At 37.5% G+C, this 1,009,359-nt stretch overlaps 4 protein-coding genes across 5 annotated transcripts; 2 read left to right on the top strand and 2 right to left on the bottom strand.

Annotated features, from left to right (window-relative positions):
* Window positions 1-10,190: 10,190 nt before the first annotated feature.
* Window positions 10,191-410,055, top strand: eIF3a (eukaryotic translation initiation factor 3 subunit a). 2 transcript variants are annotated; one of them, XM_090385008.1, is made up of 22 exons: window positions 10,191-10,340; window positions 21,480-21,670; window positions 30,502-30,638; window positions 55,978-56,200; window positions 68,556-68,696; window positions 74,176-74,384; window positions 90,811-90,985; window positions 129,168-129,368; window positions 146,769-146,885; window positions 172,742-172,927; window positions 196,893-197,030; window positions 202,531-202,740; window positions 213,301-213,405; window positions 216,560-216,673; window positions 230,110-230,232; window positions 242,733-242,886; window positions 253,581-253,731; window positions 277,957-277,980; window positions 315,378-315,415; window positions 339,347-339,583; window positions 369,373-369,942; window positions 409,823-410,055. In XM_090385008.1, the coding sequence occupies exons 1-22, from the start codon at window positions 10,292-10,294 to the stop codon at window positions 409,960-409,962; spliced, it is 3,633 nt and encodes a 1,210-aa protein (XP_090241134.1). In that variant the 5' UTR covers window positions 10,191-10,291; the 3' UTR covers window positions 409,963-410,055. The 2 variants fall into 2 exon arrangements, with proteins under 2 accessions (XP_090241134.1, XP_090241135.1); XM_090385009.1 differs by lacking the exons at window positions 10,191-10,340; window positions 21,480-21,670; window positions 30,502-30,638; window positions 55,978-56,200 and adding an exon at window positions 69,692-69,795 and having other exon boundaries at window positions 68,632-68,696.
* Window positions 410,056-428,602: 18,547 nt separating this feature from the next.
* On the bottom strand, window positions 428,603-588,524 carry LOC150078372 (bromodomain-containing protein 8-like). The gene is made up of 6 exons (XM_090384944.1): window positions 588,399-588,524; window positions 577,958-578,038; window positions 515,496-515,564; window positions 490,178-490,355; window positions 453,902-453,997; window positions 428,603-428,884 (listed from the first exon to the last, which is right to left on the bottom strand). Exons 2-6 carry the CDS (start codon window positions 577,987-577,989, stop codon window positions 428,795-428,797), a joined length of 465 nt encoding a protein of 154 aa, XP_090241070.1. The 5' UTR covers window positions 577,990-578,038; window positions 588,399-588,524; the 3' UTR covers window positions 428,603-428,794.
* A 3,123-nt stretch (window positions 588,525-591,647) lies between these two features.
* LOC150078371 (uncharacterized) lies at window positions 591,648-904,979 on the bottom strand. The gene is made up of 14 exons (XM_090384546.1): window positions 904,905-904,979; window positions 861,512-861,605; window positions 847,151-847,220; window positions 827,921-827,970; window positions 802,722-802,841; window positions 767,356-767,436; window positions 735,547-735,775; window positions 714,244-714,477; window positions 698,225-698,462; window positions 682,448-682,996; window positions 660,341-660,582; window positions 640,769-641,060; window positions 624,750-624,997; window positions 591,648-592,052 (listed from the first exon to the last, which is right to left on the bottom strand). The coding sequence occupies exons 1-14, from the start codon at window positions 904,969-904,971 to the stop codon at window positions 591,648-591,650; spliced, it is 2,919 nt and encodes a 972-aa protein (XP_090240672.1). The 5' UTR covers window positions 904,972-904,979.
* Window positions 904,980-931,765: 26,786 nt separating this feature from the next.
* On the top strand, window positions 931,766-951,863 carry LOC150078370 (clarin-2-like). The gene is made up of 3 exons (XM_090384261.1): window positions 931,766-932,305; window positions 944,956-945,144; window positions 951,519-951,863. Exons 1-3 carry the CDS (start codon window positions 932,047-932,049, stop codon window positions 951,788-951,790), a joined length of 720 nt encoding a protein of 239 aa, XP_090240387.1. The 5' UTR covers window positions 931,766-932,046; the 3' UTR covers window positions 951,791-951,863.
* The last annotated feature ends 57,496 nt before the right edge of the window (window positions 951,864-1,009,359 follow it).

Below are 1,009,359 nucleotides of genomic sequence, written 5' to 3'. Positions count from 1 at the left end.
GTTATGGAGTGATATTACACTTGCCATTGTCAGCTTCAACTAACTTGTTACTGCATATAAAATGGCGGCTCCCGTACACCGTACAAGTAATACCGTCGTTGTGAAGGTTAAAATTTTTGACCTGATTGATTTGACTATGGCCTTTCATTATTTGCATGTTAAATTTTTTCGGGAACAATAGGTAAATATATTGTATTGAAAATGCACCTTTTGCACTATAGCATAAAAACTTTTGGTTTATTAGCGTTGTTGCACTTTAGCTAAAATTTAGGGAGCTAGTGGAACAGCATTGTTCCTTCGTTTGTGGGGACAAAGGCCGTTATTAAAACAACAAGAAGTCACGTGACCAATCAACCTTTGCCAGGGGCAAAGGTTGATGACGTTGTAGAGCGAATATCATCTTTTAAGGGCACAAAAGGTGATATAGTTGTACACGTTGGCACTAATAATATTAAGAGTAGGTGACCGGCAGAATTACTTAACAAGTACAGGTCACTGTTGAACAAAAGCCGAGAATTAGGGTTGAATTTGAAAGTGTCTGCAATTCTGCCCAGACACGATAGGAGGGAGTATATGATGAGAGCCTTGTCAATCAATTCGGCCCTGGAAAGATTGTGCAAGGCTCAAGGGGTAGAATTTTTTTCAGCCTGGACTGTACTTGTTAACAGCAGAGATTGCTTCTACAGGGATGGGATACACTTAAATAGAAAGGGTGCAAGAATATTTGCTGATGCCATCGAGGCAGTGTTAGGTGGGTCGGAAAACTGCTAGCTTGGGGGGAGACAAAGACCAATAGATTGACAGTAGCCACTGGCAGAGGTGAAAGAGATTCTTGCACTGCTTCTATTAGAATGAGCAGAAGCCTGAAAAACAAGATGCATGGTATTTCAGAGACTGCTGGGAGCCATTGCGGTACAAGTAAACACATGGGTTGTGTTAGGGTAGCTAAGAATAGAAACAGGTGCAGGTATCCTTGCGTGTACACCAATGCTAGGAGTTTAGTAAATAAATTTGATGAATTTGAGGTATTGCTCAAAACATCAAAGGCAGATATTGTTGGGATATCAGAGACGTGGTGTCACACAGATATAAGGGATGCAGAACTGCAATTTGGGGAGTACAACGTCTACAGAAAGGATAGACAGGATAGGAAGGGGGGAGGGGTTATGCTATTAGTTAAGAAACACATAGAAACCAAGGAAGTGAAGCCAGTCGACATCGCTGGACAGTGCAGTGTTGAGTCAGTTTGGTGTGACATAAGCATTGGGAGATCAAAATTGAGAGTAGGAGTGTGTTATAGGCCTAATGACTCTGATGAGTATAATAAGGAACTGTACAGGGAAATAGAGTGGGCCAGTAAATCAGAGAGTCTTATAATGGGAGATTTTAATTTCCCAGATATTGACCGGAATTTGGGGGCTGGTTACTCACACACTAGCAGGGCTTTTGTGGATTTATTGGATGATTGTTTTCTTATCAGATTGTTCGGGAGGCAAATAGAGGGAGTAATACTCTTGATTTGATTATCAGCAGTGATTCTTCATGCATTAAGAATCTGCAGATAAATGGACCACTAGGTGGCAGTGATCAGAGTGTGCTGAAGTTGGATTTACTCAAAGAGGTAACTACCATTAGGGGTAAAGGGAAGAGTTATTGCTTCCGTAAAGGCGACTACGATGGACTGAGACAGTATTTAAATTCTATACAGTGGGACCAACTGATGATGTTACCAACAGCAAATTCAAAATGGGAAGCATTCAAAGAACTTATCTTGGACGCTACTAGGCTTTACATACCAACTAAGAAATATTGTTCAAGGTTTAGGCCAAAATGGATGTCAGATGAACTAATGAGGCATATGGCAGAGAAGAAAAATGCATGGGATACTTACAAATTAACACATGACACAGAAGCCTATGATAGATACAAGTTGATATGCAACCAAGTTACAAAGTAGGTTAGGCAGGCGAAGGCAGATTACGAGAAATCCTTGGCAAGGGATGCAAAGAAAAACAGCAAAGAGTTCTTTACTTATGTAAACTCTAGAAGGAAGGGGATGAATCAGATTGGTCCACTTGATATTGATGGGTCAACTGTTGATGATCCTGCTCAGGTAGCTAATAAACTAAATGAATATTTTGCATCGACATTCACACATGAGGAGTTATTCAGCAAGGGGAATGCCAGAGGTGTATTCAACTCTAGCAGTAAGCTACAGAATCTTGAAATAACTGGGAGTAAAGTGGAGGAGAAACTGTTGAAGATAAACACAAGAAAGGCACCCAGGGTGGATGGGATCTATCCAGTTATATTAAAGGAGGCAGCAAAGGAAGTAAGCAAACCCTTAGCCATAATTATGAGAGCTTCCTTGGACTCAGGGGAGGTACCCATTGACTGGAAATGTGCAAATGTGACCCCAATTCACAAAGGAGGATCAAAGGCTGAAACAAGTAATTATAGACCTGTGAGCTTAACTTCTGTTCCAGGAAATTTAATGGAGGCACTGGTTAAAGAAGCACTGCAGGATCATTTAGACAAGACCTCAGTTATAGCTCAGACACAGCATTGTTTTGTTAAGGGGAAGTCTTGCCTGACCAACTTGATTGGATACTATGATGCAGTCACAAAAGAACTGGATGCAGGGAATAACTTTGATATTATATACTTGGATCTTAGAAAGGCTTTTGATACTGTTGCACATGGAAGACTGCTACACAAATTGTAGCAGTGTGACATTGGAGGAAAATTGCTGCTATGGATAAAGGGGTGGTTGAGGGGGAGAAGACAGAGAGTGGTAATCAATGGACACTGCTCATCGTGGACTGATGTTCTTAGTGGGGTCCGTCAGGGCTCAGTGTTGGGTCCATTGTTGTTTTCTGTATTTATAAATGATATTGATGATGGTATATCAAGCTTAATGTCCAAGTTTGCAGATGATACAAAGGTTGGCAGGGTTGTCAAGGACACTACTGACACTATGCTGCTGAAACAGGATCTGGAAAGGTTGAGCAGATGGGCTGAGAGGTGGCAAATGAAGTTTAACATTGACAAATGTAAAGTACTACACATGGGAAACAGCAACCCCAGAGCAACGTATCAGCTCTGTGGTACTACACTGACAGTGGTAGAGAATGAAAGGGACTTGGGTGTGATTGTGCAGGCAGATATGAAGTTCTCTGAGCAGTGCAGACGGGCTGCAAGAGTAGCTCATGGAGTATTGTCAATGATATACAGGAATTTTTCCAGCCTTGTATTGCCTTATATTCCATTGTATAAGGCAATGGTCAGGCCACACCTAGAGTACTGTATACAGGTCTGGAGGCCTCATTTCAAGAAGGATGTAGAGCTGCTGGAACGAGTACAGAGAATTGCAACAAGATTAGTGAATGGAACAAAGGGGTGCTCTTAGGAAGAAAGGCTTAAGTTTTGTAAATTACAGTGTCTGGAGACTAGGCACCAGCGAGGTGATCTGATAGAGGTGTATAAAGCCTTGAATGGTTTAAGCATGCTCAATGCTGATGGGATTCTTCCTCTAGCTCAGAAAAATCACCTGAGAGGGCATAAATTCAAATTGAGGAAAGACAGATGTAGGATAGACGTGCGGAAATTTGCCTTTAGCCAGCGGGTGGTTGGTTGATGGAACAGACTGCCATCAATTGTGGTGGAGGTTGATAGCCTAAATAAGTTTCAGGCTCAGCTGGACAGGTATTTTGAACGAATAGAGGGGTGAAGTGGAAGTGGGTTTTTTTTTTTTTTTTTTTTTGGCTGATGGTGCATAAGCTTGCTTTCTTGCATCAAATGCCTCTACTAATGCTAATGCTAATGCTAAGGAGAGCTGACTAGAGACCCCATCCCACAAGCTGTACTGGTACCGCGCCATTATAACGGATAGTACAATCCTACACAACAGACTGGACTAAACCTTGTGGACAAGAAGGAAAAGTCTGCCTATCTGATTGACATAACGGTACCCAACACTGGCAACCTGCAGAAAACCCATGGTGAAAAAATTAGGAAGTACCCGAACCTAAGACAGGAGATCAAAGAGATGTGCTATATGCAACAAGTAACGACCTTCCCGGAGATCGTTTTTAGCACTGGCATGATACCGAAGACCCTACATGACAGCCTAGCAGCAATAGCTGTCCCAGCGATCATCTACAAGGACGAGGCCAATAGAGACGGTCGTGTTCAAAGCCGCTAAGTGCATTTTTCTTATTTATTGATTTGAAATTATTGTTTTTCTAAAACTTTTGATTTAAATTTAGTAGTATAACATTATTTTGTGATTTTCGGATTAATTTGGTGTATTTATTCTTTACTCGGCCTTGTAATTGCATAAAAGTATCGGTAAAGGTTTCCACGTGTTTCAACTCGGCTACCGTTCGTAATTATCCCGCCTTTGTGATACGATAGTTATATACCGTACTGGATAGCGTTAGTTGAACTTCGTTAGCAGTTAAATTGTACGTTTAAATAAATACATATAACGACTTAGATTACAAACGTAATATAATTAATTATATTTAACATAATTAATAACATAACATAATTAATTATAATTAATTAATAAATTAATAGAATCATGACTCAGACCAGAGCGGCAAAGCAAAAGGCTCAAGCTAATGGAAGTGCTGTGGCTCAGAGCAGAACTGAGGGGGGCAGTTGTCCTCTGACTCACAGCCTTATAAAATGCACTGTTTGCTTGATGTTTGCAGAGCAATTGGGTACGGGACATGATACTGCCAGGGATGTCTTTGTGTGTGCGACATGCAAGGAGTGTATCGATATCAAGCAACAACTCGGCGTTCTTGTGGGCCTATATGAGAGCTTGAAGGACAGGGTGGATGCCCTCGAAGAAACTAAATTGAGGGGCCCATCAAGCTCTCAGCTGCCCACATCAACGCCAGAGCTTGCACTTGGGCATCGCGTGACACAGAGACAACCCTCAAGGCAGAATGCGCTGGTCCCGAAGGAACTAGTAGTTGTTGGTGACTCTATTGTCAGGGAAACGGGGAACATGCTTTGTAAAAAAGATAGGTGGAACAGGACCAGGGTATGTCTGCCAGGGGCAAAGGTTGATGACGTTGTAGAGCGAATATCATCTTTTAAGGGCACAAAAGGTGATATAGTTGTACACGTTGGCACTAATAATATTAAGAGTACGAGACCGGCAGAATTACTTAACAAGTACAGGTCACTGTTGAACAAAAGCCGAGAATTAGAGTTGAATTTGAAAGTGTCTGCAATTCTGCCCAGACACGATAGGAGGGAGTATATGATGAGAGCCTTGTCGATCAATTCGGCCCTGGAAAGATTGTGCAAGGCTCAAGGGGTAGAATTTTTTTCAGCCTGGACTGTACTTGTTAACAGGAGAGATTGCTTCTACAGGGATGGGATACACTTAAATAGAAAGGGTGCAAGAATATTTGCTGATGCTATCAAGGCAGTGTTAGGTGGGTCGGAAAACTGCTAGCTTGGGGGGAGACAAAGACCAATAGATTGACAGTAGCCACTGGCAGAGGTGAAAGAGATTCTTGCACTGCTTCTATTAGAATGAGCAGAAGCCTGGAAAACAAGATGCATGGTATTTCAGAGACTGCTGGGTGCCATTGCAGTACAAGTAAACACATGAGTTGTGTTAGGGTAGCTGAGAATAGAAACAGGTGCCGGTATACTTGCGTGTACACCAATGCTAGGAGTTTAGTAAATAAATTTGATGAATTTGAGGTATTGCTCAAAACATCAAAGGCAGATATTGTAGGGATATCAGAGACGTGGTGTCACACAGATATAAGGGGTGCAGAACTGCAATTTGGGGAGTACAACGTCTACAGAAAGGATAGACAGGATAGGAAGGGGGGAGGGGTTATGCTATTAGCATTAGCATTAGCATTAGTAGAGGCATTTGATGCAAGAAAGCAAGCTTATGCAGCATCAGCCAAAAAAAAAAAAAAAAAAACCCACTTCCACTTCACCCCTCTGTTCGTTCAAAATACCTGTCCAGCTGAGCCTTAAACTTATTTAGGCTATCAACCTCCACCACAAGGGAGGCAGTCTGTTCCACCAACCAACCACCCGCTGGCTAAAGGGAAATTTCCGCACGTCTATCCTACATCTGTCTTTCCTCAATTTGAATTTATGCCCTCTCAGGTGATTTTTCTGAGCTAGAGGAAGAATCCCATCAGCATTGAGCAGAAAAATCACCTAAGAGGGTATAAATTCAAATTGAGGAAAGACAGATGTAGGATAGACGTGCGGAAATTTGCCTTTAGCCAGCGGGTGGTTGGTTGGTGGAACAGACTGCCATCCCTTGTGGTGGAGGTTGATAGAAAGTGAAGGAAGTGAAGCCATTCGACATCGCCGGACAGTGCAGTGTTGAGTCAGTTTGGTGTGACATAAGCATTGGGAGATCAAAATTGGGAGTAGGAGTGTGCTATAGGCCTAATGACTCTGATGAGTATAATAAGGAACTGTACAGGGAAATAGAGTGGGCCAGTAAATCAGAGAGTCTTATAATGGGAGATTTTAATTTCCCAGATATTGACTGGAATTTGGGGGCTGGTTACTCACACACTAGCAGGGCTTTTGTGGATTTATTGGATGATTGTTTTCTACATCAGCATGTTCGGGAGGCAACTAGAGGGAGTAATACTCTTGATTTGATTATCAGCAGTGATTCTTCATGCATTAAGAATCTGCAGATAAACGAACCACTAGGTGGCAGTGATCACAGTGTGCTGAAGTGGGATTTACTCAAAGAGGTAACTACCATTAGGGGTAAAGGGAAGGGTTATTGCTTCCGTAAAGGCGACTACGATGGTCTGAGACAGTATTTAAATTCTATACAGTGGGACCAACTGATGATGTTACCAACAGCAAATTCAAAATGGGAAGCATTCAAAGAACTTATCTTGGAAGCTACTAGGCTTTACATGCCAACTAAGAAATATTGTTCAAGGTTTAGGCCAAAATGGATGTCAGATGAACTAATGAGGCATATGGCAGAGAAGAAAAATGCATTGGATACTTACAAATTAACACATGACTCAGAAGCCTATGATAGATACAAGTTGACATGCAACCAAGTTACAAAGGCGGTTAAGCAGGCGAAGGCAGATTACGAGAAATCCTTGGCAAGGAATGCAAAGAAAAACAGCAAAGAGTTCTTTACTTACGTTAACTCTAGAAGGAAGGGGAGGAATCAGATTGGTCCACTTGATATTGATGGGTCAACTGTTGATGATCCTGCTCAGGTAGCTAACAAACTAAATGAATATTTTGCATCGACATTCACACATGAGGAGTTATTCAGCAAGGGGAATGCCAGAGGTGTATTCTACTCTAGCAGTAAGCTACAGAATCTTGAAATAACTGGGAGTCAAGTGGAGGAGAAACTGTTGAATATAAACACAAGAAAGGCACCCGGGGTGGATCGGATCTATCCAGTTATATTAAAGGAGGCAGCAAAGGAAGTAAGCAAACCCTTAGCCATAATTATGAGAACTTCCTTGGACTCAGGGGAGGTACCCATAGACTGGAAATGTGCAAATGTGACCCCAATTCACAAAGGAGGATCAAAGGCTGACACAAGTAATTATAGACCTGTGAGCTTAACTTCTGTTCCAGGAAAATTAATGGAGGCACTGGTTAAAGAAGCACTGCAGGATCATTTAGACAAGACTTCAGTTATAGCTCAGACACAGCATGGTTTTGTTAAGGGGAAGTCTTGCCTGACCAACATGATTGGATATTATGATGCAGTCACAAAAGAACTGGATGCAGGGAATAACTTTGATATTATATACTTGGATCTTAGAAAGGCTTTTGATACTGTTGCACATGGAAGACTGCTACACAAATTGGAGCAGTGTGACATTGGAGGCAAATTGCTGCTATGGATAAAGGGGTGGTTGAGGGGGAGAAGACAGAGAGTGGTAATCAATGGACACTGCTCATCGTGGACTAATGTTATTAGTGGAGTCCCTCAGGGCTCAGGGCTCAGTGTTGGGTCCATTATTGTTTTCTGTGTTTATTAATGATATTGCTTAATGTCCAAGTTTGCAGACGACACAAAGGTTGGCAGGATTGTCAAGGACACTACTGACACTATGCTGCTGCATCAGGATCTGGAAAGGTTGAGCAGATGGGCTGAGAGGTGGCAAATGAAGTTTAACATTGACAAATGTAAAATACTACACATGGGAAACAGCAACCCCAGAGCAACGTATCAACTCTGTGGTACTACACTGACAGTGGTAGAGAATGAAAGGGACTTGGGGGTGGTTGTGCAGGCAGATATGAAGTTCTCTGAGCAGTGCAGACGGGCTGCAAGAGTAGCTCATGGAGTATTGTCAATGATATACAGGAATTTGTCCAGCAGTAATAAGGTGGTGATTATTCCATTGTATAAGGCAATGGTCAGGCCACACCTAGAGTACTGTACACAGGTCTGGAGGCCTCATTTCAAGAAGGATGTAGAGCTGCTGGAACGAGTACAGAGAAGGGCAACAAGATTAGTGAATGGAACAAAGGGGTGCTCTTAGGAAGAAAGGCTTAAATTTTGCAAATTACAGTGTCTGGAGACTAGGCTCCAGCGAGGTGATCTGATAGAGGTGTATAAAGCCTTGAATGGTTTAAGCATGCTCAATGCTGATGGGATTCTTCCTCTAGCTCAGAAAAATCACCTGAGAGGGCATAAATTCAAATTGAGGAAAGACAGATGTAGGATAGACGTGAGGAAATTTGCCTTTAGCCAGCGGGTGGTTGGTTTGTGGAACAGACTTCCATTCCTTGTGGTGGAGGTTGATAGCCTAAATAAGTTTAAGGCTCAGCTGGACAGGTATTTGGAACGAACAGAGGGGTGAAGTGGAAGTGGTTTTTTTTTTTTTTTTGGCTGATGCTGCATAAGCTTGCTTTCTTGCATCAAATGCCTCTACTAATTCTAATGCTAATGCTAACTCTAGAAAGTCGCAATCCTGAACATCTGTAGGATAGTCAGATGATTCCTCAACCAGCAGTAACACCAGACATAACAACCTCCCTGTGTACTTGGTAGTAATACCTGTCATGAGGTGGAACCCCCAATCAGGGAGAATTAATATAAGAGCAATAATAATAATAATAATAATAATAATAATAATAATAATAACAATTGCATTGTAATTGTTCCAGCCGTTACGCCAGCTGTTCTTCACGATCGCGTTGAAAGGCAAACTTCGAAATTTATTATTATTATTAGCTACATGGCGCAAGGAAACCTGAGGATTATGCGGCACCAGCCAAAAAAAAAAAAAATTCCCTAGTTACCGTGTGTGTGTGTGTGTGTGTGTGTGTGTGTGTGTGAGAGAGAGAGAGAGAGAGAGAGAGAGAGAGAGAGAGAGAGAGAGAGAGAGAGAGAGTGTCAAAAGTAGAAGGGAATCACCAAGAAAGAGAAGAATGATGAAATTCAGCTCAGGACCCTGGGTATGCCAAGCCCATCTCACCAGATTTGAACCATTGGGGTTAAGGGTTTATTTGAGCAATCTATTATTTAGAGTCCTTACAGATTGTGTCGCTTTAATCGTTCGTTGGTCGTATCATATAAGTCCCGCGAGCTCAAATTTTTATCTCATCAATAGGGATATATATATAAAAATAAAAAAAAACATGGAATTTTTTCCCAAACCTTCAAATTAAAAGATATGTTCGGAACATATCTTTTGTTAGCCACAGAGTCAGCCATGATACTACTCTGTGGAGTAGAGTAGTAATGTTACTGCTCTGTGTGGCCTGGTACCTGTCTGCGAACTACTTAACAGTATTTGAAATATTCCTATATAAAACTATAAGAAATTTTCCTTTCCAAAAATATGTCAATTTTATGTAAACTTTTGATAATAAACAAAGAAATGAATTACTATCTTTTATTTATATTTACTGACGTTAATGAATACCTATTTGCATTATTACTAGTATATTAAATGTCCTAATGTGTCATTATTTCCTAAATCTACAAATACTGAATAAAAATTGAAAATACATTAATTTATAGCTTTTGGTGGACCGGAAAAAAAAATCTGCAAACACTGGTACGTGCGTGAGAAAGTTTGGGAAACGCTGCCCTACGCCACGGAGAAGTAAGATATCTTAATTTAATACTCTGTGCTCTAGGCTATATTACATTGGGTTTTCATAGTCGTCCAGTTGTCGCCATTTTGAAAGCTGTTAGCGAGGCTGTCGTGTGCACGTCTTGCATTTGTGAGGAATTTTTTTCTCTAGGTTTGATGGTATATACTCTAAAAGTTTAATCATGCCTCTTTATTTTCAAAGGCCGGAAAATGCTTTAAAGAGAGCAAATGGTAAGTTAGTTTTTCCAATGCTAATTACACATCCATATGTATATATATATATATATATACAGTATAAAAAAATATATTTGTTCCCATATGTGTGGTAGCTATTTACGGAGATTGTTTTCTCAACCAAAATTCTATGGTTCTTTTTTGCATGTGAATTAGTTTTCAAATGTGTATATTGTTATTCTGTTAAGTCATCGTAAATTATGATTTTGTATGCATCCAAGACTGCACATAATTCGTCCGACAAATCGTAATTGAGAATTGTAAAGTACAAAAGTACAAACTGCCGTGCACTGCAGTTTTAGTAACCTAATTTAATCCCGTATCAAACTTGCCATACTTTAATGAGAAGTATCGGTATTTGTGGATCGGCTAGTGTAGTTATTTCTGTATATGTAAACAGTTTTGGGTTTATTATAAAGCGTGCCATCGCGGGTAGTTTTTCTTTTGGCAGTGCCACCGGAATTTAAGGATTTATTTTATCCAACTGTGCATTGTTTTCACAGAATTTCATATATGTATTCAGCCACTGGGATTTTTGACTCCACGAAATTTCCTCATCGGTTTTTTCCTTTTTTTTATTCGCCTGTTTTCTGACGAGTTAAATTTGCCCTTGCCTCAGCAAAATTAGGTTCCAGAGCAGTCTTAACGGATGCAGAATTTCAATATGGAGAGTACAATTTGTACAGACAGGACAGGAGGTGGGGGATATGCTGTTAGTTAAGAAGCATATTAAAGGTACGGCAGTGTACTTTTTTACTGCAGTATGTTCGAGAAGCAACCAAAGAGGGTAATACTCTTGACTGGTTAGCAGCAATCATTTGTGTATTAAGAATTTGTAGGTAAAGGAACCACTAGGTGGCAGTGATCACAGTGTACTGATGTGAGGTTTACTTAAAGATATAATTACCATCAGCGCAAAAAGAAAGGGTGTTTGCTTCCGTAAAGGTGACTACAGTGGTCTCGGACAGTTTTTAAATTAATACTGTACAGTGGGACCAACTGATGATGTTACCAACAGCAAATTCTAAGTGGGAAGCATTCAAGGAAGTAATTTTGGAAGCTACTAGGCTTTTTGTTCCAACTAAGAAATACTGCTCTAGGTTTAGGCCCAAATGGATGCCAGATGAGACTTGTGGCAGAGAACAAAAATGCATGGGTTGCATATAAATTATTAGGTGACACAGAAGCCTATGGCAGATATAAGCTAGTCTGTAATCAAGTTACAAAGGAGATTAGGCAAGCAAAGGCATATTACGAGAAATCTTTTGCAAAGGATGCTAAGAAAAACAGCAAGGATTTCTTTACTTAGATAAACTCTAAAAGGAAGGGGTGAATTGGATTGGTACACTTGATATTGATGGTTCGACTGTTAATGATCCTTTTCAGATAGCAAACAAACTAAATGAGTATTTTGCATCTACATTCAGGCGCCTCCGTAGCCAGGAGCAGCAGTGTTTGGCACACGCTTCTTGATTAAACCAGGGTTCGAGCCTGTGACCACCAAATACAGAGAATGCAGAAAGGTCAGGGAATGACCACCGCATATCCCCGGACTAATATGGCCTTAGCTGCTAATGCGCCTAAAACACCAAATAACAACAACATCTACATTCACACAGGAGGAGTTATTAAGGAAGGAAAATGCAAGAAGTTTATCAAATTGTAACAGGGTACTTAATGATTTTGTAATAACTGAGAGCAATGTGGAGGAGAAATTGTTCAAGTTAAACATAAGAAAGGCACCTGGGGTGGATGGGATCTATCCAGTTATATTAAAGGAGGTGGAAAAAGAACTAAGCAAACCCTTAGCCATAATTATGAGGGCATCCTTGGACTCAGGGGAAGTCCCCCACGGACTGGAGAAGAGCAAATGTATCCTCAATTCACAAAGGGGGATCGAAGAGTGACATAAGTAATTACAGACCAGTTAGTTTAACTTTTGTTCCTGGTCAAATAATGGATCACTGGTTAAAGATGCATTGCAGAATCATCTAGACAAGAGTGCAGCAATAATTCAGATACAGCATGGTTTTATTAAGGGAAAGTCTTGTCTGACAAATTTGATTGGATACTGTGATGTGGTTACAAAGGAACTGGATGCAAATAATAATTTTGATATCATATACCTGTATTTTAGGAAAGCTTTTGACATGTTGCACATGGAAGACTACTGTACAAATTGGAGCAGAATGGTATTAAAGGTAAGTTGCTATAATGGATAAAAGTGTGGTTCATTGTGAGATGACAGAGGGTGGTAATCAATGGATACTGCTCTTCGTGGACTAATGTTAACGCAGAACAAGACAAGCATTTGGAGTGAATGGATGGGTGAAGCAGAAAGGTTTTTCTTTTTTTTGGCTGATGCTATATAAGCTTGCTTTCTTGCATCATATTTATTTATCAATGATATTGATGAAGGTATATAAGGCTTAATATTGAAGTTTGCAGATGATACAAAGCTTGGCAGGATTGTTAATGACAGTAATGGCAGTGTGCTACTTCAACAGGATCTAGAAATTTTGGGCAGATGGGCTGAGAAGTGGCAACTGAAGTTTAACATTGACAAATGCAAAGTACTGCATATGGGTAGAAGTAACCCCAGAGGAACATACCAACTGTGTTGTACTACACTTAGTGTAGTAGAAAATGAAAAAACCTGGGAGTAAATGTGCAGTCAGGCATGAAGTTTTCTGAGCAATGCAGACAGGCTGCAAGAGAAGATCATGGGGTTTTGTCAATGATATACAGGAATTTTACTAGCAGGGAAAAGGTGATTATCCCTTTGTATAAGGCAATGGTCAGGCCATGCCTTGAGTACTGCGTACATATCTGGAGCCCTCATATTAGGAAGGATGTAGATTTGTTTCTATAGAGAAGGGCAACAAGATTGGTGAGGGGAATGAAGGGATCCTCTTGCCATGAGAGGCTTTAGTTCAGCAAATTGCATTGACTGGAGAATAGGCATCTGTGAGGTGAACTGATTGAGGTATGTAAGGCCTTGAATGGGTTGAGCACGATAAATTTTGATGGGATTCTTCCACTTGCTCAGATTACGAACCTAAGGGTGCATAAATTCAAATTGAGGTAAGACAGTTGCAGAATAGATGTGCGGAAATTTGCATTTAGCCAGCTGAGTGGTTAATTGCTGGAACCAACTTCCATCTGTCATTGTGGAAGTTGATAACATGCATAAATAAATTTAACGAGGAACTGGACAAACTTTTAGAGGGAATGGTTGTGTGAATTTTTTTTTTTTTTTGGTTGATGCTGCATAAGCTGATATCCTTGCTTTCTTGCATCACATGCTTCTATTACTATTACTGCTGCCAGTTTAGAGTTATATAAGCACTGGGAACATGAAAATGAGAGTAGAAGTGTGTCATAGGCATGATGACTGTGATGATTATAACAAACATTTATACAGAGAAATAGAGCATGGCAGTAATTCCAAATGGCTCATATTGGACAATTTTAAATTTCCAAATACTGACTGGAACTTTTGGGTTGGTCACTCACACACTAGAAGAGATTTGTGGATTTATTGGTTGACTGTTTCTGCGTCAGCATTGCAGGCAACAAGAGGAAGCAATATTCTTATTCTGATTATCACTAGCGATTCTTCATGCATTAAGAATCTGCAGCTAAAAGATCTACTGGGTGATACTGATGTGGAATTTACTACTGTCAGGGATAAAGGGAAAGTCATTTGCTTTTATAAGTTTGACACAGTGGTCTCAGATCATTTTTAAATTCTAGTATGGCTATCTAATGCTGTTACCAAAAGTAAATTCTAAATGGGAAGCATTCAGGGAAGTAAAGGTGGAAGCTACTAGGCTTTTCATGCCAACTGAGAAATACTGTTCCATAGTTAGACTAAATGGGTATCTGGTTAACTGATAAGACTTGTGACAGAGAATAAAAATGTGGGATGCACACTCAGTGTAGTGGAAAATGAAAAAGACCCTGTGATAATTGTGCAGTCAGATAGGAAGTTCTTGGAGCAGTGCAAAGAACTGCTAGGAGAGCTCATGGTTTTGTCAATGATATACCGATTAGACTTGTGGCAAAGAAGAAAAATGTGTCATACATATAAATTATCAGGTGATACAGAAGCCTATGATATAAACTAGTCTGTTATCAAGTCATAAAGAAGGGTTGCCTAGCTAACATGTTATGAGAACTCTTTAGCACAGCAGCAAAGACTTCATACTTATATTAACTTGTTAATGGTTTAACTGTTGATGATGTTGCTCGTGTTGCTGACAAACCGAATAGGTATTTTGCATCTGCATTTAGAAATGAGGAATTCTTTAGGCAAGGAGAATGTTCATCAAAATAAAACAAGGAATTAGCATTAGCTAATACTAATTCCTTGTTTATTAATGTAAATTGTCTACTGATGTGCATTAGTAGAGGGATATGATGCAAGAAAGCAAGCTTATGCAGCATCAGCCAAATCTCCCCCCTCCTATTTCACCCATCCATTCACGCCAAATGTTTGTCTAGTTCTGCCTTGAATTTATTTAAGTTGTCAACTTCCACGACGCATGGAAGTTTGTTCCAGCAATCAACCACCCACTGACTAAAGGCAAATTTCCGCACTTCTATTCTACAACTATCTTTCCTCAATTTTAATTCATGTCCCCTGGGGAGATTAACCTGGGCAAGAGGAAGAATCCCATCAGCATTGAGCTTGCTCAAACCATCCAAAGCCTTACTAAAGGAATTACTGTAAATGATTTTTGGATGACTGAGGGAATGTTGAAGAGAAATTGAAGCTGTGCATAAAGAAGGCAGCTTGAGTGTATGGGATCTATCCAGTTATATTAAGAGCGAGCAAAGGAGGTAAGCAAACCCTTAGCCATAATTATGAAGCATCTTTGAATTTGGGGATTCATTCCCTGTGGACTACATGTGGATTTGCAAATGTATCCTCAATTCACAAGAGGTGGGGGGCAAAGGATGTTATGAATAATTACAGATCTGTTAGCTTAACTTATGTTCCTGGAAAATAATGGAGATACTGGTTAAAAAAGTAATGCAGGAACAAGACAGGAATGCAATTATAGTGCAGTCACAGCATGAATTTGTTAGAAGTGGGTTTGTCTGACCAATCTGATTGGGTACTGTGATATAGTAACAAACAAACTGGATGTAAAATATAATTTTGGTATCATATGCTTGGATTTCAGTAAAGCCCTTGATACTGTTGCATATAAAAGACTGCCGTATGAACTGGAGCAATATTTCATTAAGGGCATGCTACTGTGGATAAAGGGATAGGTGAGTGGCAGAAGGCAGGGTAGTTATCAATGGGCACATCTCTTTGTAGACTAATGTTATTAGTGGAGGGAACATAGGGTTCAGTGCTGAGCTTATTGTTTTTTTCAGTATTTATTAATATTGATAATGGTATATGAACTTAAAGTCTAAGTTCCAGATGATACAAAGGTTAGCAGGGTGGTTAATGACAGTAATTAGAGTGAGCATGTGAGTAGCAGTAATCTGCTATTTGGTATGAAAATTTGGTGATTTCCATATCAAATGTGTGATACTGTGCTGAGCATAGTGGAAAATGAAAAAAAGACCAGGGGGGTAATTGTGCAGTCAGATGTTAAGTTCTCTGAGCATTCAGATAGGCTGCCAGAACAGCTTGTGTGATTTTATCCATGATATGCAGGAAATTTGCTAGCTTGAATAAGGACGTGATTATCCCTTTGTACAAGACCATGTTTTGGATGCATCTTTATAATTGTATATAGGTCGGGAGGTGCCATTCCAGCAGATCTACATCACTGCAGGTGCAGATTAGGGCAATGAGATTGAAGAGAACAAAAGGGTGCTATTACCAAGAAATGCTTCAGTTCTGCAAATTGCAGTATCTGGAGATTAGGCATCTTTAAGATCTGATTGAGGTATTTAAGGACTTGAATAGATTGACCAAGCTCAATGTTGATGGCATTCTTCTTGCTATTGGAAAATCAAAATGACCTGTGATTAATTCTGCAGTCAGGTATGAAGTTCTCTGAGCAGTACAGATAGGCTGCCAGGATAGCTCATGAGGTTTTGTCAATGATATAGCTGAGGTTCCATAAGTGTTGGATCATGCAACCCTAGAGAGGTGCCTCTGTAGCCAGGTGGGCAGGAGTAGCAGTGCATAGCACATGCTTCTTGATTAGACTGGGGTTTGAGCCCGTGAGCCACCAAATACGGAGGATGTGAAAAGGTCAGGGAATGACCACCCCCATATGCCCGGAGCAGTATGGCCTTAGTTGCTAATGCTCCTAAAAACCAAATAACAACCCCCCCCCCCATAGGTGCACTTGGTTTGTGGTGGGGGCTTGTTTTCATGAAACACATTTTTAACAAAATATGGGCAAACCATCCCACTAATCCAGATAAATGTTATTTATTTCTGTTATACATATTTTATTTCTTTGAGATTAAATATATTGAAGTATATATTAATTTATAAAAGTATGTATATACATAGCTAAATTTTATCATCTGTTTGTTTGCATTTGTTCTGGAGTTTGGTGGGTGCATGAAAATTTTAAGCAGACCCAAGGTATAAAAGTCTGGGAACCTCTGATATCCAGGAACTTTGCTAGCAGGGATATGGAGGTGATTATCCCGTTGTACAAGGCAATGGTTAGGCTGCATACAGATCTGCAAGCCTTATTTTAGGAAGGATCTAGTTCTGCTAGAATGGGTGCATAGATGTGCAACAAGATTAGTGTAGGGAACAAAAGGTTTTTCTTACCAAGGAATGTTTGAATTCTGCAATTTTCAGTATCTAGAATATAGGCACCTGTGAAGAGATCTGATTGTGGTGTGTAAGCTTTTGAATGGATTGAGCAAGCTAAGTTTTGATAGCATTCTTCCAGTTGTTTAGACTATACATATGAGGGACATTAAATTCAAATTGAGGAAGGATAGTTGCAGAATAGATGCACGGAACTTTGCCATCAGCCAGTGGGGTGGTTGATTAGCCTTTTGTAGAGGCATATGATGAAGAAAGTAAGCTTATACAGCATCAGCCAAAAAAAAACCCCTTCCCATTTCACCCATCCATTTGCTCCCAAGCTTGTCCAGTTCTTCCTTGAATTTATTTAAGCTATCAGCTTTCACAACTGCAGATGGAAGTTTGTTCCAGCAATTGACCACCCTCTGGCTAAAGTGAAATTTCTGTGCATCTGTTCTACATCTCATTCCTCAATTCAAATTTATCCACTCAATTGCGTAATCTCAGAAAGAGGAAGAATCTCATCAGCATCGAGCTTGCTCAACGCGTTCAAGGCTTTGTACTCCTCAATCAGATCATCTCGCAGGTGCCTAGTCTCCAGCCACTGCAATTTGCAGAACTTAAACCTCTCTTGCTAAGAGGGTCCCTTCATTCCTCTCACCAATCTTGTTGCCTTTCTCTGTAGAAGCAAATCTACATCCTTCCTAAAATGAGGCCTCCAGACCGTGTACACAGTACTCAAGACGTGGCATGACCATTGCCTTATACAAAGGGATAATTACCTCCCTGCTAGCAAAATTCCTGTATAACATTGACAAAACCCCATGACCTGCTCTGGCAGCCTGTCTGCATTGCTCAGAAAACTTCATATCTGACCGCACAATTACCCCCCAGGTCTTTTTCATTTTCTACTATCCTAAGTGTAGTACCACACAGTTGGTACATTCCTCTTTGGTTACTTCTACCCATATGCAGTACTTTGCATTTGTCAATGTTAAACTTCAGTTGCCACTTCTCAACCCATCTGCCCACATTTTTTTGATCCTGTTGAAGTAGCACACTGCCATTACTGTCATTAACAACCCTGCCAACCTTTGTATCATCTGCAAACTTCGACACTAAGCCTGATATACCTTCATCAGTGTCATTGATAAATATATAAAACAACAGTGGGCCCAACACCGAACCCTGTGGACCATTAATAATATTAGTCCACGAAGAGCATCTCCCATTGATTACCACCCTTTGTCTTCTCCCACTCAACCTATGGATCTTTGATTTTAATAAAATAAATGGCAATGCTTACCTTAGATCGTAGTATGCATTCAACATTTCTGTAATGTACTTTATTTCCTCTTGGATTTTAATAACAGTTGAAATATTTAATGTTTCTTTTATGAGTAATAATAAACAAATAGTAATTAATGATGTCTATGTTGAGTAAACTGATAACAAAAAAAAAAGCTTCATAAAGCAACGTTCATGTGTGCTATGCTTAAATTGAGAACATTTCTATGCATTGCAGATTTGTTCTTCCAGTCAGCACTACAGCAACAGACAATATTTAATGCCTTAGCTGCAATATATAATGTATGGGTAGCATATGTGATACGTATGAAAAAAAGAAAAGAAAAATTTCCATATTTTCTTGGATACCCATGCACATTTTTTCTAAAAAAAAATACAACCAGAAATATTGGGTGTGTGGTTTCTTAGCAAATTTAATTCAAGAGACATCAAGAATTTTAAATCCTGCTGCTGGTAGAAAATGAGTTGGCATTTGTGAAAGAGTTGAGGTGCAAAGCAGGCATAAAGAAGGGCTTTTTGTGGGCAGAAAGTGAAATATTTTGATAAATACAAAGTGAGAAGTATGCAGTGTCAACCGAAATGTGCCTGTTAAAGGCTGTAGCATTGGTTAAAGGACAGGGAATCTAGGAATTCGAAGCAAGGTAGGGATGGGTGATTAGGTTTTTCAAGAAATATGGCCATATGAAGGAAAACAAATGTCTCTCAGTCACTTTGGGATGTGTATGAAGAGAAGCTATTGGGTCTTAAAAGGTATGCCATCATTTTCCCCTATCAGTATTATTTATATATATATATATATATTTTACCCCCAAATTGGTAATGTTGAACAAATACCCGTATGTTTTGAAATGCAGTTTATTACAATAATGAATATTATAGGTGAGGAAAGAGTTATTGTAAGAATTGGTGGCAGCAAGAGTCACGGTAGAAATTGCTGCTGCATGTCATAAAAAAAAAAAAAACATTACCAGAAGTGTGATTGTCCCTGCAAAAGAATCAGTGGATGGACAGTGTTCTGATCCTAGAATGGATAAAATGCATATTTCAAAATCGTGCAGGAGTCACTGTTAAGTCACTGTAAAAAGCTTATTTTAGATAGCTTTCGTAGATGTACAACAGAAATGAAAAATGTCCTAAAACATAAATACAGACCCCGTCATCATTCTTGGAAGGCTGACATTAATGCTACAGCTGATGGGTGTTTGTCTAATTGGCAATTTAAAGGCATGCTGTGAATAAGCAGTGTGGAACTGTGCTTTTTAGTAGCATAGTTCCATGATGAACTATACTTTTGTAGAGCACAATTCACATCAATGGGGAAAATCAAATGGCCTGAAACTGATACTGAGCAGCTTTGATTGTTGAATGAAAACTGCATGGGCATGCAATTTGCCCATGTTGGTTAAAGAGCTTTATGAAGACTGGAATATCAAATAAGCTTGACATCATTGAAGCTGACTGCTTATGGGCATTGACCACCACATGAGTTTGTCTACTGGTGAAGGCAAAAAGTAGTGCAGAAGAGTAAGTATATCAGTATATTCTTGTTTTGGTATTAATTTGAGAAAAGAAGAATGTATGATGGGTATGTATGTTAGCTTATTATGTGTGCTTATTTGCTTATGTATAAATTCACTTTTTTTTTTAATAGTAATAATGCTGGATTTCTATTTGTTATCTTAATGAAGTTCAGGCTCAGTAAATTTTCCTAAAAGAGAATTGTTAGTTACTGATGGACAGACAGACATGGTGCAATCGGCACTTCTTTCTTTATGTATATATGGGTGAATGAACCTGAAAACTAGTTGGGTGCAAGCTCCATGTAGTTTGACACGCACGCACGCGCGCGCGCGCGTGCGTGTGTGTGTGTGTGTGTGTCCATGGAGAGTCCAATGACATGAGCAGCAGGGAAGTTTTTTTTCACTAAATATGAAGTTTGCAGCTTGGCTTGCTGTAACTTTTCACTAAAGAACCAAAACAATAGTTGACCTACGAAGCTGAATAAATTTACAAGAATAAAAGTGAATTTTATGAATTTTTTTTTAAAATCAATAAAATTTCCTGAAATTTAAAAAAAATAAGTAATTTAAGAAAACATTAACTGTTGAAAATAAAAGATAAATTAAAATAACTATTAACAGGGTTTGAAATTTAAAAAAATGAATACGTTATTTAAGAAAACATTGAACTATTGAAAATAAAAAATAAATTAAAGGAAGAAATTTAAATAACTATTAACAGAGTTTGACTGGTGATAACAAAGTCCCTTAAATTTCTAAAAAAAATTGTCCAAAAATGAGCACTCAAGATTAATTAATGATCCCTTTTATAAGCTTTCTGTATTCTCTCTATCTATGATATAGGCATATAGTTTCTGCTGTGAACCTTTGTAGATATTTCTGTTGGCACTGTTATTCTCAGTTAGTGTAATTCCTCTTTTATTTTTCTCAAAAAAAAAAGTAAGTGCATAACTACTTTTCTTTTGGTATTAAATGGTTTTTTTTTTTTTTTTTTTTTACAAATCTTCATGCCGACCGGGCTAGGTGGGTGGGTAAAGTGCCTGCCTGGCAACCCAAAGGTCGTGGGTTCGAATCCCGCCTCAGGCTTGGATCAGAGTAGAAAATGCAAAAACCTTGGGAGGTGCAGTATGGCCACAGAAGCCGATGTGCCAACAACTAACTGGAAAAAAAAAAAAGCAAATCTTCACATTCCTTGCAGGTTTTTATTTGGTTTCTTTGTATGTCCATTCAGTAGTTGAAATTAATGCAGTATTTTCTAAGTAAATGTCAAAGAACCAGTTCTCTATTTTTATCTCCTGTGGAATCTGGTGTGATTTCCAGTGTATAAAAGTGGAAAAGTATATATGTGCAATAGCATTAAAGTATTCTTGGTTTGTTGTGTGATATAAAGCGGAAGGAAATGACGACAGTACTGGAAATTATTAGGGGGGGAATGAACTAATAAGTTACTATAAATTGTATGAAAAAGCAGAGATTTTTATTAGATCTATAAAATTAAGTATTGGTATTTTCATCTTTAGAAGACTTATTCTCACATTAATTTTATCATGGCATTTATTCCAGAATTTATTGATGTTGGAAAGAAGCAGAGAGCATTGGATGCGCTTTATGATGTTATCAAAAGTAGAAAACATCGCACCTGGCAGAAGATCCATGAACCTATTATGATAAAATACCTTGAGCTCTGTGTAGAGCTCAAAAAAAGCCATATTGCAAAGGAGGGACTATTTCAGTATAGAAATATCTGTCAGCAGGTAATATTATTTACTCATGTTTAATATTTGTTGCTTATGACATAATTTTGTACTCTTAGATTAATACCACATTGTTCTTCATTGAAATTGCAGAATATTTTTTAACCTTTTCCAGTATATACAGCCAATCCCCGATTAATGTAAGGGTTGCGTTCCACGGAACTCTACATAAGTCGGAATTTCCCCCATGCTTGTGCAGCACTTTCAGCTGTGCTCGCTGAATTGATTGAATCAAGAAAGAAATGTTCGACAAACATGTGAATAGAATTATTTATTGTATTTATTCAATTTTTTATCCCATGCACAGTTTACCGTAATAGGTACCTGTCAGGTGTGAAATGTTAATGCTATTGCACATAGGGCAATCAGGCATTATACGTGCATGAAATTATATTAGCCAATTTTATTTAATGGTATCTATCTGCCAAACTAACAAGTTAGTAAAACTCTAACATGTATCTAAGTGATTTTGTGATAACTGAGAGCAAAGTGGAGGAGAAATTGTTGAAGTTAAACATAAAAAAGGCACCTGGAATCTATCCAGTTATAATGGAGGCAGCAAGGGAAGTATTACTTGCAAACCCTTAGCCATAATTATGAGAGCATCCTTAGAGTCAGGGGAGGTCCCCACAGACTGGAGGTGTGCAAATGTATCCCCAATTGAGAAAGGGGGATCAAAGGGTGACATGAGTAATAACAGATCTGTTAGTTTGACTTCTGTTCCGGGGAAAATAATGGATTCACTGGTTAAAGGGGTGATACAGGATTACCTAGACAAGACAGCAGTAATAGTTCAGACACAGCATGGGTTTGTTAAGGGGAAGTGCTTGTCTGACCAATTTGGGTACTATGATGTGGTCACAAAGGAACTGAATGCAAAGAATAATTTTTATATCATATACAGTGTATTCTGGTTATTTGGGCCACCGGTTAATCGGGGCAGCTGTTTATTTGGGCAAATCTTAAAAAACAGAAACCAGTCGAGAAAATAGCCAGGGTTTACTTCGCTTAATTGGGACAGCATGCCGTTTAATCGGGGCAGGAGCCACAGCACAAGATTACCCTGTGATTGTCTCCGATGGTACCACGTGGTTCGGTCGAAATTCTGGAGGTCACAACCATAAAACAAACAATTAGCAGTCACCTGTTTATTGGGCTTTTCTGTTAGTGAAATCTATCATAAAAGGACAGTAAACTCGATCTTACTGAATTTGCGATAACACCAACAGCTGGAATTCTGTGAGTTATTATGGTAAACGTGTTTACACTTCCATGAAATCTTCAATCATATAAAAAAAATTAATTTTCAGATCTTCTCTTCATTCCTATTTTTAAAGCTTTGTAACTTGTTACTGTTTTCACTTGCGTGTTTTGTGTTACTTGCAATTTGTGTGTGCCATGTTCTTTGTTATTGATTGCTTACCTTTTTACTGTTTTAAATTTTAACCCCCACCCACAAATGTCAGTGAACAGAAATGTCAACTAGTTTGTATGTACGTATTACAGTACGTATTAATTATTCTGATTATCACGTATATTCTTCCGATTTTCACGTATCATTTAATTTTTTAATTGGTACGGTAATAAAGGGTAAATTTGTGCTTAATATATCTTTGCTTTTATAGCCTGTGGATAATATTCCTCCTGTTTTTGCTAATTAGAATCGCTGTTTAATAGAACTAAAATTCAATTCACAAACGTGATCACAATGACTGGCGCTTACTGCACATCGTATAGTGAATACTTTACTATGGTGACTCCATCGTAACGTGATTTGATTGTACAGTGAACCAATTGTAAAGGGGCGGGGGGAGTACATTTTGTTTTTAACTATTTACGTGATAATTGGAGCAGCCGCTTAATCGGGCCAAAATGCACTAGTCCCGATGTGTCCCAAATAACTGGAATGGACTGTACTTGGATTTTAGGAAAGCTTTTGATACTGTGGCACATAACAGCATGCTATACAAATTGGAGTGGTATGGTATTAAGGGCATGTTTCTGCAATGGATAAAGGGATGGTTGAGCGGGAGACGGCAGACAGTGGTAATAAATGAACACTGCTCTATGTGGACTAATGTTATTAGTGGAGTCCCCCAGGGTTTATATGCATCCCATGTATTTTTCTTCTCTGTCACGAGTCCCATTAGTTCATCTGACATCCATTTAGGCCTAAACCTTGAATAGTATTTCTTAATTGGTACGAAAACCCTAGTAGCTTTCACAATTATTTCTCTGAATGCTTCCCACTTAGAATTTGCTGTTGGTGACATGATCAGTTGGTGCCACTGTACAGAATTTAAAAACTGTCTGGGACAACTACAGTTGTCCCAGACAGTTTTTCTTCCTTCCTTCACGGAAGCAAAAATCCTTCCCTTTACCCCTGATGGTAATTATATCTTTAAGTAAATCCCGCATCAGTACACTGTGATCACTGCCACCTAGTGGTTCCTTTATCTGCCAATTCTTTATACACCAATAATTGTTGCTGATAATCAGATCAAGGGTATTACTCCCTCTGGTTGACCCTCGAACATGTTGCTATAGAAAACAATCTTCCAATATATCCACAAAAGTCTTGCTAGCGTGCGATTGACTAATCCTATATCATTCTATATCTGGAAAGTTGAAATCCCCCATTACAAGACATTTTGATTTACTGGCCCACTCTATATTTCTCTGCACAATTGTTTGTTGTATGCATCAGAGTCATTAGGCCTATAGCACACTCCCACTCTTATTTTCCCTTTCCCAGTGCTTATGTCACACCAAACTGAATCAGCATTGCACTGTCCACCAATGTCAACTGGATGCACTTCCTTAGATTTTGTGTTTCTTAACTAATAGCATAACTCCTCCTCCCTGTCTATCCTTTCTGTATACATTGTACTCCTCAAATTCCAATTCTTCACTGCTTATATCTGTGTGACACTGTTTCTGATATCCCAGCAAAATCAGCCTATGATGTCTTTACCAGCATTTCAAATTCATCAAATTTATTTATACTTCTAGCATTGGTGTACATGCAATTATACATGCACCTTTTCTTAGTTATCCTAACACAGCCCATGTATTTATTTGTTTCATGATGACTACCAGAATCCAGGCAACTGCTCATCCTAACACAAGCAGTGCAAGAGTCACTTTTGCCTCTGCCTGTGGCTACTATTAACCTTTTAGTTTGGAATCCCTGCAAGCTAGCTGTTTTCCAACCCACCTAATGCTGCCTCGATAACCTCAGCAAACAATTTGCACACCCTTCTATTTAAGTGTATTTATCCCCGTAGAAGCAGTCTCTCCTGTTAGCAAGCACAGACCACGCTGAGAAAAATTCTACCCTACGATCCTTCCACAACCCCTCCAGGGCTGAATTGATTGACAAGGCTCTCATCATATACTTCCTCCTTTTGTGTCTTGGTCAGAATTGTAGACACTTTCAAATTTAATCCTAACTTGCGACTTTTTTTCAGCATTGACCTGTACTTGTTAGGAAAATCTGTATTTCCTACTCCTAATGTCTTTAGAGCCAACGTGTACTACAATATCTTCCTTTGTGCCCTTATAAGATATTTTTCTAAAACATCATCAACTTTTGCCCCTGGGAGATATACCTATCTTTTTTACACAATATATTACCTGTCTCCCGACAATAAAGTCACCCATAATAACTAACTCCTGTGGGACCAGTGCATTCTGCCTTAGAGATTGCTGCTGTGTTGCCTGGAGCACAAGAGTGAGCTCTGGCATTAATGTTATTAGTGCTGTTAGTTAATGTTATTTATGGAGTTCTACAGGGTTGGGCCCATTGTTTTCTTTATTTACTAATGATATCGTCATTAGTAAAAGTATCGTCAAAGGTACACCAGGCTTAATGTCTAAGTTTGCAGATGATAAAAAGGTTGGCGGGGGTGGTTAATAACAGCAGTGAAGGTTTTCTGCTGCAACAAGATATAGAAAAATGAGGCAGATGGACTGAGAAATGGCAGTTGAAGTTTAACATCGACAAATATAAGGTACTGCATGTGGGTATTAGTAATTGCAGAGTATTATTAATATTAGAAATGGTCATATGGTGCAAGGAAGCCTAAGGATTATGCTGCACCAGCCAAAAAAAAAAAGAAAAGAAAAAAAAGTAAAATAATAATATAAATAATAAAAGAGAACAAAATGGACAAAATATGCATTTCCCTCCTCCCATAGGTAACTGTCCTGCTGACATTTGAATCTCACCAAACTGTCAGCCTTATGTGGGTAACTTATTCCAGTAATTTATAACTTGCTGGCTAAAAAAGAACTTCTCCCGTAATAACTTGAATTTATGGATCCTAGTTCTAGAATCATTTATAACCGTGAACATTTTGGCCTTATTCACTTTGCTTTTGCCTCTGAGAGCCTTAAACATCTCAATCAGGTCTCATCTAAGGTGCCTAGTTTCCAAGCTGTGCAACTCACTCTGTCTTTCCTTATGTGGGCTCCCTTTTGCCAATCTCACCAGGCGAGTTACCCATCTTTGGACCGTTTCAAGAAGCTCTTTTTTTTTAGGTGCAGTCTCCACATTTGAACACAGTATTCCAAGTGTGGTCTGACAATAGCCTTATATAATGGGGTTATGATGCCCTTATCTCTACCAGCAAATGTTCAATAAATCTAAATTTATATTTGATTTATTAAATTTATAATATAAATTTATTTTTGATTTTTTGATTTCATGTGTCATTGTTTCAGTTTGTATTGTATTAGTTGATTATAATTTTTTGATAGCTAATATATTTCAGATTACAAGATTTTAGTCAACATTTTTTTGTCGAATGTTATTTCAGTGTTAGTGGAGTTCATGTTCAGTGCAGCAGTTCGTGTAAGTGGAATTCTTATATTTATGTTTTTTTTTTTAGTGCTATTGTGCAACTTACTTGGCTTTGGCTGTCAAATATAGCAGTCATTAATGGGCTGCTGATTTGATATAAAATGCTAGGATTGGCATTGCTAGGAGCATCTTAAATGAATTTGAAAAGTACTTATTAAGTCATGAAATGCAATTTGAATTGCATTTCATGACTTAATTTGAATATGGGAAGTACAATGTATATAGGAAGAATAGACAGGACAGGAGGGGTGGACAGGTTATGCTCTTAGTTCAGAAGCATATTACATCTAAGGCAGTGCATCCAGTCAAAATGAGTCACTTTGGTGAGATACAAGCACTGGAAAAACGACAGGAGTGTGTTATAGGCCTAATGACCGATATAAGTATATACACACTAGCAAGACTTAGATTTCTTGCATGACTGTTTTGTGCAGCAGCATGTTAGAGAGGCAACAAGAGGAAGCAGTACTCTTGATCTAGTTATGAGCAGTGATTTTACATGGATTAAGAATCTATAGGTAAAGGATTAGTGGGTGGCAGCGACCACACTATGTTAATGTGGAACTTAATTAAAGACATAACTACTGTCAAGGGTAAAGAGATAGGCATTTGCTTTCGTAACTGTGACTGCAGTGGTCTCAGATGGTTCGTAAATTTTATGCAGTGGGACCAACATGACGATACTAGCAGCAAATTTGAAACGAGAAGCATTCAGAGAAATAATCATAGAAGCTACTAGGCTTTTCATACCAACAAAGAAATACTGTTCAAGGCTTAGACCTAAATGAATGTCAGGTGAACTGTTGAGACATATGGCATAGAAGAAAAGTGCCTGCTATGCGTATAAATTATCAGGTAATACAGAAGCTTATTATATATATATATATAAATTAGTCTATAATCAAGTCACAAAGGAGGTTAGGCAAGCTAAGGAAGATTATGAGAAATCTTTGGAAAAGAATGCAAAGAAAAGCAGCAAAGACTTGTATGATTATATTAAAAGCAGAAGGAAGGAGATTAATCACATTTGGCCACTTGGTGTCATTGGGTTAACTATTGATGACCCAGCTCAGGTTGCTGACAAATTGAATAAGTTTTTGCATTTGCATTAACTCATGTTGAATTCTTAAGGGGAGGGGGGATGCCAGAAGTTTATCCAGCTGTAATGGGGAGCTCAATAAGTTTGTGATAAGTGAAAGGAAAGTGGAAGAGAAATTGTTGAAGCTGAACATAAAAAAAGGATCCTGGTGTGGATGGAATCTATCCAGTTATATTAAAAGGCAGCAAAACCTTAGGCATAATTTTGAGAGCATCCTTGGATTCAGGGGAGGTCACTATGGACTGGAGATGTGCAAATGTATCCCTAATTCATAAAGGGGGGATAAAAAGGTGACATGAGTAATTACAGACCTGTTAGCTACTGCAGTCACAGCATGAATGTTTTAAGTGGCAATCTTGTCTAACAAAGCTGCTAGGTTACTATGATGCAGTGATTAAGGATTATGATTGCTGTACAAACTGCAGCAATGTTGCATTAAGAGTGAGTTACTGCTATGAATAAAAGGATGGTTGAATGGGAGAAGATGGAGAGTGGTTATCAATGGGCAGTGCTCTTCGTGAAATAATGTTATTAGTCGAGTCCCCCAGAATTCCGTGCGGAACCCATTGTCGTTTTTCAATATTTATTAATGATATTGATGAAGATATATCAGGCTTAATGTCTAAGTTTGCAGATGATACAAAGGTTGTATCATCTGCAAACTTAATTCTCAAAACTCAACCTGATTGCTGGTTAATGACAGTAATCAGGTTTAACTACTGCAACAATTTCTAGGAAAATTGAGTTGATGGGCTGAGAAATGGCAGTTGAAGTTTACAAATGTAAGGTACTGCATATGGGTAGCAGTAATCCCAGAATAACTTATCCACTGTGTGATGCTGCATTCATAGTTGTGGAAAATGAAAGACCTGGGAATAATGATATGAAATTCTCTGAGCAGTGGACACATGCTGCCAGGACAGATCATGTGGTTTTTGTCAGTGATATACAGAAGCTTTATTTGCAGGGATAAGGTGATTATCCCTTTGTACAAGGCTTCATCTTGAATACTTTATTTAGGTCGGGAGGCCTCACTTTAGGAAGGATGTAGATATGCTGGAACTTGTGCAGAGGAAGGTAACCGGATGGTGAAGAGGACAAAAGGGTGCTCTTACACGAAGTTCTGCAGTTTGCAGCATCTTGAGACTAGGCACCTGCAGGGGTGATCGGATTGAGGCATTTAAGGCCTTGAATGGATTGAATGTTAATGGCATTCTTCCTCTTGCCGAGACTACATATACACGAGGGGTCATAAATTCAAGTTGTGGAAGGTTGGTTGCAGGATAGATGGTCAGACGTTTGCATTCACCCTGCGGGTGGTTGATTGTTTGAACAGGCTTCCATCTGTTGTTGTGGAAGTGGGTGGTTTGAATACATTTAAGGAAGAACTAGACAAATTCTTGTAGGGTATGGACCTGTTGATATCATAGGATCCTTCCACTTGTTCAGATTACGAACCTAAGGGGGCATAAATTCAAATTAAGAAAAGACAGATATAGCATAGATGAGCGGAAATTTGCCTTTAGCTCAGCAGGTGGTTAATTGCTGGAACAAACTTCCATCTGTCGTTGTGGAAGTTCATAGGTTAAATAAATTTGAGGAACTGGATAGGCATTTGCAGGGAATGGTGTGTTTTTTTTTTTTTTTGGCTGATGCTGCATAAGCTCATACATTTACTTTCTTGCATCACATGCCACTACTACTACTGTGAAGTGTGTATATTTTTCTTTTTTAGCTGATGCTGTATAAGTTTGCTTTCTTGCCTTCTTTGCCACTACTACTAAAATTTTTGAATACATTGGCAATTATTCTTCATGTGGCTATCATTATTGTCCACAGTATTAAAAAATTAAATAGTAAACCTTTTATTATTATGTCAACATACAATATTTATTTCTTTTGGAGGTTTATTGTCTTATTTATTGATCTGATTTGCAAATATCCACTCATTTGCAAAATTGAATTTATTTTAGGAACGTGATGGAAGCAAGTATCACTCTCAAACTCTAATTTTTTAAAAAAATTTCTTTACATTTAAATTTAAAAAATATACAAAAGCCCATATTGAGAACTTGTCTCTGTATGCATTTATATGCTTATGAAAATAGTTAATAGTTGTTGGATTTTTAATTGTGGTTTTATGTTAATTTATAAAATAAAATCATTAAATTATATATTATTTCATCTTGTATCTACTATACTGTCAAGATAATGAATACATTAAGAAGTGCCCAGTTTTAAATTTCTTTATTCCAGGTATTTCCATTGTATCATGCAGGACTCACTGGTGCCAGACGTTGATTTGGTGACCTGTAGCTGGTACAGCTGGCACATCCCACTTGGAATGTGCCAGCTAGAGGGTTAAGGGATATAAAATATCACAAACTAGTCTTATCTGGAAAAGAAAAAACAAAAAACCCCTTCTGAATTTGACCTTTTTAAAGGTCAAATTCAGGGTTATAAAATGAACTAAATCTAATAGTGCCCAAAATGCTGTGGGAAATTAATAGGATGTATCCTTTTTACTCCAACAGGGAACTTATAAAGAATTTTTTATGACTGTACTTTTTCATTTAAGAAATACAGTATTAATGATACAGATTGGGGAGCAAATACCATACTTGGAGGAATGCTAAAATTGGCACTTTTTTGAAAATTTACACATTTCTTTGTTTTTGGTGGCTACTGTACACCAGTGCACCTGATTGAGGTTAAGGTGAAAAAAAAAAAAAAAAAAACCTAGGATAGTAAATTATCATATAACAGCCTTTTGTCCTTTTATCTGTAAATATTAGTGTACCTTTTTTTTTATTATAGATAAAGTTGTGTTTCTCTTTTTTTTTTTTTTTTTTTCAAATCTGTATGAAGGTAAGCATAAAATCCTTGGAAGATGTTGTCAGAGGATATCTTCAGTTAGCTGAAGAGAAAACTGAAGCTGCAAGAGAAGAATCACAGCAAGTTGTAGTGGATATTGATGACCTTGATAATGTTCAGACTCCAGAAAGGTTAGGATATTTGCAATTTGGATAAATTGACTTTATTTTATTTAATGCAATTAAATAAAATAATATTTTATTTTACTGAGAGAATTTAAGAAATGTTGTGATGTAGTCCAGAATAAATTGACAATATGACATCTTGGTCCCTGTTTGTAAATTGTACATATGTACAGTGATGATAGTTAAGGCCACCATAAGGAAGTTTAAAATGCTGCATTTTTAAGTGCAGTGAATTTTGATGAAGTTCGGTTCTGAAAATGCCACAGTTATGCAGTTACTGATGTGGCCAAATCATTGCCTTATACAATGAGATAATCACCTCATTATTGACAGAATCCCATGAGCTGTCCTAGAAGCATGTCTATATTGCTCAGAAACTGTATAATTACCCCTATATGAATTTAGTTTTCCATTTCCTTGAATGTGTTACCACCCTGTATAATTACCCGTATATGAATTTAGTTTTCCATTTCGTTGAATGTGTTACCACCCAATTGGAATGTTATTTTGCGATTATTGCACCTGTGTGTGTGTGTGTGTGTACAGGTAACCCTTGTATAGTTAGGTTCCTATAAAATGTTGTGTTGTGTGAAACCGTGAAGTAAAAAGTACAAAAAGAGGGGTTACGTTCCAAAAGCTAACAAAAATACACTAGTCTAGATTTCTTGTATCTTCTGCGCTCTCTCTCTCTCTCTCTCTCTCTCTCTCTCTCTAAAAAATCACTAATCTGGTTTGTTTGCTTTTGCTTGAAAAATCTTTGAATTTCATCGTATGGAACTAAGCATTTTTGAAGCTACTTTTTGAACTTTGGGCTCCTTTCATTCAAGAATCTGCATTCATAAAATAAAATTCTCACCAATTGCTTGGTTAACTTTATGCCTTCCTGTATGCTTTTTAGTGTAAAATCTGGAATTTTATTATTTTCATCTGCGCTATCATCCCCTGAATTGATTTGATTTTACCTCTGATGCCATTTCCACCAAATCTGCTTCTAAAGCCTCTTTTTCTACCAGTAATTCTTGAATGTCTTCAGTAATCATCTTTTTTATTTTTTTTTAGGAGCATCGGTGACTAAGGCCATGTTACTCTGTGTGTATTGTCTATAAATTGTGTGTGTCCTGTGGTTGATTTTCTGTTTTTGCTGGGGGAAAAACCATGCTGCCCGAGCCCGACTAACTCAGCCACGTTGTGAAAAAGACCCAAAGAATTCCTTCCCTCATTGACAGGATTCGAACTCAGGTCCTTTCCAACCGGTATGGGGAGGAGGACGATTTTGAAACTGTGTTACCCACGAGGGTTTGAGTAGTCATATCATCAAAACCTTCTCCTCCTACTGATGTAGCAAGTTCTACTATCGCACCAATTCTGTTTTCTGCAGGTTCGACCATATTTCCTGAATGAACTGACTCAGGCCATACATTTTTCCACATACATTTAATGTTGACGGTTTTACTTCTTTCAGTGATAAAGCTATGATTCTGATACAGTCCACAATTAAGAAATGTTTCCATGCCTCCATTACTTCAATAGATTTGGAGTCAATTTTTTCCAAAATCCATTGTAACAATTTTCGTATGTAATGAGTTTTAAAGGTGGATATAATGCCTTGATCTAATGGCTGAATGAAAAAAGTTGTATTAACATAGTACAACTATGGCGGTAGGAACATAACTTCATTGTTTGGATGGCCTGGTGTGCTATCCAATAGTAATAAAACTAGATTTTCCAACAAAATAAAATACAGGGATTTCTAAAAATTTTTTTTTTTTTTTTTTTTTTTGACTAGCGAGTGAACAGTGGGGATTCAAAAAAGAGTGGAAATGTTGAAAAGTTACGTCCAACGTAATAGCAGGGTTTCCCCTCACCCTTACTAGGTGGTAGATGACTCTCATCAACCGGTGAAATACCACCACTTTGCTTATTGGAGGCTTGAAGTGGTGGAACCCATGTTTAGTCTCTAGAGCTAAGTTCTGGTCAACCCTTCCTTATCTCTTCCATCATGCAGTATGATTGATGATTTTTGAGGTTATGATGAATGTCGTGGCGAGATCCAATATTCCTTACATTTCGAGGGTACAGCTCTAAAATGGTGTTCGCAGGCCGGCCGCTAGTTAGTACGCCGGACTGAACCTATTGGTAACTCTCTAGGAAGCTTCCGGATCAGCTAGTGTATAATCTTGCTACCTCTACTCTGCCAGATAGTGACTGGAGGGAGTCCGAGTAGTGTGTCTGCGGGGAGAATTGTCGAGGCCACGTTATGTCAAGGATCTGGGTATATTCTTACCACATGTACGCCATATCCAAAAATTTCATTACTTCATACAGCATGTCCCACTCACTTTTTCTTACTATTGAATACACCATGAATTGTCAAAATAATAGAGCAAGCTTATCTGCGAAAAGATCTAAACCTCCCAAGGACTTCCTAATTCATTTCACAAATATACGTGGTCTCAATTCTAATCTCAACGATGTCCATTTCCACTTGCAGTCTTCCAAACCCCATGTACTTTTTCTGACTGAATCTCAGTTATCAGTTGATTCAACTACTGCTCATCTCAGATGTCCAAATTATTTGCTGTATGATTCCTTTCGCCTCAAAGGTGGTACTTGTGCATATGTCCGTTCTGATATTCCCTGTCAGAGACTTGGCAATTTGGAATCTCCTCTCTTTGATCTTCTCTGGCTTAAAATCTCTCTACCTCATTGTGTAAAATTCATCTGTTGTCTCTACCGTTCTCCCTACTCCACTAATCACTTGGAGCTCTTTGACTTCCTCTCTTTGCAACTTGACTTTCTCCAGTCCAACTTTCCTAACAGTGAGGTAATTTTCCTTCGTGATTTTAACGTTCACAACTCCAGCTGGCTTCCGTTTTCTAGTCACACCGACCCAGCAGGTCGAGATGCTGAGGGTTTTGCAATTACTAATGACCTAGCACAGATTGTTCATTTACCTACAAGAATACGGGACAATCCCAATCATACAGCCAATACGCTTGATCTTTTTCTCACAAACAATCCTAAGTACAAGGTTGAAGTGAGAGGTCCTTTAGGCACTTCAGATCACAACTTGATGATTGTCTCTTCTCCAATGGAACCTTTATCTCATGGCTATTCCCAACCTCGTATTGTTTGGCATTACAAGAATGCAAAATGGGATGACCTGCGTGACTTCTTTTCTTCTTTTCCTTGGTCTGATTACTGTTTCAAAACTTCTGATGTCAACGTTTGCTCAGATCGTGTCAGTGAAATTATTCTTGCAGGAATGGAATCCTTTATCCCACACTCCACTTTAAAATCTCGTCCTTTTCCAATAAATGTGCTAAGGCTGTCCAAGAGAAGAACGTTGCATATCGTAATTGGCTTGTTTCTAATTCTTCAGTTTCATTTTCTGCCTACACCAAAGCTTGCAACAATTGTAAAGCAGTTATTAATCAGTCCAAACTAGAGTTTGAACAGGCTAAGAGTAGAAAACTTGCTTCTTGCCCTAATGGTAGCCGAGCATTCTGGTCTCTTGCCAAAGCTATTGGCCGCAACTTTTGCCCATCTCTGCTCCCACCTCGGTCCAAACCAGATGGTTCTGTTGTCACTTCAGCCAAGGATAAAGCTGACCTGCTAGCATCCCATTTTTCTTCGAGCTTATTAGCATTAGCATTAGTAGAGGCATTTGATGCAAGAAAGCAAGCTTATGCAGCATCAGCCAAAAAAAAAAAAAAAAAAAAACCCACTTCCACTTCACCCCTCTGTTTGTTCAAAATACCTGTCCAGCTGAGCCTTAAACGTATTTAGGCTGTCAACCTCCACCACAAGGGATGGAAGTCTGTTCCACCAACCAACCACCCGCTGGCTAAAGGCAAATTTCCGCACGTCTATCCTACATCTGTCTTTCCTCAATTTGAATTTATGCCCTCTCAGGTGATTTTTCTGAGCTAGAGGAAGAATCCCATCAGCATTGAGCATGCTTAAACCATTCAAGGCTTTATACACCTCTATCAGATCACCTCGCTGGTGCCTAGTCTCCAGACACTGTAATTTGCAAAACTTAAGCCTTTCTTCGTAAGAGCACCCCTTTGTTCCATTCACTAATCTTGTTGCCCTTCTCTGTACTCGTTCCAGCAGCTCTACATCCTTCTTGAAATGAGGCCTCCAGACCTGTATACAGTACTCTAGATGTGGCCTGACAATTGCCTTATACAATGGAATAATCACCTCCTTATCCCTGCTGGAAAAATTCCTGTATATCATTGACAATACTCCATGAGCTACTCTTGCAGCCCGTCTGCACTGCTCAGAGAACTTCATATCTGCCTGCACAACCACCCCCAAGTCCCTTTCATTCTCTACCACTGTCAGTGTAGTACCACAGAGTTGATACGTTGCTCTGGGGTTGCTGTTTCCCATGTGTAGTACTTTACATTTGTCAATGTTAAACTTCATTTGCCACCTCTCAGCCCATCTGCTCAACCTTTCCAGATCCTGTTGCAGCAGCATAGTGTCAGTAGTGTCCTTGACAACCCTGCCAACCTTTGTATCGTCTGCAAACTTGGACATTAAGCCCGATATACCATCATCAATATCATTTATAAATACAGAAAACAATAATGGACCCAACATTGAGCCCTGAAGGACTCCACTAATAACACCAGTCCACGATGAGCAGTGTCCATTGATTACCACTCTCTGTCTTCTCCCCCTCAACCACCCCTTTATCCATAGCAGCAATTTGCCTCCAATGTCACACTGCTCCAATTTGTGTAGCAGTCTTCCATGTGCAACAGTATCAAAAGCCTTTCTAAGATCCAAGTATATAATATCAAAGTTATTCCCTGCATCCAGTTCTTTTGTGACTGCATCATAATATCCAATCAAGTTGGTCAGGCAAGACTTCCCCTGAGCTATAACTGAAGTCTTGTCTAAATGATCCTGCAGTGCTTCTTTAACCAGTGCCTCCATTAATTTTCCTGGAACAGAAGTTAAGCTCACAGGTCTATAATTACTTGTGTCAGCCTTAGATCCTCCTTTGTGAATTGGGGTCACATTTGCACATTTCCAGTCTATGGGTACCTCCCCTGAGTCCAAGGAAGCTCTCATAATTATGGCTAAGGGTTTGCTTACTTCCTTTGCTGCCTCCTTTAATATAACTGGATAGATCCCATCCACCCCGGGTGCCTTTCTTGTGTTTATCTTCAACAGTTTCTCCTCCACTTGACTCCCAGTTATTTCAAGATTCTGTAGCTTACTGCTAGAGTTGAATACACCTCTGGCATTCCCCTCGCTGAATAACTCCTCATGTGTGAATGTCGATGCAAAATATTCATTTAGTTTGTTAGCTACCTGAGCAGGATCATCAACAGTTGACCCATCAATATCAAGTGGACCAATCTGATTCATCCCCTTCCTTCTAGAGTTTACATAAGCAAAGAACTCTTTGCTGTTTTTCTTTGCATCCCTTGCCAAGGATTTCTCGTAATCTGCCTTCGCCTGCCTAACCTCCTTTGTAACTTGGTTGCATATCAACTTGTATCTATCATAGGCTTCTGTGTCATGTGTTAATTTGTATGTATCCCATGCATTTTTCTTCTCTGCCATATGCCTCATTAGTTCATCTGACATCCATTTTGGCCTAAACCTTGAACAATATTTCTTAGTTGGTATGTAAAGCCCAGTAGCTTCCAAGATAAGTTCTTTGAATGCTTCCCATTTTGAATTTGCTGTTGGTAACATCATCAGTTGGTCCCACTGTATAGAATTTAAATACTGTCTCAGTCCATCGTAGTCGCCTTTACGGAAGCAATAACCCTTCCCTTTACCCCTAATGGTAGTTACCTCTTTGAGTAAATCCCACTTCAGCACACTGTGATCACTGCCACCTAGTGGTTCATTTATCTGCAGATTCTTAATGCATGAAGAATCACTGCTGATAATCAAATCAAGAGTATTACTCCCTCTAGTTGCCTCCCGAACATGCTGATGTAGAAAACAATCATCCAATAAATCCACAAAAGCCCTGCAAGTGTGTGAGTAACCAGCCCCCAAATTCCAGTCAATATCTTATTCCAGTCTTATGTATTAATGATCTTGGTAAAACACCTCCCACCATTCCTAACACGCTCCATTCAATGCCTCCTGTGGTCTTCCGTCAAAAGGATATCAGAAGGATTTTGATGAATCTTGATGCTAAGAAAGCTCCAGGTCCTGATGGTATTTCTCCACTTGTTCTCAAAACCTGTGCTCCTGAACTTACTTCTTTTCTTTGCCGCCTTTTTTCACTTTCTTATTCCAAAGGGTTTTTCCTTCTGCTTGGAAATTTGCTCATATCCAGCCAGTTCCTAAAAAGGGTGACAAATCCCTCCCATCCAATTATCGTCCCATTGCAATTACTTCTACTCTTTCTAAAGTAAAGGAGAAATCAATTAACCGCCAACTCTTAAACTACCTAGAAACCTTCCGTCTGATCAACGATCGCCAGTATGGATTCCGTCAGTGTCGATCCACTGGTGATATTCTGGCTTATGTTACCCATTTATGGACTAATTCAATGGAAAGGTTTGGTGAAACCCAAGTAGTTGCTCTTGACATCTCAAAGGCTTTCGGTTGTGTTTGGCCTAAAGGTCTTCTAAACAAGCTTCCATCTTATGGTTTGCCAACTGTTTTTAGTAATTGGTTATCCAGTTTTCTCTCTGATCGCTCACTGAGGGTGATGGTAGATGGCTCTCTGTCTTCTAACTTCTCCACTAATGCCGGTGTCCTCAAGGTTCAGTTCTTTTCCCCACTCTTTTCCTCTTGTATATCAATGACCTTCTCCCATTGACTGGAAATCCTATCCATAGTTTTGCCGATGATAGCACATTGCATTAAACTTTCCATTTTGAGAAACCTTGTCCAGCGCAATCAGCTTCAAGTTCTCGAAAATCTGCTGCCAATTCCTTAAATGCCGATCTTCAGGTAATTCTCCAGTGGGGCAAAGACAACTTAGTTGATTTCAACCCTTCTAAAACTCAATCTTGTCTTATATCTCGCAAAAAGGATTCTTCTGCTCCTATGCTTATCTTTAGTGACACTCCGATTTCTAGGCAAAATGATATCTCTTTTGGGGATTACTCTGACTTCTAATCTCTCTTGGCACAAGCACATTACAAATATTGCTTCCTCTGCATCTAAAAAACTTGGTTTTCTCTTTCGCTCTTAGCGTTACTTTTCTCCCAAACAGCTGCTCACTCTGTATAAATCGCAAATCCGCCCTGCCATGGAATATTGTTCCCACATCTGGGGTGGTGCCCCCAAAACCTCTCTCAGGCTTCTTGATTCCATTCAGAAGAGGGCAGTTAGGTTAATTAATGATTCATCTCTAACAGAGTCTCTCCACTCGCTTTCTCATAGACGCACTGTTTCTGCTGCATGCCTCTTCTACAGATACTTCCATGGGCACTGTTCTTCTGAATTGGCTTCTATAATTCCTGCTCTCTCTTTCAAAACAATCCGAACACGTTCCGCCACCAGCCAACATCCATTTACTGTCCAACTTCAAACCCACAGAACCAACTTTTCATCTTCCTCATTTATTCATTCAACTGCCGTTTTCTGGAACAACCTTCCTTCATACATATTTCCTGAAAATTACAATCTACAGAAGTTCAAGTCCAATATCAACAAATATCTTCTTTCGTGTTCTCAACCTCCAACCCAAGCATGGTACTAAGTACTATAGCCCTGTTATGCAAGGTTTACCGAAATTCTCTAATTGTGTTATATAAATACTGTGTTGTGTGAGGATTGTTGCAATTTATCAATTGTGTTAGAGCAAACCGTGTAGAAGTACAGGGTTATATGGGGGTTGCCTGTATTTGTGTGTATAGGTGTGCGTGTATATTTGTATGCATGTGTATAGGTGTGCTGTATATTTGTATGCATGTGAATAGGTGTGCGTGTATATTTGTATGCATGTGTATAGGTGTGCGTGTATATTTGTATGCATGTGTATAGGTGTGCGTGTATATTTGTATGCATGTGTATAGGTGTGCGTGTATATTTGTATGCATGTGTATAGGTGTGCGTGTATATTTGTATGCATGTGTAATAGGTGTGCGCGTATATTTGTATGCATGTGTAATAGGTGTGCGCGTATATTTGTATGCATTGTAATAGGTGTGCGCGTATATTTGTATGCATGTGTAATAGGTGTGCGCGTATATTTGTATGCATGTGTAATAGGTGTGCGCGTATATTTGTATGCATGTGTATAGGTGTGCGTGTATATTTGTATGCATGTGTATTTGTATGTGTAATAGGTGTGTGCAATTTATCAATTGTGTTAGAGCTTAACCGTGTTGTAGAAGTACAGTGTTATATGGGGGTTGCCTGTGTGTGTGTGTGTGTGTGTGTGTGTGTGTGTATTTGTATGTATGTGTATAGGTGTGTGTGTATTTGTATGTATGTGTATAGATGTGTGTATATTTGTATGTATGTGTATAGATGTGTGTATATTTGTATGTATTTGTATATAGGTGTGTCTGTAGGTATGTGTACATAAGGTATAAGGTATGTTCGTGTCAGACGGCACCTGGGATTTCTCCCATCTCCGCGTGTGTTTCACTGTATCGAGGACAGTACACTGTCAAGCCAGAGACTTGAAAGTGTGTGGGTCGTGTCTGTGCAGTGTGATATGTTGTGCCCATTGTTTATCCGGCTAATTGGCCGCCAGGCCCCTAGTGGGGGCCCGACGTTGCCCATACCCTGCCACGTGGAGGCTAGCCGGGTGTATCCAGTATCACAACAATTTGCTCTGGCAGGTCCTGCCACCTAGTTTCCTGGGATTTCAGTGGCTAGGGCCTATTTAAAAAAAAAAAAAAAAAAAAAAATTTTATGCATTTGACATTAATGCTTAATGGGATTGCTGTTAGGAAATCGCTGGTTAGGGTTGAACACTAAAGAGATGTGTTAAAGGCCAAATAGGTCGGGCAAAATTTTGATGTTATTAAATTTAGACATCTAACGCTAGATAAAAGCTGATAGTGTTAGATATCTTAGAGATTTGCACAAAACCGGTAGAATTTAGACGTTGGTTATAATTTGGCGGCATTGTTAAGGGGTGTACTAGGTCGATTTAGTGAGAGAGAGAGAGGGGGGGGGGAGATTGAAGACTGGGGAGGAAACAGATAGAAGAATAGGGACGGATAGAGTAGACATCCCCAAAGAGGTCAGTGGAGACGAGCCCCACCAGGCGAAATATGGGGGGTAGGCAGGGAGGAGAGGAGACAGAGATCCGTCTCCTCCATTCCCTGCCTGGGGATGGGGTTTTAAAGGGAACCAGGTTAGAGTACCCAGTTCGGATCGCCAATGGCGTGTTGGCAGCAAAGCCGCAGAATGTCTTCGTCGGTGTCATGTCCAAGGAGTGTCGAATCCGGTATGAAGGTCCAGCTGCCCATCCCGCTCTGGGGGTGGGATATGTTAGCTGGCAGTGGGGAACCTACCAGGTGAAGGGGGGGGACACACACATTTACTTCATTCGTAATGTGCATTCTCACTCTACTTGCATTTTTTTTTTTTTTTTTTATACTTTTTTCTTATTTTATAATTTTTTTTTTTTTATTTTTTTATTATTTTTTTTTTTATACTTTTTTCTTATTTTATAATTTTTTTTTTTTTTTTTTTTTTATATATATATATATATATTTTTTTTATTTATTTATTTATTTTATTTTATTATTTTTTTTTTTTATTATTTCACTCAACTCATTCATCTTTTTCTCACACACCAGGAGGGGATGCAATGATGGGTAGCGTAAATTTAAATACTAATTAAAACCAGGGTTAGTGTGTACTTAACTTAGCATTTGTGGTTTGTGTTCTTTTCTCTCACGCTTGCACTTTTATTCATTCTTCTAGTTCTCATCTCATTTATTCGACTCTTTCTTTCTGCACTGCACTCTCTGGGCACCGCAACTTACTGTTATTCTTCAGTTGTGGTGCAGGCCTAGCTGCAAGGTTTTTTTTTTTTTTTTTTTTGCAGGCCAGGGGAGAATGCAGTGATAGTGTTTATGTGGTTTGTAAATGTTTGTTGGTACAATATATATAAAGTAATGTAAGTTATTTTTAACTTTGTATTCTTTTGGCCAATTACATTTGCTCTTCTGCTCATTCCCATTCACTTTCTCTGCATGCATGCATTCCCATCCCCCTCCCCTACACTGGTTTGGGGCCCCAGGTTCCTACACATGGCATGGTAGTCATGGGGAGTTTTGTTATGTCAAGTTTCTGTCAGGGTGCAGAATTCTGCTACCCTAACAGTTTTTAAGTCATCATCTGGGCGTGGTGGGAAACTTGGGCAATTTTACTATTGATTATTGTTTAATTGTTGGTATGTGTACACTGGTGTTCAAAGAAAGTGCATCACCCCCTAAAATTATAATTGTTGTCCAAATAATGTAAAAAAAGTAAAGTGCAGCCATTATCAACCCACTGCAGAATGGAAGCCTCTTCAACAATTCATGCTGACGGAAATGGACCATAATCTGCCACGCCGGTCCAGTGTGGGTTGGCAGATCGACCGTATTCAGCAGTCAGTATATGTAATAATGTAATGAAGTATGTAATAAAGTATATGTCAATATATGTAATAATGTAAGGATATGGCAATATTTCTTACAGATTGCATCAAATAAGATTGACACGTGTAAGTGATGACGCAATATTGCATCAGCTGTTACTTTCAGCTATATAAGCACACTCTGCAAGAGTTGCTGTCATTCCTTGCTTGTGTCAGGATGGCAAGTTACATGCAGTTGACACCACAAAGAAAGAGTGCCATTGTTGCTTTACGTGAGGAAGGATGTTCTTCAGATCATATTGCCTATAGAGTGTCTTGTAATCCATCGACAGTGGGTAGATTTCTTTCCAAACTCAAGGATACTGGTTCTGCTGATAGGAAAAAAGGAACTGGACGCAAAAGAGCCTCTACGCCAAAGTAGGACTGTGTTTTGAAGCACTTATGCCTTAAAAACCGTAAAGCTTCTTTGTCTGAGCTAAAAAGAGAATGGGAAGAACACAGGAGTGGTAGCAAGTGCAGTAACAGTCAGAAGATGCCTCTTCAAAAACAGCCTTGCAGCCAATCATCCTAAGAAGCCCCTCCTCACACAAAAAATGAAAAAGGCCCAATTAATTTGGTGTAAGGAGCGTGTAAAATGGACCCCCGACCAGTGGAAGTCAGTTATTTTCTCGGATGAGAAGAAATTCAACCTGCATGTCTCTGATGGGAGACAAACGATTTGCCATAGACATGTTGAAGAATACCATCCAGAATGTATGATGTCTACAGTGAAATTCCCCACCAGCCAAATGACGGGTGCATTTCGTATTGCAGAGTAGGTCACCTACAGTTTATAAAAGGTTCCGTAAATGCCAGTGGATACCTGGCTATACTGGAAGGCAAATTGCTGCCAACCATTAAAGACCATTTCAATGTGCCAAGTAACTGCATCTGTCATGACTCTGCTCCTTGTCATCGGGCGAAAAGTGTAAGTAGGCACTTCTGTAGTTGCTTAGCTTCATTTCTGCATTAGAGGTTCGACAGTAATGTGTTTACATTAGTTACAGGTGAAAAAATGGTTGGAAGAACAGTCTGTTACAACTGTTTAGCTGACCAGGAAACAGCCCGGACCTGAATCCTATAGAGAACTGTTGGCATCACAAGAAATCTGCAGTTGCCAGAAAGAAACCAAGAACCCTTTGTGAACTTGAGGAAACCATAATTCGTGTTTGGAACCACAAACTATCAGTTGATTATGTTCAGAAATTGATCTTGTCAATGCCTCAACGGTGATGCACTTTCTTTGAACACCAGTGTATGTGTATTGATGTGAGTAGGTGTCTGTAGGTATGTATGTGCGTGTGTAGGTGTGTGTTTGTATATGTATATATGTGTGTATTGGTTTGTATGTGTGCATATACTGTATATGTGTGTGTAGGTGTGTATATGTCTGTGGGTATATGTATGTATGTTATTTATATGCATATAAGTATGTGTATGTGTGCATATGTATGTATGTGTATCTCTCTTTCAAAAAAGTCCGAACCCCGATATATGCAGGGATTATGTTCCATTTCTTCAGGGTTGGAAGCAGTGTAAATTGAGAAAGAATTTTAATGTATTTAAATGATATGTTTCTTCACTACGAAAATTGAACCATAAGATTGTGCATATGTCCGTTCCGATATTCCATGTCAGAGACTTGGTAATTTGGAATCTCCTCTTTTCGATCTTCTATGGCTTAAAATCTCTCTCTCTACCTCATTGTGTCAAATTCAGATGAATTTGACACAGTGAGGTACCGTTCTCCCAACTCCTCTAATCATGTGGAGCTCTTTGACTTCCTCTCTTTGCAACTTAACTTTCTCCAGTCCAACTTTCGTAACAGTGAGGTAATTTTCCTTGGTGATTTTAATGTTCACAACTCCAGCTAGCTTCTGTTTTCTAGTCACACCGACCCAGCTGGTCGAGATGTTGAGGCTTTTGCAATTACTAATGAACTTACACAGATAATTCATTTACCTACAAGAATACCGGACAATCCTAACCATACAGCCAACATGCTTGATCTTTTTCTCACAAACAACGCTTCTGAGTATGTGGTCGAAGTGAGAGGTCCTTTAGGCACCTCAGATCACAACTTGGTGATTGTCTCTCTTCTCCAATGGAGCTTTTATCTCATGGCTATTCCCAGCCTCATATTGTTTGGCATTATAAGTATGCAAAATGGGATGACCTACGAGATTTTGTTTTCCTTGGTCGGATTACTGTTTAAAAACTTCTGATGTCGACGTTGGCTCAGATCGTGTCAGTGAAATTATTCTTGCAGGAATGGAATATTTTATCCCACACTCCAGTTTAAAATCTCGTCATTTATCTAAACCTTGGTTTTCTGATACATATGCTAAGGCTGTTCAAGAGAAGAACATTGCACATCGTAATTGGCTTATTTCTAATTCTTCACTTTCATTTTCTGTCTACACCAAAGTTCACAACAATTGTAAAGCAGTTATTAATCAGTCCAAACGATTTTGAACAGGCTAAGAGTAGAAAACTTGCTTCTTGCCGTAATGGTAGCCGAGCATTCTGGTCTCTTGTCAAAGCTATTGGCTGCAAATTTTGCCCATCTCTCCTTCCACCTCTGTCCAAACCAGATGGGTCTGTTTTCACTTCAGCCAAGGATAAAGCTGACCTGCTAGCATCCCATTTTTCTTCCAATTCATGTATTAATGATCTTGATAAAACACCTCCCACCATTTCCAACACGCTCCATTCAATGCTTCCTGTGGTCTTCCGTCAAAAGGATGTCAGAGGGATTTTGACGAATCTTGATGCTAAGAAAGCTCCAGGTCCCAATGGTATTTGTCCACTTGTTCTCAAAACTTGTGCTCCTGAGCTTACTTCTTTTCTTTGCTGCCTTTTTTTTGACTTTCTTATTCCAAAGATGTTTTTCCTTCTGCTTGGAAATTTGCTCATATCCAGCCAGTTCCTAAAAAGGGTGACAAATCCCTCCCATCCAATTATCGTCCCATTGCAATTACTTCTACTCTTTCTAAAGTAATGGATAAATCAATTAACCGCCAACTCTTAAACTACCTAAATATGGGTTCCTTCACTTCAAGCCTCCAATAAGCAAAGTGGTGGTATTTCACCGGTTGATGAGAGTCATCTCCCACCTAGTGCTGCCTGGTAACATAGAGGGGTGGCGTTCCTCCATGTGGTGTGGGCATCACACCTCGACCCCTGCTTACGTTGGTTCACACCTGTGTGGTCACCCACCATGTACTTGTGCATGGAGGTTATACCCAGGATTATTAACAGTCCCACCATTGTGAAGGTGCAAGCAGAGGATTTGGCTGTCACAGACCGTCCGGACTTCGCCGAAATTGGGTACACTTGACTTGAGTGTCACCCGAACATCAGTTCCATCAGCGTTTATTTATATGTATATAAGTACAGTCGGTCCTCGTATAACACGTGTTTACATTACACGAATTCGATCATACATGATTTATAAATAGGGGATCGTTATCTTATATAACACGAACCGAATTCGCTTATACACGATTCGCCTTTGTGTTTACAAGAAATGGCAGTCGAACGCGGAATCACCCCAACTGAACGCAACACGATAGGAATGAAGAAGATTCTGAAAATGTATTTGTGTTTTATATCAGTGAAGGGGAAACACATTTCACCATAATAACGTAAAAACCGAGACAATTCCAGTTATCGATATAATAGCAAATGCAATTAGATGGAGTTTACTACCAGTTTATAGCAGATTCCACTAGCAGAAACGCAACTGGAAATTGTTTTTATTGTTTTATGGTAGTAACCCCCAGAAATGTGCTTTAGTAAAATGTGAGGTGTTAATAGTGTATATCCGCCTTTACGGTGTTGTTTATTCAGTTGCTATACACGCGCAGCTTTGTTTATGTGTATCAAGCGTGCCTCCTCATTTTGTAATTGTGCTTTATTCCCTAAAAATGAGTAAAATACTTAAAAGGTGTGAAAAGGAAGCATTCTGGCTAAGACACTGCAGATTCAGAGAAAAAAAAAAAAAAAAAAAAAGCAATATCGATAAACACAGGCGGACTGGATCAAAAATTCTTAACCGGGAAAATTTATAGTGGCCTCATGCATTTTGGTTTATGGCCAAAATCACACCGGCCTTCGCCCACTGTGGTTTCCCCCGTAAGGCTTCTGTCCGCCTCTGTCGATAGAGAAAAAATATGAAATTGTGAAACGCTTTGAGCGAAATGAAAGGCCATGTGATATTGCACGTGCTATAGACCTAAATCAGGCAACGCCGAGAATTACAAAGAATGCAGTGAAGATAAAAACAACTTTCATAACAGGAACAACTCAGTGTAATTAAAATCCATTAGATTAAGACACAAGAATTGGAAGAGATGGAACGGCTGTCATCTGTTTGGATAGAAAATCAAACAAAAAGCAAGTTTGCTTACGATAGAAGCAAAAGCATTAGCAATATTTTATTACGACTATTTTATTTAATATAATAAATTTTTTACGAATAAAATATGTATTTTATTCGTAAAAATACTTTTTTAGTATTAAAAAATACTAAAAATACTTTATTATAATATTTTTATTACGTATTTTAATCGTTATAAAATACGTTAAGTATTTTATAACGATTAAAATTACCGATTATTTATTGTTTGGTAATGTTTTGGTTCCAAATGTGTGTTCAATCTTGGGTGGTCGGCACCTAACCCTACTTTTCCCATAGGGCCTGTTGTTTATATTGCACGAGGGTTTCTAGGAACGCAACTATCGTGCTATACGAGGACAGACTGTATGTGTATTTGTTTGTATTTCTGTATATATCTGCATATATATGTCTATACCTATACACTGGTGTTCAAAGAAAGTGCATCACCTCGGAATTTCACACTTCTAACCCTTTTTCGTGATGGTATGTTACATTAATGACTAGAATCACAAACTGAAATATAAACAAAAGATATTCATTAATAGTTAAGGCAAAGCTAAGTAATATTTGACAGGTGCTCTCAAAATATTCCAAAATGAGCATTTGCAAACTTTATACAATAGTTTTGGTAAACACGACAATTATGGCGGAAATATTATCAGAAGCCCTCAATTTGCTTCAGTTTATCATTTTAAATGGAAAACAAAATGAAAAGTTCACCAGGTGCAAACTAATATTTAGTTGAACCACCTCTGGCCCTAATGACAGCGGCACACCGTCGAGGCATTGACAAGATCAATTTCTGAACATAATCAACTGATAGTTCATGGTTCCAAACACTAATTATGGCTTCCTGAAGTTCACAAAGGGTCTTTGGTTTCTTTCTGCCATCTGCAGATTCCACGTTTGTTTGTTTGTTTGTTTGTTATTTTGGAGCATTAGCAACTAAGGCCATATTGCTCGGGGATATGCGGTGGTCATTCCCGACCTTTCCACATCCTCTGTATTTGGTGGTGACGGGCTCGAACCCCGGTCTAATTAAGAAGCGTGTGCTATGCACTGCTGCCCCTTCCCACCTGGCTACGGAGGCGCCGCAGATTCCACATGATGCCAACAATTCTCTATAGGATTCAGGTCCGGCCTGTTTCCCGGCCAGCTAAACAGTTGTAATGGACCATTCTTCCAACCATTTTTTCACCTGTAACAAATGTAAACACATTACTGTCAAACCTCTAATGCAGAAATGAAGTTAAGCAACTACAGAAGTATCTACTTTCACTTTTTGACTGATGACAAGGAGCAGAGTCCTGAAAGATGCAGTTACTTGGCAGGTTATTGCTGCCTGCAAGTCAATAAGTTCTCTGTTAGATAATTCATTCTCTTCTTCCTCTATTAACTTCTCCACGTCTTTGGCATCAACCTCCAACTGAAGTAGCTCTGCAATCTTTACAATTCTTATCTGTAACCTCTTCACATGATTTGTCTTTTTCAAAGCCTTTTACGTGCCCTGGGCATATTTTCTTCCATGAGCCATTTAAAAAACTTCTTAGTAATTTCCGCACAGGCCTTATTAATGTTTAAGATGCCGTGGTAAATTTTGTTAGATTTCCAAAAGTCTCTTAACTACTGCATCGTCTACTGCAGACAATGCCTGAACAAATGTGCCTAAGTAGCATACTTTTAAATTCAAAATAACACCCTGATTCATAGGTAGGATGAGTGAAGTCGTTATTGGTAGTAGAAATATGACTCTCACGTTCGAATTGAAATCATCTAGATACGTAGGATGTCCAGGAGCATTATCTAAGAGAAGCAAAATCTTTTAAGGAATGTTGTCGTCTTTTCAATATTTTTCAATCTCGGGAATGAAGCAGCATTTAAACCTAATCCGCAAAGGGAGATATTATTATCTATGTTGTCTGGTTCGATCGAAAATGCACGAGTAGGGTGGCTTTATTGATGCCCTTAAATGCACGAGGATTTCAGGAATGGTAAATAAGCAGTGGTTTTAATCTGTAATCTCCGGCTGCATTAGCCCCAAGCAAGAGCGTGGCACCATCTTTTGATGCCTTGAAACCTGGCATCGTATTTTCCTCTTTGGCAATGTACATTCGATCTGGCATTTTTTTCCAATACAGAGGAGTCTTGTCAACATTAAAAATTTGCTGCGTTGAATAGCCACCTTCATCAATAATTTCCCCCAACACATCACAAAATTTCTCTGCAGCTGCAGAATCGGCACTGGTGACTTCACCGCATACTTTAACGTGAAAATTAGCATGATACTTGAACCTATTAAACCACCCGTTGCTTGCCACGAACTTGGGTTGGGGTCGCCGTACTTATCCTTAAGATCTTCGTAAATACTTGTTGCTTTTGTTTGAATGATCATTAGGCTCGTGGGCACTCACTTCTGAATCTGATTTTCCATCCATATTATTAATAGCTTTTCCATCTTCAGTATAGCACCTGAATGCTGTTTTGGGATCACTGTTGATCTTAAGTGTTTTAATCCTTTGATATGTTCTTTTATAAGCGCACTGTCCTTTAAAATAGTATTCACTGTTGAAGCAACGAGCCCTAATTCCCTTGCAATAGATGACAAACTGTCCTGCTGTGTAGTTTTTAATCATTTTCATCTTCATTTCTAAATAAGTTTTTTTCATTTCCTGGCACTGCCACCACTTGCACTTTTCGTTGGTTGCTTTCCCTTCATCATTGTAATACGTAAATAGGAATGAAGAGAAGTTTCTGAAAATTTTGTTTTTTATATGATTGAAGATTTGAGTGAAGGGGAACACATTTCACCATAATAGCATAAAAACCCACACAATTGCACTTATCAGTATTATTGCAAATGCAACAAGATCGAGTTTATTACCCGTTTATAATTTCTTGCACTAACAGAAAAACCCAATAACCAGAAAGTGCAAATTGTTTTTGTTTTCTGGTCGTGACCTCCAGAAACATGCTTTCGAAAAATATCACAAAGGCGTTCAAAATTGATTCTTATAATGGGAACATATGATAACGATGAAAGGGTAGTATAATTTCCATTATAAATATGACTTTTCAGATAGATACTTAGTAATATAGTGAAATTTTCACTATATTTCACTTAGCAATATAGTGAAATTTTCAACTTCCAAGGACTTGGAATGAATTACAAAAAAAAAAAAAAAAAAGTGTTATTTCTTTCACATTATGATATTTTCACGATACTTCCATTTATTCCTACGGGATGCAAAATACATTTCCAAGATTTTTTTTTGTTTGTACCGGCCAGCAAAAACTTGTGTAAAGTTTAATTTCTTAAATTGAGTATTATGTAAGTCGGGGAGTTCCTGTGTATATATATATATATATTTGTGTGTATATATATTACTATTAGCTACATGCTGCAAGGAAGCGTGAGGCTTATGCTGCACCAGCAAAAAAGAAAAAAAAAAAATTCCGTAGTTACTCTGTGAGAGAGAGAGAGAGAGAGAGAGAGAGAGAGAGAGAGAGAGAGAGAGAGAGAGAGAGAGAGAGAGAGAGAGAGAGAGAGAGAGAGAGAGAGAGAGAGTAAAAAGTAGAAGGGAATCACCAAGAATGTGTGTTTATATGTATTTGTATGTAAAGGTATGTGTGCGTGTGTTTGTGTATATATATATATATATCTGTGTGTTTATATGCGTATATAATATTATTACTATTAGCTACATGGTGCAAGGTAGTCTGAGTGTAGGTTTAGTGTTGCACATTAAATTCAAATTTGTTTCACATGTAATATACCTTTGAACTGTCTGAATAAACTTAACATTCTCTGATCCATCTGTATATTGACATAAGGTGCTGATAGGTACACTCTTCTACATTTATATTGTGCTCTCGTCTCATATGGTCTTATTTTGATTATTGTGCTATTGTTTATGATTCGGGTAAGAAAAGTGTGCTGAATACATTTAATACTGTTAAACACAGTGCTCTTAGCACTGCTCTAGGGGCTTTTTGAGGCACACAAACATTCACTTCAAAGAAAAATACTGCTCTTTAATTATGCAGCTAAACTTCAAAGCCTTCCAGCCCATCCCATTCAACCGTTAATTTCCATCCCAATGGAAAATGTTCACTGCTATCGACCACACTAGCAATAGATTAAAAGATTTGATATACACATGGAACTTTCATTTTGACAGTATACTTCAAGGGACCGATGTACCTGCCCTGTCTCGGTCTGTAAATTACCCACTCTGTGATACCATTTTCAACAGTGGGGAAAAATCTCTGGCAGAACAAAGTATTAAGCAACTTTATGAAGGCCATGTTTTAGCATTGTTCAAAGCTGCGTAATATGTACAGGCGGTTTGAAAACACTGCCATTGGTTCTTTTCTTTTACATTCTCCATATCACTACCCATTGATGTAGAAGTAATACTGAAGAATTATATGCAATTAAACTAGCTCTAGAGAATATTAACACCTTTCACGATGCCAGCAGCATAATATACACAGATTCTATCAGTGCAATGTCTGCATTGCACAAGAAATTTTGTCATCCCATCATTAAAGATTTATTCCTGTATAAATCAGCTAAGGAATAACTCATTCAGTGAAGTTTTGCTGGATCTCTTGATGTGTTGTTATCACATGTAATGAGATTGCAGATCAAGTATCTAAACACAATAACTCCAGAAAATTATCGATATAGATTTTTTATGTAGGTATATAGATCTTTTGAGGCAGTATCAAAAAGGGTCTGTATTCTTCAGGAGTCAGAAATCTGGAAGTCACAGATGAAAAATAAATTACTCAAAATTAAACAGGAACCATAATTGTGGAAACAGGAAAAGTTGTACTAACAAGATTACATATAGAGCATATGCATCCAATCCTTATGTTTCTTATTGGGGGATGACCGTCCTCTATGCATGTTGTTTATCACTGCTCACATCAGATATGGTGCCTCTGTGGGCAGGAGCAGCAGTGCGTAGCACATGCTTCTTGATTAGACCGGGGTTCGAGCCCATGACCACCAAATACAGAGGATGCGGAAAGGTCAGGGAATGACCACCGCATATCCCTGGAGCAGTATGGCCTTAGTTGCTAATGCTCCTAAAAATCAAATAACAACAACATCAGATATATACTTTTACAATTGCACTTACTAAGCAATCAATAGCTTATACTATTGCTTGTTTTCATTCTTATGTATGAGTGTCTATTTCAGTTTGCTCATATATCACATATGTAGTTTGTTATTTGGTTTTTAGGAGCATTAGTAACTAAGGCCATATTGCTCCGGGATATGCGGTGGTCATTCCCTGACCTTTCCGCATCCTCCGTTTTTGGTGGTGATGGTCTCGAACACTGGTCTAATCAAGAAGCGTGTGCTATGCACTGGCTACGGAGGCGCCCACATATGTAGTACATTCCCAAAAACAACTTGCATTAGCACTTTCATTAAATTAAATTACTACCGTGCAACCTTGAAATGTATAATGTGGAGCTCAGGGTTAACTTTGACACTAGTGTTGTGCGTGAAGTGCATTTATAGCCAAAAATAAACTTAACTACCATTCCCCCCCCCCCCCCCCCAATTTTTAACAAGAATTCAGCGGCTGAAAGAAAGTAAGGGGGGAAACAACCCTTTTGGGATTGTCCCCCCCAAGGGATTTTATAACAATCAAATTTAATTTTTGCGTGTTTTTAATTTTATTATTTTGCTGTTAGTGGGGAAAAATGGACTAAATGTTTTTAATGCCAAATACATCATTACTGTAGTTTTAAAATAATGCAGTACAGTCAATCCTCGTATAACACGTGTTTACACTACGTAAATTCGATCATACACGATTTATAAATAGGGTAACGATATCTTATATAACACGAACCAAATTCGCTTATGCACGATTCGCCTTTGTGTTTACAAGAAATGGCAGTCGAACACGGAATCACCCCCAACTGAACGCAACGCGATAGGAATGAAGAGAAGATTCTGAAAATGTATTTATGTGTTTTATATCAGTGAAGGGAAACACATTTCACCATATTAACGTAAAAACCAACACAATTCCAGCTATCGGTATAATCACAAATGCAGTTAGATCGAGTTCACTACCAGTTTTATAACAGATTCCACTAGCAGAAACGCCAACTGGAAATTGTTTTTATTGTTTTATGGTAGTAACCCCTTGAAATGTGCTTTTGTAAAATTTGAGGTGATAATAGTGTATCCCTGCCTTTACGGTGTTGTTTATTCAGTTTCTACACACGTGCAGCTTTATGTGTATCAAGCGTGCCTCCTCGTTTTGTAATTGTGCTTTATAACACTTAAAAGTATTATACTTAAAATACTTATGTAAAATACTTAAAAGGTGTGAAAAGGAAGCGTCCTGGTGCAGACACTGCAGATTCAGAGAGGAAAAAGAAAAGCAATATCGATAAACAGAGGTGGACTGGGTCAAAAATTCTTACCCGGGAAAATTTGTAGTGGCCTCATACTATGGTTTATAGCCAAAATCACACCGGCCTCTGGCCCACCGGGGTTTCCCCTGTAAGGTTTATGACCAGTCCAGCCTCTGTCGATAGAGAAAAAATATGAAATTGTGAAACGCTTTGAGTGAAATGAAAGACCAGGTGATATTGCATGTGCTACATACCTAAATGGGGCAACGCCAAGAATTACAAAGAATGCAGAGAAAATAAAAACAACTCAGTTGTTCATAGCTGGAACAATTCAAAGTGTAATTAAAATCCATTAGATTAAGACACAAAGAAGAGATGGAATGGCTTTCATCTGGTTCGATAGAAAATCAAACAGAAAACAAGTTTGCTTACGATAGAAGCAAAAGCATTAGCAATGTTTTATTACGTAATAGGTGTAATAAAATACGTAAGTATTTTATTTTATTAAATTATGTAAGTTCGTAATAAAATACTTACGTATTTTATTACGATTATTTATTGTGTTTGGTAATGTTTTTGTTACAAATGTGTGTTCAATCTTGGGTGGTTGGCACGTAACTGTAATTTTCCCATAGGGGCCTGTTGTTTATATTGCACGAGGGGTTTCTAGGAACACAACTATCGTGCTGACTGAGGACTGACTGTCCTTTAAAATAAAATAAAATATTTAACAGCAAGTTTTATTTTTATTAAAAAAGTTTTTAAAATTGTGAATTTCTTAAAATGATCCCGCATTCCCAAATGAGAATCCATTTTACCAGTTTAGTGCATAAGTATAAAATAAGGAACAACTCATCCACATCATCACCATAGGCCACTAGCCTATGATGATGTCGAAAAAAAGCTCTTATTTTTTAATTTACTAACAGGTAACCCTTATTACGCAGTGATACGATGATGATATTTCTGAAGATCACATAGATGAAAATCAATATCTTAGAAGCTATTTTCCAGTGAAAATAATGTAATATGGTGTAAAATAGCATAATATAGCTATTTTGCATCAGACTATTTCTGCCTTCCTTTAGAATTTTAGAATCGCTACAGTATAATTACAGAGAACACTAACTGTGGTCAGTAGTAGCAACTTATAAAAATATACAAACTGTTTAACAGATTTCATATATAGATTTTTTGCGGCAGTATAAAAAAGGTCTATTCTTCAGTAGTCAGAAATCTGGAAGTAACAGATGAAAAAATAAATTACTTCAAATCAAACAGGAATCATAATTGTGTAATTATGTAGATGAAAACCAAATGATATGCATATTGAATTTATAATAATAATTCCTGCGCACTTTGCATTATGCCATTAGCACTTTTTGTCATTCTAAATCTGATTTTGTCCTTTTAAAGTGTCGCATGCTATTGCTCACAGTTTATTAAATTTAAAACAGTATATTGCAAATCCATAGGGTTTACAGCATATATCCTATGGATTTTTTTTAGGTGAATAGCATATACATTCTGGTTTTTTATTTGAAAATCTTGAAAAAACAAATATTAAAATGTTTACTGAAAATTAAAAAATAAATTTATTAGAATTTGATCCTTAGGCAATACTTATAGTTTTATTACTTTTACTATATATGTCATTTACATAAGTAAGTAAATATGCTGTACACACACACACACCACACACACACACACACACACACACACACACACACGCTGTACCTTCTGGAAAAATGATTAATAAGTCTGATATGCGCAGTACTCTCCGCTTATCATAACATTCATATAGTATACCTTCTGCTAATTTTACTTACGAATACAGCATTGGGGGCACACTTTGGAAATCATTGCAGTAGCTGATTCTTCTCTATGTGGTATAAAGTTTTTGTTATTGTATGTTGTGAAATTAGTTTCACATTAGGCACTAGCATAAACTACATTTTTTATGTTCTTTTGAGATTATGGTCACGCCTGCAATACAAGGCACATTATTTTGAGGTTGTACTGTAATTATGCAGGTTTCTTTTTTTCTTTTTGTGTTTTGAATTTGTGTGCGTGTAGCTCCTTTTTATATTAGAGATGTGGAATTTTAGAACATATTGATTCCCATCAGGAGGAATTAAAAAATGCAGTCAGAAGAACTACTGGACTCCAATAAAGATGTTTGTGAAGAAGAAAATGAAGAGCAGAAGAAACCTGAACTAACAAACAAAGGGTATGTATATCAGTGATTCTAAAAGCAGAAAAAGTTCCTTAAGGAGATTATGCAGAAAGATCCCGACTTTCATTGGAGTACAAAAATTAAGAGAGGCATTGATGATATTATGGTTTTTTATATTGACATGAGAAAGACCGTGACAAAACAGCAACAGACAAAAATTGCAGATTTTGAAAGTAAGTTAACTTCAACTTCAAAAGCATGTTCACCTTCTGCTAGCAGTTTCATCAGTTGAATGTTTACTGACTCATGGCCAATCAAAAGTTTTATTTCATTGTTCTACTTTTTTCAGAATGCAGTTTTATTTTAAATTTAGGTAGGAATTCATTTCGATTCCATAATGGAAGCGCATACCCGATTAAGTTTCTGTTGTTTCCATAATTTAGTTTTGATTTTTTTTTCTGGTTTAGTTAACTTAGGGGCCCTTTACATTTATGTTAGGGGCATGAACTCTCTGCCATTCAATTGGATCAATGGAACAAGAGATGAGAAATTATGGAGGAAGTCAGTCTCGCCGTTCATTTTTGAAACACCCATTCCAGCAAAAAATAGCATAGAAAAATATTACTTCCATATATTTTATGATATTTTTAGTTGGAATGCATTTTAAATTATAAAGTGGAATTGTTAATTTCTTTTAAAAATAAATTGTACCATTTGTAACACAGATTAGTTTTAATTTCCTACTTAATTTACAGAACATAACCCCCGTTTTTCCCTATCAATAATATCCTGGCGAACACGGAATTGCCGTGCATTGACGTTGGTTGGAACATAACCCCCGTGCTGGGGGGGGGGATCACCTGTACTTAAAGTGACCATACATACCACAATGACCAGGCTATTTACTGGTTTCCGGGCGCTTGCCCCCAGAAGGCTAAGTAAGCAATAATTTGTTCCAGTTTTGCTGTATTTAGCAATGTAAAAACTGAAAATAAAGAATTTTCATTGTTTTGTTTTCCAGTGCAATCCATGGTACTGGGACAGAATAATACATCAGACAATACTTAATTGTAATTTTAAAACCTTTGTTGCCTCTAACTATATAATAAAATGCAGTTTTATATGAATAACTTAAATAGAAGGAAAGTAAATTTAAACAATTAACTGCTTAAGTTAAGGGCGAGTGAGGTTATAAAGGAACTATAAATCAATCCTCTGTTTATGGTTCCCAGAAAGCTATATAAATTCAGTGCTGATTTACAGGAAAATTTCAGCTTTATTAAAGAAAATACTTAACATTAAACATAATGTAATATTTGTGAAGTTCTGTAATGCCCATGGCAGCTGGTGTGATAACAAAGTTCAAGCAACTAACTTAGTATAATTTCTTCACTAGCAAGAGTTCTTGTAATTACAACTATCATCCAGTTGTGTCAGTTCTTTTTCAGTTAAGATGTGGTTTTCAGTATCAGTAAACAAGGTTCCTTTTTAACTTTTTTTTCCTGTTACTACTTTTCAGGGAATTTAATTCAAAATTGGATATCTTGTAACAATGCAGCAATGTAATAGCAAGGTGTCCCAGTTTGGGTTTGGAGAATTAATTATATTTCATCTCATAAATGCTCACATGGTTTATATTATATGTAGGATCATTTAATGGCTGAGTGAAGTGTACTTCTAATTAGCAATTTTAATCTTAAGAATCTAGGAGCTTGTGTGTGCCATTGTTAAAAATATAGTATGTTTTTAATCAGTGCTAAATTAGTTGATCAACTTTAAATTTTTATGTTTTAAGCTTGCTGTTAAGTGCTGTAAGCAGTGAGGACACCCAGGATCGAACAGACAGAGTTGTTCTAACACCGTGGGTCAAGTTTCTTTGGGAGTCCTATAGACAGTGCCTGGAATTACTGCGAAATAACTCAAGAGTTGAGCGTCTTTACCATGATATTGGACAACAAGCATTCAAATTTTGTCTGAAATACAGTCGAAAGACAGAATTTCGAAAATTATGTGACAACGTAAGAAATCTTTCTCTTTCTCTGTAAAATGCATTTAAGTATCAGTTACTTGTTTTTTTTTTATAATTTTTTTTGTATCGTAGCCTCTAAATAGAATGGAATATTTGTCACCACCATACTGAGCTTACATTGCCTTAAGTGATTTGTGAAAAAAATGGTGTCATAAATGTTATTAGTTTTTTTATATCACACACCATTTTTTTGTATTCATCTATTGTATTATTGAATGTATTAAGTTAGGAGTAAATGTTGGCAGTTTGTAAACTAAATATTCACATGCAACACTGCCTTCAGTCATTTTTCTTGACCTTGAGAGCTCCATGCAGCAGTGTTTTTCGGTGAACAGTTTTTTTCCCTTGGTTTATTTTTGAGTTTATCTGTGAAACTTGTGCTGAAAAGTGAGTAAAATGCCTTCACAAACTTTCATTATATTTGTGGAAGTTATGCAGTTGCCAAGCAAAGACAAGATACAGGATTTGTAAAAATTGTGTATTGTGCTTATTTTGGAGTGAAACTCAATGACCACAATAAACAATGGGCTCCACATAAAGTTTGCTGAACCTGTGTTGAAGCATTGAGATTGTGGAAAAATGATAAAAGTGGCTATGCCATTTGAAATTTCCATGATTTGGCAGGAGCTTCAAACCATTGTGATGACTAACTTTTGTTTAGTTAATGTAAAGGGATACAATGAAAATGTAAGAAGGGCATTGTGTATCCTAATATTCCATCTGCCTTTAGACCAGTCCCACATGTAGATAACCTGCGAGTTCCATGCCCTCCACTTGTATTGCAGAATGTAACAGGAGAGAGAGAGAGAGAGAGAGAGAGAGAGAGAGAGAGAGAGAGAGAGAGAGAGAGAGAGAGAGAGAGCTGAAAGTGAAGCTTTTAAAAATGAAACTATGTGTAGACTTAGTTTCATACTCAACTGTTTTCCCAGCATGAACTTGGTGAGTAATAGATTTAAATTTATCAAAAGAATCTACAGAACTTCTTGGTTCTTGCATTTGAAATTTTTCTGATAGTACAGACACAGAACGTGAACTGTTCCCCCTACTTTTCTGAGGACAATTCTATGGTTTTTTGCAGTAATATTAATGACTTAATGAAGTATTTAGGAATTTGTTACAATCTTATACAGTGTAGGCTTTTTATTGACACATCAAAGAGGAGTCGCAAAGATGTGTTGCTCCACCATGGAAATAAATGAGTCCATTTCAGTAGCTCAGTCTTGCATTTGAAAGAAACATATGAGAACCCAAAGTTGTTAATAAATAAGCTTGTAGAACATGGTTGATCTGTGCTGGTTTTATAGTGATAGGCATGTTACTTGAACAACAATCTGGCTATACAAAAGTGCCTTGCTTTTCATGTAAGTGGGACAGTCGGGTAAGGAGAAAGCACTAGGATGTTATGATCTGGAGGGGCAGTTTGTTGCCCAAAGAGGGGCAGTTTGTTGCCCGGATGAAAGAATATAGTTCATAAACTATGTTGTTTGATCCTCAAACCTCAAAACTGTTCTTCTTCCGCCACCTTTGCATATTAATCTGGGTTTGATGAAATAGTTTGTGAACACTTTACCTAAGGAAGGACCCTGGTTAAACCACCTTAGTACTAAATTCACACTGATCACCCAAGAGAAGCTAAAATAAGGTATTTTTGTTGGACCCCAAATTCCCAAACTGGTGAGGGACCGAGATTTTGAGGGAACTATGAATAAAAGAAAAAAAAAACAGACCTGTATTAGTTTCAGGTTTGTCATTGAGAACTTCTTAGGGAACAACAAGGATTCACACTACAAGAATATATTTGAAAATACATTGGCAAACTTCAAGAAGCTGAGCTGCAACATGAATATCAAGGTACATTTTTTACAGTCCCACATTGTGACTACTTCCCAGAAAATCTAGGAAGTGAAGAACAGAGTGGTAGTTTTCACCAGGACATGGAGAGGAGGCTCCTGGGAAGGCAGAATGTCAATGTGATGGCTGACTATTGCTTGATGCTGAAGATGGATTAAAGTAGAAGGACCTGGAAGAAAATCAAAGAAACAAAAATTGGACCCATGGTAGATCAGTTTTTAAAATGAGAGTTGAGTTTAGTGGACTTTTTACTACACTGCCCTTTTAAATAGCATTTTTAACATGTGTTTAATTATAAAATTTTGGTACAGGTAGCATTTTATTATAATTTCAGTGTACAAATTCTGCCAAAATTAATAAAAATTTTGTAAAAGAAATGAAGGTTACTTTCGTGATTAGGTTTTTGAAGAAACCTGATGTGATGGAAACAAATAAAGGTCATATTTGACTCTAGCTTTCGGACAACTGAGAGGAGTAGTGGTTGAATCGACTGATAACAGATTCTGTCAGAAAAAGTACACAGGGTTTGGCAGACTAAGTGGACATCATTGAAATTAGAACTGAGACCACGTATATTTGTGAAATGAATGAAGAAGTGTTTGGGAAGTTTAGATCTTTTCGCAGATAACTTTGCTCTATTAGTTTGACAATTCATATTGTATTCAGTAGTAAGAAAAGGTGGGGACATTCTGTGTGAAGTAATGAAATTTTTGGAATGGCATACGCATGCTAAGAATATACTCATCTCCTTGACATAATGTGGCCTTAACAAATACCCCCCCCCCCACATACACACTACTCAGACTTCCTCCAGTCACTATCTATCAGAGTAGAGGCAGCAAGATGCAAGATTATACACTAGCTGATCTGGAAGCCTCCAAGAGAGTTACCAATAGGTTTGGTTTGGGGAACTATCTAGTGGCTGGCCTATGAACATCGTTTTAGACCTCTACCCTCAAATTGTAAGGAAGAGTGGATCTTGCCATGATGTCCATCATAACCTCAAAAGATATAAATCATACTGCATGATGGAAGAGATGGGGGTTGCCAGAGCTTTGCTCTGGAGACTGAATGTCAAGCCTCCAGTAAGCAAAGTAGTGGTATTGCACCAGTTGATGAGTGATCTACCAACTAGTGACTTACAGAGTAGATTGCAGAATATGTTGTTACTATGTTCACCATTGCCAATATAGAATTTACAAATTTTTTTGACCGTGTGAAGCAGTTCAATGACATGTGCATCATTTAGCAAGGCAATAAAATTGTAAACCTGAGAGATGCTGTTACTGAGAGAGAGAGAGAGAGAGAGAGAGAGAGAGAGAGAGAGAGAGAGAGATTGTGTGAATTTGAGAATACAGTACTGTACAATAAATTTCTTTTAAAAAAATTAAAAACTACAAACAGACTGATGCATGCTACATTATTAAAAACTGTCAGTCAAACTTGGACACTTTGATTGCAACTGCTCCATAGTCTATCACTACTTAACATATGGTATGTCTAGATCTTCAAAACATAAAAAAAAAACACTCGCATATCCAGTGCTACCATCTGTCTATTCTTTAAGGATCATTTTTGTTCCCTCTGTCTGTTGTTACTTTAGTAAATTTCAAGTGAACAAAATCTGGACAATTGTGAAATTCTGTGCAGAGTTCCATGCTCAGGTAAGAATTTACATTTACATACTCATTCTGTACTACATTATGTTTTGAAAACAGTTAACTCTGAAAGAAAAAGTAGAAGTGATAGAATATTTTAGAAAAGTAAAGTGTGGAGTTTGTAAGTTAGCTGATCATTTCAAAACTGGAAAGACTCTGCAGTAGCATTTAGCATTAGTAGAGGCACATAATACAAAAGAGCAAGCTTATACAGCATCAGCCAAAAAATAAAATAAAACTTCCCATTTCACCCATCCATTCGTTCCAAATGCTTGTCTAGTTCTGCCTTGAATTTATTTAAGCTGTCTACTTAATTTGCATTACATAAGCTCTTTCTTCGTAAGAGCAACGTTCCAGCAGCTCTACATCCTTCCTGAAATGAGGCCTCCAGACCTGTATGCAGCACTCAAGGTGTGGCCTGACCATTGGCTTATACAAGAGGATAATCACCTCCTTATCCCTGCTAGAAAAATCCTGTATATCATTGACAAGACCCCATGAGCTACTCTTGCAGTTTGCACTGCTCAGAAAACTTCATATCTGACTGCACAACCACCCCCAGGTCCTTTCCATTCTCTACCACCCTCAGTGTAGTATCACACTGTTGATATGTTACTCTGGGGTTATTGCTACCCAGTACAGTAAATCCCTGCTATTTGTGGTCTGATTTAATATAAAATTAAACCTAAAAAAAAAGTGAATTTTAAAGTGCCGTGAACATTTTCTGCCATAAAAAAACATGGGTGTGGCTAAAATCATCTTTCCCGGTCAAAACGGTGCTCAGTGGGTGGTGGGGAGAGGGGTGACAAAATCGTGAGCGTGGATGTTCCCTGCTAATCCTTGTCCAGTAAGTGTTATGTGCTTGTCATGGACAGTTTCGTCATTTTCTTTTAATTGATATGCTTATAAATTGAATAAATTTATCAATTTATAAATTAATATTTATAAAATGAAAATATTTACAAAAATGAAAAATCTACTGTTTTGCAGTGTGTTAGCGTAAACAGACTTTTTCGAGTGTGTTAACAGTTAAAAGAAAGTGATTTTATTGTGGAAAATTTCTTTTCTAACCCCTACAAAAATTTGGCTACGAATAACAAGGGAATTGTGAAAAGATCAAAGAAGGTGATGACATTAGCAGGTAAAATTGAGTTATTGGACAATTTCTAATGGTGAAAATGTCTTGTCAGTGGCAAAACATTATAAAATCAGTGAGTCAACAGTACGATCAATCAAGAAATCGGAAGAAAAAATCCGCCGTAGTCTGTGAAAATGTGCCAATTGCTTCAAAAATTTGCTCTGTAACTCATGATGTTAAATTAGAAAAAATGGAAAAAGCTTAAATCTGTGGATAGAAGACCAAACTCAAAATAAAATTCCGTTAAGTTCACTCATCATTCGTGAAACGGCAAAACACCTTTATCAACACTTTAGGGAAACTGGTGATAGCACTGTCGGGATAAATTTTAACTAGCAAAGGCGCTGATTTGAAAGATTTGTTTGAAATTTAATATTAAATTGTGCCTTATGCTTGTATTTCATTATGTACATAGTCATATTATGAAGGTACATATAATACATACATATACAAAATTTGAGACTAGTTTTTCTTATATATTTCATACTTTGGAACAGAACCCTTTTATTACTATGGGAGCCATAACTTAGTATTTGTGTTTTCGGTATTCGTGGAATTTCTCAGGAACGTAACCCCCACGAATAGTGGGGGTTTACTGTACTTTACGTTTGTCAGTGTTAAACTTCAGTTTCCACCTCTCAGCCCATCTGCTCAACTTTTCTAGATCCTGTTGCAGTAGCATACTGCCATTAACAACCCTGCCAACCTTTGTATCTTCTGCAAACTTGATTTATTAAAAATCAAGAAACTTTCTTAAAACAATGGTGGGTAAATGAAATGGAAAGCAGTATACCATATATTTTCTCATGGCAAAAGATGCTTTGGTAGATAAATTGACTTTTGGGTCGTTTAGTTGGGTATGCAGTCAAAACGATCCCAACTCTTGGCCTGTGATTCAAACCAAAGCATTAGAAATTGTTAAAGAAATTGGCACCATTAACTTTAATGTGTCTAATGGCTGGTTAGGTAAGTTCTGTAAACATCACAATATTTCTTTCAAAGCAATTTGTGGAGAGTCTGTTGATGTTAATTTGGAAACTGTTGCTGAGTGGAAAAAAATGCCACCATCAATACTTGTTACATACCATGAAACACAATGCTGATGAAACAGGTTTTTTTTTTTTTTTTTTTGTCCAGTCTTGGATAAATGAATGTGCATTAGAGTGGAAAAATGTGCTGACTGTAAGGTGACAAAGGAGCATCTGACTGTACTTTTGTGTACAAGTATAGTGGGCATCCACGAAATAGACATCTATGAAACCATTTTAAAAGTTTGGATTTAAGCAAACTCAGTGTACATTAGAAATCAAACAATAAGTCTCGATGACTAGGGTTGATAATGACAGAATTGCTGATCCAGTTGCATAAAAGAATGATTTGCCAGAATGGAAAGTTATTTTCTTTCTTAACAACCATCTTGCCCACTCATTAAACTGAGTAATGTTAAATAATGTTGAAACAATGTTTTTCCTCCCAGTGTCACATCTACCTCTCAACCACTAGATCAAGGAATAATTACAAAGGTGAAATATGGACAAATGGTTCTTAAACACTTGATTTCAAAATTTGATGAAAAAAGTTGTTCAAAACTTTGCAAAAGTATAGATGTACTACAAGCTATAATCGGGAATAGTGCAGCATGGAATTCAGCTCACCCCTCTACAATTAAAAACTGCTTCCACAAAGCAGGATTTGATTTGAGTGTTAGACTGTATGATGGTGTCTGTATGTAATGGACACTAAGAAATTCTCCACTGAGTAATGATGAATGTTTCCGTAGACTCTAAAGTAGTGGTAGAAGGCTTAAACACTGAAGTATTAGTAATTGCCGCATGGTGCAAGAAAGCCTATGGCTTATGCTGCACCAGCCAAAAAAAAAAAATAAATAAATAAAATGAAATAAAATTTGAATAAAACTGATAAAAAAAAAAAAAAACACCCTGAATAAAACTGATAAAAAAATAACAAAAAAATAATAATTAATAAAAGAAAAGGAAATTAAACCTATCATCCTATGCGCTTCCCTCACTCGAAAGTAAGACATTGCAAGTGAATTTATGAACAATGAAGAGCTTAGAGGAAGAACCTGAAAAGGATGAACAATGCCATGATTTAGAAAATGTGTTGATGTGTGAGATTACCTAAACACATTAAAAGAATTCTGTGTGAACAAAAATGATGAATATGTAGTAAAGCTAGTGAACGATCTGATTATCCACAGTGAAAATGAAATTGGGTCATTCCCTGTCAAGTGGCCTAGGGGTCCCTGCTCGACCATCTTCAATTTTGTTGAAACTTGGTGTGGATGTTTAAACAGGTTTCAAATGAAGTTGTGCAAAATTTCAATTCAAAATATAGTATGCTTGAGGCACCAGCACCTTTTTTTGTGGAGGTCACTTGTGTTATGTGGAATAAATCACAAAAAATATTCTAAGTTTTAAATGTTACTGTTGCGCAATGGTGAGAGGTAGTGCTCTGAAACTTGGTATACCTAGTTAACTTTTGGCAGAGAATGCAAAACGTTTGGTGCCCAGGCTCAAAAACCTTAATTTTTTACAGCATGGTCTAGAACTGGCACCAAAAATTTGTCGCGACAAATTTAAGCAAGACTTTTGAAAGTCATAACTTTGAAATAAATATCTTTGGTACCTTCTTCTTTGGACATTCCATTTAACGTCTGAATGAATTCAGCCTAACTAAATATGAACTCTTATACTTGTTTGCTGGCTGAGATATTTTCCTTCAAAGATTGACTCAAAATTTGAAATTCAAATTTGACCTATCTTAATTTGGGACACCTTCAATTCTCTGTTGTTTTTGCCACCACTGGAAAGAGCAGAGTTTCAGCTACAAGGATCATGGTTTATCTGTTTTGTCTTTGCACTTAAGGCCTTAAAATTAAGCCTAAACATCAAGTTGTTTTATGTGCCATATTATTATTCTGTGAGATCTTTTTTGTTGCAGAACACTTCCTTAATTGTGCCTAATGTTTAGAATAATTTAGAAATAGAGTATATTCTAGAATTCTGAAACATTCTAGAATTCCAAAAATTGATGAACATTCTAGAACTTTGGAATATTCTAGAATCATACAAAAAAAGTATAAATAGCTGTTATTTGAACCATGCTGTTATTAATGTGTTTTATCTTCACGATGAACAATTTTTTATTGTTTGACTATAATAAAGTTAAGTTGTCATTGCTTGCAGGAACGTTCACTTATTAGCCAGCATGGAATCAGAAGATTTTGCTGGAGATAAGCTGGACTCGTGCACCATCAGTCATATGTATAATTCTAAATGTCATGTGCTATCCTATACACGTAGAATGGGTTAAAATTAAAGAATTTTAAATTTGAAGAACAACAGCTGATAGGTCGACGTTGTGGATTAAAACTGGGTGAAGAAGACACAATTTGTCTACATCATGAAGCTTTGCTTTTGACAAAATTTTTGAATTTTTGCACTGTTCATGTTGCAATCCTCTCCAGAAGAAAAAATCATATGGTGAAAAAAAGTTTACAGCCAATTGATTTGTCAATGGCAGACTACCTGTAAGCCCTAACAAAGGTAGACATAAAACCAGTCCAGAAACTGTGCCCATCATGCTGAAAAGAGTCTAACAGCCAAAAAGCAACAACAGGAACATCAACTTCATGTGGATCAGCCCATGATGACAAAATGCATGTGACTGAAAGCTTGAACATAAGTTTGATGGCTATTAGTATTTCTCCTCTGAAATTTCAGCGAATGGCTAAGAGAGACACACAAGGCTATGCCAAAAGAAAGTCAAGTACAAGATGTAATTGCCAGTAAAATTCATCTATTGGTGGCTTGGATCCAAATGACATGACATGACATCATGGAGCCAAATGAAAGTCATCAGTGTGGAAATTGCTTAGATTACAATGCGCTGCTGAAAGAATTGAATGAAAAGTTGATGGTATAGTCATTCAGAAATATTTCAAATATTAACACTAGCTCCAGTTAGTTGGTCCATAAAGAAAACAATGGAAGAGTTAAGTGTCTCAGAAAGAGTGGTCAAGAAAGCTAGAAAACTTAAAAGCTGACAAAGGAATCATGGCCATACCTGGAAAAAAGCAAGTAAAGCAAAAGGTGATGGAATTTTTTGAGGATGATGAATTTAGTCGGATATGCCCTGGAAAGAATTAGAAATGCAGAAGCGACTACTACTCAGCAACTTGAAGGAAATGTTTATAACTTATTGAGATAGAAATGGATCTGACATTGAATTTTCTAAATTTTGTGAACTTCGACCCAAATAGTGTGTCACAGTTGGTGCACCAGGAACACATTCTGTATGTGTTCAAAATCCATCAAAATGTGTTCTGTATGTGTTCAAAATCCATCAAAATGTGTTCTGTATGTGTTCAAAATCCATCTGTATGCACAATCCATCAAAATGTCAAGTTAATGCTAGCAGCAAGTCCTGTTGAATGTGATTTCTCATTGGTAAAACAGTGTGATTTGGAGTCAAAAGATTATATGCTTCATCAGTGTGAAAAATGTCCAGGAATAGATGAATTAAAAAAGTTTCTAGAGAATATTTTTGAAAACAATGAACCAGAAGATATTATTGAATTCAAGCAATAGATACACTGACAGAGGTACACAGGACACAATGCAATTAACAACAGAAGATTATATTGAAGAGTTGAGTACAAACATATTTAACCTTTCCTCTCATCGCTACATTGCTAAACATCAAAGCTACCATTTGAAGTCAACAAAGGAAAGCCTAATAACAGGAGAATTGGTCATCTTGATGGATTTTGCAGAAAATTATTCATTTGTTGTGCAAGATGCTATTCAAGGGTTTCACTGGGAGAATAGCCAGGCTACATTGCATCCATTTGTCATTTATTACAAGGATGTTGGACTTCAGAATATAAGTTTCTGCATAATCAGTAACTGCCTGTGAAGTGACACAGTTGCAGTGCACGTTTTTCTAACCAACTTAATTGAATATTTGAAGAGTTTCATGACAGAAATCAGGCACATTTACTGCTTCAATGATGATTCTGTAGCTCAATACAAGAATTTCAAGAATTTTATTAACTTGTGTCATCATAAGAAAGATTTTGAATTCAGTGCTGAATGGAATTTCTTTGGGACTAGTCATTGCAGGTCACCATGTGATGAAACTGGTGGAACAATAAAATGATTAGCAGCATGTGCAAGTCTCCAATGCTCAATTGAAAACCAAATCCTGACACCAAGAAACATGTTTGAATTTTGTGACTGGAATAAAATTCTGTTCTGTTTCTAAAGAGAAAATTGAGCAAGTAAGGCCATTTCAAGAGAAAGAATTCATAGATGGTCATACTATTGCTGGAACAAGAGAAAATCATCACTTCATTCCTATTGATGCAAGACATTCGTGTTTGCAGAGTATCAAATGACACACCATTTGTAGCTCATGTAGATCAGACTAGTGAAACCAATATTCAGTATGTGCCAATTGTTAATTTTCAACCTGGCCAATACATTGCCTGTATTTATGGCAGTAATTGGTGGATTGGAAATATTTGCGAAATTTCATTTGAAGAACATGATGCAGTCAGTCCTCGTATAGCACGATAGTTGTGTTCCTAGAAACCTTCGTGCAGTATAAATAACAGGCCCTATGGGAAAGATAGGGTTAGGTACCAACCACCCAAGATTGAACACACATTTGTAACTAAAACATTACCAAACACAATAAATAATCGTAATAAAATACTTACATATTTCATTACGATGATTACGTAATAAAATGTTGCTAATGCTTTTGCTTCTATCGTAAGCAAACGTTCTTTGTTTGATCTTCTATCCAAACAGATGACAGCCATCTGTTTGGATAGAAGATTCCATCTCTTCCAATTTTTTGTCTTGATCTAATGGATTTGTTACACTTTGAGTTGTTCCTGATATGAAAGTTGTTTATATTTTCTCTGCATTCTTTCTAATTCCCGTCATTGCCTCATTTAGGCCTGTTACATGTACAAACAGTCTTTCATTTCACTCAGTTTCACAATTTCATATTTTTTTCTCTATCAACAGGCGTTCTGGCCATAACCCTTACTGGGGAAACCCTGGTGGGCTGGAGGCCAGAACAGGATTGAGGCCGGTGTGATTTTTGCCATAAATGCTAGTATGAGGCAGCTTCATATTTTTCCGGGTAAGCATTTTTGACCCAGTCCGCCTCTGTCTATCGCTGTTGCTTTTCTTTTTCTCTCTGAATCTGTAGTGTCTTCACCAGGATGCTTCCTTTTCACACCTTTTAAGTATTTTACTCAATTTTAGGGAATAAAGCACAACTACAAAATGAGGAGGCTTGCTTGATACACATAAACAAAGCTGCGCACATGTAGCAACTGAATAAACAACACTGTAAAGGCAGAGACACATTATTAACACCTCACTAGCTCACATTTTACTAAAGCACATTTCTGGAAGTCACTACTAAAACAATAAAAACAATTTCCAGCTGCGTTTCTGCTAGTGGAATCTGTTATAAACTGGTAGTAAACTCAATCTAATTGCATTTGCGATAATACTGATAGCTGGAATTGTGTAGGTTTTTACGTTATTATGGTGAAATCTGTTTCCCCTTCAGTGATATAAAAAAACAAATACATTTTCAGAATCTTCTCTTCATTCCTATCGTGTTGCATTCGGTTCGGGCGAATCGTGCATAAGCGAATTTGGTTCGTGTTATATATGATATTGTTCCCCTATTTATAAATCATGTATGATCGAATTCGTGTAGTGTAAACACGTGTTATACGAGGACTGACTGTATATTGGTAAATTTCATGCATCGTTACGGAGCAGCTCGCTCATTTCACTGGCCTTCTAGACAAGAACGACTACAGCTTCCAGAATGGAAGTTGCAGTCGCTCTTAGCCAAGAATGTTTTGTGTATGTGTTCGTTAGAAGGTTTATCTCCCCGTTGCTTACTCTACTGAGTTAATTGATGCAAATGGAGAATGTGAATGAGGTTATATGGTTAGCTGGTGTTGCTTTTGATTAAATTTTTTCAGAAAGATTTTAAAAAATTGTTAATTGCTAACATATTGCTTCATAAGCCATTTGGAATGATTCAAAGTGGGGTTGCAAAGTGATTTTGAGAGGGGTAACAGAGGGTCTTCATTGGCTCTCTGAGCATTTTATAGTTTTGGTCAGTGTTTCTTAATTTTCTTTTAGTCCTGCCTGGAATTGCTCATGTTATTAAAATGTGCATTGTTTGCTGTCAGTCTTAAATGTTGAAACAGTCTGTCTACAAAGTTATAGTAATACATAACCACTATGAAATTTCACTTTATTGATATATTCTTGAGATATAAATAAGACAGTTCTGCGCAGCTTGTGGCTGTAGTCTTCTGTTTGTGCATTTTCATGCAAGGTGAGGCTTTTAAATAATTAGCCACAGTTATTTTATCTATATAACTGATAATTGAAAAAATATATAAATAAATAATAAATAAATAAAATAAACTGGAATTTGAGTTGTGTAGGGAGATTAAAAATGTCCCTCTTACAAGTTAATTCATAATGTTAAGAGGTTTTGTTATTCAGTTTCTCATTCTGAGCAGTTGTTAACATTTGTTTGAAATGAAAATTGCTTTTATGATTTTTATTTTGATTATATTTGTGTATTTATACAATTAATGTAGCCAGGTTTGTATTTTTTAGCTACGTGCCCATCTTGGTCATATTCACAAACATCAGAATCAGCAGACTTCGGTGAACTTAAACAACCCTGAAAGTCAAGCAATGCATTTAGAAACCAGACTAGTGCAGCTAGATAGCGCTATTCAAATGGAACTATGGCAGGTATGTTTATCTACTGCATAAAGTTTTCTAAGCTGCTCTTTAAAAAATATAAAAAGTTTTATACCTCAACACTTCCATATAAATAAGGGAAGGAACTTCTAATGAAATTCCTCCCAGCAAACAGACATTTCACAGTATCCAGTTTCTCACTTTTACAAATATCAGAAACATCCTGCAGTCAGTTAAGCTGTCTTCCAAATAATGCATAAGAAAAGCAATTTAAAAAATAATAATAATAATAATAACTTGCCCAAGGTAGTACTTTTTAAACTTTAAAAAATCCCCCTCACCAAGTTAATAAAGGCACATAATTTGTAGGCAGGGCAGGCACATAAGGTTAATTCACAACAAACCAACAGCTATGGAGTAAAAGCTTGATTACATAGTGAACAGAACAGTTCTGAAACACTTGCGTGTCATTTTGTGAAAAGGTCCATGAATTTCTTTTTGTGATTCATTGTGTGCTTGAGTAAGTCTAGAATGACAAGTTGTGGTAGGAAATCCTGTCACTTCTCATAGACAGACAGCAAAACTCCTGAGTTATAGTTTGGCAAAAGAATGTAATAGATTGACATTAGTGCAGTTTATATGGAAATTTTCCATGCCAGTTTACTTAAACCTAAATACTAAGAATATGTAATTATTTTTTTGTACTTCTAAATTGTTCAACTTTTAGAGAAACTCATTTTTCTGAATATCTGTATGACCCTAAAATTGTATTTTGGACTTTTCAGTACTAATTATATATTACAGTTGAACTTGAAATACCCAAACTTACTTTGTGAATTGTCTGATAATGAATTTGAAGGAAATGGAACCAAAAAAGAAAATTAAAATGAACTCTTTAAGGCATGCAAAGATGCATTTCTGACTGCTCCAGCTTGCCAACAAAAACATGCAAAACAAAAGAACCATATAAAAGCATTAAGTTATGTTTGCAGTTGATAGCTGTATCCTTTCTTATGTTGTCATCATTTTATTTTATCTTTTATTAGCTGTACCAGGCAGTCCCTGCCAACTTTTAGAAACCTCACCATACGTTAGACAGTATCATACAGATCAAGATTTAGAACATCATACAGAAAATGCAGAGAATGAGGTACAATATCTTACAAACATTATCATACAGATTTAAAATATACAAAGATTTATTGTGCAATAATGTATCAAATTAAAGGCTGGCTCATTATATATCCATTTCAGAGATCCTAGAACACTCAGGTCATGAAAATACTAACATCCAATAAGTGAATCAAAATAAAGTCCAGATCATTTGTTAATCCAATTCACAGATCCGAATACAGATCGTTATATTCAAATAAAAACTCACTCCACTTAAATTTTGCTCGAATAATAAATTGAGACCACTGAAGAGAATCTTTATCCAACCAATATCTTATGATATGTCAATACCAAATCTCTACTGCAAAATCCTATGTTGCCTCAGAATAAATTTCATAATCCAATCCCACTGTAACATTTTGGGATACCTATGTCATGCAATTTCAAAATCAGTTTTAAGCTCCAGTTAAAAAAAAAAAAATGATCCCCACTGTTTGTTCCGGTTATGGGTCAGCGACATAATAGTAATGGAGGCATGTGATGCAAGAAAGCAAGTGCATGAGCTTATGTAGCATCAGCTGAAAAAAGTTAGTCCAGTTCCTCCTTGAATTTATTCAAAATATCAACTTCCACAATGACAGATAAGTTTGTTCCAGCAATTAACCACCGACTGGCTAAAGGCAAATTTCCACACATCTATTCTACAACTGTCTTTCCTCAATTCGAATTTATGCCTTTTCAGGTTCATAATCTGAGCAAGTGGAAGAATCCCATCAGAATTCACCATGCTCAACCCATTCAAGGCCTTATACACCTCAATCAGATCACCTCACAGGTACATAGTTTCCAGCCACTACAATTTGCAGAAGTTAAACCTTTCTTGGTAAGAGGACCCGTTTGTTGCCCTTCTCTGTACACGTTCAAGCAACTCTACATCCTTCCTAAATTAAGGCTTCCAGACGTGTACACAGTACACACCTGGAGGCCTTAAGACGTGTACATAGTACTCAAGACAGCCTGACCATTGCCTTATACAAAGGGATCACTTACTTTTCTCTACTAGCAAAATTCCTGTATATCATTGATAATACCCCATAACTTGCTTTGGCAGCCTGTCTGCATTGCTCAGAAAACTTCATATCTGACTTAGACTGTACAATTATTCCCATATCTTTTTCAGTACCATACAATTGGTATAAAAGTAACCCCATCTCTGGGGTTACTTCTATCCATATTCAGTACTTTGTGCATTTGTCAATTTAAACTTCAGTTGCCACTTTTCAGCCCATCTGCCCAAATTTTCTAGACCCTGTTGTTCCTCCACGTTAATATGTCCAGCCGAATTTTTACAATCACTATGCCAGGCCTGATGCTCTTGGGTTTATTTTTGTGTTTCCTTCACCCAATATCAATGCAAACTTTTTATCGTATTTAGTAGTCACAGGCTTGAAGCCCGGTCCACTCAGAGAGCACGTGCCACTGCACTCTTTCTCCTGATCACTCGGCCACGTCATAGCCTAAATTCAGGCCTCAGTTGAATCACAAAATTTCATAATATATAGAAATCACAAGTCCTAATTAGTGTAAGGCCAAATAGCTTCACAATGAGAGAAGTGATTGGTCTGCATTTGAGGTCTGGTATAGGATTGTTCTATAAGTAATACCAATTCATTGCATAACATCCTAATTCTGAGAAATCACTTCAATATGGAAATAACTTTTTATTGATCTCTATGAGTCTTCTTAGGTTCTAAGTGCAGAGGTGATAATTGCCATAATCTTAAAGGAGGACTGTAAGCTACCAGACTTTTCTGGAAGACAAACGTAAGACAGTACGTTTGTCTTATTTAATTAAAATCTGTTTTATTCAGGCTGTTGATTTTTCTAAAGCAATCAACCTCTCTTCTATCCTCATGCATATTGCAGAGAGACAGCAATATTATCAATAATCTTCCTATCGATGTTATCCTGTGTTACCGTAGCTATAATTTTCTGTTTAACATCTTTGTTCCGAGATTCCATATTTAAATTACTGTGAGCTATAGAACTACAATTATTCTGCACACCAGGTTCTTTTGCTTTTTGATTCAACATAATTCTTTGCAAAATTGCACATTGTGCCCATAAGGAATCCTTATCGCCATCCAAGGAAGACGTCGGTTTATCCACCTATTTTTTTCTTTAATCCATCTTTAGTGGTATGTTCAGCGTAAAAGATGTGATGGAATAGTGGGAAATGTTAAAAAGGCTTATTCGGCATGTGCTAAATCGTGTCTCTCTTTAAATTAGCAGATGGTAAGGACATATTGGTTAATGTCCAAATGGAGAAGAAGACAACAGGACGTGTGCATTTACTGTTGATAGGAATTTCAGAAACATTTATAACTAATGTTTTGCATGTTTGAAGGAGCCTGCTAGAAGGAAGTTTAATTGATAAGTTGGCCTGATCGTTTTGTTGCAGAAATGACTTTTTGATAGCAATATAGTTGGTAAGAGATTATTTAGACATGGCAGTTTTGGTTATTTATTGATATTTTACTCTATTTTATTAACTAAACATCCAATATGATGGTAAGTGGAGAAAACCAGTGAAATGCAGGTTTACTGAAATGTGTGTATTAATCTGCAGGAGGAATAGTTGATCATTGTTAAACATCAGAGGAAGAGTCAACCTCTAATTGTGCATGAAATGGTAGGACTATTAATTTACTGTGAAAACTGATTGGGAAGATTAGCAAAGGGATGGTTAAAACTGAAACTTTTTCTATATCGTTTATAAATTTGGTTGATTGATCTTTTTTTTAATTTTTGATAAATGATATTTGTATTATTTATAAATGATATAGAGTTTAACACAGTTTTATCTCTGACCACCCATGTTATTCTGGCTAGCTTTTGCAGTAAAATAATAGTTTATCATTTCATGCATAGTTAGCATGCAGGAGTTTTGTCAAACTAACATTTCACTGGTTTTCTTCACTTACCATCATATTGTGTCTGTAATTAAAAGAAATAACACATCAATAAATGAATAAAACAACATTGTGTGCAAGATCTTTTTCCAAGCCAGGTCTATATAAGCAGCAGCACCATCATAACTCAGAAACCTGTGTGTAAAGTATCACATATTGAATTTGTGTTTAAGCTTAATCTGATAGCAAAAGCACAGGTCAAACTTGCCTGCAAGCTCATCTGTGATAGCAAAAGTGCAAGTTGAGTTTGTCTTTAAACTACATAAGCATTGAATTCTCCTTGCATGCATGCAACTTTAAAGTATATATTGATCATGCCAGATTGTTAAACTTTCTTGTAGTAAGCTACTAAAAAGTAAGAAAGTTAATGCTTTGCATACACTTTTAGTAGTATGCATTCCTGTTGATACCCCCTCTCCCAATTGTTCAGTATTGTCTTTCCCATCTTAAGATGGACATGTGACTTAATATTTGTCAGTTTCAGCCTTTTTTAATGTGTTTCGCTATTCTTTCACACCTTTTAGAATTGCTGATAACACAGTATGTGTTATCAGCCATTCTTCATGGTAGCTTAGTTGGTAGTCCTTCATTGGTAGCTTAGTTGGCATGATATGGTACTGTCTGCCATTCATTTAGGGAGGTACAGATTTGATTTCCATCAGTGACTGGGTGAGTTTTTTTTAAAAGTCTTCTGCAGTTGAGGCTATAATTAGCTACTCTCAGGCAGGGAAAATAGCTTTCCTAATTATTCTGTGTTTTTACCTTCATACTATGTATCTTGTGAACACACAAACTTCTGTAGATAAATGCACAGGTAGACATGAGCAATAAGCTTCATTGGCATTAATAATTTGAATTTCATGTTGCATGTGAAAGCTGAGTATTTGACTATTGGCTGTGAACTTATTTTATTACCTTCTTTTATATTGCATATTTTTATTGACAGTTTGGGGTATTTAGAGATGCATTTTTGCATGTGTATGCACTGAGAACTTATACAACAGTTGTACTGTTGTGTAAGATCACAGTGCACACACTGGAGATAGATGCAACTGAATGGGTTTGGTGATTTTGAAAATAGTATTAGGCTCATTGTGTAATAAGCCCTATTACACTCTTTAATATTATTTGTAGTTTATTGAATATTCTATTTGTATTGCTATTAATAAAAATTTATATATTGGATCTTTAGTCTGAAAATTTATTTCTATGGGAAAATTTGTTTCAACATATATATAAATATTTTTTAAATTTTTATGTGAAAAACACTAGTTTTATAATTTACCTTTATTATTAAAGTTTTTTCATTTGGTGTTTCATTATAAAATATATATATATATATATATATATATATACACACACACACACACACACATACAGAAATTTTCTTCTTTTTTATTTTAATCAAATAATTTCCTAAAAAAATTTTAAAAACTTATCTTAAGGAAGCGTATAAAGCTATTGAAGATATTCATGGTTTGATGACATTATCCAAGAAACCTCCAAAAGCTCAGTTAATGGCAAATTACTATCAGAAGCTAGCTCTTGTATTTTGGAAGGCTGGAAATTATCTTTTCCATGCATCTGCTCTTTTTCGTCTATTCTATCTTTCACGTGAACAGAAGAAAAATATTACACCAGAAGAAATCCAAAGGTTTGTTATTTTGCCTTTTTTTTTAATTTTCGATTTATTTTTTCCTGGTTTATGCTGAAATTTTATTTAATATTCTTAAGTGAATTGCTAAGCTGCCTAACAATACAGAACAAGTTAATGTAAATAGTGAGTTACATTTAAAAAATTGCAATAAATAATTTTTTCATTTTCTCTAATTGATTGAAGCAAAAAGTAAACTATCTTGTTACTAATTAATTATTAATTAACTAATAATTAAAAAAGTGATTGTTTTCACTTCACTGCACCTAACTTTCAACATATTGTTCACTCCACATCTTGTAATACTTTATAATCAGCAGTGCATGAAATACAACATATAGTTCAGTTCGGTGGTTTTAAAAAATTAAGCATAATATACTGTCAGCTTTTTGTAATGCAATTTACTTTATATATATATATATATTTATATATATATATTTTTTTTTGATTTTCATAGCATTGAAATCTAACACACATTTGTAACATTCATTTTAACATTTCTGCTGTGATTAATAGTAGTAGTAGTCATGGCATGTGTTGCAAGAAAGCAAGTGTATGAGCTTATGCAGCATCAGCCAAAAAAAAAATCACAGCATTCCCTCCAAATGCCTGTCCAGTTCCTCCTTAAATTTATTCAACCTATCAACTTCCACAATGACAGATGGAAGTTTGTTCCAGCAATTAACCACCCGCTGGGCTAAAGGCAAATTTCCGCACATCTATTCTACATCTGTCTTTTCTTAATTTGAATTTATGCCCCCTTAGGTTCGTAATCTGAACAAGGGGAAGGATCCCATCAGAATTCAGCGTGCTCAACTTAAGCCTCTCTGCAGAACTTAAGCCTCTCTTGGTAAGATGATCCCTTCATTCCCCTCACCAATCTTGTTGCCCTTCTCTGTACACGCTCAAGTAAATCTGCATCCTTCCTAAAATGAGGCATCCAGACCTGTACGCAGTACTCAAGTTGTGGCCTGACCATTGCCTTATACAGAGGGACAATCACCTTCTTTTCCCTACTAGCAAAATTCCTATATATCATTGACAAAACCCCATGACCTGCCCTGGCAGCCTGTCTGCATTGCTCAGAAAACTTCATATCTGACTGCACAATTACTCCCAGGTCTTTCATTTTCTACCACCTTAAGTGTAGTTCCACACAGTTGGTACTTTTCTCTCGGGTTACTTCTACCCATATGCAGTAATGTAAAAGCAAATAATAATAATTCATGATTTATGAATTGTCATGAATAATAATTCATGATAATTCATTCCTCCAGTTAGTGCATAGCAACAAACATAATATCCAGTGCTTCAACTGCAAAAATGAATAACTTATGTGATATGTATGAGTGGGGGGGAAGTTGCAATTCTATTAGTCTAATCTTAATGACATATTTGATGGCTCTACAAATCATTCCAAAAGAGCTGGCTCTACAAATCATTCCAAAAGAGCTGGCTCTACAAATCATTCCAAAAGAGCCAAATGTAAAATTTCATGAAAATCCATATAGTGGAGTTCAGTTATGTGTGGACAGATGGACAGGTATGGTGAAGTCAAATAGATACTTTATGCATACGTGCTAACAAACCTAAAAAAGGGACATGTATAAGCGTGTCCACATTCTGGACAATCAGGGAGGAGAAAATCCTGGAAAGGTGTGCAGTGTTTTTTGATTTTTGGCCAAAAATCAGTGGAAATTATGAAACTTAATTTTATGGCTGCGAAATGGCTGAAAAGGGAATTAAGCGCCCTCCTTGCTATTGGAGTTGCTTGGTTTTTATTGTTCAGTTTTTTGCTAGTAAATAACATTGGTTTTATGCGGTGACTTAAGTTGGAGGCATTTACAACTAATTATTTTGACAAGCAAAAGTAATTACTGCACTGAATAGTCGTGAGCTAAAACCATGGTCAATTCAAATGTGTACGTTTCTGCACTTCCATGAGTAGTATGATTGAAATATTAAGTAATACAAGTATACTATAAAATTAAAATCAGGAAGTAAGGGATTTGGGGATTATGATTCAGGCAGATATGAGTTCTCTGTGCAGTGCAGACAGACAGGTGGAGGTCCATTGTGTCTCATTGGTGTTTTATGGAACAGTTGGTTTTAAAGATAAGGATGTTATATTTCCACTACATAATGCAACTGCGAGACTACTTGGGATACCATGTTCAGGTATTCCAAGTAGTCTCACATCTCGTAATGTGGCCAAGGAGGCCACATTACAGAATGGATCACAAATTATTTTTGTCCAATGGTTGAATATTACTGCAAGGATGAAGGGATGGAGTTTCAGATTTTGTTGCTTTTAGATATTGCACTAGGCATCCACCTGAAATTTCTGATCTCAATAAAAATGTAAAAATATGCTTTCTTCCACCCAATACAACATCTCTCTTACAACCCATGGATCATGGCGTAATTGCCACATTGAAGGTAGTCTCACATCTCGTAATGTGGCCAAGGAGGCCACATTACAGAATGGATCACAAATTATTTTTGTCCAATGGTTGAATGTTACTGCAAGGATGAAGGGATGGAGTTCCAGAACTTTTTCTCAAATGATTAAAGCTTCAACAGGTGTGTGATCATCTTTACAAACATTTTGGAAAAAATATAACATCAGGAATGCAATTAAATAAATTTGCATTTTGGATAAAAATTGCTGCCAACAACGTGCGCTCTGTTTGACAAATGATTTCACTGGCTCTGAATAGCATGTTCAGACAATTGCTGAAGACATTGTGAAGATCAGAAAAGACTTGGATTCGAAACTTTTGACGCTGCCAATGTTCTTGACTGCATTGACTCACATCTGAATGATTTAGATGATGCAACTCTCCTTTAAATTGACGAGCAAACTGCATATGAAGAAGAGGAAAACAATTCTGAAGTGGCACCAAAAGAATTTTCAACAGAAGAATTGGAGAAAGTTTTTCATGGGGTTGACATGGCCTGCAAGGCGATTATGAATAGAGAATGTAGCATCAAGATACGGCAAATTTTGCAAGATGGGATTCAATGCTACAAAAACTTGTATGCCGAGAAAAAGAAGAGACGACTTCACCAGACTTAATTATTGAAATACCTAAATAAAAAAGCTTTTTTCTCCTCTTTTATGATGTTACCTTTTTATTAATAAAATTTTTGCAATATTTTTTATTTCAAATCCTTTTAATTGGCTTTCAAGCATAAATTGTTTATAGATTTATTATAATTTGTTTATAGACTGTTTCTCTGGTATGCATCCAGTTAAAACCAATTATAATTATGCCTCAATCAGCACAGTTTCAGTACCAGTTATCAGTGCTATGTGGGGTATTTATATGCATTAAGAAACTGATTTAGGATTATCGTTCTTTTATAAGTGAAAGGATGGTAATTATTTTAATAATAATAATGGTGCCTCCGTGGGCAGGAGCAGCAGTGTATAGCACACACTTCTTGATTAGCCTGGGGTTCGAGCCTGTCACCACCAAATACGGAGAATGTGGAAAGGTCAGGGAATGACCACTGCCTATCCCCGGAGCAATATGGCCTTAGTTGCTAATCCTGCAAACAATGGCGCCTCCGTAGCCAGGTGGGAAGGAGCAGCAGTGCGTAGCACACGCTTCTTGATTAGACCGGGGTTCGAGCCCGTCACCACCAAATACGGAGGATGCGGAAAGGTCAGGGAATGACCACCGCATATCCCGGAGCAATATGGCCTTAGTTGCTAATGCTCCTAAAAACCAAACAACAAACAAACCTGCAAACAACAACAAAACAATTATTTTAATGCAAAAAATATACTGGTATTAGTTGGTATCCTGTATAGATTAAACTGAATATCATCCATATCATGTGTGAGAGTAAAATTTAAAAAAAAATTAATTTTTTATCAATGTCTTCAGTTTCTAATGTGAAACATAGTCTAGAATATACGTTATTAAAAGTGTACGAGATATCCTGGATAGTGCATGAATCTAATATCTGTAAAAGAATTAGAGAAATTTCCTCAATATGATACATAGAACCTTCCGTATGACACTCTCCAGAAATTAAAAAGAATTTAAAATTAACGCAAAAATATTCTTTTTAATTTCTGGAGAGTGTCATATGGAAGGTTCTATGTATCATATTGAGATAAATTTCTCTTATTCTTCTACAAATATTGAAATAGAACGTATTGAGTATCATTGCTCTGTTTAATACTAATGAATCTGTAATACAAAGTATGTCATCAAGGTATCTTCCGCAACACCTAACCCAAGGAAGAAAAGGTGTTAAATGTAATGGTTAAGTTTTAGAGAGGTAGATTGCAGACATTAGACCACTAAGATTCAAACCCATAGGTAAACTGAAAATCTGTATATAGACTGTTTTAAAAAAAATAATGGAATTAGCCTCTATTAAAAGCTTAATTAAATCGAAAATTACTTTTGTTTGTAGTTTGGTGTGTTTTTTTTTTTAAGATTGGAGTCAATGTCTCCCAAACAATATCTAAAGTATAATCTATAGTCATGTTTGTATATAACGAGGTAACATCGAGTGAAAATAATATATCATTATTGTTAAGTTTTTTATCTTTTAAGTTATTAAATAATTCATCCGAATTTTTTTTTATACCTGATCTAATAGCTTGTCCGAATGTTTTTACAATATTATACAGGTGTGTAGCTAATGAAAAAAAGCTGAATTCTTATAAGAGAAAATGGAACAAATAGGAAAACTTGCCTTGTGTTAATTTAACTTGGCCAAAAATGTAAGAATATTGTAATATCCTTGTAACATTGTAGTATCCTTGCTTTTCACTCCTGTAGTTGAGAATACTGGTAATGTATTCATTTTTCTGGTACAAAGTTAGTGACTTATTATATTGATTAACTAAGTTAGAAAATAATTCGGGGGTGATTTCTTGATATGTTGAAGTATCTGAAATTATGGCATTTAAATTTAATTTATGTAATCTTGCTTATCTAATATAACGACTGTATCACCTTTATCTGCTTGTTGTATAATAATATTATGATTTTGTTGGAGGTTATATAGTGCAGAATATTCATTTTTACTTAATTTAAGGTGGTGTGGAAATTTTGATGTATTTACAACTTAGTTTATTTGTTGAATAATTGAATCCTTGCAATAATAACCTTATGTATAATTGTATTTTTATGAAGGTCAAATTTGATATCAACAAGCTGTTTCTTTGTAAAATGCATGGAGGCAAATTATAGTTTAGCTTTTAGACAATACTGAAAGTTGGTCTTCTATACATTGAGAGATTAGTGACATGTGAATGGTTTGGAATGGAAGCTTCACTACTCTTATGCTTATTAACTAATACTAATATAATATAATGCTATCATATAATAGTAATGTAATACTAACAACTTGGTGGTAGATAACTCTTATCAACTGGTGCAATACCCCACCTTACTTACTGGAGGCTTTCTGGCATTTCTCCCAGTCTCCTTCAATCCATACACAGTGCTAAGTACTGTAGGTTTTGATACCTTTCGTGTTTGGGTCTTTCATAAAAAAATTATCAGGGATACTAACATTTTTAAAAATGTTTGAGTAAAAGAAGGGTGACTTTCTTTTTTTGAAGCTTCGTTGACTCTTACCAAATCTATTTTAGTCCTGCAGTTCCTAGATGATGAGTTAGGTTGACATAACACATTTCGATTCTGTTCGTTGGAAACACTGTTATAGCAAAATTTAACCATTTTTATTTGATTAGGAGAGAAATAAATATTAAAATATTGTTAATTTGTGAAAATATATTGTTTATATGGAGTTACATTAGTTTGTGCATTTGTTGTTATAGCGACCTGGTAATTTTCCATCTTGTGTGTTTTTCAGTATGTGCTACTTCAATATGATGGTAATATTTAATTTAATATGAGGGTTATCCCAAAAAGTAATGCACACTGTGCATGTGCTTTTTACTCCATATGCTTTGAACAATAGATATTTATTCAGATAATAATTTGAACTTCAATATTAGTGTGCCTAGAACAGAGTTCCTGCTTTGATGTTTATTTAGAGACTTTTAAAAATGGATGTGATATTGCTTCAGATCAGATTACAGTTTCAGATCAAAAGATCTTTTAACTTTGTGACTAAACTGCAAGACAAATTTATCAGTTGTTGCATAAAGAGTGTAGTCAGCACATTGTATCCTGATTACAATGGTCTCAAAGGTTTCATCGCTGTCAGACCAGTGCCCAGGTAGACCAAGGACATCTATGGATAAATATCGGCAGTCATTATTACCACCATTTTGGAGGAAGACAGAATTATGACCTGTGGAGAAATGGCTAGTGAATCTGGAATATCAAAATAATTTGTTCACCATATTTTAACAGGGGAGTTCCAAAAATGGACAATAAGCAAAACATAAATAAAAATTGCTTTGTATTTAGTCACCTGTTACTGACAAAAAGATGAAGAATTTTTATAATATATTGTTACAATTGCTGTGACACGGACATGCAACTTTGAATGTGAAGTCACAATCAGATCAGTGGAAGCATCCATGTTTTCTACACCCCTCTAAATGTCACCAGCAACAATCAGAGGTGAAAGAAATGGGCGTAATGCCTATAATTATGAGGGCATTATTGCCACTGAACATATGCCACTTGGAAGATCAGTAATCAGCGACTACTATGCAACATTAGTCTGAAATTATATCCAAAAATTTGTCAGAAGCGGTCAACAGATGTTGGAAACTGCTGTACTTTTTATGCTGACAATGGAAGGTCTCATATCATAGTCTGTATAGCTTGTTTCCACTGATTACAAGTTGGAAACACTACTCCACTCTCATTGTTGTTTGATATGAGTTTTGCTTACGGTCTCTTCCCCAAATTCAAGGAATTGTTGCAGGGACAAAGATTTCTGTCTTTAGACGTATTGAGTGCAGCAGTGATCCAATGTATCAGACAGCTTAACTTTAGCAGACAGTTAAACAGCACACAAGAATTATGTGAACATTGGGAAGCATTCATAAGGCATGAAGGAGAACTACATTGAAGGTTTTTAATGTAAATTATTGTAACATGAATTTATTTTAAATTAATTGCTTTTGTGCATTACTTTTAAGATAACCTGTGTGTGTATAGGTAATTTTTTATCAGTGTGTGTGTCTTGTATATGTGTTAATAAAATAATAAGAGGAGTTTACCTCAATATAGTGCGTAGAACACTTCCGTATGATGCCCTCCAGAAATTAAAACGGAAAAAACGAAAGTTTTTTTCCGTTTTAAGTTGTCAATTTTTTCGTTTTTTGTTTTAATTTCTGGAGGGTATCATACGGAAGTGTTCTACGCACTATATTGAGGTAAACTCCTCTTATTATTTTACTAATATTATTATCAAAGTAGAACATATTGAGTAGTACAGCTCTGATTCATACTATCTTGTATATGCGTGTAAGTCCCTCTCAATGAATTTCTGTGGATTAAATTTTTTTATATAACTTTGAAATTTTTTAAAAATGAAAATGTACGTAAATGATTTAAAATAATTATACGTTCTTATTCTGATATTATTACCAAACACTAATGTAAAGTTGTCAAAAATGAAAAAAAAAAAATATATATATATATAAAATAAATAAATAACCATAAATAAAACCAATTGTTACTCTTTTGATGGAGTAATATAATCAGTTCTGCTATAATGTGAATTTGTTCTAACACAACTGATATATTAGGGAATAATGCGATTTTCGCGTTGGCTCATGCATGATTTCGTCTGCGAAATTGGGCACGAGCCCGGTTTTGTGTTCACTTGGTGAACTTAAAAAAACGCATTTTTTAAGCTTACGAAGCTTAAAAAAATCTCAAATGTGTGAGAGCTATATTTCCCATTTACTGTAGCTGTATTGGTTGGAGACGCACTGTTATCATTCGCCGTATTAACAAGATGACACTTGATATTGTAGAGCAACTCGTTTTCAGGTGCTCACTTTTCTGTTCGAAGAGAAATTTCATGAGACGTGATAGCGTGAGCAGGGGAGCACATTTCTGGAGGTCACTACCATAAAACAGTAAAAACAATTTGCAGTTCCCAGTTTATTGGGCTTTTCAGTGAGTGAAATCTAATTATAAACAGGTAGTAAACTTGATCTTACTGTATTTGCAATAATACCGATAGCTGGAAATGTGTGGGTTTTTAAGTTAATTTGGTGAAATGTTCCATGAAATTTTCAGCCATATAAAACACAAGTTTTCAGATCTTCTCTTCATTCCCATTTTTTAAGCTTTGTAAACTTGTCTCACTTGTGCAAATTGTGCATCCCTTGTTCATCATTATTGATTGCTTATCTTTTTTACTTTTTTAAATTTTACAATCCAAAAAAAAACAAGGAGAAAAAAAAAAAAATGTTAGTTGAACAGAAATGTCAGTCAAACAAACTTCATATCTTGTCAAAGTAAAGTTCTATATTTACTGTAATATTTATTTATTTATTAGAAATCTAAGATGTTTAAACTTGTGTTATCAATTTTATTGGATTTCTAAATTTTTTCAGTTTTACTTACCAGACAACTTTTTTTTTTTTTTTTTGAGTGCTCTGCCCCTATCCCCTTTTTTCTCGTAAGCCCTGTTGTTTTTAATGTGCAAAATACCACAATGCGGAGATTTTTAGGAAAGCATGTACCACATTATAGCACAACTGACTGCCTTTTCATCAAAAAAGTAACAATCCACATTTATTTATGCCTTGATTCGGTTTTATCAAATTTTGGATCTGAATAACGGATTTTTAATTTTGGCTTTTTGTAAGTCCAAATGAGGTCAACAGGTGTGATTTCAGATTTTCAAAGCTATTTTCATGTTAAAATTGTCTATTAAAATTGTCTACAATTAGTTGGACAAGAGATTTGTATGTTAAAAGATTGTAATGTTTGAAGCAGCATTCAAGATATTGATCTAAGTATGTACTGCTGAAAAGGTTAATCACAAATATTTCTTTCAAGCTTTTAATTTTCACACAGTTTAATTATGAACAGACCATCCAGTGTGAAAGTGTAAGTTTATTTGATATTGGCTTTTGGGAAATCTGTGTTGTATGAACTTAACAACACTAACAAGCAAGGTAAACATGGGGTATTTTTATCTTCTCAAGTGACTAAGTTATTTAGTATTTATTATTTTTGGAAAAAAAGACAAAACAAACATTTATGTCAATCTTTTTCTTGTTGCAAAAAAATAGTAAAACTGTTAAACTTGTAATTTTTATAAAATTTGTACATTTTTCTTTACAAAGAATACCCTCTCAATTAGAAGCAGTAATGGTTAAAAAAAAAACTTAAGTTCTTAATAAGAACTTTAGTATTATCTCCCCCCCCCCTTTAAGTTCTTATTTAAAACTAATATAATTAAAGATTTATTATCAAAGAAAATAAATTGTTTTCAACTCAGACTTACATTACCAGTAGTCTAGAAAAACAAGCAAAAGCATTACCCTTTCCTGTTGGTTTGCAAAAAAAAAGGCCAATGAGAGACAAGTACGGAGCTCATGAATGTCAAAACGAGTTGATGCAATAAAACTTTAATGTATAAGCTCTTTTGTACGTATGGTTAAAGGGTAATAAAAATAAAAGGGAAGTTTACGCACTGTGCCATCAAAGTGATTTGTATGTCAATACAATTCAGTGAAGTTTTATGATCAGACTTCAAATATGTAATAATACACTCATAGCAGAAGCTGTATGACTAAATAAATTTATTAAATTATGGACTTAATTTAGGCCAGCTTACTTTCTATTGTGAATTCCTAAGGTGTGTGTGTGTGTGTGTGTGTGTGTGTGTGTGTGTGTGTGTGTGTGTGTCCTTACAGCAGCTGAATGTCTGTTAGCTCCAAACAAAGTTCGTAGTAGTAGTAAAGGCATGTGATTCAAGAAAGCACTTAATATATCTAGAACCTTTATCCATTCAAAACTTGCCGCCAATGTTATAGTACATTGGATCGTAGAGTATAGTGTGGTGTATATCTCGAACTTGATAGCGTAAGTTAAACATAAAACTTGATATTTTCAAGTTTTATGTTTAACTTATGTCAATAAGTTAACTTACGTAAAAAGTAATATGTATCACTGCATTTAGGAATACGGTAGCTTATTATAGTGTTGTGAATTGATAAATTAAATTGAATTTAAACGGAAATTATGCCCCGGAACCAGTGCTATATTAAAGGAGGCGGTAAGCGAATTAAGCAAAGCAATAGGTGGGGGGGTGCTGTGGCTCAGGGGGAGAACCAAAGGGCCGATTTTCCAATGCATCACAGTCTAAAAAAATGTGCAACTTGTGAAATGTATGGGGACCTTTCTGGAAAAGCACATGATCTAGCCAAGGAGGATGGCATTGTGTGTGTGTTAGGTGCAGAGTGTGAAGAATCTAGGTGCCAGCTCAATATTCTGATGGGTGCGTGTGAGAGTTTGAGGAGTAGGGTAGATGTCCTCAAAGGAATTAAAATGGGCGACCCATCAAGTTCTCAGCTGCCCAACTCAATGCCAGAGCTCACTCTTCTGCAACAATCAACACAGAGGCAACCTTCAAGGCAGAATAAGCTGGATCCACAGGAGCTAGTTATTGTCGGTGACACAGTTGTTAAGGGAAACAGGAAATATATTGTGCAAAAAGGATAGGTGGAATAGGGCCAAGGTATGTCTGCCAGGGGCACAAGTTGATGATGTTGTAGAGCAGATATTTTAAGGGCACAAGATGTGATATCATTGTACGTGTTGGCACTAATGACATTGAGTACCAGATCTGTAGACTTACTTAACAAGTGCAGGTCAATCTTCAAAAAAAAAAAAAAAAAAAAAAAAAAAATGTTGCTAGTTAGGATTAAAATTTAAAGTGTCTGAAATTCTGCCATACACGATAGGAGAGAGTATATAATGAAAGTCTTGTCAATTTGGCCCTGGAGATATTGTGCAAGGCTCATGGGGTAGAATTTTTTTGTGTGGTCTGTGCTTGTTAACAGGAGAGACTGCTTCTACAGGGATGGGATACACTTAAATGGAAAGGGTGCAAGAATTTTTAACAGAGCAAAGTGGATGAGAAATAGTTGAAGTTAAACATAAGAAAGGCATCTGAGGTGGATGCAATCTATCCAGTTATATTAAAGGAGGCGGTAAGCGAATTAAGCAAACCATTAGGCATGATTATGAGAGCCTCCTTGGACTCGGTGGAGGTCCCCGGAGGTGTGAAAATGTATCCCCAATTGAGAAAGGGGATCAAAAGGGTGATGCGAGTAATTACAGACCTGTTAGTTTGACTTCTGTTCCAGGTAAAATAATGGAGTAACTGGTTAAATAAGCATTGCAGAATCATCTAGACAAGACTGCAGTAATAATTGAGACACAGCATGGGTTTGTTAAGGGGAAATCTTGCCTGAAAAATTTGATTTGATACTATGATGTGGTCGCAAAGGAACTGGCCTTAAAAATAATTTTGATATTACAGTGGAACTTCTCTATTACGAACTTCTATTTAACGAATTTCTCTATATTACGAATTTTTTCGCAAAACATTGCACCTTGAAACGAAATTACATGTAAAATTAACCCCATATAACGAAGTGTTAGTCTCTCTATAACGAATTTTTAAAAAATTAGTAAAAGCATTTTTGAAGATTTTCAAGCATTTACTGCTAAACAGCCGCTCAAATATACTGCCTCCTTCCTTCCGAAATTGCGCATTAGCATCTGGAATTAAATAATCATCCTTTTAGTGAACACTTGTGGCCATTGACGCCCGTAGGAGAGTCTTTGTTTCTTTTTGTTACAGTTATTAAACCAAATGGGTTTTCTTAAAAGTGGTCTTAAATGTTACAATAAATAGTGTAGATTTGTAAATTGATGTTTGCTCAGGGGAAAGTGAAATTCGCTGCGGTAAGCCTTTTAGCAGTAAGCGTGCTGCGGCGGCAATACATAGAATGCTACCATAGTCGGTTTTTAGTAACGCCTACTGAGTGACATTCGCTTCTCCTCTCAACTGTACCACGTGACCTTCCTGTCAATCATTATGTGGTATGTCCGTTCTCGTCTAACTGGACTCCCAGTAGATGGTTTTCATGAATTTTTTATTTTTATTTCGTTCGTCATCAATCACATAGGCTATATGCTCTTGTATTTTTTTTTTCTGAAAAGTAACATACAGCATACGTTAATCATAAATTTTCTTTCGTGTATATGCGAATGAAAGCAGAATAAAAGAAATTCACAAGTCGTATACAGTATTTCTTCAAAGTGAGTGATACTGTTGAATTGGCAAGCGAACGTCATTGAGTAGGCGGTACTAACAATTCACTACTGGCCAGCTTAGCGAAGTTTGCGGTGTATGTATTCGGCAAGAACTGCAGTAGAGTAATTTTTATAATTGCGAAAACAATGTCGAAGAGAAAGTATTTAAGTATTAATGATAAAGCAAAGATTGTTATGATATTGACCAGGGTTTTAAGAAAAAAGATGTTGCGGAGAAATATGGCAACTGCAAGCAGTTTATCTACGATTTTTAAAAAATCGAGAATCAATTTTAAATGCAATTGAAGGAGGAGCAGACAAGAAGCGAATTAAGTTGTGTATATATGAAGATGTTGATAAAGCTGTTCTAAAATGGATGCAAATGATACCTGAAAAGAATATCCCAATATCGGGCCTAATAATTAAGCAACAAGCTCTGAAATTTGCACAGTCCCTTGGACATACAGAATTTAATACGAGCACTGGGTGGCTAAGATAAATTTAAGAAGCGCCACAGAATTGTGGAAAAGGTTATTTGTGGAGAAAGTGTTAATGTAAGCGAAGAAGATCAGTTGGAGGAACAATACTTTAAAGAAGATTTTGGAAGAATATGAGCGTAAGGATGTTTTTAATGCTGACGAAATGGGTTTATTCTTTAAAAATGATTACCGAATAGAACACTTGCTTTTAAGGATGATAAATGTTTTTGGCGGAAAACAAAGCAAAGAAAGAATCACTGTGCTAGTTGGAGCAAATATGATAGGAAGTGAAAAATTAAGACTTTTAGTCATCGGAATATCAAAAAACCCAAGATGTTTTAGAGGCACAAAATCTTTGGAAGTTGACTACACCTATTAATAAAAAAGCATGGATGACAAGTGATATTTTTGAAGAATGGATATTAAAACTAGACAAGCGTATAACAAAAGGAAAATCGTGTTAGTAACTGACACATCCTGCCAAACTTAAAGTGCGAAGTTGTTTTTACCACCAAACGTAACGTCAAAACTCCAGCCAATGGACCAAAGCATTATTAAAAGTTTTTAATTTCATTATCGAAAGAGAATAATAATGAAGATTGTCAATGCGTTATCAGAAAATAGAAACTTGGAGGTTACAATTAACCTTAGAGATTGCATATCTGAACTGGCAAAAGTTTGGACAAACAATGTCACTGAATACACTATTCAAAATTGTTTTTCGAAAGCGGGATTTGCATTGCATACAGAAGTCGAACAACGACTGGACGAACAAGATGAACTGCCCCTTTCACAACTGAAAAACTTTTGGACATTATTAGAATCGTCTGGAAACATTGAAAATGAAATAACACTGAATAGTTATGTTTATGTAGATCACAGCAGAACATCCAAATGAAGATGAAATATCCAAATGAAGATGAAATACTGCTGAACAGTGTTAGACGCGACCTGATCACGAAGAAATTAACGATGACGCTGAAGACGCATCAGAACAACCCGTAGAAAAGCCAACTCGCGAAGAAATGATTAACGCTTTTAAAACGGTGCGTATGGGTCTAATTTTGTGAATATGTTCCTAATAATGTTTTTAATGCTCTGAACAAATGTGAGGTTTTCTCTGAGAATCAGACAATTTTTTAATTGTACTGTGCAAACGAAAATTACAGATTTTTTTAATTTGTGATATTTATGGGCGAAAATTGTGTAAACGTAATTTAAATAAGTGTTTTTGAAATAAAATACATTAAAAATAAATGTAGATTCGTTTTCATTTTATAATTAGATAACAATTTCTAATAAAAAAGATATTCTCTGTATAACGAAATTTCTCTATAACGAATTTTTTCGCCGGATTTATCGAATTCGTTATAGGGAAGTTCGACTGTATATACTTGGGTTTCAGGCTTTTGATACTGCTGTACATGGAAGATTACTGTACAAATTGGAGCAGAATGGCATTAAGAGAAGTTTCTATAATGGATAAAAGGATGGCTGAGTGGAAGAAGACAAAGTGGTAATCTATAGATATTGCTCTTCATGGACTAATGTTATTAGTGAAGTCTCCCAGGGTTCGGTGTTGGGCCCATTGTTGTTTTGTATCTTTAATCAATGATATTGATGAAGGTATATCAGGCTTAATGTCCAAGTTTGCAGATGATACAAAAGGTGGCAGGCTTAGTAATGATAGTATGCTACTGCAACAGGATCTAGAAAAGCTGGGCAGATGGGCTGAGAAATGACAACTGGAGTTGAACATTGACAAATGCAAAGTACTGCATATGGGTAGAAGTAACCCCAGAGAAATGTACCAACTGTGTGTGTGGTATTGCACTCAGGGTTGTAGAGAATGAAAAAAAATCTGGGGTAATTGTACAGTCTGATACAAAGTTTTCTGAGCAGTGCAGGCTGGCTGCCAGAGCAGCTCATGGGGTCTTATTAATTATATTTAGGAATTTTGCTAGTAGGGAAAAGGAGGTGATTATCCCTTTCTATAAGGGATAATCACCTTTGGTCATGCCACGTCTTACATACAGGTCTGGAGGCCTCATTTTAGGAAGGATGTAGCATTGCTAGAGCAAGTATTGAGAAGAGTAACAAGATTGGTGAGGGGGAACAAAGGGATGCTCTTACCAAGAAAGGCTTAATTTCTTCAAATTGCAGTGTCTGGAGGTAGGCACCTCCAAAGTGATCTGATTGAAGTGTATAAGGCCTTGAATGGGCTGAGCAGGCTCAGTGCTCAGTGCAGATTACAAACCTGATGAGGACATAAATTCAAATTGAAGAAAGACAGTTGTAGAATAGATGTTCGAAAATTTGTAAACATCCATCTGTCGTGTGGAAGTTGGCTTAAATAAATTCAAGAAAGAACTGGAGAAACATTTAGAGCAAATGGATGGGTCAAATTGGAATTTTCTAATTTTTTTTGTTTATACTGTATAAGCTTTCTTTCATTATAAGCCCCTACTAATACTACTGTGTTTTGTCAGATTTAGCGTAGGTAAGGAGGCGCCTCCGTAGCCAGGTGGACAGGAGCACACACTTCTTGATTAGACTGGGGTTTGAGCCTGTGACCACCAAATACGGAGGATGTGGAAAGGTCAGGGAATGAGCACCATATCCCCAGAGCAATATGGCCTTAGTTGCTAATGCTCCTAAAAAAAAAAAAAAAAAAAAAAAAAAGAAAGGTAAGGAAATTTGCTGAATCATATATATTGCTGAAACAGCTAGTTTTTTAGGCACATTAACACGTATGTTGCATAATGTGCCTATCATCTCCACCATGACCTTCTGTCTACACGTAACAACTGAAGTGCTAGTGGTCAGATTTTTATGATATCTTATATTGGGCATTTTAAAAATTTATCAAGCCAGATTTCATTATAATTGGACCAATTCTGCAAGTATTTTACATTTATTTTATTTTTTTCTGTTATTATGTTCAGTATATAATAACTGAATTCCAGTGAATGAATTTTCATGAAATTTTATATTTCAGCCTTTTAGAAGGATTTGTAAAGCCATCCCAACTTTTATTAAAATTACACCAAAAGGAATTTGACCTTTGTCCTTCTGTCCACATATAACTGGATTCCTAATGAATAGATTTTCATGAAATTTTATATTTGTATCTTTTAGAATGATTTGTCATGCTTTTACAAATTTCTTTGGAATCAGACTAGTAGAACTCTCAATTATTAATTTTTTTTTTTTTTTTTTTTGTACACATCACATAGGCTGCCCCTATAACATGTATTGTTACAATATTATTACACTGGACATTGTTTGTTACCATGTGCTGGTTGGAGGAATGAGTGGACAATGTTATGGATGCACAGAAATGAAGTTTTCTTGTTTCGTGCATAAAAGGGGTTTTTTTTTTTTTGTTATAAATCATGAATTATTACTATTGCTAATATGCTTGATATTTAATGTTCAGCTTACAGTAACTGACTTGTTTATTTATAATACCAGCTTAGATTAAGATATTCCCAAACAATGTGCCCATCATCTTCACCATGACCTTCTAGCCCTGGGGTAACTTCAGCAAAAAAAAAATTGCATAAAAGGAATTAACTACTGAACATGACAGTAAGTTTTCATCAGAAAAGCAGCCCCCCCCCCCAATCCAGACTCATTACCTTCCCTTCATTTTTGTACCACATACACACAAGAACTATTAAATTTGGATTATCATTTCAGATTGGCATCTCGTGTTGTTTTGGCAACTTTGGCTGTGCCAATGCCACCCAATCGTCCTGAGATTGACCGACTAGTGGAGACAGATGAAAATGTAATTGAAAAGAACCACCGTTTGTTAGCAACATTACTTGGTCTTCCTAATCTTCCAAGTAGGGCTTCACTCATTAAGGATTTGGTATGTATCATCTGTGTCATGTCTCTGTCTGAATTTTAAAGGTTAATGTATTTTTAGTGCATATAATTTTCAAAGAAGGAAATGCCATCTTTGTTTACTGAATAATTAGAGAAGACCAAAAACATTTGAGTTTTATATATTTGTGGGTTTCTTATGTTGATATTTAAGTGTTGTGAGGAAATTCTGTTGCTCATCTGTCCATCTGATTCTGACTAATCATGTTATTATGTTATGCCGTGGGATCTTCGGAATCTGAATCATCAGGAATACAGTAAACCCCCGCTATTCGCGGTATCTGTATTCGCGTATTCGCGATCGCTGATTTAATATAAAATTAAACTTAAAAAAATGTGAATTTTAAAGCGCCGTGAATATTATCCGCCATAAAAAAACATGGGCGTGGCTAAAATTATCTTTCCCGGTCAAAACAGCGTTCAGTGGGTGGGGGAGAGGGGTGACAAAATCGCGAGCGTGGATGTTTCTGGCTAATCCTTGTTCAGTATGTGTTATGCGCTTCTCATGGAAGGTTTGGTCGTTTGCTTTTAATTTATATGCTTATAAATTGAATAAAATTATCAATTTATAAATTGATATGCTTACATAAGTGATAAATCTACCGTTTTGCAGTGTAAAACAGACTTTTTCGAGTGTGTGTTAACGGAAGAAAGTGCCTTTATTGTGGACAAGTTCTTTTTTACCCGTACAAAAATATGCTACGAATAACAAGGGAAATGTAAAAATATCAAAGAAGGTGATGATTAGCGAATAAAATTGAGTTATTAGACAAAATTTCTAATGGTGAAAGTGTCTCCTCAGTGGCAAAACATTATAAAATCAATGAGGCAACGGTACGATCAATCAAAAAATCGGAAGAAAAAATCCGCCGTAGTGTCCGTGAAAACGCGCTAATTGCTTCAAAAATTTGCTCTGTAACTCGTGATGTTAAATTAGAAAAAATGGAAAAAGCTTTAAATCTGTGGATGGAAGACCGAACTCAAAGTAAAATTCCGTTCAGTTCCCTCATCATTCGTGAAAAGGCAAAACTCCCTTATCAACACTTTAGCGAAACTGGTGATAGCACTGGCGGGATAAGTTTTTTAGCTAGCAAAGACGCTGGTTTGAAAGATTTGTTTGAAATTTCTAATGAATATTACATTTAATATTAAATTGTTTCTTATTTTCATTTCGATGCCATATGCTTGCATTTCACTATGTACTGTCTACGTACATATGATACATACATAGACAAAATTTTAGACTAGTTTTTCTTATATATTTCATACTTTGGAACGGAACCCCTTTATTACTATGGGAGCCATAACTCAGTATTTGCGTTTTCGGTATTCGCGACATTTCTCAGGAACGTAACCCCCGCGAATAGCGGGGGTTTACTGTATTGATCATCTGAGGAATGGAAAATGGGCAGATAGCTTCACATAATTGAAAATATTTTAACACTTAAACTAGATTTAGTTTAAAGCTAAAACGAATGTTGGATTTGCTTTCATTTAGCTGCATCTGGTTTGAAAAAGTGAAATTCAAACTTTTTTTTATTCTCTTAAGACAAATGACAGTTTTTAAATATTGATTGTATGGCAAGTACAATTACAGTTTATGTTGCCATTCTGTAATTTATTTATGGTATGGCAATGTTTTGTTCACCTGTATCTTGTTAAAAAATTTGAAATTTTGCTTTTGCAGGAACTCTCCTTATAGTAGTGTTCTGAGTGTTTGATCAAGTGTAGTTATGTTTATATTGTTTTTTTTTTTTTTTTAGTAATTAAAAAGTATAGTTAGAAAGGTTGTTCATTAAGGGTTCTGCCATTTATTCTCATGACTAAATTAACTAGATTATACTGCAAAAATGTCTCCAAAATGTTATGTTACCCAGTGTTGTCTTAGTGTCAGAATTGACTATCATTGAAAAAATTGCAGGTTTTAATGGTACCACAGTGTTGATCAGATATGGAGTAGGGGATTCAACAATTATAGACATTAATAAACATGAATCGTTTATGAATATAAATGTATTATAATATTAATAATATAAATTTGTTAAAAATAAACTGTTTATATTTTAGTACAGTCACGTAAGTCAGAAGTTTGCAGTTAATCATTTTAACAAAGAATACATTCATTAACCGATCAAACCTTCATAATTTAGCAGCTATGGAGGCTTGAATCACTCATTTTTATTTATGTGAACAAATTGATTGTCTAAGCAAGTTGATTATTGAATTAGTCTTTTTTCCAATTAATGTGTGATGATATAACCAAACATTGATGAGATTCATCTCATTGTTTTGAATATCCATTGTCAAGACCACACTTAACTTGCAAGTCTGAATGCACAGCAGTGCAACAGAATGTGTGTTGGAAATGCATTTGACAAAAACTGATAAACTACAAGAACATTATTTCAATCTATGTATTCTAAAACTTGTTCTTTCAAGCTTGCCATTAAGTAGAGGAGAAATAGAGTTCATTTGGTTAAGAAAGGGATTGAAGATTACTGGAAATTAAGTTGAAGCTCAAAATTAGTTTGTAATTGTGAATAATGTTAGAAAGTGTTTCTGTAATGGAACGAGCTTTGCTTGTTTTTATATTTTTGTATATATAAATATAAAAACAAGCTCTGTGTCATGAAATTTGCTCTAAATTTGGCTGATTATTTTGGATAGTGATTTGAATGCAGAGTTTGAACTAGTCATGGCTTTAAGAAAAGGGAAACTATTAAGGTGCAGAGATATTTTAGCTCTGTGTTAGAGAGAAATTCACTTCCAGTAACAAGGATGGATAAGGCTCACACAATTTTTGTTTTTTATGGTAATTAAAGATAATACAAACAATTAGGAAGATCAGAATAATGATTGAGCTATTTTAATCCTTTATATATATATATACACAGTGAAACTTCTCCTAACGGACACCTCTCGTTAACGGACATCTCTCTACAACGGACATTTTCAAATTCCCCAACTCACCTCCATTGGTTTTAACGTGTTTGCAGCTTCTGTCTAGCGGACATTCTCTGTAACGGACGCGGACAGGCAATCTGCACTGTTTCGTTTAGATTAGCACTTAATTTGATCTCCCCATAACGGACAGCGGGCGAGCTCACGGCCCTTTTTATAGGAACGTTTCTTCCACGTATTGCCTCAATTGTGTGTTTATTTTCTATTTCCGATTCTCTGAATTTTATCAAGGTTTACGTCGCGGTTCTAAACCCCTTTTCAAGAATTTTAAGGCACGTTTTTTTATTCTCTTAAGACAAATGACAGTTTTTAAATATTGATTGTATGGCAAGTACAATTACAGTTTATGTTGCCATTCTGTAATTTATTTATGGTATGGCAATGTTTTGTTCACCTGTATCTTGTTAAAAAATTTGAAATTTTGCTTTTGCAGGAACTCTCCTTATAGTAGTGTTCTGAGTGTTTGATCAAGTGTAGTTATGTTTATATTGTCTTTTTTTTTTTTTTTAGTAATTAAAAAGTATAGAGTGGTTTCTTCACTCCACGTGTAAAACTTCTGATGAATTCGGTGTGTGCAGGGGGGGGGGAATATGGTCGGCCTTTCGTCTTTTCAGTTTCAGTTTTCAGTTGTGTGAAGTGCACAATGTCTTCTCGTAAACATTTAACTTTAAAAGATAAAGCCGAACTCATTAATGCGTATGATCGGCAAAAAAATAGCCTTCGCAATCTCGCTGCAAAATTCAAAATCGGGAAGACGCAGGTAAGCGACATCCTAAATAAAAAAAAATTAACTGCTCAAACAATTTTGGCAACACGGAAATGATCAGGTTCAAAAATCATTCCTGAAAACTGTTGGACTTCAAATTTGTCGCGCACGTGCTAAAAAAATTCCCATTAATGGGCCTATTATTAGGGAAAAGGCTTTGGAGGTTGCGAAATCTATGGGAGTAAATGAGTTCAAAGCTTCTGTGGGATGGCTAGATAAGTTCAAAACTCAGCATAAAATTCCTTGGAAAACCGTAAGTGGTGAAGGTGGATCTGTTGATACTGGGGTTGTAACAGAGTGGACCGTCAAATTGGAAGATTTATGTCGTGATTTTGAAGCTAAGGATATTTACAACTGTGACGAAACAGGGTTGCTTTTTTAAAGCTCTTCCTGAAAACACAATAAGTCTAAAAAACGAAAAGTGCCAGGGCAGAAAAATTTCTAAGGAACGCTTGACTGTACTATTGTGTACAAATATGCTGGGAGACTTTGAACAACCTCTTGTTATAGGAAAACCACAAAATCCTCGTTGTTTCAAGGGCATAAAGTTGAATCTTTTAAATGTTGACTGGAAGTCTAATAAAAAAGCGTGGATGACACGAGATATCATGAGCGAATGGATAAGTCACTTTAACCAAAACATGATTCGTCAAAACAGAAAAATTATTCTTTTCATGGATAATGCTGCATCTCACCCGCACATTGAATTGTCCAACATTCAAATCGTTTTTCTGCCACCAAACACATCTGCAGAGTGTCAGCCCTTGGATCAAGGGATAATAAAAAAATTTAAACTTCACTACAGAAAACGTGTTTTAAGACATCTCATTGCAAACATGAATGATGTAACATGTGCGAGTGACCTTGCAAAGAAAATTAGCATCCTAGATGCGATTCAATGGATTTCCTCTTCAGTAAACGCAATTAGAAAACAAACTGTCGTGAACTGTTTTGTAAAGTCTGGCTTCTCAAACGCAAAAATTGAAGTTGTGAACAGCAATGTGGAGCACCAAGAAGAACAAGAACTTCAACATCTATTGATAATGGACGATACTTCCGCTACAAGTGACCCTGGCTACAAAGATATAGACTCAAACCTCACTACAGAAGATGATGCTCTAGATATCAACGACATTATCATCGATATTTTTCAAGAAGTTCCTCATGAGGATGAAGAAATGGAAGGAGGTCATTCTGTCGAAGAACATATTAACGACGAACCACCGATGAAAATAGAAGAAGCGCTCATACAAATCAATCGTTTAAAAATGTTTTTCGCCGCTGAAGAAGATACTGAAGGACTTTCGATGGTTTCTTCACTCCAAACAAATGCTGAAAACAAAATTATCAGCCGGAAGAAGGTGCAAAAGAAAATAAGTGATTGCGTAATGTATGTATTTTTCTTAAGATAAAGTCATAATATGCATAGCACAATTGTATGTATATTATTTACAAAAATATTGTGCAAAATCTGTATATAATTTAATTTAATTTTACATTAAACGTTTAACGATTTTTCTTTCTTTTTTTTTTTTCTCCCTCAGACTTCTTGTTAGCGGACACTTCTCTCTAACGGACACATTTTCGTTCCCCATGGCTGTCCGTTAAAGGGAAGTTTCACTGTATATATAAAAATAGCTGAGAGTAAAATAAAGGAAGAAACAGAGTAAAATAAAGGAAGAATAACTGTAAATTAGAGGTTAGTAGCTTGGTTGGTCAAGAACAGTGTAACTTTAATTTCTCATTGTACTGACATTCCAAAAAAGAAAAGAGAAAGCTGTTTCATGGAACTTTAGTGAAAAAAGGAAATGTTATCTAATTTGTCCAAATACAAATGTTGCATTGTATATACAATACGAACTGGTTCTTTTCGAGTGGAGTTTTTTAGCTAGAACCAGGTTTATTTTTTCACATGAACAGCTATGTGGTGTAAATTTAGCAACAACTTTTATTAAATTACTAAAAAAAATGGTAGTCATAAAAAATAAATATGAAATTACAGTGTATGCTGCTTATTGTGATCATGGACAATGTCATCATTTGTTTAATGTTGTCACTTTTATGAAATTCTGATCAGATACTAATACATAGAAAAAATGTCATTTATTGTATCAGCTCTTCGGTTTTTGTATCACTTTATTGTGTGCAGTGGAAGTGATTCCAGTATTTTAATATTTTATTTGTATGGATTTACAGAAACATAATGCACACATTTTTGATTTGTTGGGTTGTTGACAAATCAAAAAAATGCTTGCAATTTTTTCAACATTGTATTTTGTTTGGAAGTTATATATTTTATAAAATAAATAAGTGATAAATAAAAAAACAATTTTAAATAATATATGAAATGATTAGAATATCACTTACCAAATAAAAATATTTTTTCGTCTTTTGAAACCTTAGAAAAATAATTACAAGAATCATTGTAGCGAAAGAGCAAACCTTTCTACAAGTCTCATATGTTTTCCAATCACATTTCCAGGTACTTGTTCTAGGAAAGACTTAAATAAAATATTTCTCCCAAGGAGACTTTCTTTATTTAGAAAATAGTTTTAGAAAGCTTAATTAGACTCTAAACTAATAATGCCACTTTTAGGAAATGGATTAAACTGATAAATCTGCTTTGCTTCGGGAATTGGAATCACATAGAAAAGGTGGAGTTTTATGTTCATTCTTTCATACTCTCAAGTATAGTTCTAGTACTGATCAGCGAATTGAGTACTGAGAAATTGATGTATTCCAATTCTTTTCAGAATTGATGCACTTTACTGATATATATTATGTCACAGTTATATTCAAATATAAATTGCAAACACATCTGTTTATTCCTGAATATAGATAAATAAAATGCTATATTCACTTTATTTATATTGTTCCATTAGTTACAACAACAAATTTGACAAATCGATAGAATATTACTGGTATTTTTATACTATAAACAATTCACATCCATAAATATTTCGTGGCACACCAGATGGAAAGTACTAGGGTGTGTTTCTGAAATGTTCACTTTTTTAAATTATTATTTTCATATTTTGTTCATTTAAAATATTTTTTGCAATGCTTATGAGGGGTACTTTGAATATTAGCTTAAATATTGTTTGTTATGTTTCAAATTAATTGCTATGGGTGTCTCTCTTTTTTTTTTATATGCGGTGTGTGGTGATTTTTTTAAACACCTTTTGTAAGTATCTGAGAATTGAGGGCGACTTTTTTTTTTTATAGTAACTTAAGTTTGTACTCTTTTAACATCACAAATTAATTCTTGTCAATGCTATGCTACAGCCATATTTATGAAGGGTGAAATCTAAACATATTGGTGCATAAACCAGTATTTTTAGATTTTATCATGTGATTGAATCTTATTCAAATTATATTTCATTGTGTTTCTTTGATTAAAATCTTTAAATGAATATATGTAAAATTTATTGACAATTTAAATTTATTATTATTTTTTTAAGTCCTTAATACATTCCCAGGGCTCTTATTCTTCCCATTTGATCATTCAAATTTATTAATTTTCATAAAAATGCAAGCAATGGCACTTTTCTATTAAGTTCTCTCAAACTTGTAGTCACTTTTGTATTTCTTTACAAGGATATCTCCATTATCACAGTACCAGCAACGTAGCCATAAATTCCATGAAGTGATTTTCATAGTCTTCTGTTGTTATATGAAAAGAACTATGGTGTCAAATTATTTTTTGGATGTGCATAGGTGTGTCAGCATTAAATTTGAGCCGACCGGGCTAGCTGGGTGGGTAAAGTGCTTGCCTGGCAACCCAAAGGTCGCGGGTTCGATTCCTGCCTCGGGCTTGGATCACAGTACTGCAAAAACCTTGGGAGGTGCATTATGGCCACAGAAGCCAATGCGCCAATAACTATCAAAAAAAAAAAAATAAATAAATAAATAAATTTGAACAGCATAGAGTCTAGATCTGTGAAGTTTCTTCCTTTTCAATCAATGAAAGCCACACAGACCTTTTAATTTATTATTATTAATTACTTTTTGCATGATATAATAAAAGAAATTTAAATAATTTTGATAATATGTATGTGCAGGAAACTTTATAGTACGTTGAACAGAAATAGTGAGAATTAGTGTAATTCTCAGCGCTTGGAAAGTTGCTATAAATAAATGTTCAAACTTTTTTTTGTCCTCGCCTTTTCCCATCATTATATGGGGTCAGTGTTTTTTTTTTTTTTCCTTTTATTGTTTTGGCATGCAATTTTTACGGCTGGATGCCCTTCCTGACGCCAACCCTCACCCTTTATCCAGGCTGGGAATATGTGGTGTTCATTCCCTGACCTGCTGCATCCTCCGTATTTGGTGGGTACGGGCTCGAACCCCGGTCTAATTAAGAAGCGAGTGCTATGCACTACTGCTCCTGCCCACCTGACTACGGAGGTGCCAAATAAATGTTCAAACTAAAACTTCAATTTTTTTTTTGAGCGTCTATTTATAGCAACTTTCTAATCATTGAGAATCACACTAAATTTACATTGGAATAAACATATACAATAATATTAACCTGGCAATGGTAGGGAACCTGACAAGTGCTCCCGAAGAATAATGTTACCTTAACTGTTAACCAATGCTTAAAAATTTTGTCTATACTCTCTTAAATATAATGAAACTTTACTACAGTAGTTTCTGAGGTGATTTTTTTATGATTTTCGTAGGAACATCGATGCTGTGTTTGTATAAAGTTCAGATCTCTCTGTCTCGGTTCAGTAAACATCTACCATCTTACTTTTGTTGTTTTTAAAGTTTATTATTGTTTTTACAGAGTACAGTAATACCCCGAAGTTACGTGATAGGTGGGTCCAACAAAAATCGCTTAAGTTGACTTCGCGTAAGTCGGGGTACAACTTTGCATATAAATATATATAAATTTGGTTTAATTGGGACCAAGGACTAACAAAAACACTAGTTTAGAAGAAAAATATTTAATAAAATTGCAGTTCTTTATACATATTAATACAAAATATGTATTAAAAAAATGAGTTTCGTAAAAAGTTATTTCGATGTCGATGGCTTCATAAAATCTAACAAATTTGTCTGATGACACGGCGCCTTCTTTTTTTCACGCAGAATTTATTCGTAGCAAGCTAATAATTTTTTTTTTATTCCTTGCTTTGTAGCTATAACGCATTCTTCGTTGGAGTCTGTTTTCTAAAATTTTAAGCCCTTTTCAGTTGAGCTGAGACCTGTCAAGCTTGCAATTTTCATGTGCTTTTCTGGTGGAACTGGGTCTGAACTGTCGGATACTTCAGTGACGTTTTGCTCACGCATCTCTGTGAGCTCATTCATTGTCAGCTCCTGACTGTGAATTCAACAGCTCGTTGACATCATCACCACTGACTTCCAAATCTAATTGCCTGGCAAGATTAACAACTTCTTCTATCACAGGAGCGACATGATCAGTTTCTGGCGTCGTTTTCATCTCGTTTTTGAAAAAAAAAATGGACAAAGTTTCTTCCAGACACCATTCAATGATTTTTTGTGAATTTCATCCCAAGATTCTTCAATGATTCTTACTGCATCTAAAACATTGAATTGTTTCCAAAAGTCTTTAACAGATATCTCACTATTTTGTCTCATAGCTTCATTCAGACATGCAAATGAACGCATCATGTAGTAAGCTTTGAATGTTTTGATGATTCCCTGGTCCATTGGTCGAAGCAAGCTGGTTGTGTTTGAGGCAAATACACAACTTTCACACGTGGGTTGAAATTAATTAGGGTGACAGGAGTGTGACCGGGTGCATTGTCAATAAGAAGCATCACTTTAAATGGAATCTGTTTAGACTTGCAATAACGTTCGACTTCGAGTATGAAGTGGTGACCAAACCAGTCCTCAAAAACGGAAGCTGTCACCCAAGCTTTATGATTTGACTTCCAAATCACTGGTAAGCTAATTTTAGATATTTTTTAAAACTCTTAGGTTTTCGGAGCGATAAATTAAGAGAGGTTTTAACTTGCAGTTACCAGCTGCATTCCCGCCAACCATCACTGTCAATCGGCCTTTGGAAACCTTAAAACCTGGAAAGTTTTTTTTTCTTCATGTGCGATAAAAGTTCTTTTAGGCATCTTCTTCCAGAACAGGCTAGTCTCATCCACGTTAAATACAGTTTCACTGCTATAGTCACCTCCTTCTGTCATAGCCTTGAGTGTCTCAGGAAAAAAAGACGCAGCTTCTTTATTGGCACTTTCTGCCTCTCCGCGATACTGTGCCAGTTACAGTGAGTTTTAAATTGGTTGAACCAACCGTTACTAACTACAAAGTTTTCATCTTTGCCCGCCTCCCCAGCTTCTTCTTTCAGCCTCTCAAAAATCAACTTAATTTGATAGCACACTGTTCTGATCGACTGGCAATTCTTCACTTTTACTTGATTATCTAACCATAATTTCAGCATTGTTTCCATCTCAGCAATAATACCATGATGTTTACGAATTATGCTTGAGTTCAAGGATTGAGCATTTTTCACCGCTTTGAGAATTCTTTCTTTATCTTGTATGGTTGTTCTTACTGTGAATTCCGGTACCTCAAACTTCTTTGCCAATTCACAAATTTTCCTTCTGCTATCAAAATCCTTGATAATATTAAGTTTACATTCCAAAGATATCATTTTCCTTTTCTTATTAGGTGCAGGAGAATCAGATTTACTTCGTTTGAATGACATAGTTTTTTTTAAGGGTTTATAAAACATATAACAAAACAGTCTTAACTTTCGTCGATCGTAGAATCGTAATTGTGCACGTAGAGTTTGTGCGAAACACATCCAATGCGTATCACAGCAAAAAAAAGAACCGCATAACTCGGAGTTTGCGTAAGTTGGGATATTACTGTAAAGACAATTATAGGAAACCTGATATTCTTTCCCTGCTCTCCGGCCAATACTCTGTGTGAAACCAGTACATATAATTTCAAATTTTGCACTGTGTGTGCAGGGTGCCAGATTTGAAATAAATTTAAGTAAACCTGAAAACAGAAGTAACTAGTAGTATTAAATACAGTATGCACTGGTTGTAGTGATCATGTTTGCAAATTGAATTTTGATTCTAATAATCAAAAATTGACAAATATTATCCAGAGGCTATAAAAATAAAGATAGAAAGCACACTTTAGTACCAAAGATTTTTTACCAATTAAATGATATGTGAAAATCGGAAGAATATTCACATATCATTTACACAGGTTAGCAAAATAAAAATAAATTTATACTTGTGTACATAGCTTAATTAATATACATATTAATTAAATATAACACTTTATAATATGATTATAATTTAAAATAGTCACTTATTTTAGATTGCTTTAAATTATCGCTACAAAGTCTATTTATAGATTTTTCAATATTGTATAACAGTCTATATTCACCACTTGCACCACTTCATCTGTTAAAGCTGTAGTAACTTGTAGATCACCATCTATGTCCACCCAATAATTAAACTCCTGTTCACAAATGTCTTCAGGCTTTTCAGCATGATCAGTATGGTGACTTAGTTGACTATCATGAATAATTAATCCACATTTTTTGAAATAGTTGCTAATGCAGGTTTCAGAAACTTCATTCCAGGCACTCATTGTCGTATGAATTGCATCTAGAACAGTTATATGCTTTGCGATATCGGATGATGTTCCCAATTCTTCATCTATAGACTGGATGATTCTTTGCCTCATGCCCAATCTATAGGTCTGAAAGACTTATTATTCCCTGGTCGAGAGGCTGAACCAGTGATGTGGTTATTTGAAGGTAGAAAAACTAATTCACTGTTTTTAAAAGTCAACTTTGGATGAGCTGCGCAGTTGTCCAAAACCAATGCAATTTTTTTTTTCCTTATCTAATTTCAAATCCCATTTACGAAGATAATCTTCAAATAAAGAAGCTGTCATCCAAGCGTTCGTATTATTGGGATATTCAACAGGCAGCTGTTGTACTCCTATAAAACATTTAGGCGATTTATTCTTTCCTATAACTAACGGTTTCATCTTGATTGTTCCCGTCATGTATGTTAAAATAACTTGTTTAAATATAAGATCGATACCATACTTTTATTGTAGGAAATCTTGACATGATGCTCACATCAAACTAATCCGGTTAATGTAATATAAAATCTTTATAAGTATTAATCTTTAAAACTGCAAACATATCCCTATTAAAGGATTATTAAATTATATGATATTATATAAAAGTAAACTTTTCTTCAATTCACATAGTCTGCTACCTGCTATCAAGGAAGAGCCAAGCGCAGCCAATACACGTCAACCTACCACAAACTGAACCCATCAGCATTGATAGACCAGAAAGAGAAGACAATTGTCAAACTGTATTAAAATTATATTAAATTAAAACCGTATTAAAATATTCTTAGGCTGAACTTCTTAATACATGGCCAGGTATTTCGGTTGTAAACCGTGCTCACAAGAAGTGACGGGTTAAAACAATATCCACTCTCTTATACTTTAAAATAGGCGCATCGCAACAAGATTATTATCTTCAACCAACGTGAATCGTGCTATTCACACATGCGCGTGAAGGTCCATGAGTCCGAAATAGTATATGGTCTCTGTACATTTATAGAACAACAGTTTAATTTCATTTCAAGGGTTTCAGCTATTAACAGTTTTATGTAATGCCTCGATAGCTGATGCTATCGAGGCAGTGTTAGGTGGGTCGGAAAACTGCTAGCTTGTGGGGAGACAAAGACCAATAGATTGACAGTAGCCACTGGCAGAGGTGAAAGAGATTCTTGCACTGCTTCTATTAGAATGAGCAGAAGCCTGAAAAACAAGATGCATGGTATTTCAGAGACTGCTGGGAGCCATTGCGGTACAAGTAAACACATGGGTTGTGTTAGGGTAGCTAAGAATAGAAACAGGTGCAGGTATACTTGCGGGTACACCAATGCTAGGAGTTTAGTAAATAAATTTGATGAATTTGAGGTATTGCTCAAAACATCAAAGGCAGATATTGTTGGGATATCAGAGATGTGGTGTCACACAGATATAAGGGATGCAGAACTGCAATTTGGGGAGTACAACGTCTACAGAAAGGATAGGAAGGGGGGAGGGGTTATGCTATTAGTTAAGAAACACATAAAAACCAAGGAAGTGAAGCCAGTCGACATCGCCGGACAGTGCAGTGTTGAGCCAGTTTGGTGTGACATAAGCATTGGGAGATCAAAATTGAGAGTAGGAGTGTGCTATAGGCCTAATGACTCTGATGAGTATAATAAGGAACTGTACAGGGAAATAGAGTGGGCCAGTAAATCAGAGAGTCTTATAATGGAAGATTTTAATTTCCCAGATATTGACTGGAATTTGGGGGCTGGTTACTCACACACTAGCAAGGCTTTTGTGGATTTATTGGATGATTGTTTTCTACATCAGCATGTTCGGGAGGCAACTAGAGGGAGTAATACTCTTGATTTGATTATCAGCAGTGATTCTTCATGCATTAAGAATCTGCAGATAAATGAACCACTAGGTGGCAGTGATCACAGTGTGCTGAAGTGGGATTTACTCAAAGAGGTAACTACCATTAGGGGTAAAGGGAAGGGTTATTGCTTCCGTAAAGGCGACTACGATGGACTGAGACAGTATTTAAATTCTATACAATGGGACCAACTGATGATGTTACCAACAGCAAATTCAAAATGGGAAGCATTCAAAGAACTTATCTTGGAAGCTACTAGGCTTTACATACCAACTAAGAAATATTGTTCAAGGTTTAGGCCAAAATGGATGTCAGATGAACTAATGAGGCATATGGCAGAGAAGAAAAATGCATGGGATACTTACAAATTAACACATGACACAGAAGCCTATGATAGATACAAGTTGATATGCAACCAAGTTACAAAGGAGGTTAGGCAGGCAAAGGCAGATTACGAGAAATCCTTGACAAGGGATGCAAAGAAAAACAGCAAAGAGTTCTTTACTTATGTAAACTCTAGAAGGAAGGGGATGAATCAGATTGGTCCACTTGATATTGATGGGTCAACTGTTGATGATCCTGCTCAGGTAGCTAACAAACTAAATGAATATTTTGCATCGACATTCACACATGAGGAGTTATTCAGCAAGGGGAATGCCAGAGGTGTATTCAGCTCTAGCAGTAAGCTACAGAATCTTGAAATAACTGGGAGTAAAGTGGAGGAGAAACTGTTGAAGATACACACAAGAAAGGCACCCGGGGTGGATGGGATCTATCCAGTTATATTAAAGGAGGCAGCAAAGGAAGTAAGCAAACCCTTAGCCATAATTATGAGAGCTTCCTTGGATTCAGGGGAGGTACCCATAGACTGGAAATGTGCAAATGTGAGCCCAATTCACAAAGGAGGATCAAAGGCTGACACAAGTAATTATAGACCTGTGAGCTTAACTTCTGTTCCAGGAAAATTAATGGAGGCACTGGTTAAAGAAGCACTGCAGGATCATTTAGACAAGACTTCAGTTATAGCTCAGGGGAAGTCTTGCCTGACCAACTTGATTGGATATTATGATGCAGTCACAAAAGAACTGGATGCACGGAATAACTTTGATATTATATACTTGGATCTTAGAAAGGCTTTTGATACTGTTGCACATGGAAGACTGCTACACAAATTGGAGCAGTGTGACATTGGAGGCAAATTGCTGCTATGGATAAAGGGGTGGTTGAGGGGGAGAAGACAGAGAGTGGTAATCAATGGACACTGCTCATCGTGGACTAATGTTATTAGTGGACTCCCTCAGGGCTCAGTGTTGGGTCCATTATTGTTTTCTGTATTTATAAATGATATTGATGATGGTATATCAAGCTTAATGTCCAAGTTTGCAGATGATACAAAGGTTGGCAGGGTTGTCAAGGACACTACTGACACTATGCTGCTGCAACAGGATCTGGAAAGGTTGAGCAGATGGGCTGAGAGGTGGCAAATGAAGTTTAACATTGACATATGTAAAGTACTACGCATGGGAAACAGCAACCCCAGAGCAATGTATCAACTCTGTGGTACTACACTGACAGTGGTAGAGAATGAAAGGGACTTGGGGGTGGTTGTGCAGGCAGATATGAAGTTCTCTGAGCAGTGCAGACGGGCTGCAAGAGTAGCTCATGGAGTATTGTAAATGATATACAGGAATTTTTCCAGCAGGGATAAGGAGGTGATTATTCCATTGTATAAGGCAATGGTCAGGCCACACCTAGAGTACTGTATACAGGTCTGGAGGCCTCATTTCAAGAAGGATGTAGAGCTGCTGGAACGAGTACAGAGAAGGGCAACAAGATTAGTGAATGGAACAAAGGGGTGCTCTTACGAAGAAAGGCTTAAGTTTTGCAAATTACAGTGTCTGGAGACTAGGCACCAGCGAGGTGATCTGATAGAGGTGTATAAAGCCTTGAATGGTTTAAGCATGCTCAATGCTGATGGGATTCTTCCTCTAGCTCAGAAAAATCACCTGAAAGGGCATAAATTCAAATTGAGGAAAGACAGATGTAGGATAGATGTGCGGAAATTTGCCTTTAGCCAGCGGGTGGTTGGTTGGTGGAACAGACTTCCATCCCTTGTGGTGGAGGTTGATAGCCTAAATAAGTTTAAGGCTCAGCTGGACAGGTATTTTGAACGAACAGAGGGGTGAAGTGGAAGTGGGTTTTTTTTTTTTGGCTGATGCTGCATAAGCTTGCTTTCTTGCATCAAATGCCTCTACTAATGCTAATGCTAATCTTTCTGTGAATTAATTACTTTAGCTTCGTTAACCCAAAAAACATGGTTCTCCTGAATGGTGTGAAAGGATAGTTCAGATGCATCTGTCCTTTTCGCCCCTCGCAGATGCCTTGTGTTGTTGTAAACCCATCGGAAGATAATTTTGGGTAGAACCAATGTAAAAGGAATTGCACTCCCATACGCAATGTTATAGACAATATTGGTTTGCTCCATGTTAGAGACTGAGGTTGGTTTCCTTGCCCTCAATATTGTCTGAAGTTTACTTATCGGTTGTGCAACTATTTTGAATTACATATTTTTAAAAATGTTAAAAAACTGCTCATACCGTTGTTGTACATAAGGAACTTTAATAAAATATTTATGTATGGTGTTTTTAATCACTGGAACCGATTCGGATTTTAGTTTCTCTTGTCGTTGAACGTTCCTAATTATACCTAGTGTATATCCCCTGTTTAAAAATCTTGTAAGTTCCCTGAGTTCGTCATTAAGGGTTTCTTGTGTAGAACTATATCTATACGCATTGTGAAATTGGTTGAAAATGATACTCCTTTTATACGTAAAAGGGTGGTATCTCGAATAATGTAAAAATTTCACTGTATTAGTAGGTTTTTGATATATTTTAAAGTGTATTAACCCTTCTTAACGTATAGTTAAAAAAAAAAAAAAGTTTATAGAGTTCTCACCTGATTTTTCTTGTTCCAAAGTGAATTTGAACTTGTGTGTATATTATTAAAAGAACTCATAAGATTATTTACATTGTTTTCATGTGAAATAACAAGGATATCATCTAAATACCTACCATAAAATGTTATTCACATAATTTATCCACTGTTCAAATAAATCTTTTAAGAAAAGGACTTAATTATAATCTGTCACCCTATACGACTTCCAAAAAAACAAATAGTAGTTGAATTTGAATACATTTTAAGGAACACTAAAAATAAGGAGAGATTAATACAGCTGATAAATAATGTTATAAATAATTCTAAGGATCCTAATATACCCAAATTATCAAAGCAAGAAAGAATCGGATTATAAAATGTAAAGAAAAAATGATATTGCAATACATAAAGCGGATATAACAAGAAATTGAAGAGTATCATATCTGATAATTTCACCTATCGATTGGAAAATAGAAGTACGTTCGATAACTTGATTAAACAGTTCAATAATACCTTAACGGAATACAGAAGAAAAGATTATATTACAATGGCGATATTAAAGAATCTTAAAGCGAGAACTAACAATGTACCGACCTTGTTTGGAGAAGTAAAGTTGCATGAAACGGGTTATCCGATTAGATCGATTGTTTCCTACAAAAATTCACCTTTTGCGCCTTTAGTGTCTTATTTATATGCAATCATAAAACCGATACGTCTTACATTAAAATTTAGCATAAAAAATTCCGATTCTCATTTTTAATACTTTAAAAGATAAAAAGCTAGATAATGATGATAGTTTGTTTTCCCTTGATGTTGTCTCACTGTATACTAATGTAGATGTTAAATATTCGCTCGATACATTATGGGATTTGATCAGCAGTAATGCCATAATGTTAAATAAAACCAAGTTACCTATAGCCGAAATATTTAATTTAATCAGATTTCTTATAGAGCCTAGTTATGTTGATTTTCAATCGGATATTTATAGAAAATTTTTGGCCTTCCGATGGAACTTAGTATGAGTGGTTTAGTAGCTGAAATTTATCTGAATACTATTGAACAATTACACTTAAATCCGTATATTCCCGGATTAACATTTTGTGGTAGGTATTTAGATGACATCCTTGTTATTTCACATGAAAACAATGTAAATAATCTTATGAGTTCTTTTAATAATATACACGCAAGATTAAATTCACTTTGGAACAAGAAAAATCAGGTGAGAACTCTATAAACTTAATATAACTTTACGTTAAGAAGGATTAATACACTTTAAAATATATCGAAAACCTATTAATACAGGGAAATTTTTACATTATTCAAGATACCACCCTTTTATGTATAAAAGGCGTATCATTTTCAACCAATTTCACAATGTGTATAGATATAGTTCTACACAAGAAACCCTTAATGGACGTACTCAGGGAGTACGTTTACATTTTTAAACAGGGGATATAAACTAGGTATGGTATAATTAGGAACATTCAACGACAAGAGAAACTGAAATCCGAATCGGTTCCGGTGATTAAAAACACCACATATAAAGATTTTATTAAAGTAAAAAGGATATGATCAGTTTAACATTTTTAAAAATATGGAATTCAAAATAGTTGCACAACCGATAAGTAAACTTCAGACAATATTGAGGGCAAGGAAATCTACCTCAGTCTCTAACACTGTTATAGACAATACTGGGAGCAAACCAGTATTGTCTATAACATTGCTTTTGGGGAGTGCAACTTCTTTTACATTGGTTCTACCCAAAATTATCTTTCTATGTGTTTACAACAACACAAGGCATCTGCGAGGGCGAAAAGGACAGATGCATCTGAACTTTCCTTTCACACCATTCAGGAGAACCATGTTTTTCGGTTTAACGAAGCTAAAGTAATTAATTCACAGAAAGATTCCATAAAACTGTTAATAGCTGAAACCCGTGAACTGAAATTAAACTGTTGCTCTATAAATGTACAGAGACCATATACTATTTTGGACTCGTGGACTTTCACGTGCATGTGGTAATAATCTTGTCGTGATGCACCTATTTTAAAGTATAAGAGAGTGGATGTTGTTTTAAATCTTTTCTTGTTGTGAGCACGGTTTACAACTGAAATACCTGGTCAAGTATTAAGAGTTCAGCCTAAGAATATTTTAATACGGTTTTAATTTAATATAGTTTTAATACAGTTCGACATTATCTTCTTTCTGGTCTATCAATGATGATTAATGGTTTAGTTTGGGGTAGGTTGTTGTGCATAGGCTGTGCTTGGCTCTTCCTTGATAGCAGTTAGCAGACTATGTTAATTAAAGACAAGTTTAGTTATATATAATATCATATAATTTAACAATCCTTTAATATGGATACGTTCATGGTTTTAAAGATTTTAATGCTTATATAACCGGATTAGTTTGATGTGAGCATCGGGTCAAGATTTTCTACAATAAAGGTATGATATCGATCTTATATTTAAATGAGTACAGTCGGTCCTCGTATAACACGTGTTTGCATTACACGAATTCGATCATACACGATTTATAAATAGGGGAACGTTATCTTATATAACACGAACCGAATTCGCTTATACACGATTCGCCTTTGTGTTTACAAGAAATGGCAGTCGAATGCGGAATCACCCCAACTGAACGCAACACAATAGGAACGAAGAAGATTCTGAAAATGTATTTATGTGTTTTATATCAGTGAAAGGGAAACGCATTTCACCATAATAACGTAAAAACCAACACAATTCCAGCTATCGATATAATCGCAAATGCAATTAGATGGAGTTTACTACCAATTTATAACAGATTCCACTAGCAGAAATGCAACTGGAAATTTTTTTTATTGTTTTATGGTAGTAACCCCCAGAAATGTGCATTAATAAAATGTGAGGTGTTAATAGTGTATCGGCCTTTACGGTGTTGTTTATTCAGTTGCTATACGCGCGCAGCTTTGTTTCTGTGTATCAAGCATGCCATCTCGTTTGTAATTGTGCTTTATTCCCTAAAAATTAGTAAAATATTTAAAAGGTGTGAAAAGGAAGCATCCTGGCTAAGACACTGCAGATTCAGAGAGAAAAAAAAAAAAAAGAAGCAATATCGATAAACAGAGGCGGACTGGGTCAAAAATTCTTACCCGGGAAAATTTGTAGTGGCCTCATACTACGGTTTATGACCAAAATCACACCAGCCTCCGGCCCACCGTGGTTTCCCCCGTAAGGCTTATGGCCAGTCTGTTTCTGTCGATAGAGAAAAAATATGAAATTGCGAAACGCTTTGAGCGAAATGAAAGACCATGTGATATTGCACGTGCTACAGACCTAAATGAGGCAACGCGGAGAATTACAAAGAATGCAGAGAAAATAAAAACAACTTTCATAGTGGGAACAACTCAAAGTGTAATTAAAATCCATTAGATTAAGACACAAAGAATTGGAAGAGATGGAACGGCTGTGATCTGTTTGGATAGAAAATCAAACAAAAAGCAAGTTTGCTTACGATAGAAGCAAAAGCATTAGCAATATTTTATTACGACTTACGTATTATAATTTATACTTACGTATTATAAAATACGTAAGTATTTTATTTAATATATTTTTTTTACGAATAAAATACGTATTTTTTCCGTAAAAAATACTTTTTTAGTATTAAAAAATACTAAAAATACTTTATAATATAATATTATTTTTATTACGTATTTTAATCGTTATAAAATACTTACGTATTTTATAACGATTAAAATTACCCGATTATTTATTGTGTTTGGTAATGTTTTGGTTCCAAATGTGTGTTCAATCTTGGGTGGTCAGCACCTAACCCTACCTTTCCCATAGGGCCTGTTTATATTGCACGATTTTGCATTGCACAAGAGTTTCTAGGAACGCAACTATCGTGCTATACGAGGACAGACTGTACTTAAAGTAGGAAAAATTGAGCTTCATTGCTGTTACATTTTGAAATCTTAAGAGTTAAAAGAACTGTAATTCTGTCCTTGATCTTCTTTCCTGCAGATGCAGAGGAATTTTTAAAAACCATGCAGTGGTCTGGGGTAGCCCTGTTGTACATCCCTGTGTCTGTATTAAAAATGTTTTCGGGATTATAAATGCTTAACACAGTTTGCCAAGAGGTTTTCAACCAGGTGTCAGCCGCAGAACCACCTGTTTTCTCCACAAAGGGGAATCCTGTTTTTCCCCACGAAGTTTTTTGTAAACAAGATCATGCCTCTCCTTCCATCTTGTCAGCCACCTGTCCATCGCATTAACCTCTTCGTGTAGTTTTTCAGAAAAAAAAACTTAGCATTTTTGAAGAAGGATGCTATGATTGATTGGTGCATTAGAGCTGGCCTGTTTGAACCAAACCGAACTTCATCTACTGTTTGGCATTTCCCTTCATGCTTCCTTTTTCTGGTTTCACTAATCACATTAGTGTTTAATGTGTGATGTGATTTTTATAATTTTAATGATGCACTCCTAATTTTACTTCAGCTTCCCTTTGAGACATATTGCTTAGTTTAATTTGTCGTGTTTCTATAATTTGCCACTTTACACTCAAATTCACTCTTTCTATTCGCTGACATTTTTTTAGGGTAATAAAATTTAAAACACAGTAAAAAAGATAAGCATCAATCAATAACAAAGCACACACAAATTGGAACTAACACATGACACACGAAGTAAGATGAAGTTTAGATATAGAAATGAAGAGAAGTTTCAGTGAAGGGGGAATCACATTTCACCATAATAACATGAAAACACCGAATTCCAGATATTGGTATTATTGGAATAAGATAGTTTACAACCCATTTATTGCATTAACAGAAAAGCCCAATAAACCAGAAACTGCAAATTGTTTTTTTTTTATGGGTGTAACCTCCAGAAATTTGCTTTAGAAAAATATAACAGAGGCTTTCAAATTTGATTCTGATAACTGAAATTGTGATGTATTTTATTGATTTGAATCGGTTCTTTGAAATTTGATTCTATTAAGCAGATGATTCTACTTAATAGTAGAATTAAGTAGAATCATCTGCTTAATGATTCTATGGCACTTACAGAACATATCACGAAAATAATAGTGCATTAAAACCAGGAAAGGTGAGGAGATAAAAATAAATAAATCGGATATGGCAAATACACCTAAGCACACAAAGCATCAGCAAAGGATGTAAATGTACACATATAATATTTTTAATAAATATAAATATAATGATGGAAGAGTAAGGTACACAGAATGCCCAAAGCTAAAAGGAAAGGATAGATATAAGTAATTAAAAAGTGACCTGTAATATCAAAAGTGATATGTAATGAAAAATCAAAGTAATGGTAGCTAGTATCAGATAAGGGTGGGTATATTTGGCTATATATCAAGGGGGGGGGGGGGCAAAGCAAATATGCAAATAAATTTGATATCAGCAAAATAAGTTTCATCAGGTGTAGTCCCCTGATGAAATACACGATCATGTATCAACTTTTATTTTGCTGATATCAGATTTATTTGCGTTGCCCCCCTTATCTGATACTAGCTACCATTACTTTGGTCTTTTATTACATGTCATTTTTGATACTACAGGTCACTTTTTAATTATTTCTATCCTTTTCCTTTCAGCTTTGGGCATTCTGTGTAACTCACACTTCCATCATTATGTTTGTTTATTAAAAATATTATATATATATATAGCAAACCAACTCATGTAAATAACAACCAAATCATGAAAATAACGCTTGTAAATAACATACAACCAAATCACGTTATTTTCAAATTAATTTTCACCACAGAGCTAAAACGGAAACCCCCCCCCCCAGTACTGAGTCCCCACTCATCGGATGACTTGCAAAAATATCACCCTACAACAATATCAAGCAACAATAGATGCGACTGCGCACTCAAAACCAAACCAGTGATAAAACAAACAATGAATAGGGCTAACCCCTCATTTACCGAAACACCACCACCGGACAGTTAAGTATAGCTCCACTCGATTATTCCGATAATTACCCGTTGGGCTTTGTTTCTCCTCTACCAGTTTGCCGAATCCGAAGTTAAGAATAAAAAATTTTCAAAAATTAAAATTAAACTGAAAGACAAATTGACATAAAACTATCCTTATTTAATGAATTAAATAATCTAAAAGAGCAAAATAATCTCACTAATAAGGCAAAACTGATAGGGAGTTAACAGAAAACGGGTAATTATGAGACATTCCTTTAAAACTGGCTATCAATCCGCTCAAAGCCCCAGATGAAGTAGCGGATAGATGACCAGGTAAGGGAATGTTAGTTAGTATTGATTAATATTAATTAAAGTTAAATAAATAATTATAACTAACTTCATTAGATAGTATATAATTTGAACACCACCACAGACCCCTAGGAATAGGTTAGACTAAAAACGCTAACTAAATCTCCTGTTCAGTATACACCCTAATACCCTATAGAAAATAGATACCAAAAATTTAAGTAATCTAAGCAATCAAACTAAAATATATCAAGCACGTATAATAGTCCAATTGCCACATGGCAATGACATTAACGTAGCAAGTGACAAATTAAAAACAATCTATTAGACACTAACTAAAATAATAAAAACACAAAATATATATATATATATATAATTATTTATTTTTAAATTTATTATATTATATAATTTAAATTACATGTTTTAATATTAATTTCTTATTTTGACTTGATTGCATATCATTAGAGTAAGATTGTTGTCAAAAGTGAAACCAGAATTTAAAATAATAATGCCTACATCATTTTATGTATCCATAATTCAATTTCATCAACTTTGCAAACTGAATTCCAGAGAATTTTGGCTTTCCTAAACCAGAATCAGACAACTGTGGCAAACAGGTGTGTATTGTCCTTGTCTGGTTTTCAAAACTATTTTTAATTAATTAACAAAACCATGAAGTAAACCTGTGTCGTGTGCCCCAGAGCCTACCTGTAAAACTGTAGGTCAACATTTTCTCCTCATGAAAGCTTTAGTGATTGATGTTTCAAGAATTACAATACAGTTCCTGTCATTGGAATGACAGATTTGTGATAATGGAATTTGTATTAGAATTCTTGAAATAACAATGATTTTGATGTTAGTCATTGACATTATATGCTTAGTTATAATGGTTTAATACTGGAAACTATAAAATGTAACAAACGATACTACACTGTAAAATAATATATGCAAAAGACTGATTTACAAAATAAATATACGATGAAACTTTAATATACAATAAAATATAAATAAATATTGTATTTAAAATACAATAACGATAAAAGCGATAAAACATTGACTGAAGCTTTCGGAGGCTTCCGCCTCCTTTCTCAACAACAATGATGTTTAAGCAACACATCCTTAAGTAACAGGCTCGCAGCACACGTGGTTGACCATGCGGATGCTCAATATTTCTTCCCTACGATCCAGAATCGGGAGCGTGGAAATATAAAACGCTCGACTTTTGCCAGGACCACAGCTTCCAGTAGGGGGTGAAATCGAACATCCCTGTCCCTATTCATACTATTGTTCTCAGACGAGCCTATCCACAAACTCTCTAGCCACTTACGGTCCCAGAACCTATGCGCCCGGTCAAGGATGATAGCATTCACCGGGGAGACCTGATGATGTTTCTCCCAATAATGCTCAGCAATGGCGGACTTATTGAACTCTGCGGTCTTATTATCACTTTTATCTTTATTGTATTTTAAATAATTTATTTATTTATATTTTATTGTATATTAAAGTTTCATCGTATATTTATTTTGTAAATCAGTCTTTTGCATATATCATTTTACAGTGTAGTATCGTTTGGTACATTTTATAGTTTCCAGTATTAAACCATTATAATTAAACGGTTGGTGTATTTGTTTTAAATTCTGAATATGTACTCTCCTAACCTTAGAGGCCTTTTTGAAGATATTATATGCTTAGACTTTATGAAAGCTTTTGATATAGTCCTGCATGAAAGTTTTCTTTATAAATAAGAAGGAATTGAGAGGTAAGATCCTATGCTAGATCATTGGCTGGCTAAAAGTATAGGAGACAGAGGGTTGTTATAAATGGTCATTCTTCAGAGTGGACCAGAGTAACAGTTAGATCCCCCAGAATTGGTAATGTTACTCTTATTTCTAATTTTCCAACACTGATATATTGATGTGAGTTTGATTATCGGAACATGGGAAGGGCGATTAACATTTTTAGCCAGGACCCCGTGTTGCCAATTTTCATAGGAAACGGCATGGAAAATAATCTTTTAGTATAAAATATGAAAATAGTTTAAAAGAAACTACACCATGCCTCTCTGTGGCTCTTGTCTATTGTGCGACATCATCTTCAATAGAGATGATGCATAATAGATACATTATATTGTCCCTAGTAGTTCCTTTTGTTTTTCTTCAAACTCGCCATAAAACCACTTTGAAGATTTTAACAGTTTGACCGTGATATGGTCTCTCTCTGTTCTCCTTTTGCTATATAGCATTATATTAATTTAAATACACTTCATAATGTGCATTTTATTAATTTTATTTTTAATATTGATTTTCTTTCCTATATGAAAAAGTCTTGAAAAATTTACATCTGATTCTATATTTTGCTTGGGCACCCAATTTTTAACCTACTAGGAACTGCAGCTGCCACACAATAAACAATATTTATCATCATGCAGAGTTGTGCTGCACACTTATCACTCAGATTCTATCTCATTTTTGCATTATGGGTGATTTTAATGGATATTAAAATCACCCATAATGCAAAAATGAGATGTAGATATTTTCACAAATGAATAAAATAGGGCAGCTAAAGTGAGCATTAATTAGGATGATCATATACTTTTGGGTGAAACTGGGACAAAATGTTTCCATATAAGAAAATCCAGGACAGTGCAACTGTTTGAAAGAAGGAAATGCGGGACAAAATTGGAACAACATTAGTGTACGCATCTTTTTAATTTTATGCACCTTTTGTAAATTATTTTCTAATTTTGAGTATTTTAATAAAATTTTATTTAGTGTTTTAATAAATAATTTAACTTTAAAAATGTGCAACAAAATACGTAACGAATCAAATTTATAATTTTTTTTAAAGGTGGGATAATAAAGTTACATTAAATCTGTTCACATAATGTGAACAGATTTTATAAAAGAAAAGAATGGTGTTTTTTTTTTTTTTTTTTTTTTTTGGTTAGTTCAGTGGTAAGCATTACAAAAAATCAAGTGCATTAGTTAAAATGCAAAATTTGTTTCTTCCAAGAATTTTAGTATTTCAGAATCAAATAAGAAAATATTTAATGCTGAACATTTTAAATATAGCATACTTCTTAATTTTAATTGTTAATATTTATATGAATTAATGATTTAAAATCACAAAATTATATAAATTTGAATTTTTAACTTTTGTAAAAAAAATTTATTAAAGAAAAATTTCTCAGTTCTAGGAAATATTTGATACATTGCAGTTAGAAACATGTAATCTTTATTTTCACCTTTTTGTGCACCGTTCATACTTCTCTTATGTGGAAATTTTTTTAAGTATGGTAATGGTTTTTTTAATTTATTTTTTTTATTTACTTTTCATAGAATTGACTGTGGTCTTCAGAAAAATTACGTTTTGTAATCAACAACTTTGATATCGTGGAAACATTAAATTGACTTTTTTCTAAACACCACAACATTTTTAGTTGTGAAAATACTCTACTGGAGCCAACGTTCCTGACAGACATGGAGCAAATTCTACCAAATGGCATATTGTCAATAGAAATTAGCTTGGATTTGAAATGTGTAAATATTTCTAACCAAACATTTTCACAAGAACTATTTTGTTGTCTCCATTCTGGTAGCTTTTCCTCCACAAACTGTTTTTTTACAAGACAATATTCATCCAATAACTTGTCTCTATTTACAATTTTTTAAAACTTTTCCTCATATTTAGATTCAGAAAAACAGTAAGAAATCTCAACAACATTCCATTCAGGCAATACAAACAAATTTACCCAGTGAAAAACAGAAGTACCATGAGATGATTTCTCCCTCAGTTCAAGGTATTCTACAGCACGATCATAGAATTGGCAAATGATGTTTTGGAAAATATTAGAATTCATACTTTTTTTTTTTTTTGTTTACTTCCTCTCTTTTGCTTTTGTAGGAACCAACTAATAATCTTCTATTTTTAAGTTTAGATTTTTATAACAGCAATTGGTGGTAAACTTTGGAAGCTGAGATATTTATTCACTCAATGCTTTGATTAAAGTTTTCAAGCTGACTTTGAAAAAATAATAACCAAAATTTAGCATTTTCATCTTTTAAGAAATTTAAAATTAACCTAGAGCACTTTGGTTAAGTAAATGTTTCTAAAATTCTGTTTGTCACAGGTAACAAGGAAAGAAAGCATGTTTTGCCATGCTCTCTAGGAAGTTGGCATTCCCTAGGAATTTTTTTTTTTTTAAAGTTCCAACCCTAATTGCAGTAAGAATCAATAACATCTTACAGGATATTTCAAATACAGTAGATGTTTCTGAGGATATAGAATACAGCAATACCTCGCTTAGCACGGCTTCAAAGCAGAATTTTTATACTTAACATCAGCCTCTTCATAGAAAGGTTGTAGTTCTGTTACTCTAACTGTATATGTGTGAAAATATTTAGAGATTTTTACAACTAAAGCTTCCAATTCTATTTGGAGAGTATCACAACTTGTTTCTACACAATTATGAATAATATGCGCAAGCAATTCCATGCAAGTCTGTGTTCAGGAAGTTTCTTAATTTGTTCACAACATTGTTTGTTCCATGATGTTCTACACCACCAAAGTTAGTATTTGAGTTATCACCACAAATAATAAACATAAAATCAAAAGAAGTGGACCCAGTTGATATAGATGAACAGTGCACTGTTAAGTCAGTTTGGTGTGACATAAGCACTGTGAAAGCAAAAATAAGAGTAGGAGTATGTTATAGTCCTAATGACTCGAATGAGTACAATGAACAATTGTACAGAGAAATAGAGTGGGCTAGTAAATCGGAATGTCTTATAATGGGGGATTTTAACTTCCCAGATATTAACTGGAACTTGTGGGTTGGTCACTCACACACTAGTCAGACTTTTGTGGATTTATTGGATGATTGTTTTCTGCAGCCAGCATGTTGGAGAGGCAACCAGAGAGAGTAATACTCTTGATCTGGTTATCAGCAGTGATCATTCGTGTATTAAGAATTTGCAGATAAAGGAACCACTAGGTAGCAGTGATCAGTGTACTGATGTGGGATTTACTTAAAGATTTAATTACCATCAGGGGTAAAGGAAAGGGTTATTGCTTCCATAAAGGTGAGTACAGTGGTCTCAGAAAGTTTTTAAATTCTGTATAGTGGGATCAACTGACGATGTTACCAACAGTAAATTCTAAGTGGGAAGCATTCAAGGAATTAATCGTGGATGCTACTAGAATTTCCATACCTATTAAGAAATATTGTTCGAGGTTTAGGCCTAAATGGTTATCAAATGAACTAATGAGACTCGTAACAGAGAAGAAAAATGCATGGGATGCATATAAATTATCAAGCGACTCAGAAGCCTATGGCAGATATAAGCTAGTCTGTAATCAGGTCACAAAGGAGGTTAGGCAGGCAAAGGCAGATTACGAGAAATCCTTAGCAAAAGATGATAAGAAAAACAGCAAGGATTTCTTTACTTATATAAACTCTAAAAGGAAGGGGATGAATCTGATTGGTCCACTTGACATCGATAGTTCGACTGTTGAGGATCCTGCTCAGATAGCAAACAAACTGAATGAGTATTTTGCATCTACATTCACACATGAGGAATTAAGGTTTGAAAATGGTAGAAGGTTATCAAATTGTAGCAGCATACTTAATGATTTTGTAATAACTGAGAGCAAAGTGGAGGAGAAATTGTTGAAGTTCAACATAAGAAAAGCACCTGCGGTGGATAGGAACTATCCAGTTATATTAAAGGAGGCGGCAAAGCAACTAAGCAAACCCTTAGCCATAATTATGAGAGCATCCTTGGACTCAGGGGAGGTTCTCTCGGACTGGAGATGTGCAAATGTATCCCCAATTCACAAAGGGGGATCGAAGGGTGACACGAGTAATTACAGACCAGTTAGTTTAACTTCTGTTCGGGGTAAAATAATGGAGTCGCTGGTTAAAGATGCATTTCAGGATCATCTAGACAACACTGCGGCAATAATTCAGACACAGCATGGGTTTGTTAAGGGAAAGTCTTGTCTGACAAACTTGATAAGATATTATGATGTGGTTACAAAGGAACTGGATGCAAAAAATAATTTTGATATCATATATTTGGATTTCAGGAAAGCTTTTGATACTGTTGCGCATGGAAGACTATTGTACAAATTGGAGCAGAATGGTATTAAGGGTAAGTTGCTACAATGGATAAAAGGATGATTAAGTGGTAGAAGACAGAGGGTGGTAATTAATGGGTGCTGCTCTTCGTGGACTAATGTTATTAGTGGAGTCCCACAGGATTCGGTGTTGGGCCCACTGTTGTTTTATATATTTATCAATGATATTGATGAAGGTATATCAGGCTTAATGTCGAATTTTGCAGATGATACAAAGGTTTGCAGGGTTGTTAATGAAAGTAATGGCAGTGTGCTACTGCAACAGGATCTAAATAATTTGGGTAGATGGGCTAAGAAGTGGCAACTGAAGTTTAACCTCGACAAATGCAAAGTACTGTATATGGGTAGAAGTAACCCCAGAGAAACGTACCAATTGTGTGGTACTACACTTAAGGTGGTAGAAAATGAAAAAGACCTGGGAGTAATTGTGCAGTCAGGCATGAAGTTTTCTGAGCAATGCAGACAGGCTGCCAGTGCAGGTCATGATGGGGTTTTGTCAATGATATATAGAAATTTTGCTAGCAGTGAAAAGGAGGTGATTGTCCCTCTGTATAAGGCAATGGTCAGGCCACGCCTTGAGTACTGCGTAGAGGTCTGGAGGCCTCATTTTAGGAAAGATATAGATTTGCTTGAGCGTGTACAGAGAAGGGCAACAAGATTGGTGAGGGGAATGAAGGGATCCTGTTACCAAGAGAGGCTTAAGTTCTGCAAATTGCAGTGGCTGGAGACTAGGCACCTGCGTGGTGATCTGATTGAGGTGTATAAGGCCTTGAATGGGTTGAGAAAGCTGAATTCTGATGGGATCCTTCCACTTGTTCAGATTACGAATCTAAGGTGCATAAATTCAAATTAAGAAAGGACAGATGTAGAATAGATGTGTGGAAATTTGCCTTTAGCCAGCGGGTGGTTAATTGCTGGAACAAACTTCCATGTGTTGTGGAAGTTGATAGGTTGAATAAATTTAAGGAGGAACTGGACAGGCATTTGGAGGGAATGGTGTGTTGTTTTTTTTTCTGGCTGATGCTGCATAAGCTCATACACTTGCTTTCTAGCATCGCATGCCACTACTACTACCACCACCACAAAAACATAACTTTATCGACAATATTAAATTTTTCAATTGATTTTAGAATAGAATCTACAATAATATTTGATGTTTCAGCTTTAACAGAATAAACCTCTAGTAGTTCTAATTCCAATTCTTTAATTAAAATAATGAATCATTATTGGAATCAATTTAACTGCTTTTCTATTTGAAGCATCAAATGACATAGAAATGAAACTGACACCATTTAACTCCATTCGTAGCTCTTCCTCTGCTAACGGAGCCAAGACATGGACATCAATTGCTTCACTCTTGGTCTTTGCACAGGAAAATCTGGAGTTAAATATCAACGAGGTTAATTTAGATGATCAATCACTGGATCTAAATGAAAAATCGTACTTCACTTAGTGATACACGAAAGTGCCTTTTGTAGCTGCACAATCAAGTCCGTCATTTTCGGGTTCAGTGTTTTGAAAATAATTCATGAGCTTTGAACAAGCAACCACAGTCTTCAGTACAGTTTTGTGTTTCTTCCTTTTTATATGATCTGTTATATCACTGTGACCCCATTGAGATATTGAAAATGTAGACAAACATTGTGTACAGAAAATACAATCAGGAGATATCAACTTGAGAAATGGAAATTCCACACGTTGCTGTTCATTAAAAGTGCTTTTTCGTTGACATGGCTGAAAATTAAAATTATTTTATTAATTATTATAGATAAGATAAGCCTTCTCCAGGTGCTCACAGGCTGCCATATGGTTTGCTAGTTCACTGTCTGGTTATGTAATAGATTTATTGTTTACGTAAGATTCTATATTTGTGAATAATTCTATTATTAAGTAACTTGGAAGCCAGAAATTCCCTGGCCAACACTTAGGAAGTTAGTGTTAATTAATCTCTATGGTATATAAAAATAAACCATTAAAAAAATATACAGTTGAAATAAAAATATTTTTATCCAGGACATGTACTAAAATCCGGGACAACAGTTTAAAATTCAAGATTGTCCAAGCTAAACTGGGATGTATGGTCACTCTAGCAATAGTGTGTATATATATAATCTGACCGTACTAAACTCTGGTGTATTAATCATTATTTTCCCACAGGCAATAGTTCTTCCATATATTGATCTGCTCTTATAATCTAGAACCAAGAATATAGACTTGTGGGCACTGGATAATATGATCTGCATAACAATGATTACTTTCCAGTATTTTGTATATTGTTTGATATTGATTTAATTCAAACTCATTCCATAGATAATGCCACCGATATTACTGCATAGGGAGCCGTATCATATAAAACTTTCCATCGATCTTCACCCACTATACAAAGACAGATTACAAGAAATGATGCCTGCAACAGAACAAGAAAATGTTGAGGGGGGGGGAGAGAATGAAGCATGGAATGTTTACTGTAAATATTGCACTACTACTAAGCTTATAAATTGTAGGAAGATAAAATTAAAGCACAACAATTAAGATAAAAGGATTCAGACACAGTTTGTCACCAATATAATTTAAAATGAAGATGCTTGCAGATTTGGAAAGAAATTCAACTTCTAAATGGTAACTATCTGTTTAGTTAACAGATATATGTATGAGCAAAACTCATATTTTGCTTATACATACCTTCCTCTGAAGAAAGAGATAGCAATGCTTTTGCTGGAACATGTGCGTAGATTTCTTCAGCAATTATGCATAATGTTTCATTCCAGCAAACTAAAAACAGTGGAAAGAAACAATTTGATTATTAAGGTAGAATTAAATATCACAAATGTGTTTGTTACAAATTAACATTTAGTTGTGATAAGTTTGATATGAAAAGGCCTTTGTCACTTTGTGGTGGTTTGGTATCATCTGTGAGATCTGCACACCTTTAAACTATGTTGTAAGCTTTCCTCAGTTATTATAGGAAGTTGGTGTTCCCTAGGGATTTTAAGTTTCAACACTATTTGCAGTAAGGATCAATAACATCTTACAGGATATTTCAAATACAGTAGACGTTTCTGAGGGTATAGAATACAGCAATACCTCACTTAGTACAGCTTCAAACAGCATGGCTTTCACTATAACACGGTTTTCAATTAAGTTTAAGTCAGATTTACTCTACATGTTAAAATTCATTCAATAACCTAGACATGTACTTTACATATATGCTGTGTTGTCGTAGCCCAGGTACGTGTATGTGTGTTGTCGACCTGGGCTACGACAACATATATGTGTTGTCGTAGCCCAGGTACATGTACATATATGCTGTGTTGTCGTAGCCCAGGTACGTGTACATATATACTGAGGTGTCAACTGTATTGTCTGACATGCACGTGTGTCAATAGTAACGTGCAACATCGTTCAGTATTCTTAATTCCATCCTGGCGAGATGACATGATAGCTTTTCAAACTTTTCATTTCACAATTTATTTTTTCACTCCTTTAATACGATTTAAAAGATATTGCATCTTGGCTAGAAATTGCTGTTAAAAACACTGGTCTTGGCGCATTATAGCCTTAGTTGCTAATGCGCCAATAAAATCCAAACCAAACAAACAAACAAACTGTTAAAAACATAAGTTCTGTTTGGCAGCATGTTTTTCCCCATTTGCCAAATGATTTCACTTGCTTTGAATCGCAAATTCAGACAATTACCGAGGACAATGTGAAGATTAGAAAAGACTTGGGATTCAAAACTTTGGACACTGCCAATGTATGTGACTGCATTGCCTCACATGCAAATGATTTAGATGATGTAACTCTCCTTGAAATTGACAAGCAAACTGCATATGAAGAGTAAAATAACTCTGAAGTGGATAACCATGACATGGCACCAAAGAATTTAACAGAACAATTGGAGAAAGTTTTTCGGTGTGGGGGGGGGTTGACATGGCCTGCAAGGTGATTATGAATGGAGATCTGGATGTCGAATGTAGCATCAAGATACGGCAATTTTACAAGATGGGATTCAATGATACAAAGACTTGTACTCTGAGAAAAAGAAGAGATGACTTCACTAGACTTTATTATTGAAATACCTAAATAAACAATAAAGCCTTTTTTCTCATCTCTCATGATGTTACTTTTTCATTAATAAAAGTTTTGCAATATTTTATTTCAAATCCTTTTAATTGGCTAGCAAGTGCAAAAAGTTTATAGATTTATTATAACTTGTTTATAGAGTGTTTCTCTGGTACACATTCAATTAAAACCCATTAGTAAATAAATAAGAGGAGTATACCTCAATATCGTACGTGGAACACTTCCGTATGATACCCTCCAGAAATAAAAACGGAAAAAACGAAAAAATCGACAACTTACCGGTACATTAAAGTAAAATATAAATAATTAAAGTAAAATATAAATAATTAAATAATCAATCCAAAACAATTAAAATTCAAATTAACGCAATTAAAAGAATCTAACGAAAATATTCAAAACGATTTTCCTTCCTTCTGTTTTTTATTTCTGAGGCTTGTGCTTCCCGTCGCAAATCTATGGAGGTCTTCAATACAGACCAATCGTTCGGATGTAGATAATTTTTTAATTTATCGCGAAGCTTCCTAACCTGGGAAAGGTATTTTTGTTTATCCGAATATCGAGATTTTAAGGCAAGCTTAACAATATTACGTGATGTCGCCAGTGATAGTTGTTTTATGCCTGAAATTTTTTGATTTAAATTCGTTTTGAATATTTTCGTTAGATTCTTTTAATTGCGTTAATTTGAATTTTAATTGTTTTGAATTGTGTTAAATTGATTATTTAATTATTTATATTTTACTTTAATGTACCGGTAAGTTGTCAGTTTTTTCGTTTTTTCCGTTTTAATTTCTGGAGGGTATCATACGGAAGTGTTCCACGTATGATATTGAGGTATACTCCTCTTATTTATTTACTAATATTATTATCAACGTAGAACATATTGAGTATTACAGCTCTGATTCATACTATCTAATTAAAACCCATTATAATTATACCTCAATCAGCACGGTTTCACATAACATGGAACAGTTTCAGTACCAATTATCAGTGCTATGCAGGGTATTGCTCTACCTCATATTTGATGTCAGGCAAAAAATATGAATTTCAGAGTCTCAGATGTAGGTTTTTTCAGTTAAAGTTGATCTCTGGACATTCTGTAATGGCTATTGCTTATTTCCGATTTAAAAATCACAAATGAAGTAGAAAAATAAATCTGCACTGAACCTACTTAAAACACTTAACTCAAAAAGGACATCCTACTACTTATACGTTTATTAGATTCCTAGGTCTGGTATTGGATAGTAAGTTAAACTTTATTTTTTTTTTTTTTTGTGTAAAAAAAAAACACTAATATCTTCAATGTATAATCTGTAGCAACATAAGGTGCCAATCAATACACTCTCCTTCACTTTTATTGAACTTTAATCAGATCTCACATGGATTATGGTGATATGAATCTGTCCAAAAAAAAGTGTACTTGTTTGACTTGACACTATCCATTGTATTGCATCCTAAGGATCGCCCCAGGAGCATTTGTAACATCCTCTGCCCATCCTCATGTCTGTGTATGTGTATATATATATATATATATATATATATATATATATATATAGAGAGAGAGAGAGAGAGAGAGAGAGAGAGAGAGAGAGAGGTGGACAGAAACATGAAACCAGAGAGGAAAATTTTGTTACCCAGTTATGCAGAAAAAGCACGGTCAGCCAATTCATCCTATACAGCCATACCTATTTAAGTATAATGCATCTTTTTTAGCAGTAAACTTAAAGAAAACAGACCAGTAGGAATTAGGTTACAAGATTTAATGCAGTGCTGTAATTTAAAGAAGCACATTATTTTTCAACAAACAAACTTTCCATGGTCAAAAAAATATGCCAATGTGTGTGATAACTCCTTCCAACAATGGGTAAAGCAATGAGTAGCAACTCTTGCCATTAGGAAACCTGTATGCAGCACATGTATTTGCAAATTCTGCAGTATTTGCAGCACATGTATTTGCCAACGATAGTTTTGGCAAATTTTGAGAAACCTTACCCTGCTCAATCAACCTCAACTTCTTGAATATCCGCTACCAATTCCTTAAATGCCGATCTCCAGGCAATTCTCCAGTGCGGCAAAGACAACTGAGTTGATTTCAATCCTTAAACTCTGTCTTGTTTTATATCTCGCAAAAAGGATTCTTTTGCTCCTATGCTTATCTTTGATGACACTCCGATATCTAGGCAAAATGATATATCTCTTTTGGGGATTACCCTGACTTCTAATCTCTCTTGGCAGAAGCACATTACAAATATTGCTGCCTCTGCATCTAAAAAACTTCGCTCTCGGCGTTACTTTTCTTCCAGACAGCTGCTCACTCTGTAAAAATCACAAATCCACCCTCCATGGAATATTGTTCCCACATCTTGGACAGTGCCCCCAAAACCTCTCTCAGGCTTCTAGATTCCATTCAAAATAGGCCAGTTAGGTTAATAATGACTCCTCTCTAACAGAGTCTCTCCGCTCGCTGTATCATAGATGTACTGTTTCTGCTGCATGCCTTTTCTATAGATACTTCCATGGGCACTGTTCTTCTGAATTGGCTTCCATAATTCTCACTCTATCTTTCAAAATGGTCCGAACCTGTGCTGCCAACATCCATTTATTGTCGAACTTCAAACTCTCAGAAATAACTTTTCATCTTTTATTCGTTTATTCATTCAACTGCCATTTTCTGGAACAAACTTCCTTCATACGTATTTCCTGAAAATTACAGTCTACAGAAGTTCAAGTCTAATGTCAACAAATATCTTCTTTCATCTTCTCAACCTCCAACCCAAGCACAGTACTAAGTACTATAGGTTCTTATACCTATCGTGTTTGGGGTTTTCATAAAAAAACCCTTGGGCCCTTGTGTATTATGCTGTATTTTGCATTATACACTTGTAAAAAAAAAAAAAATTATAATTGATCTCAAGGACCCTGGTTATTTTTAAAGTAGCTTATATGGTGGGACAGGTTGCTTGCCATTATTCTAAACAATCACATATACACTTGTAGCATTACGTGTTTGACCTTCTCTGTTAGCAATGGTCTAGAGATCGGAGTAGCTTCTGAAATTGTTTAAGCCATTTAGAAAAAAAAAAAAAAAAAATGAAGATAAATATGAATTTGTGGGCTGTAGACATATCTATTAATGCATCTGTACAGAGGAAGTCTTGGGAAGAATTTTCAATACAGGCAGTCCCCACTTTACGACTTTTTTTCATATAACAAGTATGAACGTTAATTGTGATAAATAAATACTAAACATTCATAAATACGACATTTCAAACCATGCACATAGTTATATAATACATTACTACTCTGCGTGCGTTTATTTGTTCAGGCAGAGATAAGGAGAGAGGTCCAACTCTTAAAGAATTTGGGAAAGAATTCCATATTTCAGATTCAATCAAAATAATAAAACTATCCTGGGACAAAATTTCGGACAAGAACATGAAGGGTGTTTGGAATAAACTCATCAGTTTATTAATAATTTTGAAGGATTTCAAGAACCAGCAGAGATCATACAAAGTGAATCAGAAGTGGTTTAATATTGCTAACTAATTGCAGCTTAAGGTTTCTACCAACAACATCACTGGTCTGCTTCAAGCACACAATGGAGTGTTCACAAATGAAGACCTTGAAATGGTAAAATGTGAAGAAGCTGAGGAAGAAGATTTAACAGCTGAAACTCCTGTTCATTCCTTCACTCTCAAGGGGTTTGATGAAGCTTTTCAACACACAGAAAAAGCAATTGAGATTTTCGAGTCAAGATTCAAAATTTGAGTGCACTAGAAAAGTTGCTACAGATTTAAAAAAAATTCTTATGCATTCTATTATGAAATTTATAAAGAAAAGAGAAGACTGTCTTGGACATAAATGACTCTTGAAGCATTTTCGAAGAAGACTCCTTGTGCTTCCAACAAACCGAGTGCCAAGCCAACAATGAGTGAAGAACCATCAACGAGTATGCATTTAATTGATGATGATGAAGGATAAACGTTCTTTAACGTTTGTATGTCATAAATAATTTCTTTGCATAATTTTAAAGGCTGTTTTCATTTCTTTGGATAAATAAATCATTGTTTAAGCATAAACTATTGTTTTGTTGACCTTTATTTAACATTACTATGGACAAATTTTATTGTTGAGAATGTAATCCCTGTTTTTAACATTATGTCTATGGGAAATGAATTTGTGCTTTACGAGCACAGGAACTACCTGTAATGATGCTTGAAGTAATTTTTATTTAAGAAAGACTACTTTTTTTTTTTTGTCCAGTTTCTTAGTTCTTTCTTAGTTCAGTTTTGCTATTTTCTTCTGGGAATGTTTTGTCTGGTAGTAGCAGTCACTGGTAATTTTGATCTTGTCCTTCACAATTTTTTCCAATTATGTTTCCCATCTCATCCTAATATTCAAGCGTTTCTTCCCCGCCTTGAAAGAAAAATGAAAAATATAATTGTACATTAGTATAACTAACATGAGTATTTTATGTAGTACTTGTTAGTTAATAGCCAGTTTGAAAGCGATGAAATCAGTCTGTTGATATCTTATATTAATACTTTAAAATAATACTTAAGCATAAAAATAATAAATAAAAATGAATAGCCTATGGGCAATGCTATATAATATTCAGGCAATATTTGAGGCCACTTTGTGGTCACTAATCCATACTTGCGAGATTTGTATCTAAAAATCATTGATTGATGCTGGGAAATTCAAATGCAGAAATTGAACATTAGATTCTTTAGTATCAGTTTCATTTTGTTCAAGCCACTCTTGGAGCTACTAGTTTATATTCTAAAGGTGTTATTACCCACCTGGAATTATTTATCAAACTTATCCTATATTTTGCAAACCACTGTTTTACTTATTTGTCCTATTCCCAAAAACACTTATTAATTTATATCTGAATCTAAATGAGAGTGTTTCTTCTAAATGAAATAAAATGAATAATTTAATGTTTTTTTTTTTCTCTTGTGTACTACTGTTGTCAAACTTTAAATGTTTTCATTCTTTTCAAAAATTTATAGTTTCATCATTGATATTTACTGCACAGTGGCATTTTAACTTTTAACATATTTTCCATGGTGTTTTGATCTGTGCAATTTCAGTTCCTAGAATTTTGTGGAACTGCTGACAATTGCTTCATGAATAAAGCCTAGAATTTTGTGGAACTGCTGACAATTGCTTCATGAATAAAGCAATTGTCAGCAACTGCTGACAATTCAGTATTCAGTTTTATTCAATGAATAAAATTTGAATCCTTACCAGTTAAAAAAAAAAGAAAAAAAAAAGGTATTTGGCCTTTTCATGAAAATGTTGTGAACTTAACTGAAAGCTTGCAGTCCAGTTGTTGGGATGATGACAAATAATTCTGTTTATTCTTTCACACAAAGTAAGTATTCGGCACCTCCTTAGCCAGGTGGGCAGGAGCAGCAGTGCATAGCACACGCTTTTTGATTAGACCGGGGTTCAAGCCTGTGACCACCAAATATGGAAGATGCGGAAAGGTCAGAGAATGATCACCGCATATCCCCGGAGCAATATGGTCTTAGTTGCTAATGCTCCTAAAAACCAAATAATAACAAAGTAAGTGTTCATTAAGCATTGAGTTTGTGTCTTCCATAGGTGAGGTTTGGAGTGATACAGGCTGCACCATCTCAACTTCAGGATCTTTATCGTTGGCTAGAAGCTGATTTCCATCCATTAAAGTTATGCTGTCGGGTATCTCAGTGCTTTGATTTTATCAGCAAGTGGGAAGATTGTCCAGAACTGAAACAGTATACACCTACCCTTCAGGATATTACCATTATGAGGCTTTTAAAAGAGGTAAAGGAGGTTTCTTTTATCATTTTACTTATTGCAGAATAAGTTTAGTTTTAATAATAATTTCATACAAGGTAGAAAATCCACAAAATTGTTAATATTTAGTAGAGCTCATATGAAGTTTTGTATGCATCCAGCATTGACACAGGTGGATTAATATCCAGGTGTGGTAATGTCAGGTAATATCCAGACAGACCTAGAAAATGACATTCAAATCCGGGATAAAAATAATTTGTAGACCAGAGGTTCCCAAACTTTCTCTGTTCATGGCATCCTTAGTGTCCCATTAACTTTTTCACGGCACCCCTAGGCCAAAAGAAAATCCTAACACAGTGGTTTTCGACCTTTTAATATATGCCTATATAATAATTTTATTCTTTATATAGAGGTACTAAATAAAGATCAATTATAGATCACCACAAAATTAAAAACATACAGTACAGTGGATACCATACACCTTTTTATAATGAAATAAATATACAAATTTAAAAATATATATATATATATATATAATAATATATATTTAAAAAATATATAAAATATATAATTAAACCCAAATTACACGGCACCCCAAAAATGTTTTTGTGGCACCCCAGTTAAAAACCACTGCTGTAGACTATTGGTTCCCACCGGTGTGCTGCAAGATTAAGAAAAATTCCATTGAGTTAAATGGCAATAACTGTTTCTGTGTGCCATTAATATTCGCCTTTTAACTTAGTGTGAATTGAGTGACAAAAGATTGGGAATCTGCTGTAGACTGGACCTGCTCAAGTTGATGATATATGTTGATGCTCAAAATTCACAGAATTTCTGTGAAATTTGGCAATATATCATATGTTTTGTAATAGCATTATTGCATCATGCATCTGTAGCAAGCTCTCTTCTCTTAGATTGTGTTATGCGCCATATGCAATTGAATTACCCTAGCTGCAGTATAAATACAGTGCATATGTCACACACCCAGTTCTCTGCTTTGCAATAGCTAAGTGTTTTTCAATTAATGCTATGTAGGAAAAGTTGCTGCTGCATTCAATGTGTTGCGCATCCGTAGCCAGGTGGGAAGGAGCAGCAGTTCATAGCACACGCTTCTTGATTAGACCGGGGGTTCGAACCCGTCACCACCAAATACAGGAGGATGCGGAAAGGTCAGGGAATGACCACCGCATATTCCCGGAGCAGTATGGCCTTAGTTGCTAATGCTCCTAAAAACCACAAAAAACAACAAACAAACAAACAACAGCATTCAATGCAGAGGAACATTCTGTGCATGAAATAGCCAAAACAATTCATTGTAATCAGTCACCAGTGGCACGTTTGTTAAGCGAATTAGAAAGTAGGTCTAAACAGAAAGAAAGGAAGTGGACATTACGAATATCTTCTGCAGTGCAGAACAGATATCTGGTCCATCTGTGCATTTGAAACAGAAGATTCACATTGACAGATCTCAAAACAGCATGGGAGGAGGATACAAGAGTAAAGGCAGGTACAGGTAGTATGTACATCCCTTTTCTCATTGGGGTACAGTAGACTGTCGAAATAACGACACCCCAAATAATGGCACATTCGAAATAGCGGCACATTGAGATCAGATGTTTACATGCAGCACAGATACCTTGCAGTGCCGAAAAAAAGAAAATGGCAAGACACATGATTGCCGTATTTGTTTAAGTTCACATTTTCAAAGTGATGAATTCTGTAGTGATATCATAGATTGTACCGCTGTTTTACATTTATTTTAAATTAAAAACCTCTCACTGTGGCTCCTAAAGTTAATAAACTGCATACACAGAAGAAAAGAACAACATTACAACTTAGTGACAAACTTGATATAATCCAAACTATTACATTAGGGTCACCTGGAAAGTTAATTCATATACCCATGTGTATTGTGGCTGTAAATTGCGTGTGTTCTCTGCTCAACTTGCCTGTTTTGTTGGACGAAAAAGTGGAAAAAACCCTTGCTATCTCCTCCTGAGACCCATTAACTTGGCTCCGGAGTGAAAAACCTATAAAAGTTCCTTGCGTCATCATCGACGGGATTCAAACCTAGGACTGTCCCTCCTGGTGTGGGAAGGACAGTGACAATATGGCTGTTCTACACGTGCAGACTAAATTTGATATGATAAAGAAAATAGAACGGGGCATAACCAGAAGTGTATTAATGGCATACAATATTGGATCGTCAACATTTTTTTATAAGCAGTTAATAAAATTGCATTCTTAATCTTTCTATTTCTAATTTGGCCTCATTATTTCTGTATTAAATACATTAAAAATAACACTTTCTAGATAAGGAAAAATAAAAAAAAAAAAAACTAATCTTGAATCCCGAAGGAGCTGTTATTTTGAAAATAACATTTGAAAAAATGTAACTTTTGATGGAAAAAATAAAAGATCATCATCTTAAGTTGGCAAAAGAGCATGCTAGATGTTCTGAGTATTAGTGGAAATGTGTTATTTTCTCTGAATCAAAATTCATTAGATGTAGAAGAGGGGAGGAATCTCATCCTGACTGGATTTTCTCCACAGTGAAACCTGTACTGCATTTCAAATTATGTGGGCTATTTTTCACATAGATGAATTTGTGAAGGGTACAGTGAATGCTGAGGTCTACAAGGACATCCTACAATTAGAGAACATGTGGAGATATTGCCAATTGCATTTTTAAGGACGACTCTGTTCCATGTAATAGAGCCAAAACTAAGTATTACCTCATAAAATTAGCTAGTTTTAAATTATTGAAACACTGCACTTCTGCTTAAATAAATGTAATTAAAAGTAAAATGTAATTTGCTGTCTTCACTGTTCACAGGTGCAAAAAAACAGTTGAAGGATAAACGAATTTGCGCAACAACATGGCCTCAGAAAAGTCCAGACCTCAATCTGTTTTAAAATTTTTGGGACAAAATGGGTGTTTCAGTAATGCAAAAGAAACCAAAAACACTTAAGAGCTGCAGGAGACATTAATCAGTGTTTGGTGCCATCAGATTTCTTGGGAATACATTCAGAACCTTATCCAGTTGATGCACATAATGTGCAGCAGTCATCAACACAATGGGTGGGCCAATGAAATATTAGTGTGTTTTTTTTTTTTTTTTTTTTTTTTTTTTTTGTAATCCTAGTATGAACAAAGAATTGAGAGAAAAAAAATTCACTGCTTTCATAGAATTATTATATTGTGAACTGTAAGAAACATGCTGTTATTTCGGGAAAAAAGTACTTATTTCTTTTTATTTTTTTAATATAAAATTTTTCAACATTTAATAGTTTTATATTGTGTTATTATTGGTTATTTGTTCTTTCAGCTTTTTCTAAAAGATTAGCTGCCAGTATAAGGAAATCAACCTAAAAAATGAAGTGATGCAATTTTTTTCAGTGCTACTGTAGCTTCTCCAGTCTTTTTTTCAGTGGAAGTTATTAAAGGGAAATGTAGTCTGAATAATCCTCATGACACAGGGTCAGAAGAAATGAGATATTGCAGCACTTAACTTTGTACCAGCAGCAATATCTCATTGTGTGGATGTTGATTGTGGTCATTTCCAGGATATTTTGGGTTGGATCCATCCACACACATATAGTGATATGTTCAGTCTGTTTTCGATATCTATAGAGAACATACTGAATATAACTCATTATTTGATTTTGTGTAGTTTTAACTTTTGTTCAACTATTTTCTGGTTGATAGGATGCACTGTACTGTATGGTGTTCAAGAATTAAGTGTGTATACAAAATAATGGAAACACCTGTTATAAGAGTTACAGATATGCATTAAGGTGGCATTGAGCCACCCTTTGCTTTTAAAACAACTTGAATTCTATGTGGAACAGATTGAAATAAATCTGGAACTGTCTTATGAGGAATGTTACATCATTCTTCATGGAGGAACCTTTTAAGCTCCTTGGGTTATCAGCAAAGGTGGAAGAAATCTTCTCACTCTCCACAATCCACAGCAGCCCAGTAACTCAATAAATTTAGCCTCAATTTCATTCTCTTCAAACCAACCAAAGCACACATCTGTCTGTTTATATTTGAGCATCATTATCTTAAAATATAGCATCATTTGTGGTAATCAGTCAGTGGCAGTAATTTTTCCCTTTTATGGTGATGATAGGACCTAAAGAATATAAAGATATCGCTGTCCAAACCATTATTGATAATTCACGACTGCACAAGACAGTCAGGACGATTTGCTTCCTATTGCATTGGCAAATGTAAGCTCTCCCTGATGTTGGAAAAGGTGTGAATGATGATTCGTCTGAAAATTGATGTGTCCAATCAAGTGTTCCAGATTTTGTGTTCTTTACACCACTGTACCCTTTTTCTAGTGTTAAAAATCCTTTTCAGGGTCTAGTAGTTACGTCAGTCAGCTTCAAATTTTCTTCCTCAATTCATCCTATCAGATTTTGTTTTTTCCAAACCTGGTGATTGCACACATCACTTTCTATACACTGGCTCTGGATACATTAAACAAATCATCAGTTTTAGTCATCGATGCACTTGCTAAATGTGCACCAACATTTTACACCTTGTGAAACTTACGATTCTACATCATTTGTTGCACCTCCATCCAGTTGGCCTACCACTGTCATGCTTGAATGATTTAAAGGGTTTTTTAACTGAGATATCAGTTAAAAAAAAAATGGCTACTGGCTAAGATCGCCTGGAATTAAAGCTAACTCATTATTTAATTTAGCATCAGAACAAAAAGAGGCCTTCTGCATCAGAATCTTCTTCAATAACTCCAACCAATGGTTTATAGAGCTAAAATAATGTTAATTAGTGACTAATGTTATTAGTGAAGTCCTCCAGGGATTGGTGTTTGGCCCACTGTTGTTTTGTATATTTAACAATGATATTGATGAAGGTATATCAGGCTTAAAATTTGCAGATGATACAAAGGTTGGCAGGGTTGACAGTAATGGCAGTGTGCTATTGCAACAGGAGCTAGAAAAGTTGGGCAGATGGACCGAGAAGTGGCAGCTGAAGTTTAACATTGACAAATGCCAAGTACTGCATATGGGTAGAAGTAACCCAAGAGAAATGTACCAACTTTGGTATTACACTTAGGGTGATAGAAAATGAAAAAATTAGAATGTAATTTCTGCTCTTTAGGGAGAGGTAATATAAAGGTTTTTCTGCATGCACATGTCCATTGTATGTAAACTTTTGTACCTGCAAGAAAGTGATCAACATGTTGAGGCACAGTGTTAAACTGTGTTATTTGGAAAAAGTACTAACCTATGGACCCTTCAGTCGTGAATAGTTTGTAAGCATGCACCTTATCTTTAAAAGCCTACTAGAAAGAGAAAGAAAGGATGTGGTAAGCTTAGATAACTTCAGAGATTCAGTATGATATTCTTCTGAGGTTGCATTTGGGTATTACACCTTGGTGATAATAGAGATGCTCCATATTTTTGAAGATAAAACTCCTCATTCCTATTCAAATCATATGCCCATTGAAAAATTTACCCTTCTCAATATCTTGAAATAGACTTATTTAGTAACTCTCGCTAAAGAAAATTTGCCCAAAAATTTCTTATGTAAAAATATAACTGCTGCTCTGCTCTTTATGAGATCCTTGAAACATTAGTGTATATCACACACACACACACACACACACACACACGTGTATATCACACACACACACACACACACACACACACACACACACACACACACACACACACACACACACAGTGGAACTTCTCTACTACGAAATTCTATTTAACGAATTTCTCTATATTACAAATTTTTTCGCAAAACATTGCACCTTGAAACGAAATTACATGTAAAATTAACTCCATATAGCGAAGTGTTAGTCTCTCTATAGCGAATTTTTAAAAAATTTAGTAAAAGCGTTTTTGAATATTTTCAAGCATTTACTGCTAAACAGCCACTCAAACATATGGCCTCCTTCCCTCTGAAATTGTGCATTAGCATCTGGAATTAATCATCCTTTTAGTGAACAGTTGTGGCCATATGTTTGAGTGGAGGATCTTTGTTTCATTTTTGTTACAGTTATAAATCCAAATGGGTTTTCTTGGAAGTGGTCATAAACTTTACAATAAATAGGGGAGACTTGTAAATTGATGTTGGCTAAAGGGAAAACGAAATTCGCTGTGGTAAACCTTTAGCGTGCTGCGGCGGCAATACATAGAATGGTATCCTAGTTGGTTTTTAGTAACGCTTACTGAGTTACATTCGCTTCTCACCTCAACCGTACCATGTGACCTTCCTCTCAATCATTATATGATATATCCGTTCTCATCTAACTGGACTCCCAGTAGATGGTTTTCATGATATATATTTTTTTTAATTTTGTTCTTTTAGAACAATTTGTCATCAGTCACAGGCTATATGCTCTTGTATTTTTTTCCTTCTCAAAAGTAACATACAGCATACATTAACCATAAATTTTCTTTCGTGTATATATGAATGAAAACAGAATAAAAGAAATTAACAAAGTCATATGTCTCTTCAAAGTGATTGATAGGAAAGGTCATGTGATACTGTTGAATTGGCAAGCGAACGTCATTAAGTAGGCGGTATTAACAATTCACTATGTGGCCAGCACAGCGAAGTTTGCAGTGTTCGTATCGGCAAGAGCTGCAGTCGAGTAATTTTTACGGAAACAATGTAGAAGAGAAAGTGTTTAAGTATTAATGATAAAGCAAAGATTCTTCATGATATTGATCAGGGTTTTAAGAAAAAAGATATTGTGGAGAAATAGCACACCTGCAAGCAGTTTATCTACGATTTAAAAAAATTGAGAATCAATTTTAAATGCAATTGAAGGAGGAGCAGACAAGAAGCGAATTAAGTTGTGTATATACGAAGATGTTGATAAAGCTGTTCAAAAATGGGTGCAAATGATACGTAAAAAGAATATACCAATATTGGGTCCAATAATTAAGCAACAAGCTCTGAAATTTGCATAGTGCCTTTGGACATACAGAATTTGTGGGCACTGGGTATTTAGATAAATTTAAGAAGCAACACAGAATTGTGGAAAAGTGTTAATGTAAGCGAAGAAGATTGCAACAGTTGGAGGAACAATACCTTAAAGAAGATTTTGGAAGAACATGAACCTAAGGATTTTTTAATGCTGTCGAAATGGGTTTATTCTTTAAATGTTTACCGAATAGAACACTTGCTTTTAAGGAAGATAAATGTTTTGGCGGAAAATAAAGCAAAGAAAGAATCACTGTGCTAGTTGGAGCAAATATGACAGGAAGGGAAAAATTAGTGTGAAGTTGGTCATTGGAAAATCAAAAAACCCAAGATATTTTAGGGGCACAAAATCTTTGGAAGTTGACTACACCTTTAATAAAAAAAAAGCATGGATGACAAGTGATATTTTTGAAGAATGGATATTAAAACTAGACAAGTGTATAACAAAATAAAAAAGGAAAATCGTGTTGGTAAGTGACAACTGTTTGGCACATCCTGCCAGTATTTCTGCCAAACTTAAAAGTGTGAAGTTATTGTTTTTACCACCAAACGTAACATCAAAACTCCAGCCAATGGACCAAGGCATTATTAAAAATTTTAAATTTCATTATCGAAAGAGAATAATAACGAAGATTGTCAATGTGTTATTAGAAAGTTGGAGGTTACAATTAAACTTAGAAATTGCATCTCTGAACTGGCAAAAGTTTGGACAAACGATGTCACTGAATACACCATTAAAAATTGTTTTTCGAAAGCGGGGTTTGCATTGAATACAGAAGTCGAACAACAACTGGACGAACAAGATGAACTGCCCCTTTCACAATTGAAAAACTTTTTGACATTATTAGAATCGTCCGGAAACATCAAAAATGAAATAACACTGGATAGTTATGTTTATGTAGATCAAGATTTGACTACAACAGAACATCCAAATGAAGATGAAATACTGCTGAACAGTGTTAGATGCACCCGTGATCACGAAGAAATTAACGATGATGCTGAAGACTGATCAGAACAACCCGTAGAAAAGCCAAACTGGCAAAGAAACGATTCATGATTTTAAAACGGTTCTTATGGGTCTACAGTTTTGTGAAAATGTTCCTGATAATGTTTTTAATGCTCTAAATAAATGTGAGGTTTTCTTTGAGAATCAGACAATTTTTTAATTGTACTGTGCAAATGAAAATTACAGATTTTTTTTTTAATTTGTGATACTTAACGGCAAAAATTGCATAAACATAATTCAAATAACTTTAATATATAACTTATAGTTTTTGAAATAAAATACATTAAAAATAAATATAGATTCATTTTCTAATTAGATAACAATTTCTAATAAAAAAGATATTCTCTGTACAACGAAATTTCTCTATAACGAATTTTTTCGCTGGATTTATCGAATTCGTTATAGGGAAGTTCGACTGTATTTGTATTGCATCCATTGACATCATGCTTGTGTTAGAGTAGAATGAAGCAAAGCAGTTAAAGAGGCAAGATAGGGTTTTGGTTTATATGTTACATTATACTTTTGATTTAAAGTTTATCTTATAAAGCTTCCAGAAGTTACTATTTGGTAATTGTATAATCATGACAGAATGTTGCATCTATCCGTGACTAGCGAAATGTTCTCTATTAGTGAAATGTTCTGAATTAATTCTGAATAGTGAAATGTTCTCTATTCAGAAACTATAACTATTGCAGAATTTTGTGTTATGTTCCTCAACATTTAAAAATGCATATATATAGCTTATATATATATATATATTAATTTAATAGTATTTTAAATTTTGCTGTACCCATTCTCTGGATTTAAAATGTAAATAGTTTCATTAAAAATGGCATATTTTAGTATGGTTAAAAACATCAGAATGCTCTAAAATAGTTACTTATGTAATAAAAGCAAAAATATATGCATTAGCAGAGGCATATGCTGCAAGAAAGGAAACTTATACAGAATCAGCCAAAAAAAAAAAAAAAAAACCCCAACACCATTTCCCATATTGCCGCCTCCGTAGCCAGGTGGGCAGGAGCAGCAGTGCATAGCACATGCTTCTTGATTAGACCTTGATTTGAGCCCGTGACCAAATATGGAGAATGCGGAAAGGTCAGGGAATGACCACTGCATATCCCCGGAGCAATATGGCCTTAGTTGCTAATGTTCCTAAAAAAAAAAAAACCAAATAAACAATAAACTTACAATAACACCCATCCATTTTTTCGAAATGTTTGTCTAGTTCTTCGTTGTATTTATTTAAGCTATCATATTCCACAACAACAGATGGAAGTCTATTCAGCAATCAACTAGGCACATCTACACCACCGACGAGCCAAAACATTACGATCCGCGAGTCGTTATGCAAATCGAAGCAACTGCAGGTGGGGCCACATTATAAAAAACACATGATACTGAGATGTTAATCAGTGTTACTCTTGTTCTTCAGATGGGAAAGGCAACGAACTGAAGCGAGTTTGACAAAGGCTAAATTGTAATGGCCACACGACTGGGTCAGAGCATATCTGAAACAACATGGCTGGTGGGGTGCTCATGGTCAGCCGTGGTTAGTACCTACCGATAGTGGTCTAAGAAGGGTAAACCCATGAACCACTGACGAAGTGTTGGACGACCGCAGCTCATCGATACTCGAGGTGAGCGAAGGCTCTATCCCGAATGGCACGTGGCAACAGAAGGGCAACTTTTGCGCAACCCGCTGGTGATGGGAGTAATGTCACAACACACAATACATTTAACCCTGCTGAAAATGGGGCTGAATAGCCGCAGTGCCCATGGTTCACAGGCGACAGTGCCTGCAACGGGCACGCGAGCATCAAAACTGGACTTTGAGTGATTGGAATAAGGTCGTCTGCCTGATGAATCACGTTTTCTGTTGCACCATGTGGACAGCCAGGTATGTCTGCATTATCTCCTCTGGCGGTGCTGTCTTTCAGCAGGATAATGCGCCTTGCCACACTTCCTAGATTGTTTTCGAGACTGATTTGCATAACATGAGGAAGACATCCTGGTATTGATTGCCCTGTCCTCCAAATTCCCCAGACATCAGTCCCATCAAGCATCTGTGTTTTGTGTTGGAACAGCAACTCCGATCTGCGGTGTCTCAACCACGAACCTTACGGGAGTTAAAGGATCTGCTGTTTACGTGTTGGTACCAGATATGACAAAACAAAACACATTTAGAAATCTTGTAGCGTCCATGCCTTGCTGGAAGGACCAACACCATATTAGTTAGGTGGTCATAATATTTTGGCTCATCGGTGTATTCTCCAACTGTCTTTCCCCAATTTGAGTTTGTGCTCCCCTCAGGTTCGTAATCTGAGCAAGATGAAAAATCTCATCAGCATCGAGCCTCCTCAAACCATTCAAGGCCTTATACACGTTAAACAGATCACCTCGCAGGTGCTTTGTTCTCCAGATGCTGCAATTTGCAGAAATTAAGCCTTTCTTGGTAAGCGCACCCCTTTGTTCCCCCTCACCAATCTCTTTGTTGCCTTTCTCTGTACTCACTCTAGCAACTCTACATCCTTCCTAAAATGAGGCCTCCAGACCTGTACACAGTACTCAAGATGTGACCTGACCGTTGCCTTGTACAAAGTGATAATCACCTCCTTACTAGCAAAATTCCATATATGATTTACAAGACCCCATTTGCTGCTCTGGTAGTCTGTATGTACTACTCAGTAAACTTCATATCAGACTATATAATTACCACCAGGTCTTTTTCATTCTCTACCAGCCTGAGTGTAGTACCACACAGTTGGCACATTTATCTGGAGTTACTGCTACTCACATGCAGTACTTTTCATTTGTCAATGTTAAACTTCAGTTGCTACTTCTCAGCCCATCTGCCCAGCTTTTCTATATCTTGTTGCAGTAGCATACTGTCATTACTGTCAATAACAACCCTGCTGAACCTGTGTATCATCTGCAAACTTGGACATTAAGCCTGATATACCTCCCTCAATATCATTGATAAATATATTCAAAACAACAACTGGCCCAACACCGAATCCTGGGGGACTCCACTAATAACATTAGTCCATGAAGAGCAGTGTCCATTTATTAACACTGTTTTCTTCCACTCAACCATCCCTTTATCCATGGCAGCATCTTGCCCTTAATGCGATTCTGCTCCAATTTCTACAGTATTCTTACATGTGAAACAGTATTAAAGCTTTCCTGAAATCCAAGTATATGATATCAAAATTATTTTTTTATGTAAGGTTTCTGTGTGACCACATCATAGTGTCCAATCGAAGTGGTCAGAAAACTTCCTCTTAACAAACCCATTCTTTGTCTGAATTATTACTGCAGTCTTGTCTAGATGATCGTACAATGCTTATTTAACTGGCAACTCCATTATTTTACCCGGAACAGCAGGGAAACTAACAGATCTGTAATTATTTTTGTCACTCTTGGATCCCCTTTGTGAATTGAGGATACCTTTGCACATCTCCAGTCCATGGGGACATCCCCTAAGTCCAAGGATGCTCTCATAATTATGGCTAAGGGTTTGCTTACTTCTTTTGCTGCCTTTAGTATAACTGGATAGATCCCATCCACCACAGTTGCCTTTCTTATGATTAACTTCCCAACAATTTCTGCTCCACTTTCCTTTGTTTTATTACAAAATCATTTAGCTCCCTGTTAGAGTTTAGTAAACTTTGGTCCTCGCCTTCCTTACAGAATCCCCCATGTGTGAATGTAGATGCAAAATTCTTGTTTGTCAGCGATCTCAGCAGGATCAGCAAAAGTTATGCCATCAATATCAAGTGGACCACTCTGATTCATCCCTTTTCTTCTAGAGTTTACATAAGCAAAGCAGTCTGTTCTTTTTCTTTGCATCCTTTGCCAAAGATTTCTCGTGATCAGCCTTCACGTGCCTAACCTCCTTTGTGACTTGATTACTAGCTTATATCTGTAATAGGCTTCCGGGTTGCATTATAATTTGTATGCATCCCATGCGTTTTTCTTCTCTGCCACGAGTTTTGTTCATCTGACATCCATTTAGGCCCTTGAACAGTATTTCTTAGTTGAGACAATAAGCCTACTAGCTTCTGAAATTGCATTCCTTGAATGCGTCCCATTTATATACCCTTCCCTTTACCCCTGATAGCAGTAATATCTTTAAGTAAATCGCACATCAGTACACTGTGATCACTGCCACCAAGTGTTACCTTTATCTGAAAATTCTTAATCCATGAAAAATAACTGCTGATAATAAGATCGAGAGTGTTTCTCTCTCTGGTTGTCTCTCGAACATGTTGCTGTGGAAAAACAATCATCCAGTAAATTCATAAAATTCTTGTTAGTGTGCGAGTGACCAATCCACAAGTTCCAATTAATATCTGGAAAGCTAAAATCCCCCATTATGAGACAGTAAGATTTTCTGGCCCACTTTATTTTCAGTGTTGTTCATTGTACTCATCTGAGTCATTTGTCCAATAACACACCAAACTGAATAAAACTGTCCACCAATGTCGCATAATAGCCTTAAATGCTAATGCGCCAATAAAATCATAATCATAAGTCCACCAATCAACATTTCGCAGTCCACCAGTTTCAGCTGGATGCACTGTCTTAGATTTTATGTTTCTTAACTAACAGCATAACCCATCCTCCCTTCCTATCCTTTCTGTGCACATTGTACTCCTTAAGTTTGAATTCTGCATTCCTTTATATCTGTGTGACACCTTGTCTCTGTTATCCTAACAATATCTGCCTTTGATGGCTTGACCAGCACTTCAAATTTATCAAATTTTTTTACTATACTCTTAGCATTGGTGTACATGTACCTGTTCTTTCTCTTAGTTATCCTAACACAATCCAAGGAATTACTTGTTCCAAGACGACTCCCTGCAGTTCTTGAAATCTCCAGTACCTCGCTTTATAGACCGCTGCCCATTCTAATAGAGGCAGTGCAAGAATTACTTCCACCTCCGTCTATGGTTACTGTTAATTTATTAGTTTGTGAAACCCCCTAAGCCATCAGTTTTCCGACCCACCTAACATTGCCTCGATAGCATCAGCAAATATTCTTGCACCATTTCTATTTAAGTATATCCCATCCTTGTGCAGCTCTCCTGTTAACAAGCACAGACCATGCTGAGGAAAAAAAAAAAAAAAAAAAAACCTATGAGCCTTGCACATTCTCTCTAGGGCCGAAGTGGTTGACAAGGCTGTCATCATATACTCTCTCCTATTGTGTCTGGGCAGAATTGCAGACACTTTCAAATTTAACCCAAACTCGCCTTTTGTTTTTTTTTTCTTTTTCTTTCAATATTGACCTGTACTTACTAATTATATCTTAGATCTCTTATTCTTAAGGTCATTAGTGCCAACGTGTGCAAAAATATCACCTTTTGTGCTCTTAAAAGATATCTACTGTACAACCTCATCAACTTTTGCCACTAGCAGACATGCCCTTGTCCCGTTCGACCTATCCTTTTTGCATAATATATTCCCCATCTTCCTGACAGTATTGTCATAAACAATAACTAGTTTCTGTGGGACCAGCACATTCAGCCTTGGAGACTACCTCTGTATTATGTGCTGCACAGGAGTGCGCTCTGTCGTTGAGTTGGACTGCTGAGAGCTTGATGTGCCCCTCATGTTAATTTCTTCGAGGGCATCTACTCTTCTCCTCAAACTCTCATAGACACCCATCAGAATGCTTAATTGGTGCCTAATTTCTTTGCACCTTAGGCACTTAGCGCGCGCGCGCACACACACACACACACACACACACACACACACACACACACACACACACACACACACACAAAGACATCCTCCATGGCTAGATCATGTCCTGTTCCCAAAACGTCCACAAACATTTCACACTTCACACATTTTTTGAGACTGATGTGTTGGAGAATCACCCCCTTCGTTTCTCCCCCGACCCGCAGCACTCCTGCTACTGTGTGATTTTTGCTTTGCAGCTAGTCTTCATCATGATTTCCATTTAAATACAGTTTAATTAACAATGAAATTTATAAAATTAATAAATTTTATTGATTAATTAATAATTCTATACTAAGCTAACAGATTCCTAATACAGTGCTACATATTACACTATCTAGTTTTACGTTGTGTGCCTTACGTGATTTCGTATTGATCTATAAAATATTGGGAAGTTCAACGTAATGTCGCCAACACAGGTATGAGCGGAGAGTCGTAAATTGTAAAAATCACTATTTAAATTTTTTAAAAAATGAGCTAACGAATGCTACTAAGCTTATTTAATATCTTTGTATTGTATTAAAATAAATTTCAGAATTTATTTTTTACCCCTTTAAATGCAATCGAAGATATATCTGCATCTTGGCTAGAAATCATTGTGAACAACATGCGTTCTGTTTGGCATCGTGTTTCACCCCATTTGGCAAATGATTTCACTGGTTTTGAGTCGCAAGTTCAAGCAAATCCCGAAGACATTGTGAAGATCGGAAAAGACTTGGGATTTGAAACTTTGGAATTGACTTAGATGGCACAACTCTCTTTGAAATTGATGAGCCAACTGCATATGAAGAAGAGGAAAGCAAATATGAAGTTGCACCAAAAGAATTTTCAACAGAAGAATTAGAGAAAGTTTTTTGGGGGGGGGATGACATGGCCTGTGAGGCAATTATGAATATTGAAATTACCATCAAGATAAGGCAAATTTTACAAGATGGGATTTGATGCTACAAAGACTTGTACTCTGGAAAAAAGAAGAGAAACTTCAGACTTCATTATTGAAATACCAAAATTAATAAAGCTTTTTTTCTCATCTTTCATAACATTGCCATTCATTAATAAAATTTTTGCAATATTTTTTTGTTTCAAGTCCTTTTAATTGGCTATCAAGCACAAATTGTTTATAAATTTATTATAATTTGTTTATGTACTGTTTCTCTAGTACACATTCAATTAAAACCCATTATAATTATACCTCAATCAGCACGGTTTCACATAAGATGGAACAGTTTCAGTACCAATTACCAGTGCAGTGCAAGGTATTGTCGTATATACACAACTATCTACTAAAAAAAAAAAATTTATCAGGTTCACTGTTCAGTTTGAATGTGGAAATATGTGATATGTTTTTTTTTGTTTTTGTTTTGTTAGAATCCAAATAGTCCCCCAAACGCTATAGTGTTTTCTAGAATATTTGTTTAATATTAACTGCATTTAGTGACTCCACTGAATGCTACAGTACCCACCTGTCCATCAGTTTTGTAGTTTGGAGTTTTGTTTTTGCTGTTACTGACACTTTTCTATTGCTGTTCTGCCAAACAAAGTTTAAATATTTAGTGAAATGATTGAATTAAGCAATTTTCAGTCAAAAGAAAAAAAAAAAAATCTTGTGAATCAAAATGAGTTTATGTAAAGCAAAGAGTGGGTTCAAGAGAAGAGAGAAAAAAAAAGTATGGTTATACATATTCTCTTATATTTTGTTTGTTTTCTTTTCATCACTGAAAACAAAAAAAAAATAAGATTTTTTTTTTTTTAACTTTCAAAAAATTCTGAAAAAATAATTGATTAAAATCACTTATTTGTGGAGAAAAATTTTATTTTGATTCTGGGTTTATCGTCTTGGACCATCAGTCAAATTTACTTGTAGTGACAATGAAGTCATATTATCCAAATGTAAGTGCAACTGACTTTGGATGAAAATCATCTCCAGTTGGAATGTGAGACTTGTGTACTTCTTAATTAAACACCAAGTAGATTTTCTACATACATGAACAAAAGTTCGAGTATGGGTTTTCTCTGCGGTTGTTGCTAATAATTCGACACCATTAATTGTAACTGCTTTGCTGTTGCTGACAAGCAAAGTAGACAGCAAAAATTTGCCATGAAACTTGGCCCTAACATGTTCAGAAGAACCAATCCAAATAGTAGGAATGACACACACCCAACTTGCACTCGTGAAATTTTTATAACAGTGGCCTTGCATAGAGGAACAAAAAAAATCTAAGTATGCTCTTTGCACATACTTCACATTGCGTTGCTGTTGCTGATGGGCTGCAAAAAAAATAAAATAAAAAAAATGCCATGTTATATGGCTATAAACATGTGGAAGGAGAACCAGCTCCAACTGCAGGAATTTTCACAATAAGTTCTATAGTATACTGATGGGTATCGTCTAGGGCAGTGGTGTCCAACCTTTAACCATACAGGGGCCATACTTAAAAGTTAGATTTGTTTCATGGCCCCCGCATATGTGGCCTGGAGGCCGTAGGTTGGACACCACTGATCTAGGGTAAAAAAGGCTGTTGCAGACGTGGTCATTGAACAAACTCTGATGATGATGGTTAAAATTCAGTCTTGTTTGGTAATTTGCATATTTATTGAATGTAGTAATGTCTTCAGAAATATGATTTAAATAAAAGGAAATGTCATTTAGCGAATTAGAATACCAGCCTATGAAATCAGACAAAAAATGATTCATTCATCTGTGATTTGATAGGCAGGTAGGCATACACCACTGTCATCTGCTCTTTGTAATGAGCCCATGATGGTAAAGTTTTTGCTGTTCTTTTAGCATCTCTTTTTTTTTACAGTGCTCTAAAGTAACATCTAATTGGTCACTGGCAGTCAGTCTGTGACCAGCTTACATAGTTGCAATTAGCGATAGTAGTTGACACGTTACGAAGTTCACTGAATCTGCAGCAGTACTAGAAGAGAAAAATGTTTTGTTTTTTGTATGGATTACAAGGATTAAACATTAATAATATTTCAAAATATGGATATTCTCTCTTTAGAAGGCATGTACAATTATACATAATAAATACAGCATTTGTTTTAACGTACAACTCATATACATCAAGCTTCATGACTATTAAGTGGTAAAAATGAAATGGTGCAATCTGTTTTTTCAGTGGTAAAAGTTGAATTGCCCAAATTTTTTTTGCTTTTTAAAAATTGGGATTTAGTTCTGGGGATTGATATAATCCCACTTGACAGAGGGTTAAAAATAATATTAGTAACTTTAAATTAACGTGAATAAATTCAGTTGTTTTGTAAAGGACAAAAGCAAGAGTGGAGGGCAAACAATGTAAAATAACAATCTTTTCAGAATATAGGAATTTTTCTTCTTTCATATTTGTTTAAAAATCATGATTACAATAAAAATGGCTGCCTGTGTCATTCCTTTTGTTGGATAGGGGAACTGAACTGCTTTTTCTTGGTCATAATTCTAATTTCAGAAATTAAACTATAAATTGCTTTTCTCCCTCCACAAGATATCTGAATGGCTCATGATCTGAAATGACCAAACCAAACCAAACCAGCCATCAAGCTCCATCACTGCCCACATAATGTTTATTTTGTTATGCAGTTATTAAAAATTCATTTGCCTGACAATCCTAACTTGATAAAGTTTGCTTCTAAATTTTTTTCAATATCTACTACATTTAAAATAATGTTTAATAGCATTACACATTTCTTGTAGGTCTCACAAGTGTATCAGACTATTGAATTCACAAGATTGTTAGAGCTTGCACCATTTGCAACCCCATTTTATTTGGAGAACATGGTAGTTGAAGCTGCACGTAGAAATGACTTACAGGTAAAATTTTGTCACTCGTTTCATTCCTGATGATAATGATTTATTGAATTTACTCTGTGTAATTAGAAACATTGAAAATTTTGCTTAAATAATTATTTTACCTAATTTATTACAATGGAAAATAGCTATTTAAGTATTTTAAATAAAAATAAACATTGGCGTTTAAAAATAATTTTGTTGTTTTAGATTATAAATACTTTTCATTTAAGAGAAATGAGGCAGTAAAGTTCCCAAACTGGTGTAATAAAAAGAAGTTAAGTTGAAGGACCTCATAAATGGTTTTATTTTTATTCAAAGTTAATCACCACCTGATTGAATGCTCTATTAAACCTTTCTAAAAGTTTCTGAAAAGAGTCAGTGAAGGCATCAGCAGAGATATAGTTTGGCAGTTACGTTTTTCATTAGCCAAAAATATCTTTTCTTTGTGGGCATTTTTCACCTTAGAAAAGGGTAACAAGTCTGCTAGTGCTAGATTGGGAGCATAGGGTGGAGGTTGATCTGGATAATGGCATGTTTTCATCACATATGTCTTCACAAGTGGAGAATGGGTGGGGCATTGTTGTTCAACAGGAACCAGCTGTCTTTCTCTTGAATTTGTAGACTCACATGGGAATATGCTTCAAATGTACCCGTATGCAAAATGCAGCATTGACTCTCCCTTTCAGTACAAATTCCCTGTGAATGAATTTGTAAACCCCCAATTTGTCACAAAAACGTGATCAGCATAGTCTTTGATCATGCTTCTGTAAACAAAACTTTTCGGGCCTTGGTGGCAATTTTGAAGTCCACTTAATGCTCTGACACTGCCTCTGGGTTGTACCAAAACACCCAACACTCCAGTGACAATACAGTCAAGGAAATTTGGATTGCCTTGACAAGTCTGGAGGAAGAGTGTGCATGATGACACTCTTCATTGTTTTTGCTCATCTATGAGACTGTGTGGCACACATTTTGCACAAGCCTTCCTTTTCCCTAAATCTTCATGCAGAAATTGATGCATAGTCTGCTTATTCATATCCAACTTACTAGTCATCTTTTTGAGGGTCAAATGATGGTCTCTTGGCCACAATGTCCCAAACTTTTGCAACTTTGTCCTCATTTTAAGAGGTTGACAGATTCCTGTTTTGTGAGTTATCATGATTATTCTCACTTTGGTCTTTAAACTGCTTTTACCATTCAAACATGCTGATACTACTTAATATTTCTGTTGCACACTTTCCCAGTTTAAAGCAAAATTTGGTATTTGTTCGTTGCTCCATTGCAAAATCATGACATGGAACTTTAATGCTACTAATGAAACTGGTTGTTACTTTTAGCCTGTCAGACTACTGGACAATCTCTGTACCACCATTTGTTGGAGGAACTTTTGATTTACAACATATCACCTCCATTTATTTTGAAACTTATCTTATCAAAAATCACTTCAATAGCACCTGTCTGGCAACTTTATTGCCACACCTCCTATAACCTATATTTCTGTAATAAAATAGTTATATAATATTGGTGTACATACACCATAACTACATAAGTAGTGTAAAGGCATCGTTTGATTTTATCGCATATTGTGGCTACCTCCACAACGAGATACCAGGTATTGCACTACTTCGAATAAACAATACTTCTCTGATAGAGGAGATTACTGCTATTTATTCTCAGTGGGCACCACCACCCAGATGGCACCATTTCGGGGCGTGTTGGCTTACTCGTCAGTGGGCGGGTAGTGCAAATAGTAGTAGTAGTAGTGGCACTTGATGCAAGAAAGCAAGTGTAGGAGCTTATGCAGCATCAGCCAAAAAAAAAAAAAAAAAAAAAAAAAAATCACACCATACCCTCCAAATGCCTGTCCAGTTCCTCCTTAAATTTATTTAACCTATCAACTTCCACAACGACAGATGGAAGTTTGTTCCAGCAATTAACCACCCGCTGGCTAAAGGCAAATTTCCGCACATCTATTCTACATCTATCCTTTCTTAATTTGAACTTATGTCCCCGTAGGTTCGTATTCTGAACAAGTGGGAGGATCCCATCAGAATTCAGCGTGCTCAACCCATTCAAGGCCTTATAGACCTCAATCAGATCACCGCGCAGGTGCCTAGTCTCCAGCCACTGCAATTTGCAGAACTTAAGCCTCTCTTGGTAAGAGGATCCCTTCATTCCCCTCACCAATCTAGTTGCTCTTCTCTGTACACGCTCAAGTAAATCTACATCCTTCCTAAAATGAGGCCTCCAGACCTGTATGCAGTACTCAAGGCGTGGCCTAACCATTGCCTTATACAGAGGGACAATCACCTCCTTTTCCCTGCTAGCAAAATTCCTATATATCATTGACAAAACCCCATGACCTGCTCTAGCAGCCTGTCTACATTGCTCAGAAAACTTCATATCTGACTGCACAATTACTCCCAGGTCTTTTTCATTTTCTACCACCTTAAGTTTAGTACCACACAGTTGGTACGTTTCTCTGGGGTTACTTCTACCCATATGCAGTACTTTGCATTTGTCAAGGTTAAACTTCAGTTGCCACTTCTTAGCCCATCTGCCCAAATTATCTAGATCCTGTTGCAGTAGCACACTGCCATTACTGTCATTAACAACCCTGCCAACCTTTGTGTCATCTGCAAACTTCGACATTAAGCCTGATATACCTTCATCAATATCATTGATAAATATACAAAACAACAGTGGACCCAACACCGAACCCTGTGGGACTCCACTAATAACATTAGTCCAAGAAGAGCAGCACCCATTGATTACCACCCTCTGTCTTCTCCCACTTAACCATCCTTTTATCCATTGTAGCAACTTACCCTTAATACCATTCTGCTCCAATTTGTACAGTAGTCTTCCATGCGCAACAGTGTCAAAAGCTTTCCTGAAATCCAAGTATATGATATCAAAATTATTTTTTGCATCCAGTTCCTTTGTGACCACATCATAATAACCAATTTGTCAGACAAGACTTTCCCTTAACAAACCCATGCTGTGTCTGAATTATTGCTGCAGTCTTGTCTAGGTGATCCTGCAATGCATCTTTAACCAGCGACTCCATTATTTTACCCGGAACAGAAGTTAAACTAACTGGTCTGTAATTACTCGTGTCACCCTTCGAACCTCCTTTGTGAATTGGGGATACATTTGCACATCTCCAGTCCGTGGGAACCTCCCCTGAATCCAAGGATGCTCTCATAATTATGGCTAAGGGTTTGCTTAGTTGCTTTGCCGCCTCCTTTAATATAACTGGATAGATCCCATCCACCCCAGGTGCCTTTCTTATGTTTAACTTCAACAATTTCTCCTCCACTTTGCTCTCAGTTATTACAAAATCATTAAGCACACTGCTACAATTTGATAACCTTCTTCCATTTTCAAACTGTAATAATTCCTCACGTGTGAATGTAGATGCAAAATACTCATTCAGTTTGTTTGCTATCTGAGCAGGATCATCAACAGTCGAACCATCGATGTCAAGTGGACCAATCATATTCATCCCCTTCCTTTTAGAGTTTATATAAGTAAAGAAATCCTTGCTGTTTTTCTTAGCATCTTTTGCCAAAGATTTCTCGTAATCCGCCTTTGCCTGCCGAACCTCCTTTGTGACCTGATTACAGACTAGCTTATATCTGCTACAGGCTTCTGCGTCGCCTGATAATTTATATGCCTCCCATGCATTTTTCTTCTCTGACACGAGTCTCATTAGTTCATTTGATAACCATTTAGGCCTAATCCTTGAACAATATTTCTTCATCGGTATGAAAAGTCTAGTAGCTTCCACGATTAATTCCTTGAATGCTTCCCACTTAGAATTTACTGTTTGTAACATCGTCAGTTGATCCCACTGTACAGAATTTAAAAACTGTCTGAGACCACTGTACTCCTCTTTACGGAAGCAAAAACCCTTTCCTTTACCCTTGACGGTAGTTACCTCTTTGAGTAAATCCCACTTCAGCACACTGTGATCACTGCCACCTAGTGGTTCCTTTATCTGCAAATTCTTAATACACGAATGATCACTGCTGATAACCAGATCAAGAGTATTACTTTCTCTGGTTGCCTCTCGAACATGCTGCTGCAGAAAGCAATCATCCAATAAATCCACAAAAGTCTGACTAGTGTGTGAGTGACCAACCCACAAGTTCCAGTCAATATCTGGGAAGTTAAAATCCCCCATTATAAGACATTCTGATTTACTGACCCACTCTATTTCTCTGTACAATTGTTCATTGTACTCATTCGAGTCATTAGGCCTATAACACACTCCTACTCTTATTTTTGCTTTCGCAGTGCTTATGTCACACCAAACTGACTCAACAGTGCACTGTCCATCTATATCAACTGGATGCACTTCTTTTGATTTTATGTTTTTCTTAATTAACAGCATAACACCTCCCTTTCTGTCCTGTCTATCCTTTCTGTACACATTGTACTCCCCAAATTCCAGTTCTGCATTCCTTATATCTTTGTGACACCACGTCTCTGCTATCCCAACAATATCCGCCTTTGATGCCTTGACCAACACTTCAAATTCATCAAATTTATTTACTATACTTCTAGCATTGGTATACATGCAAGCATACATGCTCCTATGCCTATTCCTTGTTACCCTAACACATCCCATATACCCAACTATTCCAGGATGACTGCCATCCGTCCCTGAAACCCCCAACACCCCTCGCTCCAGGTCGCTTCTTATTCTAATAGAAGTTGTGCAAGAATCACCTTCACCTCTGCCTGCGGTTACTGTTAAACTATTAGTCTTTGTATCCCCCGAAAGCTAGCAGTTTTCCGACCCACCTAACACTGCCTCGATAGCATCAGCAAATATTCTTGCATCCTTTCTATTTAAGTGTATCCCATCCCTGTAGAAGCAGTCTCTCCTGTTAACAAGTACAGTCCAGGCTGAAAAAAATTCTATCCCTTGAGCCTTGCACAATCTTTCCAGGGCCGAATTGATCGACAAGGCTCTCATCATATACTCCCTCCTATCGTGTCTGGGCAGAATTGCAGACACTTTCAAATGCAACCCTAATTCTCGGCTTTTTTTCAACAGTGACCTGTACTTGTTGAGTAATTCTGCCGGTCTCCTACTCTTAATATCATTAGTGCCAACGTGTACAACTATATCACCTTTTGTGCCCTTGAAAGATGATATTCGCTGTACAACGTCATCAACCTTTGCCCCTGGCAGACATACCCTGGTCCTGTTCCACCTATCCTTTTTACATAGCATGTTCCCCGTTTCCCTGACAATAGAGTCACCAACAACTAATAGTTCCTGTGGGACCAGCGCATTCTGCCTTGGGGTTTGCCGCTGTGTTGCGCGATGACGAAGTGCAAGCTCTGGCGTTGATGTGGGCAGCTGAGAGCTTGATGGGCCCCTCAATTTATTTCCTTCGAGGGCATCCACCCTGTCCTTCAAACTCTCATATAGTCCCATAACAACACTGAGTTGTCGCCTGATTTCCTTACATCGCGCACACACAAAGACATCCCACATGGCAATATCATATTCCGTTCCAGAGAGTTCGGCAAACATTTCACAAGTTGCACATTTTTTTAGGCTGTGACGCGTTGGAGAATCGCCCCCTCAGTTCTCCCCCGAGTCACAACACTCCTGCCACTTTGTGCCCGTTGCTTTGCTGCTCTAGTTCGGGGCATGGTAGTTTAAATTAATAAAATCAATAAATTAAATGTCAGTAGTATTTGAATAGAAACTATGAAATAGAAACAGTGAAGCGTATTACTATATAATTATGCGTTAGAGCTACCTAGCTACCTCAATTAAAAATTTGAATTCCCTACAAAAACTTTGAATTCCCTATATACAAAAACAATGGCTACAAAAATCGAACAAAAATAACGGTTTTACCTATCGTAAGTAAAATCCACAAAAACTCTTTATCTAAATTAAAATAAAAAATAACCAGCGTAACTATAACTATATGACTACGTATTAAGTACAATATAAAACAACAATCATGTAAATAAAAGGCAAACACTTATCGTTTTTGCGGAGCTTGTAACTGAATGTAAATGTTTGCATTACCCTGGTAATGCAAACATGCCACCACGGTTGTGAAGTTCATGCCACAATATGAGAGATGCGAAAAATGTGTAGGTAATAATAATATTTTGAAGACTAAATGTGCAAGGCATAATATGCTATGGATTGAATTTAACTATATAATATTAGTGTAAATACTCCATAGTTTACCCATAAGTTTAATTACATAAGTAGTGTAAAGGCATCATTAAATTTTATCTCGTATTGTGGCTACCTCCACAACGAGATACCAGGTATTGCACTACTTCGAATAAACAATGCTTCTCTAATAGAGGAGACTACTATTATTAGCATTAGCATTAGTAGAGGCATTTGATGCAAGAAAGCAAGCTTATGCAGCATCAGCCAAAAAAAAAAAAAAAAAAAAACCCACTTCCACTTCAACCCTCTGTTCGTTCAAAATACCTGTCCAGCTGAGCCTTAAACTTATTTAGGCTATCAACCTCCACCACAAGGGATGGAAGTCTGTTCCACCAACCAACCACCCACTGGCTAAAGGCAAATTTCCACACGTCTATCCTACATCTGTCTTTCCTCAATTTGAATTTATGCCCTCTCAGGTGATTTTTCTGAGCTAGAGGAAGAATCCCATCAGCATTGAGCATGCTTAAACCATTCAAGGCTTTATACACCTCTATCAGATCACCTCGCTGGTGCCTAGTCTCCAGACACTGTAATTTGCAAAACTTAAGCCTTTCTTCGTAAGAGCACCCCTTTGTTCCATTCACTAATCTTGTTGCCCTTCTCTGTACTCGTTCCAGCAGCTCTACATCCTTCTTGAAATGAGGCCTCCAGACCTGTACACAGTACTCTAGGTGTGGCCTGACCATTGCCTTATACAATGGAATAATCACCTCCTTATCCCTGCTGGAAAAATTCCTGTATATTATCGACAGTACTCCATGAGCTACTCTTGCAGCCCGTCTGCACTGCTCAGAGAACTTCATATCTGCCTGCACAACCACCCCAGGTCCCTTTCATTCTCTACCACTGTCAGTGTAGTACCACAGAGCTGATACGTTGCTCTGGGGTTGCTGTTTCCCATGTGTAGTACTTTACATTTGTCAATGTTAAACTTCATTTGCCACCTCTCAGCCCATCTGCTCAACCTTTCCAGATCCTGTTGCAGCAGCATAGTGTCAGTAGTATCCTTGACAACCCTGTCAACCTTTGTATCGTCTGCAAACTTGGACATTAAGCTTGATATACCATCATCAATATCATTTATAAATACAGAAAACAATAATGGACCCAACACTGAGCCCTGAGGGACTCCACTAATAACATTAGTCCAAGATGAGCAGTGTCCATTGATTACCACTCTGTCTTCTCCCCCTCAACCACCCCTTTATCCATAGCAGCAATTTGCCTCCAATGTCACACTGCTCCAATTTGTGTAGCAGTCTTCCATGTGCAACAGTATCAAAAGCCTTTCTAAGATCCAAGTATATAATATCAAAGTTATTCCCTGCATCCAGTTCTTTTGTGACTGCATCATAGTATCCAATCAAGTTGGTCAGGCAAGACTTCCCCTTAACAAAACCATGCTGTGTCTGAGCTATAACTGAAGTCTTGTCTAAATGATCCTGCAGTGCTTCTTTAACCAGTGCCTCCATTAATTTTCCTGGAACAGAAGTTAAGCTCACAGGTTTATAATTACTTGTGTCAGCCTTTGATCCTCCTTTGTGAATTGGGGTCACATTTGCACATTTCCAGTCTATGGGTACCTCCCCTGAGTCCAAGGAAGCTCTCATAATTATGGCTAAGGGTTTGCTTACTTCCTTTGCTGCCTCCTTTAATATAACTGGATAGATCCCATCCACCCCGGGTGCCTTTCTTGTGTTTATCTTCAACAGTTTCTCCTCCACTTGACTCCCAGTTATTTCACGATTCTGTAGCTTACTGCTAGAGTTGAATACACCTCTGGCATTCCCCTTGCTGAATAACTCCTCATGTGTGAATGTCGATGCAAAATATTCATTTAGTTTGTTAGCTACCTGAGCAGGATCATCAACAGTTGACCCATCAATATCAAGTGGACCAATCTGATTCATCCCCTTCCTTCTAGAGTTTACATAAGTAAAGAACTCTTTGCTGTTTTTCTTTGCATCCCTTGCCAAGGATTTCTCGTAATCTGCCTTCGCCTGCTTAACCTCCTTTGTAACTTGGTTGCATATCAACTTGTATCTATCATAGGCTTCTGTGTCATGTGTTAATTTGTAAGTATCCCATGCATTTTTCTTCTCTGCCATATGTCTCATTAGTTCATCTGACATCCATTTTGGCCTAAACCTTGAACAATATTTCTTAGTTGGTATGTAAAGCCTAGTAGCTTCCAAGATAAGTTCTTTGAATGTTTCCCATTTTGAATTTGCTGTTGGTAACATCATCAGTTGGTCCCACTGTATAGAATTTAAATACTGTCTCAGTCCATCGTAGTCGCCTTTACGGAAGCAATAACCCTTCCCTTTACCCCTAATGGTAGTTACCTCTTTGAGTAAATCCCACTTCAGCACACTGTGATCACTGCCACCTAGTGGTTCATTTATCTGCAGATTCTTAATGCATGAAGAATCACTGCTGATAATCAAATCAAGAGTATTACTCCCTCTAGTTGCCTCCCGAACATGCTGATGTAGAAAACAATCATCCAATAAATCCACAAAAGCCCTGCTAGTGTGTGAGTAACCAGCCCCCAAATTCCAGTCAATATCTGGGAAATTAAAATCTCCCATTATAAGACTCTCTGATTTACTGGCCCACTCTATTTCCCTGTACAGTTCCTTATTATACTCATCAGAGTCATTAGGCCTATAGCACACTCCTACTCAATTTTGATCTCCCAATGCTTATGTCACACCAAACTGACTCAACACTGCACTGTCCAGCGATGTCGACTGGCTTCACTTCCTTGGTTTTTATGTGTTTCTTAACTAATAGCATAACCCCTCCCCCCTTCCTATCCTGTCTATCCTTTCTGTAGACGTTGTACTCCGCAAATTGCAGTTCTGCATCCCTTATATCTGTGTGACACCACGTCTCTGATATCCCAACAATATCTGCCTTCAATGTTTTGAGCAATACCTCAAATTCATCAAATTTATTTACTAAACTCCTAGCATTGGTATACACGCAAGTATACCTGCACCTGTTTCTATTCTTAGCTACCCTAACACAACCCATGTGTTTACTTGTACCGCAATGGCTCCTAGCAGTCTCTGAAATACCATGCATCTTGTTTTTCAGGCTTCTGCTCATTCTAATAGAAGCAGTGCAAGAATCTCTTTCACCTCTGCCAGTGGCTACTGTCAATCTATTGGTCTTTGTCTCCCCACAAGCTAGCAGTTTTCCGACCCACCTAACACTGCCTCGATAGCATCAGCAAATATTCTTGCACCCTTTCTATTTAAGTGTATCCCATCCCTGTAGAAGCAATCTCTCCTGTTAACAAGTACAGTCCAGGCTGAAAAAAATTCTACCCCTTGAGCCTTGCACAATCTTTCCAGGGCCGAATTGGTTGACAAGGCTCTCATCATATACTCCCTCCTATCGTGTCTGGGCAGAATTGCAGACACTTTCAAATTCAACCCTAATTCTCGGCTTTTGTTCAACAGTGACCTGTACTTGTTAAGTAATTCTGCCGGTCTCCTACTCTTAATATTATTAGTGCCAACGTGTACAACTATATCACCTTTTGTGCCCTTAAAAGATGATATTCGCTCTACAACGTCATCAACCTTTGCCCCTGGTAGACATACCCTGGTCCTGTTCCACCTATCTTTTTTACAAAGCATGTTCCCCGTTTCACTGTCAATAGTCACCAACAACTACTAGTTCCTTCGGGACCAGCGCATTCTGCCTTGGGGGTTGTCTCTGTGTCACGCGATGCCCAAGTGCAAGCTCTGGCGTTGATGTGGGCAGCTGAGAGCTTGATGGGCCCCTCAATTTAGTTTCTTCGAGGGCATCCACCCTGTCCTTCAAGCTCTCATATAGTCCCACAAGAACGCAGAGTTGTTGCCTGATATCGATACACTCCTTGCATCGCGCACACACAAAGACATCCCCCTTGGCAGTATCATGTCCCGTACCCGATTGCTCTGCAAACATCAAGCAAACAGTGCATTTTATAAGGCTGAGTCAGAGGACAACTGCCCCCCTCAGTTCTGCTCTGAGACACAGCACTTCCATTAGCTTGAGCCTTTTGCTTTGCTGCTCTGGTCTGAGTCATGATTCTATTAATTAATTATAATTAATTATGTTAAATATAATTAATCATATTACGTTTGTAATCTAAGTCATTATATGTATTTATTTAAATGTACAATTTAACTGCTAACAAAGTTCAAGTAACGCTATCTAGTACGGCATATAACTATCATATCACAAAGCGGGAAAGTTACGAACGGTAGCGGAGTTGAAACACGTGGAAACCCTTACCGATACTTTTATGCAATTACAAGGCCGAGTAAAGAATAAATACACCAAATTAATTATATTGAGTACGCAGTACTCAAGGCGTGGCCTGACCATTGCAAATTAATCAGAAAATCACAAAATAATGTTATACTACTAAATTTAAATCAAAAGTTTTAGAAAAACAATAATTTCAAATCAATAAATAAGAAAAATCCACTTAGCGGCTTTGAACACGACCGTCTCCTAGTAGCCTCGTCAGCAGTGAAGCCATCATACTCTAAGGAGGACTGTATGGAAAAAGTATACCTGCCCGTCATTGGTTGGCGGGCAGGTATGCTGGTAATTCAAATATGCCATCATGGTTGTGAAGTTAATTCCACAATATGAGAGATGTCAAATGGTGTAGGTAATAATAATATTTTGAAGACTAAATGTGCAAGGCATTTAGTCTTCATTGTGAAGGTAGCCACAATATGAGATAAAATTAAATGATGCCTTTACACTACTTATGTAGTTAAACTTATGGGTAAACTATGCTTTATTATATAGTTAAAATCAATCCATAACATTATGCCTTGTGCAGTTAATCTTCAAAAAAGTAAGGGTTGAACAACTAAGAAATATTGTTTAACCTCTAGACCTAATTGGATGTCAGATGAACTATTGCAACACAAGGTAGAGGAGAAAAATGCTCTTCATTTGGTAAAGGTTTTAAACTATAAGCACTCATTGTGGTTATATTTTAAAGGCTTATGGATAGAAAAGTGGTTAATTAAATTTAGAAAAGAAAATTGTAAGACACCATGAAAAGGAATGATGTGAAAATTTCAAAAGGTGCCACTGGTGAGAAATGGCACTATATGGAAAAATTATGCAAATTATATACAGTGGAACCAACCAATATTGTTACCAATAACAAATTCTACTTGGGAAGCATTCATGGAAATTACCATAGCAGCTGCTCAGCCTTTCATATCAACTAAGAAATATTGTTAACCCTTAGACCCAAGTGGATGAACTATTGCAATACATGATAGAGAAGAAAAATGCATGGGATGTATTTAAATTAACATGTGGCACGAAAGACTATGGTAGATATAAACTGGTCTTCATTCAAGTCACAAAGGATGTTAGGCACGACAAGGCAGATTAACAGAAGTGTGTGCCAGAGAATGCCAAGAAAATCAGCAAAGACTTCTTAACTTATATTAGGTAGAAGGAATAGGCTGAATCAAATCGGTCCACATGATGTCGATGGTTTAACTGTTGATGATCCTGTTCAGGTTGCTGAAATTGAATAGGTATGTTGTATCTACGTTCACACATGAGGAATTCTTTAGGAAGGGAATGCCAGATTTTTATGAAACTTTAATGGGAAACTAAATGATTTTAATAACCGAGAGGAAAGTGGTTGATAAATTGAAGTCAAGCATAAGAAAGGCACCTGTGCTGAATGGGATCTATCCAATTTTATTAAGAGAAGAAGCAAAGGAGGTAAGCAAACCCTTAGCCATAATTATGAGACCATCCTTGGATTCAAGGGAAGGCTCTATGAACTGGAGATGAGCAAATGTATCCCCGATTCACAAAGATGAGATCAAAGGGTGACACTAGTAATTAAAGACCTGTTAGCTTGACTTCTGTTCAAGTGAAAATAATGGAGTTACAGGTTAAAGAAATAATGTAGGACCATCTAGACAGGAGTGCATTAATATTTCAGTCACAGCATGGGTTTTTTAATGGAAAATCTTGTCTGACCAATTGGATACTATATGGATTGGATACTATATGATAGTTTCAAAGGAACTGGAGGCAAAAAATAATTTGATATCACACTATTTTAGGGAAGCTTTCAATGCTGTAATGCATAAAAGACTGCTGTATAAATGAGAGCAGTGTGGCATTAAAGGCATGTTACTGCTATGGCTAAATTGATGGTTGAGTGGGAGAAGACAGAGTACTTATCGGTGGACACTGTTCATCGTAGACTAATTTTTAGTGGAGTACCCCAGGATTCGGTGCTGGGCCCATTGTTGTTTTCTGTATTTATTAATGATATTGATGAAGGTATATCAGGAGGTATAATTTCTAACTTTGCAGATGATACAAAGGTTTGTAGTAGTAGTAGTAGTGGCACATGATGCAAGAAAGCAAGTGTAGAAGCTTATGCAGCATCAGCCAAAAACAAAAAAAAAAAAAATCACATCATTCCCTCCAAATGCCTGTCCAGTTCCTCCTTAAATTTATTTAACCTATCAACTTCCACAGCGACAGATGGAAGTTTGTTCCAGCAATTAACCACCCGCTGGCTAAAGGCAAATTTCCGCACATCTATTCTACATCTGTCCTTTCTTAATTTGAACTTATGTCCCCGTAGGTTGGTAATCTGAACAAGTGGAAGGATCCCATCAGAATTCAGCGTGCTCAACCCATTCAAGGCCTTATAGACCTCAATCAGATCACCGCGCAGGTGCCTAGTCTCCAGCCACTGCAATTTACAGAACTTAAGCCTCTCTTGGTAAGAGAATCCCTTCATTCCCCTCGTGTTGCTCTTCTCTGTACACGCTCAAGCAAATCTACATCCTTCCTAAAATGAGGGCTCCAGACCTGTACGCAGTACTCAAGGCGTGGCCTGACCATTGCCTTATACAGAGGGACAATCACCTCCTTTTCCCTGCTAGCAAAATTCCTATATATCATTGACAAAACCCCATGACCTGCCTAGCAGCCTGTCTGCACTGCTCAGAAAACTTCATATCTGACTGCACAATTACTCCCAGGTCTTTTTCATTTTCTACCACCTTAAGTGTAGTACCACACAGTTGGTACATTTCTCTGGGGTTACTTCTACCCATATGCAGTACTTTGCATTTGTCAAGGTTGAACTTCAGTTGCCACTTCTTAGCCCATCTGCCCAAATTATCTAGATCCTGTTGCAGTAGCACACTGCCATTACTGTCATTAACAACCCTGCCAACCTTTGTGTCATCTGCAAACTTCGACATTAAGCTTGATATACCTTCATCAATATCATTGATAAATACACAAAACAACAGTGGACCCAACACCGAACCCTGTGGGACTCCACTAATAACATTAGTCCACGAAGAGCAGCACCCATTGATTACCACCCTCTGTCTTCTCCCACTTAACCATCCTTTTATCCATTGTAGCAACTTACCCTTAATACCATTCTGCTCCAATTTGTACAGTAGTCTTCCATGCGCAACAGTGTCAAAAGCTTTCCTGAAATCCAAGTATATGATATCAAAATTATTTTTTGCATCCAGTTCCTTTGTGACCACATCATAATAACCAATCAAATTTGTCAGACAAGACTTTCCCTTAACAAACCCATGCTGTGTTTGAATTATTGCTGCAGTCTTGTCTAGATGATCCTGCAATGCATCTTTAACCAGCGACTCCATTATTTTACCCGGAACAGAAGTTAAACTAACTGGTCTGTAATTACTCGTGTCACCCTTCGATCCACCTTTGTGAATTGGGGACACATTTGCACATCTCCAGTCCGTGGGAACCTCCCCTGAGTCCAAGGATGCTCTCATAATTATGGCTAAGGGTTTGCTTAGTTGCTTTGCCGCCTCCTTTAAAATAACTGGATAGATCCCATCCACCCCAGGTGCCTTTCTTATGTTTAACTTAAACAATTTCTCCTCCACTTTGCTCTCAGTTATTACAAAATCATTAAGTATCTTGCTACAATTTGATAACCTTCCATTTTCAAATTGTAATAATTCCTCACATGTGAATGTAGATGCAAAATACTCATTCAGTTTGTTTGCTATCTGAGCAGGATCATCAACAGTCGAACCATCGATGTCAAGTGGACCAATCATATTCATCCCCTTCCTTTTAGAGTTTATATAAGTAAAGAAATCCTTGCTGTTTTTCTTAGCATCTTTTGCCAAAGATTTCTCGTAATCTGCCTTCGCCTGCCGAACCTCCTTTGTGACCTGATTACAGACTAGCTTATATCTGCCACAGGCTTCTGCGTCACCTGATAATTTATATGCATCCCATGCATTTTTCTTCTCTATCACGAGTCTCATTAGTTCATTTGATAACCATTTAGGCCTAAACCTTGAACGATATTTCTTAATCGGTATATAAAGTCTAGTAGCTTCCACGATTAATTCTTTGAATGCTTCCCACTTAGAATTTACTGTTTGTAACATCGTCAGTTGATCCCACTGTACAGAATTTAAAAACTGTCTGAGACCACTGTACTCCCCTTTACGGAAGCAAAAACCCTTTCCTTTACCCCTGACGGTAGTTACCTCTTTGAGTAAATCCCACATCAGCACACTGTGATCACTGCCACCTAGTGGTTCCTTTATCTGCAAATTCTTAATACACGAATGATCACTGCTGATAACCAGATCAAGAGTGTTACTTTCTCTGGTTGCCTCTCGAACATGCTGCTGCAGAAAACAATCATCCAATAAATCCACAAAAGTCTGACTAGTGTGTGAGTGACCAACCCACAAGTTCCAGTCAATATCTGGGAAGTTAAAATCTCCCATTATAAGACATTCTGATTTACTGGCCCACTCTATTTCTCTGTACAATTGTTCATTGTACTCATTCAAGTCATTTGTACTCATGATTGTTGTCAGGGAGGGTAGTTAATGATGGTGTGCCACTGCAACAAGATCAAATAAAATTAAGCATATAGGCTGATCAATGACAATTGAAGTGTAACATTTAAAAATGCAAAGTACTACCTATTGCTAACAGTGGTCCCAGAGTAATGTATCAATTGTGTGGTACTGCACTCAGCGTAGGGGGGGAGGAAACTGGGGCTGGTTGTGCAGTCAGATATGGAGCTCTTTGATCAGGGCAGACAAGCTGCCTGGAAGGATAATGGGATTTTATCAGTAATTTGCAGGAATTTTGCCGGTAGGGGTGGGGGGATGATTATCCATTATGTGGGGCAGTGGTCGGGTGACACTTGCATACTGCATTTGATCCTTGAGGCTGTCACAGGCATGCTCTCGTATCAAGCTGTGCTCGTTACCTGGGAATCTAAAACACTGATGGAATAGATATTCGGGTGACGCTCCAGTTAAGTGGTCATAATTTTGGCAAAGTCTCGTCGGTCTGTGACAGCTTGTGAAATCCTCTACTTGCACCTTCATGTTGTTGGGACCGGTAGCAATTCTGGGTATATTCCTCATGTGCAGATACGGCACACAGCACACTGGAGGTGCCCACCCAGATGCAAACCAATGTAAGCAGGAGTTGAGGTATGCCTTCTCCATCACATTGAGGAATGCTACCGTCTGTGTTACCAGGCAATACTAGGTGGTAGATGACTCAAGTGGTGCAATACCACCACTTCGCTTATTGGACGCTTGAAGTGGTTGAACTCATGTTTAGTCTCCAGAGCATAGCTCCGGCAACCTCCATCTCTTCCGTCATGCAGCATGATTGTTGTCGTTTGAGGTTATGATGGACATCATTGTGAGATCTAGTCTTCTTTACATTTCTAGGGTTCATCTCTAAAACAGTGTTCACAGGCCAGCTGCTAGATCGTGCACCGGACCGAACACAGGTCACTCAGCAAAGGCCAAATTTACTTTTTATTTTTATTAACAGCATATTCTAATTCAATTTTATAGGTTTAGAAAAAAATATTAACATTATGAAATTTCCTTGCAGAGCCCCAGATATCTGTGGCAGAGCATACTTGAAAAACCCTGCTCTAGACACCTCAGATCACAATTTGGTGATGGTCTTTTCTCCAATGGAGCCTTTCTCTCATGGTCATTTTGAACCGCCTGTTTGGCAATCACAAGAATGCAAAATGGGATGATCTGTGAGATTTATTTTCTTCATTATCTTGGTTGGATTATTGTTTCAAATCTTCTGATGTCAATGTTTGATCAGATTGTGTCAGTGTAATTATTCTTGTAGGAAAGAAATCCTTTATTTTGCACTCCACCCAAAAATCTTGTCCTTTGTCTAAACCTTGGTTTTCCAATAAATGTGCTAAGACTTAAAAATAATGTTGCCTAAAAGTACAATTTCTACTTTTAGCCTGTTCATTGTAATTGAACAGGCTAAGAGTAGAAAACTTGCTTCTTGTCCAAATGGTAGTTGAGCATTCTCGTCTTTTGCCAAAGCTATTGACTGCAACTTTTGCCCATCTCTGTTCCAGTTTCTGTCAAAACCAGATGATGCTATTGCCACTTCAGCCAGAGGCAAAGCTGACCTGCTATCATCCTATTTTTCTTCCAACTCGAGTATTGATGATCTTGGTAAACCACCACCCATCAATTCCAGTACACTCCATTCAAAAGGATATATTGAACAATCTTGATATTAGGAAAGCTTCAGGTCCTGATGGTATTTTTCCACTTGTTCTCAAAACCTGTGCTTCTGAACTCACTCCTGTTCTATGTTGCTTTTTTCCACTTTCTTATTTCAAAGGTTTTTTTTTTTTGCTTGGAAATTTGCTCATATCCAGCCTTTCTTAAAAAGGGTGACAAATCCTTCCATCCAATTATTGTCCTATAGTGCTTACTTCTACTGTTTCTCAAGTAATGGAGAAATCAATTAATATCTGACTGCATCAATCAATTAAAATCTTCATATCTGACTGCATAATTGCAGTCAGATATGAAGACCTGGTGATATGAAAAAGGATCTTTTAATTCTCCACTACTCTGAGTGCAGTACCATACAGTTGATATATTACTGGGGTTACTGCTACCCACACGCAGTTACTTTACATTTGTCTATGTTAAACTTCGGTTGTTCCCTGTCAGCCCATCTGCTTTACTTTTCTAGATCCTGTTGCAGTAGTGTATTGTCATTACTGTCATTAACAATCTTGCTAACCTTAGTGTCATCTACAAACTTGGACATTAACCCTGATATACCTTCATCAATATCATTGATAAATACAGAAAACAACAATGGAGTGAATACTGAACCCTGGGGATCTCCACTAACAACATAAGTCCAAGAAGAGCAGTGTCTATTGATTACCTCTCTCTCTCTCTCTCTCTCTCTCTCTCTCTCTCTCTCTCTCTCTCTTCCCCCCCCCCCCCCACTCAACCATCCCTTTATCCATAGCAGCAACTTATTCTTAATGCCGTACTGTCAATCAAATTTGTCAGACAACACTTCGCCTTAAAAAAACCCATGCTCTGTCTGAACTAAAATGGAAGTCTTGTCTAGATGATCCTGCAGTGCTTCTTTAAGCAGTGCCTCCATTATTTTCCCTGTAACATAAGTTAAACTGACCCCTCTGAACCCCCTTTGTGAATTGGGGGACACAATTGCACATCTCTAGTCCATGGTGACTGCCCCCGAGTCCAAGGAATCTTTTATAATTATGGCTAAGGGTTTGCCTCCTTTAATATGATTAGATAGATTCTATCCGCCCTAGGTGCTTTTCTTTTGTTCAACTTCAGCAATTTCTGTTCCACTTTAATCTTTTAGTTGCCTGCCAGAGGTTGATAAATTTCTGGCCTCCACCTCCCTACAGACATTCTTTGTTTGTATATGTAGATGCAGAATACTCATTCAATTTGAGAGCTGCCTGAGCAGAATCATCAACAATCGAACCATCGATATCGATTGGACCAATATGATTTATCCTCTTCCTTCTAGAGTTTACCTAAGTAAAGCAGTCTGTGCTGTTTCTCTTTGCATCCTTTGTCAAAGATTTCTCATAATCTGCCTTTGCTTGCCTAACCTCCTTTGTGATTTCTTTACAGACTATCTGATATCTACTATATGCATCTGTCTGTCCTGATAATTTATATGCATCCCATGAATTTTTTTTCTCTGCCACGAGTCTCACTAGTTCATCTGGCATCCATTTAGGCCTAAACCTTAAACATTATATTTTGGTTAGGACAAAAAAACCTAGTAGCTTCCCATTTAGAGTTTGTTGTTGGTAACATCACCGTGCTTCCCATTTAGAATTTGCTGTTGGTAACATCATCAGTTGATCCCACTGTATAGAATTTAAAAACTGTCTGGGACCACTCTGGTCACCTTTATGAAAGCAGAAACCCTTCCATTTCCCCCTGATGGTAGTTACATCTTTGAGTATATCCCCCTGTCAGCACACCGATCACTGCCACCTTGTGGTTCTTTTTTCTGTAGATTCTTAATGCATGAAGAATCACTGCTAATAATCAGATCAAGAGTATTATTCCCCCTAGTTGCCTCTCGAACATGCTGCTGTAGAAAATAATCATCCAATAAATCCACAAAAGCCTTGCTAGTGTGCAAGTGATCAACCTCAAGTTCCAGTCAATATCTATGAAGTTAAATCCCCCATTATAAGACAATCTGATTTACTGGCTCACTCAATTTCTCTGCACAGTTTGTTGTACTCATCAGTCATTAGGCATATAACACACTCCTGCTCCCAAATTTGATTTCCCAGTGCTTATGTCACACCAAACTGACTCAGCATTACACTATCCACCCATGTCAACTGGATGCACTTCCTTTGATTTTGTGTTTTTTAACTAATAGCATAACCTCTCCTCGCTGTCTATCCTTTCTGTATGCATACCTATGTTTTATTAATTCAAGCTAATGACTACTCTGTACTTAAAAGTAGTGAAGATGTCTGAATTGCTGTGAATAAGGAAATGAGAAACTCGTTTAGAGGGGTCATGATATGGAAAGTAAGAAAAGTATTTGATTGTGGCATTGTTTTAGAGATGTAAACTAAAAAAGACATAGAAGAAATAAAAAAGTGCGAACAAATTGACACTGCTTGGATTTCCCCAAAGACCTGGAATGAAGTTAATTTATATATTGAAGTTAATATATATAATTTTGTATGATGTTAGTAAGGAAGTTCAGAAGGATGATCTTCTACGTAATATGTATGAGAAAAATCTTTTGCATTTGGGATTGATGAATGAGGAGATGGTTGTTGAGGTCACTATTTGCTTCATAAGTAGAAATGAGTGATTTCGGGAATAACTGGATTTTGGAGGTTTCACAAAGAATTAGAATGTTTCTAATGCAACAGCAGCGCTTGTTTGTTGGACTTATGTCATACAGGTTAAATGATTTCTATCTTTTGACTGTATCTTATAATTGACAGGGTTTTGGTCCTACTACCAAAACATGTAGATGACAGACACTATATGCTGCTAGTGTGCTGAGAAAGGCCATACATATAAAAATTGCAGGGGCATGAACAAAGAGGCTGCGTGTTCAAACTGTATTGCTAGAAATCACGTGGGAGACCATTCTGTTCGTGACAAAAAGTGTCCAGAATATTATTATTATTATTATTAGCTATATGGTGCACCATATAGCTAATAATAATGCTGCACCAGCCAAAAAAAAAATAATTCCCGCATTACCAAGAAAGAGAAGAATGATGATATCCACCAGCTCAGGACCCTGTGTGTGCCAAGCCCATACTCACCAGATGTGAGCCCCTAGGGTTAATCAAAGAGTACTTAAACTAATTAAACTGCGTTTGGCTGATTCATTTCATAACTATGACCAATAGTCCGAATTACTGTAACTCAAATTGGTACTCTCACAATATAAGTATGTTAAAGGTTTGAAAACAATGCAGCTGAATGCACCGTATTCTCATCTGCTGTATGTCAATGAGAAAATATCGATGTTGCTTGCATCCCAGAACCTTATTATGTGAATGATAAGATAGTTGGTTATCCCCTTTCATGTATAATCCTTGTCCAGAAGTGAGAACTGCAATAATTGCTTTTAATTCTGATTTAGTATTAACCAAAATTGAATCCTTATATAGCAGTCATGTGGTTTGTGTTAACATTCAGTCTACTGTTGGTGCATTTGTATTTGTTTCAATATATTTTAAATACAACTCTGATATTTGGCCCTATTTAGTTTATATGGATAGTGTTCTTGATAAACTAGATTTGTCTATATTGTTTGCAATGCCAAGAGTTCACTTTGATTCAGTGGCACTACTGATGATAGAGGGAAGGCTTTAGATGATATGAAAGCAGAGCGGAAGCATATAGTTCACAACCAAATCAACTCGGGGAGGAGTCCACCTTTTGGACAGTAAATGGTGAATCAAACATAGATTTGTAACTCTTACAAACTCAATTGCTGCTAGATTTGTTTGTGGATGGAAAGTCAAATCTGACTGGGTATTGAGTGATCATCATGTGATATTTTATGAAATCAGTACACATAGGGGAAAACAGTGTTGTCTTGAATCAATTGTGGCACTTTTCTGTTAAGCATGCACACTGGGATAACTTTGAGAGAAGTCTTCAGCGGGCCATGATTGCTATCTCTGAGTTGTCTAACCTGACAGGTGAGATCTATGGGGTTTTTGCAAATACTTATCTATGATGCATGTGTAACTGCTATGAAATGGAAAGAGATAAAACATAGACCAATTAAGTGGTTGGACACCTCAGCTTACTCTATTGAAAAAACAAGTTAATAAGGCTAGGAAGCAATTTCAGAACAGCAAATACAGGGAAAGTGCTTGGAAGTTATTCGATTAGAGACACTGTCTATCAAAGTCTTTGTAATAAGTATGTCCATGCTATCGCTAAACAGAAAATGAATGCTGGAAAACGTTGGTGAAAACAGTAGGAAATAATGACCCTTGGGGATTGGTTTATAAAATTTGTACTGGCAAATTGGGAACAGCTGCTGATGTTATATATTCTATTGGCAAGGACACCACTGAGTCGTGTAGTTGGGAAGATTCCATGAGTGGAATCTTAGATCTCCTTATAGGTAACGATAACATAGCTGTTAACCCATGTGTTGATCGATAACATTGTCATATGCAGGCGTTGAATGGGTTGTATGGTAATGACATTGAAGAATTACCCTTTAACCATAATGAACTTCTCACTGTTAAGTCCATTAAAAATTATAAATGTCCAGGTATGAACGTACTGGAGTGAGAGGAAAACAAAAAGTTTTCTAATCTTTATTCAAACGAATTGTTACAACATTTTAATAACTGTCTAAGAGATGGTGTATTTCCGTCTCCTTGGAAGGATGCACTGCTGAGGATTATTCTAAAATCTCCAACCAAGCCAACCAGTTCACCTGCTTCATATAGACCTATTCCATTGCTTCCTGTCCTGGTGTAGGTACTGAGGATGCACTTCACTCTTTAGTTTGCAATGTTCGGGGAATCGAATTATAAATATACCTTGGGAATTTTTGTAGACTTTGCAGGTGCTTTTGATTCCATTAGTAGGGACAGTGTACTGATGATGTTGCGCATGGCTAAATGTTCTTTTAATATTTTCTCTATAATTAAGGATTACTTTAGGGATCTCACAGTTACAGTTAAGTTGGATTTTGGATCAATTATGCATTGTGTGACTTGAGGCTGTCCGCAGGAATCTATCTTTGGTCCTTTAATGTGGAACTTGGTTTTGGAAGATTGGCTCAAGAGAGAATTTGACCACTCGCACACAATAGCTTATGCAGATAATATGGTAAAACTTGTGCACGGGAAACACCAGAAAGGAGCTTGAAACGAGGTCTGATTTTATATTGAACAAATTATGCAAATGGTGTAATTTATGTAGGTTGACAATCTCTACATCCAAAACTAAAATCATGATGTTGAAGGGTAAATTGGCTCTTAGTAGATCCCGCTCGTAAGGTTGAATGGTATTTCCTTACAGCAGATGGTAATGATTAAATACTTGGGAATATGTATTGGTAGTGGCTTGATCTTTATCCCGCATATTAATTATATATCAGAGAAAGTGAAGAAATTTATTACGATGATCTCAAAGAATAATGCAGGTGGAATGTGGGATAAAGGGGAAAGCACTCCATTTGATTTATGATTGCATTTTTATGCCGATTGTTACGTATTGTGCATCAATCTGGGTTGGCCATGCAATCAAAGTAAGCAACACCAGAAAGCTCTATTCTATACATTGAGTTATGTTACTCAAAATGGTTATGGCCTGCAGAACGTTTCCACAGAAGCCTTGCAAGTGTTAGTTAGCAAAATGCCACTTGATTTGTAGTTAGTGTTTAGAAGCCTATCCTTTTATTTGAGAAGAGGTATAAAATCCGAGTTTCTGGGCATTGAAATTAACACTTTAAATGACTTGAGAAACGAAAATAAGAGGATTTGGGAGCTTCCTTTACAAAAATGCAAAACAGATGGAATTGTTTGGAAAAAGGTAGAATAACATTCAAATTTTTCCCTTGTGTTAATGGTGTGAATTATATTTAACCAATCTGGTTAGTACCAAATCTATGTTGTACATTCTTACTAACAGGTCATGGATCATTTTTTGCTAAACTGTGAATAGTCTTGGAATTGTAGCAAGATGTAACTGTACGTGTGGTGATCTGGGAACATGTTGTGTCTAATTGTTTGGAATATGGCAATTTGGATTTATTGAATAATGTTGATAATGTAACTCGTCTGGTGAATGGGATTGAGCCATTACTTATTAAAACAAGGGAAAATTTCATTGCCTTTCAAAATTTTGCAAATTCAATTTTCTTGAGAAGAAATATACTTTTGCAATTGGAAGAGTTAAGGTTGAATAATGGATGAATTGGTGAACTGTACCCTCTTCTTTACATGAACAGTATGTTATTTTTTATATAGGAACAGAGAAAATTCTTTGCTGTTGGAACTAAGAACAAAGAAAATTCTTTGTTCTTAGTTGGACAGGATGTTGGTACTCTTGTTTCCTTAATTGGGTGGGTGTCCACTTGTGCTCCTGCCAACGCAGTTGGCAAGAAGCCTTAGTTGTTTTTCTTGGATTTGATCCTGCAATAACACCTTCCAGCTTGGTTTTTCTGGTTAATATGAGTAACTTCTGTTGAGTTCTCTGGCTGCTGGGAGATGGCTGTTCGTTGAACTCTTTGCCTTTTGGAGAATACCGGCGATGATCAATCTCTAGGATGTGATGGTTGTGTGCTCATCTGTGGTATCTCTTCTTTGGTTTCTACTGTAGCCTACTTGCCAGGTTGTTGTGCTGTAGCTGGGGGATGACCATTGATTGCACAGTACAGTTGATTTGTAATGTGAATGAGAAATTTGTATTGTTAATAATTGTATTTCTATAAGTATGCCGAATTTGCCAGATTTTTTTTGGCTAGGGTCCGTTTTACTTAATAAATGTGAAATACATTCTCTGTAAACAGATGGTGCGTGTTATTGGTAATGGCAGTAGAAGTCAAGAACAATATATATTGATTGACATGTCGATCTGACAGACAAAGTTAGGAAACCTTATTTCCTAACTTAACCTTTAAGGTTAGGTTAGGAAACCTTATTTCCTAACTTAACCTTTAAGGTTAGGTTAGGAAATAACGTAACCTAACCTTAAAGAACAATTAGACAGAATGCAGAGAAAATAAAAGCAATTTTATATAGCAGGAACAACCTGGTGTAACAAATGACATTAAATCAAGACACAGAATTGGAAGAGATGGAACGTCTGTTATCTGTTTGCTTATGATAAAAGCAAAGGCATTAGCACTATTTTATTACGTAAAAATAAATAATCGTAATAAAATATGTAACTCTTTTATTACGATTATTTACTGTGTTTAGTGATGTTTGGATTACAAATGTGCATTCAGTCTTGGGTGGTTGGCACCTTACCCTATTTTTCCCATGAGGCATATTACTTATATTTTATGATTTTGCATTGCATGACGGTTTCTAGAAACACAACTGTCATGGACTATATCGAGGAATGACTGTAGATGTTTTACCTGTTCTAGCTCTGCCTCTAATAAAAGGGCTAAGAGGTTTTTGGATTTAATTTTCTCTGTCAGCTCTTATTTAGGTAGATATATATTTTAATAACTCTGAACAGATCTGGCATTTTCTTTACATTTTTATTCTGTTTTGTCATTCATTCTTACATTATAGGTATAGTTAATGGCATTAGTTAAATCCTTGTCTAATTCTACTATGCCAACAAATAAATTGTTTCTTATAGAATATCTCTCTTGGCTTCAAATGATTCAGTTATAATCATAAAGCCATCTCTAAATATATTTTCATCATTGAATGAATAGAAGAGAATTAAAAGTTTAAAAGTAGGCTGCAGATCTCACTTTTTCTCCTTCTTGTCTCAAAGAGTCAAATATTCTGTATAGAGAAAATAGCGAACTTGGCAGTCACGCTTCTCCCCACATTGTAAACAACCTGAAATCTCCCCTCCTCAATGGCAGACCCACCCAGGAAAAGGGCAAGTCCAAGAGAGCAGGGTGGATGGCTGATCTACACAATGCCATGCTCTACAACAAGAGCAGGATGGGCAGGGACACCGATGTAGAATAAAAACCAGCTGCATTTTCCCTGAAATTTGTGCCTTCACTTAGCGAAGTGTTTCTGTAGCCCCCGAAGTGCGCACGCACGCACGCACACACACACACACAAATGGATGCCCCCCACACACAAACTCCATGTGAACCACATCTTGTTTGTCAAAAAACAAACCCCCTCGAAAGAAAACTCTGGGCACCGGGAACTACTCGTTCACTGTATGCTTCATCCTCCTATGCTGCCCTGAAACACCCATCCCCAGAATTATTTCCAAGTGTATCTTGGTCACTGGCAGTCTCAGCTACAGGCTGGACTGGGCAGGTTAGATGCTTGATAATTACAAATTACTTGTTTGAAGTAATCATTTTGTTGTGATTGTGACAGTTGGGTTAATAGATGTACCAATTTTTTCTTATTTTTTTTTTGTTGGGAAAGTGCTTTTTGAGAAAAATAGTTTTTAATATTTTAACATTTTTTTTTTACTCTGCTTTTTAGGTATGTTTTTTAATATATTTTACTTGTTTTTTATATTTCATAATTCTACACAAAAAACAATTTATTTATTACATTAACAATAATAGAACAAACACAGCATTACAAAAACATTGCGTACATACACATAGTCACGTAGATGTAAAAGTAGTATAATAAAGTATTAATTTTCTTGTGTTTTATTTGAGGTAAAATAATAAACAGATTTCAATATGGCATGACTAAATTTAGGAATTGAATTTCTAATTTCCTAAGGAAACTGCATTTTATTCTTTTTACCTCACTTCCTCTACATCTTAATATATTATTTCTTATTGTGTTAAAAATTACTAAAAGCAGAGTTAATATATAACAGGGGATAGTACACACCATTTTTAAGTTGCTTTTTTGTGATTTTTATTTTCTACATGATTTGAATAATATTTTCAGTTTCCATTAAATCTTTGTGATAAACAATTTTTTGGTTCTAGGCCTTGTGACAGACAATTTCACCGTAACTACCCTGTTATATTCATTGCTACAGACAATTATGATCATAAATATTTCCCCACATGGAGTTTTCTTTTATATTAAATATTATTCTGAAACGATTAGGTCAGAGTGGATCACCGTCGTGCATGTCTTCATTTTGGTTCTGAACTGAGTGTCTCACAGCGTGAAGAAGTGGTTGAAGGCCCTCATCTACAAAGTATGCCAAGTGAACAAATTAGGAATCAACTAGTAATGCTTCATTCTATACTGAACAAAGCCGTATCACTTATTCAGCCAGAAAAAGTAAAGGTATGAGCATAGCATTATTTATAGTGCATCTAAAGTGTGTGTGTGTGTGTGTGTGTGTGTGTGTGTGTGTGTGTGTGTGTGTGTGTGTGTGTGTGTGTGTGTGTGTGTGTGTGTGTGTGTGTTTCAAAGACACATAATTTGCTTTTGATATTTATAGATTAATATGTAAACATGAAATTTGAATTTTATTTTATTTAAATAATTTTAATATTCCAGTCAAATTAACAGAATTGCTGTTGCTCTGTACTACTTGTAAGAATTTAAACATTCGTTCATACAGGGTGATTCAGGAGGAAAATTAATATTTTAGGAGGTTATAGTGTTGATTATTCTGAGTAAAAAAGTTCATATAAATATGTGTCCAATTCTTAATGGATATGGAGTCCAGCGGTTTGAAACTGGTGCACACAACTCCCTGAATCAGATGTGACCAAGAAGCAGTTATAACCTGATGCTCTTTGGTGTTAGAAGTGTTGTTAAGAATGCCGCACATCTTCACGCATGTTGAATATGTCGATTTGGTATTTGTCTACATTTTTTGTGGTGGAAGTGCTACTGCTGCTTGTAGAGAATACTGTCGACGGTTTCCCAACTGCAGAATATCGGATTCAAGAGCATTTACTAGTGTTTACACCAAACTGCATGAGCCTGGTACAGTTCCCAGCTCATATTTCTTCTGAACATGCAAATGAGCAAAATGTGGATGAAATGGAACACATTTTTCAATCGGTAGAACGTAGTCCTACTATTAGCACACGAAGAATTTCTATGCATATTGGTGTTCCACAGACAACAGTATGGCGAACATTACATGAGTATGACTTGTATCCATTTTCACATGCAGCGGGTACATCACCTTCAACCAGGAGACGATGCCCAGCGATTGGAATTTTGCCAGTGGGTAAATGCTAATCGCAGATTAATTCCATTAATACTGTTCAGCGATGAAGCTACTTTCACCCGTGACAGTATCAACAACACCCGTAACTCTCATAGGTGGTCAGACGAAAATCCACATTCCACTGTAGAAACAAATTTTCAACATAGCTTCTCTGTAAATGTATGGTGCGGTATCATCAGTTGATTGGGCCTGTAACAATCAGTTGATTGGGCCTGTTGTGTTACAAAAGCATCTTGCAGGCCCCGTTTACCTAGAATTTCTGCAAAACAAACTTCCACTACTATTGGAGGATGTTCCCTTGGCAACAAGGATTGGTATGTACTTTCAGTGTGACAGAGCTCCAGAACATTATACCATCTGGTGATTCACTATCTCAATTGAATTTTCCCTGAACGATGGATCAGCTGTGGTGGTCCCATTCATTGGCCACCAAGGTCTCCATTAGATTTTTGTTTGTGGGGAGTTATGAAAAGATGAATACAAGAGATGAATTGCTCGCTTGCATTTTGGATACTGCTGCCCTCATAAAGGAATGCTAAGACGACTTCAGAAGAATAACACTTCATATTACCATATTACCACAAGAGTTGCAAAGTGCATTCAGGTTGGCTGTGGGGTTTTTGAACATTTATTGTGAATTGTAAAAAAATTGTTAATTATTTGTGTTTTGTATCATTTGTAAAGTCAATAAATACAAACAATAGGTCATTTATCGTTCTTTAATCACGGTTGTAATGGGTTTGTGCTCTCGACTTTCAAACAGCTGTATCTCTATATCCATTGAGAATTGGACACATTTATATGAACTTTTTTATTCAGAATAATCAATACCATAACCTCCCAAAATATTTACTATTCTTTCTTTCTCAAAAAAACAAAAGTGGTGTTTTTAACAGATGTATAAAAACAAAGTTTTGCTGTGTAAAGTAGGAGTTCTATAGCATATGATTTCTGATTACTGGCTGAAATCTGTAATCATAAATCCTATCCTGTAGACTTCACTAAACCATTTTATTTAAACAGCGTTATCTGTAAAAGTTTTAAACTATTAAGCTTAATGCTATGGGATATTTAAATCTAATTGCTCTGGTTGTGCAGTGGAGTGATTTAGGAAATTGTTTCTCCCCCCCACCCCATGTGACATGGCATGCATAAAGAAGTTCAGGAACTTGTTTTTTTTGGACTTTATAATTAAACCTTGAGCAAGGTTTAATAACAGAGCGTAATGTAAGAAATTATATTTATTTTATTAATTTTTTTTTATGCAGTTCTGTAGAGTCTATAGAGCAATTCTATAGAAAACTAATACTTCTATAGCTTATTTTGTTGGTGGTTGTTTTTTCTATTAAATTTCTGAGACATCCTTGCTATATATTACATGGGTTCGTTCTATATCAGATTACTGAACTTATTTTGTTGGATGTGTTTTGTTGAATTATTTTGTTGCATTTGAAAAGTCTCTTCGTTTAATCTTTTCAAACTCAAGCATATTTTAAGCCTGTCATTAGGATCCCAAATATTTGAGTAATGTAATGTCAAATAAAATAAGTAAATATTTTTAAAAAAATAGGAAGACAGATTTTGTTAATCTTCATAGCAATGCTGCTGAGTGTGAGAGAATATTCAGCCAGGTGCAAAAAAATAAAAAGTCGGCTTGGCTCTCTGAGCGCATTTCCAAAGATTTTGTTCAATCTTAGTAAATGCTTGGGCAATCAGCTTTAGATAGTATGGTCATTGTTTGAACAACAATTTGATTCAATATTTCTGAAGAGGGTAAAGTCAGTAATAATCTTTGTTGAAGCAGTCAAAGTCAGTTGATGTCTAACAGAATATCTAATAGAAATCCACAGCAGAAAAATGCTGATTCCAAGTGCTAAGCATTATTCAGAGTGATTGACCTAGCAATCCTATAGAGAACTGATACTTCTATACTTATTTTGTTGGTGGTTGTTTTTTTCTGTTATGTTTCTGAGACACCCTTGATATAAGAAGTACCGTATTTCCCCATGTATAAGACGCTCCCATGTATAAGACGCACCTTAATTTTGGGGCCCGAAATTTGAAAAAAAAAAAAAAAACGTATTACATGAAGTTATTGAACTCAAGTTTTATTCATCATAAAATTCATATAACTCCTCATCACTTCAAAACTCCCATCCATTAGCTTGACCTCATCTGTGTCTGATGACACAGATGAGGTCAAGAACCTCGTCCTCAGTTCCATCTATGGCATTTGAAATGCCACACTTCTTAAATGACTTGACAATGATCTCAATCCTGATATTATCCCAGGATCTTTTCACCCAGGTACAAACTTCTCCTATAGTTGGTTTCTTCACTCTTCCTGCTGGTGTCAGATTGTCCCCAGAAGACTTCATCCATTGGTTCCATTCGTCTCTCATGGCAGCTTTGAAGTATTTGTTAATGCTGACATCAAGTGGTTGGAGCTGGGATGTCAAGCCTCCAGGTATGATGGCAAGTTTTGTTTTTTGCTCTTCAGCAATTTTCTTTGTGTTTTTTGTTATGTGTACCCTGAACTGATCAAGCACCAATAGGACAGGTTTGCGTAAGAGCCCACCTGGTCTCCTGCTCCCAACTTTCTCAAACCAGATCTTCATCCCATCCTGATCCATCCAACCCTTGTCGTGAACGTGGACAATCACTCCTCGAGGAATGTCTTCTTTTGGCATTGTTTTGTGTTTGAAAATCAGCATAGGAGGCAGCTTGGTTCCGCCAGCACTACAAGCTAGAACAACTGTATAATGGCTCTTTTCATGTTCACTTGTCTTCACAGTTACAGTTTTCACCCCTTCTTATCAACAGTTCTGTTACTTGGGACATCAAATTGCAGGGGGATTTCATCCATATTTGCAATCTGTCCCAACTCAAACTGATGTGTCTTCCGACATTGAATGACAAAACGATGAAATTCAAGGACCTTCTGCTCATAGCTTTCAGGCATCTTTTGGGCAAGTCTGGTGCATGTACACATGCTTAGTCCATTCTGTTTCATGAACCTGAAGCACCTATTGTGTCCTTTGAAATCAGCAACATCTTTTTCATCAGCAATTCTTCTTGCCTCAGGCGCCTCCGTAGTCAGGTGGGAAGGAGCAGCAGTGCGTTGCACACGCTTCTTGATTAGATCGGGGTTCAAGACTATCACCACCAAATACGGAGGATGTGGAAAGGTCAGGGAATGACCACCACATATCCCGGAGCAATATGGCCTTAGTTGCTAATGCTCCTAAAAACCAAATAACAACAACAACAACTTCTTGCCTCATGCTGAACCATCTTTGTGGACACAGGAATTCCAATTGCACTTTGCTCCTCAATCTATATCTTCAATTTCCTCTCTAAATCAGGCCATTTTGCTGAACTTGCCTCTCATGGCCTTGTTCTGCCGTGTCGTTTTCAGTAGGGTTTCTTCTTCCCGTAGCCAGTCTCGGATTGTTTTCTCAGTTGGAGGAGGACCAAACTTATGTTCAGTAGCACAATTTCCATTCACTTTTGCAAACTGGATCACTTTTAACTTGAATTCAGCACTGTAAGAAAATCTTTTCTGAGCCATTTCTGGGCAGAACATGGCAAAACGTAACCTAATATCCTGGTAACAAGTGCGAAACAATGAGCGCAAAGACAACAAGCGCGAAAAAGAGGGAAATGCAAGTAAAAAAATCCACAACCACTGTATAAGACGCACCCAGTTTTTAGACCCCAAATTTTTAGAAAAAGAGTGCATTTTATACATGGGGAAATAAGGTAAATGGGCTGTAGAAAGGAAAATTGCCCCCTTTTAATATTTATTTTCTTTTTAACGATACTAACCACAATAACAGGACTTGTTATTGTGGTTAGTATCCCTGGTCCTGTGTGGAACAGGACCAGGGTATGTCTGCCAGGGGCAAAGGTTGATGATGTTGTAGAGCGGATATCATCTTTTAAGGGCACAAAAGGTGATATAGTTGTACACGTTGGCACAAATGATATCAAGAGTAGGAGACCGGCAGAATTACTTAACAAGTACAGGTCACTGTTGAAAAAAATCTGTGAGTTAGGGTTGAATTTGAAAGTGTCTGCAATTCTGCCCAGACACGATAGGAGGGAGTATATGATGAGAGCCTTGTCGATCACTTTGGCCCTGGAAAGATTGTGCAAGGCTCAAGGGGTTGAATTTTTTTCAGCCTGGACTGTACTTGTTAACAGGAGAGACTGCTTCTACAGGAATTGGATACACTTAAATAGAAAGGGTGCAAGAATATTTGCTGATGCTATCGAGGCAGTGTTAAGTGGGTCGGAAAACTGCTAGCTTTTGGGGGGGGAATACAAAGACTAATAGATTAACAGAAGCCACTGGCAGAGGTGAAAGTAATTCTTGCACTGCTTCTATTGGAATGAGCAGAAACCTGAAAAACAAGATGCAGGATATTTCAGACACTGCTGAGAGATTGTGGTAAGAGTAAACACATGGGTTGTGTTAGGGTAGCCAAGAATAGAAACAGGTGCATGTATACTTACGTGTACACCAATGCTAGGAGTTTAGTAAATAAATTTGATGAATTTGAGATATTGCTCAAAACATCAAAGGCAGATATTGTTGGGATATCAGAGACGTGGTGTCACACTGATATAAGGAATGCAGAACTGGAATTTAGGGAGTACAACATCTACAGAAAGGATAGGAAGGGAGGAGGAGTTATGCTACTAGTTAAGAAACATGTAAAATCCAAGGAAGTGAAGCCATTCGACATCGCTGGACAGTGCAGTGTCGAGTCAGTTTGGTGTGAAATAAGCATTGGGAGATCAAAATTGAGAGTAGAAGTGTGCTATAGGCCTAATGACTCTGATGCATATAATAAGAAACTGTACAGGGAATAAAGTGGGCCAGTACATCAGAGAGTCTTATAATGGGGGATTTTAATTTCCCAGATATAGACTGGAATTTATGGGCTGGTCATTCACACACTAACAAGGCTTTTGTGAATTATTGGATGATTGTTTTCTAAATCAACATGTTCGGGAGGCAACTAGAGAGAGTAATACTCTTGATTTGATTATCAGTAGTGATTCTTCATACATTAAGAATCTGCAGATAAACGAACCACTAGGTGCTGTGATCACAGTGTGCTGAAGTGGGACTTAATCAAAGAGGTAACTACCATTAGGGGTAAAGGGAAAGGTTATTGCTTTCGTAAAGGCAACTACAGTGGTCTGAGACAGTACTTAAATTCTATACAGTGGGACCAACTGATGATGTTACCAACAGCAAATTCCAAATGGGAAGCATTCAAAGAACTTATCTTGGAAGCTACTAGGCTTTACCAACTAAGAAATATTGTTCAAGGTTTAGGCCTAAATGGATGTCAGATGAACTAATGAGACATATGGCAGAGAAGAAAAATGCATGGGACAGATACAAATTAACACGTGACGCAGAAGCTTATGATAGATACAAGTTGATCTGTAACCAAGTTACAAAGGAGGTTAGGCAGGCGAAGGCCGATTATGAGAAATCTTTGGCAAGGGATGCAAAGAAAAACATCAAAGAGTTCTTTACTTATGTAAACTCTAGAAGGAAGGGGATGAATCAGATTGGTCCACTTGATATCGATGGGTCAACTGTTGGTAATCCTGCTCAGGTAGCTAACAAACTAAATGAATATTTTGCATCGACATTCACATGAGGAGTTATTCAGCGAGGGGAATGCCAGAGGTGTATTCAACTCTGGCAGTAAGCTAGAGAATCTTGTAATAACTGAGAGTAAAGTGGAGGAGAAATTGTTGAAGATAAACATAAGAAAGGCACCTGGGGTGGATGGGATCTATCCAGTTATATTAAAGGAGGCATCAAAGGAAGTAAGCAAACCCTTAGCCATAATTATGAGAGCTTCCCTGGACTCAACGGAGGTACCCACAGACTCTAGATGTGCAAATGTGACCCCAATTCACAAAGGAGGATCAAAGGCCGACACAAGTAATTATAGACCTGTGAGTTTAACTTCTGTTCCAAGAAAATTAATGGAGGCACTGGTTAAAGAAGCACTGCAGGATCATCTAGACAAGACTTCAGTTATAGCTCGGACACAGCATGGTTTTGTTAAGGGGAAGTTTTGCCTGACCAATTTGATTGGATACTATGATGCAGTCACAAAAGAACTGGATGCAGGGAATAACTTTGATATTATGTACATGGATCTTAGAAAGGCTTTTGATACTGTTGCACATGGAAGACTGCTGCACAAATTGCAGCAGTGTGGCATTGGAGGCAAATTGCTGTTTTGGATAAAGGGGTGGTTGAAGGGGAGAAGACAGAGTCGTAATCAATGGACACTGCTCATCGCGGCCGAATGTTATTAGTGGAGTCCCTCAGGGTTCAGTGTTGGGTCCATTATTGTTTTCTGTATTTATATATGATATTGATGATGGTATATCAAGCTTAATGTCCAAGTTTGCAGACGATACAAAGGTTGGTAGGGTTGTCAAGGTCACTACTGACACTATGCTTCTGCAACAGGATCTGGAAAAGTTGAGCAAATGTGCTGAGAGGTGGCAAATGAAGTTTAACATTGACAAATGTAAAGTACTGCATATGGGAAACAGCAACCCCAGAGCAACGTATCAGCTCTGTGGTACTACACTGACAGTGGTAGAGAATGAAAGGGACCTGGGCGTGGTTGTGCAGGCAGATATCAAGTTCTCTGAGCAGTGCAGACGGGCTACAAGAGTAGCCATGGTGTATTGTCAGTGATATACAGGAATTGTTCTAGCAGGGATAAGGAGGTGATGATTCTCTTGCATAAGGCAATGGTCAGGCCACACCTTGAGTACTGTATACAGGTCTGGAGGCCTCATTTCAAAAAGAATGTAGAGCTGCTGGAACGAGTACAGAGAAGGACAACAAGATTAGTGAATGGAACAAAGGGGTGCTTTTACAAAGAAGGGTTTAAGTTTTGCAAATTACAGTGTCTGGAGACTACCCACTAGCGAGGTGATCTGATAGAGGTGTATAAACCCTTGAATGGTTTCAGTATGTTCAATGCTGATGGGATTCTTCCTCTTGCTCAGAATAATCACCTGAGAGGGCATAAATTCAAATTGAGAAAAGAGATGTAGGACAGATGCGTGGAAATTTGCCTTTAGCCAGCGGGTAGTTGGTTGGTGGAACAGACTTCCATTGCTTGTCGTAGAAGTTGATAGCCTAAATAAATTTAAGGCTCAGCTGGACAGGTATTTCGAACGAACAAAGGGGTGTAGTAGAAGTGGTTTTTTTTTTTTTTGGCTGATGCTGCATAAGCTTGCTTTCTTGCATCAAATGCCTCTACTAATGCTAACTAGCTGCTGGATCTCTTTGGTGGCATTGCTCTTGCCCCCTTATAAGCATATACACTTACCATATGTATGCCACACTATAGCCATAGTTGTCGATGTGCCTAATAAATCCCCAAACAAACAGCCTGCTTATATCAGGGCCATTTAACTTTCGAGGAATAGTAAATCTCCAGAGCTGAAGGGAGCCAAATGAACACAAATCTCCCTGCAGAAGCAGCTATCAGTATAATCTGCAAAAATAATGACCCCTGGAAAGGCAGAAGCGTGAGACCAAATCAGAACTGAAATGGACATATCCAGCTTTTCTTATACAGCAGGCCTCGCATAACGCGAGTTCAATTAATACTCATTTCAGTTACTGCTATTTGAAAAAATTATACCAATTTACACATTGCAAATTTTCAGTTAAGGCGATCGTTTTTTTTTTTATGTGATAGTTGAAAATGATTTGAATTGCGAAGTAAGCTTACCACGGGTTGGACTGGCAATAAAAAGCATTTGCCCGCTGCCTGCCTCACTGTGTTCCCTCAACCATCGTAAGGAGACTTGTTGCTTGTTTGTCTCCCACTAATAAAGTGACCTGCAGACGTGCATTTAAAAATTCTAATTTTTAAATGAGCCAGATGAAAATGTTACCCTTTATATACCAGTAAAAGAACTAGATGAAATATTTCGTATCACAGAAAACCTCAAACACAAGTTTGGTTTGAGGTTCTCTGTGATATTTATTTTGCCCAGGCCTAGAGAAGATTGTTGTCGATTATTGGAAATTGATTAATGAAAAAAAGAAAGCCAGCACTGTTCAAATATTTCCATAACAAATAGTTTCTTCATTGTATTTTTTGCAATAAACATTAAATTGTATAATTGTTTTCATTATCTTTTTTAGATTACCATGGAAAAACGTGGTATACAGTTAAAGTTATTTAAAAGGTATTTTTAAAATTCTTTATGGACATTCCTGATGGTCACAGACCAATTATAATTTTTCCTATCGATTGTTATATTCAATTAATGCATTTCCATTTTGCGCAATGTGCTTGTGGAATGAATTAATCGCATTAATTGAGGTCAGCCTGTATTGCACTCAACATCTGGACAGTCTATTCGTAAGCCTTCACCTTTTGTTATTCAAGAGTGTTTGGAGAATGCTAGTTTTCCAAAAAAAGGTAATTTTTGTAGATCTCCTTGTGGAAGCTACAGCTACCAAACAAGCATATAAAATATGCTGAGTGGATAGAAATCATGGGATACCTACCTAGTAATGGGCAGCTCCAACTTTTGCTCTGATAAGGGCAGTCACACAGCGAGGCATTGGTCTATTAATTCACAAAAGTGTTCCACAGGTATTTCCATCCACGATTGTTGCAGCCCTGCTCATAATTCTGTCATATTCCTGGGTGGAGGATCCAAAGCTTGAACGGACCTTTCCATAGCATCCCAAAGATGCTCCACAGGGTTCATATCCGGTGAATGGGGAGGCCATTCCATGGTTTTAAAATCTGCAGAATGCTCTTTGAGCCATGTGCTAGTCACCACTGCTCTGTGGGGATGTGCATTGTCCTGCTTGAAGAGTCCTTTGCCTTGTGGGTGCATGATAACCATGATAGATTCAGATGCAGATGGTCTGCAAGGATGGACAAGTAACCTGACCGTTCAGAGATGCATCTAGAAATGGCCTGGCCAGAATCAATCGGCTAGTTGGTTTGCTAGTTGGTCATCTGTGGCGATGCCATGCCCCATACTCTCATAGTCTGAGAGACAGGATTCTGGCCGGTGGAAAGTGTGGGTGTAGTGTCCAGTTAGCTCTGCCATCTCACTCCTGAGTGCATTTATTGCTTGACAGGTAGTGGGCATCCCATTTTGACTCTTTGGTGGGGGGGGGGCTGCCTGATGATATAAATTCTTCTAGTACCCCAACAAGGTCCCTACCAGAAAATTATAACAATGAATCAGAAAATGTTGCCTCAGCAAAACGACCTAGAACCCAAGATACATTAGGTCCAACACCTTGATGCCCGATTGTTCATTCCACCAATGAAAATCCCATAGAAAGGATATCATTCTTCATCTAGAAGGGTTTGGAAGGGCTAGCAGGCTTGCCCAAATTGGTTAAACAGCTTTGTTCTGCTGACATTGTTAGAATAAAACTAAAACCGATTGGCACCTCTAACAACTACTCCCTGCAACATCTATTGGGGGAATACCAATTAGAGTAATACCCCACAAGACATTCAACTCATTCCAAGGCATAATCTTGGAATGGGATCTTGAAGTGTCTGAGGAAGAAATCTTGTCAGAACTTAAAACCAAGGAGTGACAGTTACAAAGGGTATGTTCATATGTAGGGATGGGGAATCTCATCCTTACTTTTAATACAAAAATATTTCCTAATTAGATTAAAGCTGTTTATCTGAACTGCACAGTGTGCCCATGTGTTCCAAACCTGTTAAGGTGTCTTAAGTGCAAAATATGGACATTAGCAAATGGCCTGCCATAATGCCCTTGTCCAGTGCGGTGCAAATGACCATGAAATTACATCTTGTAAAAACCTACAAAACCCACCTGCATTAACTGTAAAGGACAGCACCCTGTATACCCTTGAGCATGCCAGAGGTGGAAGGAAGAAAAAGAAATACAGTGACTGAATGCAGAGCTGATAATCTCATGCCTGTATGCCAGAAAAACAGTTAAATCAATAAATAGCAATAAGTCAACATATGCTAAAGAGACTGCCAAGAAATGGTTCATCTCTCAAACAGAAATGATTATACCACCAAGAGTTATTTACACCCATTGCTCTCTATATACTTAGCTAGGAAAAACTCGCACAGAAAACTCAAAAGTTCAAAGGGTATTTACAAATATAATGGGCCATTTACCATCCACAAGCTGAAAACAGCCTCATCCTTATGAAGACAAGCACTGTCAGATAACAGATGACATCCATTATAAAATGATGAAACACCTTTCACCAAAATTTATGGGTCACCTGAATACAACAGAATCTTCCTTCAAGAGCAGTTTCTGGACACTGGACACAAGATAACAGTCCTTGCTTTTGCTAAGCTAGGAAAGGATCCTAAATTTCCAAAAAAAAGTATTGTTCTGATTAACTGTTTGTGCAAAATATTGCAGAGAATGTTCAACACTTGTCTTTTCTAGGACTTGGAATCAAATGTTCTTCTCTCCCACATTCTGTGTGGCTTCTGAAGGAACAGATCCACTTTGGACCACCTAGTTAGACTGTAAACATCTATTTGAGATGCTTTTGTAAAAAGAGAGCACCTGGTGTCCATATTCTTTGACATGATAAAGCTGGCAACCTGGAAACATGGTATTTTAAAAGACCTTTATAACCTTGGATTAAGAGACACCTTCCCATTTTTATTAAAAACTTTTTATCTGGTTGTCTTTTCCAAGGTAGAGCCAGATCCATCTTCCTTTGGTTATTTTTTGTCAAGAGAAGAGAGACAGTTACCACAAGGATCTATTTTAACTGTTATGCTTTTTGCTATTAAAGTGAACTCCAAACAAGGAAGTTCTTAGCAAACAACTTCCTCCAACCATAAACAGTGCCCTCTATGTTGATGACTTAAGTATATTTTCTCAGTTATGCAACATGAGGGTTATCAAGAGACAATTGCAGCAAGCCAACTCCTGGGCATTGGCCAATGGTTTCAGGTTTTCTTCAGGGAAGATTGTTTGCTGCCATTTTTTGTCGCAGACATAACCTTCATCCTCGAACCAGAATTAAGACTTGGACAAAGCACCATTCCAGTAGTAGCAGAGAAAAAAATTCTTGGGACTCATATTTTACAAAAAAGATAACATTCCTCTATCATATTCATCAACCATGCACCAAGCGTATGATAGGTTTGAACATTCTTCGTGCTCTCCTTTCTACTGCTTGGATTGCACACCAGTGTGCTTTACTTTGTCTGTATACGATCTACTTGTACGATCAAAATTAGATTATGGGTGTCAAATGTTAATCTCTGTCAGAAATAGTATCCTTTCAGTGGTTTATCCCATTCACTCTTAGGATATTCATATTGCTACTGGTGCTTTCAGAACATCTACTGTTAAAAGTGATGAACCATCATTGTCGCTTCTCCACAAACAATTACGTCTGTAGCATGCTCTCAAGCTGAAATACCTGCCAGTCATGGACACTCCACATGAACATTAAAGTGATCCACTGTGAAAATCTGTACAACACTTGTTAGACTGCCAAGTTTCCTTTCTGTATTTGTATCCAAGGGCTGTTCAGAAATTTGGACATCATGGTAGACAGTGTTGCCCATCACCTAGGCAATTCCTTCCACCCTCGCATGCTTGTATTTCTGTCTGAAACTTCTCTCTTAAAATTGGTGGAAGGATATTACTCCATGTGCTGTCTACCTGCAGCTATTTTCAGCACATTGATCTGAATGTTCTGACTTCTTGCCAGTCTTCACAGTTGGTTCGAAGTCAGAGGTGTGTGTTGGATCTGCAGAGTTTTCGCCAGCTGCTACGATATCTAAGCAGATTCCTGCCAAATGGCATATTCACTGCCCAGCTGAGTCTCTCAGTTCATTGCAGGTTTGTCATTGACGAGGTTCTGTCCTCATCCAGTCTTGTTCCAAGTACAGCAGAGGCAACATTTTCTTTTCCAAATTGGAATTTGATATTCACTTGCTGGATCCCCAGTCACACTTGGATCATGGGAAATGATTTGGCAGATGCTGCCAAATCAGTGATCCTTAATAACTCTTGTCTGTTAGTCCCCTATACAGACTGCAGAGAAGTCATATGAAATAAACTGGTTTTCCAGTGGTAACACTCTTGGCATGGGCAGGCTGAAAATAAGTTATACAAGATTAAGCCTGTAATCGAACATTTGCTGCCTTGTCTGAACAGAGACCATAAAGAGGAAGTTGTTCTAGCTTGGCTCTGCACAGGAAACAGTCATCTGTCACACACTTTTCTGCTGAGGGCTAATGACCCTTCTGTGTGAGAGCATTGTGACTTCATTTTAACTGTGAAACATCGTTATTGTGCATCCTGGATTTTTAAATTCATACCATGTATGTTTTAGTGCTTTTAACCATCTGACTGAGCCTTATACGTTCAGTCAGATTTTACGACAGTTTTTAAATTTTATGTATACAGGGGGCGCCTCCGTAGCCAGGTGGGAAGGAGCAGCAGTGCGTAGCACACGCTTCTTGATTGACTGGGGTCCGAGCCCATCACCACCAAATACGCAGGATGCGGAAAGGTCAGGGAATGACCACCGCATATCCCGGTGCAATATGGCCTTAGTTGCTAATGCTCCTAAAAACCAAATAACAAACATGTATACAGGGTGTCTCAAAATATTGGTACAAACGTTTAGGGGAGGTAGGTAACATCTAACGGAATGTGAATCGCATAGGAACTCATAATCGGAAACATCACAGGAAAGTAGTAGCAGAGGCACAAGAAGCAGAAATGACACAAGAGAGTAATTAGTGGCAAACATTTATTTGACATAATATTAACAACGGAGTACGAGATGGATGCATTTCATGATGTTACAACAGATGCTCGAAGGTTCCACCATGAGACGCGATGCATGCGTGACACCAATGCAGCATGGATTGGCGGACACGGTCGAACACACCTGGAGTTTCTTTCACAGTAGCAGTAGCGCAGAGGAGTCTCGCCACGAGATCCATTTCCGTCTCCCCAGGCAATTCATACACGATAGATTTGAGGCCCCCCCACAGAAAGAAATCAAGGCTTGATAAATCAGGTGAGCGTGGGGGCCAGGCAACGGGTCCACCACGGCCAATCCATCGATGCCCAAAACGCCTGTTCAAATGGTCACGAACCCACCTTCCATAATGGGCAGGTGCCCCGTCACGTTGAAACCAAATGTTGCGTCTCACATTTGCTGGAACATCATCAAGTAACCCTGGTAGAACTTGTTCAAGAAAGATCCGATATTTAGCGGAGTTCATGCGGGATTGTAACAGGTATGGGCTGACTAGGCAGTCGCCGACCATACCTGCCTACACATTTTTCCCGAACCGATGTTGTGCCGCATGGTGGCGCACACTGTGTGGGTTGTCGTGAGCCTATACCTGAGCATTGTGCTGATTGAATAAGCCTTCCCGAGTAAAATAAGCCTCATCCGTGAACAAAACATAGGCTGGAAAATTCAAGTTTTGAACGCTTTCTTGGAGAAACCACTGCGCAAAAGCCACACGTGCAGGATGATCTTGGGGGAGCAGTAACTGAACCCTTAAAAGATGAAAGGGGTGTAAGGAATCGTCGTGCCAGACATGCTGTACACCGCAACGAGACACTCCTAAGGCAGAGGCAACAGTGTGTGCTGGTAGTAGGATTATTCTGGACGGCATTCAATACCTCCATGGTGGGAGTTTGCGTCGAACGTGGTCTGCCCGCACTACTCCTGTTACCTCTAAATGACCCATAATCGTACAAATTTTGATGCAAATGTACAAACCAACAGTGGGCCGGTACATGTCTGTCTGGGAAGCGTTCTCCATAAATTCGTTGAGCGGCTCGTCCATTGCCCTCTGCTAATCCATACATCAGGTGCATGTCTGCCGGCTCACAATTTGTATATCGATACATGCTTTTTGTGCAGCGACTACTGCTTGAATGAGTAAACCAGAAATTTTTCCTCTTGCGAACTGACGAACAGTGCTGTCTACCGACTTACGGTGACATTTCCGGTTATGGGTTCCTATGCGATTCACATTCCTTTAGATGTTACCTACCTCCCCTAAACGTTTGTACCAATATTTTTGACACACCCTGTATAAATGTGTTTTTTATATGCATTGTATATATTTTTACCTGATTCTGTTTTTATCTAAATTTAATTGTTTTTTTTAGCTATTGTACATATTGATATAAGGTATTTGTAAGTAAACTGTTTGAGTATATTTAAATATTGGACTTGCACATCATGGCATTGCACCATAAAAACCAAAATCACTCACTCACTCATTAAGTAAAATTCACCAAGATCCTAAATTCGTCACAGGTTTCTATCTAAGTTTTGATGGTTAATTCTGGTAGTGGAGAAGAGAATGTTGCTAATAAGGCTGAAAAACATCCTGTGCCACATAGTGGCAGTCATGAAAAAGTATCTCGTCAAGATCACAAAATTCATATACAACAGATATGCTGATTAAAATGGCAGAACATTTGGAACCAACCACATTAAATCAACTAATCCAAATCAGAAAGCAACCATCTTTGTGGCATTCCAGCTCTTGGTGATAGACATGAAATTATATTAGACTGCGAATAGGACAAACATACCTTACTCACAGGTAAAAATGCACCATGATGCACTATATGCAATATTGATTTGATAAAGAAACATATCCTACTGGACTGCACACTTTATTGGAAGGAACAGAAGAATATTTTAAACCCTATATCCCAAATACAAGGACCTATTATATTTATGAATGTCATTGCAGATAGTGCAAAAATATCTGAACTCTATTATTTCTGAAGGAAGTGCACATGACCTTGCTAATATAGAAAAATTGTCTAAAATATGATCTGGCAATCAGAGTATAGCCAAGTATCTTTTGTTTCAGTAATAAATGTACGGTACCATACCATACAGAAAATGTTTAAATTAAAATTTAGATATATACTGTACCGGTTAATCATGTGACTGTATTTTAATATGATATGGTATGAAAAAAAATCTAAAAAGGTTTTAAGGTCTTCGTCTAGAACGTGCATCGTGTGAATATCCCATAGTCTGAGTCTTAAAGCCTCAGACACGCAAAATTTACTAGATGAACAAGTTACTGCAAAGAATCATTTAGTTCCTAGTAAAACACTGAGGTAAGCGAAAAAGCATCATTTTTGTTACATCTCATATTCTGAATGCCTTAATCATGTGACTGTATTTTAATATGATATGGTATGAAAAAAATCTAAAAAGGTTTTAAGGTCTTCGTCTAGAACGTGCACCGTGTGAATATCCCATAGTCTGAGTCTTAAAGCCTCAGACACGCAAAATTTACTAGATGAACAAGTTACTGCAAAGAATCATTTAGTTCCTAGTAAAACACTGAGGTAAGCGAAAAAGCATCATTTTTGTTACATCTCATATTCTGAATGCCTTCACAATGTGTTTCCTGCTATTTCGTTGCCTCAAATAACTAATGCTTCCTCAGTAGAGAAGACTAATGTTACATATTCTAAGCGGATACCACCATCTGGACGGCACCGTTTTGAATCGTGCTGGCCTCTCATTGGGTATAATAATTTGAGATAACCTTTTTAATCTATCGTTTTTTGTATTTTAACTTTTTTTCAGTGCAATATAACCACAGTTGTTTTTGTACCAGTAAAATCAAAATCAAATAAAATCAAAGTCTCTCATTGGGATGGGTAGGCACCCTGGTGATACAATGAGTGACATTCAGTTATCAAGTTTTACTCTACAGTATGAGAGATACCAAACAGTATGGGATAGTAAAGTACTAAAAATGGTTTTGTGCTGAAGCCTCAGACTACGGGAAATTTACTAGTCGAACTTTGCACTAACTTGTCATCTAGTAAATTTACTTTTATCTAGTAAACTTGCCTTTCACTTGTTTTGCATGAAAGATTGAGTGGTGCAGATGGTATTATCTGCAAATGAAAAGGTGTCCTGATTTTTGAAGGTGAGAGAGAGAGAGAGAGAGAGAGAGAGAGAGAGAGAGAGAGAGAGAGAGAGAGAGAGATTATACTTTGAGAGACATCTATCAGTGGTTTAGAGAAGATGACCTTGTTATTAAATGGAATGTATTGGAATCTGTGTCATAGCATAATTCTCACGAAAGCTAACAATTGTGTGGATATGTGAAAATAAGTTTAAATATAACTAAGGCCAAATGGAGGCTGTATCAAATGCAGCATGGATGACTAAGAAAATTGCATAGGTTGATAGATTGCCAAACATGATGATTTTATTTATTTATTTTTTTTTTCAGAAATTAACCTATACAAGTAAGCATAGATCTTTTTGTAGTTGTGTAGTGGAGAGTAGAAATTTTGGTAGTATACTTTTGTGGGCATGGAGTAAAAAACATCTATTTTTGTACAATTTTTTGAAGACTTGAGGTTGAGATAGGTCTCTCACTTAAGACCTATAGTGTTGCATTTTAGCAATAGCATTAAAGCAATAGTTTTGCATTTTAGAATGGGAAACACTGTAAATGCACCACACATCTGAAAAAAAAAAAAAAAAAAACCATGATGCAAAACATCTATTAAGAATCCTGACAGAAGAGTATTCACAAGTGATTCAAAAGGCAAGCAGTGTACCTGCTGTGGCTTTTAAAGGAAGTAAATTATCCTATTAAAGTTTTCTTTGTCAAATTTAAAAAAAAATTCTAACTTGTTAGCAATAGCAGCTCCTTTTGTGGGGCAAGGCAGATGCTTCTGCATCATCGAATTTTTGAATCTTAAATTGTCACAATCAAGTTGAGGCTTAATAAGAAAAGAATTGCAGTGAGAGAATTTAATGAAAATCCTCGTAGATTTTGATGGACAAAAGGCGACAAAGGAAGCAATCTTTTTTCATATTATTGAATTCCTCATATAAACTTGAATAATTGTTCACATAATTGCTCTGTTGAATGATGACTGATTCTTTGAAAAAATTTTGTATGCCAGCCTTTTATTTGGAACTGTTCAAGATCTCAAGTTTTTGAGAAATTGGAGGTTTGGAAAGATTGAAAATTGCTTGATTTGCAATATACACTAACCATTTCATTAATCACACATTGCCTCCTGAATAGGTAGGATTCCAAATTGTCCTACTATAAAGCTGGAATAAAAATTAAACAACTTTTATTTAATGCCTTGGCTGAGAAAATTAATTTACATTTGATCAAAAGAAGTTTTAGAATTAGAAATATTGCACACCATTAATTTTAAGTGCCAGAGAGAGGTAATGGCATTAGAAATAAAACCGACACCTTAGAGTTACTTCTACCTGGACACTTGGATCTTCTCTGCATCATAGAAACGTGGTAGAAATCAACCAGGAATGTATTGCAATTACTGTCCCAGCAGGATATGGTTCCTCCTTTACATCAAGAGATAACAGGAGAGGACGGTGTACCACCAACTTTTAAAAGCAAACCCTTTTATGCTGATCTCTAGTATTTGAAGTGAATCAAGATTTTAAAGCCATCTCTGTGATATTCAAGAACCAATCTACCATACTCCAAGTAGTTGTAGTTTTTCCCCATCACTATCTCAAGACCTCATCCTTGAAGGAGCTAATTGGATCCTGGACCAAATTCAATCTACTAATGTCAACGTCGTATTCGGCGACTTCAGTCTGCCTCCTCAACTTGACTACCTAAAGCAGCAGCAGCAGTTCCCTTTTCACCTTTGTACCCCAGACCTCTGCCTTGTCAGCAAACTCCCAACTTGTGGGTCCAATCAACTTGACCTAATCCTAGCTTCTGTACTCTGCACTATCGACCAAACCCCAGAGATAATGCTCAAACTCTGACCATGACCCACTCTTGATGCTATTTAAACCATCGTCCAATTGCCATTTTCTCAATCGGCCAACCAAAACCATGTCAGCCCAGCATTCCTGGACATACCGAGGTGCATTCAGGCAGCCTCGCTTATCCCTTACTCAATCCTTGAGTCATGCGATGTTGAGCTAGATGTCACCCTGCTTATCAACTGTATTGGCTATATGGCCACAAGAAAGATCACAATCTCTCTACACTCTAAAGTATGATGGTCCTGTGACCTGAAGAAGTGCTTCGACCTTAATCAACACCTGCACAAATTGTGGAAGCAGTCTCAGAACAATATGGAGAAAATTGCCTTCTCAAGAGTGAGCTTGAGCCAAGTTTAACTGCTAGAAATACAAAGCGATCAAATTTTACCTCGATAGGACCATACGCACCGCGAAAGTTCTGTATAAAGATACCCCTCCAGGTTTCCCCACAATTCAATTCCCAAAGCTGGCTTCATTACATCACCAGGTTTACCACTAATGTTAATTAAAATGATCAGCCCCAGCTATCAACATCTGACTTCAACTCTAATCTGCTAACCATCATACTAATATGATTAGTGCCATAAACTTACTACCAGCAACTTCTACTACTGTACCTGATGAGATCCTGCAATTTATGTTTAAGAGCCTAAGTCCTTACATCCTACAAGCTATATTGCATATTTTTAACTCAGTGCTCTGAAACTGCTGCTTCCTATGCCAATGCAAGGAATACCTTGTCAAGCCACGGCCAAAAATTTGAAATCAGCTACATCACTGGTGAAACACCAGTGATGAAGCTGATCTCAAATTCATTCTGCCTATTGAAGCTGCTACAAAAAAGTACTGCTGCCAGTCATCACCAAGCAGATCCTGCCAAACAACCTTACACATTTGCTATGCACTTCCACACAGATCAACTGTGACCAGTCTTCTAGAAACCACCAACAGAATCCTCACAGCCTTTGAGAATAGAGCAGAACTAGCAGCCACCTATGTAGACATAGTCTCCATTCAATGCCGTGCACATGCCATCTCTCCTAAAGCTACTAGAGAATCACTATCAGATAGGGGTGACATCTTAGGTTTCCTCACATCTCTACTACATAATTGAATAGTAAAACTATTCAATTATGCAGATATTTGTCTATTATATCTGCATAATTGAATAGTAAAACTATTCAATTATGCAGATATAATAGACTCGGAAGCCTGACAGATATAAGCTAGTCACAAAGGAGGTTAGGCAGGCGAAGACAGATTACGAGAAATCCTTGGCAAAAGATGCTAAGAAAAACAGCAAGGATTTTTTTACTTATATAAACTCTAAAAGGAAGGGGATGAATCTGATTGGTCCACTTGATATGGATGCGGATGGATCGACTGTTGATGATCCTGCCCAGATAGCAAACAAACTGAATGAGTATTTTGCATCTATATTCACACACGAGGAGTTATTAAGGTTTGGAAATGGCAGAAGGTTATCAAATTGTAGCAGGATACCTAATGATTTTGTAATAACTGAGAGCAAAGTGGAGGAGAAATTGTTGAAGTTAAACATAAGAAAAGCACCTGGGGTGGACGGGGTCTATCCAGTTATATTAAAGGAGGCAGCAAAGCAACTAAGCAAACCCTTGGCCATAATTATGAGAGCATCCTTGGACTCAGGGGCAGTTCACAGACTGGAGATGTGCAGATGTATCCCCAGTTCACAAAGGGGGATCGAAGGGTGACACGAGTAATTACAGACCAGTTAGTTTAACTTCTGTTCCGGGTAAAATAATGGAGTCACTGGTTAAAGATGCATTGCAGGATCATCTAGACAAGACTGCAGCAATAATTTAGACACAGCATGGGTTTGTTAAGGGAAAGTCTTGTCTGACAAATTTGATAGGATATTATGATGTGGTTATAAAGGAACTGGATGCAAAAAATAATTTTGATATTCATCTGTTTGAGTTTCAGGAAAGCTTTTGACACTGTTGTGCATGAAAGACTATTGTACAAATTGGAGCAGAATGGTATTAAGGGTACAGTTGCTACAATGGATAAAATGTCAATGATATATAGGAATTTTGCTAGCAGGGAAACGGAGGTGATTATCCCTCTGTATAAGGCAATGGTCAGGCCACGGCTTGAGTACTGCATACAGGTCTGGAGGCCTCATTTTAGGAAGGATGTAGATTTACTTGAGCGTGAAGTAAATCTACATTTAATGTAGATTTACTACAGTGAAGTAAATCTAAATGAAGGGATCCTCTTACCAAGAGAGGCTTAAGTTCTGCAAATTGCAGTGGCTGGAGACTAGGCACCTGCGCAGTGATCTGATTGAGGTATAGAAGGCCTTGACTGTGTTGAGCACGCTGAATTCTGATGAGATCCTTCCACTTGTTCAGATTACGAATCTAAGGGGGCATAAATTCAAATGAAGAAAAGACAGATGTAGAATAGATGTGCGGAAATTTGCCTTTAGCCAGCGTGTGGTTAATTGCTGGGACAAACTTCCATCCGTCATTGTGGAAGTTGATAGGTTGAATAAATTTAAGGAGGAACTGGACAGGCATTTGGAGGGAATGGTGTTTTTTTTTTTTTTTTTTCTTGCTGATGCTGCATAAGCTCATACACATGCCACTACTACTATCTGTAGATAACTCCCAATACTGCAAAGTAATCTCGGTTGAAGTCCTGCAAGGGGCAGTACTATTTGGCCTCCTCTTCACCACCCTAATTGCTCTACTGGTTATCCAAGAGTTGAATACTCTGGTATATGCTGATGACCTAAAGATACTTTTGCCAATTAAGGCAAACCAATATCCTCACCAAATCTCAGAAGGGCTAACTGTACCTTCAATATGTACCTTCCTCAAGTATTGTTGTCCACGCATCAATCCTGGGTAGTCAGAAACCATGGCTTTCTTGCTAAAACAATACCCAACAAAAACCAACCAGTCCTCAATGGAGCTTCCATCTCAATTGTTCAAAATCATAGTGACCTAGGGATCAGAGTTGACCCAACAATTCTGTTCAGCCAACATGTAGATATGCTTCTCACAAAAGCTGCTAGACTGAAATGGGTATGTAAGCAGCATCTGCAACATGTAACAGACAAATTCACCATGGTCAGATACATTTCAACAATTGTTTCTCCCCAGCTTATCTATGCTGCATCTCCCTCTACCACGAAATCAGTGTTCTCCTCCAAGTATGCCCGTCACCACCAAATACGGAGGATGCGGAAAGGTCAGGAAATGACCACTGCATATTCCCGGAGCAATAGGGCCTTAGTTGCTAATGCTCCTTAAAAAAAAAAAAAAAAAAAACCAAACGAAATCCTCCAAGTACTGGCTCCTCAAGTGGGCTTACCACAAGTTCAGCCTATCTCCCCAGCTCTGAACCACCACTATGGCCAAAACACTCAATATCCCAAGGCTCACTTGGCTCATTGATGAAAGGAGACTGGTCATTAGGGTTAAGCTCATGACTGGTCTCATCTCATCTCCCTCCTTCTGGGATAACTGTGCATGGAGGATCTCTGTGAGCAACTCCACAGCTGTGCCCTCTTGAAAAACCCCTTCACCTGTCGGATCAGTTCCTTCCTCAGCAGAGTTATTACACATCCAGGATCTAGATGTCTACATCAATAAGTTTAATCATGATCGACAATATAGAACATAGAATACTCTGTAGTGGGTTGCCAATGCCACAACTATTATAACCGGAGTCCCATCAATGTATTCTCTTACTCAATTCAATGTATGTAAGTATGCAATTCAGTGTATACTCTTATCTTATCTTATGTATTTCGTAAATAATGGTCTGTACACTCAATGTTTAGTATACTCAATTTTACAATGCTAATTTAGGGCTATAGCCTTAAGTTGTGAAAGAAGTTAACGTACGTACAAGTTAGTGTAATTACATCATTTCTGGACTGCAGCCAACTATTAAGTTAAAAGTGGCATCATTAAGTATATCTTAATTACAAGTTACCATGAGTTCATGGTATTATTATTATTATTTTACTCTTATTTATTTTTGTTTTATTCAGCAACTTTGTCTTTATTATATGTTGTTGTTAACCCCTGGCCACTGTGCCATGATGGGCAGCTGCAACTGCACTATTATTTAACTATGTATCTCTGTGATCTCTGTGTTGCAATAAAGATATATGTTTTCAGTGATATTTTTAATTTATAGTGCATGTGGACTTTAAAATACCTCCTATTTTTTTATGTCATGTAGGAAATAACATTCCTGTTATTTTTGTCCATCAGTGGATGTATAGTTAGTTCCCTGACACATGTTTTTTATGTATTTATAAAATTTATTAAAATAGTGAAATTTTGTACATAAAGTGCAGTACACCATGTGCATTATCTCTAAGCTCCCTCTATTTCAGATAGAGCAAGAATCATGATTATTGCTGCTTTTATTTATTTAGGCTTCTTTGTAATATATAGAATTTTTGGGTAATGGGAAAAACAGTAGTCCTACCATAATTATTTTTTATTTGCTCGTTTTTAGAGTAAGAGAGCTGCATTCTGTATATTTCAATAATAATAAAGGCAGTCATTTAATATTCGGCCATGTTCTTTTTTCACCAGTGGTATGCCCCATTCCTGAAATGATAAAATTTTACAGTCTACTCTGTGAGTAAGACTTTTCTATGAGTTACTACGTAGAAGTACTTGGTATACTTCATTTAATGAATGTATGTTCACTGCTGATAGTAACTATTAAATCTAATTCGTGTGCTTTAAGAGAGAAAAAAAATGGTATCCGGAATGTTTAGCCTATCCAGAATTTCTTATTTGAATGTATTTGACCACACCTCAAATTCCTTATGCTTGAAAAATGAACAGACTTATGAATGCCTTAGAAATTTCTCAAAAATTAAACTTATGTTATGGGTGGTGGTAGGTACTCTATACAGATTTGTTATGTAGATTTTGTTGTATATGGAAATGGGAATATAGACTTTATTTCATGTTTTACTTTTTTTTTTTGGCCAATGCTGCATAAGCTCATAAACTTGCTTTCTTGCATCACATGCCACTACTACTACTTAATTTTTAATTAAAAATTAAGGCATTAAGAAAAAGGATGTAAGGGGTTTGTGTGTGTGTGTGTGCGCACACGCGCCCTTCCATATTTTATAAACATAATGAAGTAAAGTTTAAATATGACCTTTCTTTCAGGTGGAAAGGAATGAACTTCGTGAGCAAATTGTGGCAGCATATAGGATAACAGCTAAAAAAGAGCATAACCGTATTCTTGAAAGGCAGAAAATTATTGAAGAAAGGAAGGAAATGCTTGAGAACCTCAATTATCAGAAAGTAATATAATTGTTTTTTTGATTGAATGACATTTGTTTTTGTTTAAATATTAATATTTATATATTAGCCTACCATTGCTGTATCCAGGTTGTTTTTTTTTTTTTTTTCGTGTAGTATTCATATATATAAATCTTAGTCGGCTCTGCCGTGAAAAAACTATTTTTTTTATGGTGTTGGAATGATATTACGTGTAATTATTTCAATGTGGGAAAACAAATGATGTGACTACAGTTAACTTTAATTTTGCAAGTTATGGAGGAATTACTGTAGTACTCTGCACCTTTGGTGCCTTCTACCCCATGAGCTTTGCACATTCTCTTCATAGCCAATTTAATTGCCAGGGCTTTCAACCTACTTCCTCCTTTTGTGTCTGGACAAAATTGCAGGCACTTTCAAATTTTATTCTTAAGGCACATTATTTTCCAATATATGTCCTCTATTTATTAAGTAAGCTTGAGATCTCTTATTTTTAATATCATTGTTTTAAATTGCCAATATGTACAACAATATCACCTTCCGTACCCTTAAAAGGTGATTTCTGCCTTTCAGCGATTTTTCTGCAATAAGACTCACTTTTAAACAAAAGTGAGTCTTTTGCAGTAGCATATGCCAAGAACTGTCATTAACCATGTTTCCAAACTTATTTCATCTGCAGATTATGACATTAAACTTTGTCTTCGTTATTAATAAATACTGAAACCAATAAAGGCCTGGAACTCTGGGGAACTTCACTAATAACATTAGTCCATGAAGAGTAGTGCTGTTAATAACCACTTTGTCTTTTGCCACACAGCCTATCCCTTTATCCACAACAGTAAAATTCCCTTAATGCCACACTGCTCCAATTTGTACAGCAGTCTTTTTTGTGGAAGCATTTAAAAAGATTTGCCATCATCTAAATATGATGGCAAAATTATTATTTCATCCATTTATTTTGTTACTACATTTTAGTAGCCAGTCAGCTTCGTCAGACAAAATCTTCCCGTAATGCATCTATTCTGTGATTTCTGTATAACTGCATTCATTTATATGATCCTCCATTACCTCTCTAGCTAGTAACTGCATTATATATTATCTATAATAGAAGTCAAGCTAACAGTTTTGTAGTTATTTATGTTTCCCTTTGATCTTTCCCAGATGCATTATTTACTTTTAGCTACACCAATTTTTCTGCCACTTTGTTCTCAGTTATAACGAAATAATTTAGCTCACAGTTCTAACTAGGTGTACTTCTGGTGTTCCCATACATACACTGATGAGCCAAAACATTATGATCAGTGAGTTGTTATGCATATCGAAGGAACTGCAGGTGAACTACAGTGCGTACACAGGTCGGGACACAGTATAAATAACAGTTGATACTGAGCTCTGTTAATCAGTGTTACTCTTGTTCTTCAGGTGGGAAAGTCAGCGGACTTACGTGAGTTTGACAAAGGTAAAATTGTAATGGCCAGACGATTAGGTCAGAGCATATCTGAAATGGCACAGCTGGTGGGGTGCTCACTATCAGCCTTGGTTAGTACCTACCGAAAGTGGTCCGAGGAGGGAAAACACACAAACTGCCGGCGAGGTGTTGGACGACCATGGCTCATCGATGATCAAGGTGAGCAAAGGCTCTCCTGAATAGTATGTGGCAACAGAAGGATGACTGTGGTGCAACTCACCGATAATTGAAATGCTGGTGATGTGAGTAATGAGTCACAACACACAGTATATTGAACCCTGCTGAAAATGGGGTTGTGTAGCCGCAGGCCACTCCAAGTGCCCATGCTAACCATGGTTCATCGGCGACAGTGCCTACAATGGGCATGCGATCATCGAAACTGGACCTTGAGTGGTTGGAAGAAGGTCGTCTGGTCCAATGAATCGTGTTTCTTGTCGCACCTTGTGGAAGGCTAGGTATGTGTGCGTTGTTTACCTGGGGAAGTGATGGCGCCTGGATGCACCATGGAACGAAAACAAGCCAGTGGTGACAGTGTCATTGTTTGGGCAATATTCTGCTGGGAAACCCTGGGTCTAGTCATCCATGTGCTGGGCACTCTCACGTATACAACCTACCTAAACATCATTGCTGACCAGGTGCAATCTTTCATGGCAACGGTTTTCCCCTCTGGCGGTGCCATCTTTCAGCAGGATAATGTGCCGTGGCACACTGCCCAGATTGTTCGAGACTGGATCCCAGAACTGAGGAAGACTTCTACGTATTGCCCTGGCCTCCAAATTCCCCAGACATCAGTCCCATCGAGCATCTGTGGTTTGTGTTTTAACAGCAACTCCGATTTTTGGCGTATCAACCAACCACGGACCTTACAGGAGTTAAAGGATCTGCTGGTTACATGTTGGTACCAGATACCACAGATACACTTGTAGCATCCATTCCTCACTGGGTAGCTGTTTTGGCTGCACGTGGAGGACCAAAATCATATTAGATAGGTGATCATAATGTTTTGGCTCATCGGTGTAAAAACATTCATATGTGAATGTAAATGCAAAATATTTTTAGTTTTTTTTTCAGCAACCTAAACAGCATCAACAATAATTATGCATCGTTTACCCGGAGAAGTGATGGCGCCTGGATGCATCATGGGACGAAAACATGTCAGTGGTGGCAGTGTCATGCTTTGGGCGATGTTCTGCTGCGATACCCTGGGTTCAGTCATCCATGTGTGGGCACTCTGTCTACAACCTACCTAAACATTATTGCTGACCAGGTTCACGCTTTCATGGCAACGGTCTTCCCCCTCTGGTGGTGCCATCTTTCTGTAGGATAATGTGCCATGGCAAACTTCCTGGATTGTTTAAGACTGGATCGCAGAACATGAGGAAGACTTCCAGGTATTGCCCTGGCCTCTGGGATACCCTGGGTTCAGTCATCCATTTGCCGGTCACTTTGATGTCTACAACCTACCTAAACATCATTGCTGACCAGGTACACTGAAATGGTCTTCCCCTCTGGTGGTGCCAACTTTCAGCAGGATAATGTGCCATGGCACACCGCCCAGATTGTTTGAGACTGGACCGCGGAATATGAGGAAGACTTCCAGGTATATCCCTGGTCACCAAATTCCCCAGACATCAGTTCCATCGAGCATCAGTGGTTTGTATTGGAATAGAAACTCCGATTTGCAGCGTATCAACCACGGACCTTACAGGAGTTAAAGGATCTACTGGTTACATGCTGGTACCAGATACCACAAGACACATTTAGAAATCTTGTAGCATCTATGCCTCACGGGTACGAGCTGTTTTGGCTGCACGTGGATGACTAACATCATATTATGTAGGTGGTTATAATGTTTTGGCTCATCAGTGTAAAAACATTCACATGTGAATGTAGATGCAAAATATTTTAGTTCTTTGAAAAACCTAAACAGCATCATCATTAGTTTGCTGTTCACATCATTGGTGTAAAAATATTCACATACATAACACTATCTAGTGTGCTATCCCCTTTGCTACTTTGCTTTCTTTGCCAAGGGCCTCTCATAACCTGCCTATCTTTCCTAACCCCCTTATTGACCTGATTGCAGGTTAGGTTAGTTTGTACTTACTGCAAGAATCCATGTCCTCTGCTAGTTTATATTCATCCCATACATTTTTCTTCTGTGTCACTAATCTCATCTGTTCACCTGACCCCTATTTAGGCCTAAACCTTGAACTGTATGTCTTATTTAGTATAAAAAGGTTAGTAGCCTTTTTTAGAATCCCATGTGGAGTTTGCGGTTTGTAACATCACCAGTTTGTGCCACTGGAAGAAATTTAAAAACTGTCCAAGATAACTCTATGCTGTTGTCATCTTTATGAAAGCAAAATCCTTTCCCCTTAGCTTTGACAGTGGTTGTATCTTTGAGTATATCTCATGTCAATATATTACGATCAGTGCCACCTAGTTTCTTTGTTTGAATATTCCTAATGTATGATGAGTCATTGCTAATAATCAGATCCAAGAGTATTGCATTCTCTTATTGCCTCTCTAGCATTGAAAAGTCACCCAATAAAGTGATATGAACGTTGTGGTAAAGGGGTACATTCAGGGAGGGTGGACTGAAATATGAAAAATGAAACCTCATTTATATTAACACACATTTAGCTAGGTTGCTTTAAATGGAAATAAGGGAAGAGACATAGTGGAATTGTGGAATGAGGTTATTGATAATAGAATGAAGTAGTTTTTAATGGAATGTGTATGAGGGATGTGCTGATCAATAAGCTGTGAGAATGCTAGTCTCCTAATTAATGGTGCCTCTAATGTTGTCATCTGTTTGAGAAAAGTAAATTTGTAATTTTTATTCTTACTTAGGTGCTGTGGAGCTTAAGAAGGTTAGTCAGGGACACTCTAAAAGGATACTCTTATCAAGAAAGACTTCAGTTCTGAAACTCAGTGTCTGAAAATCAGCCACCTGTAAGGTGACCTGATTGAAATGCTTCTGGCTTGAAGTGGCATTTATTAAACTAAATGCCAATGGTTTCCTTATTTTCTGCGATGATGTAATCTGGTCATTGGCTCACACAGGCAATATGAAATCGATCACATAGCTGTAATTTTCCTGAGCAGTTTGCTCAAGTTACACCATTTACTTGTGAGATAATACTATAATGAATAGGCAGTGGGAAAGAGAAATTCCACCCTTTGGATTCTTGAAGAGAAATATGATTGGAATGCCAAATTGTTTTTTTTTAAATTTTCGGACTGCAGAATGAAGAGTTTTTTAAAAATATAATGGATTTTACAGTTTTTTTTTTTTTTTTTTTTATAACTATGCGGGTGCTCACATCTGGTATGGGCTTGGCACACACAGGGTCCTGAGCTGGATATCATCATTCTTCTATTTCTTAGTGATTCCCTTCTACTTCTGACTCTTGTTTTCTCTCTTGGGGTAATTCGGAATTTTTTTTTTTTTTTTGCAACATAAGCCTCAGGCTTCCATACACCATATGGCTAATAATAATAATAACAACAAAGATATGGGATTCCCCCCCCCCCCCCGTATTTTGTATTCTTTATATTTTATTAGGCTTTCTAGCTTATAGTAGTAAAGATTTAATTTAAAGATTTATTATGTTTGTTTGAATATAAACAGTGCCATATGAGAAAACAAGTATTGTTTTTGAGAATTTAGGGACATATATTGTGTGCTTTTCTTTGTAATTTGCAGTCAGGGAAAGGAAGTAGGTTTTCATTTTTTTTGTGTGGTTGTGATATTACATGGTACAGGAAAATAATATTGTTCATCATGTTGAACATCATGTTTAACTGTTAAGAAGAAAATACGGTTTCTTCAGAGTTTTTTTTTTTTTTTTTGCACCTGTCCTTCCTAATGGAATGTCACTGTGTAATTTTGTTGATAGAATATTTCAGTATAAAGTAATTTTATTATTTGAAGGTTATATTGTTTAGAATATTAGTTTTGATTTTAAAATAGTTGTTATTTTTGTAGCTTAGATGAAATGTTCTTCATAAATTAGAAATATAAATTATCCTTATGGTTTCTCTTATTAGGAAGAAGAGGAGAGAAAATTAAGAGAAGAAAAGCAACAGAAGTTGCGTGAGGCTGAAAATGAACGTATACAACGTGAGTCTGAAGAGAGGGCTAAACAGCGTATACTTAGAGAACAAAATGAGTTAAGGAAAAAAGTTGTAATGGAGAAAATAGAACAGTTAAAGAAAACAGAAATAGGTGCTAGGATATTTGAAGGAATGGAAGAAGAGGTAAGTAGCTGATTGTTTGGCTGAATTACAGTTAAGATTTTTCAGTGGGAAAATTTTATGTAATCAAATGGTCCTTTCAAATTAAAAATTACAACCTACCTACACCATGTGCAGATTCTGTGTTATGAGGGGAAATAATTTTCTGTAGTTAGGTTTTTGATTGTTACATGAGGCTGCATGTTGTTGTTGTTGGTGAAAATGTATTAAAAAAATCAAAGGGTTAATGTTACTTGGTGATGTGCATACTTTTATATCTTCAAGTGCAAAGCAGTTAAAAAAATAATGTAGCAAAGACCATTGAAGGCCCTTTGTAGCAATCCTCAGAGGAACAAGAAAAATGGTCATTACTATTGAAGGCACATTATTGATAGTTCACAAAATCAGAGAGGGAAAAAAATGAGAGCGAGAGAGAAATATTTGGACATTTAATGTAATTCTACTAATACAGCATATGAGGAACATTTGAAAAGTTCATGGTTTGAATGTGAAAGGGTAGTGGTACTGTGTTAAAAATTTCTGTACTTAATGTATAACACTTCAAATAGTAGCTCACCACGTTTCATGCAATTTCAATAATGCTTATTTTTTAAATATGCGTTTTGAAGCCAACAAAGTCGTGTGAATGAGGAAATTTGTACCAAATCAGTCACTGTGCAGAGACATCCAATGTTTGGGAATAAAGGGACTAATGCCAAAAGCACTTCACGAGAATTGGTTACAACACTTAGGGAGGATCTCCCATCCTATTCCATGGTTAAGAAGTGGGCAGCAGAATTTTAAAAAGTTAGGGAGGGAGAGTCTGGAAGGTGACCCGTGCTGTGGAAGAACTGCAACATCCATCGCTCATGTTCTGGTGCTGAGTGATCGACAAGTGGTAGATGACTCTCATCAACCGATGAAATACCACCACTTTGCTTATTGGAGGCTTGAAGTGGTGGAACACATGTTTAGTCTCTAGAGCTAAGTTCCAGTCAACCCTTCCCCATCTCTTCCATGCAGTATGATTGATGACTTTTAAGGTTATGATAAACATCGTGGCGAGATCCAGTATTCCTTACATTTCAAGGGTACAGCTCTAAAACGGTGTTCGCAGGCCGGCCGCTAGTTGGTACACCAGACCGAACCTATTGGTAACTCTCTAGGAAGTTTCCGGATCAGCTAGTGTATAATCTTGCTACCTCTACTCTGCCAGATAGTGACTGGAGGGAATCAGAGTAGTGTGTATGCGGGGAGCGTTGTTGAGGCCACGTTATGTCAAGGATCTGGGTATATTCTTACCACGTGTATGCCATATCCAAAAATTTCATTACTTCATACAGCATGTCCCACCCACTTTTTCTTACTATTGAATACACCATGAATTGTCAAACTAATAGAGCAAGCTTATCTGCGAAAAGATCTAAACCTCCCAAGGACTTCCTAATTCATTTCAAAAATATACGTGGTCTCAATTCTAATCTCAACGATGTCCATTTCCACCTGCAGTCTGCCAAACCCCATGTACTTTTTCTGATAGAATCTCAGTTATCGGTTGATTCAACTACTGCTCATCTCAGATGCCCAAATTATTCGCTATATGATTCCTTTCGCCTCAAAGGTGGTACTTGTGCATATGTCCGTTCTGATATTCCCTGTCAGAGACCTGGCAATTTGGAATCTCCTCTCTTTGATCTTCTCTGGCTTAAAATCTCTCTACCTCATTGTGTTAAATTCATCTGTTGTCTCTACCGTTCTCCCAACTCCACTAATCACTTGGAGCTCTTTGATTTCCTCTCTTTGCAACTTGACTTTCTCCAGTCCAACTTTCCTAACAGTGTGAGGTAATTTTCCTTCATGATTTTAATGTTCACAACTCCAGCTGGCTTCCGTTTTCTATCACATCGACCCAGCAGGTCGAGATGCTGAGGCTTTTGCAATTACTAATGACCTAGCACAAATTGTTCATTAACCTACAAGAATACCGGACAATCCTAATCATACAGCCAATACGCTTGATCTTTTTCTCACAAACAACCCTTCTAAGTACACAGTCGAAGTGAGAGGTCCTTTAGGCACTTCAGATCACAACTTGGTGATTGTGTCTTCTCCAATGGAACCTTTATCTCATGGCTATTCCCAACCTCGTGTTGTTTGGCATTACAAGAATGCAAAATGGGATGATCTGCGAGACTTCTTTTCTTCTTTTCCTTGGTCTGATTACTGTTTCAAAACTTCTGATGTCAACGTTTGCTCAGATTGTGTCAGTAAAATTATTCTTGCAGGAATGGAATCCTTTATCCCACATTCCATTTTAAAATCTCTTCCTTTATCTAAACCTTGGTTTTCCAATAAATGTGCTACGGCTGTTCAAGAGAAGAATGTTGCATATCATAATTGGCTTGTTTCTAATTCTTCAGTTTCATTTTCTGCCTACACCAAAGCTCGCGACAATTTTAAAGCAGTTATTAATCAGTCCAAACTAGAGTTTGAATAGGCTAAGAGTAGAAAACTTGCTTCTTGCCCTAATGGTAGCCAAGCATTCTGGTCTCTTGCCAAAGCTATTGGCCGCAACTTTTGCCCATCTCTGCTCCCACCTCTGTCCAAACCAGATGGTTCTGTTGTCACTTCAGCCAAGGATAAGGCATGCTGACCTGCTAGCATCCCATTTTTCTTCCAGCTCATGTATTAATGATCTTGGTAAAACACCTCCTACCATTCCCAACATGCTCCATTCCATGCCTCCTGTGGTCTTCCGTCAAAAGGATATCAGAAGGATTTTGATGAATCTTAATGCTAAGAAAGCTCCAGGTCCTGATGGTATTTGTCCACTTGTTCTCAAAACCTGTGCTCCTGAACTTACTCCTATTTTTGCCGCTTTTTTTTTTTTTTTTTTTTCACTTTCTTATTCCAAAGGTGTTTTTCCTTCTGCTTGGAAATTTGCTCATATCCAGCCAGTTCCTAAAAAGGGTGACAAATCCCTCCCATCCAGTTATCGTCCCATTGCAATTACTTCTACTCTTTCCAAAGTAATGGAGAAATCAATTAACCGCCAAGTCTTAAACTACCTAGAAACCTTTCGTCTGATCAACGATTCCTAGTATGGATTCCGTCAGTGTTGATCTACTGGTGATATTCTGGCTTATGTTACCCATTTATGAACTAATTCAATGGAAAGGTTTGGTGAAACCCAAGTAGTTGCTCTTGACATCTCAAAGGCTTTCGGTCGTGTTTGGCCTAAAGGTCTTCTAAACAAGCTTCCATCTTATGGTTTGCCAACTGTTTTTAGTAATTGGTTATCCAGTTTTCTCTCTGATCGCTCACTGAGGGTGATGGTTGGCTCTCTGTCTTCTAACTTCTCCTTCTCCACTAATACCAGTGTCCCCCAAGGTTCAGTTCTTTCCCCCACTCTTTTCCTCTTGTATATTAATGACCTTCTTCCGTTGACTGGAAATCCTATCCATAGTTTTGCCGATGATAGCACATTGCATTCCACTTTCCATTTTGAGAAACCTTGTCCTGCTCAATCAGCTTCAACTTCTCGAAAATCTGCTACCAATTCCTTAAATGCCGATCTTCAGGTAATTCTCCAGTTGGGCAAAGACAACTTAGTTGATTTCAACCCTTCTAAAACTCAGTCTTGTCTTATCTCTCGCAAAAAAGGATTCTTCTGCTCCTATGCTTATCTTTAGTGACACTCCGATTTCTAGGCAAAATGATATATCTCTTTTGGGGATTACCCTGACTTCTAATCTCTCTTGGCACAAGCACATTACTTCCTCTACATCTAAAAAACTTGGTTTTCTCTTTCGCTCTCGGCGATACTTTTCTTCCAAACAGTTGCTCACTCTGTATAAATCCCAAATCTGCCCTGCCATGGAATATTGTTCCCACATCTGGGGTGGTGCCCCCAATACCCTCTCAGGCTTCTTGATTCCATTCAGAAGAGGGCAGTTAGGTTAATTAATGATTCATCTCTAACAGAGTCTCTCCATTCGCTTTCTCATAGATGTACTGTTTCTGCTGCATGCCTTTTCTACAGATACTTCCATGGGCACTGTTCTTCTGAATTGGCTTCTATAATTCCTGCTCTCTCTTTCAAAACAGTCCTAACACTTGCTGCTACCAGTCAACATCCATTTACTGTCCAACTTCAAACCCACAGAACCAACTTTTCATCTTCCTCATTTATTCATTCAACTGCCGTTTTCTGGAACAACCTTCCTTCATACATATTTTCTGAAAATTACAATCTACAGAAGTTAAAGTCCAATGTCAACAAATATCTTCTTTCGTCTTTTCAACCTCCAACCTAAGCATGGTACTAAGTACTATAGGTTCTAATACCTCTCTTGTTTGGGGTCACATAAAAAAAAAAAAAGAAAAGTGACAATTCAGTACATTGCTAGCATCTTATCTGAACATGCTATGAGATAGGTGTCAGCATGATGGATCAAAAAGTTGAGAGCAGATCAACTCTGCAATAGTTTTCAAGTCAAGTGAACATTTGCATCATTTTCAAGTAGATCCAGCAAATTCCCTTGCATGGTAATGGATGAGATGTGGATCCATCACTTTCAGCCAGAGACAAAGGAGCAGACCAAACTGGAAACACAACCCTTTTTCCCACTCCAGAGAAATCCAAGTCGATTTCCTTCTTCTACCATAATTCATATATAGTCAATACTGTATAACAAAATGAACTTCTAGGCAAAGTTAATTTACACTAGTGAGAAATCTCTCGTGATAATGCTGCAAAGTCATCATTATCTTCTATAAATTGGTGCTCTCATTTTGATATGCAAATATTATTATTAAAAAAAAAAAAAAAAAAAAAAAAAAAGTGGTATTGTATAAATTTTGGGTAATTTGTTGTAGAGAATTTGTTCATTTTTAAAAGTTGTCATAAAGAATGTAAAATTGCATTAGGTTTATGGAAAATGAGCCAGGACTGACTACGTGGTCATTATTACGTGCTGGGATGTTAAAAAGAGGTAGCTATGAATAGTTGTAACTTACATTTGAAAGAGGAGCAGATTAGCAGAGTGCAATGTTTAAGGCACAAAATACAGACAGACAGACAGACAGACAGAGAGAGAGAGAGAGAGAGAGAGAGAGAGAGAGAGAGAGAGAGAGAGAGAGAGAGTAGAAAATTAAGATGTGGGTTGCTACAGAGATGGTCAACAAGTAAAAGGAGGAAAAATGCATATTAAATATTCCCTCAGTGGTAATAGGAATCAGGTTTCATGTTGTTACAAGGTTTGTAACACAGTATAAAGTCACTTCATATATTACACTTAAGGTATCTCTTAAAAAGAAGGAAAAATGAGGTAAAAATAGCATCAAAACTGAGAATATTCTTTATATTTTCTCAGGGCTCTAGTTTATAGATAGTAGTCAAGATTTAATTTGAAGATTTATTATGTTTATTTGAATTATAAACAGTGCTATATAAGAAAACAAGTTGTTTTCAAGAATTTAGGGACATATACAGTAGACTTTCAGAATAACGGCACCTCCGGGGATTCAAGTTGCCGTTATTAAATTTTTCCGTTGTCTAGAAAGTTTTATTTTTAATATGTTTAATGCAGAAATAATGCGGCTAAATAAGAAGCAGAGAGATTAAGAATGCAATTTTATTATCTGCACATGAAAAATTTTTTATCTGCACATAAACGTCATTGATCCAATGTTATATTCTGCCATTAATACACTCCTGCTTACACCCTATTCTGTTTTCTTAATTATATCAAGTTTAGTTTCTGTGGTAGCACAGTGGTATCATCATCGTCCTCCCCACACTGGATGGAAAAGGCCCAGGCTCGAATCCTGTTGATGATAATGCAAGGAACTTTTATGGACTTTTTTCACTCCGTGGCTGAGTTAGTCGATCTGAGACGTAAATAGCAGATCCCTCCCCCTCCCCCAGAAACTGGGGGTTTTCATCCAGCAAAACAGGCAAATTGACCAGAGAATGCAAATTACAGACACAGTACACATGGATATACGAGTTAACTTTCCGGGTGACCCTGACAGATTGGATTATATCAAGTTTTTCACTAAGCTTTAATGTTGTACTTCTTTTCCCTCTGTATGAGGTTTATTAGCTTTAGGAGCCACAGTGATGGGTTTTTAATTTAAAATAAATGTAAAACAGCAGTATAATCAGTGATATGAGTGCAGAATTTACTTTCAGAATAGTGAGCGTAAACAAATATTGTGACTTGCCGTTTTCTTTTTTTGGCACTGCAGGACATCTACGCTGTATGTTATATAATAACGCGAAATATTCGAGCTAATTTGCCATTAGCTCGAATATTTCGTTATTTGGGGTGCCGTTATTTTGGCAGTGTACTGTATATGTATCTTTCCTTGTATTTTGAAGTCAGGGAAAGGAAGTCGGTTTCACTTTTATTTTTATGTGGACTTGACATTATGTACTACTATAGGAAAAGTGACATTGTTCATCGCATTGCAAAAAACACATTTTTTATCAGCTGTTAAGAAGAAAACATTTCTTCAAGATATTTGTCAAATGCAAAATGCATGTTTTTCCCCCCCCTTTTTTTTTCTTGGAACAAAGAAAAGAAATGTCCTATGGATTCCAGTACAACAGGCCCATTTATCATCAAAAGAAATGTCATTTGAGCTGTGTTGAGCAACTAAATTTATTTTTGAATGTGCCACAGGCATGTACTTGGATATGTGCGGCAAGTAATGTAGTCAGGTTACCTTCGAATGAAGTATTCAATGTGGATATTTTAACAACTATTGCTACATTTACAAAATATGACAAAGTAACTTTATCAAAATTAAAGTTATAATATTATAAAAATGAAATTTACAATATATTAAAGAAATTAAACAAAAGCAAAAATTAGCTTACTGAATTCTTTTTTTCAAACTGCTAATCCTTGAGTCTTTAATCCAACCATCCTTCACACAGCATAGATAGAAACATCCACTTTCTGCGACACACATACGAGGTGTGACAATGAAGTTCCTGGACTCGTGCTATAAAAAGAAGTGATGTAGCTTCAAATTGGGTTTGGGTTTTATTTTATTCAAAGTAATCGCCACCTAATTGAATACACTTATTATGCCATTCTAAAAAGGTTCTGATAAGAGTCTCCAAAGGTTTCTAAAGAGATGACATTTAGTTACTTTTTTTTTTTTTTTTTTTTTTTTTAGACCGGGGTTCGAGCCCATCACCACCAAATACAGAGGATGTGGAAAGGTCAGGGAATGACCACCGCATATCCCGGAGCAATATGGCCTTAGTTGCTAATGCTCCTAAAAACCAAATAACAACAACAATAACATTTTTCTTTGTGCTCAACATGAAGTTACCATCAGGAAATTCTAAATGGGAAGTGTTAACGGAAGTAATCATAGAAGCTACTAGGCTTTTCATACCAACGAAGAAAGGTTGGAAGGGTAAATAATAACAGGAATAACTGTATACAACTGCAAGTTTTAAGGATTATGCTGCAAGAAGGCATAGAAAACTTAGGCAGATGGATTTGAGAAGTGGCAGTTGAGGTTTAACATGATAAATGCAAGGCACTTCATGGGCAGCTCAAGTTGGATTGCTCAAGTTGGTGTACAATTTAAGAGAACTAAAGGATATGAAGTTCTCTGGACAGTGCAGACAGGCTGATAGGATATTTCATGAGGTTTCTGTCAATGATGTAGAGAACTTTTGCTACCAGGGACAAGGAGGTGATTATCCTGTTGTATAAGGTAATGGTCAGGATACTTCCTGAGCACAGCATACTGGTCTGTTAACCTCATTTTAAGAAAGATGTGGAACTGTTGGAATGGTTGCAGAGAAGGGCACAAAAAGGTTACTCAAGGATACAAGTACTATTATCATGAAATTCCACAGTACTGCTAATTGTAATGTTTATCTAATTTTGATGGCTTTGTTTCCCTTCCTCAGACAGCACACGGAAGGTGAGGTAAGCATAAATTGAAAAGGGATGATTGCCAAATAGTTGTGCAAAAATTTAACCTCGTTCATAGATTTGTTGACTATTGGAATTAACTACCATCACGTGTTGTGGAAGTGGGTATAGATAGATCAGGCATGCAACCCCCCATTCCAGCTGATGCAGCATAAGCTGCTTCTGTGCATCATTTGTCACTACTAATACTAATACCAAGTCTCTCTCTAGCCTGATTAAGAATGGGGCTCATGGAAATTACATACTCTCACATACCTGCAAAGGTTATTATTTTTTGGATACTCTTTAAATCTCAGTTGTAACTTAGATGGGTTTGGCATAAAAGCTATATTTTTACCACCAAACATAACATCCCTACTCTGTCCTATGGATAATGGGGTTCTAGAATGTCTAAGTAGACAACATGGGAAACATTTTGTAAAAAAAAAATATAGGCCTTATGGAATTGTTAAAAGCCATCAACATCGAAGATAACAAATTTACAGTATAGTGGTAGCAACATCAAAGATGAAAGTTTACAATATATCAGTAGCATGGAATGAAATTCTGAATTAAACGTTTACTAAATTTAGTCCAGGGTTGACAAGGATACTGGAACTCCAACCTACGAAAACAATGATGAATTTAGTTTATTAACTGATTTAAAGGTGCATTAAAAGTTTAAGAGATTTGCACAAAGAAGACATAAACTAATGGGATCATTTGTTGGAAATTCCCTAATTTGTAGATAATTAGATATGAATGATGCAGAAATCATATGCATTGTATGAAAACAGATGAATGTAAATATGAAGAAGAGGTTAATTCCAATCCAGAGCCAATGATTTCTCATGTATCAGCTAAAAATTCCCTAAATACAGCTTTACATTATATTGCACAACAGTGATTCAGTAATCAGTTGTGTTATTTATAAAACAGTGGAAGGATTATGCTGCAGAATGCCACTTTTCATCATGAAAATTGATTTGATGGTGGATGTAAATCTATATGTTTTGTGTGAAAATAAAATTTTAAAGGCAAATTTGTATAGTTCTCCACTTTAACCAACTTTTTTGATTAACTGACCAACTACTGTTGTCGATTGTGTCATATAAGAGGTATTCTATTGTTATTTCTTTCTGAGACTTGTACACATAACACCCACCCACCAACCTCTGATGAAAAATTATCTTTCATCAGAAATGGGTGTTATGATCTGTTAAAAACTTTAGTTCTGAAAATACTAATTTCTTCTGAACTAGTTTGTTATTAAGATGATTTTTTATTTAACACTGAAAACACTTCAATTTGATCTGTAGCTTTCACAAACTTTTGTAAATCTCCATATGTGAAGAGAAGGCCAGAATGTCATGCTTTAAGGCACAGTATGTTAATAACTAGAAAAATTAAATGTGGGGGATTCTATATACTTTGTTTGATATCGTATGGTAGGTCACATTTGCTAGGAACTGCCAGTTGAATATTCCTGGCCTAAAGAAAAATTTTCACATGAGGATCTTCACTCCTCCTCCTCATTCCATTTTTTGTTAATAATTCAAACATTTAATTAATTAATTTTTTGTTACTGTTTTAATTTTTCTTCATTATGCTGCAGAATGCCACTTTTCATCATGAAAATTGATTTGATGGTGGATGTAAATCTATATGTTTTGTGTGAAAATAAAATTTTAAAGGCAAATTTGTATAGTTCTCCACTTTAACCAACTTTTTTGATTAACTGACCAACTACTGTTATCGATTGTGTCATATAAGAGGTATTCTATTGTTATTTCTTTCTGAGACTTGTACACATAACACCCACCCACCAACCTCTGATGAAAAATTATCTTTCATCAGAAATGGGTGTTATGATCTGTTAAAAACTTTAGTTCTGAAAATACTAATTTCTTCTGAACTAGTTTGTTATTAAGATGATTTTTTATTTAACACTGAAAACACTTCAATTTGATCTGTAGCTTTCACAAACTTTTGTAAATCTCCATATGTGAAGAGAAGGCCAGAATGTCATGCTTTAAGGCACAGTATGTTAATAACTAGAAAAATTAAATGTGGGGGATTCTATATACTTTGTTTGATATCGTATGGTAGGTCACATTTGCTAGGAACTGCCAGTTGAATATTCCTGGCCTAAAGAAAAATTTTCTCATGAGGATCTTCACTCCTCCTCCTCATTCCATTTTTTGTTAATAATTCAAACATTTAATTAATTAATTTTTTGTTACTGTTTTAATTTTTCTTGCATTATATACACATACTAATATTTTCACTCCTAACTAAACATTGCTCTTAATCTTTTTGAATTCAGTAGTCTTTATAAATCCCCAATTTTTTTTTTTTTTTTTTTTCATTATTAATTTTATTTCACTTCTAATTGCCTTTACTTTGCATCAAATATAAAATTTGTATCTTGTCATACAGGTTACTAATTTGAGGTGTTAGGTTGAAATTGGTTTGTAATCTGTGAAGCAGTTCTGTTCATTCAAATTAAACACTTTAGCATTCTCAGATTTTAAGCACTTAATTGTGCACATGTTGACTTAAATTTTTTTATGATGCTAAATCTTAACTGTGTGATTGATTGATTTCAGGGAATGTTAATATATAAATTTATCTTTAGGAGCTAGAAAAATTAGACCCTGATGACATCCTGAATCGACAGGTAGAAGAACTTGACCGAGAGAGGAAAGAACTACAAGCCAAGCTTAAAAAACAAGAAAGGAAGGTAAAAAGGTTTTTAAGTGTAATTCTCTAAATTTTTAGTTTTCATAATGATTTCAAGGTTTGGCTTTAAGATATCAGTTAAAAAAGTTTAATTGGAAGTGTAAAAGCAACAACTTATCTTGGAATAATGTTAAAAGATTATTTTTCAGCCCACTCTGAAGATTTCTCTGACACTCGTAATCGATCTGTGGCATTCCGCTTGCCAAATATGACAGAATTGACGAATTTTGAGTGCATTGAAGATGATCATTTAATCACCTTAAAATAACTGAAATAAGTTTTGTCATTAATATAGCCATAAGCAACAGGCAAGCAGGCAAGTATTTCAAGGTTGTAATTTAATTATTTTAAAAGCAGACCTTTAATCCATTTTAAAATTATTATTGGCACACAAGTCCTTCCATTTGAGTGAATTTTACATAACACTTTGAAAAGATTTACATCACTGCTGTACAATGTACACTTTTAAGGGAAGAGAAATGGATATAATGGATATAAAGCAGTCATGGATATCATCATCATGAACTTTGTCCGGCTTAGGTCTTTTAAGACCTGTTCCATTGTAGCTCTTGGAGGTGGTCTTGATCTCGCCATTGTTGTCTTGGTCGACCAACATCTCTCTTCCCCGTAGGTTTGTAGTTAAAGGCTAATTTTGGGATCTGGTCTGGGTTCATTCTTTCTACGTGGCTGATCCATTTTTCCTGATACCGTTTTATGTCATTACTATGTTATCTACTTTTAATTTCTTGTGGATATCTATATTTCTTTGGTGGTCTAGTCTTGTAAAGCCTAATAATGATCTTAAAAATTTCATTTGTGCTGCTTCTAGTTTGTGTGCATCTTTCTTATTTATGACCCAAGTCTCACAGCTGTAGAAGAGGGCTGGTTTTGAAGTGATGTTGTGCAGTCGTAATTTTGTTTCAGTTGTCATTTGTTTTCCGAAGTGGCAATTAATCGTTCCATTCATTTTATTATATTTTTGTAGTTTAATGTGGATGTCTTTCCCTTCATTTGATATTAAACTTCCCAAATAGGTGAAGTCAGATATTTGTTCTATTATTTTATCATCAATAACAATTTTGACTCTTTGTATGTTTTTTCCATATAATCCCATTGATTTTGTTTTTGAGGTGGAGAGGTGCCTCCGTAGCCAGGTGGGAAGGAGCAGCAGTGCGTAGCACACGCTTCTTGATTAGACCGGGGTTCGAGCCCGTCACCACCAAATACGGAGGATGCGGAAAGGTCAGGAATGACCACCGCATATTCAAGGAGCAATATGGCCTTAGTTGCTAATGCTCCTAAAAAAAAAAAAAAAAAAAAAACAAAATTTGAGGTGGAGATTTTCATCTCGTACTTTTTACCCATTTTATTAAGTTCATGTGCTGCTATTTGTAGTTCATCTTTGGATTATGCCATTATAACTTGATCATCAGCATATAATATAGTTTGGATTTTATTCCTGTTGCTCAATAGTATTCCATTGTTAATTGTTTGTTTCCATTCTTTAAGAATTTTATTGATGTAGATATTAAATAAATTTGGTGATAGTCCACGTCCTTGTTTCACTCCTTTATTCGTGTTAATTGGGTCTGATAGTTGGCCATTAGAATATTTTATACAGACTTTTTGAGTTTTTATATAGGCTTTGGATTGCTTTCCGGAGTTGGGTTGGAATGTTTTCTTCACGTAGAATCTGCCAAAGTTTTTCCCGGTTTACATTGTCATATGCTTTTTCATAATCAATGAAGAGCAGAAATGTTGGTAGATTGAATTCTCTTCTTTTCTCCAAAATTTGCTGTAGTGAGAAAATGGCACCTATTGTGCTTCTCCCTTTTCTGAACCCACACAGTCATGGACATAATTGTAGAAATTACTAGGGTTTTTATATCAGCTATACTGATGATACTCGTCGCACAGATGAAGAATGCATGGGATACATAAAAATTATTGGGTGATATAAAAGCCTACAGAAGATATAAATCATGGAATCAAGTGCCTAAGGAGGTTAGGCAAGCTACTTTGCCAAGTCTCTGGCAAAGAGTACAAAGATAAACAACAAAGATTTGTGTACTTAGGAAATTACTAGAAGGAAGGGACTGAATCACATTGGTCCACTAGATATGAATGGTTTAACCATCGATGAACCTTCACAGATTGCTGACAAACTGAATTGTTATTTTGCCTCTGCATTTGCAGATGAGGACTTTTTTAGAGATGGGGATACCAGGAATCTATCAAATACTAATTGATATATATATCCTGCTAGTTACAAAAACAGATGGACAAAGATAGTTCCGCAAACATCATATATAGAGAGAAATGGTACCCTCTTTTATATGCATTCTTGACAAATACGATTGTTGATGTGGGTGCCAGATTGCTTTTGTAATATATCTGGATTGTAAAATTTATTATTCTTTTTCTTAATGTTCCAGATTCTAAAAGATTGTAGAGATTCTAAAAAAATATTCTAAAAGATTGTAGATTGTAGAGTGCCTAATTTTACAGTTTACTGCATAATTTTTCATTTTGATGTAGTGTGCAATCTAGCTATTGTGATCCTGAAGTTTGAGTTGGTCTTTATTTTATTGTCTTCTGTTGTCTTCAAATTCAAAGCAAAGGCCTTTTTTTTTTTTTTTTTTTGCAGTTGTGATTTTATTCAGATATCAGGAACCATGTATTTTAAAAACATAGTATTGTCACATTGTGTTCAAAATGCAGTAGAATGCTCCAAATGCAGTATATAACTTAAATTCTTCAGTTAAAGTTAGTTTCAAGTCCAAAATCTATTAAAAAAAACTTAATTTTTATTATGAATTTCTGATTGAGTTCTAAATATTTTATATAGCCAAGCAAATTTGACTTTTTTCTATATGGTATGCTTGGTTGGCCGAATGATGGCCAAATTGTTCCTCCATTATTTCCTGTTGTAATTTCAATTTATGGTTTACCTGCTTACTTTGTAAAAACAACTGATATTGGTGTCTAGTTGGGGTGATGTGAAAAAGAAAAGTCAGAAATTGTGATTTTAATTTATTTTTTACTGCAATAAAGACAATCATTCTTGTTCCAATTTTACTCTTTTTTTCCTGCATACTGAAAGTTTACTATAGCCTTTCTCAACTTTTTAAGTAAGTGACTGAATTGTTTTATAGATTGACCATCTTGAACGAGCAAAAAGACTAGAAGAAATACCTCTACTTCAGAAAATTTATGAGGAATTCAAAGTGGAAGACCAACGATTTTGGGAACAGCAAGAGATAGAAAGGGTACTTATATAAATTTTATACCTTATGTAACTGATTAATTTATTTTGTACCTATTATTTTAAAATAGTGTGAGATTTTTTTTTTTTTTTTTTTTATGATTTCTAAGTTCTGACTTCACTGCGATTTGTGGTTAGAATTGCCGTGTGATAATTTACCTGTAATTTATGAAAGAAATAATCTACAAAGGTTGGTGCCAATGTCAGATTATTCTATCAGGCCATCCTATTGAAAAATAATGGCTACAGTAAAGGAACATTCCAACCACTTGATGCTAGGCTAGGTCAGTTCTGATTTAGAACGTCATCTAATATTTGGAAACAGTTCTTATTTGAAAAACTGATATCTTCCTTGTTGCAAGCAAAATTAGAAGTTGAAGGGGTTGCTCAAGAGTATCACATTCTCCTTGTTCCACCACTTCAACTCCGGCCCCGAGTGCCAAGCGATATTAGTGACCACAGCGCCTTTTCATAGTGATTATCTGATACGCTTTACTGTAAATAAGTTTCTCCTGAGTTTCGCAAGTCCGTTAACTCTTGAGCATTATAATTAAATAGACCTTTCAATTTATATAACCCAGAAAGGAAAGCACCTTTCTTTAACCCCCTTTTTTTATTTTTCGTTAATACTAACCTTCTCTTCGCTTGGGTCACTAGGCGGCACCGCTCTTGCCTCCACGTGGCGGGGCTGGTAACCTGGGAGAAAAAGGTAATCTCCCGGGGCCAAAAAGAGCACGTCATGAGTAAATCAAACTTGGACTTATCTGGGCTGCCAGATGGACCCCAGTCAACAAAAAACAAAGATAGTTCTATTGCAGGAACTTCAAAACGGCAGAAAACTGACTCTGACATCTATCCTTCTCCAGCTTTCCTGATCATGCACTCAACTGGTGAAAATGCAATTGGCAAAATCTCGCCATTTAGGGTACAGAAGGAATTAGAAAGCAGAGCTGGAACTCCTAAGTCTGTAAAAAGACTTAGGTCAGGAGATATTCTGATCGAGACCTCTAATAGTAAACACTCAGAGCGGCTTTTGAATATTAATCTCTTTGCTGGAATACCAGTTACTGTGACACCCCACAGATCACTGAACACCTCTAAAGGAGTGATCTCTGATTGGGATTTAATAGATGTATCCGAAGAGGAGATGCTTGAAGAACTTAGAGAAGAAGGCGTTATACAGGTCAAGAGAATTTCCACCAGAAAAGAAGGAGTTGTGACTCTTACACGTAATCTCATTTTGACCTTTAATACACCACATCGCCCAGCATCCATTAAGGCTGGATATCTGGTCTGTAATGTCAGACCTTATATTCCAAATCCCCTACGGTGTGTCCGATGCCAGAAGTACGGACATTCCCAGACAGCTTGCCGGGGAACTCCTGCTTGTGCAAAGTGCGGGTCAGTTGAACACAACTGCGAAGCCTGTACTGCACCCCAACCGATATGCCCAAACTGCAAAAAAGATCATCCCGCTTACGCAAGAACATGTGAACGCTGGAAAACTGAGAAATTTATTCAGATTTATAAAACCAATCATAACATGTCCTATCAAGAAGCTAAGCAAAATATCTCACCACCAAACCTTGCAAATAGATCTACGTATGCTCAAATCACCAAAAAATTCCAATCAATCGCATCGCAAACTGAACTAACAGTACCCCCAAAAGAGTCTTTCTCGAACTGTGTAAAAACACTGTTCAATGCAACTCAAACTCAGGCAGTCAATACGCCTGTTTCTATACCAATCGAAAATCCCCACTCCCCGGATGAAGAGCACAAAGAAAAACAAATCGTAACTTCTGCTCACCAACAGGAAATGGATACTAAGGAAATACCCACAGATGACCCCGTCCTACACATTTTTGTAGAAGAAGAAATGGAAACAGAAAGGCCCTACTTTCGAAAGAAAGATAAAAACAAGAGTGAAAAACAGAGAACCTCAGCACCAAGAAAACGCTCGGAAAGTCTAACTAGAGATAAACAATGAACACAATAATTCAGTGGAATTGTCGTGGTTTCCGTGCCAATATTAATGACCTGTACGACCTTACCTATAAATATACACCAATATGTCTCCTGCCTCCAAGAGACATATTTCAAACCTCAAGACACACCAAAACTGTCTCATTACAATATCTTTAGAAAAGATAGAACCGTTCAAAATACTGCTCATGGTGGCGTAGCTGTTATAACAAACCCACATGTTCCCGTCAAACAGGTCTTACTGAACTCTCCCCTCGAGGCAATAGCGGTCCGTGTAGTTGCTAACATCCATATTACAATCTGCTCCCTATATATTCCACCAAGCCTTTCCATCCAACAAAATGATCTAAACAACCTCATAGCTCAACTCCCCACACCTTTCCTCATTCTGGGAGACTTAATGGTCATCACACACTATGGGGTAACAACAATATTGACCAAAGAGGAAAGCTAATTGAAAAAGTTTTAGATGATAACAACCTTCTCCTTCTAAATGACGGGTCACCTACTTATGTTAACCTTCCTTCCGGAACATATACTGCAATAGACTTGTCTATCTGTTCAGCAACTTTGTATCCTACTCTAAAGTGGATGGCAAAAAATGATCCACTGCATAGTGATCATTTTCCCATTACGATTGAATTACTGAATAAGCCCTCTTATCATCTTACTAGAATTCCTCGGTGGCTAATTGATAAAGCAGATTGGGAGATGTATAAAAAATTAGCTAAACTGGATCCTGAAATTATACAAAAATCCCCAACCGGAGAAGTGATTGAGTATGTCACAAAAACTATATTACATGCAGCAAGAAAAGCTATACCAAAATCCTCCTCAAAATTACCTGAACACCCAAAAATCTGGTGGAGTGACGAATGCAGTGTAACAAAAAGAGACCAAAATAAAGCTTGGAATACTATCAGGCGCTATCCAACCACCGCTAATCTCATTCAGTTTAAACGCGTTAGAGCAAGAGCGAGGTACATTAGACGCAGTAATAAAAAGGCCGCTTGGATTCGCTTCACTTCAACCATCAATCAAGCAACTCCCACACATAAAATTTGGAAAACAATCAGGAAAATGAGTGGTAAATATCAAATGACACCTCAGCCTATCATGGAATGGAGAGGGCAGAACATTTCTGACCCTACCCAAATTGCCAATGTACTAGGAGAAACTTTTGCCAAAACATCAGCAACAGAAAGTTACATACCAGCCTTCAGAAGATTCAAAGCAATTTCAGAAAAACAAAAGTTAAACTTTTCTTCAAAAGCAGAAGATCAATATAACTTGCCATTCACTATCTACGAACTACATAGAGCCTTGTCAACATCTAGGCGTAGCGCTGTAGGACCAGATAATATCCATTATTCGATGATACAGGAACTAAGTGCTGATTCACTGCAGTCACTTCTTGATCTGTTCAGTAGGCTCTACCGGGAAGACACATTCCCTGAACAATGGCACCACGCTACAGTCCTTGCATTCCTTAAACCAGGAAAAGACCCGACAAACCCTACTAGCTGTAGACCCATTGCCTTGACCAGTTGCCTTTGCAAAATTCTTGAAAAGATGGTGAACCGTCGACTGATATGGTACCTGGAAAATTTCAATCTCTTACATCCTGCACAATTCGGCATTCGACAAAACAGATCAACACTAGATATATTAGTAAGACTAGAGAATTCCATTCGGAATGCATTCCTTAGATCGGAACACCATGTAATGGTTTGCTTTGACATCAGCAAGGCCTATGATTCCACGTGGAAGTATGGAATACTCCGCGAACTACATCGCCATGGACTTCGGGGCCATCTCCCGATTTTCATACGCAACTTCCTAGACAAGAGAACTTTCCAGGTTCGATTTAAAACTTCGCTGTCCAAACTATTTTTTCAAGAAGAAGGAGTTCCCCAGGGCTCTGTACTCAGTGCTACACGCTTTATAATTGCGATAAACACCATTGCTGAACAACTTCCGAACACTATCGATAAGGCACTGTTCGTAGATGACCTTAGTATTTCTTGCCATGCGAAAAACATGAATACGATCGAGAGACAATTACAAGGGGCAATAAATAAGATCAGTACATGGGCACAAACCAATGGTTTTCAGCTTTGTTCTCAAAAAACGTTGTATATCCATTTTTGCCGATAACGTAAATTGCACCTACACCCGGAACTACAACTGAATGGAAAACCAATAGCAGTTCAACCCAGCATACGATTCTTAGGAATCACCTTAGATCATAAACTTACCCTCCTGGAACATATTAAAAGACTAAGAACATCCTGCCAACAAAAATTAAATATCATCCGGGTTCTCTCAGCAACAAAGTGGGGAGCTGATCGCCTTACCTTATTACGGCTATACAGATCTTTAATAAGATCAAAACTTGATTATGGGGCCCCAGTATATATATAGCTCAGCAAGGCCTAGTGTCCTTCGCTGGCTTGATCCTCTCCATCATAGTGCAATACGCATTGCTCTAGGAGCATATCACACGTCTCCAATACATAGTCTATATGCCGAAGCTCACGAACCCCCCCTCTCTCTATCAGAAGGCAACAACTTATATTACGCTATGCATATAAAATTAGATCTATGCCTGAACACCCAAATTGGGAATTACTTTTCACTCCACAATACAGCAGGTTATACCATAACCGCCTTACTACTAACAGACCGTTAGGTATAAGAATAAGACATCTTCTAGAAGAACTTAATCTGAGTTTTGATAATATCGCATATACCCCTCCACTACTCCTTCCACCGTGGAGAATTACTCCACCTTTATGTGATAAATACCTTCATAAATGGGATAAATCTGCACTACATAAAGAAAATTTCTTGCAATTGTACCTTGCAGTGGTGGAGCAGTTTCCAAACTTCATTGTAGTTCATACAGATGGGTCAAAGAATGAAGCCCACGTTGGAATTGCCGCAGTTTTCCCAAACATAACATTAGCCTACAAACTGCCACATGAGTTCAGTATCTTTTCTGCTGAACTAATGGCAATTCAGGTTGCACTGAAGCATATCGAGTCCTCCAATATTGAAAGCAGTATAATATTCTCTGATTCTCTAAGTGCACTTCAAGCCCTGGAAAACACCATGAACATCACCCACCCAGTCGTTAAAGAAATAACAAACTCTTTATATACCTTATCTGAGCTTGGAAAAACCATACACTTCTGTTGGGTCCCAGGACATATGGGAATTCCAGAAAATGAATTAGCGGACAATGCCGCAAAAGCGGCCGACTTACCACCTGATGTACAGTGGAGAGTTCCACATCAAGATTATAGACAAATAATACAGGAAAAATGCATGTACCAGTGGCAATCAACATGGCAAAACCAACTTGAAAATAAGCTTTGAAGTATCAAGCCAAATCTTGAGCAATGGCCTTCAAGCCTCAGTGCAATTCGGCAACAGGAGGTAATACTAGCCCGTCTCCGAATAGGTCACACTAATATTACTCATGGTTATCTTTTAAGAGGAGAGAATCACCCCCAGTGTGATCACTGTGAAACAGTGCTTTCAGTGAAACATATCCTTGTGGAATGCACAAAATTTGCAATAGAACGCCAGAATATCTTCACTCCAGCCACAACTGAAGACCCACTAACGCTTATTTCACTTTTGGGCAATAAAACCAATGTCTCAAAGATTTTTACCTTTCTCAAAGCGATCAATATATACCACCTCATTTAGCTAGTCAAAAATCAGTTTCCTGACTCTCGATCTATAAAGAAATAGCATAAATACTAACCTATGTATGGCACACTATGGCCATAGACGCTCATGCGCCAAAAAAATCCCCAACCAACCAACCAAACAAACAAGCTTCAACTCCCCCCCCTCCCTTGCCGTTACTTCTGGTTGCCTTCAATGTTGTTATTATCAGTTCCAGCCAGGCAAGCAACCAACGGTTAGATGACTGGACCAAATAACATCGGCCACCCCAAATTTCATTAAAAGCTGACCAATAGAAATTTGACCGTTATTATTCCTTTGTGTCTGTCCAGATCTAACAATTCAAATTCCAATTGATGGATTTTCATTAAATTTTGTATTTGTGCCATTTTAGAAAGATATGTCGAGCCATCCCAAACTACATTCAAATTAGACCAATAAAATTCAGGTTATTAATAATATTATAATTTTTTTTTCTAATTGTTATTTTTCTTCGTACATAACACATCATGTAGGCTATCCATAATACTGTTTGTTTTAACTAAGCACTGGATATTACAGTTGTTACCATGTGCTGGTTGGAGGAATGAATGGACACTGGCGGATGTACAGAAACAGAATTTTCTTGGTTCGTGGATAAAAGCCATTGGTTTTTTTTTTTTTTTTTTTGTTAAAAAATTGCGAATTATTACTAGTTGCTAATGTGCCTGAAGTGTAGCACACTGCATACATTAACTTGATATATAAGAATTTGATTTCAGACCCCCCCCCCTTTTTTTTTTTTTTTAATACTATTTCGCCATTGGTGGATGCAATAGTTTAAATGTATTAAATGACATAGGCACTATTAGTGTATTATTATTTTTTTAAATGATGATATTCTTTAAAACAAAAATACTGAACAGCAGTGCTTCATATATTTAAAAAATAAAATTTAATTATTAATTAAAATAAAATCAAAATTCAAAACTGTCACTTTGTTATAATGATCTCACACTTCACATTCCAAATGGTACGTTTCCAGGGACTTTGATTTAAAGAACAACTCAGCCACATAATCTAATTGCCATCAATCTGAGTCATTATTTGATGTAATCTGATCATTGGCTCACACAGGCAATATGAAATCGGTCACATAGCCGTAATTTTCCTGAGAAGTTTGCTCAAGTTACAACATTTACTTGTGAGATAACACTATAATGTATAGGCAATGGGAAAGAGAAATTCCACCCTGTGGATTCTTGAAGAGAAATTAACAGATTCTGTTAATTTCTGAGTCATTAACAGATATCCCTTCAGTTACACAGTTAAGTAATGGAAATCTTGGAATCTTAAAAATCGTTTTCCATTGCAAATAGTGCAATTGCTAAGTTACACATTCTAAATATGACTATGGGAATTGCTTCTCTTCACCCCCTAGGCGCCTCCGTAACCAGGTGGGAAGGAGCAGCAGTGCATAGTACATGCTTCTTGATTAGACCGGGGTTCGAGCCCATCACCACCAAATACGGAGGATGTGGAAAGGTCGGGAATGACCACCGCATATCCCCGAGCAATATGGCCTTAGTTGCTAAAGCTCCAAATAACAAACAGTAAACAACTCTTCACCCCCCACCTCAGGATGCACCACATTGGGTTTTTCATGAAACAACTGAATTTTACAGAACAACAATATAATTATTGAGAAATGTTTCCATTGCTTTTAGTTTTTTTTTTTGCCATTCTAAATATGGTTTCATTCTTGAAAAGAATTTTACGTTTACAAAAATTTTTAACTCAGTGTATCACGACTGACAAATACGGTAGGTAGTTGCTCTCTTCCAGCTCACAAAGAAAAAGGTATAGTTTTGCGAGTACCCCATGTATAATAAACATTTGAAACTGAAGATATACAGTAATTATTCTTGGATAACTGCTGTTTAAAAATATTTAATCATCTTAATTGAAGAGATATCCTGCTGAAGAGCAGGATATCTCTCTTCTTAATTTAAGAAGCTATTTTCTTAAATTAAGAAAAGAATTAAGAAGCTATTTTCTTCTTTTCTTAATTGAAGAGAAGAAAATAGCTCAGTGGTTCACACTGTGGAAACCATTACAGTAGCTAGTTTTGCTCTATGAGAATAGCATTTGGTTCTGCTACTGTCTGTTTCTTCTATTTCATTATTTATGTCTTAGGAGACTTGTTCACTCTTGTATTATATCTGAAACTGAGGAATGATATATTGTGGTTGTTCTCTCTCTCTCTCTCTCTCTCTCTCTCACACACACACACACACAAAATGTTTTACAGGCGCGACTTCATGTGGGAAATGCATGAACTAATTTTGATGGGACAATTCTGGATTTTCAGAAGAAATGTGACCTCAAAGATGCTATCTACACTATCAGTTGTGCTTGGGACTCTGAGAAATGAAACATTACGACGGAATTGTTGGAGAAAGTTGTGGCCAGCTGTGATATTTGAGAAGTCCTCTGTCGAATTTGAGGAGTTTCCGGGCAATAGTCAGCTGTCAGTAGCACTGTTTATGATGAAATCTGTGAGTTAGTTGACTAAATGAATTTGCCTTGAGATGAAGTCAACGACTAGCTTGTTGTGGATGAAGATATACCAGTAACTCATGCACTGAATATGGAAGACATTATAGAAGCTGTTGTAAATCATGGAAAAATGAAAGTTGCAGAGGAGGAAGAAAGCGATGATGGTGTGTGTCAGGTGGGAAAAGTATCCTGGCAGAGAGCTACTGCAGCATTTGAAACTTTAATAGCTTTTGCAGAATAGCAATCCTTCTTCACTTCTCAGCATCTTATGCAGCTTCACATCATGCATAACTTGACTTTGTCTGAGAGATGTAAGACCTCAAAGTAAGGTGATATTTGTTTATTTTTGAAGAATGCTGAAAACAAGTTTGGCAGCACAACATCATCTACTGATGCAGATCCAAAACCATCTACAGACCCTCCTGATCCTGTCACAGCTACATCAGCAGATCCTGACTATCCTCATGTGATGTTCACCCAGTAAACTCTCTACCTACTGCAACAGTTTTGAGTGTGTTTTTTTGTAAGTTACTGTATTCAAAAAGCGGTTTCTATAATAAAACTCAGTTTCTTTAGTAAAATCTGTCTGTTTATCTTAATTTTCTAAGTATTGGGCTTAGTATAATAGTCAAGTATTTTTTTTTTTAATACTAATTCTCAAGCAACCAGAAACTAAAGTTATCTGGCACCTACCAATCCCCACGAGTGCCAGTTAACTGGGAGTCTATTGTACTACAATGCATTAAGAGTCCCCAAAAAGTTGTGGCAGAAATTTTTTTTTTTTTTTTTTTTTAAGATCAGGATACAGAAATCAGATTGATTTGTTTAATACTTATTCCTTTCCTTACTGTTCTGTACATATCATAATTTCAAGGTGTAACGTCTTGCTGCATGAATATAAATAAATAAATTTTCTGTTTATACTCCTGGACGACCAAATGGTCAGAGCAGTTCATGAGATAGACAGAATGCAAGAAACAGCACCATATTCAGCAGTCACGGGCTTGAACCCCGGTCACTCGAGGCACGTGTACTTATGCACTCGCATGCTTGACTACTCGGCTACGGCACTAAATATACACAATTTATTTAGACTATCCTCACACCTCTTATCTACTGAGCATCATGTTATGGTGAACATTTCACATTCAGGATTGTGATTTTTCGTGTGGTGCAGATTGTTTTTTTTTTTTTTTTTTAATTATTATTTTTTTAATTTTGTGGTGTTAAGGTATTATTTTTAGGGATTCTATTGATTTTTTTTACTGAGCATTATTATTTTGATTGTACGTATGATTAGCAAGCATGTTTTAATAATGCTCAGGAAAGCCGACCTGGTTAAAAAGGCAGGAAATATTCATTTCAGTAGCTCATATGAGACTGATTTTTCACTTGGAATGGGGATACAGTATGAAAAAATATTGTGTGTAGGAGAAAGTAGCAACATTACAGACTATGAGAAAATAAACAATTTAAAATCAGGTAACTATAATTATTAGATTAAATAAATTTTGCAAATATATATAATTAGCTTTATCAAAACCATTTCCTAACAGATATAAAGCATAATTTTCATTCCAATAATAGAAACATGTGAAACCTTTAAATTTCCTAGCAGCCTGTGAACCAGTATTGTTAGGTTTAGTTGCATTACAGAATGTAATGAGTGTTCAAAAAATTTATTGCACTAAATACTAAAACCATTGTGCAGCTGCACAGGCATGCAGTGTAGAGGGATCACTGGTTGTGTACCATTCCTCTTTGGTACAAAAAAAAAATTACTCGGTGATTCTAGTACTCTAAAGTTATTTTACATCAGACAGTTTTCTGAGGAATTTATAATTTCTTTTTGTTCCGTAATTTGTATATGCTGACCTGAAAAAGAGGAAATTAAGACGTGCCCAACCTCGACCAGGAAGGATTTTTTGGAGATCAGAGGTATATTTGGTTCCTAAAATCAACTATTCCCTAGGTATGGTTTTTGCAAAAAAATCAATGTTACTGCTTACTGTTGGTATATATAATGGATAAATATTCTGTTACTATGGTACAAGCAGGTAGTGTAAGTGTATTGAGTAGATTTGTTCATTCAACTGCAGTTATTATTTATTTATTGTATTTTAAAATCTATTCTAAATGAATTATGGCCAAGAAATTTTCTTTGTTTTATATTTCATTGTGTTTCCTATACGATTTTCCGAACTCATGAATTATTTTATGGTGGCTGCAGCACCTAATAATACTGCAAAATGTCAGTGTACATTGTTCCATATATATTTGGAATTTGGAGAGTACACAGACAAGATAGGAAGGGAGGAGGGGTTATGCTGTTAATTAATAAAATCAAAGAAAGTGCATCCAGTTGACATAGATGGACAGTGCAATTTTGAGTCAGTTTGGTGTGACATAAGCACTAGGAAAGCAAAAATAAGAGTAGGAGTGTGTTATAGGCCTAGGGACTCGAATGAGTACAACGAACACTTGTACAGAGAAATAGAATAGGCCAGTAAATCAGAATGTCTTATAATGGAGGATTTAAATTTTTCATTTATTGACTGGAACTTGTGGGTTGGTCACTCACATCCATTAAATCCACAAGACTTTTGTGGATTTATTGGATTGATTGTTTTCAGCAGTAGCATGTTCGAGAGGCAACCAGAGAGGGTAATACTCATGATCTGGTTATCATCAGTGATCATTTATGTATTAAGGATTTGCAGATAAAGGAACCACTAGGTGGCAGTGATCACAGTGTACTGATGTGGGATTTACTTAGAGATATAATTAACATCAGGGGGTAAAGGAAAGGGTTTTTGATTCTGTAAAGGTGACTACAGTATTCTGAGACAGTTTTTAAATTCTTCTGTATAGTGGGACCAACTGATGTTATCAACAGCAAATTCCAAGTGGGAAGCATTCAAGGAATTAATCGTGGAAGTTACTAGACTTTTTGTACCTATTAAGAAATATTTTTCAAGGTTTAGGCCTAAATGGTTGTCAAATGAACTAATGAGACTCGTGGCAGAGAAGAAAAATGCATGGGATGCATATAAGACCTATAAGAAAAATGCATGGGATGCATATCAAGCAACACAGAAGCTTATGGCAGATATAAGCTAGTCTGTAGTTAGGCAGGCGAAGGCAGATTATGAGAAATCCTTGGCAAAAGATGCTAAGAAAAACAGCAAGGATTTCTTTACTTATATAAACTCTAGAAGAATGGGAATGAATCAGATTGGTCCACTTGATATCAGTGGTTCAACTGTTGATGATCCTGCTCAGATAGCAAAGAAACTGAATGAGTCTTTTACATCTACATTCACACATGAGGGGGTTAAGGAAGGAAAATGCCAGACGTTTATAAAATTGTAACATGGTGCTTAATGATTGTCACTGGGTGGAATCTGCTCACATGCATGGCACTAGACATTCTCCAAATAGAAATCATGATATGTGAATGCATTCCAGAAGTTGAAACATAATAAAGGAACCTGGGGGTGGATGAAATCTATCCAGTTATATTAAAGGGGGCAGCAAAGGAACTAAGCAAACCGTTAGTATCCTTGGACTCAGGGGAAGTCACCACGGACTGGAGACATGCAAATATATACCCAATTCCCAAAGGGGGATCGAAGGGTGACATGAGTAATTACAGTTTAACTTCTGTTCTGGGTAAAATAATGGAATCACTGGTTAAAGATCCATTGCAGGATCATCTAGACAAGACTGCAGCAATAATTCAGACACAGCATGGGTTTGTTAAAGGAAAATTTTGTCTGACAAATATGGTTGGATACTATGATGTGGTTACAAAGGAACTGGATGCAAAAAGTAATTTTGATATCATATACTTGGATTTCAGGAAAGCTTTTAACACTGTGTTGCCCATGGATGACTACTGTACAAATTGGAGCAGGTTGGTATTAAGGGTAAGTTCTTACAATGGATAAAAGGGTGGTTGAGTTTGAGAAGACAGAGGATGGTAATCAGTGGACCCTGCTGTTCTTGGACTAATGTTATTAGTGGAATCCCACAAGGTTCGGAGTTGGGCCAACTGTTGTTTTGTATATTTATCGCCGACTGGGCTAGCCAGGTGGGTCAAGTGCTTGCCTGGCAACTCAAAGGTTGCAGGTTCGAATCATGCCTCGGGCTTGGATCAGAGTAAAATGCGAAAACCTTGGGAGGTGCATTATGGCCACAGAAGCCGATGTGCCAACAACTAACAAAAAAAAAAAAAAAAGTATATTTATCAATGATATTTATGAAGGTATATCAGGCTTAGTGTCGAAGTTTGCAGATGATACAAAGTTTGCAGGGTTGTTACTGACAGTAATGGCAGTGTGCTGCTGCAACAGGATCTAGAAAATTTGGGCAGATGGGCTTAGAAGTGCCAAATGAAGTTTAACATTGACAAATGCAAAGTACTGCATATGAGTAGAAGTAACCTGAGAGGAATGCACCAACTGGATGGTACTACTACACTCAGGGTGGTAGAAAATGAAAAATACCTGGGAGTAATTGCGCAGTCAGATATGAAGTTTTCCGAGCAATGTGGACAGGCTGCAATAGGAGGTCATGGGATTTTGTCAATGATGTACAGGAATTTTGCTAGCAGGGAAAATGAGGTAATTATGCCTTTGTTATAAGGCAGTGGTCAGGAGGTCAGGAGTGGTCAGGTCTGGAGGCCTCATTTTAGGAAGGATGTAGATTCGCTTCTACAGAGAAACAAGTCCTGTTTACAAAAATTACTCTGCAACCGAATACCAAATATATATAGAAGTGAATATGCACCCATCAATAGTTAATTTCCCATTTTGGAAATATGGTCGCAGGATGTACAGTAGATATGAGTATATAGTATTCACTTTTTCCAGTTTTGAGTATGAAATTGCTATTTTTAATCTTTGAACACCTATTTTTTTTTCATAATTTGTTTTGGGAGAATTGATCATACCCACAGTCTGCTGTACTTTATTATTAGCTTATATAATATTGGTAATGTCTTTCTGTGTGTTTAATTTATTAATTAAACTTTATTATATGTATGGCAGCCTGGTTGAAACCTACTGCTATAATGCCCTGATCCATGGGCTGAGTTATTGCAGTTGTGTTCCTGGCCAGAAACTCTGATCTTGCCAGTTTTTTTGTTAGTTTTGCTTGTTAGTTTTTTTTTTTTTTTGGTAATAAATTAATTAATGATATTCATTCAATTTATAGATTAGACTGATGAAAGAAGAAAGGCAGCTAGCACTTCAACATAGAGAACGCTTAATTAGAATGAAAGAAGACAAAAATAGGTTCTTTGATCGCCTTACTGCAGCACGTACATCAGTTTATACAGTATGTTTTGAATGCTGTCATATTGTTCTGTTAATAATAAATTTTAATTTTCTCTATAAATCCTTTCCAAATAAAGGAAATACTGAAATAACATTAGCAAATAGAAACATTGTTAATAGTTTCTAATGATTACTTTCAGTTTTTTTTTTTTTTTTTTGGGCAGAAAACATTTAAGTATTCAATTATCTCAACAATCAGTTATTCAAGACCCTCTTAGATGTGAAGTAACCTGGGAAAGAATTTTAAAAGCCATTTAAAATAGGTACTACATGGTATTTTGGATGCCCCATGATAGCTTTAATATAGTTACACCCCCCCCCCCCCCCCCAAGTTTGCCCATAACACACTAATAGTGTGTGCTCGTTTTCAGTTTCGATACTAGTACCCAGAAAAAATTGTCAGAATAGTGACCGCTCTTTCTTATGAGAGTACTGTTTAAGTCAAATTGCTAGCCAATTTTTGATAATCAAAACATATCTACTTAAAAGAATAAAATCATAAAAATATATCTCTTGCAGACCTATAATAGTAATGAGCAAGGGAACATTTCCACTCCTTTAAATAATTTATGAAAACTCCATATTTTCTAAAATCGGTTTGATAATACAGTCCATCCGGTTATTTGGGACACATCAGGACTAGTGCATTTTGGCCCAATTAAGCAACTGCCCCAAATATCCAAAGTTTCACGTAAATAGTTAAAAATACAATGTACCCCCCCCCCCCCCACACAATTGGTTCACTGTACTATAAAATCACGTTACGACGAACTCAACATAGTAAAGTATCGTTCACTATACGATGTGCAGTAACCGCCGGTCATGATAACGTTTCTGAATTGAATTTTAATTCTATTAAACAGCGATCCTAATTAGTAAAAATAGGAGGAACATTATCCACATGCTATAAAAGCAAAGACATATTAAGCACAAATTTACCCTTTATTACCTTAACAATTAAAAAATTAAATGATACGTGAAAATCGGAAGAATATGCGTGATAATCGGAATAATTAATACTTACTGTAATATGTACATACAAACTAGTTGACATTTCTGTTCCCTGACATTTGTGGGTGGGGTATAAATTTAAAACAGTAAAAAGATAAGCAATCAATAACAAAGAACACGGAACACACAAATTGCAAGTAACACGATATGTGCAAGTGAGAACAGAGTAACAAGTTACGAAGCTTTAAAAATAGGAATGAAGAGAAGATTTTGAAAATTAATTTTTTTATATGATTGAAGATTTCATGGAAGTGTAAACACATTTCACCACAATAACCCACAGAATTCTAGCTGTCGGTGTTATCGCAAATTCAGTAAGATAGAGTTTACTGTCCGTTTATGATAGATTTCACTCACAGAAAAGCCTAATAAACAGGTGACTGCTAATTGTTTTATGGTTGTGACCTTCAGAATTTCGACCGAACCACATGGTACCACCAGAGACAATCGTAGGGTAATCTCCAGTGCTGCTGTCTCCTGCCCCGATTAAATGGCATGCTGTCCTAATTAAGCGAAGTAAACTCTGGCTATTTTCTCGATTGGTTTCTGTTTTTTAAGATTTGCCCCAAATAAATGGCTGCCATGATTAACCGGTGGCCCACATAACCAGAATCCACTGTATTAGATTAATTACAGAGGAATAGATGCAAAATAGAAAAATTTAAAACTTTTGAATTTTTATCCATTTCCATGGTGAATATATTTTTTTGGGACATTAGGTCAATAATAACCAGAATATTTTTATGCATAATCACTATAGCTGTCAGTGCCTTTTATTTAAGTAGTGTTTTTTATTTCGATTGCATTGATTAGATGATTAGATATATATTATCTAATTTGTATATTAGTACCATATATTCGTATGGTAGAAAGGAAAGTTAAATTTTGTTACATACCATGTGATGCAGCCTTTTTAAGGACTGATATTAGAATTGATGTTAAAGTGTATATTCTTGCCATGCTATGCTTAACATTGAGACGTGTGTGTGTGTGTGTGTGTGTGTATATATATATATATATATATATATATATATATATATATATATCATCTTTTAAAGTATTGTAATTCTTTTCAGATTTAATTTCAGGGTATGACAGAGTTTAGTACTTTTACTCATTATATCTGTTGCCTTGGTGGTAGTATAGTAGTTTTGCCACTTGCCAACTAGATTAAAATCCTACTAGTGAGTTGAAGAATTCTTGAAAGCCTCTTCAGTGATGGACGGTCATGGGTAAAGAGAATAAGTTCACATGCAACCTGAAAATTGGTCCTTGAATACACACTTATCAGGCAGCAGGCAGCAGAAATGTGGCATTAGATGCTTTGTAAAACCAATAGTAACAATGTTGGACTCTTAATTTGTGGTAGACTGCCATTAACTGGTGTTATACTACCCCTTTGCTTATTCGAGGCTTGAAGTGGTGGAACCCATGTTTAGTCTCCAGAGCAAAACTCAGGTACCCCCCCCACCCCATCTATCCCATCATGCAATATGACTGATGTGTTTTGGGGTTATGATGGACATCATGACAAGATCCAGTCTTCCTCACATTTTGAGGGTACAGCTCTAAAATGGTGTTCACAGGCTAGCCGCTATATAGAACACCAGACTGAAACTGTTGGTAACTCTCTTGGAGGCTTCCAAATCAGCTAGTGTATAATCTCACTGCCCCTACTGTGCCAGATAGTGACTGGAGGGAGCCGGAGTAGTGTGTGTGGGGGGGGGGTCATGTCGAGGCCACATTATGTCAAGAAGCTGAGTACATTCTTACCAATTTTAGGATGTGGCACACAAATGTGTGCCACATCCTAAAATTTCATTACTTCATGCAGCATATCCCCCATCTTTTCTCACTACTGAATAGACCATGAATTGTAAAATCAATAGAACAAACTTATTTGTGAAAAGATCTAAACCTTCCATACACTATCCTGTTCATTTCACAAATATACATTCTCAGTTCTAATCTCAGTAATGTCCATTTCCACTTAGTCTGCCAAACCCCATGTACTTTTTCTGGCAGAATCCCAGTTATCAGATAATTCAACTACTGTTCATCTCACTTGTGCAAATTATTCGCTATATGATTCCTTTGCTTCAGAGGTAGTACTTGTGCATATGTCCATTCTGATATTCCTTGTCAGAGACTTAGTAATTTGGAACCTCCTATTTTTGATCTTCTCTGGCTTAAAACCTCTCTACCACATTTCTGTCAGATACATCTGTTGCCTCTATCGTTCTTCCAGCTCCACTGATAACTTGGAACTCTTTGAAACTTTTCTCCAGTCCAACTTTCTTAACAGTAAGATAATTTTCCTTGGTGCTTTTAATGTTCACACCCAAACTGGTTTCCTTTTTCAAGTCACACAAACGCAGCTGGCTGAGATGCTGAGGCTTTTGCAATTACTAATAAACTTGCACAGATTGTTCATTTACCTGTCAGAATAACAGACAATCTTAAGTATGCAGCCAATGTGCTTCATCTTTTTCTCACAAACAACCGTTCTAAGTAGACAGTCAACGTGAGTTGTCCTCTGGTCAGTGGCTCCCAAACTACTAAGATTTATGGATCCCCTCCATTCAAAAATGAAAACAAGTTTGCGGACTCCCTTCAAAAATCAAAACCCAATATGAACACTGGATTTTCTGAAAAGAAAATTCAAAGTTTAATGTGCGAAACAACTCAGCTTCATTCTTATTTTTATACAGATACAGGTAGTTCTCGACTTTACGAGTTAATTTGTTCCTAGCGCACTCTCGTAAAGCAGGAATTAAATCCCATAGACAATGTTAAAAATAGGGGTTACATTCTTGACAGTGATGTTAGTTAGCTAATTAGTTTGTTTAAACAATGGTTGATTTATCGAAGAAATGAAAACGTAGCCCATAAAATCAAGCAAATTATAATAATAAATTATTTAAGACTTACAAATTTTAAAGATTGTTTATTCTTCATCATCGACTAAATGCACACTTGTTGATGCTCATTATTGGTTCGACACTCATTGGTCGAGCCAATAATGATTGAAATATATCAATTCCGATTGAAATCTTTCATTTTCCTTTTGTGTTAAAATTAAAAAACCAATTTTTTATTGCACTTCAATAGTGCACTTCTTTGTACTAAGTAACTCTACGTTTGGTGACAGAAAGGTTGCTAAATAGGTAGTTAATAATTCTATAAAGGTCATTTAACAATTTTCAAAGCTGGAGTTGTCCTGGCAAGGGGGTAATCAGAGAGCCAGTATTGAGGCGGCAGTGGTGGGAAGGTGCCTGCACGGAGTCTTGCACGGCACGTACCTGCCAGTCGCTTCTCCCTCAAGGCTAATCGCGTCTCCAGGAAGAAGGCAGAGTCTCTTCTGCCACCCTTGTCATTCACAACAACTGGAAAGACTCAAATAGACAACGTTTTCATTAGTTCCTCAGTTTTAGGCCAAACCGGTGTGCTTTTTTCTGTTACCATAAAGCTCTCTATTTGAGATACTACGCTAATGACCATTTGTGACTACAGATCCGTCATCCTGAGCGCCCGGCACTCAGTAGTTGACCGATTTATATACTTTTTTAAATCACTCTATATCATTTTCTTTAGCCAAGAAATCAACTCCATTCCTAATAATAGTTTTGAAATATTTATCTCTATCCATAAAGAGATAACCTACTACTTATCATATGAATGTGTTTCAGATTTTTATTGCACTTTTGCACTTATGATTGACATGCTGCCAAAATCTACAAAGAAACTGTTTGAAGAAAATGTAATTTTTGCCCTAAATGACAAGATTGTTTCAGTATGACCCTACAATTTTCAACTCCTTAGTTGATGTAATATACACTGATGAGCCAAAACATTATGCCCAGCGAGTTGTTATGCAAATTGAAACAACTGCAGGTGAAGCGCAGTCGAGACACAGTATAAAAAAACACCCGATACAGGTCAGTGCAGTTTACAAATGTTAATCATATTTAGCATTCGTGGGGTTGAACCCCGGTCCACTCAAAGAGCATGTGCTATTGCACTCGCGCTCTTGACCACTCGGTTACGTCAGGCCATAAGCAAGTTTGACAAAGGCCAAATTGTAATGGCCAGACGACTGGGATCAGAGCCTATCTGTAACGGCACGGCTGGTGGAGTGCTCACATTCAGCCTTGGTTAATACCTACCAAAAATGGTCCAAGGAGGGAACACCCACGAACTGCTGGTGAAGTGCTGGATGACCACAGCTCATAGATGCTCAAGTTGATAGAAGACTCTCCCGGATGGTACGTGGCAACAGATGGGTAACTGGGGTGCAACTTGCCAGTAATTGGAATGCTGGTGACGGAAGTAATGTGTCACAACACACAGTACATTAAACCCTGCTGAAAATGGGGCTGTGTAGCTGCAGGCTGATCCGAGTGACCATGCTAACCACGGTTCACCAGCGACAATGCCTACAATGGGCACGCAAGCATCGAAACAGAACCTTGAGTGATTGGAAGAAGGTTGTCTGGTCTGATGAATCACATTTCCTGTTACACCACGTGGACGGCCGGGTACGTGTGCATTGTTTACCTGGGGAATTGATGGCACCTGGATGCACCGTGGGACGAAAACAAGGCGGTGGCGGCGATGTTCTGCTGGGACACCCTGGGTCCAGTCATCCATGTGCTGGGCACTCGGATGTCTAACACCCTAATTAAACACATTGCTAACCGGGTACACCCTTTCATGGCAACGGTCTTCCCCTCTGACGGTGCCGTCTTTCAGCAGGATAATGCACCATGCATGCCACACCACTCAGATTGTTCGAGACTGGTTCACAGAACATGAGGAAGACTTCCAGGCATTCCCCTGGCCTCCAAATCCCCTAGACATCAATCTCGTCAAGCATCTGTGGTTTGTGTTGGAACAGCAACTCCGATCTGTGGCGTCTCAACCACGAACCTCACAGGAGTTAAAGGATCTGGTTACGTGTTGGTACCAGATATGACAATACACATTTAGAAATCTTGTACCGTTCATGCCTCGCCCGGGACGAGCTGTTTTGGCTGCACGTGGAGGACCAACATCATATTAGGTAGGTGGTCAATAATGTTTTGGCTCATCGGTGTATATAATAACATTATTATTACCCATGTTTAAAGCCATTATTTCACTCATTCTTTTGGGAACTGAAAATGCATTTCTATTATCACTAACAGTTTAATCCTCCTAATAAGATTACCTGCTTTTTAACCAAAACAATTACTCAGGATGATTGATATTTCCCACACCAACCTTGAGTACACCAATTGAATTGTGTGAGAAATACCTGCACAAGTCCCAAGTTTTATTGTTCTTCATGTCACATACCACTTTCTCAGTGACCCAGTCTCATATATTAATGCACCATATTGTTACTAATTTCTGCATCTATTACACAGAAATGATCAGTTGTATAAAAATAAAAGTGGCTTATGACTTTCTACACAGCACATCCCAAACAATTATGACCTGATTCACATTGCTCACAACATTTTGCATCTTTGTCATGTTCCATAATTTTTCTTCAAAGCTGTCATATTATAGATATAGGTTAGAAACGTTTAAGATTAAATTTGCACTATATGACTTATTTAAATTACTGCTTAAAAAGAAAATGACCAGGTACTCTATCAGATATCTGCCAGGCAATTAAAATTTTCACTGAAATCAGATTTACTACCATCAGTTATGACTTGTGCTTAGGTTATTATTAGCCATATGGTGCAAGGAAGCCTGAGGTTTATGCTGCACCAGCAAAAAAAAAAAAAAAAAAATGAGAGTCAGAAGTAGAAGGGAATCACCAAGAAAGAGAAGAATGATGATATCCAGCCCAAGGACCCTGGGTGGGCCTAGCCCATACTCACCAAAATGTGAGTATGGGCTCATTACCTAAAACAATATGAAATATTATTTAAACTGTAGACATTCTCAGATGCGAGATTAATTAAATATAACTTTTGATTTTAAGTAAAAATTCCAGTTTACAATTTAAGACTGAATGAATCTATGCAAATACCAAACTTGTATAGTTCTACCCACTTGCCCCAAACTGATTGCCTTTGTAGCTCTCCTCATCAATAGGCAACTCTGAATCCAAACAAAAACATCTAATGAATTTGAAAGAATAGGATAAAGAGATAAGCCAAAGGAGATCAAAAAAATGGTGATTATCATATTATCTGTTCTTGTCAAGGAATATCACAATTGTTATAGTAGTAGTGGCATGTGATGCAAGAAAGGCAAGTGTATGAGCTTATGCAGCATCAGCCAAAAAAAAAATCACACCATTCCCTCTAAAATGCATGTCCAGTTCCTCCTTAAATTTATTTAACCTATCAACTTTCACAATGACAGATGGAAGTTTGTTCCAGCAATTAACCGCTCGCTGGCTAAAGGCAAATTTCTGCACGTCTATTCTACCTCTGACTTTTCTTAATTTGAATTTATTCCCCCCCCTTAGGTTCGTAATCTGAACAAGTGGAAGCATCCCATCAGAATTCAGCATGCTCAACCCATTCAAGGCCTTATACACCTCAATCAGATCACCACACAGGTGCCTAGTCTCCAGCCACTGCAACTTGCAGAACTCAAGCCTCTCTTGGTAAGAGGATCCCTTCATTCCCCTCACCAATCTTGTTGCCCTTCTCTGTACACGCTCAAGCAAATCTGCATCCTTCCTAAAATGAGGCCTCCAGACCTGTACGCAGTACTCAAGGCATGGCCTGACCATTGCCTTATACGGAGGGACAATCACCTCCTTTTCCCTGCTAGCAAAATTCCTATATATCATTGACAAATCCCCATGACCTGCCGTGGCAGCATGTCTGCATTGCTCAGAAAACTTCATATCTGACTGCACAATTACTCCCAGGTCTTTTTCATTTTCTACCACCTTAAGTGTATATATGCTATGCACCTTTAAATTGGATTAAATCATAGAATCAGTAATTAGGACAGATGTGGTCATTGAATTGGTGGTGTTGGTTAGCTTAGCGATTCTGTTAGAACAATTTCCAGTTGATGAGATTCTGTTAGACAAATAATTGGACCTTTGGAGTAGTAAAAGAAATACATTTAATTGTAACACTTAAGATATGCTTGGGAAATTTATTTATTTTTTTATGGTGTGGTTTTTGGTTTTATTTTTTAATTGAATGGAATTGAGAACTCTGAATTGGGAAAGGAAAAAAATTAAAATTGTTGAGAAATTTATCAGTTTTAAAACGTCAATAAAGATTATTGAAGGTGTTTCAATACCTAAAATTATCACTATGCCTTTGGGCCAACATCTGATTAACAGGGTAAAACCAGTGTACTATGAACAGACAATCAGTCTCTTACAGTAGTATCTTTTGGAGATAAAGTTTGCCATTTCAACAAGAATTCAGTGGTTCTAGATTTATACAAAGTAGTATTTATGTGTGTTCATTATTTTATTTATATGTGTTCATTATGCTATTTATATGAATTTACTGGTCACACCCATTTCAAGCGAAAAATCCTCACCTCCATGGTCCTTCAGGAACCCAATCTCCTGTGAAACATGCTATACACTGTGGAAAAATTTCTCAATTCCACCCAGCCAAACTTATCAAAATCAAGTAATTTTAAATATGCAGTATACAATGGATTCCGGTTATTTGGGCCACCGGCTAATCGGGGCAGCCGTTTATTTGGGGCAAATCTTAAAAAACAGAAACCAGTCGAGAAAATAGCCAGAGTTTACTTCGCTTAATTGGGACAGCATGCTGGATTAATCGTGGCAGGAGATCACAGGACTGGAAATTACTCTGCGATTGTCTCCGACGGTACCACGTGGTTCGGTCAAAATTCTGGAAGTCACAACCATAAAACAATTAGGAGTCACCTGTTTATTGGGCTTTTCTGTTAGTGAAATCTATCATAAATGAACAGTAAACTCAATCTTACTGAATTTGTGATAATACCGACAGCTGGAATTCTGTGGGTTATTGTGGTGAAATGTGTTTACACTTCCATGAAATCTTCAATCATATAAAAAAATTAATTTTCAGATCTTCTCTTCATTCCTATTTTTAAAGCTTTGTAACTTGTTACTCCGTTCTGACTTGTGCATATTATGTTACTTGCAATTTGTGTGTGCCGTGTTCTTTGTTATTGATTGCTTATCTTTTTACTGTTTTAAATTTATACCCCACCCACAAATGTCAGGGAACAGAAATGTCAACTAGTTTGTATGTACATATTACAGTAAGTATTAATTATTCCGATTATCACGTATATTCTTCTGATTTTCACGTATCATTTAATTTTTTAATTGTTAAGGTAATAATGGGTAAATTTGTGCTTAATATATCTTTGCTTTTATAACCTGTGGATAATATTCCTCTTATTTTTATTAATTAGAATCGGTGTTTAATAGAATTAAAATTCAATTCACAAACATGATCACAATGACCAGCGCTTACTGCACATCGTATAGTGAACGGTACTTTACTATGTTGAGTTCGTCGTAACGTGATTTGATTGTACAATGAACCAGTTATAAGGGGGGGGGGGAGTACATTGTATTTTTTACTATTTATGTGAAACTTCGGATAATTGGAGCAGTGGCTTAATCGGGCCAAAATGTACTAATCCCGATGTGTCCCAAATAACCAACATATCTGAATATTTATATTTTCTGATTGTGTGAAATAATTGCTATTTTTGTTTTAGATGTATATGTTAATGAGTTTTTCTTAAAATAATCAAACAAAAAAAAACTTTTTTTTTTTTTTTGGAAACAAGAATTACATCTAGTATAGAGCGGTATATGTGACAGTTGCTGAACTGAGGGAAAGCTCATTAGAACAAAATTAGTTTCCTTAAATTGGAAACAATGTTATGATGGAATAACTGTTATGAGGAGAGTTTACTGTAGTTTTTGAAAATGATTGAGATATTTCCATTGAAACCCACACACAATTGTGCATTTGAAAACTGAAATCTATTTAGTAAGCCAAATAGATTTCGAATAGATAGTAAATTAAGCAGTTGACTTGTTCTGCATGGATTATGCTGCTTGATCCAAAGAATTCAAGGAATTAATCTTGAAAGCTAATATGCTTTTCATACCAACTAAGAAATACTGTTCAAGGTTTAGGCCTAAGTGGAGGTCAGATGACTAATGAGACTTGTGCGCAGAGAAGAAAAATGCATGGGACGCATATAAATTATCAGGAGACACAGGTGCCTGTGGTAGATAGAAGATAGTCTGTGATCAATTCAGAAAGGATGTTAAGTAAGCAAAGCAGATTACGAGAAATGTTTAGGCAAAGAATGCAAAGAAAAACAGTAAAGACTTCTTTACATAGGTAAACTCTAGGAGGAAGGGGATGAATCAATTGGTCCCCTTGACATCGGCAGTTCGATCGTTGATGAACCTGCTGAGGTAACTGACAAACTGAATGAGTATTCTGCTTCTACATTCACACACACATGAGGAAGTCTGTAGGAAAGTGAAGGCTAGAATCTTATCAAACTCTCGCAGGAAGCTAAATGATTTTGTAATATCTGGGAGCAGAGTGGTGGAGAAATTGTTGAAATTGAACATAAGAAAGGGACCTAGGGTAGATGGAATCTATCGAGTTACATTCAAGGAGGTAAGAAAACCATTAGCCATAATTATGCAAGCTTCCTCGGACTGAGGGGAGTCCACATGGACTGTAGATGTGGAAACATGTCCTCCATTCACAAAGGGAGGGGGGGGGATCAAAGGCCGACATGAGCAATTACAGACCTGTTAGTTTAACTTCTGTTCCGGGAAAAATAATGGAGTCACTGGTTAAAGAAGCATTGCAGATTCATCTAGACAAGACTGCAGTAATAATTGAGACACAGCATGGGTTTGTTAAGGGAAAGTCTTGTCTGACAAATTTGATTGAATAGTATGATGTGGTTACAAAGGAACTGGCCTAAAAAAGTAATTTTGTTATCGTGTACTTGGATTTTAGGAAAGCTTTCGATATTGTTGCAAATGGAAGACTACTGTACAAATTGGAGCGGTATGGCATTAAGGGCAAATTGCTGCTATGGGTAAAGGGGTGGTTGAGTGGGAGAAGACAGAGAGTGGTAATCAATAGACACTGCTCTTTGTGGACTAATGTTATTAGTGGAGTTCCCCAGGGTTCGACTTTGGGCCCATTGTTGTTTTCTGTATTTATGCAGTGAGATATGAAGTTCTCTAAACAGTGCAACAAACTGCAAGAGTAGCTCATGGTGTCTTGTCAATGATATATAAGTATTTTGCTAGCAGTTATTAAGGAGGTGAACCTTTTGAATAGGACAGTGGTCAAGCCACACCTTGAGTACTTCATACAGGTTTGGAGGCCTCATTTTAGGAAGGATGTAAAGCTGCTGGAACAAATACAGAGAAGGGCAGTGAGATTGGTGAGTGAAACAAAGGGTTGCTGTTATCAAGAAAGGCTTAAGTTCTGCATATTGCAGCATCAGGAGACTAGGCGTATAGGTGTATAAGGCTTTGAATGGTTTGAGCAAGCTTAATTCTCATGGGATTGTTCCTCTTGCTCAGATTCCCATGGGGGACATAAATTCAAAGTTAGGAAAGACAATTTTAGAATAGATGTGTGGAAATTTGCCTATAGCCAGTGGGTGGTTGATAGTTGGAACAAACTTCCATCTATTGTAATGGAGGTCAACAACTTAAATAAGTTCAAGGCAAACTATACAAATATTTGGAGCGAATGGATAGGTGGAATAGGGAAGGTTTGTTTTTTGGCTGATTGGTGGGTGAAATGGGGAAGGTTTGTTTTTTGGCTGATTGGTGGGTGAAATGGGGAAGGTTTGTTTTTATAAGCTTGCTTTATTCCACCATATTCCTCTGCTAATGCTAATTAGCAGCTTAAACACTATTAGTAAGGCAGTAAAATGTTATTTAAATTATTATCTTATTATTCCAGTGACAATTAATCACTGGAATATAAATAAAAGCAAAAATGGTATTATGCATCACCAAGAGTATTACTAACTTGATATTAGATGGTTTCTAATCTGGCCATATATGTCTGGTTATAGGCCCAAAATCCAGATATCAGTAGACCATTCATAATATGTTGACATATTGGCTCAGAAAGACATGCTGAATTAATCTGCATACAACTAAATGTATACGGTTATCGTATAATTCATGTACATAGAGGCGCCTCCGTAGCCAGGTGGGCAGGAGCAGTGGTGCGGAGCACACGCTTCTTGATTAGACTGGGGTTCGAGCCCTTGCCTACCAAATACGGAGGATGCGGAAAGGTCAGGGAATGACCACCGCATATCCCCTGAGCAATATGGCCTTAGTTGCTAATGCTCCTAAAAACCAAAATAACAACAACAACATGTACATAGTAATAAATTATTTATTGTATAATGAATGCATTTTTGACATTTGTATACAAATGTCAAAAATATAGTTTCACTGTTGTAAGATATAGTTTCACTGTTGAAACATAGGGAAAGCTACAAGAATTTGAAAAACATCTAGATGAGGAACGTAGAAAGAGAGTAGCAGAAAGAAAAGAGAAGAGAAAACAAGAAAGACGTACAAAATGGCTAAAAGATAAGGAAGAGGAAAAACAAAGAAAAATGGATGAACAAAAGAAAAGAGGTAAATAGTGTATTGTTGTATTTTTCATTATAATGGTTTAATGAATATTTTTTGGAGTATTGTACTGAGTAAGTTATAAAACATGAATCCAATATGTGTAATCCTTTATATTTCTTTATCTATTTCATTCACTGGGGGGGGGGGGGGGTTACATGTACTGGAAGCTGCATTGAAAAGCACTCTTAGCAGATAACCCTCTTGAATATGATTCCGCTCTATAAAGCAAATAATAACATTGATAATCATTAATGAAACTGTTGATATATAGTACCACATTGAATGCAAGTATATGGTCAGTGTAGTACTAATGTGTACAGGGACTCCTCGACTTACGTAAGGGTTGCGTTCCGCAGAACGCTACAGAAGTTAGAATTTCCCCCATTCTTGTGCAGCCCTCACAACCGTGCTCGCTGAATTGATTGAGTGAAAAAAGAAATGTCCGACGAACTTGTAAATAGAATTATTTATTGTATTTATTCCATTTTCGATCTCGTGCGAAAAATTACGAAAGCCTGTAACTTAAAAAAATTTCAAAATTATAAAATTACAAAAAAAAAAAGAGGAGACAGGGATAATGTCAGTAAGTTTTACCTCTCAAGCATTGTTGCCAGAATTGCCATCTTCAGCTGATAAGTACGCCACTGCGGGGGTTGAGAGCTGTGGAGATTTAGTAGGGGTCTGCTGCTCAACCTTACAAAAGAACGTATATTAATAGATGACTGGATAGTGGTGTTTTTCTTTTCATCGTAAATGGCTCCATAGCAATCAAGCATATCATTCGCCCTTTAGTTAAGTTTTAAGAATCATTCGCTGTCAGGATCTATCTTCTCAAACCTCACCACTGCCAATGCAATTTCACGAAATGCCATTGCCATCTCTGGTGATGAAGCGTCTCTTCTCCTCATTTGGTTCATCTTGAGCTTCGTCAGCATTTTCTTCTTTCACTATCACTACCTGCAAGTCAAGTTCTTTATTAGATAATTCCTTCTTGTCTTCCTCTATTAATTTCTCCATGTCTTTGGCCACAACCTCCAACTGAAGTAGCTATGCAAACTTTACAATCTTATCTGTAACCTCTTCATATGATTCATCTTTTTCAAATCCTTTGAAGCCTTTTACATCCCATGGGCATATTTTCTTCCATGTGCCGTTTAAACAACTTTTAGTAATTTCCACCCAGACCTTACTTAATGTTTACAATGGCATGGTAAATATTGTAAGATTTCCAAAAGTCTATAACGTAAAATTTTTCTCACCGTCTACTGCAGACAGTGCCTGAACAAATGTGCGTAAATAGTATGCTTTTAAATTCGAAATAACAGCCTGATCCATAGGTTGGATGAGTGAAGTCGTGTTTGGTGGTAGTAATATGACTCTATTGTTCAAATTGAAATCATCTAGACGCGTAGAATGTCCAGGAGTATTATCTAATAGAAACAAAATCTTGAAAGGAACATTGTTGTCTTTACAATATTTTTCAACCTCGGAAATAAAGGAGTATTTAAACCAATCCTCAGAGAGGAGAGAGATATTGTTATCCATGCTCTGTTTCAATTGGAAATCCATGGGTAGGGTGGCTTTATTGATTCCTTTAAATGCACGAGGATTTCCAGAGCACAGTTGTGAGGGCTGCACAAGAATGGGGGGAAATTCCGACTTGCATAGCGTTCTGTGGAATGCAATCCTTATGTAAATCGGGGAGTTTCTGTACACATCTGATCTTATACTTGCATTCAATGTGGTACTATATATCAACAGTTTCATTAATAATTATCAATGTTGTTATTTGCTTTAGAGATCCGAACCATGTTGAAGAGGATTATCTGCTAAGAGTGCTTTTCAAAGCAGCTTCCAGTAAGTGTTAGGAATGGTACATAAGCAGTGGTTTTAATCTGTAATCTCCCGCTGCATTAGCCCCAAGCAAGCAAGAGTGTGGCAAGTTAACGGCTGTTCCAGCTTCGACATAACACCTGAAATCTGTTTTGTGATCACTGTTGATCTTGTGTGTTTATTTTTTGACATGTTCTTTTATATGTGCACTGTCCTTTAAAGAGCTGTCCTTAAGTGAGACCTAATTCCCTTGCAATAGATGACAAACTTTGTCCTGCTTCATACTTAATCATTTTCATCTTCATTTCTAAATCAATTTTGTTTCGTTTCCTGTCACTACCACCACTTGCACTTTTCATTGGTCACTTTCCGTTCATCATTGTTATACTTAAATAGGAATGAAGAGAAGTTTCTGAAAACTTGTTTTTTTATATGATTGAAGATTTCAGTGAAGGGGAACACATTTCACCATAATAGTGTAAAAACCCAGCTCAACTCATTCAAGGCCTTGCACACCCCAATCAGATCACCCCACAGGCGACTAGGTTCCAGACGCTGCAATTTGCAGAACTTTACCGTTTCTTGGTAAGACCACCTCATCATTTCCCTCACCAATCTTGTTGCCCTTCTCTGTACTCTCTCTCAAGCAACTCTACATCTTTCCTAAAATGAGGCCCCCGGACCATATGCTGTATTCACAATATGGCCCGTCCACTGCCTTATACAATAGGATAATTCACAAAAGTTGCTGGCTTGCAAGTGATCAACCCAAAAAATGCCAGTTAAAATCCTCCATTATTAGACAAGCAGATTTACTGGCCCACTCTATTTTTCTGTACAGTTGGTTGTTGTACTCATCAGTCATTAGGTCTATAACATACTACTACTCTAATTTTTTGATTTTCCAGTGCTTATGGCACACCAAACTGATTCAACATTGCACTGCCCATCTATGTCAACTGGATGTCTTTCTTTAGATTTTGTGTTTTTTAACTAACAGCATAACCTCTCTTCTCTTCCTGCTCTGTCTATCCTTTCTGTACACATTGTACTCCCCAAATTTGAATTTTGCACTGCTTATATCTGTATGATACCACTCCTCTGATATACCAACACCATCCCCCTTTGATGTCTTGACCAGCACTTCATGTTCATCAAATTTATTTACTATACTCCTAGCATTTGTGTACATACAAGTAGCATTATCATTAGTAGAGGCATATGATGCAAGAAAGCAAGCTAATGCAGCATCAGCCAAAAAAAAAAAAAAAAAAAACACCACTTCCATTTTACCCATCAGTTCGTTCGAAATACCTATCCAGCTGAGCCTTAAATTTATTTAGGCTATCAACTTCCACAAGGGATGGAAGTCTGTTCCACTACCAACTACCCGCTGGCTAAAGGCAAATTTCCACACATCTATCCTACATCTGTCTTTCCTCAATCTGAATTTATGCCCTCTCAGGTGATTATTCTGAGCAAGAGAAAGAATCCCATCGGCATTGAGAATAATCAAACCATTCAAGGCTTTATACACCTCTATCAGATCACCTCACTGGTCCTAGTCTCCAGACACTGTAATTTGCAAAACTTAAGCCTTTTTCATAAGAGCAACCCTTTGTACCATTTGCTAATCTTGTTGCCCTTCTCTGTACGTTCCAGCAGGTCTACATCCTTCTTGTAATGAGGCCTCCAGACCTGTATACAGTACTCAAGGTGTGGCCTGACCATTGCCTTATACAAAGGAATAATCACCCCCTTATCCCTGCTAGAAAAATTGCTGTATATCATTGACAAGACACCATGAGCTACTCTTGCAGCCCGTCTGCACTGCTAAGAGAACTTCATATCTGCCTGCACAATTACCCCAGGTCCTTTTAATTGTCTACCACTGTCAGTGTAGTACCACAGAGTTGATACATTGCTCTAGGGTTGCTGTTTCCCATATGTAGTACTTTACATTTCTCAATGTTAAACTTCATTTGCCACTTCTCAGCTCATCTGCCAACCTTTCCAGATCCTGTTGCAGCAGCAGCACAGTGTCAGTAATGTCATAAACAACCCTGCTAACCTTTGTATTGTTTGCAAACTTGGACATTAAGCTTGATATACCATCATCAATATCATTTATAAATACAGAAAACTATAATGGACCCAACACTGAACCCTGAGGGAATCCAATAATAACATTAGTCCGTGATGAGCAGTGTCCATTGATTACCACCCTGTCTTCTCCCCCTCAACCATCCCCTTATCCGTAGCAGCAATTTGCCTCCAATGCCACACTGCTCCAATTTGTGCAGCAGTCTTCCATGTGCAACAGTATCAAAAGCCTTTCTAAGATCCAAATATATAATATCAAAGTTATTCCCTGCATCCCGTTCTTTTGTGACTGCATCATAGTATCCAATCAAATTGGTCAGGCAAAACTTCCCCTTAACAAAACCATGCTGTGTCCGAGCTATAACTGAAGCCTTGTCTGGATGATTCTACAGTGCTTCTTTAACCAGTGCCCCCCCTTAATTTTCCTGGAACAGAAGATAAACTCACAGGTCTATAATTACTTGTAGTAGAAGTAGTAGTGGCATGTGATGCAAAAAAGCAAGTGTATGAGCTTATGCAGATCAAACAAAAAAAAAAAAAAAAAAAAATCACACCATTCCCTACAAATGCCTGTCCAGTTCCTCCTTAAATTTATTCAACCTATCAACTTCTACAATGACAGATGGAAGTTTGTTCCAGCAATTAACCATCCGCTGACTAAAGGCAAATTTCCACACATCTATTCTACATCTGTCTTTTCTTAATTTGAATTTATGCCCCCTTAGGTTCGTAATCTGAACAAGTGGAAGGATCCCATCAGAATTCAGCGTGCTCAACCCATTCAAGGCCTTATACATCTCAGTCAGATAACCGTGCAGGTGCCTAGTCTCCAGCCACTGCAATTTGCAGAACTTAAGCCTCTCTTGGTAAGAGGATCACTTCATTCCCCTCACCAATCTTGTTGCCCTTCTCTGTATACGCTCAAGTAAATCTACATCCTTCCTAAAATGAGGCCTCTAGACCTGTACGCAGTACTCAAGGCGTGGCCTGACCATAGCCTTATACATGGGGAAAATCACCTCTTTCTCCCTGCTAGCAAAATTCCTATATATCATTGACAAAACCCCGTGACCTGCCCTGGCAGCCTGTCTCCATTGCTCAGAAAACTTCATATCTGACTGCACAATTACTCCCAGGTCTTTTTCATTTTCTACCACTTTAAGTGTAGTACCACACAAGTTGGTACGTTTCTCTGGGGTTACTTCTACCCATATGCAGTACTTTGCATTTGTCAAGGTTAAACTTCAGTTGCCACTTCTTAGCCCATCTGCCCAAATTATTGAAATCCTGTTGCAGTAGCACACTGCAATTACTGTCATTAACAACCCTGCCAACCTTTGTATCATCTGCAAACTTCGACATTAAGCCTGATATACCTTCATCAATATCATTGATAAATATACAAAACAACAGTGGACCTAACACCGAAACCTGTGGGACTCCATTAACATTAGTCCAAGAAGAGCAGCACCCATTGATACCACCCTCTGTCTCCTCCCACTTAACCATCCTTTTATCCATTGTAGCAACTTACCCTTAATACCATTCTACTCCAATTTGTACAATAGTCTTCCATGCGCAACAGTGTCAAAAGCTTTCCTGAAATCCAAATATATGATATCAAAATTATTTTTTGCATCCAGTTCCTTTGTAACCACATCATAATATCCTATCAAATTTGTTAGACAAGACTTTCCCTTAACAAACCCATGCTGTGTCTGAATTATTGTTGCAGTCTTGTCTAGATGATCCTGCAATGCATCTTTAACCAGTGACTCCATTATTTTACCAGGAACAGAAGTTAAACTAACTGGTCTGTAATTACTCGTGTCACTCTTCAATCCCCCTTTGTTAATTGGGGATACATTTGCACATTTCCAGTCCGTGGGAACCTCCCCTGAGTCCAAGGATGCTCTCATAATTATGGCCAAGGGTTTGCTTAGTTGCTTTGCTGCCTCCTTTAATATAACTGGATAGATCCCATCCATCCCAGGTGCCTTTTTTATGTTTATCCCCAACAATTTCTTCTCCACTTTTCTCTCAGTTATTACAAAATCATCTACTGCCAGAGTTTACTTCACCTCTGGCATTCCCCTTCCTGAATAACTCCTCGTGTATGAATGTAGTTGCAAAATTTTTAAATAGGCTCCTTGGGTTGGGCATATTCATAATATAAATTTTAGTAGTTTACACCAACGTTGCGTTGAAATAATAAAACAAAAAACAAAATTAATAGTTTAATAACTGGTATTACTAATTTAGAATAAATTACTATTTACAAAAAGCATATAAAAAGGCAACAATGGGCTCCCCCATTAGTGTTATTATTGCTAATTTGGCGATGGAGGAGCTCGAGGCTAGAATATTTAGTGATATGGTTCCCTATGCGTCCATGGAAAAAGATATGTAGATGATACGTTCTCAATTATTCAAAAAGGGAGTGAAGATGAGGTTTTGAATTTTCTTAATGGTTTCTCCCCATTTATACACTTTACCTCGGAGGTGGAAGAAGGGGGGGTTTTACCGTTCTTGGATGTGTTGGTCTATAGAGAAGGCCCATGTTTAAAGACATAGGGTTTACAGAAAACCTATGTATGAAGGTCAGTATTCACACTAAAACTCAGCTCAGGCCAACCATCACAAGAACTGTGTGATTAGAGCACTAATAGACAGAGCTGAATCACATTGTAGCACCTCCGAGGATAAAAAGAAAGAGTTTGAGCACGTCACGGTGGATCTCCTGAGGTTTGGCTACCACCAGAGGATCATAAATATGTATATCAAAGGAGAACAGAGGAGAGGGAAGGCATTTACACCGATAGCCACCGCCATACATTCCCTATTATCCGGGTCTAACCAAACGAATAGCCCGTGTATTATGGGAACATCAGACAAGCTGTGTGCAGCTGCCATGCCATAAGTTGCACACAGTGTTGTCACAAGTGAAAGATCCCATTACAAAAGAAAGTAAGTTGGGTCGTTTATAGCATTAAGTGCCCGGATTGTGGGGAATGTTATGCGGGGGAAAGAAAACAGCATTTAAAGAATCGTCTGGGGGAGCACAAAAAGGCAATAAGGAATGCAGATTATGCGAAATCAGCCGTGGCAGAGCATTATTCGGAGAAGCAACATCAAATCTCCCAGGACGAAGCTACTATCATCGACCGGGCACATAGGTTTTGAGGCCGCAAGTGGCTCGAGAGCTTGCGGATTAGTTCCATTGGGAGCAACATTAATAGAGATAGAGGTATGCTGATTCATCCCCTCTTTGAGACAGTGATTCTTGGAGGGGATGAACGATTTCACCTGACGTGCTCCTGAGCCGCCACCGGTTCCTTTATGCATGAGAACAATGCATGTGTCATTGAATCACGTGACATGTGCCGTGAACCTGCAGGTATTTAAGATTGCACTGGAAAAATAAAGCGTACTGTTGAGAAAGAAGCCAAAGCCTTCGAAAGCTTCAGATTTTAGTGCTTTTAATTCTGTATATTTTATAGTATTTTTTTTTTTTTCTTTTTATATGCTTTTTATAAATAGTAATTTATTCTAAATTAGTAATACCAGTTATTAAACTATTAATTTTGTTTTTTGTTTTATTATTTCAATGCAAGTTTGGTGTAAACCACCAAAATTTATATTATGTAGATGCAAAATACTCGTTTAGTTTGTTAGCTACCTGAGCAGGATCCTCAACTGTTGAACCATCAATATCCAGTGGACCAATCTGATTCATCCCTTTCCTTCCAGAGTTTACATAGGTAAAGAACTCTTTTCTGTTTTTCTTTGCCAAGGATTTCTCATAATCTGCCGTTGCCTGCCTAATCTCCTTTGTGACTTGGTTACAGACCAGCTTATATCTATCAAAGGCTTACACGTCACCCATTTATTTATATGTATCCCATGCATTTTTCTTCTCTGCCATATGTCTCATTAGTTCATCTGACATCCATTTAGGCCTAAACCTTGAACAATATTTCTTAGTTGGTATGTAAAGCCTAGTAGCTTCCAAGATAAGTTCTTTGAATGCTTCCCATTTTGAATTTGCTGTTGGTAACATCTTCAGTTGGTCCCACTGTATAGAATTTAAATACTGTCTCAGACCATTGTAGTCGCCTTTACGAAAGCAAAAACCCTTCCCTTTACCCCTGATGGTAGTTACCTCTTTGAGTAAATCCCACTTCAGCACACTGTAATCACTGCCACCTAGTGGTTCCTTTATCTGCAGATTCTTAATGCATGAAGAATCACTACTGATAATCAGATCAAGAGTATTACTCCCTCTAGTTGCCTCCCGAACATGCTGATGTAGAAAACAATCATCCAATAAATCCACAAAAGTATACATACACCTATTCTTAATCTTAGTTACCCCAACACAGCCCACGTATTTATTTGTTCCGTGATGACCACCTCCATTCTGATAGAAGCAGTGCGCAAATCATTTTCATTTCTGCCTGCAATCTTTTATTGTGCCCCCCCCCCCCCCCCCCAGCAGTTTTTCCGACTCACCTAATGCTGCCTCACTAGCATCAGGAAATATTCTTGCACCATTTCTATTTAAGTGTGCCCCATCCCTGTAGAACCAATATCTCCTGGTAACAAGCATAGACCACGCTGAGAAAAATTCTACCCCATGAGCCTTGCCCAATATGTCGAGGGCTGAATGAATTGACGAGGATCTCATGTACTCCCTCCTATTGTGTCCGCACAATTGCAGACACTTTCAAATTTAACTCTAACTGACGACTTTTTTTTTTTTTTTTCCAACATCAACCTGTACTTGTTAGGAAGTCTACAGTTCTCCTACTCTTATTTTCTCTGTCAACTGGATGTCTTTCCTTAGATTTTGTGTTTCTTAACTAACAGCATATCAACTATATTACCATTTGTGTCCTTAAAAGATGATATCTGCACTATAACTCATTAATTTATTGTATCATTGCCCATTAGGTAACAAGGGATAGCAATATTTTTGGTCTAATTTTCGGCGGTGACTCCTCACACATTAAGAATTTCCACATAAAGGAACCACGTATCACCTCTATATATACACATGTGAAAACAGAAGATTAAGATGGTGCCCTGGTGAAATATCCTTTTGCATTTCTAATATAGTGACTGCAGAGAGAATGCAGTAACTGCTGCTGAGCACTGTGACATTAAACTGGCCAATTATCCTACATAGACCATACATAGACCAAAAACATTTACACTGTACTAAGGCATTATACATAACAGCACATTTTAAGAACAAACTGGCAAACTACTAAAAGATCATGTTGGCAGGAGAAGTGGTCCTAGCAGGAATTGAGAATTGGTCATGCAGACATTATCCATTTACTTGCTATGAGCGAAAGACCTACCAAAAATGTGCCAACCTCCGTACAAGATTAACAGAATAATTGCTAGTAGTTGATCGTAAAACCTATACCTAACATGATACATGTGTTTTTTTTTTTTTTGGCTGATGCTGCATAAGCTCATACACTTGCTTTCTTGCATCACATGCCACTACTACTGGTTTAATATCGTAACACCAACAAATGTTGCATGTGGAATATTGATGTGATTGGAAGAAAGTTTTTTTTTCTTAAAAGGAAGTTAGTGGTGTTGCTTACAGTGGAGATGAATTGTGATTGAACATGTTTTAAGTAAATTAAACAAATAATAATAATAAAAAAATTTTTTTAGAGTCCCAAAACATTTTATTTATGCCCAACTGTTTTAGTTTTCATGGCAGTGCAAAAGGGGTAAAAAACTTATGACCTAGGTTTACCAGAATGTAAATTGTGTGTATATTTTCTCCTATTTTTGGTTTCATGTGACATTTCTGCCTACTATTTCTTAATTTTCCTACTTTCTGCCTGTTAGCTTACTTAAGGTTAAGAAAAATATTCTTTTTTTTTTTTTTATTATTTGCCACTCTTCAACCCCCACCCAGCAGACAAAAGGGAGAGGATCTGTTATTTTTTTATTCCCCCCCTTTCAATACCATTGTACATAATAAAAGGTAAGTTTTTTCCTGTAAATAGACAAATTTTAAATGAGTTTATTGCATTTTGTAATGTGGGGTTCCATCATATGACATGTATGAATAAGTTAGAATTTGTATATTATTGAAATATTTTGGAGGAAGGGATGCATAATGTGATTATGCATCCCTTCCTCCTAAACAAAAACAGATTTCAAATTTCGTTTCCCTTTCAAGCAGCTTCTGTCAGTATATTAGTGAGGGATATGTATTTGTTATGATTTCTTTTTGGCAAGACAGTGAGTTATTACTATTAACAATGATGGATTGACTAATTATAAAACTAACAATATTTAATAGCATAAATCTATATACAAAATATGGTAGAATGACTTTGTGACTTTATGTAAACATACATTGTAGAATTCATTGTATAGCTCAAAGCTCAAAGAGGCACAACAAAAAAGTGAGCTGTAAGTGGAAATGTTTTGAATTTTACTGTTAAAGAAACACTGTTTTGTAATAGCATTTATCAGTTTCATGACGTATTTTAATTTATCAGACTTTAGTATGAAGGCAAGTAGCAACAAATAAAATATCCAAATTCCCAGTTTATTTTCTCTTTTGATAGTTTTGCCATATCAGTTATTGTAACTTGTATATATCACATTATTTCCAAATTCTTGGAGTCAACTTGTCACTACACTGGTATTCTGTTAGATCTTTATTCTCTATTTTGATTGAAATTTCACTTACATAAATTTCAATTTACTGTATTTCTTCAAAGAGTACGAAGAGCGCTTAGCCAAACTTGAAGAAATTGAAATGAAAAAGCGTGCACGTGAAAAAGAACTTGAAGAAAAATTGAAAAAGGAAATGGAAGAAAGATTAACTCAAGAAAAAGAAGAAAAGGAAAAGGCTAGGAGAATTCCCACACGGTAATTTTCACTTTATTTTAGATAGTACTCCTTGTTAGTATTTGAGTTTAGCATCGCCTATAGCAAAGAGTTAAATTTATAGAATTTTTTTTTGGTGTGTTTGCAAATGAGTAAGCACTTAAATCATATGACATGTCTATCCATTCAGTTTTAATTAGATTTAGACATAAATAAATAAATAAAATAACCCATTTAAAACTCTTTTTAAATGCATATACTTGTTTATTTTATTTTTTTAATAATCTTGGATTGTATTCAAGGAATTTAGCTTCTAACACAAAAAATTAAGATATTCCAGGATTTTTATATAATTCGTTCCTTGCTTGTTTTCTTTTGTTTTTAATGTTTTATTTCTCAAAAAGCACTAAGTGTATCTGGTTATTTTAGAAGCTATGACTTCAGTTTGCAGAGGAGTCAGAATATATTACATGACTTATGGTTAAATTTCTAGTTGTGGACACGTTGGAATTTATTAATACAGTCAGTCCTCGTATAACACATGTTTACACTACACAAATTCGATCATACATGAATTATAAATATGGGAACAATATCATATATAAAACGAACCGAATTCGCTTATGCACGATTTGTTTTTGTGTTTACAAGAAATGGCGGTCGAACGCGGAATCACCCCAACTGAACGCAACACGATAGGAATGAAGAGAAGATTCAGAAATTGTATTTGTTTTTTATATCAGTGAAGGGAAAACACATTTCACCATAATAACGTAAAAACCCACACAATTCCATATATCGGTATTATTGCAAATGCAATTAGATTGAGTGTGCTACCAGTTTATAACAGATTCCACTAGCAGAAACACAACTGGAAATTGTTTTTATTGTTTTATTGTAGTAACCCCCAGAAATGTGCTTTAGTAAAATGTGAGCTAGTGAGGTGTTAATAGTTAATGAGTTAATGTTTCTCTGCTTTATGGTGTTGTTTATTCAGTTGCTACACGCGTGCAGCTTTGTTTATGTGTATAAAGCGTGCCTCCTCATTTTGTAATTGTGCTTTATTCCCTAAAAATGAGTAAAATACTTAAAAGGTGTTAAAAGGAAGCATCCTGGTGAAGACACTACAGATTCAGAGAGAAAAAGAAAAGCAATAGCGATAGACAGAGGCGGACTGGGTCAAAAATTCTTACCTGAGAAAATTTGTACCGGTCTCATACTAGCGTTTATGGCCCAAATCACACTGGCCTCCGGCCCACTGAGGTTTCCCCAGTAAGGCTTATGGCCAGTCTGCCTCTATCGATAGAGGAAATTGCGAGACGCCTTGAGTGAAATGAAAGACCATGTGATATTGCATGTGCTGCAGGCCTCTATGAGGCAACACTGAGAATTAGAAAGAAGGCAGAGAAAATAAAAACAACTTTCATAGCAGGAACAACTCAAAGTGTAATTAAAATCCATTAGATCAAGACACAAAGAATTGGAAGAGATGGAATGGCTGTCATCTGTTTTGATAGAAAATCAAACAAAGAACAAGTTTGTTTGCGATAGAATCAAAAGCATTAGCAATATTTTATTACATAATAAAATGCAAGTATTTTATTATTGTGTTTGGTAATGTTTTGATTACAAATGTGTGTTCAATTTTGGGTGGTCAGTACCTAACCCTATTTTTCCCATAGGGCCTGTTGTTTATATTGCACGAGGGTTTCTAGGAACACAACTATCGTGCTGTACGAGGACTGACTTTACTCTCTGCAGGAAGCAAGCAGCTGTTAGTCCTCTTACCACAGTACCAAGTGATCTTGTTGATGAGACATTACTGAAATCCTGTATCCAGAAGTTTTAAAACATAGGTTTAGTTCCCCCCCCCCACATCATTAATACTTCTTGAAGTATTAGAAGTATTTTCATGGCAAATGACACAAGAAATCAAGTTTTTTACATCAGCCAAACTGTCTGTCCCTTCTAAAACATTTGTCTAGTTAGTTGATTGTTACAAGTTTGTTTCAACAATCAGCTACCAACTGGCTGAAGGCAAACTTCCTACAACCACCCTTCCTCAATTTCAATTTTTATGACCCTCCTGTGTGTAATCTTAGCAAGGGGAAGAATGAAGAATTCCCTCAGCATTTAGCATATGCAGTCCTCAATCAGATCTCCTCACAGGAGATCCTCCTAGTCTCCAGGTGATGCTATTTGCACAACTGAAGCCTTTCCTGGTAAACGAGCATCCCCTTTTCCTCCCCTCACTAATCTCACTGCCCTTCTGTATACCTGTTCCAGCAGATCCACATCCTTCCTAAAACAAGGTTTCAGATCTTTGTGTGGAGTACTCAACATTTTGCCCAACCACTGCCTTATACAACAGGATAATAATGTCTTTATTTCTGCTGGGACTTATTTGGTTATTAATTAGTATTAGCAATGGCCATATGGTGCAAGGAAGCCTAAGGCCTCTTCTGCACCAGCCAAAAAATAAATAAATAATAATAAATAAATTAATGAATGATAAAATCAAAGGAAATAGACAACCTATGCATTTTCCTCCTCCTAGATAATTATCCAGCTGACCTTTGAATTTTTCCAAACTGTCATCCTCAACCACCCGTGTAGGTAGCTTAATCCAGTAATTTATAACTTCTTGCATTCTAGTCTAAATCCCCTTCCCCTAACTTGAATTTACGGCCGCTAGTTCTAGAATCATATATAACTGGGCAAGTTTTGTCCTCGTTCATTTTACTTTTGCCTCTCAGAGCCTTAAACACCTCAGTGAAGTCTCCTCTAATGTGTCTAGTTTCCAAGCTGCACAACCCACATGCCCGAAGTCTTTCCTTATATGGACATCCTTTTGCCAATCTCACTAGGGCGAATTACCCATCTTTGGATCCTTTCAAGAAGCTCGATGGGTGTCTTTTTTTTTTTTTTTAGGTGCGGTCTCCACACTTGAACAGCGTATTCCAAGTGTGATCTAACAATAGCCTTGTATAATGGGATTATGATGTCCTTAACTCTTCTTGAAAATGTTGGATAAATCATCTCTAGAACATCATGGACCTTCCTTGCAACCTGTATACAATGTTCAGAGAACTTCGTCTGACCGTATTGTCACTTCCAAGTCCCTTTCTTCCACTATTGACTTTAGTTCATTTCCACCAGTTGTATAAGTGATTTTGAAGTTGCTGTTCCCCAGGTGTAAGACCTTGCATTTTACTGAATTAAACCATCTCTGAAGAAGCTCTGCATGGTGGTGATCATTAACACTACCGATCTTTGCATCATCTGCAAATTTAGATATCATGCCTTCTATCTTTTTATCTATGTCATTTAACAAAATCAAAAACAACATGGTCTTAATACTGATCCTTGGGAGAACCCCACTTCTTATATTAACCCAATCTGAAGAATAACCATTTATCACAACCTCTGCCTCATGCCCTGAAGCCAGCCTGCTATCCATCTAAGGATTTTCCCTGTGATTCCAATCTATTCCAGCTTATAAAGTAACCATTCATGTAGGACTGAAGCAGATGTTTTGCAGAAATCTAAATATTGTCAAAATTATTTTCTATATCCAGATCATGAGTGACCCTATCAAAATAGCTAAGCTGATTTGTTAAACATTATTTTACTTTTACAAAACCATGCTGTGTATCTTCAGAGTTCCATTTTACCCTTGTTCATTGCCACCATGATTTTCCGTACTACTGAAATTATTACTCACCAGTCGGTAATTTCCCGCTACACTCTTAGAACTGCCTTTATGTATTGGCATTACATTGGCACTTTTCCAATCCAAAGGAATCTGTTCTAAGTCCAGTGATGCTCTCATAATTAGCCTTAATGGTTCAATGCACTCACTTGCCACCTCCCTTTAGATTATAGGGTAAAGTAAAGTAAAGTGCAGCCATTATCAACCCACTGCAGGATGGAAGCCTCCTCAACAATTCATGCTGAGGGAAATGGACCATAATCTGCCACGCTGGTCCAGTGCGGGTTGGCAGATCGACCGTATTCAGCAGTCAGGAGCTTGAACCCCGGTCTACTCAAAGAGCATGTGCTACTGCACTCCTGCTCCTGACCACTCGGCTACGGAGGCCTAGATTATAGGGTATATGTCATCAACCCCAGGAGCTTACCTGGCCTGTAGGCTCAAGTTTTTTTGTTAAATAATCATGTTAAATTTCAGTATCATTAATTATATATTTTCTACTTCACTCCCATAATTTCCCATTGACAGAAGGGTTTTTTCTTCTGTAAATATAGATAAAAAGTAACTGATGAGTTAATCAGCTGGGGTATCTAATACGATCCCATGTCGATTACACAATGGCCCAATCTGATTTGTCCTTTTCTTTGCATTTGTGTGGGTGAAAAATTCCTTATCCCCACACTTTGCTCTCTTTGCAGGCGATTTCTCATAATCTACCGTTGCTAGCCTAACCTTTTCTGTGCCACTGTTACAGATCAATTTGTAACTGTTATAGGTTTCAGTAGTTTTTATTGCTCTGTAACTTTTCTGCTGCCCTTACCATTTTATTCCCTTTTCTGCTCAAGTAATCTGGCAACTTCATTATTCATCCAACTTGGAATACTCCTCATGGAGTATTTTTTTAATGGTATATATGCATTCAAGGCTTCTGTAATTAATGTTTTAAAGGTCTACCATAATTCATTTGTATTCACTCTCTGATAAATATCTATCCAGTTAATACATCTACTTCACTCCCATAATTTCCCATTGACAGAAGGGTTTTTTCTGGGCAGAGAGGGCGCTGAATCTCTTTAAAAGTTACAGCTGTCAGTTACAGGCTCCGCAAAAACGATAAGTGTTTGCCTTTTATTTACATGATTGTTATTTTATATTGTACTTAATACGTAGTCATATAGTTATAGTTACGCTGGTTATTTTTTATTTTTAATTTAGAGTTTTTGTGGATTTTACTTACGATAGGTAAAACCATTATTTCGTTCCATTTTTGTAGCCATTGTTTTTGGATATAGTGGTAGGGAATTCAAATTTTTTAATTGAGGTAGCTAGGTAGCTCTAACGCATAATTATATAGTAATACGCTTCACTGTTTCTATTTAATAGTTTCTATTCAAATACTATTGATATTTAATTTATTGATTTTATTAATTTAAACTACCATGCCCCAGACTAGAGCAGCAAAGCAACGGGCACAAAGTGGCAGGAGTGCTGTGACTCGGGGGAGAACTGAGGGGGGCAATTCTCCAAAGCATCACAGCCTAAAAAAATGTGCAGCTTGTGAAATGTTTGCCGAACTCTCTGGAACGGAACATGATATTGCCATGGGGGATGTCTTTGTGTGTGCGCGATGTAAGGAGTGTAAGGAAATCAGGCGACAACTTAGCGTTGTTATGGGCCTATATGAGAGTTTGAAGGACAGGGTGGATGCCCTCGAAAGATCTAAATTGAGGGGCCCATCAGGCTCTCAGCTGCCCACATCAACGCCAGAGCTTGCACTTGGTCATCACGCAACACAGCGGCAACCCCTAAGGCAGAATGCGCTGGTCCCACAGGAACTAGTAGTTGTTTGTGACTCTATTGTCAGGGAAACGGGGAACATCCTTTGTAAAAAGGATAGGTGGAACAGGACCAGGGTATGTCTGCCAGGGGCAAAGGTTGATGACGTTGTAGAGCGGATATCATCTTTCAAGGGCACAAAAGGTGATATAGTTGTACACGTTGGCACTAATGATATTAAGAGTAGGAGACCGGCGGAATTACTCAACAAGTACAGGTCACTGTTGAAAAAAAGCCGTGAAATACGGTTGAATTTGAAAGTGTCTGCAATTCTGCCCAGACACAATAGGAGGGAGTACATGATGAGAGCCTTGTCGATCAATTCGGCCCTGGAAAGATTGTGCAAGGCTCAAGGGGTAGAATTTTTTTCAGCCTGGACTGTACTTGTTAACAGAAGAGATTGCTTCTACAGGGATGGGATACACTTAAATAGAAAGGGTGCAAGAATATTTGCTGATGCTATCGAGGCAGTGTTAGGTGGGTCGGAAAACTGCTAGTTTGGGGGGGATACAAAGACTAATAGTTTAACAGTAACCGCAGGCAGAGGTGAAGGTGATTCTTGCACAACTTCTATTAGAATAAGAAGAGACCTGGAGCGAGGGGTGTGGGGGTTTCAGGGACGGATGGCAGTCATCATGGAATAGTTGGGTATATGGGATGTGTTAGGGTAACAAGGAATAGGCATAGGAGCATGTATGCTTGCATGTATACCAATGCTAGAAATATAGTAAATAAATTTGATGAATTTGAAGTGTTGGTCAAGACATCAAAGGCAGATATTGTTGGGATAGCAGAGACGTGGTGTCACAAAGATATAAGGAATGTAGAACTGGAATTTGGGGAGTACAATGTGTACAGAAAGGATAGACACGACAGAAAGGGAGGGGGTGTTATGCTGTTAATTAAGAAAAACATAAAATGAAAGGAAGTGCACCCAGTTAATATAGATGAACTGTGCTCTGTTGAGTCAGTTTGGTGTGAGATAAGCACTGCGAAAGGAAAAATAAGAGTAGGAGTGTGTTATAGGCCTAATGACTTGAATGAGTACAATGAACAATTGTACAGAGAAATAGAGTGGGCCAGTAAATCAGAATGTCTTATAATGGGCGATTTTAGCTTCCCAGATATTGACTGGAACTTGTGGGTTGGTCACTCACACACTAGTCAGACTTTTGTGGATTTATTGGATGATTGTTTTCTGCAGCAGCATGTTCGAGAGGCAACCAGAGAAAGTAACACTCTTGATCTGGTTATCAGCAGTGATCATTCGTGTATTAAGAATTTGCAGATAAAGGAACCACTAGGTGGCAGTGATCACAGTGTGCTGAAGTGGGATTTACTCAAAGAGGTAACTACCGTCAGGGGTAAAGGAAAGGGTTTTTGCTTCCGTAAAGGGGAGTACAGTGGTCTCAGACAGTTTTTAAATTCTGTACAGTGGGATCAACTGACGATGTTACAAACAGTAAATTCTAAGTGGGAAGCATTCAAAGAATTAATCGTGGAAGCTACTAGACTTTATATACCGATTAAGAAATATCGTTCAAGGTTTAGGCCTAAATGGTTATCAAATGAACTAATGAGACTCATGACAAAGAAGAAAAATGCATGGGATGCATATAAATTATCAGGTGACGCAGAAGCCTGTGGCAGATATAAGCTAGTCTGTAATCAGGTCACAAAGGAGGTTCGGCAGGCGAAGACAGATTACGAGAAATCCTTGGCAAAAGATGCTAAGAAAAACAGCAAGGATTTCTTTACTTATATAAACTCTAAAAGGAAGGGGATGAATATGATTGGTCCACTTGACATCGATGGTTCGACTGTTGATGATGATCCTGCTCAGATAGCAAACAAACTGAATGAGTATTTTGCATCTACATTCACACGTGAGGAATTATTACAATTTGAAAATGGAAGAAGGTTATCAAATTGTAGCAGTGTGCTTAATGATTTTGTAATAACTGAGATCATAGTGGAGGAGAAATTGTTGAAGTTAAACATAATAAAGGCCCCTGGGGTGGATGGGATCTATCCAGTTATTTTAAAGGAGGCGGCAAAGCAACTAAGCAAACCCTTGGCCATAATTATGAGAGCATCCTTGGACTCAGGGGAGGTTCCCATGGACTGGAGATGTGCAAATGTGTCCCCAATTCACAAAGGTGGATCGAAGGGTGACACGAGTAATTACAGACCAGTTAGTTTAACTTCTGTTCCGGGTAAAATAATGGAGTCGCTGGTTAGAGATGCATTGCAGGATCATCTAGACAAGACTGCAGCAATAATTCAAACACAGCATGGGTTTGTTAAGGGAAAGTCTTGTCTGACAAATTTGATTGGTTATTATGATATGGTCACAAAGGAACTGGATGCAAAAAATAATTTTGATATCATATACTTGGATTTCAGGAAAGCTTTTGACACTGTTGCGCATGGAAGACTACTGTACAAATTGGAGCAGAATGGTATTAAGGGTAAGTTGCTACAATGGATAAAAGGATGGTTAAGTGGGAGAAGACAGAGGGTGGTAATCAATGGGTGCTGCTCTTCGTGGACTAATGTTATTAGTGGAGTCCCACAGGGTTCGGTGTTGGGTCCACTGTTGTTTTGTGTATTTATCAATGATATTGATGAAGGTATATCAGGCTTAATGTCGAAGTTTGCAAATGACACAAAGGTTGGCAGGGTTGCTAATGACAGTAATGGCAGTGTGCTACTGCAACAGGATCTAGATAATTTGGGCAGATGGGCTAAGAAGTGGCAACTGAAGTTCAACCTTGACAAATGCAAAGTACTGCATATGGGTAGAAGTAACCCCAGAGAAATGTACCAACTGTGTGGTACGACACTTAAGGTGGTAGAAAATGAAAAAGACCTGGGAGTAATTGTGCAGTCAGATATGAAGTTTTCTGAGCAGTGCAGACAGGCTGCTAGGGCGGGTCATGTGGTTTTGTCAATGATATATAGGAATTTTGCTAGCAGGGAAAAGGAGGTGATTGTCCCTCTGTATAAGGCAATGGTCAGGCCACGCCTTGAGTACTGCGTACAGGTCTGGAGGCCTCATTTTAGGAAGGATGTAGATTTGCTTGAGCGTATACAGAGAAGAGCAACACGATTGGTGAGGGGAATGAAGGGATTCTCTTACCAAGAGAGGCTTAAGTTCTGCAAATTGCAGTGGCTGGAGACTAGGCACCTGCGCGGTGATCTGATTGAGGTCTATAAGGCCTTGAATGGGTTGAGCACGCTGAATTCTGATGGGATCCTTCCACTTGTTCAGATTACCAACCTACGGGGACATAAGTTCAAATTAAGAAAGGACAGATGTAGAATAGATGTGTGGAAATTTGCCTTTAGCCAGCGGGTGGTTAATTGCTGGAACAAACTTCCATCTGTTGTTGTGGAAGTTGATAGGTTAAATAAATTTAAGGAGGAACTGGACAGGCATTTGTAGGGAATGGTGTGATTTTTTTTTTTTTTTTTTGGCTGATGCTGCATAAGCTCCTACACTTGCTTTCTTGCATCACATGCCACTACTACTACTACATGCCATATAGCACCTTAAGCTATTGTGATTTCCTTTCCTGAAATTATAACCTATTCCTTTGCCTTTAACTACTGCTACCTCTCTCTTCATCGTCCACCGTAGAACTCCATGATCTCTTCCTGCTACTGGTTCCTATACTGTCAGCCTTATTATACCGTTTTGTTCGTGTGTTATGATCAGGTCTATAGTATACTTTTCCATAGTACATTTCCTGACATGTTGATACAAATAACAATCATCTAGTTGATTTAAAAATTTTACCCTCCACGTAAAGTTTCCCTCCCATTTTCTGCAATCAGTTAGAGGCAGATTAAAAAATCTCTCATAATAAGATATTCATTCTTACTTGCCCATTCATTTGCATGTTGGGGTTCTCATCATAATCATAACAATCACCTGGCCTCCCTCTCTCATTATACCTTTGCTTCCAGCTAGATATCACCATACAGATTCTATAGTAACATGTGAAACGTCTGAATTCAGAAAGTTTTTGGCACTCAGGCATGCTTTTCATAAGAAGCATGACCCGATCATCCCTTCTATCTGCCCTATCCTTCCTAAATACATTGCACATGCCATAGTGAAATTTATCCTGCCCTGTTTCCCGGTGGCAGCACCACGTTTCTGTAAGCCCTATTATGTCTGCGTTACTTATTCCAACCAGCAGTTTGAATTTTCATTTTATTGACGACACTTCTGACTACGGTATAAACTATTAAGACTTAGTGTTCTTGTATAGTTAACTACCATGATGCACTCCTTGAAATTATTTAAGCTTGCTTCACAGTTATTTTCTGCTGCTCATTTTGTGTCCTAAGACCATCTTGCTAATGTGAACTGTTGCAGTAACAAACAAGAACTCTTGTGGTATACAAGCATTACTTTCACTGGTATCATCAGATAAATGCATATCTATGTTGCCTTTGTTCCCCTAAACTAGCAGTTCCCTGAATCCCTAAGGTATCCTCAATAATGCTGACAAAAACTCTTGGATCACCTTTGTTTAAATGTATTCCGTCTCTACATAACAGATTCCTTCTACCTACAAGTAGAAGCCAAGCTAATAAAAAATCCCACACCTCAGAGGCCTTCAAATTAATTCCCATGGCTTTCAGCATATAATAAACAAAGTTGACATAGAAATTCTGACCTAACTCATGGCATTTCTTCAGCATTGTCCTATATTTGTCTAAAAAATTGTCAGATCATGTGTGCTTAATATCATTAGTCCCCCACATAAATAATAATATTCTCTTTAACCCCTCTTAAATCTGACAATCTGTTGGTGACATTAATTGTTGTTCCCAGCAGACACCCTGGTTCTAGTCCACCTATCCTTATTATAAAAAATACTTCCAGTTTCCCTGACAATGGAGTGGAGTGGAGTCTCCTAATAGAACTAAGTCTTTTTGAAACAGAGCAGTTTGCACTTGGTTATTTTGTTCTGGTGTCCGAATGGAGAGTGCATCACTTAGTAGTTTACTAGAGTTTTGAGTCCCTGACCAGCTCCCAGTTGCATTTTTCTCTAGGGCAAGCACTTGTTTTTTTCAGTGACTCAAATGCTTTTAGCAATGCACCAAATTTAAATTTCGATCGGTAAACTCTGTACAATGGTGACAAAGAAAAGAATTGCAAGGTGACTTATGATTATCCACTAGTTCAACCTCCTGAGTACATGCCACAGGTTCTGCAAACAATGAACCTGTGGCATATACTCAGGTTCTGCAAACAATGAAATCATGATTCACCCAGAAATTGCCATCAGCTTTTTCTTTTCGAGTTACATTACCCTCTCGTGAAGTGTTCAAGGTTGATCTTCTTATACAACCATCGTTAAATTGCTAAATATCACAGAAAGTAAAAATTATATCTATAATATTATAAAAATTAAATTTACAAACTATTACAGGGGGAGAAAACTTGTATCAAAATACACTTTACAATATATTAAAGAAATTAATTAAAAACATTATCTAACATCTCGATTCTCTATGCTCTCCATGCACTTAAAACTTAGGAGCAATACGAAAACATGTCCTCTCGACCCCAGGTGCCAAGCGAATTGTGGCCAGATGATTATCTGTGTGATCTTTCAGTAAGTGATCTTCATAAAGTGACTAGTAATTCTTTTTAAGTTCCATTGTTTCCAAAAAAAGCTTTATTTCATAGAAGCTCTTCCACCAAAACGTTTTTGTAGAAAGTGAGGAAGGAAAACCACCTTTCTTTTCTATTTTTCTTTCTTAAGTACTAATCCTTACTAACCTCCACTTGGTCACACCAGGCACTGCTCCTGCCTCCCTGTGCCTGAAACCATGGCAGAAAAGTTGAACTGCCAAGGACTAAAAGGAGCAAATATAGAGTAAAATGTGTTTCCACCTTTAGAGCTGATGAGCTCTCGGCCACAGACAAACTGATTGACATCTCACGACCCAAGAGGTTGAAAACAAATTCTCCAACAACAGAATTTCCTGCATTTCTAATTTTGCATTCACTCTTTCAGAACAACCTCTCAGTAAATTATCTCCTTTCCTCATCCAGGAACTCCTGGAGAGTATTACAGCATCTTCTAAGATTGGGCTGCAATCTGGAGACCTATTATTAGAAACAGCCAAATCGTAGACACTGAGAAACTCTTACTACTTACAAATTTTGAGGGTGCCTCCGTAGCCAGGTGGGCAGAAGCAGCACACGCTTCTTGATTCAAGCCTGTGACCACCAAATACGGAGGATGTGGAAAGGTCAGGGAATGATCACCATATATCCCCTAGGAGCAATATGGCTTTAGTTGCTAATGCTCCTAAAAACCAAACAAACAAAGCAAATTTTGCTGGGATACCATTTAAAGTATCTCCCCATGCTATCCAAAATACATCCAAAGGTGTAATATCTAGCTGGGATCTGTTGAACGCGACGGAGGATGAAATAACTCATGAGCTTCAAGATTAAAATGTTATTGCAGTAAAAAGACTCATGTTTAAAAAAGACAATTACCTTACACTTACCAGGAATATTATCCTTAGGTTTAATTCCCAAACCTAGCGTCATTGGTAAAAGCTGGTTATCTACTTTGCCCTGTTCGTCCCCATGTTCCCAATCCCTTGCGTTGTTACGAGTGCTAAAAGTATGGCCACTCTCAGACGACATGCAGAGGAGACCCAGTATGTCCCAACTGTGGATCTTCTGATCATACTCAATCTGAATGTTTGGCGACAGAAAATACGTTGTCCCAGCTGCAAAGGCAACCACCCTGCATAATTAAAAAAACGTATGTGACAGATGGAAATTTGAGAAAAAAATTGTTAAATTTAAGGTTGAGAACAAGTGAACCTATCAAGAAGCCAGGAAAATAATTGCTCATAATATGCCCAAATGTACTGTTGCCAGTATTACACAAAAACAACAAACAGTTTCCACCCAAACTGATATTACCGTCCCCTTCAAACACATCAATATCCGACTGGACTTGAGCTGTCCTCTCTCAGAAACAGTCCAATATCACTAAGCTCTCAGAACAGGCAAGTAACACTCTTACAATACCAGCAACATCTCCTTCCTCAGCAGTGATTGCTACTGCATCACATAGTAAAAGTTATAATTAAAAAAAATATATATTCAAGACACCTTCATGGATACTAATTACTCATCCAGCCAGGAAGACTCGAGTTTATAAATATATGTGGAGGAAGAAGTGGACACTGGTCGGCTTATATTTCCTAAGAAAGACAAACAGAAGTCTGGCCAACATAAAACTGCCATACTGAAAAAGCAGTCAGATATAGCTCCCTGTACTCATTTCAAGTTCAGGAACTCCCCGACTTATGTATGGGTTGCGCTCCGCGGAACACTAAAAAGAAATGTTTGATGAACTTGTAAATATAATTATTTATTGCATTTATTCGATTTTTTATCTCTTGCGCAGGAAAAATTACAAAAGCGTGCAATTTAAAAAAAATTTCAAAATTATAAAATTACAAAAAAAGTGAGAACACAGGCATAATGTCAGTAAGTTTTACCTCTCGAGCATCGTTGCCAGAATTGATGTCTTCAGCTGATAAGTATGCCACTGTGGAGGTTGAGAGCTGTGGAAATAAAAGCTGCTCAACCTTACGAAAGAACATATTAATGGATGATGGGATGGTGGCTTTTTTCTTTTCATCGTCGATTTCTTTGTAGGAAGCAAGCATATCATTCACCCCTCTGTTAACTTTTAAGAATCATTCACTGTCAATAATCATCTCAAACCTCGCCATTGCTGATGCAATTTCATGAAATGCCACTCCCATCACGTCTGGTGATGAAGCATCTCGGCTCCTCGTTTGGTTCATCTTGAACTTCGTCAGCATTTCCTTCTTTCACTATTGCTGCCAGCAAGTCAATAAGTTCTTGGTTAGATAATTCCTTCTCTTCTTCCTCTATTAACTCCTCTACGTCTTTGGTGTCAATCTCCAACTGAAATAGCTTTGCAACCATTACAATCTTATCTATAACCACTTCATATGATTTGTCTTTTTCAAATCCTTTGAAGCCTTTAACGTGCCGTGGGCATATTTTCTTCCATGCACCATTTAAACAACTTTTAGTAATTTCCACCTAGGCCTTATTAATGTTTAAGATGACATGGTAAATATTGTAAGATTTCCAAAAGTCTCTTTAATATAAAATTTTTCTCACTGTCTACTGCACACAATGTCTGAGTAAACGTTGGGCGTAAATAGTATGCTTTTAAATTCGAATCTATAAATTAGTTGGGTGAAGTCATGTTTGAAGGCACAAATATGACTCGCGTTCGAATTGAAATCATCTAGAAGCATAGGATGTTCGGGAGCATTACCTACATGTGTTTTTAGGTTCACATTATGATATTTTCACGATACCTCCATTTATTCCTAATCTATGCAAAATATGTTTCCATGGGCCAGGAAGGCTTACTTAAAGTTGAATTTCCGTAAGTCGGGGAAGTTCCTCCAATGCCTTATATTTTACAGTAGAAATATAGAGGACTTTGCAGCAGTATCCACGATATCCATGACCTTATTCATTGCTACTCTCCACTGGGTTTCTGCATGCAAGAAACCTATTTAACTTACCAAATTTTCACCTCTAAAAAGAACTACTCTATAATTGAAAAGATCGCAATACATCAAATGCTGCACATGGTCCGTATTGGTGTGGCCATCAACTCGCAGATCCCAGCGTAGCAAATAGTTCTTCAAACAGAAATTGAAGCGCTGCTGCTGTTCGTTTCATCACGCTTGTTTCTATCTATCTTCAACCAACATAAAATCAAAAGAAGTGCATCCAGTTGATATAGATGAACAGTGTACTGATGAGTCAGTTTGGTGTGATATAAGCACTGTGAAAGCAAAAATAAGAGTAGGGGTGTGTTATAGGCCTAATGAGTACAATGAACAATTGTACAGAGAAATAGGGAGCTAGTAAATCAGAATATCTTATAATGGGGGATTTTAACTTCCAGATATTGACTGGAACTTGTGGGTTGGTCACTCACAGACTAGTAAGACCTTTGTGGATTTATTGGATGATTATTTTTTGCAGCAGCATGTTGGAGAGGCAACCAGAGAGGATAATACTCTTGATCTGGTTATCAGCAGTGATCATTCGTGTATTAAGAATTTGAAGATAAAGGAACGACTAGGTGGCAGTGATCACAGTGTACTGATGTGATATACTTAGCATTAGTACAGGCATTTGATGCAAGAAAGCAAGCTTATGCAGCATCAGCCAAAAAACAAAAAAAAAAAAAAAAAAAAAAAACCACTTTCACTTCACCACTCTGTTCGTTCGAAATACCTGTCCAACTGAGCCCTCAACTTATTTAGGCTGTCAACTTCCACGACAAGGGATGGAAGTCTGTTCCACCAACCAACCAACCACCCGCTGGCTAAAGGCAAATTTCCGCATGTCTGTCCTACATCTCTTTCCTCAGTTTGAATTATGCCCTCTCGGGTGATTATTCTGAGCAAGAGGAAGAATCCCATCAGCATTGAGCATGCTCAAACCATTCAAGGCTTTATACACCTCTATCAGATCACCTCGCTGGTGCCTAGTCTCCAGACACTGTAATTTGCAAAACTTAAGCCTTTCTTCGTAAGTGCACCCCTTTGTTCCATTCACCAATCTTGTTTCCCTTCTCTGTACTCGTTCCAGCAGCTCTACATCCTTCTTGAAATGAGGCCTCCAGACCTGTATACAGTACTCTAGGTTTGGCCTGACCATTGCCTTATACAATGGAATAACCACCTCCTTATCCCTGCTAGAAAAATTCCTATATATCATTGACAATACACCATGAGCTACTCTTGCAGCCCGTCTGCACTACTCAGAGAACTTCATATCTGCCTGCACAACCACCCCAGGTCCCTTTCATTCTCTACCACTGTCAGTGTAGTACCACAGAGCTGATACGTTGCTCTGGGGTTGCTGTTTCCCATATGCAGTACTTTACATTTGTCAATGTTAAACTTCATTTGCCACCTTTCAGCCCATCTGCTCAACCTTTCCAGATCCAGTTGCAACAGCATAGTGTCAATAGTGTCCTTGACAACCCTGCCAAACTTTGTATCGTCTGCAAACTTGGACATTACGCTTGATATACCATCATCAATATCATTTATAAATACAGAAAACAATAATGGACCCAACACTGAACCCTGAGGGACTCCACTAATAACATTAGTTCACGATGAGCAGTGTCCATTGATTACTACTCTCTGTCTTCTTTCCCTCAACCACCCCTTTATCCATAACAGCAATTTGCCTCCAATGCCACACTGCTCCAATTTGTGCAGCAGTCTTCCATGTGCAACAGTATCAAAAGCCTTTCTAATATCCAAGTTATATAATATCAAAAGTTATTCCTTGCATCCAGTTCTTTTGTGACTGCATCATAGTATCCAATCAAATTGGTCATTCAAAACTTTCCCTTAAGAAAACCATGCTGTGTCTGAGCTATAACTGAAGTCTTGTCTAGATGATCCTGCAGTGCTTCTTTAACCAGTACCTCCATTAATTTTCCTGGAACAGAAGTTAAACTCACAGGTCTATAATTACTTGTGTCAGCCTTTGATCCTCCTTTGCAAATTGGGGTGACATTTGCACATTTCCAGTCCTCCCCTGAGTCCAAGGAATCGCTCATAATTATGGCTAAGAGTTTGCTTACTTCCTTTGCTGCCTTCTTTAATATAACTGGATAGATCCCATCCATCCCTGGCACCTTTCTTGTGTTTATCTTCAACAATTTCTCCTCCACTTTACTCTCAGTTATTACAAGATTCTCTAGCTTACTGCCAGAGCTGAATATACCTCTGGCATTCCCCTCGCTGAATAACTCCTCATGTGTGAATGTCGATGCAAAATATTCATTTAGTTTGTTAGCTACCTGAGCAGGATGATCAACAGTTGACCCATCGATATCAAGGGGACCAATCTGATTCATCCCCTTCCTTCTAGAGTTTACATAAGTAAAGAACTCTTTGCTGTTTTTCTTTGCATCCCTTGTCAAAGATTTCACGTAATCTGCCTAACCTCCTTTGTAACTTGATTACAGATCAACTTGTATCTATCATAGGCTTCTGTGTGACGTGTTAATTTGTATGTATCCCATGCATTTTTCTTCTCCGCCATATGTCTCATTAGTTCATCTGACATCCATTTAAGCCTAAACCTTGAACAATATTTGTTAGTTGGTATGTAAAGCCTAGTAGCTTCCAAGATAAGTTCTTTGAACGCTTTCCATTTTGAATTTGCTGTTGGTAACATAATCAGTTGGTCCCATTGTATAGAATTTAAATACTGTCACAGTCCATTGCTTTTACGAAAGCAATAACCCTTCCCTTCACCGCTAATGGTAGTTACCTATTTGAGTAAATCCCACTTCAGCACCCTGTGATCACTTCCACCTAGTGGTTCATTTATCTGCAGATTCTTAATGCATGAAGAATCACTATTGATAATCAAATCAAGAGTATTACTCCCTCTAGTTGCCTCCGGAACATGCTGATGTAGAAAACAATCATCCAATAAATCCACAAAAGCCTTGCTAGTGTGTGAGTGACCAGCCCCCAAATTCCAGTCAATATCTGGGAAATTAAAATCTTCCATTATAAGACTCTTTGATTTACTGGCCCACTCTATTTCCCTGTACAGTTTCTTATTATAATACTCATCAGAATCATTAGGCCTATAGCACACTCCTACTCTCAATTTTGATCTCCCAATGCTTATGTCACACCAAACTGACTCGACACTGCACTGTCCAGTGATGTCGACTTTTCACTTCCTTGGATTTTGTGTTTCTTAACTAATAGCATAAAATAGGCTGCCACAGACAACAGTATCCAGAGTGCTGAAATTAAAGCATGAAATCAGTGATATAAAGAGAATAGACGTAAGAGAGTGACTACACTTTCCCAATATCAATATTTGGAACAGCTAATCGTTCGTAATCACCATGCTAGTGCTCCTGATCTAAAACTGGAGTTGAGATGGTCTCTGGCATTGAAACAAGTGCATGAACTATCCAAAGATGGCTTTTGGAATGTAAACTGCATGCCTATTGGCCCAAGAGTAGCCTTTGTTGATCCAACAAATGAGGAAGAAGCAACTTGCTTTGCAAAAAGCAGGTCTGGAGGTCTTGCTAAAATGCATGTTTCATGAACAAAAGAGCAATGGGACATCATCTTTTCTGACAAATTGAAATTCAACCTGCATGGCTCGGATGGGAAGCGATATGTCAGAAGATGAAAATCGGAGGCATACCATCCTGACTGCATAACACTAACTGTAAAGTTTCCTGCTGGTCAGATGGCCTGGGGGATGCATAACAAGCAAAGGGATAGAGCAAATTAAGTTTCTTAACGGAATGCTGAATGCAGAAGCCTACACTGCTATCTTGGAGGTGTGCCTGAATATCCCGTCTAATATCATATAACCCGTTATTAGGGATCACCACACAGACGCCTAAAACTGTATTTTTCTACATGACTCAGCACCTTCTCAAACAGCAAAATTGGGAAGTTTTATGCTATTTAGATTTAATGACGAGTGTCTTCTTGTCTCAACGCTTAAAACACTTTGGTATACCAATGTTTTCCCCCATTTTTCTCCCTTAAGGTGCAGTCATACCTCAGAAATGCTGGCATTACAGTGTTGTACTGGCCCAGCAACAGTGCACATTTGAACCCTTTGAAAATTGCTGGTACATAATGTCTAAAATTGCTCAGAAGAAGCCAACAGGTAAGATTCAGCCACAGAAGAGCATTGTAAGGGTGTGGTACCACAAAATTGGGCTACCATATACAGTATTCTCCCCAGAAAATTTTGCCAGCCGGGTTGCATTATGAAGTAGCTGGGTGGGGAAGTGTAATACTTTGCAATATTATAAAATTTTCTGTTATTGATTGATCCAGAGCAAAAATTAATTGCATAATAATTTAACTTTATATTCTCCTGTTGCATTAATCTTGATTGCATAGTATGTTTGAATTAATATTGATTGAGATGAATGAGCAGTACCATATGGTGCCGCAAGAATCCCTTAAATTTTAGCTGGACAGTGAGCCCATTCAGTATGTCTCGGGGAGAACACTGCATGTATCCAGAAGTTGATTAACTCGATGCCAGATCATTGGAAGGCTGTAATTGCAACATATTGAGGACTTATTTTGCTGATTTACAGTACATAATACTATTAAGTGAATTTGTCATTTCAGTTTGTACACATAATAAACGCAATAACATGTATGTTTAGTTGTCATGATTGTCATTTGCATGATTTCTCATATTTCCATTAATTAAGCATTTTGCTCTTTGAGAAGATATTTTTGGCAGTTTGGGTATATCAGGTAGAGTCTTCTTATTGGATTTCATTCACAGAGATATCGCATCTAACAAATGCATTTCAAACATTTCTGCAAGCCAGAATGCAGCACAAAACACATTTGCAAAATTCACAAGTGATGCAGTTTTTTTTCTTCCCTGCCACTGTATAATGAATAGTCCATCTATTAGCCCTTTATGTTAAAGATGCATTGACAACATCGCTACAGCTTTTAACAGGCCTCATCCTTCCACTATATTCCATTCATCCCAAAAGCACTAAGATCAGAATTTTCAAGTCCCTAATAACGGTGTTTGGTGTAGCAAGTAGCACTGCTCTCTGGAGCAAAGTAATTCCGATCGATGCTCAGAAACCACTTGAAATGTTAATTCTCATAGTATTAGTACAGTGAGTCATTGTATAACACCGTAGTTGTGTTCCTAGAAACCGTCATGCAATGCAAAATCGTGCAATATAAATAACAGGCCTTATGGGAAAAAATAGGGTTAGCTGCCGACCACAAAAAGATTGAACACACATTTGCAACCAAAACATTACCGAATGCAATAAATAATCGTAATAAAATACATAAGGATTTTAATTATGATTTTTATGTAATAAAATTTTTTGTTTTTATCATAGCAAACTTGTTCCTGGTCTCTTCTTTGTTTGGTCTTCTGTCCAAACAGATATTCTTTCTGTTCCATCTCTTCCAATTCTTTGTGTCTTTATCTAATGTCTTTTTTTACTCTTTGAGTTGCTCCTGCTCTAAAAGTTGCTTTTATTTTCTCTGCATTCTTTCTAATTCTTCTCAGTGTTAGGTTATATTATTTCCCAACCTAAAATTAAAGGTTAACTTAGGAAATAAGGTTTCCTAACTTTGTCTGTCACGCCGACATGTCAATCTATATATTGTTCTCGACTTCTATTTCCACTACCAATAACACGTACCGTCTGTTTATCAAGAATGCAGGGAGAAACTTTGGTAGCAGCAAACCAGTTTTCCTGCAAGTTCCTGTAGTTTGCCATGGTTCTCGTGTTGGCTTTCTTTACTCATTTTTAGATAACGAAGCACAGTTACAGTATGAAAAGAACAAAATGAAGAGCAACGGTTTATGCACACAAACAAAGCAGTGCAGTTTACTCAGTGCATCTGAGTAAACAACGCAGTAAGTGCTGTGTTCAGCTGTTGTGATTCCGCCGCATTTGAGTGCCATTTCTTGTAAACGCAAAGCCAAATAGTGCATAAGCAAATTCGGTTCGTGTTATATGTGACATTTCCCTATTTATAAACAATGTGTGATCGAAATCGTGTAGAGTAAACGTTTTATATGAGGACTGTGTGTGTGTGTGTGTGTGAGAGAGAGAGAGAGAGAGAGAGAGAGAGAGAGAGAGAGAGAGAGAGAGACTTATTAATTTCATTAGCCAGTTCAGTGTAGTAATTTGTTCATTTCCACTTAATTTATTCAAACTTTTGACTTAAATATTAGATGTTAGGTGGTTCCAAACACCAATTACTCTGTGGCTGAAAACAAATTATCAATTTATATAAAGGTATTCTATTAGCATTCAGTTCACTCCACCTTTTTAAATTGTCTTTTAAAAAGGTGGAGTAATTTTTCAGAATGCATATTTACTTCCTTAGTAAGTTCTCATAGGGGTGGGCTCTATGAATGAATTTCATTTTGAAATTTTATAAAAATCAAAATTGAGGGGGGGAGAGAAAGAAGGGGAAAAATACCTTTTTGAAGAAATAAACGTTCTCATTTATCACTTAATTTGATTGCATAAATGAAATGATACAGTAATAAAAGAAGTCTTGAATTCACGCCATAAAAGCTTATGGCATGAATTCTGGAGAATTTCTTCAAGTTCAACTCTTATGAGGCAATCAGACAAATATGATTGTGTTATTGACAGAGTCCTTTTCATCCTTTTCTGCTTTTCAAAGATCATGTTTCTCACTATTGAAGTTGTCTAGTATTAGCCGAAAACACAGATGAAAGTTTGCTAGATGTATTGGAAAAATTTCAAGACAATTAGTATGCAAATGGACACTTAGTATGCTTTAATAATGTAACTACGTGCTTGCTGATTAAAGGTTAAATGTTCATTTTCCATGCAGTGCAATTTATAGAACTTCCTTCTTTTCCAGTAACTCACTGTTTGTAACTAAGATACTCCCTGATTCTTTACATTAAAATCTACATCATCCCTGCATTAATTTGTTTTATGCAATTAAACCTAAATTATGCAATGAGATTACCTTTTTGCCCTCCTGCTGACTTAAGCAGCCACATAGGGTATCAACTTCGGTATTGGTAATAAATATTAGAAACAGTAAGGCACATAGCTGCATGCTGCAGGATCCAGTTTATTTCTGTAGTCCATAAAGCTGCCATTTATAACTCTTAAAGACTTGCTCTCACACATTGCTCCAAATTATCCTATAACCATTAATGTGGAACAGTATCAGACCTCTACTGAAAATGAAGTATGTGATATAATGTAGAAATTTTTTGCTTGCAGTTCCTTTTTTAATATTCACCAAGCAGTTCCTTTAACTATAGATTCTGTAATTTCTTTTCCACAAAAGTCAAGATACATATTACTCCTTGAACTACCTTGTGAATAGGACATTTGCACCTGTCCAGTCCTTTGGGACTTTCTAATTCACACTAATATTATTATTATTATTATTATTAAAGGTTTGGCAACGTCTCTTGTTTCTTCTTGAAATTTCTATATTGGTTCCAGATTCCTTATGGAGCAATTTCACTTTGATCTTCTTTTCAATTATTGTAAAATCATTGAACTTGTAGTGAAAATTAGGTTGCCTCCTGATATATCCATTCCTAGCATTTCTTCATGTGCGAATGTAGAAGCGAAATGTTTGTTCAATTTGTAGGCCATCTGAGCAAGATAATCAGCGGTTATGCCATACATAACAAGTAGACCAGTGTGCTTTTGGCAAGGTTCTGTGACAATTCAAGACACCAGTATTTCCCCCCCAAACCACCACCCCCACTGGAATCCTTGAACAAACTTTGGCAGTTCTAGCCAGAAGCATTTCACTGACAACATACCAAGCAAATAAGAGTATTCAAACAAGGCTTGCTGCCTTTGTCTCTGTCTGAAACAGCACCTTGGTTACAAAGATCCTCTCATCCAATCCACCAGCTTTCTGAACTAAAAATCCAGAGGAGTTGCTGCAAAATTCAAAATTCATACATAGGGTTGAAAATCTAGTGCCCTCTAGAAAATGCATTCTTACCACCTTTCATTCATCAAAGTGTCTTAATTTGATCGGGGCTGGTTATCTTACTGCTCAATATGTCCATATATATATATATATATATATATTAGAGTTACTTTACATGCCAGAAATATTGGACACTTTAAAATTGCATGCCATGATGTCATTGCATATACTTGATGTGGTGCAAATGACTATGAAATTACATCACATTTAGCTACAAAATCATCTGCATTAACTGCTAACCCACCCTGCATATTCATGAGTATGTTCAGAGTTGGAAGGAGAAAAAAAAAAAAAAAAAAATGTCTAAGGCAGAGAGCTGATCATCATAGAAAGAAGCACATCCGTTTAGACCAGAAACCAACCAAAAGAATCATTTATGCCCATCATATGATACTTATTAAGATCACAAAAACCTATACTGTCACTTTCTTGGCTGTCACTCTATCTTTCTTGGCTGTCATATCTATCCTTCCCCATGCTCCATTATTGCCAAAATAAAGTGGTAGGGAAATGGCTAAAAACCCAGTCACTTCTGAAAAAAAAAAAATAATAATAATAATAATAATAAATAGAAATAAAATAAAATAACTTTGAGGCGAAGGAGGTACTGGATGATTCACTCTTGTAACTCTTTGCAGAGGAAGAAATGGACAATCGAGCATCTATACTCCATTAGAATCCTGCAGATGGATCCATCAAGTCCAGATCGTAGCTAAGTTCCTATACTGAAATTATTATGGATGATTCAAGTGAAATACTGATGACATCAAGGCTTTTCTGCAAAAGCATGACACCCAGTTGGTTCCTGCCTACAGGAAACATATCTAAGACAATTGAAGACTCTTACTCGCAAATACGTAAGGATTGAACCTGGGATGGGTTGCTAATGGAAGAGATGCTATACTGTTGGCAACTATACCCCATTTAAATCTGTCACTAACCAATAACATAGCAACAGTAGAGCATTTAACAGAGTGCGCCATATTTTCCAACTGCGATTGACGTATTTTCAGACAGACCTTGATGATCTTATCATTCATTGCTTTCCCATGTCTTGTTTCAGGAGGATTTCAGTGTACTACCCTGTAGAGTAGTGGTAAGATTAATGGAAGGGGACATATCATAGAGCATATGTTCAGCGAGAGCGATTTCTCCTTTTGAATGTGGGCAAAAACACCTTCTATATGCCCAACATTGATCTATCTGTTTGTTTCCCCTTCCTTCCTCCCTTCATTTATTTGGGAAATGGAGGAGAATATATATGGAAGTGATCACTTTCATATATATTCTCCTTATTTAATGGGAAATAGTGTCTTCCTTTAGTTTTTCCAGAATATTGATCAGGCTGAGTGTAATGCCTCTGGCATCTGTTTCATACCACTATGGTCAGTCAGGAGGCAATCAGTGATGCAGCAACATTTTTTTTTTTTTTTTTTTTTTTTTTTAAATGATTTTTGGCAATTTCAGTTTTATTTAAAAAATTAATTCAAAAACATGAAGTATTGTATTGCTTGAAATTATTTTTATTAGCATGCTAATATAATTCCAAATTTCAGTAATTTTTGGAATTCTATTGATTCCCCCTCTAATGCAATTATTTTTTTATTCAGTTTTCTCATGTTGCTATATAGAATATTAAATAAGTATATTTCCATTTCAAGGCAGGTTCATCACCACACATCTGCCAAATTTTTCAGAGTCCATACTAATACTTTTTTCTAATTAAACTAATTGTTGTCTTTATGAAATTGAAATTGAAATATTCAGTATGCTTTTACTTATGTGGTGGTGCCAGCCCAAATTGCTTATGAGTATTTATATAGCATTAAAGGGGATTTTTAAATTGCAAAGATGTGTGGTTATTGAATGGGACCAGTTTATTTTAGAACTTAAATTTTATTATTAATAATTACAAAATTTCCATTAATTCTTGATTCCTAGGATATTTTTAATATGATTGTGAGAATAAACTTTTTTTTTTTTTTTTTTTTTAGTTTCTTTAAATTTCATTGTAATTTTAAAAAAAAATTTACAAGTAGAAATTCGTTATTCTAAATACATTCCTGTATTTTTTTCAGCATTGAAGATGACTGGCGTAAAAGGTGAGATTCTTTCAGCCAAAACATTTTGTTATGTAAAATGAATGCGTTGTATAATGCCAAAGATTGAAATTGTACTTTGAGCATAATGCATGATAAATTCATTAATATAATACTGCTTATATATGATCATAATCATTGTTATTTTTAATGCCATTTATTTGCAACACAGGAATTGCATATAATATCCAAGACAAAAAACTCAATAAATATTTCTTCTCCCCCCCCTCCCAATATTAAAAAAATAATAATAAATAATGATAAAACTTTGTGACTGCACTATTAAATGAACTTTTTTAAATGGTTATCCCAAACATAAAAGATTATTGAAACCTTATGGCATGCTTAAATAAATTGCAAAATCAGTGGGTACTTTTTCTCTGTTGCAGAAAAGTTTATTTTTGAATTGATCAGTTACTGGATGCTTAGTTGATGTATATGTTTGAATTCTTAAAGCAAGTTGAATATCTTCTTCACAAGAATAGGGGTCTGATAATCAAATATAAGGGTCACATTAAAACAAAAAGGATATATATTAGAAGTATGGAGCTAAATACTTTGATTTACAGAAAGAAGACGACAAAAAGATTAAAATTGCAGAGGGTGATTTGAATGTTATTTCTGTTACTGAGGCAGAAAAAGTCAGGGAAAATGTCAAGTACGGAAAGGTAGCATGTGGTGATGTGAAATGGCTGGGTAAGGAGGAGGATTATCATGGTGATTATTACATTATTCTGATGGTGTTTTCTAGAAGCCATGTTCCAGAAGATTGGAGCAGGGCATTATTGTATCAGTATATAAAAATGGAAATAAAAGTGAATGAGGAAATTACTGAAGAATGCCATATTAGCATGGCATGTAAAATCAGTACAAGTATCTTAGAGAAGTAAGTGGGTTAGAAGAAGTCAGATTTTACTTCCAAACAGGGATGTTAGGATAAAAATATCATATTAAAAAAACTTATTAAAAAATGATGCAATGAAGAAGTCAGAAAAAAAAAATTCCCTACATCATCCATTCTTCCCCCTCTAAATTTTTTTTTTAGTTCTTACGTAAATTTATGCAAATTATTCATTCCACAACAGCAGATGGAAGTTTGTTCCTATAATCAGCTATTTGCTGGCTGGAAACAAATTTCCAAAAATCTGTCCTGCAAGCATCCTTCCTCAATTTAAATTTATGCTCCCGTGTTTATTCTTTGTGTCCTCAATCTTTTCAAAGCTTATAAATGTGTCAGCTGTATTTGAAGATTTGTTGATCTGTAAAAACATACATTAAAGTATCCTAGAAGTCAACTCTTTCAAATATTAGTAAAACATGGCATTATAGAGGAAGAAAGCTTTAGAAATTTTCAAACTTAACAAATTAATTTGGAAAACCTGCAGTGAAGATTTAAAGCATTGAAAAATGGTTAAAATTAAACTTCACAGTGAAAGTGAGCTGTGCCTTATCACTTTTTTTTTAAATTTTTTTATTGAATGTTTTGCACATGTGTAAAGTGCCTGTTGTTGATGTGCATTCAATATCACAATCCAGTGCACAAATAGGAATTCAGCAATTATTTTTTTTTTGGATACATCCCTTCTGATTCTTCCTTAAATTTATTCACACTGCCTATTTCTACAGCACTATATGGAATTTTGTTACAAGAATCTACTACTCTCTAGCTGAAAGAAAGAAAAATCAGTGGACTTTTATGTGAACAGTATCAAATGCTTTCCCAAAATACAAGTATATGATATCACAGTTATTTTTTTGCATCCAGTTCCTTTGTCACTGCAACATAGTATCCAATCAACAAACCCATGCCATGGCTGAAATATAACTGCACTCCTGTATAGATGGTCCTACATTGCTTCTTTAACCAGTGACTCCATGATTTTTGCTGGAACAGAAGTTAAGCCAATTGCTCTGTAATTACTCATATTACCCTCTGTTTCCCCTTTGTGAATTGGGGCCACATTAGCATGTCTCCAGACCACAGGACCTCCCTGAATCCAAAGCTGCTCTCATAATTATGGCTAAGTCTTTGCTGACCTCCTTTGCTGCCTCCTTTAATATAATTGGATAGATCACATTCACCCAGGTGCCTCTTTTTTAACTTCAACAACTTCTTTTCAGATTTATTTTCAGTTATAACAGTCATTTAGCTCCCTGTTAGAAATTGATAAGCTTTTGGCATTGCCCTCTCTAAAAAAATTCCTAATGTGTGAATGTAGATGCAAAATACCTATTCAGCCTCTCTGAAACCTGAGCAGGGTCATCAATAGTTAAAACTGTTGACAAGTGGGCCAGTGTGATTTGTACCCTTCCTACTCTATTAGTATAAGTAAAAAAGTCTTTTCTGCTTTTCTCAACTGTTCATCCGGGCATCGATTTAGGTCTAAGCCTGGTAGCTTCTGTGATTATTTCTCTGAATGCTTCCCATATAGAATTTGGTTTTGGTAACAGTTAGTTGGTCCGGTTTTATAGAATTTAAAAACTGTTTTAGACCGCTGTAATCACATTTATGAAAGCAAAAACCTTTCCCTTTACACTTGATGGTAGTTACATCTGTAAGTAAATCTCACAATAGAATGTGATCACTAACCACCTAGTGATTCCTTTATCCGCAGATTCTTAATGCATGAAGAATCACTGTTAATAACATGCATCGGCAAAAATAAAATAATACATTTTTTTCACTCCCTGTTAAAATTCCATGAAAATTCTTGTAGATTTGACATTGCTAAATTCAAACCTGACCACCATATTGCTGTAACACCGATCAATTTTAAGAGAGAAGGGATTAAAGTTAAAAACTAAATAAAAAATATTTCATATATTTTAAGAAAATATTACATACAGTACTAAATATTGAACAATGGGTCAACCATTGTTCAAAAAAAAAGTGTTTTGTTATCATATAAACATTTCTATTAACAGAAATGTTTATGTGATAACAAAACACTTTTGTTTTGTTTTGTTTTGTGCTTTTTATGATCATCCATTGGTGTCTCCGGTATGAGATACCAACAGTAGTCTGCCAATGTATTTGGAATCCATTTTCCCTGGTATCTTTTTTGCATTTGAGTTGTGGCACCCTCATTTTAGATAAAATGAGGGTGCCACACCTCACATTAACTAAAAGAAACTCTTTGCCACATATCATCTCCACTAATTCTGGTGTTCCCAATGTTCAATTCTTTTTCTCACTCTTTTCTTGTTGTATATTAAGGATGTTTGATTGACTGGAAATCCTATCTATAGCTTTGCTGATAATAGCACACTATATTCCACAGCTAATATCCTTAAATGCTAATCATCAGGTAATTTTTCAGTGGGTTAAAGAAAACTTAATTTCAATCCTTCTAAAACTTAGTTCTGTCTTATTTTTCAGAAGAAATAGTGTACTGTTCCTTTGCACATCTTTCATGACATTCAGAGATTGACAATATTACATCTCTATTAGGTATTACACTGCACTGTCCAGCGCACTGCACTGCACTGCGCTGGACAGTGCAGTGTCGGTCAGTTTGGTGTGACATAAGCATTGGGAGATCAAAATTGAGAGTAGGAGTGTGCTATAGGCCTAATGACTCTGATGAGTATAATAAGAAACTGTGAGCCAGTAAATCAGAGAGTCTTATAATGGGGGATTTTAATTTCCCAGATATTGACTGGAATTTGTGGGTTCGTCACTCACACACTAGCAAGGCTTTTGTGGATTTATTGGATGATTGTTTTCTACATCAGCATGTTCAGGAGGCAACTAGAGGGAGTAATACTCTTGATCTGTTTATCAGTAGTGATTCTTCATGCATTAAGAATCTGCAGATAAAGGAACCACTAGGTGGCAGTGATCACAGTGTGCTGAAGTGGGATTTACTCAAAGAGGTAACTACCATCAGGGGTAAAGGGAAGGGTTTTTGCTTTCATAAAGGCAACTACGATGGACTGAGACAGTATTTAAATTCTATACAGTGGGACCAACTGATGATGTTACCAACAGCAAATTCAAAATGGGAAGCATTCAAAGAACTTACCTTGGAAGCTACTAGGCTTTACATACAAACTAAGAAATATTGTTCAAAGTTTAGGCCTAAATGGATGTCAGATGAACTAATGAGACATATGGTAGAGAAGAAAAATGCATTGGATACATATAAATTAATGGGTGACATGGAAGCCTATGATAGATATAATCTGGTCTGTAACCAAATCACAAAGGAGATTAGGCAGGCAAAGGATGCAAAGAAAAACAGAAAAGAGTTCTTTACCTATGTAAACTCTAGAAGGAAAGGGATGAATCAGATTGGTGCACTGGATATTGATGGTGCAATAGTTGAGGATCCTGCTCAAGTGGCTAACAAACTAAACGAGTATTTTGCATCTACATTCACACATGAGGAGTTATTCAGGAAGGGGAATGCCAGAGGCGAAGTAAACTCTGGTAGTGAGCTAGATGATTTTGTAATAATTGAGAGGAAAGTAGAGGAGAAATTGTTGAGGATAAACATAAAAACACACCCGGAGTGGATGGGATCTATCCAGTTATATTAAAGGAGGCAGCAAAGGAAGTAAGCAGACTCTTAGCCATAATTATGAGAGCTTCTTCGGACTCAGGGGAGGTACCCATAGACTGGAGATGTGCAAATGTGACCCCAATTCACAAAGGAGGATCAAAGGCTGACACAAGTAATTATAGACCTGTAGGTTTAACTTCTGTTCCAGGAAAATTAATGGAGGCACTGGTTAAAGAACCACTGCAGGATCATCTAGACAAGACTTCAGTAATAGCTCGGACACAGCATGGTTTTGTTAAGGGAAAGTCTTGCCTGACCAATTTGATTGGATACTATGATGCAGTCACAAAAGAACTGGATGCAGGGAATAACTTTGATATTATATATTTGGATCTTAGAAAGACTTTTGATACTGTTGCACATGGAAGACTGCTGCACAAATTGGAGCAGTGTGGCATTGGAGGCAAATTGCTGCTATGGATAAAGGGATGGTTGAGGGGGAGAAGACCGAGAGTGGTAATCAATGGACACTGCTCATCGTGGACTAAAGTTATTAGTGGAGTCCCTCAGGGTTCAATATTTGGTCCATTGTTGTTTTCTGTATTTATAAATGATATTGATGATGGTATATCAAGCTTAATGTCCAAGTTTGCAGACGAAACGAAGGTTGGCAGTGTTGTTAAGGACACTACTGACACTATGCTGCTGAAACAGGATCTAGAAAGGTTGAGCAGATAAGCTGAGGTGGCAAATGAAGTTTAACATTGACAAATGTAAAGTACTACATATGGGAAACAGCAACCCCAGAGCAACGTATAAACTCTGTGGTACTACACTGACAGTGGTAGAGAATGAAAGGGACCTGGGGTTAATTGTACAGGCAGATATGAAGTTCTCTGAGCAGTGCAGTTGGGCTGCAAGAGTAGCTCATGGTGTCTTGTCAATGATATACAGGAATTTTTCTAGCAGGGATAATGAGGTGATTAACCCCTTGTATAAGGCAATGGTCAGGCCACATATTGAGTACACATTGAGTACGTCTGGAGGCCTCATTTCAAGAAGGATGTAGAGCTGCTGGAATGAGTACAGAGAAGAGCAACAAGATTAGTGGATGGAACAATGGGTTGCTCTTATGAAGAAAGGCTTAAGTTTTGCAAATTACAGTTTCTGGAGACTAGGCACCGGCGAGGTGATCTGATAGAGGTGTATAAAGCCTTGAATGGTTTGAGCATGCTCAATGCTGATGGGATTCTTCCTCTTGCTCAGAATAATTACCTGAGAGGGCATAAATTCAAATTGAGGAAAGACAGATGTAGGATTGATGTGCAGAAATTTGCCTTTAGTCAGCGGGTAGTTGGTTGGTGAACAGACTTCTATCCCTTGTTGTGGAAGTTAATAGCCTAAATAAATTTAAGGCTCAGCTGGACAGGTATTTCGAATGAACGGAGGGGTGAAATGGGAGTGGTTTTTTAAATTTATTTTTTATTTTTTGGCTGATGCTACATAAGCTTGCTTTCTTGCATCATATGCCTCTACTAATGCTAAAGGACATCATAAATATTAAAATATATCAATATCTGCAGATTAATTTCCTACTGGATTATACAAATGTCTGTGGGATCAGCTGCTGTTCTCTTACATAGTTTAGTATCCAATGAAATCACACCAGAAAGGAGCACATGTGTATCTCCCCAACACATATATAAAATACAACTGTAAATGTGTATTAAGTAAGGGTGTAAGTATAATAGAAGTATTCAAAGTATCCAGGAAGAAGTATTTTTACAAATTGTAATTCATTATTTCTTTATTATACTTCAGCTTTGATTTATGTATATTATACTACAGCCTTGCCTTATATAGACTATACTTGAATTTCTTATCTACATGTTATTTTAACTTCCTACTGATATACCATGATCCCTAATAAAGGGTTGGACAGTTATGCTCCTGGTATACCCGATGTACCTTTATTAGATGCTGTTTTATTTGCTTTTTGCTTTCTAACTCTAAATTTTATACCTCAAGCAAATCGAGTTGCTATTGCTTTCCTACTTAATTCAGCATAAGCCTTTTCTTTTTCATTGATAAATAGCTTAAAATTTTCTCAGGGATATAGCTCAAATTCTTCACATCGCACATGAAATATATTGTTGGCTCTCCCTTTCTGTATTATTTATTTCCCTACTATCTGTCAGGCTAACAGTTATTCTGCCAGTTTGCAGCTAAATTTGAATATAGTTTGCTGATAAATTTGATCATTTGGACCCAGCTAAACTGGCAAATAAACAGATAGTCTTGCTAATTATTGATTAGATGTATTGAGTGGTGCTAGACCTTGTCGATGTACAATTCAATGTATTCTATTATTAATAATTAATCTTCATCACTATTTTAGTTTTTACTTTTATTTTATTATTAATTGTTTATTTATAGGGTATAATGCATTAAACAAACTCAGGGTATCTTAACCTTTATATGTTCTTTTGGCATAATGGCTCACTTTGAATACTTTTATCATAAATCAGTATTCGTGCCTGCGTGTGACTAGGTCAAAAGACACACAAATGTTTGATGCAAAAATTTTATAAATTTTCAAATATTTGTACATATAAAATTTTTACATACATATATAATTATGTGGCAATTACATTATGTATCAAAATTAAACTTAATTCCAATTAAAATCATGAATTTAATTGTTCTAAATAGATTTTAATTGATTTAATTAATTGATGAATTTAATTATGAAAAATGTGTCGATTTTGGGTTGTACTTTGTCTCCCTTCCTGGTAAACTGAAAGGGGATTTAATTTAAAATCTCCTGCATTGTTACCACCCAACAATAAAGTCAACCAATCCTTCGCCGCTTTGAAACCTGGCATGTGTTTTTCTTCTTTTATGAAACTTCTTTTAAGTTTGTTTTCAAAAAAAAAACCCTGCTTCATCTGTGTTAAAAACTCTTTGAGAAGTATAACACACAACATCCCTCTTCAATGATATTATCAAGTTATTTTTTGAACATTTCAGCTCCTTGATCTGCACTTGCAGCTTCTCCCTGGATTTTAAATCTATCGAAACAGCCCTTACCACTTTTTCCACTTTTTTTTTTTTTTTATTAGATTTTTTTTTGAGGTGAGCTTTCTCCTGATCATCACATAGGCTAATCGATTTTTTTTTTTTTTAAATAATATTTAACTTAACTGAATTCTGCGTTGGATATTATCTTCAATAAAATTATTTAGAAGTCTCTCCATTTCAATCCTAATAGCCGGCCTACCCGTGGTTGCTTGCAGTGGAACAGCTGTCTTTCTGCTGCTAAACTTAATTATTTATTTTTTATAATTGTTCTTACAGTTAAACCTGCCAGTCCTAAATTATTACACACATCCACTTGCCATTGACTGGAATTGATTTGCTTCTAAACGACTAATTTAATTTTCAAATTCAGTCCTTTTCTTACCTTTGTATTCTTTGTTCTGTGTCCAGACGTTGCTTTTTTCATCCTTATCTGTCCTTATTAACATTTTCAAAAATGTAACTGCACTGGTTGCAGTTATTGGATACAGTGTTCGTGTAAACTGTCCATTATGGATGATGTCTAACTGAGTGATGATGAGACTCTGGATAAATGCATCTAATTAATGCAAATATTACAAGCAATATACTTGATCATTTTTTAAAATGTTGATCTCAGAACTATGTAACAAGTCACAGTACTGCAATTAAATTAGCGTGGGAGAAAATTTCACTGAGCATGGGAAAATTTCTGAAGTCAGCATGGGAAACTTTTTAATTCTGTTTTGCTATTCATTATCAAGCTATCGACTACATCAGATGAAACGTGTTTGTGAAGCATGCCAAAAATGCAATCTGTATGCTGGTAAAAGAGTGTTATAATGAGTTGTGGCAACGTTATTGTGAGATATGGGATAAAATATAATAACAGTGTTATAGCGAATCACCATAAAGCGAACCGTATTATAACAAGGGCCTGCTGTTATAGCCAGGTACATGCACTGCCTAGCTGGGCTATACATTCCTAATCCATTAAAGTGTCTTTAAGTGCCAGAGATATGGATACTTACAAATTGCATGTCCTGGAGCCCTTGCATGTGCTTTATGTGGCAAAAAGGACTGTGAACTTAGTTTCCAAATCATGCATCTCCAAAACCCAATCGTAAAACAAATCAGCAAAAACTGAAGTACACCTGTGACACAAGAAAAACAGATGTTGAGGTGATACCAGATGAAACAGTCCTGGAACTGATCCATCTGGTATTCATCTGTAGAGGAAGAAATAGCCACATGACAGAGTCATACACTTTGGAAACTGATTGAAAGATTTACCAATCCCAAATAATGGCTAAATTCCTTCATTGAAATTGTAATGGATTCCAGTGAAACAGTGATGACACCACTACCCTCCTGAAAAAAGCAAAAACCTGTTTTGCTTTGGTTTTCTAGAGATATACATAAAGTTGGGTGATGACCTCATTCCACTTCAATTATTTTGTAAGGATTGAAGTGGAATGGTCTCTCTCTTGGAAGAGTTACTATTCTTGTTGGCTGCCAGACACCATTTCAGCCCTAACTTCCCAAAACAGAAGTAGAGGCAGTAGTCAGCCTTACCTTATTGTTTTATTGGCCACCTGGGACTGACATCCTCGTACTGGGCCATCTGTTTGCTACCTAGGACTGGCATCCCCCAGACACACCTTGATTAACTTAAAAAATGTAATTTCTTCCCTCATTTTATTATCAAGAGATTTCAGCAACATTGAAACTCCGAATGTCACCCCATGATTAATGTACTGCTATTTATCAAGGAGCTGTATCATAGAGAATAGGCTTAGTGACAGTGACCCCTCCCTTTGAAATGTGTGAAATGACACATTTTCCCTCATGTCTGCCAGTATGTTTTCTGCAACTGATCTTTCTATTTGGGAAGTGGAGAACCCATATGGAAGTGATCACTTCTACATGATAACCCCTCTGCTTAGTTGGAAACAATGAACCCCTTTAGGATATCAGAATGGAAGGCTGACCAAACTGACAGGAATACCTTCTAGCATCTCGAAGATTTTGACATCACTAAAAGCAGTTATGGGTCTCTCAGTTGCATATACTACACAGAAAATATCATCTATTTGATTGCAGTTCCTAAAAAATCTCTGAAGTTTCCACCATTTCCAAAATAATGGTGGAATACACAGCAGAAAAAAAAAAAAAAAAAACCTTCAAAATGAAGCTTGGGGGATATTTGGAAGATACCTTATTTTACACCATGTGTCACCAAGGTGGTCTGAGACAAAATCCAGGGAAAATGCATCCTTCACTGATTCTTGAATATAATAGATGCACTATTGTTGGTCTGATTGCAATAGCAATTGGGAAAAGGTTTTTATTATCCATTATCTTAGTCTCCTGATTTTGAGTCCTGAAACAGTAAAATGAAAAAAAAAAATAATAAATAAAATAAACAATAAGTAAATAAAAATAGTTGCTTAATTTCACATTAAAGGATTTTTTGCCTTAAGCAGGCCATTTAATATAAGAGTTGAAAACAGCCATCCCGCTTAAGAAGGGTGACAGCTTTTTTCGACTCTTATGTTAAATGGCCTCCAGAAGACATTCATTATGGACTGATTAAGCACATTTCAAAATATAGATTGCTTCCTCTGGTTTGCTAATACTTATATCTGCTTTCCCACAGGGACATATGTGGCTGCAGACCTCTTAGCCCAATTGCTAACATTCTTCCCAATCATTTAATGGCTAGTTTTAGATTATCCACTTAATAGTGAGTGGGTAATTACTCATTCTCACAATTGGATAATGAAAGGGTAATTTACCCATTCATTAACCAATTATTTGTGAACTGCAAACAATTAGAACCTTGCAAAGAGACAGTTGCATAAAATGAAAATACTGCAAGTTGAATTGGATGTTGTAGTATAATTTAATTTTCACATAATTTATATTATGCAGATAAGCTTGGAAATCTACAATAATATGCTATTTTCCTTTGTGTCTATTGTTTGATGATGCCAAAGAAATGAAGTGTCCTAGATCAGTGGTGCCCAAACTACAGAGATCTCTATGGATGCTTTCAAAAATCAAAAAAGGTTTACGGACCCCTCAAAAATCAAAAAAAGTTTGCAAGCCCATATATATAATGCGTGTGCACGTGGTCAGCCTCCATTTCATGGACGACCCCCCCCCCCCCCCCAGAACTGGTTGATAGACCCCCGGGGGTCTGCAGCACCCAGTTTGGGAAATATTGTCCTAGATGATCTGTTAAACTTCCAGTACAACAACATAAAATTTTGCTTCCAATGCACCCATCATTTTTTCCAGTTATAGAAATTGTTTTACTGCTATAATTATTGAAATTATCATCTATATACATTGCATATAATCAATCTGAAAAGCTAAATCCATGTTTATTGATGTTCATATTGAATTACTAAATGCATGTGATGGGGTTTTTTTTTTTTTTGTTTGTTTTTTATCCTCTTTCAGTCAGATGTGTTGATGCCGAGAATGTTGGTATTTTCGATTATGGAACTTGTTTTCTTGCTGTAATGACTCAATTATTATACTGTGATCTGTTTATACTTCATATAAAGAAACTAAAAAAAGAGAATGGCAACAAGATTGGAACGGAGGGGTCCTCTTACCAAGAAAGGCTTAAGTTCTGCAAATTGCATCGGCTGGAGAGTAGGCACCTGCAAGGTGATCTGATTGAGGTGTATAAAGCCTTGAATGGGTTGAGCATGCTGAAATCTGATGGGATTCTTTCACTTGCTCAGGTTACGAACCTGAGGGGGCAAGAATTCAAATTAAGGAAAGGCAGTTGTAGAATAGATGTGTGGAAACTTGCCTTTAGCCAGCTGGAACACACTCCCATCTGCCATTGTGGAAGTTGATAGCTTAAATAAATTCAAGGAGGAACTATACATACCTTTAGAGGGTATGGTTGTGTGAAATTATAATTATTATTTTATTTTATTTTTTTTTTTTGGCTGATGCTGCAAAACTCATTCTTCCTTTCTTGCATCACATGCCTCATTTGCTATTAATATTACCAAAACCTGTTGATGCCCCTATTATGTTGACGATTTCAGTATTTACTATCACTCGAAGAATATGCGAAATATAGAAAATACAAGGAAATGTATTTACTTATTTTCCCACAAGGAAAATAAGTAAATGGGCACAAACAAATGGCTTCCAGTTTTCTAGCCAAAAAAACAATGTATACACTTGCGGTAGGAAACGAAACCTACACCCAGATCCCGAACTTAACTGGATGGATATATGATCCCAGTAGTACCAAGTAAAGCCAGTCCTCGTATAGCACGATAGTTGTGTTCCTAGAAACCCTCGTGCAATGCAAAATCGTGCAATATAACCAACAGGCCCTATGGGAAAAATGGGGTTAGGTGCCGACCACCAAATTTTGAACACACATTTGTAACCAAAACATTACCAAACACAATAAATAAATCGTAATAAAATACGTAAGTATTTTATTAAGACTATTACGTAATAAAATATTGATAATGCTTTTGCTTCTATCGAAAGCAAACTTGTTTTTTGTTTGGTTTTCTATCTTTGAGTTGTTCCTGCTATGAAAGTTGTTTTTATTTTCTCTGCATTCTTTGTAATTCTCGGCGTTGCTTCATTTAGGTCTGTAGCATGTGCAATATCACATGGTCTTTCATTTTGCTCAAAGCATTCTACAATTTCATATTTTTTCTCTATCTACAGAGGCGGACTGGCCTTAAGCCTTACCAGGGAAACCCGGTGGGCCAGAGGCCGCTGTGATTTTGGCCATAAACCATAGTATGAGGCCACTATAAATTTTCCCGGGTAAGAATTTTTGATCCAGTCCGCCTCTGTTTATCGATATTGCTTTTCTTTTCCTCTCTGAATCTGCAGTGTCTTTACCAGGGCGCTTCCTTTTCACACCTTTTAAGTATTTTGCTCATTTTTAGGGAATAAAGCACAATTACAAAACGAGGAGCCACGCTTGATACACATAAACAAAGCTGTGCGCGTGTAGCAACTGAATAAACAACACCGTAAAGGCAGAGATACGCTATTAACACCTCGCATTTTACTAAAGCACATTTCTAGGAGTTACGACCATAAAACAATAAAAAGAATTTCCAGTTGTGTTTCTGCTAGTGCTGTTTCTGTTGTTATAAACTGGTAGTAAACTCTAATTGCATCTAATTGCATTTGCAATTATACCGATAGCTGGAATTCTGTTGGTTTTTATGTTATTATAGTGAAATGTGTTTCCCCTTCACTGATAAAAACAAAATAATACATTTTCAGAATCTTCTCTTCATTCCTATCTTGTTGTGTTCAGTTGGGGTGATTCTGCATTCGACTGCCATTTTTTGTAAACACAAAGGCGAATCGTGCATAAGCGAATTTGGTTTGTGTTATATAAGATATCGTTCCCCTATTTATAAATCGTGTATGATCGAATTCGCGTAGTGTAAACACGTGTTATACGAGGACTTACTGTATACGATTCTTAGGGCTTCTTCTAGATAAAAAAACTATTATTCCTTGAACATATTAAGCAGCTGAGCCATTCGTGCATCAAGAAGTTAAACCTGCTCAAAGTTCTTCCTGCAATTATGTAGGGTGCAGATCGATATACACTGCTTAAACTTTATCTTGCAATAGTACATTCTAAGCTGGATTATGGAGCACCTGCAACTCTGCATTCTTTGAGATGGTTAGATCCCATACCACACAGTTTGCTCAGATAACACTTGGAGCCTTTTGCACTTCACCAGTACAAAGCCTTTCTGCAGAAGCCTATGAACCTTCATGACAGCTTAGATTACAGAACTTATTATTACACTATGCCATCAAGATAAATCCATCACCGATCATCCAAATAGAGAGTTTCTGTTTTCATCTTACTGGGAAAACTTATACCAAGCCCACCCACGAATGAACCGACCTGCCAACATCCATCTAAAAGATTTACTATTAATTCGAGAGCTTAATTATGACAGCAGAGCTACTATGACTGCACAGATATTCCACCATGGATTTTAGTTCAACCCATATATGAACATCTCATCACCATAAGTCACCAGCTCTTTGGACTGGTAGTGACAATCTGAGGGGTGGTGACTTATAATACAGTTGCCTTTTGTCTTCAAGAAACCGACTTAACAGCATCTGTTACTACCTCAAACATTTTAAATGGAAGGGGATGAATTAGATTGGTCCACTTGATATCGGTGGTTCAACTGTTGATGACCCTGCTCAGATAGCTAACAAACTGAATCAGTATTTTGCATCTGCATTCACACATGAGGAGGAATTAAGGGAGGAAAATTCCAGAAGTTTATCAGACTGTAACGGTGCCTAATGATTTTGTAATAACTGAGAGCAAAGTGGAGAAATTGTTTATGTTAAACATAAGAAAGGCACCTGGGGTGGAAGGGATCTCTCCTTATATTAAAGGAGGAGGCAAAGGAACTAAGCAAACCCCTCAGCCATAATTCTAAGGGCATCTTTGGACTCAGGAGAAGTATCAACGGACTGGAGATGTGCAAATGTATCCCCAATTCAGAGAGGGGGATCGAAGGGAGACACACGTAGTGACAGACCAGTTAGTTTATCTTCTGTTCCAGTTAAAGTAATGGAGTCACTGGTTAACGAAGCATTGCAGCATGGGTTTGTTTAGGGAAAGTCTGGTCTGACCAATTTGATTGGGTACTATGATGTGGTCACAAAGGAACTGGATGAAACAAATAATTTTGATATCCTATATTTGAATTTCAGGAAAACGTTTGATACTGTTGTGCATGGAAGACTACTATACAGATTGAAGGGCAAGTTACTGCAATGGATAAAGGGATGGCTGAGTAGGAGATGGCAGAGAGTGGTAATAAATGGACATTGCATTACGTGAACTAATGTTAATAAAGGAGTCACCCAGGGTCCGGTGCTGGGCCCATTGTTGTTTTATGTATTTATCCATGATATCGATGAAGGTATATCAGGTTTTATGTCTATGGTTGTTAATGACAGTAAAGACACTATGCTACTGCAACAGGATCTAGAATAGTTAGGCAGATGGGCTGAGAAGTGGCAACTGAAGTTTAACATATACTTCATAGAAGTGGCAACTGAAGTTTTGCTACCCATATGCAGTACTTTGACAAATGCAAAGTACTGCATATGGGTAGCAGTAACCCAAGAGAAAAGTATCAATTGTGGTACTACACTCAGGGATGTGGAGAATGAAATAGACCTGGGGGTAATTGTTCATTCAGATATGAAGCTGTCTGAGCAGTACTAACAGGCTGCCAGAGCAGGTCATAGTCTTGTCGATGATATATATAGGAATTTTACTAGCAGGGAAAAGGAGGTGATTATCCCCTTGTATAAGGCAGTGGTCAGGCCACACCTTGAGTACTGCTTACAGATCTGTAGGCCTTTTTTTAGTGAGAACAACAAAGAGGTGCTCTTACGAAGGATGGCTTTAATTATACAAATTCCAGTGTTTTGGGACTAGGTGCCTGCAAGGTGATCTAATTGAGGTTTATAATGCTTGAATGGTTTGAGCCGGCTCAATGCTGTTTGGATACTTGCTCAGATTAATAAACTGAGGGGGCATAGATTCAGTTTGAGGAAAGACAGTTTTAGAATAGACCTGCAGAAATTTGCTTTTAGCCATGGGTTGTTGTTGGAACAAACTTCCATCTGTCGTTGCGAAATTGATAGCTTACATAAATTCAAGGTGGAACTGGAGAAACATTTAGGAGGAATGGATGTGTGAAATGGTTTTTTTTTTTTTTTTTTTTGGCTGATGCTATATAAGTTTGCTTTCTTGGATCACATGTCTGAACTGATACTAATGCTAACTTATAATGCACGTGAGTTTTGATTACTATTTTATTCTAACTGTTTTTCTTTAGAATTATGAATGAATAACTAAATTAATTAGCAAATAACCTAATAAAATTAAATCAGTGGCCAAGAAGAGTATTGCTCACAGTAATACTGTTTATTGCTAATACAGGTGGTGCCTCGCAATCCGACAGTCGGATTTCGCGGGACGGCGAAAACCCTACACGATATTGCACAACAGAATTCTTTGCTGGACTACGTAACTGCGTTTAACGTTACTAAATAGAACTAAATAGTGACGGCTGCTTCATACATTTTAACCAATGGTATTAAAGAATGAGAGTAACATTTAACCAATGATAGATAAAGCGGGAATAGATCCCTCAATTGTTCAGCTACGTTAGCCGCCCTCAAAGATAGCTACAGGTATGCCGTCAGTTCTTCCTCAGTTATGAGACAACATTATCTCGTTAATAATCGTAGTCTGAGTTCACATTTGCTCTAGTGGTTTGTGCTAATTTATAATTCTGCATTTCTCATAAAGTAAAAAATTTTGTGCTTTGGCAGTTATTTATTTTTTGAGTGAAATTTGATAATGGGTCCAAAGAGAAGTGAACAGCGGAATAATTCAGGAAAGAAACACACTTGGTTGAGCATAGAAAAAAAGAAAAATTATAGAAAAAGTGCAGAAAGGTAGAACAATAATAGATGCAGCTCAAGAGTATGACATCCCTAGGTCAACCATGGCAACTTTTTTGGCAACAAAGAGACAAGACTATAGGTGCTAGGGTGTTCGCTGGAGCAATGAAAATTTCTGACAGAAACAGATCTTTAATCAATGAAGAAATGGAAAAGCTGCTTCTTACCTGGATTAGAGAAAGACAGATGAAAGGAGATCCAGTAACTCAGGCAATGATCTGTGAGAAGGCTAGGTTAATTTTTGAAGAATTGCAGAAGAAAATTGGAGGACGTATCTTAGATGAAACTGATGAATTCAAGGCAAGTCATGGGTGGTTTCACAGATTCAAAGGTAGAACAGGTATCCATAGTGTTCTCAGACATGGGGAAGCAGCTAGTGCAGATAAAAAGGCTGCAGAAGAGTTTGTGAAAAAGTTTGAAGATTTAATCATGAAGGAAGGCTACCTGCCGCAGCAAATTTTTAACGGGGATGAAACTGGGTTATTTTGGAAGTGCTTACCAAATCGAACATACATCACGCAAAAAGAAGTGATGCTCCCAGGACATAAGCCTATGAAAGATAGGCTTACCTTGTTATTGGCAACAAATGCAAGCAGAGACTTAAAAGTAAAGCCACTTCTCGTTTACCACTCTAAAAATCCTCGCTGCTTTGGGAAGAAAATCATCAAGTCCAAACTGCCAGTGATGTGGAGATCCAATGCAAAAGCCTGGGTAGACCAGAAAGTCTTCAAAGATTGGATTTTTGAGGAGTTTGTCCCGAGCATAAAAAAATTCCTCATTGACAACAATTTACCTTTGAAAGCACTGCTGATTCTTGACAATGCTAGTGCCCACCCCCAAGACTTGGCAAACATTCTTGAAATTGACTTTGATTTCATCAAAGTCCAGTTTTTGCCTCCAAACACCACATCACTGATCCAACCCATGGATCAAGAAGTAATTGCCTGTTTAAAAAAATTTACACCAAGCCTTTGTTTTCACAGCTTTTTGACGTGAGTCATTCTTCTGATAAAACACTGAAGGAGTTCTGGAAGACTGAGTTCAATATTCTTCACACCATTTCCTTTATTAAAACTGCCTGGGAGGGAGTGACACAGAGGACCCTTTGTGCATCCTGGAAGAAACTCATCCGTTCCTTTTTTCGGGATGACAACAATGCAGTCCAAGCCGCTGAAGAATCAGAAGCAACTGCGGCCATGCGAGAAATCATTTCGATGGCGGAGAACCTCGACATAGGAGAAGTTGATGAGGCTGATGTGGAAGAGCTTGTGGAGAATCACGATGATGAACCAACCGTGGAAGAACTGAAAACACTCAGCGAACAGGAAGCAAAAGAGAGAGAAAAGGAAATTTCACTTGAAGAAGAAGACAGGGAAAAAGGGCCGATGCCAACAGCTGACATTAAAGGAATTTTATTCCATTGGCAGAAGGTGCAGTCTGCTTGTTTAAAATGGCACCGCAACATGGCCCCAGGTGCCAATCGATTTTGTGATTAAGTGTCTTTGCCAGTGAATTTGCGCTCTCTTGAATAAATAAAATCGTTTTCTTTATTAACAATCAATTAAATAAGCTTCAGTAAAGAAATCACTTTACTTGAACAGGGGGAAAAGTAACCTTCTTTTATTTTGCATCACTACTAACCCACTACCGCTTGGTCACAAAGGTGGCACTGCTCCTGCCTCCACGTGGCGGGGCCGGTAACCTGGAGGGGAAAAGGTCTCCCTTCCAGGGCGAAATGGAGCAAGAAGTCCGTAAAACCCAGAAAAACACTGGGTGCATAGAAGAAACCTTGACAAGGCAAGAACAAGAGGAGTCTGGTTCTGTCGCAGCAAAACGTCAAAAGATTGACATAGGCAGAATCCGAACTCCAACCTTCTTGATTATTCATTCAACTGAAGAACAACCAGTTGGAAAGCTCTCTCCATTTCTGGTGCAGAAATACCTAGAAAGCACAATAGGAACTCCAAAGACAGTTCATCGTCTAAGATCAGGTGACCTACTAGTTGAAGTTGCCACTGCTCGACGGGCTGAGCAACTACAAAAACTGAAAACTTTTGATGGAACTTCTATCACCGTTTCACCCCACACTTCCCTGAACACGTCAAGAGGTATCATCACCGAATGGGACCTCGTGAACGTGTCAGACGAAGAACTAAAACAAGAATTACACGACCAAGGAATCGTTAATGTCAGACGAATTATGACAAGTTCCTACACAGAACATAATACCTACTTTTGACAATCCCAAGCCACCAACAGTGATAAAAGCAGGCTACCTTAACTGCCGAGTTAAACCGTACATCCCGAACCCATTACGCTGCTATAAATGCCAGAAATTTGGGCACTCACAGACAGTCTGCAGAGGAGTAGTTGCCTGTGCCACGTGTGGATCCATTGAACACATTAGTACTGACTGCACAGCCACAAGACCAATCTGTCTGAACTGTAAAGAGGCACACCCAGCATATTCCAAAGAGTGTTCCCTTTGGCAGCGTGAAAAAAAGATACAGCGGTACAAAACCGAGCATTACGTAACCTACCGAGAAGCCAAAAAATCCCTACCGGTTCCAAATACTAATAAGCCTACTTATATAAGCACAAATAACCACAAAACACATATCAGTTTCTACCCAAACAGAAGTAACTATACCACCAAGTAAATCACTAGCTGAATGGGCAAGGTCATTGTTGTCCCCAGTACCAACGCCCCAAACGAAAAACAAACAAAGCAAAGCCATAAATACGCCAATCTCAGTACAACCTGATGCCATTCAACAGAATACCACAGTATCTACTACTCCTGACTCAAACCAAACAGAATACATGGACTCAGAAGACAATTTGAATCACGACGAACAGGTTCTAGAACTGTTCTCCAATGAGGATATGGATACAGGGAAACCTTATTTCCCAAAGAAGGGGAAAGGTAAACTTGACCGAGGCAAATCTTCTGTCCCTCGAAAAGAAGTCGAAGGTTCCACTAAACCCAAATAATGCTTACTTTCTTACAGTGGAACTGCAGAGGCTATCCCAGTAACTTGTCCGACATCCAAGATCTTCTTTCACAATATGATCCTATTGCCTTTTGCTTACAGGAAACCAATCTGACACCAAATATAAATGTTTCCCTTCGGAAATACATAATACATTATCAAGATCGTGTTGCACAAAATTCGAACAATCCAGTCCGTGGAGGAGTAGCACTGATCATCAACGCCCAGATACCCTCAAACCACTTCTGCTAAAAACAAACCTTGAGGCAGTTGCTGCACGAGTCAATATTAACTTTGATTTAACCATAGTCTCACTATACTTGCCACCTAACTAAAATATAAGCTATGCCGATTTAGAAGAATTAGTAATACAACTTCCCAAACCCTACTGTATCTTAGGAGACCTCAACAGTCACCATCTGCTGTGGGGAAACCACAATCTGGACAAGCGTGGACAAATCATTGAAAAATTACATCAACAGAATCTGATAACTCTCAATAATGGGGCTCACACCTATACACATCTTCCGACAGGATCTACATCAGCTATTGATGTCTCTCTGTGCACAGCAACCATATATCCTCTATTTGGATGGACTATTCACAGCAATCTGCTGGGCAGTGATCATTATCCTGTGATGTGTCACATTAACACAAGCATTCCCCACCTTTCTTATCGGATCCCCAAATGGAACTTTTCAAAAGCTGAATGGGATGTGTACAAGCAACTAGCAATACTAGAAGAAAACCAGATCCAACAAACATCCATAAACCTGGCAGTAGAATACATATCTAATCAAATACTGCAGGCAGCAGACAAAGCAATTCCAAAACAATCCACAAAAATATCGGCCAAATCAAAAGTGTGGTGGAATGATGAATGTAATGCAGCTAAAAAACAGAAGAACAAAGCATGGAACGTCTTCAGGAAGTTCCCAACACCAGAAAACCTCATCCGCTTTAAACAGGCAAGAGCAAGGGCAAAACGAGTCAGGCAGACTAGCAGAAGGGAAGCATGGAGACGCTTCGCATCCACAATTACAAGCACGACAAAAACTCAAACAATATGGCCAAAAATACAGCGGATCAAAAATACCAAAAATACACAAAACAACCACGTGTCAACTGTCCCATGCTCACTGTCAATGGCCAAGATATCACAAAACCTGAGGATATCACAAACACCCTGGGTAAAGCTTTCATGAATATATCAGCCGCAACATCATACTCGCAATATTTTCAGGCACACAAAGCACAAGCTGAAAAAAAAAACGTATCAATTTTGAATCAGCATCAATTTCTGCGTACAATCTCCCTTTCACAATGTCAGAGTTGCATCATGCTCTATCGTCTACTAAACTCAGTGCAGCAGGGCCAGATGGAATCCACTACATCATGATAGCAAAACTCACCGAACCGGCTCTCAAGACTCTGTTACTCCTCTATAACAGAATATTCAAAGAAAACACGTTCCCCGACAAATGGCATCATGCTTACATTCTGGCTTTTCCAAAACCAGGCAAAGACCCTACAAATCCGCAACATTATCGACCTATTGCACTCACTAGCTGTATGAGCAAGGTCATGGAAAAAATGGTTAAGGCCCGACTAACCTGGTTTCTAGCTCAAAATGATCTCCTAAATCCTGTGCAATGTGGTTTCCGGGAAGGTAGATCCACTCTTGACCTTTTGATCAAGACAGAAATAAACATTCGGGATGCCTTTGTCCGAAAAGAACATCTTGCAATGGTCTTCTTTGACATTGAAAAAGCCTTTGACACTTTTTGGAGATATGGTATTATGCGAACCCTATACGATCTGGGATTTCGCGGACACCTACCACAGTTTATCAGAAACTTCCTGCATTGCCGCTCATTTCAAGTTAGAGTTCACAACCACTTATCTTCAAAATTCATCCAGGAAGAAGGAGTACCATAAGGGTCAGTGCTAAGTGCTACTCTCTTTAGTATAATAATGAATTCAATAACACACGACCTACCACAAACGATATCCACTAACCTGTACGCTGATGACTTCAGTATCGCCTGCCATTTGCCTTACATGCGAATGATAGAAAGGTAGTTGCAATGTGCTATCAACAAAATAGCTAAATGGTCCCAAAACAATGGTTTTCGTCTCTCACACCAAAAAACAGTTGGGATACACTTCTGTAGAAAGCATAACCTACACCAACATCCAGAACTTAGACGAGAAAATCAGGTCATACCAGTGGTCCCTAGTGTCCGCTTTCTGGGTGTGATATTCGACCAAAAACTCACCTTCCTTGATCATATAAAAACGCTCCGGACTAACTGTCTTAAAAAGCTTAACATTTTAAGAGTTCTATTGGGCACAACGTTGGGAGCTGACCGTTACACGCTGCTAAATCTCTACTGTGCACTAATACAGTCATGTCTGGATTATGGTTCTGTCGTATATAGCTCTGCTAAACCAAGTGCTTTACATTGGCTTGATCCTGTACACCACAGCGCTCTTCGTCTTGCACTGGGGGCGTACCGTACATCATCGGTTCAGAGCCTATATACCGAAGCGCATGAAACACCCTTACAGCTACGGAGACAAATGCTTTTATTAAATTATGCCACAAAACTCAAAGGGCATCCAAACTACCCCACTTGGAATGGTGTTTTCTATCCTAAATGGGAAAACCTTTATAGAGCTTACCCATCAATAAACCCACCAACTGGGATACGTCTTCGCTCACTACAAGTTGACTGGCAAATTGACCTGAGTAAGATACAGCCTACTGCCTCTCACGCAGTCCCGCCATGGATGTATCATATACCGCCATGTGACTTTTCATTCACAGCTTGGGGAAAACACACCATGTCCCAACAGAACTTGCTAGCTACACATACATGCCACACTGAGAACCCAGCACGGCCAGTACACACCGATCTACACTGATGGATCTAAAACTGAAAAGCATGTTGGTGCAGTAGCAGTATTTCCTAACATCACTTTGTCCAAAAAACTCCCCACTGAATGTAGCAGCTATACTGCAGAATTCTGTGCTGTCCACATAGCCTTAAACTACACACTCTCAAGAACTAGACTGCACAGCGTTATTTATACCGACTCCATTGCTATACAACACAATACAAAAAATGATAACCCCTTACTTAGACAGATCTGGAATACTCTGACCAAGTTAAACCAGAAGAAACAACAGTTTCTCTTATGTTGGATCCCTGGTCACGCTGGCATTTCTGGAAACGAACAGGCCGACCTAGCTGCCAAAACTGCTACCAATCCTATAGACCAATCCTTCACTACATCTATATCTGACTGTAAGTACATTATAAATAAGCGATGCATTGAACTATGGCAACATATCTGGCAGAATCAAGCCAACAATAAGCTACTTGGCATAAAAAAAAATCTAAAACCATGGAGATCTAGTATCCGTGAGAACCGACATGAAGAAGTTGTATTAGCCCGATTAAGGATAGGCCACACACACACACCTGACACATCTTTATTTGCTGGCAGCCACTGACCCACCACTGTGTACAAACTGAAACACTCAAGCTCACTGTCCACCATCTACTTATTGATTGTGCCAAGTACAATATTCAGCAACAAGCTATGTTTATCTCATTTCCCACGACGAACACCTCTCTCAGCATTTCTGATCTACTAGGAGACACACCACATGTGACCAAAATTTTTGATTTCCTCAAACATATAAAACTATACAACACAATATAAACTTGAATAGCATCTATACAGACGCAATTCAAGATTTAACATCACCATAGTTAGGCGCATTATGGCCTTTGCTGTCCTTGCGCCGTAAAGCCCCCGAAACAACAACAACAACACCCCAACACTGCTGTTGAACTAGAATGACAGACTTGTTTAACAACACTACTATGCATCATTTCGAGGCTATCTTGAAAAAGAGGGAGAGACAGTCCACCCTTGATCAATTCCTCATCCCCATTCAAGAAGAGAAAGTGTAGAACAAGATAAATAAAACATCCTTCCAGCATCCAAGGTTCAGTGAAATGTATGTACTCATTATGTATTTTGTAATTTCGTTTGTTATGTGGTAGAATATAGTAAAGTCAATAATACTGTGTATTTCTCTCCGACAACGAATTAATCAATTTTCCATAAACTTATATGGAAAATATTGACCCGCAATTCGACAAATTTGCAATTCGACTCTAATTTGGCGACGGATTATAGTCGAATTGCGAGGCATCACTGTACTGGGAGAAAATTCCAAGCTTGATGTATATTTTCTGTGTATACAATGATGTGCATGAAACTGTCATTAGCAAGAAACAATCATAAGCTTAAAATACATTAGAACAAGTTAAAACAAAAGGGAATAAGAGTATTACTGACCTAGAAAGAGGAGGTTGTAAATGCATGATGCTGTTGTAATATAGGCGCAAGGTGGTTTGAGTGTATTAACACTATGTACAATGATTTCCATGAATGATTAAAACAAAATTTAGTACTGGTATTAGTAGTGGCAAATGATGCCAGGAAGCAAGTTTATGCAGCATCAGCAAACCCCCCCCCCCTCAACTTATTTGTTCATCCCCTCTAATTAATTTGTCTGATTTTTCCTGAAATTTATTCAAACTTCATGATTATTCAATACCATTTGGAAATTAGTTCCAACATTCACTCTTTTTCTGAAAGTCTATTCTCTGTCTTTCTCTCACTCACATCCTGGAGTCATCCTTATTCCATTAAGTCACCTTGTGTGTTGTCTGAGTAAGTAAGGATGACATCTGTATTTAATTTACTCAGTCCATTTACAGCCTTTGGTATTAGTACCTTCTTGTGTCCTTGAATAATCTGGTTGTTCTCTGCACCCATTCCAACAGATCATTCCTACTTAAAATTTCACCCGTTCCATCCTTCTTAAAATGATGCTTTCAGATAATCTCCTTGTCCCTGCTGCCGTAGTTCCAGTATTATTTGACAGAAAGAACTCTATGAACTACTCTAGTAAGCTGTTTCCACAATTATCCCCTAGGCCACTTTCATACTCCACCAACCTGAGTGAATGCAACCTGTTGACCACGTGAAGTATGGGAGTGTGCAGTTAGTCCACCATAGATAAGGTATCAGTGGTTCAGTATGTAGTGAAATTCCGAGCACGTGGGTAAAAGGAAGGATTTATCGGACTTCAAGAAAGGACATATTGTGGGAGCTCGACGAGCTTGGTGCCTCGATTTCCCAAACGGCTGAACTGGTGGGGTGTTCTAGAGCCACTTATTAAAGTTTACCAGGACTGGTGTGAAAATGGTCATACAACAACCTGGCGGCAAAACTGCAAAGGTCAGCGAAAGGTTGATGTTAGAGGTGAGTGCCGGTCCGACGACTCATACAGGCGAACAGGCACAGCACTGTTGAAGAGTTTGACTACTCAATACAACACGGGCCAACCGAGAACAATATCTGGCATGATCATGAATCGCACGCTCACCCATATGGGCTATACCAACAGACGACCCCTACGGCATCCTCTCTTAACCAACGTTCATCATGGTAAAAGACTGCCTGGTGCAAAGAGCATGCAAGTTGGACATTAGAAGACTGGAGGAAGATGTGCTGGTCGGATGAGTCACGTCATTTACTCCACACCGTGGATGGTTGTGTATGGATTTGGCATCAAACAACATGAGGCTCTTCATTCATCATGCTGGTAGGTTATTGTTATTTAGTTTTTAGGAGCATTAGCAACTAAGGCCATATTGCTCCGGGATATGCGGTGGTCATTCCCTGACCTTTCCGCGCCCTCCGTATTTAGTGGTGACGGGCTTGAACCCCGGTCTAATCAAGAAGCGTGTGCTACGCACTGCTGCTCCTTCCCACCTGGCTACGGAAGCGCCTCATTCATCATGCATGGTATCAAAAGTGCAGGCTGGTGGGGGTGGTTGTATGGTGTGGGGCATGTTTCACTGTCAGGAACTTGGACCTCTGGTGCATGTGGAACAACACATCACTGGTCTCCGCTATAGTCAAGTGCTTGCTGACTGTGTACACTCTGCTATGTTGCACTATTTTCCCGAATGGCGATGGTGTCTTCCAAGATGACAATGTGCTGAGCCATTGGGTACTTGAACTGCAGGGGTTTGAGGAACACAGTTCTGGCTTCCAACATGTCGATTGGCCTCTGATCTTCCCCAATATCAATCCCATAGAGCACTTGTGGGACACATGGAAAGACATATCAGGTGTCTGGATACACCATGCCTCTCCATACCTCATTGCTAGCCATATTACACACAGCTTGGTTGGCCATACCTCCAACACTTCCAACATCTTGTTTTATCAATGCCACATCAGATAGCTGCTGTACTGAGGGCAAAAGGAGAACCTATGAAGTATTAGAATGGTCATAATTCAGTGATCACTCAGTGTATTTATCAATGTTAAGCTTCAGTTGCCACTTCTCAGCCCACTAGACTAATTGCTCTAGGTCTTGTTTCAGTAGCATGCTTTGATTGATTCTTGTCATTAGATAGTAAGCTTGATATTCTTTAATAAATATTGTTAATAGATATTGACAACAGTAAAAGAAAGAGGCCCAGGACTGTGCTCTGAGGAGCTCCACTAATAACATTAATCTATGAATAGTGGTGCCTATTTATTACCACCATCTGTCTTCCATTACTCAAGTGTCCATTTATCCATAACAGTAAAATGCCGCACTACTGTAATTTGTACAGTTGTTATTCATGTGGACCTGTGTCAAAAGCTTTACTGAAATTGAAGTATGTGATGTCCAAATTATTTCCTTCTTCCATATCCTTTGTCACTGTGATGTCATAGCTAATCAGATTATTATTATTAGCTATATGGTGCAAGGAAGGCTGAGGCTTATGCTGCACCAGCCGAAAAAAAAAATCTGAATTACACACTCTCCCCCCCCCCCCCATCTCTCTCTCTGTGTGTGTGTGTGCGAGCGAGCGAGCAAGAATGGTGATGTCCAGCTCAGGATCCTGGGTGTGCCAAGCCCATACTCACCAGATGTGGAGCCGTGGGGTTCAGATACAAACTCTCATTAAGAAGTCCATGCCCTAATATCCATATAACTCCATTTATGTCAAAGTGATTGCAATACTTTTTTAACTACTGGCTGCAATATTTATTATTTTTTTTTTTTGTAGAATAGAGGTCAAGCTTACAGGGCTTGATTACTTTGATCCCTCCTTTTGTGAACAGGAGAGACATTTCAACTTTTGCAGTCTATAAGAACCTCCCGAATCCAAGGATGCTCTCATAATTATGGTCAACAGCCTGCTTTCCTGTTTTACTTTTTTAATATAATTGGATAGATCCCAATAGCCCCAGGTGTCTTGTTTACTCTTAGCTTCCATAAGTTCTTTTGCATTTTCTTAGTTATTTGCATTCATTTAGTTCCCAGGTATAACTTGGTTTACTTCTGGTATTCCCATCACTAAAACTTGTTCAAGAGGCGCCGCCGTAGCCAGGTGGGAAGGAGCAGCAGTGCGTAGCACACGCTTCTTGATTAGACCGGGGTTCAAGCCCGTCACCACCAAATACGGAGGATGCGGAAAGGTCAGGGAATGACCACCGCATATCCCGGAGCAATATGGCCTTAGTTGCTAATGCTCCTAAAAACTAAATAACAAACAAACAACTTGTTCAAGATTAGATCTCAGTCCAAACTGTTTATTCAGTTGTTGAGAGTGGCGGCTTGCAACTCTGATGTATGGAGGTGCTGCTTCTTAAAGTACCTGCCCGGCAGCCCAAAGGTCGCGGGTTCGATTCCCGCCTCGGGCTTGGATCAAAGTACTGCAAAAACCTTGGGAGGTGCAATATGGCCACAGAAGCCGATGCGCCAACAACTACCAAATCAAAATCAAATCAAAGCTTCTTAAAGTTACTTTAAATTGTCTTGGTTATAAGACATGTAAACAGATGTAATAATAAAAAAGTTAAAAGTACTACAAAACAGTAACTAGACACTTACCATTAACAGACTTGGATAATCTCAAAATTTTATTTAAAAATAAAACCCATTCTTCGGTTTTTATTTTTTGAAAAGTAGAGTAATATCTTTTTCATCCAAGTTTGGTGCAAATCAGCACTGCTCGTTCTGCAGTTCCTTTGACTCGTTTTATCACCTCTAAAAAATGTATTGACAACCTGCCAACTAAACCATTGGGGCCAAAATGTGGAACTGTGTAGCGTACAGTTCCACCTACTGTTAAACTTCAAAGTTGACAACAAATTCGGGTTTTTATTCGTTTTTTATTAAAATGATATCTGGAAATAGAGGATGTGTATACTATATGCGGGACCTGTTAATAAAAATATTCATTGCGCTTCTTTGTTCTTCACAAAATTTCATATCACCCCGATGATTGTATATTTAGATTTAAAAAGCTGGGGGTGCTGCAGTTCTAGTGCCTATCAACGAGCCGCCCCTGGTTGTTGACGATTCTTTTTCAGGTTTAGCAGTCTGAACAGGATCATCTATAGCTATGCCAATCATAGTGCACACTGGGGTCATCCTTTTCCTTCTAATGTTAACAGAAACAATTCTTTGCTACTTTCCTTTACATTCTTAACCAAAGACTTCTCATAATCTACCTTCACTTGCCTAACTCCCTCTATGACTTGATTGCAGATTACTTACTGAAGGTATCTGTTCCCTAATAATAATCATCCTATTGATTTTGGTTCCCTGCCATAGTATCACCAGTTTGTCTTTTATCCATTTATGTTAGAACCTTGAATGGTATATGTTTGTTGGTATAAAGTACTTATTTCTTATTCTTATCACTTCTCTATATGCTTCCCCATTTAGAATTTGTAGTCTGTAACATCATCAGTTTTCCACTGAAAGAAATTTAAAAACTATCCATGACCGCTGTAGTCTAAAGTCTGTAGTCTAAAGATTTTATGCAGTGATACTAGTCCTTGTGATACTTCAAGAGGATTTAGAAAAATTAGGGAAATGGGCAATTAAAGTTTAACATTTACAAATGCAAAGTAGTGCTTATGGGTAGCAGTTAATCCAGTGTAATATTATTGACTGTGTGGTACTACACTTGGGGTAATTATTAAGTTTTCTGAGCAGTACAGACAGGGAGACAGCTCATTGGGTTTTGTCAGTAATATACTGGAATTTTGCTAGTAGGGATAAGGACATGATTATCTCACTGGAGAAGGCAGTGGTCAGGCCACACCTTGAGTACTGTATCCGAGTCTGGAGACCTCATTTTAGCTAGGATGAAGAGCTGCTGGAACAGGTACAGAGAAAGAAAGCCAATGAGATTGGTTAGAACAAAGGAGTGCCTTACCAAGAAAGGCTTCAGTTCTGAAAATTGAAGTGTTTGGAGTCTAAGCACCTACAAGGTGAGCTGATTGAGGCATTTAAGGCATTAATTGGATTGAGCAAGCTCAGTGTTGATTGGGTTTTGTCAGTAATATACTGGAATTTTGCTAGTAGGGATAAGGACATGATTATCTCACTGGAGAAGGCAGTGGTCAGGCCACACCTTGAGTACTGTATCCGAGTCTGGAGACCTCATTTTAGCTAGGATGAAGAGCTGCTGGAACAGGTACAGAGAAAGAAAGCCAATGAGATTGGTTAGAACAAAGGAGTGCCTTACCAAGAAAGGCTTCAGTTCTGAAAATTGAAGTGTTTGGAGTCTAAGCACCTACAAGGTGAGCTGATTGAGGCATTTAAGGCATTAATTGGATTGAGCAAGCTCAGTGTTGATGGGATTCTTCTCATTGCTCAGAGTGTGCAGACAAAGGGACAAAATTGAAATTAGCATTAGTTGAGGCATATGATGCACGAAAGCAAGCTTATACAGCATCAGCCAAAAAAAAACTTTCTATTTCGCCCATTTAGATTTAAAAAAGCTGGGGGTGCTGCAGTTCTGTAGTGCCTACCAACAAGCCGTCCCTAGTTGTTGATAATTCTTTTTCTGATTACTCCAAATGTTTTTCTTTTTTCAGCCTTAAATTTATTTAAGCTATCAACTTGTGTAACCAGTGATTAATCATCTCTTTAGCATTAGCATTAGTAGAGGCATATGATGCAAGAAAGCAAGCTTATTCAGCATCAGCCAAAAAAAAAAAAAAAAAACACACCCCTCCGTTCGCTCGAAATACCTGTCCAGTTGAGCCTTAAATTTGTTTAGGCTATCAACTTCAACAACAAGTGATGGAAGTCGGTTCCACCAACCAACCACCCGCTGGCCAAAGGCAAATTTCCGCACATCTATCCGACATCCATCCTTCCTCAATTTGAATTTATGCCCTCTGAGCAAGATGAAGAATCCCATTGGCATTGAGCATGCTCAAACCATTCAAAGCCTTATACACCTCTATCAGATCACCTCGCCGGTGCCTAGTCTCCAGACTCTGTAATTTGCAAAACTTAAGCCTTTCTTCGTAAGAGCAACCCTTTGTTCCATTCACTAATCTTGTTGCCCTTCTCTGTACCCATTCCAGCAGCTCTACATCCTTCTTGAAATGAGGCCTCCAGACCTGTATACAGTACTCAAGATGTGGCCTAACCATTGCCTTATACAAGGGAATAATCACCTCCTTATCCCTGCTAGAAAAATTCCTGTATATCATTGATAAGACACCATGAGCTACTCTTGCAGCTCGTCTGCACTGCTCAGAGAACTTCATATCTGCCTGCACAATTACCCCCAGGTTCTTTTCATTCTCCACCACTGTCGGTGTAGTACCGCAGAGTTGATACGTTGCTCTGGGGTTACTGTTTCCCATATGTAGTACTTTACATTTGTCAATGTAAACCTTCATTTGCCACCTCTCAGCCCATCTGTTCAACCTTTCCAGATCCTGTTGCAGCAACATAACGTCAGTGGTGTCCTTAACAACCCTGCCAACCTTTGTATCATCTGCAAACTTGGACATTAAACTTGATATCCCATCATCAATATCATTCATAAACACCGAAAACAACAACGGACCCAACACTGAACCCTGAGGAACTCCACTAATAACATTAGTCCACATTGAGCAGTGTCCATTGATTACCACTCTCTGTCTTCTGCCACTCAACCATCCCCTTATCCATAGCAGCAATTTGCCTCCAATGCCACACTGCTCCAATTTGTGCAGCAGTCTTCCATGTGCAACAGTATCAAAAGCCTTTCTAAGATCCGAATATATAATATCAAAGTTATTCCCTGCATCCAGTTCTTTTGTGACTACATCATAGTATCCAATCAGATTGGTCAGGCAAGACCTGCCCTTAACAAAACCATGCTGCGTCTGAGCTATAACTGAATTCTTGTCTAGATGATCCTGCAGTGCTTCTTTAACCAGTGCCTCCATTAATTTACCTGGAACAGAAGTTAAACTAACAGGTCTATAATTACTTGTGTCAGCCTTTGATCCTCCTTTGTGAATTGGGGTTACATTTGCACATCTCCAGTCTATGGGTACCTCCCCTGAGTCCAAAGAAGCTCTCATAATTATGGCTAGGGGTTTGCTTACTTCCTTTGCTGTCTCCGTTCGATATATATATATATATATATATATATATATATATATATATATATATATATATATATAGAGTTAAAAGTACAATAACCAGTGATTCCATTATTTCCCCCAGAACAGAAGTTAAACTAATAGGACTATAATTATTTGTGTCACCCTTTGAATCCCCTCTGTGAATTGGGGATACCATTTTTACAGGTCTACAGTCTCTGGGGACCTACCCTGGCTCTAAGGATGCTCCCATAATTATGGCTAATGGTTTGCTTACTTCCCTTACTGCCTCCTTCATTATAACTGGATCTCCTCCACTTCATTATAACTGGCTCTCAGTTATTACAAATCACTTAGCTGCAAAATACTGATTCATTTTATCTACTGGAGCAGGATCATCTATATTCGAACCATTTATGTTAAGTGAACCAATCTGATTCATTCCCTTCCTTCTAGAGTTTACATAAGTAAAGAACTCTTTGCTGTTTTTCTTTGCATCCTTTGCCAAAGATTTCTCGTAATGTGCTTTCGCCCTCCTAACCTCTTTTGTGACTCGATTACAGACTAGCTTATATCTGTCGTATGCTTCAGTATCACCTGATAATTTATATGCATCCCATAAATTTTTCTTCTCTGCCACAAGCCTCATTAATTCATCTGACATCCATTTAGGCCTGAACCTCGAACAGTATTTCTTATTTGGAATGAAAAGCCTAGTAGCCCCCACAATTAAGTCACTGAAAACTTCCAATTTTAAATTTGCTGTTGGTAACATTATCAGTTGATCCCACTGTATAGAATTTAAAAACTGTCTGAGACAACTGTAGTCACTTTTATGAAAACAAAAACCCTTCCATTTACCCTTGATGGTAGTTACCACTTTAAGTAAATCCCACATCAGTATACTGTGATTACTGCCACCTTGTGGCTCCTTGCAGATTCTTTATGCATGAATAGTCAATGCTTATAATAACATCAAGTATTACACCCTCTTATTGCTCCTTGAACATGTTGCTGTAGAAAACGATTCTCTAATAAATCCACAAAAGTCTTGCTAGCGGCGTGTGAGAGACCAATCACAAGTTCTACTTAATATCTGTAATGTTAAAATCCCCTATTACAAGACATTCGGATTTACTGGCCCACTATTTCTCTGTACAACTGTTTGTACTCATCGGGGTCATTAGGCCTATAACACATTCCTACTCTCATTTTCCATTTCCCAGTGTTTGTCACACCAAACAGACTCAACATTGAATTGTCCACCAATGTCAACTGGATGCAATTCCAATAGATTGTGTTTCTTAACTAACGGCATAACCCCTCTTCCCTTCCTATCCTGTCTATCCATATTGCACTCCCCAAATTCCAATTCTGCGCTCCTTATCTCTGTGTGTTTTATAGTGTACAGCCAGTATACACGCACCTGTTCTTACTTTTATTACCCTAACACAGCCCATGTATTTACTGGTTCCATGGTGATGCCCAGCAGTTCTTAAAATCACGAGCAACTCACTTTCCGGGCTGCTGCTCATTCCAGAAGTAGCAGTGCAAGAAACCCTTTTGCCTCTGCATGTGGCTTCTTTTAGTCTGCGAATCCCCCCCCCCCCCAATCTTGCAGTTTTCTGACCACCTAACATTGCCATGATAGTATCAGCAAATATTATTGCACCCTTTCTATTTAAGTGTATCCAATCCCTGTAGAAGCAGTCTCTCTTGCTAGCAAGCACAGATCACACTGAAAAAAATTCTACCCCGTGAGCATTGCACAATCTCTCCAGGGCTGAATTGATTGACAAAGCTCTCATCATATACTCCCTCTTTATCGTGTCTGGGCAGAATTGCAGATAATTTCAAATTTAACCCTAACTCAAGACTTTTCAGCATTGACCTGTCCTTGTTAAGTAAATCTTCAGATCTCTTACTCTTAAGGTCATTAGTGCCAACGTGTACAACAATATCAACTTTTTTCCCTTTAAAGATGATATCTGCTCTAAAACATCAACTTTTGTCCCTGGCAGATATACACTGGTCCTGTTCTCCTATCCTTTTAGCATAATATATTCCATGTCTCTCTAACAGTAATCACCAACAATAACTACTTCCTGTGGGACCAGCATATTCTGCCTTGGAGATTGCTGCTGTGTTGCCTGGTGCACAGGAATGATCTCTGGCTTTGAGTTGGGCAGCCGAGAGCTTGATGGGCCCTCATATTAATTTCTTCTCAGGAATATACCCTACACCTCAAACTCTCATAGAAGCCTGTCAAAATGCTGGGTTGGCACCTAATTTCCCCACAGTCTCTGCATCTAGCATACACAAAGGCATCCTCCTTGGCTAGCTAGATCATGTCCTGTTCTAGACAGGTCTGAAAACGTTTCACATTTCACACATTTTTTTAGACGTGATGCATTGGAGAATTGCCCCCTTCAGTTCTCCTGAGCCACAATACTGCTATCACTACTTTGTGCTCGTTGCTTTTCTGCTATAGTCTGGATCATGATTCTGTTGAAGTATAATTAAATTAACAATGAAATTTAATAAGACTAATAAATTTTAGTGATTAATTGATAACACTATACTAATCTAACAGATTTTTAATACAGTGCTACGTATTTTGCTATCTATTTTTACATTAAAACTTATGCTGCAAAGTTCGGGATTTATGTTACGGTATTCCGTATCGTATAATAATGGCGGAAAGTTGTGAATGGCAAGATCTACGGACAACAAGTATTAAGTTTCAAAATTGCTATCTAAATTCAAGTAAACCAAGGAGCTTGACTAGAACTATAAAGCTACTTATAGAAAATAATTGAGAAAAACAATTAAGTCAATAAAACGACTAAATATATATAAAAACTTAGCATTTGCCGGAGCTGCAAAAATCTTGACCAAGATGGTAAATCCGGTGAGAAGTACGTTTGCAAAATAGATGTGTGGAAGTATTCCTTTAGCCTGCAGGCGGTTGATTGCTTGATTGGAAATTGTTTGCTTAAATAATTTCAAGGAACAACTAGACAAGCTATTAGAGGGAATGGGGAGGGTGGTTTTTTTTTTTTTTTTTTTTTTTTAGCTCATGCTGTATAAACGTTTTGTTGCATCATTTACCACCACTAATAATAAATAATAATACGAAAAGCAGTGAAAATGTGAATTTTATCACTTTTTATCAAATCAGTCAGTTTCTTCATGTTAATCACATTTCTCAGTGATTTTATTTTTTTAAGAATAGAATATGATACAGTAGAATTCAGATGAAAAGTTTTCCAAGGAAGTGGAGATTTAGAACTTCTTATGAGGGAAAACATCTTAGAAAGGAAAATGACCTAAGGGTAAAAGGTAAACTGCAGCCATTATCAATCCACTGCCGGATGGAAGCCTCCTCAACGATTCATGTTGAGGGAAATGGACCATAATATGCCACGCTGGTCCAGTACCGGTTGGCAAATCGACCATATTTATCAATCAGGAGCTTGAACCCCAATCTACTCAAAGAGTGTGTGTGCTAATGTACTCCTGCTTCTGACCACTTGGCTACAGAGACCTATGATATGAAATATTAACTACACAAGTAAAAATAAAAAGATACACATACATAAGGTTAAAGATCATTTTTAAGTACTATTTCAGACCTTATAAATATTTTTTTTTCTCTGCTTATGGGAAACATTTTTAAACTGAGGATTTCTAAATGTCTAACATTCATTAAACTCATTACCAATTTAGAAGAATGAGCTCCTTTGGAGTTTCAACATGCCTTAAAAAGTCAATTACAATAAGACAGGGCAACAATCCATTAAGTAATTCAGAACTGTTCACATCAATCAGAACTTAATCCTCAACGTGGTCGGTGTTTCCAATTATGGATACTGATGAAAATAATAACAGTATGTCACTTCCATTATATCAAAATGTTTATACTAAAAATGTTTTAACGCTGAAAGCCTCTGACGTATCATTTTAATTTGTAGTAAATCATTGAAGTAGGTGAAATTGCATTGTTTTATATCTCATATTGTGAATGCCTTAACAGTGAGTTGCCCTGATATTGAACTACCTTTGAGAGTGGATTCTCAAATAGGCAACACTTCACCAGTGGATTCTTGGTGGATGGTGGTATCCACTGAGAATAAACAACATTAGTCTTCTCTAGTGAGGAAGCGTTGCTTTTTGTAGGTAGTGTAATATTAGGGCAACTCATCGTGAAGTCATTCACAATATGAGATGTAAAAAACTATGACATTTCTCCTACTTTGGTGGTTTACTGCTAACTTAAATGATGCTATGCACTAACTTGTTCAAATACCAAAACATTTATATTGATTTATGTATTTTGATATAAAAATAAAGAATTTCTAGATTTAAAAAATGTACTGAGTGGGAAAACATCATTATAATAATACACCGTGTATTCTTTATCGCAAGCTTTTTACCCAGGAAACTTCTTATGTGGGAAAATAATACATTGCAATATAATAGAGTCGTAATAGAGTTGATAAAGGGAATGAAGAAACGAACCCTAGTACAAGGGAAAACTTGTGGTAATTTATTATCATGGTGTATTTAGAAATTGTTCACATGGATACTAGTGGATATATGTTTTCCAAGGAAATCAATATAATAAATTCTCTAATAAACAATTGCACAAAGTCAAAGAGATTTTCAGGTTTATATGGTATTTTTGAATAACAGTAGCTTTCAGAGTGAAATAAGACCAACTAATTAAGGAAGTACATCAAAAAGTTTGATTCCTGTAGAAACATGCTGTTCCTAAAAATATGGCATTTTCATCATGATCATATAAATAACCATCTGTTATTAAATAATTAAATTATACTTTTCAGCAATTATTATATTCAGCAACACTCAACAAAGAATTGAACATAGAGTAATTTCCAGTTTTTGAAAATTTTATCATAAATAAAAGTGCTGGATTTATGAAGTTTAGCTGTGTTTAAAAACTAATAATTTAACAAAGAAAATAAAAAGGTTTACCTTTTACTTTCATTCTTTAATTGTTAATTTTAAAGGCTAAACTTTGTGGAAATTTGAATTACTGCTGCTGCTGAGATTGTAAACATTCTGAAACCTAAATATTCCTGAATAACTTTATAAACTTGATGAATATGTGATTAAAAAGTATGCCAAATTCCAAAGAACATCTATAATATGTTATTTCTCTAAACATCACTAGTAAAATTCCATACAAATCAAACTGTAATTAGGTACAGTCAGTCCTCGTATAACACATGTTTACACTACACGAACTCGAGCATACACAATTTATAAATAGGGGAATGATATCGTATAAATCACACGAACAGAATTTGCATATCCACGATTCGCCTTTGTGTTTACAAGAAATGGCAGCCAATTGCGGAATCACCCCAACTGAATGCAACACGATAGCAATGAAGAGAAGATTCTGAAAATGTATTTGTTTTTCATATCAATGAAGGGGAAATGCTTTTCACCATAACAACGTAAAAACCCACACAACTACAGCTATTGGTATTATCGCAAATGCAATTAGATCGATTTTACTACCAGTTTATAACAGATTCCACTAGCAGAAACGCAGCTGGAAATAGTTTTTATTGTTTTATGGTAGTAAGCCCCCAGACCATGTTTTAGTAAAATGTGAGCATGTGAGCAAACAATTAAGACCATGTTTTAGTAAAATGTGAGCTAGTGAGGTGTTAGTGTGTCTCTGCCTTTATGGTGTTGTTTATGCAGTTGCTACACGCCCGCAGCTTTGTTCATGTGTATCAAGCGTGCCTCCTCACTTTGTAATTGTGCTTTATTCCCAAATGAGTAAAATACTTAAAAGGTGTGAAAAGGAACCGTCCTGGTGAAGACACTACAGATGCAGAGAGAAAAAGAAAAGCAATATTGATGGACAGTGGAGGACTGGTTCAAAAATTCTTACCCGGGAAAATTTGTAGCGGCCTCATACTAGCGTTTATGGCCAAAATCACACCGGCTTCCATCCTCTTCTGGCCTCCAGCCCACCGGGGTTTCCCCGGTAAGGCTTATGGCCAGTCCGCCTCTGTTGATAGAATCAAAATATGAAAATTTGAAACCCTTTGAGCGAAATTAAGACCATGTGATATTGCACATGCTACTGGTTTAAATAAGGCATCGCCGAGAATTAGAAAGAATGCAGAGAAAATAAAAACAACTTTCATAGCAGGAACAACTCAAAGTGCAATTAAAATCCATTAGATCAAGACACAAAGAATTGGAAGAGATGGAATGGCTGTCATCTGTTTGGATAGAAAATAAAAAAAAACAAGTTTGCTTATGATAGAAGCAAACATTAGCAACATTTTGTCACGTAATAGTCGTAATAAAATACGTAAGTATTTTATTACGATTATTTATTGTTTAGTAATGTTTTGCTTACAAATGTGCGTTCAGTATTGGGTGGTTGGCACCTAACCCTATTTTTCCCATAGGGCCTGTTATTTATATTGCACGATTTTGCATTGCACAAGGATTTCTAGCAACACAACTATCGTGCTATATGAGGACTGACTGTATACATGACATTGTAATAATTTTGATTTTAATCCATTTATCAAATAACATCTGAGATCTGACCTGTGTCCTTTAAGGATACCATTCAAATCTCAGATATTTTGTTAGATAAATTTGAGTATTAAGCTCAGACACTTGTCTAAATATTAAATATAGTCCTGATATAAGTATTTCAGCTTCTTAATACAGAAATTTTTGTATCTTAAAAATATAATTTAAATTTCATTGCATTATAAGTTTAATATTAAAATTAATATTGTAGGGATGAACAAGAAAAACGTCCTGAACTAGGCCGGCCACGTAAGTGCAAAATTCCTTAATATGTAGTAACTTTTATGTATTTATTATTATAATAACTATTATTATTTATTTATTATTATTTTTTTTTTTGTTAATTTAAAATGTATCCTTTTTTATTCAAAAAATAGTTACTAATCTGAATATCAAAAATAAGTGTGTGTGCGTGCGTTAAATACCAATACAAATTTCTACCTTTTGGTTTTAATGGATAAATTGTTTTAGGAAATAAAAACATTTTAAAAATTTACCATATACTAACAATAAATAAATACATTATATGCGACTATGAAAACAAGAGTACCAAGTGAATCATTGTTCAGTGGAGGAGATTTTTCCACATGAAATAAATTAAATAATTTTATTTGGTTGGCCTGGTCAGTTTCTAACTGATTTTAAGCCACCATTTCTTTATATAATAATGTTAATGAATATAGCAGAAACATTTAAACCCTTAAATATAAACTGTAAATTCATGAATTATACAATAAAATATAAATGTAGTATATCTTCAAGAAAATGTAGAATGCCCACTGTACATTATACAACTTTATATTTATACAGTAAACTCCCGCTATTCGCGGGGGTTTAGTTCCTGAAAAATTCCGCGAATACTGAGTTATGGCTCCCATAGTAATAAAGGGGTTCCGTTCCAAAGTATGAAATATATAAGAAAAACTAGTCTAAAATTTTGTCTATGTATGAATTATATGTACCTTCATAATATGACTATGTACATAGACAGTACATAGTGAAATGCAAGCATATGGTATCGAAATGAAAATAAGAAACAATTTAATATTAAATATAATATTTATTAGAAATTTCAAACAAATCTTTCAATCCAGCACCTTTGCTATAGCTAAAAAACGTATCCCGCCAGTGCTATCACCAGTTTCGCTGTGTTGATAAAGGTGTTTTGCCTTTTCACGACTGATGGGTGAACTTAAGGGAATTTTATTTTGGCTTCGATCTTCTATCCACAGATTTAAAGCCTTTTCCATTTTTCTAATTTAACATCACGAGTTACAGAGCAAATTTTTGAAGCAATTAGCACGTTTTCGCGGACACTACGGCGGATTTTTTCTTCTGATTTTTTGATTGATCGTACCGTTGACTCATTGATTTTATAATGTTTTGCCACTGAGGAGACACTTTCACCATTAGAAATTGTCTAATAACTCAATTTTATTCGCTAAGGCCATTACCTTCTTTGATATTTTCACATTTCACATTCCCTTGTTATTTGTAGCCATATTTTTGTACGGATTAGAAAGAACTTTCCAAATATAGTCACTTTCTTCCATTAACACACTCGAAAAAGTCTGAAACGGTAGATTTATCACTTTTGTATGCATATGAATTTATAAATTGATATTTGTATGATCAAGTGAACAAGGATTAGCAAGAAACATCCACGCTCATGATTTTGTCACCCCCCCCCCCCCACCCACAGAGCACTGTTTTAACCGGGAAAGATAATTTTAGCCATGGCCATGTTTTTTTATGGCAAAAAATGTTCATAGTGATTTAAAATTCACATTTTTTTAGGTTCATTTTATATTAAATCAGCGACCGTGAATAGCGGGGGTTTGCTGTATTGAAAATTTTTTTTTTTTTTTTTTTTTTTTGTAATGTTAATTTTCTGATTGCTAAAAACGTCAAAATTTAGTTCAAATTAGCACTCTTCCAAATTTATTTTTCATGTTACTAGCTGCATCACTTGATCTCTTTGAGGCCGTATAAAAAAAAATAATAATCATCAATCACTGTAGACCGGTGTTTCCCAACCTTTTCTTTACCATGCCCCACCTAAGTCTTTCTAAAATTCTGATGCCCCCTATGTAACGTTGGGAAACACCGATATACATATTTTTTATATTCAAAAATTGAATTATTCCCTAAATAAAGCCTAATTACAACTGTTCAGGACACGAGACTTAGATTTTAGGAAGAAATCATTAGGAAATTATTAATAAAAAAATAGTAAATAAATTTTCAAAACATATAATAGACATTGTGATATCCAGTCGATTTCTTTTCTTTAGTAACAAATCATTTATGGCACTAAATCCACATTCAGCTAAATATGAAGATGAAAACGGTAACAATAGCTCTCTTGCAAAGTTGGTTGAATTTGGGTATTTAATTTCTGTTTCATCACAAAGCCATGCCATCCCTTCTTTTATATTGAATAAAGTTTTAACTGACTCATCATTTTGCATTTCTGAGAATTCTTCTTGGTACTGCATTGATACATCAGACAAATCCACTAACATTGGTTGCATCATCCAGGTTGGAAAATCAATTTGTTTTAAATCAAAAAACCTTTCTTTTAAATCATCGGACAGAATTTTCAGATGATCAACAATAACAAATACAGCGGTATCAGTCACTTCACATTTTTGCAGACAACGAAACTGTTCAAATTTTTTTTAAAAATATATTTTTGACATAATTTAATAAATGTAATGAAACCAAATGTCTTCGCTTTTGCATCGACGAGAGTTTTATTTGTTCCTTGAAGTTGTTTATTTAATATATTTAGTTTTTCAAAGATATCGGCTAAATAACTCACAAATGCTTTACCATCGACCGTTAACAGATGCTTCATTTTAGGTTTGTCACTTAAAAAGTCACTAATAGTATCAAATAGTTCCATAAATCTTTTCAAGCAGTTCCCTTTCGAGAGCCACCTTACTTCAGTATGAAGTAAAAGTCTCACATGGTCTTCATTTTGTTCTTCACAAAAAAGCTTGAAGAAACACAAGTTTTCCCTATGAATAACACAATGCACAAGAAGCATTTCTGGATTCTCATCTTTCATCAATTTTAAGCAGCCATTTTTCTTGCCCATCATATTAGCATTAGCATTAGTAGAGGCATTTGATGCAAGAAAGCAAGCTTATGCAGCATCAGCCAAAAAAAAAAAAAAAAAAAAAAAAAACCACTTCCACTTTACCCCTCTGTTCGTTCAAAATACCTGTCCAGCTGAGCCTTAAACTTATTTAGGCTATCAACCTCCACGACAAGGGTTGGAAGTCTGTTCCACCAACCAACCACCCGCTGGCTAAAGGCAAATTTCCGCACGTCTATCCTACATCTGTCTTTCCTCAATTTGAATTTATGCCCTCTCAGGTGATTCTTCTGAGCTAGAGGAAGAATCCCATCAGCGTTGAGCATGCTCAAACCATTCAAGGCTTTATACACCTCTATCAGATCACCTCGCTGGTGCCTAGTCTCCAGACACTGTAATTTGCAAAACTTAAGCCTTTCTTCGTAAGAGCACCCCTTTGTTCCATTCACTAATCTTGTTGCCCTTCTCTGTACTAGTTCCAGCAGCTCTACATCCTTCTTGAAATGCGGCTTCCAGACCTGTATACAGTACTCTAGGTGTGGCCTGACCATTGCCTTATACAAGGGAATAATCACCTCCTTATCCCTGCTGGAAAACTTCCTGTATATCATTGACAATACTCCATGAGCTACTCTTGCAGCCCATCTGCACTGCTCAGAGAACTTCATATCTGCCTGCACAACCACCCCCCAAGTCCCTTTCATTCTCTACCACTGTCAGTGTAGTACCACAGAGTTGATACGTTGCTCTGGGGTTGCTGTTTCCCATGTGTAGTACTTTACATTTGTCAATGTTAAACTTCATTTGCCACCTCTCAGCTCATCTGCTCAACCTTTCCAGATCCTGTTGCAGCAGCATAGTGTCAGTAGTGTCCTTGACAACCCTGCCAACCTTCGTATCGTCTGCAAACTTGGACATTAAGCTTGATATACCATCATCAATATCATTTATAAATACAGAAAACAATAATGGACCCAACACTGAGCCCTGAGGGACTCCACTAATAACATTAGTCCACGATGAGCAGTGTCCATTGATTACCACTCTCTGTCTTCTGCCACTCAACCATCCCTTTATCCATAGCAGCAATTTGCTTCCAATGTCACACTGCTCCAATTTGTGTAGCAGTCTTCCATGTGCAACAGTATCAAAAGCCTTTCTAAGATCCAAGTATATAATATCAAAGTTATTCCCTGCATCCAGTTATTTTGTGACTGCATCATAGTATCCAATCAAATTGGTCAGACAAGACTTCCCCTTAACAAAACCATGCTGTGTCCGAGCTATAACTGAAGTCTTGTCTAAATGATCCTGCAGTGCTTCTTTAACCAGTGCCTCCATTAATTTTCCTGGAACAGAAGTTAAGCTCACAGGTCTATAATTACTTGTGTCAGCCTTTGATCCTCCTTTGTGAATTGGGATCACATTTGCACATTTCCAGTCTATGGGTACCTCCCCTGAGTCCAAGGAAGCTCTCATAATTATGGCTAAGGGTTTGCTTACTTCCTTTGCTGCCTCCTTTAATATAACTGGATAGATCCCATCCACCCCAGGTGCCTTTCTTGTGTTTATCTTCAACAATTTCTCCTCCACTTTACTCCCAGTTATTTCAAGATTCTGTAGCTTACTGCTAGAGTTGAATACACCTCTGGCATTCCCCTCGCTGAATAACTCCTCATGTGTGAATGTCGATGCAAAATATTCATTTAGTTTGTTAGCTGCCTGAGCAGGATCATCAACAGTTGACCCATCAATATCAAGTGGACCAATCTGATTCATCCCCTTCCTTCTAGAGTTTACATAAGTAAAGAACTCTTTGCTGTTTTTCTTTGCATCCCTTGCCAAGGATTTCTTGTAATCTGCCTTCGCCTGCCTAACCTCCTTTGTAACTTGGTTGCATATCAACTTGTATCTATCATAGGCTTCTGTGTCATGTGTTAATTTGTAAGTATCCCATGCATTTTTCTTCTCTGCCATATGTCTCATTAGTTCATCTGACATCCACTTAGGCCTAAACCTTGAACAATATTTCTTAATTGGTATGTAAAGCCTAGTAGCTTCCAAGATAAGTTCTTTGAATGCTTCCCATTTTGAATTTGCTGTTGGTAACATCATCAGTTGGTCCCACTGTATAGAATTTAAATTATTAGGAGCACTATCTGCAGCGCAAGATGTTATATTTTTCATTGATATATTATTGTGATCTAAGTATTTTTTTAGCTTATTATATATATATCTTTGGAGGTAATGGTGCTCTCTAACGATTTACAGAATAACATTTCTTCAGCAAAATTACCTTTATCAATATATCTTACATAAGTTATCAGTACGGCTTCACTGTCTCTCAAAGTTGAGTCATCCATTTGCACTGAGAATTTTCTTGTTTTCAGCTTTCCAACAAGTTGTATTTCAATATCTTCACTCATTTCATCTATTCTTCCGCTAACAGTATTGTTATTGAGTGGCTTAGCTTTCACGTCTTTGTCATCTTTTTTCAGAACTGTTTTAAGAAATGCTGATATTGATGGTTTGATTAAATTTTCTCCTATAGTATGATTTTTCCCAGATTTAGCAATGAGTAAAGAAATTTCATAACTAGCCTCAAGAGTACGATTGACAGTTGCAGTATGAGCAATAAACAGAGACTTTACCAACAATTCTTCTTTTGTACAAGTTAAGTCATAGTAGGCGGTTGTTTTAAACTCTAGACGAGCAGTTTTTGAATTGCCCCCCTGAACAATCAAATTTCCCCCATGTGGGGCGTGGGACCCACGTTGGGAAACACCGCTGTAGACACTGAATGCACACTAACAACATATAACTCAAAACTAACTACAAAACTAAAACTAAACTGAAAGCAGAATTGCCAAGAAGCACTATTGTGCAATGTGCAGCTAAAAGCAATTCCCTGTCTGAAAATGAGTTTGTAAAGAGTTTTATAAACAACACTGAGACTTCATTAATACAAACCCAGAGTGGGTGCTCCCTTTTCAATAAGACTTCTCACCTATATAAAGAATAATGAAATGGTGTACATGACTAGAGCTTGAAGGACAGGGTGGATGCCCTCGAAGGATTTAAATTGAAGGCCCATCAAGCTCTCAGTTGCCCACATCAATGCCAGAGCTTGCACTTGAACATCATGCAACACAGCGGCAACCCCCAAGACAGAATGCGCTGGTCCCAAAGGAACTAGTTGTTGTCGGTGACTCTTGTCAGGGAAACGGGGACCATATTGTGTAAAAAGGATAGGTGGAACAGGACCAGGGTATGTCTGCCAGGGGCAAAGGTTGATGACATTGTAGAGCAGATATCTTTTAAGGGCACAGAGGGTCATATTGTTATACACTTTGGTACTAATGATATTAAGCATAGGAGACAGGCAGAATAACTTAATAAGTAGAGGTCAATGTTGAAAAAAAAAAGAAAAGAAAAAAGTTGCGAGTTAGTGTCTAAATTGAAAGTACAAAGGGTACTAGGAAAGTTTTGCAATACAGCTTTGCAATACATTCAATACACCTCTCCATCCTCCGAAACCAATCTTTAAACCAGTTCTGCCAAGTTTCACTAGGGAGTAAAGCACACTCGTTGTCCCAAGCCCGTAGAAGGTCCTCATCACTGGAAAACCGCCTCCCTTTTAGCTTCATTTTCACATGCGGGAACAGTGCAAAGTCGCAGGGAGCAAGGTCTGGACTGTAGGGAGGGTGCTCGAGAAGTTTCAGTCCTGTCGTGGTCAAATATTCGGTGCAGGCTTTGGCACGGTGAGCTGGAGCATTTTCGTGATGGAGGTACCAGGTGTCCATTCTTGACTTTGGCCGCAGGTTCTTCATAGATCCAATGACTTTAGGCAGGCATTGTTCAGTATACCACTTAGCTGTGACTGTCTTCTGCGTGTCCAAAACGACACATTCCACAATTCCACTCGATTTGAAAAATACAGCTATCATTTTCTTTTTTACAGATCGGGATTTTCTGACAATTACGGGTGTGTCGTCATCATCAAAGACCCAAACTTTGTTTTGAGCCTTGGTCGGCAGATCGTAATAGTACAGCCAAGTCTCGTCACCTGTCATGATGTTGTTCACATACCGAGATTGTCCCTCATCAAACTTTTTTAACATCTCCCGGCACCAAGTCACACGTCGTGTCATCTGCTCTTCAGTCAGTTGATGCGGCACCCAGAGAGAACAAAGTTTCTTCACGTGCAAATGATCTTGCAGAATCGAACGAATTGCTGGTGCATTTAGGCCCAAAGTATCCTCTATCTGTTGGTAGGTCACTCGCCTGTTTTCGTCAAGCATTTTCCTCACAGCAGTAACGTTTTCCTCCGTAACTGACGTTCGTGGCCTTCCTGGCCTCTCAGAATCCTTCAGAGTGAAATTTCCCCTTTGGAATTCTCTATACCACCTGAATATCGTTGTACGATGTGGACAATCATCATCTAGTGCAAGAGTAATTTCTTCTAAGCACTGGTCTATGGTTAAACCACACACGAAATTATACCGCAAAACTGTCCGTATCTCATTTCGTGACCATGATGCCATCACAAGCACTTTACACTCTCACTACTAATGAATAACTGAGTCCATCGACTTGGCGCGGCGGCTACTATGCACGTATGAACATGTCTCAACAAGCAGCTTCCTGTGATTCATTGTTGCGTCATATTGCAAAACTTTCCTAGTACCCTTTGTATCAGCAATTCTGCCCAGGCACGATAGGCAAGGGTTTATGATGAGAGCCTTGTCAATCATTTCAGCCCTGGATTGTGCAAAGACTCAAGGGGTAGAATTTTTTTTTCAGCCTAGTCTGTGCTTGTTAACAGGAGAGACTGCTTCTGCAGGGATGGGACACACTTGAATAGAAAGAGTGCAAGAATATTTGCTGATGCTATCGAGGCAGAGTTAGGTGGTTCGGAAAACTGCTAGCTTGGGGGGGGAGATACATGGACTAATAGATTAACGGGGGCCGCTGGCAGAGGTGAAGGTGATACTTACACTGCTTCTATTGAAATGCATTTGAGCAGCAGCCTGGAAAGCAAAGCAATGGGATTTCCAGGACTGCTGAGAGTCATAGTGGAACAAGTAAATACATGGGCTGTGTTAGGGTAACTAAGAGTAGAAACAGGTGCATGTATTCTTGTGTGTACACCAGTGCTAGGAATAGAATTAATAAAAATAATGAACTTGAAGTGCTAGTCAAGACATCAAAGGCAGATATTGTTGGGATGTCAGAGACGTGGTGTCACACAGCCATAGGCAGTGAAGAATTGGAATTTGGGGAGTACAATGTGTACAGAGGGGATGGATGGGAAGGGAGGAGGCGTTATGCTGTTAGTTAAGAAACAAAATCTAAGGAAGTGCATCCAGTTAATGTTGGTGGACAGTGCTGTGTTGAGTGTTTGGTGTGACATAAGCACTGGGAAAGGAAAAATTTCTATTCTGAGGGTAGGTGCGTGTTACGGAGCCGATGAGTATAATGAGCAATTGCACAGAGAAATAGAGTGGGCCAGTAAATCAGTGTCTTATAATGGGGGATTTTAATTTTCCAGAGATTGACTGGAATTTGTGGTTTGATTACTCACACACTAGCAAGGCTTTTGTGGATTTATTGGATGATTGTTTTCTACAGCAGCATGTTTGACAGGCAACTAGAGGGAGTGATACGCTTAGTGTGATTATCAGTAGTGATTCTTCCTGCATTCAAAATCTGCAGAAAAAGGAACCACTGGGTGGCAGTGATTGCTGTGTGCTGAGGTGGGATTTACTCAGAGAGGTAACTACCATTAGGGGTAATGGGAAGGGTTTTTGCTTTCGTAAAAGGTGACTATGGTGGTCTGAGAGAATATTTAAATTCTATACAGTGAGACCAACTCATGATATTGCCAATGGCAGGTTCAAAATGGGAGGCATTCAAGGAAATAATCTTGGAAGCTACTAGGCTTTTCATACCAACTAAGAAATATTGTTCAAGATTTAGGCATATGTGGATGTCAGATGAGGTAATTACACATGTCAGTGAAGAAAAATGCATGGGATATATATGTAAATTAACAGGTGACACAGAACCCTGTGATAGAAGCTGGTCTGTAACCAAGTCACAACACAAATGCAAATTACGAGAAATATTTGGCAAAGGATGCAAAGAAAAACATCAAAGAGTTCTTTAGTTATGTAAACTCTAGAAAGAAGGGAATGAATCAGATTGGTCCACTTGATGGTTCAACTGTTGATGATCCTGCTCAGGTATCTAACAACCTAAACAAATATTTTGCATCTACATTCAAACATTAAGGAGTTATTCAGGAAGAGGAATGCCATGGGTGTATTAAACTGTTGCAGTAAGCTAGATAATCTTGTAATAACTGAGAGTAAAGTGGAGGAGAAATTGTTGAAGATAAACTTAGGAAAGGCATCTGAGGTGGATGGAATCTATCCAGTTATATTAAAGGAGGCAGCAAAGGAGGTAAACAAACTCTTAGCCATAATTATGACAGCTTCCTTGTGCTAACCCGGCAACCCAAAGGTCGCGGGTTCGATTCCCGCCTCGGGCTTGGATCAAAGTACGGCAAAAACCTTGGGAGGTGCAATATGGCCACAGAAGCCGATGCGCCAACAACTACCAAATCAAAAAAAAAAAAAAAAAAAAAAAAAAACCCTTGTGCTAAGGCTGTCCAAGAGAAGAATGTTGCATATCGTAATTGGCTTGTTTCTAATTCTTCAGTTTCATTTTCTTCCTACACCAAAGCCTCCAACAATTGTAAAACAGTTATTAATCAGTCCAAACTAGAGTTTGAACAGGCTAAGAGTAGAAAACTTGCTTCTTGCCCTAATGGTAGCCGAGCATGCTGGTCTCTTGCCAAAGCTATTGGCCGCAACTTTTGTCCATCTCTGCTCTCACCTCTGTCCAAACCAGATGGTTCTGTTGTCACTTCAGACAAGGATAAAGCTGACCTACTAGCATCCCATTTTTCTTCCGCCTTCTGTATTAATGATCTTGGTAAAACACCTCCCACCATTCCCAACATGCTCCATCCAATGCCTCCTGTGGTCTTCTGTCAAAAGGATGTCAGAAGGATTTTGACGAATCTTGATGCTAAGAAAGCTCCAAGTCCTTATGGTATTTTTCCACTTGTTCTCAAAACCTGTGCTCCTGAACTTACTCCTGTTCTTTGCAGCCTTTTTTGGCTTTTTTATTCCAAAGGTGTTTTTCCTTCTGCTCGAAAATTTGCTCATATCCAGCCAGTTCCTAAAAAGGGTGACAAATCCCTTGCATCCAATTATTGTCCCATTGCAATTACTTCTACTCTTTCTAAAGTAACAGAGAAATCAATTAACCGCCAAATTTTAACTACCTAGAAACCTTCCGTCTGATCAATGGTCGCCAGTATGGATTCCGTCAGTGTCAATCCACTGGTGATATTCTGGCTTATGTTACCCATTTATGGACAAATTTAATGGAAAAGTTCAGGGAAACACAAACAGTTGCTCTTGACATCTTAAAGGCTTTCGATTGTGTTTGGCATAAAAATCTCCTAAACAAGCTTCCATCTTATGGTTTGCCAACTGTTTTTAGTAATTGGTTATCCAGTTTTCTCTCTGATCACTTACTGATGGTGGATGGCTCTCTGTCTTCTAACTTCTCCACTAATGCCGGTGTCCCCCAAGGTTCAATTCTTTCCCCCACTCTTTTCCTCTTGTATACCAATGACCTTCTTCCATTGACTGGAAATCCTATCCATAGTTTTGTCGATGATAGCATATTGCATTCAACTTTCCATTTTGAGAAACCTTGTCCTGCTCAATCAGCTTCAACTTCTCGAAAATCTGCTACCAATTCCTTAAATGCCGATCTTCAGGTAATTCTCCAGTGGGGCAAAGATAACTTAGTTGATTTCAATCCTTCTAAAACTCAGTCTTGTCTTATATCTCGCAAAAAGGATTCTTCTGCTCCTATGCTTATCTTTAGTGACACTCCGATTTCTAGGCAAAAGGATATATCTCTTTTGGGGATTACCCTGACTTCTAATCTCTCTTGGCACAAGCCCATTACAAATATTGCTTCCTCTGCATCTAAAAAACTTGGTTTTCTCTTTCGCTCTCGGCGTTACTTTTCTTCCAAACAGCTGCTCACTCTGTATAAATCGCAAATCCGCCCTGCCATGGAATATTGTTCCCACATCTGGGGTGGTGCCCCCAAAACCTCTCTCAGGCTTCTTGATTCCATTCAGAAGAGGGCAGATAGGTTAATTAATGATTCATCTCTAACAGAGTCTCTCCACTCGCTGTCTCATAGACGCACTGTTTCTGCTGCATGCCTCTTCTACAAATACTTCCATGGGCACTGTTCTTCTGAATTGGCTTCTATAATTCCTGCTCTCTCTCTTTCAAAACAGTTTGAACACGTGCCGCCACCAGCGAACATCCATTTACTGTCCAACTTCAAACACACAGAACCAACTTTTCATCTTCCTCATTTATTCATTCAACTGCCGTTTTCTGGAACAACCTTCCTTCATACGTATTTCCTGAAAATTACAATCTACAGAAGTTAAAGTCCAATGTCAACAAATATCTATCTTCTTTCATCTTCTCAACCTCCAACCCAAGCACGGTAATAAGTACTATAGGTTCTAATACCTCTCGTGTTTGGGGTTCACAAAATAAAAAAAAAAAAAAACTATGGACTGGAGATGTACTGCTGTGACCCCAATCCACAAAGGAGGATCAAAGGGAGACAGGTAATTATAGACCTGTTAGTTTAACTTCTGTTCCGGGGAAATTAATGGAGACTGGTTAAGGAAGCATTGCAGAATCATCTAGACAAGATTTTAGTTATAGTTCGGACGCGACATGAGTTTGTTAAGGGGAAGTGTTGTCTGACCAATTTGATTGGATACTATGATGTAGTCACAAAGGAACTGCATGCAAAGAATAATTTTGATATATATTTGGATCGTAGAAAGGCTTTTGATACTGTTGCTCATGGAAGGCTGCTGCACAAATTAGAGCAGTGTGGCATTGGAGGCAAATTGAGTAGGAGAAGACTCTAGGCATCTTTAAGAGAACCACTCTACACGTTCGTTGCCACCTAAGTGACGTAACAGGGCTTACCATCGAGAAGGTGTGCATGAGTGGATTTTAGGGAGGCAGGCTAACCGGACTTCTCCTAAATCTTCTGTAATAGAGAGATATTGGATCCATCAGTGTTTTAGGCTGAGTGTCTGATAACACACAGGATACCTGTTCCCCTCTAAGCCCCTACTATTATTATATATATGTACAGCCTAATGAATAAGCAATAATATGTATACAAGTCATTCATTTTGCATGGGAGGGTGGGATGGTAGCCTGAAATTGGCAGTGGAGATGCAGAATGTGTCACAACTGACATGCGATAACATCAGCAAATTTGAGTTTTGCCAGGTGGTATGAAATTACAGTGCAGTGGGTAGAAGAATTTTGGAGCTTCTCAGCATTCCAAAAACCTGGAATATTTTATGGAATGCTGAATCCAGTTGTTCGTGATAAGTTTAAACACCCGGTTGTTTGGGATTGCATATTTGGATAAGAGTCTTCGAAAGATTGGTCATATTGGCTTGGGAAGACTCTGCTCAGAGGCTCAGAAAATCACTCAAAAGTTCAGGAATGTTGGCAGTTCAGCAGTTGACATTATGTATTTTTTAAAAATTAAACTAAGAAATGCTCTCAACCATTCTGTACATCCTATCATAGTGTAGCTATGGTAGGGTTTACATCTTTATTTTATTGATCAAGCTGATTAAAGATGCTATCTTATGTGAAATGCATTGATCTCTCAAATTGTGAGACTACCTATGCCATATGCTGCATTAATAACACTTCTCTAAAAAGAAAAATATACTGTTAGATATTAATATTTCAGTGTCACTCCCCAGATGGCTATTTTGATGCTTGCTAGCACCTCATCAAATGGGATAATGTGAAATACACTGTATGTACATAACCTTTTGTGTCATTCACAGAATTTGAGAACAAAAGACAACAGCAGATTGTTATTAAGAATATCAGTAAAGGAACCTTAATAATGGTTTCCAACTTCAAACATAAACTCTATGTGTGGCAATGCCATAAATAAAGTAGCATATCCCAAGATACGTTCTGCTCTAAGGCTAGTTCCTCATGATGGTAAAACGCCAGTGCCAAAGCCACCAGAGACTTAAGCCTGATTCAGAATCGGAAAAGGAGTCTCCAGAAAATGCAGAACTAAGAAAGAGTACAGATCCAGACTTCTAAACTCTTGATACTGCAAAGCTGAATCCAATCACTTAGGCAGAATTGAACGATTTGGTCAATTTGTTCTACTGCCAGTCCTTGAGCAATGGAGGCTTTTCATTGATTCATTCAAGTTTACTCCATAATGGAAATAAGTATCCATCTATTCCATTGACCCATGCAGTTCACGTGATAACATGTTCACCTAAGAACATCTAGTTACGAGAAACTACATGTTCTTTTGCAAAAAAAAAATATGGCAACAAGTTTACAAATGGAATGTCTGTGCCGAAATAAAAGTGGTAGCTTTGCTGACTGTATAGCAAAGTGGATACACTAAATACTTTTTTGTGCAAGTGGAACGGCGGGGTGAAGGATTGCTACTACAAGGTAAAACAAATATCTAGATCGCTCAGAAACTATACTAGGCGAGAAAAATGTAGCACATCCTCCTTTGGTGAATAAGTCTAAAATTTATTAACTCCACTGCACATCAAGCAAGGTTTGATACAAATATTTGAACCAACTAACTGTTACCAAAATCAAATTCTAAATGGAAAGCATTCAGAGAAATAATTGCAGAAGTTACCAGGCTTAGACCTATATGGGTGCCCAGATGAAGTGTTGAAGTGCAAGGTGGATACACTAAATAAACTGCAAGATAATACACTAAATATCTTTTTATGCGAGTGGAGCTATGGAGCTAAGGATTGCCACTGCATGGTATAAAAATGGCCTGCTCAGAAACTACATCAGGCCAGAAAAATGTAGCACATCCTCCTTTTTAGGATAAGTCAAAAATCTATTTACCTCCATTGTACATCAAGCTAGGTTTGACAAAAATATTTGAACCAACTAACTGTTATAAAAATCACATTCTAAATGAGAAGCATTTAGAAAAATAATCACAGAAGCTACCAGGCTTAGACCTAAATGGGATGCCCGGATGAACTGTTGAGATGCAGGATAAAAAACACGAGATGCATATAAATTATCCGGTAATACAGAAACTTATGTTAGATATGAACTAGTATACATTCAAATCACAAAGGTTAGGCAAGACAAGGTAGATCACGTGAAATCTTTGGCAAAGAATGACAAGAAAAGCAGAAAAGACTTCTTTACTTATGCTAACTGTAGGAAGGGGATGAATAACACTGGTCCACTTGTTGTCAATGGTTTGACTATTGATGATCCTGCTCAGGTTTCAGAGGCTGAATAGTTATTCTGCATCTACATTTGCACATTAGGAATTTTTTGGTGGGTGGAGTGCCAAAAGCTTATCAATTTCTAACAGGGAGCTAAATGACTGTTATAACTGAAAAGAAATCTGAAGAGAAATTGCTGAAGTTAAAACATAATCTATCCAATTATATTAAGGGAGGCAGCATTTCCATCCTTAATTCTTTTTCTCCCTATCCTGTGCTTCCTCTCTCTCCTTTAAATCCTTTGCCACCTTGTCCTTCCATCTCAGCTTAGGTCTCCCCCCTTTTCCTCTTCCCTATCACCTCCAACTTTTCGCACCTCTTCCCCACATACTCCTCACTTCTTCGTTCCACATGTCCAAGCCACCTCAACCTAGATTCCTGCATTTTTTTACTCAGAGGCTCCACCTTAATCGTACCTCTGAAGTCATTTCTTATCCTGCCCTTCCTCGTCACACCACACATCCATCTTAGCATCCTCATCTCCGCCACTTCCACCTTCTTCTGGCCCATGTCTCAGCACAGTACATCAATGTGGGTCTAACCACAGTTTTATACAATCTTCCCTTCATTTCCCAACTTACTCTCTTCACGCAGCACCTCACTCATCTTTCTCCAGTTCAACCCTCCACATTGCACTCTATGCTGTATTTCTGCACACAATCCCCCCCCCCCTCAACGTTTGATCCAAGGTACTTAAATTTCGAAACTGATGGTAGCTTTTCTTCCTGCAGTTTAATAGAACTCATCTTCTCCATTCACTGCCATATATTCTGTCTCTGTTCTGATTATCCTCATGCCTCTCTCTCTCTCTTCAAACGCTTTCCTCCATTCCTCCTATTTCTTCTCTACCTTTCCTTGGGATGGTTCGCACAGTACTATATCGTCTGCAAACAGTATACTCCATGGTGCTCTACTCTTCACATCTCTCGCCAACACATCCATTACCAGATCAAATAGATATGAGCTAAGAGCTGATCCCTGGTGTGACTGAGGGATTACAGAGAATCCCTCAGTCATACCTACCCTACTCTTAACCTGAGTCACTGCTCCCTCATACATTTCCTTCACAAGCTTTATGTACTTTTCTGATGCACCCTTCTCCCTCATACATCTCCATAACTCTTGTCTGGGCACTCTATCATATGGTTTTTCCAAGTCTATGAACACCATGTGCAAATCTACTTGCATCTCCCTGTACCTTTCCATCACCTGCCTTAAAGGTGATGGAAAGGTACAGGTGAAACAACAGATACAGTACAGGTGAAACAACAGATACAGTGGTACAGTGGAACAACAGATGTGATCATCTGTTGTTCCACTTCCCGGCATGAAACTGAACTGTTCCTCTCCTATTTCCATCTCCTGCCTTATCCTTCCTTCCACAATTCTTTCCCAGATCTTCATTGAATGAGACATTATTCCCTTGTAGTTCCCACATTCCTGCACATAAAATAAAATCACCCTTTCCTTTATAGATTGGCACAAGTATACTTTCCCTCCACTCATTTGGTATCCTCTCCTGCTGCCACAGTTTTTCCATAAGGTCCCATAAGATATTGATCCCTTCTTCGCCCATACTTTTCCATACCTCTACTGGTATCTGATCAGCACCTACTGCTTTCCCCCTTTTCATTTTTCTGAGTGCACTTTCCACTTCTTTCCTGCTTATGCCTTCCACTACTCTTTCATTCGTCTCTCCCTCCTCGCATAATGCTCTTGGCTTTTCCTCATTTCATAACTTCTTAAAATAGTCTTTTCACCTTTCCTTAACCTTCTCCTGGTCCTGTATCACCACTCCCCCTCATCTTTTATCTGTTTTATTGATGAGGAGTTCTTTGATGCCTTGTGTCTTGCTTTGGCTATTCTCATCAACTGCCTATCCCCATCTTTCCTTTTTAGTTTCCCATAGGCCTCATCCACTGCCTTTGATATTGCCACAGCCCTTATTTGCTAATTTATATGCTTCTTTATCTTCCTGGCTACCTGTTAAATCCCATCTTTTTTTCATCTCCTTTTGTTTTATCACAGGTTGCACCTCCTCATTCCACTACCAGGCCTCCTTTCCCTCTTGCACCCCCTTTCCTGATGTATTCCCCACAACTCTTTATAACTTTCCTTATGATACAACTATTTAACTTCCACTACTCTTGCACATCTTCTAGTAACTTTATTCCTTTTAGCACCTTTTCCCTAAACTCCTTCCTCAAACTCTCCTCTTTCAATCTTCACCATTTTATCCTTTTCTCCCTCTGTCTTGAATATTTCCTACTTTTGTCCGCTGCAACTTTCCAATTGACCACAAGCAATCTATGTTGTGCAGATACACTTTCTCCGTTTATCACCTTGCCTCCTATGGAACATGATATTGTCAATCTGGCTTATCCTTTCCCACTCTTGTATGTTATCAGCTGGCTTTCTTTCTTTTCGAAGTAGGTGTTAACTGTCGCCAGGTCGAATACCACTGTGTGTTGTACTATCCACTCCCTTTCCCCATTTCTTTCCCCAATACTCCACCTTCCAAACACCCTTCGTCTCTCTTGCTTCTTCCTAAATGTCCATTTAAATCGCCTCCAATAATCAACCTCTCTTTCTCAGGTATTGCCATGACCACTTGATCCATTTTCATCCGAACACCGTCATTTTCCGCATCCTACTTGTGGGGCATACGCACATACTATTGTGGTGAAGTGTTCACACACCTCCAGTTTGACGCTCATAAACCTGTCACTCCTTGGTTAACCTCACGCACTCCACCCTTTAACTCCTTATCAACCACAATAACTACTCCATTTCTTCCTCTCATCTGCTCCCCACTAAAGAACATCTTCTACTCTTAACTGAGCTCTTTTGCTTTATTTTCCTTCCACCTTATCTCTTGTAGGCAAAGGATCTTCACTCTTCTTTGCATCAAATCCACAATCTTTCTACTCCTTTCCAGTCATCGTCCCGATGTTCAATGTTCCTATTCTAACACTTTTCATCCTCTTCTTCTTCTCTAGTTCGACTAACGTCTTTAACCGAACCCGTTGTTTGTTCGGTAGCCCTGACCCTTTTCTCACAGTTTCCGGGCGACGTGACTGCGTGTTGCTTATGGGGTACGCCCTAGCCGTTCCACATACATTTTCCATCATTCTGTCATTTTCTTTGGTTTTGGCATAGTTTTTATGGCCGGATGCCCTTTCTGATGCCAACCTTCACCATTTATCTGGGCTTGGGACTGGCACCTACTGAGGCTGGCTTGCCCCCCTCGGTGGCTGGCTTTAAGGGGCAGCAAAGAAGGTAATCAAAGACATAGCCATAAGTACGAGAGCAGCTTTGGATTCAGGGAGGTCCTGTGGTCTGAAGACATGCTTAAGTGGCCCTAATGCACAAAGGGGAACAGAGCGTAATATGAGTAATTACAGAGCAATTAAGTTACTTCTGTTCCCGGGAAAATCATGGAGTTGCTGGTTAAAGAAGCAATGCAGGACTGTCTATGCAGGAGTGCAGTTATACTTCAATCATGGTATGAGTTTGTTAAGTGGACATCTTGTCTGACCAATTTGATTGGATACTATGTTGCAGTATCCAATTAATGAAACAGTTACATCTGGAACACATCCCTCAAATATCTATTTACCTCCATTGCATTTCTGCTAGATTTGATAAAAAATATTTTTGAAAGTGATTGACAAAAAGGAGTAGCTTCCTTTGAGTCAAAAGTTTCCTCAAATCACTGAGACCAAGATAAAAAAAAAAAAAAAAAAAAGGGAATTTTTGTGGGTTCTCAAATTAAACTGTTCTTCCAAGATGATGAATTAACTAATGCATTAAATGATCCAGAAGCAAGAGCCTGGAAGACTTTTTTGGCAATGAGAAATCAAAAAAATTACACACACACACACACACACACACACACACACACACACACACACACACACACACACACACACACACACACACACACACAAAAACTGTGGATGAGCTAACTTTAGCATAGTCTGGATGGAACATGTTGTTCAAGCTTCATTCCCATTTAAACTTTTTTCCCTGAAAACTTGGGAGCAGTCTCTAATAAACATGGTAAAAGGTTTCACCAACATTTCTCAAATAGAAAAAAAAAAAGATACCAGGGAAAATGGAGTCCAAATATGTTGGGAGACTGCTGTTGGAATCTCATACAGGAGACATCAATGGATGATTATAAAAGGCAAAAAATGACAAAAGTGTTTTTTTTTTTTTTATCAGATAAACATTTCTGTAAATACAATAAGGCTAACCCATTGTTCCATATTTAGTACTGTATATCAGTATACTAAACGTTTATCTGATAAAAAAAAAAAAACACTTACAAACATTTTCTTAAAATAAATGAAATGTTATTTATTTACTTTTTTTTTTACTAGAAACTGTTTTTGATGTGAATCCCTTTTCCCTTAAAATTGGTGTGTGTGTGTGTGTGTGTGTGTGTGTGTGTGTGTGTGTGTGTGTGTGTGTGTGTGTGTTACAGCAATATGCTTGCCATATTTGAATTCAGTTGTGTCAAATCTACAAGAATCACCATGAATTTTTAGAGGGAATGAATTTTTTCCCCCTTTTCAACCAGAGTAATTGAATTTTGCACAATGATCTTCAGTTCCCATACAAAATTCGAGTCATCTGTGAGGTAAGAAATCAGGATAAAATTGTCCGAGTAAAGTTCTCTAGACAATTTATGGACATTTTCGGAAATGATGCAAACGTCTTGACTGTTTTGATTATGTTGGATGAGGCCCATTTTCACCTTACTGGATTTGTTAACAAGTAGCGCTTTCACTATTGGTTGCAGACTAACCCAATGGAGCTGCACCAAAAGCCCCTACATAGTGAGAAGGTAACGATCTGGTATGGTGTATCTGCATTTGGAATAATTGGACCTTACTTCTTTTTAGTTGAGGAGGTACACAGGTTCAGACAAAGTAATCTGGCTTCATCAAGATGGTGCAAATCTGTACGCTTCAACACGAAGTATAGCATTTTGAGGAGAATATTTCCTGGATGCTTAGTTTCAAGGTTTGTTGACATCCATTGGCAGTAAAGATCTCCCAACTTGACCGACTCTTACGTTTTTTTCTTCAAAGATATCTAAATGTGAAAGGTTATACAAAATACAAAACAAGAAATATGAAACATGACCACTCTCAATTCAACAACTAAAGGACCTGATTACAGAAGAAATTGGAAGATTAAATTTGTAACAGCAGGTAATGCACAGTTTTATGCTAAGATTGGTAAAAAAATGTTTTGCCTGTGCTAGTGGTCATTTGGAACTGGTAATTTTTTAAATTTTGCATTTGAATACTAAACTACATTTGTTAATATTATTTCTTTAAATAAAGATTCTCAGTTTATATCTCATGTTTAAAAATAATTCAACAAACAGTCTAATCCTACTGCCCCGCCCTTTATACTATAATATAAAACAATAAAATGTTAAAAAAAAAAAGTAGAAAATTTAACTAAACTATTCATAGTAATAATTTATTATGGGGAAGTAAAATGTAATTAGATTGCAATAAATATTAATATTTAAATTTAAGAAAAACTTGAACCACAAAAAAATACTTCTGCAAAATACTTAAAAGTAGTTTATAGGGTTATAGGTAAGGTAAGGCGTTATTTTGAAAGAATAAAAAAGCAAGAAAAATTTTATTAGTGTTTAGTTTACTGTGTATTTTGCATACACAGTTGTGCTCCTGTATCCGCTGATTCAGTTACCTGCGGTTAATGTAATAGGATAATCAAGGTTATCTTATTACAATGCCCAATGTAATAGGATAACCTTGATTACCAACCAGTGTGAAACCTATTGATAAGTAGCTTTCATTGTAAAGACAGACTTTTTTGTGTCCTTGTTGCACTAGTGCAGTGAAATGACTTGGAAGATTGTAATTCTTCACTAACCTAATCAGAATTGTCTGTAAGCTGAAATCTTCAGTCCTCGTCTTGCTTCGCACCTCATCTTCAAAAATTGCCACATTGGACCATCAGACATATTTGTAAAACACAAATGCAAATAAAATATAAAACTCCATGGTTTGCAATGTTTACAACAACAGTAGTTTGGGGTGATAATTCAAGAGGGAGAGGCTGACCACCATTCTCCCCTCTGTGCAATACACCGCTTGCCAATTCTCAATGGCCTCACCTATCTTGTGTCAAAAACTGAGAAAAGACTCGAGCGAATGAACATGGTCCTAATGTACACTGCCATATGGGGCTAAAAGACCAAATAAAATTAATAGAGCTGCTCGGTCACTGTCCATCTCTCAAACACTAGCACTGCATGGCGTGCGAAGTTCAAAAAATTTTTATATATATATATATATTTTCCCCCCCCCCCATCTCTCGCAGAACCATGGTTGAGAAACTCTGCTCTATAGGATAGAGATATATAATATGCAGTTAGATATAGTCCAGTGGGAAGATTCGTGGAATATACAGACTTCAAATAATTTTTATTAGATTAAGTCATGTAATCAAAACATTGTACTCTGGCCTGACCGGGAATTATAAACAAATTTCCTATTTCCAAATTTCCTGCTTGAAATTTCCTAGGGCTGCTAACTCTCTTAAGTGCGAATATTGTGACACCTTTTTAATGATCAGGCACTTTTTTTTTTTAATATCCGGACTTACTATATTTATGCATATTGCTCCTACTTTAGTGCTTTTAACCATGTGAATAAGCCCTATACACGCAGCCTTATTTTATCTAACAAAGAAAATATTTTAATTTGTTTTGACCTTAGACTTGGCACATTGTGGTACTAGATTGCTAGTTCACAATGAAACATAAATTGCCCTTCCTCATTTTATTATTATTTTTTTTTTTTGAAGAAATCTGAATTTCTCTCATGGCCATTGAATGTTCTTGCCATCATCCAAATCAATAACTTTATCATTGTTATGTAACACATTTTACGCCCATTTATTTTTGATGATTACATTAAATGCGTAATCTTGTGTACCTTGTTTACCTTGTTAATGTGTACCTTGTTAGTTATTATTAATAGATTTTCTATGCATTTATTATTGTACTCTGCTTTAGTTCCTTCCAATTTGCAACTGATATGTACATAGCATGTGTTATGTTTCTAATATCTAACTCTGTCTCTTTTCCTCTTGTCAGAATCATCAAAACAACAAAAAAAAAAAAAAAAAAAAGTCTTCATTTGTTTCCGTTGATACAAAAGTTTTTAACTTGATATGACTTCCAGTTCTTTAGGTTACATGAGGGTTATGGTACTGGGAAGTAAGAAAAGGCACTTGACACATGCAGTCTGCATATATAGATAAAATTTGTATATTATCAGGGAAGTTTGATTCCAAGGCTAGAGTCTCCTTTAATAAATCTTCTCCTGCTTTTTTTCTAATAGAAATTCAAAATACATACTACCTTCTGATAGATAAAGATTGTTGGCTATGGATAGCTTAGGAAGAGTTAAAGGACTCCATTCAAATTGCATTTCTGCAGATCAAATTGCCATATAATGCTGATTTGACATAAAAAAAAAAAAAAAACTATAAGAACCACATGTGGAAGTATGGAATGCTCTGTAAATTATATACTGAAGGTGTAAGAATTCTTCAGAGTTTGTCCTTCATGCTATCCATTTTATGGTTGCATGTACCAACATTTCTCAACTAGGGTCGATACAGCATCTTAATGCTGTGTAAACCCTAGATGGTTGATACAGCATTAAGATGGCACAAAAATTGGCAGCTTCAGTCAATTCAGGGAATATGGACACATGCCAGTGGATTCCATCTTTTCCTCTAAAAAAAAACATTTCATACATTTTGCAACACCAAATACGAAGGATGCGGAAAGGTCAGGGAATGACCACCGCATGTCGTGGAGCAATATGGCCTTAGTTGCTAATGCTCCTAAAAAACCAAACAACAACAACATTTTGCAACCATGAAAACCATTGCCAAAATTCTCAACTTCAATTTAGAAATTTCTGTGTGCATCAGTGTATAGCTTTTAGGAATCTTAATAGATCATAAACCTCTTCTTTTTTTTTAATTTAATTTTAATAACACAAAACAGCAAAGAATATCCTCTGAGCAGAAACTAAATGCCATACAAGATCTGTCAACAATTAAGTGGAAGAGCCAACCATGACTTACCTTGTTATGTAGGGAGCCTTAATATGATCTGACCTTGGCTGTGAAGTACCAGGATATAGCTCAGCATATAGTTCTTGGCTTGATCCTGTTCATCATAATCATCAATATAGTCTATATCAATATAGTCATCAATATAGTCCTTTGGATTGCCAGGCAGGCACTTTACCACCTGGCTAGCCAGGTAGGTAAAGAGCCTGCCTGGCAATCCAAAGTTCGCAGGATCGAATCCCGCCTCTGGCTTGGATCAGAGTAAAATGCAAAAAGTTTGGGGGGTGCATTATGGCCACAGAAGCTGATGCACCAACAAAAAAAAAAAAAAATAAATAAATAAATAGTCTATATGCAGAAGCATTTCAATCACCACTTCTTTATCAGAAGACAATTAATACTATGTTATGATTATAAAATTAGATCAAATTACACCCAAACTAATGTATACTTTTCATTCCTGAATGGGGGATACCTTATGTCCAAAAATTGCTCTTTTGCTTCACCTTTAGAGCTAAGACTCAAACAACTGATAATGATCCTTTGTGTGATTATCAGTAATGTTGTGATTTATCAGTGTGTTTTTTTGTTTTTTTTGCCCCTTGGAAGTGTGGAACCACTCAGTGTGACGTAAACCTCCAAAAATCAAACATATGTGTTACTCAGAGAAAACATTATGTAGATGTATTATGCCCTAATGAGTGTTTCCCAAATGGCGTTAAAAAAGTTCAGGGACTGGCTTTATATATTGAAATGAGTGTTTCCCAAATAGTGTTAAAAAAAAAGTTCAAGGACTGGCTTTATATATTGAAATTGTGGTGTTGTATTGTAGTAAGTTCTGCCTTAACATGTTTGGTGAATTGTGTGGGTATAGTAACATGGGAAAAACCAATTTATCTGCAATTTCTGAATTAGTGGCATATTGAATAAAAGGTGTTTTTCATGTTTCATCCCATTTTAAAATGAATGATTTTACTGAGCAGTGAATTTTCAGGAATTATGAAAAGGCGCTATAGTGGGGAAAGAAAAATGTGCTTATATCCAGGCTGCATTTTATCCATCACGGTATATTTAAATACACAGACCATTTCTACCAAATGGGAGAGGAGGGCACTTTAGAACCATTTCTCATCCTGTGAAATCAGTACAGAACAAAAATAAACATAATAGAAACACCACCTAGTTTGTTTAGCGTCCTTTCTTGACTGAATCAAGCTGCAGTATTTCACACTCCCCCCCCCCTCTAAATTTGTTCCTATATTAAGAATGGTTTCTTGAATTTTTCGTAGAGAAATAAAAAAATAAATAAGGAAATAAAACTACTTGAAAGTTATAGTAAGTTGTAGCTGCTATTTTGTACCTACCACTAGTGCAAAAGAGCTAAAATAAAAATAAAAATAAAAAATCCTCGTAGTGAATTGTAAAATATATTTTCCTTTTGTAATTCTCCCCCCCCCTTTATTCATCTTCATAGCTGGTTGGAGAGAACGTGAATTGGCAAAGAAGGAAAGTTGGAGACCTAGAGAACAGGATCGAGATAACAGAACACGTGATGATGAACAGGAATGGAGACGAAAAGATGATGAGACCCCTCGGAGAATAGAAGAACCTTCCCCGAGAGAACGAGCACCTCCATTGGATGACTGGAGAAGACGAGAACCACGAGATGAGCGTGAAAAAGAAGATTCCTGGAGAAGAGATGATGGTGGTGGTAAGTTTATTTTATTAATGAAATTAGTCTACTCCATTTCATTTCATTTCACTTCAGTTTTGGAGTCACTGCATTATCACTCTCAGATATCAGGAGTAGCTTTGCTCATTAGTGAAATGTAAAATCATTCAACAAACTGAAGATTGTTCTTTGTTCTTACCCCATTTCTTAGAGGGAAGAGATCACATATTGGTAGGGAACAAACTTTGAATATTATCTATTTTCAAAATTTATTCACTGAAGAACGTAAGGGCATGCAGGGATATACAGTTTAATAAATGAACACAGTGCACTGCATTGTTCCCCCCTCCATAATTTAAGCTGACTGCATGGAATAGTTAAGGACTGAAGCCTCAGGTTACGTAGGAGTCAACTAGCATACAAGTTAGTGCAATTGCATCATTTCTGTATGAAGCCAACTACTTAGTAGTTATAGATTGGCATCATTAAGTATATCTCATATTGTATCATGGCAACTTGTGAAGGTATTCACGAGTTGCCAGGATATTACACTATCTCGCATAAGTAACACTTTGCCACAGGAGAAGACTATTGTTACTTATTCTCTGGGGATACCATCACCTATATGGCACCATTTCAGACTTTACTGGCTCCTCATCAGTGGGTGGGCAGGTACTCTGGTGTTGCAGTGATGACAATCCAATTGCAAAGTATAACTCCACAATCAGGCATAGGCACATCATAGCTGTTGTTGTTATTTGGTTTTTAGGAGCATTAGCAACTAAGGCCATATTGCTCGGGGATATGCAGTGGTCATTCCCTGACCTTTGCATCTTCCGTACTTGGTGGTCACGGGCTTGAACCCCGGTCTAATCAAGAAGTGTGTGCTACGCACTGCTGCTCCTGCCCACCTGGCTACGGAGGTGCCTGCACATTATAGCCTTAGCAGCTTATGTGCCATTAATCCTCTTTAACAACAACAATCAGGCATCTCTTATAGTAGTAGCAGTGGCATGTGATGCAAGAAAGCAGTGTATGAGCTTATGCAGCATCAGCCAAAAAAAAAAAAAAAAATCGCACAACACAAAAAAAATTCCCTCTAAAGGTTTCTCCAGTTCCTCCTTAAATTTGTTTAACCTATCAACTTCCACGATGACAGTTGGAAGTTTGTTCCAGCAATAACCACCCACTAACTAAATGCAAATTCCACACATCTATTCTACATCTGTCTTTCCTCAATTTGAATTTATGCCCCATAGGTTCGTAATCTTAACAAGTGGAAGAATCCCATCAGAATTCAGTACGCTCAATCCATTCAAGGCCTTATACACCTCAACCAGATCACCTTGCTGATGTCTAGTTTCCAACCATTGCAGTTTGTAGAACTTCAGTTCTACAAAGCCTCTTTTGTTAAGAGGAACCCTTCATTCCCCTCACCAATCTTGTTGCCCTTCTCTGTACACGCTCAAGCAAATCTATATCCTTCCTAAAATGAGGCCTCCAGACCTGTATGCAGTACACAAGGCATGGCCTGACCATTGCCTTATACAGAGGGACAATCAACTCCTTTTCCTCGCTAGCAAAATTCGTATATATCATTGACAAAATCCCATGACCTGCTCTGACAGCCTGTCTGCATTGTTTAGAAAACTTCATATCTGACTGTACAATTACTCCCAGGTCTTTTTCATTTTCTACCACCTTAAGTGTAGTACCCACAGTTGGTACGTTTCTCTGGGGTTACTTCTACTCATATGCAGTACAGTAAACCCCCGCTATTTGCGGGGGTTACGTTCCTGAGAAATGCCGCGAATACCGAAAACGCAAATACTGAGTTATGGCTCCCATAGTAATAAAGGTGTTCCGTTCCAAAGTATGAAATATATAAGAAAAACTAGTCTAAAATTTTGTATATGTATGTATTATATGTGCCTTCATAATATGACTATGTACATAGAAGTACATAGTGAAATGAAACATATGGCATCGAAATGAAAATAAGAAACAGTTTAATATTAAATGTAATATTTATTAGAAATTTCAAACAAATCTTTCAAACTAGTGCCTTTGCTAGCTAAAAAAACTTATCCCACCAGTGCTATCACCAGTTTCGCTAAGGTGTTGATAAAGGAGTTTTGGCTTTTCACGAATAATGAGTGAACTTAACGGAATTTTATTTTGAGTTCGGTCTTCTATCCACAGATTTAAAGCTTTTCCATTTTTTCTAATTTAACATCACGAGTTACAGAGCAAATTTTTGAAGCAATTAGCGCATTTTCACAGACACTATGGCGGATTTTTTCTACCGATTTCTTGATTGATCATACTCTTGACTCATTGATTTTTTAATGTTTTGCCACTGAGAAGACACTTTCACCATTAGAAATTTTGTCTAATAACTCAATTTTATTCGCCAATGTCATCACCTTCTTTGATAATGTCACATTCACATTTCCCTCATTATTCGTAGCCATATTTTTGTACAGGTTAGAAAGAACTTGTCCAAATAAAGTCACTTTCTTCTGTTAACACGCTCAAAAAAGTCTGTTTTACACTGCAAAATGGTAGATTTATCAATTTTGTAAGCATATCAATTTATAAATTGATAAATTTATTCAATTTTAAAAGCATATAAATTAAAAACAAACGACGAAACCTTCCATGGCAAGTGCATAACACATACCAAACAAGGATTAGCGAGAAACATCCATGCTCGCGATTTTGTCACCCCTGTCCCTCCACCCACTGAGCGCTGTTTTGACCGGGATAGATAATTTTAGCCACGCCCATGTTTTTTATGCCAGAAAATGTTCAAGGCGCTTTAAAATTCACATTTTTTTAAGGTTTCATTTTATGTTAAATCAGCGACCGCGAATACAGATACCGCAAATAGCGGGAGTTTACTGTACTTTGCATTTGTCAAAGTTAAACTTCAGTTGCCACTTCATAGCCCATCTGCCAAAATTTTCTAGATCCTGTTGCAGTAGCACACTGCCATTACTGTCATTAACAACCTTGCCAACGTTTGTGTCATCAGCAAGCTTCGACACTAAGCCTCATATACCTTCATCAGTATCATTAATAAATATACAAAACAACAGTGAACCCAACACCGAACCCTGTGGGACTCCACTAATAACATTAGTGCACGAAGAGCAGCACACATTGATTACTACCCTCTGTCTTCTCCCATCATCCTTTTATCCATTGTAGCAATTTACCCTTAATACCATTCTGCTCCAATTTGTACAGTAGTCTTCAATGTGCACAAGAATATGATATCAAAATTATTTTTTGCATCCAGTTCCTTTGTAACCACATCATAATAACCAATCAAATTTGTCAGACAAGACTTTCCCTTAACAAACCCATGCTGTGTCTGAATTATTGCTGCAGTCTTGTCTAGATGATCCTGCAATGCATCATTAACCAGTGACTCCATTATTTTACCCGGAACAGAAGTTAAACTAACTGGTCTGTAATTACTCGTGCCACCCTTCGTTCCCCCTTTGTGAATTGGGGATACATTTGCACATCTCCAGTCCGTGGGGACCTCCCATAATTATGACTAAGGGTTTGTTTACTTCCTTTGCCGCCTCCTTTAATGTAACTGGATAGATCCCAGGTGCCTTTCTTATGTTTAACTTGAACAATTTCTCCTCCACTTTGCTCTCAGTTATTACAAAATCATTAAGCACCCTTCTACAATCTGATAACCTTTTGGCATTTTCAAACCTTAATAACTCGTGTGTGAATGTAGATGCAAAATACTCATTCAGTTTGTTTGCTCTCTGAGTAGGATCATGAACAGTCGAACCATTGATATCAAGTGGACCAATCAGATTCATCCCCTTCCTTTTAGAGTTAAATAAGTAAAGAAATCCTTGCTGTTTTTCTTAGCATACTTTGCCAAAGATTTCTCGTAATTTGCCTTCGTCTGCCTAACCTTCTTTGTGACTTGATTACAGACTAGCTTATATCTACCATAGGCTTCTGTGTCGCCTGATAATTTATATGCATCCCATGCATTTTTCTTCTTTGTCACGAGTCTCATTAGTTCATTTGATAACGATTTAGGCCTAAACCTTGAACAATATTTCTTAATAGGTATGAAACTTTCAGTAGCTTCCACGATTAATTCCTTGAATGCTTCCCACTTAGAATTTGCTGATAGTAACATCATCAGTTGATCCCACTGTACAAAGTTTAAAAACTGTCTGAGACCACTGTACTCACCTTTACGGAAGCAAAAACCCTTTCCTTTACCCCTGATGGTAATTATATCTAAGTAAATCCCACATTAGTACACTGTGATCACTGCCACCTAGTGGTTCCTTTATCTGAAAATTCTTAATACACGAATGATCACTGCTGATAACCAGATCAAGAGTATTACCCTCTTTGGTTGCCTCTTGAACATGCTGCTGCAGAAAACAATCATCCAATAAATCCACAAAAGTCTTACTAGTGTGCGAGTGACCAACCCACAAGTTCTTGTCAATATCTGGGAAGTTAAAATCCCCCATTATAAGACATTCTGATTTACTAGCCCACTCTATTTCTCTGTACAATTGTTCAGAGAAATATTGTGGAGTTATACTTCGCACTGGGTTGTCATCATTGCAACACTGCCCACCCACTGATGAGGAGCCAGTAAGGTCCAAAACGGTGCCATATGAATGATGGTATCTGGTGGGAATAAGTAACAATAGTCTTCTCCTGTGGCAAAGCATTACTTTTTCGAGGTAGTGCAATATCATGGCAGCTCGTTATAAAGGTATTCACAATATAAGATATACTTCATTGAAGCCAATACAGAAATGATGCAATTGCACTAACTTGTACACTATCTGACTTTATGCTTAACTATATATTCAATTCATCAGACTTTTTGGAAGTATTTGCCTCCTTTTGTGATAATATTTATAAAACTTTCAATTCTGCCTTAGAATATTATAGTGTGCAATCACTACAATTAATTCCTAAAACCGAATGAATTGGTTGTAAGGAGTCCTGGGTCATGTGGTGAAAGGAACTAGAGATCAGTTCTGCAGTTTTGTGTGTGTTGAGATGCCTAATGATCAGTTGGAGGAAATTCATACTTTGTGGCTGGCTTCACCAATCATTTGGGTGTGAAGGATGGTTGTCATTGCATAGAATATGTCATTCTAAATATATATACGCAGTCTGTGATACAAAATAGCTGTTTTATCATTCTGTATTTTTGAAAGTCTTTGCAGTTAGCCTAAAATCATATTGAAACAGCCTTTGAACTCGTGTTTAGTTATTGTTATTTGTAGAGGACTATTGAACCCTGCTTATTAATAATATGTCATTTCCTTACGTAAATTGTCTTCTGAATATAATCGGAAAACATTTTTATCTTGTCTTGCAGTTTTGTTCAGAATATAATATGTTCTTCCTGATGTTTGCAATACATATTTATAAGTCATTGTCATGCTACTGTATTGATGCTGAGTGACTATTTGATGGTTTCACCACTACCCTGCTGGTAGTGCTGCAGTGTCTGTTAGGCATATGGGACCTTACAGCAATATGAAATACACATGGAGTACAGACAAAGACATATTTACAAGTTGTAATATGAATTGTAATTTTATTTTGTGGAGTTATGAGTAAAAAGTAGTATTTATTTGCATCTGAGACTGCAGTGTTAGTTTGATTACATTTATAGTCATGTATGAATTATGGCCTATTTAAAGGAAAGTCAGCTTTCCTTAGTGTAAGATATTTAAATCAACCAGGCTCCTGATTGAATGTGAGTGGATTTAGCCTCAACCACCCCATGCGAAATCCTATTCTAAAAGAAAATTTCCCACAACTGATTCTAAACCTCTCCCATTATAATTTGAATTTGTCTCTAGTTCTGACGTCATTTAGAACAGTTATTATTTCATACTTGTTCATTATACTTTTACCTCTGTAAGATCCTTATACACTCCATTCAAAGCTCCTCTAAGGTGTCTAGTTTCCAATCTCACATATTCGGCCCATATATTTAGTCTCTTTTTTTCTTATGTGGGCACCCCTTTTGCCAATCTCACCAAGCTTGTCTGTCTTTGAACCCTTTCAAGAAGCTTGATTCTTTTTTTCAAGGTAAGGTCTCCGTACCTTGACACAGTATTCGAAGTTTGGTCTCACATTTGCCTTATAGAGTGATATTATGACAACCCCATTTCTATAAACAAATGTTTGATAAATCATCGAAAGAAAACCATTGGCTCTCCTTGCAAGCTGTTTACACCTGCTCAAAGAACTTTACATCCGACTAGTGTAACTCCCAAATCTCGGAGTTACTATTTCTTCCTGTACTATTCAGAAGCCCCGGAGGCGACGCTTGGGCAATTGTTGAAATTTACTGTATAGTAAAGTGCTAAACACTCGTGCGAGATCACTTGTGTATATATTGTCCGAGGCTGAAAGCTAGCGTCTGGCTCACACCTCCTCGTGGTCCGGGGTGGGCAGGTAGGGGTGAATCCCCTGCCTGGCTAAGTTGAGCCAAAAAAGGGAGTAGAGTTTCTTGTTAATTTGTTTAGTTTACTCAAGAGGAGGCTTTTAAAATTTTCTCCTCTTGAGGTGTATTAGAGCATTTCTGTGCCCTTATTTTGGCAGTTAAGTGAGCATTTCCGTGCCATTGAGCATTGGAAATTGCCTTGGTAAGGCACTAACATTGTTAAGTGGACTGGCCTCTGGGACCTTCGTCTGTTTAACTTGGGCGAAGCGTTTTTAGACACACTTATTGAATAGATTTTCTAAGTGTAATTTTAATATTCCATTTTGGCAACTGGATTAACGGCTCTCTTTTCGCTCACAACTTGTGTATATATTGTAAATATTTACTGATTATCTTGTTTTGATTCTCAGTTTTTAGTTGTAAATAGTGTAGTTTTATTTTATACTAATGTCTTCATCAAGTGAAGAAGATTTGATATCTCTGGAAGACAAGGAATTGCTGACAGCTGTGAGTGACATGACAGAAGATGAACAGCATGAGATAGGAATGGAAGTGTTGTCACAGGCCCAAGAACTGACAGAAATAGATCTTTTTTGTGGAAAGATGTTGCAAAGAACTCCAGTTAAGACTAGGTCATCATCGTTACCAGAGACAGTACAGGAAACCCAGAAACTTTCTAAAAAGAAAGTGAAAACTAAAAAAGTTCATGAAAGGACAGAATTGAGTGATGGTGAGAAAAGGAAGAAAAGAAAGCGTAAAGAAGGAAGTATCGGAGATAAATTAGAATTAGAAAGTTTTGATTATATTCGAAATGCAAGAAAAGAATTACAGACGTACTTGTGGGATGCACAGAGTAAATTCCACATGCTGCCATACGAATTATTTTGGACAAGTGGGATAAACTAGAGAAGAAGGCACGGGAAGTGTATTTGAAAAATAATATCTTAAAGGATAGATTAAAAATTAAAGAAAAGCAGGAGAAACAAAGCTATTCTGTAGTTAAAAGTAATATTCAAGATGTTGTGCCAAAGATAATGATCATTAAAACGGTGACAGAAAAGTATAAAACAAGTGAAGAAATAAAAACAGATATTTTAAATCAGGTTAGACCGATGCTGTCAAATGTAAAAGTTAGGAATTTAAAACCTATAAGAGATAGGGGTGTGCTGGTGGAAGTGGAAACAAATGATGATCTAGCAAAATTAAAAGCGTGTTCCAAGATTTAGGACTTGGGTCTGAAATATATAATTCCAAGACCGATTCATCCAAAAATAGTTCTTTTTGATGTTGAACAGGAAATAGAAAAGGATGAATTAATGCAACAATTATGGTATAAAAACTTTAAAGAATGTAATATTGGTGAAGTAGAGTTTAAGAGTTGTGTTGAAATTCTTACTGTCAATAAGAATAAAAATACGCAGTTAAATAACTGGGTTTTGTAGATTACACCAAAACTGTGAAAATTTTAAAATATAAGAGCAGATTGTTTATTAGATGGATGGCACATAGATATAAGGAAATTTACTCTGTAACTCAATGTTACAGATGTCTGGCTTATGGTCACATTGCAAAATACTGTAGAAGGGATGCAAGGTGTGGTCATTGTTCAAATGGACATGTATATAAAGATTGTCCAAATCGTGGAGTATTGCCTGTATGTTGTAATTGTAAAGACAAAAATGAAAGTTCTGCTCATGCAGCTGTGGATAAGAAATGCCCAGAGTATCAAAAAGCTGTGGAAATTTATAAAAAGAAAATTGTTTATGGTTAAAGGCTTAAAATTATTACAACTTAATGCACAAAAAGCTAAGGCCGTTGCATTACAGGTAAACAAAATTATGGAAGAAAAGGATATTTCTGTTTCACTTTTGCAGGAGCCGTACGTGCTAAATGGGAAAGTGGTAGGTTGCCCATTGAGATATAGGATAATTTCTTGTGGAAAAAATCCAAAGACCGCAATTGTAGTTAAAGATAAGGATATTGTGGTCACTAAGGTCTTGGTTTTAAGTAATGAAAATTACTTGTGTTGTGAATTACAAGGGAGTTTTGGAAAGTTATATGTTGTTACCATGTACTGTCAACCATCTGTTGGTATAGAAGAATATCTTGAATATCTTGATAAAATGTATAGCATGATTGGTTCTTGCAAAGTGATTGTTGCAATGGATGGGTGGGGTGGTCAGGTATCCGACGATAGGGGTCATCTGCTAGAGGAGTTCTTGGCTACCTCAGTGATGGAAGTATTAAATACTGCTGGTCATGTTCCGACTTATTCCACGGTGCATGGGCAGTCATATATAGATTTGACTATGGCAACAAATGCAATTGTGGAAAAAATTAAAAATTGGCAAGTCCATGAAAACTATACAACTAGTGATCACAATTGCATCTCTTTTGATTATAATAATGATGATTGTATAAGAATACATTATAATGATATGGATAGATATTTTGATAAAGGTGCGGTGTGGCCTAAGTTTGACGAGGTATTTTTGAAGTGTGTCCATGAAATAGATTGGGATAATATGACATCTAATCAGTATGTTAAACAACTTACTCTGATATTAAATAAGGCTTCTGCCAAAAGTATGAAAATGAGACATAGTGTAAATAGGAAAGTGTTTTGGTGGAATGCAGAACTAGCCAGTTTAAGGAAATTAACTTTTGATAGTAGAAGAAAATTTCAGCACGCTAGAAGATGTGGTGATGCAGAATTATGTATTGTATATAAAGAATTGTATAAGAATAATAGGAAAAGTTATGTAAAAGCTGTCAGTAAAACTAAAGAGTCAATGTGGAAAAAGTATGTGAGCTGGACAAAACTTAACATTTAATGGATTTACTTTTACATTTAATTTACTGGACAAAACTTAACATTTAATGAGATGATTGAGGCAGGATATTTTTAAATAATTGTTAAAAATTTGGTTTCAAATTTGTGATGCCAATCTCAATACATAATGGAGATTAAATCCTGATGGTATTTTTCGATGGAGCTCCAGGTCCTGATGGTATTTCTCCACTTGTTCTCAAAACCTGTGCTCTCCTGAACTTACTCCTGTTCTATGCCACCTTTATTCACTTTCTTATTCCAAAGGTGTTTTTCCTTCTGCTTGGAAATTTGCTCAATTCCAGCCAGTTCCTAAAAAGAGTGACAAATCCCTCCCATCAAATTACTTCTACTCTTTCTGATGTAATAGGGAAATCACTTAACCGTCAACACTTAAACTGTCTAGAAATCTTCCGTCTGATCAACGATCACCAGAATGGATTCTGTCAGTGTCGATCCACAGGTGATATTCTGGCCTATGTTGTCCCATTTATGGACAAATTCAATGAAAAAGTTTGGTGAATCACAAGCAGTTGCTCTTGACATCTCAAAGGCTTTCGATCATGTTTGACATAAAGATCTAAACAAGCTTCCATCTTATGGTTTTCCAACTGTTCTTTGTAGCTGGTTATACAGTTTTCTCTCTGACTGCTCACTGAGGGTGATGGCAGACGGCTCTCTGTCTTTAACAATCACTACTAATGCTGGTGCCCTAAGGTTCAGTTCTTTCCCTCCATTCTTTTCCTCTTGTATATTAATAATCTTCTTTAATTGATCGGAAATCCTATCCATAGTTTTGCTAATAATCATTTCCTTAAATGCTGATCTCCAGGTGATTCTCCAGTAGGGCAAAGACAACTTAGTTGATTTCAATCCTTGTAAAACTCAGTCCTGTCTTATATCTCGCAAAAAGGATTCTTCTGCTCCTATGCTTATCTTTGGTGACACTCCGATTTCTAGGCAAGATGACATCTCTCTTTTGGGGATTACCCTGACCTCTAATCTCTCTCTCTCTCCCTTGGCACAAGCCCAGTACAAATATTGCTTCCTCTGCATCTAAAAAACTTTGGTTTTCTCTTTCACTCTCGGCGTTACTTTTCTTCCAAACAGCTGTTCACTCTGTACAAATCGCAAATCTACCCTACCATGGAATATTGTTCCCACATCTGGAATGGTGCCCCCAAAACTTCTCTTAGGCTTCTAGATTCCATTCAGAAGAGAGCAGTTAGGTTAATGACTCCTGTCTAACAGTCTCTCCACTTGCTGTGTTATAGACATACTGTTTCTGCTGAATTGGCTTCTATAATTCCTGCTCTCTCTCTTTCTTTCAAAACAGTCCGAATACATGCTGCCACCAGCCAACTTCCATTTATTGTCCACCTTCAAACTCACAGAACCAATGGCCCCGGGTGCCAAGCATTCCGTGGCCAAGCGATTCTAGTGCATTTTCCAAAGCGTTTTTCTACAGAAAACATTTAAGTGAACAGTTTCTATTTTTAGTTTCAAACACTGTTTTCTTGATTTCTATAGCATAGTAGCTTTCTCGCACTACAAGAAATAGGCAGAAGCCCAGAAAGGAAAACCACCTTTCTGTTTTTTACTATTAGTACTAACATACAAACTCAGCCGCCTGGTCACTTCGTGGCACTGCTCCTGCCTCCCCGTGGCGGAGCCGGTAACCTAGGCGGTAAAGATAAACCCCCTGGACCAAAAGGAGCTATCATTGATTCAAACAATTTTCCACCCTTAGAGCCTTCAAGCTCGAGACAAGAATCCTGTCATGAAAATACTAAACAACCAAAAAGGCTTCAAACTGAAGCACAGCGTCCAGACTTCCCTAATTTTCTGGTGATACACTCTCTGTCCATGCAGCCTGTGGGCAAGTTATCACCATTTATGATTAAAAGACATCTTGAATCTATTGCAGGATCACTAAAAATGGTGAAGCGACTACAATCAGGAAATCTCCTGGTTGAAACAGCCACATCCAAACATTCTGAGTGGCTAAGACAACTACATTTGGTGGATTGCCAGTGTCTGTTACTCCTCACAATACCTTAAATTCATCTAAAGGAGTCATCACAGAATGGGACTTAATTACAGTGTCTGAGGAGGAATTAGTCCAAGAACTTAGCCATCAAAAGGTAATCGCTGCTAAAATAATTATGACGAAAAAAGATGGAAATCTCATTCCAACTCATTCATCATTTTAACTTTTAGTACTCCTGATTTGCCATCCTCAGTTAAAGCTGGATATTTAAACTGCCGAATTCGTCAGTACATCCCGAATCCTCTTCGCTGTTTTAAATTCCAGAAATATGGCCATTCACAGCAGGCATGCAGAGGTGACGCCTTCTGTCCTATTTTTGGAGCAAAAGATCATACACAGGCAGATTGTCCAGCCACAATTCCCATTAGCCCCAACTGCAAAGGCAATCACCCCGCCTTTTCTAAATCATGTGAGATGTGGAAAACAGGTAGGAAAATCCAAAAATATAAAGTAGAACATAAAGTCACATCCTGAGGCATGCAGACAAATAATGTTGACCATGCCAAGTCCATCATATGCCTCTCGAACCCGAAGTTTTCATACAACTGCAATTCAAATTCAAACAGATGTGTCAATACCGTCCAACATCTTGCTAGCTAAGTGGGTTAAAGCAACCTTTCAACCACTGGAAAAGAAAATTCAAAAACTAAAACCAGCAATGCCACCAACACCCCAATTAGTATCCCAACTGATACTGTGACAGTCTCAAATGACGCAGAAAGATGGAAACCTAATAAAGACTGTAAGGAAACTGATCCACCAACCAACACTATGGAAGTGGATATACACCAAAATTATGAAGAACCTATCCTAGAACTCCCTGCCAATGACACTATGGATACTGGACGTCCCTTATTCCCAAAAAAAAAAAACCAGGAAAAAAAAATGCCCTGCATACAAAAAACAGTCTGATGAATCATCTTCAGCCAAACCAAAATAATGCCTAACATCATACAGTGGAATTGTAGAGGGCTAAGCAGCCATTCTGATGACTTAAGGGGTTTAATCTCTCTGTTTTATCCCATAGGTATATGCCTACAGGAAACATTCTTGTCACCCCAAGTTTTGCCGAAATTCTCAAATTTTATGATATACAGAAGAGACAGAAGTCCAGAGTCTCCTGCCCATGGAGGAATAGCCATTCTTGTAAATACTAACATACCATCCAGACTGATCCAATTAAGAACCACCCTAGAAGCTGTGGCAGCTCGGATTGCAGTTGGTATTTCAGTTACCATTGTTTCGATTCATATTCCACCATCTCTATCACTTACCCTATCAGAACTTGACAATCTCATTGCACAACTTCCAACTCCAATTTGTCTTTTCGGTGACTTTAATGGACACCATCCATTGTGGGGATCAGCTACAATGGACAGAAGAGGCAGGTTGATTGAGGAATTTATAAAGAATATTGACCTAAATTTATTAAACTCTGGATCTCCTACCTACATCCACCTACGTACAGGATCTACTTCTCAAATTGACTTGTCAGTTTGATCACCTTCCATCTTTCCAATCATGACATGGTCTGTATTAACCGATCCTTTTAACAGTGATCACTTTCCGATCATTTGCTCCTTACAAACAGGAGTAACACCAAATCCTGATCAACGATCCTATTGGAAGTTTAAAAAGGCGACTGGGATGGCTATTCTGCTCAAATACTTCTAGACAGACTTTACGTTAAAAAAGAACCTATTGATGATGTAAATACTTACATCATCGATCAAATTCTGACTGCAGCAAATACCTACATTCCAAAATCCAAGACATATCGCAATCACCAAAATCACTGGTGGAATGCAGATTGCTTCACTGCCAAACAGGAAAAAAACCGAGCTTGGAATAATTTCCATAAGAATCCCACCACTAATAACCTCATTGCTTATAAAAGGCTGAAAGCAAAAGCAAGGCAAATTAGACAGAAAGTGAAACGAGACTCGTGGATCGCTTTTGCTTCAACAATCAGGAAAGACACCGACACATGCCTTATCTGGAAAACAATACAAGCACTAAATGGGAAATTCGCTCGTATGCCCTCTCCAATACTTCATTGGAAAGGGAAAGACCTATCTACAGCTGAAGAAGTTGCTAATGCACTTGCTGAATCATTTGCTACAATCTCTGCTTCTGCCTCCTATGGGTCCACATTTCAGAACATCAAAGCTAGTGCAGAACGATATAAAATCAACTTTTTCACGCACTGCTCTTTCTCGTAAAACCAACCCTTTACATTCATAGAACTTCAAGAATCTTTAAACAGATCTTCAAACAGTGCTGCAGGTCTAGATGGAGTTCATTATGTTATGCTGAAGCATTTAATTGAAGAAGATTTGAGTACCATGTTAATGTTTTATAATCGGATATTCTCCGAAAATGCCTATCCTCCTTCCTGGCTTCATTCTTTCATTATTGCCTTACCAAAACCAGGAAAAGATCATTCCTGTGTTGAAAACTATAGGCCAATATCTCTTACAAGCTGTCTTAGTAAAATTTTCGAAAGGATGGTTCACACTAGGCTTACTTACATCCTGGAGTCACAAAATCTCCTTCCCAATCATCAGTATGGCTTTCGGAAGAATAGATCAATGCTGGACATGCTTATCAAAGCCGAATCTCATATCCGCAATGCCTTTGTCATGAAACAACATCTAGTCATGGTCAACCTAGATTTTGAAAAGGCATTTGACACTACATGGCATCATGGGATTATTATGGACCTTTACCACTTGGGGTTTAGGGGCCATTTGCCGAAAATAATTCAAATTTCCTGCAATTGCGTTCTTTTCAGGACCGATATAAAAATGTACTCTCTGCATCTCACATTCAGGAAGGAGTTCCGCAGGGATCGATACTTCTTGTCCAACATTATTTTCAGAGCATAACATGAGATATCCCAAAAACTGTTGAAACTTACATGTACGCAGATGACCTTACAATTTCTTGTCAATCTCAAAGTACGAACACCATCGAACGGCAGCTCCAACTTGCCATTACCAAAATACAATCATGGACTTCACGGAATGGCTACAGACTATCAGAAAAGAAATGCACTCTCACCCATTTTTGCAAGAAACGAGCTCTCCATCCTGATCCAGAACTACAAATAAACAATATTCCAATCCTGCTTGTAAGTACCATTAAATTCCTTGGAGTGATATTAGCAAGCTGAACTTCCAAGCTCACATCTCTCATTTAAGAAATACATGTCTAAAGCATCTGAATATACTGCGATCAGTCTCTGTTATGGCATGGGGCGCTGATTGGTATACTCCACTGCATCTTTATAGAACTTAATCCGTTCATGGCTAGATTGTTGTCCGGTCTATTACTCTGCCAGGAGCACTACTTTACAACGTCTAAATATTGTCCAGCACAGTGCTCTCAGGACTGCGTTGGGCGGTTTTAGGACTTCTCCAATCCAGAGTCTTTATATCGGAGCACATGATCCTCCATTACATCTTCGTTGGAAATCATTACTGCTCCACTCTCACCCCTGTTGGGAATATCTTTATAATACTCGGTGGCGCCTCCGTAGCCAGGTGGGAAGGAACACCAGTGCGCAGCACACACTTCTTGATTAGACTGGGGTTCAAGCCCGTCACCACCAAATATGGAGGATGCGGAAAGGTCAGGGATTGACCACCGCATATTCCCGGAGCAACATAGCCTTAGTTGCTAATGCTCCTAAAAACCAAATAACAACAACAACAATAATACTCGGTGGGATTTGTTATATGACAGCAAGCCAAATGAAAACAGACCTGCTTCACTCAGGATTAAAGAGCTTTCTCAGAGTTGGCATATCAATTTAAGTGCTATTTTTCAGGACACAACTGCACACCTGTTCCACCTTGGACATACGTTTCTCCCTCCCACGATACACATTTTCTGGAGTGGGGAAAGAATACTGTACCTTCCTTTAATATCAGGCAGTTGCACTTAGCTCACACTACTCTGAACTCGCATGCCTGTAAAGTCTATACTGACGGATCCAAAACAGCCAGTACGGTTGGTGCTGCTGCAGTTTTTCCTTCTTTAACGGTTACTGCCTCACTACCATTAGCTGGCAGCATCTTCACAGCCAAATTATATGCCATCAAATTAGCACTTAGTGAAATTATTGAACTTTCCATCTCACCTGCCATAATACAATGACACGTTCAGTCCTGTTTCTGCCGAAAGGACGAATTTCTCACCTTCTCATCCTACCTTGAAACACATTCATTCTCAGCTATTTTCCTGCAGTGTGTCCAATCAATCAATCAGTTTTTGCTGGATCCCTGGCCATTTCATTCCGGGAAATGAAAGTGCGGACCTCGCAGCTAAACATCCTCAACCAGCCGTCCCAGAACACCCTCAGATTCCTTACACTAATTATAAGCCTGTTATTCACAAAGCAAGTTACGACAACTGGTCACAGATTTGGAAAAGTAACACCAACAATAAACTTGACCAGATAAAGCAAGAACCAAAGCTGTGGCTCTCAAGCTTTCAACAAAACAGACGAGAAGAAGTGGTACTGGCAAGACTCAGAATTGGACACACTCATCATACCCATCTGTTCCTGCTACTGGGAGAAGATCCACCCCAGTGTTCATCCTGTGATAGTCAACTTACTGATTGACCTTTCCTCTTTGATTGTCCCTTATATTCAACCATATGGTCAAACACTTTTCAGTCAGTCTCTAGGTTGAACCTCTCACATGAATTAACTCATATCCTGGGAAATGAAGCAAACATAAAAGAACTTGTAATCTTTTTAAAATGTATTGGCCTATATAGGAGTATTTAATTTAACATCTACAGAAGTATATTTCGACTAAATAAACTATGAGCACACACAATTTGGCCTCAGTAGCCCTTGTGTCGTTAAGCTAAATAACAACAGAACCAACTTTTCATCTTCCTCATTTATTCTTTCAGCTGCCGTTTTCTGGAACAACCTTCCTTCGTACGTATTTCCTGGAAATTACAGTCTACAGAAGTTCAAGTCTAATGTCGACAAATATCTTCTTTCGTCTTCTCAACCTCCAACCCATGCACGGTACTATAGGTTCTAATACCTCGTGTTTGGGGTTTTCAGATAAAAAAAAAAAAATGCTCATCTGTTATTCTATTTTTTTTTTTTTTTTTAATGTGTATTTGATTTACGAGTGAAAAAAATCTGCTTGCAAACATACATTGATCTGAACAAAGTAGCCATTTTCATGGCATTTTCTTTTATTAGCGGAAAATCTTCAGATAGGAAAGCCTTGTAGAATTCAAACAGTTTATTTTTGTAGTCTGTATACTATTTGAATATTTGAATCATATTTTGGCTTGAAGATCAATAATTTCAAGTTGCAATCTGGGATTGTAGTTTTCAGCCATAGAAATAAATGGGTTCTCAAACAAAAGCTTGTTTTTTCGTGAGATTTTATATCAGAAAATTGACTTTTCAAACTTGTCAAAAAGTAGTTGCAATAACGAAAGGCAAGGATTCTTTTGAAATGTGTATCTCCTTTAGCTCAGTACAACATTCATAAGTGAACTAAATTGTCTTGCTCAACTGGGATTTAAATAATAACTTATTGTGAAATGATTTGATGTCACCAAACAAATCAGACCAATTTTCCTTTCCCTTGTAGTTTTAAATTATGAGCATTTAAATGATTAGAAATGTATGTATGAATTGTAAGATCAAACAGCCACTCCATATTTGATAGTTGTTTTATTGGTTTCTCTTTTTCTGTGTTGAAACATTCGGTGACATTTCAACAGCCACATTAAGATCATGTGATCTTGTTAGAGTCGAAATAACCACATTCATAACGTGTTGAAGATCCACCTTTCTCATAACATGTAATAGAAAGGGTGCAAGAATATTTGCTGATGCTATCGAGGCAGTGTTAGGTTGGGTCGGAAAACTGATAACTTGGGGGGATACAAGGACTAATAGTTTAACAGTAGCAAAGGACTAATAGTTTAACAGTAGCAGAGGTGAAGGTGATTCTTGCACAGCTTCTATTAGAATAAGTAGCCACCTGGAGCGAGGGGGTGTTGGGGGTTTCAGGGATGGATGGCAGTCATCCAGAATGGTATATGGGATGTGTTAGTGTAACTGGGAATAGGAGCATGTATGCCTGCATGTATACCAATGCTAGAAGTATAGTAAATAAATTTGAAGTGTTGGTCAAGATATCAAATGCGGATATTGTTGGGATAGCAGAGACGTGGTGTCACACAGATATAAGGAATGCTGAACTGGAATTTGGGGAGTATAATGTGTACAGAAAGGATAGACAGGATCGAAAGGGAGGAGGTGTTATGCTGTTAATTAAGAAAAACATAAAATCAAAATAAGTGTACCCAGTTGATATAGATGAACAGTGCACTGTTGAGTCAGTTTGGTGTGACGTAAGCACTGCGAAAGCAAATATAAGAGTATGATGTGTTATAGGCCTAATGACTCGAATGAGTAAAATGAACAATTATACAGAGAAATAAAGTGGGCCATTATAATGGGGGATTTTAACTTCCCAGATATTGGCTGGAACTTGTGGGTTGGTCACTCACACACACTAGTCAGACTTTTGTGGGTTTATTGGATGATTTTTTTCTGCAGCAGCATGTTCGAGAGGCAACCAGAGAGAGTATATTTGCTGATGCTATCGAGGCAGTGTTAGGTGGGTCGGAAAACTGCTAGCTTGGGGGGATACAAAGACTAATAGTTTAACAGTAACCGCAGGCAGAGGTGAAGGTGATTCTTGCACAACTTCTATTAGAATAAGAAGCGACCTGGAGCGAGGGGTGTTGGGGGTTTCAGGGACGGATGGCAGTCATCCTGGAATAGTTGGGTATATGGGATGTGTTAGGGTAACAAGGAATAGGCATAGGAGCATGTATACCAATGCTAGAAGTATAGTAAATAAATTTGATGAATTTGAAGTGTTGGTCAAGACATCAAAGGCGGATATTGTTGGGATAGCAGAGACGTGGTGTCACAAAGATATAAGGAATGCAGAACTGGAATTTGGGGAGTACAATGTGTACAGAAAGGATAGACAGGACAGAAAGGGAGGAGGTGTTATGCTGTTAATTAAGAAAAACATAAAATCAAAAGAAGTGCATCCAGTTGATATAGATGGACAGTGCACTGTTGAGTCAGTTTGGTGTGACATAAGCACTGCGAAAGCAAAAATAAGAGTAGGAGTGTGTTATAGGCCTAATGACTCGAATGAGTACAATGAACAATTGTACAGAGAAATAGAGTGGGTCAGTAAATCAGAATGTCTTATAATGGGGGATTTTAACTTCCCAGATATTGACTGGAACTTGTGGGTTGGTCACTCACACACTAGTCAGACTTTTGTGGATTTATTGGATGATTGTTTTCTGCAGCAGCATGTTCGAGAGGCAACCAGAGAAAGTAATACTCTTGATCTGGTTATCAGCAGTGATCATTCGTGTATTAAGAATTTGCAGATAAAGGAACCACTAGGTGGCAGTGATCACAGTGTGCTGAAGTGGGATTTACTCAAAGAGGTAACTACCGTCAGGGGTAAAGGAAAGGGTTTTTGCTTCCGTAAAGGGGAGTACAGTGGTCTCAGACAGTTTTTAAATTCTGTACAGTGGGATCAACTGACGATGTTACAAACAGTAAATTCTAAGTGGGAAGCATTCAAGGAATTAATCGTGGAAGCTACTAGACTTTTCATACCGATGAAGAAATATTGTTCAAGGATTAGGCCTAAATGGTTATCAAATGAACTAATGAGACTCATGACAAAGAAGAAAAATGCATGGGATGCATATAAATTATCAGGCGACGCAGAAGCCTGTAGCAGATATAAGCTAGTCTGTAATCAGGTCACAAAGGAGGTTCGGCGGGCAAAGGCGGATTACGAGAAATCTTTGGCAAAAGATGCTAAGAAAAACAGCAAGGATTTCTTTACTTATATAAACTCTAAAAGGAAGGGGATGAATATGATTGGTCCACTTGACATCGATGGTTCGACTGTTGATGATCCTGCTCAGATAGCAAACAAACTGAATGAGTATTTTGCATCTACATTCACACGTGGGGAATTATTACAGTTTGAAAATGGAAGAAGGTTATCAAATTGTAGCAGTGTGCTTAATGATTTTGTAAATAACTGAGAGCAAAGTGGAGGAGAAATTGTTGAAGTTAAACATAAGAAAGGCACCTGGGGTGGATGGGATCTATCCAGTTATATTAAAGGAGGCGGCAAAGCAACTAAGCAAACCCTTAGCCATAATTATGAGAGCATCCTTGGATTCAGGGGAGGTTCCCACGGACTGGAGATGTGCAAATGTATCCCCAATTCACAAAGGAGGTTCGAAGGGTGACACGAGTAATTACAGACCAGTTAGTTTAACTTCTGTTCCGGGTAAAATAATGGAGTCACTGGTTAAAGATGCATTGCAGGATCATCTAGACAAGACTGCAGCAATAATTCAGACACAGCATGGGTTTGTTAAGGGAAAGTCTTGTCTGACAAATTTAATTGGTTATTATGATGTGGTCACAAAGGAACTGGATGCAAAAAATAATTTTGATATCATATACTTGGATTTCAGGAAAGCTTTTGACACTGTTGCGCATGGAAGACTACTGTACAAATTGGAGCAGAATGGTATTAAGGGTAAGTTGCTACAATGGATAAAAGGATGGTTAAGTGGGAGAAGACAGAGGGTGGTAATCAATGGGTGCTGCTCTTCGTGGACTAATGTTATTAGTGGAGTCCCACAGGGTTCGGTGTTGGGTCCACTGTTGTTTTGTATATTTATCAATGATATTGATGAAGGTATATGAGGCTTAATGTCGAAGTTTGCAGATGACACGAAGGTTGGCAGGGTTGTTAATGACAGTAATGGCAGTGTGCTACTGCAACAGGATCTAGATAATTTGGGCAGATGGGCTAAGAAGTGGCAACTGAAGTTTAACCTTGACAAATGCAAAGTACTGAATATGGGTAGAAGTAACCCCAGAGAAACCTACCAACTGTATGGTACTACACTTAAGGTGGTAGAAAATGAAAAAGACCTGGGAGTATTTGTGCAGTCAGATATGAAGTTTTCTGAGCAATGCAGACAGGCTGCCAGGGCAGGTAATGGGGTTTTGTTAATGATATATAGGAATTTTGCTAGCAGGGAAAAGGTGATTATCCCTCTGTATAAGGCAATGGTCAGGCCGTGCCTTGAGTACTGCGTACAGGTCTGGAGGCCTCATTTTAGGAAGGATGTAGATTTGCTTGAGCGTGTACAGAGAAGAGCAACACGATTGGTGAGGGGAATGAAGGGATCCTCTTACCAAGAGAGGCTTAAGTTCTGCAAATTGCAGTGGCTGGAGACTAGGCACCTGCGCGGTGATCTGATTGAGGTCTATAAGGCCTTGAATGGGTTGAGCACGCTGAATTCTGATGGGATCCTCCCACTTGTTCAGAATACGAACCTACGTGGACATAAGTTCAAATTAAGAAAGGATAGATGTAGAATAGATGTGCGGAAATTTGCCTTTAGCCAGCGGGTGGTTAATTGCTGGAACAAACTTCCATCTGTCGTGGAAGTTGATAGGTTAAATAAATTTAAGGAGGAACTGGACAGGCATTTGGAGGGAATGGTGTGATTTTTTTTTTTTTTTTGGCTGATGCTGCATAAGCTCCTACACTTGCTTTCTTGTATCAAGTGCCACTACTACTACTACTAGTAATGCTCAATCTGGTTATCAGCAGTGATCATTCGTGTATTAAGAATTTGCAGATAAAGGAACCACTAGGTGGCAGTGATCACAGTGTACTGATGTGAGATTTACTTAAAGATATAATTACCATCAGGGGTAAAGGAAAGGGTTTTTGCTTCTGTAAAGGTGAGTACAGTGGTCTCAGGAAGTTTTTAAATTCTGTACAGTGGGATAAACTGATGTTACCAACAGTAAAATCTAAGTGGGAAGCATTCAAGGAATTAATCGTGAATGCTACTAAAAGTTTCATACCTATTAAGAAATATTATTCAAGGTTTAGGCCTAAATGGTTATCAGATGGACTAATGAGACTCGTAAGAGAGAAGGAAAATGCATTCCATGCATTTTCCTTCTCTCTTACGAATCAAGTGACTTCTTAATTATAAAGCGACTCAAAAGCCTATGGCAGATATAAGCTAGTCTGTAATCAGGTCACAAAGGAGGTTAGGCAGATGAAGGCAGATTTCAAGAAATCCTTGGCAAAAGATGCTAAAAAAACAGCAAGGATATCTTTACTTATATAAACTCTAAAAGGAAGGGGATGAATCTGATTGGTCCACTCGACATCGATGGTTCGACTGTTGATGATCCTGCTCAGATAGCAAACAAACAATGAGTATTTTGCATCTACATTCACACATAAGGAGTTAAGGTTTGAAAATGGCAGAAGGTTATCAAATTGTAGCATGATATTTAATGATTTTGTTATAACTGAGAGCAAAGTGGAGGAGAAATTGTTGAATTTAAACATAAGAAAAGCACTTGGGGTGGATGGGATCTATCCAGTTATATTAAAGGAGGCGGCAAAGCAACTTAACAAACCCTTGGCCGTAATTATGAGAGCATCCTTGGACTCAGGGGAGGTTCCCACGGACTGGAGAAGTGTAAGTGTATCCCCAATTCACAAAGGGGGATCGAAGGGTGACACGAATAATTACAGACCAGTTAGTTTAACTTCTGTTCCCGGTAAAATAATGGAGTCACTGGTTAAAGATGCATTGCAGGATCATCTAGACAAGACTGCAGCAATAATTCAGTCACAGCATGGGTTTGTTAAGGGAAAGTCTTGTCTGACAAATTTGATAGGATATTATGATGTGGTTACAAAGGAACTGGATGCAAAAAATAATTTTGATATCATATATTTGGATTTCAGGAAAGCTTTTGACATTCTCCAATTGGAAAATTGGAGCAAAATGGTATTAAGGGTAAGTGGCTACAATGGATAAAAGGATGGTTAAGTTGGAGAAGACAGAGGGTGGTAATCAGTGGATGCTGCTCTTTGTGGACTAATGTTATTAGTGGAGTCCCACAGGGTTCGGTGTTGGGTCCACTGTTGTTTTGTATATTTATCAATGATATTGATGAAGGTATATATCAGGCTTAATGTCGAAGTTTGCAGATGATACAAAGGTTGGCAGGGTTGTTAATGACAGTAATGGCAGTGTGCTACTGCAATGGGATCTAGATAATTTGGGCAGATGGGCTAAGAAGTGGCAACTGAAGTTTAACCTTGACAAATGCAAAGTACTGAATATGGGTAGAAGTAACCCCAGAGAAACCTACCAACTGTATGGTACTACACTTAAGGTGGTAGAAAATGAAAAAGACCTGGGAGTATTTGTGCAGTCAGATATGAAGTTTACTGAGCAATGCAGACAGGCTGCCAGGGCAGGTAATGGGGTTTTGTTAATGATATATAGGAATTTTGCTAGCAGGGAAAAGGTGATTATCCCTCTGTATAAGGCAATGGTCAGGCCGTGCCTTGAGTACTGCGTACAGGTCTGGAAGCCTCATTTTAGGAAGGATGTAGATTTACTTGAGCATGTACAGAGAAGGGCAACAAGATTGGTGAGGGGAATGAAGGGATCCTCTTACCAAGAGAGGCTTAAGTTCGGCAAATTGCAGTGGCTGGAGACTAGGCACCTACGCGGTGATCTGCGCGGTGTATAAGGCCTTGAATGGGTTGAACATGCTGAATTCTGATGGGATCCTTCCACTTGTTCAGATTACGGACCTAAGGGGGCATAAATTCAAAGGACAGATGTAGAATAGAAGTGCGGAAATTTGCATTTAGCCAGCGCGTGGTTAATTGCTGGAACAAACTTCCATCTGTTGTTGTGGAAGTTGATAGGTTGAATAAATTTAAGGAAGAAGTGGACAGGCATTTGGAGGGAATGGTGTGATTTTTTTTTTTTTTTTTTTTTTTTGGCTGATGCTGCATAAGCTCATACACATGCTTTCTTGCATCACATGCCACTACTACTTTTAACAAACAGCGCTTAACAAATTCACCATCATTGAATGGTTTACTTTCAAAAGCAATCAAATGTACAACTTTGTAACTGGGTGTGCAGCAGATAAATTTCTTGACTGATACGTTTTCAGTATGTTTTGTTGTTTTCTTAATTTGTTTTATAACTTTGAACACTTTTCTTTTTGCGGTACTCCTTTACGTTGATCATAATATTTATGATTGGAACCAGTGTCATTTTAAATTATATTCTTTAAAATCTCAGTCTCCTGACACACCAAACACAGTGCTCTTTCGTGGTAATCAGTGAAGAAATAGTCTTGAGTCCACCTTGGATTGAAAATATGACACTCCAAATCGATTTTTACCTTTTGGAACATTTTTAAGAATGATTTTTTTTATTTTCAATATAAATTAATAATTAAATCAATGCAATGAACAAGCTATATCAAAATACATAACTGTATTTAGCATACATATCACTGCACTGAACCACATGTACCTGTTTGAGCTAGTCGAGCTGGACGCTTGCATGCCTGTACATGTGTGGCGATCGATGCTGTTTTATTTCACTCTCCACGCGGGCTTTAAAAAAATTATTTGCATGGATGGATCCGGCCCACGGGCCGTACATTGGACACCACTGGTCTAGTTATTCCTTGAATTTATTCAAATTATCCACTTCAAGAACAACAAATATAACTTGGTTCGAACAATCAACAAATTTCTAGGTGAATAAAAACTTCCATACATCCATTCTACAATCAACCTTCCTTAGTGTGAATAAGAAAAGTGTGAATAATTGCATTTGTATGGTGTGAGCAAGAGCAACAATCCCATGAGAATTAAGCATCCTCAATATACTCAAAGCCTTAAACACATCAATGAGGTCACCTTGTAGGCGTGCCTATTCTCCAGAAACTAAAATTTTCATTACTGAAGCCTTTCTTGGTAAGAACAATGTTGTATGTTCGTACACTGCAAATTCTTCACAAAAAAAAATTTAAACTTGGATAGAAGAATCTGTCATTAAATGAGGACTGCAGACCTGTATGCATTACTTCAATGTTTTATAACCACTGCTTTGTACAATGTTATGCCACATCTGGAGACAAATTATATCTCATTAACAGAATCCTGTAACTATTCTAGTAGTCTGTGTGCACTCTATAGTTACCTCTACATCTCTTTCATACTTTCACAACTTGATTATGGAATTGGTATGTTATGGCAAAATTCCTGTACATCATTGACAAAACCACATGGCTGGCCTTGCAGTTTGTCTGTGCTGCTTAGAGAACTTCATATCTGATTGCAAAATTACCCCCAGGTCTTTATATAGTACCACAGTAGGTACATTAATGTGGGATTAGTGCAATCCATATGTATTACCTTGCAATTATATATGTTAAATCTAAACTGCATTTCTTAGCCCATCTGTCCAATTTTTCTAGATCTTGTTGCAGAAACATACCTTGATTGCTGTCATTAACCACCCTGCCAAACTTTGTCATCTGAAAATGTAAACATTAATCTTGACATACCTTCAGTATTATTATTAATAAATACAGAAAAGAACAATGGGCCGAACACATAACTCAATCTTTCCTTTGTCCAGAGCAGTAACTTGCACATAGTGCGAAACTGCTTCAATCTGTGCAGCAGTCTTATGTGAAACAGTATGAAAATCTTTTCTCCTCAAAATTATTTTATGCATCCTGTGCTTTCTTACTGCCTCGGCATCCAATCCGAGTGGTCAAACAATATCATCCCTTAACAAATCCGTTGAGTGACTGCAGTATAATTGCATTCCTCTTTAGATTGTCCAGTATTACGGCCTAAACTAGTGACTCCTTTATATTTCCTGGAACAGAAAGTTGGCCAATAGGTTTGTAATGACTCTATGTTACCTTTTGATTCCTCTTTGTAAATGGAATACATTGAGACTTTCCAGTTCATGGGGACCTCTCCTGAAACCAAACATGCTCTCATAATTATGTCATTATTGGATTGTTTACTTCTTTTGCTGCCTCTTTTAATATAATTGGATACATCCGATCCACCCCAGATGTACTTTTTTTAAATCTAGTTTCAACAATTTCTATTTTACTTTCCTCTCATTGATCACAAAACCATTTAGCTTTAGATTTTGATGAATGTCTGTCATTCCGCTCTATAAAGAACTCATACGTGAATGTAGATGCAGAATGACAATTAAATTTGTTAATCGTCTGACAGAATCATCATCAATTAAACCATCACCATCAAGTGGATGAATAAAGTAGAGGAGTGTTTGATGCATTCTTTTGCAGAAATATCTCATAATCTGCCCTTGATCATAATCTAACCTTGTTTGTGACTTGATTACAGACTTATTTATATCTACAATATAAATACATCTACAATATATCTACAATATAATAGACTTGCACTGTTTATAGCTGCCATATGTATCCCATTTATGTTCTCTGCCACAAGTCTGATCAGTTCATCTGACATCCATTTAGGTCTAAGTCTAGTATTTCTTAGATGGTATGAAAAGCCATTTAAAATTTCCTGTTGGCAACATTGACAATTAGTCACATTGCATAGAATTTAAGACATTTTAATTTTCTTAGTGCTTGTGCTACACCAAAATTACTAAAAATTCCACCTTGCCGAATGGAAATGCATATGTTGAAAGTGGCTTCTCAGTGAATAAACATATTGTGATAAAAAAGTAAATAAAGAAGCCTTAGTAATTTTGTCAGTTTTATGATAAAAAAAGTAAAGAAAGAGGCCTTGGTAATTTTGTCAGTTTTATGATGCTATTGCATGGAATTGCAGTCTGTCAAATATTGATGTTACAAAGGAAATGATTCAAAATGTTAAAGGCATACATAGCCAGTATGAGGAAAGTTTGAAGAAGAAAAATAGTTATTCTCAAGAATGCTGAAAAGTGAGAAAGGAACCATAAGGCTAATGGAAAGAAAAGGACAGAAGAATAAGAAGCTAATAAAATCAGTGCAAAAGTAAAGAAGCAGAATCACATAATTTATTAAATTGTAATGGAAAAACCTGGAAATGTTAATTAAGTAATGTACAGTTTGAAAGGGAGTTAGCATTAACAGTATAGGAGCTTGAAGATTCATATGAGCACAAAGTCAGAAAGCAGTTACTTATCTTTATTGTAGAACTATTCAGTAAAGATTATAATAGTTGGTGGGCTACGTTGTAGGACTGATGCTGAATGCTGTTAACTGTTAAAAATAACAATTTTATTGATTTTTCCTTACCCCTGCTGCTTATTTGACAAATTTTAATGATTATCAGCCATTCTGCACACCTCTCTGCAGATAAGAGAAAAGTATGCTAATAGAATCCATGCGTGATGCCTACTCATTAACTTTTCAACACTAAGAAAAACCAGGGAAATGTATATAGGTATTGCAATGGCTCCATATGTCAAATCTTGTGGAAATTCATAAGGCAGACTGGAATGGATTTGCTACTTTTATTTATTTCAATGATGTAGTCACTGATTAATATTATTGTGCAGCATTTAACAATGTCTGCCACTATTACCCTTAGTTTGCAGAAAAAAATGCAAACAGGATACAGTAGGGCCCACTCATACGGTGGGTTAGGTTCCAGACCCCTGCTGAAAAGCGAACATCGCCGAAAAGTGGAATATGGCCTTTTTTCGCTAGCGAATTCACATAAAAGCCTGATAACATATTTAAACTATCATATATTAAGTGAGCAACAGAGCTAGAACTCAAAAACAATATGAAAATCAAATGAATATACAGTACACACACTACTTACGTTAATATTTTTGCCCTTAGCTTATAGTGATTGATGAATGTAAATCGAAAAAAAAAAAAAAAAAAAATTGATTGTAGGAATAATGAAGGAGATGGCACACTTTCATCATCTGACTCATTAATGAATCTTATTCGTTTTGACAATGGAAACTTGGTTAAAGGTCTTGCAGGGATTTGTATTGCTGTTGACGTTGAAGATTGTTCAAGGCTAGCTGTTGCTGTTGAAGGCTGCGATGATATTTTCGTAAAGTAGGAAAACAATGAACTTTGCCTCATTAATTTCCCTCTCCTTTCCCTTAGAATTTCTTTATAGCATGCAATATCGTCTAGAAGTCTTGCATTCACTTTAGAACTTCTTTTGAAATTTGGATTAATTCTCACAAAAGCAGCTGCCATCTCTGTTCCTATACATTTGATAGCTTCTTCCAATTTCTCAGTGGTCATTTCTCTAGGGATACCAAAAATATCATCAGGATGGGACTCCTCTTTGTGAAACATTCTTCTTTGCTCTTCAATCAGAAGATCTTCGTCCGTTAGGGTCTCACGAGAGACAAGCAATTCTGCCATTTCCGCGACATTTGTAGTGACTTCCTGCACTGAATTCTCAAAGCCTTCAAAATCGTCCATAGGTGTGGGAATTAGCTTCTTCCAAGAACCTTTCAATGTTCTTGGATGCATCTCTAATGCACCTTTCACTGCATCTCTAATGGTTTTTATACTTTCCAAAATGCTTTTAATTTATTTTGTTTATGCCCAGCTGCTGTATCACTGTCTAAAGTATTTATAGTCATAGCAAAAGTTCTTAAGTAATACAGTTTAAACGCTACAATAACACCTTGGTCCATAGGCTGCAGCAATGAAGGAATTTTATTTTCCTTACAAGTCTCAACCGTCGGCTTAAATAGTCCGTGAACCAATTTGAGAAAAGATCTCCAGTTATTCAAACTTTTGAATTAGATTTATAATAAACAGGGCAGCTAGCTTTTGCATAGTTCTTTAGGGCCCTAGAATTTTCTGAGTGATACATCATCATAGGTTTTAACTTGCAATCACCAGCTGCATTAGCCCCTAACAAGAGAGTTAACCTGTCTTTTGAAGCCAGGCATTGACATCTTTTTCCAATATAGGGCTGTTTTATCCACGTTGAAAATCTGCTGCTTAGTATATCCACCATCTTCAATGATCTTAGAAAGCTCACATGGATAACTTTGTGCAGCTACTGTATCAGCATTAGCCGCTTCACCTTGCACTTTGATGTTGTGGAGATGGCTTCTTAAACCAGCCTATTAAACCAGCCTCTGCTAGCTTTGAATGTATCCTCAGCAGTTCTCACCTCCCTCAGCCTTCATAGCATTGAAGAGATTTAGGGCCTTGTCCTGGATGATGGCTTGGCTTAAAGGCACGTTGTGACTAGTTTGACGTTCAATCCGCATCAGTAAACGTTTTTCCATGTCAGCAATAAGGCTATCACATTTTCTTATAACTTTAGTGTTTACTGGTGTAGCACTTCTAATTTCCTTCAACACTTTCTCCTTAGCATTCACAATTGTACTAACTGTTTGGCCAGCCAAACTTAGCTTACAGCTTATCTCAGCCATAGACATACCTTGCTCACTTAGTTTAATCATTGCTAAGTTGGCATTTAAAGTAAGGGGCTTGCAACTCCTTTTTTATCACTAGTACTACACTTAGATTCCATTGTAATTAGCACAAAAATAATATATATAATACAATATAACTTTAAAAAGTTTGAAAGTTTGGAACATTGCCAGAATACAAAGATGCAGAGTGCATGTAAACAAACTGAATCACCAACAATAAAATGGCGCACGATGCTATTCTCGGATCCTCTGTTGAGCATGTCATGCGCAAAAATGCCAAACATAACGAGCGTGGATATAATTGGAAACTGCTATATTAGCGTAACACCATAAAGCATGGCCCTACTGTAATTATTAGCTGAATTTGGACTGTATACATACCAAACAAGCAAAAAAAAAAAAAGAAACACACACACACACACACACACACACACCTTAGGGTTTGAACGTGTTTTTAAACATCCTATAACAGGAATGTCATCAGTTGTAATATCCAGTGTGATGTTCTGGATAGGAAGAAAAGCAAACAAATAATCAAATAAACAAAAACAAACAAATAACAACTAGTATTAGTATTGGCCATGCAGTGGAATGAAGTAAAGGCTTTTGATATACCAACCAAAAATAAATAAATAAATTGGTAATACATTAGGTACTAATTCAGCAGACCTTCCAATTTCTCCAAAATGTAGCCTTGCAATCCACTGAACATCAAATTTGCCTCTTTTTAAGAACTTGACATATTTAAAGTTAATATCAGTTATGCTAAAAACACTATAGGAATTCTTAGTGCAATCTGCTCATATATTCATCTTATCAACATTAATTTTAACCACCCACAAACTCCATGTTTATGAGCTTTGAATGTAACTGAGTTTCAGGGTACTGCCCTTTCTTTCATTTGCATGATAAAGAATTTGGTCACTATTGGCAATATACCCTTACTAATTTCATTTGCGCATTTTGTGTGCATGTGCATGCACAGAAAAAATGCATATATATATATATTCTTTTTTAATTTTATGTATATATTTATATATATCTTATAGTATATTTTTTAATAGATCGGATTTCTCTCTCTCGAAGACAAGGACCACTTTCATTCGCAGAACATGATAATGACTGGAGAAGACGCCCAGATGATAGAGAAAGAAATCGGGACTTTCGTGACAAAGATGATGACAGGGATTGGCGTACTGGACCTTCAGACAGAGAGAGATTTTCAGAAAGAAGTAAAGAAAGATTTGTTGAAAGGGAGAGGATAGAAAGATATAATGATAGAGAGAGATTTCCTGAGAAGGATAGAGTGGACAGAGATAAATATAGTGAAAAACAGGATAGAGAAAAGGCAAATGATAGTGAAAGATTCTCTGATAGAGATCGTGGTGATAGAGATCGATTTGTTGACAGAGATCGTGATAGATTTCAGGACAGGGAACGGGGTGGAGACAAAAGATTTCCAGAACGTGAAAGAAGATATCAAGATCGAGAAAAGAGTGGATTTGGAGGGAGAGAGAGATTTGGAGATAGATCAATGCCTAATCGATCACGGGATCGTGATTTTGATCGTGATAGGAGAGATGATCGCAGCAGAGCTCCAGATGAAGGTGACTGGCGATCGGGTCCAAGGAAAGGTATAGTTGAAAGTTTATAGATTAATCCAGCAGTGGTGGTGCCTGGTCTGACAGGCTCTTAGCAAAATATCCATTGTAATCTAGTAATAGCACTCCACAACCCCCCCCCCCCCCTCTTTTTTTTTTTTTTTTTGAAATTGACCCAGAATTTGTCCATGGACCTGGCAGACCAGACACTACTGTCCATATTTCTAATTTTGCCTTCTGCTTTTCATTGTTACTTAAACATAATGTGTAATGTAAACAAACTTTTCTCTTCAGATGTTTGCTTCTAATGCTACAGAAGTTGTGTATTTTTTTTTCTTTTCATTATTATTTATTGTTTTGACAAACAGTATTGATATATGTATCTGTAATGTTGATTGTTTTATAAACTTCAAAATGTATGTAATTCACAGTTTTGTTATAATTTTTCCCCATTTTCTCCCTCCAGCAGCATCAATAAAACTTCTATTGTTGATCCCACAGGCTAAAAACAATATTTTGTTGAAATTTGCAGATTTTTTATTAAAAGCAATACAAAGTAATGAATGCTGCAATCCATTAGTAAAAGGGCTAGCATTGACACATAACAAACAGAACTTAAAAAAAAAAAAAAAAATTCAGTATAAATAAAAACAAAAAAAAAAAAAATCTGTCTGACCACATTCCACAGTCTCAAGAATTGGTGAAATGATTGCTGCATTGTTAATATAAATGGCAATTTGTAGTTTAAGAAAGTAGTAATTGTAACATCCATTTTAATTCTGGTAGAGTACTCTTTTTTTTTTTTTTTTTTTTATGAACTGCTAGGTATAAAGATTGAAATATTCAGTATAGTGAATATATATATATATATATATATATATATATATACAGCATGTCCACTATATGATACAAGTGATGTTTGGCAGGGATGTCCAACTTGGGAGGTCACACAGGAGTGTCGGCAATTAAGGAATGTTGAAAAAGAAAATTGTACCCAAACGTAGCATGTTTATCACGTAGCTTGACATTGTAGGAACTACACTGTCATGTAAAACGATAAAAAGTACTGTGTTTGGGTATGATTCTTCCGATCTTATCTGCTATAATGGCTGTTATTGTACTTGTTACTGAAACTTGTTAGTCTTTTTCATGGATGTGGGCATTGGAGATTTTTTTTGTTCTTCATACTGTACCATTTCATTGTATCAGTATAATAAATTCTATTCAAAACTTGTAAATGTTCCGTAAATGTTCCCCCCCCCCCACCCCATATTGTTTCCAAAGCAAATAGACAGTTGTCATTGTCATCTAAATGTATAGGTCATGAGTAGGAAAAGTTCTGTACCCCACGCCGTATGAGCATGGTCAGTTGTTACTCAAAATATATCATATGGAATGTTAGTTATATGCCTTGATTTTTTTTTTTTTTTTATAGAAATCATTCAGAGATAACCCCCATAACTGAAAGTCACAAGGATTTAAGTCTGAATATCAGTGTGTCCAAATGTTCCTATCTGATGGAAAATGATGTGTTCGTCCTTGAACGTATTATGAAGCAGTGAGTTACTTGCTGACCAGTGTACAGAGGGACATTTTCCTGCATAGAAAAGGTGTTTCCAAAGGTTCTCTCTTTCTCTTTGGAAAAGTAGGGCATCCCCCTCGATATGAGCACCTCTTCCTTGTGAGGAGACTTCCCATTCTAATAGTGTTTTATATCTGCATAGGTTCCAGGCTATCACCATAGGGATACAGTGTATTTGCTGTTTGCTACTGCCCACAGAAATTTGCATAGAGGGATCCAGCTTCAACACTTTCGTCCTTGCTTTGAGATGGGAAGTCCTGTGTTCGCTTGCTCAAATCAGTTGACTAATGGGTACCTGTAAGTAACGGCCATATTATCACCACATATCACCCTTCCCCTTTTATTCTAGGAATCAGGCTGGCAATGGTGCAAATTTAGTGTCTGGGTAGCCCTGCCATCTCACCTTCAGTATATTGCTTGCAGACAGTAGGCATTTCCTTTGGGCTCCCATGGTGGGTGGGGGAGCCAGGAAACTGAAACAAAATAAAATTTTCAAGAAAATTGACCTAAGTAGTAACAGACCCAACTCCAAGATTTGTAATCATTCACTCAACAACTGCAAAACCTATTAGGAAAAAGTTTCCCTTTTTTCAATATCAAAGGGTTTACACTGGTATAAGTAGTATAGCATCACACACACACACACACACACACACACACACACACACACACACACACACACACACACACACACAAAAACCAGGGCTGGTGAGTAGTAGTGATTTTGGGGTTACTCCGGAGTAAGATATTTTTTCTTAATGTTACTCCTATTATACTCCCCAATAAAAAAAAAAAAAAAATATATTTCGTAATTGCTGCATGACTCATCAGCCTGATGTAGCCCAGTGGTCAGGAGCGAGAGTGCATAGCATGCGTTCCTTGAGTGGACCGGAGTTCAAGCCCGTGACTACAAAATACGATAAATATTTGTATTGACGATTTATTGTAAACTCTTCTGACTTGGTTGTCATGCCGGAGTATAAACAGGAAATTTATTTATTTATTTACTTTTTGGAATTCTGATTACATTATGATTATATGGTAATCACTATTCAGAATTCAAATGGCTGTAGCTATATTTTTTTTATTTAATGCAAATTTGAAATTACACAATATATATTTGATACAAACATTATTTATTCAATACAATGCACTAATATGCTAATTTTTAATTTTATTTAATACAAAAAGAGCAAAAAACTAATAAAAACTAAAACTAAACTATACATTGTCTTTTAGATTGAGTTAGTTCTCAAAAACAATATGGACTCAATCATTCTTTCATCGAAGCACGTAAATCAGATTTTATTATTTTGCGTGCTGAAAACTGACTTGGGTAGGTGGTAGAGCAGTAACGCAAAAGGCTGCATCTTGAACTATTAGTGGATATGTTTTTATTGCATCTATCACCTGTAACTTTGATGTATGACCTACTTTCTCCACTAAAGTTAAAGCTTGATAGAAATCAAAGCGGAACTTCTCGTAACTGGTTGCTCCCAGCACTGCAGCTTCTTCTTTGTTGGTATTTGTATTACTAGCTTGAATGCGTCTCTTTTTTATTTTTTCTATTTGATCAAGCTGTTTTTCAAAATCACATTCATAAAATTCTGAACTAGAAGAAGAAGGTGATGTGTCAAGCTCAGGGGAGGCCACATAATCTTCTTGCTTTAATCCTGTTATTTTTTCACTTAAATCAAGTAGTGCAGCTTTTCCTCTGGCTACCTGATCCTCTGATAGCAAAATTCTGTAATTTGGATCAACATAAATTGCTGCTAATAAGATATCATTTTCTATTAAATTAGTTTCTCTGCGCTCCATAGACTCTTTGATTCCATCAGCAATGAGACCACCAAGTTGGGAAAACTTGAAGATTAGACTTTTCCATTCTTTGTAGAATGATCCAGATGTTAGGTAAGACTTGGAACTTTAAAGTCGCATTATATGGGTGGCGAAGTAATCTTTCAAGCTGCTCAACTTCTTCCTATTCATGATCAGATAAAGTTATTTCAGGATTTGCCATATCAATAAATAGAGGCTTTAATTCCAAAAGATGTTTGGTCATTAAATAAACACTGACCCATCTAGTAGCTTGATCAATTAGAGCTCCTTTTCTGCAGCACCTCTTCAGAATAGCATCAATCTTGGGGCTCAAGCAGCTACAGCAACCTAGTACAACTTACTTATGAGAGTAGCTGCATGAGCTCCTTTCAGACCATCACGGATTGTGAGCTGTAAAGTATGCACACCACACCTCGCATGTTGACACTGGGTAAAGTGAAACCAATGAAATTGTTTGCAATAGCATCCAAGGTCTTGTCTAAGTATTCATCTTCATCTAAATCACTGTACACACAGCTTTCTCCTGGTTCAAAATCTGTCTTTTCCTCTTTAAGCTTCTCAACAGTTTTTATCATGTTCAATGCATTGTCTGTAACTATTGTCATGATATTTTCCTTCTTAATTCCAAAATCTTTGAGCACATTTTCAATCAATTTGCAAACCTGTTCATTGCTTTGGTATCTTTAAGTGCTAAAGTACGTATTATCGTTTCTTTATTTTCATTCACAAACTGGACATTTATTCCAAAATAATTTACCCGTTGACGGGTGCATGCATCCATCTTCAGATGAATATACTTTCCCTTTAGCATCTCCTTCAATTTTTTTGATTGTTAGCTTCCTCTAATATTATTTTCCTAATATTATGTCGTTCCAAAGATACTCTCAGTTTGGCTGCCATTTCACCACTCAATCCAATAAAACCTGGAGAAGAGAATACACTAAGTGGTAGTCCATTCTTTACAACAAATTCAATAATACACCCTTTGAATTTAGCAGCTGTCATTGCTATAGTAATTTTTTGGGTCTCAAAGTATTTTGTTAGAATAGTTTTTCCTTCTACTTTTACAACCTGTGCTAGAACTTGATGACTTTTTGTTGCTTTCCTTTTCCCCCATAAGCTTGAATTGTTTTTGATGCAAGCACTCTAAATGGCATTTTAAATTGGATGACCTGATGGGTGCATATCCTCCTTTTCCTTTCCCTGTGCTGATTTCTGAATTGCATGGCTTATCTCCATTCATCAATTGACATATGAAGACATGTTTTTTTCTTGAGATAATTCAAAGTATTCAAATACTTCAGCTTTCTTTTGTTCCATTTTAGACTAATTAAATTAAGTAGTTTATCTCAAAATTAACTTTAACAGGCTTACAAATTCTTATTACCTAAAACAAAAGATAAAAATTTTAAAATTTAAATTAGACAGTGCAATATAATAAAATTGTTTTTTGGTGTTTGCATGTACAATATAATAATAGGAATAAGGAGTAACAAATATATTTTGTTATTCCTACTCCCCAGCCCTGAAAAAAACCCTTTATCAACATCCATTTATTCCCTCTAATAATTTTTTAATCCTTCCTTAAATTTATTGAAACTTTTTAAACTACTGATTTCTACAACACCAGGTGGAAGTTTGTTCCTGTAGTCATATACTCTCTGGTTAAAGGTTAAAAGAAAAATTTCCCACATCTTTTGTAACAATCGTTTCTCCGTTTAAATTTGTGTTCCCTTATTTCTGAGCAAGACTAAGAGTGCCATCAGCAGTTTAAAAGATTAAACACCTCAGTCAGATCACCTTGTAGATGCCTAGTTTCAAGATGCTATAATTTGCAGAACTTGAACCTTTCTTGGTAAGATTACCTTTTGTGCCCCTGACTAACCTTGTTACTCTTCTCTATTCCTGTTTCAACAGAAACAGATCCTCCCTAAATAGGGCTTTCAGACCTGTGTGCAGTACTCTCGATGAGACACAGGACAGGAAGTCTCCTGTCCTGTCTGAGGGATATTCACCTCCTTGTCCCTCTGCAGAATTCTTCTATATCAGGGGTGACCAACTGAATTTGTGATGCGATCTACTTTTTTTTTCTTCAAAATGTGCCCCGATCTACCATCTCAAGAATTTCATTGCAGATGGTTAAAAAAGTTAATCAACACGTATTGATATTACTGCATTTTTATACATTTGAATACTTTTCTCGGCAAACATATTTCCAAAGGTCTTTTTCTGATTATCTGGCTTTTAGGAAGATATCATTTCACAATGTAATAATTTCATTTTCAAGTAATATTTTCTCCATGTAAAATATCGCAACAATTTTTCTGCAATTTGTTTTGTATCTAATTCGACATTAAATGGATAAGAAATAAATTGAACAATGTAGTTGCTGATAATGACCTTGCAAATTTACAAAATGATCGAATTAATTTTTTTTCTTTGAGATCCTTAGCCATTGCCAAAAATTGATATTTATATGCAGAAATACTACTAATCATGTCACTAATTCCAAATTCAGATCACCTAATTTACTGCTAAAATTTGCCAAAAAAGCCAGATCACACAACCATTCCATACCTTGTAGCTCCTGATAATCATCTCTTCCCCTTTGATCAACAATTTTTTTTAAAATTTCATTCAGCAAATTTCAAAATCTCTGTAGAAACTTACTCCGACTCAGCCACCTCACATCTGTGTGTATCAGATCTGGTTCATTTTCATCGAGGTGCATTTTGAAAAGTCTCCTTTGATGAGTTTTTCCTCTGATGGAATTCACGATTTTGAAAGATATGTCCATAACACTTTTAGTATTTAATCTTTTGCTGGCTCTTGTTGGTGGATGATACATTGGTAACTCAAAACATCTGGGAATTCATCATCCTTTTGGTACAATGCGATGAATCCATTAAGATGCCCTGTCATTGCTTTAGCTCCATCTGTTGTTATTGATACGAGCTTAAATAGTGGTAATTTAATTTTTTCCATAAAATTTTTGAATGTGTTAAATATATCAAGACCTCTAGTTCTTTCTTTTAACGAAATCACACCCAGCAGTTCTTCTCTAGTGTTAGAATCATCAAAAACCATATGAACAAAAACGAGCAATTGAGCTGTTTCACTGACGTCTGTAAATTCATCCAGTTGCAAAGAAAAGGAGACACAATTAGCAATATGAGCACGATATTGTTCTCTCTCATTTTTCCGATGCATCACATCACATCACAGTATTTCGAGATAATTGCAGATCTCGAAATGCACTTTTAATTTCTTTTGTTCTTAACATTTTCGAAAAGAGAATCTGTTATTCTTAAAAATGCTTCTTTGATGAATTGACCATAAGAAAATGGTTTGCATTTTTTTGCAAGAAGATAACTCACTTTAAATGATGCTGCACTTACTGCTGTAGATTGTAAATTAGGTGTTGTGAAGAAATTTTGTTGTGCAAATCTGAATTTAAGTTATTTTAAATTTATTTTTTTCTAAGGTCACTATTAGGCAGAAAATCTGATTGTGATTTACCATGGAGTGTTGAAGTGCCTTTCTAAATTTCCTATTTTGAGTATAGCCACGGAAGCATTGCAAATGTAACAATAATATTTTTCTTTTATATTTACAAAAAAGTATTCTAGTTCCCACTCTTCGTGACAGTGATACGTTTACTCTTTTTAATAGTATTCATTTTAATCAAAGGATATTAAATTATTAGTACTGTGCAGTTATTAATATTAAGTAAGCTAAATAAGAATTCAACATTGTGCTCTCCACAACATAATTGCGTGAATTTTCACACGGGGCCCTAGCTGCACGGCAACAAGGGTAGTTACGTGATTCAATGGATTTGTAATAAGCGTATGCTGTAGGGCACATAACAATAATAACATTTAGATTTTGACTAATATATTTTTATATATATTTAAAATTCGTCGTGATTGACCGAAATTAAAGCCACAATCGATTTGTTGGCCACCTCTGCTCTATATCATAGACAGAATCTCCTGAGCCGTCACAGCAGTCTGTACACTTTCACTAGTACCATTAATAAATATTGAAATCAGTGAAGCATCACAGCACAATTCTGGGATATTACCACAAATGCCAACTGTCTAGATTTAGAAAGTAGTATTAGTATTTGTAGTGGAAAATGAAAGAAAGCAAGGCTATACAGCATCAGCAAAAAAAAAAAAAAAAAAACCATTTCATCTATCTATCCCATCTAATAGTTTGTCTCATTCTTTGAATTCATTCAAACTATTCAGTTTTGACTTCCACAACAATGCATGGCAGTTTGTTCCAGCAATCAACCTCAGATCACAACTCAGTGATTGTCTCTTCCCCAATGGCGCCTCCATAGCCAGGGGGCAGGAGCAGCAATGCGTAGCACATGCTTCTTGATTAGACTAGGGTTCGAGCCCATTAGACACCAAATACGGAGAATGTGGAAATTTCAGGGAATGACAATCGCATATCCTCAGAGCAATATTGCCTTAGGTGCTAATGCTCCTAAAAAACCAAACAACAACAGTCTGTTCTGTAATGGAGCCTTTATCTCACGGCTATTCCCAAGCTTGTGTTGTTTGATGTTACAAGAATGCAAATTGGGATGAACTGCGAGATTTCTTTTCATCCTTTCCTTGGTTCGATTACTGTTTCAAAACTTCTGATGTCAACGTTTGCTCAGATCATGTCAGTGAAATTATTCTTGTAGGAATGGAATCCTTTATTCCACACTCCACTTTAAAATCTCGTCTTTTATCTAAACCTTGGTTTTCCAATAAATGTGCTAAGGCTGTTCAAAAGAAGAAAGTTGCATATCATAATTGGCTTGTTTCCAATTCTTCAGTTTCATTTTCTGTCTACACCAAAGCTATCAACAATTGTAAAGCAGTTATTAATCAGTCCAAACTAGATTTTGAGCAGGCTAAGAGTAGCCTGCTCAAAGCTATTGGCCCCAAATTTTCCCCATCTCTGCTCCCACCTCTTTCAAAAACAGATGGTTCCATTGTCACTTCAGCTAGGGATAAAAGTGACCTGCTAGCATCCCATTTTTCTTCCAACTCATGTATTAATGATCTTGGTAAAACACTTCCCACCATTCCCAACACACTCCATTCGATGCCTCCTGTGGTCTTCCTTCAAAAGGATGTCAGAAGGATTTTGACGAATCTTGATTCTAAGAAACTCCAGGTCCAGATGGTATTTCTCCACTTGTTCTCAAAACCTGTGCTCCTGAATTTAATCCTGTTCTTTGCCGCCTTTTTTCTCTTTCTTGTTCCAAAGGTGTTTTTTCTTCTGCTTGGAAATTTGCTCATATCCAGCCAGTTCCTAAAAAGGGTGACAAATCCCTCCCATCCAATTATTGTCCCATTGCAATTACTTCTACTCTTTCTAAAGTAATGGAGAAATCCATTAACTGCCAACTCTTAAACTACCTAGAAACCTTCCTTCTGATCAACGATTGCCAGTATGGATTCCGTCAGTGTCGATCCACTGGTCATATTCTGGCTTATGTTACACATTTATGGACAAATTCAATGGAAAAGTTCAGTGAAATACAAGCAGTTGCTCTTGATATCTCAAAGGCTTTCGATTGTGTTTGCCATAAAGGTCTTCTAAACAATCTTCCATCTTATGTTTTGCCAACCGTTTTTTGTAATTGGTTATCCAGTTTTCTCTCTGATCGCTCACTGAGGGTGATGGTAGATGGTGATGGTCTCTGTCTTCTAACTTCTCCACTAATGCTGGTGTCCCCCAAGGTTCAGTTCTTTCCCCCACTCTTTTCCTCTTGTATATTAATTACCTTCTTCCATTGACTGGAAATTCTATTCCTAGTTTTGCTGATGATAGCACATTGCATTCTACTTCCCATTTTGAGAAACCTTGACCTGCTCGATCAGCCTCAACTTCTCGTATATCTGCTACAGTTCCTTAAATGCCGATCTCCAAGTAATTCTCCAGTGGGGTAAAGACGACTTAGTTGATTTCAATCTTTCTAAAACTCAGTCTTGTCTTATATCTCACAAAAAGGATTCTTCTGCTCCTATCCTTATCTTTGGTGACACTCCGATTTCTAGGCAAGTTGATAAATCTCTTTTGGGAATTACCCTGACTTCTAATCTCTTGGCACAAGCACATCACACATATTGCTTCCTCTGCATCTAAAAAACTTGGTTCTCTCTTTTGTGTTCGGCGTTACTTTTCTTCCAAACAGCTCTGCACAAATTGCAAATCCGCCCTACCATGGAATATTGTTCCCACATCTGGGACGGTGCCCCCAAAACCTCTCTCAGGCTTCTAGATTCCATTCAGAAGAGGGCAATTAGGTTAATTAATGACTCCTCTCTAACAGAGTCTCTCCACTCACTGTCTCATAGACGTAGTGTTTCTGCTGCATGCCTTTTTTTACAGATACTTCCATAGGCACTGTTCTTCTGAATTGGCTTCTATTATTCCCGCTCTCTCTTTCAAAACAGTCTGAACACGTGCCACCAACATCCATTTACTATCCAACTTCGAGCTCACAGAACCAACTTTTCATCTTCCTCATTTATTCATTCAACTGTTGTTTTCTAGAACAACCTTCCTTCATACATATTTCCTGAAAATTACAGTCTACAGAAGTTCAAGTCTAATGTCAACAAATATCTTCTTTCGTCTTGTCAACCTCCATCCAAAGCACAGTACCAAATACTATAGGTTCTAATACCTCTCGTGTTTGGGGTTTTCATAAAAAAAAAAAAAAAAAAATTCAACCACCTGTTGGCTGAAAGCAAACTTCAACACATCTATTCTGCAACTATCTTTCCTCAATTTGAATTGATCCTCCCTTTTATAAATAGATTGAACAAGAGGAAGAATCTCATCAGCATTCAATTTGCTCAAGCCATTCAAAGCCTTAAACACTTCAATCAGATAACCTCACAGGTGACTAGTCTTCAGATATTGCAATTTGCAGAACTTCAGCCTTTCTTGATAAGAGCAACCCTTTGTTCCCCTCACCAGTCTTGTTGCCCTTCACTGTAACTTCACAGTTACAGTGACATCCAGCAGAGCTATATACTTCTAAAATGAGGCACCTACACCTGCATGCAATACTCAGGATGTAGCGTAACCATTGCCTTATACAATCTAGACAAAATCTAATTGGTTTTCTTGGAAACCTGTCTGCATTTCTCAGACACTTCCTATCTGACTATACAGTCACCCCTAGTACTTTGCAGTGCTTTGCATTTGTCAATGTTAAACTTCAATTGCCATTTCTCAGCCCATCTGCCTAATTTTTCTACATCATGTTGCAGTAGGATATTGTCATTACTGTCATTAACCACCCTGCTGAACTTTGTATCCTCTGTAAACTTGGACATCAAGCCTGAGATGCCTTTATCAGTATCATTAATAAATATAGAGAACAACAGGCCCAGCACTGAACCCTGGGGGACTCCACTGATAACATTAGTCCATGAAGAGTATTGTCCATTAATACCGTGCTCTGCCTTCTCACACTTAACCATCCTTTTATCCAGAGCACTAACTTGCCCTTAATGCCATGCTTCTCCAATTTGTACAGCAGATTTTTAGGTGCTACAGTGTCAAAAGCTTTCCTGAAATCAGAGTATACAATATGAAAATTAATTTTTGCATTCAGTTTCTTTGTGACTGCATTAAAATATCCAGTAAAATTGTCAAACAAGATTTCCCATTACGAAACTTATGCTATACCTGGAGTGTAACTGCAGTCCTATCTAGATGGTCCTGCATAACTTCTTTAAGCAGTGACTCTATTATTTACCCTGGGAACATAATTAAGTAATCAGGTCTGTAATTACGTTTCTGAATTGGGGATACATTTGCATATCTCCAGTCCATGGTGATTTTCCCTGAATCCAAAGATGCTTTCATCATGGCTAGCTAAAGGGTTTGCCTGCCTGACTTGATATAACTGGATCAATCTCACCCACCCCAGGTGCCTTTCTTATGTGTAACTTCAATTTCTCTTCCACTTTCCTCTCAGTTATTATAAAATCATTTAACTCCCTATTAAAGTTTGACAAACTGCTGGCATTCACTTTCCCGAAGAATTTCTCCTGTATGAATGTAAATGCAAAATACTTATTCAGTTTGTCGTCATCCTGAGCAGGATCATCAACAACTTAACTATTGATGTGGACCAATGTGATTAATGCTCTTCCTTCTAAAGTTTGTATATGTAATAAAGAAGTCTTTTTTTTTTTTTTTTTTTTTTTTTAACATTCTTTGCCATAGAATTCTTGTAATCTGCCTTTGCTTGCCTAACTTCCTTTGTGACTTGATTACAGAGTAATTTATATGTACCATAGGCTTAGGCTTCTGTTTCATCTGATAATTTCTACATATCCCATGTATTTTTCTTCTTTCACGTGTTTCATTAGTTCATCAGGCATCTATTTAGGTCAAAGCCTTGAACAGTTTTTCTTAGTTTGTATGAAAAGCCTAGTAGCTTCTATATTTAATTTCCTGGTTTATTCTGAGGAATCTGTCTTTTGCTTGATGTGACCCCTATATAATTGATGACAAAGAGTTTTGTCTTTTTTTTTTGCAGTGACTTGGGTTTTCCTCTTTTTGCTTTTTACAAAAAAAATAATAATAAATAAATAAAAATAAACAAAAAGCTATATTAAAATCAGATTATTTTTGTAATTTTGCAAATTTCTGTTTATTTTCATTAATGAATTGTACATCATGTGTGCTATGGTAGTGTCAATTTCAAAATAAAAATGGGTTATAATAGCATTGTTCACCGTAATGTGATACTCATGTCATTCATTATGATTGGACTTTGTAATTAACAATATTTTTCTGTAAGATTCCAGAAGGAATACAATGCAAGATATGAATTCTGAAAGATTGTGTTTTGCACCTTATATATATAAAAAAGTTGAAGGTGGAAAAAAAAGGTTATAGATATGAAATAGAAACATCAGTCTCTTATTCTCTTCCGCTTTCCAGTTTAGAAGACTTAAGTGTGCAAAATCTCAAACATATGCATATATATTTCTCTTTTTTTATGTACATAAAAATCCAGTACATATTACTTGTTGATTATGATTTAAACTCCCATAGTAACATAATAACAACAATCATGCAATTTAAAAACAAACCATATAAGTTAATTCTTTAATTAAACCCTTGTAGTCAAATCTGTGTTTCTTTATATTTGCCTCCACTTAGTACACAGTCATCTTAACATCTTATACATTCTAGACTTAGGTGAAAAGCATTCTTTCTCTGGAGCTTTTCTAAGTAAATATATTCATTTTAGTTGTATGTCTCTTCCTTATTTCATAGTCTAGGCTAGCTCTTTTGCATTACCATTTTTATAATACTAGTAACAAAAGTAATCTAGTCTCCTGGCACTACTGCTGCCTCTCTGTAGTGTAGCCAAAAACCCTTGGAGGTAAACTTTTCCTCCCAGGGCCAAAATGAGGAAACATGAACTGTACTAATTTAGTACTATATGGATCTCTTGATCCTGCTAAAAGGGACAGAGTATAAACTATGGGATCCAATGTTATAGGGATGGGGAAGTTAGCAATGTGTTGCTTCTTTATTTCTCACTTATTAAATAGCTTTGATCATGTTCTCAATTTTGGTGGTGCTGAAATGTCTAGAGAGTACACTGCTGGCCCTCCTTGTATGGTCTGCAGACTACAGTTAAACCTATTTGTTGAAATGCAACGTGCAGCACAGTTATTGAACATCTATGTTTGGTGGAATTCACGCTCAATTCGTACTTCATGTGCTACTTTAAATACCTCAAAACATGCAGTAGCCAAGTGGGACTTACTGCATGTTGTTGAAGATGAAATTAAGTATGAGCTTCAAGACCAAAATATCACTATTGTAAGTTCTTGTACCGTAATTCTAACTTTTGGTACTCCAAATATCTGTTATCAGTCAAAGCAGGCTACTTGAACTGTAAAATCAGCCCCTATATTCCAAATCTAATTAGATTCTTTAAAATTAAGAATAAAGTAACTTATCAGGAGGCTGAAAAACAGCAACCATCATCGACCAATTTCCAAACTGCATAGATGTTTCTGTCCCACAAGATATATCTATCCCTGGCTCTGGCTGGACATATACTGTGCTTTGACCAATTCAATCAGTCACTTAGCAAAACTATCCCACTTTCAATTCCTATTCCAATACAATTTAAGGATGTGGCATCTGTATTTCCTGTCATAAGAAAACTTATTAAAGTCAACATCCAAAAACATGAAAGTAGCTGAAACGGCAGAAACTTATCGGATAGGCGGAGATGTGGGCACAGAGTTGGAGTTGATCTGAGGGACTCTCCAAGAGCACCAGTCCCAGAATGATGGGGCCAAAATCTTGCCTGTGATCATTTTTACAGTCTGATAACTGTAACAGTCTCCACACTGATAAGGTGTTCCACCTAATCAGTGTGGAGCCTGTGGATTTTTATCAAATTAGCCATTTCAGTTGTCCTTAACCTTGGGGGAAGTTTGTTTGTTTATGGCCCATTTTAAGAGTCAAAACTCGGTATAAAAGAGTGGTTGAATTGTGTTAGGGGCGGCATATGCCCATACCTATGGAGCATATAAAAGCGGAGAGTATACTATGGTTTTTATATATATATATTCTGGTAGTCATGACTTCATTAATATTATGCAAATACTGCTTGGCCATCCATCGGAGTTGAGCTGCCTGGGTGAGTAGCTTTTCAATGTGGTTACTAAAGCAGAGCTTGGTAACCACCCCCGTAAACCTTTAAGCTTATTGACGATCGAGATAGGAAAATTACATAGCGTTGGCTTGAATATATATAAGGAATTTGTGATATTCTTTAATGAGAATATCATAAATTCAGCCTTCTCTGGATTTATTTTTAGTCCGAAGTGGTTGAGGTAGTTTGCAAATTCCATGAGTATATTGTTAATTGATGCTGCTGTGAGAAGATCATCGTGTGAGGAGTTTCATATCATCAGCATAACATAAAGTACCATGCCTGGTCTCAACAAGCAGAGAGAGAGATAAGCGCTGTAAACAAGAGCCCAGGTAAGACACCACCCTGTGACACGCCTGAAGAGTTACATCACTCGTATGCTTAGCTGTGGACAGTAAGCTGGATTATTCTATTTTGAAGGAGTAAAGTGATAAACTGTAGATTGTCTCCCTCGATTTCATACTGGTCTGAAAATAGCTTCAGCATTGGAACGTTTATTGAGTCGAAAGCTGCTTTGAGGTCTACACAGGTGACTGCAAGCTCTGCATGAGGTTCAAATACAGAGAATAGAGCTGGTGGTGGCTAAGAGATTAGTCAAAGTGGATTTATGAGGAAGGGTGTGATGGATTTGATGAGGCTGATGTGAAAGAAGTTGCTTAGTTAGAACGGGGAGATCTCAAGGAGTTTTAGAAGACTAGAGGCATTGGAGGTTGGCTGGTAATGCTTAAGAGTAGGAGATTGAATTTTGGGTATAGGCTTCACGAGGTAGATGGTTCCACTGCATGGGAAAGAAATGACTTGACAAAATAGCATTAAAAATAGTTAGAAGAGGACCCAAAATGTACGAGCTAAGAGATTTAATAATGAATTGGGGTATTCCGTGTGCACCTGCTGTAGCAGAAGCTGGCGAAATTAATGGCGGCAACAAGCTGTTCTCTGGAAATTGATATTGCAGACAGTGTGTCAGGCAGGATTCCAGTTGTTGGTGTCTGAAAATCAGCACATTGTTCCGAGTTCAAGGCAAATCTAGATATAAAGTCATGCCACTGGTCAGGTTCAAGATTTAGGGGGAAATTAGAAGGCCACTCAAAGTGGGGGGGGGTTTGCTCTATGAAGAGTAGTGTTCATATAACTCTTAATTGCTTGAGATTTTATCTTGTTAGATGTTGCACAGACTCTAGAGTAAGCTATCCTGTCTTGAACACTTTGCGACTTCTTCCATATTTTGTGCAGATGCTGTTTTAACCTGAAGCTCATATTAAGATGGCGAGTCCACCATGCTCTGGTCCAAGGCATAATAGAAATTCTCTTTGATGCTGCGAAGGTTGCAACCGTCTTAAGCCAATTAGTAAGCAAATTCACTGCAATTTCAAGATTACAATTTTCTAGGACTGACCACTAGATGGCAAAGGCAGCCTCAACACATTTAGCAATACTCAAAAATCTGGGACTGCCTATTACTCAGGCATTAGTTAAATTCACAACATGGAAGTTTGGAGCAGGTATGTATAAAAGAACAATAATTGGCTCGTGGTCCAAATTAAAATAGGTCTCTGGCTGGTAATCAAGTGGACAAGGAAAGGAGGTAACGATTCCTTTTCTTGCACACCTGATTACCAGGTGTGCAAGGAAAACAACCATGAGATCTAGTTGTTTTTACCTCTGGTTGGGAGGTCATTAATCATTTGCAACCTTGTACAAGATAGGTTTGATAGGAGCATAAGCTGAAGGTTAGCTAGCTGGGGAGGAAGATTAAAGTCTCCACAGACAAAGTGCAAGGCTGAAGGACGTTTGATGTTTCATGGATGGCTTCATACGAAGGAGCTAGGGGTATATATATATACACCGATTACGTCTATGAAGACTACGGTAGCTGACAGTAATAGCAAGAGCTTCATATACTGATGTTAATGTATTTTTTATTTTTAAATTGTTTACATGGAAGGCATTACATCTAAAATCGCATTTATAAAATCATTTGTTTAGTAAGTTAAACAAGGACGGAAGATATACTCCGAGCCCAAAGCGAGTGCGTTGCTACTTCATTTTGGACATGGGTGAAACCGATGGCATGATCAAACAAAGCCACATATTGAAGTATTCAAAATTTTTATTTTCAATTACGTTTCAAAAAACTAGTCTCCAAAGTTGCGTGCACGCACGCAACTTTGGAGACTACTGATCAAGAATATGTAGCTATCCTGAAACATGGTGTAATGCAGACTGCAATAATCTTAAAAGAGGAAAGAACAAAGGCTTAGAATTTATTTAGTAAAAATCTAATAAGTAGAAGAAAGGAAGAGCAAAATCCCACCATGTAAAGAGTAGAAGTAAAAAACAGTGGATTTGCTTTAACTCAATCATTACTAGAGCCACAGATGAAAGAGATCAGGAAATAAAATTTAAAAAAATCAATGGGGAAACTTCTCTAAAGCACTAATTATTCACTAGAATAGACAGGGTATTATTGGTGACACATATGACATTGCAAATGATCTAGGGAAAAACTTGACAAACTCTATCATCAGCAGCATCATATGTGCCTTTCTATAATATACAGTCCATTCCGGTTATTTGGGACACATCGGGACTAGTGTATTTTGGCCCGATTAAGCACCTGCCCCAATTATCCGAAGTTTCATGTAAATAGTTAAAAATACAATGTAACCCCCCCCCCCAATTAGTTCACTGTACAATCAAATCACGTTACGACGAACTCACCATAGTAAAGTACCATTCACTATACAATGTGTAGTAAGCGCCAGTCATTGTGATCACATTTGTGAATTGAATTTTAATTCTATTAAACAGTGATTCTAATTAGAGAAAATATGAGGAATATCCACAGACTATAAAAGTAAAGATATATTAAGCACAGATTTACCCTTTATTACCTTACCAATTAAAAAATTAAATGATCGTGAAAATCGGAAGAATATACATGATAATCGGATAATTAATACGTACTGTAATATGTACATATGAACTAGTTGACATTTCTGTTCACTGGCATTTGTGGGCAGGGGGGGGGGATAAAATTTAAAACAGTAAAGAGATAAGCAATCAATAACAAAGAACACGATACCCGCCAGTGAGAACGGAGTAACGAGTTACAAAGCTTTAAAAATAGGAATGAAGAGAAGATCTGAAAATTAATTTTTTTATATGATTGAAGATTACATGGAAGCATAAACACATTTCACCATAATAACCCACAGAATTCCATCTGTCGATATTATCGCAAATTCAGTAAGATCGAGTTTACTGTCCGTTTATGATAGATTTCACTAACAGAAAAGCCCAATAAACAGGTGACTGCTAATTGTTTTATGGTTGTGACCTCCGGAATATCGACCGAACCATGTGGTACCATCATAGACAATCGTAGGGTAATTTCCAGTGCTGCAGTCTCCTGCCCCGATTAAATGGCATTTTGTCCCAATTAAGCGATGTAAACCCTGGCTATTTTCTCGATTGGTTTCTGTTTTTTAAGATTTGCCCCAAATAAATGGCTGCCTGATTAACCGGTGGCCCAAATAACTGGAATCCACTATATATAGAACAAGCTAAAAAATAGAAGGTAGGCTTTATTACTTCATACAATCAGCTGCAAATAATGGTTAAACTACACAATTTCTTCGCACAGTTAAAAATACTGTAGCAGGTCCCCATGGTGTTTGGTATGTAATGATTGAGCATTAAAGTGAAGAATCCCTTATAGTTCTACAACTGTACAAGGTGTGGCTATCAGATAACGAGACTGTTGTAATAAAATAAATATAATGATAAATTTATACCTTACAAGTTATCCCCCTTCAAAATAATTGCATTGGGCTTGTACACACTGTTACAGAAACATTTCTGGAAGCTCTTATAAAGTTTGTCTGATTTTTTTTTTTTTTTTTTTGTAATGTCTTCAGTGAAGTGAATGAGTTCCCCTAAGTAGACTTTTCTGTTTAGGAAAGAGGAAAATAGTCACAAGGGCTAGGTCAAGTAAGTAGGGTGCATGTTCACACACAGGGATTTGTTTTTGGCCAGAAACTGGCAAACGGAGAGAGTGTTGTGTGCTGGAGCATTCTCTTGGAGTAGCCAACCATCCTTGCACAATTTAGGTTTCTAGGTTTCTTACTTCAAAGTTCTTCATGCCGCCTTTCAGAACTTCATGTAATATGTTTGATAGTCTCATTTGGTGGGACATATTCAGCCACAATAATTGCTTAAATATCAAAGAAAACATTAAGCATGGTTTTCATTTTTGGTTTTGACATTCTTGGTTTTTTTTTTTTTTTTTCTTCTGGGGATGGTTTTGTCTTCGATTGCATTGTATTTTAGTTTCTCAGTCGTACTGGAACAGCCAACTTTCATTACAAGTAATTACAGTAGTAGTAGTAGTAGTAGTAGTGGCACATGATGCAAGAAAGCAAGTGTAGGAGCTTATGCAGCATCAGCCAAAAAAAAAAAAAAAAAAATCACACCATTCCCTCCAAATGCCTGTCCAGTTCCTCCTTAAATTTATTTAACCTATCAACTTCCACAACGACAGATGGAAGTTTGTTCCAGCAATTAACCACCCGCTGGCTAAAGGCAAATTTCCGCACATCTATTCTACATCTGTCCTTTCTTAATTTGAACTTATGTCCCCGTAGGTTGGTAATCTGAACAAGTGGAAGGATCCCATCAGAATTCAGCGTGCTCAACCCATTCAAGGCCTTATAGACCTCAATCAGATCACTGCGCAGGTGCCTAGTCTCCAGCCACTGCAATTTGCAGAACTTAAGCCTCTCTTGGTAAGAGAATCCCTTCATTCCCCTCACCAATCGTGTTGCTCTTCTCTGTACACACTCAAGCAAATCTACATTCTTCCTAAAATGAGGCCTCCAGACCTGTACGCAGTACTCAAGGCGTGGCCTGACCATTGCCTTATACAGAGGGACAATCACCTCCTTTTCCCTGCTAGCAAAATTCCTATATATCATTGACAAAACCCCATGACCCGCCCTAGCAGCCTGTCTGCACTGCTCAGAAAACTTTATATCTGACTGCACAATTACTCCCAGGTCTTTTTCATTTTCTACCACCTTAAGTGTAGTACCACACAGTTGGTACGTTTCTCTGGGGTTACTTCTACCCATATGCAGTACTTTGCATTTGTCAAGGTTGAACTTCAGTTGCCACTTCTTAGCCCATCTGCCCAAATTATCTAGATCCTGTTGCAGTAGCACACTGCCATTACTGTCATTAACAACCCTGCCAACCTTTGTGTCATCTGCAAACTTCGACATTAAGCCTGACATACCTTCATCAATATCATTGATAAATAAATAAAACAACAATGGACCTAACACCGAACCCTTTGGGACTCCACTAATAACATTAGTCCAAGAAGAGCAGCACCCATTGATTACCACCCTCTGTCTTCTGCCACTTAACCATCCTTTTATCCATTGTAGCAACTTACCCTTAATACCATTCTGCTCCAATTTGTACAGTAGTCTTTCATGCACAACAGTGTCAAAAGCTTTCCTGAAATCCAAGTATATGATATCAAAATTATTTTTTGCATCCAGTTCCTTTGTGACCACATCATAATAACCAATCAAATTTGTCAGACAAGACTTTCCCTTAACAAACCCATGCTGTGTCTGAATTATTGCTGCAGTCTTGACTAGATGATCCTGTAATGCATCTTTAACCAGCGACTCCATTATTTTACCCGGAACAGAAGTTAAACTAACTGGTCTGTACACAAAGTATGAATCTTCAATTTTTTTCAAAACACCTTGGTAGTCTTCTCATTCTTTGTCTTCATTCAAAATTTTTGGCACCATCTTGATGCACACATTTTGTTTTGTCTGCTTCTTTGTCCATATTGATATCTGATGCAACCATTCTATGCTTAAATGAAAATCACTTCTAACCGATGCTTTGCCTCCAGTCCACATTTTCATGTTTCCGTGGATACTGTACTGCCTGGTCATTTGTCTTCTATAAATCTTTTATGCCATTCAAACACACAAGAGCTCTTGACATAGTATCTTTCACATAAACTTGACATAACTTTCAGTTTGTGTTTTCTTTAGTTTTTTTTTTTAAATTTGAGGTTAATTTGTTTTTGATTCTTTTCTCTGTCATTTTTGTGGCAAACTGCAAAAAGACAAGGTAATGAAACCTTTCTGACTGCAAGGCGAATCAGCATGTTGGGTCGTGACTTGGCCGAAACTAAGGAAAGGTTCAAGGTCAAATGGTGCGCCTTTACTTCACAGGTGGCACTTGGTGTGTAGTGGCTATGTATCTCGTTATTTAATAGTCACACCTTGTACGTAGAATATACAAGAATGTGTCCTAACAACAAAGAATTAATTTTTTTGGGCTTCCTCGTGATGCCTCCAGAGAATCGTGATCTTCTTTCCCAAGGCTCAGCAGCTAAGAGGCCAAATAAAAATGAAAAACAGACCAACATAATCCAACACCACACTATGCAAACCCCACAATAACTCTACTATCTGGCCTTTACAGAGTTGTACTGCATCACAAAAGCTATTAACACAGAGTTGGGGAAGACCCCTGGTGCCATCTGACCACAAGCACTATGCTTAGACAAAATGCTGGAAAAAGTGGTTAGTACCAGACTGTCTTAGTTTTTGGATACCTTTAATCTCAAGATCCTCACTAGATTTAATAGTAAAAGTTTAAAGAAATATTGACAGTGTCTAATGTCTTAATTTATAAGGAAGACCGTATAAATGGGCATTTATAAGGAAGAGATAAGATAGTTAGATTCCTTTGGTATAGAGAAAGCATGGCTTACTTTATGATCTACACTAATTTGCATTCAAGATCATCTACCAAAATTCCTTGTACAATAGAACCTTGAAAGTTCACATCTGTAATATCATTTCCCAGATGCTTATCTAAGAAGAGTGAGTTCCTGAAGCCTCTGTCTTAAGGAACCTGTATGTAAACAAACTTGCACCTCACATTAGCCACCTAGGGCTAAAGGCCTCCACGAGTCGAAGTGTATGTACCAATTAAATCAGAAATTGGAATTGCATACAAAGATTATTGTATCAGTTACTGTGTATTGGTTCCTTAGAATTTGAAAACTGGTATCTTTATTTATTTTGTTTTCAGTTATATTGTACACAAATTAACATACAAATGGGGTCATCCTAACATAACCTAATCTGGCACTGCTTATCACTCAGCAATGTATTCCACTACTCACAACCTCCATGTTTGCCAGAAACCATTGAAAAAAAATGTTACTTTGTTGTGTACGTCAGTTCATATTAGCTGTTGCCCTTTGGAACAACATCTATCGTGACTGGGGGCATTTTCTATCACGAGCGACAGATAAATGACCCATTTCTTTGAATTTTTTTTGTCATTTTGTACAGTGCATTTTAAGATATGGTGAACTGCATTCACTATCTTCAATTCTTAATGTTTAAATTCTCTTGGAAATGTCAGCAGTCATGTGATGAGGCTAATTTTGAATTCTGGCGCACTGTGATGGTTGCTTTTAAAACTCTTCCCCCCACTTTCCAATTTCATCTTTATGCTGTTAATGATTTTTTTCTCACTTTCATCTAGCCAAAGTGATGGACTTGTAATCACCCTGTATATTCATAACTGCATTTGTCTCATCCATGCAAAAACATAACGAAAAACTCAATGTTTCTAACAATGCATTTACTTAGCTACTGATTTGCAAATGTTCTGCAGCTGAATCAAGTTGTATCACTATGTCTATTAGTGATACAAGTTGTATCACTAATGTGCATGGAAATTGCCTTAAGCATCTTGTTGCTCAAGGTACAAGTTTGAAGAACTGCTGTTTTCAAATTTGCATCCACCCTATAACTGATTAATGATTCCAAAATTTATTATTTTGCAGGCTTTTTTGGGCATGAGTGCATCTTAAATTATACAATTGAAATAACAATGTTAAAAAAAAAATTGTGATATGGAGGGTAACAATATACATTTTACTACAATCATTCTAAAGCTACATCCAACAAATGCACAAAACCTGAAATTTGTGATTCGCTTGATTTATGGTGGAAGGTGCCTTCAAACCTACAATTATTTTACAAGCTATATCTCAAATGAATCATGTATATGATGACAATTTTTAAAACCATTCAGTATGGTAACACAAATTATCACAATACTGAACATCTCATTCTTCATATGTTTTAGTCATCATAGTTCATACATCATGGAGTAGTACATACATCATGATCTATACAATATCTAAACTGAAAGGAACATCATTTAAAAAAACTGATGCATTATTTATAACAGAAGATATCAACACAAAGTAAGGATTATAAAAGCAAATCTTTTTGACATAATAAAAAAAAAAAAAAATGTGGTTGAGTAAGTAAATGCAGTGTTTTGATGTGTAAAATGAGGTAAAATCCATACAATGTCAACAGAATAAAGTAAATACATCTGAAAGAAATATCAATTATACTGGTGCACCTCTGTGATACTAATGATATACACAGATGCAGAATAGCATATTATAAAATATATATCAGGGGACATCAACTGACAAACTTCAGGCAGCAACTGGACTGCCAGTAATTTTTCACAGAGCACGGGTGATCTGAACCTAAATCAGTAACAAGTAGATGAAATCATTTTAGTTTTAAATTAAAATGATGAAGGAAGGAAGCTTAGATATCATTAGAAAAAATACGAAGAATAAAAAAAATAGTCTAATCCTTAAATCTATTTAAATTATTCAAGAAAATGTGAGGATTCCATCAACATACAGATTACATTTGAAGCCTTGAACACTTCAAACATATCTGATCTCTTTACAAATATCTAATTGACAGATGTTGTAATTTGCAGAACTGAAGTGATTCTTTCTTAAGAGTACCCATGCCCATGACTATTCTTGTTGTTCTCTGCATGCCCTGCAACAGATACTTCCTAAAATGAGGCCCCAGACCTGTAAGTGGTATTAAAGATGCAGCCTTCCCCACACAACTTCCTTATGCAATCAGAAGAAATCAATTCCTTGAATAATCATTTCCTTCTTCCTGCTGGCAGAACTCCTATATGCCATTGAGAGAACCTACATGTCATTGAATTTGTCCGCATGAAATTTTACACCATATTAATTTATATAAATGTATATAAAATCCTGATTTTATATATATATACACACCGGTAATTCCGCTTTTTACCATTATATGATTTGTGACGAGGTAACCTTTTTTTCAATAAATAAATAATTTATTATTATTTTTTCAATGTTATAATTATCTCCTGGCTCATAATAATAGACTAGGTGCTAATGTGATAATATCATAATTAATCAGTCAATCAAACCCCATGAACTGCCGAGAACCCCGTCTCCAATGCTCAGAAAACTTCATGTTTGGGCTGGTTTTTTTCACTCTACATCCTCTAGTTATTTGTCTGTCTTCACCACTTGATATATTATTTTAGGGTTACTTGGTATATTATTGGGATTACTATCTAATTGGTATATTCTGGAGTTTACTGCTTCCCACATTTAATACTTTGTGGTGCATCCGTAGCCAGGTGGGCGGGAGCAGCAGTGCGTAGCACACGCTTCTTGATTAGAACGGGTTCGAGCCCGTGACCACCAAATACGGAGGATGCAGAAAGGTCATGGAATGACTACCGCATATTCCTGGAGCAATATGGCCTTAGTTGCTAATGCTCCTAAAAACCAAAACAACAACAACATTTAATACTTTGCATTTATCAATGTAAAACTTCAATGCTAAGGTTGGAAAGAGACCAAACAGCGAAGAAAGGGAAACTATAGGAAATTATGAACTTGGTGTGAAAGAGGTGAAAGACTTGTGGAATTTGCAGAATCTCAAGGAATGTCATGAATCCTTTTTTCAAGAAAAGGGTGGACATGGAAGAGCCCAAATGGATTAACAACTAATGAAATTGACTTCATCCTCACTAACAGAACATATATATCGTGAATGATGTTGCCATCCTGAACAAGGTAAATGTAGGAAGTGATCACAGAATGGTAAGATGCACACGATATAGATGCAAGAAAAGAAAGGAAAAAACTGGCTTGAATAAATAATACAAAGGTCTTTGAGATAACAGAAGAGGAGAAAGAGCAGTATGTACTGGAACTTAAGAACAAGTTTGAGCTTTTGCAGACTGTTCAGGACCAAGATATGAACGACGAATATTACAACTTTCCAAAAGTGATAAAGCCCAAGAAACTACTGAGTTATACAAAGCCATTATAAAGAGATTCAGAGAGGACATAAGATTTAACATAAGAAAAGAACAGGTATTAAGGGAAAACAAAGGACTTAAATCAGCAGCCATGAACAGTAATACAGAAAGACAAATGATACTGAAACTAAAGAATAGCGATGATGTACTTATAAATAGCAGGGAATGCATAATTCAAATAGCAGAAGACTACTAAAGAGAATTATACAAGTATCGAGGGAATGAAGCCAGCAGTGGGGAAGATGGATCACAAATTAGTAACACATGACATACCTGATATCCTTCCTGATGAGGTAGAACATGCTTTGAAGAAAATGAAGAATCAGAAATCCCCAGGGGCTTTCTGATTCTTCATTTTCTTCAAATAGTATTAACATCTTTACTGAAACTTGTATATTCTATCCCTTGTTACTGCATTATAGTAGCTAATCAGTTTGGGCAGACAGGATCTCCCCTTAACAAATCCATGCTGTAACTGAAGTATAAGTGTTCCTATCAAGGTAGCCCCACATTACGTCTTTAACCATTATCCATACGAGAAATGCAACTTGCAAGTCTGTAATTACTCACTTTTCCTATTGTAAATAGGAGAGCTATTATTTCATAATTATGGCTAAAGGTTTGGTTATCTTTGTTGGCTTTTCTGTAATTATACCAACTGACTGAATGTATCCAATATAATTGGATACATTCAGGCAGTTGGTATACTTCTGGTATCTCCATCCCTAAATTACTTTGTGCATTAATAATATAGATGGAGAATATTTATTACTGGAATAACTATTGATACCTGGATATTCATGCAGAATAGTTATACCAGTCCTATCTGATAGATTAGCACGTTCATCCCTTTCTTTCTAGTGTTAACATATGCAAAGAATTCTTTGCTACTGTTCTTTACATTCTTAACAGAAAAAGTCTGTAAAGTTGATGACTTGGTTGAAGACTTGTTTATCTTGCTGTACTGTTCACACCTTTACAGTTTCTGTGTCAAGTCTCCTAATTTTAACTCTGCCTGCAGTAACTTCATCTTCACCCAGAGCTTCTTTGATTCTTCAATCTTCTATCTCATCAGGAAGGATATCGGGTATGTCATGTGTTGTGATCCATCATTCCTTATATAATTCTTTATACTAGTCTTCTGCTATTTGAATTATGCCTTCCCTGCTATTTATAAGTATACCTGAGTGTGGTTCCACAGTTTAATTTGGAATTACTACTACCCGCATGAAATGCCCTGCATTTGTCAATATTAAAGTTCACTTTACATTTCTCAGCTCATCTGCACAATTTGACCTTGTTACAGTAGCATTCACTAAGTGCCCTCCCCTCCCTCCCACTAACCTTCGTATCATTTGCAAACTTAGATATCAAGTCTGATATGCCGTCACCATTATCATTACTAAATATACAAAACAGCAGTGAGCCCAGTGCTGAACCCCTGAGAGCTCACCTAATTACATTAGACCAAAAAGAGCAATGCCTATTGATAACTACTGGCTTCTCATACTCAACCATCCCTTTATCCATAGCAATAACTTGCTCTTGGGTAGTGAAGGATGTATGAAAATGCTATTTTTAGCAAGTGAAGGGTTGCAAGATTCAGGATTCAATTTCACTTGCCACTGTGTCTTTGTTTGAAGTGAGGTGTGTGATTCTGCATTCAGCATATATCCACTACGAAACTCATTTGTATGAATGCGGTTCAATCAGTCAGTGAGTGAGATTCGGAGAGCATCAAACAGCACAAAGTACTCCTGGATATACATTTCTGCGTAACATAAAGTTAATAAGGAAATTATTATCTGCTGACCTTGTTGAAGCCACCTAAAGAAGTTAATCAAGGAGAAAGCATACAAGCACAAGTGTTTAGCCCAGACAAGACTGGCCTTTTGTGTGTTGGGCAAACAAGCATCCAGGTTTAAGACTGCTGATGTTTTTTGGTAGTGCTGGCAGGCATATCATCAAGTCCAGGATGCTGATTTGATATGCAAACTTCAGAGGATTAAAAGGAAAGAATAAAAACCTCCTCCTCCCTACATTTTGGTAATCTGATAATACGGAATGGTTCTGGCACAGATATTTTTTGACTGGTTCAACAAGTGCTTTGTCCTTAAAGTTGGGAAATATCTGGCTGAAAAGTGAATAGAATCAAAGGTTCTTACTTTAGATAATGCCCCTTGGCAACCCAAGTCTCAGTTCGCACACCTCCATCATGGATGTTGTTTTCCTTCCTCCCTATACATTCTGCTCATTCAGCCACTCAACTAAGATGTGATCCACAAATTCAGGGCTATCTATTAACACAGGATTATGATCTTTATCCTGAGTTTTATGTAAGCCATTGTTGAAAGGGCTATGACATCTCGGACTGTGAAGGAGGCAATGGAGGAACGTGAGCCCCAAAACTTTAATGTTTGCTGAAAGATTATTTGGGAGGAAGTTGTGAATAACTTCATGGCTTCCAAGATAGACAGCAGTGTCAAGAGAATTGATAATGTTGTTTATCACGTAGGCGGTGAGGAATTCCGAAGAGTAAAGGAAGATAGACGATACGAAAAGAATAACTGAAAAATAATCACGTTATATACATAAATTATAAATTACATTTTTGATTACCAAATATTATAAATATTTTGTATTCAAAATATACATGACCCATCCATCAAGGTCTTGGGGCGACAGAGAGTGAGGTTAACAAGTTGGTTTATGATTGGTTTAAATCGGGGAAGATCTCAAGGATGACACGTTGGCAGTTGCATGCTATGGGCTGCCAGCTCCCGCAATTTTACAGCCTGCCAAAGCCGGCGCATAAGCCAGCTCCCTCTCCGGCCCATCATCTCCTGTTGCAATTTGCCAACCTACAAGCTATCAAAACATGTCGCCCATCTCCTAATGCCCCTAGTGTGAAATACTGTCCACAATGTCTCCAGCAGCGAGGAGTTCCTTTGCTTCATCAAACACCTTACAGTTCCTGACAACGAGATCATAGCTGAAGTTGTCTCCCTATTTACCTCCATTCCAGTCCAACAGGCCATTATATGTGCCAGGCAGCTTTTAGAGAATGACCCTAGCCAATCAGATAGAACGTCACTATCTGCAGAAGATATCTGTGCATCCCTTAACCTGCGTTTGTCGGGCAGTGTCATCACATTTGGCAGTTCTCTCTACAAACAGATACAGAGTACAGCTATGCTAAGGGCACTCCCATCAGCTGTCATTGCCAACATCGCAATGGAGGAGTTAGAGGAACTCATATTCCTGAACCCACCAGTACCAATCACCATGTGGTGCAGGTATGTAGACGATATTTTCACTGTCATCCCCCGAGGTTCAGATGCACCACTGTTATAGTACCTCAACTCCCTATCACCCTTCATACAGTTCACTTTGGAATTGGATGCGAACGGGACACTTCCTTTCCTAGATGTTTTGGTGAGGCGAGTGGGCTCTCCTCTGGAAACATCAGTGTGCTGTGGGCAATTCACAATTGCAGGTCAGCCCATACCCCTTGTCATCTAAACAGCATGGCATGTGCTCTATTCTTTCGACCTTGGGGCCATTCCAGCTCAGAGGAAGTGAGGCGCACCGAGGTTTCTAGAGTAAAAACTGACCTCACCAATTGTGAATACCTAGCCCGCATGTTAGACAGGTGCTTACTACAAGCACATGAGCTTGCAACTCATCCGAGTCCCTCGTCCCCTCAAGACAGTGACAGTGTACCTACTGCTTTTATTCTGTATTACCCAGATGTCTCAGACCGGATTTCTAACATCCTGCATGAGTACCGCATGAAATGCATACAACTTCCTGGCAGGATTCTACCATCTCTGGTCTTGAGATTAAAAATGCTCATCGTCTCCCTCTTACGCAGCTGTATTGTACACCAGATTACTTGCCATGATTGTGGCAGCTGCTTCTAGGAGAAAGCTCCAGACGTCTTCAAGACCACCTCCTGGAACGTGGCAGATCCATCTGCCTGGGTGACTCTGAACACTCTGCAATTGCAGAACATTTTTGGTAAACTCATCATGAAACCCTAACAACGATAGTGAGGTGATCGATCAATCTCAAAACTACTATCACCACCTGTGGTTATAGTCACTAAATATATCCAGCTGTCACAAAGTTTTAAATCGCAGTAGAGGTACAAGACTACATACAATTTTGGAGTCAGTAGTGATGAAACACGACAAGTGCTGGCAGCAATCCCATATACACGCCATGCACTATCAACAATTGCCTGATTGGTCTAGTGAATGACTGAGTACTCGTGATCATGTGTGTGCTCTCCAATTCATCTGATTACGTGCAGCATATGTAGTATGATTTATTCCATTTCTAACGATTTATGTCATGTTTGCATTTCTGTATGTAATTGCTGAAGAAGCAGTTCGTTACTCCGAAAGCTATTTGTCATATTAAAACTTATTAAATTTAGTTAGTTACTGCTTCCACTGGCTCTGCTGTATTCTCTTCTTCTTCTATTATAAATAAGATAAAAGAAATCAAAAGTACTCAAATTAATGTGTACCGAATAGGGAATATTTTTGAAAAACAAGCATTGTCAAAATTGGGACTATTACAATAATGTTAAGAACAGAGAAGTAGTGATAAAACTTAGGGCTTAAAAAAAGAAAGTATATATTAATATATTTTCAATTGCTAAGCAGCTGTTCAGCAGTGTAGCACTTACCCTGGTAGCACTTAATCCCGACTGCCAAGCTAACTGTCATAAATCAGTTGTAAGTATAAAGTCCACCTCTCTTAAATCTGTATATTACTGAGAATATCTTGATCTTCTACTTTCTCCTTGTGTGTGTGTAAAAGGAGTATCAATGTATGTAGAAAAATATCGTCCTAATGAGCAAAAGATCTTGTGACATGTGGTTGTATTTACCAGAAAATTAATAATTTTGCTTTAACCTGTATGATAGCCACTAGTCTCCGTGGTACAATCTCCACAGTTTGTTTGTAAATGACCTCCGATATTTTTCACCATTGTGGGAAATTCTGAGCTGGGCAGTCCAACTTTTCAATGCTCTTGTTCTCAAACAGCCTGGCAGTAATATTATTACTGTTCTCAAATAGCCTGGCAGTAATATATCCACACCTATATCAGAAGGTGTGGGATTTCCCTGATGTGCTGCCAAAAACGTAGGTAATGCATTATTGTTCAAGATGTCTAATAGAGACTAACCCAAGTGAAACTGGCCTTTTAGAATGTTTTATCCACCCAGTGGGAATGTATAAATTAGATATTGACATTTGTTAAAAGAAATATCCATGCTTATCTGTATTAGCGTTTATAAATGTGTATTATTAATGCATAATTGTGTATATTTCGTGGAATGAACAGTGAAGTTCAGGTTATGAGAATGTTTGTGTGTTCCTCATGAGCCTACTATGTGAATGCTTATGTAAATGACAGTTGTGTGTATGACAATCGTCGGAACTCTATCACATTCAGATTGCCGGATGTGATGATGGAGAGCATTGAGTGATAGTGTGTGACTGTCTGTGCTGGTTTGCAGCTCTCATTCTTCTACATTGTTGGGGCTCCTGCTTGGGCATTTTCATTTTGCCATACATACTGTAATTCATTATAACTATGAATTACAGTATGTATGGCATTTGTTGCTGGTTCTTCAGCTCTCATTCACATGCACATTGTTGAATGTGATTGACAGCTTGCATCAGTATGATTTATAACATTTTTTTGTAAAAATTTCCAGAAATAAATATGCTATCTGTATGATATTATCCTGAGTACTTTGCAGTTCAGAAACATAAGACTAGAGCCATAGTTCTTAGTCTGTGTTGGTCGACTCCATATTTTGATGATGTTAGCCCTTGTTTATCAAAATTAACCTAGTGCCATTCCAAGAGATGTTCAGTTGGCATTGTCATCATCATCATCATCAGCCATTTTCAATCCACTGCAGTATGAAGGCCTCTCCAGCAGGCCTTTCCAGTTCCTTCTGCTGTGTGTAATAGCCATCCACTTACTACCCAAGAACCTGTGAATTTCAGCTGTCCATCTCCATTGTTGTCTTCCATCTCTTCTTCTAGCTCCTCTTGGGTATTTTTCTGTTATTTTCTTAGTTCAAATGTCTTCGAGCTGTGTCCTGCCCGAGACCCTTCTAGTTCTTTAGTTTTGATAACAATCTCCTTTACTCGAGTTTGCTGCCCAATCCGTGTGTTTCTCTTCTTATCTAACAGTCTGATTCCTAATATAATTCATTCTGTCGTTGTACCTGTTCTCAGCTTATTTTCCATTCTTTTGGTGAGTGCTCAAGTTCCAGAAGTCATGGTGAGGGGTATACATTGGTTCATTATTTTACGTTTAAGACAAATTGGGATATTGCTTCTCAGTATCTTATTATATTTTCTGAATGCTATCTATCTGATATTTATTCTTCTCTTTAATATATTTCCACCCATTTATCATTATTACAGCTGACTTGTCCAAGATAACTATATGAATCCACCTTTTCAATTACTGCTCGTTCAATAATATCCCTTTCTGTGGCATAATTGTTCATCATTACTTTTGGTTTAACCTATAGTCATCTTTAGTCTGAAATCCTTACTAACTCTGCATAACTAAGGTTTTCCTCTAATTCTTTGGGATCATGGCTTATGATCACAATGTCATCTGCAAATTGTAAATGGCTTAGGTACTTTCCATTCATATTGATTCCTTTCTGCGACCAGTCAAATCTCTTGAAAGCTTCAAGGGCAGCAGTAAACAACTTGGGAGATATTGTGTCTCCTTGTCGAACTCCTTTCTCAATTTTAAATTTGTTCTCATAAGTTTTAAGTTCTCAGTTCTCATAAGTTCTCAGTTTTAAGTTTGTTCTCATATATTTTCTTCAAAATCGTAATGTATGGGGTATCTATGCCTTGTCTTTCTAGTGCCTGAAACATTGCCTTACACTATATGGAGTCAAATGCCTTTTCATAATCCACAAATGCCAGGAATAATAGCATTTAATATTCAGTTGCTTTCTCCATTAGCTGTGATATTACGTGATGATCCATAGTTGAGAATCCTGTCCTAAAGCCAGCTTGCTCTTTTTGTTGATTCTAATCTGTTACTAATGACCCTTGTGAACAACTTGTAGATGTGGGATAGCAAGCTAATTTGTCTATAATTTCCAATTTCTGATTTATCTCCTTTCTTATGCAGCAAAACTATGAATGCATTTTTCCACTCCGCAGGCTTCACACCTTTTCTAATGCATTTTGTGAAGAGTATTGCCAGTTTCTGTGACACATCTCTTCCTCACAATTTAACCAACTCTACAGTAACTTCAGTCTTCCCAACAGGCTTTCTGAATCTTCATTTTCTTCAACGCATGTTCTGCCTCATCAGGAAGGATATCAGGTATGTTGTATCTGTTACTAATTTGCGATCCATCTTCCCCACAACCTTTGTTTTCCATTAATGCTTGTTCTATTTTTCTTGTGTTAAATCTTATGTGCTCTCTGCATCTCTTTCTAATGGCTTTGCATAACTCAGTACACCAAATTTTATCCTTTGTCAGTGTTTATCTTGCTCTTCATTTGTAATCTTCGGTTCATAATGACAAGTGTTTCTTGACTAATTTTTCGTCTTTTGATTTCTTTTTGCCTATAGAGTTCTTGGCCTTATTTTCAGAAAGTTGTAGTTTTCCTTATCTATATCTTGGTCCTGAACAGTCTACAGAAGCTCAAACTTGTTCTTAAGTTCCAGTACATGCTTTTTCTCCTCATCTGTTATCTCAAAGACCTTTGTATTATTTACTCGAGTCAGTTTTTTGTTCTTTCTTTTCTTACATCTTAAAAGATGAAATGCACAAGGCATAATTTCTTATGGGTTTAGGTAATTAACTATATAATATCAGTGTAGATACACCATAGTTTACCCATAAATTTGGACTATCTATGTAGTGTAAACAGCATCGTTTTAATTGTATCTCATATTGTGGGTGCGTTCACATCGATAAAGCTGGTATTGCATTATTGCAAACCGATATTATATAGTTAATTGCTAACTAAACCCATAATAAATTATGCCTTGTGCATTTCATCTTCTAATACATTATTATTTATACTCCATTTGGCATCTCTCATATTGTGGAAATAACTTTGTGACTGTGATGGCATGTTGCATTACCAGAGTACCTGCCCACTCACTGATGAAGAAGCCAGTTAGCTTCGAAATGATCGTTTGGGTGGTTGTATCCACTGAAACTAAATAACGGTATTAGAGAAGCGCTTTTTATTTGAAGTAGTGCAATACCAGCTATGTGAATGCACCCACAATATGAGATACAATTAAAATGATGCCATTTACACTACATATGTAGTTCAACTTTATGAGTAAACTATGGTGCATCTACGTTGATATTATATAGTTTCTTACATCTATATCAAGCTGGCACTTACCATTCTGTGATCACTTCCGACATTTACCTTGTTCAAGTCAGTAACATCATTCACGATATATCTTGTTAGTTGAGAATAAAGTCGATTTCATTAGTTGTTAACCCATTTTTGAGTCTTCCTTGTCCACCCTTTTTCCACTTGATAGACTTATAAATTATTCATTTCTTCCTCTTCTTGTTTCAGCCAAACCATGATATTCCAATTCAGATTTTTGTAATTCCTTCTCCAACTCCAAATCCCGTCTTCATCAATGAGCGATCTTACATTGTAACAGGCCAGGTTCAGTTTCCGTGCATGGCAGCCTGGTTGTACCCAGAGATTCTTAGCACCCTCTGCTTCCACCCTGATCCTCTCACTGCCATAAGAGGGGGGATGAAAGCCACTGGGGAATGAAGGCCATTTGTTTCGTTGTGCTGTCACCTGCTGGTGGATTTGGTCTTTTCGTCTTCACGCTGACCAGGCGTCTTGAAGAGAACCACTTTACGTGTTCGTTGCCACCTAAGTGACATAACAGGGCTTACCATCGAGGAGGTGTGCATGAGTGGATTTCAGGGAGGTAGCCCAACCGGACTTCTCCTTAATCTTCTGAAATAAAAAGATATTGGATCCATCAGTGTTTTAGACTGAGTGTCTGATAACACACAGAATGCCTGTTCCCCTCCAAGGGGCTTGGAGGGGAACAGGATATCTGCGATCAAGTAACTGTTTGGCTCTTTCTTTCATGCCGATAAAATTTCTTCTGATAGACAAATGGGCAATATATGCTGGTATGTAAAGGTCTGTTTGATGCATGCATTCACTTAGTCTGCTGCTCCGGTTTAGTAGGTGATCTAATATTTTTTCATTACAGGATGTCATCTAAACAGGGATGGTGTACTCTCAGTTCAGAAAATAAGACTAAAGACTAGTTCTTAGTCTGTGTTGGTCGGCTCTCCATTTTGCTGATGTTAGCCCTTGTTTATCAAAATTAAGCTATGTGCCATTCCAAGAGATGTTCAGTGGTCTGTTGGCATACTTGTTTTTAAGTCGGAATGAGCTGAGTTTCATTTTGTTGGGATCAGATTGTAAGGCATTTTTATGGTTTGTACTCGCCGATAGTGATTATGATGTGTTTTAAATGGTCTGAAATATTTAGTCAGAATGATGCACTAAAATGGGCTGGTAACCTGATGTTAAAGAGCAGAAAAGCTAAAACCTGTGTTTGTGGCAAGTTATAATATAATCTGAAAATACCATCTACTTTTCCCAGCCAGTTCAGCAAAAAGCTTTGAGTTTCCAAGAGGCAGTGAGTAAACTTGACAGATAGACATCATTGGTGAAGCTGTAAACTTTGTGAAGGAGTGGGCATTGGGGAGGTCTACAAAAGTGGCTTCACTGATGAATTCCTGATTAAAGCAAAGCTATTTCCAATAAATTGAGGATCTATGGGGTGCAGTATTCTGTTGGTCTAAATCTTGCCTGTTCAGTAATTTAAGATTATGTCAATTTCAGGTTAAATTCTATTTAAGGATACAGTGCGTATAGACCTTGAAGAGACTATATGTATGGAGATAGTTCTTAACATCATCCAGCAAGTATTGGGCTCCACAATTTGGTTTTTGGGCTAATTTTACCATTCAAGAACTGTTCTTTACAAATTTTGTTTAGGCCAGTTGTTTTGCCTATTAAGTAATTTAAAGGGCTCATCCGATTAGGAGACTGAAATAATGTCTAAAATTGGGGGGGGGGTTTCCAGGGCATAGTTTGATTGGGGTACCATTTGTACCCCAATCAAACTATGCTATGGTAATTTTAGGCTGTTCAAGAGGTGTTGTATGGTCTTTGCTGCTAATTCTAGGAATATGGTTCCATGCTTTTCTGCTGCTCAGGATCATGTCCAGACATTGATCCAATAGTTTACAGGATTTGGAGATTTCTCAGCCATAGATGTAAAGGCATCAGGTAATTTCCAAAATCCTTGTGTTATTTCTTTGAGATGCTTGAAAATTTCCAACAATTTTATTTGTTGGAAATTTACAACAGATTCTGTAAGAAGAGTGGATAGGGTTTTTGTGCAGGTGGCATAGATTCAATCACTTCTTACACTTTAGTAGTGAATCTATGTCATTCTACTAAAAAAAAAAAAAAAAAGAGAGAGAAATTTTTTTTTTTTTTTTTTAATGAAAACCACAAACACGAGAGGTATTAGAACCTATAGTACTTAGTAAGTACTGTGCTTGGGTTGGAAGTTGAGAAGACAAAAGAAGATATTTGTTGACATTAGATTTGAACTTCTGAAGACTGTAATTTTTAGGAAATATGTACGAAGAATGGTTGTTCTAGAAAACGGCAATTGAATGATTAAACGAGTAAATGAAAAGTTGGTTCTGTGAGTTTGAAGTTGGAGAGTAAATGGATGTTGGCGGCACATGTTCGGACTCTTTTGAAACAGAGAGCGGGAATTATAGAAGCGAATTCAAATGAACAGTACCCATGCAAGTATCTGGAAAAGGCATGTAGCAGAAACAGTACATCTATGAGACAGAGAGTGGAGTGACTGTTAGAGATGAGGCATTAATTAACCTAACTGCTCTCTTCTTAAAGGAATCTAGAAGCCTGATAGACGTTTTGGGGGCACCGCCCCAGATGTAGGAACAATATCCCATGGTAGGCCGGATTTTCAATTTGTACAGAGTGAACAGCTGTTTGGAAGAAAAGTAATGCTGAGAGCAAAAGAGAACCAAGTATTTTAGAGGCAGAGGAAGCAATCTTTGTAATGTGCTTGTGCCAAGAGAGATTAGAAGTCAAGGTAATCCTCAAAAGAGATATATCGTCTTGCCTAGAAATCGGAGTGTCGCCAAAAATAAGCATAAGAGCTGAAAAATCCTTTTTTGCGAGATATAAGACAAGACTTAGTTTTAGACGGATTGAAATCAACTAAGTTGTCTTTGCCCCAGTAGAGAATTACCTGGATATCGGCATTTAAGAAATTGGTAGTGGATATTCGAGAAGTTGAAGCTGATTGAGCAGGGCAAGGTTTCACAAACTGGAATGCAATGTGCTATCATCGGCAAAACTATGGATGGGATTTCCAGTCAAAGGAAGAATATCATTAATATACAAGAAGAAAAGACTGGGGGAAAGAACTAAACCTTGGGGAACACCAGCATTAGTGGAGAAGTTAGAAGACAGAGGGCCATCTACCATCACCCTCAGTGAGTGATGAGAGAGAAAACTGGATATCCAATTACAAAAACAGTTGGGAAACCATAAGATGGAAGCTTGTTTATGAGACCTTTATGCCAAACACGACCAAAAGTGTTTGAGATGTCAAGTGAAACTGCTTATGTTTCACTGTACTTTTCCATTGAATTTGTCCATAAATGGGTAAGAAAAACCAGAATATCAACACTGACGGAATCCATACTGGTGATTATTGATCGGACGGAAGGTTTCTAGGTAATTTAAGAGTTGGTTAATTGATTTCTCCATAACTTTAGAAGAGTAGAAGTGATTGCAATTGGACGATAATTGGATGGGAGGGATTTGTCACCCATTTTAGGAACTGGCTGGATATGAGCAAATTTCCAAGGAGAAGGAAAAACACCTTTGGAATAAGAAAGTGAAAAAAGGCAGCAAAGAACAGGAGTAAGTTCAGGAGCACAGGTTTTGAGAACAAGTGGAGAAATACTATCAGGACCTGGAGCTTTCTGAGAATCAAGTTTCGTCAAAACCCTTTGACTTCATTCAATGCCTCCTGTGGAAGACCACAGGAGGCATTGAATGAAGCATATTGGGAATGATGGGAGGGGTTTTACCAAGATCATTAATATATGAGTTGGAAGAAAAATGGGATGCAAGCAAGTCAGCTTTATCCTTGGCTGAAGTGACAACAGAACCATCTGGTTTTGACAGAGGTGGAAGCAGAGCCAAAGCTATTGGCTGATGGCTTTGACAAGAGACCAGAATGCTTGGCAACCATTAGGGCAAGAAGCAAGTTTTCAAAATCTAGTTTGGACTGATTAATAACTGCTTTACAATTGTTGCAAGCTTTGGTGTAGGCAGAAAATGAAACTGAAGAATTGGAAACAAGGCAATTACGATATGCAACATTCTTCTCTTGAACAGCCTTAGTACATTTATTGGAAAACCAAGGTTTAGATACAGGACGAGATTTTAAAGTGGAGTGTGGTATAAAGGATTCCATTCCTACAAAAATAATTTCACTGACATGATCTGAGCAAATCTTGACATCAGAAGTTTTGAAAGTAATCTAACCAAGGAAATGAAGAAAAGAAATTTCACATTTTGCATCCTTGTCAAACAACACAAGGTTGAGAATAGCCATGACATAGAGGCTCCATTGGAGAAGAGACAATCACAAAGTTGTGTTCTGAAGTGCCTAAAGGACCACTCAATTTGACTGTGTACTTAGAAGGGTTGTTTGTGAGAAAAAGATCAAGCATGTTGGCTTTATGGTTAGATTGTCTGGTATTCTTGTAGGTAAATGAACAATCTGCACAAGGTCATTAGTAATTGCAAAAGCCTCAGCATCTCAACCATCTGGAGTTGTGAACATTAAAATCACCAAGGAAAATTACCTCACTGTTAGGAAAGTTGGACTGGAGGAAGTCAGAGCTCCAAGTGGAGTTGAGAGAATGGTAGAGATAACAGATGAATTTGACTGAATGAGGTAGATTGATTTTAAGACAGAGAAGGTAGTGTTATTAGTGTCCAGATAACTTTGTAAGGTTGGAGACATGGCAACCATTGCACAAATATCGTGATTTGACTTCATTTTCATGATGGATAGTGATTTTAGTGTTATTATTTTTAATGATATTTGTGAATTTTGGAGTTCAACAAACTGGATGAATATCATGGATTCATGAAATGCCACAACAGTTTGTGGTGGCGGGAAATGATATACCTTCCTGGAATGCAGCAAGTCTACAACGAAATTTTGTTGCTTTTTGTGTGAGATTTCCAAAGATAAGTTAAACAAAATCAAAGAGGGTATTATTTTTGGTGCACAAATAGAAAATTTATGCTGGGGAATAACATTTGAATCTAAACAGCATCATGGAAATCCTAGAATGCACTCAGTTTCCTAGGCAACTTACAGTGAAATTTGATTCGGCAGAAAGTTAGTGTGGATACATTTAAAAAAAAAAGTTAACTGCATTATACCCATACAAATATATTCTCCATTGATGTTTATACATGCCACCTCAGTGGGTAGGAGCAGCAGTGCGAAGCACACGCTTCTTGATTAGACCAGGGTTCGAGCCCATGGCCACCAAATACGGAGGATGCAGAAAGGTCAGGGAATGATCACCACATATCCCTTTAGCAATATGCCCTTAGTTGCTAATGCTCCTAAAAACAAAATAACAACAACAGTTGATGTTTATGCCCCCTCCCCATTTCATTCTGATTGCTCCTAGTGATGAATAATCAAGATGTGTGTGATAGGGAAAAAGGTGGAATCCAAATATTCTAACCAACTAGTTTTCAACGTTGATCAGAGAAGGCTAAAAGTGGCAGTTCTAAAAATTAAAAATGAACATGAGTATTTTGTATTGAATTTTTATAACTTTTTAAGAATAACTTGCATCAATATATCTGATTTTTCACTGAGACAAATTTAAAAAAAAAAAAAAAAAAACTAAATAGCAAAGAAAACCATTAAAAATTACAACTTATACCAAAATGCACTCCAGTCAAGTTTTCAAAACTACCCATTAACCAAAGAAATAAATGGAAAAAAAATAATAAAATAAAATAAGTTAAAACACAAGAACAAAACTGATCTTTTTGTGTGTCATTTTCACTTGCCATACAGATGATCCATACTTACAAATTACAGCTTTAAACACTTCGAATGATCACAAGAACTGAAAAGCTCACTTTTGATTAATTGCTTAAAACTTGATTTTATCCAAAAACCAGAAATTCAAAAAAATATCAGCTAGCATGGCATTGAATGCAGATCACCTGACTTGTAGTTTATTATCAAAAGTGCTTCCATAGTACATAATTTGATTAGCATTTTGTTATTTTCTGATTGATGCCTGTGCCTTAATTTTTGCAAATACAGACAGCTCAGTCTGTCCCATCAGAAAATTTCTATTCTTGAAAGTAAGCATGCATATTTGAATATTGTTGTGGCCATACATGACAATAGTGGTGATGTTTTTGCCAATCTAGTTGGCAACTAATTAAATGTACTATTTTGTTTATGTCACTTATTTTCTTGGAAAGCTTACTGCAATTACAAAACATGGAACTAATTGTCGAACTGGAAGAAGAGATTAGCATTAGTTGAGGCATATGATGCAAGAAAGCAAGCTTGTACAGTATCAGCCAAAAAAAAAAAACTTTCCTAATTCACCCAACTGGTCACTTTTATTGTCCACATGTTAAATTTCTCTGATCCTGCATTCAGATACAAACTGGGTTAAAAGACTTATTATAATCCTCTGGCGAGATTTGTGATGTGAAGTAGATAAATTAATAACATGTAAACTAATCTCATTTATTATGGAGATTTAAACACTAGAATTATAGTAGTTCTTTCTTGCTCTGAGAACTATTAGTACTTGAGTCAAGTATTTTCATCGGGGATGCTTATAAGAAAAAAAATAAAATAAAAATATTCTTAACACTCACTGGATGGTGCCATACACTATGCATTGCAAATGTACTAGTATAAAGTACACTTGAGAATACGTAGCAGTTTTTAATTTAATCCCCCCCCCATTTTGTTCGCCATTTGTTTTTTTATTTTTTTAACTCCAAATGAAAACTGAGATATGCATATTTATAGAGGTAAGCTAAAAAGAAGTTTCAAACCTATAAATTTTGGTAGTTTGCCCCTTCATTTTCAAGCTCAGATTAAAATGTACTGGAAATCACTCATTTCATTTTTGTTACTTAATATTATGCATAATATTAAGTAATCTAAGTAATTAACTCATCCATCCTCATATCACAGATAAATAGCTGTGATATGAGGATGGATCTTATATTTTATTTTGTGTGGGTAAATATGAAGTAAAATTTAATATTGATAAAAAATATTTTAAGCAATTTTATTTTAGGTGGTGCTCCTGAAGGAACATCCTGGAGAGAAAGAGGGGAGAGAAGGGAACGAGATGAAAAAGATGTAGTAGACCGTCTTGATAGAAGTCATGTATTGGACGAGACAGATGAAGAAGGATGGACAAGAGTACGGCGCTAATTAAGTTTTGTTTGTTGACAATCATAGCTGCTTCATTGCAAAGGATTTAAAATATGCCTTAATTTCTTTGCCATAACTTTGTATTATATAGAATAAAATCATCTCAAATTGTCACTGTAATTTCTAATTTAAATATTCAAGTTTTTTTTTTTTTTTTTTCAGATTCTCAATTGAATAATAAGTTATATAAAGTATAGTAGAGCGTTGATAATCTAAACTAATTGGGACCAGGGGTAGTTCAGATTTTGGAACTTATCAAAAATACTGTTCGGGAGACTAACAAAAAGTTTAGTAAGTTTATAAATAAAAACACTGGCAACTTAAATCTGAGGAACTGACTAATTTTTGGTTAAAAATCGTGCTTTTTCACAGAGCAAATGTCCAGATATGGGTTCTCTTAAACTTGGTCGCTGTGTAAACTACAAATAAACTGCATCTTTGAGATATGGGTCATTAGCTGTTCTCAGTATTCTTTTTTTTTTTTTTTAAATCTCAATCTTTGATTCAGATTTTAAACAGGCTTTCAAAGACAAAGTCAACTACAGTACAGTAAAATGAAACTAAAAACATTTTTCAGAACATTTTTACTTCATATCTCACTTGAGAGTATCGTATTAGATGCAATTTCTGGGTGTGGTGTTCTTTGTTGTTGATTGACACTTATTTTTACTGTTTTACCTTTTACAACCTCAAAAAAAATGTCAGTGAACAGAAATATCAGATTACAAAATGTTATGTTTAATTAGTACTGTATGTATATTAATTAAGTTATGTATGTAAGCTGAAATTTATTTTTATTTTACTAACCTGTGCATATTTTTCTGATTTTCAAGTATCATTTAATTTTGTTAATTGGTAAGGAAAGAAAAGTATAAATTCATGCATTATACTATATTTTAATTTTTGTAGCCTGGGGAAAATATTCCTCTGATTTTCGCTCATTAGAATTGCTGTTTAATAGTAGAGTCAAAATGTAATCCACAAAGGTGATCACAATAACTGGTGCTTACTGCAATTATTTTATGACACCAGCATAAAAAAATAAAATAAAATAAATGCTGGCTAGTCGGATTTTCTATGCCCTACTGTAAATAACTCAATAGAATTTGAATTATAGTTGTTTTTGTATATGTCACTAATAATGAAACATTTAAAATTTGAGATAGAACCATATTTCAGATTTTAATAAGTTAGAATAAATATAGATATTTATTTTAAATAAAGATAATTACTGTTATTTCATATACTTGGCTTACAGACAAAATTCAACACTCTTGGAAATGGTTTGCTGTAAAAAATTGCTACTGTTAAATTGGAAAAAATCTTTATTTCCAAAGGATAGAAGTCAATCTAGAGTAGTATTGCTTAAGCTTATTCTTTGGGGACCATGAACAGGTAAAATTTGATTGGACTATCCACTTCAATCAGTGTCTAAATGTTAACTCATTTCTGGTTTAAGTTGACTGCATTGTGGTTTCAAGGTGACACATTCATGCTTTCTTTAAGATACAGGGCTGAGACTTCAAGTTATCATTAATAATGTTAATACTTGTAATTGTACTCTCAGTGTTTACAAACAATTTACTGTTTTTAAACATCCTTGCTTTGCAAAGGACACTTTTCACTGAAAGATAAATTAAATGAATCGCTTCAATATATTGGCCACACCAAACTATACACAGCATAGCTGGATGTACAAAGCCCCCCCCCCCCAATTTTTTTAAAATAAACAGTAGTTTATTTGTTCTAGGATTTTAGATAAAATAAATAAATGTCACTGTAATATGAACAGTTGATTTATAGAGAATGCTAACTCAAAAATATTTTATCTATGTACAGTATATAAACACATTTTATGTGTTTATATACTGTACATAATTCAAATTATGCTGACATATTTGAATTATGCTGTCAGCATAATTCAAAATGGTTGCTATGATGCTAATTATTCATTTACTTATATTTTGGTTATAATCAACATCTGAAAGCTGATTATTAGTTTTTAATGTGGATAATTTTACCATCTTTTAAGTCAATATAGCCTCCAATTTTCTGGGTTTGTGGTGGTCAATCTCTTGATTCCATGCTGCCATCATTTCTGTTTTTTGCAATAACAGTTCGCTGTCTCTTTATTTTTGCAAAAAAAAAAAAAAAAAAATGTAACATTAAAATCAAAACTTAAAAAAAGAAAATTCTGAATTTATTTTATAGCTTCAACCCTCTAGTTTTTGAACGGTTCAAATCGATCCTGTGCAACTAACAGCTATTTGTGCTTCATCCACTCTGTCCACAACTGAAAATCCTAATACCTGTTGTTGAAAATGGGTTCTTTGAATTGGTTGCAGAAAATGCTAGAAATCTCTGTTAATTAATTATCACAAATTAGTAAAAATTTGTGATTAGATTAAATTAAACTTAATTATATATCCACTGACTGCCTTTGTGACGTGTTGCATCATCTCAAATCAAACTTATAGTGCATACTTCATGTTTCGCACGGCGACAGCAACTGTTAGTGGCATGTGCAGATATAAGTTAATTAGTAGTAGTGGCATGTGATGCAAGAAAGCAAATGTATGAGCTTATGCAGCATCAGCCAAAAAAAAAAAAAAAAAATCACACCATTCCCTCCAAATATCTGTCCAGTTCCTCCTTAAATTTATTCAACCTATCAACTTCCACAACAACAGATGGAAGTTTGTTCCAGCAATTAACCACCCGCTGGCTAAAGGCAAATTTCCGCACATCTATTCTACATCTGTCTTTTCTTAATTGGAATTTATGCCCCCTTAGGTTCGTAATCTGAACAAGTGGAAGGATCCCATCAGAATTCAGCGTGCTCAACCCATTCAAGGCCTTATATACCTCAATCAGATCACCGCGCAGGTGCCTCGTCTCCAGCCACTGCAATTTGCAGAACTTAAGCCTCTCTTGGTAAGAGGATCCCTTCATTCCCCTAACCAATCTTGTTGCCCTTCTCTGTACACGCTCAAGTAAATCTACATCCTTCCTAAAATGAGGCCTCCAGACCTGTATGCAGTACTCAAGGCATGGCCTGACCATTGCCTTATACAGAGGGATAATCACCTCCTTTTCCCTGCTAGCAAAATTCCTATATATCATTGACAAAACCCCATGACCTGCCCTGGCAGCCTGTCTACATTGCTCAGAGAACTTCATATCTGACTGCACAATTAGTCCCAGGTCTTTTTCATTTTCTACCACCTTAAGTGTAGAACCACACAGTTGGTACGTTTCTCTGGGGTTACTTTTACCCATATGCAGTACTTTGCATTTGTCAAGGTTAAACTTCAGTTGCCACTTCTTAGCTCATCTGCCCAAATTATCTAGATCCTGTCGCAGTAACACACTGCCATTACTGTCATTAACAACCCTGCCAACCTTTGTATCATCTGCAAACTTCGACATTAAGCCTGACATACCTTCATCAATATCATTGATAAATATACAAAACAACAGTGGACCTAACACCGAACCCTGTGGGACTCCACTAATAACATTAGTCCAAGAAGAGCAGCACCCATTGATTACCATCCTTTTATCCATTGTAGCAACTTACCCTTAATACCATTCTGCTCCAATTTGTACAATAGTCTTCCATGCACAACAGTGTCAAAAGCTTTCCTGAAATCCAAATATATATCAAAATTATTTTTTGCATCCAGTTCCTTTGTAACCACATCATAATATCCTATCAAATTTGTCAGTCAAGACTTTCCCTTAACAAACCCATACTGTGTCTGAATTATTGCTGCAGTCTTGTCTAGATGATCCTGCAATGCATCTTTAACCAGTGACTCCATTATTTTACCCGGAACAGAAGTTAAACTAACTGGTCTGTAATTACTTCTAACTGATCTGTAGTCACCCTTCGATCACCCTTTGTGAATTGGGGATACATTTGCACATCTCCAGTCCATGGAAACCTCCCCTGAGTCCAAGGATGCTCTCATAATTATGGCTAAGGGTTTGCTTAGTTGCTTTGCCGCCTCCTTTAATATAACTGGATAGATCCATCCACCCCAGGTGCTTTTCTTACGTTTAACTTCAACAATTTCTCTTCCGCTTTGCTCTCAGTTGTTACAAGATCATTAAGCACCCTGCTACAATTTGATAACCTTCTGCCATTTTCAAACCTTAACTCCTCATGTGTGAATGTAGATGCAAAATACTCATTCAGTTTGATTGTTATCTGAGCAGGATCATCAACAGTCGAACCATCGATGTTAAATGGACCAATCAGATCCATCCCCTTCCTTTTAGAGTTTATATAAGTAAAGAAATCCTTGCTGTTTTTCTTAGCATCTTTTGCCAAGGATTTCTTGTAATCTGCCTTCGCCTGCCGAACCTCCTTTGTGACCTGATTACAGATTAACTTATATCTGCCATAGGCTTCTGAGGCTCTTGATAATTAATATGTATCCCATGCATTTTTCTTCTCTGTTACGAGTCTCATTAGTTCATTTGACAACCATTTAGGCACAAATCTGGAACAATATTTCTTAATAGGTATTAACAGTTGAAGGGCAAGATTAAATTTGCCTTCACTCTCTAACATGTCTAAAGTGAGTTTTAATTTTGTGTTTTTAATACAGAACATGGATTTTTCTCAGTTGCATTCATAAAAGATTGGTGTTGTCAAAAAATCAACAATTTTGAATTTTCACATGATCAATATAGGGTTAATAAACATCTGGGTACCTTGACCGGGCATCTACTCCAGTGGCGGAGAGTTTGTAATCCTCTTTTTAAAGTCCATGGTCAGCCAATCTACCAGTTTCTGACCATCAACTCAAAGTGGAATGACTTATATTCACCACAACCTTCGATGAGTCCTTGTGACTTACTCTGGCCAGTCTCAGAACACATCTTAACTATCACTATACAAACAGCCCACAAGGTTTGCAGTTTCTATAATATTGCCACCCTTCAACTGGTACCGGACATTCATCACTGTTTTTTTTTTTTTTTTTTTTGAAGTAATTCAGATCAGATCACTTCCCTTTTCCCCCTTTCCATGTCAATCAAATAATTTTTATGGATAGTGTGCCACTGACCCTGCAGAATAACATTTAACTGTTTTCACTTTGCAGGGCAGTGAGGAATGGCCAATGCCTGGGGCAATGGTTTTTTTTTTTGATGGATACCTAAGCAGAAACAAAAGAATGTAATTTTGATTACATTAAACTTTTTTAATCTTTAAGTCAGGTGGACAAACAGTTAGCCCTCTTCCAATTCTCTTTTCTTGAAAACCAATATTTAAAAACCATTATCTTGAAGCATAGTGACACAGGATGATCTAATTGTCTTGGTATCTTAGGATTGGGTTTTCTCCAATTTATGTTGAGAGCGCATTGTAACCCTCACTCCTGGAGATATTGCAAGGTAGAATTTTTCTCAGTGTGGTCTGCTTGTTAACAGGACAGACTCACATAACCTTATAAACGATGCTCTAATCAAAGCGGGAAGCCCTCAAATCAACATGTCATGCACACATGCATGCTACATCAGCTGATCGTATTCCTCCGCGTTCGTTGTAGAATACCTGACTGCAATTCAGGGTTTTAATTTTCTTGATATTGATCAAAACTTGTGGTTTGATCATTCACACTCAGGTCTTTTTCATCCAATGTGGGAGGATGGTTATTCTTCCAAATGTGTTCCTCACGAGGACTCTGCATTTTGTAATTAGCATGACATAATGTTTTATGGATTACAGCTGTGTGTTATGGCACTGGGTGACAAAAAAAATATATATATATATATATAGGTCTGAGAGCATCAAGATTAGATTGTTGGAATACGGGTAGAGAAGACCAACACGATTAATGAGAGCAAATGAAGTTTTAGTATTCATACTATGTTGCAAGAACTATATATGTCAGTTTTGCAAATTGCATTGTATGGAAGTGACACCTATATCTGATTGAGGCTATGAATGGACTGATTGAGCATGCTAAATAAACTTTGACCTGGTGTAAAAAAATTTTAAAAATTTAATTAAAGGAAGAATTAGCAAATTATTAGAGAACATGAGCATTTTTGGCTGATCCTATATAAGCTTCTTTCCTAAATGATTTCCCTCTATTAAAATTCATATTGGTGAGCATCTGTAGGGTGTGGGTTGCTGTGAATAAGAATCCAGCGAGGGTTTAATTCATATGGGGGGTGACAAATTAATCACCAATAGTTGTGAACAAGATGATGGTGAAGGGAAAGCCAATGGTTAGACACAGTATAGCTGCAGAAAAAGCTCATCGCCGATGAAGTAGGAGGTGACTTTAAGGCAAAAGGTGGGAATAGATTTGCTTCCCATTGTTTTCTTATTGGAAAGGATGTTGATGACCTTGATTAGCTCCTCTTTGCCAAGTGTCACATTTGTGAGATTAGTTATGCCGTAGTGGGTACTGTTCCAGGGGAAGTCCACAGCTGCACTGTCTGCTTTGACAAACCACATGCTATACTCTTCTCCATGAACGAGTTGATAGCCTGCTTCTTGGATTTCTGGAAACTGCTTCTGGCTATTGAGTATGATCTTTCTGTGGACATGCAGTCATTTTTCGAGTGTGGGCAGATGACGCAAACTCTTGACATGGCCACTCTAGCAATGAAAGACAACCATCTCTGAAGCCAAAACGCAGCTTCCTCTATATCGATTTCACTGAGAGTTCAGTGGGGGTATAGCCTAAAGAGATCCATTACTGTTTCAATTTTTAGGTATTTCAGATCATAGACAGCCTTCTTGATTTTTTCAATCGAGTTCAATTGATTTGGTTGGTTATAACATTCTTTCAACATGAGGATGAGAGAAGCTTCATTTGACCTATAGTTGGAGGGATATGCCGAATTAGAACTGATTACTGTTTCAACATTCCCACGGCTGGAAAAGATTCTCTGTAATCTGGCTTCACCATGAAGGGGGGGGGGTCACAGATGCAATGGATGTTGAGATTCCACAGATCTGAAATTAACTGGTCAAGGAGCTTCAATGCAGCTGGCAGAAACAGGTCTCCGAGAATTTCTTTCTGGTTGCTTGATGGAGGTCAAGAGCCAAGCAGAAAAATTAGTAATGGATTGATCTGCATTGGGTGGGGGTACGTAAACTGCACATTCTAGCAACTGGAGTCCAACTAAATAGCTGTTGCTGTTGGCAGATTGATTCCAACTCCTTTCCTGTTCTCCAGAAGAGACTGATAACCAATGTTAGTGGTTAAAGGCGATATATGTCCATGTCACGAAGCCAGGTTTCAATAAAGGTAGTAAAGTCGTAATCTGCACTTATAAGTATGTCGATCAGGGCACTGTGCTTGTTCTTCAGGCTCCTGTTATTCTGCATGAAGCATTTCACATGCTTATCATTGGTGGACTTGATCTGGATTAAGTTTCTAGTGCTCCTTTCCCCTTTAATATTGGAGGCCAAATTCAAAAGAAAAGTTTAGTGAAACTTAAGCAGTTGCTCTCAATATTTAAAAGACTTTTTCACAGACATCTAAATAAGCTTCCATCTTATGGATTACCATCTGTATTTTGTTATTGGGTAGACAGCTGTCTGTCCTGCCTTTAATAGCTGTACTTAATCCAAATTAGCAACTTTTTTTTTCTCAACATTGCCCTATCATCACTACTATGATCTCAGCATCGATCCACTGATGATATGCTTGTTGTCGCTCTTGATATTTAAAAGATTTTTTTATCATGTTTGTCTTAAAGGTCTTCCAAATAAGCTCCCATCTTATGGATTACCATCTGTATTTTGTTATTGGGTTGGCAGCTGTCTATTCTGCCCTCTCTGTACAGCAGCGGTTTTCAGCCGGGGTGCTACAAAAACATTCCAGGAGTGCAATGTAAATTTGGGTTTAAGTTACTTAAACTTTTTTTTTTTTTTTTTTAATCATTATAAAAAGGTACCTAAGTTATTTTTAAAATTATACTAGTGGGCTTTGCCCCCATTTGAAATTGCAGTTGAATCCCCACACATGCTTTTCTATGTAAAATGTAGAGATATAACAAGTAAGTCAAATCCTTTCTATGTAAATGACACTGATCTTTTCTTTATTTATTTTCTATGTAAATGATGCACTGATTGTTATCTAATCAGGAAATGACCTATGTAATTACAGATAACCCTCGTATAAAACAGTTATTAGGTTCCTATAAAATGTCATGTGCGAAACCATGTTATACAGGACTAATAAAAAATAAAAATGGGGGGGGGGGGGGCATGTTCCAAAAGCTAACAAATATATCATTCTAGATTTCGTGTATCTTCTGCTCTCTTTATAAATCAATAATCTGGGTTTGTTTACTTTTTTGCTTGATAAATCTTTCTGAATTTCATTGTATGAAACAGCATTTTAAAAATAGGAATTGTTCTCAACAATGAAATTAGTTAGCTAATTATTTTTCTTAACAATAATTGATTTATCCACAGAAATTAAATTCAGCCTGTAAAGTCAAGAAATTAATAAAGAAATTATTTACGATGTACGTACAAATTTTAAAGAATTTATTCTTCGTCATCGACTAAATGCACACTCGATCACTTATTATTGGCTCCGCATTCGGTTTGTTGCACAAAGAGTCTTCTTCTTCGATAGATGCATAAGTATTTTTTGAAGGAATGCAAAAATTGCAACTAACACGATTTGCATGGAGTAACAAGCTATGAAGCTTTAAAACAAAAAGGAATGAAGAGAAGATTTATGTTTTTTATATGATTGAAGATTTCAGTAAAGGGGAAACATTTCACCAACACAAAAAAAACACAATTCCAGCTATCGGTATTTTTGCAAATGCAATAACATTGAGTTTACTACCCATTTATAATTGCTTGTGGTATAGGAAAGCACAAATTGTTTTATGGTCGTGACCTCCAGAAAAATGCCACAATGGTGCTCAAAATTGGTTCTTATAACAGAACATGATTACGATGAAAGTGTAGTGTATTTTAATGATTTGAATTGGTAATTAATATAATTTGCACTATAAAATCGACTTTTTAAGAGTTAATAGCAAAAATTTCAACTTCCAAGGTCATGGAATGAATTACTAAAAAAAAACATGTTATTGGGTTCCCATTACGATACAATGGTGACTCTGGAACAGATTAATATTGCAAAGCGGGGTATACTGTATTCTATAGCTACGTGCGTGGTTTGAAATGTGGTATTAATGTTGATGTTTTCGATTTTGTTGATACTTGACATTTTGAGGGAAAAAACTTGTAAAGCGAGAACTGCTTGTGTGTATATATATATATATTTTTTTTTTTTGGCTCCTTTCATTCAAGAATCTGCATTCAAAAATAAGATTCTAATTGCTTGGCTAACTTTATGCCTTCCCCTATGCTTTTTAGTGTAAAATTTGGAAGTTTAGATTTTGCATCTGTGCTATCATCATCTGAAGTGATTTGAGTTTACCTACGATGCCATTTGCACCAAATCCACTATACTGGCCTCTTTTTCTACCAATAATACCTGAACATCTTCAGTAATATCTTTTTTTAGTTTTTTAATAGCATCGGCTACTAAGGCTATGTTACTCTGTGTACGTTGTCGGTAAATTGTGTCTCTGCTGAGGTTCAATTTTTGTTTTGCTGGACGAAAAACCAGTTTCCGGGAGGAAAAACCCTTACTACCCTCGCCCAAATAACTCATCTGTGAAAAAGACCCATAAAACTTTGACAGAAATCAAACTCAGTGTGGGGAGGGGGGTGATTCTATCAACTGTGCTGTGCTACCAAGGGTTTCAGTAGTCATATCACCAAAACCTTCCACTCCTACCTGCGTAGCAAGTTCTACCATTGCACCTATTTCCATTTTTGCCGGTTCAACCATATTTCCTGAATGAACTGACTCATTTTTTCACACACATTAAACATTGACAGTTTTACTTCTTTCAGCAATAAAGCTATGATTCTGATATAGTCCACAATTCAGAAATATTTCCATGCCTTCATTACTTCAATAGATTCGGAATCAGTTTTTTTTTTTTTTGCAAAATCCATTGTAACAATTTTCTGATGTTAAAAGGTGGATATAATGCCTTTATCTAATGGCTGAACAAAAGAAGTTGTATTAACCCAGTACAGTGGCTGTAGCAACATAACTTCGCAATGTTTGGATGGCCTGGTGTGCTATCCACAAGTTCAATAGCACATAATGTAAAAATTTTTACTAGTGAGTCAACAGCAGGGATTCAAAAAGAGTGAAAATGTCAAAAATTACATTCAACACAATAGCAGGGTTTTCTCCATGCAAAAGCTTAAAAATACTGTTATGCAAGGTTTACCGAAATTCTCTAACCAAGTTTTAAGACCAAAACTGTGTTGTGCAAATATTTCTGCAATTTATCAATCGTGTTAGAGCGAAACCGTGTTGTAGAAGTACTGTGTTATACGGGGGGTTGCCTGTATTATCTTGTGCATTTGTAGTGGCATAATTGCCCTACAAGTACCACATGATACACAGGTCACTTAGGAAAAGACATCTTGCTTTGGGTTCCATAGTGCACAAGGAATATTGTTGCATCTCAAAGAGCATGACTAAAATATTTACTCGGAGGAAAACTTCTTTAATACATATAGAACTTTAATATATATAGAATATATTAAAGAATTCTCTGTATGTATATAGACACACACACACACACAGAATCCGATCTAACAGGTGAAAAATTGAGTAAGAGTGTCACAAGATGAAATACATTACTTAAGGATGTCATTATTAACTTTTAATAATAATAACTATTAATCAACCCCAGGGGCTCACATCTGGATATCATCATTATTCTCTTGGTAATTCCCTTCTACTTTTGAATCTCACACTCTCTCTCTGGGTAACTCGGGATTTTTTTTTTGGCTGGTGCAGCATAAACCTCAGGCTTCCTTGCACCATGTAGCTAATAATAATAACTTGAAAACCACTGCTGAACAGTATCATTATTTAATAGCCACACTTCATAGCAACTTTTTTTCAATACCATCATTGTCACTAGGGTCATTTCACTTTTCATTCTTGTAATCCCAAAGAAGCATTATGCTGAGAATGGGGCTGGGAAAGAGGCTCTGCTAGAGACGAAACCATTACTAAGTTGTTATGTGAGGTACATACAGGACAACGAATATTAACTCTGTACACCTAATTCTGTTTTTGCACGAATTTGGTTTAACACGAATTCAAAATAAATATTTCATTCTCTTTTTACGCGAGTCATTTTGATTTAACACGATTTCTATGAATTTTTTTTTGCCTAAATTCTAAGAAATTTTTTTTTTATTTGTGGCATATTAGTATCATTTCTATATTACACGCATCAATAGATTGGATAACAGCTAGTGTTTGCGTTTTGAAACGCGTGCTTTTGCTTACCAATGTTTACGTCTAAGTAAGCTCTATTTCAAAGTGAAAGAATCTTTAGTGAAATTTGTGCACATATAAATTTATTAATTTTGCCGATAATCAATAAATTGTAAGTTTACAAATTTTTCATACCTTTTTTTATTAATTATAACTGAGATATTTTTCGGTAGCCCTTATATAATGTCGAATAATTCGCCTATTACCAAAATGAAAAGGAAAGCGATTTCTTTGGAACTTAAAATTCAAATTTTAGATCGTCTTGCAACTGGACAAGGGGCTACGTCTGTAGGAAGGCATTTTGGTGTACATGAAGCTACCGTAAGAACTATTAAGAAAAATGAAGCTGCAATTAGGAAGTCAGTATGTTCTGGAACAAAAGTAAGTGTTAATTCATCATCATATACAAGAGATATTGTCAAGGAAAAAATGGAAAAGGCCCTGGTAATGTGGATAGAAGATCAGTCACAAAAAAGAGTACCAGTAGATGGAAATGCCATCAAGCAAACAGCACTAAGAATTTACAGACAGATTAAAGAAAAGGAGCCAAGCACTTCATCTCAGTTAAACAGAAAGTATGAATTTTCTGCGAGTACAGGTTGGATGACAGGGTTTCTTAAAAGGAATGCTCTTCATAATATAAAAATTAAAGGTAAAACTGCATCTGCAGATGAATCGGCTGCTAAAGTATTCCCGCAGGAACTTGCAAAAATTATTGAAGATGGAGGATACACTCCTGATCAAGTGTGGAATGCAGATGAAACTGGTTTCTTCTGGAAACGAATGCCGAACTGAACGTATGTAGCCAAATCGCAGAAAACTGCTGGTGGTTTTAAGGTAGCTAAGGATCGTGTGACCTTATTATTTTCTTCCAACGCTTCAGGAGATCGTATGTTGAAACCACTGCTGGTAAATCGAGCCCTAAACCCACGTTCAATGAAAGGTGTAGATATCAATAAATTGCCTGTTCACTGGATGGCAAACAAGAAGGCCTGGGTGACCACTACTATTTTTACAGAATGGTTCAACAAATGTTTCGTCCCAGAAGTCAGACGTTATATGAATTTGAAAGGTCTCGAATTTAAAGTTCTTCTGATTCTTGAAAATGCACCCGGCCATCCTGTCTTGGAACACCCAAATGTACAAATTTTATTTCTGCCACCTAATACTACATCTTTGATACAACCGCTAGACCAAGGTATAATTGCGACAATTTAAACTTATTACGTAAAACGAACATTCCAACACGTTTTGGACAAACTGAATGATGAAACACTAACAGTCATTGATGTGTGGAAGAAATTCTCAATTATGGATTGTATCAATCAAGTTGGATTAGCGTTAACTGAATTAAAACCAGCAACTTTAAATGCGTGTTGGAAAGCGGTTTGGCCACAATGTGTAAAAAGCAAAGATCCCATCATCCCTAATACGACCGAATTTCCCAACATCATTACAATGGCACACAAAATTGGTGGAGAAGGATTCGATGATCTATCGTTTGAAGATATTGATGAATTGTTAACCGACAAAGCCCTAAGCGAAGATGAAATATTAGAGGTTGTCCTTGGGACTCCTTATCCCACAGAACGTAGTGATAATGAAGAAAATGATCCTGTTCTAAATGCAGATTTAATAAAAGAAGGTCTGGAACTGGCTAGAAAATTAGGTAATCATTTTGTCAAACATGACCCTAATGAGGAACGCGCTGGGAAGTTTCAACGCGAACTGAAGTTGTTGACAGCCTCTTACAGAGAATTATATAACGGACTAACCAAAACACGAACACAACGATTAATAACTGAATTCGTTCGTAAAACCGGTGAAACATCAGCACCAGAGGAGATTCGTGCTGATTTTGCTGAAGAGATCACAGAAAGAATTTCATTAATAGAGGAAGAAGACGATGTCCACAACATTTCTAGTGATGGCAGTGATATTCCAGTCGTACGCAAACGTATGCGCCGTTTATTATCAGAAAGTGGAAAATGAATAAAATCTTGTTATATGTAAAACAGATTTTTTTTGTTCATGAAGAATTTTTTTTCATTTCATATGCATACAAATTTATTTTAGTACATTTTAATTACATATTATTACATGTGTATTTTGTTGAAATAAAATAATAAGCTTAAAACGAATATTTTGTGTGTTTTTTTTTTAAATTATTTTTACTGATTTTTTTAGATCCGGAACCAATCTTCTTTTCTTCCATAAATACAATGTCTTTTTTTACACGAATTTTTTTTACACGTATTTTTCAGGAACGTATCTATCGTGTAAAAACAGAATTAGGTGTATTTTGAAGTTGAGCGTGAAGTTTCTTTTTTTTTTTTTTTTTTTTTTAGCATTAGTAGAGGCATTTGATGCAAGAAAGCAAGCTTATGCAGCATCAGCCAAAAAAAAAATAAAATAAATAAAATAACCACTTCCACTTCACCCCTCTGTTCATTCGAAATACCCTAGCTGAGCCTTAAACTTATTCAGGCTATCAACCTCCACGACAAGGGATGGAAGTCGGTTCCACCAACTAACGCTGGCTAAAGACAAATTTCCTCACGTCTATCCTACATCTGTCTTTCCTCAATTTGAATTTATGCCCTCTCAGGTGATTATTCTGAGCAAGAGGAAGAATCCCATCAGCATTGAGCACGCTGAAACCATTCAAGGCTTTATCCACCTCTATCAGATCACCTCGCTGGTGCCTAGTCTGCAGACACTGTAATTTGCAAAACTTAAGCCTTTCTTCATAATCTTGTTGCCCTTCTCTGTACTCATTCCAGCATCTCTACATCCTTCTTGAAATGAGGCCTCCAGACCTGTATACAGTACTCTAGGTGTGGCCTGGCCTTATACAAGGGAATAATCACCTCCTTATCCCTGCTAGAAAAATTCCTATATATCATCCACAATACACCATGAGCTACTCTTGCAGCCTGTCTGCACTGCTCAGAAAACTTCATATCTGCCTGCACAACCACCCCCAGGTCCCTTTCATTCTCTACAACTGTCAGTGTAGTACCACAGAGTTGATACGTTGCTCTGGGGTTGCTGTTTCCCATATGTAGTACTTTACATTTGTCAATATTAAACTTCATTTGCCACCTCTCAGCCCATCTGCTCAGCCTTTCCAGATCCTGTTGCAGCAGCATAGTGTCAGTGGTGTCCTTAACAACCCTGCCAACCTTTGTATCGTATGCAAGCTTGGACATTAAGCTTGATATACCATCATCAATATCATTTATAAATACAGAAAACAATGGACCCAATACTAAACCCTGAGGGACTCCACTAATAACATTAGTCCACGATGAGCAGTGTCCATTGATTACCACTCTGTCTTCTCCCCCTCAACCACCCCTTTCTCCATAGCAGCAATTTGCCTCCAATGCCACACTGCTCCAATTTGTGCAGCAGGCTTCCATGTGCAACAGTATCAAAAGCCTTTCTAAGATCCAAGTATATAATTTCAAAGTTCTACTAAATTACTAAAAACTTTGACTTTCTCCAGTCTTACTTTCCTATCAGTGAAACCATCATCATCTGTCAGAAACAGATTGATTTCGCCAGACATTCGATAAATTGATTAAGATGATTAAGAACAGATCCTCGACTTAGCAAACGAACATTGTTGTACATAAGTAACCCTTTGTGCATCTTTAACTGTTTCTACTTACAGGCAAATCTTCAATGTTTTGAATTTTTTTCTTTTTCAAAAAAAATATCAAAAAGGAAAGGGGCAGATTAGTCATGCTTCTTTAATATATTCCTCACACTGGGTGGTTTTCTGCATTGAGCAATAATTTTGGATGCAAAAAAAAATAATTCTGATATCATATACTTGGATTTCAGGAAAACTTGCTGCTGTTGCACACTGGAGACTGCTGTACAAATTGGAGCAGTATGGCATTAAGGGCAAGTTGCTATAATGGATAAAGGGATGGTTGAATGGGAGACGACAGAGAATGGTAATCAATGGACACTGCTCTTTGTGGAGTTCTCCAGGGTTTAGTGCTGGGACCATTGTTATTTTGTGTATTCATCAATGATATTGATGAAGGTATATCAGGCTTAATGTTCAAGTTTGCAGATGATACAAAGGTTGGCAAGTTTGTTAACAACGGTAAAGACAGTATGCTACTGCAAATGGGCTGAGAAGTGGCAACTGAAGCTTAACATTGACAAATGCAAAGTACTGCATATGCCGGTAGCAGTAACCCAAGAGAAACATACGAACTCAAGGAAGTGGAGAGTGAAAAAGACCTGGGGTTACTTGTTCAAGATATGAAGTTCGCTGAGCAGTTCAGACGGGCTGACAGAGCAGCTCATGGAGTCTTGTCAATGATATATAGGAAATTTTCTAGCAGGGACAATGAGGTGATTATCCAATTGTAGAAAGCAATGGTCAGAATACGGTGTACAGGTCTGGAAGGCCTCATTCTGTGTACAGTTCTGCAAATTGCAGTGCCTGGAGACTAGGCACATGTGAGCTGATCTGATTGAGGTGTATAAGGCCTTGAACAGGGTAAGAAACCTGAGGGAGAGGGGCACGGATTCAAATTGAGGAAAGACAGTTATATATGTGTGGAAATTTGCCTTTAGCCAAAGGGTAGTTATTGCCTGGTTGTGTAAGTTGATAGCTTAAATAAATTTAAAGCTGAGCTCGACAAGCATTTGGAGTGAATAGATGGGTGAAATGGGAGGTTTTTTTTTTCTATGATGTGTCTCAGCTAATGCTAACCTTTGAAATCTCAAAACTAGCAGTAACTAAGTTTGGACTACCTGAAACAAATTTCATCAAAACATTTGACTGGATTTTTCTCTTACTCATTTCTCGAGAAATGTATTTTTTTATTTTTTTCCTTCTTTCTCACTTTTATTGCTGAGCTGTTTATGAAAAGTTTCATAATGCCGCTTTACGGAGGAAGTCCTACACACAGCTGTTTCAGAACACATCTCACTTTATTATCCTTAATCATACCAAATTTACCCCAAGATTTTTGAAATTCTCTCATACTTCCCTCTTCATTTGAACTTTTTTCTTTACTGGTTGAGCTGACAATCTGTAATGGGCAAATAGCAATTAAAATATATATGGAAATTAATGAAGAAGAATTTTTTTTTTTTAAACTGCCTCTAAAGCTGTATTTTCTTTCAATTTGTACTGAAAGCTAACGGTTAATCTTAAATTTTTGCAAATGACTGTAAATATGATCATGACATTCACGTAAAGAGTAAATTTTTATTATCACTAACACTCAAACGAGATTAGGGGAAAAAGAAAAAACATTCAACTCCATTACTAAAACTGGATAAATTAGTTATAGCAATATGCGTTTCTCAGTTTTATGCCTTTACAAGTTTAGCGAGTCAGGATATCATGAGGCTATGCAGAGATGGAAACAGGTCTGGATATTTTATTTGGCGAATCAACACAATGAAAGAAATAGTACGTATGGGAAAAACTGTAACGAAAAATAAGTTGGATACTGATATTACAATATACATATGCATCCCCGTAACTACGAAATCTTACCCTTGCAAAGGCGATATTCAAAACATTTAATTACACGATTTTGTTACAATTTCATCAGTACGTCTGAATTCCCCAATAAATTTGTATGCATGCCATGATTTCGCGACCCCTGATTTAGAGGGTTTATTGAATTCGGTGGGTCCAACAATTACATTAGCAACATATCTTCCTACTTCATTGACTACCTTGTCAATAGAAATCTAATGAATTTTGACGGTATCTGTAAAAGATGAGTGAGATGGTACAGATAATTATTATTAGCCATATGGTGCAAGGAAGCCTGAAGCTTTTGCTGAACTAGCCAAAAAAATTTGAGTTAGCCTCAGAGAGAGAAAGCAAACAAGACTAAGAAATAGAAGAGAATTACCAAGAAAGAGAATATTTAATTATTTCATAATGTACTTTCACTTGGAATGTGTTCCTTTGTGTAATTTCCACCTTATAAATAACACTCTTTTGGGAAGAGGTAACATATCATTATCTTACTATTAAGTAAATTATCCAGCCTATAGTTTAAAGAACTTTGAACAAAACATTGATTGTTGCTTTTCTACAGCAAATGAAATATTGTAAAAGGTTTTGGACTAAAGTAATAAACAGTAATTGTTTTTGGTATGAAATTGTGGCAAATAAGAACAATTCAAGAGAAATATAATCCATTTATCCCATACTTTTCTTAGTTTTTGGAAAGCAAAAAATTTGACTTTATAAGAAGTAAAACATCACAATAACTTCAAATCACAATAAATCACAATAACATCACAATAAGTTCAAATCAGAACACAATAACTTGGACACTTATGGCAACTGGTATATTTGCTCATTGATATAAATTTCCTATTTCTATCAAATGCTTCAAGACATCACTGGAATTTACAACAGGAAAAGGTGCCCTATTTAACAAAATGTTGCAATAGGCACTTTTTTTTTTTTTTTACAAAAATAGGGAAAACGGGAATTTATGGAGCTTGTCTGAATATCTGGGCTTTAGTAATGCAATTCCTTTGCTGGGCTCCTTAAACATTTTCCCCCAATTTGTTTTAGTTCAGGAGAAAATACTTGAGTTAAACTTATGCCCTTGCTATCAGCAAACTGAATAGTAATTTATATGTATAAATGTGATGTAAAGTGTAATATGTCTTTTCATATAATAGGCTCCCGCAAATTATATATCTCCATGTAGAGCTGTCTGGCATGTGACCTGATGGAGGAGATAAAAAAATTTGGCAAAAATTTTTCCAAGGGAAACAAAATTAGTTCAAATACAAATCATCACTATTCTGAAACAAGTAACTTGCTACATGAGAATGGAAATGATGAACATGCTATTAACACTGGTCAAGCGATATTGTCATTTTTATGTTAACAGCATATCAACAAAACATAGCATATGGGATGATTGTTGTAAAGCACATTAACAATATGGTACCCCTCCTCTGGTACTCAACGTGTGTTTCTATATGATCACGTTGAAACACTCATTGAATATTAGAAATTGAGGAACTGCATGGCCAGCTGCAAAAGTTTTTCTCGTCATCTTCAGATACCACAGAGCCAGAAGTTTCAAAAAGTAGGTATTAGAGGTGGCCATGCTCTGTAAAGTAGAGCATTGCAGAAAAGAGGATGCATTTATATTTATTAACAATAAAATATTTTTTTGAAAATTAAAGAAATTATTTATACAACTGTATATAATAGAAATGGGTTTGATACCACTTTATTTCATGCTTATGATGGGGCTGCTTCCTGAAAACAGTTTCTCAAACATGAAATGCATGTAGTTAACAGGAATGCTCTAAAAATATGCTTCGTACATTAAGTTGGAATGTTATGAATGTTATCATAAATCCTATCAATGATATCATGATAATTATATCTTCCTTTCTGATATTTATAATAAAAAACAACAGTCTTAGGTCTAAATCTCCTCCATACGAGTCCTTCGCTTTTTGGATTTAGATGGTTCTCCATCTGAAGTCAGCATTCTTTTCCTTTTACTTTCTTCTTCCTAAAAATAAAAAGGGGGAAAATGGGTAATGATAAATAGCAATGTCAGCCTAACCGCTTATAAATATCAATTTATATTTCTTTACTGATATAAATTTCTTAGGCATAACATTAGCAACAGATTAATTTTCACAAAAACTAATAATAAAGAGAATTTGAACACATGGAAAATTTTGGGTATGTCTAAACATACTTAAGCTTAGAAAAAATTATAAAGAGAAATTGCAGAGCGTTTTACAGGATAATTGACAAAGGTGTGGTTCCAAACAGTTCTGCCCATTCATTTCTTGCAGGTGGAGGCTGTATACACTATGAATGATAGCAGAGATATACACAAGGTTAGGATCATGATTCTACAAAAATGCCATGACAGTTTCTTAATACTTATTTAGTAGTGCTTTCACAATGACAAAACAAGGAGGGATCTCTTCCAACAGTTTGGAAACTGATCCAACTTTCTGATCTTCCAGTGGGAAACAGCTGACTTCCTCAGGCTGTTTATTTTAAGTTGAAATACTTACCTAAATCAAACAACAGTTCAAGTCTGTGGAAATTAAATGCAAGATTAAATCTAGACTTTGGATGAATTTCACTGAAAACCCAACCATTCTTGGATATTAGTTTTACACAGTGGACCCCAATAATATGTGGATGGCTAGGAAATAAATTTTTCAGTTAATGTTTAAAATGCAGTGAGACAGGAATTCAAATTTACATATTGCATACAGGAAATTTTTGGGAGGTTTAGATATTTTTGCAGATAAAATTTGTTCTATTATTTTGACAATTCATTGTATTCAGAAGTAAAAGGTGGGGAAGACAAAGTCCCTATACACAATCTCCATGTCTCCATTTTAATGGTGTACCCTCGAAATGTAGGGAAGATAGGATTTCACCATGATGTCCATCATTACATCAATAATGCTGTGTGATGGAAGAAATAGGGGTTGCTGGAGTTTTGCTTTGGAGACTAAAAGGGGTTCCACCACTTCAAGCCTCAAATAAGCAAAGTGGTGGTACTGCTCCAGTTGAGAGTCATCTACCACCTAGTATTGCCTGATGGATGGGTTGAACAAATTCAAGGCAGAACTAGACAAATTCTTGGAGAGCACAAATGGGTGGAGTTTTTTTTTTTTTTTTGGCTGATGCTATATAATTTTGCTTTCTTACATCATTTTCCATTACTACAACATTGCCACTAACAACATAAAATTATTAGTCAGCACCATTAGGCTAAATATGCATGAAATGCAACCATGGATCCGATTTTCTAGAGCAGATATAGGTATAAACCTATATCTGCTCTAGAAAATCGGATCCAATATAAATGAACCATGTGCATGTAATGTATATCTATTAACTATTCTCTATTATCTATGAACTGTAAAATTATTAAATGTATTTAATAATGATTTAACATAAATTCTATAACATATTGTAAATTTAATCTTTGAAATCTTTCTAAAGTTCAAATTTTATTTAAATAATGATTGCTACAAGATCCAATACAAAGTTCAAGGATATCAGGACTAAAACAGAAATGCCTGCAGGTATTTTCAGTGTAAGTCCCGACTTTTTTGTTTGTATAGCCTGTTGCATGTATTCTATGGCTGGTCTAGTAGACAGGCCTAGTTCAACTGATGATTCTTTTCTGTGCTACCAATGGAAATAGTGTACTGATCTCAAATTAGAACTTGGTGTATTTGTATTTCAAGAAGAATTTGAGGGAGTATGGTTGCTCAATAGATGTGTTTGCCTTTAGATAATGCATAGTTGACTGTTATAAAAAACTTCCACTGTTCTTGTGGAAGTTGATAATTTAAATAAATTTAAGGAATAACTAGACAAACTGTTGGAGGAAATGAATAGTTGAAATGGAAGGTGTCTTTTTTGCTTATGCTGTATAAGCTTGCTGCCTTCCATCATTTTCCCCTGCTAATGCTTATTTGAGTCAACATCCGAAACAAGTCCTCATCCTAGAAACAAATCTAACAGCTAACTCATCGGGGACCTTGTACCTGCTAAGTGATACACCACCGATTCGGGTCCCAGAAAAGGACACTCGAGCGCAGACTGCTCTGGTTGAAGGTGACCCAGTTCTTTGAGAGGCAATATTGTCAGGAATCACACTCCCTAGCCGAGTGGGCAGGAGCGGGAGTGCAGTAGCACACGCTCTTTGAGTAGACCGGGGTTCAAGCCCCTGACTGCTGAATATGATTGATCTGCCAACCCGCACTGGACCAGCGTGGCAGATTATGGTCCATTTCCCTCAGCGTGAATTGTTGAGGAGGCTTCCATCCTGCAGTGGGTTGATAATGGCTGCACTTTACTTTTTTTTTTTATTGTCAGGAAAACGGGAAATATTTTTTTTGTAATAAAGATAGGTGGTCCAGAACCAGAGTGGGTTTGTCAGGATGATGTTACCAACATATTGTCAGATTTTAAGGGAGGAAAAGGCAGCATTATTATACTTGTTAAACTAACTATATTAAAAATGCAAAACCCAATCATCTGTTGAATAAATGTAGAACTGTGCTCAAAAATATACTGCAAGATCGGTCAGAATGTGTGTGTGCAATTCTGCCCAGACACGATATGAGGAATTATATACAGAAATCTTTGCAAATTAACTCGACTTGAAGGATAATGAGGGCTCTGGGATTGGGGGGTAATTTTTATCAGCATGACCCAATTTTCTAGGTAGAAGGAATCTATTTGTAGAGGTGGTGCAAGGATTTTTGCCAGTATCATCGAGGATACCTTAAGAGTTCATAGAAACTGCTCGTTAATGGGGAGAAGGGTAATTTTGATCTGTGTTTATCTGATAATATGGGCCAAAGTTGCTTGCAATTCACCTCAATCTTGTTTGTTGCCACATCAGCTGATGTTGATAAGATGTTCTGAGAATAGTAGTGTTTCCATTGAGGGCGAAGGTAAAGCTTGGGCTACAAACCTTCAGTTCTAAATAAGTCTAGAGTATTGGGAGGAGTATTGTCTATAAAATGGCTGAATTTGAATTCCTGATTAGGACAACTAATGCTATTATAACACAGGTAACAGAAACACGGTGCCATCCAGAAATTGGGGATGATGAATTCCACTATGACATGAGCAATGTATTTAGGAAAGATAGAAGCCTCTTATCAAAAGCAGCCTGAGTGCAAAAACAGCTTTTGTTGAATATGAAGTTGCAACTTTCAGCATAGAACCTATGTGGTGCAAATTAGTTGGAAGCAAAGGATGAGAGTGGAAGTAATCTACAGACCAGAAGATTGTGAATATGACAAGGGTTTCTACATACAGATGGAATGGGCAAGCAAGCTTGAATGTCTTATTACGGGTGACTATAATCTACCCTAGATTGAAGGGAAACTCCCCATGGAGAGAAAATTTTTTAAATAAACTATGATTATTATTTGTTCTGGCATGATAGAGAAAGTACTAAGTCTAAGAATATTCTTGACCTCGTCATTACTAACGACTCGGATGACAGCAAAGGCTTAAACTACAGGAACCACTGTTAGGGAGTGATAATGCAATTGTTAGTTGGAAGATGGAAAAAAAGAGATTGTGTAGTTAAAGGTAAAGGCACGAGTTTTAATACATTATGACAGTTTAAGGTGCTACGAATCTGGCGAATACCTTTGAATTATGGAAGCCATGGATGCATACACAGTAGACTTTCAGAATAATGGCACCTTCGGGGATTCGAGGTGGCGTTATTTTGATTTTTCCCTTATCTAGAAAGTTTTATTTTTAATGTATTTAATGCAGAAATAATAAGACCAATAAGAAACAGAGAGATTAAGAATGCAATTTTATTAACTCCAAATAAAAAACAAACATGTTGATGATCCAATGTTATATTCTGCCATTAATACACCTTTGCTTATGCCCCATTCTATTTTCTTTATAATATTGTTTAGTCTGTGTGGGTAGCAAGGCGGTATCATCACCATCCTCCCCACACCGGGTGGAAAAGGCCTGGGTTTGAATCCTGTTGATGATGCGAGGAACTTTTATAGGCTTTTTTCACTCAGTGGCGGAGTTAGTGGGTTTTGGCTGTAGATAGCAAGATTTTACCTCCACAAACGTTTTCTGTACAGCACATCGAGCAGAGAACACATGCAATTTACAAAATAATACACATGGGTATATGAATTAACATTCCGGGTGACGCTAAGGTAATGGTTTGGATTGTTTCAAGTTTGTCAATAAGCTTCAGCATTGTTCTTTTCTTCCCTATATAAGGTTTATTAATTTTAGGAGTCATATTGGGGGTTTTTAATTTAAAATATATGTAATACAGTGATATCAGTAGTGAAGTCACTTTGAAAACCGTGAGCAAACAAATAAAGTAATCATGCGACTTGCTGTTTTCTTTTTTCTGCACTGCATGTATACATCCGATCTCAATGTGCCATTATTCGACAGTTTATTGTATCAATAAAATACTGCAGGAGGAGGAGGAGGAGGATGCCGAAATAGATGACAGTGGAGCTGGCCAGTCAAACGGCAGAAAAAGATAGCATGGGATAGTTACAGAGCGATGAAGAATACTGAAGACTATAACAGGTACAAGCTAATCTGTAATAATGCCAGGTGACCAATGAGCACATGTTTACAGCGGATTTTGGTGCTCTTCAAAAATGTGTTCTTTCAAACATGTAGCTGATTCCTTAGTGGTTGGCGAGTCTTTGGATACCTTTCTTTAGTCAGACTACGGTGTTACAGGGGAAAATAATTTTTCACTTTGTGTTCTATGTCTACTTTCATATAAGTCTGAGAGTATTGTAGTAATTCATCTGTAACCTCTGTTTCAGAGGCACTGGCAGATGATATTTTCTCACAATAATTGCCCAGATCTTCCAGTACATTCACATTTTCTGACATGCATGGTTGGAAGGCATTTTCAAGTTGAGCTGCTGTGCTTGCAGCTGGCTCTTTTGCTGCATATCAAAGTAGAGGTATTCCAATTCATCTCTAGAGTCCATGTAGTTACAATATTCCCAAAAGTGTCACGTAGTCGATGAAAAGCACTTTCTGGAGTTATATTTTTGTATAGTGGCTTAGTATGAACAGTGACATAGTGTGAACATCTCTTACATTGAAGACTCATGATTTCTGAACTATGAGTAAGTGGGAATTTTCAAAAATATCGAAGTGAGTAGCATAATTTGACCGTACGGAAGGTAGCCATTTCTTCCTCCTCACCAAAAACAAAGCCCTTTGTTTGGGCATGATACCACGTGGCATCACCATCTTATCTTGTTCTATGTGAGACTTGAAATATCTTACCACGGAAGTCACATCTGGGCTTGGCAAACTTAGGGTCCTGAGCTGGATATCGTCATTCTTCTATTCCTTGGTGGTTCCCTTGTACTTCTGTCTCTCTCTCTCTCAGGGTAATGCAGGAATTTTTTTTTTTTTTTTTTTTGGCTGGTGCACCATATGACTAATAATAATAGTAATAAACTCACAGAACTATTGCGACATTAGTATACATTCTGGGCAGTTGCACAATATGCTACCTAATTAATATTCATAATTAGCAGTGATTAACATTAATTACTTTAACTGGTTTTATATTGTGAATTAATTGTGCTGTGTGCTTATTTAAGATTAGTCCTGAACATTAAATGCAGTGACTCCTGGAAGCTGAAGAAGGAACTCTTGGAAATTGGTAGAACTAAAGTACAAAAGCCCAAATTACTGTTTTTGATTATTGTTGGCCAGTGAAGTTAGTTTTACCTCCACTGCTCCTTGCATACTAGTGCTGTATTTTTTATTTTTTTCTTGACACAAAACATCTCCCAGAGCGGTAAAGTGATAATTCAAGATATTAGATTGAACCCTGCCATAGTTTTTCATCCCTGAAACCTTTTACGTTAATGGAAAAGTGCATAAGACCCTCTTCCTCAAGTGATGAGGATGCAGATCTCCTGAACCCACCACCCTCTAGAACACCCATTAAGGAGAGCTCATTGTCAAAAAAAATTCAAATGAAACAATGGAACATAGAGAACCCTGCCACAGTTCTTCCTGAGGCAGGTATTACTCACCAGACAAAGTTCAGTCCCATGACAGGGCTTCGGATCCCAGGATGGTTGATGCTCCTGAGAGAACATCTTCCCTTTCAACTCCCATCTCTGGTCTAGAAAAAAAAAATTGCTTTTCCCATGTTAGCTGCATCTGCTCTTGACCAAGCCATTGCCATGGGATGGCTTGGCGATTGAACTGTGATGCTAACCGCATCACCAAAGTTGCAGGCAACATTGGTGATTCGGTTTGGTGTTCTGGTAAAATTTGTATTCCTTCACTACTGAGCTCCTCATTGAAAATAAGAAATTAAAAGCTGTAAATGAAGAGTTAAAATCAAAAGCACTGGTATTGGAGAAAGTAGTTGACACCTCCCTATATTCCGGGACTCAAATCCAATCCTGGCCTGGGAGCAACTGTTCCTACAAATGCTGCTCTCTCCTACTCCAATGCAGTCATAGTTGGTCTCTCACAGGCCAACTCTATTGCAATGGACCTACCCTTGCCATCCCCCACAACAGTCAGGAAACAGCAACACCTGCTCCTTCATGCCAGAGAAAACTGAGCTTAAAACGAGCACTGACGTCAAGGAACTAATGACTAATGCCCTGAAGACAGACTACACAAAACCATAAAGGTAAAATCACTGTGAAATTAAGAATCACGGAGTGATTCTCAAGAGGACCTTAACACAATTTCCTCTGCTCTGCAGGAGTGTCTGTTGCTCCCTCAAAAAGGCTAACCCTGATATACAGCACACCAAAAGTCTACTCCAATGATGAAGCCCTCCAAGATCTCTACTATAAGAACCTTGCAGATTTTAGGTATACCTTGGATGAGGTCAAAGAAGAGACCACTTTTAGATTTACCAAATCTAGCACAAATCTCACAGAGTTATTAGTTTTACTCCTTGGCTGTACAGGAGTATACTGTCAATTGGCAGGAACTTCCTAGACTGTCATTCCCATAGGTATTGTCCCTTCACCATAGTTACTAAATGTTTCCTGTGCTTGTGATGTGGCCACACCTCCCAATCTTGCACCAATAGTTCTCCATGCAGCAGACACTGTGCTCAAGGTGGGATTGTCCTTACTGAGAGGTTTGGTTCCTCATCACAATGCAAGGCTACTTTCCAAGCCAATGAACACTAACAAGTGCCATCAGCATAAGTCTCCTGCTGAGGTTGCAAGTCTACACAGTAACTACATTAGAAAGAACAAGGACACCGACCAAGGCCATAGAAGTTAGGAAAAGGGAAACCTGGTCCAACTTCTTCAGTGACTCTGTGAACTCCAACCTTTGAGGGGCTCCTCTACAGGATAGCAAGGGACAAAAATTTCAATACAGACAATTTCTCCAGAGTGGAAGATAATTCCTAGACCATCAACTGGCATGATTCAGTAAATCTGAGACTGGACAAACTTTTCCCAACTGACAACAGTGAAGAGGACCTCCCAGAGACAATACTGCTATCACAGATAGCCAATGCCAATTACATCTCTGATCATAAAACTGAACCCTTCATGCTCGCAACATCAGAGACCATTAAAAAAAAGTCAACATCAAGAAGTGCCCCGGTATGGACTTAACTGAATATAGCCTTCATCCTCCATCTCTTTAAGATGGCTGCTCTATATCTTATTACTTTACAATGCTTACCGGAAGGACTCTTCCAAAGCCCCGGAAAGCTGCCCTCTGCCTTATCAAAAAGCCACAAACTGCCAACAGATCCTTGCTCTTTCCAGCCAATAGCTCTTCTGGCTAACTGTGGAAAATCCTAGAATGCCTCATAGAAATAAGAACTATGACCCTATTCCAAACAGATGGACTCTTTTCTCCTTCCCAATATTCACGAGCGAGCTAAAGTACTTAGGCATAATCCTGGATAATAACTTGTCTTTCCAGCAGCACCTGAAATACATCCGGTGAAAAATTAGGGGCTACTCTGGGATGGTAGCCAGGATCACAAAGAAAGACGGAGGTCTCAAAAAGAGAACCCTGTCAATATACTACAAAACAACTTTCCTACCAGCAATCACCTATGCAGCAGCGGTGTAGTTTCCCCAAGCGGCATGGTTGTGAACAGAAGAACACTTGAAACGATCCAAAGGACCATATTACTCACAACAACGCGAGCTTGCAGCACTGCAGGTGCTTGCCGGAGTGCTCCCCATGGACCTGGAGGTTATCCAGGCAGGGTTGCTGTTCCTGCTGTCCAGGAGAGTGGCTGCCACCCACCAGGGCTACACGACTGATCCGGCAAACTGCCTAAAGAATTAAAAAGTCAGGTTACAGACCCACCTCCTAAACCTTTGGCAGAGAAGGTGGACTGAGACCACCAAGGGAGAAGTTACAAAAAAAATTCCTACCGGACATCCGCAAGATATATCCAAAACAACCGGTGTGATACTTCCCAGGGTCATCATCATCAGCCATTTTCAATCCACTGCAGGATGAAGGCCTCTCCAGCAACTTTCCAGTTCCTTCTGTTTTGAGCACTGGCCATCCATTTACTATCCACAAACTTGTGAATTTCATTTATCCATCAATGCCTTTGTCTTCCAGGTTTTCTTCTAGCTCCTCTTGGGTACCATTCTGTTATTTTCTTAGTCCATCTGTCATCATGTCTTCGAGCTATGTGTTCTGCCTAAACCATGTGTTTCTCGTCTTATCTAACAGTGTGATTCCCAATATAATTCGTTCCATTCTTCGTTGTGTAGTTCTCAGCTTCTCTTCCATTCTTTTGGTGAGTGCCCAAGTTTCACTTCCATAAGTCATGGTGGGGAGTATACATTGGTTCATTATTTTACGTTTCAGACAAACTGGGATATTGCTCTTCAGTATGTGACTATATTTCCTGAATGCTATCCATCCAAAATTTATTCTTAGCATTAGTAGAGGCATATGATGCAAGAAAGCAAGCTTATTCAGCATCAGCCAAAAAAAAACACACCACTCCCATTTCACCCCTCCGTTCGCTCGAAATACCTGTCCAGTTGAGCCTTAAATTTGTTTAGGTTATCAACTTCAACAACAAGTGATGGAAGTCGGTTCCACCAACCAACCACCTGCTGGCCAAAGGCAAATTTCCGCATATCTATCCGACATCCGTCCTTCCTCAATTTGAATTTATGCCCTCTGAGCTGATTATTCTGAGTAAGATGAAGAATCCCATTGGCATTGAGCATGCTCAAACCATTCAAAGCCTTATACACCTCTATCAGATCATCTCGCCGGTCCCTAGTCTCCAGACTCTGTAATTTGCAAAACTTAAGCCTTTCTTCATAAGAGCAACCCTTTGTTCCATTCACTAATCTTGTTGCCCTTCTCTGTAACCGTTCCAGCAGCTCTACATCCTTCTTGAAATGAGGCCTCCAGACCTGTATACAGTACTCAAGATGTGGCCTAACCATTGCCTTATACAAGGGAATAATCACCTCCTTATCCCTGCTAGAAAAATTCCTGTATATCATTGACAAGACACCATGAGCTACTCTTGCAGCTTGTCTGCACTGCTCAGAGAACTTCATATCTGCCTGCACAATTACCCCCAGGTCCTTTTCATTCTCCACCACTGTCAGTGTAGTACCGCAGAGTTGATACGATGCTCTGGGGTTACTGTTTCCCACATGTAGTACTTTACATTTGTCAATGTTAAACTTCATTTGCCACCTCTCAGCCCATCTGTTCAACCTTTCCAGATCCTGTTGCAGCAGCATAGGGTCAGTGGTGTCCTTAACAACCCTGCCAACCTTTGTATCATCTGCAAACTTGGACATTAAACTTGATATCCCATCATCAATATCATTCATAAACACCGAAAACAACAACGGACCCAACACTGAACCCTGAGGAACTCCATTAATAACATTAGTCCACGTTGAGCAGTGTCCACTGATTACCACTATCTGTCTTCTTTACCACTATTTGTCAATGTTAAACTTCATTTGCCACCTCTCAGCCCATCTGCTCAACCTTTCCAGATCCTGTTGCAGCAGCATAGTGTCCTTGACAACCCTGCCAACCTTTGTATCATCTGCAAACTTGGACATTAAGCTTGATATACCATCATCAATATTATTTATAAATACAGAAAACAATAATGGATCCAACACTGAAACCTGAGGGGCTCCACTAATAACATTAGTCCACGATGAGCAGTGTCCATTGATTACCACTCTCTGTCTTCTCCCCCTCAACCACCCCCTTATCCATAGCAGCAATTTGCCTCCAATGCCACACTGCTCCAATTTGTGCAGCAGTCTTCCATGTGCAACAGTATCAAAGCCTTTCTAAGATCCAAATATATAATATCAAAGTTATTCCCTGCATCCAGTTCTTTTGTGACTACATCATAGTATCCAATCAAATTGGTCAGGCAAGACCTGCCCTTAACAAAACCATGCTTGGTTCTGAGCTATAACTGAATTCTCGTCTAGATGATCCTGCAGTGCTTCTTTAACCAGTGCCTCCATTAATTTACCTGGAACAGAAGTTAAACTAACAGGTCTATAATTACTTGTGTCAGCCTTTGATCCTCCTTTGTGAATTGGGGTTACATTTGCACATCTCCAGTCTATGGGTACCTCCCTGAGTCCAAAGAAGCTCTCATAATTATGGCTAGGGGTTTGCTTACTTCCTTTGCTGCCTCCTTTAATATAACTGGATAGATCCCATCCACCCCAGGTGCCTTTTTTATGTTTATCCTCAACAATCTCTCCTCCACTTTCCTCTCAGTTATTACAAAATCATCCAGCTCACTGCCAATGTTTACTTTACCTACATCATTCTCCTTCCTGAATAACTCCTCATGCGTGAATGTAGATGCAAAATACTCGTTTAGATTGTTAGCCACCTGAGCAGGATCCTCAACTGTTGAACCATCAATATTCAGTGGACCAATCTGATTCATCCCTTTCCTTCTTGAGTTTAAATAGGTAAAGAACTCTTTTCTGTTTTTCTTTGCATCCTTTGCCAAGGATTTTTCGTAGTCTGCCTTTGCCTGCCTAATCTCCTTTGTGATTTGGTTACAGACCAACTTATTTCTATCATAGGCTTCCATGTCACCCATTAATTTGTATGTATCCCATGCATTTTTCTTCTCTGCCACATGTCTCATTAGTTCATCTGACAACCATTTAGGCCTAAACCTTGAACAATATTTCTTAGTTGGTATGTAAAGCCTGGTAGCCTCCAAGATTAGTTCCTTGAATGCTTCCCATTTTGAGTTTGCTGTTGGTAACATCATCAGTTGGTCCCACTGTATAGAATTTAAATACTGTCTCAGACCATCATAGTCGCCTTTACGAAAACAAAAACCCTTCCCTTTACCTCTAATGGTAGTTACCTCCTTGAGTAAATTCCACTTCAACACACTGTGATCACTGCCACCTAGTGGTTCATTTATCTGCAGATTCTTAATGCATGAAGAATCACTACTGATAATCAGATCAAGAGTATTGCTCCCTCTTGTTGCCTCACGAACATGCTGATGTAGAAAACAATCATCCAATAAATCCACAAAAGCCTTGCTAGTGTGCGAGTGACCAACCCACAAATTCCAGTCAATATCTGGGAAATTAAAATCCCCCATTATAAGACTCTCTGATTTACTGGCCCACTCTATTGTACTTCCCTGTACAATATCTTATTATACTCATCAGAGTCATTAGGCCTATAGCACACTCCTACTCTCAATTTTGATTTCCCTATACTTATGTCACACCAAACTGACTCGACACTGCCCTGTCCATCGATGTCGACTGGCTTCACTTCCTTGGACTTTATGTGTTTCTTAACTAATAGCATAACCCCTCCTCCCCTCCTGTCCTGTCTATCCTTTCTATACACATTGTATTCCCCAAATTCCAGTTCCGCATTCCTTATATCTGTGTGACACCACGTCTCTGATATCCCAACAATATCTGCCTTTGATGTTTTGAGCAATACCTCAAATTCATCAAATTTATTTACCAAACTCCTAGCATTGGTGTACACGCAGGTATACATGCACCTGTTTCTATTCTTGGCTACCCTAACACAACCCATGTGTTTACTTGTACCGCAATGACTCCCAGCAGTCTCTGAAACTTCTTCTCTTGAGCCATTTATCATTATTACAGCTAATAACTTGTCCCAGATAACTATACGACTCCACCTTTTCAATTACTGCTCCTTCAATCATTATTTCCTTTCTGTGGCATACTTGTTCATCATTACTTTTGTTTTAGCTATATTCATCTTTAGTCCAAAATCCTTACTAGCTGTGCATAACTGATTAAGATTTTCCTCTAATTCTTTGGGATTGTGGCTTATAACCACAACGTCATCTGCAAATCGTAAATGGTTTAGGTACTCTCTGTTCACATTGACTCCTTTCTGCGACCAGTCTAATCTTCTAAAAGCTTCCTCAAGGGCAGCAGTAAACAGCTTCGGAGATATTGTGTCTCCTTGTGGAACTCCTTTCTCCAATTTAAATTTGCTACTGTCTTTGTCTAGTTTAATAAACGAGGTAGCACACTCATATATTTTCTTCAAAATCATATATATGGGGTATCAATGCCTTGTCTTTCCAGTGCCCGAAACATTGCCTTATGCTGTATGGATTCAAATGCCTTTTCATAATCGACAAATGCCAGGCATAATGGTGTTTTATATTCATTTGCTTTCTCCATTCGCTGTGATATTACGTGAAGGTGATCCATAGTTGAGAATCCTGTCCTAAAGCCAGCTTGCTCTTTCAGTTGATTCTCATCAAGTATTCTTTCTAATCTGTTAGTAATGACCCTTGTGAACAACTTGTAGATGTGGGATAACAAGCTAATTGGTCTATAATTTCCAATTTCTGATTTATCTCCTTTCTTATGCAGCAAAACTACGATTGCATTATTCCACTGCTTAGGCGTCACACCTTTTCGAATGCACTTTGTGCAGAGCCTTGCCAGTTTTTGTGTTATATCTCTTCTTCCCAATTTTAACAACTCTACAGTAACTTCATCTTCCCCTGGGGCTTTCTGATTCTTCATTTTCTTCAATGCATGTTCTACCTCATCAGGAAGAATATCGGGTATGTCGTATGTGTTGCTACTTTGCAATCCATCTTCCCCACTGCTGGCATCATTCCCTCGCTCCTTGTATAATTCTCTATAGTAGTCTTCTGCTATTTGATTATGCCTTCTCTGCTGTTTATAAGTACACCATCGCTATTCTTCAGTTTCAGTATCATTTGTCTTTCTGTATTACTGCTCATGGCCGCTGATTTAAATCCTTTGTTTTCCCTTAATGCTTGTTCTACTTTTCTTGTGTTAAATCTTCTTATGTCCTCTTTGAGTCTCTTTCTAATGGTTTTGCATAACTCATTATACTCAACTTTCTCCCTGTGAGTGTTTTTCTTGCTTTTCATTTGTCGTCTTCGGTTCATCATGACAAGTGTTTCTTGACTAATTTTTTCTTCTTTGGATTTCTTTTTCCCTATACTTTTCTTGGGCTTTATCACTTTCAAAAAGTTGTAATATTCCTCGTCGATATCTTGGTCCTGAGCAGTCTGCAGAAGCTCAAACTTGTTCTTAAGTTCCAGTACATACTGCTTTTTCTCCTCTTCTGTTATCTCAAAGATCTTTGTATTATTTACTCGAGTCAGTTTTTTCCTTTCCTTTCCTACATCTATAGCAAGTGTACATCTTACCATTCTGTGATCACTTCCAACATTTACCTTATTCAGAATGGTAACATCATTCACAATATATCTTCTGTTAGTGAGGATGAAGTCGATTTCATTAGTAGTTAATCCATTCGGACTTTTCCATGTCCACTTTCTGTTCACCCTTTTCTTGAAAAAAAGTGTTCATTACTGACAGTCCTTTAGATTTTGCAAATTCCACAAGTCTTTCATTTCTTTCACCAATTCCAAAATTTCCTATAGTTCCCCTTTCTGCGCTGTTTTATCTTTTTCCAACCTTAGCATTGAAGTCTCCCATAATAATAGTGTACTGGGTTTTCTGCTCATCTAGAAGATGAGCAGAAAACCCAGTGTACATTCGGTGTACATTTCTTCAACCTCTTCATCATCATGGCTCGATGTTGGTGCATAAATCATTATAATCTTTATGCTTGTACCTCTTAGAAATCTTGAATATTAGCCTTGATACCCTTGGTGATGTACTTTTGAATTCCAAAATCTTGTTTTTAAAATCTTTATGGTCCAGAAACCCAACTCCACCTTCACTCCTTTCACTGTTTCCATTGGTGTACAGCAGATTTCCACTTAATAAACTTATAAGTGATTCATTTCTTCGTCTTGTTTCAGCCAAACCAATGATATTCCAATTAACATTTTCTAATTCCTTTTCCAGCTCTAATATCCTGTCTTCACCGATGGGGTCATGTGGTACCCTGGGAAGGGTACCACATGACAACACTGTTAACAGGACATGGCCCCTACAATGAAAAGCTTTTCAGGCTGGGTCTTACCGACGATCCCAGGTGTACATGCGGGGAGAACGAAAGCTGGAGCCACATAGCTTATGAATGTCCACAATATGAGGACCTCAGAGGGATTCTCATAACAAGAATCATACCTTCCGAAGGGATTGGAGTCCCACTTCCTGGACTCAGAGGAAGAATACAGGGCGCTCTCCCTCTTCACGCAGGATCTATTCGCTAGGAGGAAAATGCTAATTGCAATCTACAGCTATCAACACAGAGACTGACAAGAAACGCTACCAGATGAAACAGAAAATCGAAATTCGCGGGATACCAGACTCAACCAAATGGAACGCTGACAACTTACCTCAGGACAGGGATTACCTCATGAGTGACATTGAAAACAGAGAAGAGACAAAAAGCAGCATAACTGCCAACAGACTGACAACGACCTGAAGAGGGCACTCAAGCCCCCTTCACCTTTTATTCCCACATCCTTGGGGGGGCGACCTTCGCTCCCTCCCCTTCTCGCCACCCTACATCTACTCTGGTGGGCATGCCTCACTGAAAACTGGGGCTTCCTACTCTATTGGCCCCATATTTCTGTCTCTCACCCCCAGTCTTCTGTCTCCCCCCCACTTCTATCTTTATGCTAACGAAAGCCCCACACAACAAAAATTAACGTGCCAAAAATCCTTTGAGCCCAAATTCGGCATAACAACCTTAGCGATCATACCCCCACGCCAATGCATATGTGTATGTATACATGTGTATGTAATTGCACATGTGTATATATATGTGTGTGTGTGCATCGTCACTAACCTAATGGATTTTTTTTAGGTCCTAGTCGCTGAAATCTCAGGAAAGTAAGTGGCAGGACCTGCCAGAGTAAAACTGAGTCTGTTGGGTTCCTGGTCTGCCTCCACTGGGTGTAAGTGGGGCAACGTGGGCCTCAGCAGGGGTCTAGCAGCGAAATGACCAGATGAACAACGGTACACGACACTACACATGAACGTCCCTCACACTTTTAAATCTCTGGCATTTCCCAGTGAACTGGTTCACCCACAATGAAAGCAACGCTGAGATGGGGGGAAACCCCTGGTGCCGTATGACAATAACACACTTTACACTTATGGGTTCATTCTAGAAACTGTCCCCTTGGGAGTGGTATACAAAGTTACCACCAACAAAATCCCCCAGAGTGAGGTCATTACCACAAAGGGCACTTTGACCACGTCGTGGGAGCAGTCAATCCACAACATCCCGGAAACCATTTTCAAGAACCAGCCACCTCGATTTTGATGGAGCAGTTGCAAATCTGCATAGAGAACGGCACATTTTACAGATCCACTTTAAACCACCATTCACTTTAGAGGAACTCCAACAGGCTTCTGCACTCATAAAGAAAAGGAAATGCCCGGGCCTGAATCTCCTTGAGCCACACCATCAAGAAAGTCGTGGACATCACAACAGACCTGCTCCCCTCAGTCGACAACACCTGCCTTACTTCAGGAACCTTCCCAACCGAACGGAAGACAGGTAATATCAAACTGATTCTAAAAACCCCCTCCAAATCACCCAATTGCACTGTTGCCGGTTATGAGCTACTGTTCAAGAAGCTGCTCTACACAAGAATACACCATTGTTATGAAGTGGCAAACCTGACTGTGCCGACAAAATTCGGCTTTAAACCTGGACTATTCAACGTCAACGCACCGAGAATACCTCATCAACTCTGTGACAACCTGTAACAGGAAATATTCGGCACTGTTTGCGAGCCGAGCGTCCTGGCCAGGTTGAGGCATGCTAAACCCCAATCAACTTGTACCTGACCATCAAGTCCTACCTCTTCCAAAGGAAAATTAACATCACTGCTCCATAAAAAACCTAACTTGTCCTGTCCATAGGGGCTGCCCCACAGGTCTCTGTCCTAGGGCCACTCCTGTGGAACATGATGAGTTCCTCTCTATTGACCTCGGGGGACATCTGCTCCCAGGCCTTTGCAGATGATCTGATGCTGATGACTGCGGCAGATAGCCGGGCCCAATTGGAAACCCAAGCAAACAGATCACTTGGGATCTTGCAAGACTGGGTGAAAACCTTTCCTAAAAATATCTTCAACCAAGATGTGTTCTATCCTACTCAAAGGGCTCCTAAACCTCGCAGGGCTTCCATAGATCACACTGAATTACTGTTAAACTAGTATCAAACCTGGAATATTTAGGCTCCATTCTGGACTCCAATCTTTCCTTCCAGTTCCACCTGAAACACATCAAAGCCAAGATGAGAAATTATTCAGCCTTAGTTGCCAGAGCCTTGAGATGAGACTGGGGCTTAACAAACGCACCTTTATTATAAAACAATTTTTCTGGTGGCAATTACCTATGCATCGCCCATGTGGTTCCACAACCACAGGATGCTGGATACCATCCAATGCTTGATCCTCCTTATCATCACTTGTGCCTGTTGTACAACCAGCACTCATGTCCTTCAAGACATTGCTGGGATCCTCCCTCTGGATAATGAAATGATCCGTATGGCATGATGATCCGTATACCACCTTACCAAAGGACTGCCATGCACCTTTCTGAAATACACCATCAACCAGTCGGCAAATTGAAGATCAGTGATGATCAGACTTCAACAACACCTATAGCAAGTACTGCAGAACAGGTCGGATGCATCGACTGAGAAATTACCTGAAAGTTCTTCCCTCGCACCCACTGGGTATATTCAAAGCCCCCGATCTGATTCCAACCTGGTCTCTTTACTACCTGTCTGCTTACCAGCCATGGAGCTTTCGATGCTAAACTGAATTACTTTGGGATTTCAGAAGACCCCTCTGTACGTGTGGCGAGGCAGAGACTTGGCAGCACATTGTGTTTTACTGTGCCCACTACAAAGATCTCTGCTGTATTCATACAACAGCAATGAATACCTTTCATGGAATCTCGAGTCACACCCTCAACTGCCAGGAGGAATACGTGGTCTCAATTTATGCACAGAAACTTTTCACCAGATGCAGAACATTCATTTCCATCCACTGGGACTAATGGGTCCTGCCCTAATCCTATCCATCACCCAACCGACTACCTGTGATTGGAAACCACCATGAACTTCAACAAGATAGAACTGAGCCAAGCACATGGCAGTCCAAAAAATCCTCTTCTGAGCAGTTGCACAGAATAACAACAGAGGATAAAAACTTGGAACTTCCTTTATGAGTCCTACCACTGGAATATATACGAAGGATCTAAGTCTGGCAAAGCTACCAAGGTGACGGATTTGGAAGACACGAAACCTGAAAATATAAAACTGAAATTAAACCTAAAGGGAAGTGAAGACTGCAAAGGACAGGGCACATTTCGACCACTAGACTTTAATTCGAAACTCCCTGTTGCAAGCTGAGCAACTGGAAGGATACCTAGAATGGACTTACTTCCTGAATAGGATCGGCACCCAAATTCAACTGTAACCCAACGAAGACAAGGTTTCACCTCTGATACAACTACTGTGCACAAGGCAACCAAAGCTATGCACCCTTGTGCGGCTACTTTATACCCCCTCTCTTCACCTGATAGACTTTATACCTCCTCTCTTCACCTGAGGTAGGTAACCAGGACAAGAACTGGGTGCCAGACATATGATGCACTACCTATTCAACAAAACAACACGTGGGTGAATTAAAGGGACATTTTATGCCTTTCACAGTGCCCACGATGGTGAAGTATTTTATATTAATTAAACATAAAGCCAACAAATCGCGTCACAGACTGTATGGCACCTCCTATTAGAAAAGGGATGATAATGAAGAAAAAAGTGGACAATGATGTATCCAAATATACCATCTGCAATTCATCTCATGCCTCAAGCGAAGTACTACCTATTCCTGAACCACTGGATCATTTTTCTGTACACTCTGATGAAGATGAATACACAGATGGACATCAACTTGATATATACGAAGAAATACAGCAGCAGTCTACGTCAAGGGATCCACCATTTTGTCCAAGCCTTTATCCTTCTGAACCAAATAATATCACAGAAAGGGAACTTAATGACCTCATCAGGGATCTCGAACTGCAGAAGAATAAGGCTTTTGGCCTCGTGGCTGCAACAGTGGCATCTTCTAGATTCTGTGAAAGTGACAATATTTCGACCTCGAAATAAAGACTATGATAAATTCTATCAAAAGACGGTGAACTCGCTGTCTGTAAGGATGTTGGCGGTCTAATGGCAGCAATGAACATGAGGCACATTCCCGAAGAATAGCAACTATTTATAAACACTTTTAAGATTAGCCTTAAGGCTGTGTTATTAAACAATGGAAATATGCTGCCTTCAATACCTTTTGCATATACTGCCAACAAAAAAGAAACATACATATGTAAATATGGAGAACATCCTCTTAGGTGTATACTATCAGAAGTATGACTGGCAGATATGTGGCAATTTAAAGGTAATCAGCATTTTATTAGGACTACAAAAGGGTTACACTAGTAACTGAGTTGCTTTCTCTGCGAGTGGGATAATCGTGCCCTGGAGCAGAGGAGTTGGCCGTGTTAGTCGGTTATTGCTGCATGGTGAAAAGGGATGCTCTCGAAGCTGAATATAAGTGAAAGGCAAAAAGGTTCCGTGTTTGATTCAGGCATGTTTGTAGCTACATCTTACTGCCATATAAATAAAAAATACCTAGTATAAATATAAAAAACTACTTTTTTCGAAAAGAAGAGCCAATCTGCCATTTTAAGCACTATTTCAGTGTTTAGCACCTCAAAAATCTATAAAGTAAACTTACTTTCATGCCCGTAACAAGATATGACCCAAAGTTGGCAGCCTTGATCCCAGCAAGCACTGCAACAGTGGGATACCACATCTCCAGTGACTGTAAAGAGACAGTTTTCATGGAAATTGAAAGATTGACCTAAGGAACAATCAAGAATGAGGTGATGAGTGAAGCAGTTTCAAGAAATTGGCAGTGTGATGCAACAGAAAGAAGCAGGTAGGACTGGTATATCTGAAGATGAAGTTTTGGAAATTCAGAAAGTGTTTACCTGGATCTGCCAGGTAACTTTCAGCAGCAAATACTGCGAGCAACATTGCACAGGGTGGTTCACTCACAAAATGCAAATCGTCCAGAGAATTAATCCTCATGACAAACCACAATGAGAGGAGTTTGCTGTTTACATTCTCAACTGTATATACGAAGATGAGCACTTTCTGGAAAATGTCATTTTCTGTGATGAAGCTACATCCTACGCGTCTGGTAAGGTTAACAGACAAAATTGTTGTACACGAGGATCTGAAAATCCCCACTCAGTTCATGAACACGAATATGATAGTCCCAAGGTAAAGGTGTGGTGCACACTGTCCTTCAGCCACGTGACGGGGCCATTTTTTGCCCATGAAAATATTGTGAACTCTACAAATTAGATATACTCAAACTGTATGCTGCACCTCAGCTGGAAGATATGCAGCTATATGTGTGCTATCTACTGGATGGGGCACAACCACAGTGAAGCTTGTATGTGAGTCATTTCCTCAATAAAAAATTTCCTAATCAGTGGATCAACCAGGATGGTCCCATTCCATGGCCTCCTCATTCCCCAAACATCACAGCCAGTCTGAAAAATCACACCAGTGAAGACAAATTCTCTTCTGAGCAGTTGCAGAGAATAACAACCTTTGGATTTCTTTATATGGGGCTACATAAAGTATAAGGTGTACGCAAAAAAAAAGTTACCATCACAGAGTTAAAAGATTGGACTGAAGAGTCAGAGACTTCCATATCTCAAGAGATGCTTCAAAACACTTGAAATGAAATTGTTTACCATCTTGACATTCTACATGCTACCAAAGGTGCCCATTGGAGGTTTATTGAAGTGCATTTGTGTGATAAGAAAGTTTCTGTGTTGCTTTATTAAGTGCAGCAAACCATTTTACAATACATATTACAATAAAATGTTTAATCAAGCTTCAAAATCAGGTGATTTTGAAGCTTGATTAAACATTTTTTGACATTTGACATTTTGAGGGACACCTTCCCATAGAAGACCTTTGATAGTGTAGTTTATAAGTACACTTCGAATTTGCAGCACTGCAGGAAGTTTCAAACGAAGATGAGCAAATGTCCATGTAATCCATGGCAATATACTGGTGGAGGATTCTAACTTCCAGGTAGTGTCATGGGCTCTGCTGATATCAAAACAAACTGCTATCTGATATTCAAACCAGAGAAAGCTATTTTTGATTGTGCTTTCCATTTGTGCCAAAATATGTAAGGTGAATCTATTTCTTCTGGGCACATTCTGGATATTGTATAGGAGACCATAATTTTCTAGATAACACATGCTGTGATTTACTATTTTTTCTCAAATCTTCCAAAAGGCAGATGGTAAAGGCAATGGTTCTGTAGTTATTCAGATTGGTGGGGTCTTTTTTTTCCTGATTTTGGGAAATCAAGAATGGGAAAGCATGTGCTATTGTTCTGGAAACCTATTTTCTGAATAGATTCTACTACCGGAAAAAAGAAGTGACTAAGGACCTTTCAGTCAGGTGCTTGCTTGTTGAGTAAAGAATGGTGTTTGGTTCTCAGCTCTATGCTCAAATCATTGATAGTGCTCTTTTTAGTTTGTGTTTTGTTCATGGTTGATTACAACACTCTTTATCCCTATTTGAGAGAAAATTTATCTTGGTTTTTCTATTTCTATCTTCATTTTTGAAAATCTTCATGCATAAGATGATATTGCCAACACCTTTGCAAAAGTCTGACCAAGGGCATTTGTAAATTGTGGAGGTTCTGCCATTCTTTAACCTTGTGCCTGCAACTCCTGCCAGTTTATAATTGGCAGAAGTTGTCATTATATTTGTCATTTATTTTTCAAAAATTTTTCCATATTTATTGGGAAGTTGTGGTATGATTTCTTTTTCAAGCAAAATGTATTCGGGAGAGTTTTGCTGGCTCTCCTGATATACCTAGCCCTCACACTAGTTTGTTTGTATTTAAGCAGATTGGGCTGTAGTTGGGTTTTGGCAGAAAATGTTGCACGTTCTATTTCAAGCAATCATTGTTCTACCATGTTTTTGGATGTATCAGCAGTTTCGTAGATGCTTTTAGGTACGGCACTATTAAAAACATATAGTACCTTCGTAGTAACACACTTGACTGCACCTTTGGGTGAACACCATTGAATTATTTGTAAATTGAGTGTCGCTGTAGTTTGATATTTTTCCGATTCAGCTTTCTCAGGTTTTCATTTATGATTTCCATTTGGGATATTGGGTACTTTATCTAATAGTTTATTATGGTTGGATTATGGTCACTAAGGAGAGGATCACTAGATGCATCCCATTTTAGCAGAGGGAACACATCCCATTTTAGCAGATCAAATGTACTTGTGACTGATAGGAGGTGAATATAAGTTGGTGATTATCTTTTTTTTTTTTTTTTTTGTTAGCGCATCGGCTTCTGTGGCCATATTGCACCTCCCAAGGTTTTGCACTCTGATCCAAGCCCGAGGCAGGATTCAAACCCGCAACCTTTGGGTTGCCAGGCAGGCAACTTTACCCACCCAACTAGCCTGGTCGGCGGTGATCTATCATTAAGGAGAACAGCACTGTTGTCATCTATGAGCTGATCAATTTGTTTTCCTTCCAATCTACGTAGTCATTTCCCTATAGTGAGTGATGGCTATTAATATCGCCTAAACTGCACATCACAGTTTGGTGGTATGTAAAGAGAAAAAACTGTTATTTTTTATGGCCAAAGCAAGTTGAATGGCTACTCATTCAAGAGAATGAGTTTAGTGGTGACTCTTTTGTGAGGGTTATGAAGGTTGGCCAGAATTGCTACTCCTCCATGTGTGGAGCTATGCTGGGTCCTGTCTATTATAAAAATTGTACACCTGTTTATTTTTGGAGCATCTGACAGTTTTAAGTATATTTCTTGAAGGCAGATATTGGTAGATACTGAGCAATAAGGTCATAAATGTCCTCAATGTTGGCTAAGAAACCATGCCAGTTCCGCTGAATTAATGAATCTATTATGTATTTCTTGCTGTGCCTTTGGATTTCCTTCAAAGGGCTGGTATTTCATGTTCATCTGCCCTAACTCAACCTTTTTTTTTTTTTTTTTTTTTTTGGTAAAACAAATTTTCCTGTGTCCATATCCTCCATTAAAAGATACCCTATTCTTCTAATGACCATTTCTTTCTATCAATATCCATTTCATCATGAGCATGTAGATGAGCAGTGCTATTATTTTTCCCCAACTTCTTTACTGGAAGGAAGTGGATTTTTGGGTGAAATTGTTATTAGTGTACAGATAGTCTCCTCCAAAGCAGAACCAAGCTTTGGAGAGGAGAGTAAGTTTTAAACAAGCTTTGAAAAAAGATTAATTTGGCATTATAGTTAAGTCAGTTTGGGTTTCTGCAGATTGATATTTATAGGTGATTTGTGCATGGTTGATCAGCTTGCATTCTTTGGGAGGATACTTTGTTTAGCCTCATGGTAAGAGACTTTGTTGAACTTTATATTTCAGTATTGATGTTCCAATTTTCCCTCAGTCACAAATCTTAGCACATGCCGAGTGATCCTTATTACAGTTTAGACATTTGATCACTGATGCATTGCAATTTTGGCAATTGCCATCAGTGGATCCAAATTTTGCACAACTGGCAACTCCTCTGCATGCTGTTTGGAAATCTCCAAGCCTTTGGCATCTACAACAGCTCAGAGGGTTCAGGATATAGGGTCTTGTATTGCATTTTAAATATCCAGATTTGATAGATGTGATGATTAGATTTCATGTTGGAATAAATGCATCATCTCCCTCTTAAAAAAAAAAAAAAAAAAAAACTGATATTCTCTTAACGTCAATCACTCCTTATTCATTGAGTTCACTAAGCATTTCCTCCTACTTCCTAAGCATGAGATATCGAGGAGGTTCCGATGATGTGAAACTAATCCTTTTATTGTATTAAGTGACATGGGGAGGTACTGTAACGGTTAACCCTTCAAATTGGTTAGTGTTTAACAGTGTCTCCAGTGGTTTGGATGAATTAGACGTTTCATGTTCTTTGGGCATCCAGCAATATTCTTTACAGTTTGCATACTGGAACATCATTTGAGGAATGCATTATACTGGGTATACAGCAAAATCAATCTGCTGGATCTTACCTGATCCAATATTTCTGGCATCAGCTTTCCTTATTGTTTCATGGGTGGCATGTGGAGAAAACCATGATGCACTATCATTAGTGCATCATGGTTTTCTCCTTTTGACCCTGAGGGTTGTCTTAACTGCCCAGGTTTTCTGGCCTGCCAGAGGCAGGAGCAGTGCAAGATTAGTTAGTAAAAAACTAAAAAAAGTAAGAAATGTGGCTTTTCTTTCGGAATCCGCTTACAACTTGTAAGACATGACCTGCTTCAGTTTATGGAAATGGCATCATATAAAAAACATTATGGTAATCCTGTTGTCTCGAAACTTGATACTATACATGTTGAACAGACAAATTGTGTAATTGAGACCTGCTAATATATAAGCGGGTATATATTCCTGAATAACATTGACAAAACCTCATGTGCACCTGTCTACACTGCTCAGAAAACTTCATTTCTGACTGCAATAACCCCCAAGTCTTTTTCATATTCAACTACCTTGCATGTAGTACCACACAGTTGATACTACATTTAGGCCCATGTGCAGTGTTTTCCATTTGCCAATGTTAAACCTCAATTGCTATTTCTCAGCCAACTGCTTAATTTTGCTAGATATTGATGCAGTAGCACACTATCATTAATATTAGTGGTCTCGATTACACAAGTTGTCTGTCCAGCATGTTTATGGAAATGGAAGAAAAAACTCTGCAAGCTAAACAAAAACTGTAGCTTTCAAAAAAGTTACAGTTCTTGTTCAGTTTGCAAATTTTTAAGAGTGAATGAGTTTTAAGAGAAAATTTGGCACCCAGGGCCAGGGGGATTGCAAAATATCTACATGCTCACGTCATGCTAAGAGACCATGCAAAGGCAAGTTGAAGAGTGCAGACAGAATTTTTTTTGCAGGAAGGTAGTACAGACTCTAAGAATTAGGATATTTTTCTTTTCTTAAAGGTCACAGAGGTAATGCTGAATTCCGTAGAGAGATTACTGTTATGATCATATTATATTTTCATACTGAGAATTTTTGAAAGTGCCAAATGCAATATGATTTTTTATATGTTTTATTCTGATTTACCTTTGGAGGCTTGTGGAACAACAACTGTTTAATTTAATGAACAAGTCAGCCTAAATAATTCATAAGATAAATCTGCTGTATGCTTTGAGAGAATATTCACTGTATTAATTAATGTCCATATAATCAACTGAATTTATTATGCAATTCAACTAAATCAATTTTTGTTCAGTTGTTAGTTAATTCAGTTGAACTGCTTAACTCATCAGTCAGTTTAAATCACAAACATAAATATACAAAACATGGTTATATAATTGCCATCAAATATATATATATATATATATATATATATATATATAAATAAATAAATAAATAAATAAATCTTACTTTTTCCCCAGTTTCTGATTTTTTATCTCTTGATTCTCGTCCTCTCAGTACTTTGGTATCTGCAGCCTGGACCATAAGTTGGGTAGCAAGAAAATCCTATAATATATTAAAAATTTTCTGAAATCACTGAATTGCCAAGCAAAAATTCTAATTACTGTTAAAGTTAATATTAGTAGCGAAAAGGAAAAAAAAACAACTTACTGTTTCACTATCCAAATAATCGAATAGTTATGTTAATTGTCTAGTTGCCTTATTTTTATTCAAGTCCCACTTCCACAACAACGGATGGAAGTTTGTTCCAGCAATCAAACACCTGCTGTCTAAAGGCAAACTTCTGCATATCTATTCTTCAAGGATCCTGCCTCAATTTCAATTTATGCCCCCACTTGTGTGTAGTGCAAGCAAGAGGAAGAATCCCATGAGCATTGAGCCTGCTAAATCCATTCAAATCCTTAAACACCCCAAATCACTTTGCAGGTGCCTAGTCTCTAGATGCTGCAAATTTCAGAATTGAAGGCTTTTTTTTTAGTTAGAGCACCTCTTTGTTACCCTCACCTATCTCATTGCCTTTCTTAGTTCCAGTTCCTCTACATCATTCCTAAATTGAGGGCTGGCTCCTAGATCTGTATGCAATACTCATGTGGCATGGCCACTGTCTTATACAATGGGATAACCACCTCTTTTTCCCTGCTGGAAAAACTCCTGTATAACATTGACAAAACAACATGTGCTATTCTAGCAGTCTATCTGTACTGCTCGGAAAACTTCATATCTGACTGCACAATAACCCCCAGGTCTTTTTCATTTTCAACTACATTGCATGTAGTACCACACATTTGGTACTACTTTCAGGACCATATGCAGTGATTTGCATTTGTCAATGTTAAACTTCAATTGCCATTTCTCAGCCAACTGCCTGATTTTGATAGATAATGTTGCAGTAGCACTCTGTCAGTACTGTCATTAACCACCCTGCTAACCTTTGTATCATCTGTAAAATTGCACTCCACTATTCATGCATTCCTTATATCTGAATGATACCATTATGCAATTTATTCTGCATGCCTCTGATACCCCTACAATGTCTAAATTTTATGACTTGACCAGGACTCAAATTCATAAAATTTATTTACTATACATGCAAGTATACCTGAACGTGTTCTTACTCTTAGTTACCCTAACACAGCCCACATATTTCTTTGTTCCATGACGACCCACATCCAAGCATCAGCAGATACAAGCCAATTTGAAAAACTCCAATAAACTTAGCGAAGTAAATATTTACATTTGCACAAGATACTAGAATTTGAACTCTAAATCCTAGTAATACAATTAAATTTACATATCTTACAACAAGTCATTCTATTTATATTTAATGGGATAAAAACATATATATTAACTTCTCAGCTGTCAGATTTCTATTCGATATTGGATTTGAGTTCTTAGTTCAAGTCTTTTCATAAAGACCGATTCTGCAAAGGTCTGGAAAGTCTCAAAGTTTGTTTTGTTCTCAACTAGTATTTTTACATTCTCCTCAGCTAGACCTGGAACCTGATTAAGTAGCAATACTTGATGGTTTGTATATTGCAGACAAAATAGTAAAACATGGATCCGGTCCTCCATTTGACCACAGGTGTAAAAAAGATCCGGCTCCAAACCTCTGTCGAAAAGTTTGGTCCTCAAAGATCCATGGCCCTTTAATAAATATGTCGTAAACATGCTTGGTGCACACCATGAAACAGAAGGTTGAGTAGAAGCAAACTCAACATTTTCAATATACTTCTTTGTGGCTTCACCATGCACAGACTCATTCCATCTACTTTGCCAAATACTAACCACTTCACTCCATAACCTTTTCCGTTCTGTCTTCAAGTTACTAACTGGGTCTGTTGTAATTTCCATAATAGACACCTGCAGTCCTTTCTTGTTTATATATCATGACACAGTATAAGATAAATAAATCTAAAGGCCCTCCAAGGATTTGGAGGGCATTGTTTGATACTGTACGAGGGACATTATTTAGTGCCAGAAGCACTGTTGTTTGAATTGATAGTAGCTTATTTTTGATTTTAACCTTAACGATGTTCTGGTGCCAAATACCTGCTACGTATGAAACTATAGGCAGAAATATTGCTTTATAATATAGTTTCATGGTCTTTTATTCAAACCCCAGTCTCTTTTGGAGATTCTTATGACCGAAGCAGTAAAATTTCAAATTTTTCCCTTCGGTTTGGTGACATGAGGGAGAAAGGTTAATTTAGCATCGAGGATTATGCCGAGATATTTGTTTTGAGGAACATAAGGTATCTGTGAATCATTCAGTTGAATTCTTGGTGGTCTTCCTTAATTAAAGTGGTTTTTAAATGTCATGACCAGCTCGGAGATATCTTGAGCTTGATTTCAAGCCCACGCCACCAAATCATCTAAGATAGGTTGAATTTTGTCCTCTAATACCTTACGTGACCTTCCTTCTATAGCAATCACGAGGTCATCAGCGTAGGCCACCTTTAGAGAATCCTCGTGTGTTCTCGTGAGCCACTGATCTAATACAGCATTCCAGAGGAGAGGCTCCAACACCAACCCCTGGGGGCATCCTCTCGAAACCTGGGCATTATAAGACAGACACTGCCTTGACCATGATGTCTCATTAAAGTATGATCTCAGTACCCTGTACACATAATTATCAAATTAGCCAACCTTAAAGACCTGAGGAAGTCGAAAGCGCCCTCAAAGTCCATAAAAATTGCCAAAACATATTTAGAAGATGAATTCTGAATAAAGTTAGTCAATGAGAATAGCATTGTCAAGTGGACCTCCCTTTCTTGAAACCAAACTGACAGCTTGAGCATAATTGGTTTTCCTCAAATTTCTTTATCTGGGAGCCAGAAGATGTTTGAATAACTCTCCCAGATTAGCAAGTAAGGAAATTGGTCTGAAAGCACGGGGACCGGATGTGTTTTTCCCTGGCTTGTGAAGAATCTTGAGCAATGCCAATTTCCACTGATTTGGAAAGTACCCTTCCAGGAGGCTGTACACAATTATTAGATGCACATTTTTTTTTCCCCATTTATTTGTACACACAATTATTACATTTATATACAAAAGTTACAAAATATATATACAATTTTATATACATTAACATTCTCGTTATACATATATAAAATACTATTTTATTCCTGACCTCCTGGTGCATAACAATTGTGTATCCCAGAATCAAGGGGTGGCTCCTAGGCAAAAGCCCATCTCCACGTAGTTCATCTGTACAGCCGTAGAATCTCTACAAAGTTGGCTTAAAAACATGTGTGCAGTATTATACCACCACCGATACAAGGCAGCTGCTACCTGGTGCCCTTCTCTAGGCCTGGGTTTACACTGTCTGTTTGTGCCAAATGCACAAGTCCCGCACCCACTGGAGGTAGTGCAATACCGGTGAGTGCCTATCTCGCTTCCAGATTACCCTGAACTTGGAGCGAGCGAATAATTAAATAAAATGAAATAAGAAATGAATGAAAAGTGAATCACTAGTGGAAAAAATTTCACAAATTATCCTCAGTCCACCAAGAAACAGTAATTATTATATAAACAGATATATACATTTGTTTTAAATGTGCTCAAAGTCTCAGAATTCCTGACAATGCAGAAAACAATATATAATTATTTTACAAACAACAGACTATGTTTAACTATAGAAATACTCTTCAAAGAAAGACCACCTCCAACATTCAATTAACAGCACTATCTAGTCTTTCCGCTAAAACTTCCAAACCTGCTGACATCTCGTCAATAGCAACTGACCTAAATCACCATTGATTAACATAAATCATGACAAAAATCAATGCAATAACAATTGACAAAAATCAATGCAATAACAATTGACAAAAATCAAGACAAAAATTAGCACAATAACAATTCACGTAAATCTTCTGTTTCCACATTAATCTTTGGTTTTTTTTGTGAAGTCAGTTCCCAGGAGAAGCTGAAGTTCTTAGCTGAGTCCTCAATGTAAAGACAGTTCTCAAGAAGGTTTGAGGAGCTGTAAACCTATCACAATCTTCAACTAGGATATTTACATTGGTCTCCAATAGGTTTGGAACTACAGACATTAAATCCACTGTAGGTTGAGAGTACAATGGACAGTTCAAAAGTACATGAATCTGATAGACTCAATTGTATGTCCTCAGTTGGCGGACGGTAAACAGACGCAATATAAAAACTTATGAAAGGTGTGGAGATCATTAAACAGGTCACAGTGTCCGTACACAGACCTGTAATTCAATGGCCAATGGAAGTTTTTCAAGGGAATGAATAATTCTTGCAGAGGTTGGAAAACCCATAACTTTATGGGCCCCACCTTCTACCTGCAAAGAATGCAAGGGTTCCTGTTTGCAAATAATGTCAAAAGTTATTTTCAAATGCCGATATTCTAATCTCAACCAATGCCACTCTTGAGTGCTGACCATTTATCTGAAGAGCTTTTACACCTTCATATATAACATCACCCAAAATTGGATTCTTATCAGCCACTCTGTCACTGAATTAGAACCATTAAGCATTATCATTCATGTTTTGTTCTACTGTCCATAAGCTGTACCGCTTTCAAGTATTCTGGACACTTAACATCCCTTACAGAATGATTATAATCTCCATCACGTCTCTTACAGTTGATACATTTTGGAGAATCTACTTTATGGGGGCACTCTCCATAGACATGACCACTCTCTGCACAGTGTCCACAAGAAACTGCCTTATGGGAACAAAATTGGGTCGAGAGGCCATACCCCAAACAATGAAAACATCTGCTTGCAATCGTAAACCTACGGAACCTGTGTGATGTGAATCCAAGATAGATTCTATCACTCTCCAGAATATACTTCATCATACGAGGACTAAATCCGATCACCCAATTAACCACTTTTGTACCTGATCCAGAACTAAATCTGTAAGTCACCACATCTTTAATTTCATCCTGCAAGAATCCAAAATCTTTTAAGTTTTTAAAGAATAGATCTTCAAGTGTATCCTCTTTAACATAATCACAAGGGACACCACATATTAACACTGTTGGATCTGATAACCGAGGTTTTTCCATTGCAAGGCCTATCTCTTTCAAGGCAGAAGCAAAAAGAGATCCTATTAACATCCACCGAATCTGTGGTCTCCACAAGAATCCCATTATTCCTAAGGAGACGAATACCTTTTACTTTCATCTCCTTGTGGTCACTCTTAATGACTTCAGTCACTTTCTGCTTTATGTCTTGACTCAAACTCAAGGAAGAGTCCTCGGTGGGCCTGAGAATAACCAGATTCTGAAGATTAGGCACACCTCTAGGAACTGATAAAAATCTATCCCGACTAGCACTGCCAGTCCCCCTCTTTAGATCTTGGTTTATTCTTGATGTCCACAGGATCAATTAACTTGAGATCCTGCTGCACTATCTCTGCATAAGACTTCTTATGAAGTTCAATCTGGAAATCTAAAATTTGATTTATCTGACAAGCACTCTCCTCCAGATCCCTAGCTTGTACCTTGAGGCACTCATTGTCCCCTACCAAAGCTGTTGTTGCCACCTCCAAGTCAGCCCAGAGACGAAAAATTCTATTGGACGCTGGTTTTGTTATTTTACTTGACTCTTTAGACATTATTTCTCCTAAAGCCTCTCTTATCTTAGCCAATGCCACATACACCTCAGAGGCATTTAATGATCCTCCCAAGTTTAAACTATCTATAAAAGAAATCCTATGGTCCTCCCTACTAAAAACAGTAACTATATTATCCCCTACACCACTTAGGGATTCAAAATCTCCATAACCCTCAAACGTTCTCGGTTGAGAATTATGGAGATTTGCTTGAATTGCTCGGTAATTGCTTGAACTACTTTAACAAGAGATGGGTGGTTTGTATTTTCTTCATTGTTGAAGGTAATAATTTTTACCGTATTTGTTTTATCAAGTTTTGGTTTGTCTTTTTCCCTTATTATAATAGTTTTAGGGGTCTTTGATTTCCTTTTATATTTATTCCTTACTGGTGTCCGAGAAGATTCTTTCTCGATAAACACTTGTCTTCTTCTTACATTAAGTTATTTAGAAAAGTAATCTAGACAACAAAAACCAATTAATTCCCACAGTCTACCAATATATGTCTATATAGACACTTTTCCCCCACCCTGGATGAAATCTGCATTAAAAGTAGCCCAAAACTAGCCCCATGTTAGCCTATGGGACTTTACCAAAATGTAAATGTGAATTCTAAATAATAAAACACTAATATGTCCACAGTATATGATCACATATAAATATTTAATGGCTTCTCCCTAAAGTTGGCTAACCCAAGCCAGTAAATATCCAAGGCAACAAGTCTCCATTTTGTGTAATGTTATTTCAATGGGACAATGTCTCTCACACCAAACGGCACTATGACTACATCGTGGTAGCAGTCAATGGCCAATATTCTGGACACACTTTTTGGTACAGATACTGAACATCTGACAGTACAACAGCAAGAAATATGCCAGGCAAACAACATCTACTTCAACAATGCTGTAGAAGACCAATTTACCACCGATGAACTGCAGCAGGCTCTTACCAAAATGAAAGAGAGGAAATGTCCTGGACCAGATCTCATTGAACCCGAAGTCCTTAAAAAGACCGCCCAAATTAACATCCAGTTTCTACTCGACCTCTTCACTAAGTGCTTGTCCCATGGATCTTTCCCAGAAGAATGGAAAAACGCCAATGTAAAACTGATCATAAAAAATCCGTCTAAACCGCTCCAACAACCAGAGTCATATCGACCCATTGCCCTTTTATCCATGATCAGTAAACTGTTTGAATGACTACTCCTAGTACGGCTCCAAGACCATTACACCAAAGCTGGGCTCCAGTCCAACTTCCAGTTTGGATTTCGACCGGGGCGTTGCACAGAAGACGCACTGCAAATGATCATCTCTGCAGTCTCAACTTCTACCTCCAAATACTACCTACTAATAGCAACAGATTTTGCAAGAGCATTTGACAGGCTCTGGTGGGCAAGTATCCTTTGCAGACTTAGGCAAGCAAATATACCATTAAATTTATACAAATGCATCGAAAACTACTTATCAAATAGGAAAATTACAATCTCCTCAACGTACCTAAGAATTACCAGGTCAATCTACAGAGGTTGCCCCCAGGGTTCAGTCCTTGGTCCTTTTTTGTGGAACATTGTCCTGGATGAGCTCCTTGGACTGGACCTAGGTCCTGTAGCTATACAAGTCTTTGCTGATGATGTGACCATCTCCATTGAGGCTGACAGCAGAGCTTCTCTGGAAGCCAGAGGAAACCAGGCACTTCAAATCCTTCAGAACTGGGCAGCCCTACACAAACTAAGCCTCTCACCCCAAAAGACACAATCCATTCTCCTGAAGGGATCACTGCAGCCTACTAGAAACCCCACTATCAAACTTCAAGGCCAAACCGTCAAGCTAGTTTCTACGTTAAAACTACTGGAAATAGTACTTGACCCTAAGCTCACTTTCTCTCCGCATCTTGCACACCTCCACGCGAAAGTGAGAAACTACACTGCTCTCATCACACGGGTGAGTCGTCGCGATTGGGGATTGAACCGACGCACCCTTAAGATTCTGTAAAAATCAACCTTCCTTCCCTTCATAACATATGGATCAGGGGTCTGGTTTCGCAGGGCAACTCTTTACAACAACAAACGTAAACTGGGAACCATCCAGCGCACCATCCTTCTTACTATTACAAGGGCATGCTACACAGTTAGCAACCCAGCCCTTCAGGTTCTTGCGGGCGTCCTTCCGCTTGATCTGGAGGTTATTCGAAGGGGCCTCCACTACTGTCTATCCAGGGGTATACCAGCAACTATCCTTGGACACTCCATCAATAACCTGAATGAAATCAGGCAGGAAAAGAAAAAAATTGCCATCCTACTACTTCAGACCTGGCAGGACAGATGGACTGCTACCGACAAGGGCCCAATCACCAAGAAATTTATACTGTATGTGAATGACGTATTTCCTAAATCTCCAACTTGGTTTTGTCCTGGTCTTTATACCACCTACCTCATCACTGGACACAGATCAATAAACCATAAATTAACATCCATGGGAATCATTCACAACCCCTACTGTGCATGTGGTGAAATAGAAGACTGGAACCATCCAGTACAGGGGTGGGCCACATCCGGCCCGCGACGATGTTGAATCCGGCCCCCTCGGTAAATGCATAAATATAGAAAATCCATACCTGACTACACTCGCCGTAAACGTTCAGCTTAATTCGGTTCAATCGGGAATCGCGGCCAGTACAACAGAAACCAAGTGATTCTACGCAGCGTCGAGGAGTTATTTCCTAATTATTATTGTAGCATCGATCGAACGAAGTTCCTTTGGGTTTGACTTCTTATTGAAAAAAATAATATTGGTGCAAGATATTTTATGTTTTATGCCTTTTCTAATTATTACAATTTTTAATTTAATATAATTTATAGCCCATAAAATGAGCCAATTAAAAAAAAAAAGAAAAACTGATGCCGAATGCCGCATTTTCAATGATAATTGGACATTCAGATATTTAATTGCAAATATAGACTATAAAGCTGTTTGTAACGAAACTATTTCCGTTTTTAAAGAATATAATCTAAAAAGGCATTTTTCAAAAAAAACATATTTTCACCGGAACAAATGAAAATTGAAGCAGAAAATTTAAAATGTGGTTTGCGTAAGCAAACCACATTTTAAATTTTCTTTTAAGCAACTTTGTAAGCAACAAAATACTTTGAAAATTTTGTCAAAACAGATAGAGCTCTGACAAATTTAAATATTGTATTTACTTTTTTTAAAAATACATTAATAATTTGGTAATTCAAGTAATATAACATTTTTTAGGTTCTGATTTTTTTTATTAAATCGTTCGATCTATTCCGGCCCGCATCATGATGTGAAATTTTCATTCGGCCCGCATCATGATGCAAAAATTTCATTCGGCCCGCTGACAAAAAAAGTTGCCCACCCCTGATCTAGTATATACCTGTCAACACTATGAGGACCTCTGCAGCATCCTGTTTACTCGTATCCAAGATAACCCTCAAGGAAATGAACACTTATTCATCACAGAAGAAAACTCTACTATGAGTTTATCAAGTTTGCACAAGACGGAGCCCCCTATTGCCAACACAAAATAGGAACAACCCAAACATCTGATCCTAACCTAACTGGCAAAACCAATCTTAACCTGGATAAGATCAACTGGCGTATGGACCACCTCATTCTTCAGTGACAACTTGCACACGGCTCTCTTGCTGTCTTATTTATCGTCCTTCCCAGGTTTCCCCTTTCAACTGATGGCGTTTATTGCTCCATTGATAACCTGGAGGATACCTTCGCCTACATCCTCCATATTTCTAGCTATACTCTCCTTTCTTGCGTGCACTCTGTACTTCCCCGACTCTACCTTTTTTTTTTTTTTTTTTTTTTTTTTTTTGTTTGTCTCTGTCCAGGAAGCTCTGGCGACCCTGGCGGAGACAAGCCAGAGAATAATGGGCAGACTGGCTACCTCCTAGTGGTGTGTGCGGGCAACGTGGAGTCCCACTAGGGGCCCTGGGGCTAAATGCCAGGACACACAACAGAACCTAACGCAATATGTCATATACAACACACAACACTTTTCTGGCATTTACAGTAGTACTGTATTCCTTCACAGCGAACATATGGCGCAGATGTGGGAAACCACAGGTGGCGCCTGACCCTAATACTATGCACACTATGTAAAGTCTATGGGAATTTTCACAAGGGAAAATCCTCTATGGTAAGCCTAAGAGGCTAGGGTGTATATATGTGTCACTATTAGAGACAAAATTTTCATCAAACACCAATATCTTGTATGTCTCTTCAGCACCTGCAATAAAATTTTATCCCATGACTCACCAATGTTATCTCTATCCATGTCATATATTTAATAAACATAACTCTTTAAACCATACTTATACATCAAAACAGGGGAGCACAATTCCATAAGCACTTAACACAACCATCACTACACCATCTATCTTATTGGGTGTACAGCCAGTTTGAAGCGTAAATATCTGTTTCCTTTGTTGTCAGACTGCATGTCACCACGTAGCTGACGACAGGGCAATAGAGAGGCAGCTGATATTACGTGGCTGCCACATTTCCATCTGTCACTTGACTAGGGAGGTGCCCCATACTGTGTAATCTTGGACAGTGATCCTGGCCCAAAAATTTCAGAAATATCTCTGTTTTGTACTGCAAGGTACAATGCTTTCAGTCCCCCCCCCCCACCATAGACTTACTATGAACAGATCATATCTTTGCAACTATATGAGAAGTGGAAAAACCTTCGTCATCAGCACTACTGATAACCTCCACAGAAAGTAGTTCGGTCCCTCTTGGGCTATTTTTGCATCTGGGTGTCACCCCCCCCCCCCCAAATTGCCAGTGGGACAGAGCCCAAACTTAGAATGAATATTGCTAGACAACAAATTGTGCCACAGACTTACAGTTGACACTACAAGCATTTCCCAGCCTCTTCCTGACTGAGCGGTTCTGATCTCGGTAATCTGAAGCAGTCTGATTATTCAAAATCATACCAAATTACGATAAAATGAGCAACCCTGGACAGAAAACGCCTGACAAAACAGCAGACAAAGAAAAACAACTAAAAGGACAATACCACAACCAGGACCCAAATGAAGATCTGCAAATTATAGAATATAATGGATATGGTGACGATGAACAGTCACAACCAACCTCCAAAAAGAGGAACAAGAAATATGCCACTCAGAAAAATGAAAGGGAGACAAGATCCCAAAGCAACAAGAAAGAAGATCAGGCCAAACAGGGGCTCCCCAACCAATGATAATGAAAAAATTAGCAAACAGCCCGAATCGCCCAATATAGATCCCAGATTGCCAGACGGCATGGTTCTGGACCAGGTCCTGGCCCTTCGGGTGGAGCTCGAGAACAAACTAAAAGAATCCACAAATAGAATTAGAGCTGTCCTCAGAGGAGAAATTGTGGGAATTTAGATCAAACTGGAAACAGTCCTTTGCAAAGTCCACAGAGTCAGAAAGAAATGCGGCCAAATTAGAGGCCTACTTGGAGTGTAGGAGCACACAACAAATGCAACAGCGTGCCCCTACTTATGCAAACGCATTGAGGAACCAACAAACTGCGACAAAGGTATCAGCAAGGGAACAACCAAAGAAAAGTACACTCCTCCCAACGCCGAACTCGTAATACTAAGACCTAAAAATGCAATGAGATTAAGTCCAAACTAATAAGTATCATGAAGGAAAACAACAAACAGACCCGAATTCGAGGAATATGCAAGATGAGGAGGGTAGGACTCTTAATTGAAACCGAGACAAGGCAGGAGATGCAAGGGATAATTGAAAATTCTAAAATAGCCAGATTGGGTCTAACTGCTGAGCCACCCAAAAGAAAAGGGACAGCCATAATAATTTACGATATGGATAAAGATGTCACACCAACCCAACTAGCATACGAACTCTATCACAGGAACTTACAGAATAAAATTCCAGACAAAAAAGCCACATGAGATAGCAACGCCTAAATACCACATAAAAGCAAGAGATGGGTACACCACTGACAGTGGTAGAGAATGAAAAGGATCTGGGCAGATATGAAGTTCTCTGAGCAGTGCAGACGGGCTGCAAGAGTAGCTCATGTCAATGATATACAGGAATTTTTCTAACAGGGATAAGGAGGTGATTATTCCCTTGTATAAGGCAATGGTCAGGCCACACCTTGAGTACTGCATACAGGTCTGGAGGCCTCATTTCAAGAAGGATGTAGAGCTGCTGGAACAAGTACAGAGAAGGGCAACAAGATTAGTGAATGGAACAAAGGGTTGCTCTTACGAAGCAGGCATAAGTTTTGCAAATTACAGTGTCTGGAGACTAGGCACCAGCGAGGTGATCTGATAGAGGTGTATAAAGCCTTGAATGGTTTGAGCATGCTCAATGCCAATGGGATTCTTCCTCTTGCTCAGAATAATCACCTGAGAGGGCATAAATTCAGATTGAGGAAAGACAGATGTAGGATAGATGTGTGGAAATTTGCCTTTAGCCAGCAGGTAGTTGGTTGGTGGAACAGACTTCCATCCCTTGTTGTGAAAGTTGATAGCCTAAATAAATTTAAGGCTCAGCTGGACAGGTATTTCGAACAAACAGAGGGGTGAAATGGAAGTGTGTTTTTTTTTTTTTTTTTTTTTTTTGGCTAATGCGGCATAAGCTTGCTTTCTTGCATCATATACCTCTATTAATGCTAATGCAATTAAAAAGAGTTGGGTCGTTGAACTCACTCCGAAGGACTGGCAAGCCCTAAAAGATCGATCAAGGGTGTTCGTTGAATGGGGAAGCTACTGTTACCATGAACGTGTGGTCGTGTGCTGAAATGCTATCGTTGCTGCAAGTTTGGCCACACCACGCACACATGAGCATAAACTACCCCAACACGTGGCCACTGCTCTGAGAATGGCCACGAGTATAACGCCTGCCCCCACAAAGATAAGGAACCCACCTGCATCAACTGTAAGAATTTAAAACTTGACCACTCTATTAGGGACCCAAAATGCCCCACGAGCCAAGAGCCTATACCAAAGCAGGATCAACTATGGGAACAAGAATTAAAATGTATAATACAACAAAGCTAAAGATAATCCAAATAAATGTGCAGTGGCTGACCAGATTCGGGTTAAAGCCGAAGAGGAATATGTGGCTGTTATTGTGCTACAAGAACCATACTCACATGGGAAAAGATCGCACAATACCCACTCACTTATAAAGTAATACAAACGGATGATGATACCGTGCGGGCAGCTGTCCTGGTAAGGAACAGCGAGATCACTGCAACCAGAATCACAGCTTTGCACTGCGTGGGTTGCCTGTGCCCAACTCAGCACAGCGTTAGGATCCCTATATGTCACTCTACTGTAGACCGGCACAAGAGATAGATTTTGCTATTGGCTACCTCCGTTGCCTGCAGAATACCTTACGAAACCAAACATCATAGGAGCAGATGTAAACTGTCACTCCCCAGCATGGCACAGTGCAACCCCAGGCAGGCGAGGAACCCGAAACGGAAAACTTCTTGAAGACTACCTGACAAGATCTGAGCTAACAGTTTTAAATCAACCATACCACTTGCCAACCTTTTGCAACACCCTCTGGGAGGCTACAATTTACATCTCCCTGGCCACTAGGAACATGGCCAACTTCATGGCTGACTGGAGGGTGGAGGAGGCGTGGACTACTTCAGACCACTGTGCAATAACTTTTACAATATCATGACAACTAACAAACCAACCAAGAAACAGATATGCAGTCACCAAAGCAGACTGGATGCTTTACAGAGACCTGTTCATCACGGCTATTGAAAGCAATCTAGCGAGCATAAACTCCCTGAGCAACCCAGATGATCTGCATAGGGGAACCACAGAGTTAATACTAAGCATCAGTGACCAGGCAATCAAAATAAAAAAACCCAAAACCTGGAGCTGTTCCCTGGTGGATTCAGGAGATAGCTGTACTCCGAAGACGGATGCATAAAACACAAAAAGACTTCCAGAGAGCCCGCAGGACATGGCCTATAAATGAAGTAGAGGCTTTGAAACGTTATCAAGAAGCCAGGAACTATTACACGGACACCATACAAAAAAAGTAAGAAGTGATCCTGGTATCCACTACTGGAAATACCGATCCCTGGGGTGTGGTTTACAAGGTAACCGCAAAGAAACTGCCATGGGGGGGGGGTGTCATTAGCACTACTAGGACTCCGCAAGGAAATCTAACCACCACCTGGGAGCAGTCGATGGGCAATATTCTAGACACAATCTTCAAAGAACCAGCGATACCAACCCTGAAAGAGTGACACAAAATCTGCAAGAGACAATAAAAACTACATCACTCCTGTGCTTAAGCCCCCCTTCACCCCTGAGGAGCTCGGCACAGCTGCTACTAGGATCAGAAACTGCAAATGTCCAGGACTAGACATGATTGAACCAGGGATACTGAAGAAAACTGTAGAAACTGTCCCACAATTGTTACTCAACCTTTACAACAGATGTCTGGAAACAGGAAAATTCCCTACGTGGAAAATTGCAAATACCTATTAAAAAACCAGAATGTCTGGAATCATATAGACCCATTGTGCTGCTGTCAGTGGCCAGCAAATTATATGAGAGATTGCTGCACACACAGATTCAAAGCCACTATGAGAGGACGGACCTGGTGGCTAGGAACCAGTTTGGCTTTAAGCCGGGATTCTCCACAGCTTGGAAACCTGTTTAGGAAAGCACAAGAATGCAGGAAAAAATACCTACTAGTCATTTCGATTGACTTTGCCGGGGTGTTCGACTTACTTTGGTGGCCGAGCGTCCTGGGAAGACTGAGGGAGGCTGCAGTCCCCATTAACCTAATAAGGTAATGGAAGACTACTTATCATCCAGGAAAGTGGAAATAAATGCAAACTACCAGCAAATTACAAGAACTGTACACTAGGGCTGACCACAAGGGTCGGTCATGGGGGCCTCTCCTATAGTCCTTGACGAGTTCCTGAAGCTGGACCTGGGGCTGGTTGAGGCCCAGGCCTTTCTGGATGGCCTCATCCTTACTATTGAGGCGGACTCCAGAGCCCAACTCGAATGCATCATCAACCAAGCATTACAGAAATTACAGCACTGGACTACAAGAAACCAGCTACAAATCTCACCGACTAAAACCATATCTATCCTACTTAAAGGAACCTCCAAGTATGACGTCCACCACAAATCAAAATAGATGGAGTGACCATCAAACTTGCCAACCAACTGAAATACTTAGGAGTTATATAGACAATAACCTATCCTTCCAACCCCATCTAAAATGCATAAGGACAAAAATAAGATGATACTCAGCACTAGTGGCCAGGGTCACAAGGAAAGATTGGGATTAAAAAAATGACCTCTAATGTTATATTACAGATCTACCTTCACTCCAGCAATAACTTATGCAGCTGCAGTACGGTATAACAAAATGATACTTGTAGTAAACAAAAGAATCCTGGATATGACGCAGAGGACCACCCTACTAACAACCATACGAGCATGCAGTACAGTGAGCACACCTGCGCTGCAGGTGCACTCCCTATGGACTTAGAAGTTATAAAATCAGGCCTACTCTTCCTGTATACCAAGGAGGTAGCTGCCACCCACCAGGAATTCACAATCGATGCAGTGAGTAGTTTTAAAACAGAAAAAGCCCGATTGCAAGCCTACTTGCTTAGGGAGTGGCAACAAAGATGGACAAAGACGACAAAAGGGAAGATAACACGCAAATTTTTCCCAGACCTCAACAAAATATATCCCAAGCAACTGGCCTGGTTAACTCCCGGAGTTGCACCTGACTTTTCTACTAACAGGACAAGGACCCTTCAATGAAAAGCTTTCCAGTTTCAGCCTGACTGATGACCTAACCACGTGATTTATGACTGTCCACAATACGAAGACCTCAGATGTATCCTCATAAAGAAGATACAATACCTCCCAAAAGGATTGGAATCTCACTTCACTGACACCGAGGAGGAATACAGAGCACTTTCCCAGTATGCGCAGGACCTCTTCGCTATGAGAAAACTGTTAATCGCCATACACTGCGACTGACTGAGCACCACCATAAACTACTACATACAAGATAGTAACCTCAGTGAAAATTCCTGAAGCAAGAAAAAACAAGGACAGGGATTGCCCCATGAGCGACTCAACTTGAAATGAGTAACATTGGAGTGAAGAACTAAAGCACAACCTAGCTGCGTAATGCCATATGTCAATCTGAAGAGGGCACCCTGGTCCCCTTCATCTTTAAACCGACTATCCCTGGCAGAGGGGGGGGATGGTCTCCCTGTCTCCACCCCTCCTCACTATCCCCACCTTCTCCTCTGGTGGGGCATGGGCATTCCCCACTGAAACCTGGGGTCCCTTTCATATTAGCCCCATACTTCTGCTGCCTTTTCCCCCTACTCTTGTCTCCCCCCACTCTATCTGTACGTAAGCGTATGCCCTATATGTCAAAATTTTAACACTTCCAAGTTATTGCTCATCCAAAATTTGGACTATCCAAAACCTAGTGATATTACCTCATGCTTCCTATCGTTCTCAAATATATATACACATATACATGGTTTTTTTTTTTTTTTTGGGTCCTAGTCACTGAAATCTCAGGAAACTAGGTGGCAGGATCTGCCAGAGTAAATATCTAAGACTACTGGGTACCTGGTCTGCCTCCAAGGGACTAGGTGTGGGCAACTTGCTTAGGGAGTGGCAACAAAGATGGACAAAGACGACAAAAGGGGAGATAACACAAATGGGCCCAGCGGCCAAACGACCAGAGGAACAATGGTACATGGCAATGGTAAATGGGCCCAGCGGCCAAACGACCAGAGGAACAATGGTACATGGCACTGTACTTCACAATACCCATATACTTTTAAATCTCTGGCCTTCCCAGTGAACTGGTACACCCAGAATAAAAGCAACACAGAGATGGGGGAATCCCCTAGTGCCATTTGACACAAAATACACCTTACACCCGCCAGAGGTAGTGCAATACCGGTGGGTGCCAGCAATCCTGTTCCAGACCTGGAAGCCAGCAAAAAAAAAAAATAATAAAATAATAATAATAATAACAAATAAATAAATAAATAAAGAAAGAAAGTGGCATAGTTATCCATAGCAGTACCACTACATATTTTTTAGGTAAACATGGTAATCAATGTTTAAATTATAGCAATTTAACATTTATCACTACTTAATTAAGTTTACTCATAATAGTACTGAGTACAAACAAGGCCTGGAGTAGTACCAAAACAAATACAGTCGGTCCTCGTATAGCACGTGTTTACATTACACGAATTCGATCATACACGATTTATAAATAGGGGATCATTATCTCATATAACACGAACCGAATTCGCTTATGCACGATTCGCCTTTGTGTTTACAAGAAATGGCAGTCAAATGCGAAATCACCCCAACCGAACGCAACACGATAGGAATGAAGAAGATTCTGAAAATGTATTTATGTTTTTTATATCAGTGAAGGGGAAAACACATTTCACCATAATAACGTAAAAACCAACACAATTCCAGCTATCGATATAATCACAAATGCAATTAGATGGAGTTTACTACCAGTTTATAACAGATTCCACTAGCAGAAACAAAACTGGAAATTGTTTTTATTGTTTTATGGTAGTAACCCCCAGAAATGTGCTTTAGTAAAATGTGGAGTGTTAATAGTGTATCTCGGCCTTTACGGTGTTGTTTATTCAGTTGGTATACGCACGCAGCTTTGTTTATGTGTATTAAGCGTGCCTCCTTGTTTTGTAATTGCGCTTTATTCCCTAAAAATTAGTAAAATACTTAAAAGGTGTGAAAAGGAAGCGTCCTGGTGAAGACACTGCAGATTCAGAGAGAAAAAGAAAAGTAATATCGATAAACAGAGGCAGACTGGGTCAAAAATTCTTACCCGGGAAAATTTATAGTGGCCTTGTACTACGGTTTATGGCCAAAATCACACCGGCCTCCGGCCCACCGGGGTTTCCAGGGTAAGGCTTATGGCCAGTCCGCCTATGTCGATAGAGAAAAAAACATGAAATTGTGAAACGGTTTGAGCGAAATGAAAGACCATGTGATATTGCACGTGCTACAGACCTAAATGAGGCAACGCCGAGAATTACAAAGAATGCGGAGAAAATAAAAACAACTTTCATAGCGGGAACAACTCAAAGTGTAATTAAAATCCATTAGATTAAGACACAAAGAATTGGAAGAGATGGAACGGCTGTCATCTGTTTGGATAGAAAATCAAACAAAAAAACAAGTTTGCTTACGATAGAAGCAAAAGCATTAGAAATATTTTATTACATAATAGTCGTAATAAAATACGTAAGCATTTTATTACGACTTACGTATTATAAAATACGTAAGTATTTTATTACGACTATTTTATTTAATATAATAAATTTTTTACGAATAAAATACGTATTTTATTCGTAAAAATACTTTTTAGTATTAAAAAATACTAAAAATACTTTATTATAATATAATAAATAATAAAAAATATTTATTTTTTATTATATTATAATAAAAAATATATTATATTTTTTATTACGTATTTTAATCGTTATAAAATACATAAGTATTTTATAACGATTAAAATTACCCGATATTTATTGTGTTTGGTAATGTTTTGGTTCCAAATGTGTGTTCAATCTTGGGTGGTCGGCACCTAACCCCACTTTTCCCATAGGGCCTGTTGTTTATATTGCACGATTTTGCATTGCATGAGGGTTTCTAGGAACACAACTTTACGAGGACAGACTGTATAGCTTTTAACATTACATTATATACAATATTTACAATATAAACATTTAGTTGGTGCCGAGGCCCATCTTGGGCAAACACAACGGCAACCAACACAGCATCTTACGTTTAATGTCTTCTCCCAAATTGAAGGATTCTTTACAAGTCCTAACCTCAGAGCTATGTACTTACATAAAATCATAGCTGTAGTTTAATTGTAATTAGTTGATTCGGTCTCCAAAGCAGATCAGATGTGTCCAATATATAATATCCAAGACAGAAAAAGCAGAAAGTTCGTTTGTCTCCAGTTTTTTCTAGAACAGCAATGTTAATAGTATACCGAGTCATCGAACGTGTTTCGCTTGAAGTCCATATCTAAGAAGTCACTGGAAATAGAGTCCTAGTCACACCAGATCTAGAAATTGCACCCATTGTTTTATGCTGTGGTTCTAGTTTAGGCAATGTGTCACAATATGGCAACTATGCCCCAAAGCCAATTTCCATCAATTACTTTAGATTTTCAAGATGTGCTCTCAGCTCAAGTCTCTTCTTGAAAGCCAAGGTGGAGAAAATCTGTAATGCCTTGAAATTATTTTTATTTTCCACAAGTATGTTTACATTAGCCTCTATGAGATCTGGAACTGCGGTTCGTAGGTCCAATCTGACCTGTAAGTATAATAGGCAATGGAAAATTACATGGTCCTACGTCTCGAAGCCTGTGCAGGTACAATAAGGATCAGGTTCCAGTCCTCTTTCGAAGAGCACAGAACAGAGGGAACCATGACCTCAAATTAAAAGTAAATAAGATTTGGTCATAGAGGGTGTAAACCATGGGAAAACTTGAAAACTTGAATCTTTGATACAAAATCAGCTTTGGGAACAAATTTCCTAATAACCAATCTGTGCTCACTTTCATCCCAACGGATGTGCCACACCTTTACAAGTTTCTCCCAAACTCTGGTCTTTCTATCTTTAAGTTTGCTGGATCTGAGGAAATCGTCAATATTTCCGTAGCAATGACTCATCGTTTTCCTCAAACAATGAGTCATTGCTCTGTATATAATAAACAGGTCAAGGGGCATCATACCACCTAACACCTGTAAAGAATTATTAGATACTGTTCTAGGAGCACAACTGATAGCCAAAAGAACATAATGTTGTAAGGGTATCAGTTTGGTACGTATTTTCACTTTGATAACATTTCTGAACCATACACTGGCAGCATAAGACACAATCAGTAAGAATATTGTCTTACAGTATAATGAAAGGGTTTTCTTCGTCAACCCCCATTCTTTTTTAGAGATTCTAACCACAGGGTAAGTGAAGTTCCTGATTTTTTTCTAACAGTTTTGATGAATGCGGCAAGAATGATAATCTGTCATCCAGTGTTACACCTAAATATTCGTTGGTTGAGACTAGGGAATTTGAGAGTTCTTTATTAGAACTTTTGGAGGTCTATTGTATGCAAAATGAGTTTGGAAAATCATAAAATTTGCCTTCCTGGTAGAGATTTTTAGTTTATTCACTTGTGCCCAAGCCAACAGATCATCCAGTATGGTTGGTTGGTTGGTTTTTTTTTTTTTAGGAGCATTAGCAACAAAGGCCATATTGCTCCGGGATATGCGGTGGTCATTCCTTGACCTTTCCACATCCTCCGTATTTGGCGGTGACAGGCTCGAACCCCGGTCTAATCAAGAAGCGTGTGCTACACACTGCTGCTCCTTCCCACCTGGCTACGGAGGCGCCGTATCCAATATGGGTTGGATTCACTCTTCAATTACTCTCCTTGACTTTCCTTCCACTCCAATAACCAGATCATTGGCAAAATCTATTTTGGGAGTGCGCTCTTGATCTTTGACCAACCACTGGTCCAGCACTGCATTCCCCAAGACCGAACCCCTGGGGATTTTCCTCTGGAAAGAACTGAGGAATAGTTTCAGTGCCCTGCACAGACCATAATTAATCTATCACTGAAGTAAGATCTGATCACTCGATAAATGTAGTTATCACAGTCCAGTCGGCTTCACGCAACAACCTGAGGATGCTTTCCCACCATAGCGAGTCGAAAATGCCCTCAAAGTCAATGAACACAGTTATTACGTATTTTAAAGTTGAATTTTGAATGTACACTGTTAGAGAGAATGGCATCTTCGGTTGAACATCCTTTTTTGAAGCCAAATTGACTTTTTCCTCTAGAAGATTCTGAATTCTTGTTGCGAGAAGCCTCTCAAACAATTTACCCATATTTGCTAACAAAGGTATTGGGCAGTATGCTCTTGGATCAGATTTAGATTTCTCTGGTTTATGAAGAATTTGTAATAACACTACGTGGGAAAACTTGACCAAGACTATATTTTCTAACAAGTCCAAGCCGACCGGGACATTTTTAAGCATTTAATTTTGCAATAGCCAATCCTAGATCAACAAGCATGAAAGGCACTATATCTGACCACCCAACATATAAGGCATTATCATGGTGGATCTGTTCTTGCTCAAAGGAGTCACAATCCTTGGGGAAAAGTTTAGAAACAATGGTCTCAACCATCAACGTCTAATCTTTTGTTTCTTGTTCACCAACCATCACGGTGTCGTATATATCTCCGCATAACATTTTATTTCTAAATATCCTGTAAACAAGACCCCATGGATCAGAATTACCGGTATCATGAAAAAAACTTTGCCAACAGGAATTCTTCGCTTCTGCAATTTCGTTATGGAAACGTTTACACAAATCCCAGTATGCATTTTTATAGATAGTGACATGAGCCTCGGATAAGTGTCTGTGCCACTGAAATGGGGCCTGCTGTGTGTTTGAACTGCTTCTTCTTTGCAGAATATTCCACCACTTGAAACGGGCAATTTTGAACAATACATATTCTGGTGCAGAAAAGGATATAATTTGAGTGGCAATGTCTTGAGTGATAAATGTGTCCAGATATACTTTAAATTTCTTCCAGTTAATTCCATTTGTAGAAAACCATCTGAGATCATTAATTTGGAAATCAATTTGTTGACTTTTAGACCTAATTCAAAAAACTATGGCTCTATGATCGCTGTTTACAAGGTTAGGAGCCACATCCCAATCAGAGATATATTCATCCATTTTACTTGTCTTTACAGAAACAGATAATCCACAATAAATAGAAAATATAATCATACTTGTCAGAAAACAAAATAATGACTTTGTGGAATATCTGGCAGCTAACAACAGCCTGAGAATAAATATTGAAGAACAGCACAACTGAGAATAACTAAGAAGAAAAGCAAAAAAAAATATATGCAGATAGTGACAGAAATTAGATCATCCAAAAGGTATCATCCCATACCAATCTTGGCTTTATGTGGGATGACAACCTAACTTTTCAATGCCACTTCAATAACATTAAAATAAAAACCTACACATAATTTTGGAAAATCTGCCAGTTTATGGGCATTAGGGATATTAAGTTTGTTTGTTTGTTATTTGGTTTTTAGGAGCATTAGCAACTAAGGCCATATTGCTCCGGGATATGCGGTGGTCATTCCCTGACCTTTCTGCATCCTCCGTATTTGGTGGTGACAGGCTCGAACCCTGGTCTAATCAAGAAGCATGTGCTACCCACTGCTGCTCCTTCCCGCCTGGCTATGGAGGCGCCGGTATAGTAAGTTTATCTATCACTATGTTAAAGAAATGCCTCCTCCCTATACCTCTTCATGCATCAGAGATTTGATCATCCACATCAAAGAGATGGAAATCAAAGGTCTTATCTACAGAATACTGGATAGATGAACCAGAGCTGTGGTTTTCTGCTAACCATCTGAGGATGGTTAAGATGGGCTAAGAAGTGACAACTGAAGTTTAACCTTGACAAATGCAAAGTACTGCATACTTAAGGTGGTAGAAAATGAAAAAGACCTGGGAGTAATTGTGCAGTCAGATATGAAGTTTTCTGAGCAATGCAAACAGGCTGCCAGGGCAGGTCATGGGGTTTTGTCAATGATATATAGGAATTTTGCTAGCAGGGAAAAGGAGGTGATTGTCTGTATAAGGCAATGGTTAGTCCACGCCTTGAGTACTGCATACAGGTCTGGAGGCCTCATTTTAGGAAGGATGTATATTTTTGCTTCAGCATGTACAGAGAAGGGCAACAAGATTGGTGAGGGGAATGAAGGGATCCTCTTACCAAGAGAGGCTTAAGTTCTGCAAATTGCAGTGGCTGGAGACTAGGCACCTGCACGGTGATCTGATTGAGGTGTATAAGGCCTTGAATGGGTTGAGCACGATGAATTCTGATGGGATCCTTCCACTTGTTCAGATTACAAACCTAAGGGGGCATAAATTCAAATTAAGAAAAGACAGATGTAGAATAGATGTGTGGAAATTTGCTTTAGCCAGCAGGTGGTTAATTGCTGGAACAAGCTTCCATCTGTCGTTGTGGAAGTTAATAGATTAAATAAATTTAAGGAGGAAGTGGACAGGCATTTGGAGGGAATGGTGTGATTTTTTTTTTTTTTTTTTGGCTGATGCTGCATAAGCTCATACACTTGCTTTCTTGCATCACATGCCACTACTACTAGATCTGCACTTCTTGCAAATCTAAACCTATCATCCTGGAGCCATTCAGTAACGATAAAAAACATTATGGTGCTCTCCAGACAAATCATCGATGGAAATCAAAGTTACTTAAAGAAAACAGCAGAAACTGTTAACTGTCATTTAGCAATCAGTCTAATCCCTACACGCCTCTCTACCATTAGATAAATGCTTCCAAGAAACACATTATTAATAGTGAATGCAATGAAAATAGACCTATCCAAATTACATAGGTATGGAAATGGAAGGAAATATGGAAGAAAAGTCTAACAAAATATTTACCAATAAATTACGGACAAAAACTCAAATTAACTGAGAACTAGTAAATGAATGTCAGAAAGAATGTCAGAAAGTCTGTGACCAATCGGAACTCACTAGTTCACAAGAACTTACTCTGTTGCTGCTGCTGTTTGATTTACTGGTAAAATGACAATTAAGAACATAATGCACCCATTACAGTCTTAGATGGTACAGGTTTGGTCTATTAAACAGATGGTTTCAGATAAGATAGTATCTGTTTATTATTTTTAGGAAACTGAAAAGATTCTTAATTCTCTGTCAATGTCCCAAAATGTGCTATAATGTTAATTCATTACAGGAACACAGATGATAAGGGAAAGCAATTTTTTAGGGTCAAAAGGCAAAGGGTTTCACCCATCTACGCATAGTATACACTGTTGTGTGATACAGTACACTGTAAAGTCCAGAGATTTAAAAGTGTATGGATATTGTGATGTGTAATGTTTTTGTACCATTGTTCATCAGGCCTTTTAACCGTTGGGCCCCTAATGGGACCCACCGATGCCCACACTTGGCCTTGTGGAGGCAGACCAGGTACACCCAGTATAGTTATATTTACTCTGCCACCTAATTTCCTGAGATATCAGTTGCTAGGACCTAAAAAAATTACTATATTTTACACTGAAAGGGAGTAGGCTGAATGGTATTAGGGTTGTTAAATGGTTGACTTAAGTTTTTGAGTGTGGGTTTGGAATAATTTTGGTTTCATTAGACACGATCACAAAGTTAGAGAGAGGGTGGGGAGACTGAAGACTGGGGGAAGACGAGGTGGGGTCAATAGAGAATGCGACCCCAGATGGTCAGTGAGGCATGCCCATGCCCCATCAGATGGAAGAAAATGATATAATGGGCATTTCATGATAAGATGCTTTAATGTGAGTTGGGTATGACAGTTACTGCATAATGAAGGATCATCCCATGTGAGTAGGCAGCCATGAGGTGAGTATACTCAATCTGTAATACAGCAACGTATGGTTCTTTCCTTGTTATTGCTTTTGTATCCCTTTTCGCGATTGAAAGGTTCACTTATATGTAGTTACAGTGATAGGAGGGTACATCCTAATAATTCTTCTGATTCCATTCCAAACTTTTACAATGTCTGCATTATGTTTATAGTGGAGGCCCATGCTGCTTTCTTATTCGTTATACATGACAAGGTTTAGCTCTTGCTTTCTTAAACTTATCAGTGATTGGGTATTTGCAAAAAATTCTGTATTTAGTCTTCTCTTTTTTGGCATTGCTACAGGCTTTGTTCCACTACATTTTTGGTGGCTCCAGGTTTTGACAGATGGTTTACATATGCTGGATTCTGCAACAGTCATTATGTGGTGGGTGATATAGTTTACTAAAGTCAGTGGAGAGAGATGTGATAGTTCACAAATCTAAATGTGCATATTATATTTCATCACTTAACTTTGTCAAACTTCCAGACTGTTTTGTTTTATTTCAGTTTGAGGAGAGTTAGTCCAGAGTATGCAAATCAGTGGTAAATAAACACTGCCACAAGAGTTATCAGAAACTGTCTAGTCTATGTGTGGAAACAAGTTTGGAGAGAATACTGAAAGGTCGATTGCAGAAGTTGATCTTGAAGTGAGATGTACGTATATATGTGTGCCATTGTTAATCGTGGCAGAGAAGAAAAATGCATGGAATGCATATAAATTATCAGGCGATACAGAACCTACGGTATATATAAGCTAGTCTGTAATCGAGTCACAAAGGAGGTTATGCAAGCAAAGGCAGATTATGAGAAATCTTTGGCAGTGGATGCAAAGAAAAACAGCAAAGACTTCTTTAGTTATATAAACTCTAAAAGCAAGGGGATGAATTAGATTGGTCCACTTGGTATCAATGGTTTGACTGCAGATAATCATTCTCAGATAGCTGCCAAACTAAATGAGTATTTTGCATCTGCATTCACACATGAGGAATCATTCAAGGAGGAGAGGGCTAGATGTTTATCAAACTCTAACAGAAAGTTAAATGATTTTGTAATAACTGAGAGCAGCAAAGTGGAGGAGAAATTGTTGAAGTTAAGCATAAGAAAGGAACCTGGGGTTAATGGGATCTATCCAGTTATATTAAAGGAGGTGGCAGAGGAAGTAAGCAAACCCTTAGCTATAATTATGAGAGCATTCTTGGAATCAGGGGAAGTCCCCACAGACTGGAGATGTGCAAATGTATCTCTAAATCACAAAGTGGGATCAAAGTGTGACATGACTAATTACAGACCTGTTATTTTGCTTCTGTTCCAGGGAAAATAATGGAGTCACTGTAAAAGAAGCATTGCAGGATCACCTAGACAAGACAACAGTAATAATTCGGACACAGCATGGGTTTGTTAAGGGGAAGTCTTGTCTGACCAATTTTATTGGATACTATGATCTGGTTACAAAGGAACTATATGAAAAAAATAATTTTGATATCATATACTTGGATTTCAGGAAAGGTTTTGCTACTGTTGCACATGGAAGACTACTGTTCAAATTGGAGCAGTATGGCATTAAGAGCAATTTGCTACAATGGATAAAAGGATGGGTGAGTGGGAGAAGACAGAGAGTGGTAATCAATGGATACTGCTCTTCGTGGACTAATAGTATTAGTGGTGTCCACCAGGGTTCAGTTGGAGCCCATTGTTGTATTGTATATTTATTAATGATATTGACAAAAGGATATCAAACTTAATGGTAAAGTTTATAGATGATACAAAGGTTGGGAGGATTGTTAATAACATTAATGACAGTATACTGCTGCAACAGGATCTTGAAAAGTTGAGCAGATGGGCTGAGAAGTGGCAACTGAAGTTTAACATTGACAAATGCAAAGTACGGCATATGGGTAGCAGTAACCCCAGAGAAACGTTCCAACTGGGTGGTTACCCTCATGGTAGTGGAACATGAAAGAGACCTGGGGGGCAATTGTGCAGTCAGATATGAAGCTTTCTGAGCAGGGTAGACAAGCTGCCAGAGTAGGTAATGGGGTCTTGTCAATGATATACAGGAATTTTGCTAGATGGAATAATGAGGTGATTATCCCCTTGTATAAGGCAATATTTCTTGTTCAGAAAAGAAATATCTCAGAGACGACTCCAGGTTTTTAGTGGGTGTTCGATTCCTATTAGAAATTGGAAAAGATATGCTGATGATACCTTTGCCCTGGTCCAGAAGGGGAGGGAGGATGATGCCATTTGCTGGCTTAACAGCTTCTCCCAGTTCATTCAATTTACCTCAGAGGTGGAAACGGATGGTACCCTGTCATTTTTGAATGTTTTGGTCTCTAGGGTGGGTTCTAAACTTAAGACGTCAGTTTTTAAAAAAAAACCATGTGTAGAGGCCAATACACCCACTATAGTTCAGCCAAGCTGGGCAATACAATAGTGTAGTAAAAGCTTTATTTGACAGAGCAGGATCCCACTGTACCACTTCTGAGGATAAAGAAAAAGAAATTAATTGTGTCACGGCAGAACTTAGAAAGTGCGGATACTCCCAGAGGATCCTGGATAGATATAGCAGAGGAGTGTCTGAACGTAGGGAGCCATTCGTCCCAGTAGCCGCCGCATACATCCCATACTATCCGGGGTTATAAGACATGCTATATGCAGCTTCCTGGGCATAGGCTGTACACAGCGGTGTGCTAGGTTAAAAGCCGTCTACCGAAAGATCTCAGTAGTGGAGTTGTTTACAGAATAGAATGCCCGGATTGTGGGGAGTGTTATGTGGGGGAAACAAAACAACGGCTCAGGGATCGTATGGGGGAACATTTAAATGCTATAAGAACCGCTGACTATATAATAAGTCTGCTGTGGCCAAACATTTTTGAGAGAAGCAACATTAAATCTCCCCGGAGGACGATATTATTATGGATCGTGCATGTGATTACTGGGAGCGTAAATGGCTCGAGGGTTTATGGATTGGCTCATTCAGTAAGAATACTATGAATGGAGACAGAGGTATGCGTATTCATCCTATTTTCGAAGCAATTGTATTAAGGTCAGATGAACGATTTCGTTTGCCACGTACCCGAACCATTTCCGCTTCCGGTTCTGCCCATGTGCCGATAGAACCACGTGTAGACGTACCGTGAGCCTGCTATATAAAGAGATGTTGCAAGAAGTCTTATTACTGTTGAAGAAGGGAGCTGACGCTCTCTCGAAAGCTTCAGGTTTTTTTAGCGCTTTTAACTTTTATATTTTAGCATATTTTATAGTAAATGATTTTATTTTAATTCAGCTTTTAGCATTCCGTAATATACAACCATCAGTTTATTGTAAATAATTTTTTTGATATTATTTGTATAAACTTCATTTACAGTAAATTTTATTTAATGATCGGCGTATGAGTTTATTTATTCCTAGACAGACATTTCTCTTTTAATCGCTAGGGTTTTTCTCGGTAATGCTTTCCATAATAAGCCTGTCTCATCAACATTATAAACATCTTCTTTTTCGGAATTTTCTATAACCGAAGCAAACTTACTTTTAAAGAACACCGCTGCCGATTTGTCTGCAGAAAGTTTCTCACCTTGAATATCTAGTTCACGTATATCATGTCTCAGTTTACAGATTTTCAGCCAGCCTGTGCTTGCCTTAAAATCTTCATTACCTCTTAATTTTTGATTAAAATCCAATGCTTTTTCAAACAACACTGGGCCAGACACTGGTTCACCTACAACTTCGCTCTGAAGAAAACAAAAAATAAAGTGAGTGCACTCTCTAAAGCAACATTTTCAGGTCTCGACATCTTCTTTTTCCTGCTAGATCCTCCTTCACTATCCATAATCGACACAAATTCTGTTATAGCACTGAATTTTTCTTGATGTAAATTGATGAAGTCCCCACATTAAACTCGTTTTGGAGATTTTTCCTAAATTTTCACCTTTTCTAATTCTATTAATAATTTCCGTTTTTTGTTGCAATGTTAAAACCATGCATTTTCTTTTCATTCGCATTTTACCGTAAAAAATTTTAGAAAAATAATAAATCGCACAGTTTCGGGGCCGATATTATTCTTACCGAATCTGAAGTTAAACTAATCTGAAATTCACTCATGCTTTTCAAGAAAATCCAGTAGTCTCTGATATTTTTAAAGTACATTTTGAAGTACATTTCTGAAGGTCACATAGAATTCTAGAGGTCACAACCATAAAGCAATAAAACAATTTGCAGTTTTCCGTTTATTGGTATTTTTGTTTGTACAATCTGTTATAAACAGATAGTAAACTTGATTTTCACTTGTTATAATCAAAATTGAATTTGCAAATATGATCACTATAACAGGAGCTTACTGTACTACATTAATAAAAAAAAAGAAGAAAGTTCAGCCTTTCAAATTATTCTGGATAACTGAAGTTCTGGATAACTTACTTCCAGATAACCGACATGCTACTGTACTCTGATTCAAGAAACGTTTTTAATGACAGTGATCAGGGTAAGCTACTAGAAGCTCTGCAAAAATTAGGCAGTGGGTTGAGAAATGGAAACAGAAGCTGTGTGGTATCACATTCAATGTTGTGGAGACTGAAAATTACCAGAGAGCTAAATGTATAGTCTGACATCAGGTTCTTTGAGCAGGACAGATGGGCTGCTGGAACACATCACAGGTTTTGTTAATGACATTCATGAATTCTGCTTCAAAACCTTATTCCCTTCATTATGGATTACCCTTGTGTTCGGCCAGTCTTTCATAGTCCATTTCAATATTTCAATCAATATTTATACACGGTCAGGTACACCTAACCATGTATGAGTATTTACTTCTGCTGACATCAGACGTTGCATTTTTGCCATCCCTGTATTTGACTTATAACTAAATTTGCCTACCCATATCTGATGACAGCTGTACTACCTTTTATTTAATTTTACTTTATTTTGTTTAATCATTTGGTATTAATAATTTTACTTTACAGTTCCTTTTCCTTCACCTCCAAATTGGCTTTGCAATTCAGCCCATAATTTTCTTCATTAATCATAACTTTTTTAGGATATTAACATTCTTTCACCTATTTCAAATCTACATTACTTCTTTTTTCTACTATCCTTACCCTTCTAGTCCTTGGCACTTTGTATAATTTTCACCTCCATCTATGCAAACTTTATCAGACTTATCTATATTCTTACATGCTTTTACACACACATACACACAGGTCCATTATCTGCCTTTTTTATTGCAATAGACTTTCAGAAAAATGGCACCTTCGGGGATTCAAGGTGCCATTATTTAGTTTTTCTGTTATTTAAAAAGTTTATTTTTAATATGTTTAAATCACAAATAAGGCTAAATAAGAAATAAAGAGATTAAGAATGCAATTTTATTAAGTGCACATAAAAAACAAACATGTTGATGATCCAATGTTATATTCTGCCATTAATGCACTCCTGCTTATGCCTCATTCTATTTTCTTTATTATATCAAGTTTAGTCTGCACAGGTAGCAGAGTGGTATCATCACCATCCTCCCCACACTGAGTGGTAAAAGGCTGGGTTCGAATCCCATTGATGACACGAGGAACTTTTATGACCTTTTTTCACTCGTGGCTGAGTTAGTTGGTCTCAGGATTACACATTTAAATTTTGGATTACACATGTAAATTGCATGTGTTCTCATACAGAGAACACATGCAATTTACAGACACAATACACATGGGTATATGAATTAACTTTCTGGGTGACCGTAATGTAATAGTTTGGATTATATCAAGTTTGTGATAAGCTTTCATATTGTTTTTCTTTTCTTCTCTGTATGAGATTTATTAATTTGAGGAGCCATAGTGAGGGGTTTTTAATTTGAAATAAATGTAAAACAGCAGTATAATCCATGACATCAGTACAGAATTCGTAACCAAATACAGTAATCACATGACTTGCTGGTGTTTTTTTTTTTTTTTTTTTTTTTTTGGCACTGCAAGACATCTATGCTATATGTAAACATCTGATCTCAATGTGCAGTTAGCTCAAATGTTCCGTTATTTGGTGTGCCATTATTTTGACAGTCTACTGTATTAATTCTTATGTAAATAATTATGCAGAGAATTTCTGTATTTATTTTTCTTCTCCTCCTAGGTTTTTTTGACCATATTTGGCTTTCTGAAGTACTTATTGCTTATTCCAACTACAAATGATAAATCACTTTTCTATATTCTTAACTAGCTGACAATACAATTTCAAGCTCCTTTCATCTAAATATGGAAGAATTGATAGTGGAACAGATGTTAGACACAACTCTAAACTAAAAACTCTGGGAACTAGGCCTCACTGATGAACCCACTACTCTTGTGGCTCTGCAGAAAATAGGCCCCATATTATGCTCCATAACTCAATGTAACCTGATTACAAACTAATTTATATCTGCCATAGGCATTATTGCCTGATAATTTATATGCATGCCATGCATTCTTCTTCTTCTCTGCCATGAGTCACACCAGTTCATCTGGCATCCATTAAAGTCTAACCATTGAACAGTATCTCTTTTTTGGTATAAGAGCCTAGCAGCTTCTATGATTACATCCTTCAATGCTTTCCATTTAGAATTTACTATTGGGAATGTCATCAGTTGGCTCTACTGCATAGAATTTAAAAACTGTAGCTCACTTAGTCACTTTTATGAAAGTAGAAGACCTTCCCTTTGCCCTTGACAACAGAAACATCTTTAAGTAAATCCACAACAATACATTACATTCAATGGTACCAAGTGGATGGCTTGCATTGCTTCATGCATTAAGCATCTGCAGATTTTTAATGCATGAGGGTTGCTGCTAACAGTCATATCAAGAGTACTGTTTTCTCTCATTGCATCTCTGACATGCTGGTAAAGAACATTCATCCAATAAATCCACAAAAGTCTTGCTACTTTGTGAGTGATACAATCCAGTCAATACTGGAAAGTTATTTTTAGACAGAAATCAGGCATTCTAATTTACTGTCTCTGTCTGTACAGTTGTTCATTATACTCCTCACAGTCATTAGGCCTACTCTCATTTTTATTTTTATTTTTTTTTTATCAAAGTGCTTGTGTCACACTAAACTGACCCAACAGTGCACTGGCATCCAATGTCAACTGGATTCGCTGCTTATATTTTATGTGCTTTTTAACTAAGAGCATACCTCCAAACCCTGCTGTCCTTTCTGTATGCATTTTACTCCCCTCATTCAAATTCTATATCCCTTATACCTGACTGATACAGTTTCTCTGATATTCCGACAATGTCCAGATTTGATCACTTGACCAGCACTTCAAATTAATCAAATTTATTTACTGTGCTCCTAGCCACAGTATTTGCACAAATATACATACATCTGTTTGTACTCTAAGTAACTCTAACACAGCCCATCTATTTGTTTGTTCTATGAGGACCTCCAGCAGGCCTTGAAATCCCTGACACCTAATTTTCCAGGCAGCTACATGCTTCGATAGATGCAGCAGCTCTCATCACTTATTCTCTCCTATTGTGTTTGCGTGAAAATTGCTGGCACTTTCAATTTCAGTTCTAACTTGACTTTTTTCTTAATGTTGCTCTGATCTTGTTAGTTAGATCCTAAGATCTCCTACTCTTAATATCATTAGTACCAATGTGGCCTTAAAAGATGATAGCTACTCTACAAAATCAACAACTTTAGACCCCTGTCAGAAAAACCATGGTCATTTTCTGTGTTCTTTTTGCACAATATATTTTCTATTTCCCAGGAAATAACAATTAAGTCACTGATTATAGCTACTTCATTAGCAATCAAAATCTCTCCTGTGGAGGATATTGTATTGTCTGTTGCTGGAGCATAGGCTCAAGTGGGTGGATGGCAAGCTGAATGCTTGATGAATCCCTCTCTTCTAAACCTTCCAGGGCATCAAGTTATTCTTCAAGCCCATAAGTTCATCAGAAGGCTGAATTTGTACTTAACGTCCTCATATTAGTAATAGTAATGGAGGCATGTGATGCAAAAAAAAAAGCGTATGAGCTTACATAACATCAGACAAAAAAAAACTTCTCACAACCATTCCCTCTAGAAGTTTGTTCCAGCAATTAACATCTATGCTACAACTGTCTTACCTCAATTTGAATTAATGTCCCCTCAGGTTCGTAAACTGAGCAAGCAAAAGAATCCCATCAGAATCCCATGTTCTTGGCAATGAACACACAGAAATTGATCCCCCCACATCTGTATATTGTCCTGCTAATGGTGGCTTTGAAGAGAAGGTACAAGTAAAACATGCCCACACACACACACACACACACACACACACACACACACACACACACACACACACACACACACACACACACACACACACACTAAAGTCTAAGTTTGCAGAACTGCCCTCAGAAGTTCTCTCCTGGACCACAGGACCTCTGCTGCTCTGAGCATATTTCTTTTCTGCTCCTCTCTGAGGCACACGGTTTTAGTCTAAATTTAATTTAAAAACAAAATCTGAAACTGTGAGATATGAAAATAACACTACACTAACCCCGCTTAGTAGATGGCAGTACAAACTATGCTATTTTAGATTATATCACTTAAATTAATCCCAGGGGCTCAACGTCTGGTGAGTATGGGCTTGGCACACCCAGGGTCCCGAGCTGAATATCATCATTCTTCTCTTTCATCGTGATTCCTTTCTACCTCTCTCTCTCTCTCTCTCTCTCTCTCTCTCTCTCGGTAACTCGGGAATTTTTTTTGGCTGGTGCAGAACAAGCTTCAGGCTTCCTTGCACCATATGGTCAATAATAATAAATTGATAATAAAATAAAATAAAAATCGCCGTATTTATAATTTCATTTTTCATTTTTCTTAATTTTCAAAGTTTTCATTAAAATAGGACCAAATGGCTTACAAATTTTTCTATTATGTATAAAAATCATAAAAAAAATAATAATAATATTTAAGATATATTTAAGAAATTTATAGAATATTCAAGAATATTTCAGAAAGGTGTAGACGATTCCTGAATGTGGAAGAACATTGTAGAGGATTCCCAAACATTATAGACAAGTTTACAATATTCTTTAACAATAGGTATTGTTTCAATATTATGAAAGATTGTAAATAATTCTAGTGTTTTACAATAATATAACTGAGGAGGTGCAACTTATAAACTTGCACACCTGTCACTCATAAAATAAAAGCGAGTCTGGTGTAAGTTTTGTGTGTTTCGCGATAAACATGGAAGGAAATAAGGAACTGAGCATTGAAAAAAGAAGTGCTATCATTATAACTCTATATAAAGAAAGTTATTCCATGAGAAGTATTGGAAAAACACTAGGTATTTAACAAACTACCATTCCACGATTCAACGAGACTGGCAGTTTAAGCAAACCACGTTCAGAATGAACACATGTAACAACGGAAGCACAAGATAAGACCATGACACTGATTTCTAAATGCAAAATCTGAGCTCAGTTCAATAGAAACAGAGAAACTATGTCTACATCCACTTTAAAACATCTTAAACAAGCAGGACTTCATGGTCACGTAGTTGTCCAGAAACCCTTATTAAAATTGGTCGGCTTGGGCTAAGAGCCATCAACACTGGGCTTGTCAACAGCGGAAAAAGTGGAACAGTGGATAAACAAATCCAAATTTTAAATTTTTGGATTAAAACAGAGTATATGCGAGATGATAGACTGAAGGAAAAATGGTGGCACACTGTTTAGTACCTTACAGGCAAGCATGGTGGCAATTTTGCAATCTGGGATTGGTTCTGATTTTCTGGAGTGGGTAACATTGTCAGAAGTAAAATAATTTTAAGAAAAGAAGGCTATGAAAACATTCTTGAACATAATGCAATATTTTCTGGACTTCAACTTTATGGAAGAAATTTTATATTACAAGACAAAATGACCAGACACACAGCTCTAAGCTGTGCGGGGACTTCCTAGCAACTAAACATCATCAGAGGATATTGCAAATTATGGTGTGGCCAACCCAATCATATGACTTAAACCAAATATAGCTTTTATGGGATCATCTTGACCTGTTCACAGAAATCTTTATGGCAAAATCAATCTTCTTATTCTGCTTTCATTGATTTTATTTTATAAATTTTGCACCATCTGAAAGCACAAACTGCATCCAGAGGGTGACACTTTTACAGGATGTAAGATATTGTCACAGATAGATTTATGAACTTCTGTAAGAATATTCTAATACATTTTTTTTTTAATATGGTCTAGCATATAATGAGTACAATTATAATATCTGCCATTCTCATATACATTTTATGATATGATGATGATTTTATTTTATGATGTTTTCTGCAGCAGCATGTTCGAAAGGCAACCATAGAGGGTAATACTCTTGATCTGATTATCAGCAGTGATCATTCGAGTATTAAGAATTTGCAGATAAAGGAACCACTAGGTCGCAATGATCACAGTGTACTGATGAGGGATTTACTTAAAGATATAATTACCATCAGGAGTAAAGGAAAGGCTTTTTGCTTCCGTAAAGGTGAGTACAGTGGTCTCAGACAATTTTTAAATTCTGTAGTGGGATCAACTGAGAATATTGCCATCAGTAAATTCTAAGTGGGAAGCATTCAAGGAATTAATCGTGGAAGCTACTAAAAGTTTCATACCTATTAAGAAATATTGTTCAAGGTTTAGGCCTAAATGGTTATCAAAAGAACTAATGAGACTCATGACATAGAAGAAAAATGCATGGGATGCATGTAAATTATCAAGCAACTCAGAAGCCTATGGCAGATATAAGCTAGTCTGTAATCAGGTCATAAAGGAGGTTAGGCAGGCGAAGGCAGATTACGAGAAATCTTTGGCAACGAATGCTAAGAAAAACAGCAAGGATTTCTTTACTTATATAAACTCTAAAAGGAAGGGGATGAATCTGATTGGTCCACTTGATATCAATGGTTCGACTGTTGATGATCCTGCTTAGATAGCAAACAAACTGAATGAGTACTTTGCATCTACATTCACACATGAGGTGTTATTAAGGTTTGAAAATGGCAGAAAGTTATCAAATTGTAGCAGGGTGCTTAATGATTTTGTAATAACTGAGAGCAAAGTGGAGGAGAAATTGTTGAAGTTAAATATAAGAAAGGCACCTGGGGTGGATGGAATCTATCCAGTTATATTAAAGGAGGCAGCAAAGCAACTAAGCAAACCCTTAGCCATAATTATAAGAGCATCCTTGGAGCATCCTAACCTTGACAAATGCAAAGTACTGCATATGGGTAGAAGTAACCCCAGAGAAACATACCAAATGTGTGGTACTACACTTAAGGTGGTAGAAAATGAAAAAGACCTGGCAGTAATTGTGCAGTTGGATATGAAGTTTTCTGAGCAATGGAGACAGGCTGCCAGGCCAGGGCAGGTCATGGGGTTTTGTTAATGATATATAGGAATTTTGCTAGCAGGGAAAAGGATGTGATTGTCCCTCTGTATAAGGCAATGGTCAGGCCATGCCTTGAGTACTGCATACAGATCTGGAGGCCTCATTTTAGGAAGGATGTAGATTTGCTTGAGCATGTACAGAGAAGGGCAATAAGATTAGTGAGGGGAATGAAGGAATCCTCTTACCAAGAGAGGCTTAAGTTCTGCAAACTGCAGTGGCTGGAGACGAGGCACCTGCACGGTGATCTGATTGAGGTGTATAAGGCCTTGAATGGGTTGAGCATGCTGAATTCTGATGGGATCCTTCCACTTGTTCAGATTGCGAACCTAAGGGGGTATAAATTCAAATTAAGAAAAGACAGATGTAGAATAGATGTGCGGAAATTTGCCTTTAGCCAGCGTGTGGTTAATTGCTGGAACAAACTTCTATCTGTCGTTGTGGAAGTTGATAGGTTAAATAAATTTAAGGAGGAACTAGACAGGCATTTGGAGCGAATGGTGGGATTTTTTTTTTTTTTTTTTTTTTGGCTGACTGCATAAGCTCATACACTTGCTTTCTTGCATCACATGCCGCCACTACTACTACTACTACTACTATATTATTGTGGTATAATTATTAGTGGATAATTCACCTTCCCTTTATGAAAACAAAATGTAGCAAAACTTGGAAACAATATTCCTACCTGGATATGTTCCATTACTTCCTTTTGCATTTCTTTAGCCATATGATGAACATCATGATCAGAACTATTGTACATAATGGCATTTTGAAACATTAGCATCATATCCCGCTGGAATTCTATTGTAGTTTTAACAACTCCTGTTTCTATATTTTTTTTAATTGTTGAAAGGTCCATAGGCCTGACAAATAAGAAAATTAATTTAATATTAGCACAAAATATTATTTTATGAAGTGAAATAACTATAATAATTAGACAGTTAAAAGTAATAAATTTTTTGTTAACTGGTATTAAGGAATTATTATATAAATAAATTGTATAAAAAAGAGAATGAGTAGACCTATAATGTGTAAAGTAGCTATATGATCATGATCAGAACATTGGTCAAAGTACATAATAATATTTTGAAACATAAGCATCATATCCCATTGGAATTCATTGTAGTTAACAACACCTGTTTCTATACATATTTTTTTAATTGTTGAAAGTTCAAGGGCTGAGATAAGGAAAAAAATTAATAAAATACAGTTAGCTGTGAATATCTGCGTATTTGTGGATAATGTTATCATGTCTGATTAGGACTTTACTGAAGTCCTAATAACACATGCACTAATATATAAGGGCAAGTTGCTGCAATGGATAAAGGGATGGTTGAGTGGGAGACGGCAGAGAATGATAATAAATGGACACTGGACTAATGTTATTAGCGGAGTCCCCCAGGGACTCCACTAATAACATTAGTATTTGATGCTGGGCTCACTGTTGTTATGTGTATTTATCAATGATATCAATGAAGGTATATCAGGCTTAATGTCCAAGTTTGCAGATGATACAAAGGTTGGCAGGGTTGTTATTGACAGTAAAGACAGTATGCTACTGCAACAGGATCTAGAAAAGTTGGGCAGGTGGGCTGAGAAGTGGCAACTGAAGTTTAATATTAACAAATGCAAAATATTCCATATGGGTAGCAGTAACCCAGGAGAAACATGCCAACTGTGTTGTACTACGCTCAGAGAGGTGGAGAATAAAAAAGATCTAGGGATAATTGTGCAGTCAGATATGAAGTGTGAGCAGTGCAGACGGGCTGCCAGAGCAGGTCATGGAGTTTTTTCAATGATATATCAGAGACAAGGAGGTGATTATCCCTTTATATAAGGCAATGGTCAGGCCACACCTCGAGTACTGTATACAGGTCTGGAGGCCTCATTTTAGGAAGGATATTGAGTTGCTAGAATGAGTGCAGAGAAGGGCAACAAAATTGGTGAGAGGAACAAAGGGGTGCGCTTGCAAGTTGCAGCATCTGGAGACAAGGTACCTGCAAGGTGTATAAGGTCTTGAATGGTTTGAGCAGGCTCAACTGACAGGATATATCCCCTTGCTCAGATTAAGAACCTAAGGGGGAGCATACATTCAAATTGAGGAAAGACAGTTGTAGAAAGATGTGCAGTAGTTTACCTTTAGCCAGTGGGGTAGTTGATTGCTGGAATAGACTTCCATCTGTTGTTGCGGAAGTTGATAGCTTAAATAAATTTAAGGCTGAACTAGTCAAACATTTGGAGTGACTGGATGGGTGAAATGGGAAAGGTGGTTTTTTTTTTTTTTTTTTTTTTTTTTTGGCTGATGTTGTATAAGCTTGCTTTCTTGCATCATATGCCTCAAACTAATGCTAATACATTCTGTCCTCGTATAGCACGATAGTTGTGTTCCTAGAAACCCTCGTGCAATGCAAAATCGTGCAATATAAACAACAGGCCCCATGGGAAAAGTGGGGTTAGGTGCCAACCACCCAAGATTGAACACACATTTGGAACCAAAACATTACCAAACACGATAAATAATCGGGTAATTTTTTACGAATAAAATACGTATTTTATTTGTAAAAAATTTATTATATTAAATAAAATAGTCGTAATAAAATACTTACGTATTTTATAATATGTAAGTATAAATTATAATACGTAAGTCGTAATAAAATGCTTACGTATTTTATTATGACTATTACGTAATAAAATATTGCTAATGCTTTTGCTTCTATCGTAAGCAAACTTGTTTTTTGTTTGATTTTCTATCCAAACAGATAGAAAATCGAAAAACAGATAGAAAAGACAGCCGTTCCATCTCTTCCAATTCTTGTGTCTTAATCTAATGGATTTTAATTACACTTTGAGTTGTTCCCGCTATGAAAGTTGTTTTTATTTTCTCCGCATTCTTTGTAATTCTCGGCGTTGCCTCATTTAGGCCTGTAGCACGTGCAATATCACATGATCTTTCATTTCGCTCCAAGTGTTTCAATCGACAGAGGCGGACTGGCCATAAGCCTTACCCGGGAAATCCCAGTGGGCCGGAGGGATTTTGGCCATAAACCGTAGTATGAGGCCACTATAAATTTTCCCGGGTAAGAATTTTTGACCCAGTCCGCCTCTGTTTATCGATATTGCTTTTTTTTTTTCTCTCTGAATCTGCAGTGTCTTCGCCAGGACGCTTCCTTTTCACACCTTTTAAGTATTTTACTCATTTTTAAAGCACAATTACAAAACGAGGAGGCACGCTTAATACACATAAACAAAGCTACGCGCGTGTAGCAACTGAATAAACAACACCGTAAAGGCCGAGATACACTATTAACACCTCACATTTTACTAAAGCACATTTCTGGGGGTTACTACCATAAAACAATTTCCAGTTGCATTTCTGCTAGTGGAATCTGTTATAAACTGGTCGTAAACTCGATCTAATTGCAATTGCAAATTATCGATAGCTGGAATTGTGTGGGTTTTTACGTTATTATGGTGAAATGTGTTTCCCCTTCACTGATATAAAACACATAAATACATTTTCAGAATCTTCTTCATTCCTATCGTGTTGCGGTCAGTCAGGGTGATTCCGCGTTCGACTGCCATTTCTTGTAAACACAAAGGCGAATCGTGCATAAGCGAATTCGGATCATGTTATATAAGATAACGTTCCCCTATTTATAAATCGTGTATGATCGAATTCGTGTAATGTAAACACGTGTTATACGAGGGCCGACTGTATAGCAAAAATTATGTTTATTGTAATCAGAGCTTTGGCTTACGTTACCCTTTTTTGTCTTATTGTGGTTTGGCCTTATTTTTAGTATTTCCTACTCTTATTTGAGAGATTGTTTTTAATAATTTTATTCAATCAAATTCAAATTACCTTTTAATCAAATGAAATTTTTGTTTACCATTTGCATATTAGATATATTATTATTAACAAAACACACCAACAAATATAATAATACTAATCAAAATTAGTTTTCTTACATTCTTTGAAAATTTTCTACAGAAAGGTACACAATAATTATTCTGAAATCTTCATATGCTAACAGGTATTTAAGTGTATGAGAATCTAGACTAAGGCGCATTTAGGGCTAGAGCCTCAAGCTGCGAACAAATTTAGACTATGTATATAAAGTGCTTAGCATCATAATACACAGCCATTTCTGAATAAACAGAAAATTTTTAAGGTGGCATCGTTTTAGGTTATATCTCATATTGTGAATGCCTTCACAACGAGTTGCCATGATATTGCACTACTTCGAATAAGTAACGCTTCACCTAAGGAGAAGACTAGTGTTACTTATTCTCAGATAGGTACCACCACCCAGACAGCACTGTTTCAGGGCTATTTGGCCCTTCGTCAGTGAGTGGGTAGGTACCCAAGTGATGCAATGATGGCAAAAACAGTTATGAAGTATAACTCCACAATATGAGAGATGCCTGATGGTGTATGATGTATTTAGACTAAGGCGCATTTAGGGCTAGAGCCTCAAGCTGCGAACAAATTTAGACTATGTATATAAAGTGCTTAGCATCATAATACACAGCCATTTCTGAATAAACAGAAAATTTTTAAGGTGGCATCGTTTTAGGTTATATCTCATATTGTGAATGCCTTCACAACGAGTTGCCATGATATTGCACTACTTCGAATAAGTAACGCTTCACCTAAGGAGAAGACTAGTGTTACTTATTCTCAGATAGGTACCACCACCCAGACAGCACTGTTTCAGGGCTATTTGGCCCTTCGTCAGTGAGTGGGTAGGTACCCAAGTGATGCAATGATGGCAAAAACAGTTATGAAGTATAACTCCACAATATGAGAGATGCCTGATGGTGTATGATGTATTTAGACTAAGGCGCATTTAGGGCTAGAGCCTCAAGCTGCGAACAAATTTAGACTATGTATATAAAGTGCTTAGCATCATAATACACAGCCATTTCTGAATAAACAGAAAATTTTTAAGGTGGCATCGTTTTAGGTTATATCTCATATTGTGAATGCCTTCACAACGAGTTGCCATGATATTGCACTACTTCGAATAAGTAACGCTTCACCTAAGGAGAAGACTAGTGTTACTTATTCTCAGATAGGTACCACCACCCAGACAGCACTGTTTCAGGGCTATTTGGCCCTTCGTCAGTGAGTGGGTAGGTACCCAAGTGATGCAATGATGGCAAAAACAGTTATGAAGTATAACTTCATAACTGTTTTTAACTTATTCGAAGTAGTGCAATATCATGGCAACTCGTTGTGAAGGCATTCACAATATGAGATATAACCTAAAACGATGCCACCTTAAAAATTTTCTGTTTATTCAGAAATGGCTGTGTATTATGATGCTAAGCACTTTATATACATAGTCTAAATTTGTTCGCAGCTTGAGGCTCTAGCCCTAAATGCGCCTTAGTCTAAATACATCATACACCATCAGGCATCTCTCATATTGTGGAGTTATACTTCATAACTGTTTTTGCCATCATTGCATCACTTGGGTACCTACCCACTCACTGACGAAGGGCCAAATAGCCCTGAAACAGTGCTGTCTGGGTGGTGGTACCTATCTGAGAATAAGTAACACTAGTCTTCTCCTTAGGTGAAGCGTTACTTATTCGAAGTAGTGCAATATCATGGCAACTCGTTGTGAAGGCATTCACAATATGAGATATAACCTAAAACGATGCCACCTTAAAAATTTTCTGTTTATTCAGAAATGGCTGTGTATTATGATGCTAAGCACTTTATATACATAGTGTATGAGAATCTCATGGTTGATAAACTCATGGTTCTGTGAGAAGTTGTTCGCTGCTGAAAGCATGGCATTCCAATAGAATGTGTTGAAGAGGGGGCTTAGAGGGGAACAGGTATCCTGTGTGTTATCAGACACTCAGCCTAAAACACTGATGGATCCAATATCTCTCTATTACAGAAGATTTAGGAGAAGTCCGGTTGGCCTGCCTCCCTAAAATCCACTCATGCACACCTTCTCGATGGTAAGCCCTGTTACGTCACTTAGGTGGCAACGAACGTGTAGAGTGGTTCTCTTCAAGACGCCTGGTCAGCGTGAAGAGGAAAAGACCAAACCCTCCAGCAATGAGAACACAACAATACAAATGGCCCTCAGTCCCCAGCAGCTTTCACTCTCCCTCTTACGGCAGCGAGAGGATCAGAGCGGAAGCAGAGGGTGCTAAGAATCTCTGGGTACGACCAGGCTGCCATGCACGGAAATTGAACTTGGCCTGTTATAACGTACAATCACTCATCGGTGAAGACAGGATATTAGAGCTGGAAAAGGAATTAGAAAATGTGAATTGGAATATCATCGGTTTGGCGGAAACAAGAAGAAGAAATGAATCACTTATAAGTTTATCAAGTGGAAATCTGCTGTACACCAATGGAAACAGTGAAAGGAGTGAAGGTGGAGTTGGGTTTCTGGTCCATAAAGATTTTAAAAACAACATTTTGGAATTCAAAAGTACATCACCAAGGGTGTCAAGACTAATACTCAAGATCTCTAAGAGGTACAAGCTAAAGATTATAATGATTTATGCACCAACATCAAGCCATGATGATGAAGAGGTTGAAGAAATGTACACCGAAATTGAGAGTCTTCTAGATGAGCAGAAAACCCACTACACTATTATTATGGGGGACTTCAATGCTAAGGTTGGAAAAAGGCAAAACAGTGCAGAAAGAGGAATTATAGGAAATTTTGGAATTGGTGAAAGAAATAAAAGAGGTGAAAGACTTGTGGAATTTGCAGAATCTCAAGGAATGTCAGTAATGAACACTTTTTTCAAGAAAACGGTGAACAGAAAGTGGACATGGAAGAGTCCAAATGGATTAACAACTAATGAAATCGACTTCATCCTCACTAACAGAAGATATATTGTGAATGATGTTACCATCCTGAATAAGGTAAATGTTGGAAGTGATCACAGAATGGTAAGATGTACACTTGATATAGATGTAGGAAAGGAAAAAACTGGCTCGAATAAATAATACAAAGGTCTTTGAAATAACAGAGGAGGAGAAAAAGCAGTATGTACTGGAACTTAAGAACAAGTTTGAGCTTCTGCAGACTGCTCAGGACCAAGATATCAACGAGGAATATTACAACTTTCTGAAAGTGATAAAGCCCAAGAAACCTATAGGGAAACAGAAATCCAAAGAAGAAAAAATTAGTCAAGAAACACTTGTCATGATGAACCAAAGACGACAAATGAAGAGCAAGAAAAACACTGACAGGGAGAAAATTGAGTATACTGAGTTATGCAAAGCCATCAGAAAGAGACTCAGAGAGGACATAAGAAGATTTAACACAAGAAAAGTAGAACAAGCATTAAGGGAAAACAAAGGATTTAAATCAGCAGCCATGAGCAGTAATACAGAAAGACAAATGATACTGAAACTGAAGAATAGCGATGGTGTACTTATAAACAGCAGAGAAGGCATAATTCAAATAGCAGAAGACTACTATAGAGAATTATACAAGGAGCGAGGGAATGATACCAGCAGTGGGGAACATGGATTGCAAAGTAGCAACACATATGACATACCCGATATTCTTCCTGATGAGGTAGAACATGCATTGAAGAAAATGAAGAATCGGAAAGCCCCGGGGGAAGATGAAGTTACTGTAGAGTTGTTAAAATTGGGAGGAAGAGACATAACACAAAAACTGGCAAGGCTCTTCACAAAGTGCATTAGAAAAGGTGTGATGCCTAAGCAGTGGAATAATGCAATCATAGTTTTGCTGCATAAGAAAGGAGATAAATCAGAAATTGGAAATTATAGACCAATTAGCTTGTTATCCCATATCTACAAGTTATCCCATATCTACAAGTTGTTCATTACTAACAGATTAGAAAGAATACTTGATGAGAATCAACCGAAAGAGCAAGCTGGCTTTAGGACAGGATTCTCAACTATGGATCACCTTCACGTAATATCACAGCTAATGGAGAAAGCAAATGAATATAAAACACCATTATGCCTGGCATTTGTGGATTATGAAAAGGCATTTGACTCCATACAGCATAAGGCAATGTTTCGGGCACTGGAAAAACAAGGCATAGATACTCCATATATTATGATTTTGAAGAAAATATATGAGAGTGCTACATCCTTTATTAGACTAGACAAAGACAGTAGCAAATTTAAAATCGAGAAAGGAGTTCGACAAGGAGACACAATATCTCCGAAGCTGTTTACTGCTGCCCTTGAGGAAGCTTTCAGAAGATTAGACTGGTCGCAGAAAGGAGTCAATGTGAACGGAGAGTACCTAAACCATTTACGATTTGCAGATGACATTGTGGTCATAAGCCACGATCCCAAAGAATTAGAGGAAAACCTTAATCAGTTATGCACAGTTAGTAAGGATTTTGGACTAAAGATGAATATGGCTAAAACAAAAGTAATGATGAACAAGTATGCCACAGAAAGGGAAATAATGATTGAAGGAGCAGTAATTGAAAAGGTGGAGTCATATACTTATCTGGGACAAGTTATTAGCTGTAATAATGATAAATGGCTGGAAGTCAAGAGAAGAATAAATTTTGGATGGATAGCATTCAGGAAATATAGTCACATACTGAAGAGCAATATCCCAGTTTGTCTGAAACGTAAAATAATGAATCAATGCATACTCCCCACCATGACTTATGGAAGTGAAACTTGGGCACTCACCAAAAGAATGGAAGAGAAGCTAAGAACTACACAGCGAAGAATGGAACGAATTATATTGGGAATCAGACTGTTAGATAAGAAGAGAAACACATGGATTAGGCAGCAAACTCAAGTAAAGGACATTCTTATCAAAACTAAAAAACTAAAATGGTCTTGGGCAGGACACATAGCTCGAAGACATGATGACAGATGGACTAAGAAAATAACAGAGTGGTACCCAAGAGGAGCTAGAAGAAAACCTGGAAGACAAAGGCGGAGATGGATAGATGAAATTCATGAGTTTTTGAGTAGTAAATGGATGGCCAGTGCTCAAAACAGAAGGAACTGGAAAGTTGCTGGAGAGGCCTTCATCCTGCAGTGGATTGAAAATGGCTGATGATGATGATGATGATGTGTTGAAGAGTAAGAGGAATGTTACAATTTCTATGCAATGGGGATCATCAGTTTATAGTATGTATGATTTAGTAAAGTGGATGTGATCTATTCAGAACAGATATAGTATTACTTCTTGCTTTACTTTACAAAAACTGGAAATCCATAGTTTATCTTGTTAAATCTTTATTCTGATTATGCAAAAGCCATCTGAGAACAAAATTCTCAGATGGCTTTGGCATAATCAGAATAAAGATTAAAGAAGTATCAAGTAGCAAAAAATATTGATTTTGCTGCTTTCTTGACTTGTTTTTGATAAAGGATTTGCCTCAATTCAAGTATTACTTGGAAATCAGGAAAAATTAATATTGTAATTGGCTTTTGACAAAGATATAAGATATGTTGAAATCTGATTAAAAACTGAATGGAGGTGGGCTTGATACTGTACAAAGCCTCATAGAGGAGTGAGTCAGTGTATGAATGCATTTTCTAAACTCTTTGGTCTGTAAGTAATCAAAGGTAAATTTTATTGCATTTATTTCTGCTCTGTATGTGCATGTGTGTGTTCATTCATGCTTTTCTAAGCACTGATTGAAGTGTTTTAGGCATTGAGGAACCTACTAGTGGTGAAGATTTGCAGTTGTCAGTAAAAACTGGGGAAAAAAAGTCAAGAAATTAGAACAAGGTGTATCAAATTTAACAAATCAGATTTTATAAGCAGGATGTGGATCTGGAATGGGTGCAGAGAAGACCAAAGAGAGAGTACTGAGGGAAACAAAAGGATGCTCTTACCAAGAAAAGGCATCAATTCTGCATATTGCAACAGTTGAAGAACAAAGGAGGGGATCTGATTGCAGTTTTTAAAGCTTTGAATGGATTTAGTAAGCTAAATGCTGATAACTCCTGTTCAGATTATACATATGAGGGGGGGCATACATTAAAAGTGAGCAAGGATGGTTGCAGGACAGATGATGTGCATAAATTTGCCTTCGCCTGCAGGCAGTTGATTGTTGGAGAGAACTTCCATCTGCTGTTGTAGAAGTTCGTAATCTGAATAAATTCAAGGAAAACTAGACAAATTTTTCAAAAAAAAAAATCCATAGAAAGAACACTTCCCATTAATCAACATGAAAGAATACTTTGTATGCTGATGCACTATGGCCATAGATGCACCTAATAAATCCTCAAATAAACAAACAAACTTTGTATGCAGGAAAGCAAGCTTATACAGCATCAGCTGTATAAGTTTGTTTTCTTGCATCCTTTGCTATTATTAATACTAATAATCTGCTTTCCCTACTTTTAATTTGTGGAAAGCATCAGAGAGCCTTATGGTTAATGTCTGTCACTCAGATATAAAATCAAACCATTTGATTAGCTGCAAGTGGCATCTTATTTTAGGAATACAGTTGTACCCCAGTATCTGATGATTCAGTTACGCACAGTTAACCACAGAAAAAATAGAGAAAAAAAACTTAACATGACCTACTCGTGTGCCCAATACGATGCTTCCCTTTATTTTTTACGACACTGATTTTAAATCGAATAGCTTCCCTTTATTTTTTACAGTGTCACATATGGTTCGGTCATCGACATTATAATGGTTCTTTAGAGATTTAACGGATGCACTGTTTTCAAACTTTTGAATAATTTCACGTTTTTGTTTAATTTTTTTGTTTTTTCATTTTTGCGATTTCTAAACAAAAAATAAATAAATAAAAAATAGTTACTATAAAAATAAAAAGATAATAAAATATTCTGACATCCCTGAAATAAATAACAAAACAAAATTGGTCCTTTTGTGGTGTAACGGAACACAACAATCGATGTGACGCACTGAATCAAACTAAACATTTCGTCACTTCTTCTTTTTTTTTTTTTTTTTTTTTTTTTTTTGAGCGGTAGGTGTGAAGACAATGGGGTTTACAAGATAATAGGTGCACTAATCTTCCAATGACAACTTATAACGCCGGTTCTTGTCACTTATTTATGACTTGCAAATTATCTGTTTATACCTATTCTAGTTATTACTTCAATTTTATGATTTCTGGTTGATTTTTTTAATTTTTTTTATTTTATTTGGAGTCTTGAAGTGTCCCGGTTAATCCAATCCCAGTAAATCGAGAGCCCGCCGTACTTTATTATTACCGTATTTAATGTTGGTAATGTCTTACTGTGTGTTTAATTTATCAATTAAACTTTATTATACATATAAAATACAAGAAAATCGTGTTATATATGGGGTCAGCAGGTGTTCGCTTATATCCGCAGTTTCAGCCATCCATAGTAGGTCTTGGAATGTATCCACCGCAGATACAGGGGTCTTACTGTATTTGTTTATCAGAAAACATAACCTCTATTAAACCACTTCACTATGATTTACAAAAATAATTAATATATATGCTAATGGAGGGGAATTTGTAAAGTAAGAATTAACCTATTAATAGATTTTGATATGATAAAGTTCAGCTTTGGTTAGCTGGTTGTTATTTGGTTTTTAGGAGCATTAGCAACTAAATCCATATTGCTTCAAGGATATGCGGTGGTCATTCCCTGACCTTTCTGCATCCTCCATATTTGGTGGTCACGGGCTTGAACCCCGGTCTAATCAAGAAGCGTGTACTATACACTGCCACTCCTCCCCACCTGGCTACGGAAGCGCCGCTTTGATTAGCCATATAATCCAGGATAAAATTTCAAGACAGAATTTTACTGTCATTAAACCAAGTTTCCAAACCAACATAACACCTAAAAGTTTAACTTCCTGTTATAACTCATCTTGAACCTTAAATGTTGTCAAAAACTGACTTCAAATATCCCCCATAAACTATACAGCATACAGCAAAATTCAAAATTACAGTGTACAAATGTAGTGGCATATAGTACAACTAAAAATAAATAAGAAAACAAGAAATAAACCTCTAAAAGGAAAACAGCTGTTCAAACTGACCATTTTGTTTCAATGAAGATTTAGCACGATGAATCAGTGATGATCATTTGTCTTATTGTTTCAGGACAATCTTTAATGGTTTCAGCAGCTTCCAAAGTGTGATTTCTTAGCTGACCTTGCATGGTATTATGCTTACAATATAAAGTCTCGATTTCACCTGATCCATCATAAAGTAATCTAATGAAGCAATGTTCTGTGATTTTGGCGGCCGATGCTGTATTTCACTTTTAAAGTACAAATCATTGTAGGGAAAAGTGGGCCGGTGCATTATAACGAATAAACCACACCCTCTGAGATTTTCAAGATTTACTGTCCACAAATTGTTTTGGGAAAATGGAGGTATGTCATCCATAAATGCTTCAACATTTAGATTCAATGTTTAGCTTCAACAATTTCTCTTCCACTTTTCTTTCAGTTAGCACAAAATCATTTATCTCCCCATTAGAGTTCTGGCATCCCATTCCCTAAAGAATTCTTCGTGTGTAAATGTAGAAGCAAATACCTATTTAATTTTTTGGTAACTTGAGCACAATCATCAGCATTTAATCTGGGATTAACTGTTGACATCAAGTGGCTGAATGTGATTTAACCCCTTCCTTCTACTGTTAATATAAACATAAAAGTCTTTGCTCAGTTCTTTGCACTCTTTGCCAGAGACCTCTCACAATCTACCTTAGCTTGCCTGACCTCCTTTGTGTCTTGATTACCAACTAGTTGTACCTACAATAGGCTTCTCTGGTAGATGAAACTATAATTTAATATATATTGTTTAGATGCATGAATACTTATGGTTTATGTGATCCCATGCATATTTCTTCTCTGCCACGAGTCTCTTCATTCATCTGACATCCATTTAGGTTTAAACCTTGAACAGTATTTCTTAGTTGGGTTGAAAAGCCTAGTAGTTTCCAAGATTAAATCCTTGAATGATTCACATTTAGAATTTACTGTTGGTAACATCATCAGATGGTCACCCTTATGAAAGAAAAAACCCTTTCCATTGATGGTAGTTACATCTCAATTAAATCCCACATCAATGTGTGTTCACCAATACTTAGTGGTTCTTTTATCTGCACATTCTTAATGCATGAATAATCACTGCTGATAATCAGATCAAAAGTATTGTTCTCCCTTGTTACTTTTCTAAGATATTGCTATAGAAAACAGCCATCCAATAAATCCACAAAAGTCTTGATAGTGTGTGAGTGATCAAACCCACAAGTTCCAGTCAATATCTGGAAAGTTAAAATCACCTATTATAAGGCATTCTGATTTACTGGCCCACTCTATTTCTCTGTATAGCTATTTTGTGCACTCATCATAGGCCTTTTGCCCATAGCACACTCCTGCTCTCATTTTTGTTTTCCCAGTGCTCATGTCACACAAAACTGACTCAACACTGCACTGGTCACCCATGTCAACAACATGCACTGCTTTAGATTTAATATGCTTCTTAACTAAAAGCATAACCCCCACACTCCTGTCCTGCATCTGCCCTTCCTGTATACGTTGTACTCCCCTAATTAATGGGAGGGGATGTTCTATGATACATCCTTTCCAGTTAATTTCAGTGGACATAACTCATAGGGTGTTATGTCCACTGAAATCTCAAAGTGTCGTTTCCACTGAAATTCTCTAAAATGATATGTTTGATGGATGTCAATTTCCAGCTGGCAAATAGAACACACTATTATCAGAAATTCAACTCCAAGTCTAGTTGCTGCTGCCTGTTTGTTGTTAGTACAAAGGCTGAAACAAGTTCTGGTTGTCCAAAGGGTAGCAATACTACCATGACAGGGGCCCATCCCCACTTCTGCATTACAACTGATACCTGCTGTCTTTGACACTGAATTTAACATGCTTTGTTCAATCACATTTAAAATCTAGTAAACTGGCTGTGGTGAGGTTTAGTTGGAATATACCCCAAGCATTGTTGTGTGCCTTTTTTGCATCTGTCCATTCTGTATTCCTCATATTTCTGGAAATGGTGTAATGTTTTTGGAATTGCAATTGCATCAAAATGGACAATATTTTTTGTGATGTTTATTAATGCTTGATAGGCTACTGACTGACTGTACTGATCCCAAAATCTGCCAGTTGATGGAAGGTATGCCAGTAAACCACCTCAGTGTTCCACTCTGATAACTCAAAAAGGAGATACAGTCTCCCACTAAGCAGTTAAGTTATGAAAGCAAAAGCACACTGGTTCATGCTTTGGTGGGAGTGCTTGATGTCATCAACATTTTGTCAAAGTCCTGATAATTCCACAGTAAGATAAAGCCGTGCGCGCGAGTAGTATCGATTCAGCAAGCTTATGGATTTACTAGTAGAAGTTTTAAAGTGCCGAGGGCTTGTTTTTGTCAGTACTGGATTTATCTTTTTTTTTTTTTTTTTTTTTGGGATGTATGGACCCTGTTCTGGATTCATTTCTACCTCTGCAAAGAGTTCCAATACTGAGTCATCAGGAAACTCACTCACTTCAACATACATTTTTTCTTGTGTTAAAATGGATACTTTAGATTTCTAGCGGGTTTTCTTTCACACTTGGTTTTAATGCAGAGAATGCAACAGAAGGTACTGATAAAGAAGTGGTAACTTACTGGTTTTTTTATGCATCTTTGGCAAGGTTAATAAATAGTGTGCAATGGGGGTAAATAATTATTTTTGTGGAGTGGTTGTTTGTATTCTTAGGGAACATTTCCTTGAAATTTTCTCAGCATAATAATGTTTGTTGCTATTTATAAGTTTAACTGCTTTTTTTGCTCCTTGTATGATATGTTCAATACTGCCTTTAATGTTTTTATCAATTTTCCCATTTTCAGCACTGGCCTGGTTGAGAGTATAAGGGATAATCTCCTTGCCAGTTAACACATGTGGATTTTGGGGCTGAACACACTGTAATTTCTTGGTCCTCTGCAATACATCAAGCACATCCAAAGGGAACCATGACAGGCAACTTGCGATTATTAGTATTTGTTGCATTTAGAGTACCTTACAGGATTTGGCATTAATTGTAAAATTCAGAGATGGTGAATTCAAAGTAAGGATGAAGTAGTGAAGGGGGATATGATTTCCAATCCTGCATGAGAATATTCATTTTGTCACTCCTCACAATTTCAACTCTGAACAGATTTCCTCTTCAGATGTCTCAACATCCCTTCCAGACATTACACCAAGAGATGAGTTTGTCTTATAAGTTGTTACAATATTAGATACCTCACCCTCAAAAGATGTGGCTCAGAGGAGAAGTTTTCAGTGTTTGTCACATTTGAAGATATCCCAAAAACACTTTTGGATAGATTTTCAAGTAGAAAGCATTATCAGGAATAAGATAATGAAAAGCATATTTCCTCAGTTCTAGCTGTAATGTGCTCATTCCTGTCATTATTTTCTGAGAGGGACCACATTTGGGTCTAGAAGAAAGATTTATATCATCACAATTCATAGAGATTTTTAAATGGCTTGGTGCTCAGGCTCCCCACTGAGCATGAAGCCCAAAGGGATGCCACTACCCAGAATGCAATAAATGTGCTTCAGAATGGAACTGCAGAACTACACAAGCACCATACCTGCACCAATGACAGCATGTCCCTTGGGCCAAGAGAATAAGGGCATGGCACTGATAAAGAGTGACCATTCCATGATCACCCATCCTGTCAAAGCAAGAGCCAAGTGGCATGTTGAAGCTGAACCCCTCAACACCAAGGATTCTTTCCCCTTTCAAAATTTCCACGGGACATAGTGCATGGCAAGCACTGCATTCCTGTGGTGTTAGTCTGAACTGTGTGCACTGGATCCCAGTCTAAGGCCAAATTTCTCTGGGGATATGCGGTGGTCATTCCCTGACCTCCATATTTGGTGGTCACGAGCTCAAACCCCAGTCTAATCAAGAAGCATGGGCTACGCACTGCTGCTCTTGCCCACCTGGCTATGGAGGTGCAGTGGAGAAAGAAAGGGGAGTTTTGCAATGAAGAGCAACTGGAGTGTGATGAAACAGGCATAAAGTTACGTCCTACTCGTGTATGAGGCTTGTTAAGGATGACATTGATCCATCTGAGTGCTCAATGCTTAGAAAAAGTTGTGGCTAAGGACCAGGTTGAAGCATAACACAGAAAGTGGAAGTGAACTGTTAGAAAATATTTCATAATCATTTTTGAAGCCCCAGGGGTTATACCAGGGTAATGAGCTGTAAGTGATATTTGGTTTGCTTGAACAATTTTAAAACTAAATTTTGCAGTTTAAATTATTGCCCATTAACCACTTAGACTTCTCGCAGTCTGGGGGTGGGCAGACATGGGTATCCCTTGTCTGGCAAAAAAGGGGAATATTTCTGGGGGTAAGTACAAAACATTTACTTGAAGCATTTTTGATTCCTGTGGATAATACCCCTGGTTGTCTTTATAGCTTAGAACAGATTTCTGGCTTTTTAATTTTCATTTAAAATGTAAGTTATTGCTGGCCTCAATACTATTAATACTATATAATAGTTGAAAATACAGTTTGTTTTACAAGTTATCTTGTTTGATTTGTAACTTTTAGTTGCAAATAGTTCTACTCATTTTATTTATACAAATTACTAATCATGTCTGGAAATTCAAATGAAGATAATCCGTTCGTAAAGAAATCTGAACAGGATTTATTTATCAATTGGTTAATATGACCAGCTGCATTTTAGAAGTTAAACGTTTAATTTGGAAAGTGGCTAAGGTAAAGAAAGTCAACATGAGTACCACAACAAACTATGGGAAACTTACCGGACAAACTGGTTTGCCACTTTCTCCCTCCATTCTCAATGAACAGAGGTGAGTATTATCAGTACCAGCATTAGACTCAAGAATAATATATAAATTGATACTTAGGCATGACAGACAATATAATGATTAGTTTTTACTCATTATTAAAAACAGATTATTGGAGTTCATGAGTGTTTTCACTATTAAAAACACCATATTACTGATTTCTTTGTACGTTTTTAAGGTTAGGGAAAAAAAGGAAAAGGTTTCCTCATTTTTTGTTATATTTCCTAATCTGACCTTAAATGTTAGGTTAGGAATTAATAGGAAAAGGTTTCCTTTTTAAGGAAAGGGTACCAGAAAAAGTAAACTCTAGAAGGAAGGGGATGAATCAGATTGGACCACTTGATATCGATGGGTCAACTGTTGATGATCCTGCTCAGGTAGCTAACAAACTAAATGAATATTTTGCATCGACATTCACACATGAGGAGTTATTCAGAGAGGGGAATGCCAGAGGTGTATTCAACTCTGGCAGTAAGCTAGAGAATCTTGTAATAACTGAGAGTAAAGTGGAGGAGAAATTGCTGAAGATAAATAAAAGAAAGGCACCTGGGGTGGATGGGATCTATCCAGTTATATTAAAGGAGGCAGCAAAGGAAGTAAGCAAACACTTAGCCATAATTATGAGAGCTTCCTTGGACTCAGGGGAAGTACCCGTGGACTGCAGATGTGCAAATGTGACCCCAATTCACAAAGGAGGATCAAAGGGTGACACAAGTAATTATAGACCTGTTAGTTTAACTTCTGTTCCCAGAAAATTAATGGAGGCACTGGTTAAAGAAGCATTGCAGGATCATCTAGACAAGACTTCAGTTATAGCTCAGACAGCAGGTTTTGTTAAGGGGAAGTCTTGCCTGACCAAATTGATTAGATACTATGATGCAGTCACAAAAGAACTGGATGCAGGGAATAACTTTGATATTATATACTTGGATCTTAGAAAGGCTTTTGATACTGTTGCACATGGAAGACTGCTGCACAAATTGGAGTAGTGTGGCATTGGAGGCAAATTGCTGCTATGGATAAAGGGGTGGTTGAGAGGGAGAAGACAGAGAGTTGTAATCAATGGACTCTGCTCATCGTGGACTAATGTTATTAGTGGAGTCCCTCAGGGTTCAGTATTGGGTCCATTATTGTTTTCTGTATTTATAAATGATATTGATGATGGTATATCAAGCTTAATGTCCAAGTTTGCAGACGATACGAGGATGGCAGGGTTGTCAAGGACACTACTGACACTATGCTACTGCAACAGGATCTGGAAAGGTTGAGCAGATGGGCTGAGGGGTGGCAAATGAAGTTTAACATTGACAAATATAAAGTACTACATATGGGAAACAGCAACCCCAGAGCAACGTATCAACTCTGTGGTACTACACTGGCAGTGGTAGAGAATGAAAGGGACCTGGGGGTGGTTGTGCAGGCAGATATGAAGTTCTCTGAGCAGTGCAGACAGGCTGCAAGAGTAGCTCATGGTGTATTGTCAATGATATATAGGAATTTTTCTAGCAGGGATAAGGAGGTGATTATTCCCTTGTATAAGGCAATGGTCAGGCCACAGCTAGAGTACTGTATACAGGTCTGGAGGCTTCATTTCAAGAAGGATGTAGAGATGCTGGAACGAGTACAGAGAAGGGCAACAAGATTAGTGAATGGAACAAAGGGGTGCTCTTACGAAGAAAGGCTTAAGTTTTGCAAATTACAGTGTCTGGAGACTAGGCACCAGCGAGGAGATCTGATAGAGGTGTATAAAGCCTTGAATGTTTTGAGCATGCTCAATGCTGATGGGATTTTTCTTCTTGCTCAGAATAATCACCTGAGAGGGCATAAATTCAAATTGAGGAAAGACAAATGCAGGATAGACGTGTTGAAATTTGCCTTTAGCCAGCGGGTGGTTGGTTAGTGGAACCGACTTCCATCCCTTTTCATGGAAGTTGATAGCCTAAATAAGTTTAAGGCTCAGCTGGACAGGTATTTCGAATGACCAGAGGGGTGAGGTGGAAGTGGTTATTTTTTATTTATTTATTTTTTTATTTTTTTGGCTGATGCTGCATAAGCTTGCTTTCTTGCATCAAATGCCTTTACTAATGCTAATGATGCCAGAAAAGTTAGGAAATAATAGGAAAAGAAAAGAAAGAAATATTTTTATATATATATATGTTCTAGATATTAGCATTAGCATTAGTAGAGGCATTTGATGCAAGAAAGCAAGCTTATGCAGCATCAGCCAAAAAAAAAAAAAAAAAAAAAACCACTTCCACTTCACCCCTCTGTTCGTTCAAAATACCTGTCCAGCTGAGCCTTAAACTTATTTAGGCTATCAACCTCCACCACAAGGGATGGAAGTCTGTTCCACCAACCAACCACCCGCTGGCTAAAGACAAATTTCCGCATGTCTATCCTACATCTGTCTTTCCTCAATTTGAATTTATGCCCTCTCAGGTGATTATTCTGAGCTAGAGGAAGAATCCCATCAGCATTGAGCATGCTTAAACCATTCAAGGCTTTATACACCTCTATCAGATCACCTCGCTGGTGCCTAGTCTCCAGACACTGTAATTTGCAAAACTTAAGCCTTTCTTCGTAAGAGCACCCCTTTGTTCCATTCACTAATCTTGTTGCCCTTCTCTGTACTCGTTCCAGCAGCTCTACATCCTTCTTGAAATGAGGCCTCCAGACCTGTATACAGTACTCTAGGTGTGGCCTGACCATCGCCTTATACAATGGAATAATCACCTCCTTATCCCTGCTGGAAAAATTCCTGTATATCATTGACAATACTCCATGAGCTACTCTTGCAGCCCGTCTGCACTGCTCAGAGAACTTCATATCTGCCTGCACAACCACCCCCAGGTCCCTTTCATTCTCTACCACTGTCAGTGCTGTACCACTGACAGTGGTAGAGAATGCTCTGGGGTTGCTGTTTCCCATGTGTAGTACTTTACATTTGTCAATGTTAAACTTCATTTGCCACCTCTCAGCCCATCTGCTCAACCTTTCCAGATCCTGTTGCAGCAGCATAGTGTCAGTAGTGTCCTTGACAACCCTGCCAACCTTTGTATCGTCTGCAAACTTGGACATTAATCCCGATATACCATCATCAATATCATTTATAAATACAGAAAACAATAATGGACCCAACACTGAGCCCTGAGGGACTCCACTAATAACATCAGTCCACGATGAGCAGTGTCCATTGATTACCACTCTCTGTCTTCTCCCCCTCAACCACCCCTTTATCCATAGCAGCAATTTGCCTCCAATGTCACACTGCTCCAATTTGTGTAGCAGTCTTCCATGTGCAACAGTATCAAAAGCCTTTCTAAGATCCAAGTATATAATATCAAAGTTATTCCCTGCATCCAGTTCTTTTGTGACTGCATCATAGTATCCAATCAAGTTAGTCAGGCAAGACTTCCCCTTAACAAAACCATGCTGTGTCTGAGCTATAACTGAAGTCTTGTCTAAATGATCCTGCAGTGCGTCTTTAACCAGTGCCTCCATTAATTTTCCTGGAACAGAAGTTAAGCTCACAGGTCTATAATTACTTGTGTCAGCCTTTGATCCTCCTTTGTGAATTGGGGTCACATTTGCACATTTCCAGTCTATGGGTACCTCCCCTGAGTCCAAGGAAGCTCTCATAATTATGGCTAAGGGTTTGCTTACTTCCTTTGCTGCCTCCTTTAATATAACTGGATAGATCCCATCCACCCCGGGTGCCTTTCTTGTGTTTATCTTCAACAGTTTCTCCTCCACTTTACTCCCAGTTATTTCAAGATTCTGTAACTTACTGCTAGAGTTGAATACACCTCTGGCATTCCCCTCGCTGAATAACTCCTCATGTGTGAATGTCGATGCAAAATATTCATTTAGTTTGTTAGCCACCTGAGCAGGATCATCAACACTTGACCCATCAATATCAAGTGGACCAATCTGATTCATCCCTTTCCTTCTAGAGTTTACATAAGTAAAGAACTCTTTGCTGTTTTTCTTTGCATCCCTTGCCAAGGATTTCTCGTAATCTGCCTTCGCCTGCCTAACCTCCTTTGTAACTTGGTTGCATATCAACTTGTATCTATCATAGGCTTCTGTGTCATGTGTTAATTTGTAAGTATCCCATGCATTTTTCTTCTCTGCCATATGCCTCATTAGTTCATCTGACATCCATTTTGGCCTAAACCTTGAACAATATTTCTTAGTTGGTATGTAAAGCCTAGTAGCTTCCAAGATAAGTTCTTTGAATGCTTCCCATTTTGAATTTGCTGTTGGTAACATCATCAGTTGGTCCCACTGTATAGAATTTAAATACTGTCTCAGTCCATCGTAGTCGCCTTTACGGAAGCAATAACCCTTCCCTTTACCCCTAATGGTAGTTACCTCTTTGAGTAAATCCCACTTCAGCACACTGTGATCACTGCCACCTAGTGGTTCATTTATCTGCAGATTCTTAATGCATGAAGAATCACTGCTGATAATCAAATCAAGAGTATTACTCCCTCTAGTTGCCTCCCGAACATGCTGATGTAGAAAACAATCATCCAATAAATCCACAAAAGCCCTGCTAGTGTGTGAGTATCCAGCCCCCAAATTCCAGTCAATATCTGGGAAATTAAAATCTCCCATTATAAGACACTCTGATTTACTGGCCCACTCTATTTCCCTGTACAGTTCCTTATTATACTCATCAGAGTCATTAGGCCTATAGCACACTCCTACTCTCAATTTTGATCTCCCAATGTTTATGTCACACCAAACTGACTCCACACTGCACTGTCCAGCGATGTCGACTGGCTTCACTTCCTTGGTTTTTATGTGTTTCTTAACTAATAGCATAACACCTCCCCCCCTTCCTATCCTGTCTATCCTTTCTGTAGACGTTGTACTCCCCAAATGCAGTTCCGCATCCCTTATATCTGTGTGACACCACGTCTCTGATATCCCAACAATATCTGCCTTCGATGTTTTGAGCAATACCTCAAATTCATCAAATTTATTTACTAAACTCCTAGCATTGGTGTACATGCAAGTATACCTGCACCTGTTTCTATTCTTAGCTACCCTAACACAACCCATGTGTTTACTTGTACCACAATGGCTCCCAGCAGTCTCTGAAATACCATGCATCTTGTTTTTCAGGCTTCTGCTCATTCTAATAGAAGCAGTGCAAGAATCTCTTTCACCTCTGCCAGTGGCTACTGTCAATCTATTGGTCTTTGTCTCCCCCCAAGCTAGCAGTTTTCCGACCCACCTAACACTGCCTCGATAGCATCAGCAAATATTCTTGCACCCTTTCTATTTAAGTGTATCCCATCCCTGTAGAAGCAATCTCTCCTGTTAACAAGTACAGTCCAGGCTGAAAAAAATTCTACCCCTTGAGCCTTGCACAATCTTTCCAGGGCCGAATTGATCGACAAGGCTCTCATCATATACTCCCTCCTATCGTGTCTGGGCAGAATTGCAGACACTTTCAAATTCAACCCTAATTCTCGGCTTTTGTTCAACAGTGACCTGTACTTGTTAAGTAATTCTGCCGGTCTCCTACTCTTAATATTATTAGTGCCAACGTGTACAACTATATCACCTTTTGTGCCCTTAAAAGATGATATTCGCTCTACAACGTCATCAACCTTTGCCCCTGGCAGACATACCCTGGTCCTGTTCCACCTATCTTTTTTACAAAGCATGTTCCCCGTTTCCCTGACAATAGAGTCACCAACAACTACTAGTTCCTTCGGGACCAGCGCATTCTGCCTTGGGGGTTGTCTCTGTGTCACGCGATGCCCAAGTGCAAGCTCTGGCGTTGATGTGGGCAGCTGAGAGCTTGATGGGCCCCTCAATTTAGTTTCTTCGAGGGCATCCACCCTGTCCTTCAAGCTCTCATATAGGCCCAAAAGAACGCCGAGTTGTTGCCTGATATCGATACACTCCTTGCATCGCGCACACACAAAGACATCCCCCTTGGCAGTATCATGTCCCGTACCCGATTGCTCTGCAAACATCAAGCAAACAGTGCATTTTATAAGGCTGTGAGTCAGAGGACAACTGCCCCCCTCAGTTCTGCTCTGAGCCACAGCACTTCCATTAGCTTGAGCCTTTTGCTTTGCTGCTCTGGTCTGAGTCATGATTCTATTAATTTATTAATTAATTATGTTATGTTATTAATTATATTACGTTTGTAATCTAAGTCGTTATATGTATTTATTTAAACGTACAATTTAACTGCTAACGAAGTTCAACTAACGCTATCTAGTACGGCATATAACCTACGGTATATCTAGTACGGTATCACAATGGCGGGAAAGTTAATAACGGTAGCGGTAGTTACGAACACGTGGAAACCCTTACCGATACTTTTACAAGGCCGAGTAAAGAATAAATACACCAAATTAATCAAAAAATCACAAAATAATGTTATACTACTAAATTTAAATCAAAAGTTTTAGAAAAACAATAATTTCAAATCAATAAATAAGAAAAATCCACTTAGCGGCTTGGAACACGACCGTCACTAATAGCCTCGTCAGCAGACTATGATAGAATATGGTAGAGTAAAAATATATCGGATTAGCAATGGGGTAGCAGGTTGAGTGAGATAAGGTGCAGTCTGCGATATATATATATAACATAACATTCAATCACTTAATGCTATGGTGTTATCATTTGTTGTGTTCACGGATCAATCAGTACATCGTCTGTCAGGCCTACGTGTCAATCAGTATATCATTCTCGACTTCTACTGCCGCTATTGATAACATGCACTGTCTGTTTACTGAGAATGCAGGAAGAAACTACGCCAGCAACAAACCATTTTGGCTGGTAAGTTTCCCATAGATTGCTGTGGTGCTTGTGTTGTCTTTCTATCTTTCTGTTGTCTTTCTGTCTATCTTTGCACAGAAAGTTATTAAAAACAGTGATCGGTTGTATATTAATTGGTCATCTTATAAATTTATATGTTCACTGTGATGCAATATTAAAAGTGTTTGAATTTCAGCCATGTAATTAAGTATTCTGGAGGTGATGCCATTTGTGGTTACTGTGCTAGTGTCGATCATTCACATAAAGATTGTAAAGAAATAAAATGGAAATCCAAATTGTCATAATTGTAAAATAAGAAAAGGACTGCAACTCATACTGCTGTGGATCAGAAATGCCAAGAACGTTAAGGCCTTGGAAATTGATGAAAGAAAAATAAATTATGGCTAGAAATTTAAAAATAATTCAGTTGAATGGACAATATACTGTGGAAAATCAGGTTACAGACCATTCACAAAAAAGCAATGAAGGAGTTCAACTAAAGGCAACAATAATTAAAAGAAATGAAGAATTGTTTGTTACAAAGGTTATAAATTTAGGTAATGAGTGGATTTGCTTTTGTCAAATCATTGGTTAGTTTGGCATTGTATATTTTATATTGTCAATATGATAATATTGACACTAAAACTCACTGATGATAAAGGAATAATTCTGGAAGAGTTTTTTTCTCTTATAGATTGGATATTGTTAATGTTCCAGAGCATCCTTCCACTTATTCTACAATACAGGGACAGTTCCATACAGATGCAACTTTATATGGTATGTCATTTTTAATAAGATTCAGAATTTGAAAGTGATTGAAGATCTGACCACCAGTATTCAAATGGCATCGCTTTTCAGATTAGTGATTTGGAACATGAGAAAAAAGTGGGATAAATTTGATGCAATGTTTATGAGATATGTTGATACAGTATATTGAGAGAGTTTAAATTATTCTATTTTTGTAGAGAAACTACAAGAAATAATAATAAAGGTGTGATAGTTGTATGGTTAAAATGAAAGTACAGTAGACTCTCAATTTTCCAGGATAGATGGTTAAAAAAAATACCCGGATAATCCAAAATTACAGCAAGTCCCCAATATACATAAGAGATATGTTCCAGGACTTCTTATGTAAGTCGAGTTTTGCGTAACTCGGGAATGACTAATAAAATATTGCTACTATATCCCTGATATGCCAAAATTACAAAAACCACATAATATACTCAGAAGAATGGAGAAAAATAGTTATGTTTGTTATTGTTATTTGGTTTTTAGGAGCATTAGCAACTAAGGCCATATTGCTCCAGGATATGCAGTGGTCAGTCCCTGACCTTTCCGCATCCTCCGTATTTGGTGATGATGGGCTCGAACCCCGGTCAATCAAGAAGCGTGTGCTATGCACTGCTGCTCCTTCCCACCTGGCGCTGAAAAATAGTTATATATTTTTTAATTAGTTCAATTAAAAACTTTATCTGAGGACAGCAGTGAAGTAGCCAGAGTGACACATAAAAAAAGAAAATATAAAAGGAAGAAAAAACACGTTAGTTTGTACGGTAAAAACTGATATGTGTTTTGTAGCCTTGGTTATTATAGTTGACTTCATTGGTGCCGATCCCTTAACCACTTCTCATATTCTGTCTTTCTCCTTTATTATTGTGTTCACCGTTGCCACTGACAAATCTGAATTCAGCGCGATACATGGCTGCTTTCATGCATCCTTATTATTTTAATTTTCTGATCCACCTTGATTGCTTTTCTTTTCTTGATAGATTTACTGGTACCACTGTCACTTATTCTCTTAGTCGGTGCCATGATAACAATCAAAATTAAATTTTTTGAAAAGAACTTCACAGAGTTAAGGCAAAAACTCACTATTATCGGGGCACAGTGGGCATGGGCTTGAACCCCGGTCTAATCAAGAAGTGTGTGCTATGCACTGCTGCTCCTGCTACAGGGTTGCCGATTTCAGGGTGAAGTCATTTTTGTCTTAAGTATGATTACAGTTGTGTCCTTATTGTATGACTTACTTTGTTAATCACTTGTTTAGGTTTTGTTGTTTGATTTTTTTCTGTTTGATTCTGAAAGATAAACAGTAAATGCCAAACCATAAAAATACACTGTGACTGACATAAAAGTAAAGTGCAGCCATTATCAACCCACTGCAGGATGGAAGCCTCCTCAACAATTCATGCTGAGGGAAATGGACCATAATTTGCCACGCTGGTCCAGTGCGGGTTGGCAGATCAACCGTATTTAACAGTCAGGGGCTTGAACCCCGGTCTACTCAAAGAGCGTGTGCTACTGCACTCCTGCTCCTGACCACTTGGCTACGGAGGTGACTGACATACATCTAGTATTATTAAGTTGTAAGTGAAAAACAACAATACTAAGAAATTGCAAAAATACTAAGTTTTACCTGTACACAATGCCATGATATCCTGGTGCAACATCATTAGTTACAGGATGAAGGAATACATTTGCATACCTGAAAAAGAAGAAATCATAACTATATATATAAAAAATTGTTTTCTATTTCATGTAAAATTTATTTTAAATAATATAAATGATTGACTTGGGTAAAAATACAAATTGGCACAATTCTAATTGCAGATACCGTGTATTGTATAATATGGATAGCAGACCTTTCAGTGCATAATAAAACTATGCATTTTTTTTTTTCCAGAGGAAAAAAAAAAAAAAAACATTTTTATTATAATAATGTCATTGGTCATTGGGGTTGTCACAGACATTCTCTCAGATAGGCTAGATAAGCTGTACAGTCGGTCCTCGTATAACACGTGTTTACATTACACGAATTCGATCATACACGATTTATAAATAGGGGAACGTTATCTTATACAACACGAACCGAATTCGCTTATACACGATTCGCCTTTGTGTTTACAAGAAATGGCAGTCGAACGCGGAATCACCCCAACCGAACGCAACACGATAGGAATGAAGAAGATACTGAAAATGTATTTATGTGTTTTATATCAGTGAAGGGGAAACACATTTCACCATAATAACGTAAAAACCAACACAATTCCAGCTATCGATATAATGGCAAATGCAATTAGATGGAGTTTACTACCAGTTTATAACAGATTCCATTAGCAGAAACGCAACTGGAAATTGTTTTTATTGTTTTATGGTAGTAACCCCCAGAAATGTGCTTTAGTAAAATGTGAGGTGTTAATAGTGTATCTCGGCCTTTACGGTGTTGTTTATTCAGTTGCTACTCGCGCGCAGCTTTGTTTATGTGTATCAAGCGTGCCTCCTCGTTTTATAATTATGCTTTATTCCCTAAAAATGAGTAAATTACTTAAAAGGTGTGAAAAGGAAGCGTTCTGGCTAAGATACTGCAGATTCAGAGAGAAAAAAAAAAAGCAATATCGATAAACAGAGGCGGACTGGATCAAAAATTCTTAACCGGGAAAATTTATAGTGGCCTCATACTACGGTTTATGGCCAAAATCACACCGGCCTCCGGCCCACCGTGGTTTCCCCCGTAAGGCTTCTGTCCCCCTCTGTCGATAGAGAAAAAATATGAAATTGTGAAACGATTTGAGCGAAATGAAAGGCCATGTGATATTGCACGTGCTATAGACCTAAATCAGGCAACACCGAGAATTAGAAAGAATGCAGAGAAAATAAAAACAACTTTCATAGCAGTAACAACTCAGTGTAATTAAAATCCATTAGATTAAGACACAAAGAACTGGAAGAGATGGAACGGCTGTCATCTGTTTGGATAGAAAAATCAAACAAAAAGCAAGTTTGCTTACGATAGAAGCAAAAGCATTAGCAATATTTTATTACGACTTACGTATTATAATTTATACTTACGTATTATAAAATATGTAAGTATTTTATTACGACTATTTTATTTAATATAATAATTTTTTTACGAATAAAATACGTATTTTATTCGTAAAAAATACTTTTTTAGTATTAAAAAAATACTAAAAATACTTGATTATAATATTTTTATTACGTATTTTAATCGTTATAAAATACTTACATTTTATAACGATTAAAATTACCCGATTATTTATTGTTTGGTAATGTTTTGGTTCCAAATGTGTGTTCAATCTTGGGTGGTCGGCACATAACCCTACTTTTCCCATAGGGCCTGTTGTTTATATTGCACGATTTCGCATTGCACGAGGTTTTCTAGGAACGCAACTATCGTGCTATACGAGGACAGACTGTACTTGCTACTTGGGAGTCTAAAATACTGATGGAACTGATGTTGTTTTGTTTTTTGGTTTTTAGGAGCATTAGCAACTAGGGCCATATTGCTCTGGGGATATGCGGTGGTCATATTCCCTGACCTTTCTGCATCCTCCATATTTGGTGGTCACAGGCTTAAACCCAGTCTAATTAAGAAGCGTGTGCTATGCACTGCTGCTCCTGCCCACCTGGCTATGGAGGCGGATGGAACTGATATTCAGGTGACATTCAAGTCAAGTGGACCCAATTTCAGAGAAGTCCGGGTGGTCTGTGACAGCGAAATCCTCTGCTTGCACCTTCACGATGGTGGGACTGTTAGTAATCCTGGGTATAACCTCCATGAAAAAGCACATTGTGGATGAACACCCAGGTGTGAACCAACATAAGCAGGGGTTGAGTAGTGGCGCCCACACCACAGGGAGGAATGCCACCCCTCTGTGTTACCAGGCAATACTAGGTGGTAGATGGCTCTCATCAACCGGTGCAGTACCCACACTTTCCTTATTGGAGGCTTGAAGTGGTGGAATCCATGTTTAGTCTCAAGAGCTAAGTTCTGATCAACCCTTCCCCATCTCTTCCATCATGCAATATGACTGATGACTTTTGAGGTTATGATGAACATCATGGCGAGATCCAACTTTCCTTACATTTTGAGGGTACAGCATTAAAACAGTGTTCGCAGGCCGGCCACTTTTTTTGTTAGCTGTTGGCACATCAGCTTCTTTGGTCATAATGCATCTCCCAAAGTTTATGCATTTTACTCTGATGCAAGGCTGAGGCGGGATTCGAACCCATGACCATTGGGTTGCCAGGCAGGCACTTTACCCAGCTGGATAGCCCAGTCGGCAGGCTGGCCGCTAGTCTGTACAGTGGACCGAACCTATTGTTAATTCTTTAGAAGATTCTCCTCTTTTCGATCTTCTCTGGCTTAAAATCCATCTACCTCATTCTGTCAAATTCATCTGTTGTCTCTACCGTTCTCCCAACTCCACTAATCACTTGGAGCTCTTTGACTTCTTCTCTTTGCAACTTGACTCTCCAGTCCAACTTTCCTAACAGTGAGGTAATTTTCCTTGGTGATTTTAATGTTCACAACTCCAGATGGCTCCCGTTTTCTAGTCACACTGACTCACCTGGTCGAGATGCTGAGGCTTTTGCAATTACTAATGACCTTGCACAGATTGTTCATTTACCTACAAGAATACCGGACAATCCTAACCATACAGCCAACATGCTTCATCTTTTTCTCACAAACAACCCTTCTAAGTATACCGTCAAGTTGAGTGGTCAATTAGGCACCTCAGGTCACAACTTGGTGATTGTCTCTTCTCCAATGGAGCCTTTATCTCTTGGCTATTCCCAAACTCGTGTTGTTTGACATTACAAGAATGCAAAATGGGATGACCTGCGAGATTCCTCTTCTTTTCCTTGGTCGGATTACTGTTTCAAAACTTCTGATGTCAACGTTTGCTCAGATTGTGTCAGTGAAATTATTCTTGTAGGAATGGAATCCTTTATCCCACACTCCACTTTAAAATCTCGTCCTTTATCTACACCTTGGTTTTCCAATAAATGTGCTAAGGCTGTTCAAGAGAAGAATGTTGCATATCGTAATTGGCTTGTTTCCAATTCTTCAGTTTCATTTTCTGTCTACACCAAAGCTCACAACAATTGTAAAGCAATCAGTCCAAACTAGATTTTGAGCAGGCTAAGAGTATAAAATTGCTTCTGGCCCTAATGTTAGGCAAGCATTCTGGTCTCTTGCCAAAGCTATTGGCCACAACTTTTGCCCATCTCTGCTCCCACCTCTGCCAAAACCAGGTGGTTCTGTTGTCACATCAGCCAAGGATAAAGCTGACCTGCTAGCATCCCATTTTTCTTCCAACTCATGTATTAATGATCTTGGTAAAAGACCTCACACCATTCCCAACACACTCCATTCAATGCCTCCTGTGGTCTTCCGTCAAATGGATGTCAGAAGGATTTTGACAAATCTTGATTCTAAGAAAGCTCCAGGTCCTGATGGTATTTCTCCATTTGTTCTCAAAACCTGTGTTCCTGAACTTAATACCGTTCTTTGCCAGCTTTTTTCTCTTTCTTATTCCAAAGGTGTTTTTCCTTCTGCCTGGAAATTTGCTCATATCCAGCCAGTTCCTAAAAAGGGTGACAAATCCCTCCCAGTCAATTATCGTCCTAATACAATTACTTCTACTCTTTCTAAAGTAATGGAGAAATCAATTAACCGCCAACTCTTAAACTACCTAGAAACCTTCCGTCTGATCAATAATCGCCAGTGTTGATATTCTGGCTTTTGTTACCCATTTATGGACAAATTCAATAAAAAAAAAGTTCGGTGAAACATAAGCAGTTTCTCTTGACATCTCAAACACTTTCGATTGTGTTTGGGAAAAAGGTCTCATAAACAAGCTTCCATCTTATGGTTTGCCAACTGTTTTTGTAATTGGATATCCAGTTTTCTCTCTGATCTCTCATTGTGGGTGATGGTATATGGCTCTTTGTCTTCTCACTGCTCCACTAATGCTGGTGTCCCCCAAGGTTTAGTTTTTCCCCCACTCTTTTCCTCTTGTATATTAATGACCTACTTCCATTGACTGGAAATCCTATCAATAGTTTTGCCAATGATAGCACATTGCATTCCACTTTCCATTCTGAGAAACCTATCCCTGCTCAGATCAGCTTCAACTTCTCGAATATCCACTACCACTTCCTTAAATGCCAATCTCCAGGTAATTCGTCCTTGAGGTTGTCACAGACATTCTCTCAGATATGCCAGACAAGCTGTACTTGCTACCTGGGAGTCTAAAACACTGAAGGAACTGATATTCGGGTGACACTCAAGTCAAGTGGACCCAATTTCGGCGAAGTCCAGATGGTCTCTGACAGCCAAATCCTCTGCTTGCACCTTCACGATGGTGGGACTGTTAGTAATCCTGGGTATAACCTCCATGTACAAGTACATGGTGGGTGACCACCCAGGTGTGAACCAACGTAAGCAGCGGTCGAGGTGTGTCGCCCACGCCACATGGAGGAACGACGCCCCTCTATGTTACCAGGCAGTACTAGATGGTAGATGACTCTCATCAACCGGTGAAATACCACCACTTTGCTTATTGGAGACTTGAAGTGGTGGAACCCATGTTTAGTCTCTAGAACTAAGTTTCAGTCAACTCTTCCTATTTCTTCCATCATGCAGTATGATTGATGACTTTTTAGGTTATGACGAACGTCGTGGCGAGATCCAATATTCCTTACATTTCGAGGGTACAGCTCTAAAACGGTGTTCGCAGGCCGGCTGCTAGTTAGTACACTGGAATGAACCTATTGGTAACTCTCTAGGAGGCTTCCGGATCAGCTAGTGTATAATCTTGCTACCTCTACTCTGCCAGATAGTGACTGGAGGGAGTCAGAGTAGTGTGTATGTGGGGAGCATTGTCGAGGCCACGTTATGTCAAGGATCTGGGTATATTCTTACCACGTGTACACCATATCCAAAAATTCCATTACTTCATACAGCATGTTCCCTACTTTTTCTTACTATTGAATACACCATGAATTGTCAAACTAATAGAGCAAGCTTATCTGCGAAAAGATCTAAACCTCCCAAGCACTTCCTAATTCATTTCAACAAATTTATATATATATTCTCAATTCTAATTTCAGCGATGTCCATTTCCACTTGCAGTCAGCCAAACCCCATGTACTTTTTCTGACAGAATCTCAGTTGTCAGTTGATTCAACTACTGCTCATCTCAGATGCACAAATTATTTGCTGTATGATTCCTTTCGCCTCAAAGGTGGTACTTGTGCATATGTCCGTTCTGATATTCCCTGTCAGAGACTTGGCAATTTGGAATCTCCTCTCTTTGATTTTCTTTGGCTTAAAATCTCTCTACCTCATTGTGTCAAATTCTCCCAACTCCACTAATCACTTGGAACTCTTTGACTTCCTCTCTTTGTAACTTGACTTTCTCCAGTCCAACTTTCCTAACAGTGAGGTAATTTTCCTTTGTGACTTTAATGTTCACAACTCCAGCTGGCTTCCATTTTCTAGTCACACCGACCCAGCAGGTCGAGTTGCTGAGGCTTTTGCAATTACTAATGACCTAGCACAGATTGCTCATTTACCTACAAGAATACCAGACAATCCTAATCATACAGCCAATACGCTTGATTTTTTTCTCACAAACAACCCTTCTAAGTACATGGCCCAAGTGAGAGGTCCTTTAGGCACTTCAGATCAAAACTTGGTGATTGTCTGTTCTACAATAGAACCTTTATCTCATGGCTATTCCCAACCTTATGTTCTTTGGCATTACAAGAATGCAAAATGGGATGACCTGCGAGACTTCTTTTCTTCTTTTCCATGGGCAGATTACTGTTTCAAAACTTCTGATGTCAACGTTTGCTCAGATCGTGTCAGTGAAATTATTCTTGCAGGAATGGAATCCTTTATCCCACAATCCACTTTAAAATCTCGTCCTTTATCTACACCTTGGTTTTCCAATAAATGTGCTAAGGCTGTTCAAGAGAAGAATGTTGCATATCATAATTGGCTTGTTTCTAATTCTTCAGTTTCATTTTCTGCCTACACCAAAGTTCGCAACAATTGTAAAGCAGTTATTAATCAGTCCAAACTAGAGTTTGAACAGGCTAAGAGTAGAAAACTTGCTTCTTGTCCTAATGGTAGCCGAGCATTCTGGTCTCTTGCCAAAGCTATTGGCCGCAACTTTTGCCCATCTCTGCTCCCACCTCTGTCCAAACTAGATGGTTCTGTTGTCACTTCAGCCAAGGATAAAGCTGACCTGCTAGCATCCCATTTTTCTTCCAGCTCATGTATTAATGATCTTGGTAAAACACCTCCCACCATTCCGAACACGCTCCATTCAATGCCTCCTGTGGTCTTCCGTCAAAAGGATATCAGAAAGATTTTGATGAATCTTGATGCTAAGAAAGCTCCAGGTCCTGATGGTATTTCTCCACTCGTTCTCAAAACCTGTGCTCCTGAACTTACTCCTATTCTTTGCCGTCTTTTTTTGATCGCTCACTGAGGGTGATGGTAGATGGCTCTATGTCTTCTAACTTCTCCACTAATGCCGGTGTCCCACCAAGGTTCAGTTCTTTCCCCCACTCTTTTCCTCTTGTATATTAATGACCTTCTTCCATTGACTGGAAATCCTATCCATAGTTTTGCCAATGAGAGCACATTGCATTCCACTTTCCATTTTGAGAAGCCTTGTCCTGCTCAATCAGCTTCAACTTCTCGAAAATCTGCTACCAATTCCTTAAATGCCAATCTTCAGGTAATTCTCCGGTGGGGTAAAGACAACTTCGTTGATTTCAACCCATCTAAAACTCAGTCTTGTCTTATATCTCGCAAAAAGAATTCTTCTGCTCCTATGCTTATCTTTAGTGACACTCCGATTTCTAGGCAAAATGATATATCTCTTATGGGGATTACCCTGACTTCTAATCTCTCCTGGCAAAAGCACATTACAAATATTGCTTCCTCTGCATCTAAAAAACTTGGTTTTCTCTTTCGCTCTCGGCATTACTTTTCTTCCAAACAGCTGCTCACTCTGTATAAATCGCAAATCCACCCTGCCATGGAATATCGTTCCCACATCTGGGGTGGTGCCCCCAAAACCTCCCTCAGGCTTCTTGATTCCATTCAGAAGAGGGCAGTTAGGTTATTTAATGATTCATCTCTAACAGAGTCTCTCCACTCGCTTTCTCATAGACGTACTGTTTCTGCTGCATGCCTCTTCTACAGATACTTCCATGAGCACTGTTCTTCTGAATGGGCTTCTATAATTCCCGCTCTCTTTCAAAACAGTCCAAACACGTGCCGCCACCAGCCAACATCCATTTACTGTCCAACTTCAAACCCACAGAACCAACTTTTCTTCTTCCTAGTTTATTCTTTCAACTGCCGTTTTCTAGAACAGCCTTCCTTCATACGTATTTCCTGAAAATCAGTCTACAGAAGTTGAAGTTTAATGTCAACAAATATCTTCTTTTGTCTTCTCAACCTCCAACCCAAGCATAGTACTAATACCTCTGTTTGTGGTTTTCATAAAAAAATAAAATAATAAAAATAATATCTCCATGGTTTCAAGTTATGTTAGCAATAATAATTTAGGAATTGATTTTAAGATTTCTTATCTTTGTTATTATTGTTTTATTATTATTTTTTGACGTTAATGAAGTCTATACCGGGGGTACCCTACGAGGCTCAGGCTGTCACGAAAGGTGAAATATCTAGCTGCTGTTATATCTCCGAAACTAACAGACAATAGTATAAACAATTTAAACTTATTTTGTCAGATATATAATGCCGTCGATGAACAGGCAAGAAAAAAATTAGAAATTTTGATATTTAGTATCATTTTTTTTTTTTTCCCGAAAAAACTAAAAAGTTCACATTTTGGTCATTTGCTGTTGCTCCGTGGTTACTTTCACTCTCAATAACTTCTAAACTACGAAAGATAGACATAAACAGTAAGCGACAAAATTGTTCAGTAGGAAACGTAGTTTTTACATCTATAAATACTTTTGATGTAGCCCTTATGGTTCCTGAGTAATAGTGATGCAAATTTGAGCGAGTTGAAAAATTCAAGCATTTTCAAGTTTGTTTTCGCAATATCTTGAAAACTATAAATGTTAGACAAAAACAGTAAGTACCAAAATTGTTGCCCTTTGAGAGCTCTACCAGGATATATAACTAGATTTCAAATCGGGTTTTTAGTTTTCAAGAGTTGAACAACTCATTAATGTAACTACTTCATTTGGTTACTTTGCATTTGTGGAGCAGTGTAGTTGTGTTTCATTTAGTTAAGTTGTGACGATGCCGAAAGATATATCAACTAAACGTGTTCAAAGATTTTGACAAAATCACAAATCTAATGTTGAAAAGCAAACACCAAAATCGGCGGTAGAACACAAGAGGGAAAGAGAGTCAGTCTTCTAGATTCACATTTCTGTCTAATTTCCCTTTCTTTCTTTCACAATATAACTTTGAACACTGGGCTGTAAATTTTGGCATGCATTGTACTTGTTGCCTGTTGTGATGCAACAAGTACAACGCATGCACCCAGGAAAACTCAATTGTATGCAACAAGTTGCGTACAGTTGAGCAACAAAATTGTTGACCTTTGAGAACACTACAAGGATATATAATTAGACTTCAATTCGAGTTTTTAGTTTTCGAGAGTTGATCAACTCGTTAAAGTAACTAATTCATTGAGTTACTTCACATTTGTCAAGCAGTGTAGTTGTGTTTCATTTAGTTAAGTTGTGACGATGCCTAAAGTTAAATCAATTAAATATGTTTAAAGATTTCGACAAAATCACAAATTAACGTTGAAAAGCAAGCCCCAAAGTTGGCGGTGGAACACAAGAGAGTTGTAAGCGTAAACGCGAGCAAGATCAATTAGAGGCAGATGTCTGGACATCAACATCAAAAAGAACAGTGCAAACATGCAACAATAAAGGTTACCACAAACCTTTATTGTTGATTGTAAATGAAAATACCAATAAAATAAAACTGATTTTATTAAGCTTAAATTGTATTTTTTCATTTCACATTATTTTATTAAGCTTAAATTGTATTTTTTCATTTCACATTATTTTATTAAGCTTAAATTGTATTTTTTTCATTTCACATTATTTTATTAAGCTTAAATTGTATTTTTTTCATTTCACATTATGTTAGATATGTTATGTTACATTTCACCTTCAGGGTTCCATGGAGCCAACGTCGATTTTTTTTTTTTTTTTACTTCCTTTTTTTTAATTTAAAAATTCATCACATGGAAATTTATATACAAACAGAATGCAGGGGTGAATAATCTTAAGATGTTCCCAAACAAATATTATTTATTAATTTATTTAAAATCTAATATAAAATTAAAGCCAATCAAATTATTCATATAAAATAATTTACTATGATTTAAAGTTACATTTTAACATAAATCTAAGTATTAATTCCCGCTCTCTCTTTCAAAACAGTCCAAACACGTGCCGCCACCAACCAACGTCCATTTACTATCCAACATCAAACTCACAGAACTAACTTTTCATCTTCCTTGTTTATTCATTCAACTGCCGTTTTATGGAACAACCTTCCTTCATACGTATTTCCTGAAAATTAGTCTACAGAAGTTCAGGTCTAATGTCAACAAATATCTTCTTTCATCTTTTCAACCTCCAACCCAAGCATGGTACTAAGTACTATAGGTTCTAATACCTCTCATGTTTGGGGTTTTCATGAAAAAAAAAAAAAAAAAAAAAAGAATCTTGTTACTGCACACCAATTTGGACAGTCACACATGAAATTGATAAATTTACTTCTGACCTTTCTGTTGATCTGATTTGCTTATAGGAACCTTTTCACATAAATATCAAAATTATGAACTGTCAACTTCTAGAACCAATCAACCTGTTTACAATAAAACCAAGACTGCCATCATCGTATTTAATAACGATTTTGAATACAAGGTGCAAGGCAAAAGTTTCCAGACTCACCATGTTGAGCATTAAATGTAGTATAGAAGTACACTGTGAAATACTTCCTGCTTAGCTGATCCATTGTGAGCTAGTGTTGTGAGTTTTGTGCCAGTATGATGTTCTGCTTTTATACAATTAGTGTTTGAGTGTGTTTCTGATGAGTGTCTCTTGCAATTTTTAACTGCTTAGCTGATCCATTGTGAGCTAGTGTGGTGAGTTTTGTGCCAGTAGTATGTTCTGCTTTTATACAATTAGTGTTTGAGTGTGTTTCTGATGAGTGTCTCTTGCAATTTTTAACTGCTTAGCTGATCCATTGTGAGCTAGTGTGGTGAGTTTTGTGCCAGTAGTATGTTCTGCTTTTATACAATTAATGTTTGAGTGTGTTTCTGATGAGTGTCTCTTGCAATTTTTGTAGCCAAGTGAGATGGCACACATTAAGGAACAGCGAATTTGTGTCATATTTTGCCATAAACTTGGAGAAAACAGTACTCAAGTGGTTAAAGTGGTTTATTGCTTGAAATTTAGTTAGTTGATAGAACTTCTTAATGTACTATTATTTTGAAATTCAACTTGATAAAATTAATAGCAAAGCTTAAACTGACGGTACTCACCTCAAGTAATCACTTACTTGTATAGTGTTTTGGGTGAAGGTTGTGGAAACTTAATTAAGTTGCATAAAAATAAAATTGTTAAAATAAAAATAGAAACTATTAAAACTGTAATTAAAAATTTTTGGGAATGGGAGGTACTATACTATATTGGGAGTACTACTACTAAATACAGCACAACTAGAATTTCTAACACACGTGCATATTATTACCACAATAGCTTTAAAACTGATAAAATCAGCACAGCACAGAACTCATGCAGCATGTACATTCCCACAATCACAACCCTCTAATTGATTCATCCATTACAGTTATAAAATTAAAATCAAACTTGGCTCCTCTTATTAATTTCCTCTAGGGCCGTGGTGGCGAACCTATGACACGTGGGTCAGATACTGACCCACGAAGGATTTGTAAGTAACCCACGTGCAAGCGTTTATTGTAATATTGGCCTACTTTTTTAAATTATAACAGAGAGAAAAGATAATCGAAAATATTAAACTATTATAAAATATAAATATGTAATGTCAGATTTATAAAAAAATAAATAAATAAAAATAAAATATATAAATAAAAAATAACAAAAATCCAAGTGGAATGTGGACATTGCGCGTCGGCAAACAGTGTTTTATTGTATTAAACCACGCGTGTGGGTGACTCATTACATTGTGACATAAACTTGGCACGATTTGTCGTTGCATATAAGAACGGAGATGTATCGGGTTAGTACCAAAGTTACCAGCTCGCACTCACTTGACGTACGCGTCTAGAAGGGTTAATAATAAATTGATTATAACTTAATTTTTCTATTGTCAAATTTTCTCATCTACATAACCGATGTAAGTATATTAAGTGGGCCTATGTTTATAAAAGTTCATCTAAAATTATTGCATCCTACATATATAATATATATGTAAGTTATAAAAATATATATATTATATATATTTTTCTGCAGGCGTAGCCCTGAAACTATGTCAGTGGTTAAAAAAACGAAAACTAATGGTACAAGCTCCAGACCATATCAAACAGAATGGTTTGATAAATATGGTGTGATTGAAAAGAATAAAACAACTCAGTGTGTTATTTGTAACGAAAAAGTTACATCTCGTACATTCAATGTAAAAAGACATTTTGAAAAGTTGCATTCAAATCTTGGCTTCTCAACAGACGAAGGAAGGAGAGAATATTTTTTACAAAAGAAAAAACAGAATGATTCACAAACAAGTGTTTTAAAATCTTTTTTGACTCTGAAAAATAACATTACAGCTGCTAGGTTTCAAGTAGCCCATTGCATTGCTCGCCACGGAAAACCTCTTTCAGAAGGAGAGTTTGTAAAACAAGCATTTTTAGAATGTAGTGCTACTCTGTTTTCAGATTTTAAAGAAAAGGACTTGATTATAAAGCATATAAATGAGTTACCAATAAGTCGCAATACTATTAAAGATCGAGTAATAGAATTAGAAAGAAATATTTCTTCTCAAATACATAACGACTTAAAGTCTGTAGAAATGTATTCGATTGCTTTAGATGAGAGTACTGATGTAAATCGTTATGCACAACTAGCAGTTTTTGCTCGATATAATGCAGGCAATATAATGAAAGAAGAGTTAATAAAACTAATAACATTGAAAGGAAGGTGTACCGGTCTTGATATTTTTAAAGAATTTGATAATGCATTTAAAAAAATGGAAATTGACCTACAAAAAATTGTTTCTGTAATAACAGATGGTGCTCCCAATATGGTCGGAAAAAACATTGGTTTTATTCAGCAGCTTAAGCAAAATATTAGACATTCTCTGATAGAATTTCATTGTATAATACACCAGGAAGTTCTGTGTGCAAAGCAAGGTTTAAAAATATTTTCTAATGGCCAGTTGTAATTAAAGTTATTAACTTTATAAACGCAAGAGATCTTAATAAGCGAGAATTTGCACAATTATTAGAGGAAATTGAGTGCCAATATTCTGGGATTTTGACATACAACAATGTTTGATGGCTCAGTTGTGGCCAAGTTTTTAATCGGTTTGTCATTTTATTAGACGAAATAAAGCTCTTTTTGAATGAAAAAAACAATAGTTATGACGAGTTTTCAAATATAGATTGGCTAAATGATTTAATGTTCTTATGTGATATCACAGCATTTCAATGAACTGAATAAAAAACTTCAGGGACATGGACAAATTGCATTAATGATGTTTGAAAATATCAAAATATTTATGAAAAAACTTGACATCTTTACTAAAGATTTGGAAATGAGCACTATGAAATATGTTCCTCAATTACAAAAACATTTTCAAAACACTAATGATTTTGAAAATATTTAACCATTTTGCAAGAAATAAAACAAGCTTTCCATGAGAGACAATAAATTTAAAAGTTTGGAAAATACATTTCACTTTATTTTATGCCCACATAAAGCAGAGTACGATACAATGCAGCTAAACGATTTTATGTGGCTAGGTATCACTAACTTAGAAATGGAATTAATTGAATTCCAAAGCAGCATAGTGTGGAAAAATAAATTTGAAAACTTGATTTTCAAAGTAGAAGGAAAAATTTCAGAAAGTAATGCAGATAGGCCTAATGAAGATCCCACACTAAAAGTTGAAAATATTATATTAAATGCATGGTATTCTTTACCAAACAATTTTACATGTATGAAGAAACTGGCTAATGCTCTTCTCACAATGTTCAGGTCCACATATTCATGTGAAAAATTGTTTCCCTCAATGAATTTTGTTAAATCTTCCAACAGGAATAAACTTGGAAATGAATTGACTGCAAAATGTATTAAAGTAATGAACACGAAGTATGTACCTAATATTAAGAAACTGTCTGAAAGTAAGCAACAACAAATTTCGCATTAAATATACTTTTATCAACTTTATTACACTTACTGTATCTGTAATCATGTTAATTATTAATGAAGAATATTTCAAAATAAAAGCGTTTTCTTTCATTCCTTGCTCATTCAAATACTTTGTGCAGAGGCAATACTGGTCACGATGTCACCTGGTGCAATACAAGGTATCAAATCAAGCTTCGATATTTACTTTTTTTTAGCTCTTCACTTGAAAAAGTTAAAGTTATAAATCAAAAAGGAAACTAAAACCTTTTTTGGATTATTTCAAAAGTGAGAACCAAAAAGATTCAACTGTCAACTTTATCTCTTAACAAAATGTTTGATGTTTCCAAATAATTGGCACCCTTTTTACCCCCCCCCCCCTTCTAATTGAGGCCACTAACTTATGACTCACGGGCTAGTATTTAAAAAAGAAATAAAAATAATTGACCCACTCTTCAAAAAGATTCGCCCTCACTGCTCTAGGGCATCTACCTTACACCTCAAACTCTCATAGATGCCCATCACTCGTTATAGAATGGTGTTGCCGTAACACTACATTAGATGTTTTAAACATGAAACTTACCACAAACCTTTCCCCCATTTGGAACCTTGCACATGTCAAGTTCCCACATGTACTAAAATGCATCATGGGAACTTAGGAATTCTAAGTACACAACTTCTCTCTTTTTTTTTTTTTTTTTTTTTCCCATTATTACCAACTGAAGAAGTTATCATGAAAGTCATTCGTTATGACTATTGGCTTTATTTATTAATTTTTCACAGGTTTAACAGCTTTTATATAGGACAACCAGGGGATGGAGCAGTGCAAGTCTTCCTCCTTTGGGCAAAAATTTTTAATTACAGTTTTAATAGTCTCTAGTCTATTTATATTCTAACAATTTTATTTTTATGCAACTTAAGTTTCCACAACCTTTGCCTAAAACATCATGCAACTAAGTGTTTATTTGAGATGAGTACCATCAGTTTAAGCTTTGTTATTAATTTTATCATGCTTGAAATTTTTATTACAGAATCCTTAAACAAGTATTTGGTGGTAGTGTTATGAGTAGAACACACACTTTCCAATAGTATTCATGTTTCCAAGATAGCGCCAAACTTCAGTTGAGGATTTTGAGTGCTTGGATCACTAAATCACCAAATTGAACTGATTAAAATGTTGAAAAGGTGCATCAAGTCAACCATAAAGATATGACTAATGATATCTGTAATACTCTAGGTGTATGACTAATGATATCGGTAATACTCTTGGTGTATTACAGTACACCTACCTTACAGTACATGCCAATGCATTTTAACAGAAAATTTAGAGGCAGATTGCTGAAAAACACTCAGACAAATGACAGACTGATGAACAGAAACAGAACTGCGTGTCTGCAAGCAGGAACCAGCAAACAAAAAATTCCTTTCCAAGGTCATAATGTGGGATTAAAGCTAGGTTTACAGTTATATCAAAGAAGCAACAGTGCTACCAGTGATAAAAAATCCTGCATTTCCCCATCCAAAAAAGGCAATGCAGTTCAAGTCAAAGGTCAAGGCCATGCTGATTTTTTTCTTCAACAATGGGTGAGGGCCTGTCCATAAACCCAGTTTTAATCTCTTTTCTGTTTCAGTTCTATATTGGAGTCTTATGCCATTTAAGAATGTCAGAAGAAAACACCCAGACAAACAGCACAATCACAACTGGCTTCAATTTTTAGCCAAGAACGAAATGGTGGTGTTCCCACACTGTCCCTATTTTCCCATCGTGGCCACATGTAAATTCTTCCCTAAAATGAAAATCCAATTAAGAGGACAGATTTAAACACATTAGCAGGGGCAAATGATGCAAGAAACAAGCTTATACAACATCAGCCAAAAAAACCATTTCAACTATGCATTCCTTCCAGTAGTTTATATAGTTCTTAAGTTACCAACTTCCACAACAGATGGAAGATTTTCCAGTAATCAATCACCCACTGGCTAAAGGAAACTTCTGCACTTTTATTCTGCAACTATCCTTCCTCAATTTCAATTTGTGCCCCTTTATGTGTGTGATTTAAGCAAGAGGAATAATCCCATCAGCTTTGAGCTTTGCTCAATACATCCAAAGCCTTAAACACCTCATTCAGATCACCTCACAGGTGCCTAGTCACCAGACACTGCAATTTGCAGAACTGAGGCCTTTCTTGTTAAGAGCATACCTTTGTTCCCCTCACCAATATCGTTTACCTTCTCTGTACTCATTCCAGCAGCTGCACATCCTTTGTAAAATGAGGCCTTCAGACCGGTATGCAGTACTCCAGATGTGGCATGACCATTGTCTTATACAGTGGGACAATCAACTCCTTATCCTTGCTAACAAAATTCCTGTGTATCATTGACAAAACTCCATAAGCTGTCCTGGCAGCCTGCATTGCTCAGAGAACTTCATATCTGACTGAGAATTATCCCCAGTCTTTTTCATTTTCCACTACTCTGAGTGTAATATTACGCAATCTGTATGTTACTCTGAGGTTACTGATAACAGTACTTTATATTTATCAATGTTAGGCATTAATTGCCATTTCTCAGCCCATCTGCCTAACTATTCCAGATCTTGTTTTAGTAGCATACTGTCATTAACAACCTTGCCAACATTGTATCATCTGCAAATTTCAACATTAAGCCTGACATGCCTTCATCAATATCACTGATAAATACAGAAGAAAACAAAGGTTCCAACAATGAACCCCTTTAGTTCTCCACTAATAATATTAGTTCACAAAGAGCATTGGGGGAGAAGACAAAGACTTTAATCTTTGTCTTCTCCACTCAACCATCCCTTTATCCGCAGAAGCAACTTGCCCTTAATGCCACACTGCCCCAATTTGAACAGCATTCTCTCATGTGAAACACTATCAAAAGCATTCCTGAAATCAAAGTATATGATATAAAAATTATCGTTTTCATCCAGTTCCTTTGCAACCACATCATAGTAGTCAATCAAACTGGTCAAACAAGATTTCCCCTTAACAAACACATGCTGTGTCTGAAGTAGTCTTTGGAGACTACTGATTTGTCTAAATCAGTAGTCTCCAAAGTGGGGTGTGCACACCCCTAGGGGGTGCATGAGATAATACTCAATAAAATCGTGAGGGCTGTTTTCCACACTGATATATATAATCTAGACATAATACATTATATCTAGATAATAAAATCTAGATTTTATTATCTAGATATATATATATATATATATATAAATTACATTTACTACACTTGTGACATTAATGATTTCTTATCATTTTGTACTTGAACTTCAGTTTAATTTTGTTTTGTATTTTTTTATTTGTGATATTTTAAAATGATATGTGATTTTAGATATAATGTCATTCATGTAAATGATTTATAAATAAAAAAAATATTAAACTTATATATTTAATTTTTTTTTCCAGGGTGCACACTAGTTCATTTAAGTAAAATAAGGATGCGTGACCAAAAAAGTTTGGAGTCCACTGGTGTACATGACGCTGCAGTAATTCTTTAATGAGTAATGCCACTATTTTCCCTAGAACAAAAGTTAAATGAATGGATCTGTAATTACTTGTGTCTGTTGATCCCCCTTTTGTGGATTGGGGATACATTTGCACATCTCCAGTCTGTGGCACCTCCCTTGAATCCAAGGATGCTCTCATAATGTAATTATGAGAGCATCCTTGAACCTTGAATCATCCTCATAATTACATAATTACTTGGATTCAAGGATGAGAGCAACCTTGAATCCAAGGATGCTCTCATAATTATTTAATTGGAAATAACCAAATAAATATTTGGTTATTTGCTTTGCTGTCTCCCGTAATATAATTGGATAGATTTCATCCAACCCAGGTGCCTTTCTTATGTTGAACTTCAACAATTTCTCTTCCACTTCTCTCAGAGTTATCAAAAAATTATTTATCTCACTGTTAGAGTATGAACTTCTGTCATCCCCTGCTCTAAAGAATTCCTCAAGTGTGAATGTAGATGCAAAATACTCATTCAGTTTTTTAGCAACCTGAGCAGCATCATCAACAGTTAAACCATCAATATCGAGTAGACCAATTTGATTCACCCCTTCCTTCTAGTGTTTACATAAATAAAGAAGTCTTTTCTGTTATTCTTTGCATCATTCGCCAAAGATTTCTCGTAATCTGCCTTTTGGACTTGATTACAGACTAGTTTATATCTACCATAAGCTTCTGTCACCCAATAATTTATATGTATTCCATGCATTTTTCCTCTCTTCCAGGAATCTCAACAGTTCATCTGGCATCCATTTAGGTCTATAAAGAGAATTTTACCTTAAATAAAATTTTTTAGTCGGTATGAAAAGCCTAGTAACTTCTATGATTAATTCCTTGAATGCTTTCCATTTAGAATTTGCTGAAGGTAACATCATCAGTTGGTCCCACATTAAAGAATTTAAAAACTATCTGAGACCACTGTAGTCACCTTTACTAAAGTAAAAACCTCTCCCTTTACCCTTGATGGTAGTTATATCTTTAACTAAATCCCAAATCAATACACTGTGATCATTTCCACCTAGGTTTTTTTATATGCAGATTAGCATGAATAATCACCACTGATAATCAGATCAAGAGTATTACTCTCTCTTGTTGCCTCTCAAACATGCTGGTCATAAAACAGTCATACAACAAATCAACAAAAGTCTTGCTAGTCTCTACGTGACATAATGGAGATTCAAGTTGAATTACAGAAAGTGGTGAACAGCATCAAGAAAAAGGTAGTTGAGATTAGTTTAAAGTGATTTTACTGCTCCAGTACGGAAACTTTTGGATAATACCTTGTACGTTAACTGTGACCAAGTCTATGTTCATAAAATACTACATGCATGGAAATTCTACTCAATCGTTTTATGTAATATCATTCTAATGTCCATCACATTCAGATGACATAAATCCTTATTTTGAATATCTGAACACTGCTATTCAAATATCCAGTCCTGCATCTTCAATGATTCCTTATAGAAGCAAATTCAAAATTATCCACATGGTATAGTTCTTTAATGATTCCTGGGGCTTGTGCTCTCTCTCTCTCTCGCTCTCTCTCGCTCTCTCTCTCTCTCTCTCTCATAAAGACTTATCTGTGCCATCGATTGCATATTTTTAACCTTCTTGATAAACATTTTAGAGTTCTATCAGTCATTCTAATATTAACAACACCTTATCATAAACATATCATTCGTTTTAAAAACCAAAGGCCTTCCTTTTACCTAGATAAAAATCTTGCTCAATTTTTCTTGTGAAATATCACACGGGATAACTTCAATTAATCTATCTGTGACTCTTCCTTTTTAGATCTTGGATACTGAAGTGATGACTTCAAATTCTGCATACCAACGCTATGACCAATTCAATTAGGAAAAAAGGTAATCACTAATAAAAATGCCCTATGGCAGTCATACAAGTTAACTCTTATTAGAGGAGAAGTTTTTTTATGCTCATCACACCTTTCAGAGGTCTAACTGGAATGGAAACTCCACTTCAGTGGTTAACCCCTTTCATACAAATAACATTACTGTAAAATCTTATGTGAAATTAATTTATCAACAAATTTTGCATTCATGACAAAATTTTGTGCAAAATGTTGGAACTGTTGACCACTAGGAGATTATTTACAAGTTATACAGAAATAAACTCGACCAGGTGACATATTTAGCAATGTTATCAATGATAATCAGGAATGGTTAAATTACACAAATACAGCTAATTGTATTTTATTCAGGTTTTACTAAATCTAATAGCCATTTTGTCTGTGCAGCATGGTTTCATGCCTGGGCAATTTTGCAGGGATGCACTCTATGATACAGTAAACTCATCCAGGATTCTACACACATATATGTATATAAGTAGGACAGTTCCCAGAATATCCATTCAAATCTGCCTTGTTTCATTGTACATTATACAGACTGTACAAAACAGGCCAGATGTGAAGTTTGTTTGTTGTTTGTTATTTGGTTTTTAGGAGCATTAGTAACTAAGGCCATATTGCTCTGGGGATATGTGGTGGTCATTCCCTGACCTTTCCACATCCTCCGTATTTGGTGATCATGGGCTCAATCCCCGGTCTAATCAAGAAGTGTGTGCTATGCACTGCTACTCCTGCCCACTTGGCTATGGAGGTGCCCAGATGTGAAGTAGTATAATGTTTATGCGAATAATGTATGCTGTGTTGTCCTCTTGGCTACCCAGAAGCAGCTATCAACCAGGAAGGTGGGTCAGTTCCAGTAGATGACACGACTAAGGTCCCAGATTATGAGACAGAAAAAAAAAAAAAAAAAACACCCTGGGAGCCCAATCCAGAGTAAAAATATAAAATATAAAATAAAATAAAAAATAATACTCCTTCACAATCACTCAAAAGCATCCAGAACCAATCTAATATATGTTGACCTAAAACTCAACTATCTATACAGAAATATTCTATGTCGAAATACTGCTTTCGAGAACTCTCGAAAAGCACCAAATTTACTGTGCTTAGAGAGAAGTAGAACTTCCTGCCCAGGTATCATGAATCCAGTAACAGCACAAAGTGCTGTCCTGTAGGTTTCGTAGATAGAACATTCATACAAAATGTGATACCAATCCTAATTAGAGCTACACAGATACCTATCAGTATCAGTCAGTCCAAGAGATCCATGGCCAGTCACCAAGAATAATGCTTCCAATCCAGGAGTAAACCAACTCGTAAGATGCCTATTAACCAAAAACATAACTTCGGGGATAAATTGTCGTGTAACTCTCCCTAAAGTTCTAGTGTTAGAACTGCTTATGAATAGTGCATCCATTCAGAATCTGGTTTGTGGCTCTGTACAGAGTGTTACAGTATCTTCTATTACTTCTGCTGGTATGAAAAGTATTAGGATATTGCAAATTAACGGGCAAAGATTATTCTTACAGTATAAAAGTATTAGGATATTGCAAATTAACGGGCAAAAATTATTCTTACAGTATAAAAAAATATTAGGATATTGCAAATTAACGGGCAAAAATTATTCTTACAGTATAAATCTTTATGATTTCATTAAGACGCTGCTTCCTATCACTATTAATACTAGTAAAAGTATTAAGCTCAATACCTAAAATCATGGGTATCTGTCTCCTTATACAATAACACAATTCACGGTATACACAAAACAAGTCCAACGGAATCGCTCCAGCCAGGGCTTGCACAGCAGCTGTCAAAACTTCCCAACAAACTCTCATAATACTAAGAAGCATCAAGCTTCTTAGTATTAACTTAGATTGCATCCTGACAATCGTAGCCTGGTAAAACCAGGCTCCAGCAGCATACATTGTCAAGGGGAGGAAAACTGCTATATAGTACACAAAACGTTTTCTGCAGCAAACTCCAATTTGCTTTAGACACCCTAATAAAGGATTTTCTTACTTTATCACTAAGATATTGTAAATGTGGAGAAATTATTAACTTATAATCAAAAACCAAGCCCAAATATTTAGTTTCCTTCAAAAGTGGTATTTGTCATCCGTTAAGTCTGATTTGCAGAGGTCAGTTAAAATCTAGACTATTTTTAAAAAGCATCATATTAGTTTTGGTAGGACTTATAGAAAAATCTTGTAATTTTTTTGCCCACATTATTCAATACCGTATTAGCCTTATTCTCCAAATCAACTCTTGATCTACCAGCAATTATTATTGTTAAGTCATCTGCAAAGGCAATTATTTTTGTGTTTCGAAAAGATTGAACTAACCTAGAGGTTCCCAAACTTTCTGAGTTCACGGCACCCTTAGTGTCTCAGTAATTTTTTCACGGTGCCCATTGGCCAAAAGAAATACCTAACAGTTCAGTTTATCAAGTAGTTAGGTGCAAACAACTTAATAAGTAATGTTGAAACTGTGAACTACCTCAGGCTAGTAATTCACACGGTGTCTGACAGATGTCAAGTATTGCTGTATTTCCCTTGAAAATTTAAAATATCCCACGGCTCCCCTGTTAGTTTGCACAGTTTGAGAACCGCTGAACTAACCAATTGTGCAATGCCCTACTCCAAATAAGAGGTCCCAACGCTGATCCTTGCTGACACTCCCGCAACACCTGCTTTTTAATATAATAATACTGTGATTTTATGACCACATATCTATTTGTGAAATAACTTCTAAACAACTTATACAGTTGCAAGGGGCAAACAGCAACTCTGAATTGTGCAAGGGTAGACTCCCACCATAGGGAGTTAAATGCCCCCTAAAAATCCACGTAAATCGCTAGTTCTTACTTAGACATAGAACCTCTAATATGTGTTGTAAAGTCAACCAGAGCTTCCCCACATGATCTGCCAAGTATCTTCTTCTTTGGTCCTTAGCTGGTGGCTGGAGGAGGTGGTTAGCAACGCAACCAGTACGCTGCTGTCGGTGCCGCAGTGTTTCGGACTCGCTCTGTGATGTTCTTCCATGCTTTACGATCCACGGCATCAGTCCTGGCCTGATTAAGGTCGAGACGTCGGCTCTTCAGGTCATTTTCCACTTGCTTGGCCCATGTTTTCCTAGGCGCGGTCCGTTGAATGCTCCATTGGGTGGGTCGTTGCCTCCAAAGGAGTGTGGATGGTATTCTATTCGTGCCCATTCTACATATGTGGCCAAACCATCTAAGCCTTTGCTTCTGAATTTGGTCGGCGATGGTTGGTTGCTGTTGGCATCTGGCGCAGATGGTATCAGTAGTGATGTGGTTGCGAAGTGAGATGCCCAGGATCTGCCGCAGGCTTCGCATTTGGAATACCTCAAGTTTGTTTAAATTTAGCTTGAGACAAATCCATGTTTCCGATCGGTAAAGGAGAATGGACAGGATCAAAGTCCGGAAGAGTCGGATTTTAGTCTTTGAGGAAATGTTGGTCCTCTTCCACAGACACCATTTGAGTGAGGTGAACACAGTGGCTGCCTGTCCAATTCTGCTGTGGATCTCCACAGTGGATGCAACTTTCTTCTCCTGGACCAGTGACCAAGGTATTTAAACTCCTGCACTTGCTCGATCTGGATGCCTTCGAGATAGATGATGGCTTGCGACCCATCTGTTGTCAGGGCCTTTGTCTTATGAGCATTGATCTTCAACCCGTATGGCAGGGCAATGCGGGCAATGTCGAAGAGGATGTCCGTGGCTTTAGCGTCGTTTCCGGCAAAGGCAGCACTATCGTTGGCAAACATCAAGTCAGTCACATAGATCCTTGCCATATTGTATACCCCATCTGTTGCTGAATGCTTGCCTCATAATGGCATCGACCACGATGTTAAAAAGCAACGGGGAGGACACGTCCCCTTGGCGGACTCCAGTTTGGATAGTAAATTTCTCCGATAAATCGTTCTGGATGCGCACCTGGCTGGTTAAACCATTGTATGCAGTTTGGAGAAGTGTGATAACTTTTCGAGGTACATGTTCAACCTCTAGCCAGGTATAAATCTATATTGATGTCCAGAAACCATATCACAAGCTGCCAATAACTCGACACAAACTGCCATAAGCCATTCTAAGGCCTTACCTAAATTAGCCAAAAGAGCAATTGGTCGATACGACATGGGTTACATCACTGTGTTTTTAATTAACTTCAATAGGCTAACTTTCCTTTGTCAGGGAAATATCACTCAACTAAACACTTATGATACATTGCCAGAAGCAAATGTGAAAACAATTTATGAAACCTGAGTATGAAAGAATTTTAACTGAGATCCATACCAGGGCCATTTAGCAACATTAAATTTCTTCAAAGTGTTTGTTAATTCCTCAGTGCTAAACTGAGCTGCAACTGTTTGAGTTTGATCTATTTCATTATCCATCCAGATAGCTCACTGGTCAAATGTATCTTTCTCAGTATCATCTGTTGGAAACAATATATCAACTGTATTTTCCCAGCCTATGGTCTCGTGGAAATCAACTGTAACTGACCCAAATACATCCCAGGAATGTAACTTGTTCTTGCAAATTTAATCAACTCCCATGGGTTTTGATTTCCTGATTCTTTGACAAATTGTTGACAAGTTTCTCATTTACATGTAAGTTTCATCTACAGTAAATGTTTTTTTTTTTTTTTTTTTTTATGAAAACCCCAAACACGAAAGGTATCAAAACCTATAGTACTTAGTACCGTGCATGGGTTGAAGGAGAAGTATGGGGGAGGGGGATGCCGGAAACTTTGCTCTAGAGACTAAACATGGGTTTCACCACTTCAAGCCTCCAATAAGCAAAGTGGTGGTATTTCACCGGTTGATGAAAGTCATCTACCACCTAGAGATTGTCATGCACTGCCCACTATATAGTTAGGAAGAGGATCAGAGAGCAGATTGAGAGATCTATTGCAGAGGTTGACCCAGTAGGAAAATAGATGTAAGTGGGTGAGCCAGTATTCAATATTGTCAAATTCTCTCTGCCAAGTAGCATTTCAATAAGCTCACCACATTTGTCTGAGACCAGAAAACTCCATAATGAATGATGTCCATTAAAATCTCCTAACAGACAGATGGGAGATAGTAATTGAAAAATATGATTTGCCAGTTCCTGAATTGTACATGGATGGTTCTGCAGAAAATATATTGAGACCAGTGTCATCAGAGTGATACCAATTACTATATGTGTGGCAACAGCTTCCAATGGTGTTTACAATGGAATGCATCTGGAGGGAATTAGTGAGTCCACAAGTACAGCTACTTCTCCATGTGAGCTGTTAGTGTCAGATCATTCTTGCTTGAAGATCATATAATTTTTGACTGAAATGGAGATTTTTGGTGTTAAATTCATTTCTCGTAGGCAAACGACAGCAAAATTGTAATGGTGAATTCATTCATAGGTATCATAAATATTGCTGTGAACCTCTGAAATTCCATTGTATGATATGTTCCATATATGAGTTTTGTAAGTGGAAGATGAGTCCGTCTGCTTTTTGTGAGTAGGTTGTTTATATCAGTAAAGTTTTAATATTTCTTTTCAGGGAAAAGTAGGGCATCCTGAGTCATTTCTTTCTTCCATATTGTTATCTGTATGTATTTCAACTAGATCTTCTTGGTTGGTTGTATCATCTGTATCCATGATTGATTGATTGATTGATTGATTGAGAGAGAGAGAGAGAGAGAGAGAGAGAGAGAGAGAGGTGTCTGGAGGATAGACACTTCTGTCTGACATATTACTGATTGGTGACTGTAAGAAGCAGAAGCATAAGTGCATTTGGGCATACTTAATTTTGCCTGTTTTCTTGTTTCTTGGTAAGAAACTTTATTTTCAATTTTATATTTTTGAATTTTTTCCCCCCAACTTCCAGAGTTCACAATCTTTTGGAGTATGCTGGATGGTTGCATCGCAATTAGGACACTGCAGAGTTGGTGCCTTACATCCTGTTTGGGTATGAGTTTTACACGCACAGTTTGGACATGTTGCAGACATTTCACCATTTTCTGTGAACATGTTTCATTTTCAAGGCATCTCGGAATGATGAAGGGGAGAGCTTGCCCACAGGTTGTGTTGACAGAGAATATATTATCAGGAATGCTGTGATTCCTGTCTGCCAGTGTCATTTTTCATTCTCTTTGAGAGAGAGAAATCATGGTAAGTTTCATTGTTGCCACTTTGCTGAGAACTTTTGGGCTCTAAAAGTGGAAATTAATTGGTTTACATTTCTACTCCTTTTAGCCCTGAGGGTTGATTTTCCCTCCAGGTTATCAGTCCAACCATGTGGAGGCAGCAGCGGTGCCACCAGTACCAAGGAGTTGTTGACATTAGTAGAGTTGGTAAGTAATAAATATATAGAGTAAGAAAAGACAGGTGGATTTCCTTTCAGAGATCTTTCATTAGACACTGTAAACACAGACTCACTTGATGTAAACAAAAGAAAAGGTCACATTAGAAAAGAAACAAAATTCTATCACTTTGGAAGAGCACTCTATATTCGCAAGGAGAAAATCACTTGTCATTATCACTTGGCACTTGGGGCCCCTCATCGTAGAAATTGGAAAGACACGATTTCCCCTTAACAACCCATGATGTGTCTGAAGTATAACTGCAGTCTTGTCTAGATGATCCTGCATTACTTCTTTAACTAGTGACTCCATTATTTTCCTTGGACAGAAGTTAAACTACCAGGTCTATATTTTCTCATGTCACCCTTTGATCCCCCTTTGTAAATTGGGGATACATTTGCACATCTCCAGTCCATGGGTACCTCCCGAGTCCAAAGAAGCTCTCATAATTATGGCTAAGGGTTTTCTTACTTCCTTCACTGCCTCCATTAATACAACTGGATAGATCCCATCCATCCCTGGTGCCTTTCTTATGTTTAACTTCAACCATTTCTCCTCCACTTTTCTCTCACTTATTACAAAATCATTTACCTCCTGTTAGTTTCATAAACTTCTGGCAGCCATTTCCCTAAAGAATTTCTCATGTGTGAATGTAGATGCAAAATACTCATTCAGGTGGTCAACAAAGATGAGAGCCTTGTTGATCAATTCTAACTGTTAAATATGTTTCATGCAACCTATTTACCTCCTCAGACCTCCATTCACAATGACACTGATATTGTCGTCGCACACGGCACACAGTTACGAAGGGTCATCAAATCACTTGACCACCAAGGACACGATTTCTTCTTATCTGATTTATTTGCAGCTTTAATAATGGATTTCTGTATGGTATTAACTATAAACACTGCAGATTCTTCCAGTAGCCGATGTTGCTTATCCGTAGTAAAATCAGCAACAACAGAGTAATCGAATACTGTCCAATCCAACTTTTTAATGGAATATCTAGTATGCTCCAATGGGCATTGTTGCCTATCAACAAGCCTTGGACAAACATCAAAAATGAAAATAGCACATTGATCACTAGACGTTCATGTTGCAATTGTTTGCCAATCCACAATACACATCGAAGACCAGCAGAGACCAAGGTTAAGTCGATGTTCGATTCTCCCATGGATCCACAAATTGTAATCAGTTAATTAGGCCTGTTTATTACATGCTATTAACTCTTCTGAAGGAGACCCCAGGTATCCGCCATTACACTATGCCGCAAGTCGGATTTCGTGTTAACATCAGCAGTTATCATATCATTATTTGGCGTTAATACATTCAAGCATGCTCCATATAATCTAGCGATACATGGAAATCCACAGATTGAGAACAATACCATGATAAGGTAAAATGTCATTGATTGAAATGTAATCATCACAGGCCATGAATAATTACAATATCTATGTCTCCGTTTAACACCACAATTCCTGTTTTAGGTTCTTCCTGCAGAGGCTGACCAACAGGAGAAGAAAAAGAATAACCCAATATCTGAACAGGTTGATCGGACAAACTTTGGCACAGTATGGTTCTTGCAGCAGTATATCCACCTGATCTCCACAGCAGAATGCCTAGCCTTATCTGCATTCAGTCTTGATCTTTGCCCGTTAATTTGCAATATCGTAATACTTTTCATACCAGCAGAAGTAATAGAAGATACTGTAACACTCTGTACAGAGCCACAAACCAGATTCTGAATGGATGCACTATTCATAAGCAGTTCTAACCCTTGCTAATTGAAGTGCTCTTTGATATTCTGGACACAGTATGTCTTTCACAGAATGTTGATAATCCCTCTTTTATGTTTACAATTGACACACCGGGATTCCTGTTCTTAGTTAGGACACTCCGTGTGTACATGGCCCCCACTTGCACAGGGACCACAAGATGGTGAATTGTGCAAACAAATTTTGGTTATATGTTCGTATCCTAAACAAAGAAAACATTTCAGAACTATCGTGAAAGGATTATGTTGATACGAACTAAACGATAAGTAAATATGATCCAATGTGGCAATACATTTATACAATTGAACCGGAAAACTTGCCACCCAGCATACAGCAGTAACACTTCTAGACTTTGTTGTGAATCTAAAAGTTGTATCTTTTTTGACCTCTTCAAGTGAATAGCCAAATTCTTAAAGTATAAATCTTCTACCTTTACTCTTACTTCACGGTAAGGTAAAAATATTATGTCTATACTCCTACTAACTAAATAACTACTCCTGTTATGCCAATATGGCTGCCATTACAGTGCCATTTTAGCGTGTCAAATGCAATTTAGCCTGAATAACTTCACAACTAATAGTTTTCTGTATTTCAAAGTTAGCTGCTAAATCCTAATAGTACCAGACACTTCTTAGGCAAAATGTGAATCAATAATGCCACAATAAACCTAATATAATAGTGAATTTTCAAGAGAACACAACGGATTCCACAACAGTGTCAGCCATCTTGAATACTCTCTACACACACAAATATCGTGTGGCCATTTATGTTGATTTTGAAGGAGCATTTGACTCCTTGTAGTGGTCTCTTGTAATAAGTAGTAACAAAAATGGTCTCTTGTAGTAAGTCAAGTCACAGAAGGTCTCTTAGTGTAAATTTCAGGGTCAGACCATATCCTTTGCCAACCATTCTTTGAATACAGTTTGATGAAAGTTCTTTATGCCTTGCCTATTAAGTCTTTTCAATAAGTGAAAAGAAATTCATATCTATGCCTTTTCGAGTATCTTATCAAGACCAGTCTTAAAAACAACATTCTGAGAATGCTATATCACACAGTTCTCATTCCATTGCTCAGACTACACGAGGGGGCATAAACTCAAATTGAGGAAGGATAGTTGCAAGTCAGATGTGCATAAATCTGCATTCAGACAGAGGATGGTTGATTGTTGGAACAAACTCCCATCTGGTATTGTGGAGGTGAATAGTTTGAATAAATTTAGGGAGGAATTAGATAAACTATTAGAATGGACAGACAGGTGAAATCAATAGGGAGTGTTTGCTTTTATTTTTTGCTGATGTTGTATAAGCTTTCTTTCTTGCATCATTTGCCACTACTACTACTACTAATAATAACAATAAGCTGCCAATACACAGTTCCATTAAGCTAATCTGTTTACCATTCAATCCTAACTGGTTACCATTCAGTGAACATTTCCGTTAGTTTTGTTACACACATGTAGGACACAACTTCCTTATAGGTGATAGCAGGACTTTCACAACTTTAACTACTTGATTTTTTCATCTTGTATACAAAACTTTATCCTATTACATAAGAAGAGGCCTTTGTACAAACTTCAGTAACATCAATGGGCAGAGACTTAATTAATATCAAACTAGTTTTTCTGCATTTCAAGATCTTGTGAAGCCAATCACAGACATAGCAATTTACTTTCCACTACTACTGCTATTCTACCTTTTGTCATCTGAACTAAGCCTAACTTGAAAACAACACCTATAATGGCAACACCTGAGGGATCAGGATTTGCTGACACTGGATGTTTATTCCAGTATTTAATTTATTAGTTTTGACTACTTCTACAATTAGTTCTATATTACTATAATCTGTTAATTCACTATTTTTTCTATGTCTGTTCTAGAATAAAAAAAAAAAAAGAGAAAGAAAGAAATAAAGAAAAAGAGTAATTCTGTGAGAGTGTATGACCTCTGAATCCTGAATTCATATGTTCACTTCAATGGTCATTAGAGGGGTCAGTACATGCATATCTCACCTAATTCCAATGGACCATAAGTGCATAGTTGTTGCCAACTGCTCATTGCACAGATGGGCAGTGGGAAGAAGAGGCACATTCTTAGTGATTTTACTTCCTAATAGCAAAAATGGCCACACATTACACAAACATTAGCATCACACCTATTCCTGATCATTTACAGATTTCCGTATCATCACAGAATAGTAAGGCAGAGAGTTCAGGAACTGCCCTACATAAGCTATAGTTGTGTCCATTTCCAATAAACAGTGACTGTATCAATATATGATTTGATTAAATACAACATCATGTATTGATGTGGCATTTACTCAAAGAAATAACTACAGTTAAGATGTCGAAGTCAGGGAATTTGTTTTCAAAAAAGGTGATCATAATGGGTTCAGCCATTTTTTAAACCTGATTTCAGTGCAACCAAATGATGGTTTCAATCAATGCAAATGCCAAATGGAAACTAACAATGATTCCAACACATTATGTAGGTATTAAGTGCTAATAGTAAGAAGTAAATTATATTGTTCTAGCAATACATTAACAATGATTACCAAGAATTCAATATAAACAAATTATGTTTATATCTCTCTTTGAGGATTGGTTTAAATGGTGCTTCATTCCCAAAGTTGAAAATTTTTGTAAAGACAATGACGTTCCTTTCAAGATTTTGCTTCTATTAGATAATGCTCCTGGACATCCTACTCATCTAGATGATTTAAATTTGAATGAGAGAGTCACATTTCTACCGTCAAACATGACTTCACTAATCCAACCTATGGATCAGGGTGTTATTTTGAATTTAAAAGCATACTATTTATGCACAACATTTGTTCAGGCATTGTCTGTTGTTGTTGTTATTTGGTTTTTACGAACATTAGAAACTAAGGCCATATTGCTCTGGGGATATGCGGTGGTCATTCCCTGACCTTTCTGCATCCTCCATATTTGGTGGTCATGGGCTTGAACCTCGGTCTAATCAAGAAGCGTGTGCTACGCACTGCTGCTCCTGCCCACCCGGCTACGGAGGCGCCGCATTGTCTGTAGTAGCCAATAAGAAAAATTTTACGTTAAGAGACTTTTGGAAATCTTACAATATTTACCATGCCATCTTAAACATTAATAAGGCCTGGGCAGAAATTACTAAAAGTTGTTTAAATGTAGCATGAAATAAAATATGCCCGGGGCACGTAAAAGGCTTTGAAGGAGTTACAGATAAGATTGTAAAGGCTGCAGAGCTACTTCAGTTGGAGGTTGATGCCAAAGACTTGGAAGAGTTAATAGAGGAAGAAGAGAAGGAATTATCTAACGAAGAATTTATTGACTTGCAGGCAGCGATAGTGAAAGAAGAAAATGCTGACAAAGCTCAAGATGAACCAAATGAGGAGCCGATACGCTTCATCACCAGAGAGATGGCAATGGAATTTTGTGAATTTGCATCGACAATGGCGAGGTTTGAGAAGATGGATCCTGACAGCGAACGATTCTTAAAAGTTAACAGAGGGGTGAATGATATGCTACTTGCTACAAAGAAATCTACGATGAGAGAGAGAGAGAGAGAGAGAGAGAGAGAGAGAGAGAGAGAGAGAGAGAGAGAGAGAGAGAGAGAGAGAGAGAGAAGCTTAAGTTCTGCAAATTGCAGCAGCTGGAGAGTATGCACCTGCGAGGTGATCTGATTGAGGTGTATAAGGTGTTGAATTGGCTGAGCACGCTGAATTCTGATGGGATTCTTTCGCTCAGATTACAAACCTAAGGGAGCATAAATTCAAACTGAGGAAAGACAGCTGTAGAATAAATGTGTGAAAATTTGACTTTAGCCAGCAGATGGTTAATTGCTGGATCAAACTTCCATCTGTTGTGGAAATTGATAGCTTAAATAAATTCAAGTGGGAACTGTACAAACTTTTAGAGGAATTGTTGTGTGATTTTTTTTTTGGCTAATGCTACATAAGCTCATACGCTTGCTTGTTTCTTCCATCACATGCCTCTATTACTATTACTATAATGAATTTTGGGCATCTTTTTTAGATGGCAGTGTGTGTACTTCTTTACTTTCGCTGTCACTGATAACAAGAACATCATTGTTTTCCTTGGTGCTCAGCAGCTCTTCTGGTGTTTTCATTGTTCTGGTAGCAACTTCATCATCCACCTTCACAAAATCTTCAAATTTTCAAAATCCATATGCTCCTTTAAATTCCTCTATTCCTCAATGGTGCTATCGCATTCGTCTTCTGGACCATGTTTTTCGATGATATCCTATCCAAAGCAACTATTTCTGAAACAGTTGATTATTACACTTGATTCAATATTATCCCAAGCAATAACAAGATTACGGATAGAGTCCGAGACATTCCAATTTGGCTGCAAATTGTTCCCTCCTTCTATGTTGTGGGTCAAGTACCTTATCAGGGGGCTCTATATGCTCTCTTGAGATTATAAATAATGCCTCGATCTAGTGCATAAAACTGGTGGAACTGGAAGGTAAAAAGAACTGACGTATATTTGTCAACTTAAGTGTCTCGGCAGAATGTGCTTTAAAATGATCTACAATCTTCAAAATGTTTGGTTTTTCTAACGCCATTCTTCTGTCCACTTTTGATAACCAAGACGGAAATGTTCTGACGGCAAGCCAAGCATTTCTGTTGGCCTTATAATCACAGGGAAGTTGGTTAACTTCTTGAAAACATCATGGCTTAGAAAACTTACCAATCACAAGTGGGCGCAGTTTTGTACAGTCATCTGAACTGCAGCATTAGAGAACAGTGAGTCTTTGTTTACTTAATTTTCCACCATGACAAGGCTCTCCTCGAACAGCAAACGTTTTGTTCAGCAGCAGTTTATGAAATAAACCTCTGTTGTCAAGATTAAAAATATCCTTAGCCTCATATTTTTCAAGAATGGACCATACAGAACAAAACAAGTCCGTGGCCTTTTCTTTGTCTACTAATCCACTCACAGCAAACATTTTGCGAAACCAAGTTATTCCTGTCTTTAAATCTTTGGAGCCAGCCACTGCTACATTAGAAGTTGCTAATTCCATGACTCTAATATAGATAATTTTATCTGGCAACTTGCAAAATTGGACCTGATATTAGCAAATTAGATGCACTCCAAAAAGTTTTTGTTTAGAGCTCCCCATCTTTTGAATCATGAATTTGTTTCCTGTTTTTTATCACTGCTCCAGGGTCACACACACACACACCAAGTTTTTTCAGTTTTTCAGCATTGCAGATAAAGTAGGTAAAGAGATGTTGTATTCCTTTGCAATGTCCATTTTGCATTGTTCCATTCTATCAGCCTGTTGTATAATTTTCAGTTTAATTTCAGGGATTAATTCTGCCTTTTGTTGCCATAACACTGCCAGATGAGATTTAATATAAACCAACTTTAAATAAATTTAAAGACACAAGTTCTAAAAAAGACATAAGCTCAGATAAAATGGCAAAAAAATATATCACAGTGTACTGATGTGGGATTTACTGAAAGATATAACTACCATCAGGGGAAAAGGGAAGGGTTTTTGCTTTTGCCAAGGTGACTACAGTGGTCTCAGGTGGTTTTTAAATTCTATAAATTGGGACCAACTGATGATGTTGCCAATGGCAAATTCTAAATAGGAAGCATTCAAGGTTTTTCATATCGATTAAGAAATACTGTTCAGGGTTTAGGCCCAAATGGATGTCAGATGAACTAATGAGACTCATAGCAGAGAAGAAAAATGCATGGGATGCATATAAATTATCAGGGAACACAGAAGTCTATGGTAGCTATAAGCTAGTCTATAATCAATTCACAAAGGAAGTCAGGAAAGGGAAGGCAGATTCAGAGAAATATTTGGCAAAGGATGCTAAGAAAAACAGCAACGACGTCTTTACTTATATAAACTCTAGAAGGAAGGGATGAATCAGGTTGGTCCACTTGATATCGATGGTTCAACTGTTGATGATCCTGCTCAGATAGCTAACAAACTAAATGAGTATTTTGCATCTACATTCACACGAAGAATTCTGTAGGAAAGTGGAGGACAGAAGCTTATTAAACTTGGAGCTTAATGATTTTGTAATAACTGAGGGCAAAATGGAGGAGAAATTGTTGAAGTTAAACATAAGAAAGTCACCTGGGGTGGATGGGATCTATAATAATGAGAGCCCTTCGCCAAATTATGAAAGCATCCTTGGATTCAGGAGAAGTCCACATGGACTGGAGATGTGCAAATGTATCCCCAATTCATAAAAAGGGATCAAAGGGTGACACGAGTAATCACAGACCTGTTAGTTTGACTTCTGTTCCAAGGAAAATAATTGAGTCACTGGTTAAAGACACATTGCAGGAGCACCTAGACAAGAGTGCAGTAATAATTCATACACAGCATGGGCTTGTTAAGGGGAAGTCTTGTCTAAAAATTTGAGTTGATACTATGATGTGGTTACAAAGGAACTGGATGCAAAAAATAATTTTGATATCATATACTTGGATTTCAGGAAAGCTTTTGATACCGTAGCACATGGATGACTACTGTACAAATTGGAGCAATATGGTATTAAGGGCAATTTTCCACAATGGATAAAAGAAAGGGTGGTTGAGTGGGAGAAGACAGAGAGTGGTAATCAATGACACTGCTCTTCACGGACAACTGTAATTAGTGGGGTTCCCCAGGGGGTCTATGTTGGGTCCACTGTTGTTTTCTATGTTTATCAATGATACAGATGAATGTATATTAGGCTTAATGTCCAATTTTGCAGATGATACAAAGGTGGGCAGGGTTGTTAATGACAGTGCTGGCAGTGTGCTACTGCAACAGGATCCAGAAACTTTAGTGTTGATTATTCCTGCCATTACCTTGATTACAGTCCAATTTAATTATTGCATATGAATGGGGCTTGTTGATAATGGTTTCAACTTCCACTTTGAGCCCCATCTTTTTTGAGCTGTGCAGTGAAATAATATTTCACTGCACAGCTCACTGTACAGTGAAATATTTCCTCATCATAATGGGATATTTCTCACTATCCAAAAACTTCTCAAAGTTCACTATTCTATTTGCCTCTATACATATTATCTCAGAAAATAAGAGAAATTCTAATAGTTTTTGGCTATGAACAGTAAATCAGCAAATAAATGCAGTGTATTTGCATTATGGAGGATGTCATAACTGCTGTCAAGGGTAAAGGGAAAGGCTTTAGTTTTTCTAAGGGTGACTGCAGTGGTCTCAAATAGTTTTTAAAATTTTATGCCGTTGGACCAACTGATGATGTTACCAACAACAAATTCAGAGTTGGATACATTCAGGAAAATAATCATAGAAGCTACTAGGCTTTCCAACCAACTAAGAACTTTCACAGAAATGGATGACAGATGATCTGATGACTTGTTATTATTAGCCATATGGTGCAAGGAAGCCTGGGGCTTATGCTACACCAGCCAAAAAAAAAAAAAATTTCCAAGTTACCCTGAGAGAGAGAGAGAGAGAGAGAGAGAGAGAGAGAGAGAGAGAGAGAGAGAGAGAGAGAGAGAGAGAGAGAGCCACGCCCATACCCACCAGATGTGAGCCCCTGGAGTTGTGACAGAGAAGAAAAATGTATGGGATGCATGTAAATTACCATATTTCCCCATGTATAAGATGCACCTTAATTTTGGGGCCCGAAATTTGAAAAAAAATGTATTAAATAAAGTTATTGAACTCAAGTTTTATTCATCATAAAATTCATACAACTCCTCATCACTGTCAAAACTCCCATCCATTAGCTTGTCCTCATCTGTGTCTGAAGATGAATCACTGTCTTCATATATTTCCTCATCCTCAGTTCCATCTATGGCATTTGAAATGCCAAACTTCTTAAATGACTTGACAACGATCTCAATCTTGCTTTTATCCCAGGATCTTTTCACCCAGGTACAAACTTCTCCTATAGTTGGTTTCTTCTCTCTTCCTGCTGGTGTCAGATTGTCCCCAGAAGACTTCATCCATTGGTTCCATTCGTCTCTCATGGCAGCTTTGAAGAGTTTGTTAATGCTGACATCAAGTGGTTGGAGCTGAGATGTCAAGCCTCCAAGTATGACGGCAAGTTTTGATTTTTGCTCTGCAGCAATCTTCTTTGTGTTTTTTGTTATGTGTGCCCTGAACTGATCAAGCACCAATAGGACAGGTTTGCATAAGAGCCCACCTGGTCTCCTGCTCCAAACTTTCTCAAACCCTTCATCCCATCCTGATCTATCCAACCCTTGTCATGAACGTGGATAATCACTCCTCGAGGAATGTCTTCTTTTGGCATTGTTTTGCATTTGAAAATCAGCATAGGAGGCAGCTTGGTTCCGTTGGCACAACAAGCTAGAACAACTGTATAATGGCTCTTTTCATGTCCAGTTATTTTCAAAGTTACAGTTTTCACCCCCTTCTTATCAACAGTTCTGTTATTTGGGACATCAAATTGAAGGGGGACTTCGTCCATATTTGCAATCTGTCCCAACTCAAACTGATGTGTCTTCCGACATTGAATGACAAAACGATGAAATTCAAGGACCTTCTGCTCATAGCTTTCAGGCATCTTTTGGGCAAGTCTGGTGCGTGTACACATGCTTAGTCCATTCCGTTTCATGAACCTGAAGCACCAATTGTGTCTTCCTTTGAAATCAGTAACTTCTTTTTCATCAGCAATTCTTCTTGCTTCATGCTGAACCATCTTTGTGGACACAGGAATTCCAATTGCCCTTTGCTCTGCAATCCATATCTTCAATTCCCTCTCTAAATCAGGCCATTTTGCTGACTTGCCTCTCATGGCCTTATTCTGCCGTGGCGTTTTCAGTAGGGTTTCTTCTTCCCGTAGCCAGTCTTGGATTGTGTTCTCAGTTGGAGGAGGATCAAACTTATGTTCAGCAGCATGATTTCCATTCACTTTTGCAAACTGGATCACTTTTAATTTGAATTCAGCACTGTACGAAAATCTTTTCTGAGCCATTTCTGGTAGAACGTGGAAAAATGTAACCTAATATACCGGTAGTGCGAAACAAAGAGCACAATGACAACAAGCGCGAAAAGCAAGTAAAAAAATCTACAACCACTGTATAAGATGGACCCAGTTTTTAGACCCCAAATTTTTCGAAAAAGGGTGCATCTTATACATGGGGAAATACAGTATACAGCGATACAAAAGCCTATGGCAGATTAATACTAGTCTGTAATCAAGTCACAAAGGAGATTAGGCAAGCTAAGGCAGATTATGAGAAGTCTCTGGCAAAGAATAGCAACAAAGCCTGCTATGATTATATTAACAGTAGAAGGAGTTGATCACATTGAGCCACATGATGTCAATTGTCTAACTACTGATGATCCTGCTCGGGTTGCTGACAATCCGAATAGGTATTCTGAATCTTATTCATACATGAAGAATTCTCTGAGGAAGAGGATGCCAGAAGTTTATCATTGTTATTTTATTTGTTTTTTTTTTTATGAGCATTAGCAACTAAGGCCATATTGCTCAGGGATATGGGGTGGTCATTCCTTGACCTTTCCGCATCCTCCGTATTTGATGGTGACGGGTTCGAACCCCGGTCTAATCAAGAAGCGTGTGCTACGCACTGCTGCTCCTTCCCACCTGGCTACGGAGGCACCTATCAAACTAATGAGGGTGATAAATGAAAGAAAAGGATAAGAGAAATTGTTGAAGATAAACAAAAAAAAAAAAGGTGCTGGGGTGGTGGCATGTCTAATTTTATTAAGGGAAGCAGCAAAGGAGGTAAGTAAGCAAACTATAATTATGAGATCATCTTCGGATTCAGGTGATGTCCCTATGGACTGGAGATGTGGGATTGTATCCCCAATTCACAAAGGGAGATCAAAAGGTGACATGAATAATTACAGACCTGTTAGCTTAATGTCTGTTCCAGGAAAAATAATGGCGTTACTGGTTAAGAAGTAATGCAGGACCATCTTGACAGGAATGCAATTATACTGTGATTACAGTATGGATTAAGGGGGCAGTCCTATCTAACCAATCTGATTGGATATTATTAGCATAAGCATTAGCAAGGCCGCATGATGCAAGAAAGCAAGCTTATATAGCATCAGCCAAAAAAAAAAAGAAAAAACACCCCCCCTCCCTTCTCATTTCACCCATTCACTCGCTCCAAATGTTTGTCTAGTTCTGCCTTGAATCTGTTTAAGCTATCAACTTCTACAACGACAGATGGAAGTTTGTTCCAGCAATCAACCACCCGATGGCTAACGGCAAACTTCCGCACATCTATCCTACAACTGTGTTTGCTCAATTTGAATTTATGCCCTCTCAGGCAATTATTCTGAGCAAGAGGACAAATCCCATCAGTATGAGCATGCTCAAACCATTCAAGGCTTTATACACCTCAATGATGCAGTAACAAAGGAACTGGGTGCAAAAAATAATTTTGATTTTAAGAAAGCTTTTGATACTGTTCCACATAAAAGACGGCTGTACAAACTGGAGCAATGTGGCTTTAAAGGCAAGTTACTGCTGTGGGTAAAGGGATGGTTGACTGGGAGTAGTTATTAACCCCGGGGGCTCACATCTGGTGAGTATGAGCTTGGCACACCCAGGGTCCTGAGCTCAATATCATCTTTCTTCTCTTTCTTGGTGATTCCCTTCTACTTTTGACTCTCTCTCTCTCTCTCTCTCTCTCAGGGTAACTCAGGAACATTTTTTTTTTCCTGGTGCAGCATAAGCCTCAGGGTTCCTTGCACCATACGGCTATTAATAATAATAATAATAATAATAATAATTGATGGGCACTGTTCTTCTTGAACTTTGATTACTGGAGTCCCCCTGAGATTGAACATTGCATGGCCCATTGTTGTTTTCATTATTTATTAATCATATTATTGAACGTATATCAGGTTTAATGCCTTTTAAAACCTGATAAACCTTTTATCTGTGCTGGCACTTGAAATTTAACATTGACAAATGCAAGATGCTACATATGGGTAGCATACATACCAGTTGGGTGGTACTACATTTAGCATAGTAGAAAATGAAAATGACTTGGGTTAATGTGCAGTCAGACATGAAGTTCTCTGAGCAATGTAGACAGGTGCCAGCAGAGATAGTTCATGGTTTTTTGTCAATGATATACCAGAACTTTGCTAGCAGTAATGAGGAGGTGATTATCCCTTTGTATGAGGCCCTGGTTAGGCCACATTTTGAGTGCTGTAGGTCTGGAGGCCTTTTTTAGGGACAGGTCTTCTGGAACGTGTAAGGGAAATGAGATTGACAAAGGGAACAGAAGGCTGCTGTTATCAAGAAAGGTTTCAGTTCTTCAAATTGTAGCATCTGGAGACGAGGCACTTTTGCAAGGAGTTCTGATTGATCTCCTGACAGTGTTTAAACCTTAAATAGAATGAGTAAGCTCAGTGTTGGTGGAATTTTTCCTCTTGCTAAGACTACACACAAGGGAGTATAAATTCAAATTGAGGAAGGAAAGATGTGCAACTTCAGCCAGCAGGTGGTTGACTGTTGGAACAAATTTCCATCTGTTATTGTGGAATTGGGTAGTTTGAATAAATTCAAGGAAAGAAAATAAAATATAGGATGATATTTTAAATGAAGTTAAGTAGTAATTCTCATAATTTAAAGAGACTGCATATATTTCAAGGCATTACACATATCTGACAAATTGTGACTTTTGAAAAGTTGGAGATTTGGTGTTTGAAAGAATGAAATCAAAAGGTTTTGGCCAAAACAGGCAAAGAACATATAATTTTTTAAAATCCATACTGCACTATAAATCAAAGTTCTCTCTGAAATGTACATTTTATATTAAGATAAAATATGCATGTCATAATGAGAAATAATACACGAAACTGTTTATCAGCACAGTACACTTATCTTACTTAGCATTTTTCTCTCCATGGATTTCTCTTTGGATTGTCTGGTACACAAACTGATAATAATTTGTCAAAAGGGTAGCAGACTTATACATCTTCAGAAAAGTTGAGTCAAAGCTTTGTTTATAAAAAATGGCACTGCTACTCAAACTTAGCCATGAAAATATTACAAAGATTCTCCAGAAAGGAGAGATATGAACTCAGTTTTTATTTTTCTAACCTGGCTGACACTGCATTCCTATGAGCAAATATTAACAGGCTGAGAATGACTTCAGATAATTTGTTATGTACTGATCTGCAAAATATCTATTTCTTTATCTTCAATGATATTGAGAAATATTAAAAACTGGCTTTTTTTTTTTTTTTTTTTTTTTGGAAAACTGATGTTTCACTTTGGTTCAGCTTATTCATCATTTAGCATTACTACATGAGGAGATTTGCAGATTTTACCACCATCAAATGGCCTCCCCATTCACCGGACCTGAACCCTGTGGAGCATCTTTGGGATGCTGTGGAAAGGTACGTTCGAGCTTTGGATCCTCTATCCAAGAATGCAATGGAATTGTGGACAGCAGTACAGTAAGCATGGATGGAAATACTTGTGGAGCGCTTTTGTGAACTTGTGGAGCGCTTTTGTAAACTAGTGGACTCAATGCCTCACTGTGTGACTGCCCTTATCCAGGTGAAAGGTGGGCCTATCTGTTACTAGGTAGGTATCCCATGATTTCTGTCCACTCAGTGTAGTTTTAATACACCAGGTTTTTTTATGAAATACATATTTAATATCACCAGTGTTTAATATCCCTATATTATTCCTTGAGCCATGTTGTATGCATTGCACTAGAAATAAAAACCTGCAGAGTTGATACGTTGTTCTAGGGTTACTGTTTCCCATATGTACTACTTTACATTTGTCAATGTTAAACTTCATTTGTCACCTCTCAGCCCATCTGTTCAACCTTTCCAGATCCTGTTGCAGCAGCATAGCGTCAGTAGTGTCCTTAACAACCCTGCCAACCTTTGTATCATCTGCAAACTTGGACATTAAACTTGATATACCATCATAAATATCATTCATAAACACCGAAAACAACAACGGACCCAACACTGAACCCTGAGGAACTCCACTAATAACATTAGTCCACGTTGAGCAGTGTCCATTGATTACCACTCTCTGTCTTCTGCCACTCAACCATCCCCTTACCCGTAGCAGCAATTTGCCTCCAATGCCACACTGCTCCAATTTGTGCAGCAGTCTTCCATGTGCAACAGTATCAAAAGCCTTTCTAAGATCCAAATATATAATATCAAAGTTATTCCCTGCATCCCGTTCTTTTGTGACTACATCATAGTATCCAATCAAATTGGTCAGGCAAGACCTGCCCTTAACAAAACCATGCTGCGTCTGAGCTATAACTGAATTCTTGTCTAGTGATCCTGCAGTGCTTCTTTAACCAGTGCCTCCATTAATTTTCCTGGAACAGAAGTTAAACTAACAGGTCTATAATTACTTGTGTCAGCCTTTGATCCTCCTTTGTGAATTGGGGTTACATTTGCACATCTCCAGTCTATGGGTACCTCCCCTGAGTCCAAAGAAGCTCTCATAATTATGGCTAGGGGTTTGCTTACTTCCTTTGCTGCCTCCTTTAATATAACTGGATAGATCCCATCCACCCCAGGTGCCTTTTTTATGTTTATCCTCAACAATCTCTCCTCCACTTTCCTCTCAGTTATTACAAAATCATCTAGCTCACTGCCAATGTCTACTTTACCTACGTCATTCACCTTCCTGAATAACTCCTCATGCGTGAATGTAGATGCAAAATACTCGTTTAGATTGTTAGCCACCTGAGCAGGATCCTCAACTGTTGAACCATCAATATCCAGTGGACCAATCTGATTCATTCTTTCCTTCTTGAGTTTAAATAGGTAAAGAACTCTTTTCTGTTTTTCTTTGCATCCTTTGCCAAAGATTTTTCGTAGTCTGCCTTTGCCTGCCTAATCTCCTTTGTGACTTGGTTACAGACCAACTTATATCTATCATAGGCTTCCATGTCGCCCATTAATTTGTATGTATTCCATGCATTTTTCTTCTCTGCCACATGTCTCATTAGTTCATCTGACAACCATTTAGGCCTAAACCTTGAACAATATTTCTTAGTTGGTATGTAAAGCCCGGAAGCTTCCAAGATTAGTTCCTTGAATGCTTCCCATTTTGAGTTTGCTGTTGGTAACATCATCAGTTGGTCCCACTGTATAGAATTTAAATACTGTCTCAGACCATCATAGTCGCTTTTACGAAAACAAAAACCCTTCCCTTTACCTCTGATGGTAGTTACCTCCTTGAGTAAATCCCACTTCAACACACTGTGATCACTGCCACCTAGTGGTTCATTTATCTGAAGATTCTTAATGCATGAAGAATCACTACTGATAATCAGATCAAAAGTATTGCTCCCTCTTGTTGCCTCACGAACATGCTGATGTAGAAAACAATCATCCAATAAATCCACAAAAGTCTGGCTAGTGTGTGAGTGACCAACCCACAAATTCCAGTCAGTATCTGGGAAAATAAAATCCCCCATTATAAGACTCTCTGATTTACTGGTCCACTCCATTTCCCTGTACAATATCTTATTATACTCATCAGAGTCATTAGGCCTATAGCACACTCCTACTCTCAATTTTGATTTCCCTATGCTTATGTCACGCCAAACTGACTCGACACTGCCCTGTCCATCGATGTCGACTGGCTTCACTTCATTGGATTTTATGTGTTTCTTAACTAATAGCATAACCCCTCCTGTCCTGTCTATCCTTTCTATACACATTGTATTCCCCAAATTCCAGTTCCGCATTCCTTATATCTGTGTGACACCACGTCTCTGATATCCCAACAATATCTGCCTTTGGTGTTTTGAGCAATACCTCAAATTCATCAAATTTATTTACCAAACTCCTAGCATTGGTGTACATGCAAGTATGCATGCACCTGTTTCTATTCTTAGCTACCCTAACACAACCCATGTGTTTACTTGTACCGCAATGACTCCCAGCAGTCTCTGAAATATCCTGCATCTTGTTTTTCAGGCTTCTGCTCATTTCAATAGAAGCAGTGCAAGAATCACTTCCACCTCTGCCAGTGGCTACTGTTAATCTATTAGTCCTTGTATCCCCCCCAACTAGCAGTTTTCCGACCCACCTAACACTGCCTCGACAGCATCAGCAAAAATTCTTGCACCCTTTCTATTTAAGTGTATCCCATCCCTGTAGAAGCAGTCTCTCCTGTTAACAAGTACAGACCAGGCTGAAAAAAATTCTACCCCTTGAGCCTTGCACAATCCCTCCAAGGCCAAATTGATCGACAAGACTCTCATCATATACTCCCTCCTATCGTGTCTGGGCAGTATTGCAGACACTTTCAAATTCAACCCTACTTCACGGCTTTTTTTCAACAGTGACCTGTACTTGCTAAGTAATTCCGCCGGTCTCCTACTCTTAATATCATTAGTGCCAACGTGTACAACTATATCACCTTTTGTGCCCTTAAAAGATGATATCTGCTCTATGTCATCAACCTTTGCCCCTGGCAGACATACCCTGGTCCTATTCCACCTATCCTTTTTACAAAGCATGTTCCCCGTTTCCCTGACAATCGAGTCACCAACAACTACTAGTTCCTGTGGGACCAGCGCATTCTGCCTAGGGGGCCTGCCTCTGTGTTGCATGATGACCAAGTGCAAGCTCTGGCGTTGTGGGCAGCTGAGAGCTTGATGGGCCCCTCAATTTATTTCCTTCAAGGGCATCCACCCTGTCCTTCAAGCTCTCATAAAGGCCCATAACAACGCTGAGTTGTCACCTGATTTCCTTGCACTCCTTACATCATGCACACACAAAGACATCCCCCTTGGCAGACTGTGTCAAAAGCTTTCCTGAAATCTAAATATATGATATCAAAATTATTTTTTACATCCAGTTCCTTTGTAACCAACATCATAATATCCTATCAAATTTGTCAGACAAGACTTTCCCTTACAAACCCATGCTGTGTCTGAATTATTGCTGCAGTCTTGTCTAGATGATTCTGCAATTCATCTTTAACCAGTGAATCCATTATTTTACCCGGAACAGAAGTTAAACTAACTGGTCTGTAATTATTCGTATCACCCTTCGATCCTCCTTTGTGAATTGGTGATACGTTTGCACATCTCCTGTCTGTGGGGACGTCCCCTGGGTCCAAGGATACACACAAAAAAGAAACACATAAATTCTAAGGAAGTGCATTCAATTGATGTTGGTGGACAATGCAATGATGAATCTGTTTGGTGTGACATAAGCACTGGGAAAGTAAAAAAATGTAGGTGTGTGTTATAGGCCAAATGTATATGATGAGTATAATGAGCAATTGTGCAAAGAAATATATAGAGTGGACCAATAAATCCGAGTGCCTTATAATGGGGGATTTTAATTTCCCAGAGATTGATTGGAATTTGTGGGTTGGTCATTCTCACACTAGCAAGACTTTTTTGGATTTATTGGATGATTGTTTTCTACAGCAGCATGTTTGGGAGGCAACTAGAGGGGGTAATACTCTTGATTTGATTATCAGTAGTGATTCTTCATACATCAAGAATCTGCAGATAAAGGAACCACTAGGTGGCAGTGATCACAGTGTGCTGAAGTGGAATTTACTCAAAGAGGTAACTACCATCAAGGGTAAAGGGAAGGGTTTCTGCTTTTCTAAAGGTGACTACGGTTATCTGAGACAGTATTTAAAATCTATATAGTGGGATCAACTGATGATGTTACCAACAGCAAATTCAAAATGGGAAGCATTCAAAGAACTAATCTTGGAAGATACTAGGCTTTTCATACAAACAAAGAAATAGTGTTCAAGATTTAAGCCTAAATGGATGTCAGATGAACTAATTAGATATGTGACAGAGAAGAAAAATGCATGGGACACACATAAATTAACACGTGACACAGAAGCCTATGATAGATATAAGCTGGTCTGTAACCAAGTTACAAAGGAGGTTAGGCAGGCGAAGGGAGATTACGAAAAATCTTTAGCAAAGGATGCAAAGAAAAACAGAAAAGAGTTCTTTACCTATGCAAACTCTAGAAGGAAAGGGATGAATCAGATTGGTCCACTTGATATTGATGGTTCAACTGTTGATAATCCTGCTCAGGTAGCTAACAAACCATATGAGTATTTTGCATCTACATTCACACATGGGGAGTTATTCAGGGAGGGGAATGCCAGAAGTATATTCAACTCTGGCAGTAAGCTAGATAATCTTGTAATTACTGAGAGAGAGTATAAAGTGGAGGAGAAATTGTTGAAGATAAACATAAGAAAGCCACATGGGGTTGATGGAATCTATCCAGTTATATTAAAGGAGGCAGCAAGGGAAGTAAGCAAACCCTTAGCCATAATTATGAGAGCTTCCCTGGACTCAGGGGAGGTACCCATGAACTGGAGATGTGAAAATGTGACCCCAATCCACAAAGGAGGATCAAAGGGAGACATAGGTAATTAGAGACCTGTTAGTTTAACTTCTGTTCCAGGGAAATTAATGGAGGCACTGGTTAAAGCAGCATTGCGGGATCATCTAGACAAGACTTCAGTTATAGATCAGACACAGCATGGGTTTGTTAAGGGGAAGTCTTGTGTGACAAATTTCATTGGATACTATGATGTAGTTACAAAGGAACTGGATGCAAAGAATAAATTTGATATCATATATTTGGATCTTAGGAAGGCCTTTGATACTGTTGCATATGGAAGACTGCTGCACAAATTGGAGCAGTGTGGCATTGGAGGCAAATTGCTGTTATGGATAAAGGGATGGTTGAGTGCGAGAAGACAGAGAGTGGTAATCAATGGACACTGCTCTTCGTGGACTAATGTTATTAGTGGAGTCACTCGGGGTTCAGTGTTGGGTCCATTGTTGTTTTCTGTATTAATAAATGATATTGATGATGGTCTATCAGGTTTAATGTCCAAGTTTGCAGACAATATGAAGGTTGGCAGGGTTGTTAATGACACTAATGACAGTACACTGCTGCAACAGGATCTAGAAAGTGGAGCAGATGGGCTGAGAGGTGGCAAATGAAGTTTAACATTGACAAATGTAAAGTACTACATATGGGAAGCAGTAATCCCAGAGTAACGTATCAACTCTGTGGTACCACACTGACAGTGGTAGAGAATGAAAAGGATCTGGGGAAAATTGTGCAGGCAGATATGAAGTTTTCTGAGCAATGCAGACAGTCTCAAGAGTAGCTCATGGTGTTTTGTCGATGATATACAGGAATTTTCTAGCAGGGATAAGGAGGTGATTATCCCCTTGTATAAGGAAATGGTCAGGCCACACCTTGAGTATTGTATACAGGTCTGAAGTCCTCATTTTAAGAAGGATGTAGAGCTGTTGGAACGAGTACAGAGAAGGGCAACAAGATTAGTGAACAGAACAAAGGGTTGCTCTTACGAAGAAAGGCTTAAGTTTTGCAAATTACAGTGTCTGGAGACTAGGCATCTGCGAGGTGATCTCGTTGAGATGTATAAAGCCTTGAATGGTTTGAGCATGCTCAATGCTGAGGGGATTCTTTCTCTTGCTCAGAATAATCGCCTGAGAGGGCATAAATTCAAATTGAGGAATGACGGTTGTAGGATAGATGTTCGGAAGTTTGCCTTTAGCCAGCAGGTGGTTGATTGCTGGAACAAACTTCCATCTGTCGTTGTAGAAGTTGACAGCTTAAACAGATTCAAGGCAGAACTAGACAAACATTTGGAGTGAGTGAATGGGTGAAATGAGAAAGGGGGGGGGTTTGGCTGATGCTATATAAGTTTGCTTTCTTGCTTCATGTGCCCTTGCTAATGCTAATATTCATCTCTAACAAATTGGGATCTGTGGGTGGGGTACCTGACCTTCTGTACATTCTATGAACATTATGTTCTATTGCCTGTACTGCTTATTTACCTAGAAATACCTGCCAGAAGTTTAACTGCTCTCTTTTGTTACAGAGCTGAATGTATGACACAGTGTCAATGTGAATAAAGATATTAATCCATTATTGAATTCTTGCTTTTGCAAGGCCAAACAGCCAAAGACTGTCCATGAAGAGGTGTCTATGGTGATATCTGTCCATTATATGATGCTATAAAACATTAGTGGAGACAGTTCAAGTGCAGCTGGGAGAGCGACCATGATGAGGAAAGAAATGGGTGGCCATCTACATCCCATTGCTTTATTCATGGAGAAAATTCGATAGCTGATCCTCAATAACAATTAAATCAATAACAGCTGATATATCACTAATATCAACCTCAATTTATTTATTTATTATAATTATTTTTTATTTTATTTTATTTTTTTGGTCCTAGCCACTGAAATCCCAGGAAAGTAAGTGGCAAGACCAGCCAGAGTACAAATATTGGTAACACCTGGCCGGCCTCCCTGTGGCGGGTATTGGTAACGTCGGGTCTCACTAGGGGCCCGGCGGCTAACAGGCCGGATGAACAATGGGCACAACAAACTACACAGTACATATCCCACACACTTTTAAATCTCTGGCTTGTCCGTTACAGAGAACATACGCAGAGATGGGAGAAATCCCAGGTGCCGTCAGACCCCGAACATACCTAATACCTAATAACAATTAAACAGAGTTGCTGAGACTGGGATAAGGTATGGATCAGTGGAGAGCATAATTCACAATGATTTAAGTTTGAATTAGTGTATTTTCACATTACAATGGATTCCTTGCTTGCTCATGTCTTCAGAAAGTAATTAGGCAGGCCTATTCTGCTGAACTGATAACCATATGTGACAGTGATCCCGACCTGTTTTTTTGCCAATTGGTGACTAAGGAAGAATCATGAATATACCATTTTGACCAAGACAGAAAACAGGTTTCATCAAAAATTTCCATTTTTGATGAAATGGAAATTTTTGGAAATATCCATCATCACTAACTAACAAAAAGGCCAGGGTGCCACCATCTGCAGGGATCGTGTTGCTGTCAGTTTTCTGGGATGAAATGGGCATTATTCTCACAGATTACTCGGAAAGGTTTGTTTGTTTGTTTGTTTGTGGGCTTTACATCGCAAGGGCACCAAGGCCATAATGCACCTAACTATGGTGATGTTAAATACACAGTTTATGTATATAAATGTTGAACGTTGAATAAATGTTGAATTTATACAACTGTATAAATGCTTTATACAGTTGTATCTGTTTAAGGAATGGAAAAATTTTGACCACGTGTGGGGTATCTGTCAGGAGGTCAGAAATACTAAAAGAAGTGTTCGTCCTGGAAAAAGAGGTAAACATAGCTTGTCGGTCAATATTGTATTTGGGTCAATCAATAAGTACATGTTGAACAGTGAGCTGAGTGTTCCAATTTGTACACAGTGGTGGATCAGTACCTGCAAGAAGATAAAGATGTGTCAGATGTGTATGGCCCCTCTGTAGTCAGGCTAATATGACTTCTTCATGCCTGTTTTCAAATAAACTGGATTTCCAAGGTTGCAGATTAAGTACTGTATTAAGTACAGAGTACAAACTACTCTGTACTTAATACAGAGTAATTTGTTCTCTACTTGACATTGCCAGATGTGTTGCCATTTTTCAAGACACTGCTTCTTTATAATTGACTTGTAGTCTGTGATCGGTACACTAAACGGTTCATCTGTAGCAGATTTCGCAGCTAGATCAGAACATTCATTTCCAGAAATTTCCACATGACCAGGGATCCAACAAAAGATGATTTTTTGTTTCTTCCTATTTAGCTTAGTCATGGTATTCCAAATCTGTATGAGTAAGCGATTATCATGGTTTTTATTCTGCTGTATAGCTTGAATAGCACTAATGGTCTGTATAGATCACACTGTTCAATATATTTGTTGATAAGGTGAAATTTAACGCTATGAAGATAGCACAGAGTTTGGCAGTGTAGCTGCTGCATTCAATGGGGGATTTCTTGGCTATGGTAAGGTTGGGAAAAACTGCTGCTACACCAACAGGGGTGTCAGTGTTAGATCCATCCGTGTAGATTGGCATGTACTCTGCATGCTGGGTTCTTAATGCGGCATGAGTTCGCAGTACGTTCTGTTGGGATAAGCTGTGTTTCCCCAACGATGTGAGTGATGGGTCGCACAGTGGTACATGATACATCCAAGGTGGAACTGTCCAAGAAGTAGTAGCCTGTATCATGCTAAGATCAATTTGCCAGTCACTGAGCAGGGAACGCAGGCGTATCCCTGTTGATGGATAGGCTCTGTAAAGGTTCTCCCATTTGGGCAAGAAAAGTCCATTTCAAGTAGGGTTGTCTAGTTGCCCTTTAACCTTTACTGCGTAGTTTAACAGAAATATTTCTCTGTGTAGATATAAAGAAGTTTCAGTTGCTTCAGCATATAAGCTCTGAATCAGCAAGTACAGAATGCCCCTAGTGCAAGCCGGAGAGAACTGTGGTGTACAGGATCAAGCCAACGTAAGGCACTTGATCTAGCAGAGCTGTAGACCACAGATCCGTAATCTAGACGTGACCGTATTAATGCATGATACAAATGCAGTAGCGTGTAATGGTCGGCTCCCCATGTTGTGCCAGGTAGAGTACTCTTAAGATGTTTAGCTTCTTAAGGCAAGTAATCCGGAGCTCTTTTATATGTTCGAGGAAGGTAAGTTTTTGGTCTAGAACCACACCAAGAAAGCGGACACTGTGAACCACTGGGATCATTTGATTTTCTGGGTGAAGTTCTGGGTCTGGATGTAGGTTATGCTTCCTGTAGAAGTCTATCCCGACAGCCTTTTGTGGCGAGAGGCAAAAACCATTGTTTTGTGACCATTTTACAACTTTGTTGATAGCACCTTGTAACTGTCTTTCTACCATTTGCATATTAGGCAAATGGCAGGAGATACTGACGTCATCGGCATATAGAGTAGTGGACACTGTCTGTGGCAGATCCTGTGTTATGGAGTTCATTGTTATGTTAAATAGGGTGGCACTTAGTACAGGCCTAACGTAGCCCAGTGGTCAGGAGTGTGAGTGTATAGCATGCGTTCACGTGTGATATGCACGTGTGAGTGCATAGCACACGAATGGACTGGGGTTCAAGCCTGTGACTACTAAATACGATAAATATGATGATTTATTCTAAACTCTACTGACTTGGTTGTCGTGCTGGAGTATAAACAGAAAATTTACTGAACCTTGTGGGACCCCTTCTTCCTGGATAAAACTGGAAGATAACTGGTTGTTGACTTTAACTTGAAATGAGCGATGGAGGATGGTTCTGATAAATTTTGGCCAGTGTCCACGTAGTCCTAGATCGTATAGGTTTCGCATTATACCATACCTCCAAGCTGTGTCAAACGCTTTTTCTATGTTGAAGAGAACCATGACATTGTGTTCTTTTCGTACAATAGCATCACGGATGTTTATTTCTGCCCTGATGAGTAAGTCAAGGATGGATCTGCCTTCACAGAAACTGCATTGTGTTGGGTTAAGAAGGTGGTTTTGGAATAGAAACCAGGTCAGGCAGGCATTGATAATTTTTTCCAGGACCTTGCTCATACAGCTGGTGAATGCAATGGGTCGGTAATGTTGTGGATTTGTAGGGTCTTTTCCTGGTTTCGGAAAAGCCAAAACATAAGCGTGGTGCCACTTGTCTGGGAAAGTATTCTCTTTGAAAATTCTGTTATAAAACAGTGTCTTTAGGGCGGGTTCAGTTAGTTGTGCTAACATGATGTAAGGTATTCCATCTGGTCCTGCTGCACTGAGTTTAGTGGTGGCTAAAGCATGGTGCAATTGTGAAGGGGAGATTGTATGCAGCATTATAAGCTGATTCATCAATCATTTCATCAATCAGCATTATAAGCTGATTGATGAAATGTTTCTCAGCCTGCGTTGCATACCTGAAAGAGTGGTGTGTAAGATGTCATGGCTGAGATTCTCGTGAACGATTCGCGATGTGTATTCGCAATCTCCACTGGTGTTGTAACATCACAACCATTTACAGTTAGTACGGGAAGGTTGATGCGTGGGTGTTTTGAGTACATGCGTCGTAGTTTGGCCCATATCATTTGAGTTTTTGTAGTTCTTGTAATTGTGGAGGCGAAACATCTCCATGCTTTTCTTTTGCCCGAGCCTGTTTAAAGCAGATGAGATTTGCAGTTGTTGAATACTTCCTGAAGATGTTCCATTCACTATTCCACCATGATTTTGAGCGTGCTAATATTTTGATGGATTGCTTTGGAATCGCTTGGTCAGCTGCCTGTAGTATTTGGTTAGATTTATATTCTGTAGCCAAGTTTACGGATGTTTTCTGGACCTGCTTTTCTTCCAGTATTGCTAGTTGCTTGTATATGTTCCACTGTGCTTTGAAAAAGTTCCATTTCACAGTTCTGTTTGAAAAGCAGGGAATGTTTGTTTCAATCCAACTTATCACCGGGTAATGATCACTACCCAGTGGATTGCTATGAATAGACCATCCAAATAGAGGATATATGGATGCTGAGCATAGAGACACATCAATAGCTGATGTAGATCCTGTAAGTAAATGCATACAAGTGTGTGCGCCATTATTGAGAGTAATCAAATTGTGCAGGTCAAGTAACTTTTTCTATAATTTGTCCACATTTGTCCATGTTTTGATTGCCCCATAGAGGATGATGACTACTCAGGTCTCCTAGCATGAAATAGGGTTGAGGAAGTTGTACTTCTAGGTCAGCGTACCTTATATTTTGATAAGGAGGCACGTATAGCGAGGCGATAGTCAAGTCAAAATTAACATTGACTCGTACTGCAACTGCCTCAAGGTTTGTTTTCGATGGGAGTGGTTTAGAGGGTATTTGAGTGTTGATTATCAACGCTACACCTCCATGTGCCAGATTATTCAGGTTGTTTACAATATGATCTTTCCGATGAATAATGTAGTTCTGGAGAGAAACGGTTATATGTGATGTCAGATTGGTTTCCTATAGGCAGAAGGCGATAGGATCATATTGTGTGAGGAGATCTTCGATGTCATTTAAATTGCTGCAATATCCTCTACAGTTCCACTGAAGAAATGTAAGCATTATCTGGGTTTAGTAGGACCCTTGATTTGTTTTCGAGAGGTTGAAAGTTTGCTTCACTCGGATTTCCCTTTCCCCTTCTTTGGAAAGTATGGTTTTCCAGTGTACATATCCTCGTCAGTATAAAGTTCTAGTACGTGCTCATCTTGCTGTGAGCTATCTTCTAAGGCCATGCTATCTGTTTGGTTTGTATCAGGAGAAGTACGTACTGTAGCATTTTCTTGAGGGATGGCATCTGGTAGTACAGTAATTGGTGTATTTATTGCTTTACTTTTTTTTTTTTTTTTGCTTGCTGTTTGGTTTAGTGGAACCGTAGCCAATACTGACCTTGCCCAATCAGATAGTGATTCATTGGGTGGTATGGTTACCGCTGTTTGGATTGCAATTGATATTTGTTTTTTGGTTACTTGAGCATAGGTTGGTTTATTAGCATTCGGGGCTGGAAAGGACTTTTTGGCCTCTTGGTAGGTGACATTGTGTTCAATTTTGTACCGCTGTACATTTTTTCTCCTTTTCCAAAGGGGACACTCCTTGACAACTAGGCATTGTAGCTGTGCAATCGGTAATCGTGTGTGTGTGTGTGTGTGTGCGCGCGCGCGCGTGCATGCAGTGGATCCACATGCGGCACAGGCAGCTGCTCCTCTGTAGATTGTCTGTGAGTGCCCAAACTTCTGGCACTTGTAGCAGCATAAGGGGTTTGGAATGTACGCTCTAACACGGCAATTAAGATAACCTGCTTTGATCGCTGTAGGCGATTTAGGGTTATCGGAAGTGAGTATTACGTTTCGAGTAAGAACTAGTATGCCATCCTTCTTTGTCATTATTCTTCTGACATTTATGACTCCCTGGTCTTGTAGTTCCTGTTTTAGCTTTTCATCTGACACTCCCATTCAGTGATGACACCTCTTGACGTGTTCAGGGAGACATGTGGTGAAACTGTAACAGCAGTTCTACCAAATGTTTTTTGTTTCAGTAGTTGCTCAGATTGTCGAGCAGTGGCTACTTCAACCAGTAAGTCACCTGATCTTAAGCAAAGAACTGTCTTTGGGGTACCTATTATTCTTTCTACACATTTCTGCACTAGAAACGGCAAGAGTTTGCCAATAGGTTGTTCGTGGGTCGAGTGAATAAAAAGGAAAGTTGGAGTTTTGATTCTGGTTATGTCGGTCTTTTGATGATTAGCTGCTACAAAATCAGTCTCCGACTGTTCACACCCTGTGGGGGTGTCTCATCTATGCACCCAGTGGATTTCTGGGTTTTAGGAACAGGGTTTTGTTCCATTTCGCCCCAGAAGGGAGAACTTTTCCCTTCCAGGTTACCGGCCCCACCACATGGAGACAGGAGCAGTGTCACCTTTGTGACCAAGCAGTAGTGAATTAGTAGTAAAACAAAAAATTAAGAGAAGAATTACTTTTCCTTCTGATCTAGTAAAGTGTTTTCTTTACTGAAAAAATTGAGTGTTAATGTAATGCTGAAAACAAGGAAACAATTTTATTTCACCAAGAAAGAGTGCTAATTTACAGGCAAAAACATCACAAAATCGCTTGGCACCTGGGGCCACTTGGAAAGGGCTTCACTATCAATGCACATTAATGCAGCAACTTAATGAAGGAATTACATTCAGCAATTAAGAAAAGTAATGTGGGCTCAGAAAATGTGTACTGTTGCTTCATGAAAATGCATCAACCCAATGTGGTCACAACCACTGATCTTTCACGGAAGTTAGGAGGACTTCATATCTTTCCACACCCATCGTATTCCCCTGACTTAGCACCTACTGACTTCCTCTTTCCACACAGTGGAAATTATTTCTGCATGGAAAGCATTTTTTTTTGGTAATGCGAAGATAATTTCTGTGGCAGAAACATGGTTCAAAGAGCAAAATGAGACCTTGTACAAAAAAAAATGTCACAAAAGATAGGAGAAATGTGTCACTTGAGCAGTGACTACATAGAGAAGGAGTAATACATGTTCCAAATCTCAACCACTTCAGAGACAGGGCATGGTAAAGATGCTTTGATACCCCCCCCCTTTACATGTTATAACTTTGACACCCTAATGAGTTTTTTTAACTATATTTCACAGGAAGTGCTGTATTTCACTTTCTGTGAAATATAGTGAAATAGCTCAGGTGGCTAACAATCTAAATGAGTATTTTGCATCTACATTCACACATGAGGAGTTATTCAGGAAGGAGAATGATGTAGGTAAAGTAAACATTGGCAGTGAGCTGGATGATTTTGTAATAACTGAGAGGAAAGTGGAGGAGAGATTGTTGAGGATAAACATAAAAAAAGGCACCTGGGGTGGATGGGATCTATCCAGTTATATTAAAGGAGGCAGCAAAGGAAGTAAGCAAACCCCTAGCCATAATTATGAGAGCTTCTTTGGACTCAGGGGAGGTACCCATAGACTGGAGATGTGCAAATGTAACCCCAATTCACAAAGGAGGATCAAAGGCTGACACAAGTAATTATCGACCTGTTGGTTTAACTTCTGTTCCAGGTAAATTAATGGAGGCACTGGTTAAAGAAGCACTGCAGGATCATCTAGACAAGAATTCAGTTATAGCTCAGACGCAGCATGGTTTTGTTAAGGGCAGGTCTTGCCTGACCAATTTGATTGGATACTATGATGTAGTCACAAAAGAACTGGATGCAGGGAATAACTTTGATATTATATATTTGGATCTTAGAAAGGCTTTTGATACTGTTGCACATGGAAGACTGCTGCACAAATTGGAGCAGTGTGGCATTGGAGGCAAATTGCTGCTACGGATAAGGGGATGGTTGAGTGGCAGAAGACAGAGAGTGGTAATCAATGGACACTGCTCAACGTGGACTAATGTTATTAGTGGAGTTCCTCAGGGTTCAGTGTTGGGTCCGTTGTTGTTTTCGGTGTTTATGAATGATATTGATGATGGGATATCAAGTTTAATGTCCAAGTTTGCAGATGATACAAAGGTTGGTAGGGTTGATAAGGACACTACTGACGCTATGCTGCTGCAACAGGATCTGGAAAGGTTGAACAGATGGGCTGAGAGGTGGCAAATGAAGTTTAAAATTGACAAATGGAAAGTACTACATATGGGAAACAGTAACCCCAGAGCAACGTATCAACTCTGCGGTACTACACTGACAGTGGTGGAGAATGAAAAGGACCTGGGGTAATTGTGCAGGCAGATATGAAGTTCTCTGAGCAGTGCAGACGAGCTGCAAGAGTAGCTCATGGTGTCTTGTCAATGATATACAGGAATTTTTCTAGCAGGGATAAGGAGGTGATTATTGCCTTGTATAAGGCAATGGTTAGGCCACATCTTGAGTACTGTATACAGGTCTGGAGGCCTCATTTTAAGAAGGATGTAGAGCTGCTGGAACGGGTACAGCGAAGGGCAACAAGATTAGTGTATGGAACAAAGGGTTGCTCTTACGAAGAAAGGCTTAAGTTTTGCAAATTACAGAGTCTGGAGACTAGGCGCCGGCGAGGTGATCTGATAGAGGTGTATAAGGCTTTGAATGGCTTGAGCATGCTCAGTGCCAATGGGATTCTTCATCTTGCTCAGAATAATCACCTCAGAGGGCATAAATTCAAATTGAGGAAGGACGGATGTCGGATAGATGTGCGGAAATTTGCCTTTGGCCAGCGGGTGGTTGGGTGGTGGAACCGACTTCCATCACTTGTTGTTGAAGTTGATAGCCTAAACAAATTTAAAGCTCAACTGGACAGGTACTTCGAACAAACGGAGGGGTGAAATGGGAGTGGTGTGTGTGTGTGTGTTTTTTTTTTTTTTTTTTTTTGGCTGATGCTGAATAAGCTTGCTTTCTTGCATCATATGCCTCTACTAATGCTAGTTAAGGTGCAGTGAATTCTAAATGCATAAAAAATAACTGCTGTTCTAAAAAATAAATACTTAGCAGCAATCATACCTGCAATTCTGACATGTTCACAACTAAATTCTTCTTTCAATTCTGCACACTAAGAAATGCATGATCGGTCTACTTCACACTCAAAATGCAGCAGGGCTAAATGTCAACATTTTTGGTGATTTTCAAGTATTTTTGATAAAAACGTCTCCTCCAAACTATATTCATTTATGTGAAATGTATACCATTCTCCAGACAGCAATTTGGCACTACTTAGTGGAGAACTAGGAACAATAAGTAGAAGACTTGACCCAATAAGGAGAAATATGCCCATGTGAGGTATGGTGCTGAATTTTAAAAGCTTAACAAATTTAGGACACATGCTACGAGATATAAGCATTTGGGGTAGAACATAGATTTTAACTAAAAAACAATATATAGTCTACTGGGACAGTGCTTTTTTATTTAACACATTTGAGGCCTTTATGCATATAAGCATCAATATATGCATTAAGGTTTGCCGAACTCTCTGGAACGGAACGTGATATTGCCATGGGGGATGTCCTTGTGTGTGCGCGATGTAAGGAGTTTAAGGAAATCAGGCGACAACTCAGCATTGTTATGGGCCTATATGAGAGGTTGAAGGACAGGGTGGATGCCCTCGAAAGATCTAAATTGAGGGGCCCATCAGGTTCTCAGCTGCCCACATCAATGCCAGAGCTTGAACTTGGTCATCACGCAACACAGCGGCAACCCCCAAGGCAGAATCCACTGGTCCCTCAGGAACTAGTAGTTGTTGGAGACTCTATTGTCGGGAAACGGGAAACATGCTTTGTAAAAAAGGATAGGTGGAACAGGACCAGGGTATGTCTGCCAAAGGCAAAGATTGATGAAGTTTTTGAGCGGATATCATCTTTTAAGGGCACAAAAGGTGGTTATTTGGTATTTAGGAGCATTAGCAACTAAGGCCATATTGCTCCGGGGATATGTGGTGGTCATTCCCTGACCTTTCCGCATCCTCCGTATTTGGTGGTCACGGGCTCGAACCCCAGTCTAATCAAGAAGCGTGTGCTACGCACTGCCGCTCCTGCCCACCTGGCTATGGAGGTGCCTCCACAAAAGGTGATATAGTTGCACACGTTGGCACTAATGACATTAAGAGTAGGAGACCGGCAGAATTACTTAACAACTACAGGTCACTGTTTAACAAAAGTCAAGAATTAGGGCTGAATTTGAAAGTTGCAATTCTGCCCAGACACGACAGAAGGGAGTATATGATTAGAGCCTTGTCGATCAATTCGGCTCTGGAAAGAATGTGCAAGGCTCAAGGGGTAGAATTTTTTTCAGCCTGGACTGTACTTGTTAACAGGAGAGACTGCTTCTATAGGGATGGGATACACTTAAAATAGAAAGGGTGCAAGAATATTTGCTGAAGCTATCGAAGCAGTGTTAGGTGGGTCAGAAAACTGATAGCTTGGAGGGATACAAGGACTAATAGTTTAACAGTAGCCGTAGGAACAGGTGAAGGTGATTCTTGCACAACCTTTATTAGAATAAGTAGCGACCTGGAGCGTGGGGTGTTGGGAGTTTCAGGGACGGATGGCAGTCATCCTGAAATAGGTGGGTATATGGGATGTGTTAGGGTAACTAGGAATAGGAGTAGGAGCATGTATGCTTGCATGTATACCAATGCTAGAAGTATAGTAAATAAATTTGATGAATTTGAAGTGTTGGTCAAGATATCAAAGGCGGATATTGTTGCGATAGCAGAGACGTGGTGTCACACAAATATGAGCAATGCTGAACTGGAATTTGGGGAGTACAATGTGTACAGAAAGCATAGACAGGATAGAAAGGGAGGAGGTGTTATGCTGTTAATTAAGAAAAACAAAATCAAAAGAAGTGCATCCAGTTGATATAGATGAACAGTGCACTGTAGAGTCAGTTTGGTGTGACATAAGCACTGCGAAAGCAAAAATTAGAGTAGGAGTGTGTTATAGGCCTAATGACTCGAATGAGTACAATGAACAATTGTACAGAGAAATAGAGTGGGCTAGTAAATCGGAATGTCTTATAATGGGGGATTTTAACTTCCCAGATATTGACTGGAACTTGTGGGTTGGGCACTCACACACTAGTCAGACTTTTGTGGATTTATTGGATGATTGTTTTCTGCAGCAGCATGTTCGAGAGGCAACCAGAGAAAGTAATACTCTTGATCTGGTTATCAGCAGTGATCATTCGTGTATTAAGAATTTGCAGATAAAGGAACCACTAGGTGGCAGTGATCACAGTGTACTGATGTGGGATTTACTTAAAGATTTAATTACCATTAGGGGTAAAGGAAAGGTGAATACAGTGGTCTCCAACAGTTTTTATATTCTGTGCAGTGGGATAAACTGACGATGTTACCAACAGTAAATTCTAAGTGGGAAGCATTCAAGGAATTAATCGTGGATGCTACTAAAAGTTTCACACCTATTAAGAAATATTGTTCAAGGTTTAGGCCTAAACGGTTATCAAATGAACTAATGAGACTCTTAACAGAGAAGAAAAATGCATGGGATACATATAAATTATTAAGCGACTCAGAAGCCTATGGCAGATATAAGCTAGTCTGTAATCAGGTCACAAAGGAGGTTAGGGAAGCAAATGCATATTACGAGAAATCCTTGGCAAAAGATGCTAAGAAAAACAGCAAGGATTTCTTTACTTATATAAACTCTAAAAGAAAGGGGATGAATCAGATTGGTCCACGTGATATAGATGGTTTGACTGTTGATGAACCTGCTCAGATAGCTGATAATCTGAATGAGTATTTTGCATCTAAATTCACACATGAGGTTAAGGGAGGAAAATGCCAGAAGTTTATCAAACTGTAACAGGTTGCTTAATGATTTTGTAGTAACTCAGAGCAAAGAGCAGGAGAACTTGTTGAAGTTTAACTTAAGAAAGGCACCTGGGGTGGATGGGATCTATCCAGTTATATTAAAGGAAATAAGCAACCCTTAGCCATAATTATGAGAGCATCCTTGGACTCAGGGGAAGCCCCTACCGACTGGAGATATGCAAATGTATCCCCAATTCACAAAGGGGAATCGAAGGGTGACACAAGTAATTACAGATCAGTTAGTTTAACTTCTGTTGCGGGTAAAATAATGGAGTCACTGGTTAAAGATGCATTGCAGGATCATCTAGACAAGACTGCAGCAATAATTCAGACACAGCATGGGTTTGTTAAGGGAAAGTCTTGTCTGACAAATTCAATAGGATATTGTGATGTGGTTACAAAGGAACTGGATGCAAAAAATAATTTTGATATCATATATTTGGATTTCAGGAAAGCTTTTGACACTGTTGTGCATGGAAGACTATTGTACAAATTGGAGCAGAATGGTATTAAGGGTAAGTTGCTACAATGGATAAAAGGATGGTTAAGTGGGAGAAGACAGAGGGTGGTAATCAATGGGTGCTGCTCTTCTTGGACTAATGTTATTAGTGGAGTCCCACAGGGTTCGGTGTTGGGTCAACTGTTGTTTTGTATATTTATCAATGATATTGATGAAGGCATATCAGGCTTAATGTCGAAGTTTGCAGATGATACAAAGGTTGGCAGGGTTGTTAATGACAGTAATGGCAGTGTGCTACTGCAACAGGATCTAGATAATTTGGGCAGATGGGCTAAGAAGTGGCAACTGAAGTTTAACCTTGACAAATGCAAAGTACTGCATATGGGTAGAAGTAACCCCAGAGGAACGTACCAACTGTGTGGTTCTACACTTATGGTGGTAGAAAATGAAAAAGACCTGGGAGTAATTGTGCAGTCAGATATGAAGTTTTCTGAGCAATGCAGACAGGCTGCCAGGGCAGGTCATGGGGTTTTGTCAATGATATATAGTAATTTTGCTAGCAGGGAGAAGGAGTTGATTGTCCCTCTGTATAAGGCAATGGTCAGGCCACGCCTTGAGTACTGCATACAGGTCTGGAGGCCTCATTTTAGGAAGGATGTAGATTTACTTGAGCATGTACAGAGAAGGGCAACAAGATTGGTGAAGAGAATGAAGGGATCCTGTTACCAAGAGAGGCTTAAGTTCTGCAAATTGCAGTGGCTGGAGACTAGGCACCTGCACGGTGATCTGACTGAGGTGTATAAGGCCTTGAATGGGTCGAGCATGCTGAATCCTGATGGGATTCTTTCACTTGTTCAGATTACGAACCTAAGGGGGCATAAATTCAAATTAAGAAAAAACAGATGTAGAAAAGATGTGCGGAAATTTGCCTTTAGCCAGCAGGTGGTTAATTGCTGGAACAAACTTCCATCTGTCGTTGTGGAAGTTGATAGCTTGAATAAATTTAAGGAGGAACTGGACAGGCATTTGGAGGCAATGGTGTGATTTTTTTTTTTTTTTTTTTGGCTGATGCTGCATAAGCTCATACACTTGCTTTCTTGCATCGCATGCCACTACTACTACTAATATGTACAGGAATCGACATGCTGTAAAAGTAAAGGCACATGACACTAACTACAACTACTACTACTGAAATATTGGCACACTGACTAAACTCTTTGAGCATGCTTAGTTTTTTTTTTTTTTTATACACTGACTTTTATTTGTCGTTTCCTTGTGTTGATGTTAATTTTTGTTTATGAATAAACTTTTTATAAAATTTTAAGAGTGGTTCTGATTTATGGCTCTTCAGAAAATTAATCCGTTTTAGATATGAATTTCAAGCTTTTATTTGTCTTTTTGGAATCCTAAGGTGGCGGAATAGTGGTGATGTTTTTCAACAATCCAAAAATTACACATTGGTTGCACTCTCTGAAATATAAGTTACAGTGAACATATTAAAGTGTGAAGCAGAACAGTGAGGACTTGAGATAAAAGTGCTTTACCGGTATAAGATCAATACATTTAGTGGCAAACCCAGTCTGCTCAATGCTATGTACAAACAAACAGGCGCCTCCATAGTCAGGTGGGCAGGAGCAGCAGTGCGTAGCACACGCTTCTTGATTAGACCGGGATTCAAGCCCGTGACCACCAAATACGGAGGATGCGGAAAGGTCAGGGAATGACCACCGCATATCCCCGGAGCAATATGGCCTTAGTTGTTAATGCTCTTAAAAACCAAATAACAACAACAAAGAAACATTAGACCCTTCCTGTACAATTATGTTTTGTAACTCTTGTAGCATGAAGCAATTGTTTAAATTTGCAATTTATTTCATCCTTATAATTAGTTGATATAAGTCAAAATCAAATTGGGCCAGTGCCCTGAGTTTAAAGAAACTTAGCAAAAAGGATTACACTTAAAAAAAAAAAATGACTTTCAGTAAGTGGGTTTTTGAAGTAATTACAATAATTAAAATATAATGACTATTACACAATATTTATAAAATTTGAATATCAGACACAATGTTGGAAAAAATCCTCCATTATATATCTAGATGCAATAAACACAACAGGGAATAACAACAACTTTATTTGGAACAAAACTTCCTGTAAGTTTGGAAATTACCTGTATCATCTCTCAACACAATACTGAATGCATATAGAATTGTTATTCAGTTGCATACAGAGTTCTTCCACATTATAGCAATTAAATTGAATATTTTAAACAAATATTTTAAAAAAATATATTAAAGTGTGGTAAATACTTAAGATGGGAGTAATTGTGCAGTTAGATATGAAGTTTTTTGAGCAATGCAGACAGGATGCCAGAGCAGGTCATGGGGTTTTGTCAATGATAGACAGGAATTTTGCTAGCAGGGAAAAGGAGATGATTATACCTTTGTATAAGGCAATGGTCAGGCCATGCCTTGAGTACTGCATACAGGTCTGGAGGCCTCATTTTAGGATGTAGATTTGCTTGAGCATGTACAGAGAAGGGCAACGAAATTGGTGAGGGGAATGAGAACTTAAGTCTCTTACTAAGAGAGGCTTAAGTTCTGCAAATTGCAGCAGCTGGAGACTAGGCACCTGCGAGGTGATAAGGCCTTGAATGGGTTGAGCGTGCTCAATTCTGATGGGATTCTTCCACTTGCTCAGATTACAAACCTAAGGGGGCATAAATTCAAATTGAGGACAGACAGTTGTAGAATAGATGTGTGGAAATTTGCCTTTAGCCAGCGGGTGGTTAATTGCTGGAAGAAACTTACATCTGTCATTGTGGAAGTTGATCGCTTAAATAAATTCAAGGAGGAACTGGACAAACAATTAGAGGGAATGGTTGTGTGAGTGTTGTTTTTTTTTTTTTTTTTGGCTGATGCTACATAAGCTCATTATTAGCTATAGATCGAGAGAGGAAGAGGGATAATGTGCCACCTCACTGAAGATTAAAATAATAATAATAATAAAATAAATATAGCAAAATTAATTGAATAATACATATGTGTATATATTCCAGACTTCATTTCGGCTCGTTTTCGGATTACTTCAGGCGTAGTTAAACCAGCAGACACAGCTGAAGTACTGTGGTGCAGTAAGCAAGGGGAATCTACTGCATTATGCTTCCCAAGAATAATTACCATGGCTAGTAGTGGACTGGCAGATCAGCTGAGGATTCTTTTCATTTCGCTGAAGACAGAGAGAAGTACAGCATGGTGATTGCCAACCTCCAGTAGGACATGGCATCAAAAGAAGAAGAAACAATAATTTCAGCAGAAGAAATATTGAAAAAAAAGAGGCTTTGATATAATACAGTCAGACGACCTCTGAAAACCAGGTGAAAATCAGTTGTAATCAGGCTTCTGCACTAAGTGGGGCTCTGCTGTAGTCACCTTTCCTCTTCAAGAGTATCTCGTGGGATGCATGATGACTCTTCCTATGATTAAAGCTGGCCCCTTTCAAAATCTGCCATGTGGTAGGCAATGGCATGCCACCACATTATCTGATGCCACAGAGACCATAACAAAACCAACTCCAAAAATTGCTGTTAAAGGAAGACCTGCGACTAGGTGGAAGGATGGGATCCGTAAACTTTTGGGCATGACATTTTGCAATGCCGCTCGTATAGCATGTGATCGATGCAGTTGGAGGATTTTGCTGGTGGCCACAACAGCTCCTCAGGGAACTATGTGACTGGGAAAAGAAGAACATAACCTCATACGCTTGCTTTCTTGCATCACATTCCTCTATTACTATTACTAGATGTGTTATAAATGTATAAATGTGTTATATCACCTCTTTCTTTGTAAATAAATATAAAAATTAGCATGCTACTTGTTGAATGCAGTTTAACAGGGCAATAAAAATTTACACAAACAGGGGAGAGGATAACAAAATAAGGAAAAGAAAAGAAAATTTTAAAAAATTATAAACCTACTTGTGATTGGCAGCAGCTCTCCAGACTAACATAATTGATTTCTTCCAAACTTTGTACTCTCTGATACTTTCTTGATCATCACTGGAATGGAGGGAAGGTGGAGAGAGAAACACAAGCAGAAGAAATATTACTTTAGCAATCAAATATAAGAATAAAAGCTCAAATATATTTAAAATAAAACTATCCAACACATTGGGAGATACAATGTATCTCCCAGATGAAGGAGGAAGAACTAAAAATTGCTGCTTTTTATGAGTTAATATGACACAGCTCTAACCTGAATCTAACAACATTATTGTTGCAGCAAAGCCATGAGGATAATATGTCCATCTAGAAATTTGCCTTTAGCCAGCATGTAGTTGATTGTTGGAACAAACTTCCATCTGTCACTGTGCAAGTTGATAGCTTAAATAAATTCAAGGAGGAAATGGACAAATGTTTAGAGGGAATGGATGTGTGAATTTGTTTTTTTTTTTTTTTTTTTTTTTTGCTGATGCTATATAATTTCATATGCTTTCTTTTTTGCATCACATGCCTATACTACTACAACTTTGCTGACATTATTGTTGCAGCAAAGCCATGAGGATAATATGTCCATCTAGAAATTTGCCTTTAGCCAGCGTGTAGTTGATTGCTGGAGCAAACTTCCATCTGTCGCTGTGGAAGTTGATAGCTTAAATAAATTCAAGGAGGAAATGGACAAATGTTTAGACGGAATGGATGTGTGAATTTTTTTTTTTTTTTTTTTTGCTGATAACATAAGAAAGCATAACTTTTTTTTTTTTTTTGCTGATAACAAAAGAAAGCATAACTTCATACGCTTTCTTTTTTGCATCACATGCCTTTACTACTAGAACTACTACTACCCAGGAAAATAAAACAACCATTTCACCAGACAAGACCAAGCTATTCTACTCAAAGGAAAATTCAACATCATTACATTACAATAGACTGCCTATGATCAAAATTGGGCCAACTTCCATCATGCCTGTCACTGAAATAAAATATCTTGGCATAATAATCATTACCAAACTCACTTCCACCTACTCACCTGACCTATCTTGCCACCAGAATTAGAAAGTATGCGGAAAGTTAAGTGTATAGCTCACGCTGACTGGGTTGTTGGAGTGCAGTTTAATAATCGCAAGGGCTACTATGGCCAAATTGCACCTGCACTGACTTGGACTTCCATGACAAAAACCTTGACCCTTCTATACAAAGCTGTTTTTTCCCCCATCATAGTTATTCAAAGTGATTAAAGTGGATTTATTTTCTGTTCAGCAAGTGCTATTCATCAAGATCTATCTGTGGATGGTTTCAGAATCAAGATCAACAAAGGGAATGAGAAGTTATGACTATTTCAAAATTTTGACTTGTAGCCTGTGATTACTATGTACAACGGCACACAGCATGGCAACACCATATAGGTCCAGCAGTTATTCAACATAGGTTTTTATTAGGTTTTTTTATTCAGCAGTTTGTGACTTTATTGTCTATTTTGAGGTTTGACATTATGCAGTATTGAAGCTGCTTCATTACGATTTGGTTATATATTATTTTAAGAATGATTGAATTTGTCATTAATGAAATAGGTACTCATGAAGATTTCGTTGAAATAATTATGTACATCTGCAGTGGCCATGACTTCTTCCCCAACCACTAAGGTCAAAGAGCATTGTTTCTGTTGTTATAGTCACGTGACCAACAGCAACACCTCTCATTGGTCAGACCACCAAACTGCCAAATATGCCTACGTAACGGATAAGTTGTCTATCGCACCTGATTTTGTGCATGATGAGCGTATCTAACTTCCAGCTAATTTTGATCATTGTATGCCAGAAGAAGAACCAACAACAGTGGACTCTATAGGTGTAAAACTTTTTATGCTTGAGAAGGATATTGTGCCAGATCTGCATTATTTACCTACTCCTTTCTAGGGCACTTCTGAATTGAATATTCCACCCCCCCCCCCAAACACACATGTGACCAGAACTTCTAGTCAACACTGTGACTGCACTACTAACCCCACGGACCTGTGGCTGGTGTTGCTTCCCACCTCCTAAAACCCGCTATCAACTGGAGATGTTTGTTTGTTTGGGGATTTTTTTGGCGCATGGGCGTCTATGGCCATAATGCGCCATACATAGGTTATCAACTGGAGAACACTTAAAACCCTGATAGTGTGGAATTCCATTTATCCGGAGATTTTCATTGAAAAACACACTGCCTGGATTCTTCCCGAGGAACAGGAAGAATCCAGGCAGGGAGGAACAGAGAAAAGAAAGCAAAAAAGACTTACAATGCCGAGGTCAAATAGAGAAATGTGAAGTAATAGCAAAGTCAAAGACTCCCAGGAGACAGGAAATGGAACAGAAGAACAGAGACAAGGGGAAAAGGAGAGGCAAGGTGAAAAGCCAGCCCCTCTCGACCCCACCTTGCCACAGGGGACAGTCCTGGAGCAAATGCTTGCGATAAGGGCAGCCTTTGAAATGATTATAAAAGACAACAGACCAGAATCTCGGCCACTCTTAGAGCTGACATAATCCTCCAATGGACTAAAATGGAGACGATACTGCTCCAAACCAATGTGGAGCATCAGAAGGCAGTGGCAGCCCTAGAGGCATACAAAGCAGATGGAGGCAACCAAATGCCACAACATACCCATTCATATGCAAGCGCGCTGAGGAATCCACCACCTGATAATGGGGAAACAAACCGCGATTTAAACTAGAAGAAAAAGATGACAATAAAACCTCAGAACTTGGTAATCCTCCGTCCCACAGATGAAGGAAATCACTCTAGTGAGGAAATTAAACAAAGAGTCATGGAAAACATGAAAAGTGACTTTCAAAACACTAGGATAAAGTCAATATGAAAAACCCGTAACCCAGAAATACTGATAGAGACCAAAACCAAAGAGGAGACAGACCACATAATTACCAATAACAAAATAACCTTGCTTGGACTTATAGAAGAAGCCCCAAGAAGGAAGGGCCCAGCGATAATATTATTTGAGGTGAACCATGAACTGCAACCTGAACAACTTGCAGAAGAAATATACAGGAAGAATCTATGACACAAACTGCCTGAACAGGAACCAGCCAACTTAATAACTCCCAAATACAAGATAAGATCAAAAAACAGAAAAAGACAACAACTGGACAGTCGAGTTAACACCATCCATGTGGCAAGTTATTAAGTCACAGAGCAGACTTTATGTTGAGTGGAGCACCCTACGGTTCAGGGAGCATGTGGCCATACCGAAATGCTTCAGATGTTGCAAGTATGGCTACACCACCCACACCTGCACCCAAAAGGAATCGACTTGTGGCCACTGCTCAGGTAAGGGACATGAACATAGAAACTGTCCAAACAATGCTTCAGATGTTACAAGTATGGCTACACCACCCACACCTGCATCCAAAAGAAATCGACTTGTGGCCACTGCTCAGGTAAGGGACATGAACATAGAAACTGTCCAAACAATGCCAGTGAACCCATATGCGCTAATTGCAAGAGCTTGAAGCTAGAGCATTCGTACTCGATACCATGATCCAGGATCCAGAATGCCCGACCTACCTAAAAACCAAAGGATTGTATAAAGCAAGAATCGACTATGGGGACTCTAATTAAAAGATTCAACTCCGCAGTACTTAGAATACACCAAATCAATGCCCAAAGAGCCCGAGCAGTGGTGGAGCAGGTGAGACAAAAGGCGGAAGAAAACAACATGGATGATATCGTGGTCACAGAACCAAAAGCAAGTGAGAGAATATCCGCTTTGCTAAAAAGTCCTGGGCAGCAATTCTAGTGAGAAACACAGAACTCACAGTCGCCAAAATTCCCGAGCTGTGCACTCCTTGGGCAGCATGTGCCTAACTCATGTCCTCAGTGGGAACCTTATATATCATAGCATTATACCGCAGGCCAGGGGCAGAGATAGACACTGCCCTCACCTACCTGGAAAATATCTAGACATCTCTGTCTGGGCAGAGAATCATAGTGGGTGCTGATGTGAACTGTAGGTCACAAGTCTGGCACAGTACAACACCTGAACACAGAGGAAGCAGAAACGGCCAGAAATTGGAAGACTTTCTAGCCAATTCAACATTCACAATGAAGAATCAGCCATTTTGCCTTCCAACATACAGTAACTTAACCTGGGAAGCAACGATTGACATTACACTAGCAACAAGAAACATAGAGAAATATGTAACTGACTGGGCTGTCCAAAATGAATGGACAACCCTCAGAACTATAACTTACAGTATCAGAAGAAATCTTGCAAGAGCGGCAACTGCAAAGCCCATGCTATACAGATTTAATGTCCAGAAAGCCAACTGGGATGAAACAAGAACAACCTCCACATACAAGAACAGCACCACATTGATACTCAAACAACTAAACAAGGAGGGAGGGAAAACACTGACCAAATGCAAAGGAAGGTGACTAAAATAATTACCACAGCAGCGGAGAAAAGAAAAATCCCCTTGGTAGGAGCGACACCACAGTGGACCCCAGAGCTCCATAGAATGAGAAAATTAGTTCAGGAAAAAAGAAAACAATTCCAAAGAGCTCGAAAGACCTGGCCGCCAGAGGACGTGATGGCACTGAAAAATCAATACAGACAAATCCGAAACCTATATACAGACAAGATCAAGAAAAACAAAAAAGAATCTTGGGAAAAATTGGTCCAAACAACTGGTAATGAAAACCCCTGGGGAGTGGTGTATAGGATCACCACAAACAAGCTCCCCATGGGGGAAGTAGTAATGGCAACTAAAACTCCCCAAGGTGCCATTATCATGACCTGGGAGGAATCTGAGGAAACATACTCGATACCATTTTCCAGGAACCACCCGACCAGCTGAACAAAGAGATATAGGCCATTGGAACAAAGAAATATATGCAAAGGCAATGAACGATACGAAAGTAATCAGATAGAACCCCCATTTACAATGGACAAATGCAGGAGGCAGCGCAAAGAACCAAGAACAGGAAATGGCCAGGCCCAGACCAAATTGAACCGGAAATGGCAAAAAAGGCCATTGAATCATACCAGATCTTCTTCTTCTTCTTCTCCACCTCTTCAATATATGTCTGGCACAGGGCTAATTTCCAGTCCAATGGAAAACTGCAACACTGAAACTAATCATCAAAAGCCCAAGCAAACCCCCGGAATTACCAAACTCTTACAGACCTATAGCACTTCTATCCGCGCTCAGTAAGATCATGGAAAGAATGCTACGCAAAAGAATAAATCAAGATTACCGCAATGACAAGCTCAACATACCTAAACCAACAAGCTGTGCTTGCTAACTGGGAGACAAAAACGCTGATGGAACTGACATTCAGGTGACACTCCAGTCAAGTGGACTTGATTTCGGCAAAGTCCAGATGGTCTGTGACAGCCAAATAGTGTAATCGGTAATCAGTTATATAAAATAATCTCGGTTCGAATCTTGCATCTGTTTAATTTTTTTTTATTTTTGTTGATTCTCTATTATTTTACAATTATATCTCAAAAAATATTTTTTACAGACCTTCAAAATAAACAAAAAACCATCTGGTTACCAATATAGAAAACGAAAAGCTGAAAAAAACAATGTTTTGAAAAAACAAGAAGGTGCTTTCTTAAAATACTTATGTCAAGAAGATCGTCAAAAAGATGTTGAAACTCTTAATACAATATCTAAGGAGACAGCGACCAAAAGAACTGAAGAGGTGAAATCTTCATCAACTGTTCTGGATATTGTTGAGGTCGATTCCAAAGCTAAATGTTCGGCAGGTGGTACTGTTGGTACTGAAGAAATCAATTTTCAAAATTTAAGTTATGATGATCCAGCAACATGGAGTAAATTAAAGATTTTAAATGTTGATAAATTATGTCAACTGTTAGTTGAACATGGACCAAAACAAATTTATAATTTCGACTTTCCAACAATCAAATATTTTCAACAACACACTATATTTGAAAGTTATTTAACAGCGAGACAATACAGCGTTCGTGGTTAATGTATTAGAAATCCACATATTCTGCATTTTGCTTTTGCTGCTTGTTATTTGATCATTGGATTCATTGCTGATTTTGGCTTAAAAAACTGAAAAAATATTTCATCAATTATATATGCTCATGAGAAAATCCAAAGGCATGTTGAAAATTATCATAAATGGAAAGAACTGGAGATAAGAATTAAAAAACATACAACCATTGGTGAACAGAACTTAAGAATTATTAAAAAAGAAGAAAGTTGCAAGTTCTAGAATGACTGTTTACATTAGTTCAAACATTGGCTGTACAGAATTTGTCTTTTCGGAGAACAAATGAAACATTAATTGCTCATGGAAATGGAAATTTTTTGAAATTTGTTGAATTCTTAGCGAAATTTGACCCGATTATGAATGAACATTCGAGAAAAATAAAAGATAAAGAAACATATCTGCATTAACTCGAAAAAGATGTGCAAAATGAAATAATAAAGATTATTTCTGATGCTGTGAAGAAAAAAATTTTGGATTTTGTTTCTGTCGTCAAATACTTTTCTGTTTGTGTTGTTGTTTGTTATTTTGTTTTTAGGAGCATTAGCAACTAAGGCCATATTGCTCCGGGATATGCGGTGGTCATTCCCTGACCTTTCCGCATCCTCCGTATTTGGTGGTGATGGGCTCGAACCCGGGTCAAATCAAGAAGCCCACCTGGTTACAGAGGCGCCAATACTTTTCTATTATTACAGATTGTACACCCGATAATGCTCACACGGAGCAAATAAGTATAGTAATACGTTTTGTGGACACCACTAACAATAAAGTTTCCATAAATGAACACTTTTTTGGGATTTGTAGACATATAAAGTACTACTGGAAAGAGTACGGCAAATGAAATAATACGTTTTTTAGAAAATTTATGTTTACCTATCCAGAATCTATGAGGTCAAGGATACGACAACGCCAGCAACACGAAAGGAGATATAAAATGTGTACAACAACGAATTTTAAATATAAATCCAAGAGCAACACGTGTACCTCGCAGTTCACATTCACTGAATTTAGTAGTGAATTGTACTGCTAATAGTTTAGATGCCACTGTATTTTTCAATACATCGTTTGTATGTATATTTTTCCGGCTCGACTCGTCGATGGGAATACTTGAAAAAGCACATAACTAATTTTACTCTTAAACCAGTCTGTGACACACGATGGGAAATCGAATTGAGTCACTGAAACCTTTGAGATATAATTTGTCCGGTGTTTGCAATGCATTGGAAGAGATATATCAAGATGATCGTTTATCGGGGTTAAATGGCAATACTATGAAAGTAGAAGCAAATGGACCTCTTAAAAATATTACAAAATTTAAATTTATTGTATCTTTAATTATGTGGTATAATATACTTTTTGAAATAAATGTGACAAGTAAACAACTTCAGAATAAAAGCACTGATATGAGTAGTGCCATGAAATGTATAAATGACAAAAAAATTCTTAATGAGGATTTGAAATAATGAGTTTGAAAAATTATTGGTTGAAGTGACAAAAGTTGCTGAGATTTTAGGTGTACTGCCTAATTTTGAAGAAGAACAAGAAACAGTTCGGCTTGGAAATAAGAAGAAGCCAATTTATGTACAAGCAAGAGGATCAACCTATTAGCAATTTGAAACAAAAATTTAAGATTGATTTTTATTTTTCAATCATTGACACCGCTATTACAGCTGTGGAGGAGAAATTCAAACATGTCTGTATTAAATGAAAATTTTGGTGTTCTTATAAATATATACGAATTGCAAAAAATTTCTTCTGAAGAGCTGCTTCAAATATGTTTAATTTTAGAAAGAAACTTTATGCACAATAATTCTTGAGATATCGATGGAACAGATTTAAGTAACGAATTGCAAGTAATAGCAAGACAAATTTCCAAAAACACTTCGGCAATTGATGTCCTCTCATATATATATGTCAACATAAATTAGAAAACAGCGTTTCAAATTTATTTATTGCATTGCGCATATTCGCAATATTGCCAGTTCAGAAAGGAGTTTTTCAAAATTGAAATTGATAAAAGCATACACTCGATCGACCATGGCTCAAGAAAGACTGACTGGTCTGGCAATAATATCAATTGAACACAAAATTGCAGCTAACCTTGACGTCGACACATTAATTCAAACATTCGCAAGAGCAAAAGTGCGAAAAATTAATTTCTCATAAATATTAAATTGCAATATGTATTTAACTTTAACTGTAAATGTATTATTAAGTATGTTAATGAATTACTGATGTTTAAAATACGAGTTAATGAAAATTATTGAAAAAACTTTTTTCCTTTTTTGTGCAATTTAAATACTGTTTTGTTAATTTTTAAAAAAAAAAAAATCAATAATTTTTTTTTATATCAAATTTGTTTATATTTGGCTATGCATGTGAATATGTAAGTACGTATTGATAAGGGGCACATAAATTTTTCTTTGCCTAGGGGTGCCAGGTACCCTTGCACCAGCCCTGCTGCCAGATAGTGACTGGAGGGAGTCTGAGTAGTGTGTATGTGGGGGTGTGGGGGGGGGCATTTTCAAGGTCACGTTATGTCAAGGATCTGGGCATCACATCTGGTGAGTATGGGCTTGGCACACCCACCCAGGGTCCTGAGCTGGATATCGTGATTCTTCTCTTTCTTGGTGATTCCCTTCTACTTCTGACTCTCTCTTTCTTTCTTTCTTTCTCTCTCTCTCTCTCTCTCTCTCGGTAACTTTTTTTTTTTGCTGGTACATCCCCAAGGTTCAGTTCTTTCTCCCACTCATTTCCCTTCTTCCATTGACCAGAAATCCTAACTGGTTCTCATACCAAAAATTTTTCTTCGGCCAGCAAGTAGTTGATTGTTGGAAGAAACTTTCATCTTGTGTTGTACAGGTGGGTGGTTTGAATCAATTCAAGGAAGAACTAGACAAACTGTTAGAGGACATGGACAAATGATTTCAGAAGGTTTTTTGTTGCAGATGATATACACTGATGAGCCAAAACATTACAACCACCTACCTAATATGATGTTGGTCCTTCATGTGCAGCTCATACCCGGAGAGGCATGGACGCTACATGATTTCTAAATGGGTCTTGTGGTATCTGGTACCAACACGTAAACAGCAGATCCTTTAACTCCTGTGAGGTCTGTGTTTGAGACGACACAGTTCGGAGTTGCTGTTCCAACACAAACCACAGATGTTCGATGGGATTGATGTCTGGGGAATTTTGAGGCCAGGGCAATACCTGGAAGTCTTCTTCATGTTCCGCAAACCATTCTCGAACAATCTAGGCGGTGTGGCATGGAGCATTATCATGCTGAAAGACGGCACCGCCAGAGGGGAAGACCGTTGCTATGAAAGGGTGTACCAGTCAGCAATGATGTTTAGGTAGGTGTTAGATGTCAGAGTGCCCAGTATATGGACTGGACTCAGGGTATCCCAGCAGAACATCGCCCAAAGCATGAGACCGCCATAACCAGCTTGTTTTCGACCCATGGTGCATCCAGGTCGCATCACTTCCCCAGGTAAATGACACACACACACACACACACACACACACACACACACACACACACACACACACACACACACACACACACACACACACACACACACACACACACACACACACGCACACAGCCGTCCACAGGGTTCAACAGAAAATGTGATTCATCAGACCAGACGACCTTCTTCCAATCACTCAAGGTCCAGTTTCGATGTTCGCATGCCCATTGTAGACACCGTCGCCAGAGAACCGTGCTTAGCACTCAGAGTGGCCTGCAGCTACGCAGCCCCATTTTCAGCAGGATTCGATGTACTGTGTGTTTTGACACATTACTCCCGTCAGCAGCATTCTAATTACCAGCGAGTTGCACCACAGTCGCCCTTCTGTTGCCACATACCATCTGGGAGGTATGAGTTTTACTTTCTTGCATCATTTGCTATTACTATTACACTAAGTTTTTAACTTTAAAATAATTTAGAAATAATTAACAATTTAAGAATTTACTTAATTTGTAAATGCTGTCATAAAATTTATTACAACAGTTTACAAACAAAAAAAATTTTTTATTAAAAATGGGGGTATAGATATTTCAAACATATTTTGCAACAGCCAAGATCAGTAATGAATTGGAAATTATAAGGCCATTTCCCGATGACAATGCCAGTTATTTGATCAAATATTTTCACATTTTTTTAAAATAAATACTCGTTAAAATAACAAAAACTTGCAATACCAGCAGCTATTATCTTTCATTGAAGTAAATCTTTAAAAAGTGTTAAATAAAACATTATCTTTCAGTTTTGTTAGTCAAATGTTTCAGGATAACCATGGGCAGAAAGTGGAATATTAACAGCTTTAAAACTTAAAAAGCTCTATTCAAGTTATAATTATATTCTCCTAATAATGGTAAAAAGAAATGCGATACCTCTGAGAGGTTGAAGCAGGACTATTGGGAATCGAATCACCCACAACTGATGGTGCCTTTGATTTTGTTTCTTGTGAAGGGTCTTCCCCACTTTCTGTCTGTTGACTAGATGATAACACATCTTTCGGGATTAGCATTAGCATTAGTAGAGGCATTTGATGCAAGAAAGCAAGCTTATGCAGCATCAGTCAAAAAAATTAAAGTAAAATAAATAAATAAAAAATAACCACTTCCACTTCACCCTTCTGTTCGTTCGAAATACCTGTCCAGCCGAGCCTTAAACTTATTTAGGCTATCAACTTCCACAACAAGGGATGGAAGTCTGTTCCACCTACCAACCACCCGCTGGCTAAAGGCAAATTTCCGCACATCTATCCTACATCTGTCTTTCCTCAATTTGAATTTATGCCCTCTCAGGTGATTATTCTGAGCAAGAGGAAGAATCCCATCAGCATTGAGCATGCTCAAACCATTCAAGGCATGTACACCTCTATCAGATCACCTCACTGCTGCCTAGTCTCCAGACACTGTAATTCGCAAAACTTAAGCCTTTCTTCATAAGAGAACCCTTTGTTCCATTCACTAATCTTGTTGCTCTGCTCCGTACACGTTCCAGCAGCTCTACATCCTTCTTGAAATGAAGTCTCCAGGCCTGTATACAGTACTCTAGGTGTGGCCAGACCATTGCCTTATACAAGGGAATAATCACCTCCTTATCCCTGCTAGAAAAATTCCTATATATCATTGACAATACACCATGAGCTACTCTTGCAGCCCGTCTGCACTGCTCCGAGAACTTCATTATCTGCCTGCACAATCACCCCCAGGTCCCTTTCATTCTCTACCACTGTCAGTGTAGTACCACAGAGTTGATACGTTGCTCAGGGGTTGCTGTTTCCCATATGTAGTACTTTACATTTGTCAATGTTAAACTTCATTTGCCACCTCTCAGCCCATCTACTCAACCTTTCCAGATCCTGTTGCAGCAGCATAGTGTCAGTAGTGTCCTTGACAACCCTTCCAACCTTCTTATCGTCTGCAAACTTGGACATTAAGCCCGATATACCATCATCAATATCATTTATAAATACAGAAAACAATAAAGGACCCAATACTGAACCCTGAGGGACTCCACTAATAACATTAGTCCACGATGAGCAGTGTCCATTGATTACGACTCTCTGTCTTCTCCCCCTCAACCACCAATTTATCCATAGCAGCAATTTGCCTCCAATGCCACACTGCTCCAATTTGTGCAGCAGTCTTCCATGTGCAACAGTATCAAAAGCCTTTCTAAGATCCAAGTATATAATATCAAAGTTATTCCCTGCATCCAGTTCTTTTGTGACTGCATCATAGTATCCAATCAAATTGGTCAGGCAAGACTTCCCCTTAACAAAACCATGCTGTGTCTGAGCTATAACTGAATTCTTGTCTAGATGATCCTGCAGTGCTTCTTTAACCAGTGCCTCCATTAATTTACCTGGAACAGAAGTTAAACTAACAGGTCTATAATTACTTGTGTCAGCCTTTGATCCTCCTTTGTGAATTGGGGTCACATTTGCACATCTCCAGTCCATGATACCTCCCCCGAGTCCAAGGAAGCTCTCATAATTATGGTTAAGGGTTTGCTTACTTCCACTGCTGCCTCCTTTAATATAACTGGATAGATTCCATCCACCCCAGGTGCCTTTCTTGTGTTTATCTTCAACAATTTTTCCTCCACTTTACTCTCAGTTATTACAAGATTCTGTAGCTTACTGCCAGAGTTGAATACACCTCTGGCATTCCCCTCGCTGAATAACTCCTCATGTGTGAATGTCGATGCAAAATATTCATTTAGTTTGTTAGCTACCTGAGCAGGATCATCAACAGTTGACCCATCGATATCAAGTGGACCAATCTGATTCATCCCCTTCCTTCTAGAGTTTACATAAGTAAAGAACTCTTTGCTGTTTTTCTTCGCATCCTTTGCCAAGGATTTCTCGTAATCTGCCTTCGCCTGCCTAACCTCCTTTGTAACTTGGTTACAGATCAACTTGTATCTATCATAGGCTTCTGTGTCACGTGTTAATTTGTATGTATTCTATGCATTTTTCTTCTCTGCCATATGCCTCATTAGTTCATCTGACATCCATTTAGGCCGAAACCTTGAACAATATTTCTTAGTTGGTATGTAAAGCCTAGTAGCTTCCAAGATAAGTTCTTTGAATGCTTCCCATTTTGAATTTGCTGTTGGTAACATCATCAGTTGATCCCACTGTAGGGAATTTAAATACTGTCTCAGTCCACCGTAGTCGCCTTTACGAAAGCAATACCCCCTTCCCTTTACTCCTAATCGTAGTTACCTCTTTGATTAAATCCGACTTCAGAACACTGTGATCACTGCCACCTAGTGGTTCATTTATCTGCAGATTCTTAATGCATGAAGAATCACTACTGATAATCAAATCAAGAGTATTACTCCCTCTAGTTGCCTCCCGAACATGCTGATGTAGAAAACAATCATCTAATAAATCCACAAAAGCCTTGCTAGTGTGTGAGTGACCAGCCCCCAAATTCCAGTCAATATCTGGGAAATTAAAATCTCCCATAATAAGACTCTCTGATTTACTTGTACTCTCTATTTCTCTGTACAGTTTCTTATTATACTCATCAGAGTCATTAGGCCTATAGCACACTCCTACTCTCAATTTTGATCTCCCAATGCTTATGTCACACCAAACTGACTCGACACTGCACTGTTCAGCGATGTCGACTGGCTTCACTTCCTTGGATTTTGTGTTTCTTAACTAATAGCATAACCCCTCCTCCCTTCCTATCCTGTCTATCCTTTCTGTAGACATTGTACTCCCCAAATTCCAGTTCTGCATTCCTTATTTCTGTGTGACACCACGTCTCTGAAATCCCAAAAATATCTGCCTTTGATGTTTTGAGCAATACCTCAAATTCATCAAATTTATTTACTAGACTCCTAGCATTGGTGTACACGCAAGTATACACCAATGTCCTTGTATCCCCCCAATCTAGCAGTTTTCCGACCCTCCTAACACTGCCTCGATAGCATCAGCAAACATTCTTGCACCCTTTCTATTTAAGTGTATCCCATCCCTGTAGAAGCAGTCTCTCCTGTTAACAAGTACAGACCAGTTTTGTTAGTCAAATGTTTCAGGATAACCATGGGCAGAAAGTGGAATATTAACAGCTTTAAAACTTAAAAAGCTCTAATCAAGTTATAATTATATTCTCCTAATAATGGTAAAAAGAAATGTGATACCTCTGAGAGGTTGAAGCAGGACTATTGGGAATCGAATCACCCACAACTGATGGTGCCTTTGATTTTGTTTCTTGTGAAGGGTCTTCCCCACTTTCTGTCTGTTGACTAGATGATAACACATCTTTCGGGGTTGTATAATGTGCTGTAGTTTCTACTATTTCAGCACCAAGGGTTACTGTTTGATCAGATTTATCTTTTTGTTCCTCATCCTCCTCATCCACTTCTTCATCTTCCTCTTCATCTTCCTCCTCTTCTTTTAGTTCTTCTTGAGTTTGCTGAGATAAAGGTGTGGATGTCTCAGATGTTTCAGAAGAATTGATAGACTCCATAGGTAGAAGTGGGACAGTCTCTTCTTTAGGAATAGTGAGATTATCAGACTATAAAAAAAATAAATCAAAAAAGTTTATGAGAAAGTGAATAGTAATTCATAAGAAATTTAAATCAATTTTTTTTTTTTTTCTGAAATAAACAATCTATCAAGTTATCATTGTAAAAATGTCTTTTATAAATGAGTTACTTAGAAATATTTAATTTAGTGTTATAATGGATGCCTCTTCTGTATTTTTTGAAGTCATCCAGGTGAAGATATTGACTTTATTCACTTTACAGTGACTTTCCAAAACCAGCATTCTCTTTAATTGATTAAAAATACCTGTTTCCACAAAAAACACTCTCACAGAGAATGGCTAAAGAAAGTAGTCGAACTGTCAAAATATGTAGGTATATACACATAATCATTACTAACCACAGCACATGATATATATAAACTACTTAAATAAAGCAGCACCTGAGGTGCTTATTGATCAGAGTTTCATAAGGGTGGAATCAATTCAACAAAATTCTGCTTATTTCAGGAGTCAAAAACCATCTTGGATAAAACACTTTAGATTTCACCTGCATTTCATGCTCGCTTTTAAGACTTAAGTTGTGAGGTGTGTTTTATGTGTTCAATATAAACTGATCATATGAACAACAATTTCAAGCACTCCCGTGATCTGTGGCTGAAGATAATAGTCGTATCTTCAGCCATAATCAGTCATATATATCAAAATATGCTTCGCAAACAGATCATTTTTAAAGAAATATAAGGAACCAAACTAGAAACATTTCTGAAAATACACACAGTTTTTTTTTATATTAGAAACAGGGATATGTTTTTTAACTGAATGATTGAAGTTAATCTCTTGCAGTTCATTCCCTATAATTTTCTACCATCAAAAGAAAATTTGATAGCTTCTTCCTTCTCCACCATTGCTAGCTTAATTTGATGAAACAGTATTGGAATTATGAATAAATACAGAACTTAATATAAAAAAGAATGGACAATTACAAATACACTACAAGTATGGGCATCCAAAAAGTGAGAGAAACAGAAAAAAATAAATAATAGTAATAATGAGGATTCTTGTTAGTCAATGAAGGAAATTTTGATTGGTAGGATGAATATATAGCGCAGGAGAGTGAGAAGATATAAAAGTTCTGAGGAGAGATATTCGTCGCTCATAATCATGATTGAATATGCAGCAATGTTGGTTAAATGCGAATTATTTTTAATTTTAGTAATTATTTTTTTTTTTAAGTTAGCAGGCTAAGGTTATGATCACATTTAGATATGATCATAGAGTTACATTTCATATTCAACATTTGTGCATATATACAAAGGGTACTAGGAAAGTTTTGCAATACAGTTTTGTTTATTTAATTTTTTCAAAGTAATTTCCTCTACATTCAATACACCTCTCCATCCTCCAAAACCAATCTTTAAACCAGTTCTGCCACGTTTCACTAGGGAGTACAGCACACTCGTTGTCCCAAGCCCGTAGAAGGTCCCCACCACTGGAAAACCGCCTCCCTTTTAGCTTCATTTTCACATGCGGGAACAGTGCAAAGTCGCAGGGAGCAAGGTCTGAACTGTAGGGAGGGTGCTCGAGAAGTTTCAGTCCTGTCGTGGTCAAATATTCGGTGCAGGCTTTGGCGCGGTGAGCTGCAGCATTATCGTGATGGAGGTACCAGGTGTCCATTCTTGACTTTGGCCGCAGGTTCTTCATAGATCCAATGACTTTAGGCAGGCATTGTTCAGTATACCACTTAGCTGTGACTGTCTTCTGCGTGTCCAAAACGACACGTTCCACAATTCCACTCGATTTGAAAAATACAGCTATCATTTTCTTCTTTACAGATCGGGATTTTCTGACAATTACGGGTGTGTCGTCATCATCAAAGACCCAAACTTTGTTTTGAGCCTTGGTCGGCAGATCGTAATAGTACAGCCAAGTCTCGTCACCTGTCACGATGTTGTTCACATACCGAGATTGTCCCTTATCAAACTTTTTTAACATCTCCCGGCACCAAGTCACACGTCGTGTCATCTGCTCTTCAGTCAGTTGATGCGGCACCCAGAGAGAACAAAGTTTCTTCACTTGCAAATGATCTTGCAGAATCGAACAAATTGCTGGTGCATTTAGGCCCAAAGTGTCCTCTATCTGTTGGTAGGTCACTCGCCTGTTTTCGTCAAGCATTTTCCTCACAGCAGTAACGTTTTCCTCCGTAACTGACGTTCGTGGCCTTCCCGGCCTCTCAGAATCCTCCAGAGTGAAATTTCCCCTTTGGAATTCTCTATACCACCTGAATATCGTTATACGATGTGGACAATCATCATCTAGTGCAAGAATCATTTCTTCTAAGCTGTCTATGGTTAAAACTGGTCTATGGTTAAACCACGCACAAAATTATACCGTAAAACTGTCCTTATCTCATTTCGTGACCACGATGCCATCGCAAGCACTTTACACTCTCACTACTAATGAATAACTGAGCCCATCGACGTGGCGCGCCGGCTACTATGCACGTATGAACATGTCTCAACATGCAGCAACAAGCAGCTTCCTGTGATTCATTGTTGCGTCATATTGCAAAACTTTCTTAGTACCCTTTGTATATAGCAAAAGTGGATAAAATAAAAATAATTAAACTTTCTCTTCATACTTTGGAGATGGTCAGATAAGGGAAAGCAGCATTCACAACATCAACTACGGAAATATTGTCATATCTTGTATTATGGGGATTTACACAGTGGTGCATTTAACTCTGCTTGTATACTAACCACTAGGCTAGGGTAAGTTTTGAGCAAGAAGTCATTTGCAGATATTAACAAACTTTTTGCTTTGCACTCATTTCCCATTCTCAACTTCTCCCCAACCAAAATAGAGATCCTGATGCCTTGTGTTTTTTTGACTATTCAACAAAAATGTTACAGAGGTAACCCTCGTATAACACTCTAGTAAGGTTCCTATAAAATCTCGTGTAGTGTGTAACCATATTATACAAGACTAAGAACAAGTACAAAAAGGAGGATTACATTCCAAAAGCTAGCAAAAATACATCATCATCATCATCATCAGCCATTCTCAATCCACTGCAGGATGAAGGCCTCTCCAGCAACTTTCCAGTTCCTTCTGTTTTGAGCACTGGCCATCCATTTACTACTCAAAAACTCATGAATTTCATCTATCCATCTCCGCCTTTGTCTTCCAGGTTTTCTTCTAGCTCCTCTTGGGTACCATTCTGTTATTTTCTTAGTCCATCTGTCATCATGTCTTCGAGCTATGTGTCCTGCCCAGGACCATTTTAGTTCTTTAGTTTTGATAAGAATGTCCTTTACTTGAGTTTGCTGCCTAATCCATGTGTTTCTCTTCTTATCTAACAGTCTGATTCCCAATATAATTCGTTCCATTCTTCGCTGTGTAGTTCTTAGCTTCTCTTCCATTCTTTTGGTGAGTGCCCAAGTTTCACTTCCATAAGTCATGGTGGGGAGTATACATTGGTTCATTATTTTACGTTTCAGACAAACTGGGATATTGCTCTTCAGTATGTGACTATATTTCCTAAATGCTATCCATCCAAAATTTATTCTTCTCTTGACTTCCAGCCATTTATCATTATTACAGCTAATAACTTGTCCCAGATAAGTATATGACTCCACCTTTTCAATTACTGCTCCTTCAATCATTATTTCCCTTTCCGTGGCATACTTGTTCATCATTACTTTTGTTTTAGCCATATTCATCTTTAGTCCAAAATCCTTACTAACTGTGCATAACTGATTAAGATTTTCCTCTAATTCTTTGGGATCGTGGCTTATAACCACAATGTCATCTGCAAATCGTAAATGGTTTAGGTATTCTCCTTTCTGTGACCAGTCTAATCTTCTGAAAGCTTCCTCAAGGGCAGCAGTAAACAGCTTCGGAGATATTGTGTCCCCTTGTCGAACTTCTTTCTTGATTTTAAATTTCCTACTGTCTTTGTCTAGTCTAAAATAAAGGATGTAGCACTCTCATATATTTTCTTCAAAATCATAATATACGGAGTATCTATGCCTTGTCTTTCCAGTGCCCGAAACATTGCCTTATGCTGTATGGAGTCAAATGCCTTTTCATAATCCACAAATGCCAGGCATAATGGTGTTTTATATTCATTTGCTTTCTCCATTAGCTGTGATATTACGTGAAGGTGATCCATAGTTGAGAATCCTGTCCTAAAGCCAGCTTGCTCTTTCGGTTGATTCTCATCAAGTATTCTTTCTAATCTGTTAGTAATGACCCTTGTGAACAACTTGTAGATATGGGATAACAAGCTAATTGGTCTATAATTTCCAATTTCTGATTTATCTCCTTTCTTATGCAGCAAAACTATGATTGCATTATTCCACTGCTTAGGCATCACACCTTTTCTAATGCACTTTGTGAAGAGCCTTGCCAGTTTTTGTGTTATGTCTCTTCCTCCCAATTTTAACAACTCTACAGTAACTTTATCTTCCCCCGGAACTTTCCGATTCTTCATTTTCTTCAATGCATGTTCTACCTCATCAGGAAGAATATCGGGTATGTCGTATGTGTTGCTACTTTGCAATCCATGTTCCCCACTGCTGGTATCATTCCCTCGCTCCTTGTATAATTCTCTATAGTAGTCTTCTGCTATTTGAATTATGCCTTCTCTGCTGTTTATAAGTACACCATCGCTATTCTTCAGTTTCAGTATCATTTGTCTTTCTGTATTACTGCTCATGGCTGCTGATTTAAATCCTTTGTTTTCCCTTAATGCTTGTTCTACTTTTCTTGTGTTAAATCTTCTTATGTCCTCTCTGAGTCTCTTTCTAATGGCTTTGCATAACTCAGTATACTCAATTTTCTCCCTGTCAGTGTTTTTCTTGATCTTCATTTGTCGTCTTTGGTTCATCATGACAAGTGTTTCTTGACTAATTTTTTCTTCTTTGGATTTCTGTTTCCCTATAGGTTTCTTGGGCTTTATCACTTTCAGAAAGTTGTAATATTCCTCGTCGATATCTTGGTCCTGAGCAGTCTGCAGAAGCTCAAACTTGTTCTTAAGTTCCAGTACATACTGCTTTTTCTCCTCCTCTGTTATTTCAAAGACCTTTGTATTATTTACTCGAGTCAGTTTTTTCCTTTCCTTTCCTACATCTATATCAAGTGTACATCTTACCATTCTATGATCACTTCCAACATTTACCTTATTCAGGACGGTAACATCATTCACAATATATCTTCTGTTAGTGAGGATGAAGTCGATTTCATTAGTTGTTAATCCATTTGGACTCTTCCATGTCCACTTTCTGTTCACCCTTTTCTTGAAAAAAGTGTTCATTACTGACAGTCCTTGAGATTCTGCAAATTCCACAAGTCTTTCACCTCTTTTATTTCTTTCACCAATTCCAAAATTTCCTATAGTTCCTCTTTCTGCGCTGTTTTGCCTTTTTCCAACCTTAGCATTGAAGTCCCCCATAATAATAGTGTAGTGGGTTTTCTGCTCATCTAGAAGACTCTCAATTTCAGTGTACATTTCTTCAACCTCTTCATCATCATGGCTCGATGTTGGTGCATAAATCATTATAATCTTTAGCTTGTACCTCTTAGAAATCTTGAATATTAGTCTTGACACCCTTGGTGATGTACTTTTGAATTCCAAAATGTTGTTTTTAAAATCTTTATTGACCAGAAACCCAACTCCACCTTCAACAAAAATACATATTTTTTTATAACTATCGGAAACTTAATTTTTATTAAAAACAGCAATAACTGAACATCTTACAAACTGTGATACATACATGCCAGATATTGTACATTCATTTATTTTTCTTCCTCTTCATCACTGTTCGGCACAATCAAACAAGAACATTTTTTCCATTGCAGAATATCTTCACCTTCTGAACTTTCTTCTGTAGCATCTAGATTTCGTGTATCCTCTGCTCTCTTTAAAATATCAGTAATCTGGGTTTGTTTGCTTTTGCTTGATAGATCTTTGTAAATTTCATAGTATGGAGCTAAGCATTTTTGAAGATCCCTTTTGAACTTTATGCTCCTTTCAGTCGAAGGATCTTCACTGTAAAAATAAGATTCAAATTCCTCGGCTAAGTTTATGCCTTCCCATATACTTTTTAGTGTAAAATTTGGAACTTCAGAATTTTCATCTGCATTATCATCCCCTGAATTGATTTGGATTAGCTCCGATGGCATTTCCATCAAATCCGCTTTGCTAGCCTCTTTTTCTACCAGTAATTCTTGAGTGTCTTCAGCAATATATCATCAAAAACTTCCCCTCCAACCGACTTAAGTTCTACTATCGCAACAATTCTGTTTTCTGCTGATTCGACCATATTTCCTGAATGACCTAACTCTATCCATACATTTTTCCGACACGCATTTAATGTTGATAGTTTTACTTGTTTGAGTGATAAAGCTTTGATTCCGATACAGTCCACAATTGAAAAATGTTTCCATGCCTCTATTACTTCAATAGATTCAGAATTATTTTTTTCCAAAATCCATTGTAACGATTTTTTGATGAAATGAGTTTTAAAGGTAGATATGCCTTGATCTAATGGCTGAATTAAAGAAGTTGTATTGGGAGGTAGGAACATTACTTCAACATTTGGATGACTTTCGGATGGCCTGGCGCATTGGCCAATATTAATAAAACTGAAATCTAGATTTTTCTGATTTAAATAGTTTTCCACAGCTGGTACAAAACAATTTAGAAACCATTCTTTAAATAAATTGGCAGTTACCCAAATTATGCCTAAGTTACTTAGGCATAAAAACCAAAATAACCTTACAAAAATCTTAAAAGTCATGAACTGCATGCTTTGAAGTCACAATTTTTTATGGTCTTAAACAAACACAAGTTTAATAGCACAGAACCTAACATGGGGATTTCCCCAACAAAATAAAATACGGGTATTTCCCAATAATTTCTTCTGCATTTTTTTTTTCACAAAAAAAAATGTCAATGTTGAAAAATGACGTCCAACATAATAACAGGGGTTTCTGCAATTCTCTAACCAAGTTAGAGCAAAACAATGTTATATAGGTACTGCGAGGATTGCCACAATTATCAATCGTGTTAGAGCGAAACCGTTTTGTAAAAGTACCGTGTTATATGGAGGTTGTCTGTACATATTTTTATTAAGGTATAACAGTATGATTAAAAATAATTTTAGAGAGGCATATCCATAACCAAGCAAGACTAGTTTGGTTTTGGTTTTTTTTTTAGGAGCATTAGCAACTAAGGCCATATTGCTTGAATTTGTTATCTTGAACAGGTCAAAGCATGAGTTTGCTGGGGGTGGGGGGTCATTTCTAATCAGTAAATTTGACATAATGATTAAATAGCTGAATGCAGGTAGAAATGTTTAAATTACATATCTATGTCTAGATTTTTGTAAAGATTTTGACACCATCTTATATGAAAGAAGTTGGAGTTACTGGACAGATCTTATACTGCAGTGTTTCCCAAACTGTGTTCCACTGAACACTAGTTTTTTTTTTTTTTTTGTTATTTATTGGCACATTGGCTTATGTCATAACTGTGACCATAATGCACCTCCCAAAGTTTTTGCAATTTACTCTGATCCAAGCCCGAGGCGGGATTCAAACCCGCAACCTTTGGGTTGCCAGACTGGCACTTTGCCCACCTGGCTAGCCCAGTCGGCCTGAACACTAGTATTCCATAAGATGTGAACAAGTGTTTCACAAAAATTCATAATTAACAATTTTAAAAAAATAAAATAAATAAATTTTGATTTTTGTAGCGTTCACCACTTTTGTATCATAATTTTTAATCCCTTGTTCAAGCACAAGCTGACAGAAGTCAGAAACACGAAAGGCCAAATAAAAAGGAAGTGCAAAGCAGTTATTGAATAAAACAAGTATACACTCCGTGATCACTGAATTATAACCATCTATCTGATACAGTATTGGACCATCATTCACATGAATAACAGCCACTATTTGCCTAGACACTGACTCCACTAGTTATCTTAAGATGTACATAGGGATCTGCAGACACACTGCCTGAAAGGGTTTCCACAGTGTCAGAACAGATGATGGTTGCACGTCCACAGACCTCGCTTCCCACTCCAAAACATTCCTCAGGTGTTCAACTGGATTGAGGTCAGGCAAATTTAACTGTTGTTGCGCACTGGCATCTGTGGCTATAATGCACCTCTCATAGTTTGGCTTTTTTTGGTCTGGTCTCTTGCAGTTGTTTAGAGCAGATGAAGTTCAATTGTAATCATCAATTTGTGGTCCTTTCCCCCCTACATCTGATTATGAAAGTCTATTAAATTTAGTGTTCACTTTGATGTTACTGTTCACTGTTACTGTTCACTTTGATGTTATGTCTGTGGTCTGTATATGGTTAAAGGTACGGTGCCTGTTGCCACTTTTCTGCATGATCCGCTTGTTCATTTCCTTCAATTCCCCTATGTCCAAGAATCCAGCAAAAGGTTCCCCCCCCCCCAAAGTTTGTTTAGAATGACTTGAATTTGTCCTAGAGTTGGATGGAAATTCCTTGTGTAGCACTATATTGCTTGCATTACACTGAGGGAATCTGTAAATATCAGACTATGGGGTAGCTTTTGGTGCCATATTTGGTCTATTGCTGACTTCACTATTTCTAACTCAGGAAGAACTTGTGTTAGGGTAGTGAGGAAAATAGTCTCTTGAGCCATCTGCTAAACCCAAGAGACACGCTTTTAGGGAACCTGCAGAACCCTTCATGTTTGTGTGTCTGGCGCATCATCATTTAGATTTTCTTGCATTTCCCATATTGTATTATGGGTCACATAGTGAACTGCCATTCAGCCCATACAACACATATCGATTGTGCCCTTCTCATCATATCGATTGACTTTGCCGGGGCGATCAACTCACTCTGGTGGCTGAGCATCCTGGGCAGACTGAGGGAAACTAAAGTACCCATCAACCTCTATAAAATCATAGAAACCAATCTCTCACAAAGAAAAATTGAGATAAACACTCCATACAAAAAAAGATCACAAGAATAGTACACAGAGGATGCCCACAGGGGTATTGGTATCTGTATTGGGCCCACTCCTCTGGAACTTGGTGAGTTCCAGAGGAGTGGGCCCAATTTGATGTTATTTAATGAGTTCTTGAGGAGCGGCGGAGTGCAGTTCCTAGGAGCGGTGAGGGTGCAAGCCTTCACAGATGCCTTGATTTTGACAGTGCAAGCAACCTCCAGAGCCCAATTGGAAATCCTAACTAATCAGGTCCTGCAGATACTCCAACAGTGGTCCAAGAATTTCTTAACAATGTCACCAACAAAGACATCGTCGGTGCTGCTTAAAAGAACCCTGCAACTGAGACAACCACCCCAGATTAAGATTGATGGGACAACTATCAAGTTTGCCAAGCAACTAAAATATCTGGGTGTCATACTAGACAAAAACTTATCCTTCCAACCATATCTCAAATTCCTAAGAAAAAAGATCAGAAACTACTCTGCCATGGTAGCTGGGGTCACAAGGTGAGACTGGAGTCTCAAAAAGCATACCCTAGCCTTATACTACAAGACAACCTTCTTCCCAATAATTACATATGCTTCAGCAATCTGGTACAACAAAACTGCCTTGGTCATAAATAAGAGAACCCTGGATGCAATTCAATGCACTATCCTGCTCCCTACTACCCATGCCTGCAGAACAGTGAGTAAACACTGCAGATGATAGCAGCACTCCTCAGTCCTATCTATCACCTGTGCTGCAGGTGATAGATAGGACTCCTCTACTCTACTCTACTTATCTAAGGGAATAACCACCACTTTCCTGGAATATACAATAGACCCAACAAACAACCACAATGCAGAAAAGATCAGGCTTCAGTCTCACCTGTTGCAGGTATGGCAGGGCAGATGGGCAGATAAAACCAAAGGAGTTTGTTGTGTTTGTTATTTGGTTTTTAGGAGCATTAGCAACTAAGGCCATATTGCTCTGGGATATGCGGTGGTCATTCCATGACCTTCCCGCATCCTCCGTATTTGGTGGTGACGGGCTCGAACCCCGGTCTAATCAAGAAGCGTGTGCTACGTACTGCTGCTCCTGGCTACGGAGGCGCCTGACCAAAGGAGCCATCACCCACAAGTTCTTGCTGCAACTTGAAAAAATTTATATCCAAAATCACCTACTTGGTTCTTTCCGGGGTTGCAAACAACGTACTTGCTAACTGGACATGGCCCCTTCAATGCAAAGTTAATGGACTTTGCCCTCGTAGAGGACCCAAGCTACATATGGAGAGATTGAAACCTGGGAACACCTCATGTATGACTGTCTGCAATATGAAAATCTCAGGTGCATCCTAATCACAAGTATAAAATAAACTCTTGTACAAGTACAAGAGTTTCGCCTACTGGATTCAGAGGAGGAATACAGAGCCCTGACCAACTTCACTCAAGAACTCTTCTCAACAAGGAGAAAACTAAATGCAATACACCAGGAGTGAAAGACGACCAGCCAGAAAACAAATCAAAACATCCTTTCAGACACACCCTGGAATGATAATTATACGGAAGATGCAAGCCATCTTGCCTAGGAATAGTGACGATGCACTTCCTACAATGAAATGAACCAACACTGCAACCAAGAAACCCTGCCATGTATCAACAAATGTGAGACCTAAGTAAAACTGATAAAGGTACTAACCGAAGATGGGGAACCAAAGACAAAGACATTCACAACCTGGACAGGCTGTCCCACGAGAGACTCTACTACCGGATATGATCTTATATACTACACTACGACAGCTGCAGCCTCTCTGTCATGTAGCCAAATGGCGATATGTAACAGCTCCATTGCCTCTTACCTTTTTTCTCTCCCCCGCAGGGGGGGAGGAGGAGAAGGAGGAGACAGTTTACCTGTCTCCTCCCTCCCTATATACTTCACTAGGTGAGGCATGGGCATGCTTACTGACCACCTGGAGTTATCTACCCTATCGACCCCATACTTCAGTCTTTCCCTCCACTCTAACTAATATGGAAGCGTAAAACCCCCACAACTAATCAAAATTAACGATTTCTAAATTGAAACCTCCACCACATCAACCTCTCCTGGCTTTTTCTAAACTTACGTGTCTTTTTTTTTTTTAGGTCGTAGCCACTTGTTGTACTGGTGTACCTAGTCTGCCTCCTCAGGGTTTAATGTGGGCAACGGTAGGCCCCAACAAGAGCCCAACAGATAAAAGACCAGTTGAACAACGGTACACAACACTATACATAACCCACACACTTTTAAATATCTGGCCTCAACAGTGTTCTGTTTCCCACAACAATGAAAGCAACACGGAAATGGGGGAAACCCCCGGTGCCGTCTGACAACTAATGCACTTTACATACCTTCATAATCAAACTTGAGGCTATCACAAACCCAGCACTGACAAAACTCCAGGAATGGGGTTCGACCCATATTTTAAAAATCTCTTCTACAAAAACCAGAACAATCCTCTTGAAGGGCAAATTGCAACTATGAAGACCACCACAAATTAAGATTGGAGTAACCACCTTGAAACTTACCAAGCAACTCAAATATCTAGGAGTTATACTGGACACAAACCTGTCTTTTCTACCATACCTCCAGAAAGGACTCGGTGGTTAACAAACGCACCCTGTCATTATACTACAAAACGATCTTTGCTCCCTTAATTACTACACTGTATCGATCTGGTAAAACAAAACCACAATGACAGTAAATAGAAGACAACTAGACTCAATCCAAAGAACCATCCTCCTTGTCTTCACTCGAGCCTGCCATACAGTAAGTATGCATGCCCTACAGGTCCTAGCAGGAGTCCTTCCCCTGGACCTTTAGTTTATTAAGACTGCCTTCATGTATTATTATGCCAGAGGGAACCCCCACATCACCTTTGCTGGATTCACCCTCAACCCTGCAAATGGCCAGAAAATAGGAAAAAACCAGACTAATGCAATGCCAGCAGCAGACGCCCCCCCCCCCCCGGTTCTTCCCAGGACTAAACACAACATTTTTAATTACATGACACGGCCCATTCCAAGCCAAACTAATGACTTTTGGTCTGATGGGTAGCCCACTATGCATCTGTGGGGAGGAAGAGACGTGGAACCATCTAATGCACCAACCTATGATGCCTACTCATAACGAAGATCAGATACTCCCCAGTTAACCAAGAGGCACACCTTGATACCGAGGAGGAATACAGAGCACTCACAAGCTTCGCCCTACAGTTGCAAACAACAAAGACCACCACAAATTAAGACTGGAGTAACCAATCTTAATTTGTTTTCCAGGAGACGAACACTCAATGCTATCCATAGGACAAATTCAGACTGGACCGACCCAGAAATTATCTAGATTAGGAAATGGAACACTAAATACTGGACAGGATTTCATCCCATGAATCAACCCACAACTGGCCAGATCCCTGCTGGGATTGGACTGAGACCACCAAACTGCAGCTCTGTTGCTAAACGGTCTTTCCGATCTGAATAGGGCACCCTAACCCTAATCACTTTTATTCCATATCCCTGGCAGGGAGACAGTCTTTCTGTCTCCCCGCCTCCCCATCATCCCCCTTCTTTCATCTGATGACGCATGGGCCTGCCTCACTGCTGTTCTGGGGCCGCCTTCCCTATTCACTCCATACTTCTGTCTTTTCTCACCAGTCTTCAGTCTCCCTCCCTCCTTCCTCTGTCTATCCTGCAATGCACAAGAACCACACACACAGCTTACTAAAATTAAAAACGCCTAAATTTAAATTGAGATTATAAAAACAACTTTTGGCTTTCCTACTTCTAGTGCACCCCCTCTTTTTTTACATCAGCCCTAGCCACTAAAATCCCAGGAAACTAGGTGGCAGGGCCTGCCAGAGTAAAAATGTCAAACTACTATGTAGTCGTCTGCCTTCACGAGGCCAAGTGTGGGTAATGTCGGGCCCTAGCAGGGGGTCTAACGACTAAATGGCCAGATGAACAACGAAACATAATACTACACTTACAAAATCCATACACTTTTAAATCTCTGGATTTTTACAGTTTTACTGTTACACCCACAATGAAAGCAACGTGGAGATGGGGGAACCCCCTGGTGCCGTTTGACATCAATATACTTTACACTTTACTGCACCCTTTGCTCACCACAAAAGTCCACTTTGTGTAATCCTTTATAGTTTTGTTGACGGGAGGTAGTTTGACCCATTTGACACCATTCTTTGTACCTTTAACACCTTTGCTACATGGACCAGGAGCAACTAAAAAGACACGTCGTTTCTGACAGAGAAGCACCCAACAACACACAAGCTCCCAGAATGATGCCCATCCGAAAAATCCACAATGCCTTCAAATTCAACAGCAGACACTTTCAAATTCAACCCTACGTGAAGTAGGGTTGAATTTGAAAGTGTCTGCAATTCTGCCCAGACACGATAGGAGGGAGTATATGATGAGAGCCTTATCGATCAATTCGGCTCTGGAAAGACTGTGCAAGGCTCAAGGGGTAGAATTTTTTTCAGCCTGGACTGTACTTGTTAACAGGAGAGATTGCTTCTACAGGGACGGGATACACTTAAATAGAAAGGGTGCAAGAATATTTGCTGATGCTATCGAGGCAGTGTTAGGTGGGTCGGAAAACTGATAGCTTGGGGGGATACAAGGACTAATAGTTTAACAGTAGCCGTAGGCAGAGGTAAAGGTGATTCTTGCACAACTTCTATTAGAATAAGTAGCGACCTGGAGCGAGGGGTGTTGGGGGTTTCGGGGACGGATGTCAGTCATCGTGAAACAGTTGGGTATATGGGATGTGTTAGAGTGGCTGGGAATAGGAATAGGTGCATGTATACCTGCATGTATACCAATGCTAGAAGTATAATAAATAAATTTGATGAATTTAAAGTGTTGGTCAAGACATCAAAGGCGGACATTGTTGGGATATCAGAGACGTGGTGTCACCCAGATATAAGGAATGCCGAACTGGAATTTGGGGAGTACAATGTGTACAGAAAGGATAGACAGGATAGGAAGGGAGGAGGTGTTATGCTGTTAATAAAGAAAAATATAAAATCAAAAGAAGTGCATCCAGTTGATATAGATGAACAGTGCACTGTTGAGTCAGTTTGGTGTGACATAAGCACTGCGAAAGCAAAAATTAGAGTAGGAGTGTGTTATAGGCCTAATGTCTCGAATGAGTACAATGAACAATTGTACAGAGAAATAGAGTGGGCTAGTAAATCGGAATGTCTTATAATGGGGGATTTTAACTTCCCAGATATTGACTGGAACTTGTGGGTTGGGCACTCACACACTAGTCAGACTTTTGTGGATTTATTGGATGATTGTTTTCTGCAGCAGCATGTTCGAGAGGCAACCAGAGAAAGTAATCCTCTTGATCTGGTTATCAGCAGTGATCATTCATGTATTAGGAATTTGCAGATAAAAGAACCACTAGGTGGCAGTGATCACAGTGTACTGACGTGGCATTTACTTAAAGATTTAATTACCATCAGGGGTAAAGGAAAGGGTTTTTGCTTCCGTAAAGGAGAGTACAGTGGTCTCCGACAGTTTTTAAATCTGTACAGTGGGATCAACTGACGATGTTACCAACAGTAAATTCTAAGTGGGAAGCATTCAAGGAATTAATCATGGAAGCTACTAAAAGTTTCATACCTATTAAGAAATATTGTTCAAGGTTTAGGCCTAAATGGTTGTCAAAGGAACTAATGAGACTCGTAACAGAGAAGAAAAATGCATGGGATGCATATAAATTATCAAGCGACTCAGAAGCCTATGGCAGATATAAGTTAATCTGTAATCAGGTCACAAAGGAGGTTCGGCAGGCGAAGGCATATTACGAGAAATCCTTGGCAAAAGATGCTAAGAAAAACAGCAAGGATTTCTTTACTTATATAAACTCCAAAAGGAAGGGGATGAATCTGATTGGTCCACTTGACATCGATGGTTCGACTGTTGATGATCCTGCTCAGATAGCAAACAAACTGAATGAGTATTTTGCATCTACATTCACACGTGAGGAATTATTAAGGTTTGAAAATGGCAGAAGGTTATCAAATTGTAGCAGGGTGCTTAATGATCTTGTAATAACTGAGAGCAAAGTGGAAGAGAAATTGTTGAAGTTAAACGTAAGAAAAGCCCCTGGGGTGGATGGGATCTATCCAGTTATATTAAAGGAGGCGGCAAGGCAACTAAGCAAACCCTTAGCCATAATTATGAGAGCATCCTTGGACTCAGGGGAGGTTCCCACCGACTGGAGATGTGCAAATGTATCCCCAATTCACAAAGGGGGATCAAAGGGTGACACGAGTAATTACAGACCAGTTAGTTTAACTTCTGTTCCGGGTAAAATAATGGAGTCGCTGGTTAAAGATGCATTGCAGGATCATCTAGACAAGACTGCAGCAATAATTCAGACACAGCATGGGTTTGTTAAGGGAAAGTCTTGTCTGACAAATTTGATAGGATATTATGATGTGGTTACAAAGGAACTGGATGCAAAAAAAAAACAATTTTGATATCATATATTTGGATTTCAGGAAAGCTTTTGACACTGTTGCACATGGAAGACTATTGTACAAATTGGAGCAGAATGGTAATAAGGGTAAGTTGCTACAATGGATAAAAGGATGATTAAGTGCGAGAAGACAGAGGGTGGTAATCAATGGGTGCTGCTCTTCTTGGACTAATGTTATTAGTGGAGTCCAACAGGGTTCGGTGTTAGGTCCACTGTTGTTTTGTATATTTATCAATGATATTGATGAAGGTATATCAGGCTTAATGTCGAAGTTTGCAGATGATACAAAGGTTGGCAGGGTTGTTAATGACAGTAATGGCAGTGTGCTACTGCAACAGGATCTAGATAATTTGGGCAGATGGGCTAAGAAGTGGCAACTGAAGTTTAACCTTGACAAATGCAAAGTACTGCATATGGGTAGAAATAACCCCAGAGAAACGTACCAACTGTGTGGTACTACACTTAAGGTGGTAGAAAATGAAAAAGACCTGGGAGTAATTGTGCAGTCAGATATGAAGTTCTCTGAGCAATGCAGACAGGCTGCCAGGGCAGGTCATGGGGTTTTGTCAATGATATATAGGAATTTTGCTAGCAGGGAAAAGGAGGTGATTATCCCTCTGTATAAGGCAATGGTCAGGCCACGCCTTGAGTACTGCGTACAGGTCTGGAGACCTCATTTTAGGAAGGATGTAGATTTACTTGAGCGGGTACAGAGAAGGGCAACAAGATTGGTGAGGGGAATGAAGGGGGTCCTCTTACTAAGAGAGGCTTAAGTTCTGCAAATTGCAGTGGCTGGAGACTAGGCACCTGCGCGGTGATCTGATTGAGGTATATAAGGCCTTGAATGGATTGAGCATGCTGAATTCTGATGGGATCCTTCCACTTGTTCAGATTACGAACCTAAGGGGGCATAAATTCAAATTAAGAAAAGACAGATGTAGAATAGATGTGCGGAAATTTGCCTTTAACCAGCGGGTGGTTAATTGCTGGAACAAACTTCCATCTGTCGTTGTGAAAGTTGATAGGTTAAATAAATTTAAGGAGGAACTGGACAGGCATTTGGAGGGAATGGTGTGATTTTTTTTTTTTTTTTGGCTGATGCTGCATAAGCTCATACATTTGCTTTCTTGCATCACATGCCACTACTACTACTACGTCCCACAACTGCTACTTTATCACTTGGACTTGCTGGACCAGATGCAATATGCAATTACAGCTGCTTTGACATAAAAAACTGTTCAGCTTTTTATACTGTTTGCTATGCAGCATAGTCCATTACGGATGGGGTGGTCCCAATTCATCGATCACTGAGTGTATGTCTGGAGTAGATCATAGAGACAAAATGATGGCTTACTATCCATTTGAAAGAAATGCAGTTCATTAGTACAAAAAACTTGCAATTCATATTTTTCACATTATGCTTCTGAACACCTTTCATCTCTTCAATAAATACTAAAGAATAAAAATGAATTTATATTCTTTATAAGAATATAAATTCGAGAATTTAAATTCTCGCATATAAATGAATTTATATGCGAGAATTTGTCTTGCAAGGTCGGAGATGCTTTACTATTCAGGTTATTATCACTACAATGTTGAAGAACATTCTGAATGCACCTGTGAAATTCCCTCTTCATACAAAGGGACACGTAATGTGAAAAGATGCCATCCATGCTGTCAGTCTGGCAAAAGCTAAGCTACAACATACTACTGTGAAAAGTATCATGAGAAGCCAGCACTGTTTTAAATGCTTTACAGATTATCTGAAGAGCTACAATAAAATATAAAGCAAGTTGAGTATGTAAAGCATTTAAAACAGTGCTGGCTTCTCATGATACTTTTAACTGTAGTATGTTGGTAATATGCAATATAACTATTATAAACTAGAAATATTTTCTTACAAAAACTGTGGTGATTTTATTCAAAAATTTTGTGTACTTATTTTTTGCTTAAAAATACTTACTGAAGAATTAAACATCACTCTGTTTAAAAAAACAGAATATATCAATTTCAACCAGGTGATCCATCAGCAGGCATCTTCCATACCCACTGATCTGACTGGAATGGGATGACTGGCCACTCAGATCAACAGCATATTGGTCTAACTTTGTATGTCTGTGCTATGATGCACTCCATATTCCTGGGTAGGCATTCAGCCAATGCAGTATAGATTATAGCAGGTATAGCCATTCAAATCCATTGGGAGAAAAGTGACCAGATGAGCTATCAACGTGAAATATGTTGAATATGTAGCAAAAAAAAAACAAAAAAAAACTGCAAGACAGTAGGGCGTATTGAACTGTGCAAAATGTTACGGTAGGCATCAGTGTTCACAGTTCCCTGTTCATTCCACGGTCCTTGGCCATACCCTGAGAAACAGCCAACATCATAATTGCATGGCTTCTGAACTTCTGTTGGCAAAATACACTCCAGCAGCAGCAGATGCTCTCCAAGTATTCTCCACATCACCAGTCTGACTAGAATAGGAAGTAGCGAGATTTGTCACACAAAAAAACAAATTTCCACTGTTTCATAGACCAATTATAGAGTTTATTGAAGCAGGCAAGATGAAACCACTCGTTGTGGTTAATAACGTTTGGCATATGCATCACCACACTCCCATGAAAACCAGGGCTGTAAAGCTCTGTATGCAGTGTGTTTAAACAGACATCAAATTGATACCTTAAACTCCATATTAATATTTGTAGGGATGTCTGATGAGATTGTTGTACGTGGAGTGAGCTTCTGTCATTTTACATTAGATGCACTGCACTGTCTAAATTATACAATCCACCGTGGGCTTCGATACAGGTGAAGAAAACCATCCTCGATTACTCTACTGATTTGTACAACGATCTCAAGCAGAAAACAAATGGCTCAACAAATACCTCCTACGACTCTGGCAGACTAGATGGGATGAAGTCCCCAAAGGCACTGTCACCAAACAATTCCTTCTCCAAGTCACCATCACCCATCCCAAACCTCCTTTCTGGTTTTCACCTGGCCTATATGTTTCATTTCTAATGACATGGCACAGCTTGCCGAAATCTAAGCTTGCTAGCCTCGGAATCACTGAGGAACCATTATGCACTTACACTGCCCCAGAGGATTGAGCACACATTGGCTACCACTGTTTCCACTATGATGAACTTAGGGTCATCCTTTTTGCACCCATCCACTTCCTACCACAGGGCACCAAGTATCAGTTCATCACTGACCAAGACTGCTACAATGCCTTCTCCAGGGTTTCCCAGGAGGTTTGCTCCAAATATAGTGTCACTTTGCAAATTTCAGTGACGTCCCTGGGAACTAACTGATTGAACCAACCACCATTGCTCTCACCTATCCCACAGTTGATCGGCCCTGTATAGAATGCTCAATTAATTATGATCATCCTTTTACTACGACCAATAAAAAGGACTTCTACACATGACTTGAAATTTGTAGAAAGAACCAACCCACCAAACTTGACTGTGCACCTTACTTGGGTTCTAATGTTGTGAAGCATTCCAGCACTAAACAGATGACATGAATAACTGTCAGCACTCACTGCTATTGCCTTGGTCCAGCACAGGATGCCTCTTGGCAAACAGGTCACCCTGCCCCTGTGCTTTATATTTTGACCTCCCCCTTATCCCCTACTCTACCACTCTATTATTTACCATTGGCCAAACTTTGGGCAGCTGACTCTGGTACAACTGCCCCTATCGTTCCCTCAGCTCTCCTGCTTCGGACTATTCCCTTGCACTCCTAACCCCCCCCCCCCCAAGATCTTCCACTGAAAATGGTTCCTCTTGAATGTTGCTAACATAACCACAATCTAACTAATCAGTATATCATATGAATCTGTATATAATATATATGTATATAATGGAGTTGCCAGTCTCTGGTTAGGGGCCACTTGTAAATTTAAAAAAAAAAAAAAAAAAAAAGAATCTCCTCCCCTATTGGCTTGCCATGGAAAGCTTAGGAGACTCTGTGGCGGGCCCAGCCAGAACACACACACACACACACACACACACACACACACACACACACACACACACACACACACACACACACACACACACACACACCTGGCTACTCACACCCAACATTCCAATTCATTTCATAAGTGTTCCAGTATTTAAAATGGAATTGCCCATTCCGACTTTTCACATCCACGAACTATTGGCAATAGAATATAGGAAACTACCTTATTGAAACCAGTATGGGAATACTGCCTCATCATAGGAAGCATAGAAATGGCCCACACCACAATCCCAACTCCTACAAACTTCTTTGCTGGCAAAATGCACTTTGGCAACACACATTTTATAGACATACTCCACACCCACAATCGCCCATCTGTTTGAAATAGGGTGTCACAAGATTCATCACTCCATAGAACCAATTTCCTCTGCTTGATGGACTAATGACATTCATCGCACCTCAAAAGGTGAGACTGCTGCAGCAGTTGTTGTTTGCCTTGTGCTGTGCTGCTTTACCCTGAAAGCCAAGACCGTGGAGCTTTGGAGATCACACTAATCCTAGAGCTCCACAGTCTTTTTGAGGTTTAAAACTACAGGTTGATATTTTAGGATGACTGACAAGACTGTCACACTACTCTTCAGAGTACCCTCCAATGATGTGGAGTAAGTTTCCCATAACCATTAGTCAACTTTGGATGTTCCAAGCTGTCAGTAAGTTGACAACCGACAAGCCAGCAATGTGACATCAGGAAATACCCATCTTAAATCAGTCAGCCCAGTTCTATATGCCATGTTTGCTTTTTTATGGGCTTTATGGCACAAGGGCAACAAAGTCGTAATTCACCATCTATGTACCACGATGAAACAACTAAGTTGTGGCTCATACACCTTCCTTATACAGTGAACCCCTGCTTTACAATTGGTTCACTATATGATCAAATAACTTTACAATGGATTCCCCAAAATAAAATACCATTCACTATACATGTGGTAAGCACCAGTCATTGTGATCACGTCTGTGGATTGAATTTTAACTCTATTAAAGAGCGATTCTAATAAGCAAAAATAGGAGGAATATTATCCACAGGCTACAAAAGTAAAGATCACAAATTTACACTTCATTACATTATTAACAATAATTAAAAATAGGAAGAGCTTAAAATGCCAAAAGTTAAGACAGAAAATATACACTTTACTCAATTGTTGTTATTTGGTTTTTAGGAGCATTAGCAACTAAGGCCATATTGCTCGGGGGGGGGGGGTATATGCGGTGGTCATTCCCTGACCTTTCCGCATCCTCCGTATTCGGTGGTCACGGGCTTGAACCCCGGTCTAATCAAGAAGCGTGCACTGCTGCTCCCACTTCATGATCCGTTTAGTTGCATGAATTATATAAAAAAAAAAAAGGGGAATGAGAAGGTCTCAGATTAAAAATCAAACACTAAAATCATAAGTTAAAAATCTTGGGTTAAAAATTAAAATTAAGCTCAGAGGAGGAAGAGGTGCACCGCATCATCCTCTAGTTGTCAGTTTTAAAACGTAAAACTGTAAAGTTATGTTTAAATGAGAATAAGGCCAATAGTCGTGAACGATGGACTTTCGTTAAAAACAACTTCAGTTGGCACTAAGGAAATGAAGGATAAAGAATCAGCATGAACTTTAAGTACCCGAAATGTTATGCTGAACACATGGTGTTTTAATGCGTGTGAGATTCCAAATTGGGGAAGGGAAGCCGGAAGTTTGGTGTTAAACCGGCACCATTCTGTTATGAGAGTTTCGTATTGAAGCAGTTTGTAGCTTGAATTTAATTTAATAACGGTAATTGCAGCATCAATTGAGGGGTTATGATTTTGAATATGCACATGTTGAGAGTGCTAGGTGTTTCCTTGACATGTTCGGAAACTATTAACATAGTAGTACGAGCGTGTATTTGCGGTAGTGCTCCTGATGTAACACGTATTGCAATCTGACTTGCAATTGACTAGATAAATTATATTATTAATATCTCCCGTTTCGTATACGTGGGTTTCTTTGTATTTGTTAAAGGGAGTTTCTAATTTGTTATAAGTGGAGAAAATTAAGGAAATATCTGTGTTAGTGAAGACTTGATGTAAATGTCTGGTGTAACAGTGGTCAGTTTTAAAAGGTAAAACTTTACAGTTTTACGTTTAAAAACTGACAACTAGAGGATGACACGGTGCACCTCTTCCTCCTCTGAGCTTAATTTTAATTTTTAACCCAAGTCTTTTAACTTATGATTTTAGTTTTTAATCTGAGACATTCTCATTCCCCTTTTTTATATAATTCATGCAACTAAATGGATTATGAGGCGAGTGCCGGTTTTATTTAAGCTTTGACTAAAGTGCATATTTTACATTACTAATTAACAAAATTAAATGATATGTGAAAATCGGAAGAATATTTTCCAATATTCTTAATTAATGCGTACTGTAATATGTACATACTAACTAGTTGATATTTCTGTTCAATTTGGGGGGGGGGGGTTGTAATATTTAAAACAGTAAAAAAGATAAGCAATCAATAACAAAGAACACAGCAAGCACCAATTGCAACTAACACGATATGTGCAAATGAGATACAGAGTAACAAGTTTAAGAAAGTTTAAAAATTAGGAATGAAGAGAAGATTCTGAAAATTTATTTAAGTTTTTTTTAAATGATTGAAGATTTCATGGAAGGGGAAACATCTTTCACCATAATAACATAAAAACTCACAGAGTTACATCCACTGGTATTATTGCAAATGCAATAAGATAGTTTCCTACCCATTTATAAGAGATTACACTAACAGAAAAGCCTACTAAACCGGAAACTGCAAATTGTTTTTATTGTTTTATGACAGTGACCTCCAGAAACATGTTTTAGAAAAATATCACAAAGGCATTCAAATTGATTCTTTAAACCAAATATGATAATGATGGAAGTGTAGTGCATTTTAATGATTTGAATTGGTTTCTTGAAATTAATACTGGATACTTTTTTTGGAGGATATATCAGTTCTTACACATCAGCTGATATGAGTTCTTACACAAAAATTGTTCTGTTTAATAACAATTCTATTGAACTTGAATTTCTCCACGTCTTATACCGAAAGCATCTGGACCACCCTCCTATCATACAAATAATGCTTAATGCTATCTGTAGATTATATTTTAATTTTTAATTCTTCTGGTTAAATAGAGCTGGACACCCAAGCTCTGGCTTAAGGAATGCCAATTGATTTCAGCTGTAAAATGCCTCTTGCAATCTTTATCTCATTCCCGTCAGCTTAATTTTTTTGTTTCCATCTTCCCATGAGCAACGCATCAAAACTTAACTATTTACTATTGAACATTACTTTTCTCTATTATTAGACTCCTGGCAGAAGTTTCTGCTAGGAACTTCTGCTAAGAGTCTATTAAATATACTATATTCTATTAACCATTTATTTTCTTTACAAGAGAAAAGCCGGAGAGCATTAGCATTAGTAGAGGCATTTGATGCAAGAAAGCAAGCTTATGCAGCATCAGCCAAAACAAAAAAAAAAAAAAAAAAACCCACTTCCACTTCACCCCTCTGTTCGTTCAAAATACCTGTCCAGCTGAGCCTTAAACTTATTTAGACTATCAACCTCCACCACAAGGGATGGAAGTCTGTTCCACCAACCAACCACCCGCTGGCTAAAGGCAAATTTCCGCACGTCTATCCTACATCTGTCTTTCCTCAATTTGAATTTATGCCCTCTCAGGTGATTTTTCTGAGCTAGAGGAAGAATCCCATCAGCATTGAGCATGCTTAAACCATTCAAGGCTTTATACACCTCTATCAGATCACCTCGCTGGTGCCTAGTCTCCAGACACTGTAATTTGCAAAACTTAAGCCTTTCTTCATCCTCATTTCAAAAAGGATGTAGAGCTGCGTTCCAGCAGCTCTACATCCTTTTTGAAATGAGGCCTCCAGACCTGTATACAGTACTCTAGGTGTGGCCTGACTATCGCCTTATACAATGGAATAATCACCTCCTTATCCCTGCTGGAAAAATTCCTGTATATCATTGACAATACTCAATGAGCTACTCTTGCAGCCCGTCTGCACTGCTCAGAGAACTTCATATCTGCCTGCACAACCACCCCCAAGTCCCTTTCATTCTCTACCACTGTCAGTGTAGTACCACAGAGTTGATACGTTGCTCTGGGGTTGCTGTTTCCCATGTGTAGTACTTTACATTTGTCAATGTTAAACTTCATTTGCCACCTCTCAGCCCATCTGCTCAACCTTTCCAGATCCTGTTGCAGTAGCATAGTGTCAGTAGTGTCCTTGACAACCCTGCCAACCTTTGTATCGTCTGCAAACTTGGACATTAAGCCCGATATACCATCATCAATATCATTTATAAATACAGAAAACAATAATGGACCCAACACTGAGCCCTGAGGGACTCCACTAATAACATCAGTCCACGATGAGCAGTGTCCATTGATTACCAATCTCTGTCTTCTCCCCCTCAACCACCCCTTTATCCATAGCAGCAATTTGCCTCCAATGTCACACTGCGCCAATTTGTGTAGCAGTCTTCCATGTGCAACAGTATCAAAAGCCTTTCTAAGATCCAAGTATATAATATCAAAGTTATTCCCTGCATCCAGTTCTTTTGTGACTGCATCATAGTATCCAATCAAGTTGGTCAGGCAAGACCTCCCCTTAACAAAACCATGCTGTGTCTGAGCTATAACTGAAGTCTTGTCTAAATGATCCTGCAGTGCTTCTTTAACCAGTGCCTCCATTAATTTTCCTGGAACAGAAGTTAAGCTCACAGGTCTATACTTACTTGTGTCAGCCTTTGATCCTCCTTTGTGAATTGGGGTCACATTTGCACAAGAGACCTGCTCTTGACATTCTCTGCACGTTAAAACTGCATTTTTCATTTCAAATTCCAACTCGGTAATTCATGACTCTACAATGCTCTTTGTCTCTGCACCACATTCTGTGGGAAAAATTTTATTATATATCTCTCTCTGAATTTCTTAACACCTCTTCACCCTTTTGAGTGAGGAGGAGGTGTGAAATTCAGAGAGAATGGTCCAACCAAAACTGTTAAGTTTATAATTACATTTTCTGACCCAAACAAGAGTCTTTCTCATGTATTAGTATTGGCCGCATGGTGCAAGAAAGCCTATGGCTTATGCTGCACCAGCCAAAAAAAAAAAAAAAAAAAAAATCCAAACAAACCAATGATAAAAACAAAAAAATAAATAAATAATAATAATTAATAAAAAAAACAGGAAATTAAATCTATCATCCTATGCGCTTCCCTTACCCGAAAGTACTATCCAGATGACCTTTGAATTCCCCCAAACTGTCGGCCTCTACCACCCATGAAGGCAACCTATTCCAGTAATTTACAACTCGCTGGCTAAAATAAAACTTCCTGCAGTCCAATCTAAACATTTCCCAAAGTAACTTGAATTTATGTCCCCTAGTTCTAGCATCATTTATAATCTTGAAAATTTTCCTCATTCATTTTACTGATGCCTCTCAGAGCCTTAAACACCTCAATCAAATCTCCTCTAAGGTGTCTAGTTTCCAAACTCTGCAACCCACATATTCGAAGTCTTTCTTCATAAGGACGCCCTTTTGCCGATCTCACCAGGCGAGTTACCCGTCTTTCCACCCTTTCAAGAAGCTCGATGTCTTTCTTTAGGTGCGGTCTCCATATTTGAACACAGTATTCCAAGTGTGGTCTAACATAAGCCTTATATAATGGGATTATCAACATGGTAAAACAGGTTGCAAAAGTTCGATAGATCATCGATAGGACACCATGGGCCTTCCTTGCAACCTGTTTAGAATGCTCAGAGAATTTCATGTCTGACCATATCGTAACACCCAAGTCCCTTTCCTCCAGTACTGGGTTTAGTTGAATTCCACCAAGTGAATAAATTATTTCGGGATTACTGTTTCCCAGGTGTAATACCTTACACTTTGTTGGATTAAAGCATAGCTGCCATTTTTCTGACCATTCCTGAAGTCTATCTAGGTCTCTCTGAAGAAGCTCAGCTTGACAGTGATCATTAACTACTCTACCAATTTTAACATCATCTGCAAATTTAGACTTTACGCCCTCTATCCCTTCATCAATGTCGTTTATGAAAATTAAAAACAACAGTGGTCCTAATACTGATCCTTGGGGAACCCCACTTCTTACATCAACCCAATCTGAGGAACAGCCATTTATCACAACCTTCTGCCACCTGCCCTGAAGCCATCCTTCTATCCATCCATCTAAGGATTTTCCCAGTGATTCCAACCTGTTCCAGCTTGTAAAGCAACCACTCATGTGGGACTGAGTCAAAAGCTTTGCTGAAATCTAAATAAACAATGTCGAAATTATTCCCTAAATCCAGCTCGTGAGTGACCCTTTCGAAATAGCGAACCAGATTTGTTAAACATGATTTTCCCTTTACAAAACCATGCTGAGTATCCTTGAGAATTTCAATTTGATCCAAATGATCCTGAATTCCACCCTTGATCATTGCCTCCATGATTTTCCCAAATGAATGTCCACTCATTTCTCAGTGATTCCGACAATATCATAATCCTTCTCGCAAACCATTCCACTCTAATCACTTCTTAGATTGTATGGTCTGTTATCACTGTACAATATGGGACTATCTGTTACTGTCTAATTGATTCCTAAAGTGTACTTAGCATTAGAAGAGGCACATGATGCAAGAAAGCAAGCATATGCAGCATCAGACAAAAAAAAACCCCTGCCATTTCACCCCTCCATTTGTTCCAAATGCCTGTCCAAGCTCAGCCTTAAATTTATTTAGGTTATCAACTTCCACAACATAACATGGAAGTCTGTTCCACCAATCAACTATCCGCTGGCTAAAGGCAAATTTCCACACATCTCTTTTACAAATGTCTTTCCTCAATTTGAATCTGTGCCCCCTAAAGTTCTTAATCTCAGCAAGAGGAAGAATCCCATCTGCAACCATTCAAGGCTTTTTACACCTCAATCAGATCACCTACTCTCCAGGCGCTGCAATTTGCAGAACTTAAACCTTTCTTCATAAGAGCACACCCCTTTGTTCCCCCTCACCAATCTTGTTGCTCTTCTTTGTACTCGTTCTAGCAACTCTACATCCTTCCTAAAATGAGGCCTCCAGACTTGTACACAGTACTCTATGTTTGACCTGACCATTGCTTTGTATAACAGGATAATCACATCCATGTCCCTGCTAGCAAAATTCCTATATATCATTGACAAGACTCCATGACCTATCCTGGCAGCCCATCTGCACTGCTCAGAGAAATTCATATTTGACTGCACAATTAATTTGTAGGTGGTAGATGACTTTCATCAACCAGTGAAATACCACCACTTTGCTTATTGAAGGCTTGAAGTGGTGAAACCCATGTTTAGTCTCTAGAGCAAAGTTACTGGCATCCCCCTCCCCCCATACTTCTCCTTCAACCCATGCACGGTACTAAGTACTATAGGTTTTGATACCTTTCGTGTTTGGGGTTTTCATAAAAAAAAAAAAAAAAAAAAACCCCAAGTCTTTTTCATTTTCCACTTTCCTGAGTGTAATACCACACAGTTGGTAGGTTTCTCTTCGGTTACTGCCACGCATAAGCAATACATTGCATTTGTCAATCTTAAACTTTAGTTGCCACTTCTCAGTCCATCTGCCCAACTTATCTAGATCCAGTTGGAGTAGCATACTGTCTTAACTGTCATTAACAGCCCTGCCAACCGTTGTATTATCTGCAAACTTGTACAATAAACCTGTTTTACCTTCATCAATATCATTGATAAATATACAAAGCAACAATGGTCCCAACACTGAACCCTTGGGAACTCCACTAATAACATTTGTTCACGAAGAGAAGTGTCCATTGATTACCCTCGCTGTCTACTCCCACTCAACCATCCCTTTATTCATTGTAGCAACTTACCCTTAAGGGCATACCTTTCCAATTTGTACAGCAGCCTTACAGGTGCAACAGTATCAAAAGCTTTCCTAAAATCCAAGTATATGATATCAAAATTATTTTTGGCATTCGGTTCCTTTGTGACCACATCATAGTATCCAATCAAATTGGTGAAACAAAACCTCCCTTCAACAAACCCATACTGTGTCTTAACTATTACTGCAGTCTTGTCTAGATGATCCTACAATGCTTCTTCTTTAACCAGTGATTCCATTATTTTCCCCAGAACACAAGTTAAACTAACAGGTCTATAGTTACTTGTTTTGCCTTTTGAACCCCCCTTTGTGAATTGGTGATACATTTGCACACCTCCAGTCAGTGGGGGACCTCACATGAGTGAAGCACTCATAATTATGGCTAAGGGTTTGGTTACATTCTTTGCTGCCTCGTTTAATATAACTGAATTGATCCCATCCACCCCAGGTGCATTTTTTATGTTTAACTTCAACAATTTCTCCACCACATTGCTCTCAGTTATTACAAAATCACTTAGCTCCCTGTTAGAGTTTGATTAACTTCTGGCACTACACTTGTTGAATAACTCCTCATATGTGAATGTAGATGCAAAATACTCATTCAGTTTATCAGATGCCTGAGCATGATCATCAATAGTCAACTCATCTTTGTTAAGTGGTCCAATCTGATTCATCCCTTTTCTTCTAACTTTTACAGAAGTAAAGAACTCTTTGTTGTTTTCTTTGCATCCTTTGCCAAAGTTTTCTCATAATCTGCCTTCGCCTGCATAACCTCCTTTGTGACTTGATTACAGACTAGTTTATATCTGGCATAGGCTTCTGTGTCACCTGATACTTTATATGAATCCCATACATTTTTCTTCTCTGCCACGAACCTCATTAGTTCACTTGACATCCATTTAGGCCTAGACCTTGAACTATATTTCTTAGTTGAAATCAAAAGCCTAGTAGCATTCAAAATTAAGTCACTGAAGGCTTCCCATTTAGAATTCAACGTTGGTAACATCATTAATTGTTCCCACTGTTCAGAATTTAAAAACTGTCTGAGACATCTGTAGTAGTCACATCTATCCTACATCTGTCTTTCCTCAATTTGAATCTATACCCTCTCAGGTGATTATTCTGAGCAAGAGGAAAAATCCCATCGGCATTGGGCATGCTCAAACCATTCAAGGCTTTATACACCTCTATCAGATCACCTCGCCAGTGCCTAGTCTCCAGACACTGTAATTGCAAAACGTAAGCCTTTCTTCATAAGAGTAACCCTTTGTTCCATTCACTAATCTTTTTTCCCTTCTCTGTACTCGTTCCAGCAGGTCTACATCCTTCTTGAAATGAGACTTCCAGACCTGTATTCCCTTATACAAGGGAATTATCACCTCCTTATCCCTGCTAGAAAAATTCCTGTATATCATTGACCAGACACCATGAGCTACTCTTGCAGCCCGTCTGCACTGTCATAGAACATCACATCTGCCTGCACAATTACCCCCAGGTCCTTTTCATTCTCTGCCACTGTCAGTGTAGTACCACAGAGTTGATACGTTGCTCTGGGGTTACTGTTTCCCATATGTAGTACTTTACATTTGTCAATGTTAAACTTCATTTGCCATCTGCTCAACCTTTCCAGATCCTGTTGCAGCAGCATAGCGTCAGTAGTGTTCTTAACAACCCTGCCAACCTTTGTATCATCTGCAAACTGTGGACGTTAAACTTGAAATACCATCATCAATATAATTTATAAATACAGAAAACAATAATGGACCCAACACTGAACCCTGCGGGACTCCATTAATAATGTTAGTCCACGATGGCCAATGTCCATTGATTACCACTCTCTGTCTTCTCCCCCTTAACCATTCCTTTATCCATAGCAGCAATTTCCCTCCAATGCCACAGTGCTCCCATTTATCAGCAGTCTTCCTTGTGCAACAATACCAAAGCCTTTCTATGATCCAAATATATAATATCAAAGTTATTCCCTGCATCCAGTTCTTTTGTAACTGCATCATAGTATCCAATCAAATTGGTCAGGCAAGACTTTCCCTTAACAAAACCATGCTGTGTCCGAGCTATAACTTAAGTCTTGTCTCTAGATAATCCTGCAGTGCTTATTTAACCAGTACCTCCATTAATTTTCCTTGAACAGAAGTTAAACTCACAAGTCTATAATTACTTGTGTCAGCCTTTGATCCTCCTTTGTGAATTTGGGTCACATTTGCACATCTCCAGTCTATGTGTACCTCCCCTAAGTTCAAAGAAGCTCTCATAATTAGGGCTAAGGGTTTGCTTACTTCCTTTAATATAACTGGATAGATCCCATCCACCCCGGGTGCCTTTTTTATGTTTATCGTCAACCATTTCTTCTCCACTCTTTCCTCTCAGTCATTACAAAATCATCTAGCTCACTGCCAGAGTTTACTTCACCTCTGACATTCCCCTTCCTGAATAACTCCTCACGTGTGAATGTAGATGCAAAATACTTGTTTAGTTTGTTAGCCACCTGAGCAGGATCCTCAACTGTTGAACCATCAATATCCAGTGGACCAATCTGATTTATCCCTTTCCTTCTAGAGTTTACATAGGTAAAGTACTCTTTTCTGTTTTTCTTTGCATCCTTTGCCAAGGATTTCTCATGATTTGCCTTTGCCTGCATAATCTCCTTTGTGACTTGGTTGTAGACCAGCTTATATCTATCAAAATGCTTCCATGTCACCCATTAATTTATATGTATCCCATGCATTTTTCTTCTCTGCCATATGTCTCATTAATTCATATGACATCCATTTAGGCCTAAACCTTAAACAATATTTCTTAGTTGGTATGTAAAGCCTAGTAGCTTCCAAGATAAGTTCTTTGAATGCATCCCATTTTGCATATGCTGTTGATAACATTATCAGTTGGTCCTACTGTATAGAATTTAAATACTGTCTCAGACCATTGTAGTAGCCTTTATGACTAAGCTGCTCAGGCAGGCAGTCTGCACTGCTCAGAAAACTTCATATTTGACTCCACAATTACTCCCAGGTCTCCTTCATTTTCTACGACCCTAAGTGTAGTACACTACAGAGTTGGTACGTTACTCTATACGCAGTACTTTGCATTTGTCAATGTTAAACTTCAGTTGCCTTTTCTCAGCCCATCTACCCAACTTTTCTAGATCCTCTTGCAATAGCACACTGTCATTAACAACCCTGCCAACCTTTACATCATCTGCATACTTCAACATTCAGCATGATACACCATCAAAACACAAAACAACAGTGGGCCCAACACCAAATCCTGGTCCCACTGTACAGAGGACTCCACTAATAACATCAGTCCACAAAGAGCAGTGTCCACTGATTACCATTCTCTGTCTTCTCCCACTCACCCACCCTTTTATCCATTGTAGCAACTTTCCCTTAATACTACTGCTCCAATTTGTACAATAGTCTTCCAGGCACAATAGTGTCAAAGGCTTTCCTGAAATCCAAGTATATATCAAAATTATTTTTTGATACTGTTGTGTCAAAAAATAATTTTGATATCATATACTTGGATTTCAGGAAAGTTTGCCTGGTCTAGATGATCCTGCAATGCATCTTTAACCAGTGACTCCATTATTTTCGCTAGAACAGAAGTTACTAACTGGTCTCTAAATACTCATGTCACCCTTAGATTCCCTCCCCCACCCTTTGTAAATTGGTGATACATTTGCACATCTCCAGTCTGTGTGGGACTTCTCCTAAATCTAAGGATGTTCTCGTAATTATAGCTAAGGGTTTGCTTACTACCTTTGCCACCTCCTTTAATATAACTGGATAAATCCCATCCACCCTGGGTGCCTTTCTTAGGTTTAACTTCAATAATTTCTCCTTCACTTTGCTCTCAGTTATTAGAAAATCATTAAACACCCTATTACAGTTTGGTAAACTTCTGGCATTCTCCCATAATAACTCCTCAAGTGTGAATCTAAATGCAAAATACTCATTCAGATTGTCGGCGATCAGAGCAGGATTATCAACACTCGATCCATCGATATCAAGTGGACCAATCTGATTTATCCCCTTCCTTCTAGAGTTTATATAACTAAAGAAGTGCTTTCTGCTATTATTAGCATCCTTTGCCAGAGATTTCTCGTAATCTGCCTTCGCTTGTCTAACCTCCTTTGTGACTTGATTACAGACTAGCATATATCAACCATAGGCTTCTGTGTTGACTGATAATTTATATGCATCCATCCATTTTTCTTCTCTGCTATGAGTGTCATTAGTTCATCTGACATCCATTCAGGGCTAAACCTTGAACAGTATTTCTTAATCGGTGTGAAAAGTCTAGTAGCTTCCACGATTACTTCCTTGAATGCTTCCCATTTAGAATTTGCTGTTGGTAACATCATCAGTTGGTCCCACTGTGCAGAATTTAAAAACTGTCTGAGACCACTGTAGTCACCTTTACAAAAGCAAAAACCCTTCCCTTTACCCCCAATGGTAGTTATGTCTTTAAGTAAATCCCACATCAGTACGCTGTGATCATTAGCACCTAGTGGTTCCTTTATCTGCAAATTCTTAATGCATGAATAAATACTGCTGATTACCAGATAAAGAGTATTACTCTCTCTGTTTGCCTCTCTAACGTTAACTTCCTAATTCAAGGAAGTTAACGTGTTGCTGCAGAAAACAATCATCCAGTAAATCCACAAAAGTCTTGCTGGTGTGCGAGTGACCAACCCACAAATTGCAGTCAATATCTGGAAAGTTAAAATCCCCCATTATTAGACAATCTGATTTACTGGCCCACTTTATTACTCTGTTTGTCTGTCTGTACGGTTTTGGCTGCCGATCCTCTGAAGTAGTTGTTAAAGCCCTAGGACCCACTACTTTAGGTACCATCATTATTATCATTATTATTTTTATGTTAATCTAATTTAATTTCAGGTTATCTCTTTTACCTTGCCAGAATTCTGAATTTCTTTCATGGTAATTACAATTGACAGTTCAGCTCCCCTACCCAATACACTGTAAATAAACATTTGTCTATATTTCATTATGGTTGCTGGGTACCTCTACTATAACTAGTAGTGCCCTGGATACATAACCCAGTTTAATAATTATAATTTAATACTTTATCTTGCTTGATTAGTCGTTCAGTAATGTGATTATATCCTATTATTTTTATCAATATTATATATATGCATTTATATTTCTATAAAATTATGTTTTATTCCAGTTAGCTACCATATACTACTAAAACAAAATGACACAATATTTCAAAATCATCTCACCTCATTTATTGACTTAAGATCAATCTTTCCTTCTTCCTGTTCTCTCTCCTCGTCTTCCTCCAACTCATCATCCTCCTCTTCTTCTTGATCATCATCAGCTTCTTCCTCCTCTCTTCCTTGTGTTTTATTCTCATCTTTCAAGTTTTTCTTTTTTTTGTCTTTTTCTTCTTCTGCATCATATTTCTTTTCTGGACTTTCATTAACCTCTTTATGCAGACTTTTATTTTCTTTAAGTCTGCTTTTTCTCCCTATCAAGAAAAAAATTGCAACCTATTAATTCTGTAACTTGAGAGAAAAAAAAAACTACACAATAAATTTGAAGTTCTTATTTATACTCCAGCATGATCACCAGGTCAGTGGAGTTTACAATAAATCAATCAATACAAATGTTAATCGTATTTAGAAGTGACGGCTTGAAACCCAGTCCATTCAAAGAGCATGTGTTACTGCACTCGTGCCCTTGACCACTTGGCTATATCAAGAACAACAAAACAGAACTAGAGAATATTAGCTTGTTACTGGCCAGATATATAACCTTCATTATGATATCATCATGGTGGTAGCTATAAATATGGACTCTTTTTTTTTTTTTTCTTTTTTTTTCTTTGAACTTTTGAATGAAGTTTACTATTTGACTAGAAACTAATTTTGATCTGTAGTGTTTGAAGAGATTACTTTAAAAACAATATCTCAAAAATAAATAACACAAAATTAAACAAAACTCACCATTTTTATACAAAGTCATTTCACTTGTATCCAATTTATCGAAAACTTAAAATTTAATTCACGATTAGGATAATTATATAGTAATTCATTGATTAGTTTAATCTATATTGAACTAAAGATGAAATAAAAATATCTTGCATTTTACTTATAGTAACAAAAATATAGGTTTGATAGAAATCTGAAAATTTTGAACAAAAGGAAATTGCAAAAGTCCATTTAATGAAGATTTCTAGTCTCCCTCTCCTCCTCAAATTATTACAAACACAACTAGGAGCATGAATTATGTAGTTCAATGATTAAATAACACTATCTCCAAGTTTTGGTGGGCCATGTTGTAATCAGCTAGATCAGTGTTTCTCAACCTTTTCGTTGTTGTGGCATACTTTTAAAGACACTAAATTTTGTGGCACCTTACAATAGCTGTTATATTCATATATATTATATATATAATATATATTTATAATACTATGTATATTATATAAATATATAATTTTTAATTTTTTTTTTTTTTTATGAAAACCCCAAACACAAAAGGTATCAAAACCTATAGTACTTAGTACTGTGCATGGGTTGATTGAGAAGTATGGGGGAGGGGAATGCCGGAAATTTTGCTCTAGAGACTAAACATGGTTTTCACCACTTCAAGCCTCCAATAAGCAAAGTGGTGGTATTTCACCGGTTGATGAAAGTCATATAATATTGATGTCTATACATATATTCACAAACTAAGTTATTTCTGTTGGGTATATTTAATAACACTTGTTATTTGTTTTAAATGCTTTCAATGTTCTTGTCTGAACATGCATGAATTGCATGAAATTTACAAGAAAAGAAATTATTTAAAACAACATATATGAAATTTAAAAGAAAATATGGTAATTTTTTTATATATTTAAATATAAAAACAAACAAATATATAATTATAACATTTTAATCAGTGAGACGGTTGGGTTTGATGAAAGCACACAGTTTTTTAATACGAGGATTTATCATGGATAGGATTACTCTCAGCTCTTCTACCGCCTTTAGTCTCTCTCTCTCTCTCTCTCTCTCTTTGTGTTTTTATTTAATCTCGTTTAAAGCAGAAAACCCTGTTTCACAGTAGGAAGTAGAAAATGACAACAAAATTCTAATTACTTTTTCTGAAATTCTTGGATATTCATTTTGAATTTTGCTAATATTAGCACTATTAAAGTGAATTTCCAGCGACTAGTCACTACGGATCTCAACCAATTCTTCTTCCTCTTGCAGATTAAGTTCTAACATCGAAGGTTTCTTGTTGCAAATGAGTCTCTTACCCACAATTTTTTTGGTATCAAGGGATGGAAAATAATGCTCAATTTTTGTCTTTAACAGCGCTAAGGTTTCGCTGGTTACCTTAATTTTTTTAGTATAATTCGTTTTGGCAACCAAAGGAAACATTTATAATTTTTTTTTCATTTACATATTTTTTTCATATACAGTACTCAACTTTTCTTTAAAGGTGAACAACTTGTCAGTAGGAGTGAGTAACTTTTCCTATGGGTCTTGCATACTGATATTTAATTCGTTAAGCTATGCTAATAAATCTGCTAAAAAAGCTAATTTACAGCACCAAATTTCTTCACTTAAATAATCACAAAATTTTGATTGCTCCAGCAAAAAAATTATGAGCATTTCCTCACACAACATATACATAAGTACATTTCCTTTCAAAAGCCACCAAATCTCAGTATGCATCATTAAAGAAAAGTGATGCTGGCTCCAGTTCCTCGCATAATTTTCTGAAAATATGTATTTTTTTGTGGTCTACTTTTGGTATAATTGACCATTTTAACCGCTTGATGAAGTATGAGTTTTAAATAGTAGTAGTGGCATGTGATGCAAGAAAGCAAGTGTATGAGCTTATGCAGCATCAGCAAAAAAAAATAGCACCATTCCCTCCAAATGCCTGTCCAGTTCCTCCTTAAATTTATTTAACCTATCAACTCCCACATCAACAGATAGAAGTTTGTTCCAGCAATTAACCACCCGCTGGCTAAAGGCAAATTTCTGCACATCTATTCTACATTTGTCTTTTCTTAATTTGAATTTATGCCCCCTTAGGTTCATAATCTGAACAAGTGGAAGGATCCCATCAGAATTCAGCGTGCTGAACCCATTCAAGGCCTTATACACCACAATCAGATCACGCAGGTGCCTAGTCTCCAGCAACTGCAATTTGCAGAACTTAAGCCTCTCTTGGTAAGAGGATCCCTTCATTCCCCTCACCAATCTTGTTGCCCTTCTCTGTACACGCTCAAGCAAATCTACATCCTTCCTAAAATTAGGAATATGTAAACAGAATTTTAGTGCAGTCAAATGGATTGCCTAAATTCTATTTACATATTCTGCACTAAATTCTATTTACATATTCCACTAAATTCTATTTATATATTCCACTAAATGCTACATACAAATTATACCAAATTATATTCACCAAACTTCTATTTGCATTTTCTACCTGAATCTTATCATCTGCTATTTTTTTTTTTTACGCTGTAAACACCTAGTTTTTAATTTTTATTTCTACTTTAATTTCTTCATTTATTTTATATAACATACACTGCATTGAGACTACCTTGTCCATACTTTGTGAGAGTTATACTGCTTTCCCCTTTTGATCCCACTTAGTTTATTCTTAAATGTCTTCTCTTCCATAGTTATGGACAGGTACAGAAACATAGTCCTTGATGCATGATCACATGTGGTTCCCCCCTGATGAAATACCTGATCATGTATCAACATTTGCTTATGCTCACATCGGATTAAATTGCATATTTGGTCTAACCACTAGTTTTTGACTTGCAACTAAATTTGCCCATCCATATCTGATGCTTTCTACTATTGCTTTCATAAATTTAATGATTTTTACCTTACAGGTCACTCCTCTCTAACTAGCTTTACAATTCAGCCTATTATTTTAATTAATTCATTATAACTAATAAGATGCTCACATTCTTTCTTTCTTTTTCACACCTACAATCTCTCATATTTCTGCTGTCCTTTTCCCATTAGCATTTGGCACTTCCATTTTTTAAACTTCCATCTTCACACAAACTGACTTATTATTTCAACCCTACATATATAAACTTTTGCATCCTTTGTGCACTCAGCTGCATTTGTCATATCTTATTTATTTTTATTTTTCCACGACTATTTCACAATTTAACCCTTTATCATACTTCATCTTTCATATATATAGTTATTATAGTAAAAGTATAATATGTACTATATAGATGCTGAATATGTATATAAACATAACAGTATACAGCAGGCCATAAGGCCAAAATAACTTATAAAGACTAAGATAGCCTGTGTAGGTCTACAATGCCATACCCTGGAAATAAACATATAATTAATAATATATAAATATATAATACAATAATGATTATGTAGCTAATTATACATATATATAAATAAGCAAGGTGTAGCAGATGCACCAAAACACGCAAAGCAGCAGTAAAGGATGCAAAAGTATATATATATACAAAGGGTACTAGGAAAGTTTTGCAATATGACGCAACAATGAATCACAGGAAGCTGCTTGTTGCTGCATGTTGAGACATGTTCATACGTGCATAGTAGCCGCCGCGGCAAGTCGATGGGCTCAGTTATTCATTAGTAGTGAGAGTGTAAAGTGCTTGCGATGGCATCGTGGTCACGAAATGGGATAAGGACAGTTTTGCGGTATAATTTCGTGCGTGGTTTAACCACAGACCAGTGCTTAGAAGAAATGACTCTTGCACTAGATGATGATTGTCCACATCGTACAACGATATTCAGGTGGTATAGAGAATTCCAAAGGGGAAATTTCACTCTGGAGGATTCTGAGAGGCCGGGAAGGCACGAATGTCAGTTATGGAGGAAAACGTTACTGCTGTGAGGAAAATGCTTGACGAAAACAGGCGAGTGACTTACCAACAGATAGAGGATACTTTGGGCCTAAATGCACCAGCAATTCGTTCGATTCTGCAAGATCATTTGCACGTGAAGAAACTTTGTTCTCTCTGGGTGCCGCATCAACTGACTGAAGAGCAGATGACACGACGTGTGACTTAGTGCCGGGAGATGTTAAAAAAGTTTGATAAGGGACAATCTCGGTATGTGAACAACATCGTGACAGGTCACTAGACTTGGCTGTACTATTACGATCTGCCGACCAAGGCTCAAAACAAAGTTTGGGTCTTTGATGATGACGACACACCCGAAATTGTCAGAAAATCCCGATCTGTAAAGAAGAAAATGATAGCTGTATTTTTCAAATCGAGTGGAATTGTGGAACGTGTCGTTTTGGACACGCAGAAGACAGTCACAGCTAAGTGGTATACTGAACAATGCCTGCCTAAAGTCATTGGATCTATGAAGAACCTGCAGCCAAAGTCAAGAATGGACACCTGGTACCTCCATCACGAAAATGCTCCAGCTCACCGCGCCAAAGCCTGCACCGAATATTTGACCACGACAGGACTGAAACTTCTCGAGCACCCTCCCTAGAGTTCAGACCTTGCTCCCTGCGACTTTGCACTGTTCCCGCATGTAAAAATGAAGCTAAAAGGGAGGCGGTTTTCCAGTGATGAGGACCTTCTACGGGCTTGGGACAACGAGTGTGCTTTACTCCCTAGTGAAACTTGGCAGAACTGGTTTAAAGATTGGTTTCTGAGGATGGAGAGGTGTATTGAATGTAGAGGAAATTACTTTGAAAAAATTAAATAAACAAAGCTGTATTGCAAAACTTTCCTAGTACCCTTTGTATATATATAAGTAGATAAGAATAGATAAGTCTGATAAAGTTTGCAGAGATGGAGGTGAAAAGTACAAAATGTGCCAAGAACTAGAAGGGTAAGGATAATAGAAAAAAGAAGTACTGTAGATTTGTAAAGGGCAAAATAATGTTAATATCCTGTAAGTTATGAGGAATTAAGACAATTATAGGCTGAATTGCAAAGCCAATTAGAGGTGAGGGAACTGTAAAGTAAAATGATTGATACCAAATGATTAAACAAATAAAATAAAAAATAAAAGGTGGTAAAGCTGTCATCAGATATGGATGGGTAAATTTAGTTATAGGTCTAAAACAGGGATAGCAAAAATGCAAAATCTGATGTCAGCTGAAGTAAATATTGATACTGGTCAGGTCAGATCTGAGATATATATATATATATATATATATATATATATATACCAGGTGGTTATAAAATAAGATTCCCTATTCAGGAGACCCTGAATAGGAAATCTTATTCCCTAAGAGTTAGGGAATAAGATCTTAAGAGTTAGCGCTATGAAAATCAGTGGATATGTCATTTAGAGTAGGGGGGGAAGTGATTTCTAGAAGAAGAAAAATTAGTTCAAATTTCCGCCACCAGGGGCAAACGACGCTGCACATATGTAAAAGTTGTCATTTACTTCAAGACACGCTGCTTAATGACAACCTGTTAGATAAAAGCTGAAAGGCCAATGCCACCATCAATAACCATTGTGGCTCTTACAAAAAAGGAATGTGCTCTTTCAGTAAAACTGTTCTACCAGAATAATATTAACACTAATGCAGCACTAAGTGAATATCGGGAATTTAAAGGTTTGCTTAAAGGATCTTTGAGGTGCGGGGCTTCGAAAACTAATAAGGAAATTTGAAGTGACAGAGGAGTTGGGTGTAATTCCAGGCAGGGAATGACCATGTAGCAGAATGAAGGTAGCGGATGAAGTGACAGTTGCAATGGTCAGAATGTGAAACACTACCAGTCAGTAGTTCCAGAGGTGTGTCAAGAGACTTGAATCTTCCTTGGTCTTGTCTTGTCAAGTCTTGTGATCAGCAACGACGAATAGACTTTGCTCTACAATTTCTAGCTCATATGGAACTTGAAATATATATATGGACACATGGGATTGAATGATCTTGTGGTCTGATGAGGCACATTTCACTCTTCATGGGGCTGGTAAATGCACAAAACTGCCGAAAAGTCTCATCCATCTGTTGTGCATGAAACATCACTACAAAGTCCATATGTTACAGTATGGTGTGGATTCAGAGCAGAGTTTATAATCAGACCATTTTTCTTTGAAGAGGCTTTGAAAACCCAATAAGGTGTACAGTAACTAGTGCATGGTACTGTGCTCTTCTAAGAGATCACATTATTCCCACACTGCAAGAAAGGCAATGCTTGGAGACTATAGTGTCCAAGCAAGATGGTGCCCCTCCCCATTCTGGTCGGATTGACAAGTGAAGGAGCTGCTCAGTTCAACATTCGGAAATGATCGCTTCATTTCTAGAGACTTTCCGCAGTTCTAGCCAGTCCAACCACAGATCTCAATCCCTGTGATTTCCTGAAAGACAGAGTTTACCATAGTGGCATACAGACGCTTGTTGATTTGAAATCAAGCATTAAACAGCATGTAGCCAACACATCCCCAATGAGATGCGTCGTGAAACTGTGTCGCACACAATCCTCCATTTTCAGAATGTCATCTCAAATGAAGGAAAACACATAGAACAATATCTGTAGATTTCTAAGTTCTGATATTAAAATCTAATCTTAAAAATTCCATCTCATGTTTACATGCCAATGTCTCCCCTGGTGGCATAAATCTGAACTAATTTTTTTTCTTCTACAAATCGCTTCCCCATACCCTAAATGACATACCCATCGATTTTCACAGTGCTATCTCTAACCGTTTGACACTAGGGTCTCTAAATAGGGAAACTTATTTTATAACCACCAGTATATACAGGGTGAGTCTTGGTAAATAGTGCAATAACAGGTGGCAACCCTGCAGGTAGGAAAGTGTGGTGGTGCCACCTATCTTGCCCAACCGGAACATAAAAGTATGCCATTTAGTTTGCCATGAGTCACTGACCGGTGCAGGTGTGCATTCAGCCTGTGGAGGCCTACGTGCATGAGAAGAGTGTTATAGGCGTGCAGCGCTAGTTGAGACATGGAAATGACAGCAATTTCCATGTTCTAGGAAGGACAATATCAAGGTGGGTGAAATAGTGGCTACAAACAGGTTCAGTCACTGAAAAGAAGCATGAGGGGTCCCAAAAGACAGTGCGTATGCCTGACAATGTCCAACGAGTCCATGAAGCTCTGCAGCAAAGTTCCCAGCAATCAGGTTGTCGCCAGGCAAGAACACTGCACATGTGTCGCAGTTCCCTGTGCCAGATTGTGAAATCTGATTTAAAGTTTCAACCATACAAATTGCAAGTTGTTCAAGAGCTATGGCCAGCAAATATAGTGAGCAGGCGAGACTTCTGCAAAAAATTCCTTGAGATATTGGAGCAGGATGAGTTAATTTTCATCAGATATGGATGGGTAATATATCTGGTAATATGTGATGAAGCGAACTTTCATCTTAACGGGTTTTTGGATAATTAAAACTTCCATTACTGGGCAAACAGCAACCCGCACCTTCATGAAAAACCTCAAAGTAGCCCAAAGGTTGTTGTGTAGTGTACTATCAGAGTTTCCACAGGCATTGTGGGGCCGCATTTTTTTGAAGATGATGAAGAACACACACACAGTGTTTGTCAATGTCGAGCGATATGGAAACATGATTGAGAACTTTTTCGTTCCAGACGAAAAAGTTCTCCACACAACATGGTTCCAGCAAGATGGGGCTACAGCCCATACCTGGCTAAGCTGAAGCAATTCTTTCCACATCAACTGACCTCACAATTTGGGGAAGAATACTTTTCTGCCTTGAAATGTTTAAAATTCTTGGACTTCTAGCACTGTTCCCCAACTAGTACTGAAGAGTTTGCTATCTTCAGCCACCATTCTAGATGTACTAGCTGAAGGTAGATAGTAAACTGCTTTACATAGACTCTCCCCCCCCCCTTACAAATGCACCAATTGTAAAAGCAGGAAGCTTGAAAAAAATATATTTTTCAGATTCATTTCCATCTTAAGGGCTACACTCAATTACTCAGTGGACATCAACAACACTAGATGTGTCTTTTTATTATTTATTTATCAATAAAGGGTTATAGAATGAGTGGCCCACTTATTAGAAGGAATGGCTCTTTATGGTTTACATCCTGTGCAATGCTCAGTATTAATGAGGGCAATAATGGGTTAAAGAATGAGTGGACCAATTATCATTAGAAGGAATGGCTCTTTATGGTTTACATCCTGTGCAATGCTAAGTATTAATGGGGGGAATCAGGTTATTACTTCCACCTAGATATGGAGAGACATTTTAAATGATACATTCAGCATTTCATTTTAACAATCCTTTAATTCCCATACCATTTGCTCGCGCTCTCTCTCTCTCTCTCTCTCTCTCTCTCTCTCTCTCTCTCTCTCTCTCTCTCTCCCTCCCTCCCTCCCTCCCTCCCTCCCCAGAGAGAAATCTCCACTACACAAGCCTATAATGCAATATCAAGCCGTTAAAGAGTTATCACTCTCAACATTATTTTGCAAATCATTTGGATATTCTTCTTCTACATTTGGATATTCTTCTTCCTCAGCTATTAGACGGGTCGCAGGTAATAAGAAAGCGAATGGCCCATAGTAGGTAGGTTAGCTGCGAATAACCAATAAGCAGTCCCGGACCGAGGTGGCAGAGATAACAGAGTGTGGAGGGATGAACTGTGGCAGGTTTGTTCTTTTTTAAATACCACAATACTCAATGACATCCCTAGGGTGGGGAAATACCGCCTTATAAGTGTTGCCAACTTGCTACCTTGCAAGAAGAGCTGTTGGATCAGCAAAAGCTAGGGAAAGATAACCTCAACTCAAATCCCTGGTCCTTCAGGTTGAGGGATCAGGCCAGCACTTGGAAAAACACTTTACTGCAAAAAATGCCACTGTTACAGAGAAGTCGGATGGCCTTAAAGGATGTTTTCCTTTAAGTCCATCCGGCTTCTTTGTAACAGTGGTATTTTTTGCAGTAAATCTTCTGTTTTCCATGCATAGGTATGGAAAACGGAAGATTCGTATCAGTACATGGAATGTTCATGGAAGCTAACATAAGCACAAGAGATAGTTTCAGAAGCTAAAGAAATACACCTTGGTATACTTGTCATGACTGAGACAAAGAAAAAAGGGGAAGTAAATGAACAGATTGGAGAATATGCTCATTACTGGAGTGGGGTTGAAAAATCAGAAAGAGCCAAAGCAGGTGTTGGTGTTTTAGTGGGTAACAGACTAGAAAGATTTGTTAAGAGCTATGATCAAATTAAAGAAAGGTGCATCAAAATCATTATCAACATACATGGCCAGGAAGTGATTTTGTTGGGCATATATGCACCTGTAGATGATGCACCTGATGCTGAAAAGGACAAGTTCTACCACATGCTTTATGAACAAATGGATTTGGTTAAAAAGAATCAACAAATAATTTTGACAGGAGATCTAAATTAACGGGTAGGATCGAAAAGGAATGTCGATGTAGTGGGACATTTTGGTGAGGAGATTGTGAATAACAATGGTGAGGGGCTTATCAGTCTCTGCAAACAGTACCACCTGAAAATTCTTAACACCTTTTTTCAACACACAATTATCTATAGATATACATGGGAGCACCCATCCCTCTAGCAGAAATTGATCATAGACTATATAATTTTTTTTTGCCAGAAGTCAAAATAGGCAACAAAAGATAGCACGGTAATGAGAGGTGCCAACTGACACCTCTCATTACCGTGAGATCATTACATTGGGATCATTACCTGGTGATTGCAGATATATTTTTGAAATACCAGAAGTGTCAAATGAGACCTAATACTACCATTCAAGACAATAGAGTAATGCGGGAAAATATTACTTATAAACTGGAACTACTATCTCATGACAGTATTAAAGATCTCTACCAGAGAAGACTTCAGAACCATTTATCTCACATTAAAGAAATAGAAGAAATGAATATCTTGTATGACAGCATTAAAACCGCCATAACAAGGCAGCAAACGAAGCAATAGTCCAAATGGATAACAAATATAAACAACATTTGGTGAAAGAAAAGAAGCCTATAACAAATGGTTAATGAATAGAAATCAGGAAAATAGAGAAGGACACAAAAGGTGTAATAGAGCAGTTAAACGGAAAATTGCTGAATCCAAGAATGCAGTATAGGAAAAAAGATGCCAAGAAATTGACAGCTCATTAAAAGGAACACAGTCATCTGAAGTCTGGTGAAGCTTTAGAGCACCGAAAACAAATGAATCTTGATCAAATAAAAAATTTATTGATATGCCAACATGGGAAATCATTATAATAGCCTCCTTAACAAAAGACAACCTCAATATCAGAACATGATTACCTCTCCACCAGTGGATAAAGGGAAGATAGAAATTACAAAAAATCAAGTAACAGTCGGCACAAAGTTAATGAAGAACAAAAAATCTCCAGGCCCTGGGAACACAGGGATTGAACTTTTTTTTCTTTTTTGTAATGGCCACATGGTGCAAGGAAGCCTATGGCTTATGCTGCACCAGCAAAAAAAAATAATAATAAATAAATAATAATAATGATAATAATAATTATTATAAGTACAAACCACAGGCAGTACTAGAGACCCAAACCCGTACTGGGACCGCACCATAATAAAGGATCGGACAATCCCGCACAACAGACCGGACATAACCCTGGTGGACAAGAAGAAAAAGGCTACCTATCTGATTGACATAGTGGTACCCAATACGGCAACCTGCAGAAAACCCATGGGGGAAAAATCAGGAAGTACACAAACCTAAGACAGGAGATCAAAGAGATGTGGCATATGGAACAAGTAACAACCATCCCAATCATCGTGTCAACCACAGGTGTGGTACCAAAGACCCTACATAACAGCCTAGCAGCAATGGGTCTCCCAGCGAACACTTTGCTGGACAAGGAACTCCAGAAAGTTGCAATCCTGAACACCTGTAATATTACAGTAGGATAGTCAGAGTTCCTCGACCAACAGTAACACCAGACATAACAACAACCACCATGTGTACTTCGAAGCAATACCCATCACGAGGTGGAACCCCTAATCAGGGAGAAATAATATAAGAGCAATAATAAAATAACAAAAAATGCATAAAATAAAATAATAAGAATAAAAACAAATTAATAATAATAAGAAAATTTTAAAAAATAATAATAAAAATTAATAAGATAAAAGGAAATGGACAACCTATGCATTTACCTCCTCCCTTAGGTAATTATCCAGCTGACCTTTGAATTTCCTCAGACTCAACTTCTACCACCCAAGTAGGTAACTTATTCCAGTAATTTATAACGTGCTGGCTAAAATAAAACTTCCTGCAATCCAGCTAAACAACATGACTTGAAATTATGGCCCCTGGTTCTAGAATCATTTATAACCATGAAAATTTCATCCCCCATTCATTTTACTTATGCCTCTCAGAGCCTTAAACACCTCGATCAAGTGTCCTCTAAGGTGCCTAGTTTCCAAGCTCTGCAACCCACATATTCGAAGTCTTTCCTCATATGGATGCCCTTTTGCCATCACCAGGTGAGTTACCCATCTTTGGACCCTTTCAAGAACAATGCCTTTCTTTAGGTGCGGCCTCCATACTAGAACACAGTATTCCAAGTGTGGTATAACAATAGCCTTATATAATGGGATTATGACGTCCTTGTCTCTACTAGCGACTGTTCGATAAATCATCGATGGAACACCATGGGCCCTCCTTGCAACCAGTCTACAATGCTCAGAGAACTTCATATCTGGCCATATCGTAATACCCAAGTCCCTTTCCTCCACTACCGGCTTTAGTTCAACTCCACCAAGTGTATAAGTTATTTTGGGGTTACTGTTCCCCGGGTGCAGCACCTTACACTTTGCTGGATTAAAGCATAGCTGCCATTTTTCTGACCATCTCTGAAGTCTATCTAAGTCATTCTGAAGAAGCTCTGCTTGGCAGCAATCATTAACTACTCTACCAATCTTTACATCATCTACAAATTTAGACATCACGCCCTCTATTTCTTCATCAATGTCATTTATGAAAATCAAAAACAACATTGGTCCTAATACTGATCCTTGGGGAACCCCACTTCTTACATCAACCCAATCTGAGGAATAACCATTTATCACAACCCACTGCTGCCTGCCCTGAAGCCACCCTGCTATCCATCTAAGGATTTTCCCAGATTCCAACCTGTTCAAGCTTATTTTTATTAAATATGGACCACCAAGATTAAACAATCTGATTGCACAGCTGTTCAAAAGTTAAGAAAAACACCAAAGGAATGGAAAATTAGCTATATATCGTCTATATATAAAAAAGGAAATAGACAGGATCCTGGGAACTACAGAGACCTAAGTGTGAATGGCACTGTCCAGATTGTAATCTAAGGTGCTTCGGTTAAAATTACGAGAGGAGGTAAAAGACAAGATTAGCAAACAAAGTGGATTTAGGTCCGGTCTCTCATGTGTGGACAATGTTTATTCTGCAGTAACTAGTGGAGAAAAGAAGAGCAAGAAATAAAGATACCTACTTTTGCCTTCATTGATCTAGAAAAGGCTTACAAATCTGTTCCAAGAAAGGAATTATGGAAAGCCTACAACAGATGTCAATTGATCCAGAACTTGTTGAACTGATTAGGGAATTATATGATAACAATGTGGCATTTATTAAAGTTGGAAAGTTTCTATCTAACCCAATCTAGCAAAGAAAGTCTCTATCTAATGCAATCTAGCCAACAAAGAGGGCTGAGGCAAAGCTCAGCTTGCCACCTTTATTATTTAATGTGCTAGTGTTTCCAAGCTTGAGAGGGTTACGAACACAGAAATTAGAAGGCATTTGCACACAGATGAAAATATTATAGAGCGAATTAAAAATAGAAGGCTGAGATGGTTTGGACATCTACGCATAAATGAAGAGAGATGGCCTAAAATTTTATGAATGGATACCATGAGAAAAGAGAAGACATGGATGCCCTAGAAAAACCATGGAAGGAGAGTGCAATATCAGTTATGAGAGAGAAATTTGAAAGTTGAAGATGCCCAAGTCTGCCGACTTTGGAAAATAGGAACAACAAGGCAACGATCTGTCGTTTAAAGTCAAACATAGATAGATCTGCATTTCTTCCAATTTCCCTTTATATACTACGTTCTTTTTCCTTGGTTGGGTTATTTTTAGTTTTCTTATTTTCTCATCTCTTTTCTTTGTGGTCCTTATGTTTTAATTTTTCATCATTCAGCTTTTAACACTGCTGTATGATCCATACAAATTTCGCTTTATTCTTTCCGATATGTATTATGTAACTGTTATGTTTCCATAAATAAAAATAACTTATTGCCCTTTTTGTGTATTGACTAACTTTATGATTTTAGTTAAGCTCACTGCAGTTCCAAGTGAGAGAGAGGGGGGGGGGAGGTAAATGGACTCATGCACAATGACAGGATATTTAGTACAACGGTCCAGAAAAATATTCAAAAATTTGATGAAATTTTGAAAAGGATCATACCTGCTGTTTCAAATTTATTGCAATATTTCAGTGAGAGAACACTTGGGAGGGGAGGGGGAGGTATATGAAATCAGAACTAACAAAACAAATGCTTAAATGCTATATATAATGTAGAAATAATATAAAATTCTGGAATAAATTATAAAAAAAAAACAGACTAAAGGTTGTTGTCGGTTAAGATAAATTAAACAAATAGCAGCCACACTATTAAACACTGAGGTAGTGTGCTTAATGAGACCAAGAAGCTGAAAACTTCAGATAACACCATTATTTATGAGCTGATAGATGAAGACCATAACATGTGGTAATGCCAAGGTCTCTGAAGCGATCAACAACTCCAACCTCTTTCTGATAAACATAATAATTCAAAACAATTAAATTTAACCCAATGTCTGGGGGAAGGGGAGAACTGACATAGCTTGGGTTCTCAATAGCAGTCACACTAGTAAATACTGTGCTTAATGAGACCAAGAAGCGGAAAACTTTAGAGACCACTTATTTATATGAGCTGAGAGATGACCATGAAAACTTTAGAGAACACTTATTTATATGAGATGATAGATGACCATCATGACATGTGGCAATGCCAAGGTCTCTGAAGTGAGCAACAACTCCAACCTCTTTCTGATCAACATAATAATTCAAAAGTATTAAATTTAACCCAATGTCTGAGGGACATGGGAGGGGAATTGACTTAGATTGCACTTAATTGTATTTAAAGTCAATGTTTCAGTGATATGTGAAAACAGTGTTTTTCAATATTAGCTGACTTTGACACAAGACTGCAAAATATAAGCACTGGAGATTTGAATGGATAACCTTGTAGACTTTAAGGTCATTAGCAAACTTTTGCCACTTGGCAATGAAAGTTTGGAGTGTTACAGGGTCTAGACGAGTGCCCCATGGCACTCCATAAGATTTAAAAACAATGAATGATGAAGTCTATTCAAGAGCAAACTTTGCTGACCTGTTAACAACTGAATTATGCAGTCAAGTAACGATGGTAACTTTCCAAAGATTAACTTAGAATGAAACATTTTAGAGTGAACACAGTCAAAAGCTTTGACAATGTCTGAGAACAGATATGTATTTTTTTTCCTTTTTTTTTTTTTTTTTTTGTGACCCTTTATCTAGATTAACACACAAAGTAAGAAAATAAGACCAAATTGTAGCAGTTAATCTACAGGGCAAAAACCAATCTGAAATTCAAGAATAGGACGGATGGATGTATGCACCAAAATTATTGAAGATTTCAATTTCAAAGACCTGACTAAAACATTAACAATAGGGGTGGCTCAGAAATTGCAGGGATCAGATTGATCTCCATGATTTTTGAAATTAGGAAGTAAGTGTAAACTTTTGAAAACATTGGGATAAACACCAGAAAAAGTGAAGCAATTGAACAAATTAGAGAGAACAGGTACTAATGTATGATTGGCAGCCCATCAGAATCTGCAGCAATATGGTCACTGACCTTAAAAATGATAGGTAAAATACTGATGAGCTGAAGTTCAAATGAAAGTGAACTACTGGCTGAGAATAGTGGTCAGGATCAGTGTCAAAATACAGAATTAACAATCTTTTTTACATTTACTGCTGCCTTGTATAATTAAATTGTGCAGAGGTAAACTTTTATCAAAATATTTCAAATAATTTTAAACATGAAAAGACAGCATTTAAAAATTTTACTTTTAATGAAATTAAATTACAAATTAAGAATAATATAATGTGTATAATATTATAATATTGAAGATGACCATGCTTAAGTAAGTTAAGAAAACAGTTTGTATTATGTAGATTAAATAATCCATCGACTCTTCTCCCTGATTTCTTTCAAACACTAAATATAATATATACCTTTTCTTCCTGCTGGTCTTTTAACACATCTTATAATTGTTTCATTTAAGTGGGATAGACATAGTGAATTAAGCCCATCTTCTTTCTCTTCAGAAGTTTTTCCCTTTTCATTCTTTATATCTTCATTTAGCATGTGTAACATCTTTTCATTAACCTGTCTACCTGTGTGATAACCATCTGAAATTTCTTCCTTTCCCTCTTCTTTACTGGTATTTGTATTCACTTTTTTCTCATCCTTATTTTCAACTGGATCCTTATTCTCGACTATATTGTTATTCTCAACTAATAATTCCTACAACATAAAGAGAATAATAAATATTGAAAATGTAATATAATGAGAGTGGATAAAAAATACTCGTTACAACCCAAATTACAGGCTGAGAGTGCATAAATACCAAAGAAAACAAGAAATTAAGAAAAATATGTTGTATACTCACTTCTGCTCTCCATTCATTATAACCTTTCTTGCAATCAGACAAGAGAATAATGAAATAACAGTTGATACATATATTAAATATGTAAATTTCTACCATTTACACAATGTCAGTTCCAGTGCGTTTTTTTTTTTGGGATGGTACACAATGGTACGACGTACTGGCACCTTTATTAACAGTGACATGTGACATCTGGATACAGTACATTTCGAATTTAGAAATATTCAGTATTTTTTTTTTTTTTTTCCCACACATTTACCTGCTATTCAAATAAGCTTTAAGTTATTTAACTAAATTAGCATTTTTCACTATCTATTGTTAAGATATTTTTTATATAAAACTTTATAACCATTTTTAGAATTTTAAATTACTCAGTTGGACCTCTGTTTAACAAACTCCTTTATAGGGTTTTTTAATTTTCCTTGTAATTTAAAATAGTTTCGGTAGTGCAAAGAAAAATTTCATATAACAAACGGATTAGGCGAGACTTAACTCAGTACGCACCATTCACACTTCTAGCTTTCAGGAAATTAGTGCTGCTGCACGAATTAAGAAAGCTAAAGGGATTACCACTCTACAACTTAATGGTACTCGTACAACCTATCAGACCACCTGTCTCACATACCAAGAAATAGTGCTGGTTAAGGGGTATGCAGGCAATGGGCTCTGTCAACCTTCTATTGTAAGTGCCCTGTTCGAGAATTAGGAGAGTAGTTTTCTTTTGTTCCAACAAATAATCAACTATTGTTTCGCAGAAGTGCATTATCCACATTTTTCCATAAATTTTCCCTATCTCTGTTTATATGGTCACAGTATCTGAATGACTCCAACATTTTGGACAGTTTCAAAAAAGAAAAATTCAAATTTAAGAACTAGTTCAAAGAACTAGTGACAATATCAATGGTGAGTGGAGGAAAATGAGGACAACAAATGTATTCAAAATTGTGAACATGAAATGTTGGCAGCTTTTGAAATTTCATCGTGGCCTGTAGTGTGAAGAAAATATTCCTAAAAATACAATGTATGTAAAAACAAATGTGGACATTATTTAAATGATCGATGTACAGTAAATCCAGTGTACAACAAACGATAACCAAATATTTTGCAAAATAATTCTTAAGTGTACTAATATTATGCACATCATGTACATATGAAAAAAAAAATCGTATCTTAATATGTTATGTATCAATAAATTGTTTTAAAATGTTAGAAAATGTCTTTATTCTCAGTTAGTTCTGATTTATTTACCATCTTTTACTATATTTCTGAATGTTGAGTTACAGTATTTTTCATTGTTGAAATGGTCATGTATATCTTTATAACAAAATTTTAGTTTAACGAATTTTTGCAAGCAAACAATCGACTTATACAGATTACTTATACTATAGATTTATTTTATTAATGTTTATCCCACTTTCGCAGATGTTCTGTTCATCTAAGAAGTAATGCCCATTTCAGTAAACTCATGTACCTTTTTCTTGACTCTTCTTCCTTTGGAAATGTAATTTCCTAAGGGCTTGTATCAGTTCCCAACTAGTTTTTCTTCTTTTTTTTTTACAAAGTAAAAGTTTGTTCAACACTAATAACTTTGTATTTGTGCATTTTCAATTCAGATGCAACAGTTTTATTTAACTGCCTGTGCGGTAATGAGAATGTTGGTGAATTAGTATGCTATCTTGAACTGTAAAGTAAAAAATGTAAAGAATTACTAGTTTCTTTTCGCCTTCCACAGTTAAGAAATTAGAAACAAGTGGAAATGTGAGTGAAGACTTAACTACAGAAACTGCATGAAAGACTGTTTTTGTTCCTGATGGTATCCATGTCCAACAGCAAGGGATGACTGACACAAATGACTGGCCACGTTGCTGGACTGTTGATCAAAATTGACTTCTGTGAATGAATTATCAAAATATGAGACTTGGCTGTGCATTATGTAAACAAATTGGAACTCTTGGAGTGGAAAAGAAGATGGGCATGAGGATTTCTAAAGAATAGGCAAATAATGAAGTTACCTATTTTGGCAAAAGCAGACAGCAACAGCTACTCCCATTAAGAAAATTTTCAATCACAAGGAAACAGCAGGACATAAAGTTGCTATAAAACTGTTTTTAGAAGCTGAGAAAGAGCTCCTTGAAAATCTGTGTTTAAAGAGTTTACTTGAGAAAAATTTATAACAGCAAAAACTTTTTGCACCACATATAAGGTGCCCAAAGAAAATCAGTCTTTTCATAATTTTGAATCAGGAATTGACCTACAAGAATTAAATGGGATTGACATGGGTCATATTATTCATTCACCTAACGTTTGCATTAACAGCTTGAACCACATCAGTGATGAAAGAGAAAAAATTTGGCAGATAAAATTGTTATGTTGAAAAGTAAAATTTCATTTACGAATTGCCGAATCGACCACGGTGAGTAAGAAATTTGCTTTAATCGTTTATGTTCAAACTAAGTGTTACTGCAAAAGGGATATTTGATTCTCTACTCGATTGTCTTCAGTCATAGGGTAAGAGGGAAAACTATTTAAAAACTCACTTAGTGTCACGTGATGGTACAGCTGTTATAATGGGTAGTTGGTTGGTTGTGTTAGGGTTTAATGGCGCATGGCCTAGTTGGTCATAATGTACCAATTCAAAAGGTATGATGTGTTTCAGAAGCACTTACTTTGAATTTCTTTTTTTTTTTTTGATTTGGTAGTTGTTGGCGCATCGGCTTCTGTGGCCATATTGCACCTCCCAAGGTTTTTGCAGTACTTTGATCCAAGCCCGAGGTGGGAATCGAACCCGCGACCTTTGGGTTGCCGGGCAGGTACTTTACCCACTCGGCTAGCCCGGTCGGCCTTTGAATTTCTGTTGTTCTTTTTATTCTGATTCATACTTCATTCGGTTAGTCTGTTGCTTATTAGCATTAGCATTAGTAGAGGCATTTGATGCAAGAAAGCAAGCTTATGCAGCATCAGCCAAAAAATAAAATAAAAATAAATAAATAAATAAAAAATAACCACTTCCACTTCACCCCTCTGTTCATTGGAAATACCTGCCCAGCTGAGCCTTAAACTTATTTAGGCTATCAACTTCCACGACAAGGGATGTAAGTCTGTTCCACCAACCAACCACCCGCTGGCTAAAGGCAAATTTCCTCACGTCTATCCTACATCTGTCCATCCTCAATTTGAATTTATGCCCTCTCAGGTGATTATTCTGAGCAAGAGGAATCTCATCAGCATTGAGCATGCTCAAACCATTCAAGGCTTTATACACCTCTATCAGATAACCTCGCTGGTGCCTAGTCTTCAGACACTGTGATTTGCAAAACTTAAGCCTTTCTTCGTAAGAGCACCCCTTTGTTCCATTCACTAATCTTGTTGCCCTTCTCTGTACTCTTTCCAGCATCTCTACATTCTTTTTGAAATAAGGCCTCCAGACCTGTATACAGTACTCTAGGACTTAATGCATTGCCTTATACAAGGGAATAATCACCTCCTTATCCCTGCTAGAAAAATTCCTATATATCATCAACAATACACCATCAGCTACTCCTGCAGCCCGTCTGCACTGCTCAGAAAACTTCATATCTGCCTGCGCAACCACCCCCTGGTCCCTTTCATTCTCTACCACTGTCAGTGTAGTACCGCAGAGTTGATACGTTGCTCGGGGGTTGCTGTTTCCCATATGTAGTACTTTACATTTGTCAATGTTAAACTTCATTTGCCACCTCGAAGCCCATCTGCTCAACCTTTCCAGATCCTGTTGCAGTAGCATAGTGTCAGTAGTGTACTTGACAACCCTGCCAACCTTCGTATCGTCTGCAAACTTGGACATTAAGCTTGATATACCATCATCAATATCATTTATAAATACAGAAAACAATAATGGACCCAATACTGAACCCTGAGGGACTCCACAATGAGCAGTGTCCATTGATTACCACTCTCTGTCTTCTCCCCCTCAACCACCCCTTTAACCATAGCAGCAATTTGCCTCCAAAGCCACACTGCTCCAATTTGTGCAGCAGTCTTCCATGTGCAACAGTATCAAAAGCCTTTCTAAGATCCAAGTATATAATATCAAAGTTATTCCCTGCATCCAGTTCTTTTGTGACTGCATCATAGCATCCAATCAAATTGGTCAAGCAAGACTTCCCCTTAACAAAACCATGCTGTGTCTGTGCTATAACTGAAGTCTTGTCTAGATGATCCTGCAGTGCTTCTTTAACCAGTGCCACCATTAATTTTCCGGGAACAGAAGTTAAACTAACAAGTCTATAATTACTTGTGTCACCCTTTGATCCTCCTTTGTGAATTGGGGTCACATTTGCACATCTCCAGTCCATGGGTACTTTCCCTGAGTCCAAGGAAGCTCTCATAATTATGGCTAAGAGTTTGCTTACTTCCTTTGTTGCCTCCTTTAATATAACTGGATAGATCCCATTCACCCCAGGTGCCTTTCTTGTATTTATATTCAACAATTTCTCCTCAACTTTACTCTCAGTTATTACAAGATTCTCTAGCTTACTGCCAGAGTTGAATACACCTCTGGCATTCCCCTTGCTGAATAACTCCTCATGTGTGAATGTCGATGCAAAATATTCATTTAGTTTGTTAGCTACCTGAGCAGGATCATCAACAGTTGACCCATCGATATCAAGTGGACCAATCTGATTCGTCCCCTTCCTTCTAGAGTTAACATAAGTAAAGAACTCTTTGCTGTTTCTCTTTCCATCCCTTGCCAAAGATTTCTCATAATCTGCCTTCGCCTGCCTAACCTCCTTTGTAATTTGGTTACAGATCAACTTGTATCTATCATAGGCTTATGTGTCACACGTTAATTTGTATGTATCCCATGCATTTTTCTTCTCTGCCATATGTCTCATTTGTTTATCTGACATCCACTTAGGCCTAAACCTTGAACAATATTTCTTAGTTGGTATGTAAAGTCTAGTAGCTTCCAAGATAAGTTCTTTGAATGCTTCTCATTTTGAATTTTCTGTTGGTAACATCAGTTGGTCCCACTGTATAGAATTTAAATACTGTCTCAGTCCATCATAGCCGCCTTTACGAAAGCAATAATCCCTTCCCTTTACCCCTAATGGTAGTTACCTCTTTGGGTAAATCCCACTTCAGCACACTATGATCACTACCACCTAGTGGTTCATTTATCTGCAAATTCTTAATGCATGAAGAATCACTACTGATAATCAAATCAAGAGTATTACTCCCTCTAGTTGCCTCCCGAACATGCTGATGTAGAAAACAATCCTCCAATAAATCCACAAAAGCCTTGCTAGTGTCTGAGTGACCAACCCACAAATTTCAGTCAATATCTGGGAAATTAAAATCCCCCATTATAAGACTCTCTCTGATTTACTGGCCCACTCTATTTCCCTGTACAATTTCCAGAGTCATTAGGCCTATAGCACACTCCTACTCTCAATTTTGATCTCCCAATGCTTATGTCACACCAAACTGACTCGACACTGCACTGTCCAGCGATGTCGACTGGTTCAGTTCCTTGGATTTTATGTATTTCTTAACTAATAGCATAACCCCTCCTCCCCTCCTATCCCTTCTAGATATTGTACTCCCCAAATTCCAGTTCTGCATTCCTTATATCTGTGTGCCACCACGTCTCTGAAATCCCCACAATATCTGCCTTTGATGTTTTGAGCAATACCTCAAATTCATCAAATTTATTTACTAAACTCCTAGCATTGGTGTACACGCAAGTATACATGCGCCTGTTCTTTTTCTTAGCTACCCCCAACACAACCCATGTATACATACAAATACATTTTTCTTGGAATATTCTGTTATACAGTTTCAATAGATTTTCTAATTCAGTCTTGTTAAGGTGCTTGATCATGTCATAATGTATATCGTCTGGTCCTGCTGTACTCGGTCTGGCTAGGGACAAAGCTTCATGCACTTCATTTATGGTAAATGGTTGGTTGTAGGACTCGTTTCTCTTTGATTTAAAATTGATCTTATTTTTTTCTGCTTTTTTTTTTTTTTTTTTTTTTATCAGAAATTCTGGAGGGCAAGAAGCTTTTGCTAATACTTTTCTCCTAATGTATTTGCTATAACAGTAGGGTCAGTCAGACTAAGTCCATCGTGGACTAGTATTGGTGATGGCCTATTTCTATATTTACGTGTCATTTTTCTTATTTTATTCCAGACTACATGAGCATTTGTTGATTGTTTATTGTAGATTTGAATTGGATCAATTTTGTTCGTCACCTCTGTTTCCTAGTGAATCGTGCTATAGCTCGCATTCTTTTGTACTGAATCAGATTCTCTGTAGGTGGATATCTACGAAATCGATTCCATGCTCTATTTTGCTGTTTTCTTGTTTCAGTACAAGCATTCCACCATGTCTGCTGACGGTTTGGGAAAAGTGATGAAGTCTTTGGGATTGTGAGCTTGCCTGCATTTTGTATGATTTCTGTGACATGTGCTATTGCAGCATCTAATGTTTTGTTCTTAATGATATTGGTGTTGAAAACTGCTTTCCTCCTAAACTCTTCCCAGTTAGCTTTATCTATTTTCCAGCAGGGAATCCTGCTGGTATGATATGCATAGTCACCCACCAGTGTAGAAATTACTGAGTAATGATCACTACCAAGAGGGTCCTCAAATACTCCCCAATGAAATTTTGTGTAAAGCGTGGGCATACATATGGTGAAGTCTATTGCTGTAGTGGTCCGAGTTGGAAAGTGGAAGAAAGTGTGGTTGCCCCCGTTGAGAAGCAAGAGGCTGTAGTTATCCAGTAGTTGTTCGATGATGCATCCTCTTCTATTGTAGTCTGAACATCCCCACAGGGGATTGTGACCATTCATATCTCCAATCAAACAGAGAGGGGGAGGTAGTTGTTGTAATAATGCATCTAAGTCTACATAAGAGGCATCTTCTCTTCGTGGAATGTATACTGAACATATGGTTAATAGGGATCCAGCTGCTATACAAATTGCTACCACCTTTAATCGGCTATTTACATGCAATTTTTGTGTTGGTATTCTGTCATTTACTAAAATAGCAACTCCTCCATGGGTTATACCATCAGTTATTCGGTCTCTTCTATGCATTGAATAGTTTCTAATGTTGAGAGTATCTTGCTGTTTAAGGTATGTTTCCTGGAGACAGATACAGATTGGTGTGTACTGTGTGATCAGATACTGGACATCATCAAAATTAGTTCGTAATCCTCGACAGTTCCACAGAATAACTTTAACCATTATTTATATTTTCACTGGGTGGTTGTCTTTTGTTTTTCTGTCCTTATTCTATCTTTTTTGGGAAAGACAGGTTTTCTGGTATCCATATCTTCTTTTTCTTCAGCATGGAGGACCATCTTTCACATGTTCTGGAGTAGGCAGGATGTTCTCCTTTTCAATTTGGACACTTTGGAGTTGGAGCTTGGCAGTCTTCGATCTGATGATCTTTGGATCCGCATTTGGCATATGTCAGTGTATTTCTACATGCAGTCTGTGAGTGTCCATATTTTTGACATTTGAAACAGTGCAAGGGATTTAGGATATATGCTTTTACTTGGAAGTTCAAATATCCTGCTTTTACAGTTGGTGGTACTTCTGGTGTATTAAAAGTCAGAATTAGGGTTTTGGTTGGTATTATATTTCCGTCTCTCCGAATAGAAATCAGTCTTATATTCGTCACTCCTTGATTTTGTAGTTCGTTGCCGATTTCCTCTTCAGTAACGTGTAAGAGATCCCATTCGGAGATTACTCCTCACAAAGAGTTTAAGGTGTTATATACCGAATCTCTGGTACTGGATGTTTCAACTAACAAATCCCCAGGTCGGAATCCACCTGACCGTTTTTGGTGTTCTGGTTAGTCCTTCCAAGACTTTTTGAATGAAAAATGGGCATTTCTTTCCTAATGTCTCCTCTCCAGTGGAGTGAATGATTAGGAATACAGGCATCAGTGATAGTTTGGAACGGTCTGTCCTTTGTCTTTTGGATTATTTTCTGGTTCTTCAGTAGGTCAATTTAGTAGGATCTTCTCTGAAGTCCCTTGAGAAGTAGTGACTTCACTACACGTTTTGCACTTTTTAGCCTGGGAGTGTAACTTCCTACTCCCAAGTTTCCGGCCCCGCCACAAGGAGGCAAGAACGGTGCCACCAAGTGACCAAGCAGCAGCTATAAATTAGTATGGTTGGTGATTAGTTTTAGATAAGAGGGAAAAAAAGAAAGGTGACTTTCGTTTCTGATAGTTTGCTAGATCCTTTTAGCAAAACCTACTTATGAAGTACTGAAAAATCAGGACTTGGAGCTTTCTTAGCATCAAGATTCATCAAAATCCTTCTGATATCCTTTTGACGGAAGACCACAGGAGGCATTGAATGGAGCATGTTTGGAATGGTGGGAGGTGATTTACCAAGATCATTAATACATGAGCTGGAAGAAAAATGGGATGCTAGCAGGTCAGCTTTATCCTTGGCTGAAGTGACAACAGAACCATCTGGTTTGTACAGAGGTGGGAGCAGAGATGGGCAAAAGCTGCGGCCAATAGCTTTAGCAAGAGACCAGAATGCACGGCTACCATTAGGGCAAGAAGCAAGTTTTCTACTCTTATCCTGAAAAAGGCCTCTGAGGTTGGGAAAATTCATATTTTAGCATTAAATCAGATCACACACCAACCATAAGAGTAAGTATTTACTGTAACTAAAATATTTACATATTAAAATAAAATAAAATAAATAAATATTTACAAAAACTGCTATTATATTAAATTAAATTATATACATATAAAACATTAAAACTGTGATAAAATCCTTGAGATAAAATACACTAAAATAAACCGGATTAAAAGCGATAAAAACGATAAAAATATCTGTTTTTTATCGTTTTTATCGCTTTTAATCCGGTTTATTTTAGTGTATTTTATCTCAAGGATTTTATCACAGTTTTAATGTTTTATATGTATATAATTTAATTTAATATAATAGCAGTTTTTGTAAATATTTATTTATTTTATTTTAATATGTAAATATTTTAGTTACAGTAAATACTTACTCTTATGGTTGGTGTGTGATCTGATTTAATGCTAAAATATTTTCTACTCTTAGCCTGTTCAAACTCTAGTTTGGACTGATTAATAACTGCTTTACAATTGTTGCGAGCTTTGGTGTAGGCAGAAAATGAAACTGAAGAATTGGAAACAAGCCAATTATGATATGCAACATTCTTCTCTTGAACAGCCTTAGCACATTTATTGGAAAACCAAGGTTTAGATAAAGGACAAGATTTTAAAGTGGAGTGTGGGATAAAGGATTCCATTCCTGCAAGAATAATTTCACTGACATGATCTGAGCAAACGTTGACATCAGAAGTTTTGAAACAGTAATCCGACCAAGGAAAAGAAAAAAAGAAGTCTCTCAGGTCAACCCATTTTGCATTCTTGTAATGCCAAACAACACGAGGTTGGGAATAGCCATGAGATAAAGGTTCCATTGGAGAAGAGACAATCACCAAGTTGTGATCTGAAGTGCCTAAAGGAACACTCACTTCGACCGTGTACTTAGAAGGGTTGTTTGTGAGAAAAAGATCAAGCATATTGGCTGTATGATTAGGATTGTCCGGTATTCTTGTAGGTAAATGAACAATCTGTGTTAGGTCATTATTAATTGCAAAAGTCTCAGCATCTGGACCAGCTGGGTCGGTGTGACTAGAAAACACAAACCAGCTGGAGTTGTGAACATTAAAATCACCAAGGAAAATTACCTCACTGTTAGAAAAGTTGGACTGGAGAAAAGTCAAGTTGCAAAGAGAGGAAGTCAAAGAGCTCCAAGTGATTATTGGAGTTGGGAGAACGGTAGAGACAACAGATGAATTTGACACAATGAGGTAAAGAGATTTTAAGCCAGAGAAGATCAAAGAGAGGAGATTCCAAATTGCCAAGTCTCTGACAGGGAATATCAGAACGGACATATGCACAAGTACCACCTTTGAGGCGAAAGGAATCATACAGCGAATAATTTGGGCATCTGAGATGAGCAGTAGTTGAATCAACCGATAACTGAGATTCTGTCAGAAAAAGTACTGCAAGTGGAAATGGACATCGTTGAGAATAGAATTGAGACCACATATATTTGTGAAATGAATTAGGAAGTGCTTGGGAGGTTTAGATCTTTTCGCAGATAAGCTTGCTCTATTAGTTTGACAATTCATGGTGTATTCAATAGTAAGAAAAAGTGGGTGGGATATGCTGTATGAAGTAATGAAATTTTTGGATATGGCGTACACATAGTAAGAATATACCCAGATCCTTGACAATAACATGGCCTCAACAATGCTCCCTGCATACACGCTACTCGGACTCCCTCCAGTCACTATCTGGCAGAATAGAGGTAGCAAGATTATACACTAGCTGATCCGGAAGCTTCCTAGAGAGTTACCAATAGGTTCAGTCCAGGTCAACGATGTCCATTTCCACTTGCAGTACTTTTTCTGACAGAATCTCAGTTATCGGTTAATTCAACTACTGCTCATCTCAGATGCCCAAATTATTCGCTGTATGATTCCTTTCGCCTCAAAGGTGGTACTTGTGCATATGTCCGATCTGATATTCCCTGTCAGAGACTTGGCAATTTGGAATCTCCTCTGGCTTAAAATCTCTCTACCTCATTGTGTCAAATTCATCTGTTATATTCATCTGCCGCTAGTTAAATACTAACTAGCGGCCGGCCTTCGAACACCGTTTTAGAGCTGTACCCTCGAAATGTAAGGAATATTGGATCTTGCCACGACTTTCTTCATAACCTCAAAAGTCATCAATCATACTGTATGATGGAAGAGATAGGGAAGGGTTGACCGGAACTTAGCTTTAGAGACTAAACATGGGTTCCACCACTTCAAGCCTCCAATAAGCAAAGTGGTGGTATTTCACCAGTTGATGAGAGTCATCTACCACCTAGTACTGCCTGGTAACATAGAGGGGCGGCGTTCCTCCAAGTGGTGCCACACCTTGACCCCTGCTTACATTGGCTCACACCTGGTTGATCACCCACCATGTACTTGTGCATGGAGGTTATACCCAGGATTACTAACAGTCCCACCATCATGAAGGTGCAAGCAGAGGATTTGGCTGTCACAGACCGTCCGGACTTCGCCGAAATTGGGTCCACTTGACTTGAGTATCACCCGTATATCAGTTCCATCAGTGTTTTAGACTCCCAGGTAGCAAGTACAGCTTGTCTGGCATATCTGAGAGAATGTCTGTAACAACCTCAAGGACCAATGCCCCCCCCCCATTTTAATTCCTTCGAGAGCATCTACCCAACTCTTCAAGCTCTCATAGACGCCCATCAGAATGCAGAGTTGGTACCTAATTCCTTCACATTCATTGCAGGTAGCTACTCAAAAACATCCTCCATGGCTAGATCATATCCTGTCCGAGAGAGATCCACACACATTTTACACATTATTTTAGACTGATTCATTGGAGAATCGCCCTTTTCGGTTCTCCTCCGAACCACAACACTTTCGCTACTTTGCGCATGTTGCTTTGCTGCTATAGTGTAGGGCATGATTTCCATTTAAATACAATTCAATTAACAATAAAAATTAAAAGGATTTCTAAATTTAATTGCTTAATCGCCAATACTATACTAAGCTAACAGATTCCTACTACAGTGCTACGTATTATGCTATCTAGTTTTACATTATACCTTACACTATCAAGATCACGATATAACATTATACTATTCCGCATCAATACTACACAATGGCGAAAAGTTTCGAACGGTGCAAATTTTAATGATGCTAAGTAATAACCTACAAAATCTCTATCTAAATTCAAAATAAACTAAGTATCATAATTAGGAATATAAAGCTACTTCTAGAAAACAAATTAATATGCCAATTATGTTAATAAAATGGTAAAAGTTTAAGAAAAAACTTCTCTATTAGCAGGAGCCGTAAAAACTTCGCCACACCAAGCTATATAAAGACTGTTGGCATGTAAGTTAAGGTTGACACGAGAGGACCTGAAAATAGTTATAATATGAACAAAAAAACTAAAGCTAGAGTCGACAAAGGATATATTGTGAATAGACAAAGGGTATTATTTTAGCAGTTTAGCTAACTGCTAAACTATTTAGTAGGTAATGAAATTAAGTAGATAATTAGGATGGAAATAGACAACTGGCCCTCATATTACACTAATAGCCCTAACTTCCAGAGTGTAGAAAAATGATAGTTTTAGGAAAGTAAACAGTATAATAGCATTAGCATTAGTTGAGGCATATCATGCAAGAAAGCAATCTTATACAGGATCAGCCAAAAAAAAAAAAAAAAAAACACCCTTCCCATTTCACCCATCTGGTCACTCCAAATGTTTGTCTAGTTCTACCTTAAATTTATTTAAGCTATTAACTTCCACAACAACAGATTTAAATCTGTTCCAGGATTCAACTACTTGCTGGCCAAGGGCAAACTCTATTCCACAACTGCCTTTTCTGAATTTAATCTATGCTCCCTCAGGTTCTTAATCTGAGCAAGCAGACGTATCCCATCAGCATCAGGCCTGCTCAAACCATTCAGGGCCTTGTACACCTCAATCAGATCACCTAGCAGGTGCCTAGTCTCCAGATGCTGCAACTTGCAGAAGCCACTCTTGATACAAGCACCCCTTTGTTCCTCTCTCACCAATCTTGTTGCCCTTCTCTGTACTCATTCTAGCCCTCTACATTCTTCCTAAAATGAGGCCTCCAGACTGGTATTCAGCCCTCAAGGTGTGGCCTGACCATTGCATTATACAACGGTATAATCACCTCCTTGTCTCTGCTAGCAAAATTCCTATACATCATTGACAAAACTCCATGACCTGCTCTGTCAACCTGCCTGCACTGCTCAGAGGACTTCATATCTAACTGCACAATTACCCACAGGTCATTTTCATTCTTCACCACCCTAAGTATAGTACCACACAGTTCATACATTCCTCTGGGGTTACTTCTACCCATATGCAGTACTTTGCATTTGTCAATGTTAGACTTCAGTTGTCACTTCTCAGCCCATCTGCCCAAATTTTCTAGATCCTGTTGCAGTAGCATACTGTCTTTACTATCATTAACAATGCTGCCAACCTTAGTATCATCTACAAACTTGGATATTAAGCCTGATATACCTTCATCAATATTACTGATAAATACACAAAGGAACAATGGGCTCAGCTCCGAAACCTGGGAGACTCCACTAATAACATTAGTCCATGTAGAGCAGTATCCCTTTATTACCATTCTCTGCCATCTCCCACTCAACATTACCTTTATTCTTTGCAGCAACTTGCCCTTAATGCTATACCACACTCCAATTTGTACAGCAGTCTTCCCTTTGCAACAGTATCAAAAGCTTTCCTGAAATCCAAGTATATGATATCAAAATTATTTTTTTCCATCCATTTCCTTTGTGACCACATCATAGTATCCAATCAAATTGGTCAGACAAGACTTCCCTTTAACAAACCCATGCTGAGTCTGGACTATTACTGCAGTCTTGTCTAGGTGATCCTGCATCACTTCTTTAACCAGTGACTCAATTAGATTCCAAGGAACAGAAGTTAAACTAACAAGTCTATAGTTACTTGTGTCATCTTTTGAATCCCCTGTGTGAATTGGAGATGCATTTGCACTTCTCCAGTCCATGGGGACCTCCCCAGAATCAAAGCATGTTCTCATAATTTGGGCTAAGGGTTTGCTTACTGCCTCCTTCAATATAACTGAATAGATTCCATCTGCCCCAGTGCCTTTTTTATGTTTAACTTCAACAATTTCTCCTCCACTTTGCTCTCCGTTATTACAAAATTATTTAGCTCCTCGTTGGAGTTTAGTAAACTTCTCGCCTTCATTACAGAATTCCTTGTGCGTGAATAGAGATGAAAACTACTCATTCAGGTTGTTAGCAACCTGAGCAGGCTCATCAACAGTTGAAACACCAACATCAAGTGGACCAATCCGATTCATACCCTTCCTTCTAGAGTTTACATAAGTAAAGAAGTCTTTGTTTTTCTTTGCATCCTTTCCAGAGGATTTCTCATAATCAGCCTTCCTCCTTTGTGTCTAACCTCCTTTGTGACTTGTTAACAGACTAGCTTATATCTGCCATAGGCTTCTGTGTCGCCTGATAACTTATATGCATCCGATGTATTTTTCTACTCTGCCACGAGTCTCATTAATTCATCCGACATCCATTTAGGCCTGAACATTGAATACTATTTCTTAGTTGGCATGAAAAGTCTAGTAGCCTTCAAGATTAAGTCCATGCTGGCTTACCATTTGGAATTCACTGTTGGTAACATCATCAGTTGATCCCACTCTATAGAATTTAAAAAAAATTTTGAGACCTCTGTAGTTCACCTTTACAAAACAAAACCTTCCCTTTACCCTTGATTTTAGTTACATCTTTAAGTAAATCCCACATCAGTTACACTGTGATCACTGCGAACTGGTGGTTCCTCTATCTGTAAATTCTTAATACATGAATAATGATTGCTGATAATCAGATCAAGAGTGTTACTCCTTCTTGTTGCCTCTCTAACATGCTGCTGTAGAAAACAATCATCCAATAAATCCACAAAAGTCTTGCTAGTTTGCAAGTGACCAACCCACAAGTTCCAGTCTACATCTGGGAAGATAAAATCCCCCATTACAAGACATTCTGATTTACTGGCCCATTCCATTTCTCTACACAATCGTTCGTTGTACTCATCAGAGTCATTAGGCCTATAACACACTCCTACTCTCATTTTCCCTTTCCCAGTGTTTATGTCACACCAAACTGACTCAACATTGCACCTGTCCACTCATATCAACTGAATGCACTTCCTTACATTTTATGTTTCTTAACTAACAGCATAATTCCACCTCCCTTCCTACCCTGTATACATTGTTCTCCCCAAATTCCAATTCTTTGCTGCTTATATCTATGTGACACCATGTCTCTGATATCCCAACAATATCTGCCTTTGATGTCTTGATCAGCACTTCAAATTCATCAAATTTATTTACTATAATACTTCTAGCATTAGTGTGTATATGCAAGTATAGGTGCACTTGTTCTCAGTCTTAGTTACTGTTACACAGCCCATGTATTTACTTATTGCATTATGACTCCCACAGCAGCTGTAGTAATCCACAGCAATTTCCTGTCTAGGCTGCTGCTTATCATAACAGAAGCAGTGTAGAATCACTTTAGCCTATGCCTGCTCTTTTATTCTGTGACTTTCAAATTTAACCCTAACTCGTGATGTTTTTTTTTCAACATTGCCCTGTACTTATTTAAATCTGCACATCCCTTAAGTCTGGGAGTGCGAATTCCCATCCGTGCTAGTGATGGCCCTGGTCTTTATATCCTCCCTTATAGCTTAAATTTTACATAATTGCATATATATATATATATATATATATATATATATAAATATAAAAAAATAAATAAATAAAATATATATATACAGTGGGGTCTCGAATTATAATGACACTGACATCAGATATTCTCAGAAACCAATATAACTTCCATACGATCTTTTATTTTAAGGAATGATGATACAGTAAACCCCCGCTATTTGCGGGGGTTACGTTCCTGAGAAATGTCGCGAATACTGAAAACGCGAATACTGAGTTATGGCTCCCATAGTAATAAAGGGGTTCCGTTCCAAAGTATGAAATATATAAGAAAAACTAGTCTAAATAGTCTAAATTTTTGTCTATGTATGTATTATATGTACCTTCATAATATGACTGTACATAGACAGTACATAGTGAAATGCAAGTATGGCATCGAAATGAAAATAAGAAACAATTTAATATTAAATGTAATATTTATTAGAAATTTCAAACAAATCTTTCAAACCAGTGTTTTTGCTAGCTAAAAAACTTATCCCACCAGTGCTATCACCAGTTTCGCTAAAGTGTTGATAAAGGAGTTTTGCCTTTTCACAAATGATGAGTGAACTTAACGGAATTTTATTTTGAGTTTGGTCTTCTATCCACAGATTTAAAGCCTTTTCCATTTTTTCTAATTTAACATCACGAGTTACAGAGCAAATTTTTGAAGCAATTAGCGCATTTTCACGGACACTACGGCGAATTTTTTCTTCCGATTTTTTCATTGATCGTACCGTTGACTCATTGATTTTATAATGTTTTGCCACTGAAGAGACACTTTCACCATTAGAAATTTTGTCTAATAACTCAATTTTATTTGCTAATGTCATCACCTTTGATATTTTCACATTTCCCTTGTTATTCGTAGCCATATTTTTGTATGGGTAAAAAAGAACTTGTCCACAATAAAGGCACTGGCTCAACTGGACAGGTATTTCGAACGAACGGAGGGGTGAAATGGGAGTGGTGTGTTGTTGTTTTTTTTTTTTTTTTTTTTTTTTTGGCTGATCCTGAATAAGCTTGCTTTCTTGCATCATATGCCTCTACTAATGCTAATGCTAATTAACAGGCTCGAAAAAGTGTGTTTTACACTGCAAAACGGTAGATTTATCACTTTTGTAAGCATATCAATTTATAAATTGATAAATTTATTCAATTTATAAGCATATAAATTAAACCTTCCAAAATTAGACCAAACCTTCCATGACAAGCGCACAACACATACTGAACAAGGATTAGCGAGAAACATCCATGCTCGCGATTTTGTCACCTTTCTCCCCCCCACCCACTGAGCGCAGTTTTGACCGGGAAAGATAATTTTAGCCACGCCCATGTATTTTTATGGCAGAAAATGTTCACAGCGCTTTAAAATTCACATTTTTTTAGGTTTCATTTTATATTAAATCAGCGATCGCGAATACGCGAATACAGATACCGCGAATAGCGGGGGTTTACTGTATTTTCAAGAACCGATGACTTTCCTATATAGCTGGAACAATACATAGGTGGAAATTTTTAGAGGTGTAGTGTGCGGAACATCACTCATATGATTGTTCTCAACCAATTAGTGTCTTTGTTATTTTTCAACAAACGTTCCTGCATACTGCAGTACTTTGGAGAGTTTCTTTATCTTCTGTTTGATGCACTTGTTCAGTGTCTAAGCAGCGTGCTTTCATTTATTTTACATAATTAAAGTAATTTAATTGGAGATATTTCTGAATTTATTTATTAAATAAATTGAAATTGAATAACCATGGCTCCTAAAGCGCAAGCTAAGAATAAAATTTCTATTAAAGTGAAGCAAGAGAAGATAAAAAAAATTTTAAGAAGGAGTAAAAATTAGTACATTGGTACTGGTACTCACGTACCAATGTACTAATTTTTACATGGTTTTCCTCAATCAACCATTTCTACAATACTTAAACAAAAAGAAATTCCAAAGAGTGTTAAAGTTAGTGATGATTCCACATCAGTGCAATAGGGAAGAGACTTTATTGTGGAAATGGAAAGACTTTTGTTAATATGGTTTGGAAAAAAGAAGCAGATGAAGGATGACATAGTACCTAGACAACTTATCTGGGAACGTGATAAACAGATCTAAGACAAGATGAAACTTAAAGCTCCATCAACCAGTGGCAGTGCTGTGCACTTTGAAGATTTTAAAGCTAGTGGAGGCTGGTTCGAATGTTTCAAAAAAAAGAGCGAATATCAAAAGTGTTGAAAGGCATGGAGAGGCATCCAGTGCTGACAAAAAAAAAAAACATCTGAGGTCTTTAAAAATGAATTCCAAGGGTTTGTTGATCAGGAGGATTATCTTCCCCAGCAGGTTTTTAACACTGACAAAACTGGCCTCTTCTGAAAGTGAATGCCCAGGAGAATACATCACAAAGGATGAGGTAAGTTTACCTGGGAATAAGCCTATGAAAGATAGGCTCACTCTCCTTTGGGTGCAATTGCCTCTGGAGATTTCAAGCTAAAGCCTTTGCTTGTGTATCACTCTTCCCAGAATATTTAAACAACAACAGGCATGCTGGGAGTGTTTTGGGGTAGACCAAGGCCTGGGTTACAAGACATGTCTTCAATGAATGGGTACTTTTCTTTTTTTCGTTTTCTATTTTTTCGTTTTTTCCGTTTTAATTTCTGGAGGGTATCATACGGAAGTGTTCCACGTACTATATTGAGGTATACTCCTCTTATTAATTTACTAATATTGTGTCATTACATAATAAACATGATACTTTGTCATTTATTTCTTATGACAAAATAATTCACACTCCATTCAGCTTTAAAAGCATGACATTCGAAGTCCACTTTTCTCTTCATATTTGGTCTTGAGGGTGACGTGGAACCGGTGGGTAATAAATAAAAGGAAAAAAAAAAAAAAAAAAGATTGCAGAGTGGCGTGACAGACAATACCACGTGCGCTGCTAAAGCAAAACTGAGAGAAATGTTGGCAACACTTGTTCTACGGTAGGCGACAGAATGCGAATATGCGACACCAGTAGCGCCACGTGCGGTCATTATTCTCAACTCAGCTATTGCAGCACGTAATTTGATTTATTTTTAATTTTTTCGTGTAAAAAAATAACATTAACCCGCAGGCTGTAGTTTCCCGACCCCTGTTCTAAGTTAATAAGAAAAAAAAAGAAAGTGGATTGCCCGTGTTCCCTAAAGTAAAATTAATTTTTTTTTTCACAAAACCCTGCTCTCTTACCTCCCCTAACTGACTAACAAATATGAGGGCTGTAGCAAATAACTTTAAATATTAGGACTGATCAACCTGCAAAGCATATGTAAAGAAGGGCATAACAGCAAGCAAGAATACTGCATATCTCTGTCTAACAATATGTCCCATGAACAATGAAATGAATAATGCATATATACTGGCAGGATGTGGAAAACATTTCTTGGAATGGCTATTCCTCTCTGACTGAAGAAGCAGGTAATTTTAATTCCTCAAAAGAAACAAAAATAGTAACTGCAATTAAGATTGGTGCAACTATATCTTAAAATAAGCTGGGAATCACCATGTTTCAAATATGAGGAAATTACTCCAGAATAAGATAAATAACAGAAATAAATTGTGCTATTTATTTCTATACTTAATAAATATTACTATTCATTAATACTTACTATTTATTAATTAATACTTAATAACAATTGTTATTTTTATACATTATTATTATCAAAATTAGATTTGTAAACTATATGCAACCAGTTAAAATTATCCCAATACTTTACATTTTTAGAAGTAACTTTTCTCAATTCATTCCTTTCATATTTGATCTCTTCTTCTTCTTCTTTAATTTCTTTGATTTCTTCTGTTTTTATAACTGGAACTGATTCTAAAACAGATTCTCCTTGAGATGTGTAACCCTCTCTATGCTTTTTATCTTCTTCCTTTTCTTGAATATCTTGACTGGAAGGATCATTTTTCTCAGAGAAGTCATAAAGTTCCGTTTTCAATTCCAAGAATGTTGTATCTGAATAAGTTCATACAATTCACATTATATATTGTTTCATTCAAGAAACTATATGGCAATAATACATAAAAATAAGGAAAAATTACAGGGAATATATACACAAGAAAAATACCCATAATTAAAAATCATTTGATGTGTACAAACTTGAATTTTGATTTCAATATAACCATAAAAAATTTCTTATGGCTTGCAGACCATGCTGCGTAAATTGAAACAAACAAATAATAATGGGAACCTTTCTAAATGCCAGTTTACCTGCTGGCTTTTGGAATGGAGGAGTGCTGGTTCAATGAATTTGTTGGATGCATGAATGAGCATTGCTCTTGTAGATGCTTACACCACACAATGAAAAACCATAATGTCAAGTTAAACTTATAAATTTACACCCGTTGTAATTGAAAAAAAACTCAAAATTTATAATCAACTGTGCTTTCATACCACAAATTACTGAAAAGCCAAAATTATACTCCTTCATAAGTACAATAAAATGTTTACTTTTTTCTAATATGATCTAAAAAGGTTAATTTTAAGGTTAACACAACACGTCTACATTTTTCACCAACATTCTGATCTTTTAGGGCAGGAGGTGGCCAGCAAGTTGATCGCAATCTACTATTCCTGCCCTAAATAATTTAATAATTTGAATTTGAAAGTGTCTGCAATTCTGCACAGACACGATAGGAGGGAGTATATGATGAGAGCCTTGTTGATCAATCCAGACCTGGAAATATTGTGCAAGGCTCAAGGTGTAGAATTTTTTTCAGCTTGGTCTGTACTTGTTAACAGGAGAGACCGCTTCTACAGGGATGGGATACGCTTAAATAGAAAGGGTGCAAGAATATTTGCTGATGCTATCGAGGCAGCGTTAGGTGGGTCGGAAAACTGCTAGCTTGGGTGGGGATACAAAGACTAATAGATTAACAGTAGCCATTGGCAGAACAGAAAGTGATTCTTGCACTGCTTCTATTGGAATGAGCAGCAGCCTTTCTGAAAAACAAGATGCAGGGTACTTTTGAGACTGCTGGCAGTCATTGCGGTACAAGTAAACACATAAGTTTGTGTTACGGTAGCTAAATTTTTAGCATTAGCATTAGCATTAGTAGAGGCATTTGATGCAAGAAAGCAAGCTTATGCAGCATCAGCCAAAAAAAAAAAAAAAGTAACATAAATAAATAAAAATAACCACTTCCACTTCACCCCTCTGTTCGTTCGAAATACCTGTCCAGCTGAGCCTTAAACTTATTTAGGCTATCAACTTCCACGACAAGGGATGGAAGTCTGTTCCACCCACCAACCAGACGCTGGCTAAAGGCAAATTTCCGCACATTATCCTACATCTGTCTTTCCTCAATTTGAATTTATGCCCTCTCAGGTGATTTTTCTGAGCTAGAGGAAGAATCCCATCAGCATTGAGCATGCTCAAACCATTCAAGGCTTTGTACACCTCTATCAGATCACCCCGCTGGTGCCTAGTTTCCAGACACTGTAATTTGCAAAACTTAAGCCTTTCTTCGTAAGAGAACCCCTTTGTCCCATTCACCAATCTAGTTGCCCTTCTCTGTACTCGTTCCAGCAGCTCTACATCCTTCCTGAAATGAGGCCTCCAGGCCTGTATACAGTACTCTAGGTGTGGCCTGACCATTGCCTTATACAAGGGAATAATCACCTCCTTATCCCTGCTAGAAAAATTCCTATATATCATTGACAATACACCATGAGCTACTCTTGCAGCTCGTCTGCACTGCTCAGAGAACTTCATATCTGCCTGCACCACCACCCCCAGGTCCCTTTCATTCTCTACCACTGTCAGTGTAGTACCACAGAGTTGATACGTTGCTCTGGGGTTGCTGTTTCCCATATGTAGTACTTTACATTTGTCAATGTTAAACTTCATTTGCCACCTCGAAGCCCATCTACTCAACCTTTCCAAATCCTGTTGCAGCAGCATAGTGTCAGTAGTGTCCTTGACAACCCTGCCAACCTTCGTATCGTCTGCAAACTTGGACATTAAGCCTGATATACCATCATCAATATCATTTATAAATACAGAAAACAATAAAGGCCCCAATACTGAACCCTGAGGGACTCCACTAATAACATTAGTCCACGATGAGCAGTGTCCATTGATTACCACTCTCTGTCTTCTCCCCCTCAACCACCCCTTTATCCATAGCAGCAACTTGCCTCCAATGCCACACTGCTCCAATTTGTGCAGCAGTCTTCCATGTGCAGCAGTATCAAAAGCCTTTCTAAGATCCAAGTATATAATATCAAAGTTATTCCCTGCATCCAGTTCTTTTGTGACTGCATCATAGTATCCAATCAAATTGGTCAGGCAAGACTTCCCCTTAACAAAACCATGCTGTGTCCTAGCTATAACTGAAGTCTTGTCTAGATGATCCTGCAGTGCTTCTTTCACCAGTGCCTCCATTAATTTTCCGGGAACAGAAGTTAAACTCACAGGTCTATAATTACTTGTGTCAGCCTTTGATCCCCCTTTGTGAATTGGGGTCACATTTGCACATCTCCAGTCAATGGGTACCTCCCCTGAGTCCAAGGAAGCTCTCATAATTATGGCTAAGGGTTTGCTTACCTCCTTTGCTGCCTCCTTTAATATAACTGGATAGATCCCATCCACCCCAGGTGCCTTTCTTATGTTTATCTTCAACAATTTCTCCTCCACTTTGCTCTCAGTTATTACAAGATTCTCTAGCTTACTGCTAGAGTTGAATACACCTCTGGCATTCCCCTCGCTGAATAACTCCTCGTGTGTGAATGTCGATGCAAAATATTCATTTAGTTTGTTAGCTACCCGAGCAGGGTCATCAACAGTTGACCCATCGATCTCAAGTGGACCAATCTGATTCATCCCCTTCCTTCTAGAGTTTACATAAGTAAAGAACTCTTTGCTGTTTTTCTTCGCATCCCTTGCCAAGGATCTCTCGTAATCTGCCTTCGCCTGCCTAACCTCCTTTGTAACTTGGTTACAGATCAACTTGTATCTATCATAGGCGTCCGTGTCACGTGTTAATTTGTATGTATCCCATGCATTTTTCTTCTCTGCCATATGCCTCATTAGTTCATCTGACAACCATTTAGGCCTAAACCTTGAACAATATTTCTTAGTTGGTATGTAAAGCCTAGTAGCTTCCACGATAAGTTCTTTAAATGCTTCCCATTTTGAATTTGCTGTTGGCAATATCATCAGTTGATCCCACTGTATAGAATTTAAATACTGTCTCAGTCCATTGTAGTCGCCTTTACGAAAGCAATACCCCTTCCCTTTACCCCTAATGGTAGTTACCTCTTTGAGTAACTCCCACTTCAGCACACTGTGATCACTGCCACCAAGTGGTTCATTTATCTGCAGATTCTTAATGCATGAAGAATCACTACTGATAATCAAATCAAGAGTATTACTCCCTCTAGTTGCCTCCTGAACATGCTGATGTAGAAAACAATCATCCAATAAATCCACAAAAGCCTTGCTACTGTGTGAGTGACCAGCCCCCAAATTCCAGTCAATATCTGGGAAATTAAAATGCCCCATTATAAGACTCTCTGATTTACTGGCCCACTCTATTTCTCCGAACAGTTTCTTATTATACTCATCAGAGTCATTAGGCCTATAGCACACTCCTACTCTCAATTTTGATCTCCCAATGCTTATGTCACACCAAACTGACTCGACACTGCACTGTCCAGCGATGTCGACTGGCTTCACTTCCTTGGATTTTATGTGTTTTTTAACTAATAGCATAACCCCTCCTCCCTTCCTATCCTGTCTATCCTTTCTGTAGACATTGTACTCCCCAAATTCCAGTTCTGCATTTCTTATATCTGTGTGACCCACGTCTCTGAAATCCCCACAATATCTGCCTTTGATGTTTTGAGCAATACCTCAAATTCATCAAATTTATTTACTAAACTCCTAGCATTGGTGTACACACAAGTATACATGCACCTGTTCTTTTTCTTAGCTACCCTAACACAACCCATACTAAGAATAGTAACAGGTGCATGTATACTTGCGTGAACACCAATGCTAGCAGTTTGGTAAATAAATTTAATGAATTTGAGGTATTGCTTAAAACACAAAGGCAGATACTGTTGGGATATCAGAGACATGGTGTCACACAGATATAAGGAATGCAGAACTGGAATTTAGGGAGTACAATGTGCACAGAAAGGATACACAGGATAGTAAAGGAGGAGGGGTTATGCTATTAGTTAAGAAACACATAAAATCCAAGAAAGTGAAGCCAGTCGCCATATCTGGAACAGTGCAGTGTCGAGTCAGTTGGGTGTGACATAAGCATTGGGAGATCAAAACTCAGAGTAGGAGTGTGCTATAGTCCTAATGACTCTGATGAGTATAATAAGAAACTGTACAGGGAAATAGAGTGGGCCAGTAAATCAGAGAGTCTTATAATGGGGGATTTTAATTTTCCAGATATTGACTGCAATTTGTGGGTTGGTCACTCACACACTAGCAAGGCATTTGCAGATTTATTGGACGATTGTTTTCTACATCAGCATGTTAGGGAGGCAACTAGAGGGAATAATACTCTTGATCTGATTATCAGTAATGATTCTTCATGCATTAAGAATCTCCAGATAAAGGAACCACTAGGTGGCAGTGATCACAGTGTGCTGAAGTGGGATCTACTCAGAGGTAACTACCATCAAGGGTAAAGGGAAAGGTTTTTGCTTTCGTAAAGGCGACTACGATGGTCTGAGACAGTATTTAAATTCTATACAGTGGGACCAACTGATGATGCTACCAACAGCAAATTCAAAATGGGAAGCATTTAAAGAATTTAAATTGGAAGCTACTAGGCTTTAGATACCAACTAAGAAATATTGTTCAAGGTTCAGGCCTAAATGGATGTCAGATGAACTAATCAGACCATATGGCAGAGAAGAAAAATGCATGGGCAACATATAAATCAATGGGTGACATGGAAGCCTATAACAGATATAAGCTGGTCAGTACCCAAGTCACAAAGGAGATTAGGCAGGCAAAGGCAGATTATGAGAAATCCTTGGCAAAGGATGCAAAGAAAAACAGAAAAGAGTTCTTTACCTATGTAAACTCTAGAAGGAAAGGGATGAATCAGATTAGTCAACTGGATATTGATGGTTGAACTGTTGATGATCCTGCTCAGGTGGCTAACAAAATAAACGAGTGTTTTGCATCTACATTCACACATGAGGAGTTATTCAGAAAGGGGAATGCCAGAGGTGTATTCAACTCTGGCAGTAAGCTAGAGAATCTTGTAATAACTGAGAGTAAAGTGGAGGAGAAATTGTTGAAGATAAACACAAGAAAGGCACCTGGGGTGGATGGGATCTATCCAGTTATATTAAAGGAGGCAGCAAAGGAAGTAAGAAAACCCTTAGCTGTAATTATGACAGCTTCTTGAGGCTCAGGGGAGGTACTCATAGACAGGAGATGTGCAAATGTGACCCCAATTCACAAAGGAGGATCACAGGCTGACACAAGTAATTATAGACCTGTGAGTTTAACTTCTGTTACAGAAAAATTAATGGAGGCACTGGTTAAAGAAGCACTGCAGGATCCTCTAGTAGCAGTGGCATGTGATGCAAGAAAGCAAGTGTATGAACTTATGCAGCAGCAGCGGAAAAAAAAAAAAAATCACACCATTCCCTCCAAATGCCTGTCCAGTTCCTCCTTAAATTTATTTAACCTATCAACTTCCACAAAGACAGATGGAAGTTTGTTCCAGAAATTAACCACCCGCTGGCTAAAGGCAAATTTCCACACATCTATTCTACATCTGTCTTTTCTTAATTTGAATTTATGCCCCCTTAGGTTCGTAATCTGAACAAGTGGAAGGATCCGATCAGAATTCAGCATGCTCAACCCATTCAAGGCCTTATACACCTCTATCAGATCACTGCATAGGTGCTTAGACTCCAGCCACTGCAATTTGCAGAATTTAAGCCTCTCTTAGTAAGAGGATCCCTTCATTCGCTCACCAATCTTGTTGCCCTTCTCTGTACACGCTCAAGCAAATCTACATCCTTCCTAAAATGAGGCCTCCAGACCTGTACGCGTACTCAAGACATGGTCTGACCAATGCCTTATACAGAGGGACATTCACCTCCTTTTCCCTGCTAGCAAAATTCCTATATATCATTGACAAAACCCCATTACCTGCCCTGGCAGCCTGTCTGCATTGCTCAGAAAACTTCATATCTGACTGCACAATTACTCCCAGGTCTTTTTCATTTTCTACTAACCTAAGTGTAGTATCACACAGTTGGTACATTCCTCTGGGGTTAGTTCTACCCTTATGCAGTACTTTGCATTTGTCAAGGTTAAACTTCAGTTGCCACTTGTTAGCCCATCTGCCCAAATTATCTAGATCCTGTTACAGTCGTACACTGCCATTACTGTCATTAACAACCCTGGCACCCTTTGTATCATCTGCAAACTTTGACACTAAGCCTGATATATACCTTCATCAATATCATTGATAAATAAATAAAACAACAATGGACCCAACCCCGAACCCTGTGGGACTCCACTAATAACATTAGTCTACGAAAAGCAGCACCCATTGATTACCACCCTCTGTCTTCTCCCACTTAACCATCCTTTTATCCATTGTAGCAACTTACCCTTAATATCATTCTGCTCCAATTTATTCAATAGTCTTCCATGTGCAACAGTGTCAAAAGCTTTCCTGAAATCCAAATATATGATATCAAAATTATTTTTTGCATCCAGTTCCTTTGTAACCACATCATAATATCCTATGAAATTTGTCAAAGACTTTGCCTTAACAAACCCATGCTGTGTCTGAATTATTGCTGCAGTCTTGTTTAGATGATCCTGCAATGCATCTTTAACCAGTGACTCCATTATTTTACCCAGAACAGAAGTTAAACTAACTGGTCTGTAACTACTCGTGCCACCCTTCAATCCCCCTTTGTGAATTGGAGATATATTTGCATATCTCCAGTCCGTGGGGACCTCCCCTGAGTCCAAGGATGCTCTCATAATTACGACTAAGGGTTTGCTTAGTTGCTTTGCCGCCTCCTTTAATATAACTGGATAGATCCCATCCACCACAGGTGCCTTTCTTATGTTTAACTTCCACAATTTCTCCTCCACTTTGCTCTCAGTTATTACAAAGTCATTAAGCACCCTGCTACAATTTGATAACCTTCTGCCATTTTCAAACCTTAATTCCTCATGTGTGAATGTAGATGCAAAATACTCATTCAATTTGTTTGCTATCTGGGCAGGAACATCAACAGTCGAACCATCTATATAAGTGGACCAATCAGATTCATCCCCTTCCTTTTAGAGTTTATATAAGTAAAGATATCCTTGCTGTTTTTCTTAGCATCCTTTGCCAAAGATTTCTCGTAATCTGCCTTCGCCTGCCTAACTTCCTTTGTGACCTGATTACACACTAGCTTATATCTGCCATAGGCTTCTGAGTCGCTTGATAATTTATATGCATCCCATTTTTCTTCTCTGTCACGAGTCTCATTAGTTCATTTGATAACCGTTTAGGCCTAAACCTTGAACAATATTTCTTAATAGGTATAAAACTTTTTATTAGCTTCCATGATTAATTCCTTGAATGCTTCCCACTTAGAATTTACTGTTGGTAACATCGTCAGTTGATCCCACTTTACAGAATTTAAAAAGTGTCTGAGACCATTGTAATCACCTTTACGGAAGCAAAAACCCTTTCCTTTACCCCTGATGGTAATTATATCTTTAAGTAAATCCCATATCAGTACATTGTGATCACTGCCACCTGGTGGTTCCTTTATCTGCAAATTCTTAATACACGAATGATCACTGCTGATAACCATATCAAGAGTATTACCCTCTCTGATTGCCTCTCGAACATGCAGAGATAATCTAGACAAGACTTCAGTTATGGGTCGGACACAGTATGGTTTTGTTAAGGGAACGTCGCCTGACCAATTTGATTGGATTCTATGATTCTGTCACAAAAGAACTGGATGCAGGGTATAACTTTGATATTATATATTTGGATCTTAGAAATGCTTTTGATATTGTTGCACATGGAAGATTGCTGCACAAATTGGAGCAGTGTGGCATTGGAGGCAAATTACTGCTATGGATAAAGGGATGGTTGAGGAGGAGAAGACAGAGAGTGGTAATCAATGGTCACTGCTCATCGTGGACTAATGTTATTAGTGGAGTCCTTCAGGGTTCAGTGTTGGGTCCATTTGTTTTCTGTATTTATAAATGATAATTGGTATATCATTGGTATATCAATTATAAATGATAATTGGTATATCAAGCTTAATGTCCAAGTTTGCAGACGATACAAAGGTTGCCAGGGTTGTTAAGGACACTACTGACAGTATGCTGCTTCAACAGGATCTGGAAAGGTTGAGCAGATGGGCTGAGAGGTGGCAAATGAAATTTAACATTGACAACTGTAAAGTACTACATATGGGAAACAGTAATCCCAGAGCAACGTATCAACTCTGTGGTACTACACTGACAGTGGTAGAGAATGAAAAGGACCTGGGGGGGGGGGTAATTATGCAGGCAGATATGAAGTTTTCTGAGCAGGGCAGATGGGCTGCAAGAGTAGCTCTCATGGTGTCTTGTCAATGATATACAGGAATTTTTCTAGCAGGGATAAGGAGGTGATTATTCCCTTGTATAAGGCAATGGTCAGGCCACACCTTGAGTACTGTATACAGGTCTGAGGCCTTATTTCAAGAAGGATGTAGAGCTGCTGGAATACAGGCTGGATGACAGCCTGTATCTACAAAATTACAACTAAGCTACTTAATATTTATACCTAAACACGGGTATTATGGAATGCTTTTGGGCCCAGATATACAGGCAGATGACAACAGAAACTGATAGCTCAGCCATCTATGGGGGCTGTATTTTGTAGGGGTTTAGCCCTTGAAAAAGTCCCTTGCAAAGTACTTTTCCCATGGACGGCTTATTAATATAGTTTATTGAATTTATTATGTTTAACCGCTGTTGCCTAGGGTCCGGTTGGCTACTGGATTGCATCGATTTTTAAACAACAACGAAGACTGCTACATATTAACATTATTTAAATACTACAGATATATATATATATATATATATATACTTTTAATGAATCACATATACACTATATAGTTTGGCACCACATATATATGGTGGCAAACCTAGGAAATTCATTTCCAAATAAAATGCAAATAAAAGAAAACTTTAAAAACAATCTTGCCTTGCCAATACAATAATATAACGAAATTCGAGACCCGATTCGAGACCCCCCCCCCACAAGGATCCTTCATTGAGTACATACATATGTACAACTTCAAATTCCCTTCAGTGGTTCATCCTAGTTATATTATATGACAATGATCATTAATATATACCCAGTCCATTTAATAACATACATAATACAAATAATTATGAGAGACAATTGAAAATGAAGATTACAACACAAAAATAAAATATCATCAAAGTTTCTTGTGACGACCGACTAACTGGTTAAAATAAATTTTTATTAAAATAAAAATATAATATATAAGATAAAACAGAAATAAAATAAAAGCATTAAAATACAATAAGATAAAAAGAGTTAAAATATATATAATAAAAGCGTTAAAATATATAGCAGCTTACGATGTGAAGTGCCTCTTCTTCAGCTGGTCTGTGACTGGTGTACTTCAGTATATATTAATGATTACAATAGCACAAGTCAGCTGGGCATGATCATGTATCACGAGTCTGGTATTGGTAAAGCAGAATTATGTACACATGATGATCGCCAGTGCTCATTCCACTGCAATACAGTGCATTCTATAATAGGGTGTAAATGTACTCCCCTTGTCCGATTCATTAGCATTACTAGAGGCATATGATGCAAGAAAGCAAGGTTATGCAGCATCAGCCAAAAAAAAAAAAAAAAACTTCCACTCCACCCCTCCGTTCGTTCGAAATACCTGTCCAGCTGAGCCTTAAATTTATTTAGGCTATCAACCTCCACAAGGGATAGAAGTCTGTTCCACCAACCAAATACCCGCTGGCTAAAGGCAAATTTCCACACATCTATCCTACATCTGTCTTTCCTCAATTTGAATTTATGCCCTCTCAGGTGATTATTCTGAGCAAGAGGAAGAATCCCATCAGCATTGAGCATGCTCAAACCATTCAAGGCTTTATATACCTCTATCAGATCACCTCGCCGGTGCCTAGTCTCCAGCACTGTAATTTGCAAAACTTTAGCCTTTCTTCGTAAGGGCTACCCCTTTGTTCCATTCACTAATCTTGTTGCCCTTCTCTGTACTCATTCCAGCAGCTCTACATCCTTCTTGAAATGAGGCCTCCAAACCTGTATACAGTACTCAAGGTGTGGCCTGACCATTGCCTTATACAAGGGAATAATCACCTCCTTATCCCTGCTAGAAAAATTCCTGTATATCATTGATAAGACACAATCAGCTATTCTTGCAGCCTGTCTGCACTGGTCAAAGAACTTCATATCTGCCTGCACAATTACCCCAGGTCCTTTTCATTCTCTGCCACTGTCAGTGTAGTACAACAGAGTTGATACATTGCTCTGGGGTTGCTGTTTCCCATATGTAGTACTTAACATTTCTCAATGTTAAACTTCATTTGCCACCTCTCAGCCCATCTGCTCAACCTTTCCAGATCCTGTTGCATAGCGTCAGTAGTGTCCTTACAACCCTGCCAACCTTTGTATCATCTGCAAACTTGGACATTAAGCTTGATATACCATCATCAATATTATTTATAAATACAGAAAACAATAATGGAGCCAACACTGAAACCTGAGGGGCTCCACTAATAACATTAGTCCACGATGAGCAGTGTCCATTGATTACCACTCTCTGTCTTCTCCCCCTCAACCACCCCTTTATCCATAGTAGCAATTTGCCTCCAATGCCACACTGCTACAATTTGTGCATCAGCCTTCCATGTGCAACAGTATCAAAAGCCTTTCTAAGATCCAAATATATAATATCAAAGTTATTCCCTGCATCCAGCTCTTTTGTGACTGCATCATAGTATCCAATCAAATTGGTCAGGCACGACTTCCCCTTAACAAAACTATGCTGTGTCCGAGCTATAACTATAGTCTTGTCTAGACGATGCTGCAGTGCTTCTTTAACCAGTGCCTGGAACAGAAGTTAACTCAGTCTATAATTATTTGTGTCAGCCTTTGATCCTCCTTTGTGAATAGGGGTCACATTTGCACATCTCCAGTCTATGGGTACCTCCCCAGGGTCCAAGGAAGCTCTCATAATTATGGCTAAGGGTTTGCTTACTTCCTTTGCTGCCTCCTTTAATATAACTGGATAGATCCCATCCACCACAGGTGCCTTTCTTGTGTTTATCTTCAACAATTTCTCTTCCACTTTACTCTAAGTTATTACAATATTCTCTAGCTTACTGCCAGCGTTGAATACACCTCTGGCATTCCCCTTGCTGAATAACTCCTCATGTGAAAATGTTGATGCAAAATAATCATTTAGTTTGTTAGCCACCTGAGCAGGATCATCAACAGTTCAACCATCGATATCAAGTGGACCAATCTGATTCATCCCCTTCCTTCTAGAGTTTACATAAATAAAGAACTCTTTGCTGTTTTTCTTTGCATCCTTTGCCAAAGATTTCTCATAATCTGCCTTTGCCTGCCTAACCTCCTTTGTGACTTGGTTACAGACCAGCTTATATCTATCATAGGCTTCTGTCACGTGTTAATTTATATGTATCCCATGCATTTTTTTTCTCTGCCATGTGTCTCATTAGTTCACCTGACATCCATTTAGGCCTAAACCTTGAACAATATTTCTTAGTTTGTATGTAAAGCCTAGTAGCTTCCAAGATAAGTTCTTTGAATGCTTCCCATTTTGAATTTACTGTTGGTAACATCATCAGTTGGTTCCACCGTATAGAATTTAAATACTGTCTCAGACCACCGTAGTCACCTTTACGAAAGCAATAACCCTTCCCTTTACCCCTGATGGTAGTTACCTCTTTGAGTAAATCTCACTTCAGCACACTGTGATCACTGCCACGTCATGGTTCCTTTATCAGCAGATTCTTAATGCATGAAGAATCGCTACTGATAATCAAATCAAGTATATTTCTCTCTCTAGTTGCCTCCCCATAGTACTATTATTGGTGGCTATGTGTAGTACTTCAAGCCATGAGTTCTGGCGGTAATCACGTTAATAGTCGGCGATTTAAATATCCCGTTGTTGATGAAGATTGTACTGCTCAAGCCAATAATGTTTGGCGACTGCAGAGCGTTCAAAATTAATGGTTCTCAGAGCCACCTCATGTTCAGAAACATGATCTTTCAATCTTCTACCAGACTCACCTACATAACACCCCTCACAATCCGGACACGTAATATGGTATACGGAACCACTCCATAGGAAAGAAGGAGCAGGTGTTTTCACCTTAGAAATAATGTATTGTAATTTCCTCCCCGGGAATTTGCACGCATCGTATATGATGGAAATGCAAAATCCTATCAAGACGTTCCGATACACCCAGATAATAGGGGATGTAGGCGGTAGAGATAAATTGATTGGCGCGAGGCGGGTTAGATTTTGTAACAAATTAGTGAGCCTGAAGCTCACATCTATCTAGAACATGAGGTGGATAGCTGCAATTTGAAAGCTCCGCCCTAATTTTTGAAATCTCCAATTGCCTGTCCCCAGTTGAACTAGAGTGCGTCCAAGCGTGGGAGAGTAATGTATGTGCAGTACTACGTAAATGACCTTTTTTTCAAGTATCAACAAAATCAAAAATATAAACATTAACTGCAAAAAATGAATGTTAAACATTAATAAATACTGCATTTCAAACCACGTGCGTAGCTATACAATACAGCTTACCCAGCTTTATGATATTAATCCGTTACCATCATATCATGAAAATATCATAATGTGAACTCTATAACACACTGTTTTTTGGTAATTCGTTCCACGACCCCTGAAGTTGAAATTTTCGCTATACAACTCTCTAAAAGGTCGTTTTTATAGTGTAAATTGTATTAGTTAAGAATTCAAATCATTAAAATGTACTATGTTATCATTGTTCTGTTATAAGAACCAATTTTGAATGCCTTTGTGACATTTTTCTAAAACACATTTCTGGAAGTCATGGTCATGACGACCATAAAACAATAAAAACAGTTTGCACTTTCTGGTTTCTTGGGCTTTTCTGTTACTGCATGCAACTATAAACGGTTAGTAAACTCGATGTTATTGCATTTGTGAAAATACCGATAGCTGGAATTGTGTGGGTTTTAACATTATGGTGAAATATTTCCCATTTACTGAAATCTTCAATCGTATAAAAAACATAAATTTTCAGAATCTTCTCTTCATTCCTTTTTTTTTTTTTTTTTTTTTTTTTTTAAGCTTTGTAAACTTATTACACCATGCAAATCGTGTTAGTTGCAATTTGTGCGTTCTGTTAAAAAATGCTTATGCATCTATTGAAATTTATAAAGAAAATAGAAGATTATCTTGGAAACAAACATCTCTTGAAGCATTTCTGATGAATATGACTCATTGTGTAACAAACCAACGAGTGCCAAGCCAATAATAAGTGATCGACAAGTGTGCATTTAGTCGATGATGAAGAATAACCATTCTTTAAAATTTGTAAGTCATAAATAATTTCTTTATTATTATAATTTGCTTGATTTTACAGGCTACGTTTTCATTTCTTTCAATAAATAATCATTGTTTAAACAAACTAATTAGCTAACTAATTTCATTGTTCAGAATGAAACCCCTTTTTTAACATTATATCTATGGGATTTAATTCTCGCTTTACGAATTAACTCATAAAGTTGAGAACTACCTATATTCTACAACTGTCTTTCCTCAATTTGAATTTATGTCCCCTCAGGCGATCAATCTGGGCAAGAAAAAGAATCCCATCAGCATTGAGCATGCTTAAACCATTCAAGGCCTTATAACACCTCAATCAGATCACTTGCAGGTGCCTACTCTCTAGACACCGTAATCTGCAAAACTTAAGCCTTTCTTCATAAGAGCAACCCTTTGTTCCATTAACTAATCTTGTTGCCCTTCTCTGTACTCGTTCCATCAGCTCTACATCCTTCCTAAAATGAGGCCTCCAGACCTCTATACAGTACTCAAGGCGTGACCTGACTATTCCCTTATACGAAGAGATAATCACCTCCTTATCCCCGCTAGAAAAATTCCTCTATATCATAGACAAGACACCAGGAGCAACTCTTGCAGACTGTCTGCACTGCTCAGAAAACTTCATATCTGACTGCACAATTATCACCAGGTCCTTTTCATTCTCTAGCACCTTGAGTGTAGTAGCACAAAGTTGATACATTACTGTGTGGGGTTACTGCTACCCATATGCAGTACTTTACATTTGTAATGTTAAACTTTAGTTGCCACCTATCAGCAGATCCACTAACTTTTCTAGATCCTGTTGCAGTAGCATACTGTCATTAGTACCATTAACAATCCTGCCAACCTTCGTATCGTCTGCAAACTTAGACGTTAAGCCTGATATACCTTCATCAATATCATTAATAAATACAGCAAACAACAATGGACCCAACACTGAACCCTGGAGGACTCCACTAATAACATAAGTCCATGAAGTATCAAAAAGCTTCCTAAGATCCTAGTATATGATATCAAAATGTTTTTTTCCATCCAGTTCCTTTGTGACCACATCATAGTATCCAATCAAATTGGTCAGACAAGACTAGACTTCCCTTAACAAACTCATACTGTGTCCAAACCAGAACTGAAGTCTGGTCTAGATGAGCCTGCAATGCTTCTTTAACCAGGGACTCCATTAATTTTCCCGGAAAAGAAATTAAACTAACAGGTCTGTAATTACTTGTGTCACCCTTTAATCCTCCTTTGTGAATTGGAGTCACATTTGCACATCTCCAGTCCATGGGTACCTCCCATGAGTCCAGGGAAGCTCTCATAATTATGACTAAGGGTTTGCTTACTTCCTTTGCTGCCTCCTTCATTATAACTGGATAGATCCCATCCACCCCAAGTGCCTTTTTTATGTTCAATTTCCACAATTTCTCCTCTACTTTGCTCTCAGTTATTACAAAATCATTTAGCTCACTGCCAGAGTTAGCAGTAGTAGTGGTGGTGGTGGCATGTGATGCAAGAAAGCAAGTATATTGAGCTTATGCAGCATCAGCCAAAAAAAAAATCGCGCCATTCCCTCCAAATGCCTGTCCAGTTCCTCCTTAAATTTATTCAATCTATCAACTTCCACAACAACAGATGGAAATTTTTTCTAGCAATTAACCACCCGCTGGCTAAAGGAAAATTTCTGCACATCTATTCTACATCTGTCTTTTCTTAATTTGAATTTATGCCCCCTTAGGTTCGTAAACTGAACAAGCGGAAGGATCCCATCAGAATTCAGCGTGCTCAACCCATTCAAGGCCTTATATACCTCAATCAGATCACTGCACAGGTGCCTAGTCTCCAGCCACTGCAATTTGCAGAACTTTAGCCTCTCTTGGTAAGAGGATCCCTTGATTCTCCTCACCAATCTTGTTGCCTTTAGAGTTTAATACACCTCTGGCATTCCCCTCCCCTGAATAACTCCTCATGTGTAATTGTAGATGCAAAATACTCATTCAGTTTGTTAACTACCTGAGCAGGATCATCAACAGTAGAACCATCAATATCAACTGGAAATTAATTTCCCCGGAACAGAAATTAAAATAACAGGTCTGTAATTACTTGTGTCACCCTTTAATCCTCCTTTGTGAATTGGAGTCACATTTGCACATCTCCAGTCCATGGGTACTTCCCATGAGTCCAGGGAAGCTCTCATAATTATGACTAAGGGTTTGCTTACTTCCTTTGCTACCTCCTTTAATATAACTGGATAGACCCATCCACCCCATGTGCCTTTTATATGTTCAATTTCCATGATTTCTCCTCCACTTTGCTCTCAGTTATTACAAAATCATTCAGCTCACTGCCAGAGTTAAATACACCTCTGGCATTCCCCTCCCTGCATAACTTGTGTGTAATTGTAGATGCAAAATACTCATTCAGTTTGTTAACTATTTGAGCAGGATCATCAACAGTAGAACCATCAGTATCAACTGGACCAATCTGATAATCTGATTCATACCCTTCCTTTTAGAGCAGTGTTTCTCAACCTTTTTTTTTTTTTTTAATTATCATCCCCAAGAGGGCTTTTTTAGACATTTTTTTTTTCCAAATCGCCCCCCCCATGAAATTTTAAACAAGAAAATACTTTATACTTACTCTTTTTATTCAATGGGATCCCTGAGCCTGATGCTTCTTAGCTAAAATTCTACGTTCAGTATGATGTTAGTAAGTTTAATTCTGATGTCTCCTCTTGAACATATATCAATTCTGTTTCCTTCCTTTGTTAATACTTTATTTACTGAACTAAAACCACTTTCATCCATATAAGCCATTGGAAAATAAAGAAGTACATTGGCCATTTCCAACCACACTGTGGGATAAAGAAGTTTAGTTATTTTTGATCCCCACAAACTCAGCCATTCCACTTTTTTCGAATTTATATTATTTTCGAATGTTATATAGAAAATATAACATTCTTCGTTATATTTTAATTCAATGAATTCTTGAATTTCTTCAGAGCAGACCCAAAATCACATCCAATTGGATCTAACATCCGTGGCTTCACTTCAAAAGAAAATAAATCTGAAAATCTATTTTTCATTTCACCTTTTAAAGAACACAAATGATCTCAATAATTATTAAGATCGTTTTCAGTAAACGATTCATTGATTTCAGCTGACTCTTGCATACTTTAGAAAGCCATCTGATTTCTGTATGTAAAAGAAGCCTCACATATTGTTCTTCATTATCAATACAAAATTTTCTGAAAAGGTGGATCATATTTGATATGTAACTTTATTTTATTGATGGTTTTGATAACTATACTGAGAGATTGATAAAGAACTGGACTAATAATATTTGCAATCAGATGATGTTGGTGCACAATGCAGTGTATTGCAAGAATTTCAGGACATACTTCCTTTAGTTGGGCTATAAAACCTTTGTCATGGAGGTAACATCATCAGTGGAACAGGATACCAAATTTTCCAATGGTATTTGTTTTTCATCACACCCTATTTTTACAGCAGCAAAAATGGATGCTCCAGTACAATCAGTTTCTATAGATTTTACAAAAAATATCTCTTCTTACAATTTACAATCATCATCAAAATAATGAACATATGCCATTAGAAGGGCCTTATTGTCAGTAACTGTGGATTCATCAATCTGAATAAAAAATTTTCTTGTTTTTAGTTTTTCAATTAGCTGCTCTTCAATGTTAACTGACATCTCATCGATTTGTCTTCGAATTGAATCTTTGCTCAATGGCAATGCTTTTAAAATACTGGAAGGATTTTGATGCATCACTGTTGAAATTAGTCTCTAATGCAGGTCGTATAACAGTCTTAGCAACTATAAGACACAATCATTCCATCGTCATTTGTTTGTGTGTTCTTCTTAAATAAGGAAGTAACAGTGTTACGTTGGTCAAAATTCTGTTTTAAATTTTTAAAATATTTCATATGTTTACCAACTTTATCAGGATGTTTCCTTTTTAAATGATCTAAAAGTCTTGATGGTTTCATAGCCTCATTTGAAAAAGAACTAATCATAAGATGCATAGGCTGTCTGGAATCAAATGGACTTTCAATAAAATCATAAGCTACATATTCATCCAGATACTGTCAACACTTTTTTCCAGCACTTGACATGATTGATGATGGATTGACTAACTACAAATAATTAAATAATAAAATATAAACTATTTTAATTTAACTCTCATAGCCCATGTCACTCACAAAAGCACTGTGGATCAAAAATAAACAACTTCCACAAGGAAACAATAAATCAATACTAACTGTCACTTAGAAAGTAGAATCAATAGACTGAAATATTTCCTCATCCCATCCATGTTTCATATATTGACTAATGAAACAAAAGCATTAGTAAATAAACCAAGCCCACCATGCCACCGTCATGGTAGCAGCTGTCAGAAAGGCACATTTCATTCATTATATATGTACTTGTCTATGGTGGCACCCAGACTAACTTCCATCTCCACCTGTATATTCTGTGTTCAAGTATTCTACTAATGGGCCTGTAGTGTAAAGTGTGTGTTAAAGTGTGTGTAATATGTTATAAGAAAAAAATAAATAAATAAACAGGCCTCTCTGCCACCAGGCACCACCTGAGTATCTGTTACCTGGTGCCGATCCCTATGCACATGAAGCCCAGTCAAGGGTCTCCTTCGCTGTCTGTGCTATTTTCACTAACACACTGCACCCACCGGAGGTAGTTCAATACCACTGGGTGCCAACAATCCCACTACCAGGCTGTCAATACCTGGAAGCCTAAAAAAAAATTGCCCCAAACCCATAAGGTAAGTCCCGCATCAGTTTTCTTTCTAATGCCTGCCACCTTTGTGCCTTTCTGATGTCAGAAAGGTACAAACGGCAAGGATTGTGGAGACATTACCTTGAAAGCACTTAGGCATTTAATGCCTATGAAAAGCAAAGGTGGTTGAATTAAATCATGCCGACTATCTTCCTTTTATCAAAATTTCACACTCACTCCTTATGAGTGTGAAATTTTGATATACGTTAAAAATGTTAAAAATGTTATATATGTTAAAAATCAGTCGTCTCAGGGGAAAGAAAACCCAAGGAGAGAAATTAAATATTAAGGAATAAGATGTCATCTGGTAGGGTTGAACTTGAGGACCACAAAACCATTGTAATACCCCTGATTTTTTTTTCCACCCAAAAACCAATTTTTGGCCCCTCAGGGGATGATATTGCCCAGTTGAGAATCCCCATTCTAGAGGTTACATACGTAAAGAACTCTTTGCTGCTTTTCTTTGCATCCTTTGCCACAGATTTCTCATACTCTGCCTTTTCCTGCCTAACCTTGATTACAGATCAGCTTATATCTACCACAGGCTTCTGTGTCATTTGTTAATTTATATGTGTCCCATGCATTTTTCTTCTCTGCCACATGTCTCATTAGATCATCTGACATCCATTTAGGCCTAAACCTTGAACAATATTTCTTAATTGGTATGAAAAGCCTAGTAGCTTCCAAGGTTAATTCTTTGAATGCTTCCCATTTAAAATTTGCTGTTGGTAACATTATCAGTTGGTCCCACTGTATAGAATTTAATAACTGTCTCAGACCACTGTAGTCACCTTTACAAAAGCAAAAACCCTTCCCTTTACCCCTGATGGTACTTATTAAGATAAAACTTAAACTTTTTTTCTGTAATGTAATGGGAACATGTATTTCTTCCTTTTAAAATTAAAGCTTTGCACTCCAATTGTTGGTTATGTTTTAAAGTTAATTAAAATGAAACACTGCAACTGTTGGTCTGATATTCCTTTAAAACTCACAAATTGAGTTTTGAAAGAAATTTCAGAAGGCACCACCATACAACTATTCTTAGCATTAATATGCCATACAATTTGTTTATTTAAAGAAGCTTATAACAGTTACGTCTGTCTGAATGTTGATACATTTTATTCTGTAATTGAGCTTTGTTACCTGCAATATCAAATGGAGGTCAAAATGGCAGACAAGTTACATTTGTTCACATTGTAAATGAAAATAACTCACTACAGCTAAGAATATCCCCTTCATAAAGAAGTTTGACCTTAATGCAATCCATTAAGGCCAAACAATGGTATATCCAAATAGAATTTAAAATAAACTAACTTTTCAGAAAAAAAAAAAAGTTAAGCACCTGTTGGATTTAATGTAATCCCTTTTGTTACAAATCAAGGTGCAACAACTGCTGGATTCATCAAGGGCTCCCTACAGCATACAAGCAACACCCCTTTCCCTTTTATTTCAGTTGTATTTTTTTTTTTTTTTTCTTTTCTTTGATTTTCTATAATTTTGTATTACACAATTATGATGTCACATTTAAGTTAGCAAATTTTTTAAAAAAATTCTATTAAAATCAAGAATCACAAACAAATAATAAACGGAATAAAAAATATTAAATTCTACTACCATTTTTAACTTCTTCAGATTTGCTGCAACTTTATTCAGTATTTGAGAAATTTGGCAGATAAATTTTACATTCAGGTACCTCCCTCATGATAGAAACGCATACACTGATGCAATGATCTCAAAGTTATGCAAAGAATTTTATGAATTTCAAATTTCTCTGATAATCTGAAGTGGTGAGAAATGATTATGGGTTCAAAACTAATTATTCCATACTAGGATTCAAAATCAATGATTTAACAAATTAATACTCTATAATTTCTTCTTTATTTGGTTTCAATTTTCATTCTTGTTTACCTAACAAACTGCAAAATATTCTGACCATATTTATTCACCTTTAAATCAAAATCCACCTAAATAGTGATATTATTATCGAATATTACAATATCACCAGCTACTATCAGTTCCTTATGTATCTCAGTTGCTCCTTTACAAACAGAGCCATGATTTTCAAAACAAGTTTCTGTTTGTGTGCAATAAAACTGATTTGTCACATATTTAGAAACATACAAGTTATACCTGGCCCGCAAAAGGAAATTTCATATTCTAACTTTTAATGTTTAGCTGTAGAGAATTTTTTATCCTTATTTTACAGCAAGAGAAGGCACCTCTTTAGCCAGGTGGACAGGAGTGTCAGTGCGTAGCATACGCTTCTTGATTAGACCAGGGTTCGAGCCCGTGACCACCAAATACGGAGGATGCGGAAAAGTCAGGGAATGACCACCACATATCCCCGGAGCAATATGGCCTTAGTTACTAATGCTCCTTAAAAAAAAAAAAAATAATAATAATAATAAGCAAGAGAAGGGGGGGGAGACAAAAAACTATGAAACTTTCATAAGACTAGTGTCTTATGAAAAAACACTGATCCCTCATTTTTCAAAGCCACTACCACAAGTTTCCCCATGCCACATTACCAATAAGTAATACTTCTCTTAAAATAAAAACTAAAAACTATGTTATTAGTAATATGGCCTCCTTCCCCATATGGCTCTTTTAGTGCTTGTTAGCATTAGTAGAGGCATTTGATGCAAGAAAGCAAGCTTATGCAGCATCAGCCAAAAAAAAAAAAAAATAAATAAAATAAATAACCCACTTCCACTTCACCCCTCTGTTCGTTCAAAATACCTGTCCAGCTGAGCCTTAAACTTATTTAGGCTGTCAACCTCCACCACAAGGGATGGAAGTCTGTTCCACCAACCAACCACCCGCTGGCTAAAGGCAAATTTCCGCAAATTGTTGGCAACTCATCAGTAAATGAGCCAAACTATCACTGAATTGTCATATGACAACCAAATGATTGTTTAACTTACAAGATATGAGATGACAAAAGATATAAATAGTAACTTTTCAAAAATGAGTTTAAAAAAAAAACTTGCATAATATATGATGTGCATGTTCTTGTTATGTTACATAAAAACTATGAACTGAAAGAGGCAAAACTTATAAGATGGAAATTAACGGACAATTTTCTGATGGTACCTCAAGTTTGAGGCGAAGTGCAGCAGTGCTATTCAAATTTTTAGACACTACATTTATAAAAGACTACTTTGATTATAACACTGTTTGGATATGGAGAATATATACAAATAAATATTAAACAATAAATCAGAAGGATGGTCTGAAATAAGCTGTATTATGTATCTTTATACCAGAAACAAATGTTAGAAGGGAAGAAAACACATAACAAAAGTTAAGCTGCAATAAAAACATATCATATATAAATAGATTAACAAACATACACACATACCTTCTGGCTCATCTTTCTTTACAGATACTTCTGCAATTACAGTAGCTGGCTTCTCCAAGACAACTTCAATTTTTTCTTCTTTTTCATCATTATCACTAGTTGTAATTTTAAGAGCTTCATTTTCCTTTTTTGTCTCTAAATTAGCTGAACAATCAAAAATACCATCTACTTTTTCTTCCTCACCATCAATGGCCTTTGATTCATGGGATGGAGATACAGGTGAAGGCAGATTCATTTTAATTTCAACTTGATTCTCAGGTGTATTGTCACATACTTTCCTACAAATACCATTTTCACTGAAACTTGGAAATGCTATTGGGGTTACTGTGTCAGTAAGTGAAGTAGTTGTTAAGGTAACTGTACTTAAATTATTATCTGTTACATTTGTACTAAATGATGGCGACAGTAATGAAGCCTGCTTAGTTGGTGTTGATACAATGGAAACTGAGTCTGAAGATGAAGAAATCTCTGAAGTATGAATAATAGGTAAAGGTGGAAGTTTTCCTGGAGTACTTGGAGGCATTTCTAATAGTTTTGACAAAGTAGGAGCTTAAAGTAAAAAGAAAAAAAAAAAAAAAGATTTAGGTATTAGCAAACCTAAACATAAAAAACATGATTTAATAATAATATAAGAAATAATAATAATTATTATTATTTAACATAAAATCATTCAGCAATTTCTGCAATTTTTCCTTTTTATTACTAAAAATGCAAACCTTCAGATATTTACTATATATTACTATTTTTATTGTAAAACTTTAAATTCTATATTGTACCACTTTAAATTCTATCTAATAAACTGGTTAACAACTCTGGAACCCGTTTCCCTGTTACGGGTTTATCTAAAGTCATCATCAGCATGTCTGATATAGATACTGAAGGCACATTAGTCTACAAACTAGTATGACTACTAATTTATTTAACATTTGGTTAACTGATACTTTACATTAAATTTAATACACTAAAAAATAGGGTGCTACTGCAATGCACGTTAATACAAAATTCAAAATAGCCTCAATATAATGCCAGGAAAGGTTAGTTATCCCCATTTTAAAAACAATCTGTTTCCATTAACAGACAGCAAGTAGCTCTATTAGCAACTCTGTGTCAAGCAGTAAGTAAATGTATGGAATCTAAATAAGCAGCCAAGTGGTAACAAACACAGCACTGAGACGTGTGATTACTGATTAGGCTATTTTAAATTTTGCATTAATCTGCATTTCTTAGTATAATGAAATATTGGGATCATGAAGCATACTTAATAGGGGTTTAATAGATGCATGATGTAAGTTGTATTTCCAATCAGGAGTTTTCTCCCAATCTACAGCCTGGCCACTGATTTAGATTTGATACATCTGTTTACTGCTTGACACAAGGTTGCCAATAATATAATGGTGGAAACAAATAGTACCAACCAGTCACAGCAGTGCCATGAATTGTTAATATATAATGGATTTTCCCAGTCAACCTAGTTTCAGTCACCCGTGCAGGGAAGCTAAGTGCAAGTTCTGTCACTGGAGGGACAACAGAATCCCCAGACAGTTGACTGAAAAGTGTGATACTGAAAAGTGTTACTGGTGAGCATATTTCAAATTAAATTTTAAGATTAAAAAATAACTAAAATAGACTTAACTTATGAACAGTTATTGGATAATTCCTTATGGGCATAGTGAGAAATTAATTATGCCTAAAAATGAATGACTTGCATAACGTAACATTGCCTGCTGTATCAAGTCCAAAAAATAAAGAATATACGTGTGCGTACTGAATAGTGAAAAAAAAAAAAAAAAAAAAACAGGGCAAATGACTGTCTCTTGCTGGTATAGATAAATCGGTTTCCAAGAGGTTTATCACTGTACTAATTGGAGGAGAGTGTGATGTCATTATTTTCAGATTCAAATGGAGAATTGTCTAAATGGGTTTCACATTTGGCTGCTGGGAGGTAATTATGAACTCCCACAAGTGTGATTTTGCTTTCTTCAATGCACTGCTTTTCATTCCTGTGCCACTGACACCTCTAGAGACTCTGTTCCTTGTACAAACTTGATTCTCATGGATTTCTGTGCAACAACAAACACCAACATTGCTTGCACCTTTCCTCTTTGCAAAAGGATGCTAAACACAATATAAAGTTTGGGAATTTGGGGGGAGCTCCCCCAACCAGCCATAAAAAAAAAAAATACAATAAACACAGCGCGCAAGGGAATTTTGTGGTTCCAATAAGTATGGTTAGCTCCACAAATCATTCATTTGTAAGCACAATATATTAACTTTAAGCGTATAGGACTGAAGAATTCCTTTTAAACTTGTCGTCAAGCTGCTAATCAAAAATCTCCATTCCAATGGATCATACATTCCCAGTGCATTCATTAAACCATCTGCATCAGTACAGAACAAGAGGGGTACCTACCTGGAGTAGAAGAGGATTAATTGTTTTTCCTCTCTACCTATACAAAGCAAATGAATTGCCAGATGTCAGCAGATTTTTTCTATTCAACCTGAATCATTCAGTTCAAAGACAAAGTACTTTGTCTTCAAGTTCACGTGTACTTACAAATTCACTACATTTATTTAGAAAAATCAGAATCAGAGCCTGTGCTTGAAGTATCAAGGTTGTGAGGTTTAACTGTAATTGTTATTGCAGCTAAACCTCAGAACCCTTGATAAGTTCATAGTGGAGATGGGAGACAGATAGCATATGCGGATATTGTATTGCAGCTTTGTTCTTGGTTCTGTATTCTATTACTGCATACACAAAATTAGCAATCCACTGTGTGGTCTTGGAGTTTAAGCCAAGATTGTGCAAACAACCATGTGGCCTTAGAGTTAGCATTAGCATTAGTAGAGGCATATGATGCAAGAAAGCAAGCTTATTCAGCATCAGCCAAAAAAAAAAAAAAAAACACACCACTCCCATTTCACCCCTCCGTTCGCTCGAAATACCTGTCCAGTTGAGCCTTACATTTGTTTAGGCTATCAACTTCAACAACAAGTGATGGAAGTCGGTTCCACCAACCAACCACCCGCTGGCCAGAGGCAAATTTCCACACATCTATCCGACATCCGTCCTTCCTCAATTTGAATTTATGCCCTCTGAGCTGATTATTCTGAGCAAGATGAAGAATCCTATTGGCATTGAGCATGCTCAAACCATTCGAAGCCTTATACACCTCCAACAGATCACCTCGCCGGTGCCTAGTCTCCAGACTCTGTAATTTGCAAAACTTAAGCCTTTCTTCGTAAGAGCAACCCTTTGTTCCATTCACTAATCTTGTTGCCATTCTCTGTACCCGTTCCAGCAGCTCTACATCCTTCTTGAAATGAGGCCTCCAGACCTGTATACAGTACTCAAGATGTGGCCTAACCACTGCCTTATACAAGGGAATAATCACCTCCTTATCCCTGCTAGAAAAATTCCTGTATATCATCAACAATACACCATCAGCTACTCTTGCAGCTCGTCTGCACTGCTCAGAGAACTTCATATCTGCCTGCACAATTACCCCCAGGTCCTTTTCATTCTCCACCACTGTCAGTGTAGTACCGCAGAGTTCATACGTTGCTCTGGGGTTACTGTTTCCCATATGTAGTACTTTACATTTGTCAATGTTAAACTTCATTTGCCACCTCTCAGCCCATCTGTTCAACCTTTCCAGATCCTGTTGCAGCAGCATAGCGTCAGTGGTGTCCTTAACAACCCTGCCAACCTTTGTATCATCTGCAAACTTGGACATTAAACTTGATATCCCATCATCAATATCATTCATAAACACCGAAAACAACAACGGACCCAACACTGAACCCTGAGGAACTCCACTAATAACATTAGTCCACGTTGAGCAGTGTCCATTGATTACCACTCTCTGTCTTCTGCCACTCAACCATCCCCTTATCCATAGCAGCAATTTACCTCCAATGCCACACTGCTCCAATTTGTGCAGCAGTCTTCCATGTGCAACAGTATCAAAAGACTTTCTAAGATCCAAATATATAATATAAAAGTTATTCCCTGCATCCAGTTCTTTTGTGACTACATCATAGTATCCAATCAAATTGGTCAGGCAAGACCTGCCCTTAACAAAACCATGCTGCGTCTGAGCTATAACTGAATTCTTGTCCAGATGATCCTGCAGTGCTTCTTTAACCAGTGCCTCCATTAATTTACCTGGAACAGAAGTTAAACTAACATGTCTATAATTACTTGTGTCAGCCTTTGATCCTCCTTCGTGAATTGGGGTTACATTTGCACATCTCCAGTCTATGGGTACCTCCCCTGAGTCCAGAGAAGCTCTCATAATTATGGCTAGGGGTTTGCTTACTTCCTTTGCTGCCTCCTTTAATATAACTGGATAGATTCCATCCACCCCAGGTGCCTTTTTTATGTTTATCCTCAACAGTCTCTCCTCCACTTTCCTCTCAGTTATTACAAAATCATCCAGCTCACTGCCAATGTTTACTTTACCTACATCATTCTCCTTCCTGAATAACTCCTCATGCGTGAATGTAGATGCAAAATACTCGTTTAGATTGTTAGCCACCTGAGCAGGATCCTCAACTGTTGAACCATCAATATCCAGTGGACCAATCTGATTCATCCCTTTCCTTCTTGAGTTTAAATAGGTAAAGAACTCTTTTCTGTTTTTCTTTGCATCCTTTGCCAAGGATTTTTCGTAGTCTGCCTTTGCCTGCCTAATCTCCTTTGTGACTTGGTTACAGACCAACTTATATCTATCATAGGCTTCCATGTCACCCATTAATTTGTATGTATCCCATGCATTTTTCTTCTCTGCCACATGTCTCATTAGTTCATCTGACAACCATTTAGGCCTAAACCTTGAACAATATTTCTTAGTTGGTATGTAAAGCCTGGAAGCCTCCAAGATTAGTTCCTTGAATGCTTCCCATTTTGAGTTTGCTGTTGGTAACATCATCAGTTGGTCCCACTGTATAGAATTTAAATACTGTCTCAGACCATCATAGTTGCCTTTACGAAAACAAAAACCCTTCCCTTTACCTCTGATGGTAGTTACCTCCTTGAGTAAATCCCACTTCAACACACTGTGATCACTGCCACCTAGTGGTTCATTTGTCTGCAGATTCTTAATGCATGAAGAATCACTACTGATAATCAGATCAAGAGTATTGCTCCCTCTTGTTGCCTCACCAACATGCTGATGTAGAAAACAATCATCCAATAAATCCACAAAAGCCTTGCTAGTGTGCGAGTGACCAACCCACAAATTCCAGTCAATATCTGGGAAATTAAAATCCCCCATTATAAGACTCTCTGATTTACTGGCCCACTCTATTTCCCTGTACAATATCTTATTATACTCATCAGAGTCATTAGGCCTATAGCACACTCCTACTCTCAATTTTGATTTCCCTATGCTTATGTCACACCAAACTGACTCGACACTGCCCTGTCCATCGATGTCGACTGGCTTCACTTCCTTGGACTTGATGTGTTTCTTAATAATAGCATAACCCCTCTTCCCCTCCTGTCCTGTCTATCCTTTCTATACACATTGTATTCCCCAAATTCCAGTTCCGCATTCCTTATATCTGTGTGACACCACGTCTCTGATATCCCAACAATATCTGCCTTTGATGTTTTGAGCAATACTTCAAATTCATCAAATTTATTTATCAAACTCCTAGCATTGGTGTACACGCAGGTATGCATGCACCTGTTTCTATTCTTGGCTACCCTAACACAACCCATGTGTTTACCTGTACCGCAATGACTCCCAGCAGTCTCTGAAATATCCTGCATCTTGTTTTTCAGGCCTCTGCTCATTTCAATAGAAGCAGTGCAAGAATCACTTCCACCACTGCCAGTGGCTACTGTTAATCTATTAGTCCTTGTATCCCCCCAACTAGCAGTTTTCCGACCCACCTAACTCTGCCTCGACAGCATCAGCAAAAATTCTTGCACCCTTTCTATTTTAGTTTATCCCATCCCTGTAGAAGCAATCTCTCCTGTTAGCCAGAGGATTGCTATTTTCACTATACGTGGCATGAACTCCAAACTAGATATGCAGCTCACATATTCAAAGTCTTTCCTCATATAGATGCCCTCTTTGCTGATCTCACCAGGTGCACTGCCCTTTTTTGGACCCTTTCAAGAAGCACAATGATGTTTTTTTAGGTGCAGTCTCCATACTTGAACACTGTATTCATCCAAAAAATCATCAGCTCGTGTGTGCTTAATATCATTAGCCCCCAGGTGAATAATAATGCTCTCTTTGCCCCCTTAAAATCTCACAATCATGGTGACATTAATTTGTACCTAACTGGATGTTTGTTATGTTTTTTCAGTATTAATAAATAAAATTTCAAAATATATATATTTTTAATAAAACACCTTCCCACTCTATTCCATTTCTTAAAAAACTCCCCCGCCCTACCCCCCAACTTGAGCTGAAGTGTGGCTCTTTGGATTCTCTCTCTTTTTTTTTTTTTTTTAATTAAATCAAAAATGACTCTTCACTCAAAACAGGTTGCTGACCCCTGGCCTACAACAATGAGTCCTTTTCACTTTTATTTCAATTCTGCTAGTATTACATTCATATGACTTATCACCACAACAGTGATAGATAATAAAAGTCCTGTATTAAGTATCCAACACGACATAGGATTACACAGTGGGTTTGAGTTGTGGTCTAGTCTTCAGAAATTTTGCAGTTCCAGTTTTTTAGTGTAAATAATTAAATACAAAAAAATATATATATACTGTCTTCCAGAAATTATGGAAATTTGTGAATGATCAATAAAATATTTACAATACAAAATCTCTTTTATTTTGTAATCAATATATACAAATCAAAATATCTAAAAGAAACGTGAAGGATGAAGGAAGCATAAAATCGTCTACCAGGCATGCTTGGCAGACGCACAACTTTTTTATTCTTTTTTTTTTTTTTTTTTTTTTGACAAGTATGGAAATAAAATGGATACATTTTTTTCATGATAAAATTTTAATATTGTGAATAAAAAATAACAAAAATATTTCCCATATTACAAACAATGAATTATCACAAAACACTCTAGAATATAAAAACGAATATTACATAAAAAACAAACTGTTCTAGAAAAGGTACACAAAAATCACAGATTACATGAAAAAAAATTGCACAAATATTCAAGAAAATTTTATTCTAAAAAATTGCCATATGCAATTTACTTCTTTATTAATATTTGTTTTCGATCTTCTTTGCTCAATAGCTGAGCTATTATTACAGAGGAATGATTTGACATAAAAATCTGAATCAAACTGAAGCATTGGTTTTCCATTTAGATGTATGGTCACCATAATATGCAACGTGTTTAATTGCCAACATTATTCATTCGTTTATTCATTCATTCACATGATAATATTCATTACACTGAAAGCTCGTTAAGCTTCAAGCACCGCTAATCGCAGTGGTTTCAAAGATATTTCTGGCTTTCTTAATTGGAAAGGGAATTTTACTCGATTTTAAGGATAAACTGTCTTCAACAAAATCTCTAAAATCATTAATATTTATTTCATATATTATCAGAAAATAAAATTTCTTATTCAGTTTTCACAGTCTTGCCACTGAGACGAAGGTTCTTTCACATTCCACGATTTCTGGTAGCATACGTTTAAAATTTCTTTCAATGGTATCATTATTTTCTTTATTTAATTTAAAATCGCCCTGTTGCATTAATAACTTATCCTTTAAGGCTAAAACAATGCATTCAATAACTTGTCATGAGATAATTTTACTGTTCTTACTTTCGATTTTGTTTCCTTCAAATTCTTTCCACTTCACAACATGCTCTCAATTTTAGCTTCATAATTTCCTTCAGAATTTTTCAAATTAGCAATAGCATTGATAGTTCGAATAATTAATTTATCTTCTTTTACCATAGTGAATCTGTAAAGCTTCTGAAATGTAAGAGAGCTCCTGCAGGATGTCGATCATTAGTGCTAAATGGTTAAGAAATTCCAGATTTAAAAGTCGATTTAACAATCCCGAATATTTAACTTCTGATTCAAAATGTTTGCACAATGCAGGATAATTCCTTTAACCCACAATTACCATCCGCAAGCTACAAGCTGCTCTTCGTAGCCCGAACACACGACCAATCTTTGTAGTTTCCACATCAAGTTCTTTAGCAATCATCTTTAATTTCACACTGGTTTTTTTAGAGATTGGTGATATAATGGATACAGTTTTTGTTTTTTGTTTTTTTTAATTATTGCCTGTATGCCATTATATTTTAGAACATTTTCCTACACAGTGAAAGCCTAGACGAAATTTCAAAATCTGCCAACATTTCATCTTTGTAACTTCGTAAAATTTATATAATATCTTAGTTGCCTCAATCCCCCCCCCCACTACGTTACTACTGTCACTAGTTCTTTGAATACTGTGCAAAATATCGGAATCACTCAGATATTCAGCTACTGTGACCATGTAAACATAGACAGAGAAATTTACTGAAAAACTGGATCACTCACTTCTCCAAAAAACATACGCCCATTTGTCAGAATAAAGGGTAACCACAACACAGGTTGACCACAGGCTATTATCCATGTCAGGAATCTTCTTAATCCTCTAACTGGAAAGCAAATTGACTAGCGCGACTTCTCGGAATGTGGCTGCATAGGTTTTACGGACACCATTAACGTTGTGGAACAGTAATCACTTTCACCCTTAATTCGTGCTTTCTAATTACCTAAAGGCCAGAGGTGAGAATACAAAGTTGTCTCTCCTAATCCATTCATTACATGGAAATTATTTTTATTCAACGGAAACTACTGTATTTTAAATGTAATTACCAAGAGGAATTTTAAAATATTCGGTATAAAGAAGTTGGCTAAACAGAGGTCCGACTGTAATTAAATCAAAAATTAAACAATTTTAAAATTCATAACTGATCGACTGCGCCATTAAAATGCTCGGAATGGGGCCCCGCCCGTCCCACCGTACTTTCAGCTCTGAATACTCAATAACTGCATCCAGGATTTCATTTGTAAAATAAATGATCGTCTCAACAATGGGCTCACAAATTTTCAAAAAAAAATAACAATGGACTCTCACGAGCCCACTATAATCCACCACTGGATAAGAATTTGGAAAGCTACAGCTTAATATTTATTTTAGCCTTTGTTATCAATAGTTTGGTGGGAACTTTGTAACTTTTGTTTGGTAGCTTAAATTTAATTTCACTAGTAACTTAAGTTTTGTTAACAGTTTAATTTCTGTAATACCTTGTTAATTATTGTTAATTTAAATTTAAATTTTGGAATCTTTCTAAAGTTCAAATTTTTCCTAAATAATGGTTATTACAAGATCCACTTACAATAAAAAGTCAAGGACATAATGGCTCAGATGGAAATCTGTGCAGGCATTTCCAGTGTGGGTCATGAGTTCGTCAATTGCACAGTCTATGGCACGTATTCTAAGATCACTCTGGTAGACAAACCTAGTTCAACCGGCGATTCTTTATGTTGTACCCAAGTATCTCAAATTGGAACTTTGTGCATTATGAGAAGAATCTGAGTCACTAAAGAAATGAGTGCTTGCCCTAGAAACAAATGTAACTGGGAGCTCATCACTGACTCAAGTGTCTTGTGACCTGTGAAGTGATGCACCCCTAATCTGGGGATGCATCACTTGACATTAAAGACAGGTGGACATGAACCAGAGTTTGTTTGCCAGGATTACTACTTTGATGATGTTACCAACAGATTGTCAGATCTTAAGGGGTGAGTAAAGAGAGCATTATTAGTCGTGTGAGGGCTAACAATATCAGTGAACACAACCTCACCAATTGTTGAATAAATATATGGTCCATGCTGAAAAAATGCAGCAAGTTAGATCAGAATGTGTATGCGTCTGCAATGCTGTCCACAGACACGAGGGATTACATGCAAAAAGCCTTGTGGATTTAATCAAGACTTACGAGAATCTGCTAGGCTCTGGGAGGTGGGGGAAGATTTTACTCAGGATGGCCCTCATTTATAGACAGAAGGCAAGACGTTCTAAGGGTAGATATAGGTGTATATATTATCCTCATAATGCATGTAGAGACATGCATTATGTATTTTGTAGAGACAATATTGACAATATTCATTTAAACAAAGATGGCGCAAGTATTTTAGTCAGTATCATTGATGATACCCTAAGTGTTCAGATAAACTACTACTTAGGAGATAGAAAGGTAATATATACACATACATTATGAGGGTAGTATATACCTTAGAACGTCTTGCCAATGTCGCCTGTTATGACAACAAACAGGAATTCTTGAGGTAAGTGCAAGTATTAATTGCACTCATTCCTGTTTGTTGCCACAACGAGCGATTTTGGCAAGATGTTCTCAGGATAGTAATGTTTCAAATGAGGGGGAAGGTAAAACTATAGTAACAAGCCTAAATAACATCAAGGAGTGTTAAGATAGTAAATTTCAGAATAATACATAGTCTTAACTGTGCTAGCAGTAATGTCAGGCATACTGTCAATAAAATGGCTGAATATGAACTCCTGGTTAGGCCAACTAGTGCTGACATAATGGGGCTAATAGAACCATGGTAGCTCCTGAAAATTGAGAATGACAAGTTCCACTCTGGTATGTATAATTTATTTAGGAAAGATAGGGAAGGTAGAGGGGGCTGTGGGATCATGCTTCTTGTCAAAAGCAGCCTGAGTGGGAAATGAGTTTATGCTGAGTAAGAAGGTATGTCTGCCAGCATAAAACCTGTGTGGTGTGAGTTGATTGGAAGCGAATGTATAATGAGAGTGGGAATAATACAGAGACCAGAAGATTGAAGAGTATGACAAGAGTCTCTACAGTGAATGGACAAGCAAGGGTGAATGTCATTATGGATGACTTCAATGTGCCCCATAATAAGCTGGAATAAATGATAGGGAAACTCACCATGGGTAAAAATTATTAAATAATTATTATTTGTATCAGCATATTAGAGAAAATACTAGGGGTGGGAAGATTCTTGACCTCATCATTACTCATGAACCACATGACATCCCAGGGCTTAAGGTACAGGAACCATTGGCAGGTAGTGGTCTATGCAATCAGTTTGAGGATAAAGAAAAATATTTCAGTAGTTAAAGACACAGGTTATAATTTCAAAGAGGGGACTATGACAGTTTAAAGCATTGTAAGAATCCATTTAATTTGAATTATGGATAATCTTTAAAGCAAAAAAATCACAGAAGCCATGAATGCATAAATATCATTAAGAAAATATTGCATCAGGAGGATGCCAAAATAGATGAATGCAGTATTGGCTGTTCTAATACAGCAGAAAAAAGATATCATGGGATAGTTGTAGAGGAGCAACAAAAAGTACTGAAGCCTACAACAGCTACAAGTTGACCTGTAATGGTACCACATGTAAGGTTAGGGAAACCAAGGCTGTGTGTTAGAAAGCACTAGCTAAGAAAGCAAATAATGGGGACAAGGAATTTTGCATGTATGCCAATACAACAATGAAGAAAGTGAATCAGATCAGACCCTTCTGTACTGGGTGTGGAAAAGTCTTAGATAACCCAGGAGACATTGCCAATGAAGTGCCAATGATGTTGCTAAAGAAAGACCCTTCGTGCTGAGAAGAGGCTGTTCAAGTAAGGCTGAGCCGTGTGCAATTTCGCAATTTTGATTAGCAATTTCGAAATTGCAGATGACAGTTTATTTGAAATAACTTTTGAGAATAAAGGCAAGTAAGGGTTCTGGAGTTGATAGCATATACCTAGCAGTTTTGAGGGAGGCCACCAGAGTGTATTGCCCATTGAGGTTAATTATGAGGAGATTTGTACTCAGAAGAGAAATGCCAACGTATCACCAATACATAACGGTGGTTCTAAAAGTGAAGTCTGCAAATACAAATGGTTAGTCTGACTTCGGTGGTAAGGAAAATCTTAGTCAATGATTAAGAGAACAACACTTGGACATTTAGATAGAAATGGCATCCTTTAAAAAAAAAAAAAAACACATTTTCTTCAGAATGCCATTTGTAAATGACATTAAAAAGTGGCATTCCATTTTGTTAATGGAAAATCAGGTTTAACTAACCTAGTAAGCTACTTTGACACAGTTACTCATGAACTGAACTGGAGGTATGGAACAATTTCTGACATAGTTTATTTGGATTTTAGCAAAGCATTTGATTCAGTCCCTCATGAGAAATTACTGCATAAGCTGGAACATGTTGAAATTAATTACTGGAAAGTTTCTTGGATGGATTGCTGGATAACTGCAGGGGGGGAGGCAGAAAGAAGAGGGTTGTGAATAACAGACATTCTTCAATAATATAAGAAGTAAAATCCGCCCAAATGGGACCATGTTGTTTCTGATTTTCATAAACAAAATCGATGAAGAGATAAAAAAGGTGATGTCAAAATTTGCAGATGTAAAGATTTGTAGAGTCATTAATGATCAGTGCCAAGCAATGCTCCTTAAGGATGACTTGAGCAGGCTTCAAGAATAGTCATAAAAGTGGCAGTGAGTTTTAATGAAACAAAATGTAAGATCTTACACTTGGGGATAGTAACCCGAAAATAAATTATAGACATAGTGAGATTGAATTAAAAACCACAGAGTAAGAAAGGGATCTTGTAGTTACAATACAGGCAGATATGAAGTTTTATGAACAGTGTAAATAGGTGGGCAGGAAAGCCCATGGTGTCCTATCGATGATTCATCAAACATTATCCTGTAGAGATAGGGAGGTAATAATAGTAATGGTGGAGTAATATAGTCATATAGTGCACAAAAGCTACACGCTTTAGCTACACTGGCTGGGAAAAAGATAAAATAAATATAAAAAAACAAGTAGACAATAAAAATTATTTGCTTCCTTCCTCACATAGGTGAGGAAGGAAGCAAATAATAATCCAGCTGACTTTTCAATTTATTCAAACTGTCAGCCTCACCTATCTGTGAAACCAACCTGTTCCAACAATCAGTGATTCACTGGCTAAAAGAAAACTTCCTAATCTAAAAATCTAAACCTTTTCTCCTGTAATTTGAATTTATCCCCCCCCCCTTCCCAGTTCTGGAATTCTCTGTAACAATGAAAATTCCACCCTCGTTCATTTGATGAACCCCTTTCAGAGCCTTATAAGTGTTAATCAGGTCTCCTCTGAGGTGCCTGGTTGTCAAGCTCTGCAGCCCACATATAGGGTGACCATATGAGGACCTCATATGGCTGATCTTACCCTTTGGCCAATCTCACCATGCAAGCTGCCCATCTTTGGATCCTTTTAAGAAGCAAATCTTTTTTTCAGATGAAATATCCATACACAGTATTCTAAATGTGGTCTTACAATTGCCTTATACAATGGGACTATGACATCCATAACTCTACATGTATCTAATGGTCAATAAATCGTCAATGGATCCCATGGGCTTTCCTGGCTACCTGTTTACTTCCTTTCAGAAAATTTCATATCTACCCATATCATAACTCCCAGATAACTTTCTTCCTGTACTGTTTTTCATTAAACCCACCAAAAGTGGCAACTATGTTTTAATTAAAACATAGCTGCCACTTTTCTGACCATTCTTTTAACCTGCTCAAGACGTCCTGAATGAGCAGTGCTTGGTACTGATCATTAACTATCTGCCATTCTACCATTCTTTACGTCTTCTGCAGATTTTGACATCAAGCATTCTATCCCATCATTGATGTCACTTATGAAACAAGGGTCCAAGAGCCAATCCTAATATAATCCCACTGTATAAGGCAACTGTAGGAATGCATATGGAATACTGTGTCCAAGAGTGGGGACCTCATCTGAAAAAGATATACGGCTTCTTGAAAGGGTCTAAAGATGGGCAACTCGCATTGCAAGATCAGCAAAAGGGTGATCACACAAGGAAAGACTTATTATGCTGGCTACAAGCTTGGCAACTAGGCACCTCAGAGATGATCTGACTGAGGTTTATTTATAAGGCTCTGAGGAGGTTAGTAAAATGAATGAATTGTTGTTGTTGTTGTTTGGTTTTTAGGAGCATTAGCAACTAAGGCCATATTGCTCCAGGATATGCGGTGGTCATTCCTTAACCTTTCCGCATCCTCCGTATTTGGTGGTGACGGGCTCGAACCCCGGTCTAATCAAGAAGCGTGTGCTACGCACTGCTGCTCCTTCCCACCTGGCTACGGAGGCGCCTAGTAAAATGAATGAAGACAGAATTTTCACTGTTATAAAGAATTCCAGAACTAGGGACCAAAAATCCAAATCACAAGGGAAGGGGGTTTAGATTAGATAGTAGAAAGTTTTCTTTTAGCAAGGGAGTCATTGATTACTAGAACAAGTTACCTCCACAAGAAGGTGAGGCTGACAGTTTGAAGAAATTCAAATGTAAACTGGATGATTATCATCATGAGGACAGAAACACATAATTTGCTATGTGGTTTTTTTTTTTTTTTTTTGTTTTTTTTTTGACCAGTTCTTGTGGCTTTCTTGCCCTATATAACTGTTATTAATACTAGATATCAGTAATTAAAAATTTATGTATAACTCACAAAGTATCTATTTTTATTAGTTTTTCCTAAGTAAAAAATTTACAAAAATCACCAAAAAATATACAATGCAAAAATCAGGTGAGCATTGTACATTTTTTGGTGTGGTTTGAATTACATTTACAAAACACTATTACATTATGGATATCTTTGTAAATTTTGTACATTTGCCTAAAAGGTAATTAGTTTTCTAGATTTAAAATTATTTTTTTAGCCACTCTTAATATTGCATTTCCAGAAATGCAATATTAAAATATTAAGAATGAAATTGATAATTCAATTTCTGAATCATCTCTGACCACAATGTTATTGGTATCATTATTATGTTGTTATATTATATTGCTTCTAATTATGAAATTTGCAGTCAGTGCTTCAAAATTAGAAACTGAATCAATACTAAATATGACACTTCCAGTACAACACAAAAAGAAGAAACATTATGAACAGTTACCCAAAAATTGCAAATAAAAAGAACACTAACTTACTTTTGTATTCATCATAGACGACTTCTGTATTCATCATAGAAAATGCAGACGATTTTATTCAAAATCGTCTGCATTTTAATTTTTTGCTGGCTCTTTCATTGTTTGCATGTTTCATGATGACCCACAAAGAGGGCTTGAAAGTCCTGACACCTTGCTGTTCAGGCCATTGCATGTTCCAATAAAAGCAATGCAAAATCTTTGATGAAAAACTACCAGCCAACCAAGACAAGAAATAACAACAAACAGAGAGCTATATACTAGTAATGATGACAAATTTATGTGGCATCCATTTGGCCTGACTTTCAAATTAAAATTCCAAATTTTTATTGTTATTGCCTGAATATAGATGATACAGAAAAGAGGACCTGTAAACTGCTGTTTTTTTCCCTCAATTTTCTGGCTGACACTTGAGAGTTGCTAAATTTGAGTGGTATAGAGTAAATACAGTGTATATATGCATATAAGCATTTTTTAGCCCCAACTATAAGCTTATCTATTATATATATATTACAAAAATATATAAGTGGCATAAATATGAATAATATAAGTAAAATTAAAATTAAATCATATAATGGAAATAGGTAGTGGTAAGGATTCAGCATTTAGAATGAAACAACCATCTATATCTGCTCTATCCCCCATTAGAGCAAAATTTCTTAAATTTTCTTTAAAGGTAACATACACAAAACTATAATCTTTTATTACTAGCAAAATGTTGACTAGCATTACTCATTACCCAAATAATTTTATAAATTCATGACTTGTAGTCACCTGAAGAAGTTGCAGAATGTACAGGGATTGTTGAGGGAACAGTTGAAATAACTTGCTGCCCAATTTCAGGCTTTTCTGCAGAGAACAAAGAACTTATAGATGTCACCCCTGGTAAGACTGGTGCTGTAGCTACTGCTAGCTGTCTTGCTGCTGCTGTAGCCAATGCACTAGTAGGATTGAAAAATGGCTGAGGAGTAGAAGTCGGACGAGGGCTAGCTTGAGGAGTTGCCACAGTACCCTGTAAATTGAAAGCATATATTTTAACATTAACTAAAGAATTGCGCACATTTTACATCCTATATTAAAGACATATATACTTTTGTGTGGCAAAACAAAAGTTAATGTATAAATGATGTTATTTTGCAGACTATTACATACATGGAATAGTTCGCAAAGTAACTGCCAAAAATCAATGAAATTTGATAAAGGAAGTACAATATGAAATGAAACCTCATGTTGTTACACAGAGAGAGAGAGAGAGAGAGAGAGAGAGAGAGAGAGAGAGAGTCCTGACAGAATTATGAAGAGTGTTTATGCCCTGATAGTATACAAGTCATAGACTGCCTTCCTTCCAAAATGACAGGGTGACGTATATGGTTCACGACAAGGATGACTCAAAACTCTGCAGAATATTTCATTAAATTCTGTACAGTATTTCCCAATTTTGGTCTTGTCACAGACATTCTCGTGACAAGCTAGGGCTGGACTTCAGAGAAATTTGGTCTGCTTGGAGAGGACCAAAATTCAGTGAAGTCCAGTCATTCTGCAACAACCAAGTAGCACAGGTTCTACTAACTTTTCTGTTTGGGAGGAGAAAAAATTGAGATGGAAATTGGTGTGACATAGAATCCCACTGAGCATTTATTATCCCCCCCAGGCAGAGGGGGTGGTCAAAATCATCCAAAGAACATCTCATAACATGCTCACTGGATTCAAATCTATAGACTTTCATGGTCATCCCAACTGTGAAATATCCTCAGCCTGAAGAGAAAGTCCTCCAGTTATGCTCTATGGCACATATGTGCCCCTATGTACTCTATGGCAGATAGGGGCAACCCCCGGCCCGTGGGCCATATCCGGCCCTAATCTATTTCAGCAAAGTTTGTCTGATTCATGGTGGGAGAAAACATCGTGTGTTCTACTAACTCACATTAAGCTGACATCATATGACTTGCGCAAAACACACCATGTTTTCTCCCACCAAGGTCTCTTTCTCACTTTGACTAGCGGCGTGTGTGAACGTCGTTGTTGTTTGGTTTTTAGGAGCATTAGCAACTAAGGCCATATTGCTCTGGGGATATGCGGTGGTCATTCCCTGACCTTTCTGCATCCTCTGTATTTAGTGGTCACGGACTCGAACCCCGGTCTAATCAAGAAGCATGTGCTATGCACTGCTGCTCCTGCCCACATGGCTATGGAGGCAACTGTATGAACGTGTTACAACATGTCAGTTCAGTGCCTGCATTGATGTTGTCTGTTCAGTGCCTGTGGTGTAGAAGACAGTTTGTTTGACAGTTCTGAATATCACTTATAAATTTGGGACAATGTCAGTGGTTACGTCAAAAAAAAAAAAAAAAAAAAAAGTAGATGCAGAGAATCATCAATTTCAAGACAACTGGACGGAGGATTATTATTTTATTCTGAATAAAGGATTTCCTGTATGTTTGCTGGGCAAGGAATCCATATCTGTCCACAAAGAATACAACTTGAAGAGACAAGAATACAACTTTACTTCAAGACATGCAGTCACCAAAAAACTGATGGACAACTACAAAAAGATGAAATACAGAAGTTGAAGAACTTGGATACCCAGCAGCAAATGTTCAACAAGCAAAGAACGCAGCACCACAGCATTGTCAAAGCCAGCTTTGTGGTAAGCAAAAAAATCGCTAAGCATTCTAAGTCATTTGGTGAAGGAGAATTTATCAAAGAATGTCTGCTGGATGTTGTAAGTATAATATGTCCTGAAAAGAAAAAAAAAAAGACTTTGAGAATATTCATTTGTCAAGACGTACTTGTCCGACGGATAGAAATTATAGCTTATGATATCAAAATAAGTTTAAAAGAGAAGACTGCTAGATTGAAAGCATTTTCAATTGCTTTGGATGACAGCACCGATGCCTCCGATACAGTACAACTAGCAATATTTCTTCGAGTAGTTGATGCGGATTTCAACATCACAGAAGAATTATTGGCGCTTCGGCCGTTAAAAGGAACGACTACAACTACCGGTGAAGATATATTTGAAACTGTCAGCACAGTCTTTGAGAGATTTGGGCTTAAATGGAGTTCACTATCTGGCATATGCACTGATGGAGCCCCTGCAATGGTTGGTGCACGGAAGGGATTTATTGGAACAGTTCATGAAAGAGCAATAGAACTACAGATCCATCAGGAAAATTTAACATTTTCACTGCATTATCCACCAACAAAATCTGTGTGCAAAATCGATTAAATTCACAAATGTTATGGAAGTTGCAGTAGCCAGTATTAACTTTATTAAGTCACGTACACTTAATCACCGCCAATTTAAGGAGTATTTGGCAGACCTATTTTTGGATTATGAAGATGTGTCTTATTATTGTGAAGTGAGGTGGTTGAGTAAAGGTAAAATGCTAAAACGATTTTATGATCTGAGACAAGACATTGCAGATTTTATGGACATAAAAGGAAACACAATTAACCAAGTAAAAGATGATGAGTGGGTGTGTGATTTAGCATTTCTTGTAGATGTTTCTTGCAGCATTTCTGATTTAGCATTTCTTGTTTCTTGCAGGACCAGGGTATGTCTGCCAGGGGCAAAGGCTGATGACGTTGTAGAGCGGATATCATCTTTTAAGGGCACAAAAGATGATATAGTTGTACACGTTGGCACTAATGATATTAAGAGTAGGAGACCGGCGGAATTACTTAACAAATAACAGGTCACTGTTGAAAAAAAGCCGTGATTTAGGGTTGAATTTGAAAGTGTCTGCAATTCTGCCCAGACACGATAGGAGGGAGTATATGATGAGAGCCCTGTCGATCAATTCAGCCCTGGAAAGATTGTGCAAGGCTCAAGGGATAGAATTTTTTTCAGCCCGGTCTGTACTTGTTAACAGGAGAGACTGCTTCTACAGGGATGGGATACACTTAAATAGAAAGGGTGCAAGAATGTTTGCTGATGCTATTGAGGCAGTGTTAGGTGGATCGGAAAACTGCTAGATTGGGGGGATACAAGGACTAATAGATTAACAGTAGCCATTGGCAGAGGTGAAAGTGATTCTTGCACTGCTTCTATTGGAATGAGCAGTAGCCTGGAAAATAAGATGCAAGATATTTCAGAGACTACTAGGAATCATTGGAGTACAAGTAAACACATGGGTTGTGTTAGGGTAGCTAAGAAAAAGAACAGGTGCATGTATACTTGCGTGTACACCAATGCTAGGAGTTTAGTAAATAAATTTGATGAATTTTAGGTATTGCTCAAAACATCAAAGGCAGATATTGTGGGGATTTCAGAGACGTGATGTAACACAGATATAAGGAATGCAGAACTGGAATTTGGGGAGTACAACGTCTACAGAAAGGATAGACCGGATAGGAAGGGAGGAGGGGTTATGCTATTAGTTAAGAAATACATAAAATCCAAGGAACTGAAGCCAGTCGACATCGCTGGACAGTGCAGTGTCGAGTCAGTTTGGTGTGACATAAGCATTGGGAGATCAAAATTGAGAGTAGGAGTGTGCTATAGGCCTAATGACTCTGGAAATTGTACAGGGAAATAGAGTGGGCCAGTAAATCAGAGAGAGTCTTATAATGGGGGATTTTAATTTCCCAGATATTGACTGAAATTTGTGGGTTGGTCACTCAGACACTAGTAAGGCTTTTGTGGATTTATTGGAGGATTGTTTTCTACATCAGCATGTTTGGGAGGCAACTAGAGTGAGTAATACTCTTGATTTGATTATCAGTAGTGATTCTTCATGCATTAAGAATTTGCAGATAAATGAACCACTAGGTGGTAGTGATCACAGTGTGCTGAAGTGGGATTTACTCAAAGAGGTAACTACCATCAGGGGGTAAAGGGAAGGGTTATTGCTTCTGTAAAGGCGACTACGATGGACTGAGACAGTATTTAAATTCTATACAGTGGGACCAACTGATGATGTTACCAACAGAAAATTCAAAATGGGAAGCATTCAAAGAACTTATCTTGGAAGCTACTAGGCTTTACATACCAGTTAAGAAATATTGTTCAAGGTTTCGGCCTAAATGGATGTCAGATTAACTAATGAGACATATGGCAGAGAAGAAAAATGCATGGGATACATACAAATTAACACGTGACACAGAAGCCTATGATAGATACAAGTTGATCTGTAACCAAGTTACAAAGGAGGTTAGGCAGGCGAAGGCAGATTACGAGAAATCTTTGGCAAGGGATGCAAAGAAAAACAGCAAAGAGTTCTTTACTTATGTAAACTCTAGAAGGAAGGGGATGAATCAGATTGGTCCACTTGAAATCGATGGGTCAACTGTTGATGATCCTGCTCAGGTAGTTAACAAACTAAATGAATATTTTGCATCGACATTCACACATGAGGAGTTATTCAGCGAGGAGAATGCCCCTAGGTGTATTCAACTCTGGCAGTAAGCTAGAGAATCTTGTAATAACTGGAAGTAAAGTGGAGGAGAAATTGTTGAAGATAAACGCAAGAAAGGCATCTGGGGTGGATGGGATCTATCCAGTTATATTAAAGGAAGCATCAAAGGAAGTAAGCAAACCCTTAGTTAGCCATAATTATGAGAGCTTCCTTGGACTCAGGGGAGGTACCCATGGACTGGAGATGTGCAAATGTGACCCCAATTCACAAAGGAGGATCAAAGGCTGACAAAAGTAATTATAGACCTGTGAGTTTAACTTCTGTTCCCGGAAAATTAATGGAGGCACTGGTTAAAGAAGCACTGCAGAATCATCTAGACAAGACTTCAGTTATAGCTCGGACACAGAATGGTTTTGTTAAGCGGAAGTCTTGCCTGACCAATTTGATTGGATACTATGATGCAGTCACAAAAGAACTGGATGCAGGGAATAACTCTGATATTATATACTTGGATCTTAGAAGGGCTTTTGATACTGTTGCACATGGAAGACTACTGCACAAATTGGGCCGGTGTGGCACTGGAGGCAAATTGCTGCTATGGATAAAGGGGTGGTTGAGGGGGAGAAGACAGAGAGTGGTAATCAATGGACACTGCTCATCATGGACTAAAGTTATTAGTGGAGTCCCTCAGGGTTCAGTATTGGGTCCATTATTGTTTTCTGTATTTATAAATGATATTGATGATGGTATATCAAGCTTAATGTCCGAGTTTGCAGAAGATACGAAGGTTGGTAGGGTTGTCAAGTACACTACTGACACTATGCTCCTGCAACAGGATCTGGAAAGGTTGAGCAGATGGGCTGAGAGGTGGCAAATGAAGTTTAACATTGACAAAGGTAAAGTACTACATATGGGAAACAGCAACCCCAGAGCAACGTATCAACTCTGTGGTACTACACTGACAGTGGTAGAGAATGAAAGGGACCTGGGGGTGGGTGGGTGTGCAGGCAGATATGAAGTTCTCTGAGCAGTGCAGACGGGCTGCAAGAGTAGCTCATGGTGTATTGTCAATGATATACAGGAATTTTTCTAGCAGGGATAAGGAGGTGATTATTCCCTTGTATAAGGCAATGATCAGGCCACACTCTAGGTGTGGCCTGATCATTGCCTTATACAAGGGAATAATCAGGGAATATACAGGACGGGAGGCCTCATTTCAAGCAGGATGTACAGCTGCTGGAACGAGTACAGAGAAGGGCAACAATGAATGGAACAAAGGGGTGCACTTACGAAGAAAGGCTTAAGTTTTGCAAATTACAGTGCTGGAGACTAGGCACCAGCGAGGTGATCTGATAGAGGTGTATAAAGCCTTGAATGGTTTGAGCATGCTCAATGCTGATGGGATTTTCCTCTTGCTCAGAATAATCACCTGAGAGGGCATAAATTCAAATTGAGGAAAGACAGATGTAGGATAGACGTGCGGAAATTTGCCTTTAGCCTACGGGTGGTTGGTGGGTGGAACAGACTTCCAACCCTTGTTGTGCAAGTTGATAGCCTAAATAAGTTTAAGGCTCAGCTGGACAGGTAGTTCGAACGAACAGAAGGGTGAAGTGGAAGTGGTTATTTTTTATTTATTTATTTTTTTTTTTGGCTGATGCTACATAATCTTGCTTTCTTGCATCAAATGCCTCTACTAATGCTAATGTCACTGGATACCTAAACAAACTAAATCTCAAATTGCAAAAACAAGGACAACTGGTTCATGAACTGCATGGACATGTCAAAGCTTTTCTGTAATAAACTAAGATTGTTGGAAAGTCAGATAAGAGCTGAAAAATGTTATCATTTTCCTACTCTAGCAACTCATAAAAATATCCCTTATAATTGTTATGGAGAAGAACTGAAGGCACTAAAAGAGCAATTTGATACAAGATTTGCCGACTTCCAAAACAAAGACTGCACATTCGCTATATTTGCTCGTCCGATGGATGCTGATATAAATAACGTGCCAGAAAAACTTGCAGGTGGAACTTATTGAGCTTCAGGCGGAGTTAGTGCTAAAATCACAATTTAACAACAATGCTTTGATGGATTTTTATAAATTTTATTTGGTGGAAGAAAAATATACAAATTTACGAGCCTTTTAAAGAAAAATCATTTGTTTTTTTCGGCATCACATATGCGTGAACAGTTTTTTTTTCAAGGATGAAATACAATAAATCAAAAATTTGGACAAGGATAACGGACGAAAACCTCAAAAATTCTATGCAATTATCCTTAAGAATATTAACGTCAATACTGATAGTCTTGTAGTTCAAGCAAGGCCAACCTTCACATTAAATTGTTATGTTGTTCATTATATTATAAAATTTATGTAAAGCTTTATACCAAAGCATTATATTATAAATAAATGAAATATGAAGTAGCAACTTGTTTTAATTCATTTAATATTAATTTATTTTATTTAATAATTTAGTCCGGCCCTTGACTTGGAGACAGAATGATAATTTGGCCTCCAAACTAGGAAAGGCTGCCCATGCATGCTCTATGGGGTAATATTGTTATCCATCATAAGGATCAGGAAGGGATTATTGCAACTGTAAAAAGATTTAAGAGGATGAGCAATCATTTTGCCTATGCCTTTCAGTAATCACCACAACTTCCGATGTGCAGCTCTATACATATGTTGCTCACTACACTTACTCAGTCCATCATATCACCTTCTATATGACAGTCCCTTTCCCCAGTTATTATGAGTTGCTTTTGTACCCCTACCTTACATTCTTAACATTGCTTGTGTGGATGTTCACACATGCAATGTTAAGAATCAGACTATTGAATGAACTTGGTTCAAGCTTTGTCCTTGGTATTTCTCATGGTGAAAGATAAGGCTGGGAGTTGAAAATACTGATGAGTGAAGTGGGTTAAACTTTGATGTATTTCAACAATCAATCCTCTGACTTCATCTCATCTCATCTACACACACACTACATTGATGTATCATAGATATTCAAATTAATAAATTAATGGTTTCATAAACAATCAAATTAATGAAGCTTACCTGCAAAAATATCTAAAACTCTAAAACCTTTATGCCAAATATGATCTCAAGCATTTGAGACGTCAAGAGCAACTGCTTGTGTTTCACCGAACTTTTCCATAAAAATTGTAATGTAATCATATATGTCTTTAACTTCTCCACTAATGCTGGTTTCCCTCAAGGTTCAGTTCTTTCCCCCACTCTTTTCCTCTTGTATATTAATGAACTTCTTCCAGTGACTGGAAATCCTATCCATAGTTTTGCCGATGATAGCACATTGCATTCCACTTTCTATTTTGAGAAACTTGCCCTGCTCAATCATATTCAACTTCTCAAATATCAGCTAACAATTCCTTAAATGCCGATCTCCAGTTAATTCTCCAGTGGGGAAAGACAACTTAGTTGATTTCAATCCTTCTAAAACTCAGACTTGTCTTATATCTCGCAAAAAGGATTCTCCTGCTCCTATGCTTATCTTTGGTGACACTCCAATTTCTAGGCAAAATGATATATCTCTTTTGGGGATTACCCCGACTTCTAATCTCTCTGGTATAAGCACATTATAAATATTGCTTCCACTGCATCTAAAAAACTTGGTTTTCTCTTTCGTTCTCGGCGTTACTTTTTTTCCAAACAGCTGTTCACTCTGTACAAGTCGCAAATCCACCTTACCATGGAATATTGTTCCCACATCTGGGGCTGTGCTCCAAAACCTCTCTCAGGCTTCTTGATTCCGTTCAGAAGAGGGCAGTTAGGTTAATTAATGATTCATCTCTAATCAGAGTCTCTCCACTCGCTGTCTCATAGACATACTGTTTCTGCTGCATGCCTCTTCTACAGATATTTCCATGGGCACTGTTCTTCTGAATTAGCTTCTATAATTCCTGCTCTCTCTTTCAAAATAGTCCGAACACGTGCCGCCACCAGCCAACATCCATTTACTGTCCAACTTCAAACTCACAGAACCAACTTTTCATCTTCCTCGTTTATTCATTCAACTGCTGTTTTCTGGAACAACCTCCCTTCATACGTATTTTCTGAAAATTACAGTTTACAGAAGTTCATGTCTAATGTCAACAAATATCTTCTTTCATCATCTCAACCTCCAACCCAAGCACAGTACTAAATACCATAGGTTCTAATACCTCTCATGTTTGGGGTTTTCATAAAAAAAAAAAAAAAAAAAAAAAAGTAATTTCAGTGATATCCACTTCAACTTAAAATTTGCCAAGCCCTACTTACTTTTTCTGAATCTCAATTACTGGTTTCTTCAAACTAACACCATGTTATGTGTCCTAGTTATTAGCTCTATAATTACGTCTGCTTTAAAGGTGGGTGGTATATGTTTGCTGTGATATTTTTTGTGAAAGATTTCCAAATCTAGAATCTCCACTTTTGATCTCCTCTGGGTTAAAATCTTTTTACTCCACTCTTACAATAAAAATATAAAGAAAACAATAAATTCTATCGAGTTCATTTGTTGCCTGAATCATTCTCCAAGTTTGTAACTTTTTTTCTTTGAAAATCTAATTTCTCTAACTTTTCTTCCAACAGTAATTTTCTTTGATGATTTTAATGTTCACAACTATGGCTTGCTTTAATTTTCAATTTTTTAACCAAGTCCAACTAGTAAAGATATTGAGGTGTTTGCAGTTACTAATCGCCCCATAAACTTGTTCACTTACCTACCAAAATACCAGACAATCCTACCAAAACTGATACTCTTAATCTCTTTCTCACCAACAATCCTTCAAAGTACACAGTTAATATTAATTTCCCTCTAGCTACTTCAGATCATAACTTAGTGGTCTCTTAAACTAGCTTCTGTCCCATGGTCATTCTCAGCTTATTATGGAATTACAAAACTACAAAATAGGATGATCTGTGTGATTTATATTCCTCTTTTTCATGATTGACTACTGTTTAAATATTCTTATCCTAATATTCACTCAGGTTGTCAGTGAATTATTCTTGTATGAGCTAAATCTTTTATTCTTCATCAGCATTAATAGAGGCATATGATGCAAGAAAGCAAGCTTATACAGCATGAGCAAAAAAAAAAAAACCCTTCCCGTTTCATCCATCCATTCATTACAAATGTTTGTCTAGTTTTGCCTTGAATTTATTTTTATTTAAGCTATCAACTACCCACTAGCTAAAGGAAAATTTCTGCACATCTATTTGACAACTGTCTTTCCTCAATTTCAGTTTATGCCCCCAAAGGTTTGTAATCTGAGCAAGAGGAGGAATCCCAATAATGCAAGAAAGCAAGCTTACAGCATGAGCCAAAAAAAAAAAAACCTTCCCATTTCACCCATCCATTCATTACAAATGTTTGTTTAGCTCTGCCTTATATTTATTTAAGCTATCAACTTCCACAATGACAGATGAAAGTTTGTACCAGCAACCAACTACCCACTGGCTAAAGGAAAATTTCCACACATCTATTTGACAACTGTCTTTCTTCAATTTCAGTTTATGCCCCCTCAGGTTTGTAATCTGAGCAAGAGGAGGAATCTCATGAACATTGGGCCTGCTCAATCCATTCAAGGCCTTATACACCTCAATCATATCACCTCGCAGGTGTCTATTCTCCAGAAACTGCAATTTGCAGAACTAAGCCTTTTTAGCCTTTCTTCGTAAGAGCACCCCTTTGTTCCCCTCACCAGTTGTTGCCCTTTTCTGTACTTGTTCTAGCAACTCTACATCATTCCACACTAAACCCTCATTCTTCATCAAAACCTTGGTTTTCCAAAAAATGTTCTGTCTGTTCAGAATAAGAATTATAATACACTGCAGCTGGCTTGTCTCTAAACTTCCAACTTTTATTTTACTGCCCACAATGAAGCTCACAACAATGTAAACAAGTTATTAATCAATCAAAACAGAATTTTCATAAGGTTAACAGTAGGAAAACTGTTAACCTTTTGATAATAGATGATTGTTCTGGTCTCTTGCTAGTCCCACGTACTAGTCAGAGAATTTTAAGCTACTGGGAACAGATAAGTTTTCAAAAAATTTTGCCATTTTATTGACCTAATTTTAAATACATATTAGGCTAGGTTCTATAAACAGCTTTATAGTCATAGTCATGTGAGCACTATTTTTAAACTTAGCAAGATATTTTGTAAGTTACTACTCAATATATGTAGACCTCCGTAGCCAAGTGGTCAGGAGCGGGAGCACAGTAGCATGTGCTCTTTGAGTAGACCGGGGTTCAAGCCCCTGACTGCTGAATACGGTCGATCTGCCAACCCGCACTGGACCAGCGTGGCAGATTATGGTCCATTTCCCTCAGCATGAATTGTTGAGGAGGCTTCCATCCTGCAGTGAGTTGATAATGGCTGCACTTTACTTTTTTTTTTTTTTTTTTTTATGTGTAGACCCTTTTATCGGTGATTTGACATGAATACACACCTTGTAACTTTGTACTGTAGTGCATGGTAGGGGAATTCTTGTGTCTTAATTATGGTAAATAGGCATCTTGAAAGTTGGAATCAAGTAGGTTGGTGTTAAAAGGTAATTTTATTAGCTATTAAAATTAACTTAACTTCACAAGCATAACAGTACAGCATAAACCCAATAACATAATACATATAAAGTCATTGTAATACATAAAACTTCAATGTAAATTTGATAAACTAATATGTATAACATAACCTATCATATAACAATATCATAATACAGTAGAACCCCGTTAATCCAGACCCTGATGATCCGGACTTCCTGTTAATCCAGACTGGATTTTCAGTCAGTGGAAAAATTCTAACTATCAAAAAATATATATATTTCTGTTCACTGACATTTGGGAGGGGGTTTAAAATTTAAAACGATAAAAAAATATAAGCAATCAATAACAAAGAACACCGCATGCACAAATTGCAACTAACATGATATGCGCAAGTGAGAACGGAGTAACAAGTTACGAAACTTAAAAAAACAAGAATGAAGAGAACATTCTGAAAATTTATTTATACTTTTGATATGATTGATGATTTCATGGAAGGGGAAACACATTTCACCATAATAATGTAAAAACTCACAGAATTCTAGCTGTCGGTAATATCGTAAATTGAATAAGATTGTGTTTACTATCCGTTTATAATAGATTGTGCTAACTGAAAAGCCTAATAAACAGTGGACTGCTAATTGTTTTTATTGTGTTTTATGGTTGTGACCTCCAGAAATCCGACCAGACCATGTGGTATGGTTGGAGACAATAGTGGGGTAATCTCGAGTGCTGGCCTATTCAGTTGACAGCTGCAGCTAGCATTGTCCACGCGTACACGTGTTAATTTTGAAAATGAGTTTCAAAATTAAAGCAAAAAAAATATTGAGGACTATTTCAAGTAAACTTCTCAAAAATAGTTATTTGTTTTGTGTTGTAATATTTCTTTTTGTGTTTAATTTTGTGTAATATAATATTCTACATTAAAACTTAATAAATTCAAATTAAGAAAAGACAGATGTAGAATAGATGTGCAGAAATTTGCCTTTAGCCAGCGGGTGGTTAATTGCTGGAACAAACTTTCATCTGTCATTGTGGAAGTTGATAGGTTGAATAAATTTAAGGAGGAACTGGACAGGCATTTGGAGGGAATGGTGTGATTTTTTTTTTTTTTTTTTTGGCTGATGCTGCATAAGCTCATACACTTGCTTTCTTGCATCACATGCCACTACTACATTGCTTTGTACAGTATTTTGTTAATTACCATGTTCTTTTACTTTTTATAATTTTTACTTTGAATATTGTTTTATTAATTTAATATAAAAACAAATTTAGTTGAAATTTTGTCATTTATGGAAATGTCATGAATGGAAATCATGGTTCAGACCAAAGCACAGGAGTGCTGTGGCTCGGAAGAGAACAGGAGGTGGTTGTCCTCTGAATCACAGCCTCATGAAATGTACTACTTATTTGATGTTGGTGAATTCACCTAGAATGGGACACGATACAGCCAAGGGGGATGTCTTTTCGATGTACAGAGAATGAGGTGCAAACTCAGCATTCTGGTGGAGGTTTGTGGTAACTAGGAACAGAGTGGATTGGTTGGTTGGTTTAAAATTTTACTGGTGCATTAACAGCAGTGGCTATTATGTGCCAAGATGGAACAGGGTGGATGCCCTCGAAGGAATTAAGTTAGAACATATCAAGCTCTTAATGCCAGAGCTTGCACTTGCACATCCACCAACAGAGTGGCAAATCCCAAGGCAGAATGCATTGTTGGTGACTATATTGTCAGAGGACCAAGAAATATATTGTGCAAAAAGGATAGGTGCAATGTTCAGAAAAATTCAAGAGTTGGGGTTAAATTTGAAAGTGTACCATTTTTCCGGATACGATAGGAGGGAGTACATGATGAGAGCCTTGACAATCAATTTGGCTCTGGAGAGATTGTGCAAGGCTGATGGGATAAAATATTTCTCAGCGTGGTTTGTGGTTGTTAACAGGAGAGACTATTTTTATAAAGATGGGATGCACTTAAATAGAAGAGGTTAAGTTAAACATACTGTATATATATCTACGGTGGCACCTGAACCTATGTCCATCTTCACCTGTATAATCTGTATAACATTTATGTACATGTATGGTGTATGTGTAGCCCAGGGAAAGGGCACCAGCTGGGTGCCTGCCACCTGGCTCCCATCCCTAGGCATGGGGAACCGGGCCTGGGTCTACTGTGCCATCTGTGCAATTTGCACTATGATTCCTCACCCACCGGAGGTAGTGCAATACTGGTGGATGCCCAAAAGGGTGCAAGAATATTTGCTCGTGTTGTCGGTGCAGTGTTAGGTGGGTCGGAAAACTTCTAGCTTGTTATTATTATTATTATTATTAGCCATATGGTGCAAGGAAGCCTGAGACTTATGCTGCACCAGCTAAAACAAAAAAAATTCCCGAGCTACCCTGAGAGTGGGGGGTGTACACAGACTAATAGATTAAAAAGAGGTGCAGGCAGAAGTGAAAGTGAATGCACTACTTCTATTGGAACATATAACAACCTGGAATGCAAGGAGGTACTGGTGATTTCAGGCATGCTGTGAGTTAGTGTGGAACAAGAAAATACATGGAATGAGTTAGGGTAACTAAGACAAAAAACAGGTGCATGTATACTTGCACGTTCAGCAATTCTAGGAGCATAGTAAATAAATTTGAAGTGCTGGTCAAGTCTTCAAATGCAGGTATTGTGGAACTATCAGAGATGTGATGCCGTAAGATGTAAGGGATGAATAATTTGAATATGGAGAATAATATATATATATATATAGAAAGAACAGACAGACCATGAATGGGGGAAGGGGTTATGCTCTTAATTAAGAAGCACATAAATACTAAGGCAATGCATCCAGTTGACATGGGTGGGCAGTGCAAGGTTCAGTCAATTGGGTGTGACATTAGCACTGGAAGGCAAAAATGAGAGGAGTGTGTTATAGGCCTAATAACTCTGATGACTACAACAAACAACTGTGCAGAGAAACAGAGTGGGCCTGTCAGTCCTCAGAACGAACCCGGTGCAGTTCAACACCTTGTCCACAATCTTCTCTGCAAAACGTGCAATACCTTAGGTCAGTGTTTACAGCATATATGTTCGGAACATATAACTCCTCAGGAATTGATGCCTCATCTTTCTGCAGTTCAAAGCTGCTATAGACAGGACATAGTGAAAGAACTCTATAGACATGAACAATAAGCATTATGTGAAAAGGATTCCCTGCCAAGGTTTCCCTGGATTCACCATTGTGTTTTTTATTGTTTATTACTTAGTTATTTTACTTGTTATTATTTTATTTATTTATTTTTATTTTGTTGTGTATTTTCAACCTGTTTTGATTTCTTACAATTCCAATCAATGCAATCAACTGGAATTTGCATAATGTACACCCTTTAGCCAAACCAGGCTGTTCCAGGGGTGTCCACTGATGTGGAAATAAAATGATGTTAATAATAATAAATCAGAATGCCTTATAATAGATTTTAACTTTCAAGATATTGAAAGTTAAACTCACACACTAGCAAGACTTTTGTGGATTTATTGAATTACTGCTTTCTACCAAAGCATAACAGAGAAGCAACAGGAGAGAGCAATACCTTTATTCTGATTATTAGAAGTAATTCTTCATTCATAAAAAATCTGCAAGTACAGTGTACTGATGTGTGATTTACTTAAAGATGTAACTACCATGAAGGGTAAGGGGAAGGGTTTTTGCAAGGAGACTACAGCAGTTTCAGAGAGAGCTTTTAAATTCTATACAGTGGGACCAATGTTGGTAACGTTGTTACCAACAACATATTCCAAATGAGAAACAATCATGGTAGCTACTAAACTTTTCATTCCAAATAAAAAATAGTTCGAGGCACAGACTAAATGGATGTCAGATGAACTGTTTCAACACGTAGCAGTGAACAAAAATGTATCAGATGCATATAAATTATCAGGTGATAGAGAAGGCTATGATATATATAAAACAGTCCACAATCAAATCTCAAAAAGCAGGTTATAAGGAGTCTCCAATAAAGAATGCCAAAAAAAGCAACAAAGACTTCTTTACTTATATTAACAGTAGAAGGAAGGGTGAATCACATTGATCCACTTAATGTCAACAGTTTTAACTGTGTATGATCCTGCCCAGTTTGCTGACATGCAGAATAGGTATTGTACATCTATATTCACACATTAGGAATTCTTTAGGAATGGGGGATGCTAGAAATTTATAAAACTCTAACAGGGACCTAAATGATTTTGTGATAGCTGAGAAAAAAAAAATGAAAGAGAAATTGTTGAAGTTGAACATAAAAAAGGCACCTGGGATGGACTGATCTTTCCAATTATATTAACGGTGGCAGCAAAGTGGTGCAAACCCTTAACCATAATAATGACAACATCTTTGGATTCAGGGAAAATCCTGGTGGACTGCATGTGTAAATGTATCCCCAATTCACAAAGTATGATCAAAAGGTGATGGAAGTATTTACAGATCTATTAGTTTAACATCTGTTGAAGGAGAATAATGGTGTCTCTGGTTAAAGAAGTAATATAGGATCATTTAGACAGGAATGAACTTATACTGCATAGATTTATTAAGAGGAGATCTTGTCTGATCAATCTGATTGGATATTATAATGCAGCAACAAAGCAACTGGACTTTTTTCACTGCTTGACTTAGTTAGCAAGTCCCAGGCAAGGACAGCATGGTTTTGACGTCTGAAACTTGTTTTCCAGCAAAACCGGCACACTGACCTGTTAATGCACCTAAAAAATTATCAAAACAATTGGTTAAAAGTGACTCCATAACACTGTTGAAAAACAAAGAAATATGAATATTTTATCTTAAAAATTTTGAAAAACACAAAAATAGAGTAGAAGCTATAAATGTATATATATAATACTTACTTCTTTTGGCTGCTGAGCAGGTGAGGTCAACAATGAACTAACTGGGGAAGCAGGGGTAGCTGGTGTTGGACTCTTCAAAAGAGATGTCAACAATGGTGAAGTGGCAGGAGTTGGATGTGGTGGAGTAGTTTGGCTAAGCGTAGAGACTGAAGCAAGAGGTCCCACTGATTTTGGAGTTGAAGGAAGCCCATCTGGTTGTAATACACTAGTAAGTGGACTAACAGCATCATCTACCTGGAAGCAGATTTTTAAATTTTAATAAAGACAGCATTGTATCATCTATTACGTAAGTATTCCAAATAATTCTATGCATGATTTAAATCAATATCAAAAAATTTCCCATGTTACAAAATATTAATGAAAATATCAACATACAACATGACTTCACTTTATTCTTAGAGGTTTTGCCAAGGTCAGACTGGTGTTAAAGACAGGCAATGCTCATGTGGACGAAGAACATTGGCAATTGTTGTTACTTGGCGGTGGCAAAGGAAGTAAGCAAACTATTAGCCATAATTATGAGAGCATCCTCGGACTCAGGGGGAAGTCCTAAAGGACTGGAGATGTGCAAATATATCCCCAATTCACAAAGGGGGATCTAAGGGTGACATGAGTAATTACAGACCAGTTAGTTTAACTTCTGCTCTGGGGGAAAATAATGGAGTCACTGGTTAAAGATGCATTGCAGGATGATCTGCAATTATAATTCAGACACAGCATGGGTTTTTTTAAGGGAAAGTCTTGTCTGACAAATTTGATTGGATACCATGATGTGGTTACAAAGGAACTGGATGAAAAAATAATTTTGATATCATATACAATCAGTCCACGAATAGCACGATAGTTGTGTTCCTAGAAACCCTCGTGCAATATAAATAACAGGCCCTATGGGAAAAATAGGGTTAGGTGCCGACCACCCAAGATTGAACACACATTTGTAACCAAAACATTACCAAGTACAATAAATAATCGTAATAAAATACGTATTTTATTACGATTATTCGTAGTCATAATAGTCAATTATTATTAGTAATAAAATATTGCTAATGCTTTTGCTTCTATCGTAAGCAAACTTGTTCTTTGTTTGATTTTCTATCCAAACAGCTGACAGCCGTTCCATCTCTTCCAATTCTCTGCGTCTTGATCTAATGGATTTTATTACAATTTGAGTTGTTCCTGCTATGAAAGTTTTTATTTTCTCTGCATTCATTCTAATTCTTGGCATTGCCTCATTTAGGCCTGTAAGCACGCGCAATATCACATGTTCTTTCATTTCGCTCAAAGCGTTTCAGGATTTCATACTTTTTTCTCTATGGACAGAGGCGTACTGGCCATAAACCTTATCCGGGAAACCCCGGTAAGCCGGAGGCCAGAAGACAATGGAGGCCAATTGTGATTTTGGCCATAAACACTAGTATGAGGCCGCTACAAATTTTTTTGAAAGAATTTTTTAAGAATTCTTGATTTAAAGAATTCTGTAAGAATTTGACTCAGTCCACCTCTATGTATCCATATTCCTTTTCTTTTTCTCTCTGAATCTGTAGTGTCTTCACCAGGACACTTCCTTTTCACATGTTTTAAATTTTACTCATTTTTAGAGAATAAAGCTCAATTACAACATGACGAGCCACATTTGATACACATAAACAAAGCTGCGCGAGTGTAGCAACTGAATAAACAACACGATTCAACATTTACCATAAGCCTACTGATACCGGCATGTTTCTCCACTATAAGAGTTATCACCCATTCACTTACAAAGGGTCCATCATATTTAACCAATTCCTCCATCTCAATGCCTATAAATATTCCACAACTGAGCCCACCTTATGCTTAGAGATCGTAATATTAACCAACAAATTTTTAAGCAGAGGTTATCCTCTCACTACCATTAATCAAATAAAATTGCAAGCAAAAGGTAAGTAGTAGTAGTAGTGGCATGTGAGGCAAGAAAGCAAGTGTATGAGCTTATGCAGCATCAGCCAAAAAAAAATAATAATAATAAATAAATAAAAAAATAAAAATCACACCATTAACTTCAAATGCCTGTCCAGTTCCTCCTTATATTTATTTAACCTATCAACTTACACAACGACAGGTGCCTAGTCTCCAGCCACTGCAATTTGCAGAACTTAAGCCTCTCTTGGTAAGAGGATCCCTTCATTCCCCTCACCAATCTTGTTGCCCTTATCTGTACATGCTCCACTACATCCTTCGTAAAATGAGGCCTCCAGACCTGTATGCTTGTTTGTTTGTTTGTTATTTGGTTTTTAGGAGCATTAGCAACTAAGGCCATATTGCTCCGGGATATGCGGTCATTCCCTGACCTTCCCGCATCCTCCGTATTTGGTGGTGACGGGCTCGAACCCCGGTCTAATCAAGAAGCGTGTGCTACGCACTGCTGCTCCTTCCCACCTGGCCACGGAGACACCTTCCTGTATGCAGTACTCTGTATAAGATAATTGTCAAGATACAAGGTGTAGCCCAACCATTGTCTTATACAGAGGGACAATCACCTCCTTCTCCCTGCTAGCAAAATTCCTATATATCATTGACAAAACTTCATGACCTGCCCTGGCAGCCTATCTGCATTGCTCAGAAAACTTCATATCTGACTGCACAATTACTCCCAGGTCTTTTTCATTTTCTACCACCTTAAGTGTAGTACCACACAGTTGGTATGTTTCTCTGGGGTTACTTCTACCCATATGCAGTACTTTGCATTTGTCAAGGTTAAGCTTCAGTTGCCACTTCTTAGCCCATCTGCCCAAATTATCTAGATCCTGTTGCAGTAGCACACTGCCATTACTGTCATTAACAACCCTGCCAAACTTTGTATCATCTGCAAACTTCGACACTATGCCTGATATACCTTCATCAGTATCATTGATAAATATACAAAACAACAGAGGACCCAACGATGAACCCTGTGGGACTCCACTAATAACATTAGTCCACAAAGAGCAGCACCCATCAATTACCACCCTCTGTCTTCTCCCACTAGTCACAGATAAGTCACAAAATATCACACAAATCAATAAAATCAATAATAAAAAATACTTTATTTCCATACCATACATAGAACAATGGCACAAGCAACTTAGTAGATGCTTTAAAGATACAGAATTTAAAAGTGTAGCAAGACCTATGCAGAAACTACATTCTATACTAAAAAAAAAAATCACACTGTCCTTTCTTTTTCGGTACAAGTAAATGACCTCGTATATAACATTTCGTGTAGCCAATGCAGCTCATCTCATCTTATCAAGGTTCGACCCAGTGTACCCTAGATTTGAGAGTGAAGCAACATGCCGCATATGTCCATACTTCACATGCAACTGCATCAGAGCCAGCTTTTCATGCCGTGAATGAAAGTCATACATTTCTATTTAATGAGGCAAAAATTCTGAAAATCCAACACAACTTACTATGCTGAAACCCTGGAAATCAAGTTGCACGAAAATTCTATCTATGTTCGGCATCCCTATCTCATTTTGAATTCATGATCGTTTTATCAGTATGTGCCAAGACAAATAATCTATTAATATCTTGACACACACACACTTCACATCATTTCCAATCTGTGATCGAGACAGTCAGTCGAAAAGTCTGGTCCGCTTAAATAAGGGAAAGTTTTGTAAAATAGTTTTAATTTATTTTGTCGCCGTGATTTTAATTTATCTCATCACTGTGATCAGTTCTTTCATTTTTAGTTAAGTTTAATTATTTTGACACAATGACTTCTATAACTCGGAGTTTTGTGGCAGTGGGTTCGTGTGTTTTGGGGTTGGCTCGGGATACTTCGCCTTCAATCCCAGGGTATGTTGAATCATTCATGGGGCTGAGAGTGCGGAATTCATTAAAATTATTTTAGCTGTTTATATTTGGAGAGCATCTTCTTGAAGTTATTCTGTGGACCAGACTGGGGTAATCTTTCTTTTATTCTTTAAACTACAATAAATAAATTAAAACTGTTTATGACAGTCTTTTCATTATACACCATTTTAATTTTAATTATCTTGGAAGTTTAAAATAATTTGGCCCGCGTGTACCTCATGAACATCTTATTTGGCCCAACATTTAAAAAGGTTGCCCATCCCAGATTTAGGGCATTGACAGCCAACTCCTTGACTGATGCCACTTGTTGTTTGTTTGTTTGCTTTTTTTTTATGTGCCTAAATAACATGGTATATTGCTACATCTAATCCATATTCTGTAAATTTGAATTCAGCATAAACCTTTTTCTCAAAAATTTCATTAGTAAGTTTATATAGTACAGACAGACTAGTCGGGGGGGGGGGAATCTTTCAACAGTAGCAGCAGATATTACTAGTGTATTTTACTTAACAAAAACTTTTTTTTTTTATTTTTTTATTTCCAGATATTTTTCAACATTAGTTAATTCCTCACCTTAGTTATAAACAAAATAGACAGTGAAGAAAGAAAACAGTATTCTGGATTCTCGGTTATACAAAAGGAAAAACTTAACAAAATACTTTAGTTAAATATACTATGTGCCATGTAATAGGGAAGTAGGCTAAAAGAAATGATGTGTAATAATTTATTTGAAGTTCGAATAAAAAATAAATAAATAATAATTCCTTCTCCAACTAAGGCCAATTAAATTGAATAACAAATAAATGAATAAATAAGCAAGAAATAATTTTCTATTCTAATTTTTATTCAAATGATGCCCAACTATTGTCTGGGATGAGGGTTCTTCTCCCCGAACTTTACTTACACCAATGCAGATATATACACAGCATCATGGGCCATTAGATAGGAATTGGCAGGATTCCATGGTCCACATGTGATTGTGCACTACACACAAATGTATCCTACCCCATGTCAATACATTCTATGCTTCAGCTATTTGGCCCTCTCACTTGACACATACTTGAAGAAATGCCTCTGCACTGAATACTGGTCCATCAATAGATAAATGCAGTAAGAAGGAAGCTTTCACCATCTTGCATGCTTTTTTCATACCAACTTGGGAAAATACTATGGAAATGGTAGGTTATGACCAGAAACCTGCATATCATCACTCATCTGCTTGTAGGTTGGTTTTTTATTATTATTTTTTTTATTTATTTTTTTTTAATTCACAATTTTCAAAAAATTCTATGTGGGCTAGTGGATCCTCATAGGTGACAGATTTTAGTTGTATTTCTTGACCCAGTCAGAGGCAGTATATATTTCAATAAAAACTTTACAGGGCATCAGATAGCTTTTTGTACATTTTTAGAAACTGAATTAATTTAAATATACAGTAGAGCGTCAGTTATCCAGAATTGATGTCAGGCCTCTTCCGGATAGCCAAATTTTCCAGATAATTTTGATTAAGGTAAGATTAAATTTATTTAATCTTACCTTAAACTTACTTTTCAGAAACAGAAACATCCATCTAGGCAATTTTATGATTTTTATAGAAAATCAGGAAAATTAGAAAGATTTTTAAATGCTCTCAGTTTTTTCAACACCGATAACAAGCGCGGACACTGTGAATCCCAGCAGCATTTGCGCAGGTAGCAATTGTAACTCTCTTTTCTCATCTTAAAATCTGGTGCAGTCATTTCTAAATTAGTGGCTAGGGTTTTTCTCGGTAATGCTTTCCATAATAAGCCTGTCTCATCAACATTATAAAGGTCTTCTTTCTCGTACTTTGCTATAACTGAAGCAAACTTACTTTTAAAGGACAGCGTTGCTGATTCGTCTGCAGAAAGTTTCGCTCCTTGAATATCTAGTTCACGCATACCGTGTCTCAGTTTAAAGTTTTTCAGTCAACCTATGCTTGCCTTAAAATCTTTGTTACCTATTAGTTTTTGATTAAAATCCAATGCTTTTTCACACAACTGGTTCACCTAAACTTTGCTCTCAAGAAAACAAAAAAAAATAAAGTGAGTGCATTCTCTAAAGCAGTATTTTCAGGTTTTAACATAGTCTTTTTTTCTGCTAGATCATCCTTCACTATCCATAATCGACACAAATTCTGTTATAGCATTGGAATTTTTCTTGATGTCTTAAATTGTTGAAGTCACTACGTTAAAAACTCTTTGGAGAGATTTCCTAAATTTTGACCTTTTCTAATTCTATTAATAATTTCCGAGTTTTTTTGTTGCAATATTAAAACTACGCATTTTTTTTCGTTCACATTTTACTGGAAAAAAAAAAAATTGAGAAAAATAATAAATCGCACAGTTTCGGGCCGATATTATAATTAAAGAATCTGGAGCTCAACTAATCTGAAATTCAATCACGGTTTCCGAGAAAACCCAGTAGCCTCTGTGATATTTTTCTATAGTACATTTCTGAAGGTCACAACTATAAAGCAATAAAAACAATTTGCAGTTTTCAGTTTATTGGTATTTTGTTTGTACAATCTGTTATAAACAGGTAGCAAACTCGATTGCCTTGTACATAGTACATAGTGTTTGGGGAGAGAGTGCCACCGGCGGTTTCCCACAAATGCACCATAAGTACTCTTGTTGTTGTTATTATTTGGTTTTTAGGAGCATTAGCAACTAAGGCCATATTGCCCCGGAGTTTTGCGGTGGTCATTCCCTGACCTTCCCGCATCCTCCGTATTTGGTGGTCATGGGCTCAAACCCCGGTATAATCAACAAGTGTGTGCTACGCACTGCTGCTCCTGCCCACCTCCTACAGAGGCGCCAAGTACTCTTGTAAAGTATGCATTACTCTGTAAGAGCCAGGCAAAATTGTGTGTTGTAAATGAGAAGTATTATGTTGGGTTCTGTTGTTGTGGTCTGGCTTTTAGCCATACAACAGAATAATCACCTCCCTGTCCATGCTAGCAAAATTCCTATATATCATTGACAAGAATCCATGACCTGCCTTGGCAGCCCGTCTGCACTGCTCAGGAAACTTCATATTTGACTGCACAATTACCACCCTGGTCTTTTTCACTTTCCACTTCCCACACAGCTGGTACATTTCTCTTGGGTTATTGCTACCCATATACAGTACTTTGCATTTATCAAGGTTAAACGTCAGTTGCCACTTCTCTGCCCATCTTGTGTAGATCCAGTTGGAGTATCATTACTCTCTTTACTGTCGTTAACAACCCTGCCAACCTTTGTATCATCTGCAAACTTAGACATTAATCCTGATATTTTTTTTTTTTTTTTGTCCTCACCTTTTCCCATTATATACACCTAATTCTGTTTTTACACGAACTTTTTTTACACGAATTTGGTTTAACACGAATTCAAAATAAATATTTCATTCTCTTTTTACGCGAGTCATTTTGATTTAACACGATTTCTATGAATTTTTTTTTGCCTAAATTCTAAGAAAAATTTTTTTATTTGTGGCATATTAGTATCATTTCTATATTACACGCACCAATAGATTGGATAACAGCTAGTGTATGCGTTTTGAAACGCGTGCTTTTGCTTACCAATGTGTACGTCTAGGTATCTATGAATCATCAACGTTTTTATTGAATTTGGTGCACATGTACGGTATTCGTGCATTGTATCTTCGGCAGACATGTAGTAGTAAGCTCTATTTCAAAGTGAAAGAATCTTTAGTGAAATTTGTGCACATAAATTTATTAATTTTGCCGATCGTCAATAAATTGTAAGTTTACAAAATTTTCATACCTTTTTTTTATTAATTATAACTGAGATATTTTTCGGTAGCCCTTATATAATGTCGAATAATTCGCCTATTACCAAAATGAAAAGGAAAGCGATTTCTTTGGAACTTAAAATTCAAATTTTAGATCGTCTTGCAACTGGACAAGGGGCTACGTCTGTAGGAAAGCATTTTGGTGTACATGAAGCTACCGTAAGAACTATTAAGAAAAATGAAGCTGCAATTAGGAAGTCGGTATGTTCTGGAACAAAAGTAAGTGTTAATTCATCATCATATACAAGAGATATTGACAAGGAAAAAATGGAAAAGGCCCTGGTAATATGGATAGAAGATCAGTCACAAAAAAGAGTACCAGTAGATGGAAATGCCATCGAGCAAACAGCACTAAGAATTTACAGACAGATTAAAGAAAAGGAGCCAAGCACTTCATCTCAGTTAAACAGAAAGTATGAATTTTCTGCGAGTACAGGTTGGATGACAGGGTTTCTTAAAAGGAATGCTCTTCATAATATAAAAATTAAAGGTGAAACTGCATCTGCAGATGAATCGGCTGCTAAAGTATTTTTGCAGGAACTTGCAAAAATTATTGAAGATAGAGGATACACTCCTGATCAAGTGTGGAATGCAGATGAAACTGGTTTCTTCTGGAAACGAATGCCGAACAGAACGTATGTAGCCAAATCGCAGAAAACTGCTGGTGGTTTTAAGGTAGCTAAGGATCGTGTGACCTTATTATTTTCCTCCAACGCTTCAGGAGATCGTATGTTGAAACCACTGCTGGTAAATCGAGCCCTAAACCCACGTTCAATGAAAGGTGTAGATATCAATAAACTGCCTGTTCACTGGATGGCAAACAAGAAGGCCTGGGTGACCACTACTATTTTTACAGAATGGTTCAACAAATGTTTCGTCCCAGAAGTCAGATGTTATAAGAATTTGAAAGGTCTCGAATTTAAAGTTCTTCTGATTCTTGACAATGCGCACGGCCATCCTGTCTTGGAACACCCAAACGTACAATTTTATTTCTGCCATCTTTGATACAACCGCTAGACCAAGGTATAATTGCGACAATTAAAACATACTACGTAAAACGAACATTCCAACACGTTTGGGACAAACTGAATGATGAAACACTAACAGTCATTGATGTGTGGAAGAAAATCTCAATTATGGATTGTATCAATCAAGTTGGATTAGCGTTAACTGAATTAAAACCAGCAACTTTAAATGTGTGTTGGAAAGCGGTTTGGCCACAATGTGTAAAAAGCAAAGATCCCATCATCCCTAATACGACCGAATTTCCCAACATCATTACAATGGCACACAAAATTGGTGGAGAAGGATTCGATGATCTATCGTTTGAAGATATTGATGAATTGTTAACCGACAAAGCCCTAAGCGAAGATGAAATATTAGAGGTTGTCCTTGGGACTCCTTATCCCACAGAACGTAGTGATAATGAAGAAAATGATCCTGTTCTAAATGCAGATTTAATAAAAGAAGGTCTGGAACTGGCCAGAAAATTAGGAAATCATTTTGTCAAACATGACCCTAATGAGGAATGCGCTGGGAAGTTTCAACGTGAACTGAAGTTGTTGACAGCCTCTTACAGAGAATTATATAACTGCCTAACCAAAACACGAACACAACGATTAATAACTGAATTTGTTCGTAAAACCGGTGTAACATCAGCACCAGAGGAGACTCGTGCTGATTTTGCTGAAGAGATCACAGAAAGAATTTCATTAATAGAGGAAGAAGACGATGTCCACAACATTTCTAGTGATGGCAGTGATATTCCAGTTGTACGCAAACGTATGCGCCGTTTATTATCAGAAAGTGAAAATGAATAAAATCTTATGTGTAAAACAGATTTTTTTTTTGTTCATGAAGAATTTTTTTTTCATTTCATATGCATACAAATTTGTTTTAGTACATTTTAATTACATGTGTATTTTGATGAAATAAAATAATAAGCTTAAAACGAATATTTTATGTGTTTTTTTTTAATTATTTTTACTGATTTTTTTAGATTCGGAACCAATCTTCTTTTCTTCCATAAATACAATGTCTTTTTTTACACGAATTTTTTTTACATGTATTTTTCAGGAACGTATCTATCGTGTAAAAACAGAATTAGGTGTATATATATATAGGGTCAGCATTTTTTTTATTGTTTTGGCATGAAATTTTTTCGGCCGGATACCCTTCCTGACACCAACCCTTACTCTTTATCCGGGCTGGGGATATGCAGTGGCAATTCCCAGACCTTCCGCATCCTCCGTATTTGGTGGTCACAGCCTCGAACCCCAGTCTAATCAAGAAGCGTGTGCTACGCACTACTGCTCCTGCCCACCTGGCTACGGAGGCGCCACATTAATCCTGATATACCTTCATCAATATCACTGATTAATACATAAAACAAGAATGGGCCCAGCACCGAACCCTGGGGAACTCCACTAATAACATTTGTCCACGAAGTGCAGTGTCTGCTAATTACCACTCTCTGTCATCTCCCACTCAACCATCCCTTTATCCATTGTAGCAACTTACCCTAAAAGTGCCATACCTCTCCAATTTGTACAGCAGTCTTCCATGTGCAACAGTATCAAAAGCTTTCCTGAAATCCAACAGTATCCAAATTATTTCTGGCATTCAGTTCCTTTGTGACCACATCATAGTATCCAATCAAACTGGTCAGACAAGACCTCCCTTTAACAAACCCATGCTGTGTCTTAACTGTTACTGCAGACTTGTCTAGATGATCCCACAATGCTTCTTTAACAAGTGACTCCATTATTTTCCCCAGAACACAAGATAAACTAACAAGTCTATAGTTACTTGTGTCACCTTTTGAACCCCCTTTGTGAATTGGGGATACATTTGCACATCTCCAGTCCGTGGGGACCTCCCTTGAGTCCAAGGTACTCTCATAATTATGGCTAAGGGTTTGCTTACTTCCTTTGCTGTTTCCTTTAATATAACTGATAGCTCCCGTCCACCCAGGTGCCTTTTTTATGTTTAACTTCAACAATTTCTTCTCCACTTTGCTCTCAGTATTACAAAATCATTTAGCTCCCTGTTATAGTTTGATAAACTTCTGGCACTCCCCTCATTGAATAACTACTCATGTGTGAAAGTAGATGCAAAATACTTATTCAATTTATCAGCTACCTGAGCATGATCATCTATAGTCAACCCATCTATTTTAAGTGGTCCAATCTGATTCATCCCTTTCCTTCTATAGTTTATATAAGTAAAGAATTCTTTGCTGTTTTTCTTTGCATCCTTAGCCAAAGATTTCTCGTAATCTGCCTTTGCCAGCATAACCTCCTTTGTGACTTGATTACAGAAAAGCTAATAGCTGCCACAGGCTTCTGTGTCATCTGATAATTTATATGCATCCCATACATTTTTCTTCTCTGCCATGAGCCTCATTAATTCAACTGACATCCATTTAGGCCTGAACCTTGAACAGTATTTCTTAGTTGGAATGAAAAGCCTAACGCTTCCACGATTAAGACTCTGAAGGCTTCCCATTTAGAATTCAACGTTAGTAACATCATCAATTGATCCCACTGTATAGAATTCAAAAACTATCTGAGACCCCTTTATGAAAGCAAACGCCCTTCCCTTTAGCCTTGATGGTAGTTACATCCTTTAAGTAATTCCCATATCAGTACATTCTGATCACTGTCACTCAGTGGTTCCTTTATCTGAAAATTCTTAATGCATGAATAATCACTGCTGATAATCAGATCAAGAGTATTACTCCCTGGCGCCTCCATAGCCAGGTGGGAAGGAGCACCAGTGCATAGCACATGCTCCTTGATTAGACCGGGCTTCGCGCCCGTCACCACCAAATACGGAAGATGCGGAAAGGTCAGGGAATGACCACCGCATATCCCGGAGCAATATGGCCTTAGTTGCTAATGCTCCTAAAAAAAAAAACCAAATAACAATAAATAAGTATTACTCCCTCTGGTTGCCTCTCAAACATGCTGATGTAGAAAACTCATCCAATAAATCCAAAAAAGTCTTGCTAGTGTGTGAGTGACCAACCCACAAGTTCCAGTCAATATCTAGAAAGTTAAAATCCCCCATTATAAGACATTCTGATTTACTGGCTCACTATTTCTCTGCACAATTGCTCTTTATACTCATCAGATTCATTAGGCCTATAACACACATCTACTCTCATTTTTCCTTTCCCAGTGCTTATGTCACACCAAACAGACTCAATATTGCATTGTCCACCAACATCAATTAGCTGCACTTCCTTAGATTTTGTGTTTCTTAACTAACAGCATAACCCCCCCACTTCCTGTCCTGTCTATCGTTTCTGCACACATTGTACTCCCCAAATTTCAATTCTGCACTGCTTATGTGTGTAACACCACATTTCTGATATCCCAACAATATTTGCCTTTGATGTCTTGACTAGCATTTCAAGCTCATCAAATTTATTAACTATACTCCAAGTGTACATGCACCTTTCTACTCTTAGTTACCCTAAACACAGCCCATCAATTTATTTGTTCCGCTATGATTCCCAACAGACCTGGAAATCTCCATTGCCTTGCTTCCCATGCTGCTGCTCATTCCAATAGAAGCAATGCAAGAATCACTTTTGCCTATGCCTGCGGCCACTGTTAACCTTTGTCTGTGTATCCCCCCCCAAGCCAGCAGTTTTCCGACCCAGCTAACACTGCCTCGATAGCATCAGCAAATATTCTTGCACCCTTTCTATTTAAGTGTACCCCATCCCTGTAAAAGTAGTCTCTCCTGTCAACAAGCACAGACCAGACTGAAAAAAATTATACCCCTTGAGCCTTGCACTATCTCTCCAGGGTCTAACTGATCGACAAGTCTCTTGTCATATACTCCCTCCTATCGTGTCTGGGCAGATTTGCAACGGGTACAACAATATCACCTTTTGTGCAATCATCTTTTGATAAAAGATGATATCTGCTCTACAACAACATCATCTTTTGCCCCTGGGAGACATACCCTGGTCCTGTTTTTCCACCTATCCTTCTTGCATAGTATATTCCCCATCTCCCTGAGAAATGAGTCACCAACAATAACTAGTTCCTTTGGGACCAGCACAATCTGCCTTGGAGATTGCCTCTGTGTTGCCTGATGCACTGGAGTCAGCTCTGCAGTTGAGCTGGCCAGCTGCGAGCTTGATGGGCCCCTCATATTAATTTCTTCCAGGGCATTTGCCGTACACATCAAGCTCTCATAGATGCCCACCAGAACACTGAGTTAGCATCTAATTTCTTGACAATCTAGGCATATAGTACACACAAAGACATCCTCCTTGGCTAGATCATGTCCCGTTTTAAAAAGTTCAAACATTTCACATTTCGCATATTTTTTGAGACTGTGATGCGTTGGAGAATTGTCCCCCTTCATTTCTCCCCCGAGTCATGAGCATTCTCACTAGTCTGTGATCTTTGCTTCACAGCTCTAGTCTGGGTGATAATTTCCATTTAAATACGGTTTAATTAACAATGGAATTTAATGAAATTAATAAATATTTTTGATTAATTGATAATACTATATTAATCTAACAGATTCCTAATACAGTGCTTCGTACCATGTTATCTAGTTTTACATTATACCTTATGCTTCAGTTCGAGATATATACGTTGCACTATTTCTTATCAATTACAATATAGCGGCTAGTTCATCAATATTGGGACCAACAAAAGGAGTCAACTTTCAAAAATCATTAGTTAAATTCAAAATAAGAAGCTAACGAATGCTACTAAACCTATTTAATATCTCTGTAAAACACAATGTAGATTGTTAATTATGAAGTAATTTTTTTTTTTTTTTTTTTTTATGTGAACCCCAAACACGAGAGGTATTAGAACCTATAGTACTTAGTACCGTGCTTGGGTTGGAGGTTGAGAAGACGAAAGAAGATATTTGTTGACATTGGACTTGAACTTCTGTAGATTGTAATTTTCAGGAAATACGTATGAAGGAAGGTTGTTCCAGAAAACGGCAGTTGAATGAATAAATGAGGAAGATGAAAAGTTGGTTCTTTGGGTTTCAAGTTGGACAGTAAATGGATGTTGGCTGGTGGTGGCACGTGTTCGGACTGTTTTGAAAGAGAGAGCAGGAATTATAGAAGCCAATTCAGAAGAACAGTACCCATGGAAGTATCTGTAAAAGAGGCATGCAGCAGAAACAGTGCATCTATGAGAAAGCGAGTGGAGAGACTCTGTTAGAGATGAGTCATTAATTAACCTAACTGCCCTCTTCTGAATGGAATCAAGAAGCCTGAGAGGGCATTTGGGGGCACCACCCCAAATGTGGGAACAATATTCCATGGCAGGGCGGATTTGCGATTTATACAGAGTGAGCAGCTGTTTGGAAGAAAAGTAACACCGAGAGCGAAAGAGAAAACCAAGTTTTTTAGATGCAGAGGAAGCAATATTTGTAATGTGCTTGTGCCAAGAGAGATTAGAAGTCAGGGTAATCCCCCAAAAGAGATATATCCTTTTGCCTAGAAATTGGAGTGTCACTAAAGATAAGCATAGGAGCAGAAGAATCCTTTTTGTGAGATATAAGACAAGACTGAGTTTTAGAAGGGTTGAAATCAACTAAGTTGTCTTTGCCCCACTGGAGAATTACCTGAAGATCGGCATTTAAGGAATTGGTAGCAGATTTTCGAGAAATTGAAGCTGATTGAGCAGGACAAGATTTCTCAAAATGGAAAGTTGAATGCAATGTGCTATCATCGGCAAAACTATGGATAGGATTTCCAGTCAATGGAAGACGGTCATTGATATACAAGAGGAAAAGAGTGGGGGAAAGAACTGAACCTTGGGGGACACTGGCATTAGTGGAGAAGTTAGAAGACAGAGAGCCATCTACCATCACCCTCAGTGAGCGATCAGAGAGAAAACTGGATAACCAATTACTAAAAACAGTTGGCAAACCATAAGATGGAAGCTTGTTTAGAAGACCTTTATGCCAAACACGATCAAAAGCCTTTGAGATGTCAAGAGCAACTACTTGTGTTTCACCGAACCTTTCCATTGAAGTAGTCCATAAATGGGTAACATAAGCCAGGATATCACCAGTGGATCGTCACTGACGGAATCCATACTGGTGATCGTTGATCAGACGGAAGGTTTCTAGGTAGTTTAAGAGTTGGCGGTTAATTGATTTCTCCATTACTTTAGAAAGAGTAGAAGTAATTGCAATGGGACGATAAATGGATGGGAGAGATTTGTCACCCTTTTTAGGAACTGGCTGGATATGAGCAAATTTCCAAGCAGAAGGAAAAACACCTTTGGAATAAGAAAGTGAAAAAAGGCGGCAAAAAATAGGAGTAAGTTCAGGAGCACGGATTTTGAGAACAAGTGGAGAAATACCATCAGGACCTGGAGCTTTCTTAGCATCAAGATTCATCAAAATCCTTCTGATATCCTTTTGACGGAAGACCACAGGAGGCATTGAATGGACCGTGTTGGGAATGGTGGGAGGTGTTTTACCAAGTTCATTAATACATGAGCTGGAAGAAAAATGGGATGCTAGCAGGTCAGCTTTATCCTTGGCTGAAGTGACAACAGAACCATCTGGTTTGGACAGAGGTGGAAGCAGAGATGGGCAAAAGTTGTGGCCAATAGCTTTGGCAAGAGACAGGAATGCTTGGCTACCATTAGGGCAAGAAGCAAGTTTTCTACTCTTAGCCTGTTCAAACTCTAGTTTGGACTGATTAATAACTGCTTTACAATTGTTGCGAGCTTTGGTGTAGGCAGAAAATGAAACTGAAGAATTAGAAACAAGCCAATTACGATATGCAACATTCTTCTCTTGAACAGCCTTAGCACATTTATTGGAAAACCAAGATTTAGATAAAGGACGAGATTTTAAAGTGGAGTGTGGGATGAAGGATTCCATTCCTGCAAGAATAATTTCACTGACACGATTTGAGCAAACGTTGACATCAGGAGTTTTGAAACAGTAATCCGACCAAGGAAAAGAAGAAAAGAAGTCTCGCAGGTCAACCCATTTTGCATTCTTGTAATGCCAAACAACACGAGGTAGGGAATAGCCGTGAGATAAAGGTTCCATTGGAGAAGAGACAATCACCAAGTTGTGATCTGAAGTGCCTAAAGGACCTCTCACTTCGACCATGTACTTAGAAGGGTTGTTTGTGAGAAAAAGATCAAGCGTATTGGCTGTATGTATGATTCGGATTGTCCGGTATTCTTGTAGGTAAATGAACAATCTGTGCTAGTTCATTAGTAATTGCAAAAGCCTCAGCATCTCGACCTGCTGGGTCGGTGTGACTAGAAAATGGAAGCCAGCTGGAGTTGTGAACATTAAAATCACCAAGGAAAATTACCTCACTGTTAGGAAAGTTGGACTGAAGAAAGTCAAGTTGCAAAGAGAGGAAGTCAAAGAGCTCCAAGTGATTAGTGGAGTTGGGAGAACGGTAGAGACAACAGATGAATTTGACACAATGAGGTAGAGAGATTTTAAGCCAGAGAAGATCAAAGAGAGGAGATTCCAAATTGCCAAGTCTCTGACAGGGAATATCAGAACGGACATATACACAAGTACCACCTTTGAGGCGAAAGGAATCATACAGCGAATAATTTGGGCATCTGAGATGAGCAGTAGTTGAATCAACCGATAACTGAGATTCTGTCAGAAAAAGTACATGTGGTTTGGCAGACTGCAGGTGGAAATGGACATCGTTGAGATTAGAATTGAGACCACATATATTTGTGAAATGAATTAGGAAGTCCTTGGGAGGTTTAGATCTTTTCGCAGATAAGCTTGTTCTATTAGTTTGACAATTCATGGTGTATTCAATAGTAAGAAACAGTGGGTGGTAAGAATATACCCAGATCCTTGACATAACGTGGCCTCGACAATGCTCCCCGCATACACACTACTCGGACTCCCTCCAGTCACTATCTGGCAGAGTAGAGGTAGCAAGATTATACACTAGCTGATCCGGAAGCCTGCTAGAGAGTTACCAATAGGTTCGGTCTGGTGTACTAACTAGCAGCCGGCCTGCGAAAACCATTTTAGAGCTGTACCCTCGAAATGTAAGGAATATTGGATCTCGCCACGACGTTCATCATAACCTCAAAAGTCATCAATCATACTGCATGATGGAAGAGATAGGGTAGGGTTGACCGGAACTTAGCTCTAGAGACTAAACATGGGTTCCACCACTTCAAGCCTCCAATAAGCAAAGTGGTGGTATTTCACCGGTTGATGAGTCATCTACCACCTAGTACTGCCTGGTAACATAGAGGGGCGGCATTCCTCCATGTGGTGTGGGCGCCACACCTCGACCCCTGCTTACGTTGATTCACACCTGGGTGGTAACCCACCATGTTCTTGTGCATGGAGGTTATACCCAGAATTACTAACAGTCCCACCATCGTGAAGGTGCAAGCTGAGGATTTGGCTGTCACAGACCGTCCGGACTTCGCCGAAATTGGGTCCACTTGACTTGAGTGTCACCCGAATATCAGTTCCATCAGCATTTTAGACTCCCAGGTAGCAAGTACAGCTTGTCTGGCATATCTGAGAGAATGTCTGTGACAACCTCAAGGACCCAATTAACATACTACATTGTGTTTTACAGAGAATACGGTAAAACTATAAGAATATGGTAAAATTTTAAGAATACACTAAAACTATCAAAATACTTATCCCTTTACAGTAGCCAAAAATCCACTGACTGTTTTCTTCCGTGACCAGTATATATGAAGGGGTAATGTTGTGTTTAGAATTAAATAGAACATTGAGTTAAGAATTAAGTAGAACGTTGTGTTTAGCAAAATACAAACTAAATTCCAAATGCAATAAAGATTTGGAAATGAACAGACCCACACTCTCTCAAGAGAAGGGTACTACGGAGGGTTGATTCAGCTGTTTGATAACGATTTTGACAGTCCTTTAAAACTACGAAATTCTGTGCCGCCGCCACCGGCACATCGTGTTCTATTTGTTTTCCCTACTCATGGACTATCGCACGACATCGCAATTTCCATTAAAGTAAAGCGCACTGCAAAACTGCCAAGTCAATCTTGTCCCATTCCCGATGGAAAACTTTCCGCAAACCTTCAACAGTTCTGGGGCAGCGGTTTCCGAGAGCTCATTTCAAAAGTCCAAATGCGCAAAAATCCACAGGTGCAGCGTCAGGTGATTTAACAGGTAATCTTCAAATGGAATTGAACGAATTCCTGTCACCACTTCCATTCTCTGCAACAATGGCTGTAGAACTTCAGTCTGGTTATACACTGAGTTGACTTTCACATTTTTACCGACTCTATGCAACTCAAATTTGCCATTATAACAAAAACCAGCTACAACCATAAAACCTCAGCCAAAACTTTCCTTACACTGACACACCCATGTTGGAAAGGCCTTGTCACCCTGTGGACAGTAATAAATTGCCCGAATTTTGTTGCAATCGGAGAGGTATACCCAGAGGTATACATCGTTCAGCTGCCAGATATTTTTCGTAGAGTTCTAGAACACTGACCCGCCGCTCTGCAATGTGCCTTGCTCCTAGGTGTACGCAGGGCCTTGTGCTTCTTCTCCAGTTGCAAATTTTCGTTGATTATGCGACAAACGGTGACTGGAAGGTTCCCACACATGACGCTATAGCTCTTTGGGTTTTGGATTTTCACCGAAAACGAGCAACTGCACTTTTCATACTACCTCCCTCGTTCGACTTGGAGCAGGTTGCAGTTTCTTCAGTGTTTTCTGTCCACTTGCAGCAGTTTCGCGGAATTTTCCTTTGCCATTCAAAATCTTATGGATACCAAACTTCGATACAGTAAAATTTTTCGACTTGCACCTATCAATAATTTTGCATTACTGTACCCTTCTTCATAAAGTGCAGTTATATAACCTTCAACCATGGGTCCAATTTCCAAGGCATGTCGACTTTAAAACAACTTCTACAACTGATGCACCTGTTCATAAGGTTTGGGACTGCGCCTGTGCGAAAAAAAAATTTACATTGCTGCTGTACATCACAAGCAGGATTAATGTCAAAATCGTTATCAAAGGCTGAATCAACCCTCCGTATACTTGTAATATATTTGTATTGTGGCTTGCACACACATTGTGGCAACACACACGCACACATTGTGGCTTGCACCACAATGTGTGTGTTGCTTTCAAATCAATTAAAATAAATTTTCTGTTAAGACACCAGGACAGCCACTATGTTAGAAGAGTTTACAAGATATACAAGGTTGGGTGCATTTCAATTCACTACAAGACAGTTCAGTGTGCAACAGTTCATTGTACAAGATAATTTGGCGAATGACATTCCGTTGTATATGGCAATTTGGTAAAAGCCAACTGAGGCGATACAACAATTTGGTGAGTACAACAGGTTAGTGTATCACACAGAGATCAAAAATTAACAAAATAATTGAAGTTAAAGGTTTAGGAAACAAGTGAAATTTTCCTGACTTAGAAAGGAGGAATGCAGAATTTTAAAGAAAGAGAAAACTATATTTTTATCCATTTATTTTATATAAAGGATTCAAGCCAATTGTTCTCATAAACAGGCTAGAAAATGACTACATGCCTATTTCAGCATGATCCCATCCATATTGAAACACCTTTAATACAGATAAGATTAATAATTATTAATTTGTGTTTTTTTTTAACATATCTACTCAGTTGAATCCCATGCTTTTCCAGGAGCATGAATTAGTTGAGAGTTGGGAAGCTACAGTAAAAGTATGGGTAGTACAAAAGTCAGGTAAAAGGAACAGAAATGATTATCACTGTGAAAGTTATTAAAGCCATATGCTGTATTAATAACATGGACTGGTTGAAGACTGTGAAGCCAGAAGGAACTCATTTATATAGAAATCACACAAAGGAAATTTAATGAAGGTAGGTTCCTTTTTCTGTTGTGGAGAACTCTAAAGCCTGCTCTATTCTAGCAACCTGGTAATTTGGATTTTTAACAAGGCAAACAGACAATACAATATGTGCAATTCACAGCACAGACAGAGGCCTCGTCACTTTAGTTGTTTGGTGCGAAAATAAACACCCTTTTAACTACTGTCCTCAATGCTAAGAGTCATTTGCATATCATCCTTACATGAAGAATGTCAAAAACTGGCATGGGCCCTGGAGAAGGGAACTTACCTGCTTATCCTTTAACCCATCCATTGTACTAGCCTACTACTAACTTCTTTCAATAAAAACTATACTATGAGTGCAAACCAAACATCAAAAGAATACGCATTACCCAAGCAGCATCCATTAATGATTTCTACTTTTGGTCTCAGGAACCACTCCCCAACCCCCAGGTGTATTTCCTAAAAAATTCAACTTACAGAAGTGAAAGTAATGCGAACGCAGTTCTCTTGTATTAACCTGTCTGTAGAACTTTAATGGGACCTTCTAAAAAAATAGAGTAGAATGTGCATAAAAAAAAAAAAAGTGGACAATACGACCCATCAAAAATATAAAATCTCAAGAGTGGTACAGTGATTATTAAATTTGCCATTTACAGTAAGGCACATTAAAAGTTTGCATTTCTTGTTTTGCTTTGCCATGCACTGAGTTCTCCCAAAGAATTCACCAAATCTCACTCACCAAATTGACATAGCCACCAACTTTCCTTCACCAAACTGTCACATACAGCAAAAATGTCATTTGCCAAATTGTCTCATACATCAAATTGTCTACACCGAATTGTTGCATCCATTATATTTTCTGGAATAAAGTGAAATAAAACAATGGTTGGCATTAATTTTGTACTTTTGCTCTAACCACATTGTTATGATAGTGTATAAAAATATGGTATAAAACAATTTGGAATTATTGACATGAAATTTACTGTACTCTAGCAGAATCAACAGATGGGTTGAAGCTTGGCAACCCAGCAAGGCAACCCAAAAGAAAAAACTATCAATAGATGCTACAATTTTTTTTTTTTTTTTACTATATGGGTGGATGTTGAAGAGTAAGAGTGGGTGTTTTGGCAAAGGGGCTACAATAACTATTCATAAAACAAATCAAGATGGACATACTGATTTAGAAAGAAGAAAAAAAACATGTATATTCTTTAAAAGATAGAGTTCAACTGGGTTTACTTTGTTTCCCAAAGTTTGCTTCACAGTTATAGGTTCTTGTAAACTTATAAGGTGTATGATGTATCTCAGCAGGATAGGTTAAAGAATGTATTTCACCTTTCCTGCAAATAACAAGAACAATCAAGTAAAATGTAATGGTTAAAGGTTGTAAAATCCCAAGAAATTCAGCAGAATGGATCAGATTATAAAATGAAAGCAGATAGATATACACTTAATAAAATATATAACGAATAGAGTTCAGTGAATTTATCAGAGAATAGTTGATTCACTAAGCCAGACTATAAAAAATTTTGTGAACTATGTTCACTATTTTATTATCGCCTGGCATACTCAAGTTTCGATTTTTGGTGTATCATTACAGCTTGCCTAGAATACACTACATTGGCATACACTGACTTGTACATCAAAATTGTTTAAGTGATTCCAGATGTATGCATTTTTAGCAAAACTCATTTTAACTATATACAAAATTATGTTCCTGAACTACAAATACAGTAGGTATTATACACCATACAAAGTCTCAAGCTTATTAGTTATAAGTTATTAGGAGCTTTAACCCTACCTCAATACTCAGGGGTTCACTAATAGGAGAATCAAGTGTACTTTCTTGTTCACTTTGTTCTGACTGGGAACTTTTTCGACGAACTTCACCGATACGAGAAACAGGAATTCTTTTTTTCCCTGGTCCTGAACTAAGTCTGGGTATTGACTTTAGGGCTGAAATACGAGCATTTCTTTCTTGAAGCCATTTCTGATGGTCAGCTTCTTCTTTTTCTTTGGCTTTTATTTCCCTTTAAAAATAACTCAACTAAAGTAAATAATTAAAGTATGATAAAAATATCCTACATACATAATTAAATTGCTTATGCTGAGAATATCCTATACAAAATCAATATACATACAGGGTAAATTAAATAAAATTAAAGTGTTATCACTTTGGCAACCTGCATGAGGTAACGCTGTGACACTAGTGCTGCAGCCACGTGGCTCTCACTCACACACACACACACACACACACACACACACACACACACACACACACACACACACACACACACACACACGGTAATTTATACAGTACAGTATGTGGAAGAAATGGATCACAAATGAAAAAACTGCTCAATACAATAACCATTTGTATTGTGCTGGAAGCATTGTACAGCTTGGTCAACTGTTTCTTGAAGTGCATCACAAGCAGATATTAGCAACATGCCTTCCAATACCTTCCTTCAATCAGCCAGAATACTGCACTGATAAACCCTGCCTTGAAATATCCCCATAACCAGAAGTCATAAGGATTAATGTCCAGAGAACATGGCAGCCCAGCCTTGGAAAAGTGTCAGGAGTTTGATAACACTGGCAAAGTCTCATCAAATATGACAATATGTGAATCTTTTACAAGCTGAGTAATGTGTGAGGGAACACCACCGTGCAAATAAATATTGTAACTAAACATTCTTTAGAAATGCAGGAATCATAGAGTATCGCAGTAAACACTGATTTGTAATGGTTATTTCATAACCATATCTAATCTACTTGAAGAACAGCCCAATTATGAGGAATAATGCAAACCCACGCCAAGATACATGTGCAGTGCAGAGCAGACAATTTTCCTCAATATTTTAGCAATAAATAGACTCATACACCAACCATGAAAATATAAGAATTTTACTGTAACTAAAATATTTACAAATAAAATAAATATTTACAAATATAATACACTAATTTAATATAATACCCTAAGATAAAATACACTAAAATAAATCGGATTAAAAGCTATAAAAACGATAAAAATCCGGAGCTTTCAGAAGCATCGGCTTCCTTCCTCAATAACAGGCAGTAACAAAACTTCCTGCAGCACGTCCTTATATAACAGGCTCACAGTACTTATACACGTGGTTCAGTCGGCGCATGGTCTGAACTGGAAGCGGAAACAGCTCGGGAACGTGTCAAGCAAAACCGTTCATCTGTACTTAGGATGATAGTTTCAAACAGAGGATACATACGCATACCTCTGTCCCTATTCATAATATTGTGGTCGGATGAACAGATTCACAGGCTCTCGATCCACAATAATCGCATCCTCTGGGGAGATTTGATGCTGCTTCTTCCAAAAATGTTCGGCCACAGCAGACTTATTGTAATCAGCAGTTTTTATAGCATTTGCATGTTCCCCCAGACGATCTTTGAGCCGTCGTTTTGTCTCGCCCACATAACATTCCCCACATTCTGGGCATTTTATCCTGTATACTACTCCACTACTCAGGTCCATTGCTACTGGGACCCAACTACCTAGAAACCTTCCATCTGATCAACAATCGCCAGTATGGATTCCGTCAGTGTCGGTCCACTGGTTTTGTTGTTATTTGGTTTTTAGGAGCATTAGCAACTAAGGCCATATTGCTCCGGGGATATGCGGTGGTCATTCCCTGACCTTTGCGCATCCTCCGTATTTGGTGGTCATAGGCTCGAACCCCGGTGTAACCAAGAAGCGCGTGCTACGCACTGCTGCTCCTGCCCACCTGGCTACGGAGGCGCCTTAGATCCACTGGTGATATTCTGGCTAATGTTACCCATTTATGGACTAAATCAATGGAAAAGTTCGGTGAAACACAAGCAGTTGCTCCTGACATCTCAAAGGCTTTCGATCGTGTTTGGCATAAAGGTCTTCTAAACAAGTTTCCATCTTATGGTTTGCCAACTGCTTTTTGTAATTGGTTATCCAGTTTTCTCTCCGATCGCTTACTGAGGGTGATGGTAGATGGCTCTCTGTCTTCTAAGTTCTCCTCTAATGCCGGTTCAGAACCCAAGGTTCAGTTCTTTCTCCCATTCTTTTCCTCTTGTATATTAATGAACGTCCTCCAGTGACTGGAAATCCTATCCATAGTTTTGCCGATGATAGCACATTGCATTCCACTTTCCATTTTGAGAAACCTTGTCCTGCTCAATCAGCTTCAACTTCTCAAAAATCTGCTACCAATTCCTTAAATGCCAATCTCCAGGTAATTCTCTAGTGGGGTAAAGACAACTTAGTTGATTTCAATCCTAAAACTCAGTCTTGTCTTATATCTCGCAAAAAGTATTCTTCTGCTCCCATGCTTATCTTTAGTGACACTCCGATTTCTAGGCAAAATGATATATCTCTTTTGGGGATTACCCTGACTTCTAATCTCTCTTGGCACAAGCACATTGCAAATATTGCTGTATCTAAAAAACTTGGTTTCCTCTTTTGTTCTTGGCGTTACTTTTCTTCCAAACAGCTGCTCACTCTGTAGAAATCCCAAATCTGCCCTACCACGGAATATTGTTCCCACATCTGGTGTGGTGCCCCCAAAAACTCTCTCAGGCTTCTTGATTCCGTTCAGAAGAGGGCAGTTAGGTTAATTAATGATTCATCTCTAATCAGAGTCTCTCCACTCGCTGTCTCATAGACATACTGTTTCTGCTGCATGCCTCTTCAAAAATATTTCCATGGGCACTGTTCTTCTGAATTGGCTTCTATAATTCCAGCTCTCACTTTCAAAACAGTCCGAAAGTGTGCCGCCATCACCAGCCGACATCCATTTACTGTCCAACTTCAAACTCACAGAACCAACTTTACATCTTCCTCGTTTATTCATTCAACTGCTGTTTTCTGGAACAACCTTCCTTCATACGTATTTCCTGAAAATTACAATCTACAGAAGTTCAAGTCCAATGTCAACAAATATCTTCTTTCATCTTCTCAACCTCCAACCCAAGCATGGTACTAAGTACTATAGGTTCTAATAACTTTCATGTTTGGGGTTTACATAAAAAAAAAAAAAAAAAAACAATTCTGGAGAAAATTTAGCCAATTTAATACTTGATTATATTATAAAATGAATGAATGTAACATTAATTTTAGCAAGTGTAGAGGACAGCCTTACAATAAAGCGGCCGACATTTCCAGGAAATGTAAGGGTATGCAGCAAAAAATATTAATAAAAATAAAAATGCCATATTCCCTGCACTGGACATTCCTTAAATTTGGTCGGCCTCACTGCAGTTGATTTTTGGTAGACGCAGTAAATTTCTCTACAATTTTGAAAAAAAACCTATACATTTTCCTCTGCTTCGAAAAAATGATGGTCTATTTTAAAATCGGGTTTGTGATTAAAATATAAAGTTCAAAAACATCTTTCTGACACTAGATGGGAAGCACATATTAAAGCTACAAGAGCAATTATGAATAATTATGATTCAATTATCGATGTTTTAATTAAATTTCAGGACAATGAATACAAAAATGGCAAAACCAAAAGAGAAGCCTATATTATCCACGAAAAAATGGAAAAACTTTAATTCAAGTTTATGCTTGTATCATGGAATTATATACTGAAACAGTTTCACAAAATCGGCAAAATATTACAAGACCCTCAAACATTGTAAGTACACACGTTCAAAACCGTATGCATATTTATCAGATTTCATAAAAGAAACCAGAAATAGTGAACTTAAACAAAATGCAAAAGAAACATTACCAGATAACATGGATTATAAGAGTGCAAAGAAAAGAAGATGTAGAAAAGTACAGATTGATGATTAAAACCTGATATTGCCGATCTTTCTACAAAGATAAATTTAGGATAAAATCTTTCATTTCTATCATGGATTCTTTAGCAAGTAATTTACAAAGAAGAGCTGAAGTACATATGAATATTTCTCAAAAATTTTCATTTTTATTAAATTTTGTCCAGAAAGATGAAGAGCTTAGAGAAACGTAAATATTTTAGTAAATAATTACCCCGAAGACTGATGATAACTTATACAAAGATATAAAACATTTCCATCTGTATACAGTAATACCCCGAAGTTACGCGATAGGTGGGTCCGACGAAAATCGCGTAAGTCGAATTCGCGTAAGTCGGGGTACAACTTTGCATATAAATACATATAAATTTTGCTTAATTGGGACCAAGGACTAACAAAAACACTAGTTTAGAAGAAAAATATTAATAACATTGCAGTTCTTTATACATATTAATACAAAATATGTATTAAAAAAAAACAAATGACTTACGTAAAAAAGTTATTTCGATGTCGATGGCTTCATAAAATCTAACAAATTCGTCTGACGACACAGCGCGTTCTTTTTTTCACGCAGAATTTATTCGTAGCAAGCTAATAATTTTTTTATTCCTTGCTTTGTAGCTATAACGCGTTCTTCGTTGGAGTCTATGTTTTCTAAAATTTTTAAGCCCTTTACAATTGAGCCCTTTTCAATTTTCAACCTGTCAAGTTTGCAATTGTCATGTGCTTTTCGCCGTTGCTTCATTTAGGCCTGTAGCACGTGCAATATCACATGGTCTTTCATTTCGCTCAAAGCGTTTCACAATTTCATATTTTTTCTCTATCGACAGAGGTGGACTGGCCATAAGCCTTACCGGAGAAACCCCGGTGGGCCAGTGTGATTTTGGCCATAAACCATAGTATGAGGCCACTATAAATTTTCCCGGGTAAGAATTTTTGACCCAGTCCGCCTCTGTTTATCGATAATTGCTTTTCTTTTTCTCTCTGAATCTGCAGTGTCTTCACCAGGACGCTTCCTTTTCACACCTTTTAATTAAGTATTTTACTCATTTTTAGGGAATAAAGCACAATTACAAAACGAGGAGGCACGCTTGATACGCATAAACAAAGCTGCGCGCATGTAGCAACTGAATAAACAACACCGTAAAGGCAGAGATACACTATTAACACCTCACATTTCTAGGGGTTACTACCATAAAACAATAAAAATCCAGTTGCGTTTCTGCTAGTGAAATCTGTTATAAACTGGTAGTAAACTCGATCTAATTGCATTTGCGATTATACCGATAGCTGGAATTGTGTTGCTTTTTACGTTATTATGGTGAAATGTGTTTCCCCTTCACTGATATAAAAAACATAAAAGCAGCAAAGTTGAATTTTGTTCATCTTTCGCTCTCATTCTCCGCCGTCGCACCGTATATCGATAATATACATGAAAAACGACCTTGAAGATAGTGGGCGGCAGCGTTGCCAAACGAAAAAAATCAAGAACCGCGTAACTCCGAGTTCGCGTAAGTCGGGGTATTACTGTATAAAGAAAATTATTCTCAAACAAATGAGTTTAATTTTCAAAATTTATACAATATAATAATTCAAGACAAAATACAGTCAGTTTTTCCAAATGTTGAAACTATATTTCGAATTTTTCTTACCTTGATGATAACTAATTGCTCTGGTGAAAGATCATTTAGCAGATTTAAGAGGGTAAAAAATGAATGTTGTACAACCATGATTCAAAACAAACTCTCTTCCTTGGCATCTTATATTTGGAAAGTGACAAGCTTAGAAGCTTAACATATGAAGATACTGTTTCAGATTTCGCCATAATGAAATCAAGGAAATAAATATTTTTATTAATTTGAATCAATAACAAAAAAAGCAGAGAAAAAAATTTTTTTTGTCATACCTTCACAATGAAAATATGTGATTCTGGAGGAAATAAACGCACTGATTCCAAAAATCACTATGTATAATTCAGGTTTGTAATACAAGTGTAAAAAATATTATACGTTCTCTATAACTCATTTAACTTTGAAAAAAATATCACAAATCATTGAAAAATAGTAATATTTCAATAATATATAATCAGCATACCTATAATTGTCCTTTAAAAATGTTTGCTACTAAAGCATTTTCTCTTGTATTCCTGCTTACCTCACGAAACCAACAGTAGTCCCCCATCATTATAGGATCCCAACAAACTTGGTACCCGCTTTTCCAACGTGGACATATCTTAATGAAACCACTCCCTTGTTCATCACTCACATCTCCCACAGATTTTCAAGTAAAAATTTGAGATGGAAATGAAGAAAATGAATTTTCAACGACATTCAAAAACAGCCCATGTTTTTGTAGCACCCGAGTAAAGACACCAACATTTCATGGTTTTCTTCTTTCTATTACCCAAAAAAAAACCCATGCCTTAAATAATCGCAAACGCTGCCAATTCAACCTCCTTTAACTGGATTTCAAACACATTGTTTTTCAGGAGTTTCCTAATTTGGGATCCTATGAAAATTCCTTCCTTAAGTTTGGCATATGTTAAATTAGGAAAAACAATTCTCAAGTATGCAAATCCATTACCTTCTTTATCTAGTACCGTCATGAAATTTTTCATCAATCCAAATTTGATGTGCAGGGGTGGAAGAAGAACTTTGTTTGATTGCACTAAAGAAATAAATTTTACATTAAATTATTGTATGAACTCGTCCCGCTTGTCCCAATGTCACACAATAAAATGTTCTTCTGTCGCATGGCTGTCCCACAAACACAAAAAACATTTTGTGAACCCACCTAAAAAAACAATAACCTTAAGATCACTGCATATGTTCCAACCATAATCCTGATATTTTATAGAACAACCTTAGATATGCTTTCATGACTTTTAAGTCTAACTGTATGAAACACAGGAACTGATGGAAATTTGTTTCCATTATGAAGCAAAATTGCTTTTAAACTTAATTTTGAGGCATATTAGCAAAGGCACATGATGCAAGAAACCAAACTTATATAGCATCAGCCAAAAAAAAAAAAAAAAAAAAAATGCTTATTTCACCCATCCATTCGCTCCAAATGTTTCTCAAGTTCTGCCTTGAATCTATTTAAGCTATCAACTTCTACGACAGACGGAAGTTTGTTCCAGCAATCAACCACCTGCTAGCCAAAGGCAAGCTTCCGCACATCTATCCTACAACCATCTTTCCTCAATTTGAATTTATGCCCTCTCAGGCGATTCTGAGCAAGAGGAAGAATCCCATCTGCATAGAGCAGGCTCAAACCATTCAAGGCTTTATAAACCTTGTTTAGGCCTAAATGGTTGTCAGATGAACTAATGAGACATGTGGCAGAGAAGACAAAGGCATGGGATACATACGAATTAATGGGTGACATGGAAGCCTATGATAGATATAAGTTGGTCTGTAACCAAGTCACAAAGCAGATTAGGCAGGCAAAGGATGCAAAGAAAAACAGAAAAGAGTTCTTTACCTATTTAAACTCAAGAAGGAAAGGGATGAATCAGATTGGTCCACTGGATATTGATGGTTCAACAGTTGAGGATCCTGCTCATGTGGCTAACAATCTAAACGAGTATTTTGCATCTACATTCACGCATGAGGAGTTATTCAGGAAGGAGAATAATGTAGGTAAAGTAAACATTGGCAGTGAGCTGGACGATTTTGTAATAACTGAGAGGAAAGTGGAGGAGAGATTGTTGAGGATAAACATAAAAAAGGCACCTGGGGTGGATGGGATCTATCCAGTTATATTAAAGGAGGCAGCAAAGGAAGTAAGCAAACCCCTAGCCATAATTATGAGAGCTTCTTCGGACTCAGGGGAGGTACCCATAGACTGGAGATGTGCAAATGTAACCCCAATTCACAAAGGAGGATCAAAGGCTGACACAAGTAATTATAGACATGTTAGTTTAACTTCTGTTCCAGGTAAATTAATGGAGGCACTGGTTAAAGAAGCACTGCAGGATCATCTAGACAAGAATTCAGTTATAGCTCAGACGCAGCATGGTTTTGTTAAGGGCAGGTCTTGCCTGACCAATTTGATTGGATACTATGATGTAGTCACATAAGAACTGGATGCAGGGAATAACTTTGATATTATATATTTGGATCTTAGAAAGGCTTTTGATACTGTTGCACATGGAAGACTGCTGCACAAATTGGAGCAGTGTGGCATTGGAGGCAAATTGCTACTATGGATAAGGGGATGGTTGAGTGGCAGAAGACAGAGAGTGGTAATCAATGGACACTGCTCAACGTGGACTAATGTTATTAGTGGAGTTCCTCAGGGTTCAGTGTTGGGTCCGTTGTTGTTTTCGGTGTTTATGAATGATATTGATGATGGGATATCAAGTTTAATGTCCAAGTTTGCAGATGATACAAAGGTTCGCAGGGCTGTTAAGGACACCACTGACGTTATGCTGCTGCAACAGGATCTGGAAAGGTTGAACAGATGGGCTGAGAGGTGGCAAATGAAGTTTACATTGACAAATGTAAAGTACTACATATGGGAAACAGTAACCCCAGAGCAACGTATCAACTCTGCGGTACTACACTGACAGTGGTGGAGAATGAAAAGGACCTGGGAGTAATTGTGCAGGCAGATATGAAGTTCTCTGAGCAATGCAGACGAGCGGCAAGGGTAGCTCATTGTGTCTTGTCAATGATATACAGGAATTTTTCTAGAAGGGATAAGGAGGTGATTATTCCCTTGTATAAGGCATTGGTTAGGCCACATCTTGAGTACTGTATACAGGTCTGGAGGCCTCATTTCAAGAAGGATGTAGAGCTGCTGGAACGGTTACAGAGAAGGGCAACAAGATTAGTGAATGGAACAAAGGGTTGCTCTTACAAAGAAAGGCTTAAGTTTTGCAAATTACAGAGTCTGGAGACTAGGCACCGGCGAGGTGATCTGATAGAGGTGTATAAGGCTTTGAATGGTTTGAGCATGTTCAATGCCAATGGGATTCTTCATCTTGCTCAGAATAATCAGCTCAGAGGGCATAAATTCAAATTGAGGAAGGACAGATGTCGGATAGATGTGCGGAAATTTGCCTTTGGCCAGCGGGTGGTTGGTTGGTGGAACCGACTTCCATCACTTGTTGTTGAAGTTGATAGCCTAAACAAATTTAAGGCTCAACTGGACAGGTATTTCGAGCGAACGCAGGGGTGAAATGGGACTGTTGTGTTTTTTTTTTTTTTTTTGGCTGATGCTGAATAAGCTTGCTTTCTTGCATCATATGCCTCTACTAATGCTAATGCTAACCTCAATCAGATCAACTCGCATGTGCCTAGTTTCCAGACACTGTAATTTGCAAAACTTACGCCTTTCTTCGTAAGAGCAACCCTTTGTTCCATTCACTAATCTTGTTGCCCTTCTCTGTACTCATTCCAACAGCTCTACATCCTTCTTAAAATAAGGCCTCCAGACCTGTATACAGTACTCAAGGTGTGGCCTGACCATTGCCTTATACAAGGGGATAATCACCTCCTTATTCCTGCTAGAAAAATTCCTGTATATCACTGACAAGACACCATGAGCTACTCTTGCAGACCGTCTGAACTGCTCAGAAAACTTAATAGCTGCCTGCACAATTACCCCGAGGTCCTTTTCATTCTCTACCACTTTCAGTGTGGTACCACAGAGTTGATATGTTGCTCTGTGGTTACTGTTTCCCATATGTAGTACTTTACATTTGTCAATGTTAAACTTCATTTGCCACCTCTCAGCCTATCTGCTCAACTTTTCTAGATCCTGCCAACCTTAGCATCGTCTGCAAACTTGGACATTAAGCCTGATATACCATCATCAATATCATTTATAAATACAGAAAACAACAATGAATCCAACACTGAACCCTGAGGGACTCCACTAATAATATTAGTCCACAAAGAGCAGTGTCCATTGATTACCACTCTGACTTCTCCCACTCAACCATCCCTTTATCCATAGCAGCAATTTGCCTCCAATGCCACACTGCTCCAATTTGAGCAGCAGTCTTCCATGTGCAACAGTATCAAAGGCCTTTCTAAGATCCAAATATATGATACCAAAGTTATTCTTTGCATCCAGTTCCTTTGTGACTACATCATAGTATCCAATCAAATTTGTCGGACAAGAATTCCCCTTAACAAACCCATGCTGTGTCCGAGCTATAACTGAAGTCATATCTAGAAGATCCTGCAATGCTTCTTTAACCAGTGCTTCCATTAATTTCCATGGAACAGAAATTAAACTAAGAGGTCTGTAATTACCTGTGTCGCCCTTTGATCCTCATTTGTGGAATGGGGTCACATTTACACATCTCCAGTCCATGGGTAACTCCCATGAGTCCAGGGAAGCTCTCATAATTATGGCTAAGGGTTTGCTTACTTCCTTTAATATAACTGGATAGAGTTCATCCACCCCAGGTGCCTTTCTTATGTTTATCTTCAACAATTTCTCTTCCACTTTACTCTCAGTTATTACAAGATTATCTAGCTTACTGCCAGAGGTGAATACAAATCTGGCATTCCCCTCCCAGAATAACTCCTCGTGTGTGAATGTAGATGCAAAATATTAATTTAGTTTGTTAGCTACCTGAGCAGGATCATCAACAGTTGAACCATCGATATCAAGTGGACCAATCTGATTCATCCCATTCCTTCTAGAGTTAAGTAAAGAATTCTCTGCTGTTTTTCTTTGCATCCTTTGCCAAAGATTTTTCGTAATCTGCTTTCGCCTGCCTAACCTCCTTTGTAACTTGGTTAAAGACCAGCTTATATCTATCATAGGCTTCTGTGTCACATGTTAATTTATATGTATCCCATACATTTTTCTTCTGTCACATGTCTGATTAGTTCATCTGAAATCCATTTAGGCCTAAATCTAGAACAATATTTCTTTGTTGGTATGAAAAGCCTAGTAACTTTCAAGATTAATTCTTTGAATGCTTCCAATTTTGAATTTGCTGTTGGTAACATCATCAGTTGGTCACACCGTATAGAATTTAAATACTATCTCAGACCACCGTAGTCACCTTTACGAAAGCAAAAATCCTTCCCTTTACCCTTGATGGTAGTTACCTTTTTGAGTAAATTCCACTTCAGCACACTGCGATCACTACCACTTAGTGGTTCCTTTATCTGCAGGCGGTGTCAAGACTAATACTCAAGATTTCTAAGAGGTACAAGCTAAAGATTATAATGATTTATGCACCAACATCGAGCCATGATGATGAAGAGGTTGAAGAAATGTACACTGAAATTGAGAGTCTTCTAGATGAGCAGAAAACCCACTACACTATTATTATGGGGGACTTCAATGCTAAGGTTGGAAAAAGGCAAAACAGTGCAGAAAGAGGAACTATAGGAAATTTTGGAATTGGTGAAAGAAATAAAAGAGGTGAAAGACTTGTGGAATTTGCAGAATCTCAAGGAATGTCAGTAATGAACACTTTTTTCAAGAAAAGGGTGAACAGAAAGTGGACATGGAAGAGTCCAAATGGATTAACAACTAATGAAATTGACTTCATCCTCACTAACAGAAGATATATTGTGAATGATGTTACCGTCCTGAATAAGGTAAATGTTGGAAGTGATCACAGAATGGTAAGATGTACACTTGATATAGATGTAGGAAAGGAAAGGAAAAAACTGACTCGAGTAAATAATACAAAGGTCTTTGAAATAACAGAGGAGGAGAAAAAGCAGTATGTACTGGAACTTAAGAACAAGTTTGAGCTTTTGCAGACTGCTCAGGACCAAGATATCGACGAGGAATATTACAACTTTCTGAAAGTGATAAAGCCCAAGAAACCTATAGGGAAACAGAAATCCAAAGAAGAAAAAATTAGTCAAGAAACACTTGTCATGATGAACCAAAGACGACAAATGAAGAGCAAGAAAAACACTGACAGGGAGAAAATTGAGTATACTGAATTATGCAAAGCCATTAGAAAGAGACTCAGAGAGGACATAAGAAGATTTAACACAAGAAAAGTAGAACAAGCATTAAGGGAAAACAAAGGATTTAAATCAGCAGCCATGAGCAGTAATACAGGAAGACAAAAGATACTGAAAATGAAGAATAGCGATGGTGTACTTATAAACAGCAGAGAAGGCATAATTCAAATAGCAGAAGACTACTATAGAGAATTATACAAGGAGCGAGGGAATGATACCAGCAGTGGGGAAGATGGATTGCAAAGTAGCAACACATACGACATACCCGATATTCTTCCCGATGAGGTAGAACATGCATTGAAGAAAATGAAGAATCGGAAAGCCCCGGGGGAAGATGAAGTTACTGTAGAGTTGTTAAAATTGGGAGGAAGAGACATAACACAAAAACTGGCAAGGCTCTTCACAAAGTGCATTAGAAAAGGTGTGATGCCTAAGCAGTGGAATAATGCAATCATAGTTTTGTTGCATAAGAAAGGAGATAAATCAGAAATTGGAAATTATAGACCAATTAGCTTGTTATCCCATATCTACAAGTTGTTCACAAGGGTCATTACTAACAGATTAGAAAGAATACTTGATGAGAATCAACCGAAAGAGCAAGCTGGCTTTAGGACAGGATTCTCAACTATGGATCACCTTCACGTAATATCACAGCTAATGGAGAAAGCAAATGAATATAAAACACCATTATGCCTGGCATTTGTGGATTATGAAAAGGCATTTGACTCCATACAGCATAAGGCAATGTTTCGGGCACTGGAAAGACAAGGCATAGATACTCCATATATTATGATTTTGAAGAAAATATATGAGAGTGCTACATCCTTTATTAGACTAGACAAAGACAGCAGGAAATTTAAAATCGAGAAAGGAGTTCGACAAGGAGACACAATATCTCCGAAGCTGTTTACTGCTGCCCTTGAGGAAGCTTTCAGAAGATTAGACTGGTCGCAGAAAGGAGTCAACGTGAACGGAGAGTACCTAAACCATTTACGATTTGCAGATGACATTGTGGTCATAAGCCACGATCCCAAAGAATTAGAGGAAAATCTTAATCAGTTATGCACAGTTAGTAAGGATTTTGGACTAAAGATGAATATGGCTAAAACAAAAGTAATGATGAACAAGTATGCCACGGAAAGGGAAATAATGATTGAAGGAGCAGTAATTGAAAAGGTGGAGTCATATACTTATCTGGGACAAGTTATTAGCTGTAATAATGATAAATGGCTGGAAGTCAAGAGAAGAATAAATTTTGGATGGATAGCATTCAGGAAATATAGTCACATACTGAAGAGCAATATCCCAGTTTGTCTGAAACGTAAAATAATGAATCAATGTATACTCCCCACCATGACTTATGGAAGTGAAACTTGGGCACTCACCAAAAGAATGGAAGAGAAGCTAAGAACTACACAGCGAAGAATGGAACGAATTATATTGGGAATCAGACTGTTAGATAAGAAGAGAAACACATGGATTAGGCAGCAAACTCAAGTAAAGGACATTCTTATCAAAACTAAAGAACTAAAATGGTCTTGGGCAGGACACATAGCTCGAAGACATGATGACAGATGGACTAAGAAAATAACAGAATGGTACCCAAGAGGAGCTAGAAGAAAACCTGGAAGACAAAGGCGGAGATGGATAGATGAAATTCATGAGTTTTTGAGTAGTACATGGATGGCCAGTGCTCAAAACAGAAGGAACTGGAAAGTTGCTGGAGAGGCCTTCATCCTGCAGTGGATTGAAAATGGCTGATGATGATGATGATGATTATCTGCAGATTCTCTGATGCATGAAGAATCACTACTGATAATCAGATCATGAGTATTACTCCCTCTAGTTGCCTCCCGAACATGCTGCTGTAGAAAACAATCATCCAATAAATCCACAAAAGGCTTGCTCTTGTGTGAGTGACCAACCCACAAATTCCAATCAATATCTGGAAAATTAAAATCCCCCATTATAAGACACTCAAATTTACTGGCCCACTATTTCTCTGCACAATTGCTGATTATACTCATCAGATTCATTAGGCTTATAACACTTACCTACTCTCATTTTTCCTTTCCCAGTGCTTATGTCACACCACACAGACTCAACATTGCATTGTCCACCCACGTCAATTGGATGCAATTCCTCAGATATTATGTTTCTTAACTAACAGCATAACTCCTCCTCCTCCTCCCTTCCTGACCTGTCTATCCTTTCTGTACACATTTTATTCTCCAAATTCCAGTTCTGCACTGCTTTTTTTTTTTTTTTTTTTTTATGAGAACGCCAAACACGAGAGGTATTAGAACCTATAGTACTTAGTACCGTGCTTGGGTTGGAGGTTGAGAAGACGAAAGAAGATATTTGTTGATAATGGACATGAACTTCTGTAGATTGCAATTTTCAGGAAATACGTAAGAAGGAAGGTTGTTCCAGAAAACGGCAGTTGAATGAATAAATGAGGAAGATGAAAAGTTGGTTCTGTGGGTTTGAAGTTGGACAGTAAATGGATGTCCAACTACCATCAACATGGCGGCACGTGTTCGTGGCGGCATGTGTTCGGACTGTTTTGAAAGAGAGAGCCGGAATTATAGAAGCCAATTCAGAAGAACAGTGCCCATGGAAGTATCTGTAGAAGAGGCATGTAGCAGAAACAGTGCGTCTTTGAGAAAGCGAGTGGAGAGACTCTGTTAGAGATGAATCATTAATTAACCTAACTGCCCTCTTCTGAATGGAATCAAGAAGCCTGAGAGAGGTTTTGGGGCCACCACCCCAGATGTGGGAACAATATTCCATGGCAGGGCGGATTTGCGATTTATACAGTGTGAGAAGCTGTTTGGAAGAAAAGTAACGCCGAGAACGAAAGAGAAAACCAAGTTTTTTAGATGCAGAGGAAGCAATATTTATAATGTGCTTGTGCCAAGAGAGATTAGAAGTCAGGGTAATCCCCAAAAGAGATATATCATTTTGCCTAGAAATCGGAGTGTCACTAAAGATAAGCATAGGAGCAGAAGAATCCTTTTTGAGAGATATAAGACAAGACTGAGTTTTAGAAGGGTTGAAATCAACTAAGTTGTCTTTGCCCCACTGGAGAATTACCTGAAGATTGGTATTTAAGGAATTGGCAGCAGATGTTCGAGAAGTTGAAGCTGATTGAGCTGGACAAGGTTTCTCAAAATGGAAAGTTGAATGCCATGTGCTATCATTGGCAAAACTATGGATAGGATTTCCAGTCAATGGAAGAAGGTCATTGATATACAAGAGGAAAAGAGTGGGGGAAAGAACTGAACCTTGGGGGACACCGGCATTAGTGGAGAAGTTAGAAGACAGAGAGCCATCTACCATCACCCTCAGTGAGCGATCAGAGAGAAAACTGGATAACCAATTACTAAAAACAGTTGGCAAACCATAAGATGGAAGCTTGTTTAGAAGACCTTTATGCCAAACACGATCAAAAGCCTTTGAGATGTCAAGAGCAACTACTTGTGTTTCACCGAACCTTTCCATTGAATTAGTCCATAAATGGGTAACATAAGCCAGAATATCACCAGTGGATCGACACTGACGGAATCCATACTGGCAATCGTTGATCAGACGGAAGGTTTCTAGGTAGTTTAAGAGTTGGCGGTTAATTGATTTCTCCATTACTTTAGAAAGAGTAGAAGTAATTGCAATGGGACGATAATTGGATGGGAGGGATTTGTCACCCTTTTTAGGAACTGGCTGGATATGAGCAAATTTCCAAGCAGAAGGAAAAACACCTTTGGAATAAGAAAGTGAAAAAAGGCGGCAAAAGATAGGAGTAATTTCAGGAGCACAGGTTTTGAGAACAAGTGGAGAAATACCATCAGGACCTGGAGCTTTCTTAGCATCAAGATTCATCAAAATCCTTCTGATATCCTTTTGACGGAAGACCACAGGAGGCATTGAATGGAGCGTGTTAGGAATGGTGGGAGGTGTTTTACCAAGATCATTAATACATGAGCTGGAAGAAAAATGGGATGCTAGCAAGTCAGCTTTATCCTTGGCTGAAGTGACAACAGAACCATCTGGTTTGGACAGAGGTGGGAGCAGAGATGGGCAAAAGTTGCGGCCAATAGCTTTGGCAAGAGACCAGAATGCTCGGCTACCATTAGGGCAAGAAGCAAGTTTTCTACTCTTAGCCTGTTCAAACTCTAGTTTGGACTGATTAATAACTGCTTTACAATTGTTGCAAGCTTTGGTGTAGGCAGAAAATGAAACTGAAGAATTAGAAACAAGCCAATTACGATATGCAACATTCTTCTCTTGGACAGCCTTAGCACATTTATTGGAAAACCAAAGTTTTTATATAAAGGACGAGATTTTAAAGTGGAGTGTGGGATAAAGGATTCCATTCCTGCAAGAATAATTTCACTGACACGATCTGAGCAAACATTGACATCAGAAGTTTTGAAACAGTAATCAGACCAAGGAAAAGAAGAAAAGAAGTCTCGCAGGTCATCCCATTTTGCATTCTTGTAATGCCAAACAATACGAGGTTGGGAATAGCCATGAGATAAAGGTTCCACTGGAGAAGAGACAATCACCAAGTTGTGATCTGAAGTGCCTAAAGGGCCTCTCACTTCAACCTTGTACTTAGAAGGGTTGTTTGTGAGAAAAAGATCAAGCGTATTGGCTGTATGATTAGGATTGTCCGGTATTCTTGTAGGTAAATGAACAATCTGTGCTAGGTCATTAGTAATTGCAAAAGCCTCAGCATCTCGACCTGCTGGGTCGGTGTGACTAGAAAACGGAAGCCAGCTGGAGTTGTGAACATTAAAATCACCAAGGAAAATTACCTCACTGGAGAAAGTCAAGTTGCAAAGAGAGGAAGTCAAAGAGCTCCAAGTGATTAGTGGAGTTGGGAGAACGGTAGAGACAACAGATGAATTTTACACAATGAGGTAGAGAGATTTTAAGCCAGAGAAGATCAAAGAGAGGAGATTCCAAATTGCCAAGTCTCTGACAGGGAATATCAGAACGGACATATGCACAAGACCACCTTTTAGGCGAAAAGAATCATACAGCAAATAATTTGGACATCTGAGATGAGCAGTAGTTGAATCAACTGATAACTGAGATTCAGTCAGAAAAAGTACATAGGGTTTGGAGATGCAAGTGGAAATGGACATCGTTGAGATTGGAATTGAGACCACGTATATTTGTGAAATGAATTAGGAAGTCCTTGGGAGGTTTAGATCTTTTCGCAGATAAGCTTGCTCTATTATTTTGACAATTCATGGTGTATTCAATAGTAAGAAAAAGTGAGTGGGACATGCTGTATGAAGTAATGAAATTTTTGGATATGGCATACATGTGGTAAGAATATACCCAGATCCTTGACATAACGTGGCCTCGACAATGCTCCCCGCATACACACTACTCGGACTCCCTCCAGTCACTATCTGGCAGAGTAGAGGTAGCAAGATTATACACTAGCTGATCCGGAAGCCTCATAGAGAGTTACCAATAGGTTTGGTCCGGTGTACTATCTAGCAGCTGGCCTGCGAACACCGTTATAGAGCTGTACCCTCGAAATGTAAGGAATATTGGATCTCGCCACGACATTCATCATAACCTCAAAAATCATCAATCATACTGCATGATGGAAGAGATAGGGAAGGGTTGGCCGGAACTGCTTATGTCTGTGTGACACCATGTCTCTGATAGCCCAAAAATATCTGCCTTTAATGTCTTGACTAGCACTTTAAGCTCATCGAATTTATTAACTATACTCCTAGCATTGGTGTACATGCAAGTATACATGCACCTGTTTCTACTCTGTGTTACTCTAACACAGCCAATGTATTTACTTGTTCCACTATGACTCCCAGTGATTCTGGATATTCCCATTGCCTTGCTTTCCAGGCTGCTGTTCAACTGCATTTCAAGAGAAGTAGTGCAAGGATCACTTTTACCTCTGCCAGCAACATGTGCTATTTGGTTTTTAGGAGCATTAGCAACTAAGGCCATATTGCTCCGGGATATGCGGTGGTCATTCCCTGATCTTTCCGCATCCTCCATATTTGGTGGTGACGGGTTCGAACCCCGGTCTAATCAAGAAGCGTGTGATACGCACTGCTACTCCTTCCCACCTGGCTACAGAGGCACCTCTGCCAGCAACTACTGTTAATCTATTAGCCCGTGTATCCCCCCCTAGCAGTTTTCCGACCCACCTAACTCTGCCTCGACAGCATCAGCAAATATTCTTGCATCCTTTCTATTTAAGTGTATCCCAGCCCTGTAGAAACAGTCTCTCCTGTTAACAAGCACAGACCAGGCTGAGAAAAATTCTACCCCTTGAGCCTTGCACAATCTCTCCAGGGCTCTCATCATATACTCCCTCCTATCGTGTCTGGGCAGAATTGCAGACACTTTCAAATTCAACCCTAACTCATGGCTTTATTTCAGCATTGTCTTGAAAAGACCAGCAGAATAACTTGTTAAGTAATTCTGCCGGTCTCCTACTCTTAATATCATTTGTACCAACGTGTACAACAATATCACCCTTTGTGCGCTTAAAGGATGATATCTGCCCTACAACGTCATCAACCTTTGCCCCTGGCAGACATACCCTGGTCCTGTTCCATCTATCCTTTTTGCACAATATGTTCCCTGTTTCCCTGACAAGTTACCTACAACTAGTTCCTTTGGAACCAGCACATTCTGCCCTGGGGGTTGCCGCTGTGTTGTGTGATGTTCAAGTGCAAGCTCTGGCATTGATGTGGGTAGCTGAGAGCCTGATGGTCCCCTCAATTTAAATTCTTCGAGGGCATCCACACTGTCCTTCAAGCTCTCATATAAGCCCATAACAATGCCGAGTTGGCAACTGATTTCCTCGCACTCCTTACATTGCGCACACACAAAGACCTTGGCAATATCATGTCCCATTCCTGATTACTCCACAAACATGAAATAAGCAGTGCATTTCAGTAGACTGTGATTCAAAGGACAACAGATGATTTCGAAATCATCCACGACTTTCTAGATTTCAGAAACATATTTCTCACTATTAAATTCAAAAACAGGACATTTTTGCAAATGATCTTGCATATTTGCAAAATGATCGGATTTTTTTTTTTCTTTGAGATTCTTAGCCATTGACAAAATTTGATATTTATATGCAAAAATACTACTAATCAGTGTGTTGAAGTGCCTTTCTAGATTTCCTTTTTTTGGGTATACCCACAGAAGCATTACAAATCAAACATCGTTTTTCTTTTATCATTACAAAAAGGTATTCTAGTTCCCACTCTTGAAAATGATACATTTTTCTCTTTTTCATAGTATTAATTTTAAATTAAAGATTATTAAATTAACGTGTAAGTACTGTCCAGTTATTAATATTAAGTAAGCTAAGTAAGAATTCAATACATACACTATGCTCTCTACAACGTTTGTTGTTGTTTGTTATTTGGTTTTTTAGGAGCATTAGCAACTAAGGCCATATTGCTCTGGGGATATGTGGTGGTCATTTCCTGACCTTTTCACATCCTCCGTATTTGGTGGTCACGGGCTCGAACCCAGGTCAAATCATGAAGCGTGCGCTACGCACTGCTGCTCCTGCCCACCTGGCTACGGAGCACCTCTCTACAACGTAATTGCATGCATTTTCACTAGACAAGCCTAGGGCTGAGCAGCGACAAGAGTAGTCACGTGGTTCAACAGACTGTAATAAGCGTATGCAGTACTGGGGCGCATAATAATAATAATAATAATTATATTTAGATTTTGACTAATCTGTTTTTATATATATTTAAAATTCGTTGTGATCGGCCGAAATTAAAGCAGCGATCGACTGGTAGATCATGATCAACTTGTTGCCCACTCTGGTATAGACCAATATCCCTACTCCCTGTACTATGGAAAATATATGAAAGACTAATATACAGCAGATTAGCTCAATACTAGAAGCAGGTTTACATTCCAACAAATCAGTATGGTTTTAAGTAGGGAAATTCTACGGAGTATGTCATGCACCATCTATCAACAACAGTTAAAAACTCCCTATAAACAGCTACCTTACAGACAGAAGTGTCTCAGTATGCAAGGTTCCAGAAATTGACATGCCTAATGAATAAACACTGCATACAGGGTTCAATCCTTGGCCATTTCTTCTGGATCTGGGCCGTGTGGAAAGCCTGGCCTTTGCAGATGACATGATTTTCCTTGTAAAAGGTGACATGTGAGTGGCTCTAGAGAAAAGAGCAAATGCCGCCCTCTTGCAGCTGCAGGAGTGGGCACAAATGCACATGCTCAACATATGAAAACTTGTGAAATGATTGCCAAATTCTCTGGAACAGAACATGATCTAGCCAAGGAAGCTGTCTTTGAGTGCGTCAGGTGCAGAGAGTGTCTAGAAATTAGGCATCAACTCAGCGTTCTACTGGGCGTCTATGAGAGCTTGAGGTGTAGGGTAGATGCCCTCGAAGAAGTTAATATGAGGGGCCTGTAAAGCTCTCAGCTGCCCAACTCAACGCCAGAGTTTACTACTTGGAATCAGGCAACACAGCGGCAATCTCAAAGGCAGAATGTGCTGGTCCCAAAGGAACTAGTTATTGTTGATGACTCTATTGTCAGGGAGACAGGGAATATATTGTGTAAAAAGGATAGATGGAACAGGACCAGGGTATGTCTGCCAGGGGCAAAAGTTGATGACATTGTGTAAGCATATATCATCTTTTAAGGGCACAAAAGGCAATATTGTTGTATGCGTTGCACCAATGACATTAAGAGTAGGAGATCTGCAGATTTACTTAACAAGTACAAGGCAATGGTCAGGTCACACCTTGAGTACTGTGTACAGGTCTGGAGGCCTCATTTTAGGATGGATATAGATTTGCTTGAGTGGGTAGAGAGAAGGGCAACAAGATTGGTGAGGAGAATGAAGGGATCCTCTTAACAAGAGAGGCTTAAGTTCTGCAAATTGCAGTGGCTGGAGACTAGGCACCTGCGCGGTGATCTGATTGAGGTGTATAAGGCCTTGAATGGATTGTGCACGCTGAATTCTAATGGGGATCATTCCACTTGTTCAGATTACGAACCTAAGGGGGCATAAATTCAAATTAAAGAAAAGACAGATGTAGAATAGATGTGCAGAAATTTGCCTTTAGCCAGCGGGTGGTTAATTGCTTGAACAACCTTCCATCTGTCGTTGTGGAAGTTGATAGGTTAAATAAATATAAGGCGGAACTGGACAAGCATTTGGAGGGAATGGTGTGATTTTTTTTTTTTTTTTTTTGGCTGATGCAGCATAAGCTCATACACTTTCTTTCTTGCATTACATGCCACTACTACTACTACTATATCACCCGAAAAAACAAAACAAATACTTCTAAAAGGCTATTTGGACATAAGATGTCCACAAATTAAAATTAACACAACTACTATAAAAATGGTTTCAGAACTAAAATATCTTGGCACGGTCTTTGATTTAAAATTAACTTTTTATCCCCATTTGAACTAGATGGCAAAGAAAGTGAGAAATTATTCAGGTATGATCGCCAGGATCCGTTGAGCAGACTTGGGGCTCAAAAGAAAGACCCTGGCAATCACGTACCATCCAATGTTCCTACCTGTTATCACCTATGGAGCTGGTGCATGGTTGGCCCGCTCGGCCGTGGTAAGAAATAGGAATAAATTAGAATCGATACAAAGGACAATACTACTCACTATTACCAGAGCATGTCACACAGTAAGCACACCTGCGCTACAGTTGCTGGCCAAAGCTCTCCCACTTTAAGTGGAAGTAGCCAAAAGAGGCTTGTATTATAGGCTTAAAAAGAGCATACCCACAGAATTTCTGGGAATAGACCTTGATACAGCTAAATCTTCAACGCTGAAAGAAAAAGAATAGCCACAAAGCTCCACAAGCTATGGCAAACAAAGTGGGAGCAGGAAACCAGAGCTGTGGTTACGAAAAGGTTTCTGCCATGGGTGGCAATGGTTAGCCCAAAGCCACCTAAGTGGTATGCCCCTGGACTTTTTACAACATTTATACTGACAGGTCCTGGCTCCGTAAAGGCGAAACTAACCTCCTTAGGGCTGACTAATCACCCAAACTGCATCTGTGGTGAGAGTGAAGTGAATGTATGAATTATACATTCATACACATTCTGTATGAATGTATAATTCATGAAATCCCCAGAACACATTGGCCCCCTTTTTGAGGGGAGAAGACGATTTATTCAAAATAGAAGAGGAAAATTATAAAGCCTTTGCCAACTTCGCACAGAAAGTATTCAAAATGGGCAGAACTATTCAAAGAATGAAAGAATAACAATTCAGCTCCCCAGCAATTAAACAATAATCAATAGTTAAAATTGCCCACATTCCACCACACCCGGTTTTGTCCTGACAAAAACCTGACAGGACAAAACCGGACTGACTTGGGAACCCCCCAGGACTACCCTGTCATATGTAGGAACCTAGGGCCCACACCAAATAAGTAACCATGTAGGGGAGGGAGATGTACAGTCAGCCAGGGAAGCAGATTAGCTGAAAACTATCAATAAGCTAGGAGCAAGGGGATGCAATGCAGAATGAAAGAATGAATGAATGAGAATAAAAGACAAAATGAGAATGAATGAATGAATGAATGAGAATAAAAGACAAAATGAGAATGAATGAATGAATGAATGAATGAATGAATGGATGAGAATAAAAGACAAAATGAGAATGAATGAAGAATAAAAGACAAAATGAGAATGAATGAAGAATAAAAGACAAAATGAGAATGAATGAAGAATAAAAGACAGAATGAGAATGAATAGGATGGGCACTCAGCGAAAAAGTGAATTAGGAATTATGGTAAAAGGGAATAAATGTCAGTTTTGGTGAAAGAAAGAGTGACCCAGCATGAGGAAAAGAGAGAGTGAATGAGTGTTATGGAGAATGGGAATGAGAGAAAGAGCTAATGTAATTGGCTGAAAGAACACAAAGTTAATAATAACTTACATTACTTTATAAGTCTAATGTCAACAAATATCTTCTTTCATCTTCTCAACCTCCAACCCACACACGGTACTAAGTACTATAGGTTCTAATACCTCTGTTGTGTTTGGGGTTTTCATAAAAAAAAAAAAAATATATATATATATATATATATATAAACTGCTAAAGCATATATCATCTTTTAATGGCACAAAAGGTGATATTGTTGTATTCGTTGGCACCAATGACATTAAGAGTAGGAGATCTGCAGATTTACTTAACAAGTACAGGTCAATGTTGCAAAAGAGTCGTGAATTAGGGTTAAATTTGAAAGTGTCTGCAATTCTGCCCAGACACGATAGGAGGGAGTACATGATGAGAGCCTTGTCAATCAATTCGACCCTGGAGGCAATGTGCAAGGCTCAAGGGGTAGAATTTTTTTCAGTGTGGTCTGTGCTTGTTAACAGGAGAGACTGCTTCTACAGGGATGGGATACACTTAAATAGAAAGGGTGCAAGAATATTTGCTGATGCTATCGAGGCAGTGTTAGGTGGGTCGGAAAACTGCTAACTTGGGGGGGGATACAAGGACTAATAGATTAACAGTAGCCACTGGCAGAGGTGAAAGTGATTCTTGCACTGCTTCTATTGGAATGAGCAGCAGCCTGGAAAACAAGATGCAGGGTATTTCTGAGACTGCTGGGAGTCATTGCGGTACAAGTAAACACATGGGTTGTGTTAGGGTAGCTAAGAATAGAAACAGGTGCATGTAAGAATAGGAACAGGTGTAACAGGTGAGTGTACACCAATGCAAGGAGTTTCGTAAATAAATTTGATGAATTTGAGGTATTGCTCAAAACATCAAAGGCAGATATTGCTGGGATATCAGAGATGTGGTGTCACACAGATATAAGGAATGCAGAACTGGAATTTGGGAAGTACAATGTGTACAGGAGGGATAGACGGATAGGAAGGGAGGAGGGGTTACTATTAGTTAAGGAACACAAAATCCAAGGAAGTAAAGCCAGTTGACATCGCTAGACAGTGCAGAGTCAAGTCAGTTTGGTGTGACATAAGCATTGGGAGATTAAAATTGAGAGTAGGAATGTGCTATAGGCCTAATGACTCTGATGAGTATAATAAGAAACTGTACAGGGAAATAAAGTGGGCCAGTAAATCAGAGTCTTATAATGGGGGATTTTAATTTCCCAGATATTGACTGGAATTTGTGGGTTGGTCACTCACACACTAGCAAGGCTTTTGGTGGATTTATTGGGTGATTGTTTTCTACATCAGCATGTTCGGGAGCCAACTAGAGGGGGTAATACTCTTGATCTGATTATTAGTAGTGATTCTTCATGCATTAAGAATCAGCAGATAAATGAACCACTAGGGTGGCAGTGATCACAGTGTGCTGAAGTGGAATTTACTCAAAGAGGTAACTACCATCAGGGGAAAACGGAAGGGTTTTTGCTTTCTCAAAGGCGACTATGGTGGTCTGAGACGGTGTTTAAATTCTATACGGTGGGACCAACTGATGATGTTACCAACAGCAAATTCAAAATGGGAGGCATTCAAAGAATTTATCTTAGAAGCTACTAGGCTTTACATACCTACTAAGAAATATTGTTCAAGGTTTAGGCCTAAATGGATGTTAGATGAACTAATGAGACATGTGGCAGAGAAGAAAAATGCATGGGATACATATAAATTAATGGGTGACATGGAAGCCTATGATAGATATAAGCTGGTCTGTAACCAAGTCACAAAGGAGATTAGGCAGGCAAAGGCAGATTATGAGAAATCCTTGACAAAGGATGCAAAGAAAAAACAGAAAAGAGTTCTTTCCCTATGTAAACTCTAGAAGGAAAGAGATGAATCAGATTGGTCCACTGGATATTGATGATTCGACTGTTGATGATTCTGCTCAGGTGGCTAACAAACTAAATGAGTATTTTGCATCTACATTCACACGAGGGGTTATTCAGGGAGCGGAATGCCAGCGGTGAAGTAAACTCTGGCAGTGAGCTAGATGATTTTGTAATTACTGAGAGGAAAGTGGAGGAGAAATTGCTGAAGATAAACATAAAAAAGGCCCCCAGGGTGGATGGGATCTATCCAGTTATATTAAAGGAGGCAGCAAAAGAAGTAAGCAAACCCTTAGCCATTATTATGAGAGCTTCTATGGACTCAGTAGAGATATTCATGGACTGGAGATGTGCAAATGTGACCCCAATTCACAAAGGGGAATCAAAGGGCGACACAAGATATTATAGACCTGTTAGTTTAACTTCTGTTGCAGAAAAATAAATGGAGGCAGTGGTTAAAGAAGCACTGCAGGATCATCTAGACAAGACTTCAATTATAGCTTGGACACAGTATGGTTTTATTAAGGGAAAGTCTTGCCTGACCAATTTGATTGGATACTATGATGTGGTCACAAAGGAACTGGATGCAGGGAATAACTTTAATATTATATATTTGGATCTTAGAAAGGCTTTTGATATTTGTTCAGCAGTCTTCCATGTTCCACACTGCTCCAATTTGTTCAGCAGTGTTCCATGTTGCACATGGAAGACTGCTGAACAAATTGGAGCAGTGTGGCATTGGAGGCAAACTGCTGCTATGGATAAAGGGATGGTTGAGTGGGAGAAGACAGAGTGGTAATCAATGGACACTGCTCTTCGTGGACTAAAATTATTAGTGGAGTCCCTCAGGGTTCTGAGTTGGGTTGTTGTTTTCTGTATTTATAAATAATATTGGTGATGGTATATCAAGCTTAATGTCCAAGTTTGCAGACGATACAAAGGTTGGCAGAGTTGTTAAGGACACTACTGACAGTACGCTGCTGCAACAGGATCTAGAAAAGTTGAGCTGATGGGCTGATAGGTGGAAAATGAAGTTAAACATTGACAAATGTAAAGTAATACATATGGGAAACAGTAACCCCAGAGTAACATATCAACTCAGTGGTACTACACTGACAATGGTAGAGAACGAAAAGGACCTGGGGGTAATTGTGCAGGCAGATATGAAGTTTTCTGAGCAGTGCAGACGGTCTGCAAGAGTAGCTCATGGTGTCTTGTCAATGATATACAAGAATTTTTCTAACAGGGATATGGAGGTGATATATCTCCTTATATAAGGCAATGGACAGGCCACTCCTTGAGTAGTGTATACAGGTCTGGCAGCCTCATTTTAAGAAGGATGTAGAGTTTTTGGAACGAGTACAGAGAAGGGCAACAAGATTAGTGAATGGAACAAAGGGGTGCTCTTACGAAGAAAGGCTTAAGTTTTGCAAATTGCAGTGTCTGGAGACTAGACACCTGCGAGGTGATCTGATTGAGGTGTATAAAGTCTTGAATGATTTGAGCAAACTCAATTCTGATGGGATTCTTCCTCTTGCTCAGAATAATCACATGAGAAGGCATAAATTCAAACTGAGGAAAGACAGATGTAGGATAGATGTGCGGAAGTTTGCCTTTAGCCAGCGGGCAGTTGGTTGGTGGGACAGACTTCCATCCCTTGTTGTGAAAGTTGATAGCCTAAATAAATTTAAGGCTGAGGTGGGCGGTACGGAGGGGTGAAATGGGAGTAGGGGTTTTTTTTTTTTTTTTTTGGCTGATGCTGCATAAATTTGCTTTCTTGCATCGTATGCCTCTACTAATGCTAATGGCATACCTTCGTTATTTCAATGATGATTGTAAATTGCAAGAAGAGATGTTGTTTGTAAAATCTATAGAAACTGACTGTACTGAAGCATCAATTTTTGTTGCTATAAAAACATGGTTGCTTGAAAAACAAGTACAATTGGAAAATGTGGTATCCTGTGCCACTGATGGTGCTAACTCTATATCCTGAAAAAGGCCTCTGAGGTTGGGAAAATTCATATTTTAGCATTAAATCAGCTCACACCAACCATAAGAATAAGTATTTACTGTAACTAAAATATTTATTTACATATTAAAATAAAATAAATATTTACAAAAACTGCTATTATATTAAATTAAATTATATACATGTAAAAACATTAAAACTGTGATAAAATCCTTGAGATAAAATACACTAAAATAAACCGGATTAAAAGCGATAAAAACGATAAAAATCTCTGGAGCTTTCGGAAGCTTCCGCTCCCTTCCTCAGCAGTAACAAAACTTCCTGCAGCACGTCCATATATAACAGGCTCACGGTACCTATACACGTGGTGCAGTCGGCGCATGGTCTGAACTGGAAGCGGAAATAGCTCGGGAACGTGTTAAGCAAAACCGTTCATCCGTACTTAGGATAATAGTTTCAAACAGAGGATGCATACCTCTGTCCCTATTCATAATATTGTGGTCGGATGAACAGATTCGTAGGCTCTCGAGCCATTTACTATAATAGCAGTTTTTGTAAATATTTATTTTATTTTAATATGTAAATAAATATTTTAGTTACAGTAAATACTTATTCTTATGGTTGGTGTGAGCTGATTTAATGCTAAAATATGCTAACTCTATAGTTGGAAGACAAAGGTTTTATAGCCCACCTAAAGGAAGTATGTCCTGAACTTCTGACAATGTGCTACATTATGCACTGACATCATCTGGCTGCAAAATCCGTTAGTCCAGTTCTTTATCAATCTCTTAATACAGTTATTTAAACCATCAATACAATAAAGTCACATAGTAAATATGATCACCTTTTCAGAAAATTGTGTTGGTAATGAAGACCAGTATGTGAGGTTTCTTTTACATATAGAAGTCAGGTGGCTTTCTAAGGGAAACTGTGTAACAAGATTTGAAAATTTTTTTAATACAATAGTTAGTTTTTTTTGAAAGTGAAGGAGACAAAGATTTAGCAAAGGAGATCAGCAAACACAAAAACTACATATACTATATGGCTTGGATTTTTCGAAAACTTAATAAAGTATCACTTCAACTTCAAGGGAAATTAATTACGGTGATAGACTGCAAAGGTGTATTAAAGGTCTTCACTGAAAAACTGGAAATTTGAAAGCAATTTAATGAGAAAACAATTTCATGGTATGCAAGAGTCAGCTGAAATCAATGAATCACTCCCCGAAAATGATCTTAACAATTATTCAGATCATTTGTGTTCTTTAAAAGGTGAAATGAAAAGAGATTTTTAAATTTATTTTCTTTTGAAGTGAAGCCATGGATGTTAGATCCAAATGGATGTTATTTTGGGTCTGCTAGTGAAGAAATCAAGAATTTATTGAATTAAAATGTAATGAAGAATGTTATATTTTCTATATAACATTTGAAAATAATATAAATTTGAAAAAGATGGAATGGATGAGTTGTGGGGATCAAAAACACTAAACTTCGTTATCCAACAATGTGGTCTAAAATGGCCAAAGTACTTCTTTGTTTTCCAATGTCTTTTATGGTTGAAAATAGTTTTAGTTCAGTAAATAAAATATTAACGAAGGAAAGAAACAGAACTGATATATGTTTAAGAGGAGACATTAGAATTAAACTTACTAACACCATACCGAACACTGAACTTTTAGCTAAGAAGTATCAGGCTCAGGGATCCCATTGAATAAAGAGTAAATATAAAGTATTTTTCTTGTTTAAAAATTTCATGGGGGGGGGATTAGGGAAAAAATTGTCTAAAAAAGCTTTTAGGGGGAACGATAATTAAAAAAAATTTGAGAAACACTGGTTTAGTGTAATCGCCTATGTGGTTTCATTATTATTCACATTTAATAGCTCAGCTTTTTTTTTTTTTTTTCTTCTTTTCTAAGATTTAACTTTCCGATACATAGCCCTGCATTCCAATTATTATTTGTAGGAATTGTGAAGAAGCTGTGCATACAATTCTTGAACTTCTTCCTGTGGACTGGAAATTCTGCTATGAATTGTCAGTATTTAAGACTGAAAGTAGATGAATCTATTTATTTTTGCCCACATTCCAAGTTAAAGCATGGTTTTTGCTTATTATGCTTCTTTTATGCCTTTGAATATATTTTATTTTGTATTAAGTTAAGAACATGCAAGGAACGTTGTCTGGTTAATAAATTTATACTGTAAGGAGTTGTAGAAATGATTACCTTGTCCTTTTGCTATTTAATATAACATTTAATCTTTTGGAATTAATAACTTGTTTAACCCTTTCTCCACAGGCTTCAATTTTATTTATGATTTCCAACTGTATTTGAATCCACATTTCCTGCATTAAACTCTAAAAATTTGATTGAGCTTATGTTTCTAGCCACTACACCAGTGGTAGCACTACTAGTACTCGTAAAGAAGAGTTTAAAAAAAAAAAACTTATGAAGTGCAATCAGCTGCTAAAGTACATAACAGTCTTTGTTAGTGTTTTCTTAAAGGCTTTATGAATAAATGAGTTAACACAGAACTTTTACAAGTTTGTTTTATGCAATTTAAGCCAAAATTATTTTGAAATGCAATAGAAACTGACTGTACTGGAGCATCAATTTTCTATTACTGGAGTACTGGAGCATCAAGTTTCTATTATTTAAAAGAATAATTATATAGGAATTAGCAAAAATAGAACAAAAATCAATCACTAGAAACTTTTGCCATAATTTGGATGAATATTCTTGCAAGCAGAAATTATGAGTTCATATGCATATCAGTATATTTAAATGAAGTTTCTGTAATCTTTCTTCAATGAAACAGATATGCTCTCCCTGAAAAAAATTGAGGTAAGAATTATATTTTTCTCAAATTAAGTGTCATTATAGAAGATAGTGCGGATATTTAGCAAAAGGTGACCAAAAAAAGAAGGATAACGCATAAAGAAAATTACCTAAAAAGGATATAAAATTCCACACATCCTTACAGTAATAAAAATCCTTACAGTAATAAGGATTCTTATACATAAAGCCTCACCATTACCAACACTATTATTAATGTGAAAGGATTGTTTCTAAATAAGCTAAGTGATTATAAGTTAGTAAGCAATGGCACCAGTAGATTTATAAAATTTAATAGATGCTTTATGCATTGACAAACGTCAAAAGTTTCCTGTTTCTAAAATTTAATTGCCATGCATACCAATGTCTTATTTTGAACATGGTTGCATTTTTTCTTGCCAGTACAACCCACTGGGGACTTGGCATCCCCATACCTGTGAAATTTTGGGGAACCTAAAAGACACAATACAATACAACAGTTTAAGACTTTTTTTTTTTTTTTGTAATATTAAAGACTTGTAAAATAAATACTCTAAAATAAAATAAATCCTAGCAACTAAAGTGGGTGTACAATCAGATGAACAGAACTTGTGTGCTTGAAAGCAAACTGTTCTATATAGGTTAACCGATCCTCTTGTTCTTGTATGTGTCTTAGTTTGATATTTATTATAGGAGGTAGAAACATCATTATGTGTCACAGCTCTTCATCTACATATTTGTGCATTCTAAGTTTGCCTAATTTAGAATTTGGACCACAATTCTTAGTTTCATTTCTATTTCAAATGCTAATTTCAATTTTGACAGTTTTTCATTTGCTTCATTCATATGTCCTGACCTGGCTTAACTCTGTTAACTACTAAACTACTAATTTAACTACTAAATGTTAACTACAATTATTATTATACTTTCATCAGCATATTCAATACTTCATCTAAATCATTATATAAGTTAAGTACATAAAAATAACAAGTACATAATCTCTTTTCAATTTAAAATGAATTAACCATATAATTTTTGCTTCCCAAACTTTAACATAGAGGTGCTCTTTCAAAAAACATGGAGATAAACTAATTGTACATGAGTGAGAAGTTACACAATATATTTATTCAGATCAAAAATGGTACCCACATCAGGGGCCAACATTAAAACTATTCAATGTATTGTACATAAATGTCAAGGATAGGCCAGAATCACAGAACTACACTGTCAATTGTTGTTTGTAACATTTCCTTTGAAATATTTCAGACATACTTCATTTCAGCAGAGTCCCAAAAAATCTCTATACCAAATAAGTCCACCACAAAAAATTGCACAGACTAAGAAGGAATGAATGAATGAATAAGACAGGTGGCCAAGCAATTTCTTGGAAAATATCAGAAATTATACAGTCTTTGAGAAACGTCACAAAGCAGCCATACCACTAGACAAGCAATATATTACACTGGAAAAGGAGTTCATGGTTATCAAGCACCACTCATGTTACAGAACCATGTATTTTAAACTCTTCAAAAAAGAAGGATCTTATAATGAGTATAATGGTGAAACTGTACCACACTGGAATATATATGGGAGGCACAATGGAATTTCGTTGGCAACTCAATCTTGATTTTCCTCAATATCTGATGATTCTGGGTGTTGACATTGCTATTTAATTATTTAATTATGAATGCACCTAATCAGTGCATAGAATGTTCCAAGGCCAATCATCTGTACTGTCCACCATCATCCTGGGCAGGAAATGAAGAGCAAAATAAAGACCTTGCAGGACTTCTTTCTTGCACACTGCTGACCCACAAAAGGTTCAGTTGTGAGCTCAAGTTCTCTATTCAAGTGCTCTGCTACCAGCACGCATCATCAAAGTATAATTTTCAGAATCCTTCTGAACAGCACTATTTTTGACTGGTACCACTTTACAGAACTTTTTTTCACATCATTCCTTTCTGTCTAGCTATCTTCCATCCTAAATTTTGGCTCTGCAATTTGCTGATTCTATCTACAGTAACTTAATTATAACCATCCTGTAAATTTAAATATATGGAGATTAACAATTTTGTTTAAACACAACTGGAAAACTAACACACAGATTTAACATAGGAACCAAGCACTCCACCTATTTGTGAAATAACAGGCTAACCTAACATATCATACATTTTTTGATATAACAGAACAAATAATTGCAGGTGTTGAATAATTTACATTACAAGAAGTTATAATTTTATGAGATATTAAAATGTGAGTGCACTTACTCTTGAATTTGTTCCCAAAGTTCATCTAATTTATCATCTAAATGACCACTTTTTACAAGTTCTACTTCTCTCTTCAACTTTCTAAATTTACAGAAATGTAAGTGAAAAATTGTAAATTGCTAAAAATATAATACAATGGAAAATTATAGTGTGACTTAAAGTACTGTCTGAATTTACTGAAGTTAATTATATAGCAATAGCTTAATTTTATCAGTACTCACCTCATTATCCGAATAGTATCTTATGAAGTTCATTAGAAAGATGAAAGCATGAATAAGAACAAAATTAAAAATAGAATTTAACCACATTAGTTATTTAAGATTGAGGCCAGAGGCAGAAGAAGTGCACCCTCATTCCTCCAGTTGTCATCTATAAAATCACTATATAAATGTAAAACCTAAAATCCTAAAAATTGTGATGCAAAAAGTGTAAATGAAGGACTTTCAAACTATTCATCATCAGTTGGCTGAACGGAGAAAGCAAAGGCAGAGCTTTCACCTTTTTTAAATTACTAAAGTGGTTAAATTCTATTTTTAATTTAGTTCTTATTCATGCTTTCATCTTTCCAGTGAACTTCAAAAGATTGTTTGTTTTATTTGTTTGTTTCGGGATTTACTGGGCGCATCGGCAACTATGGCCATAGTGCGCCAACCTTCAAAAGATAATATCCAAATAATGAGGTGAGTACTGATAAAAATTAAGCTATCACTATATAATTAACTTCCGTAAAAAATAATAGCATTGTTTGCTTACAACTCGTATTCACACTTTTGAAAAATAAATAAAAGTACATATTTTAAAATATTTTTCATTTCTGGAAGAAATGATGCATTTTAATTGCGAAAACTCACATTTAGGATACACTAATTCTTCCAAACTAATTTATAAATATTTTATATAATGCCTTCATACATATAAAAATTATGGTAGAACACATAAAAGCAAATTTTTTGCCATTTTTAAAATGGCAAAGGAATATTTCTATAACAGACAGAAGAGAGCAGAAATATTTAAAAGTTAATATATCTTTTTCCTTTAATGCTTTTATACCACATCAAAGTAAAATTAATTAAATTATAACAAACAGCAAAAAAGCAACTAAAATTTTTATTTCAACAAATTTGAAAATTGTTTTAAAAATGTGAATTATTCAGTAACTGTTCAGTTAGATACTGAGAAAACAAAATGGGAAAAATTTCTCCAAGCATATATTATACCATATAGTACTTGACAAGTATAGTATGCAAAGTAAAGTGGCATTACAATGAGCAGGAAGAGATTCCACAGTTAATCTGTATCAATTTTCTTGAAATAGTTTATACTAAGAAAGGGTGATATACACTTGATATTGCAAAACATTCAAGATATCCACTACTTCAAAACTAACTTTCTTTTTTACCATAAAGTGCACATGACATCATGCTCCATTTGAATCTCCATTCCCAAAAGACAAATGTACTTTTCTTTTCTCTATTTCTGCTGCTGAACCACAGAGTGCACTAAGTTTACTTCAATATCAGTAACTACTTGAGCATAAACAAAAAATTGGTTACTGCTAGCACTGTGTTAGTTGCAGGGAGTCAATTTGTTCCTGAAAGTATTTCACCAATTTGTGCTACATCTACTACATCCACACAGCTGAAACTCCTAATACCTGTTGAACAAAATGTTTTCTTTGAATTCTCCACAGCAATTCAAAAAATCTGTTAATTATTGCACAATTAGGAAAAATACATGACTAAGTTAAACTTAATTACACAGGGTGTCTCAAAAATACACGGCATAACTTCAGGAATGTGTTCCTCATATGTAGACAATAAAAATATTTTATATCAACATAGTTCCAGAAATGCTTGGTTCCTGAGTTATTAACCAGAATATCTTGTCTCCTGCAGGTGATTTCCTTCATCACAAGGTACTGACAGAATCTGGTAGTTTTCCATTCCGACCATGTACTCAAATCAGGAGCAAGTGGCTATGCACTTTATGTACGGTTTGGTGGACGGCAATGGTCTGGAGGCTCGTCGTTTGTACCACGAAAGGTTCCCAGAACGAAGATGTCCAGACAGGAAAACGTTTGAAGGTATCCATCACCGCCTTTGTGAACATGGGACCTTTACACCTCGTGCTGCTGACAAAGGATGAACAAGATCTATGACTCCTGAAGTAGAAGGGTGGACCAACTGCCTGGCCTCCACGCTCAACTGATTTAAACCCACTAGATTTCTTCTTGTAGAGCTACCGGAGTCTTATTCGACTCCGGTAGCTGATGTGGAAACTCTCCGCAATCGAATTGTGGCAGGTTGTGAGACAATACGAAACATGCTAGGAATTTGGCATCATCATCGCGAGTCCATGAGACGTCGATGTGAGACCTGTATTCAGACAGAAGGTGGACATTTTCAACAATTACTATAAGGTGATGTGAAGAATTGTGTCATAGACAGACCTTCAAAACTCGGAAACCAAGCATTTCCAGAACTATGTTGATATAAAATATTTTTATTGTCTACATCTCAAAAGCAGTTAACTTTGAAAGAAAAAGTAGAAGTGATAGAATATTCTAAAAAAGAAAAGTGTTGAATTCATAAGTTAGCTGATCATTTCAAAATTGGAAAACCTTAAGCAACAGCAATTATTAAAATCAAGAAACTTTGTTAAAACAGTGCCAGGAAAATGAAAATGGAATGCAGTGCCATACATTTTCTCATGGCAAAGGTGTGTTGGTGGATAAATTGACATTTGAATGGTTTAGTCCGGTATGAAATCAAAACATTCCCATTTCTGGAACTATGATTCAAACCAAAGCTTTAGAAATTGCTAAAGAAGTTGGCACCATTGTCTTTAAAGCATCAAATAGCTAGTTAGCTGAGCTCTGCAGATGTCACAATATTCCCTTCAAAGCAATTTCTGGGGGGGGGGGGGTCAACTGATGTTAATTTGGAAACTGTTACTGAGTGGAAAAAAAAGTTGCCATCAATACTTGTTGCATACTCACCAGAAAAAAATATTGAATTCTTTTGAAATGGGTTGTTTTTTTTTTTTTTTTTTGTTTTTTTTTTCCCTTGCAGTTCTGGATAAAACAATGTGCCTTAGAGGAAAAACATGTGCTGGAGATAAAGTGGCAAAAGAGCATCTAAATGTACTTTTGTGTACACAAATGATGGGCACTCATGACATATCTCCTATTATTGGCAAATCTATGAAACCAAGGTGTTTTAAAGGTTTGGATTTAAGCAAACTCAATGTACATTAGAAATCAAAGAATAGGGCTAGGATGACTAGGAAGATAATGACAGAATGGTTGATCCATTTGGATAAAAAAAAATTATGATTTATCAGAATAGAAAAGTTATTTCATTTCTTCACAATGCCATATTTCATCCACACATTAAAATGAATAATGTTAAAATGGTGTTTTTTTTCCATCCAATGTCATAGCCACTCTTCTTAACCATTAGAACTTCCTTGACAATAAGAACTAGAAGAACTTCCTTGATCTATTAAGGAATAATTGAACTTTAAGGTGAAATATCAACAAATGGTTCTTAAACACCTGATTTCAAAACTTGATGAGAAATAAGTTATTCAAAACTTTGCAAAAGTACAGAAGTACTACAAACTATAATCTGGATTAGTACAGCATGGAACGAAGTGTGCCCCCTCTACAATTAAAAACTGCTTCCATAAAGCAGGATTTGATTTGAATGTCAATGTGATAGTGACTGCAGATGCAGCTAATGCATCTGTACTCATTGCTTGCTATGGACACTAAAAAATTCTTCAGAGCGGTGAAGAATATGTTTCTGTAGACTAATGCAATGATGGAAGACATATAAACACTGAAGTAAAGGACACTGTAAGGGAATTGAAGAAAAATGAAGAATTTATAGAAAAAGAGGCTGAAAAGGATGAACAGCAGTATGACCCCAAATTAAAAAAATATGGTGATGCATCAGATTACCTAAACACATTAAAATAATTCTATATGAGCAAAAACAATAAATATGGAGTAAAACTAGTGAGCGATCTAATTATCCACAATGAAAATGAAATCATCAAAATGAAATTCTCTAAACAAAATAATTTATATTCATTTTTTACTAAAATGTTAATGTTTTATAATAAATAACACAAATAAAACTTTGTTATTTATTAAAATATTAATTATGCATTATTTTTTAAAAGTTAATTGAAACACAAATGTATAATAAGAAATAAAAAAAAAATGTGTTAAGTGACCAGTTACAAAGAATTTCATTTTTCTGAATTATTGAAACTGACTTCAGCAGAGCAGACACTTTCTTTACCCCAGTGGTGTGCTATAGAGGTTATGGGTATGTTTTTAATACAGAACATGAATTTTTTGCAAATATATTCTGAAAAGGCTGAAAATGTAGACAGCCTCAAAAAAAATTAAGAATTTTGAATAATTTTTTTTGATGATTTTTCAAATTTTCAAGTGCAGAGGGATTTCAAATTTTCTGACTGCTGAAAGGTTAAGAATACAACAACAAAAAAACTAAACTTTGCACTTATGCAATGATTCACTAGCTAACCCTATCATCTTATTTTATCTCACTATCATTATCTTTTAGCAGTATTTTTTTTTTTGCATTGTTTAATAGAGGGTGGCAACCTGTAAGATATCCCGCATGTTCTGGACAGCAGGACATGGAAGAACTAACACTGCTCTGCATAGAAACTAATGGGTTTAATCAAAATAAAAACGAACTGCTCAATGAATTTGCCAGGAGATCAACCAGGACATCAACCAATGCCAATGTTATCCAATCGAAATACCTGAAAAACTACGTCCTGGTGGCGGCTTTTTGCCGCCACCACCAGGACATAGTCATATCAATTCTCACCCGAACAGTAAATTTATATGTTTTACATTTTTTTTGTTTTATTTATTAAAAATAACTTGTAAGTTCACTGAACAATTAATATCTATTTTTATTTTAAATAAATTCATTAGTTTCCAATTAGCGATGTTTGTTCTTTCAAAACACAGCTGTTTGTTAACATACTCTTTAAGAAAAGTTCTCTGATAAGACAAGAAATCTGAACTACATTTTTAAGGGAAAATTCAAATTTGAAATTTTTTCTATTATGGAGATCTACTCTATTGGTTGAGATTTTTCTGGTTTATTTTGCATTTTTACAGTTAAGTTATTTTTATATAAAAATATTGATAACAGTAAGTAAAAACAGAAATATCAAAGGCAACATCCTCCTGTCAAGCAAAGATGGCCACAAACTGGATTTCGTATACACCAAATGGATTAAATTTGTGCCTTTCTGACTTCCCCAGACAGCTAGATTCTGTGACTGTTCCTCATTTTAATGGTTTTTTTTTTTTTTTTTTTTTTAATGTGAACCCCAAACACGAGAGGTATTAGAACCTATAGTACTAAGTACCGTGCTTGGGTTGGAGGTTGAGAAGACGAAAGAAGATATTTGTTGACACTGGACTTGAACTTCTGTAGATTGTAATTTTCAGGAAATACGTATGAAGGAAGGTTGTTCCAGAAAACAGCAGTTGAATGAATAAATGAGGAAGATGAAAAGTTGGTTCTGTGGGTTTGAAGTTGGACAGTAAATGGATGTGGCTGGTGGCGGCACATGTTCGGACTGTTTTGAAAGAGAGAGCGGGAATTATAGAAGCCAATTCAGAAGAACAGTGCCCATGAAAGTATCTGTAGAAGAGGCATGCAGCAGAAACAGTACATCTATGAGAAAGCGAGTGGAGAGACTCTGTTAGAGATGAATCATTAATTAATCTTCTGAATGGAATCAAGAAGCCTGAGAGAGGTTTTGGGGGCACCACCCCAGATGTGGGAACAATATTCCATGGCAGGGTGGATTTGCGATTTATACAGAGTGAGCGGGTGTTTGGAAGAAAAGTAATGCCGAGAGCGAAAGAGAAAACCAAGTTTTTTAGATGCAGAGGAAGCAATATTTATAATGTGCTTGTGCCAAGAGAGATTAGAAGTCAGGGTAATCCCCAAAAGAGATATATCATTTTGCCTAGAAATCGGAGTGTCACTAAAGATAAGCATAGGAGCAGAAGAATCCTTTTTGCAAGATATAAGACAAGACTGAGTTTTAGAAGGGTTGAAATCAACTAAGTTCTCTTTGCCCCACTGGAGAATTACCTGAAGATCAGCATTTAAGGAATTTGTAGCAGATTTTCGACAAGTTGAAGCTGATTGAGCAGGACAAGGTTTCTCAAAATGGAAAGTGGAATGCAATGTGCTATCATCGGCAAAACTATGGATAGGATTTCTAATCAATGGAAGAAGGTCATTAATATACAAGAGAAAAAGAGTGGGGGAAAGAACTGAACCTTGGGGGACACTGGCATTGGTGGAGAAGTTAGAAGACAGAGACCATCACCATCTACCATCACCCTCAGTGAGCGATCAGAGAGAAAACTGGATAACCAATTACTAAAAACAGTTGGCAAACCATAAGATGGAAGCTTGTTTAGAAGACCTTTATGCCAAACACGATCAAAAGCCTTTGAGATGTCAAGAGCAACTACTTGTGTTTCATCAAACCTTTCCATTTAATTGGTCCATAAATGGATAACTAAGCCAGAATATCATCAGTGGATCAACACTGGTGGAATCCACACTGGCAATCGTTGATCAGACGGAAGGTTTCTAGGTAGTTTAAGAGTTGGCGGTCAATTGATTTCTCCATTACTTTAGAAAGAGTAGAAGTAATTGCAATGGGACGATAACTGGATGGGAGGGATTTGTCACCCTTTTTAGGAACTGGCTGGATATGAGCAAATTTCCAAGCAGAAGGAAAAACACCTTTGGAATAAGAAAGTGAAAAAAGGCGGCAAAGAATAGGAGTAAGTTCACACAGGTTTTGAGAACAAGGGGAGAAATACCATCAGGACCTGGAGCTTTCTTAGCATCGAGATTCATCAAAATCTTTCTGATATCCTTTTGACAGAAGACCACAGGAGGCATTGAATGGAGCGTGTTGGGAATGGTGGGAGGTGTTTTACCAAGATCATTAATACATGAGCTGGAAGAAAAATGGGATGCTAGCAAGTCAGCTTTATCCTTGGCTGAAGTGACAACAGAACCATCTGGTTTGGACAGAGGTGGGAGCAGAGATGGGCAAAAGTTGCAGCCAATAGCTTTGGCAAGAGACCAGAATGCTCGGCTACCATTAGGGAAGAAGCAAGTTTTCTACTCTTAGCCTGTTCAAACTCTAGTTTGGACTGATTAATAACTACTTTACAATTGTTGGAAGCTTTGGTGTACGCAGAAAATGAAACTGAAGAATTAGAAACAAGCCAATTACGATATGCAACATTCTTCTCTTGAACAGCCTTAGCACATTTATTGGAAAACCAAGGTTTAGATAAAGGATGAGATTTTAAAGTGGAGTGTGGGATAAAGGATTCCATTCCTGCAAGAATAATTTCACTGACACGATCTGAGCAAATGTTGACATCAGAAGTTTTGAAACAGTAATCCGACCAAGGAAAAGAAGTCTCGCAGGTCATCCCATTTTGCATTCTTGTAATGCCAAACAACACAAGGTTGGGAATAGCCATGAGATAAAGGTTCCATTGGAGAAGAGACAATCACCAATTGTTATCTGAAGTGCCTAAAGGACCTCTCACTTAGACCGTGTACTTAGAAGGGTTGTTTGTGAGAAAAAGATCAAGCGTATTAGCTGTATGATTAGTATTGTCTGGTAAACAATCTGTGCTAGGTTATTAGTCATTAGTAAAATGAACAATCTGTGCTAGGTCATTAGTAATTGCAAAAGCCTCAGCAGCTCGACCTGCTGGGTCGGTGTGACTAGAAAACGGAAGCCAGCTGGAGTTGTGAACTTTAAAATCACCAAGGAAAATTACCTCACTGTTAGGAAAGTTGGACTGGAGAAAGTCAAGCTGCAAAGAGAGGAAGTCAAAGAGCTCCAAGTGATTAGTGGAGTTGGGAGAACGGTAGAAACAACAGATGAATTTGACACAATGAGGTAGAGAGATTTTAAGCCAGAGAAGATCAAAGAGAGGAGATTCTAAATTGCCAAATCTCTGACAGGGAATATCAGAACGGACATATGCACGGACATATGTGCAACTGTAGTCTGCCATCAAATGCCCAACTACTCATTCACACAGAAAACAAAGAGAATGTTTGTGTAAACCAAGCTGTAGGCTGAGTAACAGCCAAATAATTTTAATCTCTACATATTAGTCATCTACGATCCTTGTGCTGAATTTTTTCCAAAAGAAGCTTAACATTTTCATAGTTTTCTTTTAAGTATGCTGAATGAGCTTCAGGAATGGATGAAAACTTGTTTCCTCTATGAAGGAGAACTCCTTTGAGGCTTTTCTTCAATGAGTCAATTAAATTGTTTAAGTTTGTAGAAAACTGCAAAAAAGTTCCTAACTGCAGGAACGTTGTAGTAATAATATTATTGAGCCTTTTTCAGAAAAATGGGAACCAACTCTTTTTGACTATGTCTTTACCATGCTGGCTACCACCCTGAGGCCAGCATATTCTGGAATTTCGGTCTTGACCCTAAAAGCTCTGCATGCTCTTTGCAGAGATTTAAATCTCTCACAAGATTGTTGAATTTCACTTTTTGTAAACAACTGTAGTGAAGAGTTGCAAATTTCTTCATCACAACAGTTTATATCATCCTCTAAATCACAAATATCAAATTCAGGATCCGATGGCATATGTTCAAGGACAACGTGTGGAGGTGACACCAGTAAATAAATCTTGATTGAAAAGAAAATATACACCTGCATGATACCATTCATGATCAGCTTGGCCAGGGATTTCACAAAACAAAATAGAGAACATGACATGTCAGTGCCAACATCTAGATAATTAGCCAGAGTCTGTAATTGTTAAATTAATAAGTTAAATTAGTATAGGCATTTTAACATGTTCGTGATAGAAACTGGGTAGGCATTAAATGTACATTTTAGCACTGTTATGGATTCACACACACATTAAGAAAATAATAACAATTAAAATAAAATCCTCTTGAAGAGCAGGATAGCAGAGATGACAACACCTCACAGACAAAAGAGGAACTGCCACGACACAAGCCCGTGACTGCTAAATACGAATAAAGTTTGTATTGATGATATATTGTAAACTCCACTGACCTGTTGGTCATCCCAGGGTATAAACAAGAACATCATGCCCCCCCCCCCAAAGATCATGTTACTATAAAAGATGGGCTGTATAGAATCTTCTGCCTATATTTTTTTTTGTTTAACAGAAACTTTCTATAGTCCAAGTCAAGTGCCTGAAGACTTGGTAATATTTGGCTTTGGAAGAAACCTAGCAAAAGCCTGTTACTGTCTGCCAATAATTGGGAGTTGGAATAGTATGAATATTCTGTTTTATTTGAATTTTTATTATTATTTATTTATTTATTTATTTATTTATTCATTCATTATTGGCTGATACAGAAAAATTATTTCCTTGCCTCATTCAGAAACTAAGTAATACTAATATCATAAATATAAAAATGGCTACTATTTCTTGTAAACACAATTTACAAAGGTGGTATCATGTCTTTGTAGTTCAAGAGAATCTGCATATATATAGACAGATGTAAATTCTCATCTAAATAAGAAATATTAAAAGTTTGAGCAAACTTATTTGCTAGTGCAAAGATATCTTTCTGTTTCAAGGACTCAAAATGTTTCTCTCAGGCACACACAAAAAGATGTGTGATTATGAAATTGGGTACCGCTATTAGTTACTTTTTCTTTTATTTATAGAGGAAATTTTAAAAAATACTCATATTTAAAGGAAACACAAGAAAAGCAGACTGGGAGGCCAGTAACAAAATAGGCCTTGTTTTTTCATGATCTCTAGCTCTTCTTACATTCCCAAAAGTAGTTAGTTAAACATTAAACAATAGTTAAACGTCATTTCCCATAATGCTTAACTAATTTTCATTTCTGTATTTCTTTGTCTCATTTCCATTTCCTAAATGAAGTGTTGAGTGTTTGCTTTAACAGCTGGGTGTTCTCTTTAACAGTGTGATTCAAGTTAGAATTTTGGTCTGTGTAGTCTTCAGAATGAAAAACTTATACAATATTTTCATTAATTCTAGAGAAAAAAGAAGAAAACACATAGCAAATATAAAATAAAATTTTGTTGTGAAATTATTAGTTGTTTTTATTTTCAAGCTTATAAAATCAGTAAGTACACAAAAGCATTATCATAGCTGCAATATTTTGATTACTCAAAAGTTGAAGATCAGGTAACTTAAGTTATAAGTAAAACAAGAGGTTTTTTTGGAGAGGTTTTTCCAAAAAAACCTCTTGTTTTTTTGGAAAAAAACAAGAGGTTTTTTTGGAGAAAAACCTCTTGTTTTTTTTCTCCAAAAAAACAAGAGGTTTTTTTGGAGAAAAAAACCCTGCAAAAAAACCTGCAAAGGTTTTTTTGCAGGGTTTTTTTTTTTTTTTTCCCCAAGTCAAACGAACACTAGAAATTAAAATTCACTGAAAACACATATATTACACCAAAATACAGCCATAAGATTGTTTATTATTACAGAACATGCTTTCAAACACATTACTTTAATGCCAAGCATGACTTGGGATAATTTACTATATTTTGAGCTTCCTTGTGCACTTGTCATTACCCAAAGATGAAGAGAAGATTCTGTTCTTTTGTTCAATGGGGAAATAGCTTGCTGAATGTGACTGGTGCACTGCTAACTAAAAAAGTTTGTGATACTTTATAAAAACATTATTTTTCAATGAAAACTAGTACATCATGTACTAGTTGCCACATCAGCTAACTACTTCCTCACTGAACAAAATAACAGAATCTTCTGCTATCATTTTAGACTCTCCATTACTTGGCAGTCAAAATTCTTATGACTAAGGCAAAATCTTTTTTGGTTTAGCTTGCTATAGTAAACAATTTAAAAATGGAAGTAAAAAGTATAAAAATTGTTGGTATAACAAATTAGCACTTTTTTTATGACAACACAGAAGGTATTAGAACTTATAGTACTGTGCATGGGGCTGAAGATTGAGAAGATAAAAGAAGATATTTGTTGACATAAGATTTGAATCTCTGTAAATTATAATCTTCAAGAAATACATATGAAGGAAGATTTTCAAGAAAACATAAGTTAACTGAATAAATTAGAAGAAAAAATGGTTCTGTGAGTTTGAAGTTGGACCGTAAAGGGACATTGATATGTTGCTACACGTGTTTGGATTGCTTTGAGAGAGAGAGAGAGAGAGAGAGAGAGAGAGAGAGAGAGAGAGAGAGAGAGAGAGAGAGAGAGCAGGAATTATAAAAGCCAATTCAAAAGTAGTTCCCATGGAAGTATCTATAGAAAAGGCAAGCAGCAGAAACAGAACTTCTATGAAACAGAAAGTAGAGAGTTGTTGTTGTTTGTTTGTTATTTGGTTTTTAGGAGCATTGGCAACTAAGGCCATATTGCTCCAGGGATATGCAGTGGTCATTCCCTGACCTTTCCGCATCCTCCGTATTTGGTGGTCATGGGCTCGAACCTCGGTCTAATCAAGAAGCGTGTGCTACGCACTGCTGCTGCTCCTGCCCACCTGGCTACGGAGGTGACAGTGGAGAGACTCTGTTAGTTATTGTTGTTGATGCTATGGGAGTTTAATGGTGCATAAGCTACTATGGACATAATGCACCAGACTCTGTTAGAGATGAGTCATTAATTAACCTAACTTTCCTCTTTTGAATGGAATCTAGGAGGCTGAGAGAAGTTTTGGAGGTGCCACCCCAGATATGGGAACAATATGCCATGATGGTAGGGTGGATTTGCAATTTGTACAGAGTGAACAGTTTTTTTGAAAGACAAGTAATGCTGAGAGCGAAAGAGAAAACCCAGTTTTTTAGATGCAGAGGAAGCAATGTTTGTAATGTGCTTATGCAAAGAGAGAGATAAGAAGTCAGGGAAATCGCCAACAGAGATATATGATCTTGCCTAGAAATCAGAGTGTCATCGAAGGTAATCATAGGAACAGAAGAATCCTTTTTTGAGAGAAATAAGACAGGACTGAGTTTTAGAAGGATTAAAATCAACAAAGTTAATTTCTTTGCCTCACTGAAGAATTACCTGGAGATCAGAATTTAAGGAACTGGTAGTGTATTTCGAGAAGTTGAAGCTGTTTGTGCATGGCAAGGTTTCTCAAATTGGAAAGTGGAATGCGATGTGCTATCAGCAGCAAATTCATTAATATACAAGAGGAAAAGACTGGGAGAAGTTAGAAGACATAGAGCCATCTCCCATCACCAGCAGTGAGCATTCAGAGAGAAAACTGTATAGCCAAATACAAAAAACAGTTGGCAAACCATATTTGGAAGCTTATTTAGAAAACATGCCTAACACAATTAAAGAGCCTTTGAAATGTCAAGAGCAACTCCTTGAGTTTCACCACACTTTTTGATTGAATTTGTCCAAAGATGGGTAACATTAGTAAATTAATAAGAGGAGTTTACCTCAATATAGTACGTGGAACACTTCCGTATGATACCCTCCAGAAATTAAAACGAAAAAATCGACAACTTACCGGTACATTAAAGTAAAATATAAATAATTAAAGTAAAATATAAATGTAAAATAGTAAAATATAATGCTTTCTCAAATTGGAAAGTGGAATGCGATGTGCTATCAGCAGCAAATTCATTAATATACAAGAGGAAAAGACTGGGAGAAGTTAGAAGACGTGATCACAGGAATTTTCATTCCTGTGATCACGACAGTCGGTCGAAAAGCATTGTCAGCTTCAGGAAGGAAAATCGTTTTGAATATTTTCGTTAGATTCTTTTAATTGCGTTAATTTGAATTTTAATTGTTTTGAATTGTGTTAAATTGATTATTTAATTATTTATATTTTACTTTAATGTACCGGTAAGTTGTCGATTTTTTCCGTTTTAATTTCTGGAGGGTATCATACGGAAGTGTTCCACGTACTATATTGAGGTAAACTCCTCTTATTAATTTACTAATATTATTATCAACGTAGAACATATTGAGTATTACAGCTCTGATTCATACTATCTAAAGATGGGTAACATAAGCCAGAATATCACCAGTGGATCGACACTACCAAAATCGATACTGGTGATTGTTGATCAAGTGGGATGTTAGTTTAAGAGTTCGTGGTTAATTGAGTTCTCCATTACTTTAGAAAGAGTAGAAGTAAGTGCAATGGGTCAATAATTGGATAGGAGGGATTTTCCAGACTTTTTTTAGGAACTGGCTGGATATGAGCAAATTTCCAAGTAAAAGGGAATTACCTTTGGAATAAGAAAGTGAAAAAATAGCAACCACAACAAGAGTAAGTTCAGGAGCACAATTTTTGAGAACAAGTGGAGATATACCATCAGGACCTTGAGCTATCTTAGCATCAAGATTGTTCAAAATCCTTCTGACATCCTTTTAATGGAAGATCACAGGATGCATTGAATGGACTGGACTGTACTGGGAATGGTGGGAGATGTTTTACCAAGCTCATCGATACATGAGTTGGAAGAAAAGTAGGATGCTAGTAGGTCAGATTTATCTTTGGCTGAAGCAGCAATAGAACAATTTGATTTTGACAAGGTAGGAACAGAGATGGGCAAAAGTTGCAGCCAATAACTTTGCAAGAGACCAGAATGCTCGACTACCATTTGTACAACAAGCTAGTTTTCTACTCTTAGCCTTTTCAAAATCTAGTGCGGTCTGGTTAATAATCAGTTTACAATTGATGCGAACTTTCGTGTAGACAGAAAATGAACCTGGAGATTTGAATACAAACCCAATTGTGATATGTAACATTCTTATCTTGAACAGCCTCAGTTCACTTAATGCAAGAACCCAAGGAAGGTTCAGATAAAAGACAAGATTTTAAGGTGGTGTGTGGAATAAAGGATTTCATCACTGTAGGAATAATTACACTGACACGATCTAAGCAAACATTGACATCAGAAGATTTGAAACAGTAATCTTAAACAGTAATAATAAATCGCACAGATCATCCCATTTTGCATTCTTGTAATACCGAACAACACAAGGTTGAGAATGGCCATGACAGAAAGGCTCCATTGAAGAAGAGACCATCACCAAGGTTGTGATTTGAGGTGCCTAACAGACCACTAACCTCAACCATGTATTTAGAAGGGTTTGTTTGTGAGAAAAAGATCAAGCATGTTGGCTGCGTGGTTAGGACTGTCTGGTATTCCGGTAGGTAAATGAACAATCTGTGCAAGATTATTAATAACTGCAAAGGCCTCAGCATCTCAACCAGCTGGGTCCATATGACTAGAAAATGGAAGCCAGCCAGAGTTGTGAATATTGAAATCACCAAGGAAAATTAGCTCACTGTTCAAAAAGTTGGACTGAAAAAACTCAAAGAGTTACAAGTGGTTAATGCAGTTGGGATAATGAGAGGCAACAGATGAATTTTACAGAATGTGGTAGAGAGATTTTAAGCCAGAGAAGATCAAAAAGAGGACATTCCAAATTATTGTCTCTGACAGGGAATATCAGAACAGACATATAAACAAGTATCACATCTGAAGCGAAAGGAATCATGCAGCGAATAATTTGGACAACTAGGATGAGCAGTGGTTGAATCAACTGATAACTGTGATTCTGCTAGAAAAAGTATAGGCAGTTTGGCGGACTATATTTGTGAAATGAACAAGGAAGTGTTTGTAATTTAGATCTTTTCGTAGATAAGTTTGTTCTATTAGTGTGACAATTCGTGATGTATTCAATAGTAAGAAAGGATGGGGGATGGGGAGCATGCTGTATAAAGTAATGAAATTTTTGGATATGACGTACACATGGCAAGAATACTCAGATTCCCTCCAGTCACTATCTGGCAGAGTAGAGGCAGAAAGATTATATACTAGCTGATCTGGAAGTTTCCTAGAGAGTTACCAATAGGTTGGTCTGGTGGACTATCTAGCAACCAGCCAGTAAACGAACACAGTTTTAGACCTGTACCTTCAAAAATGTAAGAAAAATTGGATCTCACCATAATGTCCATAATCTCAAAAGATATCAATCATACCGCATAACAGAAGAGATGGGGGGATTGCCGGAGCTTTGTTCTGGAGACTAAACATGGGTTCAACCACTTCAGTCTCCGATAAGCAAAGTCGTCGAATTGCACCTGTGGATGCGTCATCTACCACTTAGTATTGCCTATTAACACAGAGGGGGGCAGGATTCCTCCGAACCATCAGGACTACATAGACAAGATGGTTTCAGATGTAAAGCTCATGAGTGGGAGGCTCTTCCCCGAGACTAAAGGAATCAACACCAGGAGCTATAGAAAATACATCACCAAGGACCCTGTAGTAGTAATAGTAGTAGTAGCATGTAATGCAAGAAAGCAAGCTTATATAGCATAGAGGTAAATGCTAGAGTTAAAAATCAGGAAGTACACAGACCTAAGCAGTAAGTCAAAGAAATGTGGGATGTGGAACAAGTAACCACCATCCCAATCACCATGTTAACCATTAAAATGGTGCCAAAGTGCCTCCATAAGAACACAGCAGTGATAGGCCTTGCAGAAAACATTTCAGAAAGCCACGATCCCAAACATCTGTAGAATGATCAGAAAGATTCTTGACCAGTAATCCTAGTTCTGCAACTACTCCATGCACCCGGTACCAGTACCCATTGCAGGACAAGGAAAAAACCATTAGGAGAAGAAAGAGATAATAAGGGAAAAAATGCTAGATCAAAAGCATCTTGTTTTCATTGCCAGCATTAGAAGCTGACTCTACAGGATTCATCATTGGGCATCAGTTTCTGAACAATCAGAAAGTCTGTTAGATTCCTTAAAAAAAAATTGTCTTTTACCTGACAATGCCCCTATAATAGGCCTTGTTTAATTTGGTGGAAAGTGTATTAAAAAAGGTGACTGAACACTAGACTGCATGCCTTCCTGCTCTGTAAAAGTGGATGGATATTACATGGACATTTATTGCTATTTTGAGAGATATGCTACAAGTAAAGTTAGATTTAAAGTTTCAACTAATGCGTGCCACTTGCATAAAATAGGATTTTTAAATACACAGACACTAGGCTGTCTTTTGTTAAATGTTTAACTAGACTGGTAGAATACAAGTCTAAAGAAGAGGTTAGCAATGGTGAGAAAAGCAGACTGAGGACTTTCAGAGTTAACAAATTGAAAAGTACAACAAGCAGTCACTAGTGTGCAGCACTGACATGTGTTCAAATCCAATTCATGATCTAAAATAAATCTTGAAAGCAGACAAATTAATGAACTCTTCGAGAAAAAAACTTCTGAATCACAAACTTCTGGTGAAAGCAGATCTAAATAAGGAATAAAATGATAATGTGCTTCAAAACTGCATGAAGAGTTTTGACACATGCTTAGAGTTATCCTCACTCCTGCTGAAAATCTGTTTTTGTTCCTCTCTTCTGGCTTGAATATAGTAATTTTTTTTTAAATGTTATGCCAATGTTTGAAAATCCAGAGATAGCTGTTCATTCCAGCGTATTTCATATCAATGGACAAAGGTTGCCAACCACATATAGGTCTGAAGAATGTTATTGAGGCAGTCACAGACATTCTCTCGGATATGCCAAGCTGGGCTTGCCACCTGGGAGTCTAAAATGCTGATGAAACTGATATTCGAGTGACACTCAAGTGAAGTGGACCTAATTTCGGTGAAGTCCATCACTGTGACAACCAAATCCACTGCTTGCATCTTCATGATGATGGGATTATTAATAATCTTGGGTATAATCCCCACATGGAAGTTCAGAAATATGGCACCTAGCATACTAGAGGTAACCACCCAGGTACAAACCAATGTGAGGTCATTGTAATGTCTGCCATGGAGTGTTTTCTTCATCCATCTTTCTGTCTTTGTTTCTTCATGTGAGTGGGGTCTCCTAGCTGAGGTTGAACAGTGTGTGTCACTGTCTATCTTTCTTATGACTTGGTAAATGTGTTTTCCCTGGAAGTAATCCGTCAGGTTCTTAATCGCCACCTTCTCTTCTTCAGTGTGGCCCCTCAAACCCATGCATCCTTCTATCCGAACTATGGTCAGTCTCTCGATAGCTGACCGGGTGATATTGGCTACTCCTGGTCATCATTATTGTGGTCAATTTCACAATCTCATCCAGCTCGGTGTTGCTCCAATCCATGATCCCGAAGGAGTGTGTTAGTAATGGAACTGTGCAGGTATTTATGGCTCTGACCATGTTCCTGCCATTCAGTTTTGCTTTTAGCAGGCTCCTCAGATGAGGCCTAACATAGCTGAGTGGTCAGGAAAGTGAGTACAGTAGCATGCACTCTTTGAGTGGACTGGGGTTCGAGCCCATGACTGCTGAATATGATTAACATTTGTATTGATGACTTAATGTAAACTCCACTGACCAGTACCCATTAGGTACTGGTCAGTGGAGTTTACATTAAGACTCTGGAGGTATTTGTCAATCAGGCAGGCAGGCAGGCATTGATCGCCTTGTGTTCTAAACATTGAGCCTACATCATCACCAGCTATTTGTAGGGCCCTCTCTCTGTCATGACTTCCATCTCTTCACTGGTCGCTTTTTTTGTTATTTGGTTTTTTTAGGAGCATTAGCAACTAAGGCTATATTGCTCCGTGATATGCGGTGGTCATTCCCTGACCTTTCCGCATCCTCCGTATTTGGTGGTGACGGGCTCGAACCCCGGTCTAATCAAGAAGCGACTGCTGCTCCTTCCCACCTGGCTACGGAGGCGCCCTTCACTGGTCGCAGCTGGTACTTTCAGCCGACTGGATTTCTCTGATACAATTCATGAGTGTAGGCATTTTGTCTAGGCCAAATTATACCCTGATATCAATGCTGAACACTTCAGTGATCTAGAGTAGCTGTTGGAGTTAATCCTCAGTTGCAGCATAGTGTCAGTATAAAATGTCATCCATGTACATCAGATGAGAGAGGGTGTATAGGTTCTTCCTCCCTTCTTTAAGGATATATCCATACTTGCTGCTATTGAGCATGGGCAGTGGATTGAGTGCTAGAGAGAACCATGGTTCTCTCTAGCACCCAATGCTAGAGAGTCTTCAGTGTCTCTATCAGCCAGCTGAGACACAGAGTCAAATGCCTTGCAGCAGTTGATGTAGGCCATGTACAGGTTGCAATGATTCTTATAAGCTTGCTCCATAACTGTGGCATCAATGATCAAATGCTTCTTGCATCCTTTGCTCATCTGCTTACATCCTTTCTGCTGTTCAGCCTTGATGTTCTGGCTCTCCAAGTGGTGATGTGTTCTTGGTTATGCAGCTGGTTGCGATCTTGTACATTATTGGGAGACAGGTGACTGGTCTGTATTTTGCCAAGTTTCTGAAGTCTTTGTGTTTGGAAACCTGGCAAAATACAGACTGATTCCTTGAGTAAAGGTACCTGGGTGAACTGCTCTGCTAGGTGCTTGTGGGTATGTGTGCAGCTGAACTTCATGTACTAGTAGTTGTGGATGTTATCTATCCCTGGGTTTTGCCAGTTGTGGAAATTCATGATCTACAAGGTTTTGCTCTAACACAGTTTGAGAATTGCGAGAGAAAACTCGCATAACACGGTATTTTTGAGCTTTTGTGCTGGGAAAACCCTGCCATTATGTTAGATGTAATTTTCAACGTTTCCATTCCTTTTTGGGAATCACAGCTGTTGACTCGCTAGTCGTTATCGCCTCCATGGTATTTTCTAAAGCACATTTCTGGAGGTAACTACCATAAAACAAAAAAAAAAAAAAAACTTTGCATTTCCCATTTTATTGGGTTTTTCTGTTAGTGCAATCAATTATAAATGGATAGTAAACTCGATCTGCTTGCATTTCCTATAGTACCGATAGCTGGAATTCTGTGGGTTTTCATGTTATTATGGTGAAATGTGTTTCCCCTTCCATGAAATATTCAATCATATAAAAAACATAAATAAATTTTCAGAAACTCATTACTCCGTATGTGTTTGTTGCAACTTGTGCATGCCATATTTTCATGTATCATTAAAGTGGGGGGTCCACTGTATTTTGTTGGGAGATCCCTAAGTATTCTGTGCTATTGAACTTGTGCTTGTTTGAGACCATAAAAAATAATTGTGACTTCAAAGAGTGCAGTTCATGACTTTTAAAGAGAGCAGAAGGTACACAAAATCTAGATGGTGCAGAAGAGATTGTGCTTAGCAGCAGCGATGAACAGGAAGAAAATTAAATGAACATGCATTATCTGACAATAAGTATCACAGTTTGTAAGGTAAGACTTCTGTTCAGTTATTATTATTTAAGTTACTACTATTATAAAAATAAAGTTAAAATATTAAGTTATTACTACTATAAAAATTAAGTTTCCGATAGTTATGATAAAATGTATATTTTTGTTAGCTTTTGGAATCCCTTTTTGTACTGGTTCCCCCTTTTTTACTGGTTCATAGTCCAATATAACATGGTTTCACATTAAACGAGATTTTATAGGAACCAAACTACCGTGTTATACAAGGGCTACCTGTATATAACAATTTGACGAGGTAACCTTTTTAAAGGTTACCAGAATCTCTATCTTTTTTAGTATTTTAATTTTCTTCCTGGCACCATATAACCACAGTTGTTTTTGCATCAGAAAAATCAAAATCATTCAATCAATCTAGTTCTGGTTTGGTTGTGTCCATATTCCTAGTTCTTTTTAGTTGGTCACTCAGCATCTGCTTGAGTTATCCAGTTTCTTCATGACAATAGTTAGTCTCTGGTATGCTATTTGCTGTTCAGTGACCTGAGCGGTCAGGAACCGTTCCAACTACTTGGTGTGTAGTTTCACCCTGTAGAGCCAACTCCACTTCATGAGTTAGCTCTTTCTTCCTTCCTCGGTGATCAACAGTGCAGTTGCACAGGAAGCACTTCCAGTTAGTTGAGCTGAGTGGTCTTGCCCTTCAGTTGTGGTAGCCTTCTTCGGCTTTTGCATCTAGTGGTTACTGGGAGAAACATCAGGTGGCACCACTGTTTGCTTCAGCCATCACTTTGACCTTGGTCTGTAGGTCTGATGAAGCAACTTTTGTGAATTTTTTACTTTATTTATTTTTATTATTATTATTATTTTATTGCAGCAAAATTCAAACTCAAGTTGATCATATTGGTGGTCCAGTGTTGTAAGTACTGTGGTAATTAAATACACCCCTTACTATTATTATACTTTTTTTCCTTTGTGGAATTTTTTCCAACCCCATGACTGGTACCAGATGCATGGGCTGGTTGGTTGTGTCCAGTTACTATTATTATTCCGGTCAGTCAAGGTACTCTTTTTACTATTCTACAGGTGTTCAAGATCCTGGCTTTCTGGAGTTCCATCTAAGTGTTCTCTGGAAAGTTTTTTGGCACCATGCCAGTGGTTGATAATGTGATCAGGATGATCATTACTTATTCCATAAACCACATTTCTTTGATTTCCTGTCTTAGGTCTGTATACTTCCTGATCTTTTCCTTGTAAGTTTTTTAGAGGTTGCTGGTGTTGGGCATTGCTATGTCAATCAGGTAGGTAGCCATTTCTTTCTTTTCAGTGAGGGTTATGTCTGATCTGTTGTGAGGGATCATCTTGTCCATGGCACAGTCACCATATAGTTTGTGAGTAGGAGTTGCTAGTAAAGTCCGAGGTTCGTGCTTGTAATACAGTTCACTTTCCTTGATCAAGTGATATTTTTGAGTTAGCTTCTGATGTATTATCCTGGCAACCTGATAATGTCTATGAGTGTACTCCATCTGGGCGATCACCCTGCATCCCCATGGTGATATGGTGAATTGTTCCTGGGGCTAGGTGGCATCATTGATATTTGTCTTCTGTCATTCCTGGTTCCTTGGTGATGTATTTCCTTTAGTTCCTGGTATTGATAATCTGGTCTTGGATGACGGGCATAAATCCTTCAGTCTTGGATGGCGAGCATAAATCCTTCAGTCTTGGGGGAAGCCCCTCCTTTCATGAGCCACGCACTGGAAGTCATCTCATCTATTTAGTCTTGATGGAGGTCATTGTAGTGTCCGCCATGAAGTATTTTCTTTGCCCAGTTTTCTCCTTTTGTTTCTTCTGTCTGTGTGAGTGGGGTCCTCCTTGTTAAGGTTGAGTGTTGTGTGCCATTTGTCTATCTTTCTTAGGTTTGGTAAATTGGTGGTTTTCCTGGAAGTAATCCCACAAGTTCATTAATCACCTTCTCTTGTTCAATGATTCAATAAGGTCAGTCAACCTCCCTCCCTCCTCCTCCTTTCTAGGCTATGGTCAGTCTCTCCATGACCAACGGCTCTCAATGATTATTATCCTTGTCTTTCTTATGATCTCCCCCAGCTCAGTGTTAGTTCATTCTCTGTTCTTGAAGGATTACATATTAGGACTGCATAGCTGTTTATGGCTCTGACACCATGTTCCTGCCATTCAGCTTTGTTTTTAGGCAGACTTCTCAGGCTCTGGAGGTATTTGTCAGTCAGGCAGGCTTTGATCTTCTTGTGTTCTAGCCCAGATATCTGTGGGTCTCTCCCTATGTCATGGCTTCAATCTCTTCACCAGTATTTCACTGGTAGTTTCAGCAATCCGGAGTAGCTGTTGGAGTTGATTCTCAGTTGTGCATAAAGTTTGAATAATCCATGTACATCAGACTAGAGAGGTGTACAGATTCTGTTGTTGAGCAAGGTGAACAGTGGGTTAAGTGCTAGATAGAACCACAGTGGGTTCAGTGGAAGAGGAATCTTCCAGGGTATCTTCCTGGAAGATTACTCTTTTGATGTCAATCGGTATGTTCTCAACTTTGGTGATGGCCCTCCATTTCATTACAGTTGCTTCTAGGGAGTGTGTCAGTGTCAGGTCGACTTTGTAGATCTTCAGCATCTCTATCAGCCAGCTAAGGGACAATGAGTCAAAGGAATTCCAATAGTCAATGTAAGCCATGCACAAATTGCAGTGTTTCTTGTAGGCTTGCTCCATAACTGCAACATCAATGGTAAATTGTTCCTTGCATCTTTTGCCTATCTGCTTACATCCCCTCTGCTGCTCATCCATGAATTTCTGGCTCTCCAGTTGTCTTATATCTTCTTGGTTATGCAGCTGGTTAGGATCTTGTACATTATTGGGAGCCAGGTGATTTGGCTGTACTTCACCAGGTTTGTGGTGACTTTGTCCTTAGCCTTCAAATAAGTGATTCCTTGAGACTCTGGAACTGTGTCAGTGTCCTTATCATCGGTGAACTGCTCCGCTGTGTGCCTGTGTGTGTGGCTGAATGTATTCAATTCGATGCTCCGTGCGTTGGCTTCTTCTTCCTTTCTGGGTGATCACTAGCGCAGGAAGCACTTCCAGTTGGTTTAGCTGGGTAGTCTTACCCAACTCAGATCCAAGCCACAGGTGGTCTGGTGCCGTACCCACTGGGCTAATTGCTCCCTTATTGTTACTCCATTACTACAGGATATAGAATGGAATCACTTTGATGCCTCCTATTTTTGTTCTTCCACAGCCTTTTTTTTTTTTTTTTTGTTATTTCACTATCAGGAAACATTTCTAAACAACACTTCTGCATGATTAGCACAGCTCTGAGGAAGATTGTTTTATGAAAAGCAATGTGAATAAACATTTGGCTATGGCAACATCATAGCTATTATGAAATGCTATATCAAATTTGCATTTCATTCTATGCTGCAAGTTTTCAAATTCAAGTGGTGGCAAACTTATGTAGTGAGTTCACCACCACTTGAAATTGAAAATTCACATCTACAAACAGTACATAAGGCAAATATGTTATCTTTTACAGATTTTTACTCATGTACACATATTTTCACTTTAGAATTATTCTTGGAATATACTGATCAGTGTTCTGAGGATCCCAGTTCACATTAAATGTAAATCTACTAGTTTAATATTAATTAAAATTTAATAATAATAATAAAATTTTTAAAAAATTTAAATGTGACGACAGAACTCAAAAATTTTGTGCTCTTAAACACAAAATACTCATTATTTCAATGCAAAACGTTTTATTAGCTGTAAACCAAAAATGTATTTATTTTTAAACCTGACAAAAAAGATTATTCCCCCATATCGCTTTATTCTTTCCATGTAGTGGTATTACATTGCGAGTGTGAGTGAGTGGGTAAATGAGCATGTGTCTGTTTCATATATAACCTCTTGTGTTACAATTGCTTGGAGAACCATACTTGTATGAAGTTGAACTCAAAATAACCCAAAGACCTGGTCTCAGATCTTTTCACATGAATACAGAGAAATAAAAAATAACATACCACTTCTGGAAATTCTCAAGAATGATTCAGCTACAAATCCTGAAGCAAAGGCTAACATGAAAAATTTAGTAATATCAATGAGAGCAAGGTTGAAAGTTCATTTAAAAAAACACATTCCCCCCCCCTCAAGGTATATCATCTATAGCCAAGTTCTCTCATAATACAAACCAAACTAAAACCCTGTTTCTTGTTTTGAAATGTCACTTTAAATCAATAAACAACAAACAACGTTTAAAAAGAAAAAAAATAAATTAAAGTATACATGTTCCTGAAAATGTCACATAAGAGGCACTTCCTCATTAGTTAAAAGTACTTCTCTCATTTAGAAACTTGCATCAACTTCCTTAAATGCTTTTCATTTAAATCAGCAAGAATCTTTGATGAATTTCTCTTTTGTCGCAGCTTATAAATAACTTCAGCAGGTTATTCCGCCTCAAATATAACAGGATTCCCTATCGGGGAAAAATCCTCCAATTTACACAAGGATATAAGATAACATATGACAAATAAAGAAAGTAACAAAAAACCTGTTTAATTACCAACACTGTTGATGTGAAATATTGTACATATGATAACATATGTAATAGAAGGCGATGCAAAGACTGAAGAGGTGTAAGAGAAATTATATGTAGGAAAGAGATAATAACGATCTGAAATAAAAATGCATTTGACTTTGGAATTAAGACAAATGTTCTAAAGAGTATATGGTCCTTGAGACCCATTTGAACAAATGTTCTAAAGAGTAAATGGTCTGTGAGATCTTTTGAACAAAAGTTTATTCTTTCCAACATCTGCTGAAATTTGGAATAATAATTTCTAATAAATTGTACTTTCTCAGACTCTTTCTCTCTCTCTCTCTCTCTATAGTTGGAATACATATAAATGAAAGAGAAAGAAGGCAGGACAAATTGTTATGTTCATCTTATGATTAGGAAATTGGGGTCTAAAGTTGAAGCATTTTAAATAGAAGTAGCAGCAGCGAAAAAGAAAAAGGGAAAAAAAAACTCTTTTAAAGGAATTTCTGTTAAACTGTTTGAAAAGTTTAAATATGATTGTTAAGAAATGCTATATAAAGTTAGCATAAACAATTTAAAGTTAATTAATCTAATCTCATAGAAGCTTATGCTATAACTTTAACTTTACTCTTAGATGCATCACTGGTTAATATACAGGCAGTTCTCACTTTATGAGTTTTCGCTTTACGAGTTCCTGGGTTTACGAGTGTTTTTTTTTTTTTTTTCAAAGTATCAAGTATCAACAAAATCGAAAATATGAACATTAATTTCAAAAAAATGAATGCTAAACATTCATAAACATTGGATTTCAAACCACACACACACACATAGTTATACAATACAGTGTACCGTGCATTACGATATTAATCCATTACCATCATATCGCGAAAATATCGTAATGTGAACCCAATAACACATTGTTTTTTGGTAATTCATTCCACGACCTCAGAAGTTCAAATTTTCGCTATATAACTCTCTTTTTTTGAACCAATTTTGAACAGCTTTGTGATATTTTTTTCTGAAGCACATTTCTGGAAGTCACAACCATAAAACAATAAAAACAATTTGCACTTTCCGGTTTATCGGGCTTTTCTATTACTGCAAGCAATTATAAACAGGTAGTAAACTCAATGTTATTGCATTTTTGAAAATACCGATAGCTGGAATTGTGTGGGTTTTAACGTTATTATGGTGAAATATGTTTGCCCTTTACTGAAATTTTCAATCGTATAAAAAACATAAATAAATTTTCAGAATCTTCTCTTCATTCCTTTTTTTTTTTTTTTTTTTTTTTGCTTCGTAAACTTGTTACTCCTCGCAAATCATGTTAGTTGCAATTTGTGCATTCCGTTAAAAAATGCTAATGCATGCTATTGAAATTTATAAAGAAAACAGAAGATTATCTAACTTGGAAATAAATGCCTCTTGAAGCATTTCTGAAGAAGGCAACTCCTTGTGCAACAAACCAACGAGTGCCGAGCCAATAATGAGTGATCAACGAGTGTGCATTTAGTCGATGATGATGAAGAATAAACATTCTTTAACATTTGCAAGTCATAAATAATTTCTCTATTGTTATAATTTGAACAGTTGAGGATCCTGCTCAGGTGGCTAACAATCTAAACGAGTATTTTGCATCTACATTCACGCATGAGGAGTTATTCAGGAAGGAGAATGACGTAGGTAAAGTAAACATTGGCAGTGAGCTAGATGATTTTGTAATAACTGAGAGGAAAGTGGAGGAGAGATTGTGAGGATAAACATAAAAAAGGCACCTGGGGTGGATGGGATCTATCCAGTTATATTAAAGGAGGCAGCAAAGGAAGTAACCAAACCCCTAGCCATAATTATGAGAGCTTCTTTGGACTCAGGGGAGGTACCCATAGACTGGAGATGTGCAAATGTAACCCCAATTCACAAAGGAGGATCAAAAGCTGACACAAGTAATTATAGACCTGTTCGTTTAACTTCTGTTCCAGGTAAATTAATGGAGGCACTGGTTAAAGAAGCACTGCAGGATCATCTAGACAAGAATTCAGTTATAGCTCAGACGCAGCATGGTTTTGTTAAGGGCAGGTCTTGCCTGACCAATTTGATAGGATACTATGATGTAGTCACAAAAGAACTGGATGCAGGGAATAACTTTGATATTATATATTTGGATCTTAGAAAGGCTTTTGATACTGTTGCACATGGAAGACTGCTGCACAAATTGGAGCAGTGTGGCATTGGAGGCAAATTGCTGCTATGGATAAGGGGATGGTTGAGTGGCAGAAGACAGAGAGTGGTAATCAATGGACACTGCTCAACGTGGACTAATGTTATGAGTTCCTCAGGGTTCAGTGTTGGGTCCGTTGTTGTTTTCGGTGTTTATGAATGATATTGATGATGGTATATCAAGTTTAATGTCCAAGTTTGCAGATGATACAAAGGTTGGCAGGGATGTTAATTACACTACTGACGTTATGCTGCTGCAACAGGATCTGGAAAGGTTGAACAGATGGGCTGAGAGGTGGCAAATGAAGTTTAACATTGACAAATGTAAAGTACTACATATGGGAAACAGTAACCACAGAGCAACATATCAACTCTGCAGTACTACACTGACAGTGGTGGAGAATGAAAAGGACCTGGGGGTAATTGTGCAGGCAGATATGAAGTTCTCTGAGCAGTGCAGATGAGCTGCAAGAGTAGCTCATGGTGTCTTGTCAATGATATACAGGAATTTTTCTAGCAGGGATAAGGAGGTGATTATTCCCTTGTATAAGGCAATGGTTAGGCCACATCTTGAGTACTGTATACAGGTCTGGAGGCCTCATTTCAAGAAGGATATAGAGCTGCTGGAACGGGTACAGAGAAGGGCAACAAGATTAGTGAATGGAACAAAGGGTTGCTCTTATGAAGAAAGGCTTAAGTTTTGCAAATTACAGAGTCTGGAGACTAGGCACCGGCGAGGTGATCTGTGTATAGGGCTTTGAATGGTTTGAGCATGCTCAATACCAATGGGATTCTTCATCTTGCTCAGAATAATCACCTCAGAGGGCATAAATTCAAATTGAGGAAGGACGGATGTCGGATAGATGTACGGAAATTTGCCTTTGGCCAGCGAGTGGTTGGTTGGTGGAACCGACTTCCATCACTTGTTGTTGAAGTTGATAGCCTAAACAAATTTAAGGCTCAACTGGACAGGTATTTCGAACGAACGGAGTGGTGAAATGGGAGTGGTGTGTTTTTTTTTTTTTTTTGGCTGATGCTGAATAAGCTTGCTTTCTTGCATCACATGCCTCTACTAATGCTAATTTGCTTGATTTTACAAGCTTACATTTTCATTTCTTTGGATAAATTAATCATTGTTTAAACACACTAATCACCTAACTAATTTCATTGTTGATAACGTAACCCCAATTTTAACATTATGTCTATGGGAAATAAATTCCCGCTTCACAAGTTTTCGCTTTACGAGCGTGCGCTCGGAACAAATTAACTCGTAAAGTCGAGAACTACCTGATTATTATTTTGAAATTTTTGTATTGTACAAGTATATGACAAAAAAGATCTTTTATTTTATTTAATGTGGTTTCTGTAAGTAATTTTAATAACACATATACACACTTTATTAAAAAAAAAAACATGTTTGTTTGGACACACTAAGCTTTTTGCACACTGGATTCTACCGACACTGGATTCCAGTGTCGGCAAAAGAGGGACGATTTCTATAAAAATACCTTTTCTTTCTTAAGAAAATAAAGACAAGACAAAGGGAGAAAGAAGTGAAGTTATCAGAGCTAGTTATTTTGACTTAGGTTCCTATTGTGGGCCCTTTTGGTATAGGAAAAACTAGAATAAAATCAAGCTAAATAAAATGGAGTCTCCATGAAGTTTTTATGAATTTTCGACGTGCGTATGTGCGTGTATGTGTGTTAAATGATAAAGTAATTTTGATGTTCTATAATGTGCTAAGAAACTTCAAATCAAAACTACTCAGAGGATTCATAAGTAGCAAAATACGGTTGTTATGAAACCATAGATTATACACAAACAGAAGTTAGGTATCAGATTTTCAATCTATTTCATAGCATTTGCTTAAAATTCCCATCGTTGTTGTTCTGATATCACTGGGAAGCTGATCTATTTAAAATTGACATGGACTGACTTTAGAAATATATGTACCTTATGAACTCAACATTTGCAAATAAGGGGGTGGGGTAGGATGGAACCAAACTGGGTTGGGTTAAGGTTTTAATGGGGCAAAAATGACCAAAGCTATAATAAACCAGGACAACATAAACAGAAGATTTAATGACACTGCTAAAACTATTTGTACTGTAAGAAGCAAATGTTAACTGTAAAGTTCAGTTGATGGCTACCATCAGTAATTAGTTTTTTTTTAATGAAATTTACAAACACAAAAGGCTGTTCACGATAAAATGTTGCATATCGCAATTGGCTTGAATCCGATTCTCCAGGATCATTTTCTGCCTACACCAAAGCTCGCAACAATTGTAAAGCAGTCATTATCATAAGCCCAAACTAGATTTCAAAAACACTAAGAGTAGAAAACTTGTTTCTTGTCCAAATGGTAGTCGAGCATTCATCTCTCATCAAGCTATTGGCCATGACTTTTGCCCATCATCTCTATTCCCACCTTTGTCAAAACCAGATATTTCTATTGCCACTTCAGCCAAAGATAAAGCTGACCTGTTATCATTCTACTTTTCTTCTAACTCACGTATTGATCATCTTGGTAAACTACCTCCTACCATTTCCAAAACACTCCATTCAATATTCTGTGGCCTGATGTCAAAAGGATATTGAACAATCTTGATGCTAAGAAAGCTCCAGATCCTGATATTTCTCCACTTGTTTTCAAAACCCATGCTCCTGAACTTACTTCTGTTTTGCATCACCTTTTTTCACTTTCTTAGATGTTTCCAAAGATGTTTTCCCTTTTTCTTGAAAATTTGCACATATTCAGCCAGTAACTAAAAAAGGTGACAAATCTCTCCATTTAAATTACAGTCTAAGCTCTTTATAGTGTCCCTCTTTTTAACATCCCAACACATTATAACGTCCTATGTGGTTGATCCCAGCCAATTTTTCATTAACCTAATGCTATTTTACATTCAGTATAACAACAAAGGAAATTCTCTATAACGACCATAAATCTCTACCTCTTAATCTGAATTTTACTTTTGCATTTAAAACTGACAGAATGCTTCAAATATATTGAAGTAATTGACAAGCTTGCAGTCTGACCGTGAGAAATCACTTAAGATTTCCCACGCTCTTTCCTTGCAGTGCATTAATGAAACGAACATCAGCTAGAAGTTCATTTCATTAGTTAGAGTGTATGTTTATTGGTATGGCTCCAAGAAAGTGGATAGCTTTGCCAATCTGCGCAGATAAAATTAGGATTCTGCAAGATATAGATTATGGTATGCATTCTAAGACTGACATCGCCAAACAGTTCAGCATTCCTAAGAGTACTCTGTTCACTATTCTGAAGGATTGAAAAAAGATTGAAAGTTTAGAGAAATCTGCTGCACTGGATAGGTTTTGAGCATGAAAGGCAAAGTATCAGGATCTTGAAAAGGTACTTTTGGAATGGCTAATGATGATGCATGCAAAAAAAAAAAATTCCCGCAGATGGTAATCTTTTAAAAGCTAAGGCAAAATCATTTGTGCATTGAACATATATATTGAAGAATCAAAAAGTTCAGATGGTTGGTTCCAGAAATTTAAAACTCATCATGGCCTGTCTTTCAAAAAAGTGTGTGACAAAAGTGCAGCTGTGGATATTGATGCTAAAAAGGAATGGAAAGAAAATCATTTAAAAAATGTTTTACTGATATATGACCACAATTGACATCTTCAATGCTGATTAAATTCAACTCTTTTTTTTTTTAAATTGGATTAAAGGTGAGAAATGTAGTGGCGGAAAAAAGACCAAACAATGGACTGCCATTCTCCTAGCAGAAAACATGTCTGCCACACAGAAGAGTCCTCTTTTAATCAATGGGAAAGATTATGCAGAAGTGGATGCAGACATTGAATGTTTTAGGATATGCAAGAATGAAGAGGAACTCACTGCAGACGTAATGGAATCTTCTGAAATTTGTAGTGATGAAGATGAGGAATCTACTCTTGTTGAACAAGAAATTTCAGTGAAAGATGCTCATCAAGGATTAGAACTTGTATGTTGATTTTTCAAGCACTGCCTAACTGCAAAAGTTTAATAACTGCTATCGAGCACTTTCATAATTCTATTTTTAAAATATGCTCAACCATTGAAACAGCATGTTTGAGCTTATTTTAAAGTGTGAAACAATTCTCTTGTTAGGTCTTGATAGGTATGTAGCATTAGCATTAGTAGAAGCATTTGATGCAAGAAAGCAAGCTTATGCAACATCAGCCAAAAAAAAAAAAAAAACCCACTTCCACTTCACCCCTCTGTTCGTTCAAAATACCTGTCCAGCTGAGCCTTAAACTTATTTAGGCTATCAACCTCCACTACAAGGGATGGAAGTCTGTTCCACCAACCAACCACCCGCTGGCTAAAGGCAAATTTCCGCACGTCTATCCTACATCTGTCTTTCCTCAATTTGAATTTATACCCTCTCAGGTGATGTGGAATTTATGCCCTCTCAGGTGAGGTGATGCAGCCTATGAAGTGAAATTTGCAAGTTAATTGTAACTTTACTGCACTCTACAATGCAATGCACTCTACAATGCAATGCACTCTATCAATGCAAAATTTCCAATCATAATTTTCTTGTTTAATACATATTATAAATAAGATTATACTATATTATATTAGTAGAATTATATTAAATGTTCAAGCTTTTTCTCGTTTCGTTGCTGATTTTATGAACAATTCATATAACATCCTTCCAAACAAGGACGGTGCTAGGGGTGTGCAAGTGAACTACTTGCCACAGACAGCATCTGTGGCAAGTGGTACCATATGAATTAGATGCCATTATGAGGTTTTGCCTCAAGCACCACAAACATTAGTGCCAGCCCTACTTACAATACAACAATCATTTTTCTCACTCCCCTTGGAGGTTGTAATATAGAGCTTTAACTGTATCATCCCATTGCACTTACTTCTACTCTTCTAATAGCAATGGAGAAATCAAATAACCACCAACTCTTAAACTATCTAGAAACCTTCCATCTCATCAACAATTGCCAGTATGGATTCCATCAGTGTCAATCCACTGGTGATATTCTGGCTTATGTTTCCCATCTATGGACAAATTCAATGGAAATATTTGGTGAAACTCAAGCATTTGCTCATGACATTTCAAAGGCTTTTGATCATATTTGGCATAAAGGTCTTCTAAATAAGCTTCCACCTTATGGTTTGCCAACTGTTTTTTGTAATTGGGTATTCAGTTTTCTGACTACTCACTGTAGGTGATAGTAGATGACTCTCTGTCGTTTAACTTTTCCATGCTGTGTTCCCCAAAGTTCAGTCCTTTCTCCTACTCTTTTCCTTTTGCATATTAATGACCTTCTTCTATTGACTGGAAATCCTATCCATAGTTTTGCTGATGATAGCACATTGCATTCCACCTTCCAGTTTGAGAAAGCTTGCCTTGCACAAAGGGCTTACACTTCTTGAATATCCACTACCAATACCTTAAATGCTGATCGCCAGGTAATTCTTCAGTGAGGCAAAAAAATCAACTAGGCTAGCTTAGTTGATTTTAGTCCTCCTAAAACTCAAATCTGTCTTATTTGTCTCAAAAAAGGAATCTTCTATTCCTATGATTATCTTCGATGACACTCTGATTTCTAGGCAGGATCATTTATCTCTACTGGAGATTACCCTGACTTCTAATCTCTCTTAGCATAATTACATTACAAATATTGCTTCCTCTGCATATAAAAAAAACTGAGTTTTCTCTTTCGCTCTCGTCGCTACTTTTCTTCCAAACAGCTGTTCACTCTGTACAAATTGCAAATACGCCCTACCGCCATGGCATATTGTTCCCATATATGGGGCATTGACCACAAAACTTCTCTCCGACTCCTAGATTCCATTCAAAAGAGGATAGTTAGGTTAATTAATGACTCATCTCTAAAAGGTGTTACTACTATTTGTCATGTTAGACATTTTGTTTCTGACGCATGCCTTATCTATCGATACTTCCATGGTCACTGTTCTGAATTGGCTTCTCTAATTCCAGGCCTCTCCAAACCAATCCGAACACATGCCGCAACCAGTTAACATCCTTTTACTGCCCAACTTCAAACTCACAGAACCAACTTTTCTTCTTTCTCATTTATTTATTCATTTATTCTGATTTTTGGAACAAATCTTCCTTTATACTTATTTCCTGAACATTAGAATGTACAGAAATTCAAGTCTAATGTCAACAAGTATCTTCTTTCATCTTCTAAACCTTCAACCCGTGCACAATATTAAGTAATATAGGTTCTAATATCGCTCATGTTTTGGGATTTTCATTAAAAAATATATATATATATATATATTAAAACCTATAGTACTGAGTAGTACTCTTCATGAATTGAAGGCTGAGAAGAGAGAATATACGGCGAATGGGCAGAATTCACGGAATACCTGGTTCCTGGGCAAATGCAACGCTGCCACTCTACTTGCTAGTGGACGAACCCACTGCATCACTGCATTCACGTAGATGGTAATTCGATGTCAGTATGGATAAACATCATGAGTTAACCGACTTTGAAAGAGGGATGATAGTGGGTGCCCAATGCATGAGCCACTCTATCGTGGAGGTGGTACAGAAATTGCACTATCCCCATTCAACAGTATCAAGAGTGTATCAGGAATACGCAGTTTGCGGAATAACATCTCATCGTGGACAGCGCTGTGGGCAGAGAAAGGTGGTGGATGAACATGGCCATCAACATCTGTATCGCACTGTTTCAGCCAACCACAGAGAGACAGTGGCACAAATCACCACAGACTTCAACGAGGGAGGTGCCAGAAACGTCTCCACCAAGATCATCTGGCGATCATTAGCTGCAATAGGTTATAGGAGCCACCAACCCACCAGTGACCCATTGCTAACACCATGACACAGGACTATACGCCTCAACTGAGTGAAAAAACACTGGCACTGGACCTTGGATGATTGGAGACGGGTCTCCTAGTCCGATGAGTCCCGTTTCCTGTTATTTCGAGCGGATGAGAGGGTGTGTATCTGGCAGAAACTGCACGAAGCTATGCACCCATCATAGCAACAAGAAACTGTTCAGGCAGGTGGACGATCAGTAAGGGTCTTCAACTGGCATGTTGGAACTTTTGGTACGTCTAGGTGCATCTCTGTATGATCCAGGTTATGTGTCCATCCTCGCAGACCATCTGCATCCCTTCATGGTCATTGTGCACCCACAGGGCAATGGCCTCTTCCAGCAGGACAATGCGCCTCCCCACAAAGTCATGGTGACTAGAACATAGTTCAAAGAGCATTCCACAGATAACCTCCCCGTTCACCGGACATGAACCTTGTGGATACTGTGGAAAAGTCTGTTTGAGCTTTGAATCCTCCACCCAGGAATGCAACAGAATTATGGACAGCAGTGCAGCAAGCATGGATGGAAGTACCTGTGGAATGCCTTCGTGAACTAGTGGACTCAATACCTCGCCATGTGACTGCCCTTATCCAGGTGAAAGGTGAGCCTAACCGTTACTAGATAGATATCCCATGGTTTCTGTCCACTCAGTGTACATCTTGGTATTGGACCCAATTGTCTGTAAATTAATTTTCAGAAACACCTGTGAAGGAAATTTGGAAGTGTGTCTGAAAATTACATACACTTCCAAAAAACAGAAGTGGCAAATGGATGCTGTCTGGATGCAAAATATATTTGGACTTCCACAGAACAATAACGTCTGTGGAAGTATCTACAGAAAAGACACAGGATGGAAAAAGAACATCTACAAGAATGTGGAGAGACTTCATAAGAGATGGATCAGAAATTAAACTGCCTGTCCTCTTTTAATGGAGTCAATAAGCCCAAAAGAGGTTTTTAGGGCACCACCCCAACAATATGAGAACAATATTCTACAACAGGATGTGTTTGATGCTGAGAGAGAAAAAAAAGAAAACCCAGTTTTTATTTTTTATACAGAGGAAGTAATATTTGTGATGTGGTTATGCCAAGAAATATTAGAAATCAAGGTAGCCCCTAATACAGATATGTGATCTTGTCTAGAAATCTGAGTATCACAAAGATGAGCATAGGAGCAGCGGGCCCTTTTTTTGAAAGAAAAAATACAGGACTGAGTTTTAAAAAGATTGAAATTAACTAAGTTTTCTCTTTGTCCACTGGCCACTTAAGGAATCAGTGTGGATATTTGGGAATGGTAAAGCTGTGCGAACAGAGGTTTCTCAAAGTATGATGATGTATGCTATCATCAGCAAAATTCAGGATTTGCAGTCAATGCAGAAACCAGACAACAGAGTGCCATCTACCATCACTCAAAGCGAGCAGTTAGAGACAAAACTGAATACCAATTCCAAAAAATAGGTGGAAACCATAAGACGGGAGCTTGTTTACTGAACAAGTAAAACAGCAAAATTTAATTAACTTAAAGGGTTCGTTAAATAACAACAGTAAAATCAACTAATGTTTATCTATTTCAGTTCCACTTTTACTTAATATTTTTACTGCCAACTTTTCCAATGACCATTTGACCCAGGATTGAAAACTACTTGAAAACTACAGGATTGAGTAAAACTGGAATGAAAAACAGCAGAGATATTTTGTGGGCTTCTCACTATAACTGAATTAATCAGCCTCCAGTGAAGGTTGCTTGACAAAAATATCCAGTTTTTCTTCTGTCAAATTGGAAAAAAAAGTTCTAAAAGTAGAGTAGTTTCCCCTTCAAGTGGATTAAAAATCAGAAGCCACGTAATTGCACGAGCAAGCAGTAAACGTGTTAATATAGCCAAAGAACTTGTATTTTACTAACGTGGCATCAATATATTCACAGTACATGTTAACTTACGATAAATGAGATCCTTAGAAGCTTTTAGAAAAAGTAAATTCTCCACAGTGCCAAAGTAGCCTAGTCTGTTACACCTTTTCATATATTATTCCAAGAAAATATATTATCTCCAAAATTACTCAGGTAAGACTATATATATATATATATATATTTGAGAAGGGAGATGGCATGACAAATACTGATCCAGTGATAAATATACATTAAATATTTCACTTGGTGATCTTTTATGTTAAACTAGGCATAAATATTGCCAGATAAGGATATGACAGACAAAAACATAGACAGATAGTGACTGTAATAATCTTAGATTTCAGAAACATTAAAAAATTGTTGTTACAGCTGCACATGAACACTGCAGATAATTATACTTTCAAATCTACTTTAAACTTCACAGTTAGTTTGAAACATCTCTTAGGTTCCTTGTTCCATTTCATTTTTGGTAAATGAGAAGATACTTTCTCTTTAATGAAGCATTCTCGACTATGCAGAATGGAAATTCTAATTTGCAATTCTAATACTAGTGCCAATTATTTAACAAGAAAACTTGAAATTAAAACTTAAAATCACTCACTTATGCTTTTGCTGCTGTTCTTGAATAAATTTTTTTAATTCTTCTATCCGTTCAAGTGTGAGTTTGCGCACAATTAGGTCCCCAGGGGTATCCTTGTCTCCTCGATCCCATCTCTTTCTTCTACAGAAATTAGTTTAAGAAAACACATCCTATTATAAAACAAGAAAATCATTTCTATATAATAAATCAGTGCACATACTTGATTATATATGTTAAAGCATATATTCCTTAATTTAAACAATGTGCAAGGTTGTTATATTATAGAATATTCTGTTTATGTAACAGAATAATATCACACTACTTATGTTTGCTAGTGTTATTATTTCACTCAGTTTTAAACAAAATTTGTGTGTGTGCGCGCGCGCGCGTGTGTGTGTGTGTGTGTGTGTGTGTGTGTGTTTTATGAATAAATATGTCTCACAAGCATTCACAGCTGTCAACTTTCAAACTTCAAAAATGAGAAGTTTTTTATCAAGACAACTTTTGGGTAACTAGACTTTGGTCTCAAACTCAACTTTCACTGACATATTACAAAACTTAAATGTTAACATCTGATCAATAGTGTACTATTACTTTTAACATATTCACTGTCTGCATGATGCATCTATACATCAAGGAGTTTTTTAATCAGCTTCAGAAAATATCACTTAAACTTAACCATTTCTTCCTAATTATCAGATGAAAAACTGAATATTTTGTCAAGTAACCTTTGCAGAGACTGACAGGCAAAGGTTACTTGACAGAGACAATGGAAAAATAGTCCAAAAAAGGTGTGCCCTACCCAATCTAGAAGAGATTCAAGCCCATGACGAACTCAGTGCACAAAGGTTAAGAAAGTTTATAAGTGGCAACAAATGTGTTAAAGATAGTACATTGGGAGTGGAATCCTATGAAAGATTGTCTTGAAAGATGAAAATACATTATTTTTCTGCCTCCACACAATCTTTTTCAGTCAGATTCCGAACTGAAAAAGATTTGTGTAATGTTAAAATCTAGATCCTACCCAAAAAGCAGCACTTACAGTTATGTTATACCTACAATTATTTGTTGAATTGTAGAAATAAACATCAATTTTATCTCCCTATTTCAATAACTCCAATTAAAGAGATCAAGAATGTTCAGCATACTGAGACAAAAAATTGATGAAAATGTGTAGCTGCCGAAACAACAAAGCTGTGAATATTTATCATGTTCTTTGGCCATCACACACCATAAAGAGAAAGTTTTTTTTATCGTTATTAATAATGTAATCATTTTGAACAAAAAAAGCTGTCTTCCCACACGAGAAAGAGAAATAATCAACGTACCAACCAAACAATTTAAAAAGACGGCTATGATATTCATATCTAAACATATTTCTACGATATTAGTACAATTATATTAGTACTATTAATACAATTATTAGCATATTAGGTAGGAGATTATCCATGTGTTGGGCAAGATTTTGCAGCTCTGGCAAATGCTAAGTTTTTTATAAATTTTTAGCCCTTTTATTGACTTCAGTGTTCGCCCCAGAAAGTTTTGCCAGCCAGGTAGCATTATGAAGTAGCCATGTAGGAAAGTGTAATACTTTGCAATATTATAAAATTTTCCGTTATTTACAAATGTGACTTAAGTGTTCCAGAGCAAAAATTAATTGCATAATTTAACATTATATGCTTCTGTCGCATTGACCTTGATCGCATAGTATGTTCGAATTAATTCTGATCGAGATCACTGAGCAGTACCATACGGTACCGTGAGAATCGCTTAAATTTTAGCCAAGTGGTGCACTCATTCGATACGTCCTGGGGAGAATACTGGACTTAATTGTCACAATTTATTTTCTAGAAGTAGCTTTATAGTTCTAGTCATGCTCCTTGGTTTAATATGAAGTCAGATAGCGATCTTGAAAGTTAATACTTAGAGTCTGTAGATTTTACTGTTCATAACTTACCACCATTGTTATAGTATATTAGATCGATAAGGAATAGCATAACATATTCCCGAACGTGATAGCGTCAGGTTTAATGTAAAACTAGATAAGGTAATACGTAGCACTGTCTTAGAAATCTGCTAGCTTAATATAGCATTATCAATTAATGAGTAAAATTTATTAATCTTATTAAAATTCATTGTTAATAAAATTGTACTTAAACGGAATCATAACCCAGACTAAAGCAGCAAAGCAACAGGAGTGCTATGGCTCGGGGTGATTCTGCAACGCATCACAGTCAAAAAAAAAATGTACGAAGTGTGAAATGTTTTGCGGGCTATCTGGAACAGGACATGATCTAACCAAGGATGATGTATTTGTGCATACTAGGTGCAGTGTGTGAATAAATTATACTTCAACAACAAAACGTTTTGATGGGTGTCTATGAGAGTTTAAGGTGTAGGGTAGATGCCTCAAAGAAATGAATATAAGGAGCCATCAAGCTTTCAGCTGCCCAACTTAGTGCCAGAGCTCACTCCTGTACAACCAGGCAACACAGCAGCAATCTCCGAGGTAGAATGCACTGGTTCCACAGGAGCTAGTTATTGTTGGTGACTCTATTGTCAAGGAGACGGGGAAAAGGATAGGTGGAACAGGACCGGGGTGTCTGCCAGGGGCAAAAGTTAATAATATTATAGAGCAGATATCATCTTTTAAGGGCACAAAAGGTGATACTGGTGTCACGTTGGCATTAATGACCTTAAGAGTAAGAGATCTGGAGAAGCCGAATGGGCTAGCCAGGTGGGTAAAGTGCCAGCCTGGCAACCCAAAGGTCGCGGGTTCGAATCCCGCCTCGGGCTTGTATCAGAAAAAATGCAAAAATTTTAGGAGGTGCAATATGGACACAGAAGCCAATACGGCAACAACTATAAAAAAAAAAATAAAATAAAAAGTAAAAACAAAAGATTTTCAGATCTACTTAACCAGTCCAGGTGGGCAGGAGCAGCAGTGCGTAGCACACACTTCTTGATTAGACTGGGGTTCAAGCTAGTGACACCAAATATGGAGGATGCGGAAAGGTCAGGAAATGACCACCGCATATCACTAGAGCAATATGGCCTTAGTTGCTAATGATCCTAAAAATCAAATAACAAACTTAACAAGTACAGTTTAATGTTGAAAAAAAGTCGGGAGTTAGGGTTAAATTTGATAGTGTCTACAATTCTAAATCCAGACACAACAGGAGGGGGTATACTATGAGAGCCTTGTCAATCAATTCAGCCCTGAACAGATTGTGCAAGGCTCATGAGTTCCAATTTTTTTCATTGTGGTCTGTGCTTGCTAACAGGAGAGACTGATTCTACAGGGGTGGGATACACTAAAATAGAAAGGGTGCAAGAATATTTGCTGTTGCTATCAAGGCAGTGTTAGGTCAGAAAACTGCTAGCTTTTTTTGGGGGGGATTCACAGACTAAAAGATCAACAGTAGCCGCAGGCAGAGGCAAAAGTGATTCTTGCAATGCTTCTACTGGAATGAGCAGCAGCAGCAGCCTAGAGAGCAAGCTGCAGGGGATTTCAGGAGCTGCTGGGAGTCAACATGGAACAAGTAAATACATGAGCTGTACTAATTGGATGGAACTGGTAAATACATGAGCTGTACTAAGGTAACTAATAGTAAGAACAGGCACGTGTATACTTGCATGTACACCAATACTAGAAGTATAGTAAATAAATTTGATTCATTCGAAGTGCTGATCAAGGCATCAAAGGCAGATATTGTTGGGATATCAGAGACATGGTGCCACAGAGATATAATTTGGGGAGTACAATGTGTACAGAAAGTATGGACAGGGTAGGAAGGGAGGAGGGGTTATGCTGTTAGTTAACGAACACAAAATCTAACAAAGTTGACATGGATGGACAGTGCAATGTTGATTCAGTTTGGTGTAACATAAACACTGGGAAAGAGAAAATGAGTGTATTAATAGGCCTAATGACTCTGATGAGTACAACAACCAATTGCACAGAGAAATAGTGTGCCAGTAAATCAAAATGTCTTGTCTTGTAAAGGGGGATTTTAACTTTCCAGACACTGACTGGAACTTGTCGATTGGTCACTCGCATGCCAGCAAGGCTTAGCATTAGGATAAGTAGAGGCATATGACGCAAGAAAGGAAGATTATGCAGCATCAGCCAAAGGGAGAAAAAAAAAACACGATCCCATTTCACCCCTCCATTCGTTCCAAGTACCTGTCCAGCTCAGCCTTAAATTTATTTAGGCTATCAACTTCCACAACAAAGGATGGAAGTCTATTCCATCAACCAACCACCCGTTGGCTAAAGGCAAACTTCTGCACATCTATCCTACATCTCTATCTTTCCTCAATTTGAATTTATGCCCTCTCAAAGAATTCCATTGAAAGAGAAAGAATTCCATCAGCATTGAACATACTCAAACCATTCAAGGTTTTATACACTTCCATGAGATCACCTCACAGGTGCCTAGATCTCCAGACTGTAATTTGCAAAATTTAACAATTTCTTTGTAAGAGCAACCCTTTGTTCCATTCACTAATCTTGTTGCCCTTCTCTGTACTCGTTCCAACAGCATGAGGCCTCCAGACCTGTATACAGTACTCAAGGCGTGGCCCAACCATTGCCTTATACAAGGGGATAATCACCTACTTTTCCCTGCTAGAAAAATTCCTGTATATCATTGACAAGACACCATGAGCTACTCTTGCAGACCGTCTGCACTGCTCAGAAAACTTCATATCTGCCTGCAGAATTACCCCCCAGGTCCTTTTCATTCTCTACCACTGTCAGTGTGGTACCACAGAGTTGATACGTTACTCTGGGGTTGCTGCTTCCCATATGTAGTACTTTACATTTATCAAGGTTAAACTTCATTTGCCACCTCTCAGCCCATCTGCTCAACTTTTCTAGATCCTGTTGAAGCAGCGTACTGTTATTAGTGTCCTTAACAACCCTGCCAACCTTCATATCATCTGCAAACTTGGACATTAAGCTTGATATACCATCGTCAATATCATTTATAAATACAGAAAACAGAAACTGAACCCAAAACTGAACCCTCAGGAACACCACTAATAATATTAGTCCACGATGAGCAGTGTCCATTGATTACCACTCTCTGTCTTCTCCCACTCAATCATCCCTTTATCCATAGCAGCAATTTGCCTCCAATGCCACACTGCTCCATTTTTTGTGCAGCAGTATTTCATGTGCAACAGTATCAAAAGCCTTTCTAAGATCCAAATATATGATATCAAAGTTATTGCTTGCATCCAGTTCCTTTGTGACCACATCATAATATTCAATCAAACTGGTCAGGCAAGACTTTCACTTAACAAAACCATGCTGTGTCCGAGCTATAACTGAAGTCTTGTCTAGACGATCCTGCAATGTTTCTTTAACCAGTGCCTCCATTAATTTTCCTGGAACAGAAGTTAAACTAACAGGTCTATAATGACTTGGTTGCCCTTTGATCCTCCTTTGTGAATTGGGGTCACATTTGCACATCTCCAGTCCATTGGTCCTCCCCTGAGTCCAAAGAATCTCTCATAATTATGGCTAAGGGTTTGCTTACTTCCTTTGCTGCCTCCTTTAATATAACTGGATAGATCCCATCCACCACGGGTGCCTTTTTTTATGTTTATCTTCAACAATTTCTCCTCCACTTTCCTCTCAGTTATTACAAAATCATCCAGCTCACTGCCAGAGTTTACTTCACCTCTGGCATTCCCCTCCCTGAATAACTCCTCACGTATGAATGTAGATGCAAAATACTCATTTAGTTTGTTAGCCACCTGAGCAGGATCAACAACAGTTGAGCCATCAATATCCAGTGGACCAATCTGATTCATCCCTTTTCTTCTAGAGTTTACATAGGTAAAGAACTCTTTGTTGTTTTTATTTGCATCCTTTGCCAAGGATTTCTCATAATCTGCCTTTGCCTGCCTAATCTCCTTTGTGACTTGGTTACAGACCAGCTTATATCTATCATAGGCTTCCATGTCACCCATTAATTTATATGTATCCCATGCATTTTTCTTCTCTGCCACATGTCTCATTAGTTCATCTGACATCCATTTAGGCCTAAACCTTGATCAATATTTCTTAGTTGGTATGTAAAGCCTAGTAGCTTCCAAGATAAATTCTTTGAATGCCTCCCATTTTGAATTTGCTGTTGGTAACATCATCAGTTGGTCCCAGCGTAGTCGCCTTTAAGAAAGAAAAAATCCTTCCCTTTACCTCTGATGGTAGTTACCTCTTTGAGTAAATCCAACTTCAGCACACTACGAGCACTGCCACCCATGTGTGAATGTAGATGAAAAATACTCATTTAGTTTGTTAGCCACCTGAGCAGGATCAATAACAGTTGAACCATCAATATCCAGTGGACCAATCTGATTGATCCCTTTTCTTCTAGAGTTTACATAGGTAAAGAACTTTTTGTTGTTTTTCTTTGCATCCTTTGCCAAGGATTTCTCATAATCTACCTTTGCCTGCTTAATCTCCTTTGTTACTTGGTTACAGACCAGCTTATATCTATCATAGGCTTCCATGTCACCCATTAATTTATATGTATCCCATGCATTTTTCTTCTCTGACACATGTCTCATTAGTTCATCTGACATCCATTTAGGCCCAAACCTTGAACAATATTTCTTAATTGGTATGTAAAGCCTAGTAGCTTCCAAGATAAATTCTTTGAATGCCTCCCATTTTGAATTTGCTGTTGGTAACATCATCAGTTGGTCCCAGCGTAGTCGCCTTTAAGAAAGAAAAAATCCTTCCCTTTACCCCTGATGGTAGTTACCTCTTTGAGTAAATCCAACTTCAGCACACTATGATCACTGCCACCTAGTGGTTCCATTTTCTGTAGATTCTTAATGCATGAAGAATCACAACTGATAATCAGATCAAGAGTATTACTCCCTCTAGTTTCCTCCCGAACATGCTGATGTAGAAAACAATCATCCAATAAATCCACAAAAGCCTTGCTAGTGTGTGAGTGACCAACCCACAAATTCCAGTCAATATTTGGGAAATTAAAATCCCCCATTATAAGACTCTCTGATTTATAGGATTTCCCCACTCTATTTCCCTATACAGTTCCACGTCTCTGATGTCCCAACAATATCTGCCTTTGATGTTCTGAGCAATACCTCAAATTCATCAAATTTATTTACCAAACTCCTAGCATTGGTGTACATGCAAGTATACATTCACCTGTTCCTATTCTTAGCTACCCTAACACAACCCATGTGTTTACTTATACCACAATGATTCCACGCAGTCTCTGCATCTTATTTTCCAGGCTGCTGCTCATTCCAATAGAAGCAGTGCAAGAATCACTTTCACCTCTGCCAGTGGTTACTGTTAATCTATTAGTCCTTGTATCCCCCCCAAGCTAGCAGTTTTCCGACCCACCTAACACTGCCTCGATAGCATCAGCAAATATTTTTGCACCATTTCTATTTAAGTGTATCCTATCCCTGTAGAAGTAGTCTCTCCTGTTAACAAGTACAGACCAGGCTGAAAAAAATTCTACCCCTTGAGCCTTGCACAATCTTTCCAGGGCCGAATTGATCAACAAGGCTCTCATCATATATTCCCTCTTATCATGTCTGGGCATGATTGCAGACACTTTCAAATTAAACCCTTATTCACGGCTTTTCTTCAACAGTGACCTGTACTTGTTAAGTAATTCTGCCGGTCTTCTACTCTTAATATCATTAGTGCCAACCCTTTGTGCCCTTAAAAGATGATATCTGCTCTACAACATTATCAACCAGGGGCAGACCAGGGTATGTCTGCCCCTGGAAGACATATCCTGGTCCTGTTCCACCTATCCTTTTTACATAGCATGTTCACTGTTTCCTTGACAATAGAGTCACCAACAACTACTAGTTACTGTGGGACCAGCGCATTCTGCCTTGGAGGTTTCCGCTGTGTTGCGTGATGATCAAGTGCAAGCTCTGGCATTGATGTGGGTAGCTGAGAGCTTGATGGGCACCTCAATTTTGATCCTTCGAGGGCATCCACCCTGTCCTTCAAGCTCTCATATAGGCCCATAACAACACTGAGTTGTCGCCTCATTTCCTCACTCTCCTTACATCGCGTGTGCACACAAAGACATCCCCCTTGGCAATATCATGTCCTGTACCTGATTGCTCCACAAACATCAAGCAAGCAGTGCATTTTAAAAGGCTGTGATTCAGAGTGCAACTGACCCCACTCAGTTCTCCCCTGAGCCACAGCACTCCATTTAGCTTGAACCTTTTGCTTTGCTGCTCTGGTCTAAGTCATGATTCCGATTCAATTTCAGTACAAAATTATAACCCTAAACTTATATCGCAACGCAGTTGTAACACTATATATATATATATATCTATATATATTTTTTAAGTGTCAAGTATTATCTTCGAGTTTCTTTATATAAGTGTATTTAGTTATGTATTAATTAATTATGTTACGTTCGTAAAATCTAAGTTGTTATATGTATATAATTAAAAATACAATTTAATTGACAATGAAGTTCAACAAGATTAATAAATTTACTGATTATTTGATAATATTATATACCATACTAAGCTAACGCTATCTAGTTCTGGATATAAAGTATCGTATAACAATGGCGGCAAGTTACGAACAGTAAATCTACGGACACTTAATTATTAATTAAGTTCCAAAATCTTGCTGTCTCAATTCACAATAAATCAAGGATCTTGCCTAGGTCTATAAGCTACTTACAGAAAATAATTTAATATAACAATTGGTCAATAAAGCGGCTAACTATAGCTAAAAAACTTCTGGTTCGCCGGCTCTGCAAAATTTATAAACATGTGGATTGGATACCCTTACCGATACTAAGTAATAACCTACAAAATCTCTATCTACGTTAAAATTTAAACTAAGTACCGTAACTAGGAATATAGAGACTCAAGAAAATAAGTCAATATGCCAATTCAAGACAATTTAAGTTAATAAAACAGAAAAAACTTCTCAATGTTCCTCAGCCGTAAAAACTTTGACTGCACAAGGCTACTCTCATTCCCAACTTGTGGACTTTTGTGGATTTATTGTAGGATTGTTTTCTACAGCAACATGTTTGAGAGGCAACCAGAGGGGGTAATACTCTTGAACTGATTATCAGCAGTGACTATTCATGCATTAAAAATTTGCAGATAAAGGAACCACTAGGTGATAGTGATCACAGTGTACTGATGTGGGATTTACTTAGCATTAGCAGAGGCATTTGATGCAAGAAAGCAAGCTTATGCAGCATCAGCCAAAAAAATAAATAAATAAATAAATAAAAAATAACCACTTCCACTTCACCCCTATGTTCGCTTGAAATACCTGTCTAGCTGAGCCTTAAACTTATTTAGGCTATCAACGTCCACAACAAGGGATGGAAGTCTGTTCCACCAACCAACCACCCGCTGGCTAAAGGCAAATTTCCTCATGTCTATCCTACATCCGTCTTTCCTCAATTTGAATTTATGCTCTCTCAGGTGATTATTCTGAACAAGAGGTAGAATCCCATCAGCATTGAGCATGCTCAAACCATTCAAGGCTTTATACACCTCTATCAGATCACTTCGCTGGTACTTAAAGATGTAACTACTATCAAGGGTAAAGGGAAGGGTTTCTGCTTTCGTAAAGGTGACTACAGTGGTCTCAGTTTTTAAATTCTATAGAGTGGGATCAACTGATAATGTTAAAAACAGCGAATTCTAAATGGGAAACCTTCAAGGAATTAATCTTGGAAGCAACCAGGCTTTTCATACCAACTAAGAAATACTATTCAAGATTTAGACCTAAATGGATGTCAGATGAACTAATGAGACTCGTGGCAGAGAAGAAAAATGCATGGGATGCATATAAATTATCGGGAAACTTGCCCACAACAGGAAATACACACACAATGAAGTTGTCAATAAAAGAGCCTCTTATTCCATGAATAAATCGGCTCGAATCAAAATACTGGTTTAAGGCAAACTGCAGAAGTTCAATTGCCCACAGGATCACATCCTAAAATTAACATTTGAAACAGTACACTTCAAATGTTGACAGAAACATGCCCTTTAACTTATTTTACAATATGAAATTAAATATGTATTTTGCTATTAAAATAAAAAATATATATTATTTTCCCATACACGTTAAACTAATGGTAAAATAAAAATTCGGTTAGCAAATAAAAAAAATTTAATTTCTTAGATCCAGTTTAAATTTGGGGTGCAGAACCAATTTTTTCGTTGCAAGGAATCTAGCCCTGACTATAATTGTCTACTATTTAAGAGTTTGATTGATTGATTAATTGATTTGAGTTTACTGGCTTGTTTGTTTGTTATTTGGTTTTTAGGAGTATTAGCAAATAAGGCCATATTGCTCCGGGAAAATGCGGTGGTCATTCCCTGACCTTTCCCCATCCTCCATATTTGGTGGTCACGGGCTCGAACCCCGGTCTAATCAAGAAGCGGGTGCTACGCACTGCTGCTCCTGCCCACCTGGCTACGGAGGCGCCAGGGTTTACTGACGCAACAGCAACCTAGACAATAATGAACCAACCGTGATAAATGAATAGACACATTAAAAGTAAAGGGAAAAAAAACCCAGGTTATTAAAAGATTAGTGACCTGTAAATATTGATCACTATGTCAAAAATAAATCTGTACAAAAAAAAAAAAAAACTATGCATAAAAGCAGTCAACAAGGTATAAATAATATATAAAAAGTAATAACAGTATATGTTAACAAAAGAGTATATGTTAAAAAGATGTATATAAGTTTATCAGTTTTAAATAGTTAAAAACAGCTTACACGTGGTCATTGTTAGAGATTATCTGACTGAGTGTATACGGCTCAGTCAGTTGATTAAAAGTGGTAAAAGATATCTTTCATTCATGTCTAAAATGTGGACATTCAGTTAAAATGTGTCTGATGGTTAAAATGGTGTCAGAGTACTCCCACATGGGAGGGTCATCAGCCCTCAGCAGAAAACAGCGCATCAGATGCAGAAGCGAGCTACAACAACTTCCGTTCTACGGCTCCTGCACAGACTATGCTGCCATCTTTGAATTACCGATTTAAATTGATATAACTTGTTTGTGGGCTGTCTGTGCAATAATTGTTGCCACTGGGTGTGCAATACATTCTTATCACTTGCCCATAGTCTGTATAGGAGACTAGCAGGCTGTGATTGCTGTGGGATTGTGCTGATCTGGCTTCAGCATCTGCCAGATCCTTTCCCTTGATCCCAACGTGGCTTGGAATCCAACAGAAGTGGATATCAAATGTAGATTCACAAAGAGTAAACAACTTCTGCTGAACCCTGGACAGGACTGGATTCAAATTACATCTGATTATAGATAAAGCCTGTGATGTGCTTAAAGAATCAGTATAAACTATACACCGTTGATAATTATAAGTTTCAATGTGGTCCAAGGCTAGTTCAATAGTGTACAACTCTGAGGTGTATATACTGCACTCCTGTGGAATCTTCTCAGAAACCATGCTATCTGGGAAGATGGTAGTGGATCCTACAGATGACTCTGATTTCAAGCTTTATTTTTTTACTTTATTTAATAAAAGTTGTAATGAATTCAGTAAAAATTATATTTTTCACTAAACTGTAATCAAATTGAATAAAATCTTTACTGTGCTATTATTAGAATTCTATTAAAATAAATTTTGACTGTTGTTATTTAACCAAGAGGTAGTTCTGTATCACCTGAAAGGCCCAGTGTAAAAATATTTAATCCTGGTAACTCACTGGTTGGGGATTAGCAATTGTTACTTTCTGAACCTTCCTAACAGTGTCTTTATTCTTGTAGGTACCGCTTTTTTTTATTCATTTATATTGTTGTTCACTTTGTGTAACCTGAATGGGCCTGTGAGGCAATGCTATATCATTTATGTTACTCCACCGTACCTGGCCAAGAACAGTTTACTGTGTAGTGAAACAGTGTTTCTTTTCTCATAGTACCATGTTTTTCACTGTTCAAAAGCTTTTCAGAGTTCACCACTCACCTATGTAGATATTATCACAGAAAATAAGAGAAATAGTGACCCTGAGATTGTGACACTGAACAATAAATCAGCTAAACCCAATGAATTTTCATGGTGGATATCACAAGAATTTGAAAGAGCATGGGTATACCAGTTAATTTTTATAATATTCATTATTACAAAGGCAGAATTAATAGAATATTTTTTTCATTGAAATACATAAATTTCAGTGTTTTTTGTAAATATTGGCTTAATGTGTTGTGTTGGAATAATGCTGAAGTTTTGTACAATTAATGATGCTAACCTAATGCTGACTCTCTTTTAAAAATTACAGCTGTGAATTACAGGCTCCAAAAAAGCTATAAGTGTTTGCCGTTTTATTTACCTAATTGTTATTTTATATTGTACTTTATAAGTAGCCTTATAGTTCTAGTTATGCTTGTTATTTTTATTTTTAATTTAGATAAGAGTTTTCGTAGATTACTACTTTATATACATAAAACCGTTGTTTCTTTCAAATCTTGCAGCCATTGTTTTTGTATAGAGAGTGAAGGGAATTCAAATTTTTTAACTGTGGTAACTAGGTAGCTCTAACATAAAATTATATAGTGTAATACAGATCACTGCATTTAGGATTCTATTAGATAGCGTAGTATTGACAATTAATTAATTAAATTTATTGATCTTATTAATTTAAAATATCATGCCTCCAGACTAGAGCAGCAAAGTAACGGGCACAAAGTGGCAGGAGTGCTGTGACCCGGGGAGAACTGAGGGGGGCTATTCTCCAATGCATCACACCCTTAAAAAATGTGCAACTTGTGAAATGTTTGCCAAACTCTCTGGAACAGAACATGATCTAGCCAAGGAGGATGTCTTTGTGTGTGTGCCAGGTGCAGAGTGTCTAGAAATTAGGCGTCGACTCAGCGTTCTAATGGGTGTCAATGAGAGCTTGAAGTTTAGGGTAGATGCCCTCGAAGAAATTAATATGAGGGGCCCGTCAAACTCTCAGCTGCCCAACTCAACGCGAGAGCAACACAGCGGTTATCTCCAAGGCAGAATGTGCTAGACCCAAAGGAACTAATTATTATTGGTGGCTCTATTGTCAGGGAGATGGGTAATATATTGTGTAAAAAGGAAAGATGGAATAGGACCAGAGTATGTCTGCCAGGGTCAAGACTTGAGGAAGTTGTAAAGCATATATCATCTTTTAAGGGCACAAAGGGTGATATTGTTGTACACTTTGGCACCAATGACATTAAGAGTAGGTGATCTGCAGATTTACTTAACAAGTACACGTCAATGTTGCAAAAAAGTCGTGAGTTAGGGTTGAATTTGAAAGTGTCTGCAAATCTGCCCAGACACGATAGGAGGGAGTACATGATAAGAACCTTGTCTTTTTTTTTTTTTTTTTTTGCAGTTATTGGCACATCGGCTTCTGTGGCCATAGTGCACCTCCCAAGGTTTTTTTTTTGCAGTACTTTGATCCAAGCCCGAGGCGGGATTCGAACCCGCGACCTAAGAACCTTGTCAATCAATTCGGCACTGGAGGGAATGTGCAAGGCTCATGCGGTAGAATTTTTTTCAGAGTGGTCTGTGCTTGTTAACAGGAGAGACTGCTTGTAGAGGGATGGGATACACTTAAATAGAAAGGGTGCAAGAATATTTGCTGATGCTATCGAGGCAGTGTTTGGTGGGTCGGAAAACTGCTAGCTTGAGGGGATTCACAGACTAAAAGGTTAAAAGTAGCCGCAGCCAGAGGTGAAAGTGATTCTTGCACTACTTCTATTAAAATAAGCAGCGGCCTTGAGCAAAGGGAACTGGGGGTTTCAGGGACTGATGGCAGTCATTGTGAAACAGGTGGGTATATTGGATGTGTTAGGGTAACTAAGAATAAGAATAGGTGCATGTATACTTGCATGTATACCAATGCTAGAAGTATAGTAAATAAATTTGATGAATTTTGGAAGTGTTGGTCAAGACATCAAAGGCGGATATTGTGGGGATATCAGAGACGTGGTGTCACATGGATATTAGGAATGCAGAATTGGAATTTGGGGAGTACAATGTGTACAGAAAGGATAGACAGCATAGGAAGGGAGGAGGGGTTATGATGTTAATTAATAAAAAACATAAGATCAAAAGAAGTGCATCCAGTTGATATAGATGGAGAGTGCACTCTTCAGGCAGTTTGGTGTGACATAAGCACTGCGAAAGCAAAAATAAGAGTAGGAGTATGTTATAGGCCTAATGACTCAAATGACTACAATGAACAATTGTAGTCATTCAACTACTGAGAAATATAGTGGGCTAGTAAATCAGAATGTCTTATAATGGGGGATTTTAACTTCCCAGATATTGACTAGAACTTGTGGATTGGTCACTCGCACACTAATAACACTTTTGTGGATTTATTGGATGATTGTTTTCTGCAGCAACATGTTCGAGAGGCAACCAGAGACGATAATACTCTTGATCTGGTTATCAGCAGTGATCATTCGTGTATTAAGAATTTGCAGATAAAGGAACCACTACGTGGCAGTGATCACAGTGTACTGATGTAGGATTTGCTTAAAGATATAATTACCATCAGTGGTAAAGGAAAAGGTTTTTGCTTCCATAAAGGTGACTACAGTGGTCTCTGACAGTTTTTAAATTCTGTAAAGTGGGATCAACTGATAATATTACCAACAGCAAATTGTAAGTGGGAAGCATTCAAGGAATTAATTGTGAAAGCTACTAAACTTTTCATACCTATTAAGAAATATTGTTCAAGGTTCAGGCCTAAATGGTTGTCAAATGAACTAATGAGATTCGGGGCAGAGAAGAAAAATGCATGGGATGCATATAAATTATCAGGCGACACAGAAGCCAATGGAAGATATAAGCTAGTCTGTAATCAAGTCACAAAGGAGGTTAGGCAGGCAAAGGCAGATTACGAGAAATCTTTGGCAAAGGATGCTAAGAAAAACAGTAAGGATTTCTTTACTTATATAATCTCTAAAAGGAAGGGGATGAATCTGATTGGTCCACTTGATATCGATGGTTCGACTGTTGATGATCCTGCTCAGATAACAAACAAACTGAATGAGTATTTTGCATCTAAATTCACACATGACGAGTTATTAAGAATTGGAAATTCCAGAAGGTTATCAAATTGTAGCAGTGGGCTTAAAGATTTTGTAATAACTGAGAGCAAAGTGGAGAAGAAATTGTTGAAGTTAAACATAAGGAAGGCACCTGAAATGGATGGGATCTATCCAGTTATATTAAAGGGGGCGACAAAGGATGTAAGCAAACCCTTAGCCATAATTATGAGAGCATTCTTGGACTCAGGTGAGGTCCCCACGGACTGGAGATGTGCAAATGTATTCCAAATTCACAAAGTGAGACAGAAGGGTGACACGGGTAATTACAGACCAGTTAGTTTAACTTCTGTTCCATGTAAAATAATAGTGTCACTGGTTAAAGATGCATTGCAGGATCATCGAGACATGACTGCAGCAATAATTCAGACACAGCATGGATTTGTTAAGGGAAAGTCTTGTCTGAGAAATTTGATTGGATATTATGATGTGGTCACAAAGGAACTGGAATGCAAAAAATAATTTTAATATTATATACTTGGTTTTCAGGAAAGCTTTTGACACTGTTGCACATGGAAGACTACTGTACAAATTGGAGCAAAATGGTATTAAGAGTAAGTTGCTACAAATGATAAAAGGACAGTTGAGTGGTTGAAGACAGACGGTGGTAATCAATGGGCACTGCTCTTCGTGGACTAATGTTATTAGTGGAGTCCCACAGGGTCCGGTATTGGGTACACTGTTGTTTTGTATATTTATCAATGATATTGATGAAGGTATATCAGGCTTAGTGTCTAAGTCTGCAGATGATACAAAGGTTGGCAGGGTTGTTAATGACAGCAATGGCAATGTGCTACTGCAACAGGATCTAGATAATTTGGGAAGATGGGCTGAGAAGTGGCAACTGAAGTTTAACATTGACAAATACAAAGTACTGCATAAGGGTAGAAGTAACCCCAGAGGAACGTACCAACTGTGTGATACTACACTCAGGTTGGTAGAAAATGAAAAAGACCTGGGAGTAATTGTGCAGTCAGATATGAAGTTTTGTGAGCAATGCACATAGGCTGCCGGAGCAGGTCATGAGGTTTTGTCAATGATATATGGGTATTTTGCTAGTGGGGAAAAGGAGGTGATTGTCCCTCTGTATAAGGCAATGGTCAGGCCACACCTTGAGTACTGCATACAGGTCTGGAGGCCTCATTTTAGGAAGGATGTAGATTGGCTTGAGCATGTACAGAGAATGGAAACAAGATTGGTGAGGAGAATGAAGGGATCCTCTTACCAAGAGCGGCTTAAGTTCTGCATATTGCAGTGGCTGGAGACTAAGCACCTGCGAGGTGATCTGATTGAGACGTATAAGGCCTTGAATGGGTTGAGCATGCTGAATTCTGATGGGATTCTTCCGCTCTTGCTCAGATTACGAACCTAAGGGGGCATAAATTGAAATTGAGGAAAGACAGTTGTAGAATAGGTGTGCGGAAATTTGCCTTTAGCCAGCGGGTGGTTAATTTCTGGAACAAACTTCCATCTGTTGTTGTTGTTGTTATTATTTGGTTTTTAGGAGCATTAGCAACTAAGGCCATATTGCTCCAGGATATGCGGTGGTCATTCCCTGACCTTTCCGAATCCTCCGTATTTGGTGGTGACGGGCTCGAACCCTGATCTAATCTAGAAGCATGTGCTACGCACTGCTGCTCCTTCCCACTTGGCTACAGAGGCGCACTTCCATCTGTCATTGTGGAAGTTGATAGTTTAAATAAATTTAAGGAGGAACTGGACAAACATTTAGAGGGAAGTTGTTTGAATGAATTTTTTTCAGGCTGATGATACATAAGCTCATACGCTTGCTTTCTTGCATCACATGCCATGATTACTATTACTATGACACTATAAACTTAAATTTGGCGATGATTGTTTCGAGTTTCCATTTGATATTACCAACCCTTTTTCTGAAAATTTAAATATAATTAATATATATTTTTTTTTAAGTTAAAACTAACGAAAAAAGTAAAATTAATAAGCATTGAAGAATAGCAAGTGCTTAAAAAACGGTACTCACCTTGTATAAATCTGCAATAAATTTATTGGTAGATGGTGGTTAAATTTAGGTTGGAAGGTGCATTAAAAAGAACTAAGGCGGAGAAATAGGGTGAAAATATTTTAAACAGATTTTAAAATGAGCGTAAGGAAGTAGAAATGCAGATCTCCAATCCTTGGTTGTCGTAAAGAGGTTAAAGGACATAAGTAAAAAAAAGACCGGTGATGCCAATAGCCGTTACGAGGGACTTTCGTTGAATAGAACATCATCAGTTGGCAAATGGGAGAGAAATGAGCGCGTGTTGTATTTAAAGTTGTATCTATACTCTCGTGACGTTCTTTTTGACACGTGGGAACTTTAGCCGCGAGAGGTTCCAAGCCAGTGAGAGGTTGAAGGGGAGTTTAGTGTTAATAATATTGAGATCAGAATGGTGTCGGTACCATTCAATGATGAGGGCTTCATACTGAAGAATTCTGTAGCTCGATCTAAGTTTAATAATGGTGATGGCAGAGTCGATAAGGGGGGTGTGGTTGTGGGTTTGAGCATGGATTGTTAACTCAGTGCAGGATTGACCTGTCCTGAAACTGTTGAAGTGGTAGTATGTGCGGATATTGGAAGTTGTGGGGGAACCGAATTTGGTGGTAGTGCTGCCGATGTAACAGGTGTAGCAGTTTGGTTGGCATTTTATGAGATATATAATATTTTTGAGATTGATATTTTTCTGGGGTTACTGCTATCCATATCCAGTAATTTCATTTGTCAAAGTTAAACTTCAGTTGCCACTTCTCAGCCCATCTGCCCAACTTTTCCAAATCCTGCTGCAGTAGCATACTGTCATTACTGTTATTAACAACCCTTCAAACTTTTGTATTGACTGCAAACTTTGACATTCAGCTTGATATACCTTCATCAATATCACTGATAAATAAACAAAACAACAATGGGCCCAATGCCAAATATTGGGGGACACCATTAATAACATTAGTACACAAAGGGCAGTGTCCATTGATTACCACTCTCTGTCTACTCCCACTCAACCATCCTTTTATCCATTGTAGCAACTTGGCCATAATGCCATACTGCTACAATTTGTACAGTTGGCTTCCATGTAAAATTCAAGTATATGATATCAAAATTATATTTTGCATACAGTTCCTCTGAGTCTACATCGTAGTATCCAATCAAATTGTTCAGACAAAACTTCCCTTAACTTCCCTTCCCTTAATAATTCTCTGAATTATTACTGTAGTCTTGCCTAGATGATCCTGCAATGCTTCTCTAACCAGTAACTCCATTATTTTCCCTGGAACAGAAGTCACACTAACATGTGACCCTTGGATTCACCTTTGTGAACTGGAGATACATCTGCACATCTCCAATCCTTGGGGACTTCCCTGAGTCCAAGGATGCTCTCATAATTATGGCTAAGGGTTTGCTTCCTCCCTTTGACACCTCCTTTAATATAACTGGATATATCCCATCCACCCAAGGTGCCATTCTTATGTTCAAATTCAACAATTTCAACTCCACTTAGCTCTCTTCCTTCGCTTGCCTAACCTTCTTTGTGACTTGATTACAGACTAGCTTATATCTACCATAGATCTCTGTGTCACCTGATAATTTATATGCATCCCATGCATTTTTCTTCTCTGCCATGAGTCTCATTAGTTCATCTGACATCCATTTGGCCTAAACCCAGAACAGAAATACTGTTCTAGATTTAGGCCCAAACTTCCTTGAATGCTTCCCATTTACAATTTGCTGTTGGTAACATCATCAGTTGGTCCCATTGTATAGAATTTAAAAAATCTCTTAGACCACTGTAGTCATCTTTACAAAAGTAAAAAACCGTTCCCTTCACCGCTGAAGGTAATTACATCTTTATCCTTTAACCATCGATATCTAGTGGACCAATCTGATTCATCCCCTTCCTTCTAGAGTTAAGTAAAGAACTCTTTGCTGTTTTTATTTGCATCATTTGCCAAAGATTTCTCATAATCTGCCTTTGCTTGCCTAACCTCCTTTGTGACTTGGTTACAGACCAGCTTATATCTATTGTAGGCTTCCATGTCACCCATTAATTTATATGTATCCCATGCATTTTTCTTCTCTGACACATGTCTCATTAGTTCATCTGACATCCATTTAGGCCTATACCTTGAACAATATTTTTTAGTTGATATGTAAAGCCTAGTAGCTTCCAAGATAAGTTCTTTGAATGCTTCCCATTTTGAGTTTGCTGTTGTAACATCATCAGTTGGTCCCACTGTATAGAATTTAAATATTGTCTCAGACCATCGTAGTTGCCTTTACGAAAGCAATAACCCTTCCCTTTACCCCTGATGGTAGTTGCCTCTTTGAGTAAATCCCACTTCAGCACACTGTGATTACTGCCACCTAGTGGTTCCTTTATCTGCAGATTCTTAACGAATGAAGAATCACTACTGATAATCAGATCAAGAGTATTACTCCCTCTAGTTGCCTCCCAAACATGCTGAAGTAGAAAACAATCGTCTAATAAATCCACAAAAGCCTTGCTTGTGTGCGAGTGACCAACAAAGAAATTCCAGTCAATATCCGGGAAATTAAAATTCCCGCATTATAAGACTCTCTGATTTACTGGCCAACTCTATTTCCCTGTACAGTTTTTTATTATACTCATCAGTCATTAGGTCTCTAACACACTCCTACTCTCAATTTTGATCTCCCAATGCATATGTCACACCAAACTGACTCGACACTGCACTATCCACCGATGTGAACTGGTTGCACCTCCTTGGATTTTATGTGTTTCTTAATTAATAGCATAATCCTTCCTCCCTTCCTATCCTGTCTATCCTTCCTGTACACATTGTACTCCCCAAATTCCAGTTCTACATTCCTTATATCTGTGTGACACCACGTCTCTTATATCCCAACAATATCAGCCTTTGATGTTTTGACCAACACCTCAAATTCATCAAATTTATTTACCAAACTCCTACCATTGGTGTACATGCAAGTGTTCCTATTCTTAGTTACCCTAACACAACCCATGTGTTTACTTGTACCTCAATGACTCCCAGCAGTCTCTGAAATCCCCTGCATCTTGTTTTCCAGGATGCTGCTCATTCCAATAGAAGCAGTGCAAGAATCACTTTCACCTCTGCCAGTGGCTACTGTTAATCTATTAGTCCTTGTATCCCCCCCAAGTTAGCAGTTTTCCGACCCACCTAACACTACTTCGATAGCATCAGCAAATATTCTTGCACCCTTTGTATTTAAGTGTGCCCCATCCCTGTAGAAGCAGTCTCTCCTGTTAACAAGTACAGACCAGGCTGAAAAAAATCCTACCCCTTTAGCCTTGCACAATCTTTCAGGGCCAAATTGATCAACAAGGCTCTCATCATATACTCCCGGCTATCGTCTCTGGGCAGAATTGCAGACACTTTCAAATTCAACTCTAATTCACGGCTTTTTTTTCAACAGTGACCCGTACTTGTTAAGTAATTCCACCGGTCTCCTACTTTTAATATCATTAGTGCCTCAGGTACAACAATATCACCTTTTGTGCACTTAAAATATGACATCTGCTCTACAAAGTCATCAACCTTTGCCCCTGGCAGACATACCCTGGTCCTGTTCCACCTATCCTCTTTACACACCATGTTCCCCGTTTCCCTGACAATAGATTCACCAACAACTACAGTTCTTGTGGGACCAGCACATTCTGCCTTGGGGGTTGCCGTTGTGTTGCGTGATGATCAAGTGCAAGCTCTGGCATTGATGTGGGCAGCTGAGAGATTTATGGGCCCCTCAATTTAGATCCTTCGAGGGCATCCACCCTGTCCTTCAAGCCCTCATATAGGCCCATAACAACACTAAGTTGTCGTCTCATTTCTTCACACTCCTTACATCGCACGCACACACAGACATTCCATTCCCCTTGGCAATATCATGTCCCATACCTGATTGCTCACAAACATCAAGCAAGCAGTGCATTTTAAAAGGATGTGATTCAGAGGGCAACTCCCCCCCCCTCAGTTCTTCCCCAATCCACAGCACTTAGATTAGCTTGAGCCTTTTGCTTTGCTGCTCTGAGTCATGATTTAGATTTAATTTCAATACAAAATTATAACCCTAAACTTATATCCCAATGGAGTTATAACACTATATATTTTTATTATATTTTTTTTCAGTATCAAGTATTATCTCTGAGTTTCGTTATATAACTCCATTTGAAATTATGTATTAATTAATAATGTTACGTTTGTAAAATCTAAGTCATTATTTAGCTAAAAAAGTACAATTTAATTGAATGAAGTTTAACAAGATTAATAAATTTTACTGATTAATCGATAATGCTATATACTATACTAAGTTATTGCTATCTAGTATAGGATATAATGTTGTATTGTATAACAATGGCGGCAAGTTACGAATGGTAAATCTACAGACACTAATATTAATTAACTTCCAAAATCTTGCTATCTAAATTCAGAATAAACCAAGGATCTTGACTAGGTCTATAAGCTACTTATAAAAATAATTTAATATAACAATTAAGTCAATAAAGCAGCTAAATATAGCTAAAACCTTTGCGTTCACCGGAGCTACAAAACTTGTAAAAAACATGGATTGGATACCCTTACCGATACTAAGCAGTAACTTACAAAATCTCTATCAAAGTTATAATTTAAACTAAGTATCGTAACTGGGAATATAAAGCTACTCTAGAAAATAAATTAATATACCAATTTAAGTCAATAAAACAGCAAAAGTTAAAAAAAAAACCTCTATATTTCCAGAGCCATAAAAACTTCGCCTGCACAAGGCTACTCTCCAAAACGAGTGTTATAAGCTTAATGACTGTGACGAGTATTACGAACAGCTAAACAGAAAAACAGAGTGGGCCAGTAAATCAGAATGTCATATAATGGGGGATTTTAACTTTACAGATGTTTATTGGAATTTGTGTATTGGTTACTCTTATACTAGCAAGACGTTTGCACATTTATTCGATGATTGTTTTCTACAGCAGCATGTTACAGAGGCAACGAGAAGAAGCAATACTCTTGAGCTGGTTTTCAGCAATAGTTCTTCAAGCATTAATAATCTGCAAGTAAAAGACCCACATGGTGACACGGATCACAGTGTACTAATGTGGAATTTAAATAAGGAAATGGCTTTTACTTTTGTAAGGGTGACTATACAGTGGGCTCAGACAGTTTTTAAATTCTATGTAGTGGGATCAACTGATGATGTTACCAAGAGCAAATTCTAAATGGAAAGCAATGATAAAAGCTATTAAGCTTTTCATACCAATTAAGAAATACTGTTCAAGGCTTAGACCCAAACGGATGTCACATGAACTACTGAGACACATGGCAGAGAAGGAAAATGCATGGGATGCATATAAATTATCAGGTGATAGAGAAGCCTATGATATATTTAAAAATTAGAGTGTAATCAAGTCATAAAGGATTTTGGCAAACTAAGGCAGATTATGAGAAGTCTCTGACAAAGAATGAAAAGCAAAGCAGAAAATACTTCTATGTTTATATAAACTGAAAAAAGGAAGGGGTTGAATCACATTTGACCAACTGATGTCAATGGGTTAACTGCTGATGACCCTGCTCAGATTGCTGGCAAATTCAATAGGTATTTTGCATTTACGTTCATACGAGTAATTCTTTAAGAAAGAGAATGTGAGTAGTTTATCAAAATCCACTGGAGGAGCTAATGATTTTTTGAAAATTGAAAGGAAATTGGAAGATAGCTAAACATAAAAGGTGTCTGGGGTGAATGGAATCTATCCAATTATATTAAGGGAGGCAGCAAAGTAGGTAAGCAAACCCTTAACAAAATTATGAGAGCATCCTTGGAAGGTCCCTATGAGAGCATTCAGGGGTAGTCCCTGAATGCTCTCATATCCATATCCTTTATCCATAGCAAGTCAATGCTATGGATAAAGAGATGGTTGAGCACAAGAAGACAGTGGATATCAATGGGCTAATGTTATTAGTGGAGGTCCACCATGGTTCAGTGCTAGGCCCATTGTTGTTTTCAATATTTATTAATGATATTGAGGAAAGTATATCAGGTTTAAGTTTGCAGATGATACAAAGGTTGGCAGAGTGGTTAATGGCAGTAATCAAGGTAAGCTACTGCAACACGATTTATAAAAATTAGGCTGGTGAGCTAAGAAATGGCTGAAGAGTAACATTAAAAATGTAAGGTGCTGCAATGAGTAGAGTAATCCTCAATTAACATATCAACTGTGTGGTAGTACACTCAGCATAGTGGAAAATGAAAAAGACTTGGGGGTAAATGTGCAGTCAGATGTGAAGTTCTCTAAGCAGTGCAAACAGGCTACCAGGAGAGCTCAGAGTTTTGTCAATGATATACAGGAACACTGCTAGCAGGGATAAGGAGATGGTTATGTCTTTGGGTGCAGAGAAGGGCAACAAGAGCAGAAAGGTGCTCTTACAAAGAAAGGCTTTAGTTCTTCAAATTGCAGCATCTGGCAACTGTGAGGTGATCTAATTGAGGTGTTTAAGGCTTTGAGTCTTGAGCAAATTCAATGCTGATGGGGTTCTTGCTCAAATTAAGCACATAAAATTAAAATTGAGGATGGTTGTAGGACATGGGAAGTTTGCTTTCAGCCAGTGGACCGTTGATTGTTGGAACAGCTACCATCTATTGTTGTAGGGGGCAGTTTGAATAAATTCAAGAAGGAACCAGCAAAATCTTGGAGGGAATGGACAGGTGAGGCGGGTAAGTTTTTTTTTTTTTTTAATGCTGTACAAGCTTACTTTCTAACATCATTTGCCACTACTAATATCAACCAAACCTGTAGACCCATTGCTGTCCAATACAAAGAAACTGAAAGCATTCTGTGTATATACTGAACACATGATTTTGATTTTCTGTGCTAAACACAAAACAGACACCTAACAAAGACTTTAAAATCCAAATCAATAAATAAAACACAACATACACACCATTAGAATTTTTTTTTTGGGGGGGGGGAATACTAAGGAGTGAATAGAATTAATTTTAGTCCAAAAACTGGACAAAATACAGGAAACAAAATTAAACTCCTTGAAATCCATAAAAGAAACACATGAATAATGTAAAACAGACAAAAATGTAAAAGCAGCAGTTATGTAACTGGCATGCACTCTGCACACTGGTACAGGCTCACAAGGTACTAATGTGGCCTACATGCTCCTGAAAGAAGCTGGTGTGAATTGTAAGCTATCAAGAATTTAAAATACCCAGACTGCACGTAAGCAAACTTTCACAGATCACAGCCCACAAGGCTATTTCCATCACTTAATTTGTAATGTTATCACATGATCAAACACTGTATCATTCAAATACACGATAGCAAACTTGAGCATTCAGGGATGGAATTCATTGCTGCTATTGTTTAATTTTGCAACAATGCAATTAATACTGTTACCTTAGTTGCATGATATCAGTGTATTGTATGGCTGGTTGCCTGCTTGCTAGGTAAACAATGTTTCTGTGATTTAAAAAAAAAAACATTCAAAACTTGCCTGAAACTGATGGACTAAGCCAAAACAGTCCATTAAAATGTTCTTGTTTATAATCCAGCATGACCACCAGGTCAGTGGAGTTTACAATAAATCATTAATCCAAATGTTAATCATATTTAGCAGTCCTTGAACCCCAGTCCACTCAAAGAGCATGTACTATTGCACTCACACTCCTGACCACTCGTCTATGTCAGGCCTAAGTTCTTTATGAAGAATATTATGGGCTGTTTTTACCTGATAGGATGTATTCAAATGCTGGTCTTTTCCACATGATGGGCTATTTTTTTTTCCTTTTTTTAATGAAAATCCCAAACTTTTTTTTATGAAAATCCCTCACAAGGTACTAATGTGGCCTACATGCTCCTGAAAGAAGCTGGTGTGAATTGTAAGCTATCAAGTGCTATAGGTATTAGAACCTATAGCACTTAGTATTGTGCATGGATTGAAAGTTATTGTATCTACTTTTAACACAAGATGTTAGAGCTCAAATAGATTACATTCAAAATATTTTGAAAAAAAAAAAAAATATATATATATATATATATATAGAATTATTTATTTATACTCACTTTGGTGTTTCCACCTTTTCTAAAAGATCTGAATACTGCAGTGCACAGTTCTATAAAATAAAATGACATAGTATTAATAGTTACAAAATCAATTTCTTTTTTTTCGTATATAAATATGAATAATCAATTTCTTATATAAATGCAAGCTAACCCATTTTCTGATAAGTGAAAACAGGTAAAAATATCTTCTTTGCATCTTATTTACCTACCGATTCAATCAGCTGCTCATAATGACTAATTAATGTCAAGCTTACCATTTTTAAACTTTTGTGAAAGAAATTTTGTTTGTTCACCAGCAAACATTTAGCAATCACAAAGTTATGAGTTATACAAAACAACTAAACAGCTCAGTCAGGCAGAAAAAATGAGCATCAATTACCATGTGTATACAAGATATCATAACTATAAACACTGGTGGATCAATGAATTCAGCCCGAAACATCTTGCTTAAGTATCAAGAACTAATTCGACAAATCCAGTCAACAGTGACAACTAAGAAATCTAGACTGAGAACTAGTGTATTTCACATGTCAATCTGGCAGATGTGAGGGTGAACTGCAAATTTGTTATTTTACAACTGCTGTCTGTATTATTCCAAGGACTGGAATGACTTCTGACAAAGGTTGTTGTTGTTGTTTTGGTTTTTAGGAGCATTAGCAACTAAGGCCATATTGCTCCAGGATATGCAGTGGTCATTCTCTGACCTTTCCGCATCTTCTGTATTTGGTGGTGACGGGCTCAAACCCCGGTCTAATCAAGAAGCATGTGATACGCACTGCTACTCCTGCCCACCTGGCTACGGAGGCGGCCGAAAACAGTTGAGGCGTGGACTCAACGTCTCCAAGTATCTAGACTTCAGTTTTATCTTCAAAAGCTTCATTTTCAGCCCTCTCTGCTGCTACGTTCTCCAATATAAGTGGAGGGCATGGAATCAAGTTATCTCCATGTGGGACTGGTCATATGGCAGATGGAATATTAGACAATGCCCTTCTTACTCTTTGCATTATATCCATCTAAGCAGTTGCTTGTAGGCTACAATCAAATCTTGGGAATTACAAATGGCATAGCCTTCTTTTTACCATTTTTCCACAATCTCATGCTTCAATAGAGGATTGGAAAACTTTATGTGGAGCCCACTGTTTATCTTGGTCACCAAATTACTCCAAAATAAGCACAGTACATATTTTTTTACAAGTTCTATAATATCTTGTCTTTGCTTGAGTACTACATAACTTCCACTAATATAACAAAATAGGTTTGGATTGTTCAAACACTTGCATGAAGACATTTTACTCACTTTTCAGCACAAGTTTGACAAGATAACCTCAAAAATAAACTGAGCTCACACTGATAAAACACAACTTCATGGAGCCCTCAAGGTCAAGAAACCAATGACTGAAGGCAGTGCTGCCAACATGTAAAGATTTAGTTTACAAATTCCCAACATTTACTCTTAACTTAATACAATCAATAATCCAATTCATGACATCAACTTAAGTGACTTGCGAAAAAGCTGAACACGATAAAAAAAAAAAAAAAAAAAACCCGAATAACATTTCTGAAATTAGCAAAAAAAAATAGTTAAACTTAACTATTAGTTTAAAACCATCGAAAACCATGCAGAGTAATGTTATCAACAGTGATTCTTCATGCATTAAGAATCTGCAGGTAAAAGACCCACTAGATGGCAGTGATCACAGTGTATTGATGTGGGATTTACTTAAAGATGTAAGCAACATTAATGATAAAGAGAAAGATTTTTGCTTTCGTAAAAAGGGGTATAGGTCTCAAACAGTTTATAAATTCTACACTGTGGGACCAACTAATGATGCTACCAACAAGAAATTCTAAACGGGAAGCAATCAACTAATGATACTACCAAAAAAAAAATTCTAAATGAGAAGCAATCAGGGAATCACAGAAGCTACTAGACATTTCATATCAAGCAAAAAATACTGTTTAAGGATTAATTCATAAATTTGATGTATGCAAGTCAAATATGGGGAAGAGACTTTTCTACGTAAAACACCAGGTTCTACTGAATTATTAGATTCAAATATCTGGATTAATCATAATCAGAGATTTCAGAGCATACCCAATTCTAATAACTGCTGTGATTTAGAATTTTAACTTATCACTAAATACATTACTTTCTGTTTAATGTATGAAAAAAAGATCTTAAGACAGTTAAGAAGCTACTTGATATCTCCACCACTGGCACTGATTCAATCCACTATGGCCTTAAATTTCCTTCTTTCTTTTATTTTGGATATGATAGTTGATTTATATGATAAAGTGCTACATTCTGGATGTTCCAAGGAAAGTTTTTTGATAGTTCCAGTTCCTAAAATGTCTAATACTCAAAGTTGTGACAGATTTTGATCTCAGTTCAATTTTCTCTCCTTTTCTAAGTAAGGAACTTGGAAAGTTTACTTTTAAACCAATAATCAAGTCAGATATATTTGCAAGTGGGATACAGACCAACCATTCACTATAGGGTAAATAGACGTTCAATTGTCCTGCTTACAACTATTAACTGGAAGCAGGATAATTGAATGTCTACTCACCTTCCTTAATTGCAATGTTACATCTATGCATTAGCATTACTGGAACAGTTCTTCAGCACCTGGTAAGTTTTAATACCTGAAACATACTTGTCCTTTTCTAATGGTTTGAATGGGCAATTTTTGATTTATCTCTTGGTATTTCACAGGAGAGTATCCTGAACACACTTCTTTTTTATACTCTCTTGGTCCCATTTTTGGTAGAAAATTCTGATTTCACCTCTTATGCCAATGACTTAGTTCTGACAGTCTGATCTTCCGCTAATCATCACCTGAATCCCATGTACAGCACAGCAATACAAATTTTTCCAATCTAACTTATCTAGATTGCTTTAGTCTCCAGCTCAATTCCAGAAAGGTGAAATATATGATCTTCAGTCTTTCATTTCATATTTATATTCTAACTCAACTTCTCCCCCTGTTACCTACGTGAGGTTCCTTGGGATTACTATGGACTCTTAAGACTAATTTTCACAGGGCATTTTCCCACAATTAATCAAGCCATTAAAAACTTACTGGACCTTTAACATAAATACTGTAAAGTGTAGGATCAAAATGTGGTTCTAAATATTTTATATTGTATATTCAGCCTCTCTTTATGTATGGATCAACCATCTAGCCCATAATAATACAATCCTCGGGCTTGAGTTTTCGATGTTGAAGTGGCTGGCTGGTACAAGCTTCAACTCAAGCTTCATATGGTGCTATCTCAGATGTCTCTATTAATGTCTTTCTCCTCTATTCAAGCCATTTTACTGTTGAAAATTTATCCAGAGCATTAATCCAGAGAATTTAACACAGTGGACAATATCTTCCCAGCTTCTGCACAGTGGACCTGTGCAGAGGTTGGGCAGATATTGTGCTCCTCTTAGTGCTCATGATAAACAAGAAAAGAGCAAACTGTTTTTTCAATTTTGTCCTTAATCGTTTTTTGCTAGGTAGAATACCGATCCTGATGTGGTATATGAAACAGCAGGTAAGCTTGAAGCAGATGTTGGCCTAGGGCAGCGTTTCCCAAACTGTATTCTGCGGAACACTAGTGTTCCGTGAGATGTGAACGGGTGTTCTGTGAAAATTTTTAATCAATAATTTTAAAAAATAAATAAGTTTTGCATATTTGTAGCGTACACCACTTTTGTATTGTTCTAATTTTTAACATTTTTATTATTTTTTTCAGTTATTAATATTAATTATTAAATTATTTTAAATTAATAATTTTAAAAAATAAATAAGTTTTGCATATTTGTAGTGTACACCACTTTTGTATTGTTCTAATTTTTAACATTTTTATTATTATTTTTTTATTCGATTAATATTTGATTATTAATTGACTGGCATCGATTAATAATCAAATAGACTGCAGAACACTATTTTGGCATGCTCTGCGTAGAGGAGTATGAGAAGTATGCGTAGAGGTAATGATATCTACGAAAAACTAGGAATGTAGTTTCTAATATGCCATTTGTATGCAATTTAGCCTGGAGTATAAGGGTTGAGGGATGGGGGAAGTGAACCGATATCATGTATTGTTCGGTTGGATGAAACAAAATAGCCTTCCGCTGACACATTCTTGCATGCTTATACAGTGCTGGTGGTATGGTGCAGACTAGGGCTTCTTTCCTGGAAATAAGGGATCCCACATTTTTATTGGTTTTTTAATTCCCGGGAATTAAAAAATTACCGGGAACTTTAATTTGTCTTAAATTTATTTTTTTTAATATAATGTTATGCAATAATGAGTTATGAGATACTGATTGTGGATTAAAGTAAAAAAGTAAAGTGCAGCCATTATCAACCCACTGCAGGGTGGAAGCCTCCTCAACAATTCATGCTGAGGGAAATGGACCATAATCTTCCACGCTGGTCCAGTGCGGGTTGGCAGATCGACCATATTCAGCAGTCAGGGGCTTGAACCCCGGTCTACTCAAAGAGTGTGTGCTCCAGGCATCTCATCTATCCCTCAAGTAACACTTGGCAACTAACACCATGGTTGCCAAGTCTCGTGCTTGCTGTATTACCAAATCTACCAAGAATTATTACCAAATTCATATATATATATATATATATATATATATATATATATCTTCTTCTTTAATGCTGCCGAATGGCGTTTGCGACTTCGTTTTGATATTGTTCTCTGTCTAGCGCTGCGTGTAGAATTTGTGCTGTTGTCATGTGAAGCCAGGTGTTGATATTATCTAGCCATGCCATTTTCGGTTTGCCTGGGCGTTTCTTGCCTTCGATCTTTCCCTCCAGGATGAGTGGTAGTAGGTGATATTTTTGTTGGTTCCTAGCGATGTGACCTAGGTATTTGCATTTCCTGCTGATGATGGTTTTGAGCAGGTCCCGTTCCGTGTGCATGTCCTGCAGGGCCTTTACGTTGGTTATCTTGGCTGTCCACGGGATTTTCAGCATTCTTCGGTAGAGCCACATTTCGAAGGCCTGGAGCTTTTTTGTAGTGGCTGATGTTAGAGTCCAGGTTTCTACACCGTAGAGCAGTATTGGCCAGATGTAGCATTTCAATGTGCGTAATTTGAGCATGATGTTCAAGCTTCTGTCGGTGAGGAGGGTTTTCCACTTGGTGAATGCCTGCCTGGCTTGTTCAATTCTGCTTTTGATTTCAGCCTCATGGTTCAGCTGGTCATCAATGAGTACTCCGAGGTACTTGAAGCGGTGTATTTGCTCTAATTTTTCATTGTTTAGTTTGATCGTGATTTTGCTTGCAGTCCTGCTGACCTTCATCACCTTTGTTTTCTTTTTGTTGATTCGTAGCCCCCATGCTTGGCTTTCTATGTCCACTTCATTCAAGATGGTCTGTAAATCTTGTTCTGAATCTGCTATTAGTGCTGTGTCATCGGCATATCTTAAGTTATTGATATAGTGTCCGTTAACTTTTACGCCGATGTTCTTGTCAGCCAGTGTTTGGTCGAAGATCATTTCTGAATAGATGTTAAAAAGAATGGGAGATAATGGGCAGCCTTGCCGGACGCCTTTTTTTATTGGAATTGGGTCTGTCGGGTCGTTGTCATAGCGAAGCCGGGCTGTTTGATTCCAGTAGAGAGTTGTAATAAAGTTGATATCATTGTTTTCAAGCCCAAGTTTTCTCAGTCGGTCAATTAGACGGTCGTGGTCTACTGAATCGAAGGCTTTCTCGTAATCAATAAAACATATATACACGTCTTTTTGATGTTCATAGCACCTTTGTAGCAATATTTGTAAACAGAAAATTGCTTCTCTGGTGCCTAGTCCCCTGCAGAATCCGAACTGTGTGATTCCTAGTGCACTTTCGCACTTACATCTTATCCTTTGCTGAATCACCTTGAGGAAGACTTTTAGCACCTGGCTCATTAGACTGATCAGCCTGAAGTCTTCGCATTTCCGGCTGGTAGCCTTTTTTGGTAGGGCCACGAAGATGGATTGGAGCCATTCGGATGGAATGTCATTGTTGTTTAGATTTGATTGAACCATTTCGTTAGTTGTTGGATGTTGCTGTAGTCTAGTTGTTTCAGCAGTTCCACATGAATCTGATCAGGTCCACAGGCCTTGCCTGGCTTTGTTATTCGGATGGCATGTTCCACTTCAGACGTTAATATGTGGAGATTGTCTTCCTGTGTTTGTTGTTGCATTTCTGCCGGTTTTCTGTTGGTGCCGAACAGATTGTATGTATGTGTATATACATATATATATATATATACATATATACATACATATACATACAGGGTGTCTCAAAAATATTGGTACAAACGTTTAGGGGAGGTAGGTAACATCGAAAGGAATGTGAATCACTTAGGAACCCATAACCGGAAACGTCACCGTAAGTCAGTAGATGGCACTGTTCATCAGTTCGCGAGAGGGAAAATTTTAATGTTTTGTTCACGGATGAAGCTTATTTCACTCGAAAAGGCTTATTCAATCAGCACACTGCTCGTATGTGGGCTCACAACGGCCCACACGATGTGCGCCCCCATGCGGCACAACATCGCTTCAATGTTGTGGGCAGGTATGGTCTGGTGACTGCTTAGTCGGCCCATACCTGTTACCATCCCGCATGAACTCCGCTAAATATCGGATCTTTCTTGAACAAGTTCTACCAGGGTCACTTGACGATGGTCCAGCAAATGTGAGACGTAACATTTGGTTTCAACATGACAGGGCTCCTGCCCATTATGAAAGGTGTGTTCATGACCATTTAAACAGGCATTTTGGGCATCGATGGATTGGCTGTGGTGGACCCGTGGTCCAACACTCACCTAATTTATCGAGCCTTGATTTCTTTCTTTGGGGAGCACTCAAATCTATCGTGTATGAATCGCCTCTGAAGACGGAAATGGATCTCGTGGCGAGACTTGTCTGCACTGCTGCTGCTGTCAAAGAAACTCCAGGTGTGTTCGACCGTGTCGGCCAATTCATGCTGTGTCAGTGTCACGTCTCATGGTGGAACCTTCAAGCATCTGTTGTAACATCATGAAATGCATCCATCTCATACTCCATTGTTAATATTATCAAATAAATGTTTGCCACTAATTACTGTCTTCTGTCATTTCTGCTTCTTGTGCCTCAGCTACTACTTTCCCGTGACGTTTCCGGTTATGGGTTCCTATGCGATTCACATTCCTTTAGATGTTACCTACCTACCTCCCCTAAACATTTGTACCAATATTTTTGAGACACCCTGTGTGTGTGTGTGTGTGTGTGTGTGTGTGTGTGTGTGTGTGTGTGTGTGTGTGTGTGTGTGTGTATCCAATATTTCAATTTAATAAAATAAAACATAAGCCAGTAGTATGGCAAAAACTAATTATTTATTTATTTATTCATTTTATTATAATTTAATTTATGTTAATATTTAATATAATTCAATGATAGTATATATATATATATGTATATATTACACTGAATTCACTCTGCTAGCCGCAGTCCGCACAACACACAAAACTGCATACATAATATGTTCGAGTACATATTGCGGTATCCTATGATATGTAAGCAAACAGGAATGCTAACTGTTAGTCAGTCTTATGAATAGAATAGAATAATGAAATGAATTTGACTTTGTAGGATTTAAAATTTCATACTTGTTATATTACTTTATTATTACTACCAAATATCACCATTTTCATTACCAGAATACCAAATGATTTATCTTTATTAACAAACAAATTTTTAATTACAGTCAGTCCTCGTATAGCACGATAGTTGTGTTCCTAGAAACCCTCGTGCAATGCAAAATCGTGCAATATAAACAACAGGCCCTATGGGAAAAACAGGGTTAGGTGCCGACCACCCAAGGTTGAACACACATTTGTAATCAAAACATTACCAAACACAATAAATAATCGTAATAAAATACGTAATACGTAAGTATTTTATTACAACTATTATGTAATAAAATATTGCTAATGCTTTTGCTTCTATCATAAGCAAACTTGTTTTTCGTTTGATTTTCAATCCAAACAGATGACAGCCGTTCCATCTCTTCCAATTCTTTGTGCCTTAATCTAATGGATTTTAATTACACTTTGAGTTGTTCCTGCTATGAAAGTTATTTTTATTTTCTCTGCATTCTTTGAAATTCTCGGCCTTGCCTCATTTAGGTCTGTAGCACGTGCAATATCACATGGTCTTTCATTTCGCTCAAAGTGTTTCACAATTTCATATTTTTTCTCTATCGACAGAGGCAGACTGGCCATAAACCTTACCAGGGAAACCCCAGTGGGCCACCGGAGACCGGTGTGATTTTGGCCATAAACCATAGTATGAGGCCACTATAAATTTTCCTGGGTAAGAATTTTATGATCCAGTCCACCTCTGTTTATCTATATTGCTTTTCTTTTTCTCTCTGAATCTGCAGTGTCTTCACCAGGATGCTTCCTTTTCACACCTTTTAAGTATTTTACTAATTTTTAGGGAATAAAGCACAATTACAAAACGAGGAGGCACGCTTGATACACATAAACAAAGCTGCACGCGTGTAGCAACTGAATAAACAACACCGTAAAGGCAGAGATACACTATTAACACCTCACATTTTACTAAGCACATTTCTAGGGGGTTACTACCATAAAACAATAACAACAATTTCCAGTTGCATTTCGGCTAGTGGAATCTGTTATAAACTGGTAGTAAACTCGATCTAATTGCATTTGCGATAATACCTATAGCTGGAATTGTGTGGGTTTTTACGTTATTATGGTGAAATGTGTTTTCCCTTCATTGATATAAAAAACATAAATACATTTTCAGAATCTTCTCTTGATTCCTAACGTGTTGCGTTCGGTTGGGGTGATTCTGCGTCCGACTGCCATTACTTGTAAACACAGAGGCGAATCGTGCATAAGCGAATTCGGTTCGTGTTATATAAGATATCGTTCCCCTATTTATAAATCATGTATGGTCGAATTTGTGTAGTGTAAACACGTGTTATACGAGGACTGACTGTACCAAATTCCTGCCATTTGGTAATTGATGCCCTGCAAGATATTGTTTCAACCCTGCAGCTAGTAAAAATTGGTGCAGAGAAATTATGCAGCTATGCTGCAACTCTGCTAACTGCTGAAGGAGTATTTGCTTTCATTATTAATGAGTTACAAGACAACAAAAGTCAGAATTTGCCAAGAAGATGAAAAACTCTTTGGTGGGCCTGCTTCAGTATTTAAGTATTGGGGAAAATTATGTGAATTCTGCAGTGGCCCCTGGCATCCCATTGTTACCAAACAAAGAATCATTATTTGAATATGCTAAGATGACACTGATTAGACTTTTCAATGAAGACGAATCTCCATCTAGCCCTAACTCTTCACAATCAGTAGAGGAAGAAAATCAAGAAAAATTCGCAACCCACGAGTCCGATGACATTGTGAGACAAGTTAAAAGCAGCAATTCAATCTAAGGCAAAACTTGTGCAATCTTCAACTTTTAAGCCTGGTTTTGAAGCCAGAATTGCAATTGTTCGAAGCAACTGGGGACAGAGTTTCCAACATTTTGCATTTAGTTGATTCACTAAAAATCATTCCACCACCCTCTGTTGAATCGGAGAGAGCATTTTCTGCAATCGGTTTATTTATCACAAAGTTGAGAACTAGCCTTAGTGATAGGAGAGTTGATGCTGTGTTTTTTAAGAATTATTATCAAAATACATAAAAAAAATTTCATTTTTGATCGTAAATTTTGAAATTTTAAATAAAAAGGCTTCAATTTTTAAAAGAAGGTTAATTTTTTGTTATTTTTTCACAAAGAAATTTATTTTAGTTGTAAATAAAGAAATATGATGTTCTAGTCTTTCTTTGTTTCCTGTAAATAGTTTAATTTTTAAATATATAACCATTCCCAAGATCCCGGGAATCAGTAAAATTTCCCAGGAAATCCTGGGAAGAAAAACTCTGTATATTTGAGAAGCCCTAATGCAGACTGTCTTCGCAATTATGAGATTAGTTCTGTAGTAGTTCAGAAAACTAGTAAGCATAACTAAACTCACTTCCCTGTATAAATATTTTTTTTGATAATTATCAGTATTTTGAAATATTGTTATTAAAATAAATAATCATGAATTTGTGGTTTAAAAAAGGAACTTTAAAACGAGAAACACGTACTTCTAATACTGCAACTGTGGTCGATGAAAATGAACACAATACTGTCACACTTCAAAGTGAGGATGAATGATTGCAGCCTTTTGTTCCCCAAAAATCTGAAGTGAACAAACAGGAACCAACTAATAAAAGGCCAAAACAAAAGTATGATGACAGTTATTTGAATTTCGGCTTTACATGTGTTGGAAATAAAGATGCTCCTGATGCACAGTGCATCGTATGTAAAAAAAATATATTAACAAACAGTTCTTTGGCTTCACTAAACTTGTGTTCTGTAAATATATAAGTATTCTGTAAATATATTGTGAGATGAAAAGTGTTCCATGACTAAAAAAGATTGGGAAACGCTGGCCTAGGGAACTGCTGAAAGTCGTCCTTGCCATATTCAGCTGTAATGGTTATTTTATTAGACATTTGCTTATTTTTTATTTTATTTAATTTTTTTGCTTTTTAATTATACTGAACTTTTCTCTCATCCTTGAATGTGAATTTCTCTTTTTTTTTTTTTTTATGCCTGTAAATTCCTCTATTCATTTGTACCAGGGTTAAATTACTATTCATTTAACCAGTTTGTCTTTATTTTTATTTTAGCAGTAACGTGAGATTATATATATAAAACTGTACTAATGCTATTTTTACTGTACATAAAAAACATTTATAATGATACCTCACACAAATGTCTCTGTGCACATCTCTCACTGGTGTCACTAATTGTGAATGACAAAGAAAGTGGCCTTTACTAATTTACTATTTTGGTTCATGTTTCTAGATGACTGGCAATGCAAGTTAAAGGATGTGACACTGCATACATTTATTTTCTTTAAAAAATAAATTTTTAAATATTAAATTTTAATAAACTAACTTTTTTATTAACTTTTGCAGAAATTTGCCTTTAGCCAGCGGGTGGTTGGTTGGTGGAACAGACTTCCATCCCTTGTGGTGGAGGTTGATAGCCTAAATAAGTTTAAGGCTCAGCTGGACAGGTATTTTGAACGAACAGAGGGGTGAAGTGGAAGTGTTTTTTTTTTTTTTTTTTTGGCTGATGCTGCATAAGCTTGCTTTCTTGCATCAAATGCCTCTACTAATGCTAATGCTAAAATGCTAATGCTTTTACTGACTTACAAATTGAAATAGGGTATCATCCCTGGACCACATGCACTGCACTGGAAGTGAAAAACTTTTAAAGTTTGCTTTTTTATGGCTAACTGAACAATTATGGCAAACTATTCTTGGGTGCTTATTACAGCTGTATTCATTAACAAAAATATGAAGAAATTAGCAGAATTTTTAAATTCTGCTAATTTTGCTATTTTTTTGCAACTACATTATTGGAAAACTACATTATTGTAAAAAAAAAGATGGAAAAACTCTACATTACACTCTGTTTTATGGCAGAGTGAGGTGGAGAAAGGGTCAGTTGTTGTTGTTGTTATTTGGTTTTTAGGAGCGTTAGCAACTAAGGCCATATTGCTCCGGTCATTCCCTTGACCTTTCCCGCATCCTCAGTATTTGGTGGTAACGGGCTCATACCCCGGTCTAATCAAGAAGCATGTGCTACGCACTCTGCTCCTTCCCACCTGGCTACAGAGGCGCCTGTTTTTTTTTTTTTTTTTTTTTAGGAGCATTAGCAACTAAGGCCATATTGCTCCGGGGATATGCGGTGGTCATTCCCTGACCTTTCCACATCCTCCGTATTTGGTGGTCACAGGCTCGAACCCCAGTCTAATCAAGAAGCATCTACTATGCACTGCCCACCTCGCTACAGAGGCGCCTGAAAGGGTCAGAGAGAGAAACAAAAAGACATTTTCCATTATAATCCAGGATTATAATTAATTTGTCCAAGGATGAGTAATCCATAAGATATCACTAATGAAAATGGCACTGATGGAAACCATACTGGCAATCATTGATTAGATGGAAGGATTCTAGAGAGAGAATATAAGATAGTGATAGTTGATGGATGTTTCCATTACTCTGGAAAGAACTGAGGTTAGTGCAGTGAGATAACTGTAAAAGGAAGAAGCACACACCCACATTAACTGATGTTTTAACCAATATGCATCTCGGCCCAACTTAGGGAGGAAATCTTCACCATAATTCTGGATTTGTCCAGTGTCCCTCAAATAGGTTCAGAGCCTTTCTGAAACTCCATCGTCCCATGGAGTGGAATCCTCAGTTTATTCTGAGTATAACTGTATAAAGAAAGAGAGAGAGAGAGAACCCATATTTTGGAATACTGTTTACTATTTAATACTTGCAGTCTATGCAAAACAGGGTGACATTTCCTGTTTTAATACTACTGTACATTCAATAAACTTTGTGAACTAGTGAGTCATTTTAACTTTACTTTAAACATACTGAGAAACATTATTTTAACATTACTCAGAGTGTGTGTGTGTGTGTGTGTGTGTGTGTGTGTGTGTGTGTGTGTGTGTGTGTGTGTGTGTGTGTGTGTGTGTGTGTGTGTGTGAGAGAGAGAGAGAGAGAGAGAGAGAGAGAGAGAGAGAGAGAAGCAATAAAAATGTACGTTTGATGGTAGTTGTGGAATTTTACCTTAGTTGTGTGAGGAATTAAATCTATTTTTTGTTTCCACAAACTAAGTTTCTACTTAAGGAAGAGATTAAATCAAAGCTGTTCAGTTTTTCTCTCATATTTAATACTATTTTGCCAATCCAAATTAACAGACAAAAGATACAAAAATTGTTAGTAAAATCCAAGTATAATTGACAATGCAATTCACAGCCTTTAAGTACTCTGACTACAAGAATTTACTAATGAGTATTGTATAGTTCATTAAGGCATTTTACCATGCAATAAACTCAAAGAAGCAAATCAAGTTTACAAAATGGCAGCATTACTATAACAGCTAATAATAATCTTTAATAATCCAAAGTTGAGTACATAAAATCAACCAGAAGACCCCAGAGCCTAGTTCAGCAGAGCCTTAACATACAAGGGAAACAAATCAAATTATTAAAGATTATTAGTATTCCTGCTCTTATTCTCCCTGATTGGTAGCATTACCCATCATGGGTTGGAGCCCATGATGGGTAATGTACACAGGGTGGTTGTTATGTCTAGTGTTACTGCTGATTGAGGAACTCTCTGACTATCCTACAGGTGTTCAGGATTGCAACTTTATGAAGTTCCTTGTAGGTGTTCTCTGGAATTATTCTATTATATGTATTAATTATATTAATACATATAATACAACTGGAATATCACTGGAAAGAATCAGTAGCACTGGTATGCCTACCTGTCTACCGAATCAAAGTTGATTGAGAATAATTTTTGTGTAATTTTATAAGCTGGTATGTTAATTAGATAAATGACATTCATTTTTATTTATTGAAGGCATTACTAAATCCAATAAATGAGTACATTGCCAAATAGAAATGAATTTTATCTACCATCAGGGCTCTTTCTCCTACTGCATCTGCTATGACGTTTCCCTTAATAATAACTGGTAGCATATGGCTAGGACGCTTACTGCTCAAATTCTTACAGTCAGAGCTACTTCCCTTCTGCACCGTTATGACCTTTTTTGGAGCCCACATTTGCAGTGGCAAAGTAATGCATCAAATTTTCACCACCAACAGCATAAGAGCATACCTACATTTTAATGTGTTCTTCCACGTAGGACCATTGTTAAAATATTTCCGAGCAGTAACTGTAATTTTGTTCAGAACTGTTCTTCGTGTGAAAGTCAAGTGGAACCTGTTTAAATGGAAACAGATGTACTGTTTCCATTTAAACAGGATCAAAGATGTAATTTTGGTGCCTTAAACTTTGAATTACAGGTTTTACAACAAAGAAGTTCTGATTTAAGTGTGCATCATTCCTGACACTGTAGCTGGTTCTTCTGCACATATCATGGTCAAGTTTCGTGGCAAATTTTTACAGCCCACTGTGCTCATTAACTGCAAAGAGAATTACAATAAGCAGTGTCAAAACTTTTACAAATACAAGAGGAAATCTAGCTTTTTCTGTTATTTTATGCAGGGCATCCCCTTAGGTCTTTGAGAAAAATTTTTAAGTATTACATGAGCCTCCGTCAAATGCAATTTTCATAAAAAAAAGTCAGATGCACTTTTCCATGGCTGATGTTGTCACAATGATGAAATCTGATCAATAGCCCAAGAGGATAAATCTAGAATTAAAACAAAATAATTTTAAAAAATAAAAATAAATAATCATAATAATAACCACATCACCTCGATAACAGTGGTGCAACACTGGAGGCCATCCACAGAGCTGTATACTGTGCTGCCATAGCAACCACTAGGATTAATGGAAAAGAAACAAGAGACTAGCAGTAGAAAAATTGAAAAATGAAGGAAACAGCAGCTTAGGAAAGAAGACTTCTGCAGAAGATAGAATTAAGAGTCAAGACAGGCCAATTGACCCAGTACCAACAGGGTAATGGGAGTAAGAAATTAAATGGAAAAGTAAAGAGCATCCTCAAGAGGGAGAGACAGTCCACAGAAAACATAAGACCAAAAATCAGAGAATAGGAGAATGCTTAGACATACTGAAGCAGAACCTCCTCGCACTCAGGAAGGGACTACACTGATACAAAGTGAGCTCTCAGAGAAAAATAAATCGAATCTTCGATGGAAACCAAAGAACCTTCTACAGAAGTCTCAGAGAAAAATGGAAAGACAGAAACAGACCACCTGATCAGAAGACTATTGAGGAGTTCTGAGGAAACATATGGCACAGTGAAGTAAGACATAACAGCCGAGCCCCCTGGACATAACCAGAATGGAAAAAACTCAAGAACATACAAGAGATGAGAGTGGGAGATTTGGGAGGAAGAAGTACAATAGTCAATCAGGAACTCCCACAGCTGGTGAACCCCACGTCCATAACTACAGGTACAAGAAGCTCACTTGCACACACAAGCACCTAGCAGAGCAGTTCACCTGAATGATAAGGCACCCAGAAACAATCCCAGAGTTTTTTCACTCAAGGAACCACATATCTGAAGGCCAAAGATCAAGATACAAGAAACCTGGAAAAATACAGGCCAATCACCTGTCTCCCAAAAGATGTACAAGATCCTAACCAGATGCATAACCAAGAAAATATCAGACCACTCGGAGAGCCAGAACATAATGGCCCAACAGCAGAAAGGATGCAAGTAGATGAGCAAAGGATTCAAGGAGCAGTTAACCATACATGCCGCAATTATAGAGCAAGCTTACAAGAAGCACCGCAACCTGTACATCGATTGCCACAAGGTCTTTGACTCCGTGCCTATGAGGCATGGACACGAAGTGGCTAAGGGTGGTGCCCTGATCCTACTGTGGTTCTGTTCTAGCACTCAACCTGCCATCCATCATGCTCAACAATAGCAAGTATGGATATATCCTCAAAAAAGGAAGGAAAAACTTGTACACCCTCTCCCACCTGACGTACGTGGATGACATCAACGTACATCAGGTGGGACGTACGTGGATGACATCATGCCCTATGCAGCAACTGAGATGCAACTCCAGCAACTATTGTAAGTCACCAACGAATTCAGCAATGATATCAGGATGGAATTTAGTCTAGACAAATGCAGACCCACGAATTGCATCAGGGAAAATTAGTTAGACAAAACTACCAGCTGCAGACTGGTAAAGAGATTAAAGAGATCGAAGCCATGACAGGGATAGAGACCCACAAATACCTGGAGATGATGCAGGCTCAGCAGTTAGAGCACAAGGAAATCAAGGCCTTCCTTGCCGATAAATACCATCAGACACTCAAAAACCTGATCAAAGCAGAACACAGTTAAAGTCATAAACACCTATACAGGCCTGGTACAAACATACTCCTTTGGGATCATAGATTGGACTAACACCGAGCTGGAAGATATCATGAGAAAGACAAGGAAAATGATGACAGAGCCACCAACACCCACCCGAAGTCAGCCATAGAGAGACTGACAATAGCTCAGAAAGAGGGAGGAAGGGACCTGATAGACCTCATCAGGCAACAAAAAACAGCGACAGCTAAAAGAAAGATTACTTCCAGAAAAATGCAGCAGCACTACAAGGCCATAAGAAAGAAAGACAAGTGGCATACCCCAATCAACCTAAATGAAGAGTCCCCTCCTATCCAGACAGCACAAACGAAGCTAGAAAGATGAGCAAAAAAGACACTCCAGAGTAGACACTACAATAAACTCCATGAAGATCACATAGATAATATGGCTCGGGAGCAGGCCGCCCTTCCCTGAGACAAAGGGATTCCAAGGCCAGGTAACCAACACCAGAAACTAGAACTTTACTGCAAAGAAGTTCCGATTTAAGTGAGGGAAAAAAAGTTAAGAGAAAAAGCAACCAGCTGTTTGAAAGTGGTGGGTAGCTTTTTTTGCCATGACACTATTTCTGCACACTCCATACTCTTCATTCAAGAAGATCTACTGGTTCACTGTTAAAGACTTCCAGTAATGCTTACAGATGTGGCTAGAACGCCAAGAGTCCAGAGTGTCAGATGACGCCACCTGGCCTCAGAAATGATTCAACACATCATTGCAGGATGCAAAGTGATCACTCAGACTGAGTATAGTCGTCGACACAACCAGGCAGCCAGAATAATTCATCAGAGGCTAGCAAGGAAATAACAGGTTATCAAAGAAAGTGAACCATATTACAAGTACGAACCCCAGGCAGTACTAGAAACTCCAATCCACAAGCTGTACTGGGACCATGCCACAATAACGGATAAGACAATCCCGCACAATAGACAGGGCATAACCCTTGTGGACAAGAAGAAAAAGGCTACCTATCTGACTGACATAGTGGCACCAAACACAGTCAATCTCCAGAAAATCCATGAGGAAAAGATCAAGTACACAAACCTAAGGCAGGAGATCAAAGAGATGTAGCATATGTAACAAGTAATGACCATCTCAATCATCGTGTTAACCACCGGTACGGTGCCAAAGGCCCTACATAACAGCCTAGCAGCAATAGGTCTCCCAGAGAACACCCACAGGGAATTTCAAACAGTCACAATCCTCTACACCTGTACATAGAGAGTTCCTCAACCAGATATAACAACCATCCCGAGTACTTGGTAGCAGTACCCGTCACGGGGTGGAACCCCCAAATCAGGGAGTAATAAAACAAGCACAACAATAATAATAATTATTGAAAAAGAAAACAAGAAAAAAAATAACAAAATTTACTGGGTCATTAATGATGGGTGTTTTTATTCCACATTGATCATTCTCCAAAAATAAGTGATCATAATCATTTTTTTTTTTAGAATAATGTTTTTAAAGCATCACTGAAAAGTAAACGAACAAAAAATCTAACAAAGCAGTATTTGTATAATCAACTTGTCTTTTCAACTCTTGAATATACTCATTGCATTTTAAATAAATTCATTTTTCTTCATATACAAGAATTTTTATTTAGTTTGAAAACTGGTAAACTCGCTCAATTTACTGAAAATGAAACTTTCTTTGCCATTAGTGTCAAGAACAGCAAAAATAAAAGTCTGTGCTACGGACCTGATAGACAGCTGGAAAAAACAATGAAAATCACTGGGTTCAATGAGCACTTGGTGTTAACAATTCCAACATAATAAAATTCATTTTTGTTAAGCATTACTTTAGGTACAGAACTTGTATAATATTCTCCTCTCAAGCTTCTGTTGTTAATCTTTTCATAAACAGCCAAGGTAAAATTTCCCAACTCCAATCTAACATATTTTTTCAACTGCAATCAAACACTGGGCATTTTTCTGCCCACTATAATACTCTACTAGTCTAAAGTGATTTGAGTCTAAAGTGATGTGTCACTGGCTAACATACTGTAATTATCAAGAAAAGTATGTGTTTGTTATAAAATTTACAGAAAGCAATAACACAAGAAGAGTAATATTACTTCTTTTTTTTTGTGTGTGTGTGGGGATTACAAGTTTTAAATGGTAAATAATATTATCCCAATACATGGATACTTTCTCTCTTTAGTGGGTATGTACAATTATATAAAATAAAAAACAACACTTGTTTTAACATAATATAAAACAAACTGAGTGACTAATAATGGTGGCAAAAACAAAACTTAGCAATCATGTTATAGCGGCCAAGAAATTTATTGAATTTCTTCAGTGCACAACTATTATCTTCCTCACACTGACAAGTCAACATGTGAATATAATATTGCAAGTAGGTATCAACAATGTCTGCAAACTATTTGCAGACATTGTTGATACCTACTTAGTAATGGTAGCAAAAACAATACTTAGCAATCCTGTTATCACATATGAGAAATTTTTTTATTTTCTCCACAGCATAATTGTTATGTTTCTCATATTGATTAAATTAATGTGTTATGTGTCTACTCATGAATGTCTACCACAACAAAACTAAAAGATTATTAATAATTTAAATGAGAATTACAAAAAAAAATTCTGCATAGCATTTTGTCAGTAACAGAGTAACTGACAAAAATCTCTTGATTAATTAATACCAAGATGCTCCATATTTGAACTGGAACATGTTTAAATCGAAACAGATGTATTTTGGTGCCTTAAACTTTGAATTACAGGTTTTACTGCAAAGAAGTTCCGATTTAAGTGAGGGAAAAAAAGTTAAGAGAAAAAGCAACCAGCCGTTTGAAAGTAGTGGGTAGCTTTTTTTGCCATGACACTATTTCTGCACACTCCATACTCTTCATTCAAGAAGATCTAGCTAGAAAAAAGTCCTGTAGTACCATACCCTCACATATTCATGTGACTTTGCCCCAAGTAATTTTTTTTTTTTTTTTTTTTCAAACTCAAAATGAAAGAGAAAGGACATTCTTGGCACCCAATACAATATGGAAGAACTCTACTGGTTCACTGTTAAAGACTTCCAGTAATGCTTACAGATGTGGCAGGAATGGTTGAGCATTCATAAAATCATGGGGAAACAATGTTGAAGGGGACCACTTTAAATGTTGTATGTATCTATATTTTTATTTGCATGTTTTATATATTTAATTTTCTTGAAAAAAATAATCTTAGAACTTTCTGATCAGAACTGTTTAAAATTTTCTAAGAAAAATCAATACTATTCTTTGTAATAAACATGTACATACCTTCTGTGAAAACCAATCAGGTGGACGATTAGTTTCACCAAATGGTTTAATGGCACGACTAACAGATACCCTGATAACAGAATACATAAATAAAATTTATAAATATTATGTGGCTAGTGCAAAATATTTATTTAAATGATGATATATTACATATTAGGCTTTTATTAACTGTTTTATTAACTGATTACTCTAGGGCAGGTATACAGAACTAAACTGTCCTGAAAGACTATCATCAAAATTTACATAAATAACAAGGTTGCACAGCTGCAGACTTTTGAAAAGCAACATTCATAATTTTTATCAGAAAAACACAAATGAAAATTTTATCAGAAAAAGCAGGGGGAAAAAATTTTTTAAATCCAGCCTTTAGATTGGAATTAAATTTCACTGACGACATACATAAATCAGTATTTTCCACATGTAGTCTCTGTCATGTATATACATAGGTCTGTGTTTTGAAGGTCACTTCAAACAATCTTCTTCTTTGTCTTCACCTTTTCCCACGTTATATGGGGTCAGCATTCAATGTTCCCAATTCACACTTTACATCCTCTTCTTCTCCTCTAGTTGGATTAACTTCTTAACAGGAACACATCTATTGGTTTTGGCATAGTTTTTAAGACCAGATGCCCTTCCTGACGTCAACCCTCACCATTTATCCGGGCTTGCGATTTAAGCTGCCGATCTACTAAACCTGCCACAGCCATATAAATGGAGTAGTTCTTATTCAGTGAAGCTTCCTCGTGATGTCACAATTTAATAATGTTAAGCAATTTATGCCGAATTTCTAGTCACCATTGAACAAGCAGGTGGCACTGCTGTAGTTCTTTTATCTCCTGGAAACATCGAAATGGCTGACTCGGTAGAATTACTGTGACCTTGAAAATACCAATAATGTATAACTCAGCAACACGTGAGTATTTTTAAATACAATTTGGTATCCTGAAAACTTCTACATCAAAGTTATCAGGTAGCACAACTATTCTACTAAGAATTCCCAGTGACTGATTATAGTTCCTTAAAAATTTAAGGAACTATAAACTAAAAATTTAAGGTCACTTCAAACAATAGATCCCTTTAATGAAAATATTGTCTTCAAATGTTTTCTAGCACATTCTGTCATCTCTTACCTGTGTTTTCAATTAATGGTAGACAGTTTATAATAGATGGCAGCATGAACTTTGCCTCGAAAATCAGAAGAGAAGATCACACCTCTTGACCCCAGCTGTCCAATTTGGGCTTACAAAAACTGAAACTGAAAAATTTCTATGGAATTTAGATCCAGAATCTGATAAAAGCAAATCGAGCAACAAAAACATGTAGAGCATATTGTTGCATTAAAAGAGTAACAACAGATTTTATTTACAAACTTTTTTTTCAATAATTTTTTTAAATTCTGTTTGATTTTTGACAATAATTTTACTTTAGTGTCAGTAGGAAATTTAAAATTGAGAAAGGAGTTCGTCAAGGAGACACAATATCTCCAAAGCAGTTTACTGCTACCCTTGAGGAAGCTTTCAGAAGATTAGACTGGTCGCAGAAAGGAGTCAATGTGAACGGAGGGTACCTAAACCATTTACGATTTGCAGATGACATTGTGGTCATAAGCCATGATCCCAAAGAATTAGAGGAAAATCTTAATCAGTTATGCACAGCTAGTAAGGATTTTGGACTAAAGATGAATATGGCTAAAACAAAAGTAATGATGAACAAGTATGCCACAGAAAGGGAAATAATGATTGAAGGAGCAGTAATTGAAAAGGTGGAGTCATATACTTATCTGGGACAAGTTATTAGCTGTAATAATGATAAATGGCTGGAAGTCAAGAGAAGAATAAATTTTGGATGAATAGCATTCAGGAAATATAGTCACATACTGAAGAGCAATATCCCAGTTTGTCTGAAACGTAAAATAATGAACCAATGTATACTCCCCACCATGACTTATGGTGTTGTTATTGCTGTTATTTGATTTTTAGGAGCATTAGCAACTAGGGCTATATTGCTCCGGGAATATGCGGTGATCATTCCCTGACCTTTCCGCATCCTCCGTATTTGGTGGTCACGGGCTCGAACCCCGGTCTAATCAAGAAGCGTGTGCTACGCACTGCTGCTGCTGCTGCTCCTGCCCACCTGGCTACGGAGGTGCCATATGACTTATGGAAGTGAAACTAGGGCACTCACCAAAAGAATGGAAGAGAAGCTGAGAACTACACAGCGAAGAATGGAACGAATCATATTGGGAATCAGACTGTTAGATAAGAAGAGAAACACATGGATTAGGCAACAAACTCAAGTAAAGGACATTCTTATCAAAACTAAAGAACTAAAATGGTCTTGGGCAGGACACATAGCTCGAAGACATGATGACAGATGGACTAAGAAAATAACAGAATGGTATCCAAGAGGAGCTAGAAGAAAACCTGGAAGACAAAGGTGGAGATGGATAGATGAAATTCATGAGTTTGTGGGTAGTAAATGGATGGCCAGTGCTCAAAACAGAAGGAACTGGAAAGTTGCTGGAGAGGCCCTCATCCTGCAGTGGATTAAAAATGGCTGATGATGATGATGAACAAAGTCAAAGTAAGAACATATTATTTTAAAGTAAGAACATATTAATATTTTAAAGCATTTATGTACAAAGTTTTTATTTTTAGAAAATTTCAAAATACACTAAACAAAAAAAAAAAAAAAAAAAAAATCACTCTGCAGAGCCTGCTGCAAAAAAAATTCATTGCAAGAGAAATATACATATACAGCTTTGTTTGTCTGCATGTTTTTCAGCACATACAAGCACATCACTAGCAAACACATACACTGCATTTTTTTTTAATTTTGAAGAAATACAATTTTTCCCACAAATAGTCATGCAAATTCTAACATGCAAATGATATGGACCAAAAGTCAAGGCTATCTGCAGGAATACTAAAATTCACATGCTGATATAATTCTAATAAATATTTTATATTTTAACACAACATGAGAGGTGAGCTGAACAGGCACTCTGCAGTGGGCTTTAATTAAAACAGCATTTAAACCAGATAAAAGGCTGAATGAGGGTAATGCCCAGATACAAATATAGTATACATTCAGTTATATTAAAAAAGGCAGCATGTGAGAGTATCAAACCATTAGTTAATATTAGTGCTATAACCATTAGATCCTATTAATGATTTATTGAGCCCTTACAAACAGGATGAACAATATTCCTCAAGACCAGTATATTTCACTATACAAGTCAAATTCCAATTTTGTGCTTAAATTTTGTGTTTTACAGTCATCTTCAGCTCTCACAGCTTATCGAATAAATAAGCTGTGCGAGTTTTCATAGTTTATTCCATTAATTTTATTATTTATTTAATTTTATTTAATTCAATCAGTTCATGACTCTCCTTTATGTAGAGTTCATGAACCAAAATCTACAGGAATAGTGACAACGTAGCATTGCTCTTATTGATGCTATAAGTAAAGGGAAATTGCTATTTGTAAAGGGAAAATCATGTTTAACAAATCTCGTTCACTATTTCGAAAGGGTCACTCACGAGCTGGATTTAGGGAATAATTTCGACATTGTTTATTTAGATTTCAGCAAAGCTTTTGACTCAGTCCCACATGAGCGGTTGCTTTATAAGCTGGAACAGGTTGGAATCATTGGGAAAATCCTTAGTTGGATGGCTTCAGGGCAGGAGGCAGAGGGTTGTGATAAATGGCTATTCCTCAGATTGGGTTGATGTAAGAAGTGGGGTTCCCCAAGGATCAGTATTAGGATCACTGTTGTTTTTAATTTTCATAAACGACATTGATGAAGGGATAGAGGGCATGATGTCTAAATTTGCAGATGATGTTAAAATTGGTAGAGTAGTTAATGATCACTGTCAAGCTGAGCTTCTTCAGAGAGACCTAGATAGAGTTCAGGAATGGTCAGAAAAATGGCAGCTGTGCTTTAATCCAACAAAGTGTAAGGTTACACCTGGGAAACAGTAATCCCAAAATAACGTATTCACTTGGTGGAGTTCAACTAAACCCAGTACTGGAGGAAAGGGACTTGGGTGTTAAGATACGGTCAGACATGAAATTCTCTGATCATTGTAAACAGGTTGCAAGGAAGGCCCATGGTGTCCTATCGATGATCTATCGAACTTTTGCAAGTAGAGATAGGGATGTGATAATCCCATTATATAAGGCTTATGTTAGACCACACTTGGAATACTGTGTTCAAGTATGGAGACCGCACCTAAAGAAAGACATCGAGCTTCTTGAAAGGGTGCAAAGAAGAGTAACTCGCCTGGTGAGATCGGCAAAAGGGCGTCCTTATGATGAAAGACTTCGAATATGTGGGTTGCAGAGTTTGGAAACTAGACACATTAGAGGAGATTTGATTGAGGTGTTTAGGGCTCTGAGAGGCATCAGTAAAATGAATGAGGACAAAATTTTCAAGATTATGATGCTAGAACTAGGGGACATAAATTCAAGTTACGGGGGGAAATATTTAGATTGGACTGCAGGAAGTTTTATTTTAGCCAGCGAGTTATAAATTACTGGAATAAGTTGCCTTCATGGGTGGTAGAGGCCGATAGTTTGGGGAAATTCAAAGGTCATCTGGATAGTACTTTCGGGTAAGGGAAGCGCATAGGATGATAGGTTTAATTTCCTTTTTATTTATTTTTTATTTTATTTTTTTATTTATTAATTATTATTATTTAGTTATTTATTTTATTTATCTATTTATTTTTTGTTTTTATCATTGTTTTGTTCAGATTTTTTTTTTTTTTTTTTTTTGGCTGGTGCAACATAAGCCATAGGCTTTCTTGCACCATGCGGCCGTTACTAATACTAATACTATATGTGCACATCAAAGGCCATTTGGTCTTTTGGTTGTTTTACATCCTCACACAAAAAAATTTCACAGAATTTATTGGTAGTTATGTTTTTAGGTTTATGTGTGCTGTAATAAATTTACAGCCTTGAAAGTTTACTTCTTGAGAACTCAAGGATTCAAAAAATTAAACCAAAAAACATAACTACCAACAAATTCTATGAAGTTGTTTTGCCTAAGAAGGTGAGGAAAGGGGTTTTTAAAAGGTGAGCAACAATTTATATTTGTGTAAAAATGTATATGTAATAAATTGTAAAAATATTACTATTAATTCATGTCTTTTTAACACTAAATACATGCCTTTAATGATTTTTTTTTAATGCTTCAAATATCAACTTATATGCAGGAACATACAGTAAGACAATGTTAAATCCAAACTTGGGATACTGAAAACAGATCTGGAAAGCCACCAAAAAACAGAACTTCTAGAAAAGGATCAAAGGACAACTAGACTGGTAAGAAGCACTAATTGTTGTCCTTAGCACTAGACACCTTAGTTAAAACCTGACTGAAGTGTACAAGGCTCTGAAGGTATTTTTTACTTGCAGCAGAGACAAGAATGGGGACCAAAAAATGGAAAATCTTAGAGAGAAAAAGAAGACTAGATTTTGTACAGTTTACCTTTATGCAGAGCAAAGACCGACTGAATACATTATCCCTCGTTCCTCCACAATACACGGTGAAAGGCAGCAAAGGTTAGTGAGTTGAAGGCAGAACTGGATGGTCACATTAAAACAACAGTAAAACTATAAGTGACTGAGATTTTTTTTAGTAGAGGAGAATCAGCTTCACTGTATAATTAGCCAATCCAATACTGTGCAAATTTTTAACTTTATTCTTTGCTGCTTTGGAACCATCAGCATACGCAATGTAGGGTAGTAGTAGTAGTAGCATGTGATGCAAGAAAGCAACTGTATGAGCTTATGCAGCATCAGCCAAAAAAAAAAATCACACCATTCCCTCCAAATGCCTGTCCAGTTCCTCCATAAATTGATTCAACCTATCAACTTCCACAACGACAGATGGAAGTTTTTCCAGCAATTAACCACCCGCTGGCTAAAGGCAAATTTCCAAACATCTATTTTACATCTGTCCTTTATTAATTTGAATTTATGCCCCCTTAGGTTCGTAATCTGAACAAGTGGAAGGATCCCATCAGAATTCAGCGTGCTCAACCCATTCAAGGCCTTATACACCTCAATCAGATCACCGCGCAGGTGCCTAGTCTCTAGCCACTGCAATTTGCAAAACTGAAGCCTCTCTTGGTAAGAGGATCCCTTCATTCCCCTCACCAATCTTGTTGCCCTTCTCTGTACACGCTCAAGCAAATCTACATCCTTTGTAAAATGAGGCCTCTAGCCCTGTACGAAGTACTCAAGGCGTGGCCTGACCATTGCCTTATACAGAGGGACAATCACCTCTTTTTCCCTGCTAGCAAAATTTCTATATATCATTGACAAAACCCCATGACCTGCCCTAGCAGCCTGTCTGCATTGTTCAGAAAACTTCATATCTGACTGCACAATTACTCCCAGGTCTTTTTCATTTTCTACCACCTTAAGTGTAGTACCACACAGTTGGTACATTTCTCTGGGGTTACTTCTACCCATATGCAGTACTTTGCATTTTTTAAGGTTAAATTTCAGTTGCCACTTCTTAGCCCATCTTCCCAAATTATCTAGATCCTGTTGCAGTAGCACACTGCCACTGCTGTCATTAACAACCCTGCCAAACTTTGTATCATCTGCAAACTTCGACACTAAGCCTGATATACCTTCATCAATATCATTGATAAATATACAAAACAACAGTGGACCCAACACCAAACCCTGTGGGACTCCACTAATAACATTAGTCCACGAAGAGCAGCACCCATTGATTACCACCCTCTGTCTTCTCTCACTTAACCATCCTTTTATCCATTGTAGCAACTTACCCTTAATATCATTCTGCTCCAAATCGTACAATAGTCTTCCATGCGCAACAGTGTCAAAAGCTTTCCTGAAATCCAAATATATGATATCAAAATTATTTTTTGCATCCAGTTCCTTTGTAACAACATCATAATATCCTATCAAATTTGTCATACAAGACTTTCCCTTAACAAACCCATGCTGTGTCTGAATTATTGCTGCAGTCTTGTCTAGATGATCCTGCAATGCATCTTTAACCAGTGACTCCATTATTTTACCCGGAACAGAAGTTAAACTAACTGGTCTGTAATTACTCGTGTCACCCTTTGATCTGCCTTTGTGAATTGGGGATACATTTGCACATCTCCAGTCCGTGGAAACCTTCCCTGAGTCCAAGGATGCTCTCATAATTATGGCTAAGGGTTTGCTTAGTTGCTTTGCCGCCTCCTTTAATATAACTGGATAGATTCCATCCACCACAGGTGCTTTTCTTATGTTTAACTTCAACAATTTCTTCTCCACTTTGCTCTCAGTTATTACAAAACCATTAAGTATCCTGCTACAATTTGATAACCTTCTGCCATTTTCAAACCTTAATAATTCCTCATGTGTGAATGTAGATGCAAAATACTCATTCAGATTGTTTGCTTTCTGACCAGGATCATCAACAGTCGAACCATCGATGTCAAGTGGACCAATCAAATTCATCCCCTTCCTTTTAGAGTTTATATAAGTAAAGAAATCCTTGCTGTTTTTCTCAGCATCTTTTGCCAAGGATTTCTCGCAATCTGCCTTCGCCTGCCTAACTTCCTTTGTGACCTGACTACAGACTAGCTTATATCTGCCATAGGTTTCTGAGTTGTTTGATAATTTATATGCATTCCATGCATTTTTATTCTCTGTTACGAGTCTCATTAGTTCATTTGATAACCATTTAGGACTAAACCTTGAACAATATTTCTAAATAGGTATGAAACGTTTAGTAGCAACCACGATTAATTCCTTGAATGCTTCCCACTTAGAATTTACTGTTGGTAACATCGTCAGTTGATCCCACTGTACAGAGTTTAAAAACTTTCTGAGACCACTGTACTCACCTTTATGGGAGCAAAAACCATTTCCTTTACCCCTGATGGTAATTAAATCTTTAAGTAAATCCCACATCCGTACACTGTGATCACTGCCACCTAGTGGTTCCTTTATCTGCAAATTCTTAATACACGAATGATCACTGCTGATAACCAGATCAAGAGTTTTACTCTCTCTGGTTGCCTCTCAAACATGCTGCTGTAGAAAACAATCATCCAATAAATCCACAAAAGTCTGACTAGTGTGTGACTGACCAACCCACAAGTTCCAGTCACTATCTGGGAAGTTAAAATCCCCCATTATAAGACATTCCAATTTACTAGCCCACTCTATTTCTCTTTACAATTGTTCATTGTATTCATTTGAGTCATTAGGCCTATAACACACTCCTATTCTTATTTTTGCTTTCGCAGTGCTTATGCACACCAGACTGACTCAACAGTGCACTGTTCATCTATATCAACTGGGTGCACTTCTTTTGATTTTATGTTTTTCTTAATTAACAGCATAATACCTCCTCCCTTCCTATCCTGCCTATTCTTTCTGTACATATTGTACTCACCAAATTCCAGTTCTGCATTCCTTATATCTGTGTGACTCCACGTCTCTGCTATCCCAAATATATTCGCCTTTGATGTCTTGAACAACACTTCAAATTCATCAAATTTATTTACTATTCTTCTAGCATTGGTATACATGCAACCATACATGCTCCTATTCCTATTTACCCTAACACATCCCATATATCCACCTATTTCACGATGACTGCCATCCGTCCCTAAAACCCCCAACACCCCTCGCTCCAGGTCGCTACTTATTCTAATAGAAGTTGTGCAAGAATCACCTTCACCTCTGCTTGCGGCTACTGTTAAACTATTAGTCCTTGTATCCCTCCAAGCTAGCACTTTTCCGACCCACCTAACACTGCCTCGATAGCATCAGCAAATATTCTTGCACCCTTTCTATTTAAGTGTATCCCATCCCTGTAGAAGCAGTCTCTCCTGGTAACAAGTACAGACCAGGCTGAAAAAAATTCTAACCCTTGAGCCTTGCACAATCTTTCCAGGGCCGAACTGATCAGCAAGGCTCTCATCACATACTCCCTTCTATCGTGTCTGGGCAGAATTGCAGACACTTTCAAAATTCAACTCTAATTCCCGGCTTTTTTTCAACAGTGACCTGTACTTGTTAAGTAATTCTGCCGGTCTCCTACTCTTAATATCATTAGTGCCAATGTGTACAACTATATCACCTTTTGTGCCCTTAAAAGATGATATCTGCTCTACAACATCAACCTTTGCCCCTGGCAGACATACCCTGGTCCTGTACTACCTATCCTTTTTACAAAGCATGTTCCCCGTTTCCCTAACAATGGAGTCACCAACAACTACTAGTTCCTGTGGGACCAGCGCATTCTGCCTTGGGGGTTGCTGCTGTGTTGCGTGATGACCAAGTGCAAGCTCTGACGTTGATGTGGACCCCCTCAATTTAGATCCTTTGAGGGTATCCACCCTGTCCTTCAAGCTCTCATATAGGCCCATAACAATGCTGAGTTGTTGCCTGATTTCCTTACACTCCTTACATCGCGTGCACACAAAGACATCCCCCATGGCAATATCATGTTCCGTTCCAGAGAGTTCGGCAAACATTCCACAAGTTGCACATTTTTTTTGGCTGTGATACGATGGAGAATCGGCCCCCCTCAGTTCTCCCCCGAGTCACACTCCTGCCACTTTGTGCACGTTGCTTTGCTGCTCTAGTTTGGGGCATGATATTTTAAATACACAAGAGGGAAAGAATGACTGAAACAGACCTCTCAACCACAGTCAATTCACAAAATGGAGACTAACTGTAAACAACGGCATTCAATTATCATTTAACCCAAGCACGGTACTAAGTACTATAGGTTCTAATACCTCTCGTGTTTGGGGTTCACATAAAAAAAAAAAAAAAAAAAAAAAAAAGATTGTACAGGAAGTCTGACTCAATTTTAATCCTCAATACTCTTCATTTTTCTCAAGTATTCACATGCTTTTATTTATACTATGAAACAACAGGGATTACCTTTATTTTAGATATAGGAAGCTTCTTTTCCAACCAACTCTCCTGGTCCAACACGCTAATAATTCTTTGGGAAGGGGATATCAATTTTACAAAACATGTGGGGCATCTTCCCCACTGTCAGAACCGTAGTGTTCAGACCCCTCGGTCTCAACCTTGAGCGCTCAAGACTTAAACAACAGTAAAATTATAAGTGACTGAGTTTTTTTTTTAGTAGAGGAGAATCAGCTTCACTGTGTAATTAGCCAATTCAATACTATGCAAATTTTTAACTTTATTTTTTGCTGCATTGGAACCAACAGCATACGCAATGCAGGGTTAATACACAAGAGGAAAAGAATGACTGAAACAGACCTCTCAACCACAGTCAATTCACAAAAAGGAATTGACTGTGGTTCTACGCAATAAATGAGCGACATTCATTCGGCTTTAATGAAACAAAAATTATAAATATTCAACACAACTACCACAAACTACTTATTGCAGAAACCTTAGAGATGAAACTACATGAAACTTCAATCAATATCCGTAGACCATTCCCGATTGTAAGACGCATGCGTGAAGAACAAACACTACAACATAAGACAAAAGTTTTGGATTAATTGTGAGTTGCTCTATTCCTGTGAACATGACGCCCCGAAAAGTTCTAGTCCAACTTAAGGAATGTAGAGAATAACTCCCCCCCCCCATATCCATTAAACTTTTTTAGACCCCTAAATTTAATTCTAATGTCAAACTACTGGACCGAAGAAAATAATCGGTCCATATTTATTAAGCGGTTTAGACCTTCAAAATTTAATTTTATGTCAATCAACGTAATGGTTTCCTTGCTGCCAGAGGTATGGTGTTTGAAGACAGAAGTCTTGAGCACTCAAGGTTGAGACCGAGGGGTCTGAACACTACGGTTCTGACAGTGGGGAAGATGTCCCACATGTTTTGTAAAATTGATATCGCCTTCCCAAAGAATTATTAGCGCGTTGGACCAGGAGAGCTGGTTGGAAAAGAATCTTCCTATATCTAAAATAAAGGTAATCCCTGTCGTTTCATAATATAATAGAATATAGAAATTATCGAGCACTTAATAGCTCTCTATTATCAAATCTATTTTATTTATACATACTGTCTCCTTTCCGTGAAGAGAATACAGTACTGGAGTTCCTCATCATGTCACATGGATTACATAATCCAAGAGGGAAGTGGTTATCTAATTTCAAAAATCAGGTGACATGTCATATTATTACCGGAAAATTGCACAGAAGACCTTAATAACGAACACAATCTGAAAGCCCCATAAAACTATCGAGAGCAACTACCTTATTTCTCCGAGCTTTTTGCTGCAATTTTTTTCTGATGACGAAGCAGTCTGACTGACTTAAGCAAATATATCATTTGAGAAAGCTACGGGAAACTTTACTGTCCCAATAAAAGGCTCCTTTATTCAAATTTTCACAGTACTGTATGATTGACCAACTGTCACAACAGTCTGAAATTTATTCTGCAACCCAATTCAAATCAATGAATGTAAAAATATGAAAACCCAAGTAATATTAAATTCTCTGACTCTCAAAGGCACAAGAACACTGGTCACCAGGACACCTAAAATTTTTACGAAGATACCTCGTATTTTCTGAATTATTGCTCAAAAAGTTTTTCTGTCGTTAAGGATGCTAAAGTATAGGGTGTACTCTTTTGTGGTATTAGTATTGGTAAATGATGCAAAGAAGCAAGCTTACATAGCATAAAAAAAAATAATAAAAATAATTCTCACATTACTTATCCAACCCCTCTAATAATCTGTCTAGTTCCTCTTTAAATTTATTCAAACTACCCATTTCCACAACACCAGATAAAAGTTTGTTCCAACCATCAACTAACTTCCAGCTGAAAGCAAATTTCTGCAATTTTATCCTGCAATCATCCTTCCTCTATTTAAATTTATGCCCCTTATGTTTGTTGTCTCAGCAATAGTAAGGACGCCATCCATATTTAGCTTTCTGAACCCATTCAAATCCTTAAATACCTTGATCAAATTTCAAAGGTGCTAGTTTGCAGATGAACATGACTTCAGTTCTTCAAATTGCATAGTGAAATCTTTCTTAGTAAGAGTACCCCTTTTGTTCCTCTCACTAATCTCATTGCTCTTCTCTACAACCATTCCAGCAGATCCACATCCTTCCTTAAATGAAACTTCCAGACCTACTCAAGGTGTAACCCAACCATTGCCTTATACAGAATAATTAACTCCTTATCCCTGCTGGCATAATTTCTGTATATCATTGACAAAACTGCCAATGTGCTGTCCTAGCAACTCGTCTGCACTACTGAGAGAATTTCACATATCACTACACAATAAAAGACATCTCTTTTTTGTTCTCTACTACTTTGAGTAGGTACTAAACAGTTGGTACATTTTTATGGAATTACTGCTACCTGTATGCAGTACCTCGAATTTTCAATGTTAAACTTCAATTTCCACTTCTCAGCCATCTGCCTAACTTTTCTGGATATTGACACAGTGGTATACACTGATTACTGTTATTAACACTATGCCAATCTTCATATCATATGCAAACTTAAACAATAAGCTTGATATGCCTTCATCAATATCATTAATAAATATTGAAAACAGCAAGGTACCCAGAAATAAACCCTGAGGGACTCCACTAATAATATTAGTCCATGAAGTGTAGTGCCCATTTATAACCAACTTATGTTTTCTCCCACTCATCCATCCCTTTATCCACAGCAGTATGAATCTAATTGGTTGAATGAGCTCTCGTGCTTAATGAACTGCCCTACACAACCATTGAGATTAAGCTTTTATCATGATAGTGCAAAAATGAAAGAATTATCTGAAAATGAATAGAAATATCTATTTTACTTCTGTTACACATGACATTTGATACATCGCAATGCAGGCTTCTGATTGGTTTACTAGTGATTTTTTCCTGCTACATAAATGTGTAGCAGGAAGATTCTGCTTGCAGTCTACCAATGAAATGCAATACTTATTAGGTGTTTTTAGTGAAAATTTTAAATTTAAAAATGTGATTTTTTACTTATTTTCAGAAAAGTCAATTTTTATTAATTCTGTTCGGTGGGGACACTATAAACATAAAATGACATTAGCCATTAAATTATTAATCACTTCCATTTTCAAGTTCATAAAACTATTACATACACAACATAAGCACATATCAATATGTTTTTCCAACTTCACTTTATTCTGCATAAAAAACAAACACTACTAAACTGCATAAAACTAATGTAAAACTTTGAGAAACTTAGTAAAACTAGGCAAAAATTAAATTAGATTATTATTATTTTTTTAATGGTACCTAAGTTTGTTGCTTATACCCACATAATACATGTTATGTCTGCAGAACTGTATGTTGGCGGCTCCGTAGCCAGGTGGGCAGGAGCAGCAGTGCGTAGCACACGCTTCTTGATTAGACTGGGGTTCAAGCCCGTGACCAACAAATACAGAGGATGCGGGAAGGTCAGGGAATGAACACCATATATCCCCAGAGCAATATGGCCTTAGTTGCTAATGCTCCTAAAAAAACCAAACAGAACTGTATGTTCTCAGGCTGATTGACATGTTGTGTATGCTAAAAAAATCCATAATAACTCACAGGGAAAATCCCTATCTGCAGCTTTGATTGAATTTCTCTGGTCATTGAAGGGAATTAAACTCAAGCTTCTCCAAATGAGTGGCAGGTGGTTAAGTAAGAAAGTTTGACAGAAGAGCTGCTAAACTTTAACTGGCAATTAATGTGCAACAAACATAAATATTTCAAACAATTAAGGTACAACAAGCCTCACAGCAGTAGCACTGGTCTATAAAACCTGATGCCACTGCTGTAAGGTTAACAAATTCTAATTAAAATGTATTTCTTGCAGCTATTTAGCTCAAAGATGACTCTACTCAGCTCTATTTAACTCAAGGATGACTCATAGAATGACATAAAAAGTTCACTCACGCCTTTTTCTCTAAAGAAGTTCATTTATGTGTTTCCTCTGCACTGAACATATTTTCTTCAAACCTTCATATCCTTTGAAGATATAAGCTGAAGTTAAAGTCACTGTTCATAAGTCACAACTGCAATACAGAGTTTGGCTGACAATTGGATTGCCATGCAAAGTAATACATACAACTGAAACTGTCTGACAGAAAAAAATTATGCTTTGGGTTGTTATGGTAAGCATCCAGTGGTCATACATAATTTATAGATGTTGGGGGGAAAAAATATATTACTAGATACCCAATCTAAGTTTTTGCAAGTGACACCAACATCTGAAACAATTTTTTAAGCCTCTGTGCTCGTGTTTAAAAATTTCTGGTTTTTCAGGTAAAAATTTCTTGTATGTATTGCAGCAATAATAACTTTCAGTAATTTTCATATATAAAGAAAATGTTACCAATTTTGATCTCCACTTCTTAAGACAGATGATGCTAAGCACAGTCTCTCTCTCATAGACCAAATGTCAGTTGGTGTCTGTTTCAGCTTATAACCTGTTTCACACATAAAAAAAAGATAATTAACAAAGAATAAATAAATATTTCAAGAAACATCAATCAGTTAGTGTTTGTTTCAGTCTATAATCAGTTTTACACATAAAAAAGGGATAATTAATAAACTGTGAATAAATATGTCAAGAATATTAATTTACTTAACTTAACTTTACTTAACTGCTTCTATTGGAATGAACAGAAGCCTGAAAAACAAGATGCAGGATATTTCAGAGACGGCCGGGAGTCATTGCGGTACAAGTAAACACATGGGTTGTGTTAGGGTAGCTAAGAATAGAAATAGGTGCATGTATACCTGCGTGTACACCAATGCTAGGAGTTTAGTAAATAAATTTGATGAATTTGAGGTAATGCTCAAAACATCAAAGGCAGATATTGTGGGGATTTCAAAGACGTGGTGTCGCACAGATATAAGGAATGCAGAACTGGAATTTGGGGAGTACAATGTCTACAGAAAGGATAGACAGCGTAGGAAGGGAGGAGGGGTTATGCTATTAGTTAAGAAATGCATAAAATCCAAGGAAGTGAAGCCAGTCGACATTGCCGGACAGTGCAGTGTCGAGTCAGTTTGGTGTGACATAAGCATTGGGAGATCAAAATTGAGAGTAGGAGTGTGCTATAGGCCTAATGACTTTGATGAGTATAATAAGAAACTGTACAGGGAAATAGAGTGGGCCAGTAAATCAGAGAGTCTTATAATGGGAAATTTTAATTTCCCAGATATTGACTGGAATTTGGGGGCTGGTCACTCACACACTAGCAAGGCTTTTGTGGATTTATCGGATGATTGTTTTCTACATCAGCATGTTCGGGACGCAACTAGAGGGAGGAATACTCTTGATTTGATTATCAGCAGTGATTCTTCATGCATTAAGAATCTGCAGGTAAATGAACCACTAGGTGGCAGTGATCACAGTGTGCTGAAGTGGGATTTACTCAAAGAGGTAACTACCATTAGGTAGTTACCTCTTTGAGTAAATTAGGGGTAAAGGGAAGGGTTATTGCTTTCGTAAAGGCGACTATGATGGACTGAGACAGTATTTAAATTCTATACAGTGGGACCAACTGATGATGTTACCAACAGCAAATGCAAAATGGGAAGCATTCAAAGAACTTATCTTGGAAGCTACTAGGCTTTACATACCAACTAAGAAATATTGTTCAAGGTTTAGGCCTAAATGGATGTCAGATGAACTGATGAGGCATATGACAGAGAAGAAACATGCATGGGATACATACAAATTAACACATGACACAGAAGCCTATGATAGATACAAGTTGATCTGTAACCAAGTTACAAAGGAGGTTAGGCAGGCGAAGGCAGATTATGAGAAATCTTTGGCAAGGGATGCAAAGGAAAAACAGCAAAGAGTTCTTTACTTATGTAAACTCTAAAAGGAAGGGGACGAATCAGATTGGTCCACTTGATATCGATGGGTCAACTGTTGATGATCCTGCTCAGGTAGCTAACAAACTAAATGAATATTTTGCATCAACATTCACACATGAAGAGTTATTTAGCGAGGGGAAAGCCAGGGGTGCATTCAACTCTAGCAGTAAGCTAGAGAATCTTGTAATAACTGAGAGTAAAGTGGAGGAGAAATTGTTAAAGATAAACACAAGAAAAGCACCCGGGGTGGATGGGATCTATCCAGTTATATTAAAGGAGGCAGCAAAGGAAGTAAGCAAACCCTTAGCCATAATTATGAGAGCTTCCTTGGACTCAGGGGAGGTACCCACAGACTGGAGATGTGCAAATGTCACCCCAATTCACAAAGGAGGATCAAAGGCTGACACAAGTAATTATAGACCTGTGAGTTTAACTTCTGTTCCAGGAAAATTAATGGAGGCACTAGTTAAAGAAGCACTGAAGGATCATTTAGACAAGACTTCAGTTATAGCTCGGACACAGCATGGTTTTGTTAAGGGGAAGTCATGCCTGACCAATCTGATTGGATACTATGATGCAGTCACAAAGGAACTGGATGCAGGGAATAACTTTGATATTATATACTTGGATCTTAGAAAGGCTTTTGATACTGCTGCACATGGAAGACTGCTGCACGGAGCAGTGTGGCATTGGAGGCAAATTGCTGCTGTGGATAAAGGGGTGGCTGAGGGGGAGAAGACAGAGAGTGGTAATCAATGGACACTGCTCATCGTGGACTAATGTTATTAGTGGAGTCCCTCACGGCTCAGTGTTGGGTCCATTATTGTTTTCTGTATTCATAAATGATATTGACGAGGGTATATCAAGCTTAATGTCGAAGTTTGCAGACGATACGAAGGTAGGCAGGGTTGTCAAGGACACTACTGACACTATGCTGCTGCAACAGGATCTGGAAAGGTTGAGCAGATGGGCTGAGAGGTGGCAAATGAAGTTTAACATTGACAAATGTAAAGTACTACACATGGGAAACAGCAACCCCAGAGCAACGTATCAACTCTGTGGTACTACACTGACAGTGGTAGAGAATGAAAGGGACGTGGGGGTGGTTGTGCAGGCAGATATGAAGTTCTCTGAGCAGTGCAGACGGGCTGCAAGAGTAGCTCATGGTGTATTGTCAATGATATATAGGAATTTTTCTAGCAGGGATAAGGAGGTGATTATTCCCTTGTATTAGGCAATGGTCAGGCCACACCTAGAGTACTGTATACAGGTCTGGAGGCCTCATTTCAAGAAGGATGTAGAGCTGCTGGAACGAGTACAGAGAAGGGCAACAAGATTAGTGAATGGAACAAAGGGGTGCCCTTACGAAGAAAGGTTTAAGTTTTGCAAATTACAGTGTCTGGAGACTAGGCACCAGTGAGGTGATCTGATAGAGGTGTATAAGGCCTTGAATGGTTTGAGCATGCTCAATGCTGATGGGATTCTTCCTCTCGCTCAGAATAATCACCTGAGAGGGCATAAATTCAAATTGAGGAAAGACAGATGTAGGATAGACGTGCGGAAATTTGCCTTTAGCCAGCGGGTGGTTGGTTGGTGGAACAGACTTCCATCCCTTGTCGTGGAAGTTGATAGCCTAAATAAGTTTAAGGCTCAGCTGGACAGGTATTTTGAATGAACAGAGGAGTGAAGTGGTTTTTTTTTTTTTGGCTGATGCTGCATAAGCTTGCTTTCTTGCATCAAATGCCTCTACTAATGCTAATGCTTAATATGTCTGAAACAGAAATGACATAATAAAACAAAATTCAAGAAATCACATATTACTAAACTAAATTTTAAAAAGAAATATGCATATTATATCGTAATATAGATGCTTATATAGCTAGTTATAAACAGGACTAAAGCTTAGCTAAATTGAATAAATTCTTAATGTTTTTTTTTATATACTTTTTTTTTATGATGACTTAAAACACAAACTGCTGTTGACACCTATGGTGCTCTAGTACTACAAACAGATGTAGGTCAAGAACCTTATCCTAAAAGGTGATGTTTGCATTGCCTTTTAGGATAAGGATATTAACAAAAGGATCAAGACATTAGCAAAAGAGCATCCTGATGCACTGGCTAAGATGCATTTTATTTGGATGATGCAGAATTTATAAATTTATAATTATAAATTATAACTTTAAATTTTGGGATATACCCCATGTTCCAACTCTTCTTTGTGAGTCTGCTTCAGTGACTTACAAAAACCCACAGAAGCAGATTTACATATTACTAAAAGCATGAACACAAAAAAAATTACCAAAAGAATTACATTACTGACAGAACGAAGAAATATCAAATTAAAAGTGGTAATATTATGAGGGCTGCTCAATAAAGAATAATGATAATTTTTTTTCATTAACATACCTTTATTAATCGTCCATATTTTCATGGTCCTTTTCAAAGTAGCTTGCATTTGATGAAATGCACTTACTCCAACATTTCTACCATTCTTCAAAAACATGGTGGAAGCCATTTTTTGACATGCATTTGAGAATTGCCTCCAGTGACTTTACAACTTATTCTGATGACTGGAAACATTTTCCTCATGGCTCATTTTTTAACTTTCAAAATAAAAAAAATGCAGATACAAGGTCAGGGCTGGATGAGGAACACATTTGACATTAATGCTAGCTAAGTACTCAATGACAGTATGAGCAATGTGAAGTCTTGCATTGACATGATGCAGCTTCCACCCACCTGTATGCAGTTGTGGTTGTTTGTGATGAATGTGATCCCACAAAGTGTGCAGTACAGTTCTGTAATAAGGTCCCATAACAGTCCTATAATTGGCAAAACATGCTGGCAAACCATTCCTTGAATGTCAAAAAAAAAAGAGATGACCCCAACCTTTCATGCAGAAGCCAACTTTTGCTTTTTTTGTTGTGTTAACAATGATGGTAGACTTCAAAAACAAGAGCTTTGTTGCTTACTCTCTAGGTCGAAATGATGAAGCCATGTCATTACAGCTCCTCATGAACTTGCTATTGCTCAGGTGCGAGTAGTCTTGGAACCAGCAATGAGCTACCAATATCTTAACAACTGGTTATCTACAAAAATTTCTGATTTAAAGCAAAAGTTATATCCCTTAAATCAGAAGAAAAAGAAACGGCTCTTTTAACTGCTATAAATTTGCATTCCTTTGCATCTGAAGTTTATTTTCTACATAAGATTAAGATTACTCAGTGTTGAAATCATATTATAATATTTGTTTGCATAAAAATTTTTAACATCCAGTTCGCATCGGTGTAAACAGAAACAAAATCTGAGAACAGCATACTGTTGGTCATGTGTACATCCATTGTTACATAAGCAAAACTGAAACAGGAATAAACTTGACTGACCACCAAGATAACACTATGTGCACGAGCAAAATTTCTGCACATCTATTCTACGTCTGTCCTTCCTCAATTTGAATTTATTCCCCCCCCCCCTAGTTACAGATAATCTGAACAAGTGGAAGCATCAGAATTCAGTATGCTCAACCCATTCAAGGCCTTATACACCTCAATCAGATCACAGTGCAGATGCCTAGTCTCCAGCCACTGCAATTTGCAAACTTAAGTCTCTCTCTTGGTAAGAGGATCCCTTCATTCCCCTCACCAATCTTGTTGCCCTTCTGTGTATACACTCAAGCAAATCTACATCCTTCCTAAAATGAGGCCTCCAGACCTGTACGCAGTACTCAAGGCTTGGCCTGACCATTGCCTTATACAGAGGGACAATCACCTCCTTTTCCCTGCTAGCAAAATTCCTATATATCATTGACAAAACCCCATGACCTGCCCTTGAAGCCTGTCTGCACTGCTCAGAAAACTTCATATCTGACTGCACAATTACTCCCAGGTCTTTTTCATTTTCTACCACCTTAAGTGTAGTACCACACAGTTGGTACGTTTCTCTGGGGTTACTTCTACCCATATGCAGTACTTTGCATTTGTCAATGTTAAAAAAACTTCAGTTGCCACTTCTCAGCCACCTGCCCAAATTTTCTAGATCCTGTTGCAATAGCACACTGCCATTACTGTCATTAACAACCCTGCAAACCTTTGTATCATATGCAAACTATGACACTAAGCCTGATATATCTTCATCAATATCATTGATAAATATACAAAACAACAGTGGACTCAACACCAAACCCTGTGGGACTTCACTAATAACATTAGTCCATGAAGAGTGATGTCAATGCTTTTCACATTGCCTAGACTCATTGCCTGTGAAGAGACTTAATGGAATACTGTTGGGTTCTGTGTCCTTAAAGAAAATTTTCACATTGTCCCTCCTAGCTGCTAACCTTGTTGCTTTTTCACTACAACTCAGGTAGAATAAAGGGATATGATCTCCCATTGTGACTTCCTGGGTAAAGGGAGTTCAGACATTTTAACTATTATTTTTATGAACCCCAGTGTTGGAATTCTTTATAACAGTAAGAATTCCACCTTCAATCATTTTACTAATCCCTTTCAGAGCCTTATAAACCTCAATCAGGTCACCTCTGAGATGCCTGGTTGCCAAGCTCTATAGTCCACATAATTGGAATTTTTACTTATACCTTACTCATTTTTACTCATTACTCATCTTTGGATCCTTTCAAGAAGCTCAATACCTTTTTTTAGATGAGGTCTCCATACTTGAACACAGTATTCCAAACGTGGTCTTACAATTGTCTTATACAGTGGTATTATGACCTCCCATTTCTACAGGATAACATTCGATAAATCATCGATAGGACACCATAGGTTTTCCTGGCTGCCTGTTTACACTGTTCAGAAAACTTCATATCTGCCCGTATTGTAACTCTCAGATCCTCCTCCACTGTTTTTAATGCAACCCACCAAATGTATAATTTATTTCTGGTTACTATTCCCCAAGTGTAAGACCCAGAGCCGTGCCAAGGGTGAGACGAACAAGGCTCTTGCCTCAGATTAAAAGCTGAAAGGGATGCCAAAAGAAATATTAAATAATTGCCAATGTTGCCATACTTAACAGTAGGGCACAATTTTTCATTCTTGCCCCAGGAACTAAAATGGCTCAGCACAGCCCTGGTAAGACCTTGCATTTCCAGCCCTGGTAATGCTGCATTTAACAGCATTAAAACATAGCTGCCACTTTGACTACCTTTGAAGTCTATTCAAGTCATCTTCTAGCTGCTTGGCACTGATCATAAACAATTCTCCCAATCTTTACATCATCTGCAAATTTTAAAATCACAGCTGGGTCATTCCATGTCAAGTGGCCTAGGGGTTCCTGCTTGATCATCTTCAATTTTGTTGAAACTTGGTGTGGATGTTTAAACAGGTTGCAAATGAAGCTGTGCAAAATTTCAGTTCAAAATATAGTATGCTTGAGGCACCAGCACCTTTTTTGTGGCGGTCACTTGTGTTATGCAGAATAAATCACAAAAAATTTTCAAAGTTTTAAGTGTTACTGTTGCACAACGGTGAGAGGTAGTGCTCTGAAACTTGGTATACCTAGTTAACTTTTGGCAGAAAATGCAAAACCTCTTGTGTCCAAGCTCAAAAACCTTCACTTTTTTCACAATCAAAAACCTTCACTTTTTTCACAATGTGGTCTAAAACTGGCACCAAAATTTGTCATGACAAATTTAAGCAAGACTTTTAAATGTCATAACTTTGAAATAAAAAACTTTGGTACCTTCTTCTTTGTACATTCCACTTACCAGCTGCATGAATTCAGCCTAACTAAATATCAGCTCTTATACTTGTTTTCTGGCTGAGATATTTTCCTTCAAAGATTGACTCAAAATTTGAAAGTTGAATTTGACCTATCTTAAGGGACAAATATCTTAATGTGGGACACCTTCAATTCTCTCGTTTTTGCCACCACTGTGTCAGCTACAAGGATCATGGTTTATCTGTTTTGTGTCTTTGCACTTAAGGCCTTAAAATTAAGCCTAAACATCGAGTAGTTTTGTGTACTGTATTGTTATTTTGTAAGATATTTTTTGTTGCAGAACACTTTCTTAATCCTACCTAATGTTTAGAATAATCTAGAAATAGAGTACTGTATATTCTAGAATTCTGGAATATTCTAGAATACACAAGAATTATAGAATATTCTTGAATTCCAAAAAAAAAAAAAAAAAAAATGCTCAGCATTCCAGAACTCTGAAATATTCTAGAATTATACAAAAGAAGTATAAATAGCTGATATTTGAACCATACTGTTATTAATGTGTTTTATCTTCATGATGAACGGTTTGTTTATTTTGATCCTTTATTTTTTATTGTTTGACTAATAAAAAGTTTTCATTTCTTGCAGAAACATCCACTTATTAGTCAGCATGAAAGCCATGGACTCAGAAGACTTTGCTGGAGATATGCTGGACTCCAGCACTATTACTCATATGGATAATTCTAAATGTCATGTGCCATCCTATATATGCAAAACTGGGTTAAAATTATTTAAAGAATTTTAATTTGAAGAACAAACAGCTGATAGGTCGATGTTATGGATTGGGTGAAGAAGACACAATGTCTACATCATGAAGCTTTGCTTTTGACAAAATTTGAATTTTTGCAGTGTTCACATTGCAATCCTTTCCAGAAGAAAAATCATATGGCGAAAAAAAGTTCAGAACCAATTGATTTGTCAATGGCAGACTACCTGAAAGACCTAACAAAGATAGACATAAAACTAGGCCAGAAGCTGTGCCCATCATGTGCCCGAAAAGAATCTAACAGCCAAAAAGCAGCAACATCAACTTCATCTGGATCATACCATGATGACAAAATGCATGTGACTGAAAGCTTGAACACAAGTTTGATGGCGATTGGCATTTCTACTCTGAAATTTCAGCAAATGGCTAAGAGAGACTCACAAGGCTATACACCAAAAGGAAGGCAAGGCAAGTACAAGATGTAATTGCCAGTAAAATTACATCTATTGATGGCTTGGATTCAAATGACATCATGGAGCCAAGTGCAAGTCATCAGCATGGAAATTGCTTAAATTACAATGAACTGCTGAAAGAATTAAAAGAAAAGTTGATGGTATCAATTCATTCAGATATACTTCAAATATTAACAATAGCTCCAGTAAGTTGGTCCATAAAGAAAACAATGGAAGAGTTTAGTCTCAAAAAGAATGGTCAAGAAAGTTAGAAAACAAAGCAGAAGAAAGAATCATGGGCATACCTGGAAAAAAAGCAAATAAAAAAGCTTTCTGGGCAATTAAGCAAAAGGTGTTGAAATTTTTTGAAAATGAACTTAGTCGAATATGCCCTAGACAGAGAGATTATATTTCCATTAGAAATGCAGATGGAATAAAAATGTAAATGCAAAAGTGACTACTCAGCAACTTGAAGGAAATGTTTATAACTTATCGAGATAGAAATGGATCCGACATTGGATTTTCTAAATTTTGTTAACTTCAACCCAAGTGGTGTGTCACAGTTGATGCACCAGGAACACATTCCTGGTGCACCAACAATGTATGCACAATCCATCAAAATGTCAAGTTAATGCTAGCAGCAAGTCCTGTTGAATGTGATTACAAGGTTCTCATTGGTAAAACAGTCTGTGATTTGGAGTCAAAAGATTGCATGCTTCATCATTGTGAAAAATGTCCAGGAATAGAAGAATTAAAAAATTTTCTAGAGAATATTTTTGAAAACAATGAACAGAAGATATTATTGAATTCAAGCAATGGATACACACTGATAGAGATACACTGGACACAAAGCGATTAACAACAGAAAATTTTATTGAAGAGTTCAGTACAAAGATATTTAACCGTTCCTGTCATCACTACCTCAAAGCTACCATTTGAAGTCAATAAAAGAAAGCCTAATGACAGGAGAATTGATCATCTTGATGGATTTTGCAGAAAATTATTCATTTGTTGTGCAAGATGCTGTTCAAGGGTTTCACTGGAGAATAGCCAGGCTACGTTTCATCCATTTGTCATTTATTATGAGGACGTTGAACTTCAGAATATAAGTTTCTGCATAATCAGTGACTGCCTTCAACATGTCACAATAGCAGTGCATGTTTTTCTAACCAACTTAATTGAATATTTGAAGAGTTTCATGACAGAGATCAGGCACATTTACTACTTCGGTGATGGTTCTGCAGCTCAATACAAGAATTTTATTAACTTGTGTCATCATCAGGATTTTGATATCAGCACTGAATGGAATTTCTTTGGCACTAGCCATAGTTAGTCACCATGTGATGGAATTGGTAGAACAATAAAACGATTGGCAGCACGTGCAAGTCTCCAACACCCAAATGAAAACCAAATCCTGACACCAAGAAACAGGTTTGAATTTTGTGACAAGCACGTGAATGGAATAAAATTCTGTTTTGTTTCTAAAGAGGAAATTGAGCAAGTAAGGCCATTTCAAGAGAAAAAGATTCATAAATGGTCATACTATTGCTGGAACAAGACATGCAAGACAGATTCGTGTTTGCAAAGTATCAAATGACACACCATCATCATTTGTAGCTCAGGTAGACCAGACTAATGAAACCAACATTCAATATGTGCCAATTGTTAATTTACAACCTGGCCAATACATTGTCTGTATTTATGACAATAATTGGTGGATTGGAAATATTTGTGAAATTTCATTTGAAGAACATGATGTATTGGTAAATTTCATGCATCCTCATGGAGCAGCTCACTCATTTCACTGACCTGCTAGACAAGATGTCTGCTGGATTCCTGAACAACAAATTATTACCAATCTTCCAGCTCCAAAAACAACAACAATGGGACGACAATATAGCTTGTCTGAAGTAGTAATATCAACCATCAATGCAAAATTGAAGTCCTTACGAAGCAGTGATTCAATATCTTCACACTCACTTGCTTATTTCAAATTGTATTGTGTTTTAAATAAATTTTGTTGCAGTTATAACTTCTTTCAAGCTTAGAAACCAATAGAACATCATCTTTATGCTTGGAATCGTGAATAAAGACTATTTTTCAGGCTTGAGAACATGCACTAAAGAAACCCATGAAATTTCTTTTCTTGCCATTTGCACCCCCATTGTAAAAAATGCAGATCTTTTTGTGCATTGGCAATATATCCTTTCTCCTTAAACCAAAGGGCAGAGTAATTGCAGAAAATTTCACTCTTGTAAATGCAATAGTTCTTATTGAGATATGAAACTTCACCATCAAATAATTATGCACATATTATGTGGAAAATATAAAAGGTTTAAGGCCATTTTTTAGGCCTTAAGTAGTAAGACAAAACTGAAAAACCATGATTCTTGTTGCTTAAAACCTGCTCTTTCCAATGGCGGCAAAAACGAGAGAATTGAAGGTGTCCCACATTAAGATATTTGCCCCTAAAGATAGATCAAATTTTGAGTCAATCTTTGAAGGAAAATATCTCAGCCAGCAAACAAGTATAAGAACTCGTATTAAGTTAGGCTGAATTCACAGATGTTAAATGGAATGCCCAAAGAAGAAGGTACCAAAGATTTTTATTTCAAAGTTGTGACTTTCAAAAGTCTTGCTTAAATTTGTTGTGACAAATATTTGGTGCCAGTTTTAGAACAGTGAAAGTTTTTGAGCATGGACACCAAACGTTTTGCATTCTCTGCCAAACATTCACTAGGTATACCAAGTTTCAGACCACTACCTCTCAATGTTGTGCAACAGTAATACTTAAAACTTTGAAAATTTTTTGCAATTTGCTCCGTGTAACACAAATGACCTCCACAAAAAAGGTGCTAGTGCCTCAAGCATGCTATATTTTGAACTAAATTTTTGCACAGCTTCTTTGGAAACCTGTTTAAACATCTACACCAAGTTTCAACAAAATTGAAGATGGTCGAGCAGGGACCATCTTCAAAATTAGGCCATTTGACATGGAATCACCCATCTTCTATCCCTTCGTCAATGACATTTATGAAAATGAATAACAAATGTGGTCAAAGAACCGATCCTTGAGGGACCCCACGCCTGACATTACACCAATCTGAAGAATATCCATTAATCACAACCCTCAGCTTCCTGCCCTGAAGCTACCCAGCAACGTATCTTAGAATCTCACCAGAAATCCCAACCTGTTCAAGCTTATACAGTAACCTCTCATGAGGAACAGAATCAGATGCTTTGCCAAAATCCAAATAAACTATGTAAAAATTATTCTCTAAATCCAGCTCGTGAGTAACTGTGTCAAAATAGCCTACTATATTGGTTAAACATGATTTTCCCTTAACAAAGCCATGTTGTGTGTCCTTCAGAATGCCATATCTATCTAAGGGCCCTTGAATTTACTCTTAATCACTGCCTCTAAGATGTTTCCTACCACTGAACCACTTTTAAGTATTAGCCATACATTAGCACTTCTCAAATCAAAAGGAATCCCCCCCCTCCCGAGTCCAAAGATACCAGGCCTGGGCAAACTGTGGCCCATCTTGTGCCATCATTTCACTAGTAACTTTATCAAGATAATGAGTACGATCATGTATCATATAATACTTTCATACTATAATAAATACAATATAATCAGCAATGACAGTTGTATACTATCAACAGTGGTAGATTATCAACAATACTATAATGGAACTTCCAAGAAATACTGTTTTGATAAAATTACTGAGTAATCATGTGCATGTGGAACAATAGGGGCATGAATCCATACTTTCTACCTCCAGTTCGAGTCAGATGGTCATGCAGTATGGAGCTCGTCGCTCATAGTAACAGTGTTCTCGTGTGGATTTATAAAGTTTATATAAAAATCAGTGTTGAAGTTGACAGCTATTAGGTGAGTTGATTGCCACCTAGTCGGATTAGTTGGCAATTGCTAACACATGCATTTTTTTTCTGGGTTGAATTGATGTTTTAAGTTATTTTATGATATTTTGATTTGGATTTATCTTTTGAACTTGTGAAAAGCTTATCTTATTAGCTTATAATTTGAGCATATTTTGTGACTTTTGGTTTTAATTTTGTTATCCCTATAAAATGAATAAAAAACGAAAAATCAAGGATGAGTGTCGTACATTAATGAGGAATAGAGAACTAAATATTTTTTCATAAGCATTAAAAATAGAGCTGTGTGTCTCATTTGCAATGAAAGTGTTTTGGTTTTTAAAGAATATAACATTAAGAGACACTACATGACTAAACACCCTATGCATGGAGAAAACTTAACTGATGATGTAAGAAAAGCAATGTGTGATCAACTCATTACGAAATTATCTCTAGAGCAAAGTGTTTTTATTCAACAAAATGATGAACAGGAAGCTGCGACAAAGTAAGTTATATCATTGCCAGCAAAATCACAAAAGCATGTAAACCATATTCAGATGGCAAGTTCATTAAGGAATGCATGTTAGAAGCTAGTACAGTGTTATGTCCAACTATGAAGTCTAAATTCCAAAACATAAGTTTGTCTCAGCGTACTATAACTCGACGTGTCGAAAATATCTCTGATAACTTTGTAGAGCGACTATCGGCAGAACTGAAATCCATGGGGTGGATTCCCTGGCTCTCGATGAAAGTACCAACATAAAAGGCGCTGCACAGTTGCTAATTTTCATTTGTGCTTGTAACAGTGATTTTGGAATTGTCGAGAAGTTGTTATCCATGGATTCAATGCAAATCTGCACAACTGGATCAAATATTTTTGAAAAAGTAGAAAATTGTCTAAAGAGGTTTAACTTACTCTGGAATAAAATTTTTAGTATAACAACGGACAGTGTGCCGTATTTGACTGGTAAAAATAACGAATTAATCAAACTGATTCAAGACAAAATTAATGAGACTGATACAAAACACAAAATAACAGCAATTCATTGTATTATTCATCAGCAAGTCTTATGCATAACTGTACTCAATGTGGAGCATATAGCCACACCTATTATAAATATTGTAAATTTAATTCGATTAAATTACGGACAGTTCATAAACTTTCTAGAAAACCTTCGGTGTGAGCATACCAATGTACCTTATCATAGCCATGCAAGGTGGTTAAGTTTAAGAAAGTACTTTGTGGAGTATATGGGAGCTGAAAGATGAAATTATATTATTTTTAGAAATGAAAAATAACTGCAATTTCACCAAGCTTAAAGATGACGGTTGGATCTGCTATTTTGCTTTCGTGGTGGATACACAACCTCAATATATTGAACAAAGAGCAACAAGGGGAAAAAAAATTTGCAAACAATATAATAATCAGTTTGAATTCTTTCCTTCTTAAACTGTGCTTGTTTTCTCACCAAGTGATTTCTAAAATCTTGGTCCATTTTCCTACAATGGCATCTCTCTAAGAAATATTTCAGAAATGAAATTTGTTGGTTATACATCAATCGAAAATTTAATTGAAGAATTCGAGACCAGATTCATAAACTTTTGAAAAATTGAATCATATTTATCGATTGTGCGGGATCCATTCTCTTCAAGCATTGATAATGCACCAGCTGAAGTTCAGCTTGAGCTCGCTGATTTAAAATGTGACTCCGGCATATGGGAACTTCATAACCAGAATGATAATAGAGAATTTTATAACATTCTTGACCCAAAAAAGTTTTGTAACCTGAAAAATTATGTCAATTCTCAGTTCCACCTATAAGTGTCAACAAACAGTCTCTGTAATTATTATTAGCCATATGGTGCAAGGAAACCTGAGGCTTATGCTGCACCAGCCAAAAAAAAATTTCTGAATTACCCTGAGAGAGAGAGAGAGAGAGAGAGAGAGAGAGAGAGAGAGAGAGAGAGAGAGAGAGAGAGAGAGAAAGAGAAGTAGAAGGGAATCACCAAGAAAGAGAAGAATGATAATATCCAGCTCAGGACCCTGGGTGTGCCAAGCCTATACTCACCAGATGTGAGCCCCTAGGGTTACAAACATCAATAAAAAAAAAAATAAAAAAAAAAAAAACGCCAAGCATCCCTGACAGACACCAACCTTCAATGTGTTCTGAGAGTTGCTACTTCAAAATTAATACCCGATTGGAATAAGATGATTAATGATTATAAACAGCTTCATAAATCCCATTAAAATAAAGTTGTTAATTTATATATGTTTCTTGTATTTATTGAATGCACTGATTGATTGTATTGCTTCTAAAAATTGTGATAAATCTTGTTGCGGCCACTACAAGGTCAACTACAAGGTGACTTTCTCATCACTGAATTCATTTGTCTGGGGATTTCGAGACTGCTGGGAGTCAATGCAAAACAATTAAATACACAGGCTGCGTTAGGATAGCTAGGAATAAGAACAGGTACATGTATATGCGTGTACACCAATGCTAAGAGTTTATAAATAAATTTGATGAATTTGAGGTGCTGGTCACATAGATATAAGGAATGCAGAATTGGAATTTGGGGAGTACAATGTGTACAAGAAAGATAGACGGGTTAGGAGCAGTTATGCTGTTAGTTAAGAAACAAAGATAGATCCTACATCCACAACAACTGCGGCATGCAAGCACTCCCAAATGTTTCAAAGCAGCCCGCTTAAAAAAAATTTGCCCAGGGCTGGTATATACGATCAACTCTGGCAGCCTTACTTGCCTTATTGCTCAAAAGTTTTTCTAATAAACAATCATCTATAATCATGATACCACTAATTTCATGTGGCTCGGGCTCACTCACACAGCTTCTTCTCAGCGTGAAGGGTCTTTCATCAGTAAAGACCAGTCAAAGTACCTATTAAATTCACCGCAATATCAGCTGAGTTATCTAAGACTTTCCCACCCCCAGTGCACAAGGGTCCAATCTGATTAGCTTACTTCTTCATTGTATTCACATAAATGGAATTTTCTTGTCCCCATTCTTTGCTTTCTTAGCCAATGTTTTCTCATACCCAGCCTTAGCCTCCCTAACCTTATTTGTAGTACTATTACAGATCAACTTATTGTAGGCTTCAGCACCTTTCATTGCTCTCTAATTATCCCATGCTCTCTTTTTCTGCTCTATTTGAACAGACAGCTGTGCAGTCATCCAATTCAGCATCCTCCTCCTCCTGCAATGTTTTCTTAATGGTATGTATGCATTCATGGCATCTGTGATTTTTGCTTTAAAAGTATTCCATAATTCAGATGTATTTGCCATCCCGCAGCAATCTGCCCAATTCACAGATGCCATATAGCCCCTTAAACTGTCAAAGTTGCTTCTGAAGTTATAATCCGTGCCTTTACCTTTAACTGCTGCTACATCTAGTGCGTGCTCGATGTAAGGACTGTGAAGAAGTTCTCAAAAGACGCAAACTGAGCGTTCTTTTGAGCCTTTATGAGAGCTTGAAGAACAGGGTAGATGCCATCAAAGCACTAAAATTGGGGGACACATCAACTTCTCAGCTGCCCACATCAACGCCAGAGCTTGAACTTCATCATCAGGCAGCACAGTGGCAATCCCCGAGGTATAATGCACTGGTCCCACAGGAACTAGTTGTTGTTGACTATTGTCAGGGAAACGGGAAATATATTGTTCAAAAAGGATAGGCCGAACAGGACCAGGGTATGTCTACCAGGGACAAAGTTGATGACACTGTAGAGCATATATCTTTTAAAGGCACAAAAGGTGATTTGTACACATTGGCAGTAATGACATTAAGAGTAGGAGAAAGGTGAAATTACTTAACAGGTACAGGTCAATGTTGAAAAAAAGCCGTGAGTTAGGGCTGAATTTGAAAGTGTCCGCAATTCTGTCTAGTGCAATTCTGTTTATGATGACAGCCTTGTCAATCAATTCGGCCCTGGACAGATTGTACAAGGCTCATGGAGTACAATTTTTCTCAGGCTGGTCTTTGCTTGTTAACAGGAGAAACTACTTCTACAGGGATGTGATACACTTAAATAGAAAGGGTGCAAGAATATTTGCCGATGCTATCGAGGTCGGAAAACTGCTAGCTTCGGGGGATACACAGACTGATAAGTTAACAGTAGCCGCTAGCAGAGGTAAAACTGATTTTGTACTGCTTCTATTGGAATGAGCAGCAGACAGGAAAACAAGCTGCTGGGGATTTCGAAGACTGCTGGGAGTCAAGGCAGAACAATTAAATACATAGGTTGCATTAGGATAGCTAGGAATAAGAACAGGTACATGTATACTTGCGTGTACACCAATACTAAGAGTTTAGTAAATAAATTTGATGAATTTGAGGAATGAAGATATAAGGAATGAAGAATTGGAATTTGGGGAGTGCAATGTGTACAATAAGGATAGACAGGTTAGGAGCAGTTATGCTGTTAGTTAAGAAACAAATCTAGGGAAGTGCATCCACAGTTGACATGGGTGGACACTGCAATGGTGAGTCAGTTTAGTGTGACATAAACACTGGGAAAGCAAAATTTAGAATAGGAGTGTGTTATAGGCCTAATGACTCTGATAAGTATAATGAACAACTGTACTGAGAAATAGAGTGGGCCAGTAAATCAGACTGTCTTATAATGGGGGGATTTTAACTTCCCAGATATTCACTGAGACTTTTGGGTTGGTCATTCACACACTAGCAAGGCTTTTTTTGGATTTACTGGATGATTGTTTTCTACAGCAGCATGTTCAAGAGGCAATCAGTGGGAGTAATACTCTTGATCTGATTATCAGATCAGCAGTGATTCTTCATGCATTAAGAAACTGCAGATAAAGGAACCAGTAGGTGGCAGTGATCACAACGTATTGATGTGGAATTTACTCAAAGATGTATCTACCATCATGGATAAAGGGAAAGGTTTTTGCTTTCATAAAAGTGACTGTAGTGGTCTCAGACAGTTTTTAAATTCTATACAATAGGACCAACTGACAATACTACCAACAGCAAATTCTAAATGGGAAGCATTCAAGGAAGCAATCTTGGAAGCTACAAGGCTTTTTGTCCCAACTAAGAAATACTCTTCAAGGTTTAGGCCTAAATGGATGTCAGATGAACCAATGAAACTCGTGACAGAAAAGAAAATGCACGGGATGCATATAAATCATCAAATGACACAGAAGCCCATGATAGATACAAGCCAGTCTGTAATCAAGTCACAAAAGAGGTTAGGCAGGCGAAGGCAGATTACAAGAAATCTTTGGCGGAGGATGCAAAGAAAAACAGCAAAGAGTTCTTTACTTAAGTAAACTTTAAAAGGAAGGAGATGAATCATATTGGTCCACTTGATATCGTTGGTTCGAATGTTGAGGACCCTGCTCAGGTAGCTGAAAAAATGAATAAGTATTTTGCATCTATATTCACACGAGGAGTTATTCAGGGAGGGAAATGCCAGATGAATCATATTGGTCCACTTGATATCGTTGGTTCGAATGTTGAGGACCCTGCTCCGGTAGCTGAAAAAATTAATAAGTATTTTGCATCTATATTCACACATGAGGAGTTATTCAGGGAGGGGAATGCCAGACATTTATCAAACTCTGGCAGGGAGCTAAATTATTTTGTAATAACTGAGAGCAACGGGAAGGAGAAAGTGTTGAAGTTAAACATAAGAAAGGCACCTGGGGTGGATGGGATCTATCCAGTTATATTAAAGGAGGCAGCAAAGGAAGTAAGCAAACCCTTAGCAATAATTATGATAAATTCGTTGGACTCAGGGGAGGTCCCCGAGGACTAGAGATGTGCAAATGTAACTCCAATTCACAAAGTTAACTTCTGTTCCAGGAAAATTAATGGAGGCACTGGTTAGAGAAACACTACAGGATCATCTGGACAATTCAGTTTTAGTTCAGACACAGAATGGGTTTGTTAAGGCGAAGTCTTGTCTGACCAATTTGACTGGATACTACAATGAGGTCACAAAGGAACTGGATGCAAAAAATAATTTTGATATCATATAATTGGATTTCAGGAAAGCTTTTGATACTATCGCACATGGAAAACTACTGTACAAGTTGGAGCAGTACGGCATTAAAGGAGAGCTGCTGCTATGGATAAAGGGATGGTTGAGTGGGAGAACACAGAGATTGGTAATCAATAGACACGGCTCTTCGTTGACTAATGTTATTAGTGGTATCTCCCCCCCCCTGGGTTTGTGTTGAGCCCATTGTTCTTGTCTGTATTTATCAATGATATTGATGAAGATATATCAGGCTAATGTCAAGTTTGAAGATGATATGAAGGTTGGCAGGGATTTTAATGCTACTGCAACCAGATCTAGAAAAGTTGAGCAGTGGGCTAAGAAACTGTTAAACAATGTTAAACTTCAGTGGTAACCAAAGTTTAACATTGACAAATGTAAAATACTACATATGTGTAGCCGTAACCCCAGAGTAACGTATCAACTGTGTGGTACTACACTCAGAGTGGTAGAGAATGAAAAACACCTGGGGCAGTGGTGGGAATCAAAAATTAAAAATTTTAAAAACCAGTTCTCTATCACCTTACTTCCCCTTTTCAAAGTTATAAAGAAAAACCAAAAACAGACCAAAAGCAGCATAGCTTGCATGGTGTTTGTTGTGAAACAGCCTTTAGGGACCGGTTCGGCAAACTCAGGAAATTCTAGGAACAGGTTCACATGAACCAGTGCAAACCAGCTGAATCCCAAAAAAAAAAAAAAAGTCGTAAACCCGAGTTCTCACTTTAAGAGTTCCCAGGTTTACGACTTTTTTTTTTTTTTTTTTTTTCTCAAGTACCAATAAAATCGAAAATATGAACATTAATTGCAAAAAATGAAGGTTAAACATTCATAAATACCTGATTTCAAACCACGCTCGCAGCTATACAATACAGTGTACCCTGCTTTACGATATTAATCTGTTGCCATCGTATCGTGAAAATATCGTAATGTGAACCCAGTAACACAATGTTTTTTGATAATTCGTTCCACGACCTCGGAAGTCCAAATTTTCACTATATAACTCCCTAAAACGTCGTTTTTATAGTGTAAATTGTATGTTACCAATTCAAATCATTAAACGCACTACACCTCTATTGTTATCATATGTTCTGTTATAATAACCAATTTTGAATGGCTTTGTGATATTTTTCTAAAGCACGTTTCTGGAGGTCACTACCATAAAACAATAAAAACAATTTGCAGTTCATTGGGCTTTTCTGTTACTGCAAGCAATTATAATCGAGTAGTAAACTCAATGTTATTGCATTTTTGAAAATACCAATAGCTGGAATTGTGTAGGTTTTTAGGTTATTATGGTGAAATGTGTTTGCTCTTTACTGAAATCTTCAATTGCATAAAAAAACAAATAAATTTTCAGAATCTTCTCTTCATTCCTTTTTTTAAGCTTCGTAAACTTGTTACTCCGTGCAAATTGTATTAGTTGCAATTTGTGCATTCCATTAAAAAATGCTTATGCATGCTATTGAAATTTATAAAGAAAAGAGAAGATTATCTTGGAAATAAATGCCTCTTGAAACAATTCTGAAGATGACGACTCCTTGTGAAACAAACCAATGAGTGGCAAGCCAATGAGTGATCAACGAGTGTGCATTTAGTCAATGATGATGATGAATAATAAACATTCTTTAACATCTGTAAGTCAAATAATTTCTCTATTATTATAATTTGCTTGATTTTACAGGCTATGTTTTCATTTCTTTGGATAAATCAATCATTGTTTAAACATAAACTAATTAGGTAACTAATTTCATTGTTGATAAAATAAACCCTATTTTTAACATTATGTCTATGGGAAATAAATTCCTACTTTACAAGTTTTCATTTTACGAGCGCATGTTAGGAACGAATTAACTACCTGTACAGGAATTTTTCTAGCAGGGATAAGAAGGTGATTATCCCCTTGTATAAGGCAATGGTCAGGCCACACCTTGAATACTGTATACAGGTCTGGAGGCCTCATTTCAGGAAGGATGGAGAGCTGCTCGAATGATTACAGAGAAGGGCAACGATATTGGTGAATGGAACAAAGGGTTGCTCTTACAAAGAAAGACTGAAGTTCTGCGAACTGCAGTGTCTACAGACTAGGCGCCTGCGGCGTATTGTGATTGAGGTGTACAAGGCCTTGAATGGTTTGAGCAAGCTCAATGCTGACGAGATTCTTCCTCTTGCCCAGATTAGTCGCCTGAGGAGACAAATTCAAATTGAGGAAAGACAGTTGTAGAATATATGTGTGGAAATTTGCCTTTAGCCACTGGCTAAATGCAAAATTTCCTTTAGAGGCTTGTTGTAGAAGTTGACAGCTTAAATAAATTCAAGGCATATATACCTAGACCAGGGGTCACCAAACTACGGCCCACGGGCCAGATCCAGCCCGCATAGTCTGTTCATCCGGCCCGGCCCGCCCCGCACTGTGCTGTGCTACAAATGATCAAAATTTTTAAAATATATTGTAATTATTTATATGGAAATATAATAAATAGTGAATCACAGTTAGAGATCATTGATTTACAAGCAAATGACCTATTGAAACAGAAACACAGAGAAGGAAACCTTGTAGAATTTTATCGCTGCTTATCTGATAATGAGTTTTCAAAATGAAAGAAATTTGCCTCTGGTATGGCATCAGTGTTCGGTACAACTTATGTCTGTGAGCAAGCATTTTCAAAACTGAAATATGTAAAGTCCACATATCGAACAAGGCTGAGTAATGAAATTTAAAGGCAATTCTCTTGGTTGGGTATAGCAATTCAAAAGCAAACATTGATATTTTAAAAGCTAAACGCCAGTTCCATAAATCACATTAATCTTTTCTGCTTATCTTATTCCTAATGTGGCCTTCCTTGATAAGTTTTTGATAAATAAATATATTTGTTATCTTTATTTTTCTATATATTCTTTATTTTTGCATATTTTGTGTATTGGTAAATAATTATATTCGTTGTCTTCATTTTTGTTGTATTTACTGAATTGTGCATATTGAACAAAATGATTATACGGCCCGCGCTCGTCAATCTCTCGGTTATCTGGCACATCGTGAAAAAAGTTTGGTGACCCCTGATCTAGACAAACATTTTGAGTTAATGGATGGGTGAAATGGGAATGAGAAGGTTTTTTTTTTTTTTTTTTTGGCTGATGCTATATAAGCTTGCTTTCTTGCATCATATGCCTCTACTAATGCTAATCTTTCTTCATTATCCAACTGACAACTGCATGATCACTTTCTGACAACAGTTCCTGTACTTCAAGCCTTGTGATGTCATCTGATTCATTAGTAACAATGAGGCCAAGAATATTCTCACCCCTAGTACTTTCTCTAAAATGCTGGTACAAATAATAATCATCTAGTTTATTTAAAAAAAGAATTTCCCCATGGTGAGTTTCCCTCCTGTATTGCCCATTCTAACTGCATGTAAAGATTCTCATCATATTCTTCACAATCTTCTGGTTTCTATACTATTCCCACTCTTATTGTTCCTTTGCTTCCAACTAACTCACACTACACACAGATTCTATGCTGGTAGACATAAGTTCAGACTCAGCAAAAGCTCTTTTCGAACTCAGGCTGCTTTTGATAAGAAGCTTGTTTTGTTTGTTTTTTGGTTTTTAGGAGCATTAGCAACTAAGGCCATATTGCTCCGGAGATATGCGGTGGTCATTCCCTGACCTCTCCGCATCCTCCGTATTTGGTGGTCACGGGCTCGAACCGAGGTCTAATCAAGAAGCGTGTGCTATGCACTGCCGCTCCTGCCCACCTGGGTACGCAGGATTGATAAGAAGCACATCTTTCCTTAATACATTATACATACTGTAAAGTGTAAAGTGTGTTTGGTGTCAAGCGGCACCAGGGGTTCCCCCCCCTATCTCCACATTGCTTGCATTGTGATGGGTGTGCCAGTTTACTGGAAATGTCAGAGATTCAAAAGTGTATGGATATTGTACGTGTAGTGTCGTGTACCGTTGTTCATCTGGTTGTTTAGCCACTGGACCCCTACTGAGGCCCAATGTTGCCCCACTTTCGGCCCGTGGAGGCAGACCAGGAAACACTAGTAGACTAAGATTTACTCTGGCGGGTCCTGCCACCTAATTTCCTGAGATTTCAGTGGCTAGGACTGAAAAAAAAAAAAAAAAAAAAAAATATATATATATATATATATATATATATGTTCTAGATATGATAGAAAAATAAAAAATTTATCGGATTGGCAATGAGGTAGCAAGTTAAGTGAGATTAGGTACAATCTGCGGAAAACCTGTGCATCAAAAACGCCCAAGCAACATGCAAAGTCCCAACATCGGCACAGTAGTAAAAACCTAGAAGTAAAGTGAGAGTAAAACAAAATGAGATAGAATGCAAAGTAAAATGGTAAAGCAAAGGCGAAAAAGGTAGTAGTGGTAGTGACAAAAATAGAAATGCGATAGAGCAAAAAATGTAAAATAAAATATAAAAATAACATAATAAAGCAAAATTATAAAATGTGTTAATTATGGGTTAGTAGATATATTGAAAGGGACTTTATCTAGGGCTAACCCTCTCAATATATCAGCCCATAATTAACGTAGATATCTGTTTCTGTTGTCAACCGCCTGTAAAACTAGTTTCAAATATATATGAAAGATGGTATGATGGTAATAAAGTGATACCATAGAGAATCAAGAAATTTAGCCGTATTATAAAAATAAGATAGTAAGATAATAATACAGTAGTATCATAGTGAATCAAGAAATTTAGCAGTATTATGAAATGAACGCCGAAAGTTGATAATAAGCCGAAAAGTGGTAAGTAAAGTCGTTTAGAAATGATATGATATCATGGCCTAATGCTGGTAATAGGCAGATTTTGATTTGTAGTTTACGGGCAAGATGACTATTAGCCCAACAGATAGCATAGTAGCATACCTCATGAACTATTAGAGCAATTCGAGGGGGATTGAGGTACTATTGCTATTCTATATCCTATTTCCGTTCTCCTTCCTTTAGCACATGCTGCCTATTCAACATAGAAAATATAAAAATGTTACTACAGTGGATGGAACTCTTGCTCTATTATTTGCTTTATGCTACTATTACCATCATACCATCTTCCATATATATTCAAAACTAGTTTTACGGGTGGTTTTTTAAATTTAAATTTTTTTATTTTTCTATCATATCTAGAACATATCAACACAGACCGATATAATGCATAATCTGTCACTTAGATGGCATTAATCGGTGCTGATCTCTATATTAAAATTTAGAAATAATATTTACAAATAAATTCTTCGCCTGATAGATACTAATACATATATACACATATGTATATATATATATATATATATATATATATACCCTTTATGCGCTCGTGTGGCAGGGAAGCGCTAAGGAGAAGCGCTTCCCTGCCACACGAAAGTAGTGGGCGAAGGTGATTTTAGATAGTTTAATTTAGATTGTGTGGGGCATTCACTTGCATGCAATTAGAGTGGGAGGGTAGATTGAAGACTGGGGGAAAAGGCAGAGACATGGAGCCGATAGAGAAGACAGCTCCAGTTTACAGTGGGGCATGCCCCACCAGAGAGTAAGAATGGGGTTGGCACGTGGGGGGGTGAGATGGAGGAACCGTCACACTCCCCCACTCGCCGGGGAGGGGGTTGAAAAGGTGAGCCAGGCAAGGGAGCTGGCTCAGGTCGCCGATACGGCACTGTGTGCAGAGACTGCGATTTGTCCATGTAGCATTTGGTATAGACCAAATAGTAGGATTGAGTCTCTTCTAGGATTTAACTCCTCTTCTCTGATGTCCGTGTGCGCCAAGTTTGGCCGCCAATTTGGAAGCCACTCATTGGAACTGGGACCTGTCCAGATAAATCATATTTTAGCATCCATAGAATAATGTGTAGAGGGTTGCTCGCCATTTTCGGTGGATACTCTGTCTGTAGGTCAGAATTGAGTATTCAAGAAGCAAGCATTTGATGCTTAAAATAACAACTAGAGCATAAGCATCAAAATTTCTAAAGCATCAATCAGCAGTGGCACGACTCGTCCGTACTGTAGTGGAATTCTTCGTCACTAATTTCCAGGTGGCACCATGTTTCTGTTAGCCCTATTATGTCAGCATTAGTATTAGTAATGGCCGCATGGTGAAAGAAAGCCTATGGCTAATGCATAACCCAAAAAAAAAAAAAAAAAAAACAAATAAAACAATGATAAAAAAAACTAATAATTAATAAAAGAAAAGGAAATTAAACCTATCATCCTATGCATTTCCCTCACCTGAAGGTACTATCCAGATGACTTTTGAATTTCCCCAAACTGTCAGCCTCTACCATCCATGTAGGCAACTTATTCCAGTAATTTATAACTCGCTGGCTAAAATAAAACTTCCTGCAGTCCAATCTAAACATCTCCCCCCCCCCATAACTTTAATTTATGTCCCCTAGTTCTAGCATCATTTATAATCTTCAAAATATTGTTCTCATTCATTTTACTGATGCCTCTTAGAGCCTTAAACAACTCACATATTCAAAGTCTTTCTTCATAAGGACGCCCTTTTGCGATCTCACCAGGCGAGTTACCCATCTTTGTACCCTTTCAAGAAAGGGTGCAAAGACGGGTAACTCACCTGGTGACTCCCTATCTCTACTTGCAAAAGTTCGATAGATCATCAATAGGACACCATGGGCCTTCCTCGCAACCTGTTTACAATGCTCAGAGAATTTCATGTCTGACCGTATCTTAACACCCAAGTCCCTTTCCTCCAGTACTGAGTTTAGTTGAACTACATCAAGTGAATAAGTTATTTTGGGATTACTGTTTCCCAGGTGTAATACCTTACACTTTGTTGGATTAAAGCATAGCTGCCATTTTTCTGACCATTCCTGAAATCTATCTAGGTCTCTCTGAAGAAGCTCAGCTTGACAGTGATCATTAACTACTCCACCAATTTTAACATCATCTGCAAATTTAGACATCACGCCCTCTATCCCTTCATCAATGTCGTTATGAAAATTAAAAACAACAGTGGTCCTAATACTGATCCTTGGGGAACCCCACTTCTTACATCAACCCAATCTGAGGAATAGCCATTTATCACAACCCTCTGCCTCCTGCCCTGAAGCCATCCTTCTATCCATCTAAGGATTTTCCCAGTGATTCCAACCTATTCCAGCTTATAAAGCAACCTCTCATGTGGGACTGAGTCAAAAGCTTTGCTGAAATCTAAATAAACAATGTCGAAATTATTCCCTAAATCCACCTCGTGAGTGACCCCCTTTCAAAATAGGGAACCAGATTTGTTAAACATGATTTTCCCTTTATAAAACCATGCTGAGTATCCTTGAGAATTTCAATTCTATCCAAATAATCCTGAATTCCATCCTTGATCATTGCCTCCATGATTTTCCCTACCACTGAAGTCAGACTGACTGGTCGATAATTTCCCACTTCACTCTTAGACCCACCCTTACATATGAGGGATACATTGGCACTTTTTAATCCAAAAGAATCTCTCCAGAGTCTAGTGATGCTCGCATAATTAGCCTCAATGGTTCAATACACTCACTTTCCGCTTCCCTTAAGATTATAGGGTATATTCCATCAACTCCAGGAGTCTTACTGGCCTGTAGGCTCGAAAGTTGTTTCATTAAATAATCTTGCGAAATTTCAATATCATTAATTACATATTTTTCAACTTCGCTCCCACAATTTCCCATTGCCACAAAGGGTTTTTCTTCTGTAAATAATAGTTGTCCTAACCAGTTAAAATTCAGCCACTTTACTGACAATACTCCTGACATTATGTAGACTAGACACAGTTGAGACAAAGTAATCTTCTATAGTTTACTACCCTGACACACCCCCCTTGAAGTTATTTAGGTTTGTATCCCAAGCTTTAACTTCCCCCTCATTTTAAACATTGCTACTCTCAGAACTTCTTATCAACATTGGCTGTTTTGGCAACAAACAAGAATTCAGGTGAGTGCAAGCATTATTTTGACCCATATCATCAGATAAATGCAGATCTAAATTACCCTTCTTCCCCCCCCTAACTAGCAGTCTCCCTGAATCCGTAGGATACCCTCAATGATACTGGCAAAAATCCTTGCACCACATTTGTTCATATGAATACCATCTCTACAAAATAAATTCCTTCTACCAACAAATGCAGGCCACACTGATAAAAATCCTCCCCCCCCCCAGAGTCTGGCAGATTCCCTCAAGTTACTCCACAAGGTATTCAGCATATAATCCCTCCTTTCGTGTCTGGGCAGAATTGCAGACATATACACAACGTGACCAACTCTCGGCATTTTCTCAGCATAGTCCTATATTTCTCCAACAGATGGTCAGGTCATGTACATTTAATATCGGTAGTCTCCATATGAATAATAATTCTCTCTTTACCTCCCTTAAAATCTAACAATCTTTTGGTAACATCATCAATCACTGCTCCTGACAAACATACTCAGGTTCTGGACCACTATCTTTATTATAAAAAACGTTACCCATTTTCTTGACAACAGTCTCCCAATAAAACTAGATCGCTTTTGACCAGAGCAGTCTGCACTTGACTATTGCAGACTGCAAATTGGGGGGAGTGATGCTCCCCCCAATTTGGGACCCAAATTGGGGGGGCATCACTTGGCAGGTCAGGAGATACTTAAGTCCCTGATGACTCCCAGTTACATTTGTTTCTACAGCAAACACTCATTTCTTTAGTTGTAAATTCTTCTCATAACACACAAAATTGTAATATCAGATCGGTACAATCCTTTCATCAGATTCAAAGAAATGATTCACCAGATGAGCTAGGTCTCTTTACTAGACCAGTCTTAGAATACATGCCACAGGCTATACAAATGATGAAAACACAACTTACACTGGAAATGCCCACAGGCATTTCCATTTGAGTCCTGATGTCCTGCACTTTGTATCGTAAGTGAATCGTGTAGCAACCATAATTTAAGTAAAATCTGAACTTTGGAAAGACTATAAAATTAATTTTTTTTTTTTTTTTTTTTTATGAAAACCCCAAACGAGAGGTTGTTGTTATTTGGTTTTTAGGAGCATTAGCAACTATGGCCATATTGCTTCGGGATATGCGGTGGTCATTCCCTGACCTTTCTGCATGCTCCGTATTTGGTGGTGATGGACTCGAACCCCAGTCTAATCAAGAAGCGTGTGCTACGTACTGCTGCTCCTTCCCACCTGGCTACAGAGGTGCCAAACGAGAGGTATTAGAACCTATAGTACTTAGTATCATGCATGGGATGGAGGTTGAGAAGATGAAAGAAGATATTTGTTGACATTAAACTTGAACTGCTGTAGACTGTAATTTTCAGGAAATACATATGAAGGAAGGTTGTTCCAGAAAACAGCAGTTGAATGAATAAACGAGGAAGATGAAACGTTGGTTCTGTGAGTTTGAAGATCGACAGTAAATGGATGTTGGCTGGTGGCAGAACATGTTCAGACTGTTTTAAAAGAGAGAGAGAGAGAGCGGGAATTATAGAAGCCAATTCAGAAGAACAGTGCCCATGAAAGTATCTATAGAAAAGGTATGCAGCAGAAACAGTACATCTATGAGACAGAGAGTGAAGAGACTCTGTTAGAGATGAGTCATTAATTAACATAACTGCCCTCTTCTGAATGGAATCTAGAAGCCTGAGAGAAGTTTTGGGAGCACCGACCCAGATGTGGAAACAATATTTCATGGTAGGGCAGATTTGCAATTTGTACAGAGTGAACAGCTGTTTGAAAGAAAAGTAACGCTGAGAGCAAAAGAGAAAACTAAGTTTTTTAAATGTAAAGGAAGCAATATTAATGTGCTTGTGCCAACGGAGATTATAAGTCAGGGTAATCCCCAAATCTGGCCTAGAAATCGGAGTGTCACCAAAGATAAGCTTAGGAGTAGAAGAATCCTTTTTGCGAGATATAAGACAGGACTGAGTTTTAAAAGGATTTAAATCAACTAAGTTGTCCCCCACTGGAGAATTACCTGGAGATTGGCATTTAAGGAATTGGTAGTGGATATTTGAGAAGTTGAAGCTGATTGAGCAGGGCAAGGTTTCTCAAAATGGAAAGTGGAATGCAATGTGCTATCATCAGCAAAACTATGGATAGGATTTCCAGTCAATAGAAGAAAGTCATTAATTAGCATTAGCATTAGCATTAGTAGAGGCATTTGATGCAAGAAAGCAAGCTTATGCAGCATCAGCCAAAAAAAAAAAAAAAAAAAAACCCACTTCCACTTCACCCCTCTGTTCGTTCAAAATACCTGTCCAGCTGAGCCTTAAACTTATTTAGGCTATCAACTTCCACGACAAGGGATGGAAGTCTGTTCCACCCACCAACCACCCGCTGGCTAAAGGCAACTTTCCGCACATCTATCCTACATCTGTCTTTCCTCAATTTGAATTTATGCCCTCTCAGGTGATTTTTCTGAGCTAGAGGAAGAATCCCATCAGCATTGAGCATGCTCAAACCATTCAAGGCTTTGTACACCTCTATCAGATCACCCCGCTGGTGCCTAGTTTCCAGACACTGTAATTTGCAAAACTTAAGCCTTTCTTCGTAAGAGAACCCCTTTGTCCCATTCACCAATCTAGTTGCCCTTCTCTGTACTCTTTCCAGCAGCTCTACATCCTTCCTGAAATGAGGCCTCCAGGCCTGTATACAGTACTCTAGGTGTGGCCTGACCATTGCCTTATACAAGGGAATAATCACCTCCTTATCCCTGCTAGAAAAATTCCTATATATCATTGACAATACACCATGAGCTACTCTTGCAGCTCGTCTGCACTGCTCAGAGAACTTCATATCTGCCTGCACCACCACCCCCAGGTCCCTTTCATTCTCTACCACTGTCAGTGTAGTACCACAGAGTTGATACGCTGCTCTGGGGTTGCTGTTTCCCATATGTAGTACTTTACATTTGTCAATGTTAAACTTCATTTGCCACCTCTCAGCCCATCTGCTCAACCTTTCCAAATCCTGTTGCAGCAGCATAGTGTCAGTAGTGTCCTTGACAACCCTGCCAACCTTCGTATCGTCTGCAAACTTGGACATTAAGCCTGATATACCATCATCAATATCATTTATAAATACAGAAAACAATAAAGGCCCCAATACTGAACCCTGAGGGACTCCACTAATAACATTAGTCCACGATGAGCAGTGTCCATTGATTACCACTCTCTGTCTTCTCCCCCTCAACCACCCCTTTATCCATAGCAGCAACTTGCCTCCAATGCCACACTGCTCCAATTTGTGCAGCAGTCTTCCATGTGCAACAGTATCAAAAGCCTTTCTAAGATCCAAGTATATAATATCAAAGTTATTCCCTGCATCCAGTTCTTTTGTGACTGCATCATAGTATCCAATCAAATTGGTCAGGCAAGACTTCCCCTTAACAAAACCATGCTGTGTCCTAGCTATAACTGAAGTCTTGTCTAGATGATCCTGCAGTGCTTCTTTCACCAGTGCCTCCATTAATTTTCCGGGAACAGAAGTTAAACTCACAGGTCTATAATTACTTGTGTCAGCCTTTGATCCCCCTTTGTGAATTGGGGTCACATTTGCACATCTCCAGTCAATGGGTACCTCCCCTGAGTCCAAGGAAGCTCTCATAATTATGGCTAAGGGTTTGCTTACCTCCTTTGCTGCCTCCTTTAATATAACTGGATAGATCCCATCCACCCCAGGTGCCTTTCTTGTGTTTATCTTCAACAATTTCTCCTCCACTTTGCTCTGAGTTATTACAAGATTCTCTAGCTTACTGCTAGAATTGAATACACCTCTGGCATTCCCCTCGCTGAATAACTCCTCATGTGTGAATGTCGATGCAAAATATTCATTTAGTTTGTTAGCTACCCGAGCAGGGTCATCAACAGTTGACCCATCGATCTCAAGTGGACCAATCTGATTCATCCCCTTCCTTCTAGAGTTTACATAAGTAAAGAACTCTTTGCTGTTTTTCTTCGCATCCCTTGCCAAGGATCTCTCGTAATCTGCCTTCGCCTGCCTAACCTCCTTTGTAACTTGGTTACAGATCAACTTGTATCTATCATAGGCGTCCGTGTCACGTGTTAATTTGTATGTATCCCATGCATTTTTCTTCTCTGCCATATGCCTCATTAGTTCATCTGACAACCATTTAGGCCTAAACCTTGAACAATATTTCTTAGTTGGTATGTAAAGCCTAGTAGCTTCCACGATAAGTTCTTTGAATGCTTCCCATTTTGAATTTGCTGTTGGCAATATCATCAGTTGATCCCACTGTATAGAATTTAAATACTGTCTCAGTCCATTGTAGTCGCCTTTACGAAAGCAATACCCCTTCCCTTTACCCCTAATGGTAGTTACCTCTTTGAGTAACTCCCACTTCAGCACACTGTGATCACTGCCACCAAGTGGTTCATTTATCTGCAGATTCTTAATGCATGAAGAATCACTACTGATAATCAAATCAAGAGTATTACTCCCTCTAGTTGCCTCCCGAACATGCTGATGTAGAAAACAATCATCCAATAAATCCACAAAAGCCTTGCTACTGTGTGAGTGACCAGCCCCCGAATTCCAGTCAATATCTGGGAAATTAAAATCCCCCATTATAAGACTCTCTGATTTACTGGCCCACTCTATTTCTCCGAACAGTTTCTTATTATACTCATCAGAGTCATTAGGCCTATAGCACACTCCTACTCTCAATTTTGATCTCCCAATGCTTATGTCACACCAAACTGACTCGACACTGCACTGTCCAGCGATGTCGACTGGCTTCACTTCCTTGGATTTTATGTGTTTTTTAACTAATAGCATAACCCCTCCTCCCTTCCTATCCTGTCTATCCTTTCTGTAGACATGTACTCCCCAAATTCCAGTTCTGCATTTCTTATATCTGTGTGACACCACGTCTCTGAAATCCCCACAATATCTGCCTTTGATGTTTTGAGCAATACCTCAAATTCATCAAATTTATTTACTAAACTCCTAGCATTGGTGTACACACAAGTATACATGCACCTGTTCTTTTTCTTAGCTACCCTAACACAACCCATGTGTTTACTTGTACCCCAATGATTCCCAGCAGTCTCTGAAATATCCTGCATCTTATTTTCCAGGCTGCGGCTCATTCCAATAGAAGCAGTGCAAGAATCACTTTCACCTCTGCCAGTGGCTACTGTTAATCTATTAGTCCTTGTATCCCCCCAATCTAGCAGTTTTCCGACACACCTAACATTGCCTCGATAGCATCAGCAAACATTCTTGCACCCTTTCTATTTAAGTGTATCCCATCCCTGTAGAAGCAGTCTCTCCTGTTAACAAGTACAGACCAGGCTGAAAAAAATTCTACCCCTTGAGCCCTGCACAATCTTTCCAGGGCCGAATTGATTGACAGGGCTCTCATCATATACTCCCTCCTATCGTGTCTGGGCAGAATTGCAGACACTTTCAATTTCAACCCTAATTCACGGCTTTTTTTCATCAGTGACCTGTACTTGTGACCTGTAATATACAAGAAGAAATGAGTGGGGGAAAGAACTGAACTTGGGGGGATGCCAGCATTAGTGGAGAAGTTAGAAGATAGAGAGCCATCTACCATCACCCTCAGTGAGCGAACAGAGAGAAAACTGGATAACCAATTACAAAAACAGTTGGCAAACCATAAGATGGAAGACCTTTATGCCAAACATGATCAAAAGCCTTTGATATGTCAAGAGCAACTGCTTGTGTTTCACTGAACTTTTCCATTGAATTTGTCCATAAATGGGTAGCATAAGACAGAATATCACAGTGGATCGACACTGACAGAATCCATACTGGCGATCATCGATCAGACAGAAGGTTTCTAGATAGTTTAAGAGTTGGTGGTTAATTGATTTCTCCACTACTTTAGAAAGAGTAGAAGTAATTGTAATGGGACGATAATTGGATGGGAGAGATTTGTCACCCTTTTTAGGAACTGGCTGGATATGAGCAATTTTCCAAGCAGAAGGAAAAACACTTTTGGAATAAGTGAAAACAGGCAAAAAAGAAGAGAAGTAAGTTCAGGAACACAGGTTTTGATAACAAGTGGAGAAATACCATCAGGACCTGGAGCTTTCTTAACATCAAGATTCATAAAAATTCTTCTGACATCCTTTTGACAGAAGACCACAGGAGGCACTGTGGCACCTCCATAGCCAGGTGGGAAGGAGCAGCAGTGCGTAGCACACGCTTCTTGATTAGACCGGAGTTCGAGCCCGTCACCACCAAATACGGAGGATGCGGAAAGGTCAAGGGAATGACCACCGCATATTCCCGGAGCAATATGGCCTTAGTTGCTAATGCTCCTAAAAACAAAATAACAAACAAACAGGAGGCACTGAATGGAACATGTTGGGAATGGTGGGAAGTGTTTTACCACGATCATTAATACATGAGTTGGAAGAAAACTGGGATGCTAGCAGGTCAGCTTTATCCTTGGCTGAAGTGACAATAGAACTATCTGGTTTTGATAGAGGCGGGAGCAGAGATGGGCAAAAGTTGCAGCCAATAGCTTTAGCAAAAGATCAGAATGCTCAGCTACCATTTTGTGACTTGATTGGAGGTAGCTGACCAGAATGCTCAGCTACCATTAGGGCAAGAAGCAAGTTTTCTACTCTTAGCCTGTTCAAACTCTAGTTTGTACTGATTAATAACTGCTTTACAATTGTTGCGAGCTTTGGTGTAGGCAGAAAATGAAACTGAAGAATTGGAAACAAGCCAATTAAAATATGCAACATTCTTAAAAATAAATTAACAAACATTACTATGGGAATTCAAACTATATATTAACTATAGTTTAGTGAGTAAATCTCCAGTTCTTGGGTACAAGTCCATATTTTGACTAACAGACAGAAACAAAGCAGTGAACTGGCAGGTGCAACTCACTGCTTTCCCCGCCCACACGTAACATGCCAAAAACATCGCAATACATCGAAGTCTAAATAAAGATAAAGAGAAACGGCAATACGGAATTAAAATAAGCAAAAATAATTACAAATTTTCAAAAATAACTACATTTTTTGCTTAAATCCCTCCTGAAGTCACATAAAAACTAATCTTTGTTAAAATATCTCTTACTGCTGTTTTTAAATAGGGAACCCGTTTTCCGCTATAAAAACAGCGGTAAGGCGGAATAAATACCCTAACCTTTTTTTTTTTTTTTTATGTAAACCCCAAACACGAGAGGTATTAGAACCTATAGTACTTAGTACCGTGCTTGGGTTGGAGTTTGAGAATACGAAAGAAGATATTTGTTGACATTGGACTTGAACTTCTGTAGACTAATTTTCAGGAAATACGTATGAAGGAAGGTTGTTCCAGAAAACGGCAGTTAAATGAATAAACGAGGAAGATGAAAAGTTGGTTCTGTGAGTTTGGAGTTGGACAGTAAATGGATGTTGGCTGGTGGTGGCATGTGTTCGGACTGTTTTGAAGGAGAGAGTGGGAATTATAGAAGCTAATTCAGAAGAACAGTGCCCATGAAAGTATCTGTAGAAGAGGCATGCAGCAGAAACAGTACGTCTATGAGACAGCAAGTGGAGAGACTTTGTTAAAGATGAATCATTAATTAACCTAACTGCCCTCTTCTGAATGGAATCGAGAAGTTTTGGGGGCACCACCCCAGATGTGGGAACAATTTTCCATGGCTGTTTTTGGTTTTTTTATGAGCATTAGCAACTAAGGCCATATTGCTCCGGGGATATGCGATGGTCATTCCCTGACCTTTCCGCATCCTCCGTGTTTGGTGGTCACGGGCTCGAACCCCGGTCTAATCAAGAAGCGTGTGCTACGCACTGCTGCTCCTGCCCACCTGGCTACAGAGGCGCCATTTTCCATGGCAGGGCGGATTTGCGATTTATAGAGTGAGCAGCCGTTTGGAAGAAAAGTAATGCCGAGAGTGAAAGAGAAAACCAAGTTTTTTAGATGCAGAGATGAACTAAGATGAACATTAGCGAATGCATTCGCAATAATCACCCAATCACAGAACTCAACTGTACAATATCTCTGTTTAAGACCATGCACACTGCACAGAGACAACTTGTACCCAAGCTCTGGAGTTTAGCCGTTTAGTACAAAGGGTACTAGGAAAGTTTTGCAATATGACGCAACAATGAATCACAGGAAGCTCCTTGTTGCTGCATGTTGAGACATGTTCATACGTGCATAGTAGCCGCCGCGCCAAGTCGATGGGCTCAGTTATTCATTAGTAGTGAGAGTGTAAAGTGCTTGCGATGGCATCGTGGTCACGAAATGAGATAAGGACGGTTTTGCGGTATAATTTGGTGCGTGGTTTAACCATAGACCAGTGCTTAGAAGAAATGACTCTTGCACTAGATGATGATTGTCCACATCGTACAACGATATTCAGGTGGTATAGAGAATTCCAAAGGGGAAATTACACTCTGGAAGATTCTGAGAGGCCGGGAAGGCCACGAACGTCAGTTACGGAGGAAAACGTTACTGCTGTGAGGAAAATGCTTGACGAAAACAGGCGAGTGACCTACCAACAGATAGAGGATACTTTGGGCCTAAATGCACCAGCAATTCGTTAGATTCTGCAAGATCATTTGCACGTGAAGGAACTTTGTTCTCTCTGGGTGCCGCATCAACTGACCGAAGAGCAGATGACACGACGTGTGACTTGGTGCCGGGAGATGTTAAAAAAGTTTGATAAGGGACAATCTCGGTATGTGAACAACATCGCGACAGGTGACGAGACTTGGCTGTACTATTACGATCTGCCGACCAAGGCTCAAAACAAAGTTTGGGTCTTTGATGATGACGACACACCCGTAATTGTCAGAAAATCCCGATCTGTAAAGAAGAAAATGATAGCTGTATTTTTCAAATCGAATGGAATTGTGGAACGTGTCATTTTGGACACACAGAAGACAGTCACAGCTAAGTGGTATACTGAACAATGCCTGCCTAAAGTCATTGGATCTATGAAGAACCTGCGGCCAAAGTCAAGAATGGACACCTGGTACCTCCATCACGAAAATGCTCCAGCTCACCGCGCTAAAGCCTGCACCGAATATTTGACCACGACAGGACTGAAACTTCTCGAGCACCCTCCCTACAGTCCAGACCTTGCTCCCTGCGACTTTGCACTGTTCCCGCATGTGAAAATGAAGCTAAAAGGGAGGCGGTTTTCCAGTGATGAGGACCTTCTACGGGCTTGGGACAACGAGTGTGCTTTACTCCCTAGTGAAACTTGGCAGAACTGGTTTAAAGATTGGTTTCAGAGGATGGAGAGGTGTATTGAATGTAGAGGAAATTACTTTGAAAAAATTAAATAAACAAAGCTGTATTGGAAAACTTTCCTAGTACCCTTTGTATATTAAAATAAAAAAAAAAAAAAAACCTCAAAATTATTTCCAAAACTAACCTGCAAAGAAGAGCTTCAGAAATACAAGGCCTCAAACCCGGAATGTTGATTGACAGAATGGGGTAGAGAAATTTTAAGCACAGAAGATCGATATGAAGAGATTCAAAATTACTGAGTCTCTGGCAGGGAATATCAGAGCAGCATATGCACTAGTACCTTTGAAGCAAAAGGAATCATACAGCGAATAATTAGGGCAAATAATGTAAATGGGCATCAATGAGATTGGAACTGAGACTATTCATATTTGTGAAATAAACAAGGAAGTGTTTGGGAGGTTTAGATCTTTTTTGCAGATAAGTTTCTTCTATTAGTTTTCAGTAGTAAGAAAAGGTAAGGAGAACATGTATGACGTAATGAAATTTTTGGATATGGTGTACCACTGCAAGAATATACCCAGCTCCTTGACATAATGTAGCCTTGCCAATGCCCTCCACATACACACTACTTGGACTCCTTCCAGTCATGATCTGGCAGAGTAGTGGCAGCGAGATTATACACTAGCTGATCCAGAAGTCTCCTATAAGAGTTGCCAACAGGCTCAGTCCAGTGGACTATCTAGCAGCAGGCCTGCAAATGCTGTTTTAGAGCTGTACCGTTGAAATGTAAGGAAGATTGGATCTTAGCATGATGCCCATCATAACCACTTGACTCGAGAAATTATTGAAAAGACATCAATCATACTGAATGATGAAACAGATTATTATTATTACTATTATTAGCTATATGGTGCAAGGAAGTCTGAGGCTTATGCTGCACCAGCCAAAAAAAAATTCCCAAGTTACCCTGAAAGAGAGAGAGGGTGGGGAGAGGGAATCACCAAGAAGAGAAGAATGATGATATCCAGCTCAGGACCCTAGGTGTACCAAGCCCATACTCACAGATGTGAACCCTGGGATAAAAGAAGAGGCTGCTGGAGTTTTGCTCTGGAGAGGGACCAAGCATGGGTTCCACCACTTCATGCCTCCAATAAGCAAAGTTGTGGTAATGCATCAGTTAATGAGTCATCTACCACCTAGTATTGCATGGTAACACAGAGGGGTGGCATTCCGCCATGGGATATAGATGCCACACTTTGACCGCTGATTAAATTGGTTCACACCTGGGTGGTCGTCTCCAGTATACTAGGTGCTGTATTTCAGGACTTGCACATAGGGTTTACATCCAGAGTTACTAACAGTCCCACTATCATGAAGATGCAAGTAGAGGATTTGGTTGTCACAGAATGGCCAGAATTCGCCAAAATTTGGTCCACTTGACTTGAGTGTCACCTGAATACTAGTTCAATCAGCAATTTAGACTCCCATGCAGCAAGTCCACCCTTTCATACCTGAGAGAATGTCTGTGACAGCCTCAAGGACCTGAGGCTGTCACAGGCATGTTTTACAAGTTAAACAAGTTAGCTGGTGTGCTTGATGTTTTCATTCACCAAAAAACAATAAAACTTAAAAATTTAATTATCCATTAAAATTACATCAGTGTGAATTTTAGTATTCCTCCAATGCAACGTTCACTTTTGATCTCCGTCATTAATTATTTTTTAACTGGTGAAGTAAAGACACCACAGGCTCATCAGTTATGGGTTTTTGTGTACTAGGTTCAACTTTGTGTACGACTTAAGACACTACATACCCTTCCAGTTGGAGTTATTCTTATGTCACAGCACTTTTAATTTGTATACTTAAAATAATTTGTCTAGCCATGCAATAAACTTTAACTCCCTTGCTACTTTTTTTTTTAAGATTATACACGATAGATGCATCAGGGCCAATTATTTGAAACACAAAATAGTAAAAGGAGATAAGAGAAAATATTAAAAAATCAGAAGCATCCAAAACTATTTAAATACATGAGACTACCATATTTTCCTAAGTTCAATCCTCCCACACTGCATCAACTGAAAATGAAAACAGGAGGAAGAGGCATGATCATAACTGTAAGGCAAACTGCTTTAGCAAAGGCACATGATGCAAGAAAGCAAGTTTATTTAGCATCAGCCAAAAAAAAAAAAAAAAAAAAACTCTTATTTCACCCATCCACTCGCTCCAAATGTTTATCAAGTTCTGCCCTGAATCTATTTAAGCTATCAACTTCTACAACAGATGGAAGTTTGTTCCACCAATCAACCACCCGCTGGCTCTAGGCAAACTTCCGCAATCTACCCTACAACCGTCTTTCCTCAATTTGAATTTATGCCCTCTCAGGCGATTATTCTGAGCAAGAGAAAGAATCCCATCTGCATTGAGCATGCTCAAACCATTCAAGGCTTTATATACCTCAATCAGATCACCTCGCAGGTGCTGCCTAGTCTCCACACACTGTAATTTGCAAAACTTAGGCCTTTCTTCATAAGAGCAACCCTTTGTTCCATTCACTAATCTTGTTGCCCATCTCTGTACTCGTTCCAACAGCTCTACATCCTTCTTAAAATGAGGCCTCCAGACCTGTAAACAGTACTCAAGGTGTGGCCTGACCATTGTAATTATTTACCATTACTTGATTCCATAACTTGACAGTAAAAGAATTAATAAACTTTAATTACTGATATCTGAATTACATGAATTTTGAATTGCCCTGTAATAATTGCAGGTTTTCTGTTAAGAAAATAAGCAATGACAAATGCATATTTTGTTTCTGCTGTAAGCTTTTTGGTTCATTAAGTAGAAGTTTTGCAAAGAGGGGAGTAACTGATTGGAAACATTTTCGTAAATATTCAAAAAAAACAAACAAAGTCACCTTAACATCTGAAGTTCCATGAAATGTGGCTTGAAATATATTATTATTATTATTAACCTTATGGTGCAAGGAAGCCTGAAGCTTATGCTGCACTAGGCAAAAAAAAAAAAAAAAAAAATTCTGATTTACCCCAAGAGAGAGAGAAGTAGAAGAGAATCACCAAGAAAGAGAAGAATGATGATATCCAGCTCAGGACCCTGGGTGTGCCAATCCCATACTCACTAGATGTGAGCCTGAAGTTTTACAAGAATAAAACTTTAGATAAGGACACACAAACAAATAAAAAAAATAGTCGCTGGATAAGTGTACTAAAAAAATTAAGATATATCTGGTGAAAAACAATTCAGCTTTTCACTGATGCTAATCTAGATTGTTTACACTGCATAATGATAATTTTCTACATCTTGTGGACCTATTAAGCATGTACATCAAATAATATTACCTGAAACCCAACATTCATTGCTGTTGTAAAACAATTCAAAATGAAATTATTAATATACCAGGGAATTTTCCTCATAAAAGTATACTAGAACCAGAAAAGTAAAATATTTTAGCATGATAGTAGATTGCACCACTGAAGTTAGTCATGCTGAACAACTTTCCTTAACAATCAAATTTGTGGATGCAGATGATATTACAATAAGAACATTTACAGATAAAAACATTTTCTATACTACTGGCCTCTGTATCCCCTGATATGGGAAGGAAATTGAATACCACTATAACTTAGTCCATGTTATGAATATAAGTATTTATGAATCCATACATGATATTTTGAATTCATAAATACTTATTTTATTCATAAATGTTAATAATAATTGAGATAAGAGGTATACAATAATGAAAACATGAAAGACAAAACAAATACAAGCAAGAATATAAAGTTGCTATCCACAAACATTTTCAATGTCTCAAGGTTTCTTTTTAATTTTGAGTTGTAGACAGTATCTATAGTTGAGTCTTTCCTAAAAGGGTTTTTTTTTTTTAGTTATATAAAGGAGTGTATTATTTTCAACTTTTGTTGTAAAGGAGCATTACTGAAAAATACATTAAATTCTCAATTCCTGAATCATTAGGTGATACCAGAGGAAAGTAAAACTTGACTGCATCAATTAAAAACAAAGTTTCAAAATTGAGAGATGCCTTAATCAAGTTTGCAGAAATGCCTTCTACTAATCTGTTGTCATTTCAGAAGCAGAATCTCCTCCAGAAAAGATTGAAATTTTCAATTTTTTAGTAACACTTTGCAAGTGAAATGACATTTTGTTTAAGTGGGTAAGTAAATCAATGTAAAACTTTGAAAATGAAGTGGCACTATAGTCATGCTTTTAGAAAACTATATAGAATTTTTAAAAGATAACATATATAACAGCATTAAAATCAGCAAAGGAACTGGCAGTAATTCAAGATTAATCAATTTCAAAATAAAATCATTTTGCTAGCAGACCCAGACAAATTTTCAAAAATTGATTACAAGAATAAATATTTTCAAAAATAATGATGTTAATATTGTGTTACATCATGCAAATAAATATCACTCATAGCAAGATAAATGCAATAATTTAATGATATGACAGAGAATTTGTATAGCAAGAAAAATGTGAAACATAACCTGAAAAAGTAATGAACTTGAAATTTAACTTAACAATAAAAATAGATGGCATTTAAATGATGTGATTAATGTCAAGATGCTGAGGCAGTGATAAGATGCCACATGAAAAGAACCTAACAATGCTTAAAGTATTTTGAAATTTATAAATAACAAAAAAAATAAGCCACCAAATTTATGGATAGCTCTGAGATTTATGTTTTTTTTTTTTTTTTTTTATGTGAACCCCAAACACGAGAGGTATTAGAACCTATAGTACTTAGTACCCTGCTTGGGTTGGAGGTTGAGAAGATTAAAGAAGATATTTGTTGACATTGGACTTGAACTTCTGTAGATTGTAATTTTCAGGAAATATGTATGAAGGAAGGTTGTTCCAGAAAACGGCAGTTGAATGAATAAATGAGGAAGATGAAAAGTTGGTTCTGTGGGTTTGAAGTTGGACAGTAAATGGATGTTGACTGGTGGCGGCACGTGTTCGGACTGTTTTGAAAGAGAGAGCGGGAATTATAGAAGCCAATTCAGAAGAACAGTGCCCATGGAAGTATCTGTAGAAGAGGCATGCAGCAGAAACAGTATATCTATGAGAAAGCGAGTGGAGAGACTCAGTTAGAGATGAATCATTAATTAATCTAACTGCCCTCTTCTGAATGGAATCAAGAAGCCTGAGAGAGGTTTTGGGGGCACCACCCCAGATGTGGGAACAATATTCCATGGCAGGGCGGATTTGCGATTTATACAGAGTGAGCAGCTGTTTGGAAGAAAAGTAAAGGCGAGAGGGAAAGAGAAAACCAAGTTTTTTAGATGCAGAGGAAGCAATATTTGTAATGTGCTTGTGCCAAGAGAGATTAGAAGTCAGGGTAATCCCCAAAAGAGATATATCATTTTGCCTAGAAATCGGAGTGTCACTAAAGATAAGCATAGGAGCAGAAGAATCCTTTTTGCAAGATATCAGACAAGACTGAGTTTTAGAAGGGCTGAAATCAACTAAGTTGTCTTCGCCCCACTGGAGAATTACCTGAAGATCGGCATTTAAGGAATTGGTAGCAGATTTTCGAAAAGTTGAAGCTGATTGAGCAGGATAAGGTTTCCTCAAATTGGAAAGTGGAATGCAATGTGCTATCATCGGCAAAACTATGGATAGGATTTCCAGTCTATGGAAGAAGGTCATTAATATACAAGAGGAAAAGAGTGGGGGAAAAACTGAACCTTGGGGGACACCGGCATTAGTGGAGAAGTTAGAAGACAGAGAGCCATCTACCATCACCCTCAGTGAGCGATCAGAGAGAAAACTGGATAACCAATTACTAAAAACAGTTGGCAAACCATAAGATGGAAGCTTGTTTAGAAGACCTATATGCCCAACACGATCAAAGGCCTTTGAGATGTCAAGAGCAACTATTTGTGTTTCACCAAACCTTTCCATTGAATTAGTCCATAAATGGGTAACATAAGCCAGAATATCACCAGTGGATCGACACTGATGGAATCCATACTGGCAATCGTTGATCAGACGGAAGGTTTCTAGGTAGTTTAAGAGTTGGCGATTAATTGATTTCTCCATTACTTTAGAAAGAGTAGAAGTAATTGCAATGGGACGATAATTGGATGGGAGGGATTTGACACCCTTTTTTAGGAACTGGCTGGATATGAGCAAATTTCCAAGCAGAAGGAAAAACACCTTTGAAATAAGAAAGTGAAAAAAGACAGCAAAGAATAGGAGTAAGTTCAGGAGTACAGGTTTTGAGAACAAGTGGAGAAATACCATCAGGACCTGGAGCTTTCTTAGCATCAAGATTCATCAAAATCCTTCTGATATCCTTTTGATGAAAGACCACAGGAGGCATTGAATGGAGCATGTTGGGAATGGTGGGAGGTGTTTTACCAAGATCATTAATACATGAGCTGGAAGAAAAATGGGATGCTAGCAGGTCAGCTTTAACCTTGGCTGAAGTGACAACAGAACTATCTGGTTTGGACAGAGGTGGGAGCAGAGATGGGCAAAAGTTGCAGCCAATAGCTTTGGCAAGAGACCAGAATGCTCGGCTACCATTAGGACAAGAAGCAAGTTTTCTACTCTTAGCCTGTTCAAACTCTAGTTTGGACTGATTAATAACTGCTTTACAATTGTTGCAAGCTTTGGTGTAGGCAGAAAATGACACTGAAGAATTAGAAACAGGCCAATTACGATATACAACATTCTTCTCTTGAACAGCCTTAGCACATTTGTTGGAAAACCAAGGTTTAGATAAAGGACAAGATTTTAAAGTTGAGTGTGGTATAAAGGATTCCATTCCTGATAGAATAATTTCACTGACACGATCTGAGCAAACGTTGACATCAGAAGTTTTGAAACAGTAATCCGACCAAGGAAAAAAAGAAAAGAAGTCTCGCAGGTCATCCCATTTTGCATTCTTGTAATGCCAAACAACACAAGGTTGCAAATAGCCATGAGATAAAGGTTCCATTGGAGAAGAGACAATCACCAAGTTGTGATCTGAAGTGCCTAAAGGACCGCTCACTTCGACCGCATTCTTAGAAGGATTATTTGTGAGAAAAAGATCGAGCATATTGGCTGTATGATTAGGATTGTCTGGCATTCTTGTAGGTAAATGAACAATCTGTGCTAGGTCATTAGTAATTGCAAAAGCCTCAGCATCTCGACCTGCTGGGTCGGTGCAACTAGAAAATGGAAGCCAGCTGGAGTTGTGAACATTAAAATCACCAAGGAAAATTACCTCACTGTTAGGAAAGTTGGACTGGAGAAAGTCAAGTTGCAAAGAGAGGAAGTCAAAGAGCTCCAAGTGATTACAGTAGAGACAACAGATGAATTTGACACAATGAGGTAGAGAGATTTTAAGCCAGAGAAGATCAAAGAGAGGAGATTCAAAATTGCCAAGTCTCTGACAGGGAATATCAGATCGGACATATGCACAAGTACCACCTTTGAGGCAAAAGGAATCATAAAGCGAATAATTTGGGCATCTGAGATGAGCAGTAGTTGAATCAACCGATAACTGAGATTCTGTCAGAAAAAACATGGGGTTTGGCAGACTGCAAGTGGAAATGGACCTCGTTGAGATTAGAATTGTGAATAATTCTATTAACTGTTGCAATTGATGAAAGATCAATTGCAACAGTTGTCAGATTGTCACTGACCCAGGCAGGATGAAATTCATTAGTAATATCAACTGAAAATGATACAGTTGCAAACTTTCAGTCATTTTTTTTTTAATTATCACTATGATTATCAAATTCAAAAATAAATATATTAATAAATACTTTTTAATTTTTTTAAATTTTTTTTCCCACTTGAAGGTACACAGAAATTCCTTCTCACCTTGGGCACTAAAACATTTCAGATCAATCCTACTGTCCACCTTAGTAACATCCACAAATTCAGACATCCAACTAGAAATACCTGCACCATTATAATATCATTTTAATTAGTTACCTAACCTGACATACCACCAGGCAAGATTTAAAGTACTGCCTTGTGATGATTTAATTTGGTAATAAGCATTTTTAAAGTCAACTATATTCAAAAATATTTGGGAAGGAATATTTATAAATATTAAGAGTTAGTACTATGATTATAAACTGAAAGGACAGAATTCATGGGATACCTGGTTCCTCGGCAACACAACGCTGTCATCCCTCTCAATAGTGGACGAGGCCATTGCTTGGTAGGTATACAGGTACACTGCATCCATGCATTCATGTAGACGGTAATTCGATGTCAGTATGGATAAAAGGTAAAGTGCAGCCATTATCAACCCACTGCAGGATGGAAGCCTCCTCAACAATTCATGCTGAGGGAAATGGACCATAATCTGCCACGCTGGTCCAGTGTGGGTTGGCAAATCGACCGTATTCAGCAGTCAGGGGCTTGAACCCCGGTCTACTCAAAGAGTGTGTGCTACTGCACTCCCGCTCCTGACCACTCGGCCAACAGTATGGATAAACGTTGAGATAATTAACATCAAAAGAGGGATGATAGTAGATGCCCGACACATAGGTCACTCTATCGGGAAGGTGGTACATAAATTGCACTATCCCCATTCAACAGTATCAAGAGTGTATAGGAAATAAGCCATTTCCAGAATAAATTCTCATTGTAGACAGTGCTGTGGGTGGAGAAAGGTGAATGAACGTGGCTGTCAACATCTGTCTCGCATTGTTTCAGCCAACCGGAGAGTGACAGTGGCACAAATCACCGCTCACTTAAACAAGGGAAGTGCCAGAAACATCTCGACCAAGACATCAGGTGATCATTAACTGCAATAGGTTATGGGAGCTGACAACCCACCAGTCTCATTGCTAACACCACGATACAGGGCTCTAAGCCTCAACTGGGTGAAAGAACACTGGCACTGGACCTTGGATGATTCAAGACCCTCCAATTGGACCTGGAGACCCTACAAGGGTCTCCTGGTCTGATAAGTCCTGTTTCCAGTTATTTCAAGCAGACAGAAGGGTGCATATCTGGCGGAAACCGCACAAAGCTATACACCTGTCATGTCAACAAAGAACTGTTCTGTTAGGTGGATGATCGATAATGGTCTGGGACATGTTGAACTGGCACACATTGGGACCCCTGGTACCCCATGCTGTGTCTGAATTATTGCTGCAGTCATGCATTGCAAGATCATGTAGACAAGACTGCAGCAATAATTCAGACACAGCATAGGTTTGTTAAGGGAAAGTCTTGTCTGACAAATTTGATAGGATATTATGATGTGGTTACAAAGGAACTGGATGCAAAAAATAATTTTGATATCATATATTTGGATTTCAGGAAAGCTTTTGACACTGTTGCGCATGGAAGACTATTGTACAAATTGGAGCAGAATGGTATTAAGGGTAAGTTGCTACAATGGATAAAAGGATGGTTAAGTGAGAGAAGACAGAGGGTGGTAATTAATGGGTGCTGCTCTTCGTGGACTAATGTTATTAGTGGAGTCCCACAGGATTCGGTTTTGGGTCCACTGTTTTGTATATTTATCAATGATACTGATGAAGGTATATCAGGCTTAGTGTCGAAGTTTGCAGATGATACAAAGGTTGGCAGGGTTGTTAATGACAGTAATGGCAGTGTGCTACTGCAACAGGATCTAGATAATTTGGGCAGATGGGCTAAGAAGTGGCAACTGAAGTTTAACCTTGACAAATGCAAAGTACTACATATGGGTAGAAGTAACACCAGAGAAACCTACCAACTGTGTGGTACTACACTTAAGGTGGTAGAAAATAAAACACCCAGGAGTAATTGTGCAGTCAGATATGAAGTTTTCTGAGCAATGCAGACAGGCTGTCAGGGCAGGTCATGGGGTTTTGTCAATGATATATAGGAATTCTGCTAGCAGGGAGAAGGAGGTGATTGTCCCTCTGTATAAGGCAATGGTCAGGCCGTGCCTTGAGTACTGCGTACAGGTCCGGAAGCCTCATTTTAGGAAGGATGTAGATTTGCTTGAGGGGAATGAAGGGATCCTCTTACCAAGAGAGGCTTAAGTTCTGCAAATTGCAGTGGCTGGAGACTAGGCACCTGCAAAGTGATCTGATTGAGGTGTATAAGGCCTTGAATGGGTTCAGCACGCTGAATTCTGATGGGATCCTTCCACTTGTTCAGATTACGAACCTAAGGGGGCATAAATTCAAATTAAGAAAAGACAGATGTAGATTGGATGTGCGGAAATTTGCCTTTAGCCAGCGGTTGGTTAATTGCTGGAACAAACTTCCATCTGTCGTTGTGGAAGTTGATAGGTTGAATAAATTTAAGGAGGAACTGGACAGGCATTTGGAGGGAATGGTGTGATTTTTTTTTTTTTTTGGCTGATGCTGCATAAGCTCATACATTTGCTTTCTTGCATCACATGCTACTACTACTATCTAGATTCATCTCTGAACAGTCCAGGTTACGTGTCCATCCTTGCAGACCATCTGCATCGATTCATGGTCATTGTGCACAGGGCAATGCACCTTCCCACAGAGCCACAGTGATAGAACAAGGTTTGATGAGCATTATGCAGATTTTACTACCATGGAACGGCCTCCCTGTTCACTGGACATGAACCCTGTGGAGCATCTTTGGGATGCTGTGGAAAGGTCCGTATGAGCTTTGGATCCTCCACCCAGGAATGCGATGGAATTGTGGACAGTGGCTCAGCAAGCATGGATGGAAATAGCTGTGGAATGCTTTTGTGAACTAGTGGACTCAATGCCTCACCGTGTGACTGCCCTTATCCAGGCGAAAGGTAGGCCTCCCCAGTACTAGGTAAGTATCCCATGATTTCAGTCCACTCAGTGTACATTCAGTATACTCCTGCAACATATATGCAAAGCAGTTGTTATTACTTTAGCTAGAACTATGTCCGTGTATATGATCAACTTGTCTGTTAGTTATAAAGATCAAAAATAAGGTTCCACTTCAACATTCGGTGATTAGTTTATTTAATTAATAAATCACCTTCATATCGGCATGATTTTTTTTTAATTTATCTGTTTTTTATATCACATTGTTCCTCTGTTCAATTTTTCTTTCAGAAGAATCAAGGAATAGTTAGAAGGAAAAAAAAACATCTATATCTGTTCATTACATAAATCATAAAGAAAAAACACATGAAACTCTTTTATCCATTGCACTACTAGTTCAACTGTTATCTCTCTGCTTTTAATATCCTGATTTATAATATCAGTAAGTCAATGGCAAATGCATCAATTACTTAACTTTGTATTTAAAATTAATAAAACTAGGATTTAATCTAATAAAATTCATTAAATTCTGGTTAATATCATAGACTCAATTCCTGGTTGGCACTTTTTGAATAATATATATGATTTATCTTTTTAGATCCAAATTGGACTATAAAGGATCCAACACCAGGCCTTAGGGAGACAACCACTAATAACATTAGTCCATGAAGAGCAACAGCTTTCAAGTAATCTTTGTCTTCTACCACTTAACCATTCTTTTATCCATAGTGGTAACTTTCCCCAGATGCACACTGATCCAATTCAAACACCAAATTTCTTAGTTATTGTTAATCTGAATATTTTATGTATTGCAATTAACTGTATGTAATCATTTTCTCATATATAGTATGCAAAGATTTAGTCTCAAATTTCAGCTCTCCTCATCTTTCCCCTAACCCTTCTGGATTCAATTTCAATAATACAATGAGGATATTACTATTATTAGCCATATGGTGCGGGGAAGCTCAGGCTTTTGCTGCACCAGCCAAAAAACAAAATTTCTGGGTTACCTTGAGTGAGTGAGAGAAAACAAGTCAAAAGCAGAAAGAAATCACCAAGAAAGAGAATAATGATGAATCCATAATGATGACCCTGGGTGTGCCAAGCCCATACTCAACAGATGTAAGCCCATGGGGTTAAATACATGTTTGTTTTTCTCTAAGGCAGCTAAGGTTACAGTCAGTTTTCAACAGTTTACTGATATAGCCCCTACCAGAGAACAGCTAAGTTGGAAATTATATCAAAGGGCTTTTGAAGTCAGGATTCAAACCCAGGTCTCTTACATGCAGCATGAAAGGGCAGTGTTCATAACCACTGCACTACTGCAAAGGTAACAGGAATTAGAATCGCAAGATTTAAGGATAGTAGGAAGGTGTACCTATTTCCTTTTTCTTTTCTTTTTTATCATAAAAAATACGAAAAGAACTACATGTACTTTTGTACCAAAAAGGTCTGTTACCATACAAAAGTGATAGACTAAAATTCCAACAGTATGCAAACCATTCGATTGACTAAAGCAAAGAGGAATATTTTATTATGAAATGAAGTTTCGTTTCAAGTTGCCTGTAAACTTGAGCTTTTTTAAAATAGCTTGTTAAATTTTTTACTATTTTTATGTTATATAATAAAAGTATATTCAGTAAAACGTGTAAAATTAAATTAATAATAAAAGACTCAGAGATTTATAATTCATAAAACTAACTCACACTGCGTTACTGCCATTATGCTTACGAGTAAGCGCTGATTACAAAGTACACAGCGCACTAATATTCTGTTTTGAGATCCAGGTGAAACACCGGACTACTGGCTATGAAAGATTGCTCCTCTGTCACAAGTGCATCTTAATTCAATATTAATATAAATTAATATTAAATTACCTAACAGAATTAAATACTTTAATATTAAATGGCAAATTGGTTAAGGACAGAAATCAAAGAGTACTACTAAAACAACACGAAATATTACGCAAAATGTGTCCAGAACTGACAATTGAGATTTAGCATTGGTAATTGCAAGGTAAAGTGTCATATGAAGAAAACCCGAGAAATAACTCATCTGTTTGTACAGTGGTGCTCAAAATATTGCATCACCCCATTTTTCAGGTTGTTTGTCTTTTGTCTTTATACACGCAGCTAAAGTTTTAGAAATAGCTGAACAACATAAATCAGTAATAACAATACACATATGAAACCATTATTTGCAGCATAATAACTTTTATGTGTTACGGGTGAATATGCAAAGAAATAAATACTTCTGTGAGCGATATGGGGGGGGGCTATCGTTTGTAGCACAGTTGATACGGTCGTCGTCCTTCCCGCACAGACTGGAAATACTTGATTCGAGTGTCGTCGATGAAGGGAGGAATTTTTATGGGCCTTTTTCGCAACGCGACTGAATTAGCATTAGCATTAGCATTATGAGAGGCATATGATGCAAGACAGCAAGCTTATGCAGCATCAGCCAAAAAAAAACAAAAAAAAGGCTCCCTTTTCACACCTCCGTTCATTCCAAATACCTGTCCAGCTCAGCCTTAAATTTATTTAGGCTATCGACTTCCACAACAAAGGAAGGAAGTCTGTTCCACCAACCGAATACCCGCTGGCTAAAGGAAAATTTCCGCACATCTATCCTACATCTGTCTTTCCTCAATTTGAATTTATGCACTCTCAGGTGATTATTCTGAGCAAGAGGAAGAATCCCATCAGCGTCCCATCAGCTCAAATGGGATTTGAGCATGCTCAAATCCCATTTGAGCATGCTCAAACCATTCAAAGCTTTATACACCTCAATCAGATCACCTCATAGGTGCCTAGTCTCCACACACTATAATTTGCAAAATTTAAGCCTTTCTTCGTAAGAGCAACCCTTTTTTCCATTCACTAATCTTGTTGCCCTTCTCTGCATCTACATCTCTACATCCTTCTTAAAATGATGCCCCCAGACCTGTATACAGTACTCAAGGTGTGGCCTGACCATTACCTTATACAAGGGGATAATCACCTCCTTATCCCTGCCAGAAAAATTCCTGTATATCATTGACAAGACACCATGAGCTAGTCTGGCAGCCCGTCTGCACTGCTCAGAAAACTTCATATCTCTCTGCACAATTACCCCAGGTCCTTTTCGTTCTCTGCAACTGTCAGGGTAGCACCAGAGTTGATACACTGTCCGGGTAGAACCACAGAGTTGATACACTGTCAGGGTAATACCACAGAGTTGATACGTCACTCTGGGGTTACTGCTTCCCATATGTAGTACTTTACATTTGTAAATGTTAAACTTCATTTGCCACCTCTCAGCCCAACTGCTCAAATTTTCTAGATCCTGTTGCAGCAGCATAGTATTAGTGTCCTTAACAACCCTGCCAATCTTCGTATCGTCTGCAAACTTGGACATTAAGCTTGATATAACATCATCAATATCATTTATAAATACAGAAAATAACAATGGACCCAACACTGAACCCTGAGGGACTCCACTAATAATATTAGTCCACGATGAGCAGTGTCCATTGATTACCACTCTCTGTCTTCTCGCACTCAACCATCCTTTTATCCATAGCAGCAATTTGCCTCCAATGCCGCACTGCTCCAATTTTGGAAGCAGTCTTCCATGTGCAACAGTATCAAAAGCCTTTCTAAGATCCAAATATACGATATCAAAGTTATTCCCTGCATCCAGTTGTTTTGTGACCATATCATAGTATCCAATCAAATTGGTCAGACAAGACTTCCCCTTAACCAACCCATGCTGTATCCGAGTTATAACTGAATTCTTGTCTAGATGATCCTGCAGTGCTTCTTTAACAAGTGCCTCCATTAATTTCCCTGGAACAGAAGTTAAAGTAACAGGTCTGTAATTACTTTTTGTCGCCCTTTGATCCTCCTTTGTGAATTGGGGTCATATTTGCACATCTGCAGTCTATGGGTACCTCCTCTAGGATTAGTTGGACTGTCCAAACAATCCCAGGGGTGTTGAACTAATCCAAGTATTCCCAGGGGACTGAATCCAACTAATTGTCAACTTACAATTAGTTGGATTCAGGCGGAGGTACACTCTTTTTCTCCCCGAAATTTCGGATTTTTTTTCCAACACATTGAAAAATCAACTTCAGAACAAACGAAATTTACAGACAGTATATGGAGGCAATATGGACTTAGATCCTGATACCTCTAAAACCCTATTACAAAAATAACAACAGTACGAAATGCCATGTCAGCCCTCATAAAATTACAATAGCAAGGTGGGTGGATCATTTTTGTGAAATTGGAGAAATCGTATTGGGAGAAGAAAATTGGAAGAAGGCAGAGAGTAGTTATTAATGGGCACTGCACTCGTTGGACTAATGTTATTAGTGGAACCACCAGGGGAAAGGGCTGGGCCAATTCTGTTTTTCAATATTTATTAATATTATCGATAAAGGTATCCTCATTTCTGATTTGTACCCTTTTTTCTGCAGCATAATTACGATTGCATTATTACACTCCTCGGGCGTAACACCTTTCCTAATGTATTTTGTAAAGTCTTGCCAGTTTCTGTGTCAAGTCTCTTCCTCTTAACTTTAACTCTACAGTAACATCATCTTCATCTAGAGCTTTTTAATCCTTCATTTTCTTCGATGCATGTTCGATATCCTTCCTGATGAGGTAGAACATGAATTGAAGAAAATGTATGTGTTGTATTTGTTGCAAAGTTGTGCTCCATCTTCTTCACATTGCTGGCATCTTTCTCTTGCTCCTTATACATTGGTGTGCAAAACCTAAGGACCAAAACAATTTCTAAAGATTGCAACAACAAAATCTATACTTAAGGTACCCTTTACTGATGACAGCAGATTCAGTCTCAACAGCGATTCTGTTCGTCAGCTAATCTGGCGAGAGGTTGGCATACGATATCACCCCGCAAACATCACTGAAAGGGATCGATATGGTAGTCGATGTGTTCTCGTCTGGGGAGGCGTTATATTAGTTGAACTTACACAACTGCAGATACTGGAAGGCGATACTGTGACCGGCACGCTTCAGTACTGAGATAATTCTTCCCCAGGTGCATCTGTTCCGAGGTGCCATTGGCCTCGAATTTCTATTTATGGATGATAACGCCATATCCCATCGCACTGCAGTTGTTGATATGCTTTTGGAAAGTGAAGACAATGTTCGTATGGATTGGCCTTCTCGTTCAACCCATTCAAAATCCCATCGAACACATATGGGACGCTCTGAAGAGACGCCTAGCGGCATGTCCCCACCCACCAGAAAATGTTCACCAGCTGAAGATGGCGCTGACAGAAGAATGGACTATGTTACCGCAAGAACGTATCAACAACACTGTTCTTATTATGGACAGGTGGTGCAAAGCCTGCATCGACATTAGGGGTGGCCATATCTCTACTGAGGAACACCTCCTCCCTTTGTTCCATCTTTGACAGTGATGCATCTGTATCTGTATCATGACAGCCAGTGCTGAGTTACCATTTTTGAATAAAGTCACTCTCTACTGTTTTGTTTCCGTTGTTGTGTCGGTGTTGTTTCCTTCATCATTTCTGTACGTCACGAGTTTCCTTTCCTTTCGTATGCTTTTTCCCATATCCAGCCGACTCCTATGAGAAGCTACAGGTGAAACCTGACTGGTCCTTAAATTTTGCACACCTGTGTATAATACTTTATAGTAGTCTTCTATAATGTGAATTTTGCCTTCTGTGCTATATATATACACCGATGAGACAAAAAACCTTATGACCAGCGAGTCGTTATGCAAATCGAAGCAATTGCAGGTGAACTACGGCGCATGCGCGGGTCTGGACGCGGTTTAAAAAAACACCTGGTACTGAGCTCCGTTAATCAGTGTTACTCTTGTTCTTAGATGGGAAATACAGTGGACTTGAGCGAGCGAGAAACAGAACTAAAATATCTAGGAGTAACCTTCGACTCCCGATTAACATTCTTACCTCATCTTAATTACCTCTCCAACAAAATACGTCGTTATACTGCTATGATCGTAAGAATTAGCAGAGCAGACTGGGGTTTGAATAGAAGGACTCTCATGCTACTTTACAAAACCATCCTCTTACCACCTGTGTGATATCGTGCAGCCGTATGGTTCCCTTGTGCCATCATTGCACGTAATAAAGAAAAGCTGCATTCAATTCAACGCAATATCCTACTCACCGTGACTAGAGCTTGTCGCACAGTCAGTAATCCTGCCCTGCAGGTCTTAGCAGGTACTCTTCCTCTGGATCTGGAGGTTATTCGTCGCGGCCTTGCATACCGCATAAAGAGAGGAATTCCCATCACCATTCTGGATATAACACTCGATCTAGCTAACGATCCAAAAAACGAAATGAAACAGATTTACTCTAAGCACTTCCAGCATTGGCAAAGATCTTGGGAGCAAACAGCCAAAGGTGAAACAACTAAAACATTTCTTCCACAAGTTATGATAACTGCACCAAAACCTCCTCCGTGGTACTCACCAGACCTTCAGTCTCGTTCTTCCTCACTGGTCTTAGCTGAAGAAGATTAAGGTGAAGACTGGATTCACCTCATCTATAATTGCCCTCTTTATGATTTACCCAGAAGTCTCCTAATTACCAGAACTGGAAATATACCCAGTGGGCAGGAACATCTCTACTTAATTGACGAAACCATTTCGTCAATTAAGTAGAGAACTACAAAGCCTTCACTACTTTTGCCGAGACTGTATTTGAAATGCGTCAAATTCACCTACAACAAACTGTTCAGTGCACCCCCATCTTATAATGAACCCAAAACTCAATTCACAGAACATATACTGAATGGAATCAAAGAAAACACCAACAGGATATTGACCTTTATCCTGACCTAACAGGAATCTCTCGACATTCACAAAGGAAGCTATCTGACAAACCCACCAACCCAAAAAGGGATTTTTCTACAGTAGACACAAGAACTCCAAGCAACCCTTGAGCTTCATGAATCCATTTGCCTCCTCTCATCCCCTAAGAGAGATTATCGAAGTCCTCTACCCAGTGTGGGACATGGCTCATTGCCTACAAGTCACCCTTGGCTGAAGAAGATTAAATTGCTGACACTGGGTTCTTTCCCAATGTGGGACCCACTCACTTGCTGGCACCTCTTCTCTTCGAGGTGTAGGACAATACTGATTTTCCTACTTGTGTAGGAACTCACATAAATACTCCTCTGGGAGTGGGGACTGGCATTTGACTTATCAAATGCAGGGTCGTGCTATTAGGCAACCTGACTTTGTGGGTCACTTGACCTCACAATCTTTTCTCTTCTTCCTGAGGTAGGGTGGGCTCCCCTTTGGGGTGGCCCACCTACCTCGCCCTCTTTCTTCTGCTTACTTTCTTTCTTCTCCTCAACATCTCACCCCTTCTCCTATTTCAAAAAAAAATATATATATATATATATTTTTTTATTTATTTATTTTTTTTATTTATTTAACTTTATTTATTTTTTTTTTATTTATTTATTTAACTTTATTTATTTATTTATTTATTATTTATTTATTTTTTTATTTATTTATTTTTTTTTTTTTTTTGGCCCTTCGGGAAGCTCAGGCTAATCCCAGGGTCGGCCAGCCAGAGTTCTCTTCCCACTTACCTGGTCCAGCTCCCAGTGCCAGTGACGGTAACTAGCAGTCTGTGGTGTTCCACAGACCCTAGGCTAAGCGGCCAGATGAACAACATAACCCGCACTAAGCAAACATGAACATACACTAACATATGCTATTTGGCCTTGACAGTACTGTCTTACTTCACAAGAGATTCAAATGCGGAGTTGTGCGAAAGCACCGGTGCCGCCTGTCAAAAAACTCTATGTCACTATGGACTTGAGCGAGTTTGACAAAGGTCAAATTGTAATGGCCAGACGACTGGGTAAGAGCATATCCAAACTAAAAAAAAAAAAAAAAAAAAACCAAACTATTATTTTTAGGCCACCCAAATAATTAATTTCACTGCCGTGCTGTATGTCTTAAGTCTGTTAATTGCGCGTTTTCTGTGGTTGATTTGTCTGTTTCCTGGACGAAAAATCTTTCTATCTACGCCTAAGACCAAATAACTCACCACAGAGTGATAAAAGCCCATTAAAGTTCCTCACGTCACCGACGGGATTCGAACCCAGGCCTTTTCCATCCAGTGTTGGGAGGACGGTGACTCTATCGTTGTGCTGCCGCGCAGACAAGAGCATATCCGAAACGTCATGGCTGGTGGGATGCTCACGGTCAGCCATGGTCAGTCCTATCGAAATTGGTCCAAGGAGGAAAAACCCACGAACCGCCGGCGAATTGTTGGACGACCGCCTCTCATCGATGCTCGAGCTGAGCGAATGATACGTGGCAACAGTGGGGCGACTGTGGCGCAATTCGCCGGGAATTGGAATGTTGGTGTTCTGTGTACACCAGCATTCCAATGTACTTTGTGTGTTCGATGTACCGTGTGTTGTGACACACGGTACATCGAACCCTGCTGAAAATGGTGCTGTGTAGCCGCAGCCCACTCGCAGTGTCAATGCTAACCACGGTTGAGCGGCGACAGCGCCTATAATGGACACCCGAGCATCGAAATTGGACCTTGAGTGATTGGAAGAAGATCGTCTGGCCGGTGCATCACGTTTCTTGTTGCACCATGTGGACGGCCGGGTACGTGTGCGTCGTTTACCTGAGGAAGTGGTGCCTGGATGCACCATGGAACTAAAACAAGCCGGTGGCAGTGTCATGCTTTGGGCGAAGTTCTGATGAGAAAACCCTGGGCCCAGTCATCCATGTGCCGGGAAATATGACCTGCCACCTGCAAAACTATAGCCTGCGTGGGTAGCACAGTGATATTGTCACCGTCTTCCCCACGCCTGGTGGAAAAGGCCCGCGTTCGAATCCCATCGATGACGCGAGAAACTTTAATGGGCTTTTTCACTCTGTGGCTGAGTTCGTCCGTCTCAGGCGTAGATAGCAAGGTTTTTTCCCAAGAAACTGGGGGTTTTTTTCGTGCAGTAAAACAAGCAAATCGACCCTAGAACACACGCAATTTACAGACATAATACATAAATTGGTATATATAAGAAACTACGGGTGGCCGTAATATAGTTTGAGTTTTTTGAGGGGTTTTTTGCCAAACTATAGCCAGCGGCTATAATCTCTCTTCTGAGATACATCCAGGATTCCAACAAGTATGTCTTGGTGCTGTTCGTGCACTTCGAGGGCGCTTTCGACACTCTCTGGGGGTAAGGCGCCCTCTGGTCGCTATGTTCAGCCATGTGTGATAATTATATCTACCAAAATATGAGATCATACTTTCAAGACAGACAGATCACGGGTTGTGCCAAACACCTGACTTACAGCACGACTTCTTCGGGTGCGGGCACTTTGAACCAATTTTAGTTGCGGCGTCTGACGAATACTCAGCTACAGTTGCTTTTGAATAGATTTGATTAAGTTTGTACCCCAAAATCCTCGTGAATATCGTTTTTTGCCGTCGTTGTTTGAGCAGTCAGAAACACATTCATGGCAAGATTTCACAGGTTCTCTTTATTTCGAACACAATTTTATATTAATTTGTGTTATTTTTGAGTACACTTAATTTTTTTTTTCATAATTATAAAGTTTGAAATTAATTTAAAAGGGTTGAATTTTAATTAAAAAGTTAAAGAAATTGCCCAAAATCTGTGCGTAAATTACAAGGTAAATATTGCAACTCCCAAGCTGTATGATTAAAATTCTAAAGTCTTCATGAAAGACACAGCTTTAACGGGTGAAAATCTCTTACAGGCATTCTAAAGAGAATATCAATATGCACAGGTCTTTGCTACTAATAAAGTTCTTAATTCAGATGGCATATCATTATGAGTATAATCCATTCTTTTTCCATATGAACATTCACGTATAGTACGGGAAAGTGTTAACCACATGTTTGCAGTATGGAAAAATTTCCGAATTCCACAAAAAATCATGTATATGTAAAATTAGATGGTGATATTAAGTTTATGTAATTATTTTTAAAGCACTCATGAGCAAAGCAATCAAGAAATCAAATTAATCAAGGTGTTTAACTATTAAAGCATCAAATTATTTTTAAACTGCTTAAATATCATCATGTTAATTAACATAGCTTAACGAACGAGGTAATAGTTTCCTGAAAATATAGTGTTATATATGAATTTTTTAAATTATTCGTGAATTATGAACAAAGCAATCTTTTTTAAATTTCACATCTAAACTAAATAACTGAAGCATAGATTTTATTGAACGAAACAGTTTTATTGGGTGTTATTTACAAATTTACATGTACACAAAAAATTTGTCAACCATCCATGGTAAGCCAACACCTCTAACATGGTGCAGTGGCAAAACTCACCATTGCGAATTGGTAAGTGGAACCCGCAGCCCTCTCTACCCACAACATACATTTGTAGATCTGTAAACTTAGGGCACATGAACAACTCTAAATTTACAAAAGGTATTCTCAGTTTTTTAATAAATCACGTTGTATGTGACCACCCTTATAAGCCACCATATATTTAACTGATGATGTGTAAGCATTGTACATTTTTTGTACAATGCTTACACATCATCAGGTAAATATAATTCCACATTACAACCCTCTATTGGTTCACGATATGTGGGGGTGCAATGTGAGTCCGTGAATAAATGATTGCGCATAGTTCACTGTCCGCCAATCCTCATTCGTTATTTCTTCTTTTTCTACATTGATCTTAAATCTGTAACTACAGGGTTTTGCACCTTCATAAAACTTAATCACACCAAGCTACCGGCAGTGGAACTTGGTTTTGGTGGTTCCACATTTCAGTATAAAACCGTCCATGTCGATAATCATACAGATTTTTGAAATATCGCCAACAGCACGTTCAATTACCTAAAAAGAAAATTTTAATGGGCTTTTTTCACACCGTAGCTGAGTTAGTCGGTCTCAGGCATAGATAGCAAGGTTTTTCCCCAGAAACTGGGGTTGTTCGTCCAGCAAACAGACAAATCGACCATAGAACACAAGCAATTCACAGACATTCAACTCATCACACAGCACGGCAAGTGAATTTAATTATTCGGGTGGCCTAAATATAATACTTTAGTATAGCACGACTGTTTCCAGGACTGAACCCTACGGTTCAGTCCTGGAAAATGGGGATTTCCTAAAAATTGCATATGCAGACGACCTGGCGGTCGCCATTACTGGAAGATCGAGATCAATTTTGGAATAAAAGATCCAAACATTATCGGATGATTTATCCAACTGGACCAATCTAAATAAGCTCAAAATTTCCCTACAAAAACTAATTTCATAGTTTTTCGAAAGCAATTCAATTATGGCAGACCTCCCACAGTTATCCTAAATGGTTCACAAATCCCCTACGTATCAACACCAAGTACTTGGGATTTACAATCGATGACAAACTAAACTTTCATACTCACGTATCCAAAATTTCTGAGAGAATTAAAAACTTCACGGCTGAACTTGCAAGGATTTCCAGAAAAGAAGGGGTCCTTAGCAAAAAGGCATTGTCTTTGTAGTATTATCTTCCTATCGATTGCTGCATACGCAGCAGGTGTTTGGTTTTGGAGGGTCTCAAAAACTAAGATTAGGACTAAACTTCTTTCATTACAGGGTTCGGTGTTGCTCACTCTTCTTCAAGATCCTAGGACGATGTCGGATAATGCTCTACACGTCCTAGCAGGAACCCTGCCTCTGGATCTTTATATCTCTTACAGGGATTGTATGATCTAAAATCTCAAAAAAGGAATCTATGTAAATATTTTTAACATTGTAACAGACCCTGCCAACAGAATAAAAGTGGGAAAACGGAGACTGTGGAAGGAACTCACAGCTGTCTGGCAGCAAAGATGGGTTCAAAGTGAACATGGTGAGGTTACACGAAGATATATTCCAAATGTTGAATTCGCATCAAAATGGTTTGTGCCTAGCATGACCACATCATATTTAATGACTGGCCACGGGACGCTCAAGGCTAAACATTTTGAAAGGGGCCTCGAGCCTGACCCTTTCTGTCACTGTGGTGCATATGCAGCATGTTTTCTTTGAATGTAATGATTATGTGAATGAAAGACAGGTACTGCTGGCAAAAATAAATAATCTCTCAGAAAATAATGTACATTTGTTCATTGAAATTTTGATGTCTTCACTACATTTCAAGAGTTCTCTGTGGCAGTTTTCAAGAAAAGACTTGCGGCTAGAAACTCTACTACGGAGTCATAATGATCCAGACTAACTTACTTTTGGGAAGAACATATCGGTAGATATTCATTACGATCACTCTGTAAAGGACACTTCATGTCCAGAATACATTAGAGTAGTGGAGCAGGTTAAAACAAGAACCATTAATGAGTAACATCGACCAGACCTCTGCCCTTAATGCAACTTTCCCTAACCATCAGGATATTACCATACTGCATTCTTCAACTCATCGCTCCAGGAATGTCACAAATGAAGTACGAGTTGCCATCACTGAGAATTCCTATGATTTGCTCTGCTTACAAGAACCTATTTTTCCAGAAGTCTCCATGGACACAACTCAAAATTAATGGGTTTCTCAAACTCCGCCCGGATCATACATGCTGACGCAGAACATCCAAAATCTGCAATAGTGGCATTTAATACATCACTTGATATAACAACTATTTCTTCCCTGTGTAGACCAAATGCTACATTTGTACAAATCTCGTCACTTTCTGATTCTTTCTATTTGGTATCACTCTACTGTCTTCCATTTGAAGTTATCCAAATCTCCCTGAACTATCTAGATTCTGTCATTGAAAAACTATGCCCATCACCAATCATTATAGCTACAGACTCCAATGCCAAGTCTCCATTATGGTTTAGTACGTCCACTGACCACAGAGGATGACAACTGGAGAACTTCATACTGGCACATAACCTGCACATCCTAAATAAATCCAACCAACCCAATACCTTCTTCACAATAAATGGTAAGTCTGACATCGACCTGACTCTCACAACTGCAAAAATCACTGACAAATATCAAATTGGACTGTGATTGGGCTGTTAGTATCCCAGCCCACTGTGTTAGTATCACAGTGGGCTGTGATACTAACATGTAGTGACCACCGTGCAATTTCATTTAAACTAACCACAAATTTACAAAATCGGAGGTTACCTCCTCAAGACTTGAGAATATTTGCTATAAAGCATATAAAATGGCCACTGTTCTGGGACTCAGTTAAACATTACTTCCGTTATGAAATTTTAGATTCATTTAATCAGCTTAATGCCGAAGAACAAGCCTTCTACTGTATATCCAAACTGCCTTATTATGAGCACCTGAATGCTCGACAAAGAGAATAGCTCCAAAGAAATCATCTGTTCAAAAAGGTGGAATCCTCAGCTAACAGTTTTAAGAAGACTATTCACAGAGCAAGGAAACTGTATCAAAGACGACGCTCTTGGCCTCCCAATTAAGTACAAAGGCTCGGAAATGAATACAGAACCATAAAACATCAGTATAATCTCGAAATCTCAAAGCAAAAAATCGCTATCTGCAGTTTTCGCCTCCACTATAGGCAACCCGAACCCGTGGGAACTACTCTATAAATTTAGCAGAGATACCCTGCCAACCAATGATATTTTCAACTCCATAGTGACTAATGACTCTGAAACCACGACCTGGCATGATACTGTCAGAATGATTCTGGATAAACTTTTCCCACAGGATGATCAGTCAACAGACTCTCCCACTCAATCCATAACAAGAACCCTCAATCTTCAAAACTCCTCCACTGTGGATACAGACCTGTTCACTCATTAACAGCTTCAAATAGCTTTAAATAAAATCAATGTGCAAAAATGTCCTGGACCTGACTTCCTGGAAAAAACTGTCATTAAGAAGTTCTGAGAAACTTATCCTAACATCCTGTTAAATCTCTTCAACAAATGTCTTCTCTGTGGTACTTTCCCCCATCTCTGGAAGAATGCACAAGTCAAACTACTAAGAAAACCCAACAAGCCCCAATCAGACCCCAGAGTCTTCCGTCGCATTTCTCTCCAACCGAATTTGGGGAAGCTCTATGAACGACAACTCGCCCCTAGAATCTATGATCTTTTCCAAACTCAAGACATCTTTTCACCTCACCAGTATGGATTCGTTAAGGGCAAGTCTTGTGAAGATGCACTTCTTGCGTTAAAAAATTACATCCAGAATTCCACATCAAAATATGAAATGGCCATCTTCATAGACTTTGAAGGTGCTTTTGACTCCCTCTGGTGGGAGAGTGCTCTCGCAAGCCTTCGGAAAATTTCATGCTCCTCTCAGTTGTACCAAGCTATCCGAGCCTACTTTGATCACAGATCTATACAGGTTACTTCAAAAACCTGCAGCATAACAAAAGTTGTCAATAGAGGATGTCCTCAGGGCTCTGTTCTCAAGCCGCTCTTCTGGAACATTACACTAAATACATGGCTAACCAAATATTTTGATTTTGCTACTCCATTCGCATATGCTGATGACCTTGTCATTTTCTTCTCAGCCAACAAATTCAAGCAAGAGCTTCTCCGGTCTTAAAGGATCTCATTAAATGGGCAACTGTCAACAAACTTAAAATATCTCCATCCAAAACCCAGCTCATGATGTTTAAAGGTCAAATAAATATCCATCGTGAGCTGGGTTTTGGATGGAGATATTTTAAGTTTGTTGAAAGTTGCCCATTTAATGAGATCCTTTAAGACCGGAGAAGCTCTTTCTTGAAATTGTTGCCTGAGAAGACAATGACAAAGTCATCAGCATATGCGAATGGAGTAGCGAATGGAAATTTACTATGGCTATTGTTCGGATTACGAGAACTAACTGGGGACTTGTACGCAGAATTCTTCTCTTATATTACAAGGAGTATTCATACCTATTGCAACCTATGCCGCTCCTGTTTGGTATGACAGAATTAAGAACGTCAAACTGTATTTCAAAACTACTCTCCTTGCAAACATCCGTGTTTCTTACAATGCTCCGTGCCTGAAGGACTGCCTCAAATGGTGCCCTACAGGTCATAGCTGAAGTATTACCTCTGGACTTGAATATTTTACATCGTGCCTTCTGCTACTTTCAAAAACATCAAACCTCCATGGAATTCTATGGAATACAGAATGATGTCCCTGCAGACACCAAAGCTGAAAAATCCCGGATTTGGTCTGTTTTAACAAAAATTTGGTAAGATCATTGGAATACAACCCCTAAAGGCAGAACTACATATACATTTATACCAGACGTCTCCTTTATATAAATTTATACCAGTCGTCTCCAATAAGAAAAATTCCCTATGATTCTCTCCAAACCTCAACACATCATTTATCATAACTGGTCATGGCTCTTTCAACTCCAAACTCTTTCAGTTCAGAATAAGCAATACCGATTATTGCCTTTGTCTCCAACTGGAAAACTGGAACCACCTGCTCTATCACTGCCCTCTTTATGCTGACCTACGGAAATCCCTACAAGACCGTATAAACACCTTCTCACCTGGCAACGAAAAACATCTAGTAGAATCTGCCTTACACTTTGGAATCCTACAACAATTTGCTTTTGGTTTATTTGCTAGAAGAAAACTTCTGTTGGCCAATCCTGCTTCAGCACCTTCAATCAACTAAATAACACAAGAACAACACATAATATACACAACACAACACTACACGTTGCTGGCCGCTCTACAGAGTTTTGTATCATCACAGAATAACATGGCGAAGATGAACTTATGTTCCTGGAGCCGCCGTAGAGAAGATACTGTACATATCTACATCGGAAGATAGTCATCAACGCAACAGGAAATGATAGGTAGACTCCTTTGTCCCCTAAGTGATGCTGGAATGCTCACCAAGAAGCTTTGTGTATAAACGTGCCTAAATTATTAGGAAGCTAACTTTGAAGAATTGTAAATAATTGCTCAACCATACAGTTAAGAACATTTATACTTCTGTGCACCCAACACGCTTCTCTCTTATGAAATCTCATTTAAAAATAAATAAAATAAGATCTTCACCCCCATAAGATGACTCCTGCAATAATCTAAAATGCTATCAAGCCTATTGAACACAAAAAACTCCAATTTCTGCTTTCTGACTTAAAATTTATAACTACACTTATAGGAAAACCTTCTGCAAGAATGCTCTGTGCTACTGCGTGTGCTGTAGTGCATGCTGGGAGCTTCCTCTCCTGGTAAGTCACCTGATGCATAAATCGCTTTAATGGTAACCTTTAAGATTTCATTTCCTATAGCCTAAAGCTCAGGAATGCTATGTAAACTCTCTACATGGAATTCGCCTGGGGAGCTTCTATAGACCCACCCAATGAACTCAGATCCTACTAGGGAAGTGTGAAAAATATTTTCATTTTTTAGCCCTTTCGCTTGCTGTCAAGAAGTAATTTTGCCTCATAGTGCCTGATACTTTTTTCCAAGATCTGTACAACAAAGAAATAGCGAAAGAGAATAATGTCAATTAAGAAGCATACTTCAGGGTGAAATCTGAACCTTATAACTGCGGGGTGATTGTTGTCTGGAAATTCCTTTTATAGGAACGAACGGACTTTAGATCTAGTGACTACAGCTGGGCACTCAGGAAATTCCACCCCATGCAGATCTGAAGTTCCTCTTTCTCCTCATAAATACCATTTTTCACTGTGTCAGGTCTCCAAAATTACAGTCCCTGGGATTTTCATTTCTCCACGAAATTAGCCTTTTGACCAATACAAGCATTGGAAACTCTAATATATATATATATATATATATATATATATATATATATATATATATATGCAGATCGGAGACAAAAGGAGGAGGCGAACAGAGGGGACAGAGAGAGCGAGAACAGACAGAATGAAAAGATCAGGAAGACAGAGAGAGAAGGGAGAAAGATACATGGGGAAACTCAAAGAGTGACAAAGAGACGAAGAGAGTATTGCTGAGCAAAGCACTTCTTTTTCTTGAGGTGCTATGATTATTTCCAGACTGCTTAGTGGTGACAATAACTCTAAACTGTCTGGAAATTCCACCCCAGACAGATGTGAAGTTCCTCTTTCTCCTCATAAATTCCATTTTTTACTGGTCAGGACTGGTCAAACAAATTTTCAGAAAACCTCCCGACCAGTTGTTAGAGGGTGCTCACAGGGCTCAGTTCTTGGGCCCTACTTCTGGAACTTAATACTAGATGAATTTCTTCTTATGGATCTAGGTCCTGTGGAGTGCATAGTCTATGCAGATGACCTTATCCTCCTTATTAAAGCTGATTCTTGAACTCAGCTTGAGAAAATTGCCTCCCCTGCTTTAACGATCCTCCAAAATTGGGCAAACAACAACAAGTTAGTCATCTCTGGGGAAAAAACGAAGACTATCCTCCTCAAAGGATCCTTGGACATAAGAAGACCGCCCCAAATTAAAATCTCTGGGCAGACATTGCAACTCAAAACAGAACTAAAATATCTCGGAGTAACCTTCGATTCCCGATTAACATTCTTACCTCATCTTAATTACCTCTCCAACAAAATGCGTCGTTATACTGCCATGATCGTAAGAATTAGCAGAACAGACTGGGGTTTGAAGAGGAGGACTCTCATGCTACTTTACAAAACTTTCTTCTTACCAGCTGTGTGCTGTGGTGCAGCCATACGGTTCCCTCATGCCATCATTGCACGTAATAAAGCAAAGCTACATTCAATTCAACGCAATATCCTACTCACCGTGACTAGAGCTTGCTGCACAGCTAGTAATCCTGCTCTGTAGGTACTCTTCCTCTGGATCTGGAGGTTATTCGTCGCGGCCTTGCATACCGCATAAAGAGAGGAATTCCCACCACCATTCTGGGTATAACACTCGATCTAGCTAACGATCCAAAAAACGAAATGAAACAGATTTACTCTAAGCTTTTCCAGCATTGGCAAAGATCTTGGGAGCAAACAGCCAAAGGTGAAACAACTAAAAGATTTCTTCCACAAGTTATGATAACTGCACCAAAACCTCCTCCGTGGTACTCACCAGGCCTTCACGTCTCGTTCTTTCTCACTGGTCATGGATCGTTTCGGGCCAAGCTGCATGCCCTGGGTCTCACCGATTCTCCTCTCTGCACATGCGGTAACAATGAAGACTGGATTCACCTCATGTATAATTGCCCTCTTTATGATTTACTCAGAAGTCTCCTAATTACCAGAACTGGAAATATCCCAGTGGGCAGGAACATCTCTACATAATTGACGAAACCAACTACAAAGCTTTCACTACTTTTGCTCAAACTGTATTTCAAATGCGTCAAATTCACCTACAGCAAACTGTTCAGCGCACCCCCATCTTATGATGAACCCAAAACTCAATTCACAGAACATATACTGAATGGAATCAAAGAAAACACCAACAGGATATCGATCTTTATCCTGACCTAACCGGAATCTCTCGACGTTCACAAAGGAAGCTATCTGACAAACCCACCAACCCAAAAAAGGACTTTTCTACAATAGACACAAGAACTCCAAGCAATCCTTGAGCTTAATGAATCCATGTACCTCCTCTCATCCCCTAAGAGAAGATTATCGAAGTCCTCTACCCAGTGTGGGACACTGCTCATTACCTACAAGTTGGCTGAAGAAGATTAAATTGCTGACACTGGGCTCCTGCTCAATGTGGTACCCACTCACTTGCTGGCACCTCTTCTCTTCGAGGTGTAGGACAATACTGATTTTCCTACTTGTGTAGGAACTCACATAAATACTCCTCTGGGAGTGGGACTGTCATTTGACTTATCAAATGCAGGGTCATGCCATTAGGCAACCTGACTTTGTGGGTCACTTGACCTCACAATCTTTTCTCTTCTTCCTGAGGTAGGGTGGGCTCCCCATACCATACCTCGCCTTCTTTCTTCTGCTTACCTTCTTTCTTCTCCTCAACCTCTCACCCGTTCTTCTCTTTCAAAAAAAAAAAAAAAAAATTTATTTATTTATTTTTATTTTTTTTTAAATTTTATTTTTAATTTTATTTTTTTTATTATCATTATTATTTTTTATTTATTTATTTATTATTATTTTTTATTTATTTATTTATTATTATTTTTTTATATATATATATTTTTTCTATTTTATTTTTTTTGGCCCTCCCTGGGAAGCTCAGGCTAACCCCAGGTTCGGCCAGCCAGAGTTCTCTTCCCACTTACCTGGTCCGGCTCCCAATGCCAGTGACGGTAACTAGCGGTCTGTGGTATTCCACAGATCCTAGGCTAAGCGACCAGATGAACAACATAACCCGCACTAAGCAAACATGAACATGCACTAACATATGCTATCTGGCCTTGACAGTACTGTCTTACTTCACAAGTGATTCAAATGCGGAGTTGTGCGAAAGCACCGGTGCCGCCTGTCAAAAAACTCTATGTCACTATGGTCAGGACTCCAAAATAATAGTTCATGGGATTTTCATTTCCCTACGAAATTAGCCTTTTGACCAATAGAAACAGTGGAAAGTCTAAAAGGGGGGGGACATATATATATGCAGATCGGAGAGAAAAGGAGGAGGTGAACAGAGGGGACAACGAGAGAGAGAGAGAGAGAGAGAGTGAGAGAGAGAGAGAGAGAGAGAGAGAGAGAGAGAGAGAGCGAGAGAGAGAGAGAGAGAGAGAATGAAAAGATCAGGAAGACAGAGAGAGAAGGGAGAAAGATACATGGTGAAATCCAGAGAGAGACAAAGAGACGAAGAGTCTTGTCCTGAGCAAAGCACTTCTTTTTCTTGAGGCTATCTCGTCAAAACGTCTTAAGAATCTTTTGCTGCTGGCTCCTGTTCCTAGACGTTTATCCCTAAATATTACAAAGTTTATTCTGGTAAGCTTCACCCTATATTCAGAACACGATGGTTAATAGAATGAAAGTGTCGGACGTTAATACATAACTCTTTATTTAATAGAGTCCACTGAGAAACAACCCTCCTCATAGGAACCCTCACTAAGGTCACTAAGCGTCTATCTTACAACACTTAGAAATTATAGTTTAAGATAAGCAAGATCCATTTGTATTAATGGAATACCGTACGTTATGACTGTTAAACCTGTATAGTACACTTACACCTATACCCAGATACTCGAACTGCAGGTAGTATTGCCAACTCTTAATAATATTTCTCGCTAGCCGCATGCTCAAAATCCGCTATTTTTAACACTTAACCCGCCAAATTTTTAAATTTTCATTTGGGTTAAATCCTATTAATTGGTGCCATAAAAAATAATGGCTGCCTCAAGAATTTTTAAAACCCTTACATTAGGTCCAAACAAAAACTTCTAAATTGCATTTCAAATGCAGTTTATTCTGAGGAAGGAGTCAAAAATAACAACCACCGTTTAATACCAAAGTTTACCTTTTTTTAAAATACTGTTTTTCACTTTAATTACAAAAATATTTATTATCCATCTTTTTAATTGTAGGTACTTTTCTGGAATTAGTTTAGTTTAGTTGTGAATGTAAAACATAACCTAATTTTAATTAAATTTATGCTTCACTACTTACAATAAAAAATATTTATTATTATTTCAATTATAAAAATTAATATTATAAAGACCATACTTCCCCTTAAATGCCTAAAAGGAAGTGCATGTTTACAGAAGAGATGAAACCCCGGGGGTTCACATCTGGTGAGTATGGGCTTGGCACACTCAGGGTCCTGAACTGGATATCATCATTCTTCTCTTTCTTGGTGATTCCCTTCTACTCTCTCTCTCTCTCTCTCTCTCTCTCTCTCTCTCAGGGTAACTCGGGAACTTTTTTTTTTCCTGGTGCAGCATAAGCCTCAGGCTTCCTTGCACCATATGGATATTATTATTATTATTATTATTATTATTATTATTATTATTATTATTATTATTAATAATAATAATAATAATAAAACAAATTATCATGTTTTGTATCTGGCCGAGAGGAATGGGAAGCTGAATGTAAAGTTTGCAGAATGGGGACATATGTTTCAGTAGCCAATAAAGGGGTTGGTGATTTGAAGCATCACATTGAAACTGAGAAGCATAAGAAAGCAGTTCAAGGTGAGGCCTCTTCGGGAAAGGTTACAGATTTTTTTGTCAAAGCTGTCGGTAAAATAGAATATGATCTGGCTGCTGCAGAGGGTTCCTTTGCTGTTCACACTGTTAAACCTCACAGTAGTTACAAATCAATGGATTGCACAACTGTCATGTTAAAAAATGCATTTTTTGATTCTGAGACAGCAAAAAGATTTTCCTGCGCTAGAACCAAGACAGAAGCCATTGTAAACTTTGTACTTGCAAATCATTCTCTTAATGTTACTGTAAAAACTAAAAGAAAAGAAAATTGCATACTGTGGGGTCTCAACTGATGGAAGTAATCATGGTTCTGAAAAAATCTTCCCATTAATTATTCAGTATTTTGATGTAAATGAAGGAGGGTTACAAACAAAATTAATTGAATTACAGAAGATGCCTAACGAGACTGCAGATACCATTTCTACGTATGTTAAAGAAACTCCTGAAAAAAATGGTTTGTGTGAAAAATGTATTGCATTCACTGGGGACAATTGCAATACAATGCTTGGAGGACTGAGACGAAATGAAGAAGGGAATAATGTCTTTGCAAAATTAAAGAAATTGTTGCATAACAAGACTTTGATTGGAGTGGGCTGCCCTGCACATATTTTGAACAATTATCTTCAGAATGCCACAAAACTTTGGGAAATTGATGTAGAGAACATTGTTCTTAAAATTTACCAGTATTTTCATAATTATACAGTCCGGACTGAAGAGCTTAAGGAACACTGTGAGTTTGTTGAATTGAATATAGACAGCTCCTTTCTCACAGCAAGACGAGATAGCTTTCATTATTTCCAAGCATCACAAGGCCCATAGATATATTTCCAGCTTTTACAGGCTTATTTTCTGTCCCAAGAAAAACCTCCCATTGTGATCCTTTCTCACAGCAAGACGAGATCCCTTTCATTATTTCCAAGCATCACAAGGCCCATAGATATGTTTCCAGCTTTACAGGCTTATTTTGTGGTCCCAAGAAAAACCCCCCATCCTAATTAAAAGGTTCTTTGAAAATGGATTTAGTGAGATTCATCTTTGGTTCATGCAATTACTTATGAATGTATTCCATACACACATACAACGAATTGAAAGGGAAAGTAACTCAGCTGCAGGAGTGCTAGATGTCTTAGTCTCAGTGAAAGAAATTATCTCGAAACAGAGGGATCACAACTTCATGTCATTAAGAGTAAAGGAAATGCTATACAAAAAACATGATGAAGGACTTTTACTTGAATGTGAAAAATTTTCTAGTGATACAAAAAATCTGTATAGAAATTGCATGGAATATTTAGATAAGTGGCTTCACCATGTTGAATCCATTTCCTGTTTTATATGGATGAAAATGGATGCAGTACCAAGCTGGAACGATGTAGAATGTTTTATTTCCTGCTTGATTGACAAAGGGGAAACAATTGATGATGTTAAGTGTTTTGACCAATTTAACAATTTGAAGAAATTTTTTGAGGGTCAAATGAATAATAAAGACTTTAAAAACATACTTATACATGAAAAATGGGCCAAATATTTTAGTAATTCAAAAAATATTGAATTCCATTCAGAATTGTTGAAAACTGCCCAGTTTTTCTTTGCAATTCCTCCTCACAATGCAAATATAGAGAGAGTATTCTCTCTAATGCAAAGTCAGTGGACGAAAGAAAGGAATAGGTTAAATGTCAATTCTGTAAAAGGTATTTTGTTTTTGCAGTACAATTTCAAACATGTCATGCGTTGATTTTTACCCATATTTGAGAGGCAATCCAGAGCTATTGAAAGAAATAATTTCTCAAGACAAATATGAATGTACTAATCCTAAACATCAGTAAATGTGGTTTACATTGTCTTTATTTTATTATCTGCATAATATATTAGTCCTCTTTTTTAATCCAAGATGAACTTTTTGTCCTCTTTTATTCGTCCCAAAACATGAAAATGTCCTCTTTTTATGAGTGTAGAAGATGGTAACCCTAAGCAACACCCGTAACTGTCATAGCTGGTCAGACGAAAATCCACATGCCTTTGTAGAAACAAATTTTCAACATCGCTTTTCTGTAAACATGTGGTACGGTTTCATCTACAATCAGTTGATTGGGCCTGTTTTTTTTACAAAAGCGTCTTACAGGGCCCATTTACCTAGGATACCTGCAAAATGAACTTCCACTACTATTGGATGATGTTTCCTTGGCTACAAAGATTGGATTGTACTTTCAGAATGATGGAGATCCTGCACGTTATACCCATCTGGTGATAGAACATCTAAATCGAACTTTCCGTGAACGGTGGTTCCGTTCATTGACCACCAAAGTCTCCAGACCTCACTCAGTTAGAATTTTGTTTGTGGGTTGGATGAAAAGCGCAGTATACAAAGAAAAGGTGAATAGAGAGTGGAATTGCTCGCTCGCATTTTGGATACTGCTGCCCTCATAATGGAACTCCAAGACGATCTCAGAAGAACAACACGTCATATCGCCCCACGAGTTGCAAAATGCATTGAAGATGGCGGTGGGATTTTCGAACATTTATTGTGAACTGTAAAAAATGATTTTCAATTGTTTGTGTTTTATATCATTCAAAAAGTCTATAAATACAAACAATAAGTCATTTATCGTTCTTTAATACCTCTCTTAATGGCTTTATGCGCGCCAGTTTGAAACAGCTGTATCTCCGTATCCATTGAGAATTGGCCACGGATTCGTATGAACTTTTTTACTCAGAATAATCGATACTATAACCTCCCAAAATATTTACTGTTTCTCCTGTATATATTTATTTAATTTTAGACTTTAAAAGATAAGGGAACAGTTCAAAACCTATAATGAGGTCCCATTCCTTCTCTCGACGTTAGCTCCCTCTTCAGGTATGTAATAACAACAACTATATTATCCTATGCGTTAATTAAATGTGGGTTTGATTTTGTGGCATGCTTTAGTCGGTGTATGTATTTACATATTAATATAGAATTGCGTGAAAGGTGCGGTAGAGGTGGTAATTATTGTGTTGTTTTCCCGTTATTGTTGGTACTGATAAAAAAGCGTGTCCAAAGCCGTTTTTTGGAGCAATGGGCTGATTACGTGGAAACGAGTCATTTTCCTGTTAAAATGTTCTCAATTAAATTCATGAAATTCCCAGATGAAGTTTAGCAGTGTAAATTTGTTGTGTGTTACTTTCGTTTACCGTTAGTTCCATAGAAATGAGAGTGGATATGACCAAACGTGTGTTAGTTTTTTTTACATTTTTTGTATGCTGTGGTTGTTTGGCTTTGTTGTCAGCATCGCTAGCAACGCAAGAATGGATAGTCGCTAAACCTTTGAAAGGCGGACTTCCAGATAGTATAAGCAATGTGACCGCGGATGACGAAAGTAAATTTAGAGGAGAACTGAATTTTGGTCTCTTTGAAGGAACAAAAACATTAAATCATGGATTTGGTGAGAGACGAACTCATTTATGGAGTAAGTATTGAAATGAATAGAATTCAGGACATGTATTTAATCGGTTTTCTTTATTTTAAACAATAATCACCAATATTTTATAAATACAGTGTAATGTTACAAGAATATGATACAAATATTAAGTAACTTTAATGGGAGACATTACTGGTGAGTGCGACACTGTGGTAGATGACTGAATCTGGTTCTATATCTACCACTTTGGTTAATGGGATCTAGGTGAAGACCATGTTTGGTCTCCAGAAGAAAGCTACTGCAACCCCATCTCTTCATCATGCAGTGAGTGATGTCTTTTGAGATTATGATGGGTATCATGGAGAGCTCCAATATTCTTTACATTTTGAGGGGGCCATACTAAAACGGTTTTTGCAGGCCAGCTGTTAGTTAGTTCACGTAGGAAGGAGTAAATATTGAGAGCCTTGTCAATCAATTCAGCCCAGCAGAGAGAATGTGCAAGGCTCATGGGGTAGAATTTTTTTTGGTATGGTCTGTGCTTGTTAACAGGAGAGAGTGTTTTTACAGGGATGGGATACAATTAAAAGAAGGGATGCAAGAATATTTGCTGATTCTATTGATGCGGTGATAGTTGGGTTAGAAAACTTCTAGCTTGTGGAGACATACAGACTAACAGGTTAAACAGAGCTGCAAGCAGAGGTTAAGGTAATTCTTGCATTGCTTCTATGGCAGAATGCAGCTTGTTACAAGCTGTGTTGGGTATTTCAGGCTCTGTTATGAGTTTTCATGGAAGAAGTGCGGTGTAAGGGTAACTAAGGTTAAGAACCAGTGAGTGTATACTTGCATGCGTACACCAATGCCAGGATCATTGTAAATAAACTGGATGAATTTGAAGTACAGGTAACCCTCGTATGACACGATTATTAGGTTCCTGTAAAATGTCGTGCTGTGCGAAACCATGTTATACGGGACTAAGAAAAAGTACAAAAAGTGGGGTTACGCTCCAAAAGTTAACAAAATACACCATTCTAGATTTCGTGTATCTTCTGCCCTCTTTAAAAAATCAGTAATTTGGGTTTGTTTGCATTTGCTTGATAAATCTTTGTGAATTTCATTGTATGGAACTAAGCATTTTTGAAGCTCCCTTTTGAACTTTGGGCTCCTTTCATTCAAGAATTTACATTCAAAAAACAAGGTTCTAATTGCTCCCCTAATTTTATGCCTTCCCTATGCCTTTTAGTGTAAAATTTGAAGTTTAGAATTTTCATCTGTGATATCATCATCTGAATTGATTTGATTTTACCTCCAATGCCATTTACACCAAATCTGCTATGCCGGCTTCTTTTCTACCAGTAATTCTTGAACGTCTTCAGTAATCGCATCTTTTTAAAATTTTTTTAGGAGTATCAGTGACTAAGGCCATGCTAATCTGTGTATATTGTCTATAAATTGAGTGAGTCCTGAGGTCAATTTTCTGTTTTGCTGGACGAAAAACCCGGTTTTCCAGGAGGAAAAAACCATACTACCCTTGCCCGACTAACTCAGCAACGTTGTGAAAACGATCCCTTAAAATACCTCCTGTCATCAACGGGATTTGAACTTGGGTATTTTTCCAGCCGGTGAGGGGAGGAGTTCGATTCTATGAACTGTGCTACCCACGAGGGCTTTCAGTAGTCATATTATCAAAACCTTCCCTTCCTACCGACGTAGCAAGTTCTACTATCACATTGCTTCCGTTTTCTGCCCATTTGATCATCTTTCTGAATGAACTAACTCTGGCCATACATTTTTCCATACTCATTTAACGTTGACGGTTTTACTTCTTTCAGCAATAAAGCTGATTCTGATAGTCCACAATTGAGAAATGTTTCCATACCTCCATTACTTCAATAGATTCGGATCGATTTTTTCCTAAAGCCATTGTAACAATTTTCTGATGGAATGAGTTTTAAAGATGGGGAAACACTGACCCCTGGGGAACTCCACTAATAACATTAGTCCATGAAGAGCAGTGTCCATTGATTGCCACTCTGTCTACTCCCACTCAACCATCCTTTTATCCATTGTAGCAACTTGCCCTAAATATCATACTGCTCCAACTTGTACATAGTCTTCCATTTGCAACAGTATCAAAAACTTTCCTAAAATCCAAGTATATGATATCAAAATTTTTTTGCGTCCAGTTCCTTTGTGACCACATTGTAGTATCCAATCAAATTGGTTAGACAAGACTTCCCCTTAATAAATCCATGCTGTGTATTAACCCAGAACAACTGTGGCTGTAGGAACATAACTTCAACGTTCGGATGACTTAAATCTTTTGGATGGCATGGTGTACTATCCAATAGTAATAAAACTTTGAAATCTAGATTTTTCCACAAGTTCAATAGCACAGAATGAAACACGGGAATTTCCCAACAAGTTATATTAAAGGAGGCAGCAAAGGAAGTAAGCAAACCCTTAACCATAATTATGAGAGCTTCTTTGGACTCAGGGGAGGTCCCCATGGACTGGAGATGTGAAATTTTACCCCATTTCACAAAGGAGGATCAAAGGGCAACACGAGAAATCCTTTGCAAAAGATGCTAAGAAAAACAGCAAGGATTTCTTTACTTATATAAACTCTAAAAGGAAGGGGATGAATCTGATTGGTCCACTTGACATCGATGGTTCGACTGTTGATGATCCTGCTCAGATATCAAACAAACTGAATGAGTATTTTGCATCTACATTCACACGTGAGGAATTATTAAGGTTTGAAAATGGCAGAAGGTTATCAAATTGTAGCAGGATACTTAATGATTTTGTAATAACTGAGAGCAAAGTGGAAGAGAGATTGTTGAAGTTAAACGTAAGAAAAGCACCTGGGGTGGATGGGATCTATCCAGTTATATTAAAGGAGGCGGCAAAGCAACTAAGCAAACCCTTAGCCATAATTATGAGAGCATCCTTGGACTCAGGGGAGGTTCCCACAGACTGGAGATGTGCAAATGTATCCCCAATTCACAAAGGGGGATCGAAGGGTGACACGAGTAATTACAGACCAGTTATGTTTAACTTCTATTCCGGGTAAAATAATGGAGTCGCTGGTTAAAGATGCATTGCAGGATCATCTAGACAAGACTGCAGCAATAATTCAGACACAGCATGGGTTTGTTAAGGGAAAGTCTTGTCTGACAAATTTGATAGGATATTATGATGTGGTTACAAAGGAACTGGATTCAAAAAATAATTTTGATATCATATATTTGGATTTCAGGAAAGCTTTTGACACTGTTGCGCATGGAAGACTATTGTACAAATTGGAGCAGAATGGTATTAAGGGTAAGTTGCTACAATGGATAAAAGGATGGTTAAGTGGGAGAAGATAGACGGTGGTAATCAATGGGTGCTGCTCTTCTTGGACTAATGAATAATGGAGTTCCATAGGGTTCGGTGTCGGGGCCTCTGTTGTTTTGTATATTTATCAATGATATTGATGAAGGTATATCAGGCTTAATGTTGAAGTTTGCAGATGATACAAAGGTTGGCAGGGTTGTTAATGACAGTAATGGCAGTGTGCTACTGCAACAGGATCTAGATAATTTGGGCAGATGGGCTAAGTAGTGGCAACTGAAGTTTAACCTTGACAAATGCAAAGTACTGCATATGGGTAGAAGTAACCCCAGAGAAACGTACCAACTGTGTGGTACTACACTTAAGGTGGTAGAAAATGAAAAAGACCTGGGAGTAATTGTAGTCAGATATGAAGTTTTCTGAGCAATGCAGACAGGCTGCCAGGGCAGGTCATGGGGTTTTGTCAATGATATATAGGAATTTTGCTAGCAGGGAAAAGGTGATTATCCCTCTGTATAAGGCAATGGTCAGGCCACGCCTTGAGTACTGCGTACAGGTCTGGAGGCCTCATTTTAGGAAGGATGTAGATTTACTTGAGCGTGTACAGAGAAGGGCAACAAGATTGGTGAGGGGAATGGAGGGATCCTCTTACCAAGAGAGGCTTAAGTTCTGCAAATTGCAGTGGCTGGAGACTAGGCACCTGCGCGGTGATCTGATTGAGGTATATAAGGCCTTGAATGGGTTGAGCACGCTGAATTCTGATGGGATCCTTCCACTTGTTCAGATTACGAACCTAAGGGGGCATAAATTCAAATTAAGAAAAGACAGATGTAGAATAGATGTGCGGAAATTTGCCTTTAGCCAGCGGGTGGTTAATTGCTGGAACAAACTTCTATCTGTCGTTGTGGAAGTTGATAGGTTGAATAAATTTAAGGAGGAACTGGACAGGCATTTGGAGAGAATGGTGTGATTTTTTTTTTTTTTTTTTTTTTTTGTTGGCTGATGCTGCATAAGCTCATACATTTGCTTTCTTGCATCACATGCCACTACTACTACTACTACAAGTAATTATAGACCTGTAAGTTTAACTTCTGTTCTAGGAAAATTAATGGAGGCACTGGTTAAAGAAGCACTGCAAGATAATCTAGACAAGTCTTCAGTTATAGCTCGGACACAGCATGGTTTTGTTAAGGGAAAATCTTGCCAGACCAATTTGATTGGATACTATGATGTGGTCACAAAGGAATTGGATGCAGGGAATAACTTTGATATCATATATTGGATCTTAGAAAGGCTTTTGATACTGTTGCACATGGAAGACTATTGCACAAATTGGAGCAGTGTGGCATTGGAGGCAAATTGCTGCTATGGATAAAGGGATGGTTGAGTGGGAGAAGACAGAGAGTGGTAATCAATGGACACTGCTCATTGTGGACTAACGTTATTTGTGGAGTCCCTCAGGGTTCAGTATTGGGTCCATTGTTGTTTTCTGTATATATAAATGTATTGATGATATTGATAAAGCTTAATGTCCAAGTTTGCAGACGATACGAAGGTTGGCAGGGTTGTTAAGGACACTGACAGTACGCTGCTGCAATAGGATCTAGAAAAGTGGAGCAGATGGGCTGAGAGGTGGCAAATGGAGTTTAACATTGACAAACGTAAAGTACTACATATGGGAAGCAGCAACCCCAGAGTGACGTATAAACTCTGTGGTACTACACTGACAGTGTTAGAGAACAAAAAGGACCTGGGGTAATTGTGCAGGCAGATATGAAGTTTTCTGAGCAGTGCAGACTGTCTGCAAGAGTAGCTCATAGTGTGTTGTCAATGATATACAGGAATTTTTCTAGCAGGGATAAGGAGGTGATTATCTCCTTATATAAGGCAATGGTCAAGCCACACCTTGAGTACTGTATACAGGTCTGGAGGACTCATTTCAAGAAAAATGTAGAGCTGCTGGAACGAGTACAGAGAAGGGCAACAAGATTAGTGAATGGAACAAAGGGTTGCTCTTACGAAGAAAGCCTTAAATTTTGCAATTTACAGTGTCTGGAGACTAGGCACCTGCTAGGTGATCTGATTGAGATGTATAAAGCCTTGAATGGTTTGAGCATGCCCAATGCTGATGGAATTCTTCCTTTTGCTCAGAATAATCATTTGAGAGGGCATAAATTCAAATTGAGAAAAGACAGATGTAGGATAGATGTGCTGAAGTTTGCCTTTAGCCAGCAGGTGGTTGGTTGGTGGAACAGACTTCCATCCTTTGTTGTGGAAGTTGATAGCCTAAATAAATTTAAGGCTAAGCTGGACAGGTACTTGGAACAAACGGAGGGGTGAAATGGGGGTGTTTTTTTTTTTTTTAGCTGATGCTGCATAAACTTGCTTTCTTGCATCATATGCCTCTACTAATGCTAATGCTAACAAAATAAAATACATGGATTTCTCAATTTTTTTTTGACAAGTGAGCCAACAGTGGGGATTCAAAAAGAATGGAAACCTTGAAAAATTACATCCAACATAATAGCAGCGTTCCCCCCTACACAAAAGGAACATCTCCTATCCAGAGCTTATACATCGTAGCAAACGAACCACCGTTACCCCTTCGACGTAAGCAGTTGTCTTTAAACTATGCTTTAAAGTTGAAATCCCTGCTTGACCATCCTACATGGATGTCCGTTTTTGAGCCACGTTGGAAAAACTTGTACAATATCCATCAGAGTGCTAACCGACATTTTGGTATTCGTGTCCAAGAGCTACTCAGAGAGTTTAACATCATGGTAGACAAGGTTGCACAAACACCAAAAGAAACTCTTCCACCCTGGCATTCTTATAACCCATTGCGTGACTTTTCCCTTAAGAAATAGGTAAAGTCTGAGACTTAATCATCTGTCTACCAGCAGCTCTATTTTGCACATCGAGCTGAGCACTCCGACTTCCTGCCAGTTTACATAGACGGCTCGAAGTCTGAATCGTTTGTAGAATCTGCTGTTGTCTTTCCGAACACTATAATATGTCAGCAGACTCTTCTTGAATCCAGCATATACACCGCAGAGCTGCATGCTATAGAGTTAGCCTTGGATCACATTCGAACTTGTCAATGCCAAAGGTCAATAATATATTCTGATTCTTTGAGTGTATTACAGGCTTTATTATCTTTGAGACAACTCTCATCCAGTTCTCTGTCAGGTTCAGCAGAAGATACATTCTCTTCTTGAATACAAGTTTGATATCTGCTTCTGCTGGATTCCTAGCCACATTGGGATAAGGGGAAATGATTTGGCTGACACTGCAGCCAAATCAGCAGCTCCCACTAATAATCTTTGCCTGTCAGTCCCCTATACAGACTACAGGCAAATAATACGTAACAAGATATATTCCAATGGCAAGAACTATGGCATAGAGAGAGAAAAAATAAATTATACCATATAAAGCCTGTAATAGAAACATGGCAGTCCAGTCTGCGCAGGAATCAGAGCAAGGAAGTTGTTCTTGCTCGACTCTGCATAGGACACAGTCATCTGACACATTCGTTTCTGCTGAGGGCAGATGACCCTCCTATGTGCGAGTTTTGCGACATAATTTTATCAATAAAGCATATTTTTAATAATTGCGTTAATTTTACCCATGTTCTCAATATATATTTACTGCTTTTACTCATCCGACTGGGCCTTATACACTCAGTCAGATTTTATCAGACAACGACCACGTGTCAGCAGTTTTTAAGTTTTTACAAGCTATTAATATATACACACATATATAAATTGGATAATTTACCTTTAAACGTATACTGCCTTATATATTATTCTTTTGTAATATGATAATTCATGTTGTATTTTATTTTTAATATGCTTTTATAGTAGTTTTACTTAATTTATTTCTATCTCTAGCTTTTTCTGTTGTCCCAGTAGCTGTTTTAGCAATGCATGGGTACGAACAGAGTACATATTGTTATTCTTTTTGTATTATCATTCTATTGTGGTTTATTCTGTCTTTGTTCATTTTCTTAATTACAGGTATTTTCTACACATAGGTATTATAGTTAATACATTACTGGTCTTTAAGCTAGCCTAATCTCGGTTATTTATCTTAATTTCCCATGGCCTATACATTCAGGATTTTTCAACTTGTTACGTATTGCTAAAAAAAGTCATATCAATTATTGATGAAAAACTGTAGCAATACTATTTTAAAACAATATGATATAATATTAAACATATTTATACGTTTTTGTATTACATCTTTATACATTTTTGTATTACATCACATGGACGTCAATCCCCTACTTCATCGGGGGCTTTGAGCGGATTGACGGTCCATTCGATGTAATGCATTTCTTACTTACCCGTTTCTGTTTGCATCTATCACAGCTTTGCTATTTTATCCAATTACTAAATTCTAGGTTTCTATTTTTAATTTTTTTGGTCCCATGTTTATCTTAATTGTTATTAGTTAAATCAGTATTATTTATTATAAATTTATTATGAACCAAATTAATTCCCCATAATTTCTACAGCAACTGTGATAGAATACACAAAGCCCAATATATATAAATAACAATTTGACAAGGTAACGTTTTTAAAGGTTACCAGAATTCATCTTTGTTGATATTTTAATCTTTTCTTGGCGCAGTATAACCGCAGTCGTTTTTGCGCCAATAAAATCAAAATCAATCAACCTACACAGAAGCTTAAAAATACTCTGTTATGCGAGGTTTGCAGAAATTCTCTAACCGTGTTATATAAGTACCGTGTTGTGTGAGGATTGCCGCAATTTATCAATTGTGTTAGAGCGAAACTGTGTTGTAGAAATACCATGTTATATGGGGATTGCCTGTACTGATTATGTCATCAAATGTAGATATTGTTAGGGATAGTGGAGACACGATCACAGAGACATAATTGATGCTGAATTTGAATGTGGGGCGTACAATGTATACAGGAAGGAGAGAGAGACAGGACAGGATAGGAGAGGTTATGCTTCTTATTTAAGAGGCATATTAAATCTAAGGCAGCGCATCCAGTCGACAAGGGTGACCAGTGCAATTTTGACTCAGTTTCTTGTAATATAAGCACTGGAAAAACAAAATTGAGAGGAGGAGTGTGCTATAGGGCTAATGACTGTGATGAGTATAACAAACAGCTATACAGAGAAATAGTGGGACAGTAAATCAGAATGTCTTATGATTGGGAAATTTAACTTTCCAGATGTTCATTGGAATTTGTGGGGTGGTTACACACACACACACACACACACACTAGCATGACTTTCACAGATTTCTTGGTTGACTGTTTTCTACAGCAGCAGCATGTTAGAGAGGCAACAAGAGGAAGCAGTACTCTTGATCTGGTTATCAGCATGTTCTGCATATTCTACATGCATTAAGAATCTGCAGGTAAAACACCCACTGGGTGGCAGCCATCACAGTGTACTAATGTAGAATTTAATTAAAGACAACTATGGTAAAGGGAAAGGCTTTTGCTTTTATAAGGGTGACTATAGTGGTCTCAGATAGATTTTACATTCTATACAGTGAATCAAACTCAGATATTACCGACAGCAAATTCTAAATGGGAAGCATTCAGGGAAGTAATCAAAGAAGTTACTAGGCTTTTCATACCAAAGAAGAAATACTGTTCAAGGCTTAGACCTAAATGGATGTCAGAAGAATTAATAAACAAGTGGCACAGAAGCCCATGGTAGATATAAATTATCTGTAATCAAGTCACAAAGGAGGTTAGGCAGATTATGAGAAGACTGAAAAGAAAAGCAGAAAAGACATGCTTATATTAACAGTAGAAAGAAGAGATTGAATCACATTGGGCGGTTAACTGTTCAGGTTGTGGACAAATTGAATAGGTATTTTGCATCTATATTCACATAGGAATTCTTTAGGGGAGGAAATGGCAGAAGTTTAGCAAACTCGAATGGGGAGCTAAATGAGTTTGTGATAACTGAAAGAAAAGTGGAAGAGAAATTAGCATTAGCATCAGTAGGAGCATATGATGCAAAAAAGCAAGCTTATATAGCATCAGCCAAAAAAAAAAAATTTCCTCTTTCACCCATTCATTCACTAAAAACGTTTGTCTAGTTCAACCTTGAATTTATTTAAGCTGTCAACTTTCACAATGACAGATGGAAGTTTGTTCCAGCAATCAACTACCTGCTGACTAAAGGCAAATTTCCGCACATCTATTCTACAACTGTCTTTCCTCAATTTGAATTTATGCCCCTCATGTATGGAATCTGATCAAGAGGAAGAATCCCATCAGCATTGCACTACGTCAGCCCACTCAAGGCCTTATACACCTCAATCAGGTGTCTGGAGAACGTAAGCCTATCTTGGTAACAGAAACCCTTTGTTCCACTCACTGATCTCGTTGCCCTTCTCTGTACTCATTCTAGTAGGTCAACAACTTTCCTAAAATGAAGCCTCCAGACCTGTATGTAGTACTCAAGGTGGACTGACCATTGCATTATACAAGGAGATAATCACCTCCTTATCCCTGCTAGCAAAATTCCTATGTATTATTGACAAGACCGAATGAGCTACTCTTGCAGCCTGGCTGCACTGCTCAGGAAACTTCATATCTGACTGCACAAGAGTAGCTTTTTTATTTTGCACTAACCTGAGTGTAGTACTGCACAGTTGCTATGCTACTCTGGGTTGCTGCTACCCATATGCAGTACTTTGCATTTGTCAATGTTAAACTTCAGTTTTTACCTCTCAGCCCATCTGCTCAACTTTTCTAGATCCTGTTGCAGTAGCTTACTGTCATTAACAACTCTACCAACCTTCTTATTTTCTTCAAACTTGGACATTAAGCCTGATATACCTTCATCAATATTATTCTTAAATGCAAAAAAACAACAATGGGCCCAACACAGACCCCTGGGGAACTCCACTAATAACATTAGTCCATGAAGAGCAGTGTCCATTGATTACCACTCTGTCTTCTCCCACTTAACCATCCTTTTATCCATTGTAGCAACTTGCCCTTAATGCCATACTGCTCCAACTTGTATGTAGTCTTCCATGTGCAACAGTATCAAAAGCTTTCCTAAAATCCAAGTATATGATATCAAAATTTTTTTGCCTCCAGTTCCTTTGTAACCACATTGTAGTATCCAATCAAATTGGTCAGGCAAGACTTCCCCTTAAGAAACCCATGCTGTGTCTAAATATAACTGCAGTCTTGTCTAGATGATCCTGCTGTGCTTTAACCAGTGACTTCATTATTTTTCCCGGAATAGAAGTTAAACTCACAGGTCTGTAATTACTCATGTCACCAATTCTTGATCCCCCTTTGTGAATTAGTGATACATTTGTATATCTCCAGTTCTTAGGCACTTCCCCTGAGTCCAATGATGCTCTCATAATTATGGCTAAGGGTTTGTTTGCTTGCTTCCTTTGCTGCCTCCTTTGGATAGATCCAACCCAGGTGCCTTCCTTGTATTTAATTTAAGCAATTTCTCCTCCACTTTTCTCTCAGTTATTACAAAATCATTTAACTCCCTGCTAGAGTTTGATAAACTTCTAGCATTCTCCTCTCTGAATAACTCATGTGAATTTAGATTCAAAATACTCATTTAGTTTGTTAACTACCTGGATGATGTGATGAGCTGTACTTATCTATCATTAAAATTAAAGTACAGTAATAACAATAGTATAACAATTTGCAATTGATTTTGAAATTTAGCATTTTTGAATAAAATCAATATTAGGAGGAAAAGGGTGAGAAGACAAAGCTATATTTGCAGTGCCAACTAATGTTTAATTTTATTAATTTCTTATGTTATCTGTTGAAAATTTAATATATAACATTTATTCTTGAATACTTTATTAGTGTTACAAATTGATATAAGTATTACTTAGAGAACTCCTAGGTATGTATGTTTTATCAAAACTGGAAAAAAAAAGTGATTAAAATAATTTTTATTCATGCTTTTTTTTTTTCCCCTTCTTTATCTACTCCTCTTTTCCCTACAATTAGCTTGGATAAATGAGCATTTATAATATTTCAAGAACATCATAAGTTGTTGTATCTGCTTTGTGCTATGAATTTTTCTAATTGTGATAATTACAAAGAGAGATTTTGCTGTCTAGTCTTTGTGGTGTATGTCTACTCTAGGGAACAAATAGAAGTTTGGGCTTCCCATGCTCTAACAACTTGGAAAATCGAGCTGAAACCCTAATATTCCATTAGTTCTTCAAGGAGGTGTGTCTGCTAGACAAAGGTACCTAATGTTATGCCTGGAGGAGAGGCTTTTCTTTACCAAACAAGCAATTTATATTAAGAATAAGATTAATACAGTACTTTGTATGTTGAGCTTCTGAGGGCTATGAGGGTTGATTGGGGTATAAAGGGTGAAAGTTAATTATGTGAATGCTTGTTTGTTTTGTACCTATTCTAACTTAATGTATCTGGAGCTTGGTGTATTAGAGTATTATCTGTTGTAGTTAAAAATTGCTTGTGATCTGTGCAGAGATTTGCCTTTCTGGCCATAACCAGAGAATGTAGAATGGTTTCTGGAGATTCTCTTCAGATCTTGTTTGGCAAGGTTACAGCTGACCACTTGGTTATTAAGATAAGTCTTGTATATTTTGCCAAAATAACTTCATGCCTCTGGTGACTTTAGTCAACTTTAAAAGTAAGCCATGGTTGCAGTTTGGCATTTATGACTGTTTCCTGTTGACTAGCCACAGCCTGAGGTTCAGGTATAGTGCATGCTTGGTTGGAAACGATGGTAGTCCTTTTAGTGAGCCAGAGTGGTATTCATGTCATTATGCAATGTGAGAACTACCTTTACTTGAGAGAGGATCTTGTACTCTTACAATAGAAAATTTAGATGTTTTGTTTTTAACTAAGGAGTATTTTGATTGTTTTAATAAGTTTATTAAAGGAGAGTAATAATGCTTGGTAGTAGTACTCCCATTTCCTCATGTCAGGTATGGTAACTTTGTGTATTGAATGTTGTTCCCTGTCCCAAGGTCTAAATGTACAACTCTCTGTCAATGGCTTTATTTTATTTTTTGAATTTGTTATTTTGTTGATTTGATCTACTAATTGAAATTTACAAATTCAAGTTGATATTGTAAAGTTTTGAAAGTTGGTGCATGTGAGATTCTTGCCAAGATGGAACATTATATAGTTCCAAAAATAATAAAATGAAAAGGTAATTATGAAGAGATCATTTCTACATGAATTTTCTGATGAGAATTTTTTTTTTTTTTTTTTTTAATGGTTTTTCAAGCACTTAAACTTTTGATATAGGGTACAAAAATTTGTTTCACAGTAAAAATCTGAAATTAAAAGTACTGCTCATTAATATTTGTTTATTCCCCCCCCCCTCCTTTCAAGTTCAACAGGAAATTGCAAAGAATCCAGCATTGCTGACTTTTGGTTTGTGGCTCTTCACTGTTCTGTGTGTAGCCCTTGCTATGCTTTTTGCATTAGTAAGTGCCATTTTTGCAATCATCAACACTGTAGTAACACCAGTGGAAGTTGTTACAGGTATACTAGGACTTTACTTGTGGAATGGAATAGGAGGTAAGAAATACCTTTTTTTTATCTTTATAACTAATTATTTTACAACAGCATGCAACTTGGAAATTAATTTGGTGGCTTTCTCTTTTTGTAAACTCATCTGCTCTGCTTTTTTGTGTTTGTGAAAGATTTTTTTTTAATAGTGACCATAAATGTGTATTAGAACCAACAGTATTATAGTACCTATATGGATTTAGAAGACAAGATACAGGGTGGCCACTGAAAGACTGAAGGGTTTGAAAAAGTCATAACTTGTTCATTTTTAATCTTTTTTATTATTTTTTTTTTACAGGTTATAGAGCATCCCTTGGAGATTAAAATGGCTATGTATGATGTCCAGCAACGAGTAAAACTTGTTGGGGTTTTCTATTCCAGTGAAAGATCAATTATTGAAACTCAGAGAAAATACCGGCAACATTTTAAAGTCCTCCTAGCAATAACATGATTCGGAACCTAATCGTCCGTTTTGAAAGAACTGGATCAGTCGGCGATATTCTGGGAAGAGGTCCTAAGCGCACTGTGTGCACTAACGCAGCGGTGGAAGCTGTATGGCAGTGTCCTTGAGGATCCATCTGCCTCTACCCGTCATCGCTCTGCTCAACTAGGCATTGCCAGAACATCACTTCAGATTCTGAAAGGGTGGTCAGTCTTTCAGTGGCCACATTTTAACCTCAAAGGGATGCTCTGTAATCTGTAAAAAAAGAAAATAAAAAAGATTAAAAATGAACAAGTTATGACTTTCAAACCCTTCAGTCTTTCAGTGGCCACCCTATATTTGTTGATATCAGACCTGAATTTCTGTGGATTGCAATTTTCAGGAAATACATAAAAAGGAAGGTTTTTCAAAGAATAGAGATAAAGGAATAAATGTCTGGTGAGTTGGTGGTGATGAAATATGAATGGACATTGATTTGTGGTGACTATAATGTTGATACTTGTGTTGAGACTGTTTTTAAAGAAAGAAGTGGAGTTACAGATACTAATTCAGAAGAACAGTATACCTATGGAATATGTGTAGAAAAGGCATGTAGCTGAAACTGAGTGATTGAGTCAGGGGATGTCCAATCTATGCCTGTGTGTGACCCATTCTTTCACAGCCTGCAGCCATGTACAAAGCCCTAAGTGTTATGCACTCAATGAATTTAAAACTAGCAAGTAACAAAATATAGTTTCATATTGACTTTTGAAAGTATCTGTTTTAGTAATATTTACGTGGTTACATACAAGAAGAGGAAAACAAACTACGCTGCGGCAAAATCTTTTAGCGCAATGATGAGCTCATTGTCAATAAATTCTGTGTGTAGCCCGGCAGCATGCTAAATATTACTGCAGCTCAGTTTGCTTTCCTTTTGTATTTAACCATTTGATTTTTCTGTATTGCTTTCTCATAATGTTTTATGTATCATCCTGGTACTTAGCAGTATTATTATAACCATATAATAAGAATGTTATTAGTGTTATGTAATTGTTGGAATTTTATTTGTAAATATAAAATTCATAAATAGTGGTAAGGAACTGTTCTTGGAGCTTGCAACCTGCATCTCACAAGAATCAATGGCCTGCCACCTTCATTATTTTATCAGCTTTGGCCACTAGCCATAAATGGTTGTTATGCCCCTAGTCTAGATACAGGAAGTGGAGTAAGTTTGTAAGTGAGGAATCATTAATAACCTGACTCCTCTTTTGGATAGAGTCTAGCAGTCTAAAAGAGATTTTGGGTGTACCACCCCAGATGTAGAAACAGTATTCCATATTAGGGCAGATTTTTACAGAGTGAATCCCTGCTTGCAAGAAAAATGAACAAAGTGAAAGAGAAAGCTTGTTTCCCTTATGCAGGGAAACAATATTTGTGATATGCTTATACCAAGAAAAGTTTGAAGTTTGTCCCCAGTGGAGATAAATGATCTTATTTAGAATTCTTAGTGTTATTGAAGATGATAGTGGGAACAGCAGGAAAGAAACAAGACAAGATTGAGTTTTAGAAAAAGATTGAAGTTCAAGTTTTCTTATACTCACTGGGTGCAGATTAACATTATAATTTATCTATTGAATATTGCATGAATAAAAAATAAGTTACAGTTCGTTGTGCAGAGTAGAATTTGTAGAGATGAAAAGATTTAGTGTACTATCATCAGCAAATCAAGGGATAGAATTTTCAGTCAGTGGTATTCAGATGGAAAAGAGTGGGTGGCCAATGCAATTCTGAGTATCATTTTGGTGTAACAAGTGGCTGTGATGTATTTAATGAACAACTGTACAGACAAATAGAGGTGAGACAACAGATCAGAATGTATGATAATTTTGGGATTTTAACTTTCATACTATTGACTGGAACTTGTGGTTAGTCACTCACAATATCGAGGCATTTGTGGATTTAGAGAGGTAATGAAAGAAAGCAGCATTCTTGATCTGATTATCAGCAACAACTCTTCATGCATTAAGAATCTTCAGACAAAGGAACTACTAGGTATCAGTGATCATTATATTGAAGTGGAATGTACTTAAAGATATAACTATTGTCAAGTTCAAGGAAAAGGATTTTACTTTTGTAAAAGTAACTACAGAGGCAGGTTTTAAATTCCTTTCAGTGGGACCAACTGCAAATTCTAAATGGGAAGCATTCAGGGAAGTAATCTTAGAAGTAACTAAGCTTTCTGTACCAACTAAGAGATATTGTTCAAGCCATACAATTAGACCTAAGCGGATGTCAGATGAACTAATGAGACTAGTGGCAGAGAAGAAATATTTATGGGCTACTACATTATCCGTGTACACAGAAACCTACAATAACTATAAACTAGTCTGCAGTGAAGTCACTAAGAGGGTTAGGCTAGCTAAGCAGATTATGAGAAGTCTGGCTAAGAATGCAAAGAAAAGTAGCAAAGATTTTTTTCCCTTATGTTGACATTAGAATTAACACTTGTCTGACCAATCTGATCATCAGCAGTTGTCATTCATGTCTACTGGACCAATGTGATTCATCTACTTCACATGAATGGCATAACTGTTGATGATACTGTTCAGTTTGCTGTCAGCAATTCATTTATTCAGTTAAACTGAATAAATATTTTGCATCTATATTCATACGTGACAAAGTTATTTGGGATGGGGATGCCAGAAGTTTATCAAATCCTAACTGGGAACTAAACTGAGAGGAAAATGGAAGGGAAGTTGTTGAAGCTAAAGAAATTAAGGCATCTAGGGGCTGATAGGATCTTTCCAGGTATGTTAAAAGAAGCAGAAAAAGGAATATATAAATGTTTACCCTAATTATAAGAGCATCATGAAATCAGGAGAGGTCCCTATAGACCTCTCCTGATTTCATTAGGTGTGCAAATTTCTCTCCTATTCACAAAGCGGATCAAACGATGAAGTGAGTAATTGAAGGCCTGTAAACTTTCATACAGGGAAGATAGTAGAGTCAATGGTTAAAGAACTAATGCAGTTCTATGGCAACCAGAGCATGGATTTGTTAAGGGGAGTTCTTGTTTGACCAGTCTCGTTTATTGCTGTGATGCAGCAATAAAGGAACTGGATGCAAGAAGTAATTTTGACATAATATATTTAGTTTTCCAAAAAGCTTTTGTTATTGTTCTATGTGAAAGACTGCTATACAAGTTGGAACTATGAATAGAGGAAGGGTTGAGTGGTGGAAGACAGTAGTTATTAATGGACTGATGTTTTAGTGGAGTTCCCAGTGTTCAGTACTGGCCCTTTATTGTTTCAAATACAATGAAGTCATATCAGGCTTAATGCCTTAATTTTGCAGATGATAACAAATGTTGGCAGAGGGGTAAACAAGAGGAATCAGGGTATGCTAGATCAAGGTCTGTAAAAATTAGGCAGGTGGGCTGAGAAGTGGCATTTCAAGTTTAACATTGACAGGTGCAAGGTACTTCATATTAGGTAGCAGTAATCAGAGATTAACATGCCAACTGTGTGATACCACACCGAAGGTAATAGAGAACCAAAAATACTTGGGAGTAATTGTGCAGTCAGGCATGAAGTTATTTGAACAGATGGGCTGCGAGGACAGCCCATAGAAGTTCCCTTAGTGATATACAGAAAGTTTGCCAGCAGGGACAAGGAGGTGGTTATTCTTGTATAGGGCAATGGTTAAGTTGCATCTCAAGTACTGCACATCAGTCTTGAATCTGTTTAGGAAGGATGCAGATCTGTTGGAAAGGATACAGAGAACAATATTAGTCACCTCAGGTCTAGGAAAGGGTACAGAGAACAATATTAGTCACCTCAGGTCTATCAAGTCTTCTTGTAGGTGCCTAGTTCTGCAAAATGCAACATTTGAAAACTAGGCATCTACAGGAAAATCTGGTTGAGCTGTTTAAGACTGAATGGATTAAGTCCATACTCTTTCTCAGACAGTGCACATAGGGGAACATAAATTCAAAATTAAAAAGTATGGTTGCATGATATGCTTTCAGCCAGAGAGTAAATGATTTTTAGAACAAACTTCCATCCAGTGTTGGAAGGATTTGATAAATTATTAGAGGGGATATTTGAATGATGTGGGTTTTTTTTTTTTTTTTTTTGCTGATGCTGTTTCCTTGCATCATTTGGCTCTTGCCTAACTAAGACTGTTCTGAGTCGTAACTAGACAAGGACAGGATGAAGAGTTGTTAATAGCCCTGTATGGTCCAATGATGGGATTCTGCAAGGATCCTCCAATGTCACCATTGTAATAAGTTTAGGAATTTGGTCAGAAGCATTTACTTAACTAAACTTTGTATTATCCATGGATAATCACTACAAAACATTTCCAAACTGTATTAGGACTTATTTTAATTTTCATCACCACTAAGGTCTGTCTATGTCTTCTCATTTTTGAAATAATCTTCAAAGTATACACTTGGATCATTGATGAACCCATTCGTAGAAGCACTCCTAGAAGTCATTTCTTTTGTAAAATTTTGAGAATATTTGTAGCTTTTTGAACTTCCTCATTCAAGTAAACCCTTCAGTGCAATTTCAACTTAGGGAATAAAAAGAAATCACAGCGCAAGATAAGGAGAATGGGAAGGTTGTGGCAGTATTTCTGTACCTGTTGACTGGATAACATTTTGAACGGTAGCAGCAGTATCCATTGTGATCAGAAAATTCAGATATTTGTTGCAAATTGCAGGAACAGCTTTCTTTCCATGAGAATTCAGTGTAAACTTCTTTATACTGAATGAACTTTACATGCAGTTTAATGTGTTATGGTTATACCACATGACACTGTACGTGATAAGAATACCTTTCCAAATGAAAATGACCACTGCAATTTATTTTGAAGCAGAGAGGCCAGCTTTCAACTTTTTTGAGTACAGTTAATTATGATGTTTCCACTCACTCAATTGTTCTTTTGCTTCTGGATCATAATGACTGATCTGTCTCATCACCAGTCACTATGTGACTAAGAAATTCTTCATATCTCAAACTTTTTTTTAGGGTTTCTCAACACCACTTTCGTGTGGTTTTGTTTCCGATCAGGTGTCAACTGGTGTTGGTAGCTGCTCAAACAGTAATTCTCCTGTCTTCATTCAGAATCTTCTTGATCTTTGCAGTTTGCTCTGGTGTGGTGGAAGGCTTCAAGATGTGCAGCTCAGGTGAAAGTTGTCAGCCACAAATTCTCAACCTTCTTTAATGTGCCTGTGCCACTTGAAAATTTTGATTTTCCTCCAGCACTGGTCTCTGTAAACCTCTGACCTCTCTCTCTCATTCGTCAGACCTTGCATTATGCAGCTCACAGAATGGTTCACAGTTACATCACCTAACTTAAAGTCACTTTACAACTACCAGATATCCCAGAACTGTAACTGTCAATGTATTTTTGGATATACATCCTTGCTGTCTACCAGCAGTTTACCAGAACATAAGTTGGATATGTGGTGCTGTTGCCATTCTATAAATTAAATGATCAGCCTGTATATTATTCTATAAATGCAAGACTGCTTTAAACCTGCTATATCTTTAACTCTTGTATGAGGGTAGGATGAAAATGCATGTTCTTTGCCACTCAGTGATTATGGAAAATTTGTAATTTTCCAGTTCTTACAAAATTCATTAATTCTATGTTTTGGTTTGTAAATATTATTTATCTTTGCATGTAATTTACAAGTTTTAAACCGAGATGTTTAAAGAAGACTAAAAAATAACAGCTTCATATAAAGCTTTGCTATTTGTGATTGGTACTGTTCTTCAAAAAAAAAAATTTTTTTTCTATTATCTTATAGTGATAACCTCCATTTTTTTTAGTTGTTTAAAATGTTAACATTAAAAATGTTTAAAATATGACTGTTTGTTGTTAGATAGGATATTTGAATTTTTCCCCCCCATATGTAATTTATAGGAACTCTTGTACTGATTCTGTTTTACAGCTTTATTTTCTGGTGGAGCAATAGTGAGTTGGTCCATACAGTACTCTGTGAAACTAAGGAAAAATGTGATGACTAAAGAAGAGCTGGAACAACATTGGATTTCAGAAAATAGGGCTTGGCTTGGTTATAGTTTCTGGTTTCTTGTTGTTACTTTGGTTCTTTTTTTTCTTAACCTCAGTGTTATAACAATGGCCATTAGGCAACCATGGGAACGCCGAAAACCTAAACTGCCTGCAGATAAAAATCCTGAAGGGGTTATTATGCTCTATTGAACTTGTTTCTGAACAGAAGGGATATATATATTTATGGAGAGCTGCCAAGTTTTATCTGTATCATAATATTCTAAGGGGGAAAAAAGTGCTAATTGGTATTTGTGCATAGATATCTCATTTGTGAAGATATACACATCATAAATTTAAACTAGGACAGTTTTCAAATTTTTTTATTTTATGGAGATAAGCAAAACAGACATTTTCACACGTTAAGAATGTGTGAAGATGTTTGGTTTGAGTTTTTTGACTGTTGGCTAAATACGATGACTTCAGATCAAGCTAGTAAGCATATACTTAAGTTAACAGAAATGTACGTAAGGAGTGCTGCAGTCTGTTCAGTGTGTCCCAAAATTAATTTTTATTAAGTGCCTTAATACACTTAGTAACACTCATTCAGTCAAGGTGACATTTTATACGTACAGACGTTGTGAAGTTTATGGATGCTTGTATGCTATTATAGAACATAACTGAAAATGATCTATAATAATTTTGTAGAAAGTAGTGCACATACTAAATGGTTTTGATGACATTTTCAAATATTAAAAGTACAATAATTCAAGTAAAACAAGAAAACTGTTAATGTTTTAGCATTTTCAGAGAAATTCACAAGATTAACAATAGGTTTGACTTCAAATTCACTTTAAACCAGTCCTCCACTAAGTACTAAACTTCACTTTGGCTCCACAGAACCCTCTGCAAACATTGGAGATACCATCCAAAGTATCCTGTGTGATTGTCAAAGCTAGGGCAGATGTTTAATTTCTGGCACTCACACAATATCATAATGGCAGAATGGTGCAAGGAAGCAAAGCATATGTTGCATTTTACATCAAAAAATTAAATAAATATAAAATATCTACCCTATCACCATTGTAACAGTTGTTCCTCTTTTTTTTTTTTTTTTTGAAAAATAGTAAAATTATGGCTTTGCTGTTAATTCCAGAATTACAAAAAATTATGATTTCTGCTTATTTCATTAATGAATTTGCCAATAGATGTGCCAAGTGTTGGTATGTCAACAATAACAGTTGGTAAGATGTTATCTCTTTATGAGATTCACCTCTACAAAATTAAGAAATGAATTAAAAATGACTTAATAGAAAACATCCCAAAAAGCCAAAATGCACCTTGACATTGTGGGTTGTTTGTAAATTAAAAGTAAGATGTACACATGTTGAAAACTCAAAAGTTTCTGGCCAAAAGCCATCATCTGCTGAGAATTGAAAAACAAGATGATAAAATGGGGACGTATTATTAATTTACTAATTTGTATTATTAATGCTATTTCTTGTAAACTTCTGTGAAAAAGTGATGTTCTGGGGACCATATATTATAAATGCCTAACAATAGTTTAATACAGAAATATCGTGAAATTGAAAAACTCTAATAGTTTTTCAGTTTCATGTCAAATTAATAATTCCCTGTCCATTAAATTTTCCTGTTTTAGAATTAACACAAATGAAGCCTTCTACACATTTTAGGAACATGGTTTTATCCCAAGAGCATTCTTGCTTCTTTTAACGTCAAATATCTATAACAAGCATAGATATTAATCTTACTTGAGACCAGCGTTGGCCAACCTGGCATTTGTGTCTCGCCTTCTAATGTGAACAGAATTTAATTACAATCGGTTTGTCAGAAATGAAGCTAAACACAGCAAAGCTTTTCAAAGGGTGTTGCAATGTGTATCAGAGGGTATCACCAAATTTTGTCCTCAGAGAACTTGCTTGAAGGAATTTTACGTTAAGTATTTGTAATATCATTATTTTCACTCTGATATCCTGTCACTGCATATATTGATATAATTGATTGATTAAAATACAATTATTGATTAAAATGTAAAAAATGCATGTATTTATTCACATTCTTCATACTTGAGTCAGTGTACTCTGGACACTTTTGTTCTCTTTGAAAGCTAATACCTGACGGTCTATTCCAAATGGCCTTGGTTGTGCCTAGAACAAACTTACAAAAGTAACACCAAATTATGGTTATGCAGTAGAGTTCTGGGTGGCCAATGTTTTCCAGCAACGTGCCATATATGTTGAAAATGTATTGCATGCTGCCTAGGGAGTAGGTCCAGAAGTTATCGGGATCAATGTCCGCTCACCACTGATCTGCATGTTGCCATCAAATGTTTTTGCTAACTACATAAAAGAATTTTATGCTAAGCACTTATAAAAAATTTAAAATAATTTGTTTATAAAATAAAATTAATATGTAATTTCATATAATTTAATGTAAGGAATAGATGTTCATCCTCCCAGAATTTGTATCATGAACTAACTACTTAAATGTGAAACACTGACAAGCAGTAAATATAACCTGATAAATAAGGTTCCATCATATTGAAACCAAATCATAATTTTTGGCAGTAAAAATGGAATTTAAACTGTATGCTTTTCAAACTATTTTTATGCAAAATGTATACTATACATGTTTCAGAACTAATTCGACATCCTACTCAGAATTTAAATTGATGGTAATAACTTTCTTTGTTTTGGGAAAAAAAAATGTAAATGTGTAAGAGAGCAGGAAAATGTGGTAATCCATACTTTTATAGGCCGTCCATGGGCTATGGTATTTTTGCCTCCCTTGCAGAACTATTTTGGCTTATGTCAAACAAAGCATTTTGACATTTTTTTTTCCCTTCTTATATTAAACTCCTTATTGGTTTTGTCAGTGATGCACTTGTAGTTAGATTTACCAATAGTAAATATAAATTTACTAATTTATATTTACTATTGGTAAATATAAAAACTATAAATTTACCAATAGTAAATTTATAGTTTTATATATTTAACTCCTTCCACAATAAATTACAGCATGTGAAAACAATTGGAAAATGAGAGATGGTACACAATAGCAGACCATTAATTAAGATAATTATAAAACCCATATATGTGGTAAAAAATCTTAATTTTTATTATCGTTATGACTCAAAAAATCACTTCTATATTAAAGAAGAAAATAATATGGTATATATCCAGTAATCTCGCAGCCATGTATATATCAGAGCATGCACAGCTCTTATATCTATTGAAATTTTATCTATAATGTCCATCATCATCAGCCATTTTCAATCCACTGCAGGATGAAGGCCTCTCCAGCAACTTTCCAGTTCCTTCTGTTTTGAGCACTGGCCATCCATTTACTACTCAAAAACTCATGAATTTCGTCTATCCATCTCCGCCTTTGTCTTCCAGGTTTTCTTCTATCTCCTCTTGGGTACCATTCTGTTATTTTCTTAGTCCATCTGTCATCATGTCTTCGAACTATGTGTCCTGCCCAAGACCATTTTAGTTCTTTAGTTTTGATAAGAATGTCCTTTACTTGAGTTTGCTGCCTAATCCATGTGTTTCTCTTCTTATCTAACAGTCTGATTCCCAATATAATTCGTTCCATTCTTCGCTGTGTAGTTCTTAGCTTCTCTTCCATTCTTTTGGTGAGTGCCCAAGTTTCACTTCCATAAGTCATGGTGGGGAGTATACATTGATTCATTATTTTACGTTTCAGACAAACTGGGATATTGCTCTTCAGTATGTGACTATATTTCCTGAATACTATCCATCCAAAATTTATTCTTCTCTTGACTTCTAGCCATTTATCATTATTACAGCTAATAACTTGTCCCAGATAAGTATATGACTCCACCTTTTCAATTACTGCTCCTTCAATCATTATTTCCCTTTCCGTGGCATACTTGTTCATCATTACTTTTGTTTTAGCCATATTCATCTTTAGTCCAAAATCCTTACTAACTGTGCATAACTGATTAAGATTTCCCTCTAATTCTTTGGGATCGTGGCTTATGACCACAATGTCATCTGCAAATCGTAAATGGTTTAGGTACTCTCCGTTCACATTGACTCCTTTCTGCGACCAGTCTAATCTTCTGAAAGCTTCCTCAAGGGCAGCAGTAAACAGCTTCGGAGATATTGTGTCTCCTTGTCGAACTCCTTTCTCGATTTTAAATTTGCTACTGTCTTTGCTTAGTCTAATAAAGGAGGTAGCACTTTCATATATTTTCTTCAAAATCGTAATATGTGGGGTATCTATGCCTTGTCTTTCCAGTGCCCAAAACATTGCCTTATGCTGTATGGAGTCATATGCCTTTTCATAATCCACAAATGCCAGGCATAAGGGTTTTTTATATTCATTTCCTTTCTCCATTAGCTGTGATATTACGTGAAGGTGATCCGTAGTCGAGAATCCTGTCCTAAAGCCAGCTTGCTCTTTCGGTTGATTCTCATCAAGTATTCTTTCTAATCTGTTAGTAATGACCCTTGTGAACAACTTGTAGATATGGGATAACAAGCTAATTGGTCTATAATTTCCAATTTCTGATTTATCTCCTTTCTTATGCAACAAAACTATGATTGCATTATTCCACTGCTTAGGCATCACACCTTTTCTAATGCACTTTGTGAAGAGCCTTGCCAGTTTTTGTGTTATGTCTCTTCCTCCCAATTTTAACAACTCTACAGTAACTTCATCTTCCCCCGGGGCTTTCCGATTCTTCATTTTCTTCAATGCATGTTCTACCTCATCGGGAAGAATATCGGGTATGTCGTATGTGTTGCTACTTTGCAATCCATCTTCCCCACTGCTGGTATCATTCCCTCGCTCCTTGTATAATTCTCTATAGTAGTCTTCTGCTATTTGAATTATGCCTTCTCTGCTGTTTATAAGTACACCATCGCTATTCTTCATTTTCAGTATCTTTTGTCTTCCTGTATTACTGCTCATGGCTGCTGATTTAAATCCTTTGTTTTCCCTTAATGCTTGTTCTACTTTTCTTGTGTTAAATCTTCTTATGTCCTCTCTGAGTCTCTTTCTAATGGCTTTGCATAATTCAGTATACTCAATTTTCTCCCTGTCAGTGTTTTTCTTGCTCTTCATTTGTCGTCTTTGGTTCATCATGACAAGTGTTTCTTGACTAATTTTTTCTTCTTTGGATTTCTGTTTCCCTATAGGTTTCTTGGGCTTTATCACTTTCAGAAAGTTGTAATATTCCTCGTCGATATCTTGGTCCTGAGCAGTCTGCAAAAGCTCAAACTTGTTCTTAAGTTCCAGTACATACTGCTTTTTCTCCTCCTCTGTTATTTCAAAGACCTTTGTATTATTTACTCGAGTCAGTTTTTTCCTTTCCTTTCCTACATCTATATCAAGTGTACATCTTACCATTCTGTGATCACTTCCAACATTTACCTTATTCAGGACGGTAACATCATTCACAATATATCTTCTGTTAGTGAGGATGAAGTCAATTTCATTAGTTGTTAATCCATTTGGACTCTTCCATGTCCACTTTCTGTTCACCCTTTTCTTGAAAAAAGTGTTCATTACTGACATTCCTTGAGATTCTGCAAATTCCACAAGTCTTTCACCTCTTTTATTTCTTTCACCAATTCCAAAATTTCCTATAGTTCCTCTTTCTGCACTGTTTTGCCTTTTTCCAACCTTAGCATTGAAGTCCCCCATAATAATAGTGTAGTGGGTTTTCTGCTCATCTAGAAGACTCTCAATTTCAGTGTACATTTCTTCAACCTCTTCATCATCATGGCTCGATGTTGGTGCATAAATCATTATAATCTTTAGCTTGTACCTCTTAGAAATCTTGAGTATTAGTCTTGACACCGCCTGCAGATAAAGGAACCACTAAGTGGTAGTGATCGCAGTGTGCTGAAGTGGAATTTACTCAAAAAGGTAACTACCATCAAGGGTAAAGGGAAGTAAAGGGTAAAGGGAAATTCTTCATTTTCTTCAATGCATGTTCTACCTCATCAGGAAGAATATCAGGTATGCCATATGTGTTGCTACTTTGCAATCCATGTTCCCCACTGCTGGTATCATTCCCTCGCTCCTTGTATAATTCTCTATAGTAGTCTTCTGCTATTTGAATTATGCCTTCTCTGCTGTTTATAAGTACACCATCGCTATTCTTCAGTTTCAGTATCATTTGTCTTTCTGTATTACTGCTCATGGCTGCTGATTTAAATCCTTTGTTTTCCCTTAATGCTTGTTCTACTTTTCTTGTGTTAAATCTTATGTCCTCTCTGAGTCTCTTTCTAATGGCTTTGCATAACTCAGTATACTCAATTTTCTCCCTGTCAGTGTTTTTCTTGCTCTTCATTTGTCGTCTTTGGTTCATCATGACAAGTGTTTCTTGACTAATTGACAAGTGTTTCTTGACTAAACCCGCCACCTAATATGATATATATTCTTTAGCCTCTTGATCAAGATGTACTTTTAAGAAAAACTGCCAAAGTATGCTATTAAACAAAATCATGCTACCTCAAAAGCAAAACAATGCAAAATCACCATGTTAAGGCAGTGCATTTATATTTTAAACATGAGATGAGGTTGACAAAAAAGTGATCCCCCAACTCAAAAAAAAATTCAAATATGGTGCATCTTTCTGGAATCTCTGGATTTTGGTACATTGAATTACACAGTAAATGAAACTTTGCATGCTTCTTGCTTTGTTAATCACAAAAAACAGTTCAATAATGATGGGGGGAAAAATTTAGGATATATATTGCCTAAATTTAGAGGGAAAACATATGCAGATATTGTTTTGGGATATGCACAAATGAAGAAGACTTTGCAGATGGAATGGAATCTACAAGTTGTAGTGATGAAGAAGAGAAACTTAGTATGGTTGAGCAAGAAGTTTCACTGAAAGATGCCCATCAAGTGATTAGAACTTGTATGCTGTAGTTTTTTTTTTTTTTTTTTTTTTTTTTCAAAGCACACCCGAACTGCAATAATGAATTAACTACTATCGTGTGCCTTCAGGATTCTCTTAAAACATGCTCTGCCAATGAAACATGTTTTTAAAGATTGTTTTAAAATCTGAAACCAATGTCTGTCTATGGTTAGGCTTTAATATATATGTCCACATATACATAGATACTTATACTAATGTATATAGTAATTATTGTACACATGAAATTTACAAATTAATCTTACTACACTATGCAGTCAATACATAATGTACACAGTGTTTATAAATTATTCGCCTGACTTTTGCCCAATTAAAATTTTATTCTAATAAGTATTGTAAAATGGTTTGCTGCACTTTAGTTTACCTCCACATGGGCACCTATGGTAGCACAAAGAATGTTGAGACAGTAGCTGATTTCATTCTGAGTGCTTTGAAGTATCTGTCGAATAGTTTTTAGTAAATAAAAATTAAATATTTAAAAATACTTTTTTGCATACTTAAAAAAAATCATTCCCTGTGCAATTATTGATGCTGAAAAAAAAAGTTATACTAACAAATAACTAATAGTTCCATTTTCCATTTCAGAAAGTTGTTAAAAGTGAAGTTTCAAACTTACAATGTTTTGACAAATAAACAGATTAATAATAATAAAGCAAGAAACTGTATTACGTCAATAACAATAATCAAGACAAAACCTTTTGTACAATTAAACGTAAAAACAAGGTACAGAAACTCGCAAATGCTTATCACACACTGGCTTACTTGTTCGGAGGCATTTATGGGACACTGTAAGCAAAAGTCAAAAATAGTAAATAGATGTGAGACATGAGTTTCTTTACATGTATAATTCTGATTTAAATCTTTCACTTCCCAGATATCTCTAAAGTTTGAATATATTTAAGAAGGCACAAAAAATATTCTGATTTTTAATTAATAGGTTAATGTTTAACACTTATTTTCAAAAGGGGTCTGTTATATCCCACATACCTGCCTGCGGTTAAGGAAAGTAGGATGATGCTTGGAACTGAATCCTCACAGGCAGTTGTGTGGTATATAGCAGACCCATCTAGCCATGTGGGGGGAAATTCCCATTTTAGGATGAGTTCTGCAATAATTCTGGGAAAATGATTTTAAAAAATGCAGAATTCATAGTAATCAAAAGTGAGTGAGTGAGTATTTAAGAAAAAAATTGAAAGTAATAAGCGAAGGCAGAAATCATTATCTTCTAAACATTTAGATAATATATATACATGCATACACTGGTGTGTAAAGAAAGTGCATCACCTAGGAATTTCACATTTTTAACCCTTTTTTACAATGGCACATTACATTAATGAATAGCATCACAAATAAAAATATAAACAAAAGATATTTATTAATAGCATTAGTAGAGGCATATGATGCAAGACAGGAAGCTTATGCAGCATCAACCAAAAAAAAAAAAAAAAACTTCCACTTCACCCCTCCATTCATTCGAAATACCTGTCCAGCTGAGCCTTAAATTTATTTAGGCTATCAATTTCCACAACAAGGGATGAAAGTCTATTCCACCAACCAACTACCCACTGGCTAAAGGCAAATTTCCGCACATCTATCCTACACCTGTCTTTCTTCAATTTGAATTTATGCCCTCTCAGGTGATTATTCTGAGCAAGAGGAAAAATCCCATCAGCATTGAGCATACTCAAACCATTCAAAGCTTTATACACCTCTATCAGATCACCTCGCCGGTGCCTAGTCTCCAGACACTGTAATTTGCAAAACTTAAGCCTTTCTTCGTAAGAGCAACCCTTTGTTCCATTCACTAATCTTGTTGCCCTTCTCTGTACCGGTTCCAGCAGCTCTACATCCTTCTTGAAATGAGACCTCAGACCTGTATACAGTACTCAAGCTGTGGCCTGACCATTGCCTTATACAAGGGAATAATCACCTCCTTATCCCTGCTAGAAAAATTCCTGTATATCATTGACAAGACACCATGAGCTACTCTTGCAGCTCATCTGCACTGCTCAGAGAACTTCATATCTGCCTGCACAATTACCCCCAGGTCCTTTTCATTCTCTACCACTGTCAATGTAATACCACAGAGTTGATCCGTTGCCCTGGGGTTGCTGTTTCCCATATGTAGTACTTTACATTTGTCGATATTAAGCTTTATTTGCCACCTCTCAGCCCATCTGCTCAACCTTTCCAGATCCTGTTGCAGCAGCATAGCATCAGTAGTGTCCTTAACAACCCTGCCAACCTTTGTATTGTCTGCAAACTTGAACATTAAGCTTGATCAATATCATCAATATTATTTATAAATACAGAAAATAATAATGTACCCAATACTGAACCCTGAGGGATTCCACTAATAACATTAGTCCACGATGAGCAGTGTCCATTGATTACCACTGTCTGTCTTCTCCCCCTCAACCACCCCTTTATCCATAGCAGCAATTTGTCTCCAATGCCACACTGCTCCAATTTGTGCAGCAGTCTTCCATGTGCAACAGTAGCAAAAGCCTTTCTAAGATCCAAGTATATAATATCAAATTATTCCCTGCATCCAGCTCTTTTGTGACTGCATCAAATTGGTCAGGCACGACTTCCCCTTAACAAAACCATGGTGTGTCCGAGCTATAACTGAAGTCTTGTCTAGATGATCCTGCAGTGCTTCTTTAACCAGTGCCTCCATTAATTTTCCTGGAACAGAAGTTAAATTCACAGGGCTATAATTACTTGTGTCAGTCTTTGATCATCCTTTGTGAATTGGGGTCACATTTGCACATCTCCAATCTATGGGTACCTTCCCTGAGTCCAAGGAAACTCTCATAATTATGGCTAATGGTTTGCTTACTTCCTTTGCTGCCTCCTTTAATATAACTGAATAGATCCCATCCACCCCAGGTGTTTTTCTTGTGTTTATCTTCAACAATTTCTCCTCCACTTTACTCTCAGTTATTACAAGATTATTTAGCTTACTGCCAGAGTTGAATACAGCTCTGGCATTCCCCTCCCTGGCACCTCCGTAGCCAGGTGGGAAGGAGTAGCAGTGCATAGCACACGCTTCTTGATTAGACCGGGGTCCGAGCCCGTCACCACCAAATACGGAGGATGCGGATATGGAATGACCACCGCATATCCCGGAGCAATATGGCCTTAGTTGCTAATGCTCCTAAAAACCAAATAACAAACAACAACAAACATTCCCCTCCCTGAATAACTCCTCATGTGTGAATGTAGATGCAAAATATTCATTCAGATCGTCAGCCACCTGAGCAGGATCATCACCAGTTGAACCATCGATATCAAGTGGACCAATCTGATTCATCCCCTACCTTCTAGAGTTTACATAAGTAAAGAACTCTTTGCTGTTTTTCTTTGCATCCCTTGCCAAATATTTCTCGTAATCTGCCTAACCTCCATTGTAACTTGGTTACAAATCAACTTATATCTATCATAGGCTTCTGTGTCACGTGTTAATTTATATGTATCCCATGCATTTTTCTTCTCTGCCATATGTCTCATTAGTTCATCTGACATCCATTTAGACCTAACCTTTGAACAATGTTTCTTAGTTGGTATATAAAGCCTAGCAGCTTCCAAGATAAGTTCTTTGAATGCTTCCCATTTTGAATTTGCTGTTGGTAACATCATCAGTTGGTCCCACTGTATTGAATTTAAATACTGTCTCTAAATAGTTAAGGCAAATCTAAGTAATATTTGACAGGTGTACTCAAAATATTCCAAAATGAGCATTTGCAACCTTTCTACAACAGTTTTGGTAAACATGACAATTTTTGCTGAAATGTTATCAGAAGCTCTCAATTTGCTTCAGTTTATCATTTTAAATAGAAAACAAAATGAAAAGTTCAACAGGTGCAAACTAATATTTAGTTGAACTGCCTCTGGCCATGATGACAGCAGCACACTGTCAAGGTATTGACAAGATCAATTTCCGAAAATAATCAGCTGATAGTTCATGGTTCCAAGCACTAATTATGGCTTCGTGAAGTTCACGAAGGGTCTTTGGTTTCTTTCTGGCAAATACATATTCCACACGATGCCAACAGTTCTCTGTAGGATTCAGGCTGTTTCCTAAGAGTTGTAATGGACCGTTCTTCCAACCATTTTTTCACCTATAACAAATGTAAACACATTACTGAACCTTTAATGCAGTAATGAAGCTAACGTAACTAAAGAAGTGCCTACTTACACCTTTTGCCCGATGACAAGGAGCAGAGTCATCCTGAAAAATGCAGTTACTTGGCACGTTGAAATGGTCTAATGGTTGGTAGCAATTTGCCTTCCAGTATAGCCAGGTATCCATTGGCATTTACAGAACCCTTTATAAACTGCAGGTGACCTACTCTGCGATATGAAATGCACCCCCATATCATTTGACTGGTAAGGAATTTCACTGTAGACACCATACAGTCTGGATGGTATTCTTCACCACGTCTTCAGTGAATCGTTTGTCTCCCATCAGAGTCATGCAGGTTGAATTTCTTCTCATCCAAGAAAATAACTGACTTCCACTGCTCAGGGATCCATTTGACATGCTCCTTACGCCAAATTAATTTGGCCTTTTTCATTTTTTGTGTGAGGAGGGGCTTCTTAGGACAACAGGCTACAAGTCCATTTTTGAAGAGGTGTTTTCTGACTGTTACTGCACTTACTACCACTCCTGTATGTTCTTCCCATTCTCTTTGCAGCTCAGACAAGGAAGCGTTACAGTTTAAGGCATATGCGCTTCAAAACATAATCCTGTTTTGAAGTAGAGACTTAGTTTGCATCTGATTCCTTTTGTCCTATCAGCAGAACCAGTATTCTTGAGTTTGGAAAGAAATCTACTTGCTGTCAGCTGATTACAAGACACTATAAGAACATCCTTTCACACACAAAGCAACAATAGCACTCTTTCTTCATGGTGTCAACTGCATGTAACTCGCTATCTTGACACAAGCACGGAATGACTGCTACTCTTGCAGAGCATGCTTATATAGCTGAAAGTAACAGCAGATGCAATATTATGTCATCACCTACGCATGTCAATCTTATCTGATGCAATCTGTACGAAATATTGGCATATACATATGTTATTAGGACGACAATTACAATTTTAACAGGTGATGCACTTTCTTTGAACACCAGTGTATATATTCATATATATATATATATATATGCATATATATATACAGTCGGACCTCCATATAATGAAATTGATTGTTCGCTTGAAGAAATTTGTTATACAGAAATTTCATTATAAAGAAATATGTCCTTTTCAACTATGAAAAATACTCTAATTCAACATTCAAAAATACAGTAAAATATGGGAAATAAATCACAAATAAGTGGGAATGAATAAATTTTAAAACAATTAATTTATTTAACATCACATGTTAAAAAATTACTACTTACATGGTGCACACAATATATTAGTATACTTTTAAGAATTATATCGTAAAATATTTGGTTATTTTTTGTTGTACACTGCATTTTACTGTACATCGATCATAAAAACATTCGCATTTGTTTAAGCACTCAAATATTTTCTTCACACTCCCGATGTGAAGTTTCAAATTCTGCCTACATTTCATGTTTGGAAGGTGATATTGCACTCATTGTCTTCGTTGCTCCAATTTTCATCCAACTCATGGATATTGTCACTAGTCGTTTGAATACTCTCCAAAATGTTGGAGTCACTCGGATATTCAGCTACTATGACATCGTTGTCAACGACTCAAGATTCTTCAAGAATAATTTCTCCACTGAACAAACCTCTCACTTGGAGTTCTTCTCAAGATTACCCAATGTCTTGTAGCAGTTTATGCCCTTTTGTGAAATGATTTTAATCGTTTCCATCACATTTTGACTCCACACTTTTGCCAATTCTGATATGCACATCTGCAAATCTATAACAGAATCTATAGGTTGGGTTTTTTCTGTTCTCAGTATAATTTTTTTCAGATACGCCTTCGGTAGTGCATTTTCAAATTCTTAATAATGTCTTGGTCTGTTGGCTGCAGTTTAGACGGGATATTCGGAGGGAAGAAAACAAGCTTCACACTTGTAAGTTTTTTTTGAAATTACCAAATGAAGGTGGACAGTTGTCAACAATCAAAGTGATTTTTCTGTTTTCTTTTGTCATCTTTCTAAATTTAAAATCCATTGTTCAAAATTTTCACTTGTCATTCAACTCTAATGACTTTACTCCTTTGAAACATTGGGGTTGTTTGCTTTTGCCTATTATGAAAAGCTTCAATTTTTCATTACCAGCTATATTTGCACCAACCAAGACTGATTCTTTCCTTACTATTTTTACCACCTACACATTTATCACCTTTAAAAGACAGTCCTGTTCAGCAAACATTTAAAAAATAGACCTGAAAAATAGATATATTCATCAACGTTGAATATGTCTTTGGGCTAGTAGTCCTCCATAATATTTTTCAAAACTTTCTTTTCAATGGGTACAATCTTCTTCAATTACAACCCCAGTTTCACAAGAAATAACTTTTTCCAGTAAGCGATGGTGCTTTTTAAATTTGTTTAGTCAACTGGCTTTGAATGTTTTATGACCCAGAAAATATGCGTACTCCATAGCCTTTTCTTTTATTAATGGCCCTGACATCGACATATTTTGGTCTCGAATCAACTTCACTCCCTTAAAAATGGCTTCATCTACATCTTCATACAGGCATAATTTTGCATGCTTCTGACTGGGTACCCGTTTCCTTAAACAGTTTCAGAATTTAAACAATGTTTTTCAGAATGGGCCTCCGTAGCCGAGTGGTCAGGAGCGCGGAGTGCAGTAGCACATGCTCTTTGAGTAGACCGGGGTTTCAAGCCCCTGACTACTAAATACGGTCGATCTGCCAACCTGCATGGACCACTCGGCATGAATTGTTGAGGAGGCTCCATCCTACCAAATACGGAGGTTACGGAAAGGTCAGGGAATGACCACCGCATATCCCCAGAGCAATATGGCCTTAGTTGCTAATGCTCCTAAAAACTACCAACAACAGCTTCAATCCTGCAGTGGGTTGATAATGGCTGCAGTTTACTTTACTTTTACTTTTCAGAATGGTTGACATTCTGAAAAATTGTTACTACTGGCAGGGATACCAAATTTTAAAGCGATTTCTTTTTTTTTTTTAATGTCCTGATCTACACTATTAAGCACTTCCACTTTTTCTACTACACTCAGACTTCCTCTTAGACATTAAGGTTACATGCACAGCAGCTAAAACAAAATTGATTTAGGGACCACTTGTACCTACCATACAGGCAAAATTTAATGAAAGTGTGGATGACTCATTTCTGCAAAACAACAGATGAATTTCTGGGATAAAGTAAAATCACTCTCCAAATTTTTTTGAGTTTGCTACATAGAAAAATTCGTGAAAGTGAGGTCAAACTTTATATATATATATAAAGGAAAACAATGCTAGAAATTCACAAAAACTGTGTGAAAGAATTTTTTCTGAATTTTAAATCATGAAACAAGTCAGGTAATATATACATTGCTTTACATTTCAGGATCATATGATTATTCAAGTAAGAAGGAGTTTAAAGTTTGTCTGTATTGTATTCAAGAAATATTTACTGTGGCTAGCTGTCATGTGAACACCATGTGATAAGTCACCTGATTATTAGTCATGGGCTTGGATTGTGTAACAGTTTTTTTTTTTTTTTTGTAGAAGGGTGAGGATTAAACGTGAAATTTGGAACAAAGGTCAAGAAGAATATTCAAAATAAGTTCTTAAAGCAGCTGCCCTTCAAAATTTATTGCATTTCACTGGGAATAGGAATTACTTCTGTGGAATGTCAATTTCAGTGGAACGTGCTGAAAGTTTGGTAAATCTTAATTTTTTTTTTTTTTTTTTCCCTCAAATAAAGCTCCACATTTGAAGCTGATACAGATTTTAATTGGAGTAGGGAACTGGTGGGAGATATCAAATCAGTATTGAACTTAAAACTTTACAAAAGAGTAAAATAGCATATTCTAAAAACTCACTGTTATTGAGTAGGACACAAGCATCTGAAACATATTAATTACTGTACAAGGGAACTTGATTTTCTATTGGTCTGATATTAATGAAAGTTTGGATGCTTCAACAAATCTTTCTAAAAGAATGCAAATATAAAATTTCAAAATCTGTTTACTGGGAGCCGAGTTTCTACGAGTGGATGGATAGACATGGTTTGATCGTAGACGCTCTCTGGATGTGAATGAGGCCCCCCAAAAAAGGTAATGTACATATTGCATTACATTTCAGTTGTTCTTGATTATCAAATGTATTGCAGCAGCAGTACATTGGTGAGATGAAGAAACACCACCTCACTGTCCATTTCACCTCAGCAAAGTAAATTGTTCACAGAAACACACCATGCTATGTGGGATGGGATGAGTAGCTGTGAAGTAAGATTTGTGTAGAAATTCTTTTGTTTAAAGTGGGGGTGTGCAGGGATTTAGATTAACTTATTCAATATGATGTTTAGTATTAGCAGTGGCCACATGGTGCCAGGAAGCCTATGGTTTATGCTGCACCAGCCAAAAAAAAGAAAGAAAATAGTAATAAGATTAAAAACAATAAATAAATAATTAATAAAAGAAAAGGAAACAGACAACCCATGCATTTCCCTCATGTAGGTAATTCCAGCTGATCTTTGAATTTCCCCAAACTGTCAGCCTCTACCACCTATGAAGATAACATATTCCAGTAATTTATAACTCGCTGGCTAAAATAAAACTTTCTACAATCCAGTCTAAACATGAATTTATGGACCCTAGTTCTAGAATTATTTATAATGGTGAAAATTTCGTCCTCATACATTATATGTATGCCTCTCAAGCCCTAAATACCTCAATCAAGTCTCTAAGGTGCCTAGTTTCCAAGCTCTACAACCCACATGTTTGAAGTCTTTCCTCATATGGACACCCTTTTACTGATCTCACCAGGCCAATTACACGCTTTGGACCCTTTCAAGGAACTCAATGTCTTTCTTTAGGTGTGGTCTCCATACTTGAACAATATTCCAAGTGTGGTCTAACAAGAGCCTTGTATAATGGGATTATGATGTCCTTATCAAAATCATAATACACATAATAGGACAGCATGTGCCTTCCTTGCAACCTGCCTACAATGCTCGGAGAACTTCGGGTTACTGTTCCCCAGGTGTAATACCTTACACTTTTTTTTTTTATGAAAACCCCAAACACGAAAGGTATCAAAACCTATAGTACTTAGTACCGTGCATGGGTTGAAGGAGAAGTATGGGGGAGGGGGGGTGCCGGAAACTTTGCTCTAGAGACTAAACGGGTTTCACCACTTCAAGCCTCCAATAAGCAAAGTGGTGGTATTTCATCGGTTGATGAAAGTCATCTACCACCTTTGCTGGATTAAAGCATAGCTGCCATTTTTCAGACCATCCCTGAAGTCTCTAGGTAACTCCGAAGCTCTGCTTGGCAATGATCATTAACTACTGTACCAATCTTTACATTACCTACAAATTTAGGCATCATGCCCTCTACCCATTCATCGATGTCATTTATGAAAACTGAAAACAACAGTGGTCCTAATATTGATCCTTGGGGAACTCCACTTCTTACATCAACACAATCTGAGGAATAACCATTTATCAGATATTGACTTTACCAGATATTGACTGGAATTTGTGGGTTGGTCACTCGCACACCAGCAAGGCTTTTGTGGATTTATTGGATGATTGTTTTCTACATCAGCATGTTCGTGAGGCAACAAGAGGGAGCAATACTCTTGATCTGATTATCAGTAGTGATTCTTCATGCATTAAGAATCTGCAGATAAATGAACCACTAGGTGGCAGTGATCACAGTGTGTTGAAGTGGGATTTACTCAAGGAGGTAACTACCATCAGAGGTAAAGGGAAGGGCTTTTGTTTTTGTAAAGGCGACTATGATGGTCTGAGACAGTATTTAAATTCTATACAGTGGGACCAACTGATGATGTTACCAACAGCAAACTCAAAATGGGAAGCATTCAAGGAACTAATCTTGGAGGCTACCAGGCTTTACATACCAACTAAGAAATATTGTTCAAGGTTTAGGCCTAAATGGTTGTCAGATGAACTAATGAGACATGTGGCAGAGAAGAAAAATGCATGGGATACATACAAATTAATGGGTGACATGGAAGCCTATGATAGATATAAGTTGGTCAGTAACCAAGTCACAAAGGAGATTAGTCAGGCAAAGGCAGACTACGAAAAATCCTTGGCAAAGGATGCAAAGAAAAACAGAAAAGAGTTCTTTACATATTTAAACGCAAGAAGGAAAGGGATGAATCAGATTGGTCCACTGGATATTGATGGTTCAACAGTTGAGGATCCTGCTCAGGTGGCTAACAATCTAAACGAGTATTTTGCATCTGCATTCACGCATGAGGAGTTATTCAGGAAGGAGAATGATGTAGGTAAAGTAAACATTGGCAGTGAGCTGGATGATTTTGTAATAACTGAGAGGAAAGTGGAGGAGCGATTGTTGAGGATAAACTGGAGACTGGAGATGTGCAAATGTAACCCCAATTCACAAAGGAGGATCAAAGGCTGACACAAGTAATTATAGACCTGTTAGTTTAACTTCTGTTCCAGGTAAATTAATGGAGGCACTGGTTAAAGAAGCACTGCAGGATCATCTAGACAAGAATTCAGTTATAGCTCAGATGCAGCATGGTTTTGTTAAGGGCAGGTCTTGCCTGACCAATTTGATTGGATACTATGATGTAGTCACAAAAGAACTGGATGCAGGGAATAACTTTGATATTATATATTTGGATCTTAGAAAGGCTTTTGATACTGTTGCACATGGAAGACTGCTGCACAAATTGGAGCAGTGTGGCATTGGAGGCAAATTGCTGCTATGGATAAAGGGATGGTTGAGTGGCAGAAGACAGAGTGGTAATCAATGGACACTGCTCAACGTGGACTAATGTTATTAGTGGAGTTCCTCAGGGCTCAGTGTTGGGTCCGTTGTTGTTTTCGGTGTTTATGAATGATATTGATGATGGGATATCAAGTTTAATGTCCAAGTTTGCAGATGATACAAAGGTTGGCAGGGTTGTTAATTACACTACTGACGCTATGCTGCTGCAACAGGATCTGGAAAGGTTGAACAGATGGGCTGAGAGGTGGCAAATGAAGTTTAACATTGAAAAATGTAAAGTACTACATATGGGAAACTAACCCCAGAGCAACGTATCTACTCTGCGGTACTACACTGACAGTGGTGAAGAATGAAAAGGACCTGGGGGTAATTGTGCAGGCAGATATGAAGTTCTCTGAGCAGTGCAGACGAGCTGCAAGAGTAGCTCATGGTGTCTTGTCAATGATATACAGGAATTTTTCTAGCAGGGATAAGGAGGCGATTATTCCCTTGTATAAGGCAATGGTTAGGCCACATCTTGAGTACTGTATGCAGGTCTGGAGGCCTCATTTCAAGAAGGATGTAGAGCTGCTGGATCGGGTACAGATAAGGGCAACAAGATTAGTGAATGGAACAAAGGGTTGCTCTTACGAAGAAAGGCTTAAGTTTTGCAAATTACAGAGTCTGGAGACTAGGCACCGGCGAGATGATCTGATAGAGGTGTATAAGGCTTTGAATGGTTTGAGCATGCTCAATGCCAATGGGATTCTTCATCTTGCTCAGAATAATCACCTCAGAGGGCATAAATTCAAATTGAGGAAGGACGGATGTCGGATAGATATGCGGAAATTTGCCTTTGGCCAGCGGGTGGTTGGTTGGTGGAACCGACTTCCATCACTTGTTGAAGTTGATAGCCTAAACAAATTTAAAGCTGAACTGGACAGGTATTTCGAACGAACGGAGGGGTGAAATGGGAGTGGTGTGTGTGTGTGTGTTTTTTTTTTTTTTTGGCTGATGTTGAATAAGCTTGCTTTCTTGCATCATATGCCTATGCTAATGCTAATCACAACTGTCTGCCTCCTACCCTGAAGCCATCTAAGGATTTTCCCTGTGATTCCAACCTGCTAAAGCTTATAAAGTAACCACTCATGTGGGACAGTCAAATGCTTTGCTGAAATCCGAATAAACAATTTTGAAATTATTTCCTAAGTCCAGCTGTTGATTGACCATGTCAACGTATCTAACCAAATTAGTTAAACATGATTTTCCCTTTACAAAACCATGCTGAGTATTCTTCAGAATTCCATTTCTATCTAAATGATCCTGAATTCCACCCTTGATCATAGTCTCCACGATTTTCCCTACTACTTAAGTTAGACCAACCGGCTGGTAATTTCCTCACTTCATTCTTAGACCACCCTTATGTATTGGAGACACATTGGTACTTTCCAATACACTCCCAAGTCCAATGATGCTCTCATAATTAGCCTCAATGGTTCAATGCACTCACTTGCCACCTCCCTCAAGATTATAGGGTATATGTTATCAATTCCAGTAGCATTACTGGCCTGTAGGCTCAAGAGTTTTTTCATTGAATAATCATGTGAAATTTCAGCATCATTAATTACATTTTTTTTTTCAACTTCACTTCCATAATTTCTCATTGACAGAGTTTTTCTTCTGTAAATATCGATGCAAAGTAACTTGAGTTCATCTGCAACTTGAGCTGGGGTATCTAATGCCATCCCATGTCCATGACATAAGAGTCCCATCTGGTTTGTCCTCTTTGCATTTATATATGTGAAGAATTCCTTATCCCACTCTTCGCCAGCAATTTCTCATAATCTGCCTTTGTCGGGGTAACCTTTTCTGTGGCAGTATTACAGATCAATTTGTAGCTGTTATAGGCTTTAGTACTTTTTATTGCTCTGTAACTTTTCCATGCTAGCTTTTTCTGCTGAAGTAATCTGGCAACTTCCTTATTAATCCAACTTGGAATCTTCCTCGTGAATTATTTTTTAATGGTATGTAAGCATTCAGGGCTTCTGTGATTAACGTTTTAAAGGTATACCATAATTCAATTGTATTCGCTCTCTGTGTGATAGCTACACAGTTAATAGAGGCTATGTATCACCTTAAGCCATCGTAATTTTCATTCCTGAAATTATTACCCATTTCTTTGCGTTTAACTACTGCTACCTCTCTGTCTTCATAGAACTCCGTGATCACTTCCTGCTAATGGTTCCTGTACTGTCAGCACTATTATATCATCTGGTTCGTGGAATTCTAATATTCTTTTCCCTAGTACTTCCCTGACATGTTGATATAAATAGCAATCATCTAGTTTTAAAAATTTTGTCCCTCATGTGCAGTTATCTTCCCATTTGCTCCAATCAGTTAGAGGCAAATTAAAATCACTCATAATAAATTGATGCTTAATTTCTCGTTTCATTTGCATGTAGAGGCACTCATCATAATCTTCACAATACCTGGCCTGTAGATTACTCCCACTCTCATTATACCTTTGCTTCCAACTATCTCACATATTCTATACTAGAATATTCCATACAGATTCTATACTAGCATGCAAAAAGTCTGAATCCAGAAAGCCTTTGTCGTGCTCAGGCTGCTTTTGATAAGCATGACCCCATCACCCCTTCCTAAATACATTATACATACCATACCGAAACTCATCTTCCATTTTCTCCGGGTGGTGCCCCGTTATTATGTCGCTATCGTTACTTGTACTAACCAGCAGTTCAGATTCACTCGTTTATTGGCAAAACTTCTGACGTTACTGTATAAAAATTCTGACACTGCTTGAAGTTATTTAAGCTTGCTTCCCTGGCATTAGCTCCCACTTTTAGAGTTGTTTAGCAGTGTATTGGATCTGACAGAAGATAATGTAAGTCCCTTGGTAGAAAGCTGTAGGAATTTTAATGCTTTACAGACATTTCCAGTGACTTTTTAAAAGAAGACTAGAAATAAGATCCCTTCACCCTCAAGGAAGGAAATTAGTTGCAGGATGTACAGATGAATTATTAAAGAAACATACTAAGATTATTTGTTTAGGTTCTCAGCTGGTTGGAAGTTGCAGATCGGATGCTTCGATAGAACTCTAATGGGAGGATATACAGGGCCCCTCGGGTGTTAACAGGATTCTCATAAGAATGTTGATTGGTTCTGGGGCGTTGATACCTGAAGGAACTAGATGGAAACATAGTTTTACAAGCATAATTTCTGAAACTTATGCAGTTATACCTTGTGTGGTCTTAAGTGACATCTAGATCTATGACCATATAAATAGGAACTACCGGATACATACACTTGAAATCTACATGAACTTAATGAAATGTGTTTTTCACAACGAGAACTTTTGTAAGTGACAATACTCCATTTTTTTACCTATGGACTGTCGTTGGAATTCCAAATCATACACAAGTTAGGATTCTCGGGAAAAAGAGAATAATTAGAAGTCTTCAGCAACTAAAGAGAACCACCTGAAGAAGATTTTTAAGACTTATGCTGGCACAGAATGGAGAAGACTACTGGGTTGATTTCTTTCTTGAATGAAATCAAACTGGACAGTTCAACTTGTGACTTCATTTGAAAATAAAGTTTTTTTTTTTGCTGGCTCTCAGGTAAGGGCAACCTGGGAGCGGGATTGCAGGCACTCGCCAGTATTGCACTACCTCTGGCGGGTGCGAGATTTTCGGTGGTAATAACACTGATACAGAAGGCCTGTTGACCCAGGCCCAGTGCTAGGGAGAGGCACCAGGCAGCAGCTGCCCATATGTTGGCTGCACCCTGGTGGCATAATAGCCTGACAAACGAAACAACACACATTAATATTGCACACATACACTGACTTTTCAGGCCCATTATGCAGAGTTTCTGCACCATAACAGAGTACAAAGGTGGAGATGGGCTAAGGCCTAGGAGCCACCCCGATATAAGAACACACACAGTACCTTGATTACCATTATATAGAATGGATATATATATATATGATGTCTATAAAACTATATAATGTATATAAATTGTTTATATCATGAGAATGTACATAAAATCGTGTGTGTAAATAAATGGAATGGCATTAGTTCCCCACTCATTTGAAACGTTTCTGCCCTCAGAACATCTTGCAAATATGTTCTGTTGCAGTAACAAGAAATCGAGGTATGTCCTAGTGTTACTTTGACCAATCTTATCAGATAAAACATATGTATTACCCTTGTCCCTCCCCCCCTCAAACTAGCAGTTTCCCTGAACCTTTAAAGTATCCTCAGTAATACAGGCAAAAAAGTCTTGGACCACATTTGTTTAAATGTATCCCATCTCTACAAAACAGATTCCTTCTACCTACAGGTGTGGGCCAAACTGAAAATTTTCCCCCATCTGGATCAGAGCTGTTGTTCCAAATTTATTGGAAGATGAGAGGCTGGTACATAACCCACAGGTCCAAATGTCACCTTTTTCAATATTATTATTATTATTAGCCATGTGGTGCAGGGAAGCCTGAGACTTATGCTGCACCAGCGAAAAAAAAATCCACAAGTTACTCTGAGAGAGAGAGAAGTAGAAAGGAATCACCAAGAACGAGAAGAATGATGATATCCAGCTAAGGACCCTGGGTGTGCCAAGCCCATACCAGATGTGAGTCCCTGCAGGTATGTTAAATGTAATATCCGACCACTATAACACAATGTGGCTTCAGAATGCTGATTTTGTCAGAATCTACTAGCATGCTGCTGTATTGCACTACCAGTGTGCAAATGTGGAAAGTGGGAACTGCCATCATACCCACCCTGAAAAAAGCTAGTAACATTTCCAAAGTGGGAACAGACTTGATGAGTAGCTCATGTTTTCCTTGAACGTTTTAGGGACCAGGAGAGGTGTACAAACGATACAAATAATCATGAAAAGCAAAAATTTTGGGGCATAATCATCTTATTAAAGATAAGTGGTGCCTCATGCCCTAAACACACGGAACCCTAGAAACCATGTGGCTTAACAACGTGGACAAAACTCATTGATGATTGCATTCTTCTCTCAGAAACGATATTAATCTAGTGACAAGCGAAGACAACTTCTCATTCTGACAGATTTTGCCAAGAATAAGATCAAGGCTGCAGACCATGATTTTATTAAGGGGGTGGGAACCTTTAAAAGACGAACAGTCACCTGAACATCCTTCACAAGTTTGAAATTTTGCGATTTTCAATAAATTGAATTTTTGCCTTTGAGGGAAATTTTACATCCCAGTGGAACCAGGCTAGCATATGGCTAATTTCCAGAAATCTTCCGTGGCCCCCGCACTACAGGCAATGCATACTTATTGCCCAAAAACACTTCTGCCCATCCTGGGAACGACCTCTGAGGTACACCAATTCAGCCTATAATTGTTACAGCAATGGCAGAGCTAAAAACATTCTGGAAAATGTGACGTCCTGGGCAATCAAAAATTTTACCATAGCTATGAATCTTATTGCTTAATTACAATATCAACAGCCTCAAAATCAAAAGAATTCCCACTATTTGATAAACGGAGAAACTTAAATTCCTTGAATCTATTACTAGGGATAACAAGTGAAAAACGTCATTGCCATAATATCCCATATTACAATGAGAGGTTGGGGCAGAAGGGTAGATCACTCCAGCTCATGTAGACAGCTATTTGTCAATCCTATCTTATGGTACCATCGTAAAAATTCCTGTGGACCCACGAGCTGCTTCTCCAGATAATAGCTGCCAAATGACACCCATGCTCCGCACAGGCAAGCTCCCTACACCTCCATGCTGTTATTTTGAAGACATACATATTGTCTGAAGAAACTAGCAAGTTACTTTCCTTGGAATATAGACTCAGACATCGAAACTGGAAAGACGAATCTGTAATCTGGAATCACTCCATTTGGTAAAATATTGAATTACATCAAGGGATTTATCAGGAAATTCATTCCAAATATCACTGCCATTGATAAGAGATGTCACATCTGAAACTACATATCCTCACTGGACATAAGTCTATTTTGAACAAGCTGCATGAGTTATACCCCAGATGACCTGTGGTGAAGTCAGAGCTCCATCTGGATCTGAAACAAATCATCTGGACCTTGATTTGAAGTATTCAACCTAAAAGTGCACTCATTCATTAAAATGAGTCATTGGTGCCTTTACCTTTCCACAAGTCTAAAAGATGCATCCTGGCATCTCTTCCCACTCAGCCCATAACCAGATAAACCTGAGCTGTAGTTCTGCTTCACTCATTTTTGCTGCCTTGGAAGACATACTTTCCATTATGTTGAAGCCCCCAAACTACCTAGTGCTATACCTACAGTGACTTCTTTACTTCAAGACTCCTTGACATCTACCTAAATTAATTTGCAAATCAAGATGACTCTCCAACTAGCTAGGATATCCAATGGATATTTGCTACCTCCTCATAATGATAACTATCCTGAGGTACCTACCTCTTCCAGCATGGGATTTTTATTGCCCTCCAGGTACTCTTCTTGGCTGATATGGATGTATTTTCCTGTCCAGGTTGGGATAAATCTGTGCACAAAGGATTTTTACCGGTCATCATATGTCTGCTTTAGCTAGTAGAGACTTTCTGTTGACACTGTGGGGCCTCCTGCCGGCACAGGATTTCCTATCATTCTTAACGGAAACATTTGCCAAGAAGCCTCCATTATGTGGGATCTCAGTTGGCTGGCTGCTGCTTTCAATCTTTCCTTCTGCTAATGACAGTAGCTGCGAGGGTGAGATTCAAGTTAATGTTAGGGTGGATATGAACATGAATTGTAGCGTATATTGGGTGATTCCTGAACGTTCAAATGCATTGATGTGGAACTGTAAATGACCAGGAATGATTGTACTTTGCAATATGTTTCTGGACACTGCTACTAGTAAGCAGCAATGACAGAAGTAACCACTGGTTCTAAGTAGTAGTAGAGGCACACGATGCTAGAAAACAAGCGTATGAGCCTATGTAGCATCACCCAGAAAAAAAAAAAAATTTCACACATTCAATCCCCCAAAATGTTTGTCTAGGTACTGCTAGTTCCTCCTTGAATTTATTTAAACTATCAACTTCTACAACAACAGATGGAAATCTATTCCAGCAATCAACTACCCGCTGGCTAAAGGCAAACTTACACACATATATTATTATTATTGTTATTATTAGCCATACGGCACAAGGAAGCCAGAGGCTTATGCTGCACCATACAAAAAAAAAATTTCTGAATTACCCTGAGAGAGAGAGAGAAGGGAATCACCAAGAAAGGGAAGAATGATGATATCCAGCTCAAGACCATACCAGATGTGAGCCCCTGGGGTAGATCTACAATTGTCTTTCCTGAATTTGAAACTATGCTCCCTCAGGTTCTTATTCTGAGCAAGTGGAAATATCACATCAGCATTGAACCTGCTCAAACCATTCAAGGCCTTGTACACCTCAATCAGATAACCTCACAGGTGCCTAGTCTCCAGATGCTGCAATTGGCAGAATTTAAGCCTTCCTTGGTAACACCAACTTTTTGATCCAATCTCGTTCTTCTCTTTACAAGTTCCAGCAGCTCTACATCCTTCCTAAAATGAGGCCACAATACCTGTATACAGTACTGAAGGCGCACCCTGATCACTGAATTATAGAATTATGCAAGGGGACAGTAGTCCCCTTATCCGTGCTAGCAAAATTCGTATGACCTGCTGTGGTAGCCTGTCTGCATTGTTCAGAAAACTTCATATCTGATTGCCCAAACTCCCAGGGCTTTTTCATTTTCGACAATCCTAAGTGTAGCACCACGCTGTAGGGGTTACTTCTACTTCCTTTACTATAATTGGATAGATCCCATGTTTAACTTCAACAATTTCTCATCCACATTCCTCTGTTATTACAAAATCAATCTACCTGTTACAGTTTAATAAGCTTTTTGTCCTCCCTGAAGAATTCCTCATGTGTGAATGTAGATGCAAAATACTCATTCAGTTTGTTTAGGTATCTGAGCAGCATCATTTAACAGTGAGAGCTATCGATATCAAGTGGACCAATCTGTTCATCCCCTTCTAGAGTTTATATCAGTAAAGAAGTCCTTGCTGTTTTTCTTACAGTCCTTTGCCAAAGATTTCTCGTAATCTGCCTTTGCTTGCTTTATCCACAGGGGCTCACATCTGGTGAGTATGGGCTTGGCACGCCCAGGGTCCTGAGCTGGATATTATCATCATTCTTCCCTTTCTTGATGATTCCTTTCTACTCTCTCTCTCAGGGTAATAATGATTTTTTTTTTTTTTAGCCGGCGCAGCATAAGCCTCAGGCTTCTTTGCGCCATATGGCTAATGCTAATAATAATAATCTCCTTTGTGACTTGATTAAAGACTAGTTTATATCTACCAAAGGCTTCTGTGTCGCCTGATAATTTATATGCCTCTCTTCCATGAGTCTCGTTAGTTCATCTGACATCCATTTAGGCCTAAACCTTGAACAGTATTCCTTAATCGGTATGAAAAGCTTAGTAGCTTCCACTATTAAATTCCTTGAATGCTTCGCATTTAGAATTTCCTGTTGGTAACATCATCAGTTGGTCCCACTGTATAGAATTTAAAAACTGAGACCACTGTAGTCACCTTTACGAAAGCAAAGATGATTACAGTGGTTTCAAGCATCCTTTTTTCTCTGATAGTAGTTGTACCTAAGTAAATCCCAGCTCAATACAATGCCAAATTCTTCATACAAGAATAATCACTGCTGATAACCAGATGAAGAGCATTACTCTGCCTGGTTGCCTGTCGAACATGCTGCTGCTGCAGAAAAGAATCATCCAATAAATCCAGAAAAGTCTTGCTAGTGTGAGTGACAAATCCACAAGTTCCTCTCAATATCTGGGAAGTTAAAGTACCTGTGCATTCCACGAGGAGGTGGGTTATAACTGTGAACTGTTCATGGGACAAAGGAAAGAAATCATTTTGACTCCAATGAACTTCAAAGTGCACTTTCAAAAAAAGTCTGACACCAAATAAAGCAGATAAAAATAAATGCACCAGAATATATATTTTTTGTTATTATAGGGGTTTTAGGCACATTTGCTGCTTAAGACATACTCAGTATTGAATTGAAAGTGTTTGCACGGGGGAGGGGGGGATGTAAACTTCGGGCGTAAATGTGCATATTTTTTCATTATTATTCAATATTTGCAATATATGTATACATTACAAAGAAATCTGTATATTTATGAATGTTGTAATAACAGAACATGAGAAAACAAAAAGAAAATATTTATTATTTAACATCTAAATACTAATAGTCAGTTCACAAAATCCACATTAATGACAATAATCGCTGTTTTTTAATATGAAAATCAATTCGCAAAAATCATACGAATTATAATCGGCATGCATGTTTTATAATAATCTTATTCTTCTTTGCATACGTATCAGTCACTTCATTTATTAATTTTTCCAATAACTCCTTAAACGCAAAAGGCCCTAATTTTTTCCAATAACTCTGTAAACGCAAAAGGCTCTAACTTCGGACCTTCTACGCTTACTCTCATGCAATCTTGCAGTTTCTTGTCCCATTCAGTTTCTTAATTTTGTCATCAACCGATTCATTGTGCTAAAAGAACGTTCAGCACTAGCAGTTGACACAGGAATACAGCATAGCTTGATATATTATGTCTTTAGCTAAACATATCCAAAATTGACTGTATAAGATTGTTGTTGAATTGGCTTTTTGTTTTTGTCACATATTTAAATGAGCGAATGTCATTCCTCGAAAGATCAAAGTTCATGTTTAGACAGGACGAGATTATCTTTATGTCATCTTCTGTTAGTTCGCAGAAAGATTTCGATGATTCAAACTTTGCAGTAACGTTGATAATCGACACTGCTTTGTCGTTAAAATGATCCTTCATTTTACTGACCATAGTATCAACAAATTTTTTTGCCGTTTTGTAACTCGTACTAATATCTTCATTTAGAACAATTGGTCGAATATTATGAATAGTTTGAAGCATTTTATGATAATTTTTACAAATTATACTTTCTGGGTTTTGTTCGATACAATTTGACTTTATATTTTCTAAATGTTGTATTGTTGAGTTGATAAGCATCCGCAGTGAAGACAAGTGGAGCTCTTCCTTTTGTAAAACTGTACCCAAATTTGAAACAGCGAATAAAGCTCCATGCAAAACGCAGAAATTAATTAAAAAGCTAGATTTTTCTAATTCCGATAAAATTCCACCTGCCAGTGATGCAAGGTTGGCTCCGTCTTTGTGAATATGTTCAATTGTCATCATGATGCTACTATAACACAACTTCACTGCATTAATCGATCGGAAATTTCTCAGCCAACGAACTTCAATTGTTTCGGGAATTTTTAACAGTGGCTCTTCCAGGATAGCTTGTACATCATGTAATATTCTCTCAAGTTTCGATGATTTATGAAACAAGTTGTAGATGTCTTTTATAACGTGTAACACGTGTTTGATGGTTGGATATTTATTTTTTGCACTAGTTAATACTAATGAAAGGTGTGTGCTCGGCAATGAATGTACGGTATTTTTATTTGTGCCATTTCAGAGATTTTCCTCCAAACTCCATTAATATTCCCAGAAAAATTTGCAGCACCATCTAAATATTTTAAGTCAATGTCTCTCTGTTTAAATTCTCTTGCGATAGTTTGAGTTATCGTTTCCGCATCTGTCCTGTTAAGTTTGACCAAATAGAAACATTTCCCTGATATTATTTCCGTCATCCACAAAACGGCGCCTCCGTAGCCAGGTGGGAAGGAGCAGCAGTGCGTAGCACACGCTTCTTGATTAGACCGTGGTTCGAGCCCGTCACCACCAAATACGGAGGATGCGGAAAGGTCATGGAATGACCACCGCATATCCCGGAGCAATATGGCCTTAGTTGCTAATGCTCCTAAAAACCAAATAACAACAACAACAATCCACAAAACGTATTAAGATGCTAAGGGGCTCACATCTAGTGAGTATGGGCTTGGCACACCCAGGATCCTGAGCTGGATATCACAATTCTTCTCTTTCTTGACGGGTAACTCAAATTTTTTTGGCTGGTGCAGCATAAATCTCAGGCTTCCTTGCACCATATGGCTAATAATGGTAATAATTTCAATTATATTATTGATATTGGTTGATTCGTCGGCCATTAAAGAGGAGATTTACCTTTAATGTTCTTTACATCCTGCTTATCGAGTACTTCGGCAATACATGAAAGAAATTCAGATCCAGTTGCTTTACTGGTATATGTTGAACGGCTGCTTTGCTATTCTAACCAGGCGTTTAGCATTTCATCGCGTTTAAGTATTCGTTTAATTAACGAAATTCATATTTTGTTGTGTGAGGTAGTTCTGCTTTAGCCAAAAAATATAAACCCTCGATTAAAGCACGCAGATTTTCGGTTATCACATTTGTTTTTCGCTTTCATTAATTACACAGAATGAATTGGTTTATGCAATCCTTTTGAACGAATTTTCTCCATGGAAGGGCTGTACACATGCTTTTCAGAACTATAATTGTTTTTCAAGCTTACCAGTTTTTCCACTTGCCTTCCGGAAATTATTGAAAGGCACCGTAATAAATATGCCGCCGGTTTTTTGGAGCGCGTTTAAGTCATTTCTTAGAAAAACTTCACAAAATTTACAAAAAGCTCCCCCGCGAGATTTGTCAAAGTATAACCAGTTGTACTTGGTTTCCCAATTTTGTTATAATTTATATTTTTTTCATGATATCTAGTTGCCTATCTCTTTGTGCAACAATTTTCACTTCATCCGTGTCTGGGACAGTGCCTGTGTTAACTATTCTTTGTTTTCTGTCGCCGATGCCATCTTTCTTCATTCTCTTCTTTTTCCTTGATAGTTATCACAGGTTTATTTCTGCTTCTACTTCAGAACTAAGTTTCGCTTTTTAGAAAAAATGAAAGTAGTCTTTTGTACTGGTTTTTCCTACATGATTGAAAGATAATTCTATTTGTTATTATAAATGAAACCTGCTGAAGTGCTAAGTGATACAAAACGAACAGCATTAAAAATATTTAAACTTCACACTTAAAAAAATTACGGAACACAGTGCACAATGCGAAAAGTCAACTCCACTTCGGCGTTCTCTAGCTTACACGAAGTTGACGTTCGCCCTGATGAGCTACAGTGGAGCCCGCTTTACGATTTGTTCACGATCAAATCACTTTAAGATGGGCACTCCTTAATAAAATACGGTTCACTCAAAATAGCAGTCAAGGCTATGAAATATGTAGTAAGCGCTAGTTATCGTGATCATATTTGCGAATTAATTTTTGATTCTATTAAATAGCGATTGCAATCAGTGAAAATAGGATTAATATTATCCACAGGCTATAAAAATAAAAGATATAAAACACATTTACACTTCATTACTTTACCAGTTAACAATATTAAATGATACAAAAAAATAGGAAGAGTATTATCCACAGGTTAGCAAAATAAAAATAAATTTACGCTTACGTACATAGCTTAATTAATGTACATATAAACTAAACATTACAGTTTGTAATCTGATATTTCTCTTCCCTGACTTTTTCTGGGAGGGGGAGTTGTAAAATTTAAAACAGTAAAAAAAAAAGAAAAAGATAAGCTTTAATCATTAACAAAGAACAAGGCACGCAGAAATTACAACACGATATAAGTGAGACAGAGTAAAAAGTTCACGAAGAAGAGAAGATTCTGAAAATTTATTCATGTTTTTTATATGATTGAAGATTTTATAGGAGAAACACTTTTCACCACAATAACATAAAAACCCAATTCTATAGCTAATTCTAGCAATGCGTGCTATCGCAAATGCAATAAGATTCCGTTTACTACTCGTTTATCATAACTAACAAAAAAGTCCAATAAAGTGGAAACTGCAAATTAACGATATCGTGATGTCCAGAAAAATATCACAAAGGCGTTCAAAATTGATTCTTATAACAGAACATACGATTCTAATAGACAATGAAAGTGAAGTGTAGTGTATTTTAATGATTTGAATTGGTTTTGCACTTATAATTGCTTTCTCACTTTATGAAATGCTGACTGAAACTTCACTGCCCAACAGATCCTAACTTCGCTGAAAATGTATTTTATCTCAACTGCATTGTCTGCGCGACTTTGAGTGATATAATTTGTAAAAGGTGGCAAAGATAAAAGAATCAAAGTTGGATATCCCTGTGGTCGGCTGAATTTCCTGCACGTTTGTTTCGTTTTTCTTTGTTTTAGCTTCCCATACGTTTATATAGCTTTATTATTTCTTTGTCCTTCGAAGGGTAGTGTGTTTAGTGTCAAACGACACCAGAGGTTTTCCCCCACCTCCGCGTAGTATACATTGTCGGTTTGGAACAGAACACTGTCAATACCAGAGGTTTAAAAGTGTATCGAAGGGCATTCATCAAGATAACCTGGCAATTGTTGATACCACCACAAACTACATACAGTTCAGATATATTATAAAATGTATTGTTTATATGGTGCCAACAAGTCGTTGTCTTGTTCGGGGGATACAAAGTAAAACAAAGAATTAGCTGGTGGGGGGGGGAATATTTCTTATTTTTCTTCTCTTTATTTATTTTATTCCTTTCCTCCCTTATTCTCTAAGTCTTGTTTAATTAATTCTTCACTAAACTCTACTATGCCCCCCTTTTGTCCCCTCCCACATAGCACCTGACTTGTTAACTCCCAGAAGATTCTAGATTTCAGGGGGGGGGGGAGGTTTCGGTAATATTGTATTCCTCACAGGGACTCTAGGCTCTGTCTTCAAAATGACTGACAACTCATATGAACTATATACAATTTGTTTATTTATATTATATACAAATATAGGTAATTAATGGCAGTGATCATAATTCAGTTGATCTATATCACGCAAATAACTATATAATATTGATTAGACTAATTAATGCATCGTTCACATTATTTTCTTCATGTCACTTGGATAGATGTCAATCCTCAGGTCTAGGATTTTAGTCTCACTAATCACGTTGATTGCTCACAATAAAGTAACACGAGTACAAAAAGTATATAGGTATAATTCCTTGTGATTATATATAAACATTCCTCCGAATACCATATTAATTAACCCCTTTCCAAAATATAGGTAATGAGCTAACTAAAGACAATATATATATCTTGTACATACATGCATATATGTCTATTCCTACAGTTCGTTGCTTTATCTTAAGGTTTAGATCAGCATTCTATTTCTCCTATACTTTATATGAACCAAACTCCCCTCTGATAAAACTCTACGTTCTCTAAGGTCCTTTTTTAATTTGTCTATAGAGAAATTTGAGGGTTCTTTTAGCACTTACGTATACTGTCTAGTTGGGTCTTCCTGCAAGGCTGTTTATCTCCACGCTTCGGCTTCCGCAATCATTTATATATATGGCAATAACCTTATCTCCCTAGAACTCATCGCCTAGTAATTGGACTGCTGTAATCTTCAATGTGGGCTGCTCACCGATATCTTCGTGCGGGGATTTCCAGCTTCCTTACTGCTTCTTTAACAGGTTTACTTCTCAACTCTCCCACTACACATTTTCTTAACTCTTTGGAAACTTATATATTTCCCCCCTTATTTTAGGTTTAGCTCTGCGACGCTTTCCTCTCGGGGACCCTCCTCATGATCTCCACTCCAGAACACTCTCACAGGAAAAACTCTAGAACACACTTTTCCTCGCCTAGCCTTTTTGTTATCTCCCCACCCCTTATTTCTGACCAATCATTAGCTATTTCGCCCTTTTCATCTTCTATCTCATTTGGTCATTCCCATACTATTGTCTAGACCTTCAACTTGTTGCCGGAACTTCCGGCATCCAGAATTTTCTCGAATGTTCTAGAAGAATGACTGGAAGTTCTGGATCTTCTTTGTGACCTCACATGCTCTTAATCGGCCCATGAAATTTATAAGTGCGTACTCCCATTCTCGAATTTTCTCCTGTATCGTGCGCTGTCTCTTTACCCAAATGGGTTTTGTAGTGGTCTATTGTTTCATTAAGGGTGGGGTGCTGTCTTCGCTCAGAATACTTTTACTATGAATTATTCCAGATCGGTGAACCCATTGTTCCGCGAGTTCGAATATCTCGCAAAAAGGATTCTTCTGCTCCTATGCTTATCTTTAGTGACACTCCGATTTCTAGACAAAATGATATTTCTCTTTTGGGATTAACCTGCCTTCTAATCTCTCTTGGCACAAGCACATCACAAATATTGCTTCCTCTGCATCTAAAAAACTTAGTTCTTTTTCGCTCTCGGCGTTACTTTTCTTCCAAACAGCTGCTCACTCTGTATAAATCACAAATCCGCCCTGCCATGGAATATTGTTCCCACATCTGGGGTGGTGCCCCCAAAAACTCTCAGGCTTCTTGATTCCATTCAGAAGAGGGCAGCTAGGATAATTAATGATTCATCTCTAACAGAGTCCACTCGCTGTCTCATAGACGTACTGTTTCTGCTGCATGCCTCTTCTACAGCTACTTCCACGATCACTGTTCTTCTGAATTGGTTTCTATAATTCCCGCTCTCTCCTTCAAAACAGTCCAAACACGTGCCACCACCAGCCAACATCCATTTACTGTCCAACTTCAAACTCACAGAACCAACTTTTCATCTTCCTCGTTTATTCATTCAACTGCGTTTTTCTCGAACAACCTTCCTTCATACGTATTTCATGAAAATTAGTCTACAGAAGTTTAAGTCCAATGTCAACAAATATCTTCTTTCATCTTCTCAACCTCCAACCCAAGCACGGTACTAAGTACTATAGGTTCTAATACCTCTCGTGTTTGGGGTTTACATAAAAAAAAAAAAAGAACATACTGCACTGAATACACCATATACGTTGAATTCCGTTTTTAACCCTTTTCGTTTGATATTAAAGAATTTAAAAGTTCAGATGGCTCCACAGATGTACAATTTGTCATTGCCTTTCAAAAAAATGTGTAGTGAAAGTGCAGCGTGGACATTGATGCTACAAAGCAATGGAAGAAAATTGTTTAAAAAATATTTTACTGACATAGGACCACAATGACATCTTCAATGCTGATGAAAATGGACTTTTTTTTGATACAAAGTAAAATAACTGCCATTGTGCACCTTCATAATCTTGTAAAACATGCTTACTATTGAAATGGTGTTTTATAGATTATTTTAAAGTATGAAGCAATTCTCTTGTTAGGTATGTAGTGAAACTTACAATTGAATTGTAACCTTACTGCAATCAATGCAAAATTTGCAATCACAATATAGTATGTAGTACATATCATGAATAAGATTATACTATATTGTATTAGAATTACATTAAATGTCCAAGCTTTTACTTTTGATGCTATTATGAAAGATATAACGTCCGTCCAATCTAATGATTATTTTGCTCATTCCCTTGGAGGGCCATTATATAGAGCTTCGACTGTAGATACAAAATACCTCTTGATATCTGTGAGCAACTCGAGCAGGTTCACCAACAGTTAACACATTGACATTGGGTGTCCCCAAAGTGCTCCACCCCTGCCTTCTACTGTTAATATAAACTCAGGAGCTTTCGCTGCATTCTTTGCCACACTTTTTACTATTATTATTATTATTAGCCATATGGTACAAGGAAGCCTGAGGCTTATGCTGCACAAGGGGGGGGGGGAATTCCCAAGTTACCCCCAGAGAGAGAGAGAGAAGTAGAAAGGAATCACTTTTCATAATCTACCTTTACTTCCTTAAATTTGTGACTTGATTACAGACTAATATATGGCTACCATAGGCTTTTGAATCTACTGATAATTTATATGAATCCCATGCACTTTTCTTGTGTCACTTATATTAGTTCTGACATCTATTTGGGTCTAAAACTGTCTCTAATTGCACTTTGGTTTTAGGCATCAATTAATTTCATCAGAGACTTAATGTTATCTATCATATTCCTAGCACAGAAATGAATCACTATCATCTAAAGAAAGTTCTGCAACAGCAAGCCTAGTAGCTTCTCTGATTACGTCCCATTTAGAATTTTCCTTTCGTAACATCACCAGTTCGTCCCACTGCAGTCACCCTTATGAAAGCAAAAGCCATTCCCTTTGACAGTAGTTGTCTTTAATTAAATTACACATTAGTACACTGAACGCTGACACCCAGTGAGTCTTTTACTTACAGGTTCTTATATGCATGTAGAATCACTGCTAATAACCAGATCAAGAGCATTTCCTCCTCTTGTTGCCTCTCTAACATGCTGTAAAAAGCAGAAAATCTATGAAAGTTGTGCTAGTGTGTGTGTGTGACCGACAAATTCGTCAACATCTGGAAAGTTAATTTTTCCAATCATAAGACATTTTGATTTACTGGCCCACTCTTTATAGTTTTGTTATAGTCATAAGTCAATAGCTCTATAGCACACTCCTCTTCCTCTCGGTTCTGTTTTCTAAGTGCTTATTTCACACCAAACTGATTCAAGATTGCATTGGTCACCCATGTCGAATGGATGCACAGCCTTAGATTTAATATGCTTCTTATTAAGAGCATAACCATGCCCTCTATTAGAATAAGAAGCAGCTGGAGTAAGGGGTGCTGGGGGTTTCAGGGATTGATGGCAGTCATCGTGAAACAGGTAGGGTAACTAAGAATAGGTGCATATACTGTATACCAATTCTAGAAGTATAGTGAATAAATTTGATGAATTTGAAGTGTTGGTCAAGCAGAGACGTGGTGTCACAGATATTAGGAATGCAGAATTGGAATTTGAGGAGTACAATATGTACAGAAAGGATAGGAAGGGAGGAGGGGTTATGCGGTTAATTAAGAAAAACAAAATCAAAAGAAGTGCATCCAGTTTATATAGATGAACAGTGCACTGTTGAGTCAGTTTGGTGCGACTCATGTCACACCAAACTGACTCAACATATGACATGCCATGACATGACAAGGGTGACACAAGTAATTACAGGCCAGTTTAACTTCTGTTCCGGGTAAAATAATGGAGTCACTGGTTAAAGATGCATTCCAGGATCATCTAGTCAAGACTGCAGCAATAATTCAGACACAGCATGGGTTTGTTAAGGGAAAGTCTTGTCTGACAAATTTGATTGGATATTATGATGTGGTTACAAAGGAACTGGATGCAAAAAATAAATATATTTGGATTTCAGGAAAGCTTTTGACACGGTTGCGCATGGAAGACTATTGTACAAATTGGAGCAGAATGGTATTAAGGGTAAGTTTTTTTTTTTATGAAAACCCCAACACGAAAGGTATCAAAACCTATATTACTTAGTATCGTGCATGGGTTGAAGGAGAAGTATAGGGGGAGGGGGATGCCGGAAACTTTGCTCTAGAGACTAAACATGGGTTTCACCACTTCAAGTCTCCAATAAGAAAAGTGGTGGTATTTCACCGGTTGATGAAAGTCATCTACCACCTAAAAGGATGGCTGAGTGGGAGAAGACAGAGGGTGGTAATTAATGGGTGCTGCTCTTTGTGGACTAATGTTATTAGTGGAGTCCCACAGGATTCGATGTTGGGTCCTCTGTTTTGTATATTTATCAATGATATTGATGAAGGTATATCAGGCTTAGTGTCAAAGTTTGCAGATGATACAAAGGTTGACAGGGTTGTTAATGTTAGTATTGGCAGTGTGCTACTGCAACAGGATCTAAAAAAATTGGGCAGATGGGCTGAGAAGTGGCAACTGAAGTTTAACATTGACAAATGCAAAGTACTGCATATGGGTAGAAGTAACCCCAGAGGAACGTACCAACTGTGTGGTACTACACTTAAGGTGGTAGAAAATGAAAAAGACCTGGGAGTAATTGTGCAGTCAGATATAAAGTTTTCTGAGCAATGCAGACAGGCTGCCAGGGCAGGTCATGGGGTTTTGTCAATGATATACAGGAATTTTGCTAGCAGGAAAAAGGTGATTGTTCCTCTGTATAAGGCAATGGCCAGGCCATGCCTTGAGTACTGCATGCAGGTCTGGAGGCCTCATTTTAGGAAGAATGTAGATTTGCTTGAGCGTGTACAGAGAAGGGTAATAAGATTGGTGAGGGGAATGAAGGGATCTTCTTACCAAGAGAGAGAGAGAGGCTTTAAGTTCTGCAAATTGCAGCGGCTGGAGACCAGGCACCTGCGAGGTGATCTGATTGAGGTGTATAAGGCCTTGAATGGGTTGATGGGATTCTTTCACTTGTTCAGATTACGAACCTAAGGGGGGGACAAGGAAAGAGAGATGTGTGGAAATTTGCCTTAGCTAGCGGGTGATTAATTGCTGGAACAAACTTCCATCTGTCGTTGTGGAAGTTGACAAGTTAAAGGAATTTAAGGAGGAACTGGACAAACATTTAGAGGGAATTGTTTTGTAATTTTTTTTTGGCTGATGCTGCATAAGCTGATACACTTGCTTTCTTGCATCACATGCCATTACTACTATTCTCTCCTTCCTGTATACATTGCATTTCCCATATTCAGCATTACTTATAGCTGCATTTGATGACTTGAAATGCCAAGAATAATTTTTTATTAATGGTAATAGCAATTTCATTTTCAGGTTTGGTTTGATTATGGAATATTTGAATATAATGGAATGGTATATAAGTTATGTTTCCAGTGCGCAATTGCACTCCAGGAGAAATCTATTACTAAGATTTAAGTATTGTAACGTTGCATTTATAGCTGCATGGTTGTTATATGATGTGAAAAGCATTGGTGGAAACCATTTTTGATTATTGTTATTGGGAACAAATTGATACATTTGTAATGAGTTTTGGCCACAGTTCTTCATGGCTATCATTCTTTTAAGTTTGCCATTGTGTAATAAGTTCAATCCAGAATTGAACTTTTCTTTGGTGGGATGAACGGCGTTGATATTTTGAAACTGTAGTAGGATATTCTTTCTTATGTAATAACAAACCTTTAAAGATCTAAAGGTCTGCAGTAGAAACTCTATGTCTTCAGCATAGGTGATAAGAATATCCTACGTAATGATGCCTGCCATTCCTGAAGTGTAATAAGAGATGCCATTTTATACCATATGGAAGGACTGAAAATTAAGACTGGAAGAAACAGTGACGTACTCTTACAGTGTTATTCTTTAAGCCTCAAGCCTTCCTGGAAATTTTAAAGATCATTGCTGCAAAGTTCGTTATTTTATTAAACAAATTTTGTAAATGAAGCAGAAAGCCAATGATTATGGGATGCCACTAATGGTAGTTACCTTTGTACTTGACAGTGGGTGATCTGATGCGATTTGCTTCCTAAACGAGAGGCATTAAAATCTATAGTACTTAGTACAGTACCATGCACTGTAGTACTTAGTACTGTGCATGGCTGGAAGGTTTAGAAGATGAAAGAAATGTAAGGTAGTGCAAGTGTGTCATTTCTACACTAAGTAACAAGAAATTGGCATCATTAAGTACAGGTTTTGTTTGGTTTATTTACTGGCTCATCAGCTTCTCTGGCCATAGTACGACAGAACTCTGTTTTTGGATACTTCAGGTGCCATTTGGGTGGTGATATCTGCGCAGAATAAGTAACAATAGTCTTTTCCATTGGTGAAGCATTACTCATTCGAGGTGGTGCAATATCATGGTAACTCATGAAGGTATTCACGATATGAGATGTAATCAATGATGCCAATTCCTAGTTACTTAGTAGCTGGCTGCGTATGAAAATTATGCACTTGCGCTAACTTACAAGTTAACTATTTCACAGCCCGAGGCTTATAACCCTAAAGTGCTCTAAGATGAAAGATATTTGTTGACATTACACTTGTACTTCTGTAGATTTTAATTTTCAGGAAATACGTATGAAGGCTGTTCCAGAAAATGGAAGTTGAAAGAATAAATGAGGAAGAAAAGTTGGTCCTGTGAGTTTGAAGTTGGACAGTAAAATGATCTTCACTGGTTACAGCACGTTTGGACTGCTTTGGAACAGAGCAGGAATCATAGAAGGGACTTCAGAAGAACAGTGCCCATGGAGGAAGTATCTATAGAAAAGGCATTATTATTATTATTAGCCATATGGTGCAAGGAAGCCTGAGGCTTATGCTGCACCAGCCAAAAAAAAATTTCCCTTTTACCCTGAGAGAGAGAGAGAGAGAGAGAGAGAGAGAGAGAGAGAGAGAGAGAGAGAGAAGTAGAAAGGAATCACCAAGTAGGAGAAGAATGATGATATCCAGCACAGGACCCTGGGTGTGCCAAGCCCATACTTACCAGATGTGAGCCCCTGGGGGTGTCATGCAGCAGAAAGACTGAGAGAGTGGAGAGACTGTAAGAGGTGAGTCAATAAGTAACCTGACTGCCCTCTTTTGAATGGAATCTAAGTCTGAGAGAGGTTTGGGGGGTACTACCCAAGATGTGGAAAATATTCTATGGTAGGGCAGATTTGCGATTTGTACAGAGTGAACAGCTGTTTGGAAGAAAAATAATGCTGAGTGAAAGAAAAAACGTTTTTCAGATGCAGAGGAAGCAATATTTGTAATGTGCTTATGTCAAGAAAGATTAGAAGGTCAGGGTAATCCCCAATAGTTATATGATCTTGCCTAGGAATTGAAGTGTCACTGAAGGTAAGCATACGCACAGAAGAATCCCTTTTTGCGAGAGGGATTTTAGATGGATTGAAATCAATTAAGTTATCTTTGCCCTACTGGAGAAATACATGGATATCAGCATTTAAGGAATTGGTAGTGGATATTTAAGAAGTTGAAGACAGTGATGATGATGATGAATACAGGGGGTGACGGGGGATTTCACCCATGGTGGAATAAACCCCCTCCAAAAGTAATTTTTTTTTTAAATATTCGTTCGGATATTTAAAATTTCTTTTTATTGCACACTTTAGTCATCGAAGTGTCATCAAAGATAAGCATCGGAGCAGAAGAATCCCTTTTTGCGAGAGGTACCATTGTGATTTAAATCCATTTTAGATGGATTTAAATCAACTAAGTTATCTTTGCCCTACTGGAGAAATACCTGGATATCAGCATTTAAGGAATTGGTAGTGGATATTTGAGAAGTTGAAGACAGTGATGAATACAGGGGGTGATCGGGGGATTTCACCCCTGGTGGAATAAAATTCTCCTCCCAAAAAAAGTAGTTTTTTTTTTTTTTTTTTAAATATTCGTTCGGATGTTGAAAATTTTTTTATTGCACACTTTAGGGACAATATTATCAGTTTACACAATGTTGTAATTATAAAACACAAATTTAATAAATTCATGTCAAATAAACAAAACACAAAAAGTCACATCAACTAAGTGTGGTACACGGCAAAAATAAATCACTAAAATTCAAGACACGAAATTTTCAAAATAATTAAATGGACAATATTAACTAAAAGCCACTATTTCAAATGTTGGCATTTTCATTTTATGGTTCCCTTTATTTTCACACAAACGGTCTACTTGCACTTTCATCAACCGGTGAAATACCACCACTTTGCTTATTGGAGGCTTGAAGTGGTGAAACCCATGTTTAGTCTCTAGAGCAAAGTTTCCGGCATCCCCCCCCCTACTTCTCCTTCAACCCATGCACGGTACTAAGTACTATAGGTTGATACCTTTCGTGTTTGGGGTTTTCATAAAAAAAAAAAAAATTCGTTTGTATATCGCAGAAAAGATGACTGGATTGCAGGCCAGAAACAGGATCGACTGACTTTGTCCCTCGGTGACAGATGCTATTTTAATTAGAAAGTTTCCCACAGCTGTCAGATGGGCTAAATGATGCCTGTGCAAAGAGAGAGAGAGAGAGTACCGCAGCCACTACTTCAATCGTCGGCAGTTTTGCTTTATGGTTTCAGATTTGTCTTTTTCACAGCAAGTCTACTTGTGGCTAATTATTCATTTGTATATAGACTGCAAACAAGTTCCAAGAACACGTTGAAATCGGAAGATTGAAGCAGTAATCTGACCAAGGAAGAGAAATCTCGCAGATTCCATTTCAAATTCTTGTAATGCCAGAAAACACAAGGTTCAGAATGGCCAAGAGAAAGGCTCCACTGGAGATGAGACCACCACCAAGTTGTAATCTGAGGTGCCTAGAGGACCATTCACCTCAACCATGTACTTAGAAGAGTTGTTTTTAAGAAAAAGATCAGCATGTTGGCTGCATGTCATTAGGATTGTCTGATATTCTGGTAGGTAAATGGCTGGTCGTTAGTAATTGCAAGATCTTCAGCTTCTCGACCAGCTTCTGGGTCCTTGTGACTAAAAGATGGAAGCCAGCTGGAGTTGTAAACATTAAATCACCAAGAAAATTACCTCAGTTAGGATAGTTGGACTGGATTAAGTCAATGTTTTAAAGAGAGCTAGTCGAAGAGTTTCAAGTGATTAGTGGAGGTCATAGATCGATAGAGGCAACAGATGAATTTGACAGAAAGTGGTAGAGATTTTAAGCCAGAGGAAAAAACAAAAAACAAAAAGAGATTCCAAATTACTAAATCACTGACAGGGTATATATCAGAATGGACATATGCACAAGTTCTACTTTTGAAGTGAAAGGAATCATAGAGCAATTAATTCGGACAACTGAGATGAGTGGTAGAATCAACCGATAATTGGGATTTTGTTAGAAAAAGTACTTGGGGTGTGGCAAACTAAGCAAAAATGGACATCAGTGAGATTATAATAGACTATGTATACTTGTGAAATGAATGTGGAAGTGTTTCGATCTTTTCGTGTATAAGATCTATTAATTTAACAATTCGTGGTGTATTCAGTAGTAAGAAAAGGTGAGGGGGACATGATGTACAGTGTCACAGCTAGCCCCCCACCTATCCAAAATTTTCATTACATTACTTTTCAGTAATGCACAAAGTAATGAAATATTTTGGATATGGCAAACACATGTCAAGATTATACCCAGTTCCCTGACATAGCCCTCTGCATACACACTACCCACTCCCTCCAGTTACTATTTGGCAGAGTAGAGGCACTGAGATTATAGGTTTTTGACCTTTTTTTAATAACGGCACCCCTACTCAATTTTCTGCCTGTTAGATCCGATTCTCTCACTATATATATATAATTTTATTCTTTATATAGAGGTACTAAATAAACATCATTTATAGATCACAAAATTAAAAAAGATACCATACACCTTTTTATAATGAAATAAATATATAAATTAAAAAAAAGTAACTTAAACTCAAATTAAATTACGAGGCACCCCTGGAATGTTGTTGCATACCCCGGTTGAAAACCATGATCCAGACGCCTCTTGGAGAGTTAATAGGCCTGCGAAGACCATTCAACAACTGAGTTGTATCCTTGAAAGCAAGGAAGATTGGATTTTTCCATGGTGTCCATGACATCAAAAGATGTCAATCATATTTCATGATGGAAGAGATGGGGGATGGGGAGGGGGGGTGTGCCTGAGCTTTGCCCTGGAGACTAAACATGGATCCCACCACTTCAGGCCTTCAATAAACAAAGTGGTCTTGCACTGGTTGATAAGTCATCTACCACCTAGTGTTACCCGGTAATACAGAGGGGGCAGATTGCTTCTTGTGGTGTGGGTGTCACACGTTGGTCCATGGGTGGCAACCTCTGGATGCTAGGTATCGTATTTCAGGACTTGAACAAGGAGGTTATACCTAGGGTTACTAATAGTCCCACCATAATGAAGGTGCAAGCAGAGGATTTGGCTGTCACAGACCTACGGGACTTTGCTGCTGAAATTAGGTACACTTGCTTTGAGTGTCACCCGAATATCAGTTCCATCAGTATTTTAGACTTCCAAGTAGCAAGCAGAGCTTTGCATGTCTGCGACAGCCTCAAGGACCAATTTTTGGCCCTTGTGTGTGACACAATTGGTAGAATTACTGTCATCCCCACACCGGATGGAAAGGACCAGAATTCTTGTCCCTTTGATGCCGTGAGGGATTTTTGTGGGCCTCTTTCTCAATGTGACTGAGTTACTCGGTCTCAGGCTAGGGTAGCATGGTTTTTCTCCGAGGAAACACATTTTTTGTCAAGCAAAGAGAAAATGACTACAGAACACATGTAATTTACAAACAGTATACATGGAGCAACGTGGCCTTACTTGCTGATGCCCCTAAAACTCTACAACTGAATATAGCGCCAAAACTTTAATTTTCATCTTGGAAACAGAAACAAAATTTTTGTTATGTCCAATTTTCAAGTTTGATAATATATTTGCTTGTCTCCGGACCACTTCTAGAGTTGAAAAAAGCTAAAATTTTAAGATTGGCATAAGCCTCCATCCCAATATTCTGAAAATCATGATGCTCATTCAGCCAGTCATCCATTAACAAATTCCATACCTGGTTGCCCTCAGGGGTTCCAAAATTTACCCGAGGGAAAAACAATTGGTATCATGTCTGTACAATAACTGAATGACTAAAAACAGGATCACCACAAGGAGTCAAACATCCCTTCAAAATCGGTGAACAAGGCTAGTGTGTATTTAAAAGTTTAAATTTGGATAATATTGATCATTTCACACAAGCATATCATATTAATCTTCTTAATGAAGATTAATATGATATGCAATCAGTTTGTCTAATAAGAATTCGCCAAATGGCTGAGCAATGCTATCGATTTTGGATTACTGGTTTTAATATAATTTTCAGTATGGTGTCTTCTATATCTTAGGAAAGATACAATTTAAATATTTGTTGAATAAGAATAAAAGGTAATCTGCCGGGCACTTTTCTTTCTTGATGGAGGTAATAGCAGTGTTCAGCTCATCAGAAGTGAAAGGGATGGAGATTCATTGGACAACTATTATTCATAGATTGGATTTCCTTATGGAAAATGTAGCCAAGGAAGTAAAAAAGAAAAAAGGCAGTCCAAAATGTCATTTATGGTGCCTGTCCATGCCATCAGGTTAACAGACAAGATCTTATTTTTGCAACTTGATAAATTTATCCCCATGGATTTGAGTTCCCAGATTCATGAACAAATTCAATTCTTTTGCCAAGAATTGTTTTTTTATATTGCTTGTCGTATATTTAAGATGCAGATTTTTAACATATTCAGATAAAAAGGTTCTGTTTCGAATGCATGATGTGCATGGACATGGTGTCTTAGAACAGTGAAGTCATGGGCACAAAACCTTGTCTTAGGAGATAAAACTTTTCTTGTAGTTGATTTGGAGATTGCTGTACGAATGGCATTGAAGTGCCAAGTCCATGACTTCAACAAGAACAGAAAATATCAGGGATATTGTCTTCAAATGTATTAAGAATAACATCAAATTATTTCAGGGAATACCTGGTCATAGGCAGTTACGAATATCTGTTGAGAGGATTTAAATAAAGACGGATACACGATCATCCATTCCATGAAAATATTCAAATCATAACTACAAGAAACCAGTTTGTTGCTAATAAGACACCAATATTCAAATACCCTTATGAATTACAGAATGTGAAAGGTTTTCCAGGTAAGCTGAGGAGGTGCAAAGGTCAAACCTTCAAGAAGATAACCACTTGAATCAATGATGGAATTAAACCACACGGTAGACTTGGATTTGCATCCATGAGAATGATTAAGGACTAGCATTAGTTAGGGGCATGTTAAGCAAGAAAGTAAATTTATACAGCATCAGCCAAAAAAACTACCTCCCATTTCACCTATCCATTCCTTCCCAAGGTTTGTGTAGTTCTTCACTGAATTTATTTAAGCTATCTACTTCCACGACAGAAGTTTGTTCCAACAATCAAGCACCTGCTAGCTAAAGGCAAATTTCCACACATCTATTCTGCGACCATCTTCCCTTAATTTGAATTTATGCCCCCTCAGATATGTAATCTGAGCAAAAGAACAAAAAATCCCACCAGCATTGAGCTTGTTCAAACATTCAAAGCCTTATACACCTCAATCAGATCACCTCACAGGTGTTTAGTCTCCAGATGCTGCAATATGCAGAACTGAAGCCTTTCTTGGTAAGAGCACCCATTTTTCCCCTCACCAATCTCATTGCCCTTCCCTGTATTTGTTCCAGCAGCAATATTAAGATATCACCGCACACCTGCATGCAGTATGAAAGGTGTGACCAGACCATTGCTTTATACAAAGGGATAATTACCTCATCCCTGCTAGCAAAATTCCTGTATATCATTGACAAAACCCCATGACCTGCCCTGGCTGCCTGTCTACACTGCTCAGAGAACTTCATATCTGACAGCACAATTACTCGTCTTTTTCATTCTCCACTACCCTGAGTGCAGTACCACACACATATGGTAAGTTAATCTGAAATGACTCCTACTCATATGCAGCACTTTACATTTGTCAATATTAAAACATCACTTGCCACTTCTCAGCTCTACATAACTTTTCCAAATCCTGTTGCATGATGTCATTAACCACCATGCCAACCTTTGTATCATCTACAAACTTGGATGTTAAGCCTGATATATGCCTTCATCAATAACATTGATAAATATAGAAAACAACAATGGACCCAACACTGAACACTGGGGAACTCCACTAATAACATTAATCCACAAAGAGCAGTGTCCATTGATTACCACTCTGTCTTTTTCCACTCAACCATCTCTTTATTCATAGCAGCAACTTGCCCTTAATGCCATACCGGTCCAATTTGTACAGCAGTCTTCCAAGTGCAACAGTATCACAAGCTTTCCTGAAATCCAATTATGATATCAAAATTATTTTTTGAATCCAGTTCCTTTGTGACTAAATTGCAGTATCCATTCAAATTGGTCAGACAAGATTTCCCCTTAACAAACCCATGCTGTGTCTGAACTATAACTGCAGTCTTGTCTAGATGATCTTGCATTCTTTCTTTAACCAGTGACTCCATTTTTTTCTCTGAAGAATAAGTTTAACAGATCTGTAATTACTTTTGTCACCCTCTGATACCCCTTTGTGAATTTTGGATACATTCCCACTTCTCCAGTCCACGGGAACCTTCCCTGGGATCAAGGATGCCCTCATAATTATGGTTAAGAATTTGCTTACTTATTTTGATGCCTCCTTTCATATAACTGGATAGATCCCATCTACCCAAAGTGCCTTCCTTATGTTTAAATTCAACAATCTCCAGTTGTTACAAAATCATTTAGCTTTGTATTAGAGTTTGATAAACTTCTGGCCTCCACTTTGCTATAAAATTCCTCATGTGTGAATGTAGTTGCAAAATATTCCTTCAGTTTTGTCAGCTACCCGAGCAAGATCAACAGTTGAACCATCGATGTTAAGTGGACTAAACTGATTCTTTTCCTTCCTTCTAGAATTTACATAAGTAAAGTCTTTGCTTCCTTTCTAGTAATTTGCCTTTTCTTGCCAAACCTCCTTTGTAACTTGATTACAGACTAGCTTATATCTACCACAGGCTTCTGTGTCGCCTGATAATTTATATGCATCTGATGCATTTTTCTTTTCAACCCAGAGTCACATTAGTTCATCTGACATCCACTTAGGCCTAAACCCGAACAATATTTCTTGGTTGGTATCATCAGTTGGTTCTATTGTATAGCATTTAAAAACTGACTAAAACACCTGTAGTCACCTTTATGAAAGACACACCTTCCCTTTACCCCTTTTAGATTTAGAAGGAAGAGGACTCAAAACAAATTTTAAGGAGAAATTTATATCTGCTGTACATATAGTATATTTTGACGACATGGTAGTGTTTCTGGCCTGCATGCAGGTAACATATTCTGAGTAGAAGCTAGAAATAGTAAGAACATCGAGTGTCTGGTTAAAGACGTTAAAGCAGTTTTAGGATGTAAATGGAATTATCCTGGATGTTAGTTTTTCCATTAAAGCAAGCCCTCGTTATAATGCGGTTCACTTTACGCTGATTAGCTATAACACTGTTGTTATATTATAACCAGTATCTGAATATAATGCTGTCACAAATCACTATAATGCTCTTTAAGAAATCGTTTCATTTGATGGTGTCGATAGCTTGAAAATGAATATCAAAACAGCATTAAAACGTTTCCCCATGCTCAGTGAAGTTTTCTCGCACGTAATTTAATTGCAGTACAGTGACTTGTTACGTAGTTCTGAGATCAACATTTTAAAAAATGATCAAGTATATTGCTCGTAATATATGTGTTATATGCATTTATCCAAAGTCTAGTCATCACTCAGTACAGTATTAGACATTGTGCATAATGGACAGTTTACTCGAACATCGTGTCATAATTAATGCAACCAACGCAGTTACATTTTCGAAGAGTTAATAATGATGGATAAGAATGAAAAAGCAACATCTGGATGCAGTACGAAGACTACAAATGTAAGAAAAAGACTGAATCTGAAAATTAAATTAGACCTTTTGAAGCGAATCGATTCCAGTCAATGACAAGTGGATGTGGCAATAATTTAGGACTGGCAGGTTTAACTGTAAAAACAATTATAAAAAATAAAGAATTAATTTTAGCAGTGGGAAAGACAGCTGTTCCACTGCAAGCAACTAGGGCTAGGCCTATTAGGATTGAAATGGAGAGACTAACTAATTTTAATTGAAGATAATATCCATTGCAGAATTCAGTTAAGTTAAATATTATATAAAAAAGAGAGAGAGAGATTAGCCTATATGATGATCTGAAGAAAACTTACCTAAAAAAAAATGTGGAACCATTTAAAACTAGGCTGGTTGAACAGATTTAAAATCCAGGGAGAAGCTGCAAGTGCAGATCAAGGAGCTGAAACTTTCAAAAAAAGAACTTGTTAAAATTATTGAAGAGGGGTATTATGTGTTATACTTCTCAACAAGTTTTTAACATAGATGAAGCAGGATGTTTTTGGAAACGAATGCCTAAAAGAAGTTTCATATTCAATGAAGAAAAAACATGCCAGGTTTCAAAGTGACGAAGGATCGGTTGACTTTATTGTTGGGGGGGGGTAATGCTGTGGGGGATTTAAAATTAAAACCCCTCTTAGTTTACCAGGAAGAGGACCAAAGTACAACCCAAAATAGACACGTTTTTCATGATTTTAATTGGAATTTTAAGTTTAATTTTTATACATAAGTATTTACCACATAATTATATACATATGTAATGCAGAATATTTTATATGTATAAATATTTAAATATTAAATATTTTGACCAACATTTGTGCATCTTTTCACTACCGGTTATTATTGATTAGGAAATATCCTATGGCACCGACCAAATACTCACAAACAACTCACAAATACATATGTTACCTTATGGGAATGTGGCGCTCACTTAGCGCGGATTCACTTAGCACTGTTTTTCTGGAACGAATTATAAGTGTTAAGTGGGAACACTACCATTCAAAAAAATTCATATTTTTTTGAATGGTAGTGTTCCTTTAAAGATGCATCATGGAGGTTACTTCAGCTTTTGTATGTTGGCAACCCTTTTAAATCTTTGGACATCTAACTGGGCAGCTCTCATATTAGAAACAATGTGAACCAGAGAAGAAATTTCTTTGAGCTGTTACACAGGAATGGTATGGTTACTCATAATTTATGTTGCTTTCGTTTATTTGGGATATGTAGTGGGAACTCTAACTGAAAGTCTAGTTTGATGTTCCGTTCTTTTACATTTTTACAATTTGCACATCAGTGTACTCAGACTAAGATGTGCCAAAATGAGCTGAATGCTTTCATATGATAAAAACATTTTTTCACAACAGTAAAGGGGTGGAATTTGTGAGAATTCCAATGGACAGAAATCCTGAAGATAGCATAAATCCGGGGAGACAACCCCAAAACCCAGTTTGATCAGTTTCTTGAACAGGTTTTAGTTTAGAAGAGGAAGGAAATTTCCTTTTCTATTTCTTCCCTTGTGAATTTATAATCTTAATTTTTTGTAAAAGATATCCTCCAAGGATTCTGATTTGGTTAGATTGTTATCAATAACATAATCAATACCACAATTCTTTCTGTGTTTCTCACAGAAGGCCTATTTCTTAGACTTAAAAACAGAATGACGATCTTCCTTTGGGCCCCTATAATAATTCCCATATATTAATAATATAAATTTGAACTGATTTGGACTCACTTTCAAGTTTTTAAGCCTTTTATTCGTGGCTACTTGCAATTGCTCATTAGCTTTCAGAATCAGATTTTGATGTTCCTGAATAGGTTTTGGAACCTTGATGCTTGCTATATTTGGCACAGATAGCAAACTTTTGTAGAGAGAGTTGTTGTAAGGTTTTTTAGGCACATGAGCAAATTAAGCCATATTGCACCTAAATTTTTATTATTTTTCCCTGACGGATACTACTACCAAGTACAGATGGTGGTTGTTATGTCTGGTGTTACTGTTGGTCAAGGAATTCTGACTATCCTACAGATGTTCAGGATTGCAACTTTCTGCAGTTCCTTGTAGGTGTTCTCTGGGAGACCTATTGCTGCTAGGCTATTATGCAGGGCCTTTGGCATCATACCGGTGGTTAACACAATGTTTGGGATGGTCATTACTTGTTGCATATGCTACATCTCTTTCATCACCTATCTTAAGTTCGTGTACTTCCTGATCTTTTCCTCATGGGTTTTCTGGAAGTTGCCACTGTTCGGCACCACTATTCAATTAGATATGTAGCCTTTTCTGCATTGTTGACAAGGGTTATGTCCTGTTTGTTGCGTGGGATTGTCTTGTCTGTTGTTATGGCATGGTCCCAGTACAGCTTGCGGGATGAGGGCTCTAGTACTGTCTCGGGTTCATACTTGTATTACAGTACACTTTCTTTGATCAACTGGTATTTCTTCGCTAGCTTCTGAAGTATTGTCTTGGCTACCTGGTTGTGTCTACAAGTGTACTCTGTTTGGGTGATCACTTTGCATCCCACAGTGATGTGTTGGATCGTTTCTGAGGCTAGGTGGCATCGTTCACATGTGTCATCTGATAGTCTGCGCTCCTTGGCAATGTATTTTCTATAGTTTCTGGTTTTGGATGGCAAGTATGAATCTAAGTTTTGGGGAAGAGTATCCTGCTTGTGAGCCATGCATTGGAAGCTATTTTATCTGTTCTTCATTGTAGTGTCTGCCATGGAGTGTCTTCTTTGCCCACCTTTCTAGCTTTGTTTGTGCCATCTGGGTGGTAGGGGACTCCTCATTTTGGTTGATTGGAGTATGCTAATTCCCTTTCTTCTTTATGGTAGAGTGCTGCTGTGTTTTTGTGGAAGTAATCCTTCAGGTTAGCTATTGCTGTTTTCTGTTGCCCAATGAGTTCTATCAGGCCCCTTCCTCCCTCTACCCGAGTTATTGTCAGTCTCTCAACAGCTGACTTCAGGTGATGTTGCACTTTTGGTCATCGTTGTCTTTCTCATGATATCCTCCAGCTCGCTGTTAGTCCAATCTACGTTCCTGAAGGAGTATGTTAGCACTGAGACTGCACTGGTGTTTATGGATTTGTGTTCCCTCCATTCAGCTTTTCTTTGAGCAGGCTTCTGAATCTGATGGCATTTTTTGGTCAGGCAGGCAGGCTTTGATTTCCTTGTGCTCCAACTGCTGAGCTTGCATCATCCCCAGATATTTATAGGTCTCTCCCTCTGCAGTGACTTTGATCTCTTTACCCATCTGCAGCTGGTAGTTTCGGCTGACTAATTATCTCTGATGCAATCTATGAATCTTGTATTTGTCTAGACCAAATTCCATCCTGGTATCACTGCTGAATTCTTTGGTGACTCAGACTAGTTGCTAGAGTTGCCGAATAAGCTGTGATGTCATCCATGTACATCAGGTGGGAGAGGGTGTATTGGTTTATCTTTCCTTCTTTGAGGTTATATCCATACTTGCTGTTATTCAGCATGATGGATGGCAGTCTGGCAGGTTGCTAGACAGAACCCACATTCCATTTTTTTTTTTTTTCCATTTATTTGTACGCACAATTATTTACAAATTATATACAAAACTTACAAAGATATATATACAATTTTATATACATTAGCATTCTCGTTTTACATATATAGGATACTATATTATATATGAACACGTGTGTGGGAGTTTTACCTGTATCAAGGGTGGCTCCTAGGCCCATCTCCACCTTGCACGTCTGTGTTGGTGCAGAAACTCTGCAAAGCTTTTTTTATTGGTGTATCGCTTGTGTCAGTCTACCTCGCCACCAGGGAGTAGCCAACACCTAGGCAGCCGCTGCCCCCCCCCCCACCAGGCACAAGCAGCTGAGCCTGGGTCTACTATCATCTTTAGTGCCTTGTGCACAAATCCCGCACCCACTGGAGATAGTGCAATACATTGGTGGGTGCCAGCAATCCCATCCCCAGGTTGCCCAACCCTGGAAACCAGCAAAAAAAAAAAAAAAAAAAAAGTGGAAAAATATCCAAGCCTCAGCAGATACAAGCCAATTTGAAAAACTCCAATAAACTTAGCGAAGTAAATATTTACATTTGTAAAAGATAATAGAATTTTAACTCCTAAATCCTAGCAATACAATTAAATTTACATATCTTACAACAAGTCATTCTATTTATATTTAATGGGATACAAACATATATATTAACTTTTCAGCTGTCAGATTTATATTCGATTTTGGATTTGAGTTCTTAGTTCAAGTCTTTTCTTAAAGATCGATTCTGCAAAGTCTCAAAGTTTGTTTTGTTCTCAACTATTTATATTTTTACATTGTCCTCAGCTAGACCTGGAACCTGATTAAGTAGCAATACTCTATGGTCTGTAAATTGTGGACAAAATAGTAAAACATGGATCCAGTCCTCCATTTGACCACAGGTGCAAAAAGGAACCGGCTCCAAACCTCGGCCGAAAAGTTTGGCCCTCAAAGATGGCCTGTTAATAAATACGTCGTAAACATGCTTGGTGCAAACCATGAAACAGAAGGTTGAGTAGAAGCAAACTCAACATTTTTAATATACTTCTTTGTGACTTCACCATGCACAGACTCATTCCATCTACTTTGCCAAATACTAACCACTTCACTCCATAATCTTTTCCGTTTTGTCTTCAAGTTACTGGGTGTTAGAATCCACAGTGGGCCCAGGGGATTTCCCAAAAAAATATCCCTCCCCTGATGGGGATTAGTCTGGTTGTGATGTTGATAGTGGTACTCTATTTTGCCATGGTTGCTTCTAGGCAGTCTGTTACTGTCAGATTGACTTTGTAGGTCTTCAGCATATCTATTAGCCAGCTATGTGGCACGGAGTCGAAGGCCTTGTGGTAATCGATGTAGGCCGTGTACTGGTTGCAGCACTTTTGTAGGCTTGCTCTATAACTGTGGCATCTATAGTTAATTGCTTCTTGCATCCTTTACTTATCTGCCTTCATCCTTTCTGCAGTTATTATTATTAGCCATATGGTGCAAGGAAGCCTGAGGCTTATACTGCACCAGGCAAAAAAAAAAAAAAAAAAAAATTCTGAATTACCCAGAGAGAGAGAGAGAGAGAGAGAAGTAGAAAGGAATCACCAAGAAAGAGAAGAATGATGATATCCAGCTCAGGACCCTGGGTATGCCAAGCCCATACTCACCAGATGTGAGCCCCCCCGGGGTTTTAATTCAGCCATTATGTTCTGGCTCTTCAAGTGGTCTATCTTCTTGGTTATGGAACTGGTCGGTCAGGATCATGTACATCGTTGGGAGACAGGTGATAGGCCAGGCCTGTATTTTGCCGGGTTTCTTGTATCTCGATCTTTAGCGTAATAATATTATCTATATACAGTATTTAATGCGGAAGCCGTTTTCTTTCGACGGTCAGTGTGAATGATACGCTTAATTGATTGAGCTGGAAGTGGTCTTAAATTGAAGATATTTCTTCCTAGGTGTGCAGAAAGTTGTTAAAATTTAAAAATTCCGAATAGTTTTATTTTACAGAACGAGCCAGTTTTGTAGCACAGACGAGAATAGTCCAACATTCACTTCGTAGATGAAGCCACAGGAAGATGTTAACTGTTAAACAGTTGTATAAGTTGATAAGGCACTTTTTCCTGATTAACAATTTTCACTTGAACTATTTAACTGATTAACAATTTGCACATTTGTATCCCTTGTTCTGAAAAAAAAAAAAAAATAATAAAAAAAAAAAAATAAATAAAAATAAGAAAACTTGGCTACCAATTGCAAAACTTTCGGGCAACAGGTACAGCTAGCTGTAGCCATTGCGTACAGTAGGCCTAACCGATTTGGTCTCAAATTGAAGATATTTCTTCTGCGTGCAGAAACATGGGAAAATATAAAAATTCCAAATGTTTTATTTTATAGAATGGGCCAATTTTCTCTATTACCGCTGCCTACTTTAAAAGAAAGAAGTTTTATTTTACAGAAATAAGAAAGGATTCAGCGTGTACTGGCTTACCTGCTCACGGCCAAACACACAGACTACATTTCTTTAGGACAACTAAAGAAAACTGCTGCCAATTGCAAAATTTTCGCAAGGGGTACTGCTAGTTATTATTATTATTATTATTCAGTTTATTAAGCTGGATCTCACACCTTGCACAGCTGTTTGGCTGGAAGGGTGTACATAGAATTATAAGTGAAAAACACATATATTAAAAGGATGATTGATAATGTTTCACTTGCATGGAGTTGCCATAGTATAAGTATATATATTTATAAGAGGGAGATAACATTGGTTTGATAAATTTTATACATAGACTTTATTTTTAAATCTCTTGAGTACAATCTATAAAAGACAGCCAAAGTCATTGAATACAGAAGTTGCTGATTTTATGTCTGTAGATGGCATGTGAAGGACTGGAAGATAGACTGCCTTGATTGCGTTAGTCAGGCTTCACTGGAGGTTAGTGCATCTATGCAAAGTCTTTCAAAATATGCTTCCTGTATTTCTTGTCATCCAGTAGTTTGTTAGGGTCAATTTGCAGATTGTTGAAACATTGAATGTTTGCTGGGAACATGTCTCTAAGAGAGGTTTGTAGGAGTCTATCTATAAAGTTCTTTATGTCGCTCTCTTGGATGGATAATTGAGGCTGAAATGATTTCTTGCATAATTTCGCTAATCAATCCTATTAGTTAATAGTTTGGCAAGATTGATGAGGTTTTTTCGCAGAATTTTGATTTTCCATGGTGTCACGTTCACATGTAGAATAGATCTAGAGATGGTGAATGGGTTTCCATGGATCCTGTTCGACCACAAACTCAATATTCAATTGCCAGGAATTTATTTACAATACTTGCTGAGACTGAGGACCATAACTCAGACGTGTATAAAGGATGGATGCGATGCAGCTTTCAATATATTTGCTAATGAGGGATGTATTTTGACAACCAACAAGCTCCCAGTGGATCGCCCTGAAGGCCACATAAGTTTTCTTTTTTGTATAGATGAAATGATCCTGGAAAGCAAAATTTTCTTCCCAGGTGAGACCAAGATCCATATGGGATGAAACCTTTGTGCCTTTTATCACTATTTATTAGAGCCTGAATATCATTTTCCCCCTGCTTTTTGGTGATGGATATTTCGGAGGCATTTTTTTGATTTAGTTGGAGCACTGCCAACTCTAAGTAGTCAACTAGTGAATTAATTTGTGCAACAGTATTTTGATTTATTTCTTTAACTTTTTATCTCGTTAGAGATGAACAACCTCAAGTCATCTGCACAAGAGTTGAAGTTTGCAAACATTGCTAGAAGGTTTTTTTTTTTTTTTGGTAGTAGTTGTTGGCGCATTGGCTTCTGTGGCCATAATGCAACCCCCCAAGGTTTTTGCAGTACTTTGATCCAAGCCCTAGGCGGGATTTGAACCCGCAACCTTTGGGTTGCTAGGTAGGCCCTTTACCCACCCAGCTAGCCTGGTCGGCATGGCTAGAAGTGGTTTCAAGATGATTGCAAAGATGCTTCATCTTGTGGTATTCCTCCTCTTATCACTGTCATAGTCTGGAAGTGACTGTGGCATATGATGCCTTAAAATATATGATGCCCTTGCCTTAAAATAGTTTTTTTTTTTTTTTAAATATATGTAGCAGTGCTTGAATTGACACATTGTCAAAAACTGACTTTATGTCAAAGATGATGATGATGTCTATTTGAATCCGAAACAGTGTGTCAAGCAGGTTTATTGTATATAGTAGATTGGTGGTGGAGCAAGTTGTCGAGATGTGATAGTCTACCATTGAGGCAGTAGTCAATTATTAAAAAGAGTAACAGCTTTTCAAAGATTTTCAGGAGGGAGCATCCGATGGATATAGGGCAGAAATCAGTCAGTAACGTTGGTATTTGTTTTTTGGAACCATTCTGACATAGTAGGTCCTCCAAGAGTTGGGACAGTCCCCAATTCCAATATGCACTGGAAAATATGTAAAAGCAAAATATCTTATTTTGATTGCAAATGGTGTGAAACAAAACAAACTATTATATTAGGGTCACTTGGAAAGGTTCTTTCAACTACCCGTGTGTATTGTGTCTGTAAATTGCATGTGTTCCCTGGTCAATTTTCTGACGAAAAACTAGTTTTTCCAGGGGGGAAACCTTGTTATCTATTCCCGAGACAGACTAGCTCAGTCACAAAGGGATAATTGAAGTTCAGGGTGCATTTTATACTTCTAATTTTTTGTTCAGAGAGTCTAATCATTCTGCTTCATCAACAAGGAAATTTTATTTCTTGAAATCTGAAGCTGCTTTTCTAAGGATATCATATTCTAGTAGTGGCTTGATACAGAAAGGTCATCATCTTATGAGTAAATTGTATTTCAAATGTCTTTTGTCATTATTTATTCACGTTGCACTAACTACAGATCCCTGCAGAACTCCTTTCTGAACCAAGGTTTGAGAGAGGATATTGTGATAGCAAACTTAAAAGGTTTTACTCTACAGAAAATTTTGAATTAGGCTCGGAAGGTTGCCTAATATTCAACCTAAGGAATATAGACTGATAAAAATTCTGAAATTCCAGGAAGTATCAAAGGATTTGCTTTATCGATATCAAAGCAAACCATTACTAGACATTCGTTCCTTGTAAATGCATTTCATATATTTAATTCTGCTTTAATCATAAGATCTAAGGAGGAGTTATTTTTGCAAAAGCCAAATTGGTGGTTATTAATTAAATCTCCAGATTCAAGATGCCAAAATTCAGTTATAATTTTTTCTACAGTTTTTTATCTAGGCAACTGGTAAGAGAAATTGGGCTGTAATTATGAGGACATGAATGATCTTTTCCTGGTTTGGGAAAGAGCAAAACAACTGAATGCTTTCAGGAACTAGGGTAGATATTTTCACTGAATATTCAATTAAAATAGTAATAAAAGATGCAAGACATCTTCATCTAAATGTTTTAGCATTATATACTAGTCAGTCAGGACCAGCAGCATAATTGTTTGATCTTTTGCTTAATTTTTGTAGTTCAGACATTGAGTGGGTGATAAGACAGAGATAAGTTTATATTTTTCTGCTGTATTTTTAATTCTTTGAAAAGAAGGATTATGTGTGGTTGTTGTTGCAGATGTTTAAAAAATGCTTTTCCGAGGGCATTTGGTATTTTGTCAGAAGATAGCTCTTGTCCATTCCAAATCACAATTGGGGAGGTAATGGGAGGAAATTTACCACTGAGTTTTCCAGATTAATCAAGGATCTGAATCTTTATTGACTGAGGAGACAAATTTAATAAAAGATTCTCTTTCGGCCTGTTTTCTTATGTAAAAAGCTTTTGCTCTTAGTTTCTTACGTATAATAACCATATTGCCTTAGTTGCTAATGCAACTAAGGCCATATTGCTCCGGGGATATGCGGTGGTCATTTCCTGACCTTTCCGCATCCTCCGTATTTGGTGGTCACGGGCTCAAACTCCGGTCTAATCAAGAAGCGTGTGCTACACACTGCTGCTCCTGCCCACCTGGCTACGGAGGTGCCAGTTTATCCTACAGGCAGATGTACTTAAGTATGGGAGCCAGGATGGCTCCCATACTTATATACATCTGCCTGTAGGATAAATTGGCACCAGAAAAATATACAGGATGGAGTTGGGATTTGATTAACTAATTGAAGATGTTTTATGGCCAAGTATGATTTAGTGACACAAGGAAACAATTGTTATTGCAATGTCAAGCATAACACAAACAGTAACTGCTTTCAAGGAAGTTTGAAGGGTAATATGACTGAATGGGATTTTATGGCGTATTAAAATTGCCACACCTCCAAACACAGACAGGTGACCGAATTCCTGTCTTTTCTATATAAAGGGGTGCTACTAATCCCCAGAGAAATCTGCAATGTCAAGTTGGTCTCTTGCAGACATGCAGCTATGGAATCATGTTGAGAGATCAGATCACAAACATCATCAATGAATGTTACTATGTAAACCTCGGTACTTCCACTGAATGATATGTTCCATTATTTAATTTTTAAGGAAGAAGAGGAGTCCATCTGATTTTATTTTCTGGGAAAGGTAGGGCATCCAGATTCTTTGCTGTCTTCTGTATCTTTATCTGATGAAATTTGTTCAGTTTCTATGTCAGCTACATGTATTTCAAGTAGCTCATTTGAAGTGGTTGTATAACTTCAGTTTACTCGATTTCTCCACTATTTCATTACCCAGACTGTTGTCAGGTGGGACCGTGATTGGTGTGTTATTTGTCTGATCTACTAAACATGATTTGGAAGATATCTATCTCCCAAATCATGTTTGGGATGAGCTGGGTCCATTCTGCAATCAATGCATCTGAGAGGTTATGTCTCTGAGTTTCAGCATTTTGTTTTTTTTGTATAATTGTTGCATAAGTACGTATTGGCTGCATTCAGAAAAACTGCTTTCTTGCTTCTTGATAGGTAACTTTGTTTTCAACCCTTTAAATTTTTGAATTCCATTTTTTAAAAGTTTTAGAATATGCTGAGTGCAGAAGAATTCAGGCACACAGAAGTGCCTGCCATGCATTCAGTTTGAGAGTGATCTTTTGAGCCACAGTTGGGACAAGAAGTTTCTCCTCAGCATGCTGCCTGGAATTGTCATATTTCTGCAATATGCTGTAGCTATTATATAGCTACAGCAATGTAATGGATTTGGAATGTATGGTCTAACTTTACAGCTGAGTTAACCGGCTTT

This window comes from Mastigoproctus giganteus, chromosome 11 (genome assembly GCF_048544385.1).
Source record: "Mastigoproctus giganteus isolate SK-2022 chromosome 11, ASM4854438v1, whole genome shotgun sequence".
Lineage (NCBI taxonomy): Eukaryota > Metazoa > Arthropoda > Arachnida > Uropygi > Thelyphonidae > Mastigoproctus > Mastigoproctus giganteus.
The sequence above is the reverse complement of the archived record's forward strand: the minus strand, read 5'-3'. Positions and strand labels throughout refer to the sequence as shown.

Coding starts and splice junctions, on each gene's coding strand:
- LOC150078372 (XM_090384944.1), bottom strand. CDS start 577,989: ATGTTAGTCTGGAGAGCTGCTGCCAATCACAA. Junction 453,998..490,177: donor AAGTAATGGAACATATCCAG/GTAGGAATATTG, acceptor AATATATTATAG/GATTTTCTTGCTACCCAACT. Junction 428,885..453,901: donor AATCAGAAACTGGGGAAAAA/GTAAGATTTATT, acceptor TTTTATTTTTAG/GAAGAAGAAAGTAAAAGGAA.
- LOC150078371 (XM_090384546.1), bottom strand. CDS start 904,971: ATGTCTGAATTTGTGGATGTTACTAAGGTGGACAGTAGGATTGATCTG. Junction 802,842..827,920: donor GAAAAGGTGGAAACACCAAA/GTGAGTATAAAT, acceptor TAATTTCTGTAG/AAGAAAGAGATGGGATCGAG. Junction 624,998..640,768: donor AAGACCAGCAGGAAGAAAAG/GTATATATTATA, acceptor TTTTCTTGATAG/GGAGAAAAAGCAGACTTAAA.
- eIF3a (XM_090385008.1), top strand. CDS start 10,292: ATGCCTCTTTATTTTCAAAGGCCGGAAAATGCTTTAAAGAGAGCAAAT. Junction 10,341..21,479: donor TGCTTTAAAGAGAGCAAATG/GTAAGTTAGTTT, acceptor CATTTATTCCAG/AATTTATTGATGTTGGAAAG. Junction 172,928..196,892: donor TTCAGCCAGAAAAAGTAAAG/GTATGAGCATAG, acceptor CCTTTCTTTCAG/GTGGAAAGGAATGAACTTCG.
- LOC150078370 (XM_090384261.1), top strand. CDS start 932,047: ATGAGAGTGGATATGACCAAACGTGTGTTAGTTTTTTTTACATTTTTT. Junction 932,306..944,955: donor GAGACGAACTCATTTATGGA/GTAAGTATTGAA, acceptor CCTCCTTTCAAG/TTCAACAGGAAATTGCAAAG. Junction 945,145..951,518: donor CTTGTGGAATGGAATAGGAG/GTAAGAAATACC, acceptor TCTGTTTTACAG/CTTTATTTTCTGGTGGAGCA.